This window comes from Carettochelys insculpta, chromosome 7 (assembly GCF_033958435.1).
Source record: "Carettochelys insculpta isolate YL-2023 chromosome 7, ASM3395843v1, whole genome shotgun sequence".
Taxonomy (NCBI): Eukaryota; Metazoa; Chordata; order Testudines; family Carettochelyidae; genus Carettochelys; species Carettochelys insculpta.
Genome location: NC_134143.1, coordinates 36,237,087 through 37,365,243, shown reverse-complemented (window position 1 = coordinate 37,365,243; position 1,128,157 = coordinate 36,237,087). Strand labels below are relative to the sequence as shown.

Below are 1,128,157 nucleotides of genomic sequence, written 5' to 3'. Positions count from 1 at the left end.
CCATGTTTTCTCTAGTCTTGGATTATTAATTACTGTGGCTGTGATGTGCTTTGATTTATTTAATTCAAAGCATGTCTTTCTGGCTTCAGTTGATCTCAATTTCACTTTAAATAGACATTACCACAAGCCTTACTGATACAAAAGACATCTGTTTTCAGTAAATGACTTCCGCAGAAAACATGGCACTAGTGAGTATGGAAACTCTAATACTATCCACAAGATATGATGAATCATTATACCGGTACACATTTTGTTTAGTGGTTAAGTAACTGAAGTGAGACTGTTCTGTGGAACAGTGCATCTCAGTTTCCCGTATATGTTGCATTGCTCCACAATGGGGAAAAAGACTAAGAAAGATGGACACGAGTGAGTAAGTTACCTATGCCTACTGGATGGAATGGAAAATCTTTAAGGAAGTGGTTACTCCATCTCAACAAGGGGGCCAGAGAGACAATACATGTGCCAGTGATGGATGGATGTCCACACCCCTTAGAAGGGAGACTGAGCAGAGATCCCAAAGAACAAAGAATTGAGAGATGTTAGTTTGGAGTAATAAATGGATGGCTTTTGGAAGGAGTCTAGGATTTTATCTGGGGACTGACTAAGGAAAGATGCGATTGTTAGGGAGAGTACCTTAAAATGGAGTTCACAACAACTTGATCAGGTGGATTGTCTGGAATGACTAGAATGGAGTTTGCTTCAACTTTTGGTTTCCTTTGCTATCCTAAGAACTTCGTATGCTATGTTCCAATTTTCAGTTGGATTCATTGGACTGAGCTCACAGTGTGAAGCAGCATTGCTGAAGCCCAGAGCTCTGTCATGTAGATGGTGAGGCCATGTGCCTTCCCTGAAGGAAGAGTCACACCACTTGGGCACATTCTGGCACACTGAAATATTGCCTCCAAGAGACTTCCAAAGTGAAGATATAACATGAACTTTTGGATACACGACAGTAACTAAACAAAAGACTGAAAATATGGTCTCCTTCCTGACACATCTCTGACTACCGGGACATTCTGAAATAGGAAAGAAATTCATTGCAATAGTTGCTTAGATAAAGAATAAGGAACAGCATTTATGAATGGGTGGGAGAGAGACAAATGGAGACAGAAAATGAATCAGGTGATTTGCAGCACTCCAAAAGTCCTGGGAGAGAGAAAGAGGAGCAGTTAAGTGAGAGACTCCGGCACTTCAGTGTTCAAGAAGCATGGATGGTGGAGGGGGAGCCTCTAGTGGAACCCCATGGACTGCTGTGGCCCATTGAGCTGATGGAGGGCCACACATATGGGCCAAGCATGAGTTGTGGTTGCCCACTGCTGGTGCAGATGGCATGTCTACCCTGGGAGGTAAAATCCCTAACACGGATCAGTAGACCCACCAGTGGCATGGACTTATGATGCATATAGTGGTTTGGGCTAACCAAGCGAGTTCCTGTGCTGGGAATCATGCCTGCCAGTTGTTCCATACACATCTCTGTAAGTCTCCTTTATACTACTCTTGTAAAGGGGCCTTGAAGTGGGTGTAAATTAGTTATACTTCAAGGCTACGTCTACACGTGAAGCCAACATCGAAATAGCTTATTTCGATGTAGCAACACTTCGATGAATAACGTCTACACGTTCTCCAGGGCTGGCAACGTCGATGTTCAACTTCGACGTTGCGCGGCACCACATCGAAATAGGTGCTGCGAGGGTACGTCTACACGCCAAAGTAGCACACATCGAAATAAGGGTGCCAGGCACAGCTGCAGACAGGGTCACAGGGAGGACTCAACAGCAAGCCGCTCCCTTAAAGGGCCCCTCCCAGACACAGTTGCACTAAACAACACAAGATACACAGAGCTGACAACTGGTTGCAGACCCTGTGCCTGCAGCATGGATCCCCAGCTGCGGCAGCAGCAGCCAGGAGCCCTGGGCTAAGGGCTGCTGCCCACGGTGACCATAGAGCCCCGCAGGGGCTGGAGAGAGAGCATCTCTCAACCCCCCAGCTGATGGCCGCCATGGAGGACCCAACAATTTCGACGTTGCAGGACGCGGATCGTCTACACGGTCCCTACTTCGACGTTGAACGTCGAAGTAGGGCGCTATTCCGATCCCCTCATGAGGTTAGCGACTTTGACGTCTCGCCGCCTAATGTCGAAGTTAACTTCGAAATAGCGCCCGACGCGTGTAGCCACGACGGGCGCTATTTCGAAGTTAGTGCCGCTACTTCGAAGTAGCGTGCACGTGTAGACACAGCTCAAGTGACATAAATCTGGCATACAGCCATTACTTCCTCCATATGTACCCACCACCAAATGCAGCTCATCCAGCTCCCAGGTCTGTGGCCAAGGTCTTTGCAAATTACTTTGAATATTAAACAGTAAATATTTTTCCTTACTGAATTGATACTACATATCTAAAACATGGTGGAATCATGGGCAGCTTCTGTTGACAAAACTGTGTCTACACGGTTAAACTGCTCTGTCGAGAGTTTGTTGACAAAACTCAGATGTTCAGCAGGCAGTGTTATACCACTCCTTGAGCACATGGAATGCCTCTGTCGACAGTATTTTGTCGACAGAGTGCTTGTGTGTCAGCCGAGGAATGGCCAATCAGGGTACTACTTAGTGCCTGAAGGAGTCCCTTCTCATCCGATACTTTAACTGCTAGTACAGACTGTCCCTTCGCAGCAGGCAGCCAGGGTGGCTGAATGATGCCCCAGGAGTTTGCCCTTTGCAGGCGGCCAAACTCAACGCTCAGTCTCCAACACACTAGTATCACTGACCCCAAGAGGTTAATTAGCCAAAGCCAGCTAACGTTCTTTTGGGTGTGTTTGGCTCCATGCAATTACTGGAGGAATAAGGTGTATGCATAATGGTTACTATGATTTATTATAATAAAAGGTTTAGCATGCAAGAGATGTTAACTTACAGGTGATTTGGACTATTAAGAACTTTAGTTATCAATAATACAAAACTTAACTTTGGTTACAACAACAACAACTGATTTTAACAACTGGTTACGACAACAACAACTTGATTCTAACAACATTAATTCAATATACCTAGCATATTAAATGCGTGCAAAAAGAACACCTAGCAGGTATAATTCTCACCCCTGCATCGTCTGACTCTAGCGTTACCAGCATCTGTCACTCAATCCCTCGGGAAGAAGAGTACGAGGAGGGCATCCCCTTACCTTGGGAGGCAAAGGCCTGTCCTGACCATCAGGTTAGGCAATTGTAGCTCAGCTCATGTCTGCTGCCAGGCCTTACTTTATACCCCACTGGTTACGTACACCCTTCCTTATCTAAAGACACCAATTGTGCTGGTACGTCTCTGTGACACCAGTCCTAAAAGGCAGTTACTAGTTAATTTACACTTGTTAGGTGAAGATAGCTGAATGTTAGCTGAATCATTAGAATCATAGAATAGTAGGACTGGAAGGGACCTCGAGAGGCCATCGAGTCCAGCCCCCTGCCCTCATGGCAGGACCAAGCACTTTCTAGACCATCCCTGAAAGCCATCTATCTAACCTCTTCTTAAATATCTCCAGTGATGGAGATTCTACCACCTCCCTTGGCAATTCGTTCCAGTGTTTGATCACCCTGACAGTTAGGAACTTTTTCCTAATGTCCAACCTGAACCTCCCCTGCTGCAATTTAAGTCCATTGCCTCTTGTTCTATCCTCAGAGGCAAGGAAGAACAAGTTCCCTCCCTCTGCCTTATGACACCCTTTTAGATACCTAAAAAAAGACAAAACATTCTTTTCACATGGGCGTAGGATTCGCTTTCTAGAACATTATGTGGACGTATCACTTATCAGTCCTGTTCAAGGGCAGCCCGAGCCCCTTGGTTCCAGGAACAGCCTGCTTGTGCCCTTTATCTATTTTCTTGTGCTTCTCATGGTTTCGACAACTTAGTACATCTGTGCCTTCAAGTAGGAAGGAAGGGGGATGGGTTTGTCTGGCTACATTGTGTCGCCAATTCTGTCAACAGAGGGCGTTCTGTTCCTCAGGCAGCCCTGTTTGCACAGCTTCCAGTCAGAGAGGACAGGGCAGCGTGGCTGCTCTCTGTCAACAGAGCAGCTTGCTCTTTTGATCTGCTTTTGTGTTTAGATGCTATGGCTGTGGCCACACTTCGCCAAAACTTCCAAATGGCCATTTCGAAAATTACTAATGAGGCGCTAAATTGAATATTCAGCGCCTCATTAGCATTAGGACGCTTCTGGCCGCGGTGCTTTGAAAGCACCACTTTCGACCGCACACGGCTCGGTGCGCCTATGCTGGGGTCATTTTCGAAAGGACCCCACACATTTCGAAATCCCCTTATTCCCTTCAGCTGAGAGGAATAAGGGGATATCAAAATGTGCAGGGTCCTTTCGAAAAGGACCCCCGTGTAGCCGCACCAAGCTGTGCGTATTCAAAAGTGTCCTAATGCTAATGAGGTGCTGAATATTCAATTCAGTGCATCATTAGTAATCTTCCAAATGGCCATTAGCATGGCCATTTCGAACTTTTGGCCAAGTGTGGCCACAGCCTATCTGTTGACAGAGGTATTGCCAAGGTTTCTCTGTTGACAGAGGATGTCTGTGTAAACATGGCCATGGAGTCAGGATAAGTTCCCTATTACATCTTCAAACAGCAGCAAGCTGGACTTGTCCCTGCGAAAGAAGAAGGAAAAAAACCCAAGAATGCACTGTTTTCATTTTCGGCAGTGACTCTTTCTATTTATTATACAGAATAGTGACCTAGGTTTTCAGCACTAAGAGGAAACAAGACATGGCTAGGTCTCTCTTTTGCCACAGCAATCATTGCTTGCTATTGTGGCCCTTTTGACTACTGAATTCCTTTCAGGAGTCTGACTTGTCTTGCATACCTCCAAGTTTAATTTCACTTAAAGACTACTTGCTTACAAAATCAGACATAAGAATACACAAGTGTTACAGGACCCTACTTACAGAAAAATTGTTCTTTTTCTATTTTTATCATATAACTTTAAAATAAATCAAAGGTGATTCAGAGCGGTCTTTATGTACTCCTCAGCCACAGCCAATGCCAAATTATCAACTTGAGTTGAAGGGCTCCGTAAAGTGAGTCTAGGGTTCACAGTTTGGATCCAAGTCCAAAAATTTCCTATTATGAGAGAGACTGGTTCCAGCCCACACACGTTATGATGTACAAAAGAGGTAGAAAGGGAATTTAATATTATGCAGAACTTGGAGACTAATATCTGGGAAAAGACAATGAATGAGGTAGGTTTAAATTTAAAATATCATGACTGTATGACCTTACATTTGATTTAACTTCTAATAGTATTTTAATATTTTCACATGTGCTGCATCTACACTACTTCACAATTTCAAAAGGTTAAATTTCGAAAATTATACACTGAAAGACTGGCTTTTGAAAGACCGTGTTTACACGCACAAAGTGGACCCACCTCCCATAAGTGCTTTCGAAAGATGTCGGCTTGCTTTTGAAAGAGAGCTTCCACATAGCAATGTGCGCCCTTTGGAAAGGACAAGCCAGGAGATACCACGGATGGAGTCACATGGCTGCCAAGTCCTTGCGGTACTTGCAGCCAGCCGCTCCCTTAAAGAGCCCATCCCAAACACACCTGCCCTGCGCACACAGAGTGAAGGCCTCCTCACACCCAGCTGCATGGAGCCCCTGCAGCTGCCTGACAGAGATGTCCCCCCGACCCAAGAGCTCAGCTGGCCACAGCGATCCTAGCCCCCATGGAGGCCCTCAAGCCACTGACCCCTTCCACTGTGGTTCTGCAGGCCCTCATCACAGTGCACAGTCTGTGGCCCATTCCCCATCCACATGGTGCCTCTGGAGGTACCCCAGAAGCACTGATTGGTGGGACAGGCTGGTGATGGGCATGTGGGACGATGACCGCTGTCTCCAGAACTTCTGAATGACAAATGAAACATTTCTGGATCTTGTGTCACTGTCTCACCCCTGCCGTTCAGCATCAAGACACCCAGGTATGGCCTGTGTTCCTCCTGGAGAAGAGGAAAGCCATTGTGCTATAGAAGCTGGCCACCCTGGACTGCCACCAGTCAGACAGACACCAGTTTGGACTGTCCTCCTGGAGGCGAGTCAGATTCAGGTCACACATGCACCATGGGGAAGGAGGAATGGGCTCCTGGGCCAGGGGTCCTTGCAGGGGATGGGGATGGGTATGGGGCATGGGCATGGGCACACTACAGGGCACTCCGCCATGCAGCCCTCCCTCACATGCAGGTGGTTCAGGCGATCAACACTGTCCTTCTGTGGAGGGCCATCCAGGTCAGGGACCTCGACACTGCCATGGTGGGATTCACAGCCCTGGAATTCCCAAACAAATTTGGTGCACTTGATGGGACCTGCATTGTGACCCAGGCCCCAGACCTCAGCACGGGGCAATATCTCAACTGGAAGGGGTGCCACTCCATGGTGCCGCATGCCCTCATGTATGTAAAGGGCTGGTTCATGGATGTCTGCATGGGTCAGGCTTGAGTAGCCCACAATGCCTGGGTCTTCCAGAATTCCTGGTTCAGGAGGATACATACTTCCCTGTTCAGGAGTACCCTACAGGAGACCTCACGATGCCACCCCACATCGTGACTGATGCTGCCTATCCCATGCAGCCAGGGCTGATGTGACCCTGCATGGGACATACCGACCACAACCAGGACCTTTTTAAGGAGCAACTGAACCATGCCCCCAACACTGTGGAGTGGGTGTTTGCGTGCCTGAAAGGGCACTTTTGGTGCTTGCTCACATGCCTCGAGGTTAGTCTCCCCAATGTGCCCAAGGTGGTTGCGGCCTGCTGTGCTCTCCACAAAGTCCTGGACAGCAAGCATGAGCAGTTCATGAAGGGATGGGCTGTGGAGGCTGGTCCTGGCTATAAGAGCAGTCGGTTGCAGCCCTGTGCTGCCAGGCTCACCGAGATGGGGTTCAGGTCAGGGAGGCCTTCACACAGGAGGCCCAGTGAACCCAGGCACCCTCCACCAGGCACCCTCCACCAAACACACACCCTGCACCGCTGCCCCAACTAGCATAATGGACACCAAGATGCATGAAAATAAACTCTACCTATTGCTATTTTAATACATACAAGCTGCACATGTAAATAAACCTCACTACCACTAACAAAGAGTTCTAGCTAAATTATAACGGGACTATATACAAGGGCAAATGGGGAAGAACTATATACAACTGGGGGCAGCAAGGAACTCGGAGGTGGGGCTCAGAGGCAGAGGAAGGTCTATTTGTCCATGGGTGTGGAAGGCTGTGAGCCACGCTGGATGCATGGGCTCTTGCTGCACAGGGTCTGGGGGGTCCGGATGGGGCTGGGACGGGATGGGGACTACAGGGAGATGGGGTGGGGTGGGAGTGCTCCAGCCACCGCTTTGTAGGTGGGGCAGGAGGGGAGCAGGCTCACCCTACCCTGCACTGGCCACAAGCCACTGGGCCAGTGTGAGGTGGGCATCTAGGGAGAGGTTGGGCAGGATCAGGGTGGTTAGTTCAGGGGTCAGAGTGGGGATAGAAGGAGGGGTGGGTGGTTGCTCCAGGTCAGACTGGGCAATGTGCCGGAGCACCACAGCTGCCTCATTCCAGACCTCGTGCCACCAGGCCTTGTCCTCCTGCTCTACATGGAGCTATTGGTGCAGGAAGTCCATCTGTTCCCTGATGGCTGTGGTGTTGGCAGCCATGGCCTCATCAAGGTCCTGGCAGTGGCAGCAGCACACCCTCCAGAGCTGCCTGGGCCCACGTCATGGGGTGGGGCGTTCCCAGGCCCCTTGGTTGCTGGGGCAGGACTGATGTCTCCTAAGATGGGACTGTCCCAGCCTTCAGATGATGGAGATGAGATGACAGAAGGGGAAAGACAACCCATCAGTGACGACACCTGGCCCCAGAGGCTTCACCTCACCCCTGCAGGCCATCCCCAACCCACTATCCGCTGGCTCAAATACCCCAGGAGATCTGAGGCAGCCAGTGGTGCTGCAGCTGTGGGGCACATGATGGATATAGTCTCCCTGCCCTGTCTCCTTCCCTGGGCGTAAGGGTTGTGGTGCTGTCCATGGGAGTGAGTGTTGGGTGCCATGAGCAGCCTGTTCTGTGGGCCAGTGGATGCAGCTATCCAGGATGTGTTTGGAGAGGTGCTGCCCCACCTGAGCCTTGGCTGTGGCTGGCTGACAGAGGAGGGTGCCCCCCCAGGATGGGATTCCCAACTCGCTAGTTACCTACCTGGGGGTCCGGCAGGAACATCGATGGAGGCCAAGATCAAGGGTGCCTGGCTGGAGGAGATGGCAATCTCCAGGGAGCCCTCCTCATCTGATGATACCTCTGGCTCCTCCTCCTTGGTCCTGGCTGATGGTCCCAGCTGATCCTGGGGCTCTGCCTCTGGGTCTGTTTCAGGTCTGGCAGTGTCCTCTAGGGCCTCTAGATTGGTTGCCTCCTTGGGGTTGAGGAGGTGGTCCAGGTGGTGGCACCTGCCCCCAAGCAGCTGGCCAAGTCTCTGGCCCAGCAGTAGGCCTGACGAAGTTCTTTAACTTTTAGCGGACCAGCTCTGCTGTGCTTTGGGGGTGGCCATGACTGATAAGCCTCCTGAAGAGCTGGGTGAAAGCCATGGCGTTCCTGCACCAGCTGGAGGTGTGCTGGAGCACCTATTTCATCCCTGCAGAGGCAGAGCAGATCTTTTACCTCCTCCTCTATCCAGGATGGGGCCCCCTTTTTATGCCCCTGGCTGGCTGACTGGGATCACTCTAGCTGGTCAGAGGGGACCTCCTGGGGTTACGGGGGTCTTGGGTACTCACCATGGGGCTAGTAGGGTGCCTCACAGCAGCTGGAGGATGTCCATGTGAGTGCTCATGCTCCTGTGGCTGTCAGCATGCTCTCAGCTTCCTGCATGGGGTTTCTGGGTCCTTGAAGCTTTACAAGCGGCCAGAGCCAGAGACCATAGAGTTCTTCTGCTGCTGGCAAGGGCATCTCCATGCTCCCCATAGCTGCTGCCATGGAGGGACTTGCTCTTTTGAAAGAGCAGGCCAGGGAGCATCTATACACACCCTCTTTCTAAACTGGATCTTTGAAAGAGGCTGCTGTTCCTGACATGGGAATGGAAGGGCAATTTCAAAAGGCATGCCCCATTCCTCTGAAAATAATTTTGGAAGAGGATGTTGTGTGTGTAAATGCTCCCCAGGATCTTTTGAAATTGGCCCCCCTTTCAAAATTACTGTCAGAAGTACTTGTTAGTGTACATGCAGCCATGGAATAATGTGTGCTATACAGGCTCATGCAAAATGTTATTAGTTCAACAGAGCTCAAAATCTATTGTTAATATGTTTGTTCTACACGTCTCATTAATAAATCGTCCAAAGTGGAATGAACTGAAGCACATCTAAAAAATCTGTCAGTTGAAAAAACCCCACAAAAACCAAAAAACTTAGTACCACTTTGAGGACAACAAATTAACACATTAAAGGCTATTTTGGTGAAGATCTAAAATCCATAAAATTATTTCCTGGTTCCACGTACTCATCTGTAGATGAGACAGTGATTGTGGATGCACCTCAAATAACCTCTGTCTGCTAAAGTCAGAGGAGAGATGTAGAAAATGGGACAATCTGCAGAAGTGATTCCATATGGAAGTGAGCAAGAATGCATTCTTCTACTTAGTAGAAACTCCTTTAATCTAGGGGACAGACTCAATAAATGATAACTATTCTAGCAGCAAGACAAGTTCCTCAAGATAACTCTGGAAGTTCATAAAGGCAAAGGCCACAAAATAGAATTAAAACATTCTGCAGGGTTCACCACTAATCACCTCATCCTCTTTTAAGTTATGGAGTCTCTGTGTAATCAGTTGGTCAGATCATTTCCTGGAAGGCAATTCTCATTTTGACAAAGCATTTGTTTCTTTGCAACATAAACTAATTATAGTTCAGTATAAACATGTTAATACCATTGGCATTAGGACCTAAATTCAGGGAAGGATCAAGTGGAAGCTGTTCTGTTGAAATCATTGATGATACACCAGTTTTACTGAGAGCAGAATGTGTGAAGTGTTACAGAACTGGCCAATAATTTCAGCCTTGATTATGGCATTTGTAAGTTTGAGATATGGAGAAAATGGAGAGGCAGGGAATTCATTCAACATAAAGGTGATCTTTCTATGGCTGGACAGGAAGTTCAGACCAGTGGAGAACATAATGTGGGCCTAATACAGAAGAGAACAAAAGCCATCATCTTGTAATTCCATTTAATTCTAATTCTCTCTCTCTCTCTCTCTCACACACACACACACATGCAAGCTTATAGGAAAGATTTTAATTAGGGTTCTCCTCCTTAGCTTTGCTCTTTCTGCTGAATTCTGTTCTCCAGTGTAAATCTGGAGTGATTCTACTTATTCAAAAAGAATGACTTCAGAAATACAGCTGTGTACCTGAATGAAAAGTTCAGATCATATTCTTAACATCCTCAGTGAATTGTTCAAAAAAAGAACTTGAGCTGTAAATACAGGCTGATAGTGCCATTAAAATAATGCATGGAAAACTAATTGGAGATCCGATACTAAATACTGAAGAATATTTTCATGCCTATCAATGCTGAAAGAGTTCAATGTCAACTGAAAAATATGCTATTATGCCTAGTGGTAAAATACCTTGAGAAACAGTTATAAATATAAAAGCAGTCATGCAGCACTTTAACATAATCTGAAGAAGTGGCTCTGTACCATGAAAGCTCATCACCTAATAAATTATTTTGTTAGTCTTTGAAGTGTTACATGACTGCTCTTTTGTTTTGACAGAATATAGACTAACATGGCTGTCTCTCTCAGTTACAAACATGTTATCGCAGACACTCAGCATTCTAGCCCAGAACACAGAATGAATATTTCCTGCCTGTGACTATCATATAATTTTGAATAAGAGAAAGTCACCTGGTTCGAGGGTTTAAGTTCAAAACCTATGGATTTTTTCTTGCACTATTTTTCTGTTAAGTTACATGAGAAACAAATTGCAATGCTGAATCAAAGCATGTTGGAACTGCTGCTAACTTGTGCTGAGTACCTTTCAGGAATACTAGTGTAGATTTTTTTTTAGATGTTGTTTTGATCTTGGCAATAGTAACACAACAGTGTTGATAAATGACTTTTTAGATACATGGCTTCTGCGATCACCAAGAAAAAAGGGAAGATCAACTGGTCTTTTAAAACTTAGAAAGTAATGTAGAATACACATGTAGTTGAGGAAAAAAAGAAAAGAGAGTGATTCATGCTACCTGAAGTATGAATGGTATTGTTGCCAAGATGATGGACATTACAGCTCTTAAAACTCTCTTCACATAATCTGCTTCTTGTTTTCAGGACAAACATTTATTTTCTTGGGAGAATAGGTGGTGCTTCACTTTTTTTTTTAAACAACAGGCTTGTTGCCATGTTATTTGCAATCTACGACAACCACGTGTCCCTTTGTTCCTGTAAAGATCATATATAAAACCAAAAAGAGAAAAGGAAAAGTTATCTGTCACCCTCACCCTTGTTTTAATCTTTGTGGGTTATTGGTGATATTCAGTTTTCTTAGTTTAACTTTATTTATGCTGATAACATTCTCTTCCCTCAAACATGCATTTCTTGAATTCTTGTTAGGAAGCTTATACCTTAATGCAAGCTCAATATGCAAATGTCAAGTCCAGAAAGTGTAATTATATTGGTAATAGGTCTACATGATTTATTAGCCAGAAATATTTTTGGTAAAAATATGCAGATTTGGCCACAAATGAAGTGTCTGACAAATTCATATCTGATTCATCAAATTCTTCACGGTTAGGAAAAAAAAAAGGCAAAACAAGGTCAAATGGTTTGTTTTCACGTTTTTAATCTTATTTCATAATAACTTAAATTAATGTTGCTTAAAAGGAAGTAATGTCTCAAATTTTTTCAGTTTTTCAATTCACCAAAAATTTCATAAAACTTAGTTCTGCAAGTTATCTTTAAAATATTTTTAAATAGCCACTCAACTAAAAAAAAAAGTCAGATATTGACATACCTCTAACAGGTAAATAATATGTACACATTGACTTGCTACTCTTGTGATCCTAAAGAGGTCAGAAGAGTCTATTCTGAAACAATAAGCTTTATAGTTCACACCCATAATGTGAAAAGGTGCTTTTTGATGCTTTTGTTCTTGTAAACTGGATAGACCCACACTTGAGATTTAGTGGCGGGGGGGAACTAGTAAAAATAGCTTACACATTGCAATCTTGACTTACGGGAGCTTTCCATTAATAGTGGACTACTTTGGTAAGACAGGACTCCTCATGTGAGTAAGGCTCTGCTTGTTGAGCTGTTAGACTTTGATTTAACAGTGTTCATAAGCATATACTTATTATCAAGTGCATACTTCTGCCTATCCCCAGCTCAGCACACCACCTAGGCTCAGATTTTAAATCATCCCTATTCAAGTAGGGTGCTTAAGCATATGTTTATATACTGTTTACTTTAAATGACATTTATACAGTAGCTTAAGCCTCTCCTTCTGAAATATGATGCTTTCCTAAATTGGGATCAAGTGGATTGTGGGTGTTTTCTCTCCTCGCTGTAATGGAGCTATGGGGAGTTAAGTACCAATTTCAGATTTTTTCTTCTTTCCTGCTAGATCAGAAACACTAGAATTTTCAATCTAACACTACAGGTGAATGAAAGACATTCTGTGCAAAGCGAAACACTGGTATGACAAATACATTATTACCAAATATCAGAGAGGTAGCCGTGTTAGTCTGTATCTTCAAGAACAATAAGAAGTCCTGTGGCACCTTATAGACTAGCAGATGTTGCCAAAGTAACGAGTGGCAACTCAGGCAGGGTAGTGTGCATCATTTTAAAACAGCTTGAAGATGGCAAATTCAGTGAGATGGTAGTATGCAAAGTGTTTCAGCAAAAGACGTGGGATATAAACTATTTTCTTACCTACAGGGGAAAAATGCTTTTATAATTTCATAGATTGCCCTGGCAATAATCATTTGAACAAAGAATCATGAATACTCCTAATGATTACTTCACCTTGGTGGCATAATGACACTTGCAGTTGCGACAGAAGCCAGCTAATCTTACATATTTGCCTGCCAGAGGGAATTATGTGATCTTAAGGGATAATCTTGTCCTGCTTTCTGGACCACACCATGTGAGGAGCAATTGACAACATATGCAGCTTCTCTGTTCAGTTTCTCATACATATTTGCTTTGAAGAATTCAGAAAGAATGAATTTTATGCCATTTTAGATTGAACAAAGCATGGCATGCCTACTACATATCATAAATATAAAAAGATACAGGTTGGCCTTCTCAACTCCTCTCTGTGGTCTGCCAACATTCACGGTCTGGCATGATTTTAGTTAGCTGGATGTCTACGTATGGTTGTAGTTTCCTGTGGTCTCAAAATTTGTTTACAGCTGCCAGTCCTGGCTGTCAGTGTTTTGTGCTGTTATTTAGCTCTAATTTACCCTTAAATGTCTTCCAAGAGCCCAGTAAGCAATGGAAGTGTTGGTAATGTGCTAGACAATATTGATCTCCTGTGGTTCAGCAAATTCTCTGATCTGGCACCAAGGGTGCTAGACTAGAGAGGGTCAACCAGTAATTGGTAATATAAATGTAATATGGCACAAGTATTACATTACAAAGAGGGTTACGAGGAGGGAGGAAAAATTGTTCTTTTTGCCTCTGAGGATAGGACAAGAACTAATGGGCTTAAACTGCAGCAAGGGAGGTTTAGATTAGACATCAGGAAAAATTTCCTAACCCTCATGGTGGTTGAACACCAGAATAAGTTACCTAGGAAGGCTGTGGAATCTCCATCACTGGAGATATTTAAGAGCAGGTTAGGTAGACACCTATTGGTGATGGTCTAGATGTTGTTTGGTCCTACCAAGAGTGTAGGGATCTGGACTCTATGACATCTTGAGGTCTCTTCCAGTTCTAGTATTCTATGAGTCTAACTCCTGATTCTATCAGATAAAAATCCAAAGTTTCACATATACCTCAGCTACTAAAACTATAAAATGCCTATCATCCCAAAATGAGACCTCACTTTGTAAAAAATAAACATGGGGACATGGATTAAAACTTAACAACCAGTCATAATAGTTACAGTATATATTTGGATGTTGTTCCTTTCCTAACATGAAGTATTTTCTTTCTGAAAAACACTTTTTACAATAGCCATTTTCTTCAGATCTCTTCTAATTTTCTCCCCGTATCATGGGGGGAAATCTTGAAGTGAAGGGGTCATGTGAAGTCTATAGTGAATGGAACGCTTAATTCAAGTTGTGGGTAAGGCTACCATTTATTTCTTTAAGTTAAAAATGAAGAACCAGAAGAAAAGTAAGATTTTCAGGGGCAGGAGATGGTGAAATGATATGTTATGATAGTTTTTATTTGATCTTATTATTGATTTATTTTACACACTTAATTATGACTGAATGCAGTGCTTCTGAAAAAACTTACATCAATAGTTTTAAATACATGTAGGGTAAGCAGGTGGTATGCAAGTTAAGACAGAGCCATAGGTGAACTCACCTCATTACTGGCACAAGGCACTGTCATTTTAGTTCTTAGTGTAAGATGTTGTTAATCTTACTGCATTCAAAGCAACAGCAGATAAAATGTGAAATCAATGTGTATTATTTACATTTACATACATTTAAAGATAAACAGATAATACCAATAACCTCAGGAACTGTGAATTTTAGCGATTTAATCAAAGACAAAATTTACAAAGACCAACAATGTCTTCTGAGCATGATGCAGTGGCTGTCTCACCAGCTAAGTAAAAATCTAGCGACACAGATCAATCTTACTCTGTTTGGGAAGCACACTACATCTGGACAGCTAGTCAGAGGGCATGTGCTCTAAGCAAATGCCCTGAAGCAGACCTTGAACTACTTCATTCTAGGAACTAACAAGAAGAATGATCTAACAAACCTTTATTGCTCAGATGGCTGTGTGAGAAAGAACCTTCTGATAGCTGGATCATGTACCAGTTAGGAATTTATAGACTGTAACCAGTACTTTAAACTGCATTTGGAGCTCAGTTGATTCATGCTGTGACCCACTACTTTCTGTATTAGCTAAAGCTTTTTGGTGCTTTTCAAAGCTAGTCACATTGGCCACGTATACACTAGTAGTTCTTTTGGAAAATCAGGCCCTTTTTCAAAAGAACACATGTAGTATCCACACACAAAATGTGCTCTTTTGATCTGAAATCAAAAGAACATGGATCTTCTTCTGGAAGTCCTCTTCCACTCCCGGATTCTTTTGAAAGCTTCTTTCAACAAAAGTATGTGTGTAGATGCTTCATGGCCCCTGGATTTTTTTGATCCTTGACACATTCCTTCAAAAGAGCAGGGGCTGTGCAGACCCTCTCTATTGAAAGAAGATCTCTGTAGCGTGGACGCAGCCAAATCAGATCACATTGTCTCAACATAGCCACTGTGTCAAGATCTAAGAGGGGAAAAATAAAAAAACATTGGGTGCCAACATTGTCAACTGGGAATACAACAGCAGCACTCAATCTAATAAGAGCCTAAGACTACAAATTACATTTGCAAAGTTTAGACAAACACCTCTAAGGGCTTGTATACACTATCCTCCCCCACCCTGGAAACCCCCCTTTTCCTCCGAGAAACCCCCAAAGCATTCACACAGCCAAGCAGGATAATTTAAGATAAGAAGGTTTTCCCCTCAAAATAATTACTCCAGTTTGGTGGATGACTTTTGCTGAACGCCTTTTCCCTTTCAAGGTTCAAAAGAAGTGTGCGTGAACAAAGCACAGCTATTATCGCCTTTTGCGAAGGCTCCTCTTGCCATGATGTGGCTGTAAATAAGAGTGCTCCATTTCAGACAGCTGTGGCTGTGTGAAAGCGATTTTCTGACATTACTTATTTAGAAGTCAAAATAAGTAACATCAAAATAAAAGTAACATTAAAAAAAACCCTGCAGTGTAGACAGTCTAAGAAAGAGAAGAAACGTCATAGCAATCAGGAAGATATCCAGAGCACGTTCTGTCTTTCAGTGTCACTTCCATGAATCTAAACCAGTTCACATTCTTATATTGGTCAGACACTCTGAAACACAGATAAGAAAAAGATCATTAGCCATGAACTGGTAGCTTATCAGTTTCCTTGGTTGTAAAAAATAAATGGGTTAGAGAGACAGGAAATAAAAGGATCCTTTTGTGGCTCAGTGATAATATATACATATGTTTAACATACTAGTTCCATAATATGACATGGCATTTTGACATTAAGTACTATTTATGGGTCCCTTATCAGACACATGCTTGAGTTAAAGCAACTTAATGGCAGCTATAATACCTGTAATTGCTGTAACTACCACAGAATTAGGTACTGAACTATAATTATCAATTCTCTGGAGGAGATAGCCTTGAGGAAAAAGGAAGTGAAGTGTGCAGCATATAAAATAATTAAACACATGCCTCGTCAGCTCCCTGAGGATGGTCATAGAATCCATGCATTTCTTTAATCTTCATTTGCATGTCACAAACAAGACTTTAACACTCATTTATATTACAGAGGCATGTATTTAATTTGAAAATATTCACCATGCTATGTAACCAAAATACATGCCAGATTCTGATCTCAGTCCAATATAAATCTAACATAACTTCGATGTAACCAATGAAGTCATTAAGGGTTAGATTCGCAAAGGGACTTAAATGATTAACTGCCTAAGGCTACGTCTACACGAGCCCCAAACTTCAAAATGGCCACGCAAATGGCCATTTAGAAGTTTACTAATGAAGCACTGAAATGCATATTCAACGCTTTGTCAGCATGCGGGTGGCCGCGGCACTTCGAAATTGACGCACCTCGCCGCCGCGCGTCTCGTCCCGAGGGGGCTCCTTTTTGAAAGGACCCCGCCTACTTCGAAGTCCCCTTATTCCCATCAGCTCATGGTAATAAGGGGACTTCGAAGTAGGCAGGGTCCTTTCGAAAAGGAGCCCCATCGGGACAAGACGTGCGGCGGCGAGGCGCGTCAATTTCGAAGTGCTCTGGCTGCATGCATGCTAATGAAGCGCTGAATATGCATTTCAGTGCTTCATTAGTAGACTTCGAAATGGCCATTTGCGTGGCCATTTCGAAGTTTGGGGCTTGTGTAGACACGGCCTAAATGTTAAAATCATGAACCACCGTTATTCATGTTCACACCCCGCTCATCAGGAATCTAAATTCACATGGCAGCTACATTTTTGAAGTTGAAGTTCCTTGAGCACATATATATGGTAAATAGTCTTAGAGGGGTAGCCGTGTTAGTCTGTAGCTTCACAAATAGCAAGCAGTCCTGTAGTACCTTAACGACTAACAAATGGATTAGGTAATGAACAAAAGTGGGTAAGACCCACTTCTTCATATGAATAGAGTAGATGCTTAGAATCCAGGCTTTATGTGAGGAGGGAGGGGAGAGGAGGAGGAAAAAAGTCAGGGTTACCTGTCACTAATAAGACCAGGAGATGAAGCAAATTAAGTTAAAGTAGGATGTGTCCTGTTCCTGAGAATATCAACGGTGGGGAAATTAACCTGATAATGCATAAGATAGTTGAGATCTTTATGAAGGCCCAGTTTAAAAGTGCTAAATTTGGAAACGAGTTCCAATTCAGATGTCTCCCTCTGTAATCTTGTGGTACAACCCTTTCGTAGAAGAATGGCTACTTTTAAATCCATTGTTGAATGTTCATGGAGACTAAAATGTTCTGTAGATTTATCTATATTCCAATTCTTGATGTCAGGTTTATGTCTATTCATCCTTTGGTGCAGAGGCTGTCTGGTTTATCCAATGTACATGGCAGACGCACATTGCTGGCACATGATGTCATATATCACATTAGTGGATGTTCACATGTATGAGCCCTGATTGTGTGACTGTTGTGGTTAGGTCCTGTGATGGTGTCACTTGTCAGGCTTGCTGACTGGGGTGGGGGTGCAAAGGGTACAATTGCCCCTGGGCCCAGCATTTTAAAGGGGCCTGGAACTCCAGCTTCTGATGCTGTCCAAGTAGCAGAGCCAGTGATCAGACTTCCTCCCACTTTCAATTCCTGCAGCAGCACGGCTGTGCATGGCTGTGAGCTGCGGGGGCGGGGAGAGAAGAGGCCCAACCACTGTGGTCCAGGAGGTGCTGAAGTCTCAATGCCCTAGGCCCTGTCCCTTCCAGGTTGTGGAGCTGGGCCCCCCTTCTACCTTTCTGTGGGGCCTGTGGGGCCTCTTATCACTTGTACAGCTATGTGGACAGAGTTGACCTAATAAATTTGTTAGTCTTTAAGGTGCTACAGGACTACTTGTAATTTCTTAGGCATCCACACCCCGAAGCCTCAGTGTAGTTCACAAACTGGGGTCGAGGGGAGATAAACATTCTGCTCCCTACCTGGTCCACAAGGCCAATCCACTGAACAGGCTCTGAAGGGAGGATGGGGTTTGGATAGTACTCTGCCCTCTCTCAAGAAGTACCCTAACCAATGGGGTATGCAATATTCTGTGGTTGGTCTCCCTCAACCTCCGTATCATAAATGGAACGGTAACAATTTTACAAGTCAGAGAATTCATCATGAGAGTGACTCTATAGCCTATGGTTTATGTCCTCACTGCCTGTGGAGCTATTTATCCACATCAGACTAGCCCATACCTCAGTGGCTCAGGCACTAGCCTGACATTTGAAAGGAATCTGTCATCCCTCTTAATTAGCAAAAGGGAGATCTGATCTGTGGGTTTCCCAAATCCCAAGTGAGTAGCCCATCTACTGTGCTAATACTTTCAGGAATGCCTTTGACCCCTTTCTCCAAGAAAGGGTTCACAGCTCAGAATCCAGGCCAAATAGAGGCACCAAATCTCCTGAATGGGGAAGGCCTTAGGACTCTCCCCTCTTCAGACATCTCTCATTGGATGGCTGAGGGGCTGTCCACTCACATGGTTGGCCTTTGCGGATTCCATTCCTAGGCATCAATCTTTCTCCATTCATTGTACATGAAACCTGAACACTGAACCCCAGGGTCTGTGAATTCCAGTGATTTTCTGAGTGCCTGAAAGTTAGCACTGGTGACTTTTGGCATCAAAGTGCTTAAGTCCCTTCAGGAACCCATCCCTAAGCCTATATACCACTGTGCAACTGACTTCACCCCAAGTGTAACTGAGCTTACAATAAGGCTTTATATGTGCAATATGAATTTCTGGAATTGCTCATATTTAACTATAAAATGAAAACACGTAATTACTGTTGCTATAAGCAGTAATTTAAGTTTTAGCATTTGCACACAATTCTCCCTGTTTAGCACATTTCAGTGTGGCCAAGAAATCTAAAGATGCACGCGATATGTGACTATGGCCAAGGACAACACAGTGCTTCATAGGAAATGGGGATACAAAGATGGTTTTAATCCTTCTGAACATTAGGTCAATTCCCTGGTGTAAGTAACAGTAGCTTGAAGAAAGGCCTAATTTAGACCAGTTGCCAATGACTCTAGGATCCCATTATGCCAGTTTGGAAACTCTTGGTGGGTAGCCCTAGCCCCACTCTCCTCCCCAACTGGTTACAGGTGGGCATATGAGCAGCTCACAGTAAGATGTCCCAGCATCCCCTTAGAGTAAGATGACCCTCCCAAAGCCCTCTGTTTGGAGCCCAGCTACCTGTAAAGCTTCTACTATTAATGAAGTTACACCTTCACACTGAGGGATGGAGAATCAAAAGGACATGTTTATACCCCCTCCAAGAGAACTATTGCTCAAAATGATTCTTCGCCTGCATGCGAAGGATTGCAGCTTTACAGTGCAGCACTGTGAAGGCCATACATTCAGGGTGTGAACTCCAGCTCGGTCCATTGACATCCATAAAATTGATCAAAGCCTCTTAACTGTTGGCATCAAACTTCTGTAAACCATCAAGATAGCTTATGGAACTACATAAATTATATAATATATAAACTTCAGAAATATACTGAATCTAAGGTACAGTGTGGAAATCAGTCTTTACGTAGTTAATTTTTTTTTAAAATCTGATTTTATACTTTTGTAATAAGCTTCAGAATTTAAATATATGAAAAAAGAATACATACTATATTTGGAATTTATAAATCTCAAGTGTAAAATGCAGATCGAACCTCTAGTCCGGCACTCTCCCATTAGACAACATCCATAATCCAGCATGGTTTTTAGTTTGCCAGATGTCCACTTATCCTGGGTGTGGCCAAGTTTCTCATGGTTCCATAAAGTTTGCTTGCAGCCACCACTCCCGGCTTTCAGTGTTTTGTGCCATTATTTTGCTATAATTTATCCCTAAAATGTCCTTAAGAGCCCAGTATGCAGTGAAAGTATTGGTACTGCTGCCAGACAATATTGACCTCCTATGGTCTGGCAAGTTCTCTTGTTTGGCACTGGTCAGATCCCATGGGTGCTGGACTAAGAGGTTCAACCAGTACTGGCAAGGGTAGATTCCTCAGCAAAACTGTCTTGTAACTTTCACTGTACCTACGCTGTCTGAAAGGACAAAATTATATAAAACAGCAATCTTGGAATATACAGAATACAATTTGCAGCCTGGGGATATGAATGCACGTCAATTTGCAAAGAACAAAGGGGAAAATACATAATACCTGCTGATGATTTCATGAGCTGGAAATGATCTCACAAAATTGTAAATGTCAACAAATGTGCCTGCCACTTACTTGTACTATAAAAGTTATTGAATTTTATGGCTGCATGCTCTTTTTTTTTAACATATAAATGCTAAATTGACAATAAAAGCTTGGGCACAATGAAAATCCATGCTTTTAGCTGTCATGTGATTGGTTCAATTAACATTATATTAAACTTGTAGCATATCCTATGGGATCTGTTGATATACTATGCAAAAAGCTCCTGGCACATTAAAACCAAAACAAAATGAAGGACCCAATTTTTTTTTATTGACTGTAGTAAAATATTGACTGTAGTAAAATTCCTGACAAATTCAAGAGATGCATGCTCTGGCCCAGTGCTCAACCTGTAAGTGTTATTGTCATAGCAATTCCCTGTAGGATTTTGAGACACTCTTGGTGATTGAGCAGCCATGGAATCAGTTTTATAGTGGCCTTTCAGCTATTCTTTCCATTTAAGACAATGACAGAAAAGAGGTAGAACTGAAGCCGGGGCAAAATGCATCTAAGAATGGGGATGAAAATGTTTCTCTTCTGGACTACCTTGAAAGAGCAAAGTAGAGCATATACTTTACTTCGTGCCTACTCACAGCAGGCAAATTTGAATAGATACTACATACTCCTTTCAGGATTCTGATAATTCCCAAGTTTTAAGTGAGGTGAAACTTACTCACCAACAAAAATCAGAGAAATACAGAAGTGTCACAGCAGTTTATTACTGAAAGATCATTTACTTTCTCATTTTTACCATATAAATATAAAAATAAATCAACCTGAATATAAATATGGTAGATTTCAGTATACAGCAGATAGGCAGGATAAACAAAGTCATTGTATGAAATTTTAGTTCATTCTGACTTTGATCATGATTTCGATGAAGCCTGTTGTAAATCTAGGCAAATATCTAGGTGAGATGGTGTAACCCTTAAAGACCTGGGAACCCCAGTGGTCTGCATACCTCTAGATGACAGCAACCGGTACCCACTATCCCCTCTAGCAATGAAGACAAATCCCATGCTCACAAACTTCAAAGTGTAGCTGCAACCCTTTGTCTCTCAATCAGTGTGACTAAAACTCATTTCCTAGATGGATTAATGAAGGATAGTAGGGAGATGAGAGTGTTCATTCTCTTAAGGCTGGACAATGCTAGACCATTACTTTCTTTGCCTTGTGTCCCCCAATTTACAGCTCAGAAGTAACAAACAAACTATTTGAAAGATCAAGTGGCAGACTGACAAACGCAAGGAGTGAGAAAAGAACAAACAAACAATCTCTATGCTAATTCATTTGTGGGCTTTTCTTGATCAAAGCGTTAAAAGCCTAGCACTCAAAAGACACTGAATGATCCTCCCCCAATGGCATATGATAAATCTTGTGTGAGACACATCCACCCTATGCTCAGCACCACAATCCTCATCTGATTTAGGAACCTCAACCTCATTTTTAAGGGGACATAGGTTCCTAAGTGCCTTCATTTGAAAGTGTGATGTAGACTCCCAAAGCAGTTGGCTGAGCACTGCAATGCCTAAATGTTTTTAAATGTCTGACCAATGAGTGATTTATAACTTGTGTGTACACAGGTTTTGAAAGTTACCAAGATGTAACAAAAATTCCTGGGTGGAAATCTCCCCAGAATTATTTGAGAATAGTAGGAAAAGAAACATATATAAATAAAAATATAGTTGCAAGTGGCAGTCAAAGTAGCATTGCTCAAAAAAGTTTGCAAACTTTATTTAGTTATTTCAATAAAGAACCATTATTTCTGTTTATGGATCTGTCACCAGCTCTAGGGAACACGCAACTCTCTCTCGTTCTCTCTCTCGTTGTGGCTAAAGGCTCAGGGTGAAGTTTTCAAGAATTATTTAGACTTTGTTACTTGGGTACTTAGGAGCCTAAGGTTCTCACAAGATTTTTAAAATTCTGATTCTTATCTTTGATGACTTACATATTTATGAAAATTGTATCATCTTGCAAATGAAATGCTACATGCTTGAGGAAAATGATACAGCATTGTGCTTGCTTGGATGACAATGCAGGACTGAGGCCCAAGTCCTTTCAACTGATCTACTGTTGAAAGTGAACCGTTCTCCAAAGATGTGACAGCAAAGTAAGTGAATCAAAGAGAGAAACTGTTTGAGATCCACTTGCTTAATGTTCATCCTAATGTATCTCTTTTCTAATAGACAATCATGAGAAAAAGTACTTCTCATGGCTTTTCCCACTACAACATCATGGTTTTCATCTGGGAAGTAAACCACAAGAAGAAAACCACATGTTTACAACTTGGGAACACCAAGGGGAGAAACCATTCTTATGGCACTGCTCTAGAAGAGATACAGTATGAGATTTCTTGATAGTTTTGCACCATTGATTTACCACATCTTAGTATTAACTGGATCACACAGCTTAGGTCAGATTAATAAAAAAGCAGTACATGCCAACAAAATTGAAGAGAGGAAAGAAAAAGAACTGTCTGAGGGAAGTGTGAAAGATTTTAAATTAATTTGCATGACTAGTATTTGAATTTGTGAGGAAGTCCTATTTAAAAGATTCAGCAGGTTGAAATGCCAGTAGGGTCCCCAAAATCCCACTGACTGTGAGTCACTATACCTGTCCTGCAGGTATAAATGCTGATAGAATATGAGTTTTAAAATAAAAATAAAAACAGATAACAGGAGGTTCCATTTAAAATCAAAAAAGGTTTGCCATTTTTAAAAGCATGTTAAACCCAGCAACCTTTTTTAGATTTTAAATATTCTGAGTATCCAATCAAATTGGACTGGAAGTTAAACAAGACAGCCACTCTCCTTGATTAGACCAAGGGCTAGATCCCAAAATATTTATTCATGAAAGTTTCATTTATGTTTGTGGAACCATTCACCTGAGTAAGGTGCTACCTGCCTAAAGTGTAAAAAAGTGGACCTTAACTTAGGCAAGCCATTGTCCAAAGGGGAGGCAATAGCACCCACTAGTTGCAACTTGCAGAGGCCAGGCTGAACCTGAACAACAAATGAAATAAAAACCAGAATATCTTTAAAATAAAAATGTTAAACTACTGTCAAATGTAACAGTTTTTTTAATTAGATTGTGCTACTCATATAATTATCAGTCTGTCAAGACAAAAATTGCCCTCTTGTATTCACCTCCACCCCCTCACCCCCAAAAAACCCAACTGTAAGGACATTTACTCTAGTCCTACTATATTAAGAACCATCACGTTACACAATTTGAAGGAAAGATCCACAACAATGCTCTCCATTATGGAAGTCAGTGAATTCAGAAAGCAGCTTAGCCCCTAGCTATAAGAAATAATAGTAAGTTGATTTCACCCTAAAGTTCATGCTTAAATCTATGTAAGGCAATGGAGCTGCACACAGATTTAAAGTTATGCATCCAAACAAGAGCAATTGCAGAGTGTTTGGACTTAAACACTTGCTTAAGTGCTGTCCTAATCAGGGGTTTTATTTCCTTAGTAAGCAACCATGCAAGCAGAGAAAGAAGGAAAAAGCCATGTATACAAACAATGCAAAAAGAGCATTTCTTTTTCTGGTCTGTCTGCTGTACTTAGTGCATTTCCTTAACTACATCTGAGCTACACATTACTGAAGGTAATTATACTACCATGCTATTTCAAGTCACAGTCTGCATTTGCTCTGTGCACTGGGTGGGCATGAATTTTCATCACATAAATCACTTTCAGCTAGACTATAGGCTATAAAATAGGTTCCCCCCCCTCAGTGATTTTAATTTTGAAAGTACTGACATGTCTAGATATTGGGCAAAATCCAAAATATTCTTTTCACTGCATACATTGTTCTCCTTTTCTCACTCACACACAGAGGACGACACTGCTGTAGCAACTCCTATAATAGAGAGCTGGACTCCTATTCTTCAGTGTTTATAGAGGCCAACAGTACAGTGCAGCACCAGGGGATGCCAGACATGACTCAGCCTGTATACCCAAATAACTACTCTGAGTCTTTGTAGGGGGAAAATTGGAATTTTCTGGTTTTCCAATTTCCACCAAAAATCAATAGAGTTTTTCCTAGTGATGATTAGAGCATTTACTAACATTTTGGAATGCATTGGACATGATTCTCAAGAGCTGACAAATTATGGATGGAAACGGAATGACATGGAGTTGACCGCAGGGCCTCAACCTTGCTCAGCCAGAGAAGGTCACCAAACACATCCCCTTGTAAATCTGTGTTTATAAATTGCAGGGTGATATTTTTGAAAAAGTATTAGCAAAACCAATGATGGCATTTCCAAGAGTGATAATTGGAAAAAACACAGGGAATTTTTATCCATATTAACCAATTCTTCTGACTATGCTTTCCTGCCTCTATGAATATTGGTAACTCTCCATAGAACCTTGGGATTTTGGTTTAGAAATGTGCCCTAAACTTTTGTGGCATTAGCAGTAAGGGTTAGAAATGCAACAAGTCTTCTTTCATCATGAAAGAGCAACGAAGGGCCCTGTGGCACCTTATAGACTAACAGAAAAGTTTTGAGCATGAGCTTTTGTGAGCAAGGACTCACTTCATCAGATGCTGGTGAGTCCTTGCACCTGATGAAGTGAGTCCTTGCTCACGAAAGCTCATGCTCAAAACTTTTCTGTTAGTCTATAAGGTGCCACAGGACCCTTTGTTGCTGTTACAGATCCAGACTAACATGGCTACCCCTCTAATACCTTTCATCATGAAAGTGGATGATAACACTTGCTCACTTCCTGAAACCACTGGAGCAATTAATTCAGAAGTCATTTTAAATCACGAATACCTAGTCATCACTTTTTGGGTCCAATGTCACATTATCTCCCTGCATTTGTTTAAATGATGGCAATTAAAGCCCAGGCTCAGTGCTCCACTGAACTTCCTTGCTTGATTATTAAGTTACTCAGACTGAAAGTAGTTTCCAGTGAGGTTTGTTTTAGTCCAAATTATTTCATTGTAGATATATGTGGGCAAATTCTCAACTTCGCATTTTCCAATGTTGTTCTTGAAAAGCATGTTGTAAAGTTTATCCTCCCATAAAAGGATGGGCAAACTGATATTTACACATTTCATCTCTATGAACAAAAATCAGAGAGTCTTCAGCAGAAAAAAATAGACAATTTTATATGAAATTCTGCTCCATCTTGCTGGTGTAAATTCATAGGAACTCTGAGATTAGTGATGTTGCTATGACCTACAGTATGATTTACCTGGGTTTACACCAGCAGAAGTTGGCTCCTGAAATCTAATTTAGATGTCCATATTGGTAATGAAAGTACATGAGTAGCAGGACACCACTTAACATTACCAAAAACTCCAAAGCCAATGTTTCTTTTTTATTATGGCTTACAAACACCAAAGATGATTTTTGCTCAGTTCATAACAGCAGTCTGACTGTATTTTAGTGGTGCTCGGTGTGGTTGGGATTAACTTCATTGTATTAAATTATATTGATTTTAAAGAAGATATGAAATGCTATGAACGCTCCTTTTAAATTCAAACTAAAGCTTTTAATTTTCCATTGTAATTGTTCAGATGAATCATTAACCTAAGGCTCTCAAATGTGCTCAGTTAAAATGCAAATAGCTTCCCATGCTCAACATTCTATAGCTGGTTTTAGTTTAGTAACTTTGTGACTGGATTTTCATGAATTTGCTGGGTGATGAAGTTTGCATTTAGGCCTCCTGCAACCATGCAAACCGCACAGTAATGTTAACCATGGTAATTTGATTTAAGGAGATAGTTATGTGGAAACTAGTTTTATTGGTGATATATTGACTAAGTTTAGTGTGGTTGTTTGTGTTTTGCTTTGATCAGAAAAGAGAAAATTGAAGCCACAAGAAAAAACTACCCTGAGACCCAGACTACGAAATGCAGAACTATTAATTCAAGTTGGGACTTCTATAGCAGAACTTGCTGATTTTCCATAATGGCATAAACAACTAGTTCAAAGGTGTTGGCACATTTAAAAGTGAATACAAGTCTGTTATAGATCACATCTTAAGAAGTGAAGAGCTCTAAACATCAGATATTTCAGTTCTTAAAGTTGCTGGCCATAGCTCCCAACCTCTCCTCACCCCCACAAAAAACCCCAAAACAGAAACAAAATTATCTAGTGTTATCAGAGTAGGATACATACTGATTTTTCACATGCTGGATGTTAGAGCACAACTCTCACTAAACTCATAGTTTTTTGGGCCTGATTCAAATTTTTAAATAGGATTTGAACCTCATTTATGAGTTACCCACGCAATTGGGATTCAGCAGTTGAGTGTAGGTGCACAACATTACAAGCTCTGACTGGGAGTGGGAAGAGGAAGGAGTGTTGATTTCTGTATGTCCATGGCACTTTACAAACATTTTTGGCACCAAGCTCTCATATACCAAGATATGAGCACACCATTTAATACATTCTCCTTGATGCCAAGTAGGCCATAAACTTTGTTAAACCCAGATCTATGTGAAAAATGGGACATATCTAAATCCTCACACACGTTCTACCCTGGTGTGTGCACGCTGGGCTGCCATTGACTTCAGTAGGAATTCATAGAATCATAGAACGCTAGGACTGGAAGGGACCTTGAGAGGTCATTGAATCCAGCCCCCCTGCCCTCATAGCAGGACCAAATACTGTCTAGACCATCCCTGACAGACACTTATCTAACCTGTTCTTAAATATCTCCAGAGATGGAGATTCCACAACCTCCCGAGGCAATTTATTCCAGTGTTTGACTACCCTTACAGTTAGGAAGTTTTTCCTAATGTCCAATCTAAACCTCCCTTGCTGCAGTTTAAGCCCATTGCTTCGTGTTCTGTTCTCAGAGGCCAAGAAAAACAAGTTTTCTCCCTCCTCTTCATGACACCCTTTTAGATACCTGAAAACTGCTATTATGTCCCCCTTTAATCTTCTTTTTTCCCACCTAAACAAGCCTAATTCTTTCAGCCTTTCTTCATAAGTCATGTTCTCTAGACCTTTGTTCATTCTTGTTGCTCTTTTCTGGATCCTTTCCAATTTCTCCACATCTTTCTTGAAATGCGGTGCCCAGAACTGGATGCAATACTCCAACTGGGGCCTAACCAGTGCATAGTAGAATGACTTCTCGTGTCTTGTTCACAACACACCTGTTAAGGCATCCCAGAATCACGTTTGGTTTTTTTTGCAACACCATCACACTGTTGACTCATACTTAACTTGTGGTCCACTATAACCCCTAGATCCTTTTCTGCCATACTCCTTCCTAGACAGTCACTTCCCATTCTGTATGTGTGAAACTGATTTTTCCTTCCTAAGTGGAGCACTTTCCATTTGTCTTTATTAAACTTCATCCTGTTTACTTCAGACCATTTTTCCAATTTGTCCAGATCATTTTGAATTTTGACCCTATCCTCCAAAGCAGTTGCAACTACTCCTAGCTTGGTATCATCTGCAAACTTAATAAGCATACTGTCTATGCCAATATCTAAACCATTGATGAAGATATTGAACAGAACCGGCCCCAATATAGATCCCTGTGAAACCCCACTTGTTATACCTTTCCAGCAGGATTGAGAACTATCAATAACTACTCTGAGTACAGTTATCCAGCCGGTTTTGCACCCACCTTATAGTAGCCCCATCTAATTTGTATATGCCTAGTTTATTGATAAGAATATCACGCAAGACTGTATCAAATGTATCGGTTTGACACACACTCATCCAAAGAACTGAATTTGGTCTTTGAAATAAAACAAGAGAAAGTTGTCTGGTGGACAGTTTTACAAGGCACGTAGAGTTGCTTGTGGCTTAGTTGTAAATTTTTTTTTAATTGTTCCCATACCAAGCAGCAATTTTTGTGGTCAAAATAACTTGTACCTGGAAATAGAAATGGACATAGCCAAGCCAGCACTGGGACGAGAATGGGGCAACTTATTTCCACACAGTCTCATTCAACCCTATTGATTCAACAGCAGCAGTAGCTCCTGTGATCCATTTTTGTTAATGATGCCACATACGTAAAAGATTGCCAGAGATTCCATATGAACATTCATCATTTCATGACACCACACAGAAGAGGGAGCAGTAAGAAATATATGTTGGGAGCAATCCAACACTGTATTTCAAATTCTCCTCCTCACTGGAGACAAGAGAACTACCTAGCTGCTGTGAGAAACCAGCTTGTTTTTAATATTGAAATGTGTGGCTCAGAGTCAAGTGCCATGCAGAAACTGAGAATGGATTATTCATTCTCACTCTGGGCTTTTTCTTGTTCAGGGGATAGGAATAGGAATAGGAATTTGGCACTGTTCTTTTTTGTAGCAACCAATTGTTACCCTATTGGTGGTCTGCCCACATTCTCCACCCATAAATGTTATCCTGTTTTTATATTAGAGACAACACCATGATTATAATGATATGTATTTTATTAAATTCCACTATTGGATTAAAGGAAAAGGGGAACTAGGTCTTTAAGCACACATCCACACACACTCGTACCCTCCTGCACTCAGGCACTTACCCAGGCAAACTCCCACAGGTGAAGAGTTTCATAAGGACAGCCAAGGCATAGCGGGTCTAGTATGTCTAGCCACAGTCATGACTCCAGGTGGCGAGCTGATTATATGACACCTTTGTCAGCTTGCTCTCTCGTCAGCTGTAACACTCAGGAGCAATCAGCACTATCCATCCTGGGGAAGACATGGAGGGATCCAGGGCCAGAGTTCTGGGCCTCCTCCTGCTTTCCCAGCCAGATGAGACCAACTCCTGCAGAGAGGTGATGGCAAGAAACAGCAGAAAGTGCACTCCTGTAGCTTTGCTCTCATCTTTGACACATTTCAGTCCCATAACAACTGTCAAGTCCCACTCCCCCAGGATGCTGGATGACCATGACTCATTATTGAAGAGCAGATGGGACTTTGATCTTCACTTGATGGGGCCTCTCTTGTTCTTGGGAGGATTCTTTTGCAGGGTTAAGCTCCTATAATTCTCTGGCCATCCAGGTTCTGATCTCAGTTGGTTCACCAGACAGGCTGGCTTCAAGGACAGATTTCATTGCACGTGACCCCAACATTCACACTTTCCTCACTCACACACAGGAAAGTTCACTTCAGAAAAAGAAATTTCTTTTACAAAAGGAACAGCCAGGATTTCTTACAAGACTTATGTTATCTATAAACAATTTCTTACTCATTTATAATACTTAGTCAAGACCTAGCAGCTGTTACAGAACAAAGCTACTGTTACAAAGCTTACAGAAAGTTACAGGGCTTAAAACCAGCAATGACTGAAAATTACAAAACTTAGATCTGCATTACAGTGGAGGTGTTCTACAACAATTATCACTCCCCTATATGGATTCTTCTGCGCTGGCTGGTACATTGGAAGGTAGAGGCCCCACCTTTTCCATGCCTGTTTGCTCATGGACGGGAGTTTTTGGCATGCATGCTGAGACCCAAGGTCCAGGTAGCCCACTAAGATATACAGCTAAGTTACATTCGCCTTTTATGAGCCAGAAGAAGCTGAAGTAATGTTATGAAGACGATTTGGAGAATCTAGTTCCTGATATTGCTAGCTGATCATGAAATTACTTATTGTAATACTATACTATGATTTAATTCGTTATTTTATATATTTCCTGGTATGATGGAGGTTTACAAACTCCACACTAAGCAACAAGAAGTTGAAGGATTATTTGGGTTAGCCAGACCCTAAGCCTCCCTCCACATCATACTTGCATCAAATGCTCCATCTGCTGGAGCAACTAAAATGATAGGAATTTATCATTGAGGTGGCTAAGATGACCTCTGGAGCAAGGACAGGGGGAACAAGAGGAAGAAACCCAGGGAGAACAGCCTTAGCTGCTAGACTACTAGTATCCCAAAAGGCCCTGGGTCAGAGGAAAGGTTGAGTGAGAGGGCCTGGGCTCCTCTACCAACAATTTCTGTGACAGTCCCATTACCCCTCTCTATAAACATAACCTGTTTTGGAAAGGATTAAAATGACTTTAGTTGCCAATACCCTTCATTTTGGCTGGTTTGGCTCTGTGCTGCAATAGGAAAAAGAGAGAAATGGAGGGGGAAAAAGCAATACTTTCTGTGAACTACTTTCTTTCTGTGAACTATTTTCTCTTCTTATTCCTGGAAAGCATAACCAGTTTTTATTTCTATTGCTACCGCTGACATTGGGGTGAGCAAATTTTCACCACAGGCCCACTTTCCAGCCCTGCAATTAATAAAGTGACCATCTGCCCCATATTAGGCAGGACAGTCCTATATTTGGGAGGCCAAAAAGGCATCCCTACTTACTTTTTTAAAGGGACTCATCGTCCTGTATTTGGGCCTTCCCCACTGACCTTTTCTGCCAGTTATGAGTTACTTTTTTTTAAACTAGGATTTAATTCCTTGCCAAATAGTTTCTCAGGCAGTTACTATAATTCCTTTGCATGTCCTTAGCTTTGCACACCAAACCATTTTCAGAACAGTAACAAACTAATATATACAATTAGTTTTTAGGAGACTGAGTATTAGTAATTACACTAAAGGGGACACTCTTGCTATTTATAAGAACACCACTAACAGACTTCCAGCATAATTATTGCAGAAACAAGTATCTTTAAGACTACTTCTTCAGGAAATTGACACTTTTAAAACACAAAACCAAACCTTTAAGCTTGGGAAGCTCTCAGGCCCAATGATATTTTACCAAGCAAAAACAAACAAAAAACTATATAGCTAGCATTTGTTTTTTCCACAGATAGAATACTTTTGCATTTAGAATGTAATTGCCCCTAAAGATATAATAGTCTATTTAATACTGAGAATATCTGCAATAATATGGAAATCACATCTTTGGTTTTATATTAACTGAGACTCATAGAAAATCCTGAAATTATAGTCTAATTTACAGAACTAAAGAAGCCATCTATGCAAAGTCTGTGATAAGTTGACTAATTCCACAACACAGATGGAGTGGATACGGATGCAGAGCTGTTGTTGAACTGCTCGCATATTAGTGTACTAACAGCTCGTGCTATGCAATTAAATCAGTATTATGTTGAAAAAGGAATTTTCAATTTTCATCAAATACCTGTAAAAAGACAAGCTTTTACTCATCAGTGTGATTTTACTAAACTTCAGCTTTAGTGACTGATTAGGGATTTTTAAGAGATCCATTTCATACGTAGGAAAAACTGAAGTCATTTACAGTAATACTCAGCACTTAATACTAAAAACTCTCAAATTTCATACTTATTAATCCTCCCACTTCCCATGTGAAGAAAGCAAGTGTGTATTATCCCTAGTTCTGAAGGGTAATACATGCTCATCTGTAGGAGCATCTCTGATCTCTAGCAGTGGTAGATTCCATTTATTCCATTTTCCTCAGAACAGTGGATACTGACCTTTTTGCTTCTTCTCTTTTTCCATTACAGACTACTGAGTGGGGAGCTGCAAGCAAGTGGTATGGAGCCAAATCTCTTTCTATGAGCACTCAGACTGTCCATACTCCACGTACAAGCCTGGGCATTCTATACCACATGCAGATGTGATAGAAACTGGTTACCCGGATGTGTCAGTCAGGCTCCAAAAACCAGTAACGACTCTTCCTCCTCTGCTGGCCTGGTTATCACAGTATCCAGGTGCAGCAGACCTTGTAGTTCTTACTAGCTCAGTACTGCAGGCAAACATGTTACTTTGCCATTTTCCTTCCCTGCTATTTCTTGATTGGTAGTTATGGGAGGTGCTTTTTAATAGGCCTTAAAATAGCAGAAGGGGATACGGGTAGATTATAGTAGAATTCATTCACTGATTGTTTGAGCCAAGCTCATGAAAAAGGCAGTCTCTCCCATCATTTGGGTCAATTGTAAATTTGTTTTGATTGACATGTTGCAGGAATATATCCCTGAGAAGTTATACTGAGATTAAAAAAGGAAAGCAACTTTCTTCTCTCCTACACTTGGGATGATGTAACCCCTGCCCAGAATAGATAACTACCCAAAGCTGCTCTAAGTCATACTCAAGCACCAACCAGCACCCTTGACAAAGAAAGGCTGTTTGTTTCATTTATGGTGACTGATCTACCTTCTGGAATTTCAAAAGCCTTAAGAAATAATAATCTGATAATGAATTAGAGAATGATTCCTGAACATATTTAAATTACATCTCAGCAAGCCTTTATCAAAGAGTAATTTTATATTATTTTCTTCAGTTTTCAATCCAGCACTATTTATTGTTGAATTCTCAGCAATATTGTGCCAGCTTTCATATTAGAAACAGCACATGCTCTTTCCTCTCCTTCGGCAGTAACATCACGTTCTGTGGTGAGGCTTTGGAATATAGTGCCATATTTTACACTGTAAAATTTATAGGATATGGAACACCCAGAAGATTCAAAAGATATTCTTCAAAAAAATGTTTGATGATGGAATAAATCTATGTACAAAGCTTAATTGTTCTATTTCTACCAAATTCACATTTCTATGCATCAATATAAGAGTCTTTAAGCTTCAGTGTCATCTCAGTTAAAGACAAAAAGTTCTCTACTCTATCTTTAGTGGATCCTAAATGCATAGATGTGGTGTGTTTTTCTCTTGGGATAGGAGGGAAGAGTTACCATTACTTCAGGAAGGATGTAAGTTCATACTAGCAGTAACAATGAGTTCCACAGATTGGTGTCCTGCCCTTATGTGCCTTTGTCATGAGCTCTGATTACTTTTGCTCTCAAAATGCTCTGTATGGCTTTGGGGGAAGCAAGGGAAGGGGCATCATGACTGGAGCAGTGCTGAGGGCTGACTGCTCTAGGCCCCACCCCTTCTTCCCATGGCTCTGCCCCTTCTTGGAGCATGGAGTCAGGCCCCGCTTCCCACGTTGCCCTGGGGCCCATGGCAGTGGTCAGCCCTGCTGGGGGGGTCTTCCACATATTTGTGCTCTAGCCTGTTGTGGGCTGTAAAGATGAGGGTTAACAGGATTTGAAGTTGGGAACAAGTGCCGTTAGCAAAGTACTAATATGATGTGATCATCACACACTACAGTGAAATACAATAAAACTGAGCTAGACAGCCATATCTTGCTAACTTCAGAAAGAAAAATATACATACTTTTAATCCTTGTTTTTTGAGTGGCTCTAACTTTTTCACAAAACTTCTTCCCCAATTGTATGGAAATGTGATTGTATATTTCACATACACAAGTTATGCAATCATGATCAGGTTTTAGATACTCACTTCCATTAGTCATACATAATTTGTGAACTATTTCAACTGTAATGCATCAGTTTACTTTATCTTGATTGCACTTTTAATTGAGACCACTCCCACTATTGGTTGTTTTAGTTAAATTACACTCTATTTGTAATGCAATCTGTCAATTCTAAAGGACATAGATATAGTATGTTTTGTGTTATGTGTTTGAACAATCTGCTTGGGTACTTACAGAGGTTGCAATATTATTAATAAATTACCTCCCAACCACAAGAATAGGATATCTATGTACACTGTTATAGCATCATCCCAATATATAGGTGTAAAAGCAAGCAACTTCTATGCTTCTAGCACATTTGACATGGGCAAGTTTTCCAAACATAGCAACATGTGAAATGCCTTATTTTTACTTTTTCTCTCCCCAACAGTTCACAGAATGCCATTATGCTAATCCAATTTCAGACTGGGATTACTTTTAAAAAAATAGCATCCATGGCCCTGTAACTCCTGTTTTATAAGAATCTGAAAAAAGAGCAGAGGATACTGGAGGGTACATGTCGATATATTTTGCCCAGTTTACTTGAAGGGATAGAAATGGTGAGGTCAAAAATCAATTTCTGTAACCTATCTTGTTTTCACATGACTAAATCCACCAGATACAGAATCCAGTTTTGTAGGCTTTGAACTGCATTCATGATATTTAAGCTTAATAATAAACTAGAAGATTGCTTCATATAAAAATGTAAAAAGTACATTTAACCAAAGTGTACATATTGAGGAGAAATATAGGCAGCATATATCACCAGAAAGGCAGCCTTTGTGCCAATAATTATGCAGAACTTTATTTTTTACCTCTCCTCAATCTAGGTAGTGATGCCAGATTATATGTGTATAATTGGAGATACACATCTCCTAGAACTGGAAGGGACCTTAGGAGGTCATCTAGTTCAGTCCTCTGCCCTCTTGGCAGAGCCAAGCACCATCCCTGGCATCTATTTGCCCCAATCCCTAAATGGTCTCCTCAAGGGTTGAGCTCACAACCCTAGGTTTAGCAGGTCAATGCTCAAGCCATGAGCTACCCCTCCCCTGCAAATTGATATAGGTACGCTTCTTAAGCTACTGTTAAATGGGAGAGAAGTATTCATTTATGTCTAAACATCAACGACAAATTTTATTTTTGTAAGTTGAAGATTTTTCCAGTATCTTCAAAAAAGAACCAAATATTACAAGTTGTATCTCCCTCATCCAGCACCCTCGAGACCTGAGTGGTCCCAGATGAGGGGATCTGCTGGATGAAGAGAGGTCAGGCCAGCTGCTTGGAGGGGGCAGGCACTCCTGCACAGCTCTCCCCCATGCGGCAGGGGTCCCTGCAGTCACAGGGCTGCCGGTGGGCTCTGTTCCCAGTGGGGGTCTGTTCCCCAGTCAGCTCCCAACCAAGGGGCTGACAGGGTTCCACCAGCCTTTGCTGGGTCCCTGCAGCTGTGGGGCTGCTGGAGGGGCTCCATGCCCCAGGGATCTCCCCACTCCCTGGTGGGAGTTCCTTCAGCTGAGGCTGCAGGAACTGGCTGGTGTCCCCCAGCTGCTCTCTGTTCCAGCAACATCCATTGATCTGCTGAATGAGGGATGTTGCTGAATGAGAGAGTTTCAACCTGTATTTAGTACTATTATTTTTTTATATTTATTTTGATTGATTATTTGAATTGTTTTCTTTCTGTCTCCTAACAAAATATTAACAAGACATGAAAGTTCATATATCAGAGACCTCAAGCTCTCCCATGTGGGACGTGAATTGAGTGATGACCCTGTTCTTCAGAAAGTTCTCTAAGACTGCTAATTTTAAGCCACAGGCTTGGCCTTATTTTTGGAGCACACAGGCAGACAACTTGCATGTTCACCAACTCTTGTATTTCATTCCTTTGAAACTGTGAACTTAAGTTTTAAACATACTTACTTTCAAATTACTGTTCCAAGCATCATTCTAAGCTAGTTTAGGTTTCTCTATGCTACCTACCATTACGGTACCATGTTCATACAACTCTGAACGTGCCTTAAATAGCAATAGTCAAAAGCGTGCCTGATCCCAGTATGAATATCTATTATTTCTCCCCTCATTATCCTCCATTTCTTCTTCCTTCTATCTTCTGTCCTTATATTTCTTTTCACACTGAATTACTCTGAAGTTGTCATCACCAGAGACTAACGTCAAAGACGTGCATCGTACATTCAGATGTTAACAGGATTATTTAGATATTAGTTCCACATCTGGGGTCCGCCTGCTTTGCCACTAGCATCTAACAGTCCAATCTATGTCCAGACTTGTTTGCAGCATAGGCATCAAGAACAACCATTTCGGACTGTCATGACTCATGAATGGATAGATGATTGCTAGTATCTTGACCACAGCCCATGAGATATCTTGTACTTCAGGAGAGGGATGCTATATTCAAACCCGAAAGTGAAAGTTTGAAAGTAAAAACATTTTGAAAGTTTTAAATTGGTTAGTGTAAATTTATTGAAGGAGCTCGGCTGAATCTGTTCAAAGAAGATCAGAAAAAACCCAGACAGCCATAGCCTTGTGTCACTGGGTGGTGGGAGAGTATAAGACAAGACTAGAATTCCATGTAGGAATGGAGAGCTCTCACATGCTCCAGAGTTTTATTGTACACATATTTAGCTTGGGATTCCCTTTCATATTGAAACCTAATGGAAATTAGTGAAAAGGTTACCAGGTTAATTTGAGCCTGAATGCTTAATCAAGCTCTGAAATGAAGAGTCAAGTCTAATTCTCGATTGGATCATTTGGTTGCCCCCTGAAGAAGATTCACTGTTCCCCACAGGAAACTTCTCATTGAAGGTGGATGTTAAGAAATATCTTATTAACTTGAAAAACTCCCAGCAATTTTGTTTTGTTTGTTTTGAAGGATGCCTCAGAATTCTAACAGGTAATTTCATACAAAATCATTTGCCCACCCCACACAAAGCACAATTAACCCACCAATGAACTTTCCCCCATCTTTCCAGGACACAGCATGCTTCTGCTACATTTTTTAAAATAAGAATCCATATTTCTATGTCACAAGTAGACTGCAATCACTGTTATTCATGACACACAAGAAAGCTGAATTATGGGACTGATTCTGCTTTCACTGACTTCAACGTTGGAAGGTGAGTGCCTAAATTCTTTCCAACATGATTCAGTTTTTCACTAGTCAGGTGCACAGTTACATGTTATTGTCTGATCTTTGAAACATCTTTTCATAACAGAGATTTAACAACATAAGTAAAATTGATGGTTGGGGCAAAGTGACCTGGAGCTGATATGCGTGATTCCTGTTACTCACTTGTATGGTACACATTTATAACTGAAGAAAAACTGAGGGATGCATCCCTTCATCTTCCTCCTCCCTCTCCTCGAAGTGGGTTCCAGCTGAATGAAACTGACAAATAAATTAGAGAGGTCTGTACCACCTACTGTGAGTGACAATTCAAGCAGTCAGTTTTTGTTTGTGGGGAAGAACTCCCTGAACCAGACATGAAGATGTCTGGAATAATTATAAAGGGAGACTGAGAAAGGGAAGGCATAGGGTCTTAAGAAACAATGGACTAGCTATGCATCTGATGAATCTGTCTTGGACTACAAAAGCTTACGTTTCAAAATATCTGGGACTAGTTATGAAGGACCATAAAAACATTGTCAATACATTATTCTTTCATTACGTTCCAATGACAAGAACTGCCTCTTAAAAAGATAACTGAGCTCACTTTTACTGATATAAGAAAAATCTGTAAGTTCTATAGTCAAAGCCCTTGTAAAGAACAACTTAATATGTGACAGATTGAAAAGTAGTATAAGAAATCTCAAAGCAAGTTAACAATTATTCCGAAAAAGACTACAAAAGGGAAGACACTGAAGTTTTTATAAATGGTTGTTGTGAAAGAGCAAAACACATTAACTGACAGGTCTGGTGAAGAGGGGAACAGCAGGCTATGGGCTCAAGCACATAGGATATATTGCCATTGGAGGCCCTGACTAGTGAAGTCTACTGTATTTCATGACAGGCCAAGCATGCAATTTAAGACATATAGAGAACACCTGAAAACTGTCTGCACAACTAGACAGATCCCTGGCTTGCTGCTGCAAACAGACCCTGATTCATACTCTGAAATCCACCAATTTAAGGATTCTACAGAAATCCCCTAATAACTTACTCAACATATCTAGCCTGTCTTAGTTTCTGATCCTCCACTCTGCTGACTCCTCATCCTGGCTCAGTTCTTGATCTCCAGCTCCACTGCTGGACTTGTATACCTGTTTCTGTCTCACTATCTTTACGCTAGCTGGCTCACTTGGCTCTGCCCTGGTGGGACTCACTGACCTCAATCTTATGGTATGATGGACTGCTACTCCTGACTTTGACACTCTACACTGTACTTGGACCATGTCCTCTCCCATGAAATCCCAGCCCTCAATCTGCCAGGACCCTGAATATACCAGCATTACCGTGTCACCTTGAGGTCTAGCATTGTTCTGAACAGCAAAGGAATTCCAAAACCTTGGACCTCATTTTCAGAAGTGCTGAGAACATACAAGTAAATAGAAATAAATAAAGCTGTGAAAAGTCAGTCTGAAAAGTCACCTCTAAAACCATCTTTGTTCAAATAAAATTCAGTATTTTAAAATAAAATAAAGTTCACTATTTTTCAGAGACAGGAACTCTCCAATCTTGTCAAGAATTTTCAGATGGGCTTCCTTGGTTGCAAGAATTTTTAGTTCTTCCTCTTCAGATCCTAACTGCTTCCTATTATTCTCAGTCCTGGTTGCTGATGCTCCAAATCTGGTCAGCATAATTTACATGCTTATCAGTGACTCACACACACACTTAAAGATCTCAAGAATGAGTCGTGTCTCTTTGCTGGATTTTTATTACAATCTGAAAAGTCTGCCTCACATTGAAGTACTACTTACTACACTGAGAAACCGCTCCAAATAAGGATGACTTTGATGTTGAAGAATTGCCTAGTGGCTTGAGATTTCTGCAGGGGATATAACAATTTTAGAACCTATTTCTTTTTGTTCAGTATCATATATCCCCATTTTAAAGAAATGCTGCAGTTTTACAGAGTTAGTAAAACGTATGATATAATAAAGTGTTCATTATTAGTGTACTGTTTAGAATATACTGCTATAGCTCTTATGGAGGAAGAAATACCACTCAGCACAATGCTACTGGCTGTAGTCTAGAAATACAAATTGACCAACATCTATTCTTTCAATGTCAGGCGACAAAAAATCAAAATGAAAATGAGCTGGCAGCATGAATATCAGCTATACATTAAAAGGTTTAGCATGGGAACTGTGCCTTCTAAAAGTCAGAGTTCCAAACACAGAAACCACACAAAACTAATGATAATTGATATCACATGTTCTTTATCAAAGCTTCCTCAAGAAAAGCAGCTTAAGGGAAAATCCATAAATGTGTCTTGACCACAGTCTACCAATCTTCTTCCACACTGGAGCCTTTAGCTAATTTGTTGGCTTAATTATTATAGGAATTGGAATGTTTGCAAAGTGATAATCTTGCATTTTTTTATTGCTGACTGTATGAAGTGGTCCTTATGACGTAAAAATAAACTTTGACCCTTGCATGTAATATCTGAACTCTAGAAATTAGTTATATTGTAAATTTGTAGACAAAGTCTACTACAATTGGCCATGAATCAAAAATAGAAAAAATAAACAGTGAATTTCTGAAAGACAGATAATTTCAGGTGCTGTTTATGGTAATTTTGGATCAAGATAGGCCAAACTGGATAAATAGGATTTTGGGCTCTGCCATACCGGGGAATATAAAGAGTTGTTAAGTAGTTGCTTATAAGTACCACTTGTATATCTTTAATTGGATACAACATATGAACTATTGCAACATCCTGAAGGACTTATCAGAAGGCCAAATGGGAAAAAATGTAGAGGAAGGAGGAAGATGCAACTGGAGAGACAGGAGAGGATTATGAAAGTCTCTAAGGAGTCCGTGTCTCTGGCAGGACATAAGATGGGTCAAGAAGCAGTAAAAAAGGAGGCTAGTCACTAGAATACTATCCCCAAACTTTTGCATGTATAAACAACCTCCCCTCCCCCTGAAACATGTTAGCTACACAAACAGAATCAGTAAGTGTCCCAAGCCAGTTATTGATTTAAGCTACGTCTACACGTGAAGCCTACATCGAAGTAGCTTATTTCGATGTAGCGACATCAAAATAGGCTATTTCGATGAATAACATCTACACGTCCTCCAGGGCTGGCAACATCGACATTCAACATCAACGTTGCGCAGCACCACATCGAAATAGGCGCTGCAAGGGAACGTCTACACGCCAAAGTAGCACACATCGAAATAAGGGTGCCAGGCACAGCTGCAGACAGGGTCACAGGGCGGACTCAACAGCAAGCTGCTCCCTTAAAGGGCCCCTCCCAGACACAGCTGCACTAAACAACACAAGATCCACAGAGCCGACAACTGGTTGCAGACTCTGTGCATGCAGCATGGATCCCCAGCTGCAGCAGCAGCAGCCAGAAGCCCTGGGCTAAGGGCTGCTGCACATGGTGACCATAGAGCCCCGCAGGGGCTGGAGAGAGAGTGCCTCTCAACCCCTCAGCTGATGGCCACCATGGCGGACCCCGCTATTTCGATGTTGCGGGACGCGGATCGTCTACACTTGCCCTACTTCGACGTTCAACTTCGAAGTAGGGCGCTATTCCCATCCCATCATGGGGTTAGCGGCTTCGACGTCTCACTGCCTAACATCGATTTCAACTTCGAAATAGCGCCCAACACGTGTAGCCGTGACGGGCGCTATTTCAAAGTTAGTGCCACTACTTCGAAGTAGTGTGCACGTGTAGACACGGCTTTACAGAGCAAGGCAATGGAATTTTCTGCTTGAAATAAAAATACTAAAGTATTTGTGCATTGAATTGTACAACAAGTAACCAAGGACAATGAAGTATATATCTAAAGGCAACAGTGCTGATGTCCTCTTTCAAAATCAATATTGGCTAAAATGAGAAAGTTACCTGAAAATTTGACAATCAGTGGTCAAATAATTTTACAGCTAACATATCTCATTTGAGAATATTGTGATCTATCACTGGCAATTCCTTCAAACCAAACTGTCATCAGGAAACTTGCCGTAAAAGTATTCCTTAGAAAAGATCATACAGTGTGGTAGTTTAATTGAAAAAACAATCAATAGTCCACCTCTTCAGTTAGCATAAATCAATATATTTCCATTAAAGTTGGTGGATAATTGACTGGAACAAGGGAGGCAGCTTGGGAAACATTTCTGAGGAACGTATTTTGAACATATGGAACAGTAAATTTATGCATGCCTGAGAGAGAAGCAGATAAAAAGCAAAGTAAGAAGTTCAAAGCAGGTGAGGACAGAACAACCAAAGTGATGGATGATTTTGGATACAGCTTTTTGGACAGAATGAAACCCGGTGGTAAGAGGGTGGAAAACTTGGTATATTAAATTTAAGAAAAAGAAAGTGAAGTAGTTATTCTACAAGTTTAGGGTATATGCAATCCCTTTTTCAGTGGGACAAAATGGAAGGCTCAACTTTAGACACATTGGCCATGTCTACACTAGCCAAAAACTTTGAAGTTGCCTTGCGGCTCGCCACCGCACGGCTCGTCCAGACGGGGCTCCTTTTCGAAAGGACCCCGCCTACTTCGAAGTTCCCTTATTCCTATCAGCAGATGGGAATAAGGGGACTTCGAAGTAGGCGGAGTCCTTTCGAAAAGGAGCCCTGTCTGGACAAGCCGCGTGGTGGTCAGCCGAGTCAATTTTGAAGTGCCGCGGCTGCCCGCATGCTAATGAAGAGGTGAATATGTATTTCAGTGCTTCGTTAGTAAACTTCGAAATGGCCATTTGCATGGCAATTTCAAAGTTTTTGACTAGTGTAGACATAGCCATTGTGTAGGAAGGAATGACAACTTGGATATCTGTATGGAAAGAGCAAAAGTTGAATGTAACACAAATTATGGCCCTTGGTAACCAGAAGGGTCATAGAACTGGAAGGAATCTTGAGAGTACACCACACTCAAGGGAGGATTAAGTATGATCTAGACCATCCTTGACAGGTCATTCTCTACCTGCTCTTAATCGTCAGTGATGGAGATTCCACAGCTTGCTTGGGTAATTCATTTATTCTGATAGATAGTTTCCTACTGTCGAACCTAAACCTCCCTTGCTTCAATTTAACCCATTGCTTCTTGTCCTATTTTTCAAGGGTTAAGGATAACTTTTTCTCCTTCCTTCTTTTAAACAACCTTTTATGTTTGAAAACTTTGATATTCCCCTCCCATCTTCTCTTCCCCAACCAAACAATCCCAGTTCTTTCAGTCTTTCCACCTAGATCACATTTTCTAAAGCTTATGTAAATTTGGTTGCTCTCCTCTGGACTTTCTCCAGTTTGTCCACATCTTTCCTAAAGTGCATTGTCATTTTATTGACATGGAAAATTTGGGAGGAAGATAAGACCATTTTGGTTAGACTGGTCTTGAGATGATGAATCATCCAAAAGGAGATGACAGACACAATGGAAGACACCAGATTGAAGAACTGCAAGTGTGTTGTGAATGCCAAGTATCTTCAAGAACAAATATGCAAGTGGAACTGCAGCCGGTGGAAATAAAATCTAACAGATAATTTAGATGATGGGTTTGAGTGTTGACACCTTTCGTACCTGAAAAAGAGGAAAAGGAAAGAGGAGAAAGACCAACCATAACATCAAAGCAGTGAGAGTGGTACCATGAGGAGAACAAGAAGGTAGAAATCAAATCACGGAAAGACAGGATAACTAGGAGGAATGATAAGAAAGTATTAGAAACATCCAAGAAAGACTGTGAACAAGGTTTGAGACTTAAGCAAAGCACTATCATTTGATATTTAGTTCACCAAGATTTTGTTAAAGCACAGAGGGCAGAATTCAGATAGGAACAGCTCCCTCCCAAAAAAAAGTTAAGAGGTTAGGTCTGAAGTTTAAGCGCTACAACTACTCTATTGCAGCATTGCTATGTTGATGCTATAGTGACAGAAGAGGTTTATCCATCATTATAGTAAAGAGATATGCATTGCATAGAACCAGAAGGGACCTCAGGAGATCATCAAGTCCAATCCCCTGCCCTCTTAGCAGGACCAAGATCTGTCTCTTTTTTAAAAATGTATTTGCCCCAGGTGCCTAAATGGCCCTCTCAAGGATTGAAATCACAACTCTGGGTTTAGCAGGCCAATGCTCAAACCCCTGAACTATCTGAGTATTTAAATCAATGGAAGACTTCCTCCATCAACCTAACTGTAGTTACAGCAGGCTAAGGTCTCCCTCCTTACCTCCCATAGAGTGTGTAGCTTTTCACAGCTCTATGCAATGCAGAATCATTAGATCATTAGGGTTGGAAAAGACCTCAGGAGGTCATCTAGTCGAACTCCCTGCTCAAAGCAGGACCAATAGCAAATAAATCATCCCAGCCAGGGCTTTGTCAAGCCTTGTCTTAAAACCTTCATGGATCTAGATTTCACAGCCTCCCTAGGTAACCTGTTCCAATGCTTCACAACCCTCCAAGTGACATAGATTTTCCTAATATGCAACCCATTGCATCCGTACTGCAACTTAACACAATTATGCCTTGTTCAGCCATCTGCTACCACTGAAATCAGGTAGTTGAAGGCCACTATTAAATCTCCCCACCCCCTTATGAAGGCTAAATAAACACAGTTCCCTCAGCTTCTACTCATGTCCTATGCCCAAGCCCCCTATTCATCTTTGTTACCCTCTCCTGGACTCTCCAATTTTTCCATATCTGCAGTAGGAGACCCAGAACTGGCTGCAGTACTCCAGATGTGGCCTCACTAGTGCTGAGTAGAGGGGAATAATCAGTTCCCTCAATTGCCTGTTGTGGGGTGAAGGTGGTGATTGTGGTACAGGAAGGGCTGCATGGTTTGAGCTGTGACCCCAGGGCAGGGGACTGGGATGCAAGGATTTGGGTTGTGCTGCAGGGCAAGAGGGGGTTGTGACTGGGGCAGTGGATTGGGGTGCAGGGTTTGGGACATGGTACGGGAACAGGAGGGAGGGCAGAGGGCTTGGGTTCTGTGAAGCAGGGGAGCAGGAGTCGGGGGAGAGGGGACTGCTGGCTCCTGGCCAGCAGCCCACTGAGACAGGGTCTCTGCCTGCAGCAGCTCAACACAGTTCAAAACTGCTTCCTGCTTCATGTAGCTCTCTGCTCCAGTGGCTGGAGGAGAGGGAAAGTCTTCATGCACTCTCCCCTTCCTCCAGCGCAAATAACTCTCTCTATTTCTATAACTGTAGCCTGTAAACCAGCAAGTGAGAGCTGGGATGTTTTCCAAGGGTGCAAGATCTCTCAGCTTCTGGAATAAAGAGGTACATGGGAGCAGAAAGCCACTTAAAGGAGAATTACAGGCTGGTCTGTGCCTGAGGTGGTCTGCACACCAGACTTGGCAACTTGGCGGGCCAGAACCAGCCACTGAGCCATATGTTGTCCACCCCTACCATTTACTCAGATCCAGCTTCTCATCCACTGTAATCCCCAGGTTCTCTTCAGCAGAACTGGTGTTTGGCATTTGCTTCTAACATGTAACAGTGAGTATAATTCTTCCATCATACCTGAGTTCTGTTTGGTCCAGTCTTCCAATTTGTCTACATCATTGTGGAACTGATCCCTACCCTGCAACTTATCTACTTCTCCCGCACAGCTTCACATCATCCATAAACGTGCTGAGGATGCAATTGATCCCCATCATCCAGATAATTAATGAAGATATGGAACAAAACTGGCCCCACTTGTTCTTTACCACTAAAGATTTCTCCCCATATGGCGCTGCTCACTGTGCTGGAAGCTGACCTTGTTTGTGAAGGCTGAGCTAGAACTAAATTTTAAACATATATCTGGCCTGAGTGAGAAATATAAATGGTTGAATAATGCCAGTTCTATCAATTAGGTGAAGAGAAATTAAAGGTGAGGCTTGGAATTTCTCACACCCCAGGATTTTCGACATCAATGTTTATGAAAGAGGAGTACTTCCCCTCAGAACTGAGACACGCTTCAGTGGTGATATAGATATTTTACGCTGCAATGAAACAGAGGACATACTGTTAATCAGATCAAGGGAAATGACATCATTATAAAATCTGATAAGAACCTTTTTATATAGATTACATAAAAACTTAAACATGTCACTTATCTTAAGCTTTGCAGAAATATTCTGGTATTTTTTCACAAATTAAAAATTAAAAAGTATTTAAAAAGGTGACTTTTCCTATGACCAGTTACTCTTGATTAGTAACTTTGCATGTTTACAGATAAATCCTGAACTATAGCAATAGGTCCTTCCTGCAGATTTTTCAATTAAAATTGCAACAACCGAACAGCTTTCATTGCACTGCTTTGTAATAGGTATCACTTTTCATATCACTTCTCCAATCACCCACACTCAAAAGTTCATGCATGGAGTATTTTGGAAATTAATTTAGTGCAATATTTTCAGCAGTGATGTCTATGCTGGCCAATCAGCATTAACTGGTGCTGTGATGTAACACTTGGGCTACGTCTACACGTGCCCCAAACTTCGAAATGGCCATGCAAATGGCCATTTCGAAGTTTACTAATGAAGCGCTGACATGCATATTCAGCGCTTCATTAGCATGCGGGCGGCAGCGGCGCTTCGAAATTGACGAGCCTTGCCGCCGCGCGGCGCGTCCAGACGGGGCTCCTTTTCGAAAGCACGCCACCTACTTCGAAGTCCCCTTATTCCCGTGAGCTCATGGGAATAAGGGGACTTCGAAGAAGGTGGCGTCCTTTCGAAAAGGAGCCCCGTCTGGACGCGCCGCGCGGCGGCAAGGCTCGTCAATTTCGAAGCGCCGCTGCCGCCCGCATGCTAATGAAGCGCTGAATATGCATGTCAGCGCTTCATTAGTAAACTTCGAAATGGCCATTTGCATGGCCATTTCGAAGTTTGGGGCACGTGTAGACACAGAAGACTAAAAAGGTCCTATGGAGTATTTATTTTCAAATTATGAAATCAAGACAGGAGAAATCACTGGGTTATTCAGTCAAATTACTCAGCATAGTGTCCCATCCCAGTACCCCCTCTGCAAACATATTCATTTTTCCCTATATTATTTGAACAGGATATCCTGCCATATAGCAGCAAGGTGAAAAATGAGTGGTGTGAAGGAGACAGAAGGAATACAGAATGTATAAGGAGCTACTTTCCCAACACAGATGAATTTGGCTTATAGTAATTTAAATACTTGGGAAATAGGTTTTACCAATAAAATTAACATACAACTCACCCTCAGACCAGTTATAATCAGAGCTTTCACAATACACAAAATAATTTTTGTGTGTTGCCTGAAGTATGATGGAACAAGGAAGTATTAATAACAAATTATGTTTAAGTTTTCTTAAATAGGGTAAGATTTTGCAAATAGCACATCATATACATATGATCTTTTGTGGAAACACCATGGCTCTTTTGGTGTAGCTACAAACTTGTAAATATATATTGATATTCAATGCATACTTACCAAAGCAATCATTAAAATGATAAAGGGCCCACAATATTTATACTAAATAGCTTTAAAATACTATGATTAAAAATAGAAAGTCAAAATTACACAAAAAAATTGAGCTACACCATTACCAAAGATATAACTCAAGTATAAAGGCAAGAAATTTCAATATTAAGACTGATTTTTTTCTAGGACTGCTGAGTAAAACACTTAATAGATAGAGACACATACACTCTATACTGTAACAGCCACATAATGTTCATATGAACTAATAGGAGTCACACACCTGCCGTGAAATGACCTATGCCTCATAATATTTAAGATAATCCACTGTTTTGAATAACTGTGCATTGAATTATAATACAATTGTGTGTATTCAAGCTGATATATTTAAATATTAGAATTAGGAAACTATAGCCCCAGTTGCAAAAACACTTATTATGCATGTGCTAATTTTATGTACATGAGTATTATTACTATTATGCATGCTATTGTGCAGCCTAGCAGCAGCTTCTTGAATTTACATGGGACTTCTCACATGCACAGTATTAAATTCCCTGCATAAACATTTATAATATTGGGAACTACAATAATAAATTGTCAAAAATGCTCAGACTTGGGAACTGTGGACACCAATCATAACTGAGGATGCTTAGTACCACTAAAAATCAGGACACTTATTTAGGTGTTGAGATGTGGATTCTTTTGGTGCCTAAATGAACTCAGCAGACAATCAAGTCTGATTTTTGGCAATTTTAAAAGATGTTTTGTAAAAACCCGTACAATTTCCTTTTTAACTTTTTGGCTGTGAGAGAGAGAGACCTCCATTTGTGTGGTATCTAATAGTCCATCATCATATTCTAACTATAGAGAGGTCTGTCTTCCACCCATCCTTTACTTTCTCTATTTTTACTGAACAATGTTTTCTCTCCTAACTTCCTCTCAGGCGTCTCATAGTTTTTTAGATTATGTGTTACTGGTTCTGGTGTGCAACAGAACCACAAAGCCAATGTAGTGGTCTCAGCAGAGGTATTTTGCCATCATCAATGGTGTTTGAAGACTGTATCTGACTGAGATCAAGGTCTTCTAAGGAACAGGCTCATTCAATGCATCTTCCTGGGCTCCACCAAAGAACTGAATATTGTCCTATCATAATTTATATATAGGCCAAGGATCTGCCAGAGGTTGCTTTATTTAAGAGCAAGAGAACATTGGGGAGAGTTTGGCTTCAAGAGATGTGTTCACTGCATATGTTCCTCCAAAGGCCTGTTCATACTGAAATTCAGGTCTATGTTAGAACTACTCTGCCAGTACAGTTATGCCACTGTAGTGCATCAGATAAAGATCCTCTATGCCAATTGGCAAGTGCTCTCACATCAGCATAATTACTCCACCTCTGAGGGATACAAAAGTGATGACATTGCGCCAGGATGGACAGAACTTAGGCCACTGTAACTTGATTTTCATATGTGTATCTCTCTTTACCCTCTGAGTCAAGTGGCAGTTTAGGTCTGCCCTCAAGATCAGAGTTTTAATCTGGTTTCAGCTAAGTATTTAAATGTATTGGTTTTGGTCACTGCTGACAAGACCAACATGTATACAAAAAATAAAGCTGAAATTGTTTTCTAGCCTCGTTTTATATGCAAAAATTTGTGCAATCTAATTTAATGATTAACCTGAAACAACTCTGGGTTATTTTAAATTGGGTCAGCAAAAGTGGTTGCAATCCTAGTACTGAAGGGTCCAACTGAGGATACCTCAGAATGGCTAGGAACAGGAGTCTCTTCAGAGCAGCGATAGCTAGAAGGCAGCTAGGGAGGAAGCCAAAAATGACTCAGACTCGTGGTATATGCCACTTACAGCAACGTGCACTGCTTCAAATGATAACATTGCAACTGAGCATTGCTAGCATCACTAGTACCACAGGAGGCTGCACCACTCCTCAAGACAATAACTGGTGGTGACTGAGCATGAGGACTATTTAATAAAGACTGTTTATTTGAGAAGCATTAAGAAACTAATGAATGTATCTATACTTTCATGATCATTTAAGACCCTGAAGTTCCTTCTCATGCGCAGAATTTTAACTTTTTAAAAATATGGGTATAAGGAAGAAAAGTGACTTAGAATTCTAATTAATCAATGTAAGTGAAAATGTAAAGTGAATCATTGTATTGTGTTCCAATTGGGCTACTCAGAAGCCTATCGGAGTGGAGAGTTGAGATTTGAGCATTTCCCTGACTAGTTTCAGGTCTGCTGCTAGTTGTGTGCGAGGGAAACGGCAATGATTTCTTTGCATCATCTTCCAGTCCCTTTTGCTCTTGTGGGGAGCCAAAGCATGTCCATTTAGTACATGGTGCATTTTACAGCAGCTTCGAGGCTGCTCTAATTTACGAAGATTTGTACTGAATCTATATTTTGTCCTCTGTGCCAAGAGGAAGGTGCTGGTAGGTGGTGGTATAGAGCTTGGACAACTCTTTAGCTGCTCATTAAGGGAAGCTTTAAATTCACTTTCACCTGCCAGAGGAGTGCAAAGAGGCAATATCTGATCACTAGTGTTTTTCCAGGCATCTTAATGCATGTTAGCAAGACCTCTTTTCTCCAGTGCAAACAGACATCTACTTATGTGCATAACATCTGTTCATTTGGTATCCAGGTACAAAAAGCATCAAATTCATGGCATATAATGGACACCTTAAAAACATTATTTATAAAGGCAAAATGTTATCACAGTCTTATCAAAACTTTTCTTAGCGCAAGGAATACTGTGAAATATGTTTAGACATCTCAGAATGTAAAAGTTCATGGAGAAGCACTGTATAGCATTAACTTAGGAAGTTATAGCTAACGATTTCAATTCAATTATACTGGGACTGATTTGGATTATTTTTTAATTGAAGAAAAGTCATGAGAGCCATAAGTCTAAAACCAAGCAGAATCTGGTAGACCTATATATTATTTTGCTTCCACACAAAGTAAAAGTGCCTTGAAGGAGATATAAATGAAATTTAAATAAAGGAACATTTAGTTAGTGTGTTATCTTTTTACAAAGGCAACAATTTAAATGTTTTTAATTCTGAAAGTCATATTATATCAGCTGTTATCTATACTCTTATATAGACCCTTCACACTGCAAGCAAAGACTAAGTCATAAGGGTAAATGAAGAACAAGACCTAGAAAGGGATTTTTTTAAACTCCTACAGATTTAGAGTCTGCTATTGTGACAGACTGCTACTGTGAGCTATCCAGATGTATACAATTTATGAATAGTAGAAATGATATATGTTGTGGCCCGGACTGTAGCGAAATTTGGCCAGAGAAGAGGATTTGTGCAATATCTGTGGTGAAAATTTCGACATGAAGTCAAATTTAAAGCTAGCGTAAAGAGTCCTTCAGAAAACAAAAGAAATGCAAACCCTCAAGGGCCTATTTGATTTCTCTTTTACTATCCTTCCTTAATGCACAAGACTGTAAAAAACTAAAAATCCCAGACATTTGTCATCTCAAACATTTTACAATGAACCCAATATACTAGTAGTCTTGTAGCGCCTTAAAGACTAACAGATTTATTTTGTAATGAGCTTTTGACGGTAGGATCCAATCTGAGGAAGTGGTCTTACCCATGAAAGCTCATTACCTATTATATAAATGTTAGTCTTTAAGGTGCTAGGGATTACTTAGTCTGTAGCTTCACAAATAACAACTAATTACATTCCTGGAAAAATAGGTTCATCTGTCCTTTATTTTAATTTGTTTTTATTGTGATGTTCTTCCAAACACTCCACAAGCTATCTGTATCCAGAAATTTAGCTCCCTGTCTCATTATTTTATACATTTGGTCTTAAACTTGAATGCAATTTGAGAGACAGAGACTGACTTAAGATCTCACATTAGCTTTAACTGCTTGCATTGTAGACCTGCTGGCACCATTAACAAAAGGGGAAGGTTGACACTGAGTGAAGATGCTCTTGTTTCGCTGGCCAACAAAGAGCCAAAGGCAAGGCCTGTTATTAGTGCTAGGGAGACCAGATTTACTATATGATTAATCACTGAAGACTGAGTCAAAATTCAGACTGGCTCGCACCTACTTTGTGGGTCAGAGAGAGTTTTCCCAGAGCTCATTAAGCACTCTGAGCTTGTAATTTACCCATTCCACAATGAAATTTTCCTGATTTGTAGTAAAAATTAAAGGCAGATGATGTCTGAGGCAGTGTTGTGGCCAGCATCTCAGGGTATGGCAGAGATTTTTTGTTTTAACATTCAGTGATGGTTTTCAAATGCTTCAAGAGGACACAGTTTTTTCATCTCTGTCATAATATTTTGACGTAAAGAGGGTGCTGATGCAAAGTTCATGCACCATGAAAAGGTCACTCCAATAAATTGTGCCTTTTACCTCAGCCTTAAAACATTAGGATTCACCCTCTGGCTAATTACAGTATGTTCAGAAGTCAGTCTATTTTAAGAAAGAGAACTGGGTCCATATACATCCAGCCTATTTAAAGAAAGAGCCCTACTGGCACATTTCTTCCGTAGTGCAGCTAATGAATAGGTAGCAGAATGCAAGAAGTCTCTGTACTTTTAGATGCAGTCCAGGGAGGGACAGCAGGAATGTCTCCTCTCTGGCGTCAAACAGTCCCCCTGCAGTATGCATTCAATTTATTACAAGGCAATGTTACAAGTAGGAACCCTGGCACAAAATTAAGTAATTACATTTAATTAGGCAGCCAGAAAAAGTGATGGCCCGAGACTCACTGCCTTAGATGTAGCCTTTTGTTGACTTAAGACAGGACAGGTAATGAATGAAACTTCAAAGTGTAAGCAACTTAAATTGCTCCTTAATTAGGGGAGACCAAGTCAGAAAACGCAGCAAAAGAAAAACACCCTCAATTTTCTTTCACCAAAGTAATTCCGACACAAATTCCACATCATATGGAAGACCTGAAGTTAGTATTGCTCCTATGTTAAGGAGCTTTATTACTGACTCATGTTCAAGAGAGATTATTTTTGCTTTCGTTAACATAGTGCTCAGGAGAAAGGTGTTGGATTGGCAGCCCTGGAGCTTAAAGTTTACCAAAGAGGATTTTGACTGCGAACAAGAAGTATGTTCATGAATCTTTCCTGCCTGTAATACTTGATATACAGCTATTAAACCCACTGAGTGTGCCAGATTTATTGTGTTGGTGGCACTAAAGAATCTGGCCACAGAGGGATAGATTTGCAAAAGCTAGTGCATGAAAATACTCAGTTTGCGAGGACATCTGGCCAATTAGCAATGCAATGTAGATACAAGCAGCATATCCAAAAAGATTAGTGAGACAAATTATGTTCAGTTAAGCGAGGTGTGTGTCATTTGGAGAGCACAAAAGGAACCTACATTTTGAAATTCACTTATATTATTCTCAGCATCCTAATCCAATCTGCTGTATAATCCCATGTCATACATTTATTAAATGGATCTACCACAGTAGTCAGAGGTCAGCTATTTTCAGAACAGCTGGCCATAGAATTAGAAAATCTTTGTTTTTCACAAGCCAGTGATTGACATATTCAATAAAATGTAGATTAATCCATATCTCAGGAAATACAGGTCATTTACATTGACCCCCAGCCCAGAAGTGCTTACTGCTTTGTTTTATAATTTTTTCAGTACAAGTTTGTGACTGTGTATGCTAATATTTGGCTCTATAACAAAAAAGCTGAAGCTGACAGTAAATCACCAGATTTACAAAACAAAAAAGCTGACAGTAAATCACCAGAAACATTAAATATAGACTTCTGTCCTGGGAGATGTGGATAACCTTTTCTAATGCTGACATATATCAGATAACAGGGATAGAAATAAAGATAAGTGTGCATGCTACAACTTTCTTGCAAAGCCTGATGTAAGCTATTTCTACACTACCCTTATGTCAGTATAATTTATGTGGCTCAAGGGTCTGAATAATCTACCACCCGAGTAACATAAGTGACATCGACCTGTGTCACTGTGAACGGTGTTGTATTGGTGACAGAGCTTTTCCCACCAACATAGCTGCTGCCACTCGAAAGGGGCTGGAGGTGGGCTTAATCAAATTAATGGCACCGCTATGGGCTTAAAGCAGTTACATTATACACCGTAAACTCACCAGTATAACCATAGCTCAAGTGCATGCGTACAAGTGCTCATTTTACAGCCAGAATCATAATATTTACACATGTCCATCTTTGGGCATCTATTTAATCACACACTAAAAAGATGACATTTCTGAAGCATTGTAAAGAGTTAATGGACTAGTCTCATCTCTGGATCTAACCCCTAATTCTAACTTGAATCAGAGGTTGAAAAAAAATCTATTTGGAGTTCTCATCCCAACCCTCATTTGCTCACATCACACAATTAACACAGTTTCAAATGAGGTTGTAAGTCTTGACTCATGAGATGTTCCTTCAAATCCCTGTCAGCACATAACATGTCTGGATGGAGAATGCATAGCAAAATTGGATTATGAATCTTATGAATCTGCCTGCATAGAACCAAAGGTTGGTACAGAGCCTGTAATATCACATTACCTTGCTTTTATCTCTAATATCCTGGATCAAGATGGCTACAATATATTGCCTCTATTCTTTCACTAAGAACAGGTTTGCTCATCTCTCTCTCTCCTCATTAAAGTTTTCCCCCCCATCTTGCCTCGTCTCTCAAGTGAATACTCCCTTAACCTCATTAATTTTTCTCTCCACATAGTACATTTATCTGCCCCTTCCCTATTCTTTATGCCAGTTTTCCTCCTTTTTCTCTTTCCCTCCCCTGTTTTTCTACAACCTTCCATGCATTTCTCACCTATCTTGTTAACCCTTCATATTAGACTAGGGCTTTAAGGCCAGAAGGGACCATCACCATCATCCAGTGTGACTTTTTGCACATTGCAGGCCACAAAACCTTCCCAACTTCCTTTAGTAATTTATTTTGCCAGTTCACATGAGTCATTTATTCCCCACTAGTTACACTCTCCACTGAAGACTGCAGTGCTGAAGTGGGGAAGGAGCAGCGTAGCCTACAAGGATACTTGGCTGAGAGGTGGCTCAGGAAAGGAGAATGTGAGATCCTGGCCACTATAATCATATTACATAACCTTCTCCCCATTTAAAAATGTTATTTAGGTTGTATAGTCCTGGCTTCATACCCACTTTTGCATATGCCCAATTCCTAGGACTGCCCTAGGGCTGCTTATTTGTAGCAGTCCCCAGCAGTGGGTGGCAGGGTAGGAAGAGAGGGAGCAGGAGAGGGGGCATTTCACTATCTAGGGAGTGCAAATGACAGCATTTTCCAGTCATGCTGTGTATTGTACAGAGCTAACTACACTGATCATACTAAACAACTTCATTGTGATATTTCAGTTCAGCTCTATTGGTTTCACTGCATTGCAGCGCATGGGTATGGCATGTATAGATTAGAGATGCAAACAATCCCCATATTTATATTTTTCACACTTGCAACACGTCTAGCACTTCCTACTGCAGACAACTTTATGCAGAATATACTTAGCTTAAACAATGGATGAAAAAGAAACGTCAAGATCATCCCTTCAGTGAATTAAACCACATAGTCTACTGAGCTGCTAATATTGAGGCATTTTGCATACACCTCCCCTTTGCATTGAATCATTATAGTCACCGCTTTGTTTTTATTTGTTTGGCTTCAAGCAAGAAAATAAGTGATGTGATATGTTCAGGTCACCCAATATTTTTATAGTAATTTCTGTTAAAATTGTAATACATCTAGTGTTCTAGATATATTTAAAAACAGCAGGACAGGAACTCCAAATGGACAATATATTTAGAAAAAAAAAAGGTGGCCGATAAGTTATCAAATACCCAGTGGGTTGTGGTAAACATTTCAAAAAAAATTTTCAAATACTCAGGGTAGATCTGTGCTATAGAATTAGGTCAGCTTAATTGAGTCACTCAGGCTATGGAAAATTTCATGTCCTCTGACACTTAGTTCAGCTGACTTAAATTGTAGCCTAAGACACCATTAAATCTACAGAATTCTTCCACTGACCTAGCTACTGCCTCTCAGAGAGACAGACTTATTACGGTTACGGAAGCACCCTTTCCTTTTCTTTGTGCCTCTACTGCAGTGCTGCATCTGTGCCACGGTATCATTTCTTGCAGAAATACCTTCAGGCTTTGGCTACACAAGGAGTGCTTCACTAGTATAGGAATATTGATAGGAATGGGATAGTCTATCCCAGCAAAGTACTCTTATGATGGACGCAGCTATACAGATGAAGCTTTGCTTTGTACTAGTATAAGTATCTCCCTTTCCATTCATAAAAGAACCTATGCTAGTGAAAATTCTTCCTCTAACTTAACCAACTCCCTGGCAATAGCTATGTACACTGATGGGAAAACTCCTCCTGAGAGGTAGCACCCACACTGTAGCATTTTAGAAATAGGTATACCATACAATTCCATCTCAAAATCAATGACAATTCTCACGTGTCTTTAAGCTTCTTCATAGTTAGATTTTCTTTGATTACAAATAGACTTGAGAATGTGAAGATGCCCTTGCTGCAAATTTGCAAAATTAAAACAATAATTTGAAAAGTTAGAACTTTTATTATGTCCTGCACAAACTAGTCCTACAAATTAGGGAACCAATCCCACTTATTGACATAAGTAACCTTTACTTAAATCATAAGTTCCAGCGAAGATAAAAGAGGACTGAAGTAAGGATTTCAGGATAGGCACTTATAGAAGATCATCACAGTATTTCTTGTATTAAACTCTCAATTATCGTTTGTTGTCTCTACTTCAACAGAAAACACATTCCTATAGCAAATGTAGGAAAGGATAAATTACCAGTCTTTTCGTTGCACAACTATACACGGAACTATTTACATGACCAGATGGGTAACAATTCCTGAGCTGACAAGTTGTTTTTAGTTATTTAACCACAGTGAAATTGTCTTACAATGTCTCCCTGGCAAAATACATCCAAACCTTTGTACTCTGGCTCTAGGCTTCCTGTATGCACAGTGTGTGGCTATGTCCTGCTCCAGGAAGTTTATTTGTACTAATACCCATGGCAACAAAAACATGCTGAGGCCACAAACCACATCTGTCACCATATGATTTGTATTTCTACTCTGGTTAATAATATCTGAAGGAGGCACCAGGTCTCTTTTCCCTTCTGCCCTCCACAGTAAGGAGTCTGGATGCCAGTTTCTGAAGAGGTGCTTTAAAGATTAACAACATGCCTCTGACAGCGATGTGGCCGTAAGGAGCAAGAATTAGTGTCAGTTCTACTACATAAAGTATATATCCATGACAAGCACAGTACAGTAAATTTTCATATCCAGCAGCCCCAGGACCAGGAGGTTGCCAGATATTCTGGATAATAGAGAGGTACACCTAGCAATGCATAACAAAAAGGAAAAAACAAGATTAGATATTAAGAAACAAACAAAAATGTATGCAGAGTACTTTAATTACCAACAGTAGCATTGTACACTGTAAACAGTGTATTTGCTGTATGATTTGTATTTACTGTCACTATACTGTACTTATGGAAAACATGACTAAAATGCACTTATGCTTAAAATGACAGTTATTTGAGAGTTCCAGATATCAAAGAATTTACTGCAGCATGTTTAGCTGATTTATTTTGCTGTCACCAAAAGCAGGACTTCAGGTTTTCAAAAGTTGTCTGATTAATAGTTACAGCTTTAACTATTCATATATCCTCTTTGCTGATAACTTAAGCAATCCTAGTCTCTGTGAGAGGCATTTAAACTCGTAGAATCATAGAATACTAGGACTGGAAGGGACCTTGAGAGGTCATTGAGTCCAGCCCCCTGCCCTCATGGCAGGACCAAGTACTGTCTAGACCATCCCTGATAGACATCTATCCAACCTGTTCTTAAATATCTCCAGAGATGGAGATTCCACAACCTCTCTAGGCAATTTATTCCAGTGTTTGACCACCCTGACAGTTAGGAAGTTTTTCCTAATGTCCAACCTAAACCTTCCTTGCTGCAGTTTAAGCCCATTGCTTCTTCTTCTATCCTCAGAGGCCAAGAAGAACAAGTTTTCTCCCTCCTCCTTATGACACCCTTTTAGATACCTGAAAACTGCAATAATGTGCTCCCTCAATCTTTTTTTCCAAACTAAACAAGCCCAATTCTTTCAGCCTTTCTTCATAGGTCAAGTTCTCCAGACCTTTGATCATTTTTGTTTCTCTTTTCTGGACCCTTTCCAATTTCTCCAGAAATCAATATAGCTACTTATTAGTAAAGTGCTGTTCAAAATAAAGTGACAGAAATGGGCCCAAAAGCTTAACTGGGGAATTGATTTTTCTAATCTGAATTAAAGATTAGTTGAAATAAAAAGGGGGACTGAATGAAACAGGCATAATCTCAGAAAGATCTGAATTAAATTAGATCACATGCTTTCCCACAACTTTCACCAATTTTAGATATAAACCATTTTTTCTCCAAAGTTCCAAATTTCTTATATCATTTTAACTTCTGCTTGTCAGGTTGGTCTGGAGCAGAAAGTGATGGAACAGTTAAGGATTTTCCCATGTTATGTACATGTCTGATGTCAGAGGCCATAAGAAAAGTTCCCACATTCCTTTACTTCCTTATCTGAACAGTAGTTATATTACATAATCATTATGAAGGTGTGAAGAAACTTTATTATAGTAAAAACTATAAAAATAGCCACAAAAAGTTCAAGCTATTAAATCTTGGACACCAATTCTAATATGTGCACTTGGGAAGCACAGACATAATGCATAGGCTTTTTACTTAACATTTAGGAACATTTTCACCTCAATCATTAGTGAAATAGTATGTCTGTTTTCCTTTGCTTCTCCTTTAGCATTAAGACAATGTAACGTCAATGGACTAAAGATGAATTAATTCTGTATTGTAAATGTGCGACAACCATTGCTATATTTTCTAGGATATAAAGCTGCAATTTCCAGACACCACCAAATCATTCACAGCTATGGTGGGTTCGTATCAGGTGCCTTACTACATAATATTTAGGCAAACTACAGAATATTTTGCACTGTATTAAGAGGACTAAAGTATTCAGTTAAAGAAAATATTTAGGCAGAATTAAATGTAAAGAAAACTTAGTGTGTAGCTTGCCTTAAGCAGTCGCTAATTATTGGCCTGATTCTGTTGTGGTTCTCCTTGAGAAATTTCGGGTGATTTCAAGCAAAATTCCACTTACAGGCCTGGAAAATAAAAGTGGCAAATAGTCACATAAAATTTTAAAATGGATCCCTCTACTTTGCTTACCTGCAAAATTCTGAGCAGCAGAAATGTAGCACTTTAAAGACTAACTGTCCCATGAAAGCTCATCATAGAATAAATCATTTTGTAAGTCTTTAAAATGCAACATTTCTGCTGTTTTGTTTTTGTTGGAGTACAGACTAATGTGGCTACCTCTCTGTTATCATTCAAAATTCTGACTTCCGGATCTTGCAGTAATAGATAAATACTTCAAGACTGGGGAGGGAGAAGACTGAAAAGTCCACTAAGAATAAATTACTTTTCTTATTTCTCTGGAAGGCAGAAAAATAGAGAGAAAATAATTTGCTTTCAGCAGACATTACAGTTGCTTATGAGACAAAGGTAGATGTTAAACTGTGATTTAATATGATTACTAATGCTGTGTGTTCACACAATACATTAGGCCTCTAGGCACAGCATTGAACACTAGCCTGAGTTAGTCTACTCAGGCATGCTACCTCAGAGGTTGTTACTGGAGAACCCTGGTCTGCCAGCAGCACAAATGCCATCTCATGCCAATGCCCTTAGGTCTCCCTGAACACTGACGAATTCATAATTGGAAACCAGTCTGACTCATCTGTGTTTTACTATTGTTAAAACAGATGTTAAGTTTGTAAGAATGTGTTTAGTGTTTGGACTTTATGACATACTTGTGAGTTGGTGCATGCATTAATCTCACTTACAATCTGTTTCCCATGTTATAAGGCAACACAAGTGTTATCTACGAAACTGGAAACTGCCAGAGTCAGGAGAGAAGTATTACCAAGTGTGAACTATTCTCCTGACAAACAAAAGCAGGTCTATGGATACCTGATAAACCATTGTGAAACAGAAGTGGTCAAAAGACTTTGTTGATTGCCCGCCACATGCCCAGGAAGAGGGGAGGTGCACAAAACCTTATCCCTTCACAGTTTGAACTGGGAGGGAAAGGAACAGGAATCTCTAGCCAGAAGGAAGTGCATCACTGTGATGCTTGGACTTTGGAGTGGGCAATATGTTTAAGCTTAATCAAGGGGTTTCCAAGCTGCTTAATAATAGTAAAATATAATATAATATATGGAGATACACATCTTAGAGCTGGAAGGGACCTCAGGAGGTCATCAAGTCCAGTCTCCTCACCTTTAGGGAGGACCAAGCACCACCCGTCTTTTTTTTTTTTAAAATCTGTTTTGTTCCAGATCCCTAGGTGGCCCCCTCAAGGAGGCGGCTCACTACCTGGGTTTAGCAGGCTAATACTCAAACCACTGAATTAGCCCTCCCCCGTGGGCTAGCTCTAATGAACTTACAGAGCTTGCACAGTAAAGCACCTGTTATTACCTTTTGAAACCTGAGGCTCATTCATTCATAGGTTCACTTGATTTAACCCTGAAAAATCACATTTCTTTTTCCCGGTTAATAAATCTTTTTCTATCGTTTACTTCAAGCTTGGCTACAAATATCAACATTGGCGGGAGATTAAGGATTCAAACGACATGGAGTATGTGACTGGGTCTTTGGGACTAGGAGTAACCTGAATGTTGTGATTTTTGGTGTAAGGGACCATCTATCACAAAGACAGGCTTGCCTGGATGGCAATATAGAGACAGTCCTTCAGATCTGTGTCAAGGAACTTGGAGGAATTCACACTAGACTCTTGAGCTGGTGAAATCTAATTACAAAACCAGCTTAGTATAAGCTAGAGCTCAAACCCAGTTTTCCCTGAGGTTGACACTCACTGTCATGGACCACTGCAGACAGTCTGCCAATACTATACTGCAGTCTTGGTCCATGCTTAAGTTACGTTAAAACAGCTATATCAGTTCTCCGAGGATGGCCTATAAAACAGTCCAGAATGTCAAAAAAAATGACACCCCAACCACCATAGCTGTCATCCTAACTTCTAGCACAGACACAACTCTGCCAATGAAAGAGTGCTTTTATCAGTGCAGCTAACTGCCACTGTTGAGGGAGATGGTTTTCTTGAAATGGTGAGTGGAAAAAAACCCACAACCCCCCTCAGCATCGGCTGGGTCTATACTACAGAGTTATGTTTGCAGAGCTATAGTCTCTGCAGTACAGACTCTGACACATAATTTTATACCCTGTTAGGTGTTAGAATGCACACCGCTCTGTATGTTAGGATGCCATGGCCCTGCCAGGCCAGGCCTTAGGGCAAGGTGAGCAAGGCAGCTGCCTTTGGCCCTACGCCTTCAGGGCCCTGAACTCCCACCAGCAGGGCCCTGCAGCCAGTGTACCACCCTGGATTACACCCACTGTCTGGTCCCTGCTGCCAGGATGCAGGCTTGGGCCCTGCCTCCTCTTCACCTACTCTCTGCTGTTTAACTCCTGGTGTAGGACAGAACTTCTCCTAGGCCACCCTCAGAGAGCTGGGAGTCAAGAGGTTACCCTTAGTCACATCAGATATATAATAAATTGCTTCCCTCTTTTCTCCTTTGTCCAGAGTCTCAGGCCTCATCAGCCTGAAAGCTATGCACAGTTAAGTATTGGGTATGTTTGTTTGTGCATCCCTACTTTTGTTTTCATTCCACGGGGCGGGGTGGGGGGGGGAATGTATGTCTCATGCAAGAATCATTTGCCTTGTAAGCATCTGTACTAGAATTCATATCCAGTTCAAACTCTATGTTGCATTACTGACCCTTCATTGGCAGGTTTACTTGGTTAATGTATGCTAATGATAGAGCTGTCTCAGTACAGAGATTGGCCTGGAGTCACCCAGAATTGGTATTAATCACCTGGTGACTGTGGAAAGCCATCCTGGAGATTTTAACAGGATTTTTTTTTAAATAGGCTCTCTTTAAAATAGCTTCAGTCAGAGCTGACAACCCTATGTCTAAGCCACAGAGTTAAAGCCACATGCATTTCTTTGAAACCATGAGAGGTGTGCACATGTGGTGGGTGGGGGACTTCAGTCTAGTTTAGCCCTTGAGAACTTCTCTACCTCCCCCATAAGAATCAGTGGCCAATTTGGTCTTTTTGTCCCCTGCCACTGTTTGATTTTAAACTCAGTGTTATCTATTGTGAAATGATACCCCACTTATGTTTTAGAACCTGTTGCTGCCTTTCACCATCCAAAAGGTTTGCCTCAAAAGAAATGACAAGGCTGTTTATCAGTAAATATTCAAACATTACTGAAGCCATGATTACTGACCTCAGCCCCAGAAAATTATGCCCATAAGTGCAAAGAATGTTGTGTGAAGCCATCAATGATTCCATCAATGCTCCCGATGGGGTCTTTAGTTGAAAAAAAGAGAGATAATTAAAATGTATTTCTGCAAATGTGCATGAGACTTCCAAAACACTGCATGCACAGGCAAAGTTCCAAAAATTGGGGCAAAAAGGTTTTCATGTGGCTTATTAGAAATTGTGATACAGCAGATGGCAAAAGAATTTTTGATTTAGTAGAATGTTTTAAAAAATATTACTACTGGTTGTTAGGGTAGGTAACTCCCTTGGCCTGGAATCTCCAAGAATTAAGGATTCATTTTTAATTAAAGATTATGTTGTGATTAAACCACCACGAATGAATCAAACCAATATCGGTAACACTATTATTTGTTACAAAGGCACATAAAACCCCTGGTTTAGTAACACTCAGCTATTTGATAGAGAATTAGATCAGGAATAAGTTAGCAGTAGTCTTTAATTGCTATTGTTGTAAATGGAGCCCATTCATATATTGCTTTATATAATCACACATCCTGTGATTAGACAGAAAACTATTTCTCCACATAAGTGTTTATTGAAAGGCAGCCTGGAGAAACTAAGACGTCCGTATGTTTTACCGTCTGTGTGCATGTGCGTGTGTGTGGAGGTGGGGGGACGGGCAGGGGAAGGAAATCAGAATTGAGTTTGCCAGCAACGACTGGTTTCTAGACAGTATGTTATTGTTTCAATTTGACATAAATAGAAATTAGGTCTTTGGTAGTTGAAAGCATCTCTTTTACATATGAGCTTTATTGGCAAAGTTTAAGTGAGAGCTTTGTGAATCACAGATGTGACGAAAGCACTTTTAATGTGGGTTTTTTAAACTAAAGCTTTTAAATATCCGTCTGAAATGATTCAAGAGGATCAAACAATAAAAATGGGCTTGTAGATCAGAAAACTGAAAAAAAACAGGTAAAGGTTTTTTCTGGATATGTATGTGTATGCACAGAGAAGGAGGGAGAGAGAGAACATGACTTCCTGCCATAAATTTTGATAAGATTTGACAAATTAAAAAATACTAAATGATCTCTAAATGAAGCCCTCAATTGAAACTATAAAGGGCGCGATCCATAGTCTATGCAGACTGAAGGATGCCTACTGCAAATTATCTCAATATAGTAGAATGACAATATATTAGAGCCTTAGCTACTATTTGGAGTTAAAATTACGTCTCCAAACTATCAAAATGAAATAAGGATAAATTCACCTATTTTGGGATAAAAATGTCTGAGGACTGAAGCATTCTAACCACCTTATATTCAACCTCCCCTCTAATCTTTTCTATCCACGTTCAGAATAAATTTTGTGCACATTGAAGTTTGTACAACACTAGCAGAAACAAAAAAAAACCCAACTACCTCTGGGCTGGGAGGCATTAGAATCTCTTCTGAATGGCCACACAAGAGCAAAGCTTACAGGGAGCATTGCTTATAGTATACTTTGGAAACTGTTGGAAAGTCATGAACAACTGTTTAGATCAAAACTTCAAGTAGCTTTATCTTTTGATTATCATTTTTCAATCTACTGTCTTTTTACTTACACTTCCTCTAGAGGGGACAGTAGATTGAAAAATGATAATCAAAAGCAGCACATGTTCAACATGATCATCTTTTCTCCCCTCCCACCCCAAACCTGTCATCCATATGTGGTAACATATTCCTGTCCTATAGAACACAAACTAGCCTATGAAGCTAAACAATCTACAACTTAAGCCTTAAGGTGCCCCAGGTAAGAGCCTAAACAGATTCTGGAATACCTAATGAGGGGTTGTCATGTAATGCAATAAGTTACTTCATGACCAGTAGCAGTGATAATATATGACAAAACATACAGATTAAATGGAAAGGAGTTCAGTGAATTCCAGTTCCTTAGTGTTTTTTGTGGGGAAAGATGGTGAATTGCTTTGTTGGTATCTTTATCACAATTTTCCTCCTACAATACTCTTGCCTATCCCAAATAATTTCAGTAACAGGAAACGTACCATGAAACCATGAATTTTAAACCCTCAGAACACTAAAAAGACAAATTGTCGTGGTATTGGTAGGCTTAAATCATGATTTTGTGAATTTGATGTAAATAGTGTAACTGAATAATCACAACTTATTAAAAGTTGTCATCAGGAGTCCTAAGCCATGTCTACACGTGCACGCTACTTCGAAGTAGCGGCACTAACTTCAAAATAGCGCCCGTCATGGCTACACGTGTTGGGCGCTATTTCGATGTTAACATCAACGTTAGGTGGCGAGACGTCGAAGCCGCTAAGCCCATGAGGGGATGGGAATAGTGCCCTACTTCGAAGTTGAACGTCGAAGTAGGGCACGTGTAGACGATCCGCGTCCCGCAACATCGAAATAGCAGGGTCCGCCATGGTGGCCATCAGCTGAGGGGTTGAGAGACGCTCTCTCTCCAGCCCCTGCGGGGCTCTATGGTCACCGTGGGCAGCAGCCCTTAGCCCAGGGCTTCTGGCTGCTGCTGCTGCAGCTGGGGATCCCTGCTGCATGCACAAGGTCTGCAACCAGTTGTCGGCTCTGTGTATCTTGTGTTGTTTAGTGCAACTGTGTCTGGGAGGGGCCCTTTAAGGGACTGGCTTGCTGTTGAGTCCGCCCTGTGACCCTGTCTGCAGCTGTGCCTGGCACCCTTATTTCGATGTGTGCTACTTTGGTGTGTAGACGTTCCCTCGCAGCGCCTATTTCAATGTGGTGCTGCGTAACGTCGATGTTGAACGTCGACGTTGCCAGCCCTGGAGGACGTGTAGACGTTATTCATCGAAATAGCCTATTTTGATGTCACTACATCGAAATAAGCTACTTCGATGTAGGCTTCACGTGTAGACGTAGCTCTACTGATGAAAACAGGGGGTCAATATGTATAGTTTGGCTTAAATTTAGCAAGGCACTCATTCTTCTCAAGAGAAATGTGTTCTATCCTTCCTCTGCAAAAAGTAGCTCCCTGGAAACGTACACTGTCAAATGTAGTGGGGGGAAGGTTGGAGGGAGAAGAGAATTACAAAACCCGTTTTTCTTGGTTTTAGACACTTTTTTAAATTAAATTCTCCTTTTCAATTTAGGCTCGCTTCTCTCTTCTGTCCCGAGAGTAACCAAGGCATCTCATTAGTAGTAGTTTATTTTCAGAGACACATCTTTAATTCCCTGTGCCTTGCAAACATTCAGTTGGCATATTACACAATGTAGACCCCCAATCTGCTTTGTACAGCCATACTAAATTCAATGGGCTGACCACGTGGAACAATTTGCAGGACAGACATATTTAGTATATCAAAAACTGAGTTTAAAAATATCTGGAACTACTAAAATGGTGGCAACTTATGCTTTGGGAATGGAGCGGGGTGGGGATGAGGAGAGAGAAAAGCATCTCACTTTCTTGCTCTAAACCTAGTCCCCCCCTCTTTTTTTTTTTTTTTTAATAAAAGGAGGTAAACTGGAAGGGGGAAAGAAAAACCAACATCCTTTCCATCAGACAAGACCATTCATTTAATACAGCAGGGGTCTGAATTTGTTTTTTAGAGCTAAAATGCAGGTGTGCCAATGGGAGCTGATAAATGTGTATGGTGGCTTCACAAAGGCATCACTAACTAAGCAAAATGTCACTTTGGACTACCGGTCTCCACAGCATTATTACAAGAGTGATTAAAGCTTGTTTTCCCCATTTACATTTGGCTTTGATTTTAATCTCAGGATATTTACATGAAGTCTAGGAGGCCCCTCTCAGATTACAAACATGAAACTGAACAATAAATGGAAGATGTCAAAGTATAGAATGGCAACCATGCATACAGTTTAGTCGTTTCATGATAGTTTATTCATACAATGTTTTAAAGCAATTTAACTTGCATTGGAAGAGAGCTACAAAAAATACTACAACAAGAATTAGAATCTTGTTTAAGATTCATATATAGCATTAAAAGTAACTGAACTTTTTTTCCCCCAAAACTAAATTAACCAGAGACTTGTGTGTGGAACCTCCAAGAGCAAGGAACATAAATTATGAGCAGGCCTTCACTTTCAGCTGGTTGTATTCCTCTAACTCCCAACGTCCATACAAAATGTGACTGCCATGATGCAATACAAATACACTCAACTTTTTGAGAGAGACATCATTAGGTTAGTGATTAGCCAACTGTAATTTTCCATAGTAACAGAGATTTTTCCAGTAAAAGGTGTGAGTGAGAAAGGAGAGGAGAGACTGGACAGGTGTGCAGGTTGGCTGGCTATTGATATAGCACAGGCAAAAGGAGGACGGGCATGGGAATTAAAATGTTCGGTAAGAAATTTGTGGCCTGACATATATCATAGGGGAAAGGTGCACTCAACCCATCACTCATACTGCTATATATCAGATACTTAATTGGTTTGAGAATTACAGGGTTCCTTACCATAACTTGTTAGAAGTGCTCATCTCTCCTCAGCCTTGGTTCTCTGCATCCTATCACTTTTGCCTCCAGCGAGGGATGCAGCAGGATCAGGTCCTTGGCCCACAAAGGCTACAAGGTCTACCTCAGCTTGACAAGGCTACAAGCTCTGGTATTATCACATGAGCCCAACTTCTATCACTCAAATTCCAAGGCTTTTTGCCTCTGGGAACCATTCATTTTATTCTCAACTGTACTGAAAACCATTTGAAATATCAACAAACACACCCCCAACCCCCAAGTTGATACTAAGAATGTTCCTATCTTCCAAGCACCTTGAATGTGCTGCTTGGAAATTTAAAAAAAAAAATCAAAACTAGCCCCAAGAAAAAAAAAAATCCCTTTTTTGTCCAATTGGCCCATGGGAAGAAAAAAATCCTTCCTAACCCCATTAATAAGTAAATAGCTAGACCTGCTTCATGTGTCAGGCCAGGTTCCCATTCCTAATTCAAGTGACCTGCTGAAAGAAAGCTAAAATAAACTCCACATGGCCCTTGAGGTGAGCTAAATCCTGGGAGCTGAGGAATGATGGGCAATCACCACACCTCTCTCCAGCTTTCCAATGAATACCAGATATTCTCAGGGGAAGGAGTTACTTGTCAAGGGACAATAAGTATTTCCCTCCCTTGCTACTGGGACTGTTCCCCTTTCACCTCTGGCCCTGTCACAATCCCCAAACCTGATGCAGGTGAATGATAATCCCAAACCTTTCAAATAGCAGTGTTCCGGGTGACATCAGCTTCTGCTCCTACTCCAGGCTGCCACCTCAAAAGTATCAGATGGGAGAAGCCATGAAAGTCTCCAAAAACATATCCCCCTTGAGTGAGTACTTCCAGAAGTGAGAACTGTATCACCATATGCAGGCTAAGCTCTACACCCCTCAAACATTCCTGGTCATAACGAAATTGGTTATGTTGTTCAATGTAATATAAACTACACAGCTGATTATTAAATATCCATTTTAATGTTTGTCTTTATCGTTGCACACTAATATCAAGTGTGCCCTTTCTTCCTTAGTCCATCCTAAACTGATTGGCTAAATATTCTGGACATGTTGCAAGATGCAGATATTTGGGGAATGTTGGAAAAGGAAGAGATTGGGGCTGAGGTTTCTCAAGGCTCTGTCCTACATCAGGTTAGGCACTTAGATCGTAATCTTACGAAGCACTTAATCACAGAGTTAACGTTAACTATGAAAATAGTGCCAATGAAGTAAGCATGTTCAGCATATTGCAGGGTTGAGCCCTTGCTGTAGTATGATAGGAGTGGATGATGTAGATAAGGGCGGTCGGTAACAGTTCAGTACAATTAATTATTACATATTGGAAGGGGTACTAAGAGGGTATGTAAGGAACACTCATGGTATGCCAGTGATGGGAGGTACTTATCTCTTGGTATGGGTATTGCAGTCTTTTCCTCACTCCCGGATCACCCTGTTGGTTGCTGATCTTGCCAGGCAGGTCTTCTGTGGCTCCACCTTCACACCAAAGTCGCAGTCTCTAATTGACCCCTTTCAGAATAATAAAGTTCACCAAGCTGTCTGCTCTCACTGGGGTCCTCAGCCATATCTCAGCACTCTTTAGAAGCCTGAGCAAAGGGCTCATTTAAAGGAGTCTTGTCCCATTCTTAGGGCTTAGGTCACTTTTATAGTGGTTAATGAGGGAACTCAGATACTCCATGTTCCAACACAGGGCCATTATAAAAACAGCACCACATACTGCTTCTTTTAAGTAGTTGCTGCTTCATTCCCAATACCTTTACCTTTGATCAGTCCCCTATGGTTAATGTTCTCAGGTCCTCTCTTTCCCAGGTCAGTAAATCCAGCCAGTCAAGGTCCTTTGGGTCATACAGAAGGAGAATCCTTCCTCACTCCTTTGATCCCAACTAAGAACTGATATAATAAGTGGCCCCGGCAGCATCTTTGAGTCTTCTGAGCTCTGACTGGCTGCTTTTATAGGCAGGCCTGGATGACTTACCTTCACTGTGCCCTTCCTAGAGCAGTAGGTAGTAAGACTATAGGGGCTCCAGCAGGACCAGGTATATCACATATCACAGTAAGTTTTAAAAATTAAAAGTAAAAAACAATTTGCTTTCAAAGATCCCAAATTTCATGAAAAGTACCCAACAAGATTTTAAGCCAATCACTAGAATATTTTTCTCTACTCCAGAGTTTTTATAATAAACTATTGCTCTGGACTTCAGATAATGTTATTTTAATATTTTACAACCATGCTCTCTAAAATAAATTTATGCCTCTTGTTTATGTGAATTTCATCTCCTTACTAACAGAAAAATAGAATCAGGGTATTATTAATTCCTTTACTGATACTTTATGAAATGAGTGCTGACTAGGTCTCTTTACTACAGTCTGCGAGGCCTTAAAAACGTAATTTAAGAGGTGATCTTATAATCACTTCCTTATTCAGGAAAAAGCAAGAGGAAGAAAACAAGTCTCAGGAAATATAAAACGTATAGAAGATGATTATTGTGTAACTATAGTGAGGGGAAGCAGTCTGAGTTGTGCCCTTTTAAAGCAGATTATGACACTAATTAAGAAACTAGTCAGAATTCTACTTTACAAGCTTAAATTATGCATAGTATACAATTAAAAGAAGTCTCAAAAAAGCAGGAGTCAAAACCTTGCACTAAAAGACAAACCAGACAACAATGAATCAATTATTTTATATGGTCAACAGGATACAATGTTCACTTAGATGTAATCCATCATAAGGAAAAAATAAAAAAAATCTGAAACTACCAACACTTCAAATAACTCCCCATTCTGTCAAAATACAGACATGAGCATCCTAGAATTTCATAAAGAAATTTAATGCAATGAGCTTTTTATTTGCAATTCAGGGTAATGATTTTGCTTACTTTTTAAATGTAATCAGTATTTTTGTTGAATATCAAGTGTTTCTTCAGATAATTTAGTTTTACAATGGATCAGTTCCTAATAAATAAATTTGTTAATCCAAAGAATGTTTGCTTTTACAATTCTCCATTGCAGTGTTGGCAGCCTGAACACCATAGTAAAGTGCGAGGGCATGAAATGAAATGAAAAAGGAAAAATGGCTTGACACAAACTAGAAACAGAAACGAAACCCTGATTCATCAGTTGAAATGCAGTACCAGTTAACTGTATTAAAATGAGGAAAACTTAATATGATTTTCACTTAACCCGGTGTTAACAGAGGGAAGGAAATTTATATTTGTGAAAAATAATACATTTTTCAACCTACAAGAAGAAAGATAACTATACATGCTACAGTAGTATTGAAAACCCAGGTAGTGCTTATGGCATAACAGAAGGACAAAAGCGATGGCCTATACCTAACATTTACCAGAATTAACCAAATAAAAAGTGTTCACTGAGATAAGGTTTTTAAGCATCCATATTACCAAAAGACCTTACAAGGTGATCAATCAAAACATTGTGACCAATAATGTCAAAGGTCACTGTTAGATCTAACAGAACAAAACAGTCTCACACACACACCGCACTCTTGTCTAAACTGGTCAAAAGGTCATTATCTTCTGTAAGAAAGCTTTGAAAGCATGTACCAGTATAGAACCTTAGAAGTTGAAATCTAAGCCTCATTTGAAATGGCTGAAGGTACTCTAAGTGATAGCACTGAATATACCAAACATCTATTAAGTGTAGACTTCTATAAGCAGCTACTCTTTATATGGATACCAAGCTGTTTTGTCAGCTACAATAGGGTTGCTAGAGAGCCTGAATCTTCTGAAGGAACAAGAGAGGTGAAATACTCTATTCACAAACACACTCTGGAGTAACCTAGTTGAGACTATAATTTCACAACCATTTCCTATCAAGCATCAGGATGTAGAGCCTATAGGCTCTGTTGAGAGTAAAACGTACCATGATGCATGCAGCTGTGTCACGCCCATAATGGAAGATGCATCATGGTTGTGCATGGAGCAGCCCCAGCAAAGCTAGCATTAGCCTTTGTGACCCTAGCTCCTAGGAAGCAGGATAGGAAAGTTTGAAACAGCCCCACAGAGAGAGGCTGACGCTCTCCTCACCACAAGGGCTATGTCTACACTAGCCAAAAACTTTGAAATGGCCATGCAAATGGCCATTTCGAAGTTTACTAACGAAGTGCTGCATATTCAGCACTTCATTAGCATGCGGGCAGCCGCGGCACTTAGAAATTGACGTGGCTTGCCGCCACGCAGCTCGTCCTGACAGGGCTCCTTTTCGAAAGGACCCCGGCTACTTCAAAGTCCCCTTATTCCCATCTGCTCATAGGAATAAGGGGACTTCGAAATTGACGCGGCTCGCCGCCGCACAGCTCGTCCAGACAGGGCTCCTTTTGAAAAGGACCCTGGCTACTTCGAAGTGCCGCGGCCACCTGCATGCTAACGAAGCGCTGAATATGTATTTCAGCACTTCATTAATAAACTTCAAAAAGGCCATTTGCATGGCCACTTTGACGTTTTTGGCTAGTGTAGACATGGCCAAAGAGAACCAAGGTTCAGTGGGAAAGTTTCAACTACTGCCAGTGGACTTTGAACCAGGCCTGGGATGTTAGTATTTTCTTCACCACAGAACCCGGGTTTGCAGAGATGTTTGTATAGGTGGATAGGTGAATGGAGTTTTCCACTACAGAGCTCTATAGCATGGATTCCATGTGAAGAAGAATGCAACAACTGAAGTAGGCTACAGAAACCCTGAAGTAGTGGGTGATCCACAGTCAATTGACAGGATACTGTATGCTCCCGGACAAGATTTGAGTGAGATACTATTCTACCGTTGGATTGCTGTTTTATAAATTATTAATAATTTATATTGCAGTAATATTTGGAGGGCCAGTTATGGACCTTGACACCATTGTATTAATCTAACCAAAACTAGAATCACAGTTCCTCACTCTCTTCCTCCACAGCAAAGCCCACAGTCTGGATGAGACACAAGAAAGCTAGTTAACACAGACAGCACAGACTTCTTTCTCCCCGTGTAGTCATTTGGATAGTGCATAGTATGCCTCACACAACATGCCTAATCACATCCTAAACCAGTTGTAAATGACAGACTGAAAAACCCTCAAGTCAAAATGAACCGCAGCGGGTATCCTGTTGGTGAATAAAGACAGAGAATGGGACCGGTATGTGTTGGAAGGCAAAGAAATACTAAACCCTTGACCTAGGAGTCACGGTGACAGCATACAAGTCTTGTGAGAGGAGAAACATGGCCAAACCTTGCTGTAAGGGGCTGCAAGATTTCAGATGAGCCAACCACTAAAATACATGAAAATGTCTAGATATTTAAATCTAGGCTGTAGAAGCAAGTTCCAATTTTATTTCCTATGGAACCCTTTGTTTCCAGGACTTGCTATCACTTCAATCTGTGCGCTTTGGTAATAAAATTTGTATCATTCATCATGAACATAGGCAAGTGCTGTATGTTAAGGGGATGGGTGATCTAAGGCGTACTGTTTCTTTGAAAGTAGAAAATCTGTAAATGTCACTTAGGTCCAGTGGAGCAGTGGCTGAACACTCCGAGGAAAGGTTTGAAGGGTTGCAGTGTGCCTCACTAAACTGTAGGTGAACGACAGGCCCTGTAAGGCCCAGAGGGGAGAGCTTATGTTGCCTGTGGAATTGGGAGAACTGACCCCTGGCAGGCACTGACCAAGTTTCCTCATGTTAAGGGCACATAGCTGCAAGATGCCTCACAATCTTGGGTTACCTTTGGGAAGTGCCATGCGGATCTTCATTACTTAACTTTAACCGTCTGAGTGAGTGTCAGACTTTGTAGCCAGGGCCATCCTGAGGTGGGGGGCCCAGGGCAACTGCCCCCCCCCGCTCCAACCCATCCTTGAATCCCACTCTGATCTACCCTCTACTTTTACCCCTCCCGCAAGCAACATGGCCCAAGAGATTATGGAAATCAGAGTGGCCCAAGAGCCTGCTCTGTCCTGCTGTGCACCCACCTGCCCCACTGCGCCTCAATTCTACATGGTGGTGGGAAGTGGAGTGCACAGGGGCTGAGGTGCTCTGCCTCCCATCACTGCTGAGAAGCTGTGTGCAGCAGGTCAGGAGGTGGTGGGGCCAAGCAGCCTGCTATGCTGCTCCAGCTCTGGCCCTCCACATCGTGAGCACAAGGGAGAGAGGGCAGCTCCTGCTACCTCTGCCACATCAGCCCCTGTCATCCTCCAAGCCCCTCCCATCCATAGAATTGTTGGGACAGCTGTCATGGGGCCCTCAAAAGCATGGGGCCTGAGGCTGTTGTCCCAATTCATCCTATGGACGTCATGGCTTTGTTCATAGCATAAAGCCAATTGACCTTGCAGAAAAATCAATTACATGAGTATGTCTCTCTCACTTGCTCTAGATCATGTGTGTCTAGCTCTGCTGCAAATGGAAACACCGGTATGTCACAGGGGGAGAAGGGGTTCTTCTAATGCCCTGGGTTAGCCACAGATTATCTTGCTGATCTGGCCATTCTTTTCTTCATTACACTGTTTTATATACAGAGGGATGTACAGCATACAAGAATAGCACCAAACTTGTGCAATTGCTGTTCCTAAAGTCACATGACTAGAGATCTTAGTCCTGCCCATTTTCTAAGATGACATTTATTCCTTAGAGTTCATGTCATGTTTCATGAGACGTTCTTCCATATTCATATGCAGTCAGATATATTGTGAAATTTCCACTGTCAACATACTAGCTACATCTACACTATAGCAATCTTTCAGAAGTTATTGTGGAAGATCTCTGCCAAAAACACTTCTTTTGAAAGATTGCACCCACACACACAAAAAAGCAGATCGATCTGCTCTTCTGATAGCGAGCATCCACACAGCCCCTGCCCCCCTCTTATGAATGAATGGACCAGGGAATCAAAAAATCTGGTGCCATGAGGACTGCTCTTTCAAAGGCAAAAAAAAGCCTGCAGAGCATCTAAACATACTCCCCCACCCAAAGAAGCTTTCAGAAGGAAGTGCTCTTCCTGATCCTGGAATGGACGACAGCTTTCGGAAAGAGGATCGAGAGAGGGCATTGTGTGTGTGGATGCTCTTTCAAAAAAGGGCCTGATTTTCTGAAAGAACTTGCCAGTGTAGACAGTTTCCCCCCAAAACTTTTGAAGACTGAGCCCCACTTCAGGCAAGTGAGATCTTTATGCTCACCTATAATCCCACCAAGATTTTTGATAGGTTTGGGTCTTAATTTATTAATCTTTCATGTGACCCCAAAGCTGGATCTCTTCACCCTTTACTTTTAGGATCACAAATGTAGCTCTTCATGTTGTGTCACTTTCTCTACTTTGTTTTGTTACACTCTTTCAGAAGCAGTGATGTAGTTCAGAATGTTGTCCTACAGAAGTATCAGTTCCCACCTCAGATCTCTTGTTTCAGGCTTTCTGCATACTCAGGCAGACATCTCTGCACCATTAGCCACATTTTCAAGCTTCTTACCAACTTTAAGAACTTGATATTCTCTCTCCCTCTCTTCTAAATTAAGGGAAAGAAAGGGGATACCTTGGAGAACTGAGAACTCTGTTCTCTTCCTGCCAGGTCCTGGCTTTATGCTTCATGAGAAATTTCTGTGGATGCCAGCGATTTTTGTCTGTATAGCAATGGGAAAACCATGACTTGGTTTTCAATTGAAAGGTAGACTTAGGACACTTCTTTTCCAGAAATTCCTCGCTGAACATTATGTATGAAGTTTTACAAATTAGCAACCAGTGAGAGTATCTAGGAACAACATTTTTATATGACCAATCTTTTCAGATTTTCTCCAAATCATATTCAACATCTTTTCTGTTGTTGCCATGTTATTCTATAAACTTATTGTTGGCATCCTGGTCTGACATGTCAACATATTCATTCTGGCATGACTGCAAACACTAGATCAGATAGCTTACTAATACTGCCTCCCGGAAGAGGCTGGAAATACCATTCTCATGATTAAGAAACATGAAGTCATATAGTTGCACTAACCACATCCTGCTATACGGTTGTTTTAACTGCACTACTGTTGGGGACCAATGGAGGAAAATAAGTTCCTGCTTGAGGCAAGAATAAACAAATTAAAAGCCCTTGGCAGCATTGTGTTTCTTAAAAAAAAAGTATACCATACTCTTCCTCCTTCCTATCAGGTACTGTTAAAAGCTACATGGTAATATTCTTTTGTGGTCTGTGTGGAAGGTTAAATTATTAATAGTACACAAAATAAAGGGTACATTTTTAACCAATAGTTATCCAGACTTCTTTTTAAAGGAATAAAGGGCTAACTTCTGGTTCTATTGCAGTAGAAATACTTCTGTTTGGGGATGCTGTGACATTCCTCTTGTTACTAGCAAATTAAAGTCAATTGGTATTTACTGCTGACTTCAGCAGTAGTAGGACTAAGTAGCTGCAATTTTAACTCCAGATTACAGTATACTTTAAGACCATGCATCCTAGCTATAAAAGCTCTAATTCTGTTTTTTGAATGACAGCCAATGGATTTCCTGTAATACTGCATCAAATTACCTATTACAGGACTATAAGACAAAGGTGGGCCATATTCATCACCATTATAATTCCTTTCATTTCAACAATGTCAGCTAAATTACAGCAGTTATAGATCTAGCACTTTGAGTTGGCACAGGGCTAGATGGACCATTGCTCTGACCCAGTGTGGTCATTCTTATGTTCTTAAAAACTCATTAAGAAAAAAAAAATCAGCCTAAAATATTGTCTCAACAAATATGTAAATGTATTTGCAGTTCATCTATCAAATATGGAAAAACCATACAATTTTTAGTGAGTAGGGATTTCAAGAAAAAAATCTGTTTCAGGAGATATAAAATGGATTTTTAGTTTTAGCTGCCCAGCCCAGAAGTGAAATTAATCAGAACCATCTAACCTGGCAGCGGTCCAGGCCAAGAAGCTGCATCCTTAGTCTCCCCACTTCTACCCCAAGATGTGAGAGCCAACAAAGAGAAAAGCAGAGTGCTTAGCTTGCAGGCAGAGTGTAATATAGATGTGAGCCTTAAAATCATAGAATCCAAGGGCTGGAAGAGAATTCAGATCATCATCAAATCCGGCCCCCTGCCCTAGGCGTGATCTACTCTAACTAAACCATCCCAGCGAGGACTTTGTCAAGATAGGACTTAGTCAAGCCAGGACTTAAAAACCACTAGGGATGGAGATTACACCTCCTCTGTAAGTAACACATTCCAGTGCTTCAGCGCCCTCCTAGGGCTTGTCTACACTAGTTCTGTACTTCGGAGGGAGCATGGTAAGTAGGGTGTTGGGAGTTCATTAATGAAGTGCTGAAGTGCATATGCATCACTTCATTAAGCAAATTCTCCCCTGCGGCAACTTCGAAGTGTTAAAAACTTTCATGTTCCGGCTCACGTCTAGCCGCAGCTCACCCGCCAGTACTTTGAAGTGCCTGGGGTACTTTGAAGTCCCTTTACTCCTCCAAGTTTTTCCATTGTAAAGTCATTCTAACAAAAAAATCCGAAGTAGCTCTACTATGTCTTTGTCGTGTATCTCCTTTGCATAACTGCTGATTAACAAGGTATTTTATAGATAGCATTATATGGTTTCGGTTTCAATTCTCATAATTAGTGCTGATATGAAATGAAATACAGAAAAAATAGTTGTGATCAATAAAATGATAATACTTCACACTTAAGTACAGGTTAAATCTCTCTAATCCAGAACTCTCTCATACAACATCATCTCTAATCCAGCATGATTTTTAGTTATCCAGACAACCGTTTATCATTGGTGTGGCCAAGTTTCCTGGGGTCCCATATAGTTAGTTCATAGCCACCAGTTCTGGCTCTCAGTTCTGTACTGTTATTTAGCTGCATTTTACCACCAAAATGTCTTCTAAGAACTCAGTAAGCAATGGAAGCATTGGTAATGTGCTGGACAATATTGACCTCCTGTGGTCTGTCAAATTCTCTTGTCTGGCACCAGTCAGGTTCCAAGAATGCTGGATGAGAGGAGTTCAACCTGCAGTAAATGTTGCAATGTACATAGGAAAGTACGGTGTATGATGAGTGAAACTAAAATTAGTCTATCAATTCCTTATAATATTTCTTTTCATATAATGCTATTTACTGTTAATTTTAGGACATTCCATCAGGCATTTGGCACATTTTAAGATGGAAAAATATAAATTTAAAAATAAATTCCATGACAGTTTTGAAACTATGTATGAGAAAAGTGGCTGAAGAACATCTACCACCTGTAGTGACCACTGTGAAAACAATGAGTTTACTATGAAATAGATGTTCCATTTACACCAGAAATTCAATATTTAAACAATCAAACTTCACTGTCTTATTTTAGACTCTAAATAGCTCCTGCAGTGTTCCTAAAGTAGAAAATGGTTCTTTTAAATTGAGTTGTTCTTGTACATCTGTTTTGTATTTAAGAAGGAGTCACGATGGCAAATGACTTACTGGCATTCGTCATTAATTAAGTCTTTATCTTGAGAAATCAAATCAGGAATGAGTATAGCTCTATTTCACAGCATGTTTCATTTGGAAAGCAGATAACATTCTAGGAGGAAAATTATAATACACCTGAACATCACTGAAGAATTAAGAACTCCATTTAGGAAAGGGACCAAAACTTCTCTCTCAAGTGTAATTAATGTGATTATCAATAAATTTTTAACCCCGTATTATTTTTAGGGTTAAATTTTAAAAGCATTTTGTTGGGTTTTAAGCTGCATGGCTATCCTTTACATGCCCGGGAGTGGCATAAGCGAAATTTCCATGTATTGCTTTGACAATTTATCTTTTAGATGTTACTCTCCACGGTGGCTAGATAGCCTGTTTTTGAAGGGACAGTCCCATATTTGTGCTCTCCTGCAGATCTCCTGACATCCTGTACTTTCTGCCTCCCTCCCACATCAGCATTCCTCTAGTTTTTTCCCCCAACCACCGGCAGAATAAATGTGGTTATATGCACCCAGGCATGTGTGGATGTGCACCTCCCACCGCGAACGCGTTTGAGACAGTAGTATGGTAACAAGTGTCACCTCTTTGTGCACAGGTAGAGATAAGGTAAATAAAAAGACCCCAGCTACGCTGTATTTCTTTTTTAACAGCGTGGGGGAGGAGGTTCAGTCAGTTTCCAGTTAATCTAAATTGGGGTCAGCAAATCTTTCCAAGGCAGACTGCTGAATTTGATTGCTACATGCAACCCAAGTGCAAGTACTATTTTTTGAAGTCATTAAGGCTAAGGCTACACTATTGTTTCTATTTTGGCATTTTTGTGGGCCAGGTGATTTTACACTGCCCCACAGAACACTGGCCAGTCCCAGACAAGCAGCTACACTGGGTCCATCAGGGAGCCTAAGGAAAGCTTCATGGGGGGAAGGAGGGGTGAGGCTGAGCTCCTGCCTCATGGACTGGGGGTTGCCAACCCATGATCTAAACATCTGTACTGCATTGTTCTGATTGATTGATTGTTGAATTCCCATAAAAAATGAATAATTTTACCACCTGTCCTTTACTCAGCATAGGGAAATAGGGTGTCCCTGCAAGTACAAAGTAGAGTGGGGACACATTGCTTCAGAAATTAAGATAGGCAGGGGGGGAGGCATCAGACCCCCATACACCTCATTCACACATCTTCAGTTTGGATTTTTTTCCCCTGCACTGGTTTCCATGAAATATTTTCAGGGCCATCCTTAACATTTTTGTGGCCCTTCACAGCCTAAGCACCTGCACCCTCCATCCTTGTGGAGTCAAGGGGCAGCCACTCTACTGGGTGGGGTTTTGCTCTGGAGGTTAGAACTGTTGGGGCTGGGAGCAACAGGCAGAGTGAGTGGTGCAAACAGCTGCAGCCCAGGAGTCAGAGTAGGTGGAATGGGAAGCGGCACTGCTGGCAGAAACTGTGGACCAACAGGTGGAAGGTGGGGAAAGAACTGGGGCCAAAGGGGTTGGAGGCAGAGCAGGGGAGTGATAGCACCAGGACACAGAGGTGTGGGGGCATTAGGGCCAGTTCCAGCTATCAATGAATCTTTGGGGTGTTTTACCTTAAGTCTTAGTCAAGGCATTCAATCTCCATTTAAATTCTTTGTAGCTTAAGTGTTAGATATATTCACTGAGGACCATGTGCTCTGATACTGACCACTTTGGCCTGCCAAGAGTTGGTTTAAACAGAGTTTCTACAGATTTCTGCTACCTCCTCCTGACTCTAATTTGGAGAAATGGGAATTGATGGAACAATCCCTATCTGTCAGCATGGCATTCCTGGGGGCCATTCAGGACTGCATCAAATATTAGTCAGCATTCAGATCAGGGGTCAAAAAAGCAATATGTTGCCACTTGGTTTCTAGCTTGGCTCCTGCATGAGAACAGTTGAGGCAGAAAGAATCTAGTTTGAGAGTTCTTTGGACCAGGAGTGCATAATTTGTAACCTGCCATAGGTCTATGGAGAAAATGTCACTGACCCCTTCATTTGCTTAAGATTCATTTCCCAGTGAATCTTCTGCTGCATGTAAAATACAGTCATGGCAAAATCCTTCACCCCATCCCCATCCCCACCCCCAGCCAATCCCAGGGGTTCTCAGATGGGATATGTGTACCCATAGGATATTTGGAGGTATTCCAGGACTACATTAGCACATCTAGATATTCACCTAGGTTTATAAACAGGCTACCAAATAAGCACTGGAGAAGTCAGAAGAAATTAAAGTTTCATAGGCTGTTATTTGTCTATATTACTTTGTAAGCTACACTGAAAAGTGCAATATTTATACAGGTTGCACCTCTCAAATCCAGTACTCTCTACCAAACCAAGATGTTCCAGGATGAGTTCTCTGAAATCATCCACTCAGTTTTCAGTCAAAGAAAACAGGCAGAACAGAATGTTGGGACTCATTTATGGACAGAAAGTATCTTACTGCTTCTGTATAAATCCATGGTACACTCACATCTTGAATACTGTGTGTGAATGTGGTTACCTTATCTCAAAAAAAGATCAGTTGAAAGAGATCCAGAAAGGGCAACAAAAGTATCAGTGGTATGGATGGCTTCCATATGAGGAGAGATCCACAAATTTATGTTACATTTGGCAATGAGATGACTAAGAGTGTATATAATAGAAGTCTGTAAAATTATGACTGGTGTAGAGAAGGTAAATAAGGAAGTGCTATTTACTCCTTTTCATAACAGAAGAACTAGGATTCACCAAATTAAGTTAATAGGTAACAGGTTTAAAATAAAGGGAAATATTTCTTCACATAATGCACAGTGAAGCTGTTCAGCTCCTTGCTAGATAATGTTGTGAAGGTCAAAACTATAAACAATTAAAAAACAAAAGATTCAGGATAAATTCATGCAGGACAGGTCCATCATTCTCTGTTCTCCAGAAGATGGGAATGGGTGACGGGATGGATCACTTAGGTTGCATCTATACTAGGAACTAACTTTGAAGTAGCCAGCACAGAGTCTACACACATTTTCCCTTACTTGGAAGTAAGCAAGGTGGAACCACATTTGAAGTCCTTACTCCATTCCTGGGAATGGAGTATTGCCCTACTTTGAACTTTAACTTCAAAGTAGGGTGTGTGTAGATACTCTACTTCAAAGTTAGTTTTGTTGGGTAGACACAGCCTTAACGATCATCTGTAGGCACCCAACACTGGCTACTTTTAGAAGACCGAAGACTTTGGTTTGACCAAGTATGACCATTCTTACTTTATTATCAACAGTAATCTCACACAAGGTATTCCTCTTGCCCAGCAAATGGAGACCAGCTGCATAACTGCCAGCCTAATGTAGTTCAGCTCATTCCAACACACATCACAGTGTGGCATAAACCGAGAAAGGGTAGAGGAAGGTATAGTGGTCACGTGACTGGCCTTCCTGAGTAGCAATGGTTTTGGTAGGGGATGTTGCAGTTTAATTGGAAGGATGCCTGGTGTATTACATCTACACTAGAGAGAGTATTGTCGATAGAACACCTTGCGAATGTTAACAGTAAAAATCAAAAGAATGCACCACTTCTGTTGACAGAGTTTTGCCACTCACCCAGGAAGCAGAACACTTCTGTCAACATAAAACTGATCTGGACATTCCAGGGGCCCCTATGTCGACAGACAGGGCTGCCCAGTACCCTTGAAGCCCCTATTGCTCTGTTTCCAGTTAGCTGTTTTGTCAAGAGCACAGCTGGGCAGTCTGGCTGCTCTGTCGACAGAGCGGATTGTTCTTTCAATCCATTTGGCAATGGTCCGAATCTGTCTACAGAAGATATCTTCCAACAAACTTCTAATAAACTTCTGTGGACAGATCACCATAGTGTAGACATCGCCACTGACTTGGAATGAGCTACCAGGAATCACCGAGGAACAGGAGGTTAGTGGGGGATGGTTGTGATGGAAGACAAGAAAAGGACTGCATTATGAGTCAAAATGAGAGAGGTGTCGTGCATCATTTTTTCTTTCACAGCCTCTACAATGGGCACAGCTATTAGTTCTGCCTCAAACTGACCTCGCCCCTGTGTGCAGTGCAGTCCTAGCGCCATCAACTTATCTGGCATGCTGCCATTAAAAAGGGATTATTTTGCACAGGACGTCAGACTAGATTCTAAGACCAGAAAGAACTCTTGCAATCTGTGATCATGTACATAGTGAAAAACCAGAAACACACACATTACAGAATGACTTGACATTTAAAAATACCACACACCAAAAAGGACTTGCCTCCTACCCCCCATGAATAATGCCACAAATTGATACACATTTTCTTACAATGTTACACAGTAGCTCCTCTTTACTAAGCCCAGAAGTATCTGGATGATAAAAAACACCCTACCTGGGGGAGAAAAGTCAATGAATAGACATGAATTGCTGAGAAGCATTATTGAGATGGGGGGGTGTAAAGCCTTTATACGGCACCAAGTCTTCCATGGCCAACCACTGTATTAAGTTCAAGGGAAGCCAGCTTACTAAAGTCCCAGATCAGCAAAACAGTAAGGCAAGTGCATCTCTATAAGCATGCAAATAGTACCAGTGAAATTAATCAGATTGTTCACATGCTTAAAGTTATACACATACGTAAGTTGCAATCTTTGACCTGATCCAGCAAAAGACTTAAGGAATGTTATTCTTCTTAAAAACAGGGTAGAATCAGGGTGAGAAAAAAATGAACAAAAGAAAGTTTAAAATTATCTATTCTCTCCCCCTACCCCACAAAAACCCTAGAAGACCTGACTTTTTTTGAGCAGAAATACTAGAAACACTTATGGAAACTTCATGAGCACCCTCTACTGTCTACTTTTAGAAATGCCACTGAGAGTGAGGGAAATTTAACTTCACTAGACGAAACCACAGTTCATACACTACTCTGAACAAATGAGACTTCTATTACATTTTCCTTTCTGGTGAGAATGCATTTGGAATAATCTTTTAGATTAGAAACTATTTTCCCCCGAAGTTTCTGTACCTGAATAACAGAAAAGTTAAAAAAATCCATCCGAACAAAACTCTTCCCATGCAAACACTTAGGGCTTGTCTACACTACCTCCCTATTTCGAAGGGAGGATGGTAAGCAGGGTGTTGGGAGTTTATTAATGAAGTGCTGCAGTGCATATGCAGCACTTCATTAAGCAAACTGCCCCCTGCAGCAACTCCGAAGTGTTAAACTTCGAAGTGCTGGCTCGCATGAAACCGCAGCTCACCCACTGGTACTTTGAAGTCCCTGGGCAACGTCAAAGTCCCTTTACTCCTTAAAATTTTGAGCAGCAGGGACTTCAAAGTTGCCCAGGACCTTCGAAGTACCGGCGGGTCAGGTGCAGCTACACGCACACTGGCACTTTGAAGTTTAACACTTCGGCGTTGCCGTGGGGGAGAATTAGCTTAATGAAGTACTGCATATGCACCTCAGCACTTCATTAATAATCTCCCGACACCCTACTTACCATCCTTCCTTCAAAGTAGGGGGTAGTATGGACAAGCCCTTATAGTGGATACAGTTAGGCAAATAGCTCCATGGGCTACAAGTGCCTAAGTATTTTAAAGATTGATGCTAAATTTGTGAAAAAGCTATTTAGCAAGTCATCTGAAATGGAAAATCTGCCAAAATACACCCTGCTGCCTCAGTTACAGGACTTTTTGCTAGATCAGAAAAGGAAACAGGACTGTGGGTCCTTTAAGGAATACAGCTCTTCTTGAGCTGCAAAGGGTGGGAAAGAGGCATCTTCTGATTAGAAAGGCATGGTGGAAGTCCAGCTAATTATTGGTGCTTCCTAATGGCAGAAGTCCGGTGAAGGTAGTCATTCCATAGGATGCCTGATTCCCTCAAATTGGTACTAAAAGCAGATTTCAGGAAGGGCATCTCCTTTTTAAAAAAGTCAACAGAGTAATAGAGTATGACTCCTAAATAGTGATCAAGAGAATCGTCTCTTCTCTAGACCTTTAATCCTCATACAAAGGAAAGGATGTTGTGTCCCAGAAATGAAGTTACACTAGGCATGGAGGAGGGGGGAGCTGATGACACCCCTTCTACAAGTGAACTGTTATGGGAAGCCAGGTTGACCTGCACCACAAGTTTTGGGTGAACAAGTTATCTGGAATTAAGTTTACTGAAGCCTAGTTAAATCATATCTTGCATCTTGTCTTTCTTCTGTGCATCTGGGGCAATGCCTTAGTGTGCTCCCCAAAACTGTCAAATGTTTAGAGATGAAAACAAAAGTGTGTTGGATAGTCTGCAAAAAAGAGTTCCGTGTAAGCTTGCAAGCTTGGTCTTTCACCAAACAGAAGTTGGTTCAAATATAACTTGGCTTAACAGGAAAATCCTTGGTCAGCTTAAACTCAAAAAGGATGCGTATAAGAAATGGAAAAATGGACAATTGATTGAGGAGGAGTATAAATATAAGGCTGGAGAATGCCAGGCACTAATCAGGAAAGCAAAAACACAATTGGAACTGCAGCTAGCAAGGCATATGAAAGTTAACAAGAAGGGTTTCCACAGGCACTTTAACAATAAGAAGGTTATCAGGGAAGGTGTGGGGTAGTTATTGGATGAAAGAAGTATCCTAGCGACAGATGATGCAAGAAAAACCTGAAGTACTCAATGCTTTTTTTGCCTCAGTCTTCACGGGCAAAGGCAGCTCCCACACTATGGTGCTAGACAATGCAGCATGGGAAGGTGGCAGGCAGCCATTGGTGAGGAAGGAGCAAGTTAAGAGCTACCTAGAAAAATGAGATGTACACAATCCATGGGTCTGGACTTAATGCACCCAAGGGTACCAAGGGAATTGGCAGATGTCATTGCTGAGCCTTTGGCCATTATCTTTGAAGACTCTTGGTGATCAGGACAGATCCCAGATGACTAGAAGAAAAGCAAATGTAGTGCCCATCTTTAAAAAAAAAAGAACGTTTTTATACATGATCATTCTGATTCCAAAAGCATATGCTTAAGTGTTTCTTCAATAAAAATGCACGTCATTAACCTTTTCAAATATCTTGTATGATTGCTAACTTGACTTAAACCCTTAGGCTATGTCTACACTACAAGATAAATTTGAATTAATTAAAAAAATTGATTTTATAGTGCCTATTTTTTAAAATTTGATTTTGAGTATCCTCACTTCCCACAGGCTCCCAACAAAATCAACAAATTGCTTCCACACTGAAATCACCAAACACTGACTGTTGCTGCTGTGCATTGTGGGAACCTATCCCACAATTCTCTCAGCCCCACATTCTGAGCTGGGAGCCAGGGTCATTGGCACTGTCAATTTCCCAGGTACCCACAGCTTGGGAGACCCGCGAAACTAACAGCACAGCAGCCCTGGTCAATTTCTCAGCTCCCACAAGCAGTTTCCCGGCTCTTGCTAGTAGTGGGCAGCTGGGAGTCGGGAGCCAGGTGCAGCGTGTTAGCTTTGTGGGATACATATGGGACACTTGTAGATGCTAATAAATTTGAATGAAATACATGGCACTTCAACACTAGCTTTTGTGTGACATTTTAAGCTGGAGATTGACATGATACCCATCCATTAATACTGACATTTTATTACCGATATTAGGGCAGACTAAATCAAGCTAGTTACATTTACAGTGGAGACAGTGACGTTTTAATGCTGAGCTATCTCATAGTGTAGACACAGTCTTACATTCCAAATGGAGCATAGGTCATCTACTAGTCTGCTCTACTTCACTCTATCTTCGTACAAAACTACTATCTGACCCCAGGAATACCTCAGTTGTTGTCCTTCACTCTCAGTAGACTCTCTCTGCATTGTCCAAGTTCTTCCTCTTTTGAATTTTCCTGACAGGTTCCATGTGAGACCTTGATGGACTATGCTGGATGATGGTTTTCTGAGCATGTGGCTTAACCTTTCCCACTGTCTTCTCTGGATTTGGATGTCAAGTGATTGTCTTTTGTTCTAGAACTCCTCATTTGTGACAAAGTCTTACCATTTGATGTGAAGGATATACCTCAGGTATCTGTTTATGAAAATCTGTAGCATGTGATTTGAACACTTTTCAGTATGCCAGGTCTTGCATCCAGCCAAGATCACACGCTTCATATTTTGTATCAAAGATCCTCAGTTTTGTCTTGGCAGATATTTGTGAACACCATACGGGATGAAAAGTCTTGAATGCAACTGTTGCTTCCCCTATCCCAGCATTCCCTATCCTGGAAACGGTTGCTAAAGTAGACTAATTCAGTAAAGAAATATACATCCCTCTTTAGGCTTGTTTATGAAGGAAGGTATGCAGAACAATCCTGAATGAATCAATATTTTTACCACTTCTTCAGAGGTATCTCATAGATGCTATTTGAATGAGAGAATGACTTCTGTTATACATGAGGTCAGAGACTAGATCACAATGGTTCCTTCTGGTCTTAGAATCTAAAAATCAATTAAATCAAATGTGCATATGCAGACATGTGCATTAGCGGATTGTACTGCAGCGATATCTAAAATAGAACCTACTGGCAAAGCAGAAAAAAAAAAACCCACACAGAACAAGGTCTAGAGATAATGAATTATGTTCTCCTCCATCTTCAGAAGTCTCATGCAAATATCATGCAGACTGCGCAAAGAACCATGTTTCCAAGCACATGAGTTTTGCATTAAAAAGATTTATCCATCTGTTCAAATCACATTGAAGTATTTCATTTTTCCTTTATGCTATCTAAAGTCCATGTTATTCCTTTCTACAGTGTTGAGGTCTAATAAACAGCATATAAACAGTAAAAATAAAGTATTATTTTACCTCACCAAAAATATTAGAACCAAGCTTTAGTTTATAACTCTAGACAGAATTGAGAAGGCATTAGTTCCTATAATTCTTAATTTTACTATGGGTTAATTGAAATGATCAAGACCTCTCATCAGGATGTCCTGTCTTTCTTGACCTTTCTAATGACGTCTCAGATTCTTTGGATCCACTTCTATAGTCAGAGGAGTGCCAGACTTAACTCTTGACCCAACCCTTCATATTACTTTAAGCTTTTTCCAAAGGTTCTCTTCTGGGGATTGTATTCGTTTAGCAAAAACAAAGTTGTTACTGTATCTCTTCATTTACACAATTGACAAATGACCTGATAGCCACAGACATTTTGCATCTAATAAAGCAGTTTCACAAAGCCCATTAAAAGTAAGTGTTTTCAAGACATTCAAGTAAAATGTTTAGTACGTGTCAGTGAAGCAGACCATTTGAACTGTCACTCACAGACCAAGGTTTCCTTGTATTATAGCACAACATTAGTAATTAAATTTGCATAAAGTAGATTTTGCGTTTAGCTAGAATCAAGAATTTATTAAATAAATTTCACTTCCATTATTTTTAGTTTGATGTTATTTGAGGACTATTCTTTTCCCACACATCTCAAGTGTTACAAGAAAGAGTGCCCTTTGCAAACACTTGTCAGTAGGGAAATTGCAAGACTTCCAATACTTCAGATAATTTTAGGTGATTTTGGCAATACTAAAAAAACAAAAGGTCCTTTCCAGCCATAGCTAGTCTTTGTATATTTATGAAGTTAAAACCATGTGTCTTTTTCCTCAGAAAATGCCACAATACAAAAGATGTAATGAACATCATGTTTGATCAACTAGTTTAGATTTCAGCTTGTGGTTGGGATTAACTTTTCCACCTCTAATTTGAATCACTGAGACAAAACTCTTTCTCAGTTACCCCAATGCAGAGCATCATGGGCTCACCAGTATATAACATCCATTTCAGCAACTAGTAATAAGGGATAAAATAGCTGTCTCTCATAACAGCAAAGCAGTGTCTTTATTAAAATTATATTTTAGAATTTATATAAAAAGCAGGCACACAATGCCCTGAAGAACTCTTATCCCACTCCACTTTGGGATGTTTTGCTGCAAGGGAAGAAAGTTTATTTTCCTGAGGCATACAAATTGATCAAACTGCAACATTTCACATATGTTCTCTAAATATTGTGGACCCAATCTTGTAGGATACTTCATACTGACCTCAGTAGGATCAAAACAAAAAGCAGCCAAGCAGCACTTTAAAGACTAGCAAAATAATTCATTAGGTGAGCTTTTGTGGGACAGACCCACTTCTTCAGACCATAGCCATGATCTCAGTAGGGTTTAGCATTGGTGCAGGGATTCACTCACACAGATCTAAGTGCAGGATCAGGGCAATTATTTGAACACCACCTTTTCTAATGCAACATTAAATGTGTGCATTCTGAGTAGAGGTACCAGTGCTAATCTATTTTTTTTAAATTGATTAATATGTTAATTTTAGCAGTAGTTTACAGAATTCCAAGCATTAGGCCAGTGTTTAGCTGTCTACAGTAGATTAAAATGCTTATTTCAGGTGTAAATGCTTTTAACAAGCTTCAAACCCATAAAGCCAATTAATAAACTCTAGCTATTAAGCTACACATATACATAACAAACCTAAACAAAAATCCCATTAAAATATACTATGTAACTGTAGTGGTGTGAAATACCCTACAAATTTTATGCATCACTCCCCAGCTGCACAAAGATGGAATCTGTAATAAGTTAGTTTGGATACTCAAAATGGAGGGGTAGCTCAGTGGTTTGAGTATTGGCCCATTAAATCCATGGTTGTAAGCTCAGTCCTTGAGGGGGCCATTTAGAGATCTAGGGCAAATAGATTTAAAAAGGAGGGGGATAGTGCTTGGTCCGGGCAAGAGGGCAAGGGGACTGGACTTGATGATCTCCTGAGGCTACTTACAGCTCTTTGAGATGTGTATCTCTATATATTTAAATACCCTACTAGCAATCCTTTGTTCTTTCCTTTAAGTCTAGCAAGTACTATCCTGAGTTCCTCTGTTCAGATCAACAAACAATATTACACAAGCAAAGGGGTGGTCTTTCCAGCAAGCAGACCCCAACCAATTTAAGGTCAAAACACAAACATCTTATTCATTATATTGAAATACACACAGATGGCCAATGTAGATCATAGGTGGCCAGTATAATGTGCTTCCAGCCCATTTTCCTCTCCAAATAATTATACATCTTCCTCCATCCCCACACACAAGCCTCACAGTGCCTGCTTTTCCTCGACTAGCATTTTTAGCAATAGACCAGATTAGCCTGCTTAATTAATATCACCATTTTCTAGTTCAACTTTTGCACTTTTAAACATGATTCTTTATCTCAGTGTTAAAGCAATCTTTTCAAATGCAACATTTATACATTAAGTCATCCCATAATGTCTAGAAGCAAAGGCAAAACAAACTGCTAGACAGGTAGTTAAGTGGGATTGCTGGTCATTCAGTCAGCTCAAGTGTGGCCAGACTTAAGTTTTAAGACTATAATGGTGATTATTGTTTCAACAATATATTGTTTTAAGTAGGCAGATTGGCATGCTGAATGAACAAAAGGGTCATTATAACAAGCAAAACCTTCTTTAATAAATAATGGGGAAGAATGTATCTTCTTGTCTAGACAGAACACCTTTTTGAAGTGATGCCATGACAGTTAAAGCACAAACACACTATCATTAAAAAACAAGCCCTACTTCAGAGGTTTGAAATCTTCCTGAACACTGGTCCAGATGGGGCCAAGAGCAGTAGGAAACTTGCCCAGTGGGCTACAGGCTTCCTTTGGCTGCAGGATTGGTATGCATGAGTTATAATCTAATTACTAAACAGTAGTTCCTTCATACTTATCACTGCCACTGTATTTAGTAAGATGAGTTTTCACCCATTTCTAACTTCCCACATACTAAAAATATTCCCACTGAAATTTAAAATGCCAAATCTCATTTTAGGGTAGATTATTTCCAAATTTCCCAGGAAAAACAATCTCATACTAGATTTAATATGAGTCTAGACGAGGGATGGGCAACCATGAATAGTGAGTGAGCCACTTGAGTGACCTTCCTTCACCTCAGGGGGGGCACAGCATCCTGTGGCCCACTGGGTTTCCACTTGCAACCCCTCCCATCTGTCCCCTTCTTCCATGCACTTAAGTAATGGAGCACCAGAGCTCTGCACTTACCTGCTCCTCACAGCACTTCTGAGCATGCTAATTGCCTGATCGTGTTCCTTCCAGAGCTGGAACACTATGAACAGATGATTCATGGAATTCCAGTGCTAGAAGGGAGGGAGAAGAGCAAGGAGGTAGTGTGAATCAGGTGATTCTCATCTCCTTTGAAAGTGTTCGGAGGGTTGGAGAGACATAGAAAGTACAGGGTTCTGGTGCCCCAGTGTGAACTGAGTCAGGGAGGGAGATCTGTGGGCCACAGTTGGAGACCCAGTGGGCTCCCTGTTGCTCACCACTGGTCTAGATCCCAACTGGTATAAGTGAGCGTAAGTTCTGGTGCAGTGAGTGGAGCTAGCCCAGTCTACACTAGCCGAGGGTTCTGACCATGGTGGGTTTTTAGAGTGTCTTTTTTTTTTTTTCAAACTTTTTCCAGTATTTTGGTACCTTTATATTAATGGCTTGTGCCACAAACTGCTTGCTGTTGACATTGCTGAGAAGAGATGCCTTTTATTTATATTTGTTGATTCAGACCCAAAAAGGAAATAGTAGCATATAGTAGGAGAAACTCTCTCCTCCGCTGCCACCACACAAAAAACATCCGATATATTTGAAGTTAAGCACTATTCAAAATAGGACAAAGACATAGAAAAAAAAAATCAGTAAAATTCTATATGTTAAGAACTTGGAAAACTTAAGACAAATTTACATCTGAAAATTTTAATACATGATTCTTATGAACAGGGAGTTTGACACTTAGAACTACTCAGAATTTGATTTTCTCTAAATTTTATTCTGTGGACCACTTAAATCAATTTTCTTGCCAATAACCTACACTTATTCTGGGATTTTATATTTAAATAAATGAAAATAGGATGACAGAAGAGTCTGCCAATAAAAACAGCACAATTGCATAATATAATCACATACACACACAAACTTTATGCTGATCTTCTGCCTTAGAGCAGAATCAGCTAGATCCTCCCCACTCCCCACAGTTCTCAGACATCCACAAAGCACTCTAAGTAGTCTGTTACCAGGGGTTTCAGCTTCATTTATGGTATCTAGAATTCTCTGGTGTGTAAGAGTGTTAAGTGTGTTGACTGATTACCATTACCAGAACTTAAACCTTTTATTTCTGAGGTCTTAAAAGCAATCTTCCTTTTTAAACCAGAAATGCTATCATAGCCAGACAAGACACAGGAAACTACAATAACTTACTACTGAAGAAAAACTTTTTACTTTCCAAGGACTTTTGTACACTCCCACTTTCTAGATGTGGCTCCTAGCCATCAAACTGGTGAATTTAATTGAAAAGCTGTGTCCTCCAAAGAATGCAGGATAGTGCTCTCGTGATGGGAACCTTACCACCTTATGAATGGAAATGCATCTCAACTTCTGTTCTCTCTTCCTTGCCACAGAAAGCTAACAGAAACCTCCTGAATGTGCTTAGCTTTAGACTTTGCTGCATATTGGGTATTTCAAAGTAACAGCTGCTATCTCAAAATAACTTTGCAAGTGTTTATACAATGCAACCACTATTCCAAAATTCTTTCAGAATAGTGGGAGCATTATTTTGAATTTGGTAAATCTCATTGCATGAGGAATAGCATCTATCTCAAAAACAGATATTTTCAAATAGGGACTGTGTAGACAGGAAATAGGGCTATTGCATACTAAGATATTCCTGAGTAGTTTATTTCTAAATAAAGCCGCTACATGGTACTTTGGATTAGAGCCCTTGACTAATCCAAAATAGGGTCCATTGTGCAGACACACTGTTTTGGAATAAGGTTTGCTTATTTGGGGGGCTTCCCTGTAGTGTAGACATTTTATTCCAGAACAACTGGGGAATAAGCTATTTTGGAATAACTCTAATGTAGACATACCCTTATAATACAAGATGGCATAGTGTAAAAAGCCCTTACCAACTAAAAAACCCTTGGCCCCTACTGGGACTATGTCAGGCCTTAAGAGCTCATAAGGGCTCATGCACCTATTGCCTAGGGATTATCTTGGAGACTACTATGGCTAGTGATTATAATGCCATGTTGTAACCCAGTGTGCAATTTCACATCAGATGGCACATAAGCTTGTAGCCACAAGTATACTTGGCTTCCTATCATACACAGCTCACACCTCAGTGGGCCCATTAGAATATCTGAGACCAGGGATAAGGGGCTGGTGACAGAAGGTTTTTTGCAGAATCAAAGCCTCACTGCTTATTTTTCTTCTATGAATATGCAAATTAGCCACCCAAATATGCAAATGAGCAGCCATTTTGCATTTTCAAGACTGCTTATTTGTTTCAAGCTGCCATCACACGGGATGAGTATAGAAGTAGCCTTTGCACGTAGATGCTCGATGAGTTTTGTTGGCAAAACCCCAGTTTTGGCTATAAGATTCTCTAGCATAGAAGTAGCCTTTGAGTCAACAGGAGGATGACCTGTTGTCGTCTCACCTGCAGATGTTTTTTCCTGGCAAGTGAGGGTTTGAGCACACAGTAAGATGAGAAATTGATGTAAGTATACAGATATTTGTCAATACATGCCAAGTTGGCCTTCCATTTACCGTAAACAGGGAAATGGGGTAGACAACAAAAATAAACCTCAGCAAAAAACTCATTCAATCAGACTCCTCTGTAGGTCACTTGCAATTACTGCTAGAGACTGAAAAAATAGGCCTTCCTTGGGCCTAGATTGACTAGATTACGATCTAAGCCTAAACATCATGGCATTAATAAGTAAATAAAGATGTAAACATTGATTGAACTAATGTGCTCTATAAGCTGATAGGCTACAAGTCAAAATGGAGAGGTGCAGGTCTCCCTTCAAGAGAGAGCAAGAGCTGTGAAACTGGAAGACCGTGTGCCCTGGCTGGACCATGGAAAAGAAACACAGATGCAGTTGTCTTTAAATGAGACTGTACATAGTATATACATGTATATAGATGCCATATCCCAGAAGTATGAATGCAAAGAAGCAGATACTGAAAAACATTTGTTGATTAAACTCTTTTCCTTGCATTAGCTTTTACGATCATTAAGGACCCAAGTGGCAAGGCTATACAAATTGTGAATTGATATTTGTTTTGTTTATTAGGCTATTTTGGGGAAGGCACTTATTCTACATCCCACACACAATTAAAATAAAAAACGAGCTGAAGCCATAGCCAGTTATTACTTGAACTTTGGGGATTCAAATGCAACAGGACTCTGATTTGACCTATTATTGCAAAATCTAAATCAGGCTTCGTTTTGTCCACCTCCAATGAAAATACATGATGTTCTGCGAGAATAAAATTACTCAAAAATATTTCTGAAAAAATAAGTCTCTCTTGAGAAGCATTTTTTGCCAATCACTGTAATATTTATAAATCAATCAAATTCCATCAATGGGTACAAAATGTATCCCATTTCCTCATATTGGGTCACTTTCCAAGTTACATCAGCCATAGTGACAGTCTTCCAAGAAAGATAAACAATTATGAGTTGCTTACATCTGTTCCTTCCAAATGTGAGCTGTTTCTTTATTCTCGGGCTACATTTTATCTTATGGTGTTAAAAAATGATGCATATTTATCAGAGTAACACTCTAAGGCTATGTCTACACGTGCACCCAACTTCGAAATAGCTTATTTCGATGTTGCGACATCGAAATAGGCTATTTCGATGAATAACGTCTACACGTCCTCCAGGGCTGGCAACGTCAATGTTCAACTTCGACGTTGCTCAGCCCAACATCGAAATAGGCACAGCGAGGGAACGTCTACACGCCAAAGTAGCACACATTGAAATAAGGGAGCCAGGCACAGCTGCAGACAGGGTCACGGGGCGGACTCAACAGCAAGTCGCTCCCTTAAAGGGCCCCTCCCAGACACACTTTCATTAAACAGTGCAAGATACACAGAGCCAACAACTAGTTGCAGACCCTGTATATGCAGCACGGACCCCCAGCTGCAGCAGCAGCAGCCAGAAGCCCTGGGCTAAGGGCTGCTGCCCACGGTGACCACAGAGCCCCGCAAGGGCTGGAGAGAGAGTATCTCTCAACCCCCCAGCTGATGGCCGCCATGGAGGACCCCACTATTTCGATGTTGCGGGACGCGGATCGTCTACACGTCCCTACTTCGATGTTGAACGTCTAAGTAGGGCGCTATTCCCATCCCCTCATGGGGTTAGCGACTTCGACGTCTCGCCGCCTAACGTCGATTTCAACTTCGAAATAGCGCCCAACACGTGTAGACGTGACGGGCGCTATTTCGAAGTTACTGCCGCTACTTCGAAGTAGCGTGCACGTGTAGACGCAGCTTAAGGTTGCTATGAGGGGGTACTCTACTTACTTCAAGTCTACTGCCTCCTCTTGGGATTGGGTCTTGAGGCCAAAGCTCCCTGTCCTCCCACATCATCACACCCTCTCTCTCTCTGTTCTGCAACTCCTCCCTCTTCACAGGACCTGCAGCTTCCTCTTCGTGACTCAGCCATCCAGCTAGATCACTCAGTGTTTCCTACCCTTTAGAGGGTTTATCAAAGTCTGTCCTTCAGCAGCCCTAGGCAAGGTACCTATTGACTGCCACCAGTGCTGCCCTGTCAGTAATTAGCAGGGGAACCTGAACTCATCCTCCACTTCAGGTTCCAGTCCAGAGCTGCTCAACACAGGTGGGTTTTATTCTCCCAACCCTTCACGGCTGCTCCTTCCCTAAACTGTTTTGTACACTTTCCAATCTCCTCTCTTCCTCTATACTAGTTCTGAGCACTCTCTCCCTTTTCCCAGGTTGTGTCTCCTTTGTTGAAAGATTTCTGGCTTTACAGGCTGCGTCTATTCCTACACAGCTGAACCTGCTTGCAATCAATTCTCTGCTCACTGGCTGTTTCTCCAGGTGCAGCCAATGGAGTTAATAGGCCTACCTGGCCACTTTACCACCTCCAACCACAGTTGCCCCAGCTATAGATTATACAAATTGATGGCCAGATAACCGTTAGCAAAACGGTAATTATATGTCACAATTCAGTGGAGGTCCTAAGAGAACATGAGCTGTGAAACCTATGAAAGAAATCAAGAACAGTTGATTCCCTGATGATTCCTCATAAAACCCACTTTATATTCTTCTACACAAATCTCTTGCACCACATGATTATATGCTGCTATTCTCAAAGTATCATAAATCATACTTTAGTAACCCTGATTAAGATGATGCAGAACACACAGATAGCATTTTTAGCCTATGCTCTAGTACATTCATTCACAGTTCCCTGCCCCATGATATAATTTGCGATTTTAATTACACTGGTAGTATTGTAAGCATGCCTCAGTGGGAACATACAACATAATGAATTCCAGATGAATAGGATGAATAGGAAAGGTGCTCATATGAGCCCAAACTATTATGCTTATTCACAGGAATAAGCTTCTTGTAAAACTGTGATAAATCTGATCTGCAGCAGCATTTATTAAAGCTTAGTAATTACTGTCTTTTACTCCAGGTTAGAATTTATTCCCCATTGTGTGAAACAATGCTCCTCTCCCGCTTTATAGGGGTGCCTTTATACATCTGTAGGGACAAACTGGAGACAACGAAATTAAGTCCAGTGCACACAAGCAGTGTTGCTTTGTTAGTAGATGTTACCAGTATCTCTGCTGAACTTACAATTCCGAGGAAAATATTTTGAAGAGCTTACACTTACAGTTCAAGTTGCTATTGGTTCAAGTGACACCCATAATTTGTCATTTCAGGTCTGCTCTCAGAGTACTCTTTAATTCTTCATGAACACTGAGCTGTTATATAGCAGAATCTGCAAGTAACAATTTCTACCAAGTCTGTTTATGTGGAAACTTGGTTCTATTCTGACAGATGATGAACTGGCATCCCCTTTATCGCTTCTTGGCTATATTACAGCAGTGCAACATACCTGGGCATGAAGCCTTCAGCAGAAATGCCAATTAGTGCAGAACCCTGCAGTGCATGTCCTGACACACACAGGCTACCTCAAACATATCAAACCTTCTCCTTCATTCTCTACATTCCCTTCACAAAGCATCCAGACCCAAGTTCAATGCTTCATTCCTTATCTTCAAAGTGCTACATCATGTGGGCCAACGGTCTCAATAAAACCACCTATAGCTCCAGAATGAATGTGGTGGTCAACAAATTTGGCCTTCAAGGACAAAAGATTCCCAGTAATAGCACTAGCACTTCTCTGTGTGGGAGATGGATCACTTTCACAGAAGGTTGTAAGATGGTGGAATAAACTCACCCAAGAACGTAGGACCATCAGATACCTCACATCTTTCTGCTCCAAATGCAAGACACGTTTCTTTGACCTTGTGTTCTTAACAATCTGATAACCGCAGGTATATTTACATTTAAACAAAACAGAAGAAAAAACCATGACCTAAACAGAACACTTCTTTACATGCACATCTCCACCGGGGAGAAGATGAGTAAAACTATACGTGACAGATGTGTAGTCATGTTGCTTAATGCACTACAGCAGTGGTGGGTAATCTGCAGCACACAGCCCACATGCAGCTGACCATGGTAAGCTGAGTTCAGGCCCTGAGACATTTTGCTGCCATTGTAGGGGGTATTAACTGCTGACTGTCAATTCTCAGTGGCTGTGGCAGTTAGTTCCTGGCCAATGGGAACAGCGAGGATCAGGGCTGTCCTTATGTCTTTGGGTACCCTACGCAACCTGAGCACTGTACCCACCCCCTCACTACTGAGGAGCAGGGCAGCTCTGTTCTGGGGTTTAGGTGCAGTAGTAGGGCAGAGAGACTGCGGGGGAAGGGGGAGCAGTTCCTCCCACCAGAACAGCAAGCTGGGAGGCAGAGCAGCATGCCAGGACATTGGGGCAACTATAGCTTAGGTGGGGGGCAGTTAAAGCAGGGGGTTGGAGACTGGGATATTTGGCCACTGAAGCCAGGAGGCATAGTGGTGTGTGTGTGTGTGTAAGGGCTGAGCAATTGGGCTGCTGGCCACCATTTCTCACAGCTCCCCTTGGCCAGGAACAGAGAGCCGTGGCCCTGGCAGCTGTTTCAGGTAGTGCTTGTAGATGAAAATGTCTCATGGCTCACAAACAGCTTGCCCTGCTGGACCAAATGCAGCCCACGACTCACAGGTCACCCACCACTGTTCTACAGGAGGGCATTTTGGATACCAGGGTCATAGCTGCAGTACACCTTCTCTTCTATTGTGAAACTCTGGAGTGCAACAAGAGATACTCCCTCCTCCTTTTTCTTTTGTCATTTTCTCTGTCACATATAATGATGAATTCAATGAGTTACACTTGACTAATATGGAAGTGATCCAGACCTGAGACATATATAATGTACACATTTTTATTATGAATGTATATATTAAGATGTAAAATTGTACTGCATCAGCCAGATAGAGCTCTTAATTCACTTGAAAACAGCGATTATCAGTGTTGCAAATTCTCCCAATTTTTTCTTAGGTCTTATGATAGTTAGTGTTTTTCCTCAACTCCCAACTGCTGGAGAGTTACAATTTTGTGAGAAGTTCAGATAATTAAAACCAAAACTAAGTGTCCTTATGGCTGTGGAGACAAACTTGAAAATGTGACCCATTAAGGTTCAAAACCCTGGAGGCAAATACTAAGTACTCCATGTTTGTTATTTTTAAAACTCAAGATGTTTGGAACCTGACTCATGATTTTTGAGTAGTTAGGGTTGGCAGCCTGGCTATATTTCTATTTCCCAACTAACACTCTAAAATAAAAACAAAACCAAAAAAGCTTATGGATTCTGCTTTCCAGCAAAAGTCACAGATTTTGAGGGCAGAAGAGAATATTGTGATCATCTACTCCGTCATCCCACATAAAGCAGGCCATACCACTGTACTCAGGACTTCTGTGCCAATACTAACTCCTGTCTGAGGTTTAGCATAGCTTTTAGAAAGATACCAGTTCTGGACTGAAAGACCACAGGTGATGGGGAGCCCACTACATCATAAATTATGTTACTGTAATGGTTAATTACACATTGTTAAAAGTGTGCACTTTCTTTCCAGCCTGAATTTGTCTAGCTTCAGCTTCCAATCACAAAATTACTTCTGCTGATTAAAGTGTCATGTACTGTAACAAGTCCAGAGGCGCCCAGCCCCTTGGCCTAGGGCGGGCGGCAGCAAAAAAGGGGGTTAGAGCACCAGCCCGTACTCAGTTCGGGCGGTCAGCAGCTCACCGCTACACCACCATACAGGCCCCAGCCCTCAATCTAGGGCGGGGCTGCAGTTTACAAGAGTTGTATAGTTCTGGGCCCAGCCCTCAGTCCAGGGCAGGGCACCAGTTCACAGGTAATACTACAATTCTAGGCCCGGCCCTCAGTCCAGGGTAGGGCAGCAGTCCCAAGTACTAGCACAGTTCTGGTCCCAGCCCTCAGTTTGGGGCGGGGCAGCAACACAAGGGTTTTTGCACAGGCCCAGCACAGGCTGGCCCTGTCAAGGAGGGGGGTAGGGGGTCGCAGGCCCTCCCACTCCACTGTGACCCGGCCCGGGGCCCTGGGGGTCGCTCACACGCAACCCCAGCAGTGGGGATCCAGACCGCAACACACTGACATGGGTTCGTGAGCATAGTTCCCTGGGCCACTTCCTACCTCGACCTCTGCTGGCGGAAGGTCCCAGTCCATCTGGTCGAGGGGTCCCCCTAGGTCGGTCTCCTCCAGGTCATCCACCTTCGGGGGCTCCGGCCAGTCGTCCATAACAATGTCATTAGGGTAGTCAGGCGGCGGTAATACAGGAGACCCGAGGCGATCCTGGGCCTGAGTACCATAAGGATCCGCCGGGACTCTGGGGCAGCCCGCTCCTGGGGCTTCTTCCAAGGCGGGGGGTCTCCGCCGGCGTGAAGGTCCTGGTAGGTCTGGGAAGTCCAGGTAGTCCCCTTGGGGCATGTGGACCCGGGATTGCTTGGAGCCGCTGGGGGCTTGCTCCTCCGGCCTGGCTGGGCAGCAGCAGGAGGCCCTCTCCCTTTGGCGCTGAGGAGCTCGTGCAGGCACGTCCTCCCTGCCCGGAGGCCCAGGCACGAATGGGCCCTGAGTCCCGCCTTTGGCTCTTCTAGCCCTTGGCCCCGCCCTCTGAGGGGCGGGCCTCTGGTCTCCTGGCTCCGGCCCCGCCCACCAGGGCCTCTGCATAGCCTCCCCTGCCTCCGGGTCTGCAGGAGGCCATACTGACTCACTACATGTACTATGATTCCCCATTTACAATTATTGTTTGAGATCAATTAAACAAGGTTTTAATCCATTTAAAATGGACTGTGCTGCTTTTAGATCATAATTTATTTATGACCTTAATATGAAGGACTAGCAAAAGTGCCTTACAGAAGCCTAGGTGTATTATGTTGAAAGTTAGTTTTTATGACCCAGACATTCATTTGACAAGTCCTTTTTTTCCCCCACTTTTCAAAGCTATCTTGATAGAATTTAAATAATGCTACAGTTTTTAAATTTTTTTTTTGTTTTCATTTTTTACTGATTGCACCACGTTAACCTTTCAATGATTTTGCTCAGGATCGGTGCTTAGCTCACTGGTTTATATTTATTCTGAAAAATATTTTTTTTGAAATACAGGCAGCCCTAAGACTTACAACACAACTGGTGCCTGCAAATTGTGTCACAAGTCAAAACATCATAACATGGAACCACAATCCACTCCATTGTGGGACAAGTGTTGTAAAGTTGATACCCTGTTCCAACTTCTGACATTGGTTTCAGTTCAGAAATGTCATAAGTACCATTTGTTGTAAGTGGAACATCATAAAATTTGCTTCATCTTTGCCCACGAAAGCTTATACTCCAGAAGATCTGTTGGTCTATAAAATGCCACATGACTTCTTGTTGTTTTTGAAGTCAGTGGGATTCTCTCTCTAGACTTTCAGATGACCTTTAGATTCTGCTCCAGGTTTTCCAGTTAGACTACCTACAATCTACAGATTTATTCTACTTTGTCCTCCTCCTTGAGAAGAGGTGTTCATTTATTTATTGCTTAGACATCATCGGATGCCTTCAGCATCAGGAGTGGCATCAAACAAGGATGTGTCCTTGCTCCAACATTATTCGGGATCTTCTTCGCACTCCTCCTGAAGCATGCCTTTGGATCTTCAACAGAGGGCATCTTTTTGCACACAAGATCTGATGGAAAACTGTTTAATCTTGCAAGGCTGAAGGCTAAGTCTAAGGTGTGGGAAATGCTCATTAGAGACATGCTGTTCGCAGACAACGCTGCTGTAGTGACACACATAGAAGGGCAGCTTCAAAAACTGCTGGCTCAGTTCTCCAAAGCATGCAAGGACTTTGGGCTTACCATCAGCCTAGAAAAGACAAACGTACTTGGTCAGGACGTTGCTGAACCTCCATCAATCAGCATTGACAATTACACACTAGAGGTCGTCCACGAGTTCACTTACCTCAGGTCCACCATCACCAACACCCTGTTGCTGGAGACTGAGCTAAACAGGAGGATTGGAAAAGCAGCCACAACTCTGTTCAGACTTAGCAAGAAAGTGTGGAACAACAACAAGCTGTACACTCACACCAAAATGCAAGTCTACAGATCCTGCATCCTCAGCACCCTCCTCTACGGCAGCGAGTCTTGGACCTTGTATGCCCGCCAGGAAAAGAGGCTGAATGTCTTCCACTTGTGCTGCCTCAGGCACATTCTTGGGATATCATGGAAGGACAGAGTGCCCAACAACGCCGTCCTTGAGCAAGCTGGAATTCCAACCATGCATACCCTCCTCAGGCAGCGGCAGCTCCACTGGCTTGGCCACATCCACAGGATGAATGATAGAAGGATCCCAAAATACATCCTGTACGGTGAGCTAGCCTCTGGCAAAAGACCTCCTGGGATCCCCCAATTGCGCTATAAAGACATCTGTAAGAGGGACCTCAAGGAAGTAGGCATTGACCCAGATAGTTGGGAAGAGCTGGCAGACGACCGCAGCAGTTGGAAGCAGGAACTACACAAGGGCCTTCAAAAGGGCAAGATGAAGATCAGACAGCTGGCAGAGGAGAAGCAAGCCCATAGAAAGGACAGCAAGGAGCTGCCAGACACCCACTACATATGCAGCAGATGTAGCAAGGACTGTCTTGTGTGGGCCTCCACAGTCACAGTCAACACTGCAAATGACGATCTTACCTGGAGTTATGAAGGGCACGATCCATAGTCTAGGCAGACTGAAGGATGCCTAGGATTGCTTAGTGGAGTAATTGAAAGGATACATACAACTGTTAATTCTACAATCAGAAATATAATATAATCTACCCTATGTCTGGCTGCAGGGATTGCTTCTGCTACCATTGGCCTTAACTAGATTTTTACTTTCCTGTGTTCACTAATTCTTGTTGTTTTTGCAGATACAGACTAACACAGTGACTCATCTGATACTGACTTCAATAGGCTTCAGATTAAAGACTTTGACAAGCCTTAAAAAGTTAGCAGGATATTGTAAACTGAAAGCTTTCTCTATTTTTGTGAGAGTCTCTATGTCTTCAAAATGCTTATCCCATTTCAACTAAATCTTTAAAAACCAAACAAAAATCTAACCTTGACAGACGTGCCATGTAAAACGCAAAATGGCGTGGGCTCTAAAATCTGTGGTCGAGCAGGAAATACACTTCAATCTTATCTGTGGGAAAACAGCTCATTTCTGTACCAAAAAACCCTACCCCACAAAAATAAGGACCTCCTTATTTCCAGAAAAGTTTATTTCTAAATACGTAACAGGAAGAACATTACTCATACATGCATATCTGTCTTTAGAAAAGAAGGTTCTCATTAGCAATCACAGACCCAAAATAGTCTGATCCTCCCAGACACACAGAAATCACAATAGCCATCCGTGGAGCCAGACTAGCAAACTCCCAACTGCCGCTAGTGAGAAAATGAATTCCTGAACTTGGCATCTGGGTCTTGTAACTGCCAAGCTTGTCTCATGAAAGTTCATGACAAGGTTATTCAAGTGCTGTAAAAGAAATTACATGGAATTCAAATGATGATGCAATGCCAATAAGCAATAATGTACTATAGGTGTCAGCATCCTTGGAAGTTGCTTCAGTGTCTATACAGTATCAAGAATTGTTTACTGTGAAGAGAGAAGGCTCTCTGTAGTTTTTTGCACCAAACCTTGCACTTATATTGAGATTAGGAATGATAAACTATTTTGTTAATGAAACTTGTGTCTGTATAGCCCACCAGGGTTGCAGCTACACTACATTCCCCTTTTGGTATGGGAATGCAAATGTGGCTGATCAAAAATGTAAACAAAGTGCAGATTTACAAATCTCCCCTTCATTTGCATAAACATGTGGGATCTTTCTTCCAGAAGAGCTGTTTTTGATTCATTCGATATCCCTCCCACCATGCAGAGACTGCTGCCTGAGAGCGCCTTACCTCCACGAGGAGGGCCCTCACAGTAGAATTCTCCATGCCAGACTGGTTGCCTACCAACTGGTAGCTGCTGGGGGTGGCAATCTTCCAGATGGCAATGGCAACCTGCTTCTCCACAGGGATGGTGGGCCATAGCTAGGTGTTGCATCTCAGGAGGGCAGGGGAAAGCCTTGCACAGAGCTCCAAGAAGATAACTTTCTGCTCCATGACCAGCCAGTTCCACCAGTCCAAACCACTGTGGTGACTCCAGAACTGCCTGTTTGCTGTCAGGTGTGGTTTCAAGTGTGTAGCCCCTGTAGCCAGTATGATGTTCCCAAAGATGATCTTGGGGTTGACCTTACTGAGGAACCGGAAGGCAGCTGTCAGAAATGAAGCACAAGCTGCAGCATGTCCATGTGGGGCCATGGCAAGCCCAGAGGCAGCTCTGTCTGCATGGCACCCAGGGATCAGCTCAGTTGCCTCAAATGCAGGGAATGGCTGTCCAGAGGGGTCCCTTTAAGCACATGTCTCTGAAGGGCTCTGAAACTAGCACTCAGAAGAACTGGTAACCTGAAACCATGTCTAACATGGTTCCAAGTGGCTGTTTTGCCAAGAGCGTGTCCCGTCTCTCTGGCCGCGCTCTGTTGGGACTATGGATTGCTCTTTCAATGTGCTGTGGTGTCTGGATGTGCTCTGTCAACAGAAGTTTTGTTAGAAGATATCTTCTGATAAAAGCTTCTTTTGACAAAACCCTGAAGTCTACATATAGCCTCAGGGATGACTCAGAACACTCCATGTTTGGCCCACAGAGTGCTAGCCACCTTCAATGGGGAGAAAAACAGTTGCTGAATTTCACTAATAAATAGCTCAAATTCAACCATTGCTTATCCTCTAAACAATTGCTATAGTTTCCACAGTAATGTTATGCAATTGTGAATGTAAGTGATATGCACTAGGAAAGAATCTCCATTAAAAAAAATGAGACAGTCAGTCTGTGAAATGGTGCCACAATATCTGATATGTTTACTACAGTAAAAGCTATATTACTAGTCAATGCTTTTTTTCCAAAATATAGCGAGTGCATTCATGTATAGGAAATTAAACAATAAGCCATTTCTTAGAGAGGAATCCTGAATGCAAAACAAAAGAAAAAAATTATAATTAAATGGTCCTTGATGTCTGCAAGCCTGACATATAGACAGCAAGACATACATTTATCTATGAAGAAATATTGCAAGATAAACATTTTGAAACTTGCAAGAAAACCATTAATTTAATGACAGCAATAAATAAAGGGAATGACTATATAGGGCTAGATTGTTGAAGCGGGGGACAGATGGTAGTGTGTGGGATGACCACTCTCCTCATAACTTTTTTTCTCAAAACTGAGAGTAGCCACCTGTGATGTGGGAGATTCCCAGTTTAAGTCCCTGGTTCTGCCTGAGGAGGGATAGGGCTTTGAGTATGGATCTGCTACGTCTCAAGTACATGTCCTAGCCACTGAGTTATGGGGTATTCTCGTGTGGGGCAGAGTTCCCTCAGTCTCCCCTATTGAAGCAGTTTTACTTCAGACAAATAACTAAAGCAATCTGTCTGAGGCGCAGTGCCAAATTTTGACCTTTTTACCTCTGTGTACGGTGCAGGTACTGGTGATACTTTTTAAAGTCACAAATAGTCCCACTTACAACAGCTGCATTAATAAATAAATCTTAAGATGCAGAGCTTTACCATTTCGGTCTTTAAATCTCTGTCTGTCTTTAAATCTCTGTTTAGATATTTTAAAATATCTAAAAACGTTTGGGATTTTAATACAGGTTGAACGTCTCTTATCCCAGATAGTCTGTACCAGCAACATCCAGGGTCTCAGGCAGTCTGGTAGACAGCCCCAAAGGCTGGCAGTGGAGCTTCTGCCTGAGGGAGGGGGCAGTGACACCCATGCAGAAAGATAAGCCTGCCCCCTCACCCAGCATGCTCCTGCCCCTCCTCCTGCCCAGACCACCCCACACTGTTCCTACATCTCCTCCTACCCAGAGCCTCCCTCCTCCATCCTGCTCATGCCGAAACCCCTACCCCCAGCCTGTTCCTACTCCCTCCCTCCCACCCAGTCTGCTCATCCCCAGCTTGTTCCTGCACCCTCCCTCCTGGCGAGACCCCAAACATCCACACCAACCCCACAGGGGAGGGGGAGATAAACCAATCTCTGCCAGATTCTGCAGGGCTCTGTGACAGGGACTCTGGCCCCAGCCCCAGCCCATGGCGGGGGCTGTGTGGCAGGGTTCCAGCCCCAGCCCCGTGCAACACCAGGGGGGCTCTAGCTCCACACCTGGAGGGGCAGGGCTGAGCTTTTGCTGTAGGCCTATTAAAATTGGTTTGCATGCCACTGTTTCCAACCCCTGAACTAAAGCGTCATGGAGCAGACTAACTGGATCTTCACAGCCTGGGTGAGCTTTCTAATCACCAGGCTTACAGTTTGAAACAGTGAGATGAAACTGAATCATTACTTCATTTATCTCAGTACTTTTCAAAGGACAGTATTATGATTACAAATTCTACCATAAATACATGTTACATGCCCTGGTATTTTACTGTATACATCCCTAAAGTAAATTCCAGATGCTCCAAGAAATATGGATACCATCAGTCACAGGTCCAAATAATTAATAATTTCTGTCAGAGATTCAGAGTACGCTTTGTTCCCAACCAAAGACAAATTATATTAAGGGAGGGAGTCAATACAGTCAGGGAGGCAGTGGTTTAACTGCCACTTTCCCGTAAGTCCACCTGACTTTCTTCAGGGAGCGTTATCATGTGTGCTTCAGAGCTAAGGTACTGATATGATTCAAGCATTGTTTAACCTTCATGGTTATAGATTTTGCTGTTCAATTGAATGCTGTAGGTGCCAATCTGGATTAGAGAAATGAGTACATTAGAAGAAAAAGGGAAAGATTTTTTTCATGTTCTATATAGAATGGGCAGCATTCACAAAAGGACTCTTACTTGGCACTAAATAAAAACAATGGTGTTCAGTCAGCTTGAATGTTTAAGGGTTTTCTCCTCCATCAACATGATTTGCTGAAACCACTATGAATTTAAAAAAAGGTTAGTTCTGCAAAATCTTCATTTTTGTACTGAACAATTTCATCCAACTTTACTGCTAAGAAAGTAAGAAAGAGAAGTCTGAGTTTTTCCAAAAAGCAGTATGTGCAGTAAGTAGTTCAAAACTGTTTCATGAGGTTAAAGGAAGCAGGACTAAATTAAAGTTGGGCAGAATTTTATTTCTATCATTGCCGAACTTTTGAGCATCTGACTCTATCTTAACTTTAACTTTTTTGTTCTGTTTTTATATTATACACAGTAGTGACTTGATGGTCAGGGCAGCACTTAAAGTGTGGGCCTTTAAGATTCCTGTGGTTCTTTAAGGCTATGGCTACACTAGAGCCATCTGTCGACAGAAGTTTCCAACAAAACCTCTGTTGGAGTGTAGTCACACACAAAAATGGATCTGAAGAGCGATCCGCTCTGTCAATAGAAAATGGCCAGACCCCCTTACTACTTTCTCGATGGAACAAGGCCCTGGAAGCCAGTCAAACAGGGTTGCATGGCTGGCAAGCCCTTCTAGCAGCCCCATCCAGGTGCTCCCTTAAAGCATCCCCAGCCTCCCTAGCCAGTGCCTGTCTATGCTGAATCTTGTGGACCCTTGTGAGGCTGGTGTAGGGCTTGCACACTCCCCTTTAGGGACCAAACAGATCAGAGCAGACATGGACTGTGAGCAGCCCCCAGGCTGGCCCATCACTGCGTAGCAGCTGCTTCAGGTGCTGCTCACCATCGTGCATACGTTCTTCTGCCACATCTGGAGGCACCTGCTGATCCTGAGGATGGTGAAGACAGCCCTGATGCCCCATTGTTCCACCTGCTCTCGCCCCCCCACCCCTGCAGTCATAAGGCGGGTGTGGAGATACAACACTAGTGCTGACTGAAGAGATTGGCAACTAATGGGGGAGTTGACAAACTCAGCACTTTTGCTGGCAATGCTCCATCTCTCAGCCATGAGCCATAACACTGCTGTCAGAGTCTGCTCACAAAAAAGCTGTGTGGACACTCTGGGGGGCCTTCTGTCAACAGACAGGGCATCCATAACAATGGGCAGCCCTGTCTGCTGTGCTTCCAGGTGCCGGTTTTGTCAGAGAGCGGCTGGGCAATCCGGGTACTCTAGTGACAGAGCAGAGCACTCTTCTGATTGGCTTTAGTGTGTGGTTGAACTCTGTGGACGGAAGTTGTGTCAGGAAATCTCTTCCGACAGTGACGTCTGTCGACAGAGTGCTGTAGTGTAACCATAGCCATTATGTCTGAAAGTTTTTCCACACAATCCAGAAGGATGTATGGTAGGCACATGCAGGTCTGATGGATATAAGCAAAGAAGCCATTAAACCTTCTGTATCAGGGCAATTCTTTTCTGGCAGAGTTTATCTTTACAACAGAAAAGCATTCATATGTAACTACAGATACATATAGGTTAATTTGAAGCTGCTAAAACATAATAGTTCATGCACAACTGCTAATGAATAAAGTTCTCTCTGCCAGCAGGTACACTTCCTATAAGATTGTTACTTAGCTATGCAGAATCTTCATCCTTACACTAAACTCTTAAAAACTAGCAAACCTTGCCCCAGAGAAATATTTTGTGTAATATTTTAGACCTCTCTACACACACTATATACCCCTCACAAATACACCAACACAATTAGAAGTTCAACCACCAAACATTACACACTTTGTCATTTTTCCACTCAAAGATGCACTCCTTACCCTTACAACTCTAGATCACAGCCCATGCATCATGATGTCTGTTCTATCATTCTTTCACTTTTCTGCATACACCATTTTAACAGGACCATGCTGTACGTTGAACGGGGCAGAGGTCTTGTGCAGAAAAATAAGATATAACCTTGTAATTAGACTTTTGCATAGTGTGAGAAAAACAGGATATGAGCTCATAATTAGATTGCGGGATAGTGTTTAAACCTCAAGGGACAGCACTAAGGTTGCATGGGAAACATAGATTCTGGCATTTCCTAACTTTGAAGTTCTTGACTTTCCAGCCTAAATAATATTTTTACTTAGTACTGTAGTGCAATTTATTAGGCTTTGTTAAATGGAAAAAAAAAGTCTTATGTTGTGCAACCACAGCAATCCCTGTGGAGTGCATAAACAGGGGGGGTTTGAACACTGCATTTTCAGCACAACATGAGCTATGTGTAGACATACCTTAAGCTGATGACATATTGTGGCTATTATCCAGGCTGGCAAAGAGGAGGGCAAAGATGGGCATGATGCTGGGTAGCATGCTTCTACTTTGAGAGTGGCAGTGGCCAGAGCTCCAGGCTCTTTTGAAGAACCAGGTCCTGGGAGAACCTGCCCACTTGCCCTACCCCTGAGTCCTGTTAATGTTTCTGGCTGTGGCTTCAGAAACAAGCTGCCCTGTGGCCCCCTACCTTATGTCTACACAGAAAAGTTATGTAGATGCTTGCAAAGTTATTTCAAAATGACAACTGCCCTTTCAAAATAATTTCAAAATAGCCTCTGACTTGTTTCAAATTAGATAAGCCACATTGTACGAGGAATAGCGCCTGTTTCTAAACAGGCATTTTGACATGGGGTGGTGTTGATAGGCTGTGACCACACTCCTCTGATAATATGGCACTTCAGCATATGCTAATTAGGCACTGTCATGAATATGCATCACCTCATCAGCATAATGGCAGCTGCATGCACTTCAAAACTGACAGTTTCCAAATGCACGCTGCCCGTGTAGATGGGGGGGTGCCTTTTGAAATGACCTCCCAGATTTTGAAAGCCCCTTCTCTCCAAAACCAAATGGGAAGAAGGTGCTTTCAAAATCTGTGGGCCATTTCGAAAGGTCACCATCTACACAGGCAGTATGCTTTTCTAAACCTGCAGTTTTAGTGTGTGCAGCTGCCATTGTGCTAATGAGGAAGCACCTACTTAACATATTCTGAAGTGTCTATTTCCATAGCCCCTCCAAAAGGAGGAGCTAGTGTGGCCACAGCCACAGGGAATAGAGCCTGTTGTGAAATAAGCCATAGTGCATCCAATGGTGCTACTATGAAATGGAGCATCCAGATACAATAGAGCCTATTTTGAAATAGCACTCAAAGCTATTTCAAACTGCATTTTGTGTGTAGGAGTGTTGTTTTAAAATAAGCTGTTCCAGAAAATCTCTTCTGTGATAGCTTATTTCAAAATACGGCTGCTGTGCACACAACCTTGGAGACTAACACATTTATTAGGCCATGAGCTGTCATGAGTAAAACCAGGGCTTTTTTTGTGCTGGTACTAAGTTCCAGCACCTTGTCAGCCCCTGGGTGAAGCCAGTTTTCCATGAAAGCTCCTGACCTAATAAATGTTAGTGAGATAGGAAAGAGTTTTCTCTGAGGTTTCCAGCTCAGCTAAACCTAAAGCACAATTCCATGAAACAAAAGAAAAATAAATCCACCAGTCCTTTTATGGGCAAACATCATGCTTTTCCCATGACCAGCTTTGTTGCTGCACAAAAACAAATGTTCTTCAGATTTTGTTTAATAAGTCAGTTATAAAAATCTATTCCAGAAGTCAATTCAGTGCTGACAAACAACCTCAGACAGCAAATATTGCAACTAGTTCTGTATTCTCTGTGATTTGGCTCACCATAAATACAGCTGTTTTAACATTAGTCTAATAGCTGAAAATGTTTCTAAATATAAAACAAAGAATAGCAAGAGAGCTTTGTTATGGTTATTTTATGCTCATGTTCACATTACATTTATTTTTAAAGTATTTACATAGCCTTTCTGAAACGGAATGTTTTTTGCTGTCCTTTAGTGACATCTCCTGGTAGCACTCAGGACCGCAAACTATGTTTTATGGACTCACAGTTGTTTCCATAAAACTTCTGCAGAAACCCCCAATGTCTTTAGTTAAGTGAGCCCACTCTGAGAAAAATCCTCCATTATGTTTGGTTGTTTTTTTTTTTATAGGGAGTTTTGATACCTGGAATAGTATATTTGCCCACAATAATGCAAGTCTCAGCATCCAAAGAAGCACAATATTATAAAACATCCTGGGCTACATCTCTGGAGCTGCGTCTACACGTGCACGCTACTTCGAAGTAGCGGCAGTAACTTCGAAATAGCGCCCGTCACGTCTACACGTGTTGGGCGCTATTTCGAAGTTGAAATCGACGTTAGGCGGCGAGACGTCGAAGTCGCTAACCCCATGAGGGGATGGGAATAGCGCCCTACTTCGACGTTCAACATCGAAGTAGGGACGTGTAGACGATCTGCGTCCCGCAACATCGAAATAGCGGGGTCCTCCATGGCGGCCATCAGCTGGGGGGTTGAGAGATACTCTCTCTCCAGCCCTTGCGGGGCTCTGTGGTCACCGTGGGCAGCAGCCCTTAGCCCAGGGCTTCTGGCTGCTGCTGCTGCAGCTGGGGGTCCGTGCTGCATATACAGGGTCTGCAACTAGTTGTTGGCTCTGTGTATCTTGCACTGTTTAATGAAAGTGTGTCTGGGAGGGGCCCTTTAAGGGAGCGACTTGCTGTTGAGTCCGCCCCGTGACCCTGTCTGCAGCTGTGCCTGGCTCCCTTATTTCGATGTGTGCTACTTTGGCGTGTAGACGTTCCCTCGCTGTGCCTATTTCGATGTTGGGCTGAGCAACGTCGAAGTTGAACATCGACGTTGCCAGCCCTGGAGGACGTGTAGACGTCGCAACATCGAAATAAGCTATTTCGAAGTTGGGTGCACGTGTAGACGTAGCCTGGCTGTAACAAAAAGTGCACACTTCTGACTTCAGCAACTAAGCCAGCTCTTTACTCTCCAAACCAGTGGACAAAGCGGATCTCTGGCTGTAAGTTACAATAGTTAATTTACAATTGTCAACATCCTGAAGCGTCCATGTAAGCAGCTGGCCTATACTACGGCACTGAGAAGCGCCCTTTCTCTGGCCGGAGGTGAGGCATCCGGCCAGACTGTACATATCATGGCAATTCCTAAATGAAGTCTGCCTTTGGGCTGCAACCATTTAATTTGTTGTTATATATAATATAAACAAACACTCAGGATATGCAGAGAGCACCTCGCAGCAGATCTGGTCGCAACAACTCCTGGTTATAAACTTACAAAATAGCCCCTGGAGACCCCACAATACACATTTTTAGGGTTTTCCTAAAATAAATATCCTCAATAACAGGAAACAAAAATAACCCCAGGATACAAAATCCCATCATGACAAAGGCTGCATCTACATTACAAAATAAAAATCGATTTTAAGTCTGTTAGCCCAATTTTTCTCAGTGCCTATCCTCACTGTAAATTCAATTAGCTCAATATGTGGACCACTAAAATTGACACGATATCGAAATCCTAAAATTGAAGTAACCCGACAGGTTTAGTGTGATTTGAATTTAAGAATCTGAATGAGTGGTAGTGAGGGTGTGGCACGTCTTTAAACCAAATTCATTAGTTTCCAAAGATGTCTCATATGGGCCCCACAATGCACCACAGTTCTCCGCTCTATCTTCTTACATCTCCACTGCTCTCAATTGCATAGGAATCAGGCAACAGGACCATTACAATTTGGCACCTGCAAGCTCATGGCTGTAGAGGCTGAAAAATCTTCTCACTTTTTCTTTTCTAGGAGTGTAGCTGTGGGGTCTGTGCTTCTGTGTATACCCCTGCTAGCTGCATTTTTTTTCTGCACTGCCTGGCGCCAGCTTCTGGCCCCCCCATACCGTGTGTCAGCTAGGCCGGGTGGGGGTCATGCTTGTCTGGTAGGAGAAACTTCTTTCCAGCCATTTTACATGTTGTCCTAACCCCCATCTCCCCCCGCTTCTTCCCTCGCCCTAGAGGCATCACACAGTGTGGAACATTCCTGTGCTGCCAAGATGCATCATGTGGCTTGACCCCAAAACAATAAAAGGATGTGCTGCACAAAGTGCCAGGCAGATTGTGCTTGGCGAGGGTCACAATTCTGGGGGGCTGGCTGTAGCTAGCTGGGCTCTTTTAGCTGCTTGGGCTGACACCTCCCCTCAGCAGTTATGATTTTGAGGGGCTGGCTGTAGCCAGGGCTCTTTTAGCCTCCCCAAGCCATACACGTCTCAGTGAAGGCAATGTATTAGCTATACAATTACCACAGATGTCAAAGTAAGGCTTGCAGTAGGGAATATTCGTGTCCTAAGGGTCTTCTTTTCCATCTGCAAACTTGGCTGTAGTCTGGGGTCATTTGAGTTTCAGTGTAATAACTGTCTACTTGGGCTTAAGGGTCTTCTTTTGCAGGTAGCCTAAATCTAGATCCAAGCCTGAGACAAACACTCCATCAGCAGTCACGATGTGTGTGGCTGTCAATTGGGTACTGTTTTTAGCCATCCTGGCCCATTATTAATGATTCATTTGAGTTTCAGTGTAACAACCATGTCTACTTAAACCCAATTAACATGACAGGGGAAAGATGAGGGAAGATGGCATCATATACCCATACCTATTTATGTGGCCAGAATTCAACAGGGCTCAGTGAACTGTGGGATAGATTCCCACAATATACCACATCAGCACTTGATTTAAGCTACTTGTGTGTGGCAGCAGTAGTTTGATTTTTTGGAGAGTATGTGGGCAGGTGAAGATGCTCAAAATCAAATGGATAAAACACAGCGCTAAGAAATTGATTTTATCTCGCAGTGTAGATGCAGCTGCAAAAGTTCATTGATGGTACAGTCAACAGCTCAGTATAGTAACCAGACTCAGAAAGGTAGAATAGATTACCCCACTATGGTCATGTCTACACATGCCCCTCCCTTTAGGAAGGGGCATGTTAATGAGAGGCTTTGAAACAGATTATGGCTGCTGCTACACTATCATCATCCCGTCGGAGGGGGCATGGTAATGAGGCGCTGACATGCATATTCAGTGTCCCATTAGTATAATGGCAGCCACACGAACAAATGGATAATTTCAGATTGACAGTGAAGATGGGGGCAGCTTTGAAATAAGTGCCCTGCTTCAACATTCCCTTACTCCGATCTAGTTCTGCGGGAATAAGGGAATGTCGAAGTGGGGAGCTTATTCCGAAGCTGCCTACATCTTCATGTCAATCTGAAATTATCCATTTGTTCGTGTGGCTGCCATTACACTAATGAGGCACTGAATATGCATGTCAGCACCTCATTAGCCTGCTTTGAAGTGCCTCATTACCATGCCCCCTCTGACGGGGCAATGGTAGTGTAGCAGGAGCCTAATGAGGCGCTGACATGCATATTCAATGTCTCATTAGCATAATGGCACCCAGTCACACTTCTAAAGTGCTGCATTCAAAACGCAGACTGGCTGCATAAATGTGGGCACTTCAAAATAAGCACCACATTTTGAAATTCCCTTATTCTCTTTCGGCTAGGATGGCTAGGTCCCTTCTGCCCTAGTCGGAAGGACAAGCAGGCCCTTCAAACAGAGACTTAGGAGCACCCTCCTCAGACAGTACATTGCATGAATCACTGAGTGTCTCACCACCAATATGCTGCTGCTGTTCTCCATATTAGCAGGGAGTGCAACACACCAGGTCAGGCCTCCACAACTGCTTCTTTACTAACTTTCAAAATGACCCTCAGGAACCAGACTGAATTCCCCATTTTGGAGTATATGCTGAAGGACTATCCTAAAATAACTCTCCTGAACCTCAAGGATACACAAAAAACCTTTAACACTGTAGAAAAGTTAGTGCTTCCAAAACCCGTCAGAGGTGTAATGTCATAATCTTAGGAGACAGCTTGTGCCTGTGTGTTAGCAAACTCCCTAGCTATGAAGAAAAGAGTAGTGTTTTTTCTCTGTAGTACTAGCCTTATAGTAGGTATGAAAAGATATTAGCATTTAATTTTGTTCACTTATTAATATGCATAATTGAATTGCATGTTCCTGTTACAAACCCCTATTGATTCTTTTAGTCTCTAGAATATAATAATTTCCAAGTACAAAAATTGCTTTCCCACACAACACCCTGTTATTTTTCAACTAGTGTTGCTATTATTTTCTCCATTGAGTCATTCTTTTAATTGAATCCCAGTTATGCATGCATATTTTTTCTTGCACTTTGCACCTAGTACATACATATTTACAATAGGAGATGCACACATTGACAAACCCTGATAATTTGAATGTTCTTAAGGTGATAGAATTTTGAAATTTGGTACTTTCACTTATTGCCTCAATATAGAAAAATATCAAATAGAAAATCTGACCTTTCCATCAGAGGACACAGAAGTTCAATACTTTATTTAAATGAGATTTCAACCAGTCTAAGGTTATGTCCACACTTGCCCCCTTCTTTGAAGCTATTTCAAAATTTTGGGGAGTAAAGGCACTTTGAAGTAGCATGGGCACTTCGAAGTGCCTGTGGCTACATGCATGCTGGCTCTTCAAAGTTGTTGTGGGAGAAAATTTGCCTAATGAAGTGCTACATACACATCGCAGCACTTCATTAGTAATTTCCCATCACCCTGATTACCATGTCTCCTTCGAAGAAGGGGGCAAGTGTAGACAAAGCCTAAATATCTCTAAAAGTCAGATCAGGTATAATTATACATCTTAATTTCTTCCTTAAATCAGCCATATTGAGCAAGTTTTACTTACTAGATTTTCAGTAAAGAAAATGCTTATCAGACTAGTGCTTAAAACTTATACTGCTCAGTGCTGCATGATGCCATTTAAGAGTGACTATGTTGAAGTCACAGTGTGGTCATGGGGCTGTTATCAGCATTTCAGTGAGAATAAAAAAGTTAAAGGAAACCAATGTTATACCACAATGCCAACCCAGTGCAATTTTTTTACTGCAACCTGCCTACCAGTGTTTTAAGATTTACTTACTTCTGTGTCTAGTATATATTTATAATGTTGTTATAAATGCAATTTCTGCAAAAAAAAATCGATTGATTTAAAGTCACTCAGTTAAAATACCTCCAAATAATGTTACAATAAAAGCCACTGCCTCCCATAAGGTAGCTATGAAATAACATAGCATATTAACAGTCTGAGGAGAGGTTATTTGCACCTCTTTCCCAGATGCAGAACTCCTAAGTTCTACAGGTACCATGGCAAGGACTCCTGACTAAGTTTGTCAGGAAGAGCTATTGAAGCAAGATACAAAAATCACACGTTTACAGGATCTGTGGGAGCCTTCTCTCCATTTCATTCTACTAATTTAAAGCAATTTAGATGAATAATCAGTTTACTGAGATGTTAAGTGGTGGATTCAGCCTCTTGACTTTAATATCAGGTGGAACAGATCGTAAAGAAGCTACTCTATAAATAAACTTACTAAAACACACAACTATTATTTTCTAAAGAACCTCTGATAAATTAGTCATATTGAAACCAATTTCGTCCTTTCCACACACTGCTTTTCTCTCCCACAAAGGGGGATTACCCCAGGCTAAATATGCACTTTTAAATGTTAGTCATTTTAGAAGTAGAGAAACAAGAATGGTTTTGTAATGAGAAAAGTGTGCTTATTTAGTCCTCCCTTATTCAAAAACTAAGATAATTTATGCTTCAACCTGAAGCAGAAATCAAACCTAGAAAGTTTCAAGAAAAAAAAAAAGGACAGAGAAAGCTATGAATAACTGCAAATTGGATTACTACCACTGGATTACTTCCCTTGCATCATAAACACCAATGAGGCTCAATTAAAACAATTCTCATGCTATACTTTGAGTTATGCATTTGAGTTTTAAAAAAGGATCCATATATTTCTCTCCAAGATAAAAGAGGAGGATTTGTTAGCTTATAACAACTCCATTAATTTAACAAAAGGTTGTGGCCTGCCCTGAAACAAATACCCCGGATGTTACCACGAGGCTTGTCTTTGACCTCAGATGGTTCCCTAGAAGAAGTTATTTTTGCAAACTGCTGAAAGGACATGGAAACAGCCTTCCACTCAAGTATGGCCATACAAGCAGTGATTCTCTGAAAACAGATATTTATCTGAAAGAGAACAAGTAGTCCCAGTACATCTAGTCAAGCAGAAAAGAAAATAGAGTAAAACCAACAGAATTACAGTTAGAAAATGTCAAGTGGTACAAACAGAATAAAATACACAGACAGAGACAGGAGAGTATTTATGATGTAACATTTGAGGTACAGAGGCCCTTTATGGGAATGTACAAAGCTTTTTTTAATGATTATGCTTATTACAGTGTAGCAGACTGAGCCTCTATGTACACAGGGATAAATAAGCTTTACAACGTTATACATTAAAGAGACACAACACACTGATTATTAACCATTCTGTGAGTGGAGGCCAACCAACTCAAATGCAGGCATCCAACTTTAAAACAAACACATCCAAGCACTTCTTAATAATGGATCAAAAATTCAGTTACACTTTCTTCATTAATCTGATAGGATGCTTCTTCTCTGCCACAGGAAAGTTGGTGTCAATATTGTTTCAGGGGGTTGCTACTTCTGCAACTGTTGTCCACCAGATCAGAAGCAGTTGGCTGCACCTGCCTTGGAAACTGCTGCTTTCTGGAGTGATGGCCTAACCATCCCCACTTCTCTCCTGGTTTGAGCATCAAATAGTTCTTGTCCTGCCCTGTTCCAGAGCTCCTCACTTGTGACAAAGTCTTGCCATTTAATGTGGAGAATGTATCTCCAGCATCTGTTTATGAATGTCTATAGCTTGTGATGAAGAATTTTTAGTATGCCAGGTCTCACATCCATAAATAAGCACACTTCACATTTGTGTTGAAGATCCATGGTTTTGTCTTCACAGATATTTGTGATGTCCATATAGGATGAAGAGTCTTTAATGTAGCTGTTGCTTTCCCTATACCAGCATTTATATCCTTTTCTATTCCTCCATCTCTTCCCATAATACTCCTTATGTAGGTGAGCTGCTCCACATCTTCCATGTCATCCCATCCTAGTGTGATGAGATACTGTTGTGTTGGTCTTTCCCTTGTTGATACTCAGTCCAATCATTGTGACAGTTTTGTCAAGTGTTGCAACCTTTTTTTCCCCATGCTTTCATGTTGGTGTGAATGAGGGCAACATCTTCAGCAAAATCAATGTCCTCTAGCTGTTTGAAAAGTGTCCACTGAATGCCCTGTTGATTGTAATCATAATCAAGGACAGGAAAGGTGGCACTAGGCACCCATGTCGCACTCCTGAGAGCATGATGAAAGATTCTGTCAAGACACCATTGTGAACTCAGCATGTCAAGGGTTCATACTTTGACTTGATCAGGTTAATTTTCAGTGGGATGCCAAAGTGTTACAGAAGTTTCCACAAAGTGTCTCCATCAATGCTGCTGAAGACTTTCAAAGTCTATGAAGGTTAGATACAGAGAAGAGTTCCACTTCAGGGGCTGTCCTATGATCATTCTGCTATTTGGTCAGTATAAGAGCTCTTGTTTTAGAAGCCAGCCTGTTCTCCCCTGAACTATCAGTCAATTTCTGTCTTCGTTCTCTCCAAGAGAATCCTATTGAACTCTTTTCCTGGAATAGACAGTTACTTGATGTCTCTCTGGTTCTTGCATTCCTTCAGGTTGCTTCTCTTTGGAAGCTTGATAGGGGACCATGTTTCCGTTATCTGGGATCTCCTCAGTGCCCCAAATTTTTCCAAATTGCGTATACATCATGTTGACTGATGTCTGACCACCTACGTTGATTGCTTCTGCAGGGAAGTTGTCTGAACCAGACGCTTGTCCGCTTTTTAGACAGACAATGGCTTTTCTTGGTTTTTTGTTTGTAGGTATGTTGCTGTAAGTTTGCAGAGGTATATTTGCAGGTGGTAATTCCAGTGTCTCCATGGCTACGTCTACAAGTGAAGCCTACATCGAAGTAGCTTGTTTCGATGTAGCGACATCGAAATAGGCTATTTCGATGAATAACGTCTACACGTCCTCCAGGGCTGGCAACGTCGACGTTCAACATTGACGTTGTGCAGCACCACATCGAAATAGGCACTGCGAGGGAACGTCTACATGCCAAAGGAACACAGTTCGAAATAAGGGTGCCAGGCACAGCTGCAGACAGGGTCACAGGGCGGACTCAACAGCAAGCCACTCCCTTAAAGGGCCCCTCCCAGACACAGTTGCACTGAACAACACAAGATCCACAGAGCCGACAACTGGTTGCAGACCCTGTGCATGCAGCATGGATCCCCAGATGCAGCAGCAGCAGCAGCCAGAAGCCCTGGGCTAAGGGCTGCTGCACATGGTGACCATAGAGCCCTGCAGGGGCTGGAGAGAGCGCGTCTCTCAACCCCTCAGCTGATGGCTGCCATGGCGGACCCCGCTATTTCGATGTTGCGGGATGCGGATCGTCTACACGTGCCCTACTTCGACGTTCAATTTCGAAGTAGGGCGCTATTCCCATCCCCTCATGGGGTTAGCAGCTTCGACGTCTCACCGCCTAACGTCGATGTTAACATCGAAATAGCGCCCAACACGTGTAGCTGTGACGGGCGCTATTTCGAAGTTAGTGCCGCTACTTCGAAGTAGCGTGCACGTGTAGACACGGCTCATGTGGGCAGGGCAGCTCAGTAGCTCTTCAAAGCGTTCCTTTCATCTACTGAGCTTCTTGTTTCGTTTTGTTGGCACAAACCCTTGTCCTGTACTGACTGATCCGCTGTACGCCATGTCTCAGCTAGCACCCTTGTGATGCTATACAGTTCTTTCAAGTTTCTCTTTCCTGCTGCTTTTTCCACTTGTTGGGACAGGTTTTGCACAAACTTCTTCTGTCCTATTTTTACAGTCTTTTTAACCTCTCTATTGGCTTCTGAATACAGTCTGAGCTTCCACCTTGGCTGCTTGTTTGACTGCTGCTTTTCTGTCCTTTCATTCCTTCACTTTTCTCAGAGTTTCTGCTGTGATTTGTTGTTCATAATGCTGTGTCCTCTTTCCCAATGTTTTATTGCAAGTCTCTTTCCAAGATGTTTTGGTGTGTTCCCAAATTTGTTCCATGGTAGCATCTTTCAGGATGAGGTATGCCACAAGCGCATCTCTGTTGGACAGCTCCACTTGGAAACTGGCTCTTGTCTCTGTATCCTTCCGATGCGCCGTGTTGAATCTCAGTTCTAGCTTGTTCACTTTTCTGGTGTAACTCTTGATCTTGAACTTAGTTTTGTTGTAACCAAATGGTGGTCCTCTTCTAGTGCAGACGTCTTGTATCGATCTTCTGAAAGAACTGCTGATATAAAAGCAATCAATTTGGCTTTGTGACTGATGGTCTGGTGAAACCCAACTGACCTTATGGATCCTTTTGTGTGGAAAAACAGCACCACCTATCACCAATCCATTGAAGGAATAAAAGTCACCAAAGTACTCTCCATTTTCATTCATGTTTCCTAGGCCTTCTTTTCACATGGTCTGTTCTCTTTGGCTACTCCTACATTGCATTCCCCTTTCAGAGGAGGAATGCAAATGAGGGACATTGAAAATGTGAATGAAGTGCTGATTTACAAATCTTGCACTTCATTTGCATAATCTTGGACCACTACATTTCTGGAATAGTCTTTTCCAAAAACAAAGTCAGCCATATAGACAGGGTTCTGTCGGTGTGGGATGGGGGAAAAAAAACATTCAGAAGAACCATGCTTTCAAAAACAAAATTTGCATTTTAGATCCATTTGCACTCCTCTCCTGAAAGGGGAATGCTGTGTAGATGCAGCTTTCCTGTATTTATGCTTACAATTTTCATATTGAAGTCACCTATCAAAAATAAGAGATCCTTCTTAACTTTCTCTTTCACAACACTTTTTTATAAGTTTTACATTCCTCAGGTGCTTCACTGATAGGTGCATAACATTGCACAATTAGTACCTTCTGCACTTTGGTGTAGAATCTGGCTATGATGTGTGATGATACTGCTGTCCACTCCATTAAAGCACCAGATGCCTCTCTTGATAATATCAAACCCACACCTTGTGTGTAGTGTGCCCTTTTTGTCTTGTACTGAGTAGATGAGGGTTTTACCCGTTGCCAGGTGTAGCTGCCTGGATTGTGTCCATCTTATCACACACTAGACCAAAACTGCAAGCTTGCATGCCTTCATCTCTGCCGCAGGCTGTGCTGTCTTCCCCACTTGATACATTGCCCAAATCCTGGGTGAGAAAAGGGTCATCTGTGAGGCAGCTTCTTTTCAGATTTCCCTATCACACTTTGATTGCCAGCTCTTCCCAAGACTTGTGTAATTGTAGGTTTCTTTGTAGATGTTTCTCTAACTTTTGGTTTTTACTGTTAAGGTTGTTAATCCTAAACCAATCTTTTTGACCTTGGGGAGAGATGATCCAAGTTTGTCTGGTATCTACCCTTCGACCTGCCCAGTTTGGGTGACCCTTCCAGGAGCCATATTTCTTACTGGCATAGCTCTCCAGGTCACTGAGACGCACAAGCTACCTCACCATGACAAGGAATTGACGATGGGGTGGAACACATTCCTAGATCTTTATGTATTAATATATTTGTTTTATGATGTCATTTCTCTGAGTGCTCAACCCTGACTACATCATACTTATTTTTAGCTACCTAACTCTTCCATATGAGTGGCTGGAACCTTCTGGAACTTTCTACTCTCTAGGTTTAAACTACATCTCTACCATTTTGGTCCATCATGTTTCTGGGGGAAACCTTCTGGGATGTCCAATATCACTAATTTCCACTTACATAAAGGCTTAACATTAATTACTCTTTTATCCAAACCCAAGTGTCCTGATACTATCACCACCTTAATTGTGTCAGTTAGTTGAAGTTAAAATTGCTTTGTTTTACATCCATGTGGGGGAACCACAGCCTTCAGCATATTATAGTTACCTTATGGAGGGCAAATATGGTGGCAAGGACTGAGGCTCATCCAGGATCAGTTTGCAGCAGCAGACCAACAGAGCACCTGGGGCTAATCAACCACCTGCAACCCATTTACATTATTCCCTCAGGTAAGGAGGAGGAGAAGAAAGAGGATAGGCCTAGAAGGAGAGACAAACTGCTGAGGAGATCCTGCAAGAAGGAAGGGCAGCAGCCAGTAGAAGGTACTGGGGAAAAAATCTGTGGGAAGTGGCCCAGGGAGGAAGCTGGTGCACTTTGTGCTGAGGGGGGACATCTCCTTCAGCAGCAGCTGCCTAGGGTCCCTGGGCCAGAACCTGGATTGAGTGGGAGGGGACCAGGCTCCCCCCAGACCACCCCACACTCTTCTGTACAACTCTGCAGGAGCAGGAGATGACCCAACATCCATGGGAGACCTCCTCTGTTTATGACTGTGCTGCTGATGAGAAGGGTCAATAGGATGTTCCCCATGCCTGAGGAAACTGGGAGATAGAGCAAAAGGGGCCAAGAGAGCCTCTGAGGCATTTCCATAACTGCCTCAAAACACAGGACCCACAAGGACTTTGTCACACCCCATGACATTTTACTGCCAGCCTCTATCGGATTTCTTAATGCTCCCTAGGTGCTTCAAGGAATCTCAAAACATCTAAAGCAGAATCTTACAGATTGCCCCTCTTTCCCTTAGCCAATTCAGTTGATCATGATTTCAGCATTAAGTTTTAATATCTATTACTTCAAGGTCATCTGCAAATTTAGAATGAGGCCAAGGTAATAAAGTAAGAGTATACTCTGCAGTACATAGATAAATGTTCACATAATAAATCGCTTAAAATGAGCTTGAATTAAAAGTTGTATTTAACATATTTCTCACCACACAGGATAAAGATGTCCACTTATTTCATTAAAATATTTTTAAAGTTTGTTTTATCTATACATTGAGATACTTAAAAAAAATCACCATCTAAGCTGGTGGCACCTAACCAGTATCCAGTCTAAGAAATCTTTCACAATATTATGTCTCTTATTTATGTTACAGTTGAGTTCAACTATATGATATTTGAAATCTGTCCACATTAGAAATGACTCTCTCAAATACTGACACTTTATATATTCTTGCCCCGGGGTTCTGGAGAGCAACAGCTTAGATTACATGGTGATACAAATATTTTCAAATAAAGTAAAGCTCATGGTACTCCTCCAGATTTCACTGAATTCAATGAGAGTCTTTAGGTTAGGACACCTCTCTGTAGAAGAGTTGAGCAAATACTCTAAGCCATTCAGTGATTATTTACTTAACATACCAAATTTGCTTCACTTGTGCTCATGAGTCTTCTATACACTCAACATACACACATTACTGAACAAGTTCATTGTGAAGTATAAACTGGGAATGAATAAACTTACATTGGAAAGCAGAACAAGATTGCTTACCATCAGAGGGGTGAGGCTGTGGAACACTTTATATTTAGGAGTAATGGGGACAAACAGATTAGTTTTAAGGTGGAGTTTGATAAATTTGCAAGCAGGATTATATCACAGCATTCTCTGCAATAGTAGGAGTCTGAACTCATTGGTCAGGAGGTCCCTTCCAGTGCAATATTCTAATGAGTGGTTGCAGAAATAGCAAATTTAGGCCACGAATACAAAACATTTGTGGAAAGTTAATATTGAACTTAGATATAAACCTGTAGTTAGGAATTATACCCGTTTTTCAGAAAAAAATAAAAATGTGATCTGTATCCAAATGAAACCAACCAACCAAATTTCAAAGTCTGAATATGGAATACTCAGTGTGTCATTTAGTCTTCAAACTGTTCAAAAACCAAGAGTGAATAATGTTGAACAAAGTTGTAAAAAGTCAGAAGATGCTCAGACAATTTGTGAACTAGAGTCAAAAAAAAAAAATCTCACATTAGATTCTGGCCCAGACTTTGATCCCTCTGTACTTGTCTTTCAGCTCCCTAAGTGGGCATCCGGTGAATTTTAACCTGAGTTGCTGATGCAGCTGAGTATTTAGCCTATGTTACTAACTGTGCTCAGCTCTAGTCCATCAGAGCAATATGGATGATGAACTGCAACAATAAAAAAACTGAGGTGAAGTGTGAATTGGGCTTAACAAGCAAAATGCACAATACTTTCAGCACTTTTTTCAGCCAATTAAATAAACCTATACACCCTGTGGGAAACAGACTTAATGGTACATTAGAAAGAAAATGATAATTTTCTAAGTGGCATTAAGTACTGCGGTGTACTTGCAAATTTCTTCAAAAATCATTTTAGGTAATCTTGTACACTGCTAAGCGGATTGAATGGTAGAATGCAGGTCTAAACTTGTTTCACAAAACTTTTAAAAAGTTGTCAGGAAAAGCTTTTCAAGCACTGCCAGAAAGATTTACAAAATTAACTAAAATGTTTGGGTAATGTGTGTACTGACTTTGAAAAGAGCCTATGGGTCCAAGCCACCTCAGTCCAAACCACCAGACAAATCTTGTGCTGCTTTTGCATGACTAGCCCAAGATCCATCAGTACTATACCAGTCACACTGCTATTTTTAGCACACTAACTTGAGCAGAGGTAGGACAAATCATTCTATTCAACCTGCGACTTACCTCCCAGCTTCAGTGCTGTAGTGGTCAATTGTGGAAGAACTTTGTATGTGAAAGCTTCGGGGTGAGGTGGCAACCTCCCAACCCACCCCAAGTCTAATGAGGCAGGAACAAGCTCAGGGAAAAGCTACTAAACAAGCTAAGCAGTGGCATTATAGCGGAACAATTTGTAGATAGAGATAAGAGAAAGGGCACAGGCGTGCAACAATCTTGTATGATGAAATGTGGTGAACACGTAAGCAGGGTTAAAGAACAAGAAGTAGCAGAACTAACAACAGATCAATAACTGACATCTCAGGAAATACTGTAAATGATGAGTAACCTAATGGAACTGTATAATACGGTAGAAAACTGTATATATCCAAGACAGAAACCAATGCAATTTGGACCTCACCGATGGGCCATGTTGCTGGTGCCTCAGAAGGCTAGAGAACTCCCACTTGTCCGCAGCTGATCAGGGTCCGCAGCTTGCCGAAGGGATGTGAGATGCCACTTTCCTACCATGCTTTTGCTTTTTGGTTAAGGGTTTATTGCTAAAGCCTGTCAGAGCAATAAACTGCTTATGGTTAACAGATATCTTGTCAGTGTGTTTTGTACTCAGAGCTCAGTGTCAAACCTGAGAACTTTTGACTGCAACAAGTGTAGATACAACCTAAGGCTATATTTACACTACAGCAATCTGTTGACAGAAGTGATCTCCCAGCAAAACCTCTGTTGAGAGTGCACATCTAAACATAAAAGCAGATTGGAAAAGTGATCAGACAGAACAGGCCCCAGAACCCCACAGGCAGGATCCCATGGCTGGTAAGCCCTTCAAGGAGCTCTGTCCTGATGTGCTTTTAAAGGACCCAACCCAAACAGCTGCTCCCTAAACACCAGAGGCTTTGCAAGCCCCAAGGGAGCACACATGGCCTGAGGGAGACCCATATACCATGCTGCATTTCATGGAGCCAGACCAACCCCTGGTAATGTCTTGGATCCAGGAAGAGCTGCAGCACCTGCTGTTGACCCTCACAGTAGCTGTTGTCCACCAGTGTTGGCTGCCTGTGTGCCACCCTGCTGTCAGGGAACCTGAACTCAATGCCTTAGGTGTGCCCCCTCCACCCTCCCACACAGATTATCAGGTGAGTGTGGCATTACCTGAGCAGAACCATCTTGTGGGACTGCCTCATCATGGGCGAGTGGGATGACCAGCAGTGGGTGCAGGACTTTAGAATGTGCAAGGCAACATTCCTTGAGCTCTGCACCTGGCTCATCCCTGCCCTCCACAGGGAGGACACCCAGGGCCCGCCATTCCTGTTGAGCAATAGGTGGTCACCAGATTATGTAAACTTGCTACCCTGGACAGCTACCACTTCATCTGGAATCAGTTAGGGTGGCCAAGTCCACTTTCGGAGCTGTTCTTGTGCAAGTAATGCATTCTCCAACCATAGGCCTCCCGGGGGGAGCAGGGGAGGTCCCACCAGGGGAACCTGGGTGTATGTGTGGGGGGAAGGGAGTGCAGGGAGGATGCGGGGAAGCCCGCCATTGCACAGACCCACTGCTGGGAGGGGGGTGGGCTGGTGGTGGAGGGCTCTGGGAAGGGCTGGGCATGCCCATGTGAGGGATTGTTGGGTCTGCATATGTTGCACTGTCCCCTGCCTCCCACCCTTGGTGGCTTGTGCAGAGGTGCCTCTCCAGCCACCCGGTGCCCAATAGCCCTCTGTGACAGCCTCCCAGAGCTGCATGCCCGTGAGCAGCATGGCACATGCTCCCACACGAACAGGTTGCAGAGTGCTCTTTTGTGCCTTTAAGGGGTCCAGAGTGGTAGGGAGTCTTGCTGCTTCCTGTTCATGGCCAGAGTGGCCAGCAGGCCAGAACAAGATACCCTTGGGAGGACTGGAGGCCCTATTTCAAAATAGCCCTTATTCATCATGGCTGTGTCTACGCTAGCAAGTTCTTCCCAAAGCTTTTATGAAAAAAGAGGGCTCTTTCAAAAGATTCTGCAGAGCATCTACACACAAAACATGCTCTTTCGAAAGTAAATTGAAAGAATGCAGCACTTTTTTCAAAAGCACTCTTCCACTCCCATTTCAGGAAGAACACCTTCTTATAACAGCTTCTTTTGAAAGCAAGTGTGTGTAGACACTCTGGCCATTTCTACACAGGCCACTTCCGTCAGAAGTGGCATGCTAATACATGAAGCGAAAGATGCTAATAAGGCACAGATGCAAATTCCCCATGCCTCACTAGCATAACATCACCTGATTTGGAGTCCAGAAGATCGTTCTTCCAGACTCCAAAATGCAGTGTAGCAGCATGGCCCCCGGGGGGGGGTGGGCAGGGCTTGCGAAAAGTAGTCCTCCTTCTGGAGGCCCCTTCTTCCCAAAAATTTTCAGGAAGGGGCCTCCAGAAGGACTTCCTTTCGCAAGCCCAACCCCCCCCAAGGCCACACTTCTACATGCCATTTTGGAGTCCAGAGGAACAGTCTTCTGGACTTCAAATCATGTGACATTATGCTAATGAGGCACAGAATATTTGCATCTGTGCCTCATTAGCATCTTTTGCTTCATGTATGAGCATGCCACTTCTGAAGGAAGTGGACTGTGTAGAAATGGCCTCTGTGAGCCTCTCTTTCAAAAGAGCTGTCTTCATGGCACCTGATTTTTCAATCCCTGCCCCATTCTGTCAAAAGAGCAGGAGCTGTGGGGATGCTGTTTCGATGTGCTTGTGTGCATGTGGATGCAGTCTTTCGAAAAGTTCTTTCAGAGGATATCTTCCGGAGGGGCTTCTTTTGAACGATCTCTGTAGTAGACGTAGCCCACCTAAACACTTATTCTGAAGTAACTATTTTGCAATAAGCGCTATTTGTCTCACGTTGGCTGCATGTATGCTACCCGTCCATTTTGGAAGGGGTATGTAACGGCCATGGATTGGAAATGCTAACGAGTAGCTGATATGAATATTCAGTGCATCATTTGCATAGCGACAGCCAACCAGAGCATCAAAAGTGCTGCTTTTGAATTGAAAGCTAGCCATGTAAAAGAGGTTCCTTTGAAAGGAAACCCCAATTTCAAAAGTGCCCTTCTTCTGCGGAAAGCACCCAATTTTTTCTGGGGAATGAAAAACAAGCAAATATTTTTAGATACAAATGTGCATTAGTTTCAAGTCTCAGAACTTGGCAGATATAGCTACAGCACAAATTACAGCCAAGTTTTGAGCTAAGTTTACACTAGCCCCTTCTTTTCGGAAGGAGCATGGTAATGAGTAAGTTGGGAAGATGCTAATGAGGTGGTGACACCCCCCCCCAGACTTTGAAAGCCCTTTCTTCCTATTTCCTTTTAGGAAGAAGGGGCTTTTGAAGCCTGGGACATCCTTTTGAAAGGCCCCCCTGTCTACACAGCCAGTGCACAATTCAAAAGTGTCACTTTCGAATCACATGCAGTTGCAATTATGCTAATGAGGTGCTGCATATTCATGGAAGTGCCTCATTAGCTTTGTGTCAACTCACTTATTACCATGCCCCTTCCAAAAGGCTAGGGCTAGTGTAGACATAGCCTCAATGTTTAGAGCCCTACATTGTAGCTGATGGCACACTTATTGAAGAGTCGTGTTTAGCAAGTAAAGTCAATAATCTTCTCACACAGGAAAAGCCTTTCCCCACAGGGCTTATGTCTTCTTTCACATTGTTCAGCCCACAGGAATTGTTTCTCTCATAACATAAAACATTTTTGCCAGTCTCAGAATAGAACATTTGGAAGAAAGATCAGATCTGAGAGAAAACTGTGTTGATCTCTCCAGTTAGATAGGGTGGGACTCTTTCCCACACTTAGAAATGTGAAGCCTAACCATTTAGTCCCTGAAAGGCACCTTCAGGTTATGCAGTGTTTTAAAGGATGGGACTATAGTGGGGGGGGGCAGGGGCGTGTCAGAGGCAAATCCAAGAGAATGGGCTTCATCTCCTCCAAAATCCTGCAAGAAAAATCCAGAAAAAACAAAACCCCACACATCTGGGGACAGTATTAACTTTTCTATGGTCTTCTCCAGGTCAGAGAGCTTTCCTTAAGAAGCAGTTGTGTGGTCACTGTCTGTGGAAGTCCTTGCAATGCAGTTGCATAGGAACTATACTATCAGACAGACAGGAGGACGGGACGCCTAACCGTCACTGTGAATCACTTTGACACCTTGTGGCTCTCCAGAACTGCTGGACTTTCTCTGGATGATCAAACCATTGTCTCTCTCGCCCTCAGGTGTGAAGGAATACACAGAAAAACTTTTCTAGACAATCCTCACGTAGTTTGCCTCCACCCAGAAATCTCCCCTACAAGAATGTATAATCGAAGTTTTAATCTACCAATACCTAAAAACTGTAATGGACATAGGAAAATTAGACAACTATTTTTATTTGCTAGATGTAAATGGAAGTAAAAAGGCACACTGATTTCCTAGTGATATGAGCCCACAGGACAGCATATGTACACATAATGCTTATTCTGAAGGGGTAAGTGACACCAGTTATGGCTACATAGTGTAAAATGTTTATATTGTATAAGGCCACAAGGGGGACTCTTCTACCATTGTTCAGCTGAATATTTTTTGAAGGAGAAAAAGAATGTGATGAAATCAGTCTTCCAGTTGACGATACAGATTTCAGTTTAAAGTTTTAATGTATGCCCTTTAAGGTCCTTTGGACTAGAACTGTTAATCTGCAAGACCTAATCAAAGTTTATGTCCCAGTTTGCAGCTTATGTTCAATTGCTGACTTGTATTCATCCCTTGCTTGTCTGCTGCAAATTCTATGCTATTTTTTCCTGACTTATGTGGATTTGAGGTACTTGGGGCATTGTTGAATCATTAGGACTGAACTGCAGCTCTGCTTGTAACAAAAGCTATTAATTCTTACCTTGTTGTGGTGATAATAGTGCTTTCCACTTATAAAAGGAGTTTTATGCTCAAAAGGACTACACAGACTTTACAAGCAAATTGTGATTTCTGCATCAGATACTGCCAGTTTTCCCCCCCCCACACTATGCAAGAACAGGATTTACCTTTGTTCCTGCAGAAGTGCAGAATTTAAACTTGTCCAAGGCTCATGCACAGCAACATGGAAGGATGTTTAGAGGCAGGAGGAAAGACCTTGGGGAAGGAACAGATGCAAGTTACACCTCTCTGATCTCAGCCTGGTTAGGACCTGCCCTGCCCTGAGTGAGAGAATTTGCTGGATCAAGGGAGGTCCCCTGCCTGTTCCCTCAACTCCTTCCCCACCTTGTGTGTCCTGGGTGGCCCAGGCCTGCTGTGGAGCTCCCTGCTGTCCCAGTCCATGCTGCTAGGGTGCTCTGGCCCCAGCCCTGCAGAGCTCCTCTTCTAGCCACTCTGTTCCTGTGGAGCTCTAGTTTGCCCTGCGCACTGGGCTCCAACCCTGGCCCAGGACACCCTGAGGCTGCAGGAGGTTCCAGGGCTGCAGTATGGTTCTGGCTGGCCCAGTGCATGGAGCTTGGGCACAGCTCAGGCTTCAGCATGGCTTTGGTCCACCCTGCAAATGAGTCTCCCAGTGTTCTGGTTTGCTCCATGCTCATAGGACTCTGGTCTTCCTTGTGCTCCAGCCCTGTCCTGGACTCCCCTGGGCTGCAATGGGGCATTGACCCCTCATGCCCATGGGGCTCCAACTCTGGCCCCCCAGGGCTCCAGATACCAGCCCCTTTGGGGTGCAAATTCAGTTTCTGCTGGGCTCTGACCTCCTCTGCAGACCCCTCAAAAGAGGCTTCAGACCCAGCCTACCCTTCTACTCTCCAGTTTGCAAGTTCAGGAGCATCCATGGTCCAGCAGGACCAGGGCTTTTCTTCTGGCAGAATGCAGTGGAACTGTGTTCTGCCACCTTTTTCCCCCACCACCATTTTGGAAGCTAGCTGGCTTCATGCTGCTGTGGCTTTTTAAGGAGTCCATTTACAGCTCCAGACTCTGCTGCTGCTCCTCACTTCTGGCTTCCTGCCCTGCCTGCCATGCTGAAAGACTAGCCCTCAATTTAATTGGTTTAATGACCCGCAAGAGTGATCTGGCCATTAAACCAGTTAAATTAAGTCCTATTCTTTCAGCATGGCAAGGGTAGACAGAGTAGTTGGGGGAGGCACACAGCTACAGTGAACAGAAGACAGGGTTGGTGAAGGAGCAGCAGCATGTGGTGTTTATGTGCAAGGTAAGTGAAGCCCAGGTTGTGGGGGTCAGTTTGGGGGTGGTTTAGGGCAAGCAGGGCAAGTTAAGCCTTAGGCTGGTTTAGGGTGTGCTGGGGAGAAGGGATTAATCCTGGGGGTTGTTTGAGGCCATGGGACGGGTCAAGCTATGTGGCAGTTTGGGGCCATGCAGAGGGGGTTAAGTCTGGGGGCAGGTTGGAGCCACATGGGGGGCCGGGTTTGGGACTACACAGGATGGGAGGGGTTAAGTCTGGGAGCAGCTTGAGGCTATGCAGGGAAGGGAGGTTACTTGGGTGGTTTGGGGCTGTGGAGGATAAAGCTGGGAAAAGGTGGTGTGGAGCTATGGGGGGTTAGTTAACCCTGGGGGGCAGTTTGGGGCTTGAGTTCTGGCACTCCCCCACCCCCAGAAAAAAAGTACTGGGCAGGACCACGAATGTTGCCAGATGAGACAGCGCTGGTTTTTGGAGGTGCAACCTGTACCACCAGTGGTGTCGTTAGTCCAACGACCAGCACTCATTCAAACCTAATAGGAGAGAGCAGTTGGTGTGTGTGTTTTTTCATACCAGCTCTATTTCTGGTTGACTGCTGGTACCAAGCAGTGTGCCCCACAGGTCTGTTCTGGGGCCATTTGTTTAAAATCTTCATTAAGTGATGTGGATGAGAGGATGAATTGCAAATTTGCAGACGACACTAAATGAGAGGGAGAGGTTATGCTGGAGATAGGGGTAGTGTCCAGGGAGACCTAGACAAATTGAAGGATTGGGATAAAAGAAATTGGATGAGTTTCAAAAAGGAAAAGTGCAGAATTGCACACTTAGGGCAGAGGACTCCCAAACACTGCTACAGGCTAGGAATTGACTGGCTAAGCAGGAGTTCTGCAGAAAAGGACCCGGGGCATAACAGTGGCTGAGAAGTTGGATATGAGCCAAAAAAGTGCCCTTATAGCCAGAAAGGCTAATGACATAGTGGGGTGCATTAGCAGGACAATTGTGAGGAGATTTAGGGAAGTGATTATTTCCCTTTATTCAGCACTGGCAAGGTTGCATCTGGAATGCTGTGTCCAATTCTTGGCCCCCCCCCCATTACTGAAAGGATGCGGATGCACTGGAGAGAGTCCAGCAGAGGGTGATAAATGACTGGAGGGGGCTGGAGCACATGCTTTGAGGGAAGACTGAAGGATTTGGGCTAATTTAGTCTACAGATAAGAGTGAGGGGGGATTTGATAGTGGCCTTCAACCACCTGAAGGGGGTTTCCAAGAGGATAGAGAATATGCTCAGTGGTGACAGATGACAGACTAAGGAATAATATGCTCAGGTTGGATGTTAAGAAAATCTATTTCACTAGACAAGTAGTGAAGCTCTGGAATGGGTTACCTAGGGAGGTAGCATAAAATCCTTTATAGAAGGAGGTTAAGTCCCATCTTAAAGCCCTGCCTGGGATAATTTAGCTCGAATTGATCCTTTTAGCATGGGTTGAATTCAATGATTCCTGAGGTCTCTTCCAACCCTGTGATTCAATGTTTGTGTTCCCAGAGTTATTCCTTTGTGAATTCCCCACTCAATACCAGATATAAATGCAACCCTTGTCATTGGCAATGTTCTCTCTTGGCCCATTTCTTAGAACACACACTAATATAGCTTCTGCAAACCTGGGTTCAGATGATAAACTTGGCACATGAACATCTCCCATTCGTCTTTGTGACTCACAAGCATTCCGAGTATCTTCTGAATTGTCTGTAGCTGAATCAAATGCTTTCCAGTAATATCACACCCTGAAAAAGGACCTGTCAGTGTAGTGACTTTAAATGTCCCTGTGATAGGAACACTTCTATTCCCCAACAACAACAGATTTTTTTGGAAATCTTGGGCAGTGCAAAGAGCACTAGAACACTAGTCTTATTTAGCAGAGCCTCTCTGTGGCATGCAAGACATTTTTAGTGTCTGCCTCCTCATGGGAGCTACCAGGAAACAGGGTAAGGCATCAGCTTCATTACACCACATCTCATGTATTGAACCTGCTTAATGGATACTCTTGGGCTTACCTCAGAAGACTGAAGCATTCTTCTTAGAGTGCTTACTATAACATGCTTGTCACCCACAGCAGGCACTTACCCTGGTATTTTAAGGGTCCCCCCCCCACTACTTGATGTGCATGATAAACTGAATCTAGAAAAGTAGAAGTATTTCGTATAGCATATAAGGTGCCACTGAGTATTGTGTTTCACTATGCCAAAGATTCAGTTACTAGTCACTATCCTTCAGCTCCCCCAGGATGCCTAAAACTGATCAAGACCAAAATAAAAACCAAGGATTCCCTAATAAATTACTTTGGGATTGTAATTATAACAGATTTTATTTAATGATGTGCATACTATGAACAGCTGGATGCCAGGGACTTCTGGATGCAAGGTGACCTCCCATCCAGTGCCTCATTACAACTCTTTAGGCATAATAAACAGAGCTGATAATCAATAATGTAGCATTTCTACTTTTCATGTCGGCCAGAGATGGCAAGTCAACTTGAGGTATTCTTCCCACTTATTGTAATCTGTAACATTAAAAAATGAATCAGGTATGGTCTGCCCATTAGTACTGTCAGTCAAGGATCAAAATTTGCCTTTCTGAGGGCTGCGTGTTTGATAAAGACATTGTTCAAAACTGCATAGAATGAATCTATTTGAAGAACCACCAAATGTCCTGCAATCAGTTAAAAACAACCTGCATAAGATACTATATAACTTTGCACGTTTCATTGCTGGCATATCACTTATAGACGAACAAGTTCATGAACAGGAAGCCGATGTACAGTGCAACATAGAAAAGGAAATTCCATATAACCTTCATTTCCCATAGCAGAAAGTTCCTGCAGCTTTAATACATCCAGAGTTGACTGTTAGACTGGTGATTTGGGAAGTCACTACAGATAATTTTACTAATACCAAATGTCTTAACATTTTATGAGGGCAATACAAGATGTGATTTTTGGTGGCACAGTATACACAGCAGCATAAATCCTGATACAAGACCTTTTTCAAATTTCCACTGCCATTCAAAGCAAGCAGAATATTAGAGGTGTTTTTTGGCTTCCCTGCCCCCAACTTAATTCTTTTCTAGAAATGTTAAACACCACCACCGTAGCCTGGCTTCATAGAAAAGCTTTTGAAAATATACTGTTAAAAAGGATGCCACTAAGGATAGCAGCCTTCTCTGTTCCTTCCATCCGAAACCCTTTTTTTTTTTTTTTTTTTTTTTTGTTTATAAAAAAAGAGAGGTAAATTAAGCCTAAAAGACTCCTGGTATTAAGAGTGAAATAGGAGAAATCAGTCCCCAGTCAAACTAGAAAAACTAAAAGTAAAACCCAGGGATTTTACTCCACAACCGCACCCTTGGCACACTCCTGCAGTTTGTCCCTCCCAGACTCTGCAGCCCCACCCCAGGCACAATACTTTACCTGCCCTCCCTTTCAGCCCACATGTATTGCTGTCTATGGTACATGTGCAATAAATATTCAGTATATTACAAAGTGTTTTTTCACCTTCATGTTTTACTTTGTGTTGAACACCCACAACCCAGAAAATTTCATAGTCCATCATCACCTATGTCCCAAGATTACCACATTAAAGAGGCCCAAGCCTTGTTTCAGGCTGGGGATTGCTTGGCTGAGTGGCAGTGCAGCAGAAGAGGACCTGGGGATTACAGGGGCTGAGATGCTGAGTAAAAGTCGACAGTGTGCCTTGTAGCCAGGAAGGCCAATTACATATTGGGGTGCATTAGGAGGAGTATTTCCAGTAGCTCTAGAGATGTTATTCCCCTCTATTCAGCACTAGTGAGGCCATACTTGAAGTATTGCATCCAGTTCTTCCCCCCACCCCCCAATATAGAAAGGATGTGGATGCACTGGAGTGGGTTCAGCAGAGAGCAACGGACATAATTAGGGGGTCGAAGCACATGACCTGCGAGGAGAGGCTGAGGGATTTGGGCTTATTTAGTTTGTAGAAGTGAAGAATGAGGGATGATTTGATAACAGCTTTCAGCTTCCTGAAAGGAGGCCCTGAAGAGTATGGAGATAGACAGTTCACAGTTGAATGGCAGAACAAGAAGCAGGGGTAATGTGGGAAAGTGTAAGGTAACGCACATTGAGAAAAATAACCCCAATTATACATACAATATGATGGGGCAAATTTAGCTACAACAGATCAGGAAAAGGATCTTGGAATTATAGTGGATAGTTCTCTGACAACATCCACACAATGTGCAGCGGCAGTCAGTAAAGCAAATAGGACATTAGGAATAATTAAAAAGGGATAGAAAAATTAGGCAAAGAATATCTTGCTTCCCCTATACAAAACTATGGTATGCCCACATCTTGAGTGCTGTGTGCAGATGTGGTCTCCTCACCTCAAAAAGATATACTGGCATTAGAAAAGATTCAGAAAAGGGCAACTAAAATGATTAAGGGTTTGGAACTGGTCCCATATAAGGAGAGGCTAGAGAGACTGGGACTTTTCAGTCTAGAAAAAGAGGAGACTGAGGGGCGATATGATAGAGGTATATAAAATCGTGAATGGAGTGGAGAAAGTGAATACAGAAAAGTTATCTACTTGTTCCCATAATACAAGAACTAGAGGACACCAAATGAAATTAATGGGTAACAGGTTCAAAACTAATAAAAAAAGTTTTTCTTCACACAGCGCACAGTCAACCTGTGGAACTCCTTACCAGCGGACGCTGTGAAGGCCAGGACTCTAGAGTTTAAAAAAAGCTTGATAAATATTTGGAGGTCAGGTCCATAGATGGCTATTAGCAAGAGGTAAGGTATGGTGCCTAGCCTTTGGTCAAAGGCGGAAGACGGATGGCAGGAGACAAATCACTCGATAATTGTTTTTGGTTCACCTCCTCTGGGGCACCTGGCATTGGCTACTGTCGGCAGACAGGATACTGGGCTAGATGGACCTTGGTCTCACCCAGTACGGCTGTTCTGATGTTCTTAGGGGTCTCAAGTTAGAGGGAGAGTTGTAGGTTGGATATTAGGAAAAAAAACTATTTCACTAGGAGGACGGTGAAATGCTGAAATGTGTTACCCAGAGAGGTGGTGGAATCTCCCTCCCTAGAGGTGGGCTGGACTTGATGCCCTCCTGAGGCCCTTTCCAACCCTAGGATTAAGGGATTCTAAGCATAGTTGAACTGTTCTTGGCTTTTATTTAACAAGTTACAAGCAGAACACAATTTCCAACAAGTGGAACAATTTAGACTTGAATGAAATATAATTCTTAAGCTATGGATTTGTGTGTGTTGCCAGAACTGCAGATTTGCACGTGAACAAATGGAGAAGTGTGCATCCTCAGCTTATTGCAGAAAAGAGGAGAATCTCTCGTGTCAACTCCACATTACATAGGTTCAGCCAAGGAGGTTGAAGCGAGGCCATTTGTTCATATGAAATTATCGTTTCAGATATTATTACCAACATATATTTTAAAGGCTTAATAATAAAAGAGGTTATGGAGCTAGGAAAGTGTCATTTCATGTGTCAAATCTTTTCATTGTGTCTTTTATTCAAGGAGAAAAGTGCTACATAAAAATACAGAGCAAAGAATAGCTTTGTCAATATAGCATATAGATATAAATAGGTTACTTCAAGGTTGAGTATTCTGTGTGAGTTCTTGTACTGCGGGTCTCACTGTAGCATCTGAGAGCCTTTTTCAACTGTACTTCATTATAGGACTGGGTACAGACAGCTTTTTTTTTTTAATTTAGGAGCCTAAATGTATGTGTGCCTTCTGCACAGGGGTGTAATTCCCAGCACAGGATGATCTACCTGCATTAGCTCAGCTTGAGCTAATGCTCTAACATGGAGTAGTGGGAGAGCAAAGCCAGCTCAAGCACATACCCATCTGAGACACGAGTCAGGTACTAGGCACAGCAAGCTATTCCTGAAGCTTGTGTTGCTGTAGCTACATGCCATTGTCAGTGCGTTACCCTGATGAGCACTAGCAGGGCTTTTTTGAGGGATGGTATGCACCAGAGGTAAAGAAGAGTGGAGCTGGGGCTTCTGCCAGCACCCCTGCTGACCCTGCAGCAGTCCAGGGCAGGGAGCTGGAGCCCCTTCCAGCTCTGCAGCAGCATGGGGCCAGGAGCCCCCACCAGTCCCACAGCAGTACAGGGCCTGGAGGCTGCTATGGGGCTGGACGGCAGAGCCGCCTGCACCCTGTGGACGAGCGGGCCTGGGAGCTGAAGGCCCCTTCCCCACCCTCCACAGCAGCCCCAGCTGCAGGAACCCAGTGGGGGCAGGGGCAGGCAAGGAGCTGTACTCTCCCCCCACCCCAACACCCACAAAAGCAGTGAGCATTAGTGTGGGTATTTCTCCCTGGGCACCCCCACTCCACCCACACTTCTCAACATGAAGACATGCCCCAAAGACCTGTTTGCACAGGCAGGTTTTGTAGAGGAAAAGCTCCTTTGGTTGACAAATTTGCCTGAAATTTGTCATGAAAAACAGCCATTTGCTTGGGCAAAAAACTACCAGCCCCATGAAGGACTCGTTTCCCCTTCCTGTGTTGTCAAACATGCAGTGTGGATCCCTCCAGGCATTTTGTTTCTGAGTCTGGCCTCCAGGAAGTGGCCACAATTTGCACAACTCTGCTGCCCTGCAGTCAGGTGGTAGCTACCTGGCCTACCCTTTGCAAGCACCATAAATTTAAATCCCATTTCCTGCTGCTTGAGCGCCTGGAACCCCTTCTCTTCCCATCAGCTGCATGCTGCTTTAGCATGCAGTGGTCTCATGGCACCTTCCCAGGTGCCCAGGCCTGGCCATCATCTCAAATACCACCCCTCCCCACATCTCCGCTTGTCCAGCTGTGGGTGCTGATCAGTATATGGGGAGAGGAGTCTGTTCAGTCCCAGCTGTGGGAGACCCAAAGGAGCTAGGACATGTATAAGCATATTTCACAAGACTTGTGGGAAAGGAAATATAGGTGAGATATGCTGCAGTGCAGAGTGAACATTAAAGAACTGAGACTTGTGAGGTGAACTGATGCTCTGGTGCATTACCAAGGACCTGCTGTTTCTGTAAGGAGCTGGTTGCAGTCCCTGGTGGACACCACCTAGCTATCACCAACAGCCCTGTAGCAACACTGGGAATTTTTTTCTGTGACAGGAGGGTCTGAGACAGCAGCCCCCGCCCCGCCTCCCCCCCCCAAAAAAAATCACTGTCTAGAGGTCCTTTGTCTTGAGGTCCAAAGTTAAAATGTAGTGACAGTGGCAGAGCTACCTGGATTTTAAAGCAACTAAAGGAGGTTTTATTGTTTCATAGAGTTTAAGAAATCAGGGGAACATCAGATCATCTAGTCTGACCTCTGATGCCTCAGCAACTATTAAATTCCACCCTGCCTCTGGAGTATTTCCATATCCCTTCTGAAGTGTGACCATGAGAACTGGACACAGTTCTAATATTCTAACAGAGATCTTAGCAGTCCTCTATGCAGAGGGAAAACTCACTTTCCTACCGCTACCTGACATTCCCCTTTTTACACACTTCATTAATCCCGTCAAGCAGGATTGAGACCTAGGGATACCCTGTCAGAATGTTTGGCACAGCATGGCCAAGAAAACCTAATAGCCATTTGGCTTCCACCAGCAAGACTCACAAAGAACACCAGACAGTTGGTCTGCCTATTCAAGAATTATACCTCAAGTAAACACTGAAAGTTCCAGAGGAGAAACTACCAGTGCATGGGAATGAAGCCACATCAACGCCTAGGCAGTAATGAGTTACAACAGGACCTCAAAGGAACACAATGCAGTAAGACCCAGAATATTAATAAAGGACAGGAGCACAAAGTGAGGCAGTAATTGAATTGTCTCATGTGCCTGATATGTAGGACTCCAGAGGGGCATGCCAAGCTAAACAGAATGCAGGGAGTCCTCATTAGAAGTCCAGGTTACACTCATAATTAATGCAATTTATAGGGAAATGACAAAGGGGAAGTAATATCCCTAAGGAAAAATGTAATTGGCTTTAGATGCAGTCCCAGCACATACAGTTCACATGTGTATAGTACATATAAAAACAATCAATAGAAATAAATAGAATTAATACATAGATCATAATATTAAGACAAATAAATAAATAGAAAAAAATAAGCCAGCTCCCTGCCAGTCCCCACTGGCTCCCCGCAGCTCCCTGCTAGTCCCCCATGACTTCAGGGCTCACTTCTGGAGCACCTGCACTACAGCACCTGTCACCCAGCCACCACAAAGCTCCTCTATGTTCCTGGGTTCCGGTCCCTCAGCCCTTAAATGCTGTAAGTACAGATCAGTGTGTTTTGGAAGTAAGGGCACTTTGAAGGTCAGCACATACTTCAAAGCATCTGTGGTTATACCACCTATCAGTGCTTCGAAGTTCTCACAGCAGCCAGTATGTTAAAGAGATGCTGCATATGCATCGCAGCACCTCATTAGCCTCCTCCGAGCGGGCTGATTAGCATGCCCCCCTTCGAAGGAGTGGGCTAGTGTAGACAAACCCTTAAGAACTAGGAGCTGGAAGAACCCTGAGGACAATGGTAATTCATTGCAAAATGTCATTTAAAATTGCCTTGATTATTTCAAATTCTTGACTCCCTCAGGGAACTGATGAATGCCCTTGGAGCCTAATGTAAGTGGGAAAAGCCATCCAGAAAAGCTCGCTGTATCTTAAAGAAGACTTATTCAGGGTGCAAAAACAAGCCATCTGAATGCGCAGAAAGAATTGCAAGTGTGGCAGGTAACCAGCTTGGCTTAACAGAGAAATGTTTTGTGATCTCAGAGTCAGATTAACTCCTTGGGGGTAAGGGGAGGGGTGCTGGTGCTATTAGATTTTGTGGAGACCCCTAGACTCTAGGGTGGGGCTACAATGAGGAGTTCAGAGTGTGTGGGGGGGAACTGCAGATTGAGGAAGGTGGGTGAAGGAGGGTTGAAGGCTTTGATTGGGAGACTGGGCACTGGGATGTGGCTGTAGCTGTGGCACTTAGGGTTCAGGAGGGGGTCTCTAGGCTGGGATCAAAGAGTTTGGAGTGTGGGAGGGACTCCGGACCAGACCTTGGGATGAGGGTGCAGGTTCTGAATGAGAGTTATGGTGCAGAAAGGGGCTCAGGGCTGGAGTGCAGGATCTAGGAGGGAATCAGAGACTTAGGTTGCAGAAGGCTGGGGTGTGGGACTTGGAGTGAGTTAGGATGCAGAATGAAGCTCAGGGCTAAGAGAGCAGGTTAGGTTGTGGGGTACTTACTAGACAGCTTCTCTTTGGTGGTGGGGAGACAGGTGGCTCAGTGCAGACACTACTTCCAGCAGTGCCCAATGGATGGTATTCCTGGACAATGAATGGGAGCTATGGGGTGAGCAGTGGAGCCTACAAGCAAGAGCTGGTTGCAGAACCTACCCCATGGATGTAGCTGCAGCAGGTGAGGGAAGCAGACCACAGAGCTGTGTCCCACCCCCCCAGGCAGAGCTTTATAATGTGCTAGGCTTTAGCAACTGCAATGTGGGGCCACAGGATAAGGGGAGCTCACAAAAAGATCTGCATATTTGGCAGTGTGACAGGGCCTCCTGCCCTGCCCCCCTTTCAAGGGGTCCCACTTTGTAGCAACTCTCCCCAGTTACTAGCCCTACATACCTTAGTCACCCCATCAGTCAGGCCCAGCAGCCTAGTCCTTTAAGTTCAGGCTCAGCAGCCCAGTCACAGCAGGCTCAGCAGCTTAGTTACCCTCCTTAGTTGCTTTACTCCCTAGGCCACTTCCCCTGTGAGCCCATGTACCTTCTGAAATGCTACCTCTGGGGCTAAAGTCCATCCGGAGTCACACTGGAACCTTCATCCTGCTCTAATGTGCTAGCTTTCTCCAAGAACTGACCCTGCACTCTCCCTGGCTAGAACTCTACTAACTCAGGGCTCCTGGAGCAGTTTCTTATATGCAAGGCTGCTCCAGAAAGCTCCTATGATTGGGTCCCCTCAGGAGTCCTTCTCTCATTGGCTGTTGGAGCTGCCCTGGCTCTCTCCAGCCTGCCTTAACCCTTTCCTTGCAGTAGCGGGGCACTTGCCCCACTACAGGCAGGCAGGCAGATCTTTTTGCAGAGCCCCTTTTTGCCCACGGCCTCCCCTTTTTGCAGGTCCCCCTTTAGTTGTAGTCCCTAAAGCTCCTTACTTAATCTGGCCCTGGGTGATCTTAAAAACAACCAAGAAGCTTACAAAAAGTGGAAACTTGGACAGATGATAAAGGAAAACTAAAAATATTGTGTAACACTGACAGACCTGAGTTGCTGGCCCCAGGGATAGAACCTGTGAGTATAGGGTCTAAAACCCTGCACTACATGAGCTAAAGGCCAGCTGGTTCTCAGCTGAGGCTGTAGAGCAGAGACTTCACTCACCCCAGATGAGATCTCGGTGCCTCTGGGTACTACAATTGCTTGAGCATACAAAAGGTAATCAGGAAGGCCAAAGCACAGTTGGCATTACAGCTAGCAAGGGATTTGAAGGGTAACAAGAAGAGCTCTGTAGGCAGGTTAACAGCAAGGTGGTCAGGGAAAGCCTGGGAAAAAGATGAAGTATTCCATGCTCGTTTACCTCAGAGTTCACTTGCCTTGGGGAGGGTGTGAGCAATCCTCAGTGGAGAAAGAACAGGTTAAGGCCTATTTAGAAGAACTGGACATGCACAGGTGCAAGGGGCTGAGTGCAGTGTTTCCAAGGGTGTGAAGGGAGTTGGCTGATGTGATTGCTGAGGTGTTGGCCATTATCTCTGAAAACTCGTGGTAATCACTGGAGGTCCCAGATGATTGGAAAAAGGCAACTATGGTGTCCATATCTTAAAAAAAGGAAAGAAGGAGAAGCCAAGGAACTATAGCCCAGTCAAACTCATCTCAGTCCCTGGAAAATCATGGCACAGGCCCACAAGGTATTTATTTTGATATCCTTGGAGGACACAAAAGGGAAAAGGAACAGTCATCATGGATTCACCAAGGGCAAGACATGCCTATATCTACCTAATAGCCTTGTATGATGGGATAACTAGCTGTGTGGATGTGGGGCAAGCAGTGCATGTGATATGCTTTGACTTTAACAAAGTTTTTGATAGTGTCTCCCCAATATTCTTGCCAGTAAATTAAAGAAGTAAAGATTAGATAATTGGACTATAAGGTGGATAAAAGTCTGGCTAGCTTGTCGGGCTCAATGACCACTGATCAACAGTTCACTGTCTGGTTTGCAGCTGGTATCAAGCAGAGTGCCCTCTGGATCAGTCCTGGGAGCCACGTTAATTTAACATCCTTATTAATGATCTGGATGATGGGATGGCTTGCACCCTCAGCAAGTTCAAAGATGACACTTGGGTGGCAAGGAGAGGGGGGAGAGTTAGATAAGATGGAGGGTAAGATTAGGGCCCAGAGTGACCAAAATAAATTGGAGGATTGGACCAAAAAAAATCTGATGAGGTTTAACAAGGACAAGTGCAGAGTCCTGCACTCAAGATGGAAGAATCCTATGCATTGCTGCAGGCTGGGGACCTACAGGCTAAGCAGCTGTCCTGCAGCAAAAGACCAGGGGTATACAGTGGATGAGAAGCTGGATATGAGTCTACTGTTTGTCCTTGTTGTCAAGAAGGCTAAGGGCATATTGGGCTGCATTAGTATGAACACTGCCAGAATATTGAGGGGAGTGATTATTCCCCTTTATTCTGTACTGATGAGACCACATCTGGAGCACTGCATCTAGTTTTGGACCCCACCCTCCATAGAAAGATTATGCACAGATTGGAAAAAGTCCAGCAGAGGGCAATAAAATGATTACAGGGTGAGGAACATAACATGAAGAAAGTCTGAGGGAACTGAGTTTACTTAGTCTGCAGAAGAGACGAGTGGTGGTGGTGGTGGTAGGCGTTGATAGCAGCGCTCAACTACTTGAAGGGCATTTCCAAAAAGAATGGAGCTAGACTGTTCTCCATTGTGGTAAACGATTAAACAAGAAGCAGCGGTCTCAAGTTGAAGTGGGTGTAGGGGGCAGTCTAGGTTGAACATTATGCAAAAACTATTTTACAGGAGGGTAATGAAGCACTGGTATGGTTACTGAGGGATGTGTTGGAATCTCCATTCTTAGAGGTATTTAAGGTCCAGCTTGACAAAGCTTTGGGAAGGATAATTTATTTGGGGCTGGTCCTGATATGAGCTGGGAATCGGATTAGATAACTTCCTGAGATCTCTTCCAACCCTACTCTTCTATGACCCTATAATATCTGCTTTTTATAAAAAAAAATCTATAACATTTGTGTCTAATAAAATACATACAATACGTTTAGTAAGATAGGCAGAACAGTAACTGTTTATTTTAATCTTAAAACTAAAATAATGGGTTTTGGTTTCTTTTTAAAGGATAGAATGACATCTGCACGCTAGATTAATAGCTATGCAAATGTGTCAAAGCAGATTTTGTGCAATGGCTCAATTAACTTTGAATGGTTAGACAGGTTTATTTATTTACACATTATGCTACTTTGTATTTGTAGGCCAGCGGAGGGTAAACTTGATAAACAGGATAAACTTGATCTCTAGGATTATGGTTTTGGCCATATTTCTTTTGGGGCACAATCCTGCACGGTGCTGATTTGGCCCTAAACAAGTATATGGCTTAAGCGCAGACTTACCTTTAAGTGTGCAAGCAGATCCAGTGACTTTAAAAGAGTTAAAAAAGAAAATGCCACCTCAGAGGTCCCAGAGCCCAGGCTCCCCCACCAAGACAGAATATCCATCTTGCAATCAAACAGCTTCTTAGCCCAAGCACCACAAGCCCAAATCGGCTGACATAAACCTGCTGTGGGTTTTTAATTTCAGTGCAGACATCCCTTAAGCACATCTCATGCCTTTTTGCACTTATGCCCTATGGAGTGGTCACATATTTTTGATTTTTCTGAGGATGGGTAATGCAACCATTCTGCCGCCTTTGTAATCTGTAAAGGAAGGAAGCATGTTTATCAGTAAAATAAAACAAAACACAGCAGACACATTTAGGCCATGTCTACGCTAGCCCAAAACTTCGAAATGGCCATGCAAATGGCCATTTCAAAGATTACTAATGAAGTGCTGAAATACATATTCAGTGCCTCATTATCATGTGGGTGGCTGCGGCACTTCGAAATTGCTGCGGCTTGCTGCTGTGCGGCTCATCCAGACCGGGCTCGTATTTTCTAAATATCTGCCATTAACCCAAAGATATTATTAAGTTTTGTGGTTTAGTGTATTTTTATTGCTGAATGCTATTGGTTTTAAAACAAATCTGAAGAGCAGAGATTAATCAAATTATAATATTATCCCACATTTTATTAACTTTCTCCCTGGCAATAGCATACTGTGTTTCTGATGTCTTATCATATTGAATCTGTAGGAGGAACACCAGAGAGTTTAATATTTAATAATTTTTTTTAAATGTACAGTTCTTTTTAATTAAAAAAGCTTTTTAGTTTATCAGGACTTGTTAAATAGAAAGTTAGAATGGAACAACACCATCTGTGAGAGAGATAGTGGCTTGGCCTAATTTCTAAAATGTAATATTTAAAAAGTATTATTCTTACCTGTGAAAAACTAATCCGATTAAATAATGAATTTAATAGTATTGCCCTAGGTGCCTTTTATTACATAGTATAGTAGATTTTCACTTAGATATTAAACTTAATCTTGCCAAAGTCTAGTTTCTCTGAACTTTCTCGTTTGCTTTCAGCACAGAGATTAAGTAAAATCCAAATAATTAATTTAATGTATGTCAGATGAAGTGAGATTAACCAGGAAAGAGCTACATACATACATGGGGACTCATTCGGACATTCTTAGTCACCAGGAAAAGTTCTTTACTTACAAAATTCATCACAATGAAGTCAACAGAGCTGCTCATATGGGATACTCTTAGGCCATGTCTACACTAGCCCAAAACTTTGAAATGGCCATTTCAAAGATTGCTAATGAAGCACTGATGTACATAATCAGCGCCTCATTAGCATGTGGGCGGCTGTGGCACTTTGAAATTGCCGTGGCTCGCCCAGATGAGGCTCATTTTCTAAAGGACCCCAGGAACTTCGAAATCCCCTTATCCCTATCTACATAAAACCACACCTCTAGTCTAGCTGATCAAGGTGAGCACAGCTGGAGCACACTCGTGATATTACAAAAGTAGTACACACTTCATACTATACATAATGATTGAATGCTATTATTATAAATATGATTGTTTTCCTTTTGTTATTTTTATTTGCACACACATTCATTCACACATATCGATAGAAATTTTTCAATGTACTTAAACCCACAGTCTCTTTGATGTTGTGCAAACCCTTTAACAGCAGCCATTAACAAGTGACAGAAAGATCTGTTCTGCACAGGAAATTAGGGCTGATAATTAATAGCTGCAAGTTGTCGCTTGCCTATATCTATATGCTCCAGTGCCAGAAAAAAATCTTTTATAAACTCTGAACTCCTCTCATACCTGAATTGGGGGTAGATTTTATGGATGCTGAGATAAACTGGGAACAGGCACATGCCAGTTTTTCACATGCTCTGTTAATGTGAATTTGACATATGGCAAATCACTGTCCTCTGCTGGTGGAAAGAGCAAGCCTTAAACTGATAGAGCATGGACAAGCAATTTGACTTGGCAAAAGAGAAGCTTATCCTTTGCCTTTAAGAAAGTTGTTCACCATTTTAACTTCGGCAATTAGGCTGAGACCAGACCACTACCACTAAAACACAATCTTTTAAATGCACTTCAGAACTTTCTACAGTCAGTAACAAATCAACGGCTTCTGTGCTGGCAGCCACTCCTGCTTATGGCCCCCCATAAAATACTCATACTGGAAAAAATCATGATGGCAGACCACAGCTTTTCCCTTCCAACAAGTAATACAAAGTAGGATAATCAAGGGTATGCCTTCCATTTGGGCTAGGATCCAGCAGGGGCGGAGAGGGAAGAGGGGGTTTCTTTATCATGGCTAATATATAGATGCTATAAAGTGATTGCCATGCATTCTCCTGTCAACTCCAACACTCTACCAAAATAACGAGAGTATGCGGTGTCAACAGGAGAGTGCCCCGATGACTTACTGCAGCAAAGATACTACAGTAAGCAGATCTAAGTACAATGAATTCAGGTATGTTATTCATATAGCTGAAGGTGTGTGACTTCATTCAGTGACCTGTTTTAGTATAGACAAGACAGAAGTAGCCAAGAACTGTTGTTCATCAGCTCTGTGCACTGCCTCCATTTCACATATGCTACCCAACCTCTGAGGATTACTGGGCATGGACTTGTAAGAATACCTATTTTAATATTAAAAATGGTTCTCCTGAATTGAGCTTATTACAGTCCTGAATTAGCTGGGAGACCTCCCATGGGCTTTCCAATTTTGTGGTAGTATCTGAAGCTTAGTTTTGCTCTTTATTTCTTACTCCTCATGGAGTTAAATACTGGCCTGGAATCAACTTTCCTTAGTGCCCCAGCCCGCTTCCAATGACATCAACAGAAAAACTACCACTGATAGGCTACGTCTACAGATGAAGCCAACATCAAAATAGGCTATTTCGATGAATAACGTCTACACGTCCTCCACGGCTGGCAACGTCGATGTTCAACTTCGACGTTGCGTGGCACCACATCGAAATAGGCGCTGCGAGGGTACGTCTACACGCCAAAGTAGCACACATCGAAATAAGGGTGCCAGGCACAGCTGCAGACAGGGTCACAGGGCGGACTCAACAGCAAGCCGCTCCCTTAAAGGGCCCCTCCCAGACACAGTTGCACTAAACAACACAAGATACACAGAGCTGACAACTGGTTGCAGACCCTGTGCCTGCAGCATGGATCCCCAGCTGCCGCAGCAGCAGCCAGAAGCCCTGGGCTAAGGGCTGCTGCACACGGTGACCATAGAGCCCTGCAGGGGCTGGAGAGAGAGCATCTCTCAACCCCTCAGCTGATGGCCGCCATGGAGGACCCAACAATTTCGACGTTGCAGGACGCGGATCGTCTACACGGTCCCTACTTCGACGTTGAACGTCGAAGTAGGGTGCTATTCCGATCCCCTCATGAGGTTAGCGACTTCGACGTCTCGCCACCTAACGTCGAAGTTAACTTTGAAATAGCGCCCGACACGTGTAGCCGCGACGGGCGCTATTTCGAAGTTAGTGCCGCTACTTCGAAGTAGCGTGCACGTGTAGACACAGCTCTAGTAGAACAAAGATAGGCATTACTAAGGCACTTTCCTGTTGGGCTCTACAAAATAAGATGCAATACATCCCTTGAGTGGCAATTACAGTGCTTACTCTGCTTATTTTGTTTCAGGGAATGGCTGTGGTTTGTGTATAATTTGGCTCCTGGAATGACTCTGAGGGGATGCACAAAAATACCTGATAGATGGATACAGCTACCTGATAGGTAGATAGATAGAGCAGACTATCAGCTGCTACAGTTCATGCTGGGAGCCAAACAATGAAGATCCATTTTCTCAGCCTGTAAATAGCCCATAAGGCACATGCTACTCATTTCTGGGGTCAGAAAAATAACCATCATCATTATTTGTGGCTTATATCAGAAACATGGACTAATTAATCAGTGTCAGAAAAAAGCATTACGTTTATTTGTCAGAATTCCTTGGCTGATTCTCATCCTAAGGCAGTTAGACCTATTGATAAGTGCTTGTTTATCATTTGCTGAATTGGCTCCCCATTGCAAGTTCACAGAGGTCAATCACTTAAACTATCGATATTACAACGATAAAGAAAAATATATTTTTATTCATTAATTGTTCTTACAATAAATAGCTAGGATCAAAATCCATTTGATAAACTCCATCAGTTTCCCTTTTATTACAAAAAATAGCATTGCTCAATATTTTCTAAATAACACAGGTTCTATTTGCCTCAGGGAAAAATGAGAAATTCAGATCATATACCCAATTAGTTTCAAAGTATTGCTTTGATTACCTGAAACTGTCCCCTTGGACGGTGAATGCAGATGGGGCTCTGAGCAGGTAAAGAGCGAACCTCTCTTGTCTGGCACCCTCAGGACCTGACCCATGCTGAACAAGAGAATTTGCAGAAACATTGGAGATCAATATTGCATATCAGTGTGACCAACATTTCCAGTACTTCCTGTGCTCTTAGAAGACGTTTAGGGGGTGAATTACAGCTAAATAACAGCACAGAACACTGAGCGCCAGGACTGGTCACTGGAAACAAACTTTATGGGACCATGGGAAACTTGGCCACACCCATGATAAGTGGACATCTGGCTAACTAAAATCATGCCGGATTATGGATGTTGCTGGATGACAAAGTGCCATATTAGAAAGCTTCGATCTATTGTCAATGTTCTCTTTCAGTTACTTGGCTGGCTGGTTCTGTGCTTACACGATCATGGTCTAACTGATGCCATATGTGGGATCTGTAAGGAAATTCTCACAGATCTGACTGCCAGTGACCCTGCAGTTTTCTTGCCTTCATTTGTTATGCGCTGTTCCTTGGGATTAGATGGGTATATTTTACAGGGGGCAGGGATAACTCATGGAAAATAGGGGTTTAAGCAACCATAGCAACTATAGTTTTGAGAGGGAATTTAGAAAGGAAGTATGACAGGCGTGTACATCTAACAACCATACACCTAAATTTAGGTCAATAAAACATCACTCCTTAAAAAAAAGTAAGCTGGAAGCATAAATATAATGCAGTTAGAGGACTAGCAGCAGAGTGGAGGCTAGCCAGTTTATCACACTGAATGCAGTATGTACAATTACCTGCCTTGTGGGCTTCTGGTGAATGTGAATGTGACAGCAAAGAGTCAAACAAAGTAAACTTCTTAAATGAATCAGATTGTACCATAAAGTCTCTGTGGATAGAAATTCCATGCTTGAACAATGAGTACAGCCTGAGGAAATTACTACTGACAAGGATGGAGACAGTGACTTGGAATGCACAGGGAGGCTGGAAAGGCTGCAGAGGCAGAAAACACTAACAAAGGTGGTTTTCAACTGTTCACAATATTGACTGGGTAAATGTCACCTTGGAACGTTATGCGGAGATACAAATTCTAGGCTCAATAAATGACTGCTTTTTGGAGCAGCTAGCCAGGGAACTCACAGCTCTGTTGACTTATTTTCTGTCTGTGGCTATAGTAGCCTAGCATGCAGTGGGTTATAGTTCTTTGGGTGTTGTGTTGGTGGTCTGTAGTATTGCCAGCATTCTCAACCAGACAGACCAGGCGTCATTGCTGCAAATGGCATCCCATCCATCTGGTCAAGAAAGCTGGCAACCACAGTAGCCTGTAATTTGCAGGAGGTCGGAAAAATAATCTGGTGAGCCCTTCTGATTTTAAATTTTACAGAACTAACGTGCAGCAATTACTAAACCCTGCATGCACAGGCAAACAGCTGTGCAACATTCAGAATCAATGCACTAGCAGCAAGATAAACTCAAGAGATATTGTTGCATTTTATGTCTAGCTAGCTAGCTGTCTTCGATACCTAGGGATTAGTTCCTGAAAACCATAAATGAAGTTTTGTGCACATTTATGAAAATATGGTCTTAAAATTTTATGGTCTTAAAATATAAAGAGAATTGTCACCATCTGCCTATTGCAAAAGTGCATTTATTTTAGAAGTTTTGAACTACTATTAGTATTTTTATGTTATGAGGCAAGATGAACGAAATAAAAGGAAGCAGCAACTTTCACAATTATTCAGGTTATTTTAGAAAGAAACCCATCCTTATAATCTACAACTATAAAAAGTTCAATTCAGGAGAAGTATTTTCAATATTAAAATATATTTTCTCATGAGTGCATGGCCTTAGTGATAGGATGGCTATGGTGGCAAAATGAAGAGCCCCCCCCACCCCTTTAAGCAAGTTTCCCACTGTAATTAAGGCTAGTTTTATTCTTTGCAGCAAGCTACTCTGCAATGTAGTACTTATCTGTCTTACCTACAGAGAGCTGAGAAGGTAGGTCTTAGTCCATCCATAAAGCATCCAATCAGTCATAGATACGCTTATGTAGCTGTTATGTAGTGATTTTAATCTTCAGGTCACAAAGTATTATATCAAGGACTTGGAGGGCAAGAATCAGTATCATAATCTTACAGCTGAAGACAAAGAGAAATAAAGGTTCTTGCCTAACACCACACAGCAGGTCATCAGCAGAGCTGTGAATCCAAGTGGTCTGATTGCTGGTACAGTTAATATTAACTGGAGATGGGTTGATGAAGAGAAATTTTGTTTGTAAGGATGGCTATATTAATAGCAGGTAAGAAGCAGCTCAGTGGGAAATTGGATAACCCAAACATTATTAGAAGAGTGAGATTAGATGTGTGTAGAAAGGTGAGGCAGAGCCTGTAGTGGGGAATAGTGGACCAGGGAAGATTTACATAATTAACTGGGGAACAGATGTGGTGAATGGAAGAAAAAAAAAAAGAGCCAAACAAAAGGAGAGAAAACAAAAATATAAATATATGTATTGGAAAAAAAAGACAAAGACAAAGGGAAGGAATAAAAGCAAAACAATAAATAACTAGGAAATGACATCAGAATTAAAAAGTCTGGAGAATAAAAGAAATACAAAAAGACACACATCTTTGATTTTAGCATTTTGTTTAATTTTTTTTTGTTACTGTATTTCCCTTTCTTCAGGCTATTCTTCCCATGTAGAAAAGAGAGGAAGGAAAGAAGTAGGAGACTCAATCTCAAGCAAGTTTGGCAAGCAGATGGAAGAATATTTAAGTGGCGTATATTCATAGGCTGGAGGGAAGATTTTTCAAGCATTAGGGGCATTGCAGGTTTTCCCTAGCTGAAGCACTGATTTAATATGGATTTAATGCTCAGAAGCAGGAAATTACAACACACCAGATCTGGCACATTTTTGTTAGAATTGCAGGTAGTAGAAAAACCAAGCTAACACAATACTAAATCAGTCATATCTTAATGTATTATATCATTATATACTTCAGCTACTTGAATGAAAAAAAAACTATTACTGAATTTTAAAAGATATTGCATGTTAAGAAAGTAAATTCAGATTAAATCTCATTTGCTGCTCAGTGATCACAATAGCTTTGCACAGTGATCACATGCACAGCTTTTCTGCGACCCGATCCCATGAAATGCTGAAGCGCTCCCAACTCATACGAAAAGTCATGATAGTGGAGTGTGCTTAGTATTTATAAGCCATAAAAACCTGTCTGTGCAGACCTTTTGCAGGCTAATCTTGCACTGAGTCAAAGTACTATGGGATTATGATTTTTACTCTGCCTTTCAATTTCTTACCAGACCCTTAGTTATTTTTATTGCTCTTTTCTGAAATTACCTGATTCATCAACATCTTTCTGATAGCAAAGTACCTAGAAATAATTACTACACACATGTACCAGGATCAGATAGAAAGGGGCAATTAGCTTATGGTGCTTCACTGTATGGTTATGGATACACTACTGGGTTTTGCTGCCAAAACTTGCCACATGGCCATAGAGAAAATGGATGTGGCTACACTAACCCCAGCGCCTCATTATTGTAATAGTGGCCACATGCAATTTGAAAGTGCTGCTTTTGAAATGCATGCTGCCCGTGTAGGCAGGAGTCTTTCAAAAGGACCCATGGACTTCAAAAGCCCCTTTTTCCCATTTGGTTTTGGGAAGAAGGGGATTTTGAAGCCCAGGGGGTCCTTTCAAAAGGTCCCTGTCCACATGGGTGGCATGCATTTAGAAAGTGGCACTTTTTGTGCGTGTTCATGGCAGCGCCTCAGTAGCATATGCCAAAGTGGCTCATTAGCACTCCCCTTCCAAAAGGTGGGGGCTACTGTAACCATGGCCAATGTGTTTTGTCTACTATCTGTTGAGAAAACTTGCCACTTCCGGCAACAACCTTCTGCCTCTCCAACATGAGAAAGATCTCCTTTGTCGACAGGTTCTGTTGACAAAGAAGCTGTGTGAACACGCTGGCGGGTGGGGGGTGGTGGCTTTTGTGGTCAGACAGGGCTTCCTGGACACTGGGCAGCGCTGTTTGCTGTCCTTCTGGTTAGGTGTTTTGGTGAGAGAATGGCTGGGTAGTCTGGCTGCTCTTTGTTGACAGGGCGGATCGCTCTTTCAATCTGCTTTAGTGTATGGCTGCATTCTGTTGACAGATGTGTTGTCAGAATATCTTGTTTTGTTCTGGTTGTTTGATTTTTTTCGTTGCTATCTCACATTCTCATGTCAGTTTTTGTGTTCACCATCAACATTTCTGTTTTTGATTACTGTGGTCAGTGCCTTACAAGACCATCACAGCAGCAGCTTCTCACTCAAAGAGTATCCATGCTAAATTATTCATGACATGACAAATGAGTCAGAGGTGGCAAAAAAGGGAGGAAGATATGGATGACAATAATAGTATAATGAATTTACTGGCAAAAGCAGAGATACACATCTTTCATGATTTACTTAGCTTTTCATGATTATTTTCTCCCTGTCATGTCTTCCATACAAGATGTCATCTGTGAGTTATAAGGAGGAATTTGAAAGTGGTGAGGAAGGTTGACTGGGAACATGTTGGAACAGCTGGTCTAACAGTCAAGGCAGTATGGAAGAACAGCTGTTTACCGACCACATAGCTGGTCCCTTTCACACTACTGTTTTCCAAGTTCTCCCTTCTCCTGAAAATCTGTCTTTTGGGTTATTTGCCTCCAGCTATGTCTACACATGAACGCTACATCGAAGTAGCTTATTTCGATGAATAACGTCTACACGTCCTCCAGGGCTGGCAATGTCGACGTTCAATGTCGATGTTGCGCAGCACCACATCGAAATAGGCGTTGCGAGGGAACGTCTACACGCCAAAGCAGCACACATCGAAATAAGGGTTCCAGGAACCGCTGCAGACAGGGTCACAGGGCGGACTAGCGCTTCCGGGGCAACAGCTAGCCACTCCCTTAAAGGGCCCCTCCCAGACACACGCAGCCTGCACAGCACATGGTCTGCAGAGCCATAGGCACGCACGCCTCGAGCGAAGCAGTCATGGACCCCCAGCAGCAGCAGCAGCAGCAGCAGCAGCAGCAGCAGCAGCCAGAGGTCCACACAGCCGCCCCTGCAGGAGCAGTGCTCGCCCAGCTTGATGCCATGCAAGAGGCAGCTGAGCACCTCCTTGCCACAGAGGAGGAGCTGCCCGCAGGGGAGGAGGACTCAACCCCCAACCCTGCAGCACCCCGCTGCCCCCCCCCCGCTGCACACGCCACCGGCTGTGGAGCTACCCCACCAGCACTGACTGGTGGGAGCGGCTGGTGCTCGGAGAGTGGGACGACGAGCGCTGGCTCCAGAACTTTCCCATGACCGGCAGACGTTTCTGGAGCTATGCCAGTGGCTCACCCCCGCACTGAGGCACCAGGACACCACCATGCGGCGTGCCCTCAGTGTCGAGAAATGGGTCGGCATCTCTGTCTGGAAGCTGGCCACTCCAGACAGCTATTGATCCGTGGGCCAGCAGTTTGGCCTTGGCAAGGCCACCGTCGGGGCTGTCCTCATGGAGGTAAGAGGACCCACGGGGGGTGGGGGGGAGGCAGCCCTGGCAGGGGAGGGGAGGGGAGGGGAGGGCCACACACACCCTGCACACCCCTCATTGGTGCTCTCCCAGGTGCTTCCCCTGCAGGTTGTCCGTGCCATCAACGCCCTGCTCCTCCACAGGCTCGTGAGGCTTGGGGACCCAGATGCTGCCATCGCGGGCTTTGCCACCCTGGGCTTCCCCAGTTGTTTCGGGGCTCTGGATGGGACTCACATCCCCATCCACACCCTGGAACACAGTGGAGGATGCTACATAAACCGGAAGGGCTACCACTCAGTGGTTCTCCAGGCCTTGGTGGACAGCCAGGGCCATTTTGCTGGACATTTGTGTGGGCTGGCCTGGCAGCACCCATGACGCCCAGGTATTCCGGAACTCAGGCCTGTGCCGCCGGCTGGAGGTGGGGACCTACATCCCCCAGCGGGAGATCCCTGTGGGGGACACCACCATGCCCCTCTGCATCATCGCAGATGCGGCCTACCCCCTCCGGCCCTGGCTCATGCACCCCTACACGGGCCATCTGTCTGCCAGCCAGGAGCGCTTCAACCAGCACCTGAACCACGCGTGCCAGGTGGTGGAGCGCACATTTGGGCGCCTCAAAGGGCGCTGGAGGTGTCTCCTCACTCGCTTTGATGCGGGCCCCACCAACATCCCCCAGATTGTGGGTGTGTGAAGCACCCTACACAACCTGGTGGAGAGCAAGGGGGAGGCCTTCTTTCACGGCTGGGCTGTGGAGGCTGGCAGGGCCGATGTGCAGCCACCCGCTGCCCCCAATCGCCAGGTGGACCCCGAAGGGACATGAGTCCAGGAGGCCCTGAGGGCCCAGTTCGATGAGACCGCGGGGTGAACACTGGCAGGCGCCCCACTGCACCCCCCCATCCTCCACAACTCTCCCTGCCCCTACGCCCACACCACAGAGCACCCCCCCCCACTTTTCTTGTAAAAATAAAAACAGACCGTTGTTTGTCAAATCAAACCTCTTTACTACAACTCTTATTATTATTATTATTATTATTATTATTATTATTATTATTATAATAAATATTCTGAACAAGACAAACTATGTACAGGGGAAATCAAACTGATAAATATATATACATTATAAAAATCGGGATAACATGAAAGGGGAAGACAAGGAAGGGGAGAACTATTTACATGGGGGGGTAAGGATTAGCATAGTAATGAGTCACAAATGCAAACTATTTACAAGAAAAAAACAATAAACTGGGGGGAATATATACAAAGAGGGAGGGGGGGCCACGTCCTGGGCCCCACGCCCCTACAGTCCAGCGCTGAGGGTGGGCGGCTGGGATCCCCGCCTCGGCCGCAGCCCTGGCCGGGGCTGGCTGGGGGCCGGGCGGACCGGGAGATATGGCCGGCGAGTGTCAGCTGGCCCCAGGTCCCCCTCGGCGGAATGGCCCTCGGTGGCGGGTGGCGGTGCGACGGTGGACGGCGCAGCGGTTGCAGCAGTGGGTGGAGCAGGCAGGGTGGGCGCTGTGGCAGCCGGCGCGGCCTGGGGGGCCAGGGAGTCCGCGATGTGGTTGAGGGTCCGCATGTAGGCCCCCCATGCCTCCTGGTGCCAGGCCAGCGCCCGCTCCTGCAGGTGGAGGCGGCGTTCCTCCACCCACAGCCACTGCTCGGCGACCTCCAGCTGCCGACAGTGGAGGGCCAGCAGCTGGGGGTCCATTGCCGTCGGCTGGTGGTGCTGCGTCCGCCATCTTCCCTGCTGTGGGGCTGGTTGGTGCTCCGCCGAGGAGCTGGCCTGGATTGATGGCCCCGGAGGGCTTTCCGGGACCACTGACGCCTCGCCGGAGCTCTCCGGTCCTTCTGATGGTGCAGCTGTGGAACACGGGGGGGGGGGAAGAAGAGTGGAGACAGCCGTCAGTGTGGGCCCCGAGCCGTGGCCCTTGTCCCCCCACCCCTCTGCTGCTGGTGCCCCATCCCTGTCCCCGGGAGATGCTGCTGCTGCTGATGGGTGTCACACCCCCTCCCCCCGGGGGACCCTAGGTTCCGCTCCCCCCATCCCCAGGGATGGGGCATGGCACTGTCGTGCTGGGGGGGCAGGGGCTGATGCACTCCTGTGAGGGACATGCCACTGCTGTCCTTGGGGCCATGGTCATCTGGGCATGTGGAGGGCCCTGGTCATGTCTGTTACCCCCACCCCTCAATCCCGGGGGTGTGCACCGGGGGGGGGGTACATACCTGATGGTCCGCTCCCACGGTCGGGGGACACCCGGTGGGCGGATGCCCTGCTGGAGCTCCATGATGGCAGCGTGATCCGGAGCACCCCCATCGCTGGAGGAGGACTCCCCCCGCCCTCCTCCTCCGGCGTCCCAGGGATGGGCTCCTGGGGGGGCCCCTGGGGTGCGGGGCTTACCTCCGGGGCGGACTCTGCCTCTGGGGCCTGCTGGGGCTCGTCGGCTGAGGTATCAAGAGTGGCCGGAGAGGAGGAGGTGTTCCGGGGGCCCAGGATGGCCATGAGCTCCCTGTAAAAGGGGCAAGTGACGGGGGCGGCCCCAGATCAGCCAGCCGCATCCCGGGCCTGGGCGTAACCCTGCTGCAGCTCCTTCACTTTACTCCGGACATGATCCGGAGTGCGGGCAGGGTGACCCCGGGTGGCCAGGCCCTCGGCCAGCCGAGCGAATGCATCCATGTTCTGCCTCTTGCTCCCCATTACCTGGAGCACCTCCTCCTCACTCCAGAGCCCCAGCAGGTCCCGAAGCTCGGCCTCCGTCCAGGAGGGGCCCTGGTGCCGCTTCCCTGCCTGGCTGCTGGGCTGTGAGCCCTGGCTCCCCTTGTGGGGGGTCCCCTGCGGGCGCTGGGGGGGCTGGGAGGCAGCCATCACAGCGCTGGGGGGTTCTTGTGGCTGCAGAGGAGCATGCAGGCTAGCCGCATGTTACTGCTGCTGCCTGCATGCTCTCTCAGCTTCCTGCACAGGAAGGCGGGGGCGGGGAGCTTTAAGGAGCTGCTCCACGCGGCCACCATTGAGCTCAGGGGCTGGAGAGAGTGTCTCTCAACCCCTCAGCTGATGGCCGCCATGGAGGACCCCGCAATTTCGATGTTGCGGGACGCGCAACGGCTACACGTTCCCTACTTCGACGTTGAACGTCGAAGTAGGGCGCTATTCCCATCCCCACATGGGGTTAACGACTTCGACGTCTCGCCGCCTAACGTCGATGTCAACTTCAAAATAGCGCCCAACACGTGTAGCCGTGACGGGCGCTATTTCGAAGTTGGCGCTGCTACTTCGAAGTAGCGTGCACATGTAGACGCAGCTTCCATCTCCTGGAAAGTAATTGTATTTCTTGTTCACATTTCCAATTTTTATAGGTGTTTTCACAACAGAGGCTGAGCTAAAACCCACTAAACCAATGGGAATCTTTACATTGATGTCATTGGGTTTTGGTTTTGACCCAATATGTCTATGTCCTCACATATATTTGTAGCACTTCCTTGTTTGAGGGTTGCCATCAATTTCATTGGCACACAGCTAGAAACATCCTCTGTATCTTTGATATTATTAAGTAAATCCAGATCTATAACACATACATCTTTGATACCTCACCAACCAAGCACATTGATGGATTATTAGCCTTGTTAGCCATCATTCACTCAGTTCACAGAGTATTTGGCAGTACTCATACAAAACCCATTTTAATTAATTTTGTAAGTGGCATTGGTTAAACACTATTAAGTGATTAACTAAAATTCAGGTATTTGATGGTTATTCCACTTCATGCATCCTCTAGGGCTACATTCAGAACTACTCCCCACAGGCTAAGGATCAAATATTGAAATTCTGTTAAAAATGTAAAACAGAAAGGTTCCCCCCCATGGGTTGTTCATTTCTATACCTCTACCACTTACTGCTAGAGGTTTCTTTATGGTTATGTCTACACGAGAGAGTTTTATTGACAAAACTAGGGTTTTGGCAATAAAACTCATGGAGCTTCGACACACAAAATGTGTTTTGTTGACAGGCTGTAGACAAAAACGCAGCACTTTTGCCAACTTCCTTCTGCCTCTCAGCTATAAGGTGCAATTTGTCAACAATTTCTGTTGACAAAAAGGCCACGTAGATGCTCCAGGGAGAGCGGGGGACTCTGTTAACAGACAGGGCTTCCTGCTCACCGGGCAGCCTTGTTTGCTGAACTTCCAGCTGGCTGTTCTGTCGAGAGAGGGCTGGGGACTCTGGCTGCTCTCTGTTGACAGACCAGATCACTTTTTCAATCCACTTTTGTGTGTGGACATGATCTGTTGACAGAAGTTTTGCGGGAAGAGCTCTTCTGGCAGTAACTTTGGTCGACAGAGTGCTGTAGTGTAGATGTAGCCTTTATGTGTACATTTTTATTTCGTAGTATGATTTGCTACATACAAGGAGAGCAAAAAGTGAAGAATACTCAGTTTTCAAAAGCCCTTTCAACCTTCAACCAAACTTTGAACCAACAGTCCTTTTAAAAATTAAAAATTTTGTTCAAGGCAAGTAGGTTTTATATAATGCTGCTCATTGACAAACAATTGAGCTGTATGCCTAATGCACTGTCATGAGCTTATTGTGCTGAACTGGGAAGTAGGTACTGACAGACTTCTACTTTAGGAAGTGCATAAGAGAACTGTTGCCTTTCAGCATTAGGACCTGACTTTGCAAGGTGCTAAAACCCAGGATGCTGTGTACAGATAGGCCATTAGTGGATGTAGTTACAAGTCTGGGATAAACATCAAGGTGTGTGACATACTAGTGTGGAAGGTGATGGAGAGAAGGGACCCAACACATACCTGGGGAGCCACAACAGCTAGAGGCAGCATGACCTGATCTGTTGGACAGGCCTGACAAGCAACACGGCGTAGTGAAATAATTTCTAGATGATCAAAGCATAACTTTTCATAAATCTTTTTTCTTCCATGACACTTGGACTAGGCTGTAACTAAATGGAAAAAAGTTGTGTTCAATTAGCTGCTAAGTGCATAGCTGATAAGATAAAAGGGATAAGAAAAAAAAGAAAGCTACTGAAAATCTTCCTGTTTGACAGTTTATGCCATGTATCACGTTCTCAAGAACAACTTTTTTCTTTCAGAATATTTGTCTAACATAGGGCAAGCTGAAATCGCAGATTGAAAATGATTCAGTCTTTCTCGAGTACAGCAGATGTTTCAGATTAGATTTTAGATTTTGAGATAGCAAGAAAAATTTCCTGGGAAAGAATGTGCATTTGTGATGGGGAAAAACAAAACAGCAGCAGCTATGCATTTATTAGCACAGCTAAATTATGAGTTTATAAATATACCAAACTTTGTAATGAAGCCTTACTACATCAATACAACTTTGTGCTACTGCATTTTTTTTCATAAAGCATGGCACACTTTAGAATTGAAACCGATGTTGACTTAGCACACTGTTCAATGAAGTTTCCATGTTACTCTCTTAACTAAATACATTTTGAACCTTCCCCCTGCCAAAAAAAAAAAGTGTGGCATGACAAGCCCTGGCCCTTGATGATTTTTTTTTAATATAACATTGGAAAAATTTTAGCTGAATAATGCTAATGGCTCCCCTCCTAAGCAGTAGGTAATGAATGGAGTGATGTGTCTCTGATGCATGTCTAACTTGTATAGATGTTGTAATAAATGACTGAACAGTACTAAACTATGAAGGAAAAGGGTAGGCACCACTACATCACCTAATAAATTTTACAAACAATACTTTTACTACGGCTTTTTTACCCAATACAAATTCTTGTGTTCCCAAACCCTTTGCCCTTGACAGATTATTTCATGCACATTAGATTAATAAAGTTTCACTATTCATTTGCTTCTGTATGATTCATTTGTCTTTACCACAGGTTTATGTTCAGAAGTGTGGTAGTACAGCCTTTCTGTACTATTTAACCCAATGGCAAACTCCAGTTGAATCTCCATCCCTACTTAATTACTTTTCTTGCCTATTTCTGTCATTCAGGTGTCTGTGTCATTCCTATTTTAATTTAAGTGAATAAATTTAGGTTCTAGGATAAGCTTATTGATGTAGCATAGCAACTGAAGATAAAAAAAAGATGAAAGCACCATTAATATTTTCATAATTAAAGAAAAGATGAAAGATTGACTAGAGAATATTGAAATGAACTAATTTATAAAAGAAAATGAATATGCTAAGGTCAGATAAATGGAAACAAGATTAATGATGGGCCCGCCTCTGAAATTTTTATTTTATTAAATCATCTAGTCCACTCCTCTAAATATACTTACACTTCTCTAAGGCATTTGACATGGTACCATGCAAAATTTTGATTAAGAGCATACAACAAAATAAAATTAACATGGCACACATTAAATGGATTAACAACAGACTAAGTGATAAGTCTCGAAGTGTATCTGTAAATCATGAACACTAATTTAGGGGGTATATTTTGACTGAGTTTTCCTGCTCCTGCAATATTTAACATTTTTATTACTTGTTGAAAAAAGAAGTCTTCTCTAATTAGCTTTTCAGATTACTCCAAAATTGAGAGTGGTAAATAATAAAGAGAATTTCAGAGAAATCTGGATTGCTTGGTAAACTGGGTGTCTGCAAACAATTTGCATTTTAAAATCTAATTTTAAGTGTATGCATCTATGAAGAAAGTTCATAGGCCATGGTTACAGCATGGGGGACTTTATCCTGGGAAAGAGTGCCTTTGAAGATGATGTTGGCATCATGGTGGATAATTAGTGGAACATGAGCTCCCAGCATGATGCTGTGGCTGAAGAGCTAATGCTGATATAAACATGTAATAAAGGCTATATTGGGTCAAACCAATGGTGCTTCTAACTCAGTATCCAGTCTTCCAACAGTAGCCAATTCCAGATTCTGCAGAAGGACTGACAGGAAAAGGCAATTACTGAGTGATCTGTTGTCCAGTCCCAGCATTTGGCAGCCAGCGGTTTAGGGACACCCAGAGCAAAAGGCTGCTAATAGCAATTGATGGACATACCCACTACACACAAATCTAATTCTTGTTTAACTGTTATTCTTTTGGCCTTCACAACATGCCCTGGCAATGAGACCCAGAGGTTCAATATCAATGTTATGTGAAGTGCATCCTTCTGTTTGTGTCACTGCTGAAATACTATGTCCAATTGTGGTGTACACAATTCAAGCAGGTTGTTGATAATTGGAGAGGGTTCAGAGAAGAGCAACAAGCATGATGAGAGGCTTGGAAAATGTGCTTCAGAGCAATAGATGCAAATACCTCACTCTGATCAACAAAGACGTTAAAGGGCAACATGATTATAGTTAAATAGAGACAGAGAAATAGCTGGGTTAGTCTGTATTCTATCAAAAAAGCAGTCATGTAGCACTTTAAAGACTAACAAAATAATTTATTAGGTGATGCACTTTCGTGGGACAGACCCACGTCTTCAGATCATAGCCATACCAGAACAGACTCAATATATAAAGCACAGAGGTCCAAAAATTGTTATCAAGGTTGACAAATCAGAAAAACTGTTTTCAGGGTTGGTAAATCAGAAGAGCAGAGGGGCATCAGGAAGCAGGTGTGGTGTGGGGAAGTTAAGAGTTAGAAAAAACAAAGTACGTAAAAGAGTCCTTATAATGGACCAGGTAATTGCTGTCCCAGTTCAAACCATGTGTTAATGTTTGAATATAAATGATAGTTCTGAGCACTCCCTCTGTAAATGATTGTTAAAATTTCTTTTCAGTAAAACACAGAATTTCAGGTCATTAACAGAATGGCCCACTCCATTATAGTGCTGGCTGACAGGTTTGTGAGTTAGGAGTTTTTTGGTGTCTATTTTATGTTCATTCATTCTTTGTCCAAGAGTGTTTGCAGTCTGTCCTATATACAAGGTGTGTGGGCATTGTTGGCGTACGATGGCATATATGATGTTAGTTGAGGAACAGGAGAATGTGCCTGTGATTCTGCGAACAGCATGGTTAGGTCCAGTAATGGTAGTAAATTTACATAAGAACAATATATTTAATACTGGGCTCTTAAACCTAGGAGCAAAAGTATAACAATTAAATGCTTAGCAATTGAAGCTAGGCAAATTCAGACTGGAAATAAGGGATATATTTAGAACAGAAAAAATAGCAGTCATGTAGCACTTTAAAGAGTAACAAAATACTTTGTTAGGTGATGAGCTTTCGTGGGACAGACCCACTTCAGTTATCTCTAGATCTCTGGATAAATTATTTTGTTAGTCTTTAAAGTGCTACATGACTGCTGGTTTATTTATCAGAATACAGACTAACATGTTTACCTCTCGGTTACAATTTCTAACAGTAAGTCACAACTGGAAAAATTTATCAAGGGCTGTGCTGGATTCCTTCTCGTTGACAATTTTTAAATCAAGATTGGATTTTTTTTTTCTAAAAGATATGCTCTAGGAATTATTTTGGGAAAGTCCTATGCCTGTGCTGCACTGGAAGTCAGATCCAATGATCATAGAAGATTAGGTTTGGAAGAGGCCTCAGGAGGTCATTTTGTCCAATCCCTGCTGAAAGCAGGACCAACCCCAACTAAATCATTCCAGCCAGGACTTTGTCCAGCCAGGCCTTAGAAACCGCTGAGGATGGTAATTTCACCATCTCCTTAGATAACCCCATACACTGTTTCAACACCCTCCTAATGAAATAGATTTACCTAATAGCTAACTGGTCCCTTCTCTCGTTGGATCTATTAATCTTCCATATATTAAAGTTAACATGTTATATAACCAATACATTTATGGATACAGTGGAACTGATTTTTGTCTCACATTTGCTCTATATAGTTTCATAATTCTAGCGGACTAGATCCTCAAGTAAATTAGTAGAGCTCCATGGGCCATGACAATGCACACCAAGTGAGGATCTGATCCATTGAATTCAGTGGCTTTATTTCTGATTTATTATAGTATGAGATATGAATTGAGCCCTCAGTCATAAAAACTGCAATTTCTGTATGTAATCAATCTGACCCACATACGATGCAGTGAAATAATCTAGGCAAGCATACAACTTGAAAAGTCAACAAAATTTGCTGTGCATTTAGCAGTTCGCTGTTTATTAAACAGTAAATCAAGAGGCAACAAAAAAGAGAATTTCTAATTGAGTATTGTTTAGTGAACTGAGAGCCTGTCAAAAGAGTTGTTGGGGAGAACAACTGGTACAAAGGTGAGTGCAAATTCGCTCTTAGCTGTAAAGCATGTCATCCAAAGTATACAATTTATGTGCACAATACAAATTTCATACATTTTCCTCTATGACATAGTTTATTATAAACTGAAGTAAAAATTAAAATTAAAAAAGGTCACAGTTTCGTCATTGGTATGTGAAGGTTATTCCAAGGGCCCATCCAGAGCTCCTCTTCCTCTGAGTGTGTGTGATCACTATGTGATTCCAAGGGCACTCTGACCTCTGCATTATCCACAACTGACTCTTGCTCTTCTGTGCTTTTCATTTCGTTGCCCCCAGTCTTCATTGCTATTTTGTCAGCTCCTCTAGCAGTGGAGGCAAATGAGACACTAGAGGGTCTCATATTCAGTTTGTCACTGGAAGATGGCCTCTTTGACAGTGTGTTCAATGGGACATTTTCCTCATGTGTCACTGCTAGCTTGTCCAATTTCTTGAAGTGTTTCCCAAGTCTGACAGGAGAAGTGACTTTTAAATTATTGGTGAGACAAATGCGACGGGTTCTCACAACTGACCCATTTTGTGCAATATAGATGTTGCCATTTACGTTGTTTTGAATATTGGGGTGGTTAAGGCGATTCCGCTGGCATTCTGGAGCACTGTCTTCTCCAGTTGAGCTGGTTTCATACTCTGGATCAACTACTAACTTGATCCTTTTCTTTCCGGCCCACTGTTTGACAACAAGAGAGAGTTGATTATATCACAATACAATTTATTTAATTTTTCCAAGGTTTTATATTCAACCTAATGTTTCAGAGAAATACCTAACATACATGTTTATTTTATATTCTCTCTCTCTTTCTCTCTCTCTCTCTATCATTTCTATGTAACTGAGTCTATTACTACCATATACTGCAATATTAAACAATTTCCCATATTCAGCAGAAGTAAAAATATTCAGAAATCTGAATTTAAGCCAGTGTCTGCTGTGCAACAAAATTTTAGGTAGTTACAAGGAAAAGTAGAAAAATATAACACATTTCTGAGAGAACTCTCCAGGATTAGCAAACCATTATGGTGTTTTTCCTTAATCCACATCCAGCTGTCATCACTCCGTCTGTGTTTCCATGAACATACAGTGGTTCTTTGGAAACTTCCTGGTGTGACTGCACTACACCTTAAACAGGAGATGAGATGTGAGTGGGGGACATAAAAAAGGGGAGGGTGTTATCTGGCTTCCCAAGAAGAGGGATATACCTTTTCAGGAGGTAAAGAACCACAGTGGGTCTATTTGGGAAATGACTCATCACTCAAAGTGACCTGACTTGAAAGGTAGAGAGGGCAGAAAAAGCCCTCTCTTACCCAGACCAACCTCCCACTCTCCTACCATTGGAAGTGTTAAAATACCACAATTGGTCAGGATCAGCTCTGGGCACTGCAGTAGCCAAACGAGTGTGATGGGAAGGAAATTTTCCCTCACACTCAGATTGGCCAAGGCAGAGTTGTTTATTTTTATTTTTTTGCCTTACAATTTTTTATGGGTGCATAGCTGGGGTGAGAATGAAATGGAAGCTAGCCTAGCCCAGTCTAGCCTAGCTTCTTAAGTAAGCATGGGGAAGTTACCCAGTACTCATACTCCTTAGGAAAGGGATAAAAGAGGTACAGTACTCATATAAATTGATTGGAAAATTATTTAAAGGAGGTGTTTGTTAAAGGAATGGAAGTAAAGGGTTCAGGGCTCCCATGACTGGTACAGCAAGGAATCTCCTTTTATAGCCCACCTTACTCCTCATTCAAAGGGGGTGAATATTAAGTTCCCAGCAATGGGTTGGCTGGGAACCATGAAGGAAAAAAGAGGAAGGCTGGCAGAAGCTCCCGAGTTGGATATTACAATGATCATGGATTTACCTGTATTGCACTTTTATCTGCCACTTACCCCCAGGCAGTTAATAATAAAGTTGCAGCCCAATTAAACCATATCCAGGTCTCCTGTGATTCTTCCAATATGACAAGGCAATGGATATTTTCCGTTCCAGAAACATTCTTAATGAATGTGTTGTGTAAATCATGTTACAGCTCAATTAAAATCATACTTGGACAAAACAACAATGTTGATCATACATCAGAAGAGAAAATACAACAGGATCACTACTTCTTTATAATAAAAATTGCAATTTAATGATAAAAATTTGCAGAAATGATTCTTTCTGATAACTACTACTGCTAAATTGTACATAATCTGAATACCACTAGAAAGTTTCTTTGAGAATTTAAATAAACCATAAGCTACCTTGAAATGTCAGCTCAGAGATAGCATTTGATATTGTTACTTTATTGTAAAATAGCAAAACAGTGGCATTTTATGCACTAAATTGTCTTCATTTCTTAGGCAAAGGCAAGGTGTTGAAAGTGATCAGACAAAATTGATACATTATTTCTTTACGTAGGCCCTGATGTACCAGTTCATCATACTGGTACTAAACTAGAGTAACTCCACTGAAATCAATATTACACTGGTGCACTATACAAATGGGATAACACACCTGCAGATTTCATACAATTTATACTACATATGATATTTTATTTCAAATTTGTGACTTTGATTTGATTGTGACTTACAAAAATTATTTTAATTTATACTAGTATGAATCTCAGTAGAAAGCTGCCTCCTTAAGACAAAGTGAAATCAGCTATCATCACTCAATCTAATAGTACAAGGTCCATGTTTATTCTAGAGTTCTACTGGTACAATATAGTGGAACTAACTTCTATAGTATGGGCTTCCACGCGGGCGTGTGCACGCGCACACACGCACACACACACAAAATACAGGAAAGGTTTTTTTCTTTTTTTAAAGAGCAAACCATGCAGGGTACAAACATGTACTATATAACATGCTTTTTAAAACTAAACTTAGCACAAAATACTTTCAGAGCTCTATTCTACATTTTCATTTTTACATACATGTATCATCTTTCTCTTAGTACAGGTTGAACCTCTCTAGTCCAACACTCTTGTCTGGCAACATCTGTAAACCAGCATGATTTTAGTTAGTCGGATGACCACTTATCATGGGTGTGGCCAAGTTTACAGTGCTCCCATAAAGTTTGTTTTTCAGCCACCAGTCCTGACTCTCAGTGTTCTGTTCTGTTATTTAGCCGTAATTTACCTTTAATTGTCCAGTAAGCAGTGGAAGTATTGGTAATGCTTCCAGACAATATTGACCTCCTGTGTTCTGGAAAATTCTCTCATTTGGCGCCGCTCCGGTCCTGAGGGTGCCAGACTAGAGAGGTTCAACCTGTAGTATGTATCTTTTCATTGATGGAAAAATTGACTAGTTTCAAGAAATATGCTGCTGTTGGGGATCAAGAACTGAGTAAGAGGGAAAGGATAATTGACTCTCTATCCATTGCATGTTACAAATATGGCAACACAAGCTTCCCTGTCACTGAAAGGCAACAGTGTGAGTTTTAATGTTAACTGTGAACCTTACACAGTATTTGAGTAATAGAGATACAGATTTTATTGGAAAATATTGTGAGGAAATGTATTTGTTTCACAGATATTGCAGTCTGTGGCATGTTCTGTTGCCTACAAAGATATTTGTCTCCATGCGTTTTGCTACTGGTTCTACGGTGCCACTATATTCTTTAATGATAGTATAAAGAAAACATTTTTCAACAACATCGTCACAAAAATGTAAAAAAATGTAAAAAAAATAGACATATAATGACAATAAGATTGCAACAGCTGCAGGGGAGTCATTAAGACTTAGGAGTTCATAGTTTGTGGGAGCCACATGTTCTTAAGGCAATGCTTAATAAAGTAATTCCTATTTTCCTTCACATTTTCCCCAAACCTCCACTCACTGATGACAGCACCTTTCTGACGTAGGATATCACAAAAGAATGAAAAAAAATGGACTACTATATTAACTCAATTGAAATTAAGGACAAACTTTCATTGACTTCAGTGAAGTCAGGATTACACTGAATATATAAAAAGATTACACTGAATATATAAAAAATGTTACTGAACAAAATCTCTTCAGCATAAGTAGACCCATATATGTCTTCTGTTTGAGAGAATGGACCACCGTCTCTTAAAAAATTCACTCAATGGCAATCTCCATACTGCCAAATACAGCAGCTACTGGAAGGAAAATGTTTGTCTTACACAGCTACTACACACAACTCTGACTTAATTTCCCATCCATCTGAATGAACATTTACACAAATACCAAGAAAAAAGTTTGACAACTAGAATTGTTTAACTTAATAGCAAGTTCAAGTACACTAGAGAACCAAACCATTTCCTCTTTCCAGTATAGTAATTGAATTGTAGCCTTTATGAGACTCCCAGCTGTTGTTAGATTTGTCATCCTACTAGGTTTGCAGTTCACAATACAGGTACTGGATCAAGAAAGGTTATTCATCTCTGGAGCTACAAAATAACATTAATTGGATGGGAGGAACTGATTTTGAGCTTTTTTATATTGAAACTAACCTCCTACATAAGCCACTGTTTGAGAAAAAGCTGTATAGTCTTTAGGACAATAAGAAAAAAGCACCTCCAGCCTACGCGTATGTATACATTTTTAATATTTAACATGCTGGCTGCATGAATTAGAGCTCTGCGGGGCACAGCATCATGCAACAGTAATCTCATACAGTAAAACAAATACAACTTGAGCTTTTAAATAAGAGTGCTTTCTTTACCATTGTGCCCATTCTGAATGGAAATGGAATAGCAACACTTGAAAACTATAATTTCTGGACATTGAATTGCACAGAGCAGTGCTTTTATTATGCTGGTACTTGTCGGTAGTGAGTACTGGCACCTCAGCAGCCTCAGCCATGCAATTGCCTAGAGGTGAGGGGTAGTAAGCTGGATGACTGCCAGCACCCTTTTTTTAAAACAAAAATGGAACTGGTACAGATCAAGTCCAAAATTACAGACATGTGGTAAACTGGACTTTTCTTGCCCCACCTGCAATATGTCTGAACTATTTAAAATGTGGAAGATGAGAAAACACAGCCATTAGCACCCCCACAAAAATTGGTTTCTGCAAAAATTGCTCAAGTAGTATTTATCACCCACATTGTTCAATGATTAAAGACACTTTACAGTTAGTAACTGAAACATTTGAGTGCAACTGCTCTGTTAGTGCAAGTTTAAAGTGTTTTATAAGTAACTTTTGGGGAAAATGAATTTCTACAGCTTGTTTATCTCTTGCCACATTCCATTTACTCCTGAGGGGATTCTGCATGGTGTCGGCAGAAAACGCATCACCCATGCCCCAAATACCTGTGCTTTCCTGCAGAAAGGGAAGCAAAGGGAAGCTGTGGGGGCATGGGGTCTGGGGAAGGGTTTACCTCTCCCAAGTAGAGGTAAGACATGGGAGAGCACATGGGATTATGTGCCACTGTTCCCTCTTGCTTCTGCAAATGCAGAGCTGCTCAGTTAGAGGAGGCTGTCTCGCTGGGTCCTGGTGCCCATTGTTCACCCCTTTCGTTTGTTTAGAGCCTTCATGTTTTCTCTGCAAAGTGAGTATTGGCAGAGGTGGTGGCAAAAATGACATAGAAGCAGGGATGAGGATTAGGGTGGGGGAAGAGACAGTGGGGAAGGAAGGAGGTAGAATAGAGCAGGAAGAAATGTGGGAGTGAGGGGAGGTTTGGAGATGAAAAATGGGATAGGGGAATTATGGGAGAAGTAGGAGCCTGGCAAATGGCATCCCTTTGGCAGTACCTGGGGCTCCCCCATTAAGCAGGCCCATCAAACCCTCACCCTGACAAGCCCAATCCCCCATACACCTGAACTCCTTCAGTGATCTCACCCCACCCCCCCAAGTCCTTGCCCTCTGATCCCCAAGCAGCTGCACCTGGACCGCCACATCATCAAACCCCATTTCCCCATCAGCTGTATTCCTCACTGAGCGCTGCTACACCCAGGCCTCCTGCCATGCCCCATCTCCACACACCCAGACCCACTTGCTGAGCCCCAATCATCTTCACCTGGATCTCCTCCTCAATGAGCCACTGTGCCTGCAGTTCTAACACTGAGCTGCCTGCACCAAGATTGCCACACACAGACACCTCTCCCCCTCACACCTGGATCTCCTCATGCTAGGCCAATCCACATTTGGATCCTGCTGGGCTGAGCGTGCCCATACAATGCATCTGGCACAGAAGGGCAGGACGCTAGGGTGCTTCTAGGCAAACCCAGCCCTGCACTGTATCAGGGTCAGGGGCAGCCTCACCTCCAACTCCAGTGCAGGTGGAAGGCTTCAGCATGATCTCCCACCTTAGTGCAGCCAGTGTCCTGCACTCCCCACTGCCATGCTGACGCCTCAGTTATTGACAAATACAATGGTCCGAATTTTAAAATATTGAGTGCATAATGTTGAATTTTTGATGTAGAGTTTGCTCAGGAGTATGAAATGTGCTGTATGAATTATCTGATACCCTCTCAACCTGGAAGTTTCACCATGCGGAGACACAGGATGACCTAGATTCTATGGGAATGAGCACAGAAATTAGGAATTCTAATCTTGACTGTGCCACTGATGCCCAAGACTGCAGAGAGAAAGTCATGTCCTCTGTCTCAGTTTTGCTATCTGTAAAATGGAGATAATAAAATCACTATCCAAGGAATTATTATAAAGATTAGTAAATATTTGTACAGAATTGAACATGTAGTGAAGTGCTATATGAGTGCTAAATGTTGATTGTCTCTGAAGTAAATCCTATTTCTCATTGTGGGAACTGCTTGAATGTTAGAAATTGCTGGTCATAAATTATAATATAACTTGCCTACTATATGCAGAATTGTGTGTCAAGCTAGCCATTGCTGCTAATGTCATATACAATAGTAATTTGCACCACAACTTGCACTGTACAAAAGGGGTAAATTAATGGGCTACTAACCAATTGCTTTTCTAATCATAGGGCAAAAGTTGACAGTGAATAAAAGCACTTTTTGAACTGAATTTTGAATTTTTCTATCAGTATATATACACAAAAAATTCATCTGAATATTTAAACTTAGGTAATACCTGTTTAGCTTTCTATGTTATTAATCTTAAAAAAGGACATCAGTGTATCTAGAAAGGATGATATTTTGTTTCTAAGGTTTTAATCAAACCAAAAGGCTGTGTCTACACTACAAAAATAACTTTGAAGTTGCTTACTTTGAAGTAAGCAACTTCCAAGCTGAGCATCTACACACACCCTACTTCAAAGTAGGGCACTAGTCCATTCCCAGGACAGGAGTAAGGACTTCAAAGTTGGGAAAATGTGTATAGACTCTCTGCTGGCTACTTCGAAGTAGTGCCTAACTTTGAAGTTAACTTCAAAGTTAGTTCCTAGTGTAGACGCAGTGTTTATGAAAGACCATGCAAGGGCACAGCAAACAACACCAGTCCTTACTGCAAAATGTACACCTACTGTTCTCTTTTTTAAAAGGATGTGGAGTCAGCAGCAGCATCTGACTCTGATGCAGCAGTATCAGGAGTCTCCTCTGACTGAAGTTCACTGTGTTTTGAGGAGAGTTCTTTTCTTAGGTTCTTTCTTTTCATATTGGAATCAGAACTTTGAACATCAGAATCTTGAGAAGCATCTGTTTTACTAGAAAAAGTGTCACTCACTGAACTCTTCGTCCCTTTGCTGCCTTTGGAAGTAACACTCTTTTCACTTTCAAGGCTTTTTGATTCACTCCTACTGATAGTTTCTTCCTTATCCTTAGCATCTGTATCAATCTCTTCTGTGCTTTCAGCCATGCTGCTTACAACACAAATGTCTGATGTTCTTTTGTTTCTCTGTTTACTGGGAGTAGTTTTCTGACTGATGAAAGACATTTCAGACACAGATCTATCATTTATATTGTCATCTGTCTCATCAGGGCTTGTGTCATCTTGCTCCAAATCTGATTTCTCATCCTCTTCTGATACCTCCTCTATTGTGTCTTGTTTTTCACTGCTAACTGGGGACAGTTTGCTCTTGTAGCTGGATCCTGAACTCTTGCCATAGCTCTTGGTTCTTTCACTGGCTGATCCCTGAGAGGTAGCTTCACTCTCAGACTTCATCACTTCTGACTTCTGACTGGAATCCGTTGTTCCTCCACTAGATCTACTTCCCTTACTTGACATACTAGTTCTTTCACTAACTCTTCTGCTATTGGAATCACTATACTCAGATCTGCTATAAGAATTCTGATTTGAGGATACCTTTGACTGCAAGTCATCTTCATCACTGTCAGAGACTTTATTCTGAGAACCAGAGACTTGAGAAAGGACACTTTTGGACTCTTCCTCATCTTCTTCCTCTTCAGAGTGCTCAGATAGGTCATCTTCTGATTCATCCTGTTCATTATCTGATTTGGATGCGGAATGATCATCTTCTGAATCCTGTAAATCTTTCTCATTCTCTTCATCAGAGTCCACCGTACTTTCGTTGGTTTCATCTTGGTCTAGTGTCACTTTCAAATGGTCTTTGTCATCTTCCTGAGAAACAGAGGTACTGCTCTTTGAAGATGATTCATCATCTGAAGCAGCAGATTTTCTTTTTTTCTTCTTATCATAGTCATCAGAAACATCACTATCCTCTGGCTCACTTTCTGCTGTGATACTAATTGAAATTCCTGATTTTGTTTCATCTCTTTCAGATTCACTCACCCTTTGACTTTCAGAGTCTTCACCTCCTTTTTCACTTGCAGACAGCGAACTTTTGCTCACAGAACTCTGAGATTTGCGATGCTTTTGAAATTTTTTGGAAACACTAATGCGTTTCAGCACATGACTTAGTCTTCTGGTTGTTGAAGGTCTGTCATCTGCTGATTTCTGGAAATAATTTCCTTTGATAATCATGCTGTCATCACTGTCCACTGGGCGAGCTGACATCAGCTTGGCATAATTAGAATCTTTGCTACTGCCTTTTACTTTCTGCAGAATGATTGGAAATATCTTTGCTTTCTTCCATGGAGAATGAGCAGACTCGGTTGTACCTTCTCGTTTGTGGACATTTACGGCTATTCGACTCAAATGCATCACTGCTTTTAGTTTTCTTTTTCCCTGGTTGGTCCTATGTTCTCTTTCAACACCGTCTTTTAGCTCCATCCCACCACTTACAGCACTACCTTTTATTTGATCCCCTGCTCTCTGACTTACACCTCTGCCTGCAGGGCCTTTGCCTCGACTCATTCCCTGCAAATTATGAAAATGGAACTTCATTACAATTTGAAAGATAGGTATTATGAAAACTTGCTGGCCTAAAATACTTCAGCAGGAAGAGAATTAGTAGTCAATATTACAATGTAACATTTTTACTGGAATCAAAACCAGCTTACCTGTTATCAGATTTTTTTTGCCAACCTTTCCAGGACTGAAAGAAAAACCCTTAATTTCTAGAATGGGCAATTAGTTCACTGTGATTGTTCTCCATTACAGTAGCAAACACCAATTCACATATTACAGCTTCTTTTCCAAATAATATTATTTTGTTCCATAAATAGCCTACTATCTCTGAACATTAAATTTAAATATATAACTTCATACGATTTTTCCTAGCATTTGCTGGGCATTTTCATTTATTATCCTTATACTCCATTGCCAAGCATTATGGTAAATTATTGTAGTAACTGTTGTGTTCATCTTCAGATAGTCAGATATAGCCTATTAGATTCAGTATAACTAGTGCAGGTAAAAATAATATAATATGACATTTTTAGGCATATAACAGTATATAACATTATATGTATTTCTTATTAGACAAGAAATCCATGATATAAGGCCAAATAGTTCTATATAGGTTAATAGCAGCATTTTAATATTTTTTAAAAGGAAAGAAGATGATATTAAAACTATAATACTATAGTTCTTTCTATTTGGAAAAGCAACTTTTTTAATGATATATCATCAGTCAGAAATAAAAATCTCAACCAAGTTTTATGGGATCCTTAATGGAGTGATTGAACAGTCCCCAGTTGCCTACGTGGCATGTGCACAGAATAATACACCAATTAATTATGCAGATAAAACCTGAATAAGTTAAGACACTGCTGAATTACAGACTGAAATCAACCTCGAGTTAATTACACTTACTTCTCCTTCAGTTGTTGATCCATGTGGACTGTAATAATAGCTGCCATCGTTTTCCACAACCACTTCACCATACTCATCATACATCCCAGTTGGAGATAACAATCGACGACAACTCCCATACTGAGGCAGTTCATACCTGGAAAGGAGACTTTTGTCTTCAGATATTCTGCGTGTTTATGTGTATGTGTGTCTGTGTGTAGCTGTAGTCTCTCTAACATACACACATACACACACACATACACATGCCCTAAAGTGAAAGAGTTTTCCCATTTTATTATTGTCAACATATGAGAAATTGTTCACATTAAAAACACAATTTAAAATCCACTGAAATCAAATGAAAGACTCACATAGATTTCAACAGTTTTTAGATCAGGACAAAGCTATTGGGTATCCTGGATTAATCAGAAAGCTTCTGAGTTTGGGCATCTCCTTCCAAGAACCTGCTTCCAGCTCCTGTTTTTATTGGACAGTAGCTGTACCTCACCTATATGGGAGGGAAGGGGGATGGTGCTGGAACAAAACAGTACTGTTTTATAGTGAGGTGAGAGGCAAGAAAGAGGTTGAAAACTGCTGCACAATGGTGGGTAGTGGTAAGCTTTGAGGAGCTGATTCATCCCTTGGGAACATAACAGTGAAAGGTTTTGGAAGGCTTTTCTCCATGCAGTGGCACCCACCCTCCTTTCCTCCCTCCCCTCAAGGCACTAATATCCATTTGGGTTAGGACTTGCTGTGGGTATTGCACTAGCCACTCCTTTATAGGGGACTGGGAAGGAATTTTTCCCCCACCACCATATTGATTTTGGGTGAGTGGGGTTTCTTTGACCTCTTCACATTGGGTGTCAGGGAAGGAAAAAGTGGTTAGGCTATACGTCACAATTCATGTTGTAGGTGTAGGGCGGATGTCCAGTGATGGAAAAAAAAAAGGCCTCATAATGGACTTGAAAATGAGATGTTGGTTAATAGAGAAGAGATGGAGATTTGAGGTACCTATGACTGGTATAGCAGGAACCAACCCCTGTTTCTGAAAGTCCACCTTAACTCTCTTATGGAGGGTGTTTTGAGGTGCACTTTAACCCTCTTGTAAGTGGATGGATTTTAAGATCTAAAAGCCATGGGTTGGCTGGGGGACCTGGATGAAACATGAAGAGAGTTGGTAGAATCCCCAGGTAGTTATTTGAATGAATGTGGATATCTGCTGAGTAGTCCCAGACATCTAATAAAGTTACAGCCTGATTAAAATCCATATCAAGTGTCTCCAGTTTTCCTTCTGGTACAGCTGGACAATAAGGAAACTGTACTGTGGAAGTGTTCTAGGCAGCATCTCTCTAGTTAGTCCTGCTTCACAATTCTGAATTATAAGGATCATTTGCAGGCCTCCCAGACTAACCACAGAGACCCTGCCTATAGATCCTAAAATGCCTGCTGCCATACAGAGATAGCTAGAGCACAAAGCAAGGTGAAGCAAAGCGGTGTTATCTATGCTGTTAATCTAACTACATCTATACTTACAAGGCTGAACAAGATTCACACTCTTAGAAGAAAATCATATGAGTGGAATGGGGGCTCAGAGTGAAGAGCCACAGAAAGGGAAGCAGGAGAACATTATTTGAAAGGGAGAATAAGTATATGCAAATAAAATGCGTATTCACAAAATGAGAAAATTAGGGGACGACCCTCATTTTATAACCTCTACAGACTTCTGTACATACAGGGAGAGGAAATTGGGAAAGTTATGCACTACCTTCCCATTCTATAAGGAGCGTTCTGCTCATGGTATGTAAATTCCGTCATGTAGAGGACAAATGTAATCCTCAGGTTTTTCTAGAATGCTGAAGAAAATGAGATTTTCTAGACCTGAAAATCTGTGTTTGCAAAATTACACAGAAAAACTGAAAACATACCCATGTTCATAACTGTAGTAATCTTGCCCATAATATTCTTGGCCTGGATCAATTCCGGATTCCATAGACAACTCCTGTAAACCAAAAGAGAAAACTGGTGGAATGGAAATACTTAAACACAAAGGTCGTGTCTATAGGAGCAAGCTCTTTTGGAAAATCAGGCCCTTTAAAAAAAAAAAACACATGGAGTGTCGACACACAAAATGTGCTCTTTTGATATGAAATCAAAAGAATGCGGCTCTTCTACTGGGAGCCCTCTTCTGCTCACAGATCAGGAAGAGTGCCTCCTTTCAAAAGCTTCTTTCAAAAAAATCACGTGCAAACGCTCTTCAGGTCCTTTTTTTGAAAGAGAAGTCCTCATGGAGCCAGATTTTTTGATCCCTGGCCCATTCTCTTGACAGAGAGGGGGCTGTGTAGACACTCTCTATTGAAAGAGTTGATGGATCTTTCGATCTGCTTTTTTGTTTGTGGACATGCTCTTTCGAAAGATGATCTTCTGGAAGATCATCTTTCGAAAGATTGCTGTATTGTAGATGCAGCCATAGTGATGATGATAAAGAATTCAGAAAAGAGTATTACAAATTGTGTACAAGCAAAAAACTAAAAGATAAGAACTTCAGTGAGTGTTTTGTATCACTACCACTTGTTATTTAAATAATAATATTCACTGGTGGCCTTACTATTTTTCTCATGTCTGAGGTGGGAAGCTGGTGAAATCATAATTCAGAAAGCTTCTGTGGTGCTGAAAAAATGTCAGAAACTACATTTGTCAGCTCAGTAATCTAAGGCCTATAGGTATTATAAATGCTTTTATTTTAAGTGATGCATTCCTAGGATATTCAGTTGCAAAGCCTCTAAGTGGGTAAACATTGGGAAGAAATTTTGCACTTCACAATAGTTTTAATCAGCATAACTGGCTCATCACAAATGTTCTGCACTTTTCACATGAATTTTCATTTCTTGCCTTCGTGACCTATGTCTTTTCGTAAGAATGTTAAAGCAGCAGCAGTCCTAGTCTAAAATGAAGACTATTTTCTCTACAGTATTTGTCAGGTTCTGCATCATATTGCATCTTCTGTTGATAAAATCAGCATTATTTGCTAATAAATATTATTAGCAGCACTGGATCAGAAAGATACCGTTGTACATTTAAACAATCTTCACAGTCCTCAGGATGCTAAAAATAAGATTACTATCTTGCAAGATAGACAGTAAAGACTTTGTGGAAAAACAAAAGGAATCAAAACTTGGGCTGAAGAGAGGCAGGAGAAAGTGGAGCTGCTACCTCTGTACTCCCCGAACGCCAGGGAACCTGGGGACTAGTCCTGCCCTCAAGTAAATGAGAGCAGCATCAGAGCTGTTTTAGATTACTTTTTCTTTTCCAGTAGCTCCTGAGAGTTGCTATGATTACCAGAAACTGTTGGAGTTTCACACTAGGCTATCCATCCCTCTTTTCCCAATTTAGCACCTATGTCAACCACACTACTGATGGTTATCACATGCCACAGGAATCTTTAGCTGGCCATACAGGCCAGGTGTAAGGCAGCTCTGCAACACTAGTATAGTGCAAAGCAGCTTTATCAGGGCCAAGGATCTAACCCAAAGGACCTGTTCCTACTGAAGTTAATGGGAGTGGCTCTATTGATTACACTGGAAGCGATATCAGATCTAAGTGATTTTAACTGAAAGCATTAATGATATAAACCAGATCCTTCTCTACTCTTCACAACACTTCTTATTTTGGAAGGCACTTCATCTCTAGGACTAATAATAACCAATAGACTAGCTCCAAAGAAACTCAGTAAAAATGTGATGGCAATAAAATTATCCTCTTTATTGATCTGAAAGGAATTTTAGAAAACTTTGTCGTTGGTGTTGCTGAAGTCTACAGTAATGACTGAAAAAATCAAATTAAATAAATGGTACAAAATCATTTTTTCTTCTACAAAATAAACATGTTTTCTTCTCTGGAGAAGAACATTCCTGGTAAACAGAAATTTAGATCAGAAAACATTGTAAATGATGCTTTGAAAGTTGAAGAACAGTAAGGAAAGTTTAAAAAATAGTACCTCTGGTCTGAGAAGAGAAGGTCTTAACAACTGCTGTTGCTGAAAAGATAATTAAAAGTAGAAAGATTAATCAGATGGTGCTAAATAGTTGAACAGGCAATTTATGCTGAAACTGTAAGGTTTGAAGGAGATTCTCCAAACACTGATTCATCAGTATTGCTAATTTTAGGATGGCCAAAATATGTCAATATTCACTGAATATTTTTTAGTTACTTTGTAATGGAGCCTCATGTAAGTACACACTTCAGTAAAATCTATAGCCTGTGTTCTTTCTGTCATCTAATGTAAAATCTAATTCCCAGTCATGTGATGATAATTTTCTGAATTATTTGTTCATCTTGAATATATTTCTGAAGGCCCGATAACTCAATGTGTAAGCGGTGAAACAAAACAAAACAAAATAGGTGGAAGGCAAATTTGGGTACATCTTGATATTCCTGCGGTGCCTATGGCCCCTGTAAAGGGGTTTATACATGACTCTTTGTGATTCCTCACCTTGCATTGCTTCCACAGGCTCTCTCATGGTTACACAGGAAGTCTCTGATCTTCCTAATAAGGAAGCTCTGATATCTTGACTTCCAGTCCTGTGTTTTAATCACAATGTCATCTGTTCCTCTTTATTTTCCTCTCGAGTTGCTGTTCTCTCTCTATTTGGTTACTTACATAGCTCTTATTGTCACAGTAACAAAGCATCTCACAACCATTGATAGATGTAATCATCACAGTATCCTTCTGAAGGAGGGAAATGCTATTCCCATTTTCAGTTAGGGGATTTAGGCATAAAGTAAATTAAAATTTACACATGAATTTACATGCTATTTGTGACTGACCTAGGGCTTGACCCTAGGTTCCCTCAGTTGCATGCTAGCATCCTTTGTGCAGCAACAGCCTCTCTCTTATCTGAGAAAGACAATTTGATGTAATTGGCAGAATTATATAGTTGCTAAAAAGGCAAGTCTGTTCTGCTGCATGGTGTACAGTATAACAAAAACATGTTTCTATCTGAGAAAGAGCAACTTGAAGCTGCACAGAGGGCAACAGCACCTATATATGATTATTCTGCTCTACCTCATAGCTAAACACAGCTCAGTAATGGCATTTACATTACTGAACTAATATATGACTCAAGTAATTTGAACTAAGGTCTTTCCTTATCAGCATTTGAAAAGAAAATTCTCTATGTGAATAGGATGATGTACATTCTCTGTTATCAAACTGTTCTAATAATATAGTGGGGTAATAGCCTTACCTCTTGTTGTGCATATCCTCGCCTAAATTGAAAAAAAAAACAAAGTTAGTACACAGCAATAAGAGTACGTAAAGATGAAGTTCTGAATAACTATTTCCACAGAAGAGATGTAGAAGAAGAATGTACTTGAAAACATTACTAACATGGTCAGAAATATTTATCTTAACAAGAATACAAAACAAGTGTGTTTTTAAAGACAACATAAATGCTTGGCCTTATGCAACTGTATTTCAGGAAGCGTATTGCATCTATGACCTCTGTAATGTTGAGCGCTGTATCTAGAGTCCTAGTAAGTCAGAGAGTCAGTGCACTGCTAAAATAGGTTATGAATGGAGAGAGGCAGCATGCACACTGCAGCTGGGTCTACACTACAAAGTTCTGTCTGTAGTGTAGGGGAGTGTCTACACTACAAGTGTGTGCTGTTGAGAATCTGTCGACAGAACAAAGAAGTTTTCCCAGAAGAGTTCTGTCTTGACTATACAAGGAATAGTTCCTCTGTCGGCAGATTCTAACAACAAAAAAATAGTGTAGACACTCCAGGGGCCCTCTGTTGACAGAGATGGCTTCCAGTTCACCAGACTGCCATATTTACAGAGTTTCTAGCTGGCTGTTATGTTGACAGAGGATTGGGCAGTCTGGCTGCTCTCTGTTGACAGAAAGCATTGATAGGAGGAGCCTGTATTAGATATAGATGTGTTCTGTAGACAGAGGTTCTGTTGGGAAATATCTGTCGACAGTCACTTCTGTTGACAGAATTCTGTAGTGTAGACACAGCTTGCATGGTAGGGCCACTGCTTGTATCGCGTGCTCACCTATTACCTTTCTTTTCCCAGTTAGTGGAGTCCTACCACACAGATCTCAATATGGCACAGGGCAGGTGCAAAATGCTTTTGTTTGTACTCTCTTGCACCTAAATAGACACAATGCTTTTATTTTGATTTTGGGCTTTCTGCACCCAGGCAGGGTTTGCTAGAATTTGGTCCTGTGCTTCTATTGTTAATTTCCATTAATAATGTTAGTGGTGCTCAAAAGTGTGGAAATTAGTTCATAGACATCAGACTAGGAAACCCAGTTAATTATAGTTGAGCAAAAAGTAAAGAACAGAATGGAAGCTCTCAATCTTTAATATGACTATTTGTAAAGCTTTTGTATTAGTATTTTGCACATGTTATCAGGGTGAATTATAACAGTTCTTCTTACAATAAGAAAGTAAAGAAATGAAGTTTTATCACCAAAAGATGATTTATCTATGACGTTTCAGGGCCAACTTGAACAATACTGTATTGGGTTTCCTTTTAGCCTACAGGTTAAGCATCTCTAATCTGGCACTGTCACCCAGCAACATCCGTAATCTGGCATGATTTTAGGTAATCGGACAATCACTTATCCTGGGCGTGGCCCAGTTTCCAGTGGTCCCATAAAGTTAGTTTGCAGCCATCTGTCCTGGCTCTCAGTGTTCTGTGCTTTAGCTCTACTTTACCTCTAAATGTCTTTTAAGAGCCCAGGAAGCACTTGGAACTGTAGGTAATGCTCCTAGATTATATTGACTACTCCTGGTTTGGTAAATTCTCTCATTCAGGACAGGTCAGGCCCCAAAGGTGCTGGACTAGAGAAATTCAACCTGTACAATAATATCTGGAAATCGAAGGTACTGAGTTGAAAGCAGGATAAGCAATCCTATTATACTTAATTGCTCTTGAGTGCTCAATACACTGCAGATTAAAAGTGCATGTAATAAAAGTTAATACATATTTACTTTTAATTCAATTTGCTGGGAATAAACCCACATTTCATAAACAAGATGTCTGAGAGGTGCACATAATGTTCCTCTACTATCAAGGTCTGATACTTTCAGTAAAAGAGGCAAAGCTTTCTATTAACTTTCATTTCTCTTGGTATTTCACCCTGTACTATAAGATTCCACACAATAGGAAAGTCCCAGGTGAAACTACATATTTCATTCCCATTAAATAATTTAAAAATATCTCCACCAAATGATCTGTAATAATGTTGGGACAATCTGGTTTCCTGACTTTCAATCTGACAGATACCCTCAATTAAGTTAAAAAAAAAACCCAAGAGAAAGAGTATGAATGATGAAGTATGCTAATGCCATAACATACACAACAAGATTACTGTGAAAATGAAGATACTTGCACAAATGGCATACCTTCCACTGGTCTATATTGCTCCTGGAATTTGAAGGTATTATGAATTGCCTTTCTCAGCAGTTATCTATCTGCTTTAATTCTTCTGAATGTTTTATTTTGTTTAAGATATTTTATATTTATTCTTGTATTAAAGGTAAAAGAAAGATCAAAAGCACTGTAAGTAGACATTAGAATTGGGAATTATTTTATTTAGTTGTTTCTTTTGCGATAAAAGTTTTCACTCAGTTCAAAGCCATCAACACAGAATTTATCTAAATGTGTAATAAATAGCCATTTCTCATCCAAATGACCAGTAGTCAGACAATTAGTATTTCTTACCAACAACATGCTGTTGATAGCTATTTAACTATATCAGAATTTGAAAACAATTGATAGACTATGATTGTGTTTTAAATATTTTAAGCACGAAAAAAAAACAAATTTAGAGTGGTGAGAGCTGTTATGAGGATGATGAAGCCAGAAACCACCTTTGAGTATTGGACAAACTCCAGAACCACTTTTATCTGGTACTGAAGAAAGTGTTAGTCCTTACAAATCAATTCACTTGTTCAATTAAATCTAAATATAGTGAAGATGGTTTGATAAAGAGCAAATACAGGCCACATATCCAGTGTGCAGTTGACCCTAATGAACCAAATCAGCGATCACGATAATTAAGTTAATGGCAATAACAACCTTGATTTTCAAAGTCTTTCAGATTTGTTTTAGAGACTTTTCAGAAATGTATCGTGTATTACAGTAGCACACAAATTCCTCACGTGAGACTGAGGCTCCTTTGTGCTAAGTGCTGCAAAAATACACTGTAAGATAAAGACCCTGCCCCAAAAGACTTTATAATCTAATCAGAAATCCCTACCAAAAGGATGGCAGGGGACAGCAAGGCACTTGTGCTTCCTACTGCTCTAGTTACCACTTTATCATCACACAGTTCTGGAACTGTAAAAAAAAGTCATTTTTCAAAAAGGACTAGGACAGAAAAATACACTAGAGTATATTGCCAGCTAGTACCAACAACCAACAACCAAGCAACCAAGGTTTCACACAATTTATTCTAGTGAAAATTAACACAAATAAAAAACCTCCAAACATTAAAACTTTTAGTATTAAGGAGGGTTCTCAAAAAAATGAAGAAAGTGTCACATGTAGGTGAAAAACTAGTTAATGTGGTATGATTTCTCCTAAGGATTCTTTTAAATCTAACAGGATTAATCTGGGGTGCGGGGGAGGAGATTAAGGAAGGTCACACACAATTATCATCTAAAAATTTTGGAGAAATTTACTTTTATATGATTTTCAAAATACTGAGCATCTGCAGCTCGCATAGACTTCAATGGAATATATGGGTAATTCTGCAGAACAGGCCATTTTTATCCATATAATATGCTTCAAATAAATGAATTAAAGCTCTGATTCTGCAAAGACATGTGCTTAAGCTTGTGCACTGTGACTAGTTCCACTGAAATCACTTGCACTGCTCAGTGCATAAAGTTAAGCACTTAATCTTTGCTGAATTGGGATTTCAGATCTACTTGGTACACTACTGTAGTGCAGCCTATCCATTTGACCAAATGCAAAGCACTGCAATCATGTACAGCAGGTCATTAAACCAGTTTTAAAATGGACGGTCCTGCCTTTGTTTTGTTTGTCCCAGACCATGCTGATGTAAAACCACATGCAGCTTCATGCAGTATCATGCAGTATTCTGAAGAGCACATCACTCCACCCTGCCTGGCGTGACCTTGGACAAACTCTTGTGGCAGGGTCACACACAGAGCGGGTGCTCTCCTGCCATTCCTATAGTTCTGGAATATCTGGTATTCTGGAAATGCCAGCTGCATGCTGTGGATTACTCCAGTGACATATCTTGAATTACTGGTACACATCTATTTTAAATTTAAACATTAGAAGGTCCTTTGCTTGTTGTGTGATTGTCTGTGAGTGAAAATCTGCTGCTGGTGCTGCATTTGTAATAATGTTCACTGATAATGTAGTGCCACAGGTAACACTTGAACCCTACAAAACATTAAACCTCTATTCAAGCAAAAATTGATTATCATGTTACCTACATATTTTGCTATTGTTATTCATTACATATGTTGGATCTAAAAATCTTATCTACTATGAAAGGAGACTATATTGGGCAGAGAGTATTTCAAATGTAGAAATTGAATTTATGTGATGAAGATCACAAAGTTTGGCTCTGGGACAAAAAAAAAGAAAGGGAAAATACCTTCAGCAATTTCTGATTGAATCATCCGTATGTATCCCAGCTGCAGTGAAAAGAAAAGAAAAGAAAAGAAAAGAAAAGAAAAGAAAACCAAGTACCGTGGGAAAAGCTGGCTATTTTGAGTCAGTTAGTTAAGTAACATTATAATTACTTTTTTGCTTAGAATGGATAATATTTTCTCATGGAAAGGTTTTAAGTTTTTTTTTAAGTTTTTATTGTAGTTTTCTTTACGTACCTGCTCCTCACCCCAATGCCTTTAATTTAAGTTGACACTTTTTACATAACATGATTATCAAGGATTTTGGCAAAAATGAAAAATAAAACTGATACCTGAGCTAAACTTGCATTCTCTTTTCATGCCAAATCTCCTTTTACTTACCATTTGTTTTATTGGACACGTTAATTTAATGTAAGCAACATATTAAAATGTGGGTTTAATTTAAATTAGTTGCCCATTCTATATACATCTTTCACAGAAATTTATAAAAACCTTTCCCTGATGACACTGATCAGAGTGATTGTTACATCTGAAGGTAATCAAAACTGTTATTGATGGAGTACTTTAAGTTAATACAAATATAATTAAAGTTATACCTAATTAATATGAACAAGCAAATTAATAACCAGATTTTACATTAAATGGTCTACAAAAGTGAAGACCCACAATATGAAGTTTCAGAATAAAGGAAACAATGAAAGACATAATGTAGATAACAGAAAGGAGAACAATAAGGTTGACTGACAGATATATAGAAAACCGTTTTTCGAACCTACCAGGACAACAGTGAGATGAAAGCACCTCACTAGAGAAGAATGCTATACAAACTTCTATAGAATGACATGATACATTGTTGGAATAACTTTGTCTTCTTATTACTGAGTCTGTTTTCTACCATCATTTGAATTTCTGTGACATCTAACATTTTATGGTAAAATTAGAGTTCTACCATAATGTACATTTTATGGGTAAAGCAAGAGATACCTTCAGTATTTCAGGATAATTGCCTTGCTTATTGACATAACCTACAATACGAGAGTACCCTTGTGACAAAACAAGGCAGAATGTTTAGCATAAAGCAGAGCTAACATATGCCTACTACATACAGCTCATCGGTTTTAAATGGACACTTTTCCCCATGAAATTTTTGCAGGCAGACAGAAAATATATCAACAGAATAAAACAGTAAAATTAACTCTGGACAGAACTACCTTATGAATTACAAAGTCTTAAGTGATCACGCAAAGAAAATGTACTTTAGGTTTAGCATCAAGAACAAATAGCAATATACAGCAAACTAGAAAAAAAAGTCTGATTTCTTCTATTAATGTTGAAGTATTTTAACTGTGGAACATATGAGGCAGATAACATGAACTGTGACAATTGTGTCATGAAAAATATAACCTACATAAAAATCAACTACAATTTTATAATGCAGTGGACTGGGATGGAAATCGCTTTTCAAGTTCCTCAACTATACAGCTCAAGTTGCCATTCTGCTGGCTGTATTCAGCAACAGTTTCTGTAGGTGGCACTTCTGGAGCTGCAGCTGGTTTAAGCTTGGATATGTGCTTGGGTAGAATGTGATTTTTGTCTATTTGACTGTACATGTTGGCCACAGATTTTTCAATATCTGCTAAGTTGTGAATATTTTTAAGAATCCCTTTCAACTCCCTGTGAGGAGGTGGTTCTGGTGCCATGGCCTGTGATGATACCGTTGGCTGTTTGTCAGGGGACAGGTGCTGGGTACTTAACAGAGATGAGGAGGACAAGGTTAGAGAAATGGTGGGAAGAGATGGAGATTGTGGTAGCAAGGGAGGAGGAGCTGGAAGAGGAGGAGGTGGCATGGGAGGTGGAGGAGGGGGAGTTTTGGGTGGATCTGGAATGTTTTCTCTCAATTCCACTTTGGTCTGAGCAGCCAGAAAATTCTGACGCACTGGTCTCTTTATCCTAAAAGAAGGAGGAGTTGGTTTGTGAGTTGGTGGAGGAGAAAGTTCTTCAGGACAGTCATGATGAGTGATGATTACCGAAGGAACCTCAAGTGATTGAAATTCAACTGTTTCAGTAGAAAGTGTCAAAGAAGAGCAAGGAGGAGAGTGATGCCTTGGAGAAGCAAGTAGACATTCAGGAGACAACTCTACTATGTTTTCTACTTCTTGGTGGTAGTTGCTGTGTGTTGGGGAACGTGAACATTTCATATCATAGGATTTCATTTGTTTCATTTCCTGCAAAGCCTGTTGCTCAAACTGTCTTGCCTTCTCTTTTACAGTTAATTTGGTGCCAATAATTTTTTTAAATATTGGACTGCTAATTTCACCCCTGCTGTGATGATTGTCAGTTCTTTCACTCTCTTCTTTGAGTCTTTCCTGTTGCCACTGCACTGGGTCCATGATAACTGGCCTGCTTAGAACATCAGACATATGTCTCCTAGTAATACGAATTGGTAATGTCCATGCCCGGTGAATGCCTTCCAAAGGACAACCCAAAAGGGCATCTTTCAATGCTAATCTTCTATGTGAAAGACTGTCTAAAGCATCTTTCCTCTTCCGTAGCAATGAAGAACTGGGAGAACCTTGAACAACACCTTCCATATACAAAGGGTTCTGAGTTGTTAGTGGGTTCTCATCAGATAAAAATGTAATATTACTTGCAGATTTGGGGAGATTATTGTTCAACAATCCATTGATATTAGACTGCTTGTGAGCCTCAATAGCACGTGAAGCAAAGCTGCTTATTACTCTTTGACGATCTCCTTCTTCTAAGACTGACTTTTTTCCCCTGCTTTGTTGGAAATGGTAGAGAAGAAAAAGACTTGAAAGAAAAGAAGATAATCACATGTAAGGAAACATGCATATACATAGATCTTCATGAGAAAAAATGAATTTATGATGTGAATTCGTGCCAGAGCATTACTTCTAACATACTGTGACACAAAATATTTACAAAAGTCTACTGAGGCAAGACATTTACTTTTGCATCTTCTCTAGAGGAAAAGGTTATCAGGAAAAGATTAATTAAACAAGGTTTGAACTACATAAATTAATTTTAACCTTAACCACATCTTTCCTATCCTTGGAAATAATCACATTTTTCTTTCAATTATATCCCCTTATACAGTGATCTAAACAAACACTTGAATAGACTTTTCCATATATCATGTTAGTAACAGCTAGGTTAAACAACATTTATGCAACCCAGAATGGAAATATGAAGACTTAGTATTTACACCACTCAAATAACAGCAGAATTACATTTTTAACACTGCCCACCAGAGCTCCCTCTAAACTGAGTGCTTGGGCAGCCATCCAGGGGAGATTCAGATGCAGCCCAGTTGATTAGCAGAGCATCCACAGCCACCCACAGTGGGCAGCATGTGTTTGTATTGGTAGTACACATCCACACATGCCTTGGTGCATATAACAAAATGTATTCTGCCCATGGATAGATAAAAAATAGAAGGAACACTGTTGTCCACAGTTTACCATTGTAATGTTATTAGAGCTTTCAGGTTTCTCTCTCTGTCGGGTACAGACATACCAATTTTAACTAACGGATGTACCTTTAAAAGTGGAGTCCTAAAAATAGTCTAGAAAATTAAATATATTTCTAAAATAGTTTTGCTATAACACAAATTACATTTTTAGAATTTTCATGTATAGTGGGATAGGATAGCTAAATTATTCTAAACCCTACCAGGCTACAGTTCTATGTGAATATCAATTAGCTCTACATTACAGCTAGAGCAGTTATATAAAGTTGCTCAAGAGATAGGGATCATTTCATGTGACATAAGGGCTTTTCACATACACTTGGGATAGCTCTGTGGTTTGAGCATTGGCCTGCTAAAACCAGGGTTGTGAGCTCAATCCTTGAGGAGACCATTTAGGGATTGGGGCAAATAGATATCAGGGATGGTACTTGGTCCTGCTGAGAGAGAAGGGGACTGGACTAGATGACCTCCCAAGGTCCTTTCCAGCTCTAAGAGATGTGTATCTCCAATTATCTTTCTTCCAAAAGAAACTGGGCCCATGGAATAGGGATGACAAGCATTAGGAAGTATGTGTCGCATGTAAAATGGGCTACTCTCCCCACTGCATCAGAGGACACTGGGAAACAGAAAGCATCTCAGAAGCTATCCCTTAGACAGAAGAGTGCTACATTTCCAATAGTGTCAGTATTTGGCGAGTATTTGATAGTGGGGATTTCCAGTGTTATTTGACATCATTAACTTATTTTAAAATAATATTCTTTGACACACATGGACCAAGATTCCTGAGTCATTTTAGTGATCACACGAATTTTCAAATGCAATGACTGGAAAAATCCATGACTCCTGAAGTTAAAGGAAGATCCACTTCCCTTCAAAATACACAGCACATACAAGCTGATATATCCTTGATATGGATGAGAATGGAATATTTGAAGAGCTGCTTGATTGCTAGACTATTTTGAAAGGTCTTCACTTAATAAGAAAGTACTAATGGATGATTCTAGGATGAAACTTTTGCAGAACAATCTTTTCTCTCTTTGTTCCAATGAAGAACTACTCCAGTTTGATTTAAAGTCATATTTCTGCAAGCTAGAGCAGTGATGGCTACCTAAAAGGGAATTACGGGTAATGGATTAAAAGGTTCTGATTGAGTACAAGCTGAGAAACCTGTTTACCTATCAATCTGCTTTAGGTGTCGGGAGAGCACCAATCACAAAGTATAGGTGATGAGGCTAGATGTACTTCGAAATAATACTACTCAAACTCAGTAATTACAGTTTATTTAAATTTTACATCCTAAAAAAAAGTTAAGGGAAACGTAAAGAGATTCACAAATCTTTTCCCTTAAAAGTAAATGTCTTCCAAGTAGTACACTATTGTAAAATTAAAGCTAATTAATGATGATTAATTATATTTTAACATAAGCTAAGCATAAAAGAATCAGCTACCATTTCTACTGGCTACAAACATTATGCATAAGGAAGTAAGTTTACTTACTGATGCCTATGTATCCAAAGATGGAGAAAGAAAGAAAGGCATGAGATATGAGACAGATTTAAAACAAAAGAAGTTTAGTTTCACTTATCTTTCCACCAAAACAAAAACAAAACAAAAAGCAAAGAAAACAAGACATAAGGCAGCGCTATAGAAAGAAAATATTTGGCACAGGACAATTACAGAAAGACATGAAAAAACCAGACAAGTTTTTTCAATCTTCTTTAATTTCCATTATTTGATACTTAAGAAAACTGTTGCAGATTTAAGAAATAATTGAGAAGAAATAATGAAGTGATGCTCAAGACTATACTGTACAATAGCAATTTAGATGGAGTATTGCTTCATCTGCAAACTGAAGACAAGTGTACAATATTCTATTGTATTTTCCCCTGAAGATTGATTTTCTGAGATAAATTGTTGCTTTAAGGCAAATATTGGATTCAGTTAAAACTCCAAAGATTTCTGGTAAACCTTTATTTAAATTTTATTAAAATACATTCTCTCTTTAGAATTATTAAGTGCACTGACTTACATCATTTTTCCATTACTCTATCTTTCACTAGTGATCCCTTGATCAATCTTTCAATATTGTGGAAATATCTATCTGTCATTTTTCCACTAGCTTATTTTTATACATATTTTTCCATAGATAGTGTACCTTTTATGTGGAAAAAATCTGTGTTTGCTTAATTTATTCTTTTAGCTGAAGTGCTGGTATATATTTGAGCAAATACTTCTCTAAATCAGAAGAAATGCAAGTATCCAGATTTGCATCTACAACCAATTTTGCTTATGCAAAACTTAATAGGTGCAAATTTTATCCAGAAACACTAAGGCTCAGTCTTAGTCTGGCAAAAAGTTCATTAATTAGCCTGGAGAATGCAGACATACAAAGCTTCTGATGCCCATTTATAACCAGTCCAATCCAACTTCTGGTAAAACGAATAGAAGTCTTCCTGTAACTGAATGGGAATGATGTGAAACTTTAAGGAACCAGGGTCTTGATACAGCAAAGTACCTGAACATGGATTTAATTATAAACACTTGAGTAGTCCCACCTAGATCAAAGATCTACAATTCACACACAATAAGCTCTTAAATGCCACATCTTGTATTTCTGTGAAACATATTTCTTTTTTTTTCAGCTAGCCAGACAGTAACAATTCATAGGTAAAAAATGGCAAGTAGGAAAAAAAATCAATGGTTAACTTTAGAGGAGAAACTACTTCTATTTTAATGAGTAATTCAACCCAAAACATTTGGAAATCAGAGATTATCTTTAAATAATCAAAATTTAAAACATACTGTAGTAAAGATACTCTTTGACTTGCTATAGTTATGTTTTAATAGCTCAAATATCTTTGCATATGTCTTTCTGGCCCTAGAGCACCCCATGAAACAGGCTAGAAGATGGAGGGGGCTGCTGGAGGCCGGGGACAGCCTCCAAAGCACCATCTCCTCTAGACTAGCTTCAGAGTGGGGAGCACAGAGGAGGCCAGAGCCAGCCTGCAGAATACCATCACCCCCAACAGGCCTGCAGGACAGCTGTGCTAGTGCCCCAAGCAAAGACTCGCATGGAGCAGGTACCAGCCAGCAGGAGCAGCAGCAGTCTGTGGGTTGTCCCCAGAATGCTGTTCCCTCCTTGCCTGACGGGCTGCAGGTCAGAGAAGCAGCTAGAAGATGGGGCCTGCCTGCAGAGCCCCAGCCCCCATCTGACAAGTGCATTGCTTTGGAAGTGGGCTTCCCAGGAGGGGTTGCTGGCTGGGCAGCACAGACCCAGGCCCCTTAGGAGGTGCCACTGCCTGGGGAGCACTACCGCATTCCCATGAGAGGAGCCATCATCAGATCAGCACCAATCTTTCTGTCATGTGCAAACCCAATAATCCCCCTGACACCTCCCAGCACCATGCCGTGAGCCTCCTGCCTTAACTTCTGCACCTTCCACCTGCCGAGACTTCTGCACCCCCACCTTGAACCCCCGTACTTCCTCACCATCTGCCCTAAGCCAACCACCCTCGCCCCTTCTAACCCCTGAACCTCACTCCAGCCTTCATTTTAGTTCATGTTTGAAAAATACTATAATTGAAAATCACATGTACATTTTTCATTTAACTTCACACAATGACTTCAGTTAAAGAGCCAAATAATGCTGGGTACATCTGCTAGTGTACGTATGCATGTGTGTATTTAATTTCCTCTGACCAAAGGAAAAAACCCATGATTTCAAAATACAACAAAAATCAGCCAAGTCTTGATAGTATCAGCACACCACTCCAAATCCTTTATGATGTCTACTATCTTTTGTCTTTTCACCTTAATTTTATTCTTCTAACATAATACAGAATTAAGTATTTGCTGACATTAGCTTATTAGCAAAAAATTATGTAATTGTAAATATTTCCCTGTACTATGCAATTATGATCTGTTCATACTGTGTTAACTTCTGCTTGGGGATCCTTAACTATAATTATGTTACATCAGTGTATGAGTATAATTCACTCTTTGTTAATAATTTAAGGTCTTAGTGGAAGAAAGACCTTGGTAATATCCTATAGTTAGAAAAGAAGACCCAAGACATATACCAACATATAATGGTAAAAAAGATGCTTTCCTTTAACTACTTTTTTATTTTTTACAATCTATTGTCCCATTGTGTATAATTTAATTTTAACACAACTTACCTCAGACTTCCAAAGAAAAAACATTATCCAGAGGCAAATTTTATGCTGACAAATCTTTAGAAAATGGGCATTGATTAAGTTTAATTCAGCTGGCAGCTTGGAAGAATCAACATTTTGGACCAACTTCACAAATAAGCTAGAATAGCGTTCACTACATCTGCCACTTTTCAAGCCACCTAACCTTGACATAAACAAGAGCAGCCTCAGGACTGTTTTAATGATTTTTAGCAGTTATGGCCACTTATGAGCTGCTGTGCTGGCCCAGAAACACTGAAGGGCAGTGTGCTTTACAATTTATTGTTTAGACAGCTTTACCTTCCTCTGAAGGTTCCATGTACATGGAGAAATCACAGCTGTTTAACCTGTATCATATCCCTTTTGGGTCATTGAAGTATAGCTGAGGGTCTACTTCTATTTATTTTCTTTATTTTTAAGAAGCCCAAGTCATTTGTGGAATATAACCTTGTCACGAAAAGTCTATTCAATAACACTGTAACAATTGACATTTTAAAAATGCAGTTATTGCTTGATTCACTTACAATTTTAGTTATGAATCACAATGAATACTTACATGGTGCTGTCACCAAGTTCTTCATAGAGGTTATTCGCAGCACTACTTGATGGTTTGCCAGCTGGTAAGGCCATCTGGATTCTTGCTGTCTTTGCACATTCAGCTTGCCGCCTTTGGAAAGTTATGTGGGGGGAGGGGGATAAATGTGTGTTAGAAATATTTTATATTATAGAGTTTGACATATGTAGTCATATTAGTCATATAGTAGTTCCTCAAATATTCCTGGTTTTGTATTCAAATAAAGGCAATCCTCTGAGCTGTGAGAAAGATACACAACTGAAACTATCACTTCCTCTTTCATTATGGAATTCCAGAGCTCCAACATGGATCCAAGTCTGCATTAATTGCCAAACAACCAGATTATCATGAAATAATAAGACATTGATTAGCAATTACATTTAATTGAGTAAGAGGTTAATCAAGCTTTAACAATACTGTTTTTCATCAGATAGTCTATTTTAAACTGGGTACCTTGGCAAAGCCCTTCGTTTATTGACTTTTATTAATGTCACATTTAAATTTAAATATTTATAAAGTCTCCCACAAAGCTTAATTTTTATGATTTGTAATATCTTTATCACCATAGGAGCTGGTCAATGATTTTCCAGTTGAATGATTTTCCAAATGCCCTTTTTTAAAAAAAAAAAAATCTTTCTTCATGAAAATTTCAGTTTTGTTGAAAAAATTTGATTATCTGTCAGGAAAATTGAAATAACAGCCACCAGGAAAGGTCTTGTTAATTTTATCTTTTGTCTACAGGCAGAAAATGAAAGTAACAGTCTTCCAGGTGGCTGCAGAAACTATACCCTCCTGGCTTTGGTTTGGAAGTGAGGCAAGGAACCTGAGACTCCAGGAGGTAGAGAGCCAAGGCAGAAAATGAAATTGTTAAGAGCCTTCTAACTGGGCGGCTAACAAGCCTCAGACTTCCATTTGGATACCCCGAACTTTTTTTTGTTTGTTTTTGTTTTTATTGTGAAAATCTCTTTCTGCAAAGATATTTGTATTTTTAGGGGGAAAACAGCCCTACTCAACATTTAGAGCATAAATTCAACTCCCTAATTCATTTGTGAGGATGAGGAAGGGCAAGTACCTACACTGTAACTGGTATCAGGATGGAGAGGAATTTAATTAAAATAAAGTGCAACAGACTTTACCGTGATTTTCACAATAAATCATTATTATTCACATTTATCTTATGGTAATGCTTACAGCTAAAATGTCATTTACTGATGTTCTAAAAATAGGGAAGTAAAGCCAGTTCATTAGAAAATGTTATTGTTTCCTATGTATATTTAAAATCATTACATTACAAAAAATCCTCTCCTATTTGGCTGAAAAGATCTGGATGGTGACTTGTATCACCAACCTCTTACTCTTTCACCTTCCAACCTCTGCTTCCCCAAATTAACAGTTCAGAAGTCCGAAATTCTCAGTACCCTGAAGTGCTCTGGCATCAGCTAATGCTCTTTTCTTCTGAGCAAATAATTTCTTTAAAATGTTTGTTTTAAATAGTGATGTTTATATTCTTAACCAGATATTTTTGGCGTATGCATCTCCTCATAGTATATATCTATTACTGGTAAATTAGCCCTGATGTAAATTCTATTTAATTTGATTGAGTTACTGCAGGGATGAATTTGGCCCACTGACTTCATATTTCAAGAAACATTTATCTCCTGGTTCAGTAAATTATGATGTTCAATAGAACATCAACAGAAGTTAGTATCTGCTAATGACATCTGATAAACATTAAAAGGCCACATAAAGTCATGAAATCCAAGGATTCTGTGCTATAATTCTATTTTAAGGCTATACCACTTCAAAATCTTTGTAAAGGGCAATCACCCAATGATTACAACAGTTCAGAACTACCGTATACAAAAATTTAAACAGAATAAATGACAGGAGCCTCCTGATCTATATACCATATATATGCTCTCTCTCTCTGTCTTGCTCTCCTTATATAGGAGAGAAGGAGAGAGAGCATATATATAGTATATAGATCAGAGGACTCCTGTCATTTGCTATATGTATACGCAATGCTGTATATATATATATATATATATATATAAAATCAAAGCTTTCACATTTTATTCTGTTTTTTACGCATATTTTCCATATTTCCAAAGTCAGATAAAATAAATTACATAAAGAGCAACGATTCAATTAACATGCAAAAATCAACTTTATTGGAGTATAATATCTGTGGGGGTGTTTTCAGCTTAATATAGAGTATTTTCAATATCAAATTATTATTTATTCAGTATTTATGTGTCGTATATAAGATATTTTAGGTTTTAACCCCATAATTTGGATTCCCCAGCTAGGCAGAGCCTGTAAAAATAAAAGGTAAAATATACTGTTTTTTGTAGCATCTCAACAACAGGAAAGGATGGGCAGTCACTGAGTTGGAAAGGGGTAAATCTCTCTGGCACCATAATTCACAGAATCATATAGAAAATGTCTTCTTATATGAACAGAGGCAGGAACTATCTTACTGGCTTCCCCTTCTTGGCAATCTGGCTCCTGAATACTGGGGCTTCTTCAGAGCACCCATGGAACTGATTCTAACCAGAATTAACCTCCTTTAGAGTCATAAATGAGATAGGAGACGTTGCCCTTCTCCATTTTTCCCTCCCCACACAACCCCAGCAGAAAATTCTTCACAGTAAAATAAAAGAGTTTGTTGTTGTGGAAGCATTATTTTACCTTGAATACGGGTCTCAAATCGCCTCCATGTGTTTTAGTGAAGCAGACACTTAGAGCATATCACTGGTCTATCAAACCTGCCAGATTGGCTATATCTTGTTCTACATTTGATCTTTCACAAGAAAGCATCCCATCTTCAAACCCATGCATACAATGTATCTGATTAATTCTACAGTAAACTCTTTCGTATCTAGCAGACCCAGGACTGGGAGGTTGCTGGATATTCAATTATTCTGGATAATAGAGAAGTATACCTCTCAATGCATAACACTGAAGAAAAACAAGATTAGACATTGAGAAACAAACTAAAATATATGTAGAGTACTTTATTTACCTACAAAGGTAGCATTGTACACTGTAAACAAACTGTATTTATTTGTATTTACTTTCACTATACTGTACTTATGGAAAACATAGCTAAAAGTTACTGATGGTTAAAATGCAACTTATTTGAGAGTTCTGAATGATAGAATGCTGGATATGAAAAAAGTTTACTGTATAATGCTGTACAATGGGGAACAGAATCCTCTTATGCTCTCTGCAGACAAACAGCATGAAATTTGACTGTCTTGGCACATAACTGTATGTTTTATTAAGTGGTCATAAAAAGTTCCTTTTAAAACCACACATAAAATGGTCTGAGAAAGCTCTGCATTTTACAGTTTGATTATAGACAGTACTTCCTTCTACAGGCAACAAATTTAGTTCCCTTGAATTTCAAATTGCCTTTGTTCCTTTGTATAGGAATAAAAATTATATATTGATCAGCCATAATTATTCTTAAACAAGGTGGAAGAGGCAAGTCTGAAAGGAAATACTTACTCTTTAAATCTGTTTTGTCATGCAAAAGAGAGAGATAAAAAAAGACATGTTAGAAGAGTTTCATTTATAACAAATATCTAAAACAGTGAACCTTATATCAGTAATAAACTAAGAGTGACAATTATTTTATACAAAAAATTGCAGAATTAATGACATATTTATGAACAACTACATTTCAGTAACTGAAAAGCATTTAGTTTCTTTTGTGATTGTGAGACAGTTATGAAATTATCATCCATAACCATGAATTATAGGGGGACAAAGCAGTTTTGAGCTAAACAGAATCTGAAAAAAGAACATTGATTAAAGATGTGGTTATCAAAGTATGACTTAGGATTTTAAAAAGTAGAATAATGAAGATAAAATAATCTTTATAATTTCCTCTTCATTGTAACATGGTGAATATTCATAGTAAAGCACAATTACAATTTTAGCTTCTATTTGGAATATGCCATCCTTGCTATGATTAATTCCTACTACATTTTTTAAAATTGGCTTTTTGGTTTGTCCTAGATAGTGAATTTCAAAGTCATCACTTAATAGAAAAGAATAATGATAATTTATTGGATTATTTACAAGCAATACATGCAGTCACTGAGCTGTGCTTTAACAGTGATAATTTCACATTAAAAAGGAAGCAATGTAAAACTAATTTAGTTTAACCTTTTTTTTCAAAAAATGTAATAAATAAAATTAATTCTTTGGATATTAGCCAATCATAGAACTGAAAAGTATTGAAAAATGGGCTCACCACACACAAAAGAGTTTTAATATCAAACATGTCTTAACGTTTCCATTATATGTGCGTTGGATGTGACAGTTACATTTATTCAGCTACCTTTATTCATCTTTGCACTAAGTGGCAAACTTGAGCAGAATTTGCCAGAATTGTTATCAGGAGATTATACTGAAGCAGCTTTGGAAAAGAGGAGCTGAGAAGTACGGCAGAAATAAACTTGTTTTCTAAACAATTCAATTGTATGAGGTTTATGTTAAAATGGAAATCATTTATATTCTCTTTAGTCCAAATGGATTTTATTGATTTATTATTCATAACGCTAGTAATAATGTATTTGTGTGGTTCGTTATAAAGCCCAACTCCACATGATGCCTGTAGACAACAAAACTGTGATTTTAGATGGATGACAGCTAAACAGATTCCATAAAACTGCCTTATATATTAGGAGCTGATTCTATTCCTGTATATGTTCAGGGGAATTTGCCATTTGCTTTTCTGTCCTTGAAAGAAATCACACAGAAGTCACATTACAAACTAATTAGAGTTGAATCTTTGTTCATTAAAAATGTACTTCATAAAAATTTTAAACACAAGAAACATGGGATGGTTGCTCCAACATTCAAATGTATTTTCTGGAAGCGTGTTCTGGGGAGCAAGGCACAAGTGGTATATTCTGCCTGAAAGGTGAATAGTTAAATATTACTTGGAGAGGGGAGCGAGGTGTTGATAGGAAACCAGAGGGATACGTAAAGAGGTGGTGGAATCTCCATCCCTAGAGGTTTTTAAGTCCCGACATGACAAAGCCCTTACGGGGATGATTTAGTTAGGGCTGATCCTGCTTTAGGCAGGGGGCTTGACTTGATGACCTCCTGAGGTCTCTTCCAGCCCTAGGATTTTATGATAGTGTGTTCAAATTCAGCACATACTCCCTATTCAATCCTGACAACAGGGTTCCTCCAGATTGCCTGATATGTGCTAGGGCTATCCTTCCCATGTAGAGCCTCTGGCAAGTGCAGAATTTGATTAAACCCATAGCTTTTCACCTGCTTTTTGGAGAATTGAGTCGCTTACAATAACCTGTTGGAATTCAGATGTAAACGCCACCCAAACAAATATTAGCCATTTAAAAACATACATAAAATGTAGCTACTCCTCTTATGTGACTATTAAGCATGCCTTCAGGCATACTAGTATTCTTTCATGAAAGTCTCTTTAAAAGATTAAGTAAATTTGATTTATAGCACAAACTACCAGAATACTAATCATTCCTATCTCTGGGAAATATTATAACTTAGCTATACAAACTGTCAAATTACAAGGACTACAGGTTTAAAGAGAATTGTTACTCATCTTACACTTGTAAAACATTAGATTGCTTTTGATTTTATTGTCTGGAGCCCAACTGGTATGATGGATACAGACAGATTTACAGCCAAATTAGTCCTTTCATAAGTACATCTCATTTTACTTTACTGTAGTTGCAGTTGCTCAAGATAGGGCATTAACAAATGGTACTGTGTTCCCTGTAAGCTGTGCACTTGTGTGGCCACACAGGATAGAATCAAATACCACCCAGCTGATTAGCTGAGTGACCACAGCTGGGCTTTTTGTTTCTACTGGTGGTGCACATTCACACGTACTTCAGTGTACATAAAAATGTATTCCATGCATGGATGGAAAAAATCTGCATATGTATGGAAAAGATTAGTGGGAACATTGCTGAGCTCTATACCAGTTACAAGTGTAGGAAGGAACAGCACACATGGTAGGCCTGTCACCTGGAAAACTGCACCATATTTTAAACCTACAGTAATGTTCAGATTCCAGCTATTATAATGCACATGTAGTGGTTTCTTTATAGTCTTTCACCCAGAGATACACTGCCTCATTTGCAGTCTGTAAAGGCATTGGTACTTAATCCCCCCCCAGTGTAACAGGACAGCATCCTTTCTAAGGTACTCTAGCACTCTGGAAAGCCCTTCCACCCCTGATTCTACATAGCAGAGATCTGCTGAGTAAGAGGGCATGCTGCAGGGATTGGGATTGGTGTACAGTAGGCTGAAGTATGTAGTTAACAGTATTTGATTATGTAATACTGTTTGGCAGAAGGTGTGAGCTGACAATCACATTTTCTTTTCATAATGTGAAATAATTGGAAGGGTGCTCAGAGATAGCTTATGGACGCTTTTATATTGCAAGGAAAAGGGAAATTTTATATATGGTCTCAGTTCCCAAGTGAGTACGTTCGTTAATCAGGAAACTCCAAACTTGTTGAACTAGATGAATACCCAAAAGTAGAGATGTTTATCCATTTGTTAGCCAAACTATTTAAAATTCCCAAGTCCATTGAGTGTAATATGAAATCTTAAGTAAATGGGTTCTCATGAGTTTTCTGCATATTCAGAAAGAGCTAGAATACAGCAAAAGCAGCTTCTCTACACCATGTTTTGATGCTTGAACTTAGGTCTCAGCTGGAACCAAACAGTACACAAATCCAAAAAATCCAGAGTAATAACTGCCTCATATTTTAGAGCTACACAAAAGTTTTGGATCACCTCATTTTCTCTGCAATTCAAAAGTTGAATCATGAGTCACATACTAAGCTTCAATAGTTTGGGCATATTTGGATCCATAGTTCAGGGTGAAGCATAACACCATATTCACATATTAGATATTTAGAATCAGAGTTTTGGTTTTACTTCAACTGTAATCTGAAATGATTACCTCACCATATACATAATAAATATCAAAATACATATATACATAAAGACATTAGGAGGAAGACATAAAAATAGCTAGTGTAATTGGAGCATGAGGGACAGCTTTCAAAGCATGCAAAAGTTTTTGGCTATCAACAGTAGTTCCCCTTGTAGTAAGCGTATAAGTTATTAGAAAGAATTGTCAATGACAAAGAAATTAAGAGTACTTACTGTCTGTAGCTGACCATAACTATTAAAATAGCAGGCATACAGCAAAGGATGATTATGACAGCCAGAGCAAGCAATGCCCCTTCTGTGTATCCAACAGCTTGTGCCTGCTTCTTAACATTGGCCACCACATCTGGGGTGCGGATTTCCAGAATACGTCCTCCTTGCCCAAGGTATGGCTGAAATTCTTTATTGATATCTAGCAGTTTTCCATCCAAAAACCTTCAATATCACAAAGCAAAACTATTACGGTGGACCTAGTTAATTCTGTTCCTATTAGTAGTCATCTGAGTTAATAAATATATGTTTTGTACATACTGCTACAGTACATAACCGGTCTTTATGTACTTCTGAATCTTACTATTCTTTTATAACCCATTGTCTGTAATATCATTAATGTATCTCACCTAGAGACTAATACCTTGATGTTTTGGGGTCACTTGTTTGTCTTCATGACCCTAAGAACTATGGGCTTGTCTACACTACCACATGCCTTTGAAGGAAGGGTGGTAATTAGGGTGTTGGGAGTTTACTAATGAAGTGCTGCCTATGCATGGCAGCACTCCATTAGTAAACTCCCAACATCCTAATTACCATCCTTCCTTCCAAGGAAGGTGGTAGTGTAGACACAGACTAAAGGGTTAAACAAACAAGATAGACTGAAGGACAGAGATCAGCACCACCGTCCCACCACCGACCCCCCCCCCCCAAATATAAGTGTGTGTGTGTGTGTGTGTGTGTATATGAATGTTCTGGTCTTGCAGATTGGGTATCAGGCATGAAACTGACAACTTGATAGAATACCATTTTAGATATAGAAAAAGTATGTCAAACGCAAATCCTTGGATCAGTGGATAGCCCTCCAATGGAGAGCGTCAGGGTATCAGCCAAAAACAATTATGGAAGGACACTGTTCCAAACTTTGGGTTGAGTTTTCGAAGGTGAGGACTATGTTACAATCATCAAAGAATGGAAAATTATAACAGACATTCTTACTATTAATGAACACAGGTGGCCAGATGCAGATATGAACAACATGAAAAACAACAAGGAAACAATTATTTTACCCAGGAAACCCAATGGAGGTTGAGATTGATCTTGAATGTTGATGCATCAAGAACCATTTTAGACTGGCAATCAGTTAATGGAAAAAGTATATAGCAAAGACTTCAGACATTCTGTCATTCAGTGTTCTACCCCAAGAACAAATATGGAAAAGATTATCAGGCTATTTGTATAACATACTGAAGGATTTCATCAACAAAGTCCAGTGACATCTTATTCTCATTGTTTTGGGCAATATGAATGTTATGTTGTTGACAAACAATTATGGCATAATGGGCACATATGGGTCTGGCTCACAACAAAAGAACAATAAAACAACATGGATCCCACCTGACAGCATTGCTAAAATTAAAATAAATATTTTTGGTACATAAAAAAGTTCTAATCATCATTACAAGATCTCTGCACATACAATGGGGCATATGTAGGCAAGAGCCATCAATCATGTACTGTCTAATAAAAATGAAATTGAGGAACTTATGAGGAAAGATGATAGTAAGAAAAATGAACATCATTAACCTTGGGGTGTACAAATTAGGAACGATTTTGAATTCCAGCTTTCAAACTAGCTTACAAATATGCCAGAAACAGTGTTTAGATTATAAATATATTGCATCAGAAGCCATTAGCAAGTTGTATACAGCACAGAGCATTCTTGGATCTAGGAAATGGAGGAAGTAAGAGGGGCCTATCAAGGCCACATGAGATGTTACCACAGAAAGAACACAAACTAAGTTAAATCGACTGAGTGCCTTTAGATCAAAGCATGGAAAACAATGAAAAGAGGAATATGGAGATAAAGAAATAAAAAGATTAGCCAGAAAGAAGCATATGTCAGTTGATTGGGAACTGGAAAAAGGAATACATGAGAACACTTTACCAAAGCAGTATAAGACATGCTGAAGATTTTAGCCATGGCATTTCCATGACAACCTTGGCAGAATCTCAACAGATATAACATTTAACTTTGATAATCAGAATCCTAGGGCTAGGATGACTGCAAGGGTCGTCTAGTTTAACCCTTTGCCAGCTGCAGGATTTGTTGTGTGTAAACCATCCAAAATAGGTAACTATCCAGCCCGCTTTTGAAAACCTCCAGCAAAAGAACTTCCACAACCTTCCTAGGCAGTCTGTTCTGTTGTCCTACTATCCTTAATGTTAGGATTTTTTTAAATCCATCTTTTGTAGGGTAGATGGCAGAACTTGAGGTCTGCTGTGAGGATATGATGATGGATTAACTTGAAGTAGACACAGAATGATTGAAGAACAACAAATCACCAGGTTACTATCAAATCACAGTGGAAGTTCACCAGACCACCCCTCTATCTAGACTTAAGATCCCAAGGTTGACCCTGAACTGCAACTTCCAAGTATGTCCACCGAGCTACTATTAAAGCACAAACACACCAATTTGGGCTCCGGGACTCACCCGGAAATGTTTAAACATATCCTGATTTCACTGCCCTCATTTTAAAAGGGATTCCATAGAGAATATGCCACTAACCTGCCTTTCACCAATTTTTTGCTCTCATTATTTCAAGTGTTCTGCACAAGGAGATTTATCATTTATTCTCCAAGTATTTGCTATATACCCAAAGCATAGCATTTATTGGGCCACATTATTTTTAGTGCCAAGATTTACAGGGTGTGCGTGTGTGGTGGGTGGGAATCAGCAGACCACAATTATCAAGCTATACCCACACCAGAGACTGTGCAAATTAGAGAAACTCATGAAATGCTCAGTATGCTCAGGTGGGGAGTGTCTGATCCAGGAGCTTGTTCAAGCTAGTTGATAGCATCTGATGTGTAAAGGAAAACTTTAACTGAGCAGCTGTGTCCAGACTTCTTTGTGTCATCCAAAGGGGCTGAAACGGGAAAATAATGCCCACAATCTTTATAATAGTTTAACTGCATTAAGTAGAGCACTACAATACATTTTCAAAGTTAGTTTGGGACTCATGAAAGCTGCCAGGCTGACAGCAGTATAAAGTGAGCGTTTTACTCATTCCGAGGATGTCAAGTATAAAAAGCAAAGCAAAATGAATAGTAAGCCACCATATATTTTCAACCCTCTTCTATAGTATAATACAGTGATTGTCAACCCATTGATCGCAATTGACTGATAGATCCTGGAGCTTCTGCCCGTTGAACATGATCCTCAAGTAAGCAGTCTCTGACTGCGTGGCCCCAGGTTGCCTCTGGAAGCACCTGGCTGGCTTAGTGCAGGCTTGTCTTTGCATCCCATGAGAAAGGATAGTGACATAGCTCTTTGCTGCCCCTGCCCTCAGCACTGTCCAAGCAGCTCCCCTTGGCTGGGAACTGGCCTATGGGGGTGGCACTGGCAGCAGTTCAGCACATGGAGACCCCCTTCTCTGACTGGGGCTGCACACAAAGATGGGCCTGCATTCTACCAGCCAGCCGTTTCCAGGAACATGCAGGCAGAGAGCCTGCCTGGGCACTCCTACACTGCTGACCAGGAGCCACTTGTGTAAAGTGCCTCTTGGATGCGGCTTTTACCTCCACCCCTGTACCAGCCTGGAGCCTGCATCTAAACTCCCTCCCAGAGCCCACACCCTGTCCTGCACCCAATACTCTGTCCCAGCCTGGAGCCCCCTCCTTTACCCTGAGTGTTGGGATGCAAGCATGATGGATGAAGGCACTGGGAGAGAGTTTGGTACAAGAGAAGTCTCCAGGCTGGAATAAACTCCTTTCCAGAGCTTGCACTCCTTGCTCTCCTACCTCAACATCTTGCCCCAGGCTGAAGTCCCTTCTTGCACCAAACCTTCTTCCCTCAAACCACCTCCCAGAGGCCGGGACACACTCCTTTCCAGAGCTTGCACTCCTCTAGAATGCATCACAATACTCTACCCCGGCCTGGAACCCGCTCCTGCACCCAAACTCAGAACCTCTTATCTCCTCCTGTACACCAAATCTCTGCCTCAGCTAGATGTAAGTGAGTGAACACGTGGGAGAAGAAGCGGCAGAGTGCGTAGGGCCTCAGGGAAGGAACAAGGTAGATCCTGGTTTGCCCTTAAATCCAAGAAGTGATCTCAGGCATAAAAACACTGGAGACCACTGGTACAATAAAGAAGTGTAGCAGTAGCAGTGTCAGTTCCAGCATATTAGAAAGACAGCCTGGATGATGTAATCTCCTTTACTAGATGAAATTCTATTGGTGAGAGAGACAAGCTTTCAAAGAAGAGCTGTATGACAAAGAAGAATCTGAGAATATTCATTCTGAAAATCAAAAAGTTCTATAATTTCGAGGATGATAGGCTGTATTCTTCATGCACAAGAAAGTGGTTAAAGTATGCTCATTAGCAATATTATGAGCAGTGTTTCCAAAATACTACCTTGGTAATAGAATAATGATTAATCATTCATTGATCCATCAACTCATTTTAAATTTCCAACTAAGGTCTTAATATTTTCTCTAAGAAAGAATAATTTGGTTTTAGTATTACTATGTTTTGCTACTATTCACAACTAAGCCTTTGGCCCTGTTTCAGATAACATGTTTATTTTGGGTAATTTAGCAAAATTAATTTTTACTTACCTAAACAAAACCTGCAATATGAACAAAACAAAACAAAAAAAGGAGTCATGTAGCACTTTGAAGAGGAACAAAATAATCTATCTAGATCTGAAGGAATGGGCCTGTCCCACGAAAGCTCATCACCTAACACATTATTTTGTTACTCTTTAAAGTGCTGCATGACTGCTTTTTTTGTTTTTTGAAGATACAGACTAACACAGCTACCTCCCTGCAACGTGAATGCTAAAAATGCAAACTTAATGGAGACCGGAGCCCTAATTCTTCCTTTGAACACTAGAGGTCACTGGTGTATGTTTGATGTCCTCTGTGCTGATGAAGAGTATGTAAGTATTCAGCTTCGCCAGCATTATACCTCAGGGACACTTTAACACTATCTCAGTTAAGACTGTTCACATTTTCTTTACAAACTCTTATTTTAAGGCATTCATAAATCAACCATTCACATTCACTACATGAAATACTCTGCAGGGTTTCAGATGAGTGGATATTTTAAATGAGGAATATTCTTAAACTGAATTGACTGAGAATAGTTTATAGATTACAATGCTTTCAGTGTGCTAATGCATCAAAAAACCATAATTAAAATACACTGGTATTTGGTTTAAATGGTTTGACAGCTTTTCAGTTGTTTGTGGAGGAAACAATTTGATGCATTTGATGCTATATGTCAGAATCACCAAAAAACAGATTTAATTAATGTGTAGTCACAAAACAGCCTATAAGTCAAGACAAATCACATATTTAATCCTGATCGACCACAAGAGTTCTGAAAAAGACTGTGCAGTCCTCATTGTTCATAAGTATTATAATTATTATTAAATGTAAAAATCACCCATGATTCAGAAAAAATTCTTACTGGGCCCAACCGGCAATGAGCAGCACAGCATAAAGTTCAAATTTTAGACACTATTGAGATTTTACTGGCTTTTGTTTCTGCAAGGCTGAGCTTCTGTGTTATCTGAGCAGCAACTGTTTAAGTGTAAGTGATTACATGCAACCTGAAAAACTGATATGGTAATACTACATATCCTCTGTCCAATGACTCAGATGCTGAACTGCATTCAAGCTATGCTTGCGTGGCATTCAAAAGGTGAATATAAAAGTGGCTTTAAGTATTTTTAGATTCCCTGCACCCCACAAGTGAAACTCTGAGACTAGCTGGAGACTGCCAGTGGTGTTATGTGAGAGAGCCTTGATGCTGCCCTAAATTGTATCCAGCTGCCAATAGCCCTTAGGTACATTTTGGTAACAAGAGATAACAGGACAGCCTACCTCCCACTTCATGCTTGTACCAGTCATGATTCTTGTGGCAGGGGGATGGTAGTAAAATGGGTACTGTGGCTCTAAGTCACCTGAAAATACATCAGGTATGGGGGAATCTTTAGGGGACCAGATCTGCTGACAGCAGGACCAAGCCATATTCCAATATTCACTAACAGACCCAATAAAAGAGTAATTTCTGAAGTTGACAGGTGAAGGCAGGAGCCTGGTACTACAACTCACAATGTAGATTAAAGTGAGGGATGCAGTTATGAATCATATACAGAATTACACTATGGCCGTGTCTACACTAGCCCAAATCTTCAAAATGGCCATGCCATTCTGCTCATAGGAATAAGGGAATTTCGAAGTTGACGGGGTCCTTTCGAAAAGGACCCCCATCTGGACAAACAGCGTGGCAGCAAAAAGCTGCAATTTCAAAGTGCCACAGCCGCTGGCATGATAATGAGGCGCTGAATATACATTTCGGCACTTCATTAGTAATCTTCGAAATGGCCATTTGCATGACCGTTTCGAAGATTTGGGCTAGTGTATACGTAGCCTATATGTCTTATAAGTTAATGTTCAGTAAAAGATAGCTGAAGGACATGTCGAAATATTTTCTAATACTCAAGTAAAAATTTTGTATGATTGCTAAAACTACAAGTGGGTAAATTCACAGGGTAAATAAGAACTGTATAGAATATTTTCCCTACCTCTTACATTAAAATAGACCCTCTTCCGAGATTTGGGAAATAATGGGTTAGGCTAGGAGTTGGCAACTTGTGGCTCCAGAGCCACAGGGAGCTCTTTAAGGAGTATTTTGTAGCTCCTGATGCTGACTCCTCTGCGGCTCTGGACATTGTAATGACCCTGCCCTGCTGCTGCTGAAACTATAGCAGCTATCTGCAGCCTGGTCAGCACTTGGCTCTCTCTCCTCCCCCTCTCACTTCCAGCCATGTCAGGGCTCACCAGTGGGTGGGGGTGGCCAGCGCTCAATTAGGTGAGGTGTGGGGGGAGCTGGCCCTATTGCTGTGCCTTCTGGGCTTGAGTGGAGCATGGTGCAGGGGCTGCAGCAAGTGGGGTCCTGCTCTGGACAGGTACGGAGCAGTTTGGGTTTCTCTTCCCCCCATTCTCTGGTTCCATTTCCTGTCCCCAAAGCCAGGCTTCTCCTGAATTCCCCATCCCCTTAGCTGTGCTGTTCTGCCTACTGCAGAGATGTGCTGGCACTCATGCTGCCCTGTGAACCAGGCTAGCAGCATCTCTACCACTCCGCTTTAGCTGTAGGCTCAGTGGGCATGCAGCAGCATCTTGTTCCCACCCAACTCTGGACATAATGCGTAGTGGTTCTGCAAAGCAGCAATTGCCTGCTGGGCCTCCTGCTGCTGCTGCCTGATGGGGGAGGGTGCGGAATGGAGATCCCCACCCTGGGAATGCCTGAGGGATATGCATGCACAGCATCACTGTCAGTAACATAAGGAAATGCACCCTGTGTTGTCTTGTTTTGTAGGATAGTATATCTCAATGACCAGTTGATGGACCTGTACTGATCACTGAAATCTCCCTGACACAATTTAAAGGCAGCAGGCCAGTCCCTGGTGTCCAAAAAGCTTAGATAGGAGAAATGGCCATATGGTTACGCAGCCATAACCCTGCCACCAAACAGCTGTTAATTACCTCAACCAGCTGCAAGAAAATAAGTTCCGCTAGCTAACTGAATCGCTTAATGTTTGGCAAATGTTATTTGCTACCACTTACTACATTCATAGTAAGCATGGTTATAGACACAATTGTGTTTAGAGCCCTAATTCTACAAATGTCTTTAAAAGCATGTGGAGCAGATGGGGTCTAGATCCTCTGTGCAAAAATACTTTATTCTAGTGTCATGGGGAAAGACTTCATCCTAAAATGAGTTTAAAACTTTGATGTTATTTATTAAACACTGTCTCATATTCACATGCATTGTGGCTCTTGATTTTGTAATGGAATTTGAAAAAAAAGTCTCTTCTTGCTATTTTGGTTGCAGACCCCTGAATTAGGCAGAGCCATCCCCACTATCATCCCTAAACTCATGCCATTGTTTCCTTCCATCTCTGTATTAAAATAGTGACAACTTGTTTTCTATGCCTGAATATTAACCCCTGGTATCTCTTGCTTATTACACAGGGTTCCTTACCACCATGGATCCTTCTGGCAGGATTCTGAGCTCCCCATGAAGAGTATTCCAAGTAGAAGGAAGTGGGATGGTTATAAAACCCAGCAGTCTTCTTTCCAGTAGGAGAGGGGACACTCCAGTTGCCTCTGAAGACTGCTGAATTTCCCCATGATGCGCTTAACTACACTTTGAAAGGCTGTGGTTTTAGGGAAGGAGTTTCTCTTTAGATTTGAATAAGCATCTGAGTTTATCTGAACCAAACATTTTGAGATTCATCCATCACTGACTAAAACATGATAATGCTTCAGATTTCAAGTAATGAAACTCTCACTTAATTTCTCTCCCTTACTTTATTAGTCTGATATTCATTCACCTCTACCCCAAGGGCACAAAAACATTCTCCAGGATTTTGCTGATTTAAATTTTTAATAGCTCTAAAAGAAAAAAAATACTCTGACTATGGAAGCAGATGAAGCATTTTAATAAGATTCCTTTCACAGATAGTTTTATCTTGTAACTGTGCAAACGAAGAAAGCTAAAAGCATTTTATACATTTGAAAATTTGCATTTTAACCTCTCCTCATTCCTCCTCTCCAGTACTATAGATTCAAGTCTGGGCTATAAACTACATTTCTGTACTTTCATGGACCCTGACATAAACAGAACTAAATTTTCTGCCCAAACAAGGGCATTTTGTCATCAGAAAATCCTGCCAGCGTGCACCAAAGAGGCATTTGCTGACATTCATGTGCATTGGCTCACTTTGTAGGTAGATTAAGGCAAGATTGTGTACTGGCACATTTGGGCTGTGTCTACATGGGCACAGATCTTCGAAATAGCCATATTTCGAAGATTACTAATGAGGCACAGAATTGAATATTCAGCGCCTCATTAGCATAAGGACACTTCTGGCCACAGTGCTTCAAAAGCACTGCTTTTGAAAGTGTGTGGCTTGGCACGGCTACACGGGGCTCCTTCCCGAAAGGACCCTCACCTTTTGAAATCCCCTTATCCCGATCAGAGATCAGAGATCGGGATAAGGGGATTTCGAAAGGTGTGGGGTCCTTTCAAAAAGGAGCCCCGTGTAGCTGCACCAAGCAGCGCTTTCAAAAGCGGCATGGCTGGAAGCATCCTAATGCTAATGAGGCACTGAATATTCAGTTCAGTGCCTCATTAGCAATCTTTGAAATATGGTTATTTTGAAGATTTGTGTCCGTGTAGACACAGCCTTGGAATCCAAGTCTTAATCTGGGAATACTGGGATAACGCATACCTAACACAGCCATTATGATAGCTGGAGCACACAGCATGGTGTCTAACTATAGGAAGTATGTTGAGCTTGGATAGAAGTTGGTAGGGCTATTCTCTGACTTCCCAAAACTTCACAGTCAAATGTGGTAATTTGGGATGAAAGAGTCAAGGAGCAGCATTTATAAAGAGTTCAGTTTAAATTTAAATAATATGGCATGGAAATAGATCTCTGTCCATAATGTAGACCTAGATTATTTCAATGGCGTTGCTGAGAGTTGTGGTCCACTGATGAGTAATTGGGCCCTGGATTCTTCTGGAGGGATTTGCCAACCATGCATTTTGTGGGTACAGCTACAGATCTGTTTTATGCCTCCTCAGTGGACCTGTAAGAAGCCTACCTATTTTTAAGGATGTCAGTGCAGGATTAAGGAATAAACTAATTTAGGAATTCACAACGGAATGTCAAATAAAGATGAGTACAAGTCACTAACTAATACAAAGTAATCTTGATTGCTTGCTTAGCTGGGTTCAAGAAAACAATATGAGTTTCAGTATGACTAAATGTAAAATCATAAATCTAGTAAGAAAGAAAGTTCTCTCTCTGATGATGGGACGTTGGTATGAAGATTCTGAAAGAAATTTGGGTTTGTGGTGAAAGACCAGCAGACCACAAGCTTCTAGTGTGATTCTAAATGTGCTGAAAGATACTTGGATGCTTAAACCAGGCATATGAAGTAGGAGGATAGAGTTTCTATGACTTCTGGAATTGATATTGGTACAACTGCTATCAGAATACTGTGTCTTGTTCTAAAGCAACAAGAAGTTCTGCAGCACCTTATAGACTAACAGATATTTTGGAGCATAAGCTTTCGTGGACAAAGGTCCGCTTCATCAGATGCATAAGTGGTGGGGGGAGGGGGGTTGCCTACAAAATCTTATGCTCCAAAATATCTGTTAGCCTATAAAGTGCCACAGGACCTCTTGTTGTTTTCGAAGATACAGACTAACTCGGCTACCTCTCTGATACTTGTGCCTTGTTTTCTTGTTTGATATTTAAAACTTGGAGACATTCAGAGGAGAATGATTAAAACACTAGAAAACATCCCTTATTGTTAAAAAATCAAGAAAATTATCAAATAAACAGCTAGGTGATGATTTGATCACCTCTACATTTGCATGCAGATGATGACATGATAATAGGTGGTTCTTCAGTTTATTAAAACTGGAAGTTGAAGTTTGATCAACAAGAATACAAATGAAGGTAACATTTTAATAGTCAGAGTAAATAATCACTGCAACAATTTACCAAGGGACATGATGGATTCTGTGCTGGAAATTTTAAAATCAAATTTAATTTTTTTTCTGAAAGATATGCTCTAGTTCTAACAAGAATTAATCCCAGAAAGTGCTCTGTCCTGTGCTATGCAAGAGGTCAGACAAATGATCACATTGGTCCCTTTTAATTTTTGCCTGTGTGGATCCAGGCTCCTCACATTGTAATTAATCTGTATTAAGTTTAGAGCTCTAGAGAACACACCCCCTTTCAATCATAATGCGTAAGAAAATGACAGTTATTTGCTTTTCAGACCTGTGACTGACACAGACTGCCTCATACCATCACTGAATGCTCTGGTCTAAATCTCGCTGCAAGAGAAGCAAACACTCAGACAAAATGTATGAAGAAGCCACAGACAACAATTAATCTGGAAAGGCTAAGAAAGGCTTTTCCTTGCTTTTATATAGAATTCTACATGGAAACACATTTGGAAACGAAGGTAAAATAATAGGTCTACAAAGGCAATTACTGCAGATGGGAGAGAGAATGAATACTTATTCATACATAAATTTTGACTGAGCATAGTACTTACAAAAAATGACAGATTGACATCTCTGTAGACTGAGGTATTCATTTAGTCCTATAAATTACCTCAAGCCATTACCTAGAGATACCCTGTCTAGAAGTGAGAAACTAATTTAGTTTCCATATCACTTAGTCCATGGCTTCTGAGACTGACAAAGATAAGCCAATAGTTGTGCTGGTTTTTGTGATGTTTGAAAATGTTCACCCACTTGGAATTTAAGAATGTGAAAGAACTGATGTACTGGGTTAGACTAAAACAACAAGAAGTCTTGTGGCACCGTATAGACTAACAGCTATTTTGGAGCATAAGCTTTCATGGGAAAGCACCCACTTTGTCACATGCATGAGTGGGGGGTCCAGAGGAGCAGGCATCTGACAAAGTGGGTCTTTGCCTATGAAATCTTATTTAGTCTACAAGGTGCCACACGACTTCTTCTTGTTTTTGAAGATATGGACTAACTTGGCTAGCCCTCTGAGACTTGGGTTAGATTAGTAGATTTATGCTCATCTTGTATTTGTAACATCAACCAGTACCGTCTTTTAAAGAAGGTGAATCAAACCTAGTGAGCGATGACACAAATTACTCATGGGGAAAGTTCTTTCCTAACCTCATTAGTGGATGGCTTCAGCCCTGATGCCTGAAGGTTTATAACCCCTATGAGCTTTGTAATCCTATGTAGACCCTTTCCTAGATTATGTATATTTTCATTACACATATAAATGTCTAGCCATGTAATATGTGGCAATTATCAACTGTAACAGGGTAATAATTTTCAGACACGATCAATCTAGTCTTGGAGTCTCCCTCTCACATAAAGAAAGGGAACTACAGGTTTCACTAGAGTAAAAAAGCTCCATGAGGATCCTTTCTATAAGAATCTCCTTCATGAATGTATTGAGGGTACAAGAGGTATGGAAAATGGCATATTTTCCCAGAAATCTGCAAGAGTCTTTCAAATAACCGGGGTGCAAAATCCAAGGCATGAAAGGAAAATAAAGCTGTCAGGCTGCAAAACAGGCATCACGAATAGATATCAAGGACCTATAATTTTAGATACTTACTTAAAAAGTTCATTTCTCATTATGGCTCTGTTGGTTTGAGGGTCAATTGCATAAATCATCAAGTCAGATTTGGAGTAATCCTCTTCCGAATAGCCATCTCCAAATCTGCGGGCACCAATGGACTCCACCACCACTGTCGCACCAGGAATCTGATCTTGAACATAGCGTTCCAAAATCCTGAAAATGACAGAGTCCAAAAGTTTTAGAGATTTATTCATTCTAACAAAGACAGAAAAAAAAACCTGACCTGTAATCTAACAGACAAAAACACTGGCTTTGTAGATTGCTGGCCCTAAGAACCCTTTACATAAAATCCCACTACCAATATAACTTCTAAAATGCTTGTTTGCTAGGAAAAACTCAGCAATATTCAAAGAGGTCATTGCACAGTGTGTCCTTAAGTCTAGCTCTTTGTATTTATGACATAGTTTGAGTTTTAAATGACTCATGGGAAATTGCAACGGTATTCTACAAATAAAACTGTCAAGCTTTTGTGGAATTATATGGTTTCAGAACTCTTTCATTCCACCTTTACACTTGAGGGTTAGTAAATTCTCTATCACACAAAAATAATATCCTCAACAATTTTCAGTGAAGAATACCATCTGGACATCAGGTATCAGTACACCTGCAACTCCTACAGGCATAAGCAAGCTTTACAGCAATAGGAGAGGTTAGAGTAATGATCTGACAGCTTTATTATCAGAAGATAAAAATTATATGTAAACAAATTGCAAAAGTTATACAAAGAGACAAAATGGGACAGAGAGGTTAAGTGATTTAGAGATAGCTAATTCTAAGGCACCAGGGGCATAACAACAATAAACTACAACAGATCTACTTCATTTTACTTCCAGAAAAAAAGCAATATATATTGGATGCATGTGTGTATGAAATATATAACGAAATATCAACTTGAATATCATTGTATAAATAAGGACAAAAAAAAAGAAAAACAAACAAAAGAAAAAGGGACTTGAGACCAAATAATGAATTTTCCTGCTCATTTTACTGTTTCTTGATAATGACTCCCTCACAAATTTTAATATGTAATACATTTCTTTTTGATGTGCATTACTGAAGGTAGGGTTTACTAAATTGCAAGGCAAGTTTTGCAAAAGTTCTTACGAAGAATGAAATTTCCTGATACAAAAAGTCCCAATGAGCAGTATTAATAACTGACTTCATTGATACTACTTGAATGAGTAAGAATTGCTGGATGTGAGCAAAGCTTTTAGAATCATGTACTCTTACAATATATTTTTGTGATGTTTTCTATAAAGAATTGCCTGCTTTGGGGAAATGCCTGAAATATTTTTGTTGCTCTTGAATATTCATGAAAAACCTTTGTATGAAAATTTGTAGTATTTCCCTTGAAACAAGAAAGAAACAGAATTCATATCCTGAACAAACATACCTAAAGTACCACTGTAGGACACAATAAAAGAAGAACCTTTCCAAGCAATTAAAATAAAATATGAAATATTAAAATATCACATATATGTGGTGTTGACATAATGAATATCATGTTATAGAAATGTATATGGATTTGTCTTAGCCCTAAAATAAGGATAGAAGAAGCATTAGAAAAGGTAAGATCAATATAGAAGGAAAGTATTCTGCTTCAACTTGGCTAGTATATGGTATGTATCTATCCTGGTACCCTTTAAGGTTGTTGACATGTTAAAGAATTGACAAGCAAAAAGTATCACTTTTCATATCAGTTTAGGTAGTCTGAATTGCATCCCTCCAGGAATCTGTACTGTGTATCTGACAGAGAAGGTATTTAAAGCAGTTAAAGTATAACTATCAATTTCAAATACTGCATATGTAGTGAACAGATATGATCATGAATCTAGGCAGAGAAGGGGAGAAGATCCTTCTGCTGGTGAGTATTAAATCTGGGTGAATGAATTTGCTTGAGTGTTTTTCTTTCTCCTTCAGGATATTTCAGTTACTGACCCAGTTGGAATTCTATGTGTGGGACAGTTTGAATGTTCATTCCCTTGATTATTCTTGATCATGTTTAATTATCTTCAATCAACTTTGTGATTACTCTCCCTTATGTGATTATGGAGAGAGTAGGCAACCAGGGAAGCTAGTACTCAGGGGACTGCAGACAGGGGAGTTTGTAGGAGGAAGTCATAATAAAATGACTATGGTTAGGAAGGACTGCATCATCTGTGTCAGCCTGTCCCCTCCACTTGTGATGTTACCAGACAGACAACTTAAGCATTGATGCCTGTACCCAGATCATGGTGTGGATATGAAAAGACTTTGGCCTGCATTTCCAACTCATAGAAAGCCAAGCTGTAGTTGGGGGAGGGATTCAGTGTGGAAAAGTGCCTGCTGTTGGAATCTCACAGGAAGAACTGTGAGAGCGATGGATGGAGGTGGCTAGGTGGAGGAGCATAAGTGTTCAAGAGGAATTCCTTGAGTCTATTAATATGGAGACATTCAAGGCTGAGGAAGTTATCCTGCTACAGAAGACAACCATTTCACCACTGGGTGAGGAGGAGATGGCTCTGTCACAGGGAGGACACTGGTAGCTCCACTCCAACTCCCAACTCTCATGCCATGATGCTAGAAAACTGTTATGCTAAGGCTGGAATATCTGCAAGCCTCCATTCCCAGGAGAACATGCAGGACAGTGGTGGGTGTAGAATCTCTTCTGAATAGTATGGAGACACCCATTTATCACCCTGACATGGCATTCCACACACTGGGGAGGGATTCATCCAACTCTCTGACAACTACCCCATGCTGCTTATCCATGTGGGCACTAATGATACTGTGAGGTATTACCTTCAGCAGATCAGAAGTGGCTAAAAGGCCTGGGAGTATGGGTGAAGGAGTTCAGAGTGCAAGTGGTAGTCTCTTCAGTCCTTCTAGTGAAGGGTAGGAGCACAGGCTGAGACTGGTGCATCTTGGAAGAGAATGCCAACATTGTGTTATCAGCAAGATTTTGGCTTCCTTGACCATGTGTTGCTCTTCTGGAAAGGACTACTAAGCACAGAGTGTCCACCTATCGAGTACAGGGAAGAGCATGTCTGGATATAAACTAGGAAAACTTTTAAGAAGGTATTTAAACTAGTATTAAGAGGCCAAGTTACCAAAGGCCTGGGCAAGTCAAAACTATGGTGACCTTGGAGAAGGGTCAAAATATGGGGAGCTCGTGGGTTGTAATAGCTGGGCTAAATGAGAGATACAACTGAGCTGGGGGTCAGAAATTAAATCAGTATTTTAGATGTCTGTATACTAATGACAGAAGTACGGAGAATAAACAGGAAGGACTTGAAATGCTAGTAAATACACACAACTATGACACAGTTGGCATCACAGAGACTTGATGGAACAATACACATGACTGGATTATTGGTATAGAAGAACACAATTTGCTTAGGCAGGACAGGAAGAGAAAAAAGGAGGACATGTTGCTGTATATGTTAAAATATATACTTGATCTGAAGTTCATATCGAAATAGAAGATAGACTTATTGAGCGTCTCCTGTAAAGGATAAAAGGGGTAAAACCCAAGAATGATGTCATGGTAGGGGTCACACAACTGTAAAGAAAAGGTGGATGAGGCTTTTTAGCAAGAACTAAAAAATCAGTCAAAACACAGGATTTGGTGGTGGCAGGAAGCTTCAACTACACAAACAATTGTTGCGAAAATAACTCAGCACAGATTATCCAACAAGTTCCTGAACTGTACTATTGACAATCTTTTATTTCAGAAGGTGGTGAAAACTAGTAGGAGGAGGGTGTTCTAGATTTGATTTTGACAAATACAGAGGAACTGATTCAGAATTTGAAAGTGGAAGACAACTAGAGTAAATGTGATTATGAAAATATAGAGTTTATGATTTTAAGGAATGGTAGAAGAAACAGCAAAATAAAGACAATGGATTTTAAGAAGACAGACTACAGCAAACTCCAAGAGCTGGCAGAGAAAATACATGGAAAGCAATTCTAAGAAGAAAAAGAAATGGAAGAAAGCTGGAAGTTTTTCAAAGAGATTGTATAAGGGAACAAGCACAAACTATTCCTCTGAATCGGAAAAATTGGAAGTTTGGCAGAAGACCCTCCGTGTCTTAACAAGGAGCTCTTCAATGACCTAAAAATCAAAAAAGAGTCCTAATAAAGTGGAAACTAGATCAAATTACTAAGGATGAATATAAATAAATAACAAAAAGTATGTAATAGCAAGATTACAAAGGCCAAGGCACAAAATGAGCTAAAATTAGCTGTGGACATAAAAGCTGCGTCTACACGTGCACGCTACTTCGAAGTAGCGGCACCAACTTCAACGTTAGGCGGCGAGACGTCGAAGTCGCTAACCTCATGAGGAGATAGGAATAGCGCCCTACTTCGACGTTCAACGTCGAAGTAGGGACCGTGTAGACGATCCGCATCCCGCAACGTCGAAATTGCTGGGTCCTCCATGGCGGCCATCAGCTGGGGGGTTGAGAGATGCTCTCTCTCCAGCCCCTGCGGGGCTCTATGGTCACCGTGGGCAGCAGCCCTTAGCCCAGGGCTTCTGGCTGCTTCTGCGGCAGCTGGGGATCTATGCTGCACGCACAGGGTCTGCAACCAGTTGTCAGCTCTGTGTATCTTTTGTTGTTTAGTGCAACTGTGTCTGGGAGGGGCCCTTTAAGGGAGCGGCTGGCTGTTGAGTCCGCCCTGTGACCCTGTCTGCAGCTGTGCCTGGCATCCCTATTTCGATGTGTGCTACTTTGACGTGTAGACGTTCCCTCGCTGCGCCTGTTTCGATGTTGGGCTGAGCAACGTCGAAGTTGAACATCGATGTTGCCAGCCCTGGAGGACGTGTAGACGTTATTCATCGAAATAGACTATTTCGATGTCGCAACATCGAAATAAGCTATTTCGATGTTGGCTGCACGTGTAGACGTAGCCAGAGGGTAACAAGAACATTTTCTATAAATATATTAGAAGCAAAGAGGAAGACCAAGGATGGGGTAGGGACTGTTACTTAATCAAAGGGGCAAAACAATAACAGAAAATGTGGAAGAGATGATTCATGACTTCTGTGTTTTAGTTTTCACCAAGAAGATTGGTAGCCATTGGACAGCTAACATGGTGAAAACCAGTGAGAACAGGGAGAGTCAGAAGCTAAAATAGAGAAAGAACAAGTTAAAATTACTTAGTCAAACTAGCTGCCCTTAAGAGACCAGGCCTGATGAAATACATCATACAATAGTCAAGGAGCTGACTGAGCAGATATCTGAGCTATTAGTTGTTATGTTTGAAAAATCAGGGAAGATGGCTGAAATTCCAGAAAACTGGAAAATGGCACATATAAGCCACGTCTACACATACTGGCTACTTCGAAGTAGCTGCGCCAACTTTGAAATAGCGCCCGCCACGTCTACCTGTGGCGGGCGCTATTTCGAAGTTGAAATTGACGTAAGGCGGCGAGACGTCGAAGTCGCTATCCCCATCAGGAGAGGGGAATAGGGCCCTACTTTGACGTTGAATGTTGAATGTCGAAGTAGGGCACGTGTAGCCGATCCATGTCCTGCGACATCAAAAGAGTGGGGTCCGTCATGGCGGCCATCAGCTGAGGGGTTGAGGGATGCTCTCTCCAGCCCCTGAGCTCTATGCTCGCTGCGTGCAGCGGCCCCTTAAAGCTCCCCGCACCCAGCATTCCCAGCCTGCACGCCTCCCTGCACCCCCAAGCCACCACCTCCGCTGCGATGGCTGCCCACCAGCCCCTGAAGCGCCCCCAGGGCACCCCCCCAAGGGGAGCCAGGGCTCCCAGCCTGGCAGCCAGCTTGGGAAAAGGCAGTGGGGCCCCTCCTGGATGGAGGCAGAGATCCGGGACCTGCTGGGGCTCTGGAGCGAGGAGGAGGTGCTCCAGGTAATGGGGAGCAAGAGGCGGAACGCGGATGCATTCACTCGCCTGGCCGAGGGCCTGGCTGCCCGGGGTTACCCTGCCCACACTCCTGATCACGTCAGGAGTAAGGTAAAGGAGCTGCGGCAGGGTTATGCCCGGGCCCGGGATGTGGCCAGCCGATCTGGGGCCGCCCCCACCACTTGCCACTTTTACAGGGAGCTCAGGTCCATCCTGGGTCCCCGGTACACCTCCTCCCCGCCGGCCACTCTTTACACCTCGGCTGACGAGACCCAGCTGGCCCTGGAGGCGGAGTGCACCCCGGAGGCAAGCCCCGCACCCCAGGGCCCCCCCCAGGAGCCCACCCCTGGGACACCAGAGGAGGAGGAGGAGGGGGAATCCTCCTCCAGTGACAGGGGGCTCCACATCACCATGCCATCCTGGAGCTCCAGCAGGGCGTCCGCCCAGAGGGTGTCCCCCAACCGTGAGAGTGGACTATCAGGTATGTACCCCCCTGGTGCACACCCCCAGGATTAAGGGGCGGGGACAAGAGACATGACCAGGGCCCTCCACAGCTGCGTCTACACGTGCACGCTACTTCGAAGTAGCGGCATCAACTTCGAAATAGCGCCCGTCACGTCTACACGCGTCGGGCGCTATTTCGAAGTTAACTTCGACGTTAGACGGCGAGACGTCGAAGTCGCTAACCTCATGAGGAGATAGGAATAGCGCCCTACTTCGACATTCAACGTCGAAGTAGGGACCGTGTAGACGATCCGCGTCCCGCAACGTCGAAATTGCTGGGTCCTCCATGGCGGCCATCAGCTGGGGGGTTGAGAGATGCTCTCTCTCCAGCCCCTGCGGGGCTCTATGGTCACCGTGGGCAGCAGCCCTTAGCCCAGGGCTTCTGGCTGCTGCTGCGGCAGCTGGGCATCTATGCTGCAGGCACAGGGTCTGCAACCAGTTGTCAGCTCTTTGTATCTTGTGTTGTTTAGTGCAACTGTGTCTGGGAGGGGCCCTTTAAGGGAGCGGCTTGCTGTTGAGTCCGCCCTGTGACCCTGTCTGCAGCTGTGCCTGGCATCCCTATTTCGATGTGTGCTACTTTGACGTGTAGACGTTCCCTTGCTGCGCCTATTTCGATGTTGGGCTGAGCAACGTCGAAGTTGAACATCGACGTTGCTGGCCCTGGAGGACGTGTAGACGTTATTCATCGAAATAGACTATTTCGATGTCGCAACATCGAAATAAGCTATTTCGATGTTGGCTGCACGTGTAGACGTAGCCCACATGCCCAGATGACCATGGCCCCAAGGACAGCAGTGGCATGTCCCTCAGAAGAGTGCAACAGCCCCTGCCCCCCAGCAGGACAGCGCCATGCCCCATCCCTGGGGATGGGGGGAGCAGAACCTAGGGACCCCCGTGGGGAGGGGGTGGGACACCCATCATCATCATCAGCATCTCCCAGGGACGGGGATGGGGAACCAGCAGCAGAGGGGTGGGGGGACAAGGGCCACAGCTCAGGGCCCACACTAACGGCTGTCTCCACTCTTCTTCCCCCCCGTGTTCTGCAGCTGCACCATTGGAGGGCCCGGAGAGCGCCGGCGAGGTCTCCGTGGTCCAGGAGAGCCCACCGGGGCCATCGCTGCAGGCCAGCCCCTCGGCAGAGCACCGACCAGCCCCAGGACAGGGCCAATGGCGGAGCCACCACCCAAGGATGGCCACGGACCCCCAGCTGCTCACGACCCTCCGGCGTCAGCTGGAGGTGTCGGAGCAGTGCCTGTGGGTGGAGGAGCGGCGGCTGGAGCTCCAGGAACGAGCGCTGGCATGGCACCAGGAGGCATGGGGGGCCTTCATGTGCACATTCGGGGGCATAGCGGAATACCTGGCACCCCATGCCGTGCCGCCCACCGCTCTGCCTGCCCTGCCCACCGCTCCATCCGCCACTCCGACCACCGTCCCACCGCCGTCAGCCACCCTGGGGCCTTCCGCCGAGGGGGACCTGGGGCCTGCTGACATCCGCCGGCCAAACCTGCCGGTTCACCCGGCCCCCACCCAGCCTCGGCCAGGGTTCAGGCCGAGGTGAGGGTCGCGCCGGCCAACCCCGGGTGCCGGACAGTAGAGGGGTGCGGGGCCCAGGACGTGGCCCCCCCTCCCCCTTTGTACATATCCCCCATCATATTTTTGTGTATATAGTTTTTGTTACACCCCTGTTCTTTCATATGGTACCTGCCCCCCATGTAAATAGTTCCCCCCTTTTGTTCTGCTCTCTCTCTATATATTTGAAGTATTAATAATAAGAGAAATCACCGGTTTTTGGTTTCAAAAACAACAGGTCCATTTTTATTTGCAAGAAAAGTGGGGGGGGGGTGCTCTTGGGTGCTCTGTGGTGTGGGCGTGGGGGCAGGGAGTGTTGTGGAGGATGGGGGGGTGCAGTGGGGGGCCTGCCAGTGTTCACCCCGCGGCCTGGTCGAAATGGGCCAGCAGGGCCTCCCGGACCCAGATCCCCTCGGGGTCCACCTGGCGACTGGGGGCAGCGGGTGGCTGCACGTCAGCCCTGCCAGCCTCCACAGCCCAGCCCTGGAAGAATGCCTCCCCCTTGCTCTCGACCAGGTTGTGGAGTGCGCTGTACGCGCCCACAACCTGGGGGATGTTGGTGGGCCTGCATCAAGGCGGGTGAGGAGACACCTCCAGAGCCCTTTGAGGCGGCCAAAAGTGTGCTCAACCACCTGGCGCGCATGATTCAAGCACATGTTGAAGCACTCCTGGCTGGCTGAGAGATGGCCCGTGTAAGGGTGCAGGAGCCAGGGCCGGAGGGGGTACGCCATGTCTGCGACGATGCAGAGGGGCATGGTGGTGTCCCCCACAGGGATCTCCTGCTGGGGGATGTAGGTCCCTGCCTCCAGCCGGCGGCACAGGCCTGAATTCCTGAACACCCGGGCATTGTGGGTGCTGCCAGGCCACCCAACATAAATGTCCAGGAAGCGGTCCTGGCTGTCCGCCAAGGCCTAGAGGACCACAGAATGGTAGCCCTTCCTGTTCAGGAAGCATCCTCTGCTGTGCTCCGGAGCACGGATGGGGATATGGGTCCCATCCAGAGCCCCGAAGCAATTTGGGAAGCCAGGCTGGCAAACCCCGTGATGGCGGCATCTGGGTCCCCAAGCCGCATGAGCCTGTGGAGGAGCAGGGCATTGATGGCGCAGACAACCTGCAGGGGAAGGACATGGGAGAGCACCAGTGAGGGGTATGAAGGGTGTGTCTGGCCCTCCACCCCAGGGCTCCATCCCCCAAGGGCTGCCCTCCCCCCCAAGCCCCCCCCCGGGTCCTCTTACCTCCATGAGGACAGCCCCGACGGTGGCCTTGCCCACGCCAAACTGCTGCCCCATGGATCTGTAGCTGTCTGGAGTGGCCAGCTTCCAGACAGCGATGCCAACCCGTTTCTCGACCGCATGGAGGTGTCCTGGTGCCTCAGTGAGGGGGTGAGCCACTGGCAGAGCTCCAGGAATGTCTGCCGGCTCATGCAAAAGTTCTGGAGCCAGCACTTGTTGTCCTACTCGCCAAGCACCAGCCACTCCCACCAGTCAGTGCTCGTGGGGTAGCTCCACAACCGGCGGCATGTGCGGCGAGGGGGGGCAGGTCGGAGGGCAGCAAGGTCTGGGGCTGCTTCCTCCTCCCCTGGGGGCAGCTCCTCTTCTGCAAACAAAAGGTGGTCAGCTGCCTCCTGCATAGCATTGAGCAGGGCAAGCACTGCTCCTGCAGGGGCGGCTGTGTGGGCCTCTGGCTGCTGCTTCTGCTGCTGCTGCTGCTCCTGCTGCTGCTGGGGGTCCATACTGCTTCGACGGGTGTGCGTGCCTGTGGATCTGCAGACCGCGTGCTGTGCAGGCTGAGTGTGTCTGGGAGGGGCCCTTTAAGGGAGTGGCTAGCTGTTGCCCCGGAAGTGCTAGTCCGCCCTGTGACCCTGTCTGCAGCTGTTCCTGGCACCCTTATTTCAACGTTGGACACTTTGGCGTGTAGATGTTCCCCTGCAGTGCCTACCTCAATGTGGTACTGCCCAACGTTGACGTTGAACATCGACGGCACCAGCCCTGGAGGATGTGTAGACGCTATTCATCAAAATAGCTTATTTCGATTTCGCTACATCGAAATAAGCTATTTCAATGTAGCATACACGTGTAGACATAGCTATAGTGTCACTCTATAAAAAGGGAAATAAGGACAACCCAGGAAATTATAAATCAGTCAGCTTAACTTCTGTACCAGCAGCAAATAATTAAGGAATCAATTTTCAAACATCTAGGTGATAACAATGAGATAAGTAACAGTCAGAATGTATTTGTCAAGAACAAATCACGTCAAACCAACCTGTTAGCTCTACGTCTACACGTGAAGCCTACATCGAAATAGTCTATTTCGATGAATAACATCTACACGTCCTCCAGGGCTGGCAACGTCGATGTTCAACTTCGACGTTATGCAGCACAACATCAAAATAGGCGCTGCGAGGGAACGTCTACACGCCAAAGTCGCACACATCGAAATAGGGATGCCAGGCACAGCTGCAGACAGGGTCACAGGGCAGACTAGCGCTTCCGGGGCAACAGCTAGCCGCTCCCTTAAAGGGCCCCTCCCAGACACACTCAGCCTGCACAGCACGCGGTCTGAGGAGCCATAGGCACACAGACCCCGGGCGACGCAGGAATGTACCCCCAGCAGCAGCAGCAGCAGCAGCAGCAGCAGCAGCAGCCGCCAGAGGTCCACCCAGCCCTCCTGGCAGGAGCAGGGCTTGCCCTGATCCATACCATGTGGGAGGCACCTGAGCACCTTGCTACACCGGAGGAGGAGCTGCCCCCAGGGCAGCAGAGCTCAACCCCCAACCCTGCAGCACCCCGCCCCCCCGCCGCCTCACACGCCGGCGGCTGTGGAGCTACCCCACCAGCACCAACTGGTGGGAGCGGCTGGTGCTTGAGGAGTGGGACGACGACCGCTGGCTCAGGAACTTCAGGATGAGCCGGTAGACATTTATGGAGCTGTGCCAGTGGCTCACCCCCACACTCAGGCACCAGGACACTGCCATGCAGCGTGCCCTCCCTGTGGAGAAACGGGTTGGCATCGCTGTCTGGAAGCTGGCCACTCCAGACAGCTACTGATCCGTGGGACAGCAGTTTGGTGTCGGCAAGGCCACCGTCGGGGCTGTCCTCATGGAGGTAAGAGAACCCACGGGGGGAGGGCAGGGCAGGGGAGGGGGGCCCGGGCAGAGGAGTGCAGGGGAGGGGAGGGCAGGGCAGGGCAGGGCAGAGGAGGGCAGGGGAGGGCAGGGCAGGGCAGAGGAGGGGAGGGGAGGGCAGGGGAGGGCCACGCACACCCTGCTCACCCCTCATTGGTGCTCTCCCATGTGCTTTCCCTGCAGGTTGTGCGTGCCATCAATGACATGCTCCTGCACAGGCTCGTGAGGCTGGGGGACCCAGATGCCACCATCGCGGCCTTTGCCACCCTGGGCTTCCCCCATTGCTTCGGGGCTCTGGATGGGACTCACATCCCCATCCGCGCCCCGCATCACAGTGGAGGATGCTACATCAATCGCAAGGGCTACCATTCTGTGGTCCTCCAGGCCTTGGTGGACAGCCGGGGCTGTTTCCAGGACATTTATGTGGGCTGGCCTGGCAGCACCCACGACGCCCGGGTTTTCCGGAACTCAGGCCTGTGCCGCCGGCTGGAGGCGGGGACCTACATCCCCCAGCGGGAGATCCCTCTGGGGGACACCACCATGCCCCTCTGCATCATCGCAGATGCGGCATACCCCCTCCGGCCGTGGCTCATGCACCCGTACACGGGCCATCTCTCCGCTAGCCAGGAGCGCTTCAACCAGCGCCTGAACCACACGCGCCAGGTGGTGGAGTGCTCATTTGGCCGCCTGAAAGGACGCTGGAGATGTCTCCTGACCCGCCTGGATGCGGGCCCCAACAACATCCCCCTGATTGTGGGTGCCTGCTGCGCCCTGCACAATTTGGTGGAGAGCAAGGGGGAGGCCTTTTTCCACGGCTGGGCTGTGAAGGCCGTCAGGGCCGACGTGCAGCCACCCGCTGCCCCCAGTCGGCAGGTGGACCCCGAAGGGACCTGGGTGCGGGAGGCCCTGCGGGCCCACTTCGATGATGAGGCCGCGGGTTGAACTCTGCCTGGTCCCCCACTGCCCACCCCTTCCTCCACAACACTCCCTGCCCCAATGCCCACACCATGGAGCACCCAACCGCACCCCCCGCCACTTTTCCTGGACAAATGACAGCACACACTTGTGGCTGAACTTAAACTGCTTTTTCTTTTAGAACTTTTTTTTTTTAACTATAAATAAAACAAGAACAAACTATATACAACATGTGTGGAACAAAACTAATGTGTACAAATAAAACAATAGTAATAAAAAAGTTTGTTCACTAATAAAAAGAAAACCAGGGATGATTTGCCCCTATTTACATGGGGGGGACGGGGCAAACGGAGGGCACAAATTAATAAGTCACAACTATATACGGGGGGGGCCACGTCCCAGGCCCCTCGTCCCTAAAGTCTGGCACTGGGCGTGGGCGGCCGGGAGCCCCGCCGTGGCCGCAGCCCTGGCTGGGGCTGGCTGGGGGCGAGGCAGACCAGAAGATATGCCCGGTGAGTCTCAGCTGGCTCCAGGGGTCCCTCGGCGCTCTGGCCCTCGGTGGTGGGTGGCGGGCCGATGGCGGACGGGACGGCGACATGCAGAGCAGCTGGTGGTGCGGTGGGTGGAGCAGGCAGGGCGGGCGCTGCGGCGGCCGGTGAGGCATGGGGGGCCAGGTAGTCCACCAGGCGGTTGAAAGTGTCCATGTAGGTCCCCCATGCCTCTTGGCGCCAGGCCAGCGCCCGCTCCTGCAGTTCGAGGCAGCATTGCTCCACCCGCAGGCGCTGCTCCGCCACCTCCAGCTGCCGACAGTGGATGGCCAGCAGCTGGGGGTCTGTCGCCGTCGACTGGTGGTGGCGCGGGGTCCGCTGTCTAGCCCGCCGTGGGGCCGGTCGGTCCTCGGCCGAGGGGCTTGCCTGGAGTGATGGCCCCGGAGGGGTCTCCGGGACCACTGATGCCTCGCCGGCGCTTTCTTCTGGCCCTTCTGATGGTGCAGCTGCGGGACACAGGAGAGGAGGGGGGGAAGAAGAATGGAGACAGGCATTAGTGTGGGCCCCGAGCCGTGGCCTTTGTCCCTCCAGCCCTGTGCTGCAGGTTCCCCATCCCCGTCCCCGGGAGATGCTGCTGTGATGGATGGGGTTCAGGGGTCCCCCTGAACTGCACCCCGTCCCCTTGTGGGAGCGACTCTCACTGCACTCCGCAGGGTCTGACAGGAAAGGTTTCTTAGGCCACAGATGCCCAGTTTCTCCCAGGAGTGACAGCACCAGCTGTCAGAAGAGACAGTCCTTCCAACCCGTCGTGGGGAGAAGACCCCAAGGGGTGCCCCTCTGGGATGCAGCTTTCCCCCTCCTCAGGCTGGCTGCCTTCCAGTTCTCCCTTCCCCTAGCCTCTACCTGCGGCCCCCGCCCTCCCTGCCCCATTTCAAAGCCAGCTCGGCTCCTCCCTCCTCTTTGTTCAGGGCAGAGGTGTCACCTGCCAGCTGTAGCCCCACGATCATCCTTTGCCCCTGGGAGCTATTCGGCTCTTGTTGCTCATATCTAGCCTGAGTCTCCCTTTTGCACTGCCCCCACTCCATCACATGCTGCTGTTGCTGCTGCTGCTGCTGCTGCTGCTGCGGGGTGTCCCACCCCCTCCTCCCGGGGGCCCCTCGAGGTTCCGCTCCCCCCTGCCCCGGGGATGGGGCATGGCACTATTGTGCGGGGTTGGGGGGGGGCAGGGGCTGATGCACTGCTGTGAGGGACATGGCCCTGCTGTCCTTGGGGCCATGGCCATGTGAGCATGTCGGGGGCCCTGGACACATATCTATTACCCCCACCCCTCAAGCCCAGGGGTGTACACCAGAGGGGGGTACATACCTGTCGGTCCACTCCCACGGTCCGGAGATCCCCGGGGGGCGGAGGCCCGGCTGCTGCTCCGGGATGGCAGGAGGAGGATCTGCAGCCCGGATTCTGTGGAGGAGGAGCCCCCCTCCTCCTCCTCCTCCTGCCGCGATGGCCCGGGGGTGGGCTCCGGGGGGGGCCCCCGGGGTGCGGGGCTTACTTCTGGGGCGGACTCCGGCTGAAGGGCCTGCTGGGGCTCGTTGGCCGAAGTATCAAGGGTGGCCGGAGGGGAGGAGGTGTGCCGGGGGCCCAGGATGTCCCTGAGTTCCCTGTAAAAGGGGCAAGTGACGGGGGCGGCCCCAGATTGGCCGGCCGCATCCCGGGCCTGGGCATAACCCTGCCGCAGCTCCTTCACCTTACTTCTGATGTGATCAGGAGTGCGGGCAGGGTGACCCCAGGCAGCCAGGCCGTTGGCCAGCTGAGCGAATGCATCCGCGTTCCGCCTCTTGCTCCACATTACCTGGAGCACCTCCTCCTCGCTCCAGAGCCCCAGCAGGTCCCGCAGCTCGGCCTCCGTCCAGGAGGGGCCCCGCTGCCGCTTGCCAGCCTGGCTGCCCTTCTGGCTGGGCTGGCTGCCCTGGCTCCCCTTGGGGGGGGTCCCCTGGGGGCCCTGGGGGGGCTGCCGGGTGGCCATTGAGGGTCCTGTGGCTGCTGAGGGACGTGCAGGCTGGCCGTGTGTCTGAGCTGCTGCCTGCACGTTCCCTCAGCTTCCTGCACAGGAAGGGAGGGGGAGGGGACCTTTAAGGGGCTGCTCCATGCGGCCACCATTGAGCTGAGGGGCTGGAGAGAGCATCTCTCAACCCCTCAGCTGATGGCCGCCATGGAGGACCCCGCAATTTCGAAGTTGCAGGACGCGCAATGACTACACGGTCCCTACTTCGACGTTGAACATCGAAGTAGGGCGCTATCCCCATCTCCTGATGAGGATAGCGACTTCGATGTCTCGCCGCCTAACGTTGAAGTTAACTTCGAAATAGCGCCCGACGCGTGTAGCCGTGACGAGCGCTATTTCGAAATTAGTGCCGCTACTTCGAAGTAGCGTGCACGTGTAGACACGGCTCATGATACTTAATAAGCCTTGTGGATAAGAGGGAAGCAGTTGATGTGACATATCTAAACATTACTGAGTCATTTGACTTAGTCTCACACAAACTTAACATTAACAATTTATGAAATACAAGCTAGACGGAGCTACTATAAGGTGCATGCATAATTGGTTGGATAAACATTCTCAGCGTGTACTTATCAATGGGTCACAGCCAAGGTGGAAGGATGTAGTGAGTGGAGTTCTGGAGGAATCAGTTCTAGGTCAGGTTATGATCAATATTTTCATCAGTGATTTAGATAATGGCATAGACAGGACACTTTGTGGACAATACCAAATGTGGAAGGGTTGTGAGTGTTTTGGAGGAAAGGATTAAAATTAAAAATGATCTGAGGTAAACAGATGAAACTCAGTAAGTACAAAAGCAAATACTCCACTTAGAAACAATCAGTTGCACATATACAAAATCATAGAATCATAGAATTGTAGAATTCTAGGGCTGGAAGGGACTTCAGGAGATCATCTAATCCAGCCTTCTGCCTAAAGCAGAATCAACTGCTTTAACCCTTTCTGGTGATACCACACGAGAACTGTGTTCCTAATGAATTTTAGAGGAGATCTACAAAATGAACAGGGCTCAGCATCTACAAGCAATCTATAAGCAATTTATATGCATTAATTAGGGAAAAATACATTTGGACAATGAGTGACTAAATCATTCACTTGAAAATATATAAAGGTGCACAACAAGAGTGCCTAGAATTAAAGAAGTGGAAAAGTTTTGCCAAACAAATCTGCTAAATTAGTACCAGAATTGGCGCAGTGCATTTTGGGCTGATAAAACCTATTTCAAGATATAAATTTTTCTTGGTTCAAGTAACTGGAAAACCTGCTCCTGTTTTTCCCTGATAAATAATTTCGACATTCATTCAGTAAAGAAAAATAATGCTCAAAGAGCAATACTGCTAAATCACAATTTTAAAAGATGATTGAATTCTGTTAATTTCCATGACTCCTTCTTCCTTCTGTTGAGGAAAATGCCAAGATACTTGGAGCTATAGGGCTGTTGTAAGTTACTGAAAAGCAAAGTCCTGCAAGATTTGGTTTCCAATCCAGCCTCATGTGTGTGCTCTGAGTTCCATGCTGCCAAATACGGCCAGACACAACACAGAGTACTGCTCCAAAATCAATCAAACACAGCAAGCACAGAATGGAAGCTTCTTTCTTTTAATACTTTCAACTGACTGACCCCAAATAAATAAGCACTCATGGACTATGGAAGTCTTAGACCTACTTTGTTCATACCTATGACATACTACTTGGTAGCTGGAGCTGCAACCCTGCCACACACACCTAATTAATATTCCTTAAAGGCACTTTTGGACAGGTTAAATTTACACTACTGAAAGTGTAAAATCCCCAAGTAACTATGAAAACATTCAGGAATACAAATGACTAAAAGAAACCTAAATTTTCCTTACAAACATTGTTCAAAGAGTCAGATATCCTATGGAGATGGCAAGATTACCTCCACTGAGTTTATCATATTTTTTTGCCTTACTGTTTTTCTTTCTCAAATGAACATAAGAACGAATCACAGAACCATAGAATCATAGGGCTGGAAGGGACCTTAGGAGGTCATCTAATCCAGCCCCTTGCCTAAAGCAGGATCATCTCAGACAGGACTTTGTAATGTCAGGGCTTAAAAACCTCTAGGGCTGGAGATACCCCCACCTCTCTAGGTAAGACATTCCAGTACATCGTCACCCTCCTGGTGAAATCCCAGCCTGGGCTGTAAGTCTAAGACAGACAAGTACCCAGAAGCCACCTGCTACAAGACAGGCCTTGAAAGGAAAACAAGAGAACACCACTGGCTATCACATACAGCCTCCAGTTAAAGCATCTCCAACGCATCATCAGTGATCTGCAATCCATCCTGGACAATGATCCTTCACTCTCACAGACCTTGGGAGGCAGGCCAGTCCTTACCTACAGACAGACTGCCAACCTTAAACAAATTCTCACCATCAACTATAGACCACAACACAGTAACTTTAAACCTGGAACCAATCCCTGCAACAAACATCGCTGCCAACTCTACTCACATATCTAGACCAGCGATATCATCACAGGACTAACATCAACCATACTATCAGGGGCTCTTTTACCTGCACATCTACCAATATAATATATGCCATCATGTGCCAGCAATGTCCCACTGCAATTTACATTGTCCAAATTGGACCGTCTCTATGTAAAAGAATAAATGGACATAAATCAGACATCAGGAACAGTAACATACAAAAACCTGTAGGAGAACACTTCATTCTCCCTGGACAATCAGTAACAGATTTAAAAGTAGCAGTCCTACAACAAAAAAATTGCAAAAATAAAACAGAGAGAGAAATCTCAGAGCTGCAATTCATCTGCAAATTTGACTCCATCAACCAAGGATTAAACAGAGACTGGGAGTGGCTGGCCCCTTACAAAAGCAGCTTCTCTGCTCTGGATGTTTACACCTCCACATTAGAATCTGACAATGGGCCACATCCCCCCGACTGATCTGACTTGTTTTCTCATATCTTGATGTGTAACACTGATAATGGGCCATTCCACCCTGCCTGAATAGACCTTGTCAGCTGTGGCCCTCCCTTTTACTGGGACCTCCCTCTTTAAATACACCTCTGAACCCCCCACCCATGCATCTGATGAAGAAGGTCTTTGCCCACGAAAGCTTGTGCTCTGAAATATCTGTTAGTCTGTAAGATGCCACAGGACTTCTTTAGTTCTCAAAGATACAGACTAACATGGTTACCTCTCTGATACATCTCACAACAAGCCATCATAAAGTAGTCTGGAGTTATTGAATGACACAGCACTGCTGCTCATGGCCCAGGGTCACTGCTGCACTCAGGCAGCATTTGCTTCCAATCAAGTGCAATAATGTGGAGGCAACTGATCTCGTGGATGGGAAGCCCTCTGGGGAAGGAAAAGGAGTGGAACTTGTTAACCCCTACTACAGCAGGCAGTGTCTGCTAATCACACACACATCCCATGGAACCCCTCCTGTAGGCAGGAATAGAAGTTCTCTCTTTGCAGGACACTGCGAGTGCCAGACCCAGCACTCGCAGGACACAGACAGACATCGAGTTGCCCCATTCCCCTCTCTGGCCTGCAGCTTCTGGTTTGGCTGGTACCCTCCTTTGCCTGCCTGTTCCTGGGCCATGGGTGTTGTGGTGCCCCCCAGAATATTTATGTCCCTGCTGGCAAATGCCTGCTGCCTAGGCAATATACAGCCTTGCCTAAAGATCACTGCCCCAGTCTCAATTGACGCCTGTAGTTAGGCCTGTGGTGTCAGCTTGGGGATCACGGCCGGACATCATACACAGTGTCACCTGTCTGCCATTGTAAACTTTCTTTACAGATGGGCCAGCTGCAACCTTGGCACATCCCCCACCTCACATTCCATTTACCCAATTGTGAGGGATCCACAGGTGGAAGCACACCAGGGAAGACCCGATGTGAAAGCAGATGGCCTGCCCTTAGTCCCTCTTCCAGGGACTTGAAAAGTACTGGGAGAGGCCACTGAGCAGAATCAGAAGATGGCTGCCTAAGCCAAGCTGGTGCACCAGAAGAAACAAAGTGCTCCTCCTATACTTTGGAGATGGAGCTCTCCCATCCTCTGGCTTCCCTCTAACCTCCTCAGAACTTGGGGCAACAAGATCCCCAGGGCAGCCCAACATCCTAGGGACAGGTGCCACTCTCAACCCCATCCCTGCATGGCCTCCCCCATTCCAGGTTCTGTTCACGTTCCTTCCCCTGTTGTATGTTCCTCTCCTCCTCAATAAAGAGTCCTGTTTTTCCACATGTGATGGCCTATTATTTGCTCTGAAGGGTAGGGTGGGCATGGAGTAGAAGGGGTGGGGGTAATAGGTACACACAGAGAAACAGGAGCCCATTGTGGAGCACCATGGTGGAGAGTCTCAGAACTGGCCTTTCATGAAACCCTCCCTCACAGCCTTCCTGATGAGCACATCCCCTTGATGGCACTGGTATCCAGCCAGATGTTCAGCCTCAGCCCCCTTCCCTGATAGAAATGCCTCCCCCTTGCTTTCACACATATTGTGAAGCAGCTCCTACAATGCCAAGAAAATTTTTGGCTAGCTAGTGAAGTCACCTTTCTGGCTGCTTCAGCCACCTTTCACAAGTCAAAGGAGACGGATTTGGGGCTAGGTTCTAGTCTTAGGATATCAGACCATTTTTTGTAATCTGATTTTACAGGGAAGCAGGCTGTTAGAGGAAAGTATAATGGTATAAACTGGCTAAATTAATTACTTATATCAAATGTCAATAACATACAAACTTGAGTTGCTTATCTAAAGGAGGTATTACCCCTCTCAAAACAATTGTTCTATGTAGATTTTTGTTATCTCACATAAAATAATGTAGTTAGGCACAAAAGGTTGCACTGACTCAATTTACTATCCATATTTATAAATATTTTATAGAGATTTTGTTAACTGACAGAATATATTTTATTTAAGGGTACCCCAATCATTCCAAAACAGTTTTGACACATTTAGATAAGTCAGCCTTCCGTGTATCTCACTGAAGTTACTTTACTTTTTCTATTGCTTCTGTGAGCTTTTGCTTTCTAGGAGGCCCACTTTCATGTTGCCTTTGCAAGTTTTCTATTACAACATCTTATTTATGCAGTCAAGGAAGAAGCATTAGGTTGTATTCATCCAAAGAGCAATCTTCATACATCTACTTCAGCCAAATGGGACTATCCTAGATCTCAGCAGGAAAATCTTCTTTTACTGCTATCGTAAGCCATTTAAAAATGTAGCTCAAGCAGTTTAAAACTCTATCCGAAAAGGGACAACAGGACTATATTGTATAATGCTATTTTTCCCCACAACGAACTAAGGATAAAACACATTCACATAATGATTCCCTCTATTATTTTTAGATCTTGGACCAGGTAGTGGAAGGCAAACTGTGGGTAGACTGTTACTGTCCAGGTAGGAGATACTTATGAAAGTTAAGAAAGACAAAGGCATTCTGGAACACAGGATGCAAGGACAACAGAAAGCACTGCTTAAAATTGACAGAAGGAAAGAATAAGAGTACCATAGATTAAGGAGGTTCCCTGTTTCTTGTATATTCAGACATCATTTGCTAACAGAGTGCAGAGATGAAAGTAATGTGATATTCAGTGGGCTTAGCTAATAGAGAGCTTGTTCAACTAAAGAAGATATGCTATACCACTTGTATTATATGTTACCTGAAAGACTACTCAGTAAGTACGTGGAAAATTTGATGAATGAAGGATTATTTGAGCTGGAAAACCAAATTTGATATACCGAAGAACTAATGTTTTTATTACCTGATAGAGAAAAATATGAGTGGAGGGATTGATTGTTCCTCTGAGACCTATGGCAACCTGGAGCATTGGTAAAGTCATGATGAACAGTTAATGCCATGCTAATTAATCATAGTAGTTAACATTGGGTTTAGGAAGAATTTCTGTAGATTGTCTACTGGTTCACAGTCCTAATTTAGGCATAGCGGAAAATGATCATCTATCAAAAACTAGGACAGCAAAGTTTTGCTGTTAAGAAACTGATGAATTTAAATGATTAAAGTTGTATAAAAAGCAGCCGTCCAACTGCACTTTTCACTGATTCTTGAAAAGAAAAAAAAAGGCTTGTATTGGAGGACTAAGAGGTGTTCTTTGCCATGAAAAGTGGTATATGTAGATAAGTTTCCTTCAGCAGGCTCTAGTAATGCATGTCAAAAATTGCTTTTCTGGATTTTGCAACACCAAAGGTAGCTAATGTATGTGTCGTCTTTTGGTAAAGGAAGAGATTTAAATTACATCAACTCTCTTTCCAGTTAAAGCACAGCTGCTGTTTTGATGACCAACAAAGGAACACATAAAATAAAAGTCACAGATCCTGTTAAGCTATGTCTAGATTACAGCAATTTGTCAACAGAAGTTTTTGTTGGAAGGTCTTTCCAACAAAACTTCTGTTGACAGATCACGGCCAAACCGCCAAGTGGATAGCAAGAGAGATCCTCTCTGTCAGCAGAGAGTGGCCAGACTACCAGGTCGCTCTATCAGCAAAATGGCCAACTCGAAGCACAGCAGAGAGGGCTGCCTGATGTCCCAGAAGCCCTGTCTGTCAACAGCGGGCCCCCTGGAATGTCCAGGCCAGCTTTCTGTTGACAGAGCTCTGTTGACAGAGGCGTTATTCCTCACAGGGAGCAGGGTACAGCTGTCAACACAAGTGCTGCCTTCTGTCGATTTACTGTTGACAGAACACCTTGGGAATGTGGGCACTCCACAGCTATGTCTACATGGGGAGAATCTGTCAGCTGAAGTCACTGTCAACAGAGAAACCTTGGCAGGACCTTTGTTGACAGTTTGCGTCTACACATAAAAGCAGATTAAAAGAGCAGTCCACTCTGTAGACAGAGAGCAGCCGGACTGCTGGGCCTTCTCTCAACAGAACGGCTAAGCAGAAGCCCTGCAAACAGGGCTACCCAGGGAATCGTAAGCCCTCTCTGTCGACAGAACTGCCTACCTGGGCACTGTCAACAAAACACTATTGATAGAAACACTATTCTTGATTGGGAACAGGGATAACGCTGCCGAAGGAACAGCTGAGTTTTTTCGAAAAACTCTCGACGGAGAGCATTAGCCATGGAGATGCTCAGTGAGTTTTGTCAACAAAATGGCTGTTCTGTTGACAGAAGCTCTCTGGGTAGACACGGCTCACAGATTTTGTTGGCAAAATGGTTGTTTTGCAGACAAAACCCTCTAGTACAGACATAGCCTTACAGTTTTGTATTTAAAGCATTTCCATCAGTTGTCCCTTTTCCATCTGATACTCTACCTTTAAAAACAAGTACTATTAAAAGGAAAAACATTTAATTTCTGCAACATTTCAGTGATATAGCTACTGTATTTTACAGCTCAGGTATCATCCAGAAGTAAGTTGCAGTTGTTTACGGATACACAAAGAGGGAAAAGATTTGTCCTGTATTTTCAATATCCATGGTGTGCTATTGGATCATTGAGAAGGAAAGCTGTCACTGAGAATGTGACATTTCTTATATGGGGATTAGATTTTCTGTGCAATAAAGCAGGACAGTGTTATGAGAAAAGGTGGCAGTCAACTTTAAATATCATGCTGACTACTGTGGTTAGAATGCTGAAGTTTTATATTCTTAAAAGTACGCTCAATATATTTTGGAGAACCAGGTGCATGTTTTTTATACATGGAACTCATTATAAATATTTTTTTTCACTTTTATGTTCCACTGGAAGTTTTTAAGCGTGAAATTTTCTAATCTTTGAATTGCTTTGGCCAGTTCCAACAAAGCCCTGCCACTACGTATATTGGACAGATTGAACAAAACCTTTTCCAAAGAATAAATGGATACAAAGCAGACATCAAGAAACTCTTACACCCAAGCCGGTCAGTGAACACATCAGTGGTGCGGGCCATTCTGTTAAAAACTGAGAATTTGTGTTTTAAAGCATAAAGAATTTAAAATCATTTTAGAGTGAGAAATTTGTGAGCTGGAGTTCATATTCAAATTTGACACATTAACACATGGTATGAACAGAGACATCAATTACCTCATGAATTACAAGGACTGCTTCTGTTCCTTTAATGCTCGTAATTATCTCAGACAGGACAATGACCATCTCTCAACCCCTCATCCCCCCTCCTTCAATCCTATTTGTCAATTTTTATTGCTTTTTTTTTTGTCCTCTGTAATTATAAATAAGATTGATCTGAAGAAGTGGGTCTGTCCCATGAAAGCTCATCACTGAATAAGTTATTTTGTTAGTCCTTGAAGTGCTACATTTCTGCTGCTTTGTTTTGTTGGTCTTCTTTGTTGGCTATAAAACCTCTGGGCCTGTGGATATGGAGAGGACCTAAATTTCTACCTGCAGAGTATATTTTGTCTCTTCCTTGGTTGCATTATATACATGTCTAGGGTTTTTAGGGTTGCATGTGAGTCTTTTAATGTGTGTACAGACTTCAGTGAATTCTGCAAATAACTTTTTGTCATCAAATGGTAGGTCCTCAACTCTATTTTGTACCCCAAGATATGTAACCAGGAGGCCCTCCTCATCATGCCTGCTGTGGCAAGAGCTCTGGCCACAGTGTCTGCAGAATGAAGTGAACTTTGAAGAGCTGTATGGGAGATGAGAGAATCCTCTGTGAGAGTAGGTTTGAACTGGTCTCTTTCTTCCTCAGGAAATTTATCAATAAAGATGTTAAAAAGTGAGGAGTATTAAAATGTGCTTGGCAGGAGAGCCAAACAGTTGGCAATTCTGAACTGTAAGGAGGTGGAGGAGTAAGCTTGTGTACTGAATGAATCAAGCCTCTTCCAATCTTTGTCATATGGGGTGGACTTGAATTGGATCTGCTTCCCCTGTGGTGTACTGCATCCACAACCAGTTAGGTGTGGGGTGGGAGAATAGAAATTCCACCTTTTTGGCAGGGAGGTAGTATTTTCTGTCTGCCCACTTTGATATCAGGGGTATGGAGGCTCTTCTTTCAACAGTTCACTGTAGTGCTCCCATCAGCAAGAAGCAATGGCTTTGTTGTCTTTCAAGAATTGGGTACCATCCTTTGATCTAAGGGGATTGATTCCATGGTTTTTTGCTCCATAAACAGCTTTGGTAGTATTGAAGAAACCTCTTGTAACATTGATGTCTGTGAGACTCTGGAGTTCTCGTGCCTTCTCAGTCCACCACTGGTTTTTTTCAGAGTTCTTGTTTTACATTGGACTTCTGCATTAGCATCGACATGCACTTCTCTCTTTGTTGTGCAGTTGATATTGCTTTGTCAGGCCCTAAAGACTTTCCTTTTTGCCTCAGTCAAGCATTCCACTTCCACATTGTTCTCACCAAATCAGTCCTGATGCTTCCTGGTATCTGGTAGCCAATCGTTTCTCCACAAGCTCTGACAATGACATTTTTCAATTGACACCAGCGTTCTTCCACATCTTCAGGGTGTACTGTCAGAAGCTTCCTTTTGAGCACTATCTGGAAGTCCCTTTGTCTGATGGGGTCCTTCAAGCCTTGCATGTTGATCTTTTGTAGGATCTGTTTCCTCTGACTTCTCCATTTGGTAACAATCCTAATTGCCATCATGGATCAAATAAGGTGGCCATCAGTCCAAGACTCATCAGCACTAGTCACTGCATGTGTGAGAAGGACATCACACCGATCCTGAGCATGGACCATAACATAGTATATGAGGTGCCAGTGGTTTGATCAAGGATGTTGCCATGATATCTTAAATTTGTTTTTCTGGTGGAAAAGGGTTTTCGTGATGACAAGCTCACGTTCTGCACATTTCATTGGAGTTGCTGTTGCTGACTCTGTTCCCATTGGTAGTCTGCCAGAGGTCATACGGAAGCTGGCCACCCCAGACTCCTACTGCTTCACAAGACAGAAGTTTGGGGTGGGCAAGGCCACTGTCAGGGCTGTACTTGTGGAGGTAAGGTGGGGCCAGGTGGGTGCAGGGGCTGGGGCAAGAGAAACGCTCAGCTGCAAGGGGCCAGATGGGGCAGGGGCTGGAAGTGTGGGGGACAGTGGGCTAGATGGTCTGGTGGCCAGATGGGAGGGGGGTCAGAATAAGCACGAGGCGGGGGGAGATGCCGCAACACCCGCACTAGAGCACATGTCCCCCGTCCTCCTCTGCAGGACGTCAGGGCCATCAACGCGATGCTGCTCCATTGGGTTGTCCATCTGGGTGATCTCGACAACACCGTTGCCAGCTTCCAGGACCTGGGCTTTCCAAACTGCATTGATGCTTTGGATGGCATGCACATCCCCATCTGCGCCCCGCTACACAGTGCCGGCCAGTACATCAACAGGAAGGGTTACCATTCAGTGGTGCTCCAGGCCCTGGTGGACATGACGGGCTGGTTCACTGACCTCTATGCGGGCTGGGCTGGCTGCACCCAAGATGCCCATGTCTTCTGGAACTCCAGCCTCTGCCTGGACGTGAGGGCCGGCACCTTCACCCCCCAGCAGGTGATCCCAGTGGCAGAGGACATCACCATGCTGTTCTGCATGGTAGCAGATGCAGCGTACCCCTGCAGCCATAGCTCATGAGGCGACGTCCGGAGATGTCTGGCTCCTGGGCTACGTCTACACGTGCCCCAAACTTCGAAATGGCCATGCAAATGGCCATTTTGAAGTTTACTAATGAAGCGCTGAAATGCATATTCAGCACTTCATTAGCATGCGGGCGGCAGCGGCGCTTCGAAATTGACGTGCCTTGCCGCTGCACGGAGTGTCCAGACGGGGCTACTTTTCGAAAGGACGCCACCTTCTTCGAAGTCCCCTTATTCCCATGAGCTCATGGGAATAAGGGGACTTCGAAGTAGGCGGGGCCCTTTCGAAAAGGAGCCCCGTCTGGACGTGCCGCACGGCGGCAAGGCACATCAATTTCGAAGCGCCGCTGCCGCCCGCATGCTAATGAAGCGCTGAATATGCATTTCAGCGCTTCATTAGTAAACTTCAAAATGGCCATTTGCATGGCCATTTCGAAGTTTGGGGCACGTATAGACACAGCCCCGGTCACCCGGCTGGAGGAGTGGGAGGGGATGACTATGGTGAGGTTCTCCTCCTCACTTGACCACTCGGTGGTCCTCTTGCCCTCCTGGGTCCCTGGTTCGGGCTGCTCTTCCTTCTCCTCTGGCTGCAGCTCCTCGCCTCAGGTGTCCAGGAACGCCGGGGGGTGGGAAGCTCTCCTGGGGCCCCAGGACGCCCCAGAGCTCTCTGTAGAAAGGGCACTTCACTGGAGCTGCCCTGGAGTGTCCGGCCTGGTCCCTGGCCCAGGCATAGCCCTGGCAGAGCTCTTTTACCTTGGAGTGTACCTGTTCCACAGTACGCTCCGGGTGGCCCCTGGTGTGCAGTCCCTGCGCCAGGCAGCCAAAGGCGGCGGCATTGCACTGCTTGACCCCCATGCGGTGCAGGACCTCCTTGTCCTTCCACAGGCTGAGGAGGTCCCACAGCTCCCACTCTGTCCAGGAGGGGGCCCAATTTTCTCCCTCTGGGAGTCCTGGGAGCCCTGAGGGGGCTCGGAGGCGGGGGCCATGGGGCTCATGGAGGGGCTGGCTGCTGGCCATGCTGGTGCTGGGGTGTGCAGCTGGAGCACGTGGCAGGCTGCTCCTAGCACGCTCTCAGCTTCCTGCCACGGGTTTCCTGTGTGTGTGCAGCTTTAAGGCAGACAAACGCAGGGACCATAGAGCCCCGCTGCTGCCGGCTGAGCTGACCAGCGCCATGGTGGACCTGTATTTTGAAAGAGTGGACTGTGGAGCATCTACACATGTACTCTTTCAATTTAGTATTTCAAAAGGGAGCGATCTTCCTGATACGGGATCAGGGTTCGGATTTCGAAGTCTGCGACCCGTTCTTTCAATTTTTTTTCGAAAGACGGGTTTACACATGTGGATGCTCCTCCCGCTCTTTCGAAAAAGGGCAACTTATTTCAAATTTTTGTGCACGTGTAGACACAGATCTTAAGTGTAGCACCCAGAGGGACACTCCTCAAAGAAGAAGCAAAAAACTGCATCACGGAATCACAGAATCATAGGGCTGGAAAGGACCTCAGGAGGTCACCTAGTCCAGCCCCCTGCTTTAAGCAGGATCAAGACCATCTAAGTCATCCCAGCCAGGACCTTGTCCTCTCATCCTGTCCTGTATGTTTAAACAGTTTTTTGAATGCTACCCTTCTTTCTTGGTACTTTCAGCAATCCTTTCAGATTATATTCTTTCACTTTGAGGCATCACAGTCCTTCATAAAATAAGTCTTTCTTTCTATATAATTCTCTCTGTATTACCACAGCAGATGCTCAACTGTATTACAGTTTGCTTGTGCTACAGAACCTGTCTTTGTGTTTATTTAGTAAATATAATTTACCATTCAGGTCACAGTGAACTGTCAGCACGATAAATATAGTTGCTTCATTTATTCTATCATAGCCTTACCATTATTTTCAAGCTTAGGACATATTTCATAGAACATTTGTCTTTTTTTCTCTTTGATCTCTTAACCAAACTTTCGACGTCTTGTTTACTCAGACAGATCTTTATGTCAGCTACCTCAGCTTTGAAGGCATTTTTTGCTGCTTCCTCTGCCATTTCATTGTTCAGTATCCTGACATGAGCTGGAGTACACAGAATTACTTTTCATATGCCTAACTGTACTGGCTCTGTGGTTAAAAACAATATTTCAATGATTAAGTCATTTCTGCACTCTAATCATCATTTTTGCCAATACAGAGTGAGACAGGATAGCAGTCGTAATTGGGCATACATCCCTGTGATAGAATGTATTCACATCCTACATGTTAGTGTAATAATGTTGGTACAAATTACACCTTGTAAGGAATCATTTGAAAAGTCATTATTTGCTGTGCAGTATGATTCAGATAAAAATATCTGGGGCAACTTTATATGTGAAGTTATGAAATTCCACCGCATTATTAACACAAGTTCCAAACTGAGGCTGGCCAACAGGTCTGTCTCAAACAACAGAATGTGTGCTCTGCTTAATCTGCATTTATGCACTATGCAGAATCATCAAGCAGAATGGGAAAAAAAACTCAAAAGGGTGAAGAGAAAGCATAAGGGAACATCCTTCCCCATAGACTCTTTGTCTCCTAATATCCAGCTGCAAGTGTTTTTCAAGAGGATACTTGAAACTACACAAAAAAGGGATAAACACCCCAAGACACACCTGTCTCTTTATCTCTCTCTGTCAATTCATTTACTGTAGCTGAAGAAACAAAGGTAGTGATCACAGAACTGGAGAAGATGTCCTTACCTGAGAAAGTTGGTCAGTAAGACTGCTGGAAGCAGGTGGTGAGAAAACTTAGACTCAAATTTAAAATTTTGTTAAGTTAGGTACCATTAACATTTTATATTTATTTTTATTGTAATCATGTCTGATTTTTATACTTCTTTCAGAAGTGCCAGTGGGCTGGTATGGGCTAATATGATATCCTGGAAAGAAGCAACCACTGGTACCAGACCATACATGACTAGTATTCACAGGATTTTAACCTTGCTTCCATTTTGTTCTCCCAATTGCTGGCCTTATCAGTATACAAGAAGGGTATGGTAGCACTGCTGGACTGTACCAGTAGGGCCTCCAATGGTGGAAGGCTAAAGGGGCAGCCCCCCTCCCACTACTGCAGCAGTGGTAGGCAGAGTCCTGGTGGGAGCCCAGAGCCATTCAGATCAGCACTGGAGCCCTGGGACTCCTGGCTGCTATGACCACTTCCTCAGGGCTCTTGAAGGGCTGACTGTGGGAGGCTGGTCCCCTTTTCTGCCTCTTCCAGTCAGGACCTCGCCCCTTTCAGGTCCTAGATCTCTCTCTTCCACTGGCTTGCCCAGGACCTCAGCTGCTCCAGGTTGCATATCAAAAAGACACAGTACTTTCAGCCCAACACCATTACTTGCACTCATTTAAAATCTCTCCCTTTCTTGTTAATACACTTGTTTTATTGTTTTATCTTATCTAGTCTGTTTAAATTGAAATGCCTAGGAAACTCTATTTCACATAGCAAGGTGTATTCATATAATATTTATTAAAGACATACATTGTAAATAGCTTTTATTTTCCAGGGAAGGTCTGATAAATACAGGACATACATTTTTGGGGGAGGAGGAGGGCGAGTGTCTATGACTGTGGGAGGTTGTTGGGGCCACTCTGAAGTATAGTGTTAGCCAGAATGTAATCAAAATGTGGCTGGAAAACTGCACTCACTAACTGCACAAATGCTCAGGATGTGGCTTGCAGACTGAAAGGCTATGAGTGGTCCAAGTGGGAACTGCTTCCACCAATGCATTGGAAGGCACCCAATTCTGCTGGATCGAGGTGACAGCTCCTCATTAGTCCAGACTGTAGCATGTCATATCATAATCTCTTATCAAGGTCAGTGCCCAGAATGTCCATCAATTAAGTTACATGGTTGGATAGTCTTTGGTCCCTAAATTTAAAACTCAGGGACACAAAAGGAGCTTTCCATTCTACCTCTGTTGTCACCTCTAGAGCCATCAATATAGACTTTGGTAACACTGACCAATTTTCCAAGTATAATTGTAAATTTTATTTGTCATATTTCATGGTTCTGCTCTTCCTTTTTTTGCATTGTGTAACTCCAAACCAGAACTGGCTCTAGCTATAGTTTGCTTTCCCTGAACTAGAGATTTAATTGCTTCTCGATCTTCCTTTTCATCCAAGTCTGTTACCCAGATTTGACCCTGCTAGAATGTGGGAAATTGTGGCATCCAGTAGCATCTCTTCTTCACTTAATTCCCAAGAGCCCTCATATGGTTTTTGTACTCTTATCTTCTCTATTTCCTTTTACTTAGCCAAAAGTTTAAATTTAAAAATGTCATCCTTAAATTTATAGACATTTCTCTGGTTGCTATCAGCAGCACAAAAAAAAATAGAGTTATAATATGTGTACCACAAATTATTTCCAGAGCTTGGGCTTGGATTCTCTCTAATTGTTTTTAGTATTGCATCTAGAAGCTGAATGAAAGGCTCGTAATCCATAATCTGTAACTATTTTATTAATGCTGTTGACTGTATCAACATGATCTAAGCTGCACCCCTATTTTTCTCACCAATACTTTCATGCAGATTCATCCTCTTTACATTGTCTTGATATTATCTATGTGACACTTTCAAGTTAGTCTAATTCAAACATAACTCCCACGAATGTAAAAAACTTTAAACTACTTATACTTTTTCTGAATAGACACACAAATTCCATTCTTCTCCGATCTTCCTCTTTGCAAAGTTCCTTCCTTTTTAACTTTGTTTAGCAAGTCAAAACTTAAATCCTCCAGAATTACCCCACTCTGATATCCGCCAAAATGCCTCATTGGTTCTCTTCACATTTTTCTTAAGTTTCCTATGTTTAACCTATATAGTTCAGTAATTTGCAAATAGGAAATACCTATTCCTGCTCATATACTCTCCAGGAGATCATTAATCATAGTGTTAAACATTTCCCAATGAAGAATCATTAATAAGTTTACAAATATTCAACAAAACTGCCCCTGCCATGACTTGTATGGGTCTACTGCTTAAGAAGTCACTTGCCTACTGGAACATTTTTCCTCATACTCCTTAAGTGTCTTGTTTATACAGAAAACCTTCCTTCAACAGAATTTCATATACCCTCTCCATGAGTCCAAAGAGACAGAAATAACTCTCTATTACTCTTTTTCTACACTTATGTTCTTAATCTTACAGTGGCTAAGATTATACTACAGTGCCCTGTAGGTAGAAGACACTGTCAGAAAAGATTTCCTGACAAAACTTCTGTCAACAGAGTGCAGCCACACACAAAAGCCAAACAGGAGAGCACTTGGTTCTGTCAACAGAACAGCCAGACTGCCTGGCTTTACTCTCAACAAAATGGGCCTCCCCAAAGCACAGCAGACAGGACTGCCCATTGTTCTGGATTGCCTGTCTGTCAAGAGAAGCTCCCTCTCCTCCCCCACGCAGACTGTCCACACAGCTTTTTTGTCAACAGAATCTGTCGACAGCAGCGCTATGCCTCATCGCTGAGAGGCAGAACTCTGCTGGTGAAAGTGTTGAGCTTTGCCGACAAAATGCATTTTGTGCTTGGATGCTCCACCAGTTTTGTCTACAAAACCTATCAGCTGACAGGAATAAGGGGATTCGATGTTTGTGGGGTCCTTTTGAAAAGGACTCCAGTGTAGACGAGCTGCGCATGAGTGAAACGCAGCACTTTCAGGCTACGTCTACACGTGCAGCCAACATCGAAATAGCTTATTTCGATGTTGCGACATCGAAATAGGCTATTTCGATGAATAACGTCTACACGTCCTCCAGGGCCGGCAACGTCGATGTTCAACTTCGACGTTGCTCAGCCCAACATCGAAATAGGCGCAGCGAGGGAACGTCTACACGTCAAAGTAGCACACATCGAAATAGGGATGCCAGGCACAGCTGCAGACAGGGTCACAGGGCCGACTCAACAGCAAGCCGCTCCCTTAAAGGGCCCCTCCCAGACACAGTTGCACTAAACAACACAAGATACACAGAGCTGACAACTGGTTGCAGACCCTGTGCGTGCAGCATAGATCCCCAGCTGCCGCAGCAGCAGCCAGAAGCCCTGGGCTAAGGGCTGCTGCCCACGGTGACCATAGAGCCCCGCAGGGGCTGGAGAGAGAGCATCTGTCAACCCCCCAGCTGATGGCCGCCATGGAGGACCCAGCAATTTCGACGTTGCGGGATGCGGATCGTCTACACTGTCCCTACTTCGACGTTGAACGTCGAAGTAGGGCGCTATTCCTATCTCCTCATGAGGTTAGGGACTTCGACGTCTCGCCGCCTAACGTCGAAGTTAACTTCGAAATAGCGCCCGACGCGTGTAGACGTGACGGGCGCTATTTCGAAGTTGCTGCTGCTACTTCGAAGTAGCGTGCACGTGTAGACGCAGCCTCAAAGTGCTGCAGCTGGCAGCATGCTAATGCGGCACTGAACATTCATTTCAGAGCCTCATTAGTATTCTCCAATTTGGCCATTAGCATGGACATTCCTTAGTTTTCCCCTAGTGTAGACGTAGCCTTTGATCCATATCACTACTGAATTTTTGGAACTCTTTTGATAAAATGTCTGCTTTATCTAAGTAAGAAATTTTAACTTTATAATTTACTATAAGAACAAATTTACTATAAATTTGTTTTTACTCCATATCCCATGCACTCAAACCTTTTAATATATCTCTGAAACCTTAGAATCTTTGTTCATTATCCCACAATACTTTTTCCTACACTTTTTCTTCACCATTTTAGTTCATTAAGCTCTTGCCATTTACCATACTTTTCTGGTTTGCTTTATTTCTTTCTTTAATTGCTACTTTACAATCTTAGGCTGCATCTACAAGTGCACACTACTTCAAAGTAGCGGCGCCAACTTTGAAATAGCGCCCGTCACAGCTACACGTGTTGGGCACTATTTCGAAGTTGAAATCGACGTTAGGTGGCGAGACGTCGAAGTCGCTAACCCCATGAGGGGATGGGAATAGCGCCCTACTTCGAAGTTGAATGTCGAAGTAGGGCACGTGTAGCCGATCTGCGTCCCGCAACATCGAAATAGCGGGGTCCTCCATGGCGGCCATCAGCTGAGGGGTTGAGAGACGCTCTCTCTCTCCAGCCCCTGCAGGGCTCTATGGTCACCGTGTGCAGCAGCCCTTAGCCCAGGGCTTCTGGCTGCTGCTGCGGCAGCTGGGAATCCATGCTGCATGCAAAGGGTCTGCAACCCGTTGTCGGCTCTGTGGATCTTGTGTTGTTTAGTGCAACTGTGTCTGGGAGGGGCCCTTTAAGGGAGCAGCTTGCTGTTGAGTCTGCCCTGTGACCCTGTCTGCAGCTGTTCCTGGCACCCTTATTTCGATGTGTGCTACTTTGGCGTGTAGACGTTCCCTCGCAGGGCCTATTTCGATGTGGTGCTGCCCAACGTTGAAGTTGAATGTCGACGTTGCCAGCCCTGGAGGACATGTAGACGTTATTCATCGAAATAGCCTATTTCGATGTAGCGTGCAAGTGTAGACGTAGCCTTAATTCCACCAGGGAACCAGGTTTCTGAGCTTGTGTAATTTGGTGTATTACACATAGCTAGACTGACTGCTACAACACCCTTTATTATGGTACAATGAAATCCTTCTGAATTATCACTTTTAGAATGCATGCTTACATATTGAGCACACTTACTCTTGAAAGACCGCAGTTTGTTTTCCTAATATTCCAACAGGAATTCCTTCTCTGTTTTCAAAATTATTTTGGCCTTATTATATAATTAACATAGGGCAGTGATCATTTCTCATTCCATCATCTGTATAGATTTCCCAGCTACATTTGCTTGCTATATTGCTTGTTGCAATTCCCATATCTAAACATGAAAAGATTCAATGCGCCAAATTAAACCTAGTGGCCACTCTAATGTTGGCCATGTCTACATTGCCCTTTAGCACAGCGCTGAAATTTTTCAGGCATAAGGGGCTGGTGACAAAGGCGGGGGTTAGCTGACAGAGGCAGATCCACTCAGCCTCTATACTGCCAGTACTCGGTTCTGCTGAGAGGGGAATCTCACGCAGCTATGATAATTATCCGTGCGAGTTTGCAAATTGTCCTCTATTTGCAATCTCTAGAACCATCATTAGCATAGCACTGCCAGCAGCAATGCTGTGCTAAAAGGCCAGCATGTACGGGTAACTGAATGGTTCCAGGATTTGTCATTATAATCAGTTTTCTTGATTCCCCATAATTCATGATGATTATTAAGGTCTCTACAAATAAGACACAGGACTTTGACACCTTTGACTAACTCATTCAGTTCTAGATTATTTATGTAGTTTTTTTTTTGACATGGTTTGAACATATAGCCTACGCCTGCACTAGCCCAAATCTTCGAAATGGCCATTTTGGAAATTAATAATGAGCCACTGGCCATGGCTCCTTGAAATTGGCACTTTTCACTGCCGCACGGTTTGTCATGTGTACTCTAGCAGAAACAAACTCCCACCCAAAAAACCCTTGCAACCATTTTGTTTAATTTATATTATAATTATTGAAAATCACATTAATGTTGTCTATTGAGAGATTGCCTACATGCAAATACTTTTCTACTGTTTTGGTTACAATTTGTATTGTTTCAGTTTTCTTCCATGTCTGCAAAAGTACAATTAATCACATTTTCATAAATGCTATATATTTCTCTTTGGCTCCAAGCAGTACCTTTTCACTTATTTCCCTTTTATTAGCTTTTCTTCTCTGAACTGCATATTCTTGTATCAGTAGCCCTTTTCCCTCATTGGCACTTTCTTTCTTCACATCCTTTAGTGATGTCCTTTTGGTATTTTTTGGCAAAATATTTAATACATGTTGAACCTCTCTTGTCTGGCCCCTTTGGGACCTTACTGGTGCCAGATGAGAAAATTTGCTGTGTCTCAGGAGGTCGATATTTTCTAGTGCATTACCGACACTTCCACTGCTTACTGGGTTCTTAGAAGACATTTAGGGGTACATTACAGCTAAATAACAGCACAGAATATTGACAGCAAGGGCTGGTAGATGTAAACAAACTTTAGGGGACCACAGGAAACTTGGCCACACCTGTGATAAGTGGTTGTATGGATTAAATAAAATCATGCCAGTTTACAGATGTTGTTGGATGAGAGAGTGACGGATTAGCGAGGTTCAACCTGTAAATCATTTTAATTTTCTGTATCTCCCTGGATTGTTCCACTTCCACACAACCGGAGTGTGCTGCACTTGGTTTATCCCAACAATTGTTGCATTTTAGTCCTGTTTCTCCCAGACAGTTCTAAAAAGAGGGTTCCACATCTCACCACTTTCAGACAGTTTTCACATGCCCCAAATTTTGACTTTTATAACATCACAAAGGGACAAGGAAAGGTAGGCTAACCCTCAAGAGTAAATACCTATACTTATCCCCAATGGCACCTTTATATGTTAGTCAAATTACAGTGAATGATTTGTGTTCTGTCCTCTCCTATTAATTAATATTGCCTTTGTCAATAGTTTCCTTTCAACAAAAAATCCATATACATACTCCAGGGGGCCCTCTGTCAACTGACAGGGCTTCCAATTCACCGGGCAGCCCTGTTTGCTGTGCTTCCTGTTGGCCATTCTGTCGAGAGACAGCCTGGCAGTCTAGGAGCTCTTCGTTGACAGAGCAGATTGCTCTTTCAATCCGCTTTTGTGTGGATGTGAGCTGTCGACAGATGTTCTGCCAGAAGATCTCTTCCGACAGTAACGTCTGTCGACATATTGTTGTAGAGTAAACATAGCCCTAGTGATCTGATTATAAGATGTTGATCCTTTTCCTCACTCTTTTTTACCATCCAAGTCTGGTATCTTTTGTTCAGCTACCTATATTTCCATTCTTGTTTTCTTCTTCCTAATATGAAGCTATTCCTCATTCCTTGCTGCTTCTTCCTCATTTTCTAATTCTCTTCAGTCAGTCAGCCATCCAAAAACCCAACCTGCCCCCAAATTCTGAGTTACATGCAGCAGCTCTCAGCCTCTTATGGACTGCATCCTGGCCCTACAGTCAGTCAGCCTCCATGTGCTCTCAACTTCTTGGCTATAATTATGCAAGCCCTGTCTTTGCATGCCCTGCTGGGCTTCATCTGCAGTTTGGGTTCATCTATTTCTGGCTCTCCTCCAGGTCCAGCCAACAAGACTGGCTGACTCTCTTTAGATTGCTCAGGTCTTGTGTGCAATGGACACTCCATTGCAGGAAACTGGAATAAATATATAATGAATTATATAACATATGTATATAATAAATATATAATGAATAAATATATAATGAATAATGCACATAATTAACCCAGACTGCAAGTCAAATGCATATGATAAAAATACAACTCAAAACTTCACATAAGTCTAAAAAAAGTTGAAATACTGGTCAAATTTTGCAAAAGGTTTGAAGAGTCCAAATCAGGAGTATTTTGACAAATAGAAACAGTTACAATTATTTCAAGAAGGTCTATTTTTTAGCTACTCTATACATTATTTGGTATTGGGTAACATGATTTGGGTGGTATAAAACTGAAGTGCAATTCTCATGAGAATTTGTTTTCACATAACATTTCCAGTACATCCAAGCCACAAGTATCACAAGATTAGCCTCATTCAAGTATTTTTAGTGGTAATCAGGAAGCGCAGAGCCACATGATACACATTCCTTTAGAGATGGTACCCTATACATACAGTGGAATACTCTGTATTTAAAACAAATGAGAAAACAGTCTCTAATACTTTCTCTGGTTCCAAAAGGATTTTTTTTTCTGAAGAAGGGACCATGAACACCAATTTCTCCAACAGGGCAAAACCCATTTTTCCTCCGTCAGTCCTCCAGGAGCTGTAGCAGACCTAGCTGGACCTACTTCAAACAGCCTTAACTGAAGTGGCTGAATGAAACAGGGAGTTTGACATTGATGTGTAGACTAGGGGAAATTGACAGCTGATTGATGAAACTGAAGTGAAGGGACATCTGTAGTGTTTATTGAATGACTTTACAGGATCATGGCACTATCTGAAATGCCAGCTAGTGGTACTTCACTTATCTCTTTCTAATAAGCCAATACTTTAAAGTAAAATGAACACAGAATAGAAATGTTCTTTCTTCCTATGCACAGACTATTCTTTTGTTCAGGCAACTAACCATCTGAAGTTTGGCTGAAGTTAATTATTCTTATTTGAAAGTCAATATCATATTTCTTAATAGGTTATAGCCTGTTTTAATATTTTTGTATTGTCACAAACTTTATTGCATCAAAAGTACTAAGTATTCAGCTTTCTAAACCAGCAAATTTTGCAGTTGTAGTTTTCACAGTTTTTATTTAACATAACTTTCAAACAAACAAGAGCTGGCTGGGCAGGTCCTCTGTGAAATATAATGTATTTGATGCCGGTAGGTTTTTCTTTCTGTTCATAAATTCTAAGTCAATGCTCTAACTTTTATGAATGTGTTCATTATTGAAAATGTTCTGAAAACACTTCAAGAAAAATATTTCACCTTATGGATGGTTCACAAACTATTTCCAATCACTATTTCTTTGATTATTCATTATTTGTTATGTGTGGTGTTTGAGGGGTCATATATGTCACATTGAGCTGTTTCACCCTGACTAAATGATTAAAGCTTTTATAAACAGCAGGAGGAAAAACAAAGGAATTTCAAGAAGACCATGAAAATATACTTCCAGCTGAAACTTTCAGACAAATATATATTTGTAGGAAAATTGCTGAGACCTTCATTTTTTGCAAATATTTTCTTAAGTAAAACAGTCAAATCCACAGGCAATGAATAAAAATCGTTGACTTGTGAATGCTCTTGAAACAAATTAAGTTTTATTTGAGCAAGTTTTCAATAACGTCTTTTTCCAGAATTCATTTGATTCCAATACAAACTGTTAATCTGTTTTAAATATGGGAGTTTGTCATGTATACCATGGGCAGAACTGTTACACTGCTGTATATTAATTTTCTGGCTGCTGTTCTTACAAGTTAAACCTCTCAGCACTCTCTGGCCCTCTCTCTTCTGGCAACAACCACAATCCAGCATGAATTTAGTTAGCTAGATGATAACTTATCATGAGTGTGACCAAGTTACCCATGGTGCCATAAAGTTTGTTTACAGACACCAGTCTTGGCGCTTAGTGTTTTGTACCATTATTTAGCTCTAATTTACCACTAAATGTCTTCTAATAGCCCAGTTAGCAGCATAAGTGTTTTTAATGCTGCTGGACAATATTGACCTCCCACAGTCTGGCAAATTCTCTTATTTGGCACTGGTCAGGCCCCAAGGGTGCCAGAGTAGGGAGGATCAACCTGTTTGAAAGGTAAAATTTTATCTGACTTCATTTTAAGAATTCAGATTCTGGCTCCATATTTTATGATTTTTATTATATATATATTTTTTTCAAAAGAATCTATCACAATAAAATCATGACTCTTTGGTAAGCATCTCACATAGGCTACAAATTTTTATGCCACATAAAATGCACAGAACAATATAAAGGAGCTCTGAATAGCCCAGATATGGCTAGGAAAGAATTACTTCAGCCAAGGAACTTATGAAGATTCCCAGAAACTGTCTTCTGACGACCTTATTACAAATCTTGGGCTGAGTCTACACAGCACGGCTTTCCTAGCAGGTCCATGCTAATAAAAAGCCTTGAAATTGCATATGGCTGGTCATTAGCATGATCCCTCAGCTCATTAGCATAGCCAAACGAGAACTCAGCCTTGGCAGAGTGGGGTGCCGGCAATAAAGAGGTTGTGTGGATTTGCCCCAGCTGGCAAAAAGCCCCTCTGTTGCCAGACCCTTTTGTCTGAATTTTTTCAGAGGGGCTTTTTGCCAGCAGGGGCAAGATTCACAGAACAGTCCAGGGCTATGGTTACACTAGAGTGATCTGTCAACAGAAGTCACTGTCAGAAGAGATCTCCCCACGTAACTTCTATTGACAGAGTGCAGCCACACACAAAAGCCAATTGGTAGCTGGACTGCCCAGCCACTCTCTCAACAAAACAGGCCCCCCGGAAGCACAGCAGATAGAGTTGCCCATTGTTCTGGATGCCCTTCTGCCAACAGAAGGTCCCCCAGAGTGTCCAAAAAGCTTTTTTTTTTTTGTTGACAGAATCTGTCGAGAGCAGCGTCATGCATCATGGCTGAGATGCAGAATGATGCCAGTGAAAGTGCTGAATTTTGTCAACAATCGGTCGACAAAACATATTTTGTGTGTGTACGTTCCACCAGTTTTGTCAACATCTCTTTGGGCTCTAAGGTCCGTGTTGTGCTTCTTGGTCAGGCAGCAGAGAATCTCATCCTTCATCCTCAAAACCTTCATCAATCTATCTGAGGAAAGCTATGATTCTACAAATTACTCAAAAAGATGCTACTGGATGCCACACTCTGACAGAGTGAACTTAAAACCTCACCAAAAGGAAGAAAAATATTACATGGGTACCTAGATATATCCATAGCTAGATATATTCTTTATCTTTTTAGACAATGCTGCCACTTTTCTGAAGGCAAGTGACTACTGTTAAGCAAGCAAATGTCTTTATCTGCTATTTAGTGCTCTAAGAGATAGTAGCTAGAGTACAGACCTTCTTCTAGATAACTTAAAGAGTGTTTTTAGCATCAGAATTTAGCAGCTGAACTCTACCTGATTCAAAACAGAATGGGGAAAGAGACAAAACCCACCTCCTCAGGAGTTACGACTTTTTTCCCCCCCAGGAGATGGTAGAAATGAGAGGCATTCTGGGGATGACGCTATTCTTTTTTAGTGGATAAGCACATCATTACTCCTAATGTATCTCACTTTTCATGGGGACAGTCAAGAGAGAATGGAACTTCGGCAATCTGCTGAATAGCCTGCCTTGCTGCCGTGAAAAATTATAGAAGAGCAAAAGCTAAAAAAGTGATTATCTTCTATAGTCATTTCTGTCATAAATAAGCCAAACAACTATCTTTCCTGATCTCATGAGAGAAATTAAACTGGAAGTTCAAATATTTTCTCTCCTATTTAGATTAATTTATGATTGCATTGCTGAAGAGCCAGAGTGAAGCAATTTCTTCTTGACTTAAAAGAGAAACTAGCTATGAAATCCCGACACTTCTGGAGATTACTGCATTATTGGAATATGAAGTATATTAATGTATGTCTAACAAAAATCATTTTGGACATTTTACAATACAGCAAAAATCTTCAGTTTTGTTACAAAGCATTAAAGGTTTCAATTATTTTTTTCTCAACTACTTCTGGCTAATATCTTTGCATGATACACTGTAAATAATGTTTCATTAACTATTAATCATACCTTCATCACCGTATGCACGTATTAAAAATGACCAAGCTGAATATTGGCCAAATGACAAGATTTTGCACGCCAAAATTCTATCCTCAGTTGCAACCATGCAACCCTACTAAACTTACTTTTGATGTCAATAGGGTTCAAATGAGAGGAAAATGTTACAAGACACACTTAAATCTTTTTAACCCTGTAATTTTGTGACTACATAGCTGCTCCTTCAAATTTTCAGTGTCAGATTTTTTATACTATCTTGTAACTCTTGCCTTACTCTCATTCAATAAAGCCTTTACACAACATATGTGAATTTTAGTATACAGAAACCAACTTTTGCTGAACTGATATAAAAACAGTGAACCACACATACGATATGTATATAATAAATAAATTCATTACCCTATAAGTTGATCTTTGTTTTGTTCCACGAGAGTGGGAGGAACATTAGAAACAATGACTTGCATATCCAACTGATTGACCACAGAAACCTGAAAACACAGCAATGAAATACAGTTGGCCTTTTCATGTGTAACATTCTCCCAATACAAAAACAACAGGAAAAACATTTTCGTTTTTAAAGCCAAGACCTATCATAATGATTTCACATTTCAAACTGAGAATAAGTAAACTGAAATCCTTGCTTTGTGTAGCAACCAAAGGTTTTAAACTAAAAGTGAGATGTGATGATTTTGAGGGGATGTTTGGCTGGTTTTATTTACAGTTTAATGCATTATGGATACCTCAACTGCCATATTTCAAACATTTATTAGCATTTCAGTATTTTTGAGATATCAGAAATATCAGAAAATTCAATGCTAAAATTGATTTAATTTCTTTAATATCAAGGCAGATATCAGACTAATTAAAATAAATTATCAGTACTTTGTTACCATACTAAACGTCTTGTCACATTTCTGATTGCATCATTGTACATAAACTCACCAACGAAAGCTTTTATGGTCATTTCTGTTTTATTCTAATTTCTTCCAAAGAAGTCCAAAATATAAGTAACACAGAGTTTATATTTCCCTAAATTGTATATCTGACTCTTTTTCTCAATGCACAGATCAGGAAAAAAAATAAAAATAAAAAGGAAAAAATCCATACCCCCCCCAGCTTTTAAAATAAATTTATAACTGTATGTAAGATCCTTGCGCTGTATTGTTGCCAAAGGTAAAACTCTTGCTCTCTTGAATGGGGCCAGGATCCCATATCCAAATTACTTATCTTATAAAATTAATTTCCCTGGATAGCACTGACATCTTGTAAAAACTCTTCACCCTTCCTATATCCAGGTAACATTTTAAAGAGTCACCAGGTACTTGGCAGCAAATATGTGTGCCAAGCGAGTACACAAAAAGGCAAATGTTATTTATAATATTATTTTTCATTCATTCTTATCCAACCTCCAATTTTCAGACTGATCATGAAGGAAAGATTATTTCACCTATCCCTGTTTGAAATGTCTTGATGACTGATTTAATGTTGTCTACTCTCTTTTGCATTCTACCACCATACTTTGAATTTCAAGAACAATCAGCCTCCTCATCACTAAGGAGGAAGAATGAAATTTAAATATGTAAACTGAGACTGAGAAATAACCATTCTTCTCTTAAACAGTATTTTAACCAAATCAGTAGCACCAGGATAATACCACACAATGGCTACGTCTACACGTGCACCCAAATTCGAAATAGACTATTTCGATGTTGCGACATCGAAATAGGCTATTTCGATGAATAACGTCTACACGTCCTCCAGGGCAGGCAACGTCGATGTTCAACTTCGACGTTGCTCAGCCCAACATCGAAATAGGCACAGCGAGGGAACGTCTACACGCCAAAGTAGCACACATCGAAATAAGGGAGCCAGGCACAGCTGCAGACAGGGTCACGGGGCGGACTCAACAGCAAGTCGCTCCCTTAAAGGGCCCCTCCCAGACACACTTTCATTAAACAGTGCAAGATACACAGAGCCAACAACTAGTTGCAGACCCTGTATATGCAGCACGGACCCCCAGCTGCAGCAGCAGCAGCCAGAAGCCCTGGGCTAAGGGCTGCTGCCCACGGTGACCACAGAGCCCCGCAAGGGCTGGAGAGAGAGTATCTCTCAACCCCCCAGCTGATGGCCGCCATGGAGGACCCCGCTATTTCGATGTTGCGGGACGCGGATCGTCTACACGTCCCTACTTCGATGTTGAACGTCGAAGTAGGGCGCTATTCCCATCCCCTCATGGGGTTAGCGACTTCGACGTCTCGTCACCTAACGTCGATTTCAACTTCGAAATAGTGCCCAACACGTGTAGACGTGACGGGCGCTATTTCGAAGTTAGTGCCGCTACTTCGAAGTAGCGTGCACGTGTAGACGCAGCTAATATAAGCCACTGAGCTGTCGAACAAGAAATTTGAAAATTACGCTATTCTCTTGGGTTATAAGAAGAGCAGCTGCTTCCAGTCTTTACAGAGAAAGTAAAATCTGAAATCTTTACTACAACTTGGAGAGTGTCCATAAGGAGATTATAGCAACTGCTGTGAGTACCATATCTCTGCAAAAGAGTCAATAGGTAGCCAAGACTTGTAAAGTGGGACACTTTAATCATAAGAAATTTTAAAATTAGGCTGAGCCAATTTTGCTCTTTAGAGAGAGAGAGAGAGAGAGAGAGAGAGAGAGAGACACCTTGTTTTTCACAAATGACGTTTGAGCCATGTAAGCACTTTGGCAGACATACCTGAAGATCATTTCATATCAAATATCATCTTCCAGCTTTTGAACTTTAATTTAACTTAAAATATTTAAATGATCCTGAAATGTCATCAGATACACTGATCTGCATATGCAAACTGCTGTTTAAGAAAAACAATGTAACAAACTTGCCATAAAATTCAGGATAAGTTCAGTAAATGTGACTCAAAAGCAATGAGGAGCTTATTTGAATAAACTGAATTAGTCAGTTAAAGCAGTAACTCCTCTAGTATTTAACGAGTACTGCATAAACACTGGGGGGGAAGAAGGAGGGAGCTTACAGGCTCGTGGAGCCCACAGGCATCACTGATGGGGGCTCTCCAGATCCTTGCATCTGTAAGCATGATGCAATGGTCACCTCAGCCAGCCCCGAGAGCTTCCCCGAACATGCTGGGTGGTGATTTAAAGGGCCTGAGTCTCCAGGTGATGCTGCACCTGTGGTAATGGCAGTGGTGGAAGGGAATTCAAGACTCTTTAAATTGCTTGGCCCCAGGACAACTGCCCTTGTTACCCTCTCCCATCAGCTGGCCACATAAATATTTTTTTTTCCAAAAATAATCCTTTATTCATTCTTGGGTTTCTTTTCTGAACTCTCTCCAGTTATCAAATCTTTGAAGTGTGAACACTGGAACTGGACACAGTATTTTAGCAGAGGTTGCACCAATGCCAAAGAAGCAAACTAACCTCTCTATTTTCCAGGGGTGGCCAACCTTTTTCATCAGGGGCTACATGGCAATTTTTTGTGTGTTCCAGGACCAGAACACAAAATAAACCTAAACTGCCTCCATGCCCCAGGAGTAACTGCATAAAATATTGAACAAGTCACTTTGCAATAATGTGGGTGGATCAAATTTCTCCGCAGACACATTTTTCAAGCATCATTGGTCAATGAATACTTCATGTTGTAAAAAAAGTAACATAAGTATTTCAAACTGTCCCCAGGCTTAACCCTTCTCAGTCCCAAACTGCTGCCAGACTTAATCCCTCTCAGCCCCAAACCTACCCCAGGCTTAACTCCTCTCAGCCCCAAACTGCCCCTCCCAAATTACCTCATATAGGAACGCCATGCAATGCCAATGCTGTCCCCCCCGCCCCACCCACTCTACTTTTGCTGGGCTGCAGCTGTCACCGCCACCACCACTGCCACTTCATCAGTGCAGCTGTGTGGCTCCTCCAGCCCTCTTCTCCCTGCTGCACTGAAATAATGGGACACAATTTAATGGGTTTAATGGTCAGATCCCTCCAGCCAGCTATTAAATCAATTAAATTGAGTTCCATTAATTCAGTGCAGCAGGGCAGGGAGCCAGAGGAGGAGTCAGTGGCGGCATTGTCTGGAGCCACAAATGGCTCCTTAAAGAGACACATGCAGCTCTGGAGCCACAGGTTGCTGACCAGTCACCCCACAGTTGGCTTTCTAAATGGCACTGCTGCTAATTGGCAGGAAGGATGAAAAGGCTCCCTGGGCCAGATTCTGCCCTTTGTGACATGTGCTGGCCACTCCTGCTCTATTCTTACCTGAGAGAACCTTGCTCATGAATCTGAATTGTATTCAACTAATTCTCCACCACAGTCCTCAAAGCTTTTTTCCAGGTCAGAAGCCCCATTGTGTAAGTATGGCTCACGTTCACATTTAGTCATATTAAAATTAGTATTGTTTGCTTTTCAGTGAACCGGATGACTTTATGCCAATGAGCTGTCTTCATTAGTTATCATTCCCTCAGTTTCTGTAACGTTTATTAGCAATGATTTCGTGTTTTCTTCCTGATAAAAACATTAAGCAACATAGGCCCAAGAACTTATCTCTCTGAGACTCCACTGGAATCACTGGATGATGCCCAATTTGTAATTTTGTGTTGAGACCTAGCTGCTAGCCATCTTTTAATCCATTTAACGGAAGCTATGTTGATTTTATGTCATTATAGTTTTTTTAATCAAAATGTTGTGCCCTGTCAAATGACTTGTAGAAATGTAAGTACATTATATCATTACAATTGCCTTTGTCACCCTACTTGTAATCTAGTTTTTAAAAATATCAACTTACTTAAACCGGCACTATTTTCCAGAAACCTGTGTTCATTGACATTAATTATATGACCCTGCTTTAATTATTTTGTAACTCAATCCCTTATTTGACACTCCAGTATCTTACCTGGGATTGATGTCAAATTGACAGCCCTATAATTACCCAGATTATTCTGTTTACCCTTTTAAAACTGAGAAACCCACATTTCTCCATAGTACTTAGCATTGTATTGTACTTTGTCTTTTCTAAGCAGAGCTCCCTTTGATTGTAGTGTCAAATAGAACATCAGTCCTCAGTCATCCCAAGCGTAGCACCGAGAAAATGAGGAATACACAGCAACCAAATGTGAACAATTTCATTTAAATGAGTTAACTAGCCTCACATAGGAACTTTGTAGAAGAGGAAGATAGAGAATCCAAATCTCTGGGGCAGCATTCAGTTGCCTGAATCATGAAGCCAAAAGTTAGATTCACACCATTTACACCCCCTCCATGTACTTTTATGCCCCTTACATCCCAGAACAACCAAGAAGAGGTCACCTGTGTTTTCCTCTGTAGCCTGTTCAGCATTCAGTTTTCAGAAGTCTTAAAATAATTATTTGTCTGAATTCATAAAACTCCTTAAGGTACCTATATTGTGTTCTCAGTGACCACAGGAAGTTTATGATTCTTTGCAGACTACTCTATTCCCTTGCTATGAATATAATCAAGCTCTACAACCCTTACCATATGGCTTATTATTTTTAAATAAAATGCATACAAAAACCTGGTAGATGTTGAGTACCAAAGGATCTGTTCTGTGGACTGCAATCAGTTCTAGCATGCAATATTGTCTTTGAGTTAATAGGACATTTAAACCTATTTCTGTGATTCAAACATATGCTTTCTCAGGAATTCAGAAAAGCTTTTGTTTTAGCAAAGATAATTATAGTATCTTAAAAAGACCATCTTCACAAAGTTCATGCCCATCCCTTCTAGCTCTTTGGAGCTGAAACTTTACCTAAGGTTAGAATTTCCTCTAATGTATCAGGACTGCTTTAAAGGTGATATTGGCAGATTCATATACTTACAAGTACATCTGATTTGCTGCTCAGTCCTTTTCCATAATTGTCAGTTGCAATGACCTGAAACTTGAAATAGGACCTTCTCATGTTTTTGAACAGCATGGCAGTTTTTATAAGCCCCTCATAGGCTTCGATCACAAAACCTTCTTTGCCATCCTTGATTGGGGGTATGATGAGTCTGTACTGCATTGCACTGTAATTTCCAGTGTCTTTATCATCAGCCTAGTAGGAAACATAAAATAAGCAGGAATGAATAAGGTGAAAATATGTGTGCAAAGCATTATTAGCACTGTCCTTCAGATATAGCTGGATAGTGGTTTAAAGGACTTTTTCCACTCCTGAATAGATGATGTACGTCTGAGAGTGGATATATGCTCCATTTAACTCTGCTGAAAATAGTATTTGCTTTTCCAGCAATTTCTTTCTCCTTTGTTGGCAAACTGCTCCAAAAGAAATGAAAGCTACGAACGTACTTTTCAGATTTAAAACATATTGGAAAGGTAAGTGCATTTTAACTATGACATCAAGAGTGTGCCAGAGCTAATTTTTCCAACTATTAATGTGAAAGAGAGCAGCAGAAGACAATCATCTTGCATCTTCCCTAACAGCCATGTACCTTCCTAAGGATTTCACCTGCCTCTTTATAGGCATTCTACTATCCTCCTTGATTAGTTTGTTTTCAGAGCAACAATAATATGAAAGTATATCCTTAGTGAGATTCTGCTGCACAGAGCTCACAGCCCAAGCAGGGAAAGGAGGCACAAAGAAAGCTTTAAACCGTCTTTGCACCTCCTAATTGTGGGCAGCTCTGTGGGCTGGTGAGGCTGCTGGCATTATGTAGACTGTTTTGGGGAAGTTAAACAAAGGCAGCTTCTTGAGGTTGCACTGGACCCGGGATTCCTGGAATTTGCAGCATGGTGGCCTACCGCTAGTCTCCTGACATGTCCCTCCCATCCAAGCTCCATATCCATCGCACTCCTCTTCCATGACATAGAAGCATTAGGCTGCACAGAGTCTAGGCTCCAGGTGTGTCTCCTACCAAGGCCAAATACAGGGCTTTTAGGGCCTCTCTTCAGCATTCTGGCTTTTTTTTGCCCAGTATGATGCTGAGAACTCATTGCTGGTGTTTACATGACCAAAACATTAGGCTGGAGGTATTAAAGAGTGCCAGTTACTAAACAAACCATCCCTGCCACATTCCAGCACTTATTGGCAGCCTGCCATCCAAGTAGTGACACAGTGAACCCTTTTTACTTTGTAACTGCAGCCAAAGCTAATAGAAACTGCAGGTACCGACATGACTGTTACAAAAGGTCTGGGTCTCTGTCTACAATTCGTAGTTCATCATAAAATAAAACAAACACTGCTTGGGATGGGGTGGGAGTGTATTTACCAAGAAGCCAGAATGAAATTGGCTACAGCTAGTAGAGGTGGACCACGAAAGACAACAGTTGACCAAGCAGAGGCGGTGGGGCATGGGTGGTGGGTGACCCCATGGCGTGGGGGGGTAAACCCCAGCCTCCAGCTCCACTCACTCTGGCCAAGGTCCCACCTCTTCTATGTCCAGCAGAGCCCAGTCCCCCATCCCTCCAGCCATGGCTAGCCCCTTCCCAGCTCCTTTCACCTCCACTTTGCCCACTGGCCCTTGCCTCCTGCTCAGGGTAGGATCCCCAGCCTGCCTCGGCGCTCCAGAGACCCAGTGGGTTCCATAGACCCAAGATGCCCCCGCTCTGGAGAGCCAGCAGACAGTACAGCTGCAGTCTGCCCCAGGCCTGTAGCCCCAGAATGCTGGTACCTGGCATGGCTGCAGCCTGTTCTGGCTCCACAGCTCCAGAGAGCTGGTAGGCAGCATGGTCCCAGGCTGTGCCTCACTCCCGGCTCCAGAGAGCTGGTGGGTGGCAGGCCCCTGAATGCTCTGTAGAACTCTGCAGTTTCCCCAAACATAGAGCTCCAGCAAGGAGCATGGCCCTCTGTCTTCCCTGGCCCTAAGCTCCAGAGAGGAGAGCTCTTGGGTAGACCCCCTAAACAGGAAGGACCCCACACCCGTGGCTGTGCCAACAGTCCCAGCACTGCATGGCCAGAATGGCGCCAGTGATGGGAAGGGAGGAGGCATAGTGCAGCCCTGCCTACCCCAGCCTCTGACCCAACAAAAGCAACTAGGGAAGGGGCTCTGGTGGAGCATGGGTGAAGCCCTGTGATGCAGTTTGGGAAGGCATTGTCTTTCCTCTGCCTATGCTCTCTGCCACCCACGTAAGCAAGGTACATGTGATAGGCAGGTATTAATTATTGTTAAATGTTTTCTCTTCCGCAAAAATCCATGACCTAGAACGTGAGGAATGAAACCATTTTATGAACTCCTACTCTATATCTTTCTCTATAGAGAACTGGAGAAATTAGGGTGTGGATTTTATAAGCACAGATAGAGGGGAAGCAGGGATGAAGAATGCTGCCTGGTGAACTAGTGGTCAAAGGGACAAGGGTTGCTCTCAAAGGACATAAGCAATTCACTTTTTTCCCTAGGTAACTAACCAGAGAATGCTTGATTTAGTTGAGGTGTGAAAGGCATAAATTTAGCTATATTAAGCAAACAATTGTTTATGTGTAAATCCGTTTTGCATACCTTTGTACTGTTATTTTATTAAGATTATAGCTGCATGTGTAATTTCAGGCTGATTTTCTTCAAGAAAGGTGGTGAAAGATAAAGAGTTTCTGGAGCCTATTTCCCTTCTCAGTCTCTGTCCATGGTGAAGACAAAGTTGTTCTCTCCCAATGCAATGTCCATGAGATTGTGGTGGACAAACACATGACCAAAGACTAAGCAACTGACAAAGAGCAGTGGCATCTGTCACAATCACGTAGCAGAGCATGGGTGGGCAGTAGGTGGTCTAGGGGCCAGACATGGCTCACCAGGATTAGCCCTTGCAGGCCATTGGATATTTTATTTACCTGCACATCCACAGGTGCAACTGCTTCCAGCTCCAAGCTCCCATTGTCTGTGGTTTCCTGGTCTCAGCCAATGGGAGTTTCAGGAAGTGTTAGCACAGCCCATGCCACTTCCTCAAATTCCTAGGTCCTGGAAGCAGTGACCTGTAGACAATGGGAGCTGTGAGCAGATGTACCTGTGGTAAATGAAGCATCCAGCGGCTCACCAGAAGCTAAGCCTAGTGAATCACATCTCATCTGCAGGCCGCTTATTGCTCTCCCCTGCAGTTGAACAAAGTTTGCTTTTTGAATCAGTAAATTGCTGCAGAAACAATTAATTGTGATTGCATTTCTTAGAATGACTGCCATGCACCTTCACTGAGGTGGGGGGGTGGTGGTAATTTGGCTGGCTGGCCAGATGAGATATAAAAGTTGCCAGTATGCCCACTGACACATTGCCCAGGAATGAGAGATTTAAAAAGGTGAGCACTGAGCCTTGACCAGGGGTCTCAGACTATTTACCTGAAGACGAGTGCCACTCCTCTAATCCTCCTAATAGACCAGCAGGCACCCCTCCCTGGTAGAGCTCCTTCACATAACCCTCCTCACAACCCTCCACTCCTGTGATTCCTACTCCACGCATTCCCATGTCTGCCAGCCTGATCCCTCCCTCCAACTCCATGCATCCCTCAGCCCCATTTGATGCCTCTGGGCAATTTAACCCACTGGGTAATGCAGCCGGGCTAGCGTGGCTTCTAGCTGCTAGCACAGCATTCATGTGGCCTGGGGAAAGTGTGTGCAGAGCCACAGGATGATTCAGCATGGCTACCTCAGGCCCTGCATGTTGGGGAACACCATGGTGGCCACCTCAGCCATCGTATGGATGGGATAATCCCCTATATGCTCAGGAGAGCCTGTGGGGGCCTGCGTGGACTGAAGCTAGCAGGGATCAGGCCCTCCTGCACTCCCTTTGGCAGCAGAAGCCACAGCAAGTGAAGTTATGCAGCAGCATCTGCTCTGCTCTACTGCCCTCTCACAAGCCACTGCAGTGAAGTGGAGTGGCCAGAGTGGCTTGAGAGATGGTGGCATAGTAAATCCGTGGCTGCTGTGTTGCTTCACTTCCCAGTGGCTCCCAGGAGCCATACACTGTTGCCAACCATGCCAGTTGCCCCCTCCCCACACACACACAATCCCTGAGGCAGCATCTCTCAGGGAAGGGAGCTTGGGACAAGGCTTATGATGTGGGGCAGAGAGCAAAACAGAGATGGGAAGCGGTGGGGTGAGGGCAGAACAGAGGCTGGACTTGGGGAAGGGTACAGACATTTCCCCCACAGAGACTCACATACCAGCAGCCATGTGAGGGCCAGACTGTGGAACTGCTTGGGCTGCAGATGGGCCCCAGGCTGTGATTTTGAGACCTCTGGCCTTGACCTTCCCCTCTTCAAAATGGCAACCAGATTAAACTGCTGTCAAATGTCTCCTGACCTTCTTTAGGCATAGCCAGACAAACATCTACCTTTATGACTCTCTACAAGTTGTAGAAATAGTTCCAGTTATTTATGGGGCTAAAATATGAGTCCAGCATTGAGTTCAAGAGCGCTCTTTATGAAAATCAGTGCATAATTGTCTAAACAACGTAAAATGGGTCAGATATGTCCCTAAGGTAAATTCTACTTATTTCAGTGATCCCATGTCAAACCATAATTTATTCTTTCATGTTTTCAGCTTACTTTGTTATGTTAAACATCTACTCCATGTACTTTGAGCTAAATCGGGTACAAGGTGGGAACCAAAACTCATAAGTATCAGATTTAACTTAACATACAGAAATAAATCTTTGATGGGTTGTGAGCATATTAGAAAGGCTTCTTTCAGCCCTTTTGAGATCCATCTTGTCTATGTGTTCTCAGGGACCTTTAAATTCTCCATTTAGGCACAAATGAGCTTTGAAAGCCTCCTTCCAGAATAACAATTGAAGCTTCTATATTTAAAAAATAACACGGTATAATCCACACAGATGTATTTGCTGTACCAAAAGAAAGGAGCAAAAAATTATGAAAAAAGATCATGTTCATGCATAGTAGCTACTTTTTAACCTCAATAGCTATGTTTTCAACAAATAAAGAAGCTGTGTGCCCTTGTCAACATCATGACCCTTAATTATCATGTAACATAACTCAGCTTTAAATTTGTGATGATGTAGACAAACACCAATTAGACATTTAAAGCCTCACTTGCTTGAATACTTATAATTATGAAAGCAAATAATAACCCCAAGCAAAATTTCATTTACATTCCAGACAGTACAATCGAGACACCCTGTAATCTCTATAGCGAAAACATAGATTCTACTAATTTTATATAGTAAGAATTTGGTGTCAAACTATATCAGATGACTTGATCAATTCACAGTCTTTGTTTTCTCATCCCTTGTTAGCTTTTATTAAAAAAATGGCTATGTCTACACCAAAGCGGCCCTTTGAAAGAAGTTCTTTCAGAAGATCCCTTCAGGAAAAACTTCTTTCAAAAGATCACGAACACACACAAAAAAGTGGATCGAAAAATCGATCCACTCTTTCGATAAAGAGCAGCCAAACCTGGCTGTTCTCTTGAAAGAATGAGCCAGAAAATATTGTGGATTGAAAAATCCAGCACCATGGAGAACCACTCTTAGGAAAAAAAGGTTGCCAGAAGGTCTGCATGCATTTTTTTCAGAAAGAATCTTTTGGAAAAAGGAGCTCTTCCTCATCTGGGAGTGGAAGAGGGCCACTGGAAAAAGTGCCACTTTCTTCCCATTCAGTATTGGAAGAAAACGTCTTGTGGGTAGCTCCTCCATGGGATTTTTCAGAAGAGGACTGTTTTTTTTAAAAAAAAAACTTGCTAGTGTAGATGTAGCCATAGTGACTGCCCCTGTATTGTAGAATAAGGAAGAGTATGAAGCTTCTTCCACTAAGAATGCCCGTTCAGAAGGCACCTATAATTTGGCACTGGGGCTGTGGAGCACAAAGTACATACTGGTCATCATTGTTTCTATCTCTCATGGCTCTGGAACATTTTGTTTGGAAAAATGGAAGATAAGTCCATGGCTCTGCCATCTCTGCACACTAGCAAATGCTACCAGGACAGGGTTGGGTAGACCTTTTTTGTTATTCAAAGCCCTACTTCTAAGGCTACGTCTACACATGCAGCCAACATCGAAATAGTCTATTTCGATGAATAACGTCTACACGTCCTCCAGGGCCGGCAACGTCGATGTTCAACTTCGACGTTGCTCAGCCCAACATCGAAATAGGCGCAGCGAGGGAACGTCTACACGTCAAAGTAGCACACATCGAAATAGGGATGCCAGGCACAGCTGCAGACAGGGTCACAGGGCGGACTCAACAGCAAGCCGCTCCCTTAAAGGGCCCCTCCCAGACACAGTTGCACTAAACAACACAAGATACACAGAGCTGACAACTGGTTGCAGACCCTGTGCCTGCAGCATAGATCCCCAGCTGCCGCAGAAGCAGCCAGAAGCCCTGGGCTAAGGGCTGCTGCCCACGGTGACCATAGAGCCCCGCAGGGGCTGGAGAGAGAGCATCTCTCAACCCCCCAGCTGATGGCCGCCATGGAGGACCCAGCAATTTCGACGTTGCGGGACGCGGATCGTCTACACGGTCCCTACTTCGACGTTGAACGTCGAAGTAGGGCGCTATTCCTATCTCCTCATGAGGTTAGCGACTTCTACGTCTCGCCGCCTAACATCGAAGTTAACTTCGAAATAGCGCCCGACGCGTGTAGACGCGACGGGCGCTATTTCGAAGTTGGTGCCGCTACTTCGAAGTAGCGTGCACGTGTAGACGCAGCTTAAGTGTTATCCTTTGGGAACCAATACAAAATGATGTCTTGCAAGATATAATTCCTGGTGGCAATGGAAACAAACAAGCAACTTCTTGCTTTTTCCTAAGATGCTCACCTGCAAAACCAGCTCATTATCTTTTACATAATCCTCCTCACAACCCTGCTTTCCTGTGATTCCTACAACATATGTAACAATGTATTAGGCTGCTGATGTACTGAGACCGCTGCCTACGATGCTGAAAAATACAGACTCATTGTTCCCATGGCCTCCCTACCTATCTCTCTGTATCCATCTGTTGTCACCTGCACATGCTGAACCTCTGTAATCCAGAAGTCTCTCATCCAGCAACATCTGTACTCCAGTATAATTTTAGTTAGCTGGACAACCACTTCTCATGGGTGTAGACGAGTTTCCTGCAGTCACATGAAGTCCTGGCTGTCAGTGTTCTGTACTGTTATTTAGCAGTATTTTACCACTAAATATCTTCTAACAGCCCAGTAAGCAGTGGAAGTGTTGGTCATGCTGCTAGACAATATTGACCACCTGTGGTCCAGCAAATTCTCTTGTCCAGAACTGGATAGGTCCTGAGGGTGCTGGATTAGAGAGGTTCATTTTGTATTATACTTTGTAGGCTTTTGGGGCAGAGACCATCTTTTGTTCTGTGCATAACATCTGGAAGAACAGAGGGGTTCTGTTTTATGATTCATTCAATCTCCTAAATGCTACAATAATACTATAGTAATAATAAATAATGGCAATGGCTCTATGGTGATGGCCTTTTCTTCCTTCCTCAGTAAGGATTTCCCTTACAGGGAATGTAATTTTGCCCTTTCAATGAAAAGTGAATGTTATTACAACAGTTGACTCAATAGACTGGCTTATTAAAATGATCCATAATAGCTGGACCTCTGTGTATAGGTTTCAGTGTGATGAGGTCATAACCTATCATTTTTTCATGTATGTAATTTTCATTGCAATAGATCATAATTTTACATAAAATTCAGTTGAAGGATATAGCCTTCTTCATAAGAAGATGGGTAATATCAGCATAGCAGTGCTGAACTTTTCAAGGAGTGGATATGGACTCGGACCACAAACTAGTGACTGCGAACATCAAGATGAAACTCAAGAGAAAGTGTAAGACACAGTTCAAGAAATGAAGAGATGTGGCAAGGCTAGGTGAGGAAGAAATAGGGAATGCATATAAAGCCGTGCTCAAAGAGAAAATCAGGAATGTGGGCATAGAGAAAGACCTAGATAAGAGAGTTGAAGGGATGGCCGTGGCGATAGAAGAGGCAACTGAGCAGATGATACTGGAAGAAGAGAAGATCAATAAGAAGTGGATTACAGAGGAGACACTGAAGTTGCTGCAGGAGAAGAGAGCATTGAAGAGCAAAAGGGAAGTTTTTTCAGAGGGTGGAACAGCAGTATAGAGTGAAATGCAATGAGGTAAGAAAAGCAGCCAGAATGGATAAGGTGAAATGGTTACAGGAGCAGGGTGAAGATATAGAGAGGTATTACAATGAGTGTAAGACCAGGGAGGTGTATAAGATGATCAGAAATATCAATAGGAAGTGGCAGCCAAAGCACATGGCAATCAAAGATGAGAACAATGAGATGCTCATGATCAAAGAGAAGGTTGTGCAGTGACGGACAAGATATTGCACTGATCTGTGCAAAGCAGAGTAGGACCCAAGTGTCTCAGAGACTGATCAAAGAACTGAAAATATTACCACCGAGCATTGAGAGCAAGACTCGTTTTTCAAAGGAGGAAGTAAAAAGAGCAGTGAAATGACTAAAGAACTACAAGAGCTCTGGAAATGATAAGATCATGGAGAGATGACCAAATACAGCAGAGAACATATGATTCAGGAAATACACCAACTACATGCTATAGCACGGAAAGAATGGAAGGCACCTAAGGAATGGACAAGATCCATGCTAGTGAAAATACATAAGAAAAGGAACACATTGGATTTTAAGAACTACAGAACATTGCCCTAACAAGTTATCTAGGCAAGGTGCTGATGAGGATACTGATGGAAAGTCTGAGCTCACAGATAGAAGAACATCTAGTTGATGAGCAAACAGGATTCAGGAAAGACAGGAGTACCATACAGAAGATATTGGCACAAAGATTGATAGTGGAAAAAGCTCGACAAAAGAACAAGAACATCTACAATTGCTTTGTTGATTTTCAGAAGATGTTTGGCAGTATAGATCAGAAAGTGACTTGGATTGTGTTGGAGTCAAGCAGTGGATAGCAAACTGATACAGTTTTTGAAGGACATCAACAACAATCCAGAAGCAGCAGTGAGAAAGAGAACCTACTGCAGAAGGTTATACAATGGAAGTTACAGCTATTCACGCATATCTGCAGGATAAATGATGAGTAAAAAGTCAAGACCCTGGTATCTGGCATAATGGACAGTTTGAATAGGACAGGCAGACCCTGCAGAGGATGGGTAGATGATATAGCAGATTATTGCAGAGCTAGTCAACAGAAACTAAGTCACTCTACACTGGAAAGGGAAAGATGGAAGAAAATAGTGAGGGAGGCATTAGACACTAACAGGTGCTGAGAAAGTGGTTGTTATTGATGATGATGAACGTATGGGGCTTAGGGCAAGCTTATACTATGAAGAAGCTTGAATTAAGGTACATAATTTCAGATACATTAAGTACATAGCTAAAGTTGACATACCTTAATTTGGGCTTTTGTGCCATCTTCACTAAGGAAGGTTGACAGGAACCTGTACTCCTGTTGATTTCCCTTACTCCTCACAGGGGCAGGAGCACCACTGTCAATCTTATAAATTTGATTTAATGTATCCTCACTAGGCATGCTAAATCAAACTCCAGAAGATTGACCAGGGGAGGGTTGATCTTCCCTGTAGTATAGATACCCTTAACAGTTGGATCAATGGCGGAGTCAATGTGGGATTTGGAAGGCAGGGGAAGAAACATGAGTTCAGAGAGAAGATACACAAGAATGCACTAGGAGAGACCTTCTGGTGGTATTTCTTTAAATGTACAAAAACATTCTAACTTGGTATATTTTTCTTTCTGATATGATTACAGTTATTACAAGATAAGTTTTTTGTGTGTGCACCTTATACTGCAGCTGCTCCCAAAGGAAGCCCGAGAGGTATATAGAAGACTGGAGTTGTATGTATAGAATGCTGCATATGGAGATTAATACAGTATAGCAGGAGGTAGGCAGAGAATTCTAAGACTCTAGGGCTGTGTCTACACTACAGGGCTTTGTTGACAAAACTCAGGGAGTGTCCACACTACAAATGCCTTCTGTTCAGAAACTGGTGACAGAACACAGCAGTTTTCTTGGGAGAGTTAAGTCACTCCTGTAGAAGGCATAATCCCTCTGTCAATAGATTTTGTTGACAAAAATATAGCGTAGACACTCTGGGGCACCCTTTGTTGACAGACAGCGCTTCCAATTCACTGGGCAGCACTGTTTGCTGGGCTTCTGGTTGGCTGTTCTGTCAACAGAGGGCTGGGTAGTCTGGCTGCTCTCTGGCAACAGAGGGCTTTGAGAGGGGGAGCCTCTATTAGGTGTGGACACATTCTGTCGACAGAGGTTCTGTCAGGAAATATCTGTTGACAGTGACTTCTGTCGACAGAATGTTGTGGTGTAGACACAGCCTAGCGTAGTAAAGCAGCACATTGGAAAAGTAACCCCAATTCCAGGGCCCTGAAGGTAGATGATAGAGGCTACATCCACACCAGAGAGTTTTGTAGATGAAACTGGGGTTTTGCAGACAAAACTCACTGAGATTCTAAACACAAAATGTGTTTTGTCCACAGAAACTGTTGACGAAAAAAGCTGTGTAGATGCTCCAGGGGGCCCTTTTGTTGACAGAGCAGATCAAGTGATTGACCCATTTTCATGTGTAGACACGATCTGTTGACAGAAGCTTTGTTGGAACATCTCTTCCGACAGTAACTTCTTGTAGCCAGACAAAAGTCTCACCCTTACAAGCCAGCTTGCTCGCTGCCCCCCGCCCCCCGAGGTGCCTCACAAGCACACAGGGCACGGAAACAGCTGCTGACAGCACAGTCTTTGATGTCTCTCATTGAGGCGCAGATGTGCTAGCTCATCGTGACCCTGAGAAACAGAAAACACAGATAGAAGCCTAACAGGCCAAACTGTCAACAAGGCAGGGGGGAACCTCAGGAAATCACCCCAGCTGGCATTGATGGATTTGATTCCCACACAGCCATCCCAGAAGATGAAATCTCCACCCCTGCAAAAGAATGTCCTGTACTCCCGAATTGCTTATCTCCTTTCTTACAAGTGCAAATTAAGTAATAATTGCCCTTGTAAAAACTGGTGTCACAAAAGACAGAGCAGTACGATCTGGCACCATAGATAAGAAAGAGAATACGTAACCTAAGGGGGTATAAAGGTGGGCTCAGCAGAACTTTAACTCTGAGTGCATCTCCACCAACTACCTGCTGGTCGGGTCAGGTGATTGCCTCCCGAGGTCCGCAACTGGGGACACCCAACCTCGTATTCATCTTTCAGTGGAATTGAGTGACCGATCCGGCTTGGCTACGCTGGTATCGAGAGACGCAAGGAGGGTAAGATATACCCATGCTAAGGTCTCCTTTTTGGTGCACACAGTTAAAGAATTAGAGCTCTGTAACTAGATGTCATTGTATCAAGATATCATTGTGTTAGATGGTAACGGATATCTTTGCATTGGATTGTAACGTAACCTGGTAACACCTGTACTTTGCTAGCACATAAGAAGTAGACAATAGCCTTTTGTAACCGCACGCTTATAACTGTAGCTTAACTAAACTTGTAACTAGTTAAGATCTAAGCCTGACTGCTGTTGCTCTTTGTCACTCCAACACAGCCGGCACAATAAAAAGAACTTTAACCGTTTGGTTACCACAGCCTGGCCATTTGTGAGAGCGCTAGGAGCTCCCTGCTCCAGCAGTAAAAAAACGGGTTGTTTAGGACCCAGGGGAATACCTCACCGCACATTACCTGGCCACCGGCTAACACTTCTGTAGATAGATGCTTCTAGTGTAGACATAGCCATAGTCATAAAAAGAAAAGACAACAAAAATGAGAAAATAAAGAATAAACCAATGGTTAGAACAAACTGATTACATTAAAAATCTCGAAAAATGAGGTATAAATGCTGGTGCCTCAAAAGCAGTGGGCTAGCTATTAGAATTGCAATATTCACCAAGCTGTAAATTCCTGCAGGCAAAGCAAAGCTAAGATGATTTTTTTTATGAGCTCCTTTAGCATATTCTATCTTATGTTTAAGGGTGACCTTGCTAGGGAATCTGGAATGGAAAAGAGTCTGATAATAGGTTGCCAACTCTGGGTTGCTGGTTTCAATCTAGATCGTGATTGTAGCAACAAAAATTGTTACCATCTGATGGCTGCTTAGCAGCTAATGAATTAATGGTTTCAGCGAAGTTTCTAGTTACCATCACAAACAAGTCACCGACATAACTGTCATCCTCACAGCAGGTTCAATAAAAAGGACAAGAATTTTGTTGCAAATTGAGCTCTCTATCAGTCAAAACACTTTCATGAACAGAAACAAATGTATTTGGGAGACAATTAATACTGGAAGGCCATGTCACACTACAGCAATCTGTTGACAGATCGCAGCCCCACATGAAAGTGGATTTCTTTCTTGATCCACTTTGTCAACAGAGAGCTGTCAGACTGCCTGTCCATTCTCTTGACAGACTGTCCAATGAGAAGCACAGAAGACAAGGCTTCCCAGTGACCCAGAAGTCCTGTCTGTCAACACAAGGCCCCCTCAGAGCATCCACATGGCTTTTTTATCAACAGATTCTGTCAAGAAAGGTGTTCTGCCTTATCGGGGAGAAGCAGAAGGTTGTTGGCAAAAGTGGATGCTTCATGAGTTTTCTTGACAAAACTGGGGTTTTGTTCACAAAACTCACTAGTGTAAATGTAGCTGAAGAGTTTTAACATCCATTTTGAAAAGATCTCTTATTTATGGAATGGATTTGTTAAACAAGAATATTAGTTGATAATCCGCCTATGTAAAACAAAGATTGTTTTACTTAAAGTTCATGAAGGTCAAGTCGCCAAATTAAGAAACAGAAACAATATAAATGATAAATATGACTCAAATGACCAGTGCACAGGCTATATTTACACTGAGGCGTGATATTGGGATACCAAGGTAACCCTAAACAGTAACTCCACATTTATGAAAAATGCCTGGTATTTCAAAATATTTTTCGAAATAGTGGGCAAACTATTTCGGCATCCCTCAACCCCTTGTTGCATGAAGACTAAGGGATACCTCAAAATAGCCCAGTATTTTGAAATTTGGCAATGTCTGCACAGCACCAAATCCCAAAATAACCTATTTCGAAATTGATTCCAAATTGCATATCTTATTTTGAGGTAAGGGCATAGTGTAAACAGAACCACGGTGAATAAAAAATAGTCACCAGCTTGTAATCAAAATACATGGCAAAATTATTTACACAAACTATTTCATGAAAAATTTTGAATAACAAATGAGTAAAAATAGTGATTTGTTTGCATAAACTTAATAAAAAAGGAAAAATGGCATACGTCTTTAGATAAATTGGTCACAATGAACAATTTGAAGTTTACCCTAAAGTCATTATAAAGCCAAAAGGGACAGCTTCAATCCTTAGTTTGATTTAGATGAGTAGTACCAATGTAATCAATAAGACTGATCATGATTTACATGAGTAGTACCAATGTAATCAATAAGACTGCTCATGAGAACAAGCATGCTCCTGAGAGTATGAATTCATGGCACCAAGTCTCAAACTATATCCAATTAAATCTTCTGGAAAAGAAAATCATCTCCAAAGGCGGAAGACAGAATCAATGACTACAGCCTTTTGTGTTGCACCCGATAGAGGAGGTAATCAATTCTTTAAAAATTAGGTTTTAAAACTAGGGGAATACTTATCAATGTATCTGTCTCTATTTTAAAAACCCTTATTTGGAATACAGAGTTTGGAGAAAAGTATTTTGATAAAAGTGAGCTATGAAATAATTGGGTCTAGATAATAAGTGAATAGCGTAAGTTTATTCATTTTTTAACAGATGGATTTTCATCTCTCTCTTTTTGCCTTCTTAGCACTTACTGATTAAATCAGTAAAATGGACAGAGAAAAAATATAATTGGAATAATTTTAACCACAGTATTATCACAGTCCACTAAAGTTATTGAACAGTTCTATAGTTAGCCTTATACTTTTAGCCTCCTTAGATAATGATCAATGCACAAGTGCTTTAAGAAGGGTTCGCCTGTCTGTTCTATTCAGGTTCTTATCTTGTGTCCATCACTGTGATATCTTAATACCTGCTGGGACATTGCTGTAGTGACATGAAAAAGAGATGTTTTAAGTACATATAATACCTTTTTATTTCTTCATCACTTCAGACATTAAATTATCAAACACAAGGAAAATATTATGGAAAAATAGTCATATTTTAAAATAACATTGGGAAAATTAAGTATTTGTGAAAATGTGCCAATAAAATACCACTACAGTGAAAAGTTAATTTTCACCTTTAAGCCCCAAAGATAATGTGTGCATCTGTTCTTGTAAAATAGATTGAGCATATTGCATAGAACTAAGTCAGGTTCTAATAACGAGGTGAAAAGCAAAAGACGTAAGAAAACCCAACAGATATGCAAAATAACTTCAATAATTTAAAATGAAATTCAAAACACATTGCAGACTGCAAAAAGTAAGGATTGATAGCTATGATAAATACATGTTTTTTAATTCACAAACAAAAACATAAAACATAAAATAACATTTAACTAGGAAAATGAAAACAGAGAATAAACAAGGATGAGTGGTAAATTACTGAAAATACAGAATGACATAAAAGGGAGATGGTGAAAGAAGGCATGGATTTCCATAATTCTAAAGAGTTACCTTTTCTGTTTGACCCTTTTATTTTTTTTTTCTGGACAAAAAGACTATTAAAAACAATTAGAATAGCAGTAAAAGCAATTACCCAGACTGTTCTTCCAGCTGTATCACCCCTGCAGTCCCAGGTGCAATGTTTCCAGAATGAAAGAGAAGCCCAAATCATGAGGGCTTCCTCCTAACAGCAACCAACAGCCACTCCTGTTTCACCATAGGGCTCCCCAGTTGACAGTTCCTTGAGTGGACAACTTAATTGATTGCATTTAACTGCCTTAAGGATAGCTTTTTATTTGCTAACACATATTTAAGATCCTCTTATTGTTTCCACTTCAATGGAAAAATTATAAAGAGTGTTTTTACTGGCCTTTCATTTATTTACAATCACCTTCCTAAAAACTCTACAGGATATTGCTTTATCTGTTGTAAATGGGCTTTTGCTGAATGGAACATTTTCCATTGCCAATCAGTTTTGTTGTCCTTTTCTCCCCTTTAAATGTAGATCCACAGCTAACAAATTCTGAAGTCTAAGTTCTTCCACCTTTCTCTCCATTTTTAGAGTGCCTGTATTACTGTTTTTGTTTTTATTTTATTTTTTACCCCCCAAAATTTCATGAAACTGAACAATGGATGAATTTCAGAATAATATGCCTAGGGCACCTGGCAGTCTTCAGTGGGTACTACCATCTCTCTTTTTAGCAAGGTAGACTCAACAATTCCTAATTTTTTAGCAAGACATGAGTACCAACTAAAGACGTGTGTTTGTCTTTCAAAAGAAGTACTAGAATTTTTATTCACACTCCAGGCTAAACGTCTTTTTTTCTTCACTTTGAGACAAACAATACTATGTGTAGAATCACGTAATTGGAAGGAACTTTACAAAGTTATTAAGTCAAATCACACACTTACGGCCAGAACAAACAGCCTCTAGAGTCTAGATGATCCCTAACAGGTATTTGTCTAACTTGATCGTCAAAATCTCCAATGATGTCAATTCCACAATATCACTAGGCAATATACGCTAGTGTTTAACCACCCTTACAGTCTGGAAGTGTTTGGAAGTAATGGCCAAACAAAACCTCTCTTGCTGCAATTTAAGCTCATTGCTTCTTGTTCTATCATCAGGAGTTATGGAGAATATGTTTTCTCCCATCCTTGTAGAACCTTTTTAGATACATGAAAGCTGTTATGTCCCCTTTTAGGCCTGGTTTACACTAGGGACTGAGAATGGCAGGTGAAGGCAAGGGACCAGCTAATGTCCCACTTAGAAACCATCACCAGCATCTGGCGGGACCAGCTGGTCCAGCCACCTGCACCCACCACTGCCACACCACCTCCAACTACCCCTGCTCCCTCTGCCCCTGCCAGACTTCCCCTCCATCTTCCTATACTTTGCCTGGTGGATTCATTCCTTGGCCACTCCCCTGCCCTCCAGAATTCCCCTACTTCCTCTGCCGAGTCTTCCCCTTCCCCCTTCCCCCAGGTGCCCCTGCTCTCTCTGCTGAGCCTGCCCCCAACTCCAGGCCCTCCCACCAAGCCTGACACCACTGCAGCCCCCTCTGCCTATAGCTCCCTGTACCCCAGGCCCCAATGAGGACCCCAACCCTAGTGGGAGAGGCTTCCACAGCCAATGTGCTTGGGGTCCTGCTCCCCTATGGGATCCTGGCCCCAACTCTTCCCAGGACTGAGGGTCACCCCCCCATCCCATGCCCCCACTTCCAAGTTCAGGTGCCTGACCCCCGTTCCATACCCCTATTTCCAAGTTCAGGGGCCCCTCTATCCCATGCCCTTTGGGACAGATGACCCTACACGTTTTATTTCATTGAAAGTAAAGTTTTTATTTTTGCACTACCCTCGTGTCCCTCCTTATTGTGGAGGAGTCGGGGGAGGTGGAAGGAGGAGTCATGGTGGGGATAGGGTGGGGCTGCAGGGCCAAGGCCCCTGATGGTGTTGCCCTGGGGGTTTATTATAGTTCACTGGAGAATCTCTCTCTCAGGGCCTTGTGGATCCACAGCCTTGATGGGCTGGCAGATGGGGGCCACTCCCTGATGTGCATAGGTGTAGCCAGCAGCTGTCCCTCCTCCCCGACCAAGTGCAAAGCCCCCCCCCATTTCCTCTACACAAGGTTGTGGAGGGCACAGCATGCCCACACAACCTGGGGGTACACTGTTCTCCCCCATGTCCAGGCACATCAGCAGACAACCAAAATGTGCCTTGAAGCACTCAAAAGCACACACCACCTGCATGCAGGCCTGGTTGAGGCAGTCATTAAAGAGTTCCTGGGTGGGGTTGAAGCGTCTGGTGTAGGGCCTCATGAGCCAGGGTAGGAGGGGTAGGTGGCTTCCCTCACTGTGCACAATGGGATGTCCACATCTCCCAACATCTATGAAAGGACTACAGAGGTTGACCACGGGCTGCAGTACAATGGAGTGGTACCCCTTCTTGTAGACGAACTATGCTACACTATAGTCTGGGGTGTAGATGGGTATGTGGGTCCCACTGATAGCCCTGATACAGTTGGGGAGCCCCAGGATGTTGAATCTGGCCACAACCATTTCAACATCAGCCAGATGAATGAGCCTCCACAGAAGGAGTGAGTTGATGGCCTCATGACCTGCAAGAGGAAGAGGAAGGACACACAGGTGAGGGACTGGTGGGTTGAGCTTTTGGCCTCAGGAGGTTCCCTATGCCCCTTCCCACCCCCCAAGCTCTTCACAACCCCCCCCCATGAGGCTGTCCCCCAAGAAGCAGGACTGTGTGCAGGTGGGATGGCGTAGTCCCTTGGGGACAAGGCTCCCCCATTCACTTACACCCCACCTGTACCTCCCAACCCTACTCTCCAAGGTTTTCCCTTCAATGGGCCCTCCTTCACCATCTTGAAGTGCCTGTGGGCCAAGTGTGCATTACCTGCATGAGGACAATGCTGATGGTGGACCTGTCCATGCCAAAGTGGTTCCCCATGGAGTGGTAGCTGTTGGAAGTGGCCAGCTTCCAGAGGGTGATGGCGACACTCTTCTCCAGGGGAATGGTGAGCTGCAGGTGGGTTTTCTGTCATTGGAGGGTGAGGGCGAGCCATGCCCAGAGCTCCAGAAAGGTCTCCTTCCACATGTGAAAGTTCTGCACCACCACTGGTCATCCCATTATGCATGACAAGCCAGTCCCACCAGTTAGAACTGGTGGTGTATTGCCAGACCTGCCTGGTGACCTGAGGGTGTGGGCACTGGTGGTGCCCTGTGGCAGTCAGGGTGTCTTCCTCATGGGAGGTGTTGGCCTCGCCCCTCCGAAGGAGGAGGGGGAGGCCTGGGATGATATGCAGCAAAAGCTGCAGCAGCAGTGTGTGTGGCCAGCACAAGCCCAGGGGCTGCTCTGGCAGCACAGCTAGCTGGTAAGGTCATACACTGTCACAGAAAGTGTTGGTGCCCTGTACTAGCTTTGCTGTCCCTCCAGGATGTATGCAAGACTCACCATGGGCAAGGAACATGGGTCGGGATGGTGGCGGGGGGGCGCTATTTAAGAGCACACCAGGCTGGGGATCCAGAAAGGGGTTGGCACCCATGCATGCCTGTCTTCTGGTCGCTGGGGCCCATTCTGTTGAAAGAGTGGCTGGAGACTGTGGCTGCTCTCTGTCAAGAAAGTGAGCCACTTTTATATGTAGATGTATTCTGTTGATAGGTAACAGAGAAAGCCATGCTAGTCTATATACAATCAAAACAAAAAAGCAGTCCAGTAGCTCTTTAAAAACTAACAAAATAATTTATTAGGTGAGGAGATTTCATGGGACAGACCAACTTCTTCAGATCATAACCATGCCAGAACAGACTCAATATTTAGGGAACAAGAGAACCAAAAATAGTAATCAAGGTTGACAAATCAGAAAAATATTATCAAGTTGAGAAAATCAGAGGGGGGCTGTTGTTGAAAGATATCTTCCAACAGTGACTGCTGTTGACACAACACTGTATTGTAGATGTAGTTTAGGAGTACAGTTTATGACATGTTAAAGAATGCATGTTGCAAGCTAGGAAAGAATAAATCACCTAATTCAGCAGCAGCCATTTCAAAGTAACTCTTGCTCTTGAGTAAAACATGTTCTTATAAAGCATGAAGACTACTACTTCTTTAAAGATTTTTTTGGAGACATGCTCAATGGGAGATCCTTAACTTATTAAAAATAAAACTTCCATACTTTTTATTTGTCACAGTAAAAATTGCAGTGTTGAAATATTTTTACTATGACTTGTTCTTGACTGGTTGTTCTCAGATTTTAGTTACTATTTATCACTGTCAATAACCCGCTGTTTTACTGCAGGAAAATGATGGGAATAAAATTAAGACCGAAAGTCCATACTTCAGAAATGATTCAAAATCTTTCTCAGCATAAAATGTATCTTGAATAAAAAGTGAACTCCTCTCTTTACTTCTCTTCAAAGTGTTAGTAGTTTCCCTATTATAACAAAATGACAAGTACTTTTATATCTTTCAAACTTGTTATGATTGTGCTCTAAAATGAATTCTTTTTTCTACTGCCACTCATGCTAACATTACTGATTCACACCACAGACATAAAGTTATAATATACCTAAAACCTTACTTTTATACTTGGCTTACTTTTATACTTTTATACTTTTATACTTTGCCCAACACGATTTACAAATTGTGCAATATGTGACATTTAGAAGCCTCAATTATAATCAGTAATTTAAGAAGTTTTATATTTAAATTTAAAATACTTTTTCAACTATGTGTGAATATTTGTGACATTAAAGATTATGCAGGTTATAAAACTTTCTATTTAAGATGTATAATTTGTCCACATAAAAGCTTGCTGCATATTTTAGCTGCAAATCATTTTTTTAATGGTGCTTCTCAAATACGAACATTTAATATTATCCTGTGGCACAGAATGAGTAACTGTACCTGGTTACAAATTGTAAATAAGCAGACTGCTGTGTTTTGAATGGCTTTACTTAATCTGTAATTTTCACTTTTAAATGTTCTGTTTTTTTTCTTTTCCACAATTTAAGGGGTCCATTCTGTCAGTGCACATATACAGTTCCCATTAACATCAACATGAAGTACAAACTGCACTTTGCTAAATAATAACGTAGGTGATATATTTGTTAAAAATACCATATGCCTGCAGCTATCAGCACCACACCTCAACAAAAATGTTGTTTTGCATGTGCGCATGAATACCAACCAACATAATGAATTTATGATAGAATACTTAAATTTCAACAAGAGCTGATCTGATTGCTACTTGTTCTGTGAATATGTAGTGCATAGGCATTGTCCTGTAATATATTACCAATCTTCCTTCTGCTGCATTGATGAGATACAACTGAATTCTAACATATATATAAAAAAACAACAAACCTACATATTCTGTGTTTGTATTTCCTGAAGAAAATCAGTATTGCAACCTAAGAGAGATATCTCTATAACCTGGTAATTAGTCAAACCTAATTCATATGTATCAAACCAAAAAGCAGTCAAGTAGCACTTTAAAGACTAGCAAAATAATTTATTAGTTGAGCTTTCGTAATAAATTATTTTGCTAGTCTTTAAAGTGCTACTTGACTGCTTTTTTGTTTTGATAGTATATAAACAAGCATGGTTCCCTCTCTATTACTAATTCATATGTGAACATGCATCACTTTTCATCAGTTCTGCTTAACTGGTGAATGTTGGCTTGTCATTGGTTCTGTATGTCAGAGCAATACATAATTCTTTTCATTGTGCCTTTGAGGAACAATACTTTCATACCTGAATGCATAGATGAATAAAAGCAGGGGGACAACTCACCCTTTCATTGCTTTTAATACAAATCTCATTTTCTGCCTTTATTTTCTCTTTTATAGAACCTTCTTCAAACATCCTATCCCTTCTGCAGCAAACAGAACCATTGTTCATTGACTTTACAGGAGGCAAGACGATAAAGTACAATAAATGTCATTATACTAATCAATGGTATGACCTCACTTAGAATACTGAGCTCAGTTTTATCATCCTATCTCAAGGATACAGCAGAAACAGTAAATGATGACAGTCATCGGGACATGGAAAAGCACTCAAATGAAGTGCCATTGGGAAAATAAAATGAGAGAAGAATAAAAGACAGCATGGTAAAAATATACAAAATGACAAATGGTATAGGAAAGCATGTTTGGAACTTTTATATTACGTAACTGGAAAGTAGAACTCTTTGGTGCAAGCTATCATACTAGCAAATAATTTGCCATGATTTCTGAAACTGTATGACATATATATGGTTAACAAGACCGTTCACAGTTATAATAAATGTATTAACCACAAAAAAAACAAAAACAAAAACACTTGCCAAGAACATAAGCCTTTCAGTTTCAGGACTTAAGCCAGCTTCTAGCTATTGGGGCTACGAAGAAATTTCCTCATGTGATAATCTGCCTCCAAACTACATATTATACGTTTCCTTCCCTTGAAGCAATTGTTAGAAGTCACTCTTAGAGGCACAATACTGGACTAGACAAACTGCTGGTCTGATCTCATCCATCATTTTTTGTGCTCCTAAAGTTAAAGATCAGGACACACAGGAGAATTAAATGCAGACATATGGATGTACTTTAAAGTGTCACACGGCATCTTTACTAACTGTTTTTCTTTTAAGGGCAATGTGTCCATCTCCACCCTTCAGAAAGTAACCATCATTTATTTGGCTTCAGTGCACCTGAAAATTATCTTCATTGTAGAGTTGGTTGACAGTTTTGGGTTTTTCTTTTCCTTCTTCCAAAAATGCAGGTTTGTCAAAAACAAAATGGCCATAGAACTGTATCAGTTTCCATTAAATTTCTCTGTGTGGAGGAGGGAGAGATTATCCCAGAATAGCCAACTGCCCAGTGATTATGCTGCTCACCTGTTTTGTGGGAGACATAGGTTTGAGTTCCTGGTCAATGCAGACAGAGACACACAGCAGGCTAGGGCATTCTGAGTCTCACAGAATCTATAATGTGAGTCTCCATAATTTTAGTGCATTAATCACTTAGCTCTTGGGTATTCTGGGATAGTCTCACTCTGTCATTTTTGGTGAAAATGATCTCGGTTTTGATCTGCATGAGAATGGGATAAAATGTTGAAACCTCATTTTTTCCCCAAAATGGAATTTTTGTTTTCCAGCCACCCTTACTTCATGCCAACTATTATTCTTGATTGACCCTATTTTCAGAGTGACCGTTACAGTTACCCTTTGCTCATTCAGGAGTGCCATTTCAGACTTTGGTCTGGGGGGGACACAACCTGTGTATAATACAATAGTGGGGAGGGAGGCAAAGTGAGGGCATGGGGGAGCACAGTGAGGACAGTGGCTTCATCAGTGTTACTGAGTATTCTCAGTAACAGCCAAGTAGCAAATGGGGGTGGGGGGAGTGGACCAATCTTGTTCACTCTCTCCCCAACAAACATGACTTCTTGGGGTTAGGGTTTTCACCGGTTAGATTTCCACCGTTTGGCCATCAAGAACGAAACAATAATTCTTTTCAAATAGTAAGTGGTCCTGTGGCACCTTAGAGACAAATTTATTAAGTGATGAGCCTTAGGGTAAAATCCATCAAAGAAGCTACTAAGGCACTTGAAAACTCTAATGTTCTAACAGATAACTTAGCAAGTAGCTTTCAGGAGCACTGTACTTATTTCCTACATAAAAGAAAGATAATCAAATAACTATTAGACCCTCCCACCTCTAATATTAACATGTTCTGACCTCTTACTTTTTACAAACTCTGCAGAGAAAGACAGAGAGAAAAAGAAAGACATCTAGCCTTTAGCTCAGCTCTGGGAAGGGAGTAGGATCTAAACGGTTACAGAAGGGAACAGAAACCTCTGGGTTCTATATAAGAACATAAGACTGGTCATGTTAGGTCAAACCCACGGTCTATCTAGGCCAGTGTTCTGTCTTCTGAGAGTGACCAATGCCAGGTACTTCAGAAGGAATAAGTGATCAATCCCCTGTTGCTCATTCCATGCTTCTTGCAAATAAAGGCTAGGTATACTATTCCTACCCATCCTGTCTAGTACCAATTGATGGACCTATCCTTCTTGAACTTATTTTGTTCTTATTGAAATCCTGTTATTGTTTGGGCCTTTCCACCACCCCTGGCAAAGATTTCCAGAGGTAGACTATAAAGAAGGAAAGAATAATTCTTTTCAAACAAGTCACCCTGTGACAACTTAGAGGCAAACAAATTTATTAAGTCATGAGCTTTTGTGGGTAAAACACACTTTCTTCAGATGAAAATTGAGAGGAAAAAACAGAATCAAGGGAGCTGGGAAGGAGAGCGGAAGAAAAAAAGGGCTACCTGTCACTGGTAGGACTAGTTAATGAAGCTAATTGAGTAGGATGTGTCTCATTCTTGAAATATCAAAGGTGGGGAAATTGCTCTTGTAATGTATAAGATAGTGAAGATCACTGTTCAGGTTAAAGATTTCTAATTTGCAAATGATCCTTCTGTTTGTTTTAAGTCTGTTGTTTAAAAATTTGATGGGTGACTTTCTTGGCTTATGCTAATGAAGGAGTAAATAACATTTTCTTATTTGATTTTTCCACAACATTCATGACTTGTAGACTTATAACATAACCCCCCACCCACTCATAATTTCTTTTCCAAGGTGAAAAGTCCCAGTCTTTGTAATTTCTCCTCATATGCAAGCTGTTCCTTACCCCAATCATTTCCTTTGCCCTTCTCTATAGCTTTTCCAAATCCAATATATCTTCTGTTTAAATGGGACAACTACCTCTGCATATAGTATTCAAGATGTGGGCATAACATCACTTTATACAGATGCAATATGATAATTTCAGTCTTATCTATTTCTTTCTTTATGATTTCCTGTTAGCATCTTAGATTGTCCCTGCACATTGAACAGATGTTTTCAGGGAGCTGTCCATAATCTCTTTTCTTTTCCAAAATCTCTTTTTTGAGAGGTAACTGTTAATTTAGACAACATCATTTTGTATGTATAGTTCTAATTATATTTTTTCCCTGCGCATTACTTTGCATTTATCAAAATTAAACATTATCTGCCATTTTGTTGGCCAGTCATCCAGTTTTGTGAGATCCCTTTGTAATTCTTAGCAGTCACCGTTGGACTTAATTATTTTGAGTGATTTTACACCACCTGCAAATTTTCCCACTTCACTCTTTATCTTTTTCCAAATACGTTATCTATAAGTTGAACAGTACTGGCCCCAATGCAGACCCCTGGAGCACACCACTATTCCTCCCTGTCTTCCTTATCTTTTAAGAGAAGAAAATGACAATATTTTCATGATCATCTAAGGATCTGACAGTTACTTGAATGACAAGACTTTTGTCGTCTTAATTACCCTATCTCTCTCTGCTTATAAATTAAATCCCTGCCTCAAAGGGAAAGCTGGCAGCAGCACAAATTCTTTTGCAATTGAGATTTCTCTGAGCTAGGAGGGCATGCGCTTTAAACAGACCCCCCTCCGGCTCCCCGAATGGCCCTGTTGCTCCCATGAAGGGGAAATGAGGATGCCCATGATAGGTACCTCAGCATATGAAGAGTTCACTCTGTCCATCTTTACTCCAAGCTAATTGGGCCTACTAGTTTTTACTCATGTTTCATATATACCTCTGGGGACTGGTCTCCTTGAGCCTCTCACCTGCACTGGATCTGAGCAACAAATTGCAACTACATTACAAACCAGGGCCATTTCTCAGGTGGTATGTGCCGGTACTGTGTACTGGCACCTCAGCAGCAATGTTCCCCCGACCGGGGTTCCTGAGCTGGGGCTGCCGACGGGACTCCACACCCCACCCAACTCCCAGCCACAGGGCTGCTGGGTTCCACTCCCACCCCCCTACCCCCAACCAGGGGTGAGTACCAGCATGATTTTTTTTTAAAGAAACAATCTCTTTTAAATGGCACTTATGTCTGATTGACTTCAATCTAGAACCCAGGATGCTGCAAGAAAGATACAAAAACACACTAGCTTCTTTTGTCAAAAATTTCTTCCTGATACCAAAATCTAACAATTGTCTGGCCCTCAGCGTCTCCAAAATGCAGTTCAAACTATAACTCCTTTATAGGGCAGAGAGGACAGGGCAGGGTCCCAACTGCGTCAGTATGGCTTTACATACTGAAAGGGCAATATACATACGCAGCCTACCCAGTAAGATCAAATAGTAGTGTATTCTCCCATCCTCCTCTACTCCCTTCTCCTCCCTTCCTCCGTCATCCACAACATTCTGGAGAACGGGCTATGGAGAAGTCCCCTGAGCAGCTAATCTCTCCTCCACCTTCCCTTTCTCCTGTCCAGGGTTTGCTTATCTCTGGCCTGTCAGATTGAATGTTTGCTTCCACTTCTCTCTACCCATTATTTAGACTTCATAGAAGACTGGCAGAGCAGATATCTGAAATGTCTCCCCCATCACAGTATACTAAACATAATATGCAATTTTTTTAAAAACAAGTCTGACCAAGTATACACACATTGATGACAAAACTATATATGGACTCTAAATACCTTTGATGAAATTTGCATTCTCTTTTAGGGCTGAATGCAATGTTCAGAGGCACAAAAGTTTGTAATGAGTAAGTAGAAAATATGCATGCCACCTTCTCACAGAAGGTGTGTGTGAAAGAGATTTCAGCTGGTAAAATAAAATAAAATAAAACAAAACAGAGGTTTCTAGATGATATTGTCAGGCATGGCTACACAAAAAAGTTTAAAAAATTAGATTGTTTAAAAACTGAAATAAATTACACCTCAAAGACTATATCACAGAAAAAAATCTGATTAATCTCAGCTTTTACCCACCATCACTCTCCCACTCACACACCAAAAGTTATAGTTTGACTAGAGAGCATGAAATTCAAAAGAGCATGCAGAACAGAAGATGCTAGAAAAGAAGGTCAAATTGGAACTATAATAAAAAATGAGTCACATTATTAAAGAGTCACTACTGCATCTCAATGATTTATGATTTTCTGCAGTTCAGCATAAAAAAGAAAATAACTGATCACTAGCCCACTGATCATGATTATCTTTGATGTCAAAAATATTTAAATTAAAAATAAACTCATTGGCCTCCTGCAGGTAGTTTTATAAACAAAAGACACTGATGTGTCAACATGTTCCAATAATTTATATGCATGTAATAAATATGTACATTGGCTAGAGATGGTCAGAAGTTTATAGACAAAACGTTATTTATCTGGAAATTGCGTGATTGTCAAACCTGAAATGTCTCTTTCGAAAACAGTTCAGCTTTGAACAACTTTTGTGAAACCACAGGCAAGAATGCAACACACTGGTTCTCTGCCAGCTCACCTAACAGGCTGCTGGAAAGACTGGTCTTCCAGGTCCCTGGCTCTGGAGTAGTCGCAGCTTGCAGACTGTTCTAGGGTTGGGGACCAGGGATTCCAGGCTCTTGGCAACCCCACCATGCCAACACTGTGAGAACTTCCAAGCTTCATACAATAAATCTAGGTGTCTGTCAGTTCAGAAAGTCCTGAAGAACCTGGGTATAACCATGCCTTCAGATTCTGTGCTACTGGGTTCACTCAAAGGAGGCTAGAAGCCTTGAGAACCTTGATTCAAATCAGGACTCAGGAATTGCAGTCTCCCTGCCATAGAGCCACTAACCTGGAAGCCTGAGATCTCCCAGATCTAAGGTGCCCCAGATTTGCAGATTCTCAGAGAATCAGCAGCTGCCGATTAACTTTAACTTCTCGATAGTTTACCTCTGGCTAATTATGAGAATATCAATTTTAGTCCACTGATGCTGGTCCTAGGGAACATGTAGCATTTTGGAAACACCATGGCCATGTCTACACAGCCCTAGTCTTCAGCCCCACTGGTGGCAGAGCTGAGCCAATCAGGTTTCTGGAAATTTCAAGTGGCTTCCCATTTGTATACTTACGCTGCTAACTAGCACAGTGGTGTGAGACCTCGCTGCTGGCAGTAAACATGCTGTGTGCATGTTCTTCTGCCGGCTAAACCCCTCTCTGTTGCCAGCCCCTTATCCCTGAAAAAATTCTCATGAATCAGAAATCCCAAGTCTTGGGCCAGTTCTACCATTGCTATCTCATACTCCAAAGTGGTGGGATATTGTGAAAGGGGGAGAAGAACAGTGGAAATAGTGGAGCCTACATACGTGTAACTGCTGCAAATTCTGGTTTGTATGGCAACATCTGACAGATAAGGTTATTTTCATTTCAGAAGTAAGCACCCTTGGACTGTGTTCTGTTTGTGCTCTGAAACTTTGGTTTCAGTTATACTGAAGATCTTCATATCTTTTTATAAAAAAATTCTCTGCTACTTAAAAAAACAAACAAACAACAAAATAAAACATATCTTAAGAACCCTGAACTATTATCAGCAGGGGAAAGAAGGGGATATTTTGAGAAAAAATGCATTACATATTTTTTATTTTCCTTTCACAGCCATTCTAATTTAAGAAACTTAATTATTAGTAAATTAGTAATGCAGGAAAAATTGTTATAAATTTTAAAGTAGTTTCTCTGTGGAATGAACCTTTAAATAATCTCAGCAACACAATCTATATGCGTACTTTTCTTAGTTCTTAAAATTGAAATTTAAGGAAATGAATTCTAAATTCACTCTAAATAAATTCTAAGTAAATTCATCAAATTCTATTCACAATGATTCTCCATGTCGTTCACACTGAGATTAGATACAATGTTATCCAATTCATTAGTACTTACTAATACCTTATTTTTGTACTGTATATATTTCAAACAAGGAAATTGTCTACATGTATGCAAGAGAGTGAAATAAGCTATTAGTAGTCATTTTCAGAAATGACACATAGTGGTAAAATTCAACAATAAGTCAGACTGATCCAATTTGTGGGTTTGTTTAACTATACCAAAACAAACCTTTTTTCTGTTTCATTTTAAATCAAGGTACCTTGAAGTAATGGGATACGTGTTTATTTTCAACTCACAACATTTATTCTCTTTTACCTTGTAAAGTAGTGTTGAGTTTCCATTTCACTGTTGGATTGCTCTTATTGCAATAACAAAGAAATTTTGCCATTGAATTTGATGACAGAAGGATAGAGGCAATAAAGCATACACCTTTCTTGCTTTGCTTGGATATTCACTATCTTCCCTCAGATCACATCAAGTGATTGCCACAGGCAAAGTGTTGTTGTAGCCTTGCTGGTCCCAGGATATTAGAGACAACCATATTTCACGGGACTCACTTCTGTTGGTGAAAGTAAGAACTAAGGCAGCTCCAAAGCTTCTCTCACCAACTGAAATTGGTCCCATAAACATATCTCACTCAATTTGCCACGGGTGAAGCAAATACTTCAGACTCAACTGTTCTTTGCAAATTTGTCCCTGTTTCAACTATTTCTGACCCTCCTCATTGAAGATTCACTGACAGAAAATCAGCAGCCTTTTGAAGAGATAGGAGAAAGACTCTACTGTGCATGAAATCTTCCCTGACCTCATTCATAAAACTTCACAGTTATTCTTTAAGTTTCATATGCTTCCTCTCACAGGTACTCTTAAATCTTTGTCTTTGATAGCTAAGATTTCTTTATCTCCTCAAGTAAGTCACTTATCTCTTGGACAGAATGGTATCATAAGCTTTCTAAAGTTCAAATATTTAACAATTTTCTGGCTGTGTTCTTCAGTATGTCAAATCTTTAATTTATAATTCCAAAGTGCACTTATCAGATGAAGCAAATACAGAGATATCCAATTATATCTGACTTCATATTTTGCACATGCAAGCATTAATTTCATAGCAATCACTGCCATGCTTCTGTACCAGATATGGACCAGCTATAAAGCTTCCTTTTAAGCAAGAGACATGTCAGATGTGTTCAGTATAAGAGCCTTTCATGTTACCCCTGTAAAGCTTAGAGTACCTTAAATAAGGAATGTTACATACTTCATGACCTAGTGCAGGGGTGGGCAACAAGTCAGTGGCAATGCACCATACTTAGCCCCTAGAAGGCCACCCCTGCTATATTTACCTGCACTTCCACAGGTATGTGTGCTTGCAGAACTTGTTTGCTGTGGATTTCCATTCCCAGCCAATGGGATTTATGGGAAGCAGCATGGCCTGGGACACTAATTCCTGAAGCTTCCATTTCAGCCAGGAACAGCAACCCACAGCCAATGGGAGCTGCAATGGCCCATATCTGTAGAGGTGCAGGTAAGTACAGTGGCAATGGACCACCAGAGGTTAATTCTGCTGAACCGGATATGACCTGTGGACTGGTATTTGCCTACCACTGACCAAGTAGCTGAACAGTATTCTATACATAATCATTCTATCACTATCAGTGTACATCTAGTTTTAAACATATCCCATATGTTCTAAGCTCTTCTCTGCATCACCAAACATTTGAAAACGCCTCTCTTCATCCTCACCTGCACCAGAATTTCACTTAATACATCGGGGAAAGAGGGCAGAAAAGTGGCTTGAAGCCAGTTTTGTTTTACCTCAATTTTGGGAACAATCTGGTGCAAGTAGGTCCTCAGAGCTAACTTATTGTAGCCTGAAGTGGTCTCCTAAAAGCTGCTGCAGTAACTAGATATCACTGGACAGAAGCACACTTTGGCCACTCCCACTGTGGTTCCCACTCTCTCTCTTAAGATGCAAGAAAGTTAAGAAATAGTGGCATAGAGCAGGTTGTGTCAGCTTGATGCAATGAAGCAATTCCTCTACACTATTTGGGGAAATTCCCAGCATAGAGATGTATGGTTACTGTGTGCCACTGAAACAGCTTCTTGGGGGCTGAGGATCTGAATGAGATCTAAAGGGAGGAAAATAAAAAAAACCAAGCAACTGTATTATGTACCCGTAGGCAAGGTAAGCAAATGTAAAGGATCTTTCCTAATATTCAGTGCTAAACTGCCTCCCACTTTTTTTTATTATCTCTGAGCTAACTTTATGAAGCCCTACCCTGGGGTGAATAATGGAGAACTTAAATGATTTTCTGTCCCTCTTTATTAGATTTCTGGTTCTAAACAAATCACTAGACTAAAATAAGGGAAAAAATTTGGCAGGTCAGGCTTCTCTGACCTTCTGTGAATGAATTAGAATCTGCAACTTGCACAGTGGGTTCAAGTGATACAAAATATTTAAGATATTTAAGAAGAGGTTAGATAGATGGCTTTCAGGGATGGTCTAGAAATTGCTTGGTCCTGCCATGAGGGCAGAGGGCTGGACTCGATGGCCTCTCGAGGTCCCTTCCAGTCCTACTCTTCTATGATTCTATGATTCTAAAATGTAGATGATATGCAGACGGCAAATAAAGAAAAAGAAGGAAGAAAAATGAACACTGGCAGACCTGGGCAAACAGTCTTCTATAACACTAAAGACTATGGCCAAACCGTATTCCATTTCCAGTTTTAACATATTCTTTGTTTAAAGCTATATTATTTGGTAAATGTTATTTATCTCCAAAATAAAATATATTTAAAATTATTTACCCTGTACAATTTGTTTTATCCACAGACAAATTTATGATGTAGAGTAAACAGATGTGAAATTGCTTTCCTGATCTGAAAGACAGGCTGATTGTTATTCATTAGCAAACCAAAAATATGTGCTGCAGAAGAATACACTGGAAGGCTTTTAGGCACAAAGTGCTATTTAGACATGTTCAAAAATGTAGTTACAAATCTTTAAATTAAAATATCCAGAGCTATACAAATAAACATACAAAAACTGATTCTGTGTTCCTTGTGGGGTAAACATTATTGACCTCAAAGGAAGTTTTGCTTCAGAAAATACTAGGTTATTGGGCCACTAAACCAACAAGTATGAACAAGAAGTTGCAAAATCCAAAATGTGTATGCATGAATGGGCTTTTAAACAGATAAAGTAGACATTCTGCACCTACTTTACTTGCTTATGTGAACAATTTTTGTATAAATTTTTGTCATTATAGTAGGAGCTCAAATAATTTGCAGATGCATCTACTGTAATTTCCAGTGGAAGTTCAATCCAGTGAGTATGTATTTTTCTTTTGCCTGTGAACTATACTCAAAATAACTTGACTCCCACCTTAACTTTCATCACAGAAGAAAACATTTTAGCATCTTCAGACACTCCTCCGATGTAGAGTTTTTTGGTAAAGACAGGAGCATGGTCATTTTCATCCTGCACTTCAATAAATACTTTGGCTGTATTACCTTGAAAAAAAAAAGAAAAAGAAAAATACAGGTGGCTGTTCTGAGCATAAATTTTCAATGTCTCATGCTTTACAGTAAAAACAAACCCCCTTGGTAAGATAATTGTACAGTTAGGTTTTATGTTATTATTGCTTCTTAAAGGGTAACATTTTAACGGTGGATACTTCTTTCTTGCAAATAAATATAACACTGAAATTAAGGCATAAGAGAAGCATGACTCGACATAAATCAGAACTATTACATATATTTTAAAAAGATATGCTTATGGTATTTTTCATTCTGTTGAAAACATTTTATCATTATTAATACTTGTAGAAGCTTGGAGCTAAAATTTCCTCCCTTTTCAACTATTCATACTGCCCCCTTAATACTATGAGTAAAATACACATTACACAGTGGCACATGACTAGATTTTCATATTGGATATGGAAGCCATTTTATGTACCTGGTGTACATTAGACCCAAAATATTGTGCTGGTGGGGCAGGTGAGGTGTCTAATGAAAACTGAGCTTGTCCTGAATTTTTGCATGCTACTTATATGTCTGTATCATGTTTGTAGGTAGAGTTTTAGTTCTGTAGTTGTATTAGCAATGTTTTAGTACTAAGCTTCACAATAGGAGGTGTGAACTTAGCCCCAGCCAGGATAGTGTGTTAACCAGAAGGAAACCAGAGGCCCAGATTTTGAATCCACATTTCAGAGTCTCAGGACTTGTAAATGGAAAGCAGCTCACTGGTCAGGTGACCTGCGATGAGCAAAGGAATTGAAATCAGATGCCCAGGCATCCATCCTACCTGCCATGTAAATGACTGGGGCATGCTAGCAAAACTGGCAACCAATGACTTTTTGCCATAGCGGCTCACCTGGGTCAGATGACATTGACCTCTCAGGGGCCTGATGGGAAGGAGAAAGGGCTTTGTCTCTGGACACAAGGAAGAACCATGGAGGGAACCTAGCAGCGTCCATCTTGGAGAAAAGTCTTTTGTCCATGTTCCTGTTTTCAAGGATCCATGTCCAGTATGCTGACTCCAGCTGGCCATATCTAAAATTCTCCAGTAACTAAAGCTGTGTGACCTGAAATTATAACCCTTTTGGGATGGACTTTCAGAGACTTTCAAGAATCAGCATAGAACATCGCCAGCCTGCATTAATAACTGTAACTGAGGTATGTAAAGTATTGCTTTAACAATTTTTATCTCTAAACCATTTTTTTCTTTCTTTCTTTGTTTTTTTTTGTTAATAAACCTTTAGATATTTAGATCTGAAGAATCTGGGCAAGCATTGTGATTTGGCAAAGATCCAAGTGTATATTGACCAGGGACTGTGGCTGGGCCCTTTGAGGCCCAGAAGAATTGGTGTGAAGTTGGTGAAACAGGCTTAAGAACTGCTCACCATTGTTTGGGGTTCTCAGTCTGGGCTAGTATAGCAGCTGGGAAGTCTGTGGGTTTGCTAGTGTGACTTCAGTCTGGCCAGTGGGGCTGGCAGAGGTACCTTTGTGGCTGATTGCATTTGCCTTAGTGAGAAGGAAATCCTAGCCTGGGACTGTAACTGACCCAGATTTTAAGCAAAGATAGACTGAATTGATTTCTCTTGCTACACTCGGAAACCCCATCACATTACACACAATAGTTGAAAGTTGAAAGAATAATAAACACAATTGTTGAGGCTTATCTGAAGTATATTGTGTACACTAGCTGCCAAGCCTTGATTATAAATATACTCAACCGTTTTTCTAATTCACACACACGTTTCTTTTAAAATTTTAATTGCTAGTAACTTATTGGGACAGCAAACCAATACAAGAGGTACATGCAACAGTGCTGGCAAGGACATTTTCGATTTAAGGAATTTTCCCAGCTCATAGCAACAGTCCACATAGTAGGCTGATGCAATACCACATGGGCTGCTCTGTACACTCTTCTGACTCATCTGGTGGCTGTCATATGGCATTTACAGCTGGTGGACTTGATCCTGCAAGTTGCTAAGAATTCTACGAGCCTACTTATTTGATTGTGTTAAGTGACTGTACATTCAAGTGCATGCTTGTGCATCAAGGATGTAGTACATCTGGTTGCTTGCACTGTGAACTACAGTGCCTAGGCTTCTTTCTGGCACTTGAGAGGGCAAGATTAGCCTTTACATTATGGTTTGTCAGACTAATCTCATGTTCCCACAATGAAAAATAATGACCACATATAATCTTATTTGTCCACAAACAAAACAAAAACCATTTGGCAGGATATACAAGGCCATCTGGAGCAAGGATTAATTTGTCAGTGCTCTGCACAAATGTAATTTTACCTCTTTCCATACTCCATAATCCAGGAAGGAATCACTGTTGAAAATGCTGATAACCAATTTATTGAGAAAGACTACACTTTCCATTGATAAATCACTTGATTTCAAGTTGGTTTTCCTAATTACTAGCAATATGTGGTTATTTTGAACATTGTGCAGCACATCTCTCTGTGGCAGTTGCCTTGTTGATCTAGTTTAAACACAATGGCATATTGAAAAGAGTGCAGTAGTATGTCTTTAGTATAAAATAGACCACTTCCTACTTTGGCATAGGCACCAAAGGTATTATGTCTGAATGAAAGCACAGATACTAGAAAACTTCACATAAGCAACTGAAGTCTCAGAAAATGTTCAAAGTACAGTAGATTTAAAATATATGAGTACAGACACAAGGAAATGGCAGTCCTGTGGCAGGAAAATGAATTATTCCTGTTCCACATTGATGTGTACAGATAAAAAATGAACAAGCTGTAAGCACTGTCATTCCATGGGAAAATTGCTTCATAACAAGCTATTGCCCTTCTACGTATAGAGGAGCTATACTGTGACAGATAACTTTGTTATATGTATGAACAGTGCCTGAACAGACAAGACTGTGGGTGAGGTTACTTTTTTTTTTTAGCTGGGCCAACTTCTGTCTTCTTAGAGAGACAGTAAAAGATATTACTGCACTCACCTTGTCTGTCTAATATTCTGGGACCAACACGGCTTAACTATCGCCACAAACAACAATGGCAGATATCTGATCTAAGTATGTATTTTTATCGGAATGCTTTCTGTTTTGACTATTGTATCATTTATTACACTAAATTACAACCAAAGGGCCAAAATCAGCCTTCTATGAAGGATAGAAATCTATCTCTTGTTACACTGACAGCATGCTTAGATTTTTAGTATTACCTACTGTAGTTTACTCAGAAACTGCAGCCTCTGTCAAGAATAATGAAATTCTCAGGCACTGTCTTCATTGCAGTTACCCCTCAGGGAATAAAGATTTAAACAGGATTAAAGGTAATATGTGTAAGTAACCTTGACCTGCTGAGTATAAACGGATAAATCAATGGTTAGCATTTGTAGACTTCTGCTGTAGGGAAAACTCTGATTGTGTCAGGCTGATTGGACTAGTGCAGCATCACTAACCTATCTGGATTATTTGTAATGCAGATGAGGCACCTTGTCCTAATATATGTCAATCACATATAAATCAAGCCAGGGTTAGCACAGCTTTCTTGGTCATTTGGAAAAGTCTGGCCTTTATTTTGCTTGAAAACTTTTTGTCAATTCCCTGAACAGCATGAAAATTGATGTACTCAAGATCAGTAAAATGTTCTGAAAACTGTAAATAAAGATCACCGTATAAAAGCAAAGTGCTATTTTTATGGTGGCTACTAATTCCAGCTATTCAGAACATTCATTCTTCAGTAATTATGTACATACATATTTTTGCTGCTACTTTATGTTTTACTCACGTTTAATTTCACTAACACCTTCATTTCAGCTGACTGCCTCATTTTTATGCACAGCTTATATTTCATTAGCTGACACACTTAGGAAAACACAGCACCTGTGAATTACTTATTATTTAACTTTTCCTTTTTATCCAGTTCCACTCTGTGTCTGATAAAGCACTACCTACCAAACTACACAAGTTCCTTCACCCTAAATAGGGACAGCCTAAAGCAAAACACATCAAAATTCTTCATCAGTGAAAAACAACAAGAAGTCCTGTGACACCTTATAGACTAACAGATATTTTGGAGAATAAGCTTCCATGGGCAAAGACCCACTTCGTCAGATGCATGAATGGGGTGGGGGGTGGTTTCCAGAGGAGGATTTAAAGAGGGAGTCTCAGTCAAGGGGAGGGCCACAGCTGACAAGGTCTATTCAGTCAGGGTGGATGTGGCCCATCATCGGCAGTTAATGTGGAGTTGTGAACCCCCCAACTCATGCATCTGACCAAGTGGGTCTTTGCCCATGAAAGCTTCTGCTCCAAAATATCTGTTAGTCTATAAGGTGCCATAGGACTTCTTGTTATTTTTGAAGATACAGACTAACTTGGCTACCCCTCTGATATTCATCAGTGTATTCATTGCATGCAGATTTGTATTGTGTCTGTTCAGCAACAGTCTGCACTGGGGATAAGCATTCCTGGACTCCTATTAAGAGACTGAATGGTGTGTATTTTTCTCCTGCAGCACCTCAATTGCGCTGCCTGATATACCGGGAGGAAGGGCTACGACTATGTCTATACTAGGGAAATAAGTTGATTTCAGATATGCAATTTCAGCTATAGCATTTGCATAGCTATAATTGATATATCAGAAATAGACTTATTTCCCTGGTATAGACCTAGCCTCTAGTACTCTCCCAATCATCTGTAAATGGATTTTTTTTCCTGTAAGACTGAGAAAGAGGGGCTATGATTGCTCCTGCCAAGACATGTGACCATATCACCTGATCCTGGGACCTCCCTTGGACACTGTACTTTTCCACTAAAACCGAGAAAAAATTTAAATTGAACACAAAGAATTCCTGCCTTTGGCAAAATCAATATGAAGGTGGGAAGCCAAACAAGAGGGGCTGCTGTCAGACATGAGGACACTCTTGCTTACCATCCAAAATGACTGCTGGAAATATCTAAGACTGAACAGGGAAGTATCAAGCAAGACTGGGAGGATGTCTAGTGTGTGAAAGAAGATTGTTGTATTAACTGAGGATAAGATATTCCAAGTGACTAGTTTCTTAGGGTAGTAAGCTTAGCTGGTGTGTTTTTTTTATTTTGTTTAGCTACTTACTTTACTCTGTGTGGTATTTCTTATAACCAATTAAGTTCTACTTTTTTTACTTAATACAACAACTTTTGTTTATTCCAGTGTAAGGAATCGTTAGGGGTGGATGGTGCAGCTATGCTTCTCTCTCTTGACATAAGAGTTGGGGGAAACAACATGAGCTTACCCTGTACAAAACTTGATATCAAATGTGATGGATGTGTCTGGGTTTCAGGTCCCATTGGGGCTGTGCTCCTGGGTGCTGAGGCTTCACCTTTTAACTGATCCTTGCCAAGGCTGAGTTCAGCATTTGTATTATATTAGTGAGGCCTGTGGCCCCATTCGTATGCCAGTGCTGGAAGAGGCCCGAGGGCCTGACTCAGCAGGACAGAGGTTTGTGGGGTACCCATGAGGAAGGCTGGCTCAGTGGTATTTCAGCACATCCAGTGACAGTCAGAAGGGGATCTCTCTGACCAAACTATCACAGTCTTTTCTGGGACAGCGAACTATATATAACTGTGACTGTTCCTGTAAAATCAGAGCAGTGACTCATAATTGATTTTCAAGTCAAAAGTACAAAATATATAGGATTGGCTCAGATAAAGCAATTGCAGCATCAAGTTTAGGGGCAAGATCTTTGCCTCCATTCTATTCTTTGGAGTTGTCGAGGCAGCTAAAAGGATACAGAAAGCTGCTCTAAGGGGCTACATAAAATTCCTTTAATGTAGGTCAATCACTGCATGCCTAAAGTTGGAATAACCAGCTTTAATTAAGAAGTTTCCTCCTCTAATGTGTTATGGAATGGTCACAGTCAGAACAACCTAAACTGCACCAGTTCTTCCTGCTGGTCAACTAAAAGCTTCATGAAGGTTGGTCCAGCATCCTGCATCTCAGAGATGTGGTTTGGAGCTATAGTGACCTCCCTCACCTGCACTGATTTATAGATTCTCAGCTGTTCCAGAGCAACCTTAAGTACCTGTGTGTTACCTTATTGTTTGAAAGGTGTGTTACTGTATTGTTTGAAAAAAGTAAGGTGTGTTACCTTATTGTTTGAAAAAGCAAGTGTGTCTTTTGAATATACATGGTACACAATGTCTCCAAAACAAGAAAAAGTTAAACTCTGCTCGAATATATTCATTCATAATTTGTGTTTCAAACTGGAAATACATAATGCAGCAAAGAAGAATTACAGCTGTGCACACTTCTCCTTCCCCACTGTGAAATGTGACAGTGTAGAAGGGCATGATTAATGTTTCTGCTTTATGGAATAAGGAAGCACTGCAGAAAGAAACGTTGATGTTAGTAAAATGTATTGTAAGAGGTAACTGTCATTAGACAACAACTGTGCACACCTGAAATTATTAAAGGGAATTTTTAAAAACTATTTCTAGTTTGAGTGGCTGTCTTTGCATAATAGTCTCTCAGGAATACCACCAAAAGGCCCACATGAAAAGACTATACTAACTCCATACAATTTCCCTGATTTCTAATGGGAATATCTGCCTATGCTCTCCTTTTGAACCTTTTTTCTGATATTTTCATGAGCTGTTTGGCCTCTTAGTGACTACATACTCCTTGTAAACACTGATTTACACTGCTGATCCACATTAAAATGCTAATCTAAACAGTGCCAATTTGTGTGGTTGATACTAACACTGTAGCATCCTGAAAATCAAAGAAAATTACCTAAGCTGATCAAGTGTTTACCTGAGCATTGTGGTATTAGGAGGATGTATTTAAGTTATAACTTGTGCACTTCACAACCTTTTTTGCATCATTATTTTACTAATGATTACTATATTTATCTTTTAACATACTTAAAATTGCCTTTGATTCAACTATCCCTCACACAATAGTAATTCCAACTCAGGTGATCTAGCATTTGGTTAATAAGATGTGTTTATCTCTAAAATGAGTAACAGCAGACTTTCTGAACATTCATTTTAATCAAACAAAATGAGAAATACAAGTGGACAGACAACAATTGCTTCACTCTGATTTTAATAATTTGCCAAGTGGTATTCGTGTTTTGGCACATGCAACAAATATCTAAAAATGAGCTCACGCTTTGTATTAACAGATTTGGCCAACCCCCCACCAAAAAAAAAAAAATCAGAGCATATTCCAAGGGCATTTTGATGTAAATCACTGTGGGCTAGAACCAGATGGGACTCAGGTGCCTAACTACCTCTTTAGGCACCTGTCGCTGATCTAGTTGAGGTCCCACTGCTGATCAGCCACCACACTGCTGGGAAGGGTCCAACTTTTGGGTTCTACATATACCTAGCTTTCTGGAGGTGAACACAGTGTAAGTACTATTCTTCAGGCATGTGCTCTACTGGCAAACTCGTATTTGACACTCCCATGGAAATGAACGGAGACCCTTTAATTCAGTTACCTAGGCCTTATAACTAGCATCATCTTCCCCATCAGTTTTTGCACATTCCATACAACCCTACCAGAACTGGTTTACAGGGACACATGACAGTGAAAGCCAACTTTGCCAAGTATTCTAAAGCTCTTTATCCTTTAATGAATAGCATGAGAAAACATAGGTCTATACAAAATAAGGCACCTACATGTACTTTGTGGCCTCAGATCCCTCCACATTCTGGAGAATTTTGTGGGGGCTTGGGTATAGTCCTTGAAGAACTCAGAGACCTTTTGCCTGCAGCTCATGACTTCTCTTTCAAAACACAGAGCCTTTCTAGCTCAGCTAGTTTTCTCTGACTAAGCCCACTGATGGGCAGTGGGAGGCATGAAGTGAGCAGTTGTACTGAGACCCAGAGTGCCATAGTCTGAGCAGTGCTAATGGCTGTTCACCCTAGGCCTCACCCCTCCTGGTCTTGGATCCACCCTTTCCAGGAACATGGAGCCAGGCCTCACCTCCCACCTTGCTCCAGGCCTGCAGTGGCTGTCAGACTCCCATCTCTGACCTCATTCACCTACAGTTAAGTAAGAGTCCCCCCGGTAAGAAAGTAAATTTATAGCCTCCCCTTTACCACCCAAAGCTTCCTGTTCCTGTTTCAATAAGGTGACCATATTTGCCTATGTGAAATATGGGACACCTGCTAAATTGCTTGGAGTTAAGCGAGTTCAATGGGAATCCATGAGAACTATGCCATACAAACATTCAGAATAACATTAAGTTGACTGTTATTTTGTTTTTTTGAAGATACAGACTAACAGGGCTACCTCCGTGAGACTCTCTTCCTCTCAGCAGTCCTGGACTAGCTATCTCCCTCATAACCCAGGGCAAGGCCAGGTTAAGATAAGGGCTGCCTTCTACTGGTTCAAATAACCTTCCCTAAACAAATGTTAAAACTTAATGAAAATCACTTATCTGAAAACCCAGCTCTAATTGAAAAGTAAAATTAACAGGATCTATGGTAACAACAAGAAGTCCTGTGGCACCTTATAGACTAACAGATATTTTGGAGCATAAGCTTTTGTGGACAAAGATCTGTTTCGTCAGATCTATGGTAAAGTTCTTCCAGCTTTTAATTTACCATGCACCATATAGTAAAGTAACACAGGATATTTTTAAGAGAATTATTGATCAGTTTCAGATAGCTACAAAACAACTAAAGAATTATGTTGTAAAAAGAATTTTCTTTCCCTTCTAAACCATTGACACCTATTCACAGCCAAACTCCCTAGCCCCACCCTATTTCTCACATCACCTCACCTTTTTCCACATCTTCTGGGTGGGCAGGAGGGCTGTGGCTCTGGTCTTTGAGGGAAGGCATGGGCAGAAAGAATGGAGTGGGGGGGTAGCCTCCCCAAAGGGGGTGGTGTCCACCTACCACACCTGTCTGAGCAATTTAGAAGGGTCTGAGGCTTTCAGACCCTTTTAAATTTCATTGGGTCCTAAGCATTTACCCCTTTGCCCCCATCCATCAGTGGGCCAGGCTGCACCTCCTCCCACACTCCAAACCCCTGGGCCTCAGCCTGGAGCTCCCTCCTGCTGCACCCCAGACCCTTCATCCTAGGCTCTAACTCAGAGCATGCAATTCTAACTGGAGCACCCTCACTCCATCTCACTCCCCAGCTTTCTGGCCCAGCCTGGACCAAACCTTCCCATATTCGGAACCCATGATTCTTGTGCTCACCAGATCCTAGGGAGCATCACAAAATCTAATAGCTCTGGCCTCCAGAAGATTTAATCCAGCCCTACCAGCCCTCTTCTATTAGTCATCTTCCTCAACCCCTTTTTCTTGTCTCTGCTCCCTCCTGAGTCCTGTCCCCCATGCTTCATGGGACTCCTCCAAACCCATGATCTCCCATCTAACCCTGTCCTGGGTCCAGCAGCCCTTTACTGCCTGTGGGTTACCACACTAAGTGCAATCTCTGAGCAGCTGTCATCCCTTTCTCCCAAGTGGCTGCCCCCAGTTCCCTGCCATAGGGCCCTGCCTTCCCTATTCCAATCCTATTACCTGACAGCAGTGTGTGTGTATGGGAGAGAACTATCTGAGACACAGCCTTCTCTGCCTTTCTCAGGCAGTGTGAGCAGAGAGCACAGCAACATGGCTCTGACTCTAGCCCTATCTCTCCTCTACCTCCCTCCCTGCACCTCAATCACTCCCTGGGGCTGCTGGTAAGAGTGTGTTTAAACAATCTGCTTAAAGAGCCTACTTTCCCCCTGCAGAGGGCTCTTTAAACAGACAGACCCTGCTGTTTGAAGAGCTGCCTCTTTAAAATTCAGGTCCCTGCTCTGCAACAACATTGGAGACAATTATTAGCCTGTTCTTTAAAAAAAAAAAAAAGTCTGGACAGTCCCAGCTAAAATGGGATGGATGGTCACCCCACGTTACGAGTTCCTCAAGTTTATATATCCCTTACCAATACCTATTACTTGTGCTTTTTTCACTCTCAACTTTTACTTGACTAATCATTGATTTAGATAAATATCAGAGAGGTAGTTGAGTTAGTCTACATCTTAAAAAACAACAAGAAGTCCAGTGGCAATTTATAGACTAACATGTTTTGGAACATGAGCTTTGATGAAGCAGATATTTGCCCACGAAAGCTTATGCTCCAAAACATCCATGGAGCTAGAGAAAATGGCACTTACTTGATAGCCTGGTGGTTAGGACACCCACCTGTTCTTGCATGTCAAAGTAATGTTCTGAGAGAAAGAGCAAGTATAACCACCGCTGTGTGAACTCTGAGCTGGAACCTCTGGGGCTTAGTACAGAAGTGTCTACAGTTCGAACTGAATGCCAGACCAGGAAAAACTGAACCCTATCATTATTGGGAAAACGCCAATTAGGATATGATCAGTATGGTTTTTACACAAACACATCTTTTTAGCAGCTCTGGACATTGGCACAATATTGCTTTTTGAAGTAATAAGAACTCCTAAAACACACTAGAACAATTCTGCACAAGACCAACCTATAACTAAAAATGACTTAGGCAGCTGTCAATAGCTGACAAAACAGGAATGATGAGACTTATCAAACATAACATTTAATGAGAATAAAATATCCACTAGGCCTTGTCTGCCAGCTGGTAACACCTCTGCCTAAGAGGGCATTAGGGCATTTTTTTTTTACCATCTGTTTTTATCCCTGACCTTTTTAAGACGGACACTAGAAGAGCCTTAAGGCTACTTCCTCTAAATCAATCACAAAAAACTGTTGAAGTTGGGCACCACATGTACAATACTGATAGCTCAAGATAAGATAAAGAATGACAACCCCTGTCAGCAGCTGTACAGTAAACAGGTCTTTGGCAGGACTGGAGAAGTCATGAGAACTGAGTTGGGAAGACAAATTCTAATGTTAAATGTTAGAAACTGTGTATAGTGGAAGAAATTAAATTAATCCCTCAGTCTACCTCTGTACTCAATGGGAGTCATGTGTCTGTAAATGTTATCATAAAGTGAAGCCACAAATTCTGATTCCGTTGTTAGCCTCTTCTTAGCAAAGTGTAATTCTAGCAACAGAGAGGTAGTTGTGTAAGTGTGTACTTCAACAAAACAAAGGAGCAGAAATGTAGCACTTTAAAGACTAACAATGATTTATTTGGTGATGAGCTTTCGTGGGACAGACCCATTTCATCAGATCAATCTCATTTCCAATAAATGACAGTCTGACACCAAATAAATCATTGTTAGTCTTTAAAGTGCTACATTTCTGCTCCTTTGTTTCATTGAAATACTATCAGTATTTCGAAAGCAGAGGACACCTTAGTCACATACTGGGAGAAGAGAAAGACAAACAAATATTTTGTTTTCTAAAAGGGGACAATTTATTTTGGTGACATATCACCCCTACCCCTAGCCTTCATCTCTTAAGTTTTCTAAGGAGTTTGCAAACAGGGTGATTGCAAACAAGAGTGAATTTTGAGATGGTGATCTCCAGGTGACAGAGGTACAATTTACAGGACCTTGGGCTAAGTGGCTGTCTGAAGTGTGTGTGTTTGTGTTTGGGGGTTATATGGTGGTTGTCTGACAGCTACTGTGTTCTGGGCTTGTGTGTGTTTGTTTTTTTTTGTTTGTTTGTTTGTTTGTTTGGTGATCCATGTGCTGAGCTGTTTATTTGTTTGAAAGATTGTGTGCTGAGACTGGCAGTTGAAAGCTGTGAGCCCTTAATTAGGATTTGAAATCTAGAACTCTCTGCTCATTGGTTGAGCTGCAGCCAGGGGGTGGGGCTATCAGGCAGGCCAGAGCTTTATAATGCCTGCTAGTAAGTGACCAGGGAAGGTTGCTAACAGCTTGACTGCAAACAGAAGGGAGCTTTGAGAGGGGAGTTTAGTTGTTTCTGATATTTTAAATTTTTTATACTAAACTATATTCCATACTACCACATTTAATAAAAACCTCATATATAATCTAAGTATCCATAGGAGAGAATGCAGAAAGAGCCCAGCAGCAGAGTTGGGGCTATCCTGTTTATTGCATCCAGTATAACAAGTATGATTAACTGTCCCATAGACAGGTTGTGTATGTGTGCTATTTGGCTCTTGGCCTTCAGAGATTGAAAGTGGGGTTGGGAGGCCAGGGTTGCTGAACTAGAGGAGCTAAGGGAGGCAGAGAGGTATGTTGATGTGGCTTTCTCGGGCACTGTAGAATTGTCCCACCTCCAGTCAGACAGCCTCTGCACTTTTTAAAGAGGATGAAAGGCTCAGGGAAGTAGAGCAGTCAATGGAAGCAGAGGGAAACCCTCCCATAGTTGGGACCCTCCTTCCAGATGATGTTGTGGTATTCTCTTGCAATGAGGATGCCACTCTGGGGGAGGGAAGTCCAGTTAGTAGGAAAAGGCAGGAGTTAGCAATTAGGGAGTCGATCATTTTTCAACATAGCTTGGGTTTGCAATACTTGGGAAAACTGTATGATGACTTGCCTGCCTGGTTTCAAGGTTGTGGAACTCCTGAGGCATCTATCTAGACTTATTCTGTAGTTCCAAGTAGGATCTGGTAGTCATGGTATATGTGGGTACCAATGACAGAGGGAAGGGTAGGAGATGCATCCTGGAAGCCAAATTTAGGCTGCTAGTGAAGACACTGAAATTCAGGACCTCTCTAGTGGCACTCTCAGAAATGGTTACCATTCCAAATGCAGGGCCAGGTAGGCAAGCAGAAATTCAGTCTCAGTGCATGGCTGAGACAATGGTACAGGGAGGAGGGTTTTAGATTTATTAGGAAATGGGGAAACCAGTGTGATGGGGAAGCCTACACAGGAAGGATGGATTCGTGGAACCAGGCTGCTGGCACTTACCATTAAAAAGGTTGTAGAACAGTTTTTGAACTAAGAGATGGAGGAAAGCCAATTGGTGCAGAGGAGCACATGGACTTGATTGAGACTTCCTTTAGATGAAAGTCTATTGACAGAGATTTTCCAGGTTTTAGTCAGGAGGAGAGGATGGAAGAGGATAAAGTATAGGCCAGATAAGAAGAGAAACCATCACATCAAAAAGAATCTAACACATCAGGAAAGAGCAGACAAGTTGTGACAAGTTTGTAAGTGCTTATACACAAATGCTAGAAGTCTAAACAATAAGATGGGTGATCTAGAGTGTCTTGTATTAAGGGAGGATACTGATATAATAGACATGACAGAAACCTGGTGGAATGAGGCCAATCAATGGGACACAATATATGAAAAAAATGTAGAATCAAATGAAGTAAAATCTTAAATGAATCAAAATGTTACATAAAATCTCTATGAATAGAAATTCTGTACTCTAATAAGAATATAGTAGTGGGGATATATTATTAACCACACAACCAGGACAGTGACAGTGACTATGAAATGCTAAGGGAAATTAGAGAGGCAATCAAAATAAAAAACTTAATAATAGTAGGGTATTTCAATCATCCATGTATTGACTGCATACATGTCACCTCAGGATACCTTAAAATGACTGGCAGCTGGTACATGAACCCACAAAGGAAGAAACAATTCTTGATTTAGTTCTGAATGGAGTACAGGATCTGGCCCAAGCAGTAGCAATAACAGGATCACTTGGAAATAGTGACCATAATATAACATTTAACATTCCAGTGGTGGGAAGAACATCTCAGCAGTCAAACATTGTGGTATTTAATTTCAGAAAGGGGAATTATGCAAAAATGAAGAGGTGAATTTAACAGAAATTAAAAGGTAGTGACTAAAATAAAATCCCTGCAAGTTGCATGGAAACTTTTCAAAGACACTATAGCAGAGGCCCAACTTAAATGTATACCCCAAAGTAAAGAAACACAGTAAGAAGCCCAAAGAAGTGCCTCCGTGGCTTAACAACCAGGTAAAAGAAGCAGTGAAAGAGAAAAAAGGCATCCTTTCAAAAGTGGAAGTCAAATCTCAGTGAGGAAAAGAGAAACACTGCCACATGAAGTGTAAAAATGTAATAAGAAAAGCCAAAAAGAAGTTTGAAGAACAGCTAGCCTGTAGGATGGAAATTTCTGAGGCAGGTTATGATATTCTGCTAATATTCTGATATTCAAATCCTAAAGTCAGGATTAAGCCCATAATTCTATAGTTCAGAAACCCAGTTAGCATGAGTGGAAGGTTATCCCCACTAGGCCCTTGCTCATCTCACTCACAAGACCAAGGAAGGTCATCCCAACTCAGACAGGGCCTTGGAGTTTGGAAGGAGGGATAGTTGCCCTGGCAACCATATTCCAAGAAGAGGCCATGCAAGTGCTGTTGCTGTCTCTTTTGCTTTAATCTTCTAGATAAGCATCCTTGAATGTGTCCGTGTAAAGGCACCATCATTACTTTTGTAGATGCATCATCCACCCAATTAGACACATAGATGGTATTGCATGTCTGCTTTGTTTAAGTAACTTGTTAAGGGAAACCACTTGTACTAGAGATAAAGTGTTCTATAAGCAATGGGTGGGGATACTATATAACCTTTTTAGATTATTGGTGTATTGTGCTCATTTCATCTTGCTGCTAGAACCTGTCCCGGCTTAGGTAACACCCATGCAGGAGTTCCCCTCACCCCCGCACCTACCAATAGTTTATATAATCAAATGTAACCCATTGGCTGTGTCTACACGTGCCCCAAACTTCGAAATGGCCATGCAAATGGCCATTTCGAAGTTTACTAATGAAGCGCTGACATGCATATTCAGCGCTTCATTAGCATGCGGGCGGCAGCGGCGCTTCGAAATTGACGAGCCTTGCCGCCGCGCGGCGCGTCCAGACGGGGCTCCTTTTCGAAAGGACGCCACCTTCTTCGAAGTCCCCTTATTCCCATGAGCTCACGGGAATAAGGGGACTTCGAAGAAGGTGGCGTCCTTTCGAAAAGGAGCCCCGTCTGGACGCGCCGCGCGGCGGCAAGGCTCGTCAATTTCGAAGCGCCGCTGCCGCCCGCATGCTAATGAAGCGCTGAATATGCATGTCAGCGCTTCATTAGTAAACTTCGAAATGGCCATTTGCATGGCCATTTCGAAGTTTGGGGCACGTGTAGACGTAGCCATTGTCTGGCAGTGCTCCATTGAGTCCTGATGGGTGAACTGACACTCCACCAGCGCTGTGTGCAATAAACCCTCCTGCTTGCTTCATGCACAGTGTCCAGAGTTTGTTCCAACATAGCCAAAAACTCATAAAGCAATAACAATATGTTTTGAAGTCCACCAGAAGCAGGAAGCCTGATAAACAACCAGTGGGGCCTGTAGGCAATCGAGATACAAAAGAAGCACTCAAAGACAATCAAGTAATTGTGGAAAAACTAAATGAATTATTTGCTTGAGTCTCCATGGCTGAGAATGTTGGGGAGATTCTCAAATCTGAGATGTACTTTGTAGGTGAGAAATCTGAGGAATTATCCAAGATTGAGGCATCACTAGAGGTGGTTTTGGAATTAACTGACAAACTTAATGATGATAAGTCAATGAGACCAGATGGCATTCCCTAAGAGTTCTGAAAGAGCTCAAATGTAAAACTGTAGAACCATTAACTGTGGGTTGTAAGCTATCCTTTAAAAGAGCTTCTGCACCCAATGACTGGAAGATAGCTAACATAACATAAATATTTAAAAAGGGCTCTAGAAGCAATCCCAGCAATTACATACCAGTAAGTCTAACATCAGTACCAGGCAAATTAGTTAAAATCATAGTAAAGAACAATTTTTTTCAGACACATAGAAGAACATACTTTGTTGGGCAAAAGTCAACATGGTTTCTGTAAAGTGAAATCATGTCTTACTAATCAATTAGAGTTCTTTGAAGAGGTCAGTAAACATGTGGACAAGGGACATCCAGTAGACACAGTGTACTTAGATTTCCAGAAAGCCTTTGATAAGGTCCCTCATTAAAGGCTCTTACTTAAATTAAGTTATCATGGGATAAGAGGAAAGATCCTTTTATGGACTGAGAACTGGTTAAAAGACAGGAAACAAAGGGTGAGAATAAATCGTACATTTTCAGAATGGAGAGGGGTAACTAGTGACGTTCCCCAAGGGTCAGTCCTAGGACCAATCCTATTAATCTTGTTCATCAATGATTTGGAGAAAGGGTTAAACTGTGAGGTGGCAAAGTTTTCAGATGATAATAAACAGCTTAAGAGAGTTAATACCAAAACAGACTGTGAAGAACTTCAAAAAGACATAATAAAACTGTGATTGGACAACAAAATGGCAACTGAAATTCAATTTGGATAAATGTAAACTAATGCACACTGAAAAAAATGACTCCATCTATACATACAATATAATGGGGGCTAATTTAACTACAACTAATCAGGAAAGGGATCTTGGAGTCACCGTGGATAGTTCTCTGAAAACATCCACACAGTGTACAGTGGCAGTCAAAAAAGCAAACAGGATGTTAGAAATCATTAAAAAAAGGATAGAGATTAAGATGGAGAATATCTTATTGCCCTTATATAAAACCATGGTACACCCACTTCTTGCATACTGCAAACTGATGTGGTCTCCTCATCTCAAAAAAGATACTTTGCCACTAGCAAAGTTCAGAAAAGGGCAACTAAAATGATTAGGGAATGGGTCCCGTATGAAGAGAGATTAAAGAGACTAGGACTTTTCATTTTAGAAAAGAGGAGATTAAGGGGCAATATGATAGAAGTATGTAAAATCATGAGTGGTGTGGAGAAAGTGAACAAGGAGGAGTTATTTACTTGTTCCCATAAAATAAGAACTAAGGGACACCAAATTGAATAAATGGGCTGCAGGTTTAAAACTAATAAGAGGAACTTCTTCACACAGTGCACAGTCAACCTTTGAAGGCTGCGAAGGCTAGGACTATGACAGTTTAAAAAAGAGTTAGACAAATTCATGGAGGGTATGTCCATTAATGGCTATTACCCACAATGGGTAGGGAATGGTGTCTCTCGCCTCTGTTTGTCAGTGGCTGGAGATGGCTGGCTGGAGATAGATCTCTTGATGATTACCTGTTCAGTCACTCCCTCTGGTACACCTGGCATTGGCCACTGTCTGCAGACAGGATATTGGGCAGGATGGAGATTTAATCTGACCCATTATGGCCATTCTTATATTCTTTCTTATGTTATGTTCTCAATTTTTCTTTGGCCACCCATTCTTGGACAGCACACTCTTTTTTCTCTTCTCCTGAGCAGTTTTCTGTACTTTCCTTTTCTTTATCATCATCATCAACATCATCATCAATCATCATCATCTTTTTGTGCTCCTATCTCATTTCAGTTGTTCACTCTGACTGCTGTTCTCCCCAGTATCAGGCCTTCTGATGTTGAGCTATTGCAACCAACTTTTAAATGATCATATTCAAAAGAGGTAAGAAAAATATGTTTACCCCTTCTTCTCAGAGTGCTTTCAAATAATGAAATAACTAAATGTCCTATTGCATGATTTAACTCATTTGTTCTCAACTTCACCTTTTTTTTTTTTTTTAAATTTTAGGACAGGAGTTCCCCATCTTGTGATGGATTTATAGACTGTCACTCTCAAGTTGCAGCACATTCCCTCATTCAGTTTTTGCATAACAGCCATACCACTGTCTTTCTCTTTAGCAATAAAGGAGAATTCACAGGATGCCATGAGGGAGCTATTAATTATTCTTATTTACTTGTACTACAGTTGTCTGAGATCGACTGTACTAAACATTGTACAAACATATAATAGAAAGACCCTAACTCCAAGAGGTTACAATCTAAGTAAATTAAAACTTAAAATCATCCATGAGTCAACCTCATAATCTGTTGACTTCTCACCCTAGTGCCTGCAGTCTAAGCTTTTTAAATTCACTATTATCTGACCCTAAAATGACTTCTAATTTTAAATGTATTATGTGCATTGTCATGTTATTGACTCTTATAGTTACTGGAGTTACTGCAATTCAACTGAATCTAAGAGAAGATTTTTACATAATTTAAATTAATTTTACAATAACTTAATTTAACTCATTGTTTGTAATATTATCTTTCTCCAAAGTGGAATATCATTTTCTATTTTCTTTCCTCAGTTCATTACTGGGGTGACTTTATTTTGTTTGTTTGCTTGTTTTAAGATTATTAGGCCACCAAATTGTGTCACTCACTCAATGGCCAAATTTTAGCTATGTTCACATATGGTACATTTTAAATTTTGTCTGATGATACGATGTAAATTCACACTCTGCTGTGTATAGCTCAAGCAACAACTAGATCACCACAGAGGTGAGTACTCAGTATTTGTCTTTTGAATTTTGAAAAAGTCAGTATTTATTTGAAGAACAGTTGATCAGTTTAATGATATCTAACTCCAGGATGGTTTATTATTCCTATGCCATTATGGCTTCATAGTGGTTCACCATTACACTGTCTCCAGACTCCAAAATGTATCTAAGAAGTGAATTTACATCAATTCAGAACCATCTAATACCAGAACGGTACATTAATTCCATGTCGCAGAATGGCTCATTAAAGTGACCTATCTCCAAGGTGTCAAGTATCAGAGGGGTAGCCGTGTTAGTCTGGATCTGCTAAAGCAACGAGGGGTCCTGTGCCACCTTATAGACTAACAGAGATGTATGAGCATAAGCTTTCATGGGCAAAGACCCACTTTTTCAGATGCAGGTCAGATGCTATCTCCAAGGTGGTTCATCATTTCAATGTCACCTACTTTCCACAATGGCTTATCAATTCAGTGTGCTGTGGAGTACCATATAATCTAATAAAAGCACATCTAGAAGGAAAATAATGACCAGAAAATAGAAAGATACACAACAGATAAGTATATAAATAGAATTTGGATGTTAAAGCCTCTCTGTTTTGGAGGAAGTATGTAACTTATTTCTGTATGATTACCTTCATATTTTAGCATGCACTGCAAGTACCTATCCATGTAGTTTTTTCTCTCTCCAACATTTCCCACTGTTTACCTATCCATCAAGAATAGAAAGCAGCATCTATATCCTATAGTATGTATTATAAAATTTTATATACATTTTCTTTCTCTATCCCTCTCACATGTGTACACTCATGGCCATATGTGTTGTGGTCTTTATTTCAAAAAGAAATGATGGTCCCACACTATTATTTGTGGCCTTTCTACAAAGGAGGTAGCTTCTCTATGGCTATGCTGGTCAATTTATTAGAAAATATAGTAGAGAGAAAAATGCTGTATTTATATGTGCATCTCCTAGAACTGGAAGGGACCTCAGGAGGTCATCTAGTCTGGTCCCCTGCCCTTTTGGCAAGAGCAAGCACATCCCTGGCATCTATTTGCTTCAATCTCTAAGTAGCCTCCTCAAGGACTGAACTCACTATCTGGGGTTTAGTAGGCCAACGCTCTAACCACTGAGCTATCCCTCCCCCCACCTGCCTTGCAAAAGGACAGATTAGATAATGTAACTCCTTTTTCATTTATGATTTCTAATATTCTGAGACATATAATACTTTCTCTAGAGAATACCCTGGTTAATAGTGCACAAGAATGTTACTGAATTATTATGGCATATGCTACATGAGGATGTACATTTTACCTGATTAAAAGACATGTTATTTGTATGTTAGTTTTGCAAAATGAGATAGACTCAAGTGAATGGCAATTATGCAAGTGAAGATTTGTCCTGCCAAAAATGAGGACTTATTTTTAAACTGGAACAGATGCTGAAAAAAATATAACCTAGCTGGAAGTGTTAGTGCCTCAACAACAAAGCATTCCTTAATGGAAAAAACTCACTTTTAAATCACAAAGGACACAGAAAAAAGGAAGACATTCATATTAAAAATCTTTTAGCAAATGAGAACATGGACATCTATGTATACAAAGAATTCTTAATGGAACCAAGGGGGCCTCAAAGGTAGACACTGGTAAAGTTGAGGATGACAGTGTCAGTGATAAGTCAGCGTGATAGGTTTTTAGGATGTTGTGAAAAGTAAAACAGCAGGTAGAGTAACATTATTGCTGCATCATTTGCTAGCCGCAGAGAGTGGATTGTCAGAAACTATTTAATGATCTCTGGTAACATGACTTCATGAAATTCAAACTCATGATGTCATTGGTACAGCACAGAAGTTGAGGAAAAAGTACAAACGCAATACACAGATGTACAGGAATAATGTCAGCTCAGTGATGTAACCTGTAAGCAATATTCTCGCTAATTTTTTTCTCCATCCATGTATGGAATAAATTGTTATGCACACCAAGATATGTGTGGGATGGGCACCACAAAAAGAAACATGTGCTGCTGGCTGTGAGCAGCTGTGGGCACTCTGCTTATCAGCTGGGCAGCACTTGAATCTCTCCTGGGCAGTCATCCGAGCACTCATCTTACAGGGAACACTGCCTGTAAGTTACCCACTATTTTAACCAAGTATTGGAGGGGTAGCCGTGTTAGTCTGGATCTGTAACAGCAACGAAGGGTCCTGTGGCACCTTATAGACTAACAGAAAAGTTTTGAGCGTGAGCTTTTGTGAAGTGAGTCTGTGCTCACGAAAGCTAATGCTCAAAACTTTTCTGTTAGTCTATAAGGTGCCACAGGACCCTTTGTTGCTATTTTAACCAAGGATACAATGAAACTATGGCTTAAGGAGTGCACGGCGATTGTTATCCTGTGAGTACTATAAGGGAAATGGGTGAGAAGTGACAAAGAAAATGCTAAAAAGAAGACAAATAACAGAGGTAAAAATCCCGGGGCCCGTGAAGTCAGTGGGAGTTCACAAGAGCCACAAGTGTATCCCAAGAAGGAATGTGTCCCTGTGGTGGTGAAAAATAATTTCTGCTTCATATTCAGTCTTGTGCATTTTAGCTAAAGTGACTGAGGAAAATACTATTGAAGTAATGTTGTACATAGTTAAAATATATCACTACAATTGGAAATATATGTCAAATAAGGTGACAATAGGTTAGAGTGGGAATTGATCATTTTGCAGTCAAACAGTAGTGCAGGTACAAATAGAACTTTAATATCCAGGAAAGGATTGAATTTTGAGAATTAACCCAGTATTTCTTGTGATGCGCACAAGTAGGGGCTCTGTTCACTTACAAACACTGCTAAGACAAACTTCCTAATCCCTTTATCTATTTATAGCCCTCCTCATTGCAATACCTAAGCACTTTATAATCAGTAGAGTTTCTCTTTCCAACACCGTGTAAGTTGCAGGCTGTAAGCTAGGGAAGTATCCTCATTCTATAGAAGGCACAAGCTGAGGCACAAGATTAACTAATTTAAGTGACATTAGACCATCTTTTCTATAGAAGCTTATTACAAGATTTTTAAAAAAAAATATTTATGTTACTTAGTTATAATGGAATTACGTTCTATTTAATTTATTACCTGTAACTTAAGTTAATACATTGTCGCATGGCTATATTACTATTCAAATTAACAACACCTAACATTTCTCGTTTATCCTATCTCATGTTTAGCTTTCAAGTAGCCTGTGTGATACCTTCACTGTATTTCTGTAAGATATTATATGATTAAAGCCGTGTCTACACGTGCACGCTACTTCGAAGTAGCGGCACTGACTTTGAAATAGCGCCCGTCACAGCTACACGTGTTGGGAGCTATTTCGATGTTAACATCGACGTTAGGTGGCGAGACGTCGAAGCCACTAACCCCATGAGGGGATGGGAATAGCGCCCTACTTCGATGTTCAACGTCAAAGTAGGGACCGTGTAGTCGTTGCGTGTCCCGCAACATCGAAATAGCGGGGTCCGCCACGGCAGCCATCAGCTGAGGGGTTGAGAGACGCTCTCTCTCCAGCCCCTGCAGGGCTCTATGGTCACCGTGTGCAGCAGCCCTTAGCCCAGGGCTTCTGGCTGCTGCTGCTGCTGCAGCTGGGGATCCATGCTGCATGCACAGGGTCTGCAACCAGTTGTCGGCTCTGTGGATCTTGTGTTGTTTAGTGCAACTGTTTCTGGGAGGGGCCCTTTAAGGGAGCGGCTTGCTGTTGAGTCCGCCCTGTGACCTTGTCTGCAGCTGTGCCTGGCACCCTTATTTCGATGTGTGCTACTTTGGCGTGTAGACGTTCCCTCGCAGCACCTATTTCGATGTGGTGCTGCGCAACGTCGATGTTGAACATCGACGTTGCCAGCCCTGGAGGATGTGTAGACGTTATTCATCGAAATAGCCTATTTTGATGTCGCCACATCGAAATAGGCTACTTCGATGTAGGCTTCATGTGTAGACGTAGCCTAAATGATTCATTACAGAATGATTAAGCACAGTGGAGTCAATCTGCTTCAATATCTCTCCCTTCCAGAGTTCCTATTCTTCAATAAACGGAAGTCGAAAAAAAATCATGCCCTGTGCTAGCTATGTTAATCATTTCCCAGTGAGATGGGCACTGCAGCATTTAATTACTTTTCACCGTATGTCAGCCATTTTTTTGTCTGCATGACCCTTTGAAAATGCCACATTACAAATTAGAGCAGGCTTAAAAAAACAGTTAATCCCCTATTTAGGCCACTGCTGCAAACTTTACTTTGAGTTTAACTTTCACTTTATGGCTTTTTTATAAGAAGCTGTGATATCTGCTCTACCCTATTATGTCTTGAAGAATGGGGCTTTTTCAGGTCAGAACTAAAGATCATGGAAGTGCAGACCTTGAACCTCTGTTCACCAGCAGGGTTAGTTAGACATCAGATTTTGAATTTGCATACTATTCTCCTGTGTTATGCATGCAAAAGAACAATCATGGTAGCAGAAGAAACAAAAATATGATTAAATATATTGCACTATAAAGACTTGAAAAAAGAACCCACACAGTCTGTGAATGTTATCAGGGAAAGAACCTCAAGTTACTTTAAGGAACTCAGAGCACTCTGCAAGACTCATACGTTCCTCCAGGACAGGCATAACCTGGCATATGATATATTGTGGGGGTTGATCTATGTTCCTGCCTCTGCTTCTTCAACAATCCCTGTGAACTGCAAACATGTTTGTGGTGGGAATGAGAATAGGACCTAGGTGGGCTGGAATGACAACTGCAGTGTTCAGAAATGGACTCCCAAGAGGAGCATCCACCTTTGCCCCCTCCTTAGTAAAAGTGTAGTCATGCCCATCATCTAAAGCCCACATCTTGGAACATAACTGAGAAAGTAAACAGAATATGACAAAGCTAACAAGAAGTTCATAAGAACAGCCACACTGTGTCAGACCAGAGTCCATCTAAGCACAGTATTCTTCTCCTGACAGTGACCACCAGGTGCCCTAGAGGGAATGAAAAGTGATCCATCCTCTGATACCCATTCCCAGATTCTGACAAACACAGGCTAGAGACACCATCCCTGCCTTTCCTAGCTAATATCCACCGATGGACCTTTCATCCATGAATTTATCTTTTTTTTTTCTGAACTCTGTTATCGTCTTGGCCTTCCCAACATTCTCTGGCAGAGTTCCACAGGTTGACCATGCATTGTGGGAAGAAGTACTTCCTTTTATTTGTTTTAAATCTGAAACTGTTTTAATTTCATTTGGTGACTAAGTATCTCTGCTTTATTCACTTTCTCCATATATGTCATAATTGTATAGACATTTATCATATCTCCCCTTCATCCCTCTTTCAAGCTGAAAAGTTCCAGTCTTATTAATCTCTCCTCATGTGGCAGCCATTCCATACCATCAATAATTTTTGTTGCTCTTCTCTAAATTTTTTCCAGTGCCAAGATATCTTCTTTGGGATGAGGTGGACACATCTACAAGTAGTATTCAAGACGTGGGCATATTATGGATTTATACAGAGGCAATAAAATAGTCTCTGTCTTATTCTCTGTCCTTTTCTTAATGAGTCCCAAAGTTCTATTTGCTTTTTTATGGTTACTGTACACTGAGTGGAAACATTCACAATGCCTCCAAGCTCTCTCTCTTGAATGGTAACAGCTAATTTAGTCCCCATCAATATCATATATTTATAATAATTCTCTCTCTCTCTCTCTGTGTGTGTGTGTGTGTGTGTGTGCGTATATACACGTATCTATCTATCTATCTATCTATAGATAGATAGCTATAACAAAAACAACTATATATATAGTTGGGATTAAATTTTCCAATACACATTACATTGTATTTATCAACATTAAAATTTGCCAGTCATTTTCTTGTCCAAACAACAAATTTTGTTACAGCCCTTTCAAACTTCCCAGTCTGCTTTCGACTGCACTGTCTCGAGCTGTTACATATCACCTGCAAATTTTGCCACATCACTTTTTATCTCTTTCGCCAGATCATTTATGAATATGTTAAATAGGATTGGTTGAAGCATGGACCCACTGGGAACACCACTGAAAACCGACCATTTAGTCCTACCCTTTGTTTCTTGTCTTTTAACCATTTATCAATCCATGAGAGGACCAGCCTTCTTATCCTACAACAGCATACTTTGCTCAAGTGCCTTTGGTGAGGGACCTTGTCAACGTCGTTCTGGAAATCAAATACAACTTTCACCATTTTAATTTCACCCTTTCACCATTGATCTACAAACCATACTTTGTAGCTTCATAATTTCATATTTGAGTTCTTTCAGAGTTCTTGGGTAAATGCCATCTGATCCTGGTGACTTATTACTATTTATAATTCATTAATGTTTTACGAAACCTCCTCTAATATGACCTCAGTCTGGCACAGTTTCTCACACAGGTCTCCTAAAACCAATGGCTCAGGTTTGGGAATCTCCCTAACATCCTCAGTTGTGAAGATCGATACAAAGGATTTGTTTACTTTCTCTGCAATGGCTTTATTGTACTTGAGTGCTCCTTTAGCATCTTGATTGTTCAGTGTGCCCACTGATTGTTCATCAAGCTGCCTGCTTCTGATGTACACGAACAACCAGTGAGGCCATGAGTCATTGTTTCATTCTATTTTTGGTATATATTTAAGACTGTTTGTAAATCTTTGTTCACATTTCTATCTCTAGACTTAGAACGCACTTTTGTATATTGACGTGCACATGGAAACAATGAGACATCTAAAGACTAATGTGGTTAAATGTAGAGACTAACTTTGTTTGAGCCTATTATCATAACTGCAGTATCACCCCAAACAACTCAGCAGAGTTGTTCCAGTGTATACCACACTAGGTCCTCTCTACATTCTCAGGCCTGTCACGAAACCATGACTGCCCTTCCCACTATTTAAGCTGGAGGTAGGAAAGAAACACACTGTATGAGGTAAGGAGTTTTACACCTTTTATCATGCATTGCTGTTTCCAGGATCAACATCCATGCAAGCCCCCAGAGTTACAGGAATATCAGCTGAACATTTTATAACCCTGAGATGACCATATTTCTCAAAGGAGATGATAAATTCCTGGAGGCTATCATTTTGTTGATAGTCTGTTGACGGAGGTTAGGTCCATTAATGGTTATTAGCCAGGATGTGTAAGGAATGGTGTCCCTACCCTCTGTTTGTCAGAAGCTGGAGATGGATGGTAGGAGAGAGATTGCTTGATCACTGCTCGTTTGGTCCACTCCCTCTGGGACACATGTTATTAGTCACTGTCGGCAGACAAGATACTAGGCTAGATGGCCCTTTGGTCTGACCCCCAGTATGGCCATTCTTATGTAGGATACTGTGCACTGAGCTCAAGCTGCTGGCCCAAGGCACTCATTCCCACTGTGAGGTTGTCAATGGAACCCTTCTTTTCCCCCATGCAAGGTTATGGCTAGTTGCTTGAACTCTGTCTTCCCCCTCCCTTGAGAGCTGTCACCCTACCTGTCCCTCCCCCCACCCTGCCAAACCCGTGCTTCTCCTCGTGTACTGGGCTGACATCTCTCCAGTTTGTTCTTGCCAGATGATCAAGTCAGAGAGAGATCAAATGGGACAAGTGTCCCAGGACAGCCAGGACAAGGCTTAGAAAGGGACTCTCCTAGCCAAAACAAGATATACGATGACCTATCAACTGCTCCAGAACCTGCCAATATTATAACTGTCATTTAACAGTAACAGAGAGATAGCCGTGCTAGTCTATATACTATCAAAGCGAAAAAGCAGTCCAGTAGCACTTTAAAGACAAATCAGAAAAATATTATGAAGGTGAGCAAATCAGAGACTAGAGGGGCAGAAGGGAGATGGTGGTGGTCAAGAATTAGATAAAGCCAAATATGCGTAAGAACCCCTATAATGACCTAGAAAATTCCCATCCCAGTTCAAACCACATGTTAATGTGTCAAATTTGAATATAAAAGAGAGTTCAGCAGCCTCTCTTTCCAAACTGCTGTGAAAATTCCTCTTCAGTAAGATGCAAAAGACCAAGAAGCCCCAAAAAGCCAAGAAGAGAACACCACTGGTCATTACCTACAGCCCCCAACTCAAACCACTGCAACACATTATTAAAGACCTACAATCTATACTTAATCAGGATGCCACAATCCAGAAGGCCCTAGGTGACGGGCCTGTTCTCTCCTACAGACAAGCTCCCAAACTTATGAAGATTCTCACCCACAACCACAGTCTGTACTGAAGGAGCACCAGTCCTGGAACTTTTCCTTACAACCAGGCCCATTGCCAACTTTGTCCACATATCTATTCTGGAGATATCATCACTGGACTTAACCAGGCTATTCACAGAATCATGGGCACATTCTCATGTTCCTCAACTAGCATCATATATGCTGTCATGTGCCAACAATGCCCAGATGCTTTGTATATTGGACAGACTTCAAACTTTCTTAGACAAAGAATTAATGGGCATAAAACAGACATAACACTCCTGATTGACAAACCTGTCAGTCAGCATTTTAATGGAGTGGGCCATTCTGTTAACGACTTGAAAGTCTGCATCTTACTGAAGAGGAATTTTCACAGCAGTTTGGAAAGAGAGGCTGCTGAACACTCTCTTATATTCAAATTTGACACATTAACATGTGGTTTGAACCAGTATGGGAATTTTCTAGGTCATTATAGGGGCTCATGCATACTTGGCTTTATCTAATTCTTGACTCCCCCCTTCCCCTCTGCCCCACCACTCTCTGATTTGCTATCCTTGACAACATTTTTCTGATTTGTCAACCTTGATTACCATTTTTGGTTTTCTGTGCCTTAAATATTGAGTCTGTTCTGGTATGGCTATGATCTGAAGAGGTGGGTCTGTTCCATGAAAGCTCATCACCTAATAAATTATTTTGTTAAACTTTAAAGTGATACTGGACCGCTTTTTTGTTTTGTCATTTAACAGAACTCCTGTATGTCAGCTTGATTGTGAAAACTGATATGACAATTTGCCAATTTTATCACATAGAATTTTTTTTTCCAGATTTCCTAAACTCAAGGTGCATTTACTGTCAATAGTAGTGCTTTCACTATATTAACGAGTAATAATGGAAAGACTCACACAACAGGTATTACACCCTATGCACAAGGGTGTCAGATAGAATCTGTCAAAACTTGGTGAAGTGCTATGTACTATAATGATTCAGTAGGAAGCAGCTTTACTCCTAATGCACATACTATCTGAATCTTGGATCACAACACAATGTGGGGAGAAGAGCATCCAGCACAGGGTAACTATTTTCTCTTTTGCCCCAGCCTGGGAGAAATGGGCAGAGCTTTGGCTCTGTTGCCTGACAGCATCACAGCAAAAAAGCTGCACTGGTGAGGAGGGGTAGAGGGGTTATACCAAGGAAAGTGCTGGTACTGCTTTCTTCCCCACAAAGCAAGGAAAAAGCAGAGACTGAATCCCTGAGCTTATGTCTACACTACGAGATAAATTTGATTTTAATAAAATTGATTTTTTTTTAATTCTGGGTTTTATAATCTCAAATTTAAGTATCCTCACTTCCCCACAAAGTCAACAAACAGTGCATTTTGGGAACCTATCTCACAATTCCTTCAGCCCTGTAGCATTCTGGGTTGTTTACCTGATGCAGTATGGGAAAAATTGCCCTGCAAGTTGATGTTATCTTCCCACCTTGCATTTCCCTCATTCTCCACCCATGGAAAGCAAATGGGTATCTTTTTCAGGAGACTTCCTCCCAGTGACAACCAGCCCCCATAATCTTTGCTGTAGGGAGGAGACTTCCCCCAGCAACAGCCAGCCCCCAAAATGTTAAATTTGTGGACTTCCTGTTACCTTACTTTCTGTGCACTGGAACATTGGAGATGCAACCAGCCAGAATGGACAACTGTGGGGCATTGGAGAATACATGTGGGACTCCTCTGGAGGCCAATAAAACCAATTTAAATGGAACCTGTTTCTGCACTACGACTAATCCAAACACGTACATTCAAATGTCCTGTTAATCCCACTTGGGTTCTTGGAGTAAGAATATTGGCTGTAGTGTCCCCTAAATTCAAAATAATGGCATTTGATGTGTCAAAAGTCACAGTTTAAAATTGAGCTAAGTTCCTAAGACTCGAATTTATGCTGTAATGTAGACATAGCCTGAGAATCACAGTTTGGCTGCTGCTGTGTTCCTAGACCAGTGGAATAGCAAGTTGTCCCTCACTGAAGGAAGACTGTAAGGTGCCAGTCTAGCCAAAGTGATAGATGTGTGACTGAATTAATTGATTTTCTGCTGCTTGAGTTGTTTTGTATTTCTCACTGAGCAAATAAAAATCAGGCCATGCCAGAAATCAGAATATACTGTACTGTAGCTTACAGTATGCAAAAGTTTATAACGTAATTGAGACTAAGGCTTGGTCTATGCTAGAATTTACAGTTGACTGCAGATACATAATTCTAGCTATGGCAGTTGCGTAGCCAAAAATCAAAGTATCTACAGTCGACTGTAAGGTCTATCCTCACTGAGAGAGGTTGACAAGAGCATTTCTCCTGCTGACCTCCCTTACTCCTTGTGAGTAGAGGTGTACAAGGGGTTGACTGAGGACCTTAGAGAGATCGATTACACACATCTTTACTAGATGCACAAAATCAAACTCCAGAAGATTGACCCATTCAGGGTCAATCTCACAGTAAGTGTAGATGCACCCCAAAATAATGATGAGTCCTTTGGCACCTTAAAGATTAACATACTTATTATGGCATAAGCTTTCATGGGCTGGAGCCTACTTTGTCAGGTACATCATGAAAACTTATGCCTGATACATTTGTTAGTCTTTAAGGTGCCATCGGGTTCCTTGTTGTTTTTGCTGAAACAGATTAACATGGCTAGCCATCTGCAACTTGTTATAATAGCAACTGACATCTCTCTATATGAAACCGACTTTAAAAACACAAACTTTGGAAGGGGGAAAAAGATTATTTCATAACATCATCATCATCATCATCATGAACAATCATGGTCTCAGCACCCGTTGGTGTCCGATGTCTCTCTCACTATTTCCTTCCATCTTTCCCTATCCAGTGCAGAGTGGTTTGGTTTCTGTAGACTAGCTCTGCACCAATCTACTACATTATCTATCCATTCTCTGTGGGGTCTGCCTCTCCCATTCGAACCATCCATTATGCCGAATACTAGGGTCTTGATTTTTCATTTGTTGTTCATTCTGCAAATATGTCCAAATAGTTGTAGCTTCCATTTTATAACCTTCTGCAGCAAGTTCTCTTTCGGCTGTATCTTCCTATATAATACCTCATTGGTGACCTCTTCATCCCTCCCATTCTCAGAATCTTTCTATAACAACTCCTTTCAAACGTCAATATTCTTCTTTTTGAATCTTTCATTATCACCCATGTCTCACATCCGTACAACATGCTGCTGAATACACATGTTTTGAAGATGTCCGGCTTTGTTCTTAAGTTAATTGCTTTGCTTTTCCAGATCTTATCCGTCGCCTTCAAACTTGCTCTTGCTTTCGCTATTCTAGTCGCTATTTCCTTCTTACAGTCTAGATCATATGTTATGTTGCTCCCCAGATATGTGAACTTCTCTACATTTTCTAGTTCAATACCATCCACACTGATCTTCCTTCCTATTTCCTTATCTTCAAATACCACTGTTTTTGTTTTATCGATGTTCATAATCAGTCCATACTGCTTCCTTCTTCCTTTAACACCCGCACTGTTTTCGCTAGCTTCTCCTCATCTTCCTCAATAACTATATCATCCGCAAACCTCAAGTTGTTAATTCTTTTCCTGTGCACAGATACCCTTTCAACCTCTTCCTAGATATTGTCCGTTGCTCTGTCCAGATGTGCAATGAACATACTGGGCAACATTGGATCTCGTCTAGTACCTCTACTTGTTTTAAACCAACTTCCCAACTCCTCACATGCTCTCACCTCTGCCTCTGCATTATCATTGATATCTTTCAACAACCATATCAGTCTGCTATCCACTCCGTATGACTCCAACACCACCCAAGTCAGTTTCTGATCTATCCTGTCAAATGTCTTTTGAAAATAGACAAAGCAAGTATATGCATTTTTGTTCTTTCATCGAGCTTTCTCCGCTATCAGTCTTAGTGCCAATATCTGCTGTATGGTACTTCTATCTTTTCTGAACCCTGGTTGCTCATCTACTGTATGTTCTTCTATCTGCGATCTTAATCTCTCAGTCAGTATCATCATCAGCACCTTACCTAAATGACTCGTGAGGGCAGTCATTCTGTAGTTCTTGCACTCCAATGTACTTCCTTTCTTGGGTATCGTCACCAGCACAGATCTTGTCCGTTCCTTAGGTGCCTTCCCGTCTTTCCATGCTATATTACATAGTCGGCGTATTTCCTGAATCATGCTTTCTCTGCCATATTTGATCATCTCTCCCATGATTTTATCATTTCCAGGGCTCTTGTTGTTCTTTAGTCGTTTCACTGATTTTTCTACTTCCTCCTTTGAAATATCAGTCTCGCTTTCCATGCCCGGGAGAGATATCTCTTTCAATTCTTCAATCAGTCTTTCTGAGACACTCGGGTCCAACTGTGCTTTGTATAGATAGGTGCAATATTTCATCCATCACTGCACAATCTTCTCCCTGTTCATGAGCACTTCTTTGTTCTCATCTTTGATCGTCATCTGCTTCGGTTGCCATTTCCTATTAATATTCCTAATTGTCTTATACACCAAGGCATCAAATAAGTCTCCTATTCTTGCCTATTTTCCTCCCTCAAGAAGGTTCCTCACCGCAATAGTCTCACATTTAAGAACTCATATGACTTATTCTGGAATCAGTCACTGTTGTTCCTAGCACAGGCCAGAGATGGCAGTAAAAAATTGCTGTAACATGTACTAGCATTCAAAAGTGAAGTGCTCAGTGTGAGTGACCACAATTAACCAGTTATTTTTGTTGAATTTAAACACCTCTTCTGTTTGTGTAAGCACAAAGCTAATCTTCTGGTACACACTGTATTAATTAACATTTGTAAAGGCTTTTCCAGTGTCTACAAACTGGCAGAAATTAAGCTAGCTTTTGGTCACATAGAACACATTATATAACTTTGCCAAATATAGGCCATGTCTACACGTACCCCAAACTTCGAAATGGCTAAGCAAATGGCCATTTTGAAGTTTACTAATGAAGTGCTGAAATGCATATTCAGCACTTCATTAGCATGTGGGCGGCAGCGGCGCTTTGAAATTGAGCTCATGGGAATAAGGGGACTTCAAAGTAGGCGGGGTCCTTTCAAAAAGGAGCCCCGTCTGGACAAGACACACAGCGGCAAGCCGCGTCAATTTCGAAGCGCCGCTGCCGCCTGCATGCTAATGAAGCGCTGAATATGCATTTCAGCGCTTCATTAGTAAACTTCGAAATGGCCATTTGCGTGGCCATTTCGAAGTTTGGGGCACGTGAAGACGTAGCCATAGAGTGATTAATTTCTGAAGATCTACCTGACAGTTCTCCACTGAATGCATTTTGATTCAACCATTTAGCACATAAATTCCAAGTGGATCTGAGTGCACTAAAATCATGATAAAAGTGTTTTACACACTACGGATTTCTTGCATAAGATGTTGGTAACAGTATGTGAACATTATTTGCAACACTTTGAATTGTAAACAGAAACATTGCTTGGCCTCATTAATCTTGGGCAACCTTTCTTGTATAAAGAATGACAGAGAGATAGCCATGTTAGTCTGTATTCTATCAAAATAAAAAAGAAGTCATGTAGCACCTTAAAGACTAACAAAATAATTTATTAGGTGATGAGCTTTCATGGGACAGACCCACTTCTTCAGATCACAGCCATACAAGAACAGACTCAAAAATCTATTCTGGTATGGCTGAGATCTGAAGAAGTTGGTCCATCCCACAAAAGGTCATTACCTAATAAATAATATTTTGTTTTTCTGGTATAAAAGCACCCTTGAAAATGGCAAAAATTATCAAGACATAGCCTCAAGCGAATATACAAAATGAAATCAGTAACAGAGTTTACCTTAGCTCAGGCTTATAATTATCTTAATTGCTCATTAGTGTACGGTATGCAGCGCTGTTGTAACTGTGTGGGTCTCAGGTTCTTCGAGTGACCAGGTACACAACACAATATCGTTTATTGGACTAACATCTATCAATAGGAGATAGAAGCTTTCAAGCTTACGCAGAGCTCTTTTCCAAGTTTGGGAAAGTAGTTCAAAGTGTCATTGCTAAATAAAGAGTTGAACAGCTTGCTCAGCATAAGTGGCTAGCAAATATTTCAAGGGCCATGAAAGGTCAAGTTGCATCTCTCAAGTCACAGGGAGAAAAGGAAGGGCAATGGGGAACCATCCAGGTAGAGGGTTGCTGTTGGATTACAGATTGTTATATAATGATAAAAACAGTGTCTCTTTTCAATCTGAGAGACTGTGGCTGTATGTACACTACAGTGATCTGCTGACAGAAGTTACTGTCCGACAAAACCTCTGTCAAGAGATTGCATCTACACATAAAAGCAGTTCGGAAGAGAAATCCAGTCTTTGGCACCTTGAAGATTAACATATTTATTATGGCATAAGCTTCTTGGGCTGGAGCCTGCTTTGTCAGATACATCATGAAAACTTACGCCCTATATATTTGTTAGTCTTTAAGGTGCCATAGGGTTCCTTGTTGTTTTTGCTGAAACAGATTAACATGGCTAGCCCTCTGATACTTGTTATAATAGCGACTGAAATCTCTCTATATGAAACTGAATTGAAAACCACAAACTTTGGAAGAGGGGAAAGATTATTTCATAGGCATCAAATAAATCTCCTATTCTTGTCTATTCTCCTATTCTCCCTTCCTTGATTTTCAGTAGCCTCAGCCCACTGGCTCTTCCATGTGGCTCTCTGCACTGGGCGGGGGGACAGGTTTCCATGTTGTCCTCCCCACAACACAGCAAATCTCTCAAATTCTATTGGCTGGAAACTGGCCAACAGCAGCTAAGACATTGTTCTGCACTTCCCCCCCCCGGGTCCCAGAAAAATCTCTATGCTCCTATTGGCCAGAAACCAGCCAATGGGAGCTGAGAGATTTTGCTGGAGTTGGGGCAGCACCCAAAGCTCTTCCCCTACCACAGCTATTGTGGCCCTCCGTGGGCTGGATTAAAAGGCTTGGTGGGCCAGATCTGGCTGAAAGGGCCATATCTTGCCTACCCCATGTCTATATTATGGCTAGTTTGAACTGCTTTACTGGCTGACCTAGCTATATGAAGACATATCCAATGGAGGGTGACTTCAGGATGTGTAGGTGCATGATAGCGATTCCTTAGTTACTATCTTCTCTGTGGTTTTAGCAGCAGGCCTGTCTGGAGAAAACGGTTGTGCCCCATACCTCAGTGATCCCCCCCCCTCACCTCGCACTGTAAGAGCTGTTAGTTTTCCAAACTGTGCAACCATGCTAAGGGTTGGCCAAGGGCAGAGCAGCTGCAGGATCAAGTGATCACAGTGCATTGTAACGCCAGCTCTGTGCCAAGCGGAAAGTCCAGAAATAAAAACCACAGAATAGCTGTTAATTGGCATAACATAGCTACATCCGCACCAGACCATTCCCTGGAGCCAAGGTTCACTCCAGACATAACAGCAGAACACACTTCACAGCAATACTTGACTATTATGAGGTAATAGGAAACTGAAATAAATCAGTTCTTTCCTGCAAGTGGTCTTCTAAGGAAGTCGTAGCAGGAATGCTCACTCTGAGCTGATTCACTGTAGCCCGGCATCTTGCACAGCTATTTACTTCAGTGCAAAATAAGTATATGAACTGCTTTTATTCTGATTTAATAGCCTTATACCTCCACTTCACATTTTACTTCCTATCAATTTAAGTAACTATGCAAAGTGTTGGACAATGGAGAATGAGGCTTAATATTTTGGGGCACACTCCAAATATACTTTACATGATCTCTTAAGACATGTCACCCAGGCCACCTGCAGAGGCAAGGATCATTCTGCTTTGTTGGCAGTAGCCTCCCAGGGCTGCCCAGAAATTCAGTGCTCTGGAAGTAGTGGCTCCCCAGGGTGCCCAAGGATGCACTGCTCTGGTGATGGTAGCTCCTCCACAGGGCTGCCCCAGAAGTAGAGGCTGCACAGTCCCGCCACTGGCGGATGCTCCCCAGGGCCAACAGAGCCAAAACAGGGGTGGGGTGGGGAGAGGGCTGCATGACCTACCTGGGTTGCCCTTACCTCCCCCAGCTGTCCAGCACTGAGGCCAAGGGTCAGAGGGGAGTGGATTGAACTACTGCTGTGGGGTATAGGGGTCAGCATGAGAGAGTGGGGGGTAACCACGGCCAGCACTACCATGGGAAGCATGCCCATAGGATAGTAGCTGGCAACATTCACATCCATTCCCTCCAGCTGGCCTCTGTCTTACAGCTGTGGCCACCCCCTGTGGTCATTCTGCAGTGCCTGCTAACAGACCCCTCTCTTAGCATTTTATAAGAAACACTCACATTCTAGACACATCCTGTTTCCTGGAACAACAAAACTCTGACCTTTCTTTAAGTTAAGACAAGAAGAAGCTGAACAGCAAATTTCGTGGTCTTAGCTATTATTATAAGGAATTCTTGAACAAATGGACTCAGAGACAAAAGGACAGACACACAGACAGAAACTCAAATATATAGTAGATTTTTGAAAATCCATGAAATGTAACTTACTTTTGGAAGGGACACGTAGATTGGATTGAACCACTTGTAGAGAGTCTGCTTGTACCCGAAGTTCATAGCTTTTCACACTTTCATAGTCAAGAGGCTTTTTAATGAAGATAACACCTGTCCTGTCATTAATGGCAAACACATCTGGAATCCAGCAGAAAACAAGACAAGTCACTTTCTAAAATATATAAATGTTAATTATATCTTTATGAGTAAGTGTCTCCATTCTTGTAAAGACATTAGTCATTCTTGCAAAGACATTATTCATTCTTGCCTCCTACTACAGACATTGACGGATCTAAGTCTTCACCCCTTCAGGCATCCATTGCCTCTGGTACCAGCAGCCCTCTTTGTTACCATAATCAAATGCTGATCTGGGTACTGGAACTGGGTATGTAGCACAGCAGCAAACTTCCTGGCAAGCTGAAGAACTTATCTAGAAAGATAACCTATTCCTACAGCTGGAGAAGGTTAATACCATTCTCCCCCACAAATAACCTAGTGTTATTTGGTTTGCATTCTTTAAGGCCATGCACAGCAGATGCCTGAGAACAAAGTAACCTTGAGACCAATATATTAACTCTTTCTTTAAATATCAGAATTTAGCCAGCAAGCTACATAGTAATTGTAGGGTGCGAGAAGATTTTGTAGTGGTCGAGAGTGCAGACCGACCCCCCTGTGAACCCTCAGAAGAATCTAAACAGACCTGCCTGTGCAAGGTGAAAAGCTGCAAAACAAATAACCCTGACAAGGCAACAACTGCAAAACAAAGTACTCTTGCCAAAACTTCAAGGCTATGCTGGCAGTAGGCCACAAGAGATAGTGAGAGTAATGCATAGGCAATTTTAAGCAATCTTATGTAAATGAGTTGAAGCTTTATTAGTTAGTGTTAGGAGGCCTGTTACAGAGCCTCTCCCCCGAGCGAAGCTCCGATGTGTTGGGTTTTCCCCCACTGGTGAGTGCGGCGTCTCCGGGGCTCCCGTCGCAGGTGTCATGCTTTCAATAAACCAAATATAGCACTCGCCTTCTGGGTGCAGCCTCGTCTCTGGGGAACCCGAGCCTGGTTGGTTACAGTAATACATAGGGTTCTGTCATGACTGAAGTCTACATTATATTACAGCAAATCAGACTTCTCTGTAAGTAGTAACAGTGCTACTAATGCACCTTTCAGACCTCTTAATTGCAATTAGTTACAGAATAGACATTCAGGTTTGGAACTCTGGAAGGGTCAGGGCTCAGTATGAACATAGGAAAAGTTTTAAAATATGCTTTTAAGTCAGCCTTTAACTTTTGTTTGTAAATTGTTAACAAGTCAGAAGAACAGGCATGGATTCAGCTCAGGCAAGGGAATGGTCCACAAAAAGGAATAAACTGCAGCTGGCTAGTTGGAAACAAACTGGAACTGATTCAAATTATGGCAAAATTTTTTCAAGCTGTTCTGCCATTATATCTTGGTTGAGCTGGTCAAATGTGTGCATTTTTGGCTGTGGAATGCTGAGCAATGTGGCATGCTAGAGCCCAGGATATGTTATCCCTGGCAGAAAGGTTTTACCACTGTGCAAAAAGAAGGGTAAACTTTACTAGGGGCATATAAATCTCCCATCACAACTTCCATTCCAACTCTGATAATGGCAGGAATACAATACGACAGATACATCTTAGTAATACTGATGAGCAAAGCGGGACTTTATGTAGCTTTCACTGATTTCCTATCTGTTGTGATGAATTAATGACCTCTTTATGAAACAGTATTGGGAGAGAAGAGTCAGATTTTGATAACTAAGGCTATGTCTACACTACGTCATAAAGTCAATTCTAAGGCTGTTAGCTGGATTTTACGTCACAGTCTTCATTGTAAATACCAATAGGTCACTTTTAGGGAGTGCTAAGGTCAACTTTAGAACTCCAATGAAAGTGAATGAGCATAGTATCAAGTTTGAATTTAAAAGTTTGAATTAAGGCTGGTGTGAAAACACCATGTCTTTAAATCAACTTTATGAGCCTCCAGAGGCATCCCATGTGTATCCCACAATGCCCCATAGTTGTTCACTCTGGAGACTTCCGTCAATGCTGCTCTTCAGGTGTGCAGGAATTAGGTAACAGGATACCTGCGAATTTGAACTCTGCACCAGAAGAAGCCTGTGGCATCATCCTTGTATGAGAGGATGAGAAACTTCCTTCTTTATTATCATCCCATTAAAAATAGCCTTGGCATGTGGTGATGGCCTCTTCGTTGCACAGGATATAGCAGGAGAGGCCAATTTTTTTCACTGCTGGCTCGAGCTCCTACCCTCCCCCGCCTCCCCACACACACACCATGTGGCAGCTAGGGTGTAGGGGCTGTGCTTGTATGAGAGGCTAAGACACTTATTTTCTACAGCTTACGTTTGTACAGGGATAGCCCCTCCCCACCCCCCACATGTTCTATGCAGTCAGGGTCTTTCTCGTGCCCAACCACATCATGTGGCTAGTCCCTGACCCAATAAAAGAATGTGCCTATGGTGCAGTACAGACCATGCTGCCAGACAGCACCATGTTCTGGTTTGCCTGTGGTGAGGGCTCCAAAAGCGGGAAAGATTTCAGGGGCTTGCTGTTGCTGGGGGGAAGTCTCTCCTCGTGGCAAAGATTTCAGGGGCTTGCTGTCATCTGGGGAGAAGGCACTGTTTTAACTGGCCCTTTAACTAATTACCAGCCATCACATGACAGCCCTAATGGAATGTGGGGGGCAGCCTCCACAGTCACAGTCAGTCAAGCCTGGTCCCCCCATTTGAGCAACACACTGAAGGGACTGTCTCAACTGGCCCTTCAACCAATAACCCCCATGCCCCATGACACTCTTATAGAATGTGGGTAGGTCAGATATGGCAATCCCATGCCTGGAGCACTAGCTGGCTTATCAGATAGAAGCCATGTCATTCTGCCCAGGTAGTGTGCTTTCAAGAGGAGAAAAAGTGGCTGGAGGGCCAGTTGAGATGAAATGGACACTTGGGTGATCCCAGGGCATTGAGTTATTCTGTTATGTGGAAATTTGGCGAGCTCCACCCCCATGTTGGACACATCTGTGTAATGAAGTGGGAGGCCAAAAATCCTGCACCACAAATTATCTTATTTCTCTTGCCCTGACGGAGTTGGCTTTAGTTGTTATGGTTTGCACTTTCCTTAACTTTTCTATCCTTCTCTTTCTTCAAGCTGTGTTCTGTTCCTGTAATATTTTGAGGGAGGATGTTTCTGGGTTCAAGAGTGGGAAAAGTGGATGGAGGGACAGATGAGATGACACAGACACATGGGTGATCCCAGAGCAGTACGATAGTCTCCTGCCTGGTGCACTATACCTTTGGAAGCCAGCCTGTGTGGCTTTCCTTCACCTAGGATTCTCTACTTTTCCTTCTTTCACTCTGAAAAAATGGCTGTTTGCTTTCCACAGGAGGTGAATGAGGGCAATGCAATGTGAGATGACATCACATACCCACAACCACTTGTGGGGCATTTTTTCCCATACTGCAGTAGAAAAATACACAGAATGCTACGGGGCGGAGAGAACTGTGGGGTAGGTATCCACAATGCACTGCTGCAACATTCAATGTTTGCCAATTTAATGGGTCAGCAATAAGTCAACTTTGTGCAGACTTTATGGGGCGGTGAGGATAGTTAAATTTGAATTTATAAAACCCAGCATTATAAAATCAATGTTAAAACTAAATTTACATCATAGTGCAGACATAGCTTAAGAACTAGCTGAATTAAAAGAAAAAAATGATAAAATGAAGGATTTAATCCCATACCGCAGAGATAAAGCTGTATCAAAATGTAAAGTTACTTAATGAAAAGCTGAGGTGAAAATTCTATTATTAATCTTGAAATAAATTATTACATTCCTCTACATTTATAAATATGTTATTCCTCATTCCTGCAACATAGGACCAGATTGTGGATGGTCCTTACTAAGATGCACAGGACCACAGATGCAAAAGCAGCCCAGGCACTCCCTGTGTTCTGTAGAGAACAGCAACTTCTTACTCGAGGACACCAAAGTGACAAGGCTGTGGCCTAACCCACTCTGCACTGAAACGCTGCATAAAACTGACACACCAGGGTGATCAACCTACAGAATGCAGCAAATTGTACACTCTCCCTGCATATGTAACAAGGCCATGAAGGTTTTGTCTGCTTGATGCTTCTTCTACTCTGTTGTGGTTCTGTCCTGCCCCACTACCTAGAACAATGGCATACATGTCACAGTCTAGCCCTTCATATAATTCCTACATCTATTAGGGAACACATGTCCAAATCTTATTTATTTATAGCTCTTACAAATGGTAGGTTACCCCTCAACAAGTAATTTGTTATTTGGTAACACATGAAGGCACTAAAATACATGAGAATGACTGAAACATGTATGTAATACTCAAAAGAGGAAAGCATGATGAAAAAAATCATAATACTGAATATCTTGAATTTAAAGGTCCCTGCTTTGTGTAACTATAGCACTTGAAATTAAATGAAATCTCTTCAGATGTCTTCCAAAAAAACCCCACACCAAAACCAAAACAACCCTTTCATATTTGGAAAAAGCTTTTAAATGGAACAGAATTACAAATAAGCACTGTTTATCTCCTCTACCTGACAGAAATGACTAAAATATTTGCCAAATAAAATGAGGCTAAAGTTGGGGATCCAGACCTCTGTAAAATCATCCCAGCCATGATATGGTTCAGAAGCAATTCTATTTGAACACTACTTAGATGGGAGTCTGCATCATAGGTGAGCAGCCCAGTCGGGCAGGAGAGGGGCGGGTTGGTAACTTGGGTGCCTGTGGCAGGAAACCTCCCCTGGTCCTGCAAATTCTCTTGTTTGGGACCAGTCAGGTCCAGACTACGATGGACCAGGGAGGTGCAACCTGTAGCTGTCTTATTTTTACATGCCACTTTCTGAAATTATTCAATTAATGTACTGTGCAACATAATCCATGCTTTTATTGAAATACTCCTACTTACCATCTTCATTTCCTGAAACAATTGAATAAACAATAGTCTGATTCAAAGCAGCAGCCGTTACAACAGCAATCTGAGTTCCCTTGGGTGCACCTTCACTCACTGGTGGTGGTCTGCAAAATCAGACAGGGGGGTTTCTTTTACTTCCACTTACGTATTGACACATTTATTCTCCATATTCACATTATCTCCACCCATTAGACTGCTACATCAGGATGAAAATGGAGGAGCTGATTAACATGACAATGTGTAATCCTTGAAACAATACTGATTGTATACTTGAAATTAAAGTAGCTAGTGTATGAAATATGACCGTGTAAGGATATAGCACATCCTGAAGGTAAAAGAAAGAGAACATGGGGGATAAAGGTAATGGGAGCTAAAAATACTCACCACCTGGAAAACAGCAAGAAATAGTTAAGGAAAAAAAACTTTATAAAGCTGTGCTCTACTACCTGAAAACGACATATGATAGAAATGCATATGAGAAAAGGTTCTACATTAATAACTTCGTAAACATCAAGATGGTCTTCACAAAATCCACTGTTTCCTGTACTTAGACTTCAACTCAGCAAACTATTTAAGCATGATCAAAAGCTCAAGTGTATTCCTAGTGAAGTCAGTGGGAAAAGTGACACAATTAAAGCTATGTACGTGAAAACTATCCTTTCCTTGCACATCCATAAAGTCTTACATTCCAAGGCAAGAAAGGACTTCCTGTATAACACTGGCACTCAAAATTCCTCAGAATAACTACTAGAGCAACAGCAATGAAGGGTCCTGTGGCACCTTATAAACTAACAGAAAAGTTTTGAGCATGAGCTTTCGTGAGCACAGACTCACTTCATCAGTCTGTGCTCATGAAAGCTCATGCTCAAAACTTTTCTGTTAGTCTATAAGGTGCCACAGGACCCTTCATTGCTGTTACAGATCCAGACTAACACGGCTACCCCTCCGATACTAGAGCAACAGAAAAATAACTTATATCTTGATTTAAAAACTGCCAATGGAGAGTCTACCAAATCCCTCAGCAAGTTATTCCAATGGTTAGTTAACTTCCCTGGTAAAAGTTTACGCTTTATTTCTAGTCTGACTTTGTCTAGCTTCAACTTTCAGCCATTGAATCATGTTGTACCTTTTTCTGCTAGACAGAAGAACCCAGAATTAAATATTTGTTTCTCACATAGATATTTACATAGTAGACAATGCTTAACCTTCTCTTTGTAAAGCTAAATAGATTTAGTTCATTGAAATGATCACTGTTAGACATGTTTTCTAATCCTTTCATCATTCTTGTGGCTCCTTTCAATCTTCTCCAATGTATCCACATCCTTCTTGAATCAAGGACACCAGATCCGGACTCAATATTCCAACATCAGTCAGAACAGTGCCAAATGCAGAGGTAAAATACCTCTCTACTTCAACTTAAGATTCCCTATTTTATGCATCCCATTATCAAATTGTATCTTTTGGCCACAATTTCACATTTGAGTTTAAGTTCAGCTGATTATCTTCCTCTCCTATCCCCAGCCTCAAATCTCTCAGAATCTTTGTTTTTTCAGGATAGACTGCACCATCTTGCAAGTATGACTTACATTCTTTGTTCAGTTACAGTCAGCCATATAAATATGCATATTGTTTGCTTGCATCCAATTTACTAGATGATCCTGATCATTCTGGTTAAATTACCTATGCTCCTCAATATCCAACTTTATTGGTGATGATTTTATGTTTTCTTTCAGGTCATTGCTAAAATATTAAACACCATAGGGGAAGAACAGATCCTTGTTGGACACCACTGGAAATATCCTCATTTGATGAGGATTCTGTTTATAGTTATATTTTGAGACATCAGTTAGTCCGTTGAAGATTAGAACATAATAACAGGCATACTGGGTCAAAGCAAAGGTCCATCTAGTCTAATATCCTGTCTTTCAAAAATGGACAGAGTCAGGAGCCCAAGAGGGAATGAACAGAACAAATAACAAGTCACTCATTCCCAGCTTCTGGTAAACAGAGACCAAGCATGGCCTCCCTGCTATCTTGGCTAATAACCATTTATGGATCCAACTTCCATGAATTCATCTAGTTCCTTTATTGATCCCTGGTTATAGGCCTACCCTTTACTACATGCTCTGGCTAAAAGTTCCATAGCTTGACTGTATGCTGTTGAAGAAATGCTTCCTTTTGTTTGTTTAAAACCTACTGCTGAAATAGCATTTTTTTGTTTACTTTCTCCATACACAACAAAAAGTCCTGTGGCACCTTACAGACTAACAAATATTTTGGAGCAGAAGATTTCTTGGGCAAAGACCCACTTTGTCAGATACAAGCAGGTCTTTGCCCACAAAAGCTTATGCTCCACAATATCTGTTAGTCTATGAGGTGCTACAGGACTTGTTTTTGAAGCACAGACAAATGCGGCTACAGCTCTGATACCTTTCTTCATACAAGTACATTTTAGAAATTGATGTTACGTTAGCTATCCTCTGGTGTTTTGGTGCAGAAGCTGATTTAAATGATAGGTGCAGATTATACTTTGTAGTTCTGCAATTTCCCATTTCAATTTCACAATTAGCACCTTTAGAACTCTTGTGTGAATACTAAGTGGTCCTGATGACATATTACTGTTTAGTTAATCAATATGTTCCAAAACCACCTCTGATAACACCTCAATCTGGGACAGTTCCTTAGATTTGTCATCTAAAAAGAATGGCTCAGGTTTGGGAATCTCCCTAATATCCTGAGCTGTACAGACTGATGCAAATAATTAATTTAGTTTCTTTGCAATGGCCTTATCACGCCTGAGCTCCTTTAGCATATCAATTGTGTCCCCAGTGGTTGTTTAGAGGCCTCCTACTTCTGATGTACTTCCTTATTTGGTATTACTTTTTGAGTCTTTGGCTAGCTTTTTCAGTCGTATTATATTTTTACACTTCATTTGCCAGGGTTTATAATCCTTTCTATTTTTGCCACTAGGGTTTAACTTCTGCTTTTTAAAAATGCCTTTTTGACTTTCACTGCTTCTTTACTTTGTTGTTAAATAAAGAGGAAGCTTACATTTTCAGCATCTCTCTGAGCATTCATCTTCATGAAAGTTTAATTATTCTTTTGGGTTTTAAATGATATTCCACTAACATATAGGCTATTCTGTCCTTGTTCTTATGGCCTTGAAATTCTGAGAAATGAGCAAATCATATCCAGCCAGCTTGTTTTATTGTATATAATTAACTAGCTGCCTCCTGACATAACATAAATAAAATTCCACCCTCATATGCCTCAATGTCTAAATTTTAGATCATTTAGTTCATAATCTCTATAATGAGTGCCGTGAGTGATACTTTTATGAAAAAAATGTGGCTATACAATTTGCAGCAAAATCTTCCTCACCTAATCACAAGAATTACATGAACATTTTGACAACAACTGATATGCGCACACAGATCTTCCTTCTCAAATAAACATAAAGGAGGAAGCAGTGAGTAATTATCCTACACTTTGAACTAATGAATCTGCGATAATATAATTTAAGCAGCTTCCTTTCAACAAATTTAAAAGTGAGATATTGGAAGTAAACTCGGCAGCAACTTTCAGTTATTGTTAAAACAAAAAATATGGTAATATTCACTCTGAATAACAGTGAATAAAGTGGCAGTGTAGAAGCCCAAGGTCTCAAGACATATGCCTCCATTTCCCCTTTTAGCTATGTAAATTCATCCCGAGTCAAAATACATTCCAGAAAGATATGTTCATTAATTAACTTTAGCAATGGACTTTATTCATTAATAACCAACAAACCAATGGTCCCAGGCTTCATATTCCTCATCAATAGAGTGCTATTCTACTTGTAGCCTCCTCACATCAGTAAATCACTTGTTGCAAAGAAATAGCTGCCCCACTCCCATCCACACTCAGCTTCAGTCTTTTGTTCTGCTATTCCTCCTTGAAAACAAACCTCTTAGTTAATTTCTCCCTCCCAGAGGGTATTCTATTATTCTAGCAGCGTATTCTTCTTCCTACTACCTTCCTAGGAGTAAGGATAAAACTATGGGCCTCTCTAGCCAAGAGGAAGATGCTAGCTCCCTTCCTGGACCTTACTGTTAGAAACTCCCCACTACCTCCCTTTAGCTATGTCTACAATAGGAAAAAAATTCAAATTTATTAAAATTAATTTTGTAACACTGTTTTTTATAAATTCAAATTTTGAGTATCCTCACTTCCTTATGTGCTCCCCACAAAGTCGACTTATGGCTGCCACACTAAATGCCAAACACTAAAAGTTGCAGCAGTGAATTGTGGGAATGTATTCCACAGTTCCCTCACCTCCACAGAATACTAGGTATTTTTGCTGGTGCTGCATGGGAAAAAATGCCCTGCAAGTGGGTGTGGGTATTTGACATCATCTTCCCACATTGCATTGTCTTCATTCTCCTCCCATAGTAAGCAAATTTCCATTTTTTCAAGTGGAAGGCTGGAAAGTAGGGCATCAACAAAGATCACAAAATTAACAGAAATCTCTTCCTTCTATAACTGAATTGCCTTTTAAAACCACAGCTGTAACTGAATTATCAAAGATTTTATGAAAAAGCAACAGGTGTGTGTCTTCTCAACTGGCCCTCCACCCGCCATCCCCCCTCCCTTGATTACATCTGATCCCTGAAAATAATACAGGAACAATGCAAAGCTTGAAGAAAGAATAGATAGTAAAGGTTTTGAGAAAAGACATTTGGTGAGGGAGGGTTTTTGGCTTCCCAGTTCACTATACAGCTTCTGTACCCTGGGATCTCCCAGAAGTCTGTATCTTCTTAACTAGCCCTCCACCTACTCTTCCTTGCAGGAAGGAGTTTAAAGTTAGAAGAAAGATGATAGGATAGGAAAGGTTAGGAAAAAAGATGTTTGTCTTCCCTCTTCACTACACAGACATTGACAACACAGGGCTCACCAAATTTCATTGCCATTGTGTGTGTGTGGGGGCGGTATTTGGGAAGTTTAATGGACAGTTGACATGGTCCCTGAAAATCTTTTTGGGTGGTGGGGTGTGGGGTTTGTGGCTCAAGGGCCACTTGAACAGCTCCTCCTGGGAGGGAGCCAGGGCCTGCAATTCATAACTGCTGGGGAACACTTCCCCCCAGCAACAACTAGCCCTCAGTTTCCTTGTTGTGGAAGGAGCTGTGGAGGGGTTTGGGTGGAAGGCCAGTTGAGGTGTTCCCCCTGGGCAGCAGCCAGGCCCCACAAGTCTTAGCTGCCAGGGGAGACTTGCCCTGGGTGGCTCAAGCTCCCCAAAATATTTCCTGCCCTTGAAACCCTCAATGAGCACAAGGCAGGATATGGTGTTGCCTGACATCATGGTCAGCATAAAAAACAGAAGGCACCATCTTTTTTTAGGATGGGGGTAACCATATGATACAGCAGGGTTTGGGAAAGACCCCGACTGAGTGGTGTCTGTGGGAGAGGGAAAGAGGGGTCTGCTTAAATGTAAACCACTGAGAAGAAGTTTCTTGGCCTCTCATACTAGCATGACCCCCGCAACAGCCTAGCTGCCACATGGTGCATCAGGGCAGTGGCTGGTGCCAGGCAGTGCAGAAAAAAGTACCAAGAGCTCAGCTAGTAGAGGTAGAGACAGAACCACAAACTCCATGTTGGGACTATTTGTAATGGGTCAATGAACTCACAGTGCTAATAGCAAGGAAAGAAAGAAGTTTCTCAGCCTCTCATACAAGCATGACCCCACAGCCTGGTCCCAAATTGAAATTCATGGTCTTCCTGTTACCTAATTCCTGTGCACCTGAAGAGCAGAAGAGATGGAAACAGCCAGAGCGGAGCACTGTGGGGTACATATGGGACACCTCTGGAGGCTAATACATTCAATTTTAAGACATGGCACTTCCACACTAGCTTTCATTTGAACTTTTGATTCAAACTTGAAGCTACCCCCAGCTAGTTTCGGCAGCAGCAGATTTTTGCATTCATCTACTAATACTGATATTTGGATTTTTAATAACAATATTTTCCTTTCTAGTCTCACTTTTTATTACTCTTATGTTATATAGACATAAAATTTAAACATGGTAATTTAAAGTTAGGTGGGCATTCAGGAGCACTTCACTGGTATCTGTACAAGTTGAGCACTTCAGAAAGTTAGGATCCCTTTATTTAGAAGTCTAACCTTAGGGACTCAGGTTTGAAAATTCTCGCTGTTGTCTACAGTTACTACAGCATTTGTTTCAGACTATATTTTGCTAAAAATTCTTCTGTATTGAGTATACGCTTTGACAATTTGGCCAACACCACGTTCTCTGTTCATTGCTGTAGAGGGATTAAAATTTTCATTCTTTAATGCAATGATGTTTGCAACCTTCATTACTGAAGTCTGACAATTGCTTAACAATTATATACTGATATGCCAACAAGATCACCTTGATTTATGGCTTAACTGTATCCATTTTTCAAAGATGATGGCATATTAGGCAGAATTACACAAAAGGATATTAAATACATAAGACTTAGCTAAAAAAAATCGCATCTAGCAAATCATTCTTCATTCTCTTTGGAAAACAAAAACAAAACAAAAAAACAACACACCACCACAATATTGGGTTAAAATTATGGTGCCTACAAGATCATACCAATTCAAAACAGGAAAGCAAATGGAGAGCCAAGACTACTGCTCATCATGCTGTAAGATGCTCCTTTTAAACACTGTAGCACCATTTGCAGTTGCTCCCTTCATTTATGTGTTTAGCCCATTTGTATTTTTGACTTTATAGACAGTAACTCTTTTTAATGTGTCAGTGTTTATATATAATGATTGGAGAGTCCATAACCACTAATATTATACTAAAATAATTTTAAAAAATATTTTGTCTTACCTACACACTGCTCCAGCAAAGGATGAAGTGCCAGTGACTTCCTTCCCTCCATTACACACACAGGAAGTGTGCTATTCACTATAGAAATTAAACCCTTTAAAACTGGCTGTTTTATAAAACCAGTAGAACTAAATTTGTATAATGTGCATTTTTAGGTTGGTCTTAGTGACAAACCAATTTTAATGCTGTTTAAATCACAGTTGATTTAATGTGTTCGCCCAATGCAGTTAGTGAGGAAATTAAGATCTATTTTGTGTTACTTTAAACCCCTTTACTTCCCTCTTTCTTCAAAATGCATACAACTGAAGTCTGTGAAGACAAGATTTCTTATCTAAAAACCATACGCTTGATCCCAGCTTTGTTTTAGTGTTTTAACCCTTGCAAAACAACAACAGAAACACAATCCTATAACTTCTATTCTGACTGCTGAATTCAATGGATTGACAAATCAATACCAATTAGGAAGCTGCCTTTGTGTACAATCTGAGAGAATTTGGAGGAAGTGGAGATAGAACCACGGGAATTCACGTTCTTTTAGCCTTTGAATAATTGCAACTCAATTGATTCAATTTCTCTGACTTAACTAAGGTAATCAGGTGCAAAGAGCAATATGTCAGTTCACCTAGAAAGTGGGTCCCTCAAGGACATTTTGCTGAACTACAGATAAAGTGAATTGGTAAAGGACAGGAGAGCTCATCAGATACATACTGTTCATTGCTCTGCACTTCATCTATAATATGCTGTCTTTAAAGATATATAAATTATTTTTATATTGATAAAATGTACAGTAGAAGCATTGTTTTCAATTGTGAAATATATTGGTGTGAAATTTATTTGGTAGTAGGGAGAAGTATCTTTATTCATTAGTTTTAAATTATTTAGAGATAAAGGGAAAAATATCTATTTATAGACTGAGACGTGACACTAGATGTGTGTCATGGTCCTGTCTAAGCCACATGGTCTGCAATTTAGAATACACATACAATAGTAGAAAGGGAAGAAAGGTCATGTGGCTAAAGCACTTGATTAAGATACAGATCAGGTGGCTTTTACTTTTGTCTGTCACAAACTGCCAGAGCACTTAGACCTAGATCCTCAAAGGTATCTAAGCACACAGAATTAGAGTATGGTAGAATTGGAAGGGTCCTTGAGAGGTCAAGTCCAGTCCCCTGCCCTCACAGCAAGACCAAGCACCACCTATTTCATCTCTGTTAAATATTTATCTAACCTGTTCTGAAATATCACCAATGATGGACATGCTACCACCACCCTCGGCTATTTATCCCAATGTTTAAACATCCTGATAGTTAGGAATTTTTTCCTAATGTCCAATCTAATCCTCCCTTGCTGCAAATTAAGCCCATTGTTTCTTGTCCTATCATCAGAGGCTAAAGGAGAACTTTTTTTTCGCCCTCTTACTTGAAACACCCTTTTAGGTAGGTTAAAGCTGCCATCATGCCCCTTCTTAGTCTTCAGTTTTCCAAACTAAATGAACCCAATTCCTTTAATCTTCTCTCATAGTTCACATTTTATAGACCTTTAATGAATTTAATTGATCTTCTCTGGACCCTCTCCAATTTTTTCCTCATCTTTCCTTGAAATTTGGTGCCCACAACTGGACACAGTACTTCAACTGAGGCCTAATCAGAATAGAGTAGAGCAGAAGAATTACTTATTTCTTGTTCACAATGCTCCTGTTCATGCATCCCAGAATCATGTTTGCTTTTTATTGCACCAGTGTCAAAGTATTGACTTATACTCAACTTGTGGTCCACTATGACCTCAAGGTCCCTTTCTGCAGCATTTTCCCCTAGGAAACTACTTCCTATTTTGTTGGAAGAACAGGTTGTTCTTCCCTGTTTATCCTTATTGAATTTCATGCTATTTTCCTCAAATCATTTCTCCACTTTGTCCAAATCATTTTGAATTCTGATTCTGTCCTCCAATGCACTCGCAAACCCCTCCCCACCCAGCTTGATATCATCTGCAAACTTGATAAGCATATTCTTTATGTCATTGTGTAAATCACTGATGAAGATATTGAACAGAACTGTCCCCAAGACTGTCCCCTGCTGAACCCAAGTTGTTATTCCTTCCCAACATGACTGTGAACCATTAATAACTACTCTGTGAATGGCTATCCAACCAATTATGCACCCACTTGATAGTAGCCTCATCTAGACAATTGCTTCCCTGAGATTTAGTCTGGAAAGTTACAAAGTAAGGGGGTAGTTACATGTGCTCAGGACAGAGAGGTCCAACAGACCCATAAATAAAGAAAATAACCAGATTACTTTTGATAAAACATTCCCTGTTCTACTCTCAAATCTGTGATTTTAAGATTTTGTCCTTTCCTAGGCATGAATGTCACAGGATTCTCCATGCCTGGTTCCCTGGTTCCTTTCATGTCCTCCCAAGCTCTGCTCTGTCCACACAATAGGAACAGGAAGGGGCACTACTCCCAGTTTAAAAGACCACTCTTTGTTTCCATTGTCATTCCTGGCTGGCTGACAACTCACTTCCTGATTTTGAAGGGGCTCGCTAGTATCCAGTGTCTATGGCAAGACAATTAGGGATAGGTCTAAAGAGTTCACAAGTACTAAGAAAAGACATTAGCTAACAGACTGGCTGGCACATACAGAAAATAGTGTTACCTCCCCATTCACCACATTTCACCATAAAGTTTTGGGCTCAGGTGATAATCTGCTGTTATACCATAAATGGCTTTGTATAACTGCATTTATCACATATATCAGTATTTTACCTGCAATCCAATCCATCTAAGTACCACCAATACTTCTTTCAGGGGTATATTCTGACAATATAATCACTCATGTTGTTTCAAACAACTGACACTTAAATAAAGCAAAACTAAAATCTGCAATAGAAATGTCAGTTTCATTCATAGCAAACAGAATTTTTCTAAACATTACATTCATGCGAGGTGCAAGGTGGGTAATACACTATTCGTTATGATGCTTTTCTATTTCCAAATCTTTGTAGTTGTATTCACAGAGGTTAGATCTTTTACCAAGTTAAAAATGTTTTGTGACACTGTCATGGGGTTACTTCTGGATTTTGGACAACTCTATGAGGTCCACAATCAGAAAAGAAAAAGAAACAAAGAAGCAAAACAAACAAAAGGTCTTTTATTAAACTGCCACCTCCCTTTGATTGGACAGCACCTAAAGAAGAGTTGCTCAGCATTAGCAACCCTGTCACTAGTGAGAGGGATAGCTCAGTGGCTTGAGCACTGGCAGGCTAAAGCAAGGGTTATGAGGTCAGTTCCTGAGGGGACCATGTAGGGGTCTAGGGCAAATAGATTAAAAAACAAATCTGTCAGGGACAGTGCTTGGCCCTGCCGAAGGGCAAGTGGCTGGACTTGATGACCTCCCAAGGTCCCTTCCAGTTCTATGAGATGTGTATTTCTATTTATTTATTTATTTTACATAATAATTACACTTTTGATCTACCATCCCTTGGGGAAGCTCTGGCAGGCAGCTGAATCTCAAGCTTTCCTTCTTCCTCAGATTGAGAGATCTGATCTCCTTCCTGTCAGTTCTGAACTGAGTTGCATTCACCTTTCTTAATCCCTTCCTCCAAAGCTGGTGGCACATGTTGAAGGTTTAGCTGGGTGAAGCTGATCTAGCCCACAATAACTCACTAACCCTTCCTGGCCAGTGTAGGTCAGTATACCCCATCACAGCCATTCTATAGGAACAACACAACCTTAAAAGACAGTTTAATTGGCAAGTGCTGGTTTCTGCTTAGGAAATCCTTTACTTATCAGGGAAATAAGTGGTATATGATCAATGATTTAGGTAGTGATGCTTCCAGCCCAGATGCCATGATCTTAGCCATGGATGAACACTGAAAAATGCATCGTTGGAAACTACTCTGGTTCACCTATGCGTTAGTATTGTTAAAACAGATGTCAAGTTGATAAGAATGTGTTTGAGATTTAGACCTGCTGAAATGCTTGTGGGATGCTGCATGCAATGATTTCACTTATAACTTCTGTAGCTCATGGTATAATGTTTTGTTGTTTATATTATAAATGTATTACCATGAACTGATCAAATAGGAGAAAAGCTTTCTGTGATGCAAATGCTGACCACCTAGAAAAGATGTCCAAGAAGAAGGACTTTGAAACCAAATGGCCATTATGAGACAAAAAACAATGATTTTGTTAACCACATTTCTCACTGCCTCCACGCAGGAACCACTTGTACCTGTGCTCCTTCCATAAACTTGAAGTCTGAATGGGGAAAAGGAGGTAAAAATCCCTGACAAGGACACACTAGGTTACTGTTCTGATTGGCGTCTGAGGTTATGGCTACACTACAGTTGCTATTTCAAGATTCAAATGTATCCTGAAATAGCAACTCTGTGGCTAAACACCTGACTCAAAATACCAGCATTGTGCAAATTGTGTAAGTTATTTCAAGTTAGCCATACCCTAAGTGATAACAATTAATACGTGTAAGCAAACTACCCCCTGCTCTTTTGCCTGGGTTAACCCTGACTGATATCTAAAACTTGCATATTACAGCAGCTACTATCAATGTTTGGAAACTAAGATGGTGTCTCATTTGTGCATGTATGTTTACGTGATTTAGCTTTGTAAATAACTAATTTCTTCCTAGATAAAAAATCTTTAAATAATATTTTACAGATTATTACAAAGACAAGCTTGCTTGGTTAACAAGAAAGTTTCCTTGGGCACTCCTATCTGTGACTCCATGTTAAGGCTACTGTAGGACTGTAGGAGTTCACATTTGTTATTTGGATGGTGAAATCTAATTATATAACATACAACCAATTTGGGGTACATGCCCTGGTCCTGGAGAGTCTGCCAGGAGGCCACCACTCCTGTTTGTGAGCCATTACAGACATTTTGATAGCGGCACTCAGAGCACACCCATGGTGGACTTTGGGATAGGTCAGTAAAATGAGGAATAATGAAGTACTGCTGCACCTGGCAGATTCCTTTTCAGCTCTTGGGGACAGAAGGTGTGTGTAGGAGGGAAGGGGACAGAGTAAGCTAGTTGCAAAGTAGAACAGCCATTAAGGTGCTCTATTTTATATTAAAACAAGGGCGGCATATCATGGCCTCACATGGTGGCAGTGGGGAGACTGAAACCCACAATGACGACTGTGGAGTAGTTCATTTGGCCCTTTCTTCTACTCTAACAATTAAGTTCCTCAGGCTGAGAATGTTTAAGATTTGGATCTTGGTAGTGTTCATTCCATTGTGTATTATGGAGAAAGTATAAGACAGGTCAGTAAAATATTTTGGGCCTCAATAAAAAGAATGATCAAATTAGAAGAAAAGGGGATTAAAGCAAATTTAAAGGAAGGTGTTTAAGAGTGTCTTCACATTATAAACTGCATATTTTTAATGTGCTGTACTTGGCTTACACGCTCTGTCTCCTTGCTCCTCTCTTAGAAAAGTATCAAAGCATGACATCTATCTGTCTATATATATTTAATTGGCAGAGTAGAAGTCTTTGTTTTCCTTGTGCCCTTATTTTGCCTTTTTTCTTTTTATCTGTCGTAGGATTGTCTAGGATGCTAATCCTGTTTTTCAGTTTGTCTGCCACCTAATGCAGTACAAAATTACCATGAAATTCTTCTATTCCCAAAAGCACAGGCATAAGATTTGATCAAAAATTAAGCTGAAGAGCAGCAAAACCCAAACTAAATGGAAAATTAAGCATAACGAAGTACAGTAATGTGTTTTTTGCATATTTTGTGTCATACAAATGGATGCTTAGCCTGTAGTATTTTGTTGGTTTATATTGGTTTAAAACAGTCTACATACGTAGCACAGAATTAAACATTCATATTTACTATTTTAAAAAAATAACTCCTACATAATGAAAGTAATATTTTTAGCCTGGTCAGTTAAAAATATCAGTAACAGAAAGTTAACTTCATTGTCCTATTCCCATCTTACTAAGGTGAATCCTAAATCTTCACTCTGTTACTTTTATCTGTCCACTATGGTTTAATTTACATTACTTTCTCTCTATGTGCAACATGCACTTCATACTTGTATGTAGTATATCCACTCTGGAAAACATCTTGTCTATTCTGCTTTTCACAGAAAAATGTTTTATAATTCTTTGCATAATGTTATTGAAAACATAAAATTACTTGCATTAATGTTGCTGTTCTTATTACATTACTGAAGTATAATGCTATCTTATCTTTATTATTCTCCCTCTCCTAAACACCACTCACCTTTTAACACCTGTATTCCAGTCATGAAGGTTATTTTACCATGATTCTGTAATTCCTACAATATTATGTCTGATCTTCTGCACTAATAGTTCTGATTTCTACATTTTGTTGCCCAGACGACTTATATTCATATACAGGCATCTCAGTTACTTCCTTCGGATCTCATCCAGGGTTGTTGTTGAGTTTTTTTGTTTTGGTTTTTGTTTCTTGAAACTGGATTAGGTCTAGCCCTTCGACTAATCTACTATTGCTTTATTCAATAGTTTTACTTTCTTTCTTGTTGACACCCAAACTTCCTTCTTCTAGTGTTCCTTATTCCTTACTATATCGTCATTTAGCTGATTTTTTCTCTCCTGACTATTGAAGCTGAATGCAGAGATTATCTGAGTCTCTCTCAGTCTCCCCCACTCATTTCTTGATTTAAAGCCCTTCTTATCTATCATGCAAACCTCTATTCAAGAAGGGTAATTTTACAATTGGCCACTCGATATCAAGTAGAACGTCTTCATGTCACCCTCCTATTTGTGACTCCATTGATGCCCAATCAGCCTGATTCTGGAGCTGCAGATCCTATCACAGAAGGTGCAGGTGTCGGTAGCTGTTGGAGGGGCTCAGGGCTGTTTATGATGGTCTTTTCTTCTTCTCAACCTGTCCTTGTCTGCACTGCAGCAGGACCTCTGAAATTGCACCACCCCCTCATGGATTACCATTCTCCACTGGGGATGGTCTTGGGCAAGATTCCCTGAAGTGTCAACACTGATGCTGCACTTTTTCCTGTGTACATTCAGCATGTCCTTATGTCGCTTCCATTGCGCCAATCTCCCCACCCCCAATGCTCCTCTGTCCTTCCTCCAACTTGGAAAACAGAATCTGTCTTGGGAGGTGCTGATCAGACATCAGAACCACGTAACCAGTCCAACGAATGCTTCAATGCTGCTCATGTTTGACTTCCAGGGCATTAGTGTTCATGCACCTATCCTCTCAAGAGATATTTAGGATTCTCCTGAGGCAGTGTTGATATTGTTCATGTGCCTTCAACTGATTCTTTTATGTTGCCCAGGTTTCTACTGCAAAGAGTCTTCTTTTTGTGAATTCCTTCCAAAAACTAGTTATCCTCACACCTTCCTTATAGCACCGATGTTACAGCCATCCGCTGATCATCATTGTTAGTCATGCTTTTGCCCTTCCTTCACCAGGGATCAGAAATATTCAGCTGAAAAACATACAGGCTTCCTCCTCTTTAAGCATCTTACCCAGTCGCTCACTATCATCTTTGATCCATTCTAGGGAAAATGTAGCAGCATCATTAATCCCAACATTGTTCCTCAACATTATCAAGATCCTCTTCGATCACATCATATATCTTTGCTCCTGGCTGATAGCATACTCTTCTATTCTCTGGATCTGTCTGTTGTCAGGCCCATTGATTCTTCTTAGTATGGATTTCACAGTCACATAGAGCTGTCTCTTTTGGTATTAAAATGAATGTCATACATTCTGTCGCACAGTATTTGGATGCCACTCTCATTTTTTTCCTTGTGCTCTAGTATGTGGCCACAGCCTGTGACTCTGTGTGTACTCTGGAGCTGGAACACTCAGAAAAAAACATTAGTGGGTGCCTAGCACTCTCAGACAAGCTCCTCCCTCCCCTCCTAGCACCTTTCACCAGGTGGTAGCTCCAGCAAGCAACTCATCCCGCACTCCCAGTGCATGCTGACCACCACAATCAGCTGTTGTGCAGTGAGAAAGGAGGTTATGGAAGGGAGGGAGAGAAGGCAGGGAGCAGGAACAGGTGGAAAGATGCCAGGCAGAAATGGGGATTTAAGGGAAGAGGGGTAGTGGGGATAAGGCCTGGGATGGAGGTAGGAAGATGCAGAATGGCAGTGGTAGTTTTGTGGGAGAGGTTGAGTAGGGACAGAACCTAGGTCAGAATTGGAGGGTGGACACGTCTTCCCCCAAGGCCCAGAGAAAGCCAGCATCTATGTCACCAGCTATAACAATTCATGTTTTTCTCTCTTCTTCAAAGCTGGTGTCCTTTCTCTTCTTCATAGGCACGTTTTGATTGTTTCCCCTCTCATTCTTCAGTGTAGCAAACTTGTTACTCAACTCAGTTTTATCACCAGCAGGTGATCTCTTATGCTCTCTTGTCTTTGTGGTCATGGTCTTCTATGGATCACTCTCCTCCTTTAGCAGCTCTTTGATCAGATTCTTTGGTTTGTCAGACAGATACAGATACCAAATTATACATGCCTCCCCCTCCCGAAAACCCCACCTGGTTCCATTGTCATGTCCAGCTGCATCTCTAATCCTTGGATCTTCTGTGCCATGACTTCCATCAGTTGACATTTCATGCAAAGGTAGCTTCCATCCACCCATGGATAATGCACATTCTGCAGCTTCTGCATGTAATCATCATCTTTGTCTCCTTTCCTCTGTGGAAGCCATCTTGTATAGAAGCCATTTCACATCCCTTACTTCTGCACGCACACAAGAGCCTGTCCTTTCCTTGACCTGTTTGGGAATGGCTGCGAGGATGAGCTCTATGGAATGTGTTAATGAACTGTTTGGAGATGGGGATCAAGCTCCCTTGTACCTGTTTTTCCTTGCTGATAACGGTTTCTCTTTGGAAAGTGATTTATGACTCTCTAGCTAATTGCCTCTGACACTGGGCTTGTTTTTGTAAGGGTATAAAATACTAGAGTTAGTTGCATCAAGCAGCCTTGCTGGACCTGGTTTTACTAGTGTTCAGTTTGGCTCATCTGTTGCCTTATTGAATTCAATAAAGCTGAATGTTAGCTGCCTAAACTCAGAGAAGTCTTATGCTTCAACACCTCCTTGGATCAATTCTAGAACTGCATTAGTAACCATCATTAGCTTCACTTCAAAATCCCTACTTCTAGGCTATGGTTATACTAGGGAGTTTTGTCAACAAAATGCTTGCTTTGTCAACAAAACACAGTTCATGTTTATATGCAAAATGGATTTTGTCAACAGTGTGTCAACAAAACTCAGCACTTCCACTGGCAGTGTTCTGCCTCAAAACTCTGAGGCATGACGTCTTCATCTACAGGTGTGTAAACCGCCCCAGGCAGCTTCCAGCTGCCTATTTTGTCAAGAAAGTAGATGGACAGTCCAGCCACTCTGTTGACAGGGCAGAGCATTCTCCTGATTTGCTTTTGTGTATGGGCACACTCTGCCAATAGAAGTTTTGTCAGGAAATCTCTTTCGACAGTGATTTCTGTTGACAGAGTGCTGTAGTGTAGTTTTAGCCCTAGAAAAAAAGAAAGGAAGTAAATCTCCACTGTCTCTCACCTACAAACTTTCACAGAAATTCTGCTGATAGCTGCTGTTTGCTATTCCAACATTCACTACTAACTGGCTCTTAAACTTACCCAAGTGAGATCAGCACTGTCCCCTCATTAGAGATGTTAGTAAGCAGCAGATTAAGCTACACACCTGGAACAAAACCCTGAAAAATCAAGACAGCATCTCCTCTCCTTTCAGGCCAGACTCCCAAAAATATTCCTGTTTGCTGTTAGCTCAACCTGTGACAGTTGGAAGTGGCACCGGTTGCCAAAAAGTCAAACAGATTTTCCTGGAATGAATACTTTCTCCTCAGCTTACTTAAATTGTGCCTCTTCCATGAAGTATTATTTTCAAAGTTTGTTCAGTAAGTGCTATCTGGAATAAACATTCGTTAACTGTCTTAGTTCTCAGATCAGTTCTCAGATGTTTTGACCTTTTTCATGGTATTTATCTCTAAACCAGCTGACAAGGGAGTTTAGGTGTTGCTACAGTGAACCTCTGTCTTGGCCCATTATCTTTTAAGATAAATGTCAAACTTCATTATGATGGACCCTATTTCATCAGGCACAATGTGTTTGTGTAATTCCAGCAACATTTCTAAATCAGAGCTAAGTGCTGACATTATTACTTCGGACTTTGATATTCTTGTCAAGAACACTACCAAAGAGGAGAAAATATATTTCCTAAGAAACTTCTGAAAGGTTAGCTATTATATCATGGCTGTCAAGTTTTCTCATATAGTTCCTCAAATCTTTCATGCAGACTGAATCCTGCAGTCATTCTTTCTTTTGAAATCAAGGATAATGCAGTGATTCTGTTCCCTTATAACAGGTCATTGGAAATTGATGGAGGTTGACACTGAAGTGGCACAACTCGCTCTACTATAAAATGTGTGTCTGCATTACTAGTATACATTCATATTTTCCACTGTTTAACTGTAAAATTTCATCATGGACTTTAACATGTTAAAAATCCCTAAGGTCTAGCTATCAAATGTAAGTGGTAATTCAACTATGATCTGCTGCCTGCCTTTGTGCAAAACATAGCAATATATGTCCACAAGATGAGGCTGGAATCAGTTTCATTTACTATTTAGCTTATAACAAAATTTAGGTAAATCATTTCATCATAATATTTAATGGGATAAACACACTTTCATTAGACAGAGAAAGCAAAGTAGAGACTTTTGAAATAGTTAAACAAAACAAAGACACATTATTAAACCAGTGAAAAGTGACAAAATACTTCAACTATTATGCTGCTCTACTATTTAGATCAGTTAAGCATCTAATTGTCCACTGCCAACATCAGAGCTTCTTATTTGCTATAGCAATTCTATTTTTATTAGACATTTAAATACACAATCTGGTATTTATCATTGGCTGGTAGCAATTGCATGTTGTGTTTATGCTTTTAGAAACTAAAAAAATACAATTCTTCTCATTTTCCAGTAACTAAACAATAACTAGCAGTTCAAAATATTAATGGTTCGAACTGCAAGAGCCTAATCTGCATGCCTTCCTGCAGCCAAACTCCCACTGAAGGCAGTGAAGGCTTATTCTGAATGAGAAATGTAGGGTTGCATCTATAAATGGGAATAATAATGGAATTTGTGTTTTTGGAAGAGAGACCGTACTCCATTGGAAACTAGGGTCTAATGGCAGTTAACTAGTCAGTTTTGATGTTCTACAGGAATTTAATTATAGTTCATCAGTCTCATTTACAGTTTGATTCATTTTTCTCTTGTGATTAAGGCTCAGCCCTCTCAAGAAAATGAGTAAAGGAATTAACTACTGTTCCAGTGCTGCTGGGCTTTTGTTTAATACCCTTTCAGTACAGAAGTGAGATATTAATAGCTGCTACAGTGACTGTGCTGTCTTTTTTTCACTTCACTTCACTTACTAATAGCTCCTCCTCTGTGTACAAGTGATGACAGTCCAACAAGACAGACAGAAGAAAGAAGAGCCTTTTGCGTCAAAGGAGGTTGCTGCTAGTGCACACAGGATTAGCACTAACAGACCTCAATACTATAAAATATTAGGAACACAGAACAAGACTAACTGGTAGGTGTATGGATAAGTGGAGCTGTTCTCACAGGGACCCACTTTACAAGTCAGAGAAAATGACTCTCCAGTGCAACTCTAATATGCTCTAAATAGTATTACCAGTGGAATGAAGTAGAGAGGTGAAAAGTATGCCCTGGACTTAAAAAATGGTTTAGTGAATTACAGACCATACATAACATGTCAAAAGCTGCGGCAGTTGAGGCAGTAGTGCAGGGGTGACCACCCAGTTAGAGATGAAGAACCAAAATAGCAGTTATTATATAATATAATAATATATATATAATTATATATATATTATATATTAAATATTATATATTTATATAATATAAATATTATATATTTATTTTATATGTCTATATATCTATCTACTTATATATAGATAACATAGAATCATAGAATCATAGGACTGGAAAGGACCTTGAGAGGCCATCGAGTCCAGCCCCCTGCTCTCATGGCAGGACCAAGTACTGTCTAAACCATCCCTGACAGACATCTATCTAACCTGCTCTTAAATATCTTAAATATACACATATATAAAATAAATATAAATATACAGATAAATGAGAGAGAGAGAGAGAGAGAATGTGACTCATTGACTTCCTGCTCCCCCAGAGGCAGGCACTCCCAGCCCTCTGCTCTAACCCAATCCCCCTCCCCTCCCACAGAACCAGGCACTCCTCAGCACCCTCACTGTCTCCCCTGTTCTAACTCAGTGCCCACAAGTCACCAGAGCCACTGCCACTGCACTAGAGCCTTTGCCACCACTACATGCTTCTCCTAAGGGTGCCTGTGCGCAGAGCAGCAGAGAGTATTCCTGGCACATGACTCTGAGGAGGAGCTGCATTTAATGGCTCAAAGAGCTGCATGAAGCTCGAGAGCCACAGGTTGGCCGCCCCCTGCAGTAGTATATTGTTATTAACGTAAAACAATCAAAACACTTGAAGGTGGCCACTTGGAGTTTATTCTCTATTCAGGACTCACCTCCTACTTCACAGGCTTTTATTGCAAGGGATAAGTGTGTTTCAGAGATAGCTGAGCTAAGATCAGAGATGGAAGTTTTAAAAGCCATCTTCTATTGCACCAATATTTTTATATATTATTTATATATAAATGAATACAAAATCCTAACATTGTCCATTTTTTGTTTGGGATAGAAGGCAAGAAAGCATACTTCTTGATTAGTAAAGAGGTGGAAGTTTATTATGAATGAAGCTTTTTACAAATGTCAGAATCATTTTTGCCAGGCTGAAAGTTATACAGAAATCTGTGATTTCTCCTATCCTTCTGGCTGAGGTAACCACAAAATACCAAGCTACAAATCAGAAAAGCTGGAGGAATAGCAGTGATGGATTCGAAAGAAAGCAGGTACAGTCTTTCAAAAACTGGTCTTCTAGGATGAGAAAAAATGAAAATTTGCCTGTACTTGCTTCACAGCTTTCAGAAATTGCCTTACTAAAGGAAGAAATCTCACAGGGCACCACTAGATCCTCCATTTGCACTAAATACAATTTGAACATTCTAAAAGACTATGATGCACTGGATAACATTAAGAAAATTAAAATTTGAAACAAAAATTAGCCACTTTGAGAAAGAACTACTCAAAGCTATTTAATGATTTGTATTCATGTCTCGAAAACAGTGGTGATGATTGAGTCAAGTGATTTTTGGCACCTTAGGCCAAGCTAGAGAGGGAAGAGACAGACGAAGTTTGATTGAGATGGTCATGGTTACTTGACTTCTGAAATAACAGAATGCCTGTTTGAAGAAGAGACTTCCAGGGCTCCATTAGATTTAATATTCAAGTCCACTAAACTGTTCCTCTGCAATCAAGGTGAAGCTATAAATACTATTTTCATCTTCCATCTTCATTTTTTGGGTAGTAAGGAGGAAAAGAGCGAACATTTCAAGAGACTGACCTCTTCTTACTAATAGGCAATCAAAGACAGTCAGAATCCTGAAAAAGTGTATAAGCCATCATCATATTGAAAAGGAAGGCTGAACATTTTAAAGATGGGTAATTGATCGTGAACCCTATGTATTTCTGAAGAGATGCAGTCATAGGAACATGGAGAAACACTTCTTCTAGCTATATGAATACTAAATATTCTCCATGCTACACAGTTCATACTACAGACAGAACAGATTGCATCTGTAACTTCTTGTCCTCTCGAGAGGACTTTAAGAATCTGAGATCTAAGAATGAAGACTCCTGAATACTTCATCTCTAGAAACAGAGAAAATGCTTTTGTCCCTTTGATCTGAGGGAACAGGTACTATAGCACAAACATATAAGAGCGTTGTACAGAACAAATATATGACAGTGTTGGATAAAGTTGGTTACTACATCACTTTTTAGGGGGCCAAGAAATAAGGTGAGAACATTTATTTGAGGGAAATGAAGGAAATTCTAAACAACCACCATTTGAACCCGAAGGCAAATTCCGTTTGTCTGCTACAGTAAACTCCTTCTTATCCAGCATTCTGTAAACAAGAACCCTCAAATAACTGGCACCAGCCCTTGCCAGTTCCACCCGCTTTTCTCCCAGCTGGCCAAGTTCAGGGGTGGAGCTTCCAGTGGTTCTCCATCCCCTGCCAGCTCCAGGGTTCTCCCAGCCTCAGGGCTGCAACAGTTAACAGGTCCCAGGGATGGAGCTGACAGCTCTCAGACCAGGGGCAGCTACAGTTCCCCTCCCCCAGCTGAGCTCTCCTCCCTGGTGGAGTTCCCAGGTGCCCAGGGCCACCAGCTTTTCCCTGCACCCCAGGGCTGCTAGCAGAGCCCCACACCCTGGCACAGCCCAGCACTGCCAGCATTGCCCTGTGTGCTGGCAAACCCCAAAGCCCCAAGCATTGCCCTATGCACTGGCAGAGCCTGGGACCTCCAGCATTGCCCCACATTCTGGCAGAGCTCAGGGCTGCCGGCAGAGCCCCATGCCCCTGTGGAATTCTTCCAGCCCTGGGGGCTGCATGAGTTCCCCTGACCCAGGCACCCCAGCCAGCTCCCCAGGACTAGAGCTGCCAGCGGGGCTCCTTGCCCCAGCCAGCTCCCAGCTGCAGGGTTGGTGGGGTCCCCAGTTGAGGATCCTGCAGCCATGTCTCTTTTAAGTGACATTTTTGAATATTCAGCAACCTCATGGTCCTGAGGTTGCTGGATATGAAAGAGTTTACTGTATTAGGTTTTCTCACTTTGAATAAATGGGTAATTCTTTTCCTCCCTCAAAGAATAAACTGGAGGGAAGAGGCAAGCCAAAGAAGTCAAAGGCTGATTTAACAGGGTACAGAAATCCTGAGTGTTGTCTCTGCCTTTGTGACATTGATTACAACATCCTTGAGCCAGGAAAATGGAGCTGAATGAGACTGAGGTTGTGAATCTATTTAGTCAGTACTATACTGCACACTTCAGTCAGAAACATTTCTTATTGCTTTACTACCTGTCTCATGGAATGGTGAGGAGCAAAGCCGTGGTTTTTTGAACAGTGGTGACACACAGACAATAGCAACAGAACATATTTTGTAAGCCCCCAGTTGTCTGCCCATCTATTCTGTATTTTAGAAAGTTTGTCCATTTGATTAAAAACTCCTACATTGTAAGAGCTGGGACCACCAAATTCCATATACAGCTTCCTCTTATAACAACTTAAAGCAAGGTAAGGGTTGGGTTGTGCTAGGAAAATGGGATGTGCCTGAAATGAGATTGCTTCTCTTAAAACCAAACAAAAAAGAGACAGAATCACCAAATCAAATATAATCCTCCAAACTGACATTACTGAGTGAATGTTGAAAGAGACTGAATCTAGAGGAGCCAGAAAAATAGGATGAATCTACCATAGGATTGCTTTTCAATAAACCTTACAGAAAAGAGATAAAATGAAGAAATTTGGAGTAGTGCTCGGGTTTAGCACAGCTAAATCAATTATCATGATTTGAAAACGAGAAGAAAATATCATGGGAAACCAAATTGACTATAAACCCTTCTTTTGCTCAAACATAGTGAATGATAGGAGTTTATGGGGATGAAGAAAGAAATTACACTTGATGGAATTGCCATTTAAAAATAATAAAAAGAATTAAATTGAATCAATTAAACGGAGAACTCTGAAATAAAAAAACAATAAAATAACACTATTTTTGAAAAGTCTGATCATGTAAATAAAAGGATGCACATTTTCCTTTTACTTTCAATAAAAGAGAAAACCCTTAATTGACTTAATTTAGTTAAGCGCACAAGGAATGCCAGGCAAATCTATTAATTTTATATAGAGAGAAATCTTGAAAATGTTCAAAGTAGAGTTGGCTAGAATGAGAAAAAGATTTATATAAAGATGCTGCCGATTCCTTGCTTCTCTATCAAACATTGCCTTTAAGAGTGTTTCCAATTCACTGGTTTAATAATAAAAACAGAAATTAAGTTTGTTATTCCATTATTGCAAAATGCACTGACTAAGAATAAGGATCCTGACATTCTTTTTCTTTCCAAGGAATGTATTTATTGTATTAAATAATAATTAATACATATTTATTATTGGGCCTTCTCTTAAATATCTTTTCTTTAAGACTGGAAACACCTGCAAAACCTTTTTATTTTTTTCTGAGGTTCAGAAAAAATTCCAAAATTCCAAAACCATTTTTATGATAGTTGGAAGTACACTATAGAATTCTCAGAGAAATGTAAACTCATGAATACTGCTGTGATGAAATGTGCCATGTGTTCTGTGATGAACATCTTCAGGCTGCTGTCCACAGGTTCAGTATTTGACTTGTACTTGACAATATTTGGAAACAAAAAGATGATACCTACATTTGCTACAAAAGTTTACAGACAGCTCATTTCATTTTCTTTTCATATTTCAGATTATCTCAGAAGAGGAAGAAAATTTAGAACAAAAGAGGGCCACTTGCTTGACAGAAAGTTTAAAGGAGGACTAATCGCTGGAGAAGAGAGTTGAGATACAGGTTGCTAAGACTGAATTCTCTGAAATCCTTGTTAAAATCTGAATACCAAAAGGCAAACAAACAGAAGTGTTTTAGGTCACTTAAGACACCCATCATGATAGCATTTGACTTGAAAAAATCAACATGTAAAATTAATTGTTGCTGATTCTGGAGAAGATTATGGAGAACCTGCACATTTATGAGAAGTAAAAGGATACCTGCATCACAAGATATTTGCAGCTGGCTGGGCACTTCCGCATCACCAGAACACAGAATCTTCTCCATCTGGCCATTGTGACAGAACAGTTGGTAACATTTCTATTTTCTTCTATTTTCTTCCCATTGACAGTCACATTTTGAAAAAGAAAGATTGTCCCCTGAGGGGAACTGCACATCAGCTGCTCACTGAGACACAGCTGAAACTGGATCGTGTGCTCACTGGCAACAGTAACCTCTGCATTTTGAAAAAATATTACCACTGTACTTTCATAAGACTCTTCATACGTTTCCATAATCTTGGTCTGTGTCTGCATAGTCAATGAAATCTTAACATATGCAGCACTTCAACTGAATTAGATCTGCCTATGGTGTTGACAAATCTAGTCAAATGGAAAATATTACTTCTTTCATTGGTAAGGACAACAGGAAAGAAAATCCTGCCTGTCATGAAATATTATATGGAGTAGAATTTTTCACACTGAACAGTATTTTTACTAGTCCAGGAACAACATGTCGTGCTACATCTTCATCACTTTCAACAGTCTTAAATTCTCACCTTCATATATACTGCGAGAAAAAAAATGCCCCTCGATAAAGTGGAACCAAACTTCGCATTTCTCACAAGTGGACCCATATTTTGAAATGTGATATGAGGGCATGCTCTATGACTCTAAAAAAAAAAGCCTATGAAAAGTCTGAACAAACTATTCAATGTGCCCCAAACCGAAAACTAGGAATCAGTGACTGGTGCTTTCTGTTAGCATTTTATGTTAGCAGCCCATCACGATTAGCTATGACACTAATTCTCAGGAGGAATTGATACTTATTTTAAATAACCCACATTTTATTTAAAATTTCATCTGTTTAAAATGTAACTAATCACAGAAGATAGGTGTGCTAAAATACCAAACTAATTTAACAAACTCCGTCTGAGGCTCATTTCACAAGTGGACTCCATAATTTTGTGATGCAATTAACAGTGGTGCATTAATTTAGAAACTATAGATTTTTATTTCCTGTTTTAGGAGGATTCGATTTTTATGTTGCTTTTAAAATTCAATGATATGCACACACACGTACACAGCACTATACAGATAGGAGTCGTTTAGAATATGTCAGACTCAAATAAATTCATATATTTGTAACATATTTGGAAATATCTGTTCTTCTCCTGAATATGATGCATGGCTCTGCATGTATGCTTATGATCAGTTACTTAGTATTGAGATAGACCTTCTGGGATTGTAGGAGGAACTAAGCACAGAATGGTAAAATAATAGCCTAGATATTGTGCAAATGTTTTAAAAAAGTAAAAAGGGTGATCTGGTTAATTTTAGGCCCGACAGGCAGATGTTGGCTCTGGGCAAGATGATGGAGCTGCTGATACATGACTTTATGGATAAAGACTTAAGGGAGGGTGCTATAATTTATGCCAATCAACATGGCTTCATGAAAAATATATCCTGTCAAACTAACTTGATATGTCTTTTGAATGAAAGTACAAATTTGGTTGATAAAGGTAATTGTGTTGATGTAATATATTAGTTTTGTGGATGAAATTAATGTCAACATGCAGAAGTAGTCAAAAAGTTGTCAAAACGTGTTTATACTTGTTCCCTTTGTCAACAGATGGTGTTCATATTTAAGATCCTCCGTCGAATATGAATAGGAGGAATGCACTGAGGGTATGTTGCTAGGTGTTCTGGGACTTTAGAATGAAGCACAGAGCATTTTGGGACCATGCAAAATGTCCCATCAAGCCCTGCTTTGTTCAGGGGCTTCGGGCATTCTTCACACCATTTCTCCAGCCACCATTCCCTTCTGTACATTCCATAATCTTCAGTGAGAAAGAATAGAACATGCAGTTCTCCCACATGATGTTCACTGCTGTGAGAACCTTGTGCAGGGTACTGAAGATAATCTTGAATTTACTGGCAGAGGAAAACAACTCAAAGGAGCACGACAGAGTGCATGCTATCAACAGCAACAACCCATAATTGCATTTGGCATTCATCCAGCATCTGTACAAGGTAGGTTGGCACTTCTGGGCAAGGGAAAACAGCAGTGATTGGCATATCAATCATCATATGGGGTGGGATTAAGACCAATGGTTGCAGAACTTTAGTATGCATAAAGCAAACTTCCTGTAAGTATATTATATTAGTTGGATCCCAACCTGCAGCACAAGGACACCAGAATGAGGGCTCTCCTCTTGGTAAAGAAACGTGTCAATGGCTGTTTGGAAGCTGTTGCATCCCAGTTAGCTGAAAATTAATTTGAAGTGGGGAAGTCTACCACTGGAGCTGTATTCTGCACACGTTCAGGACAATAAATCATATTCTGCTTTGGAGGACTGTGACTCTAAAATACGTTCATGATACAATGCTTGGATTTCCAGATGAGAGATTTCCCAACTGTGTGTGTGTATGTATGTATGGGGGTAGGGGAAGGAAGACAATAGATGGCACACACATTCTGATTTTAGTGCCTGCCCAGCTTGCCATGGAGTACGTCAACAGGAAGGGATACCTCTCAATGGTGCCGCAGGTGTTTATGGATCACTATGGGTATTTCACAGACATCAACACAGGATGATATGGAAAGCTCTATGACACACACCTTTGGGAAACATTGACCTGTACAGAAAGTTGCAGGTGGGGACCTTGGACCACAAGATTATGGTGTGGGATGTGGAAATGTCCATTGTAATCCTGGGGGACCCAGCCTACCCCTTGAAGCCCTACCTTATGAAATCATACATGGAGCACCTGGAGTAGTTTAACAGCAGGCTGAGCAGATGCTGCATGGTCATTGAATGAGTCTTTAGGAGATTGAAGATGACACGGAGTTTCTCTATGGCAGGCCATACCTCAAAGAGGACAATATTCCCATGGTGTGGCATGTTCTACTTTGCATAATTTTTGTGAAAATTAGGGGGAAGTATTTGCTCAGGTGTGGATAGTCACACACCACATTTAACTGACAAGTTTGAGCTGCCAGATGCTATGACTATGTCTATACAGGCAGCTTCTGTTGACAAAATTAGGTTTTTGTCTACAACACTGAGTGTCTATACAGTTAAAGTGCTCTGTTGAGACTTTGTCAACAAACTTCCCCTGCTCAGCCAGCAGTGTTATACCTCTCCTCGATCAGGTATAATGCCTCTGTCAGTGTTTTGTCAGCGGAGTGCCTGTGTAGACACTTCGGTTGATAGAGAGGGCTTCCAGTTCCTTGGGCAGCCCTGTTTGCAGAGCTTCTGGTCAGCCATTCTGTTGAGAGAGGGCAGGGCAATCTGGCTACTCTCTGTTGCCAGAGCGGCTTGCTGTTTGAAACCACTTTTATATGTAGATGCAATCTGTTGACAGAGGTACTGACGAGCTTTCTCTGTCAACAGTGACCTCTGTTGATCAAGGCTGCCTGTGTAGACATAGCCTTGAGGAGCTCAAGGAGCTGCTTTCAACATCAGGGAGGCTTTGAAGATGTACTTCATAAAATGTGGGCCACTGAAATATACCTCTGTAACAGTTGTTCCCATGCCACCCCCTTCAACGCAACACATAATAGGGAATATGCCTTCAGTCCTTGCACCCGGGATCATGGTGACTGGTATGTGACAATTTTAAGTGTGCCTTTACTCATTAGAAAGCTGTGCACTGAAACACAATGAAGTTCCCCCACATACTTTTAATAAGTGAGAAAAGCAAAGTTGTGTATAGGTCCAGGCATCATAATCACAGTTGGGAGACAGAATCAATTGCATGGGAAAGTTTGGACTTACAGGGACAGGAAAAGGAATGTGAGGACACAGTGGGTGTGCTGTTACACATGGAATTCTGAATCTGGCACCGCTTGGTGTGCGGCAACCCTCGTTAGCTTGCTGCAGTTTAGGATCTCAGTTTGTTCCTCCATTGCTCTGATTGTGCATACTGTGGCATGCCTAACAAAGGCCTGGTTGTCCTTATGGATCCTCGTTTCCCTTTCCAAGTGCTATTCCTTACATCAGCATTCACTTGAAAACTTTCTTAGCACACTGTGAACCAAATCATCCCAATCTCTGTGAGGGTGTCACCTTGTTTGTAGCAAGTGTTCTGAGGCAGTGTGCAAGGGGGCTGCCAAGGTCTCTGATATTAGACACAAAGCACAAAAAGGAGTCTGTTAACACTGAGTCCTAGGTGGTAACATTTCACTTTTACAAACCTTTTCCCACCATTTTCATTCACTGTTCTGCTGGCCCTTGAAAGGAACCTATCTGGGCATATCGGAAACATAAATTTCAGCCAGGTTAGAAAATTTCCTTTGCAAGAACAAACATAGTTCTAATTATGCAACCATTGTGCACACGTAGGTAACATCATGGCAGACATCTCCTTGCTCATAGGAAGCAAGGAAACCAGGGCACAACTTCTCCAGCCCTGTGCCTTTAGAGTCCTACCAGGAGGATGAGACAAAGCAGCACTGCCAGCTATCTTAAGCAGAAAAATCTACCAATTCCTCTTCAAAAGTTTCAGTAGCTTCTCTCTTCAGCATTCCATCAAGATGATGGCGAACATCCACATACTGCTCAGCCATATTGATTGGCTACAAAGGGATATGTGCAGCTCAGAGAAATACAGCCAGCCTCCCAATTTACTGTGCCCTCTACCGTGAATTCCACAAGTCAAAGTCACTTACTGAGTGTCTCATCCCCTGCGTCCCTGAAAAGCAGTTGCTTAGACTGGCTATATCCATTTGCAGTGGAGAACAGTTCCTGTTGCCAGATGGACTCAGCAGCCCATGGTCCTCATCTCTTTCAACCTTCTCATCTACAATTTCAACCTATGGATGAGGTCCTTCATGAATTACCTCTGTGTCCTCCGATGTATCCCTGGGGCTCATGCAGTAGAGGGTAGGGTCTCCACTGAGGAATGCATCCAGCACTTTACAGAAATGGCAGGTCCTTAGTGAAGCACTGGAGTATTAGTTTGCCTCACAAGCATCATGACAAGCTTGCCATAAATTTTTTAATCTTCTCTCTATACTGAAGCATGTCCCATTCATACCCCTTTTCACACAAGTGTGCCCATACATGTCCCAGTTCCTGTGGGTCACTCGCAGCTGGGACCGTACAGATTCCTCTCCTCATAAACTGATCAGATCCAAGAGCTCTGTGGCAGTTCAAGAAGGGCAGTGTTTGGTATAATGGCCACCTGGGAAGATGCCATGAGGCCACTGCATGCTGAGCCAGCACAGGGGGGGCCCAAGTGCTCTGGCAACAAGAATAGGGATTTAAATTATGTGGAGGCTGTAAGGAGGTGTGACAGATGGCTAGTCACCTGGCTGCAGGGCAGCAGAGTTCAAACAGTGGACCAGAGCAACTTACTGGGAATTGAGGGCCACACCCTGAAGGCTAGAATCACTAACAAAATGTCTTGAGGTGTTTACCTGGCATATTTGTTGACAACACAGGGAAGGGAAAAGACAAAAGTTCCTCCTGGGGCTGGAAGGTTTTTGTCAATGAAAGCATCCACTATTAGTGACAAAAGTTGTATTGCAGTGTGAATGTTCACGTAATTTTGTTGACAAAAGGCACTTTCCATCAACCAAATTTGCCAGTATAGACAAGCCCTGAGACTTCTGTAAGACATATGACTTGGCACACAGCATTTTGATTAAAAAACGAGAATGTAATACTGACAAAACACAGATTAAATGAATTAAAAACTGTCTGACTGATTGAAAATGGAAGATTATGATAGAGTAGATGGGTTTCTAGTGGGCTCCTTCAAGGGTCAATTCTTCATATGCTATTTAATATTTTTATAAATGACCTTCACAAAAAGATAAAAATCATCATTGATAAAGAGTGAGATGAGACAAAAATTATGGGAATGGTAAATAATGAAGAGGACAGGTCACTGAATTGGTTGGTTAATTAGGTGCAGCCGCACTATATGCCTCTTAATATGAGTAAATGTAACTGTACACATTTAGGAACAAAGACTGTAGGGCATATTTAAAAAATAGGGAACTCTATCCTGAGAAGGAGTGCTTTTGGGAAAGATTTAGGGAGGGTGGATATGCAACTGAACAAGAGTTGCTAGTGTGATCCTATCACAGAGGTAGCTGTGTTAGTCTGTATCTTCAAGAACAACAAGAAGTCCTGTGGCACTTTACAGACTAACAGATATTTTGGAGCAAAAGCTTTCCTGGGCACAGACCCGCTTCATCTGATGCATGAGCGGGGGAAGAGGGTGTTCAGAGGAGTATTTAATGAGTGGGTTCCCAGTAAAAGGGTGGGCCAGAGCTGACAAGGCCTATTCAGTCAGGGCGGAAATGGCCCATTATGAGTAGTATAGCTCAAGAGAGGAGAAAAAACAAGTCAGATCACTCAGGGGATTGTCAAATTCTAATGTGGAGGTGTGCACTTCCATCACAGAGAAACTGTATGTGTAAGGGGCCAGCTACTCCCAGTCTCTGTTTAATCCCTGGTTGATGGAGTCAAATTTGAAAATTAATTGCAGCTCAGGAGATTTCTCTCTCCATTTTATTTTTGAAATTTATTTCTTGTAGGACTGCTACTTTTAAATCTGTTACTGAGTGTCCAGGGAGATTGAAATGTTCTCCTACAGCTTTGTGTATGTTGCCATTCCTGATGTCCATTTATTCTTTTACATAGAGACTGTCCAGTTTGGCCAATGTAAATTGCTGTGGGGCATTGCTGGCACATGATGGTATATATTATATTAGTAGATGTGCAGGTAAAGGTGTCCCTTTTATGGTTGATGATAGGTCTGGTGATGATATTGCTGTGGAAATGTGTGAGCAGAGTTGGCAGCGAGGTTTCTTGCAGGGATTGGTTCCAGGTTTAGAATTACTGTGTTGTGGTCTATAGTTGCTGGTGAGAATTTGTTTAAGGTGGGCAGGCTGTCTGTAGGCGAGGACAGGCTTGCCTCCTAAGGTCTGTGAGAGTGAAGGGTCACTGTCCAGGATGGGTTGCAGATCCCTGCTGATGCATTGGAGAGGCTTTTTGTAAGGAGATGTATGTGATGGCCAGTGGCGTTCTCTTGTTTTCCTTACGAGGGCTGTCTTGTAGCAGGTGGCTTCTGGGTACCCATCTGGGCTCTGTCAATCTGTTTCTTCACTTCCTTAGGTGGGTACTGTAGTTTGAGGAAAGCTTGGTAAAGGTCTTGTAGATGTTTGTCTCTGTCTGATGGTTTGGAGCAAATATGGTTGTATCTTAGTGCCTGGCTGTATACAATGGATCGTGTAGTGTGCCCTGGATGGAAGGTGGAGGTGTGTAGATAAGCATAGTGGTATGTGGGTTTTTGGTATACAGTGGTATTTATGTGACCATTGATTATCTGCACAGTAGTGTCCAGGAAGTGACAGACTACCAAAAGGAGGCTGCCAGGCACCTCTCCAGTACCACGTTCTACAAGCCACTATCCCAGGATCCCACTGAGGAATACACAAAGAAACTACAGCATCTGCTCAAGACCCTCCCTATAAAAACACAGGAACAGATCGACATAAACACACCCCTTGAACCCAAAGCAGGTTTATTCTACCATTTACCCAAGATCCATAAACCTGGGAATCCCGAACACCCCATCATCTCAGGTATGGTCACCCTCACCACAGGATTGTCTGGATATGTGGACTCTCTACTTAGACCCTATGCTACCAGCACTCCCAGCTTTTTTTAAGATACCACCGACTTCCTCAGGAAACTACAGTTCATTGGTGACCTTCCTGAAAACACCATCCCAGTCACCATGGATGTAGAGGCACTCTACACCAATATCCCTCATGAAGAGGGACTCCAAGCTATTAGGAACACTATCCCTGATGAGACTGAGGCACAAATGGTGGCGGAGCTTTGTGACTTTGCCCTCACCCACAAGTATTTCAGATCTGAGGGCAATCTATACCTTCAAATCAGTGGCACTGCTATGGGCACCTGCATGGCCCCACAGTATGCCAATATTTTTATGGCTGACCTGGAACAATGCTTCCTCAGTTCTTGTCCCCTAGTGCCCCTCCTCTATGTACACTACATTGATGACATCTTCATCATCTGGGCCCATGGGAAGGAGGCTCTTGAAGAGTTCCACCATGATTTCAACAGTTTCCACCCCACCATCAACCTTAGCCCGGACCAGTCCACACAAGAGATCCACTTCCTGGACACTACTGTGCAGAAAAACAATGGTCACAGTAATGGTGGGATTCTAACCGTGACAGTGATAATTTGCAGTAAGGGACAAAGTGTACTTAAACCAAACATTTGCAAAGCTAAAGGAAATGGAAAACTGGGCAAGAAGATAGAGGAATGAGTTATCAACAGCTCCCTAAAAAGCAATGATACATAAAGAGGCAAAGGGGGTAACTCCCAAAAGCTAAGCAATTCACAGCTAAGTGAAGTGCTGCACTCCAGTAATTGGCAGGTATGCAGTAACCAAAAGCTAATCAATTCATGATGATGAGTCCTTTCCCCAGTTCCTTGCCATTTCTGGATCCTTTTGCTGCTGTCTGTAGCTACACCCTTCAGGCTTTTCTCTAAGGAGTGGGAAAACCTTATGTGCCTTCACCAGAGGTGTGCAGTGTAGAAGTGCCCTAACAGTTACCTAGTTGAGATGTACCCTGAATTGTGTGACTGCTGTATTTTTAGTGTTTTTGAAATGAGTTGTGAATTGCACTAGCTGGCTGTTGGGAACACGGAATGGCATCTGCCTCCCTTAAGCTGCGTCTACACGTGCACGCTACTTCGAAGTAGCGGCACCAACTTCGAAATAGCGCCCGTCGCGTCTACACGCATCGGGCGCTATTTCGAAGTTAACTTCGACGTTAGGCGGCGAGACGTCGAAGTCGCTAACCTCATGAGGAGATAGGAATAGCGCCCTACTTCGACGTTCAATGTCGAAGTAGGGACCGTGTAGACGATCCGCGTCCCACAACGTCGAAATTGCTGGTTCCTCCATGGCGGCCATCAGCTGGGGGGTTGAGAGATGCTCTCTCTCCAGCCCCTGCGGGGATCTATGGTCACCGTGGGCAGCAGCCCTTAGCCCAGGGCTTCTGGCTGCTTCTGCGGCAGCTGGGGATCCATGCTGCATGCACAGGGTCTGCAACCAGTTGTCAGCTCTGTGTATCTTGTGTTGTTTAGTGCAACTGTGCCTGGGAGGGGCCCTTTAAGGGAGCGGCTGGCTGTTGAGTCCGCCCTGTGACTCTGTCTGCAGCTGTGCCTGGCATCCCTATTTCGATGTGTGCTACTGTGGCGTGTAGACGTTCCCTCGCTGCGCCTATTTCGATGTTGGGCTGAGCAACGTCGAAGTTGAACATCGACGTTGCCGGCCCCGGAGGACGTGTAGACGTTATTCATCGAAATAGACTATTTCGATGTCGTAACATCGAAATAAGCTATTTCGATGTTGGCTGCACGTGTAGACGTAGCCTTACTGATGGGAAAAGCCCCACTCTCTCTAATACTGTCAGTGAGGGCTTTGGAAATTATAAACATAAACAGATCACTGAAAAAATGTAAACTGACACCTGAAGCATACAGGGGAAATTTCATGGGGAGGGGGCCCTGGGGAAGAGGCAGTTTATCAATCAGTTTTTGAGATAATGGAAAAACTCAGGATGGCCTCTTGAGAATTCTAGTTTCATTTTTTTTATTGAGTTACACCTGTTTGGCATTTCAGTGGCAAAGGTTTGCACAGCAGTCCTAAAATTTAAATTTTTAAACAACATGGAATGCTGGTTTAATCAAGAACTGAGATAAGGTGATGAATACTAACCAAGATCTGCCCACAAACCCATACTCTTCGATAATCACTGAAAGGTTGTATTAAAATGATAATCTGTGAAATAGTTAACAATGTTCAGAATATAATTATCATTAGACTTCAGATCCAGTGAGCATTGATGAGGCAATTAATACACTTGCTTTTATACACTCTTTGATTCTATGAAAGTACTTCATCAGGTTTTCTCTTCAACTATAAGAGCTAGAAGCTATTTTTCACCATAAAAGTAAGTAAAAATGTATGTCTGCCCATGCTAGACAGATGTTTAGCTGTAGCACAAATATCCATCTATTAGAGATTAACATAGAAGAATGAAAACAGAACTAAGTTTACACAAAGGTCTAGATTCCCTTTATACTCCATCTCACTGCAGGTTGTAATTTTACTGAGATGTTATCTTAAATGAAAAAAAAAAGACAGCAGAAGCAAGATCTCTCAGAACAAAACTCTGATTACCCCTGTCAAATTGAAATTTCATGCTATTTGTTTGAATTTCATATTGGCATTTCAAAATGTAAATACTCAGAATGTACACTTTTTATCTTCCCATTTTGCTAGACACAGTTATTTTGTACGTTATTACCTTGCTTCAAAAAAGCTACTGGTTTCAGAACTATCTATTCCATTTTCAGCTGGGGTAAAATACTCATTACTGTTATTTGCCTAACTTACAAACATCTGGGGAAGATTCTTCGCTCATATGCTTCAGTAGAGCCTCACTAAAATAGATACAAACGACACTGATTTACACCAACTTGTAACCTGGCTCATTTCTATGCTTTGGGCATTACTATAAACAAACAAACAATAATAAGAGGCATAATATAAAGGTTACATGCTAGCATACTTCCTCATATATTCTAACAACCTACTAAAACCTGAAAATTAGTTAACAAAAATACTGATGATCTCAGACTGATTAGGTTGCTACATTTTGTTTTGGCACAGAAATTAATGGCTTGGTTATAAATCTTTAGAAATATGGAGATCATAATACAGTTTCCAAAATGAGAATCTCATTTCCAAGAAAGTATAAACTAGCTTCACAGCATTTCTAGAAACATATATATTTGCTCCAAATTCAAATGTTGCAAATTAAATTGTCCAAGGCCATGAGTATTTGTTGTTTATCAATTTTCAAAGAGATTGGTATGAACTTTTACGATCATTAGAGTTTAAAATAAACTTTGCTACTTATAACCCTTTTGGTGACTATTATTCTCTATTATTCGTATTATGGAAACACCAAAAGGCCTCAGTCAGAATTGGGACTCAACAGTGCTATATGAATGGAGTGGATGAAAAGTGGCTGAATGAATGGTCTGGATGAAAATTAACCTGACGAGAGGACACCTAAGGTTTGCATCATGGATACTTTGATTACACCTGTATCATTAACATTTCATAAAGATGTTAAGACAAAACTTCACATTGCCTTCATTCTAGGAAAACCATGGGAACAGTGTTCTTAATGGGACAAACTTCCAAATAATCACTGTTTGAAATATGCCATTTTCAGCAACTGAATTTCTCCAGTGGATATAGCTTGCTAATATCCAGGAGGTGTGGAAAGGTTTTAGAAGTTAAAAAGGAGGCTGTGGCACCACCAGGTAACTCTACTGGTGTCATGTTAAGAAAGATTTCTCACATTTGTACTGGAATTTGTGGGGCCATAGGAAAAGTAGCATAGCAGACATTTGGTTGCAGGTCAAGAGAGGGAAATCACATGTAGACCACGGTCCTCACCACAGCCTTTCCAGTTTCCATAACATTCCTCAACACAGACCACAGACCCTGGATGCTCTGCACTGCAGTAGCAGCTGAGTTCCATATCAGTGCAGAAGATGGGATCTTGGGTCATGTCTACACTTAGTAAAAACTTCGAAATGGCCATTCTAATGGCCAAATTGAAGAATACTAATGGTCACTGAAATGCATATTCAGTGCCTCATTAGCATGCTGGTGGCCGCGGCACTTCAAAAGTGCCGCAGTTCGCTTCCACGCTATATGTCTACGCTGGGGTCGTTTTCGAAAGGACCCCATCAACATCGAAATCTCCTTATTCCTATAAGCTCATATGCATTTTAGTGCTTCATTAGTATTCTTCAATTTGGCCATTAGCATGGCCATTTTAAAGTTTTTACTAAGTGTAGACATCGCCTCTGCGTTGAGTGGTGTGCTCCACTTATGGAACTAGTAAGTATGATGCAACCTAAGAGAGTTTAGTTTTGTGGTTGCAGTGTCCAAAAAGAATGGACAGAAACATGACTGCTTCAATTACCTCAGAAACAAGTACAACAGCATGAAAGGAAGAGGCATTCTGTGCTCCAAACTGATTACCCAAAGGTAAAACAAGGTGTTGAGAAATTCAACAATAGGACACCCTTTATTCTTTGCACATTTGCTCCAGTAAGGCAATCAGATTTGTAAAATGCTATGCTAATTTATGCCCTCCTGCAGATTTATAGAGAAGAGAGGATTAAAAGGAACCAGAGAAGTTCACCTCAACAAATTCCTTCACATTTTTCCTCCTGTGGGAAGGATTTGGATGGCTGTGAAAAAGCAAGTCACAACAGCCTCCTAAAGTCACACATACCTAGAATTGACAAATAAAGAGAGCTGTATCCAGATCTCATGCACTGTGATGATGTCTGTGCAGCTCTTTTAAGCTATGCCCTCCCAGTCATCCCATACATGTATATGTGCATGCACATGCTTCCTTCCTCTCGCTCTCTCACTGAGGTGTTGCAGGTTAACAATGCCACAGCTAATGACGCCTCTAGTAGCACTGATTTAGGGACATACTTCCACTGCAACATCTTCCCCCATCTTCTTGGCAGTGCATTCATAGAGAGATATATATGTTTAGACAGCAACAGTATTCTTCCCTTTGTGTAACTACGCCAGATTAGCTTCTTTTGCTCATAGGAGTCAATACTTTCAAAAAATCAGCCCCCTTTAATGTGTCTCTTGCATATATAAAAATTGAGGCACCAAGAATTATTAAACATCTTTGAATAAAAATGGTCGAATCTGCCACACTGATGTAATAAAAGCTGTAATTACACCACTATAATCAGTAAATATGGCCGTTCTTTCTATGCCTGAGAACAAACAATTGTCTAGAGATATAACAGTCAATAACATGAGACTAAAAATGAATGACTACACTGTTAGCTCTCATATCACTACAAATTAGCACATTGAGGTAATAATTTACTGTGCTAAAAAGTTTAGGATTGTACATGAAGCGTAACAGAGTGGCATCAGCAACACACACTGTTAGTCACCAGACAGGAGTTCAAAGAGCGGCTGTTTCAAACGCATCAAAAGAAGTATTAGTGACAGAAACAAAACTAACACTATACCTGTATTCTTCCTGTGTAAATCGTGGAATTACTGAGGGTTGCAATACAGCAATTTCGACAGTGGTGGTGTTGAGCTTTACAGGATCTCCGTCATCATATGCAATGACTATCAACTATAAATAAAAGTCACTCAATTAATATGGACAGGAATATTTATGTTATTTTCCATCCAGGATACTCTTACATTTTCAAGAGCCCACAAACCAGATGTCAATTTTAAAATGCAAATCAGATCTATTATCAAATAACATAGGGACTTACTATACAGGCAAAGCAACCCAATATCCAGCTATAGGCTTAACTGCTCATGCCAAGGTTAGTAAATATTTAAGCAAAGACATGCACTTACTTAATTTGAACAAAAAGCAGTCAAGTAGCACTTTAAAGACTAGCAAAATAGTTTATTAGGTGAGCTTTCATGGGACCCACTTCTTCAGACCATAGCCAGACCAGAACAGACTCAATATTTAAGGTGCAGAGAACCAAAAACAGTAAGCAAGGAGGACAAATCAGAAAAAGATAATAATCTTTTTCTGATTTGTCCTCCTTGCTTACTGTTTTTGGTTCTCTGCGCCTTAAATATTGAGTCTGTTCTGGTCTGGCTATGGTCTGAAGAAGTGGGTCTGTCCCACGAAAGCTCACCTAATAAACTATTTTGCTAGTCTTTAAAGTGCTACTTGACTTCTTTTTGTTTTGATAGTGTATAGACTAGCATGGCTTCCTCTCTATTACTTAATTTGAGTCTCTCTGTTCTCTGATACAAAATGCAGGCTTCAAAATGCAGTCACAGCCTAGAGGATATTCTTTAAACTACTGGTCGATTCCCTTAATATAGCATTTAATCAAACCAAGATACAGTTGAAACCATTTCTGTTCTTCTGACATGACAGGTAAATCCAATTTTCCAAATCCTCATTTTGTAGACCCTAAATCTCTTTGCTGACAATAGACTAACATATGTTATCTGTTTTTAGAGATCATTTTTACAAACTAAGGGGAGCTTGCCTTCAAGAGCAAGACTATCCCATGATTCAAAATAACATTAAATGTTGTTATACCAACCTAACTTTGGAAACATAGATACATTTTAATACTATTTTGTAATAGTTTTTTTCTGTTTTCTCTTATTATAGATTTCCCTCTTCCTGGATCTGAACATTATTTCACCTACTGTACCATCATGAATTTTAAATTAAATAATTCCCTGAAAAAAGCTTTTCAGATTGAGAAATATCATATTGCCAATTTGTCAACAGAATGTGAATTCAGTGTAGCTAAAAGAAAAATGTTCCTCCCCTGGCCCCAACCCAGCCCCAGCCTGGATCCACCACGGCCAGGGAAGAGGCATCCCATCCCATGCCCCAACCTAAACCTGTGAGAGCTGGAAAAAGATAGCTATTCTGCAGCCCCAGCCCCTGACCTGCTATAGTGATGAGAAGCATCTCTGCCTTCCAGCCCAGGTGCTGCTGTGCAGAGAGAGAGCTGGGGAACAGTCCTTTCTCCCTGAGGCAGCGTGCACCCCAAAGTCCTCCCTAGTGCCCACGGCTACACGACATGCTGGCACTTCGTAGTGTGACACTTCCAATTTGCCGCATGGGAGAATTAGCCTAATGAAGGGCTGCATATTCATTGCAGCACTTCATTAGTAATCTCCCATCAGCCTGATTACCATGCCCCCTTTGAAGAAGGGGGCAAGTGTAGACATAGTCTAATTATTCTACATTTGACCCTTTGTCTTCAGATACAATAAAAACAAACCACAAAAAACCTTAAGTCTTATTCAAATTATTCTTGGCAATTATTATTTTTTAGACTATTGTTTTCATAAATTGAAAATGACACCAGAGTTTCATAAGAGCTTTCCAGTAAAATTCTTACCCACCATCACACAATTAATAAAATAAAGATTTTCATCCTATTAAATTATGTTTCACTGATGCTTCTTGCAAGACAAATACACAGACAGATAGCCAGTATTACAGAGACTTATTTCTCCATCTCTTCCCCTTTGAGATAATTCTCAGATGTATCTGGAATCAAACTGTCCCAACGTGCACTTTGTGTGACCTTACTGAAGTCAATAGCTTTGGATGGAGTATGTGACAGGGGAGAATTAGGTCCCTCCCTATATGACTTCAAGATCCATTCTCCCATCCATTCAGAATTAGAGTACCCTGTCACAACCACTGTCAGTGCATATGTGGATGACCGACTGTTTCTCTATTGGCATTTAGGCACTGCACAGCCACACTGCTCATTAGCAGACATGAGAGAGACCATTAATATTTTCCCACAGAAACCACAAAGATTACTTCACAGATCTCATAGCGTCAGGTAATCGAAGCACAAACAATAAGGGGATGGAGTCTATGTCTCCTATATGACAGGAAAATAAAATGCTAGTAGCCCTTGTGGCCCTCAGGATTATTTTTGTACTCACTATTGATACAGTTTCTTTTAATGAAAAAAACAAAACAAAAACAAAAACTAAAAATACTATGTTCAGCACAGTAAGCCATATAATATTTAGAAAAGAGGAAACAAACTTTCAATTCAAACTACATTTTCTTGTATCATAAATGAACACTGCTTACAGCTGGAATTATTTCAAAGTAAATTTAAAACCAAACGTAAAAATGAAATAACGTGTCATAGTTAATATTTTATTAACGTATATGCAAATGCTTGATGTTATTCATACCTTAAATATTGTACTGGGCTCTTCATTAAGATTTACTCTGGTTATTACACGTCCTGAATTTTCCTCTACATCAAAAATGCTGCCACTGTAAGGAAACTGGATGACATCTACTTTGTATCTTACATGACTTGCTGGTGTACCCTGCAAGGCAAATGCATATTTACAATTATAAGGATTCAACACAAATATTTAAATATTTTCTTATTGCACAAAATAAGATGTACAAAGAATGGGATAGAAAACAACATTTAATGTATTATTACACAGATTAATGTCGATCCCCACTGGGAAAATGATGTTCATTTCTAGAGATTGTCACAAAACAGCTGATGCTGCAGAGGTTCCAGAAATGAGTGATGAAAATGATTAGAGGTTTGACAGGATTTCTTCATGAAGAAAGATTGAAGTGACTGGGGCTGTTTAGCTTAAAGAAGATATAAATCAATGGGAGGGAGGAGCACACACAAAGTAATGAATAGAACAGAGAAGGTACACCTCACAAAACAAGAGCAAGGGGACATTCACCGAAATTGAAAACTGATAGAAGGAAATAATTTAATGTAACCTTAGGACCCTGCCTCCTTCTTCAAACATAACTGAAAAATGCACATGACCACCTTTGAACTTTCCTTAGCTATGTCCATTTACACATAGAATAACATTAGCAAACTATGAAGAGATTGCATTAGAAAATTGTGTGCATATGCAAATAGCTTTAAACCACTATAATTTTGATATACTTAACCTATTTTCACCAGTAAACTAAAAGACACCTTTGTAGCATGGGGACTCTCCGTCACATTTCAAGCTACAAGTTCAGGTGTTGCACTTTGTATAAATCAGTGATTGGCAACCTTCTCAGTAACATGACACACCTCAAGGAGACAAACACTTCCAAGGCATACCCACTTATTCTGCTCAATCAACTGCTCATAAACATCACACTTACTTACATTTACTATGGTTATTGCCTTACTAGAGAGGTTTGCAACTTAGTGCAAGAAACAAACTAAATAAGGATCAAATGCATTAATGTTGCATATCCACTACATAATATACCATCTTCGACAATGAGCAGACACATTTTCAAAATCTGCTCAACTCAACTATTTCTAACTATTAATAGCCCTAAATCTGTTCCATATGCAGCATTCAGCCCAAGCATCTGAATTTCACCTTTTCATGTTATGAATTTCATATTTGTAACAATATGTAACAGGGCCACCTGAGTCACAGCTGGCATAGGGTTGGTCAATTTTCCCCATGGTGTCTCTGCAAAGAACTGCTGTGAGGGGAAATGATGATCCCACAGGAGTCTTTTCACACCAGGAGGCAGCTGAAATCCTGCTTCCTGGCCTGAATGTGCTGGCAGGAAACCTGACCCACTTGCTCTGGGAAATCGGGAAGGAAGAGAGGCCAGGAGCCCGTTGGAGCTGGGACGTGGTTTAAATCCTGCATCCCAACTCCATCAGACTGGTGGGGAGGAGAGCCTGCTTTCAGGACCTCCACCCCACACACACACACGTGTAATTGAGTAATGGCTGAAATTTTCAGCAGTTGATGAATTCCTCAATATCCCTAGCATGACATGCATTCACTGGCCTGCCATTTTTTTGCACATTGGCAGGCCCAGGTTTCCCACTAATCAGTGGTTCCCAACATTTTCACAAACATACTTCAATGAGACAAATGTTTCAGCTGCCTCCTGGTGCAAACAAGCTCCTGTGTGGTCAGCATTTCCCTCATGGAAGCTCCATGAAGAGCCACAGTGGGGGAAAACTGACCAACCCCATGGCAGCTGTGACTCAAGCTTGGGACCATGGGCATAAATAAGGAAAAGTTCATTGAAAGCAGGACTTGAATTTGGATCTTCCACATTCCAGGTGAATGTCTTAACCAATGGGCTACTGTGTATAAAGAACATAAGATCAGCCATACTGAGTCAGACCATAGGCCCATTTAGGTGTTATAGGCCCATTAAGGTGTCATTGTCAACAGAATCATAGTCTCCTTGTTGTCTGTGAATGGTGCTTAAAGTCCCTTTATGAATTTAGTCCCCTGAATTTTTTTGATCCAGAATTACTTGATGACTTGGTGCCAAACACTTAAAAAAATTGGGTTAACCTAAACCTAGGGAATAAACTCATCGTTCATAACATTTTACCCAGCTCTAGTCCTGACCAACTCCAAATGGATCCTGAAAATTACTTCTCAGAATAGGAATGTTTGTCAAACCTTAACTATCCATGTTTTTACACCAATAAGAACCCCAACAGTTACTTTAGCAAGGACAAATATTGTAACGGCTGTAAATAGAGTCCCCCCTCCCCGGCTTTTTTTTTTTTTAAACAAATGTGAAACACTGAACAAGGCCAGGTCATATGTGAATAAGCTGCATTGTGACCCAGTTTGTCAGGTTGCAATTCCTGTGATGGGGTACCAGGTGCATACCCATGGGTCAGGAACCACCTCTGCAGAGTTAGCATGCAATAGGCTTGTTCTGCGCTGTGCTGCCCAATCATTCTACTTCTGGAGGCAGGGGAGTGGATAAAACAAAATATGAGATGCTCCAAAATAGAACAAAAGCTGTTATAAAGAATAAAAATAATGTCATGAGTCTCTAGGTATAAGGCTTTAAGCATCAAGGAATCAACTAAGCACTGACTGATGAAGATCAGAAAGAAACCAGTTTATGTCTGTGGGAAAATTAATCTATAAGTGTCCATTTTGGAGTGTCTGGATACCTACTAGGACATAAATGGTACTAGCTACTGTCAGTGACAAGACACTGGACTAAACAGACTACTGGTCAGATCCTATATGTAAATTCCTCTGTTCCAAACACTTTGGGTGCATCTACACTAGGAACCAACTTCAAAGTTAGACACTACATTGAAGTAGCCAGCAGAGAGTCTACACTCATTTTTCCCTTACTTCAAAGTTAACTTTGAAGTAGGGAGCCCAACTTCGAAGTCCTTACTCCATTTCTGGGAATGCAGTAGTGCCCTACTTCGAAGTTTAACTTCGAAGTAGGGTATGTGTGGATGCTCTACTTCAAGTGAGCAACTTTGAAGTTATTTTTTCAGTGTAGACACAGCCCTTGTGAGTTGAATTTTAAACCGACTGTCCACCAATTGATACTGTAATAATTATATGCTTTGGGCCAAATTCTGCTATTACTCTTTCGATTCTGCTGAAGTTGATTAAGTTACATACTTGCAATTGATAGTAGTATTGGGATGTAATTTTTTTTTTTGGTTTCTAGCTGACATAATAAGGAAGAGTAGCAGTCCAGCTGTTCTCTGGAGCACTTTTTCTTGTCTGAACAAGTATTCTGGAGGCATATGTCACTCAAAGAGGAAGAAGATGGGTAAGGTTATGGGCAGATGCTCAAGTACACATATACTGCACTCCTGTAGGGATGCATATGCTGCCCTTGACCTGCTTGAGAGGGAATTCTACCACTCAACATGCAGCTGTGCTTTAAAAGTACCGCTGGACTGCTAGATATCTGATTTTGGTTTACATATAGAATCCAAAAATCTACAGGATTTACTCTTCACTACCTGTCTAGGGCTGCTCACCAGTGCTGATGGATAACACAATTTATCACCTTAATTTTAAATAGCTGCTGCAATTTATGTTATATACTGAGCTCCAATATATGAAAAGGGATTTATTATAAAAAGGCTGTCTGTCCATCCATGTGTGTCACAGATCCCAGACGCATTCACTACCAAAAAATAAATTAAAAGGGAAAGCAAAGGAAAGGCAAGAGACAAACTGAGTAGTGAGAGATTATGACAAATTAATTTGTTAGCTACTGTAACCTGACATCATGATGCATTTACATTACAAACAAAATAAATAGCATTTTCTAATAGAAGCTGATTTAATTGACTTCATTTCTGTTAATAATACCTCAAATAAAGTCTCTTTAAAAGGATTCAATTAACTAGCTCAGGGCTGGGCTACCACACACAATGGGCTACCACACACACTTCTGGTTGATCTACCAACACAACTGCACTCTCCAGTTCAGCTCTCAGTAAGTCTTTAACAACATGTGACCCTTTTAATCTAAATAAAAGTTGCATATTTTGGACAGAGTATAGACAAAAACTTTAGTTATTTTATATAAAATCAAGCTACAATATGTGAAGTTTAACTCTCATGAGTGTAGTGGTACATTTCCCAGTAAGGTAGCCTACACTTACAACAGTATTAAATGACAAGCAGTATTTTAATATGACTTGGATTGATTTGTTTTTTGAAAAATGAAAAGGGTGCACAGATGGAGAAGATAATGAAAGTCTCCAGCCCATCTACACTCTCACGACATGAGTCAGGCCAAAAAAAAAGGGGGTAGGAAAATACAATGACACACTTGAAGACTGAAGTTTCTTTTATTAGATTGAATGAGTGTTATAATTTTATAAATTTATTGGTTGGATAAATGTTATAATTGTAATGTTATATTTTTGCTCACAATATCTGACTCTTTTCTAAAGAGCAGAGAGTAGGATTGACTCTTTACTGACACAGCATATATCAGAGGGGTGGCCCAGTTAATCTGTATCTTCAAAAACAACAAGAGTCCTGTGGCATCTTATAGACTAACAGCCATTTTGAAGCATAAGTTTTCATGAGTAAAGACCCACTTTATCTATAGCTTAGCCTATAAGGTGCCACAGGACTCATGTTGTTTTTACACAGCATAATAGAAATTCAGATTTTGCATTGAAGAATATTATTTTTTTTCCAATTTGTTTAAGGTCGGACAACCATTATTTGAAAATCAACAAATAATCCAGAGTTGGCGGGGGGAGGAATTTGCTTAATGAAGTGTTGCATATGCACCACAGCACTTCATTAATAAACTCCCAACATCCTACTTAGCATCCTCTCTTCCAAGTAGGGAGATAGTGTAGACTAGCCCATTGTTTCTTCCCTGTTTGAACACCACATTTTGCTCTCACAGTGTTTGAAGCATAGTTTACAAAAACTGCTTGATTTCAAAGACCATGAAGCATTTCTTTGAGAGAATATTGCTAGAAATTTGTAATATTACAATTGTTTACATTACAATTAAAAAGAAACACGTGTATTGTTTACTTACAGTGCTATTATTTAAATGTATGTAATTATTAACATTAATAATTTTGTTCAGGAAGTGATAATGGTGGGCCACAGTCCTTACCGCAGCTGTACAGCTGGATACCAGGGAAAAATGGTTTGGGAACTCCTGAACTAATGTATCCATTGTCCCCTGATTGACATTCCATTAGTAACTCTCTAGTAACCTTTAAGGAACAACCTTTAATTATCAAGTCAAAGTCCATAAGCACTGTTCAAACAATAGTTGGTCTTACATTACATAAATGGCTGGATCTTTAAGTGCTTGTGGTGAGCCTTACAATTCATAAAGTCTCAGAGCGTTAGCCGTGTTAGCCTATAGCTTCACAAAGGACAAGCAGTCCTGTAGCACTTTAAAGGCTAACAAGAGTATTGAGTCATGAGCTTCTCTGGGTAAGTCCCACTTCTTCAGATGATTGGAGTAATCTATCAAGTGTCATGTTAAACAAAGTACAGGAGTACTTATCTCTGTGAGGATTAGAGAGTTACAGCTGTTAGCCTGCTGGGAGAAATGCTGCTGGTGACAACAAACACTGAGGCTATGTAATGAAAGTGTTGCTGCTGTAAGAGCTCTTCAAGGCTTTGCAGGGCCTAGAATCCCCTTGGAGCTTAATATAAAACTTACATTTTTGCCTTAAAGTATTTTCCTATTCATCAGTGCCTTCTCTCAATCTCATGAGAGCTACTGTTTTAATTTATTTTTCCAAATTTACATTTTTGCTCTTTTATATTGGTTAACATGAAATCATTTATATTTTTGTAATTATCAGCCTATTCTATTACGTTTCTAGTTGCTTTTCTTCTTTGCCACGAGGAACGAGCTGTGCTCTCTTTCCAGTCAGAGACACAATTCCTCTTCCACAACTGGCAATTCTTTTTCAGATTGCTTTCCCATCTGGAAAATGTGTAAACTTTTCTTCTCTCACTCTTTGCTACTTTGCATACTGGCATGATAAGCACACAGACAGGATGAGCTCTGACCCTTGTTCAATATCGAACACAACCCTAACCTGAATGATTAGTGCAAAAAACCAATAACTGTATTACTAATGAAAGAGGCAAACTTCCAAAATGTACTTTCCCTCAACCTATATTACAGGAGGAGTGAGGAAGAATTCAAGGATGAATGTAGTATTCAGGGAGGCCAATATTGGACACATTTTCAGCAATAAATCGTGCAAAATATTAACATCTAAGCAAACCAATTTATTCTGCAGAGAGGAACACAATTAAATAAACACTGGCAATTGAAATGACATCATGACAAAGATGAATGGATAAAATCAACTGCCAGTGAAAAACCATCCTCCAGGCTTCTTAAATCAGCATTGCCTAAGGTGAGTTTAGTTAGTGGGACAGTGCACGACACCATTGTCACATGATTGGATATTTATATTGGGTCTGGGAGCCATTTTCATGTCCAGTGTGGCTATTGGTCCCAAATATTGTGTTATGGGGGCAGGGCATGTGGGCTGTCTAATGAAAGCTGAAGATGCCCTGAACCTATGTATGTTACTTATATGTCTGTATCATGTATGTAGTTAAAGTTATAGGCTAGGTCTACACAGCATGGCTTTCTCAGAAGGTCCATGCTAAAGAGCAGCCTCAAAATTGCAAATGGCCACTACTTAGAATGATCCCATGGCTCATTAGCATAGCCATGCAAGAGCTCGGTCTCAGCGGGGGGAGGGGAGGTGCCCACAGTAAAGACCCTGTGTGGACGTGCTCCTGCCAGCAAAAAGCCCCTCTGAATTTTTTCAGAAATAAGGGGCTGGTGACAGAGGGGCTTTTTGCTGGCAGGGGCACATCCACACGGCCTCTTTACTGACGGCACCTCATTCTGCTGAAACCAAGCTGTCGTGTGGCTATGCTAATGAGCTGCATGACAATACTAATGAACAACCATTTGCAATTTCAAGGCTGCTTATTAGCATGGACCTGCCAGGAAAGCCAAGCAATGTAGACCCAGCCATAGATTTTAGCTATATAGCTATATTAGAAAAATGTTTCAGTGCTAACCTTCACAATAGAACATGTGAACACAGGCCCAGCCAGGAGGAATGGACTAAAAACAATGACAGAGGAGCTGTGTTAGACTGCACTCTATATAAAAAAAAAGCAGTCATGTAGCACTTTAAAGACTAACAAAATAATTTATTAGGTGATGATGATTAGTGTAGCTGTCAATGGGTTTCCAGGAGAGCATGGTATTAATCAGGCCATCAGTTATTTGTACTGTAATGTCCAGGAAATGTGTCTCTCATGCAGAGTGGTTAAGGCATAAGTTGACAGCGGGGTGCAGAGATTGTTAAGTCTCTGTGGAATTCTTGAACGTTGAACTAGGGAGCTATTCCCATCTTCGGATGGGAATAGCGATTTCGACATCTCACCACCTAACTTTGATTTCAACGTTGAAATAGCACACAGTGCGTGTACACGCGATGCGTGCTATTTCGTCCTTGTGCTGGCTACTTCAAAGTAGCCGGCTAGTGTAGATGCACCCACAGTGAATAGCATATCTGAAATTAATAGGGCTAACTGAGGTGTACAGAACTACTGAATGTACATTATGTGAAATAATGTCACTCTATAGCTGCGTCTACACTAGCCGGCTATTTCGAAGTAGCCGTGCCAACCTCGAAATAGCGCCTGCCACCTCTACACGCGCCGAGCGCTATTTCAAAGTTGAAATCGACATAAGGCGATGAGACGTTGAAGTCGCTATCCTCATAAGGAGATGGGAATAGCGCCATACTTCAACACTGAACGTCGAAGTAGGGCACGTGTAGACGATCCGCGTCCTGCAACATCGAAATAGTGGGGTCCTCCATGGCGGCTATCAGCTGAGGGGTTGAGAGATGCTCTCTCCAGCCCCTGAGCTCTATGGTCGCTGCGTGCAGCAGCCCCTTAAAGCTCCCCGCCCCCTTATTTCCTGTGCAGGAAGCTGAGAGCTCATGCAGGCAGCAGCACTGCCACGTGCCCAGCCTGCACACCCCTCTGCAGCCTCAAGCCAGCACCCTGCACCCCATGGCAGCCAGCCAGCCCCCCATGCGCCCACAGGGCACCCCCCCAAGGGGACCCAGGGCTCCCAGCCTGCCAGCCAGTGGGGGGAAGAGGCAGCGGGGCCCCTCCTGGACGGAGGTCGAGATCCAGGACCTGCTGGGGCTCTGGGGTGAGGAGGAGGTGCTCCAGGTAATGGGGAGCAAGAGGCGGAACACAGATGTGTTTGCTCACCTGCCCGAGGGCCTGGCTGCCCGGGGTCACCCTGCCCGCACTCCTGACCACGTCAGGAGTAAGGTAAAGGAGCTGCGGCAGGGTTATGCCCGGGCCCGGGACACGGCCAGCCGATCTGGGGCTGCCCCCCACCCTTGCCCCTTTTACAGGGAGCTCAGGGAAATCCTGGGCCCTCGGTACACCTCCTCCCCCCCAGCCATCCTTGACACATCGGCTGACGAGCCCCAGCAGGCCCCGGAGACGGAGTCCGCCCTGGAGGCCAGCCCTGCACCCCAGGGCCTCCCCCAGGAGCCCACCCCTGGGACACCAAAGGAGGAGGAGGAGGGGGCCTCCAGCGACGGGGGGTGGGGCCACAGATCACCCTCTCCTCCCACAGCTCCAGCAGGGCGTCTGCCTGATGGCTGTCCCCCGACAGTGGGAGTGGAGCATCAGGTATGTACCCCCCTGGTACACACCCCTGGGGTTAAGGGGTGGGGACAAGAGACATGACCAGGGCCCTCCACACACCCAGATGACCATGGCCCCAACGACAGCAGTGGCATGTCCCTCAGAAGAGTCCATCAGCCCCTGCCCCCCAGCAGGACAGCACCATGCCCCATCCCTTGGGATGGGGGGAGCAGAACCTAGGGTCCCCCCGGGGGGTTGGACACCCATCATCATCACCATTATCATCAGCATCTCCGGGGGACAGGGATGGGGAACTAGCAGCAGAGGGGTGGGGGGACAAGGGCCATGGGTCAGGGCCCAGACTAAGGGCTGTCTCCACTCTTTTTCCCCCCTCTGTTCCGCAGCTGCACCATCAGAGGGCCCGGAGAGCACCAGTGCGCCATCTGTGGTCCCAGAGAGCCCACCAGGGCCAACCCATCAGACCAGCCCCTCGGCGGAGCACATACCAGCCCCAAGATGAGCCTGACAGCAGCAGAGCCATCTGCGGGCGTCCACGGACCCCCAGCTGCTCGCCACCCTCCAGCGTCAGCTGGAGGTGTCCGAGGGATGCCTGCAGGTGGAGGAGCAGCGGCTTCACCTCCAGGAGCGAGCGCTGGCCTGGCACCAGGAGGCTTGGGGGGCCTTCATGCGCAAGTTCGATGCCATCGTGCAGCACTTGGCCCCCCCGACACTCCGCCCACCACTCCGCCTGCCGTCCCTCCACCATCGGCCGTCCTGGGGCCTGCCATCAAGGGGGACCATGGGCCTCCGGGCACCGCACGGCCCTATTTGCCAGTTCTCCCAGCCCCCAGGTAGCCTTGAAAGGGCCTCCGGCCGAGACGTGGGTTGTGCCCCCCAACACCAGGCACAGGACAATAGGGACATAGCTCCCCAAGGCCCCCTCCTTTGGACTCATTCCCCCCATATTTGTGTAAATCGTTTTTGTTCTACCCCTGTTTTGTACCTGCCCCCCCATGTACATAGTTCCCCCCTTCTTCTGTTTTCATATTAATAATACAAGTTTGCAGGGTTTTGTTTAAAAAAAAAATCCATTCTTTTATTGCACAGAAGTGTGGGGGGGGGGGTTGTGCTCTTGGGTTCTCTGTGGTGTGGGCGTGGGGGCAGGGAGTGTTGTGGAGGATGGGGGGGTGCAGTGGGTGGCTCACCCGCAGCTGGCCCTGCCAGCTTTCACCCCGCAGCCTGGTCAAAATGGGCCCGCAGGGCCTCTTGGACCCGGATCCCCTCAGGGTCGACATGGTGACTGGGGGCAGCGGGTGGCTGGACGTCGGCCCTGCCAGCCTCCACAGCCCAGCCCTGGAAGAAGGCCTCTCCCTTGCTCTCCACCAGGTTGTGGAGTGTGCTGCATGCGCCCACAACCTGGGGGATGTTGGTGAGGCCTGCATCCAGGCGGGTGAGGAGACACCTCCAGCACCCTTTGAGGTGGCCGAAAGTCCGCTCGACCGCCTGGCGCGCATGTTTCAAGCGCGTGTTGAACCGCTCCTGGCTGGCTGTGACATGGCCCATGTAAGGGTGCATGAGCCAGGGCCGGAGGGGGTACGCCATGTCTGTGACGACGCAGAGGGGCATGGTGGTGTCCCCCACAGGGATCTCCTGCTGGGGGATGTAGGTCCCCACCTCTAGCTGGCAGCACAGGCCCAAATTTCTGAACACCCGGTCATTGTGGGTGCTGCCAGGCCAGCCAACATAAATGTCCAAGAGGCAGCCCTGGCTGTCCACCAAGGCTTGGAGGACCACGGAATGGTATCCTTTCCTATTGAGGAAGCATCCTCCGCTGTGCTCCGGGGCATGGATGGGGATATGGGTCCCATCCAGAGCCCCAAAGCAAATTGGGAAGCCCAGGCTGGCAAACCCCATGATGGCAGCATCTGGGTCCCCAAGCCGCACGAGCCTGTGGAGGAGAAGGGCATTGATTGTGCGGATGACCTGCAGGGGAAGGACATGAGAGAGCACCGGTGAGGGGTGTGCAGGGTGCGTCTGGCCCTCCCCCCGGGCTCCCCCCCGGGCTCCCCCCCGGTGGGTCCTCTTACCTCCATGAGGACAGCCCCAACTGTGGCCTTGCCCACGCTGAACTGCTGCCCTATGGATCGGTAGCTGTCTCGAGTGGCCAGCTTCCAGACAGCGATGCCGACCCGTTTCTTTACGGTGAGGGCACATCGCATGGGGGTGTCCTGGTGCTGTGAGGCAGGGGTGAGCCACTGGCAAAGCTCCAGGAATGTCTGCCGGCTCATTTGGTAAGTTCCGGAGTCAGCGGTCATTGTCCCACTCGCCGAGCACCAGCCGCTCCCACCAGTCCGTGCTTGTGGGGTATCTCCACAGCCAGCAGTGTGTGCAGCGGGCAGGGGCTGGGAGGGCAGTAAGGTCTGGGGCTGCTTCCTCATCCCCCAAGGACACCTCATCTTCCTGAAATAAAAGATGGTCAGCTGCCTCCTGCATGACACTGAGCAGGACAGCCACTGCTCCTCCAGGGGCTGGTGTGTTGGCCTCTGGTTGCTGCTGCTGCTGCTGCTGGGGGTCCATGCTGCTTCCACAGGGTGTGCGTGCCTGTGACTCTGCAGACCGCGTGCTGTGCTGGCTGAGTGTGTCTGGGAGGGGCCCTTTAAGGGAGTGGCTTGCTGTTGCCCCAGATTTGCTAGTCCATCCTGTGACCCTATCTGCAGCTGTTCCTGGCACCCTTATTTCGATTTGGGCCGCTTTGGTGTGTAGATGCTCCCCTGCAGCGCCTACTTCGATGTAATGCTGTCCAACATCAACGCTGAACGTCGACGGCACCAGCCCTGGAGGATGTGTAGGCGCTATTCATCGAAATAGCTTATTTCGATTTCGCCACATTTCGATGTAGCATCCCAGTGTAGACATAGCTTATAACAGCATAAAACATAAAACAGCTACTCCAAGACCAGCCCAAAAAAGCCAAGAACAGAACACCACTCGTCATCACCTACAGCCCCCAACTCAGACCACTGCAATGAATTATTAAAGACCTACAACCTACCCTTAATCAGGAAGCCACACTCCAGAAGGCCCTGGTGACATGCCTGTTCTCTCCTGCAGACAACCTCCCAACCTTCTGAGGATCCTCACAAACAGCCACAGTCTATACCCCAGGAATACCAGTCCTGGAACCTTTCCTTGCAACAAAGCCCGCTGCCAGCTTTGTCCACATATATTCTCTGGAAATACCATCACTGGACCTAACCAGGTTACTCACAGAATTACGGGCACTTTCTCATGCTCCTCTACTAACATCATACATGCCATCATGTGCCAACAATGCCCAGATGCTTTGTATATTGGACAGACTTCTAACTCCCTTAGACAAAGGGTTAATGGGCACAAAACAGACATCAAAACACTCCAGATCCACAAACAAGTTAGTCAACATTTTAATGGAATGGGGTATTCTATTAATGACCTAAAGGTATGTGTGTTACTGAAAAAGAACTTTTGCACCGTTCTTCAAAGAGAAAAAGCCGAGCTGGCTTTTATATTCAAATTCAGCACATTAACACATGATTTAAACTGGGACGGGAACTTTGAGTCACTATAGGGGCTCGTTTGCCTACTTGGCTTAATCTAATTTTTGACCTCTGCCCCCACACCTCCACTCTGATTTGCTCACCTTGATTATCTTTTTCTGATGTGTCCACCTTGCTTACTGTTTTTGGTTCTCTGTGCCTTAAATATTGAGTCTGTTCTGGTCTGGCTATGGTCTGAAGAAGTGGGTCTGTCCCACGAAAGCTCACCTAATAAACTATTTTGCTGGTCTTTAAAGTGCTACTTGACTGCTTTTTGTTATAACAGCAAGGGCGACTGATGCGGAGATTCCAGAGAGGGCACTGTTCACATGTGCCTGCCACTCCCTACTCTGCCCCCCCACCCCACCCTGTTGATGCACTGCTCCTGCTCTGCCCCCCACATACTTCTTCCTGCAGAAGTGCTGTGCCACTTCTGGTGAATGCAGGGACAGTACCACCCCTCCTCTGGAGAGGTGCGACCTGAGAACAAGCTAGGAAGCTCACACTGCTCTCAGGTCACGCCACTCCAGGAGAGAAGTGGGACTCTTCCTGCACTCACTGGAAGTGGCATGGCACTGATGGTGATTGTGGGGTGGAACCATGGAGGACCAGTGCATGTGATTCCTTGTGTACCCCCCACACTGGCCTTGTGTATCAGAACACAATTTGGACTAAAAGCACATTATTTTATGTAGACGTTAAATTACAACTGCAAACTGGTGAGCCCAGCTTCACATATGGTTAAAAGGAGCCTATCTATCACCACAGCACAAGTTTAGAGCTATCCCCTTCGTGATTCTCACAGGGGTGCACAGCAGGGCTTGTGCAGCAGGAGCCTTTATCTATCTATTAAAGCTAAGTCAGTCTGCTCAGTAGTCCCTTCTCCCTGAAGGTCCATGGCACCCCGAGAGGGTGAGGAAGAAGTAGGGACATGGACCTGACTTTCTCTTTGTAGTGGCCTGAAGAGCCGAACTTGTATATAAATGAAAGCAGACTATACCCAAGCAAAGGGCTCCATGACAGAGACAGTCCTGCACACTGGAGAATTTGGACAGGGAAGGACTACACATCTCCTAATACAAATGGGCTTTGCCTAACTGGCTTAAATATGTATTTTAAGAAAGAATATGATTATTAAAATATTTAATGAGATCTAATTTTTAAGGATCTTCAGATGCTTGCAAACATGACGAATTTCAGACATCATAATACTATACATCAAGGTGATTATATACTCAGTGTCAACATATAATTAGCAAGGCATCACTTACTCATATCCACATAATTTTGTGCAGAATGACAATCACATTATGTTTAGAAGACTAAAACCTATTATCATCATTAGTGACCTACACATTAGATAACTACATTCACAAAGCTGGCATATGACTACAGCTTCTCAGGGAGCTACCACATTTATTTTTCTGTCATTTCGGAAAACAACAAAATCAGAATGATTTTATATAGATGCAGGTCTAGGCCACACTAATTGACAAAATCACCACAGGATGATTTAGTGAGAGTTGCATAAAATGTTTGCATTAAATATTTCAAGTGCCTTTTTTTGGGGGTGGAGGTGGGTGAATTCTTGCTGATTTCACCAATTATTTCAGTCAGGAAAAAAATTCTGAAAACAGGTAAATGATTCATTTCAACATATTTTAAACTAAATATTTTAGTTTTCCAATTCAAATAACTTTTGTTTCTTTCAACCCACAAGCCAAGGACAGACAGGATCATGGGATTCACTTCAACCCAGAGCCAATCAGGGATAACTATAATTTATTAGGCTTATCTACTCCAAGTTACTACGCATTCACCAGGCACATGTTAGCAAGCAAAGTGCAACAGAAATGTCTGTGTGTGCATATATGTATGTAGATAGACAGATAAGAATGTTTTGGCATGCTTACATCCCTTCTGCCATGCGGAGTCCTGGTCCCAAAGCACCTCACATTAGGGCCACAGCGAACATGGCTCCAGCTGGGGGAAGGGTCCAAGGCACCCCGAGTCCCTGGTGAAATTCAGCTAGGGGCAGGACCTTACAATGATTTTATCCCTTAGCTGTTTACTGGGTGTGCACATACTGGCTCAACTTCACTTTTAACGTTCTCACTGGCCTGTAGCCAAGGTTGCCCTGGTTACTGGTTTCTCTCAGTTCCCAAGTTCAAATGCAGGTGTGAGGGCTGACATAGCTATCTGATGTTTATGTTTGTGGGGTTTAAGACTGTAATGGGCTACAACATAGGGAACTTGGTTGTATTATATAAAGTTCCCACTCCTGTTCTCTGAGGCCTTTAGGCCTGCAGACAGGCCTGCTGGTGTGTTACATGACAGTTTCAAGGTGTCCTTTAAGAACTAAAACATGTTTCCAGTAGAAATGCAACATGTTCTTTGAAGCTGAACAAATAATTCATTTATTTTGAAACATTTCAGCAGACTTGGGTTTACATGGCCTGGACTACTGGGATAAAAAAATGCTGTATGGACCTCATAAGTCCCAGAGCTCAGGCTCCAGCCCAAATAGCTGCATTTTAAAACTTAATTTTAATTTTACATCCCCACAGTCAAAGTCCTAAAAGCTCAGGTCAGCTGAGACAGACCAGACAGAGGTGTTTAAATGCCTTGTAGACATACCTCAATACCTACTAGGTAAAGCTTTCCATTAAGTCACTATGTAAGCAATATGGATAGTGAAAGCGAAAGCAACACAAATACCATTTCTCAGTTTTCCTCCCCACTGTGATCCTTACATAGCACATTTATGACTGCCAAGTGGTTGGTCCACCTATAGCATGTATGATCTCTAATACATGGCATAACCTAGGGGTATTTTTGTTTTTGGGTTTTTGTTCTTTTGGTTTTTTTCCCCAAATAAAGGCAAAATTCCTACAGCCCTCAGTGGAAAGAGGCTGAGAAAAGTGTGAAGGAATGAGCTAGTTGTACCAAATTCCATATCTCTTAACGCATGCAAGGAGGCTGCCAAGGGAGACCATGGCCAGTAGGTGTGTGGGTTACATAACAGCTTTTAAAATATTACCCATACATACCCCATGCAGCAATCAAGAGGACTGTGATGAGATCCTCAGGGTGCATCCTGGAACAGTGTGACTCTGTGCCCCCTAACTCTCCAGCCTGGTCTGTCTCTTACAATGCTTTGCTAGAGATAAGCAGCAAAGACCTCTTGGTGTTGATACCACTCAGCACAACCCCATTTGGAGCCGTACATACAGCCAGAGACACTCATGAATCACACAATGAAAGGCACCTGCCACATCCCTCTAGATTCCAGCCTTGTACCTTAAGAAAACACTCTTGCATTGCTTGAGACCCTTTGTTGATCAATGAAAGCTGATTAATTGGTTCACTTCATCAACGGAAGGTGGATTTACACCAGCCTTTGTAAACCTGAACACATTTACCAACCACTCCAGCAGTAAAACAAGTTCATTGATCACAAAAGATAGATTAAGTGATAGGCAAAAGTCAGAGTAGTTAACAAAAGAAAAGAAAATATAAGAAGTCAGTCACCCTTACCACACTAGACAGTATTGTATCAAACAATGTTCTCACTTCAGAGGATCTTAGGGTACGTCTACACAGCAAAGTTATCAGGTAACAGCTGTTATTTCAAAATAACTTTGATAGCACCTACACAACACAATCACTATTTTGAAACAATTTCTAAAAAGCACTCAATTTATTTTATTTATTTAACACACAAAAGGCATTGGGTAAATCTTATTACACAGGGAATAGCCCCTCTTTCAAAACAGGTATTTTAAACAGGGACTGTGTAGATAGGGAATTGAGTTTATTTCACAATAGCTACGTCTACACGTGAATGCTACACCAAAATACCTTATTTCGATGTAGCGACATCGAAATAAGCTATTTCGATGAGTAACGTCTACACGTCCTCCAGGGCTGGTGCCGTCGACGTTCAATGTCGACGTTGGGCAGCACTACATTGAAGTAGGCGCTGCAGGGGAGTGTCTACACACCAAAGCGGCCCACATCGAAATAAGGGTGCCAGGAACAGCTGCAGACAGAGTCACAGGGCAGACTCAACAGCAAGCCGCTGCCTTAAAGGGCCCCTCCCAGACACGCTTGCACTAAACAGCACAAGATCCACAGAGCAGACAACTGGTTGCAGACCCTGTGCATGCAGCATGGATCTCCAGCAGCAGCAGCCAGAAGCCCTGGGCTAAGGGCTGCTGCACATGGTGACCAGAGAGCCCCGCAGGGGCTGGAGAGAGCATCTCTCAACCCCTCAGCTGATGGCCGCCATGGCGGACCCCGCTATTTCAATGTTGCGGGACGCGGATCGGCTACACGTGCCCTACTTCGACGTTCAATGTTGAAGTAGGGCGCTATTCCCATCTCCTCATGAGGATAGTGACTTTGACGTCTCGCCGCCTTATGTTGATTTCAATTTTGAAATAGCACTCGCCACGTGTAGCCGTGATGGGCGCTATTTCGAAGTTGGCGCAGCTTCTTCGAAGTAGCCAGCATGTGTAGACGCGGCTAATAAGTGACAATGGCTCTATTGCAAAATAGACTCTATTGTGTATAAGTGCTCTATTTTGCAATAGCTGAGGACTATTTCAAAATGCATTTTGTGTGTAGCAGCATTATTTTGAAATAAGCTGTTACTAAAAATCTCTTCTGGAATAACTTATTTCAAAATAATGCTGCTGTGTTGACATACACATGCAGTCCTAAATATGCGGGCTTCTCTTTTAAGCAAGAGCCAGTCTCCTCGTGAAAACCATCAGCCTTCTTAGTATACTTGTCACCTGCAGCATAAATGGGGTAAAGAGGGGGAAGAGAAAAGATCAAGCATGTGGCCACTATGTTCTGTTTCATACAGGTGCTGGGAGAACATAAATTCAGGCATGTATGGTGAGAATTGCTGAGACACCAGGCAAGGCTGAACAATTCCCCTGGTGTGACTTTGTGCAAGTTAGTCATTGGATCGTAGTCCCTTTCTGGGCATTGGCTGTTGAACGCTTGACTGAGCATTGCTTATCCCCCTGCTTAGTGCCTGTGGGAAGCTAGTACTGGGTACTTCCCAAAGCCACAGCATATTTTAGTGTCAGTCATATAACAACATGATTCTTGTAACTTCATAACCATTAATGATATACATATTTAGATGGAACAGTGGGTTTCAGCAGATCATAACCATTTCCCTAATACATCACAGGGCATGCTAAGATGCAGTGTCACACCTATGTATAGAGGACTGAGGAATGTGGATGTTACAGGGTGCTCATCTGAGATGCAGAGGAAGTTGAGGTCCTGCCCACACCTCTTAGTCTTCCACTGCCCCTTTGGAGTGTTGGGGGTCTACTGCCACAGCAAGGGAGCCACCTGGAACTTTCAATTGCAGGTGTGACATGACATTAGTAAATTATTTTGAGCGGAGGGGAACGAGACTTGCTGAATGTTCTCTTCCTCTTCAGGGGTCACATAAGGGCACGCCGCAATTTGGCTCTTTACTACAAGAGGTTTTTCAATTCCTTCTCTTGAGCAGTTTTACCTATGGGGATATAGCTCAACAGCATGGATTCTGACCTGCCCACACCAGCTCATGTGATAAAGCATTTGCAGGATTGAACCCATCATTATTCTAACAGTACAGCACAAGGAATTGAAAGTATACAAACCCTTAAGACCAGGAAATTACTTAAGGAGGAATATAGCAAAACAAAATTTCCTTTATACAAAATATCCAAACACACTATCAAATCTAATAGTAATCCAACGTGTTTTCCAAGACTGAGTCTTGACTGTTTCTTAGGATTTTCATCCCCATTAAACGTCTGAGTATCTTAACTTCCACTGGTTTTCAAGAACTATAAGAATGATCATGGATGATTTCACTAAGAGCTTGATTTAAGCAAAAAACATACCAGATAAACTCAAATGATTTCATGCCCAAGATCAAGAAGTAATCTGGTCTTTAAAATTAGTGTTCAGTCTCACTTTCTGGTTACTCACATCCATACTGTATAATAAAGAAAGAGTGATGATAGTGGGATGGCATACAGTCATAACCCATATAAAACAGACATACTTATCAAAGGGTAAAAAAACAGCACCCCAAAACATGTCAGCCTTGGGAATATTCACTTATAAAGAGAGGAAATTTTGTATGAAGTTTATCAAAATTCAGTTACACCTCCTGCCAATAAATTGTTACTGAATCATTATTTGGAGACTTAAGCATTTTGAGAAGATGGCCATAAATACATGGCATCCTTCAGTGGCCCTGTGTCTCTTTCATAAAAGAGTGGTAGAGAGGAACAGGGGTGTCCTTGAATGATTAACAGGTTGTAAAGCCATCTGTGCAAATATACTAAATATTTTCACTTTATTAATCACAAAATACTAAGAAAACTCTTAACCTCTATTCACACTCCACTCCAAAATCAACTAAGTCTTCTAAAACACATGATGTGGCAAGCATTTGTAACCAGTATTAAAGAGATTAGGTTCCACGCTAACCCTCACCTCTCCTAGGAGTCAGCAAAAGCATCTGAGTGGGTTTTGATCCCTACAATTTTTGAGGCTGTGGGGCACTATTCAAGGTACTAGGTCGGTCCCATCGACCTGTCACTTTCCATCCCTCCATCCCCCACAATAACTGTTCTTACCTGTCCTAAAGGACTACAGTTATTTTCATCTCACTGGTGGAACAAGAAGAGAAGGTGTTATCGCTACTTTCTAGGGCATGCATTGGCATTCTCTTTTAGGACATGGTTTGCCCATATTAAGGAATAAATAGCAACACCAGGATTGCATTTGATTTACAGATCATGACTGTTGATTTTAAGTAGTCTCTTAATTCTTAATGCATGCACCCTGTATTTTCCTCCCATAAATTCCTAGTCAGCATCAATTCTCCATTCCCCAGTGAGGGGAATGAAGAGTCCCAGAGGCCTTTTATCCTCACCCTTCTCCTCTTTCTTTTTACCTCAGAGGTGCATAAAGTAGGGGGCTGCCCCACCTCGAGGGGGACAACATCTTGTAAGGGGGTGCAGCATGATTGGCTCCCCCCACACAGCTTCTGCTGCACTGCCAGACCTCTGTTTTCTCCTTTCATTGCTGCTTTGCCACGGGAACACCCCTACCCCTGCCACTGGGCCAATCAGAATGCACAGAAGCCCTGAGACAAGCAGTGGGGGCAGCTGGCAAGTTCCTGGCTTGATAAGGTGCCCTCCTGGGGCCACTCCTGGCATCCTCCCCTCAAGCACCTCTCCACTTTGGGTACCCCCTGCAGATTCACAGCATACCCTTCCTGACAGTCCCTCCCCTTTCCTGAGTCTTGTCCCCTGCATCCCTTCCTGTGGTCGTTGCACAGGTTGGGGGTACCCAGCTAACTGCAGGGCCTAAAAGTTTGCTCACCCCTGTTTTACGTCCTACCTCTGTGTGACTTCATCCACTCACATGACTTCCAGGATCATCTTACAGTGAGTCACGGATATCCTGCTTTGTCTCCCCACTCTCAGTTCCACTTTTCAGCATGTTCCTGAAATTTCCACACACATGGGTGGCAGGCAAAGGAACACACCGCCTTCCTAAAATTTCTCAAGCTCCAGATGCCCAGGAGAGCTGGGTCTGTGGCAAAGCTGCCCAGGTCTCTGGCCACCAGATGCTCCAAATGGCCTGGAAACAGTAGGGCCTCACCACCCACTGGAAAGGGGAAGACTAAGGAGCCTAGGTATGTTAACGGGCTGGGGACAGTAAAATGTGGTGGCGGCAAGGGTTGGTGCCACAGGGGGCGGGAGGTTGCAGAAGGGGAAGGGCCTCATGCAGAAAGGGTGGGCTGTGGCTTGTCTTCCCCAGTTGGATGTTCACCCACTGTCTATATTAACATAGCTTAAACAGAATGCATTTTTTCCATAAATTTCTTCACTTTCCCCCTTTATCCATCTCAGCTGATACCTCCACAATGCTCTGTCACTTTGGCCAGTACCCTGCAGGATCACTGTTGACATTTGCATCTCCTTCATCCAGATTGTGAGCAAAACTTGAGGACTTTTGCTTAGCATTTAAGAGAATTGACCTTTACTTTTTTTTTCTCTAACCAGTAAACAATTTTATCCAGTATATGCTCAAATTTCACCTTAACTACTCCCTATCCAGCCACCACATTTCCCCCTTGCAAAACTATTCAAAATATAAAGGCTAAAATTATTTACCAAGCATGTCAGCTTGACACTATTCCTTTCCAGTTCTTAACTGGGTTCTGATTCTCTACTTTTTCACTCCAGTTGTACATCATTACAACTCATCTAGAGTCAATAACATAACATAGTAGAAAATGTTTCTTGTCTTCTCCTTCCAGACTCTAGCACACACTCCTTCCTATTTAACCAGCCTTATCTCTTCATGCATTGCACATGGTTTATTTTCCTCAGGCCTATATTTCCAGCTTTGATGCCTCATTTGACTTCTTCAGCACAAAGAATGTCATTCCAAAGTAGATCTACCTGGCCACTGCTTCTCCTCACTCATGGCCCAAGCCAATAAAACAATTTAAGTACGTCCCTCGTCAATTATGTGACTAAACATTAAGCATGGGCATAACTGCTTTCCTAGATTGAAGTCCCACCTACCTAGGACTTGCTTATATTATAATTCCTTCAAAAATTGTTGTATTTTGTTAAGTATACTGTACTAAAAATTAGAAATAATGGATGCTACGCATAAGCCTTTGCTGAGTAACCATGAAATCCTACTGCCATAATTCTTCTTGTCTGCCCTTCCTGTAAATTTAGCTCTTTCATCTCTTCTGTTATCCCTTTTGCTGTATTATTTCCAAAATTACATTGTAAATATTTCAGGGCAAGAGCCAGATTTTAGTAGTTCAGTGAGGTGCTAAGTGCACTTTTGTCATTATAAAATACATAATTCCACAACTGGGTACTATAATAGTTCATAGATCAGATATGTCAGTCAAGATATAAGCAGGATTTCATTACATTATTTTCAGTATTGCATAATGTTATATGCCTATGAAACATATGAAGTAAAAATAATCATATACATCACAAAGCTTTTACTGTAATTTTTCACACTGTATTTTAGGAGAGACATTTTTAGAATAATTTACATTATCAGCTGAAAATAAAACAAATTCCAACTGAAAATAGAATTAAAATAATGTCTGGTAAAAAATAGAGTTATATTTTCCACAAGCCATCAAATTGTATTCAAACATTTGTTGAAATGTATTTGGGCCAATGATATAAATGACAGTTCATCAATGATAAGCAGACAAATAACATCTCAGAAATCTCTTATTATTAACAAACAAAATTTTCAAACACTTTGAAATCCACAATTTGAATTAAAAAGTGTACTGAAGCAAGTATTCAAGAGCAGTAAGACTACTGGCCAAGACAGAGTTTTCTGCTATAACTTTACAACCATTAGAAATGATGGCATTACTTTCCACAAAGTTAAAACAATTACACTCCAAGAATGACTTAGCAGTTTCAATATTAGTTTGAAATACAGGTTTCAGTCCCAGTTCAGACGTTCATTCTATGAGTTGAATAGACTAAGTTATACCTAATTGACCGTGTGGGAGCATTTCAGATGGATTCTTAATAAACAAGTTCATATCCAATCTGCAGAGACATTTAAAAAACTGAATGGCACTTTATAGGACTAAGAACTTGTTCCAGTGTCCTTTCCACCATTTCCCCTCTCTTTATATTTGTACATTGTGGTCTGAGCAGAATTCCTACTAGGCAACTGTTGATTCTACTCCCGCAATTACACAAAAGCCTGTGAAGCAAATTTTGAAATACACTGGGTTGGTTTCACTATTGACTCATGCTGGCATAACTATGTCATTCAGGGGGTGGAGACAGAGGGCAGGTAGACTTTCCAAAACCCTAAACAATTTAGTTATATCAATCTAACCCTACTCTAGACAGCATTATGTTGGCAGGAGTGTTTCTCCCATTGACATAGCTACTGCTTCTTTGGGAGGTTCTTCCATCAGCATAGGTAAAATCCTTGCTAAGCTCTACATCAGCACAGCCACACAGTTGTGTCACTTCAATGCTACAAGTGTAAACAAGCCCACAGTCACCCAAGAAACTTACACAATGTTCCAAACTTACTTCCAGACCTTCATTTTTCACCCAGACTACTATCTGTACTTAAGCCCTGACCTGAGATGACCTAATGCTTTACTTTCTTTTCTGAGAGTCCCTTAATTATTGATGATGGTAAATTGGTTTGTGTACATCTTGGTACTAGATTCAGATACAATCCTTCAACACAATAGTAATTTTGGCTCTTTTCATAAATCCCATATAATTTAATGTTCTAAACTCAGGAAGCTCACACACACACACACACACATACACGTTCACTCTGTAACCAAACACACTGGTGTCTCTAACTAGAATTATTGTAATACACACAACCATCCAAGCAATTTATTCAAGGGTGATTAATTACTGGAATAAATTGCCTAGAGTGGTTGTAGAATCTCCATCATTGGAGATATTTATGAACAGGTTAAAAAAACATCTAACAGAGGGGATATAGATGGTATCTGGTCCTGGCATATGGGTAGGCAACTTGATTTGATGATGTCTTGAGGACCCTTCCAGTTCTAGGACTCTATGAGTCTATGTACATTTGGGAAAGAATAAGGAATCAAACTTGGCATATTCCCACTGAATAGAATTCACCATTTCATTAGTCTAGGTTTACTAGTAGAGTAGAAATAAGATTGCCTCCAACTTGTCATTTATTTCTCATGACAGTGTTGTGAGGGATCAGGTTGGGTGATTGTTCTGAAGTATTTATTATTGCTTGTTTTTCAAGCTGATCTATAATTTTGAATATACAGGCTAATCATGAGACAGGTGGGTAATGTAAAGTCTTTTACTGGACCAATGCCCTGTTAGTGGAAGAGACAAACTTTCAATCTACACAGGCAAGAATTTCTGTGTAGCCTGAAAGGTTGTCTTTCTCACCAACAGCAGTAGGTCCAATAGAAGATATTATCTCACCAACCTTATCTCTTCAATATCCTGGATCTAAGATGGCTACAAAACTACAGACATTTTCTAAAGTGATATCTACATTAGTTTAAATGACAGCAGAATTTGGGTCCTCTTTCTATTGATGATCTATTTGGATTTTAAGAGACATTTTTTTCAAGTGCTCTTTTCTCCTCCTAAGTGAAAAGAACTAAGTGAGAGGGAACTGGATTCTACTGTGTATGGTGCATTATCAACAGAATTATTTCTATCAGAGTGGTTGCTGAGTTACTCTGTATCTTCAAAAACAACAAGAAGCCCTGTGGCTCTAGTCGTTGCCCACGAAAGCTTATGCTCCAAAATATGTTAGTCTATAAGGTGCCACAGGTCTTGTTGTTTTAGAATTAATTCTATGTTCCACTATGTCCTGCTTGTGCAAACTCATTTAAGACAGAAGGGTCTGATGAACCCTTTTTTTTTTTTCTTTTTTTTAATTCAGCCTCACAACACGCCCACTGACCTCATGTGTTGCTGCAGGAACTCACTGCTTCAGTTTGCCTTCTCTCAGAAGAACTTAAGAATTCCACACAGTTGAGAAGGTATAAAAACTTCCCCTCTAGGATTCTATGTTATTAAATCCAAACTATATTTGAAATAAAAATCTTTCCTTGAGCTCAGAAAGTTGGACAGCCCTCTTGCCTGGGGCGAGTTACTCTCATTTCTAATCTTTCTAGCCTGGACTATCTCCCAGCCTTCCTTCTTGGAGATGATAGGCTTTAGAAGGCTCCTCACCACAGAAAAGCATGCCTCTTTCTGAGCTCCACCGTGCAGTTAAGAAGTGATCCAGCTCAGATGCTCATTATTCAATTGATTGAGTAGACAGGCTAGTTCCCCTTGAATTAGTTTGTCACATGTAGCTTGGGCTTGGAGTTCTCTTATAAGAGCCAGCAACCCCTTGAATGGAGTGTTTATACCACCATTACACTTTAATACCTGAATACAGTGAGTGACTCTCATGACAGTGATCGTGAGTTGAGTAACTCAGGAGCTAGTTTAGTATAAAAAACTTTTGATGGCTGATGACTGGCACAATAAATAAATAAATCCAGCTTAATTTTCATCCCAGACTGTGTTTATAAGGCTCACAGTAACAAAATGTGTCTCTTTTTTTCCTTGTAAAATAGCAACATTTCCAAGCTTGTATTCCTTAAATTAGACATGGCCTATATTCAAATTCTTCCACTATTCAAATATATTCATTATCTGCAATTCACACAGAATTGCTGTTAATATGTAATTGGTTCAGATACAAACATGGAATCGCAGACTGGCAGTTTTAGAGTAACTTTTCACAGTAGAACTGCAGCTCAAGTCGTTTTCACGGAAGTGATAAAACACACTGATTAGTATTGCCCAATTAAAATCTAATTATATGAAAAAAGTACCAAAAATTGATGAAGGTCACAGTGAGTGCTTTATCTCCCTAAGACAAGTTTATATAAAGATGCTTTGTAACAGCAGAGAAAAGGTTATTTGTTTTATTTTTTATGATATTCATTCATTGCCCATCTGTCTTGTGACACCTTTTAATGTCAAAGCAGGGTTCAAAATACTAATTTGCCAGGAAGATAAAAGAGTTAAGGAACTTTAATTTAATAAGAAAGCCAATTTGTTCCTTGATAATTTTCTCCAATTTTTGAAGTCAGAAAGTGGCTTAGTATTGTCAGTCATTAGTTGAAAGTAAAAGATTAACTACTTAAAATGCATTAAATTGTTTTATTTTTAATGAAAACAAGAGCAAATTCCTATTCAGATTTTAGCTAACCTTTACAGGTTCTCCTTTTATATGTGAAGATTAGTTAATTCTCATTTTCTTCAATAAAAGAGATTACATTGCAAAATCCACTAATAACTTTATTTGCTGGTTCTAGGATCTTTTTTCTTTCCTAGATTAATTAAAATTATGCATAGGAGTCTATTGATTTCCATAACAACCTATATGTATGAATTTAGCAAGAGAGTGACACATACAAATATGTTGTAATGGAAATACACATATATGCACACACGATACGTACACATATCTAAATAATGTGTTTATATTACTGTGTATATATTATCTCAACTTTTTAAAAAGCTATTAAATTATTTTCCTTAGTAAGCAAATAATTAGTGAGAAAACATTGTTATTCACATATTTTCCCCTTTTTGAGGCTTAGGTGTTATACATATATATATATATATATATATATATATATATATATATATATATATATATATATAAAGATTTTAATGAATCTATACACACACACACACACACACACACACACACATCCCTTGCTTTGAGCACAATTGGTTCCCAGCTTTCTCCTCATAGGTGAAAACTCATAAGAGGGATACTAAATTACCATTAAAATACATGTTAAAGTCTTAGATTGATTTCTAGTGTCCCTAACGCAGCAAAGGAGTGGCAGCATATAGTGCTGATTTTGAAAAGTAAGTGAACCTTTGGTTGGGGAGGCTTAAAGGCTGGGGGCAATTTGGGGTCATGAGTGGGAGGGAGGGTTAAAACCTTGTGGTGGGTTGGGTCCATGGGACAGATGTGGGGCTTAAAGCTAATGCAGGTTGGGTGTGCGGGCCCATGGGAGGGTGTCAGGTTGTGGCAGGCTAGGTCTGCGGGGCCAGCTGGGGTGGGGAGGCGGTCAGGCTGCTGCGGGTTGGGGCCACAGGACTGGCAAGGGGAGAGTCAGGCTGCTGTGGATGGGGGCCACAGGGCATCAGGCTGCCATGTGTCAGGTCTGTGGGGCCGGTGGGAGGTGTCAGGCTGCCACGGGTTGGGGCTGTGGGGCTGGCAGGGGGTGTCAGGCTGATAGGGGTTGGGCATGTATTAGCTGAGGAAGTTCACTGATCTAATGAATAAGGTAAGTATATGTGTCCCTTGTTTAAGCAAGTACTCATAAGTAAAGTACTCATTTAATGAGGGATGAGTGTATATATTGTGACAGACCCTTTGACCATTCCTTAAGGGTTCTGCACTTCCAGGCAGCTCCTTGTGGGCTTCAAAGACTCACAGAGGCCCCTTTAATTGCCCTGGGACTTCCCAGAGGCAGGAGTCTCCCTTTACTGAGCCATTTTCATCACAGCACAGTCTGAATTTGGGGTGGAGCAGGTCCCTCTCTGCCAGCCTTGAGCTGCTTTGGCTCTGCCCCAGTTGGGCAGCCCTCCAGGGGAATTGGTATGTGGAATACAGCCCCACCTACTGCCCTGGACTCCAGCCCAAGGACCCTAGGAGGGAGGAAGCTGGTGGGGCTTTTTGCAGCAACCTTTGCCCACAGCCTTTTCACTCACCTCTACCCTCTGGTGTCTTTCCCCCCATATCTTGCTGCTGTGGTACCCAGCTGGGCTGGGCTCCTCCATGCCTCCTTCTCTCTCTGGGCACCACTGCCCTCCCCTACTGCTGCCTGGGGAAAGCCTTTTATAGGAAGCCTGGAGACCTTAACTGGTCACAGGTGCTCTAATTATGGCCTGTTGCTGACTGACTCCTGATGAGCCCCAGCTGGCTATCCAGCCTGCAGGACTCCACCCTCTGTGAACTTAAGAGGGTATCAAAAAGAAGTTCCTCCAGAACCCAAAATGTTCCCCTCCATCAGGCACTTGTCAGCTGCAATCTGTGATCTGCCACATATATCATTACAATGTGTATATACACAAGCCCATTGTCTTGCATACCAACAGATTGTAATGAAAAAGTTGAATCCTATGTACAGTAGCCTTTTCTGTATTATTCTCTTGCTCTTGCTCTCTTTCACACACACACACACACACACACACACACACTTTGGACTTCAGAGTTCAATTCCCAACACCCTCCAGGGCATAGAGGGCATTTTAAAAAATATAAGAGAAAGCATTGTAGGGGAAGAGGAAAATTTTAGTCTGGAGGTTCTAGATTATCATAGTCACAATCAGGATTTGGGTCCCATTGTGCTAAATGCCATTCAGCTTCAAACGACATATGAAGTATAGTTGTAACTGGTTGACCCCATGATACTAGGGAGACACAGTGGGTGAAGTAATATCTTTTATTAGACCTTTAGACAGAGTGGCAGCCTCCCCTCATGAGCTTCCCCTTTTAGTTGGATATGCGTGAAATCATTAAACACTCCTTGTCCTTATACTGTGCAGTACCCCAGGGACTCTTCCCACAGGGCAACAGGTTTGTCCTCTTGGCCTTTTATGGCCCCAGCTCTCCAGCTAGGACTTTGGACAGTTCAGATCCCCTTCAGGAATTATTGCTGATTAACTCAAAGCAACTTCCAGTGAGCTACAGGGGAACCACGGTTACACCACAACTACAGGTTATAGCCCAGGGACTATAAGAATAGCAGCCAAGTACCACTTTCAGTGAAACTGTTTTCAGTCCCCTGGTCCAATTCCTGTGGCACCAGCCTTCAACTTACCTCAGGGCTCTGGTATGTTCAAGTCCTAGCAGTTAACCAGAAGCTCTTTCTTGCTCCCCTGGTCCCTTCCAGCACTGAGCTGTCCATGGTGCTGCAATTCCCTTTGGCTGGCCAACAGCATTATGTTTCCAGCGAGGAGCTCTCTCCCACTCTGCAGCTCCTTTTCATATGGTCCTCTCATGCACAGATTGGCTGCTCCTTTCAGCCTATTTGATTAACTTGCCTCTTGTTGCCTTTCTAGGCTGTTCAGATAATTTAGCTCCACTACAACTTTCCTGGGATGTATGTGGCAGAATCGTGAGGCATCCAACAGGAGCCTCTAGCCCTATTCCACCCCATCACAGACCACTTTCTGTTGGTGTGTGAGAGAGTTGTTCAGCACAGTTACAGTTGTATGGAGCTGTCAACTGGTATAGATGGGGACACCTCTAGAGATAATATTTTGTTTCTCTTATGCTTCCTTAGCAAATACAAGGAACAAAACATTATCCCCAAGGGTCTCATCAGTTATACCATCTGACCACTACATAAAACTTAACTATGCTGAAAATCTCTGTCTCTCTAACCAATAAAAGCTAGTCTCATGAAATATTATTACCTCTCCCATCCTCGCTCTAAAGCTCTCACAATGATATTTCCAGTTACCAAAGCAGGTGACAGTGGTAGCAGTTGGAATCAGACAGACTTCAAGGGTCTTCTGAGAGAGTGAAGTATATTGCCAAATCACCACTTTATCCATTGCCTAGTGACATACTACAGAATGTTTGAGTTGGTCAAAAATTTGCTATTGGCAAACTAGGTTTCCATCACAAAACATGGACTTGCAAAAATGAAAACATTTCACTGGAATATAGCAATGTCATTTAAATTTTTCTAAGAAAATATCAAAATATTTCATTTGGATAATGATCATTAAGAACATTTAGATTATTCTGTTCTATGCTATTATAAAAGTCAAAATGACAAAGTTGAAAAAGAATGATTCAATAATATCAAAAAGAAATTATGTGGAATATTTCTGTGGAAAAAAAAATCAGAGCTATTGACTTTTCATCATAATTTGAGATAAAATCAAATTCTGAAGTATTAGATTTTACCATAGGACAGAAAAATAGTTTACTAACAGCTCTACTACTGATACAATGGTTCCTAAACAGATTGTCTCCTGGCCTTGACTATAGAGGACAGTTAATTTAAGGATAATTTGCAATGAATAAAACAAGAGGGGAAGACTTCTAACATATTGATGAAGGGAGTTCTGATTTAGGCCCTATGGACTGTGACTTACCATGCAAGACACAACAAAAATAATAGTAACAACCCTTATAACCAAGGATAAGATTTTTGTCATGGCAAATTTTTAATAAAAGTCACAAATAGGTCACAGGCAATAAATAAAAAAATATCATGGAAAGCTGGAACCTGTCCCTGGCTTTTATTAAAAATAACCAAGCAAATGAGGAGGCACTGGGGCCAAGCACCTACTCTTGTTAACATTCCAGATTCCCCACTCCCAATGCCTGAGATTGCTTAGTGCAGGATCAGGAGAACCATAGTGTAATCTGTACTGGTTCAAAGCCCCATCATTTTCCCATGCAGACTTGGATCTGGGAGGTCTGCCACAACACATGCAGTAGCTGGGAGCTGTGGGGTGCCCTACTAACTGCCATTCAAGCCCAGCCACTCTCTAGCTGAAGCAGAAAATGTCAGAGGTCTTTGGATTCTGTGACACCCATGGCCTCTATGATATAATCTTAGCCTTAATCATAGAATCTACAAAATCATACCCGAGTGGTAGATAACATGGTTAATGTGAGACAAATTCAATAGCAATTTCATCCTTGAGGAATGAGCAAGTTACTTAGAGGATAACATCTCTTGAATTGAGACAGTTTGCTATGTTCCTAAATGCTGGTGGTTTTCTGAGGGCCAGAATGTTCAAATTTTGCCCAGTGTTGCTCACTGAACTCCTTGAAATATTGTGTGTGCGTCTTTGTACCCATATTCCCCATTGCCTACTATCAAGCTGCTATACTTCACAAGTGATGATAATGTCCTTTGTAATAACACCTGACACACTGCACTAATGCCCTTCATACCAAATACACAATATACCAACGACCCGATGACAACAAAGCTTTAAGCAACCACAACCTCAGCTAGAAATCTTGAAAAATTTAAGTCATTAAAGTTTCATAATATCATCTTATAAGAATTTTCATCATGGCTTGACAATGAAAGATTGGAGATCTGAACAATCAGGATTAACTCTAGGATTTCTCCTGGATAGCTGATTAAGGACAGGGAACAGACATTGTTCATCCACTGTGTATCCAAAGACACAAATTAGGGAAATTCATCATGGACAGCAGTCAACGTTGCCGCTATTTTTTCCATCTATGTGCAGAATAAATGATGTTATGTGCCCCACAGCATGTGCAGATGTGCACCACCAATAGAGACACATAGTGATGGGTGTGGGCAGGTGTGGGTGCTCTGCTAATCAGCTGGGTGGCATGTGAACATCTCTTGGCTGGCTGCCCAAGCACTCAGCTTACAGGGAAAACTGACAGCAGCATTAATCTCCACCTGTCTGGAATGAGCTCCTTCCCCTGTGCTTCATACAACATTCAATACAGCAATGGCATTAGTCAAATAATGTATAACAATAATAAACAAATATTGCTACTATTGACCTGAATGTTAAGAGCAGTCTTTTTACGCATCTTAAACATACCATGAGTCAGATCCTCAACTGTTGCAAATTAGCCTACCTCAATTTACTTCAAAGTAGTAGGATGGTTAACACCAACTAAAAGGTCTTTCACTTTTTTGTGATTTCTTTTCAGAGTGATAACACAGGCAGAACATATTAAATATGTCCAATGTAAGCATAATCTTAGTATTTCAGTGCTTGTCACTGTTAAATAAACCCATTATATACTGTATTTAATCTTGCTATAACTAGTTCATATGGAATTCCCAGTCAAAATATTTCCATTAGTTTTTAACATGCAAACACTCAGACTCCAAATACTCAGGGAGAGGTGTTCTGTGAATCTTCTTTGCCTTAGTATTCTAAACATTAACAATTAAAATGAAATCCTTCTGGCAGAATAACTTTGTCTTTCATTCTCCTCAGTGTATCATCTGGTCACCAATTTTATGAACCCCCCTTGATTACACAAATAGATATTACCCACCAGAATAACTAACAAGTCAAAAATGTGCAGAGTTCTGTCAATCAAATGCTTCACTAGGGAACTGTGATTTAAAAAAGACAGCAGCAGAAATAAATTTTATCCCCAGATCAACCAAGCTCAGTTCAAACACTGCATTTCCAGAAAGGACTACTGATGAACTGTACTGTTTCGCAGAACACTCGTATGTCACATAGATTGGAAACTCACAATGACTGCAAATCAAGGAAATGACAAGCTTGCAAAGTTGTGTTGTGTTTTCTTTTTAAGCCACAGAGCTCTTTCAAATGTAGATGGTCATGGCTTTGCTTCATACCTATTCTTTTTATCATCTGTGTCACAAAGCCAGATAACTACCCATCAAAAAGAAGCTGTATTGTTGATTTGTCAGCCTTGGAAAAAATATTTCAAATGCAGCCAATGTCCATGATGACAAAGGACAGGCTGGGATCAAAAATTTATGCGAGTTACTGCTGTGCAAGACTCATAATAATCTCCTTTGCTGCTCAGAGGGTTAGGTCACATATGACAGTTAAAGATTTTTCCCTTTTGGGTGAAGTGTATTAACAAATCATTTGCTTACCGGAGGATCCTGATCTTCAGCTGAAACTGTAGTGATAACTGTGCCCTTGATTGCATCGGGAGCAACCATTCCTCTGTAGAGAGCTTTGCTAAATACTGGGGAGTAATCATTCATATCCTGCAAAATATAATTAAGAGTTTAGTTTTCAAGTTGAAACAAGATTATGGACATATCCACTGTTGTTCTTTCAAGCTATACCCATTCACTCCATTCCCATCAGAGAACACATTTGCCACTGTCAGCCTTTCCATACTCTCAATTCCATTACCATCACACAAGTCTGGCACCCAAGAGGAAGATGTCAAATTTTCAATACAATATTACTGTGAGAGGGATCAACGTAAAATAATTCTGCTTCAGAAAACAGCCTGTCACCCAAGTAAATAAAGCTTCCAGGGACTACAGAGATTCTTATGACAGCTGCTTTTTAACCAATGTCCCACAATATGGCTTTGCTAATTTTCTAAACTGGACGAGCTTGCTCTTTCCTGAAAGTGCATTTCACATGATCTGCGACAGACTGAAAAGAAAATACAGTACACTGGCATACTATGGAGACTTTATGACAGCCTAAATTATGCTTCCAAAGTCACATATGTGTTATGAAGGAAAAATTTCAATTAGATTGTGATTTTTGAAAAAAAAAAAGATATCTTACATTGAGGGAAACAAAAGAAAATAAACATATAAAGCAAAGTTCAACAAAGTTAAGTTGAAAGACAATTAACTGCCCTATCAGGAACCAAATGCATTTCAAAGCTTCTCTCCAAGGATACTGTAACTCATCAATAGAAATAATCATTTGTCATGATAGTTTTGACTATTCTGAAATATACACTGCATAAAAAAAACCTAATCAGGATGAAAGTGCACTTTGATTAAATGCAGCTTCATGTACATTTTTAAAAAAAGTTAAATAAGTGCAACTTTAAAATATAGTTATTTTTAATTACACTTTTGTTTTTTGCTTTGTATCTATTTTCATAATTTGAATTGCATCAGTAACAGATGTATACATATTTGCACTTGTAGATAAAAGAAATGAGCAAAACTTATTAAAATGCATGTACAACTTGAAAAGACCACAATAAAAGATGGAGTGCAGAGAGGAGAGTGTTCCCCCCCCTCACACACAAGGAAAATGCCAAAATGTGAAGAATGTGGTTTTAATTAAGTTGCAACCTCAATAACCCATTCGGGAACTATCTAGCAATAATTTGCACACTGCAACCCCTCATTCCCACCTCACTCATTCCCAGCTGTTGTGGAAGGCTGTCATCAGTCCCCCTGCAAATTAACCACCTTTCCCTCATACAAGGGCTAAGATGCTGAGAACAAAGAGGTTGTCAGGAGCTTCGTTCCTATTCCCCAGATACTTTAAGAGATGTACTTTTAGCTCCAGTTTTTCAGAAAAACAGAGCCCTATAAAACAAGTACCTACACTGTACACTTTCCACTAGTTTGGCTGCCACTCCCACATGATTATCAGTTTCCTCCCAAACCAAAATACATCCACTACTTGATGGCAGAGCTGTACTCCATCACTCCTGAATAATTTAGGCCTAAATGTACGATATTTTTGGTGTACAGTTATTAACCCCTCTATCTGGATAATTCCCACATATTTTGGCTTTGAAAGCCTAGACAGGTCTTGTGCATCCCCACCCACTTCAGTATTTCAAACCAGTTCAGGGTCTGCCCAGGCAAAAGGTCCTGCACCTGCCCTAAATCTCTTTATGCCTTGATGACCAAACCCTCCTCCCTTACAAAATCCCAGGTGTAAACGAATTATTTCAGCTGGCTATTTCTTGGCTGGTCCTCTTGCCATGCCAACTTAGTTTTACCTCAACACCAAAGGCCCAGCTGCGAACCACTAAAGGTACTGACAGTCCATACTATGAGCCCACAGCTCCAGAATTGGCTATTTCCTTGCTCCTCATATCAACCTGCTTCATCCATGTCAACGGAGACTAGCCTTAATGATAATGCCCAGCTGCGGTGATGTGTTGAGGGGTTGGGGGGTTATGAATGGTCATGTGTCCCTCCAAACACCTTTTGTGAAGGGAGAAGGAGCCAGCAGCTCAGCACAGCCATTCTCTCCACTGGATAGGCAATCGTCCTGGGCCCCATGGATCACTTGGTGGAAGGAGGTTTTGAATAGAAATGGACCTACCCCGAACACACACTGCACCAGTATGCACTGGAAGCAAGAAGCAGAGTGATGTGGCTAAGATCTGGGCAATCTGGTGAGTGCACGTGAGGCCTGATCCCTGTTGCCAGGGCCAGGTGCCTAAGTAGCCCCCTGGGCAGCACTGCTCAGAGAAGAGTGCCTGGAATTAGAGGAGGAGTTGGGGGAAGGCATATTGGCCCTCCAGTAAATTTTAAGAGGGAAATTGTTCACCTGCCTGTGGACCAAATGTGAGGGAGAGCTCAGCTTGGCAGGTCAGGATATAAACAGAATTACCAGCAGTTCTCAAAATGTGGGTCCCAAACCCATTTTAATGGGGGTGCCAGGGCACCAGGACTGGCTGAGGCTAAACTGGAGCCTGGGGCTGAAGACCGAGTCCCCTGACCTGGTTTCCCTCTGGCCAGCGTGTGTGTGATGGGGGCTCAGAACTTGGCACTCCCACCCAGGATGGCGGGGCTCAAGCAGACTTTCGCCCTCCGCTCCCTGCCCCACAGTCATGTAGTAATTTTTGTTGTTGGAAGTGGGTTGCAATTCAATGAAGTTCAAGAACCCCTGGATATATAAATACTCCCTGCAGGTCCACATGGGGCCTCAATGGTTTACAAGAGCCCTTGTAAGGAAGCAGCTCATGTGGGCTACGTCTACACGTGCACCCAACATCGAAATAGCTTATTTCGATGTTGCGACATCGAAATAGTCTATTTCGACGAATAACGTCTACACGTCCTCCAGGGCTGGCAACGTCGATGTTCAACTTCGACGTTGCGCAGCCCGACATCGAAATAGGCGCAGCGAGGGAACGTCTACACATCAAAGTAGCACACATCGAAATAAGGGAGCCAGGCACAGCTGCAGACAGGGTCACGGGGCGGACTCAACAGCAAGTCGCTCCCTTAAAGGGCCCCTCCCAGACACACTTTCATTAAACAGTGCAAGATACACAGAGCCAACAACTAGTTGCAGACCCTGTATATGCAGCACGGACCCCCAGCTGCAGCAGCAGCAGCCAGAAGCCCTGGGCTAAGGGCTGCTGCCCACGGTGACCACAGAGCCCCGCAAGGGCTGGAGAGAGAGTATCTCTCAACCCCCCAGCTGATGGCCGCCATGGAGGACCCCGCTATTTCGATGTTGCGGGACGCGGATCGTCTACACGTCCCTACTTCGATGTTGAACGTCGAAGTAGGGCGCTATTCCCATCCGCTCATGGGGTTAGCGACTTTGACGTCTCGCCGCCTAACGTCGATTTCAACTTCGAAATAGCGCCCAACACGTGTAGACGTGACGGGCGCTATTTCGAAGTTACTGCCGCTACTTCGAAGTAGCGTGCACGTGTAGACGCAGCTGTGATGTCTAACTCTCCCTTTACCCCTACCCTCTGTGAGAGGGGGGATGCTTAAAAAACCCATAACCTCTTTAATGCTGCTTGATCAGCTGAACTGCTCCCCACCTTTGAGGTTATGGGGGTTGGATTTTGTAAATTATTGAATTAAAATACATTAGAGTTCTTTACATTGGACTAGGGGAATTAATGATTATTGGAGCTGGGCATTTTAATTCATCTGACAGAAGCAAGGTAAAATGGAAAACCAATGGAAGACTAATTTACACATACTAATCATATTTTTTCTAAATACTTAAAAGTGATGTTAAATTTGCATAACCTGCTCTGCCTTTCCTCACAAGACTCATTCTTAGATCTTTGTGTTTGTGTGCACGTGAACAAGTGTATACAGAGTTTTGAAACATCACACAGCATTTCAGACTATTTTGGGCAACAGTTCACCCAATGCAGCTGTTCTCTGATTGCCAAAAGATGACCCCTCCCTCAAACACATGGAAAAAACACTGGATACAGCTACTGATATTGGTTTGATTGCACATACAGGCGTAGGCACCAAACCAGACAGAAATTCTAAATTACAACTCATCCAAGTTCAGGTTTAGGAACCAACTACTATGTGCTCACTGTAATTTTTATAGCTCAGATTTAAGAATATCTATGGCAGTGGTTCTCAAATTCTTCCATAACAGGATCCCTGCTGAAACTATCCTTCTGCTTAGGCATAGGGAAAGGGTGGGTCTTGATCTTTTGAATATCTGCCTGTAACCATCGACTCCCATCCCCAGCCTGGATGAGAACTCCTGATACCAGTCATGCTGGAAAAAATCCAAACAATGGAGGTCATGTACATGTCTTGAGGATATACCAGTGTGGCATAATTCCAGGAAAATAATGGGTATAAATAATAATAATAATAATAATAATAATAATAATAATCAGTTTTTAGTTCATTTAAATCTTGCCTCCTGTGTTAGGAATATAAAAATTAAAAAAATAATATGTTAAGTGTATAAACAAACAAACCACCCACAACCACCACACACAGAGTTATCAGTAAATTTAAATAAGCAAGCACAGAAAAGTCTATGAATCCTTTAGTTGTATAAGTATGGCCAACTATATGGCTACGTCTACACGTGAAGCCAACATCAAAATAGCTTATTTCGATATAGCAACATCGAAATAGGCTATTTCGATGAATAACGTCTACACGTCCTCCAGGGCTGGCAACGTCGATGTTCAACTTCGACATTGCGCGGCACCACATTGAAATAGGTGCTGCAAGGGTACGTCTACACGCCAAAGTAGCACACATCGAAATAAGGGTACCAGGCACAGCTGCAGACAGGGTCACAGGGCGGACTCAACAGCAAGCCGCTCCCTTAAAGGGCCCCTCCCAGACACAGTTGCACTAAACAACACAAGATACACAGAGCCGACAACTGGTTGCAGACCCTGTGCATGCAGCATGGATCCCCAGCTGCCGCAGCAGCAGCCAGAAGCCCTGGGCTAAGGGCTGCTGCCCACGGTGACCATAGAGCCCCGCAGGGGCTGGAGAGAGAGCATCTCTCAACCCCCCAGCTGATGGCCGCCATGGAGGACCCTGCAATTTCGACGTTGCGGGACGCGGATCGTCTACACGGTCCCTACTTCGAGGTTGAACGTCAAAGTAGGGCGCTATTCCGATCCCCTCATGAGGTTAGCGACTTCGACGTCTCGCCGCCTAACGTCGAAGTTAACTTCGAAATAGCGCCCGACGCGTGTAGCCGCGACGGGCGCTATTTCGAAGTTAGTGCCGCTACTTCGAAGTAGCGTGCACGTGTAGACACAGCTTATGTGTAATTAAATATATCATTTACTCTGTGAAAAAAATTAGTTACCAAGAAAATCCTGTCCAAAGTTTTCAAAAAAATTACAATCTTGCAATTAATTTCCTTATCTTCTATGTCCTTAATGATGACAGTGGGAGTTGCTGGGTATTCAGCAGTTTTGAAAACCAGCCTACTTATTTGAGAGGCTAAATCAGGATGTAAGAACCTAATTTGCTATCCCATTTTTGAAAGTCATCACCTTTCAATCTTCATGTTTGACATTTTTCGTTTTAAAAATGTCACCTTAGCATAAGAGTAACGTAGGTTTGAGTAGGGTTTTTTAAATTTATTATTGTATTGCCTTAACTATTTAAGGCAAGGAAAAACTGTATTATTGAATGTTAATGCTTCTCAACTGTTATTGGTTTAGGAAAGGTCTGGTGCCGTGTTTGGGAGATATATACACACAGAGGGCGTTTCTACACATGCCACTTTAATGGCCTGCTAATAAATGGCCTGACATATGCTAATAAGGCATGGATGTAAATTCCTGGTGCCTCATTAGCATCGGATCACATGAATTGGCATCTGGAAGAATCTCTTCCAGACTTCAAAACTGCATGTAGAAGCATGGCCCCTGGGGAATCTTCTGAAAGGAAGTCCTTCTTCTGGAGGCCTCTTCTTCCCAAAAGCAAAACAAAGAGGAAGCCTACTCTATGGCCACTTTTACACATGCATGATCTTCCAGAGGACTAGTGCCTTCTTCTGGAACACCAGTGGAGCATCTATACATGTAAGGAGATTTTCCAGAAGGAATCCAGAAGAAGGTGCCTCATCTTCTGGAGTCCGTACTCTGCTGCGGAACCAGGAAGAGCACCTTCTTCCCAAAGATTCTTCTGGAAAAAGCATGTGTAGATGCTCACAAACTGCTTCTTCTGGAAGAAGCAGCCCACCTTGATGGTGGTCCACTGGAAAGTGAAGATGCTCTAAGCAACCCCAGCGGGGCTCTATGGGTTCCGGGTCCTGCAGCTGTTAAAGGTGCAAGGACCCTGAGACCCTGAGACAGGAAGCTGAGAGAGTAGAGACAGGCAGCAAGTGACAGCCACTCTCCACCAAGACCCTACAGTGCCGACAGGCCTGGAGTTGTACAGATGGCCAGCAGGCCAGCACCCTGCACCACCCAGAGGAGCTCTGGGAACCCAGACAAAGGCAACTGACTGGGCTCCCAAATGGAGGTCCCCCATCATGGACTGAGCCAGAGCTCCAGGATCTCCTGGGGTTCTGGCATGATGAAGAGGACACCAGTGGGCACCGGAGGAACGCTGCTGCCTTCGTCTGCCTCATACAGGGACTCACTGACCACGGCTGCCTCTCCTGGACCCCAAAGCAGGTTCGGTGTAAGGTAAACGAGCTGTGACTGGGCTACATGAGGGCCCAGGACAGTGCCCCTTCTAAAGGGCGCTGCAGGAACTCCTGGTTGCAGAGGGCACCTCACCATGCCAGGGCTCTGTGGAGACAGCCACACCAGTGCCATCTTCTGCATTGGAGGAGGAGCCCTGCCACCGTGGACATCCTGTCCAGTGGGGAGTCCTCCAATGGCTCGCTAGCCATCGAGCTGCCCTCTGCCACCAGCAGCCAGGCTTCCTCCAGTTGGACATCACCTGATCTGTTTGAAGCGACCTCACGTAAGTGCATGCTACGGCAAAGCCCCTGAGGGGTGGGACACTCCCAGGCCCCAGTGCCATGATCCAACCCCAGATGGCCCATCTCCAGTCAGGGACTGACGTGACCCACGCCTGTGGGCGACATCTAGCGCCCTCCCCTCTGGAGAGTCCCCCAAACATGCTGAGGGCCCCTCAAGTGGCACAGCTGCTCCCAGCCAGCCCGCTCCCTGGGCAGGGACCACCCCCATCTGAGTCCCCACAGCTCACAAGCACACCACTGGGGAGGGCACCATGGACAGTGCCTCTGCCCCAGCACCATGCCCCAGGGGCCAGCATGGCAAGTGCATGGTGGCCTTCACAGTGGTATCCCATGGGACACAGCCATCCCATGGGTCCTGATGGGGCCATGGTCATGCCATCCAGGATCTGGATGTGGCACTGACCCTTCCCTCCTCCCCCCACCCTCTCTCTTACAGCAGCACCATCCAAGTGCTGGGGCAGCCAGAGAAGGAGCCTGCACCACCAGCCCCATCCAGGTCAGAGGACCCAGCAGCCCACCAGATGGGCCTGGACCAGCCTCAGACCCCATGGCACAGCAGCCATGGGTGCATTGAACCCCACACCGGGGCTGCAAGGCCAAGGCCATGGCCTTACACTGCCATCCTCCACCACCAAAATGCCCTGACAGAGAGGCAGCTGGCCCTCGACAAGGCTGAGCTGAACTGGAGGTGGGACACGTGGTGGGAGGTGGTGGGGCTGCTCTACATAGTGTGTGGGGTCCTGGTCAACCAGCCCCAGCTGCCCCTGTGCCCCCTATGCTGCCCCCCAAGGTCCCAGCTGTCCCCCCACTGTTCCCCCTGCTGCTTCTGTCCCCTCCAGCTGAGGAGTGCAAGACCCTGGCCACCTTACCGCCCCTGGGCCTGCCTGCAACTGCCGTGAGGGACCTTGTGACTTGGTGCACGGCCACAATGGGCTCTGTGAAGGGTCCTCCCCCGAGCCGTGACCCTTCCCCTCCTACCACCACTGCTGAGGCTGGGCCTGCTGTGGACAGGATGTACCTGCCAGTGCTCCTGGCCCCATCAGCACCCAGCATGGGACCACACACCCAGGGTGGGAGGGGCACCCGTGGGCACTGGGGCTTGCAGCCCTCTGCCCCATCTCTCATCTGGGGCCCCCACTATCTCTGTCCCAGGCCTTGTTTCAGTTTGCATGAACCTGTTCCCTGACCCCCATGTACATAGTTAGACAGTTTTTGGGTCATACACATTTGTTTTATTGTTTCATAGGTACTATTTACATAAAGGTGTTCTCTAGTTCTATATTCAGTGTTTAATACATACTTACAGTTCACACACCCCCTTGCCCCTGATTATTGTGGGAGAGGGTAGAGGGGTGGGTGTGGGGGGTTGTTTGAGGGTGCGAGAGGTTAGTAGTCTCCCGGGGTGAATATCTCCTGGATGTGGACCCCATCATGTTTAAGCTGTCTGTTGGGGGCTGCGGCAGGTTGCTGGTACCAGGAGGCCAGCTCCATCACCCAGCCCTGGGGCAGGGTCCACTCATGCACCTTAATGAGGTTGTGGAGGCTGAAGCAGGTGGGCAGGACCTGTGGGATGTTCTCCTCCCCCACATTGAGGCATATGAGCATACATCTGAACTGTGTCTTCTCGACTGGGCACTGGGCCCTAGTGAGCTGGGCGTTGAACAGCTCCTGGGAGGGTGTGAAGTGGCCCAAGTACAGGCACATCAACCAGGGCTGGAGGGGGTAGCCCGGGTCGCCCACAAGGCAGAGGGGCATTTCGACCTCTCCAACAATGAGCTCACACTGTTCCAGCCTCCATTCTGTGAAACAAGGCAGAGTTCCACAGGATGTGCACATCATGTGTCCTGCCCGGCTAGCTGACATAAATGTCTGTGAACCTCCTGTGGGTGTCCACTATTGCCTGGAGCACGATCGAGTGGTACACCTTGCAGCTGACATATCGGACTTCTGTTTCACTTTGAAAAAATAATCTCCTGAATGTTTGTAAATGCAATTATTTCATAACTACATTGTAGCCAAAAGTAATTTGCAATTCTTCCTTTCCTGGTTTTGTTTTTTACTCCTTTTCTTTCACTGTCTGTAACCTACAAAGTTTACTTAATGTCCTTAGCATTTGCTGGCAAACAGTCAGATTCATGAACAATACAAACTGAAGCAAGAATTGAGCAAATGTAAACTCCTTGTAAACCAAGATGACTTCTATACTTATTGGCTACGTCTACATGTGCAGCCAACATCGAAATAGCTTATTTCGATGTTGCGACATCGAAATAGTCTATTTCGATGAATAACGTCTACACATCCTCCAGGGCCGGCAACGTCGATGTTCAACTTCGACGTTGCTCAGCCCAACATCGAAATAGGCGCAGCAAGGGAACGTCTACACGTCAAAGTAGCACACATCGAAATAGGGATGCCAGGCACAGCTGCAGACAGGGTCACAGGGAGGACTCAACAGCCAGCCGCTCCCTTAAAGGGCCCCTCCCAGACACAGTTGCACTAAACAACACAAGATCCACAGAGCTGACAACTGGTTGCAGACCCTGTGCCTGCAGCATAGATCCCCAGCTGCTGCAGAAGCAGCCAGAAGCCCTGGGCTAAGGGCTGCTGCCCACGGTGACCATAGAGCCCCGCAGGGGCTGGAGAGAGAGCATCTCTCAACCCCCCAGCTGATGGCCGCCATGGAGGACCCAGCAATTTCGACGTTGCGGGACGCGGATCGTCTACACGGTCCCTACTTCGACGTTGAACGTCGAAGTAGGGCGCTATTCCTATCTCCTCATGAGGTTAGCGACTTCGACGTCTCGCCGCCTAACGTCGAAGTTAACTTCGAAATAGCGCCCGACGCGTGTAGACGCGACGGGCGCTATTTCGAAGTTGGTGCCGCTACTTCGAAGTAGCGTGCACGTGTAGACGCAGCTACAGTGTATTTGACTATTAATTAGTGAATATGAATGAGACTACACATGCCAATAGGGATGAGAAGATCAAAGCTACAGATAATGTATTCCTTTAAAGAAAGAAAAGTGCATCTTTTTCAACACTTTGACAGGAACCTTTATCATTTGCTCCCCAAACAATTTATAATCTACTGCTTTCTTTTATAAAGGTTTAGGTAAAAGATGGCTTCGGACATCATTAAAAAACTTTTTCATATTTGGGTCTGCAATTCTAATCCCCTTCTATCAGATTAGACATATCAGTGGCTAACTCTTTTTATAACTCCGATCAATCTGATGTCATTCATCATTACTATTTATGCTACTTGAATGACATTTGTGATTTTTCCAGGATCTGCTCGTATTTGCTACTGTGAATCTCTACATGACCACTCAGAATCTCACAGTACCACTGGAAATCTGAGGAAAAAGTTGCTTTTATTCCAGTGCATCCACGTTTTTTGTGCTTTTCTGACTCTACTGAGGCTCTTTTGTTGATATTTGTAGTCATGCTCCAATTATTTAACTCTGAGCAATGTTATTTATTGAGCTGTTTATGAATAACAGTGACCATTTCCTGTCCATAATCCTTTAATAATTCGGTAACTATACTTCCACACAGTGATTTCTACTCTTCTACTGAGAGGGCAGAAGACCTACTTGTGCCATAGGTCTGAGGCCACCTCTGCACACAGTTCCATTTGGTGTCTTTCCACATCTGACAGTCCTAAAAGCACTGCTCTTTATCTCACACCTGAGATGATCCCATCATTCAGTGCTGGTTCTCATAGTTCAAAATAATAGTTGACCCTCTGCAGCTGCTCTGTGAATGCCAAAAGTAATGTACAGTTTCTGCTATCCATTATCACACAGTATGTCAGGTGCCTGTGAGTTTTCATCTGTTAGTAACTTAACTGCCATGTGCTTTGTCCTCATGACACTTTACAGAACATAGGAGAGAAGTGGGGGATTCATCCTTTCTTGCTACAGATGCTGGAGTGAAGAGCGAAGAATGGCCATTGAAAAAACAGGATACAAAAGGCAGAAAGCAATAGAGGACTGGGACAAAAAGCAACGCATATGACATTTAGTACAGTTGCAAGAAGCACTGCAATATGCTCCACCTTCCCATAATAACAAGTGACAGAAGATGTCACTCTGCACTACGGGAAACACAGCTTACACTGTTGATGACAGTGTCCTCATGTGATCTGTTGCCAGATGGAGAGCTAGTGCAACCAATCTTTTCCAGTCTTTGTCATGTCAACTTTTTGGTGTCATAAGTTTGGCTGAAAAAACCTAATAGTGTAAACAAAGCTTTAGAGTAGTTCCATGGCAGCATCTCTGTGGTGATCCAGTCCAGCAGCCCTGTCTACTTTTTCAATGACCCCTTTACAACAAATTCCAGCAAAAGGCACATAGAAGAGAAGAGAACTAGAGCCCCTGTGTATCTGAAAGACTACCTTTGAGATAGATGCATGGATATTTCAGAAATTCCCCACTACTGATTCCTCACTGAAACACACTGTTGACAAAATGCATTGTGTGTGTGGACATTCCACCAGTTTTGTCAACAAAACCAGGGTTTTGTTGGCAAAACTCACTAGGGAAGCTATAACTAAACAATCTCCCAAAACCTAAATTCAGACTCCTAATTTTTTTATTTAAAATTCAGCGTTCAACCTTATTTTAAATATGATTCTTGCCAATACCAGAAGCAGGAGGGCCAAAGTGTCAATAGAACTGCCTTCCAAGTGCTTCTGGCACTAGACATGAGGATTACTGTAAACCTCCTTAATTTAGAAAGCATATCCTTTCAAAATTGAGGTGGCTGCAACAGGTCCTCCCAAAGTGCGAGTGCTGGGGCAGCTGCCCCAAACTCTCACAGGGAGGCTCTGCACTGAGGTATGTGACTGATTCTAAAGCTTGCTAAGGAGGATTGACATGCATTTAAATCAATCCTGAGGCGGAGAAGTTCTGGTTGAGGGGAAATCTTTCATCAGAAAAACTCCTACGATGAATAATCCTTCTATGAGGATTCTTCACATGCACTTGGTCAATAGCTGTGTGTGAATAAGATAGGCAAAATGAATTACACATTCTTCAGAAATACTGCATAATTGAGAAAGGTTTTGTTTCTTTTGTCCCTAAGGAGTGCCAGAGAAACAAAATTCTGTTCAATAAATTTAACAGAATAACACAAAATATGTGATGTAGGCCACTGTAGTCAAATTCAATGTGTAAGTTGATGTACCATCTTGAACATCTTGCTATGACCAAATTTAGCAGGTCTCACAACAATTCACAGTTCATTGTTTCCCCAATATAACAAGGTGACCGCTGTTACCTATCAAATAAAGAGCCAAACATTTCTATGCAAACTATATGTAACCTTCTTGAATTACAAATTCATCTGCATATCATTTATATATTCTTGTAGGCAACAAAATTAAATCCTTTAAATCCACTTTGGTACCAAATGACTGGAAGACGGCCAATATAACACCAATATTTAAAAAAGGCTCTAGAGGAGACCCTGGCAATTATAGACCGATAAGTTTAACATCAGTACCAGGCAAATTAGTAGAAACACTAGTAAAGAATAAAATTGCAAGGCACGTAGAAGAGCACGAATTGTTGGGCAAAAGTCAGCATGGTTTCTGCAGAGGGAAGTCGTGTCTAACTAATGTATTAGAATTCTTTGAAGGGGTTAATAAACATGCGGACAAGGGGCACCCAGTGGACATAATATACCTAGATTTCCAGAAAGCCTTTGACACGGTCCCACACCAAAGGCTTTTATGTAAATTAGGTGGTCATGGGATAGGAGGAAAGATCCTTTCATGGATTGGGAATTGGTTAAAAGACAGAAAACAAAGGGTGGGAATAAATGGCAAATTTTCACAATGGAGGAGGGTAACTAGTGGTGTTCCCCAGGGGTCAGTCCTGGGACCGATACTGTTCAACTTGTTCATCAATGATCTAGAAAATGAGGTAAGCAGTGAGGTGGCCAAGTTTGCAGATGACACCAAGTTGTTCAGGACAGTCAAAAGCAAAAGGGATTGTGAAGAACTACAAAAAGATCTCAGCAAACTGAGTGATTGGGCAGCAAAATGGCAAATGAAATTTAATGTGGGTAAGTGTAAGGTAATGCATGTTGGAAAAAATAACCCAAATTACACGTACTACATGATGGGGTCAAATTTAGCTACGACAGATCAGGAAAGGGATCTTGGAGTTATAGTGGATAGTTCTCTGAAGACATCCACGCAGTGTGCAGCGGCAGTTAGTAAGGCAAATAGGATGTTAGGAATTATTAAAAAAGGGATCGATAATAAGACAAAAGATATCATACTTCCCCTATATAAAACTATGGTACGCCCACATCTCGAGTACTGCGTGCAGATGTGGTCTCCTCACCTCAAAAAAGATATATTGGCATTAGAAAAGGTTCAGAAAAGGGCGACTAAGATGATTAGGGGCTTGGAACGGGTCCCATATGGGGAGAGGCTAGAGAGACTGGGACTTTTCAGTTTGGAAAAGAGGCGATTGAGGGGCGATATGATAGAGGTATATAAAATCATGAATGGTGTGGAGAAAGTGAATATAGAAAAATTATTTACCTTTTCCCATAATACAAGAAGTAGGGGACACCAAATGAAATTGATGGGTAGTAGGTTCAAAACTAATAAAAGGAAATTTTTCTTCACACAGCATACAGTCAACCTGTGGAACTCCTTGCCCGAGGAGGCTGTGAAGGCCAGGACTCTATTAGGGTTTAAAAAAGAGCTTGATAAATTTTTGCAGGTTAGGTCCATAAATGGCTATTAGCCAGGGATAAAGTATGGTGCCCCTAGCCTTCAGAACAAGGGCAAGAGATGGATGGCAGGAGATAAATCACTTGATCATTGTCTTCTGTTCTCCTTCTCTGGGGCACCTGGCATTGGCCACTGTCGGCAGATGGGATGCTGGGCTGGATGGACCTTTGGTCTGACCCAGTATGGCCATTCTTATGTTCTTATGTTAAAATTATAGTCAATGCATAATGAAAGAACAAGGATTTCTCTTTATCATAGCTCCATTTTATGTCCAATATCTTGTTTTCTTTCACATTGCTTGCACTAGTAGAATATGGAAGCAGCAGCAAAGAACTTGTTTTTCCCATAGCTGCCTATGCAAAGGGTAAAAACTAAGTATACAGAGTGTGCAATACAGGAGAAAGTTCATGTGCTCTCATGCAGCAGAATGCACAGAAGCTACCCCTGGAACTATTCCACTTCACAATACTATATGAGGACTGATATTTGAATTTCTTGAAGCAATCTTAATTGCTAACCCAGCTGTCATCTTAGGTCTAGCATGGTCTGTTGGCCCCCTTCTCAATCCCTTAAAGTCATAAAGTCATGTATACAAGGATTATAGGAGTTTTTTCTATAAACCACTCACTAAGAACTAATATTGACATTGCTGGAAAGAAAAGAGAACTGCTAAACACAATGGCAAGTAAATAAGAAACATTTTGGAATGGGGAAAAAGGGAACAGAAGCATAGGAGAGAAAGAATATTAAAACTGAAAATCACTTAAAAAGAATGAAAAAGATTAACTAAAACATGCTAATGGTCCATAAAGTACTCACAGACAGCAAGTATCAACAAGTATTAGTTCAGGATAGAAATATTTGAGTGAGGGGTGTGAAGGGTAATAACAAAAAGTAAATGTATTAAGTATAAAAGTAGGATTTAAATGCTCACAGGTGATTGACAAATCAAAGTAGGTTACTAAGCTGAAGTAAATAAAATATGCCAAGCAAGCCTAATACTCTAAAAGAAATGGTTACAAATCATAATTTAATCACCCTTGTTCTTGTGTTATGGGAACAGATAACTTCCTTATTTCTCCATAGCTGTCGTGATTTCATAAACATCAAATATACACCCTCCCTTTAGTCTCCTCTTTTCTAAGATGAAAAGTTCATTTTTTAAAATCTGTCCTCATATGGCAGCTGTTCCAAGTCCCTAATAATTTTTGTTGCCCTTTTCTGAACTTTTTCCAATCTGAAGATATCTTGCTTGAGATGAGGAGGTCACATCTGTTCACAGTATTCAAGATGTGGGCATACCATGGATTTATATGGAGGCAATAAGTTATTCTATGTCTTATTCTATATTTCTTTTTTAATGATCTCTAATATTCTGTTTCCTTTTTTGACTGCTGCTGCCTCTTGAGTGGATATTTTCAGAGAATTATCCACAATGTCCTCCAGATCTGTCTCTTGAGTGGTAATAGCTAATTTAGTCTCCTTGTTTTATACATATTGTTGGGATTATGTTTTGCAATATGCATTATTTTGAATTTATCAACATAAAATTCACCTGCCATTTTGTTGCCCAGTTGCATAATTTTCAGAAATCCCTTTGAATCGCTTCACAGTCTACTTTGGACTTCATTATCTTGAGCAGTTTAGTATAATCTGTAAATTCTGCCTCCTCAACTGTTTACCCCATTCTCTTGATCATTTATTAATATGTTGAATAGGACTAGTCTCAGAATGGCTGCCTACAGGACATCACCAGTTACCTCTCTCCAGTTGTTTCCTATATTTTAACCAATTACCAATCCATGAAAATTTCTGTTAGAAGATATCTTCTGACAAAACATCAGTTGAAAGCTTGTGTCGAGACACTAAAGTGGATTGAAAGAGTGATCCACTCTATTTATAGAGAGTGGCCAGACTGCCCAGCCACTCTCTTGGCAGAATGGCCCTCAGAACACCGTCATACAGGGTTGCATGGCTGGCAATCCCTTCAGGGAGTGCTGGTGCGACATGCCCTTAACACCCGCCCCCCGCCACCTCCACGCAAGATTCCCATTCCCTGCCCATGACAAGGCGTGCCTACCTCAATGAGGGACATCACAGCTGCTAGATCAGAGCTTCGATGCTTGCTGAGAGACACAGCACTTTCCAGCTTGCACTGGCCACACCCAGAGGCACTTCAGCACTTGCTGCACCTCCTCACAGCCATCTGCCTCTTCCTCTGGGAGAGTGAGTCCTGCACCAGCTTTGAGGAATGCACCATTGCTGTCACACGGTCCCACCTGTGTTGGTCATGGAGCAATGGGATGACCAGCAGTGGCTCCAGAACTTCTGAATGGAGGAGGACACCTTCAAGGAGCTCTGTGCTAGGCTCACCCCCACCCTCTGCAGACAAGACACCATCCCTGGGGAAAACCAGGTGCAGTCACCCTCTGGAAGCTCGTCATCCCTGACAGTTACTGTTCCATGGGAAACCAGTTTGGCATGGGGAAGTCCACCATCGAGGCTGTCCTCATGGAGGTAAGGCACTCATAGGCCACAGTCCCTGCATGCAGGGGGTATATTCCACCCAAGTGGAACCCTTGAGAAGCAGGGTTGGCTGTGTGAGAGGTGCAGCTGGGGGGGAGAAGCCCCATCCCCAGGGCACCATGCAATCCCAACCTCACATAGCCATGCTGCTGGGGGACGGAGGGTGGCCTCACATGGGGGCTCCTGGAGAGCTCAGGAGAAAGGACACGGGACATCTCCAGGGCCCAGGGACTCCCTCCGTCAGTCTCTGATGTGTGTGTTCAGTCCCTTCCCTTTGCAGATTGTGATGGCCATCAACATGCTCTTGCTGTGGAGGGTCATCCGCCTGGCACACATGGATGCATTAATGGCTGGATTCACCATTGGGGGTTTCCCCAACTGCTTTCGAGTTATCAATGGGACCCACATTCCCATCTGTGGAAAAGAGAAGACTGAGAGGGGATATGATAGCAGTTTACAAGTACCTAAAAGAAGGAGGGAGGAAAATTGTTTTCCTTGACTCCTGAAGATCAAACAAGAAGTAGCAAGCTTAAATTTCAGCATGGGAAGTTTAGGTTGGACATTAGGCAAAATTTGCTAACTGCCAGGGTGGTTAAACACTGGAAGAAATAGGATAGCTGTGGAATCCCTATCTTTGGAGATACATGAGATATTTAATGATGGCACGAGTACCCATTCAGTTCTAGTATTCTGTGATTCTAGAATTGGTCATTAACCTGTGTAGGACGAATACACTCATGGTTTGTAAAAGATGAAATCAAAGTTTTAAGAAACATCTGGTAAACATAAGTTGAGAGTTTTCCCCCGGTCACTTTAGAATTGTGTACTATGAGATTATCTGTTGATCTGAAAGTTTTTCTGGTCAACAATATCAAATGGGAGATCCAAAGGAAATCTATTATGATTAAACAAGAAGACAGAACATCATCTGAGCTAATATATGTGAATTAGGGATTTACAATTTATTTCACAATTTACTATATTTTTGTCATGCATGTAACATGATAGCTAGTGATGTTCTTCCTCCAACACCAAAAGTATATATTTAATCTATTGTCAGAAAAGGGAATAGAAGAAAGATTTGTTTTCATCAAAAAGTAATTTATGTGCCAAATTATAAAGTTTAAAAAAACCACTTTCAATAAAAAGAAAACTGTTTGAATTTAATTTCCTGCAATAATTTTGTATTATACATCAGTCAGTTAATGGTATTTGCACATCAGGGCTACGTCTACACGTGCAGCCAACATCGGAATAGTTTATTTCGATGTTGCGACATCGAAATAGTCTATTTCGATGAATAACGTCTACACGTCCTCCAGGGCCAGCAACGTCGATGTTCAACTTCGACGTTGCTCAGCCCAACATCGAAATAGGCGCAGCGAGGGAACGTCTACACGTCAAAGTAGCACACATCGAAATAGGGATGCCAGGCACAGCTGCAGACAGGGTCACAGGGCGGACTCAACAGCAAGCCGCTCCCTTAAAGGGCCCCTCCCAGACACACTTGCACTAAACAACACAAGATACACAGAGCTGACAACTGGTTGCAGACCCTGTGCCTGCAGCATAGATCCCCAGCTGCCGCAGAAGCAGCCAGAAGCCCTGGGCTAAGGGCTGCTGCCCACGGTCACCATAGAGCCCCGCAGGGGCTGGAGAGAGAGCATCTCTCAACCCCCCAGCTGATGGCCGCCATGGAGGACCCAGCAATTTCGACATTGCGGGACGCGGATCGTCTACAAGGTCCCTACTTCGACGTTGAACGTCGAAGTAGGGCGCTATTCCTATCTCCTCATGAGGTTAGCGACTTCGACGTCTCGCCGCCGAACGTCGAAGTTAACTTCGAAATAGCGCCCGACGCGTGTAGACGTGACGGGCGCTATTTCGAAGTTGGTGCCGCTACTTCGAAGTAGCGTGCACGTGTAGATGCAGCTCAGAAGAGTTGGTGTCTTGCCATCTCTGTTGCCTGCAATTGTCTGATAACCCCTTACTGCTGAGGGTTATTCTAACTTTTGAATGGCAATTTGACGCATATCCAGTAATGCTCATCAGGAGCCTTCTGTAGAAAGAGGGCTTTGTTTTTTATAATGCTTATGAGTTTTTGTGAAATTATTATTTTCTGATATCCTCAAACCAAAGGATGATGTGCCTTTACATTTTGTTATACAAGATCTTTTTGATCCCCATCAGCTGTTGCTAAATAGAATAAAATGGGAATCCCATTAGTTGAGAATATAAGATTCACTCTCCAGCTGCGTCTACACGTGCACGCTACTTCGAAGTAGCGGCAGTAACTTCGAAATAGCGCCCGTCACGTCTACACGTGTTGGGCGCTATTTCGAAGTTGAAATCGACGTTAGGCGGCGAGACGTCGAAGTCGCTAACCCCATGAGGGGATGGGAATAGCGCCCTACTTCGACGTTCAACATCGAAGTAGGGACGTGTAGACGATCCGCGTCCCGCAACATCGAAATAGCGGGGTCCTCCATGGCGGCCATCAGCTGGGGGGTTGAGAGATACTCTCTCTCCAGCCCTTGCGGGGCTCTGTGGTCACCGTGGGCAGCAGCCCTTAGCCCAGGGCTTCTGGCTGCTGCTGCTGCAGCTGGGGGTCCGTGCTGCATATACAGGGTCTGCAACTAGTTGTTGGCTCTGTGTATCTTGCACTGTTTAATGAAAGTGTGTCTGGGAGGGGCCCTTTAAGGGAGCGACTTGCTGTTGAGTCCGCCCCGTGACCCTGTCTGCAGCTGTGCCTGGCTCCCTTATTTCGATGTGTGCTACTTTGGCGTGTAGACGTTCCCTCGCTGTGCCTATTTCGATGTTGGGCTGAGCAACGTCGAAGTTGAACATCGACGTTGCCAGCCCTGGAGGACGTGTAGACGTTATTCGTCGAAATAGACTATTTCGATGTCGCAACATCGAAATAAGCTATTTCGAAGTTGGGTGCACGTGTAGACGTAGCCTCCATGTCCCCTAACTGACAGCTCATATGTTCAAATCTTTCAACAAGGGAACACTGTACCTAAGTGAGCATAATTCCATTTAAATGTGCTTAAGTAGGTAAAAACCAAATTTTGTCACATGACTTCATTTAACAATTTAGTGAGTTTTCACAAATAAAAAAGGATGACTTTTTAAAGGAACTAATTGTATCTTTGCTTGCAGAGGGGGAGTAAGGTTACTTCAAGGGCTGTCTCCTCCACAGCCTACTTATATTGTGGGTCACAGCACAGGATGCATAGGACACTATATGGACACTTGCTGCTTTCCCAACTACGCCTTCTAGGAGGAAGTGGGTGGCGTATGAGGATGAAGGAGATGCATAAGGCACAGCGCTGACAAAAGTTTCTTTCTTGTCGGGCACTGGGAAGTCCAGGCTAACACCGTGACTTAACAATCTCACCCCTTCTCTCCTGCAGTTATTTGCTCCCATTATGGAGAGCTTCCGGAAAAGCCACAGAATGCAACATTTAATTACACCAGAACCTCAATGTTATGAGCACTAGAGTTGTGAACTGTCCCGTCAATCATTCACTTCATTTGGAATCAAAAGTAATCAATCAGGCAGCAGCAGGAGGTAGGAAGCAAATCCAGCACAGCACACTACCACGTTAAATATAAACTACTAAAGAACAAAGGGAAGATTATAAAAAGTATTATAATGTATAGAAACTTTTCTCTGCTTTTTCATTTAAATTAGGATTTTTCAAATCAGAATTTTTCTTGTAAAATAAAGTTTCAGAGCTGTTACGTCAATGTAAACCTGTAAACCTCTGAAAGAACCACAATAATGTTTTGTTAAGAGTCATAAACATTTCTGAGTTACAACCTCAATTCTCAAGGTGTTTGTAAGTCTGAAGTGTAGTTGGTAGAAAGTCTGAAATATAAGCCCTTGTATCAGAATCCTGGTATGAGGCAGGAGCTGGTAACAGAATTTGGCAAGACCAGGATATCACAGGGCTCTCCCCATCTTTATGAAAATTGGCTTATGAATATAAATATGTCTAACTCGAATACACTTTATGAAAAGCAGGTCATGTAGCATATTTTAAAATTACAATCTGCTGAATCTGTGCATCCTGTTTTTATGTATCATTCTTGTATGTGAAGTTAGTAATATGGAGTGTGAATCTGTTTTTAATTGTAAATGTGCTAAGGACCATTAGTGATACTTCAGGAACTTAATGGCTCAGTACACAAACCAAGGACCTGTGAATGGTTTTATTTTTTCTGTAAGCTCAAACCGCAGTTGGTCCTAGAAAGACATGTTACCATGCCACCTGGTACTGGAATCCATCTTGAATCAGTAACAGAGAAATAGCCGTGCTAGTCTATATACTATCAAAACAAAAAAGCAGTCCAGTAGCACTTTAAAGACTAACAATATAATTTATTAGGTGATGAGCTTTCATGGGACAGACCCACTTCTTCAGATCATAGCCATACCAGAAGAGAATCAATATTTAAGGCACAGAGAACCAAAAGTAGTAATCAAGGTTGATAAATCAGAAAAATATTAACAAGGTGAGCAAATCAGAGAGCAGATGGGCAGAAGGGGGCGGGGGGTGGGGGAGTCAAAAAGTAGATAAAGCCAAGTATGCAAAAGAGCTCCACTAATGAGATAGAAAATTCCCATCATGGTTCAAATCACGTTACTGTGTCAAATTTAAACATAAAAGAGTTCAGCAGCCTATCTTTCCAAACTGTTGTGAAAATTCCTCTGTAGTAAGATGCAGACTTTCAGGTCATTAACAGAATGGCCCACTCCACACCTGTCAGCCAGCACTTTAATGGAGTTGGCAAGCTTTCTCTTGACAGACAGCATCTACATGCAAAAGTGGATTGATAGTCTGATCCATGCTATCAATAGAAAGCATCCACATGCTCCGGCTGCTCCATCAACAGAACCAGCTCCGAAATCCCGGAAGGCAGGCACACATGGAGGGAAGCCCTTCTGTGACTGCTGGCCTTGCACGCGCTTAAAGGACCCCCTGCTCCATGTTTCCTACCCATAGTGAGGCTTGCCTACCTCCTCGAGGGAAAGCAAAACTGCAGCAGGGCTCTCTTGCTGTTTGAGAGAGATCCAGTTCTTTCCAAGCCACTGACATGACACAGCAGCCTCTGGGCTCCTGCTCCTGCTAGCCCTGCCCCTGATAATCATAATTGTGTTCCACCGCATCTGAGGGGATGACCCTGATAGGCAGCCTGCAGAGCAGGCCCACAGTATCCCAGTGATATGAATATCAGGTAGGATAATTAACATCCCTCCACTCCTCATCCCCCGTGTCAGTTTTTATTGCATTTCTTTTTCTTTGGTCCTCTGTACTTACAAATGTCAGTCCGTATTGGAAATGAGATTGATCTGATGAAGTGGGTCTGCCCCACGAAAGCTCATCAATGAATAAATCATTTTGTTAGTCTTTAACATGCTACATTTCTGCTCTTTTGCTTTGTTGGAGTACAGACTAACATGGCTACCGTTCTTTAACAATTTCTAGACATGTACTTCAGGTGGTCGGGCCAAACCCACAATGCCAGGGTGTTCAGGAACTCAAGCTTATTCCAGAGGATAGAGGTGGGCACCTGCATCCCCTGCCAGGAGTGGGATGCTCCTGTGCAGAATAGGTGATGCGTCCTACCCACGCTTGCCATGGCTTATGAGGCTGTACATAAGGCACCTGGACTCCACCCAGGAGCTATTCAATGTCCAGGTGACTTGGGCATGGACCCCAGTTGAGTGCACCTTCAGGCTCTTGAAGGGTAAGTTCTGGTGCCTCCTGAATCAGCCGAATGTGGGGGAGCAGAATGTCACCCATGTGGTAGTCACCTGTTACACCATCCATAACCTGGTGGAATGGAAGGGGGAGGACTTCCTCCAGGGCTGGGGGGTAGATGTCCCTATGAACAGCAGGCTGCCACCCCCAGCCACCAAGTGCAAGTGGATGGAGTGAACATCTAGGACGCCCCTGATGACCCTCCCTGGGTCACACATAGGAGTGTATTGGGCCCAAAGCTCTTCCCACCACCACTCCTCCCTTCCCCCCACCGCCTCGACGGAAGGAGGAAGAGCGAATCCTTCCCAAAGCAAAGCCTCCACAGCACAGCCCCCAAGGACACATCCCCCACCCCTCGTGAGCAGCAATCCCCGCCCCTGGAGCATGGGATGCATCTGTCCTGGGTGTGCCTGCCTGTGTCCCTTGCACGGTGGGCCCTGTTGCACAAGGACACAGTGGCATCATGGGGACCGGCCTGATCATGGCTCCCCGTTGAGCTGACCTGATGGGCTAGTGACTGGAGGGGGGACCAGCCATGAAGGGGCCCCACTTGGGTAGCAGGCCAGCTGGGTGCAGCTGCCCCCTGGATTCTGCACATGCATGTGGCTCATAACACTGTACAGGGGGATAGGTCCTGCTCATTGACTGCAGGCATGTCTCCTAGTGGAGGGCTATATTCCATGGTGGAGTGTGTAGGGTTGACCCATTGCCCATGTGTCTGACCCATTCCCAGGCATGGCAGAGGCAGGCAGCCTCCCCTCCCCCAGGCTTCTGCAGCTCATTGTGGGGCTGTCAGCAGGCTGAAAGCTGTGCCCAGGGGCTACCTGAAGGATGCAGGTGGGACACTCTGCCTGATACATGGCGCATGTGCCAGGTCTGCAGCATGGGCTCCCGCCTAAGCTGTCCCAACAGAGGCCATTGCATGGTATGCCTTGCCTCCCCCATGCCCTGGCCTGTGTGTATGTGACCTGTGGGGTACTCACTGGATGGTCCCACAAACAGGTCCAGAGATGCCCATGCAGATGTTGTTGTACTGGAGGGGCTGGAGTCCAGGACAACGATGAGAGTCCCCTGGCTGGACTCAGGGTTGGAGGGCAGGTTCTCAGCTGGCTCCAATGAGGATCCTGGGGCACCATCTCCATTGGAGGGGCCTTCTGCTTGGTGTCCAGGGTCTCCCAGCTGTGTGTACTGTCATCACCCCTGAGCATGTGGTCCAGCTCCTCGTAATAGGGGCAGGTGGACATCTCTTGCCCTATCCTCTGTCATTCATCTCTGGCATGCATGTAGTTCAGGTGGAGCTCTTTAACTTTTGCCTGCACCAGCTCCAGGGTGCGGGCTAGGTGGCCATGGTCCAACAGGGCTCCAATTAGCATAGCCAGGGTTGTTGCCGGGGCAGTGTGCCACTTGACACTTGGGTCAAGCAGGACCAGCTCTTTGGCCTAGAAGTCCAGAAGATCCTGGAGTTTGGGGCCAAACCAGAAAGGGGCCCACTTCCTGGTGCCCCGAGAGGGATCCTGAGACTGTTCTCTGGAGGGTCATGCACCCCCTTAGACATTTTATTCTGATTACAGGGAATGGCTGCCCAGGTGTGTTGCTGGACATGTACTGTCACCCTGCAGCCACACCTCCAGCTTCTGTATGGGGCTTTTGGGGCTCCCTGTGCACAGCCTATAGAGTCCTGATTGCACTGAAGAGGGCATCTCCTAGCTCCAGCTGGCCAGCACCATGGAGAACCCCTCTGTCGACGAAGGGGCCCCTGGACCATCTACACAGGCATTTGCTCCACAGAACACTGTTGAGAGAGCTGCTATATCCAGATGGGAAGAGGTATAATTCTGCTGGCGGATCTGCTGAGTTTTGTCAACAGGCTGTTGACAAAGTGCGTTTGCCATGGAGAGGCTCTGCAGTTTTTTCCAGTAAAACAAGGCTTTTGCCAGAAAAATCTGCTTGTGTAGACGTGGCCTAAGAGGATACACATAAAGAGGCCTGAAAAAAAAGGAACTGTAGAAAAAGCATGAAGGAAAAGGGTGCAGTGACCAGCTCAGAAAAACTTCAACTCTGGCCTGAGATAAGAACAACTATATTGGATAAGTATTTGTATATAGCAAATATCTGGATGCATTAGAATTAGCTAGAGTAGTCTGTTTCAACTTAATAATTTACTTTGATTGTCCTGGTTTCTCTTGAAATCATTTAAATTCTATTTTTTATGTTTAATAAAAACACTTGCTTATTATCAAGTCCAATGTAAACAGTGTTACCTAGCAGGAGAGGCAGTGATACCTTGCCTTTTCACTGACTGCAAAGAGATTTGTCAATTATAACAGACCAGAATTTGGCCAGAAATTAAAGTGAGTTAAGAATTAATTACAGGGAATTTTTAACATATTATTTCTTTGGTAATGTCTGCTTTCATTTTAGTGATGAGTTTATGTTTTTCGAGGCCAATGATTATGTTGGCAAAACAATTTATGTTATCTTGAGTATATAATGTACTTATTTATAAAATGAGACATGACTTTATAAAGAACATCCAATGTTTGCATATCAAATACGATTTCCTATTAGCATTAGAAGAAGTATGCATTTTCTGGATTTGTTTCCTATATGTGAGCAAAACCAAACATCTCTCTGAAACAGGGACGCAGGAGCATTAGCAGCCCATAGCCGTGTCTACACGTGCACGCTACTTCGAAGTAGCGGCACTAACTTCAAAATAGCGCCCGTCACGGCTACACGTGTTGGGCGCTATTTCGATGTTAACATCGACTTTAGGCGGCGAGACGTCGAAGCCGCTAACCCCATGAGGGGATGGGAATAGCGCCCTACTTCGACGTTCAACGTCGAAGTAGGGACCGTGTAGTCGTTGCGCATCCCGCAACATCGAAACTGCGGGGATCCTCCATGGCGGCCATCAGCCAAGGGGTTGAGAGACGCTCTCTCTCCAGCCCCTGCGGGGCTCTATGGTCACCGTGTGCAGCAGCTCTTAGCCCAGGGCTTCTGGCTGCTGCTGCTGCAGCTGGGGATCCATGCTGCACGCACAGGGTCTGCAACCAGTTGTCGGCTCTGTGGATCTTGTGTTGTTTAGTGCAACTGTGTCTGGGAGGGGCCCTTTAAGGGAGTGGCTTGCTGTTGAGTCCGCCCTGTGACCCTGTCTGCAGCTGTGCCTGGCACCCTTATTTCGATGTGTGCTACTTTGGTGTGTAGACGTTCCCTCGCAGGGCCTATTTCGATGTGGTGCTGCGCAACGTCGATGTTGAACATCGATGTTGCCAGCCCTGGAGGATGTGTAGACGTTATTCATCGAAATAGCCTATTTCGATGTCACTACATCGAAATAAGCTATTTCGATGTAGCATGCACGTGTAGACATAGCCCACAACTGTTATGCCACCAGAGGCCTTTAACCAACCATCATTGCCCAAAAGAAGTCAGGGTTGGGTGCAAGATGTGCTGATACACACATCTTTTATTGCAACTGACTGTTTAGTTGTAATTTGCATCTTTAACTTGCATGTTTCCCCTTCAGGTTCAGGAATGATATCATTCATCTCAGCACCATTTAGAACTACTTAACTGAGGAAGTTGGACTTTCTTCAGTATACAGCTGGAGTAATGGAATGGTGAATGCTGAATCAAGCCCTCAGTGGAAAATCATCTCCAGCAGCTGCATATGTTTATGTATTAGCTCATTTGTGTGGCCTGAAGTCAGAGGATATATGTGGTGAGGTAGGAAATTATCTAGGGTGAATAACTTCAGTGCAATGAGATTCAGGGCCTTTGTAAATTACCTAAGCTTTGCTGAAGGGGCCCCAAGACAATAAGCAGAACAGACTTTGGAATTTGTCTTTAAACAGCAATAATTGCTTAATTTCACATTGGCTTGAGAGAGGTTGTGCAGAACTAGGGATTTCTGTTGGAGCTAAATGTTCCAGTTTTTCAATTATGTTTGATGTTTATTGGCCATACATTTTTATGTTAATATAAATGTGTTGTTAAAGTAATTGAGATTGTTTCTCCTCCCATTCACTTTTTTTTAACCCAAGGATTTCAATGGAATCACTTCTGATTTATACCTCTATAATGAGAGGAAATTCAGGACCATTTAAATGTATGATTAATATCTGAATGTAACTATGTTACCAGAAGAGTAATTTCTTGTATCAAAACAATTGAAAAATGGTTTTAAAAATATCTACCTAGAAAAACAGGTACATTTGTACAATGCAGCAAACAAAGCTATTTTGATTATAATTTTATAGTTTCCATTGCTACGCCAATCTTATTTGTCCAAAGAAAATAAATATGCAACAACAAATAAATCTGTAAACATTGTGAAAATGTGGAGATGAGACAAAATATCCAACAGTGCAAAAGGTTTTGCAATTTTTTCTTTAAATTGGTCTGAATCATGGGGCTTTTGTATACCACCAAAAACAAGACACATTACAATAATTCTGCAGTACTCTGTGCAATTTCCCCCCTGCACAGATATAAAGCATTAAAATGTGTGAACCACAGCTAGCTAAATCTTATTATTTATACAAGATCTTCTGTTATTTTGGACAATCCAAACTTATGCCTATAAACACCATTTATACAAATGTTTAACTGAGTCATTAGGCTCCGGGGAGAAAATTATCCTTTAGAAGAAAGAAGAAACTATCAAAAATAAAAAATAAATATATTTCAATAAATTGATATTTTAGAAACTAAGAAACTGTAGCCCCATTACTGCAAGATGCTGAAACAACACCATGGAAGCTATGAGACCTATCGGCTCCTAATGAAGTTAAGGAAGAGGTGCAGAAGGGCCTTATAGGTGGGACATTATATCTAGGTTTGGCATTTTTTAAAAAAAAATATTGAATACACACACACACAGACAAATACGTCATGGCTGCATCTACACAACAAGCTATACTCTGAAGTAAGCAACTTCAAAGTAGATCATCTACCCACAAAATGCACCCTCCCTTACTTCGAAGTAGGCTTCCCACTACTTCAGAGTTAAACCTTTACACACAAATAGATCCTACTTCAAAATAAGAGGGCAGGAAATGATGCAGGCATGAGGGTTGCATGGCTGACAAGCTCTTCCGGGCTCTCATCCAGCCAACCTCTTAAAGGGCCCCTCCCAATACCCCCACTCTGCACCCGCTCAGGACTGCCAGGCTGCGAACAGCAGCAGAGCATGTGCTGGGAAGAAGAGCCCCACACCATGCCCCCGCAACACTCCCCAAGGACTCCTGGCCATGCTGGTCGCCCTTCTCTTCCAGCAGCATAGCTGGGTCACCTGCATGGGACCCAGCCTGCAGGCCCTGACCATGGCACTGCTGAACCTCTCCCCCCACCCATCTGGCACCGGTGGGCCTTCATGACCAGCATTGAGTGGTGGGACTGGCTGGTGCTGGAGGACTGGGATGATGAGCGGTGGCTGAGGAAATTTTGGATGACCCGCCAGACAGTTGAAGACCTCTGCATGTGGCTTGCCCCAGTCCTCCAGCACTGGGACACCCAGATGCGGACAGCACTCCTGGTGCAGAAGATGGTAGCCATCACCCTGTACAGGCTGGCCACCCCCCGACAGCCTCCGCTCTGTCGGCCACCAATTTGGAGTCGGCAAGGACACTGTTGGAGCAGTGATGATTGAGGTAAGTCCAGCTCCCACCATGGACCCACCCTGGAGAGGGGTCCCCTGGTGGGGAAGGTCAGGAGGAGATGGGCCCTGATGGGGAGGGAGCCTGGGGGCCTCCCAGGCAGGTGTTAATGGATGCATCTTCCTTCCTCCACCGCAGGTCATCCAAGCCATCAACAGGGTGCTCCTGTGACATGCTGTGATCCTGGGGGACCTGGACGCCACCCTTGCTGGGTTCATGGACCAGGGCTTCCCCAGTTGTTTTAGAGCTCTGGATGGGACATATGTGGCAATCTGGGCTCTGGACCACAGTGGGGGTGCCTACATTAACAGGAAGGGGTACCACTCGATAGTACTCCTGGCTCTTGTGGATGCTAAGGGCTGTTTCCTGGATGTGTGCGTGGGGTGGCCAGGCAAGGCCGACAATGCCCAGGTTTTTCAGAATTTGTGGCTGGGATGCCAGGTGCAGGAGGGCACATATGTCCACCTGTGGGAGTTCCTGCTCAGGGACATCATGATGCCCCCCTGCATCATGGCCAATGCTGCATACCCACGGCACCCATGCCTCATGCGGCCCTATACTAGACACACCAAGCTGGCCCAGGACACCTTTAATGGTCACCTCAGCCTGTGACCTGTGGGGCACTCACTGGATGGTCCCACAAACAAGTCCAGAGATGCCCATGCAGATGATGTTGTACTGGAGGGTCTGGAGCCCAGGGCAATGATGACAGTCCTCTGGCTGGACTCAGAGTCGGAGGGCAGGTCCTTGGTTGGATCCAGAGGGGATTCTGGGTCCTGAGGCACCATCTCCATTGGAGGGGCCTTCTCCCTGGCATCCAGGGTCTTCCAGTTGGGTGCAGCATCATCACCCCAAGCATGTCATCCAGCCCCTCAAATAGGGGCAGGGGGACACCCCTTGCCCCAACCTCTGCCATGCATCTCTGCCATTCATGTAGCCCTGATGGAGCTTTTTAACTTTTGTCTGAGCCTGCTCCAGGGTGCAGGCGAGGTGGCCATGATCCAACAGGGCTCCAATGAGCAGAGCCAGGGGCACAGTCAAGTGGGCAATTGGGAGGCTGAAGGGGAGGTTTGGAAGCCACCTCACCATGCTGGATGTTAGCCGCCCAAATGTCCCCATAGTCAATGCCACCTGCTGTGTGCTCCACAACCTTATGGAGAGCTGGTAGGAGCCCTTTATGCAAGGCTGGGTTGTGGACCAGCTATGAACAGCCACCCTCTGCTCTGTGCTATGAGGAACAGAGGGATGGAGTCAGGGTCCAGGATGCCTTGTGCCAGTCCTTGGCCCAGGACCTGCCCTGACCCTCCCAGCCACATTCTGCACCATGGGCCCCCCTCCAGCTCTGCCATGACTCATGCTCCCACCCTCATCACTCTCCCACCAAGCACCAGGGACACAGGGTTAGAGTGGGAACAATAAACTTTAGTATTGGGGGAATAAACATTTTTGGCAAAACAAAACAGAACAACATTTGAAACTATTTACAGTGCACAGGGGGAACAGTACACAGAAGGGAGGCGGGGGGCTTGGTGGGGGGGACTGAACTGAGATGGGGGGTGGCATGGAGGAAGGCTCAGTCACCCTGGGGCATCAGGGGGCCAGGAACTGCATTGGCCATGGCTGCCCCTACCGCCCCAAGGTTCCCTGAAGGGCTGTGATGGGGCTGGGACCACAGACAAGTAACATCCCTCTCACCTCATATGTACTGGATGTGACCTCCCAGGGCTCAGGCAAGGCTCAGCTCAATGAGGCTCTGCTGGGTGTCCCAGAGGGGAGGAGGATGATGAGGGTCCCCTTGCTGGAGCCCTTATCATTGCCCTCAGTCTTGGTCCACCGGAGGGACCCATCTCGTCCTCGCTGTCCGTGGAGGGAGGGAACGGTGATGTCCACCAGATACTCTGGGGTGGCCGCCTCTCTCAGCCCCAGGAGCCTGTGAAGTTCCTGGTAGTGGAGGCAGTGGATGGGCCATATCCCCAACTGTCTGGCAACATCACAGGCCTTGATGTAGGTCTGGAGGAGTTCTTTAACTGTCTCTGTCCTTCTTGGTGGACTCCTTACTTCAAAGTAAGGAGTGCAGAGTGTTTACACCCATTTTACTTCGGGAATGGAATAGTGACTTCGAAGTTAGCCTCCCTTACTATGAAGTTAACTTCAAAGTACAGAAAAGCATGTGTGGATGCTCCGCATGCTACTTTGAAGTAGCAGCTTACTTCAAAGTTTAATTCAAAGTTATATTGTAGTGTAGATGCAGTCAATAGGTAATACATATATTTAAGCTTTTTAAAAAGCAATTTAAATGGTCACAGCTGTGCACACTTTAATGAGATCAGGCATTAAGCTTTGAAAAGTTAAGCTTTTAGCCATTAAACCATCCTATGCATAAGTTATGGAAACAAAATAGACATAAATATTATTGTCTGATCACGCAGATAGAGTTTTGATGCTTTGCCCTGACAGCAGTCTCTCCATCAGATGTAACACTCAACTAAAAGTGAACAACTCATCAGTATCACAAAGAGATAATAAGATGAGAAGCCTGTGACACCAAAGAACATGATGAGTTATCAATGGAGAAGGGAGGAAATTGCAACATTTGTATAACTGGCCATTAAAAACCCAAAAGATATAGAATAAGCATGAAAGGATACTAGTAATAATTCTTCCTTAATAACTTTTTGGAATAACGTATATTAATTGTTACACATTTCTATCTGTACATCTCACAGTATAACACCAATTTATTTTTGGTAGACTGGACAATAATGGCTAGCAAAGGTGCTGCATACTACCATTACAAAACCTATGGTCTATTTCTTCTTCCCTCTTTAGGGTCAAATAATGCTTTGCTTCTGTTATTTTTAATAAGCATATTTTATAATGGAACCTTAAGCTACAATAGAATCTGTGCCAGTACTGACTTCTCAGAAAAAAGTTACCAAAATTACTTGCAGTTAGGTGGAAGGATAGTTGTGTAGCTTGTCAAGATAAATGTATTGTGACACAATTTCATTAAGAAGCCTGTGCAGTACCCATTGTGTATTAATAATATCCAACTCTAGAGACAGATCTCTTTGTGTTTCACATTTTAAGTGACCAGAGTTCACTATCTGTATCACACATTCTGAAAGTCGTTATTCCTACAAAACTATGCCCAGTGTTGGGGAAAAAAAAATCTGTGGGGGTGGAAAAAAAAAACATACTTTCTTGGGATTGGCTTCTGAATGAGGTCCTAAACCATACAGAAGCAGAACATTTGAGTTTATTGGGAATCATGTATCCACAGTACTTCTGAAGATGAAGACCCTTAAGCTGAATTATTTATTGGTGTAAGGGGGATGTGTTTCTGTCTGCTTTACAAAGTTGAAAGCATAGAGAGCAAGACATCATTCCATGCTAATGCTGCAATTTGTGAAACAGTATGGCTACATCTACATCTGCCCTGAACTTCAATGGGGTCATGGCAATTAAGCTCATGGGAGATGACTAAGGAAGTGCTGTGATGAATATGTAGCACTTCATTAGGCTAATTCTCCCTGCAGCAACTTCAAAATGTCAGACTTTGAATTGCTGGCATGCATGTAGCTGCAGGCACTTCCAAGTCCCCATGCTATTTTGAAATGCCTTTACTGGGGAGTATTACTATTATTATTACTATTAGTATTAGTATTACATATTATTGGGGAGTAAAGGCACTTCAAGGCAGTGTGGGCACTTCCAAGTGCTCATAGATACACAGCAAGCGGGCACTTTGAAGTTTGACACTTCTAAGTTGCCCTGGGGGAGAATTAGCCTAATGAAGTGCTGTATATTCACTGCAGCACTTCATTAGTCATCTCCTATCAGCCTGATTACCATAGTAGAGTAGACACAGCGCATGAGACTCAATTTTTTTTTTTTATTTTCGCTATTCACTTGAGGTAATCTCTTTTAAAATTAAACAGTTCCCCACCCCTTCAACAAAGGTGTTAATTCACCTTAATTGATTGACACATTTCAGTAGTTTCCTTTTAAAGGTCTTGGGTGGGAATGAGACTTGACTTCGAGCTGTCTCTTCCAGTTTTATGATTTTTTTTAGAACTAAACAAAACATAAGCACATAGGTGTGGTCATGTCAGTCTGCAGCTTCACAAAAAAAGAAAAAGAAAACAAAAAACAAAAAACCAAGCAGTCCTGTAGCACTTTAAAGATTAACAATTTTACTTATTAGGTAAAGAGATTTCATGGGTAAAACTCACTTCTTCAGATTTAGAGCAAAAGTAACAATCCAGGGTTTATATAACAGGCAAGAGGGAAGGAAGAAGAAGCAGGGAAAGAAAGGGAATGGGGGAGTCACCTCTCATTAACAGACTTCCCACTTAATTTACTCTCCCTAGAGGTCCTGTTAATAAGTGACCCCCCATTTTCTTTTCTTTACTTTTCTTTTTTCATTTTTCTCATGCTCCTTCTTCTTCCCCTAACCCCAATCCTTGCTTTATATTTAACTCTTGTCTCAGTTTTGCTCCATAAGCTGAAGAAGTGGGTCTTAGCAACAAAAGGTCTTTACCTAATAAAGAAAATTTTAGTCTTTAAGGTGCTATAGGACTGCTTGCTTAGTTTGGAGACGTCATTTCTGATACTTTCCTGTTTGTTGTACAAGACACTTATTAGGTGGTTCCTCAGTTTATTTGAGAGTACGTGGCACAATCTCTCACTGCAATCAATGTTGTACATTGATTGTATTGGATTTTTCACTTTCAGTCCGTTGGGCAGGATGTTCATCTTCTCTGAACTTGGAGAGGAAGAGGATGTCTGTCTGTATCTGCATGAGTTTAGTCATGTCTTTGGATTTCAAGTCCAAAAAACTAACTGCACTAGATCACCACTAAATTACAAAGGGAGACATCTGAATTGGAATTAATTTGCAAGTTTGACACATTCACCCTTGGGCTTAACAGAGATCTCAACTATCTTGAAAATTACAAGGACGATTTCCCCACCTTTGATATTCTCAGGAATAGCACCCATCCCACTTAATTTACTTCTTCCACAGGCCCTATTAGTGACAGGTGACTCACTCCCTCACCCTCTCTTTCCCACTTCTTCTTCCTCTCCCTTCCTCCCTGGTATGAACCCTGGATTCTTATTTTTGCTCTAGATCTGATGAAGTGGTTCTTACCCATGAAAGCTCATCAGCAGATGAATAAAATTGTTAGTCTTGTACTGCTTTTTTTTTAAAAAAAAATACATAACCTAATCACATTCAAGTTCTCAGTATGGTGTAATTATCTTTTTTCATAACTAATGTTCTTAGAGCTTGGAAGCACGCTATTGCTTAAAGCTGGGGATAATGTTCACAGTGTTGCAGTAAATGGCTTTTGTGGGTCATTAAATACTAAAGTGAAGTTGAGAAGTTGAATATCAGCTAAAGACATTTACTGAAAACACAGTCCAGTGCCATATATATTTTCCCTATAAGGTAACTAGAAATGGAAAAAAATCATCCAGTTTTAACATATATATTAGGGGGTGAGTATCAGAGATGCTTTACTTTGAAGCTTGGGTGCGAAAATTCTGTGCTATTGCTTTCCTTGACTTTTCCTTCATGTCTCATTGGGGTGTGGGTTAAGCATTTATTTATTCAAAAAAGTACAGAAAAGAATATTTTTCTAGGAAATAACCTATATAAAAAGACTGATTTAATTTAATGTGCCCTATGCATATGTTAAATTAAATGCAGCCAGTGAGAATATGTTCCCAATAAGGATTTCAGGGTGATTAGGCGTTGATAATAGATCCCTTCATTTGGGTAGGTTCATTACAACAGATGAGGATGGCTAACTTAAATCTGAATATAAGAGAACTAGGACCCCAAAGTTGGTATATCACTCGGGCACATGCACACTTGCCTGCCTCTATGTGACTGCAAGGTGCAGCACATCCCCACTAGATATCTCAATGTGCCATATACTGCTATCCGGCACCATGTCTTTTGGAAAAATTTTGGTATGTATTGTAAAAAATAGAAATTAAATGAATTGCCCAGGAATCTTTGAAAACATGGACTCAAGTACCAGCCTGCAAATTTCTCCATCCCACACTGCTACCCATACAGCATAACTTTTTGCTATTTTTTTGAAAATCCCGCAAGTCTGCATGGCATTTTCTGGTGCTTGCCATCTCTGACAGAAGCCTGGAGCCCATTCAAGTCCACACTACCTTCATAAATACTACAAGTATTGAATGATTCTCCTATGTTTGCAGGCACACAGGAAGTACACAACCATGAGGACATGACAATTTCTTCAAAGACAGTTTGCAAAAAGACATAGCAAAAAAAACAATTGAAGTTTGTTGGTGTTTATGAAGCAGCTGCAGATGATGGAGTACCACTTCTGGCCTAAAGACATGGACGCTGACTGATGGAATTGTCTCAGAATGGTATGGTGAGCAGAGGCTGCAGAACTTTTGGATCTGGAAGTCCACATTCCTGAACTCCCGGCTTTGACCATGACTTGAGTTTGACTCCACCTCCTGACCCGAAGCCTGAAACCTGCCTTGGACACTGACCTTTCATCTGGAACCTGTTTATGAACTCCTCCCCTCCTTCTAGACTCAGATTTGCCCCTTGTCCAGCTTGTCTCACCACTATCCTTGTTGGGATTCTGACAATACAATTTCATCAGTCTAATCATGACTAATAGCAAAATAAATACTAAATAACAGCTCTTATTAAGAAGCTCTCACATACAATAATTCATCAGTGGATCTTTAAGCACTTTGCACTGTGGGACATCATTATTCTCTTTTAACAGATGGGGGATAAAAGGCACAGAGAGGTGAGGTGGAGCAAAATGCTCAGGTTCAAACAGCTGGTCACTGGAAAAATAAGGACTCAATATTGTAAAAGAAGCACAAAATAGGCTATTTTCTTTGTAAGACTGTGCCTTCCTGCAGCAGAAAATGAAATGTAAGTAGTAGTGTGCAGCATCGTCACTTAATACATAAGAATGGTTAATAAAATTACAATTTATGTGACCTTAAACTGAAATGTGATGGTATCATTTTTTCAAACAATTCCATTAAGTGTTTATTCCAGCCTTTTGGGGATCATAAAGAATTAAATGTTTACTCATTTATGAAATATTCTCAGATATGTTCCTGTAAGTAATAAATCTATGAGCACATACATAACTGTATAATTGCATGCAATTGCAAGGCAATTACAATAGTTATGCACTGTACATTATAAATGGGAACAAGTTACTGCTATAAAAAGGCAACTGCTTTACATAAATTGAAAAGGAAGAATAGGACAAACTACAAAGAAACAAAGCTACTGCTATTGTGCTTCCATGTACTATTGGAATACCTCTAAAAGTTACTGAGGTATTTCATAACAGAGAAAATGATATTATCAGCTGCAAAGTTTTACTCTTACCTTTACTCTCACTGTGACAGTGGCAAGTCCTGGAGGCATAGTTCCTCCGCTATCAAAGGCTTCCACTAGAAAGGTGAAGGTTGCTTCAGTACCAGAGAATGATTCATAATCCAAGGATTTTAAAAGTGATAATTCTCCTGTAAACTTGTTCAATGAAAAAAAATGTAGAGCTTCTTGTGATCGTATCCGATAGGTAACATTTGAACCAAGGTCAACATCGTTTGCCTATAGCAAAAGAGAATTTGCTTTAAAACTAAAACTATTAAGTCACAAGTAAAAACAGCAGCTCACAATTTTTACAGGGCATACATTTGATTTAACAAAAGATTCAAAAAGAAGAATATTGGCGTTCAAAAGGAAGTGTTGTAGAAAGATTCTGAGAATAGCATTGATGCAGAAGGTCACCAATGAGGAATTATATAGGAAGATACAGCCAAAAGAGAACCTGCTGCAGAAGGTTATAAAACGGAAGCTACAACTATTTGGACATATTTGCAGAATGAATGACAAACGAAAAATCAAGACTAGTATCTGGCATAATGGATGGTTCGAATGGGAAATGCAGACCCCACAGAGAATGGATAGATGATATAGTAGATTGGTGAGGAGCTAGATTACAGAAACTAAGGCACTCTGCATTGGATAGAGAACGATGGAAGGAAACAGTGAGAGAAGCATCAGAAGCCAGTGGGCGCTGAGCCCAAGGTTATTGGTGGTGATGATACATTTGATTTGCTGTTACTAAGAACAAGTGTTCCTCTCATTTTTTCCATCCATAGGGAGATAAATTTGTTACATGCACCAAGGCATGTGTAGATGTGCACCACCACAGAAACACATGCTTCCAGCTGTGAGCGTGTTTGGGTGCTCCGCTAATCAGCTGAGTGGCATCTGAATCTCTCCTGGGTAGCCACCTGAGTACTCAGCTTACAGGGAACACTTTTAAGAACCTTTGGTTTCCTCAGTGTAATTCATATCATAATTTTAATTGTTCATTTTGGTTTAAGAAGACATATGTCCAGAAAGCTTGAGAAAACCAACTTTTTATTCTCCAATCTGTCTCTGCTGATCAACAGATGATGCTAAGATCTTTTTATATATATGTCTCATAGAACTGGAAGGGACCTCAAGAGGTCATCAAATCCATTCCCCTGCTATATTCTACTTGTCTAAGAGATTTGGATTAAAATTCTGGAAGCACATTTGAACTATTTGGAGCTAAAGTAAACTGGCAATGTCAGTACAGTAGATTCTCACTGGATAATATAAATGTCCTTCAAAAAACCCTCATATTGACTACTCTGCTTGGCTACGTCTACACTAGCACACTACGTCGAAGTAGCCTATTTTGAAGTAAGGACATCGAAATAGCCTACTTCAACACGTATCGTCTACACATCCTTCAGGGCTGGTGCCATCAATGTTCAACGTCAAAGTAGTGATGGAGAACATTGAAAGGAGCCGCCTCGGAAGGAAATGTGGAGTGTCCACACACACAAGCGCTCCCCGTCGAAATAAGGGGCCAGCAAAGCCCCAAGCCGCTCCCTCAAAGGGCCCCTCCCAGACACACTTGCCCTGCACAGCACAAGATCCACAGAGCTGACAACCGGTTGCAGACCCTGTGCATGCAGCATGGACCTGCAGCTGCAGCAGCAGCAGCCAAAAGCCCTGGGCTAAGAGCTGCTGCACGCGGTGACCACAGAGCCCCGCAGGGGCTGGACAGAGCATCTCTCAACCCCTCAGCTGATGGCCGCCATGGAGGACCCCGCTATTTCGAAGTAGCAGGACACGGATCGTCTACACATGCCCTATTTCGATGTTGAACATCGAAGTAGAGCGCTATTCCCATCTTTGGATGGGAATAGCGATTTCAACGTCTCATCGCCGAACGTCAATTTCAACGTCAAAATAGCACATGGTGCGTGTAGACATGACATGTGCTATTTCAACATTGTGCCAGCTACTTCAAAGTTGCCAGCTAGTGTAGACACACCCTTTACGTTTTAATTTTCCATCATTGATTATTTTAATCCGTAGAAAGGTAAAATCTGTGATTCTAATATTTTTTCATTTGCCTACCACATTTTTGTGCCAAATATTACATTTTCACAAAGAGAAATACACTTTAAAGAGGTTTGAGTGTCACTTCCCTCATGATATTTTTAATCTCTTTTTTTTTTTTTTGGTTTTACTGGCAGTTAGATGAGAACAGCCTTACACAATGGCCGTGTCTACATTAGCAACGTTGTTCGGAAAATCAAGACCTTTTTCAATAGTACACACAGTGTCCACACACAAAATGCATTCTTTTGGTCAAAAATCTAAAGAACGTAGCTTTTCTTCCAGAAGCCCTCTTCTGCTCCTGGATCAGGAAAAGTGTCTCCTTTACACAGCTTCTTTAAAAAAAGAAGAAGGAAAAAAAAGCATATGTCAATGCTTTGCAGCCCCTTTTTTTTTTTGAAAGAGCAGTCCTCATGGTGCTGGATTTTGCAATCCCTGGCCTGTTCTTTTGAAAGAGTGGGGGCTGTGTGGATGTTCTCTATCGAAAGAGTGGATGGATCTTTCAATCTGCTTTTTTGTGTGTGGAAGCGTAGTTTTGAAATAAGATCTTCTGGAAGAGATCTTCCAGAAGATCATCTTTTGAAATATGACTTTCAAAAGATCACATGGCCTACAAGATTAACAAACCGTTGTTTTTTTTTTTTTTGATCCACAGTGCCTTACCTGTATGCGCAGGAAGACTGTGCCAGGTGGTAGATTTTCTGGAACAGAGACAGTGTAGGAGGCATTCGTGAACATAGGGCTGTTGTCATCAATATCCAGAACCTTGACTGCCAGAGTTAATGTTGAACGGCGGGGGTCCACAGCTCCATCTGTTGCTTCAATAGTGAGTTCATAATAGTCCCTTGTTTCTCTGTTCAATTTAACATCTGTGTAAATGCTACCATTTGATGTGATGCGGAAAATATTGTTGAAGTTTACCAAACTGTAATGGACTTGGCCATTTACTGCAGCATCTGGGTCTGTGGCCTAAAAGAAAAGAAAAAGCCAAATGGCCTTTAAATAATTTGGAAAGAGATATGGATTAGATTCAGATATGCTCAGTGAGACTTTTATTCGACTTGCTCACATAAATGAATCCAAAGTACATTGAAGTCAATGGGAATCTTTCCATTGACTTCAGTGGTTTATTTGCGAGACTTAGTTTCCACTTACATCTGGCATGGAAGAAAATCATATTGTTACCTTCTGCATAGTGTTGTTTTAGTTTACAAAAACTGTTGGAATAAGCAGGAAAATGATTAGCTTGGAAAGTGGGTAAGTTTAGATATGATCATGTACTTTACATCAAAACCTGTGATTGCCAATACATTTTGTTCATTCTGTCAGCAGAACTCTTAATTGTTTTTAACACTACCTATGACAGGCCTTGTTTCTTTAGCCACAACAAGTTTTTATTGTCAACATGTTCAATATATTACACAGAAGTCTAAATTTCACACCTTTTGTCCTCTTTGGCCTATTTCTGACTAAAAATGTTACAGCTGAAACTAATTATTTTGCATATTACTCCTTTACAAAATTATGACATTCACCAGACTTGGCAAAAATTCTACTAATTGTGGCAGAAAATATTGATATGTTTGACCCTAGTACAATACAATTAAACATAAAATATTTTTAAAGTAATTTAAGTTACTGCATTATGAGAAGAGGATACTGCTATTTTCTCATGTTATCTGACTGACACAATATCTCATAACGGTAACAGTTCTACAGTGAGTCAATGGAAAACTGACCTCTGGATCAGAGCTTCTGTGATTTCCCTGCCACAGCAGTTCCCAGTAGCAAAACTAATAATCTGAGCCTGTGTCTTAGACTCTGAATTTGAAAGAAAGTCTTCAATAACCCAGTGCTGCTCCTACTAAAAAAATCAACAGCAGAACTCAAAACAAATTTGCTAGTTTTGTAGGATCCAGGGTGCATAGAAGGAATGAATAAATGATCATGATTACTGAGGTAACTTATTTATTATTATCACTTTCACTATTTTAGTAATTTTAAATACTTCCACCTTGAAGTATAATTTCATTTTTGTAGTTTATTTACCAGTTATGTTCTTCAAGTGTTACTGGTATTTACATATCCAAGACAGTAACCATGTAATGAATGGTTTATTCTACATTTGCTGACAGCATTTTTTGTGCATTTTGTTGGCATCAGCTCATAAGTATGTAAACATTTTTCAGGTAGTTCAAAATGGGATTCAGGATGATTTAGACCATAAAATCTATATGTATTCTGCAAACTTAGCAAGGATGAGGAAGGAACAATCCAGGAGAGAAATATAGTGAAAACAAAGAAGGGAACCTGAAATGTATTGTGTGATTGCAGTGCTTGTGTGATGTTTTTTTTTTTTTTTTTTTTTTTTTTGCCAAAGACGTCATTACGACTCTGGAATAAAGGAAAATGTTGAAACAGCACAATGTTGCCCCCACTTTGCTGCATGTTCTCTGGCCTGAGAAGGAGGATCTAAACAATTTTCTTCCCAAGATGTATGATGTAATTCAGTGGATGACTGTTTTGATGTATGTATGATGTATTAAAAACTGGCTTACTGTGAGTATAAGTTGCGAAGGAGAGCATGACTGAATAGGTGGAACTATCATAGCTAATGTAGTCAACATCAGACTAAAGAGAATTGTAGAAAATAGGTTTCAGTATGTGTCATTAGCTGTGGCAAACTGCAGAAAGACTGCAGCTGTTGTGATGCTGTCGACATTTGGAAGGAGCTAAGGGAGACACCGAAGAAAGGAAATAGCAGGCAGTAAAGAAGCAGATGTATCAAACACTTGCTCTATGTAATTTTCTTGCTAATACTCTCAACCCAAAATACTAGGGTAGAAACGGAACTGCTGAATAAGATTCTGCTGCTCTGACATGAGTATCTAGTAATCACACATTGGTCACGCCAACCTTAACAAGTCTCTGTCTTTCAGGGATGGTTTGGATAGTACTTGGTCCTGCTATTGGGGCAGGGGGCTGGACTTGATGGCCTCTCGAGGTCCCTTCCAGTTCTAAAGTTCAATGATTCTATGATTTCAGTGCTTCAACAAGCAGTAGTTGAAATCATGGCAAATAAAACTGGAGAAAGTCTAAAGGTTTTGGCAAAAAAAAAACCAAAAAACAAAAAAAGCCAGGAGCAGTCCAACAAGTAGCCCTCCAAAACCATCAGGCTTTAGACATAATCCTACCAGCAAAAGGAGAGACCTGCACCCTCACTGGAACAGAATGCTGTGTATATATACCTGATAATACCAACGAGGTAATAAATTGCGCTAGCCACTTGAAGCACATTGCATACCTTCCCCGTGAAGAGCCAAGTTCCTTGTGGAAATGGCTAAGTAGATTATTTAATTTCTCTAGCCTAGGGAACTGGTTGTTTCAAGGAATTCTGACTATCTTATTTGGAATTTTAATGATTTTTGTATGTTTCCAATTAATCTCTTGTTGTATCCAAAGCTGTGCTAGACACACTTTCCAGTGGGTTACCCCTAACCAGAGTGCTAACCTGATAGTTTTAAATATCACTAATGAAAGGAATGAAAAGGAACGGTTAATGTATGTAGCTCAGTAATTGTTGGTCATAGGCGTAGCTTGACCAAAAGGAGGGATTGTGGACCTATAAGAGTTACATTGAAAAAAATCACACTATGATACAATGTTGCTTCTGAGCTCAAGAAGGGGAAGTTATGTTGATATTGTGTGTTGGGTGGATTTTGATGGAGCCAGGTGTGCCTGGGAAAGCAGGACCCAGAGCAGTAGGTGCTAGACGGTAATTAATTAAGGTAACCAGAGAGTCATAAACAGGAGAGGCTGAAGGTGATATGGAAATGAAGATATGTGACTGGTCTCAGGGGCTATGTGGGGTGTGTGTGTGCGTCTGGTTTTTCTTTGTTTATTAACTTGCCTTCTTTTGTCTGTATAAATTGAGAGACCTGAGCCCTAGGTGGGGGCTCACCTTTTTCTGAATATATTAGCAGAGCAGCTTTGCTAATAAACAGAGTGGTCTGACAAATTGTGAGTCTCGAGTCTAACTTTGACAGTAGTTTGGTTTTGTGAAGAAAAATATCAGTGGATGAGACACTGGAGAATTAGCAGAAAAGGTGATGACATCAGCTCATTGATGAGAAAAGTATGAGTTGGAAGAACAAAATAAATTAAAAAATCTGTTTTGGGATAAGTAAGGATATAGGAAATATGGAGAATAGCATTGGGATTTCAGCTGAGATAGTAGCAGCAAGCTGCATTTCTTCTTTCTTAATCCATGTCAGATGTGTGTGAGGTTTTAGTTTAAACCAGAGCCACATGATAGCAATTAAACAGCTGCTAACTGGATTACAATCAGCCATCATTAAGATAACAGTAATCTGGAACAAACTTTATTGCTGTAGAAAAGTAAACCACTAAATTAACCTGTGTAAAGTTTATTTCTCTCTCTAACAAGGAAATAATTTTCTCATAAGGTCAATATATTTTAATTAAGATGCTCAGACAAGTGACACCCCAAAAATCTTAAGATTTGGACCCTGTATTTGTTCCAATTTACATCAACCGAGGATCCAGTCTTATAGACTTGAGGTATGCATGGGTGCGTGAGACTAACATTTAAAACAACAATAGGATAACGTGCCAGGACTCATAGGTCTTTTAGCATTTTCCTAATGTCTGCTATACCTTGCCACAATGAGCTTCACTAAGGCTACGTCTACACTACACCAATCTTTCGCAAGACAGCATCCACGCAGACCCCACTCTTTTGAAAGAATGGGCCAGGGATAAAAAAATCCAATGCCATGAGGACTGCTCTTTTGAAGAAAGGGCCCACAGAGCATCTACAGGTGCTTTTTTCTGAAAGAAGCTTTTGAAAGGAGGCGCTCTTCCTGATCTGGGTGCAGAAGAGGGCTTCCAGAAGAAGAGCCATGTTCTTTCAGTTTCGAATAGAAAGAGCATGTTTTGGGTGTGTCTGCATGTGCATGTTATGTTGAAAAGACAGTCCCCCTTTCGAAAGAACAGAGGGACCGTCTACATGTGCCATGCGGTCTTTCAATTAGAAATCAGAGGAACGCGGCCCAGATGTTGAGAGCCGGACACCGATCCTGTAGTGAGAAGAGTGCCCCCCATTGAAAAACTAAGTCAAAAGAAGGTATGTGTGATGCTCCAAGGCCTGCTCTTTTGAACGAGGAGTCCTCCGTGGCAGTGTCCCACTGGAGCGTGGAGACTCCCTGCTCTGCAGCAGCACAGCTCTATGATCCACACATCTGGCTGCTCTTAAAGCCACATGGACCCAGAAACCCCATGGCAGGAAGCTGAGAGCAGGCAAGCTGCAAGTGCATGAGCTGCCAACAGCACACCTACTCAGCTGCTCCTGATGACTGCAGAGGCCACGTGGCCAGCACTCCACAGCCTCTCAAGTCCCACGGCCCCCCTCAGAGACCTCACAGGTTTCCCAGGAGCCTTCCCCCGGAGAAGGAAAAAAAAGGGCCCCTTCCTGGATGAAGACTGCACTCCAAGACCTCCTAGGTCTCAGGAAAGAAGAGGAGATCCTCTGGGAGATGGGGGTCAAGTGGAAGAATGCCACAGCCTTCACCTTCTTGGACTGGGGACTGACCAGCTGTGGCCACCTGGAGTGGACCCCAGACCAAGTCCAGAGCAGTGGGCCATGCATGGACCCAGAGGTCTGGGTCCAGACACCCTTACCAGCCATTGCCCATGGCACGCCCCTGGTGACCGCCTGCGCCACCCACGACCCAGACCTGTGGACAGCTCCAGGCACCCAGATGCACAGTGGGATGTATGTGGGGCCAGCCCATACTCCAGACCCCCCCCCACCTTCCTCCCCATGCAGGGGTGTGCCCTGGCCTGGATTACATCCATGAGGACCAATCCGACAGTGGCCTTGCCCATCCCGAACTGATGCCCCACTGAGCAGTAGGAGTCCGGTGTGGCCAATTTTCATATTGCAGTCATGGTGGTGTCCTGGTGCCTCATTGCGGGTGCCAGCCAGTGGCATGGCTCATGAAAGGGGTCCTGGCTCATGCAGAAGTTCTGCAGCCACGTGGCTTTGTCCCATTGCCTCAGCACCCGTCACGCCCATCATCTGAACTGCTGGGGTGGCTCCACGGGCATTGGGGTGCCAAGGGGTGGAGTCCAGGCTGGGGACAACCACGTCCCCGGGGGGGGCACTCTGTCTCCTGAGGAGGAGGGAGGTGGCTGCAGCGACCATGCAGATGAGGAGGGCATCGGTGTCGACAATGTCTGAGTCCAGTGCCTGGAACAAGGTGTTGTCAGCCACAGTGCTGCTGCACTAGGGTCTGCTGCACTGCTGGCAGCTCAGCAGGCCTCAGCTCTTGCAGGGAGGGGGAGTTGGGGGGCGGGTTAAGGAAGTGGCTGGCTGTGGGCCCTGGAAGGGCTTGGCGGCCATGAGACCCCATCCACGGTGTCTCCACCTCCCTTCTTTTGAAAGAGATCTCAGAGCTGTGTGGATTCTCCTTTTCGAAAGAATAGGACTGATAGTTGAAAGAGAGGGTTGGACCTGCGATCTGCCTTTGCTGTGTGGTCGTACGCTTTCAAACACTGGGATTTTGATTCCTGGCTTTTGATTTTGCCCTTTCAACAGTCGGACCCCATGTAGGCACGGCCTTTGTGTGTAGATGTTCCACGGGTTCTTTTGAAAAAGGTGAGGATTTTCCAAAAGATCTTGCTCATGTAGATGCAGCCCAAAAGGGAGCCTTCTTGACACTGGACACAGTATATTTGTCTGTCTTGTAACCCTGGTGGAATACCTTGTAACGATTTAGCCTTCATTCAGATCACTGACCCCAGCAGACTGCAGCCCACAAGCCTCACCCTGGCTTTGTTCAACCCGTTTACTTCTTACAAGCTCAACTAGTACTCTTCCATCCCTGAACTTGCCCCTCAAATCACCCTGCTGCAGGGACCAGTTCCTCTCTAAACCTTTACAGAGACAATGAAACACTTCAACCTGTTTGCTTTCTCGAAGCACACACTCACACTTTATTGAACTTACACAGCACTGTGATTTATAATGAAAGCAGTTCCTTTCTTTTTATACATGGTGCTGATGAGTGTCTTAGGCAGGTGGACACTGTGCCTCCCCAAAGAGCATATGGTGGCCCCATTCACAGGCTAACATGCCTCCTGCAAGGACATCAGGTGGGTGGTGGTGGGCCACGCTGCCTGCCTGATGCACTGCAGCTGGCTGCTCAAGTAACAGGACTAGGGACCTTTTGAAGGCCCAGGGACAGCGACCATGCTTCTGAGCAGCCTGGGCCCTGTGGATGGGAACAATGCCACACAGGGACTGTGGGTTCTCAGGCTGCGGTGCACCAGGACTGGGACTTCACCCCCCAACCCATGCCTGGCATTCCAGAGCCGGGGCCAAGGGCCACTTGGGGGGTGCTTTGCACTTCTGGGGGGCAGGGAAGAGGCTTCAGGCACAAAGCACAGTGGGGAGGAGGGACAAGAGGCTAGCTAACCTGGCCTGCCAGGGAGGCCTCTTGAGAACTCAATCTCCCGTGTGTCTCTGAGGTGCAGGAGCCTTGTTAATATTGTTTTGGAAATTCAGAATCAGGCTAACTACTGTTGGTTTATCCTGATGGTTTTGTTTGCTACTAATATGTAAACTGAAACAAACCCACACTCCTTGTCTAGGAAAGACTTGTTTATGACCTTTACCTAAAGTGGGCTGTCTGGTCTTCACCAAGTTATAATAATATCGTACAGTGGGAACACATAACTTCACATATAATGTTAAAATGTGCATTCTAAAATGCTATTCGTGATCAAGCTGTCATTAGCTTTTATATGACACCTTATATAAGGCATATTTTACACACAGACTATTGCAGTAATATGTAGTGCATGAATACCGGGGTACCAAGAGTGACAGCCTAGACAAGAAATTGTTGGTCCTCTTTTAACGTGAACCTAATGATTGTCAATTAATTTGTCTAGTACAAATGTAAATGCTACTCTAGATACTTTTGTTTCAGGGCACACGTATTCATGGTTTCCCAAGAAGTTAGATAATCAGGGTCCTCCTGGTGGGAGGGTGCAGCATGGGGCCTGGAGCAACCTCCCCAGTGCCGCAGTCATGGGGACCCAGGCAACACCCTTGCTGCTGCAGGCCCCCACTGCACTCCCAACTCCACAGCAAGACCCACTCCTGCTCCACCCACACTACCCCCTTATTCCTTGCCCTCCTTCCCCTGAACAACGTGAGCCGGGGGTTTATAGGACCTGGCATGGGATGGCTGCAGGGCTCCTCCACATTCACTGCAGTGGAAGGAGCCAGAGTGGCCCGACAGCATCCCCCACCCCTGCCGCCCTCTGCCAGCTGGCTGCACATGCTTCTCCACAGCCCCTGGGGCTGAGGCTCTCTACTTCCTGCTGCTGTGTAGAAGTAGGGCATGTTGCGGGGAGGGCAGGGCAGAGTAAAACAGGCTGACAGGCCAGTTTGGAGATGGGGGGGATGATCCCTATTGCTGCCCCACACCAGGCTGCCGTAATTACCCTTTCATAGGATGGTTGACATGGCCACGGCAACCTCCCATGGCTTCCAAAGTTTGGGACTTGGGCAGCCACCCCCGCTCGTCCTTTGGATGCGATGCCTCTGCAGGCAATGATTAATTGCTAATGCTAAGTCCTGAGGTAAACTACAAACCTGTGTACTGGAGCAAACATTTGTGGAGTGTCCAGACCAACATTTACAACTGTGTGTTAATAACTATGTCTACTGGCAAGGAATTAACTCAAATTGAAAGAGGACCATAAATTCTAACCACATTGTTGTTAACTATCTTAACACCCAGAATCAAGTGATTGTGAGACCCTCAGCTTTCTTTAAATAAAGATGAACAAGTCGTTATTGCAGATAATAGCCTAAAAATATAACTAGAGTATAACCACTCTAAAGTCTCAGAAACCCAGAGAAAAAGCAAAAGAATATCAAATTATTATTTTTTTAAGTCTCATTATTTTAAATCAGTCTCATGATTTTCGGGAGCTTGCCTCATGGTCTTGGCAGATGTGATTCTGTAGTCTAGATGTAATAAAAGTGGCCTGGAGGAGGGGGTTGGATTTAGTTCTGACCCAGAGGCTGTGTCAACACTATCACTCCCCTTTTGAAAGGGGATGCTAATGAGACACTTCAGGATATGCTAATGAGGTACTGCAATGAATATGCAGCACTTCATTAAGCATAACAGCAGCCACAGCACTTTGAAAGTGCCATTTTCGATTGCGTGTGACTTGTCTACCCAGGGTCCATTTCAAAAGGACCCCACAGATGTTGAAATCCCCTTACTCCTATTTGGCTATAGAAATAATGGGATTTCAAAGTGTGTGGGGCCTTTTAAAAAGGACCCCTTGTAGACGAGCCATGCACAATTGAAAACGGCACTTTCAAAGTGCTGTGGCTGCCAATATGCTAATGAGATGCTGCATATTCATTGAAGAGCCTCATGAGCATATTCCAAAGTGTCTCATTAGCATCCCCCTTTTGAAAGGGGGGTGGTAGTGTAGACACAGCCATGGTTAATAGGCAGCTGCATGAGGCACCTCAACACTAATCAGCTACTTATGAGTCTTTCAGCTCTCATATCAATTCTGGCAGGTGGGGACTGCAGTGAAGCAGATACATCAGGTACAAAGAAGAGGTATTTCAAAAGCTGGTGTGGCTTTCTATACTACTTCCTCATGTGCATCTGCAGTTAGATGGATCAACTGGTTTTCCAGCTACTTTGCACTGTTGGAATGACCCTGTAGCAGTTAGAGAAGGTAACAAGATCTGACATCCTGTATTTAAAAACTTTTATATGTAAATATTTATAGTTACAGCTTAATATTGTCAGAGCTCAAGTCAAGTATGAGTTATGAGAATCAGTCTTATTATAGAAAATAACTACTCTAACAGAATAATATCCATAGTAAATACCATTTAGCATAAGAAAGTATAGTTTCATGCTATTATATTTCATGCAAAATTGGTTTTGATGTAAAGCTGTAGCAGAAGATAGATTTAGTGAATTCACTTAGTCTAGTTAGCATTTTGTAAGTACAGAAAGAAAACATTTTTCAAGATGCAAAAGTTTCACCAATTTTCTCAAAGACTCACATATTTAAGACATATACAATGTACTATTTTTGCATGGAAATTGTTTCCAACAGTTTAAGAATAGTTCAGGGCATAACTCTGGGAAAGGAGGTACTGTAGCCAACCAGGCTCGGGTTCCCCAGAGACGAGGCTGCACTCAGAAGGCGAGTGCTATATTTGGTTTATTGAAAGCGCATGACACCCGCGGCGGGAGCCCCGGAGACGCCGCAGTCACCTGTGGGGGAAAACCTGATGCGCCAGAGCTTCGCTCAGGGAGAGGCTCGGGGAGGAGTGTAGGGTGCGAGAAGAGTTTGTAACGGTCTCATGAGAGCAGATTGACCCCTCTGTGAATCCTCAGGAGAATCTAAACAGACCAGTCTGTGCAAGGTGAAAGCTGCAAACTAACTGCCATGGGAACAGCTGCAGAACAAGCCGCGCTTGCCAAGATTTCAAGGCTACGCTGGCAGTAGGCCACAAGAGATAGTGATAAGAAATGCATAGGCAATTTTAGGCAATCTTATGTTAATGAGCTCAGCTTTATCAGCTAGTGTTAGGAGGCCTGTTACAGAGCCTCTCCCCGAGCGAAGCTCTGGCGCGTCGGGTTTTCCCCCACGGGTGACTGCGGTGTCTCCGGGGCTCCCGCTGAGGGTGTCACGCGCTTTCAATAAACCAAATATAGCACTCGCCTTCTGGGTGAAGCCTCGTCTCTGGGGAACCCGAGCCTGGTTGGCTACAGGTACCAAACCCTAGTCTGTGAAGAACTTAATGGTGATGTAGTACTGGCTATTCTGGTTTGCAGCTATTACGATCCAGACTGTGGCTTGTCTAGATCTGGACTCCAAGGCTTGGGGCTGCCCTCCGGCCCATGGCAGGGTGGAGAGTTTGGAGCCCCGAGCTTCATGGGCCAGATCAGGCAAACTGGTCTGGGTCCAGACTGTGGGCTCCACCAGGGGCTGTGGGCCAGAAAGTTAGGAAGTGGCTCTGGGTCCCACTGCAGCTTACAGCTGTTCCCCCAGCAGGGGGAAGGGTAGAGGGAGCAGCACCCACCTTGGCAGCCTGCCTGGAGGCTTCAGACTGCTGCTGTGACTGGTCAGAATTCCCACCAATCAGAGCAGCAGAGGGTGGTGCCTGAGAGCTGAGGTTGGGGAAGCAGAGCCAGGTGCCTCCATGGAGGCGGGTGGGGGGGGGCAGGAAAGCGACACCCTGTATCTCAGACCTCATGCAGCTTGATCTCTCCTGTGCTTCCTCCCCATCCAGATGCTCACTCCCATTCCTTCCCGCACACTCCCTCAGACTCCTCACCCACACCATGACTCTGCCCTTCCAGAACCCACACCCAATCCTTGTCCTACAGACTCCTCACCCTCAGCCCCTGAACCTGCTCCTAAACATTCTCTTCTGCCCAGATTCCATAGCTCTGGCCCCCATACAGTCAGGAACCACCTCCACTCCTGAGCTACATGATCACTGAGCAAGCACACACTCAGAGACGGGAAGCAGAGAGTCCATAAAACACTTTTTCTATCAAACTATGGTTCCTAGTCAATAAAACCGATTGGAAAACCCTGAAGTGAGTTGAGTCAGTCCTGCTGGCATTTGCCATTCTCTTGCAAATTCCTTCCAGTTTGGTCACAATAGGCTTAATAGGATTAATTGCTTCCAAATGCTTAGCCACATTATCTTCAATACGCAATTATCAGCTGTGAAGAGATCTGAAGGAGCCAGGTCTCTCTAACTTCTTTATAAGGTAATAGGTTAGGCAGAAAGCATCATCTCAAAGGAGTAAGGCCATTAGTTTATGCAAGCATCCATTTACCCTGTGCTCTTCACTTTCCACTACTGACCCAAAATTCCTAAATACATCTATTTGATTTATTGTTATTAAAGGTGAAATGTTTTTGAAACACTGTGTATAGTTGGTTATCACCAACATATCGTAATAATGAATGAGAGTCAGATACAATGAACTATTTTAACATTAATAGAAAATGTTTACTCATTTTTACTAGGTGTTTTTGAAGATAGGCGTTAGCAACTGTCATCGGATCTAGTAGAGATCCAGGGAAACCCATGAATTTTAAATACAAAATGTTCTCTATGCCAGACTGCATAATCTTCCCAGTGAAGTTCTCCATTATGTTCCACTTGTACCATTCTTAGGATAAAAAAGTATGTGACAGTTAGGACACTGCTATCAGTACAGAGTGAAATATTTAATAAAACAAGTATCAGAATAGCAGCTAGACTTTATTTTTGACACACCAGTGTTTTGTGAAATCAGAAGGTCTGACTATATTCATGAGAATAAGTTACTTCTTATTGCACTAATGCTATATGAGATTTATGTAGAATACTAATCTATAAATAACATTGAAATTTCAATTTTTCATAATTTATAACTAAACTAACTCTCATAAATGGTATGCCCTACAGCTGACACTTGGCTCCATTGAACCATAGTGCAATTATAATGCATCTCCACAACCTCCAATTCCCTCAAATCCTTCCCCCACCAAATGCTCTGCTTAGGGGAAAGAGAAGTAACACTTCAAGAGGCTGTGAAGCAGTGAAGCTGAGTGTTATTTGATGGGATGGGGAAAGAAAGATGAAGTATCCCCACCTGCAAAGTCTTTCTATCCAGCACCACTAGAGTCCCATTCAGCAGCTGACCTATCACTGCTTAACCCTCTCTCAAAATACAACTATAGGTTCTCATGTTGAGCATGGTCCACTGTAACCATAAATGACCTTTGAAATTTTGATGGCAACAGATAAAAGACCATGGGTGGATTCTGAAGTCCCAGATGAAAGAAACACTGAGCATCACTGATCTACATCATTCTGAGGTTTGTCTCTATAGAATTCTCCATATATTCTTATTCACCGTAGTTAAAGGTCATGTATTAAGCAAACGTAAAATATCCACACATGAACTTACAAAACTGAAGAGCAGCTAAATACTGCTAAGTCTATCTGTGGCCTAATACGAAGGGATTTTTTGCTATGTAAAGGGCAAAGTTATATGTAGGTCTGAATTAATTTTTCTTTAAAGTCAGAACATCTGCATGAATATAAATTAGACTATAAAAATATTAAATAAATGAGTCCTTGCTCAACAGCTTCATTTTCATCAAGGATTGTGACAAGGGAAAGAGAGATGATGCATATGCTGCTGGTTCTCCAATCTAATTACATTCATTGAGAAACATAGCAAGTAGCTGATGTGAAGACTGTGGTAGCTGCTATTTTCTGGTACATGTGACCACTTTCATTTGTGTCTTAAACGGGAAAGAAAACTCAGATACAGAAGTTATGCATATAAAGTAGTATAAGACTGAAAAAACTTGCAAGAGACCGAGTGCTAAAATCATATCATTCACCTTACATACAAAAATATATCCAGTAGTATGTGAAATCTGTGAGTCTTCACTCCTTCTACTGTAGCAGGATTGTTCTCTAGAATCTAACCTTTTATGCATTTCAAACTTCTATGCCATGGCTACACTTGTGAGTTTTTTGACTAAAACCCCGTTTTGTCAACAAAACTGGTGGAACACCCACACGCTTTTCCAACAGGCTTTTGTGTGTGGCCTCACTCTGTCAACAGAAGTTTGATTGGGAAATCTCTTCTGACAGTGACTTCTGTCAACAGATCACTTTAGCATAACCATAGACTTAGTCTATAACGGGCGTAAAGAAACTTTATTGATAATCAATGATAAACCAAAGAAATATCTTCCTGTGTTTTCAAACAACCTTAAAATAACTCTGAGATGTATGAACAGCATAAATCATCTTAAGAGGGATAGGAAACTGGGAACTGAGGCTCCTATCATTCGTTTAAAAAAGGCTAAAAGGACTTACATTGGAAAAGAAAAAAAATTGGTGTACAGACACTGGCTCAAGTAAGAGATATGTACTAATCTCTTTATAAAGTACAGTAAGAATGGAACTCATATTAGCAGAGGTAAGAGTTATTTATAAGCGCTGCACATGCCATACAACAAAGATAGAATTAGAAATGTCTTAATGTGCTGTAAATATCATAAATAAAATTTACTGTTTAATTTCTTCTTCAGAAACCTATCTTCAGGCGCACGCATTTTCCCCAGATCGTAAAGCAGATATATACCATTTTATTATCCAGAGGAAACTAATTCTATTTAAAAGAATTCTATTTAAATTTTTGCTGTCATTTATAGACAAGTTGGTATGAGTGTGCACTATATAGGTATAGACATACACTATTTACAGCCAAAATCTATGCCAACACCATTCAGAAAACAGGGATACTTTCAGACTGTCAAAGAGGGAGGTTCCACAAACACAAAGGGAGTTAGGCAATGTCTTTCAGTGGGCATTGACCACCTAAGGCCTATTTCTGTCTTTGAAAAATTTTCATGCTTGTCTCCAGTTTCAGACAGTTTCCCCTTCATTAAAATTGTGATGTTAAGTAGTCAAGAACTAATTACAGACAAAAGCCAATACTTTATGCGCCATTAGAGCTGCTTCCTCCAGATTATAGTTTAGCTTGGGGTAGACAATGATTTTTGATGGGGGGGAGGAGGCACTTCAAGAATTTGATAAGTGGCCAAGGGCTGCACTCTTTCATGATATTAATGGAGGTCTGAGATGGAGGTTGGGTGCAGAAGGGAGCTTGGGGTAAGGAACTCATGTGCAGGAGGAATTGTGGATCTGGGAGGTAGTTAGGATTATGGAAGGGGATGGTGACCAGGGGCAGAGACTTGGGGGTAGAACAAGGTGGAGGGTCCAGGAGGAGATGTGGAAGAAGGATGAGATTCTGACCTGTAGGAGTGATGTAGGAGGGGGAGCAGGATCTGAGGGGGTTATGACTTTGTGATCTCAGGCAATAGTGCAGGCAGGGGTGCATGGGTCTGGGTTGTGAATGAGGATAGGAAATTGGGGTGCAAGGTCTAGGAGAGTCCTGTGACCTGGAGGAAGGGTGCAAGAGATTGGGGTGCATGTTCTGGGAGTAGATGAGGGCAGGGAAGGATTAGGCTGCTAGAGGCAGGCTCTGCTCAACAGACACTCACCTGAAAAGCTCACAGCCAGCAGCCCAGCAGGTCCCTCCTGTGCATGCTCCAAACAGCTAGCTGCAGGGGCCATGTGTGCTTCTCTGGACATTGCAAGTCTCTGGGAGGGGTGCTTGTTTGCTGCCCATTCTGCAAACAGGCAGTTCCCATTGGCTGGAAATCACCAATGGGAGCTGCAAGACTGTGCTGGGGGTGGGGGCAGTGCGTGAAGACTCCCCTCACCTCTATGGGCTCAGAGCATTCAGAAACCTGCTATGAGCAGTGTGGTGGGGGGGGAAGGGAGGGCGGGGGACAGGGACAGGGCAGGCAGGGAGCCTGGCTGAGGCTGCACTGCAGGCCAGACCCAGCAGCTTATGTGAGATGTGTTCTGCCTGCCCCTGGTTTAGCCAATTACTTACAGTTGAATTATTTTAATTACTTTTTGTTTAATTTTAAATTAATATATTTCAGTTAGTACCATTTTTAAAGTGCTCATGTATATTGGGTAAGGGCCTATGCACACAAGGTTGTATCCAAAATTTGGTAGAGCCTTTATATACTGCCCCTCATCTTTCCATCACAGACACACAGATAAAAGCCTTTTTCTTTACTGTAAGCAAGAAGATTTGGAACCTAACCTTATTTTTTCAGACCTACAGACTGATAATTGATTTAAATACATTGGAGAGTTCAGCAGCAGACAAGAGAAAAATGCAGATTTACTATAAAATTTCCACCAGCATGAATTCGCAATAACCCCATTATTTGTAAGTGGCAAAACCACAACTTGAATTTTGGAAGTAAGTCCAAATGAATTCCCATTAGAAAGAAAGAAAGAAAGAAATGAGATGGATGATAAATTATCTTATAAAGTTTTCCCCTAATAAAGCCAGCTAGCATTGTTACACATGCTGGCTGTCTCTTTTATTTATGAATAATTATACAGATACAAATAAACACGCCAATACAGGCACAACAAGCAACTGAAAGGAAAGGTCAAAGAAAGTATCTTAATCTCCTCTGGCTGTGCTAGACCTGTCACATTGTGATTCTCATGCCTTATTTTTATATGACATTGTCAGCCCCAAACCTTAAGGAGTGAGATGCCTTCCAGTCTGGTTGTTGGGAAGGGAAAAAGAGTGAAAGAGTTTTTGAACAAAACTGCAGTACCTCTATTTATAAACAAAGCAAACTTGTTAACAGTTCTATTACAGAGAATTGCATTTGATTTAGTCTGAACGTTAAAGTAATGATGCATTCATAGGGGAACAAATATACTACAAAGATTTGCTGGTTTTAAAACACCCCCATGTCAAAATGGGGAATGTAACATTTAATATTGTACCTTCTTAAAAAATGGATAATATTTCAATCTTCATCATGAGTAACATGTTAAGAATTTAACATCTTCTTACGCGCACTGACTCTCAAGTCTGTATGCGTGATGCAGAACTCACACTCTGACGCCAGTGGGACTCTGAGGCATAAGGAAAAGAGAATATGCACCTGAAGAACAAGATCAGCCCTGATCAGGAATAAGAGTTTTAGTTCATGGAGCTTTGTATAGGGCCCGGGGCTCTTAGATTTTAAGGGCCGCATATATACACAAATCTTTTTCTGAATTTAAAACACAATCATCACTGTGGGGCAATGGCATAGCCAAAATGGGGCAAGTGCAAGGGTGGGCAAAATTTTTTGAAGGGGTGCCACTCCAAGAGTTTGGTAAGTGGTCAAGGGCTGCACTCTTCCATATTATTAATGGAGAAGGTGCTGTGGGGTTTGGGATGGAGGCTGGGTGCAGAAAGGAGCTTGGTGTGAGGGACTGCAGTGCAGGAGGTAGTATAGATCTGGGAGGGAGTTTATGTGAAGGGGGTTGTGAACTGGGGCAGGAGGTGCAACGTCTGGCAAGGTCTATGGGTGCAGAGACTATTCTGACCTTGGGACAGGGTGTAGGAAGGGATGCAGGGGGTTGGATTGTGACCTAGGGCAGGAAGGGATTGTGACATGGAGCAAAGTATTGGGACAAAGAGGGTAGAAGGGGGTATGGGTGCAGGAGAAGAGTCTGATCCTGAGGAGAGGAGCAGGAGGGGCTGTGGGTCCAAAAGGGGGCTGTGACCTGTTGCAGGAGTGCAAGAGCAGGGTCCAGAAATCTGGATCATGACCTGGGTTGGCAATTATGGTTTGAGGTCTGGGAAGGGGTGTGATCTCGAGGAGAAGCGTAGCGGGTCGGAGTGCTGGTTCTGGAAGGAGGAAGGTGAGCAGAGTGGTCAGGGACAGAAGGGCTAGGGTGCCAGAGGTAGGCTCTGGTGGAGATGTGCTTACCTGGGCAGCTCCCAGCTAACAGCCCAGCAAAATCCCAGGGCAGGGTCCTTGCCTGCCCCTCTCCCACACATGCTCAGAACAGCCAGCTGCAGGGGCCATTTGCGCTGCTCTGAATGATGTAAGCCCAGGGGGTACTTCATGTGCTGTCTGCTGTGTAAACAGGCCAAAGGGACCTGTAAGATTGTGTTGGGGTGGCTGCAGTGCACAAAGTCTCTCTCCACCTCCTCTGGGCGTGCAGCATTTAGAGAGCTGCTTGGAGCAGCTGCAAGGATGGGGCAGGCAGGGAGCCTAGCTGAGGCTTCGCTGCAACTCAGGCAAGATCTGGCAGAATGGTGGACCACATTTTGCACTCCCTGGACAACTGGGTGGGCCCTGACATCAGGGACTGCCTCTTCATTCTGCCTCCAGCTGGCCACAGGGAGGGAGGGATGGATACGATGGCCAGGAGCCCTGTAAAAATGCGGGGGGGGTCCATAAATAGATATTCCTTCTACTCCCCTCCTGGAACCTGGGGCTTGCCCCACTCAGACTGCAGGGTGCCTCTGAGGGGGAGGGGAATGGGAGACTTGTTCTGCTCCACAACCCACTCCCTATGCTCTGAGCAAAGTCAGAGTTGTGGAGGGCGGGGCTTGCCTTGTTCGTAGACGGTGCTCCCAGTGGTTAGCTGGGTCAGGATCCTGGGATTTCCCCAGCTCTGAAGCAGGACTGGGGACTTGCCTGGTTTCCTTGTCCTGCCCAGCACTTTGACTGCAGAGTGGACTCAGGACAAGGGGGCTCACAAGCAGGGGTGAAAGTAACACATTTCTTACAGGTACTGTTGTATCACAAACTCCCTGGGCGCCCTTCAGGGCAGGAGATTAGAAGTGTGCAATACTTTCTGCTTGTTCCTTGACAGTGATGGGAAGGAAAAGAGCAAAGCAAAATACTATGAATCTCATCAGGGGGTTCTTCAGCCCCTCCTGCCCTCCCTTAAATGCTGCTGGTGCGGGTTGTCTCCGACCAGTAGCAGCTAAGTGACCCCCAAACAGTCCCTTTAACCTGACTGGTTGCCTGCTGCTTAGAACAGCAGCCTTCAGGAAGTCCTGCAAGTCCATCTGGGAGCACTCCCTGCCTTCTACTGCCAAGCGCCCCAGCCCTCCGGCAGCTCCTTTTTCCCAGAGTGGCACAGTGGGGAACTCTGGCTTACTTTAACTCTGCTTACAAGCTCCCAACTCTGCTCCCTGACAGGAAAGCCAGGAAAAAGGAGCAGGGCTAGGCCCTGACTTGACTCCTTACACCCAGCTGGAGCACTGGGCTGAGAGGGGCAAGCCCCATGTTGGGACAGGAACAGAGCCAGGACTGAGGGCAGGTGAGGCCTTGCTCTTAAATGGGTGGTCCATTGCTCACCCAGGCCCACACATGGCTATGCTAGTGTTCCGGTTTGGTACAGAGGCTTAGAGCTTCCTCTTGGCTTCAGGGTGGGGCCAAAACGAGGAGGTTAGTACACAGGAGGAGCCTCCAGACTGAGGCAGATGGTTGAAGTGCTGTAGGCAGTGAGGTCTCTGGCTGAGGGGTTGCTGCCTCTGGGATGGGTCTGGGAATGAGTAGTTTGGGGTGTGAGAAGGAGCTCCAGGCTGGGGCCAAAGTGTTTGGAGTTCAGGAGGGGGCTCAGGGTAGGAGGTTAGGATGGAGGTGCAGTTCAGGGTCTGGGAGGGCGGGCAGGAGAGAACTTAAGGTTGGGGCAGGGGCCTGGAAAGATTACATCATGCAGCTCCACTCCATGGCGCAGTGGGATTAAGGCAAGCTCCCTGCTTGCATTAGCCCTGCACCACCCCTGCAGCTTCCATTGGGAGAGGTTGCTGGACAATGGGAATTGTATGGTGGTGCCTGCAAATGAGATCAGTGTGCTCATCACAGTTCCAGCCGGGCAGGAGCAAACTTAAGGCTCAGGACTTCTGGCCCATGGGATAGAGACATGCCATGGGCCAGATAAAATTAAGCACTGGCAGTCCCCCACCCCTGCCACAGATTTATTGTTGCAGAGAACTTCCCGTCCTCTACAGCCCTGGGCTGCAACCCCTAAAACCCCTGCATTAATCTGGCCCTAACTTTAGGGAATGGGTTTCATCTTTTAATAATCCAGTTAATATTGCTGATGGAATTTAAAAGCCTGGCTTCATAGTAACTCTAATTTCAGCAGTTTATTTCAACCTCTCTGAGGAAAAAGTGTATTGAAGAATTATCAAGCGTGACTAGCTATTCAACAGTGCATATGGAACAAGTCTTCCTATTTGCAACCTCAGGCCAGCCAGCATAATTTATGCCATCGGATTTTTTGTTTTTAAGAAACTACTAATTCCAAAGTTTGAAACAATCCTTTAATGAGAAGATCCCTGGGTAAACTGCAGTGTGTAGTAAGTTCATCTCTTGGGTCAGGCAAGGAGATAAAGTAAACTGATATTCTGAGTATGTCTACACTATGCAGCTTTTCGCTGCAAGGCCGTGTCAACACAGCCCAGTCACTAAAAGTTGATGTATGTGGATGATTTTTGTTGGCACTTTTGCAAGATACTGCTCCTGCCAACAAAGCAGCATTCATACATGTACTTGCCACTTTAAAGACCACATTGGCTGCATCTACACTTGCATTCCTCTTTTGAAAGATATGCAAATGATGTAAATTGAAAATGCAAATATGTATAAATTTGCATATTCATGATCTCGTTTTGCGTATTCTAATTTCAAAAGAGCTTCTTTTGGAGAAGAAAGCCTGTGCAGACGCTACTTTTTTAAAAGTAAACCCATCTTTGAAAGAATCCTTCCCTCTATTTAATGGGAAGGAGGATTCTTCAAAGATGGGGTTTACTTTCGAAACAGCAGGGTCTACACTGGCTTTCTTCTTTTGAAATTAGAATATGCAAATGCGGTGTCAAACATGCAAATTTGAACCTCATTTGCCTTTTCGATTTACCTCATTTGCATACCTCTTTCGAAAGAGGAATGCAAGTGTAGATACACCCATGGTCACAACAAATGGATCAAGCAAGTGCAAGTGCAGACTTTGGTAGTGTGGCACCAGCCTGTCTCCCATCAGAGGTACCATGATAATGAGGCAACTTGAAGCAGGTTAATGAGCCGCTAATGCACAAAGTTTGAAGTTCAGACTTCAAATTGCAGATTGACAGCGAAGATGGGGGTAACTTCAACAAAAGTGCCCAACTTTGACATTCCCACTCCAATCTAGTTCTGTGGGAGTAAGGGAATGTCGAAGTGGGGTGCTTATTTTGAAGCTCCCCCCATCTACACTGTCAGTCTACAATTCAAAATCTATGCTAATGAGGCACTGACTCTGCACGTTAGCACCTCATTAGCCTGTTTTGAATTGCCTCATTATCATGGCTCCTCTGACAGGAGAGTGGTAGTGTAGAGGCAGCCCTAGTCTTTCACAAGATTTTTTAAGCTGCAGAGCTCTTTAGGCCTCAGCATGAATGCATTCACCGATCATCTGCAGCAGCACCCTTGACTGTATGTATTACTCAGTTCAGCACAGTAAAAAATATAAGTATGTAGAATTGTAACCCCATTTAAATATTTTAAAACACTTAATGCGACTCCATTCTGACTGTTGATTTGGTAAATATTCAACAAAATTTAATTTTACTTTTGCTTGTAAAATTAACCAGACACAACACTGCCAGCTAGGTTTTTAGAATCAGAACTTATGAACACTCAGGCTAGAGTGACACTGTACCCCTAGCTCAAAATAACCTAGGCAATTTGTATTGTGCAATTTGTATAAGTTATTTCAAGGGAACTTATTTCCAACTTCCCACTAATCCTCATACAACAAGGATTAGCAAGAATGACATACTGCACTTAAAATAGCTCTGCAATTTCAAGCCTGGGGTTTGGGCACAGGGCTTCTATTTCAGGATATATTTGTATCCCAGAATAGAAACCATAGTGTAGCATTAGCCTTAGGGTAGGTATCCACAGCAAGGTTATTTTGAAATAACAGCCTTTATTTTGAAATAACTATCCTCGCACCTACACAATGGAACTGCTATTTCAAAATAACTTTGAAATAGTGGTTGGCTTATTACAAAATAGGTAAATAGGCTCTGTGGTCATGTCTATACTACCCCACCCTTTCTGAAGGGGAACATGAATGCCATGGATCAAAAATGCTAATCAGGTGCTGACATGAATATTCAGTGCCTCATTTGCATAATGGCAGCCACCCAGAACATTAGAAGTACTGCTTTCGAATTCAAAACTAGCCATGTAGTTGGGGTTCCTTGGAAAGAAAACCCCAATTTTGAAAGCACCCTTCGTCCCAATTTTTTGGGGGAAGAAAGGTGCTTTCAAAATCAGGGCTTCCTTTTCAGGGAACCCCAGCTACATGGCTTTTTGCATCTCAAAATCATCCCCTTTCGAAAGTGAGATCCCGCAGGAGCATTCTAATGAGGTGTGAGATATTTAAATCCACACCTCATTCGCATTTTCAAACAGCTGCATTTACATGCTCCTTCCAAAAGATAGCGACAGTGTAGCCACAGTCTCAGAAAAGATTGTAGTGGCTGCAAAAAACTCCTACACGATAAACAGTTGGTTAGTTAGAACAATGATGCTATAGACTCAAATGATCAAACTATACATTGTAGCTTGTTTTCTAAACCATTTTAACCACCCTCCACAGACAATTTTAAAGAATATTAATAAATTTCTGCTCTGTTCCTTTTACTAACACCACAATGACTAACACAGTAAGACCTCCATTATGAAGTTACCATTGTACTAAACAACTGAAGCTAAAATCATATTCTGTTCAAAAAGCCACATGCAGCAAAACTATTCATCATTATGTTTACATAAAGTAGCAGGTTTCTCTTGATGTTAGAGAACATTATTTGATATACAAAGCTTCTGCAGTCACCATCTCTCTTTTGGACTGGACACAACAGGTTCTTTTCAATGCTCGTAGGAGACTTCAGTGGATGTTTGACTAAACTCCAGATCATTAAATTTTAGAGGCTTCCACTCCTTCAATGAATATCAAATTCAGGCACGTATACGAATATAAAAGTATATATATTATAAAATTATAAAAATAAAATAAAATTATAAATAAAAATTATAAATTAAAAATTATATTCAAAATAAAATAAAGTAAAATAATCCTTGTAATCTTGCTAAGAGCTAATGTTTACAAGTGTGCAACAGCTGCACCCAGTTATTTCCAATAAATATTTCATTTCCTTTACAAATATTCTACACTCTCAAAACAAAACCAAACCTAATTGCTATAATACCTGGAAATGAACAGTTAAGTAACCCTACAGCCACACTGTTTTTATACCACCCAAGAATTCTACATTTTGGCTTCTCCTGTAACTTATTCTGTAATTTAAATATGTTGTTGAATATACACAGATGATTTTAAAATAAGGCTATGTCTACACTAGGTACACAATTTGACCACAGATACTCAATTTTAGCTACGCCAATTGCACATCTAAAATCAACATTTCTGCAGTTGACTTCCATGTTTGTCTACACAGGGGAAGGCTGATGGGAGCATTTATCCCTTCATCCTTCCTTGTGTCTCACCTCTTGTGAGGAGCACAGGGGTTGACTTTGAACCCTGAGAGCCCCATTTCACACATGTATGAAATCAAACCCTGGAAGACCAATCCTGAGTGAGTTGACCTTTTGTGGTTGTGCAGATGTAGCCCGAGTTTAACTGAACATGACTGTCAATAGCCTTACCATACATTTAGTTGTAGCAGAGTTCTAAAAGTTTACTCATAGACTAATGAATTTGTGATAGATAGTATGAATGATTGCTGTTTGGTGCAATGGAACATGACGTTATTTAAATATACTTTATAAGTTTGTATTTAATTATAATATGTGATAACTAAACTGTGAGCATTGTTTTACTTATACTGTATTTACAATAGCAACATTCCATTGATTTGAATGGAATTATCCAAGCTACATACTAGTGTAGTCAGGACAACTGCAGTATTCTAGTCTACCTTGGAGATGGGATTTTCAGTTTGCTAGTTATTTTGCTGTTTTGTGCTTTACACAGTTTTGCATGGAACCACATTAAGGTGGGATGGACAGTGTATATCAATTCAGACTCAGGGATCTGAAATAATATATACCCACATGCCATACCAGTAGTCCTCTACAACCACTATCTTGTCCAATATCTCAGCTTTCATTTAAAAACAAGAAACCACCCCCACCAAAGAGAAAGTTGTTATGGTGGCGGCAAAATACCTCAAATGAACCTGGTGGAACTGAGAAGACATATTTAGGTGAGTCTGCAGGTAATCTGGAAAAAAATGCTCTGAGACATGGGAATAGCACAGCTCGTCTCAGTGAAATGTTAATGCAGCTGCCACGTAAAGATAATTTAGATATCAACAGTACTAACTGTTTCATTTCTCATATAAGAAAGTACAACTGCACACTTCACTGTGAATGTCCTAATTTTTGTGCTGCAAATGGCTGGTATTTGGAGAGACCATCACTTATTTTTTCCCTAGCCAAGCCAGCTGCAACGTGACATTGGTTGAGGTCTTGAACTAAATATTAGAGAAACACACTTTTTTGTCAGAGCTATATTTTTAACTTTCAAAGTTTAACATACATAAAAGTTTACATTCATTTGTGCCCTCTATCTTTCCTTTAATTCCTTTCAGCCATCCACTATGTCATACTCCATCATCTGCACACTCTTCCCTATCGGCTGTATCCTATTCCTATTAAAAAGTGACAGCAATATGCAGAGGCACATTTAAAGTGTATGTATACAGCTGGTTTTCATAAACTAAGCCTACTATAAACTTACAATATTTCCTTTTTATAGCAGACAGTATCTATGACAGTCCAGGGACTGTTCCCTACCACAGACTGGTTTATGTGGTCTACCAGATATGATTTTTAATCATGGAATTTAAAATAATTCTTGTCCTTTTTCCATATTTTTCTTCCCCTTGCTTCCTCTTCTCCTTCCATTTTATTCCTATTTTTGCCTCTTTCAATCAATAGCTTCATTCAGTTTGAAGATTTTCATTAATCATTAGCGAACTTTATAATATCCACAACATAAACATGAGATGAGAAGAGAAATCTGGAAAATGGAGCCAATATGAAAATAAGAATTAAGTCTTCAGCTTCTTACTAATTTATTTCTGCATCTGGTCCACAATTCTGTGGCTTCATAGTAAATAACTGGCTATTTATTAAAGATTTGCATCAAACTCTCTGGATCTTTCTATCATCCAGCATTATCTGAATTCGGCACCAAGTACACATTTTACCACAGATGCACAGACATACCCACCTAAAACTATTACTTCTCCATCCCTTAGGAAGCTCGGGAACATGTGATCTACACTTTCTGAAGACTCTTGAAAATTCAGAAAATGAATTATACTGGTAAATATTTCAAATTATATCACAGGTCATTTGGGATGTCAGTTTTTTTAGTATCAGAGGGGCAGACATGTTAGTCTGGATCTGTAACAGCAACAAAGGGTCCTGTGGCACCTTATAGACTAACAGAAAAGTTTTGAGCATGAGCTTTCGTGAGCAAAGACTCACTTCATCAGATGCTGGTCATGGAAATCTGCAGGGCCTGGTATACATAAGCCAGAGCAAGGGTGGGGATAACAAGGTTAGCTCAGTCAGGAAGGATGAGGCTTACTACCAGCAGTTGATCTGGAGGTGTGAACACCCAGGGAGGGGAAGCTGCTTTTCTATTTAGCCAACCATTCACAGTCTTTGTTTAATCCTGAGCTGAGGGTGTCGAATTTGCAGATGAATTGTAGCTCAGCAATTTCTCTTCGGAGTCTGGTCTTGAAATTTTTTTGCTGTAGGACAGCTACTTTTAAGTCTGCTACTGTGTGGCCCAGGAGATTGAAGTGCTCTCCTAGGGGTTTTTGTATATTGCCATTTCTAGTATCTGATTTGTGTGTGTTTATTCTGTTACGTAGAGACTGTCCAGTTTGTCCGATGTATATAGCAGAGGGGCATTGCTGGCACATGATGGCATAAATTATATTGGTTTTTTTTAGTAGACTTTTTTTTAGTAGTTTTTTTAGTAGACTTTTTAATCTCAGACAGAAGAAATTTTAAGGGCCATAAGGAATTTGGCTTGAAACAGCCTGAACTTAATTGTTAATTTTTGCATTTGAACTCTTGAAAACACTTTTGTTTCACATCAGCCCTTTACAAAAATTTCATTCAGCATTCCTTCTCTTGACTTGTTAGGGGATGCCACCAGCAGGGAATCTAGTACACCTCCAATGCCACAATTCAGAAAGAATTGTCTACAATAAAAGACATACATCCATTATACTTTCAGCCTTATCCTTTTAAACTTGTTCTTTTAATCTACAGTATGGTCCCTAAGCCCCACAGGTGGTACTACTATATCACTGCCTACAAGTGCACCAGCTGACAGAGAAAGAGCCTAGCATCAGAGCTGCTGTGAGTTCAGTTATTTCACAGAATGTTAATATTTATTGCAGAGCCATATTAGGCATCTGTCTCTAATAAAAATTCTCTTAAAGTGCCTTGTGTTTTCCTGGGAAATAAGGACTGCAGTGTAATCATAGTCCTTACAGGATTCCATTTTTAGCCCAAACTTTCTATTCAAAAGCAAACTATTAGCAAAAAATACATTCTGTCAGATCAACGAGGGATTTTTAACGTATTTTACCATATTCTTTAGTTCAGTGAACTTGTGATTGCTGAGCAATCTCAGAGGGCGGAAGACATCATTATGTGGAAAGTTAAGAAATACATTCTGATTAAAAGAGTCAGACAATGATTTCTTACTACCCTCAATATTTTGTAAAGAATATTAATACTGTTCCACAGATACCATTGAAACTTTGTACAATACCGGCTTTTGCATCAACATTGCTGCAATGCATTTCCAAGAATTCCCTGGGTCTGTTTCTACACTCATCCCCTCCTGTTGATCTAGTTTTGTGGGAGTAAGGGAATGTGGAAGTGGGGCACTTATTCCAAAGCTGCCCCCATCTGTACTGTAAATCTGAAATTTGAAGTTTGCACTTCGAAATTTGTTCAGCTGCCATTATGCTAGTGAGGCGCTGAATATGCACATTAGCACCTTATTAGCCTGTTTTGAATTGCCTCATTACCATACCACCTCCAACAGGAGAGGGCAAGTGTAGAAGCAGCCTGGTAATGTTAATTGTACTTAATTGTTAATAGCAGCTGTATAATTTATTTGTAACTATTTAAAAGGATTTTAATTGACAAAGATGCTACTGTTCTGGACAGCTTCGGCATCACAGGAAAGAAGAAAGTATAAGCTAAATATGCTAAGCCATTTTCATCTGCACTATAAGATTTTCCCATGGAAAATATCTGGGGAGGGGGAAATATTTAAAATGACTAACAATGGGAATTGCACCAGTAATTCCTCCAATGTTGTTTGCAAAATTCATCCTCTGTTGCTTATATGTTCTGGTGAGCTTTAGCTTTTGTGTTTTAAATGCACTGGGAAATATTTTTAAAAGTTCAGATATGAGTCAGGTAATTAATTTCCATAGAAAAACAATGGTGATAAATTATGACACAATAAATATTGATTTTTTTTCAAATGGCTTGTATCTCCCTGAGGTCGAGTTAAAATAGTATTATTTAAAATCAAATCAAAACTCGTGTCAAATTTTGTAAAAAATGTACTTTCCATTCCAATTGTGGTTAAAATGTATTATGAAGGATAACAAATCAAGATGATAAAAGAATGTTTAGAAAGTGATTTTCAGATTAAAATAGATGACAAAATAAAATTCATCAAAAGACAAATGTAAGGAGTCCCAGTCAGTGAATCAAAAGCAGTTCACAGAGAGGGGAATAACTGGCTTGGCAGAAGCATGGCCAAGAAAGATCTGAGAAATGCAATGGATCACAACCACAGCATGACTGGACAATGCAATGCTGTTGCAATAAACCAAAACCAAAAACAAGCAAAACATTTTTGGTTACATTAACACAGGCACAGTATGCAAGTCATGGAAAGTGCTTTACTCATCTCTGGTCAGGCATTAGTTGGGTAATGAATACCATTATGGTCACTGCTGTATGGAAAGGATGCAGGGACTTTGCAGTGTGAGTGACAAAGATGACCAAAGGCAGAAAGAACTGGCAGGGCAAGATAAAATTTGTGTGGACCTGGCAAAAAAAGTATTTTAGGGCCTCCATTTAATCATTACCAGCCCCTTTGGCATGTAGGCCTGATGTGGCAGTGCCCTGGTGCTGGACCTCTGATATTTTTGATTTTGCTCACACACCACTGAATGACGATATGTACTGCAAGAGCCAGCTTCTTCAGCCTCCATTTTTTCTCATTGAGCTTTACATCCATATGGTTTACCAGTGTCCACAGTGACAAGAAATTCCATAAGGACCAGGAGAAAGTCCCCACTGATGTGTCTCCTTCCTCATTCATACATTTTACAGCCATGTCTCCAGGACCATGCTATTTCACCAGTCTGTATATGTTCTTGGTCTCAGCTCAATACAGTCTGACAGCCAGCAGCTACCTGATCGTTTCTGGCAAATCTCTTCCACAGAAACCATCCTGCTATTTGAGCAAGCCACTTACTTACACCATTTCCCCAAATGGCCCCTGGGAACCTGAAGTCACCAGCTTTTCTTCTTCTACTCCTATCAACATCAACCACCTGGTGACCACCACCTCTCTCCATGCTTGTTTCCCTTTTACCTTGTTAATGTTACCATCTTTTTAAAAGCAGCACACTTGAATAAAAAAGGTAATGTATGTTGAAAGCAGTAACTCCAGACTATTTGCCAGCATTTGTTGATCAGTTTTAACCCACTTTTTGTACAGCAAATTAGAGTGGATCAATATCTGACTTGAGAGAAATGCAGTAACAGCCGCACAAACTGAACTTGAGCACTCCTGAATTTTGAGAATGTTTGAAGTTGGAAGGCAGGTGCTAGATTCCCTTTCAGAATATTACATAAATCTGGGAAAGCGAGTTTCTGCTTTCACGGCTCAGAAATGGAAACTGAGTCAACTCCTCCTTCATGTCAGGTATTGTATCTAAAGCTGCCCAGGCCCTCTAGCAGATCTTTCTTCCCTCCCTTACTTACGGTAAACATTCCCTGTGAGGTCCACATACCTGCTTTGCAAGGCTTCAGCTAGATGCATTGTCCACACAGTTCACCCAATTCCTTTTTGGAAGCTGCCAGCCAAGGCCACTAGCATCCTTAATACAGTTTGCAGAAGTGTTCTGAGCGTGAGATCTGGGCCAAAGCCTCCTACTCCCCTGCATGCACACTCCCCTTCACAGTGGTACCCCATTCTAGCAGCCAGCTCTCCCTTCACAGCAAGCTGCTGAGCAAAGGACTCACAGCTTCCCCACTCTCCCTCCTGCCTTTTCCTGTGGCTAGCTGTCAAAGAAATACTGGGAAACATAGGACAGGGAGCTGGGCAAGGAACTGAGTTCCCAGTGTCCCTTGAGCTCACAGCTCCCATGCTGGATCCCTGCTACAGGTTCCCACATCACTGCGAGAGGGGAGAAAATGAGTGACACAGGCCCCTTCTGAGCTTGGGTTCAGCACCATAGAGCCCCTCATGCAAAGGTCAACCTGAAATGGGGAACTGGGTATGTTTAGTATGGAAAAGAGGAGAGTAAGGGTGACAGCCACCACTGGCCCTGGGTCTAGGTGGGAGGGGGGTCTCAACTCCATGCCCCCAGAAGGTGGCGGGCCAAGGGTGGAAGGGGCAAGGCCTAGGGCAGTCAGCCCTTAGCTCTGCTCAAACTGATTCCCTCCACCCACCCCCGCACTGTAGAGCATGGTGAAACAGCACTCGGGTGGCATTTCAAAAGGGACTGGAGATCCAGCCACCACTGCTGCCAAAGTAGCGGCAGCCATAGTTCTGGGCCCTTTTGAAATGCCAGTTCCCTGCACAGCTTTGCCTTTTGCCACCCTCCTTCTCCCCTCCCACCCGCCCTCTATGGGCAGCCCTGAATACAATACCTGTCTTCAAACAGTAGAAAGTTGGAGAAAAAGTGTTCTCTTTTGCCACTGAGAGCAGGAAAAGAGGCACTGGATTCAAACTATAGCATAGCAGATTTAGATTAAATCTAAGGAAAAACCTCCTAACTCTATGAGCAGTAGGCCAATAGAAGAAACTACATAGGGAAGTCATGGAAGCTCCTTCACTGGAAGTTTTCAAAAAGAACTTGGATAGCCATCTGTCTTAAATGGTTTAGGCATAAGGTTAATCCCTTAATATATGAAGATATAGGCTCCTCAAGAGCCATGAAAATGACTGATCTTTTGCTTCAGTGTGACAAATTCAAACTATGACAGTGCTGACAAAAGCTCACCAGGTATTTTTTCAAGAAACTGCATCTCAACTTGATCGTCTCTGCACATCAAAGCAGTGTAGCCGGTGTCTCTGAAGAACACGTTTCATGTAGCACTTAGCGTACATTCAAGTTCTGTTTGGGCCCATCGAGTCCTAGATAAAACTATGCTGAAGCAGTCTATACAAACAGAAATGCAATTTGCATTGACTCAGACTTCACGAATAAGTACCATAATTGCAGGTAAAGAGAAATCTAGCCCAAAGAAGCAGATTTTCTATTGGATAATAACACTGTTGTATTTTTAAGAAAAAAGATATCTTAATTATAGTGAAAATCACTTTAAAATTAAAAAAAACAACAAATGATGAATATACTTTTTACTGAATAATCCATAAGATGGAGTCAGAGAGAAAAGTTCATGTTTCCCTCCCTTATCTTTTCTTTCATCCCTCTTGTCCTGGGGTCTTTTGGCAATATTGTCCTGTCTTAATAGTTCTACTCTTCTATTGTCTTATGAATGTGTTGCTTCTAGGCACATGATATAAAGGATGGATGTGAAATGACATTAGAGCTGATATGCAGTGGATTTGTCTTATTTCTTATGTCTCTTTTTATTGAAGATACCTTAAATGCCCTTTGAATTCTCTATTGCGCATATTTTTTCAATGTCACTGAAACTCCATCAATGAGTTATGACTGATAGGATTCTCACTATTAGCTGTAAGCAAAAATTATGAATAAACACTGCAATTTAAAGCCAAACACAATATGCTCTGGATTTCATATATTCCTATTAGCTTCTGAGTATACTTTTTTCTTATTATGGAAGAATTAACAAGTTCAGTTAAGGTAAGAACTAACTCAAAATGCCAATGAAACCTAATCTAAATTCATGCTGAATTTCTACATAGGAAAAGGAAAATATCATATACTATATTTATGTTTCACCATTTTTTCTGCACTTTCTGGGTTTGGCTAACCCTGAAAGCACAAGTGTTATTCTCCCAATATTTCTGAATGCATCTGACAAAGTGGGTCTTGCCTACGAGAGCTTATACTCCAATATATCTTTGTCTACAAGGTGCCAGAGGATTTCTCATTGGTTTTTTTTTCAGTACAAAGAGTACAGAAACCATAGTAAAGAATAAGATCAATTTCATCACCTTTATTCGTCCAGATATACTCAGATAAACATCAGCTTTTGGTTTTTATCCAAAAGCCTTTCAACTTAGAGTTCATCAGCAAATGTCATCTGTCAGCATCATCTCTTCTTGTGATTCATAGGCACATATACATTTTTGTTTCAAGTACTAATAGTGTCATATGTTTCATAACAAAACCAGAAAAGCTAATAAAAGACAAAACATAAATCTTACACTTAAGCTGCGTCTACACGTGCACGCTACTTCGAAGTAGCGGCAGTAACTTCGAAATAGCGCCCGTCACGTCTACACGTGTTGGGCGCTATTTCGAAGTTGAAATCGACGTTAGGCGGCGAGACGTCGAAGTCGCTAACCCCATGAGAGGATGGGAATAGCGCCCTACTTCGACGTTCAACATCGAAGTAGGGACGTGTAGACGATCCGCGTCCCGCAACATCGAAATAGCGGGGTCCTCCATGGCGGCCATCAGCTGGGGGGTTGAGAGATACTCTCTCTCCAGCCCTTGCGGGGCTCTGTGGTCACCGTGGGCAGCAGCCCTTAGCCCAGGGCTTCTGGCTGCTGCTGCTGCAGCTGGGGGTCCGTGCTGCATATACAGGGTCTGCAACTAGTTGTTGGCTCTGTGTATCTTGCACTGTTTAATGAAAGCGTGTCTGGGAGGGTCCCTTTAAGGGAGCAACTTGCTGTTGAGTCCGCCCCGTGACGCTGTCTGCAGCTGTGCCTGGCTCCCTTATTTCGATGTGTGCTACTTTGGCGTGTAGACGTTCCCTCGCTGTGCCTATTTCGATGTTGGGCTGAGCAACGTCGAAGTTGAACATCGACGTTGCCAGCCCTGGAGGACGTGTAGACGTTATTCATCGAAATAGCCTATTTCGATGTCGCAACATCGAAATAAGCTATTTCGAAGTTGGGTGCACGTGTAGACGTAGCCTTAATGAACAATACCTTCTTCCAAACCCCATTACACCTTCTTTCTCTGAGGTCTCCCTGTATATCTTCCCTGCCTTTGAGAACATTGAGATCATCTGAAGTCTACTTATATCCGTAAGTACTATATTATTAACATCATGCTTACAGCAAATAAAATAGGCAGGATATGCATAGAAACCTTTGTAAGGCAATGGGCAGGTAAAAGAGCTTAAGAGATAAAAAAAAGGCCAAACTCCAGTTCAACTGTCTTTCCTTAGAGCCAGTTTGATTAACAAAGTAAATTCCAAAACCAGGATCAAAATAAACCCAGAACACCTGGTACCAATCAAGAGACACCTTTCAGCAAGCTGGGAGAGGCAAGGTCATGTCCTTTCACTTTAGGTAATCTTCCTTACAATAGCTTCTCTTTTCTTTTCTATTCCCACCCCATATCTCTCGGCACTAGGCAAGGAACTTGGTTCTACTTGTAATTAGGGGCAGAAGATCTGAAGAAATTTTGGTGCTGCCCAGAATGCCCAGAGCCTGCACCCTTCCTCCACTCAAACTCTGTCCCCACACGTGCCTAAGGATCTGAGAGGGAGTATAAATGGAGGAAATAGGTGCAGGCTCTGGGAGGGAGCTCTGGTGCTGGGCATTCCATGGGTAGAAGTCATTGAAGGGCAGTGTTCCTTTTAATTTTTTTTCCATCCATGTATAGAATAAATTTTATTATGTGCACAGAGGCATGTGTAAATATGTACCACCAATAGAAACGCATACTGCAGGTTGGGGATGCTTTGTTAATCAGATATGTGACATTTGAATCTCTCCTGGGTAGCTGCCCTAGCGCTCAGCTTACAGGGAACACTGGTGCTGAGTACAGGCCCTAGGATGAAGCACAGGAGTGGAGCTGGAGGGGTGGAAGGCTCTGTGAGGGATCTTTGGTGCAGGAGGATGAGACGTATTGCTCATGGCGTGGTGGGGGGCATGGGTGTAGGATGCAGGCTCTGTGATGGAGTTTGGGTGCAGTTCTGGGATGGAGTCTGAGACGGGAGTGCAGGAGGGGTGCAGACTATGGGAGGGAATGTGGTTGCAGGGGGAGGTGAAAGGTGCAGGCTCTGTTACGGAGGTTAGGTGTTCGCTCTGGCCTGGGGCAGGAGGCAGGGATCCTTGTGGGAAGGTCTGGGAGGGATTTATGGCAAGACAGGGGTGCGTGGGTGTGTGAAGGGAGAGGGGTGCACAAGGAAGTGTAGATTTGCACACTTACTGGGGCACCCGCCTGTGGCAGTGGATCCTAGGAGGTGTGGGCTTCCACATGCTGCTGTCCACCTATTGCCCCTGCATGGTCCCCTTCCACTCCAGACAACTTAAAATGCTGCAAGTTGGCAAAAATCGCCATCAGAAGCACAAAAGGGCTAGAGCAGCTGCCTGCTGCTTGTTCCCCACAGCTGTTGGCATGTACATCTCTGGAGCCTGGAAGGGGGGGGGTCTCTGTGTACTGCTCCCAGAAGCTGAAGCAGCACATAGCACAGAGACACTGTCCCCCACATCCTGGGGCCTCAGGATCACACATCTCAGAAGGAGCCCTTGGCAGGAATATAACTCGCTGCCTATGCTTGTAATCCCTTACATGCTGGAATTTCAGGATAACCTGTATCACTTCTCACATCATCATATATTCATTAATCCTCAATAGATGTCACTTTTGTGTTTTGTATTCTCTTCCCTGACATAGTCCACTATACTTAAATAAGTAGTTGCCTTATCTGTCAGAACATTGAGAAGACAAAATGGAAAATGAAGGACAATTGTAACCAATAAACCCCACATTTTTGAAGGTATTTAATAACTTCACTTAGTATTGCAAGTCCCATGTGACTTGGAAACCTAAGTCTCATTTTCAAAAGCACCTAACTTTTGAAAATTACACTTAGGCCTCGTATCAGAGAGGTAGCCGTGTTAGTCTGTATCTTCGAGAACAACAAGAACTCCTGCATCTGACAAAGTGGGTCTTTGCCCACGAAAGCTTATGCTCCAAAATATCTGCTAGTCTATAAGGTGCCACAGGACTTCTTGTTGTTCACTTAGGTCTTGTAACACAAAATACTGAACAGATCAATGGCTAAATATATTTAAAATTTTGCACTTCAATGCTCTGGGCCTCATTAGACAAATTCAAGGACACTTGAGGGCTTGGGGGGTGGGCACCAGGAGGCAATACGAGTGCACTAGGAGCTTGGAGTTGGGATAGGGGTGGGAGTTATGAGCTGTGACGGGCAGGTGTTGGCGTGCAGGATCCAGCTGGGCAGTGCTTACCTCAGGTGGTTCCCAGCCTGCTGTAGCACCATGTGGATCTCAGACAATGGGAGCTGCTGAGACAGTGCTGGGAGCAGGGTCAGCATGCAGACACCCCTGGTTACCCATCTGCCTAAGGGCCACGGGACAAACTGGTGAGCTGACACTCATTGGCCATGTCTACACGAGCCCCAAACTTCGAAATGGCCACGCAAATGGCCATGTCGAAGTTTACTAATGAAGCGCTGAAATGCATATTCAGCGCTTCATTAGCATGCGAGCGGCTGCGGCGCTTTGAAATTGACGCGCCTCGCCGCCACGCGTCTCATCCCGATGGGGCTCCTTTTCGAAAGGACCCCGCCTACTTCGAAGTCCCCTTATTCCCATGAGCTCATGGGAATAAGGGGACTTCGAAGTAGGCGGGGTCCTTTCGAAAAGGAGCCCTGTCAGGACAAGACGCGCGGCGGCGAGGCGCGTCAATTTCAAAGCGCCACGGCCGCCCGCATGCTAATGAAGTGCTGAATATGCATTTCAGCGCTTCATTACTAAACTTCGACATGGCCATTTGCGTGGCCATTTCGAAGTTTGGGGCTCGTGTAGACGTAGCCATTGATGCCAGTCCCAGAGTGGGTAGGAAGCATGGAGGCTTGGAGGGTCTGGCTCTCGGTGTGGAGACTAGCCATAGACTGGGTGAAATGATGCAGTCTACCAGGTCAGGTCCATAGACTACAGGTTCACCGCTCCTACTCTACCACTATTCTGATCCCACACTGGCCCAGGTGATCTTCTCCATACACTTCCAAATGTGCATGCATCTTGCTCCAGAGTGGAGTAAAAAGTATGGATCAAAGATGGTGTAGTCATATAGGACCATAGTGGCAATAGAGAAGCATTTCCATGTTCAATACAACTAAATTTATTGTATAAGAAATTCCATAATTTGCAACATTTGTTAACTTTCCAATTTGGGGTGAAAACTGAATGTTTTCATATCATGGACATTACAAACGTATATTTGGAAATCTTGAAAATGTATTTTTTGCTTTCTTGATCTTCATGCCACAAACGGAAGTCTCTTTTGAGTAATTTCAACATTAAGTTGCATTTTCCCATTTTGGCTCATTGCCATACAGAAGTATAGTTCAGGAGTCTGATACTCACATTCTGACTGGTGGGCCAGTTTCCCTAACCACACTTTATCTCCCCTAATTCAACCAGTGTCATGTGCAGAACTGCATTAAGGTTATGAGGGCTCTAAGGCTAATGAGATGGAAGGGTCTAAATACAAATTACATACACTTGAGTTTCTTTAATCTGACTTCCCTGGGAAAACCAGGTATGCCAGATTAAGGAATTTTTTGGACAATGGAGGTGGGAGGGTGCACGAGGGGGATTGGAGAAGGCTGATTACCTTATACCCTGCTCCCAGAGGCGCACACAGCTGCCTGCTCCTCCCTGTTCCTAGACACCACCCCTTGCCATTAACAGCAACAGCAGGGGAAAGCCTTCAAAGAAGCGCTCTGTTGCACTGCTATTCCTTCAGCTAGGGAGGAGGGGGAGTGGCAGCATGTAGAGCTGCTTCCTCTTCCCACCTCCAGGTCCCTACCATGGGTGCTCCTGGATCAGGGACACCTAGAGTACAGAGGTTCAAGTGTACTTTTAAGAAATTATGAATGCATATATTTATCTGCATGCATATTTACATATTAGTTCTGTAAAATTACCTAGTTTATTCTACTTTCACCACACGATTCTTCAAACAGACTCTTGTGAGTGAAGGGGAGCACAAGGGATAATGCTGTGCTGTCCTTCTCTTAGGCCTCCTTCCTCTTGGGCTTGTCTACACTTGCTCCCAACTTCGAATGGGGCATGGTAATCAGGGCTGGTAATCAGGGCTATGGGAGTTTACTAATGAAGTGCTATGGTGAATATGCAGCACTTTATTAGGCTAACTCTGCCCCATGGCAACTTTGAAGTTTCAAACTTCGAAGTACCAGCATGCATGTAGCCATGGGCACTTTGAAGTGCCCGCGCTACTCTGAAGTCCCTTTACTCCTCAGAATTTTAGGTCAACGTTTTAGGTCATTTCTCCTCAAAATTTTAAAGAGTAAAGGGACTTCAAAGTAGCGTGGGCACTCTGAAATGCTTGTGGCTACACACATGCCTGAACTTCAAAGTTACCACAGGGGACAATTAGCCTAATGAAGTGCTGCATATTCACCGCAGCACTTCATTAGTAATCTGCCATCACCCTGATTACCATGCACCCTTCGAAGCTGGGGGAAAGTGTAGACCCAGCCTATATGAGGCTGAGCACTGCAGCATTCCCCATCCTGCTCACCTCTTTTAGACACGTGCTTCTAACCTCAGCCCTCCACACCGCACAATGCAAAGCCAAGATATACAGTTGTTTTTCCCAAGCTATGGATTCTACACAACACAGCCTATTGTACTCTGACTACAATCTGCTTTCATTATGTACAAGAAAAATCACTCGTGTAAAAGCCACTGAAGTAGAGGAAGTAGTAGCAGGAAAATGACATTTGGCCACATTGTATTTTAGGTGCTCTTGTACTGAAAGCTGTCTCCCAGAATTGTATTGGCTGAGGGCAATGAATTACGCTTTTCACACTGAACCCAATTATTATTTGTACCATGATTCCCAGTTTGTGAAGTTAAACTCCAGTGATTCACTCTATTGGGCCATTGTATCACCAAAATCTTCCACAATTAGAATCCTAGAACAGAATCATAGGACTGGAAGGGACATTGAGAGGTCATCTGCTCTGGTCCCCAGCACTCATAGCCAAAGTATTATCTATTCTAGAATGTCTGAGCAGCAATTCTGACATGAGGGTTTTTAAGTGCAAGTTCCCTCTGCATTATCCACCTAAAGTTTGTGTTTGTTTAAGCTTTCCGTAAGGAAAGCCTGACAGCTAGAAGTGACATAGATCTTTATTTGGTTGCCCACTCCTCAGTCATACTATACTATCACTTCAGAAATCACTGTACAAGCACTAAATAAATGGAATCTAAAGCCTTCCTGCTTTTGAATGAGTTAACAAAATAGAGCTACTCCAGAGACAAACAAACTCTTCTCCTGAGAGTGGAAGATTTTGTCAGCACAACGTTGGCACTGCCTGACTTTCAGTGACATGGTTTGTTGACACAGCTATATCGCTAAAAGCTGTGTAGTGTAGACATCTGTGATGGGGTTCTGGGGTCCCCCAAGCTCTGCACCCTGTCCGCAGGCAGGAGTGACTCTCACTCAGCAGGAAAACAGCAGGTTTATTAGCCGACAGGCCACAGCATCATACAGAGGAGTCAGTACAGCCGGCAGAGACAGCCAGTCCCATCCATGTTGGGGAGAGGAGGCCCCGAGGGGCCCCCAGAGCTGGGGCCTTGCCCCCTCCTTTGTCTCTCTCTCTCTCCCAGCCCAGACTAACCGCTTCCAACTCCCAGTTCCAATTCAAACCCCTCAGGCTCCACCTCCTCCTTTGTCTGCCGTACAAAGGTGTTACCTGGTCGTCAGGGTTACCCTCAGCAGGAGCCCCACACCCTCTGTGAGCCACACACACACACACACACAGAGGTATCCCCCACTCCATCACATCTCTCCCCCCTTCCAGACCGAACTGAGCAGGGTCACTCAGCCAGTGACCTGGGGAAGTTCGGGGCCCTCCCCTCGTGATCGGGCATCGGCTGTACCCTCAGTGCTCCCCTTGATGTGCACCACCTCCATGTCATAATGCTGCTGGAGGAGGCTCCAACTCAGGAGCTTGGTATTGGCACTTTTCATGTGATCCAGCCAGACAAGTCCCTTTAGTTCCCTTGGGTTGGTTGGTCTCCCTGCTTCTATCTCTGGTCCATCAGCCACGTTCTCAAGTCGGGCAGGCAGAGCCCATACAGCTGCTCCGGCCAATGTTTGGAATTCAGTTACAGTCCAGTAAAAGAAGGTACAAATGCTTCCACCCTTGGCATTTAGCCAGACCACCAGAATGGTCGTGTGCCTCAGTTTCCCCTTCCATGCCACACAATAGGTTTGGAATGTTCCTCCTCATGTGAGAGGTTGCAAGACTAGTTACAGGGAACAATGGTGACATTTCAGAGTTACAGACTCCTTCCACATACAACTCATGCTTCTACATCAATGTCATCATGTTAAATGGCTCTTTCCAAACATTCAGTACATGGTACAATTCTACAGCTTTTGGTAGCAGCACCCCTTGGTTACAGCAGTCAGCGTGAGTAACAGAACAAACCCATTGCAACTGCACATTTACGTTGCTCTTTGGTAGACCACAACCTTTGTGCAACATCCTTGAGAATCTGGTATTTTGGGGATAAATGGCTGAGGCCTTTCTCAGCACCATCAAGTTCTAATCTTCTCCCTTGCCCCCTGGGGTGGAAATCTGATCTCTCTGGCTGTGCCCTCCCTTCTAACAAGAGCTGGGCCATTGATGATCTCAGGGAGATGGCCCCCTCCCAGCCAGCCTGGAAATTTGCAAACCAAACTGGTTTCTAAAAGTTGTTTTGTGAGTCCCAGACGCAGAATCCACATGGAGGAATCCCTGTTTATCCCTTACTGGCCCACCAGGCCCAAAGCTCCTTTGTCCTTCCACCTCCAACTACTGCCTCCCCATGGAATCAGAATTGGAGCCCAGTGTGAGAATATAAGTGTTTCTAGCATCTGGAGATGGGGAATTGCTGGCCCTCTCCTGCATCCTACAGAGATTGACTGTGCAGCCGTTTCACTTGGTTCTCACAGGGCTGCTCACATTCCCTGATAGTTTTCACTTTACTTGCATCAACTTCCAGTTCCTGAGAAACCTTTACCCTGCCTGCTTTGGACCCTTACAGAGCACAGCCAGTGGTTTCACACTCAGGCAGGTCCTGGCCATCAGGAGCTGAAACAAACTTCTCCCCAGGCAAAGGGCTGCTCCGGCTCTCACAGACAAGCACCTTTCCTGTTCACTCTCCTCCACCTCACTTCCATTTTCTGCAGTCCCCACAGACGGGTCAGGAAAAGTTTCAGGGAAATTCTCTTCCTCAAGAGCTCCCCCAAACAATAACTCACCCCTGTCTGCCTCCACAGGGGCACTGCTCCCTTGAGCCACAACCAGCTCCTGGGTTTCACCTACACCCAGGATCACTTCTGGCCCATCAGGCAGATTCCCACGTAATCCGCCTCCAGGCAGACAGCCAGTACCACCGGACAGAAGGTCAGGGTCCCTTTCCTCCCTTCTGCTACCAGCTCCTTTATCTTCATCGCTCAGCATAACTCCATTGCCCGTCTGTTCTTGTGTCCTGGCGAGAGGATGACTCTGGTAGGACAGAGTCCTCTCACCCCCTTCCAGTAACACCTCAGCATCAGGCAAAGAACAAGTACCAGAATCGTCTGGTCTCTGGGATTCCCTGATGATACTAACTGGATTAGACCAAGTTAAAGCATTATCCCCCCTGAGAGACACAGAGGTAGGCCCACTTCCCATCTGGGCTTCAGCTGCCCTCAGATCCAGCTCTGGGATCTTGGCTCCATCTCGAGCCCCCACAGGCTCAGGCAAAGGATTCACTTCCCCAGAAGCAGAAGCACTTTTCTTGCACCAAGGACCAGTGTCCTTAGCAGGGACACCACTGCCCATCCCAGAGCCATTCCCTCTGCTCCAGCCCCCATGGCTGGATTCAGAGTCACACCTGGAATGCTCTTTCCTGGTTGTTCCTTCTCCAGCCACGCCAGGCTGGGGAATCTTCCTCAGACAATGGGCTAGTTTCCTCATTGGCACCTTTTCCAAATGCAGGCTCTGCTCTCTCCCCAGGCTGCTGCTGCTGCTGTTCAACACAGACAGACAATGGGAGACACTCTCTCCTTTGTCCCAGCCCCCCCGGCTGGTCTCCACACACACACAGAAGGTGGAGCAGCTTCTCTCACAGACAACTTGCCATTCCCAGTGGATCAGCTGCTTTCCTGCACAGACACACAGGCACCTTCCTCGGCCCAGGCCTGGAAAACGCGTCGCAGGTCTGTCTTGGCCACTAGTAGATGATGGGTTGGAATCGCTCCTTCCCTCCTTGAGCTGTGGCAGGCCACTCGGTTCAGAACTCCATGCAGTCCAGGGTTCCCTGCCCCGATTCGGGCTCACCTCTGCAGGATTTTCCTTAACCCTCAGCTCTGCCACTGCACATCCACGCTGCCTTGTCCAGCTTCTTTAATCTCGATTCGGTTTCCAGGTGCTGCCACTTCACAGCGGAGTTGCTCAGCGTGGTTGCAGGCTGTCAGGCTGATGCCCTCTGCACCCCACGATTTCTGGAAGAATCCCTTCAGTGTGCCAGGCTTCTTGCGGGTCACAAGCTGCCCGGGGTTAGGCCGTAGGCCCCTCTGCCCTCTGGGACCGACTCCAACAGACTCCCAGCGGAACCCCTTCTTCAGTGTGACACCCGCTCTCAGGGACCATGAGCACACTGTCTTGGGAAGAACTCATTCAGCGTCAGCCTCCTCAGGGGTCACTTGTTCCTGGGGGTTGGGCTCTCGGCCCCTCCACCTTCTGGGACCGACTCCAACAGATTCCCAGGGGTAACCCCTCCTCGGGTGTGACACCCCCTCTCGAGGACCACGACCACAGTTGCTTGGGTTCGGCCGCAGGCCCCTCCGCCTTGGGAAACTGCACCTCACTGCCCGTCAGCACACCTGGGTCTCGCAGGCCCCACTTCTTCCAGGGCCCCGGTCACTTACTGCTGGATGCTGCATCCTCGGGGTGCAGAACATCCTACTTCTGACACCAGTGTGATGGGGTTCTGGGGTCCCCCAAGCTCTGCACCCTGTCCGCAGGCAGGAGTGACTCTCACTCAGCAGGAAAACAGCAGGTTTATTAGCCGACAGGCCACAGCATCATACAGAGGAGTCAGTACAGCCGGCAGAGACAGCCAGTCCCATCCATGTTGGGGAGAGGAGGCCCTGAGGGGCCCCCAGAGCTGGGGCCTTGCCCCCTCCTTTGTCTCTCTCTCTCTCCCAGCCCAGACTAACCGCTTCCAACTCCCAGTTCCAATTCAAACCCCTCAGGCTCCACTTCCTCCTTTGTCTGCCGTACAAAGGTGTTACCTGGTCGTCAGGGTTACCCTCAGCAGGAGCCCCACACCCTCTGTGAGCCACACACACACACACACAGAGGTATCCCCCACTCCATCACAACATCCACTTAATGTGAGATGGGAGAGAAAATGAGAACTAACTCTAGGTTTATTTAGCTTTAAATTTGTGGAATGAAACGCAAAAGCAATCAAAAATAAAGTATATGGACAGAACACTGTCTTAGCTTATTCAGCCAGTCTCTCTATCATAGAGTCACCATATTTGAACTATCAAAAATAGGACACCCCTGAGAGGGAATGGAGCTGTATCTGTATCTACCAATTCACACTGTATTAATGTGTTACAGTATATATAGTACATTAATACAATGTGAGTGGGTAGATGATACAGACACCTTCAGGGGTGTCCTCTTTTTTGAATGTTCAAATATGGCAACCTTACTCTATCACAGCTGACTAAGAAGTGGATTTAAAATCTCTAAGAGAGGAGTGAGAAACTTACAACATAGTATTTGGAGATTTCTTGAGAGTTTTGCAACCTCTTAGAAGTATAAAAGATGTACTGTGGAAGTTGGCTGAGCATTAGCAAAGAAGTTGATTGCCCGTGCATTCCAAATACAGAAAAATACAAAAACAAAATTGGACATCTTTGATTTTTGGTACAGTTCAGTATAGTATTGAACACCATCCATCACAGATCTGAGGCTCTGGCTTTTCCCATTGCCCACCCTTCACTCCCACCACAAGCACTCATCAGAAAGAAGACCCAGCACATACAGAAGATGACAGTGATAGACACTAGAACTCAGAAGGCAGTCATTAATTTTTAATTGCAACTAATTTTTTTTAGTTAATAACAAGAATTAACTGTGATTAATCAGTAAACCTAATTACACCCTTATCTCAGAAGTGAGGCTTTGAGATCAAGATTAAAATAAATTAGAATCATATTCCAATCCCTGGTGGTAGGAACTTCTTATAGTCTACCATAATTTTTACTTTCTTAGATTTTTCTGACAAATTACGGTTCAGTAATTCATAAGGTTGGGAAGGAGCTAAAAGCCTTTTCTTCATCTTCTTTATGGGGGGAAAAAAGTGCTGGGTGACGCGTAGGATTAAGATAATTAAAAAAGGAAAAAAATGTCTGCCTATCAGATGAATCCCATCTTCTTTCCAACCAGCCATGATATAAAAATGAAGTTAAACTCTGGTTGGGAGCTTTAAAATTACTTCTTATCAGGATGTGTGTAAAATTATTGTCAATGGTGGGAAACATCATTGACATAGATAAGTAGAACTTGTCATCTAAGATAACTGCAAGAAACTATTGTGTTCCTTTACAAAAACAGAAAACAATCAACTAAAACACAAGAATTTGTACTGCCCAAAGAAAGACAAATAAGCATAGAGGAGTTTTGCTGGGTATGTTATTAAAAGTGATTTAAAAGTAAAAGTAAAGCATGGTGTTTTTTACATTTGTTAAGATGTTTTCAATTTAGTCTATTCATTCATAAAATATACACCCCAGCTTGCTAAAACTGGGGAAGAAGCACATTACGAAGAAAACAACTAAAAATATTTTGAGTGACAAATACTTAATGGGGCATCATGTACCAATGAGTGACTTATATTATAAAAATAAATAGCTTTAAATTAGTAATATTAAAGATTCCAAACGTAAGCCAGGACTCAATCTAACTTTACAACATGAACACAATTTATTTAGATCAAATTAAAAGATTTCTAATTGCTTTTTTCCTCCTCACTAATCTTTGCAATTTGTATATGTGAGACATCAATCATTTGGTAGAACAGAAATTAACCGTTAGAGCAGCAGGAAACAGTCTTGTGACAATATTCAATAACATTAAGGTTTCTCATTAACAGTGGTAGCTTGGTTAATTTCAAGTTGCTCTTACTTCTAGTTTCACTACGCAAGTGAGCTGGAAGCTACAAAATTATCCTTTAATAAAAACAAAAATATTCCATAGCTTCACACTAGAAATATCAACACTTTTTCAAAAAAGACACTAGGGTTAATGCTTATTAATTATTCATGGTAATTTATCTAAATATTAACATCAGCAACTGTCCACAAAAATTAAAGCAATAAAGTATACATTATGGCATGATGTGTAAGTGCATCATGATGAGATATTAGTAAGAGATGTTCCTGGCAATATACAAGTTTATTTTAAATGCTGTATAAAAAAATTCCCTTATTTCATAGCAGAATCAAAAAATTGAAAAAACTAAATTAAAACAAAGAGAAATTTGCAAGCTTTTCTAGATAAAGACAAAACAAAACAGTATGTTTATGCTTCAGAATATTTAACTACTCTGTTTTCACCCATGTGAATAGTTTTATTATGGATCATTCGAAACCTTGTAATTTAATAAGGTAGTTTGGAAATAGACTGAGAGAAAAATAATAATTCTGTGTTTCATACCTCTTACATTTTGTTCTGTGATCTTCAGGCACAGCATGATTAACTTACCCTCACTTGTCCAACAAAAGCATTCACTTCCTCTTCTTGTACCGAGAGATTTTTAGGTAGAAAGGGATCAAAGACTGGTCCATTGTCATTTACATCGGTCACCACAACATTGACAGTAGCAGTGGAGGTCTGTAGAGAAAGACAAAATAGTGAGCCAAATATTTGCGTTTTATGGAATTTACAGAATGTATGGGTTGAGCTGTGCTGTGAAAAGCACTGAACACTGTCAGTGAAATAGATTAAAAAGGTCACTCTTCCCCTGCTCTGCAAAAAGTCAGGCTGTCGGCCAGCTTTTCCTTTCGTTTGTCAGCTATTGAGGGAATGGAGGATGTGTCAAAGCAAATACTATGGACCCATTTACCTTTGGAAAAACCTGAACATTTGTGATTTTCTTCCTACATTGTATTTCATCATGAAACACTATTTTCTGGAAGAAACAGCTTGACCAAATTCTTGTTAAAACCCCATACAAAGTAACTGTTCTGTTTTATATACAAAATTTGCAATGTTACATTTTGTTTAACATTATCTGTTCACAGAGAAATACTCAGAAAGCCATGGAAAAGTATCTTTAAAAGTGAAATCATTTCTATAATTTCACCTGGAATCAATGTTCCACCTAATATTTTCCAGCCATGTGCAGAATAATTTTTGTTATGTGCACCAATGCATGTGTGGATGTGTACCACCAGGAGAAACAGATGCCTAGCTGTGGGCACTCTGTTAACCAGCTGCATGGCATTGAAATCTCTCCTGCTTGGCTGCACAAGTGCACAGCTGACAGCAAACACTGCCTGGAACCTAACCTTTCTAATTGTCTACACACTGAGTTACTGATGTTTGTATCAAGGTATGAAACTACAGTGCACAACCTTGGTATGCAGTCAGGTCCCACATGGTGTCTGCTACAGCAGTGCTATACCAAGCTACATTCCAAGACTTTCACTGTACCATGGCAGTGTGTGTATGGCAAGCTTTAGTGCAGCTTTACACCCATGCTTCATGTCAAGTAACTCAGAACGTCAACAAGCCTAACAAGAGCACTTCTGTCTTCATGAGACAAGACCACAGTTACAACATGAGACATGGACACATTTACCAATCAAGGTGCCTGAACTACAACTCCAATGGTATTAACAAGCAAGAAGCTGCATGCAGGATGGTCTCAACTAGGACCGCATTCTTTTGGGAATCAGTTCTCCCCAGGGTTTGTTAACTCTAAGGTCATGCTGTAAAGTCCAGTTTTTTTCCTTCTCCATAAGGATCTCTGAGTACCGTGAAGTTGAAACTCCAGTCTTGGTGTTCTTGATGGATTATTATTCAGTACTTGTTATATTTATGCTGCTTTAACAAGTAATCAATACACAGTCATCTATTTGTCTTGTTTTGACATAATATACTATATACTTAGATACAAACTACTTTTAAAAAAACATAAAATAACTAACATTTATCTAGCATATTGTATTGCCTTTTTGCTAAGCTGCTTACTATTTACTTGTGAAACTTGTCAATCCTATATTTTACTTAGGTTATGAAACGGAAGCTCTTTTCCTAAGATGCACACAATTGTTGTCAACAACAAGAAGGCTGAAGGACATTCACTGTTGATAGTACTCAGAAAGCACACGGAATTAAAATCGATTCATAAATTAATCATTAGATACAGCATACTGAGAAAATATGACACAGATATCATAGACTTAAGAAAATAAATACCTGTAAGTTCGACAAAGTCTGTTTTTCTTTTATAAAGAAATTTTAATGGAATGTTTGTACAATGTGCTTGTTGCTTTCATAATGCTGCCAGTAGTAAATCAACCTGGTTCATCACTTGGAACATTTAGATTTCTTACTCAGCAGCTAAAATACATTGTTTGATCACTTATGAATCAAGTTTATGAATGCAAAGTTCTTATGATTTGCTTACAGATCCATATTTGTGTGCACATGTGCATATTATTTATATATTGACATGTAATGGAAAATTCAGTTATCATAGGCATATTTTAAAATGACATCTGAAATGCCCAGATTTTTATGTAATGATGGTCTGTCAGAGTACAGGTTGAACCTCTGATGTCCCTGACTCTCTGGTCCAGCAACATGCAGGGTCTGCTGAAACTTGGAGTTGCTGGATCAAAGAGCCCTGGTGGCTGGGAGGGAATGCCAGCTGAGATACTGGCAGATGGGAGTCCCAGCAGTGTGGGTGGAGGCCCAGGTCTGGTAAGCCCCAGCCTGAGGCCATGGAGGGGGCAGCCAGGAAGCCAGTGGCCTGAAGCCAGAGCCCAGGGAATGAAACACCACAGTCAGGAAGAGGGAGCTGGGGCCAGATAAGGAAGCCTATGGCCTGCAGCTGGGGCTGGGAATGGGTAGCCAGCAGCAGCTGAGAAGCCAGTGGCTGTGCCAAGAAGTGGTTCAGGAGATGGTCAAGAGAGGAGCCCAGAAACAGTGGTTGCAGGCCAACAGGGGAGTGTTGACCTCCCTTGGTCTGGCAAAACACCTAGTCTGGGAGTGCTCAGGTGCCAGATCAAGGAGGTTCAACCTGTGCAATAAGCATTAAGCCAATGGTAAGAGCTTCTCTTCCCATACGCAACCAAATCAGAAAAATCAGATTAAGTATATGATGTGACTGATGACTCCTAATGATCTTTCTAATAAAAAGTACAATAAAATCCTAGTCTACGATACCTTGTATTGCCCCTGCTTAAATTGCTCCCTGCTAAAATGGTCATTATGGTCTTACCACAAATAAAGTCTGCCTGTCTGAAAGCTGGTATAAGGCTGGAAAGAGCACTGGAGGGAGCAAGACACTTTCCTTCAGCTTTCAACCACTCAAGGAAGGGATGGGAATTTGTCATTATGTAGCAGAACTTGAATTATAATGCAAGCCAAACCTGTAATAAATCTCAGGAATTTTTACAGTGCAGGGGGTAGCCCTGGGGAAGAGGAGAATGAAGAAAAGCGAGAAGAGACATACTGGAGAGAGAAATGCAGGATTATCAGTGTAAAGAAAGAGAAAGGAGAAACTTGAGAACAAAAAGGGACAGGATACTAAACATAATACAACAAGTGGGTCTGTCCCACGAAAGCTCAATGCCTAATCAACTTTTTGTTAGTCTTTGAAGTGCTACGTGACTGCTGTTTTGTTTTGGTATAATACAACGGGGTGAAGCAGACCTTCCCTCAATCTCTATGGCAAAAATGGGGGAAGTGAACAAGTTTACTGCCCACCCCGAGACATCTGAAGAGATTTACTGGCAACCTTACCTCTTCATCTGAAAGACAACTGGCAAAGAGAACCAAGTGCTACTGGATCAGACAGGGCTCATTTTATAATCTAAAATCTTAACTTCCCATCATTGCTTTCCTGTTCAGTTTGAGTATGCCTTGCTGTACACGATATTGCAGATATGATGCTGTTTTTGACAAGTTCATAATTATATATGTCATATTGCTGAACTAGAGAAGGTTAAGAGAAGGATCCAAAGAATGATCATGTACATGGGGCAATACTTCTAGGAAGAGACAGAAAATATTAGGATTGTTTACCTTAGTAAGAAGATGAATAAGAGGTGACTAGATAAAAGTACGTATCATAATGAATATCAGAGGGACAGGCACGTTAGTGTGTATCCACAGAAACAATGAGAAGACCTGTGGCACCTTATAGACTAACAGATTATTTAGAGCACAAGTTTTCCTGGGTAAAAATCCATTGCATCTGATGAAGTGGGTCTTTGCTTCTGAAAGTTTATGCTCCAAATAATCTCTTAGTCTACAAGATGCCATAGGACTTCTCAGAATAATGAATGCTACTGGCAAGGTTTATTGGACTTCAAGACTCCTAATACAAGAAAAAGGGATGGTGAATGAAATTAAGGAAGGGAAAAATCCAAAATGATAAAAGTAAATACCTTTTTTTTTCTTTTTTCTTCAAAAAATGTATAACTGAACTGTGGAAATCACAGGAAGACCAAGAATTTAAGTTCCTAAAAAAGTTCGGACATTTATATGGACAGACAGAATAGACAGGTAATAAACATGTTTTGAAAGCCTCACAATTCAGAGCTTAAACCAATCTCTATTACAGATGAGAGTGAGATTCATTATGGGTTGCAGATGACTCTTCAGCTGTATACTGTGGGATAATTGCACCTCTCTCTGAAGTAAACTGGTGCTGGCCAGCAGTTGGAGAGAAGATATTGAATACCTAGACGCTGATCCAGTCTGTCAATTCCTACATTCTTGTATCTGCATGAATGTTGTAATAAATCATCCTGTCATAAAAGCACTATCATGTTTCAACATTCATCTGGGCCCAGCAGGAGCACAGCTTGAGAAATGTATTGATTTTTCAGGCCCTAATTACCTAGTCAAAATTAATCCAAAATGTACAAGAAAGCACACACACATTTTTGTTTGTCTTACTTAAATCTTCCCTGGCACTCAAATGTGCTCCTGATCCAGTACCAATATTTTTAAATAGCGCTATCATAATTTCTATAGTAGTCACAACTTAGTGAACCACTAGAAATAAATTAACTGAGTTGTGCAACAAGAGATATTGCAAACATTTATATCCAAGAGGTGTTAGTTCTCCCTTTTGCTGTCAACACTAGCATTTGAGATTCATGACAAAGAATACTTTGAAATTCTCTATTTTTCTCCTCTAGACTCACAAGCTTCTATCATTTTTGCAATGGAAATACAGTAAACCCTTGAATTATGCCGGGGTTGCATTTCTGGCATTTCAGGCCAGAATCCAGCCCATGGAGCTGGCAGCGGCACCATTTTGAAAACTGGCTGCAGGGCAAGTGGTCAGCAACCTGCGGCTCCAGAGCCACATGTAGCTGTTTAAGGGGCCATTTGTGGCTTTGGATGCTGCTGCTGCTGTCTCCTCCTCCAGCTCCCTGCCCTGCTGAACTGAAATAATGGAACTCAAATTAATTGGTTTAATAGCTTGCAGGAGGGATTTGGCTATTAAAACAATTAAATTGAGTCCCATTATTTCAGCACAGTAAGGCAGGGAGCTGTGTGTCATACACGGGGAAGAGAGTAGAAGAGCTGGGTAGAACCACGCAACTGTGCCGAGGAGGTGGTGGTGGCATGCAGAAGGTGCGGGGGTGCAGGCGGGGCAGCAGTGGCACTCCTCTGTGAGGCAGCTGGAGGGGTTTTTTTGGGGCTGAGAGGGGTTAAGCCTGGGGGCAGTTTGAGGCTGGGAGGGGTTAAGCCTGGGGGTGGAGGGGCAGTTGCAAATACTTGTGTTACTTTTTTTCAATATGAAGTATTAATTGAACAATCATGCTTGAAAAATGTTGATGTGGAGAAAATTAGATCCACCCATGTTATTGCAAAGTGACTTGTTTGCTATTTTATGCAGTTAAGCTGAGGGGCGGGGGGTGCAGTTTGGGGCTGGGAGGGGTTAAGGCTGGTAGGTGGAGGGGAAATTTGGGGCTATTTTGTGTTCGGCCCCCAGAACATGTAAAAAACAGCCATGTGGCCCCCAAAGAAAAAAGTTTGGCCACCCCGATCTACATGATCTTCGTTCAAAATTGTCTTTAAAATATGCCAAAAGTGTGTTGCTAAAGATTATATTACTTCTCTTAAAAAATCTTCCCCCAGGCTGCCACCAGACATAGGGCACCAGTTTAAATAGTACTGTATAGGGCCTCAAATCCTGAGGATGGCTGTGACTGGAGCCATCACCTCCACAGGTCCCCATCCTCCTGCTCCAGCTCCTTCCTCTAACCTGACCCCTCTTTTGTGGCCCACTGTGGAGTCCCCACCCCCATCCAGAGACCTCATGCATTCCAACACACCAACCCCCTGAGCCAGTCTAGTGAAAATGAGAAAGCAGAGATGGAGTGCAGGGCCTTGGACGGACACGATAGTTGGGTTTTGTGCAAGTAGTATGACTTACTCCTGAGCAACAGTGTCAAGACGAACAGCTATCTCCAAAAAATATCCTTCATTAAGCAACTAAGGTGAAGTACAGCATCTGTTTAGCCTGTCAGTGGAACAGAAAATAGAGCAAGCAAGTTAACTGTGGAAAGCTTATAATGACTTTTCAACAGCCACAGGAGTAAGTACCTGGCGCAATAGTTAATGAAGGAAGATGCCCAGTTTAGGGTACCCTTTATGGTAGGGTAGGAACAAGGGCAAATGCATATATTGTGAAGGAAGCCCTCCTCCCTGCTGCCAGTTACAGTCAGCTGAGTTTCATGTATGGTCAGACAGCTCCATCACATTTTCACACCACTGATTTCCTAGGCTGGGATTGCCTCATAAGGTGTGCAAAGAATGATTCATTTTTGCACAAAGACATACTTCTAACAAAGAAACCTCTGCCACAGAGGCGGAGAGATGGTGACTCTTTAAATGCTTGTCTATTCTGCCACCTACATCAGAGTAAAATCCATGATTATGAAGAAGTGTGAAAGTCATTCTTGTCTTTTAAAGGTAAGGTATAAAATGAATCCTGAAAGAAATACATGAGTTCGGTGTGTTCAATTAGGAGAAGATGATTTTTATTCTTTTACATTAGGGCTGTCCTGTCTTGTTATTGAAAAAAAATGCTGAATCATACATCTCAGGACTCAGGAATTAGAAACAGTCAACTTCTCATTCAGTTACTCAGACTTCAGCTGCCTCAACACTCTTCTGAAGGCTCCCCAGCTCAGCTGTCTGTAACACAACTGTTTGACCTTTCTAGTTGATTCTCAGCTTTTCCCAATATAAAATGAGCTGATATGCAAGACAGCAATTAGTGTTCCATATAAAGAACTCTTCTGAACCTCCTAACAATTGATCAAAATCAAGCCTAATCTATGTGATTCCCAACTTTTAGATTTAATACTCAGAATAAATGAGAACTTTCACAGAGTTTGAAGCAAGCCAATTCAAGACTTTGAAATATCAGAATGTATAACATTTTGTTCATTTTTCTGTTTATAATAAAAAATTACACTGCAGCATTTGTTATGGAGACTGTATAAGCCACTATCTTGTGCATAGGGTATTAAAAAAATGAAATCAATAACACTGTTCACCGCTAAAGGAGTAGTCTCTATAGAAGCAGAGGCTCCAATTAAAAAACCACTCAAGCACCTGCTTAATTACCTTTGAAGTCAATGGGATGTAACCATATGCTTCAGTGGTTTCCTAAATAGGGATGAATTTACACAGCTGCTTAAGCACTTTACTGAATCAAGACTAGAGGGAAGGGGAGAAAATACACATTATTTCCATGTATGTCCTGATGCATTGTCTATGAAGGTGCACTAATATGTGAGGAAGCTACAGGACTTCATGTGTGTAATGAAGCTCCCATGCTATGAAATATGCATGTAAAAGTTTTAATTTTTCAGTGTCTATATGTAAGGCCAGTGACCTGAGTCCAAGTCAGTAGAGCAGAGATTTCACTCTCCATTGTCAGTGATCTCAGTTCCTCAGGAGTTACATACTTCTCTCAGCTTAGGAAGTATATCCAGACCTTGTCGCTGTTCATCCTGGATGAGCCCTCTTGTGGGACCAATAAAGCTAGATCATTGGCATGAGGGAAGGAACCTGCAATTTTAGGGGCTAAAGCCCTGTGCTCTACTGCATGAGCCAAAGGCCAGCTGGCTCTCAGCCAAAGCTGTAGAACAGAGACCTTCACACTCCTTCGTCAGTGATGTCTGTGCTTCTTGGGTTACATACATATGTAACTACACTGATTTTTATAGCTCACAGTTAAAATTATTATTACAATGCAAAACATGGAAACACAGCAACAGCACAATTTTTCAAAGGGATATTACTAAAGGCACGAGAACAAACCTTCCACAGATTCTTCTGCATAGGAAAGTTAGGAAGTGTGGCCAAAGACTAGCTTGGCTTAATCAGGAGATGTTAAATGACCAAAAAAGAAGTCAAAATAAAAAAGAAACTGTATAAAAGTGGAAACTAGGTCAAAGTAAAAATGAGGAAAACAAACAAACAAACACAGGAATGTAGGGACAAAATTAGAATGGGGAAAGCACAAAAAGTGCTTGAGACATAAAGGGAAACAGGAAAACATTCTACAAATATGTAAGAAGTAAGGGGAAGACCAAGGGCAGGGTAGGCCTGGTGCTCAATGAAGAGGGAGAAACAACAACAGAAAATGTAGAAAAGGCAGAGATACTGTATGAATTCTTTGTTTCAGTTTTTTCCAGGAAGGGTGATGGAAACTAGACTCCTAACATAGTGAATGCTAGTGGAAACGGGATAAGTCAAGAAATTAAAACTGGGAAAGAAAAAAGTTAAAAATTAATCAGAAAACTCTTCAAGTCACCAGGACCTGATGAATTGCATCCTAGAATCCTCAAGGAGCTCATATAGAAGGTATCCAAACCACTAGGTATCATCTTTGAAAAGTCATGGAAGTAGGGAGATTCTAAAAGATTGGAAAATGGAAAATACAGTGCCTATCTACAAAAAGGGAAACAAGGACTACCCAAAAAATTATAGACCAGTCAGCTTAAATTCAACGCCAAATCTGTCTGCATGCTTCTGGAAGATAATAAGGTAACATCATGGATTTGTCAAGAACAAATCATGTCAGACCAACCTGATGGCTTTCTTTGATAGGATAACAAACCTTATGGATAAAGGAGAAATGATGGACATTGTATATCTGGACTTTAGTGAGGCATTTGATACAGTGTGGCATGAACTCTATCAATAGGGAAATGCAACCTAGATGGGGTACTATCTGGTGGGAACATAACTGATTGGATAACTGTTCAGAGGCTATAGTTACACTATGGCAATCTGTTGACAGAAGTCACTGTCAACAGAGTGTGGCCACATACAAAAGCCAATCAGAAGAGCGCTCCACTCTGTCAACAGAGTAGCAGGACTGCCCAGCCACTCTTTCCATAAAACAGGCACCAGGAATCACAACAGACACAGCTATCCATTGTTCTGGGTGCCCCTTCTGTTGAGAAAAGGCCTCCCCCACAGAGTATCTACACAGATTTTTTTTTTTTTTTTTGTTGACAGAATCTGCCAACAACAGTTTTATGCCTCATGGCTGAAAGGCAGAATGCTGTGAGCGAAGGGGCTGAATTTTGTCAACAAACTAGCAACAACACTCATTTTGTGTGTGGATATTCCCCCAGTTTTGTTGACAAACCTTGACCAGAACTTCAGGGACCAAGATGTCGACCAAGGGGTCCACATTGTCCATCATCTCTTCAGTGGGGATGTTCACACTGTGGGCTCTGCACCTCAAAATGCGCTGGTGAGCTCCTGAATTAGGGGCAGAAAGGGTAGAATTTATGTCTGCAACCACCTTGACCAGGGATAATGAGGATGACTCCTTTGGAACAGGGTCCTTCTGACCTTTAGGCTGCCTCACATCTCCAGAGACACTGGGGTCACAACATTGGTGGTTCATTGAAAGGTGTAGATGGTTGCTGAGGCATTACATGCACCAGAAAATTCTCAGGGTCCTTGGAAGGATTCAGGACCAAGATAATCACTGAGGCAGCCGGCAAGATGAGGCAAATGAAGCCATTTCCAGCACTGTGTCTTGACCTTGATGGTAGGCCCACAATGTCCAGAATGGCCACTGCACAGGTGCCTGCCACTGGAGGATCGAGGATGCCTGCAGTACTAGGGGAGTGTCCCAGTGGTGGGGTGGGAATGATGCCAGAAGCGGAACCAGGAAAGGCAGTGGTACTAGGTGCCACAGGACACAAAAGGACTTTGCCTCCACCTCATACTCAGAACAAGACCACAGAGGTGCATTTCCCAGTGTTGCCAGGGAATGATGCTGGGGAGATGTGGAGCAACACTGTAGTGGAGTCAGTTAGCTATGATGCCAAACTGAAGCCAGGGCTAGTATACATCCCTAGGATGATGCCAGAAGTGAGGGCTGTGCCACAGACAGTTCCATAGATTGAGCTGGTGCTGGAGTCAGCATCAAATGATGCTCCACACTGTGCAGGAGAATGTGTCACGGCCTACACTGAAGCCAGTGTCAGGTGTTACATCATTTAAATGAGTCCACTGTTTCCTCAAAATTGTCCAGCATAGAAGGGAGGTTCAGGTCCTCCTCCAGGACTTGATGGCCTGCCCTGCTTCAATGAGAGTGGACTTGATGGTCTTGCTCTTGAGGCCAGAGTCAGTAATGCTGGGGGTGCCGCACTGTCCTTGTGTGTCCAACCAACAGACACACTGCGGAGTGGTAGCTGCCACCATTCTTGGCCAGAGATGGGCCGCTGCTTGGCTGAACCTTCTTGTATGTTGCACAAGACAGGAAGCAGTGCTGAGCCAAGGAGGAGCTTGCCTTACGAGCTGGAGGTTAGTACCAATGTTCCTTAGGGCCATCTCTATAGGATGCCATTGGCTCTTGCACTGAATTCAGCACTGTGCACCACAGAGGATGGTGCTGAGTCTGGCACTGAGGGTCAAAGTGTCAATTATGTAAGTAAGAGTTTCAAGAGCTGATCCCCCTCTTGCTTGAAGCCCAAAATTTGTAGAAAAAGCTTGATATATATTTCTAAACAGATACAAAGCTACACCTCATGTAAAATATTTCAATTTCTTATGCTCTGAAAGTAAACAAATACATTAAAGTAAGTCTAGGCATCTGATATACTATTGAGAGATGTAGACAATGCTTGTAGAATTATACTGTAGTTGTAATTTTGTTATTTCCCATGCATATTAAAGGAAATATAAAATCCTAACGTGTCTAAATTACACAAATCAGCTAGCACCCAGTTATTACTGTACATGTATAACATAAATATCAGTTTATATTTGTCAGTACATAAATAGTTGACATCAATAAGAAACTTTTCTAGGAAGTATGAAATATCAAAGCATAACTTAGATAATGAAATTTGCCCAGGGACTGAATATTTTTTCTCCACTAAATATTTTGGCCAAGGATTAGACGCATTAAGAAAGAGGAGTACACCACAAAGATACACTATTCTTACTTGTTTCTTTCATGGGCTTGGGAAGAGAGAGGATATTATCCAGTTACAGCTCTGCCTCCTGTTTTTCTGGAACTAAATACAAGCATGGAATGTACTACAAAACGTTCTACCTCACATCAGAGTATTTCACAGTTCCCATTACCAGTCTGTGACAGCCTTTCAACTGTACGGCAAGATGAACAGATATTGATTTTAAGACACTGGACATTCTAGGAAGGACACTGCTGTGAAAAATAGAGAGGACCTTCTACAAACACTGTTTTCTTGTTCTTGGTAGTCAAGGGGACAGCACATAATTTCCACTTTTTAGAGTTCCCTTTTTTTTATTAATCATTCTGTCTTCTGTATTGACTAAAATACTCCCAAGAACACAACAAACGACCTACTCCTGACTATGTTCCTTAAATACAAATAATAGTAAATTAATGATTCTGCAGTACATTATATATTCTCATCTTACAAATGAGCAAACATACACATTGTTATTTTAGGTTCTTAAACAACACAGAAAAGGATTGCATTGTTCTTACAAAATTCAACACATGTTGCTTGTCCAGTTATACCAAAAGGAGGGCAGGAGGTACTTGATATGGTTTTAATCAGGTAGCAATTTTATTATTAAATGTGTGGGACTACTCAGCAGATACATTTGTGCAGTGTGTAGTTAGCTGGGGGCTTCCACAAGCTCCCCCTCTTTTTCCATCTAGGTCTCCCAGCCAATCCATTGTTGGAAAACCCTATAAGAGGATTCAGGAGGTCTATAAAAAGGTGGGATGGATCCCTGCCATGCCATTCATAGGAACCCCAATCCTCTTCGCCCCTGCTCGTTTGGTTCCTTTAGTTAATACCTCCTCTCCTTCTTAAGTCCTTTTCCAAGCTATTTATCCAGTCACTATACATCTCTTCTATGTAGCACATGCACAGAGCATCTGCCCCATATTTACATAATGAGTGATGGCATATAGCTTAACCCTTTCCTGCCACATACTAACAATGCTTACCCCCAACCTGCTCTCGGGATGATTAAAAAACACCCATACAACCTAGGCTAATCTGGGAGCATGGAAAAAATTCCTGCCCAGCCCCCAGGAAAACAAGGAGGTAGTTCAATGCTCAAAGCAGGTCTTGACCAAATTTAGCATTTCATCACCTAAGGTGGGGGGGAGGGGAGTCTATGGCCCAGGATCAAGTTGCCCGGCTTGTCTGGGCAGGAGCCAAGCAAGATGGGGCCAGATTGTTCCCACAAGCTATTCTTGACTAGGGAAAGAAGTTCTGTGTATGCTGCACACACTGCTGCTCCCACTGCCCCTCCTGTGGGAATGCAGTGCAAGAAAGCCCTGGCCTGGAGGCTTTCCCTGCTGCTCCCATTGAGCAATTGCAGCTAATAGGAGCAGTGGGGAGCATCAGGTAAGAGAGCGGCATCACCCTCAGGCACCTTCTCACCATCTAGACCAGTCCTGCTCCTACCACCCACTTCCATACTGGACTCCCAGCTCATTCCTGCACCCTCTCCCTCACCCAGACTACCCACCATCTTCATGCTCCTATGCTGTCCTTCCCACCGAGACTCTTCACCTTCTACCCTTTCCTGCCCTGCCACCTTTCCATTCCTCAGCCTGCTCCTGGACCATCACTCCCAACACAGGCCTCACACATCCACTGAACCCATCATTGTAATTGCTGTCCTGGTTCAAATGGGTACCTGGCCCATTATAAGGACTCTTTTACATACTTTGTTTCATCTAACTCTTAACTTCCCTACCCCTTGCCCCCTCCTGCTGCCCCTCTGCTCTTCTGATTTGCCAACCTTGATAACAATTCTTGGATGTCTCTGCTTTATATATTGAGTCTGTTTTGGTAAGACTATGATCTGAAGAAGTGGGTCTGTCCCACAAAAGATCATTACTTAATAAATTATTTTGTTAGTCTTTAAAGTGCTAATTGACTGCTTTTTTGTTTTGATATAATACAGACTAACATGGCTACCTCTCTGACACTAAAGCAACTAGAGCATAGAAGAGAACATTGTCTGATGGAATCAACAGTTGAAGCCACATAAATCAATCAAGTTTAAAACCACCAAAATATGTATAAATGAAAAAAAATATACAAATGTTTGCTAGTTTTACTCATATTAGGATTAAATGTCTGTGTTCTTGGAAACAATGAATGGAATAATTTGACTTTAAACTTTAAGTAATTATTAAACCATTGATCCTAATAGTTACTGTGAACAAAAGAAGTATAAAATCTCCCAAAGCCAAATACCCATGCTACAATTTAGGAGAGGAATTTTCTCATGGAAAACACAAGTATTTTTCCATCTTCAGTATATTACATTTTGAAGTAGCTATTTTATTAAAATGTAGAATCTGAGCTTTTCCATGTGTATTTCAATGTATTTAATTTACAAATTTCAAGCAGCATATTGCTAGATGGAAACAAACCGGATTATTATGCGAAGTAACTGCGTTAAAATATGCAATAAGTAGCTTTATTCCTGAAACAATGTTTAGGTACTTGAAACAAGCCTTCCTCCTGCTATAATATGGGTGTTTCTCCAGAGCAGAACACACTTCTTTAACAAAGTCTAAGGTAGAACAGTTAGAAAAATAACTGCAGGAATCCTCAGTGTCAGAAAGTAGGTTCTACTTACAGTTGTCAATGAGAAAAGAGATACTATGAATGAAATCTCATTGACTCTCATGGTGAATTCTCCATTCCTCCTGGCATTTAAAATACCTGAACCAACCACAAAGGACTACGTAGTATTCTTGAATGACATTAGAGCAGATCTATGAAAATGAAGTATTTTGACTGCCCAACTGGGACTTCGGGTAATGTTTTTACTTTGTATAAACCCCAAGAGATATCTCATAGCCAGTTTTATCACTAGATCATTTCATGACACAGAAGTTTCTTCACATGTGACATAATGGAAACTGAAGGAAACTGTCCACCAGGCTACTACCAAGCTGCATAGATACCTGGGCAATGATGAAGTTTCACTTTCCACACATAAAGGAAAGTTTGTTACTTTTCACATGAAAAAGAAACTGTGCATCAGCCCAGATGCGTGCAGAGCTTGGAGGCAGGAGAATGCATACAATGGTTCCTTTGCAGAGCTTTAGGCAACTGAACTTCAAAGAAAAAATGCTACATTTCAATTCCAGCTCAGCTGCTATACTCAGTAGCAGTTCTGACATGGCTTGGCTACTATAATACTAGATTTCACTAAAAAAAGTTGAATTAAAAGGTGTCTGGGTGGGCAAAAGGGAAGTCTGGATGGGTCTTAAGGTGAAAAATGATGCAGAATGTTTTCAACCAGCCTCACAAAGCCTGTATATTATTTGGTCAAATCCTTAGTAGAGATGTCTAACTTTCTAGATTTAGTGTTTGCTACAGAAAGTGAGACAAAAATGACTATTGGGCTAAAAATAAAAATGGCCACTGGAAAAACAACTGAGGTATAGAGATTAAAGGATGGAGAAGGCTTCAAAGTGTGAAGGAAATTAAAATATAAAGAGAAAATTATTTTAATAATATTTAATATAGTCTATTCAGAGACGGGATGAGATTCTGTGTCTTGCTATGATTCTATACCAGGGCCCTTTGGACCATTCTAATATGACTTGGCTGCCCAAGAAAATTTGTCCAGATTATACGCCTTTTCCATGACAACATGACAGGCGAAGTACTGTCTGATGGAGCCACATCGGCACCCTTCAACATCACCAACGGCGTGAAACAAGGATGTGTTCTCACCCCTGTCTTATTTAACCTGTTCTTTGCATGCATCCTTAACCATGCAATGAAAGATCTGGACCGAGGTATATACTTGAAATACCGGAATGATGGTTCACTTTTTGACCTCCGTCACCTGAATGCAAAGACTAAGACAGTGCAGAAACTCCTTTCTGAGGCACTCTTTGCCGATGACTGTGCCCTTATGGCTCACACTGAAAACGATCTTCAGCATATTGTCAACAAAGTTTGCTGACGCCTCACAACTTTTTGGACTATCTATCAGCCTCAGAAAGACAGAAGTTCTCCATCAACCTGCACCTGGATCAAATGCTCTTGTCCCGAGTATCTCCATTGACAGCACTCAGCTTAAAGTAGTGGAGAACTTTAAATACCTGGGTAGTGTCATATCCAATGATGGATCACTGGATAATGAGATCAACACTCGAATATCCAAAGTGAGCCAGGCACTTGGCTGTCTCCGTGTCAAAGTTCTAAACCACCATAACATCCAGATGTCAACAAAACTGCTTGTGTACAGAGCTGCTGTTCTCTCATCTTTTTTGTATGGGTGCGAAACATGGACACTATATAGGCGTCACATCAAGCAGTTTGAAGTATTCCACATGCGCTACCTCCATAACATCATGAAGATCCGCTGGCAAGACAAAGTGCCCAATCTTGAGGTGCTTGAGAGAACCCAGATGACAAGCATCGAAATGATGATTATGAAATCACAACTACATTGGACCGGTCATGTCAGCTGCATGGACGCCAACAGAATCCCTCAACAGCTTCTGTATGGTGAACTCTCCCAGGGCATCCGGCGTATAGGTTCTCCATGGAAACGCTACAAGGATACCATCAAAGCCAATCTGCAGTACAGCAGTATCAAACCTAGGGACCTTGAGGACACTGCCAGTGACAGAACACAGTGGCATGCAACAGTCAGAAATGCCTGCATTTCCTTTGAGGAAGACCACTGCCGGCATCTACAAGAGGCATGCGAATGACGTCACAGAGCATCAGCAGTGCACAACCCACAGATTGCAAACTTCACATGCACCATCTGCAGCAAAATGTGCACCTCTAGAATTGGCTCATACAGTCACCAGAGGGCACACCATGAGACCAATAACAGATGATCTGCACAGATTTGTCATTATCGGATCGATGGACTACCGTTATACCAGGGCTTTAAAAACTATATAGGGGAGAATTCTCCCCACTCAGAGACTGTGTAGGACAGTCATAGGCTTCCTTTCTACAGCCCTTTCACAAGTTCCAGTGTGCCAGCAGCTGAAAGCAGGGGGAACCTAATACCACGCAGCATTAAAGGAATATTTTATTTATTTTATATGTATTTACAGATGAGGACAAGACCATATGCAGTGTTGGGGGTGCCATAATGCAGAGTACCCCTTGTTTGCTCTACTTCACTCTGGGAACTGCACTGGCTCCCAGAGGTGCACTGAACTGGGAGGGTACCACATGATTAAGTCATATTTGTCTCCCTCAGGGATGAGCTATTCTCAGCTGTACTTCTAGCAGATACAGAGGGAAAAAAATCTCAAACAAGGTATTTTTAACTATTTCTCTTCCAAGGTAAAAAGATTTCCGTGTAGCTGTTAAGTTAAGATTCTGAAAAAGTGATTCAGAACCCTGAAATGAACAGCCAGTAATTCAACAAAATTATTTATTAATTATAGACCGAAGTATATTCAAGGTGCCTTCCTTACACTACAGATGGATGACCTCCCCATTTCCAAGGACCACAGGAGCTAAGAATAAACTAACAGACAAAGTTTAAGGGAAATGGGATAACATTAGGCAATTAAAAATTCATTAGAACGTAATGAGAGAGAGATTAATTCAACTTCTTAATGCAATGCCACAAGTGTCTAACTGCCTCTGGCAGAATAAGTCAAGAACTCTAATATGTATGTAGCAAATTTTTTGCTACACTTCCAAGTGAAAGAAAAACTGGCTGTTACAGTTCATAAAAAATGTGTAATGCTTATGCAAATTGATTTCCATGTGTATTTTAAAAACTGAACTAGTATAGCATTTGCCAAGTGCAAATTCTGAACAAAGATTGAGTAATACATTTAATTGGACAGAGAAAATGACTGGGAATATGGCTTCACACTATAAAAGTGAATTATTTCAAGATGGTGTGCAGGGGGGACAAACAGGGAGATTAGACTGTAAGTACCAAAGAAATTGAATGGTCAAAAGATCTTACACAGCTGGAAATTTCAACATTTGCATTTATTATGTGCACTTTTGCTACTGAAGAATAGAGAAAGATCAAAAGTGAGCTGGCAAAATCATTTTTGGTCTAGATTCTAAGTGGTATATTTTCAAAGTGATGCATAAGAGGAAGCTGAACAAACCTTTCTAGCATACAGTGAAATTGCTGCAGGTCATACACATGTTAATTTAACACCCAGAAAATTAAACCCTTAAACTTTCAATAGAGACTCACCCCATCTGGTCTTCCATCCGAGGCTGTAATAATCAAAATGTAGCGATCAGTGCTTTCTCTGTCCAGGGGCTTTCCTAAGGCAAGAAGTCCAGAACTAGTAATAAAACAAAACATGAAATTTTATTACCTCATAATAGCCTTAAAACCTACAATCACTTTTGTTCCAATACTATGTCTTAGATGAATGATTCACTTCCATGAATATTCCTTAAACTTTTGGGATATATTAGAATTGGTTGAAGGCTCTGGAGGGTAAATATCTGTAAAATGATACACTTATTTCTAATGTTTTATGGTTGTATACATATATAATTTAGGATTAAAGTAATGGCCTGATCATAAACAGGATTATAGAAGATATAGTCCCTAACTGAATGCAGAGGCTGTAATTTATTCAAGAGGTTTCTACTGCTGTCATAAAGCACAAGAAAGAATCTCAAACAGTATATTTGCCACAGCAGAGATCTGAGACCTCTGACTGGACAGCATCATTCCTTATGAAACCTAATATTGTTAGCTTTTTTTGACCACACCTGTATGCTGAGCAGAAGCCTTCATTAAGCTATCTACAATTTCACTTAGGTCCCTTTCTTGAGCTGGAAGAGTTCATTTAGAACCCTGAAATATGAACTAGTAGTTCTGTTTTTTTTCTCCCTTCCCCTTCCAGCATTCATTGCCTTGCACATAATGGAAATGCATCACCTTTGCCATTCAAGGGTGTTTAGCTCTCTCTGAAATTTCCCACAGCTCTTTTATGACCTAATTTAAATAATCTGGTGTCATCTGCATATTTTGTTTCCTCATTACTCTGCTTTCCTCTTCCCTCACAAATCATAGTACAAATCTTGAGGAACAGTGCTGTTAATCATTTTCTTTGATAAAAAATTTAATATTAATCCTATTTTTGTTTTCTGTCTCCATGACTGTTTTTGATCATATTTTGCCTCTCCCCTTATGACTGAATAGCTCCTTGAGTAGTCTTTTGTGAAGGACATAATCAGATACATTTTGGGATCTAAATAAATATATATCAACTGACACACTGAAGAATTATGAGACATGAGTTTTCCTTTCCAGAAGCTATGCCGGTTAGACCCTACCATACTGGGATACTCCAAGGCTGGATCTACACGGTGCGGCTTTCCCAGCAGATCCATGCTATTGAGCAGCCTCAAAATTGCAAATGGCCCCTCATTAGTGTGGTCCTGCAGCTCATTAGCATAGCCATGCGAGACCTCAGTCTCAGCAGAGCGAGGTGTCAGCAGTAAAGAGGCCACATGGACGTGCCCCTGATGGCAAAAAGTCCCTCTGTTGCCAGACCCTTATGCCTGAAAAAATTCAGGGTCTTTTTACCAGCCGGGGCACATCCATACAGCCTCTTTACTGCCGACACCGCCCTCTGCCGAGACCAAGCTCACGCAGTTATGATAATGAGCCACGGGAGCATGTTAATGAGCGTCCATTTGCAATTTTGAGGCTGCTCATTAGCACAGATCTGCCAGGAAAGCCACGCCATTTAGATCCAGCCCAAGTGTTTTGTATCAGAGAGGTAGTCGAGTTAGTCTGTATCTTCAAAAACAACAGGAAGTCCTGTGGCAACTTATGGACTACCAGATATTTTGGAGCATAAGCTTTCCTGGGCAAAGACCCACTTTGTCGGATGAAACTGATGAACTGCATCTGACAAAACAGGTCTTTGCCCATGAAAGTTTATGCTCCAAGTGTTTTGTTATTCTGTTTTTAATATAGCAATGAGTTTGCCTAGTACAGATGTAAAGATTACAGTATATCATCCCTGAAGCCTTTTTTTTTTAACACAATATTGGCATAACATTTGCTATCTTTAGTCTTCTGTTAGTTCATTTTCAAGAGGGAGTGCAGATTTTTATTAGCTGCTCAGCCCCATTCATAGTTAACCTCCAAAGACCTCTTGGATTTATATAAACTGTACTTTTATATTATCTGTTTGATACAGCTACAATTCTGGTGTCTTACTCTCAAAGAGTCCGTCTTCTTTAGCACCAGAAACAAGCAGCCCCAGGGTAGGAAACTCCCCAACATGCTTGATAGTGAAGACTGAAATGTATCCAGCACTTTATCTCTGGTTAGCAGGTTAGAGACTCTGTTAAGTGGGTTCAGTGGAGTATGAATAAATGAGAAGGAATAAGGACTGCTCCCTAATACCTAAGATAATATCCAGTCTCAGTCATCATAAGAAGGGATATTTGAAGATGGTATTAAATTATAGGTCACTTGTGGCTAAAAAAAAAAAATGCTATGGCACATGGATGTCCCTAAAACTTCTTTAATTGAAGGTAATAACATCAAAGCAGATTGATTCAGCAATACCTCATTTATCAAACAACTAAGGGAAACATACATTAATACTTTGTGTGTTCTTTCTACTTCGCTAAATCCCAAGCACTGTTCCGTGCATGGGGCCACTAAATGGGGAACACACTTGGCAATTACATTTATTTTATTAAAGACTATTTAACTTACATTTAAGTCTGCAAAGTAGAAACACCAATAAATTTCCTGGAATGGCAATTTAGTCTCTTCCATTTAAATAGCCCACATATTCCCCAACTGTCCTTCAAAATAAATTAGCCATCATCTTAATGTAATCAACTGCTCATGATAAAAATTTCAAAAATGTTAGCAAAACCCGTCTAATAAAATCTAAACCGAAGGGCCACATCTACACTTCAGGGTTTTGTCGACAAAACTGGCATTTTTGTTGACAAAACTTGGGGAGCATCCACACTAAAAATGCATTTTTTCAGCACTTTTGTCAATAGCCTTCTCCCTCTCCACCATGAGGCAGAACACCTTTGCCTACAGATTCAAGTGTGGCTGCTTGGGGCGGGGGGGTGGAGGTGCTGTTGTCAACAGAACAGTCCTCCATGGTGCCAGCTGAGAGCATGCAAACAGCAGAAGAAGCTGAGAGCATGCAAACAGCAGAGCCACAAGCTGCTCTTGTACACACCTTCACAGCTACCCCCAAATGTCTCCCAAGGCCATGGCTGACAGCCAGCAGCCCCATGACACACTGGGGCAATCAGGAGAGCTGCAGGAGGGGGTCCCAGGAGATCACCAGGGCAACAAACAATGCCCCCCCTCATGGACTGGGCCTGAGATCCAGGATGTCATCAGACTGTGGGCTGAAGAGGCCTTTCTCCTCTACCCTGCTGCCAAGAGGTGAAATGCCCCAGCCTATGCCTGGGTCTCCACCACCCTGGTGGCATGGACCACCCCAGCCAGACTATAGAACAACTCCAAGTGAAAGTAAAGGAGCTGCACCAGGGATACACCAGGGTCGAGGATGCAGACAGGAGTTGGGGGCAGGACCCACAACCTGCCCCTCCTACGCCAAGTTCCACAGCCTCCTGAGGGCCAAGGACTCTGCCCCCTCAGTAGCTGCCCTGGACACAGCCAAGGAGGTTCCCCCCCTCCTCTATGAGCCAGAGGAGCAGCAGCCTACTGCTATGGACAGCATTGTGAATCACATGCATGTGGGTGGGAGGAGGGTCAGACTGCATCTAGCTCACCTGTCACCCATGTGGGGACCCCTCTGTGACTGGACACCACCCTTGGCCGCTAGTCCATTGAGTGGAGGAGTGCAGCAGTCAGTCCAGTTGCCAAGGTATTGCAGGGCCTGTATGTGGCAGGGTCCACTATGCAGGGCATATGCCTGTGCTCCCAGGATATTCCTGTCCCTTGGTTTAGGGGTGGTGGCTGCTGCTCATGGTGGTTGGGGGGCTGTGTTGTGGAATGACTTGCCATCCTTCCTCCATCAGTTCCTTACAGCTGCACCATCTGAGGGCCGGGTCAGCCCCACCTCTGCCAGGGCCAGACAGCCCAGGACCACCACGCGAGAAAGCCGGTATCCCACCCCTAAGGTAGTGTGCCTGTGGCAGGAATATTTATAGTCAGCCCAAAAATGGCATCCTGCATGCCTATATGGCTGCCCTCAGCAGGCAGAATGACCTCCTGGAGCGCCAGGTGCAGGAAGACCAGAAGTGGCACATGAGGTCCTGCGACCAATTGATATCCCACCTAGATGCCCTCACCAGCAGCTGGTGGGACTAACTGGCCCAGCCGCCTATGCCTGCTGCCCCCACTCCCCCCCCAACTATTGACACTCCCCCACCCCTGCTGGCCATTGCCCCAAGGAGTGTTGGACCTGGTGAAGAGGGTGCCCCCCAAGCACCCTGTCTTGTCAGTCCTCCCTGCTCCCCCAGCATGCCCATCCCTTGCTCCCCAGGCCCTCCTGTTCCCCCCACCAAGCTCATATCCACCACAGTCCCACTGCACCCATACCTCCCTGTGCTCCCGGCCCCAACCCAGACCCCATAGGGACACAAAACCTGCATTGGGAAGGGATCTTGGGGTCAGTGCCACTCGGAGTCATGCTCCCCCATGTGGTTATGGCCCCCACCCTTTTCCTGGATTGATGCCCCACACACTATGTCCCATCCAAGTTCTGATGCCCACTTATACCCTATCCCAAGCCCACCTGGTCCAAGTTCTGATGGCCTCCCACCCCCTTTCCTGAGCCCCCTCCCACAATATTTAGCTGCCCTTTATGGCACTGTGTAAATAGTTCTTTTAAGATGATGTTTATTTTCAACATATTTGTCTTTGTTTAAGTAAAGATTTATTTGTTCACCATGTCTGTGTCCCTCATTATTAGCCAGGGGTCAGGGAGGGGTGAGAGGGTGAAGGGAGGGGTCATGGTGGGGACAGAGAAGGGCTGTATGTCTAAGGCCCCCACTAGGGATGCCTTGGGGATGGTCACTGGGGTTCTTGGGAGAAGCTCTCCCTCAGGGCCTCGCAGATCCACAGCCTTTCCTGATGGGCTTGGCAGATGGGAGCTGCACAATAGCTGTCTGAAGTGGTGAACTTCCAGAAGAAGATGGTGGGGCACATCCAGGTATCCTGTCTGTGGAGGGTCGGGGGCGAATTAGCCAGGCACAGAGTTACAGGAATTTAGGGTAAAAAATTCCAATGCATATTATGGTTTGTGTTTCTTCCCCCTTCTCCCTGTTTCCAAATTTCATAGTGTGGTATGAGGCCAACTATCTCATAACATATATCATGGTTCAAAGGCAGTGAGAGTTAGTGAAAATCTGCTTCCTCTGCCCTTTATCATATATTACAGGCCTCAACAAGGCAAAAAACAGAAACGGTGTCAAAGTCTGAAAGAGAGAGAACTACTCCAACAGCAGCTACATTCAAGGTCTAAGAATGAGGCTAGAAGAACATCCTTTCTCTCTCTCTCTCTCTACCCAAACACGTTCCAATGTTGTCAACCCAAATCCTTGGAGACATAAACAAAGCATAATGAAATATAAAAAACTGAGTATGCTTGTTATTTACCTTTGCTATTTTTGCTTTAAATCCCTAGATATGCATAACTGGATCACACCCATCTGGAAAGAATCAGCATTACTCCCTTGAATTCATGATTGGAATTCCATGCATGCATTGTTTAATTAAACCATTAAGTAGTAGTATCTATGTATTAGATAAATGTTATTTGAGCTATGGACAGATTAATTTGTGTAACCTGTTAGATTATTGGCTTATTGTGCTCATTTTGTCTTGCTGCTAGTGCCTGCCCGGTTGATTTTCTCCGCCCATTGACCTCCTAAATAAACAATTGTAACCAATTGCTTGACAGTGCCCACTGAGCCTAACAAGCAAAGCGGCACTTCACCAGCACTGTGCATAATAAACTCTCCTGCTTGCTTCACACAGAGTGTCCAGACTTTGTTTCCAACAAGGAAGGTGCCCTTCCATATGTGGAAGTTCTGGAACCACTGCTGGTCATCCCACTGCCCCATGACAAGGTGATTGCACCAGTCTGAACTGGTGCTGTACCTCCAGACCCACCTGATCACATGGGGAGACAGGTGTGGGTAGGGCCCTGGGGCTCCAAGGGCATGTGCCTTAGTACTGGTGTCAGGCGCATCCCCACAGCGGAGGTGGAGGATGTCTGTGATCAGGGAGGTCAGCAGTTTGAGCATCTGGGAGTGGATCCAGCACAAGCTTGGGGCCTGCTCTGGCACCATGGCTTGCTAGAGAATGTAAGCACTCACAGAAAGTGTGTCAGCCCTGCACTAGCTTTGCTCTCCCTCAATGAGGTAGGCAAGACTCTGCATGGGCAGGGAACATGGGTGGAGGGAGTCCCTTTAAGGGCTTGCTTGGCTGGGGCTCCCAGTAGAGCTTACCATCCATGAGACCCTGCCTCACAGTTTTCTGGGCCTCGTTTTGTTGAGAAAACAGCTGGGTAGTTTGGCCCCTCTCTGTCGACAGAGTGGATCGCTTTTCCAATCTGCTTTCGTATGTGGACACACTCTGATGATAGAGGTTTTGTCTTCTGTCAACAGGCCACTCTAGTGTAGACATAGCCAAGGAAAATGGATTGGTATTTTCTGCTTATGGTCAGCATGAATGCTTCCTATTAAGAAATGTGTGTTTCGAATGTGATAATATATTAGTCCAGGTTATCTGTTCAAATAAATTTCATGAATTTGGCTCCAGTCAAAAAATGTACTTATGACAAAATGTTCACAGAAACAGTGGTCCAGCTACACTATGGCACAGCTATACGCTCATTTATAACTTGTGAATTTTAGACCTCGGGAGAACAGGATTTTTTTTCCTTCAGTTCTACAGTACACAATACTGACATATTCCAAGCAGCCTTTTCTTACCTCTCTAGCATTTGTAATTCATCTTTTCCAGATACATCATGAAGATAACAGAACATACTTAAAGAAATGGTTTAATTATGAGATTTTGTGTTTTACTTAGCATCAAATGGACTGTGTTCATTTCAGTTTCATACATTCTATTGTCATTCCCTGAGCTTTAATCAAATATCCATGGGGAACTAATGAGGTTCCTAATTACTTCAGATAAGATTCAGGGTTTATATGCCACGGGAGACAGAAGTGAAGCTTAATTTAAAAAGCACCTATGTCAATTCTTACAATGGAAGCATGATCTAGTTTGTTAGAGAAGTGCACACTAAGAGAGATATGCTGTACACAGTTGAAAAAAAAAGGTTAGTTGGTATAGCAATAGGGTACGAGACCATTTCTGGAGTCAAAGTATGGGGGTTTGTCACCCTAGAGTCTCACTTCAAATAATCCTTTTAATTTCTAGCTGCAAGTTCAAACACCATGATTGTGTCTACACTAGCAAGTTCTTTTGGGAAATCCAGCTCTTTTTCAAAAGACCAGGCAGAACATCTACAAACAAAACATGTTCTTTTGGTCTGAAATCGAAAGAACACATCATTTCTTCTGGAAGCCGTCTTCCATTCCCAGATCATGAAGAGCACCTGCTTTCAAAAGCATCCTTCAGAAAAAAAGTGTGTGTAGACACTCCACAGGCCCTTCATTCAAAAGAGCAGTCCTCAGGGTGCCAGAGTTTTTGATTCCTGGTCCATTCTTTTGAAGGAAAGGGGGCTGGGTGAATGCTCAGCATCAAAAGAGCAGATTGATTTTTTGATCCACGTTTTTGAGTGTGGATGTACTCTTTTGAAAGAAGCTTTTTTTTCAGAAGAGATCTTCTGGAAGAACTTCTTTTGAAAGATCATGGTAGTGTAGACATAGCCCATGTGTTTTATCTACAGTGTGATTTATAAAGGTTTGTGCCTCACAGCTTAAGTGAAAATTGTCTCCAAACCTTCACATATTGCCAGCACAAAGAGCAGAACTACGACCCTCATCAATTTATCCCATATGGGGATGCTTCTAAAGGGCACATAATGCTGAGTCAGCCTTCAGTTACTCACACTTTGTTACAATTTTCAAGATGAGAGAAACAAAGTGCATGAGGTGACATCTTTTAGGTGACTAACTTCTGTTTCTGAGAAGGGACAAGCTTTCAAGATCACATACAACTACCTAAATTGCAAAATATGAAAAAGCCTCTTATTTAAGTGTCTGATTCTTCTCCAGTTAAAATAAGTGCAAGTCTTTCAAGTGACTTCAGTGGGCCCTATATGCATTTGGGTTCTTAAAAAAAGTATGTAATATAAATGACCTGGAAGAATAAAACACATTATTGGAACAACTGAAGGGATAGGCCATTGCTCCTACTTTATGCTTTTTTCTCCACTGTAATCAAATAGTATTTGACTCAATAGCACAAGTCATGATTGGATATCTTTTCTACAAGATGTATTTTACATCAATCTAAAATTACTTGGCTCAAAGAACTGGTTGGGTGAAATGGCTTAATTGATGAAGGATTTGCAGATTAAACTATATAACCAATTATTCCAGCCTTAAAATCTATGAATATCTATATCAGGTTGTGAGACACCATTCCTATGCCAGATATAAGATTAATTCTATATTTTCTTCATCACCAATCCATTTTCTTTACAAGATGTCTCAATGCCTGAGGAAATAAAAATCAATGGCTAGATACAGAGAAAATAGCTGAAACTCAGTCCAGAAAAGACAGAAGTGTTGGTGAAATGAAGGGGAAAATTCTTCAAGAAGATTGCCAGTGCACTATGAAAGCCTCAGACCATGAAAGGTGGAAAAAATTAGAGACAAAACTGGACTCTTCACAATTCTTAAAACACAGATGGTTACAGTGATATGGAATGACTTCTATCTTAAAATGGCTAGAAAAGCATATCTTTTCCTCTCCAAGGACCCAGCCTTTCTGATCCAAGCTTTTATTACACCCAGGAGAGATTACTGCACATCATTCTTTCAGAGTCTCTGTGTAAGGGTGGAATGGAGGCTGCTGCTGGGACAGAATACAGAGCCAATCACCAAGGCAGATAAGTTGTGTGAGGCAGAGCCTGCTGATTTACCCTTTATCTGTGCAACAGCTAGCACATGGCCACTAGTCCATAGCTTGGGCTCCTGAGTTCTATGCTAGTAAATAAAATTCAAAAGAAGTAAAGTGTTGGATACCTGTAAGAACCAGCTTAGAGAGAAATGGGGCTGTCCATACCCATAGAACAATTTAGAGCTGAAAAGGGCACCTGAAAATTTGAGGCACCACTTGGTCTTAATGTCCACCCACCTGTCTCTTCCTATGCCTGTTTTGTGGCTGCTGCAGCTTGGTGAGTCTGACTCTGGAGAGAAGCAAGTTAAAAGGGAAAAAGCCTGCCAGAACTTTTAGCAGACCACTGAGCCCATGAAACAGACATTCAATTGGTAATGAAGACATTTAACAGGTATTTGAAACTCCCAGTAGTATATACTATAGGTTTCTGTATTTACTGTGTTAGTCTATAGGACCTGAGGGTAAAATTTGCTTTAAAATACTTCATTACCATGTTGCTGAAGATTATGAAATCATATACCTAAAAAACTGTTGGTTCCTCTCCCAGGCTGTCCTTGGGCCTAACTCACCAGTTTAACAGTATGACATAGGGCCCCAGAAATCCTAATGGCAGCTCTGGAAGGAATATGCGAACAGACAAAATGAAGCTGCCACGTATGTATTTAAAGGAAGCACAAACTGAAAGCACACTCTAGAGAATAAGGAAACTAAGATTCTATGGGATCTGACAAGTCTCACATTGCAGGTAAACAGGACAGAAAATTGTAGAAAGAAGATAGACAAGACCATGTAAACCGAGTTGCTATAGCAGCAGACAGAAAAAGAATAATAAAAAGAGAAGATAATGAAGTGTGAAAATTAAACTATTATGAAAACTTAGAATAAAGACAGTCCCAGTTATTACTGGAGTACTTGGGATGAACCCAAAGGTGTGAATGAGAGTCCAAAACACTCAGTGAGTAATTCTGAGAAGTACTAATTAACGGGAAAAGGACAGCACAACAGACCAGTTTTCTAAGAACTCCAGAGTCTCCTAATTTGTTTACTGACTGAATTCTAAATCCTAATATAGGTCTTAATCTAAAAAGCTTTCAGTGCACTGAGATCATGAATATCTTAAATAGATTTGTGTCCAACAGGAACAATGCAGCTGAAGACACACAGAATGTGACTCTTAGAGTATGTCTAAACTGCAATAAAAAAACCTGTGGTACCAAATCTCTGAGCCTGGGTCAGCTGAATCAGTGGTGCTCAGGCTGCAGAGCTAAAAATAAAAGTATAGGTATACAATCTTGACGAGAGCCAGGCTCTGCATCCTACACCCTTTGAGGGTCTCAGAGCCTGGACTCCATCCTAAGCCCAAACATATGTTATTTTATAGCTCGATGCTCTGAGTTATATGACCCACAATCAGCTATGACCATATCCATGAGTCTCTTGCTGCAGTGGAGATAAATCTTAGGAACTGAGGACAGAGTTTTGTGCAGCCAGCAAGACCATCTGTAGAACTGTTTTCTAGTAGACTTATGTCATAATAAAATGTGAAACCTGTGTTTTTGATAAATGCTTGTCCCAGCAATGACTCCTTTCTATGCAATCCCAACAAAAGCATGGCAGCAGAAGATGAAGTTAGTTGTATTAGTTGATGGCCCACTTGTAAATTTCTTTCAAAAACAACCCCACCCTGGCCCCCCAGGGCTACAGCCTTGTAGACATTTCTTCTGAGATTCAAGACACTCTTCAGAGGATGTCAGCACCTTTAATGAAGGCAGTCATGCCTAACAGTTGGACTAGGCTTCATGACTCATGGCTACAGTCAGTCTTAGTACCCAAGAATCAGAACCCAGTGTCAGAACCAAATTTAGGAACACAGTGGAAAAGCCAAAAATCAGAGCTGAAATCAGGTGGTGTAGCCAATTAGGGAGCACATCAGCAATGAGTTTTTTTACAAAATTTTATCAGTGCTCAGATATTAACTTAAACATCATCTAAAACACATTTAATTTAGATTAGCTGATCAAACCATCATAGCTGTGTCTGCACTTGCATTCCTCCTTCAAGAAGCATACAAATTAGGGAAATCAAAATGCAAATGAGGTGCAGATTTACATATGATACCTCATTTGCACATTCTCCTTTCAAAAGAGCTTCAATCAGAATAAAAGAAGCAGTGTAGATGTGGCTCTTTTGAAAGTATTTTGTTTCAGGAAGAAGTGTTCTTTCAAAGATGGGGTTGACTTTTGAAAAAGCCACGTCTACCTTGCTTTTCTTCTGTCAAAAGTAGCTCTTTTGAAAGAAGAATATGCAAATGAGGTGTCATATATGCTAATCTACACCTCATTTGCATTTTCAATTTCCTTCATTTTCATGCTTTTTTTGAAAGATGAATGCAAGTTTTGACACAGCCCACAGACAGACATTTTGTGGATCTCTCTCTTATTGTGGTACAGTCACTTTGGCCTAGGGAAGTCTCTGCAATTCCTCAATTATGCCTTAAACCCTATTAAATGAGATTAACACACAATCCCCTAACATAATTTCCCTTTACTTCCCACCCCTACTTAGCCTCTTCAAAGTCTTTGCAAGAAGGAAGTCAGCTTCCCTTCCCTTTGAATAGAGATGCCATTTGGCGGAATGACAGGATGTAAATTGTAGCCACTTGAAAGAACGGGGCACTAGCTGGCACCTAATCTAGCCTCTTCTTACTGAAATTAAGGAGGTTTTCAACCTTAGGGAAAACTAATGCTTCCCATTTTATCATGGCTGAAACATCTAGTTTTAAGATAATAGTTAAAAATGTTTTTTACTTTTTATTGAACAGTAATAGTTTCCAAAGCAAGAATGTAAGTAAAAAAACAAAAGGCCCTTTCATTAGCAAACAGCTGACAACTTTAAAGATGCCTAATTAATTGAAGGTCACTCATGTAAATCGAATATTTCCACCCTAGTGTTTTTAGTCAGTAAAATGTTTAGTATAAATAAGTATTCCCATGGGTGACATTTCAGTGCTCAGTACCATTGACAAAGCTCGCATTAACAGGTAAAAGCTAAACAACAACAGCTGAACACCTCTGATTAGAAGTTGTTTCCCTTGCTCACAACCTACATGTTCATTTGATGGAATAATTAAAAATTAAATTCTAACAGTTTTTCCACTTACGTTTCAGAGAGATTAAAAACATGTTGAGGATCTCCATTTTGGATGAGGTATCTTATTGGGTCACTCTCTCGATCAGTGGCCTTTAGAAAAATAACACAATCAAAATAATATGTTATAGTCATAGATGCTCTAAAAGCTGGTTTGTGTTGTACAACCTATATGGTGTAAAATTAGTCTTCTAAACCTAAAATACTGACGTAGTGTTAAGTATGTTTTCAAAAGGAATCAGTGGTCACTGTTTCCATTTTATCAGGTATCGCTGTATGTGTGGTGTTCTTCATGCAGTTGTGACACAGCAATATTCTCAACAAATACAAAATATTTAAATTTGTTTTCAAATTATTACCATGAAAATGAACAAGGAGTATACCATGAAAGAAATCGATGATCTATTCAAATTTATATCTTCTATTACTTTTAAGGGCTGTGCAAACATATCTGATTGGACCAAATTATTATCTTTCCTTGACTACTGTCAGGGCAGGATTTTTCCCCTACTCTTCTTGTCAGGATACTGTACTCTACTTTCAGATTGTTTTATCTGACATCTTCCCAACTCTTTTGCTGATGTTTTTCTTTTCAATTCTCACCCCTGAATTACAACCCCTTTTACTCTTCTTTCATGTTCCTGGGGCATCCCAGAAGATTAGAATGAGAACCAGGAAGTGTGCTAATTACTGTACTTTCAACAAATGATCTCACAATAGTCCATGCCAGCATTACCTACCAAGGGCAATTTTTTATGCCTTACAGATGATTAGATATTTAGATTGAGAGAATTGCTCTTGGAACTGTATCCACGAACCTGCACTTCACATTTTGAGTGGCTATTTTAAGAAGAAAAACAATGGGAAATCTGACATGTGAATTATTGGAATTTGCAAGCCAAGCACATAGCAGAAGATAATCACTGAATGAGCTCTGCAAACTGCACTTTTCTCTCAAAAACTGGCTAAGCAAACTTGAAAGACTGTTAACATTAATAAACATCTTTCTTAACTGCTTTAAAAATAGAGGAAAGCTTTTGGTGCTACATAACTGTCAAGATTTTAGTGTAAAAGTTAGGAAGAATACAAATGCTGTGAAAGGCCAGAATAATTTAATTCTCTTTTCTACATTAGCATAGGCAATAAATGGCCTGTGGGTTGGATACAGTTCCCCAAGGTTGGCCCCTGGCAGGTTGCCAGTACATTATTTACTTGGGCATCCACAGGTACAACCACTTGCAGCTCCTATTGGCCATGTGGATCAATGTTCCTGGCCACTGGGAGCTTCTGAAACAGCATAAAATGGAACATCATTTCCTGAGCTGTCATCATCCTCCTCCTTAATTTGTCTGCTGCTCTTGATACTCCTCAGCACCAGTTTCTTTCTGTTGTTCTCTTTTTCTTGGACTTTTGTGTTTATGCCCCTTCCTGTTTTTTTGCCTGTCTTGTTGACTGCTCTTTCAACCTTAGCAATGATGGATCCACTTCCCCTTCTTTCACTTAATTTGGTGATCCTAGAAGTCTATCATTTGTGTCCCCTACACTCATATCTATGTCTAAAGCTGGACAAAAATATTGTTAAATAATAATGGGAAAATTATTTGACAAAAATTGTTACGGAAAACTCCCCCACATTTTAAAGAAGCTCTTATATTCAGCTCATTTCCATGTTCTTTAACATCACCTAATGTCCTTCCCTCTGTCTGGGGTCCAATCTCTTAACTATCCCTATTTTTCTGTTACTTTTCTAAAAACTTTTGGCTTCCCTCTCACTTTCCCCATCAGAGTTAACACATTCACTATGCTGTCAGTCAATCACATTTGCAATATTGGCATTTACTTTTCCTTCACTTCTTGAATCCAGGGTCTCACAAAAACAAAACAAAAGACACATCCTCACCCTTCCTTCACAAATAACTTGAAAATACATTTATCACCAGTTTGGTAGGTTTATATGTGCATCCTGAAAATGAACAGGCAATAGCAAAACAAATTATGTATGATCTCAATCAATTAAATTCAAATAAGTACATCGTGTAGAAACAAAAAGAAAACTGAAGACTCAAAACCCAATAAAATCATCTCTCTCTAAATTTGGATCAGCTGATTAAATAAAATTATATTTTGACACCTGTATATTTCAAGATCATTTAAATACACCCATTTTGCCACCCTTAGAGAATTGCTGCCTGCTGCCTGAATGTAGAGCACACATCAGCACCACGGTAATTGCTCTATTCCTGTTTATCGAAATCTCAAGAAAATGAGGCCATTTGCATACTTAATTAACAATGGTTGGCAGAATGAGAAGTAATAAACAGCTTCCAGGATTGGAATAAACTCAGTCTTATTTACAAAATAACACGGCGGGGATTATTTATTGCAGCATTATTTCAGGTAAAATGATGGTTGCTATTAAAACACAAGTTGTAATCAACTGGACACATTTTAAAATACATGATATTAGCATACAAAATAAATTAGATCTTCATCTGTGTTCGCAGAAGGAACTGAAAATTAGCATATTCAATAACTGGAATTTTTAACTGTATGTAACTATTGGGTATGTTCCAAAGACTGAGGATTACTTATTAAAGACTGAAATATTTTGCAAGGCCTAAGGAGTCATATAGTTCAGAAAAAAATGAAGAACTTCTTCTCAAAAGAAGCTGATCGTTCCTAGCTATTGTTATCGTATATTTGTGTTAAAAATAATGAAAGTAAATTAAATGAACAAGGATTTAATATGCAGTTTTTGTTTCCAATATTTCTTATATCCATCCCACCTAACAAAACAAGGTCTCACTCCTACAAACAATTATTCATGTGCTTAACTTCTAAAATTTAGAACAGTTTCCTTTATCTCAATGGAAATTATACATGTTTAAGACAGTCTTCAAAACTGTATTTGCATTATCCAATATCTTAGAACTAGTTAAGGCTTTGTTACATGCAAAGATAACCTGAGCCTCAAGGATTGCATATTCCAGCATTAGAACAGCTGACCGTATTTGTGTATGTTTAGCCACATATAAAAATGCTAACATTTTGTCAGTGGTTCAGCACACTCTTTAACAGAAAGTTTCTCCATGCATCTGCATGAATCAGACTCAATTAAACTTCCTTTATTTTTTCTGATTTAGATAATCTGCATTCAATAAATTTACTGAAAATGGCAAATGGGCTATGGCTATACAACGGAGATATTTCAAGCTAAGATATTTCAAAAGGGTTATTTTGAAGTATCTTAATTCAAAATAACACAGCTACATACAAAATGCATTTCAAAATAGCATTTCTGGACGCTTATCACTATTTTGAAATAGTGCCACTGGGCGCCATTATGGCTTATTTCAAAATAGCACTATTACATGGCTTAATAATGCCTATTTTAAAATATCTCTTTCAAAATAGGCATTATTCCTCTTGCAATGAGGGCTACCGATTTTGAAATAATGCACCTGCTATTTCAAATTTATTTCGAAACAGCACAAACATAGTGTAGACAATAGCAAATTTATTTCAAAGTAACAGCTGTTTATCTCAAAATAACTGTTGTGTAGACATAGCCACACAAAGTTACATCCTTCGAATAGTATTGTAGCTCTGATACCAGCTTAATTAATTAGATTCATTCAGTGAATTTCTGCTGAACTTTGCTATTGATAACAGCTGGGGATCTACTCCACTGCCTCTGATTCTATTCATTTGATTATCTGTATTCTGCTGAAGTAAGCAGACTGTAGTAGGTGGGCCTAAAACACTACAGTCTGAGTTCTTGGATCAATGTTTTCCAAGCATTGTCAGTAAGGCTGTCAATTAATTGCAGTTAATGCATGCGATTAACAAAAAACAAATAAATTAGATTAAAAATAGTCATGATTAACTGCAGTTCTAATGAAGCTATTGAACAATAGTAAAATTTAAATTTCTTATTTTTTATTTTTTCTACATTTTTAAACATAGTGATTCCAATTATAACACAATGCAAAGTGTATACTAATAATTTATATTACCTTCCATTACAAATATTTGCACTGTAAAAAAAAATAAAAGAAATTCTATTTTTCAATTCACTTCAAACAAGTCTACTCAGTCCTACTTCCTGTTCAGCCAATTGGTAATGCTAATAAGTTTGTTTATGTTCATGGGAAATAATGCTGACCAATTCTTATTTATAAAGTCACCTGAAAGTAAGAACAGGTGTTTTCATGGCATTTTTGTAGTTAGTGTTAGAAGGTGCTTGTATGTCAGATATGAAAACATTTATTTGCCTCTTCATGATTTGGCTTGTAGGCTTCAAAGTTTTACACTGTTTTGTGTTTAAATGCAGTTATACAAAATTAATTAATTAATTGATTAATATTTCTACATTTGAGATCTATACTGTCATAATAATAAGATTATACTACAGTACTTGTATGAAAGTGAACACTGTATAATTTGTATTCATCTGGTAATTGAAATTAATACATTTAAAACACACAGGGTCACTGGATCAAATTAAGTTCCATCTGTACTGTCTGAAAGCCATTACACAACTGAAAACCAATATTACATGTGACACAATGAGCTGTTCGTACCAGTGTACTTCATAGTGGACAGATACAATAAACTCAACTGGCCTCATTTTATGAAGTATTAGAGAAACTACAGAACCAAAGGACACATAAACTGAATTATTCTTTCACTTTTAGAAGTGATATTTCATGGTCAGAGTCAAGACTACTGAAAAAATATAGGGAAGTTTGCGTAACCATTGCCCCCACTGCCTGGTGTACAGATACAAGTGAATAAACACAAGTTCAATATCCAGGGCTTTCATGCTTTCACAACCTCCACAAATAATAAATTCAATGACATGTTTAGATATAATTAATTATTCTTTGTCACATTTCTGATCAGAAGGCTGGTTAAAGCTATGAATGAATATATTTTGGTCTGCTGGAAATCTGAAACATTACAAAAATGCCAAGTTGGTATTTTATTCTGTCCTAGGATTTTTTTTCAGAATAGATTTTTAATCTTCATACACTGCCTTTGACCTCTACAAGAGGAGGACAAGACCCTACGTATCACAGATATAATCAGAAGTAGCTGTGCAAAGGCTTACACTGAAGTATTTTGTACCTGCAGGTTTAACAAAATGGCACCAATTCTCATGGCCTCACTGATTTCAAGATTGTACATCAGCTGGGGAAAGCGGGGAGGGCTCTGATTATTTGGAGGAAGTACCTCAATGTAAACAGTAGTGATGGAGCTCCTGCAATGACAGAAAAAGAGCAAAAGCCAAGTCAAAAGCAATTTATAACAGTATGGCAGTGAAAACTACAATTTCTATATCTATGGGCTGTCTTTTCTAATCTAAGTTACATGACCTCTTTCTCCTCCACCAAATCCTTCTTCAAGATACATATCCTCATGCATTGTCTCAGATATGACTCACATTCCCATCTTAAGCTAACAAAATTTCAAATATTTTTAGAAGGAGCTAACTTGATATGTGATTGACAAAAATGAATCCACAACTCTTAACTCCTATAATGTCTCTTCTGACATTGCATCAAATTCTAATACACTAAAGCATATTCCCCCATTGGGAGGATCCTTGACTGAAGAAAGCTAACACCGCTTCTTGGGAAAAGACGACAGGTATGATTGAAGGATGGGACAGGGCTGGAACATACATCTGCCTCTAAATCATCACCAAGTGCCAAAATAGCCCAAAGCAGCTCCAGGTTAGGAGGGATGGGAAAAACTGTCTTAGAGGCTCCTATCCCTTACATCTCAGTTCAACTGAAGGTCTAGCCATACACTATACTATACTACCAACATCTACAATATCCCCAGAACCATAAAGCAGCACCCCATTATCTGGAACCATGTCACCTGATAAGCAGAAGGTTATTATTCTTTATCATTAATTATTATTATCATCATTATTGAAGTTTTTCCATTACGGTAGTGTCATTGACAGTCGTTTACCCTGATTATGTTTTGCGCTGCAGTACACGTTCTTGCTAAATTACAGACACTAATTTATTTTTAGATATAATGTTAGAAAATGTTCACATTGATAAAATGAGGGAAAACATTATATTACATGCATTATGCAACGGAATCAAAGGACACACTAGCAAAATGTTCCACAGCTTTTATATATAGACCTCCAACGCACGTCATCCTTAGGTATATGAGCAGACACTATCGAAATTGTGGGTGGTTTGGTTTTTTTTTAGCAACATGGAATATTATTCATTTAGGAGTAGCTGCTAAAATTAGTTTTACCTTTTACCTAACAAAATGAAAGTCTAGTGATTTAAATATGATAGTTTGAAAACAAAGTAAATTAAGCATCAATCACAATTTAAACATATGTATAAAATCTCCATTACAGTGCCTGGTATATATCCACAGCAAAAAAACTCACTGGATTATGTCATTTCCATAAATATTTCAAAAACTCGAGTCTGCAGATTGACACATTACATATACAATTTAGTTAAGTGGAAGCTGGACCTTTAAAAGATGGCAGTGGTGGGGGGAGGCAATACAATCCAAACTTCTTCATTAAGCAAAAGCGACTTTCAAAAACTTTGCTACATTTTTATATTTTCAAAATATATTCCTAAATATCACTAATCTATGCTATGAAATAATTAATGCTCAGGACTCTTACTTTATACAATCCAGATATTATTAAACTGTTGGATGGAAAACACAGTTGCTAGAAGTTAAAAAATTAGTGCAGTGGATGAGCCTGCATAAATCATTTACAGAGGTAACTGTATATTTACTTGAAAAACAACTCATTTGCCAAAAAACAAATGGGCGCTTGAGATCTGTTTCCTGCATGTGAAAATATGAAAATATTTGTACAAAAATACTGGTGTTTATGAACACCAGTTAATGTACAAGATGGTTAAATCAAGTCTATTTAAAAAAATGAGCAGTTTTTTCCTCCTACCAGGCCTTCAGTAGTCAGCAAATTTTATTCAATGTTTTTAATAAGGCCATAGAAGTTAAAATAAGGGCAATCCATAAAATGTAAAGTCTCACTATACTATTAATTATCTAATGTTTTATTATTCCCAGTCTATTTAGTGAACTGCTCCAGTGCTTTCCACAAGGGCTAATTACACTACAGCAATCGGTTGACAAAGAGATTTCCCAACAAAATTTCTATTGACAGAGTGAACCAATTGGAAGAGCACTCAGCTCTGTCAACAGAACAGCCAGAATGCCTGGCAGCTGTCGCCACAAAACAGGCACCCAGAATCACAGCAGACAGTGCTGCCCATTGTTCTGGAAGTCCTGTCTGTTGAGAGAAGGCACTTCCCTCCCCCCAGAATGGCCACACAGCTGTTTTGTCAACAGAATCTGTCAGCAGCAGCATTATGCCTCATGGTTGAGAGGCAGAACGCTGCCAGCAAAAGTGTTGAGTTTTGTTGAAAAACTGTTGACCAAAGCTGGGGTTTTGTCGCAAAATTTGCTAGTGTAACCATATCCTTTTAGTAATTTAGCTTATAAGAGCACATAAAGAGCAGGTAAGCTGTGGATGAAAATGCTACAGCAAAGTGAAAAGAGCAAGCCAAAGACCTGAGAATATCCCATACTTCAACTGTACTGGAAACATGAAAATGTGATTTTTCTATCTTGTGAAAACACTTCAGAACAGAGATCAGAAATAACTTGACTAACTTTGTCAAATTTTAGATCTGAAACTAAGCATACCAAATATCCTGAAGTTTTCACAGCAAATGTCAGTTCACATACATTTATACAGTTGGACTGGGAATTGGAGCACTTTAAAGGATATAGCTTTCCAAACAAGAAAGCTGTGGGAGGGGCCCTGAAGAAGCCTTTGTTCAGTTTTCGAGCTGCATTTGGTGACCGGAAAAAAGCAGGTCTTTTTGAAGAACTTTTGCTGAGCTGTAATTTACACATGGGCAGCCCAGCAGTCCTGCTGTAAAAAGCAGTATAGCTGGCTCTTTAGTTTAGTAGAATACAGACAGGCTTGAAGGGCATGGCTGTATACACAGGTATATACTCTGGTCATCCAAACAGTGACTCCCTAACATCTGTTATTTTTAGCAAGTTAGTGTTCTACTGCCTCCATGGGGATGAAGCTGTTCCCCATTGCAGGAAATCTCCAGCAGTGGAGAAAGTCTTGAACAGCTTCCCATTGTAGGGAAAGACTCAGACACTGGGAAAAGGCTCCACTAATTCCGTGCTGCTAGAGCCTTCCCTTGAAGCCTGAAAAGGCTCTGATGGCTTTGGGGAGAAAGGGTTCCCTGGTTCCTCCCCATTGCTGACACTGTTTCCTATTGAAGAGTAACAGAGAGGTAGCTGTGTTAGTCCGTACTCCAAGAAAAAAAAGCAGCAGAAATGTAGCACTTTAAAGACCAACAAAATGATTTATTCGGTGATGAGCTTTTGTGGGACAGACCCTCTTCATCAGATCAATTTAATTTCCAATACAGACTGACATTTATAAGTACAGAGGACCTAAAAAAAATAAAATAAAATAAAATTGCAATAAAAAGTGACAAATCAAATAGGATAGAAGGAAGGGGGTGTAAAGTGGGGGATGTTAATTGTCTTTTCTGAGATAATTACGAGCATCAAAGGGAGGGAAGCAGTCCTTCTAATGCATGAGGTAATTGATGTGTTTGTTCATACCACATGTCAATATGTTGAATTTGAATATGACCTCTAACTCATAAATCTCTCACTCTAATCTGTTGTTAAATTTTTTCTGTTTCAGGACACAAATTCTCAGGTCTTTAACAGACCATTTCCAATTGCCAGTCATTCACCAACATGTAGATAAACACCAAAGGGTTTACTTTAAGCTTACTTTTCACTGCAGCACGTTGCTACACACCTATTACATGTTGCTGCCCATGGAGCCACAGGACACCACCCAGAGGAACTCCGTCTGGATGCATGAACAACTGCAGGAAAAGAAATAGGCTCCACAGTCACAAGTTCCCTCCCTCAGTCAGCCTCTGCTCCCTGGTTTTATAAAAGGCCATCTTGACTATTGTCAGGAGGCATTTGACGGTATTTTTTTTTCCTCCCTCCTCCTTGCAGCTTCCTTTTAGGTACTTGAAAACTGTGACCACATTCCCCACTCAGCCTTCTCTTTTCCAAACTAAACAAACCCAATTATTTTAATCTTCCCTCATAGGTAATACTTTCTAGATCTTTAATCATTTTAGTTGCTCTTCACTGGACCCACTTCTCTTCTTCACATCCTTCCAGAAGTGTGGTGCCCAATGTTGTATAAAGCCTCCGCTCAGTCCAATATAATGTGGATGTAAGTTTACAACCTTTAGTTATTGTCTTTATAACCTTTGAGCTTTGTAATATTCCACTATATAGAAACTTCTGTATTGGTCTTGTACTGTTATGATTTGCTAGTAATTTAAGAATTACCTTGCTAGAATTAGGGAGGTAGCCATGTTAGTCTGTATCTTCAAGAACAACAAGAAGTCCTGTGGCACCTTATAGACTAACAGATATTTTAGAGCATAAGCTTTTGTGGCAAAGACCTGCTTTGTCAGATGCATTTGCATCTTGCTAGAATTGTTACTATAACTTAAACTCCATTTTAAAACATAATGTAACTGAAACTTGATGTTAGAAAATTAGGTATGTCTGCAATTTCATTGAGATGTGTGAATGTGTATGTGTCTGCACAATGGAATCAGTTCCTGAAGCCAGCTTGTCTGAACAACAAGCTGCCAGCAGCACCTACATGGTCAGAGACTAACAAACAGTGACACACCCACCTGATAGTAGCCCTATCTAAGTTGCGTTTCCCTAGATTACTGATAAAGTTATACAATATTGTATCACATTCTTTACTAATGTCCACGTATGCTTTGTCACCTGGGCAGAAGGCAGTTGCCAGCTGAGTGATCATTCTATGGGTGCTAATATTAATTATTTCTGCACTGTAGTAACCTATGCACAGAACAATCAACATCTGTCTTCCTTTCTGTCACTTTTAATTTCTCATATGTGTAATCATAAGGTTATGCAGCATTATTTGTAAATAGTCTGATGTATCAGAATATTCCAATAATTTGGAAATATATAGTAATTTGGAATAAAGAAACAAAAAACATTACAGTCAATCTTGCCATTATAGTGTGCTGATTTCTTGCAGCCCTAACAGAAGATTTTGAAGCTGGGGACTGGGGAGACGCATCTAGGTAAACTCACATAATGACATCCTCCTCTTACATAGACTGTTCCATTTGCACATGTGAGTAACATTTGAGAAGCATATTTACACATGGCTTACATTTTCCCCAGGCCCTTTAACTGGAAAATTGACTTCCCAAATTCAGCACAATGTGGGCTTACTGGCACCACTGTTCATCTCAAACATTATTGTGAATTTACCTACATAAAAGTGAAGTGCCAGCATTTTTGCTTGTTTTTGTTACACAGTAATCAAGAACAAAAGAAGAAGGAAAGTGGGAACAGATAGCTTTACTTGGGGAACTGGAGAGTCCTGTGCCAACCACAGACAACACATAAACTGCTGTGATCTGACAGTAGCTTGAGATTAAACATTAAATGACTTTGCTGGTGTGAATTTAGGTTTTAGTGGTGTCTATTTCATTAGTTACATAGCTTGCAGTGTAGATATCATAATTAGCCAAGAGCAGATGACTATGAATACCATAATACCTTGTCACTTGTGCAGACGGCAGTTGCCTGCTGAGGGATCACTCTGAAGATACCATCATTAATCATTTTTGCACCAGCGTTTTTTCCCTAGGAAAAAAGGCACCAGTACTTCCCACAGCCAACCTGCCCCCCACCCCAGGCTCAGCCCCCCCGCAGACCCAAACTGCTCCCAGGCTTATTCCTCCACACATCCAAACTGTGCCTCCCTCTCATCCCCAGGCTTAATCCTCCCCACAGTCCCCACTGGCCTCCCGACTCAGGATTCAGTGACTTACATTACCCAGGCCAGGAGTTCCACATGCTGCCACCCCCGACCCCCATTGCTCCTTTGCTGAGCTGTCTGCTCGTCACCATAGCTGCAGAGCTTTCGCCAGTCCTCCAGCTCCCTCCATGTGGAGCATGGCAGGGGCAGCTGTCAGTGCCCTGCCGTGCTGAAGGGACTCAATTTAATTAGTTTAATGGCTGTTAAACCAACTACATTGAGTCCTCTTTCAGCAGAGTGGGCAGGGAGCCGGAAGACAGAGGCAGAGGCAGGAGCTGCAAATGAGTCTTTAAAGAGCCGCATGTGGCTCGGATCTGCCCAGCCACTTTCCAAAATGGTGGGCATCAGAAACAAAGGTGCTGGAACACCACTATGTGGCATTTCGTCAGAAAAAAATGCCCAGCTCTGCACTATAGCAAGTGATGCACAGAACAATCAACATCTATCTTCCTTTCTCTCACTTTTAATTTCTCACACAAACAAGGATAGCTAAAATTGAGTAATAACAACAGAGAGGAAGCCATGCTAGTCTATACACTATCAAAACAAAAAGCAGTCAAGTAGCACTTTAAAGACTAGCAAAATAGTCTTTTGCTCATCTTTAAAGTGCTACTTGACTGCTTTTTGTTTTAAAATTGAGTAAGTAATAAATTAATTTTAAAAGAAGATAATTCAAGGAGAATGAAATAATGAACGTTGTGAACTGCAGAGAATGTGTAAATAAGCCACAAAATGTAAGTAGTAGAATCATTTCTAAATTAGTACTTAAAAGAAAAGTTGACCTGTGATCAATGCACAAAACAGTAAATTGAAGCCACCTCTGAGTGCCTGATTCAGTTCCATTTTTTTACAAATAAGAGTAATCTGTGCTTCTTACCTTTAATTACAGGGATAGACATGGATTAAGAAAAGCCTTTTTATTATATAATGAATTACCTTCTCTGCGCAGGAGGAGCATTGTCAGATGCTTTGACAGTGAGAGCATAGGACCTCCCTACAGACAATACAACTCCTGGAGCGATGGTGATAAGGCCCGTTTGGTCATTAATGATGAAGTCTCCCTGATCCCCAGCCAGGATTTCATATATGATCTGCCCATTTGGCCCTTGATCTTCATCCACAGCACTGAGCTGCAATTGAAAATCAAAATGGAAATATTCAGGATTCAATCTTCCATCCTATTTTATCCTCTCTCAGCAATGCATCTTGCTCTGGAGAAGAAAGTTGTCAAAGCAAGAAGAAACACTCTGTATCAACTGACTAAAATTATTATAAATGGAAAATGTAATTAGGAATTAGAACATCATAAAATGTCCAAGAAAATTCTGCATCTGGAAAAAAATCCAAAACAACCAACCCTGAATTTATCTAGTACTGCAAGTAAACTACAAAATCTCAGCACCAATATTGTCTTCACATACAGTATAGCAATATAAGATGCTTTTCCAGTAAACAAAGGAACGTTAACCATTGTTAAAAATTAAACTAGCATAATCAGCTCATTTAAAGTTTATTCTGAACGATCATTGGGATACATACTTCATTAGACCAGGCAAAGCTCTTCACAGCTTTCTTCAAAAGTAGGTGGAGATCATAATCAGTTTGAGTGTTTGAATTTTGTTTTAATAATGAAAGCCTTCAATTGTTTTCAAAAACTGTCAGAAAGTCATTAAGCAAATCAAAGTGTCACACACTGTCCCTGGAACACAGTTCGTTAGTTCAGTGCTTTCTTGCGTGTTCTGCACAGGTCATCCTATAAACCATGTACACTAAAAGCCATGTTATTCAGCAATCAGATAACTGGCACACTTGGTTAACCATTCAAGTGGTTTTATTTTACAGTAGTATTTGTTTCACTGATTTGGTTTTTGGTTTTTACTTATTAGCTTGTCTTGTTGAGGGGAGCAGGTCTGTACACCTGATCTACTGCCAAGCTAACAATTTCCTCTTGACTTTTTGCTTTGCTGTTTTACAATAAACTCTTTCATATTTGGAATTCAATCACCCAGAACTCTGAAATAACTGGTATTTTAATCATAAGTAAATTTTAGTTATGTTTTCCAGAAGTACAGTATAGTAAAAATAGAGATAAATACAGCAAGTACTTTATATGTTTACAGTGTACAATATTACTGTTGCTGGTAAATACAGTACTCTGCATACATTTTTGTTTGTTTTTTAAACATCTAACCTTGTTTTTATTTAGTGTTACTCATTGCTAGGTATACCTCTCTATTATCTGGAATATTTGAATATCTGGCAACCTCCTGGTCCTGGGGCTGCCAGATATGAAAGAGTTTACTGTAGCATATTTTAAGAAACTTTCTTTTCTTCCCTTATATTGTACTGTATAAGATTTTATCTTTTGACATACTCATGGTACTAAATTAAAAGACTGCACTATCAGTCTGAACAGTTTCCTGAATTTCAGAGATTTTATCCCAGTGGATACCCTGAAGGATTTTTAACATATTCCAAATGTGCCGAAATCTATATAAGAAAACTGAGACCGAATATGTCTTGCTAAATTTCTAAAGCTTAGCTTTATATTCCACTACAGATATCAGCACTGTTACTTCAAAAATTATGCAGTATCTTATAATACAAACACATACATGTTTCTTAATCAAGTGACTTGTAATTTGTATTAAGTTTGCACATTATTTAGGACAAATATTCGTTCTGTAGCCCTCAGATAAGCTGAGTTTCCATTCAGGGCAACTGCACTTCTATCTCCCCTCTGTGACTCAGCAAAGGCACATTCCTGGTGACACATTCCTCACCATTTAGACTGGAGAATTTTCATTGTGTTCAGTTCCTTGATTGGCCTGTGTTATCCCTAGCAGAGACAGGCTGCCCAAGCAAAATGTAATTTCTCTCTCTGTAGAGATGGCCAGTAAGTGTAAATGCTACGATTTAAAGATACCACATAGCACTTCCTATGCCAGCCCACTTTATTCTTAATGTAAAGGGTACTGCAGAGAAATATATTAAAACAAATACACAAATCTACACAGGAGGTAATTAGTTGAGCAGAACCCACCCCAATCCTAACATGGATTCTGGCAGGAGCAGTCTTTAAAACCTCCACCCAAGCAGATTTAGTGTGGCTATAAAATCATCACTACTCCAATGGAGAACAAGCACCCAATCTAACAGGGCCTCCAGAAGCCCTATCTTTCCAGCCTTTTCCAATGGATAGGGGCTCTTGTGGACGACAGATCCTGCCTGTCTGCTGAATCAGGAAGATGACCATGAAGCAGCTTAAAACTAGACTATATATACACTAACTATTTCTTGGAGAATACTGTTTGAACTAGGATATGCATAATTTTCCAGAGGCATCAAAGGGTTATAGTATATTAGCATTCACTGACCCTGCTAGAGAAGGTACATACAATTCTACAATAGTATATACATAACTGCATTTTAATATAATATACCCAAAAGGCATGAACCCAATGTCGAAAAGGTTTCTCTCAATTGCATAATGTTCAGTCAAGATACTGTAGGAAATCCTCAGTCTGTCACAGCTTGCACATGCAATGAAAAAAATATCAAAACTGAAATCTGCCACGTGACTGACAAGGATTATGCAGTCACCACAGTACAGTCCCATTTATCTAAATCTCTGCACTACCCAAATGTGTTCCTTGTTCCTCAGTTGAGGACACAGCCACTCAGCAGCATGAATCTTATGCTGGTGAACAAGCAAAGCATTCAAATAAAGTGGAAGTCCAAATAATTGAGCAGAAACTCCAGGCAGGACTGAAATGAAGATGAGTCTCTGGCCATGGGGAGGCCACACTGCTACTGAATTGCTCCTGCCATCTTCATTTTCTAAACAAAAGCTGTGCCCCCCACCGCCCTGCCAATTCTACTTGGATAACAGGGAGTATATTGTTTTTGTGCCGATTTTCCCATTCTTACAACCCCCTACCTCCTCCCAAGGAGCAGAGAAAAAGGACATCAGAAGTAAGAGCACCTGTATAAGTTTCAAATAGCATTGTTGCACTGGTGCACTGTACAGAGTCAGAGAACTAGAAAGGACCTCAAGAGATCATCAAGTCCAACCCCCTGTACTCATGGCAGGACCAGGACCACCTAGATCATCCCTGACATATTTGTCTAACCTACTCTTAAATATCTCCAATTATGAGATTCTACAACCCTCCTAGGCAATTTATTCCTGTGCTTGACGACCCTGAGAGAAAGTTTTTCATGCTGCCCAAACTAAACCTCCCTTGCTGCAATTTATGCCACTGCTTCTTATCCAAACATCACAAGTTAAGGAGAATAATTTTCTTCTGCCTTCTTGTAACACCCTTTTAGGTACTTGAAAGCTGTTATCATGGCCCCTCTCAGTCTTGTCTTTTCCAAATGAAACAAACCCAATTCTTTCAAGTGTCCCTCACAGGGCATGTTTTCTAGAACATTAATCATTTTTATTGCTTTCCTCTGGACCATCTCCAATTTACCGATATCTTTCATGAAATGTGATGTCTCGTGCTGGACACAATACTACAGCTGAAGCATAACCAGTACAATGTAAAATGGAAGAATTACTTCTCATGCTTAATTATAACACTAGCATCCCAGATTTTTTTTTTACACCAGTGTCTCACTGTTGCCTCATATTTAGCCTGTGATTCACTATGATGTTTATATCCTTTCTTCTGTACTCCTTTCTAGACATACGCTTCCCATTTTGTATCTACTTTAGTAGGTTGAGCATTGGTACACAATTGCCTAATGCACAGAGTCCTTAAATTCCATTCAGCTGGATTTGTGCAAACCCATTAATGGAATTGCAAAAAAGTCAGTGAAGGCATAATTACCACTAAAAGTCCTTGTGGATGGGTGTTGAAGACTGAAGATAAAATCCTTGACTCATGTGTCTTGTAAAACTGTTATTATGAACATGAAACAACTAAACTGGATTCTAAGATCCTAGATTGCAGAACTTGTTATGAAAAAAAAAATCCAGAGCTTTTTAAAACTTGTAAATTGAGCATATTTGATATAGAAATAATTGAAAGTGACAAGTAACATGGAAATACGCAATTTCTCACAATCATTTTGCAAACTAGATCTGCTCTTTAAGCCTTACAGAATCATGTGAGAGAGGCATTTTATAAATAGGAAAACTAATGCACAGTTAGGCCAGATGACTTTCCCAGGTATCTATAGTAAGTCAATGCAGATCAAGGAATAAATTCTTAGAGATATGACATGTACTTCACTTCTTAAACCACTTTCCCCTCCTAAGAAATTTAACTAACAATTATATTTACTAAAAGGATTTTTACCACCCTCTCCATTCTCCTTTTCTATTACTCTCCACCCTACTACTACCACTACATAACCCTTTTACTCCACATGGAGTATAGGTCACCTACGAGTCTCCTCCACTTCACTCCGTCTTGGAACAAAGCTTCTAGCTTGTCCATGAGTACCCCAGTTATTGTCCTTCAACCTCAGCAGACCTTCTCCACTTTGTCCTAGGTCCTTCTCTTTTGCATTTTCCTTGATGGTTTCATGTGAGAACTTGACAGACTATGTTGGATGGTGGTTTTGTGAGAGTGTGGCCTAGCCATCCCCACTTAATTTTCTTGATTTCAATGTCAATTGGTTATTGTCCTGCTCTGTTCCAGAGCTCCTAATTTGTGATGCAGTCTTGCCATTTGATGTGAAAGATGTACCTCAGGTATTAGCTTGTGATTTGAAGACTTTTTAGTACACCAGGCCTCGCATCCATACAGGAGCACACTCTTCACAGTTGTGCTGAAGATCTGCAGTTTTGTCTTTGCAGATACTATTTGTGAACTCCATATGGGATGGAGAGGCCTAAATGCAGCTGTTGCTCTCCCTGTCCTGGCACTGATATCCTTATCTGTTCCTCCATCTATGTCCGTAATACTCAAGTAGGTGAACTGCTCCACATCTTCCAGGTCATCCCCTCCCATTTATGATGGTGCACCTTACACATAACATGTGGGCTTTATGTTATCATAAGAAGCATCTGGTGCTTTAACAGAGTGGACAGCAGTATCACCAGGCAACTTTACAGTCAGATTCTACACTTAAGTGGAAAATGTACTAATTGTGCAGTGTTATGCACCAACTAACTAAGCATTTATTAATTCTCCACCCAGCTTCTTTTTACTTTGTTTTGATTAATTTATTTAGGGGCAAAGACCATGAGTATATTCTGGCCCCACTGGCATTAGTTAGGGCTTTGTCATTGATTTCAATAAGGACAAGAACCAAGAATGAGTATTCATGCTCATTACTCACTATTTGATGTGATACATACAAATTTTAAATAATACACAATACTTTCTCCTCTTTTCTTCTTATAAGCCACACTTCTCAGGTCTAATAGTTCACTATCACACATATGGTTCAGTCAATTAAATGGATTAAAAAATGCTTGAATATTCCTATAACTGACTCTCATTAAAAGGCAAGGAGGATATTTCTGGATAATTCATAGTAATATGCTTATTCATATATAGGCTTTAATTTAGGACTTGTAGTGGGGCAAGTGCCCCACTCCTGCAAGGAAGGAGTTAATGCCTGTGCAGGACCCCCAGCCAATGAGGAAAGGACTCCTAAGGGGAGCCAATCATAGGGTAGCTTTCTGAAGAAGCCCTGCATATAAGGAGCTTCTCCAGCAATGCTGTTGGGTTCTGGCCAAGGAAGGTGAAGAACCAGCACCCAGTATGTGCCAGCAACTTACATAGAGCAGTACAGGGCACATTAAGGTGAGCTAGGGAGAGGCTCCAGCCTAATGCCTGCCAGACTTCTGGCCCCAAGACAGAGGGCACAAAGGTGCAAGGGGTCACAGAGAAAGTGGCCAAGGGAGCAAAAGGCAGTTGAAGGAGAAGGAGGAGAGCAGGACAGGGCTGCTGCCAAAAGGTCCCTGGGACAGGACTCAGAGAAGTGGACAGATGTGAGCCCTTCCCCTTCCCTGCTCATACTATACCTAGCCACACACCAAAATGGCCAATGTGGACTGTAGCTTGCCGCTGAGGTGAGAGGCTAGAATGAAGCTGCAAGCTGGTCACAGTGGTGGGTGCCCTGAATCAGGGCTGCAAAGTCTCACAGAACAGGGGTGAGAGAGTAGTAGTGGGCATTGCTGGAGGGCAGTGTCATGAAGAGGACCCTGTGATCCTGGGAGCAATGTGGGTCCTGAGTAGAGCACAAGGTAGAGCAGGGAGTGGCAATGGATGACACTCCAGCCAGAGGTAGGCACCATGCTGGACAACAAACTAATTCCCTCACCAACCAGCAGAAGGTACCATGGTGGTAAGTTCGCCCCCTGACAGGACTATATGCTATGTTGTCAACATGCAGAAAATAGTTGACTTGTGACTGTACACATGATATCAGAGGCTTGTAAGCCTAGGAGAATATCTATCTGAGCTAGATTTCTACACCAAAACTTTTGATAAATTAGAAGATAAGCCCCCGCATTTTAAGTGTATTATTGAAAACACACTAAGCTATAAAGTTTTTAAGGCTCATTCTTGTTAATTATTAAAATGGCATGTATACAAAAAAGAGAAGACACGTACTCCATTTTTATCTGTTTTAGTACACGTACAATTAATATTAACTTCAACAGTTCATATTGCTAGCAAAAATTTTAAACATAGTAAGACAAAAAGCATGATTTTACCTTTATAATGCTTTCTCCAGGCCTCATATCTGTATAGATCTTGACATTGTATGATATGTTGGAGAAAGTTGGCGAGTTATCATTTGCATCAATCACCAGGATACTGACCATTACTGGGGAACTCTCCTGCACACCATCAGAAGCTGTCATCTTCAAAGGCAAAAAAAATACAGGAAAAAAAAAACGTTATGGGGTAGAATTAAGATAAAGGCAACTAAAACTAAAATAAATTCTTTCAAATATAATCCATTTCTCTTTTTGTGTTCATTCAGGTATGTTTTAGTATCTATCAAAAAATCTGTATGCTTGTGTTACTAGCCTACCCATATGAGGATATAATGGAAACTCAGCTGAAAATAATTCACTAAATAAAGAAACTGGAAGGATAGTGTAAACTATATATACCGTGCAATGCCAGAGGACCGGCAACATAAGACATCTATGTACTAATCCAGCATTTTCAAATAACCTCACTTTGGATTCAAACATGCAACATGCTCAGCATATATGTCTCCCATGATAATGAGAATGTGGATGTCAATGTCAATGTGAATTGAAGGAATTTTGCGCCTTTCAAGTGGCATATGTGATCTTGCAGGACTTAGTTATGTCTACACATTACATTTTTATAATTTTCATGAAATCTTCCCTACATGTATATTTCCTAAATGACAGCAAAAGCACAGATAGATACTTGGTGTCTTGCAGGATGGGTTGAACATACATAGTAGAATTTCTCATTTATGGCTACTGAATAACAGCAAAAGAAGAGTGTGGTGGCAGAGAGTAGTAGGAATAGGGAAGAATCGTTGTTTCAGCCCTCTTTCTGTACCAGATAAAAGGCAGAAATGAGCTGTTTCATGAAAAAGGATGAACTAATCTACTCCTCTTTCACCTAGATCCACAAAGGAACAAGGCAGAGAGCAACTCTGAGAAAAAAATCACTCCCTGGTCTGTCCTTTGGGTGGTTTTATTCAGGACAAAATGCAAAGTAATGATATAGCCCTAACTATTCTCCATAGAGCATTCACACATAGGCTATATCTAGACTAGAGAGGTTTGTTGACAAAACCTGCAAAGCGTTCACACTCCCAAGGCATTCTGTCAACAGTAAATTGACAGAACATGGCACTTCTGTCGACAGCGTTCTGTCATTCCCCCATTAGGCAGAACTCCTTTGTCGACAGATCTCTGTTAACAGAAAGCTAGTCTGGATGCTTCAGTGGGCCTTCAGTTGACAGACAGAGCTTCCGGGACAGCAGACTTCCAGTTGGCCATTTTCTTGAGAGCACGGCCAGGCAGCCCATCCACTCTCCGTCAACAGAGCAGATCACTCTTGTGATCTGCTTGGTAATTGGGCCATGATCTGTTAGCAGAGTTTTGCTGGAAGATCTCTTCTGACAAAAAAGTTTGTCAACAAATTGGTCCAGTGAAGACATAGCCTCAGAGGACAATCTCGTCAAAAGCAAATACTCATTTTTACTTCCTCTCTGGCATACCAAAATTTAGAATTGTAAGTACCATGTTGGCTTTTTCAACATTAAAAAGTTATAATACCTGGAAAGTGCCTATTGCTTACCGAGAAGGTGTATAACTGCTGGAGCTCTCTATCAACTGGTTGGAGCAAGGTGAGATAGCGAGTAATACCAGTCTGAGTCACAGTGAAAAATGTACTATAATCATTTAGGAAAAGATGAAGTTGGGGATCCTTTGTCTTCAAAGAGAAAGAAAAGAATATTTAATAATAATTTATATATATTGCATTTATAAAATATTGAAAACATGAAAACATTATAATTCAAATGACAAGTATTATTAATATTTATGTTTATTATTGTGGTGCCTATGAGCCCTAATTTATCATAATCCCATCATGCTAGGTGCTCTGCAAACAAAAAGATGGTCCTGGCCTGAAAGAATTGCAATGTACAGGACCATTAAAGATAAAGTTTGTGAAATAGCAAAACACCTAAATTGTTTTCATTAACCCTCTTTTAAAATGTAGTATTCAGAAAAAATTGAAGTAAATGTAAAATGATAGAAATCCCCCAAAGAATGTTGTTAAAAAAACCCTAAAACAAAAGAACCCTGCCAAAATAGGGTGATGACTTATAAACAGATTATTCTTAAAACTGCATATTTCTTATCAGGATGAAGCATAGCATTTGTCCTCATAGCACATCTTGAGAAAACTTCCCATTTACTAAGTCCAGCAACAAAACTGTTCATCTGAACTGTGTCTTCCAAACACAGTACTGCAAAACATTCAGGCTTTTCCTTGTATAGCCAAGGAAAAAATATTTAAAATATTTATGCACAGGATTATCACTTTGATCACAAATGAAAATAGACCAAACAATCTAGATATATATCACAGTTTAATATTTGTTTTGATTTTGAAGTAACATTTTTAATGAACATGTGTGATGTATTTTGGCAGCTCAGAACTTCTCTAAACTGTCTGGTAGGAAAATATTCCATGCTTTGAATTGCCCACCCTATGAAGTTTAGCAGCTGCACAGATGAAGATTATCTTGTATGTACAAAAATGTATGAGGAAAGGTTTAAAAGATGTCCTAAATGACTGACCCAGATCGCTCCCTAGGTTGACTCACTTTACACAGCTTCAGTAGATAATCTTTATTTCAATGGTGTGGGGAGAAGCAATAATAACCCTTTCCAGAGAAGAGGTAGTCGAGGTAGTCAGATTCCACTTTGGGACAGACAGGACACCAGCTGTCTGAAAGAGGGACAGACTAGGACTGCTGTGAGCCAGAGCCAGAAAGGGTCACACTCCATATCAAAAATAATAGAGATGTGATGTTTAACGGCCAGAAACTACAGATTGGCTCTTTAGCAATCAGCGTAGCCTAAGGGTGAATGGGTTGGTGGTTTATAGGAAGCAGTAAAATCACATTGGGGATCACTGATCCTCAGGCTGCTAAATTCCAGGAGGAACAATTCAGAGCAGCCTTAGGAATGTGCCAATATACTTGCCCTGCTGCATAGTATGGAAATATCCCTAAGTTGGAACCGGAAAGAAAGGACACACTTATACCCAGTGCCTTTTTTGTAAAACAAACAAACAAAAACAAAACAGTGCCAGTTCTCAGCCAGCTCCTGGCCCTCTCCCCCAGCCAATCCCATGCCCGGGGGCTGCCAAGGTGCTGGTACTCAGCGCTGGCAAGTACTGGCACAACAAAAGCACTGCTTATACCAAAGCTATGTCACTCACAAATTCCCTACCTACTTTAGTTAGTTAAGCTATCTTTCTATGAATTTTGTGCTGCTGAAATGACATGGAACCAGAGGAATGGGAATCTTCAGTTTAACTATGTATTTAAGCTGCTACGCTGGTTTTACTGGAGCTTCTGCAGTTAGTACATATTGCAGTTAACTTTTTAAACACTTTTATTTGCCCTCCTCTTCCATGAAAATAAATGCTCCTTTGTGTTTTATAAAATGTAATCTGACTGAAACCTAAGAGTTACCTCTGTACCTCTGCTATTATTCAACATGGCCTGGCCCGCTGACCAGGGGTGGGTGAGTGTTAAGCAGGGAAAATGGGGCAGTTTCCCTGGGGCCCAGCATTTCTAAGGGGCCTGGAGCTCCAGGCATTGCCACTGCTACTTTGGCAGTGGTTGCAGCAGAGCGTCTGTCTCCTTTCAAGTGCTGCAGGAGTGTTGCTCTACCGTTCTGCGGCTATGAGGGTGGGAGATGGAACTGCAGCACCACAGACTGGAGGGCACTAAGGGCTGATTACCCTAGGCCCCACCCCTTCTGTCTTTGGCCCTGCCTTTGTTGGGGACATGGAGCCAGGCCACCCTCCCACCTTTCCCCTGGACCTGCAGTGGTTGTCGGTCCCACTGAACATGGCTACTGTTTACCATGGTGAACTTCTAGATCTAGATAAAACAGAGTATGGTAAGGGCTGCTAGGTGACTGATCAAAACAGCAAATAGACATTAAGTTAGATAAGTCACATGAAAATTGTCCAAAAGCATGCTGACCATGGGGGAAAAAAGTCAAAGCAATATTATATGTAAAATATATCTATTGCCATCTTCCCCAAATCTGGTAGTTGCAAAACGCCTATTTCATTTTGAAAAAGAATGCATTGTGAAGTACTATCCCCTCACCCCCACACAACCATGAAAAATACTTCAAAATATGAGTTACCTTTCACCATTTTCTTACACCTAAGGAAGAAAGGGACTAACTCTACGATTGTATAAGAGCCACTCATGAAATCGGAAGCTTCAGAAGCTTAAACTTGTTATGGCTTTCAAATGCTCATCTCACAGAGTTCTATAGGCAAATTCAGACCAATATATGGCCAAACAGTTATGAACACTAAAATACAATGTCCAAAGGTGTTATATGACTTTCCTGAAATCACTGTTCTTTTTCTTTGCATTTATGCAAACCTTATCATGAATAACTTTCCTAAAGATTAGATACTTTCTTCCACAGAAAATTAACTAAGCAGATAGTTAGAAATTAAAAGTTACTTCAAGTGAAAAACCTTAAGATTCTCATGCCCTAGAAGGCATAACTAAAACATTTCAAAAACTTGAAATAAAAGCACTAAAACCACAATACTGCAATAAACAGTTGCAAGCAGAGAATAGGGCAAAAAGATGGGGAAAAATAGATTTAATTTTTCAGCCAAAAGCACTCCAGGAAACTAAAGCATAGGCTTTAGAACATAAAGATTATAGTACTTGAGTGCTACAACGAGGAAAATGCTTTTAGTGCTAAATACTAAATGCAAGAAGTACTACAAACTAATGGTTTTCTGTCACTTAAAGATACACTGTAACTCTGACAGCAGTTGGTAAAATTAAAGTTCTTTTAGCCTTTAAAAATCCAAAGGAAGAAGAAAGGGTGTTCATTATGGTCCTTCCAGGAAAAGTGATAGCAAGAAATCTTCACTTGTAGACTCTATAAGGCTAAACACAAACTTTATTTCTAGAAATTCCAAGCCATATTTTAGGTTTGTATGTGGTACTGAGCCAGCACAGTCTTGGTTCAGCTTAAGGATTTGTTTATAACTTATGAAATGTTCATTCCAATTTAATTCCTTTAACTTTTCCACTTAATTTGATATTGCACAAGTGATTCCTCAGGCCTGTATGGTCTTCTAGCCAAATCTGGCTAGTACGGTCCTGCTATCCACACAGTTTTAAACTGTGCCTGTTCGATTGCCCCTGTTCCCTGACCCCACTGTATATAGGTAGTCAGTGTTTGGTTAATATATGTTAGTTTCAATATTTTCCAATTATTTTTTTACACAGTGTTTTCCAATGTTCTGTATTGTTTGTTAAATACAAATATTCAGGTTGCACCCCGTGTCCCTCGTTATTGCGGGGGACTGTAGGGGCTTTGGGGTGAGTGGGGTGTGTGGAGAGGCACACGTGGGAGACATGGGGGGGTTGGGGGTTACTAGTCCCCTCGGGTGAATGCCTTCTGGAGTGCCTCGCAGATCTGGACCCCATCGCAGTTGAGCCACCTGTTGGGGGCTGTGGTGGGCTGCTGGTACTGGGGGCCAGCTCTGCCATCCAGTCCTGGGACAGGGTCCCCTCATGTGCCTCAATGAGGTTGTGGAGTGCACCGCAGGTGGCCACAACCTGCAGGACATTCTCCACCCCCACATTGGGGTGCGTGAGGAGACATCTGAACCACACCTTCAGACGGCCAAATACGCACTTGACCAGTACTGGGCCCATCTGAGGAGGGTGTTGCACAGCTTCTGGAAGGGTTTGAGGTGGCCCATGTATGGGCAAATCAACCAGAGCTGGAGGGGGCAGGCTGGGTCATCCACGAGACAGAGGGACATGGCAACCTCCCTGACAATGCGTTCCCACTGGGGCTTGAGTGTTCCAGCCTACATCTTGTGAAACGGGACAGAGTTCTGCAGGATGTGCATGTCATGTGCCCTGCCCAGGCAGCCAATGTAAATGTCCATGAGCCTCCTGCAGGAGCATGACTGAGTGGTACCCAGTGTATTGGCCTCCATTGTGGTCTGGGGCCCTGATGGCGGTATGCATCCCATCAATCACCCTGAAGCATTCGGGGAAACCTGAGCTCCCCGAAGCTCTCGATGAACACGTCCAGGTCCCTGATGCACACCAGCTGCCGCACCAACATGTAGCTGATGGCCCTCATGACCTGCAGGGGAACAGGAGTGGGTGCACTTGTGTCATGCACAGGGGGTTCTCTGCCCCCTTCTTCATGCTCCCCCCCACCCAGTGGGCCCCGTCCTCCAGCAGTGAGTGTGTGGTATCTCCCCTGGTCTAGGCTTACCTGTAGTACGACAGCCCAAACGGTGGATGTGCCCACCCCATACTGCTACCCGGTGGACTGGTAGCTGTCCAGGGTGGCCAATTTCCATATGCCAATGGCCATGCACCTCTCCAGGGAGACAACCAGCCTCATCCAGGTATCCTGGCATCAGAGCATGGGGGCGAGCCAGCTGTAGATCTCCAGGAAGGTGGTCTTCTTCATCCAAAGATTCTGCAGACAGCAGTCATTATCCCACTCCCCCATGATGACCCTGTCCCACCAGTCCATGCTGGTGGCATAAGTCCAGACACTCTGGATGGCCTGGGGGGTAGAACCAGCAGGAGTGGGGGTGGGGTCAGGACCCCTGGGCCTGGGTCTTTGTCACCTCAAAAGGCCGAGGAGGGTGGCCAGAAGAATGGCTATCCTGTGGGTAAGGGCCAGCCAGCAGGCCTGCAGCTGCTCAGGTTCCATGCCTGCTGGTCGGTCTGTGCTGGACAGGGATCTGGGTCTGCCGTGCTGCACGCAGGCTCAGCAAGCCTTGGCAGCTTGTGCAGGCAGGGGTTGTTTGGGTGGGGCTCTTTAAAGGGCCAGGGGGCCAGCAGCCCCAGAAGGGCTCCCTGGCCGTGCAACCCAATCCATGCTCTGTTCTTCTGGAAGAGCACATGTGCATGTGTACATGTGCTCTTCTAGAAGGACCTGTTTAGCATGTAGACAAGCTTTTCTGGAAGACGGTCCTCTGGAGGACGTTTTCCAGAGGATCATCTTCCAGAAAAAGTGACGTGTAGAAACGGCCTATGTGTTTATTACTTTTTGGGCAGGGTTTCCATCAATAGAAACTGGATGCTTGTCTCTATGTTAAAGACATCTCTTTATTCTTCATAGACATTACAACTGTCATCTCAAAGATAAATGAACATTTTATTAGATGTCCAGAATGGAAAGCTGGGAGAGATGGTTGTGATAAAACTGATCTAGTAAAAGAAACATAAAACTGTAATAATGCAACTTAGCATTCTCTCCAGACTCATCCATCAATAAAAACTGCCAGCTGAATTTTTTGACTTATAAATTGAACAGATTTGTGATGCAAGACACCAAGACAGGCTAAATTACAGAACACCATGGCTGTGTCTACACTACAAAAAATAACTTTGAAGTTGCTTACTTTGAAGTACAACTTCGAAGCTGAGCATCTATACACATCCTACTTCAAAGTTAAGCCTCGAAGCAGGGCACTGCTCCATTCCTGGGACTGGAGTAAGGACTTCAAAGTTGGGTTTGAAGTAAGGGAAAATGTGTGTAGAGACTCTGCTGGCTGCTTTGAAGTAGTGCCTAACTTTGAAGTTAGCTCCTAGTGTATACACAGCCTACATGTCACTTCTGAGCTATATTTTTAACAAATAATGATTGAAGAACAAGAACTATGATTCTTTAATACTACAGAGGGTATTCAAGTTCCTCACTACCAAATTGTATGCAAAGATCTGATCAGAGCAGATAGAACCAGCAATCAAGAAACCACATGTAACAGCATAAACCAACAACATGCAGTTAAGAAGCACTTCAAGCATGCAGAACACACCTTATATGCTTTATGTCAGCACCATTTAGATAATTTATTGATTACTTATCAGTTAGGTAACTTTAACAATGCTTAGCAATTTTCTGCAGCAATGACTATTTTGTAGCTGAATATATAAAACAGTTGTAACATCTTCCTATTGAAACTGTATTGAATTAAGTGGATTTACAGAGGAGATGAATGTGGCCTAATGGATGTGAGTGTTCCTGGCAGAATTTTTTAAACAAATATTCCCAAAACTTCCCAACTATACTGAAACAAAAATAAAGGGAAAAGAACTCAAAGCACACAATTCCAACTAAAATATATTTCCACACACTCAAAACCCAGTACCTACAGGAATGGCATCTGGTACAAGCTACAAAAGAAAGGGAATATAAAATGAATAAACACAAAACCCCCACATAAACAGCAATGATGTACCTTATTGAAAATGAAAATATCAAAAATTACAAATCTCAGACAATTAGCTGAACTGCAAAAAGCATTCACAATGCATGCTGAATCCAGAAACCCCAGCTTAAAATGCAGCAAGAGATGTTTAGGTTTCACATTAGGAAATCTTCCTGTCAGGATGATTAACCACTTGAATAAATAGCCTAGGGAGGTTGTGGAATCTCCATCACTAGAGACTTTCAACAACAGGCTAGACAAACACGTGCCAGCGATATTCTAGATAATGCTCAGTCCTGCCTGGAGTGTAGGGTACACGACTTGAGTTCTGGAGCCCCCTTCTAGTCGTGTGATCTAACTTCAGTCATAATGCTCTGGACACAACATATCCCAAAAGAAAGAACAAACAAAGAACAGGGAAATAATTAGAAAGGGACTGAACATTAGGGCAAAGTAATCAGCCCATCAAGACACAGCCCTCGATTACATCATGAATAGTGCATGCACCCACAAAAAGGTATTTTTTTAAAATTAGATAGCTAAATATAATAAAAGGTGTCTATAACATGGAGTAGTGGTGATGAAAGGCTGACCAGCGAAACAGAAAAAACACTGTGCTGTGCTTTAAGCGTGCTGCTCTTTCCACAATCAGAAAGAACTCTGGGGTGGTTAGCTTTTTTCCCCTATCTTCCTGCCCTAGAGCAAGTGCAGAGCTAAAGAGTACACAGGACCAAAAGGAAATTTCAACTCTTCTCATAAGCTTCTAAATTCATGCCTCAAGGGATGCATCTCTCACTAAATACGCATTCATGCACAAAATCATTAAAAAATTCATCTAAAATCTCTAAAAGGATGAGCCACTTAAGAGGCAGAGCAGTAGCAGCATTTTCAGCACTGCACTTATTTAGTGAGACACATTAAATGAGACACATAGGACAAAATAAATTCTTGGAGAAATGAAACAACTTCTGGATGATTGGAAATGTGGCATCAGAGGGACTGAAAACCTGACCTGCCAAGCTCAGTAAAAGCGCAATACAAAAGTACATAATGTTAGATCTTAATCGCCCCCGTCTCCCAAATAGCCTCTCTTTTTAAATCTTAAAGGGGTAGTAGCAGGCTCTCTTTATTGTTGCCATTCAGGTTTTTTTTTTAAAACTTTAGTAAATGTTATACTGAAAAACATCCTCTGATCTATTAGGTAGCTGTAGAATCAATAATATAGTATAGTGATGTCCACAAAACTCCTATATGCTTCACTATAAAACAGGTTAATATATATGACACACACGTGATTCTTTAAGCATTAAGAAAAAGGAATTCTTTAATCACTCCAGATATAGCTCTTGGATTTTTGTTCGTCTAACTATACTATTCCAAATGCATAACCCAAATGGTTATATTTAATGAATAAGTATGTATCCATCTTTCTTCCCCTTTGATGGTCACTACTGAGATCCATTTAATAGAAACAATTATATTTTAATGTCTCAGGAGAACTTCGGACAGATGAAGATTCGGATGCATCTCTCTAGTTTTGACTTCCTGTACACAGTAACAGCAAAAATTAAGGAATAAATTCTAGCTGAAAAGCACAAACTCATTTTTTTTCTGTAGGGCTACTGAGCAAGTTATTGAGTCCAAGCATTTGCAGTTTTATGGACAGCAATAAGATTTGTATGTATGCTTATATTCTATAATGCAGTAGACCCCCGACTTACGCAGAGGTTGCATTCTCGCATAACCCTGTGTTAGCCAAATTTCGCATAACTCAGGGGGAGCCAGGAAACTGACCAGCACAACGGTGTTAGTCAGATTCGGGCCACTCACAGGAGAGGGGAAACTGACCAATGCTACTGCACTGGTCAGTTTTCCAGGTCCTGTCTGTGGTGACAGCCAAGAATTAGGCTGCTGCCCCAACAGGAGATGTGAAACCACTCCTTTCAGTGGCAGTAGCCTGACTCTCATTGCCACTGACAGGAATGGGGGAGGCTGCTGTCCCTGACAGGACCAGGGAAACTAACCTGTGCAGCAGCCCTGCTCAGTTTCCTTGCTTCTGTGAGTGGTGGGGAGCCAGCGCTTGGCTCCTGGCTGCCCTCCACTCACTGTAGCTGGGAAACTGACCAGTGCAGCACTGGTCAGTTTCCTGACTCCCCTAAGTGGCAGGCAGCTGGGAGCCAGAAAGTCAGCTCCTCACCATTCAGAGTCACATTAACCCAAGATTCATGCAACTTGAATGCATGTATCTCAGGGTTCTACTGAACTGTATAATCAATGGCTACAAATATGACATCACTTATGAATCTTTTAATCTAAAGAGTATAAAAAGGAGAAAACTGTTTACCCTGAAGACATTTATGAAGACAGTACACATTATATCTGTAAATCTAATTCTATATTTAAATAATGAAGAATCAGAGGGAATATTAGATAATTGCTCTGACTGGCAAGTTAACTTCAAAATATGGACTTTACATTCCTCAGTAGATAGGGAAATAATACTGTCCTGTTTGTGGAGTTTGGCCCAATCCTTGCAACTTGAGAGTTATTATACAGAGCTACCACGGGAAGTACTAAGTGCCTAACAGCTTTATTTGGGCATAATCTACTTTTTCAGATGCATTGTTATAAAATATTTATTACCTTTTCTGTAATTCTCTTTTCCATTCTTGGAAATTTGCATGGAAACAGAATTTTTCAGCTGCTAAAGAGTTAGTGTGTTTCTATTTCTTATTTACTACCTGGGCTGTGTGTACACTAGAACAATCTTTCAATAGATGATCTTCCAGAAGAGACCTTCCAGAATATCATATTTCAAAACAGCGTGTCTACACACAAAAAAGCAGATTGAAAGATCAATCCACTCTTTCGATAGAAAGCATCCACACAGCCCCGCTCTTTTGAAAAAAACAGGGCCAGGGCTTGAAAAGTCTGGAACCATAAGAACTGCTTTTTCGAAAAAAGGGTCCGTGGAGCATCTACGCATACTTTTTTTTTTTTTTAAAAAAAAAAGATTCTTTCAAAACGAATCACTCTTCCCGATCTGGTAGAGGAAGAGGGCTTTTGGAAGAAGAGACTCATTCTTTCAGTTTCAGATCAAAAGAGAGTATCTTGTATGTGGATGCTCCGCATGTTCTTTCAAGAAAGGACCTGATTTTCCTAAAGACCGTGCTAGTGTAGATATGGCCGTGACATTTTAGGCCTTAAAGCTTTTTTCATGTGTAGTGGCATACAACCATTGACTTTACCAGAGCTATGTCACTTGACAAGGATTGAAGATGTATAACTGGTAAAAAAAAAATCCATTAAAGCTATTTCTGGAGTGGAATTTTTTTGGAAACAACTCTTAACTTTGAACAATATGAGTTAAATTAATTCTGGTTATAATCTAACTAACCAAAATTAATAAATTCAACAGACCCGGGGGAGAGTAGAAGTTCACCATACTCTCATCTTGGGGCATTCCAAATTAAAACTTATGTAAATGGTGGATTCTCTGTAATTTGAAAATTTTAAATCATGATTTGAGGACTTCAGTAACTCAGTCAGAAGGTAGGGGTCATTACAAGAGTGGGTGTGAGAGATTCTGTGGCCTGAAATGTGCACAAGGACAGAATGGATGATCATGAAGGCCCTTCTGACCTCAAAGTCTAAGGGGTCTATGAAAAACATATTTAACAACTCCATTAAGTTAATTAAATTAACAATTGAAATGCCTAGAATACATTTGCAACATATCAAACATACAGCTCCTGTGACTATTAAAATTATAGCAGTATACAGCTCTGTCTCCACTGATACTTGAAACTGCTTTACCAGGTTTGTCACAAGACTTATGAATATGTCAAAACATATGAAGATAATAGCATGTCAGAACTTGAATTTAATTGTGTTTTAACAATAATTCATTAACATTCATTAAATAACACAACTGGGCTACGTCTAGACGTGCACGCTACATCGAAATAAGTTATTTCGATGAATAACGTCTACATGTCCTCCAGGGCTGGCAACGTCGACGTTCAATTTCGACGCTGGGCAGCACCACATCGAAATAGGCACTGCGAGGGAACGTCTACACACCAAAGTAGCACACATCGAAATAAGGGTGCCAGGAACAGCTGCAGACAGGGTCACAGGGCGGACTCAACAGCAAGCTGCTCCCTTAAAGGGCCCCTCCCAGATACAGTTGCACTAAACAACACAAGATACACAGAGCCGACAACTGGTTGCAGACCCTTTGCATGCAGCATGGATCCCCAGCTGCCGCAGCAGCAGCCAGAAGCCCTGGGCTAAGAGCTGCTGCACACGGTGACCATAGAGCCCCGCAGGGGCTGGAGACAGAGTGTCTCTCAACCCCTCAGCTGATGGCCACCATGGCGGACCCCGCTATTTCGATGTTGTGGGACGCAGATCGGCTACAAGTGCCCTACTTCGACGTTCAACTTCGAAGTAGGGTGCCATTCCCATCCCCTCATGGGGTTAGCGACTTCGACGTCTTGTAGCCTAACGTTGATTTCAACTTCGAAATAGCGCCCAACACGTGTAGCCGTGACAGGCGCTATTTCGAAGTTGGTGCCGCTACTTCGAAGTAGAGTGCACGTGTAGACGTGGCCCTGAAGTGTCTACTGTAAGAAAGGGCACAAATTTTAATTGCTAGTCTTTAAACCCCAGTAGTCAAAAGTTAAACATAAAGGATAGAGTAAATGATATAATATCTTTTACTGGACTAACTTTTGTTCAAGAGTGAGACAAGCTTTTAGAGTTCTTCTTTGGGTCTTAGAATGTACTTGCGGCATCATAGTAAATACAACATGGTACAGATAGGTTAGCATAAGTAGTTAATGTGTTTCAAGGGAATGTATTTCACTAAAGATGTAGTGACCCTAAACTTGACTGGCAAAAACGTGTGGTCTTTCCGTTAGACTTCACTGTAATGTAAATTAACATGAATTAATGTTTGCAAACATGACTAAAATTTCAATTGTACACATACCTCATCTGTTGAAGAAAGCAGCTAATAGAGTTTGAAATCTTAGTGTAGACAAGGACTCAACAATAAATTAGTTTTGTATCATATACTGCATATGAAGAATTATTAAGTTTTGGTATTTTAACAAATACATCAGTGTCCAACTTTAAGCAGTTTTGATCCTCACTTTTTGGGATGTGATCAGATAGTATAGCAATGTGTACCATTGTTTTAAAAAAACTTGGGCAGATGGATGAACAAATAGATAAGACTTCAGGTTTTCAAGCCTCCAACTCTCCTATTCCTCTCTGGTCTGTCTAAAATGCTATAGCCAAACCTGTATCAACTTCCCTGCACCCTGATCTTGTAACCCCAGACCTTCAGTCTCCAAAATGGACTTTCTCCTTTTCTCTTACTTAATCTTCAAGATTTTCTTCATCTTAAAAACTCAGTTTCTTTAATTGAGATTCAATTTTGTGCTTCCTCACTTTTCTTTGCTAACTCCGAATTTTATGCCTTCTGTCTTCCTGAATATATTGTAGTTTCTTAACTAATTGCAGACATAGTACCCGTGGTTTTGGTTCTGGCCAAACAAATTCTGTATTATTACATTTTTCCCTCATAATAACAATACAAAATAAAATTAATAAAGCATTGACGGTCACCAAGCAGCTCAAGGTTTCATTTGAACAGGACACTCTATATAGCCTAGACTCATACTTGATCAGAATACCAGGCTTCAAAAATTATCCTTGAAGAACAGTAATTTATATAAAACTGTGATGAAAGAAACCTCAAGCTTCCAAAAGTGTAATTCTTTAAATCTGAAAATATTGTAACCAGTTTGTGAAACCCTAACTTCTCCCAAGTTCTCCTAACTAAATTATATAGTTAATCTTAGCTGATATGCCATTTAGTTCTAGTACATAAATATTTCAAACTAAATTCAGCCCTGACATAAGCAGGTGCAACTTCCTTTAAAGGCACAATGGCTGAATTTAGCACTTTAGACCTACATTTATAGAAGACTAATGTAAGCAAGGTTTTGCTTCACTGGAAGTTGCAACCCCATTTACATTAGGGTTGAAAGATTCAATCACTACTAAGTTATCCAGTCAGTGGAGTAAGACTGACCAAAAGAGATCAGCTTAGTACTTAATCAGACCTGTGATATTCAGAGATTTCCTGAGAATTTGTCTGAACAAAAGCCCATTTTTGTGCCACTTCGGTGTTCATTATATTCAGCTATAGATGCAAATAAATTCACTGGAAGGAACGATCATGATGGGAGCAAATTTTAAGCAAGTATTACAAAACAAGAGCCAAAGACACTTTTTAACTCAGAAAACTATTTCCCTTGAAAACCTGGAAACATTCAGACAGGAAACATAAATGATAAGATATAACCTGTAAATTACCATATCATGATATAAAGCTGTACACAGGAAGAATCAAATGAACCACCACAGCTGAAGTTTCAAACGCTGACAACCAAGGCCATCTCTTAGAGGAGGGACACAAGCCCAAGGCAAAGTGCCCTCGATGCAGGAGCCATTGTCCCCACAGGACCGATGTCCGCTCCACCTCTTCCCCCAGTCCTGCCCTTGCTCCACCCCCAACATGTCTCTTTCCACTTTTGCTCTGACCTCTGTTCCCCTGACCCCCCCAGTAAGGTGAGCTGGGAGATTACTGGGGGCTTGGTGCAGGGTGGCAGCAGGGGCTGCCTCAGCCCTCTTCCACTCACCACAGCAGCAGGAGCTGGACTGACCAGGAAGCCTACTCCACTCTGCAACACAGTCCTCTCCTAGCTTGCTGTGTTCTGCTTCTCTGTGGTGGCCAGAAGTGTAGCACCCTGGGGCAGGGGTACTCTGCTTCCTGCTGCTGTGGTGAAGTGGAATGCATTGGGCTAGGAGAGGGTGGTGAGGCAGATGGACCAGAGCAGGCTTCCAGGCTGCTACAGCTCCCACTGCCATGGGGATTGTGTGAGAGTGACTCCTGCCCACCTACACTAGGGTCCCAGGTAATTCCCTGGTGTTGTAAATTGCTCTCTAGAGAACATGTCCCTGGCCATGGGCTGTGAAGTTTGTCTGCCTTCCACTACCCTTCACCAGATAGCCTCGAGGTATTAAGCATTTTTAAATTAAAAGTTTTATTTTTATTAGCCTAAGAGTATTCCCCATCAATCCGCCTAGGAATAGAATTAAAACATAAAAAGATTTACTTTTAAATTTAATGTTAAAATGGCTATGTAACACAGGTATAATGTAAGGTATAGGAGGTAACCGTTAGGGTTGCCGGTTACTCATAAATATGTATTAGCTAATTAAATATTCATGAGCGTAGGTTTAAATTCTGATGCACGGATTGGACCATTTAGGATGCTCATGAATATGTATACGGAATGTGCATCTTGGTTGCCGGGGCAACACAGGTGCGGACCTGACACCTGCGAGTGTTCAACCAGGTCCGCCCTGGCTCTATAAATTCCAGAGCCCAGCCCCGGCTACCTCAGTCCGCCGGAGGACAGCAGAGGAAGAGGACAGCGGACGGAAGACCCAAAGGACAAAGTTCAGAGCTGGACTTCGCTAGTGGTCGAAGGTTCGACGCGAAGGGCTGAAGCGGACCGCCGTGTCAATCGACGCACCCCAGCCGCCGCGGGACGCAGAAGCCTTTTCGAAGAGCTCCGGCTACGAAGCCTTTTTGAAGAGCTCCTGTCAAGAGGATCCAGTGACTGAACTGAAATCACTGTAAGCCCTCAGAACTTTACCTGAGGCAGGCTCACCGGGCAGACCGCACCGGCCGGTGCCCTGCCTGGTGAGCCGCGCAAGCGGCGGCCTCTGCTGGCCGGCGGCGGAGCCGCTGCCACTTTTTTACCACCGGGGGTTTTTGTTTACCACGCTGGCCTTTTCCCCTGGCCACCTCTTCTTTTCCTACCTTTCCTGTCTGCCTGCCGCGGCTGCCAGAAAAGCGCGCCGTGAGGGCTTCACTTCCTAGCTGCAGCGGAGACCCTCGGGCCCAGTGCCCGGAAAGACAGAACAGGAGGGATAGGTATTTCAACATCGAGCCTCCACACATATTAGGTTAATTAGTTAGTTAATACAAATGGAGTTAGGCTTGATATTTTTCATTTTGTCAATGGTATTGTTGTTGGTAGCAATATGTGTATTGATCCCTTGCTGTTGTTGTTATATGCAAGGTAGATCTGGAAGCAATGTTGTTTAAATAGGCGCCTTAGATTTTGTAACCCTGTTCCCTGGGGCTTTTATTGTAAAGCACAGGAGGCGGTCTAACTGACCTAGCCGTTATATTTTTACATTCACTATAGAAGATTAGTTTAGATTTAATCATTTAGAAGGGATTCAGAACTGTTGCTCCCTCCGCTAGGCAGAGCTCACCTAAGCCGAGGTTGAAGCATTAAGGGGATAACCTGTAATCAGGAAAACCCCAATTTACACTTATACATATAAATAGGAAGATAATTAAGGGGATAACCCATTAGAGGGAAAACCCCATTATACAAACCCCTGCAGGGCAGTAAAAGACCTTGGGCATTGTCAATAAGACCTGGGGCGGCCTTAGGAGGCATAGTATCCTATTTAAATTAGACTGAGGAGTCTGTACCTACATTTATTAATTGTATTCACTTATTTAAAGTCCTAAGGTAGTAGTCCGTGTGCTACTTCTGGAGGTCCCGTCTGCCTGGCCAGCAGGGGCAACCTCACTTAGGCAATTAATATACCCATCTGTTCCCCTAGGAGGCTGGGCCTGGGGTAGAATACCGGCCACTCTCTAAAAAGAGGAACGGGTGCTGAAGGGGGCGGGTGCCCCAAGTAAAGGGAATACTGTATAGTCCAGTACCTCCTGGAACAAGGCAGTAAAGGGACTCCCATATTAGGGGGAATGACATAGGCGGCTTCCAGGAGGCATCGTATTGTAATCCTTTTAAACCAAACTTCCCATAATTTGGGCGTTGGGACGCTAAGGTAAAGGGAAGCCAATGTAGTCTTGTTAATTATATTGTAGTCCCTTCAGACTAAAATATCCCACATGTTTACTGGAAGCCCGTTACCAGTATAAACAACCTGGCATATTTACTTAGACACATATTTACTGGAAGCCCGTTACCAGTATAAACAACCTGGCACATATATTAAAATAATACATATAAACCATAATATACATATAAACATACATACATATATCGTTAGTAGGAATATCTATATGCAGTTCTGATTTATTTTCCCTTACAGCATACGAGGAAGAGCACCACGTTGTGCAGCCCTTTGGACTCAAAGTAAGTTAAGAGGGTCTAGAATAGAATTGACAACAGTATACAGACTAAGGGCTACTAGTCCGTTGGGTCCCAAATCCTGTGCTAGACTCAGCGACTAGGGGAATAAATAGTTGTAGGTTTAGAATACCTCAAATATAGATTAAAAGCAAGTATAAATAGGAAGGAAAGCATTATAAGATAAAAACAAATCGGCTCTTGTTAAATAAAATCTTTTTGTGGACAGTTGATCACTGGTCTGTCGTCCTTCCTTGGGAACAACGCAGCTCAGCCACACACCCTGTACAACCCCACTGGACTAGGTCCCGTTGACATCGATCCAGGTTGCGGGGTAAAACCTGAGGCGGTGCTTGGTTGCTGGTGGGAAGACCTAGGCAGCCTTATAGGCCTTTTGGTTGCCTCTGAGCTGACCACTGCAGCCTCGCCTTGCACCTGCCGGGCATCGTTACCTGGGACCCATCCACAAGGTAGTTGAGGGAGTTGTCACAGGACACTCCTCCCAAAGCGTGTGACTTGGTACGGCCACCCCAACCATCCTATATATGGGACAGCTCTGTGAAACCAGCTCTACTCACAATAGAGTACTCATGAAAAAGCTACACATCAAGATTATTTGCAGAAATGATTCTGCAAACACTTTCAAATGGTGAACAATTTTTTTCTTTAAACCATTCAATACTAAGGGGTTATTCAAATTCATTGACTAAATTACTTGCTATATTATAAATAAGTGAATAAACAAAAAATCTGCACAGCTGTATATGGTATACTGTTTATAAATGATAATTTACTCAGAATTTATAGGCTCACAATGTTTTACCTTGTTTAAAAATGGACATTTCTAAGGCTCCATAAAAACTTTAAAAACACAAAAGGATGGTCCAGTAAAAAGAAACACACCTCTTCTACATCATTGTCCAAAGCTCTGATCTGTAGTGGAGAAGTCAAATTCTGGTTGTCGGAGATGGTTGTGCCCACTGGGGAGGATTCCAGAATAAACCCCTTGTACAGAGATTCTGTGAAGTAAGGCTTCTGATTGTTCTCATCCAGGACTTCAATATGTAAATTGGCAAAGGCAGGAAGTGGATGACCATTGTCTTGTTCTGCCTAAAAAGACACAAGCTTGATTGGCTGTGGATTCTTTCTATATAGTTTATTAACTTGTTTATGTGGTATATCGTTGCAACCGCTCAAGTACGAGTAGTTGGTAACTAGTTCTGGTTTACTTTCAAGGGTAACAAATCTGTCACACAGATAAACAATATTTAGTGTTTTTCTGTTTATTTTGAAACACCTTATTAGAAAAAAGACATATACTAGATACAGAGTTAAATAGCACTGCAGACACTATAGGTTTAATTATGATGCCCACTGATTTTAATACCTATAGAAAAACACAAGACTTGTACAGTGTTAGTAAATGACCTGGTTTAGTAGATCAGTGGTTATGAAAAATCTATCACAATGACAGAGGAACCACATGCTTCTGCATAAATTGGCCAATATAATTACCACCTAGGCCAGTGCTCCTCAACAGGTGTGCCAAGTGACGCTTAGTGTGCCTCAGAGCCACGTGCCATGGAGTGCCGTCTACCACTGTGCATGTGCCTCACTGCTTTGTGGCAAAAGTGCATGGCAGCAGTGGCTCTGGTGAGTTGTCAGCATTGAGTTGTGTGGTGGAGGGGGCAGGGTTGGGGGATGCCTACCTCTGGGAGAGGGGAGGGGGACTGCATTAGAGCAGGGGGCTGGGGGCTCCTGTTTCTGGAGTGGGGGTTGGGTTAGAGTGGGGGGCTGGGGATGCCTAGCTCTGGGGTGGGGGACTAGATTATATATACTGGCTGCGCAGTGAAATTATAATGAGTGCTGAAGTTGTGCCATGAGGCGATAAAGGTTGCTGAGCCCTGACTTAGACTAAAGTCCCTGTCAATGAAATGATATTTACTGGAAGATAGAGAATTTGCCTTTAGGCTTCCAAAAGTAGTTACAGATTCTTACTACTTTCTGCAGAAAACTTGGATGGGATATTGCCCTGAGATACACTATGCTGAATAATTTTCCAATATTTGTCTTCACTTTTATTCTTATTTTTGTTACCCACTTTCAAGTGTTAACAAAAAAGACAACACATTCCACTGTCAAGAAGTTTAACTAGTAGATTTTATAGACTGATATAATATCCATGTATGTTCAAGAGAATACAAGATAAATGCCATTTATTTGCAACAATAGCTGGAAAGCCCATTGTAAATTACTAAATTTTTGAAAATTACCAAGCAAGTGACCCATTAAAAACAGACATGGAAAGTATAGTACACAAAACACATTTTTTTCCTTTGAAATGTGTAGTTAATTTTAATTATAGCACAGCGTGAGAATATGAAATTGCATCATAGCACTGTGTTTTTATACATCTGCTGAGTAGTGGGAAGTGCACTGTTTAGTGAAAAAGAAAAACAGTCCTGTAGCATGCAGGACTCCGATCTGTCAGAACTAAAACAAAACATTCTATAAAACACATAGACATTTAGCTCACTCTGGTGCTTCCCAAGATTCTGGTAACATTTTGTTCACAATGTACATGCTAAAAAGCTAATTAGATATCATATGTACCACCATCTCTTTTCCACTGATATTGGTTGACAATTTTGTGTGCAGATAAACAACATACAAATTAAAATAGTGCAAATATACAACCAAAATGACCACAATATTCAGTTTTTCAAATGACACCCATTGCCCTGGTACCTCCTTCAGGATATCTGCAATACACTGGTTTTTAATTCAATAAAAGCATCCTCCTGACTCCCGCCAAACTCCAAAAAAAAAAAAATTCCTATACCAAATATAACTATACTGAGTAAAAGAATGCTGTAACAGATACAAACAGTAGAGTGATGAGGAAGATGAACAGAGTTTGGAGTAAAGAGAAAAATTACGTGTAGATACTATGGTTGTATGTACACTAGTAAGTTATTTTGGGGGAAAAAGGGGGGCTTTTTCTCAAAGAAACCGTGGAGTGGCTACTCACAAAATGCACTCTTTCAAACTGAGATTAACAGAACACAGCACTTTTTCCAGCATCTCTCTTCCTCTCCCAGATGAAGAAGAGCTCCTTTTTCTGAAAGATTCTTTCAAAAAAAGCATGTGTAGACACTCTGTGGCCTCTTCTTTTGAAAGAGGAGTCTCCCTGGTGCTGGATTTTTCGATCCCTGGCCTGTTCTCTGAAAGAGTGGGGCTGTGTGCGTGCTCTCTATCGAAAGAGTGGATCTATCTTTCAATCCACTTTTTTGTGCTTGGATGTGCTCTCTCAAAAGAAGGTTCTTTTCAGAAAAGGTCTTCCAGAGGAACTTCTTTTGAAAGATCGCTGTATTGTAGATGGAGCCAACTACAGTTACATTGCTCAAAATGAAAAAAGAAACCTGTTCAAAAACGCATAAGAAACACATTCAGAGCACAAATTTACTTAGGAAAATTCTCCACTCCACATGTGTCAACTATTAGTGAGAAGCTAGAAATAGTGACAACAATATACATTAACAAAAACACCCCAAACTGTACCTACTTTTATTTAACTATTTTAACTCGCAAATATAGAGCCAGATATTGTAACTGGATCCAGGCAGGTAGAACTCAGAATGCCAGAAATTAGTCTGTTTGCATGCAGGGCTTTACATAAAGCAGCTCTTATCCAGGTCACACAGAAATCAATGAGAAATTTGCTAACATCTTTATTGGACCCAAGATTTCACCAAACTGCAGGACCAGAGCCATTTTTATTTATCTGTTGTGTTCTCCAGGCCTATGGTATACAGCAAAGCAATATTACTTTTCTCTTTTAAAAAAAAATAAACTATAATTCATTCTGAGGGCATGGTGGAGACACTGTCAGGAATCCTGTTGGCTATCTTGGGAAATACGTCTGTGTTCTATTTTGGTTATGTCTCACCCCCATCGATTTTGCTCTAGGGACCCAAATCATTCCAAGGACCAGAGCATCCTCTTTAGGACACAGCCCTTTGGCTGTGCCACATTTCTCCAGGAGGGGTGCACAGAATATACCAAATTCTAATGGGGTGCTGTTGCCACTGCGAAGAGTGCCTGGACCCAACATCTGGCCAGTTTCTCAGTGCCAAGAGGATGCAGGGAACTCAGGCCTTTCAATACACAGGGTCACAAGCCAAGAGACCCTCTACATGGCCACAACTTGCTGCATCCACTCTGAATCCTCTGTAGATCTTCCTGGGCTACTTCTACACTTCCTTTTTGTCTGCAAATCCAGCAGCCCATGAGGAGTTGCCTGTAGCTCACCAGGTCTCTGCCTGAAAACAATCAGTCCAGGGTTCTTGCTGCCATCAGCCTGCATGGCAGCCAGTCCTCCTCCAACCTCAAGCTTCAGCTTCCAATAAAAATGAAACTGCTCTGGACCCCTGAAGAAACTCTACATCCCTTTTATATGTGTCTGCCCTGTCCTGGTTGGCTGCTCCATGTTGGCTGCTTCCAGGCAGTCTCCTTAGGGCTTTTTTTAACTCCTTGGAGCCCAGTGTGGAGTAAGCACCCCATCACAGTCATCTAAATTAAAACAAAATATAACACAGAAAAATAATAAAAACTGAAATAAATCAGGTGCCAATTTACAACATGCAGGAGAAGTGGTGCTTTTTCCTAGCACCCAACTGATGTTAATAGGAATCAGTATGGGAAGAGCAGTCTGTGTAAATTGCAGAACTGGGATCTTAACCATTATAGTTACGAGAGTCTAAGGCTATATCTACACTAGCCAAAAACTTAGAAATAGCCATGCAAATGGCCATTTCGAAGTTTACTAATGAAGCGCTGAAATACATATTCAGCACCTCATTAGCATGCGGGCGGCTGCAGCACTTCGAAATTGACGCGGCTCGCTACAGCGCGGCTTGTCCAGATGGGGCTCCTTTTCAAAAGGACCCCGGCAATTTCAAAGTCCCCTTATTCCTATGAGCAGATGGGAATAAGCGGACTTCGAAGTAGCTGGGGTCCTTTCGAAAAGGAGCCCCGTCTAGATGAGCTGCGTCAATTTTGAAGTGCCGCAGCTGCCCGCATGCTAATGAGGTGCTGTATATGTATTTCAGTGCTTCATTAGTAAACTTCAAAACGGCCATTTGTGTGGCCATTTCGAAGTTTCTGGCTAGTGTAGACACGGCATAAAAGTCTTAATTTCCTACATTCCATTTGTTAGCGAGGCAGTTAAAATAATAGGAAAAATCATGGCTGCATTAAAGTTAGTGGGAATTATGTTATTGATCTCAGTGGGGTCAGAATTTCACCCTGTACATACATTCCATCTTGTGCTAACTGGAATAGTATTGCATACAGTGCTGGAAAATATTCCATGAGATTTCAAGGTAGTTAATGGTCTTACTATTTTATAGATTTCAAAGTTGACAAATAAATTACATTTTGATTAGACTGAGGGGCAACACATTTAACAAAAAAACAACTAGTCCAAATCCTATAGTTCCTACCCAGATAAAATCCTCATCTGGGACAATGGAAGATACTAGGGAGCAAAGCTGATATTGTTCAGATGACTATGGTAGAAACACATAATACTTGACAGAAACACCTTTTAAACAACTATCAAGAACTCACTATACTGTAAGTAAATATGCATTGTATTTTTCTCTCCTATGCCAGATTTGCACATATTATTGCTTTCCAGTTCCAGTATCTTAAAATTATGGCCAGAGGTTAAAATTTACTGCAGAGCAGTTTTACACAGTACTAGTTTTGATTGACATAGCTTTTTTGTATAATCTGGAATCCTTTGGAATAGGAATAAGAAAAAACATTTAAAAAGTGAAGGGAAAAAAACCCTGTTTTCTACTGTTCTCCACACTATATCTGCATCTACATGGACTCTGCCTTTTAGAAGGGGTATGTGCACGAACGAGATCAGAAATGCAAATGAGGCACAGATTTAAGTATGTCACACCTCATTTGCATACTCCCATGTGGTCTGGCTTCCTTAAGAGTTACGTCTAGAAGCCAGATCATGTGGGAATATGCCTCATTTGCATTTCTGATCTCACTTATTTGTATGTCCCTTCTGAAAGGGAGGGGCACTGTAGATGGAGGTTTTGTGTATGCATCATTAGGAATGGATCTAATACTTGTAATCACTTCCCTACAAGCACTGCAAAACTCCCTCACCTTGACATGTGCTACTTAAAGAGAAAGAGTATTGAGAACCTGAACAGAAGTCTTATATTTAATGTAAAATTTTCCAATAAAAATGTAACCAGAATAAAATCAGGAGGGGACTGAGGAGCAGGGAGCTTAATTTTTTGCCTTTTGGTTTCTAGCTATAGTCCAGGAGTAGTGAGAGTACTGGCTGTTTTTCCTTTCTACATTTTTACTCATAAAAAGTCCACAAAGGAATTGAGTTGCTTTCTTTGATGAGAGATGCTTTTAACCCAAATAATTAAGTGTAATTAGAACGGAACATATAGGCTATGTCTACTTTACAGAGGTCTTCCAAAAGAAGCACTTCTGGAAGATCTCTTCCAAAAGAACTTCCTTCAAAAGAATGCTTCCACACACAAAAAAGAGTGATCTGCTCTTTCAAAAGAGAGCATCCACACAGCCCCCACTCTTTCGAAAGAACAGACTGGGGTCAAAAAATCAGGCCCAATGAAAACTAGTATTTTGAAGGAAAAAAAGGGGGGGGCACTGCGGAGCATCTACACATTTTCTTCCTGAAATGGGAAAGGAAGAGTGATTTCAAAAGGAGGGCCTCATTCTTTCAATTTATATTCGAAAGAACACTTTTTGTGTGGAGCCACTCCATTGGATCTTTCAGGAGTCCCCTTCTTTTGAAAACTCTTTAGAAAGAACTTGCTAGTGTAGATGCAGCCATAGAGTAAAGTTATTTTCTCATAGTTATATTTTTCACTAAATATCACTCTCAAAATCTCAATACTATTTTCCATCATTATAAGTTGGACATTCAATTAACATACGGAATTAGAGCTGACCACAAACTAAGAGTATTTGCACACAGATTGACAAAAATGGCTACCTGTGTGTTTAGACAAACCAACTACTTTGAAACTGTACTAATATATGACACTATTTCAGTTCTTAATAAAATACATCTTTTAAAAAGTAGTTTCTTCAAATAGTTTTTAATTAATTCATTTCAGCACACTTAGCATGTTTTTTGCTAGCAACTGTGCACAACTGAATTATTAAGTTTAGGAAGCAGTAATGTTTGCAGAAATAGAATTTTTAAGTCATACTCTCAAGTGCTCATGGAAACTAAATATTGAATCCTTAATAAAGACTGTATGTGATCAATTCAAATACTTGAATGCTTGGAAAGTGTATTGGATATTTTTAATACAAGTACATCTAAAGACATCACCATATGCTACTGCTTATTCCATAAGCAGAAAGAAGAGAATAATTTAGTCAATATGAATAATTCAATCAGCTCTAAATATATGCTATAGGTTGCATCCTCAGGACCTGAGCCTTTGTGTATGAGAGAATTTGCCAGACCAGGATAGGTCAGGCCACTCTGAGACACCTGCTCCAGCCAGTAGGGCTCCTTGCACCCAATGACTCCCTGTTCAGGACTGGCAGCAGCTCTGTGCCCTGGCCGCTGGGGCTCCCCACCCAAGGTTCAGCAGAAGCTCCATGCTCACAGACTCTGGGACTGCCAACCTGGGGCCAGCAGATATTTTGCATCCTGGGCTGGTGGTGGCTCTGCTCCCAGCCAGTAGAGGCGGCCTGCCACATTCTATGATCCCCCAGTCTATAGCAATCTCTGTGAATGGGGCTCCCTGGTGAATCAACATCCATGGTCCTGCCATACCATGGACTCTACTGGACCAGAAAGCCCTGAACAAAAGAGGTTTAAGCTGTTGACCAAAAAACAGGTTTTGAATACTTATTCCCTGGGTGAATCTGGCCTTTATATTAAGCATTTGTCTCAGGAAACTGAGTCAGAGATAAAGATGTAATATTGCGAGATTATGCAAATTTTCCAGATTTATGTTTTAAAACAATTCTGAGTTATAACTTAATTTTAGCTATGTTTGCAGCTCTTTTCATGATGAATATATGGACCAGTTTCTGTTCACAGGGATGCTGACAATATATATTTGCTTATGAACAAGGGCATTTATTTACGGAAATAATTATTTATTATTAACTAAGCTATTCTCATGTTTTAAAAATTCTCTTATCCAAGTAAGAACCAGAAATACTCTATGACTTTGCTATCCAGTCACACAAAGAATAATGAATAATCAAAATACTCTGGAGATAAATCCAAAGGTTGTAATTTATTTCAATAAAATGACTTGACAAAGAATTACAAATAAAAAAATCAAACTAACTGTGATGTCCTTATAGATATTTTATGAATACGAGACAAGAAAAAATTCACACTATCAATTATTTATCTGGAAAAGTTTGAACAATGTTAATATATACTTTTAGTCTACAATGCCATACTAAATTTCTTTGGAGGTATCCATGTAGCTTCTAAGGTTTCAACTTTAATTTAGAAATATGTAGTTACACAAAACGTTTGTTTCAGACACTCAGAACTGTTAGTAAAAAGAAATCTCAAAACAAGTTAATTATCCTCATGTTTCCTTACAACTGCCCCTCCAAAAAAACCTAGCAACTCTGATTTCGTTGTTTCTCAATCCGAAGTGTTTGCTTGCTTGATTTTCGCTTTGGGTAGCTACATTCGGTAAGTTTTTAAAGCATTTGTTCATGCTTTATTTGATTACACTCTAGGTGGGCAATCAGGGAATGCCAGTCGGCTGGAAACTATGTGCATTACAACGCAATCGCTGTGGAGCTGCAATCCATTCCCAGGTTGTAGTCCACTCAGTTCCTGAAAACCATGGTGTTATAACAGACTTTTGTAAACTATACTTTCCAAGGATAAAATCAAGCATTCTGTTTATAGAACTTGTTGTCACAAGCAAATGAATCCTATGAATAATTCCTATTACATTAATATCAGGGGAAATTTTCATGTTATTGATTGTAGATGAGATTATATTTGTAAGTCTAAATATGTTATTATCTAGTTTCTTTGGAGTATACATTCTGAACATTTAGGCTGTGTTTACACTATAGCGATCGGTCGATAGAAGGTACTGTTGGGAGAAATCACCTGACAGAACCCCTGTCAACAGAATGTGTCTACATCTAATAGAGACTTGTTCTGTGGACACACTGTTGACAGAGAATGTGCACACCCCCAGATGGCTCTGTTGACACAATGGGCCCCAGTAGACAGGCTCACATGGACACCTAGCCCTTCCTGGGGCAACATCTCTGTGTACCCTTAAAACCCACTCTAACCCCCTGCCCAGCCCTACTCCCTGCCCATGATGAGGCTTGCATATCTCCTGGAGGTGCAGGGAGCTCTAGCTTTACTGTCTAGTTACACGCCTGGATGTGGGGGAGTACAATGTACCCCAAGTTGTGGGGCATACTGCACCTTTCACAACCTTGTGGAGGGGAGGGAGGAGGCTTTGCTCCCACCAGGGGGTGGGGGACACCCATCGTCTGCACCGATGAAAAGGCAGGGCACAGCCCCCATCCACCAGGCCCATTGAGATGGGCTGCAGATCCAGGAGGCCCTGAGAGAGAGATTCTCGCAGGGACCCCAAAACTCTCCCAAACCTGCCCCACCAGGGCCTTCATTTGCCCACCCACCCTTCTACAGTCCATCCTCGATAACAAGGGAGCAAATAAACCTTTACTTTGTAGTGAATGAATGTGTGTGAGAACCAGAATATGAACAAGAACTATTGACAAAGTGCAGTGGTGCTGAACTATGTACATTGTGCTTGGGGCTTGGGACAGGGAGTGGGAAAGCATCCATTGTTGGCTAGCGGGGCATGGGACAGGGAGTTGGGTTGAGGCCATTGGCACAGGGAGGCATGGACAGGAGGGGCTGTGGCAGGGCCTGGCTCAGCAGCGGAGGTCTGGGGGCAGGGGATTGGTCTTGGTGGAAGTGGGGGTACCTGAGAGGCAGGGGCGCAGATGAGGACAGGGGTGCAGCTGAGGACAGGATCCATTGGGCAAGATCCAGGACAGCTGGGGTGGGAGGTCTGGTGGGGAAATCCAGCAAGGGCAGAGGAAGTAGGGGCAGCAAGGGGAGAGGGAGTGAGGGGTATGGGTGGCTGGTCCAGCTTGTCCTACCAGGCAGTGGTGACAGTGCCTAGGTGGGACATCAGCTGGTCCCACATCCACACCTGCCACTCCTACTCCCTTGTCCACTGCAACTCATAAGCCATCTGTCCCCAGGTCCACCCATGTCACAGTGGGGCTCTGATGCATTCCAGCACCAGTGTTCGTGTTGGCATGCCTGGCACTGGCTCCAGCTCCTCCAAAGGGCTGCCTGGCCCTGCTGGAGAGGTGGGGCTTGCCCAGCCCTCCAGCTGTCCAGCTGGAAGGGATACAAGAAGGAAAGACAGTGAGTCCTTCCTGCTGCGTGGCTCTGGGGCCCTCCCTCGCCCGCACACATGCAGCTTGAGGTGCTGTACATGGGTGCGGGTGCTGCCTGCATCCTGTAGGCACACCCACAAGAATAGTCCGCAGTCCCCAGTAGTTTGTCTGGTGTGGGGCCCAGGCCTGTGTGGCTGTCCCTCTCCCAGCTATGCCGGGGGAGGTAGGCCCCCCTCTCCTAGGCTCTGGGGCTCTTGCAGCCTCCCATGGGGCTGTCAGTGGGCCAGTGCCCATGCCCTTAGGTGCTGGGCTTGCAGGGTGGTATCCTGCCCAAGCCAGACTGGTGGGGATCGTGCATGCCCCATCCTCACCCACCCTGCCTTGCCCTTGGGGGACCCAACTCCAAGCTGTTGACTGGGGTACCCTCACTGGCCTGGGATGCAGTGTCACCCTCATCCTCAGCCTCAGTCCCAGGCTACTGCTCCTCTGGGTGGGACTCCAGCTCTGGGGGGAGGGGAGGTCCTCCTTGGATGTGTCGAGAGAGCTTGAAGCAGGAGAGGTGCCTTTCTCCCAGAGCAGCTAATGCGGCTCCCAGTAGTATGGGCAGCTGGTTCATCATGCCCCCGTCCAGCAGACAGCATCCTGGGCCTGGGTATACCCCTGCAGGAGTTCCTTTATCTTTGCCCAGACCTGCCCCATAGTCTCGGTGGAGTGTCCCTAGGCCTCCAGGGAGGTGGCAAACTGGCTATAGCCTGGACATTCTGGCATTTGGGTGTTGGGCCCAGGAACAGTGTCTCCTCTGCCCAGAGGCCAAGCAGGTCCTGGATCTCAGGGTCCATCCAGGATGGGATGCACTTGCTCCTGGTTGGAGGTGTGTCCTGGGGCTCCTCTCCCCACTTCCTGGAGGGGCCAGGGCCATCCCTGGTTGGCCAGGTAGCCACCATATGCCTGCAGCAGCTGTGCAGGGAGCTGTCAGCAGGCTGCAGGAACACGTGCTGGCTGGACTGCTCACCAGCTACTTCCTGGTACAGGGTTTCCAGTGATACTGTAACTTTAAGGCTGGCTGGAAAAGCAGAACGTAGCACTCTGATTGTTGTGGACAGTGGGGTCTCCTGGCAAGCTCCTCCTCTTACCCCCCCCCCCCCACCTGGAGCATCTACACTATTCTTCTGTTGATAATCTGTCAACATAAATATTCTGCCTTCAATGGGAGTGACAGAAATCTGCCTAGAAAACTGCTGTGTTTTGTCAAGTGATTCCCGACAGAATGCATTTTAAATGTGGATGCTCCTTAAGGCTGGTAGACAAAATCCCAGTTTTGTCGACAAAACTCTATAGTATAGACACAGCCTTAGAATGGACAACTTTCCTTTCTAATATTTGTTTCATTTAAACACAACATAAAATTATCATCATCGTGGGCTTCAATGACACTTTTCACTGATTCAGATAATATGATTCTATGCTTGGATGGCTGCAGAATAACCGGACTCTACCTTAGCATGTTGTATCTCATGTCCCTAACAGTCACCCTTCAGGACAATTGTAGATTAATACTAATGGATCTGAAATGTAATCCACTGTTCCTTGGTGAAAGCAAAGTAGTCTATAATGATTGTGAATAGATGGCTTAACGTGAAAAAAAAGTTGAGGTATAACTCAGGCTCTCTTTGGGGCCAGAAGGACATGGAAAAAAATAATCTATGGGTTAAAAATAAACAAACAAAACCAAACATTTAATGAAGCCTTCTTTTCCAATACAGATATTTTGCTATAAAGATGTTTTGACTTTTGGTGTGCTACTAAAATAATCACTCAGAACAGAGCAGCCAGGTTTTTAAACTATTTGCAAAGGAATGATTACTGTGTAAGTAAACATAAAAATAACCCTGAGAAAACATATTTTGCTAGATAAGTGAAAATGATGTAAAATAAGAATTGTTAAATAATGTTCAAATAATATATGTTTAATCCTATTTATCATGCAAACTGTTGCAGAACAGTGCAGCCATTTTGTATATTAAATGCAGTTTGCAGCATTTGTGTATTTAGAGCAACTTAGCCATAACTTAGATAACTAGAGAGGAAAGGAAAGAAGTAAAACCAGAATCTGAAAAGGTGCAAATGACATTGCTAAACATGAAAAAATGTTCTGTAGAAAGTATCAAAATAACTGATAAAAGCATGAAAAGGATTTCATCATACTCCACTGAGCCTTATGTGTTACTTGTGTGAGAAAGAGCCAACTGGTGGTATATTCTGAAACGTTACTTCAGCACAACTACATCCTCCAGGGGCTTGAAATATCCATTTTTCTGAGAGACTCAGTTAAATGAACCAAGACCCTGGTGCAGTCATCATCATCATCATCATCAACAACAACCATGGGCTCAGCGCCTGTTGGGCTGTGTCTACATGGAAACGACACGGACAGGAAAATATCACTGTGGTGCTCCCATACACATGCAGTGTCTCATTAGCATAATGGCAGCCACGCAAATTTCAAAGCGGCTAACGTCGAAGTGCTGACAAGCAGTCTAGATGCAGGTGCTTTGAAATATGCACCCAATTTCAAAATTCCCTTACTCCCAATTCCTTTTGGGAGTAAGGGAGTTTTGAAGTTGGGCACATATTTTGAAGCACTGGCATCTAGACTGCCTGTCAGCACTTTGAAGTTAGCAGTGCTTCAAAATATGTGCCCAACTTTAGAATTCCCTTATTCTCCAAAGGAATTGGGAGTAAGGGAATTTTGAAGTTGGGTGCGTATTTTGAAGCACCCGCGTCTAGACTGCTTGTCAGGACTTCCAAGTTAGCAGCTTTGAAAATTGCATGGCTGCTATTAGGCTAAATTCGTGTGGCTGCCATTATGCTAATGAGGTACTGCATGTGCATGGCAGTACCTCATTGATATTCCCCGGTCAGTGTCATTTCCATGCGTCTGATGGCGCTCTCACTATTTCCTTCCACCTTTCCCTGACAGTGCAGAGTGTTTTAGCTTCTGTAGACTAGCTCTGCACCAATCTACTACGTCACCTACTCCTTCTCTGTGGGGTCTGCTTCTCCTACTTGAACTGTCCATTATGCTGTCCTGATTTTTTGTTCATCGTTCATTCTGCAGATATTCCTGAATAGCTGCATTTTCCATTGTATAGCCTTCTGCAGTAGGTTTTCTTTTGGCTGTATCTTCCTGTATAATTCCTCACTGGTGACCTTCTGCCTCCATCCTTTTCTCAGGATCGTTCTATAATGACTCCTCTCAAATGCCAATAACTTTCTCTTTGAATCCTTTGTTATCACCTGTGTCACATCTGTACAACATGCTGCTGAATACACAGATTTTCAAGATGCTCAGCTTTGTTCCTAAGCTAATCACTTTGCTTTTACAGATCTTATCCATTGCCTTCAAACTCACTCTTGCTTTCACTATTCTTGCTGCTCTTTCCTTCTTACAGCGTAGATCATATGTTATGTTGCTCCCCAGATACTTGAACTTCTCTATGTTCTGTAGTTTGATCCCATCTACACTGATCTTCCTTACTATTTCCTTATCTCCAGATAGCATTGCTTTTGTTTTATCAGTGTTCATAATCAGTCCATACCACTTCCCTTCCTCGTTTAGCACCTGCACCATTCTTGCTACCTTCTCCTCATCTTCTTCAATGGCAACTATATCATCCGTGAACTTCAAGTTTTTGATTCTCATCTCGTGCACTGATATCCCTTCTTCCTTTTCTGCTTCCTTGTTCTTGTCCATCGCTCTCTCTAGGTGCGTGATGAAAATACTCAGTGATATCAGATCTCCTTGTCTCATATCTCTACTCATTTTAAACCAGCTTCCCAACTCTCCACGCATTCTCACTGCTGCCTCCACATTGTCACTGATATCCTTCAACAACTCATCTGTCTGCTATCCACTCTGCATGACTCCAACACCACACAAGTTACTTTCTGGTCTATACTGTCAAATGCCTTCTGAAAATTTACTAAGCAATAGCAGATGTTTTGGTTCTTTTGTTGAGCTTCCTCCGCTATCAGACAATCAAAGGATTTTTCTGTCAGTCTAGCTACAGCCGCTTGGAGAGGTGGGTAATGTAAAACTCACACCCTTTACTGAAGTGAGCATCTACACTGAAGAACTGTAGTGGTGCAGCTGTTTGCAGGATATAGTTTGCACAAAATAAAGAAAACTTGTAATTTAACACAAAAGAATCTGATGCTTTGAAGAATCCATCCACCTTTGGGTGGGGGAACCATTGTGCCAGTACCCTGCACTTACCCTTTTCAGGCATGTTATGATAAAAAAAGTTCATTCATGCTTCCAAAGCTTCCCTGCTAGAAAAGGAAATAAAATGCATTATCTTAGCCCTAAATGGGATGCCAAGTGACACAGAATCACACCTTATTCTGGGTTTCCTCAGAGAGCACTGTTTCCAATAAATGTCCTGTTTAACTTAAGTACTGAATTTGTTTATTTCAGAAAATCTATTACAAAATCCCTGGAGGCCAAGTTGCATACCATTTACAAATACTTCTTCAATACTGTTCCTCCTCTACACTCCCTTGAAGCATATTCCTTTGTTTGGCTGAGTTAGGAAGGGATGCGGTGGTGTAATTAGACGTAAAGGGAATGGACCATCTCAGTGCAACGCCAGGCTAATATTTGCATGGATAACCTAGAGACACAAACAACCTGCCTTTATTTTGGTAGTAACTCAGAATAAATGACTTCCTCCACAGTGGCTGATCCCTTCTCTCCTCTCTCTGCCACTCTAATTCCTCCTTCTTTACATTATGCCCTGACCACCTGCAGGTCACTCTCTCACTGGTGCCCTATCACAGCACCCATCAGCTAATGCTCCCTTCCCTTGACACCTACCTGCAAATCATCATGCTTTCACAGACCCAATAATGTGCAGTGATCTCGTCCCTCCCGTCTCACTATGTGCAGCACAGCATCTGAGCTCCTCCCATCATTGTCACTCTTCCATCCCAACACAGACTGCAATTTCCTCCACCCCAGCAGAGCACGATCCCCTTTACCTCCTTTGTCTTTCTAAGCTCCTACTCACCAGCAGTACTCCACAGATACAAGTTGTTTGTGAATAAAAGAACTATGTGGAAAAACATCTGGTGTGTTTCTAGGTAGGATCCATTTTGTTGCTGCTGAGACACTACTGAGTCTTTTCTCATTGATTACAATTTACATTGGATCAGTTCCTCATTGCCTATATTTTCCTGCTCTCTTTTCTTTTAAATGATTAATTCCTGTGCTGCTTGCAACCATTGTGTTGCAGTGACTGTGGAGGAAGTATATGTAGACAGTCCTAAACACTGCCTCTTTGGGATAATCCCACCAAGTCCAGATCCCCTGTTCCGTACTTCTCCTTTGCTGCCTGAATTGGGTGTAATGCAGGGCCAAATTCTCCTTGGTGGCAGTGGATTACACTATAGCCTGGAGTAGATCCAGTCCCACCAGCATGACAGAACAGTACAGCAGCCAGTACTCAGTTGTGACATTATGCTTTCTTTCTTGGCAATCAATCATTCTTGGTTGTAAAGAATGCCAGCTTATACTTCCATGTCATCATGGATATATATTAAGACATTCTATTATATTCTATTCCTTATATTTTGACTATCTCAAGTGATATATATGGACATATATTTGAGATAATACGTTGCCATGGAGTGAATGTACCCCACACAGGCACAGAAACCAAAGGCTCTAACTGTCACAGCAGCTAGAAGGATAGAAAGGCTGGGAAGCAGAGGATCAGCATGGCTACCAGAAGAATTTGATCAGTCTGGAGAAAGGAGCTACTGACAGCATGCTACTTAAACCCTGCCCAGCAACAACATCTCAGGAGTGGACGCTAGCCTTAAGAGATATAACCTGCCCCTGAAAGGAGCTCAGGCTATTGTCAGATTCAAAGGACCTTGGTCCTGCTTATCTAGCTCAAGGTCTCTTGAACCCAGTGGACCTGAGTTCACCTATGAATCCCCGATAGTCTTGGGAATAAAAAAAGCATTTTCCAAAGGTCTGGGCACCAAGAATATCCTGATAGCTCTGTGAGGCTTAGGGAGACCAGGGACTGCGCCACACTTGGCCAGAGGGGATGCCATTGCACTGGTGCATGGTCTAACACACTTTTTTTACTGCCTTTATTTTAAAGTTTGTATATTGATTTTTCAGTTTTAATAAAATCACACAGTCCATGACAAAGGAATTGGTCAAACATACTGAAAAACAGAAACTGGAAATAACTTCTAACAGTAATAAAACAGATCTGAATGTTCTTTGGTATGTTGACTTCCTTCTGTCCGTTGGGATCAGGCTGTGATAAAGGCGTGAGTGGAATGAAAAACAGAACATAAAAACCTACATGGGACCACTTAGTGATCACTGATGCAGTAACTATGTATTTGTCTATTACTTAGTTGAATAGGAGAGAACAAAGATTAAATCCAGGACCTATTACCATTCCATTCTGATAATTGCCAGAGAAATAAACTTAGGGTCAACCATTAGGGGCAGTGTATAGCACATAGAATTTCAAGGTATTTAACAGAAAGATTGTTGTGTAAACTCCTGAGATCCTTGATGCATTTTGATACAGATCTGTGGCCAATGAGAGTTGTATTCAACAATTCCTGAAGAGGTGTGAAATAAAGTGGAAGCGGTCCTGCAGGGACGACCCCTGGTGACCTGCCACTTTTTTTTATTGCACATCCCTGTTCCATGGCCTGTTTTATGTAGGAGGTCTGACATGAAGATCGCAATAATTCCTTCTGATTTTAAAACCTAGACACCTAAACATAAATAAAAACTCAGCAGTGACCAATTAGTAACTGAAGACTCCATAGAATTTGTACGTTAGTTAAAATCAGCAATGATTTTAAGAAATGGCTTAATAATAATACAGAGCTTAGTGAGCAATAAACACAATGAGGAAAATCGAATATGTATCTATTATTTCACATAAAATTCCTTATAAGAACAAATCTTCAAAGCAAGTTATTAGTTTATCATATATATAAATTGGACCTGCTAATTTAAGAATATAAAAATGTGAAAAATAAGGTTAAAGAATTATTCAATCATCAAAATAATACAACTCACAATCAAATGTGTGGTCTTAGAATGTCTGTCGACTTATATGCTCTGTCCTCATGTTGCCAACTTAACCTTTCAAAAATAATTTTGATATTGGATTATCCAATACAAAAGTTGCTGGAACAAGTATGGCCACTACCATGTCTTCTTCTTTAGAACAAAAAACGTTCTAAGCATCATAAGGATTTCTCATTTTTTGTGCAGCATTAAAAACTCTTGTCTCTTAGATCTGTAAAATTGAATACTTTAATTCTTTCAACGGTCAGTTCAGATTTTGAGGCCGTGTTCTCTTTGTGCTTATAAATATGTTTTAGAATGCCCCTATACCTACCCTCAAGACTAGGTTGCTCAGAATACTGTATGTAGAAATGAAACTATCACATCATTGCCTTTGTCTCAGCTGGGAGACAGAATTTAACAAGTAATTTACGATAAACTCTTTATTTGAATTTAATCTTTTTTTTTTTTTTTTTAACAGATCATTATATATTTCTTGAATTAATAGAAAAATCTTTTTGAACTTTATAAATCTATATTCAAAATTCAAGCTGTTGTATATATATTCAAAATTCAAGCTGCTGTGTGTGTGTGTGTATATATATATATATATATATATACACACACACATACAAACATTTAAAATGTGTATGGTGAGGTAATTGTATATATATGAGAATCTTTTCTTGTGGTTGATTGTGGTACAATTACCTCACAATATAAACATTAAACATATTGTTTGCCAATACTCACACATGCAATCATGCAATTTCTAAAAAAAAAAGAAAAGAAGAACAACTGATACATAAACAATTCTTCCAATAAATTTCAAACATTTAAGTTAACATGGAAACTAAACATAAAATAACCTTGAGTGTGGTCAAAGATCATTTATTCAAAAATTGAAATAAAACAAAGAAAATTTACAGTGAAGGGCCTTCAATTACTTGCAAAGACATTTGTTTTTCTGAGAAGTCAAGTTTGATATTCCAGGCCACCCTTTTAAAATATAGTCACAAAGGGCTGTGGCAAGGCTAGCCTCGCCCCGGGCTCTGGGCCTCTGTTTAGTCCACTAACCCCACAGCCAGAATACCATCGCCCTTCTTGAGATGGTGGCGGGTGGGGAGATGGTGGTCTGAGGGGAACCCAGGCCCCACCCACTCTTTCTGGGTTCTGGCCCAGTGACCCTCTGTGGCTGCTAGTGGAGGGGGAGGGCTCCCCTCGTTATGAACACCACAGCTCTTCCTTGGGCCACTTCCCCAGATGATTTCTCTCCGCCCCCCCGCACCTCCTCCAGATAGTGGCAGTGGCAGCAGCACATTCTTCCTCCTAGATTGGCTCCTCCTATGTAGTCACTCCACTTGGCCTCACACCCAATCTTGGGGCCTCCTGGGCAGGGGCCTTAGCCCCTTGCTGCTGAGCACTCCGCTCCTCCTCTGGTGCTTCTAGACAAACTCCTTTTGCTTCTCTCCTCTCACTCCCTATCCTCCCCTCTATCACCTCTTCTATCACTCTCCTCTCCCCCTATCCTACTGGGCAAAGGGTTCTTTTAAAAGTGGGCTTAAGTGGGATCAGCTGGCCCCAGTTGGCCTGGGCGTGGCTTCATCCCCAGATGCTCACACTCTACTTGTTTGGCAGCCCTGCTTTTCCCTCTTGTTCTCACCCCCTCCCAGCCTTACCTTGTCACAGGGCTTTAAATTATTTTCATTTTTTCTAGAAAAGAAATATGCTAAAAATGGAAGCATTATTATTGTCAGTTTTATAGTCACTATGCTTTATTTCATTTTCTAATGGGAAAACACACTACAGTTGACCACTACTGTTGTACATCATGTACTTTAGATAGGCTTGGGCTACTTAATGTACTGTTCTTTTAATATGTGCTTTAGTGAAAATTGTAAATCTAATAACATCAGATGCTGCAACAAGTGTCAGTATTGCTTTCATCTCCTCTTGCTGAGCCCAAAAATGTCTTCTGTGCTTTCTGTCGTTCGTTTTGAGATACAGAACTGGAAATAAGGATAAGCCCTGGCAATTATATGCCATCTTAGTAAAAATGCTGTAGTACTAGAGAACAAAACTGCTAATGGAGGCCTCCTTTTTAATAAAAGAACAAGAAAAGGTCCATGAAGCTTCAGACACACAAGCTTGACTTCAGTTGCAAAGAAGAAATCAGAAACAACATACAATTAAACTTCTATCATTAGAAAGAAATAAACAGTCAACATGGATTCACAGAAAGAAGATTACTCCTGATAAAACTGCTTGATTTTTTGAGTGCATTATTGAATCAGGTGATAAAGATGAAACCAGGGACAATTTCTTTAGATTTAGGGAAAGCATCAGATTGTATGTTGCATACCACAGTAAAGAGACTCTAGAAGAATTCCACAGAGACTTTAACAATCTGCACCCCACCATCAACTTATGTGTCGATAAGTCCACGCAAGAGATATATTTCCTGGACACTACAGTACAAATCAAGGATGGCCTGATCGGTACCACACTGTACCGGAAACCTACTGATCATTATACTTACCTACACCCTTCTAGCTTAAGAACATAAGAACATAAGAATGGCCATACTGGGTCAGACCAAAGGTCCATCCAGCCCAGCATCCCATCTGCCGACGGTGGCCAATGCCAGGTGCCCCAGAGAAGGAGAACAGAAGACAATGATCAAGTGATTTATCTCCTGCCATCCATCTCCTGCCCTTGTTCTGAAGGCTAGGGCACCATACTTTACCCCTGGCTAATAGCCATTTATGGACCTAACCTGCAAAAATTTATCAAGCTCTTTTTTAAACCCTAATAGAGTCCTGGCCTTCACAGCCTCCTCGGGCAAGGAGTTCCACAGGTTGACTGTGCGCTGTGTGAAGAAAAATTTCCTTTTATTAGTTTTGAACCTACTACCCATCAATTTCATTTGGTGTCCCCTAGTTCTTGTATTATGGGAAAAGGTAAATAATTTTTCTATATTCACTTTCTCCACACCATTCATGATTTTATATACCTCTATCATATCGCCCCTCAATCGCCTCTTTTCCAAACTGAAAAGTCCCAGTCTCTCTAGCCTCTCCCCATATGGGACCCGTTCCAAGCCCCTAATCATCTTAGTCGCCCTTTTCTGAACCTTTTCTAATGCCAATATATCTTTTTTGAGGTGAGGAGACCACATCTGCATGCAGTACTCTAGATGTGGGCGTACCATAGTTTTATATAGGGGAAGTATGATATCTTTTGTCTTATTATCAATCCCTTTTTTAATAATTCCTAACATCCTATTTGCCTTACTAACTGCCGCTGCACACTGCGTGGATGTCTTCAGAGAACTATCCACTATAACTCCAAGATCCCTTTCCTGATCTGTCGTAGCTAAATTTGACCCCATCATGTAGTACGTGCAATTTGGGTTATTTTTTCCTACATGCGTTACCTTACACTTACCCACATTAAATTTCATTTGCCATTTTGCTGCCCAATCACTCAGTTTGCTGAGATCTTTTTGTAGTTCTTCACAATCCCTTTTGGTTTTGACTGTCCTGAACAACTTGGTGTCATCTGCAAACTTTGCCACCTCACTGCTTACCTCATTTTCTAGATCATTGATGAACAAGTTGAACAGGATCGGTCCCAGGACTGACCCCTGGGGAACACCACTAGTTACCCTCCTCCATTGTGAAAATTTACCATTTATTCCCACCCTTTGTTTTCTTTCTTTTAACCAATTCCCGATCCATGAAAGGATCTTTCCTCCTATCCCATGACCACCTAATTTACATAAAAGCCTTTGGTGTGGGACCGTGTCAAAGGCTTTCTGGAAATCTAGGTATATTATGTCCACTGGGTGCCCCTTGTCCGCATGTTTATTAACCCCTTCAAAGAATTCTAATAGATTAGTTAGACACGACTTCCCTCTGCAGAAACCACGCTGACTTTTGCCCAACAATTCGTGCTCTTCTACGTGCCTTGCAATTTTATTCTTTACTAGTGTTTCTACTAATTTGCCTGGTACTGATGTTAAACTTATCGGTCTATAATTGCCAGGGTCTCCTCTAGAGCCTTTTTTAAATATTGGCGTTATATTGGCCGTCTTCCAGTCATTTGGTACCAAAGTGGATTTAAAGGATAGGTTACAAACCACTGTTGTTAACTCCGCAATTTCACATTTGAGTTCTTTCAGAACCCTTGGGTGAATACCGTCTGGTCCTGGAGACTTGTTACTATTCAGCTTATCAATTAACTCCAAAACCTCCTCTAATGTCACTTCAATCTGAGTGAGTTCCTCAGATTTGTCACCTAAAAAGGCTGGCTCAGATTTAGGAACCTCTGTAACATCCTCAGCCGTGAAGACTGAAGCAAAGAAATCATTTAATCGCTCCGCAATGGCACTGTCTTCCTTGATCGCTCCTTTTATATTTTTATCGTCCAAGGGCCCCACTGCTTTTTTAGTGGGCTTCCTGCTTCTAATGTATTTAAAAACATTTTACTATAATTTTTTGAATTTTTGGCTAGCTGTTCCTCAAAATCTTTTTTGGCTTTTCTCACTACATTATGACACTTAATTTGGGAGTGTTTATGTTCCTTTCTATTTTCCTCACTAGGATTTGACTTCCACTTTTTAAATGCTCCCCTTTTCTCTCTCACTGCCTTTTTAACATGGCTGTTTAGCCATGGTGGTTCTTTGTTAGGTCTCTTACTGTGTTTTTTTATTTGGGGTATACATTTAAGTTGGGCCTCTAGTATGGTGTCTTTAAACAGTTTCCATGCAGCTTCCAGGGATTTTAGTTTAATTACTCTACCTTTTAGTTTCTGTTTAACTAGCTTCCTCATTTTAGTGTAATTCCCCTTTTTGAAATTAAATGCCAGAGTGTTGGACCACTGCGGTGTTCTTCCCAACACAGGAATATTAAAAGTTATTATATTGTGGTCACTATTTCCAAGCGGTCCAGTAACAGTTACCATCCTGCACACATAACTAGATTCATTGTTTACAGTCAAGCCCTTAGGTATAATCACATTTGCTCTGATCCAACTGACAGAGACCAAAAACTACAAGATCACTACCAAATATTCATAAACCTGAATTACCCACCAGGAGAAATAAAAAAAAAAACAAATCAACAGGGCCAGACGAATACCCAGAGACCAGCTACCCCAAGATAGGCCCAAAAAAGCCAAGAACAGAACACCACTGGTCATCACCTACAGCCCCCAACTCAATCCACTGCAACGAATTATTAAAGACCTACAACCTATCCTTAATCAGGATGCCACACTCCAGAAGGCCCTAGGTGACATGCCTGTTCTCTCCTACAGACAACCTCCCAGCCTTATGAGGATCCTCACCAACAGCCACAGCCTATACCCCAGGAATACCAATCCTGGAACCTTTCCTTGCAACAAAGCCTGCTGCCAGCTTTGTCAACATATCTTTCTGGAAATACCATCACTGGACCTAATCAGGTTATTCACAGAATCACGGCAACATTCTCATGTTCCTCAACTAACATTAGATATGCTGGCATGTGCCAACAATGCCCAGATGCTTTGCACATTGGACAGACTTCAAACTCCCTTAGACAAAGAGTTAATGGGCACAAAACAGACTTCTTGTTGTTCTCGAAGCTACAGACTCACATGGCTACCTCTCTGATACTTGTCACTGTAATATTTAATGTATTTTTACATTTACTTCTTAGATATTACAGACCTTCATTAAACACACTCTATAATATTTCCTACGGTGAATCATACCAGGTGCAGCTTTGTGCCCATTTATTATTTTAGAAGTTTTGCAATTAAATTTGTCTCTACACCATTAATAAAGTAGAGAAAACTAACATAGATGAAAGGTTTTAGTAAGTCTGAGAGAACTACATCAAAAGGTTTGATAATTATACTACCATTACCCAGCTGTTCCATATCAAAACACGATGAAGTAAGCAAACTTTATACATAATCAGGAAACAGGTGTTGAAAATCTCTTAATGCTCTTTTTAATTTGTTGTTGACTGTAACTACTATTGGCACTGAATGTCTATTAATGTTTTCCTCCCCCGGTTGCTACAGTAATGAAGTATCGGCAGTGAGTATTTCTTATCGTTTTCTCTTCCTTGACACTTACAGTAATGCTGTTTTCCACATCTGCAAGAGTCCTTTCTGCCTCCTAGTTCAATTCTTAAAAGAAAAAAACCCAATTTGCTCTTGGTTCAACTAATATTATACCAAACACAGCCTACCAAAATAATATGGGGGATGAGTCCCTGCACTGCAGAAGATATGTTCACCCTATCTTTTGCTTCTCAAAGTCACATTCAACCCAATTTTGATTCAACAACCATCTTAGCAAGACTAAGTGCTTGCTTCTTTTGATGTAATCTAGGTAACATTTCAATAGTCCAGGGGAATATGTTTAGGTGTATTAGGAATCTCAAATGAAATAGGCAAGCCAATTAATCTCTGCTGAATGCAGTGAAAGAATGACACTTATTTTTTTTTTCCTTCCTGCAAGCTGCAATTTGTGAAAATCATGAAAATCAGGCTGCTGATGTAAAAATAAAGGATCCTGTTCAGGAACCTGCCTCTCATGGCCTACAACACAAAGGTGTACTAACCTTTCTGGCTGATACACTGTTTCTTGTGAGGGGCAGGGAATAAACAAATTAATTTAAAACATTGCATTACTTCAGGAATAATCTTGCAGGCAATGATGCTCCAAAATGACTTTAATAATGTCTCCCCTCCATAAGCTTGCCCACATTAAACATTTGCCAGTGAGGTTCCACATCACATTACCATTTTTTTGTCCATTGGATTGGAACTCTCCTTTGAATAGACTTGTATTTGGGACAGTAAATATTGACTTTCCTCATAACATACTTCAACTGCTCACACTGTTACGTAGACACCAACCACAGGTTAAAATAGGATGTAATATTGTTACAAAATAGCACTCCACATGGGCAAGGCTCATAGCCAGAAAGGGAGCATTATTGCTAAGTCATTTGAGATACTATTTCTTGTGGGTCAGGATCCAAAAGTAATTTACCTGCACTTTCAAAACAAAAAGCAGTCAAGTAGCACTTTAAAGACTATCAAAATAGTTTATTAGGTGAGCTTTCGTGGGACAGACCCACTTCTTCAGACCATAGCCAGACCAGAACAGACTCAATATTTAAGACACAGAGAACCAAAAACAGTAAGCAAGGAGGACAAATCAGAAAAAGATAATCAAGGTGAGCAAATCAGAGAGTGGAGGGGTGGGGGGGAAGATCAAGAATTAGATTGAGCCAAATATGCAGACGAGCCCCATAGTACTCTCTGTTACCTGCACTTGTAATTTTGTAACTTGTAACTCTGATCTGCCAAAATTTATCCAATGCAGTTTGGACACTGTTCCTGTCCAAATTTTTCTAAAATTGAAAGGTAGATTTTTATCAGAATGCTTAGGCAGGTGGCCAAATGACAGAACTTGATAAATCTTAACATCCAGAAAAATTTAGCCTGAAGTTTCAATAAAATTGTTATTTTAACATGCTCATGAGTTTACCCTGACCCTGGCTATTCAAAAAGTTGTTCAAGATCAAAAACCCAATAAAATTTGGAGGTTTAGGTGGTGAATTATGCAATATTTCTGCATTTGAATCTGGCATTATAGAAAAAGCAGTGAAACGACTAAAGAACAACAAGAGCCCTGGAAATAATAAGATCACAGAAGAGATGATCAAATGTGGCAGAGAAAGCATGATTCAGGAAATGCACCAACTATGTAATATAGCATGGAAAGAAGGGAAGACGCCTAAGGAATGGACAAGATCTGTGCTAGTGGCAATACCCAAGAAAGGAAGTACATTGGAGTGCAAGAACTATAAAACAATTGCCCTAACAAGTCACCTAGGTAAGGTGCTGATGATGATACTGACTGAGAGATTAAGATCACAAATAGAAGAACATATAGCAGATGAGCAAGCAGGGTTCAGAAAAGACAGAAGTACCATACAGCAGATATTGGCACTAAGACTGATAGCAGAGAAAGTTCGATGAAAGAACAGAAAGGTATACACTTGTTTCGTCGATTTTCAAAAGGCATTTGACAGTATGGATCAGAAAGTGATTTCGGCGGTGTTGGAGTCATATGGATAGCAGACTAATACTGTTGTTGAAAGATATCAGTGATAATGCAGAGGCAGCAATGAGAACATGTGGGAAGTTGGGAAGTTGGATTAAAATGCGTAGAGGTACGAGACAAGGAGATCCAACATTGCCAAGTATCTTCATCACACATCTGGAGAGAACAATGGACAAGATCAAGGAAGAGGCAGCAGGGATATCTGTGCACAGGAAAAGAATTAACAACTTGAGGTTTGGGGATGATATAGTTATCATTGAGGAAGATGAGGAGAAGCTAGCGAAAACGGTGCGGGTGTTAAACAAAGAAGGGAAGCAGTACGGACTGATTATGAACATCGATAAAACAAGAACACTGGTATTTGAAGATAAAGAAATAGGAATGACGATCAGTGTAGATGGTATTGAACTAGAAAATGTAGAGAAGTTCACATATCTGGGGAGCAACATAACATATGATCTTGACTGTAAGAAGGAAATAGCGACTAGAATAGCGAAAGCAAGAGCAAGTTTGAAGGCAACGAAGAAGATCTGGAAAAGCAAAGCAATTAGCTTAAGAACGAAGCTGAGTGTCTTGAAAAGGTAGGTATTCAGCAGTATGTTGTACGGATGTGAGACATGGGTGATAATGAAAGATTCGAAAAGAAGAATATTGACGTTCAAAAGGAGTTGTTATAGAAAGATTCTGAGAATAGGATGGATGCAGAAGGTCACCAATGAGGAATTATATAGGAAAATACAGCCGAAAGAGAACCTGCTGCAGAAGGTTATAAAATGGAAGCTACAACTATTTGGACATATTTGCTGAATGAACGACAAATGAAAATCAAGACCCTAGTATTCAGCATAATGGATGGTTTGAATAGGAGAGGCAGACCCCACAGAGAATGGATAGATGATGTAGTAGATTGGTGCAGAGCTAGTCTACAGAAACTAAGCCACTCTGCACTGGATAGGAAAAGATGGATCAAAATAATGAGAGAGGCATCAGACACCAATGGGCGCTGAGCCCACAGTTATTGTTGATGATGATTATAACTCAGGTCTGTGGTCTATTCTCTAATGATTTCTTTTCACAAACAAAACATACCCACCAGAGATTTAAAAAATTGGACATACTTTATTTTTTTGAAACTTTTAGAAGAGACATTGCCATTTTCTACAAGAGTTCTGAAAAGCAGCTCTTTGTAATCCAGTTCTGTAGTCAATTATAGTTTGCATATGTGACAAATATGCCACTTCTGCCTGTGCATATATTAATCTTCAAACTACACAAATATTAAATGATTATTTTCAAAGCATAGATTGATTTTACACACAAAATGTGCCAGTACCCTTTGGATATTTCAGAAACAGTATCTCAAATGGAACAAGTAGAATATTGTCAAGGACACAAATTCCCAAAAGTTAAACATTCCTACAGTTACATCTTTATGACTAAGTAGGGCTTTTCTCAGATGCTGTATAATTCTGAGTATTGTTAAATTAAACTTCATAGGATCTAACATTTTTGCACTAGTAATCCCATTTTCCTTGTTTTACTTTTACATGTACTTTGGGAAACTTACTGATCTCTTGGAATCAGAGACAGTGACATATTACAAGACTTAAACCTATTGCATTTTTTGAACTGACAAATTTGAAGTTTAAACACAAATGTTCTTCTGAGTTACATATTACCGCATCCAAATAAAATGAGATTAAATTCAACAACAACTCAACCACAATTAGAAACTTAAATCTAGTAAAATTAAATAAGAAAATTTTAAAAATCAGATTTGGAAGAATACTACCACATCATACTAATTCAACAGATTCCTGAGCAGTACAAACAGAATATTATCAACCTTACAGACTGATATGTTTGCTTATTACCCCCTGACTGAATAAAAAGCATAGTAATTTGCATATAATTTTGCATACCTGCAAAAAGCATAGTAATTTGAATACCTCTATACCTGTAAAATTTCCATTAATAATAAAGCTTGTTAATAATGTACAAAACATGTATTATTAGACCTGTGTAGCTGATTTTTAATTGATGCTCTGTATTCAACATTCTTGGCTGTTTCGATTTCATTTTTACACAAATCCAAAAACAAAAATCTTGGCTTTACTGTGGCAGATTTGAAACAGCCCTGCATACATTTTTATTTAGCCATTAATTCATTTAAGATTTACATGCAAATGACAGGAACAAGCTGATAGATAAAAAATACTTAAGATAACCTAATATCAAAGTGGATTATAAAATAAATGTAACTGGAAATTTTAAGTCATTCTAAAACTGTAAGAGCTTCAATTTCATTTAGATTATTGTACTTATCAAATACTCAAACAGGGAAAAATAAAACCAAATGTAAAACAGGTGCTAGCAGTCTATTTGCAATTTGTTTCCCTCCCTTGTAGCACTGTAATTCCTTGTTCTCCTAGACAAACCAGGTGAGGTAACAACAAATAGTGGTGCAACACATGATCTTACCTCACTTGGCTTGTCTCTGTCATGTCCAGGGACAAATGACTGTGTCTCACCTGCAGAGAGGAGAGGGTGCTTGGCTGGCTGAATAAAGGGAACTGTGCTTCATAGCTGGAGGAGTGAAATAAAAACTGCTGGGAAAGAGTGATCATAGTTGCTGACTCATCCGTTGGGAAAGGAGGATTTAAAACAGACAACCCTGTGCCAAGGCCTCCCTTTTACATGGAACAAGCTGAAATAGCACCCACCCTGCCTCCCCTTTAGGGTGTAAAACACCAGATTTGATCAAGACATGCTGTGAGCATTACACTAATCCCCCTTTATCGTAGAGGGCCTGGGAAGTAAATTTTCCCTTGCGACCATATTGACCTGGGTGCAATTTTTCCCCCACCTTCTCCCCAGTGAGTTCAGGGATGGCTTTGTTCATGCATGGCATAAAGGGTGGCAGACTACATGTTGCAAATGGTTATGTAAGTTGCTGTCCACTGCAGATATTCCATAATAAAGACATACAGTAACCAGATAAACAACTAAATGGATTAGAAAAAGACTTAAAAAGAGGCATTAAAGGAATGACTGGAGAGTAGGAGGGCGGCTGGGGGCTCCAATGATTGGTAAGATAGCAAGCCAGCCTGTCTCCCCATTATTATGGGCCACCTTAAAACTCCTCTGAGGAGGGTGTAGGTGGTAAGGTCCCAGCAATGGATTTGCTGGAGAGACTTGAATGGAAAAAAGAGAGGGAGTTGGTGGAAGCCCAGTCAGTCTCTGATAATTACAGAATAAACTGCACACTGTATACAGCACTGTTCATTTTTATCTGCTGGGTAGTCACAGGAATCTAGCAATAAAGTCACAGCCTGATTACACCCAGGTCAAGAGTCTCCTGCTCTTCTTTCTGAATAGCTAGACAACACACTTCCAACAACACTGTTCATGGTTTGTTTCCTCAAAACAACCAGCATCTGGTTTATTCATCATCAAACTTTTCAAGAAATCAGGTTCTTATCTTTCCAAGAGAGGGGTTGGAAACCTGAATCATGACTTTGTGTTTTACAAATGCCCAAAAGTAGTTTTAAGACATTTGTTCCTATTATGCGACATCTTGGGGTTTTAGCAACATGTTTTTGGCTAATTGTTGTTTTCAGATCTTCAGGAAATAGAACTATCTATTTGATGTGAGGAGGCCTAGACTATGCAAAACAGTGCCAAGTGTTAATCTTTTGAATAGTGAATACTGCCTGGAAAGTAGCAGTAAAGTTCATGGCTACATCATGACCGAATGCACCCTTGCCCCCCATACTATTGTACAGAATATGCATTTTGAGGTATCATTTGAAAATTAAGAAGTAGCTGGTCAATAATACTGTGGTGAGCTGTATGTAGCAACATTATATGTAAAGTTATCAATTCCCCCATATGATGTTCCCAGCAAATGTTCCAACCCACTTAGTCCTATTTAGGCAGGAGTAATTGAGCAGGTTTATCTTAAACAAAGGAATATACAATTATTTTAATTTACATATAAGTAATAAACTGGTCCTTGCAACAGGAAGAGGGAGACAAGGCAAATCTACATTTCAGCATACACAGGAAGAAGAAAGAGGATGGGAGAACCTCCAGCCCAGACTCTGTGCCACTTTCTTTGAATAAACTTTGCCTTGAAGGGTTATTATCAGAAGGATCCACTTCAAAGGGGAAATGAACTATACAAGTGAGGAGCAAGTTGATCCTTACCTCTTTCACTCTCTTTCATGGGTTCTGACTTCAGAATTACTCCTTGAACCTAGCTAGGTAAATTATAATTTCTTGAACGAGTTTTATCTCTATGCCTCAAGCAACCATTTCTGATTTCAATGCCTTACACTTATAAGCCGTGTCTACATGTGCACGCTACTTCGAAGTAGTGGTGCCAACTTCGAAATAGCGCCCGTCACGGCTACACGTGTTGGGCGCTATTTCGAAGTTGAAATCGACGTTAGGCGGCGAGACGTCGAAGTCGCTAACCCCATGAGGGGATGGGAATAACGCCCTCCTTCGAAGTTGAACATCGAAGTAGGGCAAGTGTAGACGATCCGCGTCCCGCAACATCGAAATAGTGGGGTCCGCCATGGCGGCCATCAGATGAGTGGTTGAGAGACGCTCTGTCTCCAGCCCCTGCGGGGCTCTATGGTCACTGTGGGCAGCAGCCCTTAGCCCAGGGCTTCTGGCTGCTGCTGCTGCAGCTGGGGATCCATGCTGCATGCACAGGGTCTGCAACCAGTTGTCGGCTCTGTGGATCTTGTGTTGTTTAGTGCAACTGTATCTGGGAGGGGCCCTTTAAGGGAGCGGCTTGCTGTTGAGTCCGCCCTGTGACCCTGTCTGCAGCTGTTCCTGGCACCGTTATTTCGATGTGTGCTACTTTGGTGTGTAGACGTTCCCTCGCAGCGCCTATTTCGATGTGGTGCTGCCCAACATCGAAGTTGAACGTCGACGTTGCCAGCCCTGGGGGACGTGTAGACGTTATTCATCGAAATAGACTATTTCGATGTCGCTACATCGAAATAAGCTATTTCGATGTAGCGTGCACGTGTAGACGTAGCCATAGTCACTTAAAATCCCCCTCTTTGTAGTTTAACATAAATTTGTTTTAGCCTTTAAGAAAAAATAATCCAGTGTTTTGTTTAAATTCAATGGTTTAGTAACTCCAACTGAGGTAGCAAACATTACAAAAGCAAAAGATCTATAATACCTGAACTGCCCGGAAGAGGTGCGGACAGCACAGAATACAAATTTTGGAGAAAATCTGGGACAGGGAGGTTTTTTGAAGTCACCCTGCAAGTGGTAACCAAAGCTGGTAGAATCCACTGTGTGTCTGGAGTGTTGCTGGCAGGCTGCAGCTAGGCTCTTGTAATCAGGGTGTGACCTGCATGCTGTTCAACTGTTTGTGACAGGTCCATTTATGGGTTATCTGATTACCATATGACCACAAAAACCATCATTGCTACCTCTGTTATATAATGGCAGTAAATTTTATTACAGATCGGACATATGGCCAGAAAGGGTTAAGCATCGTGAAGACTAACTAACCCAGAGTCAGGTTGTGAAGACACATTAGAAAAATATGTAAATGATAATTAGGGCCATTCAATGCTAAATAGAACTTTGAAATGCAAACCTAATTGTGTGTGTTTACTTGCATATGTTGTTAGATTTTAGACATGTCAGACAGTTCCTGTCAATTCCTGTAGTTGTTGATTAGGAGAGCATATAATTAACATTTAAACATATCTTGAGTGAATTAGTTTAATTGTATATGTTTCTATAGTTTATTATATATTGTTTAATGGATAAATTATCTTATGTTCATTACTATGATGTTTAGGGAACAGAAGGTTACATAAAAAGCTAGTTGTTCTCCAAAGACTGTCTGGTTAGGAGGCTGCCAGGACACAGTGTACGGCGACCATTCTGTCTTGATCCTATGACCTTACATCTGCTTAAGATTTCGCACAGGAGAACCGAAGCCAGAAGAATTGAGATCCCAGTGCTGGTACACACTGACTCTCTTGTTGGATATAGGACTAAATCTATGGAATGCATTATAAAAGAATTCTTTGAAAATACAAAGCTCACCATCACTACTGTGAATTTGAACTTAGAACTATACTTGTTTACTGATCTCTTAACCACTATTCTCTATTATTTTAATACATTTTAATTTAGTTAATAAACATTGGCTATAAGCATGCATTCAGGATAGGATCAGAAACAATTATTGACTTGGGAGGTAATGTGTCTGATCTGTTGGGATTCATAGAATTGTATTTGACTCGGGTGTCTGGGTGGAGGCCTAAGGCTGGGTTGCTTTAAAGGAACTGTGTTGCCGGCTTCTGGATAACTTGTACTGTTTTTTTTGCTGGCTTAATAAATTGAAATAAACACCAGCTTTGTGGAATGGCTGCCCCTTTTTTTGTAGTTACCCTAACTGAAAGTTCTATGGTAGCTCCCCTGGGAACCCAGTCACAGGAGCTACAGGAGCAAAGCACCCAAGGTTGTAGGGCAGGTGGTGACATAACCCCTCATTTGTCTGGACTGCACCTTTGAACAGATTAACAACCCAATAGAATTTGGGGAGTTAAAACAGAGTTTAAGGACCTCAATATATAATTTTTGAGATATACACTGTTTTGTGTGGATTACACGGTGAGGAATTACAGAATAAATCATTGTCATGCCTGTTGAGGCTGACCAAGTGCAAAATTCCAATGAAAGGGGTGATTTACACTGAAAATAGACAATGTTGCATGGTAACCAAATCAAAAAAAAAAAGTTAGAAATTGGTCCCTTGGAGTATCCTATCACAGACGTATATTGAAAACACCATCATCCAATATGACTTGACCTATCAGGATTTAAATATCCAAAGTATACCAACATTTATTGTCTATAAATATAATCATTGTTAACTCATGAGGAGACCATCTCATATAAGTTACTGACAGTGTGACTACAGCCATACAAGATCTTACTCTATTAATGAGTGGAGGTGATGAGTCTCCAGCAACTTCCAAGGTGGATACTGGATTTAAAAAATGGATTAATGGCCTGGGAATTGCAATAAGGATTATTTTCATTATTTCAGGATGCATGCAGTATAAAACGCACCATGGTGCAAAATGTCATCTTTATGATATTCTTTCTCCACTCTGAGCAGTGCAAAATTACACTAAAATTGTCCCCAACGCGCCTGATCATCTACAGATCTGTGGCTGTACCTATGTGACAGGGTTCATTCACAAATCATCCCATTAAACAGGAGCATGTACCGTCCAGGTTACTCTGCTTGCTTGACTGTATATTTTTTTTCTCACAAGTGTCTTATTTTCCTATTGGTTTGATTATTTGTATTATAATAACAGGTTTATATTAGAGTATATTTTGGCTGTAACACAAGTAACCTGCAGGTGACATCCCATGCACTGATCTAAGGCTAAGTTAGCATATTACTGTACCCTTTACAAAAGTAAAAACAAAGTTGAACACATTCACAATAATCTCCAGAGATATTATTGCTAAGCAATTTAGCAAGTCTATGGAAATGAGAATTCATTTGAAATTACCTTAATAACCAAATCAAATTTCTGGTGCAAATCCCTGTTTATTGGCTTGAGCAGGCTGAGAACAGCTGTTGTAAGATTCATACAGAAGTACTGTGGATAATCCTCAGGAGTCCCTGCAAAAAGATATTGAGGTTTGAAAACATAATTGAGAGAAATAAGTACTGTGTGTAACAGCTTTATTTAAACAGTACACTTACGTGGCTCATTAACCAACAAAGGAATGAAATAGAATGTATTTAATACAGGGATAAAAAAATATGCTGTATGAGAAAGAAAGAACAGATTTGGTCAAGGGTTGGTGGTCTTGTACAAAACTAATAAAACCAGAAGAATTTCTTTTTTAGCCTTCCAAAGTTTAAATACAGCTCCTTTCACAGTGTTTAAATAAATGTGGGGATTTATAGTCAGTGTTCATGAAACAGAATGTTAGAACAAATCTTACAGAAGGCAATTAATGACCATGTCACTAAACCATCATCACTTTGAATCCTGAATGTTCATTTTGTTCCTTTCATGAGAGGAAACTACCTGGTGTGCCAAATGGTGTGCCTGACTGTGTCATTGAGATTTGTGCAAAATCAGAATATATGGACTTCATTCCTCTGCATGGAAAAAGGGTTGCATGGAATTAGGTTCTCACACTGGTTGATGTCACTGCAGGAAGGGTTGGTCAGGTCAAGAATAGCAGATGTATGTTTTTTACCTTATGCCCCTCATCAGAACACACTGTGGACATGTGTACAGCCAAAAGCTGTTTACATTTTCACACTCCATCTGTAGGTCAGGATTCTCCTTTGAGTAGAGGGCCAAGTGTAGCTACCAACTACAGGAACTTTGAAAGCATAACTCTGATGAAGCTGCGCTCTAGGCAATAAGAATCATGAATCAACGAATACTAGAACTGGAATGAACCTCAAAGGCTACGTCTACACGTGAAGCCAACATCGAAATAGCTTATTTCGATGTAGCAACGTCTACACGTCCTCCAGGGCTGGCAACGTCGATGTTCAACTTCGACATTGCGCGGCACCACATCGAAATAGGCGCTGCGAGGGTACGTCTACACGCCAAAGTAGCACACATCGAAATAAGGGTGCCAGGAACAGCTGCAGACAGGGTCACAGGGCGGACTCAACAGCAAGCCGCTCCCTTAAAGGGCCCCTCCCAGACACAGTTGCACTAAACAACACAAGATACACAGAGCCGACAACTGGTTGCAGACCCTGTGCCTGCAGCATGGATCCCCAGCTGCCACAGCAGCAGCCAGAAGCCCTGGGCTAAGGGCTGCTGCCCACGGTGACCATAGAGCCCCGCAGGGGCTGGAGAGAGAGCATCTCTCAACCCCCCCAGCTGATGGCCGCCATGGAGGACCCAGCAATTTCGACGTTGCGGGACGCGGATCGTCTACACGGTCCCTACTTCGACATTGAACGTCGAAGTAGGGCGCTATTCCGATCCCCTCATGAGGTTAGCGACTTCGACGTCTCGCCGCCTAACGTCAAAGTTAACTTCGAAATAGCGCCCGACGCGTGTAGCCACGACGGGCGCTATTTCGAAGTTAGTGCCGCTACTTCGAAGTAGTGTGCACGTGTAGACACAGCTAAAACGTCATAAAGTCCAGTCTCCTGCTTTCTTGACAGGACCACACACTATAACATCCCTGTTAAATATTTATCTAACCTGTTCTTAAGTATCTCCAGTGATGGAGATTCTACAACTTATTCCAGTAATTAACCACCCAGACAATTGGGAAATTCAGCCTAATGTCCATTCTAAACCTTACTTGCTGCAATACAAGCCCATTGCTTCTTTTCCTGTTTTCAGGACCTACGGAGAATATTTTTTCTCCCTCTTCCTTGTAACACCCTTTTAGGTACTTGATAGGTCATATTTTCTAGAACTCTAATAATTTTAGCTGCTCTTCTCTGAACCCTTTCTGATTTCTCTACATGCTTTCTAAAACGTGGGACAAATTATTGGATGCAGTACTTCAACTGAGGCCAAATCAGTGCAGAACAAATACTATGTGCTAACCCACTGCACCACTGGAGCCCTAACTCAGAGTCACTGTGTAGGCACAGGACTTCTCTACAGATGGTCCTAGCTTTCTGTTCATCCCACATTAAACATCATTCCCTAAAGGTACGACACAGGAATCCCCTATTTAGCTATTTCCCAGAGGTCTTCCCTAGTCGAGTCCTATCACTGTTTGAAATGAGATCAACTATTCACCTTGAGTAAGGTGAGAACAAATGTGTATGTTTCACTCGTGGTGAACATACCCTATTTTAGCCTAGCTGTCAAGAGGTAACACCTATACCTACAGAAAATATTTCAATTTATTAGTAAATAATGAAGTTTGAATGTTACACTCCATTAGTTCATTATTTTAATTATTGGACATCATACACATGTTTAGTGCTGTACAAAATGGAGGAAGTAAGTCTTTAAAGAGTGATTTTCCATTTTTATATGTGTATTAGAATTAGGATCAGATAAACGAAAGTAGAAAATTTCTCAGTGCTGGCCTACATAAAGAACTGGTAAGTGACAGGTCAGGGCCATTGTACAAAGGTACTTAACTTTATGAACTCTAAGTCCCACTAATGTCAGAGGGACTACTAAACGTGCATAAAGGTAACTACATGCAGGTCTATATATTTGTCCAGGGACAATATAATAGAGTCATTTTCTACTAACTTACAGAATTTCTGCTTTTAAGATTTAGACAGGAAAGAGAAGTGTATGCAGAGGTGAAAAGGGTGAAGTAAAAAGGTAGTATTTGAACTACAGCTTTGGCAGAACACAAAGACAGCACTTTTTACCAAGGATTCGAAAGTGCTCCAGAAAGGCTTTTTTGGGAGTATGAATAGACTGCTGACATGATGAACAACAAAAGTATTGATAATGTTTGCCACTGTTAAGTGGTACTCTACAGACCTAAACACAGTTGAGATACACAGGCTTTATTGTAAGGGAAACTATGTTTCCCCAAAAGGTAAAATCTATTGCAGAATTAGAATTTTTCAGGGGGCCTGGGCTCCATTATAGAAACTCTACCCTTTTAGGAGCATCACCACAGGTAACAAAAGCTATCAACTATCAACTCTGAAATTGTCTGAAGTAACTCAATGTGTGAGCTAAAAATCTACCCTGATCATCTTTATTATAGCATATTGAAAAAACCATTTGTTGTTCTGAACAATCATTTTCACAAAGACAGAGTAGCATGAATGCTGGATTCACCTTTATAGTAGTATCCAGAAAAAACAATTGCTTTCAATGCTGGTAACAAAACTACAAAAATATTTTATGAAAACAGGTATACACAAGAGATAAATATTTAATTAATACACGGGAAATGGAGATAATATATGGAGACTATTACACACATACCCATGTGTAAATATATATACACATACCAACAAGAAAAAGAAATACTGATATAAAATGTTATGGAGTTTCCTTTAGTTTGAGATGGCCATAATACTTAGAACTGGTGAGGCAACACATATCTTATAGTGGTTATTTTAAATAAGTGGTCATAAAAACTTTGTACCAAACTGTCAAACCACAGCATACGTATTATAAATACTACATGTATCAGTTACATGAATGTGTGTGTTTGTATAATTTTCAGTATAGACTATTTCTCTGTATAATGGACATAAATTGATAATTTATTGGATTCCTCTGTGAAAGATATGAGGGTGCTCTTTAATGCACTGTATCGCCATTTGTCACTGGCAATTACCTCCATATGGGTGAAGCAGGCTGTCCTACTAGCAGCGTGCTCTCTCTGGCCTGAGTCTTCTTGCATCCATGTCAGTACTCAGTAACAGTTCTGGCCACCCACATTTAATCTCCTCCCTTTTGTAGGGCTGGGGGACTTGGAATCTTCCTTTCATTCTAAGTTTAAGCTTGGGAGGAGTAAACAGCTGGAGAGGAGCCATGTAAGGTGTATCACTCAATAAAAGAGGTCTCCTGTTGTTTTCTCAAAGAGTCTTCTTTATGTCGTTATTTTACTTTTCCTGTGTGAATCCAGAACCCTTTTAGATTTATCTCTATAGCAAGACACACACAAGAATCCAGGGTTCATATAGCAGGGACGGGGGAAGGAAGGAGGGAAGAAAAAAATGTGGAGGATCACCTGTCATTAATAGGACCAGTGAAAGAAGTAAGTTAAGTGAGATGCGCGCCCTTCCTGCTAATATCAAAGTGCAGAAATTGCCCTTGTAATGCATAAGATAATTGATATCTTTGTTAAGCCACACACCATACCACAGAAACACTAATCCATGGACCTGTGCCTGCAACGAATCATGTTGCCAGCTCTGTCCACATATTTATACTAGAGACACCATTATTGGACCTAATCGCATCAGCCGCACCATCAGGTACTCATGCAGTTGCACATCCCCGAATGTGATATACGCCAATCATATGCCAGCAATACCTCTCTGCCATGTACACTAGACAAACTGGACAACCCCTGTGCCAAAGGATGAATGGACATAAAGCAGACATCAGGAACTGGAATACACATAAACCTATGGGGAACACTTTAACCTCCCTGGACATTCAATAACAAATTGAAAGTAGAATTTTACCACAAGATTAAAAGAGAGACATCTGAATGAATTCATCTGGTATTCATCTGACACATTTAACCTCAGTCTTAACAGAGATCTCCATTCATTCCCCACCCCCATTCCTTCTATATAACACCTGGATTCTTATTATCTATTCCAACCTGAAAATCTGAAGAAGTGGGTCTTACCCACGAAAGCTCATTTTATAATAAATAAATTTGTTAGCCCTTAAGGTGCCATAGGACTGCTTGTTTTCTGCGAAGCTACAGACTAACACGTCTATCCTCATGAGACTAACAGCCCCCAAAAATACAATTGTTTCAATTTGTCACACAAGACCTGTATAGAGATCAAATTTATCACCCAAAACAGTAACAGAAAGATAACCATGTTAGTCTATATACTATCAAAACAAAAAAGCAGTCCAGTAGCACTTTAAAGACTAACAAAATAATTTATTAGGTGGTAAGCTTTCATGGGACAGACCCACTTCTTCAGACCATAGCCAAACCAGAGCAAACTCAATATTTAAGGCACAGAGAACGAAAAATAGTTATCAAGGTTGACAAATGAGAAAAATTGTGATCAAGGTGGGCAAATCAGAAGAGCAGAGGGGCAGTAGGAGGGGGGAAGTCAAAAGTCAGATAAAACAAAGTATGTAAAAGAGCCCATATTATGGCCCAGGTAATTGGCGTCCTGGTTCAAACCACATGTTAATGTGTCAAATTTGAATATAAAAGAGAGTTTGGCTCTCTCTCTCTGCAAGTGATTCTTAAAGTCCCTTTTCAGTAAACACAGACTTTCAGGTTTTTAACAGAATGGCCCACTCCATTAAAGTGCTGGTTGACAGACTTGTGAGATAAGAGCTTTTTGATGTCTGTTTTGTGTCCATTCATTCTTTGTCAAAGCGTGTTTATCATTTCTCCTATATACAAAATATGTGGGCATTGTTGGCACACGATGGCATACATGAAAACAAAAAAGCAGTCCAGTAGCACTTCAAAGACTAATGAAGTAATTTATTAGGTAATGAGCTTTTGTGGGACAGACTCACTTCTTCAGATCACGATCTGATCTGAACTGAAGAAGTGGGTCTGTCCCATTAAAGCTCATCACCTAATAAATTACTTTGTTAGTCTTTGAAGTGCTACTGGACTGCTTTTTTGTTTTCATAGTATATAGATTAGCATGGCTGTCTCTCTGTTACTATTCTGATGGCACATATGATGTTAGTAGAGGAATATGAGAATGTGCCTGTGATTCTGTGAATAACCTGGTTAGGTCCAGTATCTCCAGAATAGATATGTGGACAAAGTTGGCAACAGGGCTTGTTGAAAGGAAAAGTTCCAGGATTGTTGTTATTGTGGTGTAGTCTGTGGTTGCTGGTGAGAATCCTCATAAGGTTGGGAGGTTGTCTGTAGGAGAGAACAGGCCTGTCACCTAGGGCCTTCTGAAGTGTGGCATCCTGATTAAGGATGGGTTGTAGGTCCTTAAAGATTCATTGCAGTGGTTTGAGTTGGGGGCTGTAGGTAATGACCAGTGTTTCATCACCCAAAACAAAATTTGTTTTATCAACAAAAGCCTAAAGTTAAGCTCTTACACTGGTAGCCTGATTTTCAAAAATGCTGAGACTTCAGCAGGACTGGGTGTTCAGCAGGAAATGACTAGTAGATTGCTCTAGGCATTCGGCTCTAAGCACTTCTGCAGCTGCTCCTCTTGTGGCTCCAGAAGCTGCCACCACTTAAACAAAACTAAATTCAGTTGCTCGCCATTAAACCAACTGAATTTAGGGTTGTTTTTTCATTGTTAGTTTTGTTTTGGTTTGTTTTGGTTTTTTTGTTTGTTTGTTTTTTGCTGTTTAAGTGGCCATAGGCTACGGAACCTCTGAGAAGAAGGTGGCAGAGGGAAGCAATAGGTGGGGAGCTGGCGGATGTGGAGGAGCAGGAGTAGGCAGGTTAATCCTGGGGGCGGGGGTGGGGTTTGGGGCTGATTGTGGTTAAACCTGGGGAGGAGGGGGGTTGAGGCTAAGAAATATTAAACCTGGGGATGGTGGGGACAGGTGTGCAGGATGGGGCTAAAGTTTGGGGATAGGGTGTGGATTTAGGGGCTGAGGCAGGTAAAGCCTGGAGATAGGGAGAAACAACTTTCTAACTGGTACAAATCACTGTGTGTGCACTGTTCTTAAAACAGAGGTGACAAAACGTATGGCGTGACATCTTTTAAGGACTGTCTCATAGTCACATGCATGGTGTCTCTTGAAGGATTGATTTTGTAACTGAATTTGAAACAATAGCTCTTGTCATGTTTCAGTTGCAGGCTCCCCTGGTCTAGGCAGATGGGGTAGAAACTTAGACTGAGAAAAAATGATGAAAACAGGAAACAAAGGAATTGATAATGTGGTAAGCACAAATGTCCTGGAGGGAAAATAAAACCTAAGTCATATGGTAAAACAGGAGTAAAATTTTGTTGGATATGGTTGAGGAGCTTGAACTTGACGCAGAAATATATAGGAAGACAATGGAGGGAATCTAGGACACACTGTAATGGACAGTCTGTTGGAAGAGGACTTTGATAACAGATTTTGGACAGAGTGGGAGAGGACATGTTAAGACAAATCAGTGAGGTCATACAGGAGAAGATTACAATAACTAAGATGTGAGATAACCAGGAAGCACACAAGGGTTTCTGCATAGGGACTGTAAATGAATTTTGGAGAAATTAAAGAGGAAGATGCAAAGAAGGACAGAGAGCAACTGGTATATGGAGAGTAGAAAGAAAACTTTTGTCCATGCTTCAGATTTTATCATAAGTCTTGTGACATTTGTTTTTCTTAAAATTCCATCTATTAGAATGACCAGACTGCATGAAAATTTCAGTGTTCATTAAAAATAAGGCTAAAAAATTCACAGATCCCATTAGAAAATCAGGTTTCTAGAGCCCATGATTGTTGAGAAAATCTTGAAATCAAGGAGCACATGCACCATTATGGCTCAAAAATGAAAAGAAGGGAAAAAAAAAACAAAAACAAACACACACATGATGTTAAAGCCAAGTTTATAACTGTTTTAGGGCCTGATTCATAATATTGCAATTTTGGGATTTGGCAATACCAAAGAGGAGTTGACATTATATAAAAATGCTCATAAAATAGATATTTATAAAATTAACAATGGGGAAGAAATAACTATGATCTTGGTTATCCTCTCATTTACCCTAGAGTAACCTGGGAATAACAGATGTATAGTTAGTGAAGCTATATTGGTGTTAAAATTGTGTACATGAGGATAATCTGGCTGTATCCACCACTTGTGGAAGTTTATATTATATATGTTTCTCTGGGTGAAGACAGATTGTACAAAAAATTATTCTGTTTTATGATGCATGTAAATTACAGATCTTTTTCACAATCACCAAAGTAGTGTTTAATCTGGTGATAGGGCATTACCCTTGACTATCCCCTCATGTCCTGTTTGTTTATTACCTTCAGTACTCATTTTGATTCTTCCAATCAATTACCCAGGCCACATAATTTAAACTAAGAGAAACCCTTTGCTGGTCTAGTTCAATATATATTTTACAGAGTACGAAACGTTCTCATTAATCTCTCAAATTCACATCCACTCAAGGGCTTAAAAAATCTTTGTAGGTTTCTTCCCCGACTGTTCAAGGGGTTACATTGGAGTGTTGTTATCTCTTCACCTCAGCCCCCTCTCCCCAGCGATCCTTCTGGACCTAGCTCCTACTTTCAATGGTCACTCTGCCTTTCTTTAAAGCTGGAGCCTTCCAACTCCCCTAGGTCCCCTCCTGTCCCTGAGTTGTACATTAGGTCAGGTGCAGAGTGTCAGTTATCTTCTCCTGCTGGTCCCTTTCCCCCAGTTTGATTTTGCATCTTTGCCTTTATACTTGGAAGTTTCATTAGTCAGACCTCCTCCTAGTTTTATTCATCAGCTAGGAGGAAGATGGCACCATATGTGATGGTCCTCTTTCCAAAACTCATTCCATTTGGCTCTGAGAGAAGAGAGGCTTGTCCCACTCTGCAAGGCTCCTAGCTGGTGGCCATTAAAGAAACAGTAAATCTTTTCACCTCAAAAACAATACTTATTTCTAGAATCCATTCTTCTCTACCAGTCTCCTATTTCCTAGGTCACAGCACCAAATCAAACCTCCCAAAATCTTAAAGGACCCACCTTGGGACAGACTTTGCTGACCTGCTGGCCATACTAACCTAAAGAGGAAAGATTATCTCCATAAAAATCTTATGCTGGGCTTTACTTGACATTGTTACATACTGGATGAGTATTTCAAACATGTTGTTATTGACATGTGTGAATATACAGTTAGTACATCTAATGATACTTTTATGAAAACAGAGAACCTGCGACTTCTTCAGTAATTGTTAAATTAGATTATCATTTATGATGCTGCCCATGTCCCATACCACATATATTATAGCGTTGGCCAAACTTACAGACCACATATATGACAATTGTCAGAAGTTGGAGAGTTGAGGCTCATCTGCTAGGGCTTATGGTTTCAGTCCTGCTTCTGCTTCGATCCTGTACCTGAGACTCCCTGCTAGTCAGAAGCGTCAGCTCTGTAAGTTGAGGTCACAACCCTGCTGAAAGGCTGCGGTCCCACCCCATCGCATAGCTAGAGAATGGGGAGAAATAGGGAATGGCTTTTTGAACAGCACTTTTAACAGTAAAAGAGCTGTATTGGCCACTGCTGATATCTTTGATACCAACTGACCATACAGCTTATTCCTTTTATGTTCTAAAGAAGGCCAGATCAAAAAAATAATGAGGCAGGATTAATATTATTTCTTAGCTACCCACAGTTTGGGTCATAGGTATATGTAGACCTGTCACCTCTACTAACATATGATTTGAATCCTGGAAGTCAATGAATGTAAAAGTTACCATATGAGAAAGATTTCCAAGTGTCAGATTTTGAAATACCAGAATGTCAGCTGCTATGCAGTCAGAATAGGTATTACAGTGCTAGACCGCCGAGTTTAGTTCTGTAAACTTTAGCCTCTGTCCTAAGGTGGGTCAGCTCGTCTGATTTGAAAGCACCGTTAAATTCTGATGAAAAGCTTGGGTGAGAGACTGGGAGAAGGATTAGGGGCAACAATAAAGTAAAAGTCCAGGTTAAATCTGCTGTGACAACACACCCTAAAGCAAGAGGGTTTAAGAAAAACGTGCTTCTCTGAGAAACAAATAACAATTAATAAATTTTAGTTCTAACAGGACAATTAAGTGAATTGTTTATTGAACACAGTAACTTCAGTAATACTTAACCTGTCATTGTGCAAACATAGGATGGTAACTCAAATGGACCACAAGAAAAAAAATGTAGGAAATTTATAAAATGTTCAAGCATTATCTAATTAGTAAAAATAGCACATTCTCTCACTGCATAGTTCAGTGAGATTTGAGGTTTAACTTCCACTTAAAGTAATTTATGACATCAAAATAAAATCTTACATCATCTGTGGTAGAGAGGTACATTTAATTACACAATGGGGGAAATCCCTGGCAATGAGAAAGAGCGGAAAAGTAGACCCAGCAGATAATTCATTTTAATGATATGGTTGAAATACTGCTGCAAAAACTCAGCATATCAGCCTGCATTCTCACATATTTTACTGAATCCACTGAATAATCTACTTCAATGCCTTTCCAGATGAAGGCCCTCAAATTCACCAGTGTACATCTTGTGAAGTTATTTAAAAATCCCCAGTAGCAAGGGTTACAAGCTATAAAGCAATGCATACTGGCAAAAGGAAAGGAATATTAAGAAATAGAAAAGGTTCCTTTTCAAAGACAAACAAAAATCAAGACTACTTATAAAATTATAATTTTATTTCTCCCCTTAGAGACTCAAATAGAGATCTACTTGCATTTGCTTTATTATGTTCCACTTTGTTCCAGCTATCTTCCTATTATAAATCTGAATTTTACAATTGTCCCATTCTCTCTTCCTCAAAAGAGATCCAGTGACCTGAAGGTCATAAAGTCAAATTACATGGGACACCTGTGTTTCTACAAACCCTCTAATCTCTCACTTCCCAAGATGGTGGATCAGAGGAATATCATGAAGGGGAGCAGTCCTTGGACTTTGTATGTTGGGGGTGGGGGTTGTCTGGGAATGGTCAGTCAGTGCTTTAGCCCCTTTTTCTATTAACCAATAGACAACTGGAGACACTTGCTCCTACTTGGCCAAAGGGGAGAGTGCTAAATAGAAGAATGTAACTCCTGCACAGTAAAGAAAGAGGGACTTGCATGAACATTTTCTTGAATTGCATTCATGCAGGAGCAGAAGAGACCATGGACTACAAAAGAGAATCTGATGCAAGTGAGGAGAATGGGAAGGTTACAAACTTAAGCATAACAAAGATAAAAAGTAGGTGGATATCATCAAGACGAAACAAAATTTGTCTGTGCAGAGAAATTAAAATTAGTTTTTTAGATGGATACTCACCCTAGTTGCCATTTTTAGGTTGGCCTAAACTACAATTTTTTCACTGACACAGTTATGAATGCAAAAAACACAGTGTGAATGCAGTTATGCAGACATAAAAGTGTTTTTGTGTGGCTTCCTATTGTCATTCCAGTATGCCAACTGAACTCCTGTCATACTAATCTATATCAACAATAGGGTATTCTGCCCATGTATCTGTTTCAGGAAAGCATTTGTAGCGCACACAAAGGCTCAGTTTGTGTTTATGCCTATGAAAAACCTGTCAAGGATTCCTGTTATCTTTCCTCACTATTACTCAGAAGATCTGGATCACCGTCTAAGAGAATGTGGATAAGCACCTTTCCCACTTTACTTCCTTGGCTGCTTCCCTATTTTCACTGGCTGAAGCAGAAGATTATGAATCTAGTCTAAATAAATAACCATATAGTTAATAATCCAAAGTGGAATAAAATAACAAAAATGCAATAAAAATGTAGTTGAGTGGAACAGAATCAAGCATCTTATTAACTATGACATGAACACATTATTGTTTCAACTTTCTCACTTATTCTTTCTCTGGCTGATTCTAACACAGTGATTGATTATGAATGACAGTAAGATTAGCAGATACCAACCAAGTAGGATGGAATAGAGGATATGTGGTCGATCAGAAGGAGGCTGGATGTTTTTGTCTTGATCTATAGCTTCTATTGGTGGAGTGACATTGATGGGGTTCACGCGTGTCTGAAATGAAAATTAGGGAAATCAGAGTTCATAAATTACAAAGTCTGTTTGCAGTTTGTCAAATTTTGCACAAAAATGTTTTGCTACACTGGACATTTATTTGAATGCCAAAGACATAACATGCAACATGTGAGTGTGTAACGCAATAATAAGGACACATCTTTAGTGAAATGTCAAATTGTGTAAGTAAAACTAAAACTTCAAAGGAAGAAAACTTGGAACATGGAACATATGTCCCTATTGTGTTTTTCTTCAAAGAAAACATATTATTTTAAAAATAATATATCCAAATAAAACCTCCAGTCTTAAAAATAGGTACATACTTAGCTTTATTTCTGCAAGTAGTTCTACTTATTTGGGACTACCTATGGCCATCAAGTTAAGCATGTGTAATTGGTTGTAGGACCAAAGCTAAAAAGAGCATCAAGGATAAGTTAGCTTCTATATTGTTCCTATTCATTTGTTTTCTATTTCATCAGTGTACTTTGGGAATAAAATAACACTTCAAAATATGCAGGCAATTAATACAAACTCATTTTGTGAAGCATTATGCGTCCAGATGTCAAAAATATGAATAATACATATTCACCAAACAAAATTCAAATGAAATGCTTAGGTACCAAAATGTGAGGTGCATTTGATATACTTCTGATAGACAGGCATTCTATTGTAATACAGCCATTTATTTTATTCTCCAGGCACACATTGGCCTAACAAACAGATCATAAGAGTAGATTGCAAGCACTTCTGAGTTCTACTTCTGGGTCTCACAAGACATGTTACATCAGAGGATTATTCTGAGTACTAGCTAAAGACTAGTCAAAAACATAGTACAGTAAAATTCTAGCTGGGTGATTCAGGGATGTATTTTAAGCTTCTGTTCCATCATGCGAACTACTTCCCTCAACTTCCTAGACACTAGAATCAGTGTCAGCAATGGAACTCTCCAGACAACTATATACAAGACACCCACTGATCACCACCCCTACTTTCATAGATCTCTTATACCCTAAACATAACAAGAAATTTTATCTACAGCCAGGGACTCAGATGTCACAGAATATGTTCCAAGGAGAAAGTCCAGGATATACCCCTTAACACATTTAATATCACCTTTACCAGCAAGGACACGCTACCAGAGAGGTAGATCACATTATGTAGTGGGACACCCACATACCACAAATTAACTTGCTTTAATACAGAGATAATGGCCCTTCTGACTTCACATACATACTTGTTACCTATCATGGCACACTGGAACCCATAAAAGATATCCTCAAACAACTACAATATATATTTGACTGGGACCTCATCCTGAAAGAAATCTTTCTTGAACATCTACTTCTGTTCTTCAAACAATCCCCAGCCTTTCCCAGAATTCATCAGAAGCAAGCTTCCCATGAATCAGGGCACATCCGAGTAAAATCGCAGAAGACCCTCACAAAGAACAGATGGAAAATCTGCCGACGTACCTCCACTGCTACAATGTTCAACAGCCCCACAAGATTTATGCATTCTATACATGCCAATCACATGTGAGATATCTCATCTTATGCACTAAATGCAAAAAGAACAACTGTGTGTGTATGAAACTGGACAAGCACTACATGTTCCAATAAACTCAGGTATTTGAGGAAAATGATAAAAGAGGAAAAAAACCTGATCACCCATGGGCAAGCACTTTTCACAGAGTGATCACCCTGTATCTCACCTATTAGTCCGGCTCCTCAAAGGCAACTGTACACAATAATTTTAGCTTGAATACATTGCTATGTTAGACTCCAAAAATCTTGCACAGAACAGAGACTCTAGGGCTGTGGGCATACTAGCCCCTCCTTTCGCATGGGCTATGGTAATGTGGCACCTTGGAATATGATAATGAGGCACTGCCATAAATATGCAGTGCCTCATTACCATAATGGCAGCCGCACACTTTGAAACTGTCGATTTTGAAACACACACTGTCCGTGTAGCTGCAGGGCCTTTTGAAATGGATCCCTGATTTCAAAAGCCCCTTATTCCCAGAACCTGGTGGGAATAAGGGGCTTCCAAAATCAGGGGGTCATTTCAAAAGGCCCCTGGCTACATGGACAGCATGTGTTTTGAAACTGGCAGTTTCAAAGCACACACGGCTGCCGTTATGCTAATGAGACACTACATATTCATGGCAACACCTCATTAGCATATCCTGAATTGACATATTACCATAGGCCCTCCAAAAGGAGGGGCTAGTCTGACTATGGTCTTGATACATAGCTTGTTACACCAGACTATAACCTACTACCCCCATCTTTTTGTTCTTTGACAGCAAAGGTATTAATAGGCCACTTTACATTGAATGGCCCTTGTCAAGGCTGATCCCCACTCCAACGCATGCAGCGCAGAAAGTGGGGTCCCCCAATAGACACTTCAAAAATACATTGCCCAATTACTTCTGCTTAAAAGTTTCCCAATGTCACAGATTCTTTGTCTCAGGGAGGTATCTGCCACCACCTGAGTGAGAAAAAAACCTTTAAAACCCAAGAGGACACGCTTGCAATGTCTCCCTGTGGAGTAAGCCCAAACTTTTAATTCTCCCTTAGGAAACAGCTTGAAAACAATAAGGAAGAAATTAAGCTGCAATCTCATAACTGACCTGTTAGTCTTAGGCATGCATATAAACAGACCCTTCTCTAGGACAGTAATTAAATCACTGCCTAAAAAAGTTTATTACAAAAGATTTATATGATAAAGCATAGTTGGTTGCTAGGTGTAACAAAGTAAAAAAGAAAAAAAAGGTTAAAAACTCAATTACTTCCCTGGGATCCAGTTTAATATTCCTAATCATTGTGTATACCTCCCTGGACTTACATTCCCTGTAATACCTCTCTATAGCTTCACACTGCTCTTCTAACCATTTCACTTTATCCTTTCTGGCCACTTTCCTTACTTCTCATTGCATTTCACCCTATCTTGATGTTCCATCCTCTCAGAAACATCCCTTCTGATCTTCAGAGCTCTCTTCTCTTGGATCAACTTCAGCGTCTCCTGCATAATTCACTTCTTACTGATCTTCTCTACTTCCAGAACAGTCTGCTCAATTGCCTCTTCTATCGCCATGACTATCCCTTTGACTCTCTTATCTAGGTCTACCTCTGTGTCTGCATTCCTAATCTTCTCTTTAAGCATTGCTCTGTACGTATTCCCTATTTCTTCCTTGCCTAGCCTCACCACACCTCATCTCTTCTTAATCTGTCTTACACTTTCTCTTGAGTTTTATGGAGATCAAAGATGAGAATGAAGAGGTGCTCATGAACAAGGAGAAGATTGTGCAGTGATGGACGAGATATTGCACTGACCTATACAAAGCAAAATTCGACCTGAGTGTCTCAGAAAGACTGACTGAAGAACTGAAAGATATATTTCCACCGAGCATCGAGAGCGAGACTGATATTTCAAAGAAGGAAGTAGAAAGAACAGTGAAATGACTAAAGAATAACAAGAGTTGTGAAAATGATAAGCTCACGAGACAGATTTTCAAATATGGTGGAGAAAGTATGATTCAGGAAATACACCAACTATGTAATATAGCATGGAAAGAAGGAAAGGCACCTGTGGAATGGGCAAGATCCATGCTAGTGACAATACACAAGAAAAGAAGTGCATTGGATTGCAAGAACTATGAACAATTTCCCTAACAAGTCATCTCGGCAAGGTGCTGATGAGGGTACTGATGGAGAGACTAAGATTGCAGATAGGAGAACATCTAGCAGGTGAGCAAGTGGGGTTCAGGAAAGATAGAAGTACCATGCAGCAGATACAGGCACTAAGATTGATAGAGGAGAAAACTTGACAAAAGAAGAACATCTATACTTGCTTCATTGATTTTCAGATGGCATTTGACAGTGTAGATCAGAAAGTGACTTGGGCGGTGTTGGAGTTGTATGGGGTGGACAGCAGACTGATACAGTTGTTGAATGTGTGGGGAGCTGGGAATTTGGCTTAGTATGAGTAGAGGTACGAGACAAGGAGATCCAATATCACCAAGTATCTTCATCATGCAGCTAGAGACAGCCCTGGACAAGATCAAGGAAGAGGTAGAAAGTATATCAGTGCACAGGAAAAGAATTAACAACTTGAAGTTTGTGGATGATATAGTCATCAAAGAATAGCTGGTGAAAACGGGGTAGGTGCTAAACACAGAAGGGAAGCAGTATGGACTGATTATGAACATTGATAAAACAAAAACAATTGTATTTGGAGATAATGAAATAGGAAGGAAGATCAGTGTAGATGGAATTGAACTAGAGAATGTAAAGAAGTTCACATATCTGGGGAGCAACATGACATTATGTAGACTGTAAGAAGGAAATAGTGAAAGAAAGAGCAAGTTTGAAGGCAATGGATCAGATCTGGAAAAGTTGAGGAAAGAAGCTGAGCATCCTGAAAATGCATGTATTCAGCAGCATGTTGTATGGATATGAAACATGGCTGATAACAAAAGATTCGGAGAGAAGATTATTGGCATTTGAGAAAAGTTGTTATAGAAAGATCTTGAGAAAAGCATGGATATAAAAGGTCACCAACGAGGAAGTATATAGGAAGATACAGACAAGAGTACCTATTGCAGGAGGTTATACAACTCAAGGGCTACGTCTACACGTGAAGCCAACATCGAAATAGCTTATTTCGATATAGCAACATCGAAATAGGCTATTTCGATGAATAACGTCTACACGTCCTCCAGGGCCGGCAACGTCGATGTTCAACTTCGACGTTGCGCGGCACCACATCGAAATAGGCGCTGCGAGGGTACATCTACACGCCAAAGTAGCACACATCGAAATAAGGGTGCCAGGCACAGCTGCAGACAGGGTCACAGGGCGGACTCAACAGCAAGCCGCTCCCTTAAAGGGCCCCTCCCAGACACAGTTGCACTAAACAACACAAGACACACAGAGCTGACAACTGGTTGCAGACCCTGTGCCTGCAGCATGGATCCCCAGCTGCCGCAGAAGCAGCCAGAAGCCCTGGGCTAAGGGCTGCTGCCCACGGTGACCATAGAGCCCCGCAGGGGCTGGAGAGAGAGCATCTCTCAACCCCCCAGCTGATGGCTGCCATGGAAGACCCGGCAATTTCGACGTTGCGGGACGCGGATCGTCTACACGGTCCCTACTTCGATGCTGAACGTCGAAGTAGGGCGCTATTCCGATCCCCTCATGAGGTTAGCGACTTCGACGTCTCGCCGCCTAACGTCGAAGTTAACTTCGAAATAGCGCCCGACGCGTGTAGCCGCGACGGGCGCTATTTCGAAGTTAGTGCCGCTACTTCGAAGTAGCGTGCACGTGTAGACACAGCTAAGGTACAGTTAGTCTGGCATATCTGCAGAATGAATGACTAATGAAAAATCAGGACAGGCAGACCCCATAGAGAATGGGTAGATGATATAGTAGATTGGTGCAGAACTAGTCTATAGAAACTAAGTGACTCTGCACTGGACAGGGAAAGCTGGAAGGAAATAATGAGGGAAGCATCCGACACCAACAGGTGCTAAGCCCCTGGTTGATGATGATAATGATCCAGTTGAAAAGTCACATTGTGCAGAGTGATACATCAGCCAGCATGAGAAGTCCCACACCAAACCCAAAATAAGAAAAATAACCCGATTACATCAGACTAAGATATTCTTTCTATTTACATATCTGTATGACCAGATCTCCAGGTGGCTTGGTTAATCACTGAATTCCTTAAGCCTGTTTCGGCACAAACATTTCTGTGTTTCTTTCTTCTTGCCACACAAAAGAAAAGACCCCCTCAGCAGGTAACTGATTCAATTTAAAAATTCCCCTCTCTCCTTTCATTGGCTCACCTGGCTGCTTGTCAACAGAGAACTCACTCTCTCTGGGTTTATCCCTTTACAGGCATTCATTCATGACATTTGCTTACAATATGCGCTAATTGCTTATGCTAAACAACCTGTTTCACTCTGCATAGATTTGTAAACTTTGGGGTCAGAAGATACCATTTTGATCATCTAGCATCTGACCTCCTGTGAGTTTCAGGTCAGAGAACCTCACCCACACAGGCCTGTAATAGTCCTCAAAACCTGGTTTAAAGACCATGGATTACAGAGAATCCACTATTTGCATTAGTTTAAGCTAATGATCTGTATCTCATGATTCAGAGGAAGGGAAAAAAAAAGTCTGCCACTAACACAAGGTCAAATTCTTCCCACCCCAAATATGGTGATGACACTTGAGTGTGTGGGCAAGACCTACCAGACATCTTGGAAAGAATCCTCTATGGTAACTCAGAGCCCATCTACTGTCTCATCACAGGTGCATTTTTCTGTGATGCTGGCAGTTTCTTTTTCAGATGTAAAGGACAGCTCGATGTGATGGAAAGCTTGTCTCTCTCGCCCATAGAACTTGGTCCAGTATGTGGGATTGGCTCACTCATCTTGTCTCCCTAATATTCTGAGACCATCAGAGCTACAACTACAGTGATTCCAGGTTATGATTCACTCTCACTCATCTTCTCCTGACACTTTTTTTTTCAGACCACTTGACACCAACAGTAAAATCTGATATGGTTGGAGGCCATGAAAGAAAGACATTGCCACTAACATTTTCCAGGAAGCAGAATCAGCATCCCTGCCAGCAATGGCCTTGGGTGAAACAAACCAGAGCTCTCTCTTGTGAAGCTTGTCAAGACAGCCATAACTTTGGCACATGGAACAACAGATTTGGAGGGAAAAGCAGGAGCAGAAATGAGTCTAACGCAGGGGTGGAAAATAATTTTTGATAGGGGGCATTCCAAATTTTGGTAAATGAACGAGGGACTCACTTTTCTATGGAGACAGTGCAAGGTCTGGAGAGAGGTTGGGTGTAGGAAGGAGCTTGGGGCTGGGGGTGCAGAAGAGAATGTGGGGTCTGAGAGGGAGTTTGGGTGATGGAGGGTGTTGTGACTGGGGGTAGGGGACTGGGGTACAGGAGTGGGCTGCGAAAACCAGGAGGAGGTTTGAGTGTAGGATTGGATTCTGACCTGGCGGAGGAGTGTAGGAGGGGGTTTAGGATCTGGGAGGGAGTTTTGACCAGGGGCAGGCATTCAGGACAGGGTTCATGGGTTTGGGTTGTGACCTGGGGCAAGGCATTGAGGTGTGGGATACTATCTTTCTGTTAAATCCTCATCATGCCAGTTTACTTGTAACAGAATTTCCAGATATGAAGAAGTGGGTCTGTCCCACGAAAGCTTTCATTACCTAATAAATCATTTTGTTACTCTTTAAAGTATTGCTAGTCTTTAAAGTGCTTTTTTCTCCTGAGGTAGTGATCCAAAAAAAGCATCTTTCAAGAGCAGACCTAATTGTTTCTTAGCTTCATGTATAAATATTGGACTGTATGGAACTTTCATAGAAACTCATTGAATGCACAACCTCAGGCCCACTAACTGGGAGGTCGAAGAGGGTAACAAAGGGGGCAACTGCACCAGGACCCAGTGATTCAAAGAGGTCCAGGACTACACGAGGCTCTCTGTCAAACCCACCACTAATGCAGCAGTGCCTGGAGCCTGGGGCCTTTAAATAACCACTGGAGTTACAGAAAGCCATCTGTCCTGGCTCCGTCTATTCCACTTCAGGCCCCACCCTCTGCAGGAGCACAGAGCTATTACCCCCATATTGCCCAAGGGCCTGCCAAGTATGCTGGCTAAGTTGTTTATGAGTGTCAAAACAATTGCACCTAATGCCCAGCAGTAAAGGGAAAAAAGTGTACTCTAAAAAAGTGAAAGCTGATTGGCCTCTTATAAACTCTGCTGTATTATATAAGATTGAAGTGAAATGTGGGTCTCTGTAAAATTCTTACTGTGAGTAACAAGAAGTTAACAAGTCATAAAATAATGAATATTAATTTTGCATCCTCTGTTTATTATGTATACAGTTTGACAGGCAAACAAAGAGTGTTTTATTAAGAACCATACTATACAATGCAAATTTGCAACGTAGGGTTAATTGCTTACAGAAAACAAGTTTCTGTGAGGGATAGTATATTAAAAAAACAAAAAGAGAATGTGCAACAAAAGATGGAGGAACAGAACATTCTTGCCCATTGTGCAGTGAGCAGGAACAAGAAGCACATAGCCTGATCCTTTCCTAAAACCATTAGGGCATCCTAAAGGCATCAGAAATGCAAGAGTTGGCTGAGCCCATCCTAGAAGAAGGCTTCCACACTTCCTTGGAATGGAATCTGGAAGGGATTGTGCACTAAAGAGATACCAAACCATTTACAAATGCCCTGTGGGGCAATATGAATTCACATTCACCTCATCCTGTAATGTGCCCTAATTTGACATTCTAGCATGAAGCTATACTGGTAGCTTAAACACGCAAGGTTAAGAGTTTTAGTTAACTGGTAAAAATACTTATTCAAACCTTATTTAATACCTCAAGTCTACACAATCAAGTTGGTAATCAAATAAAAATAGGCATTTCTATAAGATTTTTGCTAGCTTCCATGTTCAGATCAGCTGTATATCCTGAAAGAAAAGCCTCCCACTGAAATGGTCCAGATCCTGGTCCATAGCTGTGTTCCCTCTGTTGTTCTTCTGCACTACAAAAACCGTTTGTCCAAGAATGTCTACTGGGGTTCCCTGATGTAGATACAGAGCAAAGTAAAATGGATGCAGTACAGTTTTTCAATCCCTGGGCAAGACAAAGGAAGGAAAGGATGCTAGCATGATTTAGGAGGCAAGCAGATGAGGAAGGGAAGACATGATAAGTTAGTGGCATGAAGACTTTTCAGCAATTTCTCTTCTCATCCCAGACAGATTATGGAAATATGTATGTGCCTGAAAATAATAATTAATGCCAAATGTTAACCTATTGTTTCAAACCTAAAGCAATATTTACTTTTTGATTGACACAATCCTAATTGAATGTGGTATTCAACATTTGAATTTCAAACATGCAGTCCTTTTCATTGACAGAAAACTTTATCATGAATAATTGTATCTATTATGACAATTTAAAGTTGATAATTGTGCTTTAAAAACAAATTGTCCACCATTACCCGATAGCAGCAGTGTCCAGTGATTTAATGGTTGTTGAAAGTCTGCCTAACTCTCTGTATCACACACAAAATTATATTGAATGAAAGCAAGAGAACAAAGCATTGATAGGAGAAATCATACATTCTTATCTCGTATCAGACTATGAAAAGTTCCCAGAGGCTTTTAAACTTTACATCCTGTTTCATGTTTGTTCCTATTCACCAAACTACATTTGCTAGCAGAATGAAAGAAAAATTAACAATACTTTTCCTCTTAAAGCTATGCACTATCACTTCACACTCTCTTTTTCCTCTCCTCTTCCACCTTATAACCTATTTTTTTTCTCCTTAGCCGTGTCTACCACTTGCCCCCTTCTTTTGGGCAGGGCATGGTAATGAGGAAGTTCAGAAGATGCTATGAGGTGCTGACATGAATATACAGCATCTTATTAGCATAATGACAGCCACATGCAATTCAAAAGTGCCACTTTCAGAATGCCGCCACCCGCGTAGACAGGCATTTCGAAAGAACACCCTGACTTTGAAATCCCCTTCTTCCCATTTGGCTTTAGGAAGAAGAAGCTTTCAAAGTCAGGGGGTCCCTTCAAAAGGTTCCTGTCTACACGGGTGGCAGTGTTCTGAAACCATCACTTTTGAATCGTGCGTGGCCGCCTTTCCACTAATGAGGCATGGCATATTCATGTCAGTGCCTCATTAACATCTTCTGAACTGCCTCATTATTATGTGCCCTCCAAAAGGAGGGGGCAGGTGTAGACACACCTCTTCTGTGAATATTGGAATTATGCAAAGCAGACACTGAAAAATGAAAAGTCAGTAAATTTCCAAATTTGGAATTTCTGTATTCAGGTCACAAAACCCCAAAGAAAGATCCAAAAGGCACTGAGGGTGGGACTGAGAATGCAGCAGAGGAGACTGATGACAATGGAAAATAGGTAGAAAGACTCAAAAGGCATTGTGTAGTTTCTTATCTATGCCCTTGGACCCTACTCTTCACTGAATTATTTGATTACCATAAGGTTGAGGTGTGCAAAGTATTGCCACAGCCCTCAGACATATGCATGTGGCCTAAGATTGAGGATTAATATGTTCTCTGTATATGAGAGAAGCATATTCACACAGTACTAACCATGAACCCTATACAAATAGCCTTTCCTAGAGAACTAAATTTATTTACTTCACCAGTCCTTTTACCTTTCACCAACAATTAGGTTTGGGGAAGGTTTTTTTTTGTTTGTTTGTTTGTTTTTTTAGGTCAAAGGGCTTGGATAGTGAGGCAGAGAGTATCTTGCTCAGGGAAGACTACGTCATTTTCTTATTACAGGTTACAGCTTTTAAATCTGAAACATACAAGCAAACTGATAGGCACTGGTTTACTTCCAACATCTACAAAATGAACTTTGGAATTTGATTCACTAATGCCATCACAAACTAAGTACAACAAGGTTTCACACAGCTCTACTGTCTGAGAAAGTTCTTCACAGTGTCAGATGAAAGTATGGTTTACTTTAGTTTTGTTATTTAGGTCTCCTAAATTTTATGTAAGTTGGCAAATGATGCTTTGGGTCCAGGCCAAAAGTCTAAATCCTGACATGCACAGAAGGAAGGGCCACATCTCAATTCCCTCAGAAATAAGATAGCGAAGGGTGAAGGGTGTATGTGTAAGGAGGAAGATGGTCAGAAAATACAACATGGATTGTACAAAGCACTTGCCTGGCTATATTTTTTATTTTTCAATTAAACTAAATTTCAGTGGCAGTTAGTAACTCAATTAATTTGTGAGGCTTCTGGTAGAAATCCCCTCCCCAGGAGATTGATTATATATTCAAAAAGACACGTTGGTTGCAGGCAGGGAAAGAAGTGTATTGTGGGATGATAAGAGAAGTTGGTGAGAAGTGTAAAGAAAGAGGGGTGCTCAAGAATGAAAAAAATGAGATGCTTTATTGAAAAGGCAAATAGGAAGAAAACAATCTAGTTCTCTGGGATCATTTCATTGTTCTCAACTAGTCCCAACTCTTTCCTTCCATTCTAGTTCTACCTTACCACACGTAACTGCTGCCAATTCACTGATATCCTCACTCACTGTAGACAGACAAAGTCTCCCCCTTACAAGCCAGCTTGCTTGCTGCCCCCCCCCACTGAGGAGCACACAGGGCACAGAAAAGGCTGGTGACAGCACAGTCTTTGATGCCCCTCATTGAGGCCCAGATGTGCTAGCTTATCATGACCCTGAGAAACAGAAAGTACAGATAAAAGGCTAACGGGCCAAACTGTCAACAAGGCGGGGGGGACCTCAGGAAATCACCCCAGCTGGCATTGATGGATATGATGACTACACAGCCATCCCAGAAGAGGAAGTCTCCACCCACACAAGAAGAATGTCCTGTACTCCTGAATTGTTTATCTCCTGTCTTACAAGTGCAAATTAAGTAAGAATTGCCCTTGTAACAAACTGGCATCACAAAAGACAGACCAGTACAATCTGGCACCATAGATAAGAAAGAGAATACGTACCCTAAAAGGGGTATAAAAGGTGGGCCCAGCAGAACTCTAACTCTGAGTGCATCTCCACCAACTACCTGCTGGTCGGGTCAGGTGATTGCCTCCCGAGGTCCGCAACTGGGGATGCCCAACCTCGTATTCGTCTTTCCGCGGAATTGAGTGACCAATCCGGCTTGGCTACGCTGGTATCGAGAGACGCAGAGAGGGTAAGATATACCCATTCAAGGTCTCCCTTTTTTTGTGCACAGTTAAAGAATTAGAGGTCTGTAACTAGATGTCGTTGTATCAAGATATCATTGGGTTAGATGGTAACAGATATCTTTGTATTGGATTGTAACGTAACCTGTTAACACCTGTACTTTGCTAGCATATAAGAAGTAGACAATAGCCTTTTGTAACTGCACGCTGATAACTGTAGCTTAAATAAATTTGTAACTAGTTGAGATCTAAGCCTGACTGCTGTTACCCTTTTGTCACTACAACACAGCCGGCACAATAAAAAGAACTTTAACCGTTTGGTTACCACAGCCTGGCTGTAGGTGAGAGTGCTAGGAGCTCCCTGCTCTAACAGTAAAAAACTGGGTTGTTTAGGACCCAGGGGAATACCTCACCGCACATTACCCAGCCACCGGCTAACACTCACCAACTGGCTTAATTTCCCTCCCTGTACTCAAGCCGCCCAATCCATCCTGTCTTCCTCTCAGCCAGAACCTGTGCTCCTTTTCACCCTAACCCCCGTTATATCTTTCTCCCCACAAATCAAACTATACCTTAACATTCCTCTGAATCCCAGGTTAGTCACTTGCTTATCCACTACTCCCTCAAATCAGGTTCCTCCCTTCCTTAGACAAAAAATTCCTTTCCCTTGCCTGATCAAAAAGGAGCAGTCTGACTGCAGAATGTGTGCTACATCAAAAAACCCTATTCTGAATACCAGGAGTGGGAGAGAGGCAGGATGTCAGCTCATGGAGCTAGCTGTTACCAATGGACTGCTATCTGAGAAGTATTGACAAGCTTTCTTTATTTAGTTTACACTCATATCAAAGCCCATGTCTTCACAGTTGCTGGCTAATTTTTTTCACTTCCTTTTTTCTGAAACACTTAGGCTGTGGCCACATTACCCCCCTCCTTTTGGAGGGGGCATGGTAATGAGGCACTTTGGCAGATGCTATGAATATGCAGTGCCTCATTAGCATAATAAGGTGGTCGCTTGTGCTTTGAATGTGCTGCTTTCAAAACACACGGTGCTAGTGTAGTCAGGAGCCTTTCAAAATGATGCCCTGAATTCAAAAGCCCCTTATTCCCATTTGGTTTTGGGAAGAAGAGGTTTTCAAAATCAGGGGGTCATTTTGAAAAGGCTCCAGCTACACAGGTGGCTGTGTTTCAAAAGTGGCACTTTCAAAGCATGCTCATGTGCCATTCTGCTAATGAGGTGCTGCATATTCATGGTAGAGCCTCATTAGCATCTGCAAAGTGCCTCATTACCATGCCCCCGACAAAATGAAGGGCTAGTGTGGCCACAGCCAAAGAGTGATAACAGGATGAGGAACGTAACCCAGTACTGCACATATACCTTTATATACAATCATTAGAGTAGCTAAATACAGAGACACCAACAACACTAAAGGACAAATTCAGTTACCGCAGTGATAAGTATTGTAAGATATAAAGTGATCATAACTTTATGAACCTGAACCTAATTGAACCTACTACCACAAGTAAATTTTAGCCTATATATTCTTATGATCATCCACACAAAGTGCTGCAATAACCACCTGCAATGCTGCTTAGCTTTGAAAATTAGTCAAGATCAGATCTATTTAGATCAGTAATGCCATCTGTTTTCAAGCACCCAGCTGCTGCCCTTTCAGTTAGAGCTTAGTCAAATTACTATAATTAATTCTGTGTCATACTGATTCATAGGTATATCATGAAAAATGTGTTGATCGCTATTTGCTTTCAGTTACAAATCTGAAATCTGTAGATAATACTAGGGGTGGATAGTAACTGCTCCACCATTCAGGCTGAAGACAGCTCAAAAATACAGCGAGGTTTTCAATCTCCACCTTGTCCTCAATAAAAGAAATCCATCTTTCAGAAATGTCATATGCCACATTGACTTGTGGGGAACATTTTTTTTTGAAAGTTATTTTGGGGGGAAATTAAGCAGACTTTTGAAGGCATAATAATATGGTTATTTTCTGGTCTTTATATTTTTACATTTTTTTGGCTTTAGAGACTTTTAGTGTCTCTAAAATAGCTTAGTCTAGGTAATTCTTTTTCCTCCATTGGCCTTATTGAGCACTAGTGTTTTTTGGATCTGTCGGAAAGTTAGTGAGCTAATTAAAATATCTAAACATTAAGCTTTTCATTAGCAGAATAAATTATTGAAATTGTTGGCATGCAAAACAGGTGATTATCCTTATGCAGCAATGAAGACTTTACTTGTACTTTGAGTCCTTGTTGGGGCACTGGGGCAAAAAGAGGGAAAGCTCTATGTGGTTGGCACTCCCCCTCCATGAGCAAGTTTAAGGAGAGAATACAAAGCCAAGACTTGTCCCTGGGCAAAACAGGAGCTCCAAAAGGGCTGTGACTCAGAAAGATTCCTGTGAGTCACAATGAGGGCCTGCTCCACCTCCTTGGGTGGGATGGCTATTGATAGCTCCATACATATGAATGAAGGTATATTCCCATCCATCTAACCCTATGAAATAATTAATAACCTAAGTAATCATAATGTGGTCTATTATTAGAGACAGATGTACATTAAAGACAACAGAATTCAAAGGAATATGAATATTTTCAAAATCTCCCTCAGACATAGATTCTCAGCCCCTGGCCCAACAAGCACAATGATTCTCAACCCATGACCCAGTGAGTACACAGCTGTGGCCCATGATATCCTGAGTACCATACAGGAACTATATATATCTTGCATGGATGCAGTCCACATAATACACACAGAACTGAATATGTGACCAATAATGGCAAGTAGGTTAAATGCCACTGTTATATATAAAGATAACATTATGACAGACATTGTACTTGCCACATAATATTGACATTTACAAATATTCTAACAGGCTGCACAATAACTTCCATAGATGCTGTGTACCAGTTGTTATTGAAGACTAAGCCAATAAAAAGTAACAGCAGATGTATGAAACATCAAATAAAGCCTAAATGTGCTTGTGATACTCAGTGCTAACTGTTCTGGAGGAATAGGACTTCAGCACTTTGGCAATGAGCCACTCAAAGATGTTTACTTGCATAAGTATTGTAACCTGTCCAGATGGGTTAGAGCTCCCTGCTCCTGGGTAGCTGCAAGGTTGTAATCTCATGTTAGCCAACTCTTACCATATGTACCTGAAAAATATGTATTTTAAAAAAAAAAACGCGTTTTACCTTTCTTGGCTTTCTTTTAAAAAATAAATGTGTCTGCAAATACAGCATGGATCAGGGATTAGATCTTTTTTAAAAAAATCCCAAATCTGTAATATGCACGGAGAACATATTTAGTTGTCCCAGAGACTGTTATGAATAATATCCACAGCACTTATGATAAGAAAGGCTAAATGCTGAGTGATTATGCATATTCTGCAAGGAATTTACTAAAACTGCTAGTACTGGAAAAGCTAAAATACCTCCTGAAGTATGTATGGTAAGGGTAAGGGCATAATTTTTCCCAAAAGAAGCAAAGTTTCCCAAAAAGCCTTCTATTTGTTTGGAAACATTTAAATTATATTATACATATAAAACAAACAAACTTTACTATCAAAAAGAGACATTTCTATCTATCAGTGGAATACATAAAGGTAAAGCAGGAGTTATTTCTAATTGTGGAATGCAAATGACGTGAAACAGATAATCTGTTTATTGTACAAAAATAAAAATACATTGCCTGCCATATTGCATGTAGGCTCTTTTTTAGGTCTTCAAATTGAGGTGTCATAATGAAAGCGATGATTGCAAAAGGATAATTGGCATTCCCAATTCCATAACCACACGATCATGTTTGAATCCCACACAGACAACTGTGACTGAACAAAGGTTTCTCTGCAGTTGATTCTCTCAGTGGTCTGTGCCGCTCCTATTTTTTTCCTCACATCTGCTGGCTTCCAGGCAATAGGAAATAAATTGCCATCACATGCAGCATGGGACTGTCCTCTTACAAGCAGTCACATCTTAATCTCACCATAAGCAAATAATCCAAATGGTCAGGAATCTACAGTAGTTACCCATAATAGTGTAAGTACAGTTTAGAGCAGTGGTGAGCAACCTTTGGCCTGGGGGCCACATGCAGCCCATCAGGGTCCTATGCACAGCGTGCAAAACATTTTGATTACCATTGCTCATGCACAGTGTTGCCAGATTCTACTGGCTTCTACATACCCTGCCCGGTCAGATTGCTGGCCTGTTGTGCCTGACTACACCTGGACTCCTGGCCAGCCAGCCCTGCTGCTCCCCAAGTCCTGGCTTCTGGGGCTGTCTAGCCCAGGAACATCTCTGGTCTGGCAGGGCCATGGATGTAGTCGGATCAGTCATCATTTTTAGAGGTTCAACCTGTATTATTAAATGGGTATGCATGTAAAACAAAACGTGAAGTGAGGTGCATGCTGACTGCACACAACCTTGATTGTAAAAGCCATACACACTCTCTGCATCCATTTAAAGCACTGCTCTGGTTCAGTCTGTACACCTTCCAGATGCTAAATATGCAAGCACAGTTAGCAAAACTACCTTATCTCAGGAGACGGTCTTGGCTGTGATAGTCTTGTGGCCCACTGATGTGGCTCACTCACAAGCCTAGATAGCCCATTGCTGGTTTAGAGTGCTGTTTTTGAAATACAAAAATTCTAACACCCTGGAACATACCAACTCAAGAGATCAGATCTATATTCACAGCTTGTTGCTTGATCTGAAATTAGTAGAAATGCTGGATTTTGAGCAGCCTCAGAATTTGCTGTCTAATTGCCCCATTTTGGAATTGACATCACTTCATGATCTAACCTGGACTGAGACTTTTCCACTGGCAGGTGTATTGCAAATTATCTAATATGAGGAAGAATTTGAGATAATTTAAGGTGAAAGTGCTTTGGCATTGTTGTGGGGGCAGGCAAGGTGGTGATGATAAAAATGACGGAGAGACTAAGGTTGCAGACAGAAGAACATCTAGTGGATGAGCAAGCGAAATTCAGGAAAGACAGAAGTACCATACAGCAGATATTGGTATTGAGATTGATAGCGGAGAAAGCTCAATGAAAGAATAAGAACATCTACACTTGCTTTGTCGATTTTCAGAAGGCATTTGCGAGTATAGATCAGAAAGTGACTTGAGCGGTGTTGGAGTTGTATGGAGTGGATAGCAGACTGATACGGTTGTTGAAGGATATCAGTGACAATGTGGAGGCAGCGGTGAGAACATATGGAGAGTTGGGGAATTGGTTTAGAATGAGTAGAGGTATGAGATTAGCTTAGGAATGAAGCTGAGCATCTTGAAAATGTGTATTCAGTAGCACGTGGTACAGATGTGAGACATGGGTGATAATGAACGCTTTGAAGAGACAAATATTAGCATTCAAAAGGGGTTGCTATAGAAAGATCCTGAAAATAAGATGGATGCAGAAAGTCACCAGTGAGGAAATATATAGGAAGATACAGCCGAAAGAGTACCTAGTACAGAAGGTTATACAACACAAGTTACAGCTATTTGGGCATATCTGCAGAATGATTGATGAATGAAAAATTAAGACCTTGGTATTCAGTATAATGAACAGTTCAAACAGGAGAGGCAGACCCCACAGAGAATGAGTAGATGATGTAGCAGTTTGGTGCAGAGCTAGTCTCTAGAAACTAAGCCACTCCACCCTGGACAGGGAAAGATGGAAGGAAACAATGAAAGAGGCATCAGACTCCAATAGGCGCTGAGCCCATGGTTGTTGTTGATGATTAACGTGCACGTACACACACACACACACACACACACACACACACACGCACGCACACACGTACTTGACTACAATAGAAACCTTGACTAAAGAATACTAGGGAATTTGTTGTTAAGAGGTTTTGTGTTTAAAAACACCTAACAACCAAATCTGTAATTCTAGATTACCAAAGTGGAATATGTAGAGGGAAGAGAATGAGAGTCTCTCTAGCAAGGCAGAGAGGCTGTCCACTAACCAGATGGGAAGGAACCCTTCCCAGAGCCCTGGTGGGTGGTGCCCAGCTCTATCCCATCCACTGACTGGAAGTCAGGAGGCAGAACTAGAGATATAAAAGGTCAGCTCAGGACCCCGAGCTGCCAGAGGAGCCAGAAGCCCATCCTGCTCTTCTGAGTCAAATAGACTTGACCTTGAGGAGCCACCAACCCTGCCACAGGTTTCATCCCCCAGCACTCCAGAGGACTTGCACTGCACTGGAGCCAGTCAGTGCTTGGAAGGGAGCATGAGAGTAGCCCAAGGAAAATCAGCCTCAGTTAGGCTGAATCAGAAACAGTGAGAAAGTCAGCATGTTGCCATCAGGATCCTTGCTGACTCAATGGCAGACAGATCTGCTACTGTTAGGGCCCTCTTCTGGGATGCAGTGAAGTGGGTGGGCCTATGTCTCCCCTCCCGCCCCAATCCATGGGCAGTTTCTCCCCATCTTCTGCAGGCAAACCACCTGCAGTAGTCAGCTCTCAGCCTGAGTTCAGAGACCTGACTGTTTGGTGCCCCACCCTGCACCAGGGTTTGGGCTCATATGGACTGTTGCTTGGCCTGAGAATAGGCTGAAGCATTAGAACTGTGTGCTATTGTTTGTTGTCCGACCTTGAGCTAGTGACTGAGCTTATTGACTATTGGTTTAAAGGCTCTGGACTATTGTTGCCTGCTCAGAGAGAGGGCCAGGGACTGTTATCTGTGTGTTCCACCTGAACCCAACTCTGAACCCCTGAACTCTTAATGCCAGCTTTGAGTGAGGGCTTAGCAGACCAAATGTCACTGTGGCCTGATCATAGGCTTGAGCTCCAGGACTACTGTTGTCTGCCTTGAGTGAGGGCCAAATGCATCAACTGTCAGTTCAGCCTGAGCCCCTGGAGTATTGTTGCTGGCCATGAGGGAAGGCTTGACCTATTTGCTGCTGCCTCAGCCCAGCCTCAGGTCCAAGCCCCGGAACTATTTTTACCAGCCTGGCATGAGGACTGGGGCATACGAACTGTGACTGCAGCCTGACTACAAGCCTCAGCCCTGAGCTACTGGTACAGCTGATTCCCTTGTGAGACTGAGTAGATGTGTTGTGAGATGGAGTGGCTGCCCGCTGACCCAGAGGAGGAGGTGGGCCCCTCCCAAATCCCTGGTGGGCTGCAGTGTCTTATTGAATTGAATGGAATGTCTTGTGTTTTTCACATGATACACTGCCTGAAATTGATTTTCTGCCACTGTTGGATCTCAGAAGCTAAAAATAGGCAATTATCTACTCTTACCAAGGTAGAATACAAACGTGTGATTTTAATCAGTTAGTAGATATTTCAGGGCTGGATTTTAAATCCTAGCATACACTATTTATACAGTCTTCCTGCTTAGGATGGCATGTCAATGCACAACAGACTGAGATAAAATTACAACACATTGAATACGCAGCATAGTTTATGGTTCATCTGATAAATCTGTTGCTCAAGAAAGCTTAAAAATATATTTCCCCTTAAAAACACTTATGAAGATATACCATGCAGGCAGAGCACATTAGCCAAAAAACTCAATCACCACCACCACCACACATGAAACCTATGTCAAAAATGGTGAAGATTTGCAAAAGTTTTCACAGGGAACGCTCCAATACTAAATTGCCAAAACAAAATATACCTTATTATAATACTTATTTCTCCTGCTAATGCATTCTTGGGAGATGTGCAAGCCTAGGAAAAACACTCCCAGATGAGAAGCTAGCCAAGCTGTAGTCACACTGTTCAAATATATTTACATCTTCACAATAATGCTGTGCAACTAACAGAAGGTACAGCAAAATTTCCAAGTGGGATTGGGAGTATAGTGGAAAAAAAATCTTGCTCAGTATTTTTGGTGCAGGAGAACTACCTCCTGCAATGGGGTACTCTTCTTACAAATGCTTTTCAACAGAGTGAATTATAAACGGAAAATGGGCCAGACAGAAGCTTAATGCCTGGCCTTGCACGCCTGTCTAGTTATACTACAGAAGAACAAATAATAAAGGGTGACTAAAAATTTCACACTGGAAACATGTTATAAGTAATGGAGTGGAATATCTAGTATTAATGTTTGATTTAGAATTGCTCTGACAACATTGACTGTTTGAAGCAAATGAGTTAAATACAGTTAGAAGTAATTCTAATAACAGTATAATAGGAAGCTCAATGTTTATAGCTAACATTCATGTAGTTTGTTTAGTGAAGGAAACAGCATGTTTCCAAGAATTTCTGAACTATAACTCTGAAATCTGTTTTAAAAATTCTAAAACATAAAAATAAAATAATATTACAACAATATGGCCAAGTCAAAAACCACCTATCAATGCATTAGCAAATTATTATCCAAACAGCTTCATCATTTTGTAATCATTAAATCTATTTTATACTATTAAAGAAAATGCTTTATTCATTTATTTTTACTTTATCTTTAAGAGATTAGGGTCAGATGGTGCCTACTTTGTGGGAACACAAGAGATGGGATGCGAGAAAACAGAAAATTGCTCTTACACCTGTGCAGTACACTTTTGGCATTTCACTCAATTTGTATAATAAAAATGACTAGTCAATTTCAATTTCAAGTTCTACTGAACAAGCTGAATGCTGCTATATTACATATGGAATTGCAGATACTGTACGGATATGTTTCAAAAGAAGCAGTCTGTTTCTGTTAGAGTTTCTTGACTCTTCAAAGCTTAAATTTAACCATGAGTGCATTTTTTTTAAACATCCAGTAAGTTTAGGGGCTAAAATCTGACAATCCCTTGAAAACTAACATTCATGAGCCACATACGGACTCGCGGAATATAAAAATATATGAACACTGTAACAAGCTATTCTGACAATGTTCCATGATGCTCTTTCAGATGATCACCTTCTACAACCATGAATGACCCGCTGGACTAACTGCCCCCAAGTAAGGTGGGAGTGGGGGGCCTTGCTCTGCACTGTCAAAAGGGACAGGGTCCTGAGCAGAAGGGGAATGACCTCCTACAGTTGCAGCAGTGGTAGCTGAGAGTTCCAAGACCCTTTGAATTGCTGGCCCCTGGGGTAATTTCTTTCCGACACACCCACTCCCTTCCCAGCAGCACGCCTTCGTATATGGCACATTTTCAATTAAAGGACACTTCTCAACAATTCAATCAAAAATCTTCATGAAACAAGATATGTAAAACTCGACTAAAGTGAAGCCAGTCCAGAAAGCATGAATTATACAGAAGAAAAAAAAACATTCAAACAGCTCCATTTTGATAAGGGAGGCTGTTGAGCTATATTTATAAACCCCGCAGTTGTTTAACAGGATTCAGTCCATCACCTTATTCTCATCTATAGCCTATGTGAAACTGTCATGCTTTTTTTAATATTAATTTGTTTTGTGCTCTGTCCTCATCTTTGATAGTCTCATTTGTAGAGTTTTGTTTGAGTTTCATTGCAAATTTTGTGGAAGGGATTGTGAGTGCACATCTGTAGAATTCTTTGCACAATGGGGTCTTTGCATGTTCCCACAATACAAATAATTATTTACTATAATTATTAGTACAAGGGAAATTATTCTATTGATAGAATCTTAAACAATATTTAGGCTACAAATTAACATTTGGGGTGTCTTTGGGATTAAAATTAATTTAATAAAAATGTCATATTTCACACTGAAAGAAGGATTTTAATATTCTTTATTTGGACAGGGAAATTCTCTGAAAAATACATGGGAAATAATACTGTGTTAGGCTCAAAATGAGATAGTTAAAATGAGATTGAAGTACAAATTACCCCAGACCACTAATTTCTTTTATGAAGTCAGCCAAGATAGCCACAGCAGGTTTCTAACCTAAAACATCGCTAATGAAAAATGACAGCTACAGATTTAATAGATACACACTGTGAAACTGAAAAAGAGAAAGCTGTATAAATACTCTGCAGAAAATGGTTTTGATCAAGACTGCTGCTAGAGTCAAACAGAATCTTCAAGGGTTACATCAAGAGATGCACAGAAAATTGCTCTCCAAAACAGGATGAAATACAGGCATGTGAACATGGAAAGCCGTTTCCTTTAAAACCTGAACTTCTCAAATCTAGTTCAACAAAACTAATCACAGACTCTGAGGATTGGTTGGTAATAGGACTGCTGTGCACACCAAGGAAAAGAGGGCTCAGGTATTTCTTATTTGCAGCACTGCATGTCTTAAGGCTTAGGCTTTAAATTAAAATAACACTTTTTCATTGACTGTTCCACATGATAACAGTTTCCAAGAAGAAAGATATGTGATGTTCAGGAGTAAAATGAAAATCAACAGATCAGCTGTGACCACTGATGGAGCACCAATTTGTTCTAGTGCACATTCACCCAACTTTTAAAATTGCTTCTTTCACTGATATATCTCTAGTAAAACAGGTATTATGGAAACCAATCAGATGAAAGAAAAGAAACATGTAATCAGAAACAACATATATCAAAACATATATTGTGGAATGGACGTGTTCAGAATTTAACAATTTCATCCGTGTCCAGTTATCAGTGCGAGAAGCAAAAAAAAAAAAAAAAAAAAACTTTGCAGCAATTTGTTTTTGTTTGACAAATCGCACTACTGTATTTAGTTAAAATATTTTACTAACATTCTCAATGTCCAATTTCTTTTAGCTGCTCATTGCAAGAGGTACATGATTGTGGGTGAAGCCCACACATAAACTGTTTCAGCTGTCAGGGCTGCTTTTATGGTGGTTAGAAGCAAGGATAGCCTTTTTGTTTACAAGGCTGTTTGCTGAATGACTGCTTTGAGACAACTTGCTTTCTACACACAGCACCATAAAAATGTTAAAGTGAGATTCAGAACATTTTATTGAGCTAGTCAACTCACTCCATTGATGCTGCACTGTAGGTTGTATGTTGTGTGCACAGATGAGAATAAATTGCAAACAGATAGGACATGGCAACACAAACTGTTATGTGTTCTTAACAGAGAGTTATCAAACAGCACATTTTCTGTTTAATAAAAATGATTTGCCATTAAAACAAATTGATAGCTTTTCTATCAAGTACTGAAACAACTTCACTAAGAACAATAAAGGTGGCTTAATGAATCAGAATAAAGGGGAAATATAGACTCTTCTTTGCAGTGATGTTCCCCATGTGTGGTAGCTCAAAAAAAATAGAATTGCTTCAATATTTGATCACCGTGTCTATTAAGTTGCTTTTTCTGTATCTGACAAGTTTTATAGAAAATGTCTCCAGCAGGGCACCTGTGTGGAAACTCAAGTGAAATCTATTATGCAGTGTGGCTCTTGACTTGGTATGCAGGTATAATCTCACATGCAATTCATCCCCAAAAGTGGGGATTCAAGTTGAAGGTTCCACTTTGATGACTGTGATTAAAGAACTATAAACACTTTCTGTCATTTCATTTTTTGTGTGTATAAAGTTGAACAGTGTAATTTCCTTGACTGTCCTTCCACTTATCAATAGCAGAATCCTAAAGTCTTTGATTTTTTATGATGATTTAAATAAAAACATAAATATAGATATAGAAATCCTTAGAATTGAAACAGCAACGAAGGGTCCTGTGGCACCTTATAGACTAACAGAAAATTTGAGCATGAGCTTTCATGAGCACAGACTCGCTTCATCAGATGCTCATCTGATGAAGCGAGTCTGTGCTCACGAAAGCTCATGCTCAAAACTTTTCTTTTTAGTCTATAAGGTGCCACAGGACCCTTCATTGCTATTACAGATCCAGACTAACACGGCTACCCCTCCGATACTTAAAATTGAAAAATACTCAAATTCTGAGATTCATTGCTACAAATGCTAAAATCAAACACTTTGTTCATTCTTATATACAAATTTTTAAGCACGCAATCATTAAAATATTTCCCCTAATTCAAAGTCATTCTCAATAGAATGTCATAGAAGAATCAATGTTTCTGATGTGGAATAATAACTGCTATTTACAGTAAAACCTATGAAACGTTTACCTTGATTTTTGTCCCAAAAATATATGTTAATTGGAGAAGAGGAAGAAAAATCAATAGTTAATTGATATGGGCTTGTAGCCAATAATTCTTTCATGAAAAAGAAAATAGTAGCAGTGGTTGAGTTCACTTCCTGATAGTAAGGAGGAGGAGCTAATAGCTTGTGGTCATTCATTCAAAAGAATTGTAATTCCCAGTATCTTTAAAGCATTTTTTAACTTCTCGATGCTCATAATCAGAAGCAAGCTCCCCACAGACCAGGACATATCACCTCAGAGATCTGGCCTCCTTTGAAACACCATGGGTGTGTCTACACTAGGAACTAATTTTGAAGTTAATTTAGAAGTTAGGCACTATTTGGAAGCAGCCAGCAGAGAGTCAACACACATATTCTGTTACTTTGAAGTTAACTTTGAAGTAGGGAGCCCAGCTTCGAAGTCCTTACTCCATTCCCGGAGTAACTTCTCAGGGCCAATGTAAGACCAGATTATCCACTGCCCCTCTCCTCCAGTCCCCACCCCCACCAGTTCTGGAGCCCAATATACGGATGAAGAAGCCATCCAATTTGAATGCAGAAGAAGCACAAGGACTGAGGGAAAGCAGTGAAATGGGACAAGGAATCTGGTGGAAATGGGACTGAGAGTTGGAAGACAGGCAGGGGGTGCAGGAACTGGTTAAATAGACTGGGATTGGGAGGCAATGAGGGAATCGAAGCGGTTAGGAGCAAGATGGCTAGTGGGGTGGTCAGTACATAAGAATGGGCACACCAGGGCAGACCAAAGGTCCATCTAGCCTGGTTTCCTATCTTCTGACAGTGGATGGGTGCCCAAAGGGAATGAATAGAACAGGTATTCATCAAATTATCCATCCCCTGCTGTCCATTCTCAGCTTCTGGCACACAGAGGCCAGCGACACCATTCCTGCCCATTCTAACTACTAGCTGTTAGAGAGTGGAAAGGAACTGTGGAAAGAGAGGAGGATTGGGACTATCTGATTAAGTAGACTGGATATAGGAACAAAGTTCCCTGCCAGCTGTGCTCTTGGGCAGCCACCTAGGGGACATTCAGGTGCCCACAGCTGCCAGAATGTGGCTTTTACTGGTGGTGCACATCCATGCATGCCTCAGTGCAAAAATAAAATTTATTCTGCACATGGATGGTAAAAAATAGAAGGAACTTTGACTAGGGACCAGTGTGTTATGTAGTGGGCACAAGGGCAGGGAGGAAGGAGAGGTATATCGAACAAGAAAGCTAAAGGGAGAAGTGACCCTGGATGGGTGAAGAAAGTTGGCCAGGAAGAGGAGAAATGAGGGCAATGAGCTAAAGAAGGAATCTGATGTGACAGGGAGACATACTGGATAGGGCACTCAGCAAGAGAGACTAGAACCTGGAGCCAGTGGAAGTGAGAGAAGGGAGGCTTGACTATGTGAGGTAGCAGAAGTGAGGAACTTGTTTTGATTTCAAACAAAATTGGAACTGTGGTGGAGAGAGAGAGAGAGAGAGAGAGAGAGAGAAGTTAAATGAACATTATTCAGCTTGCAAAATGAAAACTTAGGTAATACCATAGTTAAGGAAGCTTTAATTTGCCTCCTCCCCCAGGTCCTTGTGCCTACGCATTCTGATGCAGACTTTCATTACATAATCACATACAACACTCTTCTCCCACAGTATCCCTGTCTCATTTGGTGCCAAGCTAGACCTGTTATGGTTTAGGGTTGTGTAAGAAAGGAGACTGGTGTCTGTAGGAGCCCTACCTTATTTGTTGAGGAAGTTGTATTGTGCGTAATCAGTGACCCATGGGATTGCAGGAAACACACCCTAGGCTCCTGGATAAGGCTATGGCTTTGGCCACAGAGTTCTTACATGATGCTGAGTAAGTCACTTAAATGAAACTTTCCATACGTGGTCATTAATGGTGTTTTCCTGCTTTAGGGATGTATGATCTCAGACTCTTAACGATATGTCTCAACTTATATTTAGGCAGATGCAGGTGGACTAGAGGTTGTGGGGTTTAAGCTAAGGGCTGTTTAATTGTAGTGTGGACATTCAGGCTGGGCTGGAACCCAGGATCTGGGACCCTCTAAGGTGAGAAGATCCCAGAGATCAGGCTACAGCCCAAGTCTGAAGATCCACACCACAATTAAAAAGCCTCTTAACCTGAACCTCATAAATCCACATCACTTGGCCAGTCACAGGCGACTAACTGCAATATAGACGTACACTTAGTCTGTTTTGCAGAAGGAGTGAGCGCTCACAGATGTTACTGAATTAAATAAGATCTCTGCTTGGAGGATGGAAAGGGCTATATAAGTCTAAATATTTTGAAAGCTCAGGTTCTGGGTATCTCAAATTGGGAACCCAAAATCAGGCTTTTTTAACCTTTCCTGCTATATGCACACAATCATACCACACTTTTACACTACTTCGGTGTCATTATCATTTGTTAATGTTTGCGAAGCACTTGGATACTGTAGCAATGAACACTATATAATAATTATTTCCTCAGAGCAGGCTTTGACTAGCTACACTCAATGTGTGGGTAATTTAATGAGGAGAAAAGAATACCAAATAGCCGCTAATTAAGTGAGAACTGCCCATTCTACATATTGAACATGGTGGGAACCCTGTGGAAATAATTACAACATAGGCATAAAAGGGCTGCATTAATGTTGCACAAGCTTAATACTGGCATCTCCTAATTTTTGAGAGTGTGAATTGCAACCTTAAAAATGATCTTAATAATGTGGTGATTTTCTTTTGGTTTGTATGATTATTGAGGTATACAGAAATCATTCCTGTTTATCATTCTTACTGAGAAATTCACTAAAATATCAAACTACAATGATAAAAGAAAGTGCATTATCACCCATGCAGAACAGCTCAGTGGAAATAATAAACAGATGACTGTCAGGAGTTAAACCTAAAATGTTTATTAGATATCTGTTAAACTTTAATAACTACCAATAACTGTAGGGCAATTTAGACTAGTCAGTTCAGATGACCCAGCTGCCATGTAGAAGCAATACATAAGGAAATTTAACCTAAAGTAATTCTCCATACTCTTCTCTATTGCTGTCTTCCCAATATTCTCATATTTCATGTGTGCACTTTCAATTATTCTTTCCTACATGAATAATTTATAATTTGTTGTATTGATGACTACCCATATATGTAATCTATTAAGATTTTACTGTGGTTAAATCTTTCCAAAGAAATTAAGATTTCTTGTCATTTTGTCTATGATTAGCTAGCCCTATCTTGCAAAGTTAGTAAAAATACTAATAATATTGGATTAATACACACAGAAACAGTTTTATTTTCAACTTGATAGTGAAACATCAATTGTTTATTATTTTTAGGCAGTCACATATCAATTTTATTATAGTTACATCTAATCTAATTTGTTACAGTTTCATGAAATTCTCATAAGTAAATAAGAGTCCGTTTAAGCCAAGAGATACTTCATCTATTTGTTTTGTATCCATTAAGATTGCTGTTCTGTCAAAGAAAGAATTTCGGACATAATTTGTTTTTGTCCTGCTCTTGTTACAAACTACTTATGCTCATATCTTATTTCCTCAAAGTTCATATTTACAAATGACTGCTTTGTTAAATTGCTTCAGTAATTTCAGTGTAACCCTAATAGGAAAAATTATACCTTTGACACTTTGGACTTAATTTTCAAATGACCTCAACAAATTGGCCTCAAATGTGCAGTCACATTCTAATGAATAACGGCAGATCATGTATGAAAATGAATGACATGATACCTTCATCTGAAAATTTTACAGATGCATTTGTGTTGAAGTGCTATGTTTCTATATATGGCAGAATGAATCTCTATTTTTTGAACTGTTCAATAATATTTACTTCTTTAAGTGCAATGAAATTCTGTTCTGACAGTATGCTAGTTCTATCAAATCTGTGTACTTTTCCAGTATAAAGTCCACCTTCATTTGTACGACATTTGTCCCTTCAAATGGAATTGGAGGACCATAAATAGTAATTAAAATGGAGAGCATCAATGAACAAGACAAGAGCAAAGAACAATTTCAGGCAAGTACTCTAAGTTTGTTCTATAAGGCATAAATACAGTAAACTCTTTCATATCCACCATTCTGTCATTCAGAATTCTTAAATAACTGGCATTTTAAGCATAAGTAACTTTTAGTTACATTTTCCATAAGTAAGGTATAGTGAAAGTAAATACAAATAAATACAGCAAATACAGTATGGCCGTGGCTACCCGAGCACCCCTTTTTCGAAAGGGGGATGCTGATGAGCCACTGTAGTAGATGCTAATGAGGAGTTGCCATGCATAAGCAGCACTTCATCAGCATAATGGCAGCCGCACGCATTTCAAAAGTGCTGCTTTCGAAATTCATGCTGCTGGTGTACACATGGAACTTTCAAAAGGATCCCCTGGATTTTTAAAGCCCCTTCTTCCCAAAACCAAATGGGAAGAAGGGGCTTTCAATGTCTGAGGGTCCTGTTGAAAGGCTGCCTTCTACACTGGTGGCATGTGTTTTGAAAGCAGCACTTTTGAAACGCACATGGCCATCCTTATGCACGGTGGCTCCTCATCTGCCCAAGTGGCTCATTAGCATCCCCCTTTCAAAAGGGGGGTGCTACTGTAGCCACGGACTACATGTTTACAGTGTACAATACTACTGTTGTTGCTAAATAAAGTACTCTGCATGCACTTTTGTTTGTTTCTTTATATCTAGTCTTGTTTTTCTCTAGGTATACCTCTCTATTATCCAGAATATTTAAATACCCGCAACCTCCTGGTCCCGAGTCTGCCAAAAAGAGTTTACTGTATATAGGTCTAAAACACGTTAGTCTAGCAAGTACCCAGGGTACGAAGTGATTATCACACCTGATGCCAGAGAGCTCTGTTCATATTTCCGTGATAAAAGAGACCTCCATCTAGCAGTAATGAAATGAGCAGCATCGCTTAGAAGATGTTCTGTACTTTTACAAAATCAACATTTATGGCCCTAAAGGTGCCCAGGAGAATGAGTAGAATTTCATTAGCAGTTATGAAATGTATCACACGCAACGCTGGCAAAGCCTGAATTGGATGCATTAGTGTTTCATCAGCTGAACAACTGACATAACATTCTGAGCTCTGGATATTGTGGCAACAACAAGAAGGCAAGGAGGTATCCGTTCACAACCTATAACAAACAACTAGTTTCTGATCTATCAGGATAGCCTGGCAATTGAAATTATAATGATCTCTATGAGAAGTGCCACTGTGACAAAGATCAGAAATGTTTTTGAAGTCAAAGTCACTAATAAGGCATCACTGAGAAACTATTTTGTCAAAATGTCATCATTTTAAATCTTTCAGTGGTTCTAAATGACATTTAAGGACCAAATAAATAAATGCATTAATTTCCTCTCCTCTATCTCTCAACCACACAACTTCTTATTTGTCTGTTTTATGAAACATAAAATAGAAGCATGTTATGTGCTATTAGCCTTTATTCAACTGCATATATCCAAGAAACGAACCAAAGTACACAAACAGTTGTACCTTCAAGGCACAGCTGTGTTGAGATGGCACAGTTTCAGAGACTGGCATTCCTGGGGGAGATAAAGAGAGACAATGAGAGAGAGAGAGAGAGAGAGAAGGTGGGAGGGGTAGCAGTACTGTACTGCATACGTTCTGTGTGTTTCTGACTAGTTCCATTGCTGGAGAAAAGGGAGAACAGGGACATGGTTCACCACAGCCCTAAGGGATGGAGGGTGGGAGAGATCACAGTTCTTACAGTGTTCTGATTGTGCTTCACCTTTGTGCAGTGAGGCTAAGAGTAGACACAGGCTCCGTTTGCTGTCTGGTACAAGATGGCTCTAAGCATTATTGCTGGGTTGGAGCTGGAGATGGAGAGATTCTCTTAGTGAGTTACATTTCAAACATATATGGAAAAAAATAAAGCTGACAAGGAAAGCCTATGATGGCATGAAAGGTCATGACCCTTATAATTCAGGTTAGTTTGTAAGGATTAAATTGTATCGAGACTACATAAGACATTAACTATGGATATATACATCTAGAACAAAAAAAAAAAAAATGCAGGCCAAACTTACAGGAAGGAGACTCTATCCTGGAAAGCAGTGACTCTGACAAAAAAGATTTGTGGGGTCATAGTAGATAATCAGCTGATCATGAACTCTTAGGCTGCGTCTACACGTGCACGCTACTTCGAAGTAGCGGCAGTAACTTTGAAATAGCGCCCGTCACGTCTACACGTGTTGGGCGCTATTTCGAAGTTGAAATCGACGTTAGGCGGCGAGACGTCGAAGTCGCTAACCCCATGAGCGGATGGGAATAGCGCCCTACTTCGACGTTCAACATCGAAGTAGGGACGTGTAGACGATCCGCGTCCCGCAACATCGAAATAGCGGGGTCCTCCATGGCGGCCATCAGCTGGGGGGTTGAGAGATACTCTCTCTCCAGCCCTTGCGGGGCTCTGTGGTCACCGTGGGCAGCAGCCCTTAGCCCAGGGCTTCTGGCTGCTGCTGCTGCAGCTGGGGGGTCCGTGCTGCATATACAGGGTCTGCAACTAGTTGTTGGCTCTGTGTATCTTGCACTGTTTAATGAAAGTGTGTCTGGGAGGGGCCCTTTAAGGGAGCGACTTGCTGTTGAGTCCGCCCCGTGACCCTGTCTGCAGCTGTGCCTGGCTCCCTTATTTCGATGTGTGCTACTTTGGCGTGTAGACGTTCCCTCGCTGTGCCTATTTCGATGTTGGGCTGAGCAACGTCGAAGTTGAACATCGACGTTGCCAGCCCTGGAGGACGTGTAGACGTTATTCATCGAAATAGCCTATTTCGATGTCGCAACATCGAAATAAGCTATTTCGAAGTTGGGTGCACGTGTAGACGTAGCCTTAGTGTGATTCTCTGCCCAAAAGGGATAATGCAATCCTTTGATATATACTAACACTTGTTTATCTGGCACTTGGATTAACCGGCATGCTGTGGGGCTGGTTACTTGGATTAGTTCAGCTTCCATGGGACTGGCTACCTAGCTGAGGCTGGCAGAACAGACCACCTGCCCATCTGGGGTTGTGAGAGTGAGCCAGATGTTTGCTGCTTGGTCAGGAGTGGAGGGTGGTGCCGGCAATCCAGTTCAGAGGCCCGTTGGGGGTGCAGGAATGACATAGCAGGGCCAGATGCTGGCCCCATCTTAAATATCCACCACATTTTATTATCCGGCATTCCTGGTTCCCCAGGGATAACAGATAATAAAGCAAAAGCTGCATAAATGAGGGGATCTTGAGCAGGAGTATTTATAAGTATTTAGCACTGACATGACCTCTGCTGAAATACTATGTCCAGTTCTGTACTCCAGTTCAAGGAGGATGTTGATAAATTGGAGACGGTTCAGAAGAGAACCACAAGAGTGATTAAAGGGTTAGGAAAAAAAACATGCTTTAGCATGATTGACTAAAAGCACAACATACTTAACATAAAAAAGAGAAGGTTATGGAGGTGACTTGATTTCACTCCATGAGTGCCTATATGCGGCACAAAACAATTTCCAAAAGGTTATTCGGTCTAAATGAGAAAGGTATAACACAGTCCAATGAATGGGCGTTGAAGTTAGACAAACTCAGTTTGGAAATATGACAAATTTTTAACAGTGGGAGTAATTTACAATATATCCAGGATTGTGATGTATTCTCTATTACTGCCAATTTTTATATCAACAGTGGGCATTTTTTTCTAAATTATTTTGTGGACGTCTGATTGTCTACATTACACAGGAAGTTTGACTACGTGATCAAAATGTTGTTTCATGCTTCAGAATTTATAATTCTAAGACACAATCTACAGGACTTTTTAAAATTTGCTTCTTCATGCTGTGATCATAATAATAATGTAAGCCCTTCTTATTGTGCATGTCAAGACATTCAGGAACCTTATTTAGCAAACTGTTGCAAGCACTCTACTGTGCTATTTTTTTTTCCTGACTTCTCAAATGAAAGCTTATACCTTTTATACTGGACTTGAAGTTTCTTCATTTCAGAAAGCAAAAGTCTTATACATTATGGCTTACAAGACATTCTTCCTGAAGTCAATAGCAAACAAAAACAATGAGAAGTCCTGTGGCACCTTATAGACTAACAGAATTTTTGGAGCATAAGCTTTTGTGGGCAAAGACCCACTAAATCAGATTCATCTGACAAAGTGGGTCTTCATCAGTTGCCTACTTTGAACAGAAATTTTTTACTTTTAGGTGAAAAACCAAAATTGAAAAGTTGTGGAGAAAAAAAAAGCTGTTTGCTATTAGCAGAGGGGTAGACGTGTTAGTCTGTATCTGCAAAAAACAATGAGAAGTCATGTGGCACCTTATAGACTAACAGAATTTTTGGAGCATAAGCTTCCATGGGTGAAGACCCACTTTGTCAGATTAACACAGCTACCCCTCTGCTAAGGCAAACAAACTTTATTTTTCTCCTCTATAGCTTTTCAATTTTGGTTTTTCACCTAAAAGTCAAAAATTTCTGTTCAAAATAGGCAACTGGTAGAAGAAAAATGTGGGTTTTTTTAAACTTCTAATGGCTATGTATATTTTAAAATAACAATGTGTCACAATGAATGAAGCAATTTTTAGTGATATAACACTATTATCATTGACGTGGTTATAAAATAGGTTGTAATTCAAAAATTTACAGGAAAGCAATATAGATAGGAAATTTTACTGACATGATAAGATAACTTTGAGACAGGTTTTAAATGTTCCCAGGTTCCAGCTTTTGGACAACAGACACCTTTCAGTTTCTCCACTTGCAACAAAACATGCTTGACAATACTCTGAGAACAACAACAGACAACACCCTGCACCCAGCACTAATTCTGAACCATCTAAATCAGAGCACATATAAAATGTGCAACAATCTTATTTGGTTTTAACTACGTGTAAAAACAGTATGGTTTCACACCTGATGTCAGCAAAGCTGCTCTCAAAATTCACTTGTACAGACCTGGGTATGTTTTGTCTCACAGAAATGAGATGATTAGTATGTTTCTGAATAGTAAGTGAAGCACAAGTTATTTAATCTTCATTATTTTAAATAAAGTTAAAAGCCTAGTTCATGCCCTGATGAGCAGCACAGCCATACTAATTCACACGAAGTCTGACCTAAATCCTAAGTGCATGTGAAACTTTTTTATTTAATAGTCACTTCCACACCTAATTAACATTTCAGATAACAAAACTGCCTGCCCATCTGGTGAAAAACTATGTAAAGATCCTCCTGCAGTGTTACATATTTCTATATTAAAACAAGTGGTAATGTCTTTTAATTAGCCCTGCCATTCTTGGTGCAGCCCCAGATATATAAAAATTAATTACCTGTAAACTCACATCTTCATAATTTTAACCTTTTTATGCTCCACTTGTTTTCAGTGACATTTACTTAAACACATACTTATCAGGAGATAGCACATGGTGGACAGGCAATTTATCAAAAAAAGAAAGGATAGGAAAATAGAATACAGGACAAAGCTCTTTTTATGAAGCTTTAAGCCATCGCTAGCTGACAATCAATAGCTTATCAAAACCTTCTGTTCTGGCATTGCTGAAAGAGGCATCCTATTATAATTCTGCTAATGCAAAACCACTGTTTTCATTAACTTATAACAACTACCACCCAGCCATTTTGCTATAAATCTATCGAAGCTTTAACATTATCTTTCACTTTGTATTTAATGTTACTCTACAATGCTGGGTTCCACTGATATGCAGGGGTCAAACAATCACAAATACAAAATAAACTTGAGTTTTGTTTTGTTTTTATTTACAAGATCACAAGGGAATGATTCACCCCAGAGAGAGGACTGTCTCATAGTTCTGAATAGCTCTCCAGTTTCCAAAGCAATCTAAGAATGCATATCAGTCTATCATGCATCTGTGTTTAAAATTAATTAGCAAAATTGCTATCTGTTGACTATTTATAGAGCAAATTACTGGGGAGGTAGCAAATAAATTGCTGTTTTAAATAACAATAAAATACATTTATTTCAGTGACAGGTGCATCTGGGTCAATCTTAATGCAATCCTTTTCCAGTCTGATGCCTTCAGATCCCACCTAAAATTATACAACATTGCCTTTCCCTTTAAAGTGAGCCAAATTGCTCATTTTTGAGGCAGTAGCAATGGGATTGTTAATGGTCTCAGATGTGAGACAGAACTATTCATTTCTGAGTTACTGTAAATAAACAATCTAAATATTAAGGACGATTCCAGTTTTATTATATTTTCTTGTTATTTCATAGAGCATGACTTCACTAATTTATAACTGACAGTTTGCTGCCTACCCACTGATGTCTGGCTACTAAGTAGGCAGTGATTCTATTTATTTTATAATTCAATATTTGACAGCACATGTTGCATAAGAGATTCTAACGTAATTAATACCAAGAACTGAAAAACAGCACACAAATAAAAATCTTTGGCTAGGAAGCAGAAATCTTCCCCATGCTGTTTGCTTGGGCTCAGACAATGTATATTACAAAAACAAAAATCTTTATTAACAAGGTCCATAAAAGTTTTAAAGAGACACATGGACAATATGGGAACCATGCTAAAATCAAAACAATAGCTGAATTTTTTCATACAAACAAAATGGTATTAAAGGAAAGACCAGCCTCTGTTTCAAAACATTTAAAAAATTATTAGGCCATGTTAGATATGAAAAACAAACAAGTGTGAAAGATGTAGCTGTGTAAGACTGTGACTTTAAAAACAAGAAGCTGTCCTGTGGCACCTTAGAGACTAGCACATTTATTAGGTCACGATCTTTTGTGGGTAAAACCCACTTCATCAGGTGAGTTGGAGTAGAAATTTTTTAAGATGCCACAGAAATGCTTGATGGAAAAAAAGAAAAGTAGATCATGAAAGAACTCTATGTTGCTTGAGGTTCTACATCTGTACAATTTGCTTCAGTATTTGCCCTCAGCTGCACAACTCTTCATCGGAATATAAGCTTTCATTTTTTTAGAAAATGTGCATCAACTTAAACCCATTATGTTTAATCTACAAACTCTGTGGAATAACATTTGTTAAAAGTGTGACTACTTCACTTTTCTCCGTGAGATTTTTATTTTGAAACTCAATGGCTATGTTACACTTAGAAAAAACTTCGAAATGGCCACGCTAACAGCCAAATCGAAGAATACTAATGAGGCACTGAAATGAATATTCAGCGCCTCATTAACATGCTGCCAGCCTCAGCACTTCGAAAGTGCCATGTTTCGCTCACATGAGGCTTGTCTAAATGAGGGTCCTTTTCAAAAGGACCCTGAAAACATCAAAACTCTATGTTGAATCCTTTCAAAGTACCATGGCTGACAGCATGCTAATGAGGTGCTGAATATTCATTTCAGCACCTCATTGATATTCTTCAATTTGGCCATTAGCATGGCCCTTTCGAAGTTTTTCCTAAGTGTAGACACGGCCAATGTTTCCAACTGAATTGTCACAATTGTGAACTATCATTACCAATTATTTTAACAGAAACACCCAGGTAATGTGCTTACCCTTTGCTGGATGTAGTAATCACCAAGGGAAGCAGCTGGTCACTGTTAAGGATTAATGAAATATACTAGTAAGGCATTCAAGCCACCCAAATTCCAAATCACAGCATACCTTAGGAAAAGTATAAGGAGGAAAGAAAAAAAGAAATGCAACCATTCCCCAATGTCAAAAACCTTATTAAATCACATAACATATTATGTATGGCTATACCCAAAATGTGATCTAACTGTAGGGCTAGTACAGATAATCAGTAAGACCCAGATCATGTGAATAAGCCCATCAGCCAGTCTTCAAAACGGAAGATTCCTTGTCCCAGCAATCCTCTTTTTTTCCTGAGAATCAAATTGGCAAGCAAAGAACAAGGCAAACAAAGAAATAGCACAACATTACATAGTATTAAGTCAGAAATTAATGGTGTATTTATTCATAAAATATTATCTGTTTTTAAAGCCTCAGATATTGTTTGTAAGTAATTTATTTGACAGCTAGTGATTGGGACCACCAATTTTTTCTGGACTCTGACTAGCTGAAAATCCTTTTCTTTTTTCCTTTACTTGACTGGCAAGGGGTCCTTGCTGGGTTGTTGGAAGGGAAAGCTGGTGATAATGAGAAGTCCTATGGCACCTTATAGTTTTCATGGGCAAAGACACACTTCCTCACTTGCATCTGATGAAGTCAGTCTTTGTCCACAAAAGTTTATGCGCCAAAAAATCTGTTAGTCTATAAGTGTCACAGGACTTCTTGCTGTTTTTGCAGATACAGACTAACATGGTTACTCCTCTGATACTTGTCACAAAGCTGATGATGAGAGTCAAATAATTCTGTGATGCAGGCTTTTCTTTTGTTTTGTTTTGGGATTTGGCAAATAAAGTTTTGTCTTCCTGAACATGATAGAAATAAATAGAATTGACAGGAAGTTTTCTTGTTCAGAACTTCACATCTGCCTTTTCAGCAAGTTCTCTGCTCAAGGAAGCTCATTCTCTCTTGCTCCTCCTATGTCCACATACCTCTGCCTCTCCCTTTTCCTGCTGGTTCTCTCTTTGCTTTATTGTTCTTCTTTCTTATGCACTTACATACGTCTGCAACCAATTACAATCCGTTTCATAGGAAATTCATTAGCTTTTGACATCAGGTTGTAACTTATTTTAGCTATCACTAAACAAAGGTTCATTAAATTATCCCATCATTTAGCTTGAATCAAAGGTATTTAACACATCCAGCAGCTTTTAGCAAGTCTGTGACTGATGTCCACTGTAATATCTTCCAGAATAATAATATAAAAATCAATAAGACATATTAATATGGTTAATATAGAAGCTGTAGAGAAGTTGGCAGTAAGTCTCTTGGGTTCAGTTCCAAACTTTGACAAAATTTTGCTCTGCATACATTTTAGATGTCAACTAGGACTCAAGCCAAAGTCAATGGTAGATGCAGATTCTGAATATCTTTTTTAAAAATAAGGCCCTGAACTTATGCCTTTGTCTCTGGTCACTCAAGCTTTTAAAAATAATATACTTGCATATATGCTGTGACTCTTAATCTGTTTTGAAAGCTTGGATGAAAGACACTTTATTGGTATGATGTATTACAAATTTCACCAGAGTTTAGAAACATTTAGTGTTATGCCATTAAATATCCAGTCCTAAGACTGATTTGTACATATTAGAAAAATCGTTAAAAGTGCTAAATGAAATGTAGTCATATTGCAGTGTGGCTATCAAGTTATTCCTGTCCAATAACAGGGAGCATGTATGCCAGAGAAACACATCCCTAACTTGATGAGGATTGTTTAAATCCATGTCTCCTTGGGCTTTCCATTCTCCACCAAGTCATTGCTCTTATTTATCCTGAACAATTATGAATAACGTAAGTAAGTTCATGCAAATGGCTACTTTTTTTCCAAAACAAAAAGCAAAGCAGTCAAGTAGCACTTTAAAGACTAGCAAAATAGTTTATTAGGTGAGCTTTTGTGGGACAGACCCACTTCTTCAGACCATAGCCAGACCAGAACAGACTCAATATTTAAAAGACACAGAGAACCAAAAACAGTAAGCAAGGAGGACAAATCAGAAAAAGATAATTAAGGTGAGTAAATCAGAGAGTGGAGGGGTGGGGCGGAAGATCAAGAATTAGATTGAGTTAAGTATGCAGATGAGCCCCTATAGTGACTCCAAAAGTTCACATCACAATTTAAACCATGTATCAATGTTCCGAATTTGAATATAAATGTCAGTTCCTCCGATTCCCTCTCTACAAAGGAGCGATAAATTTCTTTTCAGTAACACACATACCTTGAGGTCATTGACAGAATGGCCCATTCCATTAAAATGTTGACTAACTGGTTTGTGGATCTGGAGTGTTTTGATGTCTATTTTGTGCCCGTCGACCCTTTGTCTAAGGGAGTTAGAAGTTGGTCCAATATACAAAGCATCTGGGCATTGTTGGCACATGATGGCATATATGATGTGAGCATGAGAAAGTGCCTGTGATTCTGTGAGTAACCTGGTTAGGTCCATTGATGGTATTTCCAGAGAAGATATGTGGACAAAGCTGGCAGCCGGCTTTGTTGCAGGGAAAGGTTCCAGGACTGGTGTTCCTGGGGTATAGACTGTGGCTGTTAGTAAGGATCCTCATGAGGTTGGGAGGTTGTCTGTAGGAGAGAACAGGCATGTCACCCAGGGCCTTCTGGAGTGTAGCATCCTGATTAAGAATAGGTTGTAGGTCTTCAATAATTCGTTGCAGTGGTCTGAGTTGGGGGCTGTAAGTGATGACAATTGGTGTTCTGTTCTTGGCTTTTTTGGGCTGATCTTGGAGTAGCTGGTTTCTGGGTATGTGTCTGGCCCTGTCAATTTGTTTTTTTACTTCTCCTGGTGGGTAATTCAGGTTTATGAATATTTGGTAAAGTTCTTTTCCTTCCTGCACACGTGACTATTCAAATTTGGAACATTAACACATGGTTTAAATTGTGATGTGAACTTTCGGAGTCACTATAGGGGCTCATCGGCATACTTAACTCAGTCTAATTCTTGATCTTCCGCCCCACCCCTCCACTCTCTGATTTGCTCACCTTGATTATCTTTTGTCTGATTTGTCCTCCTTGCTTACTGTTTTTGGTTCTTTGCGTCTTTTAAATATTGAGTCTGTTCTGGTCTGGCTATGGTCTGAAGAAGTGGGTCTGTCCCACAAAAGCTCACCTAATAAACTATTTTGCTAGTCTTTAAAGTGCTACTTGACTGCTTTTTGTTTTGATAGTGTATAGACTAGCACGGCTTACTCTCTGTTACTACTTTTTTTCCAGTGTGGAAAACTAAACCTCATGGATCTTGCTGTGTTCTACTCAAGAACACACAGATCCAAGGTCTTTGAGAATTTACATATGCTTGATGTGTCCTGCAATCATAAAAGAAAAAGCTTCCATGTGAAAATGGAAAACAAAACTTTACAAAACTCTATCTTTACAAAGAACCTGATGAGGAAAGTTTTAGTAGTTGCAGCATACTGAAGCAAAGTATATTACACATCTCACTTCATCCATCACTGAGTTGTGATAGCAACTGAAAAAAAATGGTTAAAAAGCTACAAGGATTTGGTCTTATTTTTGTGCAAGAGGAATACGATGTTTGAGATCTCAAGAGAGAAAGGACATACACAGATATAAAGTCATTAAATGCCAAACAATAAAGCCATAAGAAAGGATTACAAATGATCTTTAATAAAATAGATTGTAAGGAACAGAAAATTGACAGCAGTAATTAAAGTCTGCAATTCCATCAATTAAATACCGAAGTTACTGTGAAGTTTAAAAGGATATTGAACCCAAAACTTGACTGCTTTTTGGAGCAGTTGTTTTCAGTATAAGAATCAATGATGTGAAAAATAGCTCAATTTGTGATTTTTATAGGATTTATTCAGCTAATGTCAATTAATTTACTTGTACGAATAGACTGTAGCATTTACAGCTATTAAAAGCTGTTACTGAAGTCCACAACATGGTTTGGTAAGTACTTGGCTTTTTTAAGATATTTATGATACTTTTAGAAACATCATTAAGTAACATAACATAAAATAACTAAATAGCTACAATGGACTTTTTAAAAACACTTTCATTTATTCTATTATAGGTACTACCTTGTGAGAGTATTCCATTGTCAAAATTTGCACTGAAAAGTCTATACACTGTGATGCTTCACCTTCCTATGAGATATAATTCTTAAATCATTCCTTGAATCTGCACAGATCATAGAATTTATTTTTATTGTCATCTTTTGTATTTTATGCCACATATAATGTTTAGAAGATAGATTTATTGTACTTAGTACATCTCCTTCTGTAGTTGCAATTTACACCCCCTTTATTTAGAATCCTCTGGAACAGTTTTGTTACATCCATCTTTTTTCAATTTCATTTTTTCAAGTTCAATTTTCAATTTCAATTTTTTCAATTTCTTTTTCTCCCTGTTTGTTACTATCCATCTTTTTTCAATTCCACATCGTAAAAACAACAAACATTGAAACATGAGTAGCCACAACTATAATTTTCTGTAAAGGAAATTCTTTACACTTCATCTCCAACTTTTCTTACTTCCCTCCACATCACAGAACCTCTTTCAAATCTTACCTTAGGAATTTTCAAAGGCACTGCTAGCATGCCTACACCATGTTAAGGTCTGGCACCCTCCTCCCCCCACATCCTTATGGGCGTAAGTTTCCCGTTTTACTATATTTGAGCCCATTGAGTGTTTGCAGGGGACAACATAACTATATAAAGATCTTAAATTGCAGGACGGGAAAAAGCAGTTAATCAGAACCACAAGAACAGTATCAACCCTATAGCCCTGTGGCACAAAAACAACCCACATATCCCCAAATACGAGCTCCTACATTAAATATTGGACAATATAGTTATTTCTTAAGTAAGGCTTATGTTTTTGGGAATAATTGATTGTGGGGGCAGGGGAGAGGGTGGTACAATCAACACCAACAAGGTAAGCCCTGGATTGCCTGGTATGAATGTGTTGATAAGCAGCTATTTCTGGAGGTAAGCTGGTAGTTCAGTTCCTTGGATCGCATGTCAGATAGCACTCCCAGCTACAATATAATTTCCATCCCTGTTCTTCAGGGTTGAGTTTTAATTTTTTTTCCACATAAATGAGGCAGGTAAGCCAAATGTCTCCTAATCCCTAAGGTACTCTAAAGGAGGTTGTAGGGTTTGTTTGTTTGTTTTTCTTTCAAACATGAATTGTTTGTTGGCTTGTTATCTAAGGACCAGATGGCCTGCAGATATCTCTGGCCTGATTCCTATCACCTGGGATACTGCTAATTAATCACAGGTGCAGCTCAACTCACCTTCTTTAAAGGACCATCCCACCATGTGACAAATACAAAGATAATGAAAACAAAAAGAAGTCCTAATGAAGCGGTTCTTTGTCCATGAAAGCTTATGCACCAAAATATCTATAAGGTGCTACAGGACTTCTTGTTGTATTTGAAGATACAGACAAACTCAGCTACCTCCCTGATTAAGATAATGAAAAGAATGTGCAGTAGTTAATCTGAAGGTACAGACAAAACACCCTCTATATCTAGAAAACAATCAACTCTATCAGGGTGGTAGATTTAGAAGCAATAACTCCTGTAGTCTTTGTACAATCCCAATTCTAATGGAACTAGAGAAATAGTAGTGAAAAAAGTGCTATTTAGGACAAAATTAGATTAACTTTATAATCTTGCCTTGTAAACTTTTGCCTCAAAGTCTCATGAACCTAATAGTCTATTACTGATTGTATACAAGCTGAATGTCTTGACAATACTAGAATGTACTACACTTTAGTCAAATCAGATGAGGAAACAGTAAAAATATATACAGCATGAATCACATGGTTTTCTCTAGGATCTCAAACTCAGTTCACAGCAAGGGTATAATCATTCCAGGACACGGTGCAAGAGTGACAACTTGGAGTCTGTGTGATGCAATTTGATCCTTTAGTTAATTTGATGTTAATCTGAATATAGAATACATCATTCATCCACAAAAAATACTTTTCGCACAATAATCCTTTGGCCTGTGGAACTGATTTCTAAAATATATCATTGCTACAAATTTAGCAAGATTTAGAAAGGACTAGATATGTGTAATAATAAGATTATCCAAAACTAAACTACAAATGAACAATAGTTCCACTAAATATAATATAAAAATGCATAGTTTTCTTCTAGGGAAATATTATAATCTGGTCAGATGAAGGGATTAAATACGGCAAAGCAGAGGCTAGAGGTAGATTTGGGGAAATGAATCAGAGAGGTAGCCATGTTAGTCTGCATCTTCACAAAACCCAAAAAAAGCAGTCCTGTAGCACTTTAAAAATCAACAATATTATTTATTAGGTGATGAGTTTTTTGGGGCAGACCCACTTCTTCATATCTGGAAAATACTGAAAAAATGGAAGAAAAACACCTGATTAATCCACAGTGACTGCAACCATCCCACTTCACTTAATAGACATTTGCAGAGGCATTTTTTTTTTTAATTCTTTCCTCCCCCCTCCGTCTTCCTTCCTTCTGCCCTATCTAGCTAATTCATTGGGTTTTTTCTTTCATTTTTTTCTATTTTTTTTTTAAATTCTCTTCTTCTCAGATGTCAGTATTCTCCAGACCTGAAGAAGTGGTTCTGCCCAACAAAAGCTGATCACCTAATAAATAAGCGTAGTCTTTAAAGTGCCATAGGACTGCTTTTTTGTTTAGTGGAAATGAGGAACACTACTCTGAGGCTAGGGATGGGGTGTGCAAAACCTCTTGATTCAATGAGGGCACCATTCTAAACTGTTCCAGTACATGATTTTGGGTTGAAGTCAAGAGTTGCACCGATTACCCACAGCTGCACGCTCCAATGATCCTGGCCTGATGAGAATGCAAAGCCCCAGAATGGGGAAGGGGGCACTGGAAAGCAGGGTTGCCTCACACTTACCCACAGGGCTGGCCCAAACTCCCCATTCTTGGCATTGCAACTGAATGGATACAGTCACAGAAATCACTCATATTTTACACCCTTGGTTTCATGGTAGTTGTGGGTGTCAATAAAAACACAAACATATAAAATCAGCTTTTAGGATAAGGTATTGGAGATATTGGAGAGTTGGAGGAACAGCGACTGCTGAATGCTTTCTTCTGTTCCCATTCAATGAACTCTAAGGACTCAGATTTCCATTAGGAACCAATATAGCTATTTGTATGTGTTGTAGCCACAAATGTATCCGTACTCCAAATAAAATCTTTATTTTTTTTCCAGCTACAAGTTTGCTGACAAAGCAGTCCCTTTTGACAGCGTTGTTATACTACATCATATGTTTCTACAGGTGCAGAAACACTAATTATATAGCCCTAAATATAGCTTGCAGCAGATTTATCATTGTTAATAATACTGCCGTGAATCAATCCCAGACCTAGAAGGCATAATATAAACCCTGACACTGTTTTGGGGATGAATAAGTTTAGTTCTCTGGTAACAAAGCAACAAATTAATTTTGCCTGTGTCTTCTATCATTCCAGCCAAAACCAGCAAACAAAGTATGCCCTGTGTGGATTCCTTCTATATTGCCAATGAAACAAGATGCTCTAGAGCTACTAAAAATAATTATATTAGAAAAATAATCTGCGTTTTACACCAGAGAATGCCCTGACAGAAACTGACTAAAGAAATTAATCATAGAAGACCAAAGAAAAAATATTATACTTAACAATGATATTTAATAAAGTGCTTAAAAATAATTTATTTTAGGGTCAGTTTAGTGGAGTATATACTCTTTTAAATTAAATATCTTCATCCAAATAATTTTATCTACATAATTTTATCTTAAACATTCATTGTGATTCATTATGTCCTGCATTGTTTACTGTTAATTAAAACAAAACGAACACGTAACCCTCCCCCAGCAGCAACATTGAAGGAAAACACCCAAGTAGAGAAGATCGACACATTTTGCAAGTAAATGCACCTTTGTGCAGGTGATGTCGAGGACAGGCTTTTGGATTCTCTGAGGCCGTTTCTACACAGACCACTTCCTTCGGAAGTGGCATGCTAATACACGGAGTGAAAAATGCTAATAAGGCATGGATGCAAATTCCCCATGACTCATCAGCATAACGTCATATGATGTGGAGTCCGGAAGACTGTTCTGCTAGACTCCAAAACTCTGTGTAGAAGCGCAGCCCCCAGAGGGGCTTCCAGAAGAATGTGCTTCTTCCGGAGGCCCCTTCTTCCCAAAAATTATTGGGAAGAAGGGGCCTCTGGAAGAAGCACGTCCTTCCGGAAGCCCCCCCACCCCACTCCAGGGGCAGTGCTCTACACAGCATTTTGGAGTCCGGAAGAACGGTCTTCCAGACTCCAAATCACATGACATTATGCTAATGAGGCGCGGTGAATTTGCATCCATGCCTCATTAGCATCTTTCATTCCGCGTATTAGCATGCCACTTCTGAAGGAAGTGGCCTATGTAGAAATGGCCTGATTGTGGGATGCTGTTCAGGGCAGAAGGACTGATAGGAAGAGATGGGATCTGCCTAACAAGGAGAGGGTGGAGCATTTTCACAGACAGGCTTGCAAACGTTACTGAGGAGGGCTTTAAACTAGGTTTGTTGTGAGACAGTGACCTCAGCCCAGAGGTAAGTGGAGAAGTGGGATACTGGGAAGAAGCACAAGGAGGAAAGTGCAACACAGGACGACACAGTAAAGGAAGTAAATATGATTGGAACAACAGATATTTGGTGGGACATCATGTATGAGTGGAGCACCATAATGGAAGGTTATAAGGAAGGATAGGCAAGGAAGGACAGGCAGAGGAGTTGAACTGTACGCAACAGTGCAATATGATTGCTCAGAACTCCAGTATAAAATAGGATAAAATCCTGTTGAGAGTCTTTGAGTTGAGTTTAGAGGTGGAAATAACAAGGGTGATGTTGTGTTGAGTGTCGATGATAGACAACTGGATCAGGTGGATGAGGTTTTCTTTGGACAATTAGAGAAAGCTCCCAGATTGCAGGCCTTGGTTCTCATAGGAGACTTCAATTTCCCAGACATCTGCTGGGAGAGCAATACACCAACAAACAGACAATTCAGGAAGTTTTTAAGAGGATGTTGGGGACAACTTCCTGGTGCAACTGCTGAAGGAATCAGCCAGGGGTAATGTTCAGCTTAACCTGCTGTTCACAAACAGGGGAAGTAAATGTTGGTGGCAACCTAGGCAGCGGTGATCATGAGATGGTAGATTTCAGGATTTGGACCAAAGGAAGAAAGGAGAGAAACAGAATATGGACCCTGGACTTCAAAAAAAGCAGATTTTGATTCCCTCAGGGAATTGATGGGCAGGATCCACTGGGAAGGTAACATGAAGGGGAAAGGAGTCCAGGAAAGTTGGCTGTATTTTAAAGAAGCCCTACAAAGATGCAGGAACACACCACCCAGTGTGCAGTAGGAAAAGCAAATACAGTAAGTGACTGACTTTGATTCATCTTTGGTGAACTTAAACACAAGAAAAGAAACCTGGACAGATGACTAGGAAAGAGTATAGAGAAATGAGAAGTCCTGTGGCACCATATACACTAACATATTTTTTGGAGCATAAGCTTTTGTGGGCAAAGACCCACTTCAACAGGTGCATGAGGAATATAATATATATTGCTTGAATATGCAGGGGTGCAGTCAGAAATGCCAAAGTGCAACTGGAGTTGCAGCTAGCAAGGGATGTGAAAGATAACAGGAATGGTTTCTACAGGCAAACTAGCAATAAGAAGGTGGTCAGGGAAGTTGTGGGGCTGTTACTGAAAATGGAAGGTAACCTAGTGATAGATAATGAGAAAAAAATGAAATACTCAATTTTTTTTTGCCTCTGTCTTCACAGACAAGGTCATCTCCCAGGCTACTGCACTGGGCACCATGGTATGTAGAGGAGGTGAGGAGCCCTCAGTGTTAAGAACTAAGAAAAGCTGGATGTACACAAATCCCTGGGGCCTGATCTAATGCATCAGAGGGAGTTGGCTGATGTGATTGCAGAGACATTAAGCCATTATGTTTAAAAACTATTGGTGATCAGGGGACATCCCAGATTATTAGAAAAAGGCAAATGTCATGCCCATATTTAGGAAAGGGAAGAAGGAGAATCCAAGGAACTAGAGACCTGTCAGTCTCATCCCAGTCCCTTGAAAAATCCTGAAGGGAATCCTCAAGGACTCCATTTTGAAGCACTTGAAAGAGAGGAAAATGATCAGGAATAGTCAACGTGGATTCACCAAAGGCAAATCATTCCTGAACAAACCTGGTTGCCTTCTGTGATGAAGTAACTGGCTCTGTGGATATGGGGAAGGCAGTGGATGCGATATACCCAGACTTAAGCAAAGTTTTTGTTACGGTCTCTGACAGTATTCTCACCAGCAAGTTAAAGTAATATGAATTGGAAAAAATGGACTGTAGGGTGGATAGAAAGCCGGTTAGATCGTTGGGCTCAACATGGTGTGACCAATGGCTCGATGTCTGCTTGGTGATTGTTATTAAGCAGAGTCCCCCAAGGGTCAGTCCTGGGCTGGTTTTTGTTCAATGTCTTCATTAATGACCTGGACAAGGGCATAGATTGCACCCTCTGCATGTTTTCAGCTGACACTAAACTAGGAGGAGAGGTACATAAGCTGGAGGGTAAGGATAAGGTCCATTGTCATTTAGAGAAATTGGAAGATTTGGCTAAGAAAAATTCTGATGAGGTTTAAAAAGACAAGTGCAGAGTCTTACATTTCGGATGTAAGAATTGCAAACACTGCTGCAGTTTGGGGACCAACTGGCTAAGCAGCAGTTCTGCAGAAAAGGACCTGAACATTACAGTGGATGAGAAGCTCGACATGAGTAAAAAATGTACTCTTGCAGCCCAGGCTGCATTAGTAGGGACGTTGCCAGAAGATCTAGGTAAGTGACTATTCCCTTTGACACTGCTGAGTCCACATCCGGAATATAGGATTCAGTTCTGGGTCCCCCACTAAAAAAGGATGTGGATGCATTGGAATGAGCGCAGCAGAGGGCAAAAAAAATTATTAGGGGACTGGACCACATGACTTATGAGGACATGCTGAGGGATTTACATTTATTTAGTCTAAAGAAGAGAAGAGGAAGGGAGTATTTGATCACAGCCTTCCAATACCTGAAGAGGGATTACAAAGAGGATGGAGAGAGGCTATTTTCAGCAGTGAAAGATGACAGAATGAGGAGCAACGGTCTCAGTTTGCTGTGGGAGAGGTCTAGGTTGGATATTAAGAAAAAACTATTTCACCAGCAGGGCAGTGAAGCACTTAAATAGGTTACTTAGGCTACGTCTACACAGCAGCGTTATTTCAAAATAATCCATTCCAGGATATCTATTCCAAAATAGTTTATTTCAAAAAAACGAAGCTAAGCCCAAGAACACATTTCAAAATAGCACCCAGCTATTTCGAAATAGCATGCCCAGGCACATATTTCCTATTTTGAAATAGTGCCATTTGATGCTGTTGTGGCTTATTTTGAAATAGTGGTGTTTTGTGTCTTAACATGACCTATTTCAAAATAGTTCTTTTTTGAAATAGGCATTATTCCTCCTGCAACGAGGTTTACAAAATTCAAAATAACATTCCTGCTATTTTGAATTTATTTCAAAATAGTGTTTGTGTAGTGTAGATGCTCACAAAGTAATTTCAAAATAATGGCTGTTGTCTTGAAATAACTGCTGTGTGACTGTAGCCATTGAGAGGCAGTGAAATCTCCATTCCTAGAAGTTTTTGTGTCTGGGCTTGACAAAGTCCTAACTTGGATGATTTAGTCGGGTCTGGTCCTGCTTTTAGCAGGGGATTGGACTTGATGACCTCCTGAGGTTTCTTCAAATTCTATGATTCTATGAATATATATTGTTCAGAAGAAGTGGACAAGAACACATGGAAGGGCCAGAATCTGGAGGGCTGCATAAGGCTGAATGTCTTAAGTACTGGGTCACCCACCAGACAGATCCTCCTCCTTATTCCCACTGTTAATCATAGCCCTGCACAGGTTTAGTCAGCAGGGAAAGTGGATGCAGTTCTGTGACCTGGGGCTGCACAGATGGGGCCACACTGAAGGTTCTATCTGGCAGGAAAAGTGATCCATGATACACTGAAGGGCTGAGGTGGAGGTGAAGAGAAGGCTACATCCCATGAGCACCAGCCCTTCTGCCAGACAAAGTCAACACCTTACACCAGCTCTCCGGTGCAGATATGTCCATATACCTTGCCCAGGAAGGAGCTCTGAGCAGCAGGGATCCGTAATGTCTTTCTGAAGGTTTTGGTTGGAATCAATCATATTTTAACAAGATAGGAGTTCTCCATAACACAGTGGTATTGCAGGTTATCTACTTCAGAATTTTCTTGCATGAACAGCTAAGTTTTCTTCCTCAAATTTGTGAGGAAAAAGTTAAACTATATTGTGCTTTTGATAAATCTTTTAACTTGTGTAACAGATATGGCTTTTTTGCATTGCATTTTTCAATAACCTAGTTCTGCTATTTCATTATTTTAGGGGACCAGTAACTTGATTCCAATTCTGTATGCACTGCAAAAAAGACTTCAAGGTCTGCCAATAGCTTGAGAGTGGACTTTGAGAGTGGCTTTTGAAGTGAATGAAAACCACTGAGGTAACTAGCAAACTTCTTTCTACTCTCCAAGAAGGTTAAGAAGTGTCAGATTAAAGTTGAAAAGGTAGCTTGGGATTTTAAAGGCTTATTGGAGAAGATTTGCTATTGTACAGTTAGAATCATCATATCCAATTTAGCCAACTGTGAATAGGAGGGATAAGAGATTGGATTAAAAATCCTGCAGTTTTCCCAGAAGTGGAAAAATTATTGTTTGAGTATGGATTCCATATTAGAAAATGAAAGAGAAGTACTTTGGAAAGTTGACAGCCAAACTGATCCCAGATGCAATTCCAGTGAAGTCACTATATTTCCACAAGGCATAAATTTAATCCAATATTTTTGAAAAACATTTCTTCTTTAGGCTATGTCTGAACTAGGCAAAGTATATCAACTACAGATATGCAATTCTAGCAGCAGCAATTGTTTAGCTAGAATAGACCTACCTGCACCCAGCTTACTTGGCTGTCCATACCAAGCAACACTGATGGGACGTGTTTTCCTGTCGATGTCCCATACTCTTCCCATCTTCCCAGGAGTACAGGCATTGACTCCGATCCGTGAAAGGCTGATTTTTGTGCATCCCCACTAGATATGCAAAAAAATCAAGCCCCAGAAGATCAAAGCATTTATAAAATTAAATTACCCACTGGGAGAAGAAAAAGAAACAGATTGACAGGGCCAGATGAATACCCAGAAGCCAGCTACTTCAAAACAGGCCCCAGAAGATCAATAAAAGAACACCACTTGTCATCACCTATAGCCCTCAAATCAACCCCTGCAATGCATCCTTAAAAATCTACAACCCATTGTAGATCACAATGCTTCACTCCAGAAGGCCCTAGATGACAGGCCTATCTTCTCCTATAGACAACCTGCTACCCTAAGAAATATTCTCACTAGCAATCACATGTTACACCACAGTAATACTAATGCTGGAACTTTTCCTTGCAACAAACCCTGCTGCCAACTTTGTCCACATCACTGGGGACAGCATCACTGGACCTAACCGTGTTAGTTACAAGATCAAAAGCATATTCTCATGCACTTCGAGCACCATTATATATGCCATTATGTGCCAACAATGTCTTTCCACCATGTACAGACTGGGCAAAACCTTCACCAAAGAATAAATGGACACACAACAGATATCAGAAATCTCAACACACATAAGCTGGTCAGAGAACACTTTAATGGAGGGGGCCCACTGTTAAAGACCTGAGAACTTGTTTCCTAGAACCAAGATAATTTAAAAAAACAGATTACAGCAAAATATTTGTTAATTGGAATTCATATTCAAATACGACACATTAACATGTCGTAGGAACAGTCACTCCAATTACCTTATGCGTTACAAGGACTGCTTCCCTTACTTTGATGCTCATAATTAGCTCAGACAGGACACTTAACATCCCCCATCCCTCTGCCTCCTACTTCAGTCCTACGTACTTGATTTGTCAGTTTTTATTGCCATTTTTTTTTGATCCTCTGTACTTATAAATGTCAGTCTGTTTTGGAAATGAGATTGATCTGATGAAGTGGATCTGTCCCACAAAAGCTCATCACCGAATAAATCATTTTGTTAGTCTTTAAAGTGCTACATTTCTGCTGTTTTGTTTTGTTGGAATACAGACTAACACAGCTACCTCTCTGTTACTGTTGACCATTAGCATGTTGATCTTCCAGGCTAGTGTAGACATAACCTTAGACTGCTATGTCTGATAATGTTATTTCAAGCAAATTTTGAAGTTCACCCAATTGATTTATCTCCTCCCAATCCTGCAAATATTTATTTATGGGAATAAGTTACATGAGTAGTCCTTTTGAATTCAATACAACTTCTTGTGTCAGTGAAGTTATATGCATGAATGCAAGGAGGACTAGGGGGTTTAGATTCAAAACTAACAATGTAGTGAATAGGACAATCAGTGCTATATAAATAGATTGTGATACTAGTAACTGCTTTTCATCTTCACTGTAACTTCAAAAAGCTATTTTCTTCCATAAATAGCACACCTGTTAATGGGATATATACTCAAATATCTAGAAAAAATCTGACCCAAGTCAACAGTGACACAATTTATTATCTTATGTCAACAGTTATTCAGTTGTGACATGAATTAGTAGATTAGTCCTAGTAGATAGACATTATAGCTAACACATATTCTTCTCCTTCTCCACAATGAAGCCAAGCAGTACATAGGCATGGACACTAGATGTTAAGTCCTATAGGTGTGCCCTCCAGACTCTTAACATACGTAGGTCTAAAATTATAATACTGAATTAATATAATTAAATTCAAAGCACATGCCTCTACCACTTGAGTTAACAGACCAACAGGTACTAGAAATAGGCTGTTCTGCATGTACCTTAGGCCTTAAAGGGATTTATCAGCTTTTTACTAGGCATCAGCAGCAGAAAGTTTTGTCAGGAATACTTGGTTCCATTCCAGGAAAACATACTCTAGTACTTTAAGATCTTTCTGCTTCTGTGTCTGTCAGCTTTCCCTCTTCTGTCCATCATTTTTGCTCCTGGTACCTTGATGCCTATCCCTCCACTCCTATCCTCTCTCTGTTCCCAGGCACCTTTGTCTCTGTTTCTCTCAATTCCATCTGCAAATTTTAAGCTGAGCGATGAGGGCTACGTCTACACGTGAAGCCTACTTCGAAGTAGCTTATTTTGATGTAGTGACATCGAAATAGCCTATTTCGATGAATAACGTCTACACGTCCTCCAGGGCTGGCAACGTCGATGTTCAACTTCGACGTTGCGCAGCACCACATCGAAATAGGCGCTGCGAGGGTACGTCTACACGCCAACGTAGCACACATCGAAATAAGGGTGCCAGGCACAGCTGCAGACAGGGTCACAGGGCGGACTCAACAGCAAGCTGCTCCCTTAAAGGGCCCCTCCCAGACACGCTTGCACTAAAAACCACAAGATCCACAGAGCCGACAACTGGTTGCAGACCCTGTGCATGCAGCATGGATCCCCAGCTGTCGCAGCAGCAGCCAGAAGCCCTGGGCTAAGGGCTGCTCCACACGATGACCATAGAGCCCCGCAGGGGCTGGAGAGAGAGCGTCTCTCAACCCCTCAGCTGATGGCCGCCATGGCGGACCCCGCAATTTCAATGTTGCGGGACGCGCAACGACTACACGGTCCCTACTTCGACGTTGAACGTCGAAGTAGGGCGCTATTTCCATCCCCTCATGGGGTTAGCGGCTTCGACGTCTCGCCGCCTAACGTCGATGTTAACTTCGAAATAGTGCCCAACATGTGTGGCCATGACGGGCGCTATTTCGAAGTTAGTGCCGCTACTTCGAAGTAGCGTGCACGTGTAGACACGGCTGAGGTGGCTTATCCAAACAAAACTTTACCTAGCCCTTGACATGAATTTCATGCTTGCAAACTGAAGGATTTATTATAATTAGTAATTAGCAATGGTATTGTATTTACAATAACTAAACATTTATTACAGTTCCCATTTTTGCCTGTAGAAAAAACATTACATTTGGGAAAGAATGAGGAAGCAATTAGGAACCTAAGTGAGAGAGTTCATTGAGTACTTACAGGGTCAGTCAGTTCTGGCAAACTGGCCTGGTAGGTGAGCGGCCGACAGTCACGAGTGTTATTCACTAAGACACAAGGGAGAAACATGGGTCCAAGATCATCCCCATCAAGCACATCAACAGTGAGGGTGGCTGTACTTGTTCTTCTTTCATTAAGATTCTGAGCCCGGTCCTGTGGAGGGAAATGGTATTTCTATAATTATGATTTAGAGAATTTTGAACATGGTCCACACAAAAATGATTCTTTAACTTAAAAGTTAAGATTCATCAAGTGCATAATCTACCAAAGCAAGCAAAAAAAAAATCTGGAAAACTGCTAGTCACAGAAATCCATATGGCTATTGACCATATGACCATATTCTCTTCCAATATCAAATTGCTATCTTCCAATTTTTTTTAAAATTATGACTCAGACCTCAACACATCATGTATTCTTTTTAAAAGTTTGAATAAAAATAACGGGTCTGTCATCTAATCATTTATTTAGCTCCTTTTGCCCACCTTCAGTGAGTGCGAGACAACTACAGTGAGTGGAACAACTTTAACAGAAAGGACTGAAAGACCTATCACAGAAAACCCTACAGTGTGGTGGTTAGGCTACTTACCTGGGAGAGGAGAGGATTGGATTACACTGGATTGCCTGCTCTGGAGAGGGAATTTTTAATTTGGATTCCTGCATCCCAGCTGAAGCTGCTAAACACTCAGCTATTTGGCATAAGAGGTGAATCAGAGCCACAGCCTTCTCAGGGCATTGTGTGAAAAGCACCTGAATACTCTTGTGAATCCAGCCTGAAAATATGTTGCCCAAAACTTTCTGCAAATTTGGAAATATTCACCGTCATGACTTCTAAAACACACAAGCACTTGAAGTCAACTCCTCTTTGATTACAGTACCAGATTTGAGTATGTAGTGATTGAAATAATGGGCACTGTGGGCACCAAGGCAAGTGGGGAGGAGCAGCTCCACACCCCTGGACGGGGCACGGACAAGGCAGGAAGGGGCATGACCCAGTGCAGTCAGCCCTTATAACTACTTGGATAGTAATGCTGTCCCACACACACACCCAGCCATGGGGAGCTCAGGGCAGCAGTGCTGGGACAGTTCAAAGGGGCCTGCAGCACTGGCAGCTGGAGTTCTGGGCCTGTGTGCAACTGCCTCTTAGTTTCCCTGCCTCCTGTCAGCAGGCCTGGAAATAATGAACAATATATGGGCTAAACATGCAACACTAACGTAGTTCTCATTCGTACACATAGCCCTGTTATGGAAATGGTATTGAGTGGCTCACTTGCATACCCATCCTGTCAAGATTTATGCATGTGCTACCTTGACACACCCGAATAGTCCTGGGAATTCAACAGGACTAATTATGTGCTTACAATTAAGTACACATCCCTTTGCAGGTTCAACACTCACATTTGTAGAAGTGAAGAGAATGCAGATAGAAATGTCCCTCACCAAAGGCAAGGGATTCCTAAACTGTAGTCTGTTCATTACTGGTGGTTTGTGAACCTAAGGTTACAGCCACTCACTTGACATTTTAAATGTAAATTAAATTATTATTTTTCAAAATGTCAGCTGAGTGGATCAGGTTCACATTGCACTGATAATGGCTGTACTAGAATTGAATTTATTGGCATATGAACCAATAAATATCAGGAGCCACAACCCTAAGTTTATATAAGGAAGAGCTAACCTTCTTTCTCTCCCACCCCCCAATGGTCTCAGTGCCTTCTCCTTTGCTGAATTTCATGGTATGTAGAACTCAGATACAAGGGAAGGCAGATGAGAAGTATGAACATTCAAACATAGCTCTTGAAGAGCCGGTAAGTAAATTTTCTTTCTTCTTTGGGGGCCTTTACACTTTCCCATCTCTGAGAGACCAGACAGCAATGTTACTTAGGTGGAAGACAGGTGAAAGTTCTTAGTGACTGTTTCTATACATGCCACTTTTTCCGAAAGTGGCATGCTAATAAACAGCCTGAAATATGCTAATGAGGCATGGAGAATTTGCATTTGTGTCTTATTAGCATATTTTGGGCTGTTTATTAGCATGTGTAGAAACAGCCAGTGAAATTGGATTTTTTCTAGGAGCCAAGCATCTGTCCTGGTTCCAAAGAGCAAGCTGGAGAGACCCTCAAAATTTGCCTTTGCTGCTGCACAAACCATGCCTCAGAATGGGGTGAATCTGGACAGAAACCAAAAAGAATGATCTGGGCTGGCACTGAGAGTCAGCAAGGGAGAAGCCAGGATTGTTGCAAAGGGACTGCACAAGAAAACAGATGGGCTTCAAAGAATTCTTAGTAGGGAAGACTTTTCAGAAGTTAGTGGTAACATTTTCAATGCCAGCAACTGAAGACACTGCACTGGTGAGTGTAGGCACAAAGAGCTCCTGCCCTGAGCTATGTGAAGACAGTGTGATGCTTCTTCCAATTTTCTTTTAAGGTCTCAAGTGCCAGAACGATCAGACATTTCCTTCTATTTGGAAGGAAGAATCCTTGCACACGTGAGGCAGTACTGTGTCAGGGCTGAGTTTCACAGATATGGTTAATGCCAATGTAGTTGGGGAGAAGAAGCCCAGGTATCAGGGTAATAATTGATATGAATTAATATGGCCTTGAAAAGCCAGCTAAAGATTGCATAGGCACTAGAGTTTTAATAGGTGACATAGCTGCTGAGGGAGACAGAAGAGTCCCTTGTGTTAGGTGGAGAAGTCTTGTGCTTTAACCCTTGGTAGATACCATGACTAATTCTGAAAAAGGGATTCATCATTTGTGTCCAGAGCATGAGGGGGCCTCGGCAGGAAAGCAGGCTGTCCTGAATGCATTGTGGAAATTCATCCAAAGAGACACTTCAGAACTTGGATAAGCCTGAAGTCTGAGCTTCAATTCCCAGTGAATCTAGGGTGTGAAAGCCCTGCACATTACACCTTATGCATGGGAGTGTTGTTTGTGTACAGATAATAGGCAGCAAAGTTGTGTCTCCAATTCTGGAATAGAAGCAGAGCATTTCTTAAAAAAAAAAGACAGACCTTCTTGGAATAATCCAGCTGCTGAGGAAAACCTAGAAGGGTGTGAAGAGATCTGGAAAAGGCAAAATACCCTCACTAAATATGCTATCACATACACTAACAAATCAGAAAAATACAACTATGCTCAATTGGTAAAGCATGTAAAAACTCCAAATTGAACCATGATTGAAGGTGCCTTCTGCTCTCTGAATCAGAAGAAAGGAACTGAGGCTCTTGGAATAGGGGCGCTATACTCTGTAAAGCATCTGATATACTGCTTTGATAGGGTAATCTAAATGCTCACTACCAGGTGGTTTAATTCCACAGGCAGAAATGCACAAAACTCCTGAATTTTCTTCTTGTATTATCATATAATCCAGCAGTTTTTGAAGCTGGTCTTCTGTGTGAGACACTACAGCAGCATCGTCTGCGAACAGCATGTCTCTGATGAGGACTTCTCGCACCTTAGTCTTAGCTTTCAGCCTTGCAAGGTTAAACAGTTTCCCATCAGATCTTGTGTGCAGCAAGATGCCCTCTGTTGAAGATCCAAAGGCATGCTTCAGGAGGAGTGCGAAGAAGATCCCAAACAATGTCGGAGGAAGCATGCATCCTTGTTTGATGCCGGTCCTGATTCTGAAAGCATCTGATAATGCGCCGTCATATTGGATGGTTCCTCTCATGTCTTCGTGGAACGACTGGATCATCTTGAGTAACTGTGGAGGACAGCCTATCTTGTGGAGCAGCTTGAACAGACCATCCCTGCTGACCAAGTCAGAAGCCTTGGTCAGGTCAATGAAGGCTATGTAGAGTGGCTTTCTCTGCTCCCTGCACTTCTCCTGCAGCTGCCTTAGAGAGAAGACCATGTCAACGGTAGACCTCTCTGTGCGGAATCCGCACTGCAATTCGGGGTACACCCTCTCAGCAATCTTCTGGAGTCTGCCAAGGATGACGCGAGTGAACAGTTTACCAGTGACGCTTAGGAGGGAGATTCCACGGTAGTTGTTGCAGTCGCTTCTGTCTCCTTTGTTCTTATACAACGTTACAATGTTAGCATCACGCATATCCTGTGGAACCTCACCCTCTTTCCAGCACAGGCACAGTAGCTCATGCAGGGGTTCCAGGAAGTGTGTCCGCGGCACATTTGATTACCTCTGGTGGTATACCATCCTGACCAGGGGCCTTTCCTGCTGCAATGCTGTCGATGGCTCTCTTCAGTTCATCCACAGTCGGTTCTTGATCCAGTTCATCCATTACTGGTAGGAGCTCGACGGCATCGAGGGCTGTGTCAACCACAACATTCTCGCGTGAGTACAGCTCGGAGTAGTGCTCAACCCAGCGCTCCGTCTGTTTGGCTTTGTCAGCGATGACTTCACCAGATTTGGATTTCAGAGGTGCCATCTTGTTCTGGGTGGGTCCTAATGCCTTCTTCATACCCTCGTACATTCCTCTGAGATTACCAAAGTCGGCACAGGTCTGGATGCTGCTGCATAGCTGGAGCCAGTGGTTGTTGGCACAGCGCCTGGCTGTCTGCTGTACTGTTCTTCTGGCCTCTCTAAGTGCTTCCTGGGTACTCTGGCTCGGTGAGCATTTGTACTCCAGGAGTGCAGCGCGCTTCTTTTCAATGACTGGAATCATCTCATTGGAGTTAGCTTCGAACCAGTCGTTCGTGTTTCTAGCTCTTCTTCCAAACACCGACAAGGCCGTGTTGTAAACTGTATCCCTCAGATGTTGCCATTTGGATGTCTCATCGATGCCCCAAGGGCCGCTGCGCAGATTTTCCTGGAGGGTCTCTCTGAACTTTACAGCTTTCTCCGAGTTTGCCGTCTTTCTGGCGTCAATGCGGGGCTTTCCAGCAGGTTTAGAGCAGTACAGCTTCTTGGGTCTCAGCTTGAGTTTGGAGCAAACTAGCGAGTGATCTTTATCACAGTCAGCACTATGATAGCTGCGTGTCAGAAGGACATTTTTGAGGTTATTACGCCTAGTGATGACCACATCAAGTTGATGCCAGTGCTTCGAGCGTGGGTGTCTCCACGACACTCTGTGCTGTGGCTTCGTTTGGAAGAATGTGTTTGTGATGCATAGATTGCGATACGTGCACAGTTCAAGGAGACGCTGTCCATTGTCATTCATTTTTCCCACACCGAAGTGTCCTAAGCATGAAGGCCATGAGGCTCAATCAGCTCCAACTCTTGCATTGAAGTCACCCAAGATGTACAGTTGTTCACGAGCAGGTATGTGCACTACAGCAGCACCAAGCACGTCATAGAACTTGTCTTTTACTTCTGGTAAAAGTACTTTTACTGCTGGATCGGTTCTCCAAGGCGTGCAAGGACTTTGGGCTTACCATCAGCCTAAAGAAGACGAATGTACTCGGTCAGGATGTTGCTGAATCCCCATCGATCAGCATTGACAACTATACGTTAGAGGTTGTCCACAAGTTCGTTTACCTCGGGTCCACCGTCACTGACACCCTGTCGTTGGACACTGAGTTAAATAGGAGGATCGGAAAAGCGGCCACAACTCTGTCCAGACTCAGCAAGAGAGTGTGGAATAACAACAAGCTGTACACTCACACCAAAATGCAAGTCTACAGAGCCTGCATCCTCAGCACCCTCCTTTATGGCAGCGAGACTTGGACCCTGTATGCCCGCCAGGAAAAGAGGCTGAACGTCTTCCACTTACGCTGCCTCAGGCGCATCCATGGAAGGACAGAGTGACCAACACAGCCGTCCTTGAGCAAGCTGGAATCCCAACCATGCACACCCTCCTCAGGCAGCGTCGGCTCCGCTGGCTTGGCCACGTCCACAGGATGAACGATGGAAGGATTCCAAAAGACATCCTGTATGGTGAGCTAGCCTCTGGCAAAAGACCCCCTGGACGCCCCCAGTTGCGTTACAAAGATGTCTGCAAGAGAGACCTCAGAGAGGTAGACATCGAGCTGGACAACTGGGAAGAACTAGCAGACGACCTCAGAAGATGGAGGCAGGGGTTACACAAGGGCCTTCAGAAGGGCGAGCTGAAGATCAGACAGCTAGCAGAGGAGAAGCGAGCACACAGAAAGCACAATAAGGACTTGTCAGACACCCACCGCATCTGCAAGAGATGCAGCAAGGACTGTCACTCTCGTGTGGGTCTTTATAGTCACAATAGACGCTGTAAATGAAGCCTTCAATTGAAACTTTTGAGGGCGCGATCCATAGTCTATGCAGACTGAAGGATGCCTACTACTACTATAATAGTCATAATCAAAACTATCAGCAACTATTTTAAGTAGCATCTTTCTTCCAAAATGCTCAATTTATATCCATGTACATACAAATATTAAGAAAGTAGATACATTACTATGTAATTTAAGACAGTATCACAATGCATTTTCACAATGAGAGAGGCAGCAATAATAAATTGGCCATTTCCTAATTTTTTTCATAGTAAATGCTGCAACCTAAATAGCATTCTTTTAACCTCACTTTTCTTAATTTATCTTTTCCTTTATTAAAAACTAGTTGGGGGAAAAGGCAAATACTATTTTGTGAAGACATAACTACCTTTTCACTGGATATGATCAGTGGGGTTTGAACTCTGACCCTTCAGTAATATAGTGCAGATTACTCAGCAATTCAGATTATTAACATTTAGGTTACACAACGAAGTGTATCAGAGAGCAGCCATAGAAGTTTGTTATCCCAGAGCACAGATGGGATCTTGGGACAAGGTTGTTTGGTTTGTTAGTGATGGAGGAGCTCTACCCAGTCAAGCTCACTCTCTGTCCTTTTACCTCAGGAGCTGAGTGGAGCTCTTGCCCCACCTGGTGTCCCTGAAGTGGAAGAGTGAGCCATCAGAACCAGATGCCAGCCCTGGCTCTCTTTCCCCCCTAACCTTGTTACATGAGCTCCAGACTTATGTGAAGTCCCCAGAAATGTGGTGGGGATGGGCCATTTGGACATGGTACTGGATCTGGGATAGGAGAAGATCCAGTCTGTCCAATGTGGTGCTCCCACAGAAGGGCAAAAAACAGTCTGCCCCCGACTTTACAAATTGAGGCCTTAAAACTTTTAAAAACTGGTTTACTACAAAAATCCTGATACATTTATAAAGGTGAAGGTGAAGTTTCACATAGATTCTGTCCTTTCTTTGAACAACATTGAACAACTCTGCACAAAGGCAAATGGCATTTTTAAGGCTATTTGAGAAGATCCTTTTCAACCATCAACACCATTTCTGTGGAACTGATAATGTTGCACAGGAATGCAATAGAATTCTTTCATTTACCTATTAAAAATAAAAATTTATTGAAAAGGGAAAAAAATACCTTTCATTGCCTTCAAGGACACCGAAAGCTTTGTCCCAATGACAACTATATTAGATACAGTTTAAATGTCACTTTTATTTCAGCACAAATTATCCACTGCTAGTCATTCTGTAAAAACCACTAAACATGCATACAGTGTGAATTGAAAGAAAAATTGCCTCATTTTAAAAGGCTGCACTTCGAAGCTCAGGGATTCAGTTAAATTGCATCCATTAAACTTATTTCGGATCGAATTAGAATAGTTAGAGATGTCAGAAAACAAACGCTCAGTGACACTAGAATGTACTTTTCACATACTTAAAATATACAATCCATTCCTCATACCAAAATAATATTATTTCAAAACATGAATGTCTTTGTTCTAACTCGTATTATGCCAAACTGTGTTAAAAGATAATGAGGACTAAAGGAATATTAGGCAACATTTCAACACTTTTAAGAAAAAGAGCAGCTTCCTCCTGGCATATGGACAAGACTTTCCTACCATCATTTCTCACCTTTAAGAGGATCTAGAAGGAATCAGTAACATAAATAACCATTATGGAATCCATACTTACATTTGCTTGAACAATAACAAAGTAACGTGTCTTTTCTTCATAATTAAGTCTCTCCCTTAAAACTACTGCTCCAGACAAAGTGAGAGGAATGTCAAAGGTCCTATTGGATACCTGCAAAAGCCAAAACAACAAAAAATAAGAATCCATATGTGGTATGTTAATCTTAAATAACGCACACAGGCTACATATTGTATGACAATCGAGGATATATTAGGGTGTTGCCCTCATTCATTTGCCCAAATCAGTTCTTTATACATTTTTGATTTGATGAAGTGGCTTTCACATGAAACCAATAAAACAGATTCTATAAGCCACTCGGTATGACATTTTTTCTCCACATAGTATTACTTTCATTCATAAAATGTTATGGAATACTCGTCATCAGAGACTCAGGGACACCGGTCTTACATTAACTTTTCACAAGACTTGTATCAGTATAGGGCACTGCAAATGGGGGAGTTCAAAAAAATTTTCTTTTATCAGAACACTTTCGATAATTTGACATGTTTCTGTTGTCCCATCATATATTCAAGGAACATGTCCTGCTGCTGAGAAAGTAATTTTGGGTATCAGAGATAAAAAGAAAAGATTCATAGCCTTGGCTATGTCTACAATGGAGAGTTTTGTCAGCTAAATTCAGGATGCATCCACATTACAAATACTTTCTGTCAGCAGTATATCAACAGAATGGAACACTTCTGTTGACAGCATTCTGCTGTTCCCCCAGGAGGCAGAATGCTTTTCTTGACAGAATCTCTTGACAGAAAGTCAGTGTGGATGCTTTGGGGGGCCCTTTCTCGACAGACAGGACTTCCAGGACACTGGGCAGCCCTGTCTTCTGTACTTCCGGTTGGCTGTTCTGTTGAACAAGTAGCCGGGCAGTCTGGCTGTTCTCTGTCGAAAGAGCAGATCAACAGTGACTTTAAAGCAAGAAGGACTGTCATGATCAAGTAGTCTAACCTCCTTCACCTCGCAGGAAACAGACACTTACACACCCATCCCTGCAATGGACTCATAACTTAGGCTGAATTACTGAGATTCTTAGATCAGGATTTAAAGTCTTCAAGTCACAAAGATGAAGCCATTTACTCTAGTTTAAAACAGCAAGTGATCCATGCCAGAGAAGGCGGGGGAAAAATCCTCCTTATTCACAATCCCCACCCTTAATGTTCTACTTTGGGTGTGTGTGCAAAAAGTTAAAAAGGAAGAATAGAAGTCCTATCAATTTAGACAGCAGTTCAGCAAATCATGTAAGCAGATGTTTAATTCAACTAGATTTTTTTTACTGGATAGGGACAGAGTTATTCATATGATTAAACATAAGCACATGCAGTGCAGTACTTATTCTTCACAGTATTTGATCAAAGGTGACATTTTGTTTCCACTATATTTCCACTTACTGATTTCATTTTATAGTACAGAAACCAAAATGTTGCACCTGTCTAAAACTGATTTACCTTGACAGTCCATATTGACATAAGATAATGTAGAAATTGAAATGTAGGATTTAGAAACAATTGATCAAGACCAAGTTCTCAGTTCTACCAGTGACTGTCTCTGGAACACTGAGAATCTATGCCTCGGTTTCCCCATCTGTACAATGGCGATATTTAAATAAGTATATTTTGGACATAATGTTTACAAAACTCTTGAAGACCCATCAGTGAAAGATGTTTCAGAATAACAAAGTATTTCTTTTCTTATACAGACTGTTTATACAGACTGTTATTGCAAGCTATTTTCCTTAATGCTGAATAATTCAGGGTTGAAAATGTTTGTTTAAATTGTGACTGATTTTTCAGTAAACAAGTGGTACATGTTACAAGTAGGCCGGGTTACAGTTAGCAGTTGTTTGCTGTTCTATTTACTCTAATTTCACAGTTGTGTCTTTTTGGGAAAAAAAATAAGCATGATCTACATTGTGAGAGACACCGAAGGAACTCTTCTGAAATGCAAACACTTTGTATGGAAGCAGAAAAGAAACTAAAGTAGAACCCATGAGATAGCAAGAGTAAAGAGGAATAATTGAAAATATTCCTGAAGGCAAGAAAAACTTTAAAATGTTAAAACTATTTTAGAAAGTCAATGTCAGGCTTAGTGACCCCAGTAGTGTATTTTTTAGGTTGAAGGCAGGTATGAATTTTGAATGAGGTAAACTTACTTTTTTGCTTCAGGTGTTTTGGTAAAAAAAAAAAAATCCACTAAGTTAAAAACTAGCATGACTCTGTGTGTGTGTGTGTGTGTGTGTGTGTGCACACGTGCACACATGCATGTGTTTAACTCTGTATTAAGAATTATGTGCTCATTCTGAAAACCCAGAAAACAAGCAAACAAACAAAACAGATTCTAAATGGCAAATATTAGAAACCATGAAAAAAAAAATGTAACCCACATAGTTCCTGCAGGTGTATTCACATTTATGCATGCTTTAAAAACATCATAAAAACTTAGCCAAACTATAATACTAATAGAATGATGTAATATGTGAGAAATCTGGTGGTAGAGATGTTGCAATATAAGTGGTTTGTTACATGATGGTTTTCCTTCTGTTGAGCTGTGCATCCGTGTTGAGGAGCAAAAGATATGGTCTATAAGACGCTGTAATCTATCAATATCTTGCTTTTGTGTCTGTGTTAGGTCTGCCATATATAGAGGAGCCTTAACATTACTTACAACATACTAATTTGTGCTCTAATATGTATGAAGCATTTTAGTTAAATGAATTTTGGTAAAATATTTTCTGTGAATTGACCCAGGTACAAAGATGCAGACTGATTTCACGTGTGACTCACTACTCAGAAAAAATGAAATGGGCCTATAATTCTGCCAGAGAGGTTCTACTAACCTTTGAGGCTATGAAATGGAATGCTGTCAGGAGAGGCCAATTAGAGTAGGCGTTTGGGGCAGGACAAGTGCACAGAGATAAAAGGGTTGGATTAGGATTGTTAATGTGCATGGAGAGTGCAATAGGAGAAAACTACCAGGTCATTCATTGATGCACCTCAGTGTCGACTCATTTCAGTAAATGGTTTTACAACTGGCGCTACACAAGTTGATGAGAGGGTCACAAAATATAACGACTATGCAGGGGACTGTTCCGAAGGAATGGCTCTGTGCTTAAAGCATTGGCTTGGTAAACCCAGAGCTGTGATTTCAATTATTGAAGAGGCCTTTGAAGGGTCTGAGACAGATTAGATTAAAATAAAAAAAAATCTGACAGGGATGGTGATAAATCCTGATGTGGAGGCAGGGGATTGGATTTTATGACCGCTTGAGGTCCCTTCCATTTCTGAGATAAGATATTTCACTTGTGAAGATGGGTAGGCTGCTGGGTTGAACTGATATCAACCTTTAGAAGCAAGGAAGGGGGGTGTTGCTGAAGAAGGTGGGACTGGGAGGAAGGGAGACAGGAGAACTGCAGAATATGGGAAGTAGTTGCCAGTCAGAATATAGGCTGAGATGGGAGCAGGTAGAAATATGAAGGGAATTAACAAGCAGCTGGACTGTTGATGAGGAAATAGATTGTACAGGGTGAGCGCATAGCACTACTTCAATGAGGGGGGATCTGGCATTTACTGGCACAGTTCTGCTATTGGACCAGTAATGCCCAGATGGGTGACAGCTATACAGCAACTAGGCAAATAGGTCAGAACCAAGGAGGGGTTGGTGGCTGATGGGTTTGAGTGGAATATTAAACAGCTAAAAGGGACAAGGAGTCAAATCGTGTGTTAGGAAGCCTTCAAGGCTATGTGTGGATTGAAAGGAAAGAGGAAAGTTAATTTCCTGTCATCAGTGGTAGGTAAATTGCTCTGAACTTCAGCTCTGAACAACAATTTCTAAGGCCTTTTGCACACCACATATCTGAAATCTAATGAACCATCATGCTGGTTGAAAGCAATTGCAGCATTAGCCTTTCCAGTTTTGACTATGATCAGACACTCCACTCTCTTCCACTGTCCTCAGCAATGCAAGAAAGCCACTGGAAATTGTTTCTCTGCTTGAGCAGTATGAACAGCATGTTGTAACATTTCACAGTGTGGTAAGTTCTGTCCTCTGGGTTTCCAGTGTTTGGCAGTTTTCCACTCAGTAGACAGTGCCAGCAGCTTTTGCTTCAATATCTTTTTTTAAATGTGTTTGCTAATATACAGCAGAGATGTCATTGACTCAGTAAATAACTGCAAGCATTTGCTATTATGATGCAGTATCAATGTGAATACATTTACCACTTACAATCTATGAGTGGCTTCAGATCCTTTTACCTGAGGTAAAGTGCCAGAAGAGCATGAAGGGATCTTAACAGCCCCAAATCCAAATGAGGAGAAACAGGAACTGAGGAAGACATTGAGGCTTCAAAATGCCCTGGCAGGTTCTAGAACAAGGAATGGGCTTTTTCCTGGGGACAGGAAGGGCACACCTCAGTGGGTCTGCAGCATGCAGCACTGCAGTGACTGCTGCAGAAAGGGAGCTGGGAACAGACTGACCTGAGGAACTGTACGGTATTAGACAGGGGGCTGCTCTGCCCTCAAAGCAGCCCAGAATGAAATGGGCTCCAAACCACCTTTGCTGCTGTCCTGTGCTGAGAGTTCCGTACTCTGCCTCCTGAGGTATGTCTATACAGCAAAGAAAAAAAAAACCATGACTGGCTTCAGCCAGCCAACCCAGGCTCGCTGGGCTTGGTCTGAGGAGTTGTTTCACTGGGGAATAGACTTCAACGCCTGTGCTGGAGCTCAGGTTTGGAGACCTATCAAGCTGTGAGGATTCCTGAGCTTAGTCTTCAACTCAATCCCATTCTTCTGAAGGGTACAAGGATGTTTTAGTTGCAAATAGTGACAAGTATAGACAAATCTAATGGACATGACCCCCAACTCTTTACACAAAAATAAGGCCTTATCATATCAGAAGCATCTAAATATTGGAGCTGTCCTGAATGAGCACTAAGTCTGACAACTTCTCATGTTTGTTCAGTTAGGCCAGCAGACAGCACTAAGTTATGAATCTTCTCCACCTACCCATCAGTTTTTCAGTGCCACTGAATTTAAGCTTATTTTTGGTGTACAATTTTAGCAGGGCTAAGGCCATCACCCTTTCCCATTATCTTTGTCTTTTTAAATTGTAAACTTTATCTTTCTTGCTGTTTGTACAATCCCTAGCATGAGAAGATTCCAGTCCTTACTGGGCTTTTCAGGCAGTACACCACCTCAGTGAAGACCAACAAACAAAATTATAATACTAGCTATGAAACACTCAGTTTTTTTCACTTGAAAAATTGCATTTTCTTTTTGCTTCTTTTTTACTGTTACCGTCAGAAATCAAAATAAAGTTGTTTGCAGTTGAATGTGAACGTTTTTCATTGGGTCTTAAATGTAGCATAATGGCTTATAGATATATTGCCCCAACAGTTTTAAAGTGACAAAGGTTGGTGCTTTTCTATGTGTTTTGACTTTATAAATTGTACACAGTTAAGCTTCTTGAAAAAAATACAGACATAAAATGCATTTTCCAGAGAAATTATGACTCATTGTTCCTATTTATATTCTCTAGAAAATTATAGGGATTCTAAAACATTACAAAATGAATACAGCTTGTCCATGGGGAAACTCTTCAAATTGGTATGATCTACTATATTCCTCTCTCCTAGAAACAAGCATCTAATGAATGCTACTTAAATCTTTTCACCACCTTTTTGCATTGCACGTTGCATCCCTTAGTCCACTTCTCAGACTGCTACAAGGGACACATTCACAGACATGCTTTTCATCTGGTTATAGGATATAGTACACAGAATAAATACATCATACTCTATATTTTTAAAGAGGAAGATGGAATCTCCAAAATATCCATATGCATCCTCACTCTAACTTACTAACAACAGGGCAGTGTATCTAGTAGAGAAGTCTATTGTTATCTGTGATTAATGGTCTTGCTCCAACAAATGATCAATATAGGCTACTAAAGAGGATGGTAAAAACACACAATTTACAAGCCTAACCAATTGTACAGTGTTGATGTTGGTAAAGAATGGATTATTTTCTAACTTACATCACACGACTTTGATGGCTATGAAGCGGCAATGTAAAAATCTAAGAATACTGATCTGCAATTATTTTATGACTATGCTATACAACCTGGTCAGTGAGACCTATATAGAAAATGAGTTATTAGTTCCTGAATTATTAGTCTTTCCGGTATAAATGTATAGGTCTAGATAAACGGGAGTTGAAAAATATATGTGGAAAGACAATGTAGTAATCCCAACCCTGGAACTGGCATCTGCTGCAGCTTTGATGCAGCAGCACAGAACACTGTCCTGGGTGAGGAACAGGTGCAAAGAGGGCAGCTCAAGCTGAGGAAAGAAATCCTGATCCACCCATGCAGAGGGTGGGGCTTAGAACCTGTTAAGAGAATAAGGAGGGAAAGAAAAAGATCTAGATACTGAGCTAGTGGATGAAAAGAAAGATTAATTATTGGGGATCCTTAGAGAAGTGATCATTAAATGGTGGCCTAAAGAAGGGTGGAGTTGCTGTTCAACTGTAAGAAACTATTGGAACCAAAAACATGAACTTACTATGATAGATGGAGTGATTTTCAAGAGCAATAAGATTGTAATTCCAATGAGCCTTCAAAACCAAATGCTACAAAAGATCCATCAGGATCAATTAGGAATTGAAATGTGCAAATGTGCAAAGAACAACACCATGTGGTAAGATACTGCTTTTTTATGCTTGAAATACAAGCCATACCAACAGACAGAGGCCACTGAGTGTCATCCAGTTCCATAAAGGCCTTATGAGAAGGTAGACATTGACTTATTTACCTGGCATTCAAAGAACTATCGCTCTCTGAATCCAGAAATATGCACATTGCATGGTACTAATGAAAGTCAGTGACAGCTGGCATGAAGCAAATTTTCTCCAGGCATGGAGTTCCAGGTGAAAGTTTTAGCCATAACAGACTGCAATTTTCTAATGCAAGGTTTTAGGTAATTTGCCATACATTGGGATTTTCATCACAAAACATTAAATCTAAATTGCCACAAATCAAATGGACTTGTGGAAAGGTCTATGTATTTAATACAGATAGATGCTCATGCAAAGTGAGGTGTCTTGTATAAACTGTTACTTTTTTTACCAATGTACACCACTGGAGAATGGCTTGTGTTAAGCTCAGTTGTTAATGGGGAAAAAGGATCACATCTAATTTACCAGTAATTGATAAAACTGCTTAAATTTCAGAACAATGAAACCATACAGAAGATAACAAGAATAAGAACTGGAAGCAAGAATATATTAACAAACCCCCCCACCCCTCCCAACAACCTCCATTCTTTTACCCTAGGTGACAGTATGTGTCTGACTAATCACACCTCTGATACTTGGGGACAAAGAAAATCTGAATACAAGGTTTTATGTAGTGGAGACAGACCAGAAGGTTACCTTTACATACAATCAAAAAAATCTCTGAGTAATCCCAGAAAGTTTAAACACACTGACAATAGATGGGGGACTCACATTTCAAATCAGACTGATATTTCATCAACACAAAAAAAGAGAAACTGTCAAGTAACAAGAGACTCTAATGAAAGGCTAATTCTAAGAAAATCAGAGCAGAAAATTAAACATCCAGAAAGATTCATGGAGACTTAATAACCTGCCTGGAGGAGAGGAATTTGAAGAAAATGAGTGGTAAAGACTCATGTGAGAGTGATGTGCTGATAATTTCTCTCTAGAAACTTGACACATTGGGTTTATGAAGCTGAAAATTTATTTAGTGTTCTTAAACAGTAGATCCATATTTATATAGAGCTAATGTGTTTTCCTGTAAAAGGAAGATGTAGAACTATTTGTGTAGGATTATAATTTAGAGAGTGTCTCTCAGAAAGGACAATATTTTAAACATAGACATTGGGAGAAGTTCTTTGGAGGGACTGGGAGCACCACATAGCTGTGTGCAACAGTTCATCAGAAATGCTCTTCAGTTTATTTTATTAACATTTTATTCCTTTTTGGATTTACTGGTTTGTTATTTAATGAACTCCAAGATCATTACATGGTTAAAGTCTGTGAAAATAGATAAAGTAGGGTTAACATATTTGACCTTTCAAAATGTAAGTATATTAATATGTGAGTTGATAGATACTGATACACTCTTGCTCAGAGGTGTCCTCTTTTTATATAGGAACTCTAGTTAAAGAAACAGAAATATTGAATCTAAAGAGTAATTCAAGCCAAAGAGAAGCCAAGAAGAGGACAGCAAGAATGGAACTGGATACACAAGCATTCTTCTCTGAAGTGACACTAATATACTGTCGAGTAATCTCTTTTGCAGTATTAAGTGTACGCATTAAAGAAGAATACCATGTACAAGAAATCAAAAGCGAATGTGTTGGTAACTTGTCGTTTATTAGAAGTTCTAAGTATTTGCTTGTGTTTTACATTATCATCCCTTCAGGTATAATTCGTAGGTTTTCCCTCCTGAACAGGGAGTTAGAGAGGAAGTTCTACAGGCAGGTAAAGGAGAAGCCAAAACAGGATTCTTAAGTAAGAGGCTGTCCAGGTGAGTGTTGCGTTTGGAGCTTCTGGCTGTGGTTGTGGCATTTTTCTGCTCTGTGGTGTGTGGTTGCCAGTTTTTTTTTCCCCTGCCCCCCCCACCCCACAGAGGGTGGACTGGGACTGGCAGTTGGAATCTGTTGGCTTCTGAATAAGCTTGTTATCTAGAAGCCTCTGCTGATTGGCTGAGCCTCAGTAAGGGGAGGGACTTTGAGGTAGTTCAGGGCTTTATAAAGCAGCGTCCAGGCAGGTGAGCTTGTGAACAGGGAGTTAGAGAGGAAGTTCTCCAGGAAGGATGGCAGGCATGGATAGTGACAGGTCTGCTGCTGTTACCTGCTCGGGATATGCCATGTTTGTCTTCCTCCCTGAGGAAAGAAGGAATTTCTTCTGCACTATGTGCAAGCTGGTCTCCATTTTAGAACAAAAAATTAGAGGACTGGAGGCTCAAGTGTTGACCCTATCCTTAATCAGGGAGGATGAGGATTTCCTTGACAGAAGGGAGCATTTAGCTTTGCAAGGAAGGCAGGCAGAAGAACCGGGGAGGGTGGTAAGGGATGAAGCGGAGAACTGGCAGCATGTAACTTCTAGAAGAAAAAGAAGGCCAGTAAATGAGTACCCCGTTGACATACAGATAAGTAATCACTTTCAGGCACTCTTCACTGGTTCTATGGTGGTGAATGCTTTGGAAGGAGCCTCACAGGAAGAAAATCACAAGAGAACTGCTTCTACTGCAGGACAGAAGATGTATAGTCCTAGGGATGGGGGTTCAATGACCACCACCCCCAGAAGAAAAAGATGGGTGGTGGTGGTAGGTGACTTCCTCCTAAGAGGGACTGAACCATCCATCTGCTGACCGGACCTGCAATCTTGTGAGGTGTGCTGTTTACCGGGAGCTTGAAGTCAGGATGTGACTGAGAGCCTTACAAAACTGCTAAAGCCTTCGGAATACTACCCCTTCCTACTTCTGCATGTGGGAACTAATGATACGGCCAAGAATGACCTTGAGCAGGTTACTGCAGGTTATGTGGTGCTGGGAAGAAGGGTCGAAGAATTTGGAGCGCAAGTGGTGTTCTCGTCCATCCTTCCTGTCAAAGGGAAAGGGCTAGGTAGGGACCATCAAATTGAGGAAGTCAATACATGGTTATGCAGGTGGTGTTGGAGAGAGGGCTTTGGATTCTTTGATCATGGGATGCTGTTCCGGGCACAAGGATTATTGGGAAGAGATGGGGTCCACCTAACCAAGAGAGGAAGTAGCATTTTCGCAAGTAGGTTTGCAAACTTAGTGAGCAGAGCTTTAAACTAGGTTCACTGAGGGACGGTGACTGAAACCCTGTGGGTAGAAAGGAACTTGGAAGCCGGGAAGAAATGCAAAGAGGAATGTACAACAAAAGTGGACCCTTGGTTCATATAGTGAGGGAGGGGAGATCGACTGGTTATCTAAGGTGTTTGTACACCAATGCCAGAAGCCTGGGAAACAAGCAGGAGGAATTAGAAGCCCTGGCTCAGTCCAAGAACTATGACTTGATTGGAATAACAGAGACCTGGTGGGATAACTTGCATGACTGGAGCATTGCCATGAAAGGGTATAAACTGTTCAGGAAGAACAGGCAAGGGAGAAAAGGAGGAGGGGTTGCACCATATGTAAGGGAGCACTACGATTGCTTGGAACTCCAGTACATAGAGGGAGAAAAGCCTGTAGGCAGCACTGGAGATGTGGTGGTTGGTGTCTGCTACAGGCCGCCAAATCAGGATGATGAGGTAGATTAGGCTTTTTTTAGACAACTGAGAGAAGTTTCCAGATCGCGGGCTCTCCTCAACATGGGGGACTTCAATTACCCTGACATCTGTTGGGAGACCAATACGGTGGTACACAAGCAGTCCAGAAAATTTCTGGAGAAAGTTGGGGATCACTTCTTGGTACAAGTGCTGAAGGACATGACCAAAGGTTGTGCGCCGCTCAACCAGCTGCTTACAAACAGGGAGGAGCTAATAGGGAAGGTAGAGGTGGGGGACAACTTGGGAAGCAGTGATTATGAGAAGGTAGACTTCAGGATTCTGACCAAAGGAAGGAAAGAGAGCAGCAAATTACACACCTTGGACTTCAGAAAAGCAGACTTTGACTCCTTCAGGAACCTGATGGGCAGAATCTCCTGGGATGCTACCATGAAGGGAAAAGGAGTCCAGGAAAACTGGCAGTATTTTAAGGAAGCCCTATCGAAGGTGCAGAAAGAAACTGCCCCGATGTGCAGCAAGAGAAGTAAATATGGTAGGAGACCAGACTGGCTTACTGGGAAAATCCTTGGAAAACTTAGGCACAAAAAGGGAGCTTACAAAAAGTGGAAACTGGGACAGATGTCTAGGGAGGGGTATAAACGTATAGCTCGAGAATGTAGGGCAGTTATCAGGAAGGCGAAAGCTCAACTGGAATTGCAATTTGCTAGGAATGTGAAGGATAACAAGGAAAGTTTCTACAGGCATGTTACCAAGAAGAAGTTGATCAGAGAGGGTGTGGGGCCCCTACTGGATGAGGGAAGTAATCCAGTGACAGATGATGTAGGGAAAGCTGAAGTACTTAATGCTTTCTTTGCCTCTGTTTTCACGGACAAAGAGCTCCCAGACTAATGTGATAAGTGATGCATTGTGGGATGAAGGTGGACAGCCTTTGGTGGGGAAAGAACAGGTTAGGAGCCATCTAAACAAGCTAAATGTACATAAATCGATGGGCCCGGACCTAATTCATCCTAGGGTTCTGAGGGAGTTGGTGTATGTTGTTGATGAGCCCTTGGCTGTTATCTTTGAAAAGTCGTGGAGATTGGGAGAGATCCTGGATGATTGGAAAAAGGCAAATGTAGTGCCCATCTTTAAAAAAGGGAAGAAGGATGATCCAGGGAACTATGGGCCGGTCAGTCTTACATCAGTCCCTGGAAAAGTCATGGAAGGGCTCTCAAGGAAGTCATTTTGAGGCACTTGGAAGAGGGGAGAGTGATCAGGAATAGTCAGCATGGATTCATGAAGGGCAAGTCATGCCTGACCAATCTGATTGGTTTCTACGATGAGATAACTGGCTTTGTGGACAGGGAACAATCAATGGATGTGATTATCTGGACTTTAGCAAAGATTCTGATGCGGTCTCCCACAATATTCTTGTCAGCAAGTTAAAGGAATGTGGATTGGATAAATGGACGGTAAGATGGATAGAAAGCTGGCTAGAAGGTTGAGCCCAGAGGGTAATGATCAACAGCTTGATGTTGGGATGGCAGTTGGTTTCTAGTGGAGTGCCCCAAGGTTCGGTTCTGGGTCCTGTTCTGTTTGACATATTTATCAATGACCTGGATGAAGGGTAGGATTGCACCCTCAGCAAGTTTGTGGATGACACTAAGCTAGGGGGAGAGGTACTTACGCTGGAGGGTAGGGACAGGGTCCAGACTGACTTAGACAAATTGGAAGACTGGGCTGCAAGAAATCTGATGAGGTTTCAAAAAGGGTAAGTGCAGAGTCCTGCACTTGGGCTGGAAGAATCCCAAGCATTGTTACAGGCTGGGGTCCGACTGGTTCAGTAGTAGTTTTGCAGAAAAGGTCTGGGAGTTGTAGTGGATGAGAAGCTGGACATGAGTCAACAGTGTGGCATTGTAGCCAAGAAAGCTAATGGCATATTAGGTTGAATCAAGAGGACCGTTGCCAGTAGATCCAGAGAAGTGATTATTCCTCTTTATTTGGCTTTGGTGAGGCCTCATCTGGAGTACTGTGTCCAGTTCTGGGCCCCCATTTACAGAAAGGATGTGGATACACTGGAGAGGGTCCAGTGGAAGGCGAGCAAAATAATTAGGGGGCTGGAGCATATGACTTATGAAGAAAGGTTGAGGGAATTGGGACTGTTCAGTCTGCAGAAGAGAAGACTGAGGGGGGACTTGATAACAGCCTTCAACTTACTGAAGGGAGGCTGCAAAGAGTTGGGAGAGAGGCCGTTCTCAGTGGTCACGGATGGCAGAACACAGAACGATGGTCTCAAGTTGTGGTTGGAAAGGTCCAGGTTGAACATTGGAAAAACTTTTTCACTAGGAGGGTGGTGAAGCATTGGAATGGAGTGGGGTAGTGGAGTCTCCATCCCTGGAGGTGTTTAAGTCTTGCCTTGACAAAGCCCTGGCAGGGCTGATCTGATGGGTTTGGTCCTGCTTAGAGCAGGGGGCTGGACTCGATGGCTTTTTTAGGTCTCTTCCAGCTCTATTGTTCTATGATTCTATGATAAAGTTCTGAAAATTTAAAAAGATCCCATTTGTCTTGTTTGCCTGTATGAGGTCTCACCGTTAGCCCAGCTGAGGTCACTGTGGCAATCTCCCAACAAACACTTGGAGGAAATTCCAAGACAATGCCTGAGTTATCAGCGGTGACGATGACTTCTGGATTCTTGCCCAAAGTTACATAGTCATTTTGCAAAGTCTGGGAAGACACATATCAAACAGAAACCAAACACTTGAAAATACTCTCTGGAGGGCATGAGAGAGGGAGGCACAAATGAGCTGTTTCTTTTAAATTCTTTTTTTAGAACCAAACAATACACTATTTAATTGCTTTCTCAGGGGTGAAGGAGGGGGAAATATCACTGGTCATAGCTCTTGAAGTGAACAAAACTGATGGTATAAAATCTAAGGCCTGCTGAGGTAATCCTGATTAACAGCTGAGGACCAAAATCCACAGTCCAGTTTGAGAGCGGTAGAATCATGAGATTCCACCCAGAGGGAGGCTCTGATTTAAGGCCTGAGAGAAAGGGGTGAACTCAAGGAAAGCAAATGTGGCATTAGACCAGTAACTGAATCTATGATACCAGCCTTTCCCCTGAAACAAAATTTTTCTACCACTTTTTCCATGGGGATCTTCCTCTAGACAGGCATAGCATTTGGAGATCTATCACGCAACTTAAGTGTGTAGATTTTTCTGCAGGAAAGGGTCCATTTTTAACAAAAAGAAAACTGTCAGCATACGAAATGTGGGGGAGTCTGTCTATTTCATTTGTTCAGGTCCTTGCTTGGACTACGGATGACCTATCTTCAGTTAGCTGCTCTGCTCAATTTGGAGCAAGGACTTGAACTTTGGTTTCCCACATCAAGGCAAACACCCTAGTTGAGTGGGAGCAAACTTTTTAGTTGTGTCTACACATGCACAAAATTTGAAATATGTGGCCCTCTTACAAAAGAATGGGGGGAGCATCTACACGTGTAACACGTTCTTTCGACAGAAAAGTGAAGGACCAGGATGCAGACATCAGAACGTATCCCATATCAGAAAGAGCGCCCCCTTTCAAAAAACTATTTCAAAAGGGTACACATGTAGATGCTCCACAGCCTGCTCTTTTGAAAGAGGGGTCCACCATGGCACCAGTCAGCTGGAGCACGGGGCACTTCAGCCTGCAGCAGCGGGGCTTTATGATCCCTGCATCCGGCTGCCCTTAAAGCAGCACAGACACAGGAACCCTGTGGCAGGAAGCTGAGAGCACAGTAGGAGCAGCCCCAGCAGCATGCCCTCTGCACAGTCCCAGGACAGCAGCAGCAAGCCATGGTGAACCCCCGCAGGAGCCCCAAGGCCCCACTTCAGAGCTGTCACAGGGCACCTAAAGTCCTGGGACTGAGAAAAATAAAAGGGCTCCCTCCTCAACAGAGTGGGAGCTGAGGGGCTTCCTCAGCTTGTAGAAGGAGGAGGAAGTCCTCCATGAAATGGGGTGAAGCGGTGAAATGCCGCTGCATTCACCTGCCTGGCCCAGGGCCTCCTCACGAGGGGCCAACCTGGGCATACTGCGGAACAAGTATGCAGGAAAGTTAAAGAACTGTAGCAGGGCTATGCCCAGGCCTGGGACCAGAGTGGCTACTCTGGGGCAGCTCCAGACACCTGTCCCTATTTCTGGGAGCTACAGGACATCCTGAGGCCCCAGGACAGCACCCAACCCCTACCTGTCCTTGATACGGATGAGCCACAGCCAGAGGCAGAGGAGAAGCCTGGACTGGGGACCCGGGAGAATGAGGGCACCACTGAGTGGTCAAGCAAGAAAGGGGACTTGACAATCTACATCCCCTCCCATTTATCCCCAGACATCGCTGAAAGACCCTCAGGTACATACACAGCAGGACACACACTCTGGTCCATGGGGTAGTGGCAACGCACCAGCCAGCTGGCTGCACACAGGACCAGTGGTTCCAGGCTGCACACTTCCCAGCCCAGCATGGTACTCTGCACCCTGTGATGGCCTGCCGGTGATGGCCAGCACCCACCCCTGGAGGATAGCATTGAGATCTGCACGTGGGGTGGTGGGTGGTCAGGGCTGGATAGCACCAGGGCACCACTCACCATATGCTGGGAACCACCACCCAACCGAGATGCCCCCCACCCCCGGCTGCCATGCTGTTGCATGGGATGCCAGCCCTGGAATGGGGGCAGGTGCCCCAATGGGGAGGATGCAAACTGTGGGAAGGATGCCACCCCATGGTCAGCCCCCCTGCCCCCCAGTAATAATATTGCACCAACACACTGTCCTTCTCTACGTACAGCTGCACCATCCCAGGGCCAGGAGAGCCCTGTGCTGTCCCTAGTCCAGGGGAGCCCCTAAGCAAATGTGTAGGGTGCCGAGCCCCACCCCACATGGTGTGCCAGCAGGGCTGTGGCCAGAGGGCCCCACAGTGGGTGGAGGAGGACCTGGCCATCTGCCGCCAGGCCAAGGTGGCTGAGTGGCACCTCTGGCTTGCTGATGACAACCTGGAGTGGTGGAGGGCAGTGTGGGCCGGGCTGCTGACCACCCTGGAGGGCATCAGCACCATGCTCCTGGAGCATATGACAAACATGGGCCATCTCCTTGCGCCCCCAACCCCCCGCAACAAGCCTGTTGCAAGATCCTCTGCTGCTTTATCTGCTGGTGCTGCCCACCCCTCTCCACCCTGTCAGGGACCCCGCTTTTGGGGAGGCAAGGGATCCTGGAGACAATAGGACTTGCAGCCTATCACTCCAGCCCTGGATTGAGCCTTCCCTCCCACCTCCAGGTTAAGAGCTTTCCTGCCCCCTGGTCCAGATTAGGAGCCTGCCTGCCTCCCCCCATACTCCACTGTTGCCCAGCCCCCATACATAGTTTCAGGTTAGTTTCTGTAACATTCATAAATGTTTATTTGGCTTAAATCGCCATGTGCCATGCTGTTTGGGGAGGGATAGTGAGTATTGGATGTGCAGGGGAGGTGCTGGTGGTGGGGTTAGTGAGGGGTGGATGTGGGTCACAGGTGGCCATTGACAAAGACCTGCCTGACAGCCTCCCTAATTCAGAGGCCACCCTGGTGGGCCTGGCAGATGGGAGTGGTGCCCAGCTCTTCATAGATGGTGCCAGCCTGCTGCCCCGCCAGATGTAAGTGTCCCCCTTGCCCTCCACAAAGTTGTGGAGGATGCAGCTTGTGCCCACCACCTGGGACATGTGAAAGACCCGACCAACATCATGGGGAGCACCTCCACTGACTCCTAAGGTGGCTGAAGGCCTGCTCCACAACATTCCAGATGTGGTTGAGGCCGAGGTTGAACGTGTTCCAGGTGGTGTCAAGGTGGTCCATATACAGCTGCATGAGCCACAGCTGTAAAGAGTAGGCTGCATCTGTCACCATGCAGAGCAGCATGGTGAGGTCTGCCCCACCACTGGCTTCTCCCACTGTGGGATGAATGCGCTGGCCCCCATGCACTGGCAGAGCCCAGAGTTCCAGAATATGTGGGCATCATGGGTGTGGCCAGCCCAGCCCACGTAGATGGCTGTGAACCAGCCCCTTGTGTCCACCAGGTCCCGGAGGACCATTGAATGGTAGTCCTTCCCATTTATGTACTGGCGAGTGCTGTGTGCTGGGGCATGGACAGGGATGTGCATGTCATCCAAGGAATTGAAGCAGTTCAGGAATCCCAGTTCTGAGAAGCCTGCTATGACAGCATCCAGCTCCCTCAGGCAGACAACCCTGTACAGCAGCATCACATTGATGGTTCAGATGATCTAAACAGCAGAGAGGGGGAACGTGCTCCAGTGAGAGTATGGTGGGCTGTCCACAACACTGCCCCTGACCCGCACCCTGCTTGCCTGCCTGCACCTGTTCCCCTGCCTGCCTTCTGGTCCCCTCCTTGCCTGCCATCCCCCCCTGCAACCAAGGGTTCCCCTTGCCCTGGCCTCCCCACCCACCTGGGGGAGGCATGTGACCCGGGCCTGACTTATGTCCATAAGTGTGGCCCCAGTAGTGGCCTTGCCCATCCCAAACTTCTGTCCTACGGAGTGGTAGGAGTCCGAGGTGGACAATTTCCAGATGGCAATTGCGACCCACTTCTCGAGGGAGAAAGGGGGCTGCATGCAGGTGTCCTGGTGTCAGAGTGCAGGGGTGAGCCAGTTGCCGATCTCGTTGAAGGTGTGCCTTGATATGCAGAAATTCCTGAGCCATCTTTGATCATCCCACTTGCCCAGGACCAGGTGCTCCCACCAGTCAGTGCTGCTGGGGTGGCTCCAGAGGCTCTGGAGCACATGGTGGGGTGGTGATGGTGTCCTGGGCAGGGGCCACACAGCCCCAAGTGGTTGCTCAGCCACCTGAGTAGCTCAGGGGCAGCTGCAGCAATGGTGCAGAGCATGGCCAGGAGGGTCTCCAGGACGAGGGTGTCCTCATGCAGGTGCTGCTGCTGAGACTCCATCCTGGAGCATGTGCAGGCTCTGCCTGGCTGGAGGCAGCTGGGCAGCACTCAGCTCGTGTGGAATGGAGGGTACAGCCCTTTAAAGGAGCAGCTGGCTGTGGCCCTGAAAGGACTTGTTGGCCATCTGTGGTGTCTCCTGCCTCCCTTCTAAAGAAAGCACAAATACACTAAAAGAAACAAAAATGCACTGCAAGATAAAATTGAGGCATATGGATCAAGCTCCTAAAACACAAAACTTTCTCCCCGCCTCATTACTGTGGTGTATCATATTTCAGCAGAGATGTATCACAGCAACTTTGTTTTTAAAGGAATGTCTTACATGATGAGTGATTGAAAAAAGTGCAAGGTATGAGACAAACAAGTCCTCAAGCAATAGAAAGATCTTTCAAAGATAATTTGTATAATATACTAACTTGGCCCTCATATTTTTTTCGAAGTAAAGTAATGATCATCATATGGGAATTAGATCAAAACACTGATCAGGTGCAAAATCACTTTGTTTAGGAATGTTTTCAGTGTGATTATTTTGCACTGTTATCTTGAAGAACCTCCCCACATCCTGATTTTCACATAATTACAGGAATGGAATCTCTAACTTCATATTACTACAGTAATCCCTCGATTTACACAGTGGTTGCATCCTGTGCAACCTCAACGTAAACTGAATTTCATGTAAATTGGGGGGAACTGGGGAGATCCTCTGACTGGGGGAGTGGGCAGCTGGGAGAAGTGTGGGAGGGCAGCCACACGGCCCTCAGCTTCTCCCAGGTGGTGGGAACACAGCTGTTTACACTGTGGTTTCTCCCAGCTGGGAGAAATCACACCACAAACAGCTGTGTGCCTGCTGGGCTCTCCCAGCTAGGGAAGCGGGGGGGGGGGGGGGGGCTGGAGTTGCGCACCATTTTCATTTGCTTTTAATGAGTTAGGCACAAATTGAAATTGCACTTCTCAAGGGTTTACTGTACTTACAAATGTAGATTTTTTGTTCTTTACCCAAACTGAACAACAAAACAAGGCAAAATTTTAGATCCTACAAGTTGAATCATGAAGTGACAAATGTTTAGCACATCCTGGACACATGTAACTTGCAATGCTGGCCACAGGAGTGCCATGAGAACACCTGTTTTCATTTTGCAGATGATTTTATAAATAAGCAGCAGGCAGCATTATCTCCTGTTTCTCTTAGCAATTGTCTGAACAAGAATCACAAGTGAGTGGACTATTATAAGGTAAATTGAGAATTTCTAGTCATCTTTTTGACGGTACAAATATTTGAAAAAATAACACTATGAACTGAGCATTGTGTACTTTGTATTCTGCACTTTAATTTAAATCAATCTATTTAAAATGTAGAAAACATCCAAGATATTTAAAATAAACTTAAACGCATATTCTATTAATAATAGTTTAAAACCATGATTAAGCATAACTGTAATTTTAAATCTTATTGCTTTTTGTGGTAACCACTTGCATTAATTGTAATTGTGAGCCCAGATCTCAACAACATGAGGATGTTAATGAAAGGGATTTGCAAATATCAGAATATGCCAGATTATATTTTACTGAAAGAAAAGGACTAGAATTTGGTTCCAAATATGGCCCCTTTCAATGGCTTCAATAGATACAAAGAGGTCAGGATTGGTCTAAATTAGAGCTGTGATGTAACATTACCTATAAATAGTATTATGTCAATTGGAAATTGGAGTGCAGTGAAGCAATGACTCTTCTGCTCTCAATGGCCTCTTTATGACAAGGGGCCAGAAGGAGGTGGCACACAGTGGTCCATGTCATTTTGCCACCCAGGGGGCAAAATGGTTTGTGCTGCATCCAATCTCAGCAATAAATAAATACTGGAACAGTAATTTGTCAGTCTCTGAAAGACAATTAATGGACAATATCCTGCCCATCCTCCCCTAGAACTGGACATGCTTAGAGCTGTCCAGGGTGCCTCTGTGTCTGCTGGAGACTTTCTCAGATTTGATTAACGCTCATATATCTGTTTCCTGCAAAGAAAACCCTTTTGAAAGGAAGAACAAGACACATAAGCATAAGAATCAGGGAGCTTCATTCTAATTTGATATATGGAAGAGTTAATATGCTTTAAGTAAATGAGGAAAAGGAATCACCAGAACACTTTCTGAAATCTTCAGCCTTAAAAATGTCATGCCCATTTTCATAATTTTATGGTTCCTGATTACAGTAAAGTTTAAGGTCCAATTTGCTGTGAATCAATGAATTTACTATAGCTTTAGCAGTAAAATGCAATCAAATTGCCTCCAGGTTTTAAAATGAATTTGCAAAGAGGAAAAATAATAATTATTTTCTTCTGAGAATCTGAAATACCAGAGTACAGCAAGCTTTCAGATGAACTTCATGTTGTATTCATTGAGATAATCTGCCATTAACTCACAGTATGGTGTAGAGAACTAAAATTGGATTATCAGGACTAATATTTTGATTTATAACTAACAGTTTTAAATGTTCATATTCTATTCCCGCACCAGAATGAATTAATTCTTGGGATGCTTCGTTATGGAGATTTAACAAATTTCCTTTCAAAATATAATCTAATATTTCTTCTATCAACATAATTGTATTTACGTTTAAAATGACCAAAATATAAATTAAATTATTCACTGTGAAATCAAAATGTGTGAAAATAAGAGTGATGATTGTGAATAAAGCAACTGCTGAGAATGATTAAATAAATGACCCAAAATAAGAGGAGAAAACTAAGTCAGTTTTATAAAAAGAATATACATGCTGGTTTTGTAGAAGGGCGCATGTGCTGAAAAGAACTTCTCTTACCGGGTCATTAGGATTGTACCGAATGACATATTCTATCTGGCCATTGGGACCATCATCTATGTCTGTGGCACCATTGTTCCCAGAGAATCCTGTAAAGATGGTTGTTCCAACCGGTGTTAACTACAACAACAACAACAACAAAAAAGAGAACACACATACTTCAGAAACACTTGGAAAGTATAGAAAAATGCAAAAGACAAGACTGTCATTCCCTTTTCCAATCTTATTGTGCCTAAATGTTCAACTAAAGTTATGTTATAAATTAAAGATTCAATACATTTAGTATTTGGTTTATATTATGGAATTTTCTCAAGGAAGGATTAAAAACACACATGGAGTTGACACATATAAATTTCCTTGTATAAACGACAGTAACCTCTTTGTTGTTATACTTTTGACTTAAGGATCAACCTTGGAAATGCAGATTAAAAAAAAAGGTAAGGAAGGACAAAAGAAAAGAATTACTCCCTCTTTAGACTGGAAAGTATAAATAACGATCTATACTCAAAAAGCAATCATGCATTTATGGTATAAGGCACTTCATAAAAATGTTGTAAGTGTAATTTAGGAAAAAATTATTTATATCTATATAAAACAGAATATTTATATCTTTATTAGCCTAAATACTGAACATACAAAATTATTTTAACACACATTCTAAATGGATATTCTGAATTCCAACAGCATGCTTGGTACTGTACAGAAGTAATGGCAATGTTTTCACTCCATTTTGGTGGGGACAGTTTCACACCCCATAAATTTTGTTTTGAAAATGCTATTTTTCAAACTTTCCTAAGTGGAATTCCTGGCCACTGTTGAAGTTAATGGCAGAATGTCTTCCTTAATGTTCAGAGACAGTCATACTGGAATAAAAAATAAACAAACTAAACCCACAACTGGACTGTAAGTTTAAAATGAAAAGTATTTCAGTTGGGAAATTAAACACCATGAAGTGCATTTTTGGACCAGTTTCTTCTTTCTTACAAAGCTGAAGAAAAATTATAGGTACGGAGGATACAACATGGAGGTTATGTCTACACTAGCCCCAGAACTTCGAAAGGGGCATAATAATGAACCTAATTGGAAGATGCTAATGAGGCACTGCCATGAATATGCAGCGCTCCATTAGCATAATGGCAGCTACAGCACTTCACAAGTGCCACTTTTAATCGTGTATGGCTCGTCTACTACGGATCCCTTTCGAAAGAAACCCGCACACTTTGAAATTCCCTTATTCCTATAACCAGAAAGGAACAAGGGGATTTCAAAGTGCGTGGGGTCCTTTCAAAAGGGACCCCGTGCAGAAGAGCTGTGCGCGATCAAAAGCGGCACTTTTGAAGTGCTGTGGCCACCATTATGCTAATGAGGTGCTGCATATACATGACAATGCCTCATTAGAAGATTTCAGTTAGGTTCATTATCATGACCCTTTTGACGTTCTGGGGCTAGTGTAGACATAGCCAGTCAGGGAAACAGAATGCCCATTCATGAAAGAGAGAATCAGAATGGACTCTCTTCATCACTATTAGCTGCAGTAATAGCTACTGTCCCCACACACTCCTTACACAGTGGGTTTTAGTCACTGGGTATTCACAGTCATGGATCCATTGACCATACCCCCATCTTTTCCTCAAATTCCTAATGCTGCTATAAAAACAAAGCTGAGGTGCCACCAAATAATCTTGCTTGGACAGTAGGATCCAACAATATACCACTTTAATTGCTTTTGAGACTGTGTGTGCAAGCTGCAAGAGGAAAGAATTTGTCCCATGAGCTTAATGACAACACATTTGTATAATAAATGCAGAATATAATTGCCCTGCATTGCCATGCCGCATAGTTAACAACACGCAACAAATAAAAAGAACTGCCAACTTGCAATGTTTTTTCCTGTATACTTGGTTCAGATTTTATGTGGGCCCAGTCTGATTTTTAAAACTTGTTGTTTAGGGAGTTTAGATTTCTCTAATCAATATTTTCAGAGGTAGCAATAATGAAACTCTGGAACAAAGCCCATTTCCTTGCAGAGTTTATTTATTTATTTATAAATAAAATAACAGTGTGTACTGTACTAGGCTGTAAAACTGTTATCTGTATTATACAAAGGTGTGAATAAGAAAGTTGATCCTCTTTCAGTTTCCATTAATTGTCTTCTTAAGTCAGTCTCCAGAGTTCATTGCCTTATGATCTGTGGCCAAGGCTCGTTGCCTAAAATCTCTGTTGCAACAGCAAACTTAAAAAAACAGGAAAACAAATATCTCAAAGTTGGCTGAAGCTGTATAACATCAGAACTAAATGGCATAATTGCTGTTGACTATATAATGGTTTAAATGTTAAGAACACAATTTCAATTTTTGTTTTCCTTTTTAAAAACACGTTATGAGCTACTAAATTAAAATAATTGCTTTTGAATATTTTATGACGTGTCAAGTTTTTTCTTAAAATGAAACATCTATTAACCTGCCTCTGCACTAGAGGGTTTTGTCAACAAAATGTGTAGGGCATCTACACACAAAAATGTGTTTTGTCAACAGTCTTAAGACAAATCTCAGTACTTTCCCCAACAGCATTATCGCTCTTCACGGTGAGGAATAACAGTTCTCTCAACAGATTACTGTCAACAAAAGTGCAGTGTAGATGCTCTGGGAGGACTTTTGTTGAGAGAGAAGTCCTCCATGGTGGTGGCCAGCTCTGCATCACAATCAGAGCTGTGCCTCTAGCAGCCCTTAAAGGCACAAAGAGCCCAGGAAGCCCTGTAGCAGCTAGAATGCAGGCACCACAGGCTGCACACTGTCAGTGGGAATGCCTTGCCATCTCATAGCATGTGTGGTGGCATGGCACAGGTGGGCACAGACCCCCCTGGATCCGCAAGGGAGTCTCTGGCATGGTCACAGAACCCACCCTGGGGCTGGAAAAAGGGGGCTCCCTCACGGTCCAGCTCTGAAATAAAAGACCTGCTGGCCTCTGCTGCTCAAAGTGCTGCAATTCACTGGGGTATGCACACATTGCCACAGCCCTGGTGGACCACGGCCACCCCACCCACACCCTCCAGCAGGTGCAGGCTAAGATGAAGGAGCTCCACCAGGGCTATGTGCAGGCCCAGGATACACAGTGGAGGTCAGGGACAGGGATGGCTACTTGTCCTCACTGTGAGAAGCTACACTATCTACCGGGGAGCAAAGACGGCATGCCCACAAGTGTGGCCCTCGACACTGGGGAAGAGGTCCCATCCACCACAGTGGGGGCAGGAGCCAGAGCAGGTGGGTACTGCCCTAGAGCCTCACCAGGATGAGCCAGAGTCAGACCCAGAGTCAAACCAGGAGACCTTGGTCATCACCCTGGACTCCAGCCCCTTGAACAGTACAATGTCCCGGGCATCTTCAGACTTGTTCAGGGACTTGTCTGGTGAGTACCCCACAAGCACACAACCCATGATGGGGGGCGGAGGGGCCATGCTGCAAGCCCCAAAATGCTGGCTGAGGCAGGACCACGTGCTGCGGGACCAGCACATGCAACCACGTGCATGGCCAACTGCCCCACCTGCAGATGGCAGGCCTCTGCCAGCCCGCCACCAGCCCTACATGGGGGGGGGGCTGCACCAGTCCCAGAGCCCTATGGGGTGGGTGGTCCTGCCATGGCTGGGTGGGGGCCAGCCACAGGGGTGACAGCCTGACCCCAGACACCATACCAAGGGGTTTGCCCCTAGGATGCAGGGCACACCTGTTGGTGACAGATAGCACCTTCACCAGTGGAAAGCCCTGAGAGCCATACATGTGGGGGTGGGGCAGGGGATTGGCAGGGCTGGTCTGCACCTAGCTCACTCACAACCCATGTGGGGACTCCTCAGGAGCCAGATAACGGTGGACCAACAGATTATCGGGGAGAATAGGGGACAGAGCAGTTGGCCTAGTCCCATGCAGCAAGGCCCACCAGGAAGGGCACACATGCCTGTGCTTTTGGGACATCCCCATTCCACAACTCAGGGGTGGGTACTGCTGCTTGCAGCAGGTGAGGTTTGAGACCTTGGGAGCTCTGGTGCAGAAGGGACTGGCCATCTCCCCCTTCTTCCTGAGAACTGCCTCATGGGAGGGCTGGACCAGCCCCCCTCCCCCAACCCCTCAGGACTGGTGCCAGGCATCCCCAGAGCACTACCCGAGAGGCCACCAACAACACTGGCACAGGGCCAGCCCTGCATCTGCAGGACCCTCCACAGATTGGACAATGATGCTGTAGTGTAGACAGACTAAGAGATTAGTTGTTGAAAAGATATTAGATTTTCACAAGAAGTTGGATATACTGTTTCAATGGAATGTTCAATGTGGTGGTTGGTCTGATGGTCTGTATATAATGCAGAATGTTGTCTTATCTACATGCAGTCAGCTAAGAGACTGCAGAGCTCCCTGGAAAATAGGAAATGACTGAGCAGATGGAACGTATACACCTGTAAAGGACTAGCAAGGAGAGGGTTGTGCATGTGGTAAAATGCAGGATTTGTCCGTATAGTAATGAACTGCAGCAGCAATGATGAGGCCAACATGGCCCTCTAAGAGAACATCTATTTCAGACTTGGACTTGAGTCCAAGGACCAGACCCTCATAGCAGAGGGGAAAATTACTAGCTAGAAAATAAATTATATCTGTCAAAAACCATTCTCTTCAAGTGCATTAGAATAATATAATATTGGAAAGAAAAGAGTCAGCCAGCAGAGATAACCAAGGCAGAAACTTATAAATAGGCAAAGTCTACATTATAAAAGTATGGTGAGATTCAGGTTCTGATCAACAGAGAAGCTAGGATTTCAGCTTCTGGAGTCAAGAGTTTACACTAGTATCTCTGCTCCTTTTTATCTTTTTTTTTTTGAAGTTTCTAGTATTAATGTTTGAAATTAAAAAAGATGATTGAAGGCTAGATTTTTAAAGGTATGGAGGTGTTTAAGATAGGCAGCCAGCTGGATTTTCAAAAGTGCTACATTCATACAATGAAAACTGTACAGGTAGCAGGCTATCTGTATTTTTTTTTTAAAGCAGCCCTTAGTGAAGAATATCTGGCTCATTTAACTACTCTGAATACAAGGGAGATTAGGGTAGTCCTCTAGATGAGGAAAGGAACCTGATGAGTTAAGTCTTAGAAGAAGGGCAGTTCATACAGTATTATTTTGGAATCAATATGCTATTTAAAAAATGAGGTGTCAAAGGGTGATTTTATACTTCAGAATTATAGATTTAATTGGCAGTAGGGTGGAACCTCTATTCACTTTAGAAAAATATAGTGGGTCAGAGGTTATACTGGGTCGAACTGAACATCTAGCCCAGTATCTACTAAAAATGATTTGTCCCAGGCGTTTCATCAGGCATGAACAGAACAAGGCAATTATCGAGTGAACCATTACATCATCCAACACCAGCTTCTGACAACCTAAACTCCTGCTGCAAGCAATGTAGCTCTGATTGCTCTAGGATGTGGACTTCCCTCCCCAAGTGATGCAATTTACTTTGATTTAAATACCATCTACACTTGTGAGGGAGACACTCTCCCACTAGCTTCTTCCTCGTATGGAGGTAAATTATGATGACTTGACAATGTTCTCCATCTGCATAGTGAGTCATCAACAGACACATGGCAACTGTGTAAATGTAGCACTCTAATGGAGGTTTGCCCAAAAGTTTAGGACAGGGGTCTTCAACTGAAATAGTGAGAAAAGCCATTTTTACCACCTTGGTTAAAAATTCAGTAATTCCAGAGCCGCAATGCACGTGAATATGAGATGGTCTTTAATAAACAACATCAAACCGTACTTTTTGTAACTCCTATTTTAAGAACAGTGCACACACAATGATTTGTACCAGTTAGAAAGTTAAGCTACTCCCATCCCCAAACACCCCCATCTCCAGGTTTAACTCCTTCAGCCCCAATCCCCCTCCCATCTCCAGGTTTAACCCCTATCAGCCCCAAACACACCCCACCATCCCTGGGCCTAACCCCCTATTGGTCCGAAAACTGCCCCCCATCTCCAGATTTAACCTGCTTCAGAGCACGAGCGTAACTCATCTTCGTGGTCACCACCTCCCCCATGCTCCTTCCCCTGCCTCCTCCTTCTCTGCATGGCTCTGGCAGGCTCAGCCACCCCTCCCTCCAGCTCTCCTGCAGACATCTCAACCACAGTTCAGTTTTTCAAGTGTGTTTTGTGGGCTGATCAAATCCCCTTTGGCAATAAAATAGTAGCTGAACATGAATGATACCCCATTCAAGGGACATCATGTAGAATGAGTACAAATATTAAGGTATTCCCATGTACTCAATAGATCTCACTTTTCATCTAGTAACAACAGGCAAAATAATATATGTATGATGAGGAAAATCTTGGACATATCAATAGTTCGTTGTACTTATAATTAAATGAGAAGATACATAGAGTACATGGTTCCTAATTAGACAATTCTATCTTCAAGATAAATATTTTTAGATTAAGTTTTCTGGTGTCCATAGGTCACAAAGTAATGCCCAAACCAGGAGTCAGATATCTTATTAAGAAGATAGGCCACATCAAACCATCACACCATGGAATACAGAAACAATTCCAGATATCAACTTTCCTGTAAAGAGCAACAAAATAGCAATTGGATGTAACAGTAGGTGCGTATGTGGAAGTATATTCTATTCTAAATGTACTGCAGAAATGAGGGAGAAAAAATAGTGCTTACTGTTTAACAAACAGTAATGGAGTCTGTATAGCAAATGGCAAGGCTCTATCATGATAATAAGAAACCAATATGTTTTGGTAATCAGTCCAGAGATGATAAAACTGGCATAGTGCTACAGATATATGGAATGTTCTTACAACTTCTTTTGTTATACAAAATTGCTTTCATACCAATTTCCTTCTGACAGTACACTGTAAAATAGCTTGTGAACTACTGGCCTTTCCCTAGGGTAGAGAATATTAGGGGAAGCTGGTTCTAAAAACTACCAACTCCTTCCACTTATTACTTTGATGGAAAAACAGAAAGCTCAGTGTAGCATATGAAATGCAACTTTATATGCTAATTTTTTCAGATTGACAGCCAAATTAATGTGTTGGAAGATGGATGCTCAGCATTCCTAAAGACTAAAATGGGGTCTCTTATTTTGAGCACAAAATCAACCACACCATTTTCTTGTAAACCACTGTGTATTCAAGTTTGCCCCAAAGATATTTGATTTAGGCTTCTATATAACCAATCTGCTCAAGTGTCTGCTCTCAGTTCCTCCTCCTTGTCTCATTCACAATTTATTTCAAACTTTCCTTGCTCCTGCTTGTATTTTGTATCCTTTTCTCAGAATTATTTGAATGCCTTCTTCACTTTGACCCCACCTGTCTGCAGTCTCTCCATTTCTGGTGGGCAAGCCTCTCTCTCTCGCCAAAGATTTCTTCCATGAAGCCTTTCTAAAATTGACCATATAAAATGATGGCATCACCTCAGTCATGCTAACACCAGAGAGAGGGAGCCTCCCCCCAGCCCGCACAGCCCAGCATAGCCAACAGCCCAGTAGTTAGGGAACTCACCTGATTCAGACCTGGATACTGAGCCTGGGTTTCCCATATCTCAGGTGAATGCTCTGACTTTTTGTAGAAATGGGTAAGTTCTATGAAGTTACTATCATAAGAAAGCTGCATTTTCTGACAACAACCACCAGTTCTCTAAATATTTCCAACCAGCTCTAGATGACTGACATGAGCGGATTTAATGAAACAGGATGCAACCTGAACTTTATTGTCAATTTCCTGCAAAATGCCAACTATTATTTAGTCAATTTCATTCCAAAATTCAAAATACCACCATAGAAAAAGGGATGGCATTTGAATCCCTCCTGGATGCTAACCCAAGTGCAAAGCTGCCAGTGAATATTGACCAGGAAATATCTGCACAAGTGTCTTCTAGCCACCAAGCTCTCACCTGGTCTGAGAACTATAAAAATGAGGGACAATAGCATCTTGCCTACCCTTTCTCCTCCCCCACCTATGCTGGAAGCAACACAAATGCCAAGACAACAACTTCCCCTGAGGAGACTTATCCAGTTTTCTAAAGGAACATCCAGTGGAGTGAGAGAATCGCTGAGCTGAATACTGACTATTATGATAAGGTTAAGATTTGGAGAGTGTGTTTGTCTTTTGTTTTCTTTGCTAACTGTCTCAGACCTTCTTATGCCTAACACTTACAAACTCTCTTTCCTTTGTTAGCAGATCTGTTTTCATTTTACCTAAACAGTGTATTTTACTTGAAGGGCCTAGGAAATCTCCACTCCATTTACAAGGCTTGTGTTTGCCTGCTACATAGTGAGAGAAGAAGAGAGTACTTACACTGCTCAGGCTTCCAACCAAGGCAAGACAATACAGCTCTGGGATTTAAGGATGGGGAGGAACTGTCTGATGCCTTCTGCTGTGTGACTCATGAGAGGCTTTGTTGTGTGCCTTTATGCAACATAGCAGTGCGTGGGGCTCCCAAGTGCTGAGGGATTTTACAAAAAACAAATAAATAAAAAAACCTTTCAGGGATGGATCTTGGCCCTGCAAAGAGGGCAGGGGACTGGACTCAATGACTTCTTGAGGTCCCTTCCAGTTCCATGACATATGTACATGTCCATATATATGCTTTGCTGTTTGTCACTAGAAAAGAATTGTGAGAAACAGGCCAGGGAGGAGAGTGAACAGTGGACAGCAGTACCCCATTTCCAGGATGCAGCTGAGGATCCTGTTACACTTTTGTACACTTAAAGCTCTTAAAAATGTTAGTTAAAACCAGGGCTTTTTTTTTGGCAGTATGTGTCCGTATGGCACACTGGCACCTCCTCACCAGGGTTCCCAAGGTTGGAACTGCCAGCAGGCCTCAGCATCCCAGCCAGGTCCCAGCTGTGGGGCTGTCAGAGCCCTTGCCACCCCCCACACAATGCAAAGCCAAGAGCCAGAGCCCACTCTGAAGTGCAGGGCTGGGAGTAAAGAACCTCCACACCCCTGCTGCAATGTTAGTCCAGGAGCCGGAGCCCCTGCCAGCACCACAGCAGCAGGGATTGGGAGCTGGAGCCCCTGCTGCCCCTCTGGCAGCCCTAGCTATAGGAACCTGGTGAGGGGCATGAGAGGCCAGGAGCCATACCAGCTCCTTTTTTTTTTTTCTCTTCTAAATGAAAAAAGCACTCGCTAAAACTCACAGCAGCTCTGCCCGGAAAAGGAAAGTGGGGAACAGAAAAAAGTTAAATGACTTCCCTATGATGGAAGTAGAATCCATTGGGCCTGACTCTCAGACCTCCTCTCTAGCCATCAGTCAGGTTTTTTTTTTAATGTACCTGTAATATCTTGCAGGATTTTCTTTTTTAAATAAAGGCCTCTCTCTCAGTAGTTCATCTGCTGCACAGGTGTTAATGTCTTCCAAAAAGTCAGATATTAAAACAGCATTCCTAACTGAGTACTGATGGCCATGGTGAGTTCCAGATGCTACATTGGGTAAACTACAAACATTTGAAAAAGCAGCTTATTATTGCCACTAGGAACAAGAGTGCCTTCTCCACAAGGATGACTCAGCTAGATGTATTGTAAACAATAACAATGATAGGAAAGAAACCATTTAAGAAATGTAAAGAAAAGAAATATCTTGAATTTAAGAATGTGAGGAAATATTTACAGAAAACCTTGTATTTCCTAAGGTAAAAGTTACACAGGAAATGTTACAGTTAAAGTTGCTGAAATTATGTGAATTAGGAAGATACATTCTGATGGATAGATTCATCAATTTCAGGACCCATGCTGAGAATACATTCTTTTGTTATTACTTATAAACAAAGTTAGAAAAAGACAAGAATTTGGCACAGTGAGCCACATAGCAGAGCAAAATAAGATTTACAAGTAAACATTATGAGCTAATGCACTTTTGATGATATATACCAACAGAGATTAGTTACTTCAGTATCATAAGGAAAAAAGACCTGAGTAATTACACTGACAGTAAAGAAAATTCACCTTAAATTGTAATTAACAGCAGCATCAGTGCCAATATTTTATTCAATAAGAGTTGAAGAAACAGTAGTGTGTAAACAGCTTCCTCTGCAAGTGAAGAATTCAAACATACATAGTCTTGAATATGTGCCACAATCTTTTAGTTCCCAAGAAGAGAAAAAAAATCCTTAATTACAAAACCCTAACCCTATCCTTATTATGAAGCTTGTAACTGTGTATTTAAATTGTATTAGCCGACAGTTAATTTATTCCTTCCATATTCTAAAACAAAACTATACTACAATGGAGTTAAGATTTAGAATTTGTAACTGCAAAGTAAGGATGAAGCACATTACAGGGATGCTGGGATTCTCTCAAAACAAGGCAATATAGGTATAGATAGAGCTAAGGTTAAAAGGCTGGGAGAGGACACTGTGGTATGGGCAATGCTAAGAGCTCACTGTCCCTTCTGCCTGAGGCCCCATCCCATTCAGGGGCACAAAGCTGCCCACCCCACCTCCACACACACCTTGCCCCATCACCTGCAAAGGCTATCAGCCCAATTGTTTAGGGTGTTCTTGCATTCCTTGCTGTTATTAAGTTTTAACATAGCCATTTCCATAAGTAGCGCTTTACAATATTTGACTATGCAAATTCTTATCTCTTTCTTTATGCTTACATTTGTGAATGAAAATGAAACCTTATGTTCAACAGTTCAAAACAATAGAAGACTTGCAAACCTGTTAGGCCCAGTTCCTCCAGGACTTTCTGCTTAAGTATGGAATTAATTTCAAACTGTATAATTTTCACTTGAAAAAGAGCAGATTAGCAATATTGGGAATTATATTAAAATAGAGCTCCATTCATTAAAATTAATTCCACCCTGACAATGTCCAATAAATTAAACTTTGACCACAAATAGTTTTCTTTTAATTATATTGCCTATAATTGTAAAATGCATGTTTGAATTTCTAGACTAATCTCCATTATAAATGGATTCGGTCTGCCAAAGTTTAGGGGTCACACACACATCCTCTGTTTTGGGATTTTTTTTTTTTTTTTAAGAGATTGATATTAATTATACAGTACACACACACACATAGATAAATCAGGAAAGCTATGGTTACACTAACATGTTTTACCAGCAAAACCCCAGTTTTGTCAACAAAACTTGTGGAGTGTACATACACAAAATGAATTTTAACAGAGAGGGAGCTGTGCTAGCCTATATACTATCAAAACAAAAAAGCAGTCAAGTAGCACTTTAAAGACTAACAATAAATAAATTATTCTGTTAGTCTTTAAAGTGCTACTTGGCTGATTTTTTGTTTTGAAAATGAATTTTGTCAACCGTATCTGCACAAAACAGAGCCCTTTTGCCGGCAGTGCTCTGCCTCGATGCTTTGAGGCATAACTCTGTTGAATGTCAACAAAAAAGCTGTGTGGTCACTTTCTCTAAGCAGACAGGGCATCCACAACAATGGGCAGCCCTGTCTGCTGTGCTTCCTTCTGGGTGCCTGTTTTGTCGAGAGAGCAGCCAGGAAGTCCAGCTGCTTTGTTGACAGAGTGAAGCACTCTCCCAAATGGCTTTTGTGTGTGGCCACACTTTGTAAACAGGAGCTTTGTTGGGAAAACCCTCCAGACAGTGACTTCTCTTGACAGAGCACTGTAGTGTAACCATGGCCTAACATAGTAGTATACTCTGGTAGTTCAAACAAGAGAAGTGTTGTGTGTCTGCTGGTAACTGATACTGTTGTAACACCAACAGACCCAGCTTGCCAGCACCAGGGACTGAACCTGTGATCATTAGTGCTAAAGTCCTGGACTCTACCACATGAATTAAAGGCCAGCTGGCTCTCACCCAAGGCTGTAGAGCAGAGACTTCACTCACCCTAGTATGAGGTCTCAGTGCCTCTGGGTACTACACTATCATTTTTTTAAAAAAAATTACTCTTTAAATCCTTCAGGAACATACTTTTGTAATTAACAAGACCATTAACCCAGAGGGTATAGTCAAAAGGCATTGGGATGCCAGGTTAGAAGATATAAGCATTACAATGATAAAGAAAAATAAAGTATCTTATTAAACCAGCACCAAGAACATTGCCCGTGTCTACACTAGCCAAAAACTTCAAAATGGCCATGCAAATGGCCATTTCGAAGTTTACTAATGAAGCGCTGAAATACATATTCAGCGCCTCATTAGCATGCGGGCAGCCGGGGCACTTCGAAATTGACGCGGCTCGCTGCCACGCAGCTCGTCCAGACGGGGCTCCTTTTCGAAAGGACCCTGGCAACTTCAAAGTCCCCTTATTCCTGTGAGCAGATAGGAATTTGCATGGCCATTTCGAAGTTTTTGGCTAGTGTAGACGTAGCCATTATATCTCTTCCTAGAGGTGGTACAAATGAGTGACCATAAAATAATCTGCACCTATATAATTATTTAAATTAAGTTTTTAACAGTACATTTTTTCCATCTAGCTTCTATTTCAGCTGAAAAGAAGAAACTGTTGCTGCTGCACATATGTTTATGGTATTACAGTACAAAAACCATCACCTGCCACTTGTTTATCTGTTAAAATAATGTTAGAAGCTCTTTGGTGGCTCACATCATAGCATAGTACATATGACCACTTGAGTTTTTTGTGTTTATTTACTTTGATGTGGGGGCAAAAAATGCTTTTAGAAGAGACTTTCTTGTCAACCAACCCTGTAAAGGTAGAATCCATAAACACCGTATAATGATAGATTTAAAAACAATGTTTCATCCTAAAAAGGACCTTATTAGTCTCATACAGACAGAGTTTTATGACCTTGAAATGCATTCACAAAAAGGAAAAGCTATTTGGTATGTGTTGACAGATAGTACTAGTCAATCTTTTCACTTTTCTACAAATTTTTAAAATAATATATTGTGCAGAGGGAACACACTGGTCCTCAAAGGTTTCTAGCACACTTTTTAGGGCTTGAGAATCTGTCTCAGTTAAGAAAGCTGCTCCATGCATCTAAAAAGCCCCATATTAGCCAGTTGAAATGCAGAGGTGAATAGCCCATGTAAAATTTTGATTCCTAGGAGTACAGCACTTAAGTGTAGAGTCTGGTCCTTATTGGCCCAAGCTAACAATGTTAAGTTTGTTGACCCCACTGGTAGCAGACTAACATCTTCTATAGGGAGGCACGTACTTTGCCAGTAGGTTTCACAGATATTTGTTTACAGTAGAATGATGGCACCCAAGAATACAGGGCTCAATTCCAGGTTCTGTGAATGTTCAGTTCTAGAAAGTGAATGTTCTGTATTAGTAAAAGGGCCTTCACTGTTCTCTAAACGCTGTTATTGCCCTCCAATTCTTGCCATATCCCCATGCAGATCCTATTTCACCTCTCCAACCAGCTTTTGCCCATGCCTATCCATCTGTCTCTTCCTGCCCTCTCCTATTACGTCCACCAGTATTCCCTCGAATTTCTTCCACACATTCAAAATAAATTTTGTTATGTTTACTAAGGTTCAGGCACGCGTGTATCACAATTAGAAACACATGCTGCCAGCTGCCATGCTGTACTCTGCTAATCATCTGGATGGCATTTGAATTTCTCCTTGGTGGTCTCCCTAGCACACAGGTTGCAAGGAACACTAATACCCATTTCCCCCCCACCCACACCTCTGTGTGCATGCAGGTGTACTTCTTCCTGCTCCCACTGTGCTTGCAGGTGGAAAGGTTTTTATGGGGCAATGCAACAGAATAACATAGCCTTCACAAATATAACAAAATCCATCCCTCATTTCCCCAGATCTCAGAGATCTAGCTTATTAAACTAGTTTGCAGTGCCATTCAGCTCCTGGCACACACAGAAGATAAATCAGAATAATTCCACTTGTGAAACCACTTAAGCTACAGAATAGAAGTACATTAAGTTTTTACACCGAAATCCAAATTTGACAAAGGATTGTTGTTTTTCTTTTAAAATGACTCTTAAACCTGAGGAACTTGTGCTAAACAAACGCCAAGGTTGTAGACACTCTGACATGTTTTTTCACAAGTTCTTTTGCATTTGTTTAACATAAGTTTCTCCATTTTGCCTTTGCATTTATGTAATAATAATAAAAACAAATTATACAGTGACACTGTTTAGTTCTGTTGGTTATATATTCAATTATTTTAATTGAACTTTAACGCTTTCATTCTTTGTCATCCAATGTAAGTGTCTGTTTTTATTTTATTTTTTTCGGTGAATGAGTCCCTAATGCTTAAAAGCTAAAATTCTACAAGCACTCTGCAGAGATCTGTAGCAAATTTTCTGCTATATGTGCAAAATAATAGCTTACCCACTAAACTCTCTAATATAATAAATAGATCACATCTAGAGAAAAAAACCGTCTAGAAACCAAAGGGTTTCTTATAATTGAAGATTTGCTCTTTACATTAAAACATAAGTATGGGAAGAAGCATTTGCCAACTGTAATCTGTACCAAGGAAAAGAAGAAAGGGAAAAAAATATTAAGTGAAGCTGACCTCATTTACTGCCACATAGTACCGCTGCTGCTGAAAACGAGGGGAGTTATCGTTTCTGTCTCTCACCACAATCCGTACTTCATGGTAGATAACAGTGCCAACCTTTTTGTTAATGCACTGGACTTGAACCACAATGGACTGAATCGACATTGGTGGCTGTAAATGAGAAAATCCATCTTTATAATACACCGAAAGGTGAGGCATATTTTAAAAGTTTCAGCTTTTTTCACCAAAGTCAATATTATTTATATTTACTATGGACAATATGTTTTCTGTGATATTTACTATTATGTTACATTTCTAGATTAGAAAGTTTCTCAGGGACAGCGTCCTGAACAAAAACATCCTAGACCTATCTTTGCTACATTTTTTTTTAAAGTAAGGTAGAACCAACAGAAGACTTTCATACAGTTCTTCATGCAGCTTGTCAGGTACACGAGCATGTTTCTGAATATTTGAAAGTAAAGAAAAATTTTAAAAACTATTATCCATTGACACACTCTGAAAAGATAATAAAATGACATCTTTGTATGAACATTCAAAATACTGCAGGAGACTGATAAAAAAGACAGGCCATTACATTACAATTTCTAACCCCATTTTGAGTAATAACGTTTGAATTGAAAGGTCACACCATTTTTAGGACGGTGAGATTGTGCTGGGGGGGCAGAGCATCATTTAAAGACTTTTTCCCCTACCCCTCACTCAAAGTGATGCTCAGAGATACAAAGGCATCACATTTATTCACATTTATTGAGGGGGGGAAAAAAACCACGAAAACTAATTCCACAAAAATTATTTGTGAAAATGACTTTTGCCTGTGACGTGAAAAATAAGGAAAATGTGGACCTGAAGTAAACACGGGGGAGATTTTTTCCTGCTAAATCTCATCTTTGGATTCCTACCATTCTCATGCGGCTAGTCTCAGGTTATTTAGAGACAGCTTTTGTTCACTCTGTTATTTTCTGTGACAGCATTTGTGCTCTGGTGAGACACTTTAGCTAAGAGTTTTTAGATAATTTAGAACCTCAGAGTTATTAATAACTTCTCCATTGTGCCACCTCCATTGTGCCACAATCAGGCAGCAGCACAGACACCCTCCCTCCATCAAATATAGTACAGCACTGTATTTAAAAACAAAACAAAAACAAGAAAAAAATTCCAAAAATTAAGGTTTTTTTAGAAGGATTTGATAAGGTAAGAAGAAAAATGCTGGTTTTAACTGTTTTAGTTTAAATGAAAACAGCATGGGAACAGCATTTTTCTTCTGCTTGTTAAAGTTTCAAAGCTATTTTAAGTAAATATTCAGAAATATAGTTTTGAAAGAATACTGATGTTTTGTCCAGTGTTACAAACACTTCAGCTATAAGCAACCTCCATTCCTCAGCTGTTTGTAACTCAGAGGTTCTATCACGTAAACAACTGGAGACGGTCAGTGGGTAAGTCTTAACTCTGAAATCTACCACACCTATTGATCTGACTGAGCCAAGGTATATCTATCTTTTACATATTAGGTAAGGTCTATATAAGATTTTGGATGATTTTAGAATAGACTTCAGGTGAATGTGCTCATGTGGGTATTGATATTTATGTGGCTATTAACGTTTAGTACATTGCCACCCACATTTAAGCACTTAGTGTGGTGGAGGTGGAACTACAAACAAAGAAAAGTAACTTTAAACAGAAATAAATGGCCTAATTAGCAATTGAGGTGTATGTGACATCCTTAGGGCAATAAGTCAGCAAGAACGTAAAAGTGCTCATACTGGATAAGATCAAAGGACCATCTAGCTCAGTATTCTGATTTCTTACAGTGGCCAAATGCCAGGTACCCCAAAGGAAATGAACAGAAGAGGTAACCATCAAGTGATCCATTTGCCGTCACTCAGTGCCAGCCCTGACAAACAGTCTAAGCAGGATATCCCATCCTGCCTGTCAGTCTTGGCTGATAGCCACAGATGGACCTATTCTCCACAAATGTAGCTACTTCTATGAACGTCAGTCTTGGCCTTCACAATACCCTCTGGCAGGGTGTTCCACAGGTTGAGTGTACAAAGCTGTAGGTGTAAACCCACAATAGCAAGTAGGTTGAGAAACACCAGTTCGGCTGTTCAGAAAGACTCAATTATTCATTCTCACAAATTCAACCAGGTGATTATATAAGATCTGCTTCTCTTCCCTCAAAATATTAAAATAACAAAAACTTGGAAACAAGCTAAACTTAAACATTTTAAACTTCCATTTGTTTAAAAATGCAAAAACAAACATAAGAACAATAACCGGTCTGATACACAATAGGGGTCCATCAGGTCCCCCAAAACTTACTTTGTGTGTGAGAGCTCCTGACATTTAAAAGAAGTTTAAGACATGAAGTGATTGTCAGTTTACAGAGATTTAGCACAGTTCCTATGTGCTTGAGGGAAGGATCTATTTTGGTTCACTTAATAAATGTATGGTCTATGAATGAGAAATTCGTATCTCAGTGAGTAATAAGCTAGATAAACCATATACATTTCTGTAACTTTTGATGTCAAAATAAGTTGTATGGAATATTCGTGTATACGTTGGTCAGAGACACAGGCAAAATAAAAGAGAGAAGAAGAGAATAGGTGTTTCCAGGCTGAGGATAGCTGAAAATCTAGCAAAAACTGATTTAGCCAGATCACAAGTAGTAGTAAATTGAGATGGAAGGAATAGACAGGGGATGGAAAAATTGGAAAGAACCTAAGTAAGATTACATTAATTTACTGCAAGAATAAAGTTGCACTTTTTGGGTACATCTATGTACGTATTTATTTATTTAGTCAGGGATAAGGGGCTGTCGACCAGAGGGGTTTTGATCAACAGACCCCCATCTACATGGCTTGTGTTGTGGTGGACTGAAGCCTTCACTGGACCAGCGGTCATGCAAGAGTATGCAAGTGAGCTGTGCAATTTGTAAATGAGCACTTCATTTTCATTGTCAAGTGCCCTTATTTGCATGACCCTGCTGGCAGCAGCATGCCATGTAGACATAGCTTTCCAGCATAGTGGAAATTCAATTTTTTCTGGACATCCTAAAACTCCTATGCTAATTTGAGTTTCTTGTTCAGCTAAACCCCCAAAATTCAAAGTTAAGCTCCATCAAACGGATAAAGTTGCATATGGGTTTCAAACAGAACATTGCCAAAGTTCTAATGTTTGTCTAGATTTTGTATGGTTTCAGGGTTTGATATAAAGTATTTGTATGACTCCAGTTTTAAATATTCACAGAACCCTAATGAGCTAATTAAATAAAGAATCTTACATTAAAGAAATGCAGAAGGGTCTTTTCAGACTTCCTTGGACCCCATAAATATTTGTGCTTTTGAAGGGTCGGAGTGTAGTTGCTGATGGAGCCAAGACCTAAGTTTTTCCCCCCGGGATTTTTACATTTCTTTTAGATTTTGACTTACATGAACTTTCAAACTGAAACCAACTGTATTCTCAAAATAGTTTTGTTCCTACTCAAAGACACTTGTTAGTCAACCATGACCAATTTCACATTTTCGGATTTGCCCATTATTAATATAAGCAATTAATGGCACTCAAAGTATAACAGTAGAATATGGTGAAAATAGCAGCAATAAATGTATAAAAGCCTAAAACAAGTGGATGTTTATTTCCATATTGTGACCTGTTTATTTCTCTTTATTAAGAAAGTTTCCGTGTTGAAGCACTAACAAATTCATAGCATTCTAAACCACTTTCAGGTGCAATCAAGACACCGATGAACAATATAGAACAGCAACTAGCCCCCTCCCCCCACGCACCTTTCATTTTATGGGCATGTGCTATTTTTAGTATTCAAACTCATCCACTTTTGGGAGTCGTTAATTACTGATCACATAAACAAAAAATAAACTGCATGTGTATTCCTGAGTTTGACTTCTTGGGTTTCTTCCTGGTCTAGTTAGAGTTAATAATAGTCAGTGTGGTGAGTCAAGAGGGAGAGTTCTGCATATCAATGCTAGGCCCGAGGACATGGGTGTCCAACCATTTGGCTTGCTTGGCCTGCATTGAGTGAAGACAGTCTTGGGCTGCGTACAAAATATATAATATAGTTAATGTATATAAATCACATAATAATGTTAAAAGTTTACGATCTTGTGGGGCCGCATTACTCGCTGTCCAGGGCCGTGTGCGGTCCGCAGGCCGCAGGTTGGACATGCCTGCCCTAGAATATCAAGTTCTTCCCTCTTGGATGTTGTCTCCAAAAACTGAGCTCAGGTGAAGCTTCAAGGCTTTTATCTACATACATCTTTGTCCAAGGTTATGACATAAGAGGGTCTTACATTTCTCTGTTGTGAAGATGGTAGAATTCATTCTGTTGTGCTTCTCTTTATGACTTTACTAATAATGTAGCAAATGAAAAAATACAGGAGTACTGATTTGTTTTTAGAAGTCTTTCTCCTGAATGAAGTATACACCAATGAAAACATTCCTGTAGGTCTTGATTCTTGCAAAGATTAATTTTTATACAACACATTTGACATAATGCTCCTTTAAGATGTGTGAGGACTAAATACAAGGTATACATTGGTTTTCTGAACAAACCAGATGTTTTGCTGAATCTTCTGAGGTCTGTTTAGGTCTACATAATTGGGCTCAAAGTCTCACAAGTACAGATTCGCACAATATTTTTATATATACTCCTAGCTTCTGGAGTGACCAGAATTGCTCCAGGAGGGGGCTCTCATGAGATAGGTATTTCAATACTTCTGCTTCCATCCAGAATCAGTAAATGAAGTTATTTGAAAACAAAAATTAAGATAAGGAGGAGACAAAAAAGCGTACCTTGATATTTTCAGAAATTGCTTTTTGTATTCATTACTGTATTTTCAATGGATTGTACCTCTCTCTATTTAATTGTAGTCTGAATTTATTCTTGTACAAACTTTAAGGCACGTATCTTGACAGACAGCTGGAATAATGACAAGTTAACACCAGGAACCAAGTTAACTTGTCCACATTCCCTTTCTATAGCGTCAGTAAAGAAAAGTAGACTTTTCTTCATCTCCTTGCAATTCTATGTTTATGATAAATCTTGAACATTAGAAACAAAACATTGAGTATGTCTATATGGGCCCCATCCTTCCAGGGGCTTGTTAATAAGGGAGTTTGAAAGATGCTTATGAGGTCCTTCCATGAATATTCAGCACCTCATTAGCATAATGGAAGCCACAAAGATTCAAAAGTGCCACTTTCAAATTGCACACTGCCCATGTAGCCAGGGGCCTTTTGAAATGATCCCCCAGTCTTTGAAAGCCCCTTCTTCCCCAAACAAATGGGAATCAAGGGATTTCAAAGTGTGCAGGACCCTTTCGAAAAGGACCCTGTGTAGACGAGCCATGTGTGATCGAAAGTGGCACTTTTGAAGTGCCACAGCCATCATTATGCTAATGAGGCACTGCATATTAATGGAAGCACCTCATTAGCATCTTTATATTAGGTTCATTATCATGCCCCTTTCGAAGTTCTGGGGCTAGTGTAGACATAGCCTCATAAGGGAGTATGTAACAATACATGGCACTATCAGCCCATTACTGACTATGTATATACAATATGATCTTTCCATGCTGTCGAATGTATTGATACTGTCACAGAATAGCATTAATTTAAGATAAATGAAGAGATGTCTTCTGTCCAGCAACATAAAGGATACACTCCATCTCCCCTCTACTTGCATTGATAAAACAGAAGTCAGAATGCTTCTGTTTCCTGGAGCCTGTTAGAGCTTTACCTATTTTTTCTAGTCACCATTAACAAGCTTTCAATTTCTAACCATTAAATATCTTCTTCCCTGGTTCAAGAGTAAATTTAGAATTAGGAAAAATAAGTCTGGGAAATAAACTAACGTCTCTGTCCAGAATTCGTCCAGTACTGTTTAGGTACAGTCTCTGACTGATGGGATCCAGAATCACCCAGTAATCGATGTTATCCTTCAACGATAGTTCAATAGTGGGATCCGTCCCTTCTGCTGTCCCTTTTATCAGCATACTGTCCACTAGGATAGTGCCTGTAAGAAATAAATAAATAAATAAAAGAGTCTGTGTGTATATATACAGCAAATTTCAATATGTTTGAATAATTCACATATCTTCTAATTTCTTTTTTAAAAACATTGTGGGATTTATAGGTAGTAAAAGGGGACATTCTACTTCATATGGTCTAGTTGGCCTACATATCAACTATCCCAGGGCTATCTGGAAGATTTTTTTTTTAAATTAAAAACACTAAGGTTACGTCTACATTTAGTAAAAACTTCGAGATGGCAATGCTAATGGCCAAATCCAAGAATTCTAATGAGGCACTGAAATGAATATTTAGCACCTCATTAGCATGCTGCCGGCCACAGCACTTCTAAAGTGCCATGGTTCACTCACCTGCAGCTCATCTACACAGGGGTCCTTTTCAAAAGCACTGTGCCAACACTGAAATCCCCTTATTCCTATCAGCTCACCCTGAGACCCTTTGAATTCTTACTGGACGCTACGGCTACCATGGCTTCAAAGGACAGGGAAAGGACTGGCCATGCTGCTTAACACCTGCTGGAACTGCAGCAGCCATAGAGAGGTGATTCTCACTTGCTCTGCTCCTGTGGTGAGAGGGGGTTGGGGTAATCCTCACTCCCCAGAGCAGCCTACAAACTGAACCCCACATCCCCAGCCCCACTGCAGAACATGGATATCTTCATTTTATTTTAAAAAAGAAAAAAAACCACAAAATTAATTATGTTAAGGACCTGTGTAATGCTTGGTATATCTACAGGGTGCACCTCCCTGGTCCAGCATGCTCAGGACCTCAGTCATTCTGGATGGGGGATTTTGCTGGACCTGGGGAAGTGAATGCCCCCCAGTCCCTGGCCACATCCACTGGCCTGCCACAGTGGATCCCAGGGCCCAGCTCTGCATGAGGCTGCTGGTGGGTTGCTGGCTTGGTGCTAGGCTGCCAGGGGATGGCAGCAGTTGCTGGCTCCCTGACCCTGGCTGCATGCCAGGGGATGCTGGCTCCCTGACCATGGCTCTGTGCCACATTATCAAGGGATGCTGGCTCCATACCGGGGATGCCAGCTCCCTGACCCTGACTCTGTGCTGGGCTGCCAGCTCCCTAACCCTAGCTCCACAATGGGAGTTCCCAGTTCCCTGACCACAGCTCTGAGCAAGGCCGCAAGGGGACACTGACACCCCCAGCCCTGGCGCCTGGCAGGGGTTCCCAGGGAATGCCACCTCTGGACCCAAACCTGCTGCTCCCTGCAAGGCTGACAGAAGGTTAGATTGTGTTTGCTTCTGCCCTGGGCCTCTGGTCCAGGAACATCTCTCATCCTGCCAGAAGAAGGATGTTGCCAGATGAAAGAATGCTGGTTTTTGAAGGTTCAACCTATACTATTTTTATAAACTATTTCTTCATACACACACAAAGTTATGGCTGGGAGGGTGCTGTGATAGAACATTCACGTTGCTGTTTCTTTTACTGTGATCTGTATTTTCTGAATCTATAGAACCACTTCTAGCTTACAATAAAATACACATCTAATGTCATTTAAACATCTAACGTCATTGTGGCATAGTCATTTCTTCTTACCAAATGAAATGTTAAGCCTTTTATTTTCTGTTGAAGTAGATATTGCTAGATGTGAATTCTGACAGATTGGGAAGAAATTAAATGGTATATGACTGAATGAGTTTACAGACATTTTCAAAGCAAATTAATTCATGAAAGAGTGCCAAAATATATAAAAGTCTTTGGACAAATGGCCTGCAAATGACAATACACTTGATTTTGTGTAAAAAAATTGACTTGCATAAATATACATACAAATCTGAATGTTCGTTCTCTATTATTAGTGTCTATATGAACCAGGAGTAATACAAATCAAATGGCCACTTATTATAATGGCAACTCCAAAATCTGTCAGCCCTTATTCTGGGTTATTTCTATAATGCCAGTGGTGATATTACTTCTATACTCTATGGCTGCGTCTACACGTGCACGCTACTTCGAAGTAGCGGCAGTAACTTCGAAATAGCGCCCGTCACGTCTACACGTGTTGGGCGCTATTTCGAAGTTGAAATCGACGTTAGGCGGCGAGACGTCGAAGTCGCTAACCCCATGAGCGGATGGGAATAGCGCCCTACTTCGACGTTCAACATCGAAGTAGGGACGTGTAGACGATCCGCGTCCCGCAACATCGAAATAGCGGGGTCCTCCATGGCGGCCATCAGCTGGGGGGTTGAGAGATACTCTCTCTCCAGCCCTTGCGGGGCTCTGTGGTCACCGTGGGCAGCAGCCCTTAGCCCAGGGCTTCTGGCTGCTGCTGCTGCAGCTGGGGGTCCGTGCTGCATATACAGGGTCTGCAACTAGTTGTTGGCTCTGTGTATCTTGCACTGTTTAATGAAAGTGTGTCTGGGAGGGGCCCTTTAAGGGAGCGGCTTGCTGTTGAGTCCGCCCCGTGACCCTGTCTGCAGCTGTGCCTGGCTCCCTTATTTCGATGTGTGCTACTTTGCCGTGTAGACGTTCCCTCGCTGTGCCTATTTCGATGTTGGGCTGAGCAACGTCGAAGTTGAACATCGACGTTGCCAGCCCTGGAGGACGTGTAGACGTTATTCATCGAAATAGCCTATTTCGATGTCGCAACATCGAAATAAGCTATTTCGAAGTTGGGTGCACGTGTAGACGTAGCCTATTTGTCTAAAAAATTAAATTTGGCATCCAAGGTCTGACTAGAGTTATCTATATCGGAAAAAAGATATTAAAAATGTGACATACATAAAAAGAAAAGTCTGTGATCTACCCATTTACATTAACTAAATCTAAATTTCAGTTACATTCCTGAGCTTTTGGCAATGAAAACTCAAAATTCTTTACTCTTATAAAGAGTATATATACATACAACTGAGTTAGGCTACGTCTACATGTGAAGCCTACATCGAAGTAGCCTATTTTGATGTGGCAACATTGAAATAGGCTATTTCGATGAATAACGTCTACACGTCCTCCAGGGCTGGCAACGTCGATGTTCAACATCGACGTTGCGCAGCACCACATCGAAATAGGCGCAGTGAGGGAACGTCTACATGCCAAAGTAGCACACATCGAAATAAGGGTGCCAGGCACAGCTGCAGACAGGGTCACAGGGCGGACTCAACAGCGAGCCGCTCCCTTAAAGGGCCCCTCCCAGACACAGTTGCACTAAACAGCACAAGATCCACAGAGCCGACAACTGGTTGCAGACCCTGTGCATGCAGCATGGATCCCCAGCTGCAGCAGCAGCAGCCAGAAGCCCTGGGCTAAGGGCTGCTACACACGGTGACCATAGAGCCCCGCAGGGGCTGGAGAGAGAGCGTCTCTCAACCCCTCAGCTGATGGCTGCCATGGCGGACCCCGCTATTTCAAAGTTGCAGGACGCGCAACGACTACACGGCCCCTACTTCGACGTTGAATGTCTAAGTAGGGCGCTATTCCCATCCCCTCATGGGGTTAGCGGCTTCGACGTCTCGCCGCCTAACGTCGATGTTAACATCGAAATAGTGCCCAACACGTGTAGCCGTGACGGGCGCTATTTCGAAGTTAGTGCCGCTACTTCGAAGTAGCGTGCACGTGTAGACACGGCTTTAGTGTCATTGCAATAGCCAAAAGTTACTGCATTTAAGCAATTTTTAATGCATTCTCCTAAACCTATTTCATTTATTTTAGATATGGTTAAAAGAAAAGGTAAGCAGGAAATATACAGTATAATATAAATTCGATAATACAGTGGAATAGGAGTCTACAATTACAAGTTGAAGTAAGGGATACAAGGCTAGACTGAATTTACATAACAAACATAGGTAAAAAAAAAAAACTTTTACTAGCCAACCACGAGATGTGGAATGCAACTGGAATAAATAACATTTGCTCTACTTGAAGCATTTCTGAGCATTTGTCACTGCAGAAGATCACATAGGACTGATAATCAAATTAAGTTTAGTTTTAGCAATGGAGCCAACAGATATGTTGTACTTATGGAAAGGGACAAATGAAATAAAAACCTATGAAACCTTCTGCTGGAATTTTGAGAAATTCCCAAGGAATCCGAATCCAGTTTTTTCAACCTGATCTAGATAGACCAAGGAAAGTAATCACTCTATAGAAGGGCCATAGCTCTAGCCTGAAGCTAAACAATCCCAGACTTTCCCATTGGATGACTTTAGGAGCACTAGTAACTTCCCCCTTTCTCCTCTTCAGACTTCTGCTAAATGCTCCTGTTTGTGTTTAAAACAGGAAACTGATTTGATGCAGTGTGGTAGTCTTCTTGATACCAGGAGATTAGAGACATAAAGTGGGTAGGTAATCTCTTTTATTGAACCAACTTCTGCTGGAGAAAGAGAGACAAAGTTTTGAGTTTACACAGTGGCCTGAGGAAAAGTTCAACACAACAGCTTTGGAGGTAAGCTGAGAACATTTTATATGCAACTACTATTTGCATTACTTTCATTTAAGAAAAGAGCTAAAAAAGTAAGAGACGTTAGTGAGATTAGTGAGATAGGTAGAATGAATGATGATTTCATGCACATACTAGAGATGTTTCCATAAAGTCAAATTGTTTCAGTGAGTCTACTGTAAACAGAGAAGCAAACCTCCTGTTGACCTTAGGAAGAAAATTCATATGACATTTATATGGGGAAAATAGATATTTTTGCATTCAGATTCATTACGAGTTTCTTGATAGTTAATTTTTATGTAACAAAGGTAATGCCTTGACTCATTTTGTATATTGACAAGTGCAAGATCTTAAAATTTATCATTAAAATGGAAAAGATAATCCAGGGGTTAATTATGAAAGTTCTACACATTAGTGGAGCAGATCCTTAGCTGATGTGGATGACTGAAGTCAGTGAAGACGTCATATTATTCCCATAGAGGGTCTGCCCCCTGTGAGATGACTGGTACAAATCAGTAATCTTGACAAATACACTTGATAAAAAGATTCTCATCATTAGGCATACATTATCTGCATTATTTATACCATATCTTATATCAAAGCAACCCACTTTCGTACAGATGATATTATATTATACAAGACATAATGCCTATCCTGCACAGCTGACATGCACTTGTATAGCCAGCTCTTAAGGCATGATTGTAACTTAAGTACTGGATAGTACCATGTAAATAGAACATAGCCACCCTTGCAATCTTTAGCACTTCATAGCAATATTATGAAGAATTTGCAGAAAAAAAGTGAGGAAGAATGTATAACAAACTGCAGGACAAATTTCAATGAATTAGTGTGAGCTGAATATGTGAACACTAATACAACATTTCTTGTTCTGAAAATTGAAGAATGTTCACTTTCTTTCATGCATTTATGGTATAAGGAGTCGAAGTGTAGTTAAGTCAACAGACATCTTCTGCATCATGTCCTTAATTTATGTAGAGTGGGGAGGTTCTCTATTTAAAATATATACCCTTCTACTAAATCTGGAGTCTAATTTCACTGGAAAATCATCAAAAATGTAACTTTACAATGAGGCTTACTATTAAAATTTATTTTCAATTTTTAAAGCTGACTACATTAATTCACCCTTCTCAGTTATCAAGACTTCTACAGAACGCTACGCTACCCTTCTCAGGGTCAATCTTTCAGGGTTCAATTTCACGTGTCTAGTATAGACATGTGAAGTCAACCCCTGGAGACCCAAGTAAGGGAGGTAAATGGAAGAAACTCTCCCATCGACCTTCCTCTGTATAGACAGACAACTTATCCAAGTGCAGATACATTGATTTTAGCTACACAATTGGCATAGCTAGAATTGCATATCTGTGGTCGGCTTTCTTAGTCTAGTGTAGGCATAGCAAGGCTATGTCTACATGGGCAGCCACTGCCAACAGAGTACCTGTGTAGATGCTTCTATTAATAGAGAGGTCTTCCGGTTCCCCAAGCATTCCTGTTTGCAGAGCTTCCAGTCACCTGTTCCGTCAAGGAGGGCAGGGCAGTCCAGCTGCTCTCTGTCGACAGAGTGGCTTGCTCTTTCAAGTGTTTTTATGTGTAAACACCATTTGCTGACAGAAGTACTGCTAAGGTTTCTCTATCAACAGTGACCTCTGTAGACAGAGGCTGCCTCTGTAGATGTAGCCCAAGAGTTTACAAGCAGCACCACAGCTAAGTCTGAACCAAATCAACCAAGAATTCACACAAGTGATAACCACTTATTTTGACAGGCAAACTTAAGTCTGAAGAACTAATTCAGGAAAGACCAGGTTCAGCTCCATTGACATTATTGCAAACAGATTTTAGCAGAGTAAATCCTCCCACCTCTGCAGAAACTTAAGTACGATAAAGATGCTATACGGCAGGATCTCATTTATATAGGATGGAAGAACCACCTCAAAGAATCTTAAAGAAAAAGATGGTTTAAAATATTTTAATTAAATAAAAACTACCCTTCTGTCAGGAGGTAATGGATGGCAAAAATGATCTGTTGGTAGTAAAGAGACACAGCTTTTAATGGAGCATTTGTTCTTTAGGATCAAAAATTTGCCAAGCTGTAAAATCTTTGTCTGCTGTTCACAAAAGGGAAGATGTGCTTTCCCGTGTTCATCCTAAACATATCCACTACTCACCACTATCAAAAGGAGGGAAAAAATGCAAAAGGTGATCTTTGAATGGCATTTTGACCTTGGTTGAAGTAGTTCTTATAATCCAACTGTTTGGAACATTGGCAACAGAATATGAGTTCCACTTGGCCAGCTTCTTCTGTTGCATACTTCATCATTCAAAGATCCTGAGCAGTGTTTACACAGAATGGCTATGTATGAACAACAGTGATCCTTTGAAAGAAGTTCTTCCGGAAGATCGCTTCTGAAAAAAATTCTTTTGAAAGATTGTGGCCACTCTCAAAAAGCTTATTGAAAAAGTGATCCACTCTTTTGATAGAAAGCAGCCACACAGCCCAGCTGCTCTTTTCAAAGAATGGGCCAGGAAACACTGCAGATGAGTTGCATGGCTGGCAAGCACTTCTGGGAGCTCCAGTGAAGTGCTCCCTTAAAGGACCCTCCCAAATACCCCCTCCCTGCACATACTGAGGCCTGCTGTGATGCTCAAAGCACAGCAGAGCTGGTGTAGGGACCAGAAGCTGGCAGCTCACAGCTATGGACCCACAGCAGTTCCTGGTCTGGCACTACATCCGTGCCCTGGTAGGGCTGCTGGCCATGGTGATTGCAAACACCCTCCATATCCTACAGTGGCAGACGCCTCAAGCAGGGGCCAATGGGCCCAAACCCCCAAAACCCTGGCTGCTCCCCCCCACCAGCGATCAGGTGCATTTGGAGCTACCCTACCAGCTTAGACAGGTGGGACTGGCTGGTGATGGGTGAGTGGGACGACATGCAGTGGCTCCAGAACTTCTGCATGAGGAAGGAGATGTTCCTAGACCTCTGCAATAGATTGTCCCCACTCTCCGATGCCAGGACACCTGCATGAAGCCTGCCATGCCCCTTGAGAAGCAGGTCACCATTGCATTGTAGAAGCTAGACACCCTGGACAGCTACCTCTCAATTTTCAGGGTGGGCAAGTTGATCATTGGGATTGTCCTCATGGAGGTAAGGTCACAGATCGAGCATGAGGAGGGGGGCAGGGGGCTCCAAGGCAAGGGGAACCCTTGCACATGAGGGCCAGGAGAGCAAGGGGTCAGGGAGGCCCACCCCCAGAAGACCACGTCATCCCACCCCCCACACAGGTCTGCTGCCAGAGAGGCAGTGTCCAGAGGCCTCAGGTTGGTGGGGGAGAAAGGAGGACAAGGGAGCCTGCCATGGCCAAGAGCACCCCTTCAACACACTCATAAGTGTGTTTGCTCTGTATCCTGTGCAGGTCATGAAGACAAATCAACATCATACTGCTCTGGAGGGTCATCCGCATTGGGGATCTGGATGTGGCCGTCGCTGGATTCGCCACCTCGGCTTCCCCCAATGTTTCGGCACATTGATGACACCCACATCACCATCTGTGCCCTGGACTACAGCACAGCCTGCTATATTAACAGGAAGGGCTACCACTCAATCATGCTGCGGGCCCTGGTGGACACATTATAGACATCTATGTGGGCTGGTTGGGCTGAGCCCATGATGCACAGATCTTCCACAAAACCAAACTCTGCTGAAAGATTGAAGCAGGGACCTACATCTCCCACCAGAAACTTGCAGTAGGGGACATCATTATGCCATTGTGCATTGTGGGGGATGCAGCCTATCCCCTGTAGCCCTGGCTCATGCAGACATACAGCAGTCACCTGGACCCCATCCAGGATGTCCTGAACAGCTGCCTCAGCTGGGAACACTACCCGATGGAGTATGCCTTTGGCTGCCTGAAGGCTTGGTTCAGGTATCCCCTCATGTGCCTGGATGTTGGGGTGCACAATGTCCCCCAGGTCATGGGGGTGTGCTGTGCCCTCTACAACATTGTGGAGGGAAAGGAGGAGGCTTTCCTCCTAGGGTGGACAGCTGAGGCCAGCCCCAGGCACGAACAGCCAGGCATGGCCGCTGACTGTCAAGCCCACCATAACGGGCTGCAGATCCAGGAGGTCCTCACCTGTGCCCCCAATGACCCTCTCCAGGGCACCCACCACAGGGTCCTATATCCGGCACCCTCACCCCATTACCCCACAGCCCTCCCGGAACTCAGAACTGAGGGTGTCTTGTTTTGACCTTGAGTTATTCAGAAGTCTAGTTCTGAGATTTTACAGTGCACCTCCAGGAGGCAAAAGAAATATGCTGTCGTCCCCTCCCCCTCACAACTGGGTGCTATACTACTTCTATGAAGTGTCCAAAGTGAGGGCACTATTATTCTTCCTGAAAAGCCTAGTTCTTTTGAAGAACATCACACATTCACACTCTTTCTTCCTGGGTTACTTGAAAACAGACAACACTCACTCATGTGCCTGAGCATCTGATGGTTTTAAGGTTTTAATATTAAGGGGGATCCAGAGCGTCCCCATGATGATGTTGAGTAGTTGGAAATCTCCTTTCCACTCCCCTTTGCTGCAGTCTCTTATTTCTAAAGACATATAAAATGACGGTGCCTCCACCTGGCTTGGCTCCTGTATACACTTAATAGTGTTGCCTTGGGAACCTCCAGGAATAATTGTGCCAGTAACATTCTGTGTTTAACTCCAAAACAGCAGTCACAAATAACATACACCTTACTGATCAAGCTAGAATTAACACCTTTACTTAACAACTTGAGAAAACTGGGTCACAGACTAAACCTGAATAAAAGCAATTGACAAAGTAATACCAGTTAAATAAGCTTCATTTACACTGCCATCAGTTATCACACCCTAAGAGGGTATGCCTCTTAGGTATCAGAGCTGCAGATCTTCACCTGGGCTGGAGACAGTTGGTACAGGTTCTGTGTGTCAGTCCAGGCAAGGCAGCAAGCTGAACAGTCCATCTGATTCTGAAGCTGGCCCCTGCAGCATTTTAAAAGACACATAAGTACAGCAACTCCTCTGCCTAGTTCTTCAGCAGCCTTTAGTTTCTGGATTGGGAAAAGGCCCCACATCTGCCCTGAAGTGGTCTATTCAATCACAAGCCACAGTATGCCCTCAAAATCAGGCCCTGGCTTCCCCAAATGGAGATTTCCATCTTCTCAAACTGCCTGGAAAAAAGTCAGTCTCCTTCCCTTTTTCTTCGCAAGGCATCATGGGAGTTATAGTCTCTAGAGCCAGAGTGCAGCACAAAGGATCCTCACAGTAAAAGTCAGAGGCCCTGGTAGACAGAGGGACCTACAGAAGTATAATATATAGAGCCATCTTCTGAAATGATAAAAAATTTCTCCAATGCATTCCAAGAACTTGTTGACTAATCTGTGGCCTGCTATGTTCTCCCAACTGATGTCTGGAGAGTTGAAGTCTCCCATCACTAGCAAGTGTTGTGCCTTGGATGATTTTGCTAGCTGCTTTAAAAAAAAAGCTCACCCACCTCTTCTTACTGGTTAGGTGGTCTGTAGTAGACCCCTTACCATGACATCACCCTTAATTTTTCCTCTTTTAACCTTACCCAGAGACTCTCAACAAGTCTGTCTCTTATGTTCAACTCAACCTCAGTCCAAGCATATATTTAATACACAAAGCAACACCTTCTTCCTTTTCCCCTGCCAATCCTTCCTGACCAAACTGTTCCCTTCTACACCAATATTCCAAACATGTATTGGTAGTATCCCACCAAGTCTCCGTGGTACCAAATGTTATACTTGTATTTATTTACTACCATTTCAGTGTCTTCCTGCTTCCATACTTCTTGCATTTGTATATAGATAACTTAGATACTAATTTGATTTATCTCCCAGTTCTGCCTTGTCCTTCCCTTATTTCACTGTTATAGCCCATGATCCCTCCAATTTCTGATCTATCTCCCAGATCTCCATGGTTTTCACTTACCTGTGGACTTTGGCTCAGTTGCCCCATTCAAACCTAATTTTAAACCCCCTTGGCTAGGTTAGCCAGATCCACAGATATGAAGTGAATATACAGATTTTCAATACTCTGGCAATATGTCTCTCTCCAAGGAAAGTGACAGAAGCTGTCAAACTCACTGAAATTATGTTTTCTCAAATCTCAACAAAACCCTCATAGTCATATCCAAGGATTAACTGCAAATGTCATAACTCTCATGCATTTCTCTAGAGTACTGTAACAGACTGAACTCTGTTAAGCAAGCCGTCTTTTAAAAACATCTTCATAAGTAGTATGAGCAGAGCTATTGCATGTACAGATATTGTTAAGCAGAGAAAAGTTGCAGCTTTCTCCTCCCAGTATCCAACCCAGAGCCAACCTTGATGCTTCTTGTACTCTCCTCTCCTGGCCAGGTTTAGTGGTCAACAGCCTAGGTCCGAGACAGGAAAGGAATTAATAACAAGCCCTCTTATATCCAGCCTCCATCATTTCATCTTGTGGTCCATTTCTAGCCAGCTCATGCTAGTCCCTTTGGTTATACCTACACTACAGCAATTTGTCAACAAAAGCGTCTGTAGAAGAGATTTTCTGATGAAACTTCTGTCAACAGGTCACATCTATACACAATAGCGTATTGAAAAACTGACCTGTTCTGTCAACAGAAAGCAGCCAGATACCCCAGCCACCTTCTCAACAGAATGGGCCCTGGAACACCATCAGTCAGGGTTGCATTGCCAGCAAGCCCTTCCAGGAGCCCTGGCCAGCTGCTTTCTTAAAGGTCCTCCACCCCAAGCTGCATTCCACACCCATGTTGAGGCATGCTTATCTTCTTGAAGGGCAGCAAAGCTAGTACAAGACTGCCATGCTTCCTGTGAGAGCTTCTTCTGTTCAGATAGCCATGTTGCCAGAGCAGCTCCCAGGCTTGCTCCAGACTCGCTCCCAGTTGCTCGAGCTGCTGATTGCCCTGATGGCGGCCATCCTCCGCTTCCTTTGGTGGGACAGACCTGCCACTGGGATCGAGGAGCATGCCCTCAGTGCCCCAGAGCACCATACATGCCTGCCTCCCCTGGCGATCAGAGAGTCTGGCAGTACACCACCAGCACCTACTTGTGGGACCAGCTGGTCATGGCGCAGCAGGATGGCCAACAGGGACTCCAGAACTTCTGCATAATGAAGAATACTTTCATGGAGCTCTGCTCCTCGTTTGCCCCCAGCCTCCAGACAGGACACCCAGAGGCAGCCTGCCATCCCCCTGGGGAAGAGGATTGCCATCACCCTCTGAAAGCTGATCATCCCCAACAGCTACCAGGAACCAGTTCAGCATGATGAGATCCACTATTGGGGCTATCCTCATGCATGTCAGGCACACTCAGGCCTCAGATCCTGCATGGAGGGCTGACCCACCCAAGGAACCTTGGGAAGTAGGGTTGGGGATGTGAGCTGGGGAAAGCCCCATTCCCACCCAACAGGGACTCCTGGGGAGCAGGGGTGGGAATGAAAGGGGTCAGGTTGGAGAGGCAGGAAAGCCCAGTGTCCAGGAGACCATTCCATCCCACCCCACACAGACACACTGCCAGGGAGTGGTCTCTCAGGGAGGGCAAGCTGAAAGCCTGTGGAGAAGGCAGGAGGTGGGGGCAGGGGATTTTTCTTGGGCCCAGCTACACCCCCATCACCCCACCCCCCCATGTGTGTTCAGTCTCCACTCCATGCAGGTAGTGACAGCCATCAGCACCATCCTGCTCCGGAGGATTGCCCACATGTCAGAGCTGGACACAGTCATGGATGGCTTCTCCACATTAGAGTTCCCCAAAAGCTTCGGCACCATCAATGGCACCCACATCCATGCAGCCCAGTATGTCACCTGAAAAGGGTGTTACTCCATTGTGCTGCAGGCCCTGGTTGACCAGCAGGGATGGTTCCTGGATGTGTATGTAGGATGGAGGGGCTAGGCACATGATGACTGCATGTTCCACAACTCCGGCTTGTGCTGTAGGATGGAGGTGAGCACCTTTGTCCTATGCTGGTACCTAGCCACCTGGGACATGAACGTGCCACTGTGAGTCATAGGAGATGCCATCTACCCCATCACGCCCTGGCTCATGAGGCCCTACACTAGCCAACTGGACACCACCCAAGAACTGTTCAACCCCTGGCTCAACCAGGCATGGAGCCAGATCAAGTGTGCCTTCAGCCACCTGAAGGCAAGTTTTCAGTACCTCATACCCCAGCTGGACATGGGGGAGTACAATGGGTGGCCACAACATGGGGGACATTGTGCTCCCTGCAACCTTGTGAAGGAGAACGGGGAGGACTTCCTCCCGTGGTTGGGGGCCAACATTGGGCACAACTACACACAGCCATCTGCTGTTCCACAGATGGCTGCAGATCCAAGAGACCCTGAGGGACAGCTTATCCTATGGCTCTCAGTGATCCTCCCCAGGGCACCCTCCAGCTGGGGTCTCTGACATGCAGTCCTACCCCTTCCCCACCACAAACCCTCCCTTTGCCTGTCCATCCACCCCTTCTGACCTGTCCACAAAAATGAGGGACGTGGGGGTGGTGCAAAAATAAAACATTTATTTTAGAAAATGGAAACATTTGTGCAACTCAACACTTCTTAATGAAAAGCTATTTAAAATATGCAGGCTTTGACATAGATACATGGGTGGGGGCATCCAAACTTGAAGGAGGGCTTAGGACAGGGGCTGGGGGGGGCTCATTCTAAGAAGGGAGTGAGACTGTGACCCCACAGGAGAGCAGGACCCCAAGTGGTGCCAGCCATGGGATCCCCTCCAACTGTGGATTCGGGGCTCCAGTCAGGGCTGGCAGCATGGGGAGGTATGGAGGTGGGTGGTGTTCAGTGGGGTTGGGCTCCATGAGGAGAGCAGCGGGTGCCTGGGGAATGGGGATGGGGAGGACCAGGACTATAGGGGGATGTCCACTGGGGAAGAGCCAGCTGGTCCCATCAGATGGCAGTGATGGTGTCTAAACAGGACGTCAACTGGTCCCATGCCCATTTCCATTATGCCTGGTCCTCCTACAATCAAGCTCCAGGAGGTCTGCCTGCCAGCAGAATGAGGCTATGTAGACATGCAAGGCATCATCCTCTACCCAGCAATGGCCCCTCTGTCTGTGGGCTTGCTCTGGCAGGTGCCAGCTTGTCATGCGCCACTCCTGGGTTGGCTGGCTAACCTTGGTGGCATGGTGGGGCTGGCCTGGCTGTCAGATGGTGCAGTTGTAATGAAGAGGCAGTGAGTCCTTCCTAAGGCCCTGCCCCCACCCACCATGCTCAGCAGCCCCCACCCTGGGCCATGGGATGGGGATGTCCCAGGAGCACATGCCTGTGCCCCCTGCAAGGTGGACCCTGCCACATGGGGACGCTGTGGTGCCTCAGGGACTGGGCTGCCCATTGAGATCATCCCATGGGCTAGCGGCCATAGGTCAGCTTCCAGCCACAGAGGGGTCCTAAAATGGGTGGAGGGCAAGCTGGGCATAGCCTGGCCCTCCCTGCCCCCCTCCCCAAGCATGCAGCCCACAGCACTGTCCATGGTGGGCAGGTGCTGACTGTCTCCTGCAGGCATGCCTGAGTGCTGGGGCCGCACCCCTTGGTGGTGTATCCCCTGTTGGGCCATACCCCATGTGGCTGGCCTACTCCCAGCCACGGCAGGGACAGGAGGCCCCCTCCCCTGAGGCCTTGGAGACCCTATGGAACCCTGTGGAGCTGGTAGTGGGCTGGTACCCACGCCCCTGGGGTGCCTGCTGGTCCAGGTGTGATACGCATGAGTTCCCACCTGAGCCTGCCTGGTGGGGCTTGCAGTATGCCCCATCTGTGACACCCCCCAACCACCATCTCGAGGTGTGTGATCCATCGGATACTCACCCGATGGTCCCCTGAAGAGGTTCAGAGACACCCTGAAAATCACCACGCTGGTGATAACCAGGATCCACTGGCTGGACTCAGAGTCCAGCTTCAGCTGGGGCTTCAGCAGGGCTCAATCTGCTCCAGCTCTCTCTGTGGTATTAGTGGGAGCTCCTCGGCCATGTCAACAGATTTATATACCCCATCATATGGCTGCATTACACACTAACGTTTGCTGTTTATGCAACTGTGATTGTGCCAAGAAAAATGTTATCACTAATTATCTCACCACTTCATATCTTGAATAAAATCACTGCAGCTTTTTAGCCTTGCTAATCTAAGAAAACAAAGCGAATGTAATAATCGGCTGAACAACATCGATACACAGTCAGTCAGTCCCGGAAATATCTGAATGAGGCTTAGTATCAGTATCAATACTGCAAATCGATACTGAAGAAATATATACTGAATGCTAAACAACTATGGTAGTAAATTATTTGGTTTCCTCCACACTTGTGTTTTAACTGACATCGGTATGATTTATTATACACAGTGGAAGCTTTCAATAGTATGTTAGATTGTCCTAAATAGGCTGCTGGTTAAAACAGATTTCAGATCTGACAGACAGGAACAAAAGACAATGCAGTCACTTGTAAAACTGATTGATCCATTGAGACGCAGAAAAGAAGATAAGCTTGACAACTTACATAGTTGAACTAGGATTCCAATTGCTGTACAATAGTTGACTCTGCAGGGCTCCATTGTCAAAAAAGCCTGCAGTGTTGTTTCTGCACTGTGTTAGTGGTTGAGATGGTAAGAAAAAGGATGTCAGTGATAAAAAGAAAAAAAAACATGGGAAAACAAGAAAGGTTGCACCACTTGATCACTGTAAGTGGGGATATTCATAATAGTATTACTTATAGATACCTTGAATGCCATTATAATGGATATCATGGAGATGAGACAAAGACAAAGAAATTGAAAAGAGAAAGCTGACAAAGACGAATGAAGTTATAGGAGAAGACAAAATTAAGGATTTTCTGTTCACCAACTCATAACTCCATTTGCTAGCAGCTTAAAAGTCAGCCAAGCCCTTCTTTAGATTGTTTGTTTTCAACTTGCATCCTGTCACAAAAACTAGAAGAAGCAATTTAAAAAAAATTAAAAAAACCCAGCAGACTCTCCTGTTTCGCCCTTTTCCATTAAGGAAACCAAAGATAAGAGCCACTCTATGAGAATGGAAAGCATAACAATAAATAGATCTGTCAAAATGAAAGATCTGTGACTACACTTACTTCATTTTAAATATTGCAGTCTACTTTCTGTACTGTTTGTAGAATAAAATGTATTTGCAAGGACATTATGTGGTAGGCAGACATATATGAGGATGTCTTGTTTTGTTTGATAAGTCACAAATGTATTTGTGCATCTGTAGAACATCGCATTTCATCATGATATGAAGAAGCCAAAAGATGGTTAGAACAAATCCACAGGTACATTTGGCAAGAGTGATCCTTGAAATCTATCTATTAAAAATTTAAATAAATATTTGAAGTTTGAAAAATTCAGGTTTAATATCAAATAAGTGGAATGCACATCAGCAGACATGGATGCCCAGCTTATATCAAGATTGCTATATGCACTGTTTTGGTGTAACTAAGCTCTGGTCATAAGAGACCCTTTGTTTTTGTTATTTTTCTTCTCTCTTGCTGATCTTATTCTTCCTTCATACAAATAGAAATGGCAGCTAATGAAAAACTTCAGTAAAATCATAGTCAATCTAAAAACCCCATTTTTAAAGTCCATTCTAAAAAGGAAAATCCTCTGTTTCCACTAAAAAGTCACTTAGAAGACACTAGTGGCTGGAAACAATTTTCAATTTCCAGTTCATGTTAAACACCTCTCAAAGGGGGAACCAGAATTGGCCATCTGGGCTACAAAGTCTACAGAACATAAAAAATGATTTATATAAACCCTTGTTTTCCCCATTACTGGTAGCAGAGCAGTCACTGTACTAACATCATCCAACAACTTTGCCTGATGTTGAAACACTTTTGATCTTACTAATTTTTTTAAGGCACTAAGTAAAGTATCTTTAATGCCAGATAAATATGAAAACATTTCCCTGCTTCCTTGTTCAATCCTAACTCAGGTGATGGCATAAATAAACTATGAAGCAAAGCACTTGCCTTTCTATACATCAAGATTAAGACTCTGTAGTAAATTTAATCCACAGACTGTAAAGATAGCCAGTTTAATGGGACTAGCAGGTTCCCAATGGCTATGTTTACAATGGAAGCATCTGTCAACAATAAACATCTGTCGACAGAGTTGTGTCAACAGACACTGTTGACAGAGTAGTAACAGAGAGGAAGCTGTGCTAGTCTATACACTATCAAAACAAAAAGTAGTCAAGTAGCCCTTTAAAGACTAGCAAAATAGTTTATTAGGTGAGCTTTCATGGGACAGACCCACTTCTTCAGACCATATCCAGACCAGAACAGACTCAATATTTAAGACACAGAGAACCAAAAACAGTAAGCAACAGTAAGCTGACAGAGTACATCTCCACACAAAAGCAGATTGACAGAACAATCTGCTCTGTCGACAGAGAGCAGCCAGACTGCCTGCCCTCTGTTGACAGAGCAGCTGCCCAGAAGCTCTGCAAACAGGACTGCCCAGTGAACCGGAAGCCCTCTTTGTTGACAGAAGCATCTACACTGCACTTCTGTCAACAGTGTTATTCCTCAAATGTTCGAGGGATAACACTCTTGAGACAAATGCAGAGTTCTGTCAAGACTCTGCCATCAGAATGCTTTATGTATGTAGACGCTCCCTGAGTTATGTCAGCACAAGGCCACTTCTGTCAACAAAACTCTAGTGTAGAAGCGTATGAGAAGAAAATAGATCAGACAATGTTCAATACTGCTAGTCTTACAACAAAATGTATTATAGAGCAAGGATACACAAATCTGCCAGAAGGGATAAACTCTGCACATCTACAAATTACCAAAAAAGAGTTAAAAGACAAAATTCATGTTATGCATTCAGCATGTCAAAGCAATTCATTATATTCTGATATTTGGTAACTGAACATTTTAATTCTGAAGAATAAAATCAAAGGTGCACAACCAATTTGTTGTTACTGATGCTCTGCCAGGAAAAAGACACCCACTAGGATCAAACTTCCCTCCAATTTTGACTGGAAAGCCTGAGCAGGTCTGCTTACTACTTTGGAGCATCACAGAATTTTGAATCTGAGGGTATATCTGCATGGTAGGAGCTATTTTTGGGATACTCCAATATCCCAAAATAAGCTGCTGGTGCCTACGAAATGCACCCATCATTTCAAAATATTTTTTCAAAATAAAAGGCATGCTATTTTGACATCCCTGTACACCTCATTGCAAAGTAGCAGAGGCGCTTCAAAGAGCCCATGGCTATACAGCATACCAGCACTTCAAAGTGTGACACTTCAAAGTTGTTGTGGGGGAGAATTTATGTAATGACATGCTGCATATGCATCGCACCACTTCTTAGTGATCTCCCATCACCCTGATTACCATGCCCCCTTTGAAGAAGGGGGCAAGTGTAGACGTAGCCTTAGTACTAACAGCAGTTATGCAACTACTAAAAGGGAAGAATGTGCACATTACAGACAGCATTTTTATTTGAGCACACTGAAAAATTCACATTATCTACTTCTATATTTAAATATACCACTTGGGAGATAGGGAGCAGGGATGTCGGTGAGGGAGGGGGAGTATGCGAGTATGTGCACACATGCTAAAAAGTTCATATGGGTTAACAGAAATACATTCCATGTGGTCACCTTTCCAATTTAATTACTTTGGGGGAAAAAAAAGTGCATTGGGAATTGCTGCTCCTCCACAATGAGTTTTTGAGAAGAAAACAAAACATGGTCTAGAAATAAGAACATGAAAATATTTTATCGGAAAACATCTATGAGACTGGCTTCCCTGGGAAAGTTCAAAAGCAAGCTTAACAAAATGAGATTAAAAAAATTCTGTGCCTTTTTTTTTGGTGCTAAGAACTCACCAAAATCAGGATCTAATATTGAATATTAGATGATGAATAATAAATATTTAATTGATTACTCCTTAGTTTATTTCATCTGCTATCATAATGACCCAGCAAGAATGAAAAGCTGGAGGTTAAGAGTCAGATTTTACAGCCCAATCTCAGCTTCTGTTCTTCCAATCAAAGTCCTTCAGTTTGGTACCTTATTTTTTTTAAAAAAAAAAAGCATTTTCATTAAGAGATAAACATGGAAAAGAGGAAAATTTCATATGCCCAAATTTCATCTTTACTCATATTAAATTCCCCCTATAGCCAATAGGACCTTTACCTGTATAAGGACTTCAGGGTCAGGTTTTGAGAGTTAGTTCTTGAATGGCATGCAGTGCCTCAGAATGAGGTTGTCAGTTCCCATTATGTGTGGTTTGTTCACAGGCTTGCAGCTCACAAGATCATGCCCTAAATTTGGAAAACCATGTTTGTCAGCCCACTTAGTGAACCTTAAGGTTCAGGTTCTCATCCTTAATTACGCCTCTTTTGCAGTGCTGAGCAGAAGTAATGTGAAGCAGGTGGAAAACCTTCCCTGGAGGTGGTGGGTAGAGTGTAGCTCAGGATTTCTCTATAGAAGAGATTCTATGGATGTCATGGCCAGCTCGAAATGATTCCTCTTCATCCACCTTCAAGTAGGCAGTGCTTAGGCACTCCCATCTCAATCCATCTCATGACTGAAACATTTCATTATTGAGGATAAAAGCTTGAAAATATGACCACCATTGAAAGCCGGAGAAGAAATAGGGTGCCTCAAATGTATCATTTTTTAAAATCTCCTGAATTTGGAGATCCTGGCTCCTGACATTTTGAACACTTGTGGCTGGAAATGACAAAATGAACCCTCAGCTGTTCCAGGGTCAGGAGAGCAGAAAAGTGTCATAGGGATCATCTTCTCTTCAGTTATTTTTGAGTTATAACTCAAGTATTATCCCTTAGTCAAGTCTTGTCCACACCCAAGTAGAGTGGTGCTTATAACTCAAGCTGCCTGGTCTGTCTAGGTCCCTAGGCTGAAACTTAAGCCTATGATCAAAGTGCAACATGGACACTGTCTAGCTCTACTGGAGGATCATTGATGTCTTTCCAAAATTCCCCTTACATGCCCAGAAAGGACAGACATGCTCTCCTACAATTTATGGGGAAACAATTAACAGGGCAACATAAAGAACTATGGCCTAAATCTTAGTGTTACGCATAAATTAGCAGAATACTAGTGTGGACACAGTAACATAAGTTTTACTTTACAGTTTGGTTGCTCTTTCACACTAGACAAATCCAAGAAAAGTAATTTGAGTATAAATAACTCACTGAAGGCTATATAGAAAAAGGCCAACAAAAACAAACTGAAGAGCAAGAAACTCACACACAAGCCACCGGAAGTCCAGCTAATATTTACAATGAGAAGTCCTGTTGCTCTTTATAGGTTAACAGATATTTTGGAGTATACGCTTTCATGGGCAAATGACATTGGATCTGACAAAGCAGGTCTTTGCCCATGAAAAGTTAGCTCCAAAATATCTGTTAGTCTATAAGGTGCCACAGGACTTCTCATTGTTTTTACAGACACAGATTTTAATAGAGGTACCATTCTGACACTTGTCACGATCCAAGCAACTAGTAATTACAAAAGGAAAAACTAGAATGCCATTGGCAGAAAGCCAAGATTTATAATCATTATGTTTGCCAAGTCAACAGTGGGGATGACCAAGTGAATGCAGTGTCAATATCAACTTACAGTACACAGCCAAATTGTTCATTGTGAGAAATGTACAACTTCTGGTGTACAGTTCTACACTTTTGTTTCCGCAACCACTATCACTCTTCTCCCTTAGCTGTCCAATCCAGCCTTGGGCACAAAAATAGTGCCATTCGTGATTATATTATTCAAATTTTGAACTGATTTGCTGAACAGATTTTAGAAAACACTGTTAGATGAGGTGCAGGAGTGATGTCAGCCTGCCTGTCTAGCTTCTGTTGGTATATATATTAGCTAAACCAGACTGTCTTCACTTGGTATTTTTTTTAAATATATAGAAATTTTGGGGACATGTGCAACAGTTTATAATCCTGAGTAACAATGTTAACTTCAATGGAATTATATTAGCGACATATCTGAATCCGATCCATTATTTCAAAATCTATATAGAGGAAAGGTAACATTTTATTATTGGTGCAATTCATTGTAGAAACAGAAGGGATTAAACAAATGACACAATGAGACTGTTTGAGTACATGGTGATGGAAAGGAGAGCCTTAATGATGCTTTCCCTGGTGTTACCTTACATTCAGATAGCAAACGCTCAATACTTATTCATAGATTTATTAAGGATGTGTGTATAGTAGCAGTTTTACTTGGCACTGCTCAGGTCCTTAACTTAATTTTTTTGTGGAAAATAAAAGGAGAATGTACACACTTCGTTTAAATTATTGTATTTTGCAAAAAGTGTTATTTTATTAAATTAATTTTTATTTCAGTTTTTTAAAGGGATTGTTAAAATTTACTAAAAAAATAAATGGGCAACTTTTCAAAGGAAATGACATCAAGTATATTTTTTCTTCATCCTTATAAGCTCTTATGATTCACTATGTTTTAATTGGAAGAGGATATAACCAATTTGATTTCCAATAATATATTCTTCTAGTTTTCAAATTTTAAGCATTGATTTGGCTGCACCAAATGGAGCACTACTCTAAACTACTTATTTTCTCTCTTTTCTGTAAGATTTGTGGAGAATATATCGTACTTCAGGCTCCATATTTTTCTGGCTCATCTTAGCTCCGTCTATTTCAACATTCATTCAAGTTTTGAGGATTGTGCTTGATTTGGTAATTGTGTCTCTTTGTTGGGTTTTATGAGAAGCAACCCCATTCCAGTCACACGGGCCATGTCTACACTAGCAAGTCCTGTCAGAAAATCAGGCCCTCTTCCAAAAGAGCAAGTACACACTCAAAATGCACTCTTGAATTCCTTTCAAAAGAACATGGCCCTTCTTCTGGAGGCTCTCTTCCTCTCCCAAATGAGGAAGAGCACTTTTTTCCAAAAGATTCTTTCCAAAAAAGTCATGTGTAGACTCTCTTGGGACCCTTTTTTCCAAAGGAGTGGTCCTCACGGTGCCAGATTTTTCTATCCCTGGCCCATTCTTTCAAAAGTTCTACTGCTCTTTTGATCAGGTTTTTTTGTATGCAGACTTGCTCTTTTGAAAGATGATTTTCCATAAGATCTTTCAAAAGATTACTGAAGTATAGATGCATCCATACTGGTGTTGTAGGACAACAAACATTTATGATGAGTGAAATCTGCATGCCAAATTTGGTGATCCTAGCTCTTACCATTTAGGAAAAGTTCTTGATCAAACCAACACACACACACTCATTCTCTCTCTCTCTCTTTCTTATATATATATATATATATATATATATACACACACACACACACACACACACACACACACACAGAGAGAGAGAGAGAGTAGACAAAGTGGTAGTAGGGAGGGGAGGTGATTCTTTAAATAGTAAGTTTGCAGAATGAAGAGAGGTAACTAGTGATGTCCCTCAAGGGTCTGTGCTGGGACCAATCCTATTCAATCTATTTTTAAATGATCTGGAAAAAGCCATAAACAGCGAGGGGGCAAAATTTTCTGATACCAAACTGCTCAAAATAGTTAAGAACACAGCAGACTGAACACCTTCAAAAAGATCTCACAAAGCCGGACTAAATGAATTTTAATATTAATAAATGTAAAGTAATACACACTGGAAAAAAATGACCCAACTATACATACAAAATGATGGGAATTAATCTGGCTATAACCACTCAAGACAGAGATCTTGGAGTCATTGAAAACATACATCCAATATGCTACAGCAGCAGTCAAAAAGGCAAACAATGCTAGGAATCATTAAAAATGGGATAGAGAATAAGACAGGGAATATCTTAACTGACACTATATAAATCCAAAGTGTGTTCACATTCTGAATATTGCATACAGATGTGATCACCTCATCAAAAAACCATATATATTGCTGTTGGAAAAGGTTCAGAAAAGGGCAACAAAATAATTAGGGGTTTGGAACGGGTGCCATATGAAGAAAGATTAAAAGGACTAGAACTTTTCAGTTCAGAGTATGTCTTTTTTTTTTTTTTGGAGGGGGGGGGGGGGCGAGGGCAGGATTTGACATGCCACAATCTTCCAGAGATTGATTTTGCTGCATGTGTCAAGATGTGGCAAAATCGAGCTCTCGGGGCTCAGCTGTTGACCCTGGTACTCCACACTATCAAGTGGAGTAAGGGATATCAGTGTGAGCCCAAAGAGCCCCGGTTTATACCAGGGAGCAAAGTCGATCCCGGTATGTCGATTTTAGCTATTCCAATGACTTAGCTAGAATTGCATTTCTTGGATCAACTTTGTTCCCTGGTATAGAGCAGGCCTTAGAAAAAAGGGGACTAAAGTAAGATATAATAGAAGTCTATAAAATTATGACTGGTGTGGAAAAAGTGAACAAGGAAAAGTTATTTAATTCTTCCCATAACAAAACAACTAGGGGTCACCAAATGAAGTTAATGGGTAGCAGGTTTAAAACTAACAAAAGGATGTTTTTCTGCACACAGCACATGGGCCTGTGGAACTCATTGCCACAGGAAGTTGTGGAGACCAAGACTTTAACAGGGTTCAAAGAAGGAGTAGATAAATTCATAAAGGTTAGGTCCATCAACGTATATTAACCAGTAGGAATGGCATGCCTTGGCTCCGTTTGCCAGAGGCTGGAAATGGATGGCAGCAGAGGGATTGCTTTTGTGATTACCTCGTCTGTTCACTCCTTATGGGGCATCAGACATTGGCTTCTGTTGAAAGACAGGATACTGGGCTAGATGGACCTTTGGTGTGACCTAGTATGGCTGTTCTTATGTTCTAGCTTGCATACCCATACCCACGTGAGCACCCATCGAGCTAGCCTGTTAAAATATGACCGCACATATGGTAGCAAGGGGAGTGACAAGCAGCAAATTGGTGTAGCTGTGACCCAAACATACTACAGGTTGAAGTATGTTTGTACTCAGCACAGCCAGCTGCTCTTCACTGCTAGTGCTACCACAATTACACTACTATTTTAGCATGCTAGATCAATGAGCATTAGCTTGAGTATGTCTATACAAGCTAGGGAATCACACCTCTACCTCTTCAGATAGACAGGCCTACAGATTAAAGGCCAGAAGAGACAGTCAGATCATCTAATCCTATCCCTGAATGACAGGTCATTACATTTCATCCAGTTACTCTTGTACTGAGCCCATTACTTGTATCTTACTGAAGCACATCTTGCAGAAAGACAGCCAGTATTGATGTGAAGACTTCAAAGGATGAAGAATCCACTACTTGTTTTAGTAGTTTGTTCCAGCAGTTAATCTCCCTCACTGTCAGGGGCGGGGGAAAAAAAAAAAAACCTTGAGCCTTATTTTTAATTTGAGTTTGTCTGGCTCAGCTTCCAGTCACTGTGACCTTCCATTGGTTAATGAAAGAATCAAGAACCTTTCACACAATGAAAGTTTTTTCTGAACTAAACCATAAAAATCAAGTCAGTACAAGCTAACTGGTTCCAGACATTTGTTTTATCTTATTGAAATAAATTGTAATTGTATTCTGCATTCCACATCAGCCAAGCCAAATTTAAATAATTAAGGAACTAATCTAACAAAACTGGTCACATATGGTACAATATATCTCCTCCTGGGGTAGAGTCATTCTGAGTTTCTGTGAGGCATAGTACCAAACTCTCAGCTTGAGGGAGAAAGGACTGAAAATGTTCTGTACCCTCACAACTCTGAACTGCTTTCTGTCCCTTGGTATGATTTAGGCAGCTATAGCCAGACATGAACCCCCCATTTGGCCTTTTCTTACTCTCCCCCCCACTGGGAGAGACAGAGAGAAATAAGCAGGGGAGACAGGTAGCCTTTGATGTCCTGGGAATGCAGGTGTGCTGTCTCGCCCAGCCTCTCTACTATACACAAAAACCAGACAGTGAATGGGCTAGCTAATGGCCGCCCTTCTGGCTGAACTCGGTGATTGACATGCCTTGATCACTTCCCCAGGAAGGACGGGGAACCCTGCCCATCACCTCCAAAGGTGCCCAATTGTCCACAATTCACAGGTGCAAATTGAGCCTTGCACCTTCCCTGGGAAACCTGGGGTCCAAAACATATTCCTCCCAATTGGCCACTTGAGACCAGGAAGAAGCGTACGTGCCACAAGGGGTATAAAGGGGCTTGGCAGACCCCCCCCACCTTTGAGTTTCAATCACCTACACCTGCTGGCCAGGTCTGGAATTAACTCCTGAGACTGGGGATGCCTGGTTCATATCTACTTCCCGAGGGATTGAGAGAAAGATTCTGGGTCACACCGGATCTAGGAGGCAGGGGTAAGAATTACACCTGTATTACACTTCTTTCCTATAGGAATTGAGGGAAAGACTCTGGTTCCACCAGGTCGAAGAGGCAGGGGTGAAAATCACACCTGCAACGTGCCTTTCTTGTGTACACATTAACTGTATCAGTTTAAGCTAGCTAGTTTGTCTAAAACTTTTCTTAAGTTAAATTGTGTTGTTTCCCCTTTAAAAACTGTGAGTACTAACTTGTACTTTAATCATTTGTCTTAGTTAAATTGTTTCTATCTTTGTATAAATAAAAGTAACTGTTAAAGCCTCTCTAAGTGTAATTTTCCTCTTGCTGCTGTACCTGAATTAAACACAAACCAAAGAACCCAGCCTGCCCTGGCTGTTTAGCATGGCTGCTAGTGTGGCATCACCCCCTTTGCCCCACCAGACCCTTAGCTGGCACCTGGGCATCGACTCACAGCAGCCCAGAAGGTCTGCATTACAGCAGCCTCCCCAGCAGTCTGTGGTTTTGACCACTGCTCAGAATCTTCAGAGCTGAAAACTATGACCCCATCCCTAATGTGTCAAGCAGTCTTCAATGTAGCTGTATGTCAAAACCTGTAACAGGATCATGGGAAGGCTATTTTCCTCAGTTGCTGAGCTCAGGGGATTCCCACCCCCTGCCCCTTAGCCAGATCTAGGTAATTTACTTCCTCTTTATGCTCATCTAAGCTCTTTACATGGTATAGACAAGTGGGTATGATGATCTCACCTAAGAATATAAAGCAGAATTCTAAAGGAATTCAAAAGAGAAGATTAAAAAAGAGAAGAGAAAGAACACTGCTGGTTCATGGTTGATCATAAAGTATGGAGAGGAACTAGCTTGGAAGCATCAGAGACAAAGGGATAGCTATTTCATTTATCACTTCGCTGTTTGTATGTTACAAAGAATAAAACAAAACCTCCACACCCAACTTCTCCAGAACCAAAAACAAAACAACAAATAAAACATTCATAAACCTTTACATGAAGTTGTTTCTAAATCTATGCTCTTCTTAACTAATAGCAAACAACTGGAATTGGAGTTCACAAACTGTCATTTTATGGACCATTCATAGCTTGTAAACAATTGCAAGTGGTCTGCAGAGACCTGGCTGGTTACATCGTGTTGATCATCCTCTTTGCTTCTAGTTGCTGTATATCAGAGATAGCTAAAATATGTATTCAAAATGTTCAAGATTTTCCCATGTCAAAAATTGATGTGTATGCTACACATATTTCATGTGACTATGAACTGGAGGCAGGGTTACCATATTTGACCTTTCAAAAAAAAAAAAAAAAAAAAAAAAAGGAAAGGACACCTCTGAGAGGGAGTGTATCTGTATCACTCTACCAACTCATGGGGCTTCCCTATACTACCACCTTCCTTTGAAGGAAGGATGGTAATTAGGGTTTGGGGAGTTTACTAATGCCGTGCTGCAGTACATACGCAGCATTTCATTAAGCAAATTCACAAATTAAGCACTTAGAAGTATCGGCGGGTGAGCCGTGGCTAGATGCATGCTGGTACTTCAAAGTTTAAAACTTCGAAGTTGCCACGGGGCCAGGCAAATTTGCTTAATGAAGTGCTGCATATGCGTCTCAGTTTCTTGAATAATAAATCAGCAACACTTACCTACTGCAAAGGAATGTTGTTAAAATTAATATTTGTATTGATGGGGAGGTGGCCCAAAGGGAGCAGATGCCTCAGAGCTTGAGGCTTCAAACAGAGCATGGAGCTCACGTGCCATAAAGTGGTCACACTTTAAATCACCACTGGAGCTACAGGTGGCTCTGAGAGCTGGGGGTGGGGATCTGCATGCTGTTTCGGGAGGCACTAAGTGTTAGCTACTCCCAGACCCACCCCTTCTATCCTTCTGGGAGCAGAGTTGCCAAGGCCCCATGGAAACTGTGAAGGACTCCCTTGCTTTAGAAGGAAGGTTCTATAACAATGCACAACATAGACAACCTGTACACTACATTTGATGAATTACTTGAAGGAAGCAATCAATTATTTGGAATGAACTGGTAACTACAATTATGGCCACTCAGCAGCACAAGATGGCAACAGAAATACAGGTCTCCTAGCTTGTAGGTTTGTACTTGACCCATTTGATAATGTTTTTTCTAGGCTGTTATTCCCATGGCTAACACCTCTTCATTGATCTTTTAAAAATGGAAACAGAAATCCACTTTACTGTGAAAATGTAGTATCTCAGATTAGCAGTTTCTATGATAGAAATCTTTAATGGACTCAGCATTACGGTACATAGGCATTTTTGCATCCAGTGCAAATAATGTTCAATCTCATGATTTTACATACATTCCTGCTTGGGAAGTACAGCAGATGAATGAGGAAAAATGTTTATGGAGAGTCATGTACAGATAACAATTTACAGCTACATGTACAACTCTTAACCTGTTCATGCTTTAGTAGAGCTGTGGACTTCAACAGAAATAGAATTCTGTAAATATGCATGCACTGTACTCATGATGTGGAAGATAAATTATATGGTGACATGAGCTTTAGGAATCGTGGTGAGAGAACATGCAGAGAAGACCTTGCTGTTTGTAAATTCCTTGAATTATGAAACAAATTGCCTACATAGTGTTGTTTCTTTGTCCTAATTGCAGAATGGAATGATATCTAAAAATTACTAGTAATTTTTACAGTTGGGATCCTTTTAGACAATGAAGAAAATATTAACTCACTTGAATTATTTGGTTACTAACTATGCACATTTTTGCTTATTTTAGAATCTAGAATACACAAAAGGAAGGGTAATTTATTTTACAGCAAACAGGCAGCCACTTGCCAGTATTTAATTCAGAATTTAAACCACCAGCGGCCAGCTGTGTTAGTGATCTACATTTCCCATTAAGGCAAAAGGGTGTTTGTTTTTAGTCAAATAGCTCCTTTTCCCCCTCCTATTAATAATGGTAAAAAATTAAGTTTGCTAGAAGCATCAATCTTACTGTAGGGTAAATAAGTGAGTAGCAGGTGATTCTTGGGCAGAGGGAGTAGGGAGATCATCAGCCAACAATGTCAGACTTAGCTGTTTTGAATTAATTGTGTCCTGGCAATGCAGCTGTGTCCTGGGAATGGATCTTCAGGTTAACCCTGTTTTTAAATAAGGAAAGGTGTGCCAAATTATGAATTACTTTTGAATACACATATTTACTGTACCTATGCTGAATCAGTGAAATTTCACACAATTTACCTGATTTTAATCCCTCCTGCCCCCCACCCCCCCGCCTCTGTCTCTGCTAATTACAATGCCGGGGGAGAGGCAGTTATTTTCCTTAACTCTCTCAGTTACAGTCATGGTAACAGAGACGGAGCTGTGCTAGTTTACATACTATCAAAAACAAAAAGCAGTCAAGTAGCGCTTTAAAGACTTGCAAAATAATTAGGTGAGCTTTCGTGGGACAAACCCATTCCTTCAGACCATAGCCATACCAGAACAGACTCAGTATTTAAGGCACAGAGAACCAAAAACAGTGATCAAGGAGGACAAATCAGCATTTTCTTGCATTTGGAGAGAAAGATGATGTCTGAAAGGAGGACAAATCAGAAAAAAAAAATGATCAAGGTGAGCAAGCAGAGAGTGGAGGGGTAGAGGGGGAAGGTCAAGAATTAGATTAAGCTAAGTATGTAGACAAGCCCCTATAGTGACTCAGAAAATTGAACCGGGATGGGAATTTTCTGAGTCTCTACAGGGGCTTGTCTGCATACTTGGCTTAATCTAATTCTTGACCTTCCCCCTCTACCCCTCCACTCTCTGATTTGCTCACCTTGATCAATGTTTTCTGATTTCTCCTCCTTGATTTCTGTTTTTGGTTCTCTGTGCCTTAAATATTGAGCCTGTTCTGGTCTGGCTATGGTCTGAAGAAGTGGGTCTGTCCCACGAAAGCTCGCCTAATAAATTATTTTGCAAGTCTTTAAAGTGCTACTTGACTGCTTTTTGCTTTGATAGTTGCAGTCATAGTTTTGGTTAGGTTTCATTTCTCAACAATTTTCTTCCCTTCATATCTTGGCTTACCCCTCCACTAGAGTACAGTCAACTATAGAGTTAGGCCATTTCTACACATGACACTTTCTCCGAAAGTGCCATGCTAATAAGCAGCCAGAAAAATGCTAATGAGGCATTCATGTAAATTCCTGGTGCCTCATTAGCATATGGTCATATCATTTGGAGTCCAGAAGAAGCTCTTCCAGACCCCAAAACAGCATGTAGAGGCGTGACTCCTGGGGGGATCTCCCAGAAGCAAGTCCTGCTTCCAGAATCCCCTTCTTGAAAATTGGGGCTGCACCTCTACACACTGTTTTGGAGTCTGGAAGAGCTTCTTCTGGATTCCAAATCATGTCACCGTATGCTAATGAGGCTCCCAAAATTTACATGTTGGTCTCATTAGCATTTTTCAGATGGTTTATTAGCATGGCGCTTTCGGAGAAAGTGGCATGTGTAGAAACGGTCTTAGAGTACTGATCCTTCCTCACTATAGTCAGAGAGGTAGCCGTGTTAGTCTGTGTCTTCATAAAACGAAAAAAGGAGTCTTGTAGCACTTTTTCCAGAACTGAAGTGGGTCTGTACCACAAAAGCTCATCACTTAATAAATTATTTTGTTAGTCTCTTAAGTGCTACAAGACTGCTTTTTAGTCTCCATATACAGCATCCTTGTACACTTCCCTTCACTTTAGTGAGTGTTACAAGTAGCAAACTATTAAATAAACTGTCTTATTCTACTGCACACCACCTTGGCCATTTTCATTTTCTGCCTGTAAAACCTTGTTTATTCCAGTGTTGTGTCTCTCTTTTGATCTGCTAGCTGTAACATTTCATAACCCTTGCATATAAAGGGCACCCTGTAAAAATGAAAGGCCTCATCATGTCTTATGCCAAAACTCCTAATGTATTTGTCTTGTGGTGCAAAGAGGAATCAAAGCTGTTCAAAACATGAAGCTGAGAAGCTCTCCTGTGAAGATGAGAACAACAAGAAGTCTTGTGTCACCTTATAGACTAACAGATATTTTGGAGCATAAGCTTTCATGGGCAAAAACCCACCTATAATGGAGCTGGTGCAGACTATGGCTGGATATCACTGTGCTCCAGTGAGCCCCAGGTGGTTAAGTAGCTGCACAAAGGGTACTTAACAAGCCAACACAAAACAGAACAGCCCTGAGGCACTAGGAAACATTGTCACCTCAGAGTTCACCTTCTTTTCATGATTTGTTAATATAACATCAGCACATCTAGTCTCTGCCTCTCACCACCTCAAAAAGCAAGTGAAAGGTAAGGGCAAATGAACACGTGTCTGCCAATCTTATTCCTCCATAAAGGTGTTAAGAAAACTGACTCAGCCTCAGTGACATGAGTACAGATAGTAACAAAGAGGAAGCCGTGCTAGTCTATACGCTATCAAAACAAAAAGCAGTCAAGTAGCACTTTAAAGACTAGCAAAATGGTTTATTAGGTGAGCTTTCGTGGGACAGACCCACTTCTTCAGACCACAGCCAGACCAGAACAGACTCAATATTTAAATATTGTCCCACGAAAGCTCACCTAATAAACCATTTTGCTAGTCTTTAAAGTGCTACTTGACTGCTTTTTGTTTTGATGAGTACAGATAGTGATTTGAGCCGTGGAAAGGTAACCAGACAGCCTCGTGCCTAACAGGGAAGCAGCCTGATATTGCTGAAGTGTGACAGCATTTTAGCTAAGCCCACTTTTCCTACCTAAAATCCAGCTGCTGACTCTGTGTCAGGATCTGCAAAGAGACTGCAATAACACAGCTATGCTAATTCAGCATTCCATTTAGGTTACGAAAAGCACCATGTAAAAGTATGAGGGAAAAGGGGATGTAAGGGAGCAAGAGGAAGACATCGAAGTGCAGGGTCTAAACAGAGCCTGTTTGGCCAAATAGCCCCACCCTGTTTCACCTGCAGCCAGTGTCAGGCTTGGAGGCAGGATAAAAGGAGGGAAGCTAGACCCACTTCAAAGCTGACCACCAAAGAGTTAGGAGCTGGCTCTGACACTCACAGGGCCTGAGCCAGAGCTGCCCCTGGGTTGGCTGCTGGAGGATGCAGCCTTCAAACTTACCTTCTGGTGCGAAGGGAGAGAATCCCGAGGAAATGCTCCCCCAGTAAGAAGAGAAAAACTAAACTCTCAGGGCCATGCCCCAAACTTAACATACTGCCTCTAGTAAGCAGGCTGAAGTACTACACACCAGGCGTCTGGGTACCGTGAGGACCTAGCCACTAGGCCACCTTGCCCTTAATGGACCCACCTACACAGAACTTATGACCTTACTCTTTGTTCCTGAAATTTAAATGCAGTTGTATGTCTAGATATTAACTTAGCCATCAAATTGATTTAATATGAAGATTTGTTATTAACGTGACAAACATTTACCACATGCTCCATATCTCCTCCAATAGCACCAGGGACACTTTGGATCCCTTTGTCATTTTGGAAGTTAATCATTGTAATATTGCTTTTGTAGTAGTGTAACCTTCTAGTTTATAAAGACTACTAGTTTAATTAGAGCTCATGCCTTGATACATTTTATTATGTAATAGGGTTTATGCATGCACATATTTATTTTATTCCTACCTTAGCAGAAGCCAAAGGACAATTGGCCTTTCTAGGTCTAGTCTCTCTTGCTCTTTTTTTTTCATCCTGTTCAGCAGTAACACAAAAGACCTACAGAGTTCTCACACTGTAAGAAAGGTCTTTTATGAACATATATCCACATAAGTATATAAATAGTCTGTAATGCCCTGTATCTCATGTTACAGTCTCACTTTTCTAAACACTTGCTGATGCAAAAGGATAGTTAGGTGTCAAAAACCATTAGAAGGTGGAAAAAAAAAAATCATGGCCTGGGTGTAACTGTCATCCTGTTGACCCAAAAGTAGAGACCAAGGTCACCCAGATGGCACTTAGTATTTTATGGCTAGTGACCATTCTTGGAGTTTGCTCATGAGGTCACAACATCCCACCTCATGCATGTTCAGAAAGGTGTCTTAATTCCAAACATGTGCACCCCTAAAAATTCTAGGGTACAGATGCCTAATTTGGTATTGGGTAGGTGTAGCCAGACAGAGTCCCCCCCTTTTTGCTCTACTCCATCTTCTCTCTCCTAGGTTCTTCAGAGCACCACAGGATTAAAAGAAACAGCTCAGCCCTGGAATGCCCGAGAGCGCAGATGTGCTTATCTCAGGCACAGTCTTTTGATGCTCCGGAGCCAAACTGCAATATAAGTGACCCTGAATGGGCTAAAACCAGACAACAAGAGACAAATGGGCTAACAGAGAGCCGGGGCCTGAGGCTGCCCTTGGCTAGTATTATCAGTTGATGCACCTACACAAATGTCCCAGACAAGGAAACCTCCGGCCCATAAAGAAAGAATGCCCTAAATTATCTCCACCTCACAGGTGTGAACCAGCTCCCTGTGAGAACTAGTGTCACAAGATAATCTAATTCAATGGGCATCTTTTGAGATAAGGAAGAGCATACGTGACCCAATGGGTATAAAGTAGGGCCTGGCAGCCCCCTCTAACTGAGCTCCAATTACCTCTACCTGCCAGTCAGGAAAGTCTTTGCTTCCTGAGGTCCCAGGGGATGCCCTTTCCTCGTATTGTTTCTTCCCAAGGGATTGAGTGAAAACGCTGGTCATACCACTTTGGGTAATGTAGGGGTGAGAATAAGCCCTGTTAAGTGTATTGCTTTTGTGCACATTCAATAATAGATCTATGAATTGTTATATGCTAGCTATTGGTAACTAAAGAAGGGAAGTATAAACCTTGTAATCTTGTAACCATAAGAGTTAAGTTCCTTAGTCAATAAATAAGTAAGTGGTCAAGATTTTAACCTGACTCTTCCAGTTACTGTGCAAACTGAACACAAACAAAGAACTCAGCTGCTTTTCAGCTGTTTTAGCCTGGTCACTGGTGAGGCGTACTGAGAGCTGAGCGCTGAGTCATGCTGCCTCCGTGGAGCAGACTCTTGGGGAACCTGTCAGCCTCCCTAGCTGCCCACTGCGTTGGGACTTTGTTCTAGCAGTTGAAGTGAGGGCACATGTGGTATCTCATCCTGACCATTGGCTAACAGTAGGCCAGACCAAAGTGATATAAGGAGGTCTAGGAAGCCTGTAAAGGCCCACAGCAAGTAGTAAGACAGAGAGCTCTACAAGAGTTTTTTTTCCTAGAGATTCTCTAATATTTGTTTCTTTTCTATTACTACTCGTTTTATGCCCCTTAATCTTTAAAGGTTTCCCCTATTACTATCTCACCTCCATTTCTCACCATCTGGGAGTTGGTTCTCTACTCCTAGGATTCTCAGGAGTGAGTGAATATGGTGTTTTACTAAACATAGAGCATAGACACAAACCATAAAACTAATCAGATATGCAAGACACATTAATCTAATCAAAGCAATCCGCCCTGTATGCAAATATTAACTCATGTTCAGTCCCATTGTGATGATTAATTTTTGCTGCTAAAGACTGATCTCTGAAAATCCCAAGAACTACCTCGTGTCCAAGAGTTCATTTAGCTCTGGTATGATTTTGGTGTCCGGGGCAGAGGTCAAACCCTAGATCCTTAAATTAGATTGGCAAATCCTTACCCAGATTAATACTTGTACCTAAATATCCTTAGAGGGAGGGATAGCTCAGTGGCTTGAGCACTGGCCTGCTAATCCTGGGGTTGTGAGCTCAATCTTTGAGGAGGCCATTTAGGGATTGGGGCAAATAGATGGCAGGGATGGTGTTTGGTCCTGCTAAGAGGGCAGGGGACTGTACTAGACAACCTCACAAGGTCCCTTCCAGTTATAGGAGGAGATGTGCATCTCCAATTATATTTATCCTTAAACCCCAGTCCACAGAAGCACTTTAGACCAATATTTAGTAGTACATAATATCTACCAGTACTGTGCTATAAATATCAGCAAATGGCTCATAGATTTGAATTTCTGCTGTCATTTTGTGAACTGCCTCTTTGCAATGCTTAACCCCCATTACTCATGAGAATAGGTCAAAAGTGTGTTTTTGGCACTGGTTTTGAAACTGGGGTAGGTGCAATCTCTCAACACAAGTTTTGTGGAAACACCTCTTCCCACAATAACTTCTGTAGACAGATTGTGTAGTGTAACCATATCCTTTGCTAAGAGCAGTTGTCAGCAACATGTCAATATGTTACGTAAAACAAGGCTAATGAGTGAATGACTGCATTGAAGAATGACTGGCAATTGTCCATCTTATTGTGGTGGCCATACCATAGTACATTCAATGAGCACATTCTCTCAGTCTGGAAGTAGTGGAGTGCGTACAGATCCCAAGATTTATGGCTATTCATTGTCATATATTAGTTTTAAAGAATACAAAACATACAATTCATTGGAGTCAGACTGTAGCAAAGGATCAATTTTTAAATAAAAAATGCCCAAGAAATCTTAGACAACACATCACAACTTCACATAAAATACTTTATTATTCTGTTTTAGGTCAAAATGACATGAAGATCACAGAACTGGATATAGACTCAATTTTGAACCTAGGTCGCTATGTGTTTTGTTTTTCTGAACACTAGAGACTGATTGGTTAGGAAAGATGCCTCTAAATCAAACACTAATCTTGAAATGGAGCCAGATTTCAGGAAAGGTATTAAATAGCATGCACACTTTCACATTTCATGAAACCTGATCTGTAGCTGCTCTCTAACCCTGCAATGTTTTCTGATAATTACAGTCCCTTCTGCAAAAAGTTTGGTCATTAAAACAAGGAATATAAGTGCCATCCTAAAAGATATGATCTTCACCACCATAATTTAAATCTCTCAGAAGTGCCGTAACAGGAGGAATGTATCCTAAGTCCTCTTCTCTCATTCTTCTCCATGTGTCTAGCAGGCACAGTCCTTTATAAATGATTCAAATCAGACAACCAAATTATTTCAGCTGGCCAACTGCCAATTAGGCATATTCCTGCATGACTATTTCTGATAGTTCTAGCTTTTGCCATAGGAAGTTATTTTAATTTATATTAACCCAAATCTATCCCATTTACTAAATTATTTAATGAATAATTGGAAACTCCTGATCTTATTCCAGCAAGCTTAAAGGGGGTATTCAGTGGCCTGCTGGCCTTCTGTTCTGTATCCAAGAACAAAAAAGGAACATTTTTTGCTGCAAAAATGTTCTTCTTAGCTCAACAGCAATTTAAATACTGGTCATCACAGGGACATTGAGCTCCTGAGTGTATCCTACCAGCTGAGTGTGGTACGACAGAGCTTATTCTGCTCTTGCCTGTAGATGGTTGACCTTGGTCATAAGTGCTCAGCCCCTCTGGCCAAGTCCCAGAGTCAAAAGGATGGATCCCTTCCAAGGTAGCAAAGATTTCAACAGACTGTAATCCGTCAGTGGCATCTACAGCCCCATCTCTGTGCCTTTAAATACCACCCTTCACTCAGGCTCTAAAGAAGCGCCGTCCCCTTTTTAGGGCCTAGGCCACCTTTCCAGGCCTACCCACTCAAAAGGTTTATAATCCAGAGATCCTTCAAAAAGCAATCAAGTCCTGTTTCTCTTAACTAGTTACTGCAGCAAACAGTTTCAGTAGTAGGCCTGTTTATGCCCTGTCCCTTTCCTTACTCTTGTTACCCCTCTCATTCCCCAGTCCAGTAAATGCAGCACATCAAGCTCCTCTGCTTGGAATGGAGCATTCTTCTTCACTCCTCTTCTCCCACCCAGGAACAGAACTGCTTAGGCCTTGCACCTCCTTTCAGCTGAGCCTGCTTCTCTCAGAGTGGCTGCATCCATGAGGGCTTTCCACCCGAGCCTGAAGGAACCACCTTTGCTGCTCCTTTATAGGGCAGGGAATAGTTGGAGTACAGTGCATCCACTAGGGGCCCACAAAACTCCCCATAGCACAGACATTAATTTGTCACTAACTTGCCAACTTTGCATTACAATTATAATTCTTAAGTTATTCAAACTCAGATGGTTTAAACAACTAACGTCAAAGTTGTCGCATACTCATTTATTTTAATCTATAGTTTTGTTATTCAATTCTGTATTTGTGTGCAGGATTTTCCTTTCATTTTCAATCATATTATATAATTTTTTTTGTCCGATTTTAGACAATCATGTATGTCTCAGAATCACCTTCTTTATATAGAATGCATTACATTTTTATTCTTTGACTTCCTTTCTGGTGGAGCTGATACTGTTTCTGTGCTTTTAAAAGCAAATTTCTGTTTAATTTCAACGGTCAGAACAAAGATTTTAGAGGAGGATTTTAAAACAACCAACCAGCTACACATATACCTATATTTACCTCCAGGCTTACCATCCCGATAGTTGTCTATACAAATCCAGCTTCTTCCGACACAAGAGTGGGTACCTGTATCAATCCAAGTAGCTCCCCAACTGTCTCTCCCATTCAACCCAGCTGTAATTATTGTGACTGTTTGGTCCCCAGACCATGTCCTGAATGGCAAAATAAGTTTAATACCTGGGCTTCACAGTTTAATAGGTGTCATAACAACTCTGATGTTATTACTGGGGACTGGGTTATCTTGCCCCACTGTTTCTCCTTCCTGTTTGTTTCCCCATTGTGACAATTTCCCCTGACAGCCCCTCTGAGTCCCTGCACCTCCTGGCAGTTCTCTGTGGTGCCTCAGAGACTCAGGGAGACTCCTCAACTGCCCTGACCCTTCCAGAGGCAGGTATCTCTGCTTAGCGAATCATCCTCATCGTAGGCAAGTCCAGAATGGGGAGGATAAAGCCAGACTCTTTGCAAGCCCACGCCTGCTCCAGTGCAGTAACCGCACCCCCCCAAGAAGGGTGGGGGAGTCCAGACCCACCCTCTACCCTGGACTCTGGCCCAGGGTCCCTAAGAGAACAAGAGGCAGCTGGCAGGGCTTTCACCCCTGCCCCCAGTGTATCAACCTCAGCCTGGGCCACTTGACCCACCACTTCCCACTGGTACCTTCTCTCTCTGCTCTGCTCTCCGGTGCTCCTTCCAAAAACCTTTTCCCCCGGCTACCTGGCAGGGAGCTTTTTATAGGGACTGCAGGGCCTCAGCTGACCACAAGTGCTGATTAGACTCAGCTGTGGCTAATTCTTAATGAGGCCCCCAGCTGTCTGCCTTAATTGGGTTTACTCCCGGCACAGAAAAGCATTCCCTCACCAGCCCGTATACCTGCTTTCTTGTAGGATCCTGTAGCCCACAGGCAGCAGTCTACCACACCATGCTTCTGCTAATTTCGCCCTGTGCAGTCACACAATAAACACCCCAGCCACAAGGTCAATATACAATATTTATAAATCATTACAACCTATTTAAGATTTACATGTGTGTAAAACTCTGCTCCTGCACAGTGGTGAAATTCAACCTAAATTAAGTCATTGCAACTGTGAGAGAAATTTCAAACCCAAAGCCAAAAAAAACCCAACCCACTTGTGGTGTAAATTGCGCATAAAACAGTCTTACACAGATACAAATAGCACTATATAGCAATGCAGTGGGTATATAAAACAAAAGTAACTTTATAAAGAACAATGAAGCTGAGCAGTATCACGAAAAAAACCCAGCTAATAGGAGGATGCAAAACATCTTTGCCTAGTCATACTGCTCTTTAAATTGTACATGCACAACCAAAACAACTTCTGAAGCCACATTCAGTTATGATGTAAAAAAGGCATAATTTTTACTGAGTTCAATGGAAGTTGCAGCTCTTAACATACAGGATGTAATTTTAACATATGAATTGAAATGTCACTACATTGCCAGTTGCACCCATAACATGACCATTAAAATTCTTTTTACTATTATGGTGCTACTGAATTCTGCAATACCTTGTCACTATTTAATTCACAAGGTGAAGCCCAGCATCTGTGAAATCTAATTTTAATATAGGGGGTAAGTGATGGCTGGTGTGTATAGAAACTGGTCTTTAGTTGCAGCTCTAACCAAGTTACAGTCTGCATTGAACTTGACAGGGGAAATGGAATTATGGATGTGAGTGAATCTTGGGGCTTCCTGAATTCTCATTGCTATCGTGTGCTAGTCTGACCCTCACAACAGCCATTGGAGGGGATGACTAGCTGGAGTAGTTTTGGAGCAGCCTTAAATCTGCTGTAACTTTTCATAGAGATCTAAATCCTGCTATGCTGCAGTGATCTCTGGTCATGCCCCTTCTTCTGGTACAACTCTGACATGCCCCTTGCACTTGCCTAATTAAGGAACCACCATGGCCCTTTTGCATCAGCAGTACCAAACTAAGAAATTAAGATTTTCTTCATGCCCTGCAATAGCCACGTCTTTTTACTTTATGGCTATGTCTACTCTAGCCCCCCTTTCGAAAGGGAGATGCTAATGAGACACTGAGGTATGCTAATAAGACACTGCACTGAATATGCAGCACCTCATTAGAATAATGACAGCCGCAACACTTCAAAAGTGCCACTTTCAATCACACGCGGCTTGTTTACATGGGGTCTTTTTGAAAAGGACACTACACGTTTTGAAATCCCCTCGTTCCTATAACCAAATAGGAAGTGCCACGGCTTTTGAAGTACCACGGCTGCTATTATGCTAATGAGGCACTGCATATTCATTGCAGCACCTCATTAGCATATCCCAAATTGTCTCATTGGTGCCCCCCTTTCAAAAGGGGGGGGACTAGTGTAGACATAGCCAATAAGTGTTACAAGACTTTTTTGTGTTAATGGAATTAGAAAGGAATTGGATTAATAACAGACAAGTGTCCATTACTGGGAAGCTGAAGTAAGGGTAAATGGCTTAGAAAGCCATTATATATTGGATATTTCATTTAAAATGGGTTGTTCCTTTAAAATGGGTAGTTCAGTCAGTAATTACTTTAATTAATATGGTTAAGAAGTCACTGAATATTCTGTATTATATGCATATTATATAACAGTTTCAAATACATATTTTTATGGATCATGGGCATGCCCAATTACTATAATTCTCTTCATTAGTATTTTCTTCTGTTTGGCTACAGTTACACTAGCAAGTTTTGTCCACAAAACTGGGGTTTTGTCCACAAATCATGTGGCGTATCTGAACACAAAATGCGTTTTGTCAATAGAAACTGTGGACGAAAAAGCCACGTAGATGCTCTGGGAGGGCCTTCTGTTGACAGAGCAGATCAAAAGGTCGATCCACGTTTATGTGCAGATGAGACCTGTTGACAGACATCTTGTCAGAACAGCTCTTTTGACAGTAACTTCTGTAGACAGATTGCTGTCGTGTAACAGTAGACTTTGATTGAGTCCCTGCCACTATTAATCTTTATTTACAGAAGTAACTATTGACCTTAAAACAGAAATAAAAAGAACTACCCTATAGACCTCACTCACGTGAATGACTGCAATGCGAATTTGAGAAGGGGGATGGAGGGGCATTTGCTGGCTTTTCCCCAAATGAAGGGGAAAAGTTGTTTATGATTGGAAGGTGGAGTTAAAATTTTGCAACAGGAGACAGCACTAATTCATCCCATGGAAACTGAATGAGTGGGGGAGTTAACAAGGGATAGACTTGTGCATAAAGCCCCATTTTACATAGGAACAGATTAAGGTAGCACCCGCCCTTTGATGAAATACTATTTTTGGTCATTGCACTAGCTGCCCCTTTTTGGCATGGGGGAGCTGGGAAGAAAATTTTTCCTTACCATCAGATTGGCATAGGTGGACTTGCCCCATTCCCTGCCCTTCACCACGCTGGCGTCAGAGAGGGTTTTGTTGACATGTGGCATGAAGGGATGAATGCTCTATCTCACAACTTATCATGCAAGTGTGGGACAGATGTCTAGTGCAGACACTTAAAAGGAATGTAAACAGTGACCAGATAAATGGTTTAGAGGAGTGTTTGTTATAAGGTATGTGTCTTGTACAATTGGTATGGCAGGGAGGTGAATTCCCCTTTTTTACAGCCCTCTCACCTTCTCCTGGGGAGGGGGTGATGGTAAGGTCCTGGTAATGAATTTGCTGTTCGACTTGGCTGGCAAAAGAGGGGAAATGGCAGAAGACTCCTCTCTGCTACTCACACAACTCTGAGTAATTATTGAACTAACAAGGGTTATTTGCACTGTACTCTTTTCTCTGCCAGTTAGTCTAATACATCTAAATAACCAAGTTGTGGTTTAATTAGACCACATCAAATGTCTCCTGGTCCCTCCTTCAGTAAAATTGGAGAACAAGGGATTCAGAATTGGAATTCTATAAACTTGACAAAAACATTGATTTTCAAAGAGCTACTTTAGGAGCCTATGACTAAATCACATGGTGAAACATACAGAGAGATCACCTTGCAGCAAACTGGAGTCTTTACTAGCTTCCAGGTTGCATACTTTTAGAATAAGGTTTTTGTTTGTTTTTTTTGAGAAAATGAAACAGGATTTTCATGGATCTTTTCTCAACTTCAGTAGTTTAAATGAGACACTCCAGCCAATTTTAAAGCTATTTTGACATGTGAGCCATAATTTTAAACAGCTATTTCCTCATTTTGCAGTTTGACAGGATACAACTTTTTTATTTTAAAGACCAGAATAGCACCATTTATTTTACAACGAGTCTCAAGGAATTTCAAAAAGTTCCTGGGAAGAGTAATAAAAATAATTAAAAATAATTAATAATTGAAGTAGATGTTCTCTCATAGTAGTGAGCACTCAGTTCTGAATATTTACATATATTGAACTCAGCTCAATACTGCCTACATTACAGCTGTCTTGATTATCATTAAAAATATCACTTTATTCTAAATACCAAGCCCCCTATATTTATTTTATTGACAAGTCTTAGGCAATGAATGTGTGTGTGATCTCCTCTTCGACTTTAGTGGGATTTCCACACTCTTTTTGTACACACACCCCCACTTGAATCTCTGTATGACTCATAATAAATATTGAAGTAATTTACACAAAGGTTGAATGTTTGCTAGCTAAACCAGCATATCCATGCAGCATGGAAATCCCAATCAAGTCTCATTAGAGCTACGCAAACACACACACAGAGCTCTATTGGAACTTCAGTATGAAATCCCTCCTCCCTCTCCCACTCTATACACACACACAAAAAGTATACAAAGGTTCATAGTTTGGTTACTTAATACTAAATTTCAGTTTAGTCGTCTGGGGTGGCGAGTTTCCATAAGGTGATGGCCACCCGCATCTCCACAGGCATGCTGGGCTGCATGCAGGTATCTTCCCTGTGGAGGGTAGGATTGAGGCAGGCGCAAAGCTCCAGGAATATTCCCTCTGTATTTGGAATTTCTGGAGCCATTGCTGGTCATCCCCCATGCCCATTCTGAGGCAATCCCACCAGTCAGCACTGGTGGTGTACCGCTACACCCACCTGAGGGAATGGGCACCCCAAGGGCACCAGGGTTGGGCCCCCCAAAAGTGTGGTGGGGCACGGGCCACCAGAATAGGTGGTGACAGCAGTGCAGATTATGGGGAGCAGCTGCTGCAGCTCTTCCTGGGTCCAGGGCATGGTTGAGAGCTTGTCTAGCTTGATACATGGTATCTCCCTCACACTGCATGTACTCCCTGCATGGGCTCTTCTGTCCCTCTTGGGGGTTGCAAAGCCTCTGGTGTGCAGGGAATGAGTGTTTAGGAGGGTTTCGTTAAGGGTGTGCCTGGCTGGGCATCCCAGAAGGTCCTGCCAGCCATGCAACACTGCCTGAGGACTTCCAGGGCTAATTCTGTTGAGAGAGCATTCAGGGCATATAGCCACTTTCTGGTCAACAGAGCATATCACTTTTTCAATCCGCTTGCGTTTGTGTGTGGAAGATCTCTTCTCACAGTAACTTCGTTTGACAGACTGCTCTATTGTAAGAATAGGAATTGAGTAACAGGCCTAACACTGTCCTTGGTCATCCTTTTGATTTTAAGGTATTAGTGAGATATTTTCTTGTTACCTTTAATGTCCTTTACTTCAATCCCCTTTTGTGTTTTGGCCTTTCTAATTTAGTCCCTATACACTTATGTTGTAATCTGAGCTAGTTTTCATAATTTGTATTACTCTGATATGTGAGGTTGCTACAAATCTCCTAGTTAGGCCAGAGTGGAGGGTCTTACTGTATTTATCTTCCCTTGGGTGAGTTAGTTTGTTTTAATATGCAGAGCATAAAAGCAAGCAAGCAAGCAAGCAAGCCTACCTTACAGATCTTCAGAATCCTGCCACCACTTAGACTTAAACCTCTCATGAGATCTTAACAGTTCTCCAAGTTCCCTAAAACCTGACTTCTAGAAATCCATTATATTTATTTGCTGTTTGCCTCCTACTGTTCTTCAGAATCTTGAATTCTGTGGTATTATATGTACAGTAAGTATAGTAAGACAAAATGATATACATATGAGGGAACATGGGGAAGGGAAAGTCATCAGGAAGAGAATATGGGAGAGAGCTCTGTGCATATACACTTCAAATGGTTAGCTGGATTGTACCTCAGGGATCAGGGACAACGTCCTTTTATCCATCACTAGGGAAGCAAAAGGAAGAGCACTTTTTGCCTCCAAAACCAGCAGATCCTACCATCTGAATGGGTGATACTGAACGAAAATTTTAATGAGAAATTTCTTTAAATAAGAATTTTAGACTATACTTTCTGTTCTGTACATAATCATTTCTGTTTTCAGTATATTCTCACTTAGGATCTCAAATCTTACATAATATATTCAGAGTGAAGCAGTCATAAGTTTTTCTCCATGTGCTGTGCGCTGATGTCATAAAGAACCTGATCCTGACTTGTACTTTGGAACAGAGAACCTTATAATTGAGCATCCAGTTCAAATAACTGAATACTACAGGAAGATGCTTTCAGAGAGGCTCAGGGATTGGAGTGCTGAAAAACACAGTAAGGAATGGTAGAACTTTTAAGAGATTGTTTGAGTGGCTAACAGACTAAGCAGTTATAAACTTCCTGACTATATGAACCACCAAGTCTCTTAATGGTATGGGGTGGGGAATTAACACTGACTCAGACTCCCTGGCACCCTGATAATCATTATAGTAATAATTTAGAAATCTGTGAAGTTTTATGGTATGATTACTGGTCACTAAAAACTCTGTGTTAGGGAAAGCTCAAGGCCACCCATGGAACCAGGCCAGCCTTGCCTCTATGGAGTCATGAAGGAGGGAAAAAAAAACCCACAAGGCTTTAACTTACCTAGATAAGAAAGTTTAAGGGACAGCCACGGAGAGGCCATTTCTACACAGGCCACTTCCTTCTTCCGGACTCCAAAACACGTGACATTATGCGAATGAGGCACGGGGAATTTGCATCCACGCCTCATTAACATCTTTCACTCCAAGTATTAGCATGGTGTAGAAATGGCCAGATAGAAGAGGCAATTGAGCAGATGGGTTTGCAAGAAGAGAGGATCAATAAGTGGATTATGCAGGAGAAACTGAAATTGGGCCAAGAGAAGAGAGCACTGAAGATCAGAAGAGAATTTTCTGAGAGGGCAGAACAGCAAAATACAAAACGTAACAAGGTAAGGAAAGCAGTGCTGATGATACTGACTGAGAGACTGAGATTGCAGATAGAAGAACATCTAGTGGATGAACAAGCAGGATTCAAGAAAGATAGAAGTACCATACAGCAGGTATTAGCACGAAGATTGATAGAGGAGAAAGCTCATCAAAAGAACAAGAGCATCTACAATTGCTTCGTTGATTTTCAGAAGGCATTTGACAGTATAGATCAGAAAGTGACTTGGGTGGTGTGGGAGTCATACGGAGTGGATAGCAGACTGACAAGTCTGTTGAATGATGTGAAAGCAGCAGTGAGAATGTTCAGAGATTTGGGAAGTTGTTTTAGAACAAGCAAAGGTATGAGACAAGGAGATCCAATATCTCCAAGAATCTTCATCATGCACCTAGAAAGAGTGATGGACAAGATCAAGGAAGAGGTAGAAAGGATATCAGTGCCAGGGGTAAGAATTAACTTGAGGTTTGCACATGATATAGTTATCATCAAGGAAGATGAAGAAAAGCTAGCGAGAATGGTGCAGGTGCTAACTGAAGAAGGTAAGCAGCACAGACTGATTATGAACATCGATAAAATGAAGACAATGGTATTTGGAGACAAGGAAATAGGAAAGAAGATCAGTGTAGATGGGATCAAACTAGAGAACATAGAGAAGTTCATGTACCTGGGGAGAAATATGATGTATGCTCTAGATCATAAGAAGGAAATAGTATCAGAGGGGTAGCCGTGTTAGTCTGGATCTGTAACAGCAACGAAGGGCCCTGTGGCACCTTATAGACTAACAGAAAAGTTTTGAGCATTAGCTTTCATGAGCAAAGACTCACTTCATCAGATGCTGGTCATGGAAATCTTCAGGGCCAGGTATAAATAAGCTAGAGCAAGGCTGGGGATAACAAGGTTAGCTCAGTCAGGAAGGATGAAGCTTACTACCAGCAGTTGATCTGGAGGTGTGAACACCAAGGGAGGGGAAGCTGCTTTTGTATTTAGCCAGCCATTCACAGTCTTCATTTAATCCTGAGCTGAGGGTGTTACAGATGAATTGTAGCTCAGCAATTTCTCTTTGGAGTCTGGTCTTGAAATTTTTTTTGCTGTAGAATAGCTACTTTCAAGTATGCTACTGTGTGGTCCGGGAGATTGAAGTGCTCTCCTAGGGGCTTTTGTATATTGCCATTTCTGATATCTGATTTGTGTGCATTTGTTAAGAAAACAGTGACTAGAATAGTGAAAGCAAGAGCCAATTTGAAGGCAATGGATAGGAAAAGCAAAGCGATTAGCTGAGGAACAAAGTTGAGCATCTTGAAAATGTGTATTCAGCAGCATATCGTACAGATGTGAGACATTAGTGACAACAAAAGATTCAAAGAGAAGGATACTGATGTTCAACAGGAGTTGTTATAGAAAGATCCTGAGAACAGGATGGGTGCAGAAGGTCACCAATGAGGAATTATATAGAAAGATACAGACAAAAGATAACTTACTGAAAAAGGTTATACAATGGAAGCTACAGCTATCTGAGCATATCTGCAGAATGAATGATGAGTGAAAAGTCAAGACCCAGGTATTCAGCATAATGGATAGCTCAAACTGGAGAGGCAGACCCCACAGAGAGTGGGTAGATGACATAGTAGATTGATGCGAAGCTAGTCCACAAAACCGAAACCACTCCACACTGGACAGGAAAAACGGAAGGAAATATCATACACCAACCGGCACTGAGCCCGTGGTTGATGATGATGATGATGATGATGAAGATTTAACTTACCAGACAAATGGACACACAATCCCCTCTCTGACTGCCCAATCTTGCAGTTAGTGTCATTTTAATGAAGGTCATTCACAAGAGAACCCAACTAGCATATGCTAGCCTATATTTCAATAACACTTCAAAATAATACTCAATTCATACGCACAAGTCATTGTTGTGGTTTTGCACATAGGTATATTTATCCTCAACCCAAACCACAGTACGTATACACTACACATGCGCCTTTGATAATTTGAGCAATTTTTTTCATGAGACCTCTAATTTCACATTTGCTCCTGTTGTAGATACCAAAGAAGAGATTATGAACAGAAAAATGTCACTAAGTCTTGGTCAATATATCTGTCGATATGATATCTGTCAATATGATAACAATATGTAAAAGGATCTAGCTTTCTATATACAAGGCATAATTCTGATCCATTGTCTTGAAATACCTTTATATGGAAGCCCTGGTGAGCACTATAAGCTAGGCAGCAGGTATGATAGATGATAGCTTTCCTGGTGCTGCCACCAGGCAACTGGGCCCTGGGACCCCCCTCGTTCTCCAAGAACCCCACTGCCTCCTCCACTCCCACCCACAAACAGCTCTGCTGCTCACTATATCCCTCCTCCTCAGGACAGAAGAGCTAGTGGCTGGTGAACTAAGGAGTCACAGCCACATACGGTGGAGAAAAGGGGAGGTGTAGAAAGTGCATGGCACCGGTGCCCCAGTGTGCGAGAGGGGCATGGTGACCGGGGGGAAGGCTGGGGGAACATGGGGCTGTAGGTAAAGCCCCAGTGGACCATGGGCTGCTGAGACCTGGTGAGGTGAAGGAGAGCCACTTGCCATCTGTGGTTGCCCATTCCTGGATTAGAGGGTCTGGGATGTGGGGGCACATCCATACGCAGAAGAGGAGTGGACAGTGGGCTAACAACCCTAAAGCAGAGGTTCACCTCCTGTTCATTTACTTTGTTCCCCAATAATCACATAAGACTTCAGTGTTGCCGTCTATCATTCTGTGAAAATAGTGCCTAACTTACGATGCCACCTTCTGCCAAGGTGTGTGTTTGCTGAAGGCTGCCTCACTTTCCCCTTTTATTGGGCAGCAGTGGCTTTACTTGAAGAGCCAAAGCAAGGAGACTCCAAACTCTGTATTTAGCACAAATGATCTTTTGAACAACCACTTAAACAATCTTACCTCAGAGGCCAGGTTTGGACCAATGCTAAAATAAAATACCCCAAACAAACAAAAATATCAGTGGGACTGATCAGAGCAATTCTTGGGAAGCTTAGCTAGAGATCATCATCACTTGTTTGTTGTGCAGGTTCTAGTTGTCACCGCTTGCCTATTCGGCTTCCTCTTCCTGTGTGAAACACTGAAGCCCTTGGTTAAAGCAGAGGGCCAGTTTTACAAACAGCCTCCCTCTCCACTCCCCGCCTTCAAAAAGCTAAATATTATATTGAACTTGCTAAAACCCATAACTAATTTTCTTTTTGGAACTATTTACTCTTAACAGATATAAAACTAGCCAATGATAGGCAATCTAAAACTAAATCCTGATATGCATACTTAGATGGCACATTATAAATAATTTATTTGAATATACTGAAATTGAAGAGCTACTCTTTGTGAAGACTAAAAGCTGTATAAAGCCTTTATGATAACAAAGCTTTGAACACTGAAAATGCTGACTGAACTGTAAGGTCAACAGAAATTAATCTTAATTCCTTAATCGCATGTCAAACATTTTACAAGCATGTGTCTTTAAAATCCAACTCAGGAAAAACTAAGCAGAAACATATTTAACACTATCCATTTATGGCTCTCCCCCTCATGTTGATTGACTGCAGCTCAACACAGTACAAACATCAGTCTTGAATTATGATTTAAAACAACCTCTTTCTACTGCACCTCCAACATAGGCAGTTATTGTTGCTCAAATACTGTCTATGCTCTCATGCTCTTACTGCTATTATATATACAGTTTAAATCTTCAGCATTATAAATAATGTATGAAATACAATAGACTTCAACTCCCACTGAACATCTTTTGAAGCTCATAAATGCTTCTTAATACATAAGTGGTGGTTGATATGAGTCTGAGCAAAAGTGGCTTCACGTTTTGCAGATTTTGTTTCAAACTGTATTTAGTTTTAGTTACAAAATTAACATCTATATGAAGATTAAAAAGCAAGTTTCAAATAATTCTCTCATACAAATTTTGCTGGTACAGGACACTGTGCTGAAACAGGATAAACCTTAGTACATTCACATTTTAAAATTATCATTGTACAAAAAAGTTAGTCAAATACATTGAACAGATTAAAAACTGGTTAACCGATAGGTAGTAAAATAGATCTGTAAATGATGAATCAATGTTCAGTGGGTTTGCTTCCTGTGGAATCACACAGGAATCAGTTCTTGGTTCAAACGTTATTCAATATTTCATATTAGATATGGAAAATGTAAACTCCTCACTGCTTAAAAGTCACACTGAGAAGATAGGAGACAATATTTTGCAAGGGAACTCCTCTTAAAAGGATTTAGAGTCATAGGGTCTATAGTCCCTATGTAGTTTGTTTCGGGATAAAACCCTACAGCTAGCTCTCGTCAACTGACTCAGATTCAAAGAGCTGAAAAACTAGTATGTAGATGCTTGGGCTTTAGCTAGAGCCTGAGCTCTTAGATCCCAAGAGGGTGATGGGTCACAGCTTGATAGTCTACATGGAATTTTTTAACTGCACTGCAGTGATGTGAGACAGCTGCAGCCAATCCAAGGTGCATCTATGTTTGTGCAGAAGTAATTATAGAGGATAACCAATGGAATGTGAGCTCCCAATGCGATGTAGTGACTGAAAAGCAACTATCAGAGAGGTAGCCATGTTAGTCTGTATCTTTGAGAACAACAAGAAGTCCTGAGACACCTTATAGACTAACAGATATTTTGGAGCATAAGCTTTCGTGGGCAAAGACCCACTTTATCAGATGCATGCATGCATCAGATGATCCCCCCCTCCCCACACATGCATCTGATGAAGCAGGTCTTTGCCCACGAAAGCTTATGCTCCAAAATATCTGTTAGTCTATAAGGTGACACAGGACTTCTTGTTGAAAAGCAACTGTAATCCTTGGAGCTAGAAGAGATATTAAGTAAAAGTAGTGAGGTGTGTTATCAGTTCATATGGTGTTATTGAGAAAATGACTGGAATACTGCATCTAATTCTGATGTCCATACTTCAGAAAGATGACAACTGTCTGGAAAGGGTTCATAAACCAGTAATTAGAAATATTTCAATCTGAAAATATCTGACAAAGTGAAAAATTCAAGCAGCTCAAGGTATTTAGTTCTTTCAAGAAAAGGTTAAACTTGACAATCACAGTACATAAGTACCAACATATGCAAGTATTTGATAATTGAGGGCTCTTAATTTAGCTGAAAAAGGCACAAGATCCAGAAAGACCGAAATCTGAAACTAAAATTCAGATGGAACATTAGGCACACACTAGAGGTATCCTGTAATGTTGTAACTATGCTAAGGTGTATCACCCAAATATCTCCAATAATGTCACAATGTGCATACAATTATACGTTCCTGATCATTTCCCTTAAGGTTTTCCTGCACAACACCTGGGCCCATAGCATAGAAAATGAACTCTGTTTTGTAACCTGAAGAAAGTCCAAGAGTTAAGGGTCACAAAGATTGGGCAAAAAGGAAAGCGCTGTTTCTCTGCATTGCTTCTGACTTGACACTTCAAACATATTACTATGTCTGTACCTTCTTTCCATAAAAAGAAATATATAACTATAATGTTTTAAAATGAAAAAGAAAACATATTAAAAATAAAAACACCATGAAGATATTAGATCTAATTTTGGTTTATATTTGAGAGAGTCCTTCTAGAGATAGCTGTGGCTGAAATTTCATTATGTTTCTAAAGATTTGCTAGCAATCATTTTAGCAATTGTTGCTCACATTCTCAGATTTTATTTCCAAGATATGTAATTTAAGTCTACTGAAGAATAATGAAATATAAATCAGAAGTTCAGTAAGTCATACAAATCCTGCTAATCCAAGCTACTATGAGAAGTTAAATAGGTCTGTAACACATTACTTATTTCAACTCAAACTATCAAACTGTCAGCATGATGGTCCATCACAGAGCCTTCCCTCTTCCCAAATAAATGCAGTAAACAAAGCAAATAGCAAATTCAAGAAATCAAAACTTAGTGCAAAGTAGCATTTGAGAAGCAAGGACATCCAATGTCATAACATTTTCCAGTAGTAAGATGAGCCCTAGGGATACATTGGTCTTTAATGAGAAGGATGAATTCATTAAAACCGTTCCTTTTTCCCCACTACATTTCCGACCCGTCCTCAACTCCATCTTGCCCACCAGCCCAATAGTTCACAACAAGTCACAAAAAGGCATAGAACAAAGGACTAGGAAGGACCATTTGGACCATTAAAATATGTTATCCCGTACTGCAGCTACCAATGCAGATAATTCTATCCATAAGCTTATCATACTCCATCCTGAATATAGTTTGACCCATCTAGTCCTCTTGGATTTCCTTTCAGAAACCTCACTTTTTCTTAAGGTTAGAAATCTCCTAATTTCCATCCTAAATTTATTCATGTCCAGTTTATACCAATTTGCTCTGGCATCAACACTGTCCTTTAGCTTAACCAGCTCTTCTGCCTTTCTGGTGATTACCCTCTCTCATTTATTTACTGAGAGAAATAACACTCTCAGCCTTCATTTTGCTATACTAGACAAGACAAGCTCTTTTAGTCTCCTCTCCTAAGGCAGGCTGTCCATTTCCCTGGCTTTTCTCTGCACTGGTTTCAGTCTGAATTTATGTTTCTTGAACACATCACTAGAATTGTACATGGTGTTCCAAATAAGGTATTATCAGTACCTTGAACACTGACCTATTAAGGCTACATCTACACTAGGACACTACGTTGAAATAGCCTATTTCGAAGTAACAACACTGAAATAGGCTACTTTGACACGTATCTTCCACGCATGCTCTGGGGCTGGTGGCATCGATGTTCAACGTCAAAGTAGGGATGGGAAACATCAAAAGGAGCCACGTCAGAAGGAAAAGCAGAGCATACACACACACACACACACACACACACACACAAAGTGCCCCCCGTCAAAATAAGCAGCCAGGAAAGCCCGCTGACAGGGTCACAGGCTGGACTAGCCCTTCCAGAGCAACAGCAAGCTACTCCCTTAAAGAGCCCCTCCCAGACAAACCCAGCCTTTACAGCACGAGGTCTGCAGAGAACTAGCCACACTCTTGCAGACCAACGCACAGCAGCCATGGACCCTCAGCAACAGCACCAGCACCTGGAAGCCTTTGAGGTTGTCACCCACGGAGCAAGCTCCCTGCTAGGTGCTGCACAGGAGGCTGCCCAGCAGCTCCTGGCAGGGGGACCCTCCCCGGGGACAGATGGGGACACCCCTGACCACCAGTCTCCCCTGTTCCTCTCCTGCTGGGTGCTCTGCCCACCTCTGGAGCTACCCCACCAGGTCCAAGTGGTGGGAGCAGCTGGTCATGGAGGAGTGGGACAAAAACATGTGGCTGCGGAACTTCCACGTGCACCGGCACACCTTCCTAGAGCTCTGCCAGTCGCTTACCCCTGCACTGAGGCACCAGGACAGCTGGATGCAATGCATCCTCCCCGTCAAGAAGAGAGTCATAATAGCTGGCCACTGCAGACAACTACCGCTCATGGCACACCAGTTTGGAGTGGGAAAGGCCACAGTCGGGGCCGTCGTCATGGAGGTAAGGAGGCCTGGGCATGCACCCACTGGGGGGGGCAGCGGGTGATGGAGGGGGGTTCGGGTGTGGGGCTGGGGAGAGAGATGTGCCCTGGGAGGGGGGTGGGACCCTCCCGGGTGGGACCCTCCCCACAGGTGGTCTGTGCGCTCAATGCCATGCTGGTCCAGAGGGTCATCCAAGTTGGAGACCTGGATGCAACTGTCTCCCGATTTGCTGCCATAGGGTTCCCAAACTGCTTAGGGGCCCTAGACAGGACCCGCATCCCCATCCACACCCCAGACCACAGCAGGGAAAGATACATCAACCAGAGGGGCTATCACTCTGTGGTCCTTCAGGCCATGGTGGACAGCTGGGGCTTAACTCAGAGCTCTTTTGAGTTCAGGCCCATCAGACAGCCAGGAGCATTCTCTCATTCCTGAGTTGTCCAGGGTACTACAGTTCTCTGTGGCCAGCCAGGAACACCATATGCATTGCTCTAGTTCCAGCATGGAACTCACTCTCCCTGGCTTGATAGCTTGTTTTATACTACCCTTATAGGACTGGATACTCTCTGCAGACTCTCTCATTGGCTTCTTCCCCTGAAGTCTCGCTAAGCTGCTTGAAGGACCTCTGTGCTGCTCCTTTCTGGGATAGATATAGCAGGAACCCAAGGCCTCCAGTTGCGGGCCTCTGTCACAGGAGGTGATATGTCAATCTTCTGTCATCAGGCAATCTTAGTAGCATGCTCCTGCTTTTTGTGCAAAAGTATTAATGAGGCTGTGTCTACACCAGCCAAAAATCTTCGAAATGGCCATGCAAATGGCCATTTCGAAGTTTACTAATGAAGCACTGAAATACATATGCAGCGCTTCATTAGCATGTGGGCGGCTGCGGCAGATCGAACTTGACGCGGCTCGCCGCCATGTGGCTCATCCAGACGGGGCTGCTTTTCAAAAGGACCCCAGCTACTTTGAAGTCCCCTTATTCCCATCTGCTCATCGGAGTAAGGGGACTTCGAAGTAGCCGGGGTCCTTTCAAAAAGGAGCCCCATCTGGACGAGCCACATGGCGGCGAGCCGCGTCAATTTCAAAGTGCCGTGGCCACCCACATGCTAATGAGGCGCTGAATATGTATTTCAGTGCTTCATTAGTAAACTTCGAAATGGCCATTTGCATGGTCATTTCGAAGTTTTTGGCTAGTGTAGACATAGCCTGAATATATTAGTTACTTTAGGACTCCACTAATGATCTCTCTTCAGCCTTCCTTTCAGCATAATCTGTTGCCTTTCCTTTAATCAGTTCCTTAGATACCAAGCTGTGACTTACTGCTGCAGCATCTCCTCATGATCACTCTGGGAATTAGCTCAGTTAATCAGCAGGGCACCCTCTTCTAGCCATGTCTCCCACATTTTCTGCTCTGATGTCTCCACTATGTGTCTCTGTGCCCACATTGCCCACTTCAGGAAACTGGCAGTGCCTGTCACTCTGTTCTCCCCTGCTTCTGGGTGTATTGCAGTCCTCCATCCCCACACTTGCCTCAGCAGCTAATGGCACCTGCATCTGACGAAGTGTGTTTTTGCCCACAAAAGCTTATGCTCATACATTTCTGTTATTCTATAAGGTGCCACAGGACCCCTCGTTGCTTTTGCAGATCCAGACTAACACGGCTACCCCTCTGATACTATTATAGTGTATATGCAATTTTCAAAATAGGCTGAAAGTAAAGAAAGTCTCAATAAAAGAGAGCAAATAAGAAGAGGAAAGAACCTATTTCCTGAAGCAAGATGAGAGACAGTAATATTGTTCTAGGAAAGTTTGTTAAGATATTCAGAAAAAAAAAAACAACAACTACTGGAACATAGTTGGAAAACTCAAGCTTATCAGAAGAAATGAGGGAGAGGGGAAACATTCACAATGCCAAAAGCAACTGAGTCCAACAAAGTTAAAGTTCAGACTGAAACCTTTGACTTTAGCCAGAAGGAAGTTATTAATAACTCATAATTAAGTAAAATAACTAGATTGAAAAGGATCAACACTGGTATGCTGATTATGGTAAGAAAGAATTTAAGTATGTTGCCAGTTCTACGATTTAGATCGGAATGTGGGGAGGTAAAATCAGCAGTAATTGACACAGAGAGTACTATTAACAGAGGATTTTTGACACAGGGAAACTAATAGCTTTTTAAAGGAGAAAGTTCAGAGCCAAAGACGGGAGGCATAATTACATTTTGCAGCACAACAGACAAGGGCTACTTGAATGGAGGACTATTAATAAAGCTAACACAGTTCAGAGAACAAATGCGAGTGTAATTGGCTATACCTCTCTAGCACCCCTTAGCAAGAAGATGTGCACTGCTGCTGGTTATGGTTCAGACACATCCCTCCAACTTCACTTTTCATTTGTGTCAGTGGGGGTGGGAAGGGGAGGAGGAAAAGAAATTGTAGTTGGAGCAAAAACAACACGAAGCTTCTGTGACTTACATGAAAACAGAGACCTTGACCTTTGGGAACACAACAGAGGAGACTAAAAAGGAGAAAGAAAATCACCATCCCTCCTACTTTCTAAGGAGACCTAGGTCTCCAGCCATTTCCCTAGTCAGCACCCCCTTCTTCTTGAGGACTGAGAGCTGAGTTGCAATCCTGCTCCTTTGAAGTGGCACCCTGCCTTGAGCATTGAGCGTCTCTTTAAAAGATTTGCCCATCTCCAGAGTTGACAAACCTCAAAGGTGAATGAGATTAAGACTGATTAAGCCTCCAGCAGCGCTAACTCCTTCCTAACTGGGATGGAGATGTGGCCTACCATGAGAAGTAAGTGCCTGAGTAATAAGAGAGTTCTCAGCAGGAGGGTGTGACAGAGGACAGAGAAGTACATGAGAAGTGGAGCAGAACAATTGTTAAGAAAAGGCAAAGGAAGATGCAATAGTGAAAAAAACTGTTCACAAAATGCTGGGAAAACTATAAATGTTGAGATGCAAGATTTGAATCATAGCTCCTGAGAGCAACGAAAATGTCCTAAGGAATTGTTGTACCTCAGAGACACCCTCTGATGCACAATTCTTCTCCACTTCAACCTAAAAGGGGGAAGGCAGAAAAGGTACTTTGCCACAGACTCTCTGGGGCACAGCATTTTCTCCCATCACACCAAGTTAGCTCTATTGGGCCACAGCAGGATGGGCAGAGATTGGTGCCTTGGCTCCACCCACTCACACTTCACTCCCAACCACTTCTACAAGGAACATTTGATTATAATCATTAGGTTCTTCATGACACAGCTGTAATCTGGGCAAGGTTAACATAAACACACAGGAGGGTAGGGTATTTAGATACCTTTTAGCCCCTGGAAAGTGAAGCAACCAGAGCCACAGCATACCCCTTAATGACAAACAATCAGTGACTTGAATGGTATGAGAGAGTTGAATGTAAGTCCAATAAAAAAAAAAAAAGCCTATCAAATTGAGTACACACACATGCACTTGGACAAGTTGGCTGGTTCTTGCAGATGCCAAACTTCTCAGTGATAACCTTTTCAAAATTATTAATCTATTGTGTAGCAGCTGGCATATCTCACAATTGCTTTTTTAACTTCTCCCCATTATGACAGTGACAAAATAATAGAATCAACACAAATGCTCAGTAGTGCATTTCAGAAGCAATATTTGCCAGATTTTTGATTCTCAAAAAACATCCTTTTTTTTAAAAACAAACAAAAAAAAAAAGTTAATGCCTGGCAGCAGCCATGTATAATTATTGTTCTGAAAATTTTAATACACATTTATGTTGATTTAGGACTAGGTGCAAAATAATTAAGCTCAGGAAGAACTGATGCTTAACAACTCATGTATTCTTAGAACCAGTTTAGTGTAATTTTTATTCAGTGTGCATTCACTTTCAGACGTACACTTTAAGTGCTGCATGACATGCAATAATAAAAAGACAGGTTTACATCCATAGTAGTCAATCACTGCATAGTCAAAAAGGAAACCTGAGTCATCAACACTCTTAGGAGGTCACAAGACAACGCTGAAAACAGAAATGTAATGAATTTACTGTTATGTGACTTGACATAGACCTCACCATTCTCACAGTAAACCCATAACATCATCTCACCTGTTTGGAGTATGCTATTGCATCAGTCTTTCAAGGCTATTGAAGGAGGAGGAAGAAAAGATACAAAGGAGAAAGAAAGGAAAAAAACCAGCAAGAACATAGCACTAATTGAAATTACAAGCTAATATCCAGAAGGTGAGTGCCTGTTGGTTAAAATAGATCAGATTATTTTTCTAAGCACTTTTGTCAGGAGGGGGAAATGTAGAACACCACATGGTAAAAATGAAAAATGTATGTGAGCAGAGGAAAACAAAGCAAGGCTGTGAAGGATAACATTTGACTTGATTAACATGACTTTGAAACACTAGCATTCCACAAGCTCCCATATGGTATACATAAGACAATCAATAGAGGGCAATTTATGGTTGAGCAATGCAAAGTAGCACAGTCCTTCACTTATTGTGGTAGTTACCAGCTAAAAGTGCTCCTATGTTAAAACCAAATAACATGAGTGTTCCAAAACTGAAATAAAAGCAAACCAAGCAGCATATGTTTAGGAAGCTAATCTTGAAGCACAGGTGTTCTGAGCCCAGGGATCATCTACAAGATGGGGAAAAAAAAAAGCCCTGAACTCCCACTTGAAATCTCTTGCCTTTTTCTGACAGCAAAATAGAGAACATAAGAATGGCCACAGTGTGTCTGATCAGTGCCCTCTCTTCTGACTCTGGCCAACATCAGAGGCTTCAGAGGAAATGCACAGAACATACCATCAAGAAATTCATTCCTGTCCCCTCCTTCCCAGCATCTAGAAAACAGAGGCTAGGGGCACTACAGAGCATGGTTTTGCATCACTGCATATTCTGGCTAATAGCCATTGAGGGACCTATCCTCCATTAACTTTTCCAATCATTTTTTGAACCTTGCTATAGACTTGCTTTCACACCATTCTCTGATAGAATTCCACAGGTTGATTATGCATTGTGAAGAAATATTTCATTTTGTTTTAAATCTGCTGGTTATTAATTTTATTTGGTGACTCCTGGTTCTTACGTTATGAGAGAGAGTAAACAACAATTTGTGCTTGTCTACACTTGCCCCCAACTTCAAAGGAGGCATGGCAATCAGGGTGATGGGAGATTACTAATGAAGTGCTGCAGTGAATATGCAGCACTTCATAAGGGTAATTCTCTCCTGCAGCAACTTCAAAGTGTCAGACTTGGAAGTGCCACCATACATGTAGCCGTGGCCACTTCAAAGTGCACGTGCTACTTCGGAGTGTCTTTACTTCCCAAAATTTTGAGGAGGAAAGGCGCTTTGAAGTAGCATGGGCACTTCATCAGTAATTTCCAATCACTGATTGCCAAAGAATGGGGCAAGGGTAGACACAGACTTTCTTATTTACTTTCCCCATCTATCACTTTTTTACCCTCTCTCATATCTCCCGTGTGAATTTTCCAACGTGAAAACTCCCAATCTTATTAATCTATCCTTATATGGAAGCTGTGTCATATGCCAGAGTGCAGAAGGCCAGTTTAGTGGAATTCGTAGATTTTTAGAGTTAGGGAAGGACATCAGTACATCTGGCCCATCCCCGTACTTCAGATTGTGAATATAGTCCACAATAATAGAGCCTGGTTTTGGCTCAACATTTTACTGAAGGCTACCAACACTTGTTGACTCTTAGAGGAGATTCTCAATAAGTAAATTATTGAAGGTGTGGTCCAGAAGCAATGCTGCAGGGAGGATAACAGGTACCCACAAACCCTCCAGATTCCATTGGGATTATTGTAAGCTTTATCAAAAAATGTGCACTTGTGGAAGGGAGGTAGTTTGTTTACAGCAGCATTTGCCATGGCCTTTTTGGTGCTTTCAAATTTAGCAAGCTTGTGCCACAACCTATTTCTAATGCATGGTATTTACACATGGTTCAATGCAACAAACTGCAGTTTGAAAACTAATCAAGCAGCAAAGGAGACAACAGAAGAGCTAAGCGAATGTGCAGGTACAATGAAAGCTGTCAAAGCTTTTTAGCCATAATGGGACCGGGAGATAAACCCAATAGTAATACACAGGGATGGCAGCTATTCAACTGGATTATAATTTTTGTTTCAGTCATAAAGATATTAACCTGCATAGGTCTCCATTCTGCATATTTTCTATTAAGATTAGGCCAGCAACAGATTAGGGAGGACCCTCTGACTTTGTCATTTGTGATTGCAGAAGACAAAGTTAAGGGCTGCTCTCTGGATCTGATGGTATGCTATTTTGCACTGGCAATTCTAGTGCAACAGATCTTCCACAATGACATACTGGTAACAGCAGAAAGGGAATATTTTGGAATCCATTTGAAAATTATCTTTGAATTTACCCTGGACTAAATTTAATCCTTAGCATTCAGAGAGATACAGACTTGGTTTACAGGATAACTGCCAAATACTTTTGCTTTGATACAAGACACTCACAACCAGAGTTTTGCAGGTAAAACGAGCCTGTGTTAACATGGTCTGGAAGAAAGTGAACAGTAATGGTGAGAGGATAATTTAAGAAGCAAGTGGCTCAGTAATTACACAAAGGGACTTCCTATACACTGGGCCTCAGCTTTTAAGGGATTATGGTGTCCCTCCACATTTGTGCGCTAGGCTATACTCCCATCCCCACCTCCCTTCAGGGGGAGGGAGCAGGGCAAGGACTAGGTGTGTGGGTGGAAGGGCATGATTCAGAGTTTCTGTGAACTGAAGAATTTGATTGAGCAGGAAATACAGAATGCAGATAAAGGCTAAAAGAGCCAGCTCCTATAAGTAATGAGATATGTGCTATACGTGCCTGTGCCAATGGCATAAGAGGAAATCTGACTCCACAAGCTGACATCCTCCCTCAGTATCTCTATACCTGCACACACAAGGGTGGTGAGAGGGGGTAGGACAAAATAATTCAGAAGTGAGCTGAGTCCTGGGAGTAAGATAAAGAAGTTCTAACCATGACAACCATTTAAGATGATGGGAGCCCTGTACTCCCATTATGGACCCAATTAAGACCCTGGTATATGTGAGTGGGGGATTGGCATATAGTGCAGTTCCCTACTGTTCAATGAATACATGTCCACCCTGCTGCCTAACTTCACCCATTTGTCTGTCATTCATTTGCCAATATTCTGCCCTGCATAGCTACCTTGGCGTCAACAGGAGTTGGTTGTTTTAGAGACAGGCAGAAGACAATTTGAAATGAGAACTACTGGCTTATTGGTCTATAGCATACAGGAACAGTTATCTATTACGATGAATGTAACATGCACTAGGAAAAGATTATGTTCAACATAAACTTTTAAAATGCAAAAGTCTGAAACTTGCCAAGAATATAAACTAACTGATGTCAGCAAGACCAACATTACTTAATGAAAATAAGGTAGTTGAATATTCAAGTTACCCAAGTTTCCTGGGCTAACTCAAATGACATATTACCTTTTTCCTATTTCTTTTCTACATAACCCTTTTTAAAAACAGCACCATTCAAGACAAAAGCAAATGCAAGTAGACAAACCCTTCTCTCTATTTTTCTGAGCAGTGTATTCTCTGGAGGAAAAGAAAGTTCTAGCCAGGTTATGTAGGACAATAGGTTAAAAAAAAAAAACAACTGACTAACTACAACAAAATACCATAAATCCCTCTAGTAAAGTGGTGTTCTTAGTGTATTAGGAACAGACAATCATAGCACTTTATATATGTAGGTGCCTTCCACTAGTAGATACACATGCTATTTCATACTCATTGAGACTCCCAAAAACGTACGTGGATTGAAAAATCCCCTGTTAAGCATGATATTATGCAGTTCTGATACCTGGTATTGGGACTTAACGAGCAACCCAGGGTAGACCATAAAATATTAGTGGGCTAAAAATATATCTGTTGTAAAATAAGTCAACTTCTACTCCCTTTACTTTCATCTGTTCTGTTCAGTAAATCTATTTTTAGAATGTTGCTAGCAAAATAATTTTTCCAACATACAAATAAACTTCAGTTTCTCTTGTTTAAGTTAATGAAGAATGAAATTGATTAAATATCCTATGCTATTTTACATCTGGTCGTGATGAACTCTGATGGCCTAGAAGTATGAATGCTGACCAGCATCATACTGTTTGAGGAGTGCAAACATTCTGAACATATAACTCATCAAAACTAATTTTACCATACACTTTTATAAGTTGAAAGTGACACCATGCATCAGTAGAATAATTTTCACTAGAAAGGAATGTAAAATTTTTCCTATAAAGTCACTGATGTTAAAGCACTGATCTTATTTATTCGGGTTCTATACATTACGGTGTTCAGTTAAAAAAAATCCATGTTTAGTCTGCTTTAATGAAGTCTTAGACTTTAAAGCCAAAAGGTACAGCTATGGTTATATAAACTGAGTTTTTGCATAACAGTATATAGAATTAATCCAACCAACATGTGGTTGAACGAGAGTTTACCTTTTAGAAAGACATATAAGTCCTGATTTGAAGTCTAACATCAAGAGTTTCACAAGTAAATTGGTGTTTTTAAAATATTCGGTGCCCAGCTTGATGCACCTTAAAGGACTTCATTTCAAGAAGTGATGAGCACAAACTCTCTGAAAGCCATGCACCATTGTTAGTGTCTCAGGCTGGGTAACCAAGAATAAAGGCAGCAAAAGTAAAAATCACTTTTTGAATTCTTCATCTTTTTTAGTGAGAAAAATCTACCACATCCCTTAGCCTACTGTTCTAATAATTAATTAAAACAATTAAAACTGTTTAAAATTTGCACCTGATTTCTAGTTTGAGTGTTTCAAACGTCAACTATCTTCTGCATCTGGTTATGTTTTTGCTTGCTAAACAAAAGACCTGTCTGGAATCAGGTAAATTTAGAATTGTTTTGTTAAAAAAAGTCAGCCACTCTTTTTTACCACAAGACATTTGTGATGCAAAAGACATGAAGTGGAGGATTGCTGTCTAGATCTGATGGTATGCTATTTTGCTATTGTGAATAAAAACAGAAAAGCTTAAAAAAATCTTTCCTTCTGTTCTTCAAACATCACACATTTTCCCTTGTTACAAACAGAAAAATAAAAAAAAATATTGTGATTCAAATCTGTAACTGAAGAAAAATTTTCAATACTGGATGTATTTGTGAAGTTTCAATTAAGCCATTGAAGCCAGAGCTCTACAAATGTAAAACATCAGAATAAAAATTAATATATTGACATAAATAAAATATTGCATTGCTTATCTGGTCCTCTCTTCCTTATCCCATGGCTATCCCACACATTGTAAATTGAAGAGTGGTGTAATGTTGCTGAAGCTTACATTATATTTATGTGGTAAGTCCCTTTCCCAATGTGGTGTGTGTGTGTGTGTTCCACACACACACACACACACACACACACACACCCCCTTGCATCTGACGAAGTGGGTCTTTGCCCATGAAATCTTATGATCCAAAACAACCTGTTAGTCTACGAGGTGCCACAGGACTTCTCATTGTTTTTGTGGATACAGACTAACACAGCTACCCTCTGATACTACACACACTACAGTGCCTTTTTTGTTAAAAATAAATCCATAAAAAATTAAAAAGGTGCCAGAACTTACCCAGCTCCCCACCCACCCCTCAAACAATCCCATAGCTGGACCTGCCAAGGTGCTGGTACTTAGCACTGGCAAGTACTGGAACAAAAAAAGCACCAGAGAGAGAGAGAGAGAGATACATGGGATAAACAAAGAGAAAAAGTATGGGCCAACTGTTTGTGCTAATGGTAAAAAAAGAAAATAAACTGTTGAAAAGAAAAACAAGCTTCCTGAAAAAAAACTCCTGTACCACATCTTTTTAAGAAATATTTGACAAGCAGGAAATAGATGATAGCTCTAATGTATAGATCTTTCATCCTTTGTCTAGATTACTGATGGCCTTCTGCACTATGATTACATTTAATCAAATAACTAAAACTGATTATTAATAGTTCCTCACACACATATGGTTCAAAAGCTTATGGACACTTTAACAATGCCATTTTCTTTCAGGCTATTTTTCCTTTTTTATTTTTTGTTAAAGTGTTTTTGTAATCCAACAATATCACCATTTCTTTCATTTTATTATTGTAACCCCAGAGGCACTGAGACCACTGGCAAGAGAGAGTGAAGTTTCTGCTCTATCGCTTTGGCCGAAAAGCAGCTGGCTTTTAGTTCATGCTTGAGAGCACATGGTTTTAAGCCCCAAAGGTCACAGGCTCATTCCCCTCTCTCCCCCTCCCCCACCCCCCCGCCGATGACCTGGGTCCATCAGCCTTATCAGTTTCCCTTCTCAGCAGTCTCACTGCCTCTGGGGTTACATTTTTTGTGGTGGGGGAGAGGAAGGGAAATGGAAATTTAACTTTGTATTTCATTATCCATATCTTAAAACAAGATGATGATCAGTGTTTCAACCTTCTGCTGCAAGGAACGAGTGAATAGTGCAGCGCACACAGACTTTTTTGCACAACCCATCAATTAAGCTGCTTTTTGCCAATCCAGTCTCTTATGGAGGCTGATCTATGCCCTGTGATCCTCTCTCTGTGCCCACTCTCTTTATATCAACCTTTGGGGAATAGAAGCCATTCTGGCTGTGACCCACTCCATTTTAGAAACGTCCACTGGTACCAGAATGTCCACCAACTTGCAGTAGCTCTTACAGACCTTCTCCATCTGAATGTCAAGAACAAAGGCTGCTCTTTTCACAAGATCTTGGTAATCCTTGTTTTCTGGCAGTGATAAGTTGCTTGTTGCCTCCAGTGCCTTATCTGGTCATGAGAAAGATGAAACACTATGCCAAGGTAATGGCTGATTAATCTCTTGTGATTGAGAAGGCTGTGTGGTACCAAGACACTAGAAAATGCCAACAGACACCAGAAAATTTGAGGCACCAATGACCTTGTACTTTTGAAGAAGCCGAATGAGATAGAAGAGGGGAAAGTCCTAGCTGAGGAAAAACACCCCATGATATCCAGAGGGGCCATTGACCTGGGTCTGGGTCCCGTGTTCCCTCTGTTTTTCCATCTGTGAGTGGAATAAATTTTGTTATGTGCACCAAGACGTGTGGCTGTGCATCATCAATAGAAACAAATGCTGCTAGTTGTGGGCACTCTGCTAATCAGCTGGGCAGCTCCTGAATCTCTTCTGGGTGGCTATCCAAGTGCTCAGCTTGCAGGGAACACTGCTTGGGTCCCATCTTTTACAGGGTCATTGCCCCTTATGAGAAAGTCAGTACTGTGAGTGAGATATAAGCCTTGGTTTCCAACTCACTGATGGAAGGTATGTTGTCTGCCTTGGGTGGGAAACAGAACATATCTCTGATTTGATACCATACCCTTGTTACTGAAATCATAAAATCCCATATGAAATTTGTTTAGACATGCCAAAATGTGTAAATTAACAAACCCCAAAACAATATTTGGAATAATACTTTCTAGTATGTTAATGATATCTGTGCAAACAAAAACAATTCAGTATAAGAGTGAAAGAACATTCATTGTGGTGCTAATGTAGCTTTGGGACTGCATAATAAAGTTTAAACAAATCTGTGTAGTCTAGAAATTTGCATTGCCACTCCACAACTCAAAATTTTGTAATCAGTCACCTTTCACCAGCACCATCATTCAAGACTAAAATGACCAAAGTAAAATAACCCAAGTAACATACTGCTAGAACAGTAAGAGATGCATAGTTACTGAAATATGCCCAGAAGTGCAGTTTGGAAATCAGAGACCTGACCTCACTCTCGCCAACATCAATATAAGTCTGGAATAACTCCCATAAAATAAACGGAGCTATAGCAATAAAAAAATCTGTGAGAGAAAGGCCTGGAGAAAAGAGAGATATGGAGAAGGGCCAATTATTACTTCATTAGCATGCAACATCACTATGGAAGCATAAAATGAAAAAAAAAAAAGAGAGAGAAACAAAGTAAGAAGATAAAAGGAAGACACCAAGAAAACATATTAATTTAATTTAAAGGGAGGGGAGTACAACTGCAGCATGTACAGAAGGCCTGAAGCTGTTTTTTTTTTTTACGAAGATATTACTCAACAGCCAGATTATGCTCTTATTTATGCCAGTGTAAATCTGGAAGAATTCCACCATACCCTATATGGTGTTACTTGCAAATGACACTGGTGGAGAGTGCAGAATCTCCTCTATACCTATATTAGCTATGTTAGCATCTTGTGCCTCTATAAAGATACCTCCTAAATTTCAAGTATTCTAGATGTAGCAGAGGAAGTAAATTTCAAGTAATTTGAATATAAGTATATATAAAATGCAGCTGCTTAAATCAAACACTATAAAAGGCCATTGGTGTGTTTTTTCTTACCTGAAGGAGTGCTCTGATCTTGGATCCCAAGAACAATTATATCGGGCAGAAAGCAGCTGCCTTTCCCAACTACATAAGATATATTATTTTTGCTGTGTCCATCTGTCTGTTTGGGCAAGGTTCTACTGTGTTACCTTCCCGCCCCGCCACCCAACATTCTTTGCCAGATCCAGCCCCTCTCACAGTAGCAGTATAACCAACATGGTTCCTCTCTAGCCAAGCTGATAGGCCTACAGCTCTTCTGCAGACAGAATAAAAAGCTGCCGTCATTAACTGTGAAACTACAGGTCACATACTACATTCCATCTACATTTCAGTACAATAGCGTCACTTCAGGCTGTTAAGAAGATGACCACATCCTAATGCCACCCTCTGTTACCAGATAAAGAAACAGATCTCAACATGGGCAAAGAAAACTTAGTCAACAACATTTTGTCTGCAAGCAATGACTTATCAATAGCTAAGGTCACAGAATCACCATTCTATGATGATTGTCCTCACTTGTCTACTGTTTTCTCTATAATCTCTGTCTGGTTTGTAATTGCTCCTGTCTGCTGTATAATTAATTTTGCTAAGCGTAAACCAGTTAAGGTGTTGGGTTATGATTGGTTAGGTAATTCTGTTACAGTATGTTATGTTATGATTGATTAGTAAAATTATACTAAAATAATTGGTCTGGCTATAGCTAAGTGGGATTCAAGTTTCACTACTTAAACTGGAGTCCAAGAAGGAAAAAGCAGAAAGGAAAAGAAAGAACATCAAGCAGAAAAGATAGAAGAATGAACACCTGAAGGACAACTCACCCCCCAAAGACCAGCACTGCCAGACTCTAAGGTGCAAAAACCAGCGCCCAGCGAGTGACTTTGTCTGTCCCCACAGGGTAAGTCTGCCTGCCTTATCAGGATTGGTGAGCATGATACTGTGTGCTTAGCATGTATTCTGTCTTCTTTGTAGTTGTAAGTAAATAGAGAATAAGAATATTACTGTGTAATTCTTTTTCAGTGGCAATCCTACAGACCCACAGGGAATTATGCCCTGAGCCCTAGGAACTGGGTTAGGGTGGGAGTTTAAATTAACAGGGTCACACCTTGAGTCCTATGGATTGGATAAGGGTATGTGTGTGTCCCTGGGTGTGGAAGGTATAAAGTAATTTGTGTGGGTAACACCACAGCCAGTGTGGGGCCTGGCCTAGCACCCCAACAGAACCCCCTCACACTAGACCAGCCCCTCCCCACCTAGTGCAGGGTCCAGCCCAGCCCTTCAATATATTGCCCCTTCCCCCACACCGCACCAGCCCCAGCCCCTGGCCCAGCTCCCTGTGGAGCCTCTCCCCCAGCCCGCACAGGTCCTGGCCCAGCCCACTCCCCAGTGGAGACTCCACGCCATCATTCCCACACCAGCCTCTCTCCCAGCCAGCACAGGGCCCAGCCCAGCCCAGCCCAGCCCACACCCAATGGAGAACCCCAACCTGCCAGCCCCAACCCCTCCCCCAGCCAGCATGGGGTCTGGCCCAGTCACCATGGAGCTCCTCCTCTGGCCTGCATGGGGCGCAGCCAAAACACTTTGGATGTGTATTACAAGTTTCTGTCTAGAACTTGTTTCCAGCCCAACTCCTGCTTGCAAGTGGAGCTGCAACAGTGCCCACAGTCTAATACAAAGTTTGCACACTGTCCTTAGTGTAAACCAAAAAAAAAAAAAAAAAAAAAAACACAACAAAAAACACTGAACACCCTTATTTTCTTACTCTGGCTTCATTAATAAGAGCACTAATGATGTCAGAGGGAGATCATTTCAAACCTCCTCCACATGCTTAGTTGGCATCTCAGTTTCTTCCCAAAAACTATTCTGCCCAAACCCTAGATCCTTTATCTCCACATTGCTACTGCTGGTTCACCTATGCTGATGAGGGGCAACAAGTTGCCTGTCTCAATAGGTAAGCAGAATGAAGAAATAGATGCTAATAGGGTTTAACTGTCATTGACAGTGTTTTGTAATATTATGTGGAGTGCACAGAAAGGTGATGACAGGTTTCAGAGTTAAGGCTGTTAGGAATATTTTTTCTCCTCTGCATTTACATGTTTTCTACGGTTTAACTAAAATTTGCTACTGTGGTTTACAATAGCGTTGGCCTTTGACCACACAGTTCCACCGTTTTCTTAAATTCCTTCCTTAGTCTTTAAATTATTGATACATTTTAAAGTCATAACACCCAGTTGAACTTCTTGTCTGGAATTTGATTGTGAACTATTCTCCCTTCCTATTTTTTTATTACTTCATTTGAAAATGTGAGATTTAGGGCATGAAGCACAGCATTATGGAAGGAATATTAACCAAGAACTGAATTCTAAATTTATAGGTTGATTATATAACCAGTGGCTCAGGAACACTTTAAAGCCTGAGTGTGCTGACACTGCACCTTATCCATGCCCTGCAGTTGAAGCTAGGAGAAAAGCTCTGGTGTGTGGGACCAGCAGTTGGGAACTAGGACATGGGGCTAGAAGCAGAGCTCCCCAGGCCAGGAACCTGGATGCAGCACTGGCAGTAGGCCAGCCAGCCCCTGCTCTCACCAGCAATGGCAGGGGGAAGAAGCGGAGCATGACGGCTTTGCTGTCCTGGCCACACAGTTCTGTTGGAGTGGACAAAAGAATGAGGCGATAACTAGGGGAGCAAAGCAGCAGGGCCATCTTGTCCCACTTCTTTTCCCCAATGCTGCCATGAGTGAGGGGGGGAGTGGATCCCTGCTGCTGGCTCCCCAGCCCCACTCGATCCCCAGGTCTCCTCAGTTGGAGAAAGAGGAGGGGTGGGCATAAAGCAGGGGTGGAGAAGTGGCACAGCAGGGGTGGAGCAAGAGTGGGGAGAGGTGGGGATTGAGGCAGAACAGCAGCTGGGTACCTGAGCATAGGCCAGCAGCAAAGGCTATGGTGCATGGGGAGGCATCCGGGATACTGGGCAACACCCCTATTCCTGCTATGTTTATGAGCAAAATCATCATCAGTAGTCCCTGCAGTGGTAAAACCATTTTTAAGGGACTGCAAGAGTTTAGGTAACTGATCTATTTGCATTTTTAATTTAAAATGGAGACTTTTTTTCTGGTAGAATGCACTGGGAGAGTGCAGAGGTGATCACTGTTGTTGGTACTTGGGTGAAAGCAGATGGCTTGGCTGACACACTGAGGATCAAACAAGGGAACTTCTGAACTAAAAGCCTGAGTGGCAACAGCACTGTAGAGCTAATGCTCCATAGCCAGGGACCGTAACATCTCAGATCCTTTGGTGGTGGAGTGGGAGGGGAACACAACAGACCTGCCAGGCTCCATCCACTGCTCCAGCAATGATTTAAAAGAAAAGGCTTGGACCTCTTCTGCAGCAGCAGCTCCTGGAAGTCCCAAGCCTTTTTGAATTGCCAGGTCCTGGAGGAGTTGCTCCCTTTGCCTCTCCTCTAGGTGGGCCTGTCCTTTGATGATTGGCACACAGGGTAAAGTGTAAATGCCCTCCCCACAACACACACCGGGATACATTCACATCAGAAACAGTACAAATCTTCCTCCAATTTAAATCAAGACATTCCTAAGACACAAGCATAGAAGTCTCACAAATTAACTGTTCATTAGCTATATTCACAGAAAAAATGCAAAGGGCTCAGGTAAAATTTTGTACTGTGTATTGTGATTTACCATAACTCAACATCGTTTCTTTAGAACCCTCAAACTTTAGTTCTGGGAAGACAAAGTTCACTTCACATACAACTGTTAAGGAAAAAAAATATATAACACCCATAGAATGCATGTGTAGAAATATGTAAAAATACAATTTCTTTTCCTCTCAATGAAAAATAAATGTATTCACAAAAATTTTCCTCCATATTTTTATGTTGATGGCAGAAGCTCTAAGGTAATGGCAAGTCAATTTAGATGAGTATCTAAGAAAGTGCTTTTATTAAATTTATCAGAATCATTTTTGTCTGGATATCATCTCAAGGTTGGGTCATTTAAATGCAAGTTCCTGCTATACTATAGGCACTGCCAAAACCAAGTACAAATTAATAAAAAAAAATTGTTCCACATAGATGAAGACATACTAGAACACAGAACACTCCCCTTGTCATATGGTTTTGCTGAGAGAGTGGGAAGGTGAGAACGGTGCAGAGATACAATGGGAATGAAAAGTCCAGTGCTCAGGGAAAGGGAAACCAGTCCCAGTAACATAAAACTTACTGCTGTCACAGTAGTTCTTTGCAGAGCTACGGACAGAATTGCTAAGTCCCTAGGAAAGGTGTAGCATCTCTCCCCAGCACCACCACTCAGCAGCCGTGGCGTACCACACTGCTGCTGGCCCAGTCAGCAATTAATATCACTGAAATATAAAACTGGCAGGGAGCCCTGTGTGCCCATTCCCTCCCATCACCAGCTGCTGCCACATGACACAATGCTGCTTCCATGATTTAAAAAGTGGCAGGGAGCTCCTTCCTACTTCTACTATTGCAGCAGCATTCACTCTAGAAGCCTTGGGCCCTTTAAATTTGCCATCAGCAGCCCTGGTTCCATGCTAGTTGAATTCACCAATATTATCCTCATTTTGCAGACATGTAAACACAGAGAATGAGCTACTGAATCAAAACCACGGAGGAGTAAATGTAAGCAAAAGCCACTGAACACATGAATTTCTTGCTTGCATTCTCCTATTGGACCTTACCGCTCCCTTGTATATATTGCAATAATGCAATTACATTGAATCCTTACGTATCAAGACCCTGCAGACCTTTCTTCTTAGTTACTTCATATGTATTTTAAACACCCACACTTGGATTTTATGGCTGAACAATTAATATGTAGGCAAATATTTTATGTGGTCACTAAGTATTTTTCAACTACAATAAATTGTATGTTCGTCACTTGTACTAAAGTAATCCAAACAGGCTATTATTTACACATGCTAATGAAATAGTCAATTCTATGGAGACACATTTTCACTTCAGAGATTTTTACCAGGAAATTTAAACTTGTTGAAAAATGTTTTTAAAAGAATCATACAACAAATTCTGTGCTGTTTGTTGAGACAGTCTCATAGGTTGAGCACTAATACCTTATACACATAACTGACAAAATAGTTACTATTAGAGTCAGTCAACTATAAAAAATAAATCTGCTAGAGGCTACATTTCCTGTTATTCATGGAATTGTCCAGAGCTTTTATTCTGGTGTACATGCTGGTGCTGCATACTGGCACCTTCACATCAATGTTCCACCCCATCTGGGGTTCCTGCACCTGGGACTGCCTGCAGATCTCCACACTCCAGCCATGGGGCTGTGTGGCTTCCCTGCCCCCTAGTATAGGGTGAGTACCAGCACCTTTCTAAAAAAATAGTGGGGGAAAAGCATTTGTATTGTTGTTAACTTTAGGAGCAGCATTAGGTATCAACCCACTTACCCCAACCTCCCCTTCCTCAACAAGAACCCTTTTTCACCAATTTGAAATCTAATTGTCAATATTCCTGGAAACTGACTTCTCCACAATTGCACTGAAACAGTACAGTTCTTGTTATGATTTATCATGTCATTTATATTTGTCTCACTGTTGGCAGTGAGATTTGAGGTCTTATTTTTCTCAGCAGCTAATTTTAATGAAGAAAAAAGCCTGAAAATAGTGCATAGGTGTCCTTTTATTATTTATTTTTATTTTCTTGGGAAGCTACTTCAAAGTACAAAACGAAGGACTGAATAACTAAGCTTGTCAGTGGATAAAGGTATTGGGCAACCATCCAAGCAAATCATGTTGACCATGAAGTTAGTTACAGACTTAAATATATATCATGCACCAAACACTGAAGAGAAAACAGCTTGATATAGCCAAATAACTGCATTTTCATATAATTCTGTATTTTAAAAACAATCTTTTAGGTTAAAGAGATTATTATGGCTGCAATTCAAATTACATTATATAAAGATACAGCAAGGTAATAAGCAATTATTGAATATATAATACATAGGCTGAATACATACCAGATATTTAATTGCCTAGAAGATAGTAATGAGGTTTAAAATGAAACCCAAGAATATATATTTTTCTTTGGACATACAGGATTTGAAATAGTTTTTCTTTTTCCAGCCTTTAACTGATTTGAAAATGTTTCCATATTTGTGCCATGTGTAACTTCCTCTACTGGAGAAGCAACATCCAGCATGCATGCATGGTTGCTTGCTATCTAGCTCATGGCTTGCTACTTGCAAATGTTTCTAGTTAGTTAGTAGGTTTGTGTATGGTGCAAAAGAAAAAGTTAAATGTGTATCTGCAGGTTTTCCAGGTTCATTAGGCAACACAAATTCCCATTTTTTATTCACTTTCATTTTAGTAGGTTTCTAAAGGCTTGCATTCCCAACATCATCAGGACTCTGAAAAAGTATATGACAACTTGTTACATGCATATAGATTAGATTTAAAGTTACCCTGTGTAGTTTGCAGAAATTACTTTATAAAAATTCACTCTTGCTCAAAGCCTATTGAGAATTACAATAATAAACCCAAATAACTTCTAGAACAATCATGGCCTCAAGACTTTGAAGGAGAGTTTAAAGGCTACATTCAGGTACCTGTGAAATTACTTTCCTTTTCTTTTTGTTGACTAAACAAAACATAAGTAAAGAGTATCTACAGCCATTCAGGTCACTTGACCCAAAAAAACTGAACACTGGTCTTGCAGTTGCTCCATAAAGTGTCCCAAAACTATAGTCTGAATCAATGCAGAATTGCAGAGAAATTTAAGAGAAGGTAAGAGACTCCATTAGTCTATGGGATGTCTCATTTTCTACTATCCTCAGGCCCTACCCCTGAATCCCTCTAAGTACCCATGTAAAATTCTAACAACTCATATGGGCAATGAGAGTAGAGAGGGTAACACTACTTAAATGGGCTATGTACCATTAAAAAAGGGAGTTCTGTGAATTTGTTTTCAGCTCATTTTGAGACACTCATCCAAAATAATCATATTTCTCCAAGAGGCACATGTGGGAAGCTGTAAATATTTGGAAAACAAAACCTGATGCTGTCTTGAACACTCAGGAGCACTATGAATCCTGGTAAGTGGATTCATCTGAACTGAACATCGTGAGAAGTGTCATGCTAGTGGCACTCTTATTTACTGCCAAAATACTCTAAGATCTAGGAACCAAAGGGCTAAATAATGTCATTCCGCTGCCTGATTTTGTACATCCTGAGCAATGGAGGAGGACAGTAATGCTCCTTAGTATCACTTCTTCTTGAGTCCCAGGTCCAGAAGAGAACCACATTCTCCCATTATTGCTGCTTCTCCTATCTCCTGGGGCACGAATATGATGACAATTCACTGACTTGCACTGGATTTATTTGTGCCCAACATTCAGATTCACTACTGACAAGTTCAAGAATCTGATGCTGTTCTGCTGAGAAGTGTCGTTATTGACTAATGTGAACGGGAGTCCAGAATTAATACTGGCTTTCATTTCATTAGGCGTCATGGATTAGAAACTTAGGTCTGCTGGCTACTGGGTGACTGCCATGTTTAAATTGCCACCCAACATCTTTGCTTATATGGCAACAACAACCTCTGACCCGCTATAGTTTCAAGCACCACTGGATGACCCATTTACAGAGGTCCTGATTGGAAGAATCTACCGCATTTCCTGATTTCTTTAAGCCTTAAATAGCATGCCTATCTAAGGCAAAGAGTTGAAGGATTTCTGTATACATAAGCAGGAATCTTTGGCTTGCTGCTAAAAATAGACCCTGCTGGGAGCTGGCCTCAAACAAGTCCCTATAACCAGTGTTCTGATACTCTGTAAAAGCATGAGCAAGCCATTAAACCTCTCTGCATTTGGTGAGGCATACTTATTAGGCAGAGGTATATAACTTGCATCCTCCTGGATCAGCAGGATACCCAAGGGAATATTCAACCCCCTGGGAGAATACCTGGAAGATGCGGTGAAACAGCACTTCTTTGACCTTTATGGACATTATGTTTTCTTTACATAAATATCTATTTGAATTGTAATTTAGATTTGTGATATAACTTGTACTGAACAAATGATGATTTATAACAGCATTTAGTGACACATGGAAGGACAAAGCAAACAACTGCAGATGTGATATAAATTCACCGTGGAAACAATGGAGAAAACAATTCCTCATCAGAAACTGTGTGTGTACCTTTCTTGATGTTACATGTAAATATTGAAAATTGTACCCAAGTTATTGTAAACATTGTATCAAGCAGTTTAAAAACAAATCCAGAAATAAACTTACTAAATTTAATTAGGATACCCTTGACTTGTGCACTATTCTTTAAATATTTTAAATGAATATATATGTTCAGTTGTGCTTATTGAGCTTATTACATTTTTATTTTAAAATCACAACTCCTTAGATATTTAACTGAGCCCTAACTTCAGACAAATAAAAAGTGGTAAGTCATGATAGCATTTACTGTTCCTTGCAGACTAAAGTGTTTGATAATTTATTTGGTGAAATTTGTTCAGTCATTAACAGCCAACTTATTAATAGAGAGCTCTTCAGCCATGAATTAACCAAAGAAAAATGCAGCAAAAACTGACTTTTTTGAGATATTGATATAAAGCAAAACAAATTGTACCAAATTATTGCTTCAGAATATTTAAGCATTCTTGGATGTTATAGAAGATTTTATACATCTATATTTCAGTAGGAAACTTCTACCTCCACAAGAATTTTAAGGTATAGAATCAAGTTAATTTTGTATAAACACTATGAAAGAAAAGCAAATAATTAGATTTATAAATGTATAACATAATTTTGTTTTACATGATAGAAATATAATACTATCTACTGAATAAAGTATTAATATTGAGTTGGTTAGTTATTTTTAGTAGACATTCAACAATGCAAACAGAAAAAGCACAATATAACTGCTTTGACTCTACAGGCACCACTCACAGAAACTGCTGCTAGAATTGCAGCTGTCGCCCCACTATCTACATAAATATGATTACTACTGCAATTTTCCACAGACCAGTCTTTCTGAGCTTCAGTGGGAGCAACCACAAGAAAGTTAGCGCACACAGAGGGGAAAAATAAACTGTTAAAATCCATTCATGCAAAACCTTTAACAAAGTTTCACAAGATTTCTAAGACTGACTAGTAATTTTGGATGCTCAAGTCTCTGAAAAGCGACTCAACCTGAGCAGTCAGAACCCAAAACAATGAAAATAACTATTCCCAATTGAAAATCTTGGCCAAATGCACACAACTGTGAGCTCAGATTTCAAGTGCCTAAGGAACATAAGGTACATTTTCTAAGTCAGAGAGATGTGATTCCTAAGTCACACAGGTATTCTGAATGCTTTACTTCTCATTAGAGTTCCCTTGTGCTTACTGCAGTTTCAGAAGAAAATACTCACATTTCCATCATATCATAATTGAAAGGTATTTCTTGAAACTGACCTGTAGAGGGTAACTGAAATAATCACCATACTGGAGGATAAAAAGAATAACAAGCATAATGACGCCAATCCAGCAGCAGGCCCATTTACTGTTTTTGTATTGTCAATTAAAAAAGACTGGTTTATCGCACTTGGGGAAAATCGGTGATAACTGAGAAGAATTTTGAACTACTGTACTATACATTCTATCAAGTATTCTCACTCATTTATTTTGATGATGAAAGAAATCAGTACAAACACTAAATCAAAGATACAGGGCATTTAGGATTGCCATACTTAACTTTAACAACAGAACAAACTGCCAGGTTATTGGTTTCTAAATTATATCAGCCAACGTAGTACAAGGTAACAGATTAGCAATCACAAAAAACACAGTGGTGCAAACCATAGGTTGCATCTACACTAGCAAGTACCTTTAAAAGATTTTTTGAAAGAAGGGTGCTCTTTTAAAAGATCCCACAGAGCATCTACGCACAAAAATTAGAGAGGTAGCCACGTTAGTCTGTATCTTCAAAAACAAGAAGTAGTCCTGTGGCACCTTATATCTTAATCTATAAGGTGCCACAGGACTTCTTGTTGTTTTTACATACAAAAAGCATGTTTTCGAAAGTAAATTGAAAGAATGTGGTGCTCCTTTCAAAATCGCTCTTCCTTTCCCGTTTCAGGAAAAGCGTCCCTTTTTTGAAAGCTTCTATCAAAAGAAAACGTGTAGACACTCTGCAGGCCCTTTTTTCCCCGAAAGAGCAGTCCTTAGGGGGACTAAATTTTTCAATCCCTGCTTTGTTCTTTGAAAGAGCAGGGGCTGTGTGGATGCTCTCATTTGAAAGAGCAGGTTGCTCTTTTGATTCACTTTTTTGTGTGTGGATGCACTTTTTCAAAAGAGTTATTTCAGAAGAGATCTTCTGGAAGGGCTTCTTTTGAAAGATCTCTGTAGTGTAGACATAGCCATAATTTATGTATATATTTTGCTACTGAATATCTGAGACTAACAAGCATTTTTCCCTCATTAAAATCAAAATCAATTACTCAAAAATCATTTGGCTATTAGTAAGTGACCAGGTGTACTTACTTTTTGTTAATCCTAAAAAGGGAGTCTGTATCTTAATACCAAATACACTGTGCATAGATTATTTAGCACCCAGAAACAAGTTAAAATGTACATAATTTAAAGAAATAATGGAATAAATTGAAAGTTTTGATTATTTTTATTTTGGTGCTTTAAAACTACACATGAAAAGCATTATTTGTGGTATTTCCAGAGCCTAACATTTTAATCCCTATTACTGTGGTCAGCATTTCAAAATGAGTATATTCCTCCAGAGTTAATGTCTTAATGGTGGTGTCTATTGACTGAAGAGTACAGCAAATATTAGTACAGTCTTTTAGAAAGCAGTGGCACACTTACCATTTCGGCTTTCTTCATCAATAGGAACTATTGTGGCTGGAGGACCTGCCCTGGCCAACTTGCAGTCTATAAATACAAAAAAAACCCAGAATTTATTTCTAGCTGCACAATATGTTTCATACATTTTATTCTAAAAAACTATCACACTAATATAGTGGTTGTAGAAGCTAGAAAAGGCCAAGATAATTGTTAGCTAATTACAGGGGTATAAAGGGCCCAAACACATGGCCTTTGTTTAAACTTTATTCAAACTCTAGCAGAATTATATGGGAATTTTCCTGAGAAAGTACATAATCTGAGGATCTGGCCCATCATGAAAATTTCACAATTTCCCCTTATGATTTGCTGCACTGGATCTATTTGTTACAATACTTTTACTTCTAATCTCACCAATACACATACTAAACCTTTAACACATCACAACACAACACAATTCACTTGCTACACCATAAACCTACATTATTTCTTTCTTGAAATATACGAGTAGAGACCACTATGGAACAGAAGCCCTTCAGGACAAAAACAATGTAATGGTAATTTAAACCAAAGAACATGAAGAAATGATTAAAAGGGATAAATTGTAATTAAAGTTTCATAACAGAAACAAATATGATTGGAATTTAGTTGCAACCAAAGGGACTAATTAAAGAGCGTGAAACAGCAATTCAATGATGCTCTCAAGAGAAAAAACAATGAAAAACAGACAAGCAATGTTCAGGAAGTTACAGTTTGTCATCTTACCCTCATATTGCCAGTCTGGAGTCAAAAGTTTAGAGTCATCAATGGAAGCAGAGCAGAATAATGAAAGAAAATAAGTAAGATTTTGTCGTAGTTGTTTAAAGATTGATTTTAAGACATACACAGCAGTAAACTCAAAACTACTAAATATAAAGGTGTAGTCTATTAAGTAATATATAAAGGCACAAAAACCCAAACTGAATGTGAATAAGAAGCAGCTGAGGTATATAGACTGCACAGCACAAAAATTTTGGTTACCCCTTCAAACCACGAGAGAAATGCTTTTTAGTTTACAATACTAAGCAGCTACACAGTGAGTCAGTATAGTTTCTCATAGCCTCAGACTTTAAGATCAGAAGAAACCACCATTACCATCTAGTTTCGTCTCCTGCACATTACAAGGCTGCAGAACCTCACCTACCCACTACTGAAATAGACCCCTAAGTTATTAAAGTCCTCAAAACATGTTTTAAAGATGTCAAATGACAGAAAATTAAACAATTTACACTAGTGTAAACCTGCAAGTGATCTGTGCATATGTTGCAGAAGATGAAAAATTGCTACTTTCTCTGCCAGTATGACCTGGGGGGAGAATTGCTTTCCAACTCCAGCTATGGCAATCGCTTAGACCTGGAAATTGTTGCCACCAAGCCAATCCTATAAAGATTCTTTCCCAGGTAAACTCACAGCTCTCCCTATCCAGTACCCCATCTCCACCCATTGGGGATTTTTGCTACTGGCAGAAATGATGGGTCAAGTGCTGTCACAGGCAATCGCACCATGTCAGTCCCTCTGTAAACTCGTTAAGCTCAGTCTTTAGTTAGTTTTTTCCCATGTGCTCCCCTTGAGAGACTAGTCTAGAATTTCACTCTTCTGATGGCTAGAAACCTCTCTGTAATTTCAAGGATGAATTTACTGATGACCTTTTGTTCTTGTGTCCACATGTACACTTAACATAAATAACTCTTTTCCCCTCCCTGGTATTATCATTCAGATGTATTTATAGAGATTAATCATATTTCCCTCATCCTTCTTCCAGTCAAGTGAAACATAAGAAAGGTTTTCCATTTCCCAGATCATTCTACTAGCACTTCTCTGCACTTGTTCCAGTCTCAATTCATCTTTTTTAAACATGGGAGATGAGAATTGCACGCACTATTCCAGGTCAGGTCTCACCAGTACCTTGTATAATGGTATGAACATTGCCTAGTCTCTACTAGAAATACCTCTCCTGATGCACGTTATGACTGGATTAGCCCTTTTCTTGGCCATACCACATTGATGGTGATTCAGTGAGCTACCAGTACTCACAGGTCCCTTTGCCTCTGACTTCCAACTGATAAACCCCCTTCTGGTAGCAAAACTTCCTGTTGCTAGTCCCTAAATGCATGCCCTTGTACTTTGCACTATTAAATTACATCCAACTTCTATTACTTCAGTTTACAAGATCATCCAGATTTTCTTGTATGGTATTCTTGCCCTCCCCTGTGTTGGCTGTGCTTCCCAACTTTGTGTCATCTGCAAATCGTTAGCACACTCTCAATTTTTGCGTCAAATTCAGCAATGAAAATATTAAATATCAATCTCAAGACCAGTCCCTGAGAATTTCCACTTGTAACTTCCCTTCAAACTGGCAATTCATCTTTCAGCTTGATCCCCTGTAGCCATCTCTTTAGCCAGTTCCTTCCCCTTCTTTCAAAACTCATGTTAATCCCCATCTTTGTCAATGTTATCATTTCCCATGTGAAACTGTATCAAATACCTTGCTGAAATCCAGGTACATTAAATCTACTGCATTTCCTTTGTCTAAAAAAATCTCCATTATCTTCTCAAAGAAGACTAGGCTTGCAATTTCATGTGCCAGTTCCTTTAATATTCTTGGATGGAGATTATCCAGACCCAACTCATTGAGTCCCATTAAATTGTTTGAGTTTGTCTTACACATTGGATGTGGTAATTTCAACCTCCATATACTACCACTGCCATTAGCCACCTTGCCACTATCTCCAAGCTCTTTTATTAACCCCATTAAAAACTAAGGCAAAGTATGTGTTTAGGTTTTGGCCCATGATGTCCACCCAAGACTCTGTCCTTAGTGGTTCCACTCCTTTTGTTGCTTTCTCTATTTATATGGCTATTGAACGCTTTACCTATTGGTGTTAATTCCCTGGGCAAAGTCCAACTCTTCTTGACTTTTGACAGTTCTCACTTTATCCCGACTTTCTTATCTCATACAGGGACATTTCTCTGCTGCTTCCTCCTGCGTTCCATTCCTTGCAGACTTTCTGCTTTCTCTTAACTACTTGTTTGAAATGGTAGTTGGTTTTTAACCCTTCCCTATATTTTTCCCATTCCTAGGAATGGAAGTTTCAGATATCTTCTGCAACTTTGATTGAAAGTAATTCTGAGCATTCATCACATCACCATTCTAGGTTTCCTCAGTCCAGTTCACTTCTGCAACTAATTCCCTCAAATTTTTAAAGTTAGCTCTTTTGAAAAGAAGGATCCTTGCTGCAAATCTGTTTTTGTTTATCCTTCAATTTACTTTAAACTGATTTAGCTGAGGAGCACCGGAGCCAAGATTGTTCTCTACAAGCACGTAGGTCTTCTGTGAGGTCTTCACCAATACCAGCCTAAAAAGTATACCTCTTCATGCTGGTTGAGCAACTATTTGATGAAGAAATTTGTCAGCTATCACATAAAAAAAAATCTGGGCTGTGTTAGATTACTGGCATTTGTCCTACAATCTGTATCTGGGAAGTTAATGTCTCCCATAATCAGGCAGCTCCCAGAAGTATTTACTTTATTATAAACATTAAAGAAGTCTCTGTTCAGACTGAATTCTGGTAGTTTGTAGCTCACCCAAAATATACTGTCAGGGGACTCTAGTAGCTTTCTTTCCCAAAGTGATTTTGGCTCAAACGCTGTTTGTCTTTCCATTCCATCACCTCTAATATTATTATAGTCTACATCATTGTTAATAGACAGTTCTACTCCATCACCTGCTTTTCTAGGTCCTATTTTTCCAAATGTACATGGGACGGGGCCTCTAAGGTAGTTTTAAAATGCAGGAGGTATTTATCTAACTCTGTGATAAGGCTGAAGCACTAGAGCACACATTTCTAAAGCATAAGACTTTTGTTTACCAACATCTTCATAGTTATACATGACTATCAGCAAGACTGAATTTCTAACACCAAAGACTGGGGTGAAGGGATCTTCTGTGTAGGGAAGACTGTATTATATTTGTTAATGTTAAATAAATTTCAATGGGCTAAAATATTAACAAATGAACACAACTGAATAAATACTGATTACTAATTAATAACTATAACACTTTGGCAATTAAATTCTAAATTATTTAAAACCAATCCAACATACACTTGTTTTGGAAATAATAACAATAATAAAAACTACATAGGGGTCTCATTTCACCTGCATGTTTGTGATATTGGCTGAATTTTTTCATACAAGTCTGAACACACTCTATACCTGTGTGTTTTGCAGTTCAGGGCTTTAATTCTCTTTTCCTTAGAGGATGCAAATGAATGTTTATTGAACAATTTCTTGATTGTTATGCTCTTTATTTTTACATCTTTTAGTTTGATTGGCAACCATGGATTGAAAATATCAGCACAAGGTATATTGCATGTTCCAAAATGTTCTTCAGTGAATTTGATTTTACGTGTCAGTGAGCACTAAGACACTAACTCACATATTAAAAAGAGTCTAAGAGAAGAAAATAGACCGATCTGAAAAGCATAGCTGTCATCCCATCACATTTTTCTCCATTAGGAGAATATCTGTGGGGAAACAATTAGTAACTGCATGTTCACTAGAGACTTAGACTCTTCCTGTTCTGATTATTATTCTTATGGCATGTTGTTATAAAAATGGCATTGATGGAGCTGATATATTGTAATCATTGCTAAACGTTGACTGTAATTCTTGTCAAGAGGTTTGCAGGTAGACTAAAAGAACATAAACAAAAACAAAATATCCAAACCTGCTCGGTATTATCAAGTTACTGCTTGGTCCAACCTGAGTGGTCAGTTCAAGATACTTTCACTACAAGCTTGTGTCTTCTCATTGTTGAGTGGTAACTAACTCAGTGAATGATGATCCAATGGTTGAACAGTCATTTAACATATAATAGGTTCATGCCATAAATTTAGAGTACACTTTCATGAATTACACATGCATTATTAAGCATATTATTTTAAAATTAAACAATTTCCTATTTTTTCCCTTTTCCTTAACTATTTGTTGATGATCATATATTTCACCTCACATTATGCCTTGTCAGGGTTGATTTAAATCAATCAGCAATACAGAACCAAGAAAAATCACCACAAAAAATAATCATTGATTTAAGTCAAGTTTCCCACTGAAACTTCTTCACATATTTCTTAAATAATAGTGTAAATTTTATTGCATGTTAATTTACAACTCACTACAACATTTTATATAATCTAAAGGAGTATACATTATGCAATTTTTTGTTAACTTGATTTTAACTGATTTAGGGAATAGTCTATAATGCTCATTATTTGTGTTCAGCTGCAGATGAAAGAGTTGTACATCAGAAAAAATAAGAACTAAAAACACATGCACACATGCACGCACACACACAAATCTTAAATGTTATATAAATGTGTCACATTTGGAATTGCAGAAATCTCTTGAGTTGCTGGCTGATGGCTGTCCATTTTTTTTTAAATTGTCCAGGCCCTTTGAACACTAAACAAGTGAGCTGCAATGACACTAGCAAGTACCTTTGGAAAATCCATCCCATTTTCAAAAATGTGTGTGGAGCATCTACACACCAACTGTGCCCTTTCAAAATGAAATTGAAGAAACACAGCAGAGTTTTCGAACGCACTCCTCTCATCCTGTATCAGGAAGAGCGTCCTCTTTCAAAAGACTCTTTTGCAAGAAAACATGTTTAGATGCTCCACATGTCGCTCTTTCAAAAGAGAAGTCCTCCATGGTGCTGACCAGCTGGGGTGCGGAGACGCCCTGGCCAGTGGCAGTGGAGCTCTGTGCTGCCTACATCCAGTCACATTTAAAGATGCAGGGACCCATAAACCCTGTGGCAGGAAGCTGAGCACATGCTGGCAGCAAAGGCACAAGCTGCTTGCAGAGCTCCCTCAACAGCCACCCCCTCAACTGCAAAATAGCATGATGGTCATCAGCCTGCCACCACAGGAAGACCTGGCCAGTGGGAGGGGCCCAGCACAGCACACTGACAATGGAGGCCAGACAGAAGATGCAATATTCAATTGGCGTACAGGGCCTGAAGGTGTGGGGCCCAAGGCAACCACCTTGCTCTGAGGCCAGGCCTGACAAGGCTTTTCATCATTTTCTTGTACTGCATACACTTGACACATTTTCCTTTGTACTCAAGGAATGAATTTCTTCAAAATAGTCCCATAGAGGGTCTCTTGTATGACAATTTTTTCTTCCTGTGGCAAAAATGTGGGGAACATAGGATGTTCTGTGTGTGCTAAATAATGCTTTCCCTTTTCTTTCCAGTCCACTCCACTGTTCATTTGTATGCTGCCTTTGTCCTTTCCCAATATATTGTATTTCTGTCCATATGACAACATCTTCACTAACTCCTCTGTGTGCTTTGCCCGGGTCCACTACCACATAATCATTGAGCAAAAACAATCCTATCCAGTCTGTCTGCTGAGAAACAGAAATTGACATCTCAGAACTTTCAACATGCAAGAGGTGGTAGTTAGGCTTGACAATCTAGAATCATTAATTCATTTTTATGAGACTATAAGTGTACATGCAGCAAGTTTATGATTAGATTTAACCAGTCCCTTTTTTTTGGGGGTGGGGGTAGGGGGAAAGGAGACAGTACTCAGCAGGCTCCCTGTCCTCCACTCCCAGCCATTCCCCTGGCTGGGGCTGCCTCAGTGGCAGTACTCAGTGCTGGCATGTACTAGCACAAAAAAACCCACTGGATTCAGTGGTAATTTTTATTTTAAAATTATAAAGTTTGTTACTGATGATTTTTAAAAAACAAAATGAAATTTAAAAATCCATTTTATATAAAAATCATTGATTATTGTTCACCTGTTACTTCACTTTCAATTGCAGCCAGGCTATTTCTTTTTTCTACCCAGACATTCTTTAGTAATTTGTACAATTAAGAAATATAAAAACAATTTTACACAATTATGGTCCAGTTTCAATTTCATTTTCAAAATTCTTGGCTGTCCTTATATTGAAAAAGAGTTACATTAAGAGTGAGTTTACAATGACCATTACGTTTAAAGCTAGAAGCAAACTGTGTTTTATCAAGGGCATGTTTGGAAATTAGCAGAAAAGTTACTACAAATAGAAAAAATTATTATATACATAAATTCACACATGACAGTGCCACTCATGGCTCTGATTGCATCCTGAGACTCCTCAATCTCTTACCTCACTCACCATTCAAAAGAAGATAATGATGTGGGTTGTTTAGCATAACAGTCACCAGTACACATTTTACAAATAACTATATGGTTCCAGTATTCTGCCAATTTCTCACTGAGCAGAGACAACACGATGTTTTATGCTAAAATCTTTCATAAAATATATGTGCTGTAATACATCTCCCTTTTTAATTTTTATTATAAAAAAGAGCTTCAATTACAAAGAGATTCAACAGTGAAAGATCTTCTAGACAATGAGAACCATGTACTGAGAACCCTCCACTCCTCCCACCATAAGATTGTTTCAGGGCTAGTGCTGAGTCCCATTAAGAATCATTTTAAAGAATGTTTCCCTGGAAGTGCAAAATATGCATCTATGATATGGTTGTCAAGGTCTGTTTTATAGAATCACAGGGTGGAAGGGGCCTCAGGAGGTCATTTGGTCCAGCCCCCTGCTTTAACCAGGATCAATCCCCACTAAGACATCCCAGCCAGGACCTTTTCAAGCCAGGACTTAGAAACCTCGAGGGATGGAGAACACACTACCTCTTTAGGCAATGCATTCCAATGCTTCACCACCCTCCTGGTGAAGTAGTTTTTCTTAATATCTAACCTACACCTCTCCTTCTTTAACTTCAGGCCACTAATCCTTGTTCTCCCATCTGACACCACTGAGAACAGTCTCTCACCCTCCTTGTTAGAGCTCCCCTTCAGGAAGTTGAAGGCTGTTATTAAATCACCTCTAAGTCTTCTCTTCTGTAAACTAAACAAGCCCAAATCCCTCATCTTATCCTCATAAGTCTTCTATCATGACCTTTAAATGTTGCCACTGCAATTCAGTATTTGGCCTCAATGTTAAAGAAAATATGTCAGTCTCTGTTTTTAATAAAATTAAATTAAATGCTGTTTTGACAGATTTTGGTTTGTTGTTGAAAATTACTGGGAGAAAGCTTAAGATTTGATTAGCCAAAAATATTTTTTTTATTAAAAATGGTAAAACTTGCAGATAGGACAATTACTTTTCTTTATGTACCTTCTTTAAAAAAAGAACCCTTAGGCTACGTCTACACGTGCACGCTACAATGAAATAGCTTATTTCGATGTAGCGACATCGAAATAGTCTATTTCGATGAATAACGTCTACACGTCCTCCAGGGCTGGCAACGTCGACGTTCAACTTCGACGTTGGGCAGCACCACATCGAAATAGGCGCTGCAAGGGAACGTCTACACGCCAAAGTAGCACACATCGAAATAAGGGTGCCAGGAACAGCTGCAGACAGGGTCACAGGGTGGACTCAACAGCAAGCCGCTCCCTTAAAGGGCCCCTCCCAGACACAGTTGCACTAAACAACACAAGATCCACAGAGCCGACAACTGGTTGCAGACCCTGTGCATGCAGCATGGATCCCCAGCTGTCGCAGCAGCAGCCAGAAGCCCTGGGCTAAGGGCTGCTGCACACGATGACCATAGAGCCCCGCAGGAGCTGGAGAGAGAGCATCTCTCAACCCCTCAGCTGATGGCCGCCATGGCGGACCCCACTATTTCGATGTTGCGGGACGCAGATAGTCTACACGTGCCCTACTTCGACGTTCAACTTCGAAGTAGGGCACTATTCCCATCCCCTCATGGGGTTAGCGACTTCGACGTCTCGCCACCTAACGTCGATTTCAACTTCAAAATAGCGCCCAACACGTGTAGCTGTGATGGGCGCTATTTCGAAGTCAGCGCCGCTACTTCGAAGTAGCGTGCACATGTAGACGTGGCCTTAGTCTCATTAAATAGCAGAAAGCATAAACACAACATAAACATAAACAAACACAGCAGATCATTTCACATAGGGAGGCTATTCAACTTTTCTTGTTGATTTTAGATATTCACTTTGATAAAAGCTCACAAAGGAATGAGATTCTGAAGTGTCATCTACTTCTTTTACATATCACATGTCTACTTTCTAACAAAAAGAACAAGCTGACCTTGAAATTTCTATGCATAACAGAGCAGTTATGAAAGTCAAATAATGAAAACCTAAACAGAACACATTCAGGGAAGTCAGAAGATTAACTATATAAATGAAGGAACTTAGCTAATATGTAATTTCTCCTAATTAATACAATTTACTATATTACCAGATTACAATAGTACTTATGATCGGATTTTACCATAAAAAAACTATACCATATTTTAATAAAACTTTAGTGTTGATGTTATTTGAATTATATAATATGATTAGGTCTTAACACTGTTATACAAGAGTACCCATTAAAAGCATTAATTCCCACAGCTTTACACCATTACCTTACTCAGCTTCACCCATTTTTGAGATCTGCAAGGCTTTTCTCTCATCTTTTCTTTTTTTAAAACTTAAAACCACTCAAAGCACAAATTCTATGTCATCCCGAAAGCATTCTCAAATTAACTTAAGTAGCAACAATGTATAGAAAATTTTATGTTTAGAATTGCCTCTAATAAATACATATATACAGTAATTTTAGCCTTAGAACACTAAGAATTTGGGTCCTTCTTCATACAAGATAGAACTTGCCAAATGATTATATTTACCTTATCTATGACATGAATCACTTCTCTGCATCAAGCATAAATTTCAAAAAATGAAAAGCAGGGGTTTTCGCTTTGTTCTTGTTGAACAATATACATATAATAATTAAAAAAGTTACCAGTTTATTCAGCCATTTTCCTTTTAAAATAAACACGTGAACTTTTGCCTATAATTTAAATGTATTAAAAGTCAAAGCTTTTCTCAAGGTTCAACATATGTATGTAATATATAAAGGTTACTTAACTTTAAATTAGCTTTATTCTTTAAGATGTGTTGTCCAAGTGTGAGAATTGGTTCTTTTAAATAGTGTACATTAGAACTCTGCTTGTGCCCTGAATATCATCATTCCCAACAGTCCCTGAATTCTTTCACTAAAACTCAAACTCCATAATAGCGAGACAGAGATACAAGTCATGGAATACATGTTGCTAACATCTCAAAGAAGTACAATGTCCATTATCCCTTCTTTGACAGAATGTCCAGACATATTCCTCTTCTGTGACTCAAAAAACAGTGATCTCAAAGTCAGACCCTGAGAACTCATCTCCTATCAAAACAACAATTGCAAGACAGTTCTGGCAGAGTGGACACTAGCACTCTCTGCCAAGGAATATGAGTATGCCACCAAAGCCATGATTTACCAAAGATCTTCAGCTAACTAAAAATGCTCATGTATTGGCATTGCTAATTTGCCAAGTATTGAGGAATGCAGAGTGTCTAGTAATTTTCATGACTTCCCCTACACTCTCTGTATGGAGATTTCCAGTGTGTTGACCATTCACCCTAAGAACCACTGGAATCTGAGGTAGTCACCTGACTGGGTGGAGCTACAATGGTGACCATTTCACTAGGCAAACACAAGGATATCACCATTGGGATAGGCTCATCCTCTGTTTCTTGCAGTTATTCTTGCTTAGTAACACCTGACGTGGTGTGTTTCACCAGCTGACCTAACGATGGCCTATGTAGCAAGCAAGACAAGACTATTGAGGGAGGAGCAGTGGAAGTTTTCCTACTTGGATCCAAGCCATTTTCCATTTTTGGGTGCTATTTTATCAGCGCTACTGGCAGTCTATAGGAATTAAATAAATCTAGCAACAACAAATAAGGAAAATCTGCAAAGTACAAGAGGGTTAAGTCTACATGGGCAGCCTCTGTCTACAGAGGTCACTGTTGACAGAGAAACATCAGCAGTACCTCTGCTGACAGATTGTATCTATGCATAAAAGCAGCTCAAAAGAGCAAGCTGCTCTGTTGTCAGGGAGCAACTGGTCTGCCCTGTCCTTTCTCAACAGAACAGCTGACCAGAAGCTCTGCCAACAGGGTTTCCCAGGGAACCAGAAGCACTCTCTGTCCTCAGAACCGTCTATACAGGGACTCTGTCAACAAAACACTTAACAGACACTCTCCACAGCTGTGTCTGCACATGCCGCTTCTTCCGGAAGAGGCACACTAATGAGCTAACCAGAAAATGTTAATGAGGCACAGATGCAAATTTTCCACGCCTCATTAGCATATTGGCATGTGGTTCAGAGTCCAGAAAAAGCTCTTCTGGATTCCGAAGTACACGTGGAGATGTGTAGCTCGCAGGGATCTTCCAGAAGGAAACTCTCCTTCTGGAATTCCCTACTTCCCAACTTTGGGGAAGAATGGGCTTCTGGAAGAAGGGTTTCCTTCTGGAAGATCCCTGCGGGCTGCACGTCTCCACATGTACTTCAGAGTCCAGAAGAGCTTCTTCCAGATGCCAAACCATTTGCCAATATGCTAATGAGGTGCAGAAAATTTGCATCTGCACCTCATTAGCTTCTTCCAGTCAGTTCATTAGCATGCCGCTTCCAGAAAAAGTTGCACAGGTAGATGCAGCCTACCTGTTTGGGGAGAGGTATAACACTCCCAGCTGAACAGCTGTGTTCTGTTGAAAAACTCAACAGAGAGCTTTAACTGTGTAGACACTCAGCAATTTTTGTCAACAGAGGCTGCCCATGTAGACATAGATGAGGTCTTCGACATAGGTCCCCTCTCTTGATATTTGTCAAAAAAAGTCAAACAATTTAAACCAGTTTCATTAGGTCTTCGGTATATTTTTCACAATTAAATCATTTAAAGAACGGATGTTGAAATTTACTGTTGCAACTCACAGAAGAAACATTGAAATAATACAAAAATGTTTTTCTGAATAAAACAAGCATGACAGATCTTTGTGTTAACTATTAAAACCTTCCTGTAAAGCTTGTTTGTTCTTATGTATTCCAGTATTTAGTCTAAGTGATCATATAGCTCATAAAGCATAGAGAATAATGAACAAAACAACGGAAATGTTCCTTTGGGAGATAAATGAATACCCAAGTAATAGAGGCTTTACATGAGAGCTACAGAGCACAGATCCATTTGTTTTGCATTGCTAATTTTCATTATTTTAATTCCTAATTATTCTTAATAAGATGGCTCAGAGAAAATTCAAAACTATTGCTTTACCTAAAATATTCAACAAGGTCAAATATTAGAAGCTGAAACATTCACCCAACTATTTGACTAATAGTGTATTCTGCAAACAGCTGCTTAATAAGTCTGTTTTCATTCTGCCCTTGCCAATTCAAATTCACTTCCCATCCACTGTCAACTCTGTTTCCCAGAGATGCCATTTACAAAAGAGGTCTCTCAATTTTCATGTCAAAGGTGCAAGTACAGTTAAAATAGCAAATATGATGAAGAAAAATATTCTCCAGTTTAATTAAAATGCAACTTCAGTTGTAGGATCATTTACCTAAAATAACAGGTAAACACCCAAAGGCCCAGCACACAGAATGGGTGACTGCAGGAAATGGATCTAAGACTATAAGCTCTTAGGATCTGAGCCCCGTAGGGACTCCATGAATGCTGCTCTCGTGAATCAGAACTAGTACTGTCCATTGTTATCAAGGATGTGGCAGTAGTTGCCCTCAGGTGGTTAATCCAATGAATATAAACATCCTGGTTGAATTATTGGATACAATCTACTATACGGAACCTTTTGTGCATATGGCTTTTTTCATTTTGGATGATGCATATTTATGTCTCTCTAAATATTGGCGTTTCTGTCAGCTTGTGTGAGACAATCTTCTCAAAATGACAAGGTAGGTTAAGCAGATGTTAACTCAGGGGGTTATGAATAAAAATACAATAAAGTGTGCATTAGTTTCTGAAGTTTTTGTAATGTACATAATATGCATTTGTTTTTGCCTCACTTTAAGCTTCTCTGAAGAAGACTAGATTTCAGAGACAGCTTGGTGTCTCCCTTTTCATGTATTTTTATTTTAATATACTTCCTAAAATTTCCCATGAGTTATAGGAGATTTAGGGCAGGGGAAGCTATATGTAAAGTTATAAAAATAATTGAAGTCTTCATCTCTTCCCAGGAGCAAGCACAATTTTCTTAAAAAAACCTTTTGAGCACAAAAGAATCACCATTAAAACTTGAAAACCAGCTATTCATTCTAACTCTTCCCATCTTCTTTCTTTTCATTCCCAGTATTTCTAATGTCTAGGGCAATACATTTGAATTAGCTGAGAAAAGTGTGCAAAGTTATGCACTAATCACTAACTTATAGCTGTAAACAATCCAGTCAAACTTATTGAATCTAATACAGTGTTTGCAATGTGAAGAGTGACGTCTGACACCCTTTTGAAATATAAAACAGGGTATGATCATTGAAAGAAAACGCCTTAATGACTGGCTATCCAACTTTTTTTAATCATATATTTGTTAAAAACTATGACCATCATCAACAAAACTAACACTGTAGCACCAGTGTAAATCTGAACCCTGAAATTAAAATGAAAAGTCAATTTAAAAAAAAATCAACAGGACTGCAAATAGAGAATATATGCCAGTGAGAGAGACTCTTCCACAAGCTGGACTTCTCCACAGGCAGCAAGGTGCTCAAGGCCTTAAGTCACTTTAGCCAACAAAAAGATTGCTACACTATTAAAAATAAGTGGTACAAAAGGCTTTTTGTAATCATCCAGACATGCGATTTCTGATGTCAATGTTGGAAAAAAGTCTTAAGCTGAAAAAAGTATTAGTGCGTTCCTACATGGACCAAAACTGCATTTTCTAGAAAATTGTCAAAACCTCTCTTTTAACAGTGTTCTGGTAAGAAAAGAACTGCAGAGAAGACCATTATTAATCGCCCATTTAAGAGCTGAGGAAATTAATAACCAAAGATTAAATTGAAAGAGCTAACTAGTAATCTTGTTCTCAGAGGAGACTGCTACAAAAATATGCCTTAGTATGATATGAGAGGAGTGACATTAGCAACCAATGGAGAAGAGTCAGAAGTCTCAAGTTTTAGAGGAATTCTAGCCACTTAAAACAAAGGATTTCAAAGATTTATTTGTTTTGAAGAATTTTTTCAGTGAAACATGATTTTTTTGTACATTATCACCACCATCCCATGAAGGGGCCATCATTAAATGGATTAACTGTGAATCTAATTAAGAAACAAAACAGTCAGGTACTGGTAAAATTTCCCTCAGAAGAATCAATATCTGCTTTTAGATAATTTAGGAAATTTTAAAGCTATAACAACAAAAACAAAAATAGTAAATAGAGTACCCTCAGAATGAAATCCAGGCACAGTCAAGTAGAGCCAAGCCACAGCACCAAAGAATATATATTGAAGAATTTAAGTTACCTCGGGCAGGTTTACACTACAAAAGAAATTCAACCTAAAGATATACGACTCCTGCTACTAGAATTGCATAGCTGTAATTGGCATACCTTAAGATGAATTTCCAACCCAGCCCCACTGTGGGAAGTTGATGGGAGAAACTCTTCCATCAATTTCCCTTACTCCTCATGACAGTGCAGAATATCATGGTAATGGGGTACCCTGTGAGTTCAATGGGCACACTCTACCAGACGTGCCAAATCAAACTCTAGAAGACTGACTGTGGCAGTGTCCATCTTCTGCATACATTCGGACATACCCTTAATCTCATCACAGAAAAAATATATCAGATAGATGTTAATCAAGTATATATACCTTATAATGTGTCAGTACTATATGACAACTGGTAAATGAGGAGACTGGACAAAGATAAAATAATCTTATGAACATAAAGCATATATGACCCATATTTCTCAATATGCCCCAAAACAATATAAGAGCCACATCTCAGTACTTTGGCACCACAATGAGGGCCCTAAAATCAGTTAGTCATAGCTTCATAGGTCTTGAACATGTGTCCACCAGTAATTGTTCCCTGCTCCAATCCAAAAGCTCACTACTATAATGAACTAAACACGAGAGATTCTGAAACCTGAAATTCAGTCAGAGGGGGCTTCCCTGTATCCAACCAGAGAATATTATGAACGTTGATTGGTCAGAACTTCCTATTTAAACTCAAAGAATGGCACAGGAGGTTGTCTGCATGGCTGAGCTCTACCTGGCTACTGCACTAGAATCCCCTTTTTCACCCAATTCCTCAGTCTTGCTTCTCTGTCTTGCGCCTTGTGAGGGCTAGACAGAAAACTGAAAGGGCTTCATTCCCCCGCTCTGTGGACAAGCTGGAGAAATGGTCTGAGGTTAACAGGATGACGTTCAAAAAGGACAAATATAAAAGTACTCAAGGAACAATCAATGTCATACATAAAAAGTGGGAAATGACTGTCTAGGAAGTTGTACTGCCAAAATGGATCTAGAGACAACAATGGAAATGAGACATCAGTCTGAACCTGCTGAGAAAGAAAATGTTGTAAACAAGATACAAGCACTACATTTACACTAGTGAGTTTTTTCAAAAAAGCCAGGGTGCTTGTAAAAAATCCCACAGAGTGTCTACACACAAAATGCATTCTTTTGATACTAAATTGGAAGACTGCATAACTTTTTCCTTTGTCCCTCTTGCACTCCCTGATGAGGAACAGCATCTTTTTCCAAAGGATTCTTTTGGGAAAAAAACGTTCGCAGATACCCTTTTTTTGAAACAGCAGTCCTCTACAGCGCTGGATTTTTCAATCAACAGTCTTTCCTGGCCTGTTCTTTCAAAGGATTTTTTTGTGTGTGGTCACGATCTTGCAAAAGAAGTTGTGGTTTTTTTTGTTTTGTTTTTGGGAAGAGATCTTCCAAAAGAACTTCTTCCGAAGGACTTCTGTAGTGTAGCCCTTGCCACAAATTAATTCTTTCGGTCTACCATGTGCTGATTAGGTCTCAGCTGGAGTATTGTGTCCAGTTCTGTACACCACATTTCAGGCTAGATGTCAACAAATTGGAGAAGGTCCGCAGAGGAGCAACAAAAATTATCAAAGGCTTATAAAACATGATCTATGGTAGAAGATTGAAAGAACTGGGTTAGTTTAGTCTGAGAAAGAGAAGACATTGTGGGGACTTGATAACAGCTTTCAAGTACGTAAAAGCTCATTACAAGGAGGATGCGGGAAAATATTCTCCTTAATTTCTGATATTAGAACAAGCAGTGAGTTCAAATTAAAGTGCAGGAGGTTTAAGCTGGACTTTAGGAATAACTTCCTGTCATGGTGGTTAAGCACTGGAATAAATTCTCAAAAACATTCCCAACCTCTTGAGTCTCTGCCATCAGAGATTTTTAAGAGCTAGTTAGACAAACATTTATCAGGGATAGTCTAGATGGTGGTTGGTCCTGCCGTGAGTGAAGGGGACTGGACTTAATGACCTCTCAAGTTTCCCTCCTCTTCTATGGTTCTGTGAGTTCCTATCCTTTCTATGGTCCTGGCTCTGCCAATTCTTCTCCACAGGCAATTGCCTGTCCTACACGTCCTCCTCTTCCCACTCCATTAGGTTTCCTTCCACAGATCAGAAACTGGACGAGGACAGTGTAGGACGGCTGCTGATCTGGCTAGTGCAATGGTGTGGACGGTTGCAGTGCCCCTTCTAGTTCTTCCTCCTGTTCCTGATGGTGCCCGGGCTTTTTGCCAGACAGGACAAGAAGGAAGGACCCAGAAGACATTGCTATGTCTACAAAGTCACGCCAACTGCCACTATGTGCAGTTAATCGGCATTGGACTTTAGCAACAGCTCCATCTCATTGCAATGAACTTCTTTTCTTTTCTCTGAAAGAACCATTACCACCATATTTAATACCTTCTGAGGTTGCATCTACACTAGCAATTTTTTAAAAAAAAATCCCACAGAGCATCAAACCAGAAGAACACAGCACTTTTTCCCAGATGAGAAAATGCACCTTTTTCTGAAAGATTCTTTTGGGGAAAAAAAAGCATGTAGATGCCCCATGGGGTGTTTCCCTCCTCAAAAGATCAGTGCTCATGGCACCAGCTTTTTCAGTCTCTGGCTCATTCTTTGGAAAGAGTGGGGCTGTGTGGACACTCTCTATTGAAAGAGTGGATTGATTTTTTGACCTGCTTTTTTGTTTGTGATCATGTGCTTTTGAAAGAACTTTTTTTTTTTCTGGAAGAGATCTTCTTGAAGATCTTCTTTCTCAGGATCACTGTAGTGTAAACGTAGCCTAAAAGACTGTCAAAACAGATTAGAGAAGAGTTTTCCTCAAAAAACTTCTCCTCAGATGTAAAGGAACAAGGTGTGTTGTTACAATGAAAGCCTTAATACTTCACTTTTCAAATGTTTGGTTTTTTTTTTTTATCTTTAATAAAAGGTTTAAAAGGTTGGTTAATTTCGTTTGCTGAAGTCTGCGTGCGCCAAACTTTGGACCTTGTTTACCATTGCTTATTATTTAACAGGGAGTGGGTCATGTTAACACATTTAGCCTACATATTCCATCGAAAAAAAATACAACAGTAAATATACCATTCATTTAATTTCAACCTTTTGCATATATTGGCATAAAAAGTTCTTCTAATAATGAGGCAGCAGAATATGCCAAGGTTGAAACATCTGCAGCAATACCTGCAACCCAATGATTCCTCTGACTTTGTCTTGCACAAATACTCTATCACTTAGCTTTGTAATCAGGAAATCAAAGATCATTTAAATCTGCCCTAATTATTTCATGAAAACTTACTGTAATACATCATAAGCCTCAGAACAGAGAAAGAGAAAGGTTTTATACAGATGTGAAATTTCTAAGACACTTATTTCCAAAATCCCTGTACACTGAAGACTTATATCCATAAAGAGCCATTTGATCGTAGAATATTTCTGAAAAAGGAACCCTAAGAGCACCCAAGACAGGGAAGAAAATTCAAATTATTTTCATGTTACCTTCTTACTACTCGTGTGTATGTGTGTCTATATGTGCACATGTATACCTCACATGAGAGTGTACCAGATCCCAGGGAAAGGATTAATTTAGAATTTACAGAGTCTGGATAGCATCTGATGAGCAGGTTGGAAAAGGTGCAAGTTCAATGCGTAATTTTAAGGAGGCTAAAGTTGAATGATTGAATCTTTATGTCAAATAGTATGGTATCTCCCTCAATATTATAGTCCATTTCACTTTGTTATAGAGTCCTACAAAGTTGGCTATGCTACCATTTAAGATTCTGTTTATAATTTACAGTCTATCATGTTTGTTAAATTTAAATAAGATTATAAACAAGGTTTTTCTGTAGGAGTTCTAGAAATTTCAGATTAATGTGGAACGCAGCAGCTTTGTATTTGCCCTTATGAAATGCAGAATGAGGCAGTATAGCTGTGAGATTTTATCACTTTATAAAAGGTATTAAAATTCTACTTATTTAACATATTCTAACATATCCTAATGAAAGCAGAAATATTATTTTGACAAAAGGGCCTGTAATCTTCCATCTCTTAACTCAGGTGATAGAAATGTGATTCTTTAGCCATTAAAGAACAGCTGCATCCAAGGTTTTATATAGTCCAAAGAGATCAGGGAGATGCATGTAAAAGCTATTATGATTGGTGAGTGACCACAGAAAGTTTGAACACACTGACAGTAGATGTAAACGCTGGCATTTCCCCAACATAGTGATCTTTTATCAATGCACCCAGGAGAAACTGTCAAGGAACAAGAGAACTCAGGCTGTAATGAAAGGCTGATACTGAGAAGATCACAGCAGGAGATTAAATGTCCTGAAAGGCTCAGACTTGCGAGCCTGCCTGAAGAAGGGGGATATTAAAAAAAGAATGGTAAAAACTCTTGCAAAAGTGGTGTGCTGGTAAATCTCTTCTTGAGGTAGCTGAGGCATTGAATTTATAGACATGAACTGCATGTATTTTTAGAATTTACTGCATGTATGTTTAGACAGTTCTTAGTTCACTCCAAACCAACAGTATTATGAACATATGAAGTGGAAGATGTGCTCCAAAGGCAAGGGTTGAAAACACCACATGGCTGTATGCAGCAGCTTGCTACATAAACTCTTCAGTTTTACTCCTCTCTCACTGTTTTGTTATATAATAAATCCAAGATTGTTACATCTGATATTGTTGTTTATTAGCATTCTCCCAAAACACCTAAAAATACTACACCTCAAACTGAGTATCTATATTTGAAATATTAATTTTTTTTTGTTGAAACTCAGTCAAGAAGAGGGATTACTTACACATGTGGTTTTAACAGTGTAAAGTGCATTATTCCCAATCCAAAGACACAAAGGTAGCAAAGGGAATTGTGTTCCAACTTTTCAAAACTGGTGGGGCAAATCCTCTCTGTGAACACAACTTGGACCTTGCTCCTCCAAAAGTGCATTGTTTAAATTAACTTGATAGCAATTGTAATGTTTACGATGGCTGTACAGTTTATGATGGAAATCGTAATGTTATCCACTTCAGTTACCTCTTATTGTGTTCAACCTTGAGAGGCTTGAAATTTTATATTGCCCAAAGTAGGAGCTGTTATTGAAATACAAACAAAAAGAGAGAGTTTAATATATGGTGAGAACTCAGTTTATTTTAACCTAATTAATTGTTTGCTAACATTTTGCAAGGCTGCTCGTGAGATTAATTACAGCTGTATGCCAGAATCATCTTAAAATAAATGAAATTGTGCATGTGTGACCATCAGAAAATTATTCTGATTGGACACTTTCAATGAAGGAAGGCTGCTCTTTCTTTCTGAATATTTCTTGGCAGCTTTTGACAGCTCTTGAACTTTGGCTTACATTGAGCACCACCATCATCATGTTCATCTGTTGTACTGCCCATTTCACTCTGGATCCCAGTGATTTACCATCACACCATTAAGGATTTTCATTTTCTGATCCTCAAAAGACGCTCTGAGCAGACTAGACAAAGAAACCACATAGTGGATATTGTCTACCTCTAATATAACAAAAAATAAATTAAAAAGCCCACCAGTGTCTATTTTCCTCTGCTTTCTCTCTTTGGGTTCTATCGAATTTGGCTCAATTGGTTTCCCTGTGCTGTGACCAGATTAGTCAACAAAGAGCAGTTGCTGAAAAGATGGACCTCAATCAAAAACAAACAGTTTGCTACCACACACAGCACATAACTGCAAAATTATCCAAACATTTTTCAGGCTAGAAAAGTGAAACTGAGCTCCAGAAGTGGATAATTAGGATGTTGACCCAATGCCGCAGCTCAAATCAGGTTGCTGGAAGATGACAAGTACAATACAGCCAAAAATTGTATTTCCTATATTTTTCCTATTCTGTTTTCTTGCACTACTTTGTCTTAAGAAAGGGAATTAAAATTAAAGCTTTAAGTTTTAGAAGACTTTTTAAAAATTATTTGTATATGTTTAGTAAACATTGTTTTGTCTTGTAAATAAGGTCTTGTTTGATGGTGTATAGCAACAAGCACAACACCACCCTGGTAACCAAACCCAACAGCATATTACTTCTGATGTTCTGACAATGGGTAAAGTAATTATCTTACTTTAATATCCAGAAATGGTATTTTTAGTTAGCTGGATGTCCACTTATCATGGATGGGACCAAGCTCCCCATGGCCTGGCAAAGTCCCACCTACTGCACCCCCCATGCCTTTCCACTGGACTGGGGCCAGATATGAAACCAAAGCCCAACATCAGATAGCCAGGCATGGGGCCAGTGGTCAGGACCCAAGATGGCAGTAAGTCCCCCAGGTGTTGAACAAAGCTGGGCACAAAACACAGGCACCTCTAATTCCCATGCCTACAGAGAGCTACTCGTATTGAACTCCCTTGGTTCACCATATTCTCTGGTTGACACTGGTTAGGTCAGGTCCCAAGCATGCCGGGTTAGAGAGATTCAACCTGTATGAACCTATTTTATTTTTCCCCTTTGGAAAGGGACAACACCTGTTACATACTTTCAATGATGAGTGCTCGAACAACATCAGTTAAATATTAAAAGTAGGACCACATTAACCCAGAAGATGCCAAAAAATGAAATATTTCCCATTTCCCTGTAGGTAGAAAAATGTCCAGATATTATGGGGAACTCCATATTGATCCAGTGCCATGGAGCATAGGAGAAGGAAAGATACAGGCTTCTCACTCTCCTATACAAATATAATTGAGCAGCTATTACAGTTACAATAGGTTGACTGTTTCATTGAATCAGTTGAACTGAACTTCTCACCTGATAATTAGCAAGATCAATCAGTACATAGAACCCAAATCATAGAAAAAAAGGAGTGGTGAGGGAAAAAACAAGACAGATATATCTGAAACAAGTGGAATGTTAGAAAGAAGAGTGACAAAGTACAAGGGGAGAAAGAGGTCAGAGTCAACTGGAGATCAGAAAAAATAAGACAGATAAAAGCAAATTGAACAGAAGATGACAGGAGACAAGACGACATTTCTAAAACACATTGAGATGACAGACAGAAAATCTATTTGATAGGAAAAAGTGCTTCTTGTCAAACACAGGAAGTGCTACTGGGAGATTTTTAGAGACAGATCATTTTACTTATTCTGAAGTGCTGACTTTCAAATTGTGTGGTGTATTCCCTCTCAGTGAGCATGCAGAGAAGGTCACAGGGAGGTGTGATGACAGGACTGTTTAAGAATTTTTCTGCTTTCTTAAAAATAGTGTTAATAAAATAAGAATTCATCTCACCAGCTGAATCTCTTGCTCCAGCTTCTGCCACTGCTGTCAGATCAGAAGGAAAAGAAAAGTAGGGAAGAGGACTGAAGTTGCGTGGCCAATCACCTGCCTCTCAAGTGATCGATACAGATGCACTCTATTGAGATAGGATTCCTCACAGCATGTACAGGTTCTTGCTCAAGTATGCTGGGAACTGTGCATAGCCAAATCCTCCTGCAACCTGTCAGTGATTTCAGGAAGTTCTTGAGATTTGGCATAGAGAGAAGTACAGCCTGCCTATCTGTGTGCTGCTTGGGCTCTTTATCTGAAGCAAACCCCAGGCAAGCAGACTGACCAGCCAGGATGGGGTCCTGGGCAGTAAAAGATTGTTTCTTAGTAAGGGGCAGGAGCACATGGGACATAAATCTCTAAAAGAATAAAGCAAAAGAAAGTTGGAAATCTCTGTTTTATGTTACAAAAAGTGGACATAATGGCTTATTTTTTTTCTATCTCAAAATGCTTCCAGAATAGTAAAGTGTAAACATCCAAAACACTACCCCTTGCCATGCCAATACATGCCTTAGGTTTGATTAAATAGTATAAGTGTAACAAAGATTATTTAAGTGATTTAATGGCTGTAAATGTATACAGCCTTGAAGCCAAGAGAAACATATTACAACAAAGATGCAATATCACTGCATCAGTCAGTGGCATGTATTACTCAGTTAATACACTAGGAATACAACAAACACTGTTAACCTATTGCTGCCATGTCACAACTTAACTGACATAAGAACAAGTGAGAAAGCATTGGAAAACAAATTAAATCAAAGACTGGGACTTCTCAGTCTAGAAAAGAGGAGACTGAGGGGCAATATGATAGAGGTATACAAAATCATGAATGGTGTGGAGAAAGTGAATACAGAAGTTATTTACTTGTTCCCATAATATAAGAACTAGAGGACACCAAATGAAATTAATGGGTAGCAGGTTCTAAACTAATAAAATAAAGTTTTTTTTTCCACACAGCTCACAGTCAACCTGTGGAACTCCTTACCAGAGGACGCTGTGAAGGCCAGGACTGTAACAGAGTTTAAAAAAGAGCTCAATAAATGTTTGGAGGTTAGGTCCATAGATGGCTATTAGCACGGAGTAAGGTATGGTGACCAGCCCTTTTGTCAAAGGCGGGAGATGGAGGGCAGGAGACAAATAACTTGATCATTGTCTTCAGTTCACCTCCTCTGGGGCACCTGGCATTGGCTACTGTCAGCAGACAGGATACTGAGCTAGATGGACCTTTGGTCTGACCCAGTATGGCCATTCTTATGTTCAAGCAAGTCACAACTTCTTTTCTACTGTTACACTGAAGTTAAGTGCCATTATACATAGGAATGTGTAACTGAAAATAACATTATCATATAACGAAGGAGTTTTTCCATCAGCTAATTGTTTTACTTGAATGGTATCAAGTGATGTCTTGTTGCTGCTCCATGTTGGTCAGCTGCTGAAGCTATAGTTAACATTAACTAAAAATTATGGTATCCAGGGGGAAGCAGTCAGAACTTGTTAAGGCACAAATCTTAAAAAAAAGATGGCAAATCAATAGGGTGACTTACTCTGCTTTAACAAATGCTGTGGAAAGAAATTAGGAAACAAATGACTTCTGATTGGTGGCACTGTCTGGAAAAAAAAACAGGAAGAGTATATGCATATGGAGATACACTATTGATCAAGACCAGTAAAATTACATGGATTTTTTCTTACAGAGTAATACTGCAAAAGAAAGAGAAAGAACCTGTCTCTGCAGCTGTGCACATATTCTGAGTCACTGGGATGATTAGGAATAACAACTACAAACCAATCTCAGGGGAACTGGAGGGTTTAGAGCATCTCTTTGAAACAAATTTTATATCCGACAGTAGAGTTTGTACTTTCATAAAGTTTATTCAACAGAAAAAAATTGAAATGAGGTAAAATATTGAAAAATATCCTGTAAAAGGCTGCTTCTAAATGCAACCAGTTGCAAAAGAAATTCCTAATAAAGAGCTACATAGAAACAAGTATTTAAATTATTTGAGTATCTAAGCAACCCAATTTAAGAGAAAAAGCCTGTCTTGTTTCCTGTACTAGTGAATTCAGAACAGCTGTGCAAATTAGGATAAGCTTGGCATAACCTTTACATTAGCAGACTTGTACTATAATTCTTCTGCATTGAAAACAGCATAAGAAAGCATTCACAGTGTATTTCTAGTTCTCCCTGCAACAACTATGCAATTGTAGAAGCCTGGAAAAAACAACAATGAACATTAGTGTGGGTTCATCAAATATACTAGATTTCTGGGCTATGATTCAGACTGTAAACTAATTGGTCAAATAAGTAGTGCTCAGCAATATGTAGTTCAAATATCTGGAAGCCTAGAAGGCAAAGTATAAAAGATTCCTGTGATAGTCTATCAACATGTAAATCCTCAACATTGGCTTTGCTTTAGAAAAAAAAGTAAGGAAAAGCCAAACCCTGCTGTTCTGACCAGTGTTAAGGGTGCATAAAGTAAGACAGAGAATAATTACAAAGCTCTTGCTCACTTTTCATTCAATAACCTTAGTTCATTCAGAAAACATATAGGGCTTGTTTACACTAGCCCCCAAATTTCAAGGAGGCATGGTAATCAGGGTGATGAGAGATTACTAATGAAGTGCTGTGGTGAATATTCAGCAAATCATTAGGCTAATTGTCCCTTGCAGCAACTTCAAAGTGTCAAACTTTGACGCGGTGGCATGCATGTAGCCATGGGCACTTTGAAGGGCCCGCGCTACTTCGAAGCATGCCAGAACTTCTAAGTTTGACACTTTGAAGTTGCTGAGGGGGAAAATTAGCCTAACAAATCACTGCATATTCACTGCAGCACTTCATTAGTCATCTCCCGTCACCCTGATTACCACACCTCCTTCAAATTTGGGGGCAACTGTAAACAAGCCCATAGGCTTGGAGACCAGCTACACTACAGGTTGAAATGTAAGCTGGCACTTTCTCATCCAGTAGGCAGTAGGCATCCTTCAGTCTGCATAGACTATGGATCGCGCCCTTTATAGTTTCAATTGAGGACTTCATTTACAGCGTCTACTGTGACTATGAAGACCCACACGAGAGTGACAGTCCTTGCTGCATCTCTTGCAGATGTGGTGGGTGTCTGGCAAGTCCTTAGTGTGTTTTTTGTGCGCTCACTTCTCCTCTGCTAGCTGTCTGATCCTCATCTCGCCCTTCTGAAGGCCCTTGTGTAACCCCTGCCTCCATCTGCTGCGGTCGTCTGCTAGTTCTTCCCAGTTGTCCAGCTCAATGTCTACCTCTGAGGTCTCTCTTGCAGACATCTTTGCAGTGCAACCAGGGGCATCCGGGAGGTCTTTTGCCAGAGGCTAGCTCACCATACAGGATGTCTTTGGAATCCTTCCATCATTCATCCTGTGGGCATGGCCAAGCCAGCGGAGACGATGCTGCCTGAGGAGGGTGTGCATGGTTGGGATTCCAGCTTGCTCGAGGATGGCAGTGTTGGTCACTCTGTCCTTCCATGATATTCCAAGGATGCGCCTGAGGCAGTACAAGTGGAAGACGTTCAGCCTCTTTTCCTGGCGGGCATACAGGGTCCAAGTCTCGCTACCATAAAGGAGGGTGCCAAGGATGCAGGCTCTGTAGACTTGCATTTTGGTGTGAGTGTACAGCTTGTTGTTATTCCACACTCCCTTGCTGAGTCTGGACAGAGTTGTGGCCGCTTTTCTGATCCTATTTAGCTCAGTGTCTAACGGCAGGGTGTCAGAGATGGTGGACCCAAGGTAAATGAACTCGTGGACGACCTCTAACGTATAGTTGTCAATGCTGATTGATGGGGATTCAGCAACATCCTGACCGAGTACGTTTGTCTTCTTTAGGCTGATGGGAAGCCCAAAGTCCTTGCACGCTGCTTTGGAGAACTGATCAGCAGTTTCTGAAGCTGGTCGTCTGCGTGAGACACTACAGCAGCATCGTCTGTGAACAGCATGTGTCTGATGAGGACTTCCTACACCTTAGACTTAGCTTTCAGCCTTGCAAGATTAAACAGTTTCCCATCAGATCTTGCATTCAGCAAGATGCCCACTGTTGAAGATCCAAAGGCATGCTTCAGGAGGAGTGAGAAGAAGATCCCGAACAATGTCGGAGCAAGCACACATCCTTGTTTGACGGCGCTCCTGATTCTGAAAGCATCCGATAATGCGCCGTCATATTGGATGGTTCCTCTCATGTCTTCATGGAATGACTGGATCATCTTGAGTAACCATGGAGGACAGCCTATCTTGTGGAGCAGTTTGAACAGACCATCCCTGCTGACCAAGTCAAAGGCCTTGGTCAGGTCAATGAAGGCTATGTAGCGTGGCTTCCTCTGCTCCCTGCACTTCTCCTGCAGCTGCCTTAGAGAGAAGACCGTGTCAATGGGGTACACCCTCTCAGCAATCTTCTGGAGTCTGCCAAGGATGACAAGAGCGAACAGTTTACCAGTGACGCTTAGGAGGGAGATTCCACGGTAGTTGTTGCAGTCATTTCTGTCTCCTTTGTTCTTATACAATGTTACAATGTTAGCATCGCACATATCCTGTGGAACCTCACCCTCTTTCCAGCACAGGCACAGTAGCTCATGTAGGGGTTCCAGGAGTGTGTCCGTGGCACACTTGATTACCTCTGGTGGTATACCATCCTGACCAGGGGCCTTTCCTGCTGCAATGCTGTGGATGGCTCTCTTCAGTTCATCCACAGTTGGTTCCTGATCCAGTTCGTCCATTACTGGTAGGAGCTCGATGGCATCGAGGGCTGTGTCAACCACAATGTTCTCGCGTGAGTACAGCTTGGAGTAGTGCTCAACCCAGCGCTCCATCTGTTTGGCTTTGTCAGCGATGACTTCACCAGATTTGGATTTCAGAGGTGCCACCTTGTTCTGGGTGGGTCCTAATGCCTTCTTCATACCCTTGTACATTCCTCTGAGATTACCAAAGTCAGCACAGGTCTGGATGCTGCTGCATAGCTGGAGCCAGTGGTTGTTGGCACAGCGCCTGGCTGTCTGCTGTACTGTTCTTCTGGCCGCTTTAAGTGCTTGCTAGGTACTCTGGCTTGGTGAGCGTTTGTACTCCAGGAGTGCAGCGTGCTTCTTTTCAATGACTGGAATCATCTCATCAGAGTTAGCTTCGAACCAGTCATTCGTGTTTCTAGTTCTTCTTCCAAACACTGACAAGGCCGTGTTGTAAACTGTATCCCTCAGATATTGCCATTTGGATGTCACATCGGCACCCCCAGGGCCGCTACGCAGATTTTCCTTGATGGTCTCTCTGAACTTTTCAGCTTTCTCTGAGTTTGCCGTCTTTCTGGCGTCAGTGCGGGGCCTTCCAGCAGGTGTAGAGCGGTACAGCTTCTTGGGTCTCAGCTTGTGCTTGGAGCAAACTAGCGAGTGATCTTTATCACAGTCAGCACTACGATAGCTGCATGTCAGAAGGACATTTTTGAGGTTATTACGCCTAGTGATGATCACGTCTAGTTGATGCCAGTGCTTCGAGCATGGGTGTCTCCACGACACTCTGTGCTGTGGCTTCATTTGGAAGAATGTGTTTGTGATGCACAGATTGTGGTACGTGCACAGTTCAAGGACACACTGTCCATTATCATTCATTTTCCCACACTGAAGTGTCCTAAACAGGAAGGCCATGAGGCCCAATCAGCGCCAACTCTTGCATTGAAGTCACCCAAGATGTACAGTTGTTCACGAGCAGGTATTTGTGCTACAGCAGCACTGAGCACATCATAGAACTTGTATTTTACTTCTGGTGTGGCGTACAGGGTTGGAGCATAAGCGCTGATCAGGTGGACGGGACCGGCGCAAGTTTGAAGCGTGATCCAAAGAAGTCTTTCTGATCCTCCCATGACTAATTCCACCATTTGTAGAAGAGTGTTTCTGACAAAAAAGCCAACACCGTGCTCTCTGGGTTCTTCTTGGGCTTTACCCTGCCAGAAAAAGGTGTAGTGCTTTTCCTTTAGAGATCCCGAATCTGCGAGTCGCATCTCTTGCAGTGCAGCGATATCAACTCGGAGCCTCCTCAGTTCCTCGTTGATGACAGCGGTCTTTCAGGTGTCACTGATGGCCTGAAGATCTTCAGTCAAGCCAGTCAGCATGGTCCGCACATTCCAGCAAGCAAGCTTAAGTTGTTGATGTTTCTCATTTCTTGTTGATTTTCTTATTGGTTTGCCTGGTGCCCAAATTTCAGTCACTTGTCAGGTTCAGGAACCTTAAGCCTCACACACCCAGCGAGGCAAGTGAACTGTGGCGGGACAGTACCCTATTGGCTGGGGGCTGCCCAGCTTGAGGCGGGCGGTGACTATCCAGTGAGATGCGAGGATCTCTCCCACCGTTGAAGGCAACCCCTGGCGCTCGTTCTCTACGCCAATCGAGCAAGAGCTTATAACCGGTATCTGTTGCCTACCGTGTTCATGCAACGCCGTTCAGCAATGTCAGAGTACCTCTCTGGGTGCAAGCCTGGGCACTCATTATGGAGACTCTGGGCTGCCCAGACACCAGTGTCCCCCTCTCGGCTTTACTGATATAGTCCAAAGGAGAGGATAACCTCCACATCTGGTACCAGCTCAGCTGCAGGAGTTGCCGAGACAGTGCCAGAAGTTGACACCGAACCACCTTCAGACTCCACTCTGGATTTTCTGTCAGGGTTTACTCCCTTAGCCTTTCTCCTTCCCAGGATAACCCACAAGGCAGTGGGATGTGGAGAATGTGGTTAAGGATCCTACTACTTCATACCTCCCTGTCACCACAGCTCCCTGTGGAGCAATGACCTCATATCTCCAGGACCCTCCTCCCCACCTTTCGCCCCCCCCAGCTACCATCACCATAGGACCCTCCCCAACCCACTAACCCCATCTGCTCCCATGTCCGCCCTCCTCACTGCACCAGCCCCTCTACCCCCAGCTGCTCTCAGTGCCCCCAGGTCCACCTTCCCCCATCGCTCTTCAGGCTTTTCTCTTCAGGAGACTCCTTTTCCTGATAGTGCTGCCTTGCAGGGCACAGGTGGAACACCATACCTGAAAAGGGCAACAAACACGGGGCTCCTCCCTCGGCGAACTCCCAGAGGCAAACTCCCTTCCCTGTTGGCTGCTGCCCCTGGTCGCTGCTCACAGTGTTCGCTGAAAGCTCCCTTCTTATAGAGAGAGCTGCTAGCTGGTTAGGCCTGGCTCAAAGCCTTGCCTCCAGTCTAATCAGCCCTTGAAGGCTCACCTGGCAGGGAACTCCCCCAATTCCCACCTTGCAAACTGCTCCTCTCTGCACAACACAGGCTCAGGCATACAGGCAGCTGATCAAACTGCCCTTCTCTGCAAAGTAACATAGCTGCACAGACAGACATTCACCCACCAGCTTACCACACAGCCCCCCAAATCCCACAAATCCCACTTTCTCATCCAGCAACATCTGTAATGCAGCATGATTTTAGTTAGCCAGATGAGCACTTATCTTTGGCATGGCTAAGTTTCCTGTGGTCTCATAACACTTGTTTACAGCCACCAGTCCTGGCTGTTTTCTTTGAGGTTATTTAGCTCTAATTTACCCCATATGTCTTCTAAGAGCCCCGTAAGCAGTGGAAGCATTTATAATGCTACTAGACAATATTGACGTCCCATAGTCTGACAAATCAGACTTAGATTGCCAGGTCCCAAAGGCGCCAGACTAGAAAGGTTCAACCTGGACTTTATTTTGAACAATGTTTCTCCATTTTCCATCTTTCTATTAAATATTTAAAGATAATTAATGACATAGGTTTGTAAAGTGGTTTGAACATGCAAAGTGTTACATGAGTGTAAGTACTGCAATTTTGCCCTTTTACTACTTTGAGGCTAATACAGTGTCATCTGTCTTTGTCTACTGAGTAACATTGTCTTGACTGAAGCAACTGTGCATTTTGAAAGCTAGTAAAGAGACACTGACATCTTAAAATATGTTATAACAAAAAGCACCTAAAATTGCTGTGACTGAAAGACTGAACCAATAACAACAACAAACAGGAAAGCATACGAGATAATTAAAAGACATGTGCAGTACCTTAAACTACTTCAACTTTTTGTTTAAACGGACTGTACTTGAGATTTATATTTACTTTATCACACAGCTGTTCTGAAAGTTTCTAGTCCTCTAAAAGTTTTGGTGATTCTAGTATTATTCCCATTATATGTTTCAAGAATAGCTAGCTTTGCAAACTGTAAAAACATTATGTCCAATATTTGGGATTGTACTGACTCTAGACATAAGCAAAATTTTAACAGTTTGGTTTTGTAAATATTAGTCTAAGCATGCCAGGAAAAGTATTTACAGATAATTCCTGTAAATACCTATATTGGCAGCTTTTTAATGCTTATATATAAACTATGTATACATTTGCAATCCAGTCTACTGTTTTCTTCATCCAGAGAACCATTTGCGGCCAAATTATTTTTAGGTTCAGTAAAAATATGAGATTTATTTACAGGGTTTCACATGAGAAAATCAAAGGATGTGGTGGACAACGAACAGCTTCATCATCAGACAAAGCAATGTCTTGTATATCACAGATATATAGCAAGTTTTTCTCTCTCCAAAACTAGCTTTGCTCAGTTGGAACAAAATTAGACGTGATTATATTTTTGGAGCAGAAGATTCTGAGTCCCAGAAAGACAAAGGATACAATTTAGATTTCTTATTACTTATGCATGTTATATGTATATTTTAATTTAGAGAGTTAATATTTTAGAGATTTATGTTTATATAAAATTTGTGAACAGTGTTTAATGATCTTCTCAAAATGGGCACAATATGATCCACTCAATTTATATTTTTTTCTTAAAAATATGAAATTTTACAATATACACTAATAATTTAGAGCTATCCAAGGGGAGATTGAAGTTCTATAGCAACATCACTTTCATGTTTTTCTCTGTTTATCCCTCTCCATGCTAGACGTTTGCGGTACATATATCCCTTTAAGCAAAACAAAATCTGAGTTGTCAGATTTCTAAGGACAAATAGTTGTTGCTTTGGAATACTAAGCCACCACTACAATTCAGAAGCAATAGCATCTGTAATTGTTTATACCCTATATCCTGTAACTACAGTAACTAATCCAATGCTTATCTTAACAGAAAAAAGACACACATTAGCTTTTCTGTTGTGGGAATTTTCATGCTTCACAGAATTAACTAACAATTCCATGAAAATTTTTACTTACTGGTCCTATAATTGCTTCTATAAAGAATTTACTATAAAGAAATTCACATGACCAACATCTTCATGTAATTTAATCAAGACATCAAGGTTCAATTAACAGAAAGTAAGAATGTTCCATTATCGTGTTGCAAAGCAATAATCTGCTATGTTGTTTCACATAAAATAAAATAAAAGTATAAGAATTTTTAAGATAAGAAGTCCTCCTCCTAACCCATTCATTGCATGGACACTTTGAAAAATCTTATAACCATGTTAATTAGCCACAATCACGGAACTTAAAATTACTCCACTGATGAGCGTTGAGAATAAAGGACAAAGGTTCTCTTCTCCCACCCCTACTAGATTAGGCCCTGAAGTAGTGGTTCTCAAACATTTTCACTCATGGCTCACCCCATTCAATACAAATCTTTCTGTGAACCACCAGCCAACCAGTCACGACGACATAATGCATTCACTCTTCTCTAAATAACTTAAATACCAAAAATATAGATACACAGCTATAGCATAAGGGGAGTTCAGGGCTGAAGAGCCAACATGGGCTCCCTTCTGGTGGGCAGAAAGTCCCAAGCCCATGGCCCACCTGTAAAATGGTTGTAGATCACTAGTGGTATGCAGACTACACTTTGAGAGCCACTGCCCATGGTTCAACTCAGACTCAAGATTAATCCCCTTTTAATTTAGAGTTACATCTTGTAAGTCCACTTCTGGGAGTGGTGTGAAGCCAAAGGAGGCAGAGAACCTACCATAACCCCACTGCACCACCAGATTTTTAAGGTGAAAATATCCCAGTTTAGCTTCAACAGCCTCTGGGAGATAGATCCCAATTCCAGGAGACTCCCAGAAAAACCTGGAGAATTGTCAATACTAGCTGGGAAGTTCAGAATGTTGTGGTTGGACCTGGTCCACAGCATCTATGCTGTATTACAAGACCAAAACTGGGACCCAGGATTCCACAATTCTTAAACTGTGTTTACAAATGTGTAAATGTTCAAGCCTTAGGATAGCAAATCCAGGGTCTACTAACTGGAGTTCTAACAACCCTGGACATACACTGAAGTATAAGACATATCCAAAGTGAACATTTTTAGGAGGATATGCTGTCACTTGTTTACGTCAGTTTGTTTGGCCAATACCTGGAAGACCTTTAAAACTGGCTTCAGAAAACATTTCCTCTTTCAACTCAGCAACTAGTAAAGAGCTTTCCTGTATTCAAATGTATCTGAAAGGGTACAGTATCAATTTTATTTGAGGTGATGTGTGACCTCTGTGTACATCTGTTCATCTATTCTCCCTCTAGGGTGAAGATACAATTGCTGAAGTGGTTTTCATGTTTCAAGCTTTGTTTTGCCCCCCAACCCCTCGTTATCTGCATTAAGTTATTGCCTTTGCCAGAAATTTTGAGCAAACTGGAAATCTTTATAGGTGCAGTCTTTCAATAATTTAGAGCAATTAAAATGCATCCTCATTCAAATGAACTGAATTCCTTGCCTCACCACCATGCATAATGTGAAAGAAAGCACAAACAAAACACAGTACACACAGCAAATCACAGTACACACAGCAAAATATTGAATACAAGCACCATTCTCCCTGCTCTGATCTGGCTCCCCCTCTCTCCAGATAAAGCTCAAGATTTTTGTTGTGAGGTCCTTTTCAGTTCTCTGCTTCAGCACACATCTTTTTCCATGCCATCCTTTCCCTTGTGTCTCAGCCCACAGATGCCATCTTCTCCGACAACCCTCTCATAGACTTTATAGAAAGAGGGGCGTATCATGATGACCCAGTCTCACCTCTGGTACATTGCACACCACAGAACTTCACCCACCCACTCCTGCAGTGGAGCTCCTTATCTATGGCGCATCTACTGAAGCTGTCAAATCTTGATCAGAAGACTTCAAATTACAGACTACACCATTTACTTCAGTTCAGGCTAGCAAATGACAAATGCTCCATGCTGTAGAGAAAGGTGAAAAAAAAGTATTTTCCAATCTCACCTGAAAAATTCCTTGATGAGCTCAAATCATGATCAGTTGAACCCTGAGCAAGTAATTGAGACCATGAGATATTCTGGGAAAAAATTATCTGTAGTAATTCAGGCTAGGGCTACACTGAGCTGTACTACTGGCAGCTTGATGCAAAAGAGAGGTCTCAAAAATGCAAATTGACACTCATTTGCACAAACATGCATCTAATTTGCACATTCATGAAAGATTGGCCAGCCAGCAGAGGCTGCTACTGGCAGAAAATAAGCAGTGTAGACATGGTTCTGCCAGAAAAACCCACCTTTGTTGACAGCCCCTTATCCCTGATATTTTTCCAGGGCTTCCAACAAAGGGGGTTTTTGCTGGAAAAACCGTGTATACACTGCTTGTTTTCTTCCAGCAGCAGCCTCTGCCAGTAGGGTGGCCTCATGCAAATATGCAAATTAGTGATGTTGATATGCAAATGAGCATCAATTTGCATTTCTGAGACTGCTCATTTGCATCAAACTGCCAGCACTACAGCTCAGTGTAGCCCTAGTGTCAGAGCCCTCCCAACTTACACCCTGATCTGTGGCTATTGGAGAAGATAGTTGCTATTAGCAGTTGCCAGTGGCCCTATGCCATTTTAAGCAACATCATACTGTCTGATTTTTGCTGATGATGTCTTCCTTCTTTCACACCGACATGAAAGCATAGAAGAAAAGGTCACAACACTAGACAAAACTGCCTCAATAACTCGACTGAGCATTAACAAGGATATGACAAAGACAATAAGGATCACACAGTCCAACAATAACACCAACACATCACATAACACCATTACACTCCTTCTAGGGAAGGGATGACCTAGAAGATGTGAAGCAGTTCACCTACTTGAGAGCATTACAGGCAGAGATGGAGGAACAGATAAGGATATCAATGGCAGGATAGAGAATGCAACAGCTGCATTCAAGACTTTTTGACCCATATGGAGTTCACAAACAATATGTGCAAAGACAAAACTGTGGCTCTTCAATACAAATGTGAAGAGTGTGCTCTTGTACGGATACAACACCTGGCATACTAAACAGTGTTTAAATCATAAGCTACAGGCATACATAAACAGATGCCTAACATACATCCTTTGCATCAAATGGTAAGATTTTGTGGCAAATGAGGAGCTCTGGAACAGAGGAGGACAAGAACCATTTGAAGTTCAAATCAAGAGAAGAAATGGGGATGGTTAGGCCACACACTCAGAAAACCATGATCCAGCATAGCTCATCAAGCTCTCACATAGAACCTGCAAGGAAAACACAAAAGAGGAAGAACTTGGAAAACACAGAGACAATCTACTGAGACTGAAGGACAACAACTGGGGTACTCCTGGAGTTAGCTAGAAATTTTGTCCTGAGACAGAGTGAAGTGGAGATGACTTGTAGACAATCTATGCTCCACTCACAGTACGAGGGTGTACGTCAAAGTCAGTCATACCATCTCCCTCCTAAACTTATCTTCTCAACTTCTTCTATTATGTCCCTCAGAGAAATCTCCTAAGAAATTCATCATTAATTTTGCCTTCTTCAAATCCTTAACAACTTCCTTCATAAAGGAGTCCAAACAGAAATTAATCCATCTGTAATGGCTTAGTTTTGAAACCAGCAGGGACTGTTTATGCCATGTATCTATTTAAAAATTTTTATTAACATGAAGGCCATAACATAAAATTTTGAGATTTTTTTTTTGGTTCTCTTTCCCTCCCCTCCCTTGTAATGGTGGTCACACTCCTTTGATATGTTTTGTCTTAAATTAGGTTTGAAAGTCCTTTGGGGGGCAAACTAGGGTTGCAAACTGGTGATATTTAAAAAAAGGAACATTTCAGCAGGAATGCTAGAACCTTCCATGCCCCTGTTCTCCCTGAGGACCCATCTATTTCCCACAAAATCCTGCCTGCTTTTTCTTGAGGCTCCACCCCTGCACAGCCTCTTCCCAAGGTTCCATCTAATCCACGACTTTTGCCTTCTCACCCCCTCCCCACTCACTGCTTTTCCCCTCACAGTCCCCATCCTGCCTGGTCTGGAAGGATTTGCCTACTAAGCCAGGACTGGGAACTGCAGCCATCCAAAAAAGTAGGCCCTTGCCCCAGCTGAATAGAGTCTGGAACAGGCGATGACCAAGTGCCTCCCCTGCTTGCAGCAACTGGATTTGGATGTCCACTTGGTAGCTATGACTGGGCTATATCAGGTTCTCTTTTAGACCAGCTGAAAATTGGCACTTGACCACCCTAGCAAAGGCCATCATTTACTATGACTCCATAACAAGAGCATGTTACTTCTTGAGGCTTCCAGGTTCTAGTGTAATATTATCTTTGTAATTATTGTATAAACTTTTTATTCTTGAAGGGTTTGCAGAGTACTCTGTGTAAGAAATAATAAAATGAGGCTGTGTGAAAATCATACTAGAGTGAGTATCCATATAATTCTGACCTACTTGCACATATAGGCTGCGTCTACACGTGCACGCTACTTCGAAGTAGCGGCACCAACTTCGAAATAGCGCCCGTCGCGTCTACACGCGTCGGGCGCTATTTCGAAGTTAACTTCGACGTTAGGCGGCGAGACGTCGAAGTCGCTAACCCCATGAGGGGATGGGAATAGCGCCCTACTTCGACGTTCAACATCGAAGTAGGGACGTGTAGACGATCCGCGTCCCGCAACATCGAAATAGCGGGGTCCTCCATGGCGGCCATCAGCTGGGGGGTTGAGAGATACTCTCTCTCCAGCCCTTGCGGGGCTCTGTGGTCACCGTGGGCAGCAGCCCTTAGCCCAGGGCTTCTGGCTGCTGCTGCTGCAGCTGGGGGTCCGTGCTGCATATACAGGGTCTGCAACTAGTTGTTGGCTCTGTGTATCTTGCACTGTTTAATGAAAGTGTGTCTGGGAGGGGCCCTTTAAGGGAGCGACTTGCTGTTGAGTCCGCCCCGTGACCCTGTCTGCAGCTGTGCCTGGCTCCCTTATTTCGATGTGTGCTACTTTGGCGTGTAGACGTTCTCTCGCTGTGCCTATTTCGATGTTGGGCTGAGCAACGTCGAAGTTGAACATCGACGTTGCCAGCCCTGGAGGACGTGTAGATGTTATTCATCGAAATAGTCTATTTCGATGTTGCTACATCGAAATAAGCTATTTCGAAGTTGGGTGCACGTGTAGACGTAGCCATACTCTCCACTTCAAGCTTTGGATTCAAGGCAGTCAGGACTGACGAAGCCCTGTCAGAAAATGGGAGAGACAAGGCTGAAGCTCAGGCTGGGGTCAGGCACCAGATAAAGGACATGATCGAAACCTTCAGAGTCTGTAACACAATAAAGCCTCAGGAGGATTCCTGGTTAAATAGTGCTCTTAGACAAATCTGCAGCTTTGGGATGGTCAAATACCTGTGGTGAGAGATCATCTGACCCTAACTCTGGAATAGGTTGCTGCAGTAAACCTCAGGGCCAAGTCATTGCAGGATTGGCTGGATTTCTTTTTAAATTCTGCCATTTTCTCAAAAAGCCATTCTAAGAAAAAAGATGAATAGTCTGTAACACAAAGAAACTAAAGAATATAAAATGAAATGGAAAACACCTACCAAACTGAAGAGGACACACATATTCTATCTACTGTTTATAAAGCTTTTTTTCCTAATAATTTATGCTGTCACATTACAAAATACAAACATATTTAATTATAATATCTTCACTATGGATGACAGCTACTGAACAAAGTTTTTCTACAGAATTTTGCATATGTAGAAAGAGTGCACACGGTAAAGGACAGGAGTGGTTACTAAATTAAGTAAATTTAGGAAATGTAGTTAAGTACCAGAAGTCATATCCAAAGAAACAAGACAGAGCCTTAACAGCAGAGTTGTATCATAATATGTAATAGAATTTTATATCCTGAGAATACAGGCTGAAACTTTCTAGTTCAGCACCCTCAGGACCTGACCCATGCTGAATAAGAGAATATGCTGGACCACAGGAAGTCAATATTGTTCAGCAGCATTGCCAACACTTTCAATGCTTACTGGGTTCTTAGAAGACATTTTGGGGTAAATTGCTGCTAAGTAACAGCACAGAACACTGAGAACCAGGACCGAGGGCTATAAACAAACTTTATGGGACCACAGGAACTTTGGCCGAAACTCATGATAAGTAGACACCTTTTTTTTTTCCTTTTTTTAAAACCAGTAAAGCACTGCCTAAACATCACATGTGGCTAAGTCCATAAATTCATTATTCAGCAGGTTTACAAAAGTATGCTAATTTACACATTTCCATTGCAGGATAAGTCCCCAGCATTTTGGGATCAGATCTTTCAAGGTGAGCCTATTGCAATACTCAGAACTCTCACAGTGATTTTAAAGCCTTAACTTCCATACGCTTCTATTACCTGTATTTCCTATTTTACTAATGTTTTTCTTCCCATCAGTATCCTCAATCAAAATTGAAAATTTATGTACTAGGAAATCTGGTATTCTTTACCCTAATTTCTCATTGCCAAAATGTTATTTATCATTATACTTGTATAGTTCTCATCTTCAAAATATATTTCAAACATTAAATAATTCATTCCTATAAAATTCCTGTGATATAGGCAAATATTTGACCACCACAGGATGGGAATCAGAGTGACAGATTAAGACAATTGTTCAAGGCTACAATTATTGACCAGGCAAATGAATGACATGTGAAATGTGTTAAATCAGTAGACAAATGTTAATTTTACACTGAAAAAGAACACTGCAATGTCTACCCTCATATATCCAACATTTAATTATTTCCCGTGAGGGTTACATGGTTGCAACCACAAACACCACAACAACTTAGGGTAGCCCCTCCCAACCCCTACTCCAGTGTGAAATCTCTCAGCCTTCAAAAAAAGAGGTGGGGTCACAGAGGTACAAGGCTGAGGTGGGAGATGAGTCTTCTGGTCCCTGTCTCCCACTGAATAAAAGTTCTAACAGCAAAACCTTGACTAGCATTTACCTCTGGAAGCTATACCTTTTATGCGTTAGCTCCACTGGATACCAGTCACAAGTTTGACCAAGTCAGTAGTTTTATCAACATTATATCCGTTTCTGAATTCTGTTATTCTCAATCCAACTATTCCTCTAGGAGGCGGTGAAGAAAGTGAGAAACCTCATGACATCTCATGCCAGTTTGTCCCCAATGAAAAAATTACTTTGTGACCCCCTAAAACAGAGGTTACAAGTCCAACCTGAAGTATTATAACGTGCACAACTTCCAAACTACAAACATGAAGAGGAGGATGCACAGTGCAGTTCACTAGCAAGTAATAGGTTATGAAACAACCAGGAGAGCTTACATAGCTAACAAGTGGCCATCCAACAGCCAGTTGACCCCATCCATCCGTATGTCTAAGCAGAGGATTTAAGGAGATGACATTCCCCATCCTTCAACAGATGCTCTCTGGGCTTCTCTCTTACCAGTTAAGAGAAGATCTACCCTCCGTGAGGGCAGTGAAAGAGTCATGTGGAAAAAAAAGAGCCATTGAGTCCTAATACCAAACTCCCAATTCCTGTCCTCGGGACCCATATGTCTCTCATTCAGTTAGGCACAGAGTTTGTTTTCTACTTATATGCAATGATGTGTGACATGTAATTTAACACCGTCATTTCAGATTATAATTAATATGTATAATAGAAACTCAGTTTATGAACACCACATATATGAACTGATCAACCAATGTTATGCCTCTTTTGGAATCAGAAGTCCACAAATAGGCAGTGGCAGTGACCAAGAAAAAAAGATACAGAATAGTACTCAGCAATGGAAATTGTTTCTTATCTCTGAAATGTTTGTAACTGAACAAAACATGGCTTTTCTTTCAAAAGTTTAAGTCTACATTGACGTAATACAGCTCTGAAACTTTGCCATGCAGAAAAATGCTGTTCTCATGTTTTAATAGTTTACATTTAACATACTAGTGTCCTGTATTTGATTTCTTTTGCTTGTTTCTTCAGGTGCTTTGTTATATACTCCTGGTTCCAAATAAGGTGGGACACTAACTGGTTAGTTCAGAACTGTGGGGTTTTTAATATTTTTAGATTCTATCCTATTATATGAAAGGTTTCAGAAACTGAATTTAAAATTCTCAGGTTTCATGAAGTCACTGTTGTACTAGCAGCTTTTGGAAATCAAGATTCTCATACTTTCATTAACATGCGAATTTACACTGTCTTATTGGATTTATGACACTAGCGCTTATAAGATGCATGAATTTATTATTACATCACTGCACTTCTTTAAATCAGTTGCTAAAGAGCAACATGAAGAAAGAGGGTTAATCATTTTGTAAAAAATGTAGTGAGGACAATTGTTATCTGAAGTAAATTATGTTTACTGTAACAATATATTAACCTTACAAAAATTACAGAGCTTTTGAAAATAAGTCTCACCAATTTAAGGGAAATTTTTACAGAGTTAGAAGGGAAAAAAGGACATATTGGCCATGCCTACATGAGGGACTTTTCCCGGCAAAACCGGGCTTTAGCAGGAAAAAAATGTGGAGCATATACACTGCATATGCACTTTGTCTACAGTTTGTCAACAGAACCAGACACATCTGACAGCAGCATTCAGGTATAATGCCTCTCTGGACAGCATTCTGTCGACAGAACAGCCACGTAGATGCTCCAGGGCCCTTTTTTCAACAGACAGGGTTTCCAGTTCACTGGGCAGCCCTCTTTGCAGAGGTTCTGGTCAGCCATTCTGTCCAGAGAGGGCCAGGACATCGGGCTGCTCTCTGTCGACAGAGCAGATTACTCTTTCGATCTGTTTTATGTGTAGATGTGATCTGTCAACAGAAGTTCTTCCGTGAAATCCCTTCTGACAGTAACTTCAGTCAACAGAGGCTTCTCGTGTGGACATGGCCATTGCCAAGAATGGAAAATTTCTCTAAGATTACATTTGTTGACAATCTAGATTCTCCTCAACACCTTATTGCTGGAGTTGAAAGAATTTTAGCAAACCATCCTCAAACTGTAATTATTAGGTCTGTAATCATTGTGTGAAGGATATATGCAGATATTCATTTTAAAAAGAACATTTGCCTGTTGTGTTTTGGTCAAACTAAGCCACCTCTTCCCTCAGTACAGTAGTCAGAATCAGAGTCCTTATTTTGGTTTTACATACTGCTTTGAAACTGGGGAAGTATCACATGCTTTGAGCAGTGGACTCTGTTTGCATCAGTAGACAGAAAATGCATTAGTCACTGGGTGATAACTGCGCTATACAGTCACCCATCTGAATGGCAATGTGACACTAAAATACAGCATATGACACAGTTTATAATAGATCTGTTTAATAAACTATGGCTTAAAACAAAATAATTGAAATTTGTGGAACTTTCTGGCCTATGTGGGTTTTCTCTCGCAGAAGTGATCATTTAGCCCTCAGCAGACATTGTAAATTATCTTGCAGAATGTGTGTAATTCTCATATCTCGTCACTGAATATAATAGCTCCAATTCCCTCACATTCCAGCAGCAGTATGTACATATGTGTGTTTAAACAGAATGCCAAAGGACATATAATCCCCAAGGTACCAAAAAGATATATATGGAGATTTCATTCCTGAAAGTACAGAATGCTCATGATGATCTTGCCTGGGAGTGGTCGGAGGAGAAGTTTATTTGCTTTTCCTTGTCACTCATTGCATGGTCTGCTGGGAAAGAGAAAGCAGATTGGCACATTTCTAGCATCCTCCACATTCAGCCACATTAAATAATTACTCCTCTTGACAAGGAAGAACAGTATTATTTTTTCAGGGAGTGGGGAAAAGGCTAGGAAGAGACAGACGATTACTGACAAGGCAACAAAGTGAGTCAGTGAAAGCTCCACAATCACAGCTCAGGAATTCTAGGCATCAGCCTACCATGCTTCACCTGCTAGTGATGTGAAACAGTGATATTTGGAGGAGACAATGCAAGCCAACTGTGCAAAAGATCAAGCCTAATATTGCATTAGTTGTGCAATACACTTGGTCATTATGGAACAAATTCTGCTTCACATCTGTGCTGTGTGAAGGAGAAGAGGGAAGAAGTTCATAATTCTGCTCCCATGATACAAAGCAGCATCATCATACAAATATCCAGCTCCATAGGCAACGAGCACAAACACGCATCCAGAGGAAGTTGGAGGAAAGAACCAGCGAGTCTACTGCAGCCTTGAGACTGGAGAAGTTGTACAGTAGCTTTACTGGTGCTCTACAATGGGGGACAACTCCTACTTCATCTCTGAAGAAGTCCATGGGGCTCAGTCCATGTTGGCCACATTTGACAAAGCATGAATTTAAAAAAAGAAAAAAGAAATCATAGTAGTTTTAAACTTTTAGTTTTACTCTGTTCAACTAGGTTAGATTGTATATACATGGCTGCCATAGAAATCATCATCTCCATAAGGCAAAACACTATTTGCATCTTTTAAATTTTACAATGAAGGAGTCTTCTCAACACCTAAAATAGTAACTAAGGGTTATGTTGCTTTGTTGTTTCTAGTTGAATTGGACATTCCTAGTAAATACAGAGTTTGTGAGAATTCTGGTGCTTTCTTAGGTACTCTAGGATGTTTGCGCTTCAAGCATTTAGCTTGAACTCAGCTATGACTTTTCGATCCATCATACCAGCTAGAAGGTGTTTTGTCGATTAAAATGAAGGTAAAAATAGAAATATACATAATTATTTTGATGAACAAATTACAAATGATTTTACTCAGTATCAAGCAACTGATTATAATAAGCCACTTGTATTGGGGGGTTGACCTTCCCAACTAAAACTGTAAATAGCCTTCAGAAATTTTCACACTTTGGATAAGAATGTATATTTTAAATAACACGTTAACCAAGAAGGGATAAAGTTAAAGTGCAGTGCTGTCTCAAATCCATAAAATTGTACAACGAATGATTCAAATGATTAAGAGAAATTAAGAGAGACAGAACAAGCAAGATTTCCACTTTACAGATAACATGTTCCTCATCCTCACACTATCTTAAAATATATAACTTTCAATTACCACTTTCCCTCTGCTTTTTATATACTTTCTTATTTGCAAAACATTGAGACAAAAATGCTCACATTTCAGTTAATTACAGAGAATGCAACCATTTCCTTAATAACCTTGTACAAATACTGTTCAGCTCTAACATTCATCAGTTCATATGAGGAAAAACAGTAGGAAGAGGAAGTTGCTTCTACACTATTAAAGCATTCAAAAACCATAAATCAAACCTCCTCCACCAAACAGCTGGATTAAAAATAATGAGATTAGGGGGCGGGGGGAAGAGGATCTTTTTTGTTTGCCTTTTGGTTTTTGAGCCACATGTTCAGACTTTTCTCCACAAACATAGGGGCTAGAATTATGCTAAAACACACCAAATAATCCATCCCAACTGAGAGTCTCACAATTATTTTACTCTTTGAACTGATATTTAAAAAAAAATCAGTAATTAATATTGTTAGGATTGACAATACTGTTAGTGAAAGTTCATGTGGCTCCAGTTTTAATACCCTGACTGTGCAAAACAATGCAAGAAGTTAGTTCAGCTCCCTGGTGTGTGTTCAGGGTAGAATAACCAGGCAAAATTAGGAGTATGGAATGGATGGACTCACATCTGCATAAGAAATAGATGCATGAGTATAGGAGTGTGAAAACCAGAGGGAAAGACTGCAGTGCTAATATCTATGCTAATTTTCTGAATATGCCCTGAGTGAACAAGATTATCTCAGCAAGAAGATCTGAAGAGTCACAATTAGCTATGTACCCATAAAGTTTAAAAAAACCCCAGCAAATCAGGGAAAAAAGAGGAAAAAAGTAAATCATAGAAGAAAGCATAGAAACAACAAAAGGACCGATATTATGTTATTTCTAATTGTTTTATAGAACGTTAGGTTCTGAAACATCTAGGAAGATACACAGAAGAGAGTTTGATTTTATGTGCAGCATAAGGAGATGTGAACAAATGTGACTACAAAGAATCATAGAAGGTGGATCTGGAAAACACAGCTGTGAATGAGAGACAAGCAATTAGCAAGTTTTCCAGAGGTCCTATAATATATAATGCATATACATTAAGATATTCTACACTAATGGCTCACAAAACCACAGAAATATGTCTCAGCCTCTGGGTCTGGGTTGGTTATTGTAGAAAGTTCTTTTTTTCCCTGTTTTACTAACTTAATTAAAATAAAATGTTGGGTTCTTTCAGGTGCTGATAGTGATAGCAAAGCAGTGAAAAACAAGGATTGTCAGCACACACTGAAGCATAGAGGACTCAGACAGTTAATAAGTAACCTTCCTTTTGCACAGTAATATTGCATCTTCAGTTCTTTTTAATTACCTGTTTTAATTATGAAAACACGACAATACAAGCTTGATTATTTGACATCCCTGAGGAATGGGTGTTGCTGGATAATCAAGTGTGCTGGTAGTTCAAGCTGAGCCCGCTGGCCCCAGACAGGCAATCAGCTGCATTAGTGCCGGATCAGCAGAGGCCAGCTAACCAAACTTGCCAGTTATCCAAGTGCTAGATAACATGGCTTTTACTGCATTTACTACAGAGAAAAGGTTGACCACAATCTAATACACCAAAACAGGGCTTAATCATGCTTGCCATACGTTTAGAAACAACTGTTTGTCCTAATATTAAAAGGAACATCAATCAAATATTGCACCATTGGAATGCAGAAATATGAGTAAAGCAGTTATTTTTTTTCTACTACAAAATTATATTCTATCAAATATGAGAAAAAATTAAAATCATGACATCAGAAACATATTAATTCCCAACTGACATTACTTCTCCCCAGAATTTTATTAAATTTGCTTACTCGCAGAAAGATCAGCAATTTTTTATTGTTTTATCTATAGACTTTGATTTTCTTAACTGACACTAAGTAGATGTATCAAGAGAGTCCTGCAATATCAATAAAACTTACTCGTATTTCAATGGGAAATGCATTGGATACACAATAATAGTGCAAGGAAATAAGAGCAGGGATTACAAATCAAATCAAACATACATCCAGTCATATCTCCAGCTACCTGTGCCATTTAGTCCAAAACACTATTAAAATGTTACCTTATTATCATCATCACCATCCCCTTTTGGCCAATCGTGGCACACTTAAAATTTTAGTATGACCACTTGTACTGCAGGTCAGATCCTCTATTCACTGGATGTTACAAATATGATATCTATTGCAATATTAAAATGAGAGTGGTTACGCTGTTACTAGGTGTTCAATTTGAAAATGCCTAGCAAGAACTAGATTTTTGAAGTCTTAGCAGAATCAGAGGGAATTATATGCTTATAGAGGTTACAAAAGGTTATACCTTTTCTCCAACCTGCCTGTATGTTTACTGAGAACTTATTAAATATTACAAATCCTACGTTCCAATAGGATTGGAATAGGAAAAATGGCAAACTTGCTGAATTTCACTGCTGCTATTCAGGTGACAAGCAGCAGTGAAATTGACAAATACATCAATTTTACTGAGCAGCTGCCAGGTCCCAGAAAGAATATTTTGTTTTGGAAATACCATACCATACCAATATTTCCAAATGAAAGATTTTATAGACTAGGCAGTTTGTGGGAAATTTTGAAGACACTGGCTTTTCCTGAGAGCAAAATCAAATTTTTGAAATTTTGAAAATTTGTGCAAGCTGGCAATTCTGACTTTTCCTCTAGTTTATACTACTTCTTCAAATCTACATTCCTAAATTACTGATGGTGTTAAATATTCTTTGAGGAAAAAGTACATTAGTTTCTGTGACAGACAAGTACTACAGGAAATTGCCATTTCGCAAAAATTAATTCAGTAAGTTTAAAGTATCTTTGAACACCACTTATTAAACGTTACAGGTATGTATTATTGTGAACTTAGATGATCTAACAGTGTTTCTTAAACTTGACACCACAAAACGCCAAAACAATCATAAGTTTATGTGGAACACCTATGAAAATTTTCTTCAAAAAATTGTGAGACAAAAAAACCCCCAAACAAACAGCAATATATACAGCAAAAACAAAATGAAGTAATTTAATCAGGTATCAGAGCAACGAAGAAGTAACATATCTGGTTTTAATAACAAAAAATATAAACCATCACTGTATGATATGAAAAAGTTGTAGATGCTCATGGCACACCTGCAAGTTGTTCACAGAACACCAGTGTTCTGCAGAACATGGTTTAAGAAACACTGATCTAACATGATAAACACTGTGGCACATGACAATAGCCTTTAGGATAATATATATGATATGGATTTCCCAAGATATACCTAGGGAAAGATGAATATAAAATTCTCCAACCATGCTTATGCAAAAAGGAAGGCTTTTGAAGCTACACCCCATCAGCTGGTCTTTGTCTGCTGATTACCTGTTGTATGATGGCAGGATGAAAGGCCCAAACTGTGCAAAGGCAAAATTGAACTATCCATAGCTGTTCTGGCTCTGAATTTGAGACAGTTGTAAACTTGTCATTGCACGGTTTAAAGGACTGAGTCCTAGCAGAACCATATTTGCAGTTGGATCTGATTAGCTGCAGGAAATTTCTTTTATTGTTTTTAATGTCATCACTAATGAGTTCACCCTGAAATACATTTGCTTGCTTGTAAAGGGTTATGAGGTAACTTGCAACTGCTGGCAAGTACAGCTCTTCATCAACTTTGAAGTGGGGCGGGGGGGAGGGAAAAGAAGTACAGACCTTGGTCTGTTTAGGCAATCTACCTTACTTTGAATATCACAATGTAGGCAGAGATCTGCACAGCCTGGAAAACCCCGAGAAGGAGGAAGAGAAAAAGACAAGGGTCAATGCCCTAGAGAGATGATGGATGAAGAGCCAGGATCCTAGAAAGATGCCTTCAAGGGACCACAGAAGGTAATACAGATGCAGCAGTCGTGAACTATGACAGCTTCTCTTACTGCAAAGCATGTAAAATTTCCCCCAAATGGAAACAAATGTATGTACCTGAGGTCAATTTCCCTTATCACTCAGGATAGTTGTCTATGAGGAAAGTCAGAAATATAAAAAATGTAAAGGAAATTTTCAGGTAACTATGGATAATTTTCATATTGTTCATCAAAAGCACACAGATATTGTGCAATAGAACATGCACAATAATGTGGATGAGGATGGTAAGCAAGATCATCCTTAAAAAGGCATACATAAAAAGGACATTATAGATTATATGGTCTGGATGGATGGAGAAAACTTCAAACATGGTATTGGTTAACGCATGGAGAAATGGTATATAAAATTTATTAACTGTATTAACCTCAAAATAGGACACAGGATTTCTCTGCCTCTGAGACTGTCAATAATCCTAAAGACTGGATTTTGATTGTTAACAGAGGAAAATAAATTACTTGAATTTGTTCTGAGACTTGTAAAACCTACTAATCTGAAATAAATTACAGTATTGGGTCTCATCTGAAAAAGTTTGAGTTAAAAAATCATCTGAGTGCAGACAGAACCATTAGAAAGCTTATTTTAATGGACAGGAAGTATAACTCTAAAAGGACCACTATTTCCATCATAGACTGAATTCATTGCACGTGCCAGGAGCTATTTATAATCCTCCTCACCCACCCAATCTTACAAGCTACTTGTGTCTCACCTTCACAACCCCCACTATTTCAGGATTCAGTGATGAGCAGGTGTCCTGATTTTATAAGGACAGTCCCATAATTTGGGGCTCTCTTTTATACAGGCTCCTATTACCCTCCTACCCCCATCCCAGTTTTTCATACTTGTTATCTGGTTTCTAAGAACAGAAAATATAAACTGTAGCTGTATGATACTAAAGGGACACACACTGAAATCCCACAAACATTCCTTCACTCCAAAGACTCTGCGAGGCTCCTCCTCTTTCCATGACAACTCTGTGCTCTCCTATTCCTCCTTGAGAGAACACACCTTTGTCTCTACAGCCCTCCCTGTGTTCAAAGATTGTGGTGCAAGGGCCCTTTCAATTGAGACATCAGAAGGCTGGAGGGAGCATAAGACAGTCCCTTGTGTTTAGCCTAGGTTTCCTACTAAGCCACTGCTCAGACTATCCTCTTTTGTGGTTAACAAAAGAATCCAAAAGAAAGGAACCCGAAGTCCAGCATGCTCTACAGCTGTTAAAAATGTATTCTTTGATAATTTTCCCTCTCCTCTCTTAGTCTGAGGTGGTGGTAGAGGAACACAGGCCCACTTGCTCCACTGAATTCAGTTACTCAGAGCCCCAACATTACCTTCTCAAATTTCTTGCTGTTCCCTGAGCTACAGGCTTCCCAGACTCTTGTTCTCTCTCTCTGGCAGCATCTCACTCATTTTTTGGCAGTCACTTCTTTTCACAGTGCCTCTGCCTCTCTGGCAACCATCCCAAGCTCCTGTCTTACAGCCCTTTTATCCTCACAGCCGTTGTGGGACTACCAGTGATCTCTCACTGAAAAGGCAGGAAGTTAATACTTTGGCTGCCAAATCAGCAAAGGGAATTCCATGCCCCTCATCCCCATGCCAGATGCTCTGTGCGTCACCTGTAGCCCTTCCTATTTTCACCACATTCCAGGTTCAGATCCCTCCCCTCACCTTCTGTTCCCCTTATCATGGTTATTTATTTTCTCTTTGGCTGAAAGAACAAAATAATAATTCAAAATGTCAATTTTTAAACTCTATTTGGATGATGAGCAAATTTGGGATGTAGGAGGATATTGTTATGCTTGAAGATGTTAATGATAGATCTAGTTATTTACAGTCATCTACAGACAGACAATTACAGACCTGGATGAAGCTGTTAACTAAATTCAATGGATCTGTGCATCCTCCATTTCCTCACTCTCATGTTCTGATATTCACCTAATCCACTGTATTCTGCCCACTGAAGCTGAAAATATTTCCTGACTTTTTGGAATTGATTATGTGTGGAATTCAGACAACCAAAGAAATGCCAAACAACTGGATTTAAAGCCTCACTTTCTGCAGGGGTTCAAGCTGGGTAATGTTGCAAAGAGCAGAATGAGATACCAAAGGTGTGCTTTGTGACCTTGCTGGAATAAGTCTGATGCCCAAAGGAATCATTTAATATTGGTAAGTTGTACTCAACTTCCTTTTCTTTAACAAGCTTAGAACATTTCACATAGACTTCACCTTTTTTGTTCGGCAGCTAGTAGACTCTACAGTAAGTCTATCCTGAAGGAACATAATGCCACTTTTCATTTGTTTAACATGGTAGCTGGACCATGATTTTATACAGGGATTAGAATCAATTCTATCTGTTGATTTCTCCTTAGGGTCCATGAAAGTGAATCATTTTGTACAAGTAATTCTATCAGTGTGCTGCTTGTGTTACTAATGTCCCTAAGGAACTTCACTTCTCCCTTCTACTAATTCCCTTCTAATTGAGCTATTCTGAATGACCCAGGGTCTGCAGGATTAAATTTTTCCCACCCTGAACTCAGGTGTGCGCGCGCACACACACACACACACACACACACACACACACAGAGCCAGAGCTCATCTGAGAAGACTGTTTAATCAGCACTTAAAAGATGACACCTTATATGTCAGTGGGCTGGATTGCAAAGCAGTGCCAAGTTGTGTCCCTTAGGTGCCCCTGGACTCAGTGCCTGGTTAAACAGAACCTTCAGCTTCCACCATCATATACCACCCCAGTTCAGTACCCTCATCCCAATCCCCACTTTAACAGCCTAATTGTTCTACCAGTAGTCCACTTGATGGGAAAACCCCACAGGATTTTTGGGCATGATAGGGATCTTTAGCATAGGTACAAGAAGTGTTGCTACAGAGCAAATGGGAAAGCCAATCCCCCCACCCCCCTGAGGAAGAGCAAACCAAAGAGGAAGAAAGAGAGAAGCACCTAGGTTAACAATTAAAGTTACTTTTCTGGGTAGTTATTTATTACCGGGTATATGATCATCATAGTCAAGACTCCCATCCTACAACAGGTTCCATGAAGTCAGGCCTCAGGGAACAGATGATCTCATTGAGGATTGAGGTCATAAATGTCAGTCCATGTTGGAAGCTGTGATGAGGCATCTGCCCCACATTGGCAATACCAAAGGCTAAGTCCTGGGAGAAAGCTGAGGCAAGCAGCTGAAGCACTGGCAAGAAATTAGAGCCCAGTCAGGGCTGTATAAATAGAGGGCTCCTTGAGAGGAGGAAAAAAGAAGAGCATTCCTCTATTTGTGGAGTAGAAGGAACATAAGAATAGCCATACTGGTTAAGACCAAAGGTCCATCTAGCTCAGTAGCCTATCTTCCAATGGTGGACAATGCCAGATGCCCCAGAGGGAGTGAACAGAACAGGCAGTCATTGAGTGATCCCTCTACTGACATCCATTTCCAGCCTCTGACAAACAGCTAAGGAAACCATTCCTAACCATCCTCGCTAATAGCCATTGATGGACCTAACCCCTACGAATTCATCTCATTCTTTTTTTTAACCTGGCTGCCAAGAAGTGGCAGAGGCTTCCTGAGACAATAGTGCAGGTGAAAGGTAGGCACATCTGCGGAGGTCCGGCCTAACTCTACTCCTAGGTTGCAGGGCCTGAGACAGGAGCCTGAAGGGTACTAGGGCTGCAGGGAAGCAGCCAGGTTAGGAGATGGCAGCAGGTCCACACCCTCTTGCTTATGATAGCTAGCCATTGGAGACTGCAATTTGTCCCTGATGTAGGGGTTAGATGATGAATGGCTGTGGGTCACTGAGGCAAGGTGGTTATAGGGATTGGTGTTCCCTGGGAGGAAGGGATCCGAGAGTGTGGAGTCTCTTCCCACAGGACATGACCTGGGAGGGACATGGAGCCTGCAGTGAAAGAGAAGACAGGTAATGGAGGGTAAGATACCAGTCAAGAGTGGGGACTGCAAGGCTGAAGAGCTAACTCCCAAGGAGACCAGCAAAAGGTGCCACAAGAGTGAGTCACAACCCATCACAGAAGTAATATATAAAAACAGAAATTGATACCTTTACAATATCATGTTCTGCCTCTTTTACCTGCTTTTATTTGGGGTGCCCCGAAAAGCACAGGCCCACCAACCGTAATCATAGCCATTTCTAATAGAATTAAAAGACTTTGTTTTAAGCCTCAGACATTAAAAACCATTAAACTAAGCCTCTAAAGTTGTATAATTACTAGCCTATGTCACTATATTCATTGGTGCTATTAACTAAACAGACAGAACTGTAGGTAAGAGGCACAATTGACTTGAGTAAAGTCCTGGGGGCAAGTTCCTGCATCTTGTTGATTAGCATAATTTTTGTTAGGTTTTCTTAATTGTTTGTGTACTAAAGCTTATTACAAGAAAAATAATATTGCATTCCTGCTGGATGTGCACTTGAGATTTGAAAACTGGGCACTACCTGTCTGCCTTGAAGGCACTGCCATATCAGCTTGATGCAGCAGTTATAGCCAATCAAATGGAGAGAGGCATTCTGCACTTTTGGCAACTGGCACATAGGACTTCAATGTCTCTCTCTCTCTATCTCTCTCTCTCTCTCTCACACACACACACCCACCCACCCATATTGAAGTGGTGGGGTACAGCCACACCAGAAAATTAATTTATTTGAAACTAGTTCATCACCCCAAGCAGGCTCATAGATAGTCAAGAAAAATAATCTGCACGGAGATACATGGATACTTAGATACTTAAATGCTCTTCAATCCAGAATATGTATAAGGACGCGTAGACCTGACAGACAAAAAGTGTTAAATGATACATAATAAGTTGATAGCTGAAGCTTGGTAGTTCCTCCCGTGCAAACTTCTGAAACATCTAATACAATTTACTGCATTTCAGAATATTTAAAAATTTTGAAATTTGAGTGCCTGACAAAAATGTTTAAAACAATTCTCTGTATTTAACTGTGTGACTATGTCTACATGTGCCGATTCTTCCAGAAGCAGCATGGTAATGAGCAGCTCTTCCACACTCCAAAATACACGTGCAGCCCGTGGAGATCTTCCTGAATGAAAACCTCCTTCTGAAAGCCCCCTCCTTCCTCAAAATTTTGAGAGGTGTGAGAGGTGGAAGGTAGCCTCTTCCTTGAGTGATCATGCTGTCCCCACCCTCACACAGCCCTGCTGCTGTGGGGGAGGGGAGGGGACACCTTATATGGGGGAGGAGCAGATGGAAAGGGGACTGAGCTCCCCCAAGGGCCAAGGTACTCCCTCCCTCAGTCCCTTTTGTGTGTGTTTGTTCCAGTCCCTTGGTAGATTGAGAGGGCTATCAACTTGATCCTCCTGTGGAGGGTCATCCATCTGAGACACCTTGACAAGGTCGTGGACAGATTCACTGCCCTGGGGTTCCCATACTGCATTGGACCCACCAATGGAACCTGTAACCTGATCTGCATTCCGGAGCATCATGTGGCCCAGTTCATCAACTAGAAAGGCTATTTCTCCATGGTGCTGCAGACCCTGGTCAGACATTTACATCAGGTGCTCAGGGAGGGCACACAATGCCTGCATGTTCCACAATTCCAGCCTGCCTCAGAAGCTGGAGGTGGGCACATACCTTCACCACCATGATCTGGTGTTTGGGGATGTGCAGATGCCAGTCTGCCTCATGGGGAACAAAGCCTACCCCCCGCCACGGCTGATGAAACGATATACCAGACAGCTGGACTCCAGCAGGGAACAATTTAGGGAGCACCTGAACTCTTCCAGCATGCAGGCCAAGTGTGCCTTCAGCTGCCTTAAGGCATGGTTCGGGTGCCTGCTGACCCATCTCAATGTTGGGGAGTGCAACATTCCCCAGGCTCATGGAGAGAAGGGGGAGGCCTTCCTCCTGGATGGAGGGGGCAGATGCTGGATGCAGGGGCATGCCTACGAGCAACTGAGCACAGCTACCATCCACCAAGCTGATTGGGAGGGTGTGAGGATCTGGGAGGCCCTGAGGGAGAATTTCGCCCAAGGATCTCAGTAACCCTTCCCAGAGACCCCCCACCCCAACATGGATCTTCGGCCCACAGCCCTAGCCTGTCCCCACCACAAGCCCTCCCTTCACCCCACCCGACCTCTTCACCATAAAGACAGATACTCATGTGGTGAACAGTAACTGGCATGGCTTTACTGTGAAAACTATTTACAAAAGAGTGATATGAATGATATAACTGTTCATATGCAAACTATTTACAGTGTGGGTGGGATGGTGGCTGGAACTTTGAGATGTTGGGGGTCCTTGCAACTTGGACATGGGGTGGGAGTCTCAGAACATGGGGTGGCCCAAGAACCCAAGGGGAAGCAGAACCTCAAGCTGCATCAGCATTGGGATTCCCTCCCACCATGTATTTGGGGACCCCATTCAGGGCTTGGACTAGAGGCAGGTATGGACAAGGAGGGGCTGCAGCAGCAGCATCTGGGTTGGCAGGGGTGGGGCCTGGTGGGCAAAGGGAGCAGGGCGGGCCTGGGGGATATGGGGAGGGGGCATGGCTAATCACCCAGGGAGCAGGTGGGGGTTCAGGATGCTTTGTTGGAGGGCAGGCTGATGTAGGGCAGTGGGGGGCAGCAGTGGGCAGCTGAGCCAGCATGTCCTGCCAGATGCTTGTGACATCACAGTGGAACATAACTGGTCCCTTGCCTTCCACCATCACTCCACATCCTCCTGCACGTGGTATTTGAAAGTCCTCTGAATATCTTTGAGGTCAGAGACATGCTACCGTATTATGTCCTTGTGAACCCAGCATCATCTCCTGTGGCTCTGGGGGCAGTCTGGTGGCATGCCAGACTTCAGCCAGTGCAGATCCAACTGTACCAACAACAAGGAAGGAGAGACTGAGTCATTCGTGCAAAGCAGACCCTGAGACTGTGCCCCCCTCAATGAGCAGTCACCAATCCTCGTAGGCCAAAGGATAGGGATGTCCCAGGAGCAAAGATGTGTGGCCTGTGCAGTGGGCTGTGCGGCACAGGGACTCCATGGTACCTCTAGAACCATGCTGACTGCTGCCCCCTCCCCCTGCTCAATGGGCTAGCAGCAAAGGAAGGGGGGCCCAAGCAGGTGGCAGGATGGGTGAGCCAGGAGCAGCCTGGCCCTCCCCAGGGACCACTCACATAGCTGTGACTTTCAGCACTGCCTGTGGGAGTGGGTACTGCTCTGCATCTGCAGGCATGCCCATGTGGCATGTGCCACATTCCTCAGTGTATTTGGGGTCAGACTGGAACCTTCTGGCTAGCTTGCTTCCAGCCATGGCAGGTCCCAGGAAGGCCACCCTCCTAAGGCCTGACACTCATCCAGCCTCTCACGAACCTGGCAGCAGGATGTTGCCTTCTGGGTGTGGATGGCACACACTACCATTGCACAAGGTTCCCCATACTAGGACCACAGCACGGGGTTCAGCTTGAGCTGGCTGAGCAACACTCAGAGCCCACCCCATCTGCACCCACCTCCCACACACTGAGGTGTTTGACAGACAGGGCACCCACCAGAGAAATCTTTCTCAAGCATGGAGGTGGCCTGGGACATAGCCTGGCTGCTGGGGATCAGGTCCAGAGCTATGACCAGGCTGTTGGCTTTTAAGTCAGGCTCCTGGTATTGGCCCTGTGGTGGTTGATCCTCTTCATATGGGTCCTGCTCCTCTACAGGGGCCTTAAGCCCCAAGTTCAGGCTTAGTCCAGGGGGTGAGGTGTTGCTCCCCAGGATTTGGGGAGCTCATTGTAATATGGGCAGGATGGGGTTTCTGCCTCAGAGCATCCGTCCATGTACCTGGCCCTGATGTACCCGTGTCACAGCTCCTTCGCCTTCACTTTTTCCAGGGTATGTTGGGTGTGGCCCCATTTTGCAATGGCATCAACCATGCAGTTGTGTGTGTCCGTGTTCCTGTGGTGAGCCTTAGGGTCCTGGAGTATTCTTTCCTCTGCCCAAAGATCCAAAAGGGCCTGTATCACGGCCAGAAGGAGGCATGCCTCTTTGACCCCAGGTTGGATTCTGGGATCCCTGAAGCTGCTCCCTTGAGTACCCAGAGGGGTCTTGGGCTGCCTGGCATTCAGTAATGTCACTGCTGTTGAGAGAGACTCTGGCCATGAGGGTGTGGGGGAGTGCAGCATGCCACTCGGCTGCTTCCACACTCTCAGCTTCCTGCCAAGGGGTTCCTCAGGCACACTGCAGCTTTAAGATGGGCCAGACAAAGGAACCATAGAGCGCTGATTGCTGTGGACAGGATGTCCAGCAGGGCACCTGCATGATATCCAGGAGGCCCTTCTTATCAACAGAAGGCCCCCGGAATCTCCAGACTTGCCTTTTGTTACCAGATCTTTCTCAACAGAGGTGTTGTCTCTCATGGCAAGTGGGGTACAGCCGTAAAAAACAAACCAAAAAAATGCTCCATTCTGTCGAATTCCTGTCAACAGAACATGCTTCACAATCTGGCCACTCTCAGCATTTTGTTGACAAAATGGCTGCTTAGCTGACAAAACCCTGCAGTCTAGACTTAGCTTCACCCTTCTCTTCTGCAAACTAAATCAGCCCAAATCCCTCAGCCTCTCCTCACAAGTCACGTGCTCCAGCCCCCTAATCATTTTCTTTTTCTTAGACTGGACCCTCTCCAATGCACCCACATTCTTTCTATATGGAGGGATGGGGGCACAGAACTGGATGCAAAATTTCAGGTGAGGCCTCATTTGTGCCAAATTCTCTGTTGCTAGGATGTTTTATTGGTAGTAAAATTGCACACGTAACCCCCCTTCTCCTTTTGTATATGTACTTGATCACGTAATATTTCTCACATTTCAGGGGAGTACTATACTATCTCTACGCATAATCTCGCCTTATCTAACCCCAATGAATGCACAAAAGTCTATCAAATTGATTTATATGAAAACCACACTGTTGAAGTCTGTGTCTCCCTGTTGTAGGTAACTATTCTTTATCACCTGCTGTTCTCTCAGTTTATCCCACTCATAAATAAGTTAAATATCAACACCTCCAGACTGTTGAGGAGTTTGTTAATAACTGTAAAATGCTTTAACTTCTGTGTCTGAGAAGGCATCCCTAATTTAGCATACATACTAAAAACGTAGTATTAAAACAGAGAGGAAGAGAAAATAGTAACAGAGAGAAAGCTGTGCTAGTCTATATACTATCAAAGCAAAAAAGCAGTCAAGTAGCACTTTAAAAACTAACAAAATAATTTATTAGGTGAGCTTTCGTGGGACAGACCCACTTCTTCAGACCATAGCCAGACCAGAATAGACTCAAAAGACGTCTGTCTGTCTGCATCTGGGAGACTCTGTGCTGGTCTGGCTATGGACTGAAGAAGTGGGTCAGTCCCACGAAAGCTCACCTTATAAATTATTTTGTTAGTCTTTAAAGTGCTACTTGACTGCTTTTTTGTTTAGGAAGAGAAAATGTTTGAATTCATCAAAAAGTCTTAGGGCTTGTCTACACTACCACCTTCCTTCAAAGGAAGGATGGTAGTTAAGGTGCTGGCAGTTTACTAATGAAGTGCTGCTGTGCACAGGCAGCACTCATTTAGCAAATTCCCCCCCGCTCCCCCCAGTGGCAACTTCCAAGTACCAGCATGCATCTAGCCGTGGCACACCCACTGGTACTTCGAAGTGCCGGGGCAACTTCAAAGCACCAGCAGGTGTGCCGCAGCTAAACATGTGCCACTACTTTGAAGTTTTAAGCTTCAAATTTGCAGCGGGGGGGGGGGGGGATTTGCTTAATGAGTGCTGCCTATGCACTGCAGCACTTCATTAGTAAACTCTCAACACCCTAATTACCATCCTTTCTTCGAAGGAAGGTGGTAGTGTACACAGCCTTAGAAAAGTCTTTTTTCTGAATATATTCTTGGATTTCATGTGTAAAAATACAGTGAAAATTTATCTAGTGGCCTTTGTTTTCTAGATTAGCTACTGTATGACTAGGAACACAAAAATGAAAATGCTATGCTTAGATATTCCAAAACAGTGTGAACTATTTTAGGCCAAAGAAATCAATCGTAACTTTCTAAAACAAGAAATAAAATATGTTGGGGATAATTGGCCTCCAGTTGTCATTGTATTATTATAATCTGATTATGCTCTACTTTAGTTCAGCATGATTGAAAGTCACCTCACTTTATGTAATACTGTGCACGTGCTTGAATGCATAATGCCAATCACAAAATTTTCAAAAAAACTTTCTGTTCAGGACCAGGGATTATTTTTTGTCTATTTTCTATCTGAAGAGAATATCAAAGGAGGAATCATGTCACATTAGGCCAGGAAAGCAATTCTATATCCTCAGAAAATATGCTGAATACATATAGTACACAGTTTTTAAAACCATCTTACATTTTACATAATATATGCTGATCTTAAATGATGTTAAATAATTATGGTCTTCATATTCTCCATCTTGGTAAATATAAGGTTTTTGTTTTTAGTGTTTTAAATTAAGAGTGCATAAAACACACATGGCTATTTTGTTTAACATCTACCTTTTTTAGGTTTCCCTGTAGTTCTTTATATAAGTAAGAAACAGGGAGAATTTCAAATTAAAAAAAAACTCTTTTTTGCTTATATGCTAGGAAAAGAGTAAATATATTTGATTTTTGACTTACCATGGTAAGAGAGAGAGAAAGAGAGATTAGGTCATCAAATCCTGGAAGACTACTAGCTAATGAAGGATTTGTCAGTTATTCAGATTGCATATTTAATTTTATTTTAAAATTGAAAAACAAACATAATACATTTTTAATGGTAGTGCACTGGTCAGAGCAATTACTTTCAAGTTCAGATTTTACACACACACACACACACACACACACACACACACAGAAGTTTTTTTTTTAAAACAACTCTCTCTGATGATAGAAATGACCTCAATACTGCATGGAAATGGACTAGATGACCTGCGGCGGGATTAAACATTATGCAGACCATCCCTGACAGTTTTATTTCACCTGTTAAGCCCCTCCAATGATAGAGGCTCTACAACATTCCTGGGTAATTTGTTCCAGTGCTCCATTACCCACACTATTAGGAAGTTTTCCAAATATCTAACCTAAATCTCCCTTGCTACAATTTAAGTCCATTGCCTCTTGTTCTGTCAGAGATTACGTTTTCTTGCCATATAATAATTTTCTGTTTCCTCTGAACTTTGTATAATTTTCCACATCTTTCCTGAAGTGTGGGGTCTAGATTAGTTCAGTGGAAGAGTTACTTCATGTCTTTCTTATAACACTTGTGTTAATATAGCCCAGAATGACTTTTTTTGGAATGGTATTACATTTTTGACTAATACCTAAGTTTGTGATGCACTCTGTCCCCACCCTTTTCTGGGGTACTCATTCCTAGAAGTTCATTTTCCATTTTGAATTTGTGCAATTGAGTATCTCTTCTGAATTATAATACTTTGTATTTGTCCTCATTGAATATTTTGCTGTTTAACCCAATTTCTCCAGTTGATTTCCACTGAAAATCTAATAAACAAAGTATGCTCTGGCTCTGAACTGAGTTTACTGCAAACATTTCAATATTTATATAATGCAAGCAAGAGTTATATGATCTTTCTTTGAATTACTGACAGTTTCGACTGGCTGTAGGCAAAAAAAACAATAAAGATAAACCATCACAGAAGTCATACACTCTAAAAACAAAACATTTAACCACTCATACATTTACTTTTTAGAATAAGACAATTAATTCAGGATTATATATATTTTACCACATATATTTAAATAATCCATAAAATTTATGAATGCAAATAATTAAATCTTAGAGGCATTATTCATCTATTATAAGCCTTTGACTAATGCTGCACTGAAGTGTGTAATAGATAAAATGTCCTTATGAAATGAACCTTTTGCCCTGGGATTTTTTTTCCCTGAAAATCATCACACTAGTGAAATTATTGACTATCAGAAATTAAATGAATAGAAAGAAAAGATGGATTCTGAAAAAAAACTTTTAGGAAGTTGTTCAGAAATAAAAAAAAAGTGATTAATTTGTAAAGAAATACACAATTTGTAGAGTTAATATGGCTTTCCCCATAGATGCCATATAAAATGTACTCTGAACATACTGCTTCATTGCCTATGTCTAGTTGATAATGTTGCCTTTTTATGTAATATAACAGTAAACAGATTTCTTACCAGTACGATCTGCATTTTGAAAGCATCTTAAGAATCATAGCTAGTAGTGTGTGGCAGTTCAGTGAAGAATAATCTGTAAACAACATTTCCATCTATCAAGAAAGGCCATTAAAGCCCATAAAATAACCCATCCCTGACTGATTAATCTCTGCTACTGGAAGAAATTTAAAACTATTAACGTGGAGAATACACCGCTGCAGCAAATGCATTTGTCATAAAAATAATTTGATTACATGATGTTTCTGCCTAAAAACTGTACAAAACAAAACAAACCAACCAGTTTTATTCCTTCCATGACAAATGTATTTAATATTTCACAAAAAGGGCCAGCTATTTGGAAAACCATACTTAATGTAATACACAGCTCAGCAATTGTATAAACCCATGTAGACTACTTAAGGCCTTCCTTGCCATACAAACACAAAATCTTTTTATTTATTTTGATTTTAAAACAAAAAATCTTACCAAATGATGCAGCATCTACCACAGTCTATCTGTCCTGCATACAAATGAACTACCGGTAATTTCTGAATACTGGCTATTGTTTAACTTCTCTTATATATTGTGTTTATGTTACAATTATTTATGCTCAGTAAATTTTATATTGTTGCTAATATCCAGGGACAATACTTTTTAGCTTGTGTATGAGCCTTAAATTTGATTACAAAAGGAAAGCACCACAGGGTTCAATATAAAGCCTCTGAACAGAATATTCTATACATTCTGGTGGATTATTCTGTTTAAAGTGTGTTTAGAAATAGTTTCCAAAATGCTTAAATCCCTGAAAAACCAGATCATCAAGCAGGATTATCCAGTGCTTTGAGAATTAATATACAATAATTATGCAATAAAGGCAAAATGCATCATAGCAAAAGTACTGTCTATAGCTGTCCATTCCCCTTGAAAGAAAAGAAAAAAAACTAATATTTTCAAATGTGGGTGCCTAATACCAGGGTGCTAAGTAAAATGGCTTGGTTTCCTCTGGCAACAGCAGATGACCAACACTTCTGAAAATAGTAACAGGGAGGTAGCCATGCTGGTCTGTACACCAACAGAACAAAAGCTCATTACCAAATAAATCATTTCGCTATTTAAAGTGACAAACTTCTGAAAATAGTCACAGAAGTAGCCATGTTTGTCTGTATAGTCGCTAAACAAAAACAAAAAAAAAAAGCCCTATAGCACTTTAAAGTTAACAAAATAATGTATTAAATGATTAGCTTTTGTGGGACAGACCTACATCTTCAGATCTGGAAAATTCTGTCTTGAAAGTGCTACAGGACTGCTTTTTCAACCTCTGAAAATACTTAGGACCCTAAATAAGCATCCTAAGTCAATGAAATTTGAAAATTTTGTGCACTTGTTTCACATTGCTATAAACAGGATTCGCAAAATAAACATTTTAATTTGAAAAAAATATTGATTTTAAATGTTTTTGTTTACTTTTTATCAATTTAAATGTTTGTAGTTGGGGAAATTATGGGGGAGTGTCATATAATTATTTAATTATGGTTGAAACTGATTCAAAAATTAAAGCTTTATACCTCTTAAAATACAATTTGTCAACACTTGTGAAGGTTTCTAAATAAATTTCCTTAAATAAAACTTAAGTAAGTTCTCAAGCAGCCTTTTTCTTACTTTACCAATGAGTACAATTTTATTGCTGTCAGTGGAAACATTGCATTCGTTTGTGTGACTGTGTTGAAATTGATGTTTACTAACATTTCTGGATAAAAATCTAACTGTTCCAAGTTTAGCAATAAAACACTGTGTAAATAGTGAATCTTGTAAGATTGTTAATACAGGTTGATTCTCTCTATTTTGGAACTCTCTGATCCAGCAACATCTGTAATCTGGCATTATTTTAGTTTGCTGGATGACCATTTATCAGAGGCATAGCTGAGTTTCCTGTAGTTCCATAAAGCTTGTTTACAGCCACCAGTCATGGCTGTCAGTGTTCCGTGCTCTTATTTAGATGTAATTTACCCCTACATATCTCCTAAGAGCCCAGTAAGCAGGGCAAGTGTTGGTAATGCTGCTAGACACTGCTCCCATAGTTTGACAAACTCTCTCATCTGGCAAGGGTGCCGCCAGTTTAAAGGGGTTCAGCCTGTACTAATAGTTGTGACAGCCATTCCGTAATATCCTGAATAAGCTTTATGGAATAAGATAAATTCAGTTAGTTTAAATACCTTTGAGGTACATTAAAACAAATTTTACATGAATTGCTGTGGCATAGTATGTAAATGCTCAACTGGGATGGGGGATGCTAATGAACTTCCTCCAATATTAGTCTTTGAAGCCATCTCCCTGGGAGATATGCATATACTAGTTCATAATGGATTCTTCAGAGACCAACAGACAAAGAAATACTTTTGAATAAAGGTCTGTATCTTAAACTGACTCCTTCCTGATCCAGCCAACAGCTTGAACATCTTGTACACAGTGGGTCCCAATCTTTAAAGGAAGGGATTGGAAGAACTTGGTCTACGATGTCCCTTAAGACTGTATGACAGTTCTAAGTGCAAGCTGATGAATGTGTGCAAATTAGCCCTTAGGGTTGGATGATATCAATAAATTCTCTGTACTTCACCTTAAGAATAAAATAAATCTTGGTTAAGAATAACTATGGGAATTGGAGAAGATCTCTTAATTGGACAATTTGAGAAAGTTGCCCCAAGCGCCATGCTTTGGGGAGCCCACAGTTCACAGGGTGGCCTGGCACCAGCAGCAAGGGTAGGGTTTGTCCTTGCACTCACCAGGACTGACAGGAGCTGTGGGAAACAGAGTAACCTAGACTCAGCCTGCTCCACTCCCTCTGTCCCGAGCTGGGTTGCTTTGTCTCACTGTAGCAGCAAGAAGCAGGAAGGATCCAGCCCCAGTCCACTCCACTCCTCCAAACAATGTGGCTGGGAGCCAGGCCTAGGGCAGCACACTGATCTGGACCATCCTACTTCCCACTGCCACACTGAGTGCAGTGGGTGGCACTGCTGCCAATGCCAGGCCCCCCAGTAACTCTCTGGGTCACACTGCTTAGTAGAGAGGGCTTAGGGGAAGGGATACAACGGGAGTGGGAGAGGGAAGAGCAGGGATGGGAAGCGGTGGGGTGGGGTTGGGTTTCCTAGGAGACTCCTAGGGATAGCCTTGGGGGAAAGGAATTTATACCTGAGTAATCAATTGTTCTGTGAGAACAACAGAAAGTCCTGTGGCACTTTATAGACCAACAGATATTTCGGAGCATAAGCTTTTGCGGGCAAAGACCCGCTTCATCAGATGCGTGAGTGAGGGTGGTGGTTTCAGAGTGGTATTTAAAGAGTGGGGTCCCAGTAAAAGGGAGAGCCAGAGATGACGAGGTCTATTCAGCAAGGTGGAAATGGCCTGGTATCAATAGTACTTATCAAAAGAGTTAAAAACAAGTCAGATCAGACAGGGGGATGTGAGCCTTTGTCAGAGTCTAATGGGGAGCTATTAACACCCAGGGCAGAGAAGCTCTCTTTGTGGCCCCCATCCGTCTATTAGGGTGGAGAGGTAGATGAATCCCAGGCCTACCCACTAATCTGAGCTCTGGCCCATGGACACTAGGATGGGAGGCAGCTGATGGGGCTTTTCCCCTACCCCTAATGCAGTAGCCTTTTCCCAGGCCACTTCTCCCACCACTTCCCTCTAGCACCTTCCCCTTATATCTGGCTGAGCTGATTCTCTCTTTCAAAACCTCTGTCCTCTAGTCTATCATATCTGCTCCTCATCTCATTCTCCCTCTCTTCCTGGGGTGGAACTTTTTATAGCAAGCCAGGAGGCCTTAACTGATAACAGGTGTCTGATCAGTTTTTTCCTTCAGGGTGATTCTTAATGAGCCCCAGCTGCCTGCCTTGGTTGCGAGGCCGCATTCTGCAAGCCTAGGTGGGGAACAAAAAGGCACTGAGCCAGCTCCCAGTCTATTTGGTGTTTCAATAAGCTCTTGAAGCATGCTGTCTGTGGTCTTCCACAACAGACAAATTCACTTGTGCGTTACTAGGTCTACAAGATCTTAACTGAAAATTTGCTTTAAATATTTCATTATTTTGTGGATCTTAGAAAAATCAAACCACAAAAAAAACTTTGCATAGACATTCAGATGCACAATCTGAGTATTCAGCTTTAGCTGCTTGGATCTTCAGATGTAGTTTATAAAATAAATTCTTCAAAGGACAATTCTTAAAAAATACACATTTTAATTTACTATAGTACAAACATTTGCTTCCAAAGTCCCTGTTCCGTTTATCCATCATTACGCTTGTTTCATCCCCCTTGATGAAGTGAGCCCTTTAACAGCAAACAATACTTTTCTTCCAGGTAGCTGGACAAATGACTCTCTCTTTCACTTCTGACTACTTGATTAACTAGTCTAAAGAAAACCAAGCAAACCAATAGGACAGGCGTGGGGGGGGTGGGGTGAAGAGGGAGACAAAGGGAGCATTTGCCCTTGAGCATTTCAGAAAAGCTCAAAGCTCCCACCACTGCTAGTTTGGCAAGAGCAGCTGGGGCTTCAGGGTCCTTTCAATTGCCATGGTAGTGCTGATACATCACTGTGTACAGCTGCGAGGGAAGGGACGGCCCACCACTGCAGTCCAAGCAGCGCTGAGGGCTGAGTGCCCTAGGCTCCACCCCTTCCACCCTTGACCCTGCCCCTGCTGAGGTGCGGAACTGGTCCACCCTCCCACTTTTCCCCAGGGCCTGTGGAAGATTATAGCAATGGTGAAGAGAATCCTCCACCAAAATAAGTACCTTATTAGTACATCAAAACCTTTGCTATGCCTAAAATCTTAGGAAACATTTTAACAAGCATATAGTGAAATTTCATGAACATGTCTTATGATAATCACACAATACATTATTGTTGCCTTCTTTAAAAAAAAGAACTTTGTTATGAACTGCACCGACTGATTAATTTTAAAAAGTGTACTTGTTTCACTGAGTTTATATAGATAGTAACTTTGACTGATTACTTGCAGTGACTCTTTTTGAAAAAAGAGGCACTGGTACTTAGCCATCTTCCTGCCCACACTCCACAGCCAATCCCAGGGTGTCAGTACTCAGTATTGTCTGTCTGTCTGTCTGTCTCTCACACACACACACACACACACACACAAAAGCACTTAATGAAGGCTTGTGGGTATATTTAAAATACAAAATCAATCTAGAAATATTAAGAAAATGTAAAAACAGAAAATACATGTATTCCATAATATATAAAGTTGTAAACAGCAGGACAACTAACTTGTTCTTAATACACTTCAAGTCTCTCTAATACGGTACTCTCTCATCCAGCAACATCCATAATCCAACACGATTTTAGTTAGTCAGACAACCACTTATCATAGGTGTAGCCAAGTTTACCGTTGTCCAGTAAAGCTTGTTTACAGCTACCAGTTCTGGTTCTCAGTGTTCTGCACTGTTATTTAGCTGTAATTTACCCCTAGATGTCTGTCTAAGAGCCCAGTTAGCAGTTCAAGTATTGGTAAAGCTGACCTCCTGTGGTCAGGCAAATTCTCTCATTCAGCACTGATCAGGTCCCGAGGGTGCCAGATGAGAGAGGTTCAACCTCTACAAAGCTTTTGCAAATAAATCTCTGACAAACTTCAGGGTATATTTAAAAAACCCTTCGATTGGGATTTTTTTTCTTTTATTCCCAACATTAGTGCTTTTAATGAAGCACCTTCAGGATGTCCAGTCTTCACAATCTGGCATGCATAGAATCATAGAATCCTAGGGCTGGAAGGGACCTCAAGAGGTCACCTAGTCCAGCCCCCTGCCTGAAGCAGGATCAACCCCAACTAAATTATCCCAGACAGGACTTTGTCAAGCCAGGACTTAAACACCTCTTGGGATGTAGATTCCACCGCCTGGCGAAGAAAAGCTTTCCAATGCTTCATAACTCTCCTGGTGAAATAGTTTCTCCCAATATCCAATCTACACCTCTCCGTCTGACCATTGCTCCTTATTCTGCCATCCATCACTACTGAGAACAACCTCTCTCCATCCACTTTCGAGGCCCTTTTCAGGAAGTTGAAGGCTGCTCTCAAATTGCCCCTCATTCTTCTCTTCTGCAAAGTAAATAAGCCCAAATCCCTCAGCCTCTCTGCATAGGTCATGTGCTCCAACACCCTAATCATGTTCAATGCTCTCCATGGGCCCACACCAATGCATCCATACCCTTTCTATACTTGAGGGGCCCAGAACTAGACAATACTCCAGATGAGGCCTCACTGGTGCCAAATAGAGAGTAACAGTAACTTCTCTAGATCTGCTGGAAATGCTTCTCTGAATATACCCCAATATGCGTTAGCCTTCTTGGCTACAAGGGCACACTGGTGATTCATATCCAGCCTCTCATCTGCCACAATCCCCAGGTCCTTTTCTGCTGCACTGCTACTTACCCAGCCTGTAATAATGCTTGGGATTCTTTTACCCCAAGTGCAGGACTCTGCACTTCTTGTTGAACCTCATCAGATTTCTTTTGGCCCAGTACTCCAATTTATCTAGGTCCGTCCAGACCCTCCAACAGACTTACCTGTCCCCTCTACATATCTACCTCTCCCCTAGCTTAGTGTCATCCACAAATTTGCTGAGGGTGCAATCCATCCCCTCATCCAGGTCATTAATAAAGATGTTGAACAATACCAGCCTCAGAACCGATCCCTGATTAACGCCATTTGAAACTGACCTCCAAGCAGACATTGAGCCATTATCGCTTCCTGTTAGGATTGGCCATCTAGACAGATTTCTATCCATATTACAGTCCATGTATACAATCCATACTTCCTTAACTTATGGGCAACAATGTTGCAGGAGACTGTATTAAAAGCTTTGCCAAAGTGCAGTGGAAAATGTTCCATTTTCTTTAGAAAGGAATTTTAGAAGAGTACATTTTTCCCCAAAAATGTAATTTACTATATTTGGGCTCAAGGATTTGGCTGGAATGGATGAGCAGAGAGAAAAGGAAGACAACAGAGAAGGTGTAGAGTAGTGGGAAGGGGATAGGGCCTCTTCTGCAGTGTTTCAAATTTGTGTATGTCCATATCCTCCTCAGAGTCTGCATTGTTCTGACAGCTGCTTAGGCTCTGCACATACTGCAGCAGAATGCGTGAGCTGCTTCTAATACTTCCCACAACAGTTTGAAGCTGGAGGGTTTCCATGCTAGCCTTGTCTCTGCACAGATACCCAGTGAAAAAGGGTGTGAAAACACTTTGTTGCTTTCAAAAGGAAGCGGGGAGAAGCGAACTGGAGTGTAGGAGGCTGTCAACACACACAAAACAACACTTGGAACGTTTTTGTACTGTCAGACACTGGGAGCTCCACCCAGAATGCAAGGAAGCAGCAGAAACTGTGGGATAGGTACCCACAGTGCATTTCTGACAAAATTGAAGCTGCCCACGTTGATGGGGATGCACTCCATTCAAGTGCCTGTGTGGACATGCACCCTCAACTTTGCAAAACCAGGTGCTACAAAATCAACCTTAAATTCGACCTAATTTCCTAGAGTAGACACACCCTGAGACCTGAAAAGGAGCTGTGTGTTACTCGAAACTTCTCTCCCCCACCTTGGGGAAAGGTGGGACTATATAAAACAACTATATAAAGCATGTTTCTGATGGCATTCAGTGTCTTCACAATACCAGCTAGGGAGAATTATGAATTCATTGACATATGCTCAATATGCTGATTGGAAAGGGAATATTTCAGAATCTATGAAACCAATGTGACTTGGGGAGAAAACATAGCAATTGTCCACTTCTCAAGCAGCAGCTTCACCCACTGTCCATGGGTGTGGGCCTTCTATAACAAGGGGAACTCAAAGCCTTCAGCATGAATGTTTTCCAGAAATACCACACCAGACAACATATCTGATGGCCAGAGTGTGAAACTACACTATATTTGCAGCTAAGTGTCTTAGGCATTCCAGGGAATTGTCAACTCATGTCAACAATCTCATAAAATACTGACAAATCAACATGTATCACATTCATGTCTCACTGATTTAAATAAAAAGGAAAAAACCCAGACTAATGTTGTATTTTCCAATAATGTTAACTCCTAAGGAATCTGAGGCAAATGTAGAGGCAGAAATTTTAATGGTAGCAACAGACTTGCTAATTCAGCTACCTCAGTGCCATACAAACAATTTTTTTTTAAATAGTGAAAATTCATGCGATGTTTTTCATTAATTTGCACAGCACTCCAATATCTGTTTTGCAATATTTCTGGTGTACAGGAAGTTACTCAAAGTAACATGCACATTTTTAAAACTAATCAATTATATCTAATATTAAAGGAGACAAAAGACTGAACATAATTATAAGATCACTACAATAAAAAGGTGTATACCATAAAACATCATCATGTATTCTGTATGCACCATATACTTCTGAGAAAACATATTGCAGCAATATTTGAGAGAGCTTTTTAAAAAGACGTATGAACTATAACTGTTCCATAATCAATGAGAGAAATTAATAATATTAATGATGCCTTGTAAATACTGCTAAAATTGCCTACAGTTATTTGTAAATAAAAAATATATGACAGGACTACATAGCGTATAAAAGATTTACCAGCCTACATTTTAGATGGCCACAGATGCTGCTAATCTGTTCACTTTAATAGTTTAAACTTGCTAGTGATGTTGACCTATTGAGAAATGAATGACTTTTGAAGGATACAAAATTTTATGTAAAGAAAAACAGCACTACTATATTTTTCCCCATTCAAAGGCAACTACCACATTGAAAAAGCCCCAACACTGGAAATAAAGCAAAAACGTAATGCTAAATTCCTATAACAGAGAGGTGATATAAGGCAAAAAAAGATTTCACACTTTAAAATTTCTACAATCTTTTGTTCAGCTGAAACTTTTCATTACTTCATATTTGTAGCTACTCCATATTTTGTCTCTAACTTTGTCTTTGAAACAACCATAACAAGGTTTGCAACTATGCATCATTCATGAGGTAAACATCAGTTGTCAATTAACTAAGTTCTCCACCATTAGACAGTCAAGGAAGTACATGACAGTAACCATGTGCAATTAAAGCCAATGACTTTTCCAAAGTGTAATATAATAATCACTAATCTATCAAGTTGTCCTTTAAAAATACACTATCAGCTGCTAACGTGGAAAGAGATGGGTCACTAAAAAGTGATGATTTAAACCCTTTTTTATCATCAGATTTTATTGCAGCATTGTACTTAACCTAAGTCTGATGACAATAAATAAATCACATATCCATTGCCAGACATACACTGCAGGCAGAGAGAGAAAAAAATATCAGGAGCAAAAAATAAGTGGCAGGCTATTAAGGAAAGTCTGGATGAGAATGTGCCTGTGCTTCTTTGAATAACATGGTTAGGTCCAGTAATGGTATCTCCAGAAAAGATGTGTGACAAAGCTGGCAGTGGGCTCCGCCACAAAGAAAAGTCCCAGGACTGGTGTTCCTGTGGTATAGACTGTGGCTGTTGGTGAGAATCCTCATAAGATTGGAATGTTGTCTGTAGGAGAGAACAGGCCTGTCACCTAGGGCTTTCTGGAGTGTGACATCCTGATTAAGTATAAGTTGTAGGTCTCTAATAATTCGTTGCAGAGACTTTAACAATCTGCACCCCAACATCAACTTATGCCTCGATTACTCCACGTGAGAGATACATTTCCTGGACACTACAGTACAAATCAAGGATGGCCGAATTGGTACCACACTGTACTGGAAACCCACTGATTGCTAGACTTACCTACACCCTTCTAGCTTCCATCCTGCACACATAATTAGATCCATTGTTTACAGTCAAGCCCTTAGGTACAGTCGCATTTGTTCTGATCCTACTGACAGAGACCAAAAACTACAAGATCTTTACCAAATATTCATAAACCTGAATTACCCACCAGGAGAAATAAAAAAAAAAACAAATCGACAGGGCCAGATGAATACCCAGAGACCAGCTAATCCAAGATAGGCCCAAAAAAGCCAAGAACAGAACAACACTGGTCATCAGCTACAGCCCCCAACTCAAACCACTGCAACAAATTATTAGAGACCTACAACTTATACTTTGGCATCCTGATTAAGTATAAGTTTGCATACTTGGCTTAATCTAATTCTTGTCTCCCCCTCTCGCCCCCTACTCTCTGATTTGCTCACCCTGATAATTTTTTTTTCTGATTTGTCCACATTGATTACTGTTTTTGGTTCTCTGTGCCTTAAATATTGAGTCTGTCCTGGTATGGCTATGGCCTGAAGAAGTGGGTCTGTCCCACGAAAGCTCACCTAGTAAATTATTTTGTTAGTCTTTAAAAGTGTTATATAGTGAAAAACTGTGACTTTGCCCTGCACGTGCCTCACTTCGTCCCTGAGCAACCAGTAGCAGGAGACATGTTTTCTTTATTTTCTGGGAAGACCAAGAAATCAACAACTGGCCCATCCTTTGCCCTCCAGAGGATTTGACTAAACCACATTCTGTTGGAGCGTGGCAGGGGGCGAGTTTTGATTCTTGATACAGCTCAAAAATTGAAAGAAATAGGAGAGGAGGGTAACTAAGTTTCCTCCTACCAAAAGTATTAAATAGATAGTAAAAGGGTTGAAATTATAGACATTCACAAACAGCTCAAGAAAAAGTTTCAATAGACACGTTCTTCCTTAGCAATTCTGAAATAACCAGGTACATCAAATTCACATTTTTTATGCATCATGAAAATCATGAAGGTTCCCAGACTGAATCCTGGAACCAAGCACAGAAGACCAAGATGAAGTGGGGATTAATTATATTCAAGTTACATACAAAATAATCAAGGGCTCTATAAATATCAGGAAATTAGAATGATCTTTGATTGTAAAAGTGCAATTGCTATGCTTGATAAAGAAAATAGAGTTTAAGTGGCAAAAATTGTCAGAATGATTTGCATGTTAAATTTATTAGTAACATTATTAAGCAATAGCTTTAAACAAATAAAGAACATAATTTAATGCTCTGAAACTTTGATGATAAATCTCTCAGAAAATACATTATGAAGTAAAATGAAAAACAGAATTTTCTAAATATATGGTTTAAGGCTTTATTTTAAGTTTGGTAATGATAATGAATCAATGTGGGAAGCTGATAAAGTAAATGCTGTACAGAGACATATTTGTGGACACCAATGTCAAAGAAGATGGGAAAGGCATTATGTAGTAGTGACAACAACACATTTAATCAAAACATTTGATAAGCTTCAGGAACAATTTAGGAGTGACTTCATATTTTTTTCCACAACTGCCCAAACTTATGGGCTATGTCTACATTGAGCTCTAGTGCCTACAGTTTGATGCCAATAAGCAGTTTTGAAAATGCAAAATGGTGATTAATTTGCATATTTGGGAAAGTAATGCACATATTCACACAACTAATTTGCACATCCACAGTAGAAATTAGGCAGTGTAGACATAATTCTGCCAGCAAAACCCTCTTTGTCGGCAGCCCCCTCTGCCAGATATTTCCTAATAATGGTCTTTCCCATCTACACTGATGGGCATTTATTTATGTCAGTTACATTTATCCAACATTACAGGACTAAGCTGTCAGTCACTTAAAAAGAGTCCTTGATGCTGAAATGAAAAGTATGGCCTACTACAGTAAAAGATGGAGATTTAAAACCTAGTGCCTCAGGCACAATTTCTGGCTACTTCCATCTGTATTACACAAAGGTTAAGAAACAGCATATCATCTTGAATGGGCACAGGATGGACCACAACCCAAAGCCTGTCTCTAAGTGTTACATTGAATCAAAACTTCATTGAAAAAAAAGGACACGTTTGGTTATGGTTAGCTTACAGAATGGAAGTCTCTGGATTCTTGGTTCAATAAAATGCATAATAATTTCCCAGAGAACTGTACAAAATGGAAAATAGCCAGACACTCTGTCATGCATATGATACATAGTTCTTAATGGGAAAATATTTTTGGAAACCACTCTGGCAAGCAAGAAAGGAGAAATAATGCAAATGGGACTTGAGAGTTGTATTGGGAGCTGGCCATGTTAAGACTGTGTTTAAGAAATATTGAAAAAGGGTGATCTATTAATGATAATTGCTATTGTTAATTTTGTATTAAGATGTGTATAGATATGTTGAAATAAGGTTATTGTAATGTCTCATTGTAAATGACCCAAAATATTTATAAATGAAGTCTTAAAAAACACAAAACACAAAAAACAAGAAACATATTTAAACAATGTTACTAACAGTTTGCATTGCTGAAGTACCTAGAAGCCCTAGCTCCATTGTACTAAATGAAAGGACCAACCTCTGTGTTTCCTAGATTTTAATATGAAAATAAGCGATATTGGTCTTGTTTCAGGAAGGTGCTTTTCCCTATGCCAAACTATAAAGCAGGCAAGTAGTCCTGCTGGAGTCAGCATTAAATGCTTAGAGTTAGATATGTGATTAAGTACCTGTTGTTGAGCTTCTATTTGTGGAGAGTAATCCAATTTGTTCACCTCCCTAAGTACAACATCACTTTAAGTGACCTGGTTTAACCAGATGCATCACATGCAATTACTTTATTTTCATCTGACATAAGTGAACCAACTTCCATTTTATGCGACCTACTAATAAAAGCCATTCTTCTTGCAACAGCTTTACCACCATAGCTAGAAGCCATGACCAGACAGCATCATGACCACAGAGGTCTTGAATCCTTGGTCTGTGCAGTTCTAGTTGATTGTCACTTCCCTGCTTCCTTAGAGCAACTCATTACTAGCCAACCAAGCAAAAAGACCAAGAAACCAGACGTTATATCAGGGTAGCTTTCCCTGGAGCCTGATTGAAGGAACACCAAGACCTCTAATTAGTCAGGGCTATTTAAGTGCAAGAGAGGGTAACAAAATTGTCTGCCCAGTTGCGGTGTAGCTAGCTGGTACATTGTACTTATCTGATGCCTAAGTTCTGGTTCTCTGCCTTGCTACTAGTACCTTCTTACCCGGCCTGTTCCTGATTCTAGCCTTCCTACTTTGCTCCAGATCTCTGATTCCAATCCTTGACTTCTTTATTAACTCTGATTTCAGCTCTGATGCTGGGCTTAAACCTCAACTCTTTCTCCAACCACTGCACCAGAACACCTATGTTCTGGCTCCAACCAGCATTTCCCCTAATTATTTTATATCCATGTGCAGAATGACTCATTATGTGCATCAGTATGGAGGTGATAGAAGTCAGTCCACACATGGATAGTGTGTGGGGGTTGAGGGGCTGGGGTGTGGGGTCTAAATAGGTGTTCAGCTGTAATTGGGAGTGCTGGGCTTGGGCAGGTAGATGGGTGCAAGAGGTAGGTGAGGGATGCAGCTGGGAGTGTGGGCTCTAGAGTGGGGCTGGGTTTGGGATTTAAGAGGGTGGATTCACGTTTGGGAAGGGGCTGAGGCCTGGGGTTTGGGTGTAGGAGGGTGTACAGAATTTGGGCTGGGGGTTGAGTGCTACATTCATCCCAGGAAAGGAAGGGATATAGGCTCTGGGCTAGTAGTATGGCCTTTGAGGTGGGGCCAGGAATGAGAGGTCTGGGAGATTAGGGCTACGTCTAGATTACATGATTTGTTGACAGAAGTTATTGTCAGAGGATATCTTCCAACAAAACTTCTGTTGACAGATTGTGGCCAAATAGCCAAGTGCATTGCAAGAGTGAGCCACTCTATTGACAGAGAATCAAAAAAATGTAGCACCTTTAAAAGACTAACAAAATGATTTATTCAGTGATGAGCTTTCTTTGGTCTGTCCCATGAAAGCTCATCATCAAACAAATCATTTTGTTAGTCTTTAAAGTGATACATTTCTGCTGTTTTGTTTTGTTGGAGTACAGACTAACAACTTTCCTGTTACAATTGAAAGGCAGCTTCCCTATGACTTATCGGAGGGAGCTCAGGCCCATCCACCACTTCGGATACCAGCCCAGGAACCCAAACCGTAGCAGCTACATACAACCATGTCCCTTTAAGTAAGCAACTTTATATTCCTTGAGCCTCTTACATGAAGACCCTACCTTCACCAATGCTTCATCTTTACCTCAAGATCCTTGTGCATTCATTCCCTGTAGCCAGGCAGGTGCTCCCTCTCTGTTCAGCCCCAGCTATCACTGATGTGTTCATGGAACTACAGTTCTCTTTGCATGGCCAGAAGCACCATCTGCACTCCTCTGGCTCCAGCAAGGAATTATCTCTGGCTCTGCAGCTGACTTTTTATATGTCCCTTCAAGCCCCTAATTGGCTGCTAATTCCATTCTCTCTGATTCACCAGAACTTTGCAGACTCCCCCAATTGGCGGCTTCCTCCTCAGTCTTTCTAGGTTGCCTGAAGAACTTAGCTTGGAGGATAGTGCTCCTTTCCTGGGATGGATGTAGTATGCTAAGGCCTCCAAAAGGGGGCGTGAAGGTCTAGCACACCCTGTCACAGGGCCATGCTTTTTTTCATAGTTCAATTTCATTATCTCCTAGCATCCCCGAATTAGAAATGGCAAATCTGCTTTTGTATTCACCTTTCCAGATAATATTAACTGATCACGTGTCTATGCCAGGAATCAGGTCATATATTACACCTCAATTTCCCAAAGGCTGTCACATGACCAGATTTATTTTCTTTGATTTGTTCAAACTCTGCTTTAAAATATCCTCCAATGAGTTAGCAACTCTGACTAAACACCCACAAAGCAATCAGAGGTACATCCATGTTACTGCTGGTCCCCCAAGCTGAGGGCACTAGAACTATGGCATGGCCTCCTGTCAGCAGGCCTCAGAATCCAATGAGTTTATAACAACCCTGCCAGTTCTAGGCCATCTTTCAAAGTTTTGGAGCATGAACTCCACTATATTTCTATACAGGGATTAGCAATTTCTTGGCACTATCACCAAACAAATACTACTATAAAAATAAAATGTAATTTTAATTACTAACCCAGTTTTACAGATGGTCTAAACTAAGCACATGATTTGTAAATAACAGATTGATGCAGAAACTGAAAAATTACATTCTTTGGATTTTTAGCCATGCTCAAGCTGATAGGTCATTGAAGATATTTATAGCACGGGTTCCCAAACTGTAGATGTGCCCCTCATGGTAAGCGAGTCATCTGTAGTTTATACATGGAAGAAATTGTGTAAAGGTAGGTTTTATTTATCATATTATGGATTGCATTTTTGTAATAGCCTATTTAGGTGAAGATTTAAGAGGTTTGATTTTGTAATATAAAATAAAAAGCATTAAGTTCTTTCAAGATATACAAATGACAACACAGATTCACACAGATGTGAACACACAGAGCCCTAACTACCAGTCACTATACAGAATGGGTTTAGTTGCCCAGCAACTGTTCAGACTGACTGAGCTCAGAATTTAGACATGGGGTATTTTGCTAGTTGTATATGTCACCCTATGACTATATGTGTATGTAGCAGTAAAAGATGGACACATGGATAAAACAGGTAGCATGAAGAATTAAAAAAAATAGCAGTGATGAAAAGGCAGAGATATGCAAGCAGCAGGTAGATCTGGAAAGGAATATGCAATAATCAGACTTTTAGAACATCTGTGCTATAGTGTAATGGCAGTGGATCTAAGATTGTGTCTTCCCCCACTAATCACATTTATTTGGGCATTGTATGGAGAGGATCTGAAACATACAGATTTGGGAGAGAATTGAAATCCAACTTCTTTGTAGATATCAGTCTAGCCAGCACTTAGATTAGAATTTAAAGGTCCTACAAACAATCTCTGCTCGAGACACAGGTCTGTGGCTGTGCCTAGTGGCTGATCAAATGTTCCTGGACAGCCTGCCACAATATCTACAGGGAGAAATCCTGAATTATAGCAGTTCCACGTTGCTGTTGTGATACACACCACAAAAAAGAGCTACTCCTCTGTATCCTACCCATGGCCTGCTCTTATGTATCTAACTCACCAGGGACCATAACAATAGTGATTCCATTCCAGTAAGAAAATTGTTAATCACCAGGGTCCCAAATACAAGAAACAATAAAATCTGTTAACTAACATCTCATCTGACAACACAATAGCAGAAATACTGAAATCAGAGTTGAAATTTTCATCTGTGGTTCAGATAAAATATCTAACCATTACTGAGCACAACAGAGATTTTATTCTTGAAGACCACTGCATCTTTCATCACTGAGATGTCAGATATTTCTTAGATACCTTTATAAACCTCAACTTGATGGGATAAAAAAAGATTATAGGAAGGTTAAAAATCTAGGATTTGCATACTGCAAAACCTGTATAATCTGTGGACAAGCTGATCATCGTCACACAGTTCACAAAGAATTGCAATTAAATATATTGCCGAACAATTGTTCCTGTATGGCAACTGACTGATGAATCATTTAAGTTGAGCGGTATTATCTGACAAGGAGAAAAAGGTTTATTTAAAAAAAAAATAACCCTTCATGTTTTTATCACAAGGTTTGCAAATTTGTCATATTTAAAACTTGATATCTGAAAAGTATTAATTGAAAAAAAACAAGGGGCAAATTGCATCACCTAATAAATTCATACAACTCTAATAAATAATCACTTTCTCTGAAACAGATTGAATTTTGCCCCAACAAAGGAAAGTTTAACTTTTTATTCTAGTTGTGTAAAACCATACAGCTTATTCGTGTATATAATTATAATTTGTACCTATTAAATACCAGAGGTGAGCAAGCAACTGAAAGTATCCATCCTCTGAAAAGATGCCTAACTCATAAGTAAGAACACAAATCATCCTCTCACTTGGTGAAGTGAAGTCTGGGTGAAATCTAGGCCTCATTTTCAAAGAAAGCACCACTATTGATTTTGATGAGATCAGGATTTCCCTAGAGTTAGTGTCCACATTCTTACTTGTTACCAGAGAGTAAAGACTAATTTGATTAGTACTGCAGTGGAAAATATGGCCTTTTGAACTTGAATAGTGACAAAAAAAACCTTGTTCATACTTCTCATACTTCCATGATGATGATTAAATATCAAAACTGGCCTAAATTGAATAAGAATAGGACAATTTTTTTGGACATTTCCTAACCCCTTCAACACACAAAATGCACTTTTAAAAGAACAATAAAACAAATTGGTTGCTGGCACTTTAAACCGCTGAGTTACATGTCTCAAGTAAGCAACATTTCAGCTACATTTTTGTGGCCAAACAACAAAATTCTCTCTTGTAATTTATAGTTTTGTTTAGATGATCATCAGCTGAGATTTCAAAAATACTGGTGGAACAGAGCAGTCTGTCCCTTTAACTGCCAAGAGGCTTGGGGCCAGCATAGGGAGCTGCTGGGTGAGTAGGACAAATGAGAGCCATGACACCACCCCTGCTGCTGGTTGTATCAGGGCCAGACCAGCATAGAGCCATGTGGCTGCCGAGCAATAGATGAGCAGTAGTTCACAGAGCCCAGCACCAAGCAGTGCGGTGAGGCCATGAAGCTGCAGAGCGAGTCAATTCCATGTGTGACTAGGATCAGTGAGCCAGTCCCATCTCTGGTGCAGCAGTAGCAAGTCAGTCTCTCCAAAGTGCAGTGCTAGGGCTGGTGATGGGAAGGAGGGAGAGTGCAAGACTGAAAGAAGAGAACTGCATAGAGAGGAAGGAGCAAGATAAAACCAGGTGTGACAAAGTTGCTATCAGACAGCTCCCTGGACTCACAGCCCCATACTGAGCTTGTGAACACCTTGATGGCATTTCACTCTTTATCTGCTTTTAGCATGATAACTTTTGAACACATTTCTGATCAACTTCAAAATTGCAGCAAATCCTGCCTGCATCAGTTGCCAGGCTTCTATTCATTTTGGGGAAAACTGGCAAACTGAAACAGGAAAAATGGGAAGGGGGACACACACAGTCAAAGCCCTACCAGCAGTTAAGCACAGTCACAGATTGAAACATCTCTGACACTGTCTGGAGATCAAATAACTTGGTTGGTAGAAACCATTATTGCCACATGCAATACCACCTCTGCAATACTGTCCCTTCCAGTAGGGTTTAATATGGTGATACACTAATGGACTCAGCCCTCCAGAGAAATACGAAGGGTGGTGAGAAGAGGAAAAAAAATAGGGGTCTATGTCAAGCCCCTGTCCTGCAAAGGGGTAGATGGGGAACCCTGGTATAGAGAGAACTGATGGAATGGGAGCAAAAGGAAAGAAAAAGAAGAGGTACACACAAAGACCCTGGCATCGAATAGAGATGAAGCCTCCACCCCCCACATAGCAGGAGGGAAGAATGAGAATGCACATTGATCCCCTGCTATGAGGAGAATAATTAAGGGGAGAAAGAGGAGACACATAGGCCCTCGAGTGAGAGGAGATCTTAGAATGGGAGGAAGAAGGAAAATGGAGCCATACACAGGCAAAGAGTGAATACTAGAAGACCCTGGAATTAGCATCAGAAGAAGGGGAGGCCCACAGAACCCCGGTAGAGAGAACACAAACAAACAATTCTACAAGGACAGAGGCAGAAAAAGGAAATAGGGGTACAGAGCAACTACCAGAGGAATAAAGGGGAAATGGAGGGCATGAGAGAAGTGCGATATCATCTTTAAGTCCTCTTTGCAGTGTCCCGATTATTTTTTCTTAAAAACAAACTGTCCCATATTTTCTGTCTCATATCCCCCACCCATCAGTAATGGAAATGAAGCAGCAGCATTGAGTGAGAGGGTTCAGTGGCTGACAACGGAGGGCATGAGTGTAAGGCTGGTGGTCAGAGCAAAGATGCCACACACAGGGCCAGCTGCTCCTCCTGTTAGGCCATCAGCACAGCCTCCACGGCATACTGGCCCTTGGCCTGCACAGTTCACCTCCTCCAGCTAGCACTGGCTGCACAGTGTGACCTGCTGATCAGTGGAGGCAGATGCCAGGTGACGGCCAGTTACAAGTTGCCTCTGCTGCCCACACTTTGGACATTTACATGCTCCTCTTCTCATTAGCCTCTTTGTGCTGTGCCTCTTCATACGTCTCAGTCTCACTGCTCCTCCATATCATCTCCAGCAGGGTATGCCCCATTGCCAGCACTGTGCTGAGAACCAGCCCCTACTCAGAACACTCCACTCACTAACAGCCTGGCTAGCAGTAGCCTTTCTTCTCCCACTGCCTCTGGCTGGGCCAGTGACCCAGGAAAGCCCCAAGTTCAGGGTGCTAACCAGGATGAGTTGAGTCCTGACTGCGCCAAAGCCTCACACAGCGCTGGCATGGGGAAGCCTCTCAGCTAAGCTCTGGAGTGATGGTGTGGTTGAGCGAGGATTTTTCCATCCTATTCATGCCCCAAGAGTACAGGCTCCACAGCACTCCCTAGGGACAGAAGCTTAGCCCCCTCCTCATCTAAACAACCTGGGCCCTAAATATTGCCCCGAGGAGCAAGGGGCTGATTTGTCCTTTAGACATTCTCCCCTACTGGGCAACCTCTCTGGTCCTATTTGCTGATGTTCCTGCAGTCAGGTTCTCAGATCTCAGTTGCACAAGGCATACTCAGGGCTTAACTCCTTCCTGTTGCTGCGAAGGACAAACGTGGCTAAGTTATGTGGGTGGCCAGCAGCACCCTGGAGACATGAGCTGCCTTTCAACACTATGGAAGCAGGAAGTGAGAAGCTGCCTCAAACATGAGGTGGGGGCAGGGGGAAGAGACGAGCTCTGCAGACAAGGACCAGGTATCCCTTTTCCCCTTCCTTCACCTCCTTTGCAGCTGGAAGCAGCTCCTACCCCTTCCCTCCTTCACAGTGCTGAGAGGCTACTGCTGGCCACATTCTGATGTGAAGCATGGCAGAAATCAGGGTGTATAGGGCAATATGGCCCTGCATGCCTCTCCCTGCCTGTTGCCTCAGGAAGATGCAGTGCCAGGTAGCAGGACAGGAAGGTCCATCTCAGGGACCAGTCAGGCATGGAGGACAGCAGACAGCACGGGGCAGGGAGGAGAGGGTCAGTTGGTCAACTGTCAGGTTTGGGGGTATATGAGAGCATGTGTGTCACCTCTCCCTGGGAGGAGGCTCATGGTATGTGTGTGTGGTGTGGTGTGTGTGCACGTGTCCCTTCCCAGAATGAACCCTAAAGGACAAGAAGGTAAATAAAAAGAATCCAACTACGCAGTATTTCTTTGAAATGGGACACAATCAATTTGATGTTAATTTGAATGTGTGTACACTGCATGGTCCTAAGTGATTACTGTTGAACTCACTTGAATATGAGTAATTTTACTCAGTGTCCCATATTTAGCATAGGGAAACATGGCCACTCTGTATCATATACGGGTGCAGAAAGAACTAAATGACATGGGGGGAGGGGGATGGAGGATTCTTGTATGGAATCAGAGGTAAATGGGGGGCACACAAAACCTCTGCCAAGGAGACCAGAAGAAGTTGCAAGAAATCCCTGAAATAGAGAGGGATAGGAGGTTAGCACACAAATAGTTTGCCTGCAAGATGGAGGAATGCAAGGAGCCCAGGTGTGCACAATAAATTATTCTAAAACAAACCACAGAGTAGCTAACTCCGTAGTTTATTTTAATAAACTAATTTAATAGAATTTAGGTGATAAAAATGCATTTCGTTGGCTGTCTATACAAGTCACTACTTAAAAAATATTGTAATGGTTTCCTCAAAAATCATATAGAATACAATCTTCATTATTCAGTATCCCTGGGTTATCCTGTAGGGTAAGCAGTCCTGGCACCCAGATAACCAGGCTTCACTGTGCACATGTTAAGAAATGTTCTTTGTATCAGCATAATTACCAGCCACACAAACTATGAATGAAGGAAAAAGCAGTCAAGTAGCACTTTAAAGACTAGCAAAATAGTTTATTAGGTGAGCTTTCGTGGGACAGACCCACTTCTTCAGACCATATCCAGACCAGAACAGACTCAATATTTAAGACACAGAGAACCAAAAACAGTAAGCAAGGAGGACAAATCAGAAAAAGACAATCAAGGTGAGCAATTCAGAAAGAATTAGGACTCAATTTCATTGGTTTAGCAGCTGGCAGGAGGGAGCGGTTGTTAACCAATTAAATCGAGTCCTACCCTTTCAGTGTGGCAGGGTTCTGGTTGCTGTATGTGGGGAGAGCCAGAGGGCTGGTGGGAAACCAAGTAGTTGTGGTGAAGAGGAGACTGTAACCAGCGAATGAGCAGTAGGGGATAGCAGCATGCAGAGCTCCTGGGTGAGGTAAGTGAATCCATGGGTTTGTGGGGGTTGTTTAGGGCTGCGAGAGGTTAAGCCTGGGGGTGGTTTGGGGCTGCTGGGTAGTTAAGCCTGGGGGCGAGCAAGATGGTTTGGGGCTGCAATGGGGTTAAGCATTTGGGTGGGTGGGGGCGTGGTATAGGGCTGTAGGGGAGTTAAGCCGGGTGGTGATTTGGGGCTGCGAGAGGGTTAAGCTAGGGGGCAGAGGGGTCACTTGGGGCTGCAGGTGGCAAAGCCTGGGGGCAGTTTGAGGCTACGAGGGGTTCCAGCACCTTTTATCTGGGAAAAAAAACAAACTGTGAAGGAGGAAAATATTTTAAGTTTTTCAAAGGGCTACAAGTGAAGAGAACAAGTCTGGTCAGAGGCAGCTTTCCATTTTTTAAACCTTTAGGCTGTGTCCACACATGCCACTTCTTCCAGAAGCGGCACGCTAATGAGCTATGCGGAAGATGTTAATGAGGCACAGATGCAAATTTTCTGCACCTCATTAGCATATCGGCACATGGTTCGGAGAAGTTTTTGTGGACTCCAAGGTACATGTGCAGACATGCAGCTTGCACGTATCTTCCAGAAGCCCCTTCTCCCCTTCTTCTGGGCTCAGAACCATGGGCCAGCATGCTAGTGAGGCGTGGAAAGTTTGCATCCGCACCTCATTAGCATTAACATGCCACTTCTGGAAAAAGTGGCACGTGTAGACACAGCCTCAGACAGACTAAACTGTCAAAAATTTGTACATTCCTTTAAATCATATTAATATAAAGCAAGGAAAAAGAGCTTCAGACTTCTTTGTTGTCCCAGGTTTGTTTTTTTTTTGTTTGTTTTTCAGTAGTAGTTAGAATTCTACACGTATATGGAAAATGCTGACTCATTAGCACAACTCTAGTTTGTTTGCTCCATACTATTATAAGGGCTGTGGAAATGGTTCTTTGGTCAGAGCTCCTTTAAAAAAATATCACAAAATGTAAAGGCTGAGATTGAAATCATTAGATCAGACTCCAGCACTGCAAACACTTAAACATGTTCATAAACAGTCACAATACTGGAGCCTGGGTGACTAAAACCCAAAGCTGAGGATGGGTGTGGAACAGATGTTTCCAAACAGTCATTGGGGCTATCCCAATTTACGCTATCTGAAATTAGAATAAAAAAGCAGTCCACTTGCACTTTTAAAGACTTTTTTTGTTTTGATGGTATATAGACTAGCACGGCTCTCTCTCTGTTACCATTCAACATGTATGAAAAAGAGTACAAGGTACAGTTATGTTTCTGAAATGTAAAAATTACCAAGTATTTATAGCATAAATAGGTTAACATTTGTATTGTTATAATAATATATCTTGTAAAAGTGAACATTTCAGTTAAGATTAACAATAAAAGTTGGCCATTTTAGGAATTTAGAAAAGACCACATTTTGACAACGGACTTAACAAAAAGGCACATTTTTGTTTTCTCCACTGGAACTGTAAAAATAATAGTCTGTTCAATAGCCACAATCCCTCAAGCACTCTAATTAGATCTCCCAATGAAAGCATTGTCATGCCTGGTCATTACTTGGACAAGAAGCCTACAAGGAAAACCCAAGCACAGCAAGAAGTGATGGTGTTAATTCAGTTAGTAGAAGTTTTCCTTCCAATTCAGCTTTGAACCAATGTTCTAAAGTACCATTAGGGAAACTCTAGTGCTATAAGTGACGTATTTCTTCAGAGGAGATGCAAAGTAAGATTTTGTATTTATTAAAGTTCCCAGTGTCCTTGTAAATCCGACACTGAAAGAGTCAGTAGAATGAATGAATGACATGGAAAATTGGCTGCATTTACTATTTAATGGTATTTTTAACACTGAGACAAACGTTAATAGTATGCTTTCATTATAGTCAAAACTTTAGGTATGCTTGCTGAAAGAAATGAAACTATTGTATAGTATTGCTCAACATTATTAAAAGTACTGAAAACATAAATCCCGTACAGTATTATCAATATGCACTCCCAGGAATGTCACTCTGAAGCTTAAGAAGGTCTTTAGAGACAATGGGAAGTGATGGAACAATTACCACTATAGTTAAGACAGGGAGTTTTCGTTCTTCTTCTTCAAAATATCTCCATGTTGAATAATCAATAGGATTTGTAGTCAGTTTCCTATGAAGTGTCAAAGTTCCCACTCATTTTGATTTTTCAAATTATGTCTGTGAGGTATACAACTACAAAAGCATTGTGGAGTAGCTATGTTCGTATGAATCAGCAAAAACAGCAAGAAGTCCTGTGGCACCTTATAGACTTGGAGTAACAGATGCATTGGTGCATAAGCTTTCATGGGCAAAGACCCACTTTGTCAGATGCACTAGAATGTAACTACACAAGGGTAAAGCTACAAAGTAACACATGTATCTTTGTCATTCCAAGACTCCTAAAACAATGTAGTAGAGGTAACTCAAGTAATCGCTCAACTCAACCTTCCATTATAGCTAATTTTCATACAACAATTTTATCACCAGTATGAGGGATTATGTGGCTTAAATGCCACACAGGTGCCCAACTGCCACCTGCACAAACTCCATTCCCAGTACAACCCTTCCAATCCTAAATTAACACACAACCCCTCACCATAGCTCCCACCTACACTGGCCACCCAAATACACACAACTTTCCCAGTGCAACATAGAACACATACAATTCCAGAATAACCCTAACCACACATTGCCTCATCCCTGAATTCAACACAAATCTCTCCTACAGATAAATCAATACAGTCAGTTCACACAATTGCCCCAAACATCTCCCCAACACTTGGCACCACATAAATTCATAGAAGTCTTTTAGCTTTTCACCTCCAAGGAGCCCACCAAAATACACCTATGTGTCATGTAATTATTTTTCTATAGCATCACTCCATGATGTTAGTCATGTGTCTAAGTATATTAGTAGCGTATAGCAAGCTTAATCTTAGAATTAGTGAAAATAACAAAATCATGATTATCTAAAGAAGAAATATAACCTCACATGGAACTAGAAGCACTAAATATAATTTATACACCCAGAAACTATTCAACTTCATTTGTCTACGTAAAGCTTTTTTGAGCATCTGTATTATTTAGAATTGTACATGTGCATTGTGTTGCGGCCTGTCCACATCTGTCGTCACCTTTCAATATCACCTTCTGTTCAAGGATGATGGGTATGGTTTTGGAGTCTTATTTCTTCTCAGGACAGTCTCCCCTCCAGAGCACAATGTGAACTATCTATGTTGGAAGCTTTCAAGACTAGAAACGACAACTTGAGCTCCTTTAAGTCTCCTCTTCAGGTTCTCTCTCAGAGCTCTCCTGACCCTTCTTAAGTTATTCCTCCTCTCCAGGCAAGCATGGCCAGGCCTTTCTGTCTGACCTTTGGACTCCATGTTCCTCATGACTTCCCCGTCAGTTTTCAGACTTCTCTTTCTTTTCCCCAATTATCACCTTGACCAAAAACTAAAAACCAAAACCAAAACAAAAAACTCACAGAGGATTCACCCTGTTTAGTGATACCATTACTGGTGATGTCACCACTTCACCAGTTCCTTTGCAACCAAACAGCATGCACAATCCTGCAAACAATTTGAAGCCTGGAATATCTATTGAGAGTGAAGAGAAGTGAAAGAAATATCTACAAATATCATTGAAATCCTTTTGCTTAGAATATCACTATATCCAATCATGAATACCTTCACTGCCCCACTTTTTTTTAAATTTCTGAAGCCTCCTCCTTTTTTCACATTAACTTTTGAATTACACCTTTGGAACAGCATTAGTTTTCAACTATTAGTTGCACTGATAAAGAACTCAGGAGTCACTTTAGAGATTCATTAGAATCCATGATGAGAAAATGCCCATTTACTTATATTAAATCTAATAGTCATTTCATTACAATGCATCACCACTTAAAACTGAGCAATTATTTGAATAAATACTTCTATAAGAACTTTTAAACAACAGAGAAATCTCATAATTTGGCAATTGTACCTATGCATACTGGATCTGGGGCATATTCATGACTTTCCTTAATTCTCTTTTTCCTATAATGCTATTGGTTTTAATCTTAATTTTCTAAAGGTGCTAAATATGGCTAATCTAAAGGTAAACTGAACAGATTATTAAAAATTAAGTGAGCAAAAGCTCCGCAACAAAACAGCTGCTTTCTTTATTACTTATATAAGGATACATTTTCTCCCCATTTCACATCTGGAATAGCATTCTTGCTTAACCTCTATTCTATATTTTAATGTGCTGCAAAATCTGGTTCACAGGGACATATTTGCTGACCTAGAAACTATGGCTTTGGACTTGTCTACACACAATCATTGCAAGACCACATTGATGCTGCAGCAGTGGTTTGGTGAAGATGCTACCTACACTAAAGGAAAAAATTCCACTGATTGCATCGGTAATCCATCTCCCCAAGTGACATCAGAAGCTACACCAATGCAGAATTCTGTCAAGTATCTAGGTTGGCTTAACCACATCCCTCTGATGTAGATTTTTCATATTCCGGAGTGAGACAGTTTACCTGCCTAAATGTCTACTGTAAAGCAGGCCAAAACAAGAAAACTACTCTACAGCCTTAAAAGAGAGGACTTCTACTTCTAAACAAAAGACTCAAAAATGTACAAATCACCACCACAGAAGCTGGGTATACTAAAATTGTCTGAACTAAAGCTGGATTCAGAGAGGCAGCTGAGTCAGTCAGTTTTAGCAAAAACTATGAAGGATCCATTGACACCTTAAAGGCTAAACACATTTATTTGTGCATAAGCTTTCATGAGCGGGAACTAACGATGGTGATATTGCTACACAAATACACAGAGAGATTGTTCATGTACATGCATTAGCTTCTCTGCTGGTTGTAAATATTGAATTCAAAAAAATAGGCATGGTTTACTCAAAAGACTTCAACATAACTACAGCTGAAGTTGATTTTATTACATGTTCTTGTTACTTCCCTCCTCAGAGGGATTCCACCTTCTTGCCTCACAGCAGCAGTTGTCAGACTTTCAGCAGGAGGTATGATTTACACAGGATCCTCGGGTGGATAGGCCCAGCACTAGATTTTAGAATGTGCAGTGCCTTCACCACTATACCACAAGTGCTGGCTTTAGACTTCTGCCATCTCCAGGAGACTCTGAAAAAGGCCCCAGAATGTCTCAGAACATTACCGTAACAGCAGCAGTACTTAAACTCACACACACTATAAAACAGCAAACTAGACAGTAAACACAGATGGGTGGGGATTTCATTTTTAAAAAAAAGTGGCATCATAGATGATACAGATCCCTCCTGATTCCAGACTAATTCAACTCTCAGACTAACCCGGGCGTGCCATGAATTCTCATCCAAACACTACATATTTTCTAAACAGCCTGCAGGCAAGCACTAATTTGTATGTTTCCTCTTTCACCATGTATGTACAGTGCATGAGTCCACCTGAAAAGATTATAAATGTCCTGGAAATATCCAATTTTGAATGATCAAGAATTAATTTGCCACATTGAGCTAGTTCACACAATTAACTTACAGAAAGATTAATTCTTTTCAAATTACCTTTTGAAATTATTAGAGACTATATTTATCCACAATTTATAGAGTCACCCTATATTTCCTGCTGAATTCACTATTCTTTAAGATAACAAATTAATGAAGAAGGATCCAATGCAACAGTAAATAGGAAAGAGTGGGTTTTGTTTTGTTTTGCTTTAACATGATTGAATCTATTAATAGACTACTTTTGCTGTTGTATTCTTCCTCAGAACAATTTCACTTTTTCAATTTCAATTTTTTTGTTCTTTTATAAGATGCATCCACATATGGTTTGTTACAGGATAGGAATATAGAAGATTAAGTTACAGTTACAGAGAAACAACTGAAAAAAATGGCATAGCAATGTTAGTTCATTTACTTCAGATTCATTTTTTGCTAAAGAGCTTTTAATATTATATATTTTACTTGCTTGTAATATTATATATTTTAACTTAAACTTCCTAACACCAGTGAACTTTCTCTCAATTATTTTACTGTGTTTTAGACCAATCCTGGAAAAAATCTGTACGGAAAACAACATTTTTGTGGGCCTCTCTGGAAGAGAGGCTTACTTTCATATCAGGAGCTTTGTCTGGGCAGCATTTGGTTAGCGGGTCAGCAGCTTCTCAGGAAGAAGGTAGGGAAGGAATAAGCCATTGCCTCTGCCTCAAATTCTGCACATCTTTTTATCACTGGTTGCAAGAATAATAAAACATTTGCCTAGTGAGCTCCTGAATTGTTTAGCAAAGGTCATTGTAGAAATTTTCATGGAAATATTTTCTTCCATGTCAGAATAATTTTATGTTCAGATAGAGCTCAGTCTTGCTACCAAATGCACTGCAGTCACTTAAGTCCATCTGTGAAAGTGATCTTCTAATGTGTTTAAATATCCCATCTTGTTTCGCTTGCACATTCAAGACATTTGCACTCAGTAACTGCATTGTGAATAAATTAGGGATGTTTACTGGCCATTATGACATCTAAGAATTTATTCCCAGAAGGATAACATATTTGTCTTCATGTACATAAATGCTGAATTTCTCTCCTCCTTTTTCTGCTTATAGTCATGGCAATATTAGAATTGTGATTCAAACAAACAATAATAAAGAAAATTACATTCACCTCAAAAGGCCCTCACTATGTGATGCATGGGATACTTGTAATCTTTATCTACTACTTCACATATTTTAGCATCACTCTTTGTGGCAGTCATTGCCCATTTTTGGTTTGAGGATGTGAATTGACTTAATTGCAGGCATTCTGCTACAAGCAATGTAATCACCTCCATATAGCAAAAAATTCACACCTCACTGTCATTTGAGAAGATAAAATCAAATGTCCTGAACATCTGTGATCAATCAAAATCCCATGGCACTTTGCACAAAAGTAGAGATGTTAAGCTTATTGTCACCAAATGCCAACAAAGTCAATTCCAACACACAGCAATCTGAATTCTCCTACAGTTTCAATTAGATACCACATTCTTTACTTCCAATCCTGAACTACTGTGCACTGTTAAGTACTGAATTCTAACTCAGACAAATCTAAATTTCTGTAAATGAAGTTAATCTCAATTCCTTTAGGGTTTTTCTTTAGCTTATAGTTGAAATGTGGTATACACCTTTGTGTATATCCCCTGCATTTCTATTATAACACATTTCCACTGAATTTTTCCTTATCTACATGGTAAATTAGACAGAAAGAAAACAAATAAAAAAAGAGAAAGAAAACTAATGCTCTTTACCACCTAGAATAATAAAATGTAAAAACTCTGTCCTCTAAAAGTTCTTACTTTTACTGTTGCTATTTGTTGTAGGTTTGGAATTTGATGAGAAAGGACATGACTGATTATTTTGAATTAAATGTACCTCAATGATCTGTCAGTGACAAATAAGCCTTACATGTACTACGACTTGTTCAGGTATCAGTGGTAAATCATGCTATTCCCTCTTCAACACAATTTGCCAGATTCAGTTTTCCTTTGTATATATTTTTAAAATCCGTTGTAATTGGACTTGTGCCTGGAAGATATTGAAATAGGGTATTGCTTTGGTTTAAATATTATAGGTAAACAAAATGGCTTCTTGTAAAATTAAATTCTACTACCTCCATGAAAGTCGAGAATCAGGTTACCAATCAAATCAGAGATTGTATAATGTTAAGTATATGAGAGAGAGAGGAGGTTATGTTCATTCCAAACAGAAGCACTGAGACATGTCCAGACACACAGCCAGCCACCCACACCACCCACTTGCTGAGAAAAACCTCCCACCAATCCAAAGCCACCCAATAATAGTTTATGGAACCCAGGTTGCTGTGATGTAATGTCCTGTCTATGCTACTTTGCTTACATGGTGGCATGCAAAATTATAACTCCACAACCCAGCTGCCCCCCACTGCTATCTATATCAATCAGAGGCTGAATCTTCAATTGCTGACAGTTCATAACACTTGGACAGTTTTTTTTTGTAGACCTACGGTGGTATTCAGTAAAGATGATTACAAAAAATCCAGACGTTTAGTTTCACTTACAGTCTCAGCATAACATCGAGAGACTGTTCATGTGATATGGTTGGATAGTTAAATCACTACATCATATCCAATTCTCGCATATAGAGAGTGTCACTGCAAGCAGTTATTTAAAAGCTTTAAGGTGGCCTATGGGTAAAGATTGTACATCCAAATAAACCCAGTATCACAAATGCACTAACATCATAGACAGTTTGGAAACTGGAATAGTCTTCTCTCACTTATACCTCCTCAAGGTCAAAAAGGAGGAATACTGCTAGGGAAGCATGAGGAAGTTTGAACTGCTAATGTCTCTATTGTACCTAATATAGAAACAAAGGGCTCCATTTGAAATGTGACAAAATTTTCCAAGACTACCAATAGACGGTAGGAAAAAAAAAAGTATAAAACAGAGTAAGTTTTTTGTTTTTGTTTGTTTTTTTTAAAGAGGGAGCACCTAGCAAAACAACCCTATACCATGAAAACAAAAAGAGCAGTCCAGTAGCATTTTAAAGACTAACAAAATAATTTATTAGGTGATGAGCTTTCATGGAACAGACCCTCTTCTTCAGACCATAGCCATACCAGAACAGACTCAATATGGCTGTGGTCTGAAGAAGTGGGTCTGTCCCTCGAAAGCTCACCACCTAATAAATTATTTTGTTAGTCTTTAAAATGCTACTGGACTGCCTTTTTGTTCTGATAGAATATAGACTAACATGGTTCTCTCTCTGTTACTATCCAACACCATGAAAACATTGAATACATGCATTATTCTGTTTCCACACAGTCCTATTTCTTCAAGATTTGGGGGGGGGGCAAAAAAAAAACCCTGACATATTAATTAAAACTCCAAAACAGATTGGTGGAGCTTGGCATGATTTTTATTTGTTTTGCCTTCATAATGAGATTGGGAGCCAAATGTATTTTAATTTCAAAAACTGCTTGACTATCATTTGTTTCTAATTGAGAAAGTGATTAGCTAGCAGATGAAGGAAGTGAATCCCCAGACTTGTACTATAGACTGGATCTGTTGCAGCTGATTAAACAGTTTGCCTTTCATCTCTCTTCCATCAGTGGTGAAATAGAAAGAAACAAAAAACAAAAACAAAAAAGAAAAACTATGCTCTCTACAAAATGTAATAACTCTGTCCTCTAAAAGTGCTCTTACTTGTACTGTTGCTATTTGTTGCGAGTTTGGAATTTGGATGTGAAAGGACGTGACTGATTGTATTGAACTAAATGTAACTGTGACACATAACTTTTCCTTCCAAAGACACTAAATAGCTGTGGAGTTTTGGGGTTCAACCCAGATTAGTAAGGGATGGTGTCATGCCTGCTCTGAAATGCTGGCTGCTTTAAATGGTATGCTGCTCTGACTCATCATCCTGGAACCAACAGCCATCATAAAAGCATGTGACTCTTACCCTGGCTTCCACTGCCTAGTTAGTTTTCCAAAGTGACTCCAGTATTCTCCCCTGGTCTCAAAATTTCTGCACAAATGCCTTCCCACTAGTGTCCCGGTGCTCTCCTAGAATACCCACAGAAGTTAAGTTCCCTGCTTCTTTGGAGGAAAAAAAAAAAAAAAAAAAAAAAGGACAATGAACAGCAGTAGGGGAGAGTGAATGATGGCAGGAGGAATGATGTAGGAAGCCGAGGCAGGGCCTCAGAGAAGGGTCAGAGTGGGGCACGGCTTTGGGAAAGAGGCATGGCAGGGGTGTTTGGTTTTATGCAGTTAGAAATTTGGCAGTCCTTGTTTATACTGCAGTGCCTTTAGCTTTAGCCACAAATGTGCCTGCGACTAGTTTTTCAAGCAGTGTCTGCAAGCTCTCGCTGCACGTTGCATCAGACACCTTTCTTGGGTTGCGGGAGTGGGAGTCTCAGTTCTTCTGGATTCATGGATCAAAGAGAAGCATTCTGTTGCTGCTGAGCCCCCAGTTGTCACTAGCACAGTTTACTGTCTCTGCTTCTTGGCTTGTGGAGTGGAAGAGTGAGTGCATGGTGGCACGTGCAGGTAGATGGTCATGGCTCTGAAATGTTCCATAGCCTTCAGATAATATTATATTTGTCCATTTTTTAAACTGTTCAGGTTATCCATGATAACCCAGGTGGGACTCAGCTAACCTTCACAAAAACATTTGTCCATCTATATTTTTCTCAGTGTTTCACTAAAACACTATTCATTACTAGGAGCCTATTCAAGAGAAGCCCTACTGTTGGAAGGTATAATATCTGCTGAAAGCTCTCCAGAGAAAGACACATAGAAGAGATTGTAAATGATGTAACCATTCTTTATTGTTTGCATTCTCTTTTGTTTTTAATTTTATTCTATTTTCTTTAACAGTAGTTAATTTCAGTTGTTGTGGTATTCCCTCCAGTCTGACAAAGAACTCCATGTGACTACAGTACTGAAATTCACATCCCTGGATGAAAAGACAATGAAAATTTGGCCAATTATTTCCTGTTTCTTCACACTACGAATTTAGTATTTTAGTGATAAAATTACTTGGTACTCAATGACTTGAAACATCTCAACAACTTGAATACAGTGTATTAAACAAGAGTTTATCCGAAAGAAAACCATTGCCAACAGAAATACCTGAAGCAGCAACAATAACACACAGAATAGTGACGGTCAGAAAGGTAGCTGTGTTAGTCTGTATCTTGACAAAACAAAGAAGCAGTCATGTAGCACTTTAAAAACTAACAAAACAATTTATTAGGTGATGAGCTTTCATGAAGCAGACCCATTTCTTCAGATCTGGAATAGAGTACTGACAACTCTAAAGCAGGTTGATCTGAAAATCTTCAGAATTGGTGGGGTGAATGAATGTTTCAAAACCTGAACTTCAATCCAGATCTGAATCTTGTGGCTATAATAGAGAGAATCTGGTTTCCTGAGCCAGATAACCATAAGCTTCCCAGGCAGCTGTTCAAACTCAGCATCTGAATATTCATGTATTCTACATCTCATTGCTACAACATGCCCAATTTATAAAATGAGAGATTATAGTATTGTGGAAGCCAGTTTGTCTCAGAGGTTTTAGCCATATTAGTCTGTATCTGCAAAACAACAAGGATTCATGTGGCATCTTAAAAACTAACAGATTTATTAGGGCATAAACTTTTGTAGGTAAACCTCTATTAGATGAGCTGGAATGGAAAATACAGAGGCAGGTGTGTGTTTCTATGCATGTGTGCATGTGCGCACGCACACACACAGAGAATAAGTACTTGTCAAGTGTATGATCAGTATTAATGGAGTCTAAACAAGTCAGGGTGGATATGCCTCATGTGCAGCATTTGTTGTGAAGATGTGACTATCAAGAAAGGGAAACAGCCTTTGTAGGCTACGTCTACACGTGAAGCCTACATCGAAATAGCTTATTTTGATGTAGCAACGATGAGTAACGTCTACACGTCCTCCAGGGCTGGCAACGTCAATGTTCAACTTCGACGTTGCGCAGCACCACATCGAAATCGGCGCTGCGAGGGAACGTCTACACGCCAAAGTAGCACACATCAAAATAAGGGTGCCAGGCACAGCTGCAGACAGGGTCACAGGGCGGACTCAACAGCAAGCCGCTCCCTTAAAGGGCCCCTCCCAGACACACTTGCACTAAACAGCACAAGATCCACAGAGCCGACAACTGGTTGCAGACCCTGTGCCTGCAGCATGGACCCCCAGCTGCAGCAGCAGCAGCCAGAAGCCCTGGGCTAAGGGCTGCTGCCCACGGTGACCATAGAGCCCCGCAGGGGCTGGAGAGAGAGCGTCTCTCAACCCCTCAGCTGATGGCCACCATGGAGGACCCCGCTATTTCGAAGTTGCGGGACGCGCAATAACTACACAGTCCCTACTTCGACGTTGAACGTCGAAGTAGGGCGCTATCCCCATTCCCTCATGGGGTTAGCGGCTTCGACGTCTCACCGCCTAACGTCGATGTTAACATCGAAATAGCGCCCAACACATGTAGCCGTTACAGGCGCTATTTCGAAATTAGTGCCGCTACTTCGAAGTAGTGTGCACGTGTAGACACGGCTGTAGTGTGTTATCCTGTTAAGATCCTTATTCAATCCTAAATCTCTACATTTGTAATTGGGTTTTAAATTTATTTTTAGAAGAATGGCTACTTTTAAATATATTATTGAATGAAGATAATTGCAGTTCACAAATACTTTGCATATGACAAATAATTCACATTGACTAAACTAATTTTTGTTTTGTTTTTGGTTAAGGTGATGTGGAAGTTTATTTATTCACATTAATTCCCTGAATGTAAGATGCAGGTTAGAGACTATGTAGTCTCTTCTAGTTCACTTCTTGTCTCTTGCTGCAGTTTAAAATATTATTAAATGTATTGGTTTATGCAGAACTCTAAGTAAACATTTTGCTGAATTGTAAGTAAACAGATTTTTCTCATATTAAAAGCTTCTACTATAAAAGTGATAATTTGTATTATTTAAGTAAGATTTGGTGACATACATATGATATTGGTATATGACAAAGAATATTGTGGAAAAATTGACATTAAAATATTCCCCACTCTGTCTTCCCTACATGGCCCCCTTTCATCTTGAGAGAAAGTGGTTAGCAGTGGTGGTCAGGATCTATAGGCAATGTTTGAGTCTGCAGCTTCTCTCAGATGTTCCCTAATTCGTGTTATATTAAGTGTTTTAGGTCACGCTAATGCTATAATCAATATGATTTCTTTTTAATGGCCTCCAAGTAGCCCGGCTTACTTTGTATCATGTATTTATCTGAATAAATGGATAGAAAATCAATTTTTAAATAAAAATGTTTACAACATGAGACTTAAATTGAGTTTTACTGTACTTGAAAAACATCTTTTCCAATTAACAAGCCTTTTCCTATATACAGATTATATTGTTATGTATTTACAAAAACCTAGAGGTTTAACACAATAGATTACAAGAGGTTAATTTCTCTGTACTCTCCCAGCTATCCATGCTCTGTTCTCCATAGCCTCTGTTGTTATATTATTACACTACAGTCTCTCCTTTACCCTGGTTTCTTTTATTTCCCCCAAGCACTCTACCTCAAAGTTCATTCCATCAACTTCCAATTCTTGTTCAGGTCCTTTTTGCTCTCATATAGTTGAGTGCATGTGGAGAAAGTGCCTTGGTGATGCAGATTCTCATCCTTTCCTATTACCATCATTCAGCTCAAACAGCACTTATTCACCCTCCCTGAATCCCATTTTGCAATCCCAGCCTCCTAAAAGCATCTCCTTGTTCTGTGTTCTCTCAACAACATTTTAAAGATGAACATCAGCACAACATCCTTTTTGCCTTCCCTTCACAATTTTCTTCATCCCATCCATGCCTCCTTCTACACATCCAAAAATAGTAAGACTCCTAATCTGCTTTCCTCTGAACTCTCATCTGGCCAACCAATGGTATCTTCTTCCTTTCATGACCTACCCTGCCACTCCCATCTCACTGCCTTCCTCAGCCCTTCACTTCACTCTTTTAGCTCATTTTCATCAGGTGTATGCTATGATTCCTCTCAACTTATAAATCCCCAACATTTACTCTGCATCTGCCTCCAACTGCTGTCCCATCTCCCTTCTGCACTTCAATACAAAACTCACTGAAAGACTCACACAGAACTGTTGTAAGGGTCTCTCCTCCAGTTCTGTCCTTGCATCCCTCTAGTTTGGATCCCTGCCAATGAAACTTTTCTCTGCATGGTCTCTTACACTTTTATGGTGAAATTTCAAGCCCTATAGCTGATATACATCTTTCTGTTTTATCTATCTAGACCAATACATATAGGCTACGGGTTATACCATAGCAATCTATTGACGGAAGTTACTGTCGGAAGAGTTGTTCTGACAAAACTGCTATCAACAGATTGCATCTTACACAAAAACGGATCGAACTTTTGATCCTCTATGCCTACAAAAGCCCTCCCCCCAAGCATCTACACACCTTTTTTTGTCCACAGTTTCTGTTGACAAAATGCATTTTGTGTGTAGATGATCCATGAACTAGGTTGACAAAACTCCAGTTTTGTCTACAAAACTCGCTAGTGTAATTGTAGGCATAGGTAGTGTCCATACTTTCTCCCTTTTTCCTCTGTCACCTCTGTAAGACGTGGATTTTTTATCTGTTCCACTAATAAAAGCCTTGTCTAGGCCCTCTCTCTTTCACCTTAACAACTTAGTCCCTCACTGTTTAATACATCATCATGTGATCCTTCCCTTATTTCTTTAGTGATGCTATCTTCCATTTTCTATTTGCTCCTACTATAAAAACAATTTCATTTTCTTTCATGCTGCTTGCTCCTCCATGCATGGAAGACTCTCCTTAAACTGGTGTGTAAAGATAATACCTTGTCTTTCAAATCTCTCTTCAGGATTAACTTCTACAAAGACAACCAGAAAATGCCAAACTGATAATGGAAATCAGATGCCCCGGGGGAGTGTTCAATACTCATCTATTTACATTGTATTTTGACTCTAGTTGTTTATAAATCTTGAGAATGTAAATACATTCTTATTACTTTTTCCATCATCTTCCCTCACTGGTTCCTTCAGATTGCAGGATCTTATATTAAATATATTGCAAGATCTTTAAGATAAAGACTGTCTTACTCTGTTTTTGCAAAACACCTCTATCATGATTGAAGCTTTTCAGCTAAAACAATCATTATAGTACGTAGGTTAACAGTTACTATTTTTCAAAGTGGTACAAAGTCAGCTAAGTCAAGCAAAGCACCGGAACAAGTCATGTTCCTCACTATCTCTGGGAGCAACTCGAGCGCACGTATTTGTGGTAAAAATTATTGTGATTTTACACAAGGAAGGAATGAGGAAACAAAGAATTTGCTTTTGTATTATGTATGGATAGAATATAAACTTAAAAAAAGGCAGAATAAAGAATAAGAAATGTTGAAATAAAAGTAGGCATTCTAGAAAAATCACCCAATTCAACATAAAACGAAAGAAACAGAATGCAGTAAGTACTGGTGAGAGGACCATATTTAAATAAATAGCACTCTAACCCATAAAGGTGTACAACTTTCTACCAATTTACAGTATTATAAGTTCAAAAGATGAAACAATAGAACAACTATAATGTAATATTATAAACAGTCTACACCAAAAATTGTTTAAAGACAGACATACTGCATCTTTATATAGTCTCAGAGGAGGAGCCATGTTAGTTGGTATCTTCACGAAACAAAGGAAGCAGTCCTGTAGCACTTTAAAGACTAACAATTTTATTTTTTAGGTAATAAGCTGAAGGGGGTCTTACCCATGAAAGCTCATTACCTAGTGAATAAAAATGTTAGTCTTTAAGGTACTACAGGACTGCTTGTTTTTCATACTTGTATGTGCCTCATACTAGTTCTTCATTTTACCTTCACTTGGCCAAGCTCACACAAACAATCCTCTCTCTCTCTCCTGTATGTTAAAACCATCTGTTTCTTAAACCAACATTTCAAAGTAATATACATTTGTAATTTGATTATGAATACTGAGTCGAATGCATCCTTCACACATCTCCATTAAATTAATGGAAGACACACCAGCAATTAATATGGTTTATCAACATGTCATTTTACAATTCATGATGCATACTTTTTCTTGGGTTCCTAGAACTGCATCTTTTCCCTACACTGAAGTTTTGGCTGGCTGAGATCGATGTCAATATAGCTGCAGAATAAAATTCTTCTTTTCCATTGAAGTTATCATTTTGGTGCTGTAACTTCTATATTCCCAAATAAAATAGGCTTGCAAACATACAATAATTAACATACTTGCAAACATATAATAATTAAAACATGTTCAAATAGCAACAATAAAATTAAGTGTACATAAAAGTTATATTTTTAATGTTACTTGTGTTTGACCATGGTTATAATCCACAGGCTCTTGAAGATATTCTCTCTAAAGGATCTCTAGTGAACTTAGTTGTGATAGTTAAGCATACAAGGGCCATATACCATTATCCTTTCACTTGCAACTTGTCTTCTTAAAGCATTATGGCTGTATCTACACTAGCCCCCTTTTTCGAAGGGGGCATGGTAATCAGCCTGAGAGGAGAATAATAATGAAGTGTTGCGATGAATATGCAGCATCTCATGAGGCTAACTGTCCCCACAGCAACTCTGATGTTGTAGACCTCAAAGCACCATCATGCTGTATAGCTACGGGCACTTTGAAGTACCCACAAAACTTCTAAGTGTCCTTACTCCCAAAATGTTAATATCTCATTCCACTCAATACCAAATCATGTAGGTAAACATTTCCCCCTTATACTGTGCAGTCTTCAGGTAACATGTAAAATACTGTACTTACCATCATCATTTTGGGCCAAACAATCTGTGAAAATAGTACCAATCACAAATCCTACAGCCAACCATTCCCACAGACAAAACTTCCGTAACATTTTTTGCTGAACGTCACTCATGGCAGATCTGAAATTAAAAAAAAAAAAAATTGACAGTTTCATTAATCAGTTAAGATAAATGCAACAGTCAATGAACAGAGGTTATGACTTCATGATCTTCATTAGTCAGCTATACTATGGGTCCCTAAGCAATATTGCTAAATGATCTGTATCAGCAAGCATATCCAATCTCCAGAACAGGACAGTTTTCTTCCATTTTTGCTCTTTCTACATCAATCATGGTGTAAAGGAACTGTGCAGTCTTCTGTGTTAGCCAAATATGTAGTAGACGACAATGAATATATAAATAATGATTGCTTTTTGTAAGGTTTTGCTGATACAGAACTTTAGATTTTGCCACAACTGTTTAGAAATCCAAAAACTTGTTTAAGCAGGACTGCTGATGGGGAAAGAAAGGTCAACTGCATAAGGACTGGCATGTCAAAGGAGCCAGATGTTTCCATCTGCCACCACAGTAATGGTGGTGGTGGTGGTAGTAGTCAGGAGCTCAAGAACCCTTTGAAATGCTGTAGAACTGCCACTCCAATGCTCTGTGGGGATGGGGGACCCAGTGCAGTGCGCTGGGTGGTGCTAAGGGTTGACTGCCCTTCACCCCTTCCCTTCCACCTGAGGCCCTGCCCCTTCTGGGGTCATGGAGCCAACTCCCCCTGATTTGCTTCAGGGCCTGCAGTAGCTGTCAGCCCTTATCAGCTTCAGCATCTTATTTGGCCTAAACAAATACAAAGGTAAAGCAAATAGTCAAGAGGAAGCTGTTAGCTTTGCAGCAATTCAGGTGTACAGCCCTGTTCCCCTCAGCAGGATAAGCTAACATGTAAAAAAAGAAAAAAAACCCACCAAACCAACAAAACAAACACTATTGAAAAACAAAATCATCTATATGAAGCCAGTACAAATGGGGCCAGAATATGGATGTATTAGGAAAAATACTTAAAGAGAAGTTGTAGCAGCAGAATATTCAAAAATGTATGAACTGAGATTATTGTAATGTATTCAGGAGGATGTTTTATTTAGGCAGGTAGATCAACATTTAAATAAAGACAAACTAGCTTGTAACAAGTCTGTGGAAAGTTACAGAAAAGAAATTAAATATTAAACAATAAGAGATTGGAGAAAATACAGGTGAATACTATCAAGCAGAGCAGAAACTAGCAGTTTGCCAAGAATCACCCTGTTCCTCAGGAAAGTAACTTGATTGTTTTTCCTTACCTTATCTATTTGTGAAGGTGCATATAATTCATATATAATAATAGCCCTGTCTTAAAATGTTTATCTTAAAGACTAAAAACCAACCATTTTAGTCTAGATTGGAGTGGGATTTTGTCTCTCACCCAACAATGGCAGTCAGCACAGAAATATATTACTCCTTCAGCTTCACCATTAAGGCATACTGCTTTTCTGAAAAGTGAGTATATCAAACAGATGCGCCAGCCGTCACAGACGCTGCCCACTTTCTTGGCTTGGCTGGAAGATGTCCCATAGTTTTTATATCCACAGAATCCACCCAGGCTTCTAACATCTGTGACTCATCGACTGCCCTTGCAGTACAACCCAGAGAACAAGACACCACATCCACTGAACCAGACAAATGTTTATATGGAGTAGTATTTTTGAAGTTATATAATGCTCCATTCCAGGGGTCCTCAAACTTGACTGCCATGCCACCGCCTTTTGGCAACAAGAATTAGTATATGACCCCAAAATGGTCAAATGTAAGCCCCAGTGCCCCATGTGGGGGGGCCAAAAACTGAATATGCCACCAACTTAATTGCAGGGGGCCACTGTCCAAGCACAAGGGTTTCAGACCTGGATGACGGGTGGCTGTAACTTGAGCCCCACCACTGAGGGTGAATGGTCTCAGGCTTCAACCCCAGATGGAAGAGTTTGAGCTTGGGCTTCAGCTCTGTCCCCAGGTCCAAGCAAGTCTGAAGCCAGACCTTTTGACCCCATTAAGGTGGTCATGACCCTTTTTAGGGTCCTCACCCACAGTTTGAGAACTGCTGCTCTAGTCAGTCTGATAAAATAGAGCTCCCACAATTCAGGGGTAAAAAAGTATATTCTTCTGAACATTGTGTATGACAATATCAGAACAACAATGAAATATCAAATGGAAAAACAATAGCTATGAAAAAAAAAGACAAGGAGAGCAAAGCAAAATTGTCTAAAAAGGGTAGCAATACTGCCATTTTACTCATATAAAGCACTTAGCCCACTTTAGTTCCTTATCACTTGTTAGTACTATTTTTGTATTGAGCCGATAAGTATTATTTCCATTAATTTCTGTGGCAGACAGTTCCCCCTCCCCACTTAATGGCCTTCAGCATCTAAACAATCTGATCAGCTATTAACATGATATTATTAAAGTCACTGGCACCATTTTCCTTCAAAAACTGAACTTTTCCTATCTCTAAATTAATAAAGTTTCATCTTAGGAAATTATTTACATCACAATAATGGTATTGTAGTCGGACATTACTTCTAAATCACTCACACTAAGCTATATTTATTGCTACAAACAGAAAACTATTTCTTTTAAAGGAAACAATGACAGCTCTGTTAAGTACTGGAAGAGGCAAGCACATCTACAAAAAACTTAGTTTGAGTCTTGTTTTCTCAATTTATCACTTTTGGGTTATTCTAGTTATTGTCTAGATATTTTGAACCACTGTAATGAAGCAGAATTGTGAGGAAACTTCTAAGGACTCCTGAAGCTAGTAAGCATTAATGATTTGCAGGGAAAACAAGTGTTTCACGAGACCTGGGGAAGAGTAACATGAAAGTAAGGACTAAAATCTCAGAAAAATCAGTCCAGAATTTAATACCCTGTTCGGTTTTCAGAAGGATGTTTTGTTTGCTATTTTAAGAATTAAAGTCACAAATATCAAGTCTGCCAGATGGTCAAAGTCAAATGAGAAATTGATATTTTAAAGTGCCTTATATGATAAGCAATCCACTTTAAAAATCTGCATGTGACAAATAGGAAAGTTAATATCCTTTTCTGGATATTCCAGGTATTTGGTCAACTGAGGTCTTTCAGAGTTTTTAAACTCTTGAGACCTAACCTTAATGAAGCCAATGGAAATAGTGCAGGCTTTGACTTGGAAGGAGTAAATTTCCTGTCCTGTGTTTGTGTGACCAGAGGAGAGCTGGACAGAAATGAAGTAAGCCTGGGAGCCAAGAATGAAGAATACAGTGACATCAGTGCTTAGGGAACGACAAAAATCAGATGTGAGCTTTAGTTTGGATTTGTTGGACTACTCTGTGCTGAGCACATATACCCCACAACCTTACACTGGAACTTTCCAAACTGAATCCCAGGGAAGCAATTCTCTGCATTTTAAAGTTACTCTAGCACCTAGCAGGAATGTAATGTTTCACCAAGCACACATTCTTTTTTTGTTATTGCCCATGCTAATAGGAAAAATTACAGTTTTTCAAGTTCTCTCCACAGGGGAGATTAAAGATCTTGAGTGTAACTTTTTTTTTTTTTTTGCATTTGGGCAGTGGAAGCAATATCAATCCAAGGCCAGGAAATCTGTGACCTAGGGGAGTTTTTGAATTAGCAAACCTTTAGCAGCAGGGTATTTTAAAGTCACTTATGGGCCTGCACCTTTCCCATTTGAAGTGTCAGAATGGGGAACAGCCCCTTACATGCTCAACAACTCTACAGATTACAGTCATGCATTCCAGTTCTGACAGACTTTAATAAATACAGATAATTATCATTTACAAACAGCTACCTAAAACAGATTTTTTTCAATTGTACTCTAAGTTTTATTCCTCCTCCCTTCCCCAAAAATGCACCAGTCCAGGCCTTTCATTCATTTTAATCCTGAATAAGGCCTTTTTTTGCTTTCAGTTAAATTGTATAAACATTCTGCAAGTTCCCATTAAGGGGTGAATTTGCACTGCATGTTATTTTCTGCCAGAGAATGGGGAAATGGATGTGATTTGGAGACATATTGTTGCTGGTGAGGAGAACATCAATTCCAATAAAAAACAGAAGCCTTTGTGTGTTTAAAGGGCACATAGGACATTAAGCACAATCTCCAGCAAAGGAAGATGAATAATGCTTTTAACTCCAGCAGTTTCAACACTTCTTCAGGGCTTTTATTTACTGATTGATAAACAAATTTTTCCAAACAAAACAAACCACCTGGAAGAGAATCCCCAACATCTGGAGGCCATACCACCATTTCTCTCATCCTCAACAAATTCTGTGAGGGGTTGTGGCTCAACTCCCCTTATACTGTCTGAGCCTTGCCCCAGACCTCTACAATAAGTTTTGACAGAGGACAAAGAAGATTTAATTTTAAAGTTATGCTTAAATTATCATTACATGATACAACAATGATATCCTCTGTAAGGCTGTGGCCAAACTTGGCTGAAACTTCAAAATGGCCATGCTAATGGCCAGATCGAAGGATACTAGTGAGGTGCTGCATATTCAGCACCTAATTAGTATCCTTCAATTTGGCCATTAGCGTGGCCATTTTGAAGTTTTGGCCAAGTGTGGTCACAGCCTAAAAGAATGGCTCAGTTTGGTGAAGCTCCCATTGCAGGACCTTAGAGAACAGATGAATGTGGGCAACATTTTGCAGACTCTGGTGGTATGCAGAGGTCCACACATTCACAGTAAAGTATGTATTTAAATCATTAAACTCCTTGCTATTTGGCTACAGAGGGATGATTTTTTTCCTTAATAGGTTAATATTAAACAAATGCTATCACTACACAAGGCATAGCCACTTCACCATATGATTTGTTGGTATCGAATTACATTGATATAATCACCATCTTCCTTTAATTGGCTTTTGAGAACATATGAGAATCTCAGAATAAAGTAGTCCTAAATGTATTAGAGATTTCCCAGTCTTCAAAAATACCAATAAACATTTGATTCCAAATAAAATTATATATCATTAGCTGTCGAGTGCTTCCAAGTTTTTATAATTAAGAAATGTTAGACAAACCATGACTACAGATCTGCAGCAAAAAGAATAAGTACATTTTTAAATATTTAATTGGCCTATTCATAGATCAGTGAGACAAAATGCATCCAAAAAAAAAAGAAAAGTATACCTATTAGTGGTAATCTTGAAGAGGAAAGACAGTAACACTATCCCAATGTTTTTTTTAGTAAAAAGTGAGCAATTCTCCAACAAAAACTGCTTAATTTTAGAATGATAATGACTGAATTCTCAACTGACCTCCAGTGTGATAGGACAACTCTAGAGAGATTTTAGAACTCAAAGATCTTTGCTGATTTTGGATATAGGGGAAAATGTCAAAGAAACCATAAGGATGGAAATAGAGTTGTTTTACTTGTCTCCAGATGAAACCATAAAACAGAGCAGAATTAAAGATTCACATATAATGTAAGCTAGCATCATAAATTTAGTAAACAAGCATTCTTACCAAATAGGAAACAAACAGAATCTTCAGAAGCCAAAAGAGTTCACAAACAATGCAAATAAGTCTGAAGAGTTGCATGATCAGGCCACATCTACACAGGCAGCCTCTGACAGAGAAACTGCCGCAGTACCTCAGTCAACAGATAGCATCTACACATAAAAGCATATTGAAAGAGCAAGCTGCTTTGTCAGAGAGCAGCCAGGACTTCCCTGCCTTCTCTTAACAGAACAACTGACCGGATGCTCTGCAAACTCGGCTGCACAGGGACCCAGAAGCCTTCTCTGTTGACAGAAGCATCTACACGGGCACTCTGTCAACAAAACACTGTTGAAAAAGCTGTTACATGTGATCGGGAACAGGTGACTGACTGAACAGCTGAGTTTTGTTAACAAACTCTCACCAGAGTACTCAACCACGTAGACACTTGGCAAGTTTTGTTGACAAAAGCCTCAGGCTTTAAATTTGCAACATACTAAGAGACAAAAAACAAGAGTAATATTATTGGAGCAGAGAAGTATAGTATTTCTACATGCTATGGTATTCATTGACACGAAGAGAGTAAAATATATATTTTTTTTATATATATATATATAGATATAGAGAGAGAGAGAGAGAGAGAGAGAGAGAGAGAGAGAGAGAGAGAGAGAGAGATAAGACGACAGACTTTTAATAGGGGCTAACAGAATGAAATTAAGAAAGCAACAGTGTAGGTGCAATACAATGAAATTCTTTTTTTTCCTGCTACATACACCCTGGATTCTGTAATTTCCATCTCAATTCATTGGATGAATGGGTTTTAGCCATGAAAACTCATGATCTAATAAATTTGTTAGTGTCTAAGGTGCCACAGGACTGCTTGTTGGGATTCCTAGTCTGTGTCTACACTACAATAATAACTTTGAAGTTGCCTGCTAGGGAGCCCAACTTTGAAGTCCTTACTCCATTCCTGGGAATGGAGTAATGCCCTACTTTGAAATTTAACTTCAAAATAGCATGTGTGTAGATGCTCAACTTTGAAGTTGCTTACTTCAGAGTTATTTTTGTAGTTAACTTCAAAGTAAGGCAAAATGTGTGTGGACTCTCTGCTGGCTACTTCGATGTAGTGCCTAACTTTGAAGTTAGTTCCTAGTGTAGACGGGCCCTTCAAGTGTGATATATATAAACAACATTTAGGGGAAAAATAAAATAGTATTAAGTGGTCCAAAGGGAGCAATGGAAGGCCCATCACTTAAGACATTGACAAATATATTGAAACAAAAATAAATTTAACCTTGGGGGAAAACATGGGCTTTTGTCCCATTTCTATCAGATAATGAAAGCCAAATGCAAATAGAGCTAGCATTTTTATCAGAAGCTCACAGAATCACAGGGCTGGAAGGGACCTCCGGAGGTTATCTAGTCCAGCCCCCTGCTTCAAGCAGGATCAACCCCTACTAAGTCATCCCAGGCAGGATCTTGTCCAGACAGGACTTAAAAACCTCAAGGGATGGAGAATCCACCACCTCTCCAGGCAACACATTCCAATGCTTCACCACCCGCCTGGTGAAGTACTTTTTCCTAATATCTAACATACACCTTTCCCTCTTCAACTTCTGACCATTACTCCTTGTTCTGCCATCTGACACCACTGAGAACAGTTTCTCACCCTCCTTTTTAGAGCTCCCTTCATGAAGTTGAAGGCTGCTATTAAATCACCTCTAAGTCTTCTCTTCTGTAAACTAAACAAGCCCAAATCCCTCAGCCTATCCTCATAGGTCTTGTGCTCCATACCCTTAATCATTTTTGTTGCCCTTCGCTGAACCTGCTCCAGCAAATCCACATCCTTTTTATACTGGGGGGCCCAAAACTGGACACAATATTCCAGATGTGGCCTCACCAGTGCCAAATAAAGAGGAATAACTACTTCTCTAGATCTGCTCGAAATGCTCCTCCTAATGCACCCCACTATACCGTTAGCTTTCTTGGCTACAAGGGCACACTGTTTACTCATATCCAGCCTTTCATCCACTGTAACCCCTAGGTCCCTTTCCATCGCAGCTCCAGTAAAATATTCTTAAGGATAGAAAATAAAATGACAACATCTAGCAAACTTCAATATAATATTACTTTTATATTCTACAGTATTACATAGTATTTGAAATACTCAATTCATGGACCAAAACTGGAGTCAGATGAATAGCAATTTTGGTATTTCCTCCTGTGAAACTACAAATCTGATTATAAAGAAAAATAAGTTTAATAAAATTCAGTGATAGCACTCTTGTCTGTATGACTTGATCAGATTCAAATGGTGGAAATCACAATGGTCCTCTTAAGCAGCTATGCTTGCTTCTTGCCTTGGAATCTATTAAATATTTTCAACTCAATTACATGTTGTACAATCTACCGGGGCTGTTTATCACCATTTTTAAAATTTGATTAATGCAAAACAAATGAATTAGATTTTAAAAAGCCACATTAATCAAAGTTCTAATCACTCTGTCAAATAACAGAATACCAATTATAATTTATTATAAGTATTTTAGACATTATTCTATATTTTCAAATATAATTATTTCAGTTATAACATAGGATACAAACCATACAGCGCTTACTTTATATAATTCTAATTACAAGTATCTGCACTGTAAAAACAAAATTAAGAACATTTTTCAGCCTATTGAAGTCTTCTGGACTACTTTCATTAGCCATAGTGAAATTCCAAGCCAGTTATGGGCTGACAGACCTCATTCACATGGCATTGTGGTAGCCAGCATTACAAGGTAATAACAAGTCATGTATACTCAACATTCACATGCCCCTTCATGCTTCACCTCTTAAGCACTAAGATTTTGCATTGATTTGGTTTTGAGTGCAGATATGTAAAAAACTAATTCTACATTTGTAAAACATCATATTATGGAAAAGTGTTTATATAACAGCACTTGTATGAAATAAACACTTTTTATCTTTTATGATGTAAATATTTGCAATAAAATGATATAATTTGTACACTGTACAATTTCTTATAATAAATTTAAGTAGGTACTGGTTAACAGTGTGATTAAAATTGCAATTGAGACTTCTTTAAATCTTGTGATTAACTGCATTTAAAAAACTCTTTAACAGTCTACATTGTATTAATTCTACATACTGCTGAAATTGGACTAATTATTCGGATATTACTAATCTACTAATTATTCAAATGTTACTAACCTAGTTATTAACCCTAGATTGCTTCCAAATATTTTAATCCACATAGTTGAATTACACACACACACACACACACACACACACACACACACACAGTCTCTTAAGAATCACTGGTAACATTTAAATTATAACTCTTCTCTTTAAATTTCATTATTGGTTTAAAAATTGTCAATTTCCTGATGTATCAAAATCTAACACCATTGGCTATGTAAATCCTAAATATTCAATCTCACAAATATTTACACACATTCTAAAATTTAAGCACTTGAGAAATGCCTTTGCAGGATCAGGGCCAAAAATAAGTAAAAAAGAGTATCAGCTGGATTCTTTCCTGGTGTAGTTTTGCTGAATTCAGTGGATTTTTACTAAAGAGGAGACTGGATAGGTAGTTATAAACTTTGGTTTGCACTGATCTTAGGATACAAACTATCATGAAGTTTTAAAATATGTTTATAATTTTTCAAATTATTCATTTGTAATTGTGTTTCTTAGACTAATTCTGACTTTTTTTTCCTCCTCTCAAAACCAGCTCCTTCCCTTCAGAGAGGAAAAAAGTCTATTACATATTGGAGAGATTGTCCGTTGGTCTGTCCAAGAACTCCTAAATGGTAAGAGCTAACCCTCCAAATTCAGTATACAGCTCCCTCTTGAGACAAGTATTTTGTTATGCCAAGAAAATGGGATGTACTTGCAATGGGATTGTTTCTCATAAACCACAGAGAAAAGAGACAACCACCAAGCAGGTGAAAGGGGCTGCCTGGAAGTATGCATCCCTTCCCTGGCTGTATCCCCTGGAGCTGCAGCAGACATGGAAGAGGGCTTTCCTCTTGGCCCCAAGCTGTTGCGATGACAGAGGACTGGGCTAGTCCAGTCCTTTCTCTCAAAGGTACCTTGCATATAGATCTCTCTTCCCCAGCCCCACCCTAAAGCAATGATTTTAATCAAGGAAAACCTGAGCAATGTCAGGTAAATTTCTAGTAAATAAATAAATAGATTGCACAAAACTCTTCCACATACAACTGGGGTGTCATGAAACTGAAATTATAACAGGAATCAGAGATGGATATAAAAGAAAACAGTATTTTTCTTTTTTTTTCCATTTGAAAATGCCTAAATATTTTCAAGCAAAGGCATGCTCTTGTTGGAAGTATTAAGACTATCTTGTTGACCCCCAGTGATCTGAAGACCATGGATTATTAACCACTATTCTATGGTAGTGACAAACTTTTGTGGATCTCTTAGATCAGCGATGGGCAACCACCACGAGTGGCCAGGCTACACAACTGGCCTTCCTTCTCCTCAGCGGTCTTCAGCATCCTGCAGCCCACTCAGATTCTACCTGTAGCTCATTCTCTCCCCACCACACCTCTTGCACACTGGGAATTGTGGGGTGCTGCTTTACCTGCTCCTTCTTCCCCCCCTCCACCCCAGCACTTTTGAACAGCACTGAGGAGTTCCAGCACAGAGAGAGGAAAAGGATCAGGGATGAAATGTGAATCAGGCAATTTGTGGCTCTTCTCATAGTCCTGGGAGGTAGGCGGGAAGCATAGGAAGTACAGGATTCCAGTGTCTCCATGCACGAGAAGTGTGTGGAGGATGGAGGCAGACAGGGATTTCTCATATGCAATCCCAGGGGCCACGTGTGGCCTGTAGATGGCAGGTTGCCCACCACTGACTTAGATAGTGACTGTGGACCTCCCCAGAACTACAGACCTCATCTTGAAAATAACTGAGCTAAAACATAACTTGTCTCGGACTTCAGTATATACTATTTTATAACTAGGGCCAAAACTAAACAAGAACACAATGCCAATAATCCAAAGGGTTTGGACAAATATAGATACGGGTTCATAGGCAATTTTGTACTAGTTAAATCAATGGGAGTTTTGCCACTGACTTCCTCAGAGCTTGAATCCCATATGTGCCTTGGTTCTATCCGCAATATAAAAATTGACCATACACTTAATATTGCAGATTTTATAAACACATCCTTATATTAGTACCTTCCTAAAATGGATTGTTCCCCTATAGTAGCGAATTTTAAGATTGTTTAACAAAGATTATGAAAATACTTCAATGTAAAATGTGTAAAAGAAATATGCATGTATTAAAATAGGTAAATATGGATTTTTTCAATAGTTTCATATGTAAATATTTTAAATAGAAAATATTTGTTTACATGAAATAATATAATTCCTTTGGCACTCTCACGGTTGAATAAATACAGATTTTTAATGCTGTCTAAATACCAATTTTCATAAAGTATTTATTTAAGCAACCAAGTAGAACGGCTTCAAAGATCATAATTTATAGGTTTTAATTAGTTGTTTTCCCCTATGAGTTTATTAGGGATGCAATAAGCCAAAGTGAATAAATAATCTACTTTTAAATAATATTTAAGAATATATTCTGTCATAGGATATAAAAACAAACTTTTTATTCAGGCAAAACACAGACTATTTTTTAAATGTTCAAGTTTTTTAAAATTAAAATATGTTCAAAACATTAAGTACCTGGAGGAAAGCATGTCCATTCCTACCACTGGAATGACAATAATTGCAGTGCTTTATGTAAATTGTGGGTACATTCAAGAGCAAAAGGATTAATCAGACCTATTTTAGCATGAACAGAAGAAGTCTCAGAAGTATTTTTTAAATTCATGAAAGCAAATAAACTCAATATTTAAACTCCATCCTTAATTTATATTGTTATCACTATGCATGACCAGGCCATGCCTAACTTTAGGGTGCTGTTCCATAATCCAGTGAGAGTTAGCTCATGTAAAAGGTGCTAATTATCCTCATCACCCATTGTCTCCAAAAAGAACTGAAGGCTCTCAGTCATTCACATGGTGTGGCTTTGTATTTATTCTGGGATACGTATTTTCCCCAGCATGTCTCTTTCCCATTCAACCTTCCTCAATGCATCAGAGTCTACTGACCCCCCACATCAGGGCCTCATGCAATCAGGGATATCCTTCTGCTGTGGAGCAGTATAGATCCCAAATGTGCACTCTAGCTGGCATCTCCAAAAGGAGGAATTATTTAACTTGTGCAGTGATGGAAGTTTGAGATGTATCTCCTTGTCTGATGCTCTTATGCTCTTGTACCTTCTAGATTTTTTTTTTTGGTAGCAGTGTCTTTTTAGCTTGCACATGCACCCATCAGTCCTCATCTCTTGTATTGAGGCTAGATAGGAGTTCATGAGTGAAGCACCCTCGGCTTCTACTCTACTGCAAAGCAGAAGAGATGATGCCAAGTAGTGGATGCCCAAAATTCTATCTTCATACAAAGATGTATAATCAAGCACATAGCAGGTAGCTGAAAGAACTATTTCATAAGATAGTAATGAACAAGAATGATATCCCAAAGTGGTGTAGTGGCTGTAAACGTCAGGAAAAAAAAGTTTAAGCCTTTGTAGGGATCTTATGGTAGTTGTATGAATGTATATGAAACACCTTTTATTAGCCCATGGAAAGATGTTATTGCTGCAAAATGAACCTTGTAGGAACTTAAACAAAAAAGTCTTTTTTTCCCAGTTCCAACAGGCATCCCAAGATTGAGGAAAGAGATGACTAGACAGGAGAAAGACGGCATCAGTTTCACTGAAGATATAAACTAAAATTGCTTTTATCCATTTCTGAAGATAATATTCTTTGTAGATTCCTTTCTGCTTTTTAGAAGTGCATTTTGTACTTTTGATGACAAGACAGCCTCTAATCCCAAGAGCTAATGAGGAACAAAGCATCAAGTTGCAGGACATTCATACTGGGGTGAGGTATCCGAACCCAGATCCTGAGATTTGATTGGGAGCTGCCATGGAGGGTGGCACCTGAGTTTGGTGACATAAGGAAACCAAAATTTGTCCTGGCTAAGTTTGTAGCTTTGATCCTGTCTGATCTTGATAAGGATTTTTAAATGCAATATAGCTGTAAAATTTGCATAAAATAAAAAAAAAAAAACCTCCTGGAGATTAGAGTTTGAGTCCTGTTCTGGAACAGAATTTCCTGTACTTTGTGTTGGTTGTGATGGCAAAAATATTGATTTCCAGAAATCATCAAGCTTGGAATAGTTAGTAGATGATTTGCAAGTTCAATTCCCATTCATAATTTAGAAAGAAATGACTGCTAAGGACATCTACCACAGTATTTTGTATACCTGGGTATAAATCAGTCATCAAGTTAAACTAACTTATGGTCTATGCACCATTTCAAACCCTTATTGCTTTGGTGTAAAGCGAGGGAATGTGTGCCCCACCCCAACAATATAAATATACATGTTGTGTTATCTGTCATGATCTTTATGGAGTTGTTTTTGAATAGGGGAATAGAATGGAGGCAAATATTCCTTACTTAATTCAAACAAATTGATGTAAAATCACGGTTCTAGTTGCAACAATTTGTCATGTACTCTGAGGAACCAAAGATGCTCCCCATGACATGACTTTAGGGCTGATTGAATAGGATTCCTGAAGAAGGCTTGGAAAGATTCATCCATTAGTGATTATAGGACCTGACTAGTTCCAGATACCTGCCTGATTAGACTATTGCTGTTTGGAACATAAATGGTCCTCTGCCACTCCCCTCCCCTGACCTCCAGTCCCCCACAACCTGATGTTTTCTTTTAGCAAGCTGCCATGTGTGCCAGCTGTTAAAGACATTCCTTCCAGCAGTGGTGGAATGACTGTCTGTCCTTCCTTCTTGCTACTTTAGGTTTCCGTAGGCTCAGACCAGGGAAAAGGGATGAATGGAAAATAAGTTTTTCAGTGGACCTGAAATAAGGGTCCCTCAGAAGTGATAATGGTGCATTGTCCACAAGTAGTAAGTCCAAGCAGGAAGACGATAAGGAGGATAATTCAGCTCTGGTCATCCTTAGTGATGGAAAACAATGGTCTGGTATCTTGGTTTTGCCAAATCTGCAATAGGGAATAAAGTCTCCTGGAACACATTGGAGAGCCTTGAACAGAAAGCGTAGAGTCCGAGTCAGAATGCTCCATAACATATTGTTGGAGGTGACAACCCTTCTCAGTGTGGGGGTGACAATTTTTGCAGGCTTCTGAGCAGTGGGCATTGGGGGGGAGAAGAGCTCCATGCCCTTGGAAGGGAGGGGTTGCCTGGACCATGATGCTTGATCACCCCCAGCCCTCAAAGCAATGTGGTGTGCACAATGTGGCTTTCTCATGGTGATTCAAAGGGACAAGGGCTCCGACCAATACCACTGCCACAGTAGCAGTGACAGGTTTCAAGAGTCCTGAAACCCTTTCAATCACAGGCCTCATAGCAACAGCCCTTTTGCTTACCCCACCAGTGAGTCTTATCCCTCCTTATAGACACTCAAAAATGGAGAACAGGTAGGGAGATAGGTTAGTCTCAGGGAAGCATGAGCAGTGATTGACCCGGCTAGTCTCAATACTGAGAGGTATCGAAAGGTTGTAAAGCTTGGGGGAACTTTCAATAGCATAAGTTCTTTTGGGTCCCAGAATTCCTACTGTGAACAAAACAGAAATTAGTAGAGCCACTGATGATGTTTTCAGGTAGGAAATGTTGAGCTTTTGGCACCACTGGCAGGGTGCTGATAACTCACTCAGAGTGTGGGAAATCAGAGAGTTTTTCACATTACCTTCCCCTTGGAAACTCTTTGTCAACATGATCTTGAACATAACAGGGCATTGACAGAAGTGGAGGGTAACCTGTACAGAGGGGTTCTCTGTACCCAGGTGCAATGCCACTTGTAAGGCTTGCACCATTATTATTTATACCAAATTTCCCTATTTTATGGGATTTTCCCTTAAGATCAACTCTTCTTTTATGGGATTTTCCCTTAAAAGAAGAGTTGATCTTAACATTTGCTGGAAATGGTCCCTCCACATACATTTTGAAGCTTGTTTCACTTTTCTTTAAAAAAATCATTTTTCATCTGTTTATGTTTCATTTATGCTTAACATTTGCATTTTATTCTTAACAAAAATAACATTTTAGCAATGGTAGTAAAAGTGTATAATTCTTGACATTTTGCTTTTCTTACATATTTAAAAGAAAGAGGGAAAGATCTTATGGAGGAGGAAAAAAAAATCTGTGACACTACAAAATCTTCTACAGGTCGTTTTGTAAGATGCAAATGGAATGGACCATATCATGCTGCCTCCTCCCCTAAACACTCCCCATGGTGCCTTTAACAGTCCTTCTAATGATCACTTGGATTATTTATGCATTTTGAAGGGTAAACAAGCTCGAAGCTAGATTAACAGGGACATACGCCTACAACTGTAAATGAGTAAACTCAGCATAGTTTGTGTCCATCGGTCTCCATGTTATAGATTGTCTCTCTACCTGCTTATATGCGTGTCCATATGAATCTAATTTGCCACTGACTCTGGCCTAAACCAGTTGATTTTCTATGATTAGGTCTCCATAACATTGTACAGTTGGAGCTTCCACCTACCTCCAGGAAAAAACATCTTTCACATTTAAAACAAAAAGCAGTCAAGTAGCTACTTGACTGCTTTTTGTTTTGATAGTGTATAGACTAGCACAACTTCCTCTTTGTTATCTTTCACATTTATGGCACTGAGTTACTAGCATCACAGGACTTCTGTATAGCTATATGTACATTACAGCAGTCAGTTGACAGAAATTACTATTGGAAGAGATCTTCCGGCAAAACTTCAATTGGCAGATCACGTCCACACATAAAAGTGGATCAAAAGAGCAATCCACCTAGTCAGAGAGCAGTCAGACTGATCAGCTGCTTTCTCAACAGAACAGACAAACCAAAGATCAGCAGTGTCCTGGTTAACCAGATGTCCTGTCTTTTGACCGAGGGCCCCTGGGAAATCTACCTGGCTTTTTTTGTTGCCAGAAACTGTTGACAAAGCCATTCTTCCTCATTGTGGAGAGGTAGAACACTGTCAGCAGAAGTGCTGAGTTTTGTCGACAGATTGACAACACACATTTTGGGTGTAGACATTCCACGAGTTTTGTCTACAAAAGCCCTACAAAACAGTGTAGACGTTGCCTATTTAAAAACAAATATTAAAACAAAACTAAAATTAATCATGTGACTTATGTGTTTTCCTCAATGATTCTGCATACAAATATTTTATTTAAAATTTCAATATATTTCATTTAAACAACGATTTTTTAAACTAACCAACCATTACAATGCAAAAGGCTATTTGCATTCATTAACAATAGATAAACTGAAATAAAATGGAGTGTGAAATAAAGACTGAACTAATTTGTCTTTTGTTGTGGCACAAGTTATATAGTAGTGGACTCCTAGACAACCATCAATTCACCTTATGTTGTCAAAGTGTGTGCAGGATAGCAGGTAAGCTCTTTGTTAAACAGATTCATGTGCAAAAAATATTGATTCCAGCACTCTTCCAGGGGACTGTCTCCAACTGGCTACCACTTTTGGTGCTGTTACAATCACAAGCCCAGACAGGCTGCAAACAAGATAATTATAGAGTTGAAACAGATTAATTTTGCTGAAACCAGTCCTGAAAATGGTTGCATACAGACAGATGCTTGCATTCCCAGGGTTGGCTCCACCAGCTTCAAAGGGATTTCAGATGGCTGCAAGTTGTCTGCTCGCATACAGATACTATTGTAGGATCATCCCCCATATCTTGCAAATATTTGCATAAATATTGTTTGTCACCTGTTATTCTGAAATGGGATTGAAGAAAATAAGTCAGTGCTTGCCACCTCACCTTCTACAAATGGGGATGGAAGGAAAAAGTTGGTATTTGATTTCTTGATTTAAACCCAGACTCCAAGAGCTGCAGAAATACCATGGAGAAATGTTTGGCTCCTCAAATCACATTTGGTTTTGTTGCCACTGTTCAAACATTCTCCATCCCAATACTGACAAAAGAATCAACTACTTGCCTAAATAAAGCCTTACTATAGTAACTGAATACAAGTACTAAACAAGGGTGGTTGTTTTCTAAACTGAAGGGTGAATATTTTATTTTGAGTATCTCTATTATTCACAGTTCTAAAATGCATTACCTAGGACAGTTTGAAAGAAGGAAAGAGTGATTATTTTAAGTCTATTAAATGCCATTTTGAACCATATGGTACTTAAAAAGTGGTGGCTTGTAGTTAACAAATTGTGCCATTTGTACAAGAAATAAAATGTAAGCAAATGACTTGTTTAGGTAGCCATTATCCAAGGTCTAAATGAAGACTTTTACATTCTTCCCAATTTGAAAGTACAAATTCAAAAAATTCAAATGTACAAAACTCTATTCTTCACATTTTTATACACATACCCTAACTAATGGCAAGACTACCATCACTGCAGGCTTCCCTAGAGAACACCTTTGACACTATTAACTACTTTCAGAACCATTTCAACAGCTTTTGTGGTTTTGTACAATTTTCTCAGAACATCAAGGTTTAGATGCTTGCTGCCATTACTGTGATAGAAATTCCCACATCAACATCAGAAATCAAGTTGCTGCCTCTCAAATAAAGTGGGATTCATATGTATGCAACATGCCCTTCCTTAAGCTGATAAATGCAACCAGTGTTGCTTCTTAAATCCAAAAATCAGGTTGCTTTTGTAAAAATCAAACATGTTATAACAGAGTTTATTTTTATAGAAAATAATTGTTCCTAAGTGCTTGTAGAACACAGCCGGGATTTGTCAAAAATGTGTTAAAACACCCAATGGAGAAACACAGTTGTCCTATACCACACTGAAACAAAAACCAACTACAGTCAAGTATCACTATCAATGTACGCTCTACAGATCTTTATCCAGGGTGGAAAGTGCAAAATGCATTATAAATTTAGGTAGGTTTTAACTCAAAACTCTGATTTTAAGGATATTGCAATCTTCTTTGGACATCCTCCCCTCACCTTTTCTTTTTGGGAAGGGGCATTTTACATGGAGAGGACAAAAGGATGGACATATTTCAGGAAACTACCTTGACTTGAAATTAAGAATTTATTAAATGAAGAATTTTGCCATCACATCTGCAACTTAAAAAAGTGTTTCACTGTACAAGGTTTTTTGTTTAGTTTGGAAGAGGCTTTTGGGAGCGTGGCAGGTTTTGAGAAAAATTACCATTTTCATTAAGAGGCTGTGTCTACACTATGGCTACATCTACACTTGCCAAAAACTTCGAAATGGCCATGCAAACGGCCATTTCAAAGTTTACTAATGAAGCACTGAAATACATATTCAGCGCTTCATTAGCATGCGTGCTGCCACGGCACTTCGAAATTGATGCAGCTCGCCGCCGCGTGGCTCGTCCAGATGGGGCTCCTTTTCGAAAGGACCCCAGCTACTTTGAAGTCTCCTTATTCCCATCTGCTCATAGGAATAAGGGGACTTCGAAGTAGCCAGGAGCCTTTCGAAAAGGAGCCCCGTCTGGACGAGCCGTGTCAATTTCAAAGTGCCGTGGCCGCCTGCATGCTAATGAGGCGCTGAATATGTATTTCAGTGCTTCATTAGTAAACTTTGCAATGGCCATTTGCGTGGCCATTTTAAAGTTTTTAGCTAGTGTAGATACAGCCTCTGAGACAAAAATCAAATTTAAAGGTGTTAGCTCAATATTAAATCATTTTCTTCCCTGTAAATATTTTTTGCTCGAATTAGTGAGCCCTAATACCGATAACAAAATGTCAATATTACTGAATAGGAAAAGCGTCAATTTCAAATTTAAAAATTTTTGAATAAAGACTAGCGTGGAAGCATCTGGTCTTTAATTCACGTTTCTTAGCCTCCAGAAGTGACCTGTATATATCCTACGCAGTGACCCTCTATGTATGGCTGCTTTCTTCTCTGCTGCTGTCCATGCAGGTGTGCAGGAAGAAGGTCACAAGAAGCCAGCAAATTGTTGATTGAATTAGAATTTTAATTCTGTAGCACCCAGGCCTGCAAATGTAAAGGTCTGGATGTGCGGCTGATGGAACTAGGTGGGGTTGGACAGGGCTGATAACCACAGCTGCCTGACGTTATGCCAATGTCCACAGAGGATGCGCAGCACAGGGAACCCAGGCAGGTGTAGGGGACGTCTGAATTCTGTTACTGGGTGCCCTGAATTCTGGGGCAATGGTTTGCATTCTGGGATTCTAACAGCCACAATCAAGCCGAGCTAAGAAACTGTAGGATAGGTACCCACAATGCACTGCTCAAGCTGTCGAACTTGCACAGAAGAATGGGGATGTAAAATCAACAAGGAAAAATGATGAGTCAAATTTCAAGTAGGTTTGTGGACACAAATTCGAATTCATAAGAACAAGGTTAAAAAATAAAACGTATTAAAAATCAAATTTAATTCATAGTGCAGACTTAGCCTGAGAGCTTACGAAACTAGAGAACCACTGTGATTTGACAGTGCGTCAGTAATGCTGATGGACTTCATAAAAAAATTATGTCCTAAAATGCTACAGGAAGCTCAGAGTTAATTTAATTGTTTATATGGTTTATCATTAAAACAATGAATTCTATATAGGATATCCCTACTACACCAGTGTCCATTGGCTCCACAATGATGTTTTCATGTCTTTGGACTGAATATTTTCTTATTATGTACAAGCTTTTTGATCTCAGATTCTGATTTTATTTTGTCCCACACATTGATATAGGAAATGTTCAATAAAGTCATTTCACATTCCTCTCCTCCACACCATCTCTTGCCTCCCTCAACCTTGGTTTTCTTCTGGGATTCTACGAATGACTGCAACAATTAGTCACTCCATTTCAGTTTCAGTGGCGCTATCAACCATATGCTAAGCAAAGAAAATTACAACTGCAAAGCCTCACAGCAATAGTAGGTGACAGTGGAGTTTAGATATATAGTTCCCAGTTTCTGGCAGAGCTTTGACTAGTGTTTTAGCTACTGTATGTTCTATGTCGATCTACATTGTTGAATCACTACAACAAAGCCCAGTGATAATACCATATTCAGGGAAAAGAATCAAATTTATTCTCAAATTATGTATTATCATGTTTACACATTTTACTTAAACTTAAAACTGATGTTTTAAGGGATGGGGGAAAGTAGATATCATCATCTTAGTTCAAAGAACGCAGTTGCAGATTATATATAGAGATCATTAGCATTTGTTTACTACAACTTCAGTACTTCATAACATCATGTGCTATTTGATCTTTAAAAACTGTTCTGATTTCTAGTTGTATTATTTTAAGTACCAATACAGTAATGTCAGAACTAAAGTTTTCAATCTTTTTTTTTTTTTAAATGACTGCTTTGGGCATCCTGCTTGGAACAGTTAAAAGATTTGGATTGTTATGTGATGTTGAAAGTAATTTCTCTGGAAATTTGTAGACGAGTTATCCAACTGAACACTATGATAAAAATGGTGGTTTTTCTGTAACGCTTGTCTACACTGAATGTTAGGGCTGTGATTCCCAGCTGCTGTACACATACTCAAGCCAATGCATTTAGGTAGTAATACAGGCATGATAGCTTGGGCAGCAGTGAGCACGATCCTGGGGTTCAGGTCTATTTACATTTGGGGTCACTAATCTGTGCAGCCACATGCTACTGCCAGATGGGAACTGTATGCCTAGTTCCAAGTATAGGCTTAGCAAGTATATTTTTTCATGCTGCTGTAAGTGTAGGCATTGCACGCCCAGTTAAACAGTGAGGTATGACTTAGGTGGGTAGAGTGCCTACAGATCGGAACCCACCGGGTATACAACTTACAAGGCTTCCCATATATGTCCTGCTATATTTAACAGCTTAGTTTCAAGGTGCCGCCCTGTTGCCGAAATCTTTCATTGCCATGTGGAGCTACAGGCTGCAGTGAAAATGTGAACACAGGCTGCCTTTCATGCCTCTCCCTGGGTGCCTGTACTCCACTGGCTGCTGCAAGAGTACAACTAGCCTAAGTATGGACAATATAGTAACAAATAAAAATGCTGGCAGGTGGCTTTGAAAAGTATTCATCTAAAGTGACTTTTATAGTTTTAACGTGCAGATATTAAGTAACAATAATAATTGGATTATTCATATGATCAGTAATAATACAGAGTATAGACAAGGCCCAAAACACGATTAATTATAAATACTGTCCAGATCTTATGTTCCATTAGAATTAAATTACATTGTTTCTGGGTAGCAAAATTTCCCTTCATGGACTTTATCCCATCCCCCTTTAAGGTGCTAAGCCTAATCAGATCCAGCTAAGTTTAAGAAGCTGTTAGCCGGTATTGCAATCCTGAAGAAACTCTGACTCTATTCCAGCATCAAGGAGGTCAGTCTGGATCTCCTAAAGGTACAAAATACAGACTTGTATCCCATCTCCTGGAGAAGCTAAATATGCAGCAACAAGCAGCAGGTTCTAATCTAAACTAATGGAGTCTATTTTTTTTAAACACACATTCATGTTATTGATCAACAAAAATACCTTTTTCCTAACATTTTCTTATTTGTTACTGTGCATCCCAACCCACACTGAGGAAAATCAGACTGTACAAGGAACACTATGAACTTACAATAATTGAGAACAGGGTATTTAACGTACATACAATTTCCATTATGCTAACACCACTAGAAGCTTTATCTGTTTTAGGGAAATGAAAATAAAAGAGACACATAATATATTTAGCCAGCAGTTGAGAGAGAAATGAAAACAGTGGAACTATTGCTTTTTTCAATAGGAACAATACAGTCTTGTCAAGAACATCTTTTGTGATTTGCTAAACTGGATCACTGCAGAATAATCTAAAATATCCCCTTACCAAATGAAATGTCAATCCAAAATCCTGGACAACTGTGACATACATTTAAAAACCAAATACCATAAGCATTACAATACAAAACCAGTTCCAAAAATTAATACATCTCTCTTTCCCTGTCCCTCAGAATAAAATCCCAGTCTCAACCCTTCGTTTAGATGTTACAGAAAAGTGGCCTTAATCATTTAATGCCACAATTTAAACAAACTCTGCCCCTCTTTTTGTCTGAAAGCATAAGGCTTCCTCAAGATCACATGTACAGCCTAATGCTAAAGATTGGATAATCCATTGAAACTTTTTTTGTGAGCAACTTTGCCTGTATATAAAATGAAAGTACCAACAGTCACTGCAAAATAATTATATGGAAATTTAAAAGTTTTCAAATATATCAAGGTCTTCCAAAATAGATGCTTATTTTATTTACATTTGTTCTGAAAGATGCCACAGTAATATCATGCTTTAGACTTTTCACCAGTGCTTGATAATATTTCATTATTTGCTACAGGTCAAAGATTATAGCATCAGTTCCAGCTGGCGAATGGTTGGGATTGTAAATATAGGGCTTGTCTACACTAGTCCCCTCCTTCAAAGGGGGCATGTAAATGAGTCAGAGCAGTGAACAGCTGTGCTGCATATGGTAATTCTTGCTGCACAAACTTTAAAATTGTTAACTTCAAAGTGACGGCAAGCAATCTAGCCGTGGGCACTTTAAAGTACACACACAACTTTCAAAATTCCCTTACTCCAAACACCTTAGCAGTACTGTTTAATATCTTTTGGGAGTCGGGGAACTTCGAAGTTGAGCAGGTACTTCCAAGTGCCAGCAAGAAGTCCAGCTGTGGGCACTTTGAAGTTAGCAACTTCGAAGTTGGCATTGTGAGAATTAGGCTAATGAGGTGCTGCATATGCCGTGCAGCACCTCATTGCTACTCACCACTCAGGCTCATTTACATGCCCCCTTGGTTGAAGGGGTCTCGTGTAGACAAGCCCACAGTCTCTCACACAACTGTGTTGTGTTATCTCTGGAGTACTGAACAGGCACCATACAACAGAATAAATCTCTAATAAAAAACATATCTTACAGATACTGTAACAAATCAAATCAAATGTGTCATGAACTGAATAGAATACCTGCTTTGCAAATTGTTTGGTAATTTAAGTATCAATAAGGATAGAAGATATGTTCATGTTATAACAACCAGTTTTTAATTTACTGAAACTAATTATTTTTACTGAAAACCTTGACAACACAAACTAGTCATTTAAATAAATTCTTCTATTAGGTCAGTCACAAATCACATATGAGAGATGTGGTAGAGAATATGAAAATAGAAATCTTGTAGTTTTGATACACATGGTATTCCCAATTGTTTAAACAGAAGTTAAAATTTCAGAAGAATGGCAAAAGTTGTATTCTTTTACCAGAGTTGTAAAATGTCCTGCTAAGAAAGGTGCAATATATTTTCATTAACTGCCCTGCTGTATGACTCCCTGGCAGCTCGAGGGAACAAACCTCAGTCCTCTTAAGCTCCTTACCTTTAAAAGATGAGAGCTTTTATTATACTGCAAAGGAGAAGTTCAAAAACTGTTACGTGGTAGACAGAAAATATGTATTATCTGCAATAAGACATTTTTGCATCAAATACTAAGTGTATTTGACAAAAGCTTTTACTCATTTTATATTTAACATTTTTGTACGCACATCTTGAACATACTATAAGTCATCTGGGGCAAATTTAAAAGTTTGAAAATGGCTAGATTTATTAATGACTGCAGCACATATTACAACAGAATATAAAATTACAAATTAGTGAGAATAAAATGTCTGAATGCTATCAACTGAAAAGTGGCACATGCAGAACATTTTGGAGATGATTAAGTAATAATGTATTAAGTTGTAAAGAAAAATAATAAAGACAAAGCTAAATGAATTGAGATGGTTGTTAACTACCTTAAACCATCTGTTCTATATGCCCTAGCAAAAAATGACAAACAAGAAATAAAATAAAATAGTGTGACAGAATGATATCTTGTAGTGACAGTCGGATGATATCTTGTAGTGTGTTGAACAAACCTTACAGAATTTACACCACCTTTAATTCACCAAGCTTCACCTTAGCAGTACAGTATAATGTCTTTTGGATACAGAATATTAAAATGTAATTGCCTGTGTCTTATGTTAATATTGCATGCAACTTTTATAGCATGGAGAGGGAAACTAATGAAACTATTCCATTAGCAGACCTTTGAAACCATTCCCTGGAGAGGTGAACATATACTAGCTCAAATTGGAGTCTCCAGGTCCTAACAGTCACAAAAAAAAATATTTTGGATGAAAAAAATTTGTTCTAAAAACTCATTCAGGGTCTTTCTGGTACAGCAAATAAATAGGACTGTTGGTCCATGAGGGCAGCCCACTCCTTAAAGTATACTTGGAAGAACTAGGCCTACTATGGCCATATAAAACAGGGTGCACGCTCTGTGCTTAGAACTGTGTTAACCACAAGGCAACCCATTAAGTGGGGAATTAAAGGACTGATCCTGCCAAGATTCATATTAGTGTAATCTCTGCTAAGTTTATTAGCATGTCTGTATGTTTTTGTTGTTAATCAAAATATGTACAGTTGCATATAAAACATACATACTACACATACGCAGATATTATAGCAGCATGCAAATCAATGTTGAATTACAAGCTCACCTGCCAGTCAATAATACAACTTTTCCCAAAGGCCAAAACAGCAGTATCTATTTAAATAATGGAGTCTGGAGTGACAGTTTCTACTTTAAAGTGGATCCAGTTATTGAACAGATTATTTCTCCTTAGCATATATTCTGGAAATATAGTAAACAAAATTTAGAAATTAGGCTGATTCTTGAAACAAAAAGGTGTGTGCTGATATTAGTGTCAGGTGTGCTACTATATAACAGAAAAGTTCTCTTAGTGATACAGCCAAGAGTAGTATCACAACCATATTCTATGCACACACAGATGCCACAGAATCCTCATTATCTAAAGTTCTACTGGCTAAATATTCCTCTCTAAACAGGATGCCAGAATTTTTCTATTGTGTTAACTTCCTAAAATCTTAACTCTCCCAGTCTTCTAAATATATTTGGTAGCATCCAAAAACTAACTAGTTGAAATGCTACTGCACTATTATTGCTCTATATATTTGTCTGTCATACACCTATAAACTATGTTATCAATATTGCATTGTTTAAATAAATCAAACTAACACCTGAAAACTCCTCATGCCATCAGATTTTTATTTTATTAAACATCCTAACAGGAAAAAAAATTTACAATTTTGAAAACCACATCCAGACCCCAATTAAAATTCACTAAACACAGTTGTTGTTGTTACATTTTACACTCACAAAAATGCCAGTGAAATATTTATGCAGTTACAACACAGCATTTTAGCCTGGAATGGACATTAACATATTATGAGGTATCTGGCTCCTCAGTAATTACTGGACAAATTTACTAATTTTATGACTGCCAAAAAGATCAACATGCCATCACCAATTTCCCCAAATTATATTTATGAACATCTTCTTCCCTTTCTGTGACTCATTCTTAGAAATGTGCATCCAAAGCACAGAAGATTGGCTTATTTTTGCCAGCAGTGTTGTTTTGGGCCAGGCTTTCATACTAGGGCTATGTCTACACTAGCACCCCCCTTTCAAAAGGGGGATGCTAATGATACACTTTGGGATATGCTAATGAGGCTCCTCAATGAATATGCAGAACCTCATTAGCATAACGGCAGCCGCAGCAGTTCGAAAGTGCTGCTTTTGAACGTGTGCAGCTCGTCTGCATGAGGTATTTTTGGAACGGACCCTGCACACTTCAAAATCCGCTTTAAGTGTGCAGGACCCTGTGTAGACAAGCCATGCACAATTGAAAGCGGCACTGTCGAAGTGCTGCAGCCGCCATTATACTAATGAGGTGTTGCATATTCATTGCAGTGCCTCATTAGCATATCCCAGTGTCTCATTAGCATCCCCCTTTTGAAAGGGGGGTGCTAGTGTAGACATAGCCAAGGTGTCTTCATCTACATCCCAAATCTAGTAACAAACAGGCAAAGTAGGCCAAACATAGGAATAAATCAATTGAAGAATCCAGCAATTGTAGGGTGCATAATATGGTAGAGGCCTGAAATGAAGGATGAGGTGTAGATATTATCAGGTAAGTGTCTGGACCTGATGGATAGTCACAAATGTCTTCTACTCCTAAAAACAAACAAACAAACAAACAAACAAAACAGAGGTTTCAAAAGAGATGAATATCATTTAATGCTGCCATTCACCTCCATAAATCATAATTTTTTTTTAGTATAAATCAATATGTTCTAGACTTTGACAGAACAGGTTCACCCAGTGACAGTGAATCAACCAGCATCCAGGTGATCAGATGTAATGGTACTAGAGCGAGATATATGAAACTACTTCTGGTAGAGCAGGTAGTATGAACAAAGGCAGGTTCACCAGACCCAAGTTCCAGAATTTCTCTTGGCTATCGTGATCACAGACTTAATCTCACCTGAATTCCCTTCACAACCCTAGTCAATGGGATTTGTAAGTAGGCTTGCATGAGTCAAAGGCTACATCTACACTACAGCAATCCTTCGAAAGTTCTTTCAGAAGATCTCATCTGAAAAAAACTTCTTTCAAAAGACCACAACCACACAGGAAAAGTGGATCAAAAGCTCAATCTCTTCTTCTGGAACAGACTAGCCACGCAGTCCAGGCTGCTCCACTAACTGATTTGTTTTCTTCCTGTGCTACCATTTTGCCTCCATTCTAATATACCCTTTCCAACTTTTTGGAAACTATCGTTTATTTTTCGCACTACAATGTCTCTCATTAACTCACCTTTCTAACACTTCCCAAATAAAAAAAAAATCTCAATTTTCTCTTCAAATAGCATAGTAAGAGAAACAAGAAAGGGGACACAAAATTTTGCTCTACTCTGCACTGGTTAGGCCTCAGCTGGAGTATTGTGTCCAGTTCTGGGCACCACAGTTCAAGAAAGATGGAGAAATTAGAGAGGGTCCAGAAAAGAGTGACAAGAATGATTAAAGGTCTAGAGAATGTGACCTATGACGAAAGGCTGAAAGAATTGGGCTTGTTTAGTTTGGAAAAGAGAATGTTGAGGGGAGACATGATAGTGGTTTTCAGGCATCGAAAAGGGTGTCATAAGGAGGAGGGAGAAAGCTTGTTCTTTTTGGCCTCTGAGGATAGAACAAGAGGCAATGGACTTAAAGTGTAGCAAGAGAGGTTTAGGTTGGACATTAGGAAAAAGTTCCAAACTGTCAGGGTGGTCAAATGGTAGAATAAATTGCCCAGGGAGGTTGTGCAATCTCCATCACTGGAGATATTTAAGAACAGGTTAGATAGATGTCTATCAGGGATGGTTTAGACAGTACTTGGTCCTGCCATTGGGGCAGCAGGCTGGACTCGATGGCCTCTTGAGGTCCCTTCCAATCCTAGTATTCTATGATTCTAAGACAGACATAAGCCTCAGTTTTAAAAGGGCGCACTGAGGGAGTTTGGGGAGGGTGGAGAAATGGAAGCCGGACTGTCACTTGCCATTTGAAGAGGATCTCAAAGACTGTGTCTACACTAGCTCCCAGCTTTGAAGCAAGCATTGTAAGTAGGGTGTTGGGAGGTTACTAATGAAGTGCTGCCGTGCATATGCAGCACTTCATTAAGCTAATTCTCCCCCGCAGCAGCTTCGAAGTACTGGCTTGCATGTAGCCAGAGCTAACCCGTGGGTACTTTGATGTGCCCCAGCTACTTTGAAGTCCATTTACCCTTTAGTCCCTTTGCCATTTCAGTAAACCAATTCTGCCCTGCAGCAACTTTGAAGTGCTGCATATTCACAGCAGCTCTTCATTAGTAATCTCCCGACACCCTACTTACCGTGCTCCCCTTGAAGTTAGGCTGTGTCTACACTGGCTCCTAACTGATACTTTGGTTTGGTAAGGAGTGGGCAAGCTACTGATAGTTTGGAGCCTAAGTCTGTTATTTCACGTTTCAGTATAAAAGGATGTCCTGGGAGTTTCTTCTCCCACTTCCCATCCCCAGGCCTGCTTCACTGGTGTATGTAATTAGCACATCTTCATTGTTCTGTCCACATGCCTGGGGTGGAGAAAAGCTGACCAAAATGGTATCGTCTACAAAGTTCTGGGGGAAGACATCTTCATGAGATCTCATAAAAACCATAACAGACTGGTGATGTTCACAATAGGCCATTGCACTGTTGACTGAAGGTGGTAAGTTCATTGAGTCCTCTCAAAAATAATGGAGAATTCTAGATTCATCTCCGTTCCCTCCCCTGAGAAAATGTGAAATGTAATATGATTTGTGCAGAGATGTTCTAAAAGTCTGAAGAATGAAAAATAAAGTGTGTGGAAGTGAGAAGATGAAAAGAAAATGTTGTAGAAGAGTCATATCTTATGTGGGTCCAAACAGTTTCAGCTAATTATTATTCACTTTCATACAAGCAATTTTTATGCAACCAGTTACAACACCCTCAACAAAATGATCTAACATAAAAACACGTTGCCTTAAATAAAGTAATAGGACACATAAAAATGGATACTATCAAGACAGGACTTTCATTAATAACACCCTTCATTTTAAGAGACTTCCACTTTGATTACACACATACCCCAACCATAAGATTTTTCCCAAATGTAAGGTTTTGCATCAGTGGCATATTGCACAAAAAAAAAAAAAAAAAAGAGTTGTACTGCTGAAGTATCATAGCATTTCAAACAGAATATTTACTTGCTGGAAACGTTTCCTGTCTTATTACAGCAATTATTGGTCAATTACTGTCAGACCAACACACTTCACAACACAAGATCAGAAGGCAAATTCTTACAGTCCTAGTAAACAAAATATCTTAAGTTAATAATAAAAAGGGTAACTATTGAATATAAACATCTCTGAAAAAAATCAATGAGTATATCCAAGAAAAGGGTCTGATTTATACTGTTCTTTCCAAAGTTAATCATCTAGTTTAATTTAATAACACAATGAGGATTTCATCATGATAGACGAGTAAAATACTGGAAGAGAATTCTTCCTTTCGCTAATAGAGTTCTGCAGTAGCAATACATTACAGCATTATTAGCTCTTTCATTAGTAATTTACTGCCTGGCAGACAGTAGTCCATCAGAGCCTGCCATCAGCCAAGTTTAAAAACTTTCCTTGCCCTTTGTTTGTATTATTTCTAAAAAAAAGTGGACAAGGTAGCAACAGATTTTTCTGTAATTCAAATTATGCAAAAGTTAGTGCTTCATAATAGTGTTACAGGATAAGAGCCAAAAAAAGTAGCTTAATTTTATGGTAGGACAATGAAATGTAGTATATTTAGAGAATTTTTCAGCATTTAGGTAGTGATCTTGCTTTCCAATAATTTATGTGGGTAGCCATAAGTTTTCCTTTCTAACTTCTCTCTACAGCTGTGTCTTTCTGATCCCACAGGCTACTCAGGTCATCCAGTGTTCAAAACCTTAAAAATGGTCCACAAGCATGAAAAAGTTTGCACTATTTCTTTACCATTTAAGGAGCTGGTGCATTTTTCTTGACTCTTGTGAAGACTAGAGGTCATCATGGCACCTCCATGTGTAATGGGGATGGAGGAAAAAATCCTGCACTAAATGCACTGATTAACAGAAGCCCAGCCCCTGCGCAAGACAGGGGACAAACTGTGTTTCCAGTAAAAAAAGCCTCATCTCCAGTTACATTATTAAACAGTGGGTCAACAAAATTTCCATGCAATAATTGTGACAAGATTGATGGGTCTTATTTACAGGAGTTTTTGATGGAAGAAAAAAGTCAAAGATTTAGAACACTAACAGTCATATGGGATTAGACTGATAGTCCATGTACCCAATAACCTTTTAGCTGATGTTGCCTTTGACTGGGCACTATTTCAGAAAGGAGGGGATGGGGCAGGGGGGCAACAGCCCTATATATGAGGACACTGCTTGCTCTTCTTCCCATTCCTACAACTATCAGAAAGCGAAGTAAAAGTATAGGGCTTCTGTACATGTGCTCACTCCTGGCCAATGAAGGGAAGGGACAGAGGTGTAATTCATACAATCTGTATACTTCTTCTCACTCCCTGATCATCAGAGGAGCAGGAAGAGCAAACAGCACCCTGCTATGTGCATCTGCTCCTCCTCAGCCCTCCTGAAAATCATGCCCTAGTTCCTGAAGCCAGTGCTTTAGAGGGAAGGAACAGAACAGTAATTATCAAGAGCTGGAAACAAAACTCAGCCGCAATGGTCACCAAAGACTAGGCCTTTTAAAAAATAGAGAGATGAATTTACAATCCTATTCACCCTTAAAAGTGCTAAAGGAGAGTAGTGGCTTACTGACAATTTTACCACTTAGAGTCCTTGGTGAATGAAAGCATTAGGTCTCATTTATGCTTGATTTGTTACTCCTTGTTAGAAGTCATGGTAGGCATAACTAAGGTTTTGAAAGTGTGGCGTATGTCAACACTCAGTTATTGCTTATCCTAAAAACCCGTAACTTTCAACTGGCTTTTCAGCTGGAAGGCTCTTATTATTTTGGCATAGCCATGCACAAATATTACAGCATGTTCTGGACATCTGCACTCCCTAGGAACAGGGCAGCAAATTAAAAGAGCACTCAGGAGTCCAGTTGACCATGGAACATGGACACATTTGGGAATCAGTTCTGACACATTAAGGGCACCACACCTGACTAAGAATAAACTTGACAGTTTGAGACTGTTCTTAAAATAAACACGGGTTCGAGGAAAGATACTCTGCTTTAGAGAGATGTAGTGAGGCCTGACTTTTTGATGCATCTATACTATGATAGGGATTTATATACAAGGAAAAGACAGTTTAGACATGGGGTAAATGGAGAATATGAAACAACACTTCCTGCTTGTAATTTTCAGAAACAAGATGGATAGCTGGATTTTTTTAGGCACTAGATCTCTCAGCATCAGTAGCTCAGCAGGCAGAACTTCAGGGCCAAAGCTGTCAATGTTTAGTGATTTGGCAGCCAAATAAGCTTCCATCTAATGTCTTGATTATTCATGTAGGGGACAGTAATATTGCATTTTGTACTTTAATGTATATAAGCAATAGAATTTAGCATTTAGAAGTTTAGGTTGATATAACCAGTTTGTGTACGGGCCCAAATATGATTAACTGAAATGCTCATGAGGAAGATATGGTAGAAAACTGGCAAGCTTGCTCATATGGACTGGGTCTGGAGGACTGCCAACCGGGAGGCTGACAAAATATTTCCAGACACTGGTATGAAGTACAGTAAAGGTGGAGTTAGGACTATACCAGCCGTCTGCCTCTAGGGTCAAATATAGGCAAGGAGCAACACATGCTCCATGTACCCAAAACTAAACCTATTTTTTTTTGCTTCTAACGAACTAGTTTTAGAGATTGGCAGCTTTTGCACATCAGTGTGGACCTTGCACACCTTTGTTGTTTAACATAGTAAAATGCCTGTTCAAAACACCCGATTGACAAGGCTGTGGTCGATCTTCCCGAATTTGGTTTTGCTGCCTGGTGTTCAGATGTAGGGGAGAAAACAAACACACACCACTACCATCTTGCTGGGCTTGACCATCAGCCTTGGTACTCCATGATATTGTGTAGAGTAAGGGACATCATCCAAAGCCCGCAGAGCCCCGAACTACACAAGGTGAGAAAGTCTATTCTGATGTGTTGATTCTAACCACATTAATGGCATAGCTAGAATTGTGTACTGGAAGAAAAAAAAAAAACAAGACACATGACTTTCTGCCCTAGTGTAAATCAAACCTCAGACAACCTGACAAGAAGCTCTGACTAAACAGAAGGTATCATTTCAGGTCTCACACACTTTCTGAGTTGAGACAGTTCATAAGCAATTGGGTGCTTGGTCCTACCATGAGTGGAGTGCTATGACAGTATGATATTTAGCTGTGACCAATAGGAGACAATATACTACATTATGGCTGTGTCTACACTACAGATGCTACTTCGAACTAGCATGTAGAGCATCTACACACACTTTTCCTTACTTCAAAGTTAACTTTGAAGTCACTACTCCATTCCTGGGAATGGAATAGTGGCTTACTTCAAAGTAAAGTGTGCATAGACACTCTGCACTCCTTACGTTAAGCTAAGGGGTCCACCAAGGAGGCACCCCTCCCCAGAGAATGGAGACAGTCTGGCCAGACCAGGGAGAGCTCTATGGTACATGTCGTCTGCCTTAAAAGGAACCAGCTCCCTGGCAACCCCAGGCAGGAAGCTGAGACTGTGCCACAAGCAAAGGCAGCATAAGCTCCCACTCTGACCGCCCCTGCTTGATGCAGCACCCAGCCTCTACACCCCCCTCCCCCGCCACCATGGCAAGATGCCATAACATCCCCGACGTCCCTGGGAGCCCCAGATGAGGAGTCCGAGGTCTCACAGCACCCAGGCAAGAGCCGTGCCAGGAGGGAACCCCCCAGGACCGAGGACAAGCTGAAGAACTTCCTCGCTCTGTGGGGGTTGGGGGGAGAGAGGAGGTCCTTGGGCAATCTGGCGCCTGGAAGAGTAACACTAAGGCCTCTGACTGGCTGGCCAGTGGCCTCACTACCCAAGGCTACCCCAACCGCACTGGCAGCAGCATATGGATAAAAGTTAAGAACTCAGTCAGACATACATCAAGGTCCATGAGGCTGCCAGCCAGCTGGGGGCACAGCCTGTCCACTGGCCCGACTACCAGGAACTGCACAGGGTCCTGGGGCCAAAGAAGATGGCCAACTCAGAGCACCTGGTTGACATGGCCAGTCCCTGCCCCACTCCCTGCATGACAAGGAGGCGGGCCCCTCTGGCATCATGACCCCATGCACAGGGTGTGGCCCACCAAAACTGAGGGCAATGATGAGTGCTTCAGCGATGGGACCCACATCATTGCCCTCCCCTCCAGGGCACCAAGCAGAGCCTCCTCTAGCCAAGCCGAGCCTGAGCCCCAACAGCATACAGCCAGTACCTATGGGCTGAACAGGATGTTGCAAGGGCTGGAGACATGCCCCCCACCCCAGCACAAACCCACAGCCCACATGCCTGGGGATGGGGGAGGGAACATGGGCCAAACTTTACCAGGCAGGAACCTCTGGGGACCTCGGATCCCACGAGGCTCACAGCCCATCAGGCAGCAGGGGTGTGGAGTGGGGGCCAGCGAAGCGGGAGCCTCAGCTTCCCCTGGGGTTGGGCTCCAGCATTCACAGGCCGTACCCTTGTCCCCTTCTGTCTGCACAGGTCCCAGCTTGGGAAGCTGCCAGAGTCCACCAGAGCAGGCCGCAGCTGCAGGGGTCCAGGAGGCTGCCCCATGGTCCCAGCCTGCATCCCTCTACAGCAGCAGCAGGGCCTCCCAGAGATGATGCTGGAGGGATGAGGAGACAACGGCCACCAACTGGGCAGGCACACAGGAAGTGACTGGAGTGCTGCAGGAGTGACAAACGATGGAGAGGAACATATGGGTGGCCATGGCCAGCAGCCTGGATGCCATGGCCTGGGCCTCGGCAGCCCACCTCACCCTACATCCCACCTCCTCCCTAGCCCAGCCTACAGACACTCCCCCCCTAGCCACCCCTTCAGCTGCAGTTCCCCCCCCACCTTTTTCCCCCCATATCCACCACACCGTCTGTCCCCCCACCACCCACCGCAGCTGTCCCGACCTGTCACCGGCCGCCTGCCTCTAGCTGGCTAGATGGCTTCTGGCTGAAGCGAACAAACCTGGTCCAGCTCCAGTGTCTCACACACATACCCTGCAGGAGACTGAGCATGCAGCACCCCCACCCCAGGCCTACTTCCCCATGGTCCTGGCCCCCTTGCAACCCTGCAGAGGGCCCCTGTCTTGTGGCAGCAGGGGCAGCCATGACAGATGTAGCGCCCAGCCCCCTCATGCCCCTGGATGACTGAGCCTTCTCCCATCCCAGCTCCCCACACCCAGTTCACTCCCCCCATCTAGCTCCCTGCCTCCCACCTGTGGACTATTACCCCTATTCAATGTAAATAATTTAACACATTGTTCTGTTTGGTTCTACAATTACATTTTTTGCCCACATGTTCAATAGTGACAGAGGGACAGCTGTGTTAGTCTGTATTCTATCAAAAAGAAAAAAGCAGTCATGTAGCACTTTAGACTAACACAATTTATTAGGTGATGAGCTTGCATGGGACAGACCCACTTCTTCAGATCTATAGCCTTACTAGAACAGTCTCAATATATAAAAGCACAGAAGCCCAAACATTATCATCAAGGTTAACAATTTTTCTGATTTGTCATCAGTGTTGGCAAATCAGAAAAGCAGAGGGACGGGGTGAGGAAGTTAAGAGGTAGATAAAACATCAAAATATGTAAGAAAGTCCTTATAATGGGTCAGATAATTGCTGTCCCTGTTCAGACTACGTGGTAATGTGTCAAATTTTAATATGAATGCTAGTTCCGAGCATTCCCTGTGTAGATGACTGTTAAAGTCCCTCGTCAGTAGAGCACAAACTTTCAGGTCTTTAACAGAATGGCCCACTCCATGAAAATGATGGCTCACAAATTTGTGTATCTGGAGTTTAATGTCTGTTCTATGTCCATTCATTCTTTGTCAAAGAGTGTTTGCAGTCTGTCCTATCTACACGGTGTGCGGGCATTATTGGCACATGATGGCATGTATGATGTTAGTTGAGGAACAGGAGAATATGCCTGTGATTCTGTAATTATCATTGTTAGAAAAAGTGATGGTATCACCAGAATAGACACGTCAGCAAAGTTGGCAACGGGATTTGCTGCAAGGAAAAGTTCCAGGATTAGTATTATTGGCCGTGTCTACACGTGCACGCTACTTCGAAGTAGCGGCATTAACTTCGAAATAGCGCCCGTCACGGCTACACGCGTCGGGCACTATTTCGAAGTTAACTTCGACGTTAGGCGGTGAGACGTCGAAGTCGCTATCCTCATCAGGAGATGGGGATAGCGCCCTACTTCGACGTTCAATGTCAAAGTAGGGACCGTGTAGTCATTGCGCGTCCCGCAACTTCGAAATAGTGGGGTCCACCATGGCGGCCATCAGCTGAGGGGTTGAGAGACGCTCTCTCTCCAGCCCCTGTGGGGCTCTATGGTCACTGTGGGCAGCAGCCCTTAGCCCAGGGCTTCTGGCTGCTGCTGCTGCTGCTGCTGCAGCTGGGGATCCATGCTGCAGGCACAGGGTCTGCAACCAGTTGTCGGCTCTGTGGATCTTGTGTTGTTTAGTGCAACTGTGTCTGGGAGGGGCCCTTTAAGGGAGCGGCTTGCTGTTGAGTCCGCCCTGTGACCCTGTCTGCAGCTGTGCCTGGCACCCTTATTTTGATGTGTGCTACTTTGGCGTGTAGACGTTACCTCGCAGCGCCTATTTCGATGTGGTGCTGCGCAACGTCGAAGTTGAACATCGACGTTGCCAGCCCTGGAGGACGTGTAGACGTTATTCATCGAAATAGCCTATTTTGATGTTGCTACATCGAAATAAGCTACTTCGATGTAGGCTTCACATGTAGACGTAGCCATTGTGGTATAGCCTGTCGTTGCTAGTAGAGGGAACAGTAGGCAGCGATAACCAAAAGGACATTTGGAAGGCTGACATCCAGCCTGGTGAGAAGGCTGTGAAAGCTCCCTTTCAGCCTCCCAAATGCTCACTCCACTATGCCCCTAGAATTGTTGAGGTGACCATGAAAGATGTCCTGGACCAGCATGGTGTGTCCGGTATACGGCTGCATGAGCCGCGGGTACGAGGTGTCGGCCGTGATGCAGGGGGGCATCGTGGTGTCCCTGAGAGAGAGCTCCCATGGGCAAACATATGTGCACTCCTGCATCTGGTGTCCCAGCCATTAATTTTAAAACACCCACACATCATGGGCCCTGCCCAGCCATCCTATGCAGACTTCCAGGAAAGGGCCCAACATCCACCAGGGCCCGGAGTACCACCGAGTTGTACCCTTTCCTCTTAATATAAGTGCCCCTCCCCCCGCTGTGGTCTGGAGCCCAGATCACCACCTGTCCCATCCAGGGCTCTGAAAGAACTGGGGAAGCCCAAGTCTGTGAACCCAGCGAGGGTGGCATCCAGGTCTCCCAGAGTCACAACACATCACAGGAGCGCACTGTTGATGGCTCAGATGACCTGTGGTGGGGGTAGGGAGGAAGGAAGACCAGGAGCCGCCCCCCGCCCCCCCGCCCAGTAACCCCTTTCCCAGAGTGAGAGCCAGACTCAATCACCACCACTCCGACGGTGGCCTTGCTGACTCCAAATTCGAGGCCGATGGACCAGAGGATGTGGGGGCAGCCAGCCTCCACAGGATGATGGCCACCCTCTTCCATACCAGGAATGCAGTCCGCATCTGGGTGTACTGGTGCTGGAGGACTAGGGTAAGCCAGTGGCAGAGATTTTCGAATGTCTGCCAGGTCATCTGAAATTTCCTCAGCCACTGCACGTCATCCCAGCCCTCCAGCACCAGCTCATCCCACCACTCGCTGCTGGTGGCGGAGGCCCTCTGGCAGTGGATTGCAGGACCCAGAGGAGGAGCAGCAGTGCCATAGCCAGGGCCCGCAGTCTGGATCCCATGTGGGTGACCCAGCCACACTGCTGGAAAAGCAGGGGAACCAGCATGGCCAGCAGGCTGGCCAGGGTGGAGAGGACGTCATCCTCTCAGAGGGCAGGAGAGGGCATGTTGGACAGCTCTTCTCCCCAGCACAAGCTCTGCTGCTGTCCACCGCCTGGCAGCCTTAAGCAAGTGCAAGGTGGGGTTTTGGCGGGGGCCCTTTAAAGAGTCAGCTGGCTGCAAGCCCAGAAGGGCTTATCAGCCATGTGACCCCATGCCTGCATCATTTCCTTGTCCCTTACTTCAAATTAAGGGCTAAGTGTGTGGACATTTAACTTTGAAGTAGAGGGAAGCCTACTTTGAAGTAAGGGAGGGTGCATTTAGTGTGTAGATGCACTCCTAAGTTGCTTACTTCAAAGTAAGCAACTTGAAGTTGTTTTGTAGTGTAGAGGCAGCCTACGTGTTTCATATATACATAGCTTTATATCAAAGGTAGTTTGGTTGTGCAAAATCTAGGGGACCCAATACTCCCATCAAACCAGTTTTATACTTGCTGTAATTTCACTGCAATCAATGATTTATCAGCAGTGTAAAGAGAGAAAGCTGGCCTTTAGAATTTCAAATGTGACCTTGCAGGTTCTTCTTTTTGATGCTACAAAACCAGAAATAGTGTCACTGTTCGTAACAGCCGCAAATCCTTTACAATGCTAATTACTAGGCAGATTAATAAAAGCAGGATTATATTCTGAGCTATTCTTCCTAGATTCATACAATTCACTAAAATATCAGACAATATAATCAGAAGCTATACTAATGCTGCCCTACCGGACTCCTAAAATCTGTTGGTCCCTTTGCCATGAAAAAAATATGGCCATAGCTGCAATATTTTACTCATGTACTCAAATAAAAGTGTCCAATAATTTAACGAGGTTACAAGTACAAAAAATTGTTTTCATTTTTATTAAAATTGATTAGTTACTTCAGCCTTGTGGTCTCACTAAGGTGTCAGTTTGAAACATGATAATTAATGTGTACACATGGAATATAAATTATCAAAGATATAAAAATGAATAGGAGATGTGATGATTTCCTGCACTGAATTTCATTTGTACTTTAATCCAGGGTTGGGGTAAACTGATTGTCCAGCTCTTGCTCCCTAAAACACAAACACAGCTGAGTATCCAATAGGACAGTTAGCAACCATGCCAAACTATCTGGCCCAAGTGATCAGCAAGATGTTAAATTTTATACTGAAGAATGATCATGCTAGGTCCATGGTGTAACATATGCTTGTAGACAATTATAAAATTAAAGACATTCCTTATAAGGGACCTGTTATGTGCAGAATAATTTGTTAATATGCCCAGTGGGTGTTCAGAACACCACAAAACCTCTTGACATGTATGCCAGTTACACTTATGACCAGTTAGATGTTATGATCCAGGGTTATGAAAAAGGCTCAGCTATCGCTAGCTAGCTAGAATCAGCCGATACCTAATGTGAATGTCTATAGAAGATTGAGAAAGCTCGGTGAAAAGAGCGGTAGGGGGAAGTTGGTTGGTTCCTTTGGGTGACCCAAGAAAAGAGAAAAGCCGCCTTTGAAGGCTGCTTTGAATAGGGAAATGACTGTTTTGGTTTTATGCGGGAAACTTAGGCTTTAAGAATAAAACTGTGCAATGAAGTAAGTGCCTGAACGTTAGTCTTTCCTGGACTGGTGTGACACTGTCCAGCAGCTTACATTATATTTGTAGCAGTATTTGAAAGACATACCTTACTTATGCCTTAATTCATAATTTAGCCTGACCGAATGCTTCAATAATTTATGACTTTGAAAATTACTCTCTGGCAGATACGGATATCTGTTTGTAACATGCGCTCTTTTATCCTCATTTAAATTTTCCACACAGACTAATTCTAATGAAAAGTACCAAGAGTTTAAAATAGTAACAGTTCCTTCCTACCAGATACTGTCCAACAGAAAAAGAGACAGGAAGGCTAGCCATGGAATAGACATGAGCTACATCTCAAAAACAAGAGTTACAGAACGGAAGGTAACCAATACTTTTTCCTTCAAGTGATTGCATATGTCCATTCTCTTGTAAGTGACTCATAAGCGGTTTGAACTGGAGCATCCATGTGTGCACAGGAACTGGAAGAATACCTGCCCAACCTTGCATTGTCTTCCAATTGATGAGAGACATCTGTGCATTTGTTTGCCTTTCACTTTGCCAAGGTTGCTGCCTTATAAATGTTCAGAATGGGTATAAGAGCCATAAAGGAAGTTGCTTATGATCTGTTTGGATCAACCAACACTTTACTTGCAATATCAGCCACAAATACAGGTAGAAATTCAGAGACATTTCTGGGCAACACTTAGTCTGAAACATCAACATAGTGCTAAGACAAAGACCTGAAAGGTGTAATCTGATGCAAATAAAAGCCATAGCTCTAACAATATCTAAACCATGGGTCAGCACTCCCCAGCACGAGTGCCAAGAGTGGCACATGAGCTGACTTTTATTGGCACTTGCGGTGGGTGCTCAGCCCCATCCCTCCTCCCTCATGCAGCCATGAGCTTGCTCAAAGCCATGACACCTGTGGATGAACAAAAGACCATCTAATGCTACCAACCACCATCTAAATGGTAATGCTCTGCATCTTAAAATTTATTAACAAAGCTGTTGTAAGTACAACTACTAGTGGTTTTATAATGTATCACTGGCACTCGGACAGTACATAAAAGTCAAAAGGGGAAATTTTGGCACTCTGCCTTGGAAAGATAGCTGACCCCCGATATAGAGCATTGAGCTTTTCTACCTCTTTACTCAAGACTTAATTTGAAGGCATCCTTAAGTGGTTGGTTGCACCTGCATGGGAAAAATCTGATGACAGCAGTTAAAAAACACCTCCTGATAATGATGGAAACCATCAAGCTGCAGGGTTCACCACTCCCACTCTTGCTTGCTAAACTGTTTTGGAAAGTAGTTTGCACTCCACCCACATAAAGTAAACTCCCATTTTAGCTATATGAGGAAGCTTGTCTTGAACCTTTCAGGAACTTGAGGGGTAACCATGTTATTCTGTAGCTCCCAAAACTGAGGAATCCTGGGGAACCTTAAAAATTAAGCAGATTTATTTGGACAAAATTTAGTGGGCAAAGACACGCTTCATCTTTGCCCATGAAAGCTTATGCCCAAATAAAAATCTGTTAAGTATTTAATGTGCTACAGGACTCCACCTTCTGCATAATCTCCCTGATTTTTCCAAGGTATAAAGGGGCTGCCAACAAAGCGGGGTTTTGCCATTGGAACCATGTCTACACTGCTTGTTTCCTGCTGGCAGAAGCCTCCACCTATAGGGCTCTCATGAATATGCAAATGAGTGGCCATTTGCAATTTCCTGAGCCCTCATTTACATCAAGCTGCCAGCAACAGATTGTAGTTTGGATGCAGCCAAAAAGCACCGGAAGGGAGTGGGGAGGAACTGGTAAGCATGGGGCTCCATGCCCCAGTACACAAGAGGTAGGTGAGGGCATGGGGTTACACAGGAGCCATGGGGCCACAGGTGAAATCCCTACGGTCCACAGACTGCTGCAGCACACTAAGGTGAGGGTGATTCACTCATGTAGCCCACCCACTATTTACTGCTGCCAATCCCTGATTTATACGGAACCATGTGGAGAGGAGTCAAGTAACAGTGGCTTCTACAGTAAACATTGCTCTATGACTAAATCCAAGACAATGGGAGAGTGTACTTCTGATTCCAGAACCAGCTGAGATTCCTGAGCAATCAGGAAAACAGGTATCCATAGGTCAAAGCACCTATGTGTTGCCTCAAAATGCTTAGATGTAGGCAGCACTGAAAAGGATTCCTCTGTTTGCTGCAATTAAAGGTGCATTGGTCATCCAAGGATTGATCTCAGAGACTCTTCATAGGCTCCAAAGTCAGCAACTCTTCCTAGCTTGTAATCTGTGCCTGTAGATACATCATCTTTGACTTCACTGCTGAGTCCTTGCCTTCACCTGATGCCTTCACCATGGACACTGAGAACACCAAATCTTAGGAAGACTTAGTTGTCCCTTATGTATCTGCAATGAGGATCTTCCTCTGGACTCAGTCACAATAGGGGAAGCACTCCTGACTGGGGTGAACTTTGTTACCATTCCAGATAGAAAGGCTCTAAAAGCAAAATGAGTGCAGTCTTCACAGCCAATACTGGGGCCTGGCAGCCCTGTCCATATCTGATACTTTCTGAACCCTGTATGTCTGACATTTGTCTCAGTCAATTATGACACCTGGAGTGGAGGTAAATTATTCACCATGTTGTTACATGGATGACAGTTCTTGATGCCAAAATGAGGTTTTAAGCCAATACGGAGTCTGGCATCCCACCATTACTACCCTAGATTTGTTTATCTAAATATGCAGAAAACCATGATGTGAAATCAAAAACTTATCTCTAACAGGGGGTGAAAAAAGTGGGGGGAGATCCCTCGGGGTGTGAAGTTTTGTAAGTGGGGCACAGCATGAGCAGTTGCTGAGTCTCAGGCTCATCCATCTAATTAAAAATGTTGAAATGTTATTGTTTGTACGTACATGGATTTACACACTGAGTAATAGACTTCACATTCTACATACTTACTTTCTTACACATGCTAAAAGTTTTTTTTTTTCCTTCTTCATATGCACATAACCAAAATTTCAATCAGTTTGGATTAGATGGGGCTGAGGGTAGGGCTCCTAATTGCAGAGACAAAAAGTGGGGCCCAGTGTAAAAAGTTTGCTCACCCCGATCTATATGTATTGTGTACACAGACAAAACCCAAAACAGAAGACAACTTGCAGATATAAAAATTAGAGTTTCAACAGCCATCAGTAGTATTAGGGAAGAGTTGAGGAGTATGAAGGGCTGAATGGCCCTGTTTATGAACAGAGGGGAGTAAGGTAACAAAGGGTATTCATGTTATGTTGATGGGTACTTCTGTGGAAAAGTAAATGAATAAGGCATGCACATACCTACAGTGGAATGAACAGGAAATTACTCTAAGAAAAAATTAAATGTCTGACAGATGCTGAGCAATTAGAAAATTTTAACCCTCTTGAACTCTGCAAGATTGACTGTAGGGAGCCTTAAGGCTAAAAAAGCTATAAACATATGCCCTTTTGTGTACTAAGCAGAAATAAAGGAGAGGGTGTCACTTACAAAATACACACAGAGAGTAAAACCTCCGAATGAACAGTATCTTTAACAATTGTAGATGCCGAAAGATGGCACACTAAAAATGGCTTATATAAAACTTAAGTAGATCCCCAAGATACGTGCAGCTTGGGCTAATGGAACGCTGAATGGTGGGGGGCTGCCTGATCAGTTTCCTGGCTCCAGGCACCAGCCCCACACCATTCAGAGGAGCGGTGAAAACTGACCAGTGCTGCTCAGTTTCCCAGCTCCTCTGAGTGGTGAGCAGTTGGGAGCCAGGCATCAGACTCCCCACCACTCACAAGAATGGGGAAACTGAGCAGAGTCAGGCTCTTGGCTGCCTGCCACTCACAGAAGACAGGAACCAGCTGTACTGGTCAGTTTTCTGGCTCCCCCAAGTTATGTGAAATTTAACTAACACAGGGTTGTACAAGATCACAACCTCTGCATAAGTCAAATGGGGTGGAGAGCTACTGTATTCACAAGTGTCAGCTCAACTACATACAAACATAAGCACAGGCAGTTTCTTCTTATAGTACTACACGGACAATGGCCCCCAATACTGAGTGGCACAAACTAATGCCGGCAGCATTAATCAGCTACCCACCTTCTACTTCCAAGCACAGCAGTCAAATTATGGCTGCTTTGTAAATAGGGCAGGCAGGAAGACTCCTTACTTCTAGTAAAATGAATATTTAACTAGATACAACACTAAATTTCCTAGATTAAGGTCAGAAACACCATTAGTGTAGTCTCACTTACTGAATTTCAATCACTGATTCTTCCATGAAGCCCAGAAACTTGCGATTATACAAAGGCATATTTTTATAAGATAGCTAATGAATTCTAAGTGAGGGAGAATTGACCACATCCTTTGTTAAACTATTCAAATAATTAATTACCCTTACAAAAATATTTTAATGTTACAACCCGTTTGTAGTTTGCTGAGTACAACTCCTTATTATATCTTATTATGCTTTAGTGTGTTTGAATTAAAAAAACCCCTCTAATATATCACATAAAAATAAAGCCAAAACGTCAATGCCTGCTCACTATCGATAGTATGAGAATCAGAGTTTCACTTTAGTCATGGTCTAGAAAGTTTTTCCACAAATTCTGTTGGGGAACCTTCAACTGAACACTTGGAAATTGACCTGCTGTTCAAAAAAGCATTAATTGCATATACCTTTATATATTTGTGGGAGCAGTGTATGTTACATGGCACAGAGATCCTCTGTATTGTAATAAAGAGAAACCTTTCGATTCCCAGGAACCGGGATCCTATCTAGAGGGGAAGTCTGCCTAGATCAGTGGAACAAAACAAAATAAAAGCAAAAAAAGAGAGAGGGGGGGTGGTAAAGTTTTTTTGTTGGTTCTTTGTTCAGCTTTACAATGGAATTCCATAAACACATCTAGATTGTAAGATATTCAGAAGGAGTCAATTTCCTAATATATATTTTCAATCTCAGCCCTGGTCTACAGTACAAAGATACTTAAGTATAACTATGTCACCCAGGATGAGCCTAATTTGGCCTAAATGGTGTTGTAGGCTATGTTGCCAGGATATCTTCCTCCACCAACATAGCTACCCGCTTTCACAGAGGTGGAGTAAGTTGCTTTTTGTTGGCTTCATTAAAGCACATAAAATGCGCCATCATTGAAGCTGTGCTGCTAAGTGTAGACATGTCCTAAAAGGCACTACACAGCCTGAAATACAAAAATTGGTTACCACACATGTGCACCTACTCATTGTGTACTTGAATCTTGGAATGTGCCACCCCTTCTAAGTGCTGGCACAGTTCCTAATTTATCTTCATCGAAAGAGATGAATGTTACTTTCAGCATACAAGGATTTCAGCGAAACCAGGCTCAGTCTTTAAAAATATACAGACCAGGGAAGAATTATATACAGATATCAGATCACTTAAACTCCAAATTAGTGATTACAATAAACTTCTTCAAAAATGTTCCTAGGTGAAACTGTTATATGCAGACAGCAAAAAACAAAAGCACAAAAATAGTATTTTTAAGGTGCTGATCACCTATAGCTTCTATTGAAGCCAAAGGAGTTGCAGGTATTTACCCTTTCTTAAAGGCTCTAGAGTCTCAGTGTCCATACGCCTCCCACTCGCCACATGTGGTAAACGGAGCACCCTCCGCCTACCCTTCGCTCCGTGCATGAGCTGCGCCACTTTGTGGCAAAAGCATGTGGTGGCAGCAGCTGGTGTGGCTCCAGTCATGGCCTGGTGCGGCTATTGCTGTTCCAGCTGCAGGACCCAGCTACTGCAGCGGGGCACATTTCCGGTCATGGGGGTTCCAGTGAGTAACCAGCAGAAGGCTGGTTCCTGGCTCCGCAGGGAGGTGGTGAGTGGGATGAATCCTATTGGACACCACTAGTTCTACCTTGGCATCCCTTGCTGGGATGATTTAGTTGGGATTGGTTCTGCTTTCAGCAGGGGGGTTGGACGCAATCACCTAGGCCACATCTACACTACAACAATGTTTCAAAAGATTATCTTCTGGAAGATCTTCTTTTGAAAGAGTATGTCCACACACAAAAAAGCGGATCAAAAGATCGATCTGCTCTTTCGATAGTGTGTCCATGCAGCCCCCACTCTTTCAAAAGAATAGGCCAGGGTATAAAAAAAAAAAACCCAAAAACCAAGTGCCATGAGGATAGTGATTTTGAAAAAAAAAGGGCCCATGGAGTGTCTACACATGCTTTTTTTTGGAAAGGGGGTGTTCTTCCTGATCCTGGAGCAGAAGAGGGCTTCTGGAAGAAAAGCTGCATTCTTTTGATTTCAGATCACATTTTGCGTGCGTGGATGAGCCACGTGTTCTTTCAAAAAAGGGCCTGATTTTCTGAAAGAACTTGTAAGTGTAGATGTGGGCCTACTGAGGTCCCTTCCAACCTCATGATTCTATCTACGAATCATGAATGATCATAGAGCAAGGCAGCGGCTGAGCCAAGAATACAAATCCAAGCACCTGCACTTCCTGTCCTGTGATGCTAACCATCATAGAGTATCTCTCAGATTTTGAAAACTTCCATTTCTCAATTATATCAAGCTTGCAAACTATTTAAAACATCTGGTTAAGTATAAAAAAGTATAATTTTAATAGTATTAAAAGGGATCCAGAATGAAACACAGAATTAAAAATACACATTTAGTGCATCTATGCATTCATTTTCCCAGGCATCGACAGCAGTCCTTAGCTCATCAGCATCCAATGACTGATTTAATATTGGTCACTGCTCGAAGTAAACACAAGAAAGAGGATAAACATTTGTCAGTGGAGCTCCTTATGGAGTGTGTCTAACTCCACAGCTCCTCAGCAATATGAGCAGTGAGAGAATGGCTCTTGAAACAAACCAACTTAGTAAATCCTTTTCATTTCATTGTTAGAAAAACTGTCTATAAAAACTTAAATATCAGAACAGCCAAATCATAGTTGAAGATAATAAAAGCAGCAGCATCCAGACCTAATGCTCATGAACACTTGTTCTCCTTCTGACCATGGGGTCTCTGATTTTATATACACAGAGAAAAGAAGTTGTCCACTTCCTGTAATTAATATATTTTAGTTATTAAAACTGTGACAAACCTGTGACGGTCCCTTTAGGGGTCCTGTGCTTCGAGGCAACTTCTTGTGCACCTCAGAGAGGCCCTTTGGTGCCCCAGAGCTTTCCAAGGGCCAGGGTCTCCCTTTACCAAGCCATTTTCACCACAGGCAAGTCTTGAGTGAGGGCAGAGTATGAACCTCTCCACCAAACTCAGGCTGCCCCAGTTTGGCCCAAGTTGGGTACACCTCCAGGCAAAGGGGTGGCGGGGAGTCCGGTCCTACCCACTGCCCTAGACTCCAGCTCAGGGACCATAGGAAGGAAGGGAGCTAGTGGGGCTTTCACCCCTGCCTCACAGCAGTGACCTTTCCCTGGGCCTTTCCACCCAGCACTTCCCGCTGGTGGCTGGTATCCCTTGGCTTCACTCAGCCTGCCCTTCTCCATATTTCTCTCAGCACTCCAGCCTCCTCCTCTCTGAGCACTGCTCACCCTCTGCTACCCAGGGAAAACCTTTTATAGGTAGCCTGGAAGCCTTAACTGGTAGCAGGTGCTTGATTGCAAGTAGTGGCTTGCTAACTCCTAACAAGCCCCAGCTGCCTATCCAACCTGCAGGACTCCACCCTATGTGAACATAGGAGGGGAACAAAAAGGCATTCCTCCAGCACCCAAAATGTTCACCCTCTGACATTTGCTGGCAGCTGCTTCTGGTCTGCCACAAAATATAGTTTTGCTTTTAATAAGAGCTTTCATTTTGCAAGTGACCTTGTACCTTTAGATTTGCTGAATAATAGAATTAAAGTCAACCTAATGTACACACATAATGCATTTAACCAGAAAAACATAAAATGTATCAAATGATTAAACATACAGCTGCAGGCATACAAAAAGACCATGTCTACATGGCACTCTGCCCAGTGCTGCTGCTGGCAGAGCTATGCAAAGTGAGCTTTTCAGCATTGTAAATGGCTTTCCATTTGCATGTTCCCAAAGCTCATTACCATAGCCCCGTAAAAGTTCAGCGACAGCACTGCAGAGGCCATGTGGATGTGCCTCTGCTGGCTAAACCCCACTCTGTTGCCAGTCCCTTGTGCCTCAAACTTTTGAGGCATAAATGACTGGTGACTGGGTGGGGTGGAGGCGGTTTAGCCAGCAGAGGCACATCCACACTGCCTCTGCAGTGTCAGCACCCCCTTCTGCTGGCACCAAACTCTTGCAGGGATATGGTAGCAAGCTTCAGAAGTATGCAAATAGAAAACCATTTGCAATCTGAAGCAGCTCACTTTGCATAGCTCTGCTGGCAGCAGCTCTGGATAGTGAGCTCTATGCAAAAGATCCTGCCTCTAATTCTCTCATTCCTCAAAGGCTCAACCTTACTCTGCCTTCTCACCCCCACTCTGTTCCATACACCCCCACATCTCCCAACCCACTGCTGAGCAGTTCACAGGCTGGGCATGCCAAATAGCTGATGGGCGAGTGGCTGGTGAACACCGAGCATCAGTTATTTGTTTTTAAATTACGACTGTTTCTCAAGCCAAATAATTTCTAATACACTTACATACCCACACTCCACACTAAAAACAGAAATTGTAGTTAGATAACATTAAAAAGCCTGAAATGTTTTAAATGAAAGTTATAGGAAAGATTTGACTCAACAGGCATGCATACACAAAGTGATTAATAATATTGTTCTTGATACACCTACCTAATTAAGCCAGACATAACTATTCAGCTAGATTTGATTATTCTCTGTCTGCTTATACTAAGACAAACACATAAGTATGTGTGAATGCCTGCGGCTAATACATACCATTCGATGGTTATGTGCAAGGTGTTGATTTAAGTATAAGGGATTGTTTTGTACGTGTCAAAAATAAAAAAAAAAAAAAACATCAACAAGATATCTTGATAGCAGAGGAGAATGACTGCCTCAGGATATGCTTTAAACTTCTGCAATTAATTGTTTGGCAGCTATTCATCTTTTCATAAAGGAAGAAGACATGCAAGGCCTAACAACAGAAATAGGTGTTAGAAAAAGGAGACAATAAAAGGAAAATGGCAGGAGGGGAGGAGTCAGATATACTGAATAAAAGCTGTAGTGTTTTTTCTAATTACAGCCAGATCTCAAAAGTACATAACATTATAATGATACAATTTTTACTGTATGAATACCTTGCATACCTGAAATACACTAATTGACTCCCTCATCCTCCCCTCCTCAACAGGTAATGGAGAGCATAGGGAAATGCCATCATTACAGTCAGCTGTGCCCTTCCTGATAATACAAATTTGCAGTAAGTGACAGAATTCAAAAAGCCATTTCAATAAAATATTGCAACTGTTTTAAAATACCAAAAAATAAAATAAAAGGATCCTCTTACACGCTAAATAAAAGTAATCCAAAATAAAAACTTATTTCTAAGGGAAAATTTTTTTTGATATGTTTACACTACATTCCCCTTTTGGAAAGGGAACACAAAGCAGCTGACTGGAAATGCAAATGAGGTGCTGATTTACATATTGTATGCCTCATTTGCATAATAGTGGCCACTTGCTGTTTCAAAAGTGCTGTTTTCAGGAGGGGGGAAAGAAAAAACAAGCAACGTAGATGGGGTTCATTCAAAATGAAACTCCACTTTCAAAAGCAACCTTTGTCATATTTTTCAGGAGGAAGGGTTCCTTTGAAAAGGCAGTTTTTTTATAATGAACCCCATTGACACCGTTTTTTTCTGAGAACAGCACTTTCAGAACAGCGAGTGGCTACTATATGCAAAAGAGGTGTCTGATATGCAAATCAGCACCTCATTTGCATTTCTGATTGGCCATATTTGCATTCCCATTCTGAAAGGAGAATGTAGTGTACATGCAGCCTTTTAGTGAGTAGGTAGTCTGTCATGTCGGTGATGATGTCTTGAGCTTGTGCAGGCTCATTGGCTGAGGACTCACATGTGGCTGAGGAGTCCAAGCCTTTGCATGGCATGGGTATTCACAGTGGGGGCAAGGGAATTGTCCTGGCTCTGCTGGTGTGGCTGCTGCTGTTGCTTTCTTCCTCTCATGAGCATCAATGAGGCATATGCATCGCAGCTCTTCAAAGTTGTCATACACTTGTCGTACCAGAGCACGCCAGCCTGTTCAGTCTTTTGCATGCAGCTCTAGCTGATCTGGTTTTAAACCAGCATGAGCAATGTTGGCCTTCTCGCAGTATTTATATCTCCTGTGAGGCCTACCTTGATTCCTTTTGCCCTGGGAGAGCTCACCGTAGAGGAGTTGCTTAGGGATTCTTGACTCCTCCATTCGTATGACATGCCCTGTCCAGCAAAGCTGGGCTTTCAGAATCATGGCTTCGATGCTCTTAGTTCCTGCTCTGTCCAGGACTTCCAGGTTCATAACTCTGTCCTGCCACTGAATGTGCAGTATTGACCTCCGGCTGCAGGTGTTGAAGTGCTCCAGCAGTTGTGTATGGTTTCTGTACAGGATCCAAGTTTCACAGCCATACAGGAGACTGGTCAGGACTACAGCCTCGTACACTTTCAATTTAGTGGACTGTCAGATATTGTGCTGATTCAACACTGGCACTCTCAGATGTCTTAGTGCCTGGCTGGCCTGGCAGATTCTGTCATTGATTTCTTTGTCAAGGGAGCCATCATTGGCTATCACACTGCCAAGGTACTTGAACTCCTCCACTGTTTTTAACTCTGTCCCTTCAATAAAGATTGAAGTCGGGAGGACAGTAGAGCCTGGAGCAGGTTGAAAGAGTACCTCAGTCTTTCCTAGGCTGATGGTCAAGCCAAAGAGGCGAGTGGCATCAGCAAACTTGTTGACTATGAGCTGGAGATCAGATTCCTCGTGTGCCATAAGTGCGCAGTCGTCAGCAAAAAGGGCTTCAAGGATGAGCCTCTCAAGCTTCTTGGTTTTAGCAGTCAGATGACGAAGGTCGAAAAGTGACCCATCAAGTCTGTATTTTACGTAGACTCCATGGTCCAGGTCCTTAACCGCATAGCTGAGGACACACGTGAAAAAGAGGTTGAATAACACTGGGGCCAGCACGCACCCTTGCTTCACACCACTGGATATCTCTAATGGATCTGAGGACTCACCATTTGAAAGAAAGCCACTCATATCATCGTGGAACAGGTGTATGAGGTTAACAAATCTTCTCAGGCAGCCAAGTTTTGACAGAATAATCCACAGGGCTTCTCTGTTGATGGTGTCAAACACCTTGGTCACGTCTATAAAGACAGCGTACAGATCCTAGTTCTGCTCTATGCACTTTTCCTGGACCTGACGAACAGCAAAGTTCATGTCAATGGTTCTGCGGCCTGGGCAAAAACCACACTGTGCATCTGGTAGGTTCTCCTCTGAGATGCTGGTGATCAGATGATTGAGGATGACTCAAGCCAATATCTTCCCAGCAGTACAGAAAAGGGAGATGCCCCAGTAATTTCCACAGTAAGCTTTGTTGCCCTATTTCTTGAAGAGCGAGATGATTGTGGCATCCTTAAAGTCTTTGGGCATGTCTTTTTCTTCTTCCCAGATGCTGATCAAGATGTTGTGAAAGGCTTCAAGTGACATGGGTCCTGCTGCTTTGAAAATTTCAGCAGGGATACCATCCATCCCAGGGGCTTTGCCAGAGCTGGGCTGGCTGATTGCCTTTTTGACCTCATCCGTTGTATGGGGCAGGTCAAGACTGTCTATTGTGGGTTTCTGAGGGATCTGGTCTAGGGCCATAGGGTTGACAGTGGAGGGTCTGTTGAGAAGGTTGCTGAAGTGCACTCTCCACCTATTGTTGATGCTGTTCTTCTCCCTCAGAAGGGTCATGCCATCTGCAGACAGGAGAGGTGTAGTACTTGGTTTTGAATGTCCATATATAGCTTTGTTAGCACTGAAGAACATCTTGGAGTTCTTGGTGTCAGCTTAGTATTGAACTTCATGAGCTTTACTCTCCCACCACTCATCTTGCATTTTGAGAAGTGCTGTTTGCGCCTGGCTCTGAAGGTGTTTGAAGCGATCATGTTTGGAGATTGAGGACTGATCGTTTTGGCAAAGCAGAAATGCGTTCTGTTCTTCCTCTGAGATCTTCATGATGGCCTCATCATTTTCATCAAACCAGTCTTGGTGAACTCTCTTTTTCAGTCCTATTGTTGACTTGGCTGACTCCATCACCAGGGTTTTGAACTGGTCCCACTTTTGTGTTGGGTCTCCGGTTAGAGGTACGTGGGACATCAGTACTTCATCAAGGCAGGCTGAGAATTTCTCACAATGACCAGTATGTTGCAGCTTCCCAATGTTGAAGGTCTGACAACCTTTAGCTTCTTGCGGTGCAGTGGTGTGATGTGTAGCATAAGGACTGATCTGATGAGTCTATGATCAGTCCAGCACTCAGTTCCCTGCATGGCCCTGGTGATCTTAACATCTTGAATGTTCCACCTGCAACTGATGACAGTCCATCAGGTGCCACTGTTTTGATCTCGGGTGCAACCATGTGGTCTTGTATTTATTGGCTTGCCTGAAGAGTGTGTTGGTAATCGTCAGTTCATTTTCTGTACACAAGCTCAGCAGAAGGCGGCCACTGGCATTCATATTACCAACACCATGATGCCCCAGCACCCCTTTCCATGTCCTACAGTCCTCGCCGACCCAGGTGTTGAAGTCACTCAACAGAAGAAGCTTGTCACTAGGAGGAGTTGCTTTCACAAGATGATCAAGTTCCTCATAGAAACTTTTGCTTTGTCACTGCTAGTCAGTGTGGGGGCGTAAGCGCTGATGACTGTAAGATGGCAAGAGGTGTTGAGGGGGAAGTGGAGCTTAATCAGACGCTCACTGATGTAAGTTGGTAGGTCAGGAAGCTGGTGCAGAAGTGATGTCTTGATGGCAAGTCCCACTCTGTGGATTTTGTCTTCATTTTCTGGCCTGCCTTTCCAGAAGAAGTTGTAACCTCTTTTTGGTTCACAGATGGATCCTTCCTCTGTCGGTCTGGTCTCGCTCAGGGTGGCTATGTGCCAGTTCTCTTGCTATGAGGGCCGTTCTTCTCTCAGACCTCATAGCATTCTCCCTGTCCAAGAGGGTGTGAATATTCCATGCTGCAAATATCATCTTTCTTTTCACTGTTTTTCAACTGCTGTGAGGGTAAAACTGCCAGTTGTGGCATGCTGGCCATTTTGGTTGGGACAAGCAATTTTTGGGACACCTTTTCTAGTCCCCCTCCCTCATTTTGAGGGTGAGCGGTGCTGTACCTAAAAAGGCCTGCTCAGTCGCCAGGGATGCTGCCGAACTCCTCTGTCATCCCGGGGTCAGAGTCGAGCAACCAAAGTCCACAGGCTGCCTATGTGCAGGTTTGGAGCTATGACTCCCAGTGGTCACCTCTCCCTTCTGCCATTGCTGCAGGACTTTGAGGTAGACAGAAGTGATGAGAATGTACAAAGATGCTGTGTGGGAGAATGTTTAAAGTGGAAAAGCCGTTGCACAGGGGCAGTTCCACTCTCTTGACCTCAGAAGCCTGGTTCCAGTGGTACAAAAAGTCATCATGGCTGGGACTTCCTAGGTTGCAGTGGATGGTCATACCATCTTTGGTGCCTTGTCATGCCCTTCACTCTCCACAGAGCCTTGCAGGACCTCCTTCCTGGGCGTTGGATCTTGCTGTTGATCTCATCCATCCAATCCGCCAGGGCCAATTTTGCATGCTGGGATAGGCAATTCCCTATCTTACCACAGGTTTCAGACCTGCCAGCTACCCTCACCTGGTTTATCCCTCCTATTTAAGCAGTTTATCAGGGTCTGGCCATTGCATTCTCCAGCTTTTTGGAGCCACAGGTGAGAGCTGGGTGCCAGGTGGGGACCAAAGATGCATGAACTGCCCCCAAAGAGATACAACAAGTCCCCACATGTAGGGTGCTACCCCTCCCTGGACACCATATACACTCCTTGTAGTGTAGTGTTTGGGAAAAGACACAAGGAACAGCAACAAAGATTTCAGCACAAATGCCTTGGAAGTTTAGTATGATTTTTGGCAATATTCCAAAGTTTGACAGTGACAGAAAAGATTGACATACAGTTGGAAAGAACAAACTTTGAAGTTAGAGGTAATTTCAATACGTTTGGTCTTGAGAAGAAAGATCTAAGTTAAGGAGAATGATAATTAACTTACATTTGTGTGACAAAGGCTGTCAGGGTTTAAAGTAAACAAAAAAAAACAAAACTTACTGTCTGGCAAAGAGGTAACAAATGTCAACTACACATGGTGGGAGATGAAAGAAGTAGAAAGTGTTCAGAAAGATGAACCCAACTTTACAGATAAATGGTTTTTTCATTACTTTATGCCTAAAATGGAATTTTGGTGGAATAAGGTATTTTATAGAAAAAAGAAAAAATCATTTCGAGAAACAAACACAACAGAAGATTAAAAATGAGCAACTACAGGTAAGATTCAAGCCACGATAGGAAAGTACTGCAGTCACTAGTGTCCAGATAGTATGGAGATAATGTTATCTCCTCTCCTGTAATATTGATAAGCAATCATGTAAAGCAACATATTGGGCTTCTCCTCAAAATTTTGAAGAGTAAAGGGACTTCAAACTACCCCAGGCACTTCGAAGTACCGGCGGGTTAGCCACAGCTACGTGTGAGCCAGCACGTCGAAGTTTAACCCTTCAGGAATTTGCTTAATGAAGTGCTGCATATGAACCGCAGTACTTCATTAATAAACTCCTTACACCCTACTTGTCCTTTGAAGTAGGGAGGTAGTTCAGACACAGCCATTGGATTTGTACTACCTTTTTCTATGGTTAGAGAATTTCCAGTCCCAGTATTGTAAGTTTTCCCCTTTGGTAAGTATTCAAACCACTTAAAAGAAGTTGCAACTTCTACTGAAGATGAACCACTTACATATGTTACTTTAAGTTTACATAAGCTTGCAATTTTCCAGATTTTCACACTCCAGTATACTTTTTCTTGAACGTATAAGGTGAAAGATAATCAAAAATTTATATTCTTTTCGCCTGAAAAACTAGTTTGCATTGTTACAAATATACTAAAAACTGGGATTTCCATCAAAAATAATGTTATCTTAATTCTGTGTCTGCTGGAATGGAAATTAATTTTCCCAAGAAAGATGATATGAAAATAAATTCTAACTGACACCAATATACAATGTACTGTGTTACTACTTTATCATAACTCTTTGTGAAGTTAAATTTGGCTGATTGAATTATACATAAAAATAATTCAAAGACAACATACCAATAGACATCTGTTTTTAATTTTAATATATTACTCTAACACAGGCACAACAGAAAACACTGATTGAAGCAAAAGAGTATTTAAAGATGTTTTATGCCTATTATTTTAATCCTCACAGAAACTAATTAGGTTTTTGTAAGAGTGCCAAGGAAAATTAACACACAGTTCACATAGTTCTGCTTCTTTACAGTGTATTTTTATGAACTCAGACAAACACCAATACGTCTGATTAGAGGACAGTCTTTTTAAAAGCAGTTGTGTCACAGCAGAGAATGGATAGGAAATTTTGAAGTTGAATTACAAAATCAATGGTTAGCTGTGACATCCATACCAGTTTTCTGCACTACTCCAGACAAACCTATGTGAATTTCGTTTAAGTGGATAGTTCATTGTAATAAAGATGCAAATGTTTATTATGTACCTGGGTGGCAACTTCCACCTAGCCTCACTCTACTACTTCTCGTATACCTTCCCATATTCCATTCCTTTCTTCAGCCCCTGCCCTGCCCCGATTCCACCTCCATTATACTCCTTCCCCCCCAAAGAAAAGCCATCCCCACCCTGCCTCCTCTGGCCCCACTCTGCTTCGTTCCCTCAACATGTCCCACCCCAGCTTCTTTACCTACCTCTTTCTTGGAGCTTCCATAATGCTGAAAGTCAGCTGATGTGCAGTGTGCAGGATGTGCTGGTGAGGAAAGGAGCCAGTCAAAGTCAACAGGGAAGTTAGCACACAGTCATGGGGAAGCTTGGCACTGGTGGGTGCTCTGCACCCACCAATTTTTCTCCATGAGTTCTGCTGCCCTAAAGTTAGCACTTATGCATTATTGTGGGTAATGTCTCTTAGGAGGACACAATACTTCCAAAGGATTACATGATTTATGAGTTTCAAAGGAAATATTTGAAACAATGTGCAAGACAGCACTGAACTTTTTCAGGTTAAGTAGGTTTCCTAGGAAATCTCTATGGGAAGGTATAAGCCCACATGCTCCCATTGAAGCTTAATCATCGAAGCGTCTTTCCAGCAAGGGGACCTTTGTCTGCTGATTACCTATTACGTGGGAACAAGATGAGACGTTCAGACTGTACAGGTGCCCTACTGATTTGTGGGTGGGGGCATTATATGGCTATTATGTGGTTATGAAATTGTGACCATATTAAAACCTTTTGGTGGATCTGGAATCAGGACTGACTCCTACCAGTGCTCTTGTTGGAACTGGGATGATCACCGGTAAAAGAACCTATATTCATGCAAGTAAACTTATTTTAGTGTTTTGTAATTTGTTTACCTTAAGAATAATTAGCTTACTTATGAAGAGCTAGGTGCTAGCTTATGAGAAATTAAGCAAATAACAGCCTCTGAGGAGAAAAAGCAAAGTAGGCCTGCTTAGACAATCTGATTTGCTGTGAATTCATAGTGCAATTTAGAAACATGACAATAAGGAGGGATTGAGCTTCAAGTCTCTTCCCAAGAGAAGTGTCAGCTAGGGAGCTGGAAGCCCTTAGTGTACCACAGAGAGGGAATACAGGTAGTTGCCTTAACTATGGCAAGCTATATATCAGAAACAAGATAGATTTCCCATGTACAGATGTAAATACATAAGATGGTAGAAGAAGTCCTGTGGCACCTTACAGACTAAACATATATTTTGGAGCGTAAGCCTCCACGTGCTAAGACCCACTTCATCAGATGCATGAGTAGGAGAGGGGTTCAGAGAGGTATTTAAAGTGTGGGGTCCCAGTAAAAGGGAGGGCCAGAGCTGACAAGGTCTTTTCAGTCAAGGTGGAAATGGACCATTATCAGTAGTATGTATCAAAAGGAAAAAAAAGTCAGATCAGACAAGGGGATATTGTCAGAGTCTAATGTGACTGTAAATTACTGTTCCAGATGTCTGCTTTATGTCCATTTATTCTTTTACATAGAGACTGTCCAGTTGGCCAATGTATATTGCAGTGGGGCATTGATGGCACATATTATATTAGTAGACGTGCAGGAAAGGAGCCCCTGATGGTGTGGTTGATGTTAGGTCCTGTGATGATATCACTGATGTAGATATGTGAGGAGAGTTGGCAGCAAGGTTTGTTGCAACAAATCTAATATACAGAAACTTGTGGGAGAGCACTTCAATCTCCCTGGACACTCAATAATAGATTTAAAAGTAGCAGTCCTAGAAAAAAAGAAATTTCAAAAATCAAATGGAGAAAAATCGCTGAGCTGCAATTTATTTGCAAATTTGACTTCATCAACCAAGGATTAAACAGAGACTGGGAGTGGCTGGCCCCTTACAAAAGCAGCTTCTCTGCCCGGGATGTGTTAACATCTCCACATTAGCCTAACAATGGGCCATATCCCCTCTTCTGATCTGACTTTTTTTTCCTCTTTTGATTCATACTACTGATAATGGGCCATTTCCACCTTGACTGAAGAGACCTTGTCAGCTCTGGCCCTTCCTTTTACTGGGACCCCACTCTTTAAATACCCCTCTGAAACCACCCCCACCCCACACACATCTGATGAAGCAGGTCATTGCCCATGGTGGCTTATGCTCCAAAATATCTGTTAGTCTATAAGGTGCCACAGAACTTCTTGTTCTCGAAGATACAGACTCACACGGCTACCTCTCTGATACTTGACACCAGATGTTGTTTGGAATTCACAAAAACCAATCTACTGAGGAGAGAATCCATTACTGAAGCTGGAATGAATCAAAGAGAGATCCTTTAGCTCTCATTTGTGATCTGTTGAGAAGTCTGTTCTCAAATTTGTATGCCAATGTGTTCTGATGCTCTGGAAAACAGATTGCTAAAGCATAATGCAATGATGCACACAAGTGCTCTTAGCTATGTGGCTTTTCTGCAGGAGTGAGGGGAAGACGGATCAAGCTTTTCCATGGCCTTTTTTTTTTTCTTTTTTTTTGGTAAACTATATTTGTGCTGCCCATCGCAATATGGCACAAAAGTTGTGATCACAGCAGGAACTCTTTGAAAGCATTTTGGACAGGTATAAGTTATAAGGAACCACAATTTATCAGTTATCTATTTTGCCTTGAACTATATGACATTTCAAGGTATCCCTACAGCTCAGTCGCAAGGCACCTGAAACTATAGTTTTGTTAGAAATGGTGGGGATAGTGGTATGCCTGATGGGGTTTTTCTATTTAAGGAGTAGGAGTAGAACCTTGTGAGATCAACTTACCCTTGTTTGGGATGTAATTTAACACTACACTGTACCACAGGTAAGCCGTGTCTACACGTGCACGCTACTTCGAAGTAGCGGCACTAACTTCAAAATAGCGCCCGTCACGGCTACACGTGTTGGGCGCTATTTCGATGTTAACATCGATGTTAGGCGGCGAGACGTCGAAGCCGCTAACCCCATAAGGGGATGGGAATAGTGCCCTACTTCGACGTTCAACGTCGAAGTAGGGACCGTGTAGTCGTTGCGCGTCCCGCAACATCGAAATTGTGGGGTCCTCCATGGCGGCCATCTGCTGGGGGGTTGAGAGACGCTGTCTCTCCAGCCCGTGCGGGGCTCTATGGTCAGCGTGTGCAGCAGCCCTTAGCCCATGGCTTCTGGCTGCTGCTGCTGCAGCGGGGGATTCATGCTGCATGCACAGGGTCTGCAACTCGTTGTTGGCTCTGTGTATCTTGTGCTGTTTAGTGCAAGTGTGTCTGGGAGGGGCCCTTTAAGGGAGCGGCTGGCTGTTGAGTCCGCCCTGTGACCCTGTCTGCAGCTGTGCCTGGCACCCTTATTTCGATGTGTGCTACTTTGGCGTGTAGATGTTCCCTCGCTGCGCCTATTTCGATGTGGTGCTGCGCAACGTCGATGTTCAACATCGACGTTGCCAGCCCTGGAGGACGTATAGACGTTATTCATCGAAATAGCCTATTTCGATGTCTCCACATTGAAATAGGCTACTTCGAAGTAGGCTTCACGTGTAGACATAGCCGTAGAGTCTAATATGCAACGCTAAGAAGATGCCAAAAGCCGTATGGCTTAAAGGAAATGAGCTATGTTCTTGCTGTTGTCCGAGGTACTGCCTGAAGTTGTACAACCAGCCTGGACATGGTTCAGAATATCAACCCCAGCAGGTAGATACTTCCAGTTTTTTAATTCAGAAAAAGTCCTTGTTGACCTGGTAGTACAACAGACCTTATGTATTCAGTTTAAAACTACTACTGAAGAGATGAATAGTGGTCTGGATGGTACAGTGAACTTCCTGATAAGTTCTCTCTTTGAATAGCTGGATACAAATATATTACTGCCTCCTTAGCTGACCTGACAGTGCAGATAATTCACTAATAACCTTGGAATTCTGGATAGCCAAAACCTAGCACCATGTATTAATAGTTTTGATCTACTATAAAATCATAGTTTGTAAAAGGACTGTCAACTAGTAAATTAGTTCAACAATTATAAACTAGAAAAGTATTTGCAAATTTACATAAAATCATCCTATATAATAAAAGATATGACTACTGAGCACTCTGCATCAAGCCAAAATTTAGCAAGAAGTAGAGTAAATGACATCTCTGGCCTTTACCCCTCAGTATGGTGAATCGCAGCATCCAGGTTGCATGCAGGAACTGAATAGACATTCTAGCTAAAAATTTCCAAAGGCAGGATGCATGGTCACTCACAAGTGATATATACAGAAATAAGATTGAATTTTAAATATATTTGGGACCATCACCGCACTTCATCTTGATCATTACAGTTAATATTATGTAAAAATAAATTAAGTCAAAACTGAAGTTTTATTTCACTGAAAGAAAAATGTTGAGTTTTCCCTATCATAAACGTCTAACAATAAAGAATTTTCCCTCAAAATATCTTGATTTCAACAAAACTATTTTTCCCATGGGGGTTGGGGGACCTCTTCCATCAGAAATGTGATCAACTCTAGAGCTTAGCCAATTTCTTTACTCAGCCGGCTGAATATTCCTAGGTGTCTGGTATTTGAAATACTTACTTTATATCCTATGTTTTTCTTTATTTTACGTCTATGCTTTAAACACTACACATAGCAAAGTCTTATGGAACAAAGTATATAATCACCTTCTGAAATAATACTTGAATAAATCAGCTGACAGCTAACAACATTTTAAAATGGAAATCATTTAAGTACCTTACTTGTTATGTGGAATACAACATCCATTTCCAAAGGAATGGAAATCAAAGCAAACAGCAGGAATAATAGTAAATTTCAGAAGCTTCTTGAAGACAATTGTATTCTCCAAACAGCATCTGTGGTCTGTAACAAATACAGTAATTTCCTGCAATATTATTTTAAAAAATCCTTAATATAATAAGTGTATGTATTGTGAGCCAGGACTGTATATAAACCTCCCTAGAGATGAAATGTGACCAGTGTAAAAACTATCCTGAAAATGTGAGCACAAGTAGGGACTTTTGGGACAATAATAACGTGTTAAGTGTATTTCCTGGAGAATCCTTATGAAGAGGTTAATGCAACAGTCACAAATCTGGTTATGCAAAAAAAAATACACCATGGTTTTGAAGTTATGTTTATAGCAGATGGTTAATGTCTGCTGATGAATCAGTTATAGAAGGCCAAGATCCAAGGCATAAGATCTTTAAACAAGTGACCAGCAAAAACAGTTAGAAAGGCCTACAGTGTATAGCTACAATTAATATTAGCCAAAGCTTACTCCCTTCTGGGAAGAAGGACTTTTTTGTTTTTAAATATCCATTGTAGAAACCAATGCAATGCATGCACAGAGCTGTCCATTAGAATCAATTGGGTAGAATTACAGCACTTAATGGGAAAGTAGATACTACAACTTGTTACAGAACTCACTATAAACCCTGTCCTCCTCCCTTGCTCATAATCTGAAATATGAGTTTTTATGTTTTGCATAATGTTTGTCAGAATCCAGATATTTGCAGAAGACTATGCCCATCTAAGTGGAGTATCTCTACCTTTGGCACAAACAACAATACCACAATGGTGCTCCCCAGAAGAGTGAGATCCCCTTTAACGTGACACACACACCAGAAATGGAATCTTCATAAGAGATGCAGCCCTAATCTCAGGTGACTGGCCTGATGATCTAGACCAACAGCTCTCAACCTTTCCACACTACATCTCTAGATGAGCTGATGTACCTCTGGAAAACCCACTGTACCCTGACTGAGAAACATCAACATAAATCACTCAGTTTTCCCTATTCATTGCAGGACTACCTGTTGTCTTTCCCTAGCCAACGCAGTTCTTTCCACTAGCCCAGTATGACTTCCCAACTTATTAAGGGATCTCTACATGACTGTAAAACAACAAGAATAGATACTACTGCAGAAATGGCTGCTATACTCAACTAATAAAAAGGTAGCCACATGTGAAGGTCTATCTCCATGCAGATGCTGAATGTACCATATGGTTATACAGTCTTGTGTGAGACATTTGTCAGACTTCCAGAAATGCTAGGGAAATAAGCACTTTATATTTTTCCTCTGACATCACAATTTATATAAAAACACACAAAAAGGCCACTTTGAGTTTAACCAATTTTCCTTTAAAAAAGTCTCTGTCTAAATTAATTGACTAAAACCACACAGGAAATCTGTAGCTGAACAAGGAAGTACATCTAGATGGCCTCAGTTCTAGTTGAGTTTTGTACCCATTACACATTTCTATTGTTTTTCCAAGCCAATGGAAAATTACGTATAATTTAATAAGGGTATTAGTGCATTACAAACCAAGAGCCTTATCCATGTGATATCCTATGCCCCTAACACTGCAAAACACATGTACAGTTCCACTCTTCATATTCAAAGAACACCACACTTCTAAATGGTTACAGGATTGGGGCCTGTATCATTTTTAATCAAACCCAATTATATACCAGGCCCATCACCTTTTCACAACCATCACATAGTTCACGATATATGTACAGTAAAATTCCTTTAATCCAGCCTCTGATGGTCCTGAATCACTGATGGCCCAGCATCTCCCGAGATACACATACTCGAAATTCACATACGTTTCGGGGCTTGGAGCTGTGGGAGGGGGAGTTGAGCCAGGGCATGGCAGGGGGAGGTGAAGCTGCCAGAGTGCAGGGGTGGCAAGCCGTGACAGGGGGGTTTGAACTACTGCATAGGGGTTATAATGATGTCCATTAGTCTGGAAAACGTGGTCATTACTGTCTGGTCCCAGATGTGCTGGATTAAAAGGAATTTTGCTATATATACAGACACACAAACTTAGCATTCATCAAGGTAGTGGGATGAGTTATATTCTTAGATGTTGACAGCTGGCAATCCACTTGTCAGCAACAGATATATCACACAGAACAAACACCAGTCAATGATGGGGTTCCTTATTTGAAGATTAATCGCTATATACAGCTTGAAGCACAGAGGCTGAGCTATAAAGAGCGGCAGATTCAGACTGTGATCCCTTCCTCAATAACAAGCTATATATGTACCCAGCACAGAAAGTACTGACATTCACACTTTGGCTTTCTAGACACAATCATAATAGTAAGATGCAATACTGTTGTCATATCATCTTTGGTCACAAAGAACATATTACCAGCTCTACTGCTGATTTACTTTGAAACTAAGGCAAACTATTAACCTCTTTGGGCTTCAGTTTACCAACATGTAAGATTTTCATACTAATAGTTATCTACCTCACAGACATGATCAAGCTTATTTTATCAAAAGCTCTTTGAAGATTTAGTTTAATAAAATTTCATTGCTATAGTTTTATAGCTATTAATTATTAATTCAGCCAGAAAAACTCAGCTTGGGAATATCACATTCCCTTGCTATGTGGACATGCTCAGCAACACCCACCTTGTACACGGTAAGGTACTGAGAGAAAAAATAGTTCGAACTGGTACCAGTGAAAAGTAACTGTTGGCTATTTCCATAAGTTTAAGCAAGAAGTCTCTTATCTGTAAGATCTATAGTGGATGATGTAGCTAATAAGTAAAGGAGACTCCCCTCCTTCAGTTCTAATGTAAAACAAATGTTTGAAATTTACACATCCCAAAAATTAAACACAAGATAAACATTTCTAGTTTTTATTATTAGGAGGAGAAACTGAACTAATTCTAGCAAACAAATTGTAAAAAAATATCCAGACTGAGAATAAACCATGGGTTTTTACCTCAAATAGTCTTTATTCACCTCTTGTAGGGCTTCAGCTAAACAAAAGATACATTTTTAAAAGTCACACTCAGGTTTTGCAGAGAAAGTTTATGTCTACACTACCGGCTGCATTGACTGAGTGGTGGTGTGGTTTGATTTATCATCATGTATAGTATAAACTTCCCACTGACTCCAGTATCCCACCGGAAGCAGCAGTGCAAGGTGAGTTAATGAGGGAGAATTCGCTGTGGACTTATTGTAGCAAAGATTCTGCACCAAGTAGCTCAAAGTATGTCTATTTAGCTACACTACTCATGGAGCTGTAGTTGCACAGCTTAAAAATCAATTTTCTGTAGTAGTATAGGCCAGACCTCAATGTTTTTGTGAATTCTAATCTTCCAGAGGACCACTCGAAAATTTTAAAATAATGCAGGATTCTTTCAACCATTCTAACACAGATTAAATCTATATTTTCCTTTCCCTTTTGTTTGAAAGGGGACACTCAGCTAGGACTCTGAAGCTCTTAAAGAACAGACCATTCCAGTAAAGAAAAATATAAATTGTGCAGGCTGAAAAGAACAATATTTTTTCAAATATACATCTCATTCCTCTTGTGCTGTAGACAGCAATATATGAAGATGTATTTATATTATTCAGGGGACTGGGGGGCACAAAGAAACAAATGCCTCCCTCTACAAGATAAACCTTGCTCAATGATTTAAGTGGGGAATTTAACAGCAGCTACTTGGCAAGTGCTGACAGAGCTCAGTGCAGAGCACAGACAATGTGGATTAGTCTGCAATAATTCCTGTCACCAGAGCCAGTCTAGGCTTCCTAGACCCATTTTGCAAGGTAAAATTAAACTGAGATAATATGTTCCTTATTGAATTTTTCAGTATAAGTTAAGTACCTATTGCTACTAAAACATGACTTCAAGAACTCTCTTAGCAGCTGTAGTCATACCAGTTTTAATATTGCACATTCACATCAGGAGCCAAAACAGTCACACACTCCATTTAGGCCATGGTAATTATGACTGCATCATTTCTTACCTAAATTTCATCAGGAGCAGTCTGACAAAATTGTAATTAATACATTACATTAGAAGTTAGTCATAGAAATGTTATGCCCTGTGGAAAGTTGAAGGAGTTTGTGGTGTTCAGTACTACTCTGGAAGACATGGTAAATCACAAGGAAACACAAGCAGCGATCCCCAGGATAAATCTGGGTTAGCCCTAGAAGTTATTCAGTGCTAACAGACATTTACAACATCTGAGAGTTTTTGAGACCAATGGCTGTAACTCATTTGTAATACTTCATGCTTGCAGTATCCCACCAACTAAATCTCATTTCTTTCTCCTAGATAGTAACCTTTAATTTGGCCAATTCTACACTAAAAGGGAAGGAAGAATTGCGTTAGCTGGAGTCAATGCACCTTAAGTCAAGCTTCTGGTTGGTCTCCACTGTTAGACGTTGATGAGGACAACCGTTCCCTTACTTCTAGTGAAGGGCAGGAGTACAGGCACTGACAGGTGTGCCTGTAAATTCAATTTAGTGTGTCTGTACCAGGTGCATTAAAAATTGAACTCTGGAAGATCAACTATGGCAGCACAGATCTTCTCCAGAGTGAAGACATGCCCTTTATTGCAAGGCTTCCTACAGATGCTATCTTTGGCATGAAATCCAAGGTGCAAACTGACCTCAAGTATGTGACTGGTCTCCTGGGACTGGAAGCAACCTCAGTGTTTTGTGAACTTTGACGTATAGCAGTCATTTTCTCTCTCAGTCCAGCTCTCCTGCATGGAACGATGGACTGGGGCATCCAAGGGAACTGTCCGACTTCATGGTAAGACTGTTCTAATGCTTCAGGAATTCACATTTGTTACTGGATTAGTGAAATATTACTATAGAATATGCCTCCTCTTTGGGGGCATTTACGCTGCTTATTCTACCAGCTTCCCTGAGGTCGATAGCCAGTCCACTACTTACTGTTTCAGTTAATTTGTTGAAGAAAAATCCAGTGCCCCTCTACTCCCCCTCAACCAGGCACTCCCAGCCACCTCTCCTCTCTAACTCAATACCTTCCCCCAGGACCAGGCACACTCATTTTGACTGTAATGGCAAGTAATTGTAACTACAAATTCAGTACCTTTCATAGGAGCACAAATGTGAAATGTAGAGTATGGAATAAACTTGCTTTCTGAATGTTAAAACAAAATTAAAGGAAGCTGCTCTCAGAAAAACAATTTGCATTTCCATGTGGATTCAGTGATCCAGAATCAGAGAAGTGTCACTCAGACACCTCTCTAAAACAACAGGGAAAGCATTCATTAGCTGGACTTACTGTTAGAATGATGCACTTCATTAAGTAAGCGGCTGCCTTAGTTTATAAAGGAAACTGTTTTTAATTCTGCTGGACATGCTAAAGCTCTCCTTTCACTAAATTCAAAATGAAGGAAACTTCCAAATAATGGGAGCTAAACATCTGGCACAGCCAGAGAACATTTGCATCGTAATGGAAGAGAGAAAAAAATCCTCTCTCTAATTGGTTCATCATTTCATTATGATTCCGTAAGTTGTGCAACGTGAAGCAAATGCTACAGATGAATTATACAATCCCTCATTTTTTCTATACAAGAAATAGATGATTGTTTTATATTCTTTCCCCTCCTTGAAACCACTATTGCCATTCCCTTTTACTTATAAGTCAGACATTGATGATTCTATCTTTAAGGCAGGGTTACTGCTACTTCTAGTTCAATCACCTTAAGTTGCATTTTCTGGGGCAATTATTATTAAAAACTCTGCCCTACATAAGAACAAAGTATCTGATTATCCACTGCTTTATGTCTTGTTTAGTCATTTACACATCAGCCAAGTGAGTGCAAAGTAAGTGTAAATTATTCTGTTAGAATAATGTTTAACAACAACTTTCAAAGGTTTAAATAATACATAAGAAGCAAAAGAGCAGAGATTCAGACCTTAAGTGTCAGAGAATGTTTATTTTTATTCCTCATTAATGTGGATTTAGTGTCATTAACACTATGTGAAAGGTGGTGAACTGACAGTACCAGAAACTAGAGCCCTTTATTTATCCACAGACTAGATAATGCAGACAACAACAGCAAAGTCATCCAATTCTAGCCTTCCCCAGTAATCTGCTATAATTCTGAGCTGGACATATCCCCTCCAGATGCAAACATCATTTTATAATGGGTAGCTCAGTGCCTAGAGAATTGGCCTTGTAATTTCAGGGTTAATTCTTGAGGGGTCTTTCAAGGGTCTGGGGAAGGTCAGATCAAAAAGAAAGTCTGCCAGGGATGGTGATAGGTCCTGCTGTGAGTGCAGAAGATTGTACTCAATGACTGCTCAAGTTCCCTTCCAGCTCAGAGATATACATATCTCTGTTTCAACCCACCCTGCAGAAGTTTCATTTTACCCAGAGTGATAACAATGTTGGCTATATCCATCTATTGGAAATTGACTAGGAAACTGAACTAATTACTTAGAAACATCCAGCACCAGTCATCATAAATTTCAACCACATATGAGCTGTGTCTACACGTGCATGCTACTTCGAAGTAGCGGCACTAACTTCGAAATAGCGCCCGTCGCGGCTACATGCGTCGGGCGCTATTTCGAAGTTAACTTCGACGTTAGGCGGCGAGACGTCGAAGTCGCTAACCCCATGAGGGGATAGGAATAGCGCCCTACTTCGACGTTCAACGTCGAAGTAGGGACAGTGTAGACGATCCGCATCCCGCAACTTCGAAATTGCGGGGTCCTCCATGGCGGCCATCAGCTGGGGGGTTGAGAGACGCTCTCTCCAGCCCCTCAGCTCACTGGTGGTCGCGTGGAGCGGCCCCTTAAAGGTCCCCTCCCCCTCCCTGACTCTGCAGGAAGCTGAGGCAACGTGCAGGCTGCAGCCTGCACACGCGGGCAGCCTGCTGCACCCTCAGCCATCCACCCAGCGGCGATGGCTAGCCGGCAGCCCCCCCAGCGCCCCCAGGGGACCCCCCCCAAGGGGAGCCAGGGCAGCCAGGCTGGGAAGCGGCAGCGGGGCCCCTCCTGGACGGAGGCCGAGCTGCGGGACCTGCTGGGGCTCTGGAGCGAGGAGAAGGTGCTCCAGGTAATGGGGAGCAAGAGGTGGAATGCGGATGCGTTCGCTCGGCTGGCTGATGGCCTGGCTGCCCGGGGTCACCCTGCCCACACTCCTGATCAAGTGAGGAGTAAGGTCAAGGATCTGCGGCAGGGTTATGCCCGGGCCCGGGATGCGGCCAGCTGATCTGGGGCCGCCCCCGTCACTTGCCCCTTTTACAGGGAGCTCAGGGACATCCTGGGCTCCCGGCACACCTCCTCCCCTCCGGCCACCCTTGACACCTCGGCTGACGAGCCCCAGCAGGCCCTGCAGCCGGAGTCCGCCCCGGAGGCAAGCCCCGCACCCCGGGGCCCCCCCCCCGGAGGCCATCCCCGGGACATCGCAGCAGGAGGAGGAGGAGGAGGAGGAGGAGGGGGGCTCCTCCTCCGCAGAATCCAGCCTGCAGATCCTCCTCCTGCCATCCCGGAGCAGCAGCAGGGCCTCCGACACCCGGGGATCTCCGGACCGTGGGAGCGGACCCACAGGCAGGTACCCCTCTCTGGTGGACACCCCTGGGCTTGAGGGGCGGGGGTAACAGAGATGTGTCCAGGGCCCCCCACACGCTCACATGGCCATGGCCCCAAGGACACCAGGGCCATGGCCCTCACACCACTGCAGCCATCAGCCCCTGCCCCCCCCCACCCTGCATGACAGTGCCATGCCCCATCCCCGGGCCAGGGGGGAGTGGAACCTCGAGAGGCCCCCGGGAGGAGTGGGTGGGACACCCCGCAGCAGCAGCATGTGATGGAGTGGGGGGAGTGCCAAAGGGAGACTCAGGCTACATGTGAGCCACAAGAGCCGAAGAGCTCCCAGGGCCAAAGGAGGATCCTGGAGCTACAGCTGGCAGGTGACACCTCTGCCCTGAACAAACAGGAGGGAGGAGCCAAGCTGGCTTGGAATTGGGGGGCAAGGGCGGGGGCCACAGGTAGAGGCTAGGGGAAGGGAGAGCTGGTAGGCAGCCAGCCTGAGGAGGGGGAAAGCTGCATCCCAGAGGGGCCCCCCTTGGGGTCTTCTCCCCACAACGGGTTGGAAGGACTGTCTCTCCCGACAGCTGGTGCTGTCACTCCTGCCAGAAAGTGGCCATCTGTGGCCTAAGAAACCTCTCCTGCTCTCAGACCCTGTGGGGTGAAGTGAGGGTCGCTCCCACCAGGGGACGGGGTGCAGGGCAGGGGGACCCCTGAACCCCATCCATCACAGCAGCATCTCCCGGGGACGGGGATGGGGAACCTGCAGCACAGGGCTGGGGGGACAAAGGCCACGGCTCGGGGCCCACACTAACGCCTGTCTCCATTCTTCTTTCCCCCCTCCTCTCCTGTGTCCTGCACCTGCACCTGCACCCTCAGAAGGACCGGAAGAGAGCGCCGGCGAGGCCCCAGTTGTCCCGGAGAGCCCTCCGGGACCATCGCTCCAGGGCAGCCCCTCGGCCGAGGAACGACCGGCCCCGCGGAGGGCTAGACGGCGGACCCCGCGCCTACTACCGGCGACGGCGACGGACCCCCAGCTGCTGGCCATCCTCCACCGGCAGCTGGAGGTCTCGGAGCAGCACCTCCAGCTGCAGGAGCGGGCGCTGGCCTGGCGCCAGGAGGCATGGGGGGCCTATATGCAGACATTTAACCAGCTGGTGGACTACCTGGCCCCCCATGCCGCGCCGGCCAACCCATCGCCCACCCTGCCCGCTCCTGCAGCCCCACCACCAGCTGCTCCGCCCGTCGCCGGCCCGTCCGCCGTCGCCCCACCACCCACCCGCGAGGGCCAGAGTGCCGAGGGACACCTGGAGCCACCTGAGACTCGCTGGCCCCGATACCTTCCAGTCCAGCCCGCTCCCACCCAGCCGCGGACCAGGCTGCGAGCGCGGCGGGGCTCCCGGCCGGGCACGCCCAGTGCCGGGCTATAGGGGCGAGGGGCCCGGGACGTGGCCCCCCCCTTGTATATAGTTGGACCCTGTTTTTTGGTCCCCCCGTTTGCCCCGTCCCCCCCATGTAAATAGTTCTCCCCTTTCTCCTCCCTGGTTTTCTTTTTACTATTTATTGCACACTGTTGTTTATTTGGATTGTTTTATTTGTGTACATATTGCTTTGGTTGAACGTTTGTACCTAGTTTTCTGTTTGTGCTTCACATATTTATTTACACCCAAAAAAAAAGGTTCGGCCAGAAAAAAAAAATTACGTTCAGCCACAAGTTCGTGCTGTCATTTGTCCAGGACAAGTGGCGGGGGGGGGCGGTGGGGTGCTCCATGGTGTGGGCGTTGGGGCAGAAGTGTGGGGGAGGAAGGGGCGGGCAGTAGGGGGCCTGAGCAGAGTTCACCCTGCGGCCTGCTCATCAAAGTGGGCCCGCAGGGCCTCCCGGACCCGGGTCCCCTCAGGGTCCACCTGCCGACTGGGGGCAGCAGGTGGCTGCACGTGTGCCCTGCCGGCCTCCGCAGCCCAGCCCTGCAGAAAGGTCTCCCCCTTGCTCTCCACGAGGTTGTGCAGGGCGCAGCAGGCACCCACAATCTGGGGGATGTTGTTGGGGCCCGCATCCAGGCGGGTCAGGAGACATCTCCAGCGTCCCTTGAGGCGGCCAAATGAGCGCTCCACCACCTGGCATGCACGGTTCAGGCGCTCATTGAAGCGCTCCTGGCTAGCGGAGAGATGGCCCATGTAGGGGTGCATGAGCCATGGCTGGAGGGGGTATGCCGCATCTGCGATGACGCAGAAGGGCATGGTGGTGTCCCCCAGAGGGATCTCCCGCTGGGGGATGTAGGTCCCCGCCTCCAGCCGGCGGCACAGGCCCGAGTTCCGGAAAACCCGGGCGTCGTGGGTGCTGCCAGGCCAGCCCACGTAAATGTCCTGGAAACGTCCCCGGCTGTCCACCAAGGCCTGCAGGACGACAGAATGGTAGCCCTTTCGATTGAGGTATTGTCCGCCACTGTGATGTGGGGCGCGGATGGGGATGTGAGTCCCATCCAGAGCCCCGAAGCAGTTGGGGAAGCCCAGGGTGGCAAAGGCGGCGACGGTGGCATCTGGGTCCCCCAGCCTCATGAGCCTGTGCAGGAGCATGGCGTTGATGGCACGCACAACCTGCAGAGAAAGCACATGGGACAGCCCCAATGAGGGGTGAGCAGGGTGTGCGTGGCCCTGCCCTGCTCTGCCCCCCCTGCCCTGCCCTGGCCCTGCCCTGCTCTGGCCCCCCTGCCCTGCTCTGGCCCTGCCCTGGCCTGCCCTGCTCTGGCCCCCCTGCCCTGGCCTGCCCTGCCCTGGCCCCCCTGCCCTGCTCTGGCCCCCCTGCCCTGCTCTGGCCCCCCTGCCCTGCCCTGGCCTCCCCCTGTGGGTTCTCTTACCTCCATGAAGACAGCCCCGACGGTGGCCTTTCCGACACCAAACTGCTGTCCCACGGATCGGTAGCTGTCCGGAGTGGCCAGCTTCCAGACAGCGATGCCGACCCGTTTCTGCACCATGAGGGCACGCCGCATGGCAGTGTCCTGGTGCCTGAGTGCGGGGGTGAGCCACTGGCACAGCTCCAGGAATGTCTGCTGGCTCATCCTGAAGTTCCTGAGGCAGTGGTCGTCGTCCCACTCCCCAAGCACCAGCCGCTCCCACCAGTCGGTGCTGGTGGGGTAGCTCCACAGCCGCCGGCGTGTGAGGCGGGGGTTGGAGCGGGGTGCTGCAGGGGTAGGGGTTGAGCCCTGCTGCCCTGGGGGCATCTCCTCCCCTGGGGCAAGGAGGTGCTCAGCTGCCTCCCACATGGTATGGGCCAGGACAAGCCCTGCTCCTGCCGGGAGGGCTGGGTGGACCTCTAGCTGCTGCTGCTGCTGCTGCTGCTGCTGCTGCTGGGGGTCCATGACTGCGGCACCCGGGGTCTGTGTGCCTATGGCTCCTCAGACCGCGTGCTGTGCAGGCTGAGTGTATGTGGGAGGGGCCCTTTAAGGGAGCGTCTAGCTGTTGCCCTGGAAGCGCTAGTCCGCCCGTTGACCCTGTCTGCAGCTGTGCCTGGCATCCCTATTTCGATGTGTGCTACTTGGGCATGTAGACGTTCCCTCGCTGCGCCTATTTCGATGTTGACCTGAGCAACGTCGAAGTTGAACATCGACGTTGCCGGCCCTGGAGGACATGTAGACGCTATTCATCGAAATAGCCTATTTCGATGTTGCAACATCGAAATAAGCTACTTCGATGTAGGCTTCACGTGTAGACGTAGCCATGGACTGTTACATATTTAGACTGGTTCTTGCATCCCATCACTGGATCTGCTCAAACCTATTCTCTAAAGTTTGCCACAGAGTTGCAGATTCTCAACTAGCCTTCAAACCTACCTTCATGATATCTGCTTTTAGAGGATAGTTGTAAACCAAAAAAAAAAAAAAAAAATTAGTCAGATAAGCCTAAATTTACTCATTGGCTATGGCTACATGAGAAGCATCCATTGACAGAAGTGACTGTTGGAAGGGATTTCTCAGCAAAACTTCTGTCCACAGTTTGCAGCTACACTTAAAAGCATATCGAAAGAGCAATTCATTCTGTCGACAGAGAGTTGCCAGACTGCCTAGACTTCTCTGGACAGAACGGCTGACCAAAAGCTCTGCAAACAGGACTGCCCGGTGAGCTGGAAGCTCTCTCTGTCAACAAAAGGGCCCTGGAGCATCTACATGGCCGTTATGTTGACAGACAACAGTCAAGAAAGGCATTACACCTGAACGTGGAGAAGTATAACACTGCTGATGGATGTCCTGAGCTTTGGTGATAAAGTACATTGTGTGTGTAGATGCTCCACAGGTTTTTCTAATAAAAGCCCAGTTTTTACAAAAAACCCTCTTGTGTAGACATAAATGGAGGAAGTCAAACTCAACGGCTATCTCATGTTAAGTAGAAGTAAGGGTTTGGCTTAAGTGTAGAGGAGTCTGGAAAACTGTGATTGCTACTGTGAAGAAAGTCAGAAATGAAGATAAAATGGGAAAATTGAAGCTGGCAAGCTTGTGACCCAAGATTATGTCATGTTCATAATGGTTTTAGCAAGGTTTTTTCAAATGCATAACTTATTAAAATACTTCCTACACTATCAGTATAGAAAGGGCATTGCTGCAGCTATGAATGAAATAAAATGTAATGTTGAGAACCAGCAAGAAGGTAGCAGCTGTGTGACTATGATCATAGGTAGGTTTAATGCTAACTTTGTATTGTAATGAATTATAAAAAGACTCATAGAACTGGAAGGAGTCTCAAGAGGCCAAGCACAGTCCCAACATTTATGGCAGGACACAAATCATCTACACCATCCCTGGCAGGTGTTTGTCTAATCTGTTCTCCAAATTGCCAATAATGGAAATTCTACAATGTCCCTAAACAAATTTATTCCAGTGCTTAACCACCCTCATACTTAGTATCCAATTTAAAACTTCCGTTGCTGCAATTTGAACCCATTACTTCTTATCCTCTAGTTATAGGACAAATAGAAGATTTTTTCCCCCTCCCTCTTGTAAAAACTTGTTATGTCCCCTCTCAGTCTTCTCTTTTCCAGACTAAACAAACCCAATTCTTTTCATCTGCCCTTATAAGTGTAATTTTTTAGACCATTAATCATTTTTGCTGGCCTTCTCTGGACTTTTTCCACTTTTTTCTATATCTCTTCTGAAATGTAGTACCTGGAACTGACTCAGTATTCCCGTTGAGGCCTAATCCATGCATGAGTAGAGCAGAAGAATTATTTCTCATATCTTGCTCACAATACTCCTGTTAATACATCTCAGAGACTGTGTCTACACAGGCACAAATCTGCAAAATAGCCATACTAATGGCCATTTCGAAGATTACTAATGAGGCGCTGAATTGGAATATTCAGCGCCTCATTAGCATTAGGATGCTTCCAGCTGCGGCGCTTCGAAAGCACCGCTTTCAAATGTGTGCAACTCGGCGCAGCTTCACAGGGGTTCTTTTCACAAGGACCCCACACATTTTGAAATCCCCTTATCCTGCTCTCTGATCAGAATAAGGGGATTTCGAAAGGTGTGGGGCTCTTTTGAAAAGGACCCCTGTGTAGCCGTGCCGTGGCCGGAAGAGTCTTAATGCTAATGAGGTGCTGAATTGAATGCCTCATTACTAATCTTCGAAATATGGCTATTTTGAAGATTTGTGCCCACGTAGACACAGCCAGAATGTTTGCCTTCCCCACCCCCACGTCTTTTTGGCAACAGTGTCATGCTGGTGACTCATATTTGTAGTCTGCCATGAACCTTATATCGTTCTCTGAAGTCCTCCTTCCTAGGTAGTTACTTCCCAGTGTGTGTGTGTAAAAATGTTTGTTCCTTCTTAAGTGGAAGATTTTGCATTTGTCCTTATTGAACTTCATTCTATTTAGTTTGCTAATGCACCCTTAATATCTGCTGGAAAAAAATACTAACTGTCTTCCATTTTCTTTCCTCTTAGACTTGCTTCCCATGGGACGTCACCTACTAACTCCCTGAGTTTTCTGAAGTTTGCCCTTCTTAAAATGCATTTTATTTTGTTGTGATCACCTACCATTCCTCTGAATTATCAGCTCTGGAATTTACAAGTAGAAAGCGGCTTGGGTGAATGTGACCATGCAATGGAAAACCCATTCCTCCCTATTTGTTGAAATCAAATTTAGAACAGCCTCCTCTCTAGTAGCCTTCTCCACCTTCAGAAATAAAAATATCACATATCCAATAAATTCCAATAACTTGTCGGACAACCCATGCCCTGCCATGTTATTTTCCCTCAAAAAACTAATTTTGCCAAAATTGGTATGAGCATTCATTAATGTCAGAAGGGTACTGTTTAGGTTCCAGAATGATGGAGCAACATACCCATTGATATACTTTTAGTCAAAGATGAAATAGTTTAACACCATTATTATCCAATATTACAGTACCTGGTTGCTTAATCAGTAATGTTTCTTTTGAATAAATAGGTGTTCTACCATTCCCAGTCCTTCACAAAATAGTTTTCTATAATTGTTCTGTAACTTTCCTACTTGCACAAATTGCAAATTTAGTTGTGTTGTATTGCACCCTTATCTCGAACCAAATATAACTGATAACATTTCTAACATAAAGGTTACAAAATCCTCTCTCTTTTGTTTGTTAATACTATCATGGATATACAAAGGTGGTTGAGAACTCAACCTGTTACACAGAGCCAAGAGAAATTAAGCAACTTTAGGCAGGAGGAGCCTTAACTTACTGAGGCTACGTCTACACGTGCACGCTACATCGAAATAGCTAATTTCGAAGTAGCGACATCGAAATAGGCTATTTCGATGAATAACGTCTACACGTCCTCCAGGGCTGGCAACGTCGATGTTCAACTTCGACGTTGCGCAGCCCAACATCGAAATAGGCGCAGCGAGGGAACGTCTACACGGCAAAGTAGCACACATCAAAATAAGGGAGCCAGGCACAGCTGCAGACAGGGTCACGGGGCGGACTCAACAGCAAGTCGCTCCCTTAAAGGGCCCCTCCCAGACACACTTTCATTAAACAGTGCAAGATACACAGAGCCAACAACTAGTTGCAGACCCTGTATATGCAGCACGGACCCCCAGCTGCAGCAGCAGCAGCCAGAAGCCCTGGGCTAAGGGCTGCTGCCCACGGTGACCACAGAGCCCCGCAAGGGCTGGAGAGAGAGTATCTCTCAACCCCCCAGCTGATGGCCGCCATGGAGGACCCCGCTATTTCGATGTTGCGGGACGCGGATCGTCTACACGTCCCTACTTCGATGTTGAACGTCGAAGTAGGGCGCTATTCCCATCCGCTCATGGGGTTAGCGACTTCGACGTCTCGCCGCCTAACGTCGACTTCAACTTCGAAATAGCGCCCAACACGTGTAGACGTGACGGGCGCTATTTCGAAGTTACTGCCGCTACTTCGAAGTAGCGTGCATGTGTAGACGCAGCCTGAGAGGTTAGATCATTCAGAGCCTAAGCACTCTTATAACTGTCTTCTAGAGAGTGATATCAGCAAGTGAGTCAATACATGAATTGATGTGCAATTAGTCATAGTTAGAACAAAGTTTGGACAGTTAATCTGTGGTGTGTTGCTCTTTATTCACACTGCAAAAAAGAAAAAAAGTGCATGTTGAGCTGGTTGATTAAGTTAGTAAATAAATTTGCCTGGTTACCACCTTTATCAAGAACTTTGGTTAACTATGGAGGTCAACTTTATGCTAATTGGAAACTGTATAGGATACCTGACAGTAGTTACTATTTGCATATAACAGCATGGCTACGTCTACACGTGAAGCCTACATCGAAGTAGCCTATTTCGATGTGGCGACATCGAAATAGGCTATTTCGATGAATAACGTCTACACGTCCTCCAGGGCTGGCAACGTCGATGTTCAACATCGACGTTGCGCAGCACCACATCAAAATAGGCGCAGCGAGGGAACGTCTACACGCCACAGTAGCACACATCGAAATAAGGGTGCCAGGCACAGCTGCAGACAGGATCACAGGGCGGACTCAACAGCCAGCCGCTCCCTTAAAGGGCCCCTCCCAGACACACTTGCACTAAACAGCACAAGATACACAGAGCCGACAACGAGTTGCAGACCCTGTGCATGCAGCATGAATCCCCCGCTGCAGCAGCAGCAGCAGCCAGAAGCCCTGGGCTAAGGGCTGCTGCACACGGTGACCATAGAGCCCCACACAGGCTGGAGAGGCAGCGTCTCTCAACCCCCCAGCTGATGGCTGCCATGGAGGACCCCACAATTTCGACGTTGCGGGACGCGGATCGTCTACACGGTCCCTACTTCGATGTTGAACGTCGAAGTAGGGCGCTATTCCGATCCCCTCATGAGGTTAGCGACTTCGACGTCTTGCTGCCTAACGTCGAAGTTAACTTCGAAATAGCACCCGACGCGTGTAGCCGCGACGGGCGCTATTTCGAAGTTAGTGCCGCTACTTCGAAGTAGCGTGCACGTGTAGACACAGCTCATATGTGGCAACTAGTCACACTAAACTCAGAACTTGTGACACCTAGAAACATCAGAACAAGTCAGTCTAGTATAAGAGTTTTTTTTCTTATCTTTAAAATGCCTTATTCAAACATCAGAGCCTTTGTGTTAATTAAAATATTGCCTGTTTGTGACTACAAATTTCACACCTGCCTAATGCTTCCAAAAGAAAGGATGGGCAAAGAATGCCATAAGTCAGCAAATCAATACGATAATACAAAACAAAGCTTAAAAAAAAACTTTCCAAAGCTTAAAAAAATCTTTCATACTGAAGTTTTTACAGGCAACTGCCTTTCTGATAAAGCTATCACATCTGAACAAAGATGCTATGAGGTGACAACACAATTGTGACAATACAATTATTCCAACCATGGATATAACACAAAAAGATAGCTAAAAAGAAGATATCAAGCTCTAAAATTTGCTGCAGCCTGCATACTCACATTCAAGAGAAACTTGTGAAAACAATTATTAGGGCTAATGTTCTACCCTTGGCACAGAATTAGAACAGCTGAGAGAGGAGCACTCATTTAATTGCTTTCTTATTTCATAGGGCTGTGTTTCCAAAGCCAAGTGGATTATGTTGCTGAAACCTGAGGAGTAGTAGAATAGACATATGCATCAAATAACATTTTGCAAACTCTCCTTCAACCTCCCCATGTATGCCTCATTCAACTCAGAGTAGTTGACGTTATATGAAACTCTTTAGCATGTCAGACTTTCAAAACTTCATACCATAGTTAATTTTTAATATATTGTGTCTATGTTATTTGCTCCTTTCCAACTCTATCCCTGACATATTAGCTTACTATATTTGACAATTAGCTGACACAAAAGCAGCAATGAAATATGGACTTAGAGTTAATCTTACACAAGCTGAATACATTATCCTGTTGTAGCAATAGCACTTAGATTTGTAGTGTAATTAAATTAAGTGTAAAAACATTTTATCAGCAAGTAAGATATAAATTGATTATATAGTCAAATTTGTAAAATGGATTTAATGCCATAACCAGATTTTATTTTAGTAGATGTGACAACACACTACATTAACCCTTTTATGCCACAAAAAGTGAAATGATACACATAAACATGTCACCAGTGATGTTTTAGGGTGATCATAATAATGGTCTATAAGTAAAATATTCTAAGAAAATTATTACTTCAAATACTCTGATTTCAAAACAATAGTTATTGTATCACACAGTTTAAGAGACACCACCTCTGAAAACAGCAAGTATAAGAAAATGTAGCCTCATATTTCTTAGTAACCTCCTTCTTAACTATTTCCTCTACACAATGCAAAATATTAAAAATCAATACCAAAGGAAAAAAAATACAAGCATTAGTTCACAATGCAACTATAAATCAATGAGACACATTAACAACAAGGCATGAAAGTTAGAATGCAAAAACATTCATTTTTGGGGAGGGAAGAATATTCATTTGAAAGACAGAGAACTGCGCTTTAGGAATAATAGTATTCTGCATTCACTAAAGTATTTTATTTTTATCATCTGATTGTCATTTTTTCCCAGTTAGAAATCTGAAAGATAATTGCATCCAGTCCATGCCTTTCCTTATATGCTAAAATAATCACTTTCCAGGTAGTTTAACTCTATACTTCAATTTTTAAACAAAAATGAACTCCCTTAGCAATTTAAACTTTCATGCTTAGCCAGCATAGGGTTATACTGCAAGTTTTTCTGCCGAGGCTGTTTACTGAACATCTTCTTCAGAAGAGCCAATTTTCACTATCTAGTTTCAAGATGAACAATGTGAAACAAATTCCTGTGATTTCTGAAACAAGCATTCAACATAACATACAAAATAAAAGTAACAAAATACCTTACATTAAACCAGACAGCACAATCATTCTCCTTGTTCTGCTATGCATTCCCACTGCTACAGTTATCACAAGCAACTAACCATATATTCCTAGTATGATTTTGTCTGCCCTCTATCTGCAGCTATTAGTTTCGCATGTTGACTCACTAGCACTGAAGCAATAGCAATTAGTTGTCCTCTTCTCTCAGCAAATACTGGGGAGGACTGAGTGGGCTAAAGTACACAGTGACCACTTGTTTCTTCACACCAATTAGTGGCAGATGCTCCAACGCAAAAGACAAAGTGACGTCCCACTGATAATCAGTGCTCAATTCTTTAATGCATTGCATCCAATCAGCTTTTTTCTAGTGCCTCTGCTTTCTCTACCTCATCTGTGCCAAAGGACAGCTGAAGTTTACATTCATTTGCAATATCATTTGACGAGAACAGTGTAATATCTTTAAAGCCCATCTGAACAGAGACAGTACAACTAGTTAAATCTATATTACCCTAAATAATAGCTACCAAATCATGTTTTTGTTGTTTTTTGTTTTTTACAGTTTCTTCAGTCTTTCATTCATCTTTATTAAATAAAAAAGCCATGTTTTTAAATTCTTTTTCTGTGAAAAGCAAATACAGAACACAATCAGGTAAGACTGCACAGAAACAAATTCAACTTATTAAGATGTAAGACTGAGTTTGTTTCTATAAAGGACCCTACTGCTTTCTAAAGCCTGTGTATATTACTGATTAAATGGTAATGGTTATTCTGCATGAATTTGTGCATATCTTTAAACGATGACTGAGGACAAACAAGTCAAGATTTTAGCTTTTCTTGATGAAAAGTAACTGCAAAATATATAAACTGCCATGTTGGGCCACATCTAGACTCCAGGGATTTGTCAGCAGAAGCTTTGTCAGGAGATACCTTGTGACAAAACTTCTGTCAACAGATTGTGTCCAGAGTGTAGGACAGATCGAAAGAGTGATCTGCTCTGTCAACAGAGAGTGACCACCCAGTAGCAAAGCAGAAAGGGTTGCCCAGTGTCCTGGAGGCCCTTTCTGTCAACAGAAGCTCTCCCCACAACAGAAAGTCCAGACCGGTATTTTGTCAACAGATCTCTCTCAACAGTGGCATTCTTCCTTGGGGTGAGGAGGTCCTGCACCGTTAGGGGGTCCGGCACCAGAACACGGTGGCATTCGAGCACCTTGCCAAGGGCCTCACTTGCTGGGTCACCTCACCCGCACCCCGGACCAGGTGAGGTCCAAGGTGAAGGAGCTCCTCCAGGACTGTTGCAGGGCCCAGGACAAGCCCAGGCAGCCAGTGACAGCGCCTAGCAGCTGCCCTATTTTAAAGAACTGGACCACCTCCTTGGGCCCAAGGAGGCGGGACCTCTGGCTGTGGTCCTCGATGCAGCAAACACCAAACCCAAGCTGGAGCCTGAGACAGGGACAGAGGGGGAGAACCGCCCAGGACCAGTGGTCGGCACAAGGCACCCACAGAGGCTCCAGACTATAAGCGATGATGAGGGCCCGAGCGAGGGGACCCGCATCATTGTCATCCCATCTGACCCATCCAGTCAGGCCTCTTCTGACCATGCCTCACCTGAGTTCCTGGAGGGGCCCAGAGGTATGTGCCATGCATGCCACAAGGTTCAGAAAGGAGGACATTGGTCCTGCTCAAGGTGTCTGCAGCTCACCCACATGGCCGTTAGCTCCAGGGCACAGGCAGGCCAGATGGCCCTGCTTCCCTGGCCTCAGAGGGCCAATGCACAGCACTCAGCACCACGCAGCTGGGACAGCACCACAGGCCGTCTGGCCACAGAGGGACTGGGGGGGCCAAGGGGAGCTTGCGCTCCCAGCACCCAGATGGGGAGCCCTGGGATGCTGCACCCACAGGGCCCCTGGGATGGGGAAGGGGAGGGGGGTTCACAGGGGCTGTCCCTAGGGCCTAATTGCCCATTCCACCCCCACTTATGTCTCCACAAGTCCAGCAGCCAGCAGCTGGACCAGCCCTGCAACAGTCCCGGGGAGCCTGACCATTGAGGCCAAGGGGAAGTGGCCTGGACCCCAACCAAGGACAGCTTGGGGCTGCCATCATACCGTCAGCTGGTGCCACCAGAGCAGGGAGGAGAAGACAGGGGATGCTGCCCCATCATGAGCCACTCCTGCCTATGCCTCTCCCACCCTCACCCCACCATTCCCCGTGCCCCCATCACCCACCCATCCCCCTTCCCCTCTCTGGCCTTTCCCCTCCCCAAACTCCAATCCCACTCCCTCCCCCACGGCACCCCCCCACGAGCCCAACCTCAAGTCCCTTGACCCACTCCACCTCCCGCCGGCCAACCTCATGCACCTGGCCCACACATTACTGGCCAGGGCTGGCCAGATGGAGCCTTCGCACCCCACCCCCTGCTCCCTCTGTGCCGACCCCAGTGAGGCCGTGGGGACTGTGGTCCAGCCATGCCCCTACCTCCGGGTGCAGGCATTAGGAATCCTGGCCATTGAGCTCCATTGAGGGGTAAAGTGTCCACCCAGGGTCACTACACCCCTGTACATAATTCCCTTCCCGAAGAACCCCGTTAGCTGTTCCCCCTCCTGCCTGTAAATAGTTTCCTTGGTCATGGAGAGGCAGACATTTGGGTTCAGTAAAAAGTTTATTGTTCAGGTTTACCCTGTGTCCCCTGTACATGTGTGGTGGTGGTGAGGGGGGGCGTGCAGGGTGGAGGGATCACCATGCCCCAGCTTGAAGGCTTGGCGCAGGGCCTCCCATACTCACATTCCATCCTGCTGGGGCTGGCAGCATGGGACAGCCGGGAGCTGTTTGTACTCACACGCAGTCTTGGTGGCCCACCCCTGCATGAAAGGTTCATGCTTCGCCTCCACCAAGTTGTTCAGGGTGTGGCAGGCCCCGACCACTGCCAGGATGCTGGGGAGGCCCACCTCCAGTCTGGTGTGGAGGCATCTAAAGCATTCCTTCAGGCAGCTGAAGCCTGCCTCACTGCATTGCTCTCCCTGTTCAATCGCTCATTAAAAATGTCCTGGCCAGGCCGTGTGCTCCCTGTGTATAACCTCATCAGCCAGGCCTGCAGGAGGTAGGCCACATCTGCCATGATGCAAGGCAGCATTATGGTGTCCCCAGTGGGGAGTACCTGCTGGGAGATGAAGGTCCCCTCGGCCGGGTGGCATCCCAGCCTTGAGCTCCAGAATACTCTGGCACTGTGGGTGAAACCAGCCCAGCCCACACAGATGTCCTGGAAGCGACTGTTGGTGTTGACGAGTGCCTGCAGAACCACGGAGCGTTAGCCCTTGCAGTTTACATAGACCCTGCGGCTGTGCTCCAGGGCCCAGATAGCAATGTATGTGCCGTCCAGAGCCCTGAAGCAGTTCGGGAAGCCCAACTCCTTGAAGCCCCAGATGGCATTGCCCAGGTCCCCGACGTGGACCATCTGCCTCAGGGGCACCTTGTTGATGGCCCAGACAACCTGCAGGGCATGGGGTGGGCATGATCATGAGTATGGGGTGGGGTGAGACGTGCCCTCCCATCCCTTCCCCTTGCCCCTTGTATGCCCGCCCATCCCCATCCCCACCCCTGTCTTCAGCAGGGGCTGCCCTCCCCCGGTTCCTGATGGTTCCCCTTGCCAGGTTGCCCCATGACCCCTATCTGATGTCTAGGTTTGACCTGGGCATAGCTTACCTCTTTGAGGACAGCCCCAGTGGTGGCCCTGCCCACCCTGAACTGGTGGCTGATGGATTGGTAACTGTCTGGGGTGGCCAGCTTCCAGAAGGTGATGGCCACCCTTTATGGTGGGTGTCACGGTGCTGGGGGACTGGGACGATCCAGTGGCATAGCTCTAGGAATGTCCCCTTGGTCATTCTGAAGTTCTATAGCCACTGGTCATTGCCCCAACCTCCAGTACCAGCCGGTCCCACCAGTTGCTGCTCGTGAGGAAGGCCCCCAAGCGACAGATGCCCCAGAGGACTGGGTGGGGACATCATGCCCTGAGGATGGCCTCCTTGATGGTAGCTAGAAGTGTAGCCACCCAGAGATGCTGGTGCACAGCAACCAGGACCTCAGCCAGTGCGCCGGCTATAGCCTTAATGGAGGCAGGGGGCACTGCTTGGGTCCATGGGGGCCCGGGATGCCTCCTCCACTTGCTCTACCTGCATGCCTGGGGACAGGTATGGCCCTCGGCATGTGCAGGCAGAGGCTTAGGGTGGGGGGGCCCTTAAAAGGGATGGCAGGTAGCGATCCCTGAAGGGCTCATTTTCAATGTGACCCTGCCCACAGTACTTTCTGCCCCTCTTCTTTCGAAAGGGCACCTTGAAACATGTGGACACTCTCTTTTGAAAGTGTGGTGGGGGCCATTCTAAAGGATGGGTCAAACCTTCAGTCCCCATTTGCCTGTGTGGATGCTCCATTTTGAAGGCCGTCTTTTGATGTTCAGTTTCGAGAGATGTCCTTTTGAAATGGAGCGGTAGTGTAGATGTAGCCAGAGAGAAGTGAGTGACCAGTACTCAAAAGTGATTTATTCAAAGTAAAAAGCCTTAAGAAAATATATTTGATATGGCTGGGAGAAGATGGTCTCTGCTTGTGTCTGAAGAGAAGGAGGCTGTTTGAGAGTGGCAGAACATTGCCAAATGACAGAACAAATGAAGTAACTGACCTCACCAGATATTTACTAAGGGACTCCCATGAGGAACTAAAGGAGAGGGGTGAAAACCCTTTTGTATCAGATTATGATGAGGGAGGCTGGGAAGGAAGTGGGGTTGAAGACTCTGCCTACTTCAGTGACTGATCACAGGTGATCCTGAAAGGAAAGGGCGAGCTACTGAGAGACACTGTGTTTAGGATGTTTTATTGTTGGTATGATCTGTACTCTCTGGTGTTCTGCATGATGAAATAAAAAAAAGAAATGTTAGGTTGTATGACCTGCATGAACTGCTTCACAACTGCTGTGTGCCACTGAAACAGTTTGTAACCATTAGACCTTCTAGGTTGAGCATGTTTATATAGTGCTGTAAGGATCCAAGGATGTTTTTGTAGAACTCAAGGCCTTGAATATCCTAGATTGTTGACATTATGCCCTCTTTACCCTCAGTGTAAAGGAGCAAAGCAGTGCTTTACCAAGCCTGGAAGGCCAAGCTCACACAAAGTCCCAAAAAAAAAAATCCAACAAAGCATGTGACTCCCTGATAGGCTTACTTATGCGAGGAAGAGAAGTGGAGGACTGACTGATGTGTGCATCTTGGGTCTGTCCTTGCATGCTGTATTCAACCCTGTTCCTGCTCTGTTCCTTCCTCACCCATGTTCTTGCTCCTGCTCTGGGCCTGAGGCTTCCTTCTTCTCTACTTCCCGCTCTTATGCCTTCCTCCTGACCATCAGCTACTGTTCTTGGCTCAGATTCTAACATTTGGCAGATGACTCTAGTTCTGACCTCCTGATTCTGTTTCCCACCTGGACGCCTGTTTTGCCTACTAACCCTGACTTAAGGTCTGTTCATTAACCAAGACTGTGCCACAACTGGAGAGTCTCAGATATTACTGCAATAATCAATGGGGCTATGTAGCTGGACAGTGGGTTCAAACACTCAGTGTGTGGTGTGTGGGTATGTGGTAGGGTGCCAAGGGATCCTCAGACTGGGAACGTGGCTGGCCTCCATTCAGGCTTCGGGAACTCAAAATACCATAGGGGATCCAGAGCAGCAAAAGCTTTACTCCTCAGTAGTGAGAAAGGGTTGCTGCCTCGGAGTTGTGACACAGGGCATTCAGGTTATCAATATAAATCTGGTTAGGCTAGCAAGATAGAAAATTGGTACCTTCTGAGTGGCTCTGTGTGATTGCACATTTGAAACGAGTTGGTGGTTTTAGCCCATTTCCTAATGCAACAGTTTGCCCAAAAGATATTTAGCTGAGCCCTTGTCAGCATCAAAAAGCAGGCAGAGAGGCAATGGGAACAGAAACTGAAACAACTGTTTGTGTAGAAAGGTAACCTCCGCAGACATATGCTGCTGTTTTCATCAAATGTGTGGGTGTACTACCAGAGCTCATTTCCAGATCATGATATATCTGTTTTTTTTCTTTAAAGAGACAGTAGCAGCTTCTGCATCTGTCAAAGAATAGCCATCTCAGATAAAATATTCTTTATATCAGAAATAAGACTAAGGATTTGATTTACATGAAAATTACCCAATAAAACCAAGAATATTCATATACAGTATTCACACTTAATTGACACCTTGTCCTAACTCTATTTTGTTTAACTATGGAAGCAGTGTCCAGCAAATAAAACGATCTTACTGCTGATATGAAGTCCCAAAGATGTAAACTGAGACAGTGAGATGTAAACTGAGATGTAAACTCTTTAATGCTGAATTTCCTTCCACTGTGGATTTAAATGAGATGGTTGATATTTCAATGCAGTTTGTATGACAGGAGCAGTATCAGCCAGGCACCCCAGCCCTTTTGTATTGCTGGGCCTCAGTGCAGTTGCCCTTTTTGCCCCATCCATGTCAGCAGGCCTGCCCACCACCTATTACTTTTATAAGAATAATATGGGATTTCTTCTACTGAAGTGGATTTAACTCACCGTAATCTAAAGGATACTCAACATACTGATTCTGACTACAGTGATACTTGTAAACAGAAGTATTAAACCACACAAGGACATACTCAGAGACCCTTACAGAATTCTAGTCCCTTGTTGCATTTGGAAAAATATCTATATAATCCCAAATTCACAGAAGAATTTAAGCACCTAAAGCGGGATTTAGGTGCCTAAATCCAAGATCTATATTGGATTGCCACTGAGAATCTCAAAACCCCCACAAATTGTCATGTAACCTTGGAGATACCTGAACCCCTCAATACTTGTACTGTTTGCTGTAAAAGGCCCTGTTACTTAATTTTCTGCCCCTTGGCTTGCACGCCTTGGTATTCATCTCATAGCTAGGTAGATTGAGGTTATATTTCAGCTATTTTGGCACTCTCGTGACAGATGGGAAATCCATGCTTCTACTCCTCAGGTGAGGTTAGGGAAGCGGGAAAGAATTGAACTGTAGCTCTCACACCACATGGCATGACCTTAGCTAATGGTTTTATAAAGGAGCATCCCCTACCCACCCCCAGCTATATTGTTTAACATTAGGTGTGTGCCACTGAATTGCTGGCAAGAAACAGCTGAGTCACTTGACTCCAGGAAGAGTTCCCAGCTATGGATCCTAAGGCTACAGGTACACTACAGAGCTCCTTCAAAAGAAGTTTGTCCAGAAGAGATCATCTGAAAAAACTACTTTCAAAACATGTGGAGGAGGGATAGCTCAGTGGTTTGAGCCTCAGCCTGCTTAAACCCAAGGTTGTGAGCCCAATCTTTGTGGAGGCCATTTAGGGATCTGGGGCAAACTGATTTGAAAAAAAAAACAAAAAACTGTCAGGCATGGTGATAGGTCTTCCTCAAAGGGAAGGAGACTGGACTCAATGACTTCTGAAGGTCCCTTCCGGAGATAGGCATATCACATCCACACACAAAAGTGCTCTGCTTTTTCAATAGAGAGCATCCACACAGCCCCCGTTTTTTCAAAAGAACAAGACAGGGATCAAAAAATCTGGTGCCATAAGGACTGCTCTTTTGAATGAAGGGCCTGCAGAGTGTCTACGCATGCTTTTTTTTTTTTTTTTTGGAAAGAATCTTTCCAAAGAAGGTGCTCTTCCTAAAAGAGGGCTCCAGGAAGAAGAGCCATGCTTTTTCAATTTTGGATCAAAAAAATGCATTTTATGCGTAGATGCTCCATGTGTTCTTTCAAAAAAGGGCCATATTTTCTGAAAGAACTTGCTAGTGTAGATCCAGCCTAAGTGCATAGGTACCTGGGCAGCTAACTCTGTAACAGGAGCAAGGCTTAGTAAGCATTCTGCTCAATGGCATCTGCTATTGGCTAATGCAGTTTGCTCCAACATGGCATCCTGGCTTTTCTGAATCCCATTCTTAAGTATCTGTCTTTTTACATGCACTGAACAGCAAGATTAGACTGTGACATTTCAGACTGGAAATGATACTACTAACGGGATATAATAGAAGTCTAAAAATTCAGCTAATCTGGAGACAGCAACAAGAAATCTTATCTACTCTTTCATGTAACACAAGAACCAGGGGTCACCCAAATAAAAATCACTGTGCCACAGGTTTAAAACACATGAATGGAAGCATTTCTTTAAAAACACACCTAGTAAGTAAACCTGTGGAACTCATTGCTGACAATGTTCTGAGATGCAATACCATGCTCTCAGTATCCCTAGTCTTGTTTATCAAGAGCTCAGAGGCTGTTTCTACACATGCGCTAATAAATGGCCTGAAATATGCTAATGATGCACATATGTAAATTCCCAGGGCCTCATTAGCATAAGATCACATGATTTGGAGTCCAGAAGACGGTCTTCCAGACTCCAAAACGGCGTGTAGAAGCGCGGCCCCCAAGGGGTTTTCCAAAAGGAAGTCCTCCTTCAGGAGGCAACTTCTTCCCAAAAATTTTTGTGCTGTTTATTAGCATGCCATTTTCGGAGAAAGTGACGTGTGGAAACAGCCAGAGTGAGACAGGTTGGATCCCTTTAGGACTGCCTGTTCTGTGCATTCCTTCTGAAACACCTAGCATTGGCTACTGTCTAAAGGCAGGACGCTGAGCTAAGCAGACCTTTGGTCTGACTCAGTATGGTTAGTCTTATGCACTTACTCAGGTTTTGCTGATTCAGGTGGCTAAGTTCCTAAATGTTGCATTTCAATGCTCATAGATACTGGAACTAGAGGCTGAAGGGGTGGGGTGGGAGTGGTGCTGCAGTACCCCGGACTTGAAATGCTTCCAGTGTAGATAGGGTTTACACTTTGGTTCAGTGGTTCTCAGCACCCCATTAGAAAAATTGTGCCAGCAGTCCTGGAAATAATGCTTATATCCCATTATCAATTTAGGCCAAAGTACATAGGTGAACACAATACATGTCCTCAATCCATCTTCTATAGTGCATATCACATTCTACTTTGTTTAGCGGGCTCTACATATATACTTGTTTAATATTTTTTCATTTTCTGTCTTTGAAGAAATTTTAGTATTTTATATATAATTTTATGTATTATAACTTAGGGAAAGTCAGCTCATTACTACATTACTGAGTAATTACTATACTAAGACACTGCTGTCTGGGCAAGAGAAAATGAGAAAAACTGGATGCAGTGATGTTTGAATGGACTCCTAATGACATGGAACTTATTTACTGTTAATAGCTAAGTTCCCAAGCCTGAATATCCTTCCAACCATGCCTAATTTTAACCACATCAGTAGTCCCATTGAAGTCAATGATAATATTTTGATACACAGCTTTTATATATTTACCTAAATGTTTTCAGATACACAGCCTAAACAGGCTGTTTTAATTACACTGGGAGAAAATGCTCAATTATTTTACATGCAATCTGATTCAACACTGTGATTATCATGCTGAAATGAAGTGTCTCTTTTGGACTTCAAAGAAGAAGAGCAACTTGGTCATTGTAACCGAAGTCATCAGGTTGGGCAGGGGAGGAGACAAAGGGAATTTAAAAAAAAAAGAAAAAGCTCCTGGCTTTGATCTTGTATTGCCAATGTAGTTCATTTAAAACTGGAGTTTATATTTTGGCCAAGTTATAAATGCTTAAAAATAGGAGTTTATATAAAATGTTGACAGATTCTAACTACAATAATACCAATAGGCTCAGTACTGCAACAAAAATCCCTCTTTGAGACCACCTCCACTTGAAGTAATTCTTAAGCACACGATAAAAAGTAAACTACATTTTCATAGAATAATGCCAGGAAGGCCCACATCTGATGTGGTTCTGCTGGCACTTCTTTAGTTATTATTGCTGTCAACATGCAGGATGTAAGGAAACCTGATTGTAATTCAGATCGGAAGAAGTGGGGAGCACTGGGATGTGCTACATAGAGGCTTACACTCTGTCCATCTGTTCACAGTGAGGGATTAAATGAAATCCCATTGAGCGTTCATATTCACAAATCCAGGAACAGCAGCAATTGGTTATTAAACAAATGGAAGTTTGTTGCTTTTACAGTTTTATCTTGAATTGATATCAAGACAGGTTGGTTCTCTGTATTAAGGACTGCCTCTTCCCTCAAAAGTTTACATTCTCTCTGGATCAATATAAATATTATTTAAAATTCAGAACAGCAGCTTCTTGTGATTTCTTATCCAGTTTTTATTAGAATAGATTAGATCTCTTAGAGTAGATCTCTGTTACTCTTAAAATCATACAGTTAATTGTACTGGCATTTATGTAGCACTTTTCAGAAAAAAAAATGTATCTCATGCACTTTAAGGACCAATGAATTACAAATGTGTTGTACTTCAGCTTTATGCAAACAATGAGCTACATTCCAATTACAGCTGTGAACATTGCTGTAAACATTTCTGTTCATGCCAGTTCATCTTTTCTGGGATTAATGGAGGGAGAAAGCTGATCAAGGACACTAAAGGTTTATTTATTTATTTTCACTTTAACTTTGTAATGTTTAGACCTTAGTGAAAAAACTACTAGGTTTTAATACATTGAAATAGCACTTTAGCATCTCATCTAACTGGTCTTCTATTGACTGAATAACTTGAAATGTTTATTGCAGAAACAACATCCTGGGAACAATCCTGCCTTGAGTTGGCCAAATGTATGTGTATTCGGTATAAGAAGCCTCTTTGTCACAATCATCTGTTAGATCACATTCACAGGAGTGGTCTGGTAAAGGACACAGATACAACACCCCAGCCCAGATCCATAAAGGGATCTGGGCATGTAAACCACAGATTCAGGTGCTACTGCAACTCATAGAAATCCCACTCGGCTGCTGCCTAATCCTGGAGGCATCTAAACTCACTCAGCATCTCAATTTCTGTCTCTGGGCATGTGTGCAGCTGCCCTAGGTATGATCCTCAAACCAGATGGAGATAGGCATTCCCTTGCCTGTCTTGCCTGCATAGTCTGATACAGTTTGGGTGCTCTGACATACCTAAACACCATTCATAAGGCACATCTACACTACAAGCACCTGTCTAGAGAAGTTACTGTTGTAAGAGATGTTCCTACAAAACTTCTGTCAACAGATCCATCTACACATAAAAGCAGATCAATCTTTTGATCCATTCTGCTGACAAAAGGCCCCCCACGAAGCATCTACACAGCTTTTTTGTCGACAGTTTGTCAACAAAATCCATTTTGTGTGTACATGCTCCACCAGTTTTGTCTGCAAAATTCTCTAATGTAGACCTATCAATAACGACTGAGTGGAGAAAACTGCTCCCCGGATAACTGTTAGCCTAGTGGTTAGGATACTCTCCCAGAATGCAAGAGACATTGGTTCAACATGTACCCCACTCTCCCTGGGGAGGAAAAGCAATTTGGACAGAGATTCCTCATTATTCTGGGATGTGGTCTAACCCTTGGACTATGGCTATGTTGATAGCGGTTTCTCTCAACCTCTCCTGTTGAAGCTATTTTAATTTTTATGAATAGCTAAGAAAGCATTGAATCACAGACAGAGTCCTGTGCTTGGGGCAGTCATGAGAACCATGGGGACTTCTGTTCTTCTATCTTCTCATCAGATAGAAGAGAAAATTGAGTGCCTATCCATGGCACCCCAAATGAGTACCCTGAATTGTGGTCTAAAAAATATAAGGGACCCATCAACTTCTACAACCCCGTCCCTTTTGTGTAGTGTTAGGCAGGTGACTATGTAATTTTAAAGGCTCCAAGCGTAGGGCAGTCTTGTCAGCATTTCCCAGTAGCTAGCTTAGATAGCTCCCTGTGCTGCTGGCTTTTGTGGATCTTATTGTCAGGAGCTTCTCTTTTTCCATGCGTTGTATACATAATCTAAACACTTAACACAGGATTTGTGGAGTCTAGTCATTTTGAAGGTGGTTCAGTGTTAAGCATTGCAATGCACAGTTTTTCAGCTCCATCTCTTCATGGATCTGTTCTCCAGGCCTTGTCTACACCAGGAGTTAAAAGATGTTAGGTAACACATTTGTTAACAGCCTAGTATAGACAAAACAGTTTGCCTTTCACAAAAGCCTGCATGGAACCTCCATGGCCCCAGATGTTTAGGATGTGGTCAGGATCTCAACTACTAGGTGACAATGTGGGAGTTGGAACACACTTTCTTTTTTGAAGCACCAGTCACAAGGGTTGTAGACAAGTGGTATATCATGGATATGGTGACCTAGTTAATCAAGTAACAGTGAAAGTACATTGCAAAGCCAACATGTCTGTACCGTGCCCTAGAGAGAACACTTCTGAAATTCAGAGTTTAGTTTAGACTCTGTGTTCTTATTTAGTCTGTGGCCGTTCTACTTCATTGCCAAAGAGGATGCCAAGTAATATCAATTATAATGATATTTGTATGATGTGTACAACTATTTATTTAGGACCTGCACTGAAACCAACAGCTTATTTTACAAACACAAAGCTATAAAGGTGTAACAATTCTTACCAGGGTTAGAATTTGAACTGGTGAATACATATGAAAAGATATGGGATTCCAGTTACTTGAGCCAGGTAGTCACCCTCACTTCCTAAATTATTAATTAATCCATAAGCATCAAAACAACAATGAAAAGTGAAGGCAACACTGATACTACCACAAATGCACTTTGTAGCAAGAACTAATATTTTATAAGTACTACATTTTGATCATGTGAGGAGTCCCACATCTCAGCAGGTATGTCTCCTCTGCCAGCTGTTTTTGGTAAAGTGAGCCTGTCCATCAGGCAAATTTTCACCTACTTACTTCTCTACTGATAATGTAGCAAAGTATTTAACTTGCAAAATATCTCAAATTTAATCTCTCACTTTCTTTTCTCACATTCACCCATGATTTCAAACTGCTTCACTCTTTATGTATTTAATTATCTGCTTTTCACAGCCTAAAGATTTACCCATCAAATATATTTTGCTGGCTATTTATATATTTATGGACCATTCATTAATACACTGACTGAAGGCTTTGAAGCATGAAAGAATCACTTCAGAGATGTAGTCTGAGCACTTGACTTGAATATCGTAATTCAGTCTTACATAATGATTGTTGCAGAGCCCATCCCAGGAAATTAGTTTTAGCAAACTGTGTTTTAGAAGTGGAATTTTACCATTTTAGTTTTCATTGCTAAATTTAAACAAAACTATTTAATAATTCCTATATATTGTGTATTAAACAATAACTATACATATTATTTGCCAACCTGGATTGATTTTCCATAGGAAAGTATGGCAATCTCAGCTCATGAAACAGCATATCTGGGTGGATCCTGGTATAAATTCCAGTATTGATAAGAAGGATAATTTAGAAGTCCCATTCTTCATATACTTGTAAGTTAGAGGAAAGCTCAAAGTCAAATGCATGCTAGTCTCCTGTTAGTCAAAGCCAAATCCCACAGAAGATTAAAGGAGGAAATCTTTATATTCCCCTGGATCCTAAAGCCTGTCTACTAACAAAAACATCTGTCTCATCTATTACCAATTTAATTAATCTTTTCAGACAATGACGGTTTAACCCGTACACCACTTCCACCCACATCTCAAATACAAGAGAATAAAATAAGATGTTACAAATCTTGGGTTCTGAATAATTTTTTTCTGATGCCTAGGATTAATACATCACTCTTCATTTCCTTCAATTAATTCAGTCCTCACTGAAAACTAAATTCCAATTTAAAAACAATTTTTCCCACTGTGCAACATAATCTCATTGACAGCTGAACACATGATTCTAATTACCCTAACTGCAGGATGGCCAAAGGTTGGCTGAAAAAAATCCAGATAATCATTTTTTACTCTTCATCGTGTGGTGAGGGGGCTGGATTTGGTCATCCAAGGAACAGGAAGGCAGGAGCTCTCCTGAGTCATAGGGGAGACAGAATTAACCTACATTTCTATTGTAGCAAAGGCAGCATCAGGATGCCCAGTCTCCTTTTACTGTTCTCTGACCCTCCATATCCTGCTATTGTAAGAGTCATTTTTATTATGAACTTAGCCCTCCCCTGGCCCTGTCTTGCCCCTCAAGAGTTTTGAAGGCACAGAGTCAGTAAACGAATTCCGAAAATTCCTCGTAGAAAGTTGATACAGAAAGAAACTTTCCCTAGCTCTGCTAATTCATATACCTCCATTTGATCTCCCCAAACCAATAAACAAAGGGTTTCTCAGTTTCAGAAAGGAGAGAATGGTTAGCATTGCCTCAAATATTTTATAGCAGGTTTTGACCTACTTGTGCAGATTTCCCTCTAGTTTTCTTTATATATATATATATATATACCTCCACCAAATAAATGAAGGGAATAATATAGCTCTGTGGCTGCAGTTCTGATTCTACTTTTAGATCAATGTGCTTTTCACTTTGATTTAGCTTTCTCACTCCTATGAGCAAGCAGCAATATTTAGGCTAGAGCCAAAGAGTCACCTAAGAATTCATATTTCTACAGCTCTGAAAATGTTTTTTCTGAAGACTACAATCTCTGTAAAAGATGAAGCTACTGCAAAAATGTTACCATCCATTCAGCATACCATGCAGCACGGACATTACTTACCACACAAAGACTTGTACACCAAATGAGTAAAGAGACTGAATTATTTTCCTGGCCTGATGAGCTTATTCTCAACATGGCTAAAGCAGATTGAGAGGATCTAAGAAAAGCAGAAAGGATGCCAAGTGTTTTACCTGCTCATGCTATAGATAGGACTCAACAGAGAGAGAACTGGCATTACACTTTTATGCTGACATGCTAATATATCATCAGCAATCTCTGTTTCTGAAATTATGCACTTTCTGGTTTTAATTTCTAATGAAAGTACTTGATTCAGTACAGGCAGGTTTTTATTATTATCTAAAATATTTATCTCAAAAGTTCCTGACTTCTTGAGGCAGGAAACTTGTAACCACTAAATGGTTTTATTTAAAACAAGAAGACTTATTTGGCATTGCTCAGTTCCTTCAATGCAGGGGCTGGTGGTGTGTGTGGAGTGCAGGAATCAGGGCATTGGTTGGGGGCTGAGGACAGATAGTGGAGTTTGAAGGAGTCAGGGCAGCAGGTTGGGTAGGAGAGGTTCAGGGTAGTGGGTAGGTGTCAGGACAGAAGGTTGGAGGTGCAGAGGGATCTCAGAGCAGAGAGATGGGAGGCTTGGGGTGGGGGCTCAGGGCAGGGCGTGAAGGAGTCAGGGCAGGGGCTGGAGGGGGAAAGTGGCCAGGGGCAGGGCAGGGCTGTGCAGCCTGACCCAGGCTCCCAGCAGTGTTCCTTTTGTGAGGGACGAGGGGAACACAGATGAGGAGTCCAGGGCTGCGCAGCTTGGCCCCACTCCCCAGCATTTCTCTTTGGGGAGGGGAGTAACCAGGGGCCTGGGACTGCATGGCCTTGCCCTGTACCCTGGTGGCATCCCCCTCAAGAGGGTGCATGAAGGGGCTGCACAGCCTGGCCCCAACAGTGGTGTTCTGGGGAAGTGGGGCTGCTAGCTGGTGCTTGCTCCCAACCATCCAGCGCTGCAGCCAAAGGCTGGGCGGGGAGCGGTTTGGGACAGAGAGACCATTTACCTGGGCTACTGGTGGGAAACATGTAGAGCCCTGGCCCCAGCTGTCTACTCTCTTCTTAGTGCAGCTGACCCTCTGTGGTCCCCAGTATTATTATCCCACCCAGCAGCCCTCTCCCTTTCGATATTATGGAAACCTATACTATTCCAGTAACATCACATTTTCCTGGCACAAACAAACCTTGACCTTACTTTAAGTTAGAATAAAAGGCATACCAAATCTGGTGGTCTTAGCTCTTTCCTTTGAGGAGGAATTCTTGAACAAGTGGCCTCACAAGTGGATGAACTCAGAGTGATAGATAGATAGATAGATAGACAGATAGATATTTGGAACCAAGACTATGCTAATACAGTATTACTGTTATTGACTATTTGTCCAGAGCTCAAGAAGCACTTACACCTAAGGAGAAGGGACATAGTACCATAGTTTGAAAATTAATGGAAACATTTTTAAGGTGTATAAGGAAGTTTACAGAGGAGATCAGATATATCTCTACCTGTCTCAAATTCATTTATGTTGATTTGGCTCTCACAGGAACACAGAAATAACCTATCATTAGAGAGGTAGCCAAGTTAGTCTGTATCTTCAAAAACAACAAGAAGCCCTGTGGCACCTTATAGACTAACAGATGTTTTGGAGCACAAACTTTCATGGGGAAAGACCTGCTTCGTCAGATGCATGAGTGGGGGACGGGGTGTAATCAGATAATGTATACATGATAGCATATACATTTCTCTCTTTCTGTGTCCCTATCCCACCAGTGAATTCTTTTGCTTTCATTCCAGAATATTACCTTCCATTAGAACAAACTTAGAGGAGAAATACTAACAGGGTGTGAAGAATTCTGGTACGTTCACCTTTTGTCAGACTCAAGAGGAAAAGCAGTTTGTGCTTCCCTTAATCTGTAGGGTTGCCCTAACTCATCCTAAAATATAGTTATCGTCGAACTGCTGAATTGGAAGGGAAATTTAGAGGTCATTTGCACCAAGGCAGGACCAAGTACATGTAGATCAACCTGTTTTTAAAAATCTTCAATGCTGGGGACTACACAGCCTGCCTTGGACAATTTTCCAGTGCTTTTGAATTAGTTTGCATTCCCATTAAATAACTAACTTTGAAAATAAGTCAGGTAATAATCTTCACATAACAAGACAGCAACTACTTAAGAAAGAAACTTGAAGGTTTTAGTTTCTATGGCACTATTAACTGGAAATGACTGCTCTGAAACCTTTCTTAATCAGTATTAACAAAACAACAATGGTGGTAAAGATTTTGTAAAAATCCATTTAACTCACATCTCTTATTCCTACCACTTTTGACTAAAATCTTGTTTATATCATTGGAATAGAAAGACAAGTGTACCAGTCAAATCCAACCACCAGTATATAAACGTTTTCCCACATGAAACCGTTTTGTGTGCTATGTGCACATTAAGACTTTACACCATCATCATTATTAGGACACTGCACCTCCTGGAAATATACACTGAAACGTTGGGCATATTTGTATTTGCTTTCAATAAACTTGCGTTAGTCAATCACAAAAATATTAATCTAACTTTGCTGTTAGAAAATTATGACATGATCCTACATAAAGTTAAGCAACAATATGGGTTAAAACAATACGTAAAAAAAAAAAATTAACCCCGAAGGTTAATTTTAAGAAAATGAGACACACTGAAATCTGAGATTCAACCTTGACACTAATGCTTCCACATAACACTGACTGTAACTTAGTAATCTATTACTCTAACTGTCAGTCTAGTGCCATTTTCCTTCATGTGGTGTTACATTCTGATTCAAGAGCCTGAGATGGCATGGAGAGCTTTTTTCTTCTTGTTGTTTCAAAAACCACTGAATCCAATAGTACATATTTCAAGGGAGGGGGAATCACCTGCTCCCAAAAAATAGTTATGCTCATTGGCAGTAGTTGCTACCTCTAAAATTGGCAAACTTTCATCCTGAAATAAAAGGCAAGACACGTTTTGCCTTTCTGGTGAGAGTGATCAGCTTTGCTATCCATGAGATGAGCCATGCCTGGGATGAATAGAAAGCTTATATGATTGGCTGTTCTGACTGCATGCTCTGTATTACTTACTGCAGGTTAACTTGCATGTAGCTTGGCTGTTCACTTCCTGAAACCCATCAAATTTTCTTCTACAGTGCTATTTTATGGACCACTACATTTCACAAATCAAAGCGTCAACAGTCACAGAGAAGAATGAAAGTTGATTTTTTTCATAGAGGATAATACATTTTTCTTTCAAGGACGTGACATTTTCTTTTTTCACAAAGTAAAATGATACGGATCAAAAGAGAACTTTATCACTTTTGAAGCATAAAGGCAGAAGCCAAGACAAGAGATCACAAACATGACAAGAAAAGGCTTTGTCTGCATGAACAGATGCACTTTGAAAAGGAACTGTGCATTCATCCAGTTAGCATCTGCTGGTCCTCACAGCATGAGTGTCTTAGTTATTTGGGGCCTGGTCAAAGTCCTTCAGTAAAAGATCTCACACAGCCTTCATCAGCGGAGTGTTGGATGCAAACATTTGAGAAAATGAGCCTCCCAATGCCTAAGTCTCCCTGGGTAAGCCGATGCAGCATATCAAAAAACACTGTTTGCAGTGCAGCAGTTTTTGCGAGGCTGATGCGGCAGATGGTTTCTTATAAGATAAGAGAAATGCAGTTGTTCCCTGGGTCAGGAAGCAAATGCCAGTACAATAATGCCTCAAGATATGTGCATTCAACATGCATGTATCTCACTTTCATGTGGGGGTGGGGATACAGAGGGCAGTGAGACATAGCAGAGCCAGCCATGGGGTGCCTAGAAGCAGCACCCAACTGGCAGAGCAGGATCCCTGGCCAAGGGTGGGGAAACCCTGCAGACCCACAGCTGGAGCAGAGCCAGCCGCGGGGCCCCCTTCCCTGAGACACATGGCTGTCTGACAGCCACGTGGCTGGGGGAAAGGAGGGAGAAGGCTTTTAACCTGGTTCCTAGCTCCTTGTTTGTGAGAACTGGGAAGTTGACTAGCCATGAGCTGGTCAGTTTCCCGGGTCCCACAAGTGGTGGGGAGCCGAGAACCAGGCTGCCCCCTGGTTCCCGGCTCCCTGCCACTCTGCAAGCCAGGAAACCCACCAGCCCTAGTGGGCTGGACAGTTTCCTGCCTCCTGCAAGCCCAGGGTTCCCAGCTTACCTCAACTTGCAAGAAAATTTGAGTTACACTGGGATTACAGGAACGCAACTCCCACGTAACTCAAGGGTTTACTGTATAGACTGCTTGCTACACTACCCCCTTCCACGGAGGTTAAGCTTATCAGCTCTATGCTTGTGTCTGACCTTCCTTGTCCTTTCTTGAGCCTATGCTAAAAAACAATGTTCAGATGCAAAAAGGCAACTACTTAAAAACAAATAAATCTAATTTGCTTACAAAGATTATATGATCACATGTTAAAATGGCATCTCAGTTTCAAGTTATTCTTTCTCTTTTGCCTTGAATAACTTCAGAAAGAAAGTGTATTCATCCAGTGAGCGTGTTCTAACATGTTGGTATCTGATTAATATTGTTGCCCCATTTCTGAGAAGTAACAGTTTTGGAAACCTTGCAGAGAGTTATAGAAGGCAGATTGAGGACCTAACACATTTATTTATTTACGAACTTCAATAAAACCTCTTTACCTTGAACATCACAAACAACTGTTCCTCCAAAACATCATATAGGCAGGTCCAGTTGCAGAAACCCCAAGTATCTTAAAAAAAAAAAGCAATATGACACACTTCTGTAATATGTGTGTGTTTTCATCGTTACTCTCAGAATATGGTCTTTTAGATGATCAGTCTGCCCCCTCACTTCAAAGTTGTGAGGATACTGCAAGAAGAAGGTACTAAAGCTGGTAAAAAATGGGAAAAAGTCCCATTGAAATATCATGGTGTTGAGGGAACCCTAGAGCTGAGTACAACTAGTCAGCATGTTTTAAAGCTATTAACCTGTCCCCACTAGTGTTTTAATATGTTGTTCATTACATAACAGCTAAAACTGAACAGCTAAAACTAGTCTGGATATACCTGTGATCTATGAAGAATTTCAGAACATGAACTTACATATTCACAACACGCATTTAGTCCCTGCATCATAACATTAATAGGACTTTCTAGAATTTGAAGGAATATGGCAATTCAATATTGCCTTCCTTTGAGCACACCACCATCAAAGAAGAAATCTAATGCAAGGTTCAATATTATATACATATCAACTATAATCTAAACAAATCCTGTCCAAGATGGCTATTCCTGAAGGCACACATTATGCTATATAATTCATCTGGCAGCAGTATTTGAAATACTTTGGTCATATTTTAATACTCAACATTGTTAGCAGGATTCATTTTGTAAATACAATATAGAGATTATAATGCAATTTCATAAACTGATGATTTAGGGTTATAAAACACAAAAACAAGCATTCACTTCACATATGGATTTACAGATTACAATAGTCACGCAGGCACACTTACACCCAAAAGGCACAATTAAATCCTTGTTTCTATTGTAAATGATCTATGAATCTATAATCCAGATCCTAAAACACACTGCAAATCATGTATAGGGCACAGATTTCATTCAAATAATATATCTGGAGTCCAGTGGCTGCCACCAATTTATCACATTGCCAAACGTTTTTTGCATGCAACCTTAAAGTATCTACTTACTTTATAACATTGTCATTTTACAGATTCCAATCAAAATGAATTCATTGGAATCAGAGTAATTTTTTCTCTGTAATCTCCAACTGATTCAAACCACATTATTACCCAATATTAGCCAGGATAATTTTCTATCATTCATTCAAATCCCTTTGCAGTGACTGAAAGAGTAAAAAAAATCTGCTCTGTTAGTTTGAAATTGTCTCAGTTATTTACAGTATCTGATGTAAAAATATGGCTAACCCTCTAGATTAAATAAGGAGCAGCAGGGCACTGCTTTTCCTGCATAGTCACACTCTTAATTTATCAGCTTCGCCTGTTGTCAAGTGGGTCTCCTGCAGAAATGCTACATCTGCCTTTGCTCTCTTCAGTAATAAGTTGTTTTTTTTATTTTGTTTTTGGAGGAGTGTTGTGTCCCTTTATATTCCAGGAAATGAAACAGGTTCATGGTTGGCTATGTTAAAGATTAAAAGATCACAGAACAAAAGTAAACCAGGTTAATGGAATTTTTGTGCCATTTCTCATACCAAATTTCACTCCACTCCACACTTTGAATCATGAAGTGGTGCAGGGAAAGTGTATGACTGAAATGCCTCAGACGTTTGTTCCGCAGGTTTTGTATTACCTTGCCAGATACCAGATTTCTAGGGAATAGAGTAGGTGTAGGAGACTTGGGGGCAGGTGTCAGCGTTATTATAGCCACCTCCATGACGCAAATCACAGTCATGTGCAGGCCCACTGATAGGGGGCAACAAAGGTGGCAATTGCTCTGGGGCCCAGGGATTTAAAGGAGCCAGAGCATGGGGCCTTGAGTCTTTTTAATCATTGCTGGAGTGCCATGGATGTATTCTGTGCTGTTCTTAGTGCTGCCTGGACAAGTGGAGGTACTGCGCAGCATGCTGGGCTGGTGTGAGGCAGTTTAGCAAAAACCAGGGGACAGCTGCCCTCAGTCCTATCCTTCGAAGAGTGTGGAGCTGGGTCCCCCCACCCCTTCTTGCCAAGCGACCCAGTGTGGCTCTTAGCTACCCTGATCATGGGGTATGTAATTTTTGTGAGAGTGGTTAATCTAGAGGCAGGTGAGAAGGGGTTGGGAAGTGACCACTTTGGTGTAAGTCATGCCAAGCTAACATTCAGGTCTTGTATAATCACAAACAGCTCATATTGATCTGTCGAATTAGAGATGCTGTCAAATGTTTCACTTCAATTCCTCAACACAAAAGCTACAGCTACACTTGCATTCCTCTTTTGAAAGAGAAATGCAAATGAGGGAAATTGACAATGCAAATGAAGCATTGATTTACAAAGCTCATGCTTCATTTGCATGATCTCTTTTTGGAAGATATTCTTTCGAAAGAAAAAAAGCAGTGTAGACAGGGCTCTTTTGAAAATAAACCCCATCTTCAAAAGAACCTTTTCTTCATGAAGCAAAACAGGATTTTATTCCCCAAAACTGTGGTTTATATACAAGAGTGAATAGTGAAGGAAAAAAATTACACAATAGCTATGACCTAAGAGGATAGCTCAGTGGAGGTGCTCCGTTATAATTGTAATCCATGTGACAGAGAAATTGACGGTATATGAGGGTTTTGTTCCCCTGTAGCCAAAAATAAGGAGCCACATAAATAGGTACCAATGTTTCCCGAAGTGTATTTCCAGCAGCTGTACAAGGTATACTGGTGCCCCTCAGCAAAGCAGATATCACCCTCTGCCTTCCTGCTGTTCCAAGTTCATACACCCACACAGGTGCATAGGCAGCAAAGAGATTACAGTCTACCAAACATGCACTTTAGTGACCATTATGCAGTTATGGAGTAAATGAATTCTTACTTTTTTTCCATACAGTTTCATGAGCCAAAACAAGAACAGGTATGCAGGGTTCCCCAAAACGGCAGTTGGCACAGGCATTAAGTAGAACATACTCTCAGAGGGATAGCCATGTTAGTCTATAGGGTTAGTCTGTAGCTTCACAAAAACAAGCAGCTCTATTGCTCTAACAAATTTATGTATTAAATAATGAGTTTGATTTTAGTTACCCAGATGAGCATTTACCATGGGCACAGCCAAGTTTCCCATGGCCCCATAAAGTTTGTTCACAGCTGCCAGTCGCAGCTCTCAGGGTTCTGTGCTATTATTTAGCTGTAATCTACCCATACATGTTGCTAATGTGCTATAAAATGTTGATCTCCCATTGTCTGGCAAATTCTCTTGGCTGGCACGAGTCAGGTCCAAAGTGTGCAGGATGAGAGTGGTTCAACCTGTACCAGCATTAACTCATTCTTTGGCCATATGAGCTGCCATTGGCCCTCAAGGTCAGCTGTCTTCAATATGTCACAAATTTCTCCTCAAATTTCATCCAGCATCTTATCAAATCAACTACTCTACTGCATAAACATTTGTCCTAAGATAAGAATCAGGAAAAGAACCAGACTATCATTCAATTGTTCTGTCCTTCCACAGCTGGACAAGAGGAGATGTGATTAGAAAGTACCATTGGCAAATTCATGATGTTGAGGGATACATGTGGACACTGAGTTATACCTGCATCTAGCAGCACAGCATATTGTGAAAACTCAGCATAAGTATGGGTAGCATGAATGAACCAAACATGGTCCTGTACTCAGATATGCATGTCAGTTTAGATAGCCTCTGTAAAATAGGTCCCCTGCTACAAAAGTATGCCCCTCTGTCTTTGATTCCTCCTGAGATTTTCAGTCCTTCCACCAGCATGTGGTTTCTTTGTCCACACTCTTGTGAAATTCCATTTCCTGAAACTCCAGCCTCCCCCGCAGAAAAGTGAGAAAAAAATGATTTACATCAAAGATTCTATCTCACCTTTATTCAGCTGTGGGCAAGCAGCACTCCCCTGTCTCTGTAGCACAAACACACATGAAAGGCAGAACATGTACAAGACACAAGAATGAGATACAAAGATGCAGACAATTATTAAAACCAACCTGGAATTCATAAATTATACATAGACTCCCCAGATTGCCACAATTTGTACAGCATACGCTAGTCTTAAAAGGATAGAGCTGCTGATACCGAATGAGATTATTTTTAGACAAGGTAGTATTGTCTTACTACAAAGTCTACTATGGAAAGGGAAAATCCTTACTGTGTCTGACTGCCAGTGAATCAGAGGTGCTTATCAATAGGTACTTCTCTCACAACACAGCTGGAGAAAAGGTGCTGCAGAGCAGCCAGAAGGAAAGAGAAAGAATTAAAAAAAAATCACAAAACAAACACCAAAAGTAAACACGATGAAATCAAGGGTTACTCATGAAACATTAGTCCATTACAAAATAAGTTTCATTTCACCAGATGAAACAAGTAATTACTATGATACTATAAGTAATTACCCATGGGAATAAAAATAATAATTCTAAACAAAATATATCTTTTCTTATTTGTGCATCATTTGTTTTCATGTACCTCCAGGAAGACTGCACAAGTAGAGTCACCCTGCCAGTTGACAGCTTGGAAGTGAAAATAATTGGCATCATGCTTTAAGGTTCAAAGATTGCAATATAAACACGCACATCATACACTAACATGTAGTTCTAACAATTAAGTCACCTTGATGCTGTCAGACCCTCAGGTCATAATATTAACATTTCAGTTAAAACCCTGGATCTGGACTTGACTGCTCACTAAACATTTAGCATAATACACTATGTGTATATTGTGATTTATAATACATGTATGAAAAAAAGAGTTGATTCTGTAATACTGTAATGGTTTATTTACTCTTATGTCCTAACTGACACATCAAACGTATAAGTTCACAAGGTCTGCTTACTTCTCCTTTGCTGAGTTCAGCTTGTATTTTCAACCAAAATAGAAATGTGTACATCAGCACCAGTTAGGGAAGAACTGGAGTTTCCTACATAATAATTCACACATGAATTTAACCATACAGAAGCTCTTTTAAATCACGATTAAAAACTAACAACTAAACCTTTTCTAACCCTCAGGAAATTTTGCAAATGAAGAACAGAGCATGGAAGTTCTGTGTCTGATACTGTCCTCCACCCAGAGGTACTTCAGCATCTGCTGCACCTCATCACGGCTGTCCTCCTTTTCCTCTGGGACAGCAAGCCTGGCACTAGCTTTGAGGAGCACACTGTTGCTGCCCACCTACCCTCACCCCTTCCCCAGTTGCACAGGTGGATCTGGAGCCACAGCACCAGTTCCAACTGGTGGGACCAGCTGGTCATGGGGCAGTGAGACGACCAGCAGTGGCTGCAGATCTTCTGAATGTGGAAGTCCACATTCCTGGAGCTCTGTGCTTGGCTCACCTCTGCTCTCCAGAGACAAGAAACCCAGCTGTGGCTTGTCAACCCTGTGGAAAAGTGGGTCACCATCCCCCTCTGGAAGCTCACCACCCCCGAAAGCTACCGCTTCATGGGAAACCAGTTTGGTGTGGGGAGATCACCATTGTGGACCTCCTCAACAAAATTGCCTCAAACTGTAGATTTATTGTCAACAGACTGTCTTGGGAATGTGGACTCTCCCTCAGTTTTGTCAAAAAAAATCCTCTAGTGTAGACGTAGCCTCTGTGTGAGAGTTTAGGAGTTTGTGTGAGAGACAAACAGATTTTCCAAAAGCGGTTTGTAAACAATTTGTATGTGTGACATTTAAGTGTGTAGTAATGGGACTTATTCTAGCAGATTCTAGATAACGTACTCTGATCATTAGAATCCTTATTCAACAAGTCATTTGTGTATGTGCTCAAATTCATCCTCATTCAGGCACCATTTAAGCACATCCTTAACTTTGAGCCATTCAACACTTAAAATTAAGCATGTGGTTAAGCACTGTCCTGAACAATGATGTTGGTTTAAATCAAGACCTGCCTAAGGACCAAGATCCACCCATGTTTACTCATGCTAAATAGTACTTATTCCTTATGATAACAGACTACTATTAGGGGATGGTACAATGTAACATGAGTATTTGTCTTCCAGGTGGTTGGCAAAAGAAGCAAATTATTAACCCATATTATAATAGAGAATCAACCAGTGTTTGGGACCATCTTGCAGACTGTAAACAACAGGATATATTTAAGCAAATTGATCTGAGGTAGAATTATGGCAACTACACTTTTGGCATTTTTCAATATGTTTATGTTGAAAACAAACCTTTCATTATACTTTATGTACAGTTATAAACCCTGATGTATTTTCTGTTATATACAATGAGAAGACAGGGTTTTGTTTTTTATTTACTTATCAATCTGAGAAATGCTGTCACATACATCACACAGTTAGAACAGCTACCCATATATAAAGGTAGGCCTCCTTCTATTAACTTGACAGTCTTGCAAGAATTAGACAGCCTCTGGCCAAAAAAAAAGGTACATAGACATAACATACAAAAGAAAAAAACACATTTAGATAATATAATGTATTTTTATACAATTGCAATGGTTGTACTGAAAAGGAATTTGTTTTCAAGTCCATGTAATTCAGTGCAGCTTTTGAATAAACATAAACTATTACCATGGAACTGAATATGTGCCATTTAGGTCAATGTCATAGTAAATTAGATTTTATAAGAAAGCTATGTGGACTGATTCAATTTCACTAGTGATTTTTTTCCCCCTTTGAGTTAAGTATTAGATCAAATAAAAGCTAAACAAGCAGTAGTCATGCCTGTATTTTCAGGCTGGTTTAGTTGTTATTGACAGTTTCAGTAACCAAGTTAAGGAACCAACATTGACACCTCATCTATACTGGAAAAAATTGTGAAAAAGATGTTTCTACCTTTTGAATCTTTGGTGAAGGATTTAGTTAAGGCCCAGGGTGTAGGTTGTTTTTTTGTTCTGTTGTTTTTTTTAAATATAGTTTTCTTGTTTACCTGAATATTGATTAGGCAAGAGTAAAATAATTTACTCAGTCCTTTGAAATAGTTGATACTCCCCTACATATTGCTAAAAAAAAATCCATAAATTTAATTAAAGGTAGTTGCACTGCTTAAGGCACTATTCATTCACTAATCAGTTCACAACATGGAGTTAATGTAAATCTTAAATTGGGAAACACTTCACTCTTTTAGTGTTACATCTTTTCTCTTATTACAACACTGTCATTTCTTTCCAAACATTTCTTTCAACTAACAACTGGCACCTGTTTTTATTGATTTATGTCTTCTAGAGAAGAGGATCAGATAAACAGCCATATGAACTTTTTGGCTACACATCAACGTGGTTGCCCCCACTGCATGCAAATGTATAGCAAATGGCTGTGTATAACTCAAAGGTTTTACAGTCTAAGGCTAGACCCACACTACTGCAGAAGATAGATCACCATAGGGTTGAACTGCCAGGGCTTCCAGAGCTTTTGGAGGTCAAAGCCAACCCCAGAATTCCTCGCATGTGGTGAGGATTAAGGAAGGTCAGTGTGAGAAACACTCCCATCAACCTTCCTCTGTGTAGACAGCCATTGAAGTCAACGGCTGATAAGTCAATTTTAGTGATGCAACTGGCATAGCTAAAATTGCGAATTGGTGGTCGACTTATATGTCTTGCATAGACATAGCCTAATGGGTAGATGAGAAAAAAAGAGGTGGGCATCAAAGAGGAGACTGAGGGAGCAGAGGGTTAAGAATAGCGTCATCATCATTCAACTCTTAGTTTGTCACGAGCACTGAATACGTCTCAAACTTCATTCTTTTCTCTCTATAATACCTACGATTAGCCAACAACTAAACAGCTAAACAGCACCCCAACAATGAGCTAGCAGGACAATTCAAGGCAAGTTTCAAAATAATTACAGGGACCTAAAGGGTGATAGATTCCATAAGCTAGGAGAAGGCTTGTGCCTGCCTTTTTCTTCATATGAGGTGACACTCTCAAGATGAGAAAAATTCAGAGGTGTACAAAACAAAAAAGGTTTCGGCAAATGGCTGTGTCCAAAGTCTGAATAGTGCCTAATGGGGCTAAGTGTTCCAAAATAAGCCTTTATTAACTTGTAACCCATACTTTGAAACCACCATAAATTATGTCAGTTATATCAGAGACCCCCAAAACCACTCCTCGAGGAAACTATGGGGAAAAAATATCCAAACAAAGCAATTGTCAGTTTTGGCAGACCTAAAAAGGAGCAAGTCAAGTAAATGGCATTCTGGGAGATCCAGTGTGTCTGCATAAAGGGAGAAGAAAAAAGGGATATCAAGAGACTCCTAAATATCTGTGCTGTGGAATAGATGGAACCAATGAGGTTCTGCTAAAACTCAGGAACTTACCAAACTGTACACTACAGGTTGGGGAAAAGATAACCAAACTTCAAATATGAGAGCACTCTGTGTATGTGTATATAGGTAGTAAACAAAGCGCCTGGAGAGAGTTCCTGTCCTTTGTAGGATCAATAAACCTTGCAGTTGTGCATTACTAATGTCTTCCTTTATGAGCCCTTAAAAATAAAAAACTCACCCATGGTGACAGGATACAATCTACCCCACAATATACACATAGGAAATATGGGCTACGTCTACACGTGCCCCAAACTTCGAAATGGCCATGCAAATGGCCATTTCGAAGTTTACTAATGAAGCACTGAAATGCATATTCAGTGCTTCATTAGCATGCGGGCGGCCGCGGCGCTTTGAAATTGACGCGGCTTGCCACCGTGCGTCTCGTCCAGACGGGGCTCCTTTTCGAAAGGACTCCGGCTACTTCGAAGTCCCGTTATTCCCATGAGTCAATTTCGAAGCGCCGTTATACTGATTAAACAGAATCACTCAAGAGTGTGCACTTCTCTCAACCATGAGTGATGTAGTTATACTCATGTAAGTAAAATGCAGTGTAAGGCCTGGTCTTAGTGCTCACAATGTCCACATAAATATGTCTCTCCCACCTAGACTGCAGCTTATTCTCCATGTTCATTCAACACTTGAGCCGTGTCTACACGTGCACGCTACTTCGAAGTAGCGGCACTAACTTCGAAATAGTGCCCGTCACGGCTACACGTGGCGAGCGCTATTTCGAAGTTGAAATCAACGTTAGGCGATGAGACGTCGAAGCCGCTAACCCCATGAGGGGATGGGAATAGCGCCCTACTTCGACGTTCAACGTCGAAGTAGGGCACGTGTAGACAATCCGCGTCCTGCAACATCAAAATAGTGGGGTCCCCCTGCGGGTCTCTATGGTCACCGTGTGCAGCAGCCCTTAGCCCAGGGCTTCTGGCTGCTGCTGCGGCAGCTGGGGATCCATGCTGCATGCACAGGGTCTGCAGCCAGTTGTCGGCTCTGTGGATCTTGTGTTGTATAGTGCAACTGTGTCTGGGAGGGGCCCTTTAAGGGAGCGGCTTGCTGTGGAGTCCACCCTGTGACCCTGTCTGCAACTGTTCCTGGCACCCTTATTTCGATGTGTGCTACTTTGGCGTGTAGACGTTCCCTCGCAGCGCCTATTTCGATGTGGTGCTGCCCAATGTAGAAGTTGAACGTTGACGTTGCCAGCCCTGGAGGATGTGTAGACGTTACTCATCGAAATACACTATTTCGATGTCGCTACATCGAAATAAGCTATTTCGATGTAGCGTGCACGTGTAGGTGTAGCCTTGGACTCTAGCTGTGATTAGCAGCCTGACTACCAACTGTGATGTTGACAATATATTCATTAGTCACTGGATTAAGAATAATCAGATCTCATATTGCATAGCCTAATGAACAACTGTGGGATAAATCTTGTCATTGTCACTGGCACTGATATGATTCTCTATCCATTTACCAAATCACCTGTTCTATCCTATTGTAAAAGCAAAGTTACACCTTTCTAGGTATAAAATCAGGATAGTTTGCATTTCATAAGAGAAACTGAAAGCTTAAAGATGTAAAATTAGTAGATGCTGAAGTTTAAAACTATAAATGTGATACCCAGACATTAAAAGAAATAATTTTATTCAAATCACTTCACTATTAACAAAGATATGAGCACAAAGAATTATTTACAACATAATTTTAAACAACTAAGATTGTGGTACCCTTACTGATCATCTTTCACCACAAACAATTTCATTAATTCCAGTAGCACCGCTTAGAGGAAGGTCCAACTCACTGCCCAGGTATCAGAACCCGGTGCTACATAAAACTGCATTCATAGAATGCATTGAATTAATACTGACCATTTAGAAAACATAAAACATATTCAAAAGATAGTGAAAAAACTCTATTTTTCCTACTTCAAAAGTAGACAAACCTGACTGCTCAAAATGTGCATTAAATAATAAATCAGCTCTATCAACCCTCCATTCGGTTTCACAAGGATTTAAGAAAAAGTGGGAGATTATGTGAGTATCATTAAATAATCCTTCAAAAACCACTACAAATGCTGAACCCTTAAAAAAATTCTGTCTTTGAAATATTAGCTAAGCTTTTAAAAAAGATGAGTGCCAAATCACATTCAAATGGAAGTGTTTACATTTAAAGTGCTTCACAAGCAAAGCCAAACTCTGAAAAAAGCATTTTTACTAGAAAACTGATGTGAAAAATACTTCTTTAAAAATAGTAGATTATGGAGACACACATCTCCTAGAACTGGAAGGGACCTTGGGAGGTCATCTGGTCCAGTCTCCTACCCTCTTGGCAGGACCAAGCACCATCCTTGACATCTATTTGCCCCAATCCCTAAATGGCCTCTTCAAGGATTGAGCTCGCAACCCTGTGTTTAGCAGGCCAATGCTCAAACCACTGAGATATCCCACCCCCAAGCCTTCCATGTATATTGAATTATCCCCACCCCTATCCAAGCTCCATGTTATTTTCTCTCCATCGGCTAACTAAATCCTAAAATAAGTCAGTTTTGTAGAGTCCTTTCTTCCCATCAGCCAAAGTATCCCCCACCCAATGCAGCTTTTCAGACCATGACTGGAATGTCAGCAGTAGATTATAACACTCATCAAAACCTGCCCACACTAGCAAACTAGCAATCATCCAAATAGTGATCCACCTAATATAAACCAGACTACTCTGCTAATGCCCATTGTGCACGGTAATGAATATTTTCAAATACTAAGCAGGAAAAATGAAAAAGCAGCAAGTAGAACTTTAAAGACTAACAAAATAATGTATTAGGTGAGCTTTCGTGGGACAGACCCATTCTTCAGACCTTAGCCATACCAGAACAGACTCAATATTTAAGGCACAGAGAACCTAAAATAGTAACCAAGGTGGACAAATCAGAAAAAAATGATCAAGGTGAGCAAATCAGAGAGTGGAGGGGCAGAAGTGGGGGGGAGGGTCAAGAATTAGATTAAGCCAATTATGCCAAAGAGCCCCTATAATGACCCAGAAAATTCACATCCCAGTTTAAATCATGTGTTAATATGTTAAATTTGAATATAAGAGAGAGTTCAGCAGCCTCTCTTTCAAGAGTGTTGTGAAAATTCCTCTTCAGTAAGACACAAACATTTAAGTCATGGCCTACTCCATTAAAATGCTGGCTGACCGGTTTGTGGATCAGGAATGTTTTTATATATGTTTTGTGCCCATTAACTCTTTGTCTAAGAGAGTTTGAAGTCTGTCCAATATACAAAGCATCTGGGCATTGTTGGAACATGATGACATATATGATGTTAGTTGAGGAACATGAGAATGTGCCTGTGATTCTGTGAATAACCTGGTTAGGTCCAGTGATGATATCTCCATAATAGATATGTGGACAAAGCTGGCAGCGGGCTTTGTTGCAAGGAAAAGTTCCAGGACTGGTGTTCCTGCAGTATAGACTGCGGTTGTGGGCGAGAATCTTCAAAAGTAATAGTGCCATTGGAAGTAGAATAAAACTGACCCTTCAAAACAGAAACATAAAAAGTTAAAATTGTAAGGATGCACTGGCAATGAATGGTTGAAAAGCTGACAATATGAAATTTTGCAAACTGCCCTGGGCCACAGAATCTCCTCAGGCACACAGAGTTACTGAAGGAAGAACAGCACACAGAACATAATTCAGCTGACCTACCATGACCTTCCATGACCTACCATGGAAGAGAACAAGTGGTGGATATTCACCAGATGCCTTGCTAAATACAAGACCTAGGAAAAAACCTGGAAGTTTCCCATCAGTGAATGACTAAATGGTCCTGCAACTCATTTTATGGAGAAGATTCTGAGATATAGAGTTCTTAAGTGAACTGGCCAAAGTCATTCTGGACACAGACAAATTAATCCAGGTTTCTTGAATCCCAGACCAGTGCCTACTTGCTGGACTATCTGTTTATCTGCATAATTTTGACATCAGTGATCAGTTATGTTTTGCTTTAACATTCATAACCTGACATGTCTTCGGAGCCTAATAATCATTTTGTTAGTCTTTAAAGTGCTACCTAACTGCTAAAAATAGATAAGACAGTAAATAGGTGTAAAAGAGTATGCATGAAAACCAATATTAGGTAGACAGGATCCTGAAGCACAAAAAGGTTAAGTGATTTGTCCAAAATCATACAGGACATATGGGGAAACAATTTTAGATTTCCCATATCTCAAAACTATGCCTTAATGGAAAGATCATTCTTCTTCTTTTGGGAAAACTGAAACCAGTTAAAAATGTGCACAGCACCCTTTCTACCAGCCCAAATTTGGTATGAAGGAGCAGTGTATCTTACTGTCATATGTGTTAGTTATTGCCTCACCATTCTTAAGTGCATATATATTTCATACACCCATTTTATAATGGCTAGGTAGTACAAGGCTAAAAACACTAGCCTTATATTATAACCCTAGTTTGATGCAGAAGTAAAGATGAATACAGTGGTCTAGTGTCAATCTGTGACCGTACAAAATAATTGTAAAATTTCACACAAATACCATTCATATGTAGTCATTATTTGGGGAAATATCTCGTAAAACCACATTCTAGTACACCGTCTACTACACACAGTACTGTTTAGTATCAGTCAGAATCAGAAATAACTTATACTTCCATACCTGGCCAAAACCCAGAAATGTAAAGAAACCCATAATGTCGATAAGAGTTAAACTTGTTTTTTGTATTGAAGAAATTCAAGTTCTCTCTGGTTCTAATGCTGGATACAATGCCAGGGCATTTCCTATCTTACCCAAGATGCATATTAGACAGAATGTCTCCATACAACCAAGTTCTTAGAGTGATGTGTTTGTAGAAGATTAGAATTTAAAGATGCTACCCCCCAGCCCAAAGCATTACGTATCTAAGAACTGGGAGATGTGCTCTGGAGGCAGGGCTTGAGAACACTGCCTGGCTGTGTGCAGTATTTCATTACAGAAGAGCTCCAGTTTGTTTTATTAAAGTTTTATTTCTCTCTCATTTACTGGATTTTTGTTTGTTTTTAATGAACCCCCAAATAATTATAGTACTGTGATGTGCCAAATCAAGGCAGATCTACACATAAAATATTGCATTGATGCAGCTGAAAGCTGCAGCACTTTAACGAAGAAGCAGTACTACTTGAGCTCTCCAGTCAGCACAGTTAATCAACTTCCACAAAAGACAGTAGTTTTGTGGGTGGGAGAAGCACTCTTGCTGTCTACACAATCCTTAGGGCAGTTTAATTGTGCTACTCAGGGGTGTGCATTATTCATACTGGTGAGTGTCATAGATATTAAAGTAATTCTTCATTGTATACTGGGGATGACAATAATAATAATGATAATAATGATGATGTCTAAAATGGGATTTTGGAAACTTCTTCCTCTTCTGGGTTGTGGTAATCAAAATTGTAGATAAAAATACATTTATTAAAAGGATCACTAGTTTTCATCAACAATTTTAACATGTTATTTATTTATGCCACTTGAGAGGTACTATTATGTTTTCTACTAAAACTACCCAGAGTAGACAATGTTATAAGTTTGTTGCCTTAAGATTACGGAATATATTACAGTTTCCTTGAGACTATTTTAAAATCATTTAAGTTGTTTTATAAGAAGATTAGCCCTTGTCTCCACTGAAATTTGAAACCCTCTGGCACTTTTCTAAACCTTGTTTAAACATTGTGTTATAGAAAAGTATTTACACAGTTTCTAATTTCATTGTGTTAGAGAGGCCTTATTAAATGCAGGCAAAGGTAAAGCTAAAGCCAAATAAAATGTTTCAGACAGGTCAAACTATTCAGCAAAACAAAAAAGCAGTCCAGTAGCTTGTTAAAGACTAACAGAATAATTATTACGTGATGAGCTTTCGTCTGAGAGACCCACTTATTCAGATCATTGCCATATCAGAACAGACTCAATATTTAAGGCACAGAGAACCAAAAATAGTAATCAAGGTTGACAAATCAGAAAAATATTATCAAGGTGAGCAAATCAGAGAGTAGAGGGGCAGAGAAGTGGGGGAGGGGTCAAGCATTAGATTAAGCCAAGTATGCAAAACAGCCTTTATAATGACCTAAAAAATTCCCATCCCGGTTCAAACCACATGTTAATGTTAAAGTGCTACTGGACTGCTTTTTTGTTTTAGACTAGTATACAGACTAGCTGGGCTTTCTCTCTGTTACTATTCAGCAAAAGTATCAGTACATGAGTGTTAGGAGCTAAAATTTATAAACAAATTGTTAGGAGGCAGTTATATAAAATATCAATAACTAGCATTGCAAGTGTATAATGCAGATGGTGTGTGGGAGCCAAAGTTCCCCTTTAGTCCAAAGGGAGCACCCAGACCCACACCATTTTCCCAGTTTTCCTCCACCTAGGCCAAAGCTTACATTTTTCCCCCGCCCACTCTAAGGATGGCACCATCTATTTCCCCTTTTTGTACCAATTTTCCAGGACTATTGTAGTGGACAAATTTACTGACAGGCATATTCAGAGAAACAGATAATTTTAAATGCCTATTACAGAATATCAGAACATTCCTGATAAGGAAAAAGATAAAAATATTATGTGGTCTGTGTCTAATCAAATTTAACCAATAATGATAAAATTTTGATTAAAGAATCATCACAAAAATTGCTTTTAAATGATCTACAAATCAAAAATATCCTGTGGAAATAATATTGCAATGAACACAGTTAATCAAATTAGAGAAACTCATAATCTCATATGTAGAATTTCCAAATAGAAAAAGAAGCTAAAGGTTCAGTTTTACATAATTTATGTGCATGCTTAACACTATTATGTCAGGAGTAGTTCCACTGATTTTAGTAGGCTCTCCCAGAGTTGTAAAGTTAAGTATGTGTATAAACATTTGCAAGCCTGAGATCTGTTTGTTGACCATGTTACACGCTGATTTCTTCATTCAGCTTTACTAACAATCACATTTAAAATTTGGCTCATCCACTTTTATTTATACACATTATTTCTACTATATTATTACTAGTTAGAAAGATTAATTTGTGTCCAAATGTTATTTAACCATTTTGTTATGGGTATTGATGCATAGTTGGAGACAAATGAGCATAGAAAAGGCAAAAAGATTTAGGTGCCTAACTCTGCTTGGTGATTTTGAAAATTCTGCACCTTTAGGGACTTGAACACCATTGTAAGTTTGGCTCTTCATGACAACCTTCTTATGATGGCTGCTCAGGTGAAAAAATATATAAAGAAAACATTAATGCGTTCAACATAATGTACCATCTTCCTCTTTTCTATTTGTAATGGGCTGGTCTAAAACTTAAATTAGAGCTGGGTGAATAGAAAATATGGAAATATTGTTCAGCATTAGTTAAGTAGTATTTGCCAATAGTCAAGCAGTAGAGTGAACACCTTATTTTGATGAAATATAGTGAAATTTGCCGAACAATTTATTCATCACACACAGGTCAACACACTCTAAGACAAATATAAGTATTGATTAATGAATACAAGTGACGACAACCCCAGCATCAGAATTTACCTCTAATTCATGGGAACAATGAATATGACAAACTCAGCTCAGAGATGTTCATAAAGGCATGTCCTTAAACCGCTAACAAATCTATTCAACATCATATTAACCTCTCATCTTCTACTGCAGTGTTTATTTCATTCTTATTTGTTTTTTTTTTCAGATCAAATACATCTTTCTGAAACTTATTCTGCTTGTTGACTCCAGCAGCTTCCGTAGCCCTCATATTCCAATTGTTTTTCATGTTGAAAGAGAAAAAAGTAAAACAAACAAACAAAAAACCCCAACAACTTTGTATCTTGGACCCTGTATCTTTGATTCTTTTTTCTTGGCTTAACTCCATGTCCTCACACTTCCCAGTCAGTTACTATGAGTATCTTAGGCAGCTAACATCAATCAATTTCTTTTCTTTCAGATAGTCTACATGTGTTTTAGATCCCTCTAAGCTGTGTTATTTAAAAAAAATACGTAAGTCAAATTTTGCTGGACTTACTTCACAATTAACATTCTAGGAACCCTGAATCAATTTGTTTCACCTTTGTTATTTTTTTTCAATCTCTAATGCCCTTCCCAAACAAATTTGTAAGCCATAGTAATACAAAATGGCCACATCTATATGGACAGTTAGCACAGTGCTGCTGCTGGCAGCACTGTGCTAATGACAGTTGAAATTCACAACAAACTGCCATCAGCACAGCATTGCCAGAAAGAAGGCTATGCTAATGGGCTGTGTAGATGTGGCCAATGTGCTTTATACCACCAACATGTTCATTGATATATTCCCTTAATTTTCAGACTACATATAAGATATTGTTTGCTTTACCACTGCTAAATTAAAGCCCACACGGCATAGATGATTTTAATGTCTTTCTTAGCAATCAGGCCACTTGCTTTTTCTTCTGATATATATTCCAGAGCTTTCTTTTATATTATCAAATTTATGATGATTAAATCCCTTGCACCAATAAGAAAAGCACTTGCACCATGAACCTAATTTATCTGAATAATTTTGAATGTATTTGCTATGCCACTTTATTTGTTCTTGTCAACTGAGTGTCAGCAAACGGTGTAGTTATTCTGCAAGTGTCCATGACACAAAGTCATTTCAATACGAGCAGCTAGACTCATCCATATGAAAGTAAATGGTCTTGTAGTTATACCAGTGTTAAATCTCTCCCAATTAATCAAACGAAGGCCTGCATCACCTCAGCACTTTGCTTATCTATCACTACTTCGCAGTGGCCTTGCCCCAAAAATAATTTCTAATAATTAGACTAGTTTTCTGAGAGTGTGGCCTAGCCATCTCCACTTTCTTCTCTTGATCTGAATGTCAAGTGGTTCTTGTCCTGCTCTGTTCCAAAGCTCTCCATTTGTGACAGTCTTCCCATTTGATGTGAAGCATGTACCTCAGGCATCTACTTATGAATATCTGTAGTTTGTGATCTGCAAACTTTTTAGTGTGCCAGGTCTCACATCTATACAAGAGCACACTCTTCACATTTGTGTTGAAGATCTGCAGTTTCATCTTCACAGACATGTTTTGTGAACTCCATATGGGATGGAGACTCTTGAATGCAGCTGTTGCTTTTTAATCCTGTCCGATATCCTTGTCTGCTCCTCTGTATTTGCCCACAATACTCCCCAAGTAGGTGAACTGCTCCACATCTTCCAGGTCATCCCCTCAAAGCGTGATGGTGTTGTTGTTGGACTGGTTAATCCTCATTGTCTTGGTCTTTCCCTTGTTAATGTTCAGTCCAGTCATTGAGGCAGTTTTATCTAGTGTTACCTTTTCTTCCATGAGCTTTTTGAGAAGTGTCCACTGAATGCCTTGTTGATGGCCATCTGTTGTCCTGTTTATAATCCAGTCCGTAGTGATCAAGAACACGAAAGATGGCAATATGCACCTTCATCGCACTTCTGAGAACATGCTGAAAGATTCTGTCAAGACACCACTGTGAACAGCTTGACATGTCAAGGGTTGAATGGATCAGATTAATAGTTTTAGATGGGATGCCGTGATGGTACAGCAGTTTTCACAAAGTGCCTCGATCAATGTTGTTGAAAGCTTTTTCAAAGTCTATGGAGGTTATGTGTGGGGGGAGTTCCACTCAAACGACTGTTCTGTGATCACTCTGAGAGTTGCTATTTGGTCAGTACAAGATCTCTCACTTCAGAAGCCAGCCTGTTCTTCCCTGAGTTGTCTATCAATTTGTGTCTTCATTCTCTCCAAGAGAATTCTATTGAACACTTTTCCTGGACTAGACAGTAATGTGATGCCCCTACAGTTCTTGCATTCTTCAGATTGCCTTTCTTCAGAAGCTTGGCAAGGTAGCCATGGGCTGTGAGATTTCTTCAGTGTCCCAAATTTTCCCACATAGATTACACAACAGGTTGACTAATGTTTCACTACCTGCCTTCATTGCTTCTGGGGGATGTTGTCTGGACCAGTGCTTTTCCACTTTTCAGATAGGCAAAGGCTTTTCTGATTTCTTCTTGTGTAGGTCTGTTGCTGTTCATTTGCAGAGGTATACTTGTAGTTGGTAACTCTGGGGCTGTGTCTACACTAGCCCAAAACTTCGAAATGGCCATGCAAGTTTTGCAAATGGCCATTTCAAAGTTTACTAATGAAGTGCTGAAATACATATTCAGTGCCTCATTAGAATGCCGGCAGCCGCGGCACTTCAAAATTGACGTGGATTGTTGCCGCGTGGCTTGTCCAGACAGGGCTCCTTTTCGGAAGGACCCTGGCAACTTCAAAATCCCCTTATTCCTAACAGCAGATAGGAATAATGGGATTTCGAAGTTGCTGGGGTCCTTTCGAAAAGGACCCCCGTCTGGACAAGCCACCCAGCGACGAGCCGCATCAATTTTGAAGTGCCGCAGCTGCCCACATTCTAATGAGGCACTGAATATGTATTTCAGTGCTTCATTAGTAAACTTCGAATTGGCTGTTTGCATGGCCATTTCGAAGTTTTGGGCTAGTGCAGACGTAGCATGGATGTTCAATGTAGGCAGGACAGGTCAGTAGCTCTTCAAAGTGTTCCTTTCATCCACTGAGCTGCTCACTTGGGTTAGTTAGCACAAGCTCCTCCTTATCCCTCTCATCCAGCATATTCCATCAAGCTCTCAAATGGAACCTGCAAGGAAAATGCAAAAGAGGAAGACCTCAAACAATGTGGAGAAGGTTTACTGAGACTGAAGGAAAACAGATGCGGTATTCCTGGTGTCAGCTAGAAGTTTTGTCCCAAGACAGTGAAGTGGAGGAGTCTTGTAGATGACCTATGCTTCACTCAGAATACAAGGGTTAAGTAATAGTTGTACGCTAGCCTTCCTCTATATCGTGCTTTATTCACCCTGCAATTTGTGATATAGTGTCAAAGGCTTTCTTATTACAGATGCCCTCTGTTCTCCACTCCTATCCTCTATTCCCCAGTATTTGCTATCTTAATTTTTACAATAATATTATAATTTTAGTGCTGACTGTTGCAGGGAATTGGTAACCTCTCATGACCCACTCTGGACCGCCCGGCCAGCGCAACCGGATAACAAGGCCCCCCATGGTATTTGTCTGAATCCTCGGAGACCCGCCCTCAAGGACGGAGTGTGTTGCAGACCCGCCCCACCCCCCACAAGTGGGAGAAACAGGGGTAGTGCACGTGACCTCCACCTAGATCTCTCTTAGCACCCCCCGGCAGGCAGTGGCCGGCATGGAGAATGAAGACTGAGTGGGCATTGATTAAAAGGTAAAACAGAGTAACAGTTTATTTAGAGCAACAACTAATAAATAACACCAACCCTATATCAACTAAAAGCTTTAAAGACTTACTATTATTAACCGTTCCATGGGGATGACCTGTATTATGATCTTTATTAAGCCGGAAGGCAAAATAGTTAATTATAGCAAGGTAAGATCTGAGGGAAAAGGTAGAGGTATTTAAGCCTTTCTGGCTGCCTCCGTAGAGGTGGGGGCAAGGGTTGCTAGTCCCTACCCGCGAATACTTATCTATATGCTTCTTTGGGATGAGGCAGGGGCGCTACTCCCCGCCTATTATCCCCGACCGGGTCACTACTCCGGCCTAAATGGAAGAACCTTGGAGCCCCCACCGGATTTGCTCTCAAGGCCAACCTACAGACTGGGATGCTATTGCCCCACAGCCTGTGCTTGAAGCTCAAAGGATAGGTAAGGTAAAAGGTAAGTTTGGGTGACGGGAGGCAATGCCTTCACCGTAATAACCCCGCCATACAATAACAGGTTTAAACTTTAACTATTCAAACACCCTATGCTATTTGTACTAACCACTACGATAACTAATTTAGACTATTAACTATGAAATATTAATTAAGTGTACAACTTTAAGTTATTTAAGTATGGGTATTCAGGCCCGGCCCTAAAGTCGGGCCCCCAGGCATTGCCCTCCCCTTGGCCCAGAAGAGGGCACAGCAGGGCAATGATCCCTGCCCCCCTGTAAGGGTCCCGGTACCCAAAATGGTGTATGTCCCTTTAAATGTGAGTGAAGTGTCAAAATCAGTATTATAGCTCCAGGCTATGCCACGGGCCCAGTGAACAATTTTACGTATTTCGTCGTCGGTTCGGTAAGAGAAGTCACATCCAGATGAATCGTCAATGCAGGCGTTGTAGGTGTTGGTGCTAGGGAGCGCTGGCGATGTCACACGATGGCGGGCCCCTGGTTACGCCGCCAGGTATGCAGTACCCCCAATGGAGTGGGGGCCAGTTCGCCACGTAGCGGCTTGGCTGAATGGCCCGCTTGTCGCTCCTTGAAGCAAACGCGCTGCTTGGAGTCAGTGTGGCGCTTGGGCACTGGCGCTGCTTCTGCACCAGTAGGGCCACTCAGGTAGGCCAGGCGCTGTGGTGACTCAATCAGCTCTGGGCAGGTGCTGCCAAAAGGAGGCTGACACCGCAGTGATTTCAGGTCTTCTTCGATTTGCGCCTGGCCTCAGAATTCAGCGGACGCAGCTGGAGCTGCCACACTCCTCTGTGTGAGGTAACAGATGCCAGTCCGTGTCCCTAAGGGCCGCAGGACTGCTGGCAAGCCCTGCTTTTATGGTGTGAGTTCATGCATAATTCATTAGGTCATTATCATACAAAGATTCCATGTACCTGCTTTCAACCAGGTCCTCTGTGTCACCGAAGGTGCTGGAAAAGCTTACCTTGGGCCAATCAGAGGCTTGGAATTTAAACTTGCAATCATGAATAATTCATGAGTTCAGGTTACTGGGGAAACCAACTGACTCAGAGTGACCGTTGGCGGGGGGGACTGCTAAATGGCAGCCTATGAGACTTTGGATTTTTCATGTGCCTGCATGGATGTTTTATGGCCAAAGGCTTGTTTCCCCGATCCACAGGGACGATAATGCCCAAGGGATGAAAAAATCCCTGACATTGACGAGGTGCTCATATATTTATAATATAAAGTATAATGACCCATTAAATTAATTGGAATTTTGCCATGATATCAACAGGCCCAGGACTTCACCTATGATGTTTAAAATACTGGTTGCTTTCTGAACTTATGTCTACACTAAAGCTCTAGTTGTGCTACCACCAGAAAAGCTGATTCCACAGTAACACCTAGGGATGTTATTTGTTTGTTTATTTATTTATTTATTGCAAAAAATCTACTGTAGACAACCCCACAGGGAAAGCAAGCTAGTTATGTGAGTTTGCCTATTACAGCCACCAGATCAATTTCAGGAAAGCCTGACTATGAGTGTATATCAGCACACCACTGGATTTAATAAAAACCTGTATCAAACATGTTCACAAAGACCTCTCATTTCATCTTTTAAAACATATTTGTTAAATGGAATCTTGAGGCTGAGGCCAGATTCAATGTCTGTCATTTCATTACTTCCAGACTACACAGATGTCTCTGGACAGAGTTCTACCTAATGTTTAAACATTTACATGCAATACAGTATAAAATCAAAAAGCCCACATTCTCTGTTACTCCTGTCCTGGGTGTAGCTTAGCAAAAGAGGAGAGGACAGGGATACAGTCCTTGCAAACAGAGGTAAGGCATGGGAGAGGAGACATCTGAGGTCGCATGCCACTGCGCCAGATTTCTGTGAGCACTCAGCCAGCTTTTTCTGTGAACACCACTCTATGATTCTGCCTCCTGTATCCTAGTGCCCCTCGTCATCTGTGTGCGATGAGGGTCGTGTATGGCTACCATCCTGTTTCCTGTACAAATGTGATTGCCCACAGCAGGGGGAACGGCAGTGGGGAAGAGAAGTGGATAGGGGAATGAGGCAAGGGGCTAGAGAAATGGAGGCAGGGGAAGAAGGGCAGGAAACTGTGGTAAGAGGAAAGAGAGTGGGTAGACAGGAAAACAGCCACAACACCATTTGGCATCTGAAGCTATGTCTATACTAGGCACTGTAATTCAGCCACAACTATGCAGTGCCAGCTATGGAAACTGTGTAGCTACAGTTGAATCATTGTCTCTTACATAAAACTAGAGGGCCTGCACTGTTCCCTTTGTTGTCCTCAACAAAACTCCTCTGAGTTTAGTATCGGCAGGACTGCAGCCCATAGGAGAAAGACTATACAGTACTGCTATCACCATCTCATTATATTCTAGCCAGGTTTTAATTACAGTATTCTCATAATATCAAAATCTCTCTTCTATCAGTGTGCCTCTAGGTATCCTATTTTCTTTTCTAAACTTCTTAGATTTGTATAGACACCTTAATAACCCTCATTTATTTCTCATATTTCCTTCTAAATTAATATTCATGAAAACATTATAAAATCAAGTTTGCAATAGTTCATTTCCATTACAATGAATACAAACCCTTTTATATTTGTCCTTCTCATCAGTACAGTTACAGATTTTTTTTCCTTTCTACTCATGTGCTCTATATTTGCCTCCATCCCTAGAAACATAATTTAAACACTTCCTCACAACTGTGTTCTTTACACAGTCTTGTTATTTCAGATTTAACTCAGGCAAAGTATCGTATAAATGGTTTAAAATGCTTCCATTGTCCTAGGTAGTCAGTCCCCTTTTTGTAGGTGTGAGCAGTTCTCACCAGTGACAGGGTAGCCTAATGGGGCTACCCTAATGGGGCATGGGGCATAGCCCCACCCAAGAGGCTATTGGATAAGTTTGGGGCACGGCCCAGAGAACTTTATTCCCCCTCTGGCAGGAGAAGGGTTCCCTGGGAGGGGCTCCCCCCCTTTGTGCCTGGGGGAGGGTCCTGAGGTCATGCCCGCTGGTGGCTGACCAGGTGGCTGCTCTGGCTTTGGGCCTTCTGCCTCAGAGCCAGCTCTTGCCTCTTGGCTGCTCAGCCCCCAGACTGGGCTGGCTTCCCTCCCTTTATACACCTCCAGGCCTGACACTGGCTACAGGTGAACTGGGGTGGGGCTGATTGAGCCAACAAAGTAGAGTCTCATACAAGACACAAACACTAGTATCCAGCTGTATCTTTTAACAAGTGGGGAAGGCTAGTCCTCATATAGCTATATGGCCAAGGCTTAGGCAGGGCCAAGGCACTCAACTAGATGGCTCACCCCATATCCCTCCCCTTCTGCTTTACAATGCTTTAAACCATGGGAGCCATGTGTAATCTATGTCTTATGCAGTTATGATGACTTCCCTGTCCCCCAAAAAGACTTGGAGCGTTGGTGAGATTTCACAATTCTTATAATGTTAGCATAAATTGTGATTTTACAACAATGTTTACAATCGACAAAACCTCATTGCTTACTTGCTATCCATCAGTCTTTGTCTGCAAGGTATCACATATGCACACCTTTGCATTCTCATGCAAATGATCTCTGTGAGATACATTCCTCCCAGCCTTCAGCAGCATTGAGTTCCTGCTGGCACATTCCTTACAATACAATACAATGTGAGTGGGTAGACACTGATACAGATACACTCCCTCTCAGGGATGTCCTCTTTTCTATGTGGTAACCCTACCCTTTTGTGGCTTTGTACTACTCCTTAAATGAACATGTAGGTATACAGTCTCTTTTGCATGATCAGTCAGGACCATGTTCCACAGATAACCATGATAGAAAGCAAGTTCCTAAGCCTCTTTCTTACCACCTTAAACATGGCCTCTGTCACCTTCAAGTGTTTCTATCCTAAACCACTGTAACAGGAAATGTCTTCGATATTCAGAGTATACTTTGGGTAACTTGAAGACAGGCAAGATCATCATTTTCCCTTGTTCAATAAAAGCCCCTCCCCTACACACCTATGCTTCATATCACTGATTTCTTTCCATTCTGTAAGTCAATGTGAAGAAGCTACTGTCTATTTTCCTCTACAGTGACATTATAATCTTCAATTTTTTTTAACAGTAGGTAGCTTGATGAAATGCACTGTGTGGGCTGCCTTTCCTAGGATGCGTCCCTACTAAATAATTTCATACCAATTTCATCAGAAATGGTACACCTACACCAATCTTTCAGCAAATTCTAGAATAGATGGAGCCACAGGCATTTTGCTTTTGTTTCTTCTAATTCTGTTTGGAAAAGAACACCTTTTCCCAATTTCAACTACAGCATGCACCTGTACTAACACTGGGACAGCTGCTGCACAAATTATGAAGAACAGGATAACACAGACAAGGTCTGAATATTTACTTGATTTTTATATCCCTCATCACGGTCATCTCCTCAAAAGTGATATAAAGTGTCTCATTAAGAGGCAAACATCATCCATTTGAATGACTATGGGATATAATAGACATAACTTTATATTTATGAACACTTGGAGCACTATCAGCACTGTACAAATACCAGCTGAAACTCCCAAATCCGTCATTCTCTTGTCCGGCAACATCTGTCGTCTGGCAGGACCATGGATCTTGCAGGACCAGAGAGTCCCAAGGTGGGGAGGAGGAGGGCCATCCAGAGCAGTGGCAGGAGGCCAGGGCATGGCAGCCACAGCTAGTCTGGCAGTGAGAGTGGAGCGGCTGGGGGCAGCAGCAGCCAAGGAACCCAGGCCAGGAGCAGCAGCAGGGAGTAGCGGTCTGGGCTGGTAAGCTGGAAGCCCAGGCTCACAGCAGCTCATTGCAGGGGCTGTGTGGGAAGACACAGCCTGGATAAGCTGCAGCTGGAGCTGCACAGAAAGTCCCTGGTTGGGGAGCAGCAGCTCACAGTGGCTCATTCCCAGGGTCAGGAGGAAAGCCATGCCCAGGAAGCTGTAGCCAGGGCTGCCCAGAAAGCCGTGGGCCCAGGAAACCACAGCTGGGGCTAGGCAGGAAGATGTCACCTGGGAAAGCTGTGGCTCGGGACATTGGCTGGGGTGCCTGCAGGGGAGGAGAAGGGGTTGCGAAGCCATAGGCAGGGAGCGCAGGGGCTCAGGACAGCAGGGGCAGAATTAGCCACCACCGGTCCAGCAAAAGCCCTCGTCTGAGACTGCTCAAGTCCTGAGGGTGCCTATCTATTTCAGTGTTTCTTGAACTTTTTGAGACCATAGACCACCAAACAATAATATTTTTGTGCAGAACACCTATGAAAATGTTCTTTAAAAAACTGTCAAACAAAAAAACAACAAAAAACAGCATCATATACAGCTGAAACAAAATTAAGTTATTTAATCAGCTATCATAGCAATGAAGAGGTAACATATCTGGTTTTAATAACAGAAAATATATAACATCAGTGTATGATATCAAAAAGTGACAAACGCTCATGGCACACTTGCAAGTTGTTCATGGAACACCAACATTCTGCTGAATATAGTTTAAGAAACACTGATCTATCTTCCTTAAAATAGAGATGATTCTGCTTAAATGGGAATGGTGTATGTTGCCATTTTTGCATTATAATTATTAAGTTTATGGAAATTGGTTTTAAATTCAGAAGGTGACTCAGAAATTGCATGTGTATGTAGCATACTGAATAAAGAAATTGGGTGAATAGCAGGTAATCATATTTTCTGTCAGGTCTATAACAAGACCATAAATATCCTCTCCAAGGCAACATGAGCAAGAGCTTCTTGGAAACTGAAAATTTTACAAAAGTACTAAGACCAAACATATATACTGCAAAATATACTTTAAGTTCCTACTCAACATTTTTCCATACACATCCAAATTGAGTTGTTTAATTCTTTAAAATATTTATCTATATCCTTATTGATATCCTATGCAATGGCTTTCAAGATGTGTATATGTGTCTATTTCTGATGTACTTATCAGCCCTCTAATAGCTTAACACAATAAAACTACATGGTTTCTCAAACAAATATTGAATTAGTTCTATATAGTAAATGTTTGTTACTGTTTATTGCATTCATCAGTCTGAGAAGATTTTGTTTTTCCATAAAAATAGATATAATAAAACAAAACCTGCCTAGAATGAATATTGTGGCACTGCTGTAAAATAATGATTTTATGGAGATGCTCACTTAAAAAAATCAGATAATCTGCTTAAAGAAGAAACCCCCAAAAGATTTACTTTTCCAAAAAGACAAATCAATTACAAAGTTATTTGTTTTTATGTCAGAAAGTCCAAAACCAGCACGGAGACAAATATTGCAGAAGGAAAGCTGTAATATTTAAAGCTGCATTTGTTAGGCTTCGTTACTTTTGATGAGGCATGACGAACCAGGGTCAGAAGTATTGGTAAACGGTGCAGTCAAAAGGGTGGCAGACAAGATAATAGAGAGGCAAAACAAGATAATGCTTTAGAGTTCTTGTGATTAATATTCCTTTACCTTAATAAGTCATCATCATATGCTAAAACTACTTATATTCAAGAAAGTTTAATAGCAATCAATTAGAACTATGCAGTACAAATGCCCAAATTAACATCAAGTTAAATGAGCCCCTTTTAAAAAGAAATACTGTGTAGATGGAAACAGAAACAGAGAGATAGCTGTGCTAGTCTATATACTATCAAAACAAAAAAGCAGTCAAGTAGCACTTTAAAGAGCAACAAAATAATTTATTAGGTGATGAGCTTTCGTGGGACAGACCCACTTCTTCAGACCATAGCCAGACCAGAACAGACTCAATATTTAAGGCACAGAGAACCTAAAATAGTAATCAAGGTGGACAAATCAGAAAAAAATATTATCAAGTTGAGCAAATCAGAGAGCAGAGGGGCAGAAAGCGGGGTGGGGGGAGGGCTGTCAAGAATTAAATAAAGCCAAGTATGCAAAAGAGCCCATATAATGAGCTAGAAAATTCCCATCCCAGTTCAGAACACGTGTTAATGTGTCGAATTTGAATATAAAAGAGAGTTCAGCAGCCTCTCTTTCCAAACTGTTGTGAAAATTCCTCTTCAGTAAAACGCAGACATTCAGGTCATTAATAGAATGGCCCACTCCATTAAAGTGCTGGCTGAGAGGTTTGTGAATCAGAGTGTTTTTATGTCTGTTTTATGCCTATTAATTCTTTGTCTAAGAGAGTTTGAAGTCTGTCCAATATACAAAGCATCTGGGCATTGTTGGCACATGATGGCATATATGATGCTAGTTGAGGAACATGAGAATGTGCCTGTGATTCTGTGAATAACCTGGTTAGATCCAGTGATGGTATCTCCACAATAGATATGTGGACATCAATCCTGGAACTTGTCCTTGCAACAAGGCCCATGACCAACTTTGTCCACATATCTATTCTGGAGATATCAGAATCTATTGTGTAGATGGACTCTTTATATTCCTCTTATTGTTTTTAAGGTTTGCAAGAGGTGATACAGACTCACATTTTTGCATACCTCTCTCACCTGGGGATAGGAGGCAAACTGAGCCAAGACTTTCTACCCTCTATGCCTGGCTGGGCCCCTGGGATGGACCTGTGTCTTCTCAAGGTGATGTGTAGGGAGCATGCAGGGTCACAGGTACATGCACGCTAGAACAGGACAAGCAGCAGGATTTCCACAATGTGCAGGAGGGAAGGGATGTGAGATTCTTCCAGCTAATGGATGTGGGGATGGTTCGGTCAGCGTTCCCAGTAAGCTGAATGCTTGGCTGATCACCCAGGACTGATTCAAATGCCACACAGCTGACTGGCAGAGTGCCCACTGTCAGCAGCATGTGTCCTGTTGGTGATGCACATTCACAGTCTGCACACAGATGGAGAAAAAGAGAGAGAATGTTGGGCAGGGGTAGGGATGAACCTGGCCCATGTTTTTTTAGATGACATATCTTCCCTCCCAGCCCCTTCCCCATCCCACTCTCTGGTTTCTAGAAGCAAATTGTTCGTTCCTGCCTGCCTACATAGTGTTGAAACGCATCTAACTTCTCCAAGCTGCTGCTGGCCACCAGTATATCCCAGCCACCTCTTTTTCCCTGGCTAAAACCTGGGCAGGAAAGGGTTAAGTCCCAAGGATGCATCACACTCCAGGGCTCTGCGGTGGCTTCACTGAATCTGGCCAGAGAGGTGGCTGAGCAGGAGAGGGTACCTAAGGGGGCAGAGCAGGCCCACACTTCCGGGGGGTAGGACCTAGGAGGGGGCCAGCAAATGAAAAGGGTGCTAAGCACTCTTGCCTGGGGATCTGTGGGGTCAGGATGCAATTAGGCTGGAAAGAACTTCTTTCCTGAGACTCCAAAGCTTAGTTGAGGGGCAGAGAAGCTTCCCCATGCCAGCTGCCATGTGGAGATTTGGTATATTCAAGGCTTGGCTATTTCTAGCCAGCAGCCCAGGCCAGAGAGTCTTGAGCAATCCCTGGGTGCCAGCTTAGGGAGAGGCAGTGGGGGAAGGAAGAAGCCTGTTAGCTAGGCTGTTGTTGAGTTGAATGACCCAACCAGGGGCCAAGTGTCAGAGAGGTAGCTGAGTTAGCCTGTATCTTCAAAAACAACAAGAAGTCCTGTGGTACCTTATAGGCTAACAGCTAGTTTGGAGCATAAGCTTTTGTGGGCAAAGACCCGTTTCATCAGATGCATGAGTGCTGAAATGCTTCTGACATCTCCAAGCTGCAGCTGGCCACCAGTATATCCCAGCCACCATGGGATGGTTCTCCACACAGTGCCAGCAGTGGGATGATGCCACCACTGGGAGGAATGTGGAGGAGAAGTGAGATGGGGGGGGAGTGAACAGGCACAGAAGGGAGAGGACAGTGAGAGGGGAACATATAACGGGCCAATTTGTGGGCAGCAAAAGGTATCACGTGACAAGCTGCTGCCGTTCCACTCCTCACTGGCCAATGCAGGAAACTGCTAATGCTGGCTGGAAACAGAACAGTGGATGGTGATGGGAACTGCTTGTCAAGAGGAGGTCATGGGAGATGGGAACTGCTGGCCAAGGGTCTGCACTGATGCATCAGCAGGGGGAGTGGCCAGCCCTGCATGCTGCAGCTTTGCAGCTGTCTTGAACGCACTCTCCTGACCATTGTCAGCCACTAGACCACACACTGATAACTAGTGGATGCGAGGCTGGTGAGAAGGTTTTGGCCGAGTAGGATACACCAGTACTGATTGGAGAGGAGAAACAGAAAACATGGGTTTTAAGTTGCCCCCTTAAAAAATGACTTAGTGAAACCTTTCAGATGGGCATAAACATGGGGATGTCCATTGAAATATAAATATTTGCACACATGCTAATTTAGGTACCAATTGCAGACTACTTCCACAATGGTAACAGAACAGATATCAGCAGTACGCAGAGGTCATTCCTGGTACTCCTTTATAACCACAGATTGCTCACAGATCCCCAAGCCCCTAAAACATGTGATTCAGATAAAGAGTTTAATTTCTGAGGGTAAATCTGACAAAATGGATGTGATACGGCAGAAGTGGGAGACATATAAGCTGCCCACCATCAGCACTGATGCTCTGAGAAGAGGATGAAACTTATATTCAGAGAAGAAGAAAAGTTCCTCCAAAACTCTGTTGGTTGAATTTGTGTTCCTAAGCAAAAATGAAGCAGTAACAATGAGGAAGTGCTGACAGAGATAGGACACAGAGCATAAACAGCTTCTGGTTAATGCTAGCATAGTCCTGCTAAAGGCAGGATTACCTAATAAGTACTGCAAATGCTGACAGCTGCCTGGAGCTGTCTTTGAAACACATCTAGCAAGTGTGGAAAGATGGGGGGAAGGCAGGTAAACTTTACCACAGACACATCCAAGTAACAGAATGAATGCGGTCAGTGTTAACATCCTATTGAGGTGAATGGTGATAAGTCATATTCTCATCATTTTAAGCTCTAGCATCTTTGGATGAAAATTACTATATAAAGCATTCACCAGGTGGGTGCGGTAATATTTTTTCGGCCAGCTACCGGGGAGAGGAAAAAGATTTCCAACTCCAGTGAGACCTTCTTAAGGTCTCGGAAAGGTACTAAAAATATCACAACAAAAGACAAAATCAAATAGCATGAGTGGCTAGAACACATCCTAAGGGACCAATCAAAGGTAGTCAGAAGACAAAAAGTGGGGGTTAGTGGATTACAGATTCTCTAATAAACCATAATGGCATTTTTATTAAAACCATGATCTCTATGTTATGTCTATACTTGTACTTTTTTTGGTATACCTTATGTCTCTCAGGGGTATGAAAAAAGTGTTCCTCTGAATGACATAAATTACAGTGTCTCATATGCTAGTATGGACAGCACTATATGTTGTCGGAAGAAAATCGTCCATTGACAGAACTAATGACACTTCTTGGAGATGGCTTAATTATGCTGACAAGAGAACTCTCTCTTGACCAGTGCAGTGTGCCTACATGAGCAATTTTATATATTACCTGTGTTTATTGCATTATTACAATGCAACATGGTTACTCTATTTTGGGAAAAACCCTTGTTTCCAGATTTTGCCATTTATGGTGACCTCAAGAACATATCCCTCATGAATGCTGAGGGCTTCCCATACACATCCCACACTGACTTTTTGATGTTCAATTTAGCTGTGACATTTTGAGTATCTTTCTCAGGCCTAAAGAGTTCTGTGTAGCTCAAAAGTGAAGGCCATTCCACTTTGAATGTTTCCTGAGAATATATGGGAATCACTCAGACTGATTGATTTTTTTCTTTACTTGTGATAGTTTGAATATCTCTCGCAGGCTGTTGTTTGTTTGTATGTGTACTACAGGCAAGGTCTTTGCATTTCATCACTCATTAATCTGCTTAATTTTCCTTTGCAGGAAAACAAATTCAAACAATGAAGAAATCTGCCTTAGTGAATACTATTGTAGTTTAAGACAGCTGCAAACTACAAAAAATAAAATAAAATAAAATAAAAAATGAAAGAAATGGAAAATGCTTAAATATATCTTTTTTATTTATGCTGAAATAAGAAGATATATATATATATATATATATATATATATATATATATATGGATTTTAATTTAAAGTTGAATCCCTTTCTTTTCAGTTCTTTCAACTCAATTCTAGAGTGAATTGTTTTGATTAAAGCTTCAAAATGAATTATATTTATTCTCTTCACATACATAGGAGAAAGAATTCTGTTACATCCCCTTTGACTTTGATTACACAATAAAGAATAACTTTATAGGAGTGAAATTAACTTCATGGCCTCAGTAGCAAATACTTGCTTACTGCCAAACCTTTATTTAAAGAGAGCAGCTCTTCACTAGTCAACAATATTAAAGCTGGTTTGCACATGAAAGAACATAAGAGCTAGTTAGAAACATTTTGCATACAAAATAAAAATAGCAAAAAGGGTTGAAGGGCTTTCTCTGAGAAAAAAATAGTGTAATATATAATCACCTTCTCCCATTTTAATATCTAAAAATTAAATGGGAATTCACTTTTGACAATATTCAATTTCACATTCTCAATCTCACTGACGGCGCGTCCAGACAGGGCTCCTTTTCGAAAGGAAGCCACCTACTTCGAAGTCCCCTTATTCCCATGAGCTCATGGGAATAAGGGGACTTCGAAATAGGCGGGGCCCTTTTGAAAAGGAGCCCCGTCTGGACGCGCCGCACAGCGGCAAGGCGCGTCAATTTCGAAGCGCTGCTGCTGCCCGCATGCTAATGAAGCGCTGAATATGCATTTCAGCGCTTCATTAGTAAACTTCGAAATGGCCATTTGCGTGGCCATTTCGAAGTTTGGGGCACATGTAGACACAGCCTGAATGACCAGCAATCATAAACAGAAAAGAATTAGGAGGAAGGTAATCTAAAACAAACCTCCATAACTAAAGAAGTGCATATGTGTTACTAACAAAATAAATAATATTCTCTGAACTATCAGAACCATAAGCACAGATTATTTACTTATTGACAAATAGTCCTTATACCACAGACAGAAAGAAGAAAAGTATGTAAGCAAAACAATCTCAAAACGCAACTGTCAGCAACTGAAACAATTTTATGAAAACATTTACAAAACAAAATTAAAGCATAAATTGATACAGTGGTCTTTTATCAGTTCAGTAAGGTCCACAATGTTTTATATATCTTTTAGTTAACATCAATCCTACAATCTAGACCTTAAAATGGTCAGGGATGAAGAATCTACCATGACTCTGATAAATTGTTCCAGTGACCGTTTACTTTCACAGTTTAAAATGTATGTCTTCTTTCCAATCTGACCTTCTCAGCTTCAACCCTCCAGCCATTTGGTTCTGTTACATCTTTATCTGCGAGACTAAAATATGTGTTTCCCTCTGTAAGTACTCATACACTATAATCAAGTCACCCTTTAACCTTTCTATTTTTAAACTAATCTCTCAAAGTCTGTCACTAAAAGGAATTTTTCTCTTCCTTAATTCATTCTTGTGGCTCATATGAGGTGTCACTGCCACTTGGGGTGGTCTCAAGAGGCCTTAGCTTCTCCTGACTCACCCTTTTTTGTTTGCTTTCCATGGGTCAGTTCCTGGACTATAGGCTTAATTAAAGGCAATCAGCCTTTCACTTCCTGCGCTTGTAATCTTTCACTTCCAGACCTGATTTCTTTAAGAGAAATGGGAAAGAGCTGTCATCACCTTGTTATGCTAGACCAGGGATCAGCAACCTTTCAGAGGCAGAGTACAGAAATTTGACCTTTTGAACTCTATGTATAGTCTGAGAGCTGGTGATATCTTTTAAAGTCACTAATAGTCCTCCTTAGAACAGCTTCATTAATAAATAAATAAAGATGCAGAGCTTTACTGTTTATGTGGTGGTTAGTAGCATTGGTCTTTTGTTAATCCACAGGTGGCATGGCTTCGAGCAAGCTCCCAGCTGCTTCAGGGAACAGGCTCAGGGCTGAGCTCCTGCCTCACGTACCAATGAAAATCAGCACTGACTCCTATTCCAGACCTTTCTGTCTCCCTGTCCTTTGCCACATTCTTCCCTTTGGCAGGGGTCAGCAGGGCTCAAGCCAGTTCCACACAGTGAGATCTAGGTAAGGAATGCTACCTCCACCCCACAACTCTCCTCAGCAGGCTACCTAGCCTTTGCAGGTTGAAAGAGGCAGGAGACACACATCCAAAAATTAACAGAAATTTTTTGTTAACAGAAAACTTTCTGTTAGTCTATGAGGTGCCACAGGACCCTTCATTGCTGTTACAGATCCAGACTAACATGGCTACCCCTCCCATACTTGACATCCAAAAATTATAACTCAAAGAGTGGGAGGCTTAGCCCAAGAAGTCTGAAAACAGTTTATGGTTAAGGGAGTGCAGCTAGGGACTGTATGCAAGCAGGATGTAGCTCAGGGTATAGGGTGGAGATAGCTAGGGGTTTGTTCAGGCAGAAAGTAGCTTAGAGTGCAGGCAAGGGGGTAGCCCAGGGCACAGCCAGGGGATAGCTGGAAGCAAAGGGATAGCTCAGGGTGCATGGCAGGGAGTGGTTAGGGGCTGTGTGCAGGCTAGGAAGTAACTCAGGATGCTGGGAGGACAAAAGTCAGGGTGTACAGAGAAAGGGTGAAATTAAGTCTGTTGCAGAAGAGTCTGATTTCCCAAGAACCAAGACCCCAACACACATGAAAACATCCAAAAGAGGTATCCTTAGTGAGTGGATCCAGAGAATGTCTCTCTCTTTTGTTTCTATTCATAGACAGGGCAAATCCATTTGCTATAATTTTGTTTTTTAAACCTTCAGGTGGTTTCAATTTTTGCATTTGCCTCTGGTGATTTTCCATTGCAAGTCCTGGCATTGAACAAAGCTAAACAATTGTACATTGCATTTCAGCACTGGCTAAACAGAGTAGAAGAGACAAGTCTCTCCTGAATGAGTGGGCTGCTGCTGAGTCAGATTATCCCTTGGTGACTATTTTTTTCCTCTAATTCTATAAAATTTACTTTCAATTAAAAATACTGTGCCTTAAATATTATACGTATATCTTACAATAATTATGAATCTTCACACATCACAAGCTTTCTGTAGGCACCATGCATGTTACTCTCTATAGATTCATATCCTGTAATACATGACTGGTATGGTGAATTTGTCAGGTCTGAGGTGAGTTGTCTCCAAAGAATAGGGGATCATTTGCCAGTATGGTGCACGTGCATCACATAAGTTTGGCTGCTTTTGTGGTCTCCATTTACTGGATGACATAGCTATATAAAAAAGGAAGAATTGAAAAGAGCAAGAAACAGATGGAGCTTTGAACAACACAGGCAACTGAAGTACAGTAAATAGAAAAGAATGCAGATAGGATATTAAGCAAATCAATGGCCAATCACAGACAACCAAAACAGGTAGACAGTGTCGTTTGACTTGGCTCCCAGCTTCAATCAGACACAAAATGCTAAATAACAAATGCAAACATGGAACCAGCAAGATGGCACTACAAACATACGCACATGGTTGCTGTTATTTTGCATCCTTTTTACTATATGTATATGCATCCTGCAGCCACTAACTGTATTTTTGATTTTAAATACGTTCTTTAAGACAGAAAATTTGTATGAGTTAAGAGAATAGAGCAATTAAGGGTAGGTAATCTGAACTAATGAACCTGTCTTCTAGACTCTCCTGCTCCTCAAAAGAGCATGTTGAACTAAGTTAAAATAATTTTGGATGCCTCTGAGTTATATCCACTTACTAATGCTGATGTTTATTTAACACAGTATTTCTTAATATGGCTGAAAGTACAGGAGAACCTCAAATTTACAAACCTCAAAGTTATGAATTTATTCGTCAACCACACACCTCATTTGGAACCACATATATGCAATCATGCCACATACACAAAAAACAAAATAAAACAAACAGAAACAAATATTGAGCACAGTGCCGTGTTAAACATTAACGACTTACAAAATAAAGGGAAAGATTAAAAAAAAGATTTGACAAGGTAAGGAAACTGTTCTGTGGTTGTTTCACTTAAATTAAGATGGTTGAAAGTGGCATTTCTCTTATGCATTTTTAAGTTCCAAAGTTGTAACAAGTAAGTGTTCACTCAAACTTTTGACAGAACTGTATTTTGTTCAGTTACAGATACTTTAGAGTTATGAACCTCCATTCCCAATGTGTTCATAACTTTGAGAGTCTGTTATATTTACATGTATGGAAAAATATAGTAAATTCATATAACACATGCCAAGAAGCCAGAGTAAGAGTACACAAAAGTAACTAAGAAATATAAGATGGTATTAATAATTAAGCTATCTCAGATTTTACTTACACATGGAGGACCTGTAAGATTCCTTTGCTCCCAGTTGCACATTGGAAAGTAGGTGTTAATACACCTAAAATAATCTGAATTGAAAGTAGTGTAATTTATACATTAGTCCTGCATTTGTTCCTACTTTTATCTTTTATTTATTTATTTATTTATTTATACTGTGCCCACAAAACCAATTTTCACAACCCCCCACTTATGTTGAGGAATCCAATGCACAAACTATAAAGGCAGTAAAGGGCTCCTTTTCTTTGTATTACCTTAGTGTACAGCAGGGAAACAGGGAAAAATATGCCTCAGTGATTGATTCCCAAGAATTGAGACAGCTTGTAAAACAGAATGCTTTGTTCACTTCAGGATTAACAAAGGCACTAAAATGAGCTTCTCCTTTTGGAGATGGTGAATACTGAAAGAAGTTTAATCAACAAACTGAGATTCAACAAAGGCCTTTTGCTTCTCCTTTTCTCCTTCAGTATTTCATGCTAACCAGGTTTCACAACACACACACACACATGCGCGCACACGCTTTTACAGACTTGCAGGAAGGAATGAGCCTGCAGTCTACTGGTGAGAAGACATCTCTCCAAGTTTATAAACTAACAATCCTTCTGTAAGCTGAAGGTTAATCCACTCTCCCTGTTCCAACAAGCAAAACCAACTCCCCTCACCTACGCTTGGAACAAAATCTAAGAAAATATTTGCATTGCAGAAAATGGTACAACAGTTAAGTCAGGTTCAAGTAGCACAGAAGGATAAGATCATGTCTCTACTACAATTTAGGTTAGTAAAATTAACGTAAATCAGGATTATGAAAAAGCCACATCAAGGAGCAACATAATTTTCACCAGCCTAAGTGCTAGTTTGCATAGTTCTACATGATCAGGACAATGTTTCTGTCCCCATGAAATTGGGAGACCTCTTTCCTGTTGGCATAAAAGTGACTTTACAGTGACTTTTAACTTGTATCAATAGTTTGTGTTCAATACAGGCTCCCCTACAGGTTTAACTAGATCTGCTAGTAGTAGGCATCCTTCAGTCTGCATAGACTATGGATCGCGCCCTTTAAAGTTTCAATTGAGGACTTCATTTACAGAGTCTATTGTGACTATGAAGACCCACACGAGAGTGACAGTCCTTGCTGCATCTCTTGCAGATGTAGTGGGTGTCTGGCAAGTCCTTATTGTGCTTTCTGTGCGCTCGCTTCTCCTCTGCTAGCTGTCTGATCTTCATCTTGCCCTTCTGAAGGCCCTTGTGTAACCCCTGCCTCCATCTGCTGCGGTCATCTGCTAGTTCTTCCCAGTTGTCCAGCTCAATGTCTACCTCTCTGAGGTCTCTCTTGCAGACATCTTTGTAGCGCAACTGGGGGCGTCCAGGAGGTCTTTTGCCAGAGGCTAGCTCACCATACAGGATGTCTTTTGGAATCCTTCCATCATTCATCCTGTGGACGTGGCCAAGCCAGCGGAGTCGACGCTGCCTGAGGAGGGTGTGCATGGTTGGGATTCCAGCTTGCTTGAGGACAGCGGTGTTGGTCACTCTGTCCTTCCATGATATTCCAAGGATGCGCCTGAGGCAGCGCAAGTGGAAGACGTTCAGCCTCTTTTCCTGGCGGGCATACAGGGTCCAAGTTTCACTGCCATAAAGGAGGGTGCTGAGGATGCAGGCTCTGTAGACTTGCATTTTGGTGTGAGTGTACAGCTTGTTGTTATTCCACACTCTCTTGCTGAGTCTGGACAGAGTTGTGGCTGCTTTTCCAATCCTCCTATTTAGCTCAGTGTCCAACGACAGGGTGTCAGTGATGGTGGACCCGAGGTAAACGAACTCGTGGACAACCTCTAACGTATAGTTGTCAATGCTGATTGATGGGGATTCAGCAACATCCTGACCGAGTACATTTGTCTTCTTTAGGCTGATGGTAAGCCCAAAGTCCTTGCACGCTTTGGAGAACTGATCCAGTAGTTTTTGAAGTTGGTCTTCTGTGTGAGACACTACAGCAGCAGCATCTGCGAACAGCATGTCTCTGATGAGGATTTCCCGCACCTTAGACCTAGCTTTCAGACTTGCAAGGTTAACCAAAGTTAAAAAATGTGAGTTAAAATCTGAGTCTTTGTTGCTATTTTAACCCAAATTCACTAACACAGTTTAGCCACACCAAGGCCGTCTCTACACATGCCACTTTCTTTGAAAGTGACATGCTAATAAATGGCCCAAAATATGCTAATGAGGCATGGATGCAAATTCCCCATGCCTCACTAGCATAAGGTCACGTGGTTTGGAGTCCGGAAGATGTTCTTCTGGACTCCAAAATGCCGTTTAGAAGCACAGCATCCACACAGCATCTGCTCTTTTGAAAGAACAGACCAGGGATCGAAAAATGTGGAGTCCTGGGGACTACTCTTTCAAAAAAATAAAAAAAAGGAGGGAGGTCTGCAGAGAGGCTACACCTGCTGTTTTTCAAAGCCTTTTTTGAAAGGAGGAGCTCTTCCTGAAGAAGAGCCACATTCTTCCAATTTCAGATCGAAAGAACACATTTTATGTGTGGACATGTTGCATGTTCTTTCAGAAAAGGGCCTGATTTTCCAAAATAACATGCTAGTGTTGATGTGTCCCCTGTGTCTATGCAGTACCTGACCTGTTCTATGGATAAATTGTGTACTTCTATCTACAGGATCAGGCCTGCCAATCGGGGAGAGGGGGAACTGCCCCAGTCCCTGGAGATTAAAAAGGGCCCAACACTCACAGCCACTACTGTGGTGGTGACCAGAGATCTGGAGGTGCACTCTGAATGGCTGCCTTCAGTCCAACTCCCTTCAACTGAGGGACAGTCCCGTCCAGAGGTGCAAAGCTTGGCCCCACCTCACCCTTCCTAGGGGCCTATCAAGTCTGTTGGCCCCTCTCTACAGAACTTCCAAGCAAATATATTTTATGATGAAAGGTAAACTTGCACAGAAAGTTTTAAATGATGCAATAAAGGAAGAATGAGAGACAGAGACAATTTATTATCAGAAGAAAAATAAAACCAACCAACCAATCAAAAATAAAACCCATCCCCCCAAAAAAATCTGACATTATCCCCTTCTATATCAGGTCCAACACTAAAAAATAAATTTATATTTTTTGCTCTACAGTTTAGTGAAAACAAATGAAAGAATTAGGGAGTGTTTTGATATCTGTAATGCCTCATAAGCCTACATTGATGAACATTTACCAGCTTATTTGTTTTTTCTGGCAACAGCCAATTCCTGGCTTCAGGATATAATCACTTATAGGATAATATGGGATTTACTGAAAAACTTGAAGTGCCAACTTCAGCACACCAAGGTAGGACTCACTTTCCTCCTAAATCTCTATAACATGCAAGGTAAAGACTTAACAACAACAGTTTCTCTACAAAAACAATTTGTCTTAATTTATTTGCATACTTTCAGCTAGTGCTTTTTGAAATTAATGAACTGCCAGTAGGATCCACCCAGACAATCAGTCTGTGACAGATTAGTGTGGCTTAGATTTAACACAATAGCTTGCCATAAATTAATGATTTATATAGACAAGCCATAAGATACATCACCATCTATTGGTGGAAGTCCTGTCTGCACTGATCGTTATTTTTTACCCACTTTCAGTTAAATAAGAATTGAAGAGAGTAACTCCTAGGAATCCAGGTACTCTGCAATGCACAGAGGTTTCTTGTTGGTCTAACTGCCTAGGTATCACACACAGTCAAAGAAACATCATTCACAGCTGTATTAAGACTATCAGTGAGACTGTGTTGGCTACCTGTCCTGGACAGACTGTTGAAGGCAAAACTGTGTTGATGTCCCAAGGTCACCCTGGCAATTCCTCCTCCAGAACTGGTCGATTACAAGCTACAGGTAAGAATAGTGGTTGCTGGGTTGCCAGGAGAGAGGGATATTAATTTGACTATCATTGATATTTACTGTAGTGTTCAGGAAATCAATCTCATGTGGAATGATCAAGGCTGAGATTGATTGTGGGGTACAAATTGTTGAAATACCTGTGGATTTCTTCAAGGGTATCCTTACTATGGGTCCATGTGACAAAGAAATCATCAATTAAGTGTACACAGAGGACAAGTTCTAGAGGATGGGAGTGGAGCAAACATTCTAAGTCAGCTTTTAAAATGTTAGCATATCGTGGGGCATGTGGGTGCCCATAGCAGAGGTATAAATTGTCCCCAAATCAGAAATAGTTGTGGGTGAATACAAAGTCACATAACTCAGCCCACCAGATGTGCCATAGCATCATTAGGGATGGTACTCCTAATAGCTTGTAGTCCAGCCTCACATGAAATATACATGAGCTTCTACATCCATGGGGGAAATGAGTTCCACATGTTGAAAGTGTGTTACATGAAAGATTACTTCCTTGTGTTTGTTTTAAAACTGCTACCTATTAAATTTCATTTGGTGACCCTTAGGTCTTGTGTTCTGGGAAGGAATAAATAAATCACCTTTATCTACTTTCACCATATCAGTCATGATTTTATATACCTCTTTCACATCTCCTGCTTCGTTGTCTCTTTTCCAAGCTTAGGAGTCTCAGTCTTATTACTCTCTCCTCTTATGGAAGTCTGCCCTGTTCTGATCTTTTTCCAATGTCAAGATATAGTTTTGAGATGAAGTGACTGCATCTGCATGCAGTATTCAAGATTTATTTAGAGGCAATAAGATTGTCTGTCTTACTCTCGATCCCTTTCTTAACAATTCCCTATATTTTGTTTGCTTTTTTCACAGCTGCTGCACACTGCATGGATGTTTTCAGAGAACTATCCAAAATGACTGCAAGATCTCACGAGTGGTAACAGCTAATTTAGTTCCCTTCATTTCATATGCATATCTGAAAACAAATTCCAAACTATACATTACTTCTACATTCATGCATGCATTTATGACATGGAATTTCATCTGCCATTTTGTTTCTCAGTCAACTGATTTTGTGAGTTTCTTTTTAAGTTCTTCACCATATGCTTTGGACTTAACTATCTTGGGCAGTTGTGTTATCTGCAAATTTTGCCACCTCCTTGTTTACCCCTTTCTCCAAATCATTTACACATATGTTGCATAGGACTGGTCTTAGTATGGACTCCTCTGGGACACCAGTGATTACCTCTCTCCGTTCTGAGAGCTGAACTTATTCCTACCCTTAATTTCCTATCTTTTAACATGTTATCAGTCCATGAAAGGACCTTATCAGTCCTATCACATAACAGCTTATTTTGCTGTTGTAGTCAATATCTAAAGACAATCCTTACCTTTTCTGAAATAAAATTATTTTGCCTGGACTACATAAATTTTTTGAAGACTTTAGCACAAAGAAGTAGATTAGCATGTATGAAATCCAACAAAGGTAGGAAAGGATATCTAAGCCCTGAAAAAATATTGTGACAAGGAATACAAACAAGTGTTATTTTTGCATTGCATAAATCTGTAAGAACACTAACATACAAATTAATAGTGCTCAGAATGTCAGAAAAAGACACCAATTAGTTCCAACTACACTAATGATTTTGTATATATAGATACTTTCTTGTTAAGAGGTAGGCTAAACTCCAATTTATTTGACCCTAATAGGCCATAATTCATATTATCCACCACATAATTAATGTTTTTAGCCATTTTGTGAATATTTTTTCACTACAACCTACAAAACACCCTACACTATCTTTTTGTATCGGAATGCAGAGACAGATAAAGTAAGTGGGATGTATTTGCAGTTGAGAAAGAGAGAGAGGGGGAGAGATGAGTTCACAACATTTACCAGATTCAAGATTGCTAATTCTCAAAATATTGTGGCATTATGCATAGATTCTCTTTGGCTCACTTTATCAAATAGCAAAACTGTAATGGAATTTCCCATTAATGAGCTGACCATCCTTTGCATCCATAAAATCAGAGTGCTTATATTTTAAGTAGGTTATTGGAAGACAACAGTGAGTTCCTAACAGATACAGGAAAGCCCGTGAGTACAATTCTGGCTTGGAGTGGGAGCTACAAGGCAGACTCAGAATTCAGGTACTGATCCTCTTTGATACTAGTACTTTGTGTGTGAGAGAGAGAAGTTCAACAAAGAAGCAGCAGAGAAGCTGCGAGGATAATAGAGTAGTACAGCTTTCTTTGGCAACAGCTGTTAGAGGAATGAATTAAGCTGTTGCAAGACCCTGAAGAAAAGAGATGAAACTGCACTCACTTTCCACTTCTCACTAGTAGGAGACTACAACTAGTTTCATGGCCTAGCTTCCTCTTGCATTTACCAATCTCCCAAATTAATTCACATGGTCTTTGTAGATATTTCTATTTAGTGTTTTTTCTGAGTAATCTTCTCTAGATACTTTCAAATGCCTTTTACATCCCTCTAGTATAATACATAATGAACAGATTCAGCAAAACAAGTGCTTTAGTGCTCTCTCTTGTTTCACAGTTCAACATCTCAGCTGTGTCTACACTAGAGAGTTTTGTCGACAGAAGAACTAGAAAACTAGACAATTTTGTCAACATAATTCAGGGAGCTTCTGTGCACATAAAGCACTCTGTTGACTGAATCGCGACAAAACTCTGCATTTTGCCTTAACAGTGTTATCCCTCGAAAATTTGAGTAATAACACTTTGTCAATGACAGAGTACTGTAGACAGAAGTGCATGTTGACAGTAGTGCAGCATATGCACTTCTGTCGACAAAGAGTGTTTCCAGTTGCTGGGCAGTCTGCCATTCCGCTTTCTGTCATCAGAGGGCAGTGCAATCTGGAAGTTCTCTGTTGACAGAGCAAGATGTAAGATACTAGACACTATGTACCTCAGTGAGAAAATATTCTGTTTACCTGCCTACTTAAGAAAGAAATACTAATGCCCACACGGTTGTCACAGCTTGTTTCATCTGAACAAGTGGCAAGAAATGTTTTTTATTATTTGAGTGCAATCGTAGTGCCTGGGAGAAACAGTCCTAGATCAGAACCCCTTTTTGTTTGTAGAGTGACTAATGGAAAGACAGTCTCTACTTTATAGAGCCTACTATCAAAACAATAGGTAAATGTTCAAGATGGTTAAAGCATTATCATGTTAGTTTTATTTTAAAGGTGAAAGGCAATGTTTGAAAAAATTGAAAACACTGTTTTAGAAAAGTCTATAAGCCATTTAAAATGTAATTAGCATGGTTAAAGATAAAATTACCAGCTCTTTAACATCCTAAGAAATGAGATTTGCTATGGTCTCTGTCAGAGAGAAAGACCCTAAACAAAGTTTGAAAGAATCTTTTCTTCTCAAAATTATATTTGCTACTACTGCTGTAATTCTGTGGCAAAGGAACCATGAAGACTGAAGCTCAGATTTCTCAGGTCCTTGGAGGACATGTGTTAAAGTAGGTGTTAATATTTTGAAAAAAAGGTTGTGCTTTGCTCTCTTTTGGACTCAGCAATTTTGAAAGATTTCAGATAATTTGTGCAGTTCAACTATAATGATCTATTTACCCTACAGTACCTGTAACTGAAAACTACTGAAGAGATAGACACAGCTGTTACACAAGTAAGACTATAAAATATATTTTATTGATTGTACTATTGTATTAAAATGTGACATACGCCTTTTCTTTCAATTCATTGAAAAGTGTACTTTATGCTCAATATGTTTTTTTCTTTCCAGAAAAGTGGCAAGTTCCATTCAGTTGGCAGCAAACCTATTTTTCGTTTTAAAATCTAATGCATTCTAATTCACAGCAACTACCAACACACAGTCATTGTAGCAGGTTTGTTTTCTCCTAATCTAATTTCCTTTGTAAGACCTCTAGACGGCAGTGAATAAAAGAAAAGAGAATACTAGGAATTCACAATCTATACTGTAATATTAAAATATACTTTGCTCTCTTTTATATTAAAAACTTCCATCTATTTCCCATGTTAATTTAGTGAGCTATTTTCTAATCCAAGACCTTCTTCTCCGACATTTTTTGTAAACAATTAAAAAGAAAAACTTCAAATGCATTGCTAGATTTCATATTCCCCTCTTCCATTTCCCCTGCAACTATAGTCCTGTGACCTGCTGTAAAATAAAGATCTGCTGATTATGCATAGAAGCTCGCGTTTGCTTAAAGATGCGTTCAGGAAAGCAAGATTTTGGAAATTGCACCAAGGCAAAGAAGATGTACTTTTATGTACTGTAATAAAACATGAATGATTAAATTTGATTATCTCCTTTACTATCTTGAAGTAAATATATTAAGTTATGTCTAAAACAAGTGTGATAGTCAGAAACTAACTGCAAAATACCCTCCTTTATATGGTTCTTCCTTCACTTGTACTCATTGGCTATGTCTACACTAGAGAGTTTCGTCAACAAAACTCGTGGAGCATCCACACTAAGAATGCATTCTATCAACATACTGTTCACAGAACTCGGCATCTTTGTTAACAGCCTTCTGCCTGCCCACATGTGGCAGAATGCCTTTCTCAACAAAATACGTTGACAAAAAAAGTATGTGGATGCTCCGGTGGGTCTTCTGATGAAAGACAGGGCTTCTGGGTCACTTGGCAGCCCTGTCTGCTGTGCTTCAGGTTGGCTGTTCTGTTGAGAGAGTGGCTGGTCAGTCCGACCACTCTCTGTTGACAGAGTGGGTCAACAGAGAGATCCACTTTCATGTGTGGCCAAATTGTGTATACCATTTCTCTGTCTTGGAAAAGAAGAAGGCAAAAATCCACTGAAACACGTCTTACAAGCACTACAAAAGTCTGAACGCTTAACTTCTGCCCCTCTACATTTTATGTAGTTTAGTGAACAGGAATACACAATTTTCTTTAGCTCTTTCAGCAATAAAGTTGCCAGTTGACAAAGAAGTTAACCTAGATTGCCTGGCTATGCCAAAAGGACAGGAGATGTTTGATATGGGTTTAATCATACTGCAAATTTATAACTACGTGGTGATAACTGTGACTACCTGGTAGATAACACATACAGTGCAGGTGACTCTCCCTTGTTTTCTCCCATAATTAACTGGGGGTGGGCAGAGTGTCTTTACTAGCACCACCATCTTTTCTAGGGTTTTGGAATGAATGCCATATGAAGAGAAATTAAAAAGCCTTGGACTTTTCAGCTTAAAAAAGAGGAGACTAATCTACCCAGCAGACCAATATAAAATAAGCTGCTTGGCTAGCGCCAGGAGTTTGACTCATACAGTTGCCTATGCTGCCTGGGAGTTCAACAGCACTTGAACAGCTCTGAGTGAGCACTGGGCTTCAGCTTGGGCAAGACCCAGGCCCAGTGGCTGGAGACAGCCACAAACCTGGTAAAGGAGCTGAAAACACCTTGGATTGGAGAGGGTGTGTCAGGTGTTACACTCAGGACTGACAAGGCAGTGGTAAAAACCACACAGAGTACCCTCAGCCACAGAGGTATGCTCGAGAGCAGGTTGACCCAGTTACACAGGAATGAAGACAACAGCATTATACCAAATGATTATCTATCCCTTTCCTAATGGTTCCTAAAACTGTGTTAATTTTTTTTCATTGCTGCTGCATATTGTAGCTAATTCTCTGAAAAAGATTTCTCAATAATGCCAAGATTTTTCTTTAGTAGTAACAGCTATTTTTGACCCAATTATTTTGTATATATAGCTGGGATTATGTTTTTCAATGTGGACAACATTGAGTATCACCTGCCACTTTATTGCCCCCTCACCCAATTCTGTGAAGTATCATTGTAACTTTTCACAGGAAGTGATTGAGCTTAACTATCCCAAGTAATTCTAAAGCTGCTAATTTTGCCACCTTAGTGGTTTAATCCTTTTCCCAGATAATATATAAATACATTCACTAGAACTAGTTTCAGAACAGATCCTTGGGTGACACCACTATTAACCTCTTTCCATTACAAAAAGTGACCCTTTCCTACCCTTTGATTTCTGTCTTCTAACTAGTTACTGATCTATGAAAGGATCCCTCTTATCCCATGACTTCTTACTTTGTCTAAGAGCCCTTGGTGAGAGACTTGTAAAAGTCTTTTTGACAGTCAGATTGTATTACATGGGCACTAGATTACTCTAGTCCACATCTGGCAACCTCCGAAATTCTAACAGATAGGTGAGGCACAGCTTCTATTTTTTTTTTAAAAATATGTTGATGCTTTCTCAAAAATCAACATAAGAACTCTGTTTTAATGTGGTTTCAACTAATTTGCCTGTTTTTGAAGTTATGTTTACTTCTCTGCAATTGCCACAATGCTCTCTGAAACCTGTTTAAAAAATGATGTATAAGCTATCCTCCAATCACCTAATTGAAATGATAGGTCATGTGCTATACTTAGAGTTCTTCAATATCATATCTGAGTTCTTTCAGAACTATTGGGTAAATGCCATCATGTCCTGATGACTTTAATATTTAATTTATCAAGCTGTTTTAGTCATATCAACACCTATAACAGTTCCACAGATCTATGCCTTACATCCTCTTCAGTAAACACTGATGCAAAGAATTTTAGCTTCTTTGCAACAACCTTATCTTCTTCCCATGCTCCTTTAGCATTTCAATCATCCAGTAGCTCTATTATTGTTTTATAGATTTCATGTTCATTATGTAATTAAAACTGTTTTCTGATTTTTGCTAGTTGTTCTTCAAATTCTTTTTTGGTCTGCCTAATTACATTTAACTTGCTGGAGCTTATGCTATTTTCAAATTCCTTGAATTGCTTTTGATTTCAGGTTATACAGAATGCCTTGTTTGCCTCTGTCCTGGTCCTTTTATTTGTTAGTTAGCCAGGGCAACAATTTTTGTCCCCTTACTCTTTTAATTTGAGATACACATATAATTTGAGCTTTTATTGGTGCATTTTACAATGGTGGGACTGCAAGGAACCATAGAAAGGTCCTGGAATCCAGTCTTGCACTCTAGGCAATACTAAATATTATGTAAACCATGCCTAGCAGGTGTTAGTCTCATCTGCCTTTCAAAGTCTCCAATGATGGAGATTTCAAAATATTCTAAGCAATTTAATCCACTGCTTAACTATCCAAAAGTTAGGATATTTTTTCCTTCACATTACACCTAAACCATTCTTGCTGTAATTTAAGACTGTTGCTTATTGTCCTATCTTTGGAGGTTAACAAAAACAATTTATCGCCCTCCACTTCATAGCAATCTTTTAGGTACCTGAAAACTATTGCCACGTCCTCCCATTTTTTTCAATTTTCCCTCACAGGTCGTGTTTTCTTCTCTTCTGGCCTTTCTCCAATTCTTCCACAGCTTTCCTGAAATGTGGTACCCAGCACTGAACAAAATAATTCTGTTGAGGCCTAATCAGTGTAGAGCAAAGCAGAGCAGAAAAATCACTTCTCATCTCTTGCTTGCAACACTTTTGCTAACACATTTCAGAATATTCACTGTTTTTGCAAGTGTTACACTTTTGACTCATATTTAGCATGCAATCCACTGTGACCATTGGATCCTTTTCTTCAGTATTTCTCCCTAGAGAGTTATTCCCCAAGGTCAACTACTCTGATTAGGAATTAACACTTTGCATTTGTCCTTATTGAATTTCACTTTATTTACTTCAGACTTTTTCTCCAGATCATTTTGAATTTTAATCCTATCTTCAAAGCACTTGCAATCCCTACCATCTAAGTCTGGTTTGCAAACTTCCTAAGTGTACACACTATGTCATTACTTAAATCATTCATGAAGTCATTGAGCAGAGCAAGACACAGACCTGATCTCTGTGGAACCCCACTTGACATTCCCTTCCACCTTGACTGTACACCACTAATAGCTATGCTATGGGAATGGTTTTCCAACCAGTTATGCATGCGCATTATAGTAGTCTGCACAGGAACCCAGATGTTTTATACTGGAGTCCTCAAAATTATTAAATTAAAAAATACTATAATAAACCAATGTAATGCCTTTAAACTAAACTGCACTGATTCAGATCATCCCAAGATGGCAGAGATACCATGTGGCTCCTATAAAATACATTGGTCGGCTCAATTCAGCTCCAGAGACAGGTGTCATCATAACAACTGGCATTTCAATAGTGCTCTCAGTATGAAGACCTTTCTGAAGCAGTACTTTCTTTTCTCTTTAAAGGTAGAACACACTGATTATGTACTACTCTTCTCAGGGATTGACAGAGTTTCCATTCTACCTTAAGTTCATCTTATTTTACCAGACTCAAACAGCATTTGCACTCTTTTCACTTGCACACAAGTGCTCTTCAGACAGATTAACCTCAAGTCCCTTTTTCAAATACTTTGATAGATGTGCCCTTCTCTCTTCACCTCAAAGAGGAGAAACCAATTATTGTAAAATACTCCTTTACTCCTTTGCATCTGCTATAGAAGTACTGGATCACTGAAGGAAGCAGTTTTGGAACATGAACTCCAGCGGGCTATAGAAAATGATAGAATCAGGAAAAACCTGTGAAATTTGGAAAGTGCCAACAAACTAAGCTGAGGTTATAAGGGGAAACCTGGGAAGGTGCAACTTCCTGAACTCTAGCCTACAATCCTTCACTTCCTGTCCAGTTTTCTATCCATAGAGCTCTGGGGATGACCATTGTCCCTGGGAACAATCAGGTTTCAGTACCATGGGACCAAACGAGGGAGGAGATCCAACTCTGTAGGAAAATGCTGGCCAGTATTTCTGAGGCCAGCTTATACCCTCAATTCCACCATAACTTATAAGGGCAGAAAGGCAATAAAGTTAAAACTTCTAACAGTAATTGTTATGGCAGCTGATTTATTGCAATCTAAGTTCCTCAAAATGTACAAGTTTTTAATTAGTTTTAGCTACATAGAAAGTTCAGAGGGTTAGTTATTTGTTAGGCAGTGATATTTGAAAAATGAAAAAAACCCAGAAAGATTGTTGTAATTAATTTAATACAAACTAATTAACATTTACTTCAAATTGTCTGAGAAATTCCGTCTTTAGCCACAGATTGTGTGATCCAATTTTATGGAAGATATACTGTATCTTTATACAAAATAAAGAGCCAAGTCTTTGCTTTAAATTGGACTCACAATTGCAATCAGCATATCCAGAATAAGTGGGTGTATGCCCAAATCAAAAACTAGTGACATATATGTAAAATTCCTAGAGGGAGTATAGCTCTAGTAACTTGCTAGTGCACAAGTCCTGTATCCGTAGGTCATGAGCATGAGGTTACAAACTTCCTGCCCTTTGCATATTGCCAAATAGATGTGGGATTCCAGATTTGTCCCTTTATAGAATAGGAATTCACTGTATGAAATTGACTGAGAAATGTTTGTGCTATTGGAGAACTTCTACAGAATCTCTGTTTAGTATAGATTTACATATGGGGTTACCACCACCTTTGGAATACAGTAAAATAAGCTAGCTAATATTGAAATATCCCTGTGCTGGCAAATTAAAGAACAGTAGCCATAAGGCTGTGGAGAATTGTATAACCGCCTGCCCTCCCTCCCCTGTGGAAAATAATCATGCAACTGAATACTAGGGGAACCTGAATACTTTCAAAATGTTCTGCTTAAAGTTTCCTCCCAAGAGAGCAATCCAAAAGCTTGATTAATTTCATTCCAGAATTAATGTATTTTTTTAATGTAATTAAAAATATAAAAAGGGTGAATATTTATGTCTTAAACAAAGGCATTTTATGTGAAAAGAAAAATACACACTAATTATGACTTATAAATAAAGCATTACTAATTCAAATGTTTCCAGCTGAGGACATTCTGCACTTACAATTTTTAATTGTAACCTCATTTTGTCCCACTTTTTGGTATTATCATGAACAATATAATCTTATGAGTATAGAATTTGTGAAAGCAAGCAAGCCCTGTTGGCATTTCCTAACTGGATAAAATATACAGGAATTTTATCTAACTATTCTATTATGTGCATACATTTATTCTTGCAAAGTATGTATAATTATATTTTAATCAATATTCTTAAAAAGAATTATTTAAAGGAATTCAAATTTTATTCCTGAGATAACCATGTAGATAACCATTCGGAGCATCAGGAGAAGGAACGGAATTCACTGCAAACATAAATGTGGGATTGAAACAGAACCAACAAATTGGAGACTACTCAGAGTTTACATTTTTAAAGACATGGGCAAACACTTTATGTAATACAAGTTCAAAATATAAAAATATTGTTTCCTCACTCAATTTTATTCAATTTCCAAAAATATTCTGTATTCCAGCAACCAAATTTACTGGCCAAGGATGTCTGTACAGAGCCTGATGCGAATGAAAATTTCAATGAAACCAAACACTCCAGTGTCCCTTTATGAAAGCCATAGTAATTTGTGGAAAGAAAGGAGGAACTGTTAGGAACAATGTGTTCAATATCCATGCAGCAAGGCAGATTCAACTTTATTACCCCAGGAAGATGTGATTCCTACCTCTTGCATCTGTGAATGCTCCTTGGGAAAGTTGCACCCAGGCATAAACCCCATAGGTAAGCAATTTAGCAAGTGCATTTATCCTTTCAATAGTACGGCTATGGTTCCTCTCAGCCAGTCCCATCACTTTTCAAACTCTTTTACATGTTCCTCAAGTATGTCTATGCTGAAATGAAAAATCTGTGGCTGGCTCATGAGGTGCAGGCTAAGGGGCTGTTTAACAGTGGTGTAGACTTGGACAGCAGTCTGACTCTAGGATCCTGTGAGATGGGAGGATTCCATAGCCTGTCTAAGCTGGAACAGCTACATCACAATGATACTGCCCCACCACTCAAGCCACAGGCCTAAGTCAGGTGGTACAAGCCAGACAGGTATTTTTAATTGCAGTGTGGACATATTCTGAAAGCCCTCAAGAAGAAAGAGAAGTTAGAGTTTGTTATTGCTGCTGTTGCCATCTCAGTCCCAGGATGTTAGGGAGACAAGGTTCATAAGGTAATATCTTTAACTGGAACAACTGCTGTTGGTAAGAGAGATAAGCCACATTGAGCTCTTTTTCCAAGTCTGGAAGAGGTGTTCTCAGTGTGGAATATTTTTTTAAATTTTTTTGAGCATAAAGTAGCTAACATATTGTAAGGGAGAGTTTAAGGACTGTTAACATTCCTGTGGTTATGGGGCAAAAAGATGTAATTAGGTGTGTAATAAGCTGTAAATCCATTGTCTTTATAGGATCACATTTTCAGTGGCCATCAGAGTAATTAATTTAAGCTCCAGGGATACCTTTACAAAGTGTTGTGTAGGTTTCCTTTGAGGATGTGTACTGAGAGGTCAACTATAAAGTGATCACACTGTGAAAATGGTCACCCATGGTTGAGAGGGGTTTTTTAATCATATTGTTATATTTGAGAATTCCTGTGAGAGTGCAGTGACTATCAGGTTTCAGCCACATAGCTGTTACTCAGGACACTGGGGCTACGTCTACACTAGCCCCAAACTTCGAAATGGCCACACAAATGGCCATTTTGAAGTTTACTAATGAAGCGCTGAAATGCATATTCAACACTTCATTAGCATGCGGGCGGCCGCGGTGCTTTGAAATTGACACGGCTCATCCCAACGGGGCTCCTTTTCGAAAAGACCCCACCTACTTCGAAGTCCCCTTATTTCCATGAGCAGATGGGAATAAGGGGACTTCGAAGTAGCTGGTGTCCTTTCGAAAAGAAGCACCGTCAGGACGAGCCACGCAGCGGCAAGCCACGTCAATTTTGAAGTGCCATGGCCGCCCGCATGCTAATGAAGCACTGAATATGGATTTCAGCACTTCATTAGTAAACTTCGAAATGGCCATTTGCATGGCCATTTCGAAGTTTGGGGCTAGTGTAGACACGGCCTGGGTCAGGTATACCTGATGTTATGATAGGTGGATAGGTAAGATCCATGGATTGTGAAAGATGTGAGGAGTGCTGACCATTGTTGCAGTAGAGATGTATCTGCATCTTTTGCATCTGTTGTTCTGACATTATTTGGTGCTTCTTTAGTTGGTGTGTCCTGATCTATGAGAAACTCAGGGGATGTTTGAAGGGCACAAGTGGAAACTCAGGAAATATTTCTTTCAGGATGGGATCCCCATTAGGTACGATTGTGGTTTATTTATGAGTGTTTTCTTTTATGAAAAAAGCATTGAAATGTGAAGATTGATTAGCTGGGTCAGTAATACATTTCTATTGTTACAGCATATTTATTAGAGAACATGAACACTAGCACATTAAAAGTTACGTTTAAAAAAGAAAAGAAGTAAGATAAATATTGCATGAGAAATTTGACTATATTAGCTAATTGCTATTTTCCCCTTTATTAACCAACACACTACATCAGCATAGGCATTGACTAACCATCTACATTGTATACATTAGGCTGGACCATCTGCTTCAAAGCAACACTAATTCCGCATTAAAAACAATTAAAATTGATCCATTTCTACCCACCTCACACTTCTGGTAGATATGAGAAGAGAAATTTGTCTTGTGAAGGCTGATCATTTGCAAATTACTTTTGAGAAGGCCAAAACATGGATGTAAATTGTAAGGATTGATTGAGAGCTTAATTTCATGATTATTGCTGTTGGACTATTAGTAAAAATATCCACAGGAGCAACAACTAGTTATCATCTTAATTTCACTAACTGATGCAATAAATAAGAATGAATTACAAGGTTGCTACTAGACATATATGATCACCATGAGCTTTCAACCTGGAAGTACAATTACATATATACTGAACTGCTGAATGCAGCAAAGCTTGAAAGAGTTTGGTAATAATATAATACAGGCATAGGATTTCTGCATGGGCTTAGTTCAGGGTTTATGTTATGTTGTGGTACAAGTAAAAGTATTTTCCTTTTAGAATGAGGGTTTTGTTTTGTTTTGTTTTTGGTCAAAATCCAAGCAAAGTGACACTTTTCCTGCCTTTTTCTTCTCCCTCCCAAACTAGGCAAATAGTGGTCCTTTTGAGAATGATTAATCATAGAAGGAGTAAAATGCCATCACTTTTGGTTTATTTTTCTAATTAGTTTTCAGAGGTCAGAAAAAACATAGCCTCTACAAAATAAAATGTTTTCTACTGACCCCCTCTTTATACCAAGACGAACCATGGACATCTCACATGACCTTTTCCATGGAATGCTACTGGGTGCATCGACACTTGCATTCCTCTTTTGAAAGAGGTATGCAAATGAGGTAGATCAAACATGCAAATGAGGTATATATTTGCATATTTGTAACATTATTTGCATGTTCTAATTTTCAAAGAGCTTCTTTCAAAAGAAGAAAGCCAGTGTAGACGCTGTTCTTTCGAAAGTAAACCCCATCTACGAAAGAATCCTTCTTCCCATTAAATAAGGGGAAGAAGGATTCTTTTGAAGATGGGGTTTACTTTCGAAAGAGCAGTGTCTACACTGCCTTTCTTCTTTCAAAAGAAGCTATTTTGAAATTAGAATATGCAAATGAGGTTAAATATGCAAATGTATACCTTATTTGCATTTTAAATTTACTTCATTTACATAGCTCTTTCGAAAGAGGAATGCAAGTGTAGACGCACCCTATTAAAGCATTAAACACGTCAAAAGAGAACTTATTTATCTCAAAAACTGCAAATGGTTACAGTAGTTGACAAAATTGGTGGAACATCCACATGCAAAATGCATTTTGTTAACAAAACAAAAAAGCAGTAAAGTAGCATTTTAAAGACTAACAAAATAATTTATTAGGTGAGCTTTCATTGGATAGACCCACATCTTCAAACCATAGCCCTAAATATTGAGTCTGTTCTGGTATGGCTATGGTCTGAAGAAGTGGGTCTGTCCCACGAAAGCTCATCTAATAAATTATTTTGTTAGTCTTTAAAGTGTTACTTTACTGCTTTTTTGTTTTGATAGTATATAGACTAGCACGGCTTTCTCTCTGTTACTAACCAACATTTTGTTGACAGTTTGTCAACAAAACTTAGCACTTTTGCCAGCAGGCCCCTCAGCCATGAGGCATAATGCTGCTGTTGACAGATTCTGTCGACAGATTCTGCTACTCCAAGATAGGCCCAAAAAAGCCAAGAACAGCACACCACTGGTCATCACCTATAGCCCCCAACTCAATCCACTGCAACGAATTATTGAAGACCTACAACCTATCCTTAAGCAGGATGCCACACTCCAGAAGGCCCTAGGTGACATGCCTTCTACAGATAACCTCCCAACCTTGTGAGGATTCTATCCAATCGCCACAGTCTACACCGCAGGAATACCGGTCCTGGGACTTTTCCTTGCAACAAAGCCCGCTGCCAGCTTTGTCCACATATCTATTCTGGGGATACCATCGCTGGACCTAACCAGGTTATTCACAAAATCAAAGGCACATTCTCATGCTCCTTAACTGACATCATATACGCTGTCATGTGCCAACAATGCCCAGATGCTTCGTATATTGGACAGACTTCATACTCTCTGAGACAAAGAGTTAATGGGCACAAAAGAGACATCAAAACATTCCTGATCCACAAACCAGTTAGTCTACATTTTAATAGAGTGGGCCATTCTGTTAATGACTTAAGAGTTTGAGTCTTATTGAAGAAGAATTTTCAGTCTGCTTTAGAAAGAGAAACTGCTGAACTCTCTTTTATATTCAAATTCGACACATTAACACGTGGTTTGAACCGGGATGCAAATTTTTTGGGACATTAGAGGGGCTCTTTGGCATACTTGCCTTAATGTAATTATTGACTGTCCCCACCCCCACTCTCTGATTTGCTCACTTTGATAATTTTTTTCTGAGTTGTCAACTTGGATTACTGTTTTTGGTTCTCTATGTCTTAAATATTGAGTCTGTTCTGGTCTGGCTATGGTCTGAAGAAGTGGGTCTGTCCCACAAAAGCTCATCACCTAATACATTATTTTGTTAATCTTTAACGTGCTACTTGACTGCTTTTTGTGTCCACAAAAAAAATGTGTGGATGTTCTAGGGGTCTTCTCTTGACAGACAGGGCATCCAGAACAATGGGCAGCCCTGTCTGCTCTGCTTCTGGGTGCCTATTTCATTGAGAAAGTGGCCAGAGATTCCAGCCACTCTGCCGACAGAACAGAGCATTCTTCTCATTGACTTTGTGTATGCCTTCACTCTGCATTCTTCCAACAGTGACTTCCGTCGACAGAGAGTTGTAGTGTAACCATAGCCAAAGTGTTTTTGAGCGACAGTGTATACAGAGAGGGACTGATATCAAGTCAAATGTATTATACTGTTTTGTAATTACTTCTGACTGAGAAAAATAGACAATAATGAATTAATCCATATTGTAAACAAAATTTATGCAAGATTGTCCATTGTCTTTTTCCCGGTCTCCCCTTTTCTTTCTGAGGTTATTGTCCAAGCACACAAGAGGCTAATTTACTATCTAGATTTAAGAACCACAAGTTAGGAATGGCCCATTGTTCCTGAGTCCTGTTTGTCCATTTATTATACATTATTTTTGGTTCTATCTTTCTTCATTCTCCAGTTTTCTCTCACACTTCGATTGCAGTAGGTGTTGATTCTGATTGTTATACAGGCTACGTCTTCACAGTCAGCCTCTGTCAACAAAACTGGGCTTCTGTTAACAAAACTTGTCAAGCATCTACATGGATAAAGTGCTCTGTTAAGAGTTTGTCAACAAAACTCAGCTGTTCGGATGACAGTGTTATACCTATCCCTAATCAGGTATAACACTCCTGTTGTAGGGTGCGAGAAGACATTGTAACGGTCGAGAGCGCAGTCCGACCCCTCTGTGAATCCTCAGGAGAATCTAAACAGACCAGTCTGTGCAAGGTGAAAAGCTGCAAAATAACTGCCATGGGAACTACTGCAGAACACACTCTTGCCAAGACTTCAAGGCTAAGCTGGCAGTAGGCCACAAAAGATAGTGATAAGGAATGCATAGGCAATTTTAGGCAATCTTGTTAATGAGTTGAGCTTTATCAGCTAGTGTTAGGAGGCCTGTTACAGAGCCTCTCCCCGAGCGAAGCTCCGACGGGTCGGGTTTTCCCCCACTGGTGACTGCGGCGTCTCTGGGGCTCCCGTCATGGGTGTCACGCACTTTCAATAAACCAAATATAGCACTTGCCTTCTGGGTGCAGCCTCGTTTCTGGGGAACCCGAGTCTGGTTGGCTACAATTGGCGCAGCGAGCAGGGTTCTCCAGGTATGATGCCTTTTTGGTCGAAAGCGGGGGAGGCAGGGAAGCCAGAGCTGTTCCAGCAGCGCATACCAGGATGGCCCTCGATGGACCGATGGGGGCCGGTAGCACAGATGGTGGCCTGTTGGGCAGCCCCGGCAGACAGGCCGGAGTAGCAGGAGGCAGCAGGCGTGACCCCGGTACAGGTAGAAGGGGTGTTGCATCGGCTGCGACTGAGCTGCTGGCCAGGGACAGAAAAAAGGGAAAGCACTGGTGTTGACAGCCCAAGTGTGTGCGGTCCTTGCGCTAGCCACTTGGAACCCTGAGACCTGGGATGGTAACATTTGGAGCTCTTCCTCATCTGAGAAGGAGGTGAACGGGGAGTCTGGGCAAACCGACCCAAGACAGGCACGCCCCATTCGGGAGTTGAGGGCAGAAGAAGGTCGCTGCAATGAGGTCTGGCGAACGTTTAAGACAAGTAAGTTGCAGGAGATGGTGAAGAGTTTTAAGCAGGAGCCAGGGGAAGGCCTGTTGGCCTGGCTAGTGCGTGTATGGAACAACACGGGCAACACTGTGTTGCTGCTGCTTGCGGAACTCCACCAGATGGGCATGTTGTCCCAGGATTCACAGGTCGGACAGGCACTGCAGACTATGAAAGTTCTGAATGATGCACAGGGACACGCTGTGGAAGCGCCGTCCCTGTACCGCTGGTTGACTGAGGCGGTGGACCAGGTCTACCCCTCCCCGGGGGAACTGGAAGCACTGGTGAGGCCCTGGTGTACAATCCCAGAAGGGGTGAGTGCGCTGCGGCAGCTGGCCATGGTGTGGGTTGTGGCTTTCATCGACATGGGACCGGACAATATGGTGGTTCAGAAATCCATCAAGGCCACTCTGTTATGCCTTGCCCCTCTCGAGCTGAAGGCCTCCCTTATGGCCGTGGTCATGGCAGCGGGCGGGACTATAGGTGACTTGGTGGGAACGTTGATGCAGTTAGAGGCTGTCATAGGTGTGAAAGCAGTCCATGCCACAAAAGGAAAAGGTGGTTGGGCGGGAGCCCCTGGACAGGAGAAAGGGCACGCTAGGGTGACCCAGAGAACCATGTGGACAGACTTGCTGAAGGCAGGAGTCCCCAGTGAGGAAATCAATGGTTTGCCAACACCAGACTTGTACAAGCGTTGGTTACAACTACCGCCTACTCAGCAGAGTGAGGATGTGGGTGCCTCCAAGAGGACTGGCGAGATTCAGGCACCACAGAAAGGTACAAGAGCTGGGGGCAAGACTGAGCCCAGCGCCCTGGTCAACTGGATTCTTCCCCCTAGGAAGTGATGGGGAGGCGGGTCCCCTGCGGTACGGGCTGTGGCGGTGCAACAGGTAGCACGGGACCAGCGGCCATTCGTCCCGTTAACCATCAAGTGGCCCTGGGGAGGGGAGCAGCATGTGCTAGCTCTGTTAGACACTGGAGCCGAGGTGACCATTCTGCATCCTACCCAGACTGCGGGTCACGCGGTGGTCGTGCAGGGCCTCGGAGGAACAGAGACCACCGCTTATTCGGTAGAGGTCACCCTCACACTGGGGAAAGCCCTCCCTTTCGGGAGACAGTGCTGGCTGCACCTTTACATGAATATATCATTGGAATGGATGTCTTGCGTGGCCGGTGTGTGGATACACAGTATGGGCTGTTTGCCTTTGGGCACCCCCGCTACACTGGGGCAATCAGAACTGTGGAGCCCCTACTGCGGGGACATCCCAAATGGGACCCTGTGTGCCTGCCGGTCCCCCAGACCCTGGTGTCAGTCAAGCAGTACTGCATTCCTGGTGGAGAGCACGAGATTAGTGACACTATTGCTGCATTGCTGCAGCTGGAGATTATTCGCCCCATGCTGAGCGCCTGCAACAGCCCCATCTGGCCAGTGAAGAAGCCAGATGGATCGTGGTTCATGACAGTGGACTATCGGGAACTCAATAAGGTAACCCCGGAGCTAACGGCCATAGTTCTGGACATGGTTACCATCCTGGAGCGCATCACCGTGGCAGCCTTGCCGTGGCATGCCGTCATAGACCTGGCCAATGCGTTTTTCTCTATTGACATTCATCCCAAGAGTCAGGAGCAGTTTGCCTTCACGTGGCTAACAAAGCAGTACACGTTTACCGTGTTACCACAGGGCTTTAAGCACTCCCCGACGATCTGCCATCAGCTAGTGCAGGCTGATCTGGAGCGTCTGGACCTCCCTGACCAGACGGCCTGCTACCACTACATCGATGACATTATGATCTTGGGACCAGATGAACCGACTGTTCAAGCTGCCCTAGACACCGTTGTAACAGGTTTGCAGGAACGGGGGTGGGCTATTAACCCCAAGAAAGTGCAGGGGCCAGCCACCAGTGTGGTCTACTTGGGTGTACTGTGGATGGGTACAGACAAATGCATTCTGCCGAAAGTGCAGCATACCATCCAGGCATTCCCCACACCCTCGTCTAAACAGCAGTTGCAAACCTTTCTGGGCCTTCTCGGTTTCTGGCGTGTTTTTATTCCGCACCTTGCTTTCCTTATGCATCCTTTAGAGAAGCTTGTGCGCAAAGCCACCCAGTGGAACTGGACAGAGAAGCATCAACAGGCCTTTGACCTCTGCAAAGAGGCGGTGGTGGCACACGCCCACCTCACTGCACCACTGCAGGGCCAACCGTTTGAACTGGAGGTAACAACCGTTGGCGACATGGTGTCCTGGGGTCTGTGGCAGCAGGTAGGAACCCAGCGAAAAAAACTTATTGGCTTCTGGTCACGAACCCTCTACGGAGCCGAAGGTGGGTACACCCCCCTGGAAAAGCAGATCCTAGCAGTGGTGTGGGCTTTGCAGGACACTGAGCGGGTCACGGGTGTCGCCCCTGTTACTGTATGGACCCAGATCCCCTTAATGGGGTGGGTCACGGGTACCTCTGGACTGCTGTAGCAACAGCCTCAGAGTGGGGCCCACCTATCAGTAACAGCTCCAACGGATAGGTAGCGTTGGCACAAACTGCCATCAATGCGTCTGCCTTTTGTCTGCCCCACAGTATGGCCGTGACACAGCTCATGAACAGCTTTATAGGTGTCAGTGCTACTCCTGCTCTCTTGCAAAACTATACCCTTTTGCAAAACTTTGCTTTCACTGCTCTCATATGCTGTTGTCAAGTCTGTTCCACAGGTGCACGCTGTGTTGCCAGAAGAGCATCAACCACCTCACTTAATTCCTACTAGCCTCAAAATTCACAAAGGGGTTGCGGGGAGGAGTGTAGGGTGCGAGAAGAAACTGTAACGGTCGAGAGTGCAGTCCGACCCCTCTGTGAATCCTCAGGAGAATCTAAACAGACCAGTCTGTGCAAGGCGAAAAGCTGCAAAATAACTGCCATGGGAACTACTGCAGAACAAGGCGCTCTTGCCAAGACTTCAAGGCTACGCTGGCAGTAGGCCACAAAAGATAGTGATAAGGAATGCATAGGCAATTTTAGGCAATCTTATGTTAATGAGTTGAGCTTTATCAGCTAGTATTAGGAGGCCTGTTACAGAGCCTTTCCCCGAGCGAAGCTCCGACGCGTCGGGTTTTCCCCCACTGGTGACTGCGGCGTCTCTGGGGCTCCCATCGCGGGTGTCATGCACTTTCAATAAACCAAATATAGCACTCACCTTCTGGGTGCAGCCTCATTTCTGGGGAACCTGAGCCTGGTTGGCTACACCTGTCAACTGTGTTTTGTTGACAGAGTGCGCGTGTAGACACTTTTGTTGACAGAAAGGGCTTCCAGTTCCCCAGGCAGCCCTGTTTGCACAGCTTCTGGTTACCCATTCTGTTGAGAGAGTAGAGGGCAGTCGGACTGCTCTCTGTTGACAGAACACCTTGCTCCTTCAAGCCACTTTATGTGTAGACACGATCTGTTGACAGAGGTACCGTTGAAGTTTCTCTGTTGACAGTGACCTCTGTTGACAGAGGCTGCCCATGCAGATGTAGCCATACTGTTTACTGCAGGCATTGCTTTATTGTTTGTTCATATTATTGGTGCTGATTCTCTTCTGATTTGTATGTTGTGAAGACCCTGACATTTGTGCAAAGGCAGCTTAAATAGTATTCCATTGCGGTAGCATTTTGCACATACTTTGCACCAGCATAAATATCTACGTAAGGTACAAGACAGCGGCAAAAATCAAGGCACTGAGTTCATGCTAACTAAGTGTTGAATTATAGATGCTTCATTTTAGCTATAAGCTTATAATCTTCAATATTTTGAAGGTATAAAATACCAACATTTTCCTGTACATTTTCAGTAAGAGGCATCTGGGTCTAAAGATTACTGACACGACAAGTTGAATATCTATAATCTGGACTTCCCTCATCTGGCAACATCTGTGATCTGGCATCTGTGGGACCCATGGGGATGGAACACTCATGGGGAAAAGCCAGGGGCTCACACACAGCAAGCCCTTCCTGCCCTCCCAGAGTTTCTGGAGTGCTGCAAACAGCTAATTTGTGGCATTAAAGATCAGGGGTTAGCAATGACAGGAGGCACTTGGGACTCCACTTCTGGCCCACCTCGTCTCCCCAAGCAAAACCCGTCCCTGTTCTGAGGCAACTGCAGAGGGGTTGTCATTGACCTCACCTGCTCCAGGTTAACTAGATCCTAAGGGTGCAAGACAAGGGAGGTTCAACCTGTACTAAAAAAGGGAAAACAATGATTTAGTGATTCATAATGTGGGGATATTGGAGTCTCCCCAAACTGGCACTTTGGGTAACTCACCACTATCAACCAGCGGGATGCCCAGTAAGGCTTCTGATCATCTAATTGTGGAAAATCAAACACCCTTGACCAACCCATTCATGCCCTGAGGCTTTGCTCAATGTACCTTCTCCAAGGTCTTGTCTCCACCCTCCTTTATTTGTTCATTTTCACCAGGCTAAGATGGGGGCTTGGGGTGCAGGAGGGGTTAAGGGCTCCAGCTGGGGGTCCAGATTCAGGGATGGGGAACTAGGATGAAGGGTTTGAGGGGGTCTAAGAGATTTGGAGAACAGAGGTAGGATCTCTGCTGAGACAGGGATTCAGGTGTGGGAGGAGCTTCTTGGCTGGGGTGTGGAGTTCAGGATCTGGCTGTGGATACTGGGAAATGGTGAAACATTCTTCTAGCTCCTAGGCATAGGTGCAGCTAGGGGACTCTGCTGTGCGCTTCTCCTGCCTGCGCTACTGCCCCCCAGACATCCCATTGGCCATGATTCCTAGCCAATGAGATCTGAAGGGCTAGCACTTGAGATGGGCACAATGCCCAGAGCCCTGGCAGCCTCTATGCTTAGAACCTAGAGGAACATGCCAGCTGCTTCTCAGGAGCTGCACGGAGCCAGGCAGGGAGCCTACCAGCCCGCAACAACCAAACCTTTAACAGCCCAGTCCGTGGTGCTGACCAGACACACCAGGGTCCTTTTTCAGTCAAGCATTCCAGTTGAAAACCAGACACTCCAGAACCCTAATGCTCAAAAGGATCCCTGCCTTCCCCCAAGACACCATGTGGCAGAAAATGTCTGGGAGACATGGGGGCCTCATCTCCCTTCTCCCACAAAAGCAGAGGAAGTGAAAGTAGCATTTTTGAGAGTGAGAGACCAGGAACAAAGTTCCACCCCAGCCTTTGTGGCTCCAATTTTTGCAAAACTTCCTGTCAGTCTGGATATGCACTGGAATAAATAGCCTAGGGAGGTTGTGGAATTACCATCATTGAAGGCTTTTAAGAGCAGTTTAGACAAATACCTGTCAGGGATATTCTAGACGGTGCTTGATCCTGCCTTGCACACAGGGGACTGGAGTTGATGACCTCATGAGGTTCCTATGATTTGTCCCCAACAGATATGTCTACCAGTCTCAGAGCAAGAGAGAGATGAACATTGCTGACCACAGGAAGAGTGTCCCATCCCAAAACATGGGTAGAGAGCGGATGAACCTCTTAACAATTTGACATCTTTTGGGTCTCTTACTCAAAACTGGTGGAGGTGGAATTTTTTCTGCTTTCAACATGTGTGGTTAATTACAATAAGTGGAACTAAAGTTACCATAATACACAATGGCAGGGTCTACTCGGAGACATTCTGCTGGCAGCTTCATGTTAATGAGCCGTCTCACAATTGCAAATAGATGCTCATTAGCATATTCCCATGGCTCATTACCATAAACGTGAGATCTCACTGCTGGCAGAGGGTGCCGCCAACAGTAAACAGGCTGTATAGAGGGGCCTTTGCTGGCAAAATTCCCTTTTAGCACCAGCCTTGCAATTGCAAATGGCTTGTTTACTGCCAGCAGCATCCTCTGCCTGCAGTGAGATCTGGCACAGCTATGCTAATGAGCAGCCATTTGCAATTGCAAGACTGCTCATTAGCATGAAGTTCTCAGCAGGATTTCTCCATGTAGACCCAGACAATGGCTGTGGCTTTTTCTGTATACTTAGATATAAGAGGATTATTACGGCCTCCACTGGTTAAAAATCCTTTCTGTATAAGTTACGTGATGTGCAACAACCTGTCTCAGTCTCTTCATCACATGACCCTGTTATTGCAACATACCCACTCTAGAGTTGATGACAGTTTAGTGCCTTCATATATTCACGTATTATTGCATAGAAGATTCACTGAATACACTTGCTGTGACCCAAGGCCTCATCCCTGCCTCCCAGACGTCCAGACATCTGTGGGAAGCCAGAGAATCTCCACCTGACCTGGCTGAGGTGCCAGAGTGCCCAACAATACCATCCATCATGTGTCCCAATCCGCACTGGTGCATCACCCAGGGCAGATGAAGGGTCTGGGGCTCCCCACAGTGGTCCAGATTCATTGGGAAATCTTACTCTGCTCTGCTCTGGCTTCTGGCCTGGCCAGGGGTCAGAATTTCCTGAGGAAGAAAAATAAGGACAAGACCTAATGGTAAGAGAGCAGAAATAATCATCTTAGCTCCTTCTACCCCCAGTCTTCCCAGGAAGAGGCTGGTACCACCCATGGGCCTTGGACAACTGCAGAGCAGTACATGGGGAATCAGGGACAAATGCTCTCCCAGCTCCCAGCATCATTCTGTCCAGGATCAGGACTTGAACTCTGCATTTTCATGCTCTCCTGCCCAATTCAGAATGGTTGTATTTTCTAATGCAACATTTTTCCATCTCTAGCTGCTTGATTTACATTGCAAATCCAACCTTAACTGTGCTTTTTCATTTTTAGTACTAAAACAAATATGCAGTTCAAAGTATTCTGTTGATAAAGCTCACACTGCAACATGATGCACTGCAGAATTAGAGCTTTAATGTATGCTGTACATCTCAAATGAAGACAACCCCAGGAAGCCTGGGTTTTGACCCAGGCCACATGGGAAAAATAAATAAATAAATACTTGCGAGTCAGATCCGGACAACATTTTATCCAAACCCCCTGGCTGGGTCTACACAAGCCCCTTCCTTTTGGAAGGGGCATGTTAATGAGCATGTTTGAAAAATGCTAATGATGTGCTTCCATGAATATGAAGTACCTCATTAGCATAATGGCATCCGTGGCGATTCAAAAGTGCGGCTTTTTGAATTGCGTGCTGCCTGTGGAGACGGGAACCTTCCAAAAGGACCTCCCAGTTTCGAGAGCCCCTTCTTCCTAACACCAGAAAAGCTGCACTTTTGAATTGCTGCGGCCACCATTATGCTAATGAGGCACTGCATATTCATGGAAGCACCTCATTAGCATCTTTCGAACCCGCTCATTAACATGTCCCTTCCAAAAGGAAGGGGCTCGTGCAGACAGAGGGCCTGTGTTTGGTGGGTGGAGAGGATCTGATCCTCCTCATCTTTCTCTCTAGTCAATTTTTCAGAATTGTTCAGAAATCTTTCCTCACTCCACATTTTTAAAAGTCCCCAAATATCCCATCCTGCACTACAACACAAGAAAACAGAGACAACCCCTTACTATTTGCACTACAAGATTTTAAAACATGGTAGGATAACTCAGGAGAATTTTAATTGACATATCTAGCAGATTCTTCAGTATATTTACTGACTCTTTTCATGCTCTCCTACCACAGTGATACCTAAGAGCAACTCACATTTAAATTATGCAACAGCAATGGAATTTTTTATTCATTATTTACCTGATAGATGATGTATCACTTTAAAAAGGGAATTAAATGGACGCTGCTATCACAATTGGCCAAGGTGACACTATTTTTGACTTTATGTTGATTTACATCTAAATAACCAATTTACCAAGCTTGCAAATGTCAATCTGCACTGAGGCAGAAAACTGTGAAGTTCTTAAGTAGACATTTTCCTTGGGACCAAAAGGTCAGTGTTCATGTTGTTTATTATTGTCAGAACCCTTTTGTTTTCAAAGGTGTGTAGGTTGTTTAAAATGTCTAAGAATATAATAATTATAGAAATACAAAAGTGACAGTATTACAGGCTGAACTAGATATCCTAGAAAACTTGTTAAAGACAAAAGGTTTTTATTTTAAAAGTAAACATCTACATAGAGAAAAGGTTTAGCAGGTTATAATGTTAGATTAGAAAAATGATCTAGTAGTTAGTTTCAGATGTTGAAGACCTGGGTTAAATTCCCAGCTCTGTTTCTCTGTGCTTTGCTTTTCTATCTATAAAGTGGAATTAATAATACTTCCATCTCAGAATGCTGTGAAGACAAATGGATTGGACATGTGGCTCTGACTGCTCAAAGTTCTTCATTTAAGTAGGCTACTACTGCAAAGCATCTTCAATAGTTTTTGAACACCTTACTTTATACCCTGGAAGATCTTTAACATCTTGGAATGACACCATTGATGTAAAGTGATACCACTTTAAGGGAATACTGGATAGGTCAGCTGACAATGACTAAAACAACGGAGTAACGAAAAATAAGATTTCACACCTCCCAGAATCACTACCTATCACCTTCAAGCACAGCAGCTCAACCAAAATTACTACAGTGAAATGCTAAGATGACAATTGTGTAAATGCTTAGACAGTTAAATGGCAATCTGCTATCTCGTCTCCTTCTGTGGTAAGCACAGGATGCCTCTAATGGGAGCATTTGAGGCCTATGAATGCACCTAATGTCACAATATTGTGTTAGGAAATAGATTCGTGATGCAAACATCATCAGAAACAGAAAAATTGCATGTCCTGATTAACAAAAAAAATCACACTAATTAGAACTACGTTCAAATTCATACTTCATTCAAATTAATATGTGAACTTTTTTAAAATACAATCTTTGCTTCATGTAAGTTAATCAGATAATGAGCTGCACAAATAACAATCAATTACAAAGATGAGAAGAAGAGTGCTGCACAAGCTCAAAAGTTTGTCTCCCTCACAATTGTATCTTGTTGTTGGACCAACTTCCTAAATCATGCCCTTTTATAACGAATGAAGTTCAGTAAAGACCAGTTTTCAGCAGGCAGCTGGGTCAGAAAAGCAAATAAGATGTTAGGATGAATGAGGAATGTGAGGGAGAAGAGTATCAATATCAGAATGTGTTTCATAAACCAATCATAAATCAAGCCATTCTCTATTACTGTGGCAGCACTGGTTACTTTGTCTGGAAAAGCATATTGCAGAATTAGAGGTGAAGGCGTTCACTATTTTTAGAAAAATGATACATTGACAAATGATTGCATGAAGTGACAGAAAAGACTGGAATTGCTTACCACACACAGGAAGTGAACAAATGGTATATAAACACTATATAAAACAATTAATATTGTCTACTGAATGAAAATCAGGAGGACAGAAGTTCACAAACTTGTAAAACAACAGAAAGGGAAAATTAATTAAAATGAAACATTCAAATTTCAAAGACATTTTCCTGAAGGGAAAAATTATGAAACTTTGCTTTTGTTCAGGACAATATTTTGATCAGATTCTTTTTTCTAAAGCAATTCATGCTACTATATAAACTTCAGTAATGTATGATTCCTGTGCTACTCACCTAATAAGAATGTTGACTGCATCTCTCTAACGCACTAAAAATACGTCACAAGAAAAGAGACTGAACATCAACACATTTCACAAGGACTAATATTAACAGATCTATTTTAGTATGCACACCCACACCCTCCATTAATAGTTAAAGAAAAAGTCCTATACATCCTACTTTTTAAAGTATTTGTAAGTAGTAATTTCTTTGGAAAGACTATCTGTCCAAAGTTATGCTAGAGTAGCAGTGGACAATAAAACATTGCTTAAAAAGGAAAGCTCTGAATAGAAGTGTTTATTAAACTTATTATATTACTTTTGAAAAGTCCCAGAAATCTGGATTACTGTAATTCCCTTTTAGCAGCAAAGCAGGTAACATTGGTTAGCCTGCAGAAGCATGTTTGCTTACTATTTGAGCAATCAAAGGCGTATTACTGCCCCTCTGCATTCTTTACATTGATTGCCCTTACATTCATGGAACAGCCATTACCATTGGCCATTGTGGATTCAACCTGGTGCTTTCTGTACCAAAAACACACGGCTATACAATCTGATCTAATGAAATACATTATACATAGTTAATCTGCAAATTAACCTTAGAAGTATTATTATGACCTTTGTTAAGTGCCTGATTTGCAGGTAGCAGTTACATATTCATAACAAAATAGTTGTTAATGGAATTCTATGTGCTTATATGTAGAATCTACCTATAGAAGCTACATTTAATATCCCAGCCTCCATCTTCCTGGCTTGACAGAGTGTGGACTTCCCATTCATCCTGTTATGAAACAGAGCATCAATTCACTGGTATAAGTGAACTGACAGTCTGAAGGGACTTCTCTAGCCCCACCAATATCCTCGCTATGGGAAGTCAGGACAGTGGAGACCCTTGGGGCCTGGAGAGGAAGCAGAGGTGAAAAATCATTCATTAAGGTTCCATGAGGAACATGAGTAATAAAAACAACAAAAAAATAAGTAACTTGGGTGCTCACTAGAAATGCAATTGAAATTGTCATGTACTATTTTACATCTCTTGGCCAGTTAGCACATTACAACAGCACTGAAGGGTTTGTTAGGGGTTTACTTAGCTTTTATGGAAGTACTGCCAATCTGAATACCACAACAAGGTCTAATTCATGTCATTCTAGGACAGCTGCCAGGACAGCTGCAGTGGGTACAAGTTCTTTTTAAAACAAACAAAAAAGATTGCTAGCACCCTTCTTACATTTCATTTATGCTTCAGCTGCATTTTCCTTAAGAAGATGTAAAGGAACTAATTCACTCAATTTTTCAGCACCCACATCTTCCAATTTGCAGTGCCGGCAGCTGTGAAGGAAGAACTTGAAATAATTCCAAGATCTCCCACACAGCAACTGTTTGTCGAAAGCCAACACTATATTTTAAAAAGTTAACAACTTGAGCAAAGAGAGACAACTCAGACTGAAATTTATTCCAGCAAGGAGCAGTCCTCTATCCAATAGGAGAATTCAAATTGCTGAGCCGATTTCCTTCTTGTGATATGAGCCACTGATTCACTCATTAATGCCCTAAGGTAAATCCTGGAAAGAGGCTTCTGTGACCAACTGAGTATCACTCCCGGTGACTTTTTTAATCTTTAAAGAGCATGGCAATGAAGAAGACATGTCTTGAAAGCATTACTTCCAATGCGTACATGTACAGAGCACTAAAAATGTTCTTAATCTACCATAAAATTGGTCGATCAAGAATTCCTCCTGAATGGTAAGACCTAGGGCCAGCAAATTTGGTATACAGCTTCCTCTTATTTTTACTTAAAGCATTGTTACAATTTGGTTGTATGAGGAAAATGGTATGTGCCTGGAATGGGCATGCTTCTCATAAAACCAAACAGAAAAAAGACAAGTCCTGTGGCACCTTATAGACTAACAGACATTTTGTAGCATAAGCAGGTCTTTGCCCATGAAAGCTTATGCTACAAAATATCTGTTAGTCTATAAGGTGCCACAGGACTCCTTGTTTTCGAAGATACTGACTGACTTGGCTACCCCTCTGATACAGAAAAAAAGAGACATCACCAGATTAAGTGCAATCCTCAAAAGAGACATAACTGACTGAATGTTGAAAGTGACTGAATTAAGATGAACTAGCAAAAGAGGTGAATGTGCAATAGGATTGCTTCTCAGTAAAACTCACAGAAAAGAAGTAAAATGGAGAAATTTGGAGTAGTGTTCTATTTTAGCACAGCTAAATCAATGCTTGGGGTTTGGAAATAAGAAGAAAATGTTTTTGTATACTAAATTGACTCCAGCCTTTTTTATAACATAGTGAAAAATAACGGTTTATGGGGGTGAAAAAAACACACACTTGATAAAATGTCCACTTAAAAATTAAATGGAAGAAAATTAACAATCCCTTTTTTAAGAAATCCAAACTAAAAATAACTTCTTAAAAATAACAACGTATTTTTGAAACATACAACCATTTAAATAAATTATATGCATTTTCCTTTTACTTAAAAAAATTACTTGTGTTAAGAATCTGAGCAACACTGCTAGTATAGTATAGTATAGTATAGTACAGTATAGTCTGCTAGTATAGCTTATAAAAACTGCAAAAAATATAAAGAGATACAAATAATTTACACAGCTACTTCAGTGCTCATCCAGAAGAAAGAGGAATCAAAAAAAGCATACAAAACAGACACTGACATGAAAACTAACTCTCCGAAAGGAAAGTGATTTTACGGAAATTAGATTATTCAGCTGTTTTCTTGAATAACATACTTTGTATTTTAGCTTTGCTGAAGCATGTTCTTACTGAAAGAAGAGTTGCTGATTATTATTCGCCTCTGCTTTCTGAAATACATTTTGAGGACCTAGACAATAGGAAATATATGGCTTATTGAAGCAGTTTATATTTTATATTACAAATAATGTCTTGGGTGTGTTTGTTACTAGAAGGTGTTCATACTTCAATATATTGAGGTTTTGCCTTTCCAAAGACATTGTGTAGAATATAGCTCTTGATCCTCTTTATTTTATTTCTCATAGAGACAACTTCCAATATGAAAAAAGCCCAGCAAAATTAAGACTGGGATGTTCATTAAGAGAGTGCATATTTTGGAAAGCCTTTGCCAATTAGCAATATGAGTCATTTATTATCAACAAAAAGAATGTTCACAACAGGTGTTTTCCCCTGAATATGTGTCATCTGCATGAGTTACCTGCTCTGTTTCACACTTTTGTCTATGAGGGTCATAAAACATTCATGTCTCAAAAATTTAGATTTGTCTGAAAACCTTCTATTACATTGCAAAGAAAGTACCTTTTCTTGTGAATGAGAAGGCGGATTCATTCAAGGCCTAATTCACACTGATTCTCCCAATATTGTGTCATTGCAACAAATGAGGCACTGTTTTTTTGGACAGACTCCTTTCACTAGACAAGCAGATTCATCCCAAAGTAGTTTTGTCTCATGCACTGAATGAAGTACGGGTCCTGTGTAAAATATAATATGAAATCTTGACATTAAAAACTCTATCATGATGTATACAGAGAAGGGGATCAAATTCAGTTTTCACAGATTATGAAAAGAAGGCTCTTTACATATTTTTATGGTTAATGGAAATAAAATAGACATTGTCTTTGTGAAGCTCCATATTTCACCATTCAGTGAATTTACTGACCAAAATACTAAAAGTAATCAGTATTCAAACAAAACATTGTTTGTGTTTCATTGCAAATTCTGTCTTTTTTTTCCAATTATGTAACAGAAAACACATAGCTAGAAGGACTCAGGCCTATAATTTCTTGCTTTTCTACAGAATGCAAATATTCAGAAACTCATAGTCCTCAATTTGTAAGAAGATGAGAACAAGCTGTGATTTTGTCTTATTTTAATGTAACCCTTGTGAGCAAAAAGTAAATTTCCCTTTGACAACAAACCATGTAACTTAGCACAACATAAGCCCTGAAAAGCACAGCAGGAGTTTACCAAAATCCCAACTCCTTTCATTACAGCTCCGCCTGTGACCCTTCCTCCCGAAAGCTGTCTTCATAGTCAGAGTCAAATCAGTTCTCAAAGGAAACGTAGACATTACCATGACAATCAGGGCACTGGTGACTCACCCTAAATATGCAAATAAACTGGCAGGACTGGCTTATTATTGCTAATAATGTTACAATCCAGGTAGCAGCAGGGTTAGCAGCAAATGTAAACTGTATGGAAAAAGTCAGCTTTTCCAGCATTCCACACATTAATAAGTGGTTGAAATTTGGTTCAGCTTCTGTGGTATGTTTCCAAAAAAAAAAAAAAAAAGGAAGAAAGAAAGAAAAAATCAGATGTCATAAGACAGTGCATGCAGACACTATGCAAAACTGAAAATTATGACACAACTTAAACCATGCCATGATTGTCCACAAACACCTCCCAAGGCTTCCCCCCGCCGTCAAAAACGCAACTTCCACAAAAATCTTTGACTTCAAAGTTTCCTCTGCCTTTTTGCAAACTCATCTCACCACAAAATCTCTCCCTCTCTTCTGCATATTGCCACTTGCCTATTCATTTCCATTCAGCCCCTAGTCCTCAAGCTCTGATGATCTTTGTCCATATTTGCTCACAGCTTCTCACATGCCTGTCTCCTCTATGATTCTTATATCTACAGAGCTAATCATCTGTGCCTGTCCTCCAGCCTAATATGTTTGCTGCCCAAAACAATCTTCCCTTTGTGACACACACACACACCCCTAGCTGTGCCTGCCAGGCTGCCTCCCCACCTATTTCTTTTCTAAAATAATCTTTATTTTGTTATTTACTATTTTGCAAACGACTTTTTTGTGGCTTTATTTAGTTTTAAACCTACCCTGTTGTAATTAACACTTAATTTGGAATATTACTGTCTGGTAATACTTAACCCTACACTTCTATTGTAACTCCACCCTTATTAATACCCTTTCCATAGTTTTGAGCACTCAAATTTTATTTAAAGATTGTGAATTTCCTGAATCTTTATTTCCTATTCCTGCCTGACTAGTACTGTCTCCTTTTCCTTCATCCTCTGTCTTGCAGAAATTAAAATATATTGGTAATTTAAAACAGGAATGGACCAAGTTTGAATAATTTCTCACCACCATCAAGTAGCTATCAGGTAGCTATTGAAGAGTCATCTTAGTTTGTTAGCAATTTCAGGCAACTTGGATTGCACAAGCCTACCCCATATGAGCCTCCTGGGGGAAGCAAGCTTTTACAGACCTTCCCTGAAAGACAATTAGTGGAGCATGGACTCCATGTGACCAGTGGGGGAGATGCCACTGGACCCTAGGACCTCAGATCATCTACGCTATTTGCCCTAAATCCATAAAGTGTAGAATGCATTCCTCAATAACCTGCAGAGAATTTTTTCCTGTCTGGAGATCCAAAAAAGAGAAGACAGAAATTATTGGATAGAGGAGCAGAGCTCCCCTTCTGGCCACATGGAGATTTTATGGCATATATTGAACTCTTTATTTTTCACAATGATCATTCTGTGAATGACAGAATTAAATAATTAAAGTACCTGGCATCAGGAAGTAGAAGACTCACATGCTTGGAATCTATCAAGTTCAGTGTTGACTCATCCTCCTTTTAGCCCAGCCCCAGAATGAAGGTGCTGCTTTTGAACCCACGCGACTCGGCGTGGCTGCACAGGGGTCCTTTTCGAAAGGACCCCACGCATTTCGAAATACCCTTATTCCCCTCAGCTGAGATAGGAATAAGGGGATTTTGAAGTTGGTAGGGTCCTTTCAAAAAGGACCCCTGTCTGGACAAGTCAGGTGGGAGCGAAAAGCGGCATTTGCAAAGTACCGCAGCTGGCAGCATGCTAATGAGGCACTGAATGCGCATTTGCATATGCAGGCTAGCTGAATTTTTGGCCCTATGTAATGTACCTTATATCCAGCATGTAAAATCTAAGTCAAAAATATTAAAACATCATAATTATGATTTTAGTGACCTCATGCTGTATATGCACTTTACGAAAAGTTGTAGCCCTCATTTTTCATCCACTGTGTATGTTCATACTTACTCTTTACAAACAAATTTGTCTGTTTTCTTTGGGTGCATGAATATGCATGAATATGCATTTCAGCACCTCATTAGTATTCTTCAAAATGGCCATTAGCATGGCTATTTCGAAGATTGCTCTTAATGTAGACGTAGCCATTGTGGTTATATTTCCTTTACAAATTTGAACTGCCTATTCATTACAAACAATTGAAATGACTTGAAGGCATTCTGGACAGTGTGCAACTCCAGCAGGCTGATGTGAAGTCTGGATTCTTCTGGAAACAACTGTCCTTGTACTTTGTGATATTTTAGGTGCGTGCCCCAACCCAGTACAGAAACATCCATCATGATTGTATGGGATGGTTGTCTTGGGTGGAAGGGAACACCACTGTATACATAGTTGGGCTCTTTCCACCATTCCAGTGAGATCTTGACCTTTGATAGAATATTCAGAGATTAGTGAAATGCGTATATGTGTGCCTGGTAGACTGTTCTGAGTTATGTCTGGAATGAAGAAGTAGATCTGCCCCACAAAATCTCACCACCGAAAAAATTATTTTGTTAGTCTTTAAAGTGCTACATGAGTGCTTCTTTGTTCTGTGAAGATACAGACTAACATGACTACCTCTCTGTGACAATGCCTGGAATGGTCTCATGCATATTATACCACAAAGGATGATGCCGCCGTGCATCCAAGCAATGGGAGACAGAGCCTTGTGGACATGTGCTGTGGACTTTGTGGACCTTGCTGTTCTATGAGTTCCAGTATTGCCTGGTATCTCTGATGAGGTAGGTATGCATCACCTCAACGCAGTCAAGGTTTGTGCTTATGAATTCTAGATGTTTTGTAGGTATTATTTTGCACTTGAATTGATTGAGTCGTAGGCCAGACTGGCAAAGGTGGAACTGGTCATGCCAACTGCAAGTGTCACCTGCTGGTAGGAGGAGGCTTTCAGTAGACAATAACCCAAGTATAGGAAGATAATGAGTCCTTGCCTGTGTAGATATGCTAATACTGCTGTGAGTACCTGAGAGAAGACCCTGTGTGCTGTTGAGATCCCAAAGAAAGGCACCCTGTATTGGAAATGATTGTCCCTTATGGAAAATCTCAGAAAGCATCTGTGCACTGGGTGTATCATAATATGAAAGTAGGCATCTTGAAGGTCATGATGAGTCAATAGCCAGTTTCCCTTTTCTATGGCTTTGTGGTGGCGGGGATTACAATCTTGAAGTGTTGTGGTCGAATAACTTGTTTACCTTTCTCAGCTTGACTATATGTCTCCAGCCTTCTGTTTTTTTTTGGTTTTTTTTTTTTTTGTGATTAGGAAGTAAAGTGAATAGAACTCCAATCCCCTGTACCAACTTGGTATAGCTTCTATTTCTCCTTCACTTGGCAAATGGTTTCTCTCTTGAGTGAGCTGGAGATTGTGAGAGGGGTGCCTGAAGAGGGACAGGTAACGGTGTGGCAAGTGGGTATAGATGAGAAAGGGAGGCAATACCCAGACTTGATTATTTCTAGCACACAATTGTCTGTTGTGATGTTGTTCCATTCAGTGTCAAACTGTGGTATGGGTTGTCTAAATAAGATTGCATCAGTTTAGTCCCATGCTGGTGACATTGTGGCTGTTGTACTCTCAACCAAACCTTTAAAAGGTCTGTCGGGAGGTAGATGGTTGAGACGAGGCAGACAGGTTTCGCAATTGTCTATGTCTGTTGTTTTGACATTATTTATGATGATTACCTAGAATGATTATGAGGCTAATATAGGACGGATGTGTATTTTTGAGCAAAATGTACATCCTTGTTTGCATTTTGGTTCAGGAGCATGAATGCCAAGCATTTTGAATGTGAAACTCAAATCCTTGAAGGTATGCAGTGAAGCATCTGTTCTCTCCGGAAAACTTGGACCCTTAAAATGGAAGATGCTTCACAGCTACTTGGACATCTCTGGAAAATCCACATATCTGGAACCATGATGCCTGTCTCATGACAATAGCTGTTGAGACAGAACTGGTAGCTGTGTTGATGGAATCAAATGTAGCCTGTAGTGCAGTATGGGCTATCAAGAAACCCTCATTTACATTGGCTTTAAATTACTCCCTTTTATTTTCCGGAAGGTGTTCAATAAAAGACGTCATTTGAACAAACACATTGCGTGAGTAATTTGCTAGAATGATGGTATAATTGTCTATGCACAGCTACAATATGGTAGAGGAGTGATCTCTTCTCTAGAATCATTGTCAGTCTATGCTGATCATATGGTAGCTGATGAAGGGATATCTCCATTGGTCCAGCTACTCTTTTAAAGAGGCCTTAAAAGGATCTAAAATGAACTAGAGATGTTGGAGGAGATGGCATGCAAGGGTGATCTGGTGAATACGAGGAGATGTGTGATGGCTACTGAGGTTCTATGGATTGATTCAACGCCTACTCTAATTCCTTCTCTGGATCCATTACTCAAGGAGATGGTGGTGGTTGAGATGTGTGGCCAGGTAGTCCAATCTGGGTTGATTGGACCACTTGTGCCTGGTATGCTCCCCAAGGAGCCCTTTAGGTCCAATCCTGCTGTACAGGAATGGTTTGAGAAGGACACTGAGCAGGTTGCCATTACAGTCACTGATGTGGTGGCACTGTCTGTTTAGGTGGGGTTATGGAGAAATCAGCAGGTGTTAGAAACCCCTGAGGCTTGTTTAGCATTGCTAATAGTACCAGTCCCTGCACCTGTGTCTGGATCAGTACCACCACCTGTCTTATCACTGGTGCCATCATTGAGTGGTCATTGGTATCTACAGAGTTGCTCTTCTTGGGACCTGTGTCACTGCGTGCATAGGCACCAGTACCACTTGAGTTGGAGAGATGGGTGCGAATGGTGTGTCTCTTGTTGTATGTGTTGGTGCCAAGAATGTTGCTGCTGGTGGTAGCATTGAGGTTTCAGTTTTCTTTTTCCTCAGCGCAGATGGTGCTGATCTAATCAAGGATGTAGTAAGTGCCCAATATTGAGAAGGTGAGGACTGATCAGGAGCAGATGGTGGCCTGAGTGATTTCTCCGTAAGCACCATCTTTAGCTGGATATCTCTCCCCTTTCTAGCACATGCCATTTACTTCTTAAGGTGGGAGCATTTTTGACTAAATGAGTCTCCCCCAGGTACCTCACACACTGTGAATGCCTGTCAGAAAGAAGGAATGCCTGTCCTACATGTGAGGCAGTGCTTGAAGTCTGAAATGCAGGCATAGTTGTGAGCGCCTAACTCACACTACAGCTAAGAAAGAATTTATTTAAACCACTCTAATACAGCTACTACTTACCTAACTAACAACAGGGTGAGGAAAACTTGGGATAATATTAAGAGAAAACTATTAAGGGAGCACTAACCATTCTGCCTGAGAGCCAGGGACAGTGAGAAGGAACTGAAGGAGTGGTTTCTCTACTTGTGCATGATAGTGGCACGAATTTGGCACAAATCAGCTGTGGGCACATGCAAGGCCTGGAATACTGCTATCTTAATCACCAAGTAGAGATGCAGGGGAACTGCAAGACCTGAAGTGGAGCCTCCAAAGAGAAACTCCTCAAAGAACCTCAAAATCTGAACCTTACTATTAACTTTTTCAGGTGTTATAAGTTGTTTTAATACCTGCTATGTTTGGGTCTCCCTTAAAAATGAGAATGACGGTCACCTAACCTGTCATATGTACTGTCCTCTGTTTATGCGAAATCCTGGTTTTCACTGAAGTCACTTATCAATGTGACTAGCTGCCAATTTCACATTAAGCAGCAATTTTGCATATTCTTTTCTCTATATATTCTAATAGCCACACATTTATATAAGTGATAGTATTCAATTGGTGGGAAGTACATGAAAAGATATATTATCTCTGACACTGTCACTAAAATGACAAGGTCACCACATTAAAGGCATTTGATCAGCAGCACAGGACCATTTATTAAGAGTATACTTCAGTCAGCCAAAGACTGGTGTGTGTGTGTATCTTATTTTGCTGCAGTTGAAGCTCTGGTGTTCTGGTCTGAAGAAGAAATAAATGATTGTTGCATGGCTAGTCAGGATTTATGGTAACCTGCAGTGTTTTATGATTAAGGTTCAAAATGGAGTATTCACACATCTTTCTTATTTTCTTAGACCTGAAGAAGAGATTTGTGTAGCTCTAAAGCTTGTTTGTCTCTCACCACTAGAAGATTACTTCAACTACCATCTCCCTATAGGTTTTACCTTTGAAATGTTTAATGAGATAATGAAGTGACTGATAACTATTAAATGAGAGTTTCCCTTTCCTGACTTTGGAAGGGGGAATACCTCTACTCTTATTTTGATTTTATTTAAAAAAAAAAACAGGTCTTTAGAACTGGAAGCTTCAAATGGTAGCCAACTGTTCCACCTGTCTTCTGTAGGGGTAAAAGACTGATGTTTATATATTATTGTAGTCAAGTTGAACTGAGGACAGGAGAGCAAAAATGTGGGTAAAGTAACTTATTTTCTTGGACCAAACTTCTGTTGGTGAGACAGACAAACTCTTGAGCTTTTTAGTAACAGTGAGAAAGCTGTGCTACTCTATATACTATAAAAACAAAAAAAACAGTAAAGTAGCACTTTAAAGACTAACAGAATAATTTATTAGGTGATGAGCTTTCGTGGGACAGACCCACTTCTTCAGACCATAGCCATACCAGAACAGACTCAATATTTAAGGCATAGAGAACCAAAAATAGTAATCAAGGTTGACAAATTAGAAAAAAAATATTAAGGTGAGCAGATCAGAGAGTGGAGGGGGTCAAGAATTAGATTAAGCCAAGTATGCAAAAGAGCCCCTATGATGACCCAGAAAATTCGCATCCTTGTTCAAACCACGTGTTAATGTGTCGAATTTGAATATGAAAGAGAGTTCATCAGCCTCTCTTTCCAATGTAGTGTGAAAATTCCTCTTCAGTAAGACACAAACTCTCAAGTCATTAACAGAATGGCCCAATCCATTAAAATGTCGGCTGACCGGTTTGTGGATCATGAGTGTTTTTATGTCTCTTTTGTGCCCATTAATTCCTTCTCTAAATGAGTTTGAAGTCTGTTCAATATACAAGGCATCTGGGCATTGTTGGAACATGATGGCATATAGGATATTAGTTGAGGAACCTGAGAATGTGCCCGTGATTCTGTAAATAACCTGGTTAGGTCTAGTGATGGTATCCCCAGAAAAGATATGCGGACGAAGCTGGCAGCGGGCATTGTTTCAAGGAAAAGTTCCAGGACTGGTGTTCCTGCAGTACAATTACATTTGCTCTGATCCCACTGACAGAGACCAAAAACTACAAGATCTTCTCATAGACAGAATTATTTACAATCTGGGGACAATTTATACCTCCAAATTACTGGAACTGCTATCGGCACCTGCATGGCCCCACAATATGCTAATATATTTATGGCTGACCTGGAACAATGATTCCTCAGCTCTCGTCCCCTATTATCCCTCCTCTACTTAAGATACATTGATGACATCTTTATGATTTGGACTCATGGTATAGAGACTCTAGAAGAATTCCACAGAGACTTTAACAATCTGCACCCCACCATCAACTTATGCCTCGATTCCTCCACGCAAGAGATACATTTCCTGGACACTACAATACAAATCAAGGATAACCTGATGGGTACCACACTTTACTGGAAACCCACTGATCGCTATACTTACCTACACCCTTCTAGCTTCCATCCTTTACACATAACTAGATTCATTGTTTACAGTCAAGCCCTCAGGTACAATCGCATTTGCTCTGATCCTACTGACAGACCAAAAATTAAAAGATTTTTACCAAATATTCATAAACCTGAATTACCCAGCAGGAGAAATAAAAAAAAAAAACAGATCGACAGGGCCAGACGAATACCAATAGACCAGCTGCTCCAAGATAGGCCCAAAAAAGCCAAGAACAGAACACCACTGGTCATTACCTATAGCCCCCAACTCAAACCACTGCAACACATTATTAAAGACCTACAATCTGTCCTTAATCAGGATGCCACACTCCAGAAGGCCCGAGGTGACAGGCCTGTTCTCTCCTACAGACAACCTCCCAAATTTATGAGGATTCTCACCAACAGCCACAGTCTATACCACAGGAACACCAGTCCTGGAACTTTTCCTTGCAACAAAGCCCGCTGCCAGTTTTGTCCACACATCTATTCTGGGGATACCATCACTGCACCTAACCAGGTTAGTCACAGAATCACGGGAACATTCTCATGTTCCTCAACTAACATCATATATGCCATCATGTGCCAACAATGCCCAGATGCTTTGTATATTGGACAGACTTCAAACTTTCTTAGAAAGAGAGTTAATGGGCACAAAAGAGACATAAAAACATTCGTGATCCATAAACTGGTCAGCTGACATTTTAATGGAGTGGGCCATTCTGTTAATGACTTAAGAGTTTGTGTCTTACTGAAGAGGAATTTTCACACTGCTTTGGAAAGAGGGGCTGCTGACCTCTCTTTTATATTCAAATTTGACACATTAACACATGGTTTGAACCAGGATGCGAATTTTCTGGGTAATTATAAGGGCTCTTTTGCATACTTGGCTTAATCTAATTCTTGACACACACCCCCACTCTCTGATTTGCTCACCTTGATAAATTTTTTTCTGATATGTCAACCTTGATTACTATTTTTGGTTCTCTATGCCTTAAATATTGAGTCTGTTCTAGTATGGCTATGGTCTGAAGAAGTGGGTCTGTCCCACAAAAGCTCATCCCCTAATAAATTATTCTGTTAGTCTTTAAAGTGCTGCTTTTTTTGTCTTGAGCTTATATAGAGCTCCTCATCAGGACTGTGTAAGCTTGAGATATTGCCTTTCTGACCTTATTTCATTACTTCTTATAACGTGTATTTCAGGTTTACGTTATATATTTACATAAAATTAAAATTACATAAAAGTAGTGTGCATGGCATTAGTCTGGTGTAAATCAGAATAGACTGAATATTGAATGCCAGGCCTTCTGATGGTGGGGTGAAGGCAGTTTTCCCAGGGCCTGGAGCTCCAGACCACTTTGAAATTCTGTGGCAGTGGCTGTGAAGCAGGGGAAGGTGGGGCTGTGATATAGCCTGAGAGGAGGTAAGGACTGCCTGTCCTTCTGAGGGGGATGAAGCCAGGCCCCCCTTCCACTTTGGTCTGAGGCCCAAAGTGGCAGTTGGCCCGGTGTTGAATGCAGACATGTTGCACTAATGCAATATTAAATTTCAGGAAAAAAAGAACTCAATGTCAAAATTCAGAAGTTGTTTTGTACTGCACACTGTCTTGTATGCATGATGGAACCTGTGTATTGCAAATAAAGAGTGATGCTTTAAAGCATTTAGTTAACCGTAAAACAGGATATATATTGGATATGCCACACCTAATTCTGTAATAGACATTTTCATTGTAGTAATATCTCAGATTTTGGACTACTTGATTCCCCAAGCAGAAATACCCACCCAGAATATTAATATAGAATATTTCACCTAAGAAAAACACAAAAGAAAGAGAATAAATCAGGGATATATTTGGAATAGCAGACGAAGGAACACACACTGTAGTACTAAGAGTTGTAACTGTTAAGTCCATGCTAGGGCTGAGTATGGTAACTAAGGAGTTAGGTTTAGGGTGGCTGAACGAGAAGTATATATAACTTTAATCCATAAAGGAATCATGATTTGTAGGTCCTGTCTAATGCTTGTGTAGTACACAGAGGGCGTTCTGTAATGACTATATAGAAAAGATCATAATGGAAAACATTACTGAAAATGTTCTCTCTCCTGAATTGTCCAAAAGTCTATCAAGTGAGTTGCAATATCTGTGACTCAGGTGGCCTGCAAAATACGTGCTTTTCCCTGTTAATTGTGGCAGACTTGAAGAATGCAGATTGATTTTCCAATGCAACTTCTCTCACAGCTGACCCCACCTCCCACTGCACTTCTGCCTGTGAAAGTGAGTGGGCAGAGTTCAAGATCATCCCAATCCACTTTATGGCTACTATCAAACTTACTGTGACTTTATATCACATTACAAACTATAGAGGCAACCAAAGTCTCTATAGGGGAATATCATAAAAGTGATGGATTCAAATAATGCTGTGCTGGCAACTAGAAAGGAACTTGGATTCATTGACATTTAAGCTTAACGATGTGGGGATGCCTGCTCATGGATATATGCCAAGGTATTCTTCACAAGAGCTAGTATAGAAGTTTACCCACCAAACAATTGGTCACAGTGATAGTTGGTAATATTCCAAAATGTGAATGTTCAGAACCTGTGTGGATATTGCCTTTTAAAGTAATGAACTGGGATCGTATGTACTGTTCTACACAACTTGAATAAATCATGGAATTAGAAAAAAATCTTGTATATTGATACCATGCACCTATGAGCACGGGGTGGGGTGGGGAGAGTGGGGACAGAGGATATTGAGAAGCAGATCTTGAGCTGGTGTAAATCATAAGAGCTGCTGAAAAAAATCAGTGGAACTGCACACATTTACACCAATTGAGGATTTGACTCTGAGTGGTGATGTTTCTAGCATCCCTTGTAATACTACAGCAGCTCCTGCTGATTAATAAATTACTTTAAGCAACTGCAGCTCCATGGGATGCTGCTTCAGTGTCAAGTTTCTTGCTCACCTCCAGCTGAAAGGAATGTTAACAGCTTTTAAAAGGAGATGGAAATTAGTTCCAGAATGGTGAGGAAATCAGCAGAGGTCAAACTCACATTAGGGTGAAAACTTGAACCAAGCAAGAAAGAACTGATATCTTCTGGTACCTGACATGGCATAAGGTAGGAAAAAGTCCATTAAGGAAAAGAACCAAACAAGGAGAGCAAAAATTAAGTAAACAAAAATACATTCTACCTTCAGAACTACTTCATTGTATTTCACTTTGCATATTGCATTCATGTACCTGAAAAGCCATAAAGTTCTGTCTAATGTACATGATCACTATAGATTAGATTTTAATCCTGAAAAAAAAATGAAATTAAAAGAATTGTATATAGCAGAATGACGTTTCTACTCATTATTGAAAGAAACATGATAGTAAGTATAAGAGATATCTCTTCTAAGTAAATCAAAGAGTATGATAAAATTTGAATGAATCTATTATGAGATAATGTAATGTTCAGTGTTGATTAAAATGCTGCCTATATCATGTTTTATTCTGATTAAAATAGAAATAATCTATAACTCGTTTGGTGTATGATTGTTAAACATTAACTGAATAAAAATTCCTCTGCAAGCCTGAGGCTTCATCAAAAATATAATTATGTATGTATGTATTGCTGAAATTTCAAATTAAACACAGTAACTATGTCTACACTAGAATGATCTGTTAACCCAAGTTACTGCCAGAAGAGAGCTTTCAATAAAACTCCTGTACAGATCACGTCTACACATAAAAAAGGTGGATCAAAAAAGTGATCTGCTCTGTCAACAGAAACAGAACAGGCTCTGGACCCTTCTGAGAGACCTGGCCAAACATGCCCCTGAAGAGATGCCCCCCACTCACCTTCCCTGACCATGCTGAGGCATGCCTATCTCCTTGAGGGACTGCAAAGCTACCACAGGGCTCTTATACTTTCTGTGAGAGAGTTCTTTCTTTCCAGTCAGCCTTGGTGCCAGAACAGCCTCCGAGCTTGCCCTGAACACATCTCCTGCTGTTTTAGCTGTTGCTCATGTTGCTGATCGCCATCCTTCATCTCCCATGGGGGAATGTGCCTGACTCCTGGACTCAGGAACATGATCTCATTTACCTAGTGCCCCACGTGCGCTCACCCCTTTGGGTGACCAGGTGGATCTGGAGGATACCGGATGGTCATGTGGCATTAGGACAACCAGCAGTGACTCCAGAACATCCACAGGTGGAATGAGAAGTGGGTTGCCATCACCCTCTGAAAGCTCACCACCTTGACAGCTACGGCTTGATGGACAACCAGTTCAGTGTGGGGAAGTCCACTGTTAGGGCTGTTCTCATGCAGGTGAGGCAAGCTCAGACTGCATGGGGAGGAGGGTCCCGCCCACTGGTTTCTCTCAGTGAGCAGAGGCAGAGGTACGAGGGGCGGATGGGGAGGGGGTGAAGCTCCATCCCCAGGGGACAATGCTGAGCCACCCTCACACAGACCCACTGCTGGTGGGGTGGCTTCTCAGGGAGGGTGTTCAGAGAGCTTGGGGGAAGGTGACAGGAGGGGTCAAGGGATTCCATGGGGCCCAGGGACTCCCTCCCTCAGTCCTGCATGAATGTGTGTGTGTGGTCTCCTCCTCCTTCAGGTAGCAATGGCCATCAACACCATCCCGCTCCAGACAGTTGCCCGCATCACAGACCTGGACACATTCGTAGCCGGATTTCCTGCCATGGGCTTCCTGAACAGCTTCAGGGCAATCAACAGGACACATGTCCCCATCTGTGCCTCAGACCACAGCACAGGACGGTATGTAAACCACAAAGGATACCACTCGATTGTGCTGCAGGCCCTGGTGGACCACTGGGGAGAGTTCCTAGATGTTTATATTGGGTTGTCGAGCCAGGCACATGATGTGTGAGCGTACTGCAACTCCGGCCTGTGCTGGAGGATGGAGGCAGGCATCTACATCACCCACTGGGAGCTGGCAATTGGGGATGTGGACACGCTGTTGTACATGGTGGGGCACATCATATACTTCCTCATGCCCTGCCTCATGAGGCCATACACCAGCCACCTGCCCCCCACCCTGGACTTGTTTAATGCTCACCTTAGGTGCCTCCTGACCTGGATGGATGTGGGGAAGAACAATGTACCCCAAGTATTGGCCACCTGTTGTACCCTTGTCCACCTTGTGGAAGGACAGGGGAGACTCTCCTCCCAGGGCTGGGGACAGACACCAGACACAACTATGAACAGCCCGGCACAGCACCAGTCCACTAGGCCCACATGGATGGGGTGTGGATCTGGGAGGCCCTATGGGAGACCTTCACTCATGGCCCCCCAATGATCCTCTCCAGGGGACCCCAGTGGGAGCCTCGGGCCGACAGACCTACCCCCTCCCAACCATAACCCCACCCTTCTCCTCTTCATCCCTCCCCAGTAATGAGGGACATGGGGGTGGTTTAAAAATAAACCATTTACTTGAACATAGAAAACGTTGTGCAAAATACAAATTGTGCTAAGAGCTATTTACATTTTAAAATGATGTGAAAGTATATACATGGGGGGGGGCTTAGGATGGGAGGGCATATGACTTTTGAGAGGGAGCTTGGGACAGGTAGTGGAGGTGTCATCTTAGGGAGGGTGTGAGAGGCCATGACCCCACAAGGGGGCAGGACCCCAAGCAGCATCGACCATGGGATCCCATCACACTGTAGATTCAGGGGAGTCGTTGAGGCTGGGAGCACAGGGATGTATGGATGAAGTGGGGCTGTGGTTGGGTTGGGCTTGGTAGGGAGGAGTATGGGGCCTAGGGCATGAGGGAGGGTGGGCACGGCAGGGAGGGCCTATGGGGCAGGGGGGTAGCCATGGCCGTCATCCACTGCAGGACCTATAGCATGCTTTGGGGCAGGGCCCAAGGGGTGGGGGGCAGGGACAAGGGGGGAAGTGATGGCAGTGGAGGGAGTGGGGGCAGTAGGAGAAAAAGGAATGGTGGGGGAAGAGGGGCAGCAGAGGCAGGTGCCTGGGCCAGCAAGACCCACCAGCCAGATGGTGGCGGTGGTGGCTTTGAACCAGACATAAGCTGATTCCAGGCCCACATCTGCCACTCCCATTCCCGCTCCCACCACTCACTTTCCCACGCCCGCCACTCCAGGTTGACCCATAGACACTGATCCATGAGCTCAGCGTGCCTCCTGAAGGTGGTCATATAGGCCCACAGCATGTCCTCCTCTTTCAGCTGATGGCCCTCCATGTGCAGGCCCACCGCCTCAGTGGTGGCTTGCTGGCTGGCATGGGTGCTGATCCTTGACTGCTTGGCCTTGGGTGAGGGATGGGGCTGGCTGGCCCTAACGTGGAAATGACATGGCCCAGCCTGCTGATGGTGTGGCTTTCGGAAGAGAAGCAGGAGAGATGGTGAATCATTTTCACAACACAGCCCCTATGTCCCTGCCTCCCCATGCACTGTGGGCAGCAGCCCCCACCCTCAGACCAATGGAGAGGGTTTTTTTCTGAGAGCACTGGCATGTGTGCCCTAGATGGTGGACCCTGCTGCACAGGGAATCTGTGGTGCCTTGGGGTCAGGGCTGACAGCTCTGGGCCCCACCGCTCCCACCACTTGATAGGTGAGTGGCCAAGGGGGGTATCTGGCCACAGAGGGGTCTCTGCATAAGTGGTGGGTGAGCTGGGTGCAGCCTGGCCCTCCCCAGGGCCCCGCTCCTGCATGCAGCTCACAGCACTGTCCATAGGAGCAGATGCTGACTGTTACCTGCAGGCATACCAATGAACCAGGAGCCATGGCCTTCCATGGTGTGTCTGGGGTTGGGACGATGCCTGTGTGGCTGGCCCACTTCCAGCCCTGGCAGCTGTAGCCAGTGCTCACCCATGCCTTGGGGTGTGTGGTGCATGGGGTACTTATGGGGTCCCTCAAAGAGGTCCAGGAATGCCCTGGACATGTCCTGGTTGGAGGATGCTGAGTCTAGGTAATCATGAGGCTCCCATTGCTGGAGTGGTGGTCTGAGGGCAGCTCCAGCTCCGAGTCCAGCTGCAGTAAGGTCCCAGGTTGGTCCCTCCAGATCTGACTCTGACAGTGGTGGGGGGCCTACCCAGCTGTATCCACAGCAGTGTGGGGGAGCTGTCATTGCCCCTCAGGGGGTTGTGGAGCTCCTTGAAGTAGGGGCTAGTGGCAGGTCCTGCCTCTGACCTCTTGGCTGCGTCCTGGGCTTGGGTATACCCTTGCCTCAGCTCTTTTACCTTCACCCAGACCTGATCCATTTTCCAGGAAGGGTGGTGGGGTCCAGGAGGAGGGCCTCCTGTGTCCAGAGATCCCGCAGCTCAGTCTCCATCCATGACTGGGCCCTGCATTCTCTGCCCTGGGGGGAGCGGCTCCTAGGACCCCTCTGGCAGCTCCCTGGGGGGCCCTGGGGGAGGTGTCACAGGGCGGCTGGCTTTTGGCCATATGTGCTGGCTGCATTGGTAGGAGTGGCAGTGAGGGGATGGGAGAGTGCAGATGGTGCCTCTGCTGTTGCCACACTCTCATCTTCCTGCCACAGGGTTTCCAGGGCTCCCTGTGGCTTTAAGAATGGCCAGAGGCACAGAGCAGAGAGCTGTAATTGTGGTGGAGAGGGCATCTCCCAGGGCCAGCTGGCCGGCAACATGCAGAACCTCTTTGTCAACAAAAAGGCCCACTGGAGCATCCACACCGCCTTTTTGTCAACAGAATCTGTAGACGGAGGGTTTCTGCCTTGGGGGGAAAGGCAGAAAGTTGTCAATGCAAGTGCCGCTTTCGGTCAACTTACTGTTGATCAAATGCATTTTGGGCTTGGTAGGTTTTGTCAACAAAACTCTCCAGCACAGAAGTAGTCAGTAAAAGCAACTAGATTAATATCCTTATATTATGTTTCAGTAATTGCTGAATGATTGGCCTATTGAATTACTATTCAGGAGATATTTTTAAAAAACTAATTTGCTGCTTAGAGAAGAAATTTCATTTTATGTATTCCAAACAAGAGTATTTGTGGACAATTCTAATACAGTATAAAATTGAAACAGTAGACTTGGCTTGTATTTTCTCATGAAGGATTTCAATTTCCCTCTCTGACTTCTTCTTATTGCTTTATGAATTCATGTCAGAAGCTATCCTTTGAGCGGAAGTGTATTATTTCCAACTAATGAATCATTATAGCATCTTTTCAGTTAATTCTGAACCAATTCGACTTGTAGATTCAAAGTCCCGTTCTTTTATCCATTACATTTCTATATTTATTATTTGCTATTCACTCATAGGAATTCATGGCTGGTGTGGTTATAATTTCAGTCCTTGAGAAAGCATCACACAGCACCAACTGCATTTTATATTCTATGCTACAGAAAATATATATTACACTGTACCATAAATATAGTCATTTGTGGAAAATGAAGCAAACGATACATGAAGAAAATAATCCAAAATCCAAAAAGAACCTTTTTTTTTTTTTTTTACTGAAAGTGCATATCACACTATGTTGAAGAACAGGCATTTTGTTAAGCACCATTGTGGTTTGATATACTAACCATTCACTTCTAGAATCTTTGGTTGAAATTTTGATTTTCATAAATGAAGGAAACTTATCTTCTCACTATGGAAATGGATTCAGAAGCATATCATAAATAGAGGCCATGTGCTATTTTTTGACACTTTCAGACCATGCAAAATATTTCGAAAAGACCAAAGCTACTTGTGCGCAGATCACATTGCTTTAAATCTTCAACGATTTTTTTAAATTACCTGAATACAAAGAGAATCTTCCTAGAGTGTCTCATCTGAGACTTTCATTTCTCACTCACTGCCACCCCACCAACATCATTCCCCTCAGCCAGAATAAGTGATGCAAACATTTTGAAGGTATTGCTTTAAAAAAATACATTATGATCATCTAGACCATAAAGGAATCCAGATATGCAGTTAAAGCTAATGTAATTCAGTTGACTGAATACAGGACTAGAAGCTGGGATCTCTGGAGTTTCAGTTGCCACTCTGGTACTGATTCTGCTGTGTACTTAACCTCTTCACCCTACTTTTTCCATCTGTAAAATGGAAGTAATCACACTTTTTAAGTCACAACAGCTATGCGGCAATTTGTGACTCTCCCTATATTGTCACTGAGTGTTTCTCTAAAGGAACACTTTACAAAATTGTAGGCTGCATTAGAGAACATATACTGATATTTGGCTTATGAGTCCCAACTACATGAAACATTCTACTTATTGTACACATGAACATACTATGAGTTTGTTCTCTATTGTATCAGAGTCTACTGTATCAGCTTGTGCCTAACAAAACAAACAAGCAGTCATGTAGCACTTTAAAGACTAACAAAATAATTTATTAGGTGATGAACTTTCGTGGGCAGACCCACTTCATGTGCTTGTTTTATTTTGTTAGAATACAGACTAACACAGCTCCTCTTTGTTACTATTCAGCTTGTGCCTGTTTAACTTGCTGTTTTAAGCAGGAACATGTTTGAGTCAGCTGACTGTACAGTTGCATACTTATGAACTATACAAATAAAATAACTCACAGTACTATTCCAACATGCCCCTGCGGTAGGTATAATATAGAAACAGACAGAAATGGGCTGCTAGTTCTCTTTTATTTGTCTTCAAAAGACATTTATTATTTTTACATTAAAAAGTATAAACTTGGTTAAGCCAGAGGTGCCATCCCTAGAAAACTGTAATAAATTCCAGAGTCTGATAAAATTATTTTTGCTAACACTTTAATTTTTGATTATTTTTCCCCATTCTAAAATCTGTTCATCATCCTATATCAGGAAAAAAATACATTTTGAGCAAAACCAGACATTATACAGAAAACAGTGTCTTATTTAATATTTATAAAGGGGCGAGAGTCTTTAAGCAGTTCAATCAGCATGACAAATTCTGGACAAAATAACTTAAAATGCCAAGTCTCTTCAGCAAATAGGTTACACACAGTTTTTGCATATCTTTCTGCGAAGTCAGGAAAATATATGGCTCCATAATGTTACATTTTCTTTTGTCACATACCCTAGAGACCTTGGGGTTCATAAACCAATGAATAGATTATATAGTTTCATAAATGTAATTTTGCAGTCAGTCTCCTTATAATATGGAATGCAAAATATTCTTCAGTTCAGCTTAACTGTGAACATCACATGAAAAAGAAAAATATAATTTGTTCACAGAAAATGTGAGAAGAGGTTGTAGTATTTCATGACATATGGCACATTTCTTAGTGAAGGACATGCCATACATTCTTATCTAACAATAAATCTACATGTCCCTAAATCTGTTTCTCTTGCTTTAAGTATTGATCACTAGGATTTTTAAGTGTTTCTTTGCTATAAGGCAGCATGTCATGCTAGTTCTGTTTCATGACAGGCATGTGCACTAATGTTATCCTGTTTTTTAATGTGTGTTGTTTCAATTTCCTGCTCTTGACTCCCCTATACACACGCCCATATGGTTCAAGTTACATCCAGAATTTGGGGTCTGGTTGGTTATACTGCACAGACCCACAGCAATAAGTATCTGTAGGCTACATCCCTTATGCTTCTTTTGGATTAGTCTGTCTCAACCTGGGACAAGGGTTGTAACTTTTTGTCAGATTTATAATCTGTCAGACCTGTAGTAACTCAGCCTCAAATCCTCTGATTTCTGGTTCTCTTCAGACCTCCCCTGCAATGTCTGCAGAAGAATCTGCTTGAGGATCTGTGAACCTGGCTAACTAACTGTCCAAATTTGTAATTTGATGACAGAATCAACAAAAAAGCCTCTATTGAATTCCACCTCAGTGCATAACCCAAATGTTTGAGAAATATATGAGTCATGCAGAGGGTCTGAAATCTCAGATAGTCTATTTCAGTGCAAAGTCTCTGTGATTTCTGAAGTTAAGGAGCCGTCTCTCATAATGTAAGCAGCCTCTTCTTTCTTTAGTGGAAAGAGCTTTGGCTCAAAGCAAAGTTCCTAAGGGCAATTGCTCATGAAAGCGAACCAGCAACAAGTGCAGCCCACTGAGGTACCATATGCTTTTGGTATGCTCTTACTCACCAAGGTTGGGAACTTTAAAGCCACTTGAGACAGTCAGTTGCTCAACTTTCACTCCAATTCTATGGAAGTTGTGAACCAAGACATTTTGAAAATTCCAGCTCAAAGGAATAGTTGCATTGTGCATCTGCTTTCAAAAACCCAGACACTGTTTATTGTACCTAATCCTGACCTGACAAAGGAATGGATGTCAGTTGCAAGATTGCATTGCATAAAAAAAGATTTGGGCCAAACAGCTAGGACAACACACAGTCCGGACTATGGCTTTCTCTAGGTCACACAAACAGTGGGCAGTTATTTTCACATGCAACTTCTATCATAGCTTTTCCCGACACTGACCATATTTTCTGATGTGAGTGGAATGAACTTCAGGCAAGTTGCTGTGATCTACATTTATGTACACTTATCTCTCCAATCACGAAATATCCATCCTGATTCCTATATTGGAAAGCTTCAGATAAATTTGAGTAAGTTTTACTTAGACAGTCAGTCTCTTGTAAACTTATTTTACCTGAACAAACACTCCATAGCTTTTGTAGTTCATCCATTGTGGATATGCACTGTATGTTTGTGCTTTGAATTTACATAGAAACATTCTGGTTAAACATGAAGAATAAGATTTAAAATGATACATAAGCTTGTGGTTCCAGGAATATATATCCGGACTAGTCTTGACAAGCTGGCTAGTTGACCACTCAACTGACCACCTATTATTTGAGCATGTCAAATGTGACACCAAGAATACCTTAAGGCACATGGCTACCTATTATTTTCTATTTAATTCCATTGGTATTAGACATAAAAATCAAAAGCTAAACTATTAGACAACATAAAATCTTACTCTTGTACACCGACCCCAAAATGTTGCTACCTTTCTAAGTAAATTAGTAATTTCAAATATTTGACAATATTTGACTGATCAAGCAATGTTTTGGACTGCTCAAACCACCAATCCATCCAATATTTAAACTATTTAAATCAGACAACATTTTATATTGTAGTCAAAAACAAGACATGGAAAAAAATCTGTACAACTTCAATAAAGTAAATTATATTTAAAAGAAAATGGTGGACCATCTTCAGGGTAACATATTATTCTCAGTGTATTCTTAATGATATTATTTCAAGTTACACACACAAAGATTGTAGATTGTATTTTATATATACATTTTTTGATACCAACTGTGAAATATGGACATATTTGGAAATAAATGTTTTCCTCAAGTTAATTTTGGGTCACTATACTACTGCAAGTTAAGAGAAATATTTAAGTGATGTCAACTTCAATTCCCCATGCAGATCACATAGTCTGTACATACCTTTTTTATCTGAACTCAGCAAAAACAAAAGACCAGTTATTGTTTGCAACTTATAATGCTGAGATCTGTTCAACTATGGTAATCCTAGTAGAGCACCTTTATGCTACAACAGTGGTGTATGGGAAAGTTACTGTAAAAGAAAATCAGGCTTGGTTTTTGCTGTGTTTCAGTAAATGTTTAGAACTCTTAATATTATACTGGAAACAATGGAACTTTGCCTTATTACTGTGACAGGTGCTTTTTAAATGTTTGCTAACACTAAAAATCAAAAATATTTGGAGAGGGACTGAGAAATTCTTCATACACAGCAATTCTGCCAATGGATCTTAACTGTACCACAAAACTGATTTGGAACATCATTACTTTTCCAATCCTCTATCTTTTCTGACACTTTTAAAACTTAATTTCAGATCGCAAAGACTGAATAATGTTAGTGCTATACCAGACAATCTCAGGTCTGCAGAACTAACAGTTTCTGTAACACATGTTGACATTGGTGCTCAATCAATCCATTTTCACAGTGTACTTATATTTTATACATGTTTATTTTATGTAAAGTGATTCAAACCTGTTTGAATTTCCAACCAATGAGACTACATTATGGCCCCAATACAGCAAAACACTTAAAATGTGCTTTACTTCAAGCATATGAATAATCCCACTGACCTCAGGGGAACTATCCAAGTGATTTCCAGGATCTTGCAAAGAACTACATTTTAGTCCCTACTGCTAAGACTTCATGATAACAACCAAATTATTATGATGTGCAATTGCTTTACTATATTCTTTAGTTAGCTATGTAAAATATACATTTCTGTTCAATAGCCTTTTAGATTTATTACCAATAATTATTTATCAGGGCCAAATGTCAATTTAATACTACATGATTTAAATGACTTTGTACTGAACTAAAAAACAAGCTAATGTCAAATGTATTACTTAAATTTGTTTTCATTTTCCTTACCGGTTTAAGGATTGCAGAAAACAATATAGGATGTTTTATTACATTAGCAGAGAGAGAGAGAGAGAAAGTGTGTGTATTATGAAATAGTATAATGTTTTATTTGTCAAAATGCTACAAATTACAAATATTATTCATGTTTGCCTTCCTGTGTTTTCCAAAACTGTGCTGTAATCATTAGTTCCCGAAAAAATCTTGGCAACAACAGAATCAAAACTTCTTCACAGCAGCTGTATGCATTGATTATCATAACATTTCATAAATTATTATGAAAACTAATGGCAGCAACATAAACTTAGAAAGTAGCATAAAAATTATAATCTTTTCTCAATAACATTGAAAGAGAAATAATTTGATTTTCCCAAACAGAGACAATATTGTCAAACAACTTCTCAGAGTCAGGCAACCTCATGTCAATTGAAGACTGACTGATGGTTAGACATTTTACAATTATTACTATTATGCAAGTTTATGCTAAATTCTAATCTGACATTCTCAGTCTGCCACTGAAAATAAAATAAAATAAAATACCATACCAAAATTTGTTACCTTAAGTTCTATTTACACATTTTCCACTCTTTTCTGAGTCATCCCTGTTTTAAGCAAGAGACATAAGCTACCAAGACTTTCCTAAGAATATTCTCTGAAGTGTATAAAATCAATTTCACTTCCCCATTTTCATATACCACACATCATTTCCTAAGAAATGGTAAGCTCAGTAACCAAATAAAATTTTCCTTCGGTATAAATGTCAATTGTCAGGTCTGTTTACAGGAATTTCTGTGGAGTGTGGTGTTTTTTTCTTTTCTTTTTGTTGTTGTTTCTTTTGGTTTTTGTTTTTTTGTAAATGGGGACTGCAATTTTTTTGAAATATAAAGGAGTTTAAAATAGTTATCAATGACTTTGCATAGCAGTGGTTAATGAAATTTTTGAGTGGAAACAGTGATTGGTAAAATGATTTTATTATAACATATTAAAAATGTAGACACTAAAAAAGATTTTATAGAGGGCTTGGGATCTTGTTGTATTACTATAAGGGTATGTCTACATGTGTACATAATTTCGAAAAGACAGGCCCGTTTCAAAAGAACAGAGGGAGCATCTACACGTGCAATGCACTCTTTTGAATGGAAATGGGAAGAATGTGACTCAGAAGTCAAAAGCTGGACCCCAATCCTGTATTAGGAAGCTCATCCCCATTTGAAAAAACTTTGTTGAAAGAGGGTACGTGTAGATGCTCCACGGCCTGCTCTTTTGAAAGAGGAGTCCTCCATGGTGGCTCGCAGGTGGAGAACAGAGATGCCCTGCCCTGCAGCAGCAGGACTCTCTGATCCATGCATCCAGCTGCTCTTAAAGCCACATGGACCCAGAAACCCCGTGGCAGGAAGCTGAGAGCAGGCAAGCTGCGAGTGCATGAGCTGCCAACAGAATGCCTTCTTAGCCACCCCCAATGACAGCAGAGGCCACATAGCCAGCATACAGCAACCTCCTGAGGCCTAGGGCCCACTCCCCAGAGCCCTCACAAAGCTCCAAGGAGCCAGCCCCAGAGAAGAATAAAAAGGGCCCCCTCCTGGATGGAGCCTGAGCTCCGAGACCTCCTAGGTCTATGGAAAGAGGAGGAGTTCCTCTGGAAGATGGGAATCAAGCAGAGGAATGCCACCTGTAATGAACCCCAGATCAATTCCAGAGCAAAGTTAAAGAGCTCTGTCAGGGCTATGCCTGGGTCCGGGATGAGGCCAAGTGCTCAGGAGTTGCCCACCCTGAACTGGTGCCCCACTGAGCGGTAGGAGTCCATGTTGGCCAGTTTCCATATTGCAATCGCAACCCACTTCTTGAGGGGGAGTGCATCCCACATGGTTGTGTCCTGCTGCCTCAGTGTGGATGCCATACAATGGCATAGCTCCTGGAAGGCATACCACCTCACATGGAAGTTCTGCAGCCATCATCCCATTGCCTCAACACCAGCCACACCCACCAGTCTGAAATGCTGGCGTGGCTCTATGGGCTCTGGGGAACCAGGGGCTGGGGTGCAGGCTGGGGGAGTCCACGTCCTGCGGGGGGCACTCTGTATCCTGAGGAGGAAGGGGGTGGCGTGCAGACGAAGTGGACGACTGTGTCCACGATGTCTGCATCCAGAGCCAGGAGCAGGGTCTCATCAGCCATGGTGCTGCAGCGCTGGGGTCTGCCAAGCTGCTGGCAGCTTGGCAGGCCTCAGCTCGTGTAGGGCAGAGGGATGAGGAGGGGGCTAGGGGGGCTTTAAGGAAGTAGCTGGCTGCAGGCACTGGAAAGGCTTGGCAGCCATACAACCCCGTCCATGATATGTCTGGCTTCCTTCTTTCAAAAGCCTGCTCGTAGCCATTTGGACGCTCCCTTTCAACAGAATGGAGCAGTTCTTCGAGAGGGGGTTGGACCTGCGATCCGCCTTTGCCATGTGGTCATACACTTTTGAACACTGGGAGTTCGATTCCTGGCTTTAGATTTTGGCCTTTCAACAGTGGGCTCCGATGTAGACACAGCCTAAGTGAAAAACAATATTCCAAAACATTCATCTCTCTCCCTGTCTTGTTTCTAGTGGCTAAAGGCATGCTGGAAAATGTAATCCCTTCCCTGCTCCAGAGACAGCTCTCCAAGCAGGTAGCTGGCCAAGGAATTACAGCTCTTAGGATGCCTTGGGTCCCCCATCATATTCTGCAGGCTTTTCCTGCACAGCACAGGGAACCAGCACAAAGAGAAAAACCAAATATATCAAGGGGTGCAGGGGGGTGTGCATCTGCACCCTTCACACACACACACAAATGGGCCTTATTGTGGTATTATGGAATCTCTAAAAGGAGGCTCAGATCAGATGCTGAGACTTGCGCTTTTTCCTGCCACACAGAGACAGGCAAAATGCAATGAGTGTGGCTTATTTTCGAAAGAGCCCCTTCTACACTGCTTTTTTTCTTTTGAAAGACTCTCTTCAGAAAAGATATTATGCAAATGAAGCATGAGATATGTAAACCATTACCTCATTTGCATTTTTGATTCCCCTCATTTGCATTCCTCAATAAAATTGTAGACATAGCCTATGTGTTGGAAAGAGTGCAAGGAGGAATGAAGGACTGAAATGATACATCAGTGGAAAAAAGAGTCAAGGAGAGACACTCCCCCATTATTTTACAGCCTTACAATTTCCAGTAAGAGATTACACTTCTAAAATGTGTTAAATATTCAGAAGAATTATTTGATATTTTTTCTAAATTGTAAATCACTATGGCCATGCCTACACTAGCCCCAAACTTCGAAATGGCCACGCAAATGGCCATTTCGAAGTTTACTAATGAAGCACTGAAATGCATATTCAGCACTTCATTAGCATGCAGGCGGCCGCGCAGCTCGTCCCGACGGGGCTTCTTTTCGAAAGGACCCCGCCTACTTCAAAGTCCCCTTATTCCCATGAGCAGATGGGAATAAGGGGACTTCAAAGTAGGCAGGGTCCTTTCGAAAAGGAGCCCTGTTGGGACGAGCCGTGTGGCAGCGAGCCGCATCAATTTTGAAGCCCTGCGGCCGCCCTCATGCTAATGAAGCGCTGAATATGCATTTCAGCGCTTCATTAGTAAACTTCGAAATGGCCATTAGTAAACTTTGAAATGGTCATTTGCATGGCCATTTCGAAGTTTGAGGCTAGTGTGAACACGGCCTATATGGTTTCCAATGCTGTTTAAAATCCAAAAACTGAGCTGTATTTTTTAATGAATGCTCATATGGCTGTGGCTACACAACCCTTCCCTTTCAGAAGGGGGCATATTAATGAGGGAGTTCGGAAGATTCTAATGAGGCGCTGACATGAATATTCAGTTCCTGATTAGCATAAAGGCTGCCACGCACGATTTGAAAGTGCCGCTTTCAGAATGCACACCACCCGTGTAGCCGAGGGCCTTTCAAAAGGACCCCCTGACTTCAAAAGCCCCTTTTTCCTAAAACCAAATAGGAAGTAGTTGTGGGTCCTTTCAAAAGGCCCTGGCAAAATGGGAAGTGTGGATTCCGAAAGCCACACTTTCAAATTGTGTGGGGCCACCATTATGCTAATGAGGCACTGCATATTCATGTCAGTGCCTTATTAGCATCCTCTGAACTCCCTCATTAACATGTCCCTTCCAAAAGGGGGGGTGTGTGGCCACAGCCTAATTCATTTTTATGCCCTTTAACTGAAGGAACAAAGCCCATTGGGATTTCTGTAGAAATTCTCTTTTAAACACACAAATAGCATCCATTTTTGTAAGTCTTTAAGCTTAAAATCCATTTTCAGTGAACACTTGCATTAGTAAAATTCAATCACTGTAGTGATTTAGAAAAGGGTAGCCAATTTAGTATTTAAATAAGGGATATATCTTATAATAGAGGTTGTACATCTTTGGTCCGGAATTCTCTGGTCTGACAATATCTGTGGTCCAGCAGGACCAGAGACCTCTGGGAACCCTAATGGCACAGGTTGCTCATGGCAAGGAACACAGCTGGTCCAGCAGGCAGCCAGCCCACAGGGCCACCAGAACTGATGTCAGTGGAGTTGGCAGAGCCCACAGGACCGGGCTAGCGGGCAGCAGCGTTGGGGGCAGACAATCTCAGCGCTCAGTGAGGGGGCCCCAGCATTGAAGCTGGTAGCCCCCACACGCTCTTCAGCCCAGAGGTCTGACCTCCCTGATCTAGCCAACTCCCTTGTTCAGGACATACAGGTCCCAAGCGTGCTGGACCAAGGAGATCCAACCTGTACAGAGAGGTCCAACTCTATCTATGACCCAATTAATCCAACATTTTTTCCAGGTAAGAAAGTACATGTTAAACATTCCTAAGATCTACCAGTGAGATTTTTCTAAAACATAGTTAATACAGGGAAGAAGTTGACATGTCAGATAACTGTTTTCAGGACACAGTGACTGAAAACATCAGAAGAGGGTGGACATCCAGCTTGTGGTGTTTAGAAAAAGAGTGAATTGATCTCCTTATAGCAACTTTGAAAATTTCTTCTGTATAAACTATAAAATGTTTGCCCTTCAGGCAAGCTTTTACAGGCTCACAGCTTTACTTTGATTGCTGTTGTAGCTGAAATAAATAGCATTAGTATTTAGGGATTAGCTGTTATCCAACCCTTTGGGAAAACCCCATACTGACATGAAACATTGTCTCTGCTCAGTCTCTTAAATTCCACAAATATAGCAAAGGTTTTGCAAAATCACTAGTAAATTTCTTTTTAAAGTTTCTTCCACCCACTCTGAGACAGCTGATCTGTCTCAGATCTGTGAATAGTATTTAAATATTATACATATGATTCTTAATTTCCTGCTAGGTGGCAATTTAATGAGACATTCAGGAACTCACATTCTTTGTGCTTAGTGCATGTTAAATCTCATGTCATCTGCTTTCTTCTTGTTAAAAAGTTTCAATTTCAGCAGGAAGGAGAAAGTCATGAAGAGGAAAATTATGGCAACTGGGTCTACATGGGAGCATCCCTTCGAAAGGGCAAAAAGAGGTCAAAATAGCGGCCATTGTAAGGGAGTGACCACATGCTCCTAGTGGATCGATGGGTTGTTCCGCCCTTTTGAAGAACCGCCACAGCCTTTCAAAAGGGAGTGTCCACATGGCTCCAAGCCCTCCTGCGAAAGAAGGGAGGCAGAAAATGGTACGGATGGGGTCCCATGGCCAACAAGCCCTTCCGGGGCTGCAGCCAGCCACTCACTTAAAAGGCCCCTCCCTCCACCCTCCAGCCGACATGAGCTGAGTGCTGCCCAGCTGTCCCCAGCGCGGCAGAGCCCACTCGTGCTCCAGGATGGAGGCACAGCAGCATCTCCTGTAGGAGGACACCCTCATACTGGAGACCCTACTGTCAGTGCTCTGCACTGTCACCACAGACACCCCTCATCTACTCGGGTAGCTAGGGGGTTCCTCTGGGGATGTGGGCACCCCTCTACCCAGGACACCTCTGTGTTCCCCACTGGATGCCCCTGCACCTCTGGAGCCACACCAGCAGCACCGACTGTTGGGAGCGCCTGATGCTAGGGGAGTGGAATGACAAGAGGTGGCTGCAGAACTTCTGCATGTCTAGGCAGACCTTCGAGGAGCTCTGCCACTGGCTCACCTCTGCACTCCGGAACCAGGACACCTTCATGTGGCCCGCTCTCACCCTGGAGAAGTGGGTCATGATCACCACCTGGAAATTGGCCACCCCAGACTCCTAGTCCTCCATGGCACAGACTGGGGTGGGCAAGGCCACCATTGGGGCCGTACTTATGGAGGTAAGGCAGGCCCAGGTCACATGCTTCACATGGGTGGGTAGAAGCGGTGGGGTGAGGGGAATCCCTGGCTGCAGGAGCCAGGCGGGCAGGGGACAGCCTGGGGGAGACAGAGGGCAGGAGGTGGGATGGGATGTGGCAGTTGGCAGGACAGGAAGGGGCAAGATGGGAGGGAGCAGAGGGCAGGACAGGAGGTGGCAGGCCAGGGCTGGGATGCGGGGGTGGCCAGCCACACCCTTATTGGAGCACACATCCTCTTCCCCCTCACCCATGCAGGTCCTCAGAGCCATCAACGTGATGCTGCTGCACAGGGTCGACAGAGTACTGTCGAGAGAAGGGCAGTGTAGACAGTTCTGTCCACAGGGAGGGCTTACAGTTGCCATGCAGCCGTTTGCAGACCTGCCATTCTGCTTTCTATCACCATAGGGCAGTGCAGTCTGGCAGTTCTCTGTTGACAGAGCAAGTTGTGTGCAGCAGCAAACTGTCGACAAAGGTGCTGTCGAGATTTCTCTGACGACAATAACTTCTGTCGACACATTATTCTAGTGTAGACATAACAAATGTAAAGTCAAACATCTAGGAACAAAGAATTTAGGCTGAACATATAAGCTACGTCTACACGTGTATGCGACATCAAAATAAGCTATTTCAATGAATAGTGTCTACACATCCTCCAGGGCTTGTCGTCGATGTTCAACGTTGACGTTGGGCAGCACCACATCGAAGTAGGCGCTGCAGGGGAGTGTCTACATGCCAAAGCGGCCCACATCGAAATAAGGGTGCCAGGAACAGCTGCAGACAGGGTCACAGGGCGGACTAGCACTTCCCAGGCAACAGCAAGCCGCTCCCTTAAAGGGCCCCTCCCACACACACTTGCACTAAACAGCACAAGATCCACAGAGCCGACAACTGGTTGCAACCCTGTGCATGCAGCATGGATCCCCAGCTGCAGCAGCAGCAGCCAGAAGCCCTGGGTTAAGGGCTGCTGCACATGGTGACCATAGAGCCCCGCAGGGGCTGGAGAGAGCGGCTCTCAACCCCTCAGCTGATGGCCGCCATGGCGGACCCTGCTCTTTCGATGTTGTGGGACGTGGATTGGCTACACGTGCCCTATTTCGACGTTCAAAGTTGAAGTAGGGCGCTATTCCCATCTCCTCATGAGGATAGCGACTTCGACGTCTCGCCGCCTTACTTCGATGTCAACTTCGAAATAGCGCTCACCCCGTGTAGACGTGGTGGGCACTATTTCGAAGTTGGCGCGGCTACTTCGAAGTAGACGGCACGTGTAGACGTGGCTATAGAATTCTATTCTGAGAAGCAATGACTGAAAAATTTTTGATGTTCATATATGACATCACAATACTATCAGCAAAAGAACATTATGGCTATGTTTACACTAGTATCCCTCTTTTGAAAAGGGGATGCTAATAAGACACTGCGGGATCTGCTAATGAGGCACTGCAATGCATATGCAGAGCCTCATTAGCATAATGGCAGCCACGGCACTTCAAAAGTGTTGCTTTCGATTGCATGAGGCTTGCCTACACGGGGTCCTTTTCAAAAGGACCCCCGCACACTTCAAAATCCCCTTATTCCTATTTGGTTACAGGAAAAAGAGGATTTCAAAATGTGCGGGGTCCTTTTGAACAGGACCCTGCGTAGACGAGCCGCATGTGATCAAAACAGGTACGTTTGGAGTCCTGCAGTGCCATTATGCTAATGAGGTGCTGCATTACCTTACAATACCTCATTAGCATATCCTGAAGTGTCTCATTAACATCCTCCTTTCGAAAGGGGTGTGCTAGTGTAGACATAGCCTATTTATGTATTTATGGATTTCGTCCACCCCACCTTCAGTTTCTCCTTGTTAAGCTAACCCAATTGATTTCTTCATATCTGTCACTGTGGAACATAGGTTATGCCTACACTAGAAGCATCAGTCATCAACTGAGGTTACTGTCAAGCAAATCTTGACAGAACCTCTGTCAACAGATTGCATCTATACATAACTTGCTCTGTCGCAGGGGATTGCCAGATTGCACTTCCCTCTGGTGGCAGAAAGCAGAATGGCAGCTCTGCAAAGAGGGCTGCCTGGGAACCAGAAGTCCCCTCTGTCAACAGAAGTGTCTACGCCACACTTCTTTCACAGTACTCCATTGACAGATTGTTATGCCTCAAATTTTTTGAGGGGTAACTCTGTCGAGGCAAATTCAGAGTTCTGTTGAGACTCTGTCAACAGAATGTTTTAAGTGTGTTGACACTCCTTGGCTATGTCTACACTAGCCAAAAACTTCGAAATGGCCATGCAAATGGCCATTCCGAAGTTTACTAATGAAGCGCTGAAATGCATATTCAGCCCTTCATTCGCATGCGGGTGGCCGCGGCACTTCGAAATTGACGCGCCTCGCCGCCGCGTGGTTCATCCCGACAGGGCTCCTTTTCGAAAGGACCCCGCCTACTTTGAAGTCCCCTTATTCCTATGAGCAGATGGGAATAAGGGGACTTTGAAGTAGGCGGGGTCCTTTCGAAAAGAAGCCCCGTCGGGACGAGCCGTGTGGCGGCAAGGCGCATTAATTTCAAAGTGCCGCGGCCGCCCGCATGCTAATGAAGTGCTGAATATGTATTTCAGCGCTTCATTAGTAAACTTCAAAATGGCCATTTGCATGGCCATTTCAAAGTTTGGGGCTAGTGTAGATACGGCCAAAGAATCATAAAGGACAGATTACCTGAATGGAGAATGTGACAAATTGGGGTTGTATGTATATTTATGGGTAGGAGTTGATCATGTAATATGCAGAAAAAGAAACCTTAATTTTCAGCACTCAATAATAAAGCATAACAATTAACAAATAAGCCTGCTGCATCTTTTTCAAGAAGGTAATGTTCAGGGCAAACATTTCCTTCCCTTTTATTTCAAATGAATCATTTACTATTGCATTGCTGCAATTAAAGTAGCTTTTCAGAGAAGTTCATAATGAATGACTGACATCATCAAACATACATAGGGTATGAATGAGTGGGCTACTGTATGAACTAATGTCGTTTCTTTGCCTAAAGAAAATAAAGTCTACCTTCAGAAATCATTTATTTTATCAAATGGCTGTGAAATTTTCAGTTGAAATGGACATAAATGCCAAATTAGGAGGTGTTCTGCCACCCCAATAACCACAAAAAAGACAGTTTTAATTTACTGGATTCTTCATCACTTCTGATGTTATTTCAAACACATTTACACCCACACCAACTAAGCTAAATTCACTACCCAAAACACACACGTCCAGACACATTAACGTTATATTTATTACTCCTGTTATTGAACTGAATAGAAACTCATCAAATAGTGTATATAATCATGCATTTTAAATGTGAAACATTAAGCCTTGAATATTTCAATGTCAGGTTACAAAATGCACTAAGCACCTGATTTTATTTTATTTAAGAACCCATGTACAATAATTTATGTTTGCTCCTTTCAAAATATATAAATATTCCACACTTCTGTTAGTTATATTTTTAAATGGGTTTTGTTTGTTTGTTGGTTTGTTTTTACTTTACAATCCAGGTCGAGTAAACCCAGCATTTCAGTACATAGACAATGATACATTTCTATGTATTAGCACTAACATGATCCTTGGATACATACATAGAGAAGGGAACATTCAAAGAGAGGAAGGAGGTGGTACAGCCACTGTTTCTAGCATTCATTAATTTGATTTCATTAGTGAAATAACATATCCAAATCTGATGTCCACAACTTAGAAAAGATATTCAAATAAGGCCAGAATAATACTTACATAAAGCTGGCTGCTTTTGACCTAGTCTTTGCTTAGCATGTGTGTTGCCTCACTAATTTGTCCTTAAGCAAACTCACTCATGAAGTATAGAGATGGTGATGTGTTGATACAAAATGAATCCAATTTTAAGGATATTACATAAATAAGACTAACTCATCAGTACAGTAGATATACAAAACATACTTGCCAAAGGTGAAGGACAAAGAGGTAAGTCTCTACACTGAATAAGGGTAGATGGAATGGTCAGCATGCATGATCAGTGTATAATCAATGGAAACAAACCGCTTAGAAAATAAATATAGTATAAAATGGCATGGGAAGCAAAAGTCATGTAAACTGAAAATTGCGTGTGAGTATTGTCTGAGTTATAAATCATAATGCCTAATGTTGACTGGAGAGAACTACAGTTACATAATTTGGATAGGTATAACTATGCTGATAAATTAAGCGAGGAGTTGGAAGATCACAAGAAAACTCCATCGTGACTCATCTGTGGCCCAGGAGATCTACTGCTATTCATTGACTTTATAGTAATTGGAACCACAAGGCATGCTTGCAGTTCAAATACAGGTTTGAATTAATAAACCTGAGTGTCTTGGCCTCAGTTTCTTAAATTTCACCCAACAACTAGCAAGAAAGCAACCGGAAAAGACGTCTGGGTGGATATTGTGAAAATACTGTGGATAATCTCGGCAAGAACAAAATAAGATAAATTTGGATGTTTAAAAATCAGAATGAAGACAAACATGGCACATAATAGAAACCGTACACTTCTTTGGACAGGGAAGAAAAAACAATCATAGAAAGCAATGATGTAGAAAACATGAACACATTTTAGTAGTAATTATTACACTATTTTGAATATGCAACCAATACATTTTAGACATCATATATGTTATAGTTCAGCCTCACCATTATTGTCTGCTCTCCTACAAAACTGAGACAGACACTTTTCCAATCTTATTACACATGTATCAGTTTTCAAAATGCAATTGAACTGATGATAGGAATTATCTCTGAAGAATAAGGATGCTAGGAAACAATGTGAATGTGCATAACAAAAGTAGAAGAACTCATCTGAGGGAATGAAGTATAAAGGCCATACTTTCTCTGCCCATTTGCTAATCCATCAGCCAACCAACAATGTACACAGTCCATGGACCGGACTCACAACTGAGCCTATAAAATGTGTGTTGTAGTTATTTATAGATACAATTGGATGTGTTATGTTCTTATTAGAGTTCTATTCCTTTAAGACCTGTTCTTCTCGCTCATAAAAGCTCTTCTAAAGTTCTAAGGCAAAGTGACCTTTTTGGATACCTGTGAAAAATGAGATTTATAAAGATTTCTTTCCTATGACAATTTTTGGCAAGGACTTTCTGGAACCTAGAATGTTAACATACAACAAAGAATTGCTAATTAAAAAGTAAGTGAATATTATTCCCATAGAACTTGAAAGGCAAACACTTTCTAATTTGAATATTATATTTGACACACTTATGCTTGAAAGGCAGACATTGTCCTATTTTATGCTCTGAAACCATTTTTATTTAAAGTAATGGCAGTAAAGGTAATACCATTTCTCTTGTTGCAGATCTTCTGCCTCAGGCTTTACCAACAAAACTTATTGTGAAATGAAAGAAACAAGATGGACGAGGTCATATCTCTTATTAGAACAACTTTCGTTGGTGAGCAAGCCAAGTCTACAAGGAGCTCTCATTAACAGGAGGAAGAATTTCTGTGTTAGCTTGAAAGCTTATTGCCCTTACTAAGAGAAGCTGGTCCAATATTAGTTATCATCCACCTTGTCTCTTTAATATACTGGTACCCTGACATTGCTCAAATGATATAGCATGTGAAGTTAAAGACTGTGAAAAATACTTCATCTTCATTTCCTGAATCAGAAAAATTAGAGACTGATACTTATAAATGATTCCTCTTTGTCAGCTAGCATAATCAGTTTAAGTAGTTTTTCAAAACTCACTAGCTGAATGGAGAGGAGCTACATACTCACCTTTGAGAGAAAATGACACATACAACCATTATATTTAGGAAAGATTAATGGGCACGACAAATGTTCAAATAATTGAATATATAAAACAATGTCAGTCACATTTGCTCAACTGAGACAGCCCTGCGAAAACTCATATGTAGCAGGGATTGGCTGCTTTCTTTGCTGCCCACTTTAGATGACTGATCTCTGAGACCAAATGAAACAAGATGGCCCAGCTGTATCAGTTTTAGGCCATTTCTACACAGGCCACTTCCTTGGGAAGTGGCATGCTAATACAGGGAGTGAAAAATGTTAATGAGGCACGGATGCTAATTCCCCATGCCTCATTAGCATAACGTCACGTGATTTGGAGTCCAGAAGACTGTTGTTCTGGACTCCAAAATGCCATGTAGAACAGCGGCCCTGGGGGCGGCTTCCGGAAGGAAGTCCTTCTTCAGGAGGCTGCTTCTTCCCAAAAGTTTTTGGGAAGAAGGGGCCTCTGGAAGAAGGACTTCCTTCAGGAAGCGCCCCCCCCCCGAGGCCGCGCTTCTACACGGAGTTTTGGAGTCCGGAAGAATGGTCTTCCAGGCTCCAAATCATGTGACATTATGCTAATGAGGCATGGGGAATTTGCATCCGCACCTCATTAGCATCTTTTGCTTCCTGTATTAGCATGCCACTTCCAAAGGAAGTGGCCTCTGTAGAAACGGCCTTAGTGGGTATTATGGAAATACGTTAAATAAAAAATTGGCTGCAGAGAGACCCCGAACTCACTTGGATGTCTTAGCTGACCTCACTTTATTCATCAGTGACAGTCTGTGCAAAGTAAGGAAGAAGTCAGTGCTGCCAGCAAATACTTCTTGATAATGGTTCCTGTCCCTGCCCTAGCAATCATGCAGTATGATGCAGTCTGCCTCCATGTAGTTGCAAGGAAAGAATATTTCATCACCACTAAGTTGCTATAGGGAGGAGCATGCCATCCACTTGCCAGCTGTTCATCAAGAGCCCCAGTCCAGCAAAATTTGGGAAACAACAGAGCACAGGCCTTATAAAAGGGATCATTTGGGTGGCCCTTGAATCATTTATCCCTTTAGTGAAGTAAAGGTGCACATCACGTTCCAGTCAAGTATTAAAGAGTCCTTCACAATTGGCACTCACTGACTCAGGGCCAGTGAGCATATTCATGGATGCAAAAGGTATAGGAGCTTGATCATCCCATTGCAAGCAAAAGTGACTCCCAACATTTTAGAGACTGTAGCTGGCATGCTTCACTCCTCATGCCCTGTGGTAACGGAGACGATGCCTTTGGAATTTATCATCTGGAATTTCTGAGAAACCCTAGGAAAAGGCGAGATCTCTTCACCACAGTTCTTCATAATCCTTACAGTTCAACTGTTAGCAACCCCGTGTCTACACATCCTGTGTCAGAAAATTCAGCTTTCAGTCTGAATTTTGAGAGCAAATTTGCTTGTGTACTCTGCCTTGTAGAGCTCAGCCAGACCAGGCAACTGCCAAGAGATCTCTAGACCCTAGTTATAGGTCAGGTAAGCCCTGCATTAGAATCAGTCCCTTCTCTTCCTGCCCAGTACACCAATATGTGATACTCTTTGAAGAAATACTCATGGTTGTCTTACCCGCACACCATGACTCTAACAGTCCAAATGAACTGCAGATTGGGGTGAATATATTTTTGGCCACTTCTGTGTAATGTCAGAACCAGAACTGACCATCCTGCATTCCTAGCTCTTGGAGAATCTGGACAAGATATTTATCTACCAGTTAAACTTCCGGGGATGGAAGCTGGTCTTTTTGCCTAAAAGAAGGGGAATCTTGTGCCTATATGTGGATTACTGGTGATTACTCATCCAAGTAAGTATGTAAAAAACAGTACCTTCTCCCACTCAACTTGGAGTTTCTGACTCTACTGTGCCCATATCCTTACTAAACTCATCATTCAAAGAGTCTGCCAGCTGGTAAAGATTACAGCAGGGGAATGACTGATCCTTCTAAGCTGTTTTTCCACATACTATGCTTTCCTTTTCTAGTTCAGACTATCTTTTTGTTTGACTCCTCAGTAAAGATAAATAGTCAATTATTTTTGAATCACAAGAACACGTCAACTCACTCATTAAAGGTACAGTATATCAAAGATGCTTACAATTTGTACTCCCAATACTGTTGGTCAGTACTTCTCTATCTATTTACCATTGGGGGCCACAGGCATGGCCCTCTATGTGTCACCTGAGCTATACCCCCCCATCTACTTAGCTACCTGAGGATGTCATATGTGTCAGAACTGGGAGGGGACTGGGCAACAAGTTTCAGTTTCTCATCACATCAGAGGTTTTCCACTACTGTAATCCTTCTTGTTAGGTGCCTGTAAATATCCTTTAATTCTGCTCCATTCTTTCTGAGTCAGTGCTGCCAAAACCAAACATAATATTACAGGCGTTAGTGTATTTGTGCTTTATTTTTATATTGCTCTCTTCATTGAAATTGCTACAAAGAATACTAATAGAGTTGCTCCTGTCACTGCAAATTGACTGAGTTTATACATTCACTTTATATATATAAAAGCTAGCAACAGCCATTGCATTTCTACAGACAGTTCTGATCTGGGTCAGATTCAAACCAGTGACCTACAGGTGAAAGGCATCATCATGCCATTAGGTTGAGTCATCAAAATGGGAAATTTTCTTCCAGTGCCTTGGCCTATAACTTCTATGAACCAATTTCCTATTATGCATACAGTGGAATGTGCCTTATCAATACACTGTAACAACAGGACATTGCGAGAGCCCTGTGCAAAACCATGTAAAAGAGAAAAGGTTACGGCTCCATGATACAGAATAAATACAAGAGATACTCATTATAATGTTAAAATGAAGATACATTTTACAGGCAGAATTTGTTTCAACAAATTTAAATTATAAAATGCAATTTGATTTCTCATCTGCTTCAAATTTGCACAGAAGGAACTTCAAAAAAGATAAGGATACATCATCATCATTCTGAAAATGAAACTGCCATCCAAAGTCACATTAACGTTGTTCATTCTCTTCTGAAAAAATAAGCACATAACTCACTTGAAGCAGTTGACCCTTTGGAGGGGAAACACCATAACATTTTCTATATCCTACAGGGCAAATGTCTGCATGAGTAAGATAGAGAAGAATTATGGGATATGTGAAACTTAAGCAACCTCTGAATTGATTATACTTAATTAGCTGCCAGGCATGACAACAGTTTTAACCATAAAAATTCATTGATCTGTTGGGCTAGCAGCGGACATAGGCAATTTCCAGTTTTGCAGATATATGCAGAACAAGCCTCTTTACACAGCAAATGTTTTAAAGCTATCAGAAATATTAAATATATTTAACTAATACATTTTCACTGTTGTAACATAATGGGCTTTCATCTAATACCTTTCTCAAAATATTAGGTATTGTTTCACCCACGATTAACATCTTCACACATGCATCTTCAAAGCAAAATTAGTGTTTTACAGTCATAATACTGTAATCAAGAGGCAATTACAAGAAAAAAGATGAAATCTCAGATAATATTATTGCTAGCACTTTTTCAGATTTGTATTTTAAATGAACAGAATGGTCTGGGTGGACATGACTGGCTGCTGCTCCTCTGCCTCGTGGTTCAGCTCCAGCAACAAAGTGTGTGTGGGGGGTCCATTGACACCACATCCAGGGGGGTGCTGGGGGTGGCGGAGAGCTGTCCTTGTGCCCAAGCAGGCCGTTGCCCAACATTTCAAGATGAGTTGTGGGGCAAGCTGGAACTCAGTACCCAGAAGAGAAGGTGGGGTGAGGGGGAGAGCATTTTTGTGCCTTTGCAATAGCTTGACCCCCTCCCTTCTTTATTATGTCCTCTGGTTCTCTTTGGTTTTGTTGGAAAAAAGTGGCTGGACTGATTCGCTCCTAACATCCCCTAACCACTCTACACGCTTCCAAAGTCTTCTGCGGTCTCCTCCTACATTTCAAATCTAGAATCTCCTGGCAGAAAGCCTATGGAAGAGTGGCAGCAACTACATCAGCTACTACATATGGGCTACATCTATACTAGTGAGTTTTTTGAAAAAGCTGGGGCTCTTTTGAAAAAAATCTCATGGAACAGCTACATACAAAACGTGGTTTTTCAATATTAAATGGGAAGAACATGATACTTTTCCTGGCAGCCCTCTGCCTCTTCCAGATGAGGAAGACTGCTTTCTTTGAAAGATTCTTAAAAAAAAAATGTAGAAGCTCCGGGGGTCCTCTCTTCAAAAGAAAAGTCCTCCATGGCACTGGCCAGATGGAGGTGGGAGTTGCTCTAGCCAGAGCGATCAGAGCTCTATGCTCTCTGCCTCCAGCACTTTTAAAGGTGGAGCCCTGAAAGCCTGGGACAGAAAGGTGAGAACATGGAAGCATCAGGCACACAGGCTGTTGACACCCATGCCCTTGCACCCATCCACTGCAGCTGGATGAAAGCAATGGCCAACAGCCAGCAGCCCCACGGCCCCTCAGGTGTTCCTCAGGAAGCCAGGAAAGAGGTTCCAGGAGCCTTCCCCCTCACCAGGCCACCAAATGTAGGGTCCCACCTTGCACAGAGCCCGAGCAAAGGGACCTTCTGGGCCTCTGGCAAGATGAGGACATGCTCCAGGAGACCACAGGGAACAGGAGGAATGTACCTGAATATGCCCAGCTTGCCACTGACTTGGCAGCATGTGGACAGCCCACCTGGACAACCGAGGAGGTCAGGTCCAAAGTAAAAAAATGGGGACGGAGTATGTCAGGGCCAGGGACATGGGCAGGAGGTCAGTGGCAGGAACTTACACTCGATCCTATTATAAGGAACTCCACAGCCTCCTTGGGCACAAGAATAGCTCTCCCCCACCCCCACCACCCCCCTGGACATGGTGTCGATGGAGCCCCCCACCTTTGTTGCTGGAGCTGAACCACGAGGCAGAGGAGGAGAAGCCTGGCATGTCCACCCAGATCATTCTTTTCCCCCTCCTGCTCCCCCTGCCCCTGCTGCCCCCACTGTGCTCCATTCCTGCTGCCCCCCAAATCCCTGCTGATCCCCTGAACTCCCCACAACTTCATGGACTTTGTCTGCTGGCTGATAGCCATGCTATGTCAGCACCTCTCACTGTTACCTCTCTGGTCCCAGTCAACCCCTTTTCCCCCCACCAAACCCAAAACTGCTGCACCACTCCCACCACTGCACCACCCCATGTGCCCAGCCTCATCTCAACCCCTTGAACCCCCAGCCCTCTAGGCCGCCTTCCACTTCCCCCTGCAAGGCCATCCCTCCAGCAGTGGGCTTGTGTGGGGCTGGGACAGCTTGATCTCCCAGGAAAAAGCCTCTCTGCTTCCCCTGACCCAACCCCGGCACCCCTGACCCTGGTCCCTGAGAGTTCCACCTTGCCTGGGAGCCCCTTCTACCCTCTCCATGCTGGGTCTGCGGCCATGGATGTAAGACACTCTCAGAAGACAGCTGTGACAGTCGACTTGCCCACCCTGAACTGGTGTCCCACAGATTGGTAGCTGTCCAGGGTGACCAGCTTCCACACTGTAATAGTGACCCGCTTCTCAAGACGGAGGGAGGGCCACATGAGGGTGTCCTGGAGTGGGAGGGCGTGGGTGAGCCATATGCAAAGCTCCAGAAATGTCTCCTTACTCATATGGAAGTTCAGGAGCCTCTAAATGTTATTCCATTTGCCTATGACCAGCTGGTTCCACCAGTTCAAACTGGTAGGGTAGCTGCAAACACGTTTGATCTCCTGGGTGGGGTGCAGTGAGGACTTTGAGGGTGTTGGACTCCTCAGCCCTAGAGGCAGGTCCATCCCACCAGAGGAGATGGAGGGTGGCCAAAGTCACCATGGCCAGCAGCCTGCTCACATGGTGGATCGAGTGCCAGCTGTAGGTCCATAGCTAGCAATTTCTGGTCCCTGCACTGGCTATGCTGTGCTTTGTCCAGCGTGTGCAGGGAGGGGGTGTTTGGTTTCGATCCACTTTTTGTCCGTGGCCACAATCTGTCGAAGAAGTTTTGTCAGAAGATATCTTCCAATAGAACTTCTTTCAACAGGTCACTGTAGTGTAGACATAGCCATGGGATGAATCCCTCTAGGCTGAAAATGGATCTGGTGATAGTGAAACTTCACTTTGAACTCCCTGCATAAGCTGTGAAAACTCTGTTTTATGATTTCAGGAAAAAAATGGCTTGCAGGGATGACCCTTGCAGGACCCTGTAATGCAGTATTACAGAACCTCCTGTTAGGGAACCTCCTGTGGAATTTGCTAGGTATTTGCTCCTTCCAGGTCTGCTGCCTCCTCCTACTGCTCATTCACATGCCATGCCACCTCTCAAAGTCTCCATTCTCTGATACCTCACTAGTCTTTCACAAAGGGTAGGTCTTTACCGCAAAGTTATTTTGAAATATCAGCCTTTATTTCAAAACAACTATCCTAGCATCTACACAAATAATTTCAAAATAGTGAGTTTTTTTTTCCAAATTGGTAAATTGTATTCTACGAGGAATAGCACCTATTTCAAAATAGCTATTTCAAAATAGGTTCTGTTAAGACAGGGAATAGAGCTTATTTTAAAATAAGCCACAGTGTGACCAATGGCTCTGTTTTGAAACAGGCTCTAAGGTTGCCTTTACTCTACATTACCCTTTCAGAAGAGCAATGCAAATGAGAGAGAGATTGAAACAAATGTCACACTTCATTTGCATAATCTTGTGTGATCATGTTTCTGTAAGAGACTTTTCTGCAAAAAAAAAAGTTTTTGAAAGAACCCTTAATCCTAATTTGTTCCTGGAAAGGGAAATGTAATGTAGGCACAGCCTATGTGTGTAGATCCTGTATTTTGAAATAGCTAAGTTCTATTTCTTCTATTTCGAAATGCATTTTGGCTCCTCTACACTACAGTGTAGATCTCTTCCAAAAGAGCTTCTTTTGAAAGAGGGCACACATACACACACACATACACACACACACGTGTGTGCTTTTTTGGAAGAACAGGCAGGGATCAAAAATAAAAGTCAGGCTCCACGAGGACTGCTCTTTCAAAAAAAAACAAAAGCATCTACACACATTTTCTTTCAAAAGAAGCTTTCAAAAAATGGTACTCTTCCTGAAATTGGAGTGGAACATGATCCTATATATCCCAGTAAACAGGAGAGAATAGAAGTGGGTAAAGTATAAATAGAAACTGAATAGAAATAGTCACAGGAAAATGAGTCAATCAATCACATTACACGAAGGCAGCCAACTAAATACTGACAAATTTAAATAATGTGTATGTACAAATGCTAGGAGTATAACAATTACAATGGGTGAACCTGAGGGCCCAGTAATAAGGATGTTGATATAGTGGGCACCACAGAAATTTGACAAATGAAGATACTCAATGAGACATGGTAATACCAGGGTGAAAAATATATAAGAATGACTGAATAAGTTATGATGCTGGAGGCACTGCACTATATTCCAAAAGAAGTACAGATTCAAACAGAATAGTAAGAATAAAAGAATAGTCATCATAGTTCACATTGAAAGTCCATCCAGCCCAGTATTCTGTTTTCTGACAGTGATCAATGCCAGGTTGTTCAGAGGAAATTAACAGGAAGGTCACCATCAAGTTATCTCTCCCCTGTTGCCCATTCCCAGCTCCTGACAAAGAGAGACTAGAGACACAATCCCTGACTATTTAGGCTAGTAGCCATTGATGGACCTATCCTTCAGGAATGTATTTAGTTCTCTTTTGCACCCTTATTATATTCTTAGCCTTCTCAACTTCCTCTGGTTAACAGTCCTATAGGCTGACTGTACACCATGTGAAGAAATAATTCTTTGTGCTTGTTAATCCTGCTGTCTATTAATTTCACTTGGTGACCCTAGTTCCTGTGTTATAAGAAGGAATATATAACAATATGTTCTTATTTACTTTCTCCTTACCCATCATGATTTTATAGACCTCAACCGTATCTCCCCCTTAGTCATCTCTTTTCCAAGCTGAAAAGTCCCAGTGCTTTTAATAACAAGAAATCCTGTGGCACCTTATAGACTAATAGATATTTTGGAGCATTAGCTTCCATGGGCAAAGACCCGCTTCGTCAGATGTGTGAGTTGGGGGGAGGAGGGCTTCAGGGGAGGATTTAAAGAGGGAGTCTCAGGAAAGGGGAGGGCCAGAGCTGACAAAGTCTATATGGTCAGGGTGGATGTGGCCAATTATTGGCAGTTAATGTGGAGTTGTGAACATCAAGAGAGGAGACATCAAGTCAGTTCAGTCATGGGGGGATGTGGCCCATTGTCAGTTCCTAATGTGGAGGTGTGAACATCAAGAGCAGAGAAACTGCTTTTGTAATGGGCCAACCACTCTCAGTCTCTGTTCAATCCTTGGTTGATGGAGTTAAATTTGCAAATGAATTGCAGCTCTGAAACTTCTCTTTGCATTTTACTTTTGAAATTTTTTGTGCTGTAGGACTGCTACTTTTAAATCTGTTACTGAGTGTTCAGAGAGATTGAAATGTTCTCCTACAGGTTTTTGTATATTACTGTTCCTGCTGTGTGATTTATACCTGTTTATTTTTTACGTAGTATGTAGAGAGTGTCCAGTTTCATACAGAAGCTGTTGCATACTCATGATTTTTGTAAACCTTTTCTAAACATTTTCCAATTCATATATATTTTGAGATGGGGCAACCATCTTGGCTCACAGTATTCAAGATGTGGGTCTATCAGGGATTTATACATATAGGCCATATGAAATTTCCAGTCTTGTTATCTATCTCCAAGGAAGACTGGAATCTTATAAATAACAGCATTGAGGAATATACAAAACTCCCTAATAATTTGAGGCAATGAGTGAAATTAGCTTAGAAAGACAGAAAAGAGCAAAGGAAATAATCTTGCAGAAAATGTAAAACTTGACTGAGAAACAGAAGAACATGAAACCAAATGATATTGACAAACTTGAGCACTCCCCTCCTCTGCAAGATAAGATGACTAAAGGAGGACTCTAAATATTGAAATGAAAGAAAGATGGCTGAAGATCATAGAAGCCTCAACAATGCAAAAAGGGAATTAATACTGTACAGGTGAACAAAAATGGTGCTACGAAACTGCAACAGAAAACCAATAACTAACAGAATAGGGATGGAAGCAGTCTGCAAAGATTTATAGACCAAACTCTTCGTGTCTCAAACAAATGTCCCAATACCCAGAGTTCAACTGACCAACCAGCATATTGTCATAGTACTTGTAAGAGAAGCTCAACATACAGTTCACCGAATGAAGAAAGGAAAAACTCCAGGTAAAAATGGACAGACAACTGAAATAAGAATGGGAGGCTCTTTGGGAAACCTCTGCTCAGAGGTTTAGCTGCTACTTGGTAAGGCACAACATACCATCTAGGTGGAAGGAGTCTAACACCACTCTGCTGTATGAGAAATCTGATCATGAATATCTGAACAGCCTGTCCAATATGCTAGCTCTTTCATGTCTACAAGCTGTTCACCAAAATAATAACATACCAAATCTCACAGGGTTTGGATGAACAGCAGCTGAGAGCACAGAAAGGACTGAAAGGAGTATCAGCACAATGGGCCATATTTTCACTATAAACCAGCTACTAGAACACTCAAGGGAATACAAATTCTTTTTATTTATTGCCTTTGTCAACTATGAAAAAGTGTTGGACTCTGTAGAAATCAGTGCACTGTTAAAGCTCTTGCAGAGGAGGGAATCCACACAAACTGTACCAAGCTACTAAAAAAAGCAAATTCTGAGTATACAACAGATATAACCTTATTTGATACTCTCCTTCACATCCAAGATAAGGATATAACATGGCTGCACAAAAACTCTTCACAGCCTGCTTGAAATGATGTGAATGAATTGGAAGGGTTGAATCAACATCAATGGACAGCAATTATACCATCTCAGATTTGTGGAAAACACTATCAAATGATAGAAAATATTGTGAGAACTTAGGTCAAAAATCTGGCAAATGAGACAAAAAATTAACCATTGAAAAATGAAAGTTAGGGCTGAAGGATCAATCAATTGAAATGATCAAGGTTAAGGTGATTACTTAATCACTCTTTCAATGATTCCCATGATTCTGCTGGCTCTTTTGAAGTAATTAAATTTAGCATCCCTTTTGGGAGCTATCACAGAAATCCACCACTGTAGAAAGGGGGAACTAAACAAAGGTGAAGAAACTTAGTTAAATGGAAGTGCAAAAGGACAGTCACAAGGGTGAAATACCTTCAGGCTGATAGGAGACTTTTCAAAACCAACATAACAGCAGTTAAAACTAAGTGTATAATGCTACACCCCTGAAAAAAAGAACCAACAATAAAAGGACCAAAATAAAAAGCCACTGTGACTAAACAGTAGATGCAGTGGGAGGAAGACAGATATCCTTTCGAAATTGGAAGTCAAATCCCTCTCAGTAAAACAAAAAAGATTATAACCTCTGGCAATTCAAGTTTAATTAGGCAGGCCTGAAAATAATTGAAAGAGTAGCTAGCAAATGCAAAATAAAAAATATTTCAGGAACAGGGAGCCTGCCAAATAATTGGCGGGGCCATTGAAGAATCAATTTGCTCAAGAAACATTAGGCTCTAGCATTAAAGCTAAATCAATTCTTTACATCTATCCTACTTCAGAGGATGTGAGGGAGATTCTCACACTTGAGCTGTTTTAGGTGATATCTGAGAAACTGTCCCTGATTGAAGTGTCAGTGAGGAAGTTTGGGAACAAACTGATAAATTGAAAAGTAATAAGGGTAACTGTGTTAGTCTGTATCTGCAAAAACAAAAAAAAAAACAAGAAGTTCTTATAGACTAACATATTTATTGGAAAATAAAAGATTTTTTGGAGCATAAGCTTTCATGGGCAAACACCAAATTTGTGGGCAAAAAAGACTCACTTCACATGCATCTGACAAAGTGGGTCTTTGACCAAGAAAGCTTATGCTCCAAAAAATCTTCTAGGATATAAGCTGCCTCAGGACTTCTCTTTTTTTTTAAAGTAATGAGTCATCAGCACCAGATGATATTGAAGGAAATCAAATATGAAAATGTGGAACTAACAACTTTGAGATACAAACTATCACTTATATCTTTAAATCTGTCTCTATACCAGATGACCTGCGGTTAGCTGACTGTAACACCTTTTCTTTTTTTTAATTCCCAAACATGTTCCTAGCAATTCTGGATAACAGGAGATGGACCACTTGATAACTGTCCTATTCTGTTCATTCCTGCTGAAACATCAGACACTGTTCATTATTGGAAGAGAGAACATAGAGTTAGATGACAATTGGTCTCACCCAGTACACCCATTATTATATTACTCTCTATATATACCAGTGTATTTACACAATCAATGATGTGAAAAGCATCAGCTTTTTTGTCTGAAAAAGCTAAAGAAAGATAGGTCAAATCAAATGCATAGTTACTGAGACCTTAATTATTAATTAGGAATTAAGGGGGTATGAACCTAAATGTGTGCATTTATATCTTCAGTCAAATGTACAGTGTTTTAGTGCACTTCAGGAATGTCGTCCAGGGACCACTATAACTAATGGCAAAATCATGCTGATTTCAATAGGATCCAGACTTTCATACCAGTTCTCAGCCTTATGTTTCACATTGTGAACGAGTGGACTCCAATTAGATTAAGGAGAATTAATTAGACGTGAATGTTAAATACAGTCAGAATACCACAAGTGACATTACTAATTAATTACTTCAAAATGAAGCCTGAGTAACAGAAATTACAACAGTAACCTATTAACAAATCTAAAGTTTTTTTAAACTGAACTTTAAATTAGTAATAAAAGCCAACCTTACAACTACAGCACACTGTGAAAAAGATAAAAAACTACATCCTCCCATAGTTTACTGTGTGTTTTTAAACTTTCATCCATTTTCATTAATCCTTCAGTTGAGGTGCGTTGAACATGATTTGAAAACACCAAATAATGCTTTCAAAAGAGGCACAACATGAGCAATGATTTGCATATGCGTTGTTTAATCAATACTAATGGCTGTGCTATATCTAAAAGGTATTAATTCTTGCGCATAAAAGGCATTATCACTACCAAATGGATGTCATTATTCTTCAAACATCTATCACCATTAATTTGGTAGTTATTTAACAATCTTAATGACATACATTAAAATGATTTACTGGAACATGTTAGTAGAAATGTGCAATTAGGTGATGACTTTTCCATTTGACCTAACTTTTAGTGTCTTAGTTTACTACAGATGAACACAGAGCAGAAATACTGATTTTATTTTTAAAGAAGTTTTGACATAACATTTAAAAATGTGTAATATTAGTATTCATTTTATCAACAATCCAGATCTATAAATTGAACCAGAATGATTTACTTACAGAGAAATGGTGACCAATTGTTAAAAATCTCAAACGACAACATACACTTAAGTTTGAAGATACTCAAAAATGAAAAACATTGTTAGGACATTTTACTAACAACGAAAACAAAATGAACACACAGAGAAATGGTAGATGAATATTTTCCTCTTAACACTCACCCCCTTCTCTCAGCTTTTTTCAGGGTATGTCTAGACTATGCAGAAGATTGACCTGGTCAGGGTTGATCTTCCAGAGTTCAATTTTGTGTGCCTGGCAGAGACATGCAGAATTGAACTATCTGGGGTCAGCAGTTGACCCATGTACTTCTCAATGTTGCAAAGAGTAAGGCAGATCCCATCCATAATTATTAACTAGATTCATTTAACGTATGAACCCTCAATATGCAAAGTTATTCACAGTCATGTCTTGATAGAATCCTTCAGCACACTGTCGGGAGTGCAACAAGGGTGCCTATTGCGACCTTTCCTGTTCCTGATCACAATGGACTGTATTAAGTGCTGGACAACAGATGGCCATCAATGAGGCATTCAGTAGACACTTTTCAAACAGTTAGAGGACATTGATTTTGCTGATTGTATCACCCTCCTTTCACTCCAAGATGAAAGCATGAAGAAAAAGTCACAACACTAGACAAAACTGCCTCTATGGCTGGATTGAGCATTAACAAGGGAAAGACCAAGACAATGAGGATCAACCAGTCCAACAACAACACCATCATGCTGAGAAGAGGATGACCTGGAAGATGTAGAGCAGTTCACCTACTTCGGGAGTATAATGGGCATAGATGGAGGAACAGATAGCTGTGCCATAGGGAAAACAGTTCAATTCAAGACCCTCTATCCCATATGGAGTTCACAAACAGTATCTGTGAAGACAAAACTGTGAATTTCAACCCAAATGTGAAGAATGTGCTCTTGTATATATGTGAGACCTGGCATACTAAAAAGTTTTTAAATCACAAGCTATAGACATTCTTAAACAGGTGCCTGAGGTATGTCCTTCACATCAAATGGCAAGACGTTGTCACAAATGAGGAGCTTTGGAACAGAGCAGAACAAGAACCAATTGGCACTGAAATCAAGAGAAGAGGGTGGGGATGGCTCGGCCACACTTTCAGAAAACCATCATCCAGCATAGTCTGTCATGCTCTCACATGGAACCCACAAGGAAAAACACAAAAGAGGAAGACCTCAAACAACATGGAGAAGGTCTACTGAGATTGAAGGACAACAACTGGGGTACTCATGGAACCATCCAGAAGTTTTGTCTGAAGACAGAGTGAAGTGGAAGATACTTGTAGATGACCAATGCTCCATGTGGAGTACAAGGGTTTAGTAGTACTAGTAGTAAAGGAGGTTGACAAGAGAGTTTTTCCTGTTGACTTCCATCTGTGAAGACGACCAGATAAGTCAATTCCAGCTACTCAATTGCCATTGCTAGAATTGCATATCTACAATTGATTTACCTGCCTAGTGCATACCAAGCCTTGGATTATGAACTGACCGAGAGTGGCTGAAGTTCTACTATACCATGTAGCCTATTTTTTTTTATTTTGCTTTCCAGTGACTTGCTTGTCAGACAGACAAAGGCACCATTTGTGCTGGGGTATAGAGCTATAGATATGCAGGTTATCATCAAGTTTCAGTATGCTGAAGCAGATTGTGTGGCTCAGAATATATGAAACTCAGTGCTCCCATATCATGCTAATAATTTTTCAGTATAGAACCATATAATGGCACATGACTGATGTCTTGCGTCATATTAGTGTTTGTGTCTGCCTTCGTATTCTGTATAAAATGAAGCTCCATAGTTCTATTAATCATTTCACAATAAAATTGAAGAATAGATTGCGTAGGGGGCATCTTAATCAGGGTGATGGGATATTACAAATGAAGTGCTGCGGTGAATATGCAGCACATCATTAGGCTAGTTATCCCCCGCAGCAACTTCCAAATGTCATGCATGTAGCCATGGGCACTTCGAAGTGCTTGTGGCTAACAAACATGCCGGCACTTCGAAGTTTGACACTTCCCAGTTGCCAGAGGGGAGAATTAGCTGAATGATGTGCTGCATATTCACTGCAGCACTTCATTTGTAATATCCCATCACCCTGGTTAAGATGTCCCCTTCAAAGTTGAGGGCAAGTGTAGACAAGCTGTAGAAAAGTATTTTAAACAATCCGTTGACACAATCCATTCTTAATTATTACTTGTGTTCTAATATGGCCCACAGCGTGCTAAGCATGGTCCAAACGTATAGGAAGAAAGCCTGTACTTCAGAGTGCCAAAAGGGTAATAAGGAATCGTTCTTTTCCAACCCAATCTATTTGCTTTTAATCCTTCAGAAGCATCCTATACCTCTTCCTATGTTTTGTTTCTGGAATATCCATCTCTTCTGTAGTACTGTTAAAAAATGACACAGATGTGTCCATGTTTGTCAGTTCCCATCAGAATTTGAAACTCTACATTTTATGTTAGAGAAGCCATACTACTTCATATAATAAGACAGTTACAGTTTCCCTTATAACTCACTACCCCCTAACATTTCATTGGGCAAAGGACTTCAAATATCAGTGACAATGGAATCAGATACATATATGATGATGCGAGAACTAGAAACACTTGCAATAATCACTAGTAAAAGCATCAGCAAGAGGTTGCTCTATTTATACTAACAGGCACAATATGAACAAGGAGCAGTAAGTACATAGATACTAACAGTTTCAATTTTAGTCCTTTTACAGCCATCACTTTGCTATATTTATAAAACTATGGCAACGTCGCTGCTCAAAACACTGTCTTTTATTGGCATTATATGGAAATAGTGCTTTCTTCCGGTGACAAGAAAATGTCCTGCTGTCCAACACCTGCCAGGATGTTTCTGGATGGTGAGGCATGTTGAAAGACAGAATCAAGTTATTTTTGGCTTCTATCGACATAAATTTGATCTAAGATTTCCCAGGCAACTATAACTGAGGAAACTCTCAAGTAAAGACCAGCTGCAGTAGCACCAAAATTATTGAGGATGAAAGGCCACTGATTCATAGTCCCAAATTCAGTGATATTAGAATGTGTTCTCTATACATCACTAATGTGCCCATATGACAACTTTTTAAATGTAAACAAACAAACAAAAACAAACAAAAAACCCTCACATCTTTCCAAATTAAAGCTAAACTGCAGAGAGGTGTAGCCACTGACCTGAGGACTTTCAACCGCTGCATGATTACATGCCCGAAGTGCTGAGAACACCACACTGTGCCTTCCTCTTGCTCTTCCAGGCTAGGAAGAGAGTCCATCCAGCAACAAGTGTCAATTTACATCTCTCTCTTTCTCTCTCTCTCTCATTACTGCTGCCATAAATGCCTTTGTTATGTTCTTAAAAGCAATTCTTCTCAGTCTGATCCTAGGATGCTGTCAGCCTGGCCTGCCTGCCTGCCTGCCTGCCGCATAATATCAATGACTATCAGAGTGACCTGATTACATGTAGCTGGTTCAGTGCATGCTCTGCTCCAAGGGTTCTGTGCCTACTGCTTTTGACTGCTCTTGCAAACTTAATCTGTACTGTCATCACTCAGTAGCCACCTCTGATTCACCTGTGTAAATCATATAGAGTTACTTGGACAATTTTTGCTGCCATTGCTAACCTGTCCCTTGTACAATATACTAACAAAACAAAAAAGCAGTGCGTAGCACTTTAAAGACTAGCAAAATAATTTATTAGGTGATGATGAGCTTTCATGGGACAGACGCACTTCTTCAAAAAAAGCCCACGAAAGCTCATCATCACCTAATAAATTATTTTGCTAGTCTTTAAAGTGCAACATGACTGCTTTCTTGTTTTGATAGAATACAGACTAAGATGGCTCTCTGTCACAATGTACTAACTTTTGCTACTGGTGGTTTTGCTGTACAGTGAAACGGTCTTTCCTCATGCACATAATGCAAACTGTACTCACTCCTAGAGGAAAAATGTTTAATTTATTTAATTGGAAAACTGTGTCTACAGCTAGTCAAGGAGACTGAGAGAATACTGAAGTACATGGCATCTGACCTTTTAATGGCATTGACTGTTACGAGACACATAAGAGATTCCTGTTATGATAGTATCTTACTGAACAAAGAACTTATAAATCATTATCATTCTACAAAGTCTCTACTGTTACAGTGCTTGTGCCTTTGCCAGTCACACCTGACATTTTGCTCCTGCTAGTTCTATTGTTAGTTTTTCTAAATTCAAATATTCTTCAATAGGACCGCCAAATAATACCCAGTTCAATCATCAAAATACAGCTGGTCAGGATTTTTCTTTTCTTCCAACAAAATGTTTGTTCTTTTGTTAGTTTGTTTGTTTGTTTTAACCAGAAAATGTAGATTTGTCAAAACTTTTCATGGTAAACAGTTGGTTCTGATAATACTTTTTCAGAAAAATTCCTCATATCTAGGATGGAATTTCTGGTGAAAATATGAGAGAAATCCTCCCCAGAATAGGCACTAGCCCAAAGATAAGCTACTCATTTCACCTGTGTAAAATTCAGGCTTAATGTCCCATTCTGAATTAAGCAGAGTAAAGGCTTAAATCAGGATCACCCACATGCCAGGTGAGAGCCCTAAGGTAGACTGGACCTTTCTTCTTTTGTGCAATTCTTTGAAAGGTTTCTGTTTCAGCCCAATAAACAACATGAAAAAATGACTTTTTTTGGTAGGTCAGGAAAACCATTTGCCACCCAGTTCTGCATCAAAAAGCACCTTATTCAACAGTAGAGTTGTTAAGCTTAGCATTCTTGACTATTTCTATTAGAAGTAATTTCACATGATTATATTAAAAACAAAACAAAACAAAAGTCTCCCTTTATTATTTTTTAATTCCAACTGGAGGAAGATTCTGTGAGACTCTGACCAATTTCAGTTATGGACAAGTGATGGCCATACGTACAATCCTTAAGAGAGCCTTCTTGATGAAAGGCTCTCTAACCAGGTATATTGCACTTGGCTCCATATTGAAAATCATAGATTATATTCCACAAATTAATGTATGATTCTTATTGAGGGCTGTTTCTTTATTCCTCCTTAACTGTCAACCCCACAAATCAGCATAGTATTTTTTTTTGCTGTTTTACTTATTAACCAACTAGTTCTGCAAAAGCATAAAGAGAATAAATCACCCATAAACAGTGCCCATGTTTTGGCTTCTTAGCCACAACTAGGGCCAGAGCTAAACACAAATTTGTGTGTTGGAGAGGTGGTAGTGTCTGCCTCCATCACTAACTATACAAACAGGTGTGAAACTCACCAACAACTTACATATCTAATTATTTTTCATTTTTTCTTGATCCTTGCTTAAGCAGCAATAACAATGGGACATTTTTGGAACCCTTATTTAGAAAGCAGGTCACATGGCCATCAACAGCTTTACATAAAATGTTTAGAATAACTGCTGTTTTACCGGGGGAAAAGGAGCTACATTGAAGCCAGTTGCATACAAAAAATGAAAATGTGAAAGAAAACTTTTATGAAAATTTGAATTTGCCACTGGTCTGGCACCATATAAAACTAAATTTATGAACAAATATACGTATGACAATAAAGTATAACATTTTAAATACATAACTTTTGTTGTGTCTCCTTACAGAATAAATAATTTTATTCAGTCACTCAAATACTTGATTGTATCAACTAAATATACTGTCAAGATGCATTGATAGTTTACCATTACAACAACTTGTAGAAATATATCAGTGTTATAGAGAGCTGGTTATTATATCATCTATCACAAGTAACTTGAGGAGATCAATGATTTAAACTCAGGTGGCAAAACTACCAACAAACAAATGAATAGCAGTAAGCCATGGCCATTACATTTCTCCTATAAATGTTAGGAATATTCCTCTTCACCAGCATATGCTATATGTACTTTTCACCCTTCCAACACATTCTCTCTCTCTACTCCAAACAGGTTTTTACATTCTACATTTACTCAGGATGTACTGAAAGAAGTACAACACAGAGGTAAAAAAGATTAGGTTCCCGCCCCCCCCACACCTCTTTTAAGCATGGCAATGGATTTAATTCACTAAGGCAGTGTCTACACTAGCCCCCTTCTTTGAATCTCTCTCTCTGGGCTCAGCTGTAGACCATGGTACACGGTACTCCACGCTGCTATGTGGAGTAAGTGACATCAGCAACAGCCCAAAGAGACCTGATCAACACCAGGGAACAAAATTGATTCTGATACTCAATTCTAGCCACACTATTAGCATAGCTAGAATTAATGTCTGGGATCGACTTTGATCCCTGGTTTAGATCAGGACTCAGTGTGATTTCGAAATGTCAAAATGGATTATAGATGACCTCTGGCAAGTGGTTCCATCTGTTATAAACCCCAGATTTGCAAAGTCAGGAATGGTTCTGGTTTTTCAGTTTTATGTTGTATCTCATGTTATATGGGCTGCAAAAAACCATAACATTCAAATTAATAGCTCCAGTTTTGATACATCTCTATTATGATGATTTTGTTTTACAAACCATTTTTGAACAGCATGATCAAAATATTTTACTTTTGGTATGAAGGCAAAATCTAAGAAATTGGAGGAAAATTATTACAAGTGACCAACACTTACAATAACGTTAGGCCAAATTTTTTTAAACTCAACATACCAACTAAATAAACCATCAAAACTTAGATATATATCATAGAGTCTCATATTTTATCTACTTTATGTTTTTGAGTCTTCAGCTCATCTTCCTTGAGCAAGCTGTTTTATCACCCCCATGCTGTTTTATGCCCATATTATATTTATTCCCATTTAAACTTCCCTTGTTTCAAAAATAAATATTTAAATGATAGTGTCTAGTCTTTCATTAAAACAAACAAAAAATCAAAAGAGATACAAGCAAACAACAAAAAAAGCACAACAAAATAAATCATGTTGGCATCTGAAACAAATGCATGCAGCTCAAAAGATTCATTTTAAAGTAATACAGGTTAAACCTCTCTCATCCAGCACCCTTTGGACCTGACAGGTGTCAAATGAGAGAATTTGCCAAACCACAAGAGGGCAATATTATCTAGCAGTATTACTAACATTACCACTTCTAACTAGGCTTTTAGAAGACATTTAGGGTAAATTACAGCTAGATAACAGTACCAAACACAGAGCCAGAACTGGTGGCTGTAAACAAACATTATGGGACCATGGGAAACTTGGTCACATACATGAATGATCGTCCAGCTAGCGAAAATCATGCCAGATTACAGATGTTGCCAGATGAGAGAGAGTTCCAGACTAGAGCGTTTCAACCTGTATTCGAAAATCTCCATGAATACACTGTTCAGCTTCCTCTTCCCACCTGACAGCTACATGAACTAGTATCAACAATAATAAAAATAAGTTAAATTACTTAAGAAGCATAGAATCCTCTTATCAATTTCACCGAGGAGGATTTTTCAAAATTGACACTAGTTTTGGGGAACTGCACCTTAACCCCTGGCTTTGCTCTTTCTGATGATTGCTCAGGCACAAACCCTGAATCTGTTAATTACAGTGGCAGCTCCTACCTCTTGCTTATGTACAGGACATTCATAGGCTGCAGATGCCTCAATAAGGTAAGCAGGGATCACATCACATCACATATCTGCACAATTTTAATATCTGCTATGGATAGGTTAAAGTCAAAATTAAAAACGATTATGAGAACTGAAATTCCCCATATAGTTATTTTAGAAACAACTGCAAATATTTGATATCCTTGTAGCAAATAACAGCAGCAGCAACAACAACAACAACAACAATAATAATAATAATAATAATAATAATAAATCAGCACAAGGACCAGTATTAAAATTTCCAAGACATCTGAGACATATAAGTTGATATTTTACTTCATGCTTTCCTTGCCTATTACAGTAGGGATGTTATTAGCATCCTTAGGATGAAAATACTGGTGCTACCTGGTTGGTGTTTAGATTTAAATATAGATAAACCCCAAAATATCTATTCCATAAATTATGGGAAAATTAACAGTGGATCCAAACATTAATCATACAGAAGTTAGGATAATGAAGATAGTTTACTGCCCAGAACATAATTCTCTAAGGCAATGACTACACTAGAGTATAAAGTCAATTTTAAGGCAATTAGCATGATTTTACAATGTGACTGTCTTCACTGCAAATATCATTAGGCCAATTTTAACAGGCACTAAGGTTGACTTTCTTGCCCTCACCCTCCAATGCAGTGTAATGCCAAGTTTGAATTTAAAATGCCAAATTAGTGCTAGTGCGGAAAGAGTGTTACTTTAAATCAATTCTATCAGCCTCCAGAGGTATTCCTGACTGTGTCCGTTCTGGCCGCTGTCTCCTCTGCTGCTCTTCAGATGTGCAGGAGGTAGGAAACAGGAAGTCCAGCAATTTGAATTCATTTTCTTTCTGGCCAGCGTGGCAATCACATCTAGCCATGACTTTTCATAGTCGCAGAAGAGCCCCAGCATAGAGCCATCAGGAAAGCCAGGATCTCGTTTAAGCTTGCAAGCTAGCCCCCGCCCCACCACACCACATGGGGGCTGGGCTGTGGGGATCATGCTTGCAGACAGCAACATATCCTGCTCTGCGTGGGATGAAGGCTTCTTCCCTGCCCAGGAGAGGCTAAACCTATGCTGCACATTTATATGAGGGAAACCCCCACCCAGGCATAATGCACTGGTGGGCTAGTCCACACCCCAGCACACCACATGTCAACTGTGCAGTGCATGCTTCCAGAAAGTGGCATGTCCCACCGCTTCTTCTCTGTGAGCTACTTGTTTTCTCCACTTCACATTTTCTGGGGCTCATTTTTAACAGCCTCAACCTCTAGAATTTTCACCATGCGCTGGGGTTCTGCCCCCCGACACAGACTATTTATGGGGCTGGCCCCCCAAGGTACCATGGACCAGGGCACTGGCCCCAGGCCACAGAAATTTTACAGGGCTGCTCCCCCGCATACGCACACCTTATAGAACCATGTCAACAGGTTTCTCAATGGTCTCTGGGGCTGCCCATTGTCCACAGTCAGGATTGGCATGATGTCCTTCTCACATGTGCAGATGACTAGTGCTGATGATGGTTGGACTGATTACTGCCTTATTTGATCCACAATGATGATTCGGTTTGTCACCAGCCAGAGAAGTCAGAGGAAACATCCAACAAAAGATCAGTGTACAAGGCTTGAAGGACCCCATCAGAGAAAGTGACTTTCAGATAGCGCTCCAAAGAAAGCTTCTGACAGTACACCTTGAAGATATAGAACACTGGTGTCAATTGAAAAATGACATCATTGGAGCTTGTGGAGAGACCACTGGCTACCAGACCAGGAAGCATCAGGACTGGTTTGATAAGAACGATGTAGAAATAGAACACTTGATTGAGACAAAAAGGAAAGCCTTTGGGACCTGACAAAGTGACATCAAGTGCATGACGGAGAGAGAAGTGCATGCCAAGGCAGAAGCCCAACATAAAACAAGGACTCTGATAAACCAGTGGTGGACTGAGAAGGCACGAGAATTCCAGCATCTCACAAATGTCAATGATACAAGAAGTTTCTTCAATGCTACCAAAGCTGTTTATGGACCAAGAAACCATGGAATTAATCCCCTGAGATCAAAGAATGGTACCCATCTGTTGAAAGACAAGGAAGCCATTGCTTCTTGCTGGAGGGAGCACTATAATGAGCTCTTGAACCACCCCTCCATCTTGGTCCTAGAATCCCTTGACCATATCACTCAGCAACTGCCTAGAGATGATCTTGCAACACTTCCAAACCTGAGTGAGGTCCAAGCTGCCATCAAAGAGATAAAGTACAACAAGGCAACCGGATTAGATGGCATCCCCACTGAAGCCATCAAAGAAGGTGAGCCAGAGATTCACAAACAGCTCCACCTCCTGATTCTCAAAATTTGGGATAAGGAGCAGATGCCATGAGATTTCAGGGACACACTGATGTTGCCTGTGCTTAGCTTATAGGATATGATTTAGGTAGATATTAGGAAGCCATGACAGTTTAACTAATTGAGGCCTAGAAGAATCTATGCTTATCATCTTTCCTGTCAGCAGAAATGCAAGGGGCCTGCCCAGTAAGTAGGGCACAAGGGGAAAAGCTTGGGCAAATTATTTTTTATAAGTAGGTTTAAGGTCAGGTTAGTAATGGTGTGTCATTTCAGTCTGGGCCATCTAAAAACACCTCTCAAATAGCAAAATACTCCCAAACCTTCTCTGACTTACAGGAAAGAACAAAATGTTATCCAATATATTCAGGTAAAGGGGCTAAGATGGGAATTTCCCTTCAAACTCTGTTTCGAGAAAAACAGGATGAATAGAATTAGGTCATCATACATATGGGGGTCTCTGTAGGTATTCAAGATTCGATTAGGTCAGACCCTAATTTAGTCAACATGAGGGAAAAGGGTATAAAATAATCCTTTGGGAAAACAGAAAGGCACATAACGAACTCCCAACGCAATGTGTGTGACGCTGTGCCAATTGGATCCACACCAACAGGGTGCCTATCACCCCCAACTTTCTCTCTCTCTGCCTTTCTCTCTTTCTTCTTGTTATATTCTGCTCTTGTTATTTCTTAGAACTCTTGGCTAACTTCTTCCTTGTTCTGAACCACGGCAATAACTCCCTTTTGACAGGTAGAAGTGAGCTGGTCTCTGCTTCTAAAGAGTTCAAAAGAAGTCAGTGAGTATTGCATCCTGTTTGCTAGACATAGGATAAAACCATAAGATTAATCAGTAAAACAATAGGTATTGCTTAGTAATATTGTTAAGTAAAATCTCTGATTGCAATCTAAGCACTAACCGTGATATATTTCTATTGTAGTGTCTTGGCTAAGTACTGCATACTTATTATTGTACTATTAAATAAAGCATAGGTATTGTTAAGATCATTGTCCGTGTTGTGACTGGGAATCCCGAAAACTCACCTCTGGCTTTGGCCTGAGGCTTTGCCTCAGATCTCACCGCTAACTCGGGGGAGGTGTGAACCTATAATCTTCAACTTTAAGTCAGATTGGCAAGCCTTCCCAAATTTATATACCTACATATCTTGCTACCTATTGCCCAGGTCAACACTGATCACCAGTCTTTTCAAGAAGGGAGACAAGTTGGACTGTGGAAACTATCATGACATCTCTCTTTTGGCAACTGCAGGGAAAACCTTAGCTCAAGTTCTTGCAAACTGACTGCTGTCACCCTCAGAAGAAATTTTCCCAGAAACCGAGTGTGGCTTCTGACCATTCCAAGGAACAGTGGACACGATGTTCACTACCCGGCAACTGCAAGAAAAATGTCATAAACAAAACCGAGCCTTAAATATGATTTTCATCGACCTGACCAAAGCATTCAACTCAGTCAATCATACTGCCTTGTGGGCCTTCCTTTCAAAGATTGGCTACCCTAAAAATGTATTAGCATCTTAAGGCTGTTTCACGACAACATGACTGCCACAGTATTGAGCAGCAACAGATCCCAAAGCAACCCCTTTGAGGTCAAAACAGGAGTCAAACAAGGCTCCATTGTTGCCCCATCACTGTTCTGCATCTTTACTATGAAGATCCTTAATGTCATTGATAGCAAGCTTCCAGACATTGTGAAGATTGATTCTATAGAATCAATAGGAAGCTTTTCAATGTCAGGAGACTGAAGGCTAAAAGCAAGACCACCGTGAGCGCAGTCATGGAGCTCCAGTATGCGGATGATAACGTGGTTGCTGCTCTTTCTCCCACAGCCCTTCAGACCCTCTTAAGTGCTGAAGCATATCAGAATCTCAGCCTCACGCTAAACATCAAAAAGACCAGGGCGTTCCACCAACCCTCGCTGACAGCAAAATCTCATGCAACTTCTATTGAAGTAAATGGAGAACTGCTGTAAAATATGGAGCTCTTCCCATACCTTGGAAGTCATCTTTTGACTAAAGTTGACATTGATGTGGAAAACCAGCATCATCTGAGCCATGTAAGCTCTGCTTTCACCCACCTGAGGCAAAGGTTTTGAGAACAGGGACATCTATCCCAAAACAAAGATCTTTGTTTACCACACAGTGGTTGTTCCAACATTACTGTATGCATGTGAAAACTGGACAACATAAAAGCATCATTTGAAGCACTTCAAAAATATCATCAATGCTGCCTCAGGAGAATCCTAAATACCTCTTAGGAGGATAGGTGCATGAATGCTAGGGTCTTGGAATAGTTGAACACGATCAGCATTGAAGCCATTATCATTCATCAACAACTTCGTTGGACTAGTCACATGGTTCAGATGTCTGATCAACACCTCCCAAAATAGATTCTGTTTTCTGAATTGGAGGGAGGACAGAGGAGCATTGTGGGCTGGTGGAAGCACTATAAGGATATGCTGAAGACACATATGAAAAAATGCCCAAGACTGTCCCGAGTGCAGAATGGTAACCTGGGAGGGTGTGGCACACTTCGAGATGCCCCACCACAGTGCAGACAAGGAGAGGCAGAGAAGAGCACCAAAAACTGCCCCACCGCCTTACCAGCTAACAAACCTCTGCCCTTTCTGTGATAAGATCTGCAGCTCCAGAATTGGGCTGATCAGCCATCAACTGACGCATAAATAAGAGGGTGACATGAAGACATCCTACTCATTGAGTGACCTCAGAGTTTAAAAGTAACCAGAGAGCATAATAGGAGGAATTCTGTGGAACTTAAAGTGATCAAGGGAACAAAGCTTCATGTTTTAAAAATGTATAAGAAAGTGCGGTGAAAATAAAATCTGTACACTGAAAGTATATTGTTTGAAACAGTTGCACATTTTCCTTAAATAACTGAAATTTCCCCCCCCCCCACCTCACCCCATAGTATTACAGGAGGGACATCTTATCTATTATTGCTGTCTTCCTCAGCAGGCAAATTATCACCGTGATCTATGGGAAAGGGGATAAAGGTCCAATAAGTGTAGTGGTACCATGATTAGCTTCTTTTTACTATTGTGTTCTTTTTGAGAAAGAAAAATAGTGCTATCACCTGAAGGCTTAACATTTGTGTCTTTTAAATGACAATGTGGTAGGGACTTACATAAAATACCAGTGACCAAATTGGAATTGATATATTTTCCCACAGAGATTTCTATCATAAATCTGAAGAATTAAAGGAGAAGCAGCAATAATGCAAGGCAAACACATGATTAACTGAATAATAAATCAGTGTTATTACAAAAATATCACAAACACTATACGTTCCAATTAAAAATAAAAATCTTTGTTCAGTACTGTGCTAGATTGCTATTAAGCATGTTATGAAACCTGCATTGCAATATTTACTTCTCATAAATTTTCCAGAAATTTAGTAAGATTGGAATTTGAAACACATTTTAATATTTTTATATTAATAAAGATTCTTACCTCAGCGAACTTTAATGTTCAATGCAATAATTAAATTTGCTGAAATCAAGAACTGAGTTTATTGGCATTTAATCATGCCATTGGCAAAATATACTCACTAGGAGGTAAAAGGTAAAGATAATTCTGTTTCATTAGTAAATCAGACAGTATTTGACATTTAATTTCCCTATCAGGACTAAAACTCAGCTGAAAAAATACATCTAGTAAAATTATATTAGAAACAATTATCTATCCAACAGTAAACTAATGAAGTATTAAAAAACCAAACAAACCAGAATTCAGCATCTCTCCCTTTTTTCATAAACTTAAGTACCTAGCTTATTAGAAAATAATTGAACGTAACTTTTTCTTCACTTAGAACTGGAAATTAAAGCACTATTTTCTGTGACGCCTTTTTGACAATAGTTAGCTAGGAATAAAGAGCAAACATGAATTGTTCACTTAATTATTCATCTACTAACTAGTATGTGTTCATTGTATTTCGTATCATGGGTAGTATTGTGATTACACTTATAATAAGGAAGACAGTCTTCCATCAAAACCTATGATGAAACTTCTCATGCAACAGCCAATATTAAAAAATGTCAATGTGATGGAGTATATACCCATGCAGGTGCTAAAGGCTTAATTTGGCAATAAACATACTGGCAATGTCTGTGAGTGAGAATGACTGGCATAAGAGATAATGTAGTCAAGCTTGGAGAGGCAGGGTGGTGGCCATTGTAAAACCAGGAAGTATGCAGAAGAAAGGGGATGTAAAGAGATAGCCTCTGGTCATCCTCTTAAGGGAAAGCCAGGGGGAAGGGATATTGAAGAGGTAGGATGTGGTCCAACAAAAGCATCCAGAACTCTGAAGAAGTAGATCTTGGCTGACAACTGGGATAGAACACATGGAAGAGGACTTCCCTAGCAGCCACAGGAAAGCGGCATTCAAAACCCCAGATATAAGGGACAGAAGGACCATGGAGACGGACAGAAAAACTTGCTATGATGCCAAAAGCTGGTGCGGGTTCTCTGTTATCCTAGAAGTGGTGGTGTAAACCATGGCCTGAGAGCCAACCTGCAGGGTGAAAGACCACTGCAGCAATGAAGCAATCATCAGCCATGGGCACCAAATGGGTAGACAACTGCTATGGCATTCGTGACCACAAGGAGATGCTCCTGCAGTGCACAAACCCTTTTAGAATCAGACATATGTCCTACAGTATTTGGGCTACCTAAATGGCCCTAACAATGACTGTTTGCAGTATTTTTGTGGTTGTGTTGGTTTCAGGATATTACATACAAAATGGGTGAAACTATCTTTCATGTGACTACCTGTGAGGAAAGAGGTCTGTATGGCTTAAATGTTTCTCTCTTTTACTAACATACACTGGTCCAATAAAAGGTATTATCTCACCAACCTTGTCCCTCTAATTGTGAGGGTCAGTCATCATAGGATGCTTTTGCTCATACCTCTCTGTTATCTCTGAAGGGACAGAGATACCAAGCTACTCATCCCTCTTGTAAACTAACAATATTCCTTTACGTATCTTCATATTTAACATCTGTGTCAGGCCACTAGGGGAACTCCCGAGGCCCTTACATTTAAGTGTTATTATTTAGGCGATACTCAAATCTATAATGCTTTCATATCACTCACCTTACCCTCTAATATTCTCAGCTTCTCTTGCAAGACTAAGACTCCTTAATTCCCTGAAGAAGTTCAACATTACTCATGCTGAGTGATATTGCTGCACACTTGATCTGAGACACGTAGATTTATAAATTCAAACCTTTATTTCAACTAAAAGCATACTTTGTGATTATGATTACTGTGGAACTAAGAAATGACAGATATAAAGGAAGGGCTAGTGATCATTTAATCTCTCCAGGTGTCAAAATAGATTTTCTTTCGCTATTTGGGTAACTCTTTACACTTTAAGACATAGTCTTACTGCCCAGACAAATTACATATTAAATAATTAATCATCATAAAGTATTGTTAAAAATCACGTCTTATGCAACTCAGACATCAGGCATGCGTAAGTTTCAGTTTTCAAAACTTATGCTGTCCATGCTATTTTCACATTTTTAATTAGTTTATTACCATTGATCACATACTAACTATGCATACTTGACAAAATTACTTTACCCTTTGCCCAATGTTGGGGACTTCTTTCATACTTTGCTCTAAATGTCACTAGCTAGCAAAGTTAAGCTGTGTCTACACTATAGAGTTCTGTCAACAGAAGTCACTGTTGACAGATATTTCCCAACAGAACCTCTGTCTACAGAACACATCCACACCTAATAGGGGCTCCCCCTGTCTATGCCCTCTGCTGACAGAGAGAGTGGCCAGACTGCCTAGCCCTCTGTTGACAGAGCAGCCATCCAGAAGCTCTGCAAACGGGGCTGACCAGTGAACCAGAAGCCCTCTCCATTGACAGAGGGCTCCCCAGAGCGTCTGCACATTTTTTCTGTCCACAGAATCTGTCTAGAGAGGCACTGTACCTCAAACTTTCACAACATAACTCTGCTGGGGAAAAGGTTGTGTTCTGTCGACATTCTAGAAAGAATGCATTTCTAGTATGTCTGTTGTCCTACGATTCAACACATCCTCTAGTGAAAATAACCCCATTGCCTATAAAGCAGCAGATATGAGTGAGTTTGCTTAATAAACAGGTCACTAATGCAACACAATGCAAAACTAGACAAAAGACAGCAAAGTCAGTGTAACTATCGTGTTGATACTCCCAAATTATTCCCAAATTATTCATTAGAAGTTATCCTTATATCAATTCCCAATGTTTAGTTGACATAATCCCTTTAGAAAAGAATGCCTACATGTGAAATGATTACAGCCTAATGCAACACTGGTAATAAAGGAATTTTCTGCAATGGTGCAAACTGTGAACATACCCATCTTTCTATTTTATCCACTTTGCAGATGTCAGTATAGTCCCTAGCCTTGGAGTCTTACTCAGTTCATGCAAGACACGTAAATACCTCTAATGAAAAAGACAGATCTACCCATTAATTCACTTTGTTCTCATGTGTAGGTTTAGAGTATTGTAACAGTCTAACCATTAAGATCATGTGGAAAATTCATCTGCTGCAAGATGCAATAACTGAACTCTTAAGTCAAATTAATGGCACATAATGGCAGTGATCTAGCTCCAAACTGGTCTTCAAACACCTGTCCTTCATCTTCTAGGCCTCAATATGACAAAAACTAGTTCTTAGACTGCTTCTTTTTTTGCAACTATTTGAAAACACTGTGACTAGTGGATATGAAAGTGTTCATCACACAGATATATTTGTTTCTACACCAGTCTGAAAGAATTTCAGTGTTGCCACATTAAAATGACAATATAATTAGAGCTAGTCAAATATTTTTCATTGAAAGTTTGACAGAACCTACCATTATTATAAAATTAAATCATTTCCAAAAAAAGTGTCAGTGTCTACAAATATTCTCACAGGCTAAGTCTACACTAGAAGCATCTGCCTACATAAAGTTACTGTTGGAAGAGATGTTCTGACAAAACTTGTTTCAACAGATCCTGTCTACACATAAAATAGGATAGATCTTTTGATCCGCTCTGTTGAAGAAAGGTCCCCGAGACAATCTACACAGCTTTTTTCTTGACAGTTTCTGTCAACAAAACACATTGTGTGTAGATGCTCTGTGAGTTTTGTTTACAAAACTCTTTATTGTATAAGTGCTCTAAGAAAAGACTAATTACATATATTTTTCCCCCTTAGGAAAATTTTCATTTTTGTATTTCATTAATTTTATTTTTCTTCATTTTTACTTCATTATCTTACATGAAATTATAACACTTTGGTAATAGTACCATGGACATTTCATAATCTTATGTATATAATTGTTAAAGTGTATTTTCATTTTATGTTAGAAGTCATTAAGGACATCTGCTGTTTTGTTTTTCTAGATATAGGTGTCACTGTATTTTAACTAAACAGTTTAGTACTGTTGCAGTCTCTAGTCTATTCTAAATAGCTGTATTTAGTGATTAATATCAAAATACAGAAGTATAAAATATTACAATATTTACATCCTGATTTATGACATCATTATAAATCTGCACTGATGAAAAATGTAAGAATAACTTTAAAAAAGAAATAATACAAAAAAGAATTTGAAATGAAATTTCAGCATCATAGAATGAAAATTTTTGTAAAGGAAAATTTGTTTAATAAATTCCACTGTATGGGGAATTTTGAAAATATCTGAAGTGGGTCCAAATCAGACAGAAAAAAAAAATTCAAAATGTCAAATTTTCCATTCATCAAAAATTGCAGCTTTCAATCAGCTCTAATTGTAGGGCTTTGTCCTCATGCAAAAGTAGTGCCTACTGAAACTGAAGTGTACTTTAACTGAAGTGTCAAACCAGTACAAATCCCAGATCTAATGCTGATTTTAATTTTGGATAACTGAATAAGATTAATTCATAGTAAATTGAAATAAATCAACAGTAAATTAGGGGGGTGGAAAACTGTTCACCAAGGCTTTGTCTACCTCTGTCAACAAAACTGGGCTTGTGTTGACAAAACTTGCCAAGCATCTACACGGTTAAAGCACTGTGTCGAGAGTTTGCCAACAAAACTCAGCTGCTCAGGCAGTCATGTTATACCTCTCATTGATCAGGTATAATGCCTCCGTCATCAGTGTTTTGTCGACACAGAGCCCATGTAGACACTTCTGTCAACAGAGAAGACTTCCAGTTCTCTGGACAGCCCTGTTGGCAGAGCTTCTGGTCAGCTGTTCTGCCGAGAGAGAACCAGGCAGTCCCATTGTTCTCTGATGACAGAGTTGATAGCTCTTTCCAGCCACTTTTATGTGTAGGTGAGGTCAGTCAACGGAGGTACTGGGGACGTTTCTCTGTTGACAGTGACTTCTGCCAACAAAGGCTGCTCACGTAGACATAGCCCAAGGCTTTTGCACCAGCTTCACTAAACTGGTTAAGATCACAGCTCAAGCTAAACCAGTGTAACATTCCCATTCATAATGTGGGAAGACTGTATAATTTACATAGACATACAGTACCTACAGCTCCTTGCTAATGAGTAACTGGCTGCACGTTGTTGACAGTAGAGACACATAGAAAAAGAGTTTGAAGTTGTTCTCAGCTCAGGCATGACTCAGATTAAAAGCAGCCATCAGTTACTCATTTGCTTTGAGACAGTCTGTTTTTTTCTGATGCTTAAAACAAAATTCAAAGCTTCCTTGCTGTTCAAAGAGCTGAGCAGGGCTGCAAACATTCAGTTAATGTAACAACAGAAAAAAAAAACAGTCACAATCCTTTCAGCCTAGTGAAACCGAATTAGATTTTAAAATACATATTTTCAATATATCCCATTTCATAATTTTATGGAGTGCTAACTAGAAACAAGAAGAGATGTTTTCAAGTTACTAAAATAAAATGCTCTGAATTCTAGGCTACTGACTAAGGCTTGGTCTATACTAGGAGATTAGTAACAGAGAGGTAGCCTTGGTAGTCTGCATTCTAACTAAACAAAAACAAACAGTCACGTAGCACTTTAAAGACTAATAAATAATTTATTAGGTGACGAGCTTCCATGGGACAGACCCACTTCCTCAGATCTGGAGTAGTACATGCCTACTAGGAGCTTAGGTAGAATTTATGTGGTGACTTAGGTAAAATTTCTAAGGAATCATTCCACACTACGGCTATGTCTACACTAGCCAAAACCTTCGAAATGGCCATGCAAATGGCCATTTCGAAGTTTACTAATGAAGCACTGAATTACATATTCAGCACTTCATTAGCATGTGGGCAGCCGCGGCGCTTCGAAATTGACGCGGCTCGCTGCTGCGCGGCTCGTCCAGACGGGGTTCCTTTTCTAAAGGACCCTGCCTAGTTTGAAGTCCCCTTATTCCTATGAGCAGATGGGAACAAGGGGACTTTGAAGTTGCCAGGGTCCTTTCGAAAAGGAGCCCCATCTGGACGAGCCGCGTCAATTTCGAAGCACTGCGGCTGCCCACATGCTAATGAAGTGCTGAATATGTATTTCAGCACTTCATTAGTAAACTTCGAAATGGCCATTTGCATGGCCATTTCGAAGTTTTTGGCTAGTGTAGACACGGCCTACAGTGGCTATCCCATCAACTTTAAGAGTTCCTAAGGTCACTTTTGTACTCTTGCTTTTCACAAAGAGTAAAGCCAAATATGACCTCGCATGGTTGATCTTAAGGAAGTGGAGATGGAGGGTTGTGAAATTTGACATTTTTGGACTCCTGGAGGTGTACCACCGTGCCCCAATGTGACCACTCTGGCCACAACTTTCAGATCCACTGCTTTCCAGACGTGCAGAAAGCAGCCCAGGAAAATTTGAGTTTAATTTTCTTGTCTGGCCAGCATGGCAAGCAGAGCAGGCAACACGCCTCAGCAGCACATCTCAGAAGTACATCTGGCCATGAATTCCACGGGTCGCAGATGAGCTGCAGCATGGAGTGTGCAGGATATCCAGGACCCTCATTGCTGTGGAAGTGGTTGGTGGGGAACTATAAAACAGCAAAACAAATGGACACATATATGCAAAGATCTCATAGGGCATGGTGGAAAAAAGATACTAGAGGGATGCCCAGCAGTGGCACATGAAAATAAAGTAGCTGAGGCAGGCATACAATAAAACAGAGGAACCTTCTGGGTCATCACCACAAACATGCTGCTTCTATGGGTAGCTCCATGGGATTCTAGGAAGCAACCCAACCACTGTCCCTTAACAGTTCTGGATACCTCAGAAGAGATTTCTCAGGAATCCTCTGGCAACAGCAAGGGAGGACATCGTGGATGAGGAACAGGATGAGAAGGGTGACAATGGTCAGCAGGAGAATGGAGCAGCTGACCTCACCAAAAGCCAGGGACTTTTTGTAACACTGGATTTCAACCCCTCCTACAAGGATGTTTGGTAGCCAAACCCTAATGGAGACACTCTTCTGCTGCCAAACATTTTTTGTCCCATTACATAAGGGGAAAGAAACCCACAATACAACAGGACAGCAGGAACTATAGGATAGGTACCTACAGTGCATTGCTGACAAAGTCAAAACTAGCAATGCTAATGGGGACACACTTGGTCAACTTTACGTACTAGTGTGGACATACATCTTAGGTTTCACAAAAATCAGGTGTTAGAAAAATTGACCTAAGCAAATTTGACCTAATTTCACAGTGCAGACACACCCTAAATATAGGAGAGTTGTGTTCAAGATAATATCTTTAATCATTTGATCAGTCTGGACAAAACAGAGTTGATGAATCAGCTGTGTGGTCACATCTCATCAGAAGGGATTGTGATAAATTCACCGTACAGATATGTGTGGTGAACTTGCTAATGGCAAAAGGGGGTTTCTTGAGGAAGGTCCCTAGAGAGACCTGAGTTTAGTGTGGGTTTTTTTTGTCTTTGCCGAATGAGCATAATTTGTTCTTTTGGCTAATTATTCGAGTTCTACCCATAGCCTTCACAAGTCAAGACAGACCGGGTTTTATCATGGAATGATAAAGATGCATCTTACTCAACTCCTGCCAGCAATATTAACTCCAAATGCTGAAAATCTGGTGTTTACTTGTGAAATAGTCTGATTTATTTTTAATTATTATTTTGTGTTTTGTTTTTTCAGCCTTTAGCACTTATGGATTTGAGCTTTTCCCAAAACCATTAGCATTAGAAAACCTTCTATTTTAATTGTGAACATTAAGATTTTCATGTTATCACATGCCTTCAGGAACAGGTCTTAAAAGATACATTGCAATATCTGTAACAGACTCAGAAGAGTTGCCAACTTTGTGTCAGTCAGCCTGCACGAAATGCATCCAGAAAGTATAATGTGTTATGCTCACTTCTGGACCTGTACTTTACCCACAGATTAGACATGATGCCCTGATTATTTCTGCATGGAGGCTGTCATCCTGGCTGTTCAGAAGGTAACCTTATCATAGAATCATAGAATGCTAGGACTGGAAGGGGCCTCGAGAGGCCATCGAGTCCAGCCCCCTGCCCCAATGGCAGGACCAAGTACTATCTAAACCATCCCTGATAGAAATCTATCTAACCTGTTCTTAAATATCTCCAGCAATGGAGATTCCACAACCTTCCTTGGCAATTTATTCCACTGTTTGACCGCCCTGACAGTTAGGAACTTTTTCCTAATGTCCAACCTAAACCTCCCTTGCTGCAGTTCAATTTTTTTAAAATATTTTAATCCACTCTGTGAAGGTATCAAAACAAATGTACTAAGTCTGGCTCTGAGGTCCAGACGAACTAAATGCTAAGCAGTGCTGGTGCTTTTTCACTTCTTCCACTTTTCCACCAATTAGAGTGAGAACATGCATCTTTCCAGTTTGGCTGTCTTTCACTGATGATACAATTAGGCATATCCCACAAAGGATAACTTGGCATCTTGTCCATCTGTTGACTGGCAAATGCATTTTCCCTTTTCGAACCTTTCCTAACAGAAAAGGAAAAAATAAAGAAGTGGCCTTCCAGGCTCCACCACAACTCCAGAATAAGCTGATCAAAAGAAAACAATTCCTTCCCCATTTTTGTGATTCAATCTGGAATACGTTTTCTGTGAGAGTTCCCTGCTTCGTGCTTTGTCACACAGTACATGTATAGTACTGTGGCCCTCCAGATGACGCTATGAGGCTTGTGACATATGTGGGATGTCATAGTTCTCATCAAGCTCTCCAACTGCTGCACACTTGTCAATATGTTCTGAAGGGTTCCCAGTCCTGAACATGTGCCCTTAGAATTTTTGGGCCAGGCAGAGTATAGGTAGTGTTCTTAAGAGTCTGTAGGCAAGCACTGAAGATGCAAACTTCATGTCTCACATCCAAAGGTGCTGACAGCTATCGCAGACCTGGGGGCAAGATGGGAGGGGGGTTTAGCTCTAACCCCCTGAAGGGGCAGGCCTTAGGGTAGTCAGCTCTGTGCCCATCACTGAGCACACAGAAGCAGCACAGTGTTCCGTAGTGTTTCAAAGGTGCTCTGGGCCCCTTTGAAATGCTGGGCCCTGGGGCAACTGCCCCATTTGTGTCCCTCCCCGCCCAGCCGTGGGCATGCTGACACCTCTTTTGGTACATGAGACTTGTTTGACCTATGCCTCTCCAGCAATTCTTGCACATTCCTTAAAATTCCTCTAAAAATGAGAGACTTTTGGTTTACAGTTTATCCCTTCAGCAATTTACAATAGTGAAAGTCAAACACACACACACAATGGTGCATTTTGCACAGGATTGTCAACACCAGTACTTTTTACCTAGGTAGAACACACCATATACAGACCAACACAAAATAAATATATGTTTTCCTTGCCTCCATTTCCTTATCACTCTGTAACAGTGTCACTCTAGTGTAAAGCCAATGTAAATAACACCAGAAAGAGGATGTAAACATCCACTCCTTTATACCCAATAAACATATTTATTTATTTTTGCTACTCCACCAAACATATTGATGGTGAGCAGTAATATGGAAAAGTACAAATCTGAATCTCTAGTTTTTGAAATAGTTCACAATTCTTACACTGATCAAGTGTGCCAAAAGTATCTGTATGATAGACTCCAATTGTATGTTTATCTTACCAGTTTAAACAGCAGAGAGACCTTTTCTTGGTTTAAAACCTAGCACATTGTTACCAAATATGTTATATCTGAACATGGGTATCTTTAAAACCATAAGGAATGTAAAACACAAAGATTTTAATAGTAACAGAGAGTAAGCCGTGCTAGTCTATACACTATCAAAACAAAAAGCAGTCAAGTAGCACTTTAAAGACTACTACAATAGTTTATTAGGTGAGCTTTCGTGGGACAGACCCACTTCTTCAGCCACATATACATACATATACATACAAAGATTTTAAATTACGCTAACACAAGCCTAGCGCACCATATTTCCTACTTCAGTACATCATTCACTATCAGGCGTAGTTGGGCATCTCTATTGGAACGGTGCTCAGACATCCAATCTGCTCCTTTTGATGTTAATCACTTTGGCTGTGTGCGTGTGCTCTCTTTGGACAGCAATGTAGATTCCGCAGTTAGCCAACACTGCAGACCTCAGAAAGCACCCAAGAACCACAAATCAAGTGAGGTACGAAAGCACTTGAGCCAGGTTTATTGCCATTGACGTATGATCTCCAACACCCTCATGAGTTTCCAATATGACTCAACAGTTTATATTAGTACATGCACATGCCATGACAATGGACACAACTCAGTTGACAGCAAGGGGGCTCCATCATCCCCTAGGTCACAAAACACAGCCCCTGTTGTTACACATACTTTTATACACAGGTATAAACAAGTTACTTATCCAGTACAACCCCCTCATTGTAACACACTGAAACCCCCTCATGTAACTAGATTTACCCATTAACTTTGGGATAATGGTGGTACCATCAAAACAACATGATGCATCATGCTGTCATTACAACCTGTTCCTGAACTTGGTTGGAATGTACCTGGTGATAAGCTGTTATCTGTGGGAAGGGTAAAGAGAGTATGTGGTACTAAGCAGGATGTGTTTGTGTGTATCACTAAATGCCTAGCTCTGGGTGCTTGTAGGTGCTTTTATGTGCTTTTATACCCTGTGACTTATCAGCTCTGTCTCATGTTGCATTTCTGTGGGCAGAATCTACCCAGCTCAGTTTTTGCTTTAACCTACTGTTGCTCAGGCTTGAGGCCTTTAGCTTTGCTGCATGTTAACAAACCATTGACTGTTGTCCTCAGCCTTTAGCCTTACACCAGGCCTCTCATTACAACATCAGGTTTCAATTTTACAGAAGCCTGTGCAGTTCTTTCTTCCACTGTGGAGTGGTCTCTGTAGATATGCATTTATAGTCTCATCTCTGCGAGACTGACTTTGCTCTAATGTTGCACTGACTGTATTGGCACTATTTATTTATTGTCTAAGTGTAGTACCCAGAGGCAGTGAGACCTCATCTGGGGTGAATGAAGTCTCTGCTCTACAGGCTTGGCTGAGAGCCAGCTGGCTTTCAGCTCATGTGGTAGAGTGCAGGGCTTTAGAGCCTATGCTCGCAGGCTCTATCCCTAGAGCCAGCAACCCAGGTCTGTTGGTGTCACAACCGGCATGTTGGCTGGGAAGAACTGCTGGAAGATCTCAGAAGCTCAGGATGTGCTTCGTCAGCCCAGGGAAGCATGTAGTACCCAGAGGCACTGAGACCTCATCTGTGGTGAGTGAAGTCTCTGATCTACAGCCTCAGCTGAGAGTGAGCTGGCCTTTAGCCCCTATGCTCCCTGGTGCTGGCAACCCAGGTCTGTCAGTATTACCTAAGCAAACATGGAGAGCACCAGCAATAGAAAATGAAACATAACATCTGTCCTACAAAAGCTCGTCACTGAATAAATCATTTCATTTGTCTTTAAAGTGCTACATTTCTGCTGCTTTGTTTTGTTGAAGTACTTACTAATATGGCTACCTCTCTGTTATCAGTAGCAAGTTAGTCTCTAAACTCTCTCCCCTCTTAACAAGTATGTGCCATCAGTCAAATTAAATAAATTAAATCTTTAGGATAAAGTGTGTGAGCTATTAATATTGACTTACCAATACATCAGAAGCTATATGTTTTTAAAAGAACTCAGCCTTCACAACAGACAGACCTAGAGACACAAGATCTCTCCAAAAAACAAATTAATCTTGAATACTGTCAGTGCCTTAAAGTGACAAATTAGTACCTTGTGTTGGTATGTGCATGGCTGTTGTCTGCTGAAAACTGAATTAAAAAAATACAGAACTGTAAAATGCTAACAAATTCTGACTGCCAAGCTGGGTAATCATCAGACTAAGTATGAATGATCCAGAGGTTAAGGCAGAGTCAGGAACTAGAGTTGAGCTTGAGAGCTGGAATCAGATATCAAATGCCAAAGACAAGACTCAAGACCATGTCAGGATTTAGAGCAATAACTTGTAAGTCGTAGTTGGCAGCAAGGCATTAAGGTAGTAACTGGACTGGAGGAGAGGCAAGGATACTTCCTTAGTCATTAGGTTTTTAATCAAAAAAATTGGAGGCAAACTGAACTCAGACAAATAATGCTTAGTAAAATCCAAAGGTGATAAAAAAGGACTTTGCACTGTACATGAATTTTTGCTCATATTGTATGAAAACAATGGAGAAACACACCTTACAAATATATGAGATGTGCCATCTTGATGCATAGAGTCCAGTCTAGATGAGCAGTCCCATGAGCAGATAGGAATAAGGGGACTTCGAAGTAGGCGGGGTCCTTTCGAAAAGGAGCCCTGCCTGGACGAGCCACATCAATTTCTAAGTGCCATGGCCACCCGCATGCTAATGAGGCACTGAATATTTGCATGGCCATTTCGAAGTTTTTGGCTTGTGTAGACGTAGCCATCATGTAATATATCTATTCAGTCTAAATTTAAACCATTACACATAAATATATTTTACTATAATTGTTTTCCCCCTGTTCCCTTAGAAAAATAATTAAAGGAAGTCAGATACATCCTTAAAAGGTAATGAATGCATAAGGGAGATATTTTCTGCATATTTTGTGATCAAGCAATTTGATCAAATATTGCTGAGAAAAATATTTTTAATATATAAAAAAACCTTTTAAAAATTGAACTGGATCCAAAATTAAATCAAGGAGACTGCTTCACTGCTTTAAAGAAAAAAAGAGTTTTCTTTGCACAAAGAAATCAATTGTAGCCTACAAAGGTGCATCTGATTTTGCATTATTTGCTTGTTTGCATACTCCATTGTGATTTCTCAAACGAGAAATGCATGCCATTTCTGTACTCATTTATTATATTTTTATTTAAAATGTCTGTGGCTTTGCAGTACTGGTTACATACTATTCTCCAGAAGCAACTTTGTTAAATGTTGAGTACTAATGTGTATTATAGATTTGCTAATATGAGTATGTACAAAACAAAATACAATAAAACATTGTAAAAACATAACCATAAAGCCATGAAAAGTAATGAGGTATTAAGACTCCACATGTAGGCGCACTTAACCAATTCCCTTTCTGCGAGAGATTGTCAACTAGAATATAATAAAGCAGCTCAATCTTTATAACAATTTCTGAGATAGTAAAAATACTATTTATTGTATCATTAGCATTATTATTGCAGCAACAGTTGTACTGACTACTATGTTTAGTGTTGTGTAACTATTTTTAGTCTCACCCCTGACTGCTGCCTCAAGCCCCACCCCCTTTTTTTTCTTGTGTTTTCTTCTCTTCATCAAAATTGAGTTAGTCATATTTCACAAAAATAGTCTGAGGGGAAATGCACATTGCATTCAAATTGTGTGTGTGTGTGTGTGTGTGTGTACAAATGTGAGGCCTGTAACCTTCACATCCTCTTTATTCTCAAACTCTCTCTTGCCCCACTGTTGTCTCTCATCAACTGCATCTCTTGGGCCAGCTATTCTCTAATTGTGGTTTGGAAGCCCAAAGTGGATCACAACCCTTTTTTAGTGGGGTCACTAATGCTGGCTTAGATTTGCTGAGGTGCAGGGCTTAAGATGAGCCTAAGTCACAACATCTGGGACTGAGGTATGCTAATTTTGGCATATAGGATTCAAGTACAGATTAAACCTTTCTAATCTGGCATCCTCAGGACCTGACCAGTACCAGTCAAGAGAATTTGCCAGACCATAGGAGGTCAATATTTTTTAGCAGAATTCCCAACACTTCTACTGCTTACAGGGCTATTAGATGACATTTAGGAGTAAATTACAGCTAAATAACAGCACAGAATGTTGAGAGCCCGGACGAGTGGCTGCAAACAAACTTTATGGGACCCTGGGAAATTTGGCCTCACCCATGGTAAGTGGTCATCCAGCTAACCATAGTCATGCCAGGATTACAAATGTTGACAGAGGAGAGAGTTCTAGAGGTTCAATCCTTATATACTTAAAGTTAAGCATCTGCCTGAGTGCTTTGCTGAATTGGGAACCTATAAGGCACGAGAGGCGTTTAGGTGAGACAGAGCAGAAAAGAGCTTTGAAGACAAGGAAGAAACTGTTTATACTTTACAGGGGAAAAGTGGCTGACAGAAAAGGTAGAAAAAAGGGGAAAAGGACAAATCTAAAAACCCAATTCCCAAATAAACCTGAGAGTTGGCAAATTCAGCATTTGATTTTTAAATATCTTTTTACAAGACTTCTGGGCATTTTATTCTGATTTATCTGAAATAATGTCAAAGCTTGTCTCTTCCACTTTTACCTCAGGGCCTGGGTTCCCTCCAAATTCCTTACATATACCCCCAGATTTGCACAAGCAGCTAGTGTTTTGGGTTCTCTCAGTGATCGAGCATCCATTTTCAAATCCACAAGAATTGTTTTGCAGAAGCACAGAGCACCCATAACTCCACATTATCAATGGGAGCTGTGGTCAGAATCTTCCTTACACGTATGCAGAAAACAGAGTTGCAGAAGGCACACAAAGTCATGGTGACCTAATGTCTATCCACCTGCCTCTTCCTATCACTGCTCTGGGGCTCGGTCTCCTTTGGAGAGGATCTAGTTAACTTAAAAAGTGAAAAGTATGCCAGACCTATTAGCAGAACCTGTGAAAGAAACATTCAAGTGGTAATGAAATCATTTAACAGGCATTTGCCAACCCCTGCCAGTTACTGAATTTACTGTGTTAATCTACAGGACCTTAGTTTAAAATTTGTTTTAAAAATCTCTCATTAGCATGTCGCTAAAGATTATGAAATCACATCTCTCCAAAATCATCACCCCCTGCCAGATGCTGTTCAGCATGGAGGCAGGAGTTTTATGGTACTGCATATGGCTCCATAAATCCAAACAACAGCTCTGGTTGTGGTACCCAACACTAAGGTTCCCTCTAAGGTGTGCAGCTGCATGGCCACATAATAAGCCCCATAGAGGGGCTCAGGGCTGGCATGACTGGGGGAAAGATGCACTTCTCTTGCACCAGCAGGGAGCTGCCACAGCCATGGGGGAACACACACAGTCCTCTGGACTCAGTAACAGGACTGGATTCAAAAAGGGGCTTTCAGGGTTGCAACCCAGGATCCTGGGCTAAAGGAGAGCCCCCTAGAGCAGGACCTTGGGTGGAAGCTCATAAAGATCCTCTGTTCTGGACAAGCTCTTCCTGATGGGATGCAGGTAAACATAGACAACTCCATGTTTTACTGTTGCTTCCCCACCCCACCAGCTGGAGCCACCATCACCATAAACAACAGGAAGCTCTGTCCCCACAGCTGCTATTGGCTGGGAATCAGAGCCAGTGGAAATTGTGGAGGGGTGGTTCCTAACCCTAACCCTAACCCTAACCCTCACCCTAACCCTGCTTCATATGCAAAGATTTTTGTCTTTTCTAATTCATTACTACTTGGCTTTATGTTAATATTGAAATAGAGGTATGCTTGTTCCTTGAATATTTTACACACATCCACTGCTGTCTGGCTTGTTGAAAAAGTTGTGGGGTTTAAGGGCTAGTGAGCCTTAGAGTGACTTTCTATGGCTGTTGCAGACAAAGCCAGTAAAGGAATGCTGACCCAAGGTCCTGCCACTCACAAAGCTGACTGGAAGAGAATGGGGACTATATGATACCAGCAGAGCAGCACCCACACTCCCAGCAAGGAAAGTCATAAAATAATGGGTTTTACTAAGGTCCACTGTGAACATTGTGCTAGTCACTCCTTTCTCAGGGGATTGGTTAGAAGTTTTCCCCATTACCAGACTGGCCAAGGTCAAGTGCCCTCCACCCCCAGCCAGGAATCCTGTGGTGGGGCTGCTGGTGGCGCTCCTCCTGGAGTCAGGGGACCTCAGCAGCCCTCTGGGACATTTTTGTGGAAACGTAGGATGTGAGACTGTCCATCAGATTGTGGGACATCTAGCAACCCAAAGTACAGGTGGCAGTTCATAGTATCTGTCTGAGTACAAACCTACCCAGACTAACTAGAAGCATATTTGGGGGAGGGACTAGCCAGAACAATCACCCTTGCACTCCACAGTTACACAGTTATTTTTAGCACACTAGACTGAGCAGACATAGTGCTTCCATCTCCTCAGTTTGGGAAGTGCACTTCCAGCTGCAGCTTAGACATACTCCTACAGCAAGTTTGCTGTCTGCCAGTTTGACATCTTTCTTACATCATGTAGATCTGTAATAAAGGAAATTGCCTCTTCACCTGTCTCTTGGCATCTGTGATTAAATTCTCACAAAACACTTTCAAAAATAACATTCCAATGGAGTATAAAATGAGTATCCAATTCTCTTTTAATGACTCTCTCACTTTCATCTGGTCTTCTGAAAAGTGCAAAATGCCCCATACATGCCCACACTCTTGTTATGCATCTCATCAAATAATAACTGTAACAAAAACCTGACAAGCCTGCAAATGCAGTCAAAACATTCACATAATTACTAACATTAGCACTGATCGGGGTCCTAGGGAGAGCCAAGAAATAAGACTATGATACTGTTTTAACTATTTTTTCTAGTATCAGGTGAATTGCAATAATCATGGAAAACAAACACAAAAGGACATTAATATACTCAAGACAAATATTTAATTATTTTAAAACATATTTACAGACAATTATTCAATATTCACTCAGCTGTAACAATACCAAAATTACAGAAAGAGAAGGCAAATAGCAAGTCTGAGTCAAGTCTGTTTCATTTATTTATTTTTCTTTTTATTAATTAGATTTTTAATCACAAAGTTAAATTGGACAGATTTTTTTAATCTTCATAACCCTCCTCGAGGAACATGAGCCACATCTACATGGGAAGCCTCTGTTGACAGCTGTCACTGTTAGAAGAGATTTTCCAGCAGTGCCAAAGTCGACAGAACAAGTTACTCACAAAAGCAGATGGAAAGAGCAATCTGCTCTGTTGACAGAGAGCAGCCAGACTGCCTAGTCCACGACAGAACAGCTGACTGCAAACTCTGCAAAGAGGGCTGCTCAGAGAACTGGAAGCCCTGTATGTCAACGAAAGGTCCCCAGAGTGTCTGTAAAGATGTTCTGTTGACAGAACTCTGTTGATAGAGGCATTACACCTGATCGGGGACAGGTATAACGCTACCAAAGAACATGCCAGGTTTTGTCAACAAACTGTAGATAAAGCACATTTTGTGTGTGGACACTCCATGGCTTTTCCCGACAAAAGCTCAGTTTTACCAGGAAAAGACATAGCTCTGACGTTAACAGAAGTATTTTAAAAGATACTAATGTGTACAACTCGAGTGCAGTGGGATACTAAGATAACCCAAGAAGTGTTTGCAGACAAAAACTAAAACAAATTACTTCTTTAGACTAAACTGTGTTTACAAAACAGAGATCATGTTCATTAAAATATGACAAATACTATTACTTATTCTTTACCAGAGTATTATTACTTGCATTGCATTTAAACACACTAATATGAAACTCACTGACCTGTAATAATGATAACCTCAGGAAAATAATAAATCTACACTCCTTAATTTGTGTTCTGCAGGGTGACTGACAGAGATCATGTGATGATTTTAGAATTCAAGGAAGATGCACATTCAGATAAGCTGAAGATGTAGCAGGCCATGGTCCTCACTGTCAATTCCTTTTCAATTACAAAAGCTAAGAGGAAAATGACAAACCCAACTCCCACAAATGAAGAAAGGCAGTTAAGTAGATATCTTAAACCAGCTACCTTTAAAGATCAGTAATTCCAGGTGAAAAAAAAAAAACCTTTCCTCTCTCAAAAATTGATAATGATTATAATGATTTATAATGGAGCTGCAACCCTGGAAACTGAAAAACCTCAAAGAAAGGCTTCCTGATTGAATAAATTTCAATAACCAATAAAAGTTGTGTTGAACTCATAGGCTGCTTCTACACATGCAACTTTCTCCGAAAATGGCATGCTAATAAACAGCCCAAAATATGCTAATGAGGTGTGGATGCAAATTCCTGGTGCCTCATTAGCATAAGGTCACGTGATTTGGAGCCTGGAAGACGTTCAAATGTGTATTATGTTTCAGCTGAGGGGAATAAGGGGATTTTGAAAGGTGCAGGGTCCTTTTGAAAAGGGCCTCTGTGTAGCCACGCCGAGCTGCGAGCGTTTGAAAGCGGTGCTTTCGAAGCACAGTGGCTGGAAGTGTCCTAATGCTAATGAGGCGCTGAATATTCAGTTCAGCGCCTCATTAGTAATCTTCGAAATGGCCCTTTGCATGGTCATTTCGAAGTTTTGGCCAAGTGTGGCCACAGCCCATATATAATGGAAACACCTTCGCGAGATGGATGCTACAGCACACCCTGCATGCCTATTTCCAGCACCTGTATCCTTAGGCTACTTTAAGCTATGATAAGAGCAAGCTGTATATCAAATTTGGTATACCCTAGCTCTTACCATTTAGGAGGAGTTCTTGATCAAAGAGACAAACATGCTTTCCAAACTATACAGTAGATGAAAGTTACTTAATCCACCAGGAGAGCATTGACAACAAACAGCCTAGTTACAGAGGCACAGCTGTGAGTCTGTAGCTTCACAAATAATAATCAGTCTTAAAGACTAACAACTGTATTAAGTCATGAGCTTTCATGGGTTAAGACCCACTTCCCCAGATGACACTAGTTACACACACTCTTACCAGTACGAATACTTCTCTATTTTACTGAATTTGCATACGGGCATATATCATATAAAAGGCCTCCAAACTTGCAGTTACAGGACAAAGAAACACAACGGAGTTAAACTGAAAGATTTACAAAATATAGTACCTATCCTGAATGCAGTGTTCAAGAAAGAATTTGAAAGAATGAAAAAAGTACTGGCATTTAAGCAGTTTGTTTGCATTTGTAACTGATGTAGCAAACCATGAGGTGATGGAGTTTTGAACTTCCAAGAGGAGAGCTGTGAGATCTCAGCCACTTGCAAAACCCAGCACACACTGAACACCAAAGCAGAGTGACAAAGACCATGTTTAGGTCAAAGGGAACAGAAATCTCTCATGAGCTAAAGATACCAAATCTGTCACTCAAAAAACTGAAAAGGTTACAAGCAGATAACGAGACAACTTGCAAATACTTGTTTAAAATGCTGGACAACTTAATAAGAGGAAAAAAAAATCAGTCATCTTTACAGGGACCAGGATTGTGATCACACCAGAGAACAAATAAAAGTATCACAGAGCAAATACATGACATTCTTGAATAACTACGAAGTGAACAGAAAAGGCTGTGCCTAGAAATAACTGCAAATAGAATTGTGCCGGTTTTGTTATAAAATTGAAATTTAGCCTGGGCTCAAATAACTTTCAAGCCAAGCTCCTTACACCCAGATTCCAGAGTAATAGTTATGATTTCATTTCATTTCAAGCCAAAATAATTTGTTTCCCAGGTGGCAAAATATTTGCAATTTTCCACACTAACAGACAAGGGAATGTTCAAAATATTGTGGAAGTGCCAAAAGGTTTGAAAGGTAGGGCTGAGCTGAGTTTTGCATTTAAACAAGGATTTCTAACTTTTTAATGTATGCATTACTTTATTATGCATGATGATTACAGGATACAATCTTCATAATATATATGAATAATTTTTTTAAATTTAAAAAAATAAATCTGTCAGCCGGTTTATTAGTTCAAAGTTAAGAATGAATTTACCGCCAGGTAAATGACAGTATTTTCCCCAAATTATCTTAATAGAATGAAACTCAAAGACAGGCTCAATTTTCCAAGGCCTCATAATACTTCCAATACAGATTAAATATACTGAAATACAATTCACTGTACCATTTTGAAGAACTTTTTAATTAAGGGCACTTTTGAGTCACTCTCACTGAGAAAAAACAGGAGATGGTGAAAGACATTCCTTATAGATACTTCTTAAATCGCATGAACCAACCACTAAAACAGATGAACTTTTGGCTTTGAAAGATAACAGCAAAATTTACCTTTATTCCAAAATATTTATTCTTAAAAAGTACCTCTAATAAATACAGAGTAGAATACGTCTAAATAAATACCTCTAAGCCATAGCTCTAATAAATACAGAGTAGAAGAGAGGAACATTCGTGTGTTCGTATGTAGAGGAGCACCAAGACTTTGCGGGGGAGGGGGTCACGGAAGATAAGTCTAAGGTTGTAGGACAGAAGAGAGGGAGAAATGAGAGTATACAACAGTTTTCCTGTAAGCCGTGTACTTGTGTGGCCACTCAGGAGACACTCAAATACTGCCTAGCTACTTATCAGAGCACCAATAATTATGTTTTCTTTTTTTTTTCCCTTACAGGTGGTACACGTTTAGAAATGCCTCAGTGCACACAAAATATTTTGCACATGTCTGGAAAAAAAATCCACACATGGCTGGAAAAGGCTGGAGGGAACAATGGTATATGCTGCCTGCTTTGTGCTGCTCTGGAAAAACAAAACAGCTGTAAATACAGTTTACTGTTCAGAGCACTCCGCATTTTTTCCCCTTTGCTTCCCCCTCCCCCCACTCCAGAGCAGGGTTAATCAGACAAAGTCTACTACTGAATCTGACTACATATAAACAACAAGTCCTATGGCACATTATAGACTAACAGATTTATTGGAGCATAAGCATTCATGGGCAAAGACCCACTTTGTCATGACTTTACCCACGAAAGCTTATGGTCCAATACATCTGTTAATCTATAAGGTGCCACAGGACTTCTCATTGTTTTTAAGTAAACAGCACTTATTCAAGGTAAAAATGCAGCATATGTATGTTGCAATTATCTCAAAATCAAACAGCATAAACCTAGGAAATCAAGAGCAAGATTAACTTTAAGAGAAATCCAAACACCACAGGGTAAGAAAATGCATAATTAGTAGTGCTGTCAATTAACGTGTGTTAATGCCTGAGATTACACAGGACAAAAGTAAAACATTAAAAAAATTAACACGTTATAATGTTTCTTATTTGACAGCCCTATCTTTTTACACTTCCAGCCCCTTAGGTTGTTGTAATCAGCAGAGACTGCAGCAGAGATTGCTTTGGATTCTCTTAGATCATTTGTCACAGGGCTAGCTGAGTTAGTATGTATCTTCAAAAACAACAAGAAGCCCTGTAGTTCCTTATATTAGATTAAACAGATATTTAGAAGCAGGTCTTCACTCACAAAAGCTTATCCTCCAAAATACCTGTTAGTGTACAAGGTGCCACAGAACTTCTTGAACAACAAAAAGTCTTGTGGCACCTTGTAGACTAACAGATATTTTGGAGCATAAGCTTTTGTGGGCAAAGACCCGCTTCATCAGATGCATGAGTTTGGAGGGGTGGTTTCAGAGGGGTATTTAAAGAGTGGGGTCCCAGTAAAAGGGGGAGGGCCAGAGCTGACAAGGTCTATTCAGCAAGGTGGAAATGGCCCAGTATCAACAGTACTTATTGAAAGAAGAGAAAAAACAAGTCAGATCAGACGGGGATGTGAGCCATTGTCAGCATCTAATGGGGAGCTATAGCCACACAAATCATGACCGCCCACGGAGTCCCTCTCTCAGACTTGAATCTGGATTTAGGCCATTTGAAAAAGAAGACCCTTATGTCAATGGGGAGCTATTGTCATCCCATTAGATGCTGGCAGTGGCTCACATCCCCCTGTCTGATCTGACTTGTATTTTTTCCTCTTTTGATAAGTACTGTTGATACAGGGACATTTCCACCTTGCTGAACAGACCTTGTCAGCTCTGGCCCTCCTCCTTTACTGGGACCCACTCTTTAAATACCGCTCTGAAACTGCCCCCCCCCCACTCATGCATCTGATGTAGCAGGTCTTTGCCCACAAAAGCTTATGCTCCAAAATATCTGTTAGTCTATAAGGTGCCACAAGACTTTTTGTTGTTCTCGAAGCTACAGACTAACACAGCTACCTCTCTGATACAGAACTTCTTGTCATTTTAGATGATTTAAATTCTAATTTTTTAAGCCCTGACTTTGTTCAGCCAAGCTGCACTTTAGCACCCATAACAAAAAAATTGTGTGTTGATTGGAAAGCAATTTACTAGGTGCTGTAGGAGGGGCGAAGGGGAAAAAGGTCAATGTGCTGGACTTAACTCTTGGAAGACTGCTGGCTTGCAAATGGTAGCCGTGTGAATACTTCAGTGAAGATGCAATATATTGTCTAGGGAGCTGGAGAGAGCTCTAAATACACTTGAAGGCTCCAATTAAATTTTTCAAAATGCCTGGAGCATACCAATATCCTTTGTAATGAGGATTAATGGTACGTAATGCTTTAGGTCACAGGCTGACAGCTCCCAGGTAGCAATTCCCCTTAGGCTGTGTCTACACTAAGAGATAAAAATTGATTTTAAGTCAGTTAGCCCGATATTTCCCAGTGCCTGTTCTCACTGTAAATTCCATTAGCTCAATTTATGGACCACTAAAATCTACATGATATCAAAATCCTAAAGTCATAGTAACCTGATGGGTGTAGCACTCTATTCAAATGTAAGAATCCAAATGAAAGGAAGTGGGGAAGCAGCATGTCTTTAAGTCAAATTCATTAGACTCCATAGATGTCCCATGTGCATTGCACAGTGCACCACAGGTCTCCGCTCTGTCCTCTTACATCTCCCCTTCTCTCAATTGCATAGGAGTTCGGCAACAGGACCATTACAATTCGGCACCAGCAAACCCATGGCTGTAGGATCATGTGAGGTTGAAAAATCTTTTTTCTTTGCTAGGAGCGCAGCTGTGGGGTCTACACTTCTGGGTATACCCCTGCTACCTGCCTTTTTTTTCCTGTGCCACTTGGTGCCAGCTGCTGGCCCCCTGTACCACATGTCAGCTAGGCTGTTGGTAGGGGTCCTGCTTGTCTGGTAGTATGAGAAACTTCTTTCCAGCTGTTTACATGTTGTCCTGACCCCCACATCCCCTCCCTTCCCTCCCACCAGAGACGCCACACAGTGTGGAACATTGCTGCTCCCGGCCACATCATGTGACTGGACCCTGAACCAATAAAAGGATGTGTTGCGCAAGGTGCCAGTCACAATGTGTGTGTTGAGGGTCACCATTTTGGGGGTCTAGCTGTAGCTGGGGCTCTTTTAGCTGCCTGGGACATGTCCGCCTCAGCGGTTATGATTTTGACAGGTTGGCTGTAGCCGGTGCTCTTTTAGGTGCCCTTACGTCTCCCTCAGTGGTCATGATTTTCAGGGCCTGGCTGTAGCCGGGGGTCTTGTAGCCGCCCCGAGCCATATATGTCTCAATGAAGGCAACATATTCGCTACACAATCACCGCAGTTGTCGAAGTAAGGCTTGCAGCGGGGAATATTCGTGTCCTAAGAGTCTTCTTTTCTGATACGCAAACCTAGCAACAGTCCAGGGTATTTTAGCCTGATGAATCATTTGCGTTTCAGTGTAACAACCATGTCTACCTGGACATAAGGGTCTTCTTTTTCAGATGGCCTAAATCCAGATTCAAGTCTGAGAGAGGGACTCCATGGGTGGTCATGATTTGTGTGGCTGTCAACTGGCACCATCTTTTAGCCGCCCCAGCCCACTACTGATGATTCATTCGAGTTTCAGTGTAACAACCGTCTCTACTTAAACATACTTAACATAGCAGGGGAAAGAGAGGAATGAAATGTGGGAAGATGGTGCCACATACCCACATTTACTTGTGGGGGCAGAATGCAATGGGGCTCAGAGAACTGTGAGATAGGTTCCCACAATACACTGCAGCTGCACTTGATTTAAGCTACTGGTGTGTGGCAGCAGTAAGTCAATGCTGTGGGGAGCACGTGGGAAGGTGACGATGCTCAAAATTGAATGGATAAAATCCAGCATTAAAAAATGAATTTTAACAAAATCAATTTTATCTTGTAGGGTAGACGCAGCCTTACTCCTATCCCCACATATGGATCAGGTTGATGGCAGCTGGTTCAATTTCCTGTGTCAGAAATTGGCCTCTCCCAGAGGCACAGAACCAAATAAAATCCTGGTCCTGCCACAAGGCTGGCTCTGGTGGATGCCCTTTTCCCATCCTAAGACTCTGCATGGGTCTACAGTAGAAGATATCATTGCAGAATTAGCACTTATAGGAAGTCCTGTGCACATCAGACAAAACTGCTTGCTTCATCTCCTGCTGTATGGTCAATCTCAAGCAGTCAAAAACTAAAACCTTAGGTTTGGTTTATAGAAGTAAATCTCATTTGTTTAGAATCCTTCAATGATGGCATAAAAATGGACATGAGTAAAAGTTGTTCTGTATCATTTTTTCACTTCAAAGCTACCTGGTGTAAATAATATTTAAAGTACTTTTTTCTGATTTTCCCATAAACAATCATATTAAATACATCATGAAGTTCTCTCATTGGAGTGTTACAAAATGCAGTTACAAAACGTCTGTTGTAAATTTAGTGTCTGCTGGCAAAGAGAAGGGAAAACTTCTTACTGCTTATACATCATAGGTTTTTCAGGTTTCCATAAACAACCTGCACATTTGACTTGTCACTTCAGATGGACAAATGTCAGAAATGTAAGTCTACTAAAAAAATGACAGATCCAAAGGACACTGCTCAAACAGAAAGTGCAGAAGGGGACAACAAACCATCAGGGGTTTATGGACTCAGTCATAACAAAAGATTAGCTAGCTACCTGCTAATATAGCAAAAAATAAGCTCAAGAGGAAATCTTCTTGACACGAACTAAATCCTAAAGGAGATATATCAGATTAAATGTCAATGCTTCTAGAAAAATCAACTGACTAAAACCCAGAAGTCTTATCTTTACATCTTCAAATTAACAAGCCTACAAACAATTACGATTTTCAAAAGAATAGAAGGCTCAAAACCAGAAAAAAGTTAGCCAGTAAGAGAAGTGGGTAGCATCCAACTCTGCTGTGAATGAATCCACATATTTCTAGAGTTTAGGAACAGGAATAAGAACATAAGAACATAAGAATGGCCATACTGGGTCAGACCAAAGGCCCATCCAGCCCAGCATCCCATCTGCCGACGGTGGCCAATGCCAGGTGCCCCAGAGAAGGAGAACAGAAGACAACGATCAAGCGATTTATCACCTGCCATCCATCTCCTGTCCTTGTTCTGAAGGCTAGGGCACCATACTTTATCCCTGGCTAATAGCCATTTATGGACCTAACCTGCAAAAATTTATCAAGCTCTTTTTTAAACCCTAATAGAGTCCTGGCCTTCACAGCCTCCTCCGGCAAGGAGTTCCACAGGTTGACTGTGCGCTGTGTGAAGAAAAATTTCCTTTTATTAGTTTTGAACCTACTACCCATCAATTTCATTTGGTGTCCCCTAGTTCTTGTATTATGGGAAAAGGTAAATAATTTTTCTATATTCACTTTCTCCACACCATTCATGATTTTATATACCTCTATCATATCGCCCCTCAATCGCCTCTTTTCCAAACTGAAAAGTCCCAGTCTCTCTAGCCTCTCCCCATATGGGACCCGTTCCAAGCCCCTAATCATCTTAGTCGCCCTTTTCTGAACCTTTTCTAATGCCAATATATCTTTTTTGAGGTGAGGAGACCACATCTGCACACAGTACTCGAGATGTGGGAGTACCATAGTTTTATATAGGGGAAGTATGATATCTTTTGTCTTATTATCGATCCCTTTTTTAATAATTCCTAACATCCTATTTGCCTTACTAACTGCCGCTGCACACTGCGTTGATGTCTTCAGAGAACTATCCACTATAACTCCAAGATCCCTTTCCTGATCTGTCGTAGCTAAATTTGACCCCATCATGTAGTACGTGTAATTTGGGTTATTTTTTCCAACATGCATTACCTTACACTAACCCACATTAAATCTCATTTGCCATTTTGCTGCCCAATCACTCAGTTTGCTGAGATCTTTTTGTAGTTCTTCACAATCTGTTTTGGTTTTGACTGTCCTGAACAACTTGGTGTCATCTGCAAACTTTGCCACCTCACTGCTTACCTCATTTTCTAGATCATTGATGAACAAGTTGAACAGAATCGGTCCCAGGACTGACCCCTGGGGAACACCACTAGTTACCCTCCTCCATTGTGAAAATTTACCATTTATTCCCACCCTTTGTTTTCTGTCTTTTAACCAATTCCCGATCCATGAAAGGATCTTTCCTCCTATCCCATGACCACCTAATTTACATAAAAGCCTTTGGTGTGGCACCGTGTCAAAGGCTTTCTGGAAATCTAGGTATATTATGTCCACTGGGTGCCCCTTGTCTGCATGTTTATTAACCCCTTCAAAGAATTCTAAAGAATCAGAAAGAATAGGCAGTAAGTTATTTTTCAGTGTTAGGAGAATGAAATAAAACGGTGGTTTGCAAACTTTTTAATTGATACCTCTCTCTCACTGCTATAAACACATCATGCTCCTCTGATATGAGACAGAATGTACTGGAACCATTTTCTCTCTCACACGTATACCATTTATGCACATTATTGTAATTATTTGATTTCAATATAGTGAAAAAATGTATTATACGTAGAGTTCGAAATCTCTGAATGCAAAGCTTTTTCCATTCTGTGCATTATTTGAAAATTGAACATGACTCACTTTATGTAAAAGAAAATCCATGTACTTTTTCCTACCTATTTCAATAGCAGCAGGTAGCACCAGCTTTTTTCCAACATTATGGCCATGTCTACACTAGCCCCAAACTTCAAAATGGCACATCTGCTCACAGGAATAATGGGACTTCAAAGTAGGTGGGGTCCTTTCAAAAAGGAGCCCCGTCGGGATGAGCCGCGTGGCGGCGAGCTGTGTCAATTTCAAAGTACCGCGGATGCCCGCATGCTAATGAGGCCCTGAATATGTATTTCAGCGCTTCATTAGTAAACTTCGAAATGGCCATTTACATGGCCATTTTGAAGTTTGGGGCTAGTGTGGACATAGCCTATGAAGCTTATACTTTGCTATTGTGTCTGACAGTAATTAAGAAGACTTCACTGAATTTCATGAAACAGAAATAGATTAAGTGAGAGCCTGCTTAGCTTTACAAATCTTTTCTTTCTTTTCTTTTTTTTAAACAGGGGAGCTACTGAACTATTTTTTTTATCTTCACCATGTTAACTTTCTAAGGCTCTGATTCAACTCTTATAATAATATATCTATTAGCTCCTGTTGAAATTGAGCTAGACTCTAAGGCACCTTCACATTTTCTGGGGGTGGGGTATGATACAAATTCCTCATGAAGAGCTCCCACAAAAATCTCATGTTTGGGATAGAATATTCTGAATCTAACATTTTAAAGAGTCATAGAATAGAATCACAAAATCTTTGGGATGGCAATGACCTCAGGAGGTTGTTCAGTCAAGCCCCCTCCTCAAATCAGGATCAACGCTAACTAAGTCATCCCAGTCAGGATGTTATCAAGCCAGGACTTAAAAACCTCTAGGGATGGAGATTCCACCACCTCCCGAGGTAATGCAATCCAGTGCTTCACCACCCTCCTAATGAAATAGTTTTTTTCCTAACATCCGCCCTAGACCTCCTGCACCATAACTTGGGACTATTGCTCCTGGTTCTGCCATCCACCACTACTGAGAGCAGCCTTTTTCCATCCTCTTTAGGACTGCCTCCCTTCAGGATGTTTAAGGGTGCTATCAAATTGCCTCTCACTCTTCTCTTCTGCAAACTAGATAAGTCCAAATCCCTCAGCCTCTCCTCACAGGTCATGTGCTACAGCACTCTAATCTTTTTTGTTGCCCTCCACTGGACCGTCTCCAATGCATCCACACCCTTTCTAAGCTCAAGGGCCCAGAATTCAATGCAATACTGCATATGTGGGCTCACCAATACTGAATAAAGGGGAATAACAACTTCTCTACACCTGTTGGAAATGCTCCTGCCAATGCACCCCAATATGCCATTAGCCTTCTTGGCTAAAAGGCCCATCGTTGACTCATATCCAGCCTCTCATCCACTGTGATCTGCAGGTCCTTTTCTGTCACACTGCTACTTAGCCAGTCAGTTCCCTACTGAAAACAATGCTTGGGATTCTTGCATCCCAAATGCAGGACTCTGCACTTATCGGCTGCAGCTACACAGCCCTCTCCCTTTCAGAAGGCGCATGGTAATGAGCAAAGGGGAACATTCAGATGAGGCATGGATTTAAATATCTCACACCTCATTAGCATAGTCCCATGAGATTTTACTTCTGGGAGAGCCCCTTCCAGAAGCTACAGAACTGTGTAAGACAGGGCTATTCCAAAAGGAACCCCCTTCCATTAAAAAGACCCCTTATCTTCAGGTTTCCCTAAATAACCTGCACATTTGACTTGTCACTTGAGACAAACATATATAAGAAATCTAAGTCTATTGAAAAGCAGGGATAAGGAATAAGGGGGCTTTTGGATGGGGGGAGGGTTTTTCCAGAAGGTCCCTGTCTACATGGCTCTACAACATCTAGAAGGGGGCTCTTTGAGAAGCAAAATCTTGTGAGACTATGCAAACGAGGTGTGAGATATTTAAATCCATGCCTTATTTGAATATTCCCCTTTGCTCAGTATCATGTCCCTTCTGGAAGGAAGGGGGCTATGTAAATGCAGCCATCCAGATTTGTTTTGGCTAAAACCTCATCAAATATGTCTTGGTTCAATCCTCCAATTTGTCTAAATCCCTGTGGACGCTATCACTACACTTCATTGTATCTACTTGTCCCCGTAGTTTAGCATAATCTGCAAATTTGCTGAGGGTGCAATCCCCTCATCTAGGTCATTAATAATGATATTGAATAATACCCACCCCAGAACTGATCCTTGGGGCACTCCACTTGAAACCAACTGCCAACCAGTCATTCAGCTGTTAACCACTACCTGTTTGGCCTGACCATTTTACCAGCTTTCTATCCACTTTACAGTCCGTTTATCCTGTGCATACTTCCTTAACTTGAGCAAGAATATTGTGGGAAACTGTATCAAAAGCTTTCCTGAAGTCAAGATACATCACATCCATTGACTTCCCTTTGTCCACAGAGCCAGTTACTGTATTACAGAAGCTAATCAGATTGATCATACATGACTTGCCCTTGCTGAAACCATGGTGACTATTCCAGATCACTTTCCCCTGTTCCAAGTGCTTCAACATGGATTCCTTGAGAATCCCCACCACAATTTTTCTGGGGACTGGGGTGAGGCTGACTGGTCTCTAGTTCCCTGGATTGTCCCATAAAAAAAAAAGATGGGTCCTATAATGGCCAAAGGTTCTGCATTTGCCAACTGCCTCAGTACCCCTGGGTGCATTAAATCTGGACCCATGGATTTGTGTATGTCTAACTTTTCTAAATAGCTCTTAACTTGTTCTTTCCCCATCAAGGACTGCCCACCTCCTTCCCATATTGCATTGCCTAGTGCAACAGTCTGGGAGATGACCATGTCTGTGAAGACAGAATAAAAAAAAAACATTGAATACTTCAGCTTTTCCCATATCATGAGTCACTAGTTCACCTCCCTCATCCAGTAAGGGCCACATAGCCTCCCTGATCACCCTTTTATTGCTATCATACCTGTACAAATCTTGGTTACCCTTGACATTCCTTGCTAGCTGCAATTCCAATTGTGCTTTCACCTTCTTGATTATTCACCTGCATTCTCGAGCAATATATTTGTGCTCCTCCTTAGTCATCTGCCCAAGTTTCTATTTCTCATAATTGTCCTTTTTGAGTTTAAGCTCACCAAGGATTTCCCTGGAAAGCCAAGCTGGTTGCCTATGATATTTTTTTCTCTTACTGTATATTGGGATGGCTTGTTCCTGTGCCTTCAATAAGGCTTCTCTTGGACTCCTTTCCCTTTCATAATAGCTTCCTATGGGATCCTGCCCATCAGTTCTCTGAGGGAGTCAAAGTCTGGTCTTCTGAAGTCAAGGTTATACATTTTGCTGCTGTCCTTTCCTCATTTTGACAGGATTCTGAAATTTACTATCTCTGCAGCCCAGGTTGCCACCCACTTCTACTTCTACTAGTTCCTCCCTCTTTGCAAGCAGCAGGTCATGCTGTGTATGATCCTGGCCAGTTCCTTCAGCACTTGTACCAGTAAGTCATCCGCAACATCCTCCACAAACTTCCTGGATTGTCTGTGTACTGCTGTTACTGGACTCATAAAAGATATCAGGTTGATTAACGTCTCCCATGAGAACCAGGGCCAGTGATCTGGAAGCTTCTTGTAGTTGTTTGAAAAAAGCCTCATCTACATCACCCATCTGATCTGATAGCCTATAGCAGACACCAACCATAATATCACCTGTGTTGCTTCTAACTCAAAGACTCTTAATGGACCTTTCTCACTCTATATACTTGAGCTTTGAGCAATCATACTGCTCTCTTACATACAGTGCATATATTCATCTTAATGTGTTTATATTTTCAGGTATCAGCAATGGGTCTGACAGTTACCATGGCCCACCAGACAAGGTGAGAGGGAGGTAGAAGGGGCGGGGCCAATGGTGGAAGCGGTGGTATGTAGGGCAGTCAGCTCTCAGCATCATCTTGGATCACAGCACTGCCCCCCTACCTTCTTCACAGCTGTGCAGATGCCTGAAGCTCTTGCTCAACAGCAGCAGAGGCCAGAACTCTAGTCCCCTTTGATATCACAGAATCACAGAATATGCTGACCCCTGTGCAACTGCACCTTTTTCATCCCCGTCCAAGAGCCTGGGTGTCAATAGTTACACTAGTATACTATCCCTGTGACATACTTCCCCCAAGTCAGCCTTAATATTGCCCTGTTGTTTCAAATCATTTTTCATGGTAGTGGTGCTGAAAATGTATTTAAGGAAATTCAAACATTTCGCTAGACACTTTCTGGCTCATTAGCACACTTATATAAGAACACTTTCTGCAGAATTTTCACAAACCTGCTGGAGTGCCTCATGCTTCAAAGTATGAAGATTTTTTTTAATATCCGACAATCCATTAAACAAAGTGTACAAGGCTGTAGTCCTGACCAGTCTCCTGTATGGCTGTGAAACCTGGACCTTGTACAAAAAACATATAAAACTACTGGAGTGCTTCCACACACGCAGCCTAAGGTCAATACTGCACATTTGATGGCAGGACAGAGTTATGAACCTGGAAGTCCTGGACAGAGCAGGACCAATGAGCATCGAAACCATGATTCTGAAAGCCCAGCTTCACTAGACAGGGCATGTCATATGACTGGAGGAGTCAAGAATCCCTGAGCAACTCCTCTACGGTGAACTCTCCCAGGGCAAAAGGAATCAGGGTAGGCCTCGCAAGAAATATAAAGACTGCTTGAAGGCCAACATTTTTCATGCTGGTTTAAAACCAGATCAGCTAGAACAGCATGCAAAAGACCGAACGGGCTGGCATGCTCTCATACAACATGTGTATGACAACTTTGAAGAGCAGCGATGCATACACCTCATTGATGCTCGTGAGAGGAAGAAAGCAACAGCAGCAGCCACACCAACAGAGCCAGGACAATTCCCTTGTCCCTGCTGTGAATGCCCATGCCGTTCAAAGTTTGGTCTCCTCAGCCACATGCAAGTCCACAACCAATGAGCCTGTGCCAGCTCAAGACATCATCACTGGACATGACAGACTACCTACATACATTGCAAAAGCAACCACATAGGTTTTACTGTATTCCCAAGTCTTCTGGTTTTAGCCCCATTGTGAATCTGTCATGTTGTGCTGAAAGCAGAAAATCAAGAGATGAAGCAGACTTTACTTTTATATTTCAGGACAGTGCCATCTTCCTTCCTATCACTTCAAAAACATCTGAACTCTATACTTCATTCTCCCTGTGATACATGAAACATTCCTGAGAAACAACAAGCCAGTAAGCACCTCCCTTCCATAGACTACCTCTGGCACCACATCCCCTCCAGCAGCCCAACTACCTGTCCCCTTTCACCACTCTTTCCTACACCCTATACCCCCCTTACATCCCTTCACGAGGCCAGAATACTTTCTTACATCCATAACCCCTCCCTGACCCTGCACCCCCTGTTCTACCCCAATCCCTTGCCACAGGTCCCAATTCAAACTCTCTATAGCCCTCCTGCACGCCTCCCCAAGGTCAGAACCATCTCCTACACCCAAATCCTACCCCACACCCTGCAGCCCAATCTTCTGCTCCAAGTTAGAACCCCCTCCTTCACCCAAACTCAAACACCCAAATTCCCTCTCATGCCTCACACACTGTCCTACGCTCCAATCCCCAAGTCCAAGCTCATCTCTGCAACCAACCTTTGTCCCAGACCCCACTCTCCCTCCATATAAAAGTGTGGCCCTTGAATACATATCAAAATCTTGGCGTGACCCCATCAAAAATATCCTCCCTTGCAGAGGTACCCTGATCCTTCTAGGCGTTCAGGTATGATCAATGATCTTGAAAACCTGTTGGGTTTCTATTCCAAGCTGTGCTCAGAATATAACTGTTTTAATCCTGAATAAATGGGATCCTCCTTCAATGGGGAACCTCAACAATCTGTGCCCTTGGAAATTTCCATTAGAGTTCCTTTCTGAGCTTACTCCCTTCCCTCTGAAGAAAGGGGCCACATCTACATTAGCAAGTTCTTTCAAAAGATTTTTTGAAAAAAGGGGGCTTATTCGAAGGATCCAGCAGAGCACATAAAAAGTGTTCTTTCAAAGTGAATTGAAAGAATGTGGTGCTCCTTTCAAAAGCACTCTTCCTTTCCCTTTTCAGAATGGGAAAGAGCACCGTCTTTCAAAAGATTCTTTTGAAAGAAAATGCGTGTAGACGCTCTGTGGGCCCTTTTTTTTTGAAAGAGCAGATCTCATGGAGCCTGATTTTTCAATCCCTGGCCTGTTTTCTTGAAAGGGTAGGGGCTGCATAGATGTTCTTTTGAAAGAGCCTATCACTCTTTTGATTCACTTTTTTTGTGTGTGGACGCACTCTTTCAAAAGAAAGTCTTTTGGGAAATCTCTTCTGAAAGAACTTCTTTCAAAAGATCTCTATAGTGTAGACTTAGCCAAGATGTTCTTGGGCAACCCACACAACTAGATATGGTTCACTGTCCCACGTAGTGGTGCCTATACCACTTACACAGAGAACAAATGAGTCTCCTTTACAGCATTAACTGAGAGGAAGCAGGCTTTGAGTTCAAATTGTAGATCTTCCTGCACTAAGCTCCAGAGATCCTAGGCTCAAGTCTGCCTGTGGGCAGTTACACTTGTATCAACAATTGTATAAGTAGGCTTTTTTGTACTGTTACAGACTACAGTAGGATGATGCATTTTGCCAGCCATTACTTCTGTGTTGTTTTTGTTTGCTTTTGCTTTTTTAAAATAGAGTTGTGATGTCAGATCTGACAAGAAGGTGCAAAGTAAACAATAATACTAATAATAATAACAATAATAATAATCAGTTATTTGTAACTATATCAGTTATTTGTAACTATATAAATATACTTGCTCTTTGTGCAAAACTCTAATTTTTAACAAAAGGAGCTCTGCTGTAGATTGAACACATGGAATTCTGAATTTATACACTTCTCCGGATAGAAAAGGATTTTAAAATACAGGGTCTCAGATGTCTTTTTTTACTTTCTAGATGAATAGGATCATGCTTATTTTTTAGCTCCTACCAGGTCTCGAAGGACCAGATCTCTCAATCATTTAAACTCAAATGAATACATATATTCATGTGCATAATGATAGTAGCAACAGGCCTTACATTGTGATAAAGTTGTTTTGTTTTGTTGTTGCTTGTTATTAGTGTTTGTGTTGTTTATATAAGTATGAATTTGCAAACTGATGTGCATCACATATAATACATATGTGGAGTTGATACCATGGTGATGAGCTAAGTCAAAATTACCTAGAAGCGTTGTAGAAGGGGGAGTAATGTTCAACAACTTAAAAATCAAAAACACATTTGTTCCCACATGATTTAAACAAGATAAAAAAGATAAAAGCTAAATTTTCCACTGCAGAGGGAGGAAAGGGAGGATTTGAATACATTATTAGTGAATATACAAGTGGTACAATGAATAAGGAAAAATGATCAAAATACAAACTGTAAACTATGAGAATAAAACAAAAACTGATTAAGTTTTAAAAAGGAAAAAAAGGAAAAACTCCCACAAGAGCAGAGATTGGCTATAGTGCATTGTACCCATTCAATAGTCTTGGGTTCAGCAACATGGAGATCATAAAGTTCTCCAGATAAACCAGCAAAATTTAAGCAGACATGCAATAGGAATGCACTGTCCTTAGCTCTAGTGCAGCTTCATATGTAATGGTTCCTGGCATTTGATGGTGTTTGTATTCGAAAACAGTTGAGTTTGCACCAAAGATTGCATGGCAGCTTGAAGCCAGACAGTCTCTCGTCAAGCTGCGTGATGAGAAAGCAGTTTCTTACAAAGCATACAAGCTTGCTCCCATTCTGCTCCCTAGAGTCTGACAGTGTCCTGCATTGAGATGGTTGATAATGTAAATGAGATGAGTCTTCTGAGCTATGGCTACACTAGAGCAATCTGTCGACAAGATTCTGTTGAAAGATATCTTCTGAAAAAACTTCTTTTGACAGATCGCAACCCATAAGGTGAGGGTGGATTTTGCTTTGCTTTGTTTTGTTTTTGGCCTCTCAACTGCCAGATTCTTCATGTTGCTTAAAAATCATGTTTTTACAGGGATGTAATGAGCTATGAAAAACACACTATACGGGTACAATTGGTTCCCAACTTTCTGCTCATAGGCGAGATCTCATAAGAGGGACACTAAATTCCCATTAAAATACATGTAAAAGTCTCTGATTTGTTCTAAGTGCTCCTATATTGGCGAAGGAGTGGCAGCATGTGGCAGGGTTTTGAAAGGTAAGTGAACTTTGGGCTTGGGGTGGGGGTTGAGAGGGTTAAAACCTGGTGGCAGGTTGGGCTCATGGGGCAGACGGATGGGGTGGTTCAGGTTGCTGCAAGTTGAATCAGTGGGGCTGGTTGGGGGTAAAGGCTGTGGCAGGTTAGGTCTATGAGGCTGGCAGGATTTCAGGCTGCAGTGGGTTGAGGCCATAGGGAAGGCAGGGGGCTTAAGGCTGATGTAGGTTGGGTCTGTGGGGCTGGCGGGGGGTCGGGCTGCAGCAGGTTGGGTCTGCAGGGCGGTGGGTTGGGGGTGCAGGGAGGATGGGAGGTTCTGTTTGCAGCAGGTTGGGTCTGTGGGACTAGTGGGTTTTCAGGCTGCAGTGGATTGGATGTGCAGGGCCAGCAGGAGTTTTCAGGCTTCTGCAGGTTGGGTCTGCAGGGCCAGCAGGGTTTCAGGCTGTGGTAGGTTTGGTCTGTGGGGCTAGTGCGGTTTCAGGCTGCGGCAGGTTGGGTCTGCAGGGAGTGGGGTAATGCTTGTATTACCATAAGTAAAGTACTCATTTAATGAGGGATGAATGTATATGTTCTGCAGTCAGCTCTGACTATTTTTTCCAGACTGCCCTTCTAAAGTTCCACTAGAATCTAGAGATATTGGTTATTATTAGTGTCATCACTCATATTTGAATAGGAAAAGGGCACTGCTGGCAGTGTGAGAAGTTTCCAAGAACTCAGCAGTAGGCTGATAACTCTTGGCACATTCCTAAAATGGTCCAACACAGACAGGAGAGTAGACCTGGAAGGTTCATTACTGTTTAGGGTCATGCAAAAGATGTAGGTCAGTTAGAGAAGTCCAGTCGATAAGATCCAAACCATTTCTGTCAGATTGTCTGTAGCCTTACGATGTGTGGTGGCTTTTGACGTTCCTTAGTTTTGCTGACAGATACTCTCCAATGTAGACATAGCCCATAAGTTTAGATGTTCATTTGTGACAAGACTAAATTAAAAGAAGCAGGCGTGTTCATTATTTTTATGTTGACAGCATCTCTAAAGTTAATTTTAACTTTTGAGTTTTTTATTCATCAAAACTTCATATTTTGGTTCAAAGAAAACTGGATATACTTTCTTTCAATTATTAGTCAGCTTCCTAAAATAAATGAAATAATGAAAAGATCACTGGTAACACTGAAAGTATTCAATTACATGTACACTTCATGCAGAGAAGATTCTCAAAATCCTGGAGAAAAAATTGTCTACTTTTTAGATGAAAAAGACCCAGTCCTGTAGTGATATTTTCTTCAAAATAAAGCTATAATGACACTTCTGGGTCCTTTGTTCTCACTTGAAGCAGCTACAAGACAACAATAACTCACTATGTTGCTGATGCATATGCACTGAAAGGTACTTTAGAAATCGAAAGCGATAAAAATCAGCAACATTTATTGCTCTACACTCAAGAATAGTCTCATGCTGTGTACTGCCAAATAATTAGGATTTAAGTTTCAACTTAAAAATTCCAACTGATGTGGCACTCTTAGGATTTATCTAGCAATAAGTTTTACATTAAGAAGCAGTTACAAACTTTACTGTAACCTTTCAAATAAGATCTCGGTTCAAGTAGAAAACCAGCTCTGCCTCTATTACATATTTTAGGGTTTCCCTGTCTGTTTGATCAAGAACTCGTCCTAAATGGTAAAAGCTAGGATCACCAACTTAGATATACAGCTTCCTTTTATCAAACCTTAAAGCAACATAAGGGTTTATTTGTGCAGGAAAATGGGAAGTGCCTGGAATGGAATTGTGTCTCATAAAACCAGAGACAGAAGAACCAAATCAAGTACAAGGAGACAGTGACACCAGCAATTAGAATAATTGAGTCAGGATGGTGCAGAATCATTTGTTATATTTTCAGCATCTGCTGACAGAGCAATGAAATACAAGGATCCCTACAGAAATGATAAACCTTACATGCATTTCTCCTCACTATCTCACCTTTCCCTTGGAGACATCTGTGTTTAGGCAGACTGACAGGCCTCCTCTTATCACCATCCTCCAGTGTGTCTGACTGCTGCTCTCAGTTGAGGGTAGTGAAAAATGGTCAAAGACAGAGACCAAAAAGAGCAGCTCCAGTTCTTTAGTCAGATCACATTTTAGTCAGCCTCAACAGGTGACCATATTCCTATCAGATGGCTTGGCAGCTAGGTAACCTCTTCTCAGCTAAACTAGCTCTTTGGGGACAGGGACAGTGACTTCATTTCACTAGCTGGACACTTACAGCAAAGTGTCTATTTTGTTAGCTATCTGCCACTCACCTTTGGAATTCAACATGGGGGCAAACAGATACAGGAGAGGCAGACTAGGAGCACATTTAAATTGGAATGTGCAGCTTCTTCAAGATATCTACAGAGTATGTAATCTCACACTGAGTTCATCATTTGTACTGACAGCTTCCTCAAAAGCACAAACTGCTGTGACCAGAATTAAGACTTGCGTGAAATTGGGCACTGTGTGATTTTTGTACAGAGATGATACTAGGACACATCTAATTTTTCTTTTTCCCAAAGAAGATATATTAGATTGTAACAACAGCAAAATAGGTGCATAACTAAATAATAAAAAAACTCAAAAATATAACATTAAAAAGACCTTTAAATACATAGATGACAAACAAGATGACTGCTTCACATTCTTCACTGGACTACAAGGGTCTGTATGTGCTAACAAATGAGTTATGAATGTCAGCATTCACTAACAATTACTACACTAAACACTACAGCACTTCCCTTTGCTGAGAATAGGAAGTAACACTAGTAGTTCAGGTGCTGTGCTGTGGTATATGTTGAAATTATCTGAATATCTTAAAACACTAAGTATCTAAATTGTCTAATTGTAAGCCTAGGTTTAGATGTTTGCCACAAGGAAACACATTTGACAATGTCTCGTGTAGGGATGATGGTCTATTTGAAACATTCATTCTTATCCATTTTGTCATTGACTCTAATCAAAAGTCAAAACTAAAGAGGTCTTTAAAGTACATTAAATTCTGTGTAAAGGCAAAAAATATAATTATTGATATAATGAATGATGGAAGAGGTGTGCTTTCTATTCTCATTTGTTCCAGTCTGGGTGATCATTTCTTAATTGCCACCCCTTTCATTGATCTTGAGTTTATAACATACACCCATAAGAATTATTAGATTAGCTGTGTCAAAATTACTAAGGAATCAATGACATTTAAACTTACAGTATAGCAGAATTTTCCATCTTCAGCAGGAGAGGGGATGTAAGTTTAATATGAACCTACTGAACCAGCTATGTTCATTTTGGCTTGTGGCCAGGTTTTTTAGGCGCTCAATGATTCAGAAGTCTTGGTTTACTTTGAAAAGTGATCCTTTCCAACTATTGGTTGGGAAATGCACATGATATAACAGATATACGTGTTCTATCTTCAGAAACCTGATAAGAGGATTTTAAAGCTAGACTGATTCAAGTGGTGGGACAGTCAAAGTGCTCTTTAGCTGTCTTCCACATTCTTCTCTAATGCTTTTTATTTACCTGCAATATTTACAATGAAAGAAACAAAACACATTGGTCTTGTACTTACAAGGGGAAAAAATGTCTGAACAACCACCTTGGTAATAAATGAGTGTCCTCTGACCCAAGCAAGATAAGCTTCTTCTGTGAGCCAGTCAACTACACCCTTTACTGCACCATCTTATACTTCTCTGCTGACTGCCAGTGTCCACACCTGTATCACTATTCCTTCCTAAACACCCATGCAGCAAGAGGAGTAGCACAATGTAAAACTGAGTTCCTACTTGCCAGTGATCAAGCAAGGCTTCTGAACACTGAGGCTGCATCTACACTAGCAAGTTCTTTCGAAAAAAAATCAGGCCTTTTCTGAAAGGACCCATGGAATGTTTACACACAAAAGGCGCTCTTTCGATCTAAAATTGAAAGCATGCAGCACTCTTTCTGGTGACCCTCTTCCTCTCCTAGATGAGGAAGAGTGCCTTTTTTCAAAAGAGTCTTTCAAAAAAATAAAAAAGGAAAATAAAAGAAAGCATTTGTAGCTGCTCCATGGGCTCTTCTTTTGGAAGAGAAGTTGTCATGGCATCAGATTTTTCAATCCCTGGCCTGTTCTTTCAAAAGAGCAGGGGTCGTGTGGACACTCTATTGAAAGAGTGGATCAATCCTCAATCTACTTTTTTGTGTGTGGATGCACTCTTTCAAAAGAAGGATTTTTTGGAAGAGATCTTCTGGAGGAACTTCTTCAAAAGATCACTGTAGTGTAGATGAAGCCCTTGTGATACGCTGTACCTCAAAATAGTACCCTAGAATAATATTAATAATTTGTGATATGATTATGGTATGTTTTATACAAAGTTTCACTTGGTAAGTATAATTTGAGAAGTTATAGTCTGCTGAACCTTAATGGCTGTTGCATTCTATGTAAAATCTCTGTATGTGATGCTCAGAAGCATTGTTATATGATAGGTACTGACATATGTGTTAAGCAGGAAACATCCATAGCTAGGCTTTTGGTGGCAACAAAGGAACAATTTATGTTGACAGGAACTATTTACATCTATTGGTCATATGTTGATAGCCCATTAAGAAATAACCACTCTCCCAATGGTCTGAGGAGAATCTGGGAGGGTGACACAGGAGAGAGGCAGCCTAATCCCTTTAACATAGCTGGGGGACAGAATTAAAGAAGGACAGCAACATCACCACTTGATATCTCTTCTTCCCACCCTCAATACATGGAAGATTGTGTGGAAGACAACTTTGTACTGGGGAGATTGATCCAAGTTTGAGAAGAGAATTCAGTGTCTGCATTCATAACTCTAAAATGGAACATCAGGTGTGGTTGGGAAAGCTGTTGCGCTCAAATCTTGCTTAGAATTAAGACTGTGATATTATTTTTATTTCTTATATAGCCAACTCTAACCTCTATGACGAAGACTTACAATCAGTTAAAGTCCATCTTTCTGTAGTTTAATAAAATGATTCATTTTAAAAAAAACACCTTTCCAGTGAATGTGGGGACTCTATTCAGATTACAAAGGCTGGTATATGTCCACTCTCCTTTGGTGAAGTGGTGAACTAATTAATGAGCTTGCACTATTTAAGATAATGTCTTGAGCAGTGCAAGACACTATATCACTTGGTTGCAAGCTCAGGGCAGGGGTTCAGGGGAACTAGCTGTAGTCTCCCTGTATATAATTCATCAGTGGTTCAGACAACATTCATGAAACTCAGATGAATATGTTGAATATGTTGATGGATGAGTGATCACAGCACCTAAAATCGTTTGCTTTTAGTCAATGGCACAGGACTCGCAAACAAGCAGTCCTGTGGCACCTTAGAGACAAATGAATTTATTAGGTCATGAGCTTTCGTAGCTAAAATTAATTTCCTCAGATGAATGGAGTGGAAACACAGAATCCAGGGTTTATATAGCCAGGGCTAGTGAGGTGTGTGGCGGGGTGGGGGTGGGGCAGGTAGAAAAAACAGGTTACCTTGCACTGTACGACCAGTTAATGAAACACATTTCGTAGGATGTATCCCATTCTTGAAAATATCAAAGGTGGGGAAATTGCCCTTATAATGCACAAGATAGTAGGATCTCTGTTCATGCTCAGGCCAAACATGTCCAATTTGTAAATGGATTCTTGTTCATACGTTTCCCTCTGTAATATTGTTTATTTTTTGTTGTTTTTTACAACTACTTTAAATCCATTATTAAATGTCCAGAGAGGTTAAAGAGTTTCCCTTTACAAGTTTATGTATGTTCTAATTACTGATGTCTGATTTGTGTCCATTCATCCTTTGGTGAAGGGACTGTCCAGTTTATCCAGTGCATATGGCAGAGGGGCATTGCTGCACATGATGGTATACATCACATTAGTAGATGTGCAGTTGTATGAGCCCTTGATGGTGTGGCTGATGTGTTAGGTCCAGTGATGGTGTCTCTAGTATACATATGTGGACAGAGTTGGCAATTGGGTTTGCTGAAAGGATAGGTTCCTGGGTTAGTGTTTCTGTAGCCTAGAGCACTGTGACAAACAGCCCAAGCAAAAGAGTTGAAGAGGGCTCACCAGTCCCATAATCTAGTATCCTGGGAGGCAGGTGGAGGCAGGTATCACTCAGTGTTCAAGAGCATTTCTGAGATTTCTGGATTCTTTGTATTAAAATATTATATATCAACCCATCCATAAGGAACAATACTAAATAAATTATCAGACAACAAAGGAAGAATATTTCACACTAGATTATCCCCAACATAATCTCCAAAATAGTTTTAAACTTCACAAGAAACAGCAGTGTTTAATCAATGCCTCTGCCTTTAAAAGAAAAATAAGTTAATAAATACCTAGTAGATAGCATATTGACTCAAAGGGAACAGATTGCAACAGTGAGCTGCTAGTTGACAAAGGACTGGGATTTGCTTCTTGGTGTATTTTATGAACTTGATTTCCAGTTGAACTGGTTATCTGAGGGGGTGGTGAGGTGGGACCACAGAAATGTTTCTCTTCTAGCTAGATGCAGCCTTTTAAAATTACCATTACTGTGATAATTTTGGAACTTCTCTTTATCTCTACACTTACCTCCAGCCCAAATTAACTGCCTTTTAGAAAGAATATTCAAATGTGTCATTTGATCGGAGCAATGGTAGTTGTCATTAAATGCTCATGTCATTTTACTTAAATAATCTTTCTGTTGGATGCATCACTGAAGTCAAGCTTTCTGAGCAGTAAACAAGCACAAGAAACAGCTAAGCATGCCACAGTTTTATCCAAAAAACATTAAATGATTTTGGGCAGTAAGTGGCAGAAGATATAAAGAAGTGTTAATGATATGGCCAAAATGCCTCATGAACAGAGCACTAAGTTTGCCTGCATCAACAACCATAGCAACCATTGCATCAAATAATAGGAAAAGAGTGTGAAGGTAAATAAGCTTTACTTCTGCCCAAAAGCATTTATGCAAGAAATGTTACTCTTTCCAAAACTAGGCAGACATCTAACTATGTCAATCCTCCATTGAACATTTCTAGGACGAATCTAAGTCTGCTGTTGAAAAAAACTGTGTTGCTATTATTTTCACATTAACTTAAAACTGTATAAACATTAATGATTTAATATATTAAAGTTTAAATTTACACATCAGTGAATAAATTAGTTAAGCTGAAACTGGCAAAGTAATGAACTAAGTTTCTTGTTTTCAAGAATATAATAATAGACACAGTACAATCTAGTTGATATCCATAACAGTATATTCTGGGTTCTCATTTGATATCTTTAAAAGCTACTTTATTTTTCAATGAGACTGCAATTCCTCATTTATATACAGAATAATCTACAGAATAATCAATAAAAGTTTCCTTGAGGGAAAACCCTGGCAAATACAGAGAAAATGTTTATTTTTTCTATAAAATTCTAGTTAAGACTAATCTGACATTAATAGAACAAGCCTTTTGGTAAAAGGGGAAGAAATTAAGTTTTACTCTGGCCTCTTTTGTAAAGGGTTAATTCAAATCTGAGCCCACTAACTGTTTTCTGGAAGTGAAGAACTTATGAAACTTTGATCTGAAAAACTGAATCCAACTCTGAATTCATGTTTTCAACAACCCCCCCATTCCCATCAGCTGCCCAGCCAAGAACCAAGATTGACATTACCAAGCTGCCAGTTACACCTGCTGCTGCCATGGCCACAGGAAACTGTTACCAGGGAAATATGATTTTTGCATGTCTTTTCACCAGCACTCTGAGGTACTTGCCTACATTAAGAGCTTGTACACAGAAGGTTAGGATATACATCTATGGAGCTCAAGCATACTGCATATCAAGTCACCATATGGACCTTGCTGACATGCACTTTAAGTTTGGTAGTGCTACCAATGTTTGATGTGCAGGTGGGATGTACAGTGTAGTCTCTCCCTACCTCAGCCCACAGCTGGAAAAGGTACCCAGAAAGTTACTTGAGTAAAAGTACAGATACTTTGCATGGGGAATGCAATTAAGTAAAAATCAAGGTGTCCTTCTGGAACAATACTTGAATAGAAATGCAGAAGCATCACACCTTGATTGTACTCAAATGTCCAGGAGGAAAAAGCAGTCACCCTGTGTAAACCTAGGTGATACTTTTGTCTTTTTAATTCCACCCCCAAAGTAGCTTGTTGGGTACTTTTCCACCTCTGCCTCAGCCCCATACATCAAATAACATATATAAAGGATGTGGGACCTGACTGTTATTGCCCTGAAGTCTTGTGGTCACCATTCTCACAACCATTGCCTGCTTTGACATCCAGCTCCATTTGGAAAGCAAGTACTGTGAGGAAACACAGAGCCTGATTCCCCACAGCTACTGGTGGAAACCTGCTCACACACTAATCCACGTACATCAGCTAGGAGAGCCCAATGGCAGATGGAAGTGTTGTGTCCACCTCAAGACCTAATGGTGACCAGTCCTCAGGCCATTACTGTAATATCCTATTACGTACCTTATCAACCTCCCCACACACGAGCCTGTGTGATAACCCACCTCCCACCCTACTATTACTGCTGCAATAGCTGCCAGATAAGGAAGTTATTTATATAACCCTATCCCCTCCCTCAAATATTAGGAGGCTTGACATGGTGGTGAATGTGTTTGGAGTTTTGATTCATAGTGCTTGCTAACTGGTAGCTAGTATACTGGGGAAAAGAGGAAGGGGTTGTTAGTGCTGCCATCAATTACAGGGTTAACATGGATGGTCTTAGAGAAAGTGAGTGTGGGAGACATGTCCTTCACCTCTTCTGTAACCTTGCCTTGAATAGGGTGCTTTAAGTATGCTGCTGTCATCCTGGCCAGCTTATTAGAGAACAAGCAGTCATGCAGCATCTTAGAGACTAAGAAAAGTATTCAATTGTGAGCTTTTGTGGATAAGATGCACTTCTTCAGAGGATTGAAGTGGGTCTTATCCATAAAGGCTGATGACCTAATATATATGTTAGTATAAGATGTTATATGACTGCTTATTATTTGTGAAGCTACAGACTAATACTGCTATTCCTCTGAGACCATTAATAGAGAACAGTGAGACCTGATTCTCCTTTCTGTAGCACATCTACTAGTAGCAGAAACTGAAAAACTGAAATTACCCTCTGTACCTGCAAAATGAATTATACTACACTGAGGCATTCTTCCACTAAAAGAAAATTAAAAACACAACTGAAGAATTTGAATTCATATAGACCACATTCAACATATTTGGGTGGGCAAGCAAGCTCACCTGCAATACAATGGATAAAAAATTAGTTAATTTTACCTAAAGCACCTTTATTAAAGCACTGTTTCAAAATATCCAACATATGCTTCAGCACATTTTTTGTTCTTGCTGAAAACTACAGAAACTTTTATGTTAACTGTGTTTACTCTAGTCTGTACTTTACTTTAGACAAATATTTCAGTGCTTGTGAGTCAACTTCTGGATACATGCAAACATAATTTGTATTATTTAAATGTTTTACATTAGGTTCTTTTCACTGTTTTATAGGGCAAACAGATTCAGTTTCACTCCTAAAAATGTATGTATGACAAGGAATTATAGACTCATAACACCTTAAGGAATGGGTGGAATATTAAACTACATTAAAAAGTGACATTGGACCTCAAGGTGAGATGGGTGGGGAAGGAAGTGTAGGCTGTTGGTTTACTATTAGCAATGCATGAAGACCAAACACTATTTTATATTATTCCATTTTTTCTTTGACTTCTTTTTATTGATTTGCAGTAACAATTTATAAAGTTATGATTTATCAGACTTTGTGTTCATTAAATCACAGTGATGACTCTATGATGAAACTGTCAGATAAAAATTACTTCGTGCATTATTTCCCAAAATTATCTTCACTTCCTTAACTTTCTCAATTAAAATTCAAAAAGGATGTCAAATCAAACATCCTAGATTGACTTTTGAAAAGCAATTCAGCTGGTGTGTTATGAGAACAACCTATCCTGATACACCTCTGAGCACACAACTCCAACAGTCAGAAGTCTATAATATCTCACAGATCTGGTCTATTTAGCTTAAACTATTTTCTCTACTTTAAATGAGAAAGAGTTTTCCTTATTAGCAACATTGGACTTCAAGCATTCAGCTGTTTCTTTGGAATTTCTCTTAGCTCATGACCAACACAATTACTTTTGTTATCCCTGTTTATATACTAGGACATACTGATAGTTAAATTAATGTCTCAGACTATTATTTACACACAGGACTAAAAATGAGGCAATACAGCAACATGTTTCCGGTGGATATATTATATTTATGGACAAAATTCCATTGGAGAAATTACATAAGTATCTACCACTTTAATCTAGCCCTTATGGTTACAAATATCATCAGGTAGATCATAATGTGAACAAAGCAACGGGGTGCTGTTTTCCTGAGTCTAATGATACTCAAACTGAAACAAAAGCTGTAAGAAATCTGTAAGTTCTTCTAAAAACCACAGTTGTACATTAATTCCAAAGCATATGACATCAAAACAAGCCATCAGTTTTGATAGTTATTTCACTGACCATCATTTCAGCAGGCATCTGTGCTAAAAGAATAAAGGTTCTGGAAGTCAGTAAAGAATTTCCCAGTGCTGATGTTTCCTCGGGTGCCATATGGGCAGCACAGTTTACTCCAAAAACTGATGAACATTTAGGAAAAGTGTTGGTATAGCAGAAGATTCAACACTGGCTCTAATAGTGTGTGAAAGTTCACAACAGGCATACTCTGAGTAGTCCTCAATATCAATATCCGATCAAAGAAGACTGGACTTTAGATTTCTGATATGGCAGCTGGGGCAAGAGGGGGGCGGGGGAATAAGCAGGAAAAAATCTTCAAAGAATAATAAAAAATATTTTCTGTTTTTTTATTCTTGGAAAGAAGAAAAGGACACAAACGCAACTGAAGAAAAAATCCAAACCCTTCTGCAAGACATACCTAAGGCATCTGACACTAACTGAACAGGATTGTAAAACTAAATCCACCTCCCATTCATCTGTCCATCAATTGCTTCCTTTTCCAAATGACTGTGAAAAGATGTGGACTTTTGCATTTTGCCAAGAAGGTAAAGAAATACAGACTATGATCAAAAAGGAGTGGGGAAAATCAAATTCCACAAAGGCTTTCACAGAAATTTCCGGACTCAGCCCCAAACTACTATTGAATATTAAAACTACAATTCTAATCTATCCAGTCAATTCTTATACACTGGCTACATCTACACTACAGTGATCTTTCAAAAGAGGTTCTTCCAGAAGACCTCTTCTGAAAGAACTTCTTTCGAAACAGTGCATTCACACACACAAAAGCAGATCAAAAGAGTGATCTACTCTTTCGAAAGGGAGCATCCACGCAGTCCCCACTCTTTCAAAAGAACTGGTCAGGGACTGAAAAATGAAGCACCATGAGGACTGCTCTTTCAAAATAAGGGTCTGTGGAGCATCTACCCATGTTTTCTTTAGACAGAAGCTTTTGAAAGAAGGCACTCTTCCTGAAACAGGAGTGGAACAGCGTTTTCGAAAAGAGCAATGCATTTTTCCATTTAATTTTGAAAGAATGCTTTTTCTGTGTAGCTGCTCCACTGGATATTTCAAAAGAGCCCCTTTTTTTGAAAAATATTTAGTATAGATGTGGCCTCTTCCAAAATTATGCTGCATCTTTACCTTACATGGAATTTATACAGTTTAGCCATGATTACACTAGCCCCCCACTTTTGGATGGGGCATGGTAATGAGCCACTTAGGCAGATGCTAATGAAGCACTACCATGCGTATGCAGCACCTCATTAGCATAATGGCAGCTGTACATGTTTTGAAAGTGCCACTTTGGAAACGCATGCTGCCCATGTAGACAGGAGACTTTCAAAAGGACACTCAGACTTCAAAAGCCCCTTCTTCTGAAAACCAAATGGGAAGAAAGGGCTTTCGAAGTCTGGGAGCCCTTTTGAAAGTTCTCCTCTCTACATGGGCAGCATACATTCATGGCAGCACCTCATTAGCATCTGATGAAGTGGCTCATTACCATGCTCCTTCTGAAAAGCAGGGGTAGTGTAGCTCCGACCTTTGACAGCTTCTAATACTATTGGAAGCTATTAAAATATTAACTCTCATTTACAGATGAAGAAACCGAAGCAGGGGTTAAGTGACTTCCCCAAGGACACAAGGAAAATCTGTGATAGACTCAGGAATATAATTCAGACTTCCCAGTCCTATGCCTTAACCACAAAGACCATTGGTGACACTTTTCAGAGAACACAGCCTTTTCCTGCATGTTACCTTATTACCCTGTCTCCAGTGTGAGGGACTCTTGCCTGTGGTAGCTGGGTGTCAGCCCCCACAAACCACCAGATTGCCAGCCTTTCAAACTTTCTTCTCTTTACAGCCCTGGCTTCACCTTGCAAGTTAACAATAGAGGTTCTTTGGCCTCCAAGTCACCGTAATATCCAGCCCAAGACTAGTGTACTGTAAAAATCCACATAGCATCCCTTACATGGCTATAAATAGCAGTGCCTCACTGGCTACACACCTTAGGAAGCAGACAAAAGACTTGCCTATATGTCCCCTTCTCCCAAGCCACATGTTTTCCATACCGCTGGAGCCTTTACTATACTTCCACTTTCACCAGTGTAACGTCCCACTGCTGGAGCCTTTCCTGCAACCTTTAAAGATTCCCCCAATGGAATAGGCAGCTCCCTGAAGTGTGACAGGTTCCCAGAGTGGGGAGAAGGGTGCTGAGGAGAGGTTCCCATGACAGGGGAGGATGAATAGTGTGAGCCTCTATTAGCTCTACATAGCCAGAGCCTTCCCACAATACTGGATGATTTATTCTAGCATGGGGAGACAGTGGAAACAGGCTGCCAGTTCTTACTAATGGAGCCCTTTCCACCAGCAGGGGAAAACCTCTGACCGGGAGGAAAGCTCTGCCAGCTCACCACTGGTGGGGCATTGGGCTCTGGACAGATGGCAGCAGATGGGAGAGGCTCCAGCAGCTCTGGGGGAAAGGTTTCAGCATTTGCCATTGCCAGAGCCTGTCACCGTAGTGACTCCTCTAGAGTCATTCCCTGCTGTGGGGATAGGCATCAGCAATGTGCCATCTGCTGGACCCTTTCTTTGACATGTGTGGCTATGCACAACAATGTGAATACTGCCTGATTTTCACTGCAGTGTGTATTTACACGCACTCTGTGCACTGCTGCCAGTGGCATGTAGTATACAGGTGGAGACGCGTACCCCAGTTTACCATTTTTGTCTTAACAATGCCCTGGGTCCTGTTTAACACAGAACACTAGGACTGAGTCTATGCGGCATAGATTTCCTGGCAGGTCCATGCTAATGAGCACACTCAAAATTGCAAATGGCTGCTCATTAGCATGATCCTGTGGCTCATTAGCATAGCCATGTGAGAGCTCAGTCTTGGCAGAGGGGGCTGCCAGCAGTAAAGAGGCCGTGTTGACATGCCCCTGATGGCAAAAAGCTCCTCTGTTGCTCCTCTGAATTTTTTAAGGAGCTGTTGACAGAGGGGTTTTTGTCAGCAAGGGCGCATCCACGGGGCCTCTAAACTAGAGGCATCCCCCTCTGCTGAGACCAAGCTCTCACGTGACTATGCTAATGAGCCACAGGACCATGCTAATAAGCAGCCATTTGCAATTTCGAGGCTGCTCATTAGCATGGACCTACTGGGAAAGTCGTGTCATGTAGACCCAGCCTAGGACTAAAACAAAAAAAAAATGTTTTTAAGAAAAGATAGAGATTCTATAAGAAAATGAAAAAAAAAAACCTATTTATTTCTCACATTTCTGGAATTCTTATTTTAATATTTCATGCTTTTGTTCAACTCTAGCATGTATAAAATAGGACAATGTATGAAAATAGATCACAAATACACGGTGCAGTATGATGCTTCTGTACATATAGAAAGCAAACAAAACAAACAATGTACTTTAGAAAAGGATATGTTTGTATCATGTGACTATTTTTAAAGTTTGCCCAAGACCAGTCCTTTAGGAACTCTATTGATTGAATTTTGCCAGTGTGACAGTTCACCTTTGAGTACAACCAACTGCTTTCTCCTCTTTGGCCAGTTAGGTACACACCACACCTCACAATTCTTGTACAACTTCCTCTCTTTTCTAATTTAATTGATAACTTTCCATGTGGCATCAGGCCAAATGCTTTATGAAATCCAAGTGCAATACAAACTTTATTATCTGGCATCTCCAGAGAATGGGGTTTGCCAAATAATCAAATGTGCTGGTTACTGGAGTGGGGAAGCTGGCCCTGGCCAATCAGCTGGCCCCAGTAATCTACTTTTGGTAAACTCAGGTTGTATTGTACACTCTTTTCCATTAACTTACATGAATTTAATATTTTTCTTTCAAAATTTGTTCTAAAGCCTTCATACTAGTCTGGTCAGCTTCACAGTTCTGTATGTGCCCAGTGAGGAAACAGGAGTTTAGAGAGACTTTATAGAACACTTTTTAAATCGTTATTTGAGGACCAACCTCTTAAATTACATAAGCAAATTGAAATAAAATGAGGGTTTGCTTCCAGAATTTTCAGAGGGATTATTTTAACATTTTCTGCTTCCTTAGATGATTTCTAGGGTTAAAAAAATACTGCCCCTTGTACCAAAATATTTGTGAATTTTATAACTTTTCATGTAAAAATGACTTATCAGTCTCAGAACCTTTACTTTCTCTACCATTCTAAAACTGATCAGGTTCTCGCCTCCCCAGAGCACATCTTGAAGTTTTTAATCATATATCAGAAACGCAAAATAATCTTTGGATTTCAACACCTACCTTAACTTCCCCCTCAATGTTGGTAAACAGTTTTCTGATGCTCATTAAATGAAACTTTGTCTTGGCTAGTCATCCTTACTTCTCTTCACTCAACATACTTCCACAGAAAAAAAGTAATATTTCATTTTTCTCTGAGAAGCTGCAATCACACATTGCTAGTAAACAGGGTTGTTATTGAAAACAGGCTGTGGATAACCAGGAAACAACTATGAGAAATGTGGGGCTCTCTCATAGTGGAGAACGTAACTTCTTTGTACAATTTAATGGTCCCAGACATCTCACAAGTAAAGTGATCTTGTTAGACATAATACATACAGTTTGATTAATCAATTACAATTCAGTTGGACAACCTGCAGAAAACTTACTTTCCTATTTCAGACAGAACCCATGAAGGGAAGCTTCTTTTAAAGTGTTAATTTAAAAAAAAAAATCACAAAATTTCACTTGACACCTATTTCAAAACACTCTCATGTGTCTTTGACACACACATGTAGATACTAAAAAGAAATTCTAATGTCAAAACAAGAAGAGCATATGAACAAGAGGATTTCCAGTACTAGATAAGAATTATGACTCTAGAGCCGCGTCTACACTAGCCAGCTATTTCGAAATAGCCATGCCAACTTTGAAATAGCGCCCACTGCGTCTACACGTGCCGAGCACTATTTCGAAGTTGAAATCGACGTAAGGCAGCGAGACGTTGAAGTCGTTATCCTCATCAGGAGATGGAATAGCACCCTACTTCGACGTTGAACGTTGAAGTAGGGCATGTGTAGACGATCCGTGTCCCGCAACATCGAAATAGCGGGGTCCTCCATGGCGGTCATCAGCTGAGGGGCTGAGAGACGCTCTCTCCAGCCCCTGAGCTCTACGGTTGCCGCGTGCAGCAGCCCCTTAAAACTCCCCGCCCACTGAGTTCCTGTGCAGGAAGCTGAGAGCTTGTGCAGGCAGCAGCACAGCCACGTGCACAGCCTGCACGTCCTCAGCAGCCCCAACCCACCACCCTGCACACCATGGCATCCAGCCAGGCCCCCAAACGCCCACAGGGCACCCCCACAAGGGGACCCAGGGCTTCCAGCCTGCCAGTCAGAGGGGGAAGAGGCAG

The 1,128,157-nt window shown here is 41.7% G+C and overlaps 1 protein-coding gene across 1 annotated transcript; it reads right to left on the bottom strand.

The window, feature by feature from the left end:
- Window positions 1-158,391: 158,391 nt before the first annotated feature.
- PCDH15 (protocadherin related 15) lies at window positions 158,392-853,970 on the bottom strand. Its single transcript, XM_074999591.1, has 42 exons — window positions 853,880-853,970; window positions 758,287-758,352; window positions 684,068-684,228; window positions 678,192-678,347; window positions 663,717-663,836; window positions 643,684-643,794; window positions 635,811-635,981; window positions 584,203-584,311; window positions 572,514-572,626; window positions 540,140-540,346; window positions 523,296-523,430; window positions 521,717-521,866; window positions 514,969-515,162; window positions 508,194-508,326; window positions 503,077-503,156; window positions 491,091-491,184; window positions 473,883-474,011; window positions 430,749-431,054; window positions 428,025-428,249; window positions 392,849-392,965; window positions 361,256-361,396; window positions 358,555-358,667; window positions 321,770-321,879; window positions 316,779-316,919; window positions 281,761-281,888; window positions 251,000-251,215; window positions 245,565-245,653; window positions 205,821-205,997; window positions 193,614-193,832; window positions 189,945-189,953; window positions 186,414-186,524; window positions 180,112-180,985; window positions 179,655-179,895; window positions 179,159-179,217; window positions 177,823-177,962; window positions 173,779-173,800; window positions 172,530-172,568; window positions 170,461-170,534; window positions 168,614-168,692; window positions 166,764-166,792; window positions 166,591-166,594; window positions 158,392-159,190 (listed from the first exon to the last, which is right to left on the bottom strand). Exons 1-42 carry the CDS (start codon window positions 853,968-853,970, stop codon window positions 158,639-158,641), a joined length of 6,435 nt encoding a protein of 2,144 aa, XP_074855692.1. The 3' UTR covers window positions 158,392-158,638.
- Window positions 853,971-1,128,157: the final 274,187 nt, after the last annotated feature.

Excerpts from the sequence above, each read along its gene's own strand:
- PCDH15 (XM_074999591.1), bottom strand. The coding sequence starts at position 853,970 with ATGTTACGGAAGTTTTGTCTGTGGGAATGGTTGGCTGTAGGATTTGTG. Across the intron at positions 643,795-663,716 it reads GGTACAATCCTAATGACCCG|GTATCCAATAGGACCTTTGA; the intron begins GTAAGAGAAGTT and ends TGGCTTTTGCAG. Across the intron at positions 474,012-491,090 it reads CGGATGGAAGACCAGATGGG|ACCTCCACTGCTACTGTCAA; the intron begins GTGAGTCTCTAT and ends CTTTCTCTACAG.